The sequence below is a fragment of the Myotis yumanensis genome, unplaced genomic scaffold, assembly GCF_028538775.1.
Source record: "Myotis yumanensis isolate MYYU_CA2020_CCGP unplaced genomic scaffold, mMyoYum1.0.hap1 SCAF_3, whole genome shotgun sequence".
Lineage (NCBI taxonomy): Eukaryota > Metazoa > Chordata > Mammalia > Chiroptera > Vespertilionidae > Myotis > Myotis yumanensis.
This window is the reverse complement of record NW_027223754.1, coordinates 117,170,341-118,270,889: the sequence shown is the minus strand read 5'-3', so window position 1 is coordinate 118,270,889 and position 1,100,549 is coordinate 117,170,341. Positions and strand designations below refer to the sequence as shown.

Below are 1,100,549 nucleotides of genomic sequence, written 5' to 3'. Positions count from 1 at the left end.
AGAATAATGCTCTTCTCATAAAAAGAGATTGGAAGTCTTCCTTCTTGAATTTTTTGGAATAGTTTGAGAAGGATAGGTGTTAGTTCTTCTTTGAATGTTTGGTAAAATTCATCTGGCCCTGAAGCCGTCTGGTCCAGGGCTTTTGTTTGCTGGGAGTTTTTTATGACTTCTTCAATTTCATTAGTTGTTATCGGTCTGCTCAGGCTTTCTGATTCTTCCTGATTGAGTTTTGGAAGATTGTATATTTCTAGGAATTTGTCCATTTCATCCAGGTGGTTCAATTTGTTGGCATATTGTTGTTCATAGTTGCCTAGGATTTTAAACAATGATTTGAACTATGTGTTCTTCATACCAAACAGAGCAGTTAAAAATTTACATTTGCAGATCTCACTAATTGCCTCGGGTGAGTAGCTGCAAATGAAAACTCCTGTGCTCTGGATTTAGAATTAAAAAAAAAAAAAAGAAAGAAAGAAAGAAAGAAAGAAAGAAAGAAAGAAAGAAAGAAAGAAAGAAAGAAAATCAAAATGAAACTGGTTTTCTCTCCAACCTTCTCCAGACTCTGCCAAGGCCGGCAGCCCTGCCGCCTTTCACAGCTAGATGTTACATGGGCCTCGGGTAGAGACTCTAGTGCTCCAGGCTATGGAGCCCAGCCTGGGTTCCAGGCCTCTATCTTCTGAGGGAACAGCCCCTCCCCCTGGCCCAGCTCCCTCCTCCCTCCACCTGCTGGCCTACTGCCCCAGGGAGCTGGGTCAGCTCCTCTTGAGATCTCATCCTTCCTGCTGGTCTCCAGGTGTTTTCTGTCCTTCTTTGATGTCTCCTCCTCAGCTGGACTTCACTTGGTAATTCCAGGTGAATGTTCTCCACTTTAGTTGTATTTCCTGTCTGGCCCTAAGATGAGGTGGCCAACAGGTCTGCCTATTCAGCCACCATTTTCTCCCCCATCTTCCACTTTTGAGGAACATAGAAATGCATTGTGTCCCCTTCCTAGATCCCCAAGTTAATACACATATAATGTTAGACTAATTATGTGGGAACTTCTTTATTCTAAGCTGCATACAGACATGAATATATACTTTAGAATCTTCAAATTTCCAAGTGTCACATTATTCCCATGAATTACTCTAGTGCATTATTGGGGCTTGAATTAAATGAAAGAAAATCAAGGCAGAGGTAGGTGGCAATAAAGACCCACTTTTGTCTACTGTCCTAAATCCTTCTAAGCACCAAATAAGCATTTTACCTTGGGATCCCAATTAAAGTCACTTTTGATCACTTTCAGTGGATACCCCACAGAAATGGGCATCTAAATAAAACTGACAAGATCTGACAGTGTTACTAGCCACCAATGTCAAACTTGACCAGTGTAACACAGAATCCCCTCACGATATGCTGATATACACAAACACCTCCATGTTGTGCCCAGATTACAAGATTCCCAAGAAACCACATCAGGGAGCCAATTCGATGTAAAAGCATAAGAATCTGTATTCAAGTTAACTTGAGCTCTCCATCCACCAGACTCACCGACACATCGGCTAGCCAAGTGGCCAAGAGAGAGAGAACCCCTCCCAGACACCGGTTATATAGGGGGGGGTTGGAGTAAGGGAGGAGAAAGGACTGTGCTTTGCCGATTGGCCAGGCACAAGTCGATGTCCCGTTCCTGGGTGTGGCTAGCAGAGTCTTAGACTTCCGTGAAGAAGCTCCTTGCCCAACATGTGGCCAAGGTAAGATGGAGGACGTAGCCCTTACCCTGGGGGAAGGTGGAGGGCGTAGCCTTCGCCCTTTCACTCCAGGCCTTCAGTTTTCTAGGTAGATGTGGAGGGAGGATAAATGAGATGGAAATTGTTTGTTGTTTTTTTTTAAAGTAAATTCACTCTTTAGTAAGCCCTTAAGAATTCTTAATCACATTTCCCCAAAAACATTTCTCATGACCAACTATGCACATTTCTTTGTTGCTATTGAAGAAATAATAAATTGTTATTCTTCACTTTGAATATTGTTCATTCATTAACTCAGCAACTGTTTGATAAGTAACTATATATGAGACAAGATGTTAGGCACCTGGGAAGTTTGTTTTTTTTTAAGCAATTGTCATAAGAACATTAAAATATAATAAAATTAAAATATAATGAGAAGATAACATATGTGTACATCCAATTCCTGTAAGTTAAATTGTTTAAATGTGGCTCTGAAAACACAATTTAAAGAATCCAATTTTAATATGAATAACAGTCTTTACTTAATTTGTAAGCTGGAATTTTGGTATAAAGAAACACATTTCTAAGGTTGAGAGGTCTCTGAGGAATGGCAGATTTCTTCATGCAAGATTCCCTAGATGGCAGGAGTGATAGGAAGGGTGTTGGAGACAGTGAGGGACAAGAACATTGAAAGGGAGGATGCGGGAGGCCTCAGAGTGGGAAATGAGGACCCCAGAGAGCTGGGAGAAGTGATGGCACCAGTGTAGGATGGGCCTCTAATTTAATCAGAGAAGTTTAGGCTAATACGACTGGATGACCACTGCCCCCTTGGGGAGCTGGTGCCGTGGTAAAATCTTGGCAGCTGTGTGGCTGACAGTAAAACAAGCATGACTGTTTGAAGTCCAGGAATTTACACCACCGGGCTGGGCAACTGCCAGGACACAGAGGGTCAGAGACATTCAAGAAACACTGGGAAGAGAATAAATCAGCCTCTGGAGGAACCTGCCACAGAGAAAACGCAGAGGCGTTGTATCACACCCCAATTTTCTCTGTGTGTTGCTCCATGTAACACTTGGATCTGTCCCAATTCTATGGGTTTTTCAGGTACCACAGAGACAGACAAGCCTCTCATTCAATATGGGGGAAAGCCAGGGCCTCTGAGAGCAGCAACTCCTCTCCAGTGTCAAATGGCAGCCTTCCAGAGACATCTTCAGCCTCCAACAGACTCAGGACTACTTGCCCTTTAGCCACAAAGGAAGGGTTCATATTGAGCACTTTCTGCATACCTGGCACCGTCACCTTTGTTCAGCTCTCTGGAGACATATCTTAGTAACATGTTTTATCTTTCCCATTCCTAGCTTCCTTTAAATACCCCATTGTGGAACCATCATCCATTAGTTTATTTAAATCCTTTCTGAACTGTTTCTGTTTTAGACGGTTCATATTCTTAGGAATAATGTGTTGCATCTACTTTATGATCATTATATAAATGAACTTGTCACAGAGTGCACCCTCATTCAGCGCTTTTTGTTCACCGTTCTTCATTCATCCATTGGCTCAATAAGCATTGATTCAGCAAAAGCCACATGCTAGACTCTGTGCCAGACGCAGGGGAAACAAGTCAACGTGTTTCCTGCTCTGGGAATTCACAGACTACCAACTGGGAAATCCAACAAGTAGCTGGAACGCAGGTCTGAGTGCCTGAGCATTGTGTTGCAGGAGCACCGAAGAGAAACCCCTGCCTAAAAAACGTGCAGTGCTTCGGGAGTTTGCCTGCCACTGCCACCCCTGATTTAAAAAAAAAAAAATTAAACATATTTTTATTGATTTCAGAGAGGAAGTGAGAGGGAGAGAGAGATAGGAACATCAATGATGAGAGAGAATCATTGATCGTCTGCTTCCTGAATGCCCCCCACTGGGGATTAAGCCTGCAACCCGGGCATGTGCCCTTGCCTAGAATCGAACCCGGGACCCTTCAGTCCCAGGCCAATGTTCTATCCACTGAGCCAAACCAGCTAGGGTCAGATTTTAAAATGTTCATAGTCTTTCTTTATAGCTTCTACTCTTTCAATTGAAATTACCCTTTTTAAAAAAATGTTTTATTGAAGTCTTATGGAAGCTCTTGAGTTTTTACTTTGAAGATTTGTTATTCCTTTCTTGGTGTCTGACCTGAAGTTTAAGAATCTTTTCATTATGGATATATAAAAAGTCAAGCTTATGCCCTCGGGTTATTTCACTCTTTTTTAAAAAATCCTCACCTGAGGATGTGTTTTTATTGATTTGAGAAAGAATGAGAGATAAAGTGGAAGAGAGAGAAAGAGAGAGAGAGGGAGAGAGAGGAGAGAGAAGAGAGAGAAATATTGAGTTGTCTCCCATATGCACCACAACAGGGGATCAAACCTGATACCTAGGTATGTGCCCTGACCGATAATCAAACCCACAACCTTTTGGTACATGGGACAATGCTCCAACCAGCTGAGTAATTCGGCCAGGGCCTCACTCTTATTATTATTATTATTATTATTAATTGAATTTATTAGGGAGTGATATTGGTTAATAAAGTTATATAGTTTCAGGTATACAATTCTACAGCACATCATCTGTATATTGTATTGTGTGTTCACCGCCCCAAGTCAAGTCTCTGTCCATCACCATTTATCCCCCCTTTACCTTCTTCCACCTCTCCCCACCTCTTCCCTCTGGCAGTCACCATACCATTGTCTGTGTCTAGGAGTCTTTCTTTTTTATGTTTGCTTAATCCCTTCACCCAGCCCTCAAAACCTCCCCTTCTGACAGCAGTCAGTCTATTATCTGTATCTACAAGTCTGTCTCCACTTCATTTATTAATTTGTTTTGTTCATTAGATTCCACATATAAGAGAAATCATATTGTACTTGTCTTTCTCTGACTGGCTTATTTCACTTAGCATAATACTCTCCAGGTCCATCCATGCTGTCCCAAAAGGTAAGATTTTATTCTCTTTTTTTTAACCTCTGAGTAGTATTTCATTGTATAAAAGTACCACAGCTTTTTTAGCCACTTATCTATTGTGGGCACTTGAGCTGCTTCCAATCATGGCTATTGTAAATAACTCTGCTATGAACATAGGGATGCATATATATTTTTTGAATTAGTATTTCAGGGTTTTTTAGATATACTTACAGAAGTGGAATTGCTGGGTCAGAAGGCAGTTTCATTTTTAACTTTTTGAAATAACTCCATACTGTTTTTCACAGTGGCTGCACTAATCTGCATTCCCACCAACAGTGCACAAGGGGTCCCTTTTCTCCACATCCTCACCAACACTTGTTTGTTAATTTATTGATGCTAGCCATTCTGATAGGTATGAGGTGATATCTCAATGTGGTCTTAATTTGCATATCTCTGATGATTAGTGATGTTGAGCATCTTTTCATATGTCTATTGGCCATTTGAATGCCCTCTTTGGAGAAGTGTCTATTCAGGTCTTTTGCCAATCTCTTAATTGGATTGTTTGGAGGGGGTTTTCTGGTGTCCCAGGGGGTGGGAGGAAATGGATTCTAATGAAGAAGGGCACAAATCTTGTGGGTGGATGAAAGTGGGCATCAAATGATAGCACACACCCAGTCATGCCTTCCTCATCCTCCAACTGTTACAAATCCCATTTGTCTGTTATTTTTTTCTCTAAATTTCCTGGTTGAGGTACACCCCATTTGTGTTCACATAGTCATAAAAATCACAAGAGAAAAAAATATACTAACATGGATAGATGTAAATATACAAGATTCTGATACACAGCAGGATGTCTACATTTTCCTTAGTACCTTCAGTTAAACCCCTGGTAGATTTGTCCCTTTGTTTTTTAGTAACCTATATGTTGCCACAAACATTTGCAACAAGGATTTGGGATCTGGAGAAGGGGCCACACACAAATGGATATACTAGACAAGAAATATAAATTTAGAAGGCATGGGGAGCCAGGTGGAGGCCCTTCTCTAGTGGAAAGGCTCCTCAAATCTCTGGACCCATAGCTTTTTATTTACTAGAATACACATTTGCCCTTTAGCAAAGCAAACAGACATTTCAATGGTAAGGTTTGGTAAACAATAAAAGGATTATCAGGTTAGGGGATTGCCTTCAGCCATTCAGCCAGCAGCAGGGTAATTCTCAATGCTGATTCTCAGCCCTTGATGAATACCAAAGTCCATCAGCCTTCTGATGGACTTCTCACATTTATATGTTAGCTGCTTGTTGGTCTTTGCCTCCAGCAATATGTCAATGTCATATCTCCTCTTCAGCTTTCTTTCTTTAAAAAATAAAAGAAAGTTACATAAAAATAGTGTTGCCATTGTAACTTGCCTATGTTCCTTTAACAATTCCTCCTGTTGACTTCCACTTGTTGCACTCTACAGATCCACAACAGTGATGGATGAATCGGTAACAGGGAAAGTTAATGCTGTGGGCTGATCCAAAGCAGGAAGCTGTCCTCATCTTTGAACCTGCAAATTGAAACTTGATTCTACTACAATCCTCTTTTCCAAGGCACCTAAGAGTCCCCAAAGCCTATGTCACTGATCCAGGCACCTGCCCCAATGTCCAGCTCTCCACCCCCATCAGGCTGCCTGGGCAGAGGCCATCACTCTTCTCTCTCCGTGGACACAAATTCTGCGGAAAAAGCAGGAGCTTAGGTCAGCAAAAGGATCTGTTTTGAAGCCTAGTGGATCACTTACCACTTGAGACTTGAGGCATTCCTTTGTTTTTTCAGCTTTGGTTTCCCTTTTTCTAATTTTTTGTTGTTGTTGTTTGTTAATCCTCACCTGAGGATATTTTTCCATTGATTTTTAGAGAGAGTGGAAGGGAGGGGGAGAGACAGAGAGAAACATCTATGTGAAAGAGACACATCAATTGGTCACCCCCGCACCTACAGGATTGAGCCTGCAACCAAGGTACGTGCCCTTGACCCGATTGAACCTGAGACCCTTCAGTCTGTAGGCCAATGCTCTATCCACTGAGCCAAATTGGCTAGGGATCCCTTTTTCTAAAATAAATACAGATAATAACCACCTTAAAGATGTCTTCCACTAAAATGAGGAAGTGGACTGGAAAAGAGATAAAAGTGAGATACAGAGGCCAGGATATTCAAGAAGAAGAGTAGCAAAGAGACTCTCCCTGGAGGGGTGCAGATGATGGCTGATCCCCAGGTGCAGAGGCAGGCAGAGGGCCTTACAGACGGGAGAGTGGGGTGCCGGATGCCATAACTCTGCCTCTGTTCCAACTTTCAGTGAGGAATTGCTGGAGGATGGGCTCCTACAAACAAGGGACCGAAACAAGACAGAGGAGGACAGGAGATCCAGGAAACAAGGAATGCACATACGACAAGGGCTGAAAATGCTGCAGCAGCGTGGGCAGCAGGCACCCCGACATGAAGAGGTGAAGTCCTGAGAGGGATGTGGCCAAGAAACAGTGGAACTTCATGGCCGTGGGAGCGATTGATTTTTGGAAGGTATGAGGAACATTATTCGGTGAGTGATAAGCCAGAGGATTATTGACTTTCAGAAAACCAAAAGTAAGACAGGAAATCATCATGGTACACTAAATATTGAACTGTTAATAATAGTTGCATAAGCACAATAATGTGAACACTTAAGATAGATTTAATTTAAAACTATAACTATTTTGAAAGGAAGGAAAGGCAGAGAATATGGTGATGAATAAGAAGTATGGGAAATCTAGAAATCATGTTTAAATTGACAAATAAAAATAAGACAATATAGGTTCACTGTTCAGAACTCTGGGCACGTTTAAGCGCCAGAAGAAATCAACTGAAGAAGTTGACCATGGTTCTCTCTGAAAATAATGGAAATGGGAAAAGGTAGGGGCAGGGAACTGCTGTCTTTTATCTTAAGTTTCCATATTTGAATTTTTAAACTATGTGCATACATTACTCTGATAAAATGAAAACCAATTTAAAATACCCACTTTACAAGATTGCTCTATGGGTTACTGACAATATTTGCAAAGTGTTTAGCACGGGGACTAACACAGAGACACTTAGTAATGGTGATGGTGGTCGTCATTGCTATTGCTTGCATTAACTCAGGAGGTGGCCCAGATAAATACATAATTGATTGCTTACCATCTGCCACATACTATTCCAAGCTTTTTAATGTGTGTGTGAAAGCTGTTTGCAGAGAACTCTGAGTTCTTTCATAAAAATTTTATGTTTAAATGCTAATGTCTTTTATTGAGATAGTGTTTGCAAAGTTGACAGTGTGTAATTATATATTCCTTGGTAGAAGTTAGATCATCCTTGAACAGGGAATTTGATTATAGGATCTCAGATGTCAATAAATAAACTTCAGGAGTTTTGTGAGCCTACTAAAGCTGTAAGTAACATTTTTGAGAATGTGCATAAGTATATTTTTTCCAAAGAGTTTATACTTTTCATAAGATTTTAATGAGGTCACCAATAAGATCCAAAATAATTCATTAAAATGTCTCTAGAGAATATAATATATTGATATTAGTTTAATACATTTTGAGTGTTGTAATACAAAGTTTTATGAAACCCAAATTTTACCCAAAAATATCCCATTTGTGACTTAATTCAATATGTGTAATATATTTCCATGACTCTAGTGTTTTCTTGAGTCATATAAACCAAGAAAAGTTAATAAAGTTTTTTTTGAAAGAAGCATTCATTGCAGAATCTTTTGCTATCTTAAATAAAAAATTTATAAAAAGTACATGTACATGTAAAGGGAGAGGAGAATGGGGAAAATTCAGAAAGAAGGAACTTGAGAAGAAAAGAGTTTCACAAATTTAAAAGCTCATGTCCTAATTCTTCTCTCCCCTTTTCTCTTTGAATTAGTCTGCTCTTTCTTGGGCTAAGTGTTCATTTGCTTTTTAAAAATCTTTTTTCTGCCTTCTGATTTTCATGTGATTTTCTTTCTTTATAAATCTGTTGTGGGAGCTCTTTGAAGAGGAGTAGGAGGTAGCTTAACACCCGTGGATTTAAAAGGGGTAGTTTGACAGAGAGGTTGTGTGTAAACCACTTAGGAGGCTTTTGAAATAGTCCAAGAGAGAGAAAATTTCATTTCCACCTCTTCCAAGCCCCATGCAGAAGGACCACATTCTAAGGAGACAGCTTGCATGAGAGAACAGAACATCAAGATCCTGTGAGATCATTCCAGATGCACTCCAGGATACAATGCACATGACCCCCTAGCTGTGTACCGGGCTGGCTACCATTTATTGGTCACCAACTATGCATACAGTAAGGCACACAAATATTAAATGTACAGTTTGATAACCTTTGACAATTGTATATACCCCTGTAATTACCACCTTAATAGAGGTATAGCACATTCCTCTCACATTAGAAAACTCCTTCATGTTCATTTCTAGCCTCTCCCCCTCCTCACCCAGAGGCAGCCACTATTTTGGTTTCTAGCCCCATGGGTTAGTGTTGACTATTATTGGGTTTCATAAAAATGGAATCCTACAATATATATTTCTTTCTGTCTAGCTTCTTTTGCTGAGCATAATGTTTTTGAGATTCATCTATGTTGTGTATTAGGAGTTTGCTCCATTTTATTTCTGAGTAGCAATCATCTTTAAATGGAAAATTAATATATTTTAGCAGTCCTTTTCATGTCATTATTAATATCTTTGCAATTGAAAAAAATTATATTTTAAATTTCTCATCTTCTTGCTGTGATCTTGTTTCTTTTAGACAACATGGGCCATAGATTTAAGATATAAAATATCTTCTTTCTCCCAGTCACTCAGCAATACACTGACAATATCCTATGCCAGAATTGCTGGCACCACTTGCTGGGTTCAGCTCCCCATTGTTGGTCATTCGGGTAATCTGCTTTCAATTGTTGTTTTAGGAGACTAAATCTCAGTTACAAGGTAAAATTTCTGTTAGTTTGCCTGACTAAAAAGGTCTGTTTGCCTGTGTGAATCAAAGCCCAGTAAGACACAAACAGGAGTTTGCAGTCAAGAAAGGAAGGATTTATTAGTTGAGGAGATGGTGCCACGCCCAGTCACAGGTGAGCTAATGCTCAAAGAACTGGCTCCTTGATGGCTTCCAGAGGATGGATTATATAGGGGGCTAAGGGAGTTAAGGTTGTGGTTAGGGTCATGGTCTCTACTGACTAGCTGGCACTAGGGTAGTGGGTAGTTGACCATTGCATCTGGTCCTGATGTCAGCTATGTTGTCACTTCATCTGGTTTCTCAAGGGTGTGATTGCTGGGTTCATTCTGGAGCTGAAACATAACTGAGGCTAAGATGTTATTATCTCTAGTTTGCCTGAAACTCTGTCTCTGGTCAGCAGGTCCCAAGACTTTATTCCTGAGATGATTTGATGCTGACCAGAACCTCATTGTCCTGAGGACTTAATGATTAAGGGAGTGGACATGCAAGGGAGGAGGCAGGTGAGTCAAGGTGCTGGATGAGGCCAGTTTGAATCAAAAGAAAAAGAAGGAGAAAAGGTCACATTAAAGAAATTAAGTTTTTGTGTGGTTACAATCCCACCCCCTTAGTAGCAATATGATTTTTTTTTGGTGTTGGTATTTTAGTCCATTTACTTTTTAAAATTTGTATCTTTATTGTTGAATGTATTACAGATGTCCCTCCCTTTGGCCCCCACCACCCCATTCCCATCCCCTCTCCAGGCCTTCACCAAATATTTTCTGTCCATGTGTTATGCATATATGCATGTAAGTTCTTTGGTTAATTTCTTCCTGTCCCAACCATGCCCCTCTCCTCTGAGATCTGTCAGTCTGTTCCATGCATGAATAGTCTCTGGACCTATTTTCTTCATAAATTTACTTGATTCATTAGATTTCATAAATGAGTGAGATCATGTGATACTTGTCTTGCTCTGACTGGCTTATTTCACTTAGCATAGTAATCTCCAGGTCCATCCATGCTGTCTCAAAGGGTAAGAGATCCTTTTTTTTTACTGCTGCATGGCATTCCATGGTATAAATGTACCACAGCTTTTTTATTCGCTCATCTACTTATGGGCACTTAGGCTGTTTCCAGATCTTAGCTATTGTAAATAGCATTGCTATGAACAAAGGAATGCCTATATTCTTTCTGATTGGCATTTTGGGATTCTTAGTATATATTCCTAGAAGTGGGATCACTGAGCCAAATGGCAGTTCCATTTTTAATTTTCTGAGGAAACTCCATACTGTTTTCCATAGTGGCTGCACCAGTCTGCATTCCCACCAACAGTGTACTAGGGTTCCTTTTCCCACACATCCACACCAGCACTTGTCATTTATTGACTTCTTGATAGTAGCAAAATGTTTGCCAATACTTCTCCTAGGCCCTAGGGCAAGGGAAACAAAGGGAAAAAATAAACACATAAACAAAATAAAAAGCTTTTGCACAGCAAAAGAAACCATCAACAAAATGAAAACTGATCCTACTGTATGAGAGAACATATTTGCCAATGATACATCTGATAAGGGGTTAATTTCCAAAATATATAAAGAACTCATACAACTTGACAAAGGAAAGACAAACAATCGAATAAAAAAATGGGCAGAGGACCTAAATAGACACTTCTCCAAAGAAGACATACAGATGGCCAAGAGACATGAAAAAATGCTCAAAGTCACTAATAATCAGAGATGCAAATTAAAAGACTATGAGGTATCACCTCACACATGCCAGAATGGTTATTATCAACACACACACCCATTTTTTTTAAAATATTCCTCAATCTTGAGGAAAATAGGGCAACTGGGTCCAGGTTTAATCAGGATAGACAGTCAGATACGGTGCTCACCTGCTGCCTTTGTGGGGGTATCAATCTCAGAAAAGGAACAATGGCCTCTGCCAGCACTTCTGTCTGGGAGAAAGCTGCCCCCAGTTCTTGCCCTGATGACAGACAGTTCAATTCCTCGTAGTATGTCCCTGAACCCTTTCAAACTGCTGTCCCAGCCCTGGAGCTCGAGAAAATAAGCCTGAGTAAGTCTGTGCACAGGCCCTTTAGGAGCAATGCCTGGGACTCCAACAGCCCTCTGTCTCACTCAGACACAATCTCCGCTGGTTTTTACAGCCAGAAGTTATGGGGACTTCTCTTCCTGGCTCTGGAACCCTGGGCTGGGAGGCCTGGTGTGGGGCTGGGACCCCTTGTTCCTCAGGGGGTACCTTCACAGCTGAGATAACCCTCCAAATTTTTATCCACCACATGTAGGTATAGGACCAGCCCATTCTATGTGTCCACCCCTCCTACCAGTCTCCATGTGGCTTCCTGTTTAAATCCCTAGTTGTAGGACTTCCATTCATCCAGATCAGATTCAGGCCATTCTGAATGATGGTTGTTCTGTTATTTAGTTGTAATTTTGATGTCCTGCCCTATATTGTCTTAATTATTGGAAGTTTAAAGTAAGCTTTGAAATTGGGAAGTGTGAGTCCTCCAACTTTGTTCTCTTTCAAGATTTTTTTACTATTGAGGGTCCATTGCATTTCTATTTAAACTTTGGGATAGTTTTCTACATGATCAATTTCTGCAAAAAAAAGCAGCTGGGATTTTGAAAGGAGTCATGTTAAATCTGTAGGTCAATTTGTGGAATATTGCCATTTGACAATGCTAAGTCATCCAGTCCATAAACATGGAATGCTTTTTCTTTCATTTAGGTCTTCTTTAAATTCTTCTCACAATGTTTTGTAGTTTTCAGTGTATAAGTCTTGCACTGTTTTGTAAATTTATTCCTATATATATTGTTCTTTCTTATACTATTGTAAAAGGAATTGTTTTCTTAATTTCATTTGTAGTTGATTGCTAGTATATAGAAATACAATTGATTTTTGTGTATTTATCCTGCATCCTACACTGGTATATACATTTGTTGAAAGTCATTGAATCCTGAACTTAAGATACATGCATCACACTGTGTAAAGTTTTCCTAAATAAAAAAAAATTAATATGTGGTTTATAAAAAAATAAACAAAACTAGTTATTTGTAGAACGATGCTATTCTAATAACTGAAAATGCTAAAGGGTTATATAATTCAACTACTTAAGCAAGTTTCCTCTTAGAGAGAAGAGAACAGCTACTGGCTGTTACTGGGAAAATGAAGCCATTCAATATTGATACTCCAAAGAGTAAAAACGACTCACTGGAAGTAACTATAAGCTATAGACAAGAATATTACTTACATTCCCTTGACATTTACTTTGAACAATCTCACAAACAAAAAGGCATTTGTTTTCCTATTTAAATAAATACTCTTTGTTAAATGTTTATTGAATTTGCATCTGTCATAATCAACGGGCACCCAAGTACCAGGATCTCTGTGCCCAGCATTTCTATTTCTATTGTTTCCATTTTGAGTCACCTTGAGAATGAATAGTGCATCTTCACCGTCTCTTCAACCACCTCACAAATACTGAGACCCCGCTGTTTGGAAATTATCAAAAGACATGTCAGCTATCAATCAAGTAGATAACGCTCTTTTGGTGCAGACTTCCTGTGAAAATAAAACAACTATTATCTAGTTTTCCTAACTACTGAGATATGTCCATCTCTTGCAGTAGTAAAACACATTTTATTTCCTCTAAAGACCTCATGATGTTAGCAAATCTAATGAACACTTAGTACCTATGCAATATTTCCCTTGACTTTTAGAGTTTCCAAAAACAGCTTTGAGACTTAAACTGCTGGAGACATTGGTCTTTGAGCTCCTATACCTGAAATTAAAGGAAAGCAGACCAGATATAATAAAATGGGCTGCGTGGGCCACTTTCATTTTCCCATAGGATGATTCATCTTCAAGGGTATCAGGCCTCATTAGACATTAAGAAAATCCTGAGTGAAACCAGCCAACATTTATTTAATACCATCTGTTTTTAGTCTCCTAATGTGTGCTGTTATCATGTAAATAATCTAGATATTCCTGGAATTACTTAAATAATCAGCCTTCAAGTACATTCTATACAAATGGTATTAATGGTTGTTGAGTGATTGTGGTCCATGCATTGATTTGGTGCTTTTATACAAGATCCTTTTAATGAAATTTGACAGCAATAAAAAAGAAATCACTTTATCTCCCAAACAAATTCAATCAATCTGTGTTCATTAAACAAATCTAAAACAATACATATACATATTCCAACTTTTTGTCTTAATATTGTTTTAAGCTCTCCCAGAATCACCATAAAGGCATCAAAATCCACCATCACAGTTCTGTCCTAATTTTTCCACTGAAGGACAAGAGAATAAAATTCCAAATCTGTCATCTAAAAGCTATTAGTAATGACTTTGGCTAAGTCTTGAAATTAAGATGTCACAGATTAATTACACAGGAATGAGCTGACACTGGCATCCTGCCAGGAGCAATACACACAGATATAAAGAATTGCTTTTCTGAATATAGTTACAGAAAACACAATATTTACCTTTGTAGGTATCTGAGATTTATGAAGCTAGTGGTAAAAGCTATACATTAAAAGTAAGAACTTAGGTTTCAGGGAGCCAGTGGAAGTACTGGTTTCCTTGGTGTGATGTCTCTTTAGCTGGCTTATCTGACTGTGCTGAAACAAAGGGAATGTTCTCTCCTACTTCTGGCAGAGTGGGGCAGAAGTAAGGGGCAGGGGTAAATCCTTAATCCTCTCCCAATACCTCCAGAAAAAGAAACACTGAAATGTTATAATTGAAAGAGCCCTTAGGAACCATGTCATCCACAGCCCTGATTTCACAGACAATAAAAATGAGGCAAAGATTGAATGTGAGCTTGGTTAAAGCTCCTAGACCTTGTGTCATCCCTTTTCTCCTGTGTGTCATTTAAGCATGATGCCCAGAAGTTCTGCTGGTGGGACTAGGACTTGGGTTCTCTGCAACTGAGTTGAAAGAAATGCAAAAACAATTTTTCTTGGTTGTATGAGAACAAATTAGCAGAGGATTGTTGACGGTAAGAATCAGCATATTCCATTCTCAGAACAACTGATGCTCTGCACTATGACCCTCAAAGGAATTTCAGGTTCACCCAAATGAACTGGCATTCATCCCAAATGCACTTTCCATCACTGAACAATCTACAAGGCAAGGTGCCCTGTGTTTCACAATCAGTTTTAGGATTTGCCAGCTACAAATGGCTAGACATAGACTGGCTTGCTTTTAACAATACCACTTAGCTCAAACAGACCTCTCAAATACAAGTCATCTACAGTCTTCATAAAAATGAAATTAAGCTTAAAAGAACCTTTTTATTATGTGAATTGTGATCTATATCTATATATCAGAGATTTATGACAGGTAATATATCTCTTAAAGTAGAAAACTATATACATTTACATATATACATACTTATATAAACATATTATTTAAGAAACTTGGGCTTGGCAGTGGGGGAAATGGGGAGATGTTGGTCAAGCATACAAACTTCCAGCTATAAGATTTAAAAGTTTTAGGGTCTAATGTACAGCATGGTACTAACATGGTGACTATAGTTAACAATACTGTATTATATACATAGGTTGTTGTTAAGAGAGTAGATCTTAAAAGTTCTCACCACAAAAAAAGAGAAATGGAAATTATGAGAAGGGATGGAGGTGCTAGCTAAGTGCAATGGTGGTGATCACTTTGCAATATGTAAGTGTATCAAGTTGTGCACCTTAAAAAGTTGTATGTCAATTATATCTCAATAAAGCTGGGAAAAAATTTTTAAAAAGAAGCTTTGCATTTCTTTTTCAATAGTAACTAGAGGCCCAGTGCACGAAATTTGTGCACTGGAGGAGGGTGTCCCTCAGCCCAGCCTGCACCCTCTTCAATCTGGGACCCCTTGGGGGATATCCAACTGCCGGGGACCCCTTTGGCGCCTCTTACTCAGTCGGACATCCCTTTCACAATCCGGGACTGCTGGCTCCCAACCACTCACTTGCCTGCCTGCCTGATTGCCCCTAACCACTCTGCATGCCAGCCTAATCACCCTCTCTAACCACTCCCCTGTCAGCCTGATCGACACCTAACTGCTCCCCTGCTGGCCCGATCACCCCCAACTGCCTTTCCCTGCTGGCCTGATCGCCCCCAACTGCCCTCCCCTGCTGGCCCGGTCGCCCCCAACTGCCCTTCCCTGCCGACCATCTTGTGGCTGTGGGCGCTGCCATCTCTGAGGGTGGGGCAGTCAATTAGCATATTTCCTCCTTATTGGTTGTGGGCACCATCATCGTTTGTGATGGCGTGAGGGTCAATTAGCATATTCCCTCTTTATTAGATATGATTAGATTGATACTTCAGTCTATTTACATTAACAAGAAGAGTAGCAATCCATCTAAATGAAGTCTTTCTAGGAATAAAATTAACTTTTGAACTATCACTAAAACAACTAAATTCAATCTTCCCTTGTCTGAGAAAAAAACTGGTGCCCTTTTTGAGACACCTCAAATATTGAGAACCCCTCTTACCAAAAGTCTACATTAGATAAGAGATTTCTAAAATTTCAGTTTTCCAGTTCTTAGAGCAAAAACAAATTTCCAAGAAATAGATATTATTCCTTGTTGAAGCAATGAATTTCAACAGCATGTGCAGTAATTATTTTCTGGAAACTGGGATATAAACACACAGCACTTGGATTAGAGGTTGGGGGAAAATGGTTTCCCCTATTTCTCTCATTTTATGATCCAAATATTGAATGAAAGGCTCATTCTGTTATTACTATTCTATATTTAGTGAATATTTTTACTGCTGGTGAGTAATAATACAAGTTCTAATAAGAAGCATGTGTTTGCTCAAAATGTGAATGTTTGCTCCTCACAGTCTGTGACTATGGGGTGATAATGTTTTAGTGCTGCCATCTCCTGGAGGTTCCATTCTCAGCAATATTGACGAGATGGTTTTAAAACTCAAATTATTGAAAAAGTCAATACTGCTACATTTGTTCTCCAGGTGTGTTTAAGGGGGGGGGCGGGGGGGAGGGGGAGGGAGGGAACACTTGGCTTCCGGAAATGAAATGAAAGGAAAGGAAGTGAAAGGTAAAACATAAAGGACTGATTATAGAATGGAAGGCATCATTTCTGCTCTGTCTTATAAATGACTGCAAGCAGGTAATGAGTAGAACCATCTTGATATAAAAACTCCATTCTATCTTTCACCTTCCCTTTGGTCATTTAAATCATTAATAGGGTCAGAGCCAAGAAAACCATTTCCCCAGGCCCCCTGACCTGCCTCTGCTTCTGTTTCCATGTACAGTAGCTGGAATAATTCGCCACCACCCATCCACCACAAGGGGGAACATGCTCTGTGCCTCAGTGCTGCTTGGACGCCCAGCATGAAGGCAGCCTGATAATTACAGGATTGGAGTATTGATCATCTACAGCAGTTCTCATGATGTCGAATTGCTTGATAGGGTTCTGTTGTCAAAATCATCATCATCATTATCATCCTCATCATCATAGTCATTATCAGTGGTGTTTTGTCTTCCTCCCTCTGTGCAGGTTCAGAGCCCATTCCAGGAGCACTCACCAGGTAAAGCACTCTATGCCTGCTCCAGTGCTCAAATGACTGTCCCTCTCTTCTCTTTGGCTCTTCTTAACTCAGTGACAACACAGAACACATTCTCAGAGGCCCAACCCATAGTCACCAATCCACCTTGTAAAGCCTCAGCCATTACTAATAGCAGGTCCTCCAACAAGGTAAGTACTGGGTATAAATCCCATCATAGGAGGTTGCACAAGAAAGAACTTGAACTTGACCTGGAAATAAACAGAGAAATGCTTCTTGATCAATCAAGTCATCATTCTCAAGGTTCAGATCCCCAATGACCTGTGTTCCAAGGGGGCAAGTATATGGGATGGCAAAGTTTATCTCTATCCTCATCCCATCTCCTCATGCCATCTGGTCTCACCCTAATTCCAACCACACACACATGTACATAGTGCACAAAGAGCACACACTTGCTCCTTTCTCCTCTGACTTAAACCCAAATACATCAGTCCTTGAATGACACACAAAGGAGGTTTTCTTGGAAAACTGAAATTTTTGAAGAGGGAGAAACCTAAAATATAAAATATTTATGCAAGTTTAATAGGCTGGATTAGCAGGCAGAGGCTGGAAGGAAGATTAGGTAGGAGTCTTCCAACGTCTTTGCCTTCTAACTCGCATTCTGCCCGCCTGCTCAGGGGATCGCTCTGTGCCAGTCCCCCTGCGGGACACCGCGGGTAATGGAGGCATTGTCCCTGCCTCCCAGGTGCTTACCATCTACCGAAGGCCTGCAGAACCCAGACTCTTCATCGTTTCTCCCAACAGACATTTAGTGACTAATGCTGTTCTTTGCTGAACATGAACTAATGTGAGGGCCTGAGTTTTCCAGGCAATTTTGTTTGTAGAAAAGAAAACACAGATGTGAGAAGACAATGGAAGGAAGAATCTGTAGGGCAAAAAACTATGGTTATAAACCTAGAAGACTAGGAAATGGGGGTGCCTGTGATGAAAATAGAGATGTGAGCAGAGCCAGTTCGATGGAGAAGATAGTGCATTCACTTTAAAACAATGACTTAAAGTGACTGGAAGATATAAATGGAATTGATCAGCAGATATTTAGATATGAAGGGTCAGGCTACAGATGGTATTTGGGAACAATCTGTATGAAGGTGAATTAAAGCAGTGAGAGATGAAGAGATAAGAAAAGACACCAACACTGGCTGGGTGGCTCAGTTGGTTGGAGTGTTGTCTCATACACCAAAAAGTTGCGGGTTTGATTCTAGGTCATGGCACATACCTAGATTGTGGGTTTGATCCCCTTTAGGGCATGTACGGGAAGCAACCCATCGATGTTTCTCACATCAATGTTTCTCTCTCTAAAATCTTACCTAATAATAGACAACCATGTAAATTAACCGTCCCTCAGCTACGCTAGTCAGCCAATCAGGAGAGTATGCAAATTAACCCAACAAAGATGGCGGTTAATTTGCATACATAGGGGCGAAGGGGCGGATTGAAGACTGAAGGCTCGGGCCGGAGCGAAGGCCTGGGTCCCAGGTGCCAGAGGAAAACCGGTGCTGATGGCTGCCAATACAGCGGTGGTGGTGGGAGCCTCTCCTGCCTCCTCAGCAGCACTAAGGATGTCTGACTGCAGCTTAGGTCTGCTCCCCGCTGGCAAGTGGACATCCCCCAAGGGCTCCCGGGCTGCCAGAGGGATGTCTGATTGCCAGCTTAGGCCCAATCCCCCGGGGAGTGGGCCCAAACCAGCAGGTGGTCATCCCCCTAGGGATCCCAGACTGCAAGAGGGAACAGGCCAGGCTGAGGGGACCCCCCCCCCCCACCCCGTGCACAAATATATATATATCAACCATGATTTAAAATAGGTCACAAACATCATTTTCTCCAAACAGCATAGAAAGCCATGGAAAGGAAATCATGAGGCAAAGCACGTGGTCAAACCCTTCCTTCTGAGCCATGACCATGAGCCTTGAGGCTAGAGAAAGGGGAGACAGGTATGAAAAAGCAGGGACAGTGAGTCCTGGCCAAAACTGGGGCATTGTTTCAGTTTAATTCAGTGCACGATGGGAGGTGGCAGGGCAGTCCCTCTGAGTCCCTCAGAAGCCTAAAGCGGTTTTGCTTTCTTGCCTTCTCTTGCTGGAAGCCCTCAGCCAGGCACATGTTAAGGTCTTACAGGCCCTAAGCACTGAAAACATAGAGGGAAAAATTCCCCAACCACACAAGACACAAAGTACGTGTATGCTGAAATCAAAACAGCCTTTTTACATATTTTTATTGCCAAATCAGGTCTTCTGTGAGTTATTTTTATTTCTGTGCCGCTGTTTCACCAATGCTCCAAATGAGAGCCTCATCTGTCTTCTAGAAAACCCAGCACTGCCGTTCGCATGTGGCCCCATTTCTCTCATTTTTCTTAAAAGTTTGCAGCTTTTTGCTTAGCTCTTCCCTGTTGGCCTTCATGCCCTCATTACTGGGTCAGGCTTGGCGGGCTCTGTATTTCAATCCAAAGCCATTAGTGCTCGCTGCATCCCTGAGCAATCTCAGCATGTGGGGCATGACACCAGGCCCGTGTCTTCGCAGATGTCACCTGTATTCTTTGTCATAGACGAGCTGCCACCCTGCGGCCCCTGCTCTGTCTTGCTTAGGGCAACTGCCCACTGCTCAACCCACTTCCTGCCATCTCTGCAGCAGGACTGAGCACTGGCCCCTGTAGCCCAGGAGGCATCTGTCTTTCAACTGCCTGATGACATCACTTGGTCTCACCCGCTCCTCAGGAAAGTTTTCCACTTTTGATTCAATGCTCCAGATGAACTCTCCCAATAGCACAAGCCCTATGTCAGGCTTAATTCTTTCAGGTCAGGACAGGCTGTTTCTATAAATGCTGATGATCGTATTTCAGCAACATTTATTAAGTGCAGTTTGTAAGCAAAACTTAGAAAGCCACGGGCTTATGGGAATGTCTAGATATATATTTAGAAATCATAAAATAGATAATTTTCCAGCTAGCTTCTTCAGGGAAAGCAATAGCATAGCAGAGAAAGTCCAAACTAAGGATTCAAAACCCAACTCTGCAACTAATGGGCTCTGGAACTAGTGATGGGGCCTTTCACCTGAAAATAAGGGAGTTGGACTAGATTTTTCCTTTAAGTTACACCATGCTGGGTTTTTTTGTGTTTTTTTAAATTGCTACTTTCTTATATGATATGGCTCAGCAATTTAGAACTCTCAAGTTACTATTTGCCATTGGTGTTTAAGATGTTAATAATGGAAACACTGCCTGGCTGGCATGGCTCAGTGGCTGAGCATCGACCTATGAACCAGAAGGTCATGGTTGATTCCCGGCTGAGATCTGTGACAGTGAGTTGAATTCAAAGGCTGCTGTCCTGGGAGGTGGTCTGGTAATCACACAGAATAAGGAGTTGGGGTCAATTTTGAGAACAAATCTGAGATACACTGTCATAATAGGGACAAGTTGGATAAAGAAGGTGAAACATAAAAGAGATTAGGAGATTTTTTTTAGAGAGAGGAAAATGAGTTACATTTTTAGATTTAAAATGCCTGAAGATGTCCTTTGGGATGAACAAATACAGGAACATGACTGTAATTCAATTTAGAAATAAAGCTTGAGATACTAACATTGGCTAAGATCACTCAAAAGAAGTGAATAAAATAAGAGGAAAAAATATATTCTAGTCAGTGGTCGGCAAACTCATTAGTCAACAGAGCCAAATATCAACAGTACTTCTTCAAAATAGACTCGCCCAGGTGGAAAACCGACTTCTGCGCATGGGCCACGAAGTTTCAATCGCACTGTACGTGCACGCCCGCATGTGGTATTTTGTGGAAGAGCCACACTCAAGGGGCTAAAGAGCCGCACGTGGCTCGCGAACCACAGTTTGCCTACCACTGTTCTAAGTAATAAATTCAAAAGAGAAGGGTCAGCAAAGAGATGACAGACCTAAACTTGAGAAAAATAAAAAAAAAAGGAACGGATCAAAGGCATGGAGCTTTTTTCAACCAATGAAATATAACAGAGAGAAAACTATACAAACCCTACTCGGGGATGGCATGACTAGAACGTGAACTCTTCAAGGCAGTGGACAGGCGGGCTGCTACCTTGCAGACACACACAGAATCTAGCCACACAATGCGGCCTTGCTGGACACTCTGAAGGGACGGGCTTCCATCAGTTTATCATGGCTGAGAATGTGGCCCTCCAGACTCACAGTCAAAAATGCAGTAGCCGAACCGGTTTGGCTCAGTGGATAGAGCGTCGGCCTGCGGACTCAAGGGTCCCTGGTTCGATTCCGGTCAAGGTCATGTACATTGGTTGCGGGCGCATCCCCACTGGGGGGAGTGCAGGAGGCAGCTGGTCGATGTTTCTCTCTCATCGATGTTTCTAGCTCTCTATCTCTCTCCCTTCTTCTCTGTAAAAAATCAATAAAATATATTTTTTTAAAAATGCAGTAGTCACAGTCCTCTGAACAGAGCTCACACCTGACATGTTGGGAAAGTCAGAAGACACTTACTAGGTCTGTGTTGAGGACAACAAGGCAGGTGGCAAGGGACTGCCTTCTCTTTCCTATTGGCCTACCTTCATTACACCCACTCCACAAGGCCAGTTCTGAAAATCTTTCTCAAAACACTAGTTGGCAGAATCCTTCCCTCTAAGTCGCACAGTATTTATTGTCATAATTCTCTTTTTACTCCTGTTGCTTGCCGATCATGCTCTGTTCCCTCCATTATTATTCATGCTTCGTGCCCTACTCTAGTTTTCCAACCAGAATATGAGCCTATCCCACTCAGTATCTGGCATATGCACAAGCATAAACTCAGATGTATGTTGAAATGAATGATTTCCTGGATTTTACATCCTGTGAAGCTTAGACAATGCAGCCTAGAGTCTCTGACTTCCCAGTGGGGTTTCAGGCCGAGCATGACAGACCCCCAGAGTGAGGAAAACAATTCAAACACATTCTGTGCTTGGAAAATTAGAACATAGTACTTGCCTTGGTTCTGGGGATATTATTGACTCTGTCATTCATCATGTATCACATCCCTATCAGGTACTTAAATGTCCTGAGTTTGTTAGCAAAATTAGGAGACTAAATCACTTTTTAGGTTGAGACCAAATAAAAGAAGTTACAGAAAGAAAGGGAAGGAGGAGGAGGGATTAAGAGGGAGCCGGATCTCAGACCACCACACACATAGCACTGCACAAGAATGGTCCAAAGCATGGCTGTCATCTTTGGCCTGGATTCTTGGACTTCTTTCTTACCAGGACTATTGCTGGATGTTCTATAAACAGGAGGGAGGCTCAGGGCTTCCACAGTTCTGCTGCTTTAATAACAGCATATAAATGGGAGAACAAGTCTTGCCCAGCTAAAGCAATCCCTGTTTAACTATATTTATTAAAACAGATACACATTTGGGGCCTTTCAAATAACTTAGTGTGGCAACCTATTGTTTCATCTTAGCTCTGGAAAATGTATAGTAGAAAAAAACCCAAATATTTAATTAAATAGAGAAAGTAAGCCCAATGGATACCAAAATATTCCCTATATTGCAGATTAAGTTATTACTGGAAATGTGGCTTATGCCTGTGGAAGTCTGGGATTCCTACACCTGTCCCCAGGATGAGGGAGCCGTTCCCATGCTGTCCAGGGAGGGCTGGCCCGCAAAGGGCCTCTCCCGGCCAGGCCCTGGCAAAACCTGCAGTGTGGAGGAGCCCTGCAGAGCATGCTGTCCCACCCAGGAGCCAGCCAGCAGGGAAGGACAAGAGAGGGCTGGGCTGCTCCTTCCCACCTCTGTCACCCATTAGCACCAGAGTGGGCATTGAAAGGCTTTCACATTGCACTTCCTCCACCAACAATGCAACATCATGAGTGAGAAGGGTCCTCATCAAAACATATAATATGCAGGTTTCATAAGTAAAGTGCAAGTTACACTACAAACTTACAGCTTAAATTCTATGCACAACCAGCCTCTTTTACTTTGTAGTAAAAGATGAAAGTAGGGACAGGTTCTAAGGTTTCCAATGACCAAGACTGCTGGGTCATTCTGAACCAATGGGTATATGGATATATATAAAGCATAATATGCTAACTAGACCTGAAGACCTTCTGGACGAAGCCAGAGCTGTAAAGGAAGCCCAGGTCCTGGATGCCTACCAGCGGCCAGAGGGAAGCCCAGGTTCTGGGTGCCAGGGGAAGCCAGTGCTGGCAGCCGGAGGAAGGAAGGCCTACTCTTGCACGAATTTCATGCATCGGGCCTCTAATATATATATATATATCCTATATAGTAAAAGTCTAATATGCTAAGTGTCCAACCATTCAACCATTCAACCAGTTGCTATGATGCTCACTGACCACCAGGGAGCAGATGCTCCAACTGCGGTAGGTTAGCTTGCTGCTGGGATCCGGCCGATCGGGACTGGGCAAGATGAGCAGGACATACCTTGGAGCCCTCCTGAGGTCCCTCCCTGGCCCCGATCGTGCATTGGTGGGGTCCCTCAGCCTGGCCTGTGCCCTCTCGCAATCCAGATGTCAAGGGATGTCAGAGAGCCAGTTTCGGCCCAATCCCTGCAGGCCAGGTTGAGGCATCCCACTGGTGCATGAATCCATGCACTGGACCTCTAGTGTGTGTGTGTGTGTGTGTGTGTGTGTGTGTGTGAGACTGGGAATCGAATCATGACCTCCTGGCTCATGGGTCAATGCTCAACTACTAAGCCACACTGGCTGGGCCCAATGGGTTCTTTTAACACACACTAATCTTTGACTCATATGCCCTTCAAAAAGCCATCTAAAGAAAACAATAGGATTTGAGTTGTGATAAGCCTCTTAGAAACCCTAGTGTGCAATGGATAGGCACCCTGCCTTAGTGAGAGTGGAGGGGTCAGTGGGAAGGCTGACAGATCAGGAACCCGATTTTTAAACACGTGCTCACCATGTGATTGTGATGTAGATAGTGTGTGGGCCATAGTTTGAGAAAAAACTGCCATTGGTTTTACATGGGTTAATTTTTTTAAAAAATATATTTTATTGATTTTTTACAGAGAGGAAGGGAGAGAGATAGAAAGTTAGAAACATCGATGAGAGAGAAACATCGATCAGCTGCCTCCCGCACATCTCCCACTGGGGATGTGCCCGCAACCCAGGTATATGCCCTTGACCGGAATCGAACCTGGGACCCTTCAGTCCGCAGGCCGACACTCTATCCACTGAGCCAAACCAGTTTCGGCAACATGGGTTAATTTAAAATAGGCCTTCCCTGTGTTCCTCCTGGGGCCTCAGTAGGCATGAAGGAAGACAACCTATTTAAAATCACGAGGTAAATTGAGTAATGTACCGCTACAGGATCATTCTGTGAGTAAAACTTCTGTTATTACCCATAAACCTTCTGTATCCTCCACTAAAAGGGTCTACATTCTTCACCAGGTGTACAGAGTATGTGGGTAGAGTCTTTTGTGATTTTTGTTACTCTGCATTCTCATTTTGACCATATTTATGTGTTGTTGTTTTTCACTTTTTTCCCCAAAGTCAAATGTTTCATTGAGTTTAGGGCTCTATGGGGTATTTGTCAGTGACATCTCAATCCGGTTGCATTTCCCTTGCAACAGATTCTCTTTGGGCCCCTGCTCTGTTCATCTCCTCCTGAAAGCTTCACTCTCAGCACAGAGCTGTCACTAACAGAGGTTCGTGATTGATTTGGAAGTCGAAGCCATATAGGATTCCCACTGGGACTTCACAGGCTCCAGGTCCTGTCCTGGCTTTAGCCGGTGGTGCCCTGACCAGGAATCAAACTGTGACCTCCTGGTTCATGGGTCGAAGCTCAACCACTGAGCCACTGCCCTGTGACTGCCCCTGACCTTTGGTTGACATCATCATTATCATTCTCTCAACTTGGGGTAGGAAGCCATACCTAAAGGCTGGTCTTCTGGAAGACAATTCCCCCAGGGGCTGGCTAAGGAGCAGGGTTTATACCAGACCTCATTTCTGTTCTTCCCAAACTTCCCAACACACAGCACACATATCGGACTTTTTTTTTTATTCTCATCCTTTCTTCTGGCTATAACTTCAATCTACTATACTGTTTGCTCTCACTTGTCAGCCAAGGAGCAGGCTGAAATATTTGTTGAAAGGACAGATCCATAAATAAATAAGTGATACTAATAAAAGGAGAGGTTCACTGATGTGATAGCTGATTCCTAGAGTTGTGTGGGGTCAGAGTGGGGATGAAGACCGCCTAAGAATGCCTCCCCTAACGGTGCCCTCAGCCCTAATACAAGTAGAAAGGGTACTGGGGGCTGCTTGCATTGGAACTTGGGAAGACGGTGTGATATTACTGTGCTCTAAGTAATTGTTATTTTCCCATTTTAGAATATAAATGTACAGATTTTTCTTATAATAACACTTCTTTCTGCTCTTTGTGGCTGGGGTGCCTGCAAGCTGGTTAGTTGGTGCCAACATACAGACAGGCCTAATGGTTCTATATTCCTGGGTTTTGGGGAGGATTTTAGCCAAGAAAACTGTGACATCCTCATAAATTAATGGGATATCTGTGGCTTCGGCATCTTGGAACAAAAGTGTGGTTGTGGAATGTGTCCAAATTGCTCACGCGGTGTAGATATTCATTCACATCCTCTTCACACATTTATTGAGGACTGACTGTACGCAGGTGTCCAGCAGAGCAAGGTGGCAGGGGGCCAAGAGTGAACAAGATGTCCTCGACTTTATGAGACTGTTGTCTCAAAAGAAAAGCAGAAAAGTCCATAGGCAAATACAATGGCCTGTAGCATAAGGTTCCGTTTTGTTGTGTTATTCTGAGAGATAAAAAAAAAAAAAAAGGCCTCTCCTCACAGTGTCCTGACACAGGAGAATGATTTTGAACCTATTCATACTGGACTACCTACTAGAAGACTCCCATGGAAGGAGATATATCCCTGATTCATCTAGAACAGGAGGAGACAGAGAGAGCCGATAAGAGCTGGAACACTCCACGGCTGCCGTCCAGAGGGCTGGGCAGTAGGGAGGAGGATGGATTCATAAGGGGCTCAAGGAATCTTAAAACTAAATACAAGATATGATATGAAACAATTTGGAATAGGATGTTAAGGCAGCCTGTTCTTAAGTTCCTGACTTCGCAAAGTTAGTAAAACCTAGGAGCTTGTTAGAAGTACAGAATCGAGGTCCCACCCCAGATCTACAGAATTAGAATATGCATTTTAGCAAGATCTCCAAGTGATTCCTGTGCACCTAACAGTTTTAGCAGTGCCAGTCTAGATCTGGAAAGGAGAGAGAGCTTAGGATAGAGCTGGACAGTCTAGATCTACAAAGGCATAGCCTAAGGAAGAGTTGGAAAGAAGATATGGTCTAAGGTGGAGACAAGAGTAGAAGGGAGGGGCGGGGCGTGCAAATGAAGTACAAAGGAGCTGCTCTGAAGGACTGCCTGAAGGGTGAGGACATCTTGTGCCAAATTAACCTCTGCATGCTTTTTCTGGGGTCCTACAGTCTGAAGTCATCTGTCTGAAATCCTTTGATGCTCAAAGACAAATCCTGACTTCAGAGCAAGCTGCTGGGAAATCCCTCTCCTCTTTGACTCAGACTCCATGTTGTATTCCACGGAAACTTGCCATGTTCTATCAAGTCACTGATTTCTTAATAAGCGAACTCATTTTCTACTGCAACATTCTCGCTCCTTCATTCACCATCTGCCTTTCTGAGGATATATTCATGGATCCCTCCCAAGACATTCACAAGTTTTGAAGTGGGATAAATGTGTGCAAAAACGCTTCACTGCCAGGGCTGCTCCTCGCCAGCGCCATGGAGGTGTGCTCTGCTCCTCGGGAGAAGAAACGTTTATGATGCATGAACACAACACTAAAACCAGCCTTTGAAGGCGTGCTCTCTTGAAGGGCAATGCCAGGAATGTGATTGACTGTTGGAAAGACCAGTCTCCATACTTTTCCAGCAGTTGGATTCTGGAATACAGTTATAATAATAAAAGATTTAACATATTGGTTACTGGTAGCTAAATTCGAAAAACAAATCTCCATTTAAAGCAAATGGTTATTTTAGTTCACTTGAGAGAGTTATGTAATTATACTAAAGATTCTTGCAACTCTTTTTTTCTACCTGGAAAATGTCCATAGAGAACATCAGAGTCAGGTTATAATTTCTGGAAGAAATAAAAATGAACCTTCTGTTATTGGACTAAATTTAGACCTTTGTTGAGCCTTAATTGTGAAAGTCTACCACTTCTCTCAGTCTCTCAACCTCCTTCCTTTTCTCCCTCTTGCTTCTTCCTTTCTCTCTCAAACTTGCTAACTAAACTTTAAAACTTGTATTCGGTAACATTTATTCCATTTCGTGTTATACCTTTTAAAGTTCCTGTGCTATAGCCATGCTATAGCATCCCAAACATAACTGACTTAATTGCCACTGTCCTGGCCTTCATCAGTTCCCACCATGACCCCTCTTTGCTGGCCAGTTGCTTCCTGTTCTTACTCTTGAGTGGTTTAAAATAATATATAAAGGGATTTATTGTTGGTTTTCTTAGGTGACATATTATGTTAATCTCTCTGAAAAGAATGGATATTTTTTAAAAATAAGAATGACAGAGCCAGACCCTATTTTGAATGTGTCTGCCTTATGCCTGTTCTAGAACTTTGTGTTTTAAGCTTACAAGCCAATTCAACAGGAATGATATTTTAAAACGAGTTCGTAATCACACAATTCTGAGAAACTTGAATAACTTAATTATCACTTATTTTAATATTCTTTAGGGATGTATATAATCGGTGATATATAATCACCTGCTTTAAATGGAGATTTGTTTTTTGGACTTAGCTACTAGTAACCAATATGTTAAATCTTTTATTATCACAGCTATATTCCAGAATCCAATGGCCAGGTGGAAAGAATAATAATTCACCTTCTGGTAACCATCATCACCATCATGTTCAAACAGCCACTTCCATAGCAGTTTAGAATCTCTAAAAAGTTTTTTTTTTAAATATATTTTATTGATCTCTTACAGAGAAGAAGGGAGAGGGACAGAGAGCCAGAAACATCGATGAGAGAGATCAGATCGATCAGCTGCCTCCTGCACGCCCCCCACCGGGGATGTGCCCACAACCAGGGTACATGCCCTTGACCGGAATCGAACCCGGGACCCTTGCGTCCGCAGGCTGACGCCCTATCCACTGAGCCAAACCGGTTCGGCTCTAAAAGGGTTTTATATGCTTAATCTCACTTGAACCTCCCAAGCACTCTGTGAAGCAGGTGCAATTATCTCCATTTCATGGAGAAGGAAGCTGAGACGCAGTAAGATAAAGACATTTATGTGGGACAAGTGGCAGTGGCAGAGCTGAGGCTTTCTGTGTGCTTCCTCACATGGTAGAGTGTTGAGATATAGGTATGGATGTAGATAGAGCTAGAGATGTAGATGTAGATGCATACAGGTATAAACCCGGGAGCCCAGAGAGCCCGTGCCCAGCCTCCAGGCCCACTCAGCCCTGGGCCCCCTCGCTGACCTGGTGCGTATAGATAATATCAAGAGCTTTACCCTGAGACTTCTGGGATGGGAATTCTGGCCCTGACATTTACTACCCAGGTAACCTTGGACCGGTTGTTTAACCTCTTTGTGCTTCCCCAGTCACCTGTCAGATGGGACTAATATCTATATCATAGGGTCATTATACAGATAAAATAAGTTAATACATGGAAAGCACCACACAGCAGTGCCACTGTGCACATAATATGCTGCCTCTCAGAAGCCTGTTACTGCTGCCGGTGAATGTTATAAAAATCCAGTGTCCTCACCAGAATCAGATGATCAGGTGTCCACATCTAAGTGAGTAGGAAGAAAAGGAAACTCAGCATTACTGTGGATATCAGTTTTCCTTAGCTCTTTTCAAAATGCCACCCAGGCTAGACGTAGCAGTGGTTTGAGATTCAAATGTTTAAAAAGCCGGTGAGGGTATCCTGTTAATTGTTTGTGGACATAGCAGTGGATGGAAAGAGGGTCCATCATTGCAGGCGCTTATCTCTTGCAAGGTTAAGCAGTTCTCTCTCTCCTGGTCTCATCATTAGCCAGTGGCATAAAGGGCAACAATGGCTTACGTTTCCACTTCCATCTTCCCACAAAGAACAGCTACATCTGATAAGGCAAAATGCTAGCATATTTCAAAGCTCCCATTACACCATTCAAAGAGAGTTTAGGAGCTTTTTTTATTTCTCCTTAAATTATTCATAACATAAATCTTTGAAATATTTAAACTCCTTCTCCAGTAGCCAAAGGAGAATGCTGATGGAAAGCTCTCTGCACGCCTGAGAGAGCCGCGAAGGATGCTTGGGGCAAAAGGAAGGGCCGGAGGGGGCGGACGGCCTCCCCGTAGATCCTTCAAAGGCTTTCGTTCTGCATGCTCTACTTTCCGGGACTGGGAATGCTTTCCTTTTGACATCAAGGTTTTACCAAATAGGATTTCTTTTTTTCTAATGTTGTTCTCAAGGAATAGCCTTTAACAAAACACAAGCAAACATGTGAGGACTTGGAAGTGTCCTCCTGTAGCAAATGAAAAGTCGCTCATTAGCAAAACCCCGGGGTGCTACTATCTAGACGGGAGTGCAGCTGGCACCAATTCTGAGAGGAGAATAATTCATTACCATGGTTACTGATGCCAGAAATATTACCTTCTGCAATCAGCACACACAAAGATCCTTTAAAGTGAGTGTAAAAATTAGAGCACTGTAAACAATTAGGGAAAATTGCCAACAGGCACGGAAGCTGAACATACACAATGCTGCTTTCAGAGCATAAAAACAGAGGGATGCACCACTGCCACACCAGCAAATCTTGCTGATGGCAAGCAAGGGGCATTCGAGTTCAGGGAGTGAGCTGAAGGCCCCACCAACAAACGTTTCTGCACAAATTTGTTAATGGTCACATGGACAATGTTAGTAGAATACCTATCTGATTGCTAATATTTGCATGATCAAGTTCTGGTTCATTAAACCCACATCCATTTTTTTAAAGCTTTTTAAAAAAAGAATCAATAAACTTTACTTTTAGATCAGGTTTAAATTCACAACAAAACTGAGCAGGAAGTACAGAGAGTACTAAAATACCCCTGCCCACACACATGCTCAGTCTCCCCCACTATCAACACCCCCACCAGAGTGGTACATTTTTACAATCTATGAACCTACATTGACACATCATAATCACCAAAGTCCATGGTTTACAGTGGGGCTCACTCTTGAGGTTGCACATTCTATGGTTTGGGGCAGAAGCACAATGACATGTGTGCACCAGTATAGTATCATGCAGAGTATTTCCACTGCCCTAGAAAGCCTCTGTGTTCCACCTATTCATCCCTCCCCACCAAACCCCCTCCCCAACGGCTGGCAACCACTGATCCTTTTATTGTCTCCATACTTTTGCCTTTTCCAGAATGTCATATGGTTGGAATCATACAATAATGTAGCCTTTTCAGATTGACTTCTTTCACTTATTAATATGCATTTAAGTTTCCTCCTTGTCTTTTTTTTTAATTCTTTATTGTTTAAAGTATTACATATGTTTCCTTCCCCCTTCCCCCCCCCCCCCCCCGCCTTGACCTCTCCCAAGCCATTTCCACCCCTCCCTCCCCCCCAGCACATGCCCTCACCTCCCCTAGTGTCTGTGTCTATGGGTTATGCTTATATGCATGCATCCAAGTCCTTTGGTTGATCTCTTACTGCCCGCCCTCCCCACCCCCCCGGCCTTCCTCTGAAGTTGGACGGTCTGTTCGACACTTCTGTCTCCTTGTCTTTTCATGGCTTGATAGTTCTTTATTTTTTAATCACTGAATAATAGTCCATTGTCTGGATGTACCATTTTATTTATCTATCCACTCATCAAAGGACATCCTGGTTGCTTCCAAGTTTTGACAGTCAAAAATAAAGCTTCTATAAACATTCCTGTGCAGGTTTTTGTGTGGACATAAGTTTTCAACTCCTTAAGGTAAAGAGCTTTTGCATTTTGCAACATAATCGGCAAGGAGCTCGTTTGCTGGTAAGAGTATGTTTAGTTTTGAAAGAAACCACCAAGTGTCTGCCAAAGTGGATGTACCGTTTTTTGTGTTCCCGTCAGCAATGAATGAAAATCCCCCACAGTCAGGTTTTTCAGTGTCTTGGAAATGAAGTACATCATAGCAATATGTTTTTATATCCAGTGCTGTTACTTCTTGGGAATAAAATACGAATAAAGAAGTTCAAGGAAAGGAAACTTGATTGTTAAATGCTAGCAGTGGATTTTTTCCTAGGTCTTGAAATAGGAAAATAGAATATCTTTCATCAAAAAGCTCTGACTGAATGGGTGTCATTTCTGTCCATATTTTCTAAGTTAAAGAATGTCAACACCTTGAGGCAATCCATGCTTTCATAAACTCTAGTCCAAACTCAATAAAATCCCAAAGCCTCCGCCCGCCCCAGCCCCCAGCTCCCAGCTCTGCTGAAACAACTGACCTTAGTCATTCAAAACTCTTTTTTATTTTATTTTTTAATTTTTTTTGTTACTCCTCACCCGGAGGACATTTTTTTCTATTATTAATTTTTTTTTTGAGAGAGAGAGAGAGTGGAGAGGAGGGAGTAAGGGAGGAAAACGAAATACATCAATATGAGAGAGAAACAACCATTGGCTGCCTGCTGTACATGCCCGCCGACTTGGGCCGGGGATTGAACCTGTAACCAGGTAAGCGATCTTGACCGAAAATCAACCCTCTAACCACTGAGCAGCCAGGGTGAAAAACTTGAATTCCTCTCATGATCATTTGAACATACAGTATAATGAACTGAAGTTCACGTTCTGCAGCATAATTTTTTCATAAAAAGCTTGTTTAATCGATTAGTAGTATAAACAAGATAATAACCTAATTACAGAAACAAAGTGCTTTTGCATTATGCAACACAATTGGCAAGGTCAATGAAAATTTTCTCTATTTCACTTATCTCAATTCTAACTTCCCATTTATCTGTGATTATTTTTTAAAAAATATATATTTTATTGATTTTTTACAGAGAGGAAGGGAGAGGGATAGAGAGTTAGAAACATCGATGAGCGAGAAACATCGATCAGCTGCCTCCTGCACACCCCCCACTGGAGATATGCCTGCAACCAAGGTACATGCCCTTAACCGGAATCGAACCTGGGACCCTTCAGTCCGCAGGCCGACGCTCTATCCACTGAGCCAAACCGGTTTGGGCTTATCTGTGATTATTTAATTAATTGGTCTCCACCATTAGAATATCAGTTTCATTGAATATCAGTAACCATGTCATTTTTTTTGGGGGGGGGGGGGTCACCATTATTTCTCCAGTAGCTAAAATAGTATCTAGCACATAATATGTGCTCAGTGAATGAATGACTCCTTTCACAAAGTTTTGTGATGCTGGGAGCCATTGTTAAAAGAACTGTTTTTGCCTAAAACTATAACCAATACTGCAATACCATCTACTAAGTTCTCTGTGCAGTTGGGCATGTCTTTTTAAAAGAGATTAAATAAATCTCAAACAATTGAACTACCCTATGAACAATGAGAAATTTGTTGGACAAATCACCTATAATTCATTTGTAACTGACCACATCATTATGGAGAGTGAATGGCCTTAGGGACTTTAACAAAGGCCCCCCAAAATACCAGAGCCTGATCTTGCCAGACAGAAAATCCCTGGCTAATTAACTGAAGCAACGCCAGGACTGCCTCCTCCCCCAGCACAGATGTGCTCTGATTCCAGGAGGACACAGCTCCTGGTCAATGGTGAGTAAAGGGAGCTTTAAATGGAGAACTTACCAAAGACTAGTAATGGTGAAGCCAAACTTTCACCCCTCTTTTATAAGAGTAAAGATGGTATTATCTTCAACATTTGTGGTGCTTCTTTGAATTTTATGTCTTAGGGTTTTCTTAATTTATTAGAAAAGCAATGTGTTTATTTAGAATACAACTTAGCAATTAAAAGGAAAAACTGTCTTTGTATATAACAACTTGGATGGATATCAAGGGAATTATGCTGTTGTGTGATTCCATTTATATAACATTCTCTAAAGGATAAAGTTATAAAGGTGGAGAACATATTAATGGTTTCCAGGGGTTGGGAGTGAGGAGAGGGGCACGTGCATGATGCCAAGGGGCATGAGGGATCTGTGGTGATAGAACAGTTCTGTATCTTTTTTTCTTAAACTTTATTGTTGAAAGTATTATATATGTTCCCTTTTCTCCCCCATTGATCCCTTCTAGACTGCCCCCAACCCCCGCCCATGGTCTTCACCACCCTATTGTCTGTGTCCATGGGTTATGCATATATGTATACAAGTTCTTTGGTAGATCTCCCCCCGCCCCCCCCGCCACCCCTGCTGCCTTCCCTCTGAGATTCAACAATCTGCTCTATGTCTCTGGATCTATTTTGTTCATCAGTTTATTTTGTTCATTAGAATCCACATATGAACGAGATACTTGTCTTTGTTTGGCTTATTTCCCTTAGCATAATACTCTCCAGATCCCTCCATGCTGTCTCAAAGGGTAAGAGATCCTTCTTTTTGGATCTGTATCTTGATTATGGTGGTAGTTACATGAATCTACACATGTGTATAAACTACACAGAGCAATACACACATGCATGTATATGACTGCTTATAAAACTGAGGAAGTTTCAATAAGGACCATTGATGGTGCAAATATCAATTTCCTGATTTTGAATGTATTCTAATTAAATAAGATTTTACCATTGGGGGAGCTGGGTGAAGTGTACATGAAACTTCTCTACTATTTTTGTAACTTCCTCTGAACCTATAATTACTTCAAAATAAAGTATTTTTTAAAAAGCAAAGAAATCCAGAGAAACCAAGATGGCGGCATAGGGAAACACCGGAAATTGCTGCCTCCCACAACAAATTCAAAAATACAACTAAAAGACAAAATGGACATCATCCAGAACCACAGGAAGGTGGCTGAGTGGAAATTCTACAACTAGAAAGAAAGAGAAAAGCACACTGAGACTCAGAGGACATGCGGAAGTGCAGAGGTACGGAGGCGCATGCGGCAAGGGCTGGCAACTGAGGACACAGCTGTCTTTTTGAATCGGGAGGGAGTCACAAGCTCCCGACTGCTCTGAACTTCAGTTCCAGGTGAGTCTCTGGAGACCCAGACTCATACAGGGAGAAACTGGACTGTCTGGCATCAGTTGGAACTCGAGGGCGGCTTTCTCTCAGAGGTGCTTGCAGTGATTACCGCGGACACTAAGACGCAGGGCCCCTTAGGGCAGGGCTGAGGATCAGCCATAGCTGCTTGCTCTGCCCTGTTGATTCCCTGAGATCCCGCCCCACCCAAGCTGTGGGCAGAGGCTTTTGCATATGAATGCCCTGGCCCTTTGCAATCTGAAAATTACCTAACAAACTGCAGCTGGGCCAGACAGACCCAGAACTTCCAAGAGAAGGCCTAAGACCCCACAGCAGCTTGCATTGCTTCACAGCTGGGCCTCATTTGGGCACCTCCAAACCCCAAACAAGGAAGGGGAATCTGCAGATCTCTTCGTAGCTCCTGCTGGGTAGCCTCAGGCAGAGGCTAAATTAGCACCTCCTTAGATCCAAGAGCCAGTGTACCCAGTGGTCAGAGTGGGACCATCCAATTACAACTCCTCAGATCCATAAGGGACACACTCAGGGGGCAGACTCAGTGACCACCAAAGCCCCACTGAAGCAAGTCTTGCCTCATAAGGGTGTCTCCAGCACAGAAGTTCTCCCACTGTAGACACAGCTGACTCTCACAGCCAATTGACCTGGAGGTCAATTCCTCCCAGTGATATCTACAACAATCAAGGCTTAACTACAACAAGACTGTGCACAAAGCCCACAAAGGGGTGCACCAAGAGTGTCCACCTCAGGTAATTGGGGAGGCTGAGCCACTAGGCCCTATAGGACACCTAGCACAGGAAGCCACTCTACCAACACAGGGAAGCATAAAAAATGCAGAGACAAAGAAACAGGACACAAATGACAGAAATGGAGGAAAGCAAACGACTGGATATAGAGTTCAAAACCACACTTTTAAGGTTTTTCAAGAACTTTCTAGAAACCGCTGATAAATTTAGTAAGACCCTCAAAAAGTCTGGTGAGACCGCCAATAAATGTAGTGAGACCCTCAAGGAATCTAGTGAGACCTTTGAGGTTATGAAAAAGGACCAACTAGAAATTAAGCATACACTGACTGAAATAAAGGATATTATGCAGAGTTCCAACAGCAGGCTAGAGGATTGCAAGAATCAAGTCAAAGATTTGAAATACGAAGAAGCAAAAAACACCCAATCGGAAAAGCAAAATGAAAAAAGAATCCAAAATTACGAAGATAGTGTAAGGAGCCTCTGGGACAGCTTCAAGCGTAACAACATCTGAAATTATAGAAGTGCCAGAAGAAGAGAGAGAGCAAGATATTGAAAACCTATTTGAAGAAATAATGACAGAAAACTTCCCCTACCTGGTGAAAGAAATAGACTTACAAGTCCAGGAAGTGCAGAGAACCTCAAACAAAAGGAATCCAAAGAGGACCACACCAAGACACATCATAATCAAAATGCCAAGAGCAAAAGACAAAGAGAGAATCTTAAAAGCAGCAAGAGAAAGACAGTCAGTTACCTACAAGGGAATACCCATACGACTGTCAGCTGATTTCTCAACAGAAACTTTGCAGGCCAGAAGGGAATGGCAAGAAATATTCAAAGTGATGAATGCCAAGAACCTACAACCAAGATTACTTTATCCAGCAAAGCTATCATTCAGAATTGAAGGTCAGATAAAGAGCTTCACAGATAAGGAAAAGCTAAAGGAGTTCATCACCACCAAACCAGTATTATATGAAATGCTGAAAGGTATCCTTTAAGAAGAGGAGGAAGAAGAAGAAGGTAAAGATACAAATCATGAACAACAAATACACATCTATCAACAAGTGAATCTAAAAATCAAGTGAATAAATGATCTGATGGACAGAATAAACTGGTGATTATAATAGAATCAGGGGCATAGAAAGGGAGTGGACTGACTATTCTTGGGGGGGAAAGGGGTGTGGGGGATGCGGGAAGAGACTGGACAAAAATTGTGCACCTATGGATGAGGACAGTGGGGGGGGGGGTGAGGGTGGAGGGTGGGGTGGGAACCGGGTGGAGGGGAGCTATGGGGGTAAAAAAGAGGAATAACTGTAATAATCTGAACAATAAAGATTTAATTTTTTAAAAAGCAAAGAAATCCTATCTAATAAAAAAGTAATATGCAAATTAACTGTCACTCTGCGACAAAGATGGTGGAGCCCATAGCGGCTGGGGCAGGACACTGGCAGCATCACCCCAGCAACATGACCCCAGCAGGCAAGCGCGGCCCACAGACAGCACCCAGTAGGGCCTGCTTGGCAGATGCCACAGCGACCCGCAAACAGGCAAGTGTGCTGTGCCCACAGGCAGCACCCAAAAGGGCCTATTTGGCCCTGTCACCACAGTGACCCACAAGCAGGCAAACGTGGCCTGCAGGCAGCACCCAGCAGGGCCTGCTTGCCCATAGCCATGGTGAGGAGCAGATAGGCCCCACAGAGAGCAGAGAACCATGGGGAGTGGGCCCAAGCCGTCAGTAGGACATCCCATGAGGGCTCCCGTATTGGAGAGGGTGCAGGTCGGGCTGAGGGCACCCCCCCATGCACGAATTTCATGCACCAGGCCTCTAGTGATAATAATAAAATAACATGTTCTATATTTCATGTTTATCATCTACTCTTTAAAGAAATAATAGCATCCTGACCAGTGTGGCTCAGTTGGTTGAGCATCATCCCATGCACCAAGAAGTCACCAATTTGATTCCTGGTCGGGCACATGCCCAGGTTTCAGGTTCGATCCCCAGTAGGGGATGTGCAGGAGGCAGCCAATTAATGGCTCTCTCTGATCATTGATGTTTCTATCTCTCTCTCCCTCTTCCTTTCTCTCTGAAAGCAATAAAAATAATTTTAAAAAAGAATCACTAAAAAAATAAAAATGTTTTCCCCAGAAACTATTTTGACCTGCCTAGTCATTAAAACCTGCCAAAGCATCCTGTGTGTAAAATAGAACCAAAGCAAAAAGTAGGTCAGAGGGAGGAAATAGTGCTTAAATTACCTTCTCCATTATAGGACAGATAGTGTCCATATAACAACAACAAATAATGAAGTAGCTCAATATCAGAAGACATTATTAAATTTAAGTGGAAAAAAGATTCCAACATATAACACAAAAGGTTAATTAGGGCAAGACATTTAAAAGTCTCACTCACTCAAAGCCAAAGAATGGCTTAGATCCTAAAATACTATTAAAGAGTGACTTATACCACATATTTTTGGTTAGGTGACCATGTGAGACACAATAACTGCTCTTTGTCACTGTCGGCACAGTAGAGGTAATTTGCATATGACTTACATACAAGAAATTATGGCATTCACAAGTCTCAACTTTTTATTATGTTTTTCAAAGACAGGGATCCATTAACAAGTGGTTTCGATTTCTTTCAGATATATTAGTTATGGCAGTTTTTGTTGTTCCTGCCTCTAACCACTGGATATTAGCAAGCCCATCAACTATCCTTTCTATATGTTAACATTCCAGTCAAGGCAAGAGAACATGAAAATCTAAACTGTACTCTTTGAGATGGTTAGATATGAGGTTGAGCTTAGTCCTCTAGTAGAAAATGCCAGAGCTATAAAATTATAAACCACTAGAGGCCCTGTGCACAAAATTTGTGCACTCGGGGAGTAGGGAGTCCCTCAGCCCAGCCTGCACCCTCTCACAATCTGAGAGCCCTCAGGGAATGTCCGACTGACAGCTTAGGCCCACTCCTTGCCTAAGCTGTCAGTTGGACATCCTTAGCGCTGCCACAGAGGCAGAAGGGGCTCCTGCCACCGCTGCTGCACTCGCCAGCTGTGAGCCCTGCTTCTGGCTGAGCAGTGCTCCCCTGTGGGAGCGCACTGACCACCAGGGGGCATCTCCTGCTTTGAGTGTCTGACCCCTGGTGGTCAGTGCACATCATAGTAACCTGTTGCTCCACCGTTTGGTCGATTTGCATATTAGCCTTTTATTATATAGGATATTATTTATGAAAGAGAAATGTGTCCTGGCAAAAATTATCTTTAATGTGGTATTCTGTAATGGGTACAGATTACTTGATCTGTCCATTCTACCTTTCCTAGTCTTGCTGTCTTGCTATAATAATGTTTATTTATTCATTAATTCATTTATGCTGCACTCTACAATGCTCCAGGGAAGTGCGCACACACACACAGAGTAGTTGAGGTGAGAAAGCTGAGGAAAAAGAAATAAGCCAGCGAGAGGTTAGAACGCAGAATGCATACCCTACAGTGCTATAGAGTTCCCAGTGCAGGCTACAATTTTGGTGCCAGGCGTCTTAGCAGCCAAAACAAAAAGCACACCCCAATTATTAAAGGTTCACAGAAAAAAAAAGAGTTGCTCAGTGTTTCTTGACTGTGAAACCTGAGAGAAAATTATCTGTTGTGCCTCATGATGGCAGTTTCTTGAGGGATTTGTTGAATAATAACAACATTTGTGTATTCTGTTTCATTACTTTCTGCACTAATCTGTATTATTTTCAAAATATGTTAATTGAACATAATTTTGAAAAACCATGCCCTAGAGAAAATCACATATGCGCAGAAGGAAGCATGCATAAAAGCTCTGTTACAGCATCAATAGAAACAAAATAAATGTTCACCACTAAGAGCATGGATAAATATACTTGATATATCCATACATGAGAAGATAATACAGCAGTTGAAATGAATGAATTAGATATACATTATTAACATGGGTAAACCTCAAAGAAACATTTAAACTAAAAAAGCAAGCAGGAATATGATACATATAGTATGATTTAATTGATATAAGTTTAAATAGCCTTGAATAATACTATATAGTATCTATAGATACATAATAATGAACAAAAAACTCTAAACATGGATGGAAAGGACACAGAACAACTTCAAGATATTGATTCCTAGGGTGGCAGAGAGGAATACAGTGGCCATGGCATTATTTGAACTTCATGAGAGGATGCAGGGTGGCAGGGAGCTTCCTCTATCTCTGTAAGATTTTCTCTAAACCAAGATATAAAACAAATATGGCAAACCAATTAACAGTCATATCTTGTAGTGGGCACTTGGATGTCTATTACATTCTTCTTTGAACTTTTCTGTGTATTGAAATATTTAATATTTAAACAAAAATTTTAAATGATGAGAGAGAAGCTTGAGGGCAGATTTTGAAGGGTCTGAAATACCATGCGCAGGATACCGAACTTTTTAGGCTTTAAGAGTGTATGAGCAGAGGGCAGCCTTATCAGGGCTGTGCTCTGGAAAGATTACTCCACCAGACACAGAGACTGGCCATGAAGGAGAAGGGCTAGAGGTAAAGAGAGCTGCTTGGACGTTTTTGCAAAATGCCTGTTAGACAATACACGGTGTGGCCTACCATATTAGTTAGGAAACATGCATATACTTGCTTGGAGTATATATGCTTAACCGTGGACAACATGGGAGTAAGAGGCACTGACTCCCCATGAGGTTAAAAAATTTATATATAACTTTTGTCTCCCCAAAAACTTAGCTACTAATAGCCTACTGTTGACTGCAAGCCTTAGCAATAACACAAACAGTTGATTAACACATAATTTGTATGTTATATGATTTATGTACTATATTCTTACAATAAAGTAAGCTAGAGAAAAGAAAATGTTATTAAGAAAATCACAAGGAAGAGAAAACACACTTTCAGTATTTATTTAAAAAATCAGATTGTACATGAACTGATGAAGTTCAAACCCACATTTTTCAAGGGTCAACCATAAAACATCACTCTCTTGCCTTCTTATGATACATACTTAACTTCATCTCTATACTCTGATGTCAGATTCTCAAAGTCATCCCACGGGGATTACTGGAACCCTCACTGCCCCATTTCACCACCAGGCTCAATGTTTCTTGGCTCAACTGTAGATCTGTGGCAGAGAAGATTTTGTAATTGTAGGATATAAATGAGAAAAATTGAGACTGACAGTGAGGAGGAGATCCAGAATCAAGAAATATTATTGCTGCTGTGAAGAATCCCCTAAGGGGAGCAACATAAAATTAAAACTGAAAGTAGATTTTGTGCAAATCACATGTGAATTCACTGGTGGCCCAGCTATTTAAGTACTGGCTTAGTTACATGTGATTAAGACAAGCATTTCAAATCCAAGCAGACACACATCTCACAGTTCCTCCTTGTTGGAGGGTCATTCCAAAGCATGACGTTGTATTTCTCCCAAGAGTAAATTTGCCTGCACAGGAAGCTCTGAACAATGCCTGCTCCTAGCCTATGATCTATGTAGGCCCCAACGAGTGCCTTCAAGGGTAGGTCAGGAATTTCCCATGAATCATGTGCTGTCACTGATAGAGAACACTTTGCATCCTGGCTATAACTCTGTCTGCAGTGGGTATATTTCTACTAGCATTTCTGCTTATTCCCTCACACTCCAGGGCTGGCTGCTAAGTGCTGATAGACTCAGCCAGGTGTTGGTACTTCCTAACCTCAGGGCCCTCCTTACAATTCTTCAATTCATATTTCACTGTCTCTTCTCAGTCACCAGGGGGCTTTTTCAAACTGCCAGTCACCTTCAGTTCCTCCCTCACTCTGGCCCTGGTGGCAGAAGGCTTCCCTTTCTCCTTTACTGAGAGCATATGAGTGAGCCTTTCTTGTCCTAAAGCCATGCCTTAGTTCAAATTGACTTCCCTTGCCACGCCTACATCAATTTCCTCATCTTCTCTCCCCACCCCACCCCGCCCCACAAGGGGAAATTTGGTCTGAGTATTGTGCCAGCACAGTTTTTAGGGTGAAAACATGTGACCCAGGTCTGGTTCTCTGAAATCCCCAAGCCACAATAATGGGCTCAAAGGCGATCATATATCCTGGGGCTGGCCAATCAGAGTAATTCAAATCCCTGGGCTTGGTGATTGGTTAAAGGATGAGCTTAAGACCCAAATTAGTCTAGTCTAGGTCAATGCCAGGACCAAGGCATGACCTCCAGGAGGAAATGTTTGTCTCTGTACTTCATCTCAGGAGGATGATTCCATTGTTGCCAGGGACTGAGCAGGGGTACCTGAGAATTAGAACCAACATAACAGAGAGAGGGAAAGAGACCAAGTGCTGATGGCATCATTTGAATTTCTAGATGCAGCCCTGACCTTGGAATTTTCACTGCTTGAGCCAGTGGCTTTCCTTATAGGTCCAAGTCCATTTGAGCAGGGTTTCCAGTCACCTCCTGTGGACAAGCCTGATCCAGTGTCCTCCATTCCCTGCAGTTCTTCTGCAGGCTCCACAGACCCTGTCCCACTCCTGCTCGCCATCTGCAGATGGCCTGCCTCCTACTGCATAGAGAAAAAGAGACCCTCGGGCACAAAGTCCACGACTTCTCTGTCACTTCTCATCCATCTGCACCGCCATCATTGTGCGAATATCCTCAGATCTGTACTTCCTCCTGTCCACGGGGAGCTGGACCACCTCTGCTCTGGATCCTGTCTCCTCTGCCCTCTTCTGGGACTTAGCTTTCTCAAGAACTCCCTCTTCCATCTGTCCTGCTCCCCTGGCTCCTTATCCTCAGCCATAAAGATAGATAAGCCTCTCACAAAGGAAGGAGGAGAGAAAGAAAGAGAAAGAAACAAGAGAGAGAGAGAGAGAGAAATTTCCCTTCTTCCTGGAAATCAATGTCATCCTTTTCTGTCCCTCCTTCACAGTGTGTTTGCTTCAGAAGGATTCTATCCTCCCCAGACAGTCTCATTGGTCCACTCACTCCTCATGCCTCGATTAGGATTCTGCCCTCCACTTTTCTGACTCTGCCAAGTGCAGTGGCCTAATTTCAGCCTTTCACTCCTCTAGTTTATTCTGCTGAATTGTCCTCCACAAAATGGCTCTTCGAGCATTTCCCTCATAGATCTTACTGCTCCTTTTCAGTGATTCTTCTTCTGCTCTCCATCCAGTAAGGCAGCAATGTGCTACTTTTTTTGGATTACAAAACTTGTCGAAAATTGGACAAAGCCATGGTTTGTTTCCCTAGAACAGTGATGGCGAACCTTTTGAGCTCGGCATGCCAGCATTTTGAAAAACCCTAACTTAACACTGGTGCCGGGTCACATATAGAAATTTTTTGATATTTGCAACCATAGTAAAATAAAGACTTATATTTTTGATATTTATTTTATATATTTAAATGCCATTTAACAAAGAAAAATCAACCCAAAAAATGAGTTCTCATGTCACCTCTAACACGCGTGTCATAGGTTCACCATGACTGCCCTAGAAGCATGTACTTCACATGGGATCGGTCAAGGTTGTTAGACTACACTCCACCTGGTGTAATCAGAAAGGGCTCTCCTTGGGGTACAGATAGATAATGGCTAAGAGAACGAAACTTCCAGGAACTTTAAATCACACCAGAGAACCGTTCTGCATCTGCTAAATTAAAAGGCACCACCAAGCTGCTGGCACAAAAACTATACCAGCTCTAGCAGGAACTGTGCCAGCCCTGCACCCCACTCTCCTCTCTTCTTGTAGCTCCATCCCAGATCAAATCTCAACTGAGGTTCATTGTGTCCAGGTGACCCAGTTTCTAACCAAAGTCTCTCACAGCTCATCTTGCTGGCAGAACCTAAATCTCATCCAGAATCCTAGCTTCCAAGGAGAATGGGAACTGTAGTTTCTACCTCCCCAACTCTGCACTGCAGAAAGGGCTGAACATGCAAGTGGTAGGCTAATCGGTCTCCTATATCACCATGTGCCGACGTGTGTGCAAATGCAAAATTCAGACTGAAGTTTAACCATTTTTTAAGTCCACATTTTAAAAGTTAATGCTCCCAAGCACTTTAGTCAGATCCTTTTTTGTTTAAGTGTCAGATCACAATAGAAATTGCCTTTAGCAGAAGAGAGAAAGTTCAAAAACAGAGCCAGCATTGTCACACTGTGTCCAAAGGCTTGGGCATCAGAATTTGCTCACTCAGGTCTCTCTCATTCTCTCAACTCTGCTTCCCACTGACTATCTCTCGGGCAAGATCTCCCTGCAGCCACCCAGCAGCAATTCCCACTTCATATTCATGCCAGGCCAGTAACCCCAGCAGCCAAAAACCCCTTTCCCCAAACAGTTTTAGCAGAAGGCCTAGAGCGACGTCTCATTGGACCAGTTAGGTGCTCCTTCTTGAATCAACCATTGCAACCAGGGGTCACAGTGCTCTGAGAGGTGTGCCCAGCCCTGAGTCTCTACATGAGCAAGTTGAACAGAGGGGTGGGAGCGGACATGCTCCTCAAAGGAAACAGTATGTTGTTACACAAAGGAGGCAACACGGATCCTGGGAGGCAACGTTGAGAGCTGTCCGTTACACCAGAACTCTGTCTCCTGCCTTCTGTTCCAGATCCCGCTGGGATAACCTCAGCTACTGTGATTCCAGCCACTGCCTTGACTTAGGACCCTCTTCTCTGGGATAAATCTTACTTTATTTTTATCCAATGAAATAGAAATTTCAAGTCACTGAAAGATATAGTCACTTGAAAGAGATTTTTTAGTAGGAGGCTATTGCTTCTGGTCTTCTGGTGAAATGGAACTGTTCACTGTTGATTAATCAATCCAGCTCACTTTGTCAAAATGATGGACACAGACACTTTTGTCCAAAAAGAGAATATTTTTTTAAAAAATGTATTTAGTATTGCTTCTCTAGGGACAAAATTCTTAATCCTGGGAATATTTAATTGGGATATTCAATTATTCCTTTATCTCATTTAAGGTAGGTTCAATGGTCACATCTAATTCTCATTTCAAGCAAGCATTATTTTTTTGCTAATCCTCACCCAAGGATATTATTTTCCATTGATTTTTTGAGAGTGGAAGAGAGAAAAGGAGGTAGAGAGAGAAAGAGAAACATTGATGTGAGAGACACATCAATTGGTTGCCTCCCAAAGGTGCCTAACAGGGGCCAGGGATTGAACCTGCAACCCAGGTATGTTACCCTTAACCGGGAGTCAAACACAAGACTCTTCAGTACATGGGCCGACACTCTGATCACTGAGCAACACCAGCCATAGTGCAAGCATAATTTTTAAGCAATTCTGTTGGTGGTGTACTGTCTCCTCCTGGGTACAGTTTATTTTCCAGGAAAGGCACACAGGTTTGAGTGGGTGACTACCTTAAAATCAGTTTCTTAAAACATGTTCCTACGACAGAGGAAAAGAGATTATGACATGGTAATACTATCTCCACCCAAAGTTTCCTAATTTAAGGGAGTATTTTTCTCAAGGTCCTGAAAACATCACAACTCAACATTCCTCAAATTAACTCACTTCCAAAATTTTCTTCTTATATTCAACATTTCCTGTTTCAATTAATCACCATCTACCTTTCACCAAATTAGAAATTTTTGAGTCATCTGTCTCTTCTTTCAGATCTAGTTAGTCATCAAGTTATCATTACTGTCTGCTCCATCTCTCTCAAGTCTTATCTTTCCCTCCTCCTCTGAACTTGCCTTAACTAATAAGACCCTTTTCAGAATTGTGGACACGGTATTTGGGGTTATAGGGAAAGCCTGGAAAGTGGTTTCACATCTCCTTCCGGCCTTTCTCCATCCCAGCCATCACGGGAAAAGAGAACCAGGCATGTACTCTCAAGAACATCATTTCTCCTCTTTGGACTTCAGTTTCCTCGTTTGTAAAATGAAAGGGTTGGAGTACATAATTCCAAGGTCCCTCCAGCTCAAAAGTCCTGGAATTCTAGTTCCCACAATTCATCTTCCAGGGTTCCTGTGAACATCAGGCGATCATATGTGTAAATGTGCTTGAAACTCCTGGCATATTGGGTTTTACATACCTAGGAATATTATTAATTACTATTAATTCATCAGTGTCATCTCTAACTGGCTCTCAAGGTACAATAGATAATAATAGCCAACATTTATTGAGCACTTACTGTGAGCCATATATGGTGCTAAGCCGTTTGCCTTCATTGTCTCTTTTAATTAACCAATATAAAAGAGGAAGTCTATCATGATGTACTGTGACATGTGATCTGCCTATTAGAGATAAGCCACCTTTGCTGATCAGATCTCCAGGTGAGTGGAGGCGGGAAGGCAGAGCCTATGAACACAAACTGCGGGGAACATGTCTCTGCAGACTATCACGGACACTCAAGGCAGAGAGCCCTGTCTGTGGGCAGCTGTCAGTAACCACGTCTCAGAAAGCAAAGGCCAAGGACGTGACCACAACATTCCCAGGTCGCTCAGAGAGGGTCCCCACTGTGTTGGTGGGCGCGGGAAACCACCACCCGTGGTCTTTCTCAGCAGCTTTATTATGCCTCCTGAGGCAGAACCTGCACATCTCTTCTTTCCCTGTTACTTTCAAATAAGACCGTCCCCCACATTCACATTATTCACCTTCCTCATCACCCTCCCCGCCCCCCCTCCCGCCCCCCCAAATCTTGCCCAGGAAATCTCAACCTCAGGAAAAGTCTGTCTTTACCCTGCGTCTCAGGTTGGGTCCTCTGGAAGCAGGCCGCGGTGGGGCCTCCCCAGCAAGTGTGTTATTACAGAAGGGCTCCTGGGAACATCCCACATGGGAGTAAAGGATGAAGGAAAGGCCAGAGGGGAGCGAAGCCAGGATGTGGTTTGGGGGAGTCTCCCCTCAGCCTGATCCGGGGAGCTCTGGAGCATATAATCCACTGCAAAGTCTGTCCCACCTTCAGCCTGGGGAGCAGGGCTTTTGGATCCCTCTCCAGTCACTGGGGAGGGGTGGGGTGGAGGCAGCTGGAGAGGTGGCGCCAGCCGAACCTCAGAGAAAGTGGTGGGTCTGGGTCATGATCAGCAGCACCTGAGCAGGCTCTAAAGGGCTCCCTGGGGACCTGGGCAAAGCTCCTCACCTTCATTTCTTTATTGTTTCCTCTTATTTAATTACTTAGCTAGCAAGGGTGGAAAATTGCTCTAACAGCTGGCACCATATTTCCACTAGGGAAAGGCCAGTCTGGGAAAGCCCCTGGGTTGGCCTGTCTGGGGAAGGTGTGAGAGTGCGGTCACTTAGGAGCTAGGGAAACCCAGGGGAAATGCGGGCAGGCAGCATACAGAGGAAGAAACCGAATGGCCAAAAATACAGAGAAAGAAGCTTGGCCTCCCAGCTACCTGCAGGGGCCCCAGGCCTTCCCTGTCACAGCCCTCAGTAAATGACAACATGTACACAGCACTGTGGAGCAAACAGAAGGAACTGGAAACAACTATACGGGACTTGATTTTTAAAATTACATTTTCTCCATGTTACACCATATAATCATGTTCAGAAACATAAGATAGGCCCTATCGGGGGAAATGTTTACTATTGACTTTCCATGACACTTTCCAACAAAACCTCTTCTGGAACCTGATTAAGAAATGTGAGCTTGTAAAGCCCTGGCAGAGAGTCAAGGGGCCGCGGAGACTCAGCCAGTGCTATTTGCTCCGCCATGGCGACTCCCTGAGTCTCAGCCTTAATCAATTTACATCCCCATCCAAGCTGTGCCAGGTGCACAAAAAGACCCACCTGCGCTTTTGCAGCCTATCCCAACAAATTGCAGACTTCAACTGCTCGCAGCCATGGGAGACACACTCAAGAAGCAGACCCAGGAGAACCAGGATGGCGGCATAAGGAAGAGACCTGTGCGTGCTACCTCACACAACAACATCGAAACTACCAAATATCAGACAAACACCTATCATACAGAACCATAGGAAAGTTGGCCCAGTGGAAGCTCTACAACTGAGAGAAAGAACATTGAGACTGAGTAGGATGTGACACCAAGTACAGAGCCCAACCCAACAAACTGCAGATTTCAACTCCTCGCATAGAAAGAAGCGCATTGAGACTGAGTAGGATGTGCTGAAGCACCAAGTACAGAGCCCATCCCAGCAGGCTGCAGATTTCAGCTCCTTGCATAGGGAGGGACGCAATCGGGGGGCAGAGTCGGGGCCGGGGCCGGCCAGGGCTGGGCCTGACTCGGCCGGCACTGTGGAACTGCTGTACCAGCAAGCGCACAAACATGCCCACTGGTCCCAGTCTCTGGTGGGGCGCTGGGGGACAGCAGACAGGCAGTCTGTGCACTTGGTGGAGGGCAGGAGTGCTGGATGTTCAACCACCAGGAACGCCTGGAGATTTTGTCTAGTGGGGAATCGCCGGCAGGGGACAGAGGGCCAAACTTCCTGTTTCCCCGGTAAGGCTGGGATGGCCCCGGTGAGGTTGAAACGGCCCGGGTGTGGTAGGGACGACCCCAGCGAGGTTGAAACAGCCCCCGTGAGGTAGGGACGACCCCAGTCAGGTCGCAACGGCCCCGGTGTGGTAGGGACAACCCCGGTGAGGTTGAAACGGCCCCCGTGAGGTAGGGACGACCCCAGTCAGGTCGAAACGGCCCCGGTGTGGTAGGGACGACCCCGGTGAGGTTGAAACAGCCCCCGTGAGGTAGGGACGACCCCAGTCAGGTCGAAACGGCCCCGGTGTGGTAGGGACAACCCCGGTCAGGTTGGAACAGCCCCGGTGTGGTAGGGACAACCCCGGTCAGGTTGAAACGGCCCCCGTGAGGTAGGGACGACCCCAGTCAGGTCGAAACGGCCCCGGCGTGGTAGGGACAACCCCGGTCAGGTTGGAACAGCCCCGGTGTGGTAGGGACAACCCCGGTGAGGTTGGAACAGCCCCGGTGTGGTAGGGACAACCCCGGTCAGGTTGAAACGGCCCCCGTGAGGTAGGGACGACCCCGGTGAGGTTGGAACGGCCCCCGTGAGGTAGGGACGACCCCAGTCAGGTCGAAACGGCCCCGGTGTGGTAGGGACGACCCCGGTGAGGTTGAAACAGCCCCCGTGAGGTAGGGACGACCCCAGTCAGGTCGAAACGGCCCCGGCGTGGTAGGGACAACCCCGGTCACGTTGAAACGGCCCCCGTGAGGTAGGGACGACCCCGGTGAGGTTGAAATGGCCCCCGTGAGGTAGGGACGACCCTAGTCAGGTCGAAACGGCCCCGGCGTGGTAGGGACAACCCCGGTCAGGTTGAAACAGCCCCCGTGAGGTAGGGACGACCCCAGTCAGGTCGAAACGGCCCCGGTGTGGTAGGGACAACTCCGGTCAGGTTGAAACAGCCCCGGTGTGGTAGGGACAACCCCGGTCAGGTTGAAACGGCCCCCGTGAGGTAGGGACGACCCCAGTCAGGTCGAAACGGCCCCGGCGTGGTAGGGACAACCCCGGTCAGGTTGAAACAGCCCCCGTGAGGTAGGGATGACCCCAGTCAGGTCGAAACGGCCCCGGCGTGGTAGGGACAACCCCGGTCAGGTTGAAACGGCCCCCGTGAGGTAGGGACGACCCCGGTGAGGTTGAAACAGCCCCCGTGAGGTAGGGACGACCCCAGTCAGGTCGAAACGGCCCCGGCGTGGTAGGGACAACCCCGGTGAGGTTGAAACGGCCCCCGTGAGGTAGGGACGACCCCAATCAGGTCGAAACGGCCCCGGTGTGGTAGGGACAACCCCGGTCAGGTTGAAACAGCCCTGGTGTGGTAGGGACAACCCCGGTGAGGTTGAAACGGCCCCCGTGAGGTAGGGACGACCCCAGTCAGGTCGAAACGGCCCCGGTGTGGTAGGGACAACCCCGGTCAGGTTGAAAAGGCCCCGGTGTGGTAGCGACAACCCCAGTCAGGTTGAAACGGCCCTGGTGTGGTAGGGACGACCCCGGTGAGGTTGAAACGGCCCCCGTGAGGTAGGGACGACCCCGGTGAGGTTGAAACGGCCCTGGTGAGGCTCAGACGGCCCTGGTGAGGTTGAGACTACTCCAGTGAGGTTGGGACAAATAAAGGGGACCAGTATGGACTGAAGAACATGGGTAGATACAGAAGCAGAGCAACATTGAACAGAATGTTAAACTACAATGGGGAGCCTGGGGAGGGTTGGGGGGGGGATTAAGAGACCAACTGAAGGACTTATATGCATGCATATAAGATTAACCAATGGACACAAGACACGGGGCGGGGGGGGGGCGGGGGGTAGGGGCCGGGGGAATGTCATGGGGGGGAAAAAGGAGACATATGTAATACTCTTTGTAATACTTTAAGAAATAAAAATTATTATAAAAAAAAAAAAAAAAAAGAAATGTGAGCTTATTCTCTCAGCTGTCCCATGGCCCCACGTCCCTTTTCTTGATCTTCATAGTCACCATCAAGGAGACAACATATTCACCCAAGTGGGTGATAAAAAATTGAAAGCCATTTTGCAAAGCTTTCAAACATTTATAACAGTTGAAATTAGGTTTAAAGAGTCTAATGGCTCTTCCTTTTCTTTCCTGGTGGTGTTCTTATAACGAGAGCAAATGGATTTTGAACCCAATTGGCCTTTGACCCTGATTCCGTTTCGTGGAAGCTCTCCTTCATTTATCTTGAGTGCCTGAGAGCAGACACTTCGAGGACAGTGGCTCTGCTGAAAGCCCCCCAGCCAGAAACAGCAGGAGCATGCTGAACGGGAAGACAGAGCGTGGGGTCTGGCCCACCTGGCCTCCCACACCCCCCCACGCCCTCCTCCACCACTCCCTGGCTGCAGCGGGCTGTGGCGTCCTGCTCCTGGCACCTTTCCAGGACAGACTCTGCTTGCCGCTCCACCTCTTGTCCAGCAAATGGACAGCAGGCAGCTGAGGTGGATTTCCAAGTGCTGGATCACCTTGATTTCCTTTTCTAGCACTGCAGGTAGTCCCAGCTTTTCTCGTTCATTCTCTGGCCAGTGGATACCATGGGATGATGTCGGGCTCTCTACCCCTGCCCACACCACTCTCTAAAGATCCCCAAACCAGGTGTGGGCAGCCACTCCAGGCCCAGCCAGGCTACGCACAGGGCTGAGGAAATCAGTTCCTCCAAGCACGCCTCTGAGGAATATCCAGTTAAAACCATAAGCAGGCAGTAGCAGCTAAGCAACTCTAAGGTTCAGGGAAACAGCCTCATAAAACAAGTAGACAGGTGTAGCTGGTAGATCCACTGGGCATATAAACTATGAGAATATAGCATCAATTTTTATTCCTTTATTTATAGATACTATAATGAAAATAAAATTTTTAAAGTTTTATCTGGGCCTAAAAAAAGGAAGCCTTTGTTTTTACCCAATCCAATTCCACTGGGAGCCAGCATACACTCCACAGGTTCAGGGCACACAGTCTCTAACACAGTGATTCTCAACCTTCCTAATGCCCCGACCCTTTAATACAGTTCCTCATGTTGTGGTGACCCCCAACCATAAAATTATTTTCGTTGCTACTTCATAACTGTAAATTTTGCTACTGTTATGAATCATAATGTAAATATCTAATATGCAGGATGTATTTTCATTGTTACAAATTGAGCATAATTAAAGCATAGTGATTAATCACAAAAACAATATGTAATTATATATTCAATATGTGTTTTCAGATGGTCTTAGGTGACCCCTGTGAAAGGGTCTTTTGACCCCCAAAGGGGTCGCGACCCACAGGTTGAGAACCACTGATCTAACAGGTGTAATTTCAGATGCAGACCTCAAGTTCTGGAGTCCCCAGGTCACCTGCACGGCTGGCTAACTGGCTACAAACTTGGGGGTCCCCAAGACTCCGTCAGGTTTAATAATTCACTAGGATGACTCAGAGAACTCAGGAAAGTGCACACTTACAATTACAATTATTAAAAAGATACAAATCAGGGCTAGCCAAATGAAGACACACACAGGGCAAGGCCTGTCGGGTCGAGAGCACAGAGCGCTGTGTCCTCTCTCACAGCTGCTAGATTCTGTTTTCTAGTAGCCTGTACGGAAACGTTAAATTCCATGGCAGAGATGTGTCTGCAATTTCCCTCAGCCACATGCATTGAGAAATGGCTCATCTTTCTCTTAAAGAGGTGGTGTTAGGTTGGACTCACCTGATCATTAGATGTTTGATAGGACATTGGATCTGCCATCTGGTTTTACTGTTTTGTTTCGTCTGGAGTGAGAGGGAGAGTTTTAACTACCAATTCATGCTTTTAATAGTTTGAGGACTCTTCAGGTTATATATTTCTTCTCAAGTCACTTTTGGAAATTTATATAATATTTGGAATTTGTATATTTAGTCTAAATTTTAAAATTTATTGAAATAACTTTATAGAGTTCTTTCTCTTTATCTCTGCTGCAACTGCAGTTATGCCCACCTTCTCATTCTAAACCTTACCTGTATCTTCTCTATTTATTAATACATATCCTTAGATGTTTTTCCAAAAGAATCAATTTTTGTCTTATTTGATCCACTGTAAAGTATCTTCGTTTTCATTCTCATTACTTTCTATTCTAATCTATATTACTTCTCATGTATAATTTCTTTGGGTTTATTCTGTTATCCTTTTTCTAACTTCTTAATTTGATTAAAATAGATTCTTAACTCATCCATTTATCTTTACTAATCTAAGCATTTTAGGATGTGAAATTTCTTCAAAGTAGCCTTTAGCTATAAATTCATGTTTTAACATATAGTGTTTTTATAATTATGCATTGAAAAAATTTTCCAAATGTATGGAGTGGTTTTAGTTAGCCTTTTACTACTAAGTTCTAATATCATTGTATGTTAGTGTTAAAAAGAAACAACAGACCCAAAATGGAGTCATTGTGCTAAGCCTCAGCAAGACTTAATGCTTAACCTAATTGCAGTTCCAGCCTCTCCCAGGAGTGGAATTTTAAACTGACCAGTCTGAAACCTCCTGGGCAGCACTAGCCAGATAATCTGCCTGATAAAAACCCCTGATTTCCCTTAAGGAAAAGTGGCCTTGCCTGAGGTAATCCACTCTTTTAACTTTCTTGTCCCTCCAAGTTCCTACCTATGAAAGCCTTTCTTTTCACACCTCAGTGTTTCTATATATTTACTAGCCTGGATGCTGCTGGATTTGTGAATTGTTTAAGAAAACCAATTAGATCTTTAATTTATTGGGTCGATTTTTGTTCTACTGGTATATGACAGTAGTAAGAGAGCATATTCTGCATGGAACTGATATTTTTGAAATGTGTTAAGATTTCATAGCTTTGCATGTAGTCCATTTTCATAATTGTTTTATTTGTACTTGAAAAGAATGTGTATTCTCTAATTGTTTGGTCCAGGGTTATATATGGGTCCAAATGTGTTGCTCAAATCTTTATCCTTACTGATATTGTGCCTGCTTGATCTTTCAAAAGATCTACAAAACAGTCCTCTAGTCTGATTGTGGGTTTAACTATCTGCAGTATGGTCCCCAGCCCATTATTGGCCCATGGAACTCAGAGTCTTAGGCCTCCAGACATCAATTCCGAGACTTCTGGTCTCCCTTCTTTGATGGCTCATTAATGCAATTTAAAAAGTGAAAGTTAATTTTGTCTGGCATTTTTAAGTGTACTGTACCAAAAAAATATTTCAATTCCATCTAATTTTATGTATTGCCAGAAACACTTAAGATCTCTATGCCTCACTCTTTCATTAAAAAATGGAAATAATTGCCCTGGCCAGTATGTTCAGTGATTAGAGCATCAGCTCATGCACCAAAGTGTGGCGGGTTCCATTTCTGGTCAAGGGCACATACCTGGGTTGCAGGTTCGATCCCCAGCCCTAGTCGGGCGAGTATGGGAGGCAATCAGTCAATGTGTATGCAGGGAGTTTATTGGGAAGTTTAAGTGGCCTTAAAGGGGCCAGTGTTACATCTCACTCACTCATACCTACCATGCTTAGAACAGAGCCTGACACATTACTTGATATTTGTTGAGTTGAACCAAATAACATGATTCCATTTACTGTCACATATAACGGATATGAGTTTTTCATCACATGGAAAGATGCAACAAGAATATGACATAGGAGCTGGGACCACCAGAGGACCTGATTCTCATCCTTGAGCTATCCAAGAGAACCAGAGTCCTCCAAAAAGTGCCTATGTCCCCTTACAACAATTCCAACACAGAGGCAGCTTCTGGCACTGAGAGCAGCCATCAAGTTCTCTCAATTACTTCTAAAAAGGCCACTTTTACCCAGGTCATGGGGAGTATAAAAATCTTAGGAGTTGAGAAGGAAACTAACCTCTCAAATTATAGACCTAGAAGCCAGAAAAAAACACATAGAGGCTGATAGTAAAAGGGACCAATTCCCTGAGGAAACATAATACAAACCTTGCTGCTTCCACCTGGGAATAATGAGGAGGTCAGGGTGTGTCTGCAGCCTTGGACCCCAGTCTTCGCCCATGCTTCTGTTCTTTCTTGGGAATATCCATTTCCCCACCCACCACTTGTCACCCAACATCCCTGCTGATTCATAAGCACCTAACATGTCCAAGAGCTGCAGGAGTCTGCCAGTACAGGTGGATGGGAAAAAGTCAAGGACAGTTTTTCATTGCTTTGTTCTCTCAGTTTAGATTTATGACATTAAACTCTTCCATGGGAGACACACGTTTTCACTCCCTTTTGGTTCTCAGTTTCTTCCTTAAAATCCTAAATCTTCAGCTTAAAGTTGTCCATACAGTGAAAACAACATAGAAGTTGAAAATTGTGTATATACTTAAACCTCCCCTGTGAGGTCTCACATTGGAGACTGACATCCATCCACCAGTATGCCCAGAGTGGCCCACAGCTCATCAATGTCAGAGTCACTGGTGTTTCTCTGACTAGCACTGGATGAGATTTCTTTGAGTGTGGGTTCCCCGTAATATGAAAACGGTGCTATCTTAAGTTCCAGAATACCCTATCCCACTTAGGGCAGAGGGATGCTCACTCTGTAAGAAATGTTTAGGAAATTAGGCCATTCAGAGCACAAGCTTTGCTCATTCCTTGCTTGCAATGGCAGAAGAAATTGCCCTCTCGCTTAAATTGTTCTCTATCTCTCAAGCCCATGTAGTTACTTTTTCTTTTCAGGTTACATGCACCAATGATTCCTCTCCATGGTTCTAAACCACCCAGCTATCTGCCTTCAGTTATAGTTGTGCTATCTCCCATAGCCCATTGTTCAGTGTCTGGGGGAGTGTAAACTTCATTCTGATTGACCAGCACTATGTTTGGTCACCATTGCTCTATTACCTGCTAACTAACTACCCAACCAACTCACCTACTATCCTTTACTTCTCTCACCAAGGCGAGGCTTTCCCCCTAGGCCAGTGGTCGGCAAACTGCGGCTCGCGAGCCACATGTGGCTCTTTGGCCCCTTGAGTGTGGCCACAAAGTTTCAATCGCACTGTACGTGCGCACCCGCACATGGTATTTTGTGGAAGAGCCACACTCAAGGGGCGGCAGTTTGCCGACCACTGCCCTAAGCCAGTGGTTCTCAACCTTCCTAATGCCGCGACCCTTTAATACAGTTCCTCATGTTGTGGTGACCCCAACCATAAAATCATTTTCGTTGCTACTTCATAACTGTAATTTTGCTACTGTTATGAATCGTCATGTAAATATCTGATATGCAGGATATATTTTCATTGTTACAAATTGAACATAATTAAAGCATAGTGATTAATCACAAAAACAATATGTAATTATATATGTGTTTTCTGATGGTCTTAGGCGACCCCTGTGAAAGGGTCATTCTCGACCCACAGGTTGAACTGCTGCCCTAGGCTCTCCTAATTGTATGAAGACTTTTAATTTCAGAATACTGTCTCTCAGATAACACACTGAAGACCTCCTCTACTCCCGTTTGCTCCCGTTTTTACCTAAGCCTCCATTGCAAGCAAGAAATGAGCAAGGCGTATGTTTGGCAACTCCTCCCAATCCAAAAAGTCAATATTCATCTCAACCCTACATCAAGTTCTCTGTTCAAGAATATTTCAACTCCAATCCATGAAGTTTTAATTTTTATAGATGTCTTCTTTAAGACAAAAGAAGCTAAATGAACATATACAAAACACATGCTATTTTAAACACTTATCTTTCTGAAAATTAATAATAGTACAACTACCTTATAAATGCAATCTCATCCTCATTTTATAGAGTAGGAAACTGTAGCTCACAGAAGTTAAGGAAATTGCCTGGATTCACAGGGCCAGTAAGTGTCCAAACCAGAATTCAAATCCAGATTCTTTTTGGGTCTCAAACTTGGTCTTTTTTTGCCACACCTTACGGCTTCAAAGACTGTAGGGTAAGTCTCTCAGCATCTCTGAGCTTCAGTTTCCTCATCACTTCATTTAAGCAAGATTGGGTTCAGTTATTTCTGAGGATCCTTCCATGTTAGTTCTAGGAAAAGAGAAGAAGAGGAGGGAAGACAAAGGGGCTGGGAGAAGGGGAAGAGGTAGCAGAATAATAAGAGAGGTTTTGTGGGTTTCCTATCTCACTATTTGTGGTTCTACTGATGTATATTTATTGAAATTATTTACTGTACTAATTAAATCTCCCTTTGGACATCTATCCTCATTATGTCCTACAGATATAAATTCTGTTGGTGTTTAAGAGCAATGTAAGCAACTGCAGTGGGAACAAGCCTATTTTTTTATTTTTTTAATCTTTATTGTTGAAAGTATTACAGATGTCCTCTTCCCCCCGACATTGTCTCCCTCCATCCTGCTCCCACCCCCTTTTCAAGCCTTCCCCACACTGTGGTCTGTCCATGAGCTATGTATATATGCATATAAGTTATTTGGTTAATCCCTTCCCACCTCCTTTCCCTCTGAAATATGCCAGCCTGTTGCATGCTTCAATGTCTCTGGATATATTTGAGGAATACCTCAAAATAATTTATGTGGTCTTCAATTCTGGTATTTCAAACATAAAATGGCACAACCTCATTATTCGTCACACTGAGTTTCAACATACTATGGATTTTGAAGTATTATACATATGAAGTAAAAAGATACCCCCAAAACCAAAACCAAACGAAAAATAGAAAACAACCCCTTGGAAAGACTCCCACTGGCTGCTCCCTGACAGTCACAGGCAGCTTAGCCAGCCTCACACAGGGTTATAAGGAATGGAACATTTTCTGAGTAAAAGGCTCAGAAACCAGATCAGAGTCAGAATAATGAACAAACTTTTCAAAAGGCAACTGCCCAAACCCAACAATACTTTTTCACTTGTTTACAAAGTGTGGAAAGAAATATGGTCTTTCCTCCCATTGGTCTTTCCTTCAATCTCACACCTCACATCACATCACCTCACATTGTCATCACCACCATCATAAGTATAAATTCTAAATATCAAAAAGGCTGTAAATAAAATTCATTCTGAAAAAGAATAACAACAAATAGAATTCACTTTAAATGTAAAGAAGCAACAAAATTTATTGACTGAATTAAACACAACAGGTAAAATGGCAGTGTAGTATTTTCATTTTAGGGTGTTTGAATGAGACAAGAAAAGTGCTATTAGTCCAAGCTTCTTACATTCATTAAAAGAGTGACTATCAAAAACAGAAACATGCACAATGATACATATGCACAAAATGGAATTATATCAACAAATATACAAAATACTCAAAATAAAATATTTACAAGTTTAAAAATATAAACATTGGTTCATTTATCCCATTAAATCATTGGAATGGAGAAAGGAGAAAAGACTCTATTGCTATTTAGAATCTTTTCTTAAAACAAGTTTTAAAAACAGAGTAATTCTAGGAGACAATGTTGGATGTTGGGGGGAATTTAACATTCTATTATAAAAATAATATCTATAAACCTACTAACAATTTTTCCTCCTGTGCACAAAAATAATATAGCCAAAAGCTTGTCTTCAAAGACATGCCTGACTTTTGGGAAAACTAATTATAGAATGGAGTTTCTCATTTGGGTTTTCTTTGTCATTATTTTCAAATAACCTGCAATTCCCCATATTACATTGAGCTATTTCACATAAACAAGTTGGACAAAACCTGAAGTTAGCAATGAGCCTGGTAGATAGCTGGAGTCAAGTAAAAATGACAGGAATTTACCTTGCCTATAACATTAAAACCATTTCCCTGATATTCTTTATAAAACTACCACTATCGATCAGATCATCTATGTTCAGTTAAATTTACCCTGGGAGCAATAAAAACCTTAAGTATTAGGTTGTTAACTTTCTCCTCCATTATTTAGAAATAATTGTGTAGTTGGGGGAAGAGGCTAGTAATTCCTATAGGCTATCTAGGGCCATTTCATGACATGTTAACGAGTATTTACTGTGTGTCTACACTACGCCCATCTACAATTTGACCAGATATTTTTAGTATTTCTGTTTGAGTTTATTAAATGATCCATGTGTGTATCTGAGCAAGTTAAATGTCTCTAATAACAAGTAACCTGAGTTCTATTTTGTTTTTAAAAATGTTATCTTCTCCCATGAAGCAGAAACTCTACCAAATTATTAAATAATTTCCAAAAATTACCCCAGTTCACTACACAATAGAATAACCAACCACCTGTTACTGAAATCTTCCATTGCATCTCATTAAAATGAGGTCTATTTTTTTTTTTTTTTTACCAAGTGTAGGTAGCCCTTATATTAGTAAAATAACCTCATTGATTATCACTGTGATGAAATTTCAAACAAATTTTCCCTAAATACTGAGAGTGGCATCTTAATAGAATCAGAGCAGAAGAAAACTCAGGTTGCAACCTGCCAGGTTCACTATTGAAATTATTTTTTGCTTTATTATTGACAAAGCAATTATATCATAACAGCTGTATGTAGATCTGCTAGTATGTAACTCTAATTGGTGAATATAATCCAAAAGTAGGCTAGCCCAGGTGAGAAAAAAACTGATGGCTGCATGTATACAGCCATCAAGTAATTTTTTTTAAAATAACAAGTTCACTTTTAGCTAAAACAGTCATTATTTTAATGGTATCAACAATCATAAATATCTGGCTTGGCTCTTGCAGTCCAGAACTTTGCTCAGTTTCTTACTTAAGTTATACAAAAACTGAGTCATGTGAATAAAAAAAGATTTATAATTAAAGCATGAGCTATAGAGTTAGATTTCTGGTTCAGATCCTGCCCACTACCTACTACGTGGGTGATGTGAACAAGATATTTCACCTTTGTGAGCATGGTTTTCTTCCTCTGTAGAATGGAGCCAATACTCACTTGCCTGTTTCTTGTGAGCACTGGAGATCACAATGGGAAGAAAAGCACAGAGCACCATCCCAGCACAGTATGTTAGTTATTTTAATATAAAATGTTCAAGTTCACAGTGATGGAAAATAAATATGCAATATTTATTAATTGAATGAATGAATCAGAAAATATAGGCTAGGATTCAATGGCTGTAGACAGAAGGTAGGATGCACTACTTTTGAAAAAGCCAGTTTATCTCTGAAGTTCAGAATTGTATCAAGGGATTATCCAGCTAGTTATTATCTAAACAGAGAACATTCAGAACAAAGGAAACATGCTTGGAATGACTGACATCCTGTCAGGGAAGAAGTGTCACCATGACAACAGAAACGATTTCTGTCCATACTTCTGTCCAGGAGAAGATATCTCCAAAGGAAGACAGACTGCACCACGGGGCAGGTTTCCCTATCAGTGACCTGAGCACCATCATCTCAGACACAAAACCAATTTCCAGCCTCTTGACATGGGTTAGCTTTTTTCCTATTGAAAGTAAGTTGGTAATGACACTAAGCAGTTCTCAGCTCTGGTATTATCATAAATCACTAAAGAATTTAGATCCCTGTCCCAGAGACTAGAAGAAATTGGGGGAGGGGATATGGAATGGGATAGAAACAAACAAAAAGGATGAATTAAAGATCTCATATAAGGGAGATAATATTACCTAACCTATATGGCTCTTAAGAGGCCTAAATAATGACTTTTAAAGCTCCTAGTGGTCACTGCCACTCAGTAAGTACTCAACAACTGTTAATCATTGTTTTAACTACTATGTGGCTTAATACATACCACCCTTGTTCAACCGCACCCCATTCTGCTCCACCCTACCAACTATAGGCAACAAATACAAAAAAAGAAAATAAAAAAAATGTTAAACCAAAATAAAGGCATTTTTAATGGATATGTCCAATTACAGTATAGCTACGTGTGAATTCCAATGGATTTTTATTAAGTATTTGCTGCAGTATATGCCCATGAATATGTGTTGCATTGAATTAAAGTAAATATCCATCATAAAATATGCCCAGTTTCAGGCTTTGTGACTATTTTAATCTTTCTTTTTCTGTTCGAGAAGAAACTCCCTTCCATAATCATCGAACTACCATTCTGAGTCACTCCTTAAAAACATTATCTGCAATGAGATAATAATATTCCATTTACATGGTTATCGTTGCAACAAACTGTCTCCTTTAAACCATTATCACAGTGAAAAGACTTTGAGAAGCAATCCATGGCAGCCATCAGAAAATCTTCAGAGCAGGAAGGGGTAGCAGAATCAATGACTGCCCTGGAGAGGGACCACATTTGCATATCATCTGACAATGTTACATTGCTTTTTTTTATGAAGGAAAATGTTTGCTTCTTATTGCTCACACTGGCTATATTAAAATACCAGTCTCACCCTAGCTGGTTTGACTCAGTGGCTAGAGCATTGGCCTGTGGACTGAAAGGTCCCTATTTCATTCCCGTCTAGGGCACATGCCTGGGATTCGGGCTCCACCCCCAGTAGGAGGTGTGCAGGAGGCAGCCAGCCAGTCAATGATTCTCTCTTATCATAGATGTTTTTATCTCTCTCTCCCTCTCCCTTCCTCTCTGAAATCAATATATATATTTTAAATGATAGACTGCCATACTAGCCTTTTGGTTTCAAACTGTTTTATAAATTTCTTCATGTAACGAATTGAAAATCTCTAAATAAGAACTGTTATTCACATCTTGGTCTGCCTGGAGAAGGGGAAGGGAAACAGGATTAGACTGAAGTATTTGGGTGCCTCCTCTCATTTCATCCAGGAACTTTGAATTGGCCATCCTCAATGATGATAGGAGGTGACTGTGATGTTTTTTCTGCCTTATTTTTAAGAGTATAATAATTCCTAAATTAACTTCATGACAATAAGGGTAGCAAAGTATATGTGAATGTACTAGAACATGTCTCAGTAGCAGTCAAGCACAGGGGCCAAGTCCAGATAATCATCATCAGGAGAGAAATCTAGAATAACTAAACCCAGGAGTTGAGTTCCACAAGGCAAATGTCAAAAGGCGCTAAATCATGAGAAAGATCCCATTACTGTTATCTGAGGGCATGAAGCAAACATGATGGAAACAAAGGGAGAAGACAGAAAGTTCCACTACTCAACCTCTCCCTACAAAGTTAAAGATAAAGAGTCTCTGAAAATTAATCTAAGATATCAATAATGAAAACTCTTAGAAAGTTCAAAGAAATCTTGATATCTAATATATCCTTTTACCTTGATAACTATGTGGGGAAAGGGCTATTTGAATTTTCATTTAAATGCAAATACTTGAAAACTAGTTCTGCAATTAATTAGTAAACCCTTCCCAAAACCGGCTTGGCTCAGTGGATAGAGCGTCGGCCTGCGGACTGAAAGGTCCCGGGTTCGATTCCGGTCAAGGGCATGTACCTGGGTTGCGGGCACATCCCCCGTGGGAGATGTGCAGGAGGCGGCTGGTCGATGTTTCTCTCCCATCGATGTTTCTAACTATCTATCTCTCTCCCTTCCTCTCTGTAAAAAATCAATAAAAATATATTTTAATTAGTAAACCCTTTAAACTCAATAGCTGTCACCTTCATAGATGTTAAACACTTTGTATTTAAGTAGGCAGATAATTTGTGGAAAAGGTATCCAAAAAAAATCTTTAATGTCCTATATTCCATTGTTGTTATTAGATGAAATAATAAAGATCTACTTTCTCTTGTAATTGTTCAAAATGCTGCAGTAAAATTTCTCCTTATTGGTGCTAATGGGAGAATAAAAGCATCAACCACCAATAGCACCACGCACAGTGGTTCAAGTAACACTGTCTGTATAATGTAGATACCAAAATCAGGCTGTCTTTGTGCAGAGCTATTACACTGACCAATAAATTCAGAGCCAACAATTGATTTGACTTTTTGTTTTCTAATTTGGCTAGCTCTTTCACCACAGGGACTTAGTCAACCAAGCATCTCAGAATCATACTCGGGAAAGATGTCATCAGCCCATATCCAATCCTTTCCTTTAAAAAAAAATCAGGAAATATGGCCAAATTAGATAATGCATTAATAATCATTGAAATGGAAATCTGTTAAAATTCTTTTTAAAAGTCCACTCTCCATGAACATGAATGGATAAAAGTAGCCCTTGGCACCAAACAAACAAAAACACAAACAAACAGCTCTGACCCCTTGTCTACGGTTGGAAAAGGTTAAGAACACACTCTTCCAACACTGGTCCTGATTTCCCATCAAGTTGACTGGAGGCATTTAATTCATTGCCTGAATCCTTCATTTGACTGGTGTACGTGGAATTCTTAAAGATATAGAGAAAAAAATGAAAAAAAGAGTAGAAAACATGTTTTCAATCTTGTATAAATGGTTAATGGACAGGTCAGAGGAAATACACTTTGCTGCCATTTTCCTTTACTTATATAAAGGAGACACAGAATAGCAGTGTAAATACAGAAATAAGCCCCAAATCTGTGAAAGTAAAAATAGTTTGTTCCAGTGCTTACAAAATAAATAGATTGCCTTTACTATTACAGTATTCTCATCAATACTTCAGGTACTCCCAACTTTCCTGTACAACTGAACAAATGTAACAATCATAACTTTGCCATGGATTCTCACTGAGGAAATATAATCTTTGCAAGAAAATTCACAGAAAGAAAATAAAGATGCTTCATTTTACAGTTAGGAATAAAATTTATGTTCTTTCCATTCACTAGGGGAAAATGAATGTTTTTTGAGCCTAAATAGTACTATCAGCATTAAGTCAAATTTAAATTCATTTCTCAAGACAGAAAACATTTCAAATACTTTAACTTCCAATTTTACAGTAGAAGCCTTTGTCTGTTAGTTTGTGCACAGTTGAGTGCATTAGCACGTGTGAGTGTGAGTTGCTTTATGAATTCCTAATGGTGTATTCAGAGTTCTTAAGGCTATGCCTGAGTATAGGACCTCATCTATAGCACAAGAAAATGAAACATTACTTTGAAATAACACTAAGAATCTGACACAATGCAATAAAAGCCAGTAATCTAACAAAAAATTTGGCAAATCTTTACCACCTCTTCTAACCGAATCGATGGAGATTTTAAAACTGCCTCAAATTTGTTTTCCTTTGATGACTATTTATTTTGTTACTTCATTCATATTATTCAAATAGGCTTTTGTATACTTGTCTTATTTTTTCCTTTACAGAAAACAAACTTAAAAAACATGTAATATCAGTTCATTACTTAGGCAATCTCTGGAAAAACGAAAGTTATATAGAAGTGTTGATGTCATTTACATGTGTAGTTTCCCTTGAATATGTCTACCTTCCTGACACCATGAGTCACTTCCTAGCAGAAACTCTGGTCTCTTGATTAAACGCTCAGAAGGGCATTTCAGACACTGTTGTAGAATCATTAGACCCTAATAGCATTCTAGGAACTGCTTCAGTTTATAATTCAAACTACCGAGGCTTATGGGAATCCTTTCTGAAATAAATGTTTCATCTCAAATAATAGAGAATGTACACAAAGTAAGCCACTTTTCAAAAAATCTTGGCATAAAGTGTTTATGATATATACGCTTGCTAGTGTTATATTCTGAACATAACCTGTCTCACTCATAAGTCTATAAAGCAGAAGTCTAATGATATGAAAAACTATATTTTTCTATTGTTGTTTGTTGTGTGTTCCTCACTTTAGAATCCCCATATTGAGGGACGGTTGAATCCAAAATTTTTTATAACGAAAGTAAAATCTCTGAAAAATCAAGATTTTGTGTAAGAAACAGACTCCTACCAAGACAAGGCAGAACCAATGCTCTGGAACAGCAACACAATAGTTTTGTTTGTTTGTGCACTGAAAGCCAGAGAACCCATATAAAACAAAAACAGAATTGCTGCAGGTTACAGCACATAAAAGAATATCAATGGTTTGGGGACAGTTACCATATTTAGCTATAAAACCAGGTTTTAAACTTGAGGTTACGAACAGATTATAAAATGTTAACAGCTGGATAAACGGTAAACTATGCATTATCTACACATGAAAAAGTGACAGTTTGTAAATGCTGCAATGTTGGGTCTGTTGGCATGGAACAAAATCTTTCCCCAGTCCTGATTGCTGCGTGGGGTGGGAAAACAACAAAAAGGAAAAAACCTGCTCTGCTGAGCATTTTTCTCCCCAAACAAATGATCAAACCAAAACTCTTCTTTCTTGTCCCAGTGGTAGATATTTACCTATTTGCATACCTAGCAACTGAAACTAGGAACATTTTCTGCCAATCAATGATGCCCTCCGCTCATTAGGTAATACCTGTTCTGGTTGTTTTGGGGTGTTTTTTTTTTCCCCCAGCTTCCTAGGTGTTTTCCATACAGCAAAGGGTCTTCGTGCCCCCCCCCCCCCCTCCGCCCCGCATCCCCTGGAAGGGGAAGGGGAAGGGGAAGGGAAGGATCGTGGAAGAGGAGGACTCTTCTGGTTCTTGCAGTGGCTCCTCCAGACCTCTGGACCCTGGCATGGCCAAACATCATGGCCTGACACTTACTTCGGTTTGGTTAGGTCCTCTTTCTGAAAAGGCAAGTAAAGATGACTTCCAAGTATTCAGTGCATTAAAGAAAAAAGACAGAAAACATATTTTTAAAAAGAAAAAAAAAAGTGCTTGAAAATAATTCCCAGGGACTTATCTTGGGGAGGAGACTCCCATGTGCAGTGTGGATCCCCTCTCTAGTGTCTCCTGCCCCAGCGGGGACAAAGACCCTCGTCCAGGCTCTGTAGCAGAGAAGGTCCTCAAAGCCTTTCTTTAGGAAAAGCAAAACTTATTTCAGTGGTTTCCAGGGAAAGTTGTATTCCTTGACATGTGGTCCATCCATCTTGGCCTCAGAGACCTCACAACTTTTTGGCACTGTCGTGGCAGGCCGCTGCCCGGATGGTGGTCCCAGCCAAGCCTCGGTTGCTGACCCTGCGGACGAGCACTTTGGACACCGGGATTTTTGTTCTGGGCACCTCGCTCCTGGCTGGTTGCTGGTGCACCACGGGATGGCTGGACGGAAGGTTGGCGAGGTGCTTGACGCTGATGGGGATTTTAGAGTCCTTCAGCAAACTGCCTGGTGTTCGCAGTGGACAGGTGATGGTGCCCGGGGACACGGGCTTTAACCTAGACACACAGGACGCCTCCTCGTTGGCAGGAAGGGCTGCCGGGCTTCCATCCGGATCCGCGTAGAGATCGTAGAGCGCATCGCCGCTGTAGCTATCCCTGGAGATGCCCGCCTTCTTCCCGCTGCCCGTGCCGTCTTCCTCGGGGCCTGGGGTGGTGGAATCCCAGTAGCCCTCGTCACTGTTGGGGACGCCTTCTTGCTGCTCCTTCTGCAGGTGCTTGGGCTCTTCCTTGGGCTGCGACTCAATGGGAATGCGGTTGAGCCTCCTGCGCTTGACCGAGGACACATCCTTGGCCACTTCGACCCCCCGGGTGTCTTTGGAGGTCTCGGGAGCCCCCTTGGCGTCTAGTGCTGCGGTGGCCTTAGCCACTCCCTCGGGGGGCCCTTGTCCTTGGTCCTCAGTCTGAGAGAGCATGTCCCAGAATTCCTGCAGATAGGTGTCATCCACCCCATCCGGGCTCGCCATCTCCTCCCCGCCTCCTTGGTAGGCCACCACGCTGGGGTTCTTTTTAGACACACCTGGCTTGCCTGTCCCCGGGGCATGCTTGTCACAGCTGGGCCCTGCCTCGTCCTCTTGGTCTGCAATAATATCTCCACAGCCTGTAAGAGAGTCAAAGCTTTTCAGTGAAGTCACGTCAGAAAACATCAAACAAATACGATCGGTCGATGGGTCTGAGGGCGGATCAACAGAGGAAGGGTCAGGGACGGCAGACGCCCGGCCGCTGCCACAGTCGGAGTCGACAAGGGGGACGGTCTTTATCGGAACGTCACCTGTCCTGGAGGTATCCTCGGCCGTCCGCACCTGCCCAGCGCCCAGCTCGGGGGGTGCCCGGGGATCCTCGGCGCGCCGGGGCCCCGCGGCGTCCTCTCCCGGGGCGCCGCTGGCTGTCGGGGCGCCGGGGCCCTCGGCCTCTCGGCCGCGGGGCACTTCGGGGCGCTCGGCGGAGGCCGGCGCCGGCTCTCCCACTCCGGGCTCACCTGCTGGGTCTGGCGGCGCGTCCCTGCTCGGGTTCTCCGGGGTGAACGCGGGTCGGGGCGCCTCCTCCGTGACGCACTCCAGGCTGGCCGTGAGCGACCCCGGCAGGGCGAGGCCGGCCGGGCCCCCCGAGCGCGCCCCGCGCTCCCCCTCCTTGCAGCGCTTGTCCTTCCTGTGCCAGCGCACGCTGCTGAAGAGCCCTCGCAGCCCCCTCTTTTGTTTGCCGCCAGCCTTGCCGGCATCTCCCGCGTCCCCTCTGCCAGGTTCCGACCTCCCGTTCTTTTTCAAAAGGGAGAAGAAGCTGTGCGACTTAGCCACAGAGCTACTGGCCAGCGAGCCCACGCCGGGCCCGGCGGCTCTGGGGGGGCCGGGGTCCGGCCGACCCCCGCCGCGGTCACCCCCGCCACCGCCGCCGTCGCCCCCGCCGCGCGGCTCCTCCTTTCTGCCGCCCTCCAGCACCACCACCTCGGCTAGTCCGTCGTGGGTCCTGCTCCTCACCATGCCCGGCGGACCCGCGCCTTTCCCATCCCCTTTGTTTTTGACCCCAAATATGCTGGGCATGGTGCCACCCGATTTCCTCTTCTTGAATAATTTGAAAGCAGCTTTGTTAATCTTCCCCGACGGCTGCTCGGAGGCCGGAGTTCCGGCAGCACAATCACAAGGCAAGTCCATGTCTGCCGCGAGGGTCCCGGCACCGGCCTCCTCCTTCCTCCTGCAGACCCCCGCGGCCGCGCCGCCGCCGCGCGCGCTGACAGCCCTGCCGCCGCGGCCGCGCTCGCTCGTCTCCATGGAAACCGAGCGGGAGAAGCAGCTTTCGTCAGCTGTGGGCTCGCGCCAGGCCACTGTCATCCGGATTCTAAATCAACCTGAGCCACTCTGTGCTGCGGCTGCTGCCGCTGCTGCTGCTGCTGCTGCTGCTGGAACACACAGGAAAAAGAAAAAAAAATTCCCCGCCCGCCCAGGGCTTATATAACACCCTAACCCACTAAGGATCCATCCGACTTGGCTTTGCGCTGTATAGTGTGCAGGGCGGGGCGGGGGTGGGGGTGTGTTGGGGGGGGGGGGTGTGCAAGAGCAGGCAACAGAGCCTTGAGCTGACTGCAGAAATTAGAGTCGTAATTATGGAATTCAAATCCCATCCAGGCTTACCCACCTTCAGATTCTGCCTCCAGATTTACTTTCACAAAATGCCCCCAAATGGACAAAAAATAAATTTTAAAAATCCAACCAACACAAAATGCTTAGTCTTCTTATCACCTATCCTGGACTTCATGAATCTTTGTGCCTTTCCCAAGCCCTTCATGTGTGTCCTTAACATTCGGGTACCAAGCCCAGCAGACATGGAGCTTTACATCTTTGTCTTGTCCCGTGCAGAGCACAATCTCCAGGTCGATGTTGAAATCTTATTGTTGTTGCTGTCCTGATTCTTGCTGCAAAAACAAGCCATCAAATACCCATTAGCAGCTCTCTGCAAGGAAAGTGCAACAGTTCTGAGGATGGAAGTTGACTGGTCCTTTGGGACAAGCCTGGCTTTTATCCCAGACTCCTGCTACTGGGGCTGAGGTCACAGAATCCCCTGCCCAGTCTGCATGTGGTTGCAATGGAGTGATGAAGATGGAGTCTCAGGTCCACTCCAGGGGTGGTGCTTGGAATCCAGAATCTACCCTCTTTTCCATCCAGCAGGTCACAGGTGTTACTTTTGACCTTGCTCCTGCCACCTCCTTCAATACCCTGTGTCTGTTCTGCAGCTGCCTTCCCTGCTGCGCAGAGTCCCTAGTGCCCATGAGTCTCTGCAGCTACTGGATCTGGGAAAAGGAAAACTATCCCAGGGAACCGCCCAATCTGGGAATCTCTTCTGTGCTCTGACTTAGAGAGTGACTGCTAAATTGTAAATCTGACTTCATGATCCTAGCTGAGGGCTTATTATCAAACATACATATATATGAAGAAGCATGTACATATATATAATTTCTATATGTTGGATATTTTTAAAGTGCAATAATATTATGTATTACTATTTATTAAATATTATTTAATAACTAGAGGCCCAGTGCATGAAATTCATGCACAGATAGGGTCCTTAGGCCTGGCTGGCAATCAGGGCTGATCTGTGGGGTGACTGGTGGGGCGATTGGGGCCCCCCCCACCCCCGCTGACACCCACCTAGGCTGTCCTGGGGCCTACAGGATAGGGGCAGCTCCTGCATTGAGCATCTGCCCCCTGGTGGTCAGTGCGCATCATAGCCACCAGTCATTGCACCGGTAGTTCCACCATTCGGTCGATTTGCATATTGGGCTTTTATTATATAGGATATGTAATGTTACATATATACAGATATCAATATTTTTCTGAATCATCTTGAGCTTCATGTTTGTGTGCTACTTGCGTTACACCCAGAAACCCTAGTTGCTATATCAGTTGAAGCTGGAGTTTTGCTAATAATCTGTCTGCCATTGCATGGAACAGTTGGTTTGAATTTTGGCCTTGAGGTTATTACCTATATACCTGCCCTTTCCTGCTGATGTTTATCAAGAACACTGTTTCATAAAACTAGGAAATCAGTGAGTTTAGGTTCAGGAGAGGTTTTTATTCCCAGCCTTGTAATCCCATTAGCTCTCTCCCACTCTTAACCGGCACCTCCCAGACAGGGTGTGAGGCTAAGACCAGAGAGAGGCTCTCCCCAATTCTAATTGACCACTTACCGTGAGGAATCAGGTGCCTCACTGCCTTGGGGAGAGAACAGGTGTTAGGAACTATAAATAGAAATTCATTTGTTATCTCTCCACAACCTTTTGAGGACAGTTGAAAATTTTTTTCAATTCTTTTATACACACCATACAATTGCTTAGCTATGTGGGTACTACATAACTGTGTCATCTGGAAGAGTTTATGACTGGGATCCAGGAAGATTCAGGAGTCTATAAGTATCTCCCCTTCTCCAGCCCAGAGCAGAGAGCTGGGAGGTGAACCTGCTCATCCACTGGGAGCTCTGACCTAGCAGGACAGGCCATTTGCATGAGAATCCTTGAGCCCCCTGGGGAGAAAGCTCGTGAGGACTTTGGGATGAATATCATTCCCCTGGGACATAGACATCCAAACAAAGAGAACTGGACAAAGCAGCCTTCATTCTGGGGAAGGTGCGGGTGGCAATGGTAAGTCACTGGCCCTGAGGTAGAAGAATGTGAGGGTTCCTGGAACCATCAAGACTTGGAGGCACAGGGCAGGGGGAGCTTTAGAAGCTGTCATGTGAGTGGGGACCCTCCCTTGTCCTCCAACCCAAGGTCCTTTTTATAGAGACCATCATAGAAAGGCCAGTTTACAGGACCTTAGCAGACAGTACCTCTCAGCCCCACCCGGGGGTGGGGGGAGGGGAGACAAGGGAGGAGGACCCCAGTCAAACTTTGGGTGGCAGATCTATTTAAAAGGCTATTGTTAGAAACCAGTGCAAAGGTTTACCTGCACCTTAAGTTGCTCTTCACTGTCAAGCCTGGGGAAGCCGATTGCATTTGCACAAAATGGTGATTTCTTTTCCCTGAAAGACAGATCATGACAGTGAAGAAAATTTTACCAGAAATGCCTCCTGTTTTGGGTTACAGTTTCACCTTTCCTTCTTCTCCCCTCCCCTGCCACTGCCCCACCCTGCCCCAATTTAAACAGTGAACAGAAAATTTGAGAAGAAATGGCTAGAGAAAGGGGCTGAGGGGAACTGTTTCAGGAAAAAGCTGTTCTGCAATGACAGGATGCATCACAGATGCAAACAGCAAGTGGGCCCTGCTGGAGACATGTGCCTGCTTTTCTCTTTTGGCACGAGGGAGGGTTTGTTGTTCCGTCGGGCCTTTCTCTCTGGGTAGCTAGTGTCTCTGGAGGAGGATAATCAAAGCAAGAAAAAAAAAGAGAGAGAAACAGGAGGAATCATAGAGAGCTTATCATCATCGATTCTTTTTCCAGGGTGTCTTCAGCCAGTGTGGCCCCTGCCTTTGTCCTAAGCTCACTGAGTGGAATGTTCTAGCTGAGGGAAACAACCCAGAACATAATGTGGAAAAGGCTTGGTGAGCAGCTGCCCTTGGAGCCATGGTGTGGCTGCTGCTGTGGAATTCCCTGTGTCACAGCATCGCCATAAAGGAGGCTGCTGGCTTTCCTGAAATTTGCCTGAGGTCTTTAAGGGGATAATGCTCAATCAGTGAAGTTTGGAAAGGATGCTTGAATTGGGATCAACACTTCCTGTCTCCAGCTCTCTTCACCTGCTCTGGACCCCAGCCCAATCAATAAGGCCAGGTCCCTGTTCCTGCCCATCTCCACCCTCCCGGCCATGATTATCATCCAAGGCGAGCTGTAGACACTGTGATGCCAGTGAGGACCCTCAAATGTCCTCTAACCCAGGGTCCCTGTTATGAGGACAATCAGGAAGAGCCCCAGCTTTGTTAACCTTGACCCTCACTCCCAAGTCCACTCTGTCCACATATCTGAGGCCTGTCTTGCCTTTGAGGGATGCTGTGGGCCGTACAAGCTGAGACCATAAGGTAAAGTGGACAGATGTGCAGGGAGCCTAGGCGGCGGGGGGGGGGGGGGGGGGGGGGGGGGGGGGGGAGGGGGGTGTCAATGCTATGGCACTTTCCTATACCCTCCTTCCTAGGGAGGCTCTAGTCCAGGGTGGGCAGGGTGAGGACCAGAGAAGTCTAAGCACAATAAGCCCTGAGCTAAATTGAAGTTTCTGTTTTCTTTTACAGATTTTGATTCCTGATTTTTCCTGACCCTCAGCTTCTCTGTGGGCTAAGAGCTGTTCTGGGTATATGTTTTCTTCACAGGAGAAATTAATTTCTAATTAGTAACATGCAAGTGTAAAATGCTCAACACGACTTGTAAGTTTACATGTTAAACCTTGGGCACAGCTGAGGCTGCTGAGGGGAGAGCTCATCTCGGAGAGACAGTTCCATGCTGGCTCTGGAGCTACCTGGAAGCTCAGGACATGAGCTGTTCTGGTTCAGCAGGTGTCACCACTCATAAGATGTCACCTTGGCCTGGACCCCATGAGTGTGAACCTGAATCCTAGGGAAAGGGGGGTGGGCAATAAAGGACCAAATAAAAGCAGAATGAGCATTTCTCTGTAATGCTGGAGGATTCGGGGGGGGGGGGGGGGGGTGCAGGCCATGCAGCATCTGGCAGGGCTGGCACTGGGCAGTCTCCATGCCTCCCTGCCAGCTTCTGATTCCTGCCAGCAATGCTCAGTCTCTGCATGCATCATTCCAACTCTGCCACCGTCTTCACCTGGTGCTCTCCCCCACGTGACTATCTTATAAGGACAACAGTCATATGGGATTGAGGGCCCACTCTATTCCAGTATCACCTTGTCTTAATTTACATCTTAGACACATCCACAAAGACCCTATCTTCAAATAAGGTCACATTCACAGGTACCAGGGGTTAATAAGATGTGACATCTTTTGGGGGACACAATTAAACCCCCAACAAGCATCATTGCCAGCAATGGAGATAGCACTTCACCTTCATCCCTTCAATGCAGTCACTAGTGCCCCTGGCACAGACATGAATGTTGGTGGGTTCAAACTTGCTCAAGCAAGTGTGGGCCCTCAGCAGGTTTCAAGGTCATGGATGGCACTTCCAGGTTACCAGCAATGAGAGGACAGTATCACTGCCAGCCAGAGTAAACAAGAAAGAAAATGGTGGTCGCCAAGAGGACTAGATCTTGGCATACATATCTCTCAGGATTGCCCAGGAGGAACGTAAAGGTGGTGTCAGAATTCCCATGTAGCAGATAGGATACAGCAAAAGAACCACTGTGGATATCATTGTTCTATTTCCTGCATGTAAGTCAGAGTGGCCTGAGAACCATATTGCTTCATAATCACTGGTCTGCTATTTGGCTAGAGCTACCCTTAGAATATATTCTCAGGCTGCAGAGGGGTCGGGGTTTCTTCAATCTGTCAGCACCAGGGTGGGCATAGGGAAGCCAAAAACAGACCAGCATGAGGTGAGATAGCAGAGGGCATGTGAACAGAATGCCAGGGCTTTGGGCATGGATGAGTGCACAGTGGGGAGCAACCAGACTCAGCAGTGGGGAGCAGCTAATCCTAGCAGGGATGCAAAGTAGAGCTGAGTCCAAGATGAGGGCCCACAGGTGTCAATGAGTAGGCAAGGCGCAGGAATTCAAGGGTGTGAGCCAGGAGGGGGCTGTGAAAAATGACCCAGAGCCCAGGTATCTACTCCCTTGGTGTACTTTTGCTCGTTTTCAAGGAACTCTATTCTGTATTTGCTTCTGGACATGCAGCAGCAAGTTTAAACAGCCCTCCCAGCAGGTAGTGTGTACAAACCACCCAGTGCAGCTAAGGCAGGCCCTCTGCCCAGGTTCCTCTTTCCCAGTGGTCTCCAGCCACATGAGCAGGCTGCTATTGGTCTCATATCCTCTCCTTGAACCATGAGACCTTCTGGATTGCTGGCTCCCTTCCTCAGTGACTTCAACTTCAGTCTCAGAGACATCAGAAAGTCCCCTTGCTCTCCCACACCACTCTGGCTCCGCCCCTGCCCCATGCTGTAGCATCTCCCCTCCGGCCCCTGCCATGATGGCACAGGAGACACACACAAGGGCTCAGACAGACGGCAGCATGGTCCTTTCTGCTCTCAGCTACTCAAGCCCCTGGAGGGGAGGTCTCAACCCCCCACCCTTTGGAGCTAACCCAGGCAGAGGCGCAGGAGCAGAGCCCCTTCCTAAAGACACTCTGTGCTCTTTCTTCCTCTCTAACTTCCATTCACCAGCGTCTTGGGGTCTTACGTAGTCTGGGCCAATAACAAAAACACGTACACGGCCTTTTAAATTTATCGCTTAGTTTGGGAGCGTGGCTCTTGAAGTTTAAATGACCCTGTCTTAAGCAAATTAAAAATTTTTTTAAAACCACCTTTTAGGTTAGAGCAGACAGCTAGCAGACTCTGCTGCAGCTCAGACAGCAGGAAAGAGCACTTCCTATCCCCATGGTTCCCTTCCCTTCATGTTCCCCCTCCCACAGACGGCACAGTGGATCACAAGACCTCGGTTCCAGTTCCCAGCTCTCTTCATGTCCTTTTTAGCCTTCTCCTTTGGAAAGAACATTTTTGTTTGTTTGTTTAAAAGAAATACATGGAGTGAATGTTTGAAATAGACTAAATTGAGGACCTGACTGCTTACTGCCACCTCCAGAGTATCTTAGGATGGGCCTCCTTGTTCTCTTAGCTGGGGCCATTAGCGTTTACTGAGTGTCTACTGTGTGCTGGGCACTGTCATGAATGAACCATGATGCCGGCCTGCGATGGAGACTTGTCAGCGTGAGACTTGGTTCAACGTGAAACTCTCCAGCTGAAGGCTGACACGACCTTTGCTCCACCCAGCCCAGGTGCTAGACCAGTGAGATCAGGCCTTGGCAGCTTGGGTGTGAGTTTTTTCTCCTTTGAAAAATATATCCATGTTTTCCCCCAAGATGGGTTAATCCCCAAATAGCCAGGCTTACTTCTGTCGCAGATCCTAACCCCCTACGGGGCTTTCTTCTTGTGCGTTAGGTTCAGGCCCTGATCTGGCTCCACACAGCTTTCATTTATGTTTCATTCACCATCCTCCACCACAAGGTGCCTTTTTTCAAAAGATGGAAATCTCAGCAGATGTATCCATTCTGGGATGTTTCCTGGACACACACCAGTGAGCTCATTAGCCATAGCTAACCATGAAGCTTGCTTTCTTTCTTTCTTTCTTTCTTTCTTTCTTTCTTTCTTTCTCTCTTTCTTTTTTTTAGTTTGCAGCAAAAAGCAGAATCATGTGGTTTCCTCCTAGCAACTCCCATTCATGTATGTTCAGGGAGCAGTGACTGAAATTACCCTCGAGAAGGAGGGCTGTGCTTGCTAAACATTCATGCTTCTTAGGAGTGTCTGCTTTTGTTTAACGGAAGACTGAAGCTCAAACAGGAAATTTCTAGGTCAGCTATACTTTGCTCCAATAAAAGGAAAGTCTAGCCAAAAGAACAGCAAAACTATGGCCTGTGCTTTGTGGAGTGTCTTGTCTGATTACCCAATTATTACAGCTCAGATTAGGAAAGGATTAACTCTGAGGTTGGACAGATGGAGAACACTATTAAAATACCCCATGTGGGGTTTCAGAGTGAGTAGCCAAGTGACCACCTGTCCCTGTTTCTTGGGTCAGTCTGTCCTAATTGAGAGCCCCAAGGTCACTGTCTTTGATGCCTGTGTGGGAGCAAGGTCCCCAGCCTTGCTCACCAGAACCTCCTGCTTCTCTTTCTCTAAGTTATGCCCTGCCCTAGAATGGCCTGGCAAATGATTTGGGGGTTGTTATCTCTCAGGGCTCTTGGGAACAGGCTCAAGACATTTTATGAGATCCTATCAGACCAAAGGCTTCTATTCCAGCCCTCCTGTCCTCTGTGGAATGGGCGAACCCTCCTTTCCTGAACCCCTGTAATTCAGGGCCTAACTCAGGCTGTTTCTTTGTCCCAGAAGCTGGAGATGAGTGCAGTAAGATCTGCTGTGTGCCTTTCGCCCTTGCATTTGGGGAGGTTGGAACCGTCTTTGTACCACACCACTGGGCAAGGAAGCTGAGTGTCTCAGGCTCTGTTCCAGCCTTGAATTCACAAGCAGAAAGATGCTGTAAGCAGCCCATTCAATAATTCATAAACCATTTTGTTTTTCTGCTTCTAGTCCTTTATCTTACAGAAGTGGTAATGCAGACCTCAAAAAGATGTGTTCAGAAATATTCATGGCTGATGAGAAAACATTATGACAAATAAAATACGTTGGGTAGTCTCAAAATTGTAATGATTTAGCCAATGAGTACTTCCTTTTTATATATCTAGCTCAAGTCGATTCAAGAAAAGGGTATTAAGCACATTGAGCAGCCTCTTCATCACAGACACAGGCCAGATGGAGCATGAAATCTAAAGGTTGTCAGGCAATCGATCCCAAACTCTACAAGCAGCCACCCATTCGTGTTGGAATTTGCCCAGGGAAGGGGACCTCACCAAATCCAGAGGCAGCTTACTCCATGGCTAGACAATTCCATTAGAGATTTTTTTTTTTATGGTTTTATTTATTTATTTATTCATTCATTCATTCATTTTTGTTCAGTTGATCAGCAGCCTAGCCAGGTTCTGTCTTTATTGTCCTGTTACATCTGTATTTATACCAGTTGATTTTAATCCTATCCATTCTATTCCAAAGGTTAGGGTGTTTCTTCCCTGCAGTGACTGTGTCAAGCAGCTTCCGGCAATTTTTTTCTTCTTTTTAGCAGCTAAATAAGTCTCCAGGAGTTAAAAGTAATAATAAAGTGATTGATGAGGTTGAATAAACTAAGACATGGGTTATCCCTTCCCAGGCCGTCTTTGGAGTTTGACCAGCAACACTTTCATGGTCTTACTTCACTCCCCCTCCTCCCCTTCCCTCATGTGGGGTCAGGATCCCAGTAAGGCCCCAGCGGCTCCTCCAGCTGTGGCGACCAAGGGGCAGAACTGGACTTGACGTGGTGCTCGGAACTGGGCCCGTGACAGCCTTGGGAGATGGTCCTGATGCGGGACGGGTGCTCGGGCTCCATCCTCGGGAATGTGGCCCGAAGTGTATGGAGGAAGCCCCAGGCACCTCTCCAAGTGCAGCCAAGAGGGGAGGGGATGGAGCAGGTGCCGGCCACCGCTATCCACCGGCCGCTGCCTCAGAGCTTCTTCAGGTGTCTGTACATCTTTCTCTTGCTCTTTTCCTCAGCCCAGGTCCGGCTCTTGGTACGAAACTTCTTCAAGTCTTCTTTAAAGTCCTCATGGTGCATGGGCCGGTAGCTGGGGGGCTCACAGTGAGACTGGCATTTGAGGAAGAAGTCCTTGTACCCGCCCTTCAGGATGTACAGCTCAGGGTAGTGGAGTCTGGGGTACTCGTTGCTGAGCCGATCTCTCTCTCGCACATAGCGGCACATGCGCGGGCCCCGCTCAGAGGAAAACTCGCAGTGGAACACCACGATGACGCGCTTGCCGTCGGCGGGGAAGACGGGCTTCTTGAACAGGAAGTCTTCCACCTCGTCCTCCATGTACAGGTTCACCGCGCCCTTGATGTGGCCGCCCTCATATTCGTATGGGTAGCGGCAGTCAATGGTAACAAACTCTTCAATGAGGTTGGCAAACTTGCCATTCAAGACAGATGCCATAATTTCTGGAGAGATGTACTTTAGGTCCTGGTGCTGCCCAGCGACTGTGTGGAAGAGATAACCCCTGGAGAAGTCCCCTATGAGGTCTCTGGGGCCGTTATCCGGAATATTCCCGATGGTCCCCTTTGCGGGGATACCAAGGCTGGAGACGGATGCAGAACCTCCCGGGGCTTCTTGGGACTGGTTGCCCACGTTTGCAGTAGTTCCCATGACAAGGGGGGACGTCCAGAGGCTTGCCGTGCAGGAGGAGGTCTCCTCATCGTTCTTCAGATTCTCTCCATCAAGAAGGTCCATGAAGCCATCATCTTCGTCAGACAAAGTGGCAGTCACGGGTGACTGGGGCATAAAGAGTGGAATGAAGTTCTCTGGCTCGCTGCTCTCTCTGTCGTTGGAGGAAAGGTTGTCCTTAGTCTCCTCCTGGTCCATCAGCTGGAAGACATCACGGTCCAGGGAATCGGAATGGCTCCTCTTCAGGGCTGAACTACATCCCAAAAGCTTTGGAGGCAGGGAATTTATTCTCCTCACGGGATTTTCAAGGTTTCCTTTACTGTCCAAAGGCCCAGGAGAATCCAGACAGACGCCTGAATCTGTTGACGCGGAGGAGCCCATTCTCTGAAGACTGCTGTTGTTTGCCTCGGGCGGCTGCTCACCCACACTGCCCAGGCCCTGCAGCTGGTCCATGGTGGCCGTCAGGGTGGTGATGGGCGACAGGCCCCCGGAGGCTGGCTCCTTCAGGACAGGCGGCGACGCGGGCAGGGGGCTGCAGGCGAAGAGCAGCCGGCGGCGGCAGTGGGAAGACCCAGGGCCCAGTTCCATGGCTGTGCCTGGCCACCGGGGCGGGTGGGGAGGGGGGGGTTGGGGGGGGCACTCCGGCTCCCTCTACCTCCGCGGCGCCTGTCCGCCTCCCCCGGTGCCCGCGGCTCAAACACAAACAGGACCCCGCGGTTCCGGGACGGGGCAGCCGCGGAGGACGCGGCGCGGAGGGGCGTCCGGCCCCAGCAGGCGCCACCCACAGGCAGAGGTGCTTCCCGCTCACCCCGCGAGGCCAGCGGACGGAGGGGCGCTGGCCACCTGAAGGTCAAATCCAAACAAACGCGGCGGGTCAGGGAGGGAGAGCGGCCCGCAGCTGATAGGCCCCGGCCAGGGCCTACCCTGTCCTCACGTCCTTCTCAGCCCCTGCCCGCCTGGACCCGCAGTGACCGGCCGTAGGCCTCCGCTCTCCTGGACTGTTCAGGCGCCAGATGTTGGGGTCCAACCCCAGCAGGTCCAGGGGTTCCCAAAGGTGTGGACGGAGCTGGCGAAGAAGGAATGACACGGAGACAGCGTTCAGTTGATCAGCAGCCTAGCCACGTTCTCCAGCCAGGTTCAGAACACACAGTGTGTTATTCTCCTGTTACATCTGTACTTATACCAGTTGATTTTAATCCTATCCATTCTATTCCAAAGGTTAGGGCGTTTCTTATCTCCATTCCAAGATTACTCTGTTGTTCTATTAAGCTACAAGGGAGTAACTGAAGGAGATTATCCTAAGTAAAGATTATGTAGCTTGCCCTAGCCGGTTTGGCTCAGTGGATAGAGCGTCCGCCTGCGGACTGAAAGGTCCCAGGTTCGATTCCGGTCAAGGGCATGTACCTTGGTTGTGGGCACATCCCCAGTAGGGGGTGTGCAGGAGGCAGCTGATCGATGTTTCTAACTCTCTATCCCTCTCCCTTTCTCTCTGTAAAAAAATCAATAAAATATATAGTTTTTTAAAAGATTAGGTAGCTTAAGCATTATTGTTCGTAGTTAAAGTGATTAATTACCCTCCTGGCACTTAGTTAAGGGGTTTTATTCCCTCCCTAACTCCTGGGGAAAATCCCCACCTGGGAAACAACCTTTCTCAGAGAGGTGACCTTGGTTAAAACACATAGCAAAAAGAAGGGGAGCAAACATATTAAGAACAGTATGCCATTTACGCCAGGTCCCATGAAACATATGTTGTGCAGATGTTTCTTCCCTGCAGCAACTGTGTCAAGCAGCAAGGATGGACTGGCTTCCAGCATTGGTCATTAGACCTGTGCAACCACACAGGTACCACACTCAGAAGACTCTAGGTCAGTGGTTCTCAACCTTTCTAATGCCACGACCCTTTAATACAGTTCCTCATGTTGTGGTGACCCCCAACCATAAAATTTTTTTGTTGCTACTTCATAACTGTAAATTTGCTACTGTTATGAATCGTAATATAAATATCTGATATGCAGGGTGTATTTTCATTGTTACAAGTTGAACATAATTAAAGCATAGTGATTAATCACAAAAACAATATGTAATTATATATGTGTTTTCCGTTGGTCTTAGGCGACCCCTGTGAAAGGGTTGTTCGACCCCCAAAGGGGTCGCGACCCACAGGTTGAGAACCGCTGCTCTAGGTTATATGACCTGCTGTCACCATCTTGAAAGTCTTAGTACTCAAACTTGCCTTTTGTAAGTGCAGTTCAATTGAATAACGGAGCACATGTGTGAGCAAAAGGAGATACATGTAATATGCATGTTCACTGTTCCTTGCCACCCCATTCATCTTTAACATTTGAGATGTCCTGCAACCAACTAATCCCAGTGGACACACAGTAGGTGGAAATTCAGTGAGACTCAGTAGAAGATAAGATTGCTACTTCTACAATTAAGTGAGTAGGGTGAAGGAAAACATTGACAGCCCTAAGAGGCCACAGTTAAAGTTCTGACCAAAACTTTCTTCAAACACAGAAAGAAGACAGACAGTGACATTCGAACAAATACATATAACCCAGAAACACTATTATATTCTTTTTTATTTATATTACTTCCCTGTATAAGCCACTCACTTAGGCTTAAAATGATGATAAAGAAGGGAAAGAAATATCCAACAACACTTATTTCCTTTACTTTCAGTTCTTCCTTATTCATCAGTACCTTACTCATCAGTAAGCTGAAGGTAGAGAGTGTTGATAGGATGTTGTTCTTATTGAGAAATGAAATTTAAAATGTTCAATTAGTTTTATGCATATTTTCCACTGTCTGGTAAGAATAAAATACACATGCATATACAAACTATGAAACATGAATTCTGTATTTTTAGTGATCTACATACAAGATAAATGCTCATATAAAACTGCATTGCACAATCTATCCTATCTAATAAAAGAGAAACATGGTAATTAGCGTACGACCGCTACCCTTCCCATTGGCTAATCAGGGCGATATGCAAATTAACTGCCAGCCAAGATGGCGGTTAACCGCCAACAAAGATGGCGGCTAATTTGTATATGTAGGCACAATGCTGGGAGGCGAAAGGGAAAGGGCAGAAGAAGCCCCCTGCCACTGACAGTGATCGGAAACCCAGGGGGGAGCTAAGAGCCTGGGGCAGGGCAAAGGCAGCCCTGGGGGCCGCCTTTGCCCTGCCCCCCAGTTGTGATCAGAGAACCAGGTGCCTTTGCCACCCCGGCCAGTGATAGCGGGAAGCAGGGGTGGAGCCAGCAATGGGAGCTGGGCAGGGATGGAGCCGGCAGTCCGGGGAGCTAGGGATCCCTTGCCCAGGCCTAAAGCCTTGGCCAAAGATGTTAGGCCTGGGCAGGGGTGGAGCCTGCAATCGTGGGGAGGTGGGGGTCCCCTACATAGACCTAACGCCTTGGCCAGAGGCGTTAGGCCTGGGCAGGGGCGGAACCAGCCATCGCAAGGAGCAGGGGCAGAATCAGCGATCCTGGGCAGCTGGGGGTCCCCTGCTCAGGCCTAAGGCCTCGGTCAGAGGCATTAGGTCTAGGCAGGGGCAGAGCGGGAGATCGTGGGGAGCTGGGGGTCCCCTACCTAGGCTTAATGCCTTGGCCAGAGGCGTTAGGCCTGGGCGGGGCGGAGCCTGCAACCGCGGGGAGCTGGGGGTCCCCAGCCCAGGCCTAACGCCTCGGTCAGAGGCGTTAGGCATGGGCAGGGGCGGAATCAGCAATCGTGAGCAGCTGGGGGGACCCCTGCCCAGGCCTAACGCCTTGGCCAGAGGCATTAGGTTTAGGAAGGGGCAGAACGGGAGATCGCGGGGAGCTGGGGGTCTCCTGCCCTGGACTAATGCCTCCACCAGAGGCCTTAGGTCTTGGCAGAGGCAGTGCCAGAGATTGTGGGTAGCAGGGGCGGAGCTGGGAATGGTGGGAGCTGGGGGTCCCCTGCCCAGGCCTGACGCCTCTGCCAGAGGCCTCAGGCCTGGGCAAGGGGCCGATCCAGTGATCGGCCATTGGAGGGTGATGAGGGTCAACTCCTCTGGCTGAGGCATCAGGCCTGGGCAAGGGGCAGAGCCAGCAATCGGAGGGGGCTGGGGGTCCCCTGCCCAGGCCTGATGCCTGGGCCAGAGGCATCAGGCCTGGGTGGGGGGCGGAGCCGGTGATTGGGGGGATATGAGGGTCCCCTTGCCCAGGCCTGAAGCCTGGGTCAGAAGCGTCAGGCTTGGGCGGGGGGTGGAGCAAGCGATCAGAGGGAGATGGGGGTCCCCTGCCCAGGCATGATTCCTGGGCCAGAGGCATCAGGCCTAGGCGGGGGTCAGAGCCAGTGATCGGGGGGAGATGGGGGTCCCCTGTCCAAGCCTGACACCTCCAGCGGAGGTATCAGGCCAGGGCAAGGGGCCGATCAGGTGATCGGAGGGTGATGGGGGTCGACGCCTCTGGCAGAGGCATCAGGCCTGGGCAAGGGGCCGATCCTGCGATTGGAGGGTGATGGGGGTCAATGCCTGAGGGATCCCAGTATGTGAGAGGGGGCAGGCTGGGCTGAGGAATACACCCCCCCCCCCCACACCCAGTGCATGAATTTCGTGCACCAGGCCCCTAGTATATATATATAAAAGACTAACATGTAAAGTGTCCCTGCAGGAGTTCGACCAGGAGACCGGGAGTTCTATCACTCGCTATGATGTGCACTGACCACCAGGGGGCAGATGCTCAATGCAGGAGCTGCCCCCTGGTGGTTAGTGCACTTTCATATGGGGAGTGCCACTCAGCCAGAAGCTGGCTCATGGCTGGCCAGCGCAGAGATGGTGGCAGGAGCCTCTCCCACTTCTGTGGCAGCACTAAGTATGTCCAACTAACGGTTTAGACCCGATCCCTTGGGGCCTAAGCCTTTAGTCAGACATCCCCCGAGGGCTCCCTGGCTGCCAGAAGGATGTCTAACTGCAAGCTTAGGCCTGATCCCCCAGGGAGTGGGCCTAAGTCGACAGGTGGACATCCCCTAAGGGGTCCTGGATAGAGATTATTTTATATATATATATATATATATATATATATATTTTATTGATTTTTTACAGAGAGGAAGGGAGAGGGATAGAGAGTTAGAAACATCAATGAGAGAGAAACATCGATCAGCTGCCTCCTGCACACTCCCCACTGGGGATATGCCCACAACCAAGGTACATGCCCTTGACCAGAATCAAACCTGAGACCCTTGAGTCCACAGGCTGACACTCTATCCACTGAGCCAAACCAATCAGGCGAGATTGTTTTTTAAATAGAGTCAAATTATTTTGTATCTTCACAGCTTCTTATCCCTTGGTTCTAGTTCTACTCCTTGAGTAGAACTATTGTCCCAAGTGATTCTTATCCATTAAATTATTTAATCCCCACAGTAATCACATGAGGTGGGTCCTCCCTGTTTTGCAGAAGAGGAAGCTGGGACAAAGAAGTTGAATGATTTGCTCAAGAGCAAGTAGCTAATAGGTGGCCAAGTGGTCTGGCTCCAGTCTACCTTCTCAATCGTTGTTTTTGGTTACTTGTTACTGAATAACGTGCCACTCCAAAACTTAGTGGCTTAAAACAATGACCATTTTATTCGCCCAGAAGTCTGTGGATCAGGTATTTCAGCAGGGCTCGTTTGTACATATCTTCTGCTCCACTTGGCATCAGGTCTCAGGACCTGACGGATAGCACTGTGATGGCAGCTAGAACTGGGATGTCCAGGATCACTTCATGCACACATCTGGAACCATGGCAAGGACAGCCAAGTTGTGGCTATTGCCAAATGACTAGGTTGTGCTTCTTTTCATGTCACCTGGACCCCCAAAGCAAGCATTTCAATCAGCAAAGGTAAAAGTTAAATACCTGTTAAGGCCCAGCTTCAGAAGTTAGACAAAAGCACATCCACCAAATTCTATTGGTCAAAGTAAGCCCTAGGGAGGGCCAGCCTAGGTTCAAGGGGAGGACACCTAAACTCCACCTCTTTATTGGAGAATGGCAAAATCATAACACAAAAGAACATGGAAGATGAACATATTATTGTAGTCTTCAAAACCACACACCATACTGCCTCTCTCAAAAATAAGTTTATGCACACTTCCAAATGGCACCTCTCCAGATGCCTGAAACTACTTCTCAAGTATCTCTGGGTCTTCAATCCTTCAGGCTAGCCTTCCTATTCTTTCAACTGTTCCTTAGGAAGTCTAGGATCATCCTGTCCCTCTCTGGTGGCCCCCAGAACTGAATGTCGTATATCAGGGTATGCCTGGGTTGGCACAGAGCGGAAGGGCCATCATCTCCTGTCTTCTAGATAGGGATAGTGAATCAAATGGAAATTTTTAGCTGCCACACAGTGTCCCATAGAAATTCTGCCACCTGAAATTTGATGTCCCCAAGTCTGTACTTATGCAATTGCTTTGAAAGACCCAAAATTAAATTCTATTTTATGAAATTTGGCCTGGCACTCTGATTCATTGGATCTTTCTGGATCCTGATTCTGTCTTCCTCTATATTCAGTTTTTAGTCAAACCTTCCTTTGATCATGTCTTACCTCCCCTCCTTCTACACATTCTTCCAAGTGACTGATAAAACCATGGGCCTATTCAGAGATAAAAATAAAGCTTTGAGGAACACCATCAATAACCTCTATCCACATTAAAATGTAGCCACTGATCTGTAACTTTGCGAACTTACCCAGCAGAGTTGTTCAGGCAGCTATGGATTCACCAGCTGGCCTTTGCATCTAATCCCATTTTGCACCTCATCTCAGGCGTGTCGTACGAACCATTGCCAACACTTTGCTGAGGTTCCAGAAGTTCCCTGACCTTTGCATTTCCCTGATGTGCCACAACCATGATCCTGGCAGCAGAAGAAATTAGATCAGTCTGAATGGAGCCCCTGTTGACTACTGGTGGTCACAGCTTCCTCTTCTCAAATAAGTTCCTCCCCCTGCCCCATGCTAGAATCTTGCCCCATCTCAGCCACCTTCTGCCCATTTCTGAGCATCACACCACTGGTGTCCCATTTACAGGTTTCCAGCACTTCTCCTGCTCCCAGAGTTCTCCAGAGACAACCTCAGTGTTCACTGAATTAGTCACACACCTCTTAGAACGTCATTCTCTTAGTAATCTGGGTCAGGAGACATAAGGTTAGAGTGGCAGGTGCCCACTCTTTTCAAGATATGCGGACTTCTGCCCTCATTCAATATTTATTGCACAGCAAGCAAAGAAGGCACAGATCCTACCTGTTAGCTGCTTATGGTCTACTCCAAAGGGAAGGTAAGTATACTAATAATCTACACTAATAAAAGAGAAACATGGTAATTAGCATACGACTGCTACCCTTTTCATTGGCTAATCAGTGAGTATATGCAAATTAACTGTCAGCCAAGATGGTGGCCAGCAGCCATGCACTGAAGTGAACATGAGGCTTGCTTTCTCCAGTGACTGCGGACTCCAACATTTCCCGCCTCACTTGCTGGCCTCTCAGCTGCAACTCTAAGCAACTATGTACTATGTTGCAAATAAGAAGCTAAACAAAACCCCAGAAACCGGCTTTCATTCAGCCGGGCTTTAGCAACATTGTATCGATGTTTTCAGCAGTGAGGCCTCAGAGCTAAAGCTGGCCCAGAAAAAAAAAAGAAAGAAAGAAAGAAAACAAGGAGCGGCTGAAAGCTTCAGTCACTTGCCAACCAGAAAACAGCCCTCAGCCCCTCAGCCAGACTGGCCAGGCACCCCAGTGGGGACACCCACCCTGATCCAGGACACCCTTCAGGGCAAACCAGCCAGCCCCCACCCGTGCACCAGGCCTCTATTCTATACAGTAAAAAGGTAATATGCCTCCCGGCACCAGGATCAGTGGAGCAGCGAGGCTCCCAGCACCGGGATCAGCGTGACGGGGGCAGAGCCCAAACCCCCTGATTGCCCTGCAGCTCTGTGTGTGACAGGGGGTGGGGCCCACAACCTCCCTATCTGCCCTGCTCTGTGCCTGATACGGGGGAGCTCCCCAATCCCCTGATTGCCCTGCGGCTCTGTGTTTGACAGGGTGCAGCGCACCAACCCCCTGATCGGCCCTGCTCTGTGTGTGACAGGGGGTGGCGCCGCAACCTCCCCATCGACCCTGCCTTGAGTGTGACAGGGGGCGGTGCCCCAAGCCCCCAATCGGCCCTACCCTGAGCGTGACTGAGGGTGGCATCACAACCTCCCAATCCGCCCTGCTCTGTGCATGATGGGGCGGCGCCCCAACTCCCCAATCGGCCCGGCTCTGAGCCTGACCAGGGGCTGCACTTAGGAATTGGGCCTGCCCTCTGTGACCCAGGAGCGGGCCTAAGCCAGCAGGTCGTTATCTCCCGAGGGGTCCCAGACTGCGAGAGGGCACAGGCCGGGCTGGGAGACCCCCCCCCCCCCCCCAGTGCACAAATTTTTGTGCACCGGGCCTCTAATCTACACTAATAAAAGAGAAACATGGTAATTAGCGTACGACCGCTACCCTTCCCATTGGCTAATCAGCATATCCTTATGCAAATCAACTGCCAACTAAGATGGTGGTTAACCGCCAACAAAGATGGCGGCTAATTTGCATACACCCAATGCTGGGAGGCAAAAGGGGAAGGACTGAAGAATGGTGATCGGCAACCCAGGCGGCAGGCAAGAGCTAGGGGGTGGGCAAAGGCCGCCTTTCCCCACCCCCCAGCCGGTGATCGCCATTGGAAAGCCGGGCAGCAAACCCGACCCCAGGGGCCGGGGTTGCGGGATGACCTGCACAGAGCGATCCGCATGGCAATCGGAGGGTGGGAGGGCCCGGGCGCAGGCCAGGTGGCAACCCCGGACCCCACTGGGGCCAGGGTTGCCAGCTGGCCTGCGCCCAGGATCTCCATGGCATTGGAGGGCAGGAGTGCCCAGGCGCACACCCGACTGTGTGGTCTGAGTTTGCTGCTGCCTATAAACCAAGAAAAAGTTGTAAAATGAAGTACTAATCTCTAGGGTTTAGGTCAGACCAAGGAGTAGTGCCACTCAGCCAGAAGCTGGCTCATGGCTGGCCAGTGCGGAGGTGGTGGCAGGAGCCTTTCCCACCTCCATGGCAGCACTAAGAATGTCTAACTAACAGTTTAGGCCCGATACCTTGGGGGCCTAAGCCTTTAGTCGGACATCCCCCAAGGGCTCCCTGGCTGCCAGAAGGATGTTTGATTGCAAGCTTAAGCCTGATCCCCCGGGGGGTGGGCCTAAGTCAACAGGTGGACATCCCCCAAGGGGTCCTGGACTGCAAATGGGTGCAGGCCGGGCTGAGGGACGCACCCCCCACACACACACACAGAGTGCACAAATTTTGTGCACCGGGCCTCTAGTATAATAATAATAGCCTAGGTGGCATCACACCCTCACATCATCACAAGATGGCCATCACAAGATGGCTGTGTGCACAGCAGAAGCGGTGCCCGGCGGCCGCTCTGTGCAGTGAGGCCTGGGGGTCCCGCAGTTCTGCGTGGCATGGAGGAGGCCAGTCCCGGCATCTCTGCCACCTCACACAGAGGAGGCGGGTCCCAATGGAGGAGGGGGGTCACAGCAGGGGAGGGCAGTTGTGGGCGATCAGGCTGGCAGGGGAGGGAAGTTGGGGGCAATCAGGCTGGCAGGGGAGTAGTTAGAGGGCAATCAAGCTTGCAGGCAAAAGCAGTTAGGGGCAACCAGGCAGGAATCAGGCTTAAACCGGCAGTTGGACATCCCCCGAGGGGTCCCAGATTGGAGAGGGTGCAGGCCGGGCTGAAGGACCCCCGGTCCCACCCCCGTGCACCAATTTCATGCACCGGACCTCTAGTGGTAATATAAAACAGAATATGGTCACTGCCTTTACAAGGGTGAATGTGGGACATTACATGGTTTATAAGATAAATTACTTCTATTTGAGCAGATAAAAGGTTCTTGGAGGCAGTGGTATATGGAGCTCATCCTAGAGAAACAGCAGGTGAGTGCTGCCAAGGATACAGAGCGGTGGCTTTGCACCGCTGCCTCTATGCCTATAAATTCGCAACATTCTTGAGACAACAGGTGTTAATGTAACAGATTCCTTCAAAATGCTTGTACCGTTTGACCTAGTGCATTCAAGTCCAAAGATATAATCCAAACATAAAGTTGTTCAAAGTCTTATTTAAATGATGCTGCTGTTTAGTGGAACACTAGGCCACCAAAAGACTGTCGTGAATGTAAACCTGATATCAGCTTAGGGACCTTAAGAGGCCCTTCCCTTGGTCTCTCAGGTAACTGATTAACATGCCCTGATTCTCCATTTATGAAAATGCAATTCTGTCCCATTAATTGTGTGGATGACCAAGAGCTTCCTTCCCTGCCCAGGGCTGCCTAAACCCAGCTCCCACTTCCACTAGGCATTTCATGACTCCGGTGATTTACTGTCTTTGTGAGATTCTGCAAAGGGGTCCAGACTCTGCAGCTCTGGTCCATCTCACTCTCACAGTCTTGCTCCCTCCACTCCCTGGAACAACTGACAAAGTTTTCCCCATGCTTCTCCCCAGAGCTTTTTCCTCAAAAAAAGGCACGCTTTTCCCTAAAAGGAATGCTTGCATCAGTATCTAATAATATACATTTTTCCCCTCACATTATTGCATGAGGAATTTTTCACAATATGGGAAAATGCTTATGATAACGTGAGCTAAGCAGGAAAAAAGCAAGATGCAGCCTTAAAATTATATCCAGTATAGCCTCAACTATGAAAAAGAAAGAGGAAATTTAATCAAGCAGTCGCACTGGCCATCTGATAGCAGGACTCTGGATGACTCTTGTTTTCCTATATGTGCATAGCTAGGTTTTCCAACTTTTCGGAAATAATTAAAATGTTTGGAGCCCAGGTACCTTGGAGATATTGCCATTTGGAAAATAAAAGTCAGGAGTCAGGAAAAGCCAGTATGGGACAGGCAAATGCCAGTTCCCTTCCCTACTCAGGTACACACAACCAGCTCCTAACTGATGCTCCTGCCCTCCTTGCCTTCCAAGTGATAGCCACCAGCCTCCAAGTGAAAACTTGACAGTTCCATTGTTTTTTAAAAAGCAGATCTAGTTTTCTGACTTTTCTTCATCCTGTTGCCAGGCTCTGAGTATGGTGCACAGGCTGCTACTGACCTCCCCGCGAGGCCAGGCCAAGTGTGGTGTACGTTGTACATGGGTCCTTTTTTTTCTCACCCCAGCAAAGCTCTGGTCTTATTACCTCTGCTAAACATTTAGCTTCTGACTGATCCAAAACCATCTCCCCAATGCAAACAGGAAGCCTCTGTGTGGCTGACAGGCCTGCATCCAGAGAAAACATGAGGATCCATGAGGATAGGGAAGGGCAGCTAATACTTCAGTCTGAAACAAGTTCACTGAATTGTCATAGAAACACCTTGTAGCCACATACAAATCTTACTGTCTTGGATGTCTCCGCAGAGCAGCTACTCACGGCTCGTCTAAGGACAGACACAGAGCTTGGAGGTGGGTAGCACTTGAATTAGCTTCTCTCTTCTCTTCCTCCCTCCCACATGAAGCATGAGAAGCAAATGTTTTTCCCAGTAACAATGTGCACGGAATTTTTGTAGGTGGTGCTGTGTAGACACTGTTCTTTCATTCCTTTAAGTCATTAAAGAAATGGTTCTCTGTGTAAGCTGAGAAGAATTTTTTCTTGCACCTGTGAAAATGATGCTGCTCTGTCACTGGCCTGAATGGAATTGCCCTCATGCAGCCCTGAAACATTGTATTTGCAGAGTGTGACTCCTCCAGGCCTCTCATTTATATGTAGCACCGGGCTTGTTTTCATTTCCCCCTCAGGCAGGAACAAGGCCAAGGAAGCCAACCAAGAATTCCCTGTCCTTATAGAGCCTGAGGAAATACCCGAAAAGACATGCAGCTCCCAGGAAGGAAGAGGGAGGAAGGCAGGGGCAGGCTGATCTGAGGGTTAGGAGGGGAACAAATGCAAAAGAAAGAAGAGGAGGTAGCAAGAGAGAGAGCCCTCTGGTAGATTCCAAAGCAAGGCAAGGCCCAGATGTGCAGGGGCCACCACCTCCTTCCTGATTCTTCCCACTTAAACACACTCCAGCTCAGAATCAGGTACTGGTAGTTGTGTGGTTTGGGGAATACTTTAGCAATCATAAAGCAACCTCAACCATTTATACTCTGATTAAAAAGCAGTGTTTTTGGTGTGCAAATACAGCATTGAGACAATTCTCTTAGTCTTCCTTTCCAGCACATTATCATTCTAAGCTTTTCCTCTATAGAAAGTTTGGTAGATCATAAACTAGCGAGTGATGAGAACTGACTTACATTTTTTAAATATCACCTGGCTGTCTTGTGGAGGTTGGAGGTTGGGGACAAGGTGGACATGGTGAAGCCAGTTAAAAGGCTGATGGTGGTTTGGACTAAGGTGGTGACATACTAACTGACACGGTTCTCGTTGTTAGTGATGGTTCCTCCTTAAAGGAGTTTTCAGGGATAAAATAGGCAGGTTTAGGGAGATTTAGGAATAAAGAGGATCCATGGGGGAGGACTGCGTAGGTGAGGGCTTGGAACTGCCAAAAGGCATATATTCACAGAGGGAAAGAAAAAAGAGGTACCACAGGATAAGGGGAGAGGAAGACATCCATTCACAGAAGATAGAGAAAAGCCACAGGGAATGGGGAGAAAAAAGAAACAAACTTTCATAGGGGATGGAGAAATGCCTACAAATTGGAGAAAGAGGAAAACAGGAGATAGAGAATTCTACCACTGAAGCGGGGGAGAAATAGGGGAGCATGGCGTGGGTTTTGGCTTTGAAGCTGTTATTCTGCCAACTGGAAGACAGTATGAAGAGACAAGGAACTGCAGCCTTCATAAACCTTAGCAAAAAAAGAGCTTGGTGGGTTACCCCCTTAGGACCCCCTCCCTATGTGAAAGTCTGTACTTGCTTCCAATAAATGTCCACCCTTTTCATCTACTACCTTTTGTCTATGACTTCATTCTTCAAATCCATCTGGACAAGAACCCAGGAAAGAAGTCACCCTTGCATCCTGCTCAGGAAAAGCAACCAGACCCAGTGACGTACTAACAGACAGGATTCTCATCGCTAGTAATGGTTCCTCCTAAGTTAGACATTAAATATTGTAAGGCTGGATATAACAGCTATGACAGCTTCTCTGATAGCTCCTTTAACATTGAGTCGCTAGTATTTAATCACTAATTTAATGAGCTTGAAAAATCTAGAACAGAGATGTCTGCATAAGACCAGATGTGACAAGTGCCATTGAGTGGTACAACACAGAAGAATTCAGACCCTCCGCAGGGGGAAAGGACCGCTGACTGGGACGATTGAGGAGTGTTTCCATGCCACAGGCCTGGCTGCATTGGACCATGAAGGATGAGAAGGGTCTAGGTGAGCACATGTGGGGAGCAGGCCTTTCTAAGCACAATATGGTATATGGGGGAAGAAGAGGATAAGGAAGGAAAAGTGTGCTCAGAAGTTGTGAGTTGTGGTTTGGGCTGGAGGGTCAGATTCACACAAAGGAGTAGCTACTGGAGGAGAAGGCATGAAGGTAGATTAAGATTAGTTTAGGGAGCTATAAATGCAAGTCAAAGAATTTATTCTGTGGGCCGAGGGAAATACTGAAGGTTTTTGAGCAGGAGAGTATTGGCACTTAAGAGACTACTATGGTCTGTTGCAGGTGGGTTGAAGGGGGCAAAGCTTGGACATGGAGATCAGTACAGGTGTGGCACCAGACAGGAAAAAAAACTACAGAGAGAAGCATCGCAGACGTAGAGCCACACTCGCATTACCTGGTTGAACATGAAGAGCAAGGGGTGGAGAGAAAAGGGAACTGAAGGGTGTCGGGGTTTAATGACTAGGAGAGTTGGAGGTGCTCTTTGTTTCTAATTGATTTTCAGGTGCATCTAGCACAGGAGGGTCAAGGTACCTTGCAGGCACATGGAGATGCACAGCGAATGCTTAGGAAGACCAGGGTTGGGAGACCTCTCTGAGCCTTCTTCTTGGAGATAAGAGTCACAGCAATGGGAGTGCATGAATGACCAAGAGAGAATAATGTGGCTGCAGAGAGGATGGAAGAAGAAAACCCATAGTTAAGGAGCTAAAAGGAGAGAGGTTAAACATAGAAGTTATCAAGAGAGTCAGTTGATGCCAGGACTGACCAGCAGGCCCTGAGTGATGGATGAATGGATTACTCTGACACATGTTTCTGTGAAAGAGAGGCTAAGGGGCTGGTTTGCTTTAGGAACAAATAGCCCTGTTTGCCTGCCTCCTTAGTCTTTTATTGTAACAATAGCTTGAACTAAAATTAACCTCTAGATACAATCAGCGGGGTAAGCATCCTTGAGAAAGCACCTGCATCTGTAGTGTCTTTCAAACAAGGACGTTTTAAAGTCTAAGCATAAAGATTCTAGTAAAACACCCGGGGGGTCAGACTTGTTTGGAAAAGTCAAGGCAGGGGCTGCCACCTTCAGCAAGGTCCCTCAGAGGCCCCCAACCTTTCAGAGATTCCTCCTTACAGACATTCCAACCAAGTCCCGTGCTTCCCCACAAGTTGGTATCTTTTCTCCTTAGCCCCTGAACTTGTTTGGAACTTGATGCCACCCTATCACATAGCTGGTCCGATAATGTTACAAATGACCTTCAGGCTTGCTTGTCTGGGTATTCTGTCTCTACTTCACTGGACACTATGGTGTCCAAATAATAGAATTCACTGTCACTTAGAAAGATCTTTGACAAAATTTCTGTCATACAATTTGGTGTATATGTTTGCTAATATTCAAGGATTTTTATTATTATTATTACTATTACTAGAGGCCCGGTGCACAAAATTCATACACTTGGGGGGTGTCCCTTAGCCCAGCCTGCACCCTCTTCAATCTAAAAGCCCAGCAGTCGGACATCCCTCTCACAATCCAGGACTGCTGGCTCCCAACCGTTCGCCTACCTGCCTGCCTGATTGCCCCTAACCACTTCTGCCTGCCAGCCTGATCACCCCCTAACCACTCCCCTGCCAGCCTGATCAAAGCCGAACTGCTCCCCTGCTGGCCCAATTGCCCCCAACTGCCCTCCCCTGCCAGCCCGGTTGCCCCTAACTGCCCTCCCCTGCAGGCCATCTTGTGGTGGCCATCTTGTGACCACTTGGGGGCAGCCATCTTGTGTGAGGGTGTGACAGTCAATTTACATATTGCCTCTTTATTATAGAGGATTATTATTATCAGATGATAGCTCTTCACTTTTAGGCTTCCAGACTCTATAAATGGTATTTATGTCTTCCTGTCTATCTCAGCATCACTTGACGATATCCAAATCCTAGGCTAGTGTGCCTTTTGGTATTTTTGGTTGGTGATGGTTCATTTTCTCTCATGAATACTACTTTTAGGGGTCACATGCTGTGTGTATGTAGGTCGAGATAAAAGGTGCTCACCCAGTAAATAAGCCAATCACATATGCATTGTGTAGGAAACACACTTCCTATAGACCTCAGCTTCCCTAGTAGAGGGGATGGTGGAACCTGAGAGACAGATGTAGTCATAGCTTAGATGGTAAGTATGGGAGTGGTTCAGGATGCAAAGCAGGGCCAGCTCCATCCTGGGCTAATGTCCTGCTGTTGCAACTTGAAATTGTTAATATTTTAGAACAGGGAGCCCTGCATTTATACTTTGTAGTGGGCCCTGCAAATGATGTATGTGGTCCCAATTATAACAGAAAGGCCAGTGGAGTCCCTCCTGGAAACTATGTGTGAAGTGGCTCTTTAAGTCAAAGCAAGCCAGGCCTGCAGGCTGTGGCCCGTGGGCTTCCCTAACAGTCACTCACTAAGGCCAGCTTTGAAAGGGCCAGGGCTCACCAGACGCTGTGGGAGCTCTACCTCTGAGGCCGGCGCCTGGCAACAGCTGCTCACCCTGCTTGGTTGAAGAATTTAGCTGAAAAAATCTAATTTGGAACTCCCTAATTAAGCTAATGAAGTCAGATCATTTTAATCTGTTCTTGCTCCAGTCTTAGGTCTAATCCCAGAATAAATAGATAATTGACTTCGTGGCATATGTGTCCTTTTTTGTGACATATGAGCCAAGCAACATCCTTATATGCTTTTTTTTTTTAACTTTGGAAAAGGAACTGATTTTCCTTAGCCACAATGAATGTTTGAGATGATGCAAAATTGTAGTAAAATAAATCAAATTTAAAATAAATCAATCGTGCTCTCATTTTAAAACACTATACAAACTATTCTAAATAAGTTGTGCCCAAATAGTTCCTTAGTCCTGAAAGATCCTAGCTAATGTTCAATTTTTTTTCTTGTTTTAAAGAACACTTATGAATAATGAATGCTACCATACACAGATGTCTCCTGAAACAGGCTGAGGTTGGTGAGAGAGAAAACAAGCCATTTCTTTTATTTGGCCTCGAATTCTATAAACTGAGAAAATTCACTAGTTAACCTTTAAACTATATCAAATTATTTTCCTGAGACACATACATCTTCATAATGGTGAGAAAGCCTATAAAACTCAGAGACTAAGGGATCATTCTGTGTAATCATCCATCTTCTTGCCAATCAAGATTGTTCTTTATGAAATATTTCCACCTTCTTGTCACATAACTGAGATGAAGTAATTCTTTCTCCTTTGAAGTTTATTGATTCATTTACTGAATCTTTTAAATATTAATCCAATTAGTGGGCAATTTTCAAGTGTCACCTATTTCTCTTTAGAAGGCTTTATTTTCCACTCATGTAATTTAATTTCTAAAATATTATAAAATACAAAAGCCATTTAAAAATAGCCCAGTTTGCAATACTAATAATAGTAACAATCTGTAATAATAAAAGCATAATATGCTAATTAGACCGGACAGCCGAATGACCTTCCGGACGTCATTCCGGATGAAGCCATGGCAGCGGAGGCAGAGGCAGAGGCTGTTAGGGGCGACCAGGCAGGCAGGCGAGTGGTTAGGGGTGATCAGGCAGGCAGGCAGAGTGGTTAGGGGCGATTAGGCAGGCAGGCAGGCGAGCAGTTAGGAGCCAGCTGTCCAGGATTGCAAGAGGGATGTCTGACTGCCAGTTTAGGCCAATCCCACAGGGATCCCTGCGGGATGAGGCCTAAACTGGCAGTCAGACATCCCCCAAGGGGTCCCGGATTACGAGAGGGTGCAGGCTGGGCTGAGGGGACACCTCTCCCCATGCACGAATTTCGTGCACTGGGCCTCTAGTAATAATAATAATAGTCAATTTTGATTGAAAACTTACTACGTATGTGCCAAGCACTATGCTGAGTGCTTTGTACATATTACTATTTCATCCTCCTAGTCACAAGAGGTAGTGACTCCCACTATTAGAAATGCAGAAATCAGGGCTCTAACCAGCTCCACCCTTACCTGGGGTGCCCAGCTGGGTCGGGCCCAGGTGGTTCTGCTCCACATCTTCAGGTACAGCTCAGATTCTTTTATGTAGGAAAGATCTCTGTCCAACAGCCTCAGACTTACCTCTAGCTCAGCAGAGCACTACATGAAGCTTCTCCATTTCAGAGCAACTGCTGAGACAGTGTGGACGGTCCGCACACTCCACCTGTACCACCAGAAGGGAAAAACCTCTCCCATCATTACTGAGCGCCTATTTGCTATGTGTGAGGCTGGCTGCTCCACTCAGGGACACACAGGTCAGTAAAACACAAGCCTCACCCTCAGAGAACACATGGAAATCTCCCCAGTTTCCTCTCTGGAGATAGCACCCAACATTCTGGTTTGCCAGAGACATGGTTTTCCCTAGATGGGCGATTTTCAGTTTTAACATCAGGAAAATTCCTGGCAGGCCAGGATGTGTTCATCATTTCACTAATAGAAAGTAAGTCAGATCACTGTGTGTTTGAAAAGAAATTACATGCAGCCCTGTGTGTGGACCTCTGTCTGAACAAACACATGGCTTTTGTTCACCTTCTGTCTGCATCCCATGACCACGGAGCCAAATGAGTCGCCTGGGTAAGCAAGATGCTTGAAACTCCCATCTTGAGCACTGAGAGCCCCTAAGGCTTCCAAGGTGAGTACACATGACTCGGAAAGACGGGCTCAGAGGAAGACCTTCCAGAAGCCCTGACGGTGGGAGTGAGAGGAGAACAGGAGCCTGCACAGTGGGAGTGTTCTGGGAGGAGCAGGAGTCTCCTGGCAGCACCATTTGCCTCTTTTCTCTCTCTGGACTCCTCACCATCCCGGAATTCTCCCCCATGACACCTGACTCTTGCAGAAGCAGGTAGCAGGGATGAATGCTCTGCTTGACCACCCCACTAGACTCCCCCTCCACACACACCCTCCTGCTGGTGATCCAGCAACATTGTTGCATCTTGGACCATTGTCCCATCTCTGCTGTCCCACACCCAGGCAGCCGGTCGAAGCTCAATAAGACAGACATACTGGCGGGAGAACATTTTCTCACAAGACAGGTGCTGACATCGCTCTCAAAGATGCCTGTGAACTCTCAGGTGGCAGCCAGTGTGGTTGTCAGAAGTGGAGGGTTTTCAGAAAGCCCTGTGAAGGAATCCTAGGCCAGAAAGAACAGAGAAAGACAAACAGCTTTTCTCTTCTTTTCTTTTTGATATTTGTTGCTGAATGGCCCCTTGTCATGGACACAGACAATAGGGTGCTGAAGGCTGGGGGTGGCCTGGAGGGGGTCAGTGGGGGAAAATGGGGACATATGTAATACTTTCAACAATAAAGAATTATTTTTTTTAATTAAATACAAATAAAATTAAAAAAACAAATGCTCAGCTGTCCTGGCAGCTTGTCCAAACAAAACAAAAATCCTTTGGGTGTGTGTTCTGTTTCCATGACAATGCCTATGGCAGAGCCAAAATGTGAAATGAGACTCATTGTCAACCACAGATGTGCTGCCAGAGGCTGGGCAGGGCCACCCAGAGGGGAAGACAGCTGAGCATGCACTGGAGGCACAGTCTGTGCTGTTTGCCTCGATTGTCACAGTGGTGCAGATGGGGAGATGTACACTCAAGGTTTGAAAACCTATAGAAGAGGAGATTCTAGGGAGACACGCAGAGAAAGTTTGGATAGATGGACTGGGCCTGATTTCAGAGAGAGAAATAGAACTTCACTGCTGTCATCATTTGCTGAGAACAAGTAGTTGCTGTTGAGCAGCTGAGCCATAACGGGATCCTCTGAGAAAGAACAGATGCTCCGAATCATATTAACAGTTAAGCTGATTTAAGATTTATATTAGCTTGGTTTAAGTACGTCACTAGACTAATATTTTTTACTTCTATTTTAATTTTGAGGTTGAAATGGGAACAGTTGTGAAAACAAGCATGAAATTAAGTTCTCTATAATCTCTCAGTAGGAATATGACATCAAAATCATTGCTTGCGATGAAAAACTATTTGGCCCCATAAAACCTGAATGCTAGGTGCTATGTGAATCCTGTGGAAGGGTGAATGTCCTGATAAAATAAGCGTCCCATTTAACTTTTATTTCCCATTTAGTTGTCTGTATTCATGGTAAAGCTGCAAATTTCATGAGACCGGGATCAAATATGTCTTGCACAGTACCCTAAAAGCACATAGTAGCCACTCAATAAATACTTGTTGAATGGATTAACATAGTTCATATGAGGCATTAAATTGTGCAATCTGGTAAAAGAAACAAATATAATTTTTATAAAATTCATATAAGGCTGACTGAATTAATTTAGAAACAGAAGTACCCCACATTCATTTATTTATTTAGTCAACAAATACTTATTGAAAGCTACTAAGAGTAAGACACTATGTAGGTGCTGGGGATGGAACAGTAACAGAGAGACACAAAGCCCTGCCTACCTCTGTGGAGGTTTCTTTTGGTTGCGATGGACCAAAATCAAATAAATAAGGACATAGAGCCTGTCAGAATCTGAAATGTACCATGTGAAGAAAAATCAAGAAACCAAGGAAGAGAAAAGGGGGTGCTAGGTAAGGGGCAGGGGACCAGGGAAGGTGACTGCATTTGTGGTGGCCATAAAAGCGGAGAGAGTTTGGAGTGAGTGGGGTGGAAAGCTCCTTCCAACTGCTAGAGCATCTCTCCCTGTAGAAAAAAAAAAGAGGCTCTGGGGGCTGCCCTAGAAGATGAAGCAGGGCCAGGCTAGAAGGGAAGAGGGGACTCCTGGTGAGTCCTGCCTTACTCTCCCTTCCCCATGACCAACAATCTGAACCCATTTTTTCCCAGGATTTTTGTCCAGCGGTGCTCAGCCTGCCCTCCAACAGGCCCACACGGCCCCTCTCACCCATGTTTAGTGTGGGTCTGCCTCAGCATGGCTTCCTGGGGCAGGACACAGACAGAACAGTCATTACCACCTGAAATGTGTTCATGTATATCAGAGGGTCAGCAGGAGCTCTTCCCAGCTCCAGTTCTCAGCAGTGGAAGGAAGGTCCAGGGTATCATCCCAAAACCAGTGCTCTTCCTGCCACCACAGATGGTCAAACACCTTCAACCTCAGAACCCCAATCTTTGTGCCACATTCTGCTGTCATGGTAACCCAGTGAAATGCCAACCTAGTGCTCTTAGTTTGTATGGCATGCTTTCTAATCAACTGCCATTTCCCTATAGTCATCCTTCCTCTCAAGTTTTCTTTTCTCCTTCCCACCCATAATCTTCCTTTTTCTACTCCATTACCTTTCTCTCCTTTTTCCTTCTCCTTTGTCTCTTCTTCCTCTTCACATTATTGAAAATCTTTTCAGATTCTACTTTTAAAATATAAACACAAATTTAGAAATAAAATTATAAAAGCACTAGAAAAAAATCATAAGTGATTTTAATAAAAAGTGTACCAATACCCATTTGCAATAAAAAACTCTTAGCAACCTAGAAATAGAGAAGTTCCACAGCTTGATAAAGAACATCTACAAAAAGTGTACAGCCAATATCATACTTAATGCTGAGAAACTAGAAGCTGTCCTCATAGGAACAAGATAAGGAGGTCCTGTCTCACTACTTAGTTTGTACATTTTACTGGAAGTCCTACTTAATGCAATAAAACAAGTAAAAGAAATAAAAGGTATACTATGTCTATCTTGTTCCTGATCTTAAGGAAAATGAATTTAGCTTTTTCCTGTTCAGTATGATGTTAACTGTGGGTTTGTCATATATGGCCTTTATTATGTTGAGGTATGTTCCCTTTATTCCCACTTTGCTGAGACTTTTTGCCATAAATGAGTACTGGGTTTTGTCAAATGTGTATTTGCATCTATTGCTATAATCATGTTTTTTATCCTTTATTTTGTTTATGTGGTGTATCACATTAATTGGCTTGCAGATATTGAACCAACCTTGCATCCCTGAATAAATCCCACTTGATTATGATGTACGATCTTTTTAACGTATGGCTGAATTTGGTTTGCTAATATTTTGTTAAAGATTTTTGCATATATATGTTTATCAGGAATATTGGCCTATAATTTTCTTTCTTTGTAATGTCTTTACCTGGTTTTGGAATCAAAATAATGCTGGCCTTGTAAAATGAGCTTGGGAATCTTCCCTCCTTGAGAAGTTTTTGGAATAGTTTAAGAAGGATAGGTGTTAATTATTACTTGAATGTTACACTTCACCTGTGAAGCCACTTTGTTTGTTAGGAGTGCTGTTTTTTGTTGGTTTGTTTGTTTATTTTTTTGTTTTTACTGCTTCAATATCATTGGTTGTAATTGGCCTGTTCAGATTTCCTGTTTCTTCTTGATTCAGTTTTGGAAGATTGCATGTTTCTAGGAATTTATCCATTTCATCCAGATTGTTTGATTTATTAGCATATAAGTTTTTATAGTATTTTCTGATAATTCTTTGTATTTCTGTGTTGTAAGTTGTCACTTCTTCACTTTCATTTCTGATTTTATTTATTTGGGTCCTCTTTCTTTTTTTTTCCTTGATGAGTCTGGTTAAAGTTTTATCTTTTCGAAGAACCTGCTTTTGGTTTCATTGATCTTTTGTATTTTCTTTTAGACTCTATGTTGTTTATTTTTGTTCTGATCTTTATGATTTCCTTTCTCTACTAACTTTGAACTTTCTCTGTCATTTTTCTAGTTCCTTAAGGTGTAAGGTTAGATTGTTTATTTGAAATTTTTTTTGTTTCTTGAGGTAAGCCTGTAGTGCTATAAATTTCTCTCTTATAAATGCTTTTGCTATGTTCCATAGATTTTTGTGTTTTGTGTTTTCATTTTCATATGTCTCAAGATATTTTTTTTGTTTCTTCTTTGATCTCATTATTAACCAGCTTTTTTTGTTTCTTTTCATTTGTATGAAATGTCTTTTGGTATGGCAATGGCATTTTAGATCCAACACCAAAGAAACAATCCATGAAATAACTAATTGAAAAGCTAAACTTTATTAAATTTAAAAACTTTTGCTCTTCAAAAGACATCATCAAGAAAATAAGACAGAGGAGAACCAAGATGGTGGCATAAGGTATAGACCTGTGCGTGCTGCCTCCCACAACAACACTGAAACTACCAACTATAAGACAAAACAGCAATCATACAGAACCATGGGAAAGCTGGCCCAGTGGAAGTTCTACAACTGGAAGGAAAGAAAGAAGTGCATTGAGACTGAGTAGGAGGTGCAGAGGCGCCAAGAACAGAGGTACGGAGGAGCGCGTCAGGCAGGCTGCAACTGGATGCACGGTTTTTTTCAATCGGAAGGGGATACAAGCTCTCGAATCCACTGAGCTTGTTTGGGGTGGGATTCTGAGGTCCCAGACCCCTACAGGGAGAGGCTGGACTGTCCTGCAGTGGGTCAGAGAGCAAAGGTGGCTTTCTCGCTGAGCTGCTCGCAGGGATCATTGTTGCTGTGGGGGCGTGGCACTCGGGGACGCGGAGACATGGAGTTGCGGAGAGGCCCATAGTTATGAGGCTTTCTTTTCCAAGCTCTGGGAGCCTGGGCTTGGGGTCTGGTGTGGGGCTGGGACCCCTTGTTCCTCACAGGCAGCCTCCACAGAGAAGATCTCCTGATTAAAAAAAAAAAAACAGCCCACACAGGTGCCAATTCAGGCCAGTTGTTGCCTCCGCCCCTCCTATCAGTCTCAACATGCGTTCTTCTTTACTTCTCTAGTTGTAGGACTTTCATTCAGCTAGCTTTCAGGCATTTCTGAATGATGATTGTTCTGTATTTTTATTGTAATTTTGATGTGGTTGTGGGAGGTGGCGAGTACCTGTGTTTACCTACATGGTTCTCAACTAAAGGGTCTTCTTTAACAAGAAGAAGGAAAGAAAAATGTCAATAGGAAGGGGAAGAAAATGGCAGCTGAATAGGCAAAAGGGTCACACACCTCCTCCTGGGGCCAGGCCAGATAATCAACTAAATTGGAGAACAACCACCCTGAATTAACAGGTTATACACAGCTGAGGAGACAATTTTCAATAAGGAAGGGCAGAGGACACCTAGAGAATGCCACTTACCAGCCATAACCCATGTGGAACCACAACTGTGCCCTGGGAGTGAGTGGCACAGTACCTCCAGGCAGGCTGCCAGACATCTGCAGTGAGTGCTCACCAGAGTGACCTACCACACCAGCCTCCTCACCAGCCTGCTGGACCCAGCTTCCCAGGATCCGGCTCCAGGACCCCGCAGTGAGTGAAAGCCAGAGAGACCCCTGTACTCTGCCCCCAACCTGGACCACAACACAGTTCTGACCCAGAGGCACCCAGTGCCTGCTCCACCCTGAGCCCCTGAACCTGCTGCCGGGGAGACCCAGAGCAACCCAGTGCACACCCCGCTCCAGGCCTCAGGAGAGTGCAGACTGTGAGACCCAGAACAACCCACACCTGCTCTACCCTGGGCCCTGGGAGGTGGGGAGAAACAACCCAAAGCAACCTAGCATGCACTTCACTCCAGGCCACAGGAAAGTGAGGACTGTGTGACCTAGAGCTACCCATGCCCGCTCCACCCCAGGCCCAGGGACTTGCTGCTGGGGTGACCTGGAGTAACCCAGCATGCCCCACTCCAGGCCACAAGAGAGCTCTGACTATATGACCCAGAGCAAACTGCACCCTCTCCATCCCAGCCTCTGGGACCATCCTACCAGGACTACCCAGAACAACCCATCATGTACCCCACTCTAGGCCACAGGAGAGTGCTGCTAGGGTAACCTGGAGCAATCTGGTGTGCCCAGCCAGGGGCCATAGGACCATGCTGCAAGTGCACTGCCAAAGGGACCTTGGATGCCACCCTGCCACAGGTTCTGGGGCCACAGAGCGAATTGCATACTAGAAGGATCAGGGTCCTCACAGGGAGTCATACACCAGAGGAACTGTGCACACGCTCCCACCACCCTGAGCATATGAAGCAGACAATGAAGGGACCAGATCTGTGGGAGAAGGGGATAAAACTCAGAGAACAGACAATAAAGGCATGAGACTCAAGGCAGACCCAGCCTCTAGGCTAACGATTTCCAGACCATTGGCCTGATAGAGTCTCCAACCTCTCAAACCCCAAGAAGGGTGCCCAGGGCCAGAAAGGGACAGCAAAAATGGGGAGACAAAGAAACAACCCCCAAAGGAAAGGAAAGGAAAAAAGGAATCATCAGAAAAAGAACTAAATGAAATGGAGGCAAGAAATATGTCAGAGAAATAATTCAGAGTAAGGGTCATAAAGTTCCTAAACCAGCTGGATGAGAAAATCGACATATGTAAGAATCAAGAGGAAATGAAGAATGATATAGCTAAAATAAAAAACACAATGGAAGGTTTCAACTACACTAGAAGAAGCAGAGGACCGAATTAGTGAGTTAGAAGACAGGGTAGTAAAACACACCCAATCTGAACAGCAATTGGAAAGATAAAATAAAAAGCAGTAAAAGAGTTTAAGAGAGCTTTGGGACAACATGAAATGAAGCAACATCTGCATAATAAGGGTGCCAGAAGGTCAAGAAAAAGAGCACAGAATAGAAAATCTATTTGAAGAAATAATGACAGAAAACTTCCCTGACTTAGGGAAGAAAAAATTCACACAAGCAGTGAGAGTCCCAAACAAGATGAACCCAAAATAACCCACACCAAGACACGTAATTACAATGACAAATGTTCATGACAAAGAAATAATCTGAAGGGCTACAAGAGAGAGACAAAAATTTACCTATAAAGAACCTCGCATTACACTATCAAATGATTTCTCAACAGAAACACATCAGGCCAGAAGGGAATTGAATGAAGTACACAAAGTGATGCAAAGCAAGGGACTGAATCCAAGAATACTCTATCCAGCAAGGCTATCAATCAAAATTGAAGGTGAAATCAGGAGCTTCACAGACAAAAAAAGGTTAAGAGAGTTTATTACCACCAAACCAGCAATGCACAAATGCTAAAGGGACTTTTGTAAAAAGAAGAAATAGAATGGGAAGGAGAAACACAGGCATAAAGAACAACAATGGCAACAAACAAGTACCTATCAATAATAACTTTAAATGTAAGCCTAACCAATGGACACAGACACCAGGGGGGTGAGGGCATGAGTGCTGGGATGGGGGAGGGGGCAATGAGAGAATAAGGACACAAATGTAATACCTTAACCAATAAAGAAAAAATAATAATAATAACTTTAACATAAATGGATTAAAAGCTCCAATCAAAAGACATGAGGTGGCTGAATGGATAAGAAAACATGACCCATATATATGCTGTCTATAAGAGACCCACCTCAGAACAAAGGACTCACACAGACTGAGGGGTGGAAAAAAAATTTTCAGGCAAACAGAAATGAAAAAAAGCTGGGGTCGCAATACTTATATCTGACAAAATAGACCTCAAAGTGAAGACCATAACAAGAGATAAGGAAGGCCAACTCATAATACTAAAAGGATTGATACAACAAGAGGATATAACTCTGGTAAAAATATATGCCCCCAATACAGGAGCACCAAGTACATTTTAAAAAAAAACTTCTGGAACACTGGTTCTCAACCTTGGCTGCACACTAGAATCACCTGGGAATCTTTTTAAAATCCTGATTTCTGGAGGATGAGTCCCAGAAATCAGGATTTTAAAAAGATTCCGAGGTGATTCTAATGTGCAGCCAAGGTTGAGAACCACTGTTCTGGAAGCTACCAAGGGAGAGATCAACAACAATATAATCATAGTAGGGGACTGTAATACCACATTGACATCACTGAATAAATATTCTAGAGCAAGGATGAGCAACCCCCGGCACACGTGCCAAACATGGCACGCCAGTAACTTTTGCTGGCACGCGAAACCCTCTCTTATAATCTTCCATTTACAATTTTTTCTTTAATAACGACTTTTTTATTTTTCAGATAAATTCAGTGTAGGTGCATCTTAGATAAATAAATAATTTGACATAACAAGTTATCTTAAAGACCCTAGACATGGATTGACGAGAGAGGGGAAGAGCAATTTCTATGCCTCTGCCTTAACTCTCCCTGCCTTCCTAGATCCGACCAGTGTTTTGGTTTCATCCACATACGCTTGTGAATCTTTGTTCTCAGTGATGAATTTTGTTAAGTCTCGTAATAGGAGTAGCCTGACAGATAAAAGTAGTAGCTCGTGCATATCTCTGAAGGTCATGAAATATAAACTTGATGTAAAATCTCTGTCATCAGTGATGCAGCAGCAAAAGTCCCACTGATAATATCAAACGGAGTCATAAAGTTTTCTGTCGGACTATCAGTGTACATGTATACATTAAAAAATAAATGTATTTTTCATCATCATATACTGTGTTTTTGTCACTCAAATGAATTTTATTATTTCTTCAAGGTTCTTCACATACATACACCTTAAGAGATATCAAGTAGGCGTAACATGTTCTCAAAAAATTAGGGTTGGCACTCAGAAGAATTTTGAGTCAGAGATTTTGCTGGTTTTGGCACGCACTCACAAAAAGGTTGCCCACCCCTGTTCTAGAGAAATAAATGAACAAAGAAATAGCAATTCTAAATGACTCACTAGATCTGATGAAACTAATTGACATCATCAGAACATTTCACCTGAAAGCAATGAAATATGCATTCTTCTCAAGTGCACATGGGATATTTTTAAAGACAGACCACATATTAGGACACAGGAAAAGTCTCTTCAAATTCAAGAATATAGAAATCATATCAAGTATCTTCTCAGATCACAATGGCATAAAATTAGAAATCAATTACAATAAAAACAATGAAAAAAATCAAACACTTGGAGGCTAAACAGCATTTTACTAAACAATGACTTGGTTACCAAAGAGATCAAAGAAGAAATAAAAAGCATCCTGGAAACAAATGACAATGAAAACACAACAATCCAAAATCTATGGGACACAGTGAAAGCAGTCCTGAGAGAAAGTTCATAGCTATACAGGCCTACTTCAAAAAAAAAACAAAAAAAAAAAAAAACAAGAAAAACTGTTAATAAATTATCTAACCCTACAACATAAAGAATTTGAAAGAGAGGAAAAGACTGGATTAGCGCCTCCCCAGAAGACAGACGTTTTCCGCTCAGCTGATTCCTATAGCCAGTCGGCCTGGTGGTCAAATCCCTCTAGTGTTAACTACAACAATTAAGGCTTGTCTAGAACAAGACTGAGCACAGAGACCACAAGGGGGTGCACCAAGAAAGCATAAAAGATGTGGAGACAAAAAAACATGACAGAAATGGAGGATATGGAGCTAAGAATCGCAATTTTGAGGGCTTGCCATAAATTTGTGCAGAGCCTCACGAAAACTAATGAGACCCTCGATGCTACGATAAAGAAATTAGAAAGTAAGCATACACGGACTGAAATAAAGAATATTATACCCAATAGCAGACCAGAGGAGCTCAAGAATCAAACCAAAGATTCGACAAAAAACACCCAATTGGAAAAGCAAAATGAAAAAAGAATCCGAAAGTGTGAAGATAGTGTAAGGAGCCTCTGGAACAGCTTTAAGCGGACTAATATCAGAATTATTGGAGTGCCAGAAGATGAGAGACAGCAAGATATTGAAAACCTATTTCAAGAAATAATGGCAGAAAACTTCCCCCACCTGGAGAAAGAAATGGACTTACAGGTTCAAGAAGCACAGAGAACCCCAAACAAAAGGAATCCAAAGAGGACCACACCAAGACACATCATCATTAAAATGCCAAGAGCAAAAGACAAAGAGAAAATCTTAAAAGCAGCAAGAGAAAGAGGCTCAATTACCTACAAGGGAATACCCATACAACTGTCAGCTGATTTCTCAACAGAAACTTTGCAGGCCAGAAGGGAATGGCAAGAAATATTCAAAGTACTGAATACCAAGAACCTACAACCAAGATTACTTTATCCAGCAAAGCTATCATTCAGAATTGAAGGTCAGATAAAGAGCTTCACAGATAAGGAAAAGCTAAAGGAGTTCACCACCGCCAAACCAGTATTATATGAAATGCTGAAAGGTATCCTTTAAGAAGAGGAAGAAGAAGAAAAAGGTAAAGATACAAATTATGAACAACAAATATGCATCTATCAACAAATGAATCTAAGAATCAAGTGAATAAATAACCTGATGTACAGAATTAACTGGTGATTATAATAGAATCAGGGACATAGAAAGGGAATGGACTGACTATTCTTGGGGGGAAAAGGGGTGTGGGAGATGCGGGAGTGACTGGACAAAAATCATGCACCTATGGATGAACACAGTGGGTGGGGAGTGAGGGTGGAGGGTGGGGTGGGAGCTGGAAGGAGGGGAGTTATGGGGGGAAAAAAGAGGAACAAATGTAATAATCTGAACAATAAAGATTTAAAAAAAAAAAAAAAGAATTTGAAAGAGAGCAATAAGAAAAGCCCAGAGCAAGTAGAAGGAAGGAAATAATAAAGATCAGAGTGTAAATAAATGACATGGAGACAAAAAAAACACTACAAAGATCAATAGAACCAAGATCAGCAGATGTGTGGATTAAAAAACTGTCGTACATCTACACAATGGAATACTACACTGCTGTAAAAAAGAAGGAACTTTTACCATTCGAAACAGCATGGATAAACTTGAAGAGCATTGTGTTAAGGGAAATAAGCCAGTCAGAGAAGAATAAGTATCACATGATCTCACTCCTTTGTGGAATATAATGAACAACGCAAACTGATGAACAAAAATAGATCCAGAGACATAGAAACATCGAACAGACTGTCAAACCGCAGGGGGAAGGCAGGGGAGGATGAGCAGGGGGGTAAGAGATCAACCAAAGGACTTGTATACATGCATATAAGCATAACCAATGGACACAGACAGTAGGGAAGTGAGGGCATGTGCGGGGGGTGGGGGGGGAGCAGCTGGGGAGAGGTCAATGGGAGGAAAAAGGAGACATGTATAATACTTTCAATAATAAAGAATTTAAATTTTAAAATGGCAATAAATACATATCTATCAACAATTGGATCTAAAAATCAAAATAAATGAACAAGCAGAACAGAAACAGACTTATAGATACAGAGAATATTTTGATGGTTGCCACATGGAAGGGGGGATTTTGGGGATAAGTGAAAGGGATGAGGGGATTGAGAGGTGCAAGTTAGTAGTTATAGTGTAATCATGGGGGTGTGGAGTACAGCATGGGGAATATACTCAATAATCTACACTAATAAAAGAGAAACATGGTAATTAGCGTACGACCGCTACCCTTCCCATTGGCTAATCAGCATATCCTTATGCAAATTAACTGTCAGCCAAGATGGCGGCCGGCAGCCAGGCAGCTGGAAGCGAACATGAGGCTTGCTTGCTCCAGTGACTGCAGACTCCAACGTTCCCCGCCTGCCGGCCTCTGAGCTGGCAGTTTGAAACATTCTAACAAATATAGAAGGCCGGGATCTCTGAGCTGGAGTTATACATTGTTTCGATTATAGAACGCTCAGCAGCGGAAGCCTCAGAGCTAGAGCCAGAGCTAAAGCTGGCCCAGAATAAAATTTTAAAAAGAGAAAAAAAAGGAGCGGTTGGGAGCTTCAGTCAACAACCACCAGCCTGAAAGCAGTCCTCAGCCCCTCACCCAGACTGGCCAGGCACCCCAGTGGGGACCCCCACCCTGATCCAGGACACCCTTCAGGGCAAACCAGCTGGCCCCCAGGCCTCTATCTTATATAGTAAAAGGGTAATATGCCTCCCAGCACCGGGACCAGCGGAGCCGAGAGGCCTCCTGGCACCAGATCAGCATGACAGGGGGCAGCGCCCAAACCCCCTGATCGCCCTGCAGCTCTGTGTGTGACAGGGGGCGGGGCCACAACCTCCCTATCCGCCCTGCTCTGTTCGTGACAGGGGAAGGCAGCCCAACCCCCTGATTAGCCCTGCTTTGTGCCTGATAGGGGGGAGCTCCCCAACCCCCTGATCGCTCTGCAGCTCTGTGTGTGACAGGGTGCGGCGCCCCAACCCCCTGATCGGCCCTGCTCTGTGTGTGACAGGGGAGGCGCCCCAACCCCTCCGGAATTGAACCCAGGCCCTGCTCTGTGTGTGACAGGGTAGAGCCATAACCTCCCCATCGGCCCTGCCCTGAGTGTGACAGTGGCGGTGTCCCAAACCCCTGATCGGCCCTGCTCTGTGGGTGATAGAGGGCGGCGCCCCAACCCCCTGATCTGCCCTGCTCTGTGTGTGACAGGGGGTGATGCCCTAACTCCCCTATCGGCCCTACTCTGTGAGTGACAGGGGGGAGCTCCTCAACCTCCTGATCAGCCCTGCTCTGTGTATGACAGGGGGCAGCGCCCAACCCCCTGATGGGCCCTGCTCTGTGCATGACAGGGTACGAAGCCCCAACCCCCCTGATGGTCCCTGCTCTGTGCGTGACAGGGGGTAGCACCGCAACCTCCCCATCGACCCTGCTTTGAGTGTGACAGGGGGCGGTGCCCCAACCCCCCAATTGGCTCCACCCTGAGTGTGACTGAAGGTGGCATCGCAACCTCCCAATCCGCCCTGCTCTGTGCATGACAGGGGGAGGCGCCCCAACTCCCCAATCGGCCCTGCTCTGAGCCTGACCAGGGGCTGCACCTAGGGATTGGGCCTGCCCTCTGCCACCCAGGAGCAGGCCTAAGCCAGCAGGTCGTTATCTCCTGAGGGGTCCCAGACTGCGAGAGGGCACAGGCCGGGCTGAGGGACCCCCCCCCCCCACCCCCCCGAGTGCACAAATTTTTGTGCACCGGACCTCTAGTATTCTAATAATTATGTATGGTGTCAGATGGGTACAAGATTTTGGGGGATGATCACCTAATAAGTTTTATAATGTTTAATCATTGGGGTGCATGCTTGAAACTAATATAATACTGTATATCAACTGTAATTAAAAAATTAAAAATGATTTTAAAAAAACTATTCTGTATGATACTATTGTCTGACTGATGGCTCATCTGCTGGTCTCACTGCAGATTGTTCACACCTATGCCTTCATTTAGGGCAGTGGTTCTCAACCTTCTGGCCCTTTAAATACAGTTCCTCATGTGGTGACCCAACCATAAAATTATTTTCGTTGCTACTTCATAACTGTAATTTTGCTACTGTTATGTATCGTAATGTAAATATCTGATATGCAGAATGGTCTTAGGCAACCCCTGTGAAAGGGTCGTTTGACCCAAAGGGGTCGTGACCCACGGGTTGAGAACCGCTGATTTAGGGGCTGGAGTGCCTCAGCTCATATGCCCCTCACAGGCCTCTCTTTCTCCACATTGACTTTCATCCATCAAGGCCTCCATGGCATCTCTCTGCAAGTCAGCTTGGGCTTCCTTACAGCATGGCATTGGGTTCCAAGAGCACCATTGTGAGGCTTCCAGCCTTCCCAAGAACTGACACAGTGACACTTTTGCTGCATTCTATCCGACAAGTGAGTTTTGAGGTCAGAAAATATGTAAGTGGGGGGAAATGCTTCTGCCTCTTGGTGAGAGGAGTAGCAAAGGATCTGTGGCCCTCTTTAATCAAACACAATAGTGTGCCCCGGTCCTGTCATCAAACTTGCTACCTTGAGGTGAAGATTAAACAAATGAACCCTTCTCCAGCATTGTGTATTTCTTTAGCAAACACTCTTCCTGGCTGCACTTGTGTTCAAGTTAGTGGCAGCTTTTACGAACCCTGCAGCAAAGTTCACTGAACAGATCTTTGCAAATTCCAGCACAGAAGTGTCTTAGTTACTATTGAAGTTTTCACCTTTTTTCTTAGCCTGAGAAGCTGACTCCAACTGCTTCTTCAGGTGAATGACAATTCCACTTGTCACAAGCACTGGGTTCTTCTCCAGCTCAAAACATCTTCAGGTTGGAAAACCTGGGTCTGGAAAAGTTCATTTACTGGCCCAGAGCTAGACCCAAGTTAGGATAAGTCCCATGACTCTCATCAGTCTCAGGAAATAGAAGTCTTTCTGTCAATTTTAGTACAGTCTCACTTCTCTATAATTAAAAATATCCAATTCAGCCCTGTTGCTCAATGGTTAGAGCAGGGGTGGGCAAACTTTTTGACTCGAGGGCCACAATGGGTTCTTAAACTGAACCGGAGGGCAGGAACAAAAGCATGGATGGAGTGTTTGTGTGAACTAATATAAATTCAAAGTAAACATCATTACATAAAAGGGTACGGTCTTTTTTTTTTTTTTTAGTTTTATTCATTTCAAACGGGCCGGATCCGGCCCTCGGGCCGTAGTTTGCCCAAGGCTGGGTTAGAGCATCGGCCTGCACACCCAAAGGGTCACAGGTTCAATTCCTGGTCAAGGGGACATACCTGGGTTGTGGGTTCACTCCTTGCCCCTAGTCGGGGCCAGTGCAGAAGGCAACCAGGTGATGTATCTCTCTCATATCAATGTTTCTCTCTCTGTGTGTCTCTCTCTGTCTTTCTCTCTCCTCCTCCTCCTTCCCTTCCACTCTCTTTGAAAATCAATGGAAAAATATACTCATATGAGGATCGATGAAAACAAAAATGTCCAATTCCATGTAATATTTGAGGTTCTAAATTATTTAAAATTAAATGCTTCTCCTGACAGATTTGGTCTCTAAATAATAGAAATGACTGATGTCAGATTTGGGGCAAAAAATGTACAAGATGAGCCTAAGATATCTTGAACCTGAAGGTAAGGAAATCATCAAAGATCACAGCATCAAAAAGAAGGATGAACACAGGAGAGACCAAGATGGCGGCGTAGGTAAACACCGGAGACCGCTGCCGCAAACAACCATTTCAAAAATACAACTAAAAGACGGAACGGACATCACCCAGAACCACAGGAAGGCTGGCTGAAGAGAGACTCTACAACTAGAAGGAAAGAGAACAGCAAACCGAGGCTCAGAGGAGGCGCAGTGTGGAAAATACAAAGGTACCAAGGTGCGCGCGAAAGTGGGCTGGTGGCTGAGGGCGCGGTTGTCGTTTTCCGTCAGTAGTGAGTCTCAGACTCTGGGCTCCAGATCCGGGCCAAGTCTCTAGGGACCCAGACTCAAACGGGAGAAGCGGGATTATCCGGCATCAGTTGGAACCTGAGGGCAGCTTTCTCTCCGAGGTTTGCAGCGGCTGCCGGGGTTCTGAGAAGCAGAGCCTCTGGGAACGGGACTGAGCGTGGCCATAACTGCTCCCTCCGCCCGCCCTGTTGAGCCCGCCCCGCCCAAACCGTGCGCACAGCCATTTGCCGATCGCCTCAGGCAAAGGCTGGATTAGCGCCTCCCCAGAAGGCAGACGTTTTCTACACAGCTGATTCCTACAGCCAGTCGGCCCGGTGGTCAAATCCCTCTAGTGTTAACTACAACAATTAAGGCTTGGCTAGAACAAGACTGAGCACAGAGACCACAAGGGGGTGCACCAAGAAAGCATAAAAGATGCGGAGACAAAAAAACATGACAGAAATGGAGGATATGGAGCTAAGAATCGCAATTTTGAGGGCTTGCTATAAACTTGTGCAGAGCCTCACGAAAACTAATGAGACCCTCGATGCTACGATAAAGAAATTAGAAAGTAAGCATACACGGACTGAAATAAAGAATATTATACCCAATAGCAGACCAGAGGAGCACAATAATCAAACCAAAGATTGGACAAAAAACACCCAATTGGAAAAGAAAAATGAAAAAAGAATCCGAAAGTGTGAAGATAGTGTAAGGAGCCTCTGGGACAGCTTCAAGCGCACTAATATCAGAATAATAGGGGTGCCAGAAGAAGAGAGACAGCAAGATATTGAAAACCTATTTGAAGAAATAATGGCAGAAAACTTCCCCCACCTGGTGAAAGAAATGGACTTACAGGTCCAAGAAGCACAGAGAACCCCAAACAAAAGGAATCCAAAGAGGACCACACCAAGACACATCATCATTAAAATGCCAAGAGCAAAAGACAAAGAGAGAATCTTAAAAGCAGCAAGAGAAAGAGGCTCAATTACCTACAAGGGAATACCCATACGACTGTCAGCTGATTTCTCAACAGAAACTTTGCAGGCCAGAAGGGAATGGCAAGAAATATTCAAAGTACTGAATACCAAGAACCTACAACCAAGATTACTTTATCCAGCAAAGCTATCATTCAGAATTGAAGGTCAGATAAAGAGCTTCACAGATAAGGAAAAGCTAAAGGACTTCATCACCACTAAAGCAGTACTATACGAAATGCTGAAAGGTTTCCTTTAAGAAGAGGAAGAAGAAAAAGGTAAAGATACAAATTGTGAACAACAAACATGCATCTATCAACAAGTGAATCTAAGAATCAAGTGAATAAATAATCTGATGTACAGAATGAACTGGTGATTACAATGAATCAGGGACATAGACGGGGAATGGACTGACTATTCTTGGGGGAGGGGAAAGGGGAATGGGAGATGCGGGAAGAGAATGGACAAAAATCGTGCACCTATGGATGAGGACAGTGGGTGGGGAGTGACGGCAGAGGGTGGGGCGGGAACTGGGAGAAGGGGAGTTATGGGGAAAAAAGAGGAACAAATGTAATCAGAACAATAAAGATTTAATTTAAAAAAAAAAAAAAAGAAGGATGAACACAATCAAATATATAAAAACTCATGGCTCCATAATATTACAAAATCAAACATACAAACAAAACACCAAAACCTATTGGCTTTCTTGGAGGTGCCAAGACAACTACACATTACTCTAAAGGTGGATATACAAAGGGGAAGAATCTAACATTTAGTCTGTCTTTCCTATATAGTCTGTACTTCAGAGTAACCAAGCAGTAGATGGGGGAAAATCCTTCATGATAAGAAAAACCCAGCTAATTAATACTGAAGTAATTATATTGTTAGAAAATCAAATTTTTACAACCAAATGGTGGAGCTTGAGAACAATCAATAGTCGCTGTTAAACGGCACAGGAGCAAAGGGAAGGCCTCAGAGACCCATCACACGAACGGAACTCGAAGAGACTGCTTGGATCCTGATTGGAATAAGCCAACTGAAAAATTCATTTTTTTAGCCAAGGGGGAAAAATCAAACATGGACTGCCTATTAAACATTAGATATTATGGTAATTGTATTAAGTTTGGTTGGATGTGATAATAGTAGCATTGCGCTTATGTTTGTGTGATTTTTAAGCCCTTATTGCACACAAACTGAAGTACTTACCAATACAGTGACCAATGTCTGGGATTTGCTTTAAAATACTCCAGGAAACATAGTTTTGGGGAAGAATAAGTAAAACACAAAAGGCAGAATATTGATAATTGTTGAAATGAGGGGATGAGTACATGAGTGTTCATTTATCTATTCTTTCTACTTTTGTGTATATGTGAATTTTTCCATAAGATGTGAAATTTTCCAAAATTTTAAACATTTTTATGGAAAAGTTACAGCTCCTCTTCAACTTGGTTCTTCTTTGGGCTGGAAGCTATGGAGGGGGGGGAGGCCCCGTTTCTCCAGGAGTCCTCCTACTCATCCCTCCTCTCACTCACACAGTGACCCCTGGGAAGGGGATCAGAGAAAGAAGGACAAGACCCATTTCACCTGACAGGTGTCCTTGGGATCTAATGGTGGTGTTTTCTGGTCTTGGCAGGTGTTCAAAGTTGATTTTCTTCAGGGTGGGGTGGATTTTATGTTAGTTTTTAGAGACTCTCCTTTCTTGGGTCTCTGTCACCCACAGGCCCCTAATGTGTGCAATGCCCACCACCCCAGGTTCTGGATTTCCACCAATGTGTCCCCCACTCACACACATATGCAAACTCTCTGCTGCTGCCCAAATGTCCCTGCCCATGGCCTTCTCAGATGAAGTCCCTTTCAAGATGGCTTTAGGATGGTTCCATCTTCCATATAGACCACATCTCATCCTAGCCAAATGCCACAGAACAGGGTAGAGCATATTCCTTGACTCTGAGGTCTCTCCATTTGTTTCCTTTCCAAAATCCCTGAGAGACAAATAGGTACACTTGACTGAGCTAGCAGGCTGGGATAAGGGCGGGACTACAGCGGGCTCTGACATTTCCTGGGACTAGTGCTGCTTCTTGGCTAAGGGTTATCTAAAAAGGAACCCGTCCCATCTTCTCCTGGCATTCTTCCTCTGCCAGGTATGCAAGAAACTTCTCCAGACTAAATCCACTGTGAGCCTCTCACAGAAGGTCTGAAGGCACATGGGTGCCTGATACATCCATCAAGGGACTTTTGGCAGCAAGTAACAGGATACAAGGGTTTATTATCTATATAATAAAAGCCTAAGCTACCATTATGGAGAACGACCAGAATGACCGGTCGCTATGATGCACACTGACCACCAGGGGCACTCAATGAATGCAGGAGCTGCCCCCCGGTGGTCAGTGCGCTCCCACAGTGGGAGCAGCCACTCAGCCAGAAGCTGGGCTCACGGCTGCCAAGCGCAGCAGCAGTGGCAGGAGCCTCTCCCACCTCCGTGGCAGCACTAAGGAGCAGCGAGCCGAGCAGTAAGGAGCAAACAGACAGGCAGTAAGGAGTGAGGGATCCCAGATTGTGAGAAAGATGTCCGACTGCCAGCTTAGGGGTCCTGGACTGCTAGAGGGTGCAGGCTGGGCTGAGGGATCTCCTACCCCCCAGTGCATAAATTTCATGCACCAGGCCTCTAGTTACATATAATAAGTATAGAGCTAGAAAGGTCCACTTTGATACAGTGGTTTGATGATATCAGGGTTCTGGGTCAGCTTCTCTTATTGTTTTTTTCTCCTCTTGGTCACAAGATGGCTGCCACTCTTCCAAGCATCACATTATGCACAATTATATACAAAGGCAGGAAAGAAATGGTAAATTCACTTCCTGTACCTCTCTTGTCATCAGAATAGAAAATGTTTCCCAAAATTCTCCAACAGACTTTACATCTCATTTGCCATAACTGGGTCACATGTCCCCACCCCCCTCCTGCCCAAACCCAATCACTAACAAAAGCGAGTAAGATTCTCATGATTGTCTTAGACCAGTGGTCGGCAAACTGTGGCTCGCGAGCCACATGTGGCTCTTTGGCCCCTTGAGTGTGGCTCTTCCTAAGCCTTAGGAGTACCCTAATTAAGTTAATAACAATGTACCTACCTATATAGTTTAAGTTTAAAAACCTTGGCTCGCATAAGAAATTTCAATCGTTGTACTATTGATATTTGGCTCTGTTGACTAATGAGTTTGCCGACCACTGTCAGACTAATCATGATTCATCCTCTAGAGCTAATTCATCTTCCCTCATTCACCAATCTCAGAACAAAATTGAGATTTTGTTAACAAATGAAGAGGGGCTAGCTGTTGGTAGAACACCACTTGTCCCACAGGCATCAAAGACAAACACCACCTACTTTCTCCTTCAAGACTCTGCCCAGGACAAATCACAGGACAGCATTCATCAGTCCTTCCTCCTTGAAATGAAGTCATCATACTTATGCTGGTTTGGGTGACAGGAACAAAGCAGGAGTCTCCAGTTTAGAGGCTTGCTCCTGCATGGCATGCCCTCTGAAGGCCCTGAACAGACTGAATCAAAGTCAAAACCATGTCAGGGGGCCACAGCAAGATGTGTGCCCTCAGCTGAGATCCTCGATCTCACCTGGGGATCTGTGTGCCCTGGCCCCTCCACTGGGCAACACTGCCAGCCTGCCTTCACTCCCGCCTCTGACTTTCCCAGCTCAAAGGCTGGGTCTGCTCAGCGGGGGAGGGGAGACACTGTGAAGGACTAACAGCTGTGACTAATGAAAAAAAAAAACACAAGGATCATTTAGGACTTGTACAGGAGAGAGTGGGAAGTGGGAAGAGGGCTGGGATATAATGTGAAAATCAGCCAGAGGCAACGTAAGGGGAGTTGGAGTTCTGGTAGCATATGGCAGATGCCGCTACTACAGAATATGTAACTGTCTAGATGGAAGGAAAAAGGAAATGGAAAATAGAGGTAGAGAAAAGGGGAAGTAGGGGAATGAGGAAGGAAAGAGAAAAGGGTTGCTTGCTCTGGATTTGTGGGTTAACTTAGAGGTTTGCTTCTGTTGCTATTTTCACCTGGCTCCGGTGAACACTTACACAGGGCATAGTGTGGCTTGTTTTAATTAGTTTGAATATCCATGCTCTGGATTTGGGGATTAATTTAATTTTCACCACTGTAATAGACTAATGTGATGATTCTCCTGGGGAGTGTGAATGTGAAATACTGAGACAGAACTAGCAAAAACTAGTGGAAGCAAAAGAAAAGACAGAAGGCAGACAGCAGAGACCAGCAGAGCAGGACTATGAAAACAATGCAGGAAGGAAGCAGTGGCCCAGAGGACCCCTGGAAAAAGTCACTCGGTGGCCAGGGGAGTACTGGGATCAGACACTCAGAAGCTGTGATCACCGGGGGATCAGGCCAGTAGAATGAAGCTCAGCCCATTCCAGCTGCCCAGGGGGACCAGGCAGCCCTAGCATGAGAGCTGCTTTCCATTCAGAATGAGGAAGACAGCCTCCCGCTCTGTCCTCCTGAGGCTTCTGCCACGTAAGACAGTCCTCATATTTTAATTTCCTCACGTATCCCTTTAATTAGCCCAGTTTCCGTTCTCTACTCACTTGAGGGGTTTGTTTATTATGAGGGGTTTTGGTATTTCTAGCATTTGCCTGTGTGCCCAAAAAATAAAGTAATAAATTAATTTATTTATTCATTCATTCATCCAGCACATATTTAATCTGCACAAGGTGCCAGGTTATGAGGTTTCAGGAATGAGAGAAATGGCACTAAAATGTTACACTTCAATCCTGAATATTTTACCCCTTAAAAAAAAAGCATGGAAAAACTGAAAACAAGTGAACTATAAAGCAAGAAAGATTAAAAAGATGTTCAGTACCTTAAGGGAAGAAGAAAGGAGATGAGACCATGAGGCTCTCTATTTCCTGGTGGGGATGGGAAAGCAATGCTGGGATCCCTGGGTCTGTTCCTTGGGCCCCCGCCTGCCAGCTGACAGTGCCTGTCCCTCATTGCCACTTGGTCCTCTCCAGACCGGCAGGCAGCCTGTCCTTGGGGACAATCTGAACCTCATACCCTGGGGTCCTGGCATGTGGAGGCCAACCCAAGACTCAGCTCTGGGTGCCAGAGTTGCTTTAAGGCCTAGGGAGCTGGGAAAAGGCCTCCACTCTGGACAGTGGTGGCTGCGTTTGGCTTTTAAAGTTAGAAATAATAAAGATATGTGATGTCCTTGTACCTTTCATCTACTAGGCTCCAGGCACATGGCCAGAACTGCAGGTCCACTTCCTGCCTCAGCTGTCTTATAATAAAGGTGAGTATGACTATAACAATATTGTAGATATTTATTCCAAAGAGCACTCTAGTTATGCTAGCAGTTGGGTGCCAGAGTTTTTTTCTTTCTTTTTAAATTGAATTTATTGAGGAGAAATCTATACTAATAATAGAGGAATATGCAAATTGTCTGGGACACCATCACACTAACAGTAGACCGAACAGCAGGCTGGCAGGCTGTGTGGGGCGACAAGACCAGCAGGGGGGTTAGTGAGGGACGACCAAATGACTGAACAGCAGGCTGTGTGGGGCAACCAGGCCGGCAGGGGGGTTAGTGAGGGACGACCAAACAACTGAACAGCAGGCTGTGTGGGGCTACCAGGCTGGCGGGGGGGGGGGGGGGGGGGGAGGGGTGGGGGGGGGAGGGGGGCAGGGGGGTGGTTAGGGGTGATCAGGGTGGCAGGCAGAGGCAGTTAGGGTTGATCAGGCTGGCAGGGAGGCAGTTAGGGTCAATCAGGCAGGCAGGCAGGTGAGCAGTTAGGAGCCAATGGTCCAGGATTATGAGAGGGATGTCTGGCTGCCAGTTTAAGCCCAATCCCTGGGTAGTCGGATATCCCCCAAGGGGTCCTGGATTGGAGAGGGTGCAGGCTGGGCTGAGGGGAACCCCTTCCCCCATGCACGAATTTTGTGCACTGGGCCTCTAGTAGGTTAATAAAATGATATAGGTTTAAGGTATACATTTCTATAATACAAAATCTGTATATTGTATTGTGTATTCACCACCCCAAGTCAAATCTCCTTTCATCTTCATTTACCGTTGCTTTACCATCTTCTACCCCACTTTTCCACCTTTGCCACTGGTAAACACCATCCTGTCTATGAGATTTTCTTTTCTTTTGTTTTTTGCTTAATCCCTTCACCTTTTTCACCCAGCCCCCTAACTCCCTCCCCCCTGACAGCTGTCAGTCTGTTCTCTCTATCTTTTGAGTATGTTTCTATTTTGCTTGTTAATTTATTTTGTCCATTAGGGGATTGATCCTGAAACCCAGGTACATGTCCCTTGACCAGGAATTGGGCTCTCAACTCTTTAGTCCACTAGCCAATGCTCTAACCACTGAACTACACTGACTAGGCCACCATTTTATTTTTTATTAATATGTTCTTCTGTTGTTGTTTTCTCTCCTTATTTTTCTTCTAAAATAAGATCCTTTAACATTTTTTGTCATTCTAGTTTGGTCATAATGGACTCCTTTAACTTTTTTCTGTCTGGGAAGTTCTTGATTTGTCCTTCAATTTTAAATGTTAGCCTTGCTGGGTCAAGTAGTCTTGGTTGTAAGTCCTTGATTTACTCACTTTGAATATTTCATGCCAATCCCTTCTGGCCTGAAATATTTCTGTTGAGAAATCAGCTGAGAATCTTATGGGAGCTCCCTTGTAGGTAAGTAGTAGTCTTTTTCTTGCTGCTTTTAAGATTCTCTCTTTGTTTTCAACCTTTTGCATTTTAGTTATTGTGTCTATTGATGTGGGCCTCTTTGGGTTCATCTTGTTTGGAATTCTCTGTGCTTCCTGGACTGTGTGTCTTTTTTCTTCAACAGGTTAGGGAAGTTTTTATCATTATTTCTTCAAATAGGTTCTCAACCCTTTTATCTCTCTCTTTCCTTCTGGTACCTTTATGATGTGGATGTTGTTACACTTCATGTTGTCCCAAAATTCCCTTAAACTACCCTCATTTTTTAAAATTCTTTTTTCTTTTTGCTGCTCTGATTGGGTGTTTTCTATTTTGTCTTCCAAATTGTTGATTTGATTCGCTGCTTCTTCCAACCTGCTGTTTATTCTTTCCAGAGTGTTCTTCATTTCAGATATTGTATTCTTCATTTCTGGATGGTTCTTTTTTTTATGGTTTTTATGTCATTTTTCATGCTGTTGTAGTTCTCACTAAGTTCCTTGAGCATCCTTATAACCATTTTTTGAACTCCATGTCAAAACTGCTTGCTTCCATTTCATTTAGCTCTCTTTCCTGGATATTTCTCTCTTTCTTTCATTTGGGGCCTGTTTCTGTCTCCTTAATTTGGCTGCCTCTTTCTGTTTGTTTATATGTATTAGTTAGATCTGCTATGACTCTAGTCTTGGTAGAGTGGCTTTATATATTAGGTGTTCTGTGGGACCCAGGGTGCAATCTCCTAGATCACTTGAGCTGGGTGCTTCAGGAATATCCTTTATGTGGGTTATGTAGGCTCTCCTGTTGTAATTGAGCTTGATTGCCATTGGCTTGTTTATAAAGGGTGTCCCAAAATTCACGCAAGAAGTAATTTTGATAGAAAACACAGGTTTATAATTAAAAATTGTAATTTTTTTTATTGATTCATAAAGTATACAGTATAGGGTTATGTATGGAATAGCACATCGGGTAAATGGCCTCCACAGCTTTGCTGGCACATACGCGAAGCCGTGGTCTTCATTGGTCTTCATTGTCCCTGCTCCTGGGCCATAATTGGTACTTGGTAATGCTTATCAAATTGAAGGGGTTGAAATCAAGGAGCAACAGATATTAGAATCTGATTCAATAAACCAAGTAAAATTAGGCTTTTATTTTCTGTTGTTGTTGTTGTTAATGCTCACGCAAAATTCAAATCTTGCGTGAATTTTGGGACACCCTTTACATGAAATCAATTCTCAGCCTGGCTGACTGTGAAGATAAACCCCAATCATAGTGTACAATCTGCTTTCCAGTTGTTGACCACAGAAAAAGAAGTCACTCAGCAGGGTTTGGTGCCTGCTGAGGTCTCCCTTTGGATATGCTGCTTGTGAAACTTATTGGATCCTACTCTGATGTTGTCTGAAGCTGGTTGTGTTTGTTTTGGGGCCTCTTTGGAGTCACTCTTATGCAGGCCAATGTCAGATGCTGCCTGTGACTATCCCTGGGAAACCTGTTTGGAGCTATGAAGTGATCCACAGTTTGTGGCTGCTTCTGCCTGGCCTGGGTGTGTGTGGTAAGGACCAAGATGTACACCAAGACTGGCTTGTACCAGCACTGGGCCAAGAGGCAGGTCAGCAAAAGTCCCAAAACACCCTGAGATCTGCCTCCATGTGCCTCTGCCTGCTAGCTGCCTGTTAGACTCAGTCGCTGAAAGAGCCTCTGCTGGTACTCAAGTTTCATGAGGTAGATTCTCAGTGAGTCACCAGGTAGGAGCGAGTGGTGTTCACCAGATATTATAGGTTCAAACTCAGTGCCAGGGCTGGGTCTGAGGCTATTCAGCAAATGTCTCAGGGTATACCAAGTCCAGCTACCACCTGCTGTGTGCTCACACATTTTTGTGGTAGTGTAGGGTCTCAGGGAGTCCTCAGCATGACACAAGCAGAGTTATCAGGCCCAAACAGATCAAGACTTAGCCAGGTTTTTAAGGGGGAAATGTCCCCTGGCCCAGAGCCACACAACTCAGTCTGTCCAGAATTCTTCCCAGACCTCAGTAGGGTAGACCCACCCAGAGTCAGGAGGGTGGGGCTAGCTGATTTCCCTTGAAGGTGAGGTGCCAGTCAAGGTCACTGAGAAGTGGGAGGAATGGCCTCACCCCAAAGCCACACAAATCAGTCAGTGACACACCCTGAGTTTGCACAAACTTCTATACCCAGGCTCAGTCAGCTGACTCTGAGCAGAGCACAAGCTCCACAGGGTGGGACAAGAGGGAGGCCAGGTGGTGGGGTATTGCATTCTCCCAGGCTGATGAAGTAAGGAGGGGAGTGCTCTTCCCAAGAATGATGGCGTCTTCATTGTGGGAGAATGACTCACACAGGGATCCTGCTAGCTGTCCCTTCAGCTCTCTCCTCAGAGCCACAAACCCCAGTCTCTCCTCATGCATCTCTAGTCTGCTCCACCATCCCTACCCAGGAGCCCAGTGTGAATGGCTGTGAAGGAGATTTTGCCTGTGGGCCCTTTAAAAGTGTGCCTGTGTCTCTAGCCACCTCCTGTTTCTCCTTAGTGGACAGAATCCCCGCTGATTTTCACAGCCAGATGTTATGTGGGTGCCTCTTCTGGGCTCTGTGGCTCTGGGCTGGGGAGCATGGTTTGAGGTTAAAACCCCATACTCCTTAGAGAGAACTTTTGCAGCTGAGATATCCCTGTGGGATTTCAGCCACTGCCCGAGGGAGTGAGGCCAGCCCTTTGTGCATCTCCACGCTTCCTACCGGTCTTGCTGAGTTTTTCCTGTATACCCTTCATTATAAGACTTCTCTTGGCTAGTCTTCAGTTGGTTATTGAGATTGATTGCTCTATATTTTAGTTGCAATTCCAGTTTGGTCCCGGGAGGACGTGAGTGTAACGTCCACCTACTCTGCCATCATTTTGGATTCCGGTGCCGGTGTTTCAAATGTGGTCCAAGGGGAGGAAATGTGACTTCTATGTCAGATGCCAGTTTTTCCTAGAATAAGCATTTGTCTGCTAAATTTGGAATAAATAATCAAGGAGAGGGATCTGCTGAAGCTGATTGGCTAGTAGATTTGAGGCCAAATTCAAAGGTTGGGTGCTGAGCTCAACTGCACTTCACTTAAATTATTTTTTTAGGATGTGGCATCATTCAGAAGCCCAATTGATTCTTGTGTTCTCTCCAAATCCTTGAAACCTGGATGTGAGAAATGTGCTCTAAGCACAATTTCAAAAGGGGGAAAGAATAATTTTTATCACTTTTTGTAATAGTTGGACATATACGTAAAGAATTATTATGTTCTCATGTTTGCTGTTTTCATATCACCATTACCTGGATGGGAGCCGCTCAAATCAGTGGCAACCACTGAAATCACTCGTGAAATGGTTTATTCCACATTTTCTTCAACCATCCCACTCTGCTTTCATACAAGTAAAAATAACTAGACCCGTCCTGACTGGTTTGGTTCAGTGGATAGAGCGTCGGCCTGCAGACTGAAGGGTCCCAGGTTCAATTCCAGTCAAGGGCATGTATCCTGGTTGCAGGCACATCCCCAAAAGGGGGTGTGCAGGAGGCAGATGATCTATGTTTCTCTCTCATCGGTGTTTCTAACTCTCTATCCCTCTCCCTTCCTCTCTGTAAAAAATCAATAAAATATATTTTTAAAAAAATAACTAGACCCAACTCGAACTTACTCATAAAGAAACACGAACCCAGGATATAAAGTTCCTGACAAGAAACAAAGCCTTGACTTTAGACTCACAAGCCAAGGGCCATAAAAGAAATTAGACCAATAACCCGAATAAAACAAAATAGGGCAAAAAAGTAAAGCATTTGGGTAAAGACTTTCTGTATGAAGTTTTTAACTCTCCACACTGACAAAATTATTCTCATCACTGACTGTGATAACTCAGCCTCCGCTTTGCTTCATTTTCTTCCAGAAGGTATGATGCATGTGAAGAGGGATGTTTCAGGAGGGGAAATTGACCTAGTCCTGATTTTCTTTATATTTTATGTGCTGACACTCTGGACATTTCTTTCTGTCAGGCAGAAACAACTGCTGGTCTACAGGGACAAGAGTCATTCCTCATCTCCCCTGGAAGAGCTACTTGGTGCCCTCACACAGGTTCCCACTGAGTTGGGGGATTGTCCAATTATTTGGATGACAAATAGGGAAAACACCTAACAGCCCACAAAAGAGATTTTCCAACTGTTGCCTAAAAAGGAATCTTACATTTCTCCTCATTGGAACTATCATTACATCACTACCCCCAGGAGGGACTTGGTATTTGTTGAATGGATGACTCACACTACAGGACCACCATTCATCATAGGTGGTTACCTTGGCCCACATTGCCTGCACCCAGGCCCTCTACGGAAGACCACCTGTATAGGGAGCAGGGAGGTCCTACAGGATGAGTTTCCAGAGCAGGAGTGGGGGACAGGAGCTCCACACAGTCTAACATTTCCTCCTCTTCTCGTTGTTGAGATTTTGCTTACAGCCGTCCAGTAAATTTCCCATTTTTCTTAGAATGATCAAGTCTGAACTCCTTAACCTAGTCCATATATCCTGACGACATGACCCTTGGGATTCTGTTCTATCCTGCCTCTTGCCCTTGGCCCCTTCATCCACCTGGCTCCAGCCACCTTCCTATGTACCAGCTCCTACCCAACCCTGTCCCAGTTCCCACTTCAGATGAATTCAGGGTCAGCTCACAACCCATCAACCCTGAGAAAGCTCCTCTAAGAAGGTCCCTGCTGAAAGCTCTCATGCACCCTGTGCCTTCGCAGCATTTCTCTCCATTGGACATCTATGCTCATTTGTATAACTGCCTTCACCCTTTAGACTGTAAGCTTCATGAGGCAGAACCACATCTGTCTCCTTCCTCTTCATACTTAGCAACCAGCATACTAACTGGCACTGAGGAAGCTGGCACAGAGGAAGCTGGGAGGGAAAGAAAGTGAGGAGGGGGGCGGGCTCCTTACAGTTCCTTCTCTCCAACCCACTGACTTACAGGCAGGGATAACAGAGAGGGGCAGGGAACGAATTAATGAGGACTTCAGTAGACTCATTTCATTACATCCTGTGTGTGCTCTACAATGAAATAGTCATGTACGAAATTTTTCTCACGAAAACTGTATTGGTTTTACTATCTTCATTACATTTTTTATATTGGTCTGCTTCATTAAAGATGGATGTTCTCAAAGCCTCTCCACCAGAAAAGTGCCCTGGTGTGTGCAGCAGTAAGTGTTAAGCCTCTTAAGCCATTTCTATAAAATAACTAACTTCCATCAGGACAGCTGACTAAATGCCAGGCCCATTGGAGCCTGCTTTTTCCTAGATTTTTGTTGAGAGGCTAACTTCCCACAAGTGGATTGGCCAGGGGAATGTTCAGAACCTCCTGGTTCCGTGGAAGAGGTCAGGGCTATAAAAGCAGTAGCTACTAATGTTCCCGCTGAGCCCTCACCCCTCACCACGTGCAAGACACTGTGCCAGGCAGGACGGGGGCGGTAGGGGGTGAAAGCTCTAGCATTAGGCATCCATGCTTTGTTGACCCACAGGTGAACTCAAGCAGGGACCTCCCCCCTATGCCCCAGCTTCTGCCTTCATAACGTGAACAGTGCCTATCTCAGGAAGGTTGCAAGGATTGAGTGACAGAATGCACACCAAATGTTGAGCTCATGGAAGAGCTCTCAATGCAAGTTAACTGCTAACATTGTTCAACAAACCATCTTATCATTCCCTCATAGCAAACTGAGGATGGATGTGCACGTGGGCGCAGGCGTGTGTGTGTGTCGGAGTGGCATCTGGAGGCTCACGCAGATTGGCTTGTCCACCAAGCCCCTGTCCTCCATCACTGCTATGATCTGGAAGGAGGAGAGCAGAGCCCCATTTACACAGCGGGCTGTGAAATGCCACCAGCAGCTCCCTCCTCACCCCAAACCTCACCCACCACTGGGTGACGCTCACCCCTCTGCAGGACCAAGGTTTAGTTTAGCGCCTGCTTCAAACTGGGAGACTGGTCTCTCTGAGCTCCCATTCATTCTTTAACTCAGGTGAGAAAAAGGCTTCTTGCTTACATAAGCTATAGCATTACAGTGAAGATTGAAGGAGATACTAAGTCGTACACCTCTTTGTAAAGTTAGAAACATGAAACACATGAAGTCTTTGGGGTTGTTGTTTTGTCCAGAGGTTGCTCTGGGGCAGCGGGAGAAGTACATGGAACCCTGGTTCCCCAGTAGCATGCCCAGAGCTTGATCTAAATCCCCAGAACCTCTCCATCTCTCCTTCCTCATTGTAACACAGGAGTAAACAGCCCCTCCTGGAGGAGCTCTGTAAACCCTAATACTCTACCCAAACAGTATGTCCTTATTCCCGGTTGGGGGAGGGGCGGCTCCCTTTGGTGGCACTGTAAATTGTTTCCCTGTGTGCCCCCAGGCAGAAAGGAGAATTGGACCTATCCAATTCTCATGTCTTTTCCAATTCTATTTCCGACTTCATCTCTCCCATGCAGAATGCTGGTGTTGCTGAACCAGAGTGGAATCCCATACCTCCCCTCCAGGAGGGCACCAGGGTCCCGCATCAGCTTCCCTTAGTATGTGAGCCCTGTGTGGCAGCACACATAGTTCTAACCTCATGAGAGCAATTCCAGAGAGAAAATATATGGCTAATAAAATACTTCTGAAATAGTGATTCTGCAAGCTTTGATATAAGATAATATTTATGGAATATTCTAGGATTTGGGTTGAAAGTGAAACATGAGGGTCATAAATATATTATCTAACTCATTAGGCAAGCCACAGTCCTGGTGTCACATAAAGTAGGTCTATAGCCCTGGGATCCATTCATCACATTATTCTGTGCTTACTATCTTGAAACCAATAGTGAGTCCCTTTTGTGGGAGTGATGATTAAAGATGAAATTTATCACTAAGGAATACAGAAATCCATCTATACTGCCAATGCTTAAGGAAAGGCTAGGTACATGAAATTCAGAAAATGGATTTGGGTCCTTCCCCCAGTAGCTGTGGCACAGGATAAAAACTTTATTGGGAATACACTCAACTGTGGCAGTGTCCTACATCTACCCCTCCCCAACTGAGCAGAGGAAATGGTCTCTGCATTTCTCCGGTCCTGAGCTGCCCTTCCTCAGGAGCCCCATGCACTGCAGGGAGGAAGGGTGAGAAACTAAAATTCCCAGGATTCTGTAAATTCAGTCTGACAGAATCTTTTAAGAGTTACCTTTAGGTATATGCTCAGTTTCTGAAGTATTTCTGAGCCTCTCAGATATTTCCCCCTCTTCCCACTCTTCTTCAAAATGATGAATGAGAGACTGGGGGCAGCTAATCTCATCTCCCCTAATGTCTTCCAGAGACCCCCTTGTTGTGACTGCATAGTGGCCACCCCCAGATTTTCTGAGGAATAACAGGACCTTCTTGAATTAGGGGAGAGGGAGAACGTGCCAACACCCTCTATAAGAGTCCTTGTCACTGCTCTCATACAAAGTAGGTTCCACCTGTTGGTGGGCTCTTATGAGGTTACTAGAGGCCCAGTTCACAAAATTTGTGCACTCGGGGAGATGGGGGGGTCCCTCAGCCTGGCCTGTGCCCTCTGCAGTCTGGGAGCCCTCCGGAGATGTCCAACTGATGGCTTCAAACATCCTTAGTGCTGCCACGGACATCCTTAGCACAGCAATCAAACATCCTTAGCCTCTCCCACCACCGCCGCTGTGCTCGCCAGTCATGAGCCCGGCTTCTGGCTGAGCGGTGCTCCCCCTGTGGGAGCACACTGACCACCAGGGGGCACCTCCTGCATTGAGCGTCTGTCCACTAGTGGTCAGTGCATGTCATAGCGACTGTTCATTCCACTGTTCAGTCTAATTAGCATATTATTCTTTTATTATATAGGATAAGGACATGGCTGGGTCCCTGGCACACCACAGCCAAGTGACCTGCAGTCCCAAAGGGGCTGCTGGACCATAGCCTCATGCCATACCTGAAGGGATCACATTGGGGACCAGCCATGATTACAAAGATACCTTCACAGAAAATGCATCTGTGTCTCAGCAACAGCAATGGAAAGATTGACATCATTACAGGTGACAGCTCCGATGACAGATAGTTTATCAGATATAGTAGTGCAAATAGGGACAAGCAGATGATGTCGGGGTGCCTATCCCGGATCACGGTTTTGGTCCCTCTCACTCACAGAGAGAGGCAAGCAATCAATTTACCAGCAGAAGGACACAATAAAGGCTTGGCTGGGTAGCTCAGTTGGTTGGAGCATCATCCCATAAACCTAAAGGTTGAGGGTTCAATTTCCAATCAGGACACATACCTAGGTTGGGGGCTTGATCCCTGGTTGGACACATATGGGAGGCAACTGATCAATGTTTCTCTCTCTCTTTCTCTGAAATCAATAAAAACATATCCTTGGGTGAGGACTTTTTTTTTTAAAGAATGTGATAAAGTGATGATCCCAGATATGAGCTCCCCATGAAGCCTTCCTCAGTACCCACTTAGCAGGCAGAATGAAGTCTCACTCCCTCCTCTCTGCTCCCACAGCCTGGGGCTCATTCTCTAACACCATCACTCATGTGTCCACACACACCACAACCCCGGCCACAGAGGTCCTTTCCCAAGTGATCACTGCCGTTTCCTCTTTCTGATCCCTCTTCAAAATGTGGAAATGTGTTGAAATGATGGCTATCTTTTGAGCAACATGTCCTGGGGCCAGAGGGAAGGTGTCCAGCTCTTCTAGTAACTTCTGAGTCAGGACCCAGAAGCTCTCGAGGAATCTCCCGCCAACCTGCCATGCTTTCCAGGCACCCTCACCCCTGCTATCTGGTCTCCATTGATGTGCAAGACAAGGACTCCCTCCTTGATCAAACTTGAGTCAGGCTTCACAGACCTGTAGGCTTCATCCTTGCCCCTGTCCTCAGTGTGTCAAGTCCAGTTTTCCCAGAGTCTAAAACAGTTTATTGAGAAATCCCCAACCTTAATATCCAAGCAAGCTCCCCCATCTTAGTACTACCCAAATTCCTAGTAATTTTCCACCTACTACCTCATCCTGCCAGTTGGTCAACAATCCTCATTGTGTGCCTACTGTATTCGGAGTTATGTTCAGTCTCCCTCCCCTACTTCAATAGTCTTGACTCCTATCCCCTTCAATAAATTCTTCCTTGGCATTTCCACAAGTATCAGCATAATTTCCTTTTACCAGTTCCAAAACTACCCTAAATCTTGGTCACTGGAAACCACTATTTGATTTTGCTTCTGGTGCTGGAAGAGCACATCCAGGCAATCTATCTCTGATCCATGGGCATCGGCTAGAGAGAAGGGCTGCAGGAACCACTCCAAGACAGTCTTGTCACTCTCCCATCTGGCACCTCCCAGGCTCCTGTCCTCTCCCTCTCTACCTGGCATCTCATTCTCCGGGGCCTCTCCCTGGGCTGTGGGCTTCTCCAGAAGGGTGGTCTCAGGGTGGTCAGACTGCTTACATGGTGCTGGCTTCCCACGAGTAAGCATTCCTGGGCGATGCTCCGGGAAGCCCAGGAGAAGCTGCAAAGATTCCCATGACCTAGACAAGAAGCCCCAGATGTCACTTCTGCCTCATTCCACTGACGAAACAAGTCACTATGGCCAGCCCAGATTTCAGGGGAATGATGGAATACACTCTGCTCTCAACGGGGAGGTGGCTTTTGTGTCCAGGGAGGGAAGGAAATTATGGCAGCATCTCAGAGACAAGCTACCCCACCTGCTGTCATTTGCCCTGGGTTTGTCCTTCTCAAAACAGGCCAACCCAAGAATTAACCCGTGGGCTATTGACTTCTTCTTCTTCTTTTTTTTTTTTTTTTTAGAAGTGAACATATATTTTTTTCCAAGAAAAACGATTTTAAATATAATAATGTTGCATGCAATAAACATTAACATTTCAAGAAAAACAATCTCAAATATAATAATATTACATGCAATAAGCATTCATATTTCAAGAAAAAAATTATTTTAGGTATAATAATATTATCAAAACTGTACTAACATAGTATGATATCACAAAAGTTGTAGGAAATATTAAAAATCTACAAATAGCCCTGGCTGGTTTGGATCAATGGAGAGAGCGTTGGCCTGAGGAATGAGGGGTCCCAGGCTCGGTTCTGGTCAAGGGCACATGCCTGGGTTGCAGGCTCTATCCCTAGTGGGAGGTGTGCAGGAGGCGACCGATCAATGATTCTCTCTCGTTGTTGATGTTTCTATCTCTCCCTCTCCCTTCTTCTCTCTGAAATCAATTAATATATATATATATTTTTTTAATTTACAAATAACAGGATTACTTCCATTAGATTCTAAAATATTCCCCCCACTGGCTCTATTTTTGTTCATCAGTTTATGTTGTTCATTATATTCCACAAATGAGTGAGATCATGTGATATTTATCTTTCTCTGACAGGCTTATTTCATTTAGCATGATGCTCTCCAGGTCCATCCATGCTGTTGCAAATATTAAGAGTTCTTTTTTTAAATCAGCAGCATAGCATCCATTGTGTAGATGTACCACAGTTTCCTAATCCACTCATCTGCTGATGGGCAGGCACTTAGGCTGTTTCCAAATCTTAGCTATTGTAAATTGTGCTGCTCTGAACATGGAGGTGCATATATCCTTTCTGATTGGTGTTTCTGATTTCTTGGGATATAGTCCTAGAAGTGGGATTACTGGGTCAAATGGGAGTTCCATTTTTATTTTTTTGAGGAAACTGCATACTGTTTTCCACAGTGGTTGCAACAGTATGCATTCGCACCAGCAGTGCAAGGGGGATCCTTTTTCTTTGCATCCTCACCAGCACTTGTTGTTTGTTGATTTGTTGATGATAGCCATTCTGACAGGTGTGAGATGGTACCTCATTGTCATTTTGATTTGCATCTCTCAGATGATTAGTGACTTTGAGCATGTTTTCACATGTCTCTTGGCCTTCTGTATGTCCACTTTCCAGAAGTGTCTTTTTAGGTCCTTTGCCCACTTTTTGATTGGATTGTTTATCTTCCTTTTGTTAAGTTGTATGAGTTCACTGTAAATTTTGGAGATTAGACCCTTATCGGAGATAACATTAGCAATTATGTTCTCCATACAGTGGGCTTTCTTGTTGTTTTGTTGATGGTGTCTTTTGCTGTGCAGAAGCTTTTAATTTTAATGTAGTCCCATTTGTTTGTTTTCTCCTTAGTTTCCATTGTCCTAGGAGCTATATGGTAAAGATATTGTTATGGCATATGTCTGATATTTTGCCGCCTATGGATTCTTCTAAGATTTTTATGGTTTCCCATCTTATGTTTAAGTCCTTTATCATTTTAAGTTTATTTTTGTGCCTGTGATCTAGTTTCATTTTTTTGCATGTATCTGTCCAATTTTCCCAACACCATTTATTGAAGAGACTGTCTTGACTCCATTGTATGCTCTTGCCTCCTTTGTCAAATATTAATTGAGCATAACAGCTTGGGTCGATTTCTGGATTCTGTGTTCTGTTCCATTGGTCTATATGTCTGTTCTTGTGCCAATACCAGGCAGTTTTGAGAACAGTGGCTTTGTAATATAGCTTGATATCTGGTATTGTGATGCCTCCAACTTTGTTCTTCTTTCTTGGGATTGCTGCAGCTATTCAGGGTCTTTTTTATTCCAAATAAATTTTTGATCAGTTTGTTCTAGGTCTGTGAAATATTCCGTTGGTATCTTAATGGGGATTGCATTGATTCTATAGATTGCTTTGGGTAGTATGGGCATTTTGATGATGTTGATTCTACCAATCCATGAACACGGTATATTCTTTCATTTGTTTATGCCTTCTTCTATCTCTTTTTTCAACGTCCTGTATTTTTCTGAGTATAGGTCTTTTACCTCCTTAGTTAAGTTTATTCCTAGGTATCTTAATTGTTTATTGCAATGGTAAACGGGATTGGTTTTTTAGTTTCTCTTTCTGTGAGTTCATTATTGGTGCATAAAAAAAGGCCATAGATTTCTGGGTGTTGATTTTGTATCCCGTTACCTTGCCAAATTTATTTATTAAGTCTAGTCGGTTTTTTATGGAGTCTTTGGGGTTTTCTATGTACAGTATCATGTCATCCATGAATAATGACAGTTTTACCTCTTCTTTTCCAATTTGGATGCCTTTCATTTCTTCTTCTTGTCTAATTGCTATGGCTAGCACTTCTGGTGCTATGTTGAACAGAAGTGGTGAGAGTAGGCATCCCTGTCTTGTTCCTTTTCTTAAGGGAAATGGTTTGAGTTTTTGCCCATTGAATATGAGTTTGGCTGTAGATTTGTCATATATGGCCTTTATCATGTTGAGATATGCTCCCTCCAACTTTGCTGAGAGTTTTTATCAAAAATGGGTGTTGGATTTTGTCAAATGCTTTCTCTGCATCGATTGATATGATCATGTGATTTTTATCTTTCAATTTGTTTATGTGATGTATCACATTTATTGATTTGCGAATATTGTACCAGCCTTGCATCCCTGGAATAAATCCCACTTGATCATGTTGTATGATCTTTTTCATATATTGCTGAATGCGATTTGCTAATATTTTGTTGAGGATTTTAGCATCTATGTTCATCAGGGATATTGGCCTGTAATGCTCTTTCTTTGTAGTGTCTTTATCTACTTTTGGAATTAGGATAATGCTGGCCTCATCAAGAGACTTTGGAAGTGTTTCTTCCTCTTGGATTTTCTGAAATAGTTTGAGGAGTACAGGTGTTAGTTCTTCTTTGACTGTTTAAAAAAACTCCCCTGTGAAGCCATCCAGACCTGGGTTTTTGTTTGGTGGGAGTTTTTTGATTACTGCTTCTATTTCATCAGTTGTTATTGGCCTATTCCAGTTTTTTTATTCTTCCTGATTCAGTTTTGGGAGATTGTATTTTTCTAAGAATTTGTCTATTTCATCCACATTGTCGAGCTTGTTGGCATATAGTTGTTCATAGTATTTTCTTACAATCTTTTGTATTTCTGAGGCGTTTGTGGTTACTTCTCTACTTTTGTTTCTATTTATTTGGTCCTCTCTGTTTCTTGATGAGCCTGGCTAATGGTTTATCAATTTTGTTTATCCTTTCAAAGAACCAACTCTTGGTTTCATTGACTTTTTGTATTGTTTTTTAGTCTCTGTGTTATTTATTTCTGCTCTAATCTTTATTATTTCCTTCCTTCTACTTACTCTGGGCTTTTCTTGTTCTCTTTCTAGTTCTTTAAGTTGTAGGGTTAAATAGTTTATTGCTGATTTTTCTTGTTTTCTTAGGTATGCCTGTAGTGCTATGCACTTCTCTCTCAGAACTGCTTTTGCTGTGTCCCATTGATTTTGGGTTGTAATGTGTTCATTTTCATTTGTTTCAAGGAAGTTTGTTATTTCTTTCTTGTTGTTGATAACCCATTCATTGTTTAATAACATACTATTTAGCCTCCATGTGTTTGAATGTTTTTGGGTGTTTTTACTATAGTTGATTTCTAACTTCATTCCACTGATCTGAGAAGATGCTTGATATGATTTCAATCTTCTTGAACTTGTAGAGACTTGTTTTGTGTTCTAGCATATGGTCTAACTTTGTGAATGATTCATGTGCACTTGAGAAGAATGTATATTCTATTGTGTTGGGGTGAAATGTTCTATAAATGTGTATTAGATCCATCTGATCCATTGTGTCCTTTAGACTCTCTATTTCCTTGTTAAGTTTTTGTTTGGAAGATCCGTCCAGTGAAGTCAGAGGGGTGTTGAAGTCCCTTACTATGACAGTATTGTTGTCAATCTCTTCATTAAAGTCCTCTAGAAGTTTTTAAAATATATTTAGGTACTCCTATATTGGATGCATATATGTTTACCAGGGTTATATCCTCTTGTTGGATCGATCCCTTTAGATTATGTAGTGACCTTTGTTGTCTGTAGTGATAGCCTTCATTTTAATGTCTATTTTATCGGATATGAGTATTGCTGCTCCTGCTTTTTTTTCTTTTACATTTGAATGGAAAATTTTTTCCATCCTTTCACTTTCATCCTGTGTGTGTCTTTTGTTTTGAGGTGGGTCTCTTGTAGATAGAATGTAGTTGAGTCATGTTTTTGTGTACATTCAGTTACCCTATGCCTTTTGATTGGAGCATTTAATTCATTTACATTTAGGGTTAATATTGAGAGGTACTTATTTATAGACATTTTAATTCTGTTTGGCTAGGTTTCTCTCTCTGTTCCTTCTCCTCAGCAATCCCTTACAGCAATCCCTTTAGCATTTCTTGTAATGGTGGCTTGGTGGTGATGTACTCCTTTAGCCTATTTTTTTTTTTTTTTTTTTTGTCTGGGAAGCGCTTTATTTGACCATCTATTTTGAATGATAGCCTTGCTGGATATAGTAATCTTGCTCTCAGATCCTTGCTTTCCATTACCTTGAGTACTTCATGACATTCCCTTCTGGCTTGTAAAGTTTCTGATGAGAAATAAGGTGTCAGCCTTATGGGAACTCCTTTGTAGGTAACAGTTTTCTTTTCTCTTGCTCCCTATAAGATTCTCTCTTTGTCTTTAATTTTTGGCATTTTAATTTTGATGTGTCTGTGCGTGGGTCTGTTTGGGTTCTTCTTATTTGGAGTTCTCTGTGCCTCCTGAACTTGTGTGACTTTTTGCTTTACCAGGTTAGGAAGTTTTCTACCATTATTTCTTCAAACACTTTCTCTATTCCTTTCTCCCTTTCTGCCTCTTCTGGCATACCTGCTATTCTAATATTGTTACATTTCACATTGTCCCACAGCTTTTTTAAGCTGTCCTCCTATTTTTTGATTGCTTTTTTTTGGCTCTCTGATTGAGTGATATTTTCAACTGATTCAATCCTCAGCTTCCCCAATCTGCTGTGTATTCCTTCCAATGTGTTCTTTATTTGTGTTATGTCATTCTTTATCTCAGACTGTTCTTTTTTCATAGTTACTGTATCTTTTTTCATACTGTTGAGCATTTTTACTATCATTACTCTGAACTCTGTTTCAGATAAATTTATTATTTCTACTTCATTTACCTCTTCTTCTGGAGAATTCTCTATTTCTTTCATTTGGGGGTTGTTTCTTTGTCCCCTCATTTTAGTTGTCTGTTTGGGTTTGTGACTATATATTAGGTAGATCCTCTACACCTCTGTCTCTAGTGCAGGACAGTGTTAAAGGCTGTTTCTGACTAATAGGATCAGGGAAAGACTCAAAGCTTCCAGAGACCACCTCTGTCTACAGACTAATAGGATTCTGACTTGAATTACCCCCAGGCAATCATCCTCAGGTGTGGCGAGAGTTTTTTTCAACAAAGTGGGCAGTTGCTTCTGCCTGGAGGCTAATTGTTATTTTTAATCTCTTAAGTGGCCTCAGGGCAAGGTGTTTTTTCCCCAGGCAAGGCAAATGTCTATGTGGGAAAGATGTCCTCCACTGCATGAGGAAATGACTCAGCCCAGGAAACTTGGGGTGTTGGTTTTCTGAGCTCTATCCCCTGAGTCCCCAGTCCTGGGTTCTACTCTCACAGCTCCATTCCACGTCACCTTCCCTCTGCCAGAGCACAAGGTGGGTGGCTCCACAGGAAATTCTTGTGTGTTGGCCCTTCAAGAGGGTGCCTGAACTTTCAGCTGCCACTCCCTGGCAGACAGCACCCCACTGCTTTTCACAGCTAGATGTTGTGTGAGTACCCTCCTCAGATTTGGTGCTCTCTGCTGGGGAACCCAGCTTGGGGATTAGATCCCAGAGTTCTCGGTGGCATGTTCCCCACCCCCACCCTCACCCCCCCAACTGAGATATCTCTCTGGGACTTCAGTTCCTGTCTGTGGGCCCAGCCAGCTCTTTTGAGCCTCTGTCCCTCCTACCAGTCTCTATGTGGTCTCCACTTCAGCTCTTGGGTATCAGGGCTCTCTCCTGTGAGTTTTCCATTGATTATTCCAGGAGCTTTTCCATATTTCAGTTGTAATACCAGCTTGTTCCTGGGAGCATGTTCATGCAGCATCCTCCTAGCCTACTGCTCCATTGACTTTTAATTTATATTCTAAACTTCACAATAATTTTGTATCTTTAAAAGTAGATGAGTTTTCAAACTAAAAGAGCTCCAAGGTCAAAGCTCAAACTATGAGCAACAAAATAAATAACATAGTATTCATTTATAACCCAAAATATGAAATAAGTATGAATGAGTCCTTACTGATATAATGAATGAATAAGTAGGGAAGAAGAGACAAATATCCTTTACAAAAGAATTTCATATAGTGTCAGTGGGTACTAGACTTACCAGGGTGATCACTTCATAAGGTATATAAATGTCTAATAACTATATTATACACTTGAAAATAATATATATTGCATGTCAACTGTAATAAAAAAATAAATTTTTAAAAAAGAATTCCAAATAATTTTAGCTATTACCTCTTCAAAGAGGTGGAGTTGAACTCCTTACTCCTTACTCCTGTGCTTAGTGACTTGCTTCCAAACAGTAGAGTTCGAAAGGAGGGAAAAAGTAACTCCACAATGGATATGGAGTTATTTTATGCAACAATTTGACTAGATCACAGGATGCCCAGATATCTGGTTAAATATAACTTCTGGGTGTGTCTGTGAGGGTGTTTGCAGAAGAGATTAGCATTTGAATGGTGGACTGAGTAAAGCAGATGACCTTCTCCAAAGTGGATGGGCATCATTCCATCTGTAGAGAGCCTGAATAGAACAAAAAACGTGGAGGAAGGTTGAATTCACTCTCTGCCTGACTGGTCAACTGGGCCATCATCTGCACCATCTACACCGTTGGTTCTCTGGCTCTCAGGCCTTCAAACTACACCACTTCCCTTTATGAGTTTCAAGCTTGCAGACTACAGCTCATGAGGCTCCTTAGCCTCCATAGTCATGTAAGTCAATATCTTATAATAAATAATAAATAAAATAAAATTTTATGTCATTACAATATTAATATAATAAATAATAAAATAAATAATACCTTATAATATATATGAGTAATAGGCTATAAGTGTGTGGGGAGAGAGAGAGAGATCTTATTGGTTTTGTTTTTCTGGAGATCCCTGACTAACACAATGGAGAAACCAGGCAAACACTTCAGTCAGGTGATCAAGGTCAACATCAACAGTGATAAGGCATGTTAATAACATGTGCACTTGATATGGTGTGATTATAAGGGCACTTTACCTCTTGCCCTTCCTCCCAAGAACACATAACCCCCGTCTAATCATGAGAAAAACATTAGACACATCCAAATAGAGGGACAGATCTCAAATTCAGCACACACTGACCAGTACTCCTCAAAACTGTCAAGGTCATGGAAAACAAGGGAAAACTGAGAAATTGTCACAGGGCAAAGGAGTTTGAGGAGACTTGACACCTACTGTAATGTGGTAGCCTAGATAAGATCCTGGAACAGAAAAGAGCATTAGGGGAAAACTAACAGTTCAATAGTAATGTACCAATGTTAGTCTCCTATTTGTGACCATGTGCCATTGTAATGGTAGCTGTTGACAAGAGGGGAAACCAGGTATGGAACATATGGAATTCCCTGTACCATCTTTGCAAGTCTTCTGTAAACCTAAGACTATTCTAAAATGAAACATCTTCTAAAAATGTATATGGCTCAAAGCTAAAATATTCATTTTATTAGACCAAGAAATAGAAAACTGGAAGAAAAAAAAAAGGCCAAAGCCTAACACCTGGATCCTGTTACTTAAAAGAGAAGTTAAGATGACACAAATGAAATCAAAAGCAGATAATGACTTTACCAAAAGCTAATTACCTCAGATTGGGGATTTAAGATTTTGAAATTATCAGTGACTGTACATGGAGTAATTAATTATAAAACATTAACTAGACTATGATTTAATTTAAATTTTTTTGAGTTTCAAAATTGCTCCCTTTTCTCCTGGGTAATCCCAATTGAACACATCCCTGAACTGGGAATTGCATTTGCAATGACAGGTCAGGAATTTGAATCACATGTTCTCCTCCAGTACATAACTAGATTCAAGAAAGGATGATCAGTCAATACAGAGTCCTCTCTTTTGCCTCTAGCTACCTGATAAAATTTAACCCACCACCAGCAGAGCTAATCCTACATTATGGGAGCAGAAAGAGGATTTAGAGTTTTAGCCCTAAGGTGCTGGTAAAGATGACCCTGGTGATGCTGGTGAGAGCAGCTGCATTTTCCCACAGCTGTTTCTCAGTGGAGATGGTACTTGGATGCTTGTTTGGCCATGGCAACAGGGTTGTTGGCTTCCAGTCACGCTACCTTTTGAGTGGCAGCTCAGTGGGAAACCCAGCTCAGCACAATGAAGGCCCTGCTCTTCTAGGCCAATTCAGTAATAGACATAGCTCTTTTCCCAGGCCTTCTGAGGAAGGGGGAGATGAGGCCCAGGGTGCTGTGAAAGTGCCCCTTCTTCTGATATCCCACTGTTTCATTTCCCATCGCTGTCTTTTTCAAGAAGTAAGCATTTGTATAATAAAGTGGTAATATCATGGCTTTGACAGTGTATTGGATTTTATCTTCGCTGAGAAAAGATGAGGACAAAGGTTCCTTTCATCACATTCTAGCACAGCAGCACACCAGAGGGAGGCAGCCCAGCAAAGGTTACATGTGCTGTGAGGGGGTTAGATTGTATTCCAAGTGCACTGGGAAGTCACTGAAAGGTGCAGCCATTTAAGGACAGGGTGTGTTGGGGAGGTTTGTTGGCTCTGTCATCTCCCTCATAATCTTTAATGACATGGTAGAAAATTGGGGTCAAAAGAAACAATTTCCCCAAGTCTTAATTTCCTGTAAAAGCAGTTACAATTTACCCTACAAGCATCTATTTTCATGGGATCCCCTAATAAGAAGGACTCAGGCTTTAATTTGAAAGGGGATGTGGACATTCTAGGCCACTATGCACTATTTTTTATGTTAAATCAATCAACAAATATTTACTCGAAATTAGCACGGTCCTAGGCAGAGTGCTGGGCACCAGGAATAATGATGAACAAGACTTAGCCCCACCCTAAAACCCAACAGCCTAGTGTTAGAGAGAGGCAAGAATGGGTACTGATTGGGAAAGATCAGTTTCAATTTCATGTGCCTTTTATAAGTTTTACAAACTCAACCTAAGTAAACATCTACAGGATGATGCCAAAATTTTCTCTAGTATTTAGATCCTGTAGCTCAATCATCTTTAAAGTGTGTGGGATTTAAGAACAACTTTTTCTGTTGACATTAGCGAATTTACCAAAGTTAATAGCCATCCCCTCAGATGGTTGGGACACTTTTTATATGCTTTTTACTATCTTTAGAATTCCAAAATCTCTTATTCTTTTTTTTAAGACTTTTTATTGATTTTTAGAGAGTTGGGGAGGGGAGAGAAAGAGAAACATCTACGTGAGAGCAGAACATTGATCAGCTGCCTCCTCCATGCCCCCACCAGGGATTTAGCCTGCAACCTTGGCATGTGCCCTGACCGGAAATCAAACCAGCAACCTTTTGGTGCACAGGACCATACCGAACCAAATGAGTCACACCAGCCTGGGCCAAAATCTCTTATTCCCTCTCCCTTCTCTATTCTCTTAAGAAAGAATCTAAAACTTACCCACATTGAGATTTAAAGTACTGATGAAGCTCAAAGTGTGTTTCAATAAGGACAAAGTTGGGTTTTTTTCTGGATTTGGCCTAGGCACCACTAAATTCCATGGTAGATGGTTAATATATGTGCATTAAAAGAATAAATGGCCCTAACCGGTTTGGCTCAGTGGATAGAGCATCGGCCTGAGGACTCAAGGGTCCCAGGTTCCCCCGGCGTGGTAGGGACAACCCCGGTCAGGTTGAAACGGCCCCCGAGAGGTAGGGACGACCCCAGTCAGGTCGAAACGGCCCCGGCGTGGTAGGGACAACCCCGGTCAGGTTGAAACGGCCCCCGTGAGGTAGGGACGACCCCGGTGAGGTTGAAACAGCCCCCGCGAGGTAGGGACGACCCCAGTCAGGTCGAAACGGCCCCGGCGTGGTAGGGACAACCCCGGTCAGGTTGAAACGGCCCCCGTTAGGTAGGGACGACCCCAGTCAGGTCGAAACGGCCCCGGCGTGGTAGGGACAACCCGGGTCAGGTTGAAACGGCCCCCGTGAGGTAGGGACGACCCCGGTGAGGTTGAAACAGCCCCCGTGAGGTAGGGACGACCCCAGTCAGGTCGAAACGGCCCCGGCGTGGTAGGGACAACCCCGGTCAGGTTGAAACGGCCCCCGTGAGGTAGGGACGACCCCAGTCAGGTCGAAACGGCCCCGGTGTGGTAGGGACAACCCCGGTCAGGTTGAAACAGCCCCGGTGTGGTAGAGACAACCCCAGTCAGGTTGAAACGGCCCTGGTGTGGTAGGGACGACCCCGGTGAGGTTGAAACGGCCCCCGTGAGGTAGGGACGACCCCGGTGAGGTTGAAATGGCCCTGGTGAGGCTCAGACGGCCCTGGTGAGGTTGAGACTACTCCAGTGAGGTTGGGACAAATAAAGGGGACCAGTATGGACTGATGAACAGGTGTAGATACAGAAGCAGAGCAACATTGAACAGAATGTTAAACTACAATGGGGAGCCTGGGGAGGGTTGGGGGGGGGGGGATTAAGAGACCAACTGAAGGACTTATATGCATGCATATAAGATTAACCAATGGACACAAGACACGGGGCGGGGGGGGGCGGGGGGTAGGGGCCGGGGGAATGTCATGGGGGGGAAAAAGGAGACATATGTAATACTCTTTTTTTTTTTTTTTTTTTTTTTTTTAAATATATTTTATTGAATTTTTACAGAGAGGAAGGGAGAGAGATAGAGAGTTAGAAACATCGATGGGAGAGAAACATCAACCAGCTGCCTCCTGCACATCTCCCACAGGGGATGTGCCCGCAACCCAGGTACATGCCCTTGACCGGAATCGAACCCGGGACCTTTCAGTCCGCAGGCCGACGCTCTATCCACTGAGCCAAACCGGTCTTGGCATATGTAATACTCTTTGTAATACTTTAAGAAATAAAAATTATAAAAAAAAAAAAAAAAAAAGGGTCCCAGGTTCGATTCCGGTCAAGGGCATTTACCTTGGTTGCGGGCACATTCCCAGTGGAGGGTGTGCAGGAGGCAGCTGATCTATGTTTCTCTCTCATCGATGTTTCTAACTCTATCCCTCTTCCTTCCTCTCTGTAAAAAAATCAATAAAATATATTTTAAAAAAAGAATAAATGAAAAAAAAAAGAATAAATGAATACACAAGCAAAATTAAAATAGAACAATAAAATGTATTAAAAAGAGCAAAAGGGGAAGTAGAGTTAGGTAGAACAGTAGCATTCCACTAGTCCAAATAAGGTCATTAAACAATCAACAAACAAAAATAAAAGATATTACAACAGCAAAAATGTACATATGACATGCTCTCCTAATCAAGGATCATTCATTCCAAGGGAAGACAGCAACCTGATCCCAACAAATATGTACACACAACAACAAAGACTGGGAAAATGTGATCATGGCCTGAGGCCAGCAGCAGCCCACAGGCTAACTGGTGTCTGGAGCCACAGAAGATGACCTACTGACAGAAACTCTCTCGGTAACTGGGAGGGACAGAACATGGGACGTGAAAGCAACAGGATTTTGCACCCTACGTGTGTGTTGCTCTTTCCTTGGAAACTGAAGCCTCTGGACTGTAATGTCTGCTCTGGTGAAAGGTAAGGAATGTTAACCTCATAATGTCCTGATGCCTTTGCTCCAGAAGCAGGTGCCACCTCACTTCACCTTTTTCTTCCATTCAATCCCATTGCGTTGTGTGATCTTCACTTCCAGCGATCAATACTCTCATGATTTATTTTCCAAAAAGGAACATCTAGCCTAACCGGTTTGGCTCAGTGGATAGAGCGTCGGCCTGCGGACCGAGGGGTCCTGGGTTCGATTCCGGTCAAGGGCATGTACCTTGGTTGCAGGCACATCCACAGTAGGGGGTGTGCAGGAGGCAGCTGATCGATGTTTCTCTCTCATCAATGTTTCTAACTCTCTGTCCCTCTCCCTTCCTCTCTGTAAAAATATCAATAAAATATATATTTTTTAAAAAAAAAGGAACATCTAAAGGTCTTCAATTACTCAACTGCACCAATTAATATTGATTTCTTGAGTAATTCTTTTTTGCAAGCCACCCTTTAAACAACACAAAAATATTTCATTGTATGTTACCACCACCCCCCCCCCCCCCCCACACACACACACACACCCTACTTTATCTAAGTGATTCTTACCTTTAAGATCAGTTTTAAGTAGAGCAGCTTCCTCAGCCTCCACGGTGAGAAATAAGTAAAACAACAATTAATAGAGAATATAATCTTTTCTTAGTGAAAAAAGCCCTGGCTCCACTTCTGAATTATGGCAGACCATTTGTTTCAGACCAGGTAAAGAATGCAGCAATTTGCTGGTATAGAAGCAAGCAAGCGATTTTTAGATATTTATTTGTATTCAACTACTTTACTAAACCATATCAAATGAAATGCTCTTTTGATTATTTGGTGTTTTTGTAGGTAGACAACAATATTGGCCATAATTTTTTCCTCCTTATTCTATCAAATTGCATTGACCAGAACTTGTAAGAAAACGTGAATAACAATAGTGATTGCAGACATTACTGGGGTTTTCCCCTATATGTAATGGAAATACCTCTACAGTTTCACATTTAAGTTAGCTGTTGTTTAGTAGAGTAATATATTCTATCCCAAATGTACACCTTGAGATCCCTAGTGTTTGAAGGATTTTTCTTATCTCAATAAGGCAAGAGCTCTGAATTTCATAAAAATCTCTTCAACACCTGAGATAATTTTTTTCCCCTTTTTGAGTTACTGGTTTGGTTTATTAATACATTTCTTTTTCTGTCATAAATTTTGCATTCTCACAGTAAATTATTCTTTAAGTGTGCTGTTAAATTTAATTTGCTACTGTTTTATGTAGGATTTCACATCTATGGTAAAAGGTGGGGCTGGGCTACAGTTTTCTATTCTGAAATTTGAGGAAAACAAATCTTTAAGATAATTTTAAAATTTATTTTTTTATTACTGATCTATACAAGTTTTCCATTTTGTCTACTTAAAGATTTTTCTATTTATTAGCATTGTGCTTTATACTTTAATACTGCTATTACTAATTCAGTCATTTCTTCAACAAATATTGTGTTTGACTTTATAGATTCAATTCATAATAAGTTTGCCATAGAGACTTCACATTTTAGGAATTTAATCACTGTGCCTGATGCTGATTTGGCTGTTGGTGATATGGTTGGGAATGTGCCTAGAGAAGTCCTTTTCCAGTACAACTTATATCCCAGGAGTGGGAAACCACAGATGAAGCAAAGTAAGGCCCTGTGATGGAGATGGCTGCCCGGGACCCGGAGGTCAGAGATGGGGTCTCTGAGGAGTCAAGGAGTCAAGCTGAGGTTTCATGGAAAGCAGGCTCGCAAGGGTCAAGGGGGCCCGCACTGCCAAGGTTCCAAAGCCAGAACACGCTTGACAGGTTAAAGAAGAAAAAGAAGGACTGGAAGAAAAGGCGGGCAAGTTATGATAAAGGAAGTCAAGAGAAATTGTTCTCGGTCATCATGATGAGATTAGAGGTATTCTAAGAGCAATGGGAAGATACTGGAGGATTGAATGCAAAGAGTGACATGATCCAATGTATATTTTTAGAAATCAGTGTTGAGACCGGAAACAAGAGTGGCAGTGGAGAGACTATAATCACTGAACCCCCAGGTGAGAGGTGATGGTGTTGCCGTATCCCTTTTCTGGTTTGTTTTCTCAGTTCTCCCAGAGTGGACGTTCTGGAAGTTAGCCTATGTGATTGCTTTTACCTAAGAAACAGGTCTAGGGTTTCTTACTCTTCTGATGTCCTCTTGTCAATAACTCTTTATGGTATTTTTACCTCTCTGTTTATTGTCAACTTTTCTTTTTGCTTTTTTGTTCTTTTTGCTCTTTTCTGATTCTTAGCTCATTTCTTTGTCACTTTATTTAAAAACAAAAACATTAGATCCCGGCTGGTGTGGCTCAGTGGTTGAGAAGAGCATTGACCTATGAACCAGGAGTTCAAGGTTCCATTCCTGGTCAGGGCACATGCCCGGGTTGCAGGCTCCATCCCCAGTGTGGGGTGTGCAGGAGGCAGCAGATCAATGATTCTCTCTCATCATTGATGCTTCTATCTCTATCTCCCTCTCCCTTCCTCTCTCTGAAATAAATAAAAAACATTTTAAAAATTAGAGATGTCAGTATATCCCATAAATCTAATAGGTATCCAGACATCACGAGCTTGGGTACTTAAGGAATTATATCAATGACTTAAATTTCACTAGGTCAAAAATAACAATTGTTAATTTATTTAACCTTCTCATGTTTGAGGACCTCTCCGCCACATGAAACACAACATGCCTACTCCGTAGTAAGTGAAAATATGAGAAACCTTCCCAGCTCCCCTCATACTAGGACATGAACACTAGACTCTAAGTCAGAAGCAGTGACAGGAAGAGCTGGTGGCTGTTTGGAGCTCTGCGGGGACAGGGCAGCAAGGACGTCACACACAGTGCCAGAGGAGCTTGTGGAAGCTGCTGGTGGGAAAAGTTCCATGAAGGAAGGGCAACGAAACATGCCCAGGGTTCCTAGAAGACCAGACAAAAGGCGCCATGAAAACTGGTCATTGCGGGTGGCCACATGGACGTGGGGAGGGTGAAAGCTAAAGCCACTCTTTCTGCTGGCATCACCTGGGAAGAAGGGGTCACAAGGGAGTGTTGAGGTTTGAGAAAAGGCGGCATGGGGGCACACACTGAAAGGGAGGCCATCGGCTACTGAGGCTGGCAACTTTTTGAGATTTCTTGAACATTTGTAAACGCCTCCAACATTAAAAAAATGTTGTAGCAGTAAGTCCCCGGAAAATGCAAGAAAAATGTTGGATAAACTGTATTGTACTCTAGACCAGTGATGGCGAACCTATGACACGCGTGTCAGAGGTGACACGCGAACTCATTTTTTTGGTTGATTTTTCTTTGTTAAATGGAATTTAAATATATAAAATAAATATCAAAAATATAAGTCTTTGTTTTACTATGGTTGCAAATATCAAAACATTTCTATATGTGACACAGCACCAAAGTTAGGGTTTTTCAAAATGCTGACACACCGAGCTCAAAAGGTTCGCCATCACTGCCCTAGACCCAATACTAACAGAGAAAACCACCAGTAGGGAAAGGTCCAGCAGATCCCAGGGTTTGCGGCGGGAAATACAGGATTGCTCAGATAGACAAACTGAGGGGATGAGGGCTGAGCAGTACACCCCTTCCCACCCCCTCCCACAGGGACTGTGCTCCCTACATTCCTAAGCAGAATAGAACCACCCTCCTAAGCATAGTACTTTTTCCCATAGCACTTACAGTTTCTTCCATACAATGTTAATTACTTTTAAAAGTTGTAGTTTATGACTGCCTCCCTCCTCTCTAGCAGCTCCTTCTGCGTCTCCTCAAGTGTCTTTTACCCACCCCTATCTGATATGTTTCCGTGGGTTCATTCTCAGTTATTTTCAACAATGATTAATTTTAACAGTGCCTGTTACATGTCAGACACCGAGGATACAAAATGACATAAGTCTTGGTCCCTGTCCTCAAGGAACTTATCATGTATCTGAGGAGGCAGACATGTAAGCATTTTCACTTCAGAGTGATACACGTAGATGGATCTGAATTGCTAGGAGAGCACAAGTGGACCACTCAACCCTGACTGGGAGTGAAGGGAAGTCTTCCTGCCGGTCATGAATTCAAGGATCCATTGGCCTAAGAGAAAACTTGAAGGATGAGTAGAAGTTAGCCAAAAGGAAGGACAAGGGGGAGAATAAGAACATGGCTTATGCTGGCAGAGCCGATAAACCTCCCCCCACTTCCAGGCCGGTCTCCTCAGTCCCCCAGCACACTCCGTCCTTGAACAGTTGCACCTTCCAATGGCCTCTCAGTGCACCTGACCTGTGAGCATGCCTGTCTGCCTACCTCAAATGGGACCTTTGTCTTCTTCTTGAGCCTTCTTTTATTTTGAATTTTGAATTTTTGAGTTTATTCGAGCCAAACTGATGACATATGTAAGGGAGGAAGACCTCAAATGCTACAGAAAATAACAGTTTTGCAGCTTCTTTGATGCACTTGAAATTAAGGAGAGAATATTCTTTTAGTTTAAAAAAAAAAAAGAGTGATGGGAACAGTTTGATATAGGAAACAGAGACATTTTCATGGCACTTTCAACTGTACCATACCCTTTCCTCTGAAAATCTGGGAACCGAGCTACATTTCACTGATATTAGACACTCAATAAATGTAGGCACCCTCTCCTTCCTGTACTTTCACGAGTCACAAACTGCCAAGCACAGACCTCTTTCCTGAGCTCCAGACTCTCAAATCCAACTTCCTACTAACCATTTCTGCCTGCATTTCCCAAAAGTGGAGCCCATGATCTTCCCACTCACATACCTGGTGAATTCCTACTCATCATCTAAAACTCAACCTAGCCACCATTTCTGCTGTAGAAGCTTTATTTCTCAGCTTGGTCAGTGATACCACCAATCCCTACCAGCAATTTAAGAGACATCAGAAATCCCTCCCTCTTCTCCCCTTCATGGGAAATTGGCCATCAAGACATTTTGATTTGTCTCCTACTTGACATCCTGACAGTTAATATTTTGCTTTGATCCTTTATCACCTTTATGTGAACAAGAGCTTCCTCATTGGTACCTGTGGTCCCGGCCTGGGTCTCCTTCCTCCCTTTTCCAAAGCAGAGCTTGGCTAGGAACCTGTGAGCAGGTAGTTAATTTGGGAGGCACTCAAGGCAGCAGGAATAAGGGAACCGGAACAGTGATGGGAGGAACAAAAACCAATATAAGGATAAGTTACTCAGATCACTTCTGTGGGTAGCTGGGGCTCAATCCCACTCCTCAGGAACATGCAGATTGCCAATTTTTCACTGAGGAGGGACCAGAAGATCATCTACTCACTGGCTCCCATCCATCACCATGCACTTCCGAGGCCAGTGAAGTAGTGTGGGGCAAGGCACCAGAGTCATCTGATACCTGCCCAATAAAATCTACCTTCCTTCCAAAATGTCTTTCTAAAATATAAATATGAACCCCTGCTTAAAATCCTCCATTTCACTGAGGCTTATAACACAGCACCCACACCCATTAGAAAAGAGTATAAAGTCTGCAAGATCTGGCCACTACCTTCCCAACTTCATCTCCTACCACCCCTCCCCACCAGTGCCCTGGCTCCAGCCATGTCAGACTACATAATCTCCTCATTCCTTTGTGTCCATTCATCCTTCCTTTTTGAATATTCTTCTCCACCTGGTGAATTCCTACTCATCATCTCTACCTCAGCCCCACCACTATTTCTCCTATAGAAACTTCCTGACCCACAGGAAACAGCTAAAGCTTCCCTCCTTTGTTCCTATAACAAAAAAGTACAAGGCAATGTTACAGGTGGAATAATGTACACAGCTCTGTAATCTCACCTATCAGTTTTCTGGTATGACATGCCTGTCACTCCCCCTACTATATTAAGAGACCCTTGAAGGCAGGAACTACTGTTAATATTTTCTCAGTGCCTTAAACAATGTCTGGCTTAGATCATTGACTAAATATTTCTTGTGTAACAACATGAATTGGTCACTTATAATGAACCAGCTACTTACTTAATGCACATGTCACTTAAGTGCCTGGAGGGATCAAACACTTGTCCTCATAAAGTTCACCTGAAACCTTTACCATCACATGGTCAGGGACGACTAACTGAACAGAATCAGCTGAAGGGTACATCCCTCTACCACTTACTCTTTTCTACCACAGAGAACAGCTTTCTCTCTTTTCTTTTTATATTTTACCCTTTAAAATATAGCTCTGTGAGAGCAACTGCTATACATTTTATTAGTTCAGGAACCAGAAAGTGGATACTATGTCAGAGGCTTTAGAGAAAGCATTGGGTAAGATAAATGGAGAGAATGCAATACAGAATAAAAAACATTTCATGGGAACCATCAAGGAATACAGCACCAAATTCAAGAGCTTCACAAAGAGGACAGCAGCTGTATAGGAAGGAGGAGCATTAAATATTCATTAATATTGCCCATTTTCAGAAACCATTTGGCCAAAAGCCACTGGCCTGACTCCTGGCCCAGCCCCTGCTGCTAGGAGGCTGCCTTCAGAGCACTTGGGCCTTCTAAGTGGAATCGCCATTAAACGTACAAGGGCTCTGAGCAGCGTTACATACATCCCCAAAGGTCCTGTGTGTTTATTTTCTAGTGTCAACACTCAAATTTGAAAATCCTCATTCATTGCCAAGCTCTACAAGATACTGAAATATTTAGATTAAATGTTCTACGCAAATTATGAGGACGGGAAGAGAACGTGTGTGTGTGTATATATATATATATATATATATATAGAGAGAGAGAGAGAGAGAGAGAGAGAGAGAGAGAGAGAATATCCTAACAAACTTGAAAAATGACAGGCTATTTGAAAATTAAAATTATCATTCTTAGTATCAATATGTTAACATGTTTTTTTTTAATTTTCTTTCAATTTAATCTGAAATTGGGGGGAGAGGAGGACAACAACAACAAAACAAAACAACACAGAAAACTAAAAGACTGGGCTTGTATATCCTCCATCCATCCAATCAGTAAAGCTCTCTACTGTGCAGCTGCCGGGTACTGCAAGGCACCGCGAATGTGGATAAAAGGAGGAAGACACTCCTTGCTGTAGGAAGATGTATGTCCAGGTCCAAAATCCCCTAGGAGACATTTTTCTTTTTCCATTTCCATGCCATTGGATATGTGCATTCAGATGTTTTACATCAATCATGTTTAATATACTTCCGTTCTTTTAATAGAAAAGCTGTATAGGTAAGTTAAGAAGCTTTTTTTCCCCTAAAAATAAGTAGTCTGCATTCATAGTTGCTTCTTACTCGTTGTCCATTTACCAGTAACTATAAAGCCACTGAAATCTGATGTCTACCTCTATTAGCTAATTTTGAAACTGCTCTTGCCAAATGACATACACAATATGCTCCTAATAATTTTTCTGCATATCCATAGCTTAATCCTCCACTAGAAATTACAGACTTCCCTCTGTAATTGAGGTATCTTCTCTTAATACCAGACCCACATTTGGTTTTAATAAAATACCTCCACATCGATGTCCCATAGATATCACCAATGTAATATACCTAAATCCAAGAACATCATTCCCTCACATTCCTGATTCTGCTGTGCTAAGGGAATGGTAGTCCCATCCAACCCATTTACCCTTGTGAAAAACCTGGAAGTCATCATTGATTTGTATCTATGCACACACAGGCCCTCAACAATGTATTGATCAATAAGCCCTATCTATTTGCTCCTACCACTTCCATCATAAGTCTTACTTCAGCCTTCATAACTTTTCTCTTGGGTTATCTCAGCAGCCTCTTTTTGATCCTTTCCAGTCTAGAGCAATTCTTCTTAAATAAAATCTGATCTATGTCACTTAAAACCAAAACTTCAAACTGCCTCTTCATCTTCTTCAATATAACATCCAACATCGACTCTCACTACTCTCTAGTCACACTTTTCATTATGACCATATTCTGAACAACTTACAGTTCTCTGCCAAAGCCATAGACTTCCATATTTAAGGGCCTTTGTTCTAGGTGGATTGCTGGGAAGCATGAAACTTGGTTGGAAAGTTTGTGAGGAGGACATTCTGATAAAAGGGAAGTGTGTGGAAGGACACCTGCCCTGTTTATCAGAATTCCGACTTAGGGGAGACTTAGGGGAGTGTTGAAGGCAGCGCCCCTAATTATTCCTTAACCTTTCCAAACAAGTCTGTGCATATGCAGAGACCTGGGGTGTTTACTGGAATCCTTATGCTTAATCCCTGGATGCCCTTGCCTAGAGGACAATGTAAACATGTGTCCTCCCAAGATTACTCACCCTACTGATGGTATCGAAAGATAAAAATTCCAATAAAGGCCTAACAAGGCCAGCAATAGAGGCTGCCCTGGCCACTAGAGCCAGGGGCCCCTTAGCCCTCTCTTGCACAGTCAAACTGTGTCTGAGTAATCTGTTCATCCATTGTTCAGGGGCTGCTGGTCAGCCCTGGCACTGGGTAACTTTCCTCTTTTCTTTACCTGGCTAAAGCCTACACATTCATTCCAATGCTACTCATTTGTGCAAACAGTTCAAGAGCTGGATTAAGATTTAACTATGTTACAATAATAATAATGTGCAGCAGCAGCAGCAGCAAAAACAACAACAACAAAAAAAACACTAACATTTACTGAGGGCTAACCAGTCACAGTGGTTCTCAAACTTAAATGTGTAGAAAAATTGCCTGAGAATATATGAAAATGATGATATACAGGACCCAGCCAGTATTTAGATTCACCAGAATTGGAACTGGGCTCAAAACACTACATTTTGAACAAAGTATTTTAACTAATTCTGACACAATTGATCCAGGAATCATATTTTGAAAAGCATTGAAATACTGGTTCCCCTCCAATCCACTCAATACGTTGCCACCAAATTAATATTTATATATAAAATAGCTTTTATAACTTTAAAACATCAAATTCTTGGTACCAAACATGACTATGTGCTTCACACATACCCATGAACTTTCTTAAACCCAGTGAGGTTTGTATTACCTATAGATAAAGAACAGATTATTATAGACATTAATTTGATCAAATTCACAAAAAGGATGATAGGATTTAAACTTTGGCCTTTGTTCCAGGACATCATGTCTTGGATCATTTACTGTTATATAAAAACAATAAGCAAAATTTTCAGGGCTGTCCCCATGGCTGCCAACTGAATCAAATCCTTGGCCTGGATCTGAAGGCCCTTAAGAGTCTGCCTTATGTGACTATTAATTTTATGTGTCAACTTGACTGGCTAAGGGATGCCCATAGAGCTGGTAACACATTATTTCTGAGTGTGTCTGTAAGGGTGTTTCCAGGAGAGATTAGCATTTGAATTGGTGAAGTGAGTAAAGCAGAAGGCCCTCCCCAAGCTGGGCAGGCATCACCCAGTCCACTGAGGATCCACATAGAGCAAAAGGATTGAGCATGAATTCATTCTCTGCTTGAGCTTCTTCTCCTGCCCTTGGACTTCAGCTTATGCTTTCAGACTCAAACTGGGACTTATAACATCAGCCATCCTCTACCCCCTCTTAGGCCTTTGCCTGGGACAGAATTACACCACTGGTTTTCTCGGTTTTCCAGCTCACAGGTGGCAGATCGTGGAACTTCTTAGCATCCCTAACTGTGTGAACAAATTCCTACAATAAATCTCTTCTTATCTATATTCTGTATATTTTCTATTGGTTCTGTCTTTCTGGAAAATTCTAACTAATATAGATTTTGGTACCAGAGTGGCTCTAGAAGAACAGAATTTTAAGAATATCATTTCTGAATTTATTCTTGTGTTTTTGGAATTGGCTCTCTAATCTGATTAAAGATGCTGAGGTTAGCCCAGCCAGTGTTCTCAGTGGTTGAGTATCAACTTATGAACCAGGAGGTCACAGTTCAATTCCCAGTCAGGGCACATCCCTGAGTTGTGGCTCAATCCCGAGTAGGGGGTATGCAGAAGGTGGCTGATCAGTGATTCTCTCTCATCATTGATGTTTCTATCTGTCTCTCCCTTCCTCTCTGAAATCAAGAAAAAAAAATATTTTTTAAAAAGATGCTGAGTCTATATCCAGCAGCAAAACAAACACTGGTGTGAACTGTTTACAGAAATTTTTCAAAACATCAGCATATTGTACTCCTAATTAGCTATTCATAAGAAGCAAGGAGCTAAACAACTCTGTGTATACTTTCAAACATTTTTAGAAAACTAAGGAATATAATGAAACTGGTGGGTTGATCCTAATCTTATATAATAAGAGAGGAATATGCTAATTAGCCATTATGCCCTGAGGCCTAATGACCAAGCGTGTCATGACCAGATCATAGATCAGCAGGAGGGTGGGCCAGCCAGGTACAAGTGGGCTGCAGAGAGCTAAAGGAGGGGGCAGGGCAGCAAGCTATGAGGGGGGAAGGGGGAAGGGGGCTGGGGGAGCTACAGGAGGGAGGCAGTGACATACTGGCACACGGATTCATGCGCAGGGCTACTAGTGTCAATAATAAAAGAAAAAGATGAACTACTTAATTCCCAATATCCCCCCACATAAATGCCTTCTGATAATTTTCCCGTCAACATTTCCTTTCCTCTTAGATTTTAAATCTCTTTCTAAAGCCTTCCCTAACTACTAGAGATAGTCTGAACTTCCTTAAATAAAACCTTAAGATCTAGAACTATAAAGGGCCTTAGCAAGCATTGCCCTCTATTTCACAGGTGAAGAACTGGAGACCCTGTGAGAGGTTCTGGCCTGTGGCTATAGTGGCAAAATTAGGACTGGGTCCTGGTTCTCCTAGCCCTTAGGTCAGTGCTCCTCCCACATAAAGGTCACCTGCCTTCATTTATTGAGAAAATGAAAATAGCACCTTCCTCTTAGAAGGAGCTTTATGGAGTGATGGGAATATTCAAAACTGATTGAGATGATAGGTGCACAACTCTATAAATGTACTAAAAACCATTGAATTGTAGACTTAAAATGGGTGAATTTTAGATTATGTAAATTACTCCTCAATAAAGCTGTTAAGAAATGAAATCTTGCCTTTTGAGGATGGAATTTAATCAGAAGCACACAATAGACAGCAATAAATTATAGTTATTGCCTATGATTCTTTTCTCCTCAAGTTGAGGTCCCTATCCTTCCTTTGGAATCAGCTTTCTCACATGCTGTCACTAGCAGATAAGCTTCCTCAGGGCAGAGACTTTTTGTATCCTGTCCTCTTCTATATCACCAGCTCCTAGAGTAACACCTGGCACAGGCAGACTTGTCAAATGCTTGCCAAACGAATGAATGGGTGAATGAATGAAAAGGCATGCCTCTATTTTCTTCCTATTCACTCACTCTACCACATAGAAATTGGCTTCTATCCCCAGGCAGGAGCTGATAACTTGCCCAAAGTCCACAGATGCTTACGGGCTTAGGGGCAGGGCTAGGATCAGCCAGGCTCCAAAATTTGTGCTCTTAACTACTTCTCAAACTGCCTCCCATAAACACTGAATAAATGTTAGCTGGTGTTATTGCCAAATCTGCAAATAGCTAGATTACCTAGGTCCCAAGAGATAGCCAAATTGGTTTGTATTGGGGGTTTTTTCATTAGAGGGAGGGATGCATACATTTTTTCCTAAGGAACAAGAGGGTTTTGAAATAGCAGAAAGAGTGTGGATTTGGGAATTAGGAAGGTGAGGTGTGACTCCACATTGCTGGCTGTGTGGTGATGGTGGGCAGGTTACCTAACTGCTCTGAGCTGGTTCCTTTACAAAATCAGAAATATGCTACCATCCTTGCAGAACTATCACAAGACTTTAATGAAACAAAGTCTGTGATGTTGTAGCCCCCCACCTGGCTTACACTAGGTATTCAATAAATGCCAAATGGCTGAAAGGAAAGAATCAAAGGAGAAAAAGCATTAAAAGAAAGGATAGCATAAGTGAGACAAAGATAGAAAGAATGGGCAGAAAGAAGTGCTTCATACCACTTACGTAAATTTAAAACACACAAACTTTTAAGGACAAGCATCTACAAAGGCACATATTAAATATTTTAAAAGGATTTTTTTGGGAGGGAGTGGAACACAAGTGAGATGAAAGGGAAATGTAGAACAAGACAGGGACCTGAGTGAGCTGCTGTTGATGGTATACACTGGAAATCCAAGACACCCACCTTCCTACAGACATCACTGTCATACACACACATCTCCATCACACTCACACACAGGCAGGAAGAGAAGGAAGAAAGGCCAACTTCCCTGCCTACGCAACTTTTGTTCTTCAACTCCCTGCTGTTTTGATCCCCATCTACCAACTGTTCCAAAAGTCTACCTCCTGCTGGAGGCAGTGAACCTAAAATCCTCAACAAATTCCCTGAGGCGCTGACCTGCCATAAACACTCAGCCACCAGCCCTCCTTCCCTGTCCTAAGTGCCAAGATGCTTGCCGAGGACTTGTTTCTGGACAATATTTGCTGTTTCTAAGGAATACATCATTAGATAATCAAAGGCTTCAGGACTGATTTACATCTTCCTATAGGAACCACCGTGTATATAAGCACACAGTTGGCTCCATTAAGGACAGAGGCCAGAAAAATCTAACAACTTCATCTGTCAAGCTTTCAAAAATTAAACTGAGCAACAGGTCTGAAAAAGCAAGATCCAATGGCTGCCCAATATAGTAGGCACATGTGGTCATCGAGCACATAAAAGGTGGCTAGTCCAAATTGATAAATGCTGTAAATGTAAGATGTACAAGATTTTGAAAATTTAACATGAAATGTTTATTAAATAGTACATTAATAATTTTGTATCAATTACTTGTTTAAAATGATAATATTTTAAATTATTGGGTTAAATAAATCATTAAAATAAATTTCACCTATTTCATTTTGCTTTTTCAATGTGACTTTGTCACTACTTTACCACAGGCACACCCTCTGATTATAACATCTGATTACCTGGTAATTTAAATAAGAGCTTCCATTTGCCCAATTTCACACTCATGTGTGCTGTTCAACATATTTCCAACTTCATTTATTTTACAATATTCTGTATTTGCTTTCAGATGGCTATAATGAGTCTAGAGTATCTCATATATTTAACATGAGCTTTTTAGCCATGTTTATTTTAATTTCCATATATTTGGTAATCATAACAAAAGAAAAATTTAAAATGAGCTGAAGGAAAAAAGAAACAAGTCCTAATTTTGCCAAACCGGTTTGGCTCAGTGGATAGAGCGTTGGCCTGCGGACTGAAAGGTCCCAGGTTCAATTCTGGTCAAGGGCATGTCATGTACCTTGGTTGTGGGCACATCCCCAGTAGGAGGTGTGCAGGAGGCAGCTGGTCGATGTTTCGCCCTCACTGATGTTTCTCTCTATCCCTCTCCCTTCCTCTCTGTAAAAAATCAATAAAATATATATTTTTTAAATAAAATAAAATGAGTTGAAGGATGATGGGTCAGTTAATGAAGTTGATAAATGTTTTTTCTCCTCTCCTTGCTGAAGTGAGTGTTGGGTGGTGGTCATTCTTCCTCTGGTTTATTGACCTATATCATGCCAAAAATAAAAAATAGCTGGACCAAAACCAAAGGTACCATAGGGAAAAAAAACTACAAACCAATATGCTTTGTGGACATTGATGGGAAAATTCCCAACAAAATACTGAGCAAACTGAGTTCAACAGCACATTAAAAAGATTATGGCCAAGTGGGATTTATTTCCAAAATTCAAAAATGATTAAACATACAAAAATCAATCAATGTAATATATTACATTATCAGAAAGAAGGAAAAAACCTACATGAGCACCTCAATTTATACAGAAAAATTGTTTGACAAAATTCAACACCAAAAAGATGAAAAACTTGTATACTGAAAACTACAAAATGTTGCTCAAAGAATTTAAAAAGATACATATAAGTGAAGACATCTCTTTATTCATAGATCAAAAGGCAATATCATTAAGATGTCAACACTATAGATTCAATGCATTGCCTATCAAATTTCTACAGATGTGTGTTTTTTTTCTGAAGAAATAGAAAAGCACATCTAAAAAATTATGTGAAATCTCAAGGGATCATGAATAACCAAGACAGTCTTGAAAAAAGAAAAAAGAAAAGAAAGAAGAACCAAGTTAGAGCACTCACATTTGCTAATTTCAAAACTTAACTACAGCACCTCAATAATCAAAACAGTGTGGTACTGGCATAAAGATAATACATAGATCAATGGAATAAGATAGCCCAGAAATAGAGAAAAAAAACCTCACATATGTGGGCAATTAATTTTAAGTACGAGTGCCAAGATCATTCAATGGGGAAAGGGCAATTTTTTCAATAAATGATGCTGGAAAAACTGATTATCCACATGTAAAAGAATAAAGTTGAGCCCATATCTTACTATATACAAAAATTTAATCAAAATTGATAAAAGATCTAAACATAAGAGCTAAAACTATAAAACTCTTTGAAGACATTGGAGGAAAGCTTCATACCAGATTTGGCAATAATTTCTTGGACTTGACACCAAAAGTACATGCAAACAAGAAAAAAATAAGTAGAACTTCATCAAAATTAAATTTTTTTATGCATCAAAGAACATTATAAACAGAGTGAAATGACAGCCCACAGAATGGGAGAAAATACTTGCAAATAATATATTTGAAAAGGGATTAATATACAGGATATATAAAGTACTTCTACAACTCAAAAAACAAACAATCTGATTCAAAAGTGAGTAGAGGAATTGAATAAACATTTCTCTAAAGAAAATATTCAGATGGCCAATCAGCACATAAAAAGATAATCAATGTCACTAATCATTAGGGAAATTAAACCAAAACTACAATGAGATATTACTTCATATCCATTAGGATGGCTATTATGAAAAAAAAAAAAGTAGAGTATAACAAGTGTTACCAAGAATTTGGAGAATGGAACCCCCATGAATTGCCAGTGGGAATGTAAAATGGTGTGGCCACTGTGGAAATCAGTTTGGCTGTTCCTCAAAAAGTTAAACATAGAGTTAACATGTGATTCAACAGTTCAACTTATGGATATTTATCTAAAAGAATTGAAAGCAGAGACTCAAACAGATAATTGTACACTAATGTTCATGGCAGCACTATTCACAGTAGTCAGAGGATTAAAAACCACTCAAGTGTCCAGAGTCAGATGCATGGATAAACAAAATGTGGTGTATACAGCAATGGAATATTATTCAGCCATAAAAAAGAATAAAAATTTGACACATGCTAAAATATGATGAATCTTGAAAACATTATGCTAAATTAAATGTGACACAAAAGGACAAAAGCTGCATGATTCTACTTATATGAGATAACTAGAATAGTCAAATTCATAGAGCCTGAAAGTAGAAGGGTGGCTGCCAGAGACAGTGGGGAGTTATTGTTTAATGGGGACAGAGTTTCTGCTGGGATGATGAAAAAGTGCTGCAAATGGATATGGGTGATGATTGTACAACACTGTAAATGTACTTAATACCACTGAATTTTACATTTAAAATGATAAATTTGACATTATGTTTTACCACAATATTAATAACATAAGAAGAATAGCTAGGGTCTTCTGGGGTCCTACAGGATAATGTATTAGTACTAATTAAGGCTAATAGCTGTATTAGTCAGAGTTCTACAGAGAAACAGAACCATATACAGAGATAAATTTATTATAAGGAATTGACTCGCATGATTACGGAGGCTGAGAAATCCCATGATCTGCCATTGGCAAAATGGGGATCCAAGGAAAGCCAGAGGTACAATTCAGTCCAAGTTCAAAGGCTTGAGAACCAGTCTGAGGGCAGGAAAGACTTATGTCCCAGCTCAAGCACTCAGGCAAAAGAAGGGGTGAATTCTGTCCATCTTCACTTTTTATTCTGTCCAGACCCCCAATGGATTGGATGATGCCCTTCTTAATCTGCTTTACTGAGTCAACCAATCTCAGCTGAAAACATACTCACAGACACATACAGAAATAATGCTTAGCCAAATATCTGGGAACCCATAACACAGTCAAGTAGATATACAAAATTAAACACCACAAGTCTGCTCCTTGTCAACTTGGCATTCATACACACCTCCTCAACCAGTGATGGTGAACCTATGACATGCGTGTCAGAGGTGACACATGAACTCATTTTTTTGGTTGATTTTTCTTTGTTAAATGGCATTTAAATATCCTATCTAATAATAGACAAACATGGTCATTAACCATACCTCCGACATGCTTCCCATTGGCCAATCAGGGTGATATGCAAATTAACTGCCAACCAAGATGGCGGCCGGCAGCCAGGCAGCTGAAGCGAACAGGAGGCTTGCTTGCTCCAGTGATGGAGGAAGCCAAGGTTCCCCGCCTGCCACTGCCGGCCTCTGAGCTGCAGTCTAAGAAACAATGTTGCAATTATAGAAGCTAAACAAACCCCAGAAACCTGCTTTCAGCCAGCCGTCCTCGGAGCTGGAGTCGCAACAAAGTTTCAATTACAGAAGCCAAACAAAGCCCAGAAACCTGCTTTCAGCAGCCGAGGTCTCAGAGCTGGAGCCGGCTCTCAGCTCCAGTGACAGCCATAGAAGGTAAATAAATCCCAGAATAAAAAAGAAAAAAAGAAGAGGTTGGGAGCTTCAGTCACCCGCCAGCCTGAAAACGGCCCTCAGCCCCTCACCCAGACTGGCCAGGCACCCCAGTGGGGACCCCCCACCCTGAAGGGGGTGTGACCAGCTGCAAACAGCCATCAGCCCCTCATCCAGGCTGGCCAGGCACCCCAGTGGGGGCCTTCACCCTGATCCGGGACACCCTTCAGGGCAAACCAGCTGCCCCCCAACCCGTGCACCAGGTCTCTATCCTATATAGTAAAAGGGTAATATGCAAACTGACCCTAACAGCAGAAAGACTGGGAATGACTGGTCACTATGACACACACTGACCACCAGGGGGCAGACGCTCAATGCAGGAGCTGCCCTCTGGTGGTCAGGGTGCTCTCACATGGGAGGAGCTCTGCTCAGCCACAAGTCAGGCTGATGGCTGCCAATACAGCGGTGGTGGTGGGAGCCTCTCCTGCCTCCTCAGCAGAGCTAAGGATGTCCGACTGCAGTTTAGGCCTGCTCCCCGCTGGCAAGTGGACATCCCCCAAGGGCTGCCGGGCTGCCAGAGGGATGTCTGATTGCCATCTTAGGCCCAATCCCCCAGGGAGCGGGCCTAAGCCAGCAGGTGGTCATCCCTTGAGGGGTCCCAGACTGTGAGAGGGCACAGGCCGGGCTGAGGGACCGCCCCTCCCCCCCCCCCCCCCGAGTGCACAAATTTTTGTGCACCGGGCCTCTAGTATAAAATAAATATCAAAAATATAAGTCTTTGTTTTACTATGGTTGCAAATATCAAAAAATTTCTATATGTGACACGGCACCAGAGTTAAGTTAGGGTTTTTCAAAATGTTGACACTCCGAGCTCAAAAGGTTCGCCATCACTGTCCTAAACCATATTTAATCTCCAAATAAAGATAATAACAAGGTCATAATTCTACCTAACATGATACAATTATCTTTTGTACAACTAAAAAAGCACTAACCCTTTCCCCAAAAAAGGAAATAGTCTTTAAGTGATGTTTACTTTTCTTCTTGATATCCTGTAACTTATGTTATGATGTAAAACTTAACAATACTTAAACATTATGATATAAAGTCAATACAGTGTATGCTACATGATAAGGGTATAAGGGAGAAAAAATATTTGTTTTGTATTAATAACAAAACACGGAGCAAAGACTCATGACAGTTATAGTCATCACTCTATAACTGGTCATGTGGTCATTGCTGATATTATACTTTATTTCACTATCCTGTACTCCTTCGCTTTCAGGAAGTACCTCCACTGGTCACGGTTCTGTACCTGGTTGAGTGACCCAAATCTATATACCTGAAGGGTCAGGGCCATTAGCAATTTTGCCTGAATTAGATTGTTACATTTTTTCATTGACCTTATTCACAGGGCATGGTAATACTAAGAGACGCCCAAAGGGATCTCCTGTATTCCTTACCTCCCACGTGGAATTGCAGTACAATTACCCCTTGGTAGTCAGGATTAATCACTCCAGCCAGCACAGCAACTCCCTTCTTTGCCTATTGACCAAGAGGCATGAGGAGCCCAAAGTGGTCAGGTGGCACACTTAACTTCCAATTCAATTGAATCATTGTTATGTCTCCTGGTAAAAGCATTCCTCCCTCTGGAACTAAGACCTGTAGGCTAGCAGAGCATGACATTGTGGGAACAGGAAACAAACATTTGCTAGTTGGCCACTAGGGGAAATAGTGGTGTCACTCCTATTTCCATCCCTTGATTCCTGGAGATGGGAGAAACACTACTGTATATTGAATACTGATTCAGAGCATATACAGCCTTCCGGAGCACCCTGTCCCAGAAAGGTATTGTTACCTAACTGGCACTGTAACTGAGTCTTCAAAGTGCCATTCCACTGCTCTATCAAACCAGCCACTTCACAATGGTACAGAAAATGGTAAGACCAATTAATTTTATGAGCATGGGCCCATTGCCACACTTCTATTGTGAAGTGAGTTCCTTGATCTGAAGCAATGCTGTGTGGAATACCATGATGGTGGATAAGACATTCTGTTAGTCCATAGGTGGCAGTTTTAGTAGAAGTATTGCATGCAGGGAAGGCAAATTTACATCCAGTGTCTATCCAGTAGGAACAAAATGCTTCCCCTACCATGATGGGTCAATGTAATCAGCCTGCCACCCGATAGCTGGCTGATCACCCTGGGGAATAGGGACCACCCTGGGCCATATCAGGGACTGTGTTGATATTTGCTGCTGGCAGACTTGTATTCAACAGTGGCCAAGGCAGGCCAGCCTTTGTAAGTGGAAGTCCATGTTGCTGAGCCCATGCATAACCTCCATCTCTACCACCATGTCACTTTGCTCATGAGCCCATTGGGTGACAAAAGGGGTGTCTGGGGAAAGAGGCTGACTGGTATCCACAGAATGGGTCGTCCTATTCTTTGCTGAGGTCACCCTTTGGTGGACATTCATATGGGATGCAAATATCTTCACATTTTTTGCCCAGAGAGTTCTATTTATTTAGCTCTTTCCTAAATTTCCTTGCCACCAATTTTCCAATCATGTTCCAAGTTTCTGACCATCCAGCCAAACCATTAGCTGCAGCCCATGAATTGGTATATAATTGCACATCTAGTCATTTCTCCTTCCAAGCAAAGTGAACAACCAAAGTGCTGCTCAAAGTTCTGCCCACTGGGAAGACTTCCTTTCACTGCTGTCCAGGGATGTCCCAGAGAGACGTTGTAGTGCTGCAGGTGTCCACTTTGGATTGGTACCTGCATATCATACAGAAACATCTGTGAGCCTGCCCTAAGTCTTCTCTTTCTTTATCAACTGGTTGTAGGGAACTCTGTATGAGGCCATTCATGCAGGCTGGGGGAGAGAATGAAGATTGTGGGCATTTGGGCCATTTCTTCATGTAACTTACCTGTGCCTTCCAGGACTGCTCATCACATACCTACCACTTGCATTTGATGATAGAGTGATGCTGTGCCCATACAACTTTATGGCTTGCTGGCTCAGAAAACCCCAGTTTAGACAGTCAGCTCAAGTTGCATGGTAACTTGGTAATCCAGGGCTAAACATTCAGTCTCTACCAATGCCCAGTAGTTACCCAAGCATTATTTTCAAAAGGAGAATACGATCTGCAGAGGATGGAAGGTCTTTTCTCAAAAATCCTGATGGCCTGTGTTGAGAATCGCCTTTAGAAGACTTGCAAAGACTCCAAGCAGCATCCCCATCTGCTTCATCACATGGCCCAAATGGCAAAGCAGCTTGCCTAGCAGTCTGGACCTGTGGACTGAAGAGTACCAGGTTCAATTTCAGTCACAGCACATGCCCAGAGTACATCTTGATCCTCAGTATGGGGCATGCAGGAAGCAGCTGATCAATGATTCTCTCTCATCATTAATGTTTCTATTGTTCTCTCCTACTCCCTCCCTCTCTGAAATCAAGTTTTAAAAAATGCTATTTGCCAGGGAGAGATGGCTGGAAATGTAGGAACTCTCTTAAAAAGCCAAAGCAGATAGAAACATCTGCCCATTCAGCCCTTCCTATCAGTCTCTATACGTTCTCCACTTTCCATCCTTGGTTATCAGGGTTCTCTCCAGCTAGTCTTCAGTTGATTATTCAAGATAGTTTTTTTCTAGTTAGGTATTCTTTTAAATAGGTTCTACATTTTATTTTACTCAATTGAGACATGGTAATACCAATTGGGTTACTACATGGAAAAGCCAACAAAATAGGTACAACTTGGCTAATGATAATGAATCAATGTCACTGATGAGTCTTTAATAGCTCTATATAGTTTTGCAGATGATCAGTATTTCATCCAACTTAGAATGTTAACTGGAAGTTTTTCAGTATTTTAAAGTAGACCTGAAAAAACAAAAGTCAAAAAAGGCCAGGCTAGTTACACACCTATTAGACTAGCCAAAATCCAGAACACTGACAACACCAAACATGGGTGAGGATGTGGAGCAGTAAGAACTCTATTCATTGCTAATGGTAATGCAAATGGTACAGCCACTTTAGAAGAAAATTCAGCAATTTCTTTCAAAATTTAACATACTATTACCATATAATCCAGCAATCATGCTCCTTAGTATTTACCCAAAGGGGTTGAAAACTTTTGTCCAAACAAAAACTTGCAGATGGATATTAATAGAAACTTTATTAATTGCTAAAACTTGAAAGCAACCAAGATGTCCTTCAGTGGATGAATGGACAAATAAACTCTGGTAGATCCAGACAATGAAGATTATTCAGTGCTAAGAAAGAAAGAAAAAAAGTCATCAAGCCATGGTAAAAACATGAAGGAACCTTAAATGCATATTACTAAGTGAGAGAAGCCAATCTAAAAGACTACATACTATATGATTCCAACTATATGGCATTCTGCTAAAATTATGGAGACAGTAAAAAGATTAGTGGTTCCCAGGAGTTGAGGGGAAGAAGAGGAATGAATAGGCAGAGCACAAAGGTTTTTTAGGGAAGTGAAAATACTCTGTATGGTACTATTAAGTCATTATACATTTTGTCTAAACCCACAGAATATATGCTAAAAGAAAACTCTGAACTATGGACTTTGGGTGATTATGATGCATCAATGTAGGCTTATCAACTGTAATAAATGTACCTCTCTGGTGGGGGATGCTGATAATGGAGAAAGCTGTGAATGTGTAGGGTCATGTATATGAGAAATTCATGTATATGGGAAATATCTGGACTTTCCTCTCAATTTTGCTGGTAACTGAAAACGACTCTAAATATGTGCTGTAAAACCTAAGATTTTTTATTTTTAGTATCCCGATACTACTGCACTGTCCTGCTATCCCACCAAATAAAGAGAATTTGGAGGATAGGAAGGAAAGCTTCCTTTCATCTTGATTTAGTCAAGACTCCCTGAGCTATTTCTAGCCTAGCTAAACCTGTTCAAAACACCCACAAATAAAATGAATATTTTTCTCTGCCAATCATTTTCTTCCTCATGATTACATCAGATCTGCCTTTGAAGAGACGTTTCACCTTGAATGTGCATACTCCTTGGACACTGCCTTCCATCAACAAGTTGGTAAGGGCAAGATAAAATCCTGATTATAACAACAGGAAGTGACAAGACCACAAAAGGAAAATTTAATGACGTTACCAGCTATATCTGCTGGAACTTTTAGCCCACTGTCAACATCTGTCTTTTGGAAAATGAAGTGCTCAAACCTGATACTGATGATTAGTGTAAGGTGCAGGTCCATTTGCCGAGGAGAGGGAAAACAAACTACAACTTGATCCCATTTTTTTCCCCCAAAAGCAAAACATTTAAAGTAAAACCTGAACATTTAATTACCTTTAAATAATATATGAAATAATTTACATGCTATACATTCCCAAACACATTGAACATAAATCCAACTTTATAAGACATACACAATCTGCCTTTTGTCAATATATACCCTATATAGAATGTTAACTGATTTTTCAGTCCATGTGAGAACACCTAAACATACATATATGTGCCTCAAGTTGAAGACTGTAAGATAATAAACCAAAGAGCTGACTATAGAAAGTCTTCTACGGAAGATTCTAAAACCACAATCAGTATTGGAACCAAATAACAAGGCACAAAAGCTTTCCCTTTGTGGTCACAAAGATTAAGTTTCCTGTCCCAGTGCTTAAATATCACAAATTATATTTTATATACAGTGTATTTCTGTTACTGCTTATAAAGGGGTATTTTTATTACATAATTTGTTACAGAAAAGCATTGGAAAAATAAATGGGATTTGATAAATTCTCATACAATAAAGCTTTTGTTCCACTTGAAAAAGATATTTATGCTCAAAACTAATAATAGATATAGGTATAATAAAGAGAAGCATGAATGGCCCTTTGCAGATTTCTTTATACCCTTGAATTAATAGCTCGTGCCACCATGTTACTTACATTTTCTATTCTGAAGCCAGCTGGCTCCAGTCCTACCTCAGGCATCCAGGCCCTGTGTGAATGTGGGTTGCCTAACCATCAACTACCAGTGCTTTTTTTTTCAAAATATGGCAAAATGAAACTCTTCCCAGCAGTTAAGTTGTTTTTGTTAAATATTAACTTTGTATTGGGCTACCTTTCATTTTTCTCTTTTTACTTATATATTAACAGAAAATAGTATTCCATATAGAAATGACTGCTTTAAGATTCATATAATCAAGCAAAATATAACTATCTGTATTCCCCTTTTGATTTTTATCCCAAAATGTTTAGGTAAACTGAAAGTAAAATATTCTAGGAAGAGCAATAACTCATTGAGAGATAAAACAATTTTAAAATACGTACGTATTATTCATTGCTCTAAAAACAGCTTTAGAACTTTGTATTTTTAAAATTACAGTTATCAAAAGAATAAAGCCAACCACTAAATAAGAATCAATAGAATGCAGTAACCCATATATAAAAGATAGTCAAATGTGCCTAAAACATATTTTAAAAAATCAATAACCTATGTTGTAAATAAGTCAAATGTAGTACTAAGCAAATTGTAAATGGAATAAAAACTGTGGTTTCATTTTGACTATGGAAGTGGGATGAGCTACACATGAACTTAACAGTGTGCCTGTGCAACTTTCTATATAGGAGTACTGTAGCATGCAAGGCCTGCAGTAATGAGTACAGACTTCACAGATAAAACAAGGCTGGCAAAAAAAAAACCAAACACAAAATTCTGCTCTCGGCTATAAAACCTAAGAGTAAAGAATAAACTGAGATTTTAAGGCTTTCTTAGAAATATTTTTCATGGCACAACATTAAACATCACTATAGGTAAAATATGTAAAAATTCAGTTACATGGTTGCATAATTGAAAGAACATGCCATGTCATTTATTAAGGGACTGCCTTGTCAAGTTCTGTTTACTGGTAATTAAATTATAGTTAAGTAAAGCTACTTATGTTTGACTCTAATTATCATATAAATCATACAGAAATGTCAATTTGCTAGTATACAATGCAAATTGTGTTTTGAATAAATGTCAATATCACTTGTTTCTTAAAGAACTGAAAGTCATTCCTTACTAGAAATGCAGTTACACTAACTCCTCTCACAAGAGCAGTTATTTTCCTTCCTTAAACGATTAATCTACTATTAAACTCTAAGATCTTTATTAGACAAATTCCTTTTCATCATGCACACAGATCATCCTTACAATGATCCATTTCTTGCATTACAGTCAGTCCAGAAAATACTCTAGGAGTCTAACAAGTCATTCTTGCCACACCATACTCTAAGCTGACCACAGCAGGTTCGGATTTGGAAAACTCCTCAGCGTATTCACTGTAACGATTATCCGCTGGGTTGCTGCCCTCTATAGTTCGAAGAGTATCATTCACAGGTAACAGAGTCTGCTCCTTAAAACATAGGGAGGTTTTGATGATAGGTGACTCAGGATGAACTGGATGTAACAATTCCTTGGTGAGAACTCCATCTATTTGCTCATTTTTGCGTTTATTAATTTTCTAGAATAAAAATTTGAAAAAATTAATAATTGCACATAGTACATGTTTAAACAACTGTATATGAGAAATGTATATGAGACATTCACCCTGAGATCACAATAAATAATACAACAAATACACACTTATTTAGCTAAAGATTTTATTGCATAAAACCTACATGGTTTTTCTACAATAGTTTGTTAGATGAGCAGAACAGGCTTTAAAAACAAAGAATTTTTTAAAAAACTGAACAGAAGATTTTTAAAGTAATCTTTGGCAGAGTATGGCACTCTCCAAATCACCGGACTAATCTGCCAACTAATCTTTCTGAATCACCTATATCTTGTGCCTGCCTCTTTTAACACATCCTCCTCCAGTTTACTCAAGCAGTCATTACTTGGATGACTAAGGAACACTCCTGCCTGAGAGACAGACAAGACCAAGTTATAACAACTATCTACAATTTTTAAAATATATACTTGCTAATTCTTCCCTTCCCCTGGCTGCCGGCACTGGTTTTCCTCTGGCACCCAGGACCCAGGCCTTCGCTGCTCCGGCTGGAGCCTTCAGCCTTTGCTCCGCCACTTCGTGCTTATGTATGCAAATTAGCCGCCATCTTTGCTGGATTAATTTGCATACTCTCCTGATTGGCTGGTGAGCATAGCAGAGGGATAGTCAATTTACATGTTTGTCTATTATTAGGTAAGATGGCAAAGATTATAGAAAAGTCTTAGGGTGGAGAGAAATTTCTTCTTTTTTAATGTGTTTTACATTTTTTATTTTTAATATATTTTTATTGATTTCAGAGAGAAAGGGAGATAGAAACATCAATGATGAGAGGGAATCATTGATCAGCTGCCTCCTGCACGTCCCATACTGGGGATAGAGCCTGTAACCTGGGCATGTGCCCTTGACCAGAATTGAACCTGGGACTCTTCAGTCCACAGGCCAACGCTCTGTCCACTTAGCCAAACCAGCTAGTGTGAAATTTCTTAAACAAGATACAAAAAAAAAAAAAAGCATAAAACATAAAGATTGATAAACCTGACTACATTAAAATTCAAAGCATCTATACAAAATATACTGTAAATAAAGTGGAAAGGACAAGCCATTTGTGATATATATAACTAAAAAAGAATCAGTGTCTGATTTATAAAAATACTCTTACAAATCAATAAGAAAAGGGCAGATAGGCCAACAGATAGGTCATTCACAGAAAAGGGAAAACCAAATGGCCAACAAACATATGAAAATCATTCAACTTTAATTGTTATGGAAATCCAAAACTAAAAACAATTTAAATGTTCAGCAGCTGAAAGGACAGACTGTGAGCTACTCATACAAGAGAATATTATACAGTAATCATTAACAAAAGAAATGCATTAAAGCTACACATATCAACATGAATAAATTTCAAAACAATGTTGAGCAAAATGAAGCATGACAGTATGTCAATCTCTATATATTTTTCAAACATGAAACTTCTTAGCTGAGTGAAAGGTACAGAGGCCTTCATGTTGTTTGTTGCCCTTTACACTGCATACAAAACCTATATTCTTTTTTATTTTTTAATATATGATAAAAATAGTATTTAAAATCACCAAAACAGTACTATAAGTTGTGGATAGAAACATACATAGAAGTATACAACTGTTCACAGGAATAATTAACACCAAGTTAAGTGAAAGTACATGGGGGGAGCATGAAAAGGAGTATAAGGGTCTTCAAATATATCATGTTTCATTTCTTAAAACAAAAGCATGGAAGATCTGAAACAAATATGACAAATGTTACAATCTCACAAAGTTAGGTGGTGCATACCCTGATATTTATTATTTTATATCTCTACTTCTCTATATACTTCGGATATTTTAATATATCTTAAAATTCAGGAAAAGTGATTTAAACTAATCTATTCAAAATAGAGATCTAACTTTGAAGCAACCATGTGTATTTGCAAGGTTTCTATATATACTAATTTACACTAATTTAAGAACACAATAATACTAATACTCCAAATATATTACATTAGATAATTCAGAATACTTACAGATTCTAAGTCTTTAATGTCTTTCTCTAATTGTTTATTCTGCTCATTCATATTCATAATTATGTTACACACCGACTCCCTGGGATGCAACGTTCGATCAAATTGGTGGTACATGTTTCTCCAAAACCTTTATGACCAAAAAAGGAAAAATTTCAATAAATAAATGTATTTAAAAAAACAAGAATATAAATATTTAAAGATGCCAACTTACTTAAAATTGAAAGATACTGTATTTGGCTCCAAAACAGCAAATTTCTGAGAATTGGAACTGTACAGTGGATTTAAGTACCTCTTTTGGTCATCCAGAAGAAATGGCCACAGGGAGTAAGTCTTCTCTTTTAACCTTATATAATGGGAGAAACATAAAGACCTTTCTCACAGATGCCAACACTCAGTTTTATAAAGCAGGCAATTTTTTTCACAAGTAGATTTAAGTTTTAGTTTTTCCTTCTATTCATAGTCTAACATCACCTTGTCTCTGAATTCTGTATTCTCCTCTCCTTTTCTACTTATTGCAATTTAATAAAACCATGTTTATCAAACACAACACAGATATATTGTTTTCTCTCAAACCACATACTTTAAGAGATTCCTCTCTTAATTCACACAATTTCATAATCTTCGTCTGGTCTATGTTACACCTACTTCAAACCATCACACACATACAGCTGACCCTTGAACGACACAGGTTTGAACTGCACAGATTCACTTATACATGGATTTTTTTTCAATAAAGAAAGAATTGGCCCTGCATAGCCCTGGGTTTCACATCCACAGATTCAACCGATCATGATCAAAAACAGTACTTTCAAATCCATGGATGCAGAAAATCAACTTAAAAAATTACATGCAGATTTTCAACTGTACAGGGGTCAGTGCCCCTAACAACCAAGCTGCTCAAGGGTCAACTGTATACTATATAATAAAAGGCTAATATGCAAATTATCCCCTCGGGAGCTCGACTGCTCGCTATGACGTGCGCTGACCACCAGGGGGCAGCGCGGAACGAAGGAAGACCCTGACCGGCAGCTGTCAGCTGGGGGAAGGAAGGCCCTGATCGGCCTTGATCACCAGCCAGGCCTAGGGACCCTACCCGTGCATGAATTTTGTGCACCGGGCCTCTAGTATAGAATAAGATGCTAATGTATTTCTGTTTAGCCTCATTCTCCTAGCTCCATATCTGGGCTGTAATGGCATGTATTACAGGGCAGAGACAAATTTAAGTGTGAGTGGGTACAAAACAAGGAAATTAGGGAAAATCAGGACAGTATTCAAAAATTTAAAAATGCCAATTATACTGCAAATCTAAGAGTAAGTAGGTGAAGTAGGTGAAAAAAGTGTAGATTATTTTAGATAGTATATTTACCAAAGAAACATAAACCAGTGATACAGAGGAAACAGTGGAGAATCTGCTCATTTTTCCATAACCCCTAAGATAACTAATAGATATGTTCTTAAAGAAATACTAAAAAAAAAATGTACTTTTATTACCATCTTCCTATTTATAAGGATGTTTGTTCATTCATATTCATAATTGACAATAGTTTTTCCTAAAATAGCTCTGTGCTTCAAGTCACCTCTCCTAATTATGAAAAAACCACTGTAAGATACTATAGCACAGAGGTAAAGTCCTAATGGTCTCTGATGTGTTCATCTCTGTCATACTCTATTTCACTTGTTATTCCCTTTACACATCTTTAGAATGTTCCACTTGCTCTCAATTCTGCCTTCAATTCTGTTGGGAGTGATAGTATGTGGTTGTCTTCAAACTACCACCAGATTTAGCCTCTTTAATATGTCACTCAGATCTTAAAAAATCTATAACTGCTCTTGACTGACTACTATAAAAAATCTAATCTTAGAAGCCCAACCTAATACACACACACACTTTTAGCCAGAAGCCCCTAATCCCAAAGACCAGTTAGGGAAGAACAGGTGTAAGACCCAAACAGGATAGACACACTGGAAGCCAACATAGGTACACTTATTTCCCCAAAGAACTGTCTATTTAGAAATGTGAGGAGAGCTATAAGGCTTCATGTTACCTTAAATTACCCAACAGTTTTACAATCTTTTACCACACTTTAAAACATGTGATCAATACTTTCTGGGAAATGAAATGTAAAGATTTTAAAATATGTATGTGTGTGTGTGTGTGTGTGTGTGTGTGTGTGTTCAGATTGGAAAGGAGCATAAGGGGTGTTTCGAGGGTGTTGGAAATATTTCTTATTCTGAGTGCTGGTTACACAGGTGGAAAAGTTTAACATTTATTGAGTTTCACACCTACAATACATGTACTTTTCTGTATATATACTACACTTTAAAACACATTTTAAAAATGTATTTCTACTATTAACCAGAGGATGTGAGAGATATTCAGAGCATACTTGGCTTCAGAAGTATAGACAATAAAATCTTTACAAAAAATTCAGTTCTATTTCATAATGTATTTTATTCAATTCAACTATAATTTATGTTAGTCCTCAGCTAAGAAGGAAAAAAGGAGCCCATTTAATCAGTCTTACTTGAGTTCTTCTCTTTCCTTCTGACAATTTCCAAGGAAGTTTCCAAATTGGCATGAATGAATATGTTCATGAATCTGAAGAAGAAACGCTTCATTGAATTCAAAGTCTTGTGGAAACTGTTCAGTCAAATGCCACACACATTCCAAGAACTGAGTAAACACTGGTGAAACTTCCTTTGGGTCTCCATCCAAATGGCCACACCTAACCCCCCCCAGAGAGGTACAAGCTTTTAAAAATGCCTCTGAAAGAAATCAATTGTTCAGGTGTTGTTAAATTTAAACACACATTTTAAAAAATCCTAAAACATTATGCCATTGCAGAAAAAACTGCAATGTTTTTATTGAAACAATTTATACCTAAGTGTTTCAACCACAATTTTAAAGGATCTATTGCCTTCTACCTACTACAATCCAGACAAACAGGAAGGTTAATAAATTGCCTGAAAATTAACAGAGATATAAGAATTGAAATAAATAACCAAAAAAAAATTAGTCTTTATACAAAAAAAAAAAAAAATCACACTCTCACCTCCCACTGGACATACAAGTTCATTAAAAACAAATATTTTGGCACTCTAAACTATTTTTTCTAATTTTGCAAATTATGTAAATATATAACAGTGACTCACCTCTCTGAAAATTTATGTCCAAAGGAGATCCAATCCTTTTCTATTAAAACCTTAATGAAAAACAAAAACCTTAATGAGAAAAAGTAAAATCTACTTTATAACTACTTTCAAATATTTTTGTTTAGAATGGATTAAATCCTATTATCTTAAAAACCACATTTACACATTGCAAACAAAACAAAATGTTTTAAGATTATAGACCAGTGGTTTTCAACCTTTCTAATGCCCCGACCCTTTAATACAGTTCCTCATGTTGTGGTGACCCCCAACCATAAAATTATTTTCGTTGCTACTTCATAAGTGTTAATTTTGCTACTGTTATGAATCGTAACATAAATATCTGATATGCAGGATGTATTTTCATTGTTACAAATTGAACATAATTAAAGCATAGTGATTAATCACAAAAACAATATGTAATTATATATGTGTTTTTCAATGGTCTTAGGCTACTAGCCCCTGTGAAAGGGTCGTTCGACCCCCAAAGGGGTCACGACCCACAGGTTGAGAACCGCTGTTATAGACAAAAGATAGCAAGAACCTAGATTAGAGGTTGGTTTAACAGAGTGAAGATGATCCATAAAAAGAAACACAGGAGTCTTATAATTTAAATTATTTCTATTGTATTTATTACATTTCAAGTGAAAAATGTATGTTATAAAGCACTGTTGCATTTACATTTTTGTATGTATAATGATTTTTGCCAAGAAAAAGGGCTAGGAAATGTAAATAAAAATGTTGACTCGAGTTATGTTTCAAACCTTTTCGCTTACTTGCACATTACTTATATAATAGCTAAAAAATGATAAAGAGCCCTAGCTGGTGTAGCTCAGTTGGTTGAGCATTGTCCCCCACTCTGAAGGGAGTGTGGGCAGCCTGAAAACGGCCCTCAGCACCTCACCCAGGCTGGCCAGGCACCCCAATGGGGACCCCCTCCCTGAAGGGGGTTTGGGCAGCCTGAAAACAGCCATCAGCCCCTCACCCAGGCTAGCCAAACCCCCATGGGGTGAGGGTCCCCACTGGGGGGCTTGACCAGCCTACAAACAGCCATCAGCCCCTCACCCAGGTTGGTCCAATTCCCTATCAAGGCACATGCCCAGGTTGCAGGTTCAGTCCCCAGTGGGAGGCAATCCATCAATGTTTCTCTCTCTCTCCCTCTCTCCAAAATCAATAAAAAAAAATCCGTATTTTTTAAAAAGTGATAGAGATCACTGAAAAGTTTGTATTCAAGTTCAAATGTTAATATCTAATCTCTTGAATGGATGTATCTGTTTTCTGTCTGAAATAATAACACTCTAATTTTTTTCAATCTAACTAACCTAAACAACATATCTTCTTAGTATTTAATATACTTCATAATTTAATATATAATCACCAAGTATATTTTTTTCACAGTGTCCAAAATTGCCACTTTTAGCTTCTCTAATTTGATGTTAAATCTCTCAGAAGGCTATATAATGGGATGAGTGAAAATGCAGTTTCTGGAGTCAGAATGAATGGACTAAAGTCCTAACATCACCCCTTTCTTACCTGTGTGACCTCAGGTACATGACTTTCAGGCTGTAACCTCAGATTTTACTATGAGCCTCCTGCCATTTTTCTACACACCAAAAAGTAACACTTAAAATCGTTCTCCCTAAACTTATTCCTCTGCTTATCTCTGTGAAGGGTAAGAGAACAGCACCATCCATCCTAACAACTGAGTTCCTAGCCTGGAAATCATCCTAGAAGAGGACTCCTCTCATGTACCCCACATCTATCCATGAATAACTCAAGTTATCACAATAGTTCCTACACTGGTCTCCTAATCTCCATTCCCACTCCCCTCTTCCTTTAAGGCACCAAAGCATTCTTTTTAAAGCCCTCTAATGGTTCTCACTACCCAAATTCTAGTTTTCTCTTCCTCAGGCCCCCAATTCCCCTATATTCTTCTGCACCCAAGTCCCTAGCCCCCAACACTCATGCATGTTTAATCCCATGCAGTCATGGAGCTATGCTTTAACTCTCACTGCTCCTTTTGCCTGGGACACTCTCACGTTGTCCCTGGGTCATCTATAATAATAAAAGCGCAATATGCTAATTACACCGGAGAGCAAAACAACCTTCCGGACGTCATTCCAGACATCCTTCTGGATGAAACTGCGGGGGCAGGGGCCAAGGCAGAGGCAGTTGGGGGTGATCAGGCAGGCAAGCGAGCAGTTAGGGGTGATCAGGCAGGCAGGCAAGCAGTTAGGGGCGATCAGGCAGGCAGGTGGGCAGTTAGGGGCGATCAGGCAGGTAGGTGAGTGGTTAGGAGCAATTAGGCAGGCAGGCAAATGGTTAGGGGCGATCAGGCAGGCAGGTAGGCCAGCAGTTAGAAGCCAGCGGTCCCGGATTACAAGAGGGTGCAGGCCGAGCTGAAGGACTCCCACCACCTCCCCCGTGCATGAATTTTGTGCACTGGGCCTCTAGTGTATTACATGATTAAATTTGGATGTCTAACAAACAAATTAAAAACAAACATGGCAAAGAAAATATTCCTAACCTTACACTCTCAAAGTAAACAGAATATTATTTTATTAACAGCACTTCCATTTACCCTATCCCAGATTCAATATGTTAGCACCACAACATAATGGTGCTAAAGGGACCTAGTGATGTCAAACCTTCCCTTGCTTTAAGATGGCACTGTATTTAATAATTCTAAACTAATGAAAACTTTCTCACATCTCTTCATTTACTTGCCATGAGTCAAGATATAAACTTTGAAAAGATGTGTTAATATGATCATACTTTAAAAACAAACAAGCCCAGTCAGTATTGCTCAGTGGATTGATCATGTCCCATGCACCAAGAGATTGCTAGCTTGATTCCTAGTCAGGGCACATGCCTGGTTTGTAGACTTGGTCCCCAGTAGGGGGTGTGCAGGAGGCAACTGATCAATGTGATGTTTCTCTCTTATCAATGTTTCTCTCTCTTTCCCTTTCCTTCCTCTCTCTCTAAAAATCAACAAAAAACAGCCCTAACCGGTTTGGCTCAGCGGATAGAGCCTTGGACTGTGGACCAAAGGGTCCCAGGTTCGATTCTGGTCGAGGGCATGTACCTTGGTTGTGGGCACATCCCCAGTAGCGAGTGTGCAGGAGGCAGCTGATTGATGTTTCTCTCTCATCAATGTTTCTAACTCTCTGTTCCTCTCCCTTCCTCTCTGTAAAAAAAATCAATAAAATATATTTAAAAAATAAATAAATAAAAAGAAAATAAAAATCAACAAAAAAAATATTTAAAAAACAAACAAAACAGAAGGCAGGGCTTTAGCTTCACAAAGCAAAAAATATGTTCAACTACAAATTTAATCTTCAGATATAAAACATTCTTCCTAACATGTAACTACAATCTACACTAATAAAAGACAAAGATGTTAATTTACCGTACCTTCGCTACACCCATCAGCCAATCAGAAGAGTATGCAAATTAACCCAACAAAGATGGTCGTTAAATTTGCATACTGCAGGCGGGGTGGCACAGCGTGATCTGCCCACCCTGCCGCCCGCCAGGGCTGCTGTGCATGTGCGCGGCCCGGTGGCCAGCGGGGCGGGGTGCGGCGGATCGAGATGCGCCCGCTCCTCCCCGCCACGCCACCTGCCAGGCCTGCCGTCCATGTGCACGGCCCGGCGGCCGGCAGGGCGGGGTGCAGTGGATCGCGATCTGCCCACCCCGCCCCACCGCCCGCGGGGCCTGCCATGTGCGGCAGGCAGCGGGGCGGGGCGGGGCGGCGCGGCAGAGGGCCTGCCATCTGCGACCCAGCGCGGGACCCGGACTTGCCATCTGCCACCCGGGGAGCGGGCCTAAGCCAGCAGGTTGTTATCTCCAGAGGAGTCCCAGACTGTGAGAGGGCACAGGTCTGGCTGAGGGACACCCCCCGCCCTGCCAGTGCACAAATTTTTGTGCACCGGGCTTCTAGTTAACAAATAAAGCAGTATGAAACAGTTTCTTCTAGAACAGGGGTGGGCAACCTTTTTGTGAGTGCGTGCCAAAACCAGCAAAATCTCTGACTCAAAATCTTCTGCATGCCAACCCTAATTTTTTGAGAACATGTTACGCCTACTTGGTATCTCTTAAGGAGTATGTATGTGAAGAACCTTGAAGAAATAATAAAATTCATTCTAGTGACAAAAACACAGTATATGATGAAAAATACATTTATTTTTTAATGTATACATGTACACTGATAGTCCGACAGAAAACTTTATGACTCTGTTTGATATTATCAGTGGGACTTTTGCTGCTGCATCACTGATGACAGAGATTTTACATCAGGTTTATATTTCGTGACCTTCAGAGATATAGATGAGCTACTACTTTCATCTGTCAGGCTACTCCTATTACGAGACTTAACAAAATTCATCACTGAGAACAAAGATTCACAAGCGTATGTGGATGAAACCAAAACACTGGTTGGATCTAGGAAGGCAGGGAGAGTTAAGGCAGAGGCATAGAAATTGCTCTTCCCCTCTCGTCAATCCATGTCTATGGTCTTTAAGATAACTTGTTATGTAAAATTATTTATTTATCTAAGATGCACCTACACTGAATTTATCTGAAAAATAAAAAAGTCGATATTAAGAAAAAAATTGTAAATGGAAGATTATAAGAGAGGGTTTCGCGTGCCAGCAAAAGTTACTGGCGTGCCGTGTTTGGCACACGTGCCAGGGGTTGCCCACCCCTGTTCTAGAATATAATTTTTAAGTATCCTTATTTCCTTGTTTTACTACATTACTCACATTTATTAGATAAATATGAGGGGAAAATACTGAATATTTCTATTGTAACATCCTATATAATAAAGAGCTAATATGCAAATGGTCATCACGCCCTCACGCCCTTGTGCCGGGGGACCCGAGGACAAGCCAGGGGACCTAAGGCTGCACCCCTCGCCCAGCGGAGCTTGACAGGGGACCTGAGGCTACACTCCCCACCTGGCGCCGGACTGGGGGACTGGAGGCTGTGCCCCCCGCCCTGTGGGGCTTGACGGGGGTGGGGCTGGCCAGTCCTGGGTCTCACACTATTTCGAGGCGCGCGCAGGTGGACGGACACTTGACTCTGGGTCCCACAGTGTGCCCCAGACTCTGATAGGAGGGAGATTTTCATATACGTTTTACTAATTTTCTTTCATCTCTGAAACTTCTATTACAGAGAAAGGGCAAATAGCAAAATTAAAATATTTCCTCTAATTAATTCCCTTTTCATGTGCATGAATTTCATGCACTGAGCCACTAGTTTTAGAAAAAAACTTTTATATCTAAAACTTTTTGTCAAAGAGGTGGCACAAATGAAAATCAGTCTAACTCCAGATTTCTCAACATCAGTACATTGGGCCAGATAACTTTGTTTTAGGGCTGTCCTATACAATATGATATTTAGTAGCATCCTGGGGTTCCACCAGCTAACCCTTTCTGTTAGTTGTAACAATCAAAACTGTCTCCTAACATTACCCAATGTCTCTTATGGGAAGACCACTGGTCTAGCCAAATACAGGAAAACCTCAATATAACAGGCTAATTCAAGTGAGGGAGTATCTATTAAAACAGAAAGTCTGTTATATAATAAAGTAGGTTTTCCAAATGTGTGTTAAAAAAAGTTGAAAAATTAGTTTACCTGTTTTTACTTATACAGACACATTTGTATTATTAATATTATGGAGGTATGAAAAGTTTAATTTCACAGAAAGGTTTTCTATGTGTATTACTGTAATTTTAAGTTTATACTGAATAAATTTAATAAATGCGTGCATTCACCAGTCACCAAGAGTAAACAAATGCACACAGCTGGGGCGTGGTTTAGCGCACATGGGAACTTCAGCTGGCACATGTTAAAACTGCTGTAGAAAGTCACGCCACGCAACAACAGAACAAAGTACTACAGGCAATGCTGTGAGATCATGTGCTAACCATTCCCCAAACATTGTTTATAAGCAGTGATTCTTGGATTTAAATATGTAGACTATAGCTGTAGATATGTAATATTTACTAATGTCGACAAAATTACTAGTGTTTTTTCCAACATATGGCTTATTCGCTAAAATTTGTTAAATACAGTGAATTAATAACAAAAAAATAACCTGTTAATTTGATTATAAGTAAATCTTGGTTAAAAGCTTTTTAAAATTAACAGGGTGTTAATTTTCACATATGACTTTCAGACCGGAAATTTTGTCCGTTAAATCAGAAGTCCATTAAGTTGAGGTCAGCAAAATCAAGGGTTTACTATAACTCCTTACCATGAATCCTTTGACTGTTCTGTAGTAGGAATCCAATAAAAGAGAGCCAAGGGAACAAACCTGGGAAGTTCTATCCCAGCCATCAGAACAATGAACCAACACACTTGCATTTTCCACCATTATTGCCTGAAAAGAAAGATCACATACTTAGATTCTAGCAGGATACATTTAAGTGAATCAGTAAGTTCTACTTACTCAAAAACCATTAAGTATCCTATATAATAAAAGCCTAATATGCTAAGCGTCCAACCATTCATTCGACCATTTAACCAGTCGCTATGATGCGCACTGACCACCAGGGGGCAGATGCTCTGACTGGTAGGTTAGCTTGCTGCTGGGGTCCGGCCAATCGGGACTGGGCAAGATGGACTGGGCAAGATGGGCTGGACACACCCTGGAGCCCTCCCGCAGACCCTCCCTGGCCTCTAAAATATTTCTTCTAATTAATTTCCTTTCACTGTGCACAAATCCATGCACCAGGCCTCTAGTTGCATTATAAAGAAGAGCTAGCACTGCAATGATAATGTTATCACAACATAATTTCTCAAAAACAAGATAAAACACAAAGCATATAAACAAAAACAAAGACAAACATACTATTTAAAGTGTTTGAAATGTTTTTAAGCCCATACATGAAGTGTTACATGGCATTTTTAAAGCTCAAATTAAATGAACCTCATTAAAAAGGTAAAGCAAAATAAAAATTATCTGACTGGAAAAGATACCAGCACTCAATAAATCCATTCCTTCCCAACCACTATAAACCCCAAAATCAAATATAAGCGACGAAGAGTTACTTTGGCTAAGAAGATTGCAGCGTCCATGACAGCTTTGATATGGCGAAGCCATCCTGAACTCTCCAAACCAGAGTAGAAATCATTGACAGAAAGCCCTTTGGTACCATTAACTGAAAAGGGGGGAGAAAAACATTTCAATTAGAATAGGCTAGCCTCCTCTTCTCCTATTCAAGATTATCTCTAAGTGAGTAAATTGGGGAAGAGGACAAAATAAATAGGCAAGACTCTTTATAAATGAAAAGATGCTATCAGAAATTCAACGACAGATTCTTTGTTACATTTTGCTGTCATTCCTTGTGGTTAAAAAAAGCACTCCTGCCCTAACCGGTTTGGCTCAGTGGATAGAGTGTCAGTCTGCGGACTGAAGGGTCCCAGGTTCGATTCCGGTCAAGGGCATGTACCTTGGTTGCGGGCACATCCCCAGTAGGGGGTGTGTAGGAGGCAGCTGATCGATGTTTCTCTCTCATTGACGTTTCTAACTCTCTATCCCTCTCCCTTCCTCTCTGTAAAAAATCAATAAAATAAAATAAAAAGCACTCCTATTTCATTTTTCAAATTTTGCAGTGTTTAATTAAAAAGTCTGATATTTTAATTTTTTAAATTCTATACCATGAGTAGAATATCTTAATATTTAAATGGAACATTATCATAAATTAGTCTAAACTGCATTGATTCATCAAGAATATCTAACAATAGTAATCTATACTAATAAAAGGGTAATATGCTAATTAGACCAGACATCTTCTGGACAAAGCCACGGTGGCGGGGGCCGAGGCAGAGTCCGTTAGGAGCTATCAGGCCGGTAGGGAAAGGCAGTTAGGGGGCGATCAAGTCAGCGGGGGAGGGCAGTTAAGGGGTGATCAGGCCAGCAGGGGAGGGCAGTTAGGGGGCGATCAGGCTGGCAGGGGAGGGCAATTAGGGGGCAATCAGGCCGGTAGGGGGAGCAGTTAGAGAGCGATCAGGCTGGCAGGGAAGCAGTTAGGGAGCGATCAGGCCAGCAGGGGAGGGCAGTTAGGGGGCGATCAGGCCAGCAGGGGAGCAGTTGAGTGGGCGATCAGGCCGGCAGGGGAGCAGTTGAGTGGGCGATCAGGCCGGCAGGGAAGCAGTTAGGGGGCGATCAGGCTGACAGGGGAGGGCAATTAGGGGGCAATCAGGCCAGCAGGGGAGCAGTTGAGTGGGCGATCAGGCCAGCAGGGGAGCAGTTAGGGGGCGATCAGGTTGGCAGGCAGAGGTTGGGATGATCCAACAGGCAGGCAGGCTAGCGGTTAGGAGCCAGTGGTCCCGGATTGCGAGGGGGATGTCCGACTGCCGGCAGTCGAACATCCTCCAAGAGTTCCCGGATTGGAGAGGGTGCAGGCCAGGCTGAAAGACCCCCCCCCCCCCCCGCCCCGTACACAAATTTCGTGCATCGGGCCTCTAGTTTTTTATAAAAACCATTAGCATTGTACTATCTAATATAGTAGCTACTACCCAAAATGACTATTGAATACCTGAAATGTAGGTAGTCCAAACTGAGATGTACTGAAAGTATATATTGTCTAAGACTTAAAGGCAAAAAATGTAAAGTAAATCATCACAAATTTTTTATACTGATTACATGTTTAACTTGTTTTTAATATACTAGGTTAAATATATTAAAATTAATTTCAACTGTTTCTTATTACTTTTTTAAATGTGACTACTAGAAAATTTCAAAGTACATAATTTAACATTTTTAATGTTTGACTAGCATATTTCTATGGAACAAGGCTGACTAGAAGGTAAGCAATAATCATACCTTCCAATAACTTCTGAAGGCTGGACCGCATGACATGAATATTTTCAATTCCAACAAACTGAAATCTAATATTAGAATAGTTGTCTTCATTTTCATAACCTTTTCCAGCTGCTCTGTTGGCTATTGCATTCAGCTAAAAATTTAAATTTTAGAAATTTAGAGACAAATTGCTTTTATCTTATAACTTATGAAAATATCATGAAAACACTAAATAAACTATATTTTAGCTAGCAGACAATTTAAAGGAATTCACCACAACTAAATATACCACCATTTTTTAATAAGCAAAACTCTCGCCCTGGCCTGTGTGGCTCAGTTCATTGAGTGTCATCCTGTGCACCAAAAGGTTGCCATGTTCGATTCCCAACATGCCCATAATGCAGGTTGGATCCTGGGACAGGGTGTATGGGAGGCAATCAATCAATGTCTTTCTCTCACACTGATCTTTCTCTCTCTCCCTTCCTCTCTCCAATAAAAACATATAAAAAATAAGTAAAAGTCTCACATGTTAATAACGGCAATGAAGGAATATTATAAAGAAACAATGTGATTGCTATATAATTGAAAGGTCAAACAAGAAGTTCCCCACAAATAATTCATAAAACTAATTCACTTAGGTTTTTAGGTGTTCATAAATATTTCAAAATCTAAAACTAGAAAGATCTCCTATCTGAATCCTAAATGATTCAGAGAGAAGCAGAGCTGGATAGTTTTTATTTTTCAGAATGAGCCTATGAGATTCAACTCAGAACAAGCCTACAGCACTTTATCATTCACAAAGCCACAGGGATCCTAAAATTCAGATCTGAAATATACATGAGATTATTTTAGGTCCTCTATATTAGAGACTGCTGGAGGCCCACACACTATATAAAATGCATATAATCCATTAGCTTGATACAGCTCTAAGAAATGGTTCCAAAAAAATTGGTCCTTTATGGAGAAACAGACTGCCAGTAGCCCCATGACCTCGGGTGTTTAGATCGATGCTATCAGAGGTTCACTTAAGATTTGCCATATTTAATTCTTTGAGAGTAGGATTTCATATAGCATATTATTACAATTTACTAAATATTCTTATGTACTTGGATGAAACAGAACCTAAATTTTAGGAAGAAATAGTAGCTTATCATTCATTGGATTGAGGTTGGTAACAAGTACAGTTAAATTATATTTACTGACTCACTGGTTACTCAGCACCTATGATTACTAAGGTTAATGATTAGATATTTAAAATGTTCCACATTATTACTACTTGAGTTTAACTGGTCAAACAAAACAATCAAAGAAAGATATATTTTCTCTGTAGAAGTCAGTTATACAATTAAGACATATTAGGTCCTAAGAAACAAATTGCCCTCAGACCTTATATTCAAAAAGTCTTATATTACAATCATCTTTTTTATCTAATAGCACCCTAAAAATGTTCTAACCAATTAATCCACCCAGATTATCCAAGGAAGTAAAGTAAAATTTTTCTTATAAGAGGTATCACCAGCCCTGACCGGTTTGGCTCAGTGGATAGAGCATTGACCTGCGGACTCAAGGGTCCCAGGTTCGATTCTGGTCAAGGGCATGTACCTTGGTTGTGGGCTCATTCCCAGTAGGGGGTGTGCAGGAGGCAGCTGATCGATGTTTCTCTCTCATCGATGTTTCTAACTCTCTATCCCTCTACCTTCCTCTCTGTAAAAAAATCAATAAAATATATTTAAAAATATATAAAAAAAAAAAAAGAGGTATCACCAACACTCTTGACTTCTAAGAAAGTCTTTTCCTTTTAACAAAATAAAATATTACCAAAGTATCAGTTTCTAATTTTTAATACTCCTAATTTACTCAAATTAATCTTATCATATGTTTTCTTCATTATCTTTTGTAAGACTGCATAATGCTGAGAATTACTTCTAAAACAGCTACCATTCCTTTCAAAAAGGCTGTCTATAATTGTGGTCTATATGGCTCACTCGCTTTTTCTCATCGCTTTCTCTTATTTTTTCATCATTCCAGATTTCTGAAGAAATCCTCACTATAATTCTGCCAATGTCCTTTTGTGTAGCCCACCAGCTCTGCATGCGATGCTATAATAAAAATTAAAAGTAATGTTAGCTATTACCATTGCAGATTTTAATTATTTTAGTTTCAGGATCCTATATGAATTGGCTGTTTAACTGTGTTTATAAAAAAAAGAAAAAATGGATTGTGACATTTGACAAAAATTTAACCTTACACAATGGATGGCTAACAGAACAATTATTTCCTGTTCACTATTTATGATGCTCTAGTTCAATGTCTCCTAAGTTAACTCACTATGTATTTTACGTATTTTCTTGCATATTTCAAATTAAGGTCCATTAATACACAGTGTTTTGTCAATTGAAATTCTAATAGAATTGCTAATTTTTCACAATACACAAACTATTTAGTATTTCTTCACAGTAACATAATACTTTTACACCATCAATAGTCAGCTTTCCTAAATATATATCAGAAATTAAGAAATTACCATCTGGGTTACTGGGAAATTAGTCTCCTAAGTTAGTATCCTTTAAAAAACTAATTTCCTTAGTATCACTACCCTTGGTTAATTTAAAACAAGGATTCAGTCCAGTACATTAAATGAGGACAAATTAATCAACTCTCATTAATTAAAGTAACAAAGATAATTGAACTAACAGACTATACTGTATTCAAGGCACATACTTTAGGCCTGGTATCCACGACATACATATAGCGATTAGCTGGATTGGCTTTACTAATGGCTTGAAGCAAATGTTCATCTTCCAGACACCTGGCACTGAATCCTGACAGTGGTTGACTGCATCGACAAATGGCAGCCTAATTTTAAAAAGACAGAAAACAGATTATGCAAAGATATCTAAAACATGACTTATAAAATGCTTAAAAGGGAAAAAAAAAGTTAAAATCAAATGTACTGTTTAAAAGTTGGCAGGACAATTACAAGGCATTAACTTTGAAATCTTATTTGAATTAAATATTATTTCAACATCTTGGTGCTACTTAATTTTTTCCAATATTCTAAGAAACCTAAATGCCTCCTTACCTAGTTGGATAAAAAAAAAAAAAAAAATCTTGGGTCCTTAGAAGCAACACCTGGTCGAATCTCTATTACCTAACTGAAGATACTTGCCTTCTGTGCCCTAGATTATAAAATACTTTCAACTCAAGTTCAAGTAAGAGATCAGTCAATAAGTTCAGAACAGAATTTTTTTAAGTAGCAAGCAACATTCAAACTTTTACTTTCTAAAGGTTTTTGGGTCTCTAATTAGAAATCAGCAATCTCTATATAAAAAGAAATAAAAAATGAATTTTAAATCAAATTTGGGTTAAAATACAGTCAATCTAAGAGGGCAAAAATATCTATAAGAAATAGTGAATGTTGGATTAGATATTTACTGTTGTTTAAAGTCTTTTAAAAAACTCACAAAATTGTGATAAAATAGAAAAAAAATGAGGATTGTCTTATTAAATGTTTTCCAGACCTACTTCCTGATTTGTTAAGCTGGGCATTGAATGTCTATTTTTAGCCCATATTTCCAACTAAAAATGTATATTCAAACATGGGTTTGACAAACGAAAATCATAACTACTCCTATCTCCCTATGATTTTGTTATGAAAAGTAGATTAGGAACTTTTGTTTAAAGTTTTACTTATTATCTATGGCTCCCTTCTAAAATCCGCCTTGAATTTCTAATAAAGAAATTTAACATGTATAAAACCAAAAGGTCAAAGAAAATGGGAAAAGAGGCAAAGATAGAGTAGAAATGTCAATAAAAATAGGGGAAATGAATGCAAATTGATTATAACCGATTTACTGAAGCAAAGAAATATGTTAAATCATTATGAGTCAGTAAGAAACAGGTATTTTGAACAGCAAAACCCCAGACAGGCTAAGGATTTGGTACCTCTGAAAGCCTGAGTGCAGGTAAAACGGAAAACAACAGAGCTGGCTGAACTTCTATATATGATCTAGTTAACAATCCCAGATGTTCCCTCGCCCTGAAGAAAAAGTTTATTCTATGAAGAGGATTAACCTGAAGACTCTGGGCTGTAGGAACAGCTGTAGTTGGGGATGAAGCCCTGCATCCCCCAAAGACAGGATTAAGCAAAGCCTGCATAACAAAAAGTGAGGTCTTCCCATCCCTCTTCCCACACTTGGATCCAGACTAAACCACACACACACTGGGACAAACATTACAAGAGAAAGAAGAATCCAAAGATAACGAACATTCACGTATACAAACTTCTAAACAGCTTTGTAGTACCTCACTCTTAAATATGAGAGGCAGGCCAAGAATCAGATATCTGAAAAATACGAAAACAAATTAACAAAAAACACACAAAATAAACAGAAAAAAAAAAACTAAACAAAGAGATAACTAATGTGGGAGCACAAGAATTCTTTTTAAAAAATCCTTAGCATCTTCAGAGAAGTAAGTTTATCACATCCAAGAACAGAAAATCATCTAGAAAGTTCATAAAACAAGAAACAGTTCTTGGATTTTTAAAACACAGCAGCCCGGCCAGTGTTGTTCAGTGGTTGAGCGTCGACCTATGAACCAGAAAGTCACAGTTTGATTCCCAGTCAGGGCACATGCCCAGGTTGCAGGCTCGATCCCCAGTGGGGGGGATGCAAGAGGCCAGCAGGTCAGTGATTCTCTCTCATTAATGTTTCTATCTCCCCCTCTCTCTTCCTCTCTGAAATCAATAAAAATATATATATATTTTAAAACACTATGGCAAAAAAACAACAACACAGTTCTAAGCACTGGATTGGAGTGAGGTTCAGGAAATCTTTCCCACTACCCTGAATCTTGTGGTGAGACTTACGGACATGTCTAAGCATAGAAAGACATAGAAGATTGGAGAGAAAATGAAGAAAAATGGAGGTTTATGCTAGGAAGCCTACTTGTCAAGTAATATTCACAAAAGTAAAAAGAAAGTTAATAAAAGAGAGGAAGTTACCAAAGAAACAAAGAAGCAACTTCCCAAAACTGAGACCTGAATTTCCAGATAGAATTTAAAACAACAAGCCAAGGCACATAACTGTGAAATTTTAGAACACTGCAGAAAAGGAAGAGTTTAAAAGCTTCCTGAGAGAAAAAAATCAGGTTACAAAAAACTGGTAGTCAGAAACGGCATCCAAATACTCAACTTACCAGTTGTGAGATATAGGAGAAGTGATTTATCCTTTCTGAACCAGTTCCCCCATTTGAAAGTTATAGGTAATTTGCAGAGCCTATTTTATCAAGTTACTAGGAGGATTTCATGCATATAAAGCATTCAACATACAGTACCTCCTGGCCTACTGTTACAAGATACAAAGGTTTTACTATATTGTCAATCCCTATCTCAGTATAAAGATGCCTCCTCTGCCTCTTCATACTGCAAAATCCTTCCAATTTGAAGAGCTTACTATTAAGTGGGAGCCTGAAACATCCTTGATTCTCTCCCTTTTCTCAATAGTTGGTTTGTCAAAACTATTTGGTTTCCCCCAATACAAGCAGGATCAAAAGATAACCACTTGCAAGGAAGAGAATCTATCTAATCCCATTATTTTCAAATCGCTACTAAAAGGAAGGAAAGAATAGAGGTGGTGGAGGTGAAAGATAGATGACAAGTACGAACGTTTCTGTATTTCAGGGTAATTTTGTTTTAAAATATAAAAAATGTCATTAAGTGAAAAGCCAGCACTTTTCTATCAGCAATATTATAATAATGACATCTTAATATAAAAGTGAGCATTGTTTTGGATACTAAAACCTGAAAGGGGTTATACTACATTGGTAAAATCAAAAGGGAAGTTGCCTACCTCCTTATTTTGATGATAGTAGGAAAGAACTGGAAATCTTCCCTTGCTCCGAAACTTAGAACTACCAACAATTATTGGTTTGCTTGCTATTCGGGGAACATAAAGTTCTCTAGGATAAGTTTCACAAATCTGTAAAAATCAAAACATAACCATGAGGTTAAAAACCATCTTTATAAAACTTTAAAACTTACTAATGCAAGAACAGCACACAGCAATACAGAGACAACTTGCTATTACACTTTCTGACTCTCTGGTACTAACATTTTCTGAATTTGCCCAGAAGGTTGCTAAGTTACCTTGTATTCTCGGTTGGCATCAGACAACTGCCAGTTTGAATTTGGCACGCCCATTCTCTTATATTCCTCGGCAAGGTCAATAAGCTGCCAACCTCGCAGTCGTTCAGAATCATTTTGTTTGGGGTTATAAGAGAACGCATAGAGATCTTCGTATTTTGCTATAGAATACAAAATGCATAAATGTTAAAATGCAACTTATAGGACTTAATAAGTGACAAATAAAAGTAATTTTCAGTTTTTGCCCTCCATTTTTCTTTAAACTCTTCAAAGAGTTTAAAGAAAATATTTGAACTTAAATTTTCTCAGTTCTTTGATGCAAATGATTATACCTAAAGGCATCACTATATCAATCTGAGATTCAATTTATATCATCAGTAAAAGCTAGTAAATAATACAGTTAGACTTATACATTACTCTACTGCAATGTTTCCTTTTCTTAAAAGTAAAATTTTAAAGACATACATAAATTCCTACCCACCACTATTCCCAAATGAGATATAAAGACTAATGCTATAATGAAAAATTAGAGGTGCCACATAGAACATGAAATTGTCTATATATTCCTATAGTACAGTTTGACCAAAAATGGCAAAGGTTACACAGAGATCCAGAGAACACTTACTTCTAAACAATCATAAGCCCCTGAAGTTGTAAGATTTGACTTGGAAAATGGGATAAATGTTACAGGCTTTATGTGTTAGGATAAAAGAGTGAACAAAAATCTGCTCTTAGACAACTGCAAACCCAGTGTCAAACAAAGTAACATCCGGAAATTAATGTGCTTTGTCTCCCTGGAGATATCTATGTAATTCAAGTTATGTTGGGAAAAGGAAACCTCCAGATCCCTAACACATAGTAGTGGTAAGATTCCTCTCTAGGGCCTATATCCCTCTCACTCCTTATCTCTACTAAAGTAGGATTTACCCTCTCTTTTCTTTCTGCTCATCTCCCTATATACCACTCTAGTCAATTAGATATATTAGTCCCATGCTATCAAAAGAGCCTGACCTTCCTTAACTTTTCCTTTAGTGATCAATTTCCAAGACATTCCCCTTGGCTATGGGATTCTTTAAAAAACAAACGAACAAAAACACAAAGGCTATGCTATTGGCTATCAACAGACTTCTAAAACATTAATATAAATCTACTAGAGGTCTGGTGCACAAATTTGTGCACAAGTGGGGTCCCTCAGCCTGGCTGGCGATTGGGGCCAATCGGGGGGTGGGGGTGGGGGCCAGCCAGCCGGGGGAAGGGACCATGGGAGGTTGGCCAGCCCCCTACCCCCCATCAGGGCCAATACGCAAGGGGGGGGTGTGGGGGGAAGGACCACAGGAGGTTGGCCGGCCAGGGGGAGGGACTGCGGGAGGTTGGCCAGCTGTGGGAAGTTGGCTATGGGAGCGCACTGACCACCAGGGGGCAGCTCCTGCATTGAGCATCTGCTCCCTGGTGGTCAGTGCGTGTCATATCAACCCGTCAACCGGTCATTCGGTCACTTAGGCTTTTATATATATAGACTAGAGGCCCCGTGCACGGTTTCGTGCACTGGTGGGGTCCCTTGGCTTGGCCTGTAAGGATCGGGCCGAAACCGGCTCTCTGACACCCCCAAAGGGTCCTGGATTTCGAGGGCAGTTCTTGGGTGATGCACCCTGGAATCGGGCTCAACCCTCTCTGGTCCTGGGTGTGTTACCCGAGAACCGCAGCTGTCAAGTCACTGCAGCTTGGCAGCTCCCACATTGAGCACCTGCCCCCTGGTGATCAGTGCGTGTCATAGCTACCGATCGGAGTGTCTGCGCCCTGGTGGTCATTGCATGTCATAGCTACTGATAGGACGATCGCTTAGGCTTTTATATATATAGATAGTTTTTTAAGTCTGTACTACAAATGCTTCATTTTGTTCTTACTATTACCCCTTCTTTGGAAACCATTATTACAACTCAGATCAGAAGTTTTTAATTACTTTTAGGTCAAATTTTTTAGAATACAGTGCACAAGAATTCAACTCAAAAGCAACTTACCATGTGTACTGGTTAATAATGTGGATTTTGTGATCAAGAAAAACACAATAATTTCAAGAGAAACATCAAAAGTGCTTTATTCAAAATAATGTCCATCGCTATCTACACATGTCCCCCATCTTTCAGGTAATTTGTGGATACTGTCCCAATAGAACTTTTCTTGTTTTGAGGCAAACCATTCAGAGACCCAATTTTCCACTTCTTCGTACGTTTTGAAGTGCTGCTCAGAAAGTGTGCATGCCATCAATGGGAGCAAGTGGTAATCTGAAGGAGCAAGGTGTGATGAATACGGTGGGTGGGTTAATACTTCCCAGGCAAGACCTTTTAACATGTCTTTAACTGGTTTTAAAGTGTGTGATGGTGCGTTATCATGAAGCAAAATTACTTTGCCGTGTCTTCTGGCACATTCTGGTTGTTATACGATCAAAGTGTGGTTCCAATTGATTATTTGTTGTCAGTAGCGATCAGTATTAACCGTTTCACCTGGTTTTAGAAGCTCATAATACACAACTTCCTGATCCCACCAAACGCAGAGCATTGTCTTCTTTCCGAAGCAATTTGGCCTTGCAGTCGATGTTGATGATTGACCTGGATCAACCCATGATTTTGTCCGTTTGGGAATTATCAAAATAAATCCACTTTTCATCGCCAGTCACAATTCGATGCAAAAAACTTTTTTTTCGTGTCGTTGAAGCAACATTTTACTGATGACTTTTCGGTTTTCCAATTGTCTTTCTTTCAGTTGATGTGGCACCCAATTTTCCGTCCTTTAAAATTGTTCCCATTGCTTAATGCTTGTAATTATTGTTCTTCAAACACTTTCGGTTGACCAGGAGGTTCTTTGCCTTTAACATCGAAATCATCACTTAAAGCATTTAAACCAGTATTCACAAGTATCTTGAGATGAAGCATGTTCACCATAAGCTTCCTGAAGTATACGATAACTTTCAACAGCACTTTTCTTCAAAATAAAGTAATGAAGTAAAACTTCCCACAAATGCTCTTTTTTTTGGTATGAAATTTGACATTTCTAAGCGTAAAAATATCTACGATGTTAACACCTTCAGAAAATTTGACATATGAAGTTTTGAAGCTTGCTGTTAATACAACAAAATAGCATATATATGAAATCGCATATATATCAACATATGTGTAACTCCATCTATTGAAAAAAATCTACATTATTAACCAGTACACTTGGTAAACCCAGCCGGTATGGCTCAGTGATTGAGCGTCGATCTATGAACCAGGAGATCACGGTTCAATTCCTGGTCATGAAACATGCCCGGGTTGCAGGCTCGATCCCCAGTAGGGGGCATGTAGGAGGCAGTAGACTGATGATGTGTCTCTCTCATTGATGTTTCTACTTCTCTATCCCTCTCCCTTCCTCTAAAAATATCAATAAAAACATATTTTGTTTAAAAAAAAAGAGTAACTTAAACTATAAAATGGCAATAATGAGATACTAAGTAAAGTACCTTAGATAATCCATCTCAAAATTGAGCAAGCTTTGGTCTCTAAGAACAGTACCTTGTTTTGACAGTTGTAGCAAAGAGTTGTAAATATCATGGCAATCTCTTTCTCTGGGAACAATGAAATGCACAATCCTGAAGTTCTTGCACTGAATCACAAGTGGGCATCCAGAAGTCGTCAAAGCCAATTTCTCCACTGAGCCAATATGATGATGCAATATCTACAGCATGAAAAAATATTTATCATCATTATAAAAAGTACTAAGTATCTTATTCTCTTCCACAGTGCAAAAATGTTAGAAATGTCCTCTCCAAATAAAGTCTCAAATGTTATACGCTACAAACCCAAACTTAAAAATTTTAAATGACAATGCCCAAGCCAGAAATGTACCCTGATCACTCCACATATTCACACATCATTAAATCCCAAGAATTGCATCCCCTAAATATCTTTATAACCTGTCTACTTCTCTCCATCTCCACTATCACCCCCTAATTGCAATGTTTACATTATTTCTCACCTAAATTACTATAACTATCATCCTAAATGCTCTCTTCATATCCTACTCTTGAATCCCCTAATCCATTTTCTACAAAGCAGACAAGTAACCATTAATAACCCAATCAAAAAAAAAAAGGCAAAGCTATCTAGTTGTTATTTCCCACTTCTCCCACCCTGCTTAGCTTCTGAGATCATTTAAGAGCGGGCACATTCACGGTGGTATGACTATAGATTTTCCCACTGCTCTAGCCTCATTTCAAGTTCCTTCCCCAACATCGTTAAATTCTAATGACAAGAGCCTTCTTTGGCTCCTCAAAGGAACCAAGATCCTCTATATACAGTCTTGAGTTGCTCCTACTAACTGGGATATTGTAGCTCTCTACCTCTTCACCTAGATTTCTAGTATTATTTCTAGTGTCCATTTAAAACTCATCACCAAGCCCTAGCCAGTTTGGCTCAGAAGTTAGAGCATGGGCAGTGGACTGAAGAGTCTGGGGTTCAATTCTGGTCAAAAACAAAACAAAACCTCATCACCGAGAAGTACATATAGCCTCATATTCACCATGGCCCTTCCCTCCATTTTCTTATCAAATATCAACCTAAACCCTTCCTTTCATAGCAGTTAGTACATTTGTAATTTGTTATGTAGTATATGTTTATTTCTCTACTTAGATTTTAGAAACTTCACCTAAGAAGCAAAACTATACCTAAATTGAGCACCATTATATTTTTAGCACCTAACACAGTACTTGGAACATTATAATGACCCTCTTCAAACAAAAAAACATTTCAAGTGATATATATTACACATTCATATTTAAATTTGACTGAGCCAGAACTATAGGCGTCATTGTTTGATACCTTCTCCATCACAAATACTCACTGAATGAATGAATGAATGAATGAATAGAAAGTCCTATTAGAAAGTCAGGACTTGATGGTATTTGAAACATAATTATCATACCTACCTATTACCTATCATATTCTGTGCTACTAAAAAAGATTTTCCTTTGCTCAATAGCATTCCTACTAATTTAAAATGTTTATAAAAAAACTTTTATGGAAAATAAAAGATCTTAAAATTGTAGCAGGTTTTTGGATGAAAAACTCAATCCTGGCAAGAAATCAAATCATCCCAAATTAGTCTAAAAATTTAACATAAATTCCAACCTGCTTTTTTAGGTAGTATGGGTGTGGGGGGGAAAGGTAAGGTGAGATATAGATATGTATTATATAATTATAATATATATTATACATGTGTATTATGTAATTACCAGAGGCCCGGTGCACAAAAATTTGTGCACTCGGTGGGGGGAAGGGGGGGTCCCTCAGCCCGGCCTGTGCCCTCTTGCAGTCTGGGACCCCTCGGGAGATAACGACCTGCTGGCTTAGGCCTGCTCCTGGGTGGCAGAGGGCAGGCCCAATCCCTAGGTGCAGCCCCTGGTCAGGCTCAGAGTAGGGCTGATTGGGGAGTTGGGGCACCGCCCACTATCACACTCAAGGCAGGGTCAATGGGGAGGTTGCGGCGCCACCCCCTGTGATGCACAGAGCAGGGCCAATCAGGGGGTTGGGGCGCTGCCCCTGTCACTCACAGAGCAGGGCCAATCAGGGGGTTGGGGCGCTGCCCCCTGTCACTCACAGAGCAGGGCCCATCAGGGGGGTTGGGGCTCCGTACCCTGTCACACACAGAGCAGGGCCCATCAGGGGATTGGGGAGCTCCTCCCTGTCACTCACAGAGTAGGGCCGATAGGGGAGTTGGGGCACCGCCCCCTGTCACACACAGAGCAGGGCGGATCAGGGGGGTGGGGCGCTGCACCCTGTCACACTCAGGGCAGGGCCAATGGGGAGGTTATGGCTCTACCCTGTCACACACAGAGCAAGGCCCGTGGAGGGGGGTTGGGGTGCCACCCTCTATCACCCACAGAGCAGGGCCGATCAGGGGGATGGGGCGCCACTGCTGTCACACTCGGGGCAGGGCCGATGGAGGGGTTATGGCTCTACCCTGTCACACACAGAGCAGTGCCCATGGGGGCGGGGGGGTGGGGGGTCGGGGCGCCGCACCCTGTCACACACAGAACAGGGCCGATCAGGGGATTGGGGAGCTCCCCCCTATCAGGCACAGAGCAGGGCTGATCAGGGGGTTGGGGTGCCTTCCCCTGTCATGAACAGAGCAGGGTGGATAGGGAGGTTGTGGCACCACCCCGTCACACACAGAGCCGCAGGGCGATCAGGGGTTTTGGGCGCTGCCCCTGTCACGCTGATCCTGGTGCCGGGAGCCTCGCTGCTCCACTGATCCCGGTGCCGGGAGGCATATTACCCTTTTACTATATAGGATAGAGGCCTGGTGCATGGGTGGGAGCCGGCTGGTTTGCCCTGAAGGGTGTCCTGGATCAGGGTGGGGGTCCCCACTGGGGTGCCTGGCCAGTCTGGGTGAGGGGCTGAGGGCTGTTTTCCGGGTGGCGAGTGACTAAAGCTTCCAACCGCTCCTTGTTTTCTTCTTTTTTTTTTTTTTTTTTATTCTGGGCCAGCTTTAGCTCTGAAGCCTCGCTGCTGAAAACATGGATACAATGTTTTGGTCTGGCTGGGTTTCAGTCCGCTGGTTTCTGGAGTTTTGTTTATCTTCTTATTTGCAACATAGTACATAGTTTCTTAGAGTTGTAGCTCAGAGGCCGGCAAGTGAGGCGAGGAACGGGGAACGTTGGAGTCCGCAGCAAGCAAGCCTCATGTTCGCTTCCAGCTGCCTGGCTGCCGGCCGCCATCTTGGCTGACAGTTAATTTGCATATACTCACTGATTAGCCAATGAAAAGGGTAGCGGTCGTACGCCAATTACCATGTTTCTCTTTTATTAGTGTAGATAATTTTATATGCTGCTATTATTAGTTTTTAAAATTTTAGATATTAAGTCTAAAGGTCACATGCAAGATTAAATGCATAAAATAATAAAGAAAAGCTTGAAGAAGAAGAAAAAAGGAAAGTTTCAAGGAGAACCAAGATTGTAGCGTAAACATGGTACTTACTGCCTCCCACAACCATATCAAAATTACAACTAAAATACAAAATAACCATCATTCAGAAATCATCCTGAATGGAAGTCCTACAACTAAAGAAGTAAAGAAGAAAGCATAAAAAGACTGATAGGAGGGTGGAGCCCAGAACAAGCGGGCCCGACACCCATGTGTGGCGTTTTTTTTTAAATAGGGATGGATAGCTCAGCTGTGGAGGCCTTCCGTGAAGAGTAAAGAGTTCCAGCCCCATACCAGACACCTCAGCCCAGGCTTCCAGTGCCAGGAAGAGAAGTCCCCATAACTTTGGGCTATAAAACCAGCAGGGATTGTGGCTGAGTGACAGGGAGGCTGCTGGAGACCCAGGTCTGGCTGGCATATGGACTTACTCAGACTAGTTCCCTCTGAGCTTCAATGCTGGGATAGCGGTTTGGAGAGATTCAAGGCTATATGCAGAGGAACTGGATTACTTGGCATCAGAGTAAGAACTCAGGGGCAGTTTTTTCCCACAGAGTTGCTCAAAGGATTCATTATTCCTATGCTGAAACCTCCTCCATTGCAGAGCTGACTGGCAGCCATATCTGAGTCTCCATCAACCCGACTCACACTGTTCGATAGCCCTGGTGATTCCCTGAGACCCCAGCCCATCTAATTTGCAGTCTCAACCAAGCTGTTTGCAGCAGCTTTTCCATATGAATAGCCTGTACAGGCTCAGGCTTCAGACTTGCCTAAAATCTCTCAAACAAGCAGCAGCTGGCATCAGCGTGCTCCATAACTATCAATAAGAGGCCCAAGACCTGGCAGCAGCAGCTAGGTCTCACCTGGACACTTCTAAGCGCAACACAAGTAGCAGCCACCTGAAGATCTCTCTGTAGCTCCTGCCAGGTGGCCCCAGGCAGTGGCTGACCCCAGGAGACCCCGTGAAGAGTAAAGAGTTCCAGCCCCATACCAGACACCTCAGCCCAGGCTTCCAGTGCCAGGAAGAGAAGTCCCCATAACTTTGGGCTATAAAACCAGCAGGGATTGTGGCTGAGTGACAGGGAGGCTGCTGGAGACCCAGGTCTGGCTGGCATATGGACTTACTCAGACTAGTACACAGGAGACCCCAGAGGCAGTACACATGGTGGACAGCTTCAGACCATACCAGATTACAACTCTACACATCCACGAGTGACACACTCAAGGGGCAGACTCAGTGAGCACCAGAGCCCCACTAAAGCAAGTCCTGATCCATAGGGTGTCTCCTGCACAGCAGCTCTCCCACTGTAGTTGCAGCTGGTCCTCACAGCCAATTGGCCTGGAGGTCACTTCCTCCCAGTGACACCAATAGCACTTAAGGCTCAACTACAACAAGACTGTGCACACAGGAGCACACCAAGAGTGCCCAGCTCAGGGGACTGGGGAGACTGGGCCACTGGGCCCTACAGGACACCTACTACTACACAAGGCCACTCTACCAATTCCAGGAGACATAGCAGCTCTACCTAATACATAGAAAAAAAACACAGGGATGCAGTCAAAATGCTGAGATAAAGAAACATGTCACAAATGAAAGAATAGAGGAAATCTCCAGAAAAAAGAACAAAATGAAATGGAAGTAAACAAAATACTAGATACAGAGTTCAAAACAATGGTTAAAAGGATGCTCAAGGATCTTAATAAGATCTTCAAGGAACTTAGTGAGAATTTCAAGGCTCTTAGTGAGACTCTCAAAGACCTGAAAAAAGACCAATCAGAAAGTAAGCATACACTAACTGAAATAAAGAATAATTTACAGGGATTCAACAGCAGAGTAAAGGATGCTGAGCATCAAAATCAGCAATTTGGAATATAAGTAAGCAAAAAATACCCAATCAGAAGAGCAAAAAGAAAATTAATACAAAAAAATATGAAGAGAGTGTATAGAGCCTCTGGGAAACTTCAAGCATACCAACATTCGGATTATGGGAGTGCCAGAAGGAGAAAAGACAAAGCAAGATATTGAAAACCTATTTGAAGAAATAATGCCAGAAAAATTCCCCTACCTGGATAAAAAAATATACTTACAAGTCCAGGAAAAGCAGGGAGTCCCAAACAAGAGGAATCCAAAGAGGCCCACATCAAGACACATCATAATTAAAATGACATAGGTTAAAGACAAAGAGAGAATCTTAAAAGCAGCAAGAGAAAAGCAGTTAGTTACCTACAAGGAGTGCCCATACGACTGTCAGCTGATTTCTCAACAGAAACTTTGCAGTCCAGAAGGGAAAGGCAAGATATATTTAAAGAGATGAGTAGCAAGGACCTACAACCAAGATTATTCTATGCAGCAAAGCTATCATTTAGAATCGAAGGTCAGATAAAGAGCTTCACAGACAAGAAAAAGCTAAAGGAGTTCATCACCACCAAACCAGTATTACATAAAATGTTGAAGAGTATTCTTTAAGAGGAAGAAGAAGAAAAAGAAAAATAAAAAGAAAGAAAAATAAAATGGCAATAAATATATATCAATAATTGAATCTTAAAATCAAAATAAACAAGGAATCTAATGAACAAAATAAACTGATGATTAAAATAGAATCAAATGCATGGAAACATGGAACAGACTGATGAATCTCAGAGGGAAGAAGGGAGAGGGGGCAGAAAGAGATTAACCAAAGAACTTATATGCATATATGCATCACCTATGGACACAGACAAAAGGGTGGTAAAGGTCTAGGGTGGGGTGGGAACTGGGTGAAGAGTGGCAGTGGGGAGAAAAAAAGGAGACATCTATAATACTCTCAACAATAAAGACTTTTTTTTTAAAAAGGGGAACAAATAAATAAATGGGGAAAAAAGAAAAGCTTGAAAAAGAAGACCAATGAGAGCAGAAGTCCTATGGTAATTAAAAATTTACATAACAGAGATGACACATATTACACATATGTAGCTCATACTTGTGGCGCGCTGAGCATCTGCCTCCTGGTGGTCAGTGCGCGTCATAACGACTGGTCAACCAGTTGTTCTGGTCGTTCGGTCTTAACGGTCACTTAGGCTTTTATATATATAGATAATTCCAATTAAGACCCAAAATTATTTGCAGGAAAAGAATGATGATGGGACCTGGCTCTGCCACTAACTAGTTATGTGATCTTGAAAAACTAATCATGTGTAAAATGAAAACAAAATAAAAATTTAAAGTAAGGTTCCTCCTAGATCTGTTCATTTCTATGGACCTAGTATACAAAATAGACTACATTCAGAAGAGATTATGGAAATACACTGATAAGAAAGCATTTCAAAGACAACAAAAGGAGAGAAGGGAACAACGTGCCTATCTTTTAGCTGACCCCAAAACTACATTCCCAACATTTGAAAGAATAGCTCTATGAGAAACTTCCATTTGTACTCTAGGAGATGAATAACATACAGAGAATATATTAAGGTAAGCGGACAAATAAAGGGTAGGCAGAATGGATGAGAATATGACTAATAATTTTATAAGGCCCTGCTAGAGGAAACTCCTGGGCAAACACTGGATAGGCAAGAAATCCAGAGCCTCTAGGGAATACAACTTCTCCAAGATCAGCATCTCAGGTAAGTGTCTTAACTTACTTATTGCAATCATTTATCAATTGGATAGCCTTCCTAGGGGAATCAAAAGAGTATAATCAAAGAGAGATATCAAGACTTATTAAAAGCTACAGTCAATAAAACAGTGTATTCTTGGTACAGTGTAATCAATATACCAAAAGAACAGAATAGAGAGCTCAAAAGCAGGTCCTCTCTTTATTTATGACAGAGTTGATACTACACCTTAATGGAATAAAATAATCAATAAATGGTGCCAGTTATGCATAAATAAAATAAAAATTAATCCCTATGTCATATCATCCACCAAAATATTTTTCAGATATATTAAAAAATTATACTGAGAATACAAAACATAAGCTTTTAGGAAATATAGGAGAATCTATATGACCTTAACATAGGGAAGGATTCCTTGTCACAAAACAGCATAAACCATAAAAGAAAAAATGAAAATTTATTACACTAAAATTTTAAAGTTTAAAAGTCATACAGATACACACAAGACAAGCCATACACCGGGAGAAGTTATCTACAACACATATACTAACAAAACATTAAAAACTGGAACTTTTGCAAAATAAATAACAGGACAAACAATCCAACAGAAAAAATAAAAGGAAATCTAAAGCCAAAATATCTGAAAGGGTAACTTCCTTGAAATCAACAAATTAAAATCACAATTGCACATCCATCAGATAGGCAAAAATTTTAAATTTGACAACATCAATGTTGCTGAGGATAGTGAACAATGTATCACACTCTACTGAGAATATGATAAAACAACCATTTTGGAAAGCTGACATACTTAGTAAGGTTGAATATCCACTTATCTAAGTAATTTTACTCTTAGGCAAATATTCCAGAGAAGCTCTGGCACAGTGTATATATTACCTTATTGTTTGTACTAGCAATAAATAAATAAAAAACCCTAATTGCAATTTGTTATAAATATACTGTGGAATATGACATTTGATCTATTAACATGTACCTATATTATTTAGATTTTTAATTAAAAGGAACAGGTAGGTCTTTTATAATTATTTATGTAGATAATAAGAGTCTTTCTGGTATTCTATAAAAAAATTCCACAGTCCATATTATATCAGTTTTATTAAGAGGGAGGGTAGAAGTGATTAGGTGACTGAAAAATTTTTGGTTGAGATTGGTAACTACTGATTAAAATTTTGTATACATTCAAAATAAAACACAGAAATAGACTAAGACCATTATTATAATTATGGTAATAGAGGTCCTGCTTACCCAGGTTTCTTTCTGCTGAGAGTCTATAAATAATAGATGTGTGGCCGTAAGATATAGTGTTCCTGTTAATGACTTGTTGTTGGTACTGAATCGGTCAAGTAATTTCACTTGCTCAACCTAAAAAAGAAAAAAATGTTACTTCTCATTTCAAAAGTAGTATAAATTCTTTTTCTGTCATCCCAGGATTTAAATGTACCATTTTCAAATTTTTATTCCTTCTGTTAAAAAACATGAGTTTACTTAATATTGAATGTTAAATTTCATTTTCCTGGGAAATATACAAGCCACAAATAACATAGGTACTATTTACAGGTATAAATATAACCAAGAGAGAAGAACCCTGTAAAAAAGTACTAACACAGATACTATGGAAAACAGAAAGGAAGGGCGTGTTATAAATAAGCAAAAACCTTTTTTTATAGCCAAGAGTCAATGTATTTTACTTAAAGTTGGCAGGTAAAGTAATAAATATAATAAGGTTATTTTGTAGAGTTATGGAAGTAAATTACCCCAGAAAAAATAAATCAGGAAACAGTTAAATGGTTGCAAACTCCAAGTTATTTTCCTCACCACTTCACCCAGGGCATTGTTTTGTGTTCAACTCAGTGCTTTTACTCATACTGTTCTCCCTTCCTACAATAGTCTCTTCTGCTTAACTAAATACAAAGCATTCTTCAAAGCTCACCGATGCCCTGTCTCCTAACAGGAATCCTTCTCAGAATATTAATTACTTAATGTCTTAGCTTTATATTTATTTATGGCTCTGAATTCCCTGGTATAGATTATGTCATATTCTGCTTCTGCATCCTTTGGTAGCTGAAGCAGTGAGGTACATAGTACATCTTTATTAATAGTAGACACACATGCACAAGGTTGCCACTGAAGAGTGGGATTAGAGTTGGTTAGGGATGTGCAGGAGACTACTGTTTTGAAAAAATAGTATTTATTTCTATCTATTCGTAATATAGGTAACAAAGTTAAAGAACCATTACCAAGTTAAAAATTTTAATCCACAGCTATCGCAGTAGGTTGTAGATAGTTCCTTCAATTGTGCAGGGCTTCAAAACCAGATAGCTAACCATTATTGCATTAATTCTATACTTTTCCCCCACATATACAGAGTGTTGTGAGTACATGAAACAGAGTTTATCCTTTTATTATTATTTATTAATTATTGTGCCATTTTCCATACAAACAACTGTAAACCTACTTTTGACCCACCCTGTGTTTTCTTTCCCCTTACTAAAATTGAAGAAAAAAAGGCTCCCCATTTTGAAATTATGATTTCTGAAATAATCAAAAACTACCATCTAAAAGGCTATTAGTGCTTCCCCAAGAAATTTAATTTCAGAGAAAGGTTTTTACTTATAACTTCACCTGTTCAAATAAATTTAAATTAAAATACTTGTTTTTTGTAGGAAAAAAGAGTCCATCCTGACCTTAACACCTTGTGGATTGTTCATTACCTTAGTAAATGCAAAATTATATTCAAATCAAGAAAACATATAGAAAATCATTATATGACTATTTCAATATGGCAATCTCTATATCGATGTGACATATTAAAATTAATCTGAAATTATCCCTAAACATTTAGTTAATACTTAAACTAAAGTTCTAGAGAAAAAAAGATTATTTCTGAGAAAATATACTAATTATTTGGTTCTTTCCTGCAAATCCTAAAATACTTTTTTTAAAATAAAAGAAATAGGATCATTTTCTTTGCTAAGATCGTTAGCATACAAATTTTAAACTAAAGACTTAGCCAATTTCTGAACATATAACTGCTGCTTCATATTTCCCCCTTTTCACTGAGGAACTGAAAGTACTTTACAGATGTCACTACAGATTTTTCCCAGTGTTTTCTTGGAAATATCTCTAAGTGAGATATTTAGGAAGCATCTACAACTCTTGGAGGGCATGGTCATTATGGTGAGTATAGGAAATGCCAACACATTACTTTAAGGCCCATTTAGTTGAATTGTTGCCAAGAAGGGGCCTGCACTAAAAGGTATCCTAATGGTCTATATAGGAAGTTCAAATTTTAGCTAATTACAAAGGAGAAAATGAAAAACAGAGGAAATCACACATACACAGAATCACATTCGGAAAATTCAGACACTTATCTACCAACAAGAGGGAAAGTAATTTCTAGGACAAGGGACTAATGGCCTTCTTCAAAATTCTGTGACCAACAAACAACTGCATGACAATGGCTAAAGAAGCAGAAAGTACGCTGTTAAGGTTTCTCTAGCCAGTCACCCATTTGAGACTCTTAGAATCATTACACACTCACAGCACTGACATCTTACCAATAATTAGCTATAAAAACAAACAAACAAACAAACAAACACATCAAGTTGTTTTCCTGAAGTGGAAGGTAGGAATCAAAAAAGGCAGAGATTTTTATCTATTTTGTTCTTGTGCCCCCGTTACTACAACAGATCATAAATCCAGGGGCATTTTACTGATCTATCTTGCTTGGCTTTCCTGCTCTGCTAGACACAGGTGGAATTCAGTGAATGGCTTCCTGTCCCACACAGTAATCACAAAGATTTTGCATCAGCTTTCAAGACTCTATAGTAACTTGTCCCTTTCCTCAACTTTTAATCTTCTACTATGCTCTCTCCTTCACTCACTTACGTTGGTCTTCTTGCTAGTTCTTACCAATCAGGAATGCCCAGCATAGGGTTTTTGCTCTTGCTGTTCCTTCCCTCTGTTGGGACTCTTCCTGTTACTTCTTCCACCCATGTCAAGATGGCTCACTCCCTCACCACTTTCAGGTCTGTACTCAAGCATCACAATCTCTGTAAGGATGTCTCCAACTACTATATTTACACCTGTCCTCCCCCACCCTACCCTGGCACTATCCGCAGCATTTACCACCATCTACCATGTTATATGTATATTTGACTTATTAATTTTGTTTATTGTTATATCTTCCCCAAATAGAAAATAAGTTTTATAAGGGCAGGGATTTTTGTCTGATTTATTCACCACCATTTCCCCAGTACCTAGAACAGTGCCTGCCCCCAGGGAAAAGGAAGGAGCAGAGGAGGCAGCAGAAGAAGAGAGTTGGGCAAATAAGGGGAGAGCAGAGGAAGAAGAAGCAAAAAAGGAAATTAGATAGGAAAGACTGTCCCCTGTTCTCTTCCTACCTGTGATTCACCACTTCCCATTGTATCCCAAATACTCTTTGTCTGGCTCTTCTTCCAGTGCTTACCCCCTTTCAAGAATTCCCAGGGCTCTAGCCCTCACACTCATCCACAATAGGAAATTTCATTGATTACCTAAACATTTGACACCTCCCAAATCTATTTATCTGGGCCAGACCTTTTCCCTAACGCTAGACATTCATAATCAGCTAACTACTAGAAAAAAATCCCACCATCCAAGCTGCTCTCATCCATCCTCTCCTTTCCCATCTTACTCACACTGACCTACCTCACTACTCAAATCTCTTGATTAGATAATTACTCTCTGAGGCAAGAGAGTGTAATGCTTAGAGAACATGACTGGTAGCATAAAGACCAGGACTTAAGTTCCCAGCTCCACCTTTTCTTTAGTAGAGCTAGCTGTTGAGTCAAGAGAAGTTATTTCATTTAATCTCTGCTAGTTTATTTTCTCACCTGTACATTGGGATAATATTAGTAAGAGTCAAAATGACACTATTTTATTTTAAAACACAGTTACTATTTTGTGGGGAAAACATTCAGGTGTTCCTCAAAATCTATTGGCTCATATTTCAAAGACAAAACAATATAATGTTCTCCTTATTCTTCATCCATTGTTAGTTTTACATCTCCTTCACTCTTTGTAACAGGTAATATATATTTGTGTACATACATGTATGATCTCATATTCTAATGACAAAAAGAGATAGTAATCTAAGACAAATTGGGCATTACTTTTGGAATAACTTAATTTGAGCCCTAATGGGGTCAGATTTTCATGGGGCATTCCATTCTTTAACAAAACTCTAGGAAGCAATCTTTCATATAGAGGTTAGAAAAACATTCTTCCATTTCATTCTGTAAAGTTCCATTCACAAACAGCACAAATTTCAACATCAACACATGATGCTAGCCAAAGGACTGGAGCCTGGCAGGAAAAGAAGATTGAGTAAATTGTCTCTGCATATTTCTCACTGTTTCTTGGCAAGACTATCTCATTATGGCAAAATTAGCACTCAAAGTGATAGGCAGTAGCTACAATGCTCATAAGTATAGACTGGAAATGCTCTTTTAGAATTTCAAATTTGGACTTGACATCTTTACTGATGCCATACAGTTAAACCAAATGTGACCAAAACAGGATGACATATTTCTGAATTTTAGAACTAGAAATCCATTTAATTAGTATTCTACTAAAACACTTTATCTGATAAATCTCTGGTTAGCAAGCAAAAACAAAACAAAAACAATGACCATAAGCAATACAACAAACAGTACCACAAAAATATTATTTACTTATGTCAAGAAAACATTCCAGGAAAATAAAGCTCTTATAATTATTCTTAGGATTTATTTCTGAATTAATATTAATACATTTTGCTTGTTATTACCCTTAGGTAATCCAGCAATGACTGTTATAGTGCTTTAAATCCTAGCTAGGATTTGGAAGTTTATTCAAGAGATGATGCCAGAGCAGCCTATATATAGCCTGCCATACTGTGCAGAACACTGAAATGTGCTTTAACAGAACTATGTAAACAACTATATATCTGACACCCGAGCTCATGACCACCTTAATTTCATTTTTTGCTTAAACATGAAGTAAACCCCTCACAAATGACTTTTATACTTAATGGGAGGCCACACTCTTGACCATTCTGTTCATCATAAGAGAGTAATAGTTTTTGATTGAAAAAAAATCTATTAGATTTCTTTTGACAGAATAAAGATGTAAGCTAGGAAAGCTTCTTTATATCTTGCATAAAGGAGTGGGAAAATGACTTAAAATTTTTAACAGTCAGTTTGACTCCATTGCCTGTGTGTATTGAACTATAACTTTCTCTACATTTTAAAGAGACACTAGGAAAACATTACAACAAACCAAATAAAATTTGGGCAGCAGTCACTGTTTGTACATGATAGAACAATTTTCAAAACCAGTTTAATCATGGAATATTTTTTTTAAATAATGTATTAATATAAAAAAGTATTAAGTAATCCTTAAAGTATAGAAGAAAAATGCTTTTACAGATTACTTGCTATTAGAAATGACCAAATTTTTATTAACCAGCTTAATATGCAATAAACATTAAATAACAGTTCAAAAAAGATATTAATACATTTTTACAATTAGATTAAAACTAGAGAGGCAATGGAAAAGACACTACATAGTCTTTGAAGTTAGACAAACCTTGGTTTAAAACTTCACTCTACACCTCCTGAGCTAATTGGGCAGATTATTTCCACTCTGTAAACCTATTTCCTCATTTGAAAATGGAAATAATGTACCCAATTGGTGTTGTTATTTTAAGAGATTAGTAATAATATTTTGTTATGTTTTGTTTTGTTGTTGTTGTTGTTGTTAATCCTTACCCAAGGCTATTTCTCCATTGGTTTTTAGGGAGAGTAGAAGAGAGAGGGAAAGACAAAGAGAAACATTGATGTGAGAGAAACATCCATTGGTTGCCTCCTGCACGAGCCTCGACCAGGGTTCAGGCCAGGAAGAAGCCTGCAACCAAGGTACGTGCTCTTGACCGGAATCAAACCCAGGACCCTTTAGCCCACAGGCCGACACTCTATCCAATGAGCCAAACCAATTAGAGCGATTAGTGATAATTTTGTATAAACTACCATATTTGTGATATTGTAAATATTGTGAAGCTAGAGGCTCAGTGCATGAAATTCGTGCACAGGGGTGGGGGGCGAGGGGTCCCTCAGCCCGGCCTGCACCCTCCCACAATCCAGGACCGCTGGCTCCTAACCGCTCGCCTGCCTGCCTGATTGCCCCTAAACACTCTGCCTGCCTGCCTGCCTGCCTGATTGCCCCTAAACACTCTGCCTGCCTGCCTGCCTGCCTGATTGCCCCTAAACACTCTGCCTGCCTACCTGCCTAATCGCCCCTAAATGCTCACCTGGCTGCCTGATTGCCCCCAACCACTCTGCCTGCCTGCCTGATTGCCCCTAACTGCTTGCCTGCCTGCCTGATAGCCCCTAACCGCCTCTGCCTGCCTGCCTGATCGCTCCTAACTGCTCACCTGCTGGCCTGATCACCTCTAACCACTCTGCCTGCCTGCCTGATCGCCCCTAACTGCTCACCTGCCTGCCCGATTGCCCCTAACTGATGGCCTGATTGCCCCTAACTGATAACCCGACTGCCTGATTGCCCCCAACCACTCTGCTTGCCTGCCTGCCTGCCTGATCCCCCTAACCCAGTGGTCGGCAAACTCATTAGTCAACAAAGCCAAATATCAACAGTACAACAATTGAAAATTTTTTAAACTTAAACTATATAGGTAGGTACATTGTTATTAACTTAATTAGGGTACTCCTAAGGCTTAGGAAGAGCCACACTCAAGGGGCCAAAGAGCCGCATGTGGCTCGGGAGCCGCAGTTTGCCGACCATGGCCCTAACCACTCGCCTGCCAGATCGCCCCTAACCACTCTGCATGCCTGCCTGATCACCTCTAACTGCTCACCTGCCTGCCTGATCGCCCCTAACCGCCTCTGCCTCAGCCCCCGCCGTGGCAGCTTCATCTGGAATGATGTCTTGAAGCTCTTTTGGCTGTCCGGTCTAATTAGCATATTATGCTTTTATTATTATAGATGATCCTAAATAATAAAAGGCTAATATGCAAATTGTCCCCTCAGGCAGTCGTTCGATGGGGAGTTCGGCCGGGAGACTAGGAGTTCGACTGCTTGCTATTACGTGCACTGACCACCAGGAGGCGGCGTGGAACACGGCGGGCATTGGCAACATGGCGCTGGCAGTGGGTGGCAATGGAGGCGCTGCCGGCCCCGATGGGCCCCAATGGGCCCCGGTGAGAGTGGGATCACAGCGGGATGGTGGAGCAGGTGAGCAGGCAGCACCAGGCCAAGGCAGGTGCGAGCAGGGGCCCAACTGCCCCACTGATCGGCCCGCAGATGGCAACCAGTGGTGGCGGCAGGGAGTGGGGCCGCCACCCGGCTCCCAGGTGCTGAGGGAGCTAGGCAGGGGGGCCCGGCCCTGATCAATCGCTCTGCAGGCGGAATGATGGCGCCAAGCCAAGGCAGGGTGCCAGGGAGGGCTGCAGGGCTGCGAGGCTGGGGGCGAGAGCTGGGGCCCGATCTCCGCAGGCCACCTGAGGGACCCCACCTGTGCAAGAATTCGTGCACTGGGCCTCTAGTATTGTATAATTGGCTATATTGGCATATAATTACTACTTTTTTAATACAGTTGACTCTTGAACAACATGGGTTTAAACTGTGTGGGTCCACTTATACATGGATTTTTAAAAAATATATTTTTATTGATTTCGGAGAGGGAGAGATAGAAACATCAATGATGAGAGAGAATCATTGATTGGCTGCCTCCTGCATGCCCACACCAGGGATCGAGCCTGCAACCCGGGCATGTGCTCTGACCTGGAATCAAACTGTGACCTCCTGGTTCATAGGTCAATGCTCAACCACTGAGCCACACCAGCCGGGCATGGATTTTTTTTTTTTTTTCAATAAACACATGCACTGTTTTTAATCCGTGGTTGGGAGGTCACATATGCAGAGGGCCAACTGTATGCACTAATTTATGCCATTTTTATATCCACATATTTTTTATCTTTAGGGGTGCATTGGGAAGGTGCCTAGAACCAATCCCCCTTGGATACCGAGGATAGCTAAGTTTTGGGGGAGTCAAAAATTATAAACAGATTTTCAACTGCGCAGGGGTCAGCACCCCTAACCCCTGCCTTGTTCAAGGGTCAACTGTATAGCTGTCTGAACAACATAGAAAGAATCACTAATTAAATAGTACTATTCCACAGTCAATTCTTGATCATAGTGACTAAACTACAAAGAGTTCAAAACAGCTAAATAAACTTAAAGCAATTCATTTTTAGCTTGAAATACAATTATTTCTGCAGCAAATTAACTATGTCCCAGTGAAGGCTATGCATAATAGAAACAAAAAGTTGGCTATGTTCAAATCTATCTTTATAACTTATAAAGTTATTCTTATAACTATAATTTAAGAAACTATAATACTCCATCCAACAATTATCAGAATGCATTATGAGGTCTATGTCTATTCTGCTCACTGTTGTATACCTAGTGTCTGTACAGTGCCTGGCACGTAACAACTACCTAGCAAATATCTGTTTAATTGCAGTCCACATACAGCCACTTAAGATTATTACAGGGTAGTTAGTAATGGTCCAATGCTAGAAAAATAACCCAAAGTAATAAAGGAGCACACTTGAGAAGTAATTTTAATAGAAAATTAGTCAGAAACCTTTCAGTCCTTAAAAAAATCATAGAAGGACCTTAACTAAACCACCAGCATGGACCCATTGTGAAAATGTAAGACTAAATCATAGAAAACCCTAAAGACTCCATCAAAAAATTATTAGACTTAATAAATGAATTCGGCAATGTAGCAGGATACAAAATTAATGCCAAGAAATCTAAGGCATTTGTTTACACCAATGGTGAACTTACAGAAAGGGAGACTAAAAAAGCAATCCCATTTACCATCGCACCAAAAAAAATTAAGATACCTAGGAATAAACTTAACTAAGGAGGTAAAAGACTTATATGCGAAAAACTACAGGAGACTGAAAAAAGAGATAGAGGAAGACATAAACAAATGCAAGAACATACCGTGTTCATGGATTGGTAGAATCAACATCATCAAAATGCCCATACTACCCAAAGCAATCTATAGATTCAATGCAATCCCCATTAAATTACCAATGGCATATTTCACAGATCTAGAACGAACGTTTCAAAAATTCATCTGGAATAAAAAAAGACCTCGAATAGCTGTAGCAATCCTGAGAAAGAAGAACAAAGTAGGTGGGATCTCAATACCAGATATCAAGTTGTATTACACAGCCACTGTTCTTAAAACAGCTTGGTACTGGCACAAGAACAGACATATAGATCAATGGAATAGAATAGAGAACCCAGAAATCAACCCAAACCACTATGCCCAATTAATATTCGACAAAGGAGGCAAGAGCATACAATGGAGTCAAGACAGTCTCTTCAATAAATGGTGTTGGGAAAATTGGACAGATACATGCAAAAAGATGAAACTAGACCACCAACTCACACCATACACAAAAATAAACTGAAAATGGATAAAGGACTTAAACGTAAGACGGGAAACCATAAAAATACTAGAGGAATCCACAGGCAATGAAATCGCAAACATATGCCGAAGGAATTTCTCCTCTGATACAGCTCCTAGGGCAATGGAAACTAAAGAGAAAATAAACAAATGGGACTACATCAAAATAAAAAGCTTTTGCACAGCAAAGGAAACCATCAAGAAAACAACAAGAAAGCCCACTGCATGGGAGAACATATTTGCCAATGATATCACCGATAAGGATTTAATCTCCAACATTTACAGGGAGCTCACGCAACTTAAAAAAGGAAGATAAACAATCCAATCAAAAAATGGGCAAAGAACCTAAATAGACACTTCAAAAGAGGACATTCAAAAGGCCGAAAGACATATGAAAACATGCTCAAAGTCACTAATCATCTGAGAGATGCAAATCAAAACAACAATGAGGTACCATCTCACACCTGTCAGAATGGCTATCATCAACAAATCAACAAACAAGTGTTGGAGAGGATGTGAAGAAAAAGGAACCCTTCTGCACTGCTGGTGGGAATGCAAAATTGGTGCAGCCACTGTGGAGAACAGTATTGAGTTTCCTCAAAAAACTAAAAATGGAACTCCCATTTGACCCAGTGATTCCACTTCTAGGAATATATCCCAAGAAGCCAGAAACACCAATCAGAAAGGATATATGCACCCCTATGTTCGTAGCAGCACAATTCACCATAGCTAAGATTTGGAAACAGCCTAAGTGCCCATCAGCAGATGAGTGTATTAGAAAACTGTGGTACATCTACACAATGGAATACTACGCTGCAGTAAAAAAGAAAGAATTATTGCCATTTGCAACAGCATGGATGGAACTGGAAAGCATTGTGCTAAGTGAAATAAGCCAGTCAGAGAAAGATAAATACCACATGATCTCACTCATTTGTGGACTATAGAGAACAACATAGACTGATGAACAGGGACAGATCTAAAAACAGAGAAACAGCGATCAGACTATCAATCCCCAGAGGGAAACTAGGGGAGGGAGGGGGTAAGGGGGAGAGATCAACCAAAGGACTTATATGCATGCATATAAGCCAAACCAATGGACACAGACAACAGGAGGATGAAAGCATGAGTGTGTGGGGGGGGAAGGGGGGGCGGGGGGGGGGGAGAGGAGGTTGGGGGTTAATGGGAAATGAGGGCACATTTGTAATACCTTAACCAATAGAGAAATTTTAAAAAAAAAAGACGAAATCAGAAAAATTAAAGACCATCAACTGGTAGTTAAAGAGGAACAGTAGACCAAGTGAAAGTCACCAGCAATAAAGAACAAAATAAGAAGAGTTACAACTATACAAATAAAAACAAAAATATACATCATTAATTTAAAGCAGAAGGTCTTAAAATAAGCCAAGGGGTCCTAGATTTTCCAACTTCCTGTTCACTCTTACCAATTACCTATTTTTTGTTATTGTATGGTGTAGCAAGCCTTGTGTGAGATGCAAAGATGAGGTTCAACCTGGTACAGAAGGAAGTCATGTGCACACAAAGATACTATCTAATATATGTCTGGAACCCTGAAACCAGGACAAGAACCCAACCTGATGCCTACTCTAGTCCTTTCCATCTCTACATCATCTACTAGTTTGGTTATTTACTTACTCTTCTGTTTTCAAATTTTATTTGTTTTTAAATATATTTTGTTGATTTTTTTACAGAGAGGAAGGGAGAGGGATAGAGAGTTAGAAACATCGATGAGAGAGTAACATCGATTCAGCTGCCTCCTGCACACCCCCTACTGGGGATGTGCCCACAACCCAGGTACATGCCCTTGACCAGAATCGAACCTGGGACCCTTCAGTCCGAAGGCAGACGCTCTATCCACTGAGCCAAACCGGTTAGGGCTGTTTTCAAATTTTAAGTGCCAGCCACTTGAATTCTAGAGTTCGTCTAGTTCATTTAGTTCCTTTATCTTTCTTCTCTTAAAAAAACAACAACAAAATATTTAAAGGGAGTTAGTTTTTAGATTTTCAATTTTATTAGATATTAGAGGCCCACTGCACGAATTCATGCACAGGTGGGGCCCGCCAGCCAGCTCTGATCAGGCCAATTGGGCTGGGGGGGGGGGGGGGCACAGAAGCAGGAGGTTGGCTGGCCAGCCCCACCCCCCATCAGGGTGAGGGGAGCTGGTGAGGGCAGGACTGCCAGGGGGGAGGGGCCACCCGCCCCTGATGGAGCGGGGAGGGGCTGGGGAGAAGGGCCTGCTGCCTGTCCCCTGGTGAACTCCCGGTGGAGGGAACAATTTGCATATTAGCCTTTTATTGTATTGGAGAATAGTACATGCAATGTTAAAAACAAGCTCTAATAACAAGCTCCATGTACACCTTTAAAAGGTTTGTGAAACATTTTAATGATATCTCAAATTCTCCATTGAACCAATGAAGATGATGTATTTCTGCTAAAAGGATGAGCAGCAATTAACTGGTTTCAGCAAAATGGGGGCAGTTAAGATTCACAGTGAGTCGTCCTCTTCCCAGAGATCTTAAGATCATGTTGTTCAATTCTTCTGGTCTCTGTATTTTCTCCCTCCCGAAGTTGAAGTCTAACTTAAATATTGTTGGTAAAATATTTTGGTAATGTTATTATGTCATTTCCTTTGGTTTTACCATTTGTAACGGAATCAGAGGAATACGTGTTTGTGAAAGGCCAAAAAAAAACGCCTTTTACACACAAAAATTGAGCATGGGCTTTAATAAGCTCAGTTGCATAACAATTCCATCAGACGCTTTAAAATATGGAGTCATATTTTTCCCTTCCCTATAACTCCTTCGTTGGGTTACTGACTGTAAAGACATTAAAGTTTGAACACAGAGACGGAAACACCGAATTTCAATGACTGGAGACCGAGACCAGAAAGTGAGGCGGGGCCGAGCGCTGATCTCAGCTTCCCCAAAACTTGCATCCAGAACCAGTGAGCCACGAGACAATTAGCCGTGAATAAGGAAAAGCTCACACAACATCGAAATGCTCATCTGTAGACCCACCGGCTTTCGGGACTCTGCGGCAAAGGCCTCGCAGCTCAAACAGCCCCAATTTTGCCCAAGAAAGTGCAGAGCGGGCGGCGACACATTTCAGGGGACTGAACCCCAAGCAGCCCAAATCATCGCCCCTCAACCGGACTGACAGCGAGACCGTACTCCCGCGGGTGCAGGAGGCCTCCGCCCAGCCCCCCGGCCCAAACTCCCCCTGCCCCGCCCAGGCAGGCCGGGCCGGGACCCTCGGGCCGGGGGCCAGGCCCCGCCCGACCGGTCCGCAGCCCTCGGCAGGCCAACCGAGCTCTCCCCGTCCCCCGCCTCCGCCCTGTCAGACCCGGCCGGTGGCAAACGGATCTCCCGCGCCCCACTACCTTGGTCGTACGGATGTGCTCCATGCCGAGGACACGTCGGCCTGCGGACCGCCTCACAGGCGCACCATGAGCGAGAGAACCTGGGCGGCGGCGACCCAGACCCAGCAGGAACCAGTTCCGCTGGGGAGCGCCGAGGCCCGCAGCCCGCCCCCGCCGAGCCCGCCGCGCAGGCGCAGTCGGCCAGCGCCGTCTCCTAGAAACACTTCCCCAAACCCGCGGCCGAGGGGCGTGGGCGGGGGTAACGGAGCGTCGGGAAGGAGGGCGGCGCCTGCTCCGTCTGGGGCCGCGGCAGATGCTACAGTGCCCCCTGCCAGTGGAGGGCTCGCCAGCCTGACGGAAGCTGGCAGAGGACCAGGAGGGCAGGCTGTGGAGGGGGTCCCTGAGGACTCTTCTCGTAAGAATGAATCCTGTGGACATGCTGCGAAAAGAGAATTTGGTGGGTGAGGGCAAGGTGTCCCTGAAGTCCATCGCCCTACCAGTGGACAGCACCAAATGTCAATGCTTTCTCTTTACTTGGAGCTGCAATTCTACTCATAAGAATCTAGTTCTAGTCTAAGGAAATAATCAGATATATTTAGTTTAGCCTTATTTGAAACAATCAAAATCCCCCATATTATGAAATAACATAAATATAAAAAGCCAAAGTGAGAGGCGACAAATATTTACTTGAGGTCAGAAAAGGAATAGCTATCCAGAAAGCACTGATTCAGGGAGAAACCCGAGTAGTGTAACAATGAGCAGACAAAGGCAAGGGATATTTATGAGAAAGAAAAAGGAAACAATTATATTAATGGAAGGAAGGCATTTCTATTGGTGCACATAAGCTAATATAGTGACACTAATTCTAAACTATATTTTCAATTTTCAGTCTGGTAGCCATGAGTCAAATAGTAATAATATCTGCTTTTTTTGTTTGAGATGCAACATTGTTTTATGCCCAGTCAAAAAGTTAGTTTGCCCTGTTTTAACATTCCAAAGCTTTGAGGCATAAGATTTGCATTCATTTCTTCCTAATATTTAATATTTATTTTTACACTGTTTAAAAAACCAGGGAGGGGTGGGGGTGGGGACAATGGGCGGATAAGGACACATATGTAATATCTTAATAAAGAAAAAAAAGCTATTAGGGGTATTGGGAAATAAATACTTTTTCTCTTAAAAAAAACAAAAAACACTTAGGCCCTGGCCCTGTAACTCAGTTGGTTAGAGCATTGTCCCCATACGCCATGGTTGTGGGTTCTATCTCCAGTCAGGGCATGTAAAAGAAGCAACCAATGAATGCATAAATGAATGAAACAACAAATCGATGTTTCTCTCAATCAATAAAATTTTTTTAAATCCACTTAGCTTCCCTATAAAATGCACAAGAGATGTCTAATGCCATGATTGTCATGTGAGAAAACATTTTATACTTTAAATGTTGATGCTTTTAGAATTATGTTTACTGTTTACCAGCTAATGGGATATTATAAAAGCAATCACATTTCCTAATCTGGGTGCTTCTCAAATACATAAATCATTAAAAGAGCAAGAACATTTCTCTTGATTATATTTCTCAACTTTTATTTTTAGGTATATTATTACAGAAGATGAAGGCTATGATCAGAATTATTTTTGGAATTAAAACTATCTGAAATTAAATCTTATTTCTGTCACTTACTAGCTGTCTGAGTGTAGTAAAGTTACTAGTACTTAATTTCTCTAATTGTTGGTTTTCTTATCTGTAAATAGTAGTACTTATCATCTCCTCCTTTGAGTTATTTGTGTTGGTGAAATGAAATAATTGAACAGAAATACTTAGTCATAGTGGCTGGCCTCAATAAATTCTCAATAAATAATAGTTGTGTATATGTGTGTGTTAAGCAGAATGCATCCTAGTATCCCCAGAGATGTCTGAATACCTGCTGAAACTTGTTCTAATTCTTCAGCACTGATCATGAGTTTATCTGAATCAGGCTGTGTTCATTTGGGGAGGCTGAGTGAAGGACAAAATATTTGTTCTTAATTGAGTGCACTGTATAATGTACTCAAGTGATCATATTATGTATTCTGTAACCCTGCAATTGAGGAGGTACCCCTGGCCCAGCAAAGTGCACATATCCAAGTTAGGCAACATAGGACTGTCTTAGCCCCATGCTGGGTTGGAGGGAGACATATTATTATGCTTCCAGAAGGTCAATGTACTCTTGCTCTCTCAGGATTTGAGAGTTGAGAAGCTTGCTCCACATTGTCTTAAAGAAGATTATTAATCATTTTTCTGTGTATCCTAACTGTGTGATCATCTCTCTGAATCATTTAGATAAGTAAACCTTGATTTATCCAAATGGTATCTATGTCTGGTCTTTCTGTCCATTTGTACCTGCTATTGAACAGTAAGCATAATTCTATTAGTTGATAGAGTGGTCGGTCATGCTCTATATTGCACAACCATTTTCTTGAATCCTGGGTTCTTAAGCGGTGACACAGGCAGCAGTTTTCTTTTTCTCCACAGCTACCCTTCAAGCCTGCTTTGCTACCTCTCCTTTCACCTCTCCTCATTAGGAGCTTGAGCTCCTAGAAAAGTACTGGTCACTTGTTGGTTTTAGAACAATCTAGTTTTTAGAAGTCACTTAGTTCAGTCTAATATAATTAAAAATGTGTTCTTGTATACAATTCAAATCTTCTCTCTCCCAATATTTCCCCAGGTTTGCTAACAGAGGGGAACGAGGTGGGGACAGAGGTGGGGGGAATCTGTTTTGACAAGCTTGTTCCACCTTCTCCCCACCCTAGCCGCTAACTCCTGCTTTTGCTGCCTGAAAATCAGGTCTTACTTGACTAGTCCTATTATAATCTGGCATCACTGATTTTTGTGTGGCAGATGCCTGAATGGTCCTGTCTTTCTCCTTGAGCACTGAGTCAGTTGGTTATCTCTCCCCCCATCCTCTGGGATCTATAGGTCTCAATTCCCTGAAGGAGGTGCAATCCTCTTCAGTCAATTTCTTACCAGCTAGATCTTGGTTTCTGATATACTTGAGGCCTAGCTATACCTCTTTTTCTAGATTTTATTGAAACTTCTTTGTATCTGTACAATAACTCTGTCTTCCCATCTCCCCCCCCGCCCCCGCCACATATATATACACCCACACTCACACTTGAACTACTTTGAAATAATTTCTATTCCTTGTACCAAAAGAGGCTAATTAAGTTATGGGAAAACTGATCAGGGCAAAGGGAATTAGACAGGCTTAAGAAAGGTATCATTCATGCCATGGAAAAGTCTTATGACTGTATTCCTGCTTCACAGCAGTTGACATTTGGTCCACTGGTCAGAATATGTGCCTTCATCAAGTATAGTGACTTCCTTCCTTGAAAGACTAAAAGAATAAATGTAGATCAATTCTTCCTCTTTGGCTCCTCCTTTTTTTTTTTTTTTTCTTTGACTAGAACTTGACCATTGCCCTTCTGTTAGCATGTTTCAAGACAATTACATAACAGGTTGTTGTTGCTTATTTTATTGTTATAGTCCAGTCCTGTAGATATTTTGGACCTTGGTTCATCTTGGATATTTCCTATGTTTCTTCAGTAACACATGTAAAATGCACCATTTAGTGTGAATTCCTATTAAAAATAGTATACTAAATTTAGCTATCGAGACCCAACTGCAATGACCTAAACAACACAGAAGTTGATTTTTCTCTCATTTGAAAGAAATCTGAAGGTAGGCAGACCAGGATTGGTATTCTGGCTTTATGGTATCATCAAAGATCTATGTTCATAACATTTTTTCTGCTATACCTTCCTTAGCACATGACTTTATTCTTAAGTTCCTCATAGTCCAAGACAGCTGTTGGAGACCCAGCATTGTCTAAGTTCCAGGCAGAAGGAAGAAGGAGGAGAAAGGCAAAAGGGATGTACACCAGCTATCTCCTCCTTTAAATGGAATATAACTGGACTATAACAATAAGACAAGCAACAACAACCTGTTATGTAATTGTCTTGAAACATGCCATCAGAAGGACAATGGTCAAGTTCTAGTCTCAAAGACAGGTATTGAAAGACTCATCTTATATGCCCAGCTGGGTGTGGCTCAGTGGTTGAGTATCAACCCAGGAACAACGAAGTCACAGGTTCAATTCCTGGCTAGGGCATATGCCTGGTTGCAGGCTTGATCCCCAGTAGAGGGCCTCAGGAGGCAGCCAATTGATGATTCTCTCTCATCATTGATGTTTCTCTCTCCCTTTCCTTTCCTCTCTGAAGTCAATAAATATATATATATTTAAAAAAAAACTCATCTTATGCCTCTCACTTACATCTAATTAGCCACATTTACCTGTAAAGGAAGCTTGGATATGTAGTCATTTATCTAGTTAGTGTGCCACTTTGAACAGAATAGAGATTATTTTTTTAAGGAAAAAGGGAAGAATGAAAATTAGTGGCAACAAGATAGCTTCCCTTCTTAATTTTATTTTGACATTGACAAGCTTCTTTTCCTATTAGGCTCATTCACTATCATTACCAGGTCATGAAAACTTTTTCACATCCCATCCCCCACACTCACCAAAAGGAAGGACATAATTTTTTTTTAAAAAAATGACCACATGTTAAATTAAATATGTTCACCTTCATGAAAAACTCCCTAAATTGCTTTCATTTTTCTCATTTCTTGGGTTATGTGTGAAAACTTTGTCAGGAAATAAATCATTTCTGTTCTGATCTGTTGGAAACTTGTTTTGGCTTTAGGCTTTTCTCCCAACCTTGTTTTATTGAAATATTTCAAACCAACAAAAAAATTGAGAGTACAACAATGAACATCCATATACTTTGCTTGTAGAGTCACCAATTGTTAACATTTTGTCACAGTTTCATTATTGATCTAACTCTATAAATTTTGTCATTGGATCTTTTAAAAATGTAATAGTATTTTTAATGAGGAAGGACACTATCTAAATCTTCAAAGTTAACAGACTCCTTCCAAGAATAAATTCAAGATAGAAGGCAACTGGTTATATACAGTATCTAAAGATAACTCCTCTTGTCTATTTTATAAGATCAGACTATACATATTACAGATCTCTTTAAATAGATGTGAGATTCCTACTTCCTTTATGTGTTACAGTCTTTTGACTGATATTTCTCCAAGGGTTATCCTGATCTGGACATACCATTGAAGAAAGCTTAGTTAGATATTTTAATGAAAATCAACATTAGAAATTTTTCACAGTGCTATTGCTTTTCAGATCATTCGGTTTGATTATGACATTAACAATGTCATCATACAAACAGTAAATCAGCAAAATATGGGGGTTCTTAATAGAATTCTCACAATATAAAAGGGGCGAAGCAAAGGGGCTTGCCATAGAATTTAGAATCTGAATCACTTGCTTCATCGTGGAAAGAAGTATTTCATGCAGAACTGATACATGGGTTCAGGTCTCATAGGGTTCAGGCCCCATAATTTTCAAGAAGAAAATTTGGAGCATCATTTGGAATAGGATGTGTTACTCTCCCTAGATAAGGGAGGTTAAATTCCAGTGCTTCATGTTTTTTTCCTGGCTAGATAGGTTTTAGACATAAATAGGCATAAAGATTGTGTGATTATCATTTTACTGTCAAGTTTTAAAATTTAATAACCAAATTGGGCTTTCATAGAAACAGCTTTCATTGAAGTTTTGTTTCTGTAGAACATAAGATGTAAAGTGTTTTCTTTTTTGCTAATAAGACAAACAGAAGTTATTCTTTTCTTTTTGCTAATAAGACAAACAGAAGTTATCTGAGAAAGGTTCTGTGAGGTCCAGTTTTAAACTTGGTGCATTTAGAGGCATGTGGCAGATTGTAATACCGTTCATCAAATATTCCAGTTGCCATCTCTGCAGTGCTCCCCTCTGTGGAATTTTTGGAGTTATTGCAGCATAATTTAAACTCCTTTGAAATGAATGAATTTTTGGAGGGACACAATTCAGTCCATAGCAGGTGGCAATGCCCAAGCTCAGCGCAGGAGAAAGTGCTGCATTAAGGAGAGTTGTGAGATGTGAGGTTAGTAAGAGCCAGACTAGAACCACTGAGTTGTTTTTTTTTATTAAGGCAATGTCTGGTGAGAATCCTGTTTTAGGACAGCAAATCTGGTGGTTGCTTATGGATAAATTTTTATTGCAAGAAAAAAATCGCATTTACAGGAGGAGTACTGGGACAATTCCCAACGGAAAAATAAAGACCCACGTGTTGATGGCAGCACCTAAAAGGCACCACCGCCAGGAAGCTTTTCTTGATCCTTTCTCTAGAGGGGATCTCTTCCTTAAACCCCTTTTTTTTCTTATGTTTAAGGGCTGCTCATAGAACACCTAAATTTCACCTTATATTATATACTTGTTTCTGTAGTTTTTTAAATGCCTTTCTTTTGCAGTTCCTCTAGTGATAGCAGTGGCATCGGAGCGGAGCGCCGCAAAGCCGGGAGGGAGGCAGCGGTCCGGGAGGGAACCCGCGCTCCGCCCCCAGGTCCCGCACTGTCAGCGGGCGGGAAACGCTGACACTATTTACAGACTTTACATCCTCTGCCATTCGGAGGGCCTGTCCAGTTCTGTTTGCTCAGCATCACGAACAGGGCCAGCCACCCCACCTGCGAAAGGACGCTCTCCTGGATTTTCTTGGTGGCCGCAGCGTCGGGCCCCGCATGCCTTGGAGCCCAAAGGTGGTGCTCACGTCCTTGAACCGATGAGTGAATTGTTATTGATTGATTGCCAAACTGTTAGGAAGCACACACCTCCTCGTTTTTCAAAGGGTGGCAGGCCACGGAAGATTAAAATCACCTTTCCTGTAAAGGGGGGGGGGCGGGGCGAGGATAGAAATAATCAACAGGGCCCTCCCAACTCTGGGATTCTGCGCATCCTTTTAGGAAGTAGGCAAGGACATAAGCATTAATGGAGATACAACAGCGCTGGAAAACAGATAACGTCAGCGTGGTTGCCGAAATAGAACTAAAAGAGAAATAGTGTGGTTTTGTTTGAACTCGGGGAGTCTACCTCCAGAGAGTAGGCGGGGCCCCAACTCCAGTTCCAGGGTGCTTTGCGCGGCACGCCGGCCCCACCCCATCCCAGAGTTCCCTGCGCGGCGGGCGCGCTTCCGGCAGGCTGTGTGCGCGCCGCGGGCGCTGGAGCGTTCTGCGTGGTTGTGCCGCCCGCCTCGGCCTGGTTTTCGCCGCCGCCGCCGGAGTTTGAGGTTCCCGCCAGGCCCTGGCTGCGGCGGGAAGCAATGCTTCCAGGCCCACTTCGGCTTTGATGCGAGAGGAGCATCCTAGACCCCTTTCCGCGTTCTGAAGGCGCCGAGCCGGGGCAGCCATGTCCACGGGGTTCTCCTTCGGGACCGGCACGCTAGGTTCCACCACCGTAGCCGCCGGCGGGACTGGCACAGGCGGCGGTTTCTCCTTCGGAACAGGGGCGTCTAGGTAACCGCACTTCCTCGCCTTCCTGGCCAGGTCCTCCCAGCGAGGCTCCCGTAGGGTAATCCCGCCCATCTGTATTCCCGCCGGCATCTCTCTCGCTCGGCCTGGAGAAAAACCATTGCCCCGCGCCAGCTTCCTGGGCTTCCCACTCGCCGCCGCGCCCGGGCACTGCGTGCGGCCTGGCGGAGAGGAGGGGGATGGAGGGGGGATGGTTTCTGTGTCGTGAGGCCCCAGAATCTACGATGGTTCGGACATTGTTCCTACTGGCGAGGTCTGGCTGGATGCAAGGCCCTAGCAGTTTGTCCGTCTTCGGCACAGAATGAATGTGGTACGAATGAATGAAATACAGCTTATAGTGGGGCTTTAGAAAAAGACAGAAAAATTTAAGGACCAAAGTTTCTCCCTGATATTGAATTTAGTTCAGGATATTACAGAGCTTTGATGAGTTCGTGGTTAACGAGTTTTCAAGTCTTTATGCCTCTTGGGACTCTAGCTGTCGTGTTGTTTTTGTTTTACTTCTTATAGCATAACTTTGAACAGTATGCAAAAGTGAGAATGTTGTGTTTTAATGACTCACATTGTCTTAATTAAATTGCAAAATGTAGGTAATATATTCATCCATTTCTGTGCAACCTGCTACACCGGTGACAAAAATTTTACTAGCAGAAACCCCAAAAGAGGCAATTAAAATAGTTAAAAATCATTTTATTAATGACAGGTTTAATCTTTAGAACTCAATCTTTTGGAGATAAAGATGGAGTTTATTAAATCAAGGCGTGTGAATAGAAGCTTAAAGAATATTGTTGTAGATTAAAAAGGCAAAAATACCTTCAGTATTGTAGTCAAAAAGGGAGGAGGACCACAGGCTACACATCAAGTCAGAAATCTGGGAGTTTTCCTTAATGCCTCCTTTTCTCTCACTCTATACACTTTATCAGCAAGACTTGGTAATTTTAATTATCTAATATTCGCTTCATTTTCAGTGCTGCAAGCTGTTGTCATTCCTTGAACAAATATTTATTGGACACACTCCTGTGTAGTAGGCTCTGTTTTAGGTGGCAAATAAGAGTCCTGCTCTCCTGAAGCTTACATTCTTATTAAAATACGTAAGATTCCCACCTGGTTTTCAACCAGTCACCTTTCCCTTGTTAAATGAGAACTGCGCCCATCATTTCCTACTTATTAGTTCAATTAAATCTCAAAAATCTACTTTTATGTCAATCTTTTTACTACATTGTAGCCAGGTTGATATTTTTTAAAAATTCACATTGCCTCCCTTCAATGATTTTTCACTATCATTGGAATGAAGTAAAAATAAACCTTGCTATGGTCCTCAAATAATCTGGAACTTCTTCAACAGGCTTATCCTGAGCCCATCTTTTCCTCATTTTAGTTTGCTCCAATTCAGTGGTCCAGACCCATAAAATTGCATTTATATTATCACCCAGTTCAGGAACACAAGTAACTGAAAGTTTCAAGAAAGATACCCTTACTTCATATGATGCACTGATATTTTCTATTCTGTTGCATTTCATTAAAAAAATGCTTATTATCTACTAAATTGATTTCATACCCTCTATCTAATGGGTCCTGATCTTAGTTCCAAAAACCCTGCTCTAGCAACTTGGGTCTTTTCTCAGTTTCTTGGCCAAACCCCTTCCCGCTTTAGGGTAGTTCCATCTGTTTTGAATTCCCTTACTACCTCATACCCCATGTGCCAAGCTAATGCCTACTTTTGGGATTAAAAAGGTTGCTTCCCCCGAGGCTTTTTCTGACCTATAGGAAGTGTATATCCTCATAGTACCCTGTACCATAGCACTTACCACAGTTGTAACAGTTCATTATGTATTTTTGTTGACTTATTTATTGTCTGATCCAAGCAACAGAATGGATGCTCCATGAGGGTGGAGACCTTTTCATACTGTTTTTCCAGTAGACACAGTGAAGCTCAATATATATTTGTTGAAGGAATGATTGATTGACTAATCTCTTTCTCTTACTGGAAATTTCTAGAGCGCAGGGCCTTATTTACCATTCCATCCTTAGTCCTCAGTCCCTATAACAGTGCCTGGGATATAATAAGGACTTTAATAAATACTGTTGAATGATCAAGTAAGTGAATTATCTGTTGGCAATAAATTACATTTACACAGGTTTTAGAAAGGCTTGGATAAATTAACAAATGGAGAGACTGACTAACATCTCTCCATTGGAATACTAATTTGGAGGCCTGACTGCTCCTGCTGCCATTTGGTGATTTGGTATCACTCTGGGAAAGTTCCTCTCCAAGCCTCAGTTCCCACATTTGGGGAAAAGGAATATAATAATTACCTCAGAGAGTTGTTGAATGAGATAAAGCATGTAGAAAATGTAGCATATTGCATTTGCTAAGTGCTCAGTAAATGTTAGCTATTATGTTATTAAGTGCACATTAAGGCAAGCTGGGGAAGTTAAAATCACATTACTGATCTGCTGGAGTCAACTTGGCTCACATCCTGTTGAGTCAGTGGCTGATAATACTGGGTGGGGGTCAGGTCTGGGGTAGCTTTTTGTTTTTCTTCAAGTAAATTTCTCTGCCACAGAGGCATTTCTGTTTTGCTTCTCTGATAAAGTAATACCATTTCACTTTGATGTAGTTCTTTGGTAATGTTTTCAGCTTTAATTATGAAGCACTTCATTGTGTCTTCAATCAAGAAATTGTGAATATTTTAATTATCTAAAATACATATTTTCACTGTACATCTTTTGCATATTTATGAGATAGCAGTGAAAAAAAAGGATCAATGGCCCTAGGTGTTTTGGCTCAGTGGAGAGAGTGTTGACCTGGGGACTGAAGGGTCCCAGGTTCAATTCCAGTCAAGGGTACGTGCTGGGTAGTGAGCTCAAGCCCCAGTGGGGGGCATGAGGCAGCTGATCGGTGGTTCTGTCATTATTGATGTTTCCATCTCTCCCTCTCTCTGAAATCAATAAAAATATATTTTAAAAAATATCACTGATTTGTGAGGAAGGGGAGCATAATAATTTTTTAAATTTGATATCATTAAAATATGCCAGTAATGTTTCTTTTAAACTCAGTTTAAGTGTTTAAAGATCTGTGCTTTGTTAGTGAGGCCTTGCAACCCTGCCCTGACAACCCACCCCTCACCCCCACCCCAGACTCCTATCATTTTTAAGATCAGTGGTAAACTAAGACACAATTAGTGTATGTCCTCTTGTTTTTCCTTTTCAGAGTTGAGGACTCATTTCAGGTTCTACCTCTTTAGTTAAGCTCCTCCCTCTCTATAGCCCTCACAGTGCTTTGCTGGCATTACATAAGGTGTTTAGTAGAATTTATGCTTGTTCCTAATGATAGCAATAGCAACAACGTGCATTGAGTGAAGTTAATTCGTCCTGCTTGTTCTCTTAATTTTACAAAAAATCCTAAGGGTACTGTTATTCCCACTTTGCAGATAAAATAGAGGCTCAAAAAGATTAAGTAGTATCACCTACATATCAGCGCAATGGGGAACTGGTACTGGATCCCAGCCATAACACTACTTCCTTCCCCTTAAATTGAAACTTCCCAGGCTTAGCCTGGGTCCCCAGAGACTCGCCCGGATCTGGAGCCCAGAGTCCGAGGCTCCCTCCGGACCGAAACAGACAACCGCGCCCTCAGCCACCAGCCCGTGCCGCGCGCACTCCGCACCTCAGTATTTTACTTCAGCACTGCGCCTCCTCTGATTCTCGGTTCCTCCTAGTTGTAGAACTTCCACTCAGCCAGCCTTCCTGTGGTTCTGGATGATGTCCATTTTGTCTTTTAGTTGTATTTTTGAAGTAGTTCGAGGCAGCAAACTCCCGAGTTAACCTATGCCGCCATCTTGGTTTCTCTCTACAAGCTTTTTAAAACTGACATTGAGTCCTCATGATAATTAATGTCTGTCTGGAAGGACCTGGAGAGAAGTAATAAAGATTCCATATGTAGTATGAGTGGGATTTCATAATTGTTACAATCTCTGTTAACTCTCCTGCATAATTTTTGAAATACTATTGAGTGATCAAGTTTTTGGGTTTTCTTTCTTTTTTTTCGCCTACTTTCATAATTTGTTCTCCTACTTATAAATAGCAAATTGGAGCCTCTGAGGCTTGATGAGAACAGTTGAAAAGCTGTGAACTTTGTTCACATCACTTGTTATTGGCTGCTCTTTCTGAAGAGAATTTCTGCTGATGAACACAATTAAAAGTATATATATATTTCATTGATTTCAGACAGGAAGGGAGAGAGGGAGAGGGAGAAACATCAATAATGAGAGAGAATCATTGATAGGCTGCCTCCTTCATGCCTGGTGCTGAGGATCTAGCAACCTGGGCATGTGCCCTTGACTGAAATTGAAACTGGGACCATTCAGTCCGCAGGCTGACACTATCCACTGAGCCAAACCAGCTAGGGCCACAATCTTGATTGGGGTAATTTTGCTTTGCATTTTACTCTTTTTTTAAAAAATATATTTTTATTGATTCAGAGAGGAAGGGAGAGGGAGAGAGAGATGGAAGCATCAATGATGAGAGAGAATCATTGATCAGCTGTCTCCTGCATGCCTCACACTGGGGATCGAGCCTGCAACCCAGGTATGTGTCCTTGACCAGAATCGAACCTGGGACTCTCTTAAGTCCGCAGGCTGAAGCTCTATCCACTGAGCCAAACCGGCTAGGGCAGTGGTCGGCAAACTGTGGCTTGCACACCACATGTGGCTCTTTGACCCCTTGAGTGTGGCTCTTCCACAAAATACCGATTTCTGCGCATGGGCCATGAAGTTTCAATCGCACTGTACGTGCGCGCCCACACGTGGTATTTTGTGGAAGAGCCACACTCAAGAGGCCAAAGAGCCGCATGTGGCTCTCGAGCTGCAGTTTGCTGACCACTGGGCTAGGGCATTGTGGCCATTTTTAAATAGCTTACTTTCAAACAAAAACTGGTGAAAGCAGAATAAGAATGTGTGGTTCTGTTTGCGATTACTTGGAATCTTAATTGCTCTAGATCACTGATGGCGAACCTATGACATGCATGTCAGAGGTGACACGCAAACTCATTTTTTTGGTTGATTTTTCTTTGTTAAATGGCGTTTAAATATATAAAATAAATATCAAAAATATAAATCTTTGTTTTATTATGGTTGCAAATATCAAAAAATTTCTATATGTGACATGGCACCAGAGTTAAGTTAGGGTTTTTCAAAATGCTGATATGCCGAGCTCAAAAGGTTCACCATCACTGCTCTAGATTATGCTTTTCTTGAAGATTGGTACTGTATTTTTTTAAAGATTAATTTTATGTGTGGATTTATTTTTAAAGATAACTGAAAAATATTTAAATTTGGTTAAAATTATTAGTTCCTTTTGTATCTTATGGAGATGCGTTAGATATCTATAATAATAAAAGCATAATATACAAATCAACTGAAGAGCAGAGCGACTGTCCAGGCGACCTTCCGAACGACCACGCTATGACATGCACTGGCGCTGGGCCTGCCAATTAGGGTGCGATGTGATTGGTTGGGGGGCCCCACCATTGCCCCATGATCATCCCGCAGAGGGAGGCCCAGGCCACCGGCCAGTGATGCTGTGGCGGGTATGCGGGGCTGGCCAGCGATGGCCCCACAGAGGGAGGCCCAGGCCAGCAGTGGCAGCTGCGGGGGCGGGGCCAGCTGCTGGCAGCCAGGGGAAGGAAAGCCCAGATAGGCCCTGATTGCTGGTCAGGCCTAGGGACTCTACCTGAGGGGTCCCTGATTGCAAGAGGGCACAGGCCGGGCTGAGGGACACCCCCCCCCCCCCTGCCCTGTGCACTAATTTTGTGCATTGGGCCTATATATTAAAAGCCTAATATGCTAAGTATATGGTCATCTGTTCAACCAATCAAACCGTAATATGCTAATGATATGCTAAGGCTGCTCAACTGCTCGCTATGATGTGCACTGACCACCAGGGGGCAGACGTTCTGACTGGTAGATTAGCTTGCTGCTGGGGTCTGGCCAATCAGGACTGAGTGAGATGGGCCAGAGGTGCCCTGGAACCCTCCTGTGGTTCCTCCCCAGCTGGCCAACCTCCTATGTCCCTCCCCGGCCCTGATTGGGCACCAGTGGGGTCCCTTGGCCTGGCCTGTGCCCTCTTGCAATCTGGGACCCCTCGGGGGATGTCAGAGAGCCAGTTTTGGCCCGATCCTGCAGGCCAGGCCGAGGGACCCCACTGTTTTACGAATTCGTGCACCAGACCTCTAGTGTTAAATGAAAGAAATTAACCTTAAAGAGTTAATTTCATTTCTCTTAAGTCAATATCGACTCTACTGGACCTTATTTTGTGTTTTGCTTTTTTTTTAATAAACAAGTAACCCTTCTGTGGGCCTCAATTTTGGAACTCTTGGAAGCACCTCTACTCCAGCAACTACATCTGCTCCTTCAGGTGGCTTTGGAACTGGGCTCTTTGGATCTAAGCCTGCCACTGGATTCACTCTAGGAGGAACAAATACAGGTAAGGATTGTCACATTTTCAGAGAGTAGGTTTGGGATTTTATCCTTTTTCAAGTCTGTACTGAATCTCCTTCCTTTATAAGTATTGCTATTGATGGTAGACTTAAAAAATGGTAAATACTAAGATGAAAGAAAATATAGGGATGTGGAATTAAGGGCCAATGACAGGCCCAGTCATTAGCTATGATCTACTTTTGCATAAGGGAGAAAAACACACATACATTTAAAGAATTAAAGAAGTTATATCTCTTTAAATATGGCAAATAAAAGTAATTTAAATTTTTATATTAGATTATATAATGCCGCGATTCTCAACCTGTGGATTGCGACCCCTTTGGCGGTCGAATGACCCTTTCATAGGGGTCACCTAAGACCATCCTGCATATCAGATATTTACATTACGATTCATAACAGTAGCAACATTACAGTTATGAAGTAGCAACGAAAATAATTTTATAGTTGGGTTACAACATGAGGAACTGTATTTAAAGGGCCAGAAGGTTGAGAACCACTGATATAATGCAATGTTTTACCTTAATGAAAATTAAGACAAGTTTACCAATTTGGCCATTAATTAATTACCATATATAGGGCAGTTAGCATACTATTTTGCTATAACATTATAGTTTACATTCTTTAAAAAAATTTTTTTTAAATCCTCACCTGAGGTTATACTTACTGATCTTTTTTTAGAGAGCGAGAGGGAGAGAGAACCATTGATGTGAGAGAGAACATAGATTGGCTGCCTTCCATACCTCTCCAAACTGGGATTGAACCTGTAACCCAGGTATGTGCCCTGACCAAGAATTGGACCTGTAACCTTTAGGTATACGGGAGGACCCTCCAACCGAGTGATACCACCCAGGGCTATAATTTACATTTTTAAGAAATATTTTAAATTGTATTAAATAATTTAATAGTTTAAGTGGTAAAAGGGCAAGAGGGTAAGATTTCTGGTGGACATTACAATAATAAGTGTGTTCAGTACGACAGTTGTTTTGTTATTAAAAGCTAAAAATATGTTTCACTGAAGTTGCTTCCTTATTTATCCTTTATTCTCTATCCTCAGAGCCTCTTGGTCTCTGTTACCACCTTTTGCATAGGCCTTCCAGCATTAATTGCAACACTTTCACAGCCAGACATAAAAATTGAAATAACTGCAGGAGTAAATGTGAGACCAGCCATTGCGCTTTAGCTCTGTTTGCCAAGGTGTTTTTGTTTTTGTTTCTTAGTAGCTTTTTTTTATTCCTTGCTTAATTTTGTTATAAGCAATATTTTTTTCATTTTAAAAATCTTATTTGCTAATTAATCAAATTATTTACAGCTTGTAACATGAAAATCAGTGCTATAGGAAGAGTGTTTATATTAGTTAATGGTTATGGTGGAAGAAGAAATTGTGATATGTTTGGTCATTAGCAGGGTTCTCACTCCCTGAAGGCGATTCCAAGTCTTGCCCTTGTGAAAAACCAAAAGAATGCCATCTTCCACTGATGATTACATTTTATTTCTCTTTTTGTCTCCAGGAATAGCATCAGTATTTGAGTATTTTAAAAATCCTTTTTTAATTAAAATATTTTTAATTCAGATTTGGTTTTTCTTTAAAATTTATTTCACAATACATTTTTCAGCCTTTTGAGTCCTTTTAGTGGAAAAAACAAAGTATAAGGCCAGAGTCTTGGAATTAAGCCCTGGTTGTGCCTCTCATTAGTTGTGAAGACATTTTTGGTCACTGAAATATCTGGCAGCTTTTAGTTATTTATAAAATTAGGGCATTGGACTATAACAAGTTTTTGGATTCCCTTCCAGCTGAAAAAAAAATCGTAGTTTTCTATAGTGATCTGCTGAAGGAAATGTGAATAACTAGGATTATATCCTGCCTTGAATTTGGATGGCAATAAATAATGTGTGAAAGGCAATGGAAAAGTGAAAGGATATTGAGGAACCTCAATTAAAAATTGGAATAAATTCAAGATTAGTGTACTTTCTTCACTTGGCTGCTACTTACCTATTGTCAACAGAACTACATGTTTACCATCAAAATTTTGGACAATTGGCTACAAGGGCAAGCAATAGGGTTCTCTTATTTTCTGAGATTGTGGAACTCATACATGATTTCAAAGCACTGTACTCTGGCAGGAACTTCCAGTTGTGGTAAAGTCAATCCAGTAGGATAATTTTTGGCTTTTTTTCCTCTTAGTGCTTTTAGGAAAAGCCAAAATGTAGACCATTTATACTTTTTTTCATTTAAATTTTTGAGCAGCTACTACTTCCTAACTCTGGCATTATGCATAATGCCTTGAACATTTAGCATTAGCTGTGGATGTCAGGAACTGCTGAGTGCCTGAGCAAGACACTCAGTCTGTTGTGAGGTGAAGGGAATAGGCAAGTATAAAACTATGTTCTTAGGTATTCTGATAAATGCTCCAGCAGATGTATGAAAGGCATTAAGGAAAGCAGAGGAAGGAAGGGAGTAGGAGTTCATTTTAGGGCAGGGGTCCTCAAACTTTCTAAATGGGGCCAGTTCACTGTCCCTCAGACTGTTGGAGGGCCGGCCTATAGTTTTAAAAAAAACTATGGACAAATTCCTATGCACACTGCACATACCTTATTTTGAAGTAAAAAAACAAAACGGGAACAAATACAATATTTGTATTTGCATGTGGCCTGCGGGCCATAGTTTGAGGACCTCTGTTTTAGGGACAGGAAACATTCTAGATGGAGGAGTGAAAAGTGCAAAGGCCTTATATAAAGATCCAGGGAAATAGGAAAAATACTTTGTTCTCGGGGGTTTAGGTTTCAGCGGTAGAAATGGTAGGGAGAGATTTGAGGAGCAAGAGGACCAGTTAGGAAAGGTGATTATTTGCCACACTTAGGACTCTATTTTAGAGACAATGGAAAGCTAATAGGAACCTTATGTCAGGGGGAATGACGAGGGTGTTTTGTTATTCTCTCCTCACTCCCTCCATCCCTCTTTAAAAAAAAAAAAAAGAATAACAGGTAATTCCAAGAATAGGTTATAGGCTAGAGGAGGCTGATAACAGATAAATTAAGAGGTTATTGTACTACTTATTGAGAGAGGTGGCTTGAATTAAAGTTTTAGAGTATGCTTGTATTGCTGGGATATCTCTGAAGTAGAATTGACAGGATTTGTGGCTAATAGAATGCAGGGAGCGAAGGGATGTCAAAAGTGATTGATTTCTGCCTTGAGTAACTGAATTAACCATAGAGGGTTTAGGAAAGTTTTAATAGGGAGAAATATAGGGGTCCAAAGGGACATCAGGGTAGAGCTAACCAATGCACGCTCAGATAAGTGTAGATTTAGATCATGTACCTATAGTTGAAATTCTGAAAGTGGGTAAGATCTTTTAGGAAGTAAGGGAGCAGAAAGTAAACCATAGGGCAGTGATGGCGAACCTATGACACGTGTGTCAGAGGTGACACGCGAACTCATTTTTTTGGTTGATTTTTCTTTGTTAAATGGCATTTAAATATGTAAAACAAATATCAAAAATATAAGTCTTTGTTTTACTATGGTTGCAGATATCAAAAAATTTCTATATGTGACACGGCACCAGAGTTAAGTTAGGGTTTTTCAAAATGCTGACACACTGAGCTCAAAAGGTTCACCATCACTGCCATAGGGAGTATCAGTTAAGAAGTGAACAGATGAAAAGGAGATCTAGATATACAAGGGGGGAGACCAAGATGGCGGCGTAGGTAAACACCGGAGACCGCTGCCGCAAACAACCATTTCAAAAATACAACTAAAAGACTGAACGGACATCACCCAGAATCACAGGAAGGCTGGCTGAAGAGAGACTCTACAACTAGAAGGAAAGAGAAGAGCAAATCGAGGCTCAGAGGCGGCGCAGTGTGGAAAATACAAAGGTACCGAGGTGCGCGCGCAAAGCGGGCTGGTGGCTGAGGGCGAGGTTGTCGTTTTCTGTCGGGAGTGAGTCTCAGACTCTGGGCTCCAGATCCGGGCGAGTCTCTAGGGACCTAGACTCAAACGGGAGAAGCGGGATTATCCGGCATCAGTTGGAACCTGAGGGCAGCTTTCTCTCCGAGGTTTGCAGCGGCTGCCGGGGTTCTGAGAAGCAGAGCCTCTGGGAACGGGACTGAGCGTGGCCATAACTGCTCCCTCCGCCCGCCCTGTGGATCCCGCCCCGCCCAAAGCCTGCGCACAGCCATTTGCCGATCGCCTCAGGCAAAGGCTGGATTAGCGCCTCCCCAGAAGGCAGACGTTTTCCATACAGCTGATTCCTATAGCCAGTCGGCCTGGGGGTCAAATCCCTCTAGTGTTAACTACAACAATTAAGGCTTGGCTAGAACAAGACTGCGCACAGAGACCACAAGGGGGTGCACCAAGAAAGCATAAAAGATGCGGAGACAAAAAAACATGACAGAAATGGAGGATATGGAGCTAAGAATCGCAATTTTGAGGGCTTGCCATAAATTTGTGCAGAGCCTCACGAAAACTAATGAGACCCTCGATGCTACGATAAAGAAATTAGAAAGTAAGCATACACGGACTGAAATAAAGAATATTATACCCAATAGCAGACCAGAGGAGTACAATAATCAAACCAAAGATTCGACAAAAAACACCCAATTGGAAAAGCAAAATGAAAAAAGAATCCGAAAGTGTGAAGATAGTGTAAGGAGCCTCTGGGACAGCTTTAAGCGGTCTAATATCAGAGTCATTGGAGTGCCAGAAGATGAGAGACAGCAAGATATTGAAAACCTATTTCAAGAAATAATGGCAGAAAACTTCCCCCACCTGGAGAAAGAAATGGACTTACAGGTCCAAGAAGCGCAGAGAACCCCAAACAAAAGGAATCCAAAGAGGACCACACCAAGACACATCATCATTAAAATGCCAAGAGCAAAAGACAAAGAGAAAATCTTAAAAGCAGCAAGAGAAAGAGGCTTAATTACCTACAAGGGAATACCCATACGACTGTCAGCTGATTTCTCAACAGAAACTTTGCAGGCCAGAAGGGAATGGCAAGAAATATTCAAAGTGCTGAATACCAAGAACCTACAACCAAGATTACTTTATCCAGCAAAGCTATCATTCAGAATTGAAGGTCAGATAAAGAGCTTCACAGATAAGGAAAAGCTAAAGGAGTTCATCACCGCCAAACCAGTATTATATGAAATGCTGAAAGGTATCCTTTAAGAAGAGGAAGAAGAAGAAAAAGGTAAAGATACAAATTATGAACAACAAACATGCATCTATCAACAAATGAATCTAAGAATCAAGTGAATAAATAACCTGATGTACAGAATGAACTGGTGATTATAATAGAATCAGGGACATAGAAAGGGAATAGACTGACTATTCTTGGGGGAAAAAGGGGTGTGGGAGATGCGGGAAGTGACTGGACAAAAATCATGCACCTATGGATGAACACAGTGGGTGGGGAGTGAGGGTGGAGGGTGGGGTGGGAGCTGGAAGGAGGGGAGTTATGGGGGGAAAAAAGAGGAACAAATGTAATAATCTGAACAATAAAGATTTAATTAAAAAAAAAAAAAAAGAAAAGGAGATCTACAAAAGGGGGGTAGGAAGAATTCTGGGTGCTTTCAAACACAGGAACCAGAAGAAAGAGGATCTTAAGCAGTAGAGAATTGTCATGTATATAGTTTTGGAGAGGATGGGCCATTTTTCTGCTAGTTATTAAGGAAAGAAAGGTTAAATGCTGTTTTAGGTCAATCTAGGGGTACAACTAAATTGAATTTCAGTATTATCACATTGATTCAATTTTCTTTTGCTTTTCTTTTCTTAACTCACAGGACCATCTTTTCACTCACTATTCACCATGATTTGGTGTCAAATTTTATATTTTTCTCTTATACATACAGAAGTACATTCTTGTTCTATCTATAAAAAATAGGATCACTAACTTGTAGGGATCCTGATTGACTGTGTATGGTATAATATATATATATACAATTATAGTAAAATAAGGATTTTTTTTTTTTTAACAGGAACTCCAGCCACTACATCTGCATCTACAACAGGTTTCAGTTTAGGATTCAGTAAACCTGCAGCATCTGCCACACCATTTGCTTTGCCTATTACTTCTACCTCAGCTAGTGGTCTTACCCTTTCTTCTGCTCTGACATCAACTCCAGCAGGTGAGGCAGAATGGAAAGTCACATTTTATGTTTAAATTTTAACTTTATTTGGTGAGTGTACATAGGTAGCCACCTTTATTAAATATAACTTCATATTGGGGAATTTTTTACTTAAATCATTCAGCAACTTTGACCTATTAAATTACTGATTTGTGTAAAAGATCAACATTGGGCACTAAAGCAGCAGATACTATCTTGGAAGTTGGTCTCTATTTACAGAGAGCAGAGCAGGGAAGAGGATGAGAAAATAAAATGTAAAACCATTAATATATAATTTGTTCTCAGAGAGTAGTTTGGTGACAGGGAAGAAAAAAGAGTTTGCATAAGCTTGCCTGGCTTAAATTCATTCAAATTTGAAGATGGAGTTGATGGCCTGGTTGAAAACTCTTTATTACTGTGTGAAATCAGTTACCTGATACCATTTTTTTATTACCCAAAGTCTTTTTTTTCTGTCACTCATTTTTTCTTTATTCATAAGTATACTGGTATATAATTTTATCTTTATTGAGTAGTTTTTCCAAGAGCCAATTTTATCGTGGACATCAGTTTTTTAAAGAAAGTGTTTTATATTTGTTATATTCTAGAAACAGCGTTTCCTCTTGAAGGTTTACAGTCTCACTTTTTATAGCATCCACAGGATTTACTCTTAATAATTTGGGTGGAACGACAGCCACAACTACGACTGCATCAACAGGCCTTTCTTTAGGGGGAGCCTTAGCTGGTTTGGGAGGTTCGCTTTTCCAGAGTACAAACACAGCAACATCAGGTAATTGATGGTACTTACTCTCTAGAAGTAGTAAATATTTGTTTTAAAATTTACTTTGTTTTGGCATTTTGAGCAGATTGCTTTGTCTTATTAAATTTATGTTTTTCTTTTAGTATGAAAACAATTGTAATGTTTTTCAATGCATAATTGGACCTCTTAGCAGTATTTCAGAAATACATTTTCCCATTTCTCAATATTGACTGACTAGATAAAGAAATGAAGAGGCACCTGTTTGAGGAGTCAATAAAGTTTCTAGAGAAACTTATCTTTTTAATAAATAGTAGTTGAATAGTCTAGCATCATTTAGTATCTACAGTCATTGTAAGATATCTTGACTTTTTAAGCCCTGGTTCTAGGAGTGGCTTTCTATTATAGATGTCAGGAAGGATATTCGCATTCTTTGAAGGCAAGTGTAAAATACAATATTAAGTAATTTTGTTATAGTCAGGCAATACTTAAGTATCAGTTTACCTCCCAAGAGACTATTGAATATTTATATCTCAAGTTGATTTCTCATTTCATGCTTATTTTGAAATTAGCCTTATGTCAAGGATTCTACAGATGTTTTGAATTTTGGCGATAGCTAATGTCAATATAGGAAAGCCAGTGGGGTTTTGTGGGAGTGAGAAACGCTTCCCTTTTATTTGAAGAGGTTGTATAATTACTTAACAATGTAACATCAAGAATTTCTGTTTAACAATTTACATATTAGGAATAGTTGCTACATGTTGAAATCATAGAATTTCTGAAAATACTTAGATTTATTTATAATGGCTAGTTCAGTAGTTTCACTAATATGTGTCTTACTTTACCTGGTTGTGTGGGAGAGATGAAGGAATGTGACTTGATTTCTGTTAAAGCTATAGTTCTTTTATTTTTTTAAGCTATAGTTCTTTTGCGTCGTCTATTCAAATACTAAATCTAATGGAGTAATTCCAAGTCAGTAGAATGGGGGAAAAGGAGTTGGTGAAGATAAGCTGTAGAAATTTGTAGTGTTCAAATTTCATTGATCTTTCAAATACTTTGTCATTATTGTCTAACTTTGTAGGTATTAAAAAATGTCTTCTAATAATCAAATCACTAGATGACTATAACATACATTTCTTTGCATGATAAATATTTAAATACCTCTCCTAAAGATTCCTATCAGAGTAAGACACAAAAATAATAGAGAGGGGAAGTAGCGGGTGTTTTTGTGTCTTGTTATTGAGTTTTTAGATCTGTCCTGATTTTTCTTAGGCTCTTGACACAATATTCAATGTTTAATTTATGATTATATTAACCTAAAAGTGCTATTGGTGTTTTTTAAAAACTGAATAAGCTATTTATTTAGCTATGTTTTTTCATACACTGCCAGGATTTAAATCCAGTTTTCAGTTATCCCATGCTCTTAACAATACATTCCACTGTTTTCTCTGTTTTTAAAGTAAATAGCATCTTGTCTTAAAAAAAACCACCCACAATTGTATCAGCTTGGGAATGTATGGATTCGCTAGTATATATTGACTTAAAATTGACTATAGTCTAACTCAGGGGTCCTCAAACTATGGCCCGCGGGCCACATGCAAATACAAATATTGTATTTGTTCCCATTTTATTTTTTTACTTCAAAGTAAGATATGTGCAGTGTGCATAGGAATTTGTTCATAGTTTTTTTTAAAACTATAGGCCGGCCCTCCAACAGTGAGGGACAGTGAACTGGCCCCCTGTTTAAAAAGTTTGAGGACCCCTGGTCTAACTCTTCTAATTTCTTTTGTAAGGTAGGATTTAAATAAATGAAGTCTACTTTAAAAAAAAGTTTTATGCAAAGAACCTGGGAGTATGATATTTTGAACTGTAAGATTTTCAAGTGTTAGTTCTTTAAGTTTCACTGATAGTAAAACAGTTTGTTTTATATTAAACTAAACTCTTATAAATTCATACTAGATATTTACTTATTTACCCCCAGGTTTATTGAGGTATTGACAAATAAAATTGTAAGATTTTTTAAATGTACATGATTTGATAGATGTAGTTCGTTATAAAATTATTCCTTAATTAACTCCACCTATCAAGTTAATTAATACATTCAATATTAGAATATTTTAAAAGTATATAATTCCAAATCATGATTGTAAGACAAGATGTATTCACCTGGAAACATACTAAAACTGCTTTTTTAGAGAGGTTTTACAAACATAAAATTGAGTGTCCACATACATTGAATTAACATGTATTCTGACCCTTTTAATAAAAAAAAGTCACATTCAAACTACATATACTGTTGAATCCAAGCAAGACTATCAGTCTTTGTTTAGACTTAGAGCTTGCTCTAGACTTGTTTCTTGCTCTTTTCCTAAATCAAGTATGAAGAGAATATGGAATCCAACTTAAAAGCATTGGAATGCTTTGGTCAGAAGATGTAATCATTATAAAGACTTCCAGTGAACTTTATAAATGATGTTTAGCTTATTTGTAGGTTTTGGACAGAATGCTTTAAGCTTGGCTTTGGGAACCACAGCAGCTACTTCAACTACAGGCAATGAAGGCCTTGGTGGTATAGATTTTAGTAGTTCATCAGATAAAAAGAGTAAGTAATGTTATTATAATTTTATGTTCTAACAGTCCTGTGAGGGAACTTAAATTCCTATGTCTGGAAGATTGTTAGTTATATGTAATATATTCAGTAGTAAAGTTTTTACTTTTAAGTTCGTTTGCATTGTATTTTTATCAGTTTTGTGTGCTGTGCATTTAAGGTTTTATTTTTCTAGAAAATTGAGATTTGTATGTGCCTATGTCTTATCTAGCTATCTTAATGTATTGATTTATGTTTTTTATTTGGGAGCATGACACATATTGTTTGAAACCTGTTCTTATGTAATAGTATATCATAAATATTTGTCAACGTCAGTAATTTTAAAATATTTTAATGCTGTTTAATATTAATCTTATGAATGGACGTATCAATTTAGTCAGCCATCATCTAGTTGATAGTGCTTATTTCCAGTTCTTTTACTCTGGAAAGTATCACTGCATTGTGCAACTTTACAGAGAGAATCAGAGTAGTATTGTAATTTAAAGAGTGTCAATTCTGGAGCTAAATTGCCTGGGTTCAAATTATGGCTCAACTATTTTCAAGCTTTGTTGACCTTATTCAAGTTATTTATCCTCTCTGTGCTTTAGTTTTTTTGTTTGTTTTTATCTATAAGTGGGAGAAACTAACAGTACCTACTTATAGGTTTAGTTTGAGGATTACTGTTTGTAAAACCTTAGCAGAGCCAGGCACATAGTAAATACTGTCTAAGCATTTGCTTTTTATTTTAAATTTTGTTCATATTTTTGGTTATTTCTTTAGGACAGATACCTAGAAATTGAATCACTGGTTTAAAGACAGGGACATTTTGGAGACTCTTGGTATATGTTGTGAAATTGCTTTCCAGGAAGGTTTTACCAATTTATGTACTCACCAGTGAGTTGTAAAATGCTCTTCTTGCTATGCTGAATATTCTTTTTAAAAGTTAGCCAAATTCATTTTGAAAAGTTTTTTATTGTTGGTTCTGTGTATGATTTTTTAAAAGTATATTTTTATTGATTTCAGAGAGGAAGGAGCGGGGGAGAGAGAGAGAGAGAGGTAGAAACATCAGTGATGAGAGAGAATCATTGATCGGCTGCCTCCCGCATGCCCCCCATTGGGGATCAGGCCCACGTTGGGGATTGGGCCCACAAACCCGGACATGTGCCCTTGACTGGAATTGAACCTGGGACCCTTCAGTCCAAAGGCTGACGCTCTATACACCAAGCCAAACCAGCTAGGGCCTGTGTATGATTTTTTGTTCTGTTTTACAACATCTTTTCTGCTTCTGATGAAAGCATGTCTTACTAGAGTATATACATATATATTGCATTGAACCTCTCAGAACTAAAATGAGGTAGTGGTTGAAGGTTTATAGTAGCCAGTGCCCATATATCTATATAAGAATTCTTAAAATTGGACATGGTTTTATTATAAAGAGACACTGTTTATTCTAAGGTGAATTACTATCCTAAAAGTTGGAAAATCCTTTTAAACTTAAATTTGGGTTTATTTCTTTGAATAAAAATTTACTAAATTCTAAACATAGGGTCCTATTCTTATTTTTATGTCGTATTTCTAGAAACTCTGTCATTAGAAAAATAGCCTTAGGTGTTTTAGCAACTTATTTTTTTACTCAGTTGTAATGGCCTTGTACCCTTCTATTTTGAGACTACTTGTCTTTTCTTATAATTACTTTTAGGCTCCATATGAAAGAGCAGATTGAAGCAAAGGAGTGAAAAATGAAAGGAGTTAACCTCCTCTCCCTTGGTCTTATTCTGATACATACTGTACTTTAGCTAGAATTGAGCAAAAGGAGCACATCCTATCTAATAAAAGAGAAACATGGTAATTAGCGTACGACCGCTACCCTTCCCATTGGCTAATCAGGGCGATATGCAAATTAACTGCCAGCCAAGATGGCGGCCGGCAGCCAGGCAGCTGGAAGCGAACATGAGGCTTGCTTGCTTCAGTGAAGGAGGACTCCAACATGCCCCGCCTGCGCTGCCGGCCTCTGAGCTGGCAGTTTGAAACTTCGTAACAAATATAGAAGCTAAACAAAACCCCAGAAACCAGCTTTCAGCCAGCAGGGATCTCAGAGCTGGAGATGATACAGTGTTTCGATTATAGAACCCAAACAAACCAGATACCTGCTTTCAGCAGCAGAGGCCTTGGCCCAGAATAAAAAAAAAAAAGAAAAAAAGGAGTGGTCGGGAGCTTCAGTCACCCACCAGCCTGAAAACAGCCCTCAGCCCCTCACCCAGACTGGCCAGGCACCCCAGTGGGGACCCCCACCCTGAAGGGTGTGTGACCAGCTGCAAACAGCCATCATCCCCTCATCCAGGCTGGCCAGGCACCCCAGTGGGGACACCCACCCTGATCCAGGACACCCTTCAGGGCAAACCAGCCAGCCCCACCCATGCACCAAGCCTCTATCCTATATAGTAAAAGGGTAATATGCCTCCCAGCACCGAGATCAGCGGAGCCGCGAGGCCTCCCAGCACCGGGATCAGCGTGACACGGGGCAGCACCCAAACCCCCTGATTGCCCTGTGGCTCTGTGTATGACAGGGGGCGGGGCCACAACCTCCCTATCTGCACTGCTCTGTTCGTGACAGGGGAAGGCGCCCCAACCCCCTGATCAGCCCTGCTCTGTGCCTGATAGGGGGGAGCTCCCAAATCCCCTGATCGCCCTGCAGGGCTCTGTGTGTGACAGGGTGCGGCGCCCCAACCCCCCCCCCCCCGCCCCTCACGGGCCCTGCTCTGTGTGTGACGGGGTAGAGCCATAACTTCCCCATCGGCCCTGCTCTGAGTGTGAAAGTGGCGGCGCCCCAACCCCCTGATCGACCCTGCTCTGTGTGTGACGGGGTGGTGCCCCAACTCCCCTATCGGCCCTACTCTGTGCATGACAGAGGGCAGTGCCCCAACTCCTCTATCGGCCCTACTCTGAGTGACAGGGGTGAGCTCCTCAATCCACTGATCAGCCCTGCTCTGTGCGTTACAGGGGGGAGCTCCCCAACCCCTGGATGGGCCCTGCTCTGTGCGTGACGGGGTGGCGCCGCAACCTCCCCATCGACCCTGCCTTGAGTGTGACAAGGGACGGTGCCCCAACCCACCAATCGACCCTACCCTGAGCGTGATTAGGGGTGGCATCGCAACCTCCCGATCCGCCCTGCTCTGTGCGTGACAGGGGGCGGTGCCCCAACTCCCCAATCAGCCCTGCTCTGAGTCTCACCAGGGGCTGCACCTAGGGATTGGGCATGCCCTCTGCCACCAGGGAGCAGGCCTAAGCCAGCAGGTCGTTATTTCCCGAGGGGTCCCAGATTGCAAGAGGGCATAGGCCAGGCTGAGGAACCCCCTCTCCCCGCTCCCCGAGTGCACAAATTTTTGTGCACTGGGCCTCTAGTAGAATAATAAATGCACATGACTATATGTATCACATCCCCATTTCCCTCATCTGTAATATGTGTCAAGGCAGTCTAGATTTCTTTTTCTAGTAGCGATATTAGGTAGACCTTAGTATTAGTGGGATTTTATCAGATGAAGAGTGGTAGGGAACAGCATTCCATGAAGAGGGAGCAGCATGGCCCTGACCAGTTTGGCTCAATGGATAGAGCATCGGCCTGTGGACTGAAGGGTCCTGGGTTCAATTCCGGTCAAGGGCATGTACCTTGGTTGTGGGCACATCTCCAGTGGGGGGTGTGCAGGAGGCAGCTGATTGATGTTGCTGTCTCATCGATGTTTCTAGCTCTCTGTTCCTCTCCCTTCCTCTCTGTAAAAAAATCAATAAAATTTTTTTTTCTTTTTTAAAAGAGGGAGAGCATGAGCGAGGCCTAGAGATGAGAATGCTGGAAGACCAGTATACCTGCAGAACAGAAAGATTTAGATCCCAGAGATCATGAAAGGCCTTGTATGTCATCATAGTTTTGTAATTAGCCCTGGCCAGTGTGGCTCACTTGCTTGAGCATTATTCCATGCACCAGGAGTTTGCCATTTTGATTGCTGATCAGGGCACATGCTCGGATTGTGAGCTCAATCCCCAGTAGGGGACATACGGGAGGCAGCTGATTGATGTTTCTCTTTCACATCAATGTTTCCCTCTCCCTTTCTCTTTTTGAAATTAATAAAATATATTTTTAAAAAGTTTCATAATTATACTGATCAACTAAAGGGTTTTGATCTGGGTAATGTGACATGATGAGATTTGTCTTATAAGAAAGCATCTGACAGCCATGTGGAGAATAATGTGCAGGAAGCCAAGAGTAGATGGGGAAACTGTTAAGAAGCCTTTATAGTAGTCCACAGTATTACTGAGGTGCAAGCTAGGGAGACTATTCAGGAGTCCACACTAGTCTCGAAACAGTTGCAAGTTTTATATACACGTTTGTGTGTGTGTGTTAATTTTTTTATAAAATACTAGAGGCCCGGTGCACAAAATTCATGCTCGAATAGGGTCCCTGGGCCTAGCTGGCGATCAGGGATGATCGAGGCCTTCTGGCTGCTAGCCAGGGCCTTCCTTCCCCAGCTGCTGGGCGGGGCCTTCTTCCGCACTGCCCCCTGGTGGTCAGCGCACGTCATAGCAAGCAATCAAACTCCCAATCTCAGTTGAACTCCGAAGGGGACACTTTGCATATTAGCCTTTTTAAAAAAATATATATTTTATTGATTTTCTTACAGAGAGGAAGGGAGAGGGATAGAGAGCTAGAAACATCGATGAGAGAGAAACATCCATCAGCTGCCTCTTGCACACTCCCTACTGGGGACGTGCCCGCAACCAAGGTACATGCCCTTGACCAGAATTGAACCTGGGACCCTTCAGTCCGCAGGCCGACGCTCCATCCACTGAGCCAGACTGGCCAGGGCTGCATATTAGCCTTTTATATATATAGAAGATAGTAAAATGGAATATCAAAGAAATAGCAAGATAATAACTAGTCAATAAAATAGTTGAACTATTTGAAAACAAATGAAATCCCTACCTTATATTACTGTCTCATCAAATCTAAGACCCTGTTTATAGAACAAGGGTGCCAATTTCAGAAATGTTGTAGGATTAATGAGATACAAAATATGAAAAACTTAGTTGGATTAAAGAGTTAAACAAAAAGAAACCCTATGTTCAGAGATAAAAGGTAAATGACAAATTTAAGGTAAAATACTTGATTTTTAGATGCTGCTTTTTGTACATTTTAACATTTCTGAAATCAAGATGTATCTTTCAATTATAAGGATTTAGTTTTAAAAATAGACATGAAAATCTTTCTCTCCCCCAAATTTTTTTGGGGGAGGCAAGCACATTTTTGGTGGCCTTGTTTCGGCAAGGCTTAGGAAAAAAAAAGACAAGAAATGTGATGAATATGAGAAAGAATTAATTTGCTTAATGTCGAAATAGCTCTTAGAAGCCAATAAGGGAAATAACCTCAAAAATTTACATAACATAAACAGGTAGTTCACGAAAGAAAAAATGCACTTTCTAATTGGAATATGAATTAATGAAGTGGCATTTTTTGCCTACATACTAGCAATAATTTTTTTTTTAATGTGTTTATTGATGCTGAGAGTGTGATGGAAAAGATACCCTTACTCCTAGTACATGGGAAGGTAAGTTGGGTTAGTTGTTGTAAGGGATCATTTTGGTAATATGTCAAAGGCCTACCCTGGCATACTCTTTGACCAGTAAATTCCTCTTCTTGGAATGCAAATCAAGTATTGCACAAGTAGATATAGACATTTGTTGCTAAGAAAGGGTTGGGCATAAAGGTTATGATACAGCTACATCATCTATGCACTTGGTTATCTTTTAAAGTCATTTTAATTGACATGGAAAATATTCACAACATGCTAAGAAAATCCTGATTGCTTTAAAAAATGTATGTGTAAGGTTCTGGCCAGTGTGCTCAGTTGTATGGTGCAGTTCCATGCACCAAAAGGTCACCAGTTAAATTCCCTGTCAGAGCACCTGCCTGGGTTACAGGCTCAATCTCCAGTAGGGAGCATGCAGGAGGCAGCTGATCAATGTTTCTCTCTCTCTCACACCCTCCCTCCCTCTCCCTCTCTCTCTAAAATATATATATATAGATAGATAGATAGATAGAATTTTTTTAAAAAAAAACATGATTTAAAAAGTGTATGTGCATGTGCAGAAAAGGCTGGAAGGAACCATTGAGTTTTAGTGTGTTTCTGTATTTTCTGTACTTTAATATGCAGGTCACTGCTTAATTTGCTTAAGGAGCACTTTTACTTTTTTCTATTTTTAGATGTTATTACTGTGAGGGCTTTTGTTTGCTTTGCAGACACAAAAACCTTATTTTAAAATTTTCTGCATTTATAAAATATTTAGAGAAGTTCAGGTAATCTGACATATTTTAGTATTTTCATACTGATTGGGCCTTAAAAAGTATCCAGTAAAGCTCTTAGGAATTAAACTGCCAGGCAGGGATATTTTTCATGGAAGGTAGTTTTAAAAACAAATCTTTTTTTTTTTCTTTTTTCAATTACAGCTTACATTCAGTCTTATTCTGTATTAGTTTCGGATGTGCTGCAAACTGGTTAGAAAATAATGTACTTTAGAGTAGAGTGGTCCTCCCATTGCTTCAGGTCCCCACTTGGCCCCATATGTATTGTCAGTAGTTATGATATTATTGACTATATTTCCAATGCTGTAATCTACATCTCTGTGACTATTCTGTAACCACCAATTTGTACTGCTTAATCTCGTCACCTTTTTCACCTAGATCTGCAACCCCCTTCCCTCTGACAACTGTCAGTCTTTTCTCTATGAATGAATCTGTTTCTATATTATTTTATTCTTTAGATTCCACATATATGTGAGATCATAATGGTATTTGTCTTTCTCTTACTGTCTTATTAAAGAAGATTCTTATCTTTGAAAGAAATAGATGCAAATCAGATACAGAACTCTATATATACGTAAATATATCTCCATAACTTGCTGTATTTGGGGTTTGTGACAAGTCATGATATTTAAGGGGCAATCTAAGAAATGCTTAACCGTTTGTATTTATATCTTAGTTTGCATTAACTTAAAACTTGTATGCATAGTATATTGTTAAAATGCCTATTTTTACACAAAGTTTCTTGAATTTTCTAGGTGATAAAACGGGAACAAGACCAGAGTAAGTTTACAATTTAACTTTTAAAATATTGTAATTAAAAAGTTTTATTTATTAAATTTTAGGCAAATGGTGTGGCTGAAAGTACATGGAACCATGTAGGCATTTAGAAGAGAAATTATTTAACCAGTCTGTCAAAAATAAAATACACATATGCTCTAAAAGATTACGAAAGGTCAAATTTTTAAGAAAACTTATAACCAGTTCTTTCTAGGGTGTGGTTGGCTTTCCCCCAAATAATGCAAATATATATATATATATATATATATATATATATATATATATATATATATAAACTTATTAAATCTTGAGCAATTCATGGAACTTTATTTTGGAACACTTTTTATATCTACACTAATAAAAGAGAAACATGGTAATTAGCGTACGACCGCTACCCTTTTCATTGGCTAATCAGTGAGTATATGCAAATTAACTGTCAGCCAAGATGGCGGCCGGCAGCCAGGCAGCTGGAAGCGAACATGAGGCTTGCTTGCTGCAGTGAAGGAGGACTCCAACGTTCCCCGCCTGACTTGCCGGCCTCTCAGCTGCAACTCTAAGCAACTATGTACTATGTTGCAAATAAGAAGCTAAACAAAACACCAGAAACCAGCAGGATTGAAATCCAGCCGGACCGAAACATTGTATCGATGTTTTCAGCAGCGAGGCCTCAGAATAAAAAAAAAAAAAGAAAAGAAAACAAGGAGCGGGTGGAAGCTTTAGTCACTCGCCAGCCTGAAAACAGCCCTCAGCCCCTCACCCAGACTGGCCAGGCACCCCAGTGGGGAACCCACCCTGATCCAGGACACCCTTCAGGGCAAACCAGCCAGCCCTTACCCATGCACCAGGCCTCTATTCTATAAAGTAAAAGGATAATATGCCTCCCAGCACTGGGATCAGCGTGACAGGGGGCAGTGCCAAACCCCCTGATTGCCCTGCGGCTCTGTGTGTGACAGGGGGCGGGGCCACAACCTCCCTATCCGCCCTGCTCTGTCAATGACAGGGGAAGGCGCCCAGACCCCCTGATCAGCCCTGCTCTGTGCCTGATAGGGGGGAGCTCCCCAATCCCCTGATTGCCCTGCGGCTCAGTGTGACAGGGTGCAGTGCCCCAACCCGCCCCCCCACTCCACGGGCCCTGCTCTGTGTGTGACAGGGTAGAGCCATAACCTCTCCATCGGCCCTGCCCCGAGTGTGACAGTGGTGGCAGCCCAACCCCCTGATCGGCCCTGCTCTGTGGGTGATAGAGGGTGGCGCCCCAACCCCCCTCCACGAGCCTTGCTCTGTGTGTGACAGGGTAGAGCCATAACCTCCCCATTGGCCCTGCCCTGAGTGTGACTGGGTGCAGTGCCCCAACCCCCTGATCCGCAATGCTCTGTGTGTGACAGGGGGCGGTGCCCCAACTCCCCTATCAGCCCTACTCTGTGAATGACAGGGGGGAGCTCCTCAACCCCCTGATTGACCCTGTTCTGTGTGTGACAGGGTACGGAGCCCCAACCCCCCTGATGGGCCCTGCACTGTGAGTGACAGGGCACAGCACCCCAACCCCCTGATTGGCCCTGCTTCTGTGAGTGACAGGGGGCAGCGCCCCAACCCCCTGATCGGCCCTGCTCTGTACGTGACAGAGGGTGGCGCCGCAACCTCCCCATCGACCCTGCCTTGAGTGTGACAGGGGGCGGTGCCCCAACCCCCCAATCGGCCCTATCCTGAGCGTGACTGAGGGTGGCATCGCAACCTCCCGGTCCTCCCTGTTCTGTGCATGATGGGGCAGTGCCCCAACTCCCCAATCGGCCCTGCTCTGAGCCTGACCATGGGCTGCACTTAAGGATTGGGCCTGCCCTCTGCCACCCGGGAGCAGGCCTAAGCCAGCAGGTCGTTATCTCCCGAGGGGTCCCAGACTGCGAGAGGGCACAGGCCGTGCTGGGGGACGCCCCTCCCCCCGCCCCCCCAGTGCACAAATTTTTGTGCACCGGGCCTCTAGTATATATATAAATGAAAATATATGTGTGTGTCTGTGGACCTTTTTTATATATAAACTAGTGGCCCGGTGCATGAAATTTGTGCACGGAGCGGGGGTTGTCCCTCAGCCCAGCCTGCACCCTCTCCAATCTGGGACCCCTTGAGGGATGTGCGACTGCCGGGCCTAAACCGGCAGTCGGACATCCCTCTCACAATCCGGGACTGCTGGGTCCTAACTGCTCACCTGCCTGATTGCCCCTAACCACTCTGCCTGCCGGCCTGGTCGCCCCCAGCTGTCCCCCCACTCTCCCCCACCAGCCTGATTGCCTCAAACTGACCCCCCACTGACGGCCTGCTCACCCCCAACGGGCCCCCCACACAGATACACCGACCTGATCACCTATAACTGCCCTTCCCTCTTGGCCCCTAACCACCTCTACCTTGGCCCCGCCACCATGGCTTTGTCCAGAAGAATGTCCGGAAGGTCTCCCAGTCTAATGAGCATATTATCCTTTTATTAGTATAGAGACCTGGTGCACGGGTGGGGGCCGGCTGGTTTGCCCTGAAGGGTGTCTTGGATCAGGATGGGGGTTCCCATGAGGGGTAGGGCAGCCTGGGCAAGGGGCCTGTGGTGGTTTGCAGGCTGGCCACACCCCCACTGGAGTGGGGGTCATCACTGGGGACGGTGCAGACCTGGGCAAGCAGCTGGGGCAGTTTACAGGCCAGCCACGCCCCATGGGGTGAGGTTCCCTGCTGGGGAGCGTGGCCAGCCTAGGTAAGGGGCTGAGGGCTGTTTTCAGGCTGGCCACGCCTCCCAGCAGGGACCCTCTCCCCATGGGGCCGTGGCCAGCCTGGGTAAGGAGCTGAGGGCCATTTGCAGGCCCCTCCCTCGTCAGCTTGCTAGAAGGTCATTCGGCTGTCCCATCTAATTAGCATATTATGCTTTTATTATTATAGAAGATTACTATGCCAATACCATTTATTTCCCGAGGTTGAAGAGGAATGATAATAGCCTCCATATACATCATATATATGTTTGAAGATTATTATTTTTATTAGAGGCCTGATGCACGAAATTCGTGCAAGAGTAGGCCTTCCTTCCCCAGGCTGCCAGCACCTGCTTCCCTCTGGCTCCCGGGACCCGGTTTCCCTCCGGCTGCCAGCAGGCACCCAGGACCCGGGCTTCCCTCGCAGCCCTGGCTTCGTCCAGAAGGTCGTTTGGCTATCCAGTCTAATTAGCATATTACGCTTTTATTATTAGAGATATTTTCTCACTTAATTTGTATTATGTTAAAGAAAGCATTTGTAAATAGGTGATCAAGTTCATTCTTCACAATTATCTTTTGTATATTTTAGTCCTGTGACATAAACAAGGAAGCTGAGAGAGACTGAGATGTGCTTAGGCTTATTCAGGAAGTAGTAATGGGGCTGCAACTGAAGTCTAACTCATGTTTCCATTACAGCCTCCCAAATTCACTTATTCTTGCCTTCATTATATATTTATGATTCCCTTAAGCTATTCCTAGGTCTACTTTGTGAAGAATAAACTGAAGTTTAAAAATAATAAAGTAAAATATTGTGAGCATCTCATTATGAAAAGTTTTGCGAATTTTTTTAATGAATGCTCTCATATTTTTGAACCGAATAAAATATCAATCATATAATTTTTGAGCCAGGGGGAACTTAGTCTGTAGTGTTTTCTCACTTTTTTCCCCTAAATATTTAGTCAAATGTCAGTCATTGACTAAACATTTACGTAGATGCCAGTCTTTTTAGTAAAGGAATCTCCACATGATTTGTTAGTTATTTTATAAGTCAGGAAATTTGTTATTTCTAAAGAACTTTGAAATCATCCAAGAAAGCTATAAAAGGGGAATATTTGTTATATTTTCTTGTATCAACACATTCTAGTAAAGCTCAGTTACCACCTTTTTATGATTTTAATACATCTGTGGCATTTTTCTTAGGGACAGTAAAGCCCTGAAGGATGAAAATCTACCTCCTGTCATCTGCCAGGATGTTGAAAATCTCCAGTAAGTGTGTCGAATTGTAACTACATAAAATATCTTTGAATGGGAGAATATATTTTATGGGGAACATCTCTTCCTCCTAAACATTGTAAATAAATTTTAAATGCGTTTAGAAATTAGAGTAAAAGCAGAACAATAGGTATTAAAATTGTGTAGCTGTAATTTTATGAAAAAAGCATGAGAGCTGTAGATGAATTTTTAGTTTTTGCTTCTTAAGACACTTAGACTCTGACCAACCTATTGTAAATGTACTTTTTTTCTTGTGGGGGAAACCAAAGGTGTGTTTTTTAAAAACTCAGTGTTCTGTTTCTTTAAGGAAATTTGTGAAGGAACAAAAACAGGTCCAAGAAGAAATTAGTAGAATGTCTTCAAAAGCAATGCTTAAAGTACAAGAAGATATTAAAGCTCTAAAGCAGCTTCTGTCATTGGCTGCCAGTGGATTACAGAGAAACACTCTCAATATTGACAAATTGAAAATAGAAACTGCTCAGGTAAACTAATTTAAAGTTATTTTATCATAATGGTTTTTTTGATTTTGGGTTCTTTTTTTTTTTTTAATGGAAATAGGTCTCTTTTTTTAAAATTATGAAGTTTAATTAAACATCTATAATAATAAAAGCATAATATGCTTATTAGACCAGACATCCTTCTGGACAAAGCCAGGGCTGCAAGGGAAGCCCAGGTCCCAGGTGCCAGAGGGAAGCCGGTGCCGGCAGCCCAGGGAAGGAAGGCCTACTTTTGCATGAATTTTATGCATTGGGCCTCTAGTGCTATATGAAAACCGTATAGCTCAGTGATGGCGAACCTATGACCCGCATGTCAGAGATGACACGCGAACTCATTTTTTTGGTTGATTTTTCTTTGTTAAATGGCATTTAAATATATAAAATAAATATCAAAAATATAAGTCTTTGTTTTACTACGGTTGCAAATATCAAAAAATTTCTATATGTGACATGGCACCAGAGTTAAGTTAGGGTTTTTCAAAATGCTGATACGCCAAGCTCAAAAGGTTCGCCATTACTGGTATAGCTCGTATACTTTTAAATTGTTATAATAATAGTTACTAGTTTTTATCTAGTGCATACTATGGAGGAGGCAGTGTTCTGAACAATTTTTATATATTAACCCTAAACTGGGGTCTCTGCTACAACCCTATGTCATATCTGCGGTTATTAACTTCATTATATAAATAAGAAAACGGGCAAAGTGCTTTGTTATTAGTGGGAGAGCTTGGATTCAGTCTAATACTCTAATTCTAAAGCTTATTCTACTAACTATTTTATTTCATAGAAGTGCCTGTGGGCATAATTGTTATACAAGAGGAAAATAGCTTGACAGAAAAACGTCTTTTTAATCTATCAGTTATTAAATAAAATTGTATGTATTATAGGTATTAAATTCTACTGTTGACTTGCTAGTCTTAGGTCTTAGTTAATACATGGTATTGAGGTTAATATATATATATATATATATATATATAATAAGAGAGGAATATGCTAATTAGCCATTACGCCCTGCGGTGTAACGACCAAACACATCACGACCAGATCACGGATCAGCAGGAGTGTGGGCCATCGAGATATAAGCAGGCTGCGGAGATCTACAGGACAGGGCAGGGCAGCAAGCAAGTGGGAGGTGGAGAGCTACAGAAGTGGGCAGGGCAACAAGCTATGTGGGGAGGCGGGGGGAGCTACAGGAGGACAGGGCAGCAGGCGAAGAGCTATAGGAGGGTGGCAGCGACCTACTGGTGCACAGATTTGTGCACAGGGCTACTAGTATATATATATAAAGAACCAGGGTCCGTAACTTCGAAAACGACCAAATGGATGACCGAACACCAGAAGTCAGTCCTGCAGTCAGTACTGTGGGCGCTGCGGCGACCCAGCACTGACTGCTGAGCAGGCTGCGGACCAGGCCTGGAGAGAAGCCCAGAGAGAGAAGCAGGTCTGATCTGCAGCTGTTGATCAGCCCTTGCCTCTGTTTCTCTCCGGGCCTCGCCAGCCGTGGGGGCTGCTGATCAGTTCTGCCTCTCTGATCAGGTTCAGAGATAGGCCAGGAGATGCTGACTGGCATAGAAACTGATCAATCAGAACCAAATCTGGGTGAACTGCAAGGAGCCAATGGCTGCCTAGGAAGCGGAGCTTCTGATGCTGACAGGCATAGAAATGGATCAATCAGAACCTAATCTGGGTGAACTGCGAAGGCAGAACCAAAGGTGGGGGCTGAGGAGGGGTTTTAAGAGTAGCACCTGTTTGGTGTAAGGTGTGAGAAAGCAATTCAATTTTTTAATGACTGGTTTGGCAGTAAAGTGCATATGGCTGGCTATCAGTCCAGATATAGGGATTATGTATTTTTGTCTGCCAAGAGCATATCCTCCTGATGAAAAAAGCTTTCCACCCCCCACCTCCTGCCTATTTAAGCAATCCTATCCTATATAATCTATCTATACTAATAAAAAGGCAATGTGCTAATTAGACTGGGTCGACCGGCTATCATCTGGACATCTGACTTCCTTCTGGACAAAGCCATGGTGGTGGTGGCCGAGGCAGAGGCAGTTGGGGGCGAGCAGGCCAGCAGGGGAGGGCAGTTGGGGGCAAGATCAGACTGGCAGGGGATGGCAGTTGGGGGCGAGATCAGGCCAGCAGGGAGGGCAGTTGGGGGCGAGATCAGGCTGGCAGGAGAGGGCAGTTAGTGGTGATCAGGCCGGCAGGGAGACAGTTAGGGGTGAGATCAGGCCAGCAGGGGAGGGCAGTTAGGGGCGATCAGGCAGGCAGGCAGGTGAGTGGTTAGGAGCCAGCAGTCCAAGATTGCGAGAGGGATGTCTGACTGCTGGTTTAGGCCCTATCCCTGTGGGGATTTTTAATCCCTATAGAAGAGGCATATTGGTCCCTCTTTTTTAAATATATTTTATTGATTTCAGAGAGCAAGGGAGGGGGAGAGAGAAACATCAATGTTGAGAGAGAATCATTAGTTGGCTGCCTCCTCCTGTACGAACCGAGCCTGCAACTGGGCATGTACCCCAACTGGGAATTGAATCATGATCTCCTGTTTCATAGGTTGACACTCAGCCACACTGGTCTGGCCGAGGATAATATCTTCTGTCAGTCGTGTCTACTTGTCTTTTGTCCCTATGGTACAGTATACACAGAATACAAGGGTGGGTAAAAGGAGGTTTACAGTTGTGAGTGTGTGCAGCACTTTACTCTTGTATTATTATTTATTAGTCATTGTATTATTTATTTGTATTATAAGTGAATCTATCTTTGCCCACCACTGTATATAAAAGATATTACAATGTAGTCCCTTTTTTTAAGTCCTAACCTGAGGACAAGCTTAAAGAGGAAGGGAGAGAGAGAGAAAAGCATCATTGTGAGAGAGAAACATTGATTGATTATCTTCCGTATGTGCCCCAACTGGGAATCAAACTGGCAACCTTGTGGTGCACAGGACAGTGCTCAACCAACGAGCCACTAAGGCTGGGCAGTGTAGTTATTTTTTAATGTGGGCTTATCAAAGACCTGTTTGTGCACCGGTGGGGTCTCTCAACCTGGCCTGTACCCTCTCGCAATCCGGGACCCCTCAGGGGATGTCAGATTGCGTTTCCCACCCAATCCGTGGGGATTAGGCCAAAACTGGGAGTCTAACATCTCCCAAAGGATATAGTAGTGTGTGAAGCAGCAGGCGGCTGGCGAGGAGCCCAAGCCTGGGCTGGGTGCCGCGCCACTCCTGCTCATCCTGGTCCTGCTGTGCCTGCTGCCACTCCGTAGCGCTGCCACAGAGGTAGTAGAGGATCATGCCACAGCAGCTGGCTCATATGGGTCAGCTGAGCGGCGCTCCCACTGTAGGAGCACACTGACCACCAGGGGCAGCTCCTGCATTGAGCATCTGCCCCCTGGTGGTCAGTGCATGTCATAGTGACTGGTCAAATGGTTGACCAGTTGCTTTGGGTTTTATATATATACTAGAGGCCCCGTGCACAAAAATTTGTGCACTCAGGAGGGGAGGGGGGTCCCCCAGCCCGGCCTGTGCCCTCTCGCAGTCTGGGACCGCTCGGGAGATAACGACCTGCTGGCTTAGGCCTGCTCCCGGGTGGCAGAGGGCAGGCCCAATCCCTAGGTGCAGCCCCTGGTGGGGCTCAGAGCAGGGCCGATTGGGGAGTTGGGGCGCCGCCCCCTGTCATGCACAGAGCAGGGCGGATCGGGAGGTTGCGATGCCACCCCTAGTCACGCTCAGGGTAGGGCTGATTGGGGGGTTGGGGCACCGCCCCCGTCACACTCAAGGCAGGGTCTATAGGGAGATTGCGGTGCCACCCCCTGTCACGCACAGAGCAGGGCCCATCAGGGGGGTTGGGGCTCCGTACCCTGTCACACACAGAGCAGGGCCCATCAGGGGATTGGGGAGCTCCCCCCTGTCACGCACAGAGCAGGGCCCATCAGGGGGGTTGGGGCTCCGTACCCTGTCACACACAGAGCAGGGCCCATCAGGGGATTGGGGAGCTCCCCCCTGTCACGCACAGAGCAGGGCCGATCAGGGGGTTGGGGAGCTCCCCCCTGTCACGCACAGAGCAGGGCCAATCAGGGGGTTAAGGAGCTCCCCCCTGTCTCTCACAGAGCAGGGCGAATCAGGGGGTTGGGGCGCCGCCACTGTCACACTCAGGGCAGGGTTGATGGGGGGGGTGTTGGGTCGCCGCACCCTGTCACACACAGAGCTGCAGGGTGATCAGGGGTTTGGGGAATTCACCCCTGTCACGCACAGAGCAGGGCCGATCAGGGGGTTGAGGAGCTCCCCCCTGTCACGAACAGAGCAGGGTGGATAGGGAGGTTGTGGCCCCGCCCCCTGTCATACACAGAGCCACAGGGCGATCAGGGGGTTTGGTCGCTGCCCCCTGTCACGCTGATCCCGGTGCCGGGAGGCATATTACCCTTTTACTATATAGGATAGAAGCCTGGTGCACGGGTGGGGACTGGTTGGTTTGCCCTGAAGGGTGTCCTGGTTCAGGGTGGGGGTCCCCACTCGGGTGCCTGACCAGTCTGGATGAGGGGATGATGGCTGTTTGCATCTGGTCACACCCCCTTTAGGGTGGGGGTCCCCACTGGGGTGCCTGGCCAGCCTGGGTGAGGGGCTGAGGGCCGTTTTCAGGCTGGCGGGTGACTGAAGCTACAACCTGTCCTTTTTTCCTTTTTTTTTTTTTATTCTGGGCCAGCTTTAGCTCTGAGGCTCGGCTCCAGCTATGAGACCTCCACTGCTGAAAGCAGGTTTCTGGCCTTTGTTTACCTTCTGTATTTGAAACAATGTTGCGGTCGTGCTGGCTGAAGCCTGGGGTTTTGTTTAGCTTCTATATTTGTTACTAGGTTGCTTAGAGTGCAGATGAGAGGCCAGCAAGGCAGACGGGGAAGCTTGGATTCCTCCATCACTGAAGCAAGCAAACTTCCCTGTTCATGTCAGCTGCCTGGCTGCCGGCCGCCATCTGGGTTGGCAGTTAATTTGCATATCTCACTGATTAGCCAATGGGAAGGGTAGCGGCTGTATGGCTAATTACCATTTTTCTCTTTTATTACATAGGATACACACACACACTAGTGGCCAGGTGCACGAAATTTGTGCACATTAAAAGGTTATTAATTGAGGAAATATTTTAATATTGCTATTTTGTTTCCATCTCTTCATCCCAGTCTCTCCCAGTCTCTATCTCTCTTTGTTTTCTCAGCAGTCCTCCAGGCCTCCCTGCCTCCCTCTCTCCTACTTCCTCTTTCCTGGTTGGAGGGGGCAGGGCCAGTGGGGGCAGCTCCACCCTCATCTACCCTGGGTCCTCATTTTGAGAGAGGCTCTAAGAGCGAGCTGGGAGGGAGGGAAAGAAAGGGAGAAAAGACTGAGCTGGTGGGTGCTGTGTGTGTGTGTGTGGTTGCGTGGTTGTGGTTGTGATTGTGAATGAGTGTGTGTGAGTGCTGGCCCCGCGTCCCCCAGCCCCATTCCTGCTGCAACAAGTCCCCACCCACCAGAGCCTGCTGCGCGCGCAGCCTGGGCGTTCAGTCAAGCCTTTGGTCATTGTGGATGTTACTGGCCCTGGCTCTTTATATATATATATGTAGATAGATAGATAGGTTCAAATATAATTGATATAACATTTGTTTCAGATATACAGTATAGTGATTTAACATTTTTACATATTGCAAAATCATCACCACTATAAGTCTAGTCAACATGAATCATCACAAATAGTTAAAAACGTTTTTTTTAACTTGATGATGAGGACTTTCAAGATCTACTCTCTTAACAACTTTCAGATAGATGGTATACTATTATTACCTGTAGTCACTGTACTATATAGTACATTTCCAGGACTTATACCTGGAAGTTTGTACCAGCTTATCTGTCTTCAAGTCAACTATTGGGAAATACTTTGTGATGTTTTTAATAAAAATGTGTTTCTAAAATAGCTATTCTAACCTATGATATTAAAGGAGATTCAAAAGCTTTATTGTTTACTTTCAAATTTCCTGCTCACAAATTCCTTGGCTAAATATGAAAAGTATTCCCCACGTTTCCTTCCCACTTATTCTTTTTTTATGTATCTTCAGATATGTTTTTTCTAAGGAAAACGTTAGTTATGCTTTTAGATTGGACAGTGTTTAGATATTGATTAAACATTACATGAAATTGTGGATTTCACATGGGAAATATGAAATTATATGGAAAGGGTCATTAATAAAGTAATAGAGGAGGCAAACTTAAATGAATGCTATAATGGGGTTCTTCTACTGTTTTCACTGGATGATTCCATTTACAAATATTTGTGGAATACCTGTTACATACCATACTTGTTAATATAATGTCTTTTAGAGATAAAAAGACAACTCCAGAGGTTCTAAAAGTCTAATGGGATGAATGAAATAATAAAAGATTGGGTAGAGTATAAAGGTAGCAAAATAAAATTTTCTTAAGGAAAAAAATCATCCGAATTGAGTTTAGAAAATTTTATAGGAGCTATCAAAAAAATGTGATCTAAGATTATTCTTATTTCTCATATAAAGGAATTAGTGTTCTACCTGCAGTCTAGTGAATTACCAATTGGAAAAAAAAAAATGTCTGACTCCATTAGTGAAGTAGTTATTGATTTTATTTAAACCAAAACCTTTTCTTCAGAGGAAGCTTTTCTGGGAAATATAAGCAATCCTGAGGTGAGGAGCAGTGTTGTGATTATGTAGACCAGAACCTTATAGAAGCAAAATCTTGTATACATCATTTTGGGAGGGTATATAACTCAAGAGTTTAAACAAGTAAGGTGGTTAAAATTTTGGGGGGATAGGGCAAGTGCCAAGTGGTTTGTTGAAGGCATTGCTGAGGCCGCCATGCATTCAGTGAACATTTTTAAGTATCTGTTATACACAGCATTTCAACAGGCATTTGGGATCAAAACACAATATTTTAGAGAGTGTGAGTTAAATCTGTCAGGTAGTATGTTTGAGTACAAGGTCTGATGAGGCACAAAGGGCTTAAGTGGGTACTTATATCATCTGTTTAGAGTAGGATACCTTTGTGTTGGTTCTTGAAACAAACTTAGGTGTTCCTCAGGCTGGCAGGAAGGAAGGCTAACAAGCATTGGTATGGGGGCATAAAAATAGGCATATTTGAGGATCTGCAAGCAGTTTATTAGTAGGAGCACTGAGTATGAGTCTGGGCCTGGCAAAAGTCAGTGCTTAGAGAAGTAGGCAGGGGTCAGAGTTTGAATAGTCTAGACCTCTTCAGGGCATTTGTACCAAGTCAGATAGGATGGAAGAATGAAAATGAGGTGGGAAGAACAGAGACTTAACAGTTCGGCAATAAAATGAGGGCAAGAGGTTGCTACAGGGAATATAAAGATTAAGGTAATATCCTTTAAAAAAAAAAGTAAGGGAAACAAGTAGAAGTTGAAAAGTCAGTGAAATGATAAGAATGTGAGATGTAAGGGGTTAAAACAGAATATTAGCCTTGTGTAACAATTAACTAGAAAATAGAAATGGCATTGAGGACCAGCCAAAGGCAATTTAAGAATGGTTGAGTGTGTATGTAAGCTTTAAAAAAATTGGGCTGTCTAGGTTCAGTTCTCAGGTCTTCCAGCTATATGGCCTTGGGCAAATTACTTAATGTCTCTAACTCCATTTTTACATCTGTAAATAGGGTAATATCTAAATTGTAGGGTTATTGAAGATTAACCATGATAAGTAAAGCCTTCAGCATAGTACCTGATACATAGTAAGTACCCAGAATATTTTTTTTTTTTTTTTAAATATATTTTATTGATTTTTTACAGAGAGGAAGGGAGAGAGATAGAGAGTTAGAAACATCGATGAGAGAGAAACATCGACCAGCTGCCTCCTGCACATCTCCCACTGGGGATGTGCCCGCAACCCAGGTACATGCCCTTGACCGGAATCGAACCTGGGACCCCTCAGTCCGCAGGCCGACGCTCTATCCACCGAGCCAAACCGGTTTCGGCTAAGTACCCAGAATATTAACTGCTGCCGTCATCAGCCTCAACATTATTACTACTACCTTGCTTTTTTTACAGTAGTGTTTTCTACATTTATATTAAAGATTTTTAAATAGTAGCATAGTCTGTTGCTGTGGATAAATTAACTTCATGACTCCTACAGAAATTCATTGTTTTTAAAGTAGATCAGCAGCTCATTATAAACATACAGTTTGTTAAAAGTATAGTTTGTATTCTTTCGGAAGAGGTTTTAACAACTTATAAATGGGTTTCATCCATACTATGTTCTCACAGCATGAACTTCCAGGAATTACATTGTTTGAAGTTTCAAACCAGAGACAGCTGGTATTTTTAGCCTAACTTTTAACTGGCCCTTTGTTTTCTTTTAAACGTCTGGTATATTAGGAGTTAAAGAATGCTGAAATAGCTTTAAGAACCCAGAAAACACCACCTGGACTCCAACATGAAAATGCAGCTCCTGCGGAGTAAGTTATTGGAATTTTTAAAACAAATGTTTCTTTAAACTTTAAAAATGCAGACCAATATAAACAATATACAGGCTAAGAATTTTTAGTTTACTTTGTAGCAAGCTGAGTTAATAGGCACTTTACATGGGTTTTTCCATTTAATTCTCATGTTAACCCTATGAGGGTAGTTTATTATCCTCATTTTATTGAAGGGTAAGTGAAAGTTATTTGCATAGTTTTTATTTACATAGGTAATAAATCTTTAGAAAGAAAAATTAGAAAATGTAGATAAGTAAAATTAAAATTGAAAAAATCCACCTGGCCCAGCCGAGGTGGCTCAGTGGTTGAATGTCGACCTATGAACCAGGAGGTCACAGGTTTGATTCCCTGTCAGGGCCCATGCCCAGATTGCAAGCCCGATCCCCTGTAGGGGATGTGCAGGAGGCAGCCAATTAATGATTCTCATCATTGATGTTTCTATCTCCCCCTCTCCCCCCCTCCTCTTTTCCCTTTCTCCTCTTCTCCCCCTCTCCCCTTCCCTCTTCCCCTCCCCCTCCCCCTATCCTTTCCCCTCCCCCTCCTTCTTCCACTCCCCCTCCCCCTCTCCCTCTCCCTCTCCCTTCTTCTCTGAAATCAATAAAAAATATATATCTTTAAAAAAAATCCACCTGTAATTTCTTCACTCAACTTTTGTATATTCATGTAGTAATCATACATGTGATAAATATGTTTCCTTTTTATATCCTTTCGTGTTGCTAGAGATAATACTAGCTAATAGTTTTCAAATGCTTGCCATATGCCAAGCAGTGTGCGTAGCACTTTATATGCTTTATCTCATTTCCCACAAAACCTCTACAGCTGGTATTATTCCCGTCTTAGGCCTGAGGCACAAAGAGATGAAGTCCTGTGCTTGTAAGTGGTAGAGGTCTGGCTCCTGGTCTCTAACTATTTTTTTTTTTTTACAATTTTTTATTATGATATGTTTTAAAACTTAAAAGTTTCAAGAATGAGACAAAAAAATTCCCATATATCTTCCTTCTAGATTCCCTACATGTTAACATTTTTATTACTTTTGTTCTTTTCTCTCTAAGTATATATACATTTTCCCCCCTGAACCGCTTGAAGTATTGCAGACATGATGCTTTTATGCTTAACTACTTTAGTGTGTATTTCTTTTTTTTTTTTTTTAATATATATTTTATTGATTTTTTACAGAGAGGAAGGGAGAGAGAGATAGAGAGCTAGAAACATCGATGAGAGAGAAACGTCGATCAGCTGCCTCCCGCACATCCCCCACTGGGGATGTGCCCGCAACCCAGGCACACGCCCTTGACCGGAATCGAACCTGGGACCTTTCAGTCCGCAGGCCGACGCTCCATCCACTGAGCCAAACCGGTCTCGGCACTCTGTGTATTTCTTAAACATAAGGATATTATGATCAAAATCAGGAAATTAAGAATGGCAATGATATTTCTGTTGTCTTATTTAGATTAGCATGGGATGTGCTTCCTCGCTGCACTTCCTCTAGTATTTTATTCTTGTGTCTTTTTATTCTGCCATCAGAGCTAGTTTTGAAATGGGTTGAATCGTATCATTTTGCACTGCAAAAAGCTTTCACAGTTCTCAATTTCATATAGAATAATGTTCAGACTGCTTTGCATGCTATTCTTGGTCCCTTTCTATCTTTTCAGCATTCTCTGGTTAAATTTATCAGGACAGTAGTAGTAATTGCATACTCTTTCTATTCTACACTGTAGTGTTTTCAGATTATAGATATAGGAACTGTAAGTATCTATGTATATAAAAGCCTAAGCAACCATTACAACTGGAACGACTGGTCGCTATGACACACACTGACCACCAGGGGTCAGACGCTTAACATAGGAGCTGCCCCCTGGTGGTCAGTGCGCTCCCACAGCCAACCTCCCCTGGCCGGCCAACCTCCCGTGGTTCCTCTCCCTAGCCGGCAGGCTTTATTGCCCGATCGGGGTGGGCCTCGGGCTGGGACGGGGAACTGGGGGTGGGTGGCAGCGACGCGGTCCCTTTTCCATGGGGGCTGAGGGCCGGCTCCCTCCTTGAGCTGGCGGCCAACCTCTCATTTCCTGTCCTTCCTCACAGCTGGCAGGCCCCAACTGGCCCACCACTTGCCCACTGCAATGGCAGTGCAGCAGCGAGGGAAGGTGGGGGGAGGTGGGGAACCGTGCTGTGGCAGCATCAGTGTCCGTTCCTTCCACTCCTGCCCCGGCGACCATTGCCGCCTCTCCTGGCCCTGCTGGGGCCTTCAGGCCCCGATTGGCCCGGCTCTGATCGCCAGCCAGGCCTAGGGACCCCACCCATGCATGAATTTCGTGCACCGGGCCTCTAGTTTGTTTACAAACTCTGATTAACAATTAAACTTTTTAAAAACTTACTTTAAACTAATTTTAGAATTAGCAAAATACATGCAAAAATGGTAACAAGAAAGAATTTTCTTTTTTCCCTTATTCTGGTCCTCTTAATGTTAACATATTGCATAATTATAGTCTACACTAATAAAAGAGAAACATGCAAATTGGTATCACCCTTGCTACGCCCACTAGGCAATCAGATGAGTATGGGAATTAACTCAACAAAGATGGCAGTTAATTTGCATACTCAGGCGAGTGGAGCAAAGTCTGAAGACAAGTTTAGGAGGAAGCCAAGCGCTGCAGAAGAGAGTGAAGCTGCGGAGACGGGAGGGAAGCAAGCAGGGCGGAGGAGGCTGGAGGGAAACAAGCAGGGTGGCTGAGGCGGGAGCAAAGCCTGCCTTGGCAAGTCTCACTCCCTTCTCTGCTTCGCTCCGGCCACAGGAAGCCCTATTCTTGAAGGAATCTTCCTGCAACGGGCCTCTAGTGTAATTATAAGAACACGAAATTAACATTGGCACAAATAATTTAACCAAACTACAGAACTTACTTGAATTTTACTGATTTTTTTCACTAATGTGCTTTTTTGTTCCAGGAACCTATTTCCCACTAATGTACTTTTTCTACACAAGGATTCTATTCATATTGCATTTAGTTGTTACTACTACTTAATCTCTTCCAATCTGTAACAGTTACTCAGTCTTTCCTTGTCTTTGATGACCTTGATACTTTTGGAGAGTATTCAGTTGCTTTTTAGATTATCCCTTAATTGAGGTTTTGTTTTTTTTAATGATTGGAGTAAAAGGATATACATCTATTTTTGATAGCTTATGAGTTTGGATTTATTTGCACCACTTAAAGATACATTATGTCTCAGACTAACTCAAAGGGCCCTACATCAATGGGCACATGTATTTATTTATTTGGTATTTTGAATATAAAGAAAATAATGTTTTTAAAACTTTGATCTGATTTTATGTTTTTATACAGCTACTTCAGAATCTTGGTTCAGCAGTTTGAGGTACAGCTTCAGCAATACAGACAGCAGATTGAAGAACTAGAAAACCATCTTGCCACTCAAGCAAATAATTCACACATAGCTCCTCAAGGTAACATTCTTTCCGTGTTAATTTTTTTTTTTATAGCACTCTTTTTTGTTTTGTTGTTTGTAGGAGAGAGGTTAAGTTGTTGTTAAACAATAGATATTCTAAATAGCTACTGGTAATTGTCTTAAGCTGCCATACGAAAATTTTCTTAAAAGTCCTTGATTAGATCTTTATTACCTATAAATACAAAATGCATTATTATGAATTATTACAATGCTAACAAGGGCAAAAGTCTTAGGAACTCCTCCCTTCCCCCAGGTTCCTGATATAGACATCCTTCTCTTAGTCTTCTCACTCTGCTATTTTCTTTTATCCACGGAAATACTAATGTAGTTTTTTCCTTTTATACATTAACTATACCAAAAGTTGGACTCAAATAATAGAAAACTAATATTGGTTGTATATATTTGTGTGATAATATAATTTTCTCTTATAGATTTGTCAATGGCTATGCAGAAAATTTATCAGACATTTGTAGCTTTAGCTGCACAACTTCAGTCTATTCATGAAAATGTAAAGGTAAGTTTTTATTGCCAGTTTATTTTTCTGGATATCTAGACCAAGTGGATTATTTATTCATTTGTGGGACAAAAGAATGTTTTGTTTTTAGTATGTTTTTATTGATTTAAGAGAGAGGGAGGGAGAGAGATAGAAACATCAGTGGTGAGAGAGAATCATTGATCTGCTGCCTCCTGTACTCCTCACACCCCAGGCATAGAACCATTTAACCTCCTGGTTCATGGATCAGTGCTCAGTCACTGAGCCACACTGGGCTGAAAACTCTCCTTTTATGACTGTAATATAATAAGACAGATTCACACAAAGCAGCCCCAGATCATGTTGAATAAACTTTACATGAAATTTTGACCTACTCTTTTTTTTTAATACATATTCTCAAAAAACAAAGGATTTTCCGTGATCAGATTTGCTGTTTGCCATTTATTTTCAGCTGCATTAGATTTCTGGACTTCTTCACTTATAGAAATGTAACAAGCGGTGTTTTTTTGTTTTTTTTAATAATATTTTCATGAGACAATTTGTTGAAACAGCCTTAAATTACCTGATCCAGTGAGGCTCAGTGACATTTAACAAAATTAGACATTAATTATGAATTATATAAATCATGGACTGATGTCAGGTTTTTTTTGTGTGTGTGTGTTTTTCAACCAGTTCTTTTCAAGTCTCTAAGGCAGGTCATTCTTTCTGAGTATTTGAAGTAGAACTAAAATTTATGGGCTATTGATACTAAACATTGTGTGGATATGTGCAGCTAATTACACAGAAGAAGGGATGATGGACTTGGGGGAGATCAGTTTTAAAAAGATCTACTTTTCCTCATATTACATTCCCTACTTCTGACTGTATTTTCCCCAATATTCAGTTCTTGGCAGCCCCACCATTATAGAGGCAGGAAAGTCTGAAATTGGAATGTCAACTAGTGACATTCACACAAAAGGAGATGATAGCTCTTAAATACTATAAATAAAAGGATTTGTAAGTGTTCTATCTGATATAATAAAAAAAGCCTAAAATTTATTAATGTCTGCTTAGAACAGGTAGGAAATATAAAAATTCTACATTTCTTCAAAAAGTGGTTTAAAACTGATCTAAATTAGGTTAAACCTTCAGTGAAAGTATTTAATAAGTCTGATGTGAAAAATAATCATTTCTATTCATGGTCTTGAATCAAGGCAGATGCTGCCTTGGGTAAACCAGCCAGTTTATGAACTTGGTAATTTTTCTTTCTTACTCTGAAATTACAAACTCACTCCCCTCCCTCAAGCCCCCCCGCCATTTGGTTACACAAGCTCAAGATGAGTCATTTTAATTGCAAAATGTCAAATATTGATAAAGGTCCTCTTTTTACCATCCTAGCTCTCTCTGCTAAGGGACATTATTTTAACATGTGTCACCCAGGCCTTTTAGAAGATGTATTTAACATATACATATATATTTAGTGCTTTTTATTTTCAAGTTTTTTGAATCTAACATTTATCAAAAGGTTGGGCATTGGAGGAGAAAATTTCATGAAAAAATTGGAATATTTAGAATAAAATTTTTAATATCTTAAAGCTTAGCTAACTCATTTTGAAGAAGGCTTCATGAAGCCAGAATACTTTAGGCAGTTTATTGTAAAGATATGAAAAAAATGGGGAAGAAAATATTCAAAGGTATGTTAGAACTCAAACTTTTCACTTCCCATGCCATGCATTGCATTACTAGTTTATTTAGGAGGAATTCATAATATTGACTCTGTCTTTGATCTGTCTTTGCTAACTTATTTCATATATTCATTCACATATTACTGAAGTCAACACAAAACTTGATTAACCTTTTCTTTATTCATTCTTGTAGGTGCTCAAGGAACAGTACCTTGGCTACAGAAAGATGTTCTTGGGGGATGCTGTAGATGTGTTTGAAGCCAGGCGAGCAGAAGTCAAGAAGTGGCAGAATGCCCCCCGAGTTACTACTGGACCCACCCCTTTCAGCACCATTCCAAATGCAGCAGCTGTAGCCATGGCTGCAACACTTACACAGCAGCAACAGCCTGCTACAGGTCTGAATGCATTCAAGTTATAGCTTCTTACTGTTAAAATGCAGAACATTTATGTGCATTTTTATGTCTTCCTTGTGTTAGCACTGAAGAAATTTCTATGAATACAGTACAGTCTAAAAATTGTGATGGACACACTTATAATCATACCTGATAAAAAAAACGCAGGGTAGTCTTAGCAATAATTATATAGCAATGAGATACTGAATATTGTGAATTTACTTAATGTTATTTGCTGTATTGCTATAAATACCCTTTAGAACATGGTGTTTCACTACTGAATTACATTTAGAAGTAATAGATTCTAAAATCGTGATTGTATCATTTGTTGTTTTAAAGTCAGATAATCCAGCCATACATTGCAGTTTTCATGTATGATACTGATAGATGGTGCATTCTTATTTCTTCATACATAGTGATTACAGAATACTGACATTCAGGATGAAGTGTGTTTTTATTGACTCAAGGTGTGTTGAAGGCCAATAGTTTTGTTTGTATGTATAATGATAAGAAAGAATACGGGCCCTCTAAATCAAATTTGGAAGAAAGTATATGCTAGACTTGTTTGTACCTTTTCAAAATGAACAAAGAAAAAGCAAGAGCAGGAAAAAGATGTTTCGAGATGCTCTGTATTGCACATTAAGAAATGTGAATAGAAAGTTGAGCAGATATAAGTCATTGGTGAGATACTGGAATGTAGATTATTTTAGTCCTTGGTATAATTCCACTTGTTACGAGAGAATCGTATTTGTGGTCAGTTCTGCAGTGTTCAATTTGGTCCTGTTGTCTTTCAGAGATTGCTATTTGTCTTTTCTACTGCAGTTCCTTTTTTGGTAGGCTTGAAGTTCAATATAGAAAAATATAGTCTTAATGGATATTGACTTTTTTTTTTTTACTCATTCATACATTTTTTAGTGATGCCTACTATTCTGTAGCATGTATCCTTCTGAGAGTTTCATATAGTTCAGGAATAAATTATAGTACAAAATAAGTAAAAAAAAAACCCAAAAAACGTAGATTGCATTCATGCTGCCTCTACAGGGAAGCATTCTCTGTTTCTCATTATTGGCAGTTTAAAAAATTGTTCTTCACATTTGGAGATGACAGAATTGACTTCCCATCAGTAAACAGCTGCTGATGGATTTACGCCAAGTCCTCTGCATTCCATGGCTGGACCCATGTGAATAGTGGCTCACAGGAGCACTGTATAGTAGCTCTCTAGCTGGCTGGAAGGTAGGGTTGTATTCTCAAGTTATGGAGAAAAAAGTCATTTTGGGATTGAATCCCTCTCCCATAATTATGATCCTAAGTTCTCATGATTCTTTAACCAATTAATCAGACCAACCATAGTCCCAATTTACTTTTTAGAACCAATATCAGTCCTAAAATAGATCAGATAAGCATAGGTTTGGGTAAGTTTTCCTTGCACATAAAGGATTTCCATTCTAAGTTAGAGAGGTTTGTAGGTTTTCACTCATACATTTTGGGCTTATGGATATATGAAGGTATATGTTCATTTCTCTAAATATGAGTGCCTATTATATGCTAGGTTCTGGCAGTATTATAGGTATGGTCTTTGCTTTCTGTGGTGATGGTGAATATAGCTTAATTTAGAGTAATCATGTTGAGGAGCCTTTTTCTTATTTGCTTTAATTTTGTCTGTGACTTTTGTCAGACTTTGGGGGAACTGACTATTTTCTCTGTTCCCTGCAGTTTTGAAACCCACATAAGATTTTTTAATCAGGTGGTAGGGATTGTAATTTATCAACCTAAAAAGTCTTGCAGTGTTTTCATTTTGAGTTGTATGAATTTTTAGAACTGAGAAGCTGAACAATCATAACAGTTTTTCATTTTGTCTTCTCTTTTTCCCTTTGGTTTTTTTAAAGATCTACCAGGCTCCATAGTCCATTCTTTTATGATTTCTCCCCATTTAGATGTTAGTTATTTTAGTCATGCCACCACTGTAGCAAGATTTATGTAGTCTGTTAGATTTGTATTTATTTTACACCCTGTTTAGAAACAACTCTATTAATTACATTATGCAAATGACTTATTCCTTATGTCCTATGACTTCGATGAAATCTTTTTAAATACCAGTAACAGATTTTAAAAATGATCTAGATGAAGCTAGGTAAAGCTTGTGTGCTATTTTTATATATCACTGTTGATCTGTACAAGATTTGAGTTGTTAGAGGCAGTTTGCTTTTATTTGCATATGGAATCTTGACTTCATTAATGTAAAAAAGCAGATAGCTTCTTGGGCTACTACCTTCTGAAGGTGGTGTGTGGTCTTTCTTGGATGTGGAGGTATGCACTTAAGTGACTTCTTGATCATTCTTCGATGTTTTTTAATGAAGATGTAATAGGACAGACTTGTGTGATTTATGCTTATTGCTTCTGAAGTCTGAAGAGAATTGTTGAAAAACCAGCAGGCTATTTATGTATGAAATAAGCATGAATACATGGGTAAATTACATGTTGGTAGAGCTTGAGTACACTTTCCCACCCACCAGTATTTCTGAAGCCTCTTTAAAAGCTTAAAATTTACATTAGGCTTTTTCAGTATAATTTTAACTTAGGGTAGATTGTTTTAAGCTAATGTGCTGGGGTTAAGTTTTGCTGTTGTGTTTTGACACTTTTAAAAGTTCTTGATGTTTACATAAATAAGACTTTTCTCATGTGACTTAGCTGCTGTTTTCAAGGAGTACTGAGATGTTTTGGTAGGAATTCCTACTTTCCAGCTTTTAGTGTAGGTTTGGACATTTAAGATGTAGTGTTAAATAGGAAACTAAGTATTTTGTTTTAGTTTCCTGTGGTTTTATGATTTTTTGTTGTATTTAATAACCAAAGGAACATTCCCCATTAAATCAGTAAGGGAAGTTTTTCAAATTGGGGAAAAGGCATTTTTTGTTTTTTTAAGAAATACTATTATTTTAAGATATGACTTATTTTAGAATATGACCAAACTAATTACATTAGCTATTTTTGAGTGGTCTGAAAATTATTAAAAATTTTAGCACTTTAGTTCTTTTCCTGTGAATGCAATTTTACTTTTTAAAGGGTAGAACTTATTCTGGAAAATATGAATTAACAGTATTAAACTTGATTTTGTTGTGTGTGAGTATATTATACCGTAACTTTTGTAAAATGTTACTCTACATGAAGATTTCACTTTGGGCGATCATTGGAATATATTACTACTAACTTGGTTTTGTTTATGGCACTAAAGAGCCTCTCATTGAATGAGTATTCAGATTTCGAAACAGACTTCTTGAATTGTTTACGTAACTTTGCCTGAAGGATTTAGATTCTGCTTTCTAATAGTGAAACTAATTTATATGCTGGCCAGAGTATAATATATATGCTAATACTTTGGCATGGGAGATATTTATTATGAGTCTTTAACTATTAAAAATGTTATACATTTGCCTACTAGTTTTATAAATAATGTTGCCTTCAGAATTTGTGTGAAGGTACAAAACTCAAAATATCATGTACCTGTTGTGCAATGGAAAGTCTTGTCATCATTAGAGTTCTTCATTACCTACATCCTGAATATCGATGATTAGAGTTGCTCTTAAAAATAGACCCTGTCTCAATAAAAAGCATGCTATTTGAGTAACTCTTATGACTTGTAGGACTGAGGGCTGTTGTGTGCATTATTCTCTAGGGTCTTCCACCAGCAGTGCCTCCTATTAATATGTGACACTTAAGTCTCTCAGTGTTAAAGAAACTGGACATGTGTTTTCTACATAGTATTTTTGTTAGAAATAAGAAATTAATATGCTTAGTTTCTTTTTCCTGTAGTAACATTTTACAAAAGAGCTGCTTGTCAAGTATTTTAGTCTCAAATTGATCTCAAACTGGGTGTAAAAATTTTAATCTTTTTTTAATTTATTTTTTAATAGTAGTATGAGAACTCTGGCTGCTGTTAGTTCTTATTCTTTGTTTTCTGGGTGGAAGCTATTTGAAAAGTCCAGTTTTTGTCCCAGTGTAGCAAAATGTAGTTCTTCAGGGTTTTTTTTAATGCTTTATAATTTACACTACCTTTTGAATATACAAACCTCATTCATTGAACAACTTGAAGGCTTTGAATTCTTTGAAAATTTTAAATTTCAATCTGTATATTACTTTGGCAGATCCCTCAACTTTGAGATGCACTGATCACTGTGCTTGAAAAAGACAAGACTGAAGATTGTACTATGAAATTTATTGAATAGTTTTCATAAATTATTTATCAAATGAGAGATTTTTAGATTTTTGTAGTCTGCTTAGTCTTAAAAGTATATAGTTAAAATGAGAGGCAAGTTTGATGCTATTCTTGCCAAACAAACTCAGCTAAAATCTTTCAAGTAACAAATGGGAAAAGGATGACTAATCGTTCTGCATCTGAGTACATTTTCCAAAATGTTGGAAAGAAATTTCTGAATTGAAATCTTGAATGTATTGAATCTGTCAAGGTACACAGCAGTGCCTTTGTAAATGTTCATTATCTATCTTATTTAATCAGGTGATAAGTGGTGTAATGTAGCACAGAGCTTAACAATAGGACTTAATTATCACTTTTTGTGAACAATTTGGAATTGTCATGTTACTGTGTAATTGATTTGCTTTAAAATGAACAATAAATTTAATAAAATAAAACATTGTCTTGTTTTTTATCTACTTATTGTATATATATGATTTATATTTCATAAAAAAAATCATGCCTAGTTTTTGGGTACTTACTCTTATGAAGTAACATGATAGTTTTGCCATGTTAGCCTCAGTCTCTTTTGATCAATTGAGACTTGACTCTAATGGTAAGGAGCTTGTTTGCAAAAGAAAAAAAGTAAAAATCCTTTACTGATTATACCAACTAATTTTATCAGAAAGCAAGTGGGGAGATCTAAAATAATTCTAAAAGTAAAACTATGAAAGAACTATAATTTACAATACATTAAAGATTTCAAATTATTTAGCAGGTTAAACTAACATTCATCTTTCAATGCAGTAAACCTCTTAATTGTCTAGTGTGAACAAGTTAATTAAAAAAATTTGGGGGGTAAGTAAATCAGTTGAGACAGATAAATTAGGATGGGGAGACATCCTGAAAACTAAGTTTTAGCAAATAGAATTTGTTTAAAGTTATTACTGTTCATTTTAAAAACAATTTCTTAAACTTTAATCTTGAAAGAGTAAGGCAAATTTGTTTTATCCCCCCTCCCGTTTTTTATTTTTTATTTTTTATACCAGGGCCACAGCCATCTCTGGGAGTTAGTTTTGGAACGCCATTCGGCTCAGGTATTGGCACTGGCTTGCAATCAAGTGGCTTAGGTTCTTCAAACCTTGGAGGTACACTTTAACTTTTCTAATAATTGCATTACACTATTATACATTTGAATTGATACCAGCCTGTAAAAAATTTCTAAGAGGATCTACTATTTTGGAAGTTAAGTTTCCATCTGCCAAAAACAATTCTCCAAACATAATCTGTGCTGTATAGTATTAGACTTAGAACCTAAGAAATCATTTTATCTGTGAATAGTGAATATTAAAAAGTATTAAAATTAAATGGCAGGGATGTTCTTATATTCAAAGCAATATGCTAAAATGTGAACTTGAAAATTATTTAGTTTCAATAAATTTAACTTAAAATTAGTAGTTTAACATCAGTTTGGAGTTCAAACTACTGGATATACAGTCACCTAATCATTATCTTTTTCTAAAAATGGACATTTTAAATGGGGAAATAATTTTACTGTAATTTGAACAGTTCAACTTTTGGTATATTTGCCTGTGTACATATTTGTATACATAGCAATTGTATTTATTTTAATAGTTTCATAAGTTAATTCTAATTAGTAAGGTAAGTCTGCAAAAATATGCTAAATACAAATGCATTCATAATTACCTGATCTGGATGATTAAAAGTTGATTGTGTTTTATGGAGCACATTGCCATATAATGAATAAGGTTCCATTATTTCCACTAAACTATACATCTCATAAGAGGGGAAGTTTATAAGCTATTATGGCTTTATATAGTAGACCTTATTAGGAATTACTAGAATTATGACAGCATAATTCTTACTATTTATAATCCAATTTGCCATCAGTTAGAGGCAGTAAGACTATCAAACTCAATATTTTAGATAAGCTATTGTAAAGTAACCTAAAAAGAATTTGAATTTTATTTTTAAGCACTTGGCGTTTAGGAGAGTAAAAACGAGTCTTCTAGCAAAATCTCTTGGAATTTATATAATGAAAATATTTTTTTATTTAAATTGTGAGTGTCCTATTACTAAGACAAAACATGATGCTTCCACTCCCTTTTTCTCATTGTTACATTGGTTGATGCCATGGCAACAGCCTCCTATTGATTATTATGTAGTTATGCAGTTTTTCAGTGGCAGAGGTTCTTAAGTGAAAATGTTTGGGTAAAAAAACAGAGTAAAATCACCATTGCAGTACTCTGTGTTTAAATTACTGTGGATGTCATGCTTATTATAAATTTAACCTTTTTGTTTCCTTCAAAATGAAATATCCCCAAGTAGATCTGTTTATTTCTGTTTGACTGAAATCATGCTTGAATGATTACTAAAATTTCTAGTTCATTTGGAAGGATCTTGTTTTTTAAAAATTACAAATGGGTCATAAACTTAGTCTAAATACATATAAATGTTTTATTTCAGGGTTAATCTGGTTCATTCCCAAGAAGTTTTATGCAAAGGAGTAAATAGCAGATATCCTTCATAAGGCCATGTGTTTCAACACTGTATTTATTAGACCGTTTGATAATTTGGGGTTTTACTTGTTAGTATCCTTTAAACCTGTGTTTTACATGCCGTTGTATATTTCTCTATTGCCCTTCCACTAGGATTTGGAACTAGCTCTGGTTTTGGATGCAGCACCACAGGGGCCTCCACATTTGGATTTGGAACAACAAATAAACCCTCAGGAAGTCTTAGTGCAGGTTTGTGTGTTTCAGCCTGAATTTCAGACAAATTTAATGGTGCAAAGTATTTAATTTAAAAGCATAAGTATTGTGATTTCCAATATCCAAAAAAGATCCCTGGCTTAGTTTCTGTTCTCTGGATGAAGTATGCAAGCCTAACCATATAGCTTTATCTCATAAGCTAAATCTCAGGTTTATAAAATATTTCTAACAACACTTAACTAGTTTGATAAAATAAATAAGTATATCTTATCTTAACTAAGTAAGAGATTCTTTGAACCCAATGACTAGCTTCATGGTTAAACAGTTTTCTTCATTATTATAAAAGAACCCATTTGGGTTTAAGTTTTAACTCAGTTTTTATCATTCATTCAGGAGAATGGTTTTTCTTCCAAAGAGATCTTCTTTAGTTATTACATTCCATCTTACAATTGGGTTCTTTGTTCGTTATTTGAAGTAGATATAATCTTCTCTAACTCTTCTGGTAGAAAACTCCAAACACCGTCTACTTTGCATTTTCTCTGTATTTGTAAATAATGACTTATTTAAATGTGCAGCGTTCAGGGATAAAAAATAGGTCTAAATTAATGATGTAATGCCAGTTCAATTTTGTTGAAATTGAGGAAATTTGAAGGAAATTCTGTTTAATATTAAATAGCGTCTAAAATCAACAGTTTCAACAGAGGAAGATAGTAAAATTCAGTGGTATCAGAATTATAAGTATGTTAACTAGACAGTAATAGTACTTGCTCTTAATTACACAGGGCTCTTATAAAATTAAAACAATAGGTATTACTCTTTGGTATATTACTTGTCCTAAAACTTGTGTGTTGTTGTTTTCTTAGAGGACTTAAAATTGCAAGGGTGGGTCCAGAGGTTGTGAAAGTATCTTTAACATGTTGATAAAATGTTTCTGGAGGAACTGAGAAGGAAGGCACCTTGGCATATTGAATTCCCAGGAAAGTGGCAGCTTGAAGTCTGCAGATTTTAGTTATTTGCGCTAACACTTCTTTTTTGACCTGGATGGTTAAACTTCTGTCCCTAATGGTGCCACTTAACTATTTGCTAAGTTGTTTTCTTATAAAATTTTATGTTAGAAATTTAGGGCCATATGATAGGTACTATTTCTATAGATTATATATTCTTGTAGCTAGAACTTTGCCTCTCATCCTCACTTTTTATATTTGTTTTTGTGACTTAACTTCTGATATGAATATTCTTTTCCCTAAACATAAGGCTTTGGCAGCTCAAGTACATCTGGGTTTAACTTCAGCAATCCTGGCATCACGGCATCAGCTGGTTTGACATTTGGGGTGTCCAATCCTGCCTCTGCAGGTTTTGGAACAGGAGGACAACTCCTTCAGTTGAAGAAACCTCCAGCTGGAAACAAAAGAGGAAAAAGATAAACATATGGGTAGATGTGTTGGGAGAATCCATTGCACTGTCATTTATTCTGAGTCTATTTTTCTAAAATTGATGCAGTAATTTAATTGCATCCCAAGATATTTCTAAAGTTTTGATATTTTTCCCTACTCTGGAATTTTAACTTTGTTCTGATTTGCCCTGTTAAACTTCTTTTTTCTTGTGAATTTGAAACCCAGTTGTATATTTTTCTTTATTTTGATTCTCAGTATACGAAATGTTCTGATTACATCGCTGGTTGGTAAAACCTATTTAACCTAGTGTTGATAGCAATGTTTTTGTTGATACAGTTTACATTATGTGAATATATACACATGTGTTTCTTATATAGGTGGTATGAACTCTAGGACCGAATCAGTTGGTTTCTTGATAAAGGTCTTTTGAACTACACTGCAGGGCATTTTGTGAATATGTATATAAATCTATACAGAATACACACAATTGTGTGTGTGTGCATATAAAATATATATTTACAGACCTACAACTTTTGCCTCAGACTGTTCCCCTTTTCTAAGGGTATTCCATTTTTCACCTTTGCAGCTTCAAATTCTCAGTGCTTGTAGAATGATGAGCTAGAGGTATCAGGTCATTGCAGTTATTTGCTTAAAGACTTAATGAAATGGTTACTGTTGTAAATATTTGACCTACTCAACTTCATTGCCCCTAGTCTTTTCCATACTCATTTCCCACCTTAACCTTGAACAGCTACTCTAGATGAGGAATGCTGTAAAATTTGTTGAACATATTTTAACAGATTTTATTATCCTATATCTTCTCATATTGCTATATGAGATGTTTTTTCATATCTGAAATGAACCTTCAAGAGCATATTTGAACTCCAGACTGGTGTTCTGGGAGCAAAGAGCTATTAAGCCAAATTGATTCTATGCAGGTGAAGGAGGCACTATGATTTTAGTGGCAACTTTTCTAGCTATTCCAATACAGAGTTCTTTCCTATAGGGCTATTGACATTGACACCAAATGGAGTGGCTCATCAGCCTCTTAATGTCTTAAGTAAGTGCTTAATTTGGAATAGAGAAACAATATATTTTAAGAAAAAAAAAGTATTCTTTGTAGCAATTATAAACTATCCCCTGTTTTAACAGCTCCAGGTAATAACACATAGGCGTGTCAGATTGCATCTGTGTAATATTTGTCTATATTAGTACTAGTGACATAGAGTGGGTGAAATGAGAGCCCTTGGAAAGAGAATGGCCTTAGCCATGATTTCAGACAGAAACCATTAGGTAGACCTATGTAGCTGTCAATTACAGTTTTCAGACGGGATGTAAACATGGAATTTCATTGAAAATAATTTAATTTTTTATATAGAAGGTTTTGTACATACTGTGCATCAAACGAATATTTTCAGAAGCATTTCGCCGAGGTACCTTTTTTCTAAAATAGATATTGCATAAATATGTGTGTGTATACATACATGCATGCACACACAAACACACACACTTTTAGTATAATGTTGGGTTTGATTATAAAAGTGTTGTCAAATCTGTTTTATTTATCCACATATAGCAACGATTGGCTTTTTGGAATTTAAATTTTTTGCACCTTGATGCATTAAAATAAGGAAAATGCTTTGTTTCTAAGCTCTAATAAATGCTTTGTTTTTATTTTTGCACACTTCTCTAATATTGCAATCCCTAAAACCAGGTTTTGGGGGCAGTTAGGAAAATGTGATTTTGTGTTTTCAATTACTGTCAGAATTAAATATCCAATTAGAATAAACATTTTCTTAAAGGATATTGAGTTTTACTGCAAAAATCTGAATATTTACATTTCTTGTTTTTTTTCTTTATATATTTTACATTTTAATGTGCTGAACCACTGGAAATTTGTAACAGATCAGTTTATGATAGGAGTTTAAACATGTCATTGTCTCCATTGTCTTCACTTTGTCCAGAGCCTGTCATTGAGTAAACAATAAAATGTATTGTGTCAGTTGCTTTGAATCTTTGCAGGTGTTAGTAGTTCTTAATATGTAATTTTCTCATTGTTTCTCTTTTATTCTCTTTGGTTGTTTTTCAGTGTTTTCACAGAATTGTAATCTTGCCTTAAAAATGTACTAATAAAGACTGAATACAGAAAGTAAGTTTGAGTAAAAAGTAAAAGTCCCCTTCAACCCCGAGGCCCTGATTCCACTTTCTTCCCCAGAGTATTCACTCCTTAATGGTTTGGCATATATTCTTTTAGACTCTTTCAGAACATGTATACAAATGTTATTCTATTTCTCTTCTTTCCTCTCTCATTTTCTCATTCTCTTAGATTATTTTTCTTTTTTAACAAGTGGGTTAAAAATCTGTGTATTCTGTGACTTGCTTTTTTCCCCTTTTAATGCTATATCATAAACTTTTGTTCCTGTCATTGCAGATTTATTTTTTATGTACTATTCTGTAGCATGGATGTACAATGATTTATTTCAACTAATACCTGTTGGTAGGCAGCTTCTTCCCAGTATCCTATATAATAAAAGGCTAATATGCAAATAGACCAAACGGCAGAACAGCCGGTTGCTATGATGTGCTGACCACCGTGGGGCAGATGCTCAATGCAGGAGCTGCCCTCCGGTGGTTAGTGTGCCAGAAACTGGGCTGGCAAGCACGGCAGTGGTGGCGGGAGCCTCTCCCACCCCGGGGCAGTCGGACATCCCCTAAGGGCTCCCAGACTGCAAGAGGGCTCAGGCCGAACTGAGGGGATCCCCCGACTCCAGTGCCCGAATTTCATGCCCTGGGCCTCTAGTTTCAATATAATAGAAAAAGCTGCAGTGAATATCCGTGTACATGGTTCTTCATGCTTATGTTTAGTGTTTCTTTGGGATTGATTCTAGAAGAGGATTTGCTGAGAGGGCATACAAATTATATGTCTTAATGTCAGATTGCCTTCCAAAAATGCTGTGTAAATATATACCTCTGTAGTTTGTATGAGCACCCATTTTCCAGCAATCTCTAAACGATATTATTAATCTTAAGTACTTGTGAGGTTGAACTTTTTAATATATTAATACCCTTTGTCCATTTTTATACCAGGTTATTTAGGAGGTTTTTGGCTTTTTTTAATGATTTGTAGGATTTCTACAGATAATGGATGTTAATATTTTTCTTGTGAGAAAGGTTGGACTCCTAAAATCAGTAGGGTTCAGATACCTGTTGTGACCTTATAAAATCTTGGGCAAGTTATTTAACTTTTCTAGACCTCAGCTTCATCATCTGAAAAGGGGCTAATAAAGATGGGTGGTTATATTAATAACTAGAAGCCTGGTGCACGAATTCATGCATGGATGGGGTCCGGCCAATCTGCCCTGATCGGGGCCGATGAGAGGATGTGGGAGGTTGGCCGGCTGGTCCTGCCCCCGATCCGGGTGGGGGGCCAATTGGCGGGGGTGGGGCCACCTGGGGGGAGGGGTCTCGGGTGGTTGGGCTGGCCCCGCCCCCTGGTCGAACTCCAGTCAAACTTCCAGTCTAGGGGACAATTTGCATATTATCCTTATATAGGATAGGATATAATCTATTTGAAGTATTTGCATAGCATAAGCCTCGGACACTTTGCAAGCAGTTACTATTCCTGCACCAATACCCCACAGCTTTAATTATTGAGGCTGATGCTTTATTTTGGTACCTGATAAGAAAAGTCACCGTATCTTAATTATTTTGGGATGGGGGTGGGGGTGGGGTGAGGTGTGTGTCTATTTCAGGACACTCTTTAAGATGAACTTTAATACCTGTCAAGTTTTTTCTTAAAATTCTATTGGGATTTTGACTGGATTTATATAAATACTAGAGGCCTGGTGCATGAAATTCATGCACTGGGGGGGAGGGGGGGGAGGGTGAGAAGGGGGTGTCGTCCTTCAGCCCAGCCTGTGCCCTCTCAGTCCAGGAGCCCTCATGGGATGTCCGATTGCTGCAGAAGCAGGAGAGGCTCCCGCCACTGCACTCATCAGCCTTGAGCCCAACTTCTGGCTGAGCAGCACTCCCCCTGTGGGAACGCACTGACCACCAGGGGGCAGCTCCTGCGTTGAGCGTCTGCCCCCTAGTGGTCAGTGCGCGTCATAGCAACCGGTCGTTCCACCGTTAGGTCAATTTGCTTATTAGCCTTTTATTATATCGGATGTTATACTCTGGGGAGAACTGACATCTTAATACCTGCATCATGCTATATGCATTTATTGGATCTTTTATTCTTTCAGCAAGGTTTTATAGAATTGATTAGATTCTTGGTTAATTGTTTTTCCTAATAGCATCTTGTTTAATTTCTGAGTGTGGTTGGTACAAGGTTGTTTGCATTATTACGAATGCAGATTATCTTCTTTCGTGATAATATATAGTAAGGTCAAGTTAATGCCCTACTAGTTTCAAATAGTATTTTTTGCAACAAGGAAAATTGAATAGTGCCTTTAGAAGTATTGTAGTGGGATTTTTTGTGTGTGTTATAGGAAGTGGACCTCTGTGATCCATCTCCAGCATGGTCGGCTTTTGATGGAATTTTCTGAATTTCCCCAGGGCAAACAGAACATAGGGAGGAGGGAAGAGGACCTAAGAGCAAAGAACTGTGGACGTGGGCCAGCATCATGGTGGAAACACCTGAGGCACCTGCCCCAACTAGATGGGCAGGTGGAGGCAACTAGAAAAGGCCTCAACCCAATTTTTTTAAATGGCCCAATGGGAGACAATAAGACCTAGGTGACGTATAAGGAAACAGGTGACCCCATAATACTCAGCCAGTGAGGAACCGGAGGAGGGACTGAATAAATGGGCTGTGATTGCTGCTCCAGGTGTGCCTGTACATTTGGATGGGCACTCGCTCTTGAGAACGTATTAAACGTCTTGTTTTCGCCATACTTCTGTCTCCGAGTTTGTTATTTGAATTTGGACAGATGAGCGTTTCTCACATGCATGAAATATTTGGGCTTGAATGGTCTATCACAAGATCTGGTTTGGCATCCCCTTTCCCCATGCCTTGCTTCAGTCTCCCCGTGAATAGCCTGGCTGCACTGCACTTTGTTGAGCACACATCACAAGGTTATTACTAAGGGGACACAACTCTGGGCCTCACTATCACTGGGCCAGTGTCCTGCAAAATCTAAGGTGGAGTGCCTAATTTAAATCTCGTTTACCAAGTCATCTCTGCCTATCAATGTATCACCCCTTTACTGAGTGTATAGTCTGTTCTGGGCACCACGCTCAGAACTTTATAAACTTGACTGTTTGATCTCAGTATTACTGTATAAAGCAGAGGATTAAGCAATTTATTTGAGGTCACATAGTTGTTAAGTCATGGAGCTGAGGTTTTTCTGTGTTACAGAAAAATACAGTGGCTTTCATGCCTAATCTCTTAAAGGCATCGAGGGTAATTTGATTACATTATTCATATGGGGAAATTACAAGTATATAATGGACTATAGATCGAGGCAAGGTAAGTACAAAGAGCCATGGGACTCTAGGGAGAATATCTAGGATGTAAAGTGAAGAAGCAAAAAAAAAAAAAAAGTGACCTTTTCCCACTGTTCCTCTAGGAAGAGGTTCATAGAGAAAAGTGAGTCACCCAGCCTGGAGGGCAAGGGGAGCAGTTCTAGCGATTTGAATCTTAGGGACTGTGCGACGTTTAATGAGAACGCCTTTTCAGGAGGGCTTCCCTGACTCCTGTAACCCAAAAGAGCACCATATGCTCAGACTAAATGAGGCTAGATCGTTTTCTTGCTGTACAGACACAAACCTCAACTGGGGTTTGTGAACCCCAAGCAAACCATGGAAACAAGCAAAAACTTAAGGTGCTACTACACAGCAACAGATAGAAGAGGAGGGATTACTGGGAAAATGGTCATGGCCCAGAGTGCTTTTTGCCTTTCCTACTCAATCTAATGTGCTTTTTCTTTTCTACCCAGTCTTTGAATCTCCTGGTAGCAAGTCAGTTTAGTTCAGTGAACATTTATTAATATGTGCTCCTGTTCTCGCCAAAGATACACCCCCAAAAGTCAGAATACATATGCAAGCCCCTAACATACCTTGAGTTACTGATTAGAAAATAACAGTCCTGGCCAGTGGTGCTCAGTGGTTAGAATGTCGGCCTGCATCTCTAAGGGAGGCCTTGGGCTCTGGCTAAAGTTGTATTAGATAATTTAATTGCTTTGGATTATATGCTAGCTGAATAGCTGGTATCTGCACTGGTCAGTTGTTGCTTGGGAGCTACAGACCAGGATATCAAAATACTAGTAATGTAGGACAACAATACCCAACCAAGCACATGCAAGTATTTGCAATTAGGTACAAGGTAGTTCCATTCCTTAAGCCAGTGGTTCTCAACCTTCTGGCCCTTTAAATACAGTTCCTCATGTTGTGACCCAACCATAAAATTATTTTCGTTGCTACTTCATAACTGTAATGTTGCTATTGTCATGAATCGTAATGTAAATATCTGATATGCAGGTTGGTCTTAGGAGACCCCTGTGAAAGGGTTGTTCGACCGCCAAAGGGGTCGCGACCCACAGGTTGAGAACCGCTGCTTAAGCCCCTCGTTTACTTAACATCCCTAACCAGCAGCTCTGGGCTCTTTAACAGTCCTCTATTGTGCATGGTTAGATAAAGGTTATTGCTAAGGCAATTAGCAAAATGAATTAGGTTCCTAGTACGAGGCTCCTATTGAGGTAACCCTAAGGGAAACTGCTGCAAAGGAAATTCCTCTGCTATGTCTGTTAAGGCTACAGCCTGATGCCTTTGCACCAGAGCTGATAAAGGTCCAATGTTGTACTGTTCAGGGCTCCTCAGCATTGAACCAGGGGAGGGTACACTTGAATGGGTGTTGGACTGGCAACTTCTCCCAAGATGGATAGGATGCATCTTGGCAGAGAGCAAGGTGTGTCCCAGCCAACTAAAGTGTTCCTGTTGATCCTGTTCAAGTTCAGCCTCATATGCTCCGTGGACAGGAACCAACCCCAAGAGCACTGATAGGCTACTTAACACTTGGAGTGCGGGTGAATTTCCCGCCAAAATATAAGATGGCTCTGTCTTTTGGTTTTGTTCCATCCACCAAAAGGGTGGATTACAAACAAATATTTGGTAATACGCAGTTACAATCGGCCCGAGTTTACACGTTTCCCGCACTCCACCGCAAATCTATATGAACCGAGTTAAAGACGGCTCCCGCGGAGTATGCGCAATTCACGCGAGCCGACTTAACTCGTTTCCCGCACTCCAAGTGGTCTTTCGCCACCTCACATTGCAAATGATCCAGGCGCCTTCATCCCTTGGACAACATGCCTGATGTTCACCTTCTGCACAAAACCTGCAAGCTGCATACATTAACTGATAGAGATAATGTCACTGCACTGTTATAACTGGATGAAAAAACTTCAGGGTACATTAGGACCTCGAGAAGACAGGAACTCACCCAAATATATAGGTATTTCAAGCAAAGTCTGAAGGCAAGTCCTTGCCTTGGCTTTTCTAGCTTCACAGGCCTTTTAAAGTTCATTCTGAAGATTCATTAGGAATCTTTATTCAAAGACACCAACTCAACATGAACAAGTTCTATTCTCAAAATTATATATACATATATATATTATATGCCACTTTGAAAACTAAAATAGACTCTTTTAACTGGACCTTCTAAACTGAGCCTTTGTTAGATGTAATGATTTTTATCTTTTAAAATAACCTATTGAACGTTCAACAATAAAGATTTAATAAATAAATAAATACCTATTGAGAAATTTCTAAAAAACTGATACCATTGTAATAACCTGGTTATTTATTAGGAAAGAAATGAAAGGGTATAATTAAAACCAAATAGTATAGGCATGCCATTTTCACAGCTTCGCCTAAAAGCTGCATTTAACACTTGCCATGTCTGTTCCCACTGATTGATGGGGGAAGGGCCTAGACAAAGACAGTTTAGACCAGAGGTTTTCAACCTTGGCTGCACATTAGAATCACCTGGGAATCTTTTTAAAATCCCGATTTCTGGGCCTCATCCTCCGGAAATTCTGTTTCTTTGTTACTAATGTTGTGGCCCCACCCCATAACAAAGAAACAGAATTTCCGGAGGATGAGGCCCAGAAATCAGGATTTTAAAAAGATTCCCAAGTGATTATAATGTGCAGACAAGGTTGAGAACCACTGGTTTAGACACATGCTCAGTAAGGTCTGAGTGAGTTGGGAGGCTAATTGCCTGTCAGTCACACCTGGAAACAGGTAATTGGCCAGGATGGGCATGACCACACAAGCTTGAGAAACAAATAAAAAGCTTCTGCACAGCAAAAGAAACCATCAAGAAAAAAAACAAGAAAGCCCACTGCATGGGAGAACATATTTGCCAATGTTATCTCTGATAAGGGTTTAATCTCCAAAATTTATAGGGGACTCATATAACTTAACAAAAGGAAGATAAACAATCCAATCAAAAAATGGGCAAAGAGCCTAAATAGACACATTTTGAAAGAAGACATAAAGAAGGCCAAGAGACATATAAAAACATGCTCAAAGTCACTAATCATCCGAGAGATGCAAATCAAAATGACAATGAGGCCCTGACTGGTTTGGCTCAGTGAATAGAGCATCGGCCTGTGGACTCAAGGGTCCCAGGTTTGATTCCGGTCAAGGGCATATACCTTGGTTTCGGGCACATCCCCAGTGGGGAGTGTGCAGGGGGCAGCTGATTGATGTTTCTCTCTCATCGATGTTTCTAACTCCCTCTCCCTTCCTCTCTGTAAAAAACAATAAAATATATTTAAAAAGAAAAAGAAAATGAGGTACCATCTCACACCTGTCAGAATGGCTATCATCAACAAATCAACAAATGACAAGTGCTGGAGAGGATGCTGAGAAAAAGAAAACCTCCTGCACTGCTGGTGGGACTGCAGTCTGGTGCAGCCACTGTGGAGAACAGTATGGAGTTTCCTCAAAAAATTAAAAATGGAACTGCCATTTGACCCAGTAATCCCACTTCTAGGAATATATCCCAAGAAACCAGAAACACCAATCAGAAAGGATATATGCACCCCTATGTTCATAGCAGCACAATTTACAATAGCTAAGATTTGGAAACAGCCTAAGTGCCCATCAGTAGATGAGTGTATTAGAAAACTGTGGTACATCTACACAATGGAATACTATGCTGCTGTAAAAAAGAAGGAACTCTTACCATTTGCAACAGCATGGATGGAACTGGAGAGCATTATGGTAAGTGAAGTAAGCCAGTCAGAGAAAGATAAATACCACATGATCTCACTCATTTGTGGAATATAATGAACAACATAAACTGATGAACAAAAATAGAACCAGAGACATAGAAGCAGCAAACAGACCAAGCATGTCAAACTCATGGCCTGCGGGCCGCACGTGGCCCACAGTGAATATTTTTGCAGCCCAGCCAATATAACGGTATGTAAGAAACATTTTAATAAAAATTTTGTAACTTAAATTTTTACAATATCCTGTCATATGTAATCTATATATATAAAAGCTTAAGCGACCATCCAACCATCTGACCAGTAGCTAGATGTGCTATGACCACCAGGAGGCAGACGTTCCAACCGGTAGCTATGATGCACACTGACCACCAGGGGACAGATGCTCAATGCAGGAGCTGCCAAGCTGTGGTGACTTGGCAGCTGCGGTTCTCGGGTGATGCACCCGGAACCAGAGAGGAGGGAGCCCAATTCCAGGGGCATCACCCGAGAACTGCCCTCTTGCAATCCAGGACCCCTTGGGGGATGTCAGAGAGCCGGTTTTGGCCCGATCCTTGCAGGCCAGGCTGAGGGACCGCACTGGTACATGAATCCGTGCACTGGGCCCCTAGTTATTAATAACAAACTACAACGTTCGCTAATGACTGATTACTATAATCATGTTGTATTTATTTCCTTACACGCCTTATGCCCAGATCCACCATTTCTCACCACCAATACTAGCAGTGAATATTTTAGCAGATGATTGCCACATCATTAGTCTTGTACTGACTTGTTTGGTGTGTGCAACAGGAAATACTTTACTTTTGGAGAACAAGAAAAATAGGTTTATTTGTGTTATGCTTATTAATTTGTGCAGTTATTCAGTGTTTGGTAAGTTAATATTCAAGAAAAAAATATTAATTTTTATTAAAATGTTCTATTATTTTGCCTGGCTGGCATTGCTCAGTGGTTGAGCATCGACCTATAAACCAGGAGGTCACGGTTCGAGCTGCCTGGGTTACAGCTCAATCCCTAGTGTGGGGCATGCAGGAGGCAGCCAATCAATAATTCTCTCTCTCATTGATGTTTCTATGTCTTTCTCCCTCTCCCTTCCTCTCTGAAATCAATAAAAACACATAGTTTTTTAAAAAGTTCTGTTCTTTTATGTTAATGATTACTCATTTATTTCAGCCCTTTGTATTCAGCATGTCTCTATTGAAATAAACCTACATTTCTATGAAAATTGAAGCTTTTGTTTTTTTGCGGCCCACATAAACTTCAACCTTGTTTATTTGGCCCATGTTCACCTTTGTGTTTAACAAGCTTGGAACAAACTGTCCAACCTATGAGAGAAGGTGTGGGGTGAAGGGGTAAGAGATCAACCAAAGGACTTGTATGCATACATGTGAGCATAACCAATAGCCACAGACAGTAATGGGGTGAGGGCATGTGCTGGGGGGTGGGGTGAGGTGGGAGGTGGGAGGGGCTGGGGAGGGGTCAATGGGGGAAAAAGAAGACTTATGTAATACTTTAAACAATAAAGAATTTAAATTAAAAAAACAACAAAATAAAAACAAAACAAAAAAAACTTCCAAACAAAGGAAGTTTGGCCTCTCTCTCTCTCTCTCTCTCTCTCTCTCTCTCTCTCTCTCCTCTGTGCCAGTCCCCTTGGGACTCTTGCCACAGGGGGGCTGCTCTCCCTTGTGCCTGCATGAAGCAAGGCCATGTAGGGCTCCACACATGGACTGATGGACTTGAATCTGGCCTGAATGCCAAACCATACCAGGCTGCAACATGGAACAGAAACTCTGGACACTGGCCCTGTTTCTGACTGCCGAACTCCCAGCTGCCCCTTTTCCAGGACTGGCTTAGGGGCAGAGCACTTTGGAACTCGAGAAGTGTAACTTTTAAGTAAAGCCTATTTCCACATTCCATCCTCCCATGTGAATCTCAAAAAATTCATTTTCTGAAAATATCATGAGAGCCTCATTCCCACTTGTGTCTGGGAAGTCTGGCCCATTAATTTCTCCAGCATCACTACCACTTTTAGATTCCTGATACAGGTTACGCCTGTGCGGTGTGAGATATATATATATACACACACATACAGATATAATTAAAATTACATTTATCCTATATAATATGAGCTAATATGCTAATTAGACCAGATGGTGGAAGAACCAGTGGGCAGGGGGTGGAGCCAGTGAGCCTGGGCTGCCAGGCCAGCCATGGTGGTCCCGGCGCCCCCCTTTCTGCAGAGGCAGCTGCAGGGGAGCGGACCAAGCTGCAGTTGGACATCCCCTGAGGGGTCCCAGACTGTGAGGGAGCGCAGGCCTGGCTGAGGGACCCCCGAGTGCACGAATTTCCGTGCACTGGGCCTCTAGTATATAAATAAAATTGAAAATACATCATTGAAAGTCACCCCTATTTTTAAGAACATATAAATATTTAAAGATATATATTATATATTTTTATCTATTGATGCTTTGCCACCTAATTTCTTAATTTAGTCCAGAATTTATTACTCTTGAAAATAGCAGAATTGCTTTTTTTTCTTAATTCTTATTTTTGTTAAAAATAAGAGCTTAAAGAGTGAAATGTTTTTATAAGGTTTGTTACAAAGGCAGAAGTCTCCCTTTTTTCTCCATTTTAAAGTGACAATTGTCACTTGTTTATGCTTTGGTCAATTCTGTTCTCAGTTTCACTTTCACCTCTAGTTGCAGAAATACAAATAGCTTCCTTCTCAATTTTCCCCACTATACATTTAAATTTTGCTTTCTTTTTAAAAAAAGTAATATTTTTATTGATTTCAGAGAGGAAGGGAGAGAGAGAGAGATAGAAACATCAATGATGAAAGATATTCATTGATCGGCTGCCTCCTGCATGCCCCCTACCGGGGATTGAGCCCGCACCCCGGGCATGTGCCCTTGACCAGAATCAAACCCAGAACACTTCAGAATGCAGGCCGACACTCTATTCACTGAGCAAAACTGGCTAGGGCAAAATTTTGCTTTCTTGATTGGTCAAGTCAGCTATTTCTTTATTCTAATTTCTAAAATTTCATTACTATTACCTCTTTTCCTATCCTCATTGTCATTGTGGCTTTAGGCCACCTTTTACATTTTAAATCTTTTAAAATTTTATTGGAAATTCTTTTAATTTTAATTTTTTTTCTCTTTCAGCAGTTTTAATTGGGCCTTTAAAAATTATGCCTGGTCACTTTTTAATAATCTCTTATTCCTTACTTATACTTCTTTTTTTTTAAAGCATTATTTAACATGTTTTATATTTGTCATTGATAAATCCAACACCTAAAGTCAAGAGGGTCTGATTTTGTTATTTGATTTTTCTGTTGACTTTTGCTCAATGTGACTTGTCTTTCTCCTTGTGTGTTTTGTGATTTTTATTTGTGAGATCATCTTGGGTAGTAATTTATCTTTGGGAATTCTATGTGGCAGAAGATGTATTCTTCCAGAGAGAATTTACATTTGCTTCTTCTATCAGGCACCTGAGTACACTACCAACTCAGGTCCACTTTAAGATAACATTGCACTCTGAAGAATTTTTAGAACACATATGTAGTGTGAATTGAAACCATAGTTCCTTCTGAGAGTCAGCTCTAAGTAATGAATTCTCAGAGCAGAATTTTCTTTCACTTCAGAGAGCCAAGGCTACAAAAGGCAAGTTTTCTTTGTCAGACTCCTTTCTTTCTTTTTCTTTCTCTCTCTCTCTCTCTCTTTCTCTCTCTCTCTCTCTCTTTCTCTCTCTCTTCCTTCCTTCCTTCCTTCCTTCCTTCCTTCCTTCCTTCCTTCCTTCCTTCCTTCTTTCTTTCTTTCTTTCTTTCTTTCTTTCTTTCTTTCTTTCTTTCTTTCTTTCCTTTTTTATGGTAAAAGGGGTTGGCAAACTATGACCTGTGGGCCAAATCCAGCCTAATTTCTGTTTTTGTAAATAAAGTTTTATTGGAACACAGCCATGCCCATTTATTTACTTAGTGTAGATGTCTACTTCTATTCTACAGTGCAGAGTTAAGTAGTTGGGACAGAGACCATATGGCCTATAAAGCCTAAAATAATCACTGTCTTCTGGCCCATTAGAGAAAAAGTCTGCTGAATCCTAGTGTAGACCTTTGGTATCCCTGTTCTCTAGGGGGTTTTCTGATCCTCTTACCTTGCATGGCTTATAGTGATAAGATACAGGACAAAGCTATTCCTTTATTAAAAGACCTCAAAATACAATGGTTTAAGCACAATAGTTTGTTTCTCTTTCACATCATGGTTCAAATAGTTCAGTGGGCTCAGAGGCCTGGAATCCTCTAATAGTGTTCTGCCATTCTGAGAGGAATGTCCATGTCTACATGATGGAATATACAGTGTGGGGCAAAGTACATGAAACACAGAGTTTATTATTGTATTATTTATTGTACTATTTTCCATAGGAACAACTATAAACCTACTTTTGCCCCACCCTGTATTTGCATACCAGCTCATGGGAAAAAGGAGAGGGAAGAGAAAACACCTCTTTTCCTGTTAAGTTATTACATATGTTACTTCTGCTACATCACATTGGCCAAAACCTAGTCATATAGCTGCAATTGAGGCTGAGAAAGGTCTTTTGGTAGGTGGTCACACACTCAACTAAAACTCCTGTTGGTAAAGAAGGGAGAATGTTTTCTGGGGGGACGACTGGAAGAGTGCCACAGGCTCCTGGGCATTGGCTGGCTTCCTAAAAAGCTGCTGAAACCTACATCATTGGCAGCTACCCTTCTCAGAGCTCCCCTTTCCTCAAGCTTTCATTTCATTTTTTCCTTCTAGGAATTTACCCTCCTGTCTTGATAGCTCAGCTATGAGTTTAAAAAGCATTTGGGAAAATTTGTACCCGTCATTTTTCAGGTGTTTTGTAGAGGCAGTGTGTTTTAGGAGGTGTAATCCAAATATAGTCTTAAATAGAGGGACTTTACTTACTTGTTATGGGCACATAGCCTATTGAATCTATCTTATTCCTGATGTGGATGTAAACTGACCTAGATTGAATCTGATCCCAGCAGTGATTTTGCTCTTTTTTGTCCATGATCTAGTTCATATTATCTTTTCTTCAAAATCACTATACTCACCTAGCTTTTATTTTAACTTTACTTTAGTTTCACTTTAACTCTGTTTCTGGTGTTGCTCTGCAACTGTATAATCAGAGGTTGCAAACTAGAGGTCTGCAACTTGATCTGCTTAGTCCACAGAATGTTTGCTGATTTTTGAAAATCAGATTTACATGAAATTCCAAATCTCTTACTTCTGAAACGTCAGTGGATAGATCTGGTGGCAGTACATTGGCTTCCCCCATCTACTCAGGGATCTGCCCCTTTCAGAGATGTCATTTACGCTCCAGTCTACCCCAACCCCCACCACTGCCTCTAGCCTCTCTCCCACTCCCATAATATTACTTGTGGAATTACCTGTCACACCAATGTAATCACTTGCTGCATTTCACACCGGCTTTGTCAACTCCCTTTCCCACCTTTAACTATCACAGGACTCCTCTGTGCTCACTGGTGTTGTGACTGGTTTAATAAGGTGGGGAAGATATTTTCTTCGTTTTCCAGTTGGTAAAACCAACCCACACAGAGCCAGGCTTCTGGCCTCCCCTGTTCGCACAAATGGTACGATGGTTTATCTGCTTGCAATTAAGTTTAGGAAGGAAAACGTGTAGTGAAGTCCTAAATGCTGCAGAAAGCCTCTGGCGATCAATCATCGTTCTGAATGCAAGGATCCCCAGGTTGGAGCTCTGCAGTGCAGGGCAACTGGCAGCAGGGGTCAGGGGAGATTATTTTCCTCCTTTCTGAGGACTAGTTATCAATTGCTTGCATTGTTATTCAAGTATGTTTCTAGACCTGTTATTTTCTGGCTTAAAGTTCTATAATGGGACTTGTTTTTGTGTGTGGTTTATTCTTTTTTAGGTACAATCATAGCAAAGAATGATTCTTTCTAATCATTGTTTACATCTTCTGTATTAGCTGAACAAAAGATTGGTCTAAAGAACAATATATATATATATATATACCATTTTATGTGTCTTTGGTTTATAATTAGTGATTCTCCACTTTTAAAATGCTATGCTCTCTGATAATAACAAACATATTTAGTGAGCATCTATTTTAAGCAAAGCAGGAGTGTTTGGTGAGTGTTCCTGCCTTGGTCCAGATTTAGTGCTTTAATCTGTGTTGTCCAAAATTGTAGCCCCCCAGCCATATGTGGTTATTGAGCACTTGCAAAATGGCTAGTGTGATTGAGAAACTGAACTTTTATTTTTAATTTTATTATTAAATTGTTTGGTGTTAATCCTCACCCAAGGATATTTTTCCATTGATTTTTAGAGAGAGTGGAAGACAGAGGGGGAGATAGATAGAGAGAAACATCGATGTGAGAGAAACACATCGAGTGGTTGCCTCCTGCAAGAGCCCTGACCAGGGCCAGGGGAGGAGCCTGCAACCAAGGTACATGCCCTTGACTGGAATCAAACTTGGACCCTTTGGTCTGCAGGCCAAAGCTCTATCCACTGAGCAAAACTGGCTAGGGTGAGAAACGGAACTTTTAAATTTCATTTGAATCATTTTAAAAACTGACATTTAATTCAAATATTGGGAAACATTTAAGTGTGTTTGGAACAACTTGGATATATGTGTTTACTTTTTCAATTGTAAACTTTGTGAAATTCAAATTCAGGTCAAGTAACTCCAAGGCAGATTTAGCATCCAAATTGAAAAGCATTTAGGTACAAAATTCACTCAAGATTTTGAAGACTTTGTATTAAAAAAGAATGTAAAATATTTCATTATTATTTTTATATTGATTACATGTTGAAATAATAAGATTTTGGGTAATAAAACCTTACCAAAGTTCATTTTATGCCCTATTTGTTTTAATGTGGCTAGTTAAAATGTAAAATACATATGTGACTTGCTTTATATTTGTTGGACATTGTTGCATGGTCCTGGGACCACATATAGCTTATATACCTAAGAGAGAAATAAATTGCAGATATTTAATTTACTTCCTTATTAAAATCTCTATATCAATTGTTCCAACAACTGCCTCCCTGGAATCCCTGTTTTCATTGTCTCTACTCTTATCCGTAATCAGAATTCTTACACTTATGGGCTCAAGGTGCAAATAGGATTATGTAAGCCTATATCCTTTGGTGTTCTTTATTCAAAACTCTTTAGCATAATATAAAAGGCCCCTCATTGGGCCTAAACAGTTTTTAAATTGATTCAAATGAAATTTAAAATTTCAGAGTCTCTACCACCTTTTCTTCTGGTACTCTCATATGCTAAGACCATTCAAGAACATTGTGTTCTTTCCTCCCACTTTTATCTAGATGAAATGTTGGCCTTTCAGCACCACCTTTCCTCATCCTTCCCCATTTCCTCCAGAAAGTCTTCAGCTGCATCTTCCCACCTTTTCACTCTGGTTAGACTTTGGGCCTATGATACAGGCTTGCCACGTTATATTTTTGTTACTTGGCGATATGTTCATCTCCCACATTAGATTGTGTAATCCCAGGATAGGAGCCCTGTCTTGTTCTTGTTTGTTTGTTTTTGTCCTCAATACTTAGCATCTAATTTGACTCCATAAATATCTCAGAATTAAGTCATTAATTCAGTGGGAAAAGGTTAATTCAGTGACTCACTGTTAATTTTCTCTAAAGTTGGTAGAACTGGAGTGTTAGGGTTAGAATCTTCACTCCACCACTTAATAGGTGTGTGATCTTGGCCAAGTTATTTAACATCTTTGTGCCTCATTAGACTAGAAATAATAACACCTACCTCACAGGTTGGTTGTGAAGATTAAAATAGGTTAACATATGTAAGGTGTGTATGTATCTGCATGGTGTAAGCTAAGCATGCAATAAATATTAACTACTACTACAGTTATAATACAGTCTCAACTATTTTTCTTTTTCTCTCAGGAAACAAGTCACAGGTTTTAACAGGATTTCGAAAACCCAGTGTTACAGAAACCAATGAAGTAGGAAGAAAAATCCAGTTCTGAGCCATCATTGAATCAACAAATACTCCTTGACAAGGAACTTCTGATTTTGTGACTCTCATTATTTAAGAACAGAACTATGTGTCTTAGAGTTAGTTTGGTCAAGGTTTTTAGAATTCAGGAAAGACAACTTGTCCCTGATGTTTAAGGATAATCTAATGGATCATATACTAGATACTGAATGTGTTTAAAGGAATTGGGGAGTAGGCCACTAATTTGGTGTGTATAAGGAATTGTGGAAAATTCACAGATGGAATAGAAAAAGCTGATACAAAATAAAATTGACCAAGCATAGTGAATTAAATATTTGTTAACTTTATGTAACTCATTCGTTTGAAGAAAAAAAAGCTTTATTGAGATATAATTTATATACTATACTAGTGGCCCGGTGCATGAAATTCATGCACATTAAAAAGGAATTAATTAGAGGGAACATTTTTTAAAAATATATTTTATTGATTTTTTACAGAGAGGAAGGGAGAGAGATAGAGAGTTAGAAACATCGATCAGCTGCCTCCTGCACACCTCCCACTGGGGATGTGCCTGCAACCAAGGTATATGCCCTTGACCGGAATCGAACCTGGAACCTTTCAGTCCGCAGGCCGACACTCTATCCACTGAGCCAAACCGGTCAGGCAAGGGAACATTTTAATATTGCTATTTGCCCTTTCTCTATGATAGAAGTGTCAGAGATGAAAGAAAATTAGTAAAATGTATATAAAAATCTCCCTACTGTCAGTCTGGGGTGTGCCGTGGGACCCAGAGAAAAGTCCCCACTCACCCATGTGCACCTCAAAATCTCACGAGACCCAGACCTGGCTGACCCCACCCCTGTCAAGCCCCACAGAGCGGGGGGCATGGCCTCAGGTCCCCTGTCAAGGGGGTGTGGTGTGGCCTCAGGTCCCCGGGCCCCGGCGCAAAGGTGCGAGGGTGTGACAACCATTTGCATATTAGTTCTTTATTATATAGGACTAGAGGCCCGGTGCACAAAAATTTGTGCACTCAGAGGTGGGGGGAGGTCCCTCAGACTTGGCCTGTGCCCTCTCGCAGTCTGGGACCCCTTGGGGGATGACCACCTGCTGGTTTAGGCCTGCTCCCTGGGTGATTGGGCCTAATCTGGCAGCCAGACATCCTTCTGGCAGCCCGGGAGCCCTTGGGAGATGTCCACTTGCCAGCAGGGAGCAGGCCTAAGCTGCAGTCGGACATCCTTAACGCTGCTGAGGAGGCAGGAGAGGCTCCCACCACCACCACTGTGCTGGCAGCCATCAGCCTGGCTTGTGGCTGAGCAGAGCTCCCCCTGTGGGGGTGCACTGACCACCAGGGGGCAGCTCCTGCATTGAGCGTCTGCCCCCTGGTGGTCAGTGTGTGTCATAGTGACCAGTCATTCCCAGTCATTCTGCTGTTAGGGTCAGTTTGCATATTACCTTTTTACTATATAGGATAGAGGCCTGGTGGGGGCCGGCTGGTTTGCCCTGAAGGGTGTCCCGGATCAGGGTGGGGGTCCTGCTTGGGTGCCTGGCCAGCCTGGATGAGGGGCTGATGGCTGTTTTCAGGCTGCCCGCACCCCCTTCAGGGTGGGGGCCCCCACTGGGGTGCCTGGCCAGCCTGGATGAAGGGCTGAGGGTTTTCAGGCTGGCCAAGTCCACCAGCGACTGAAGCTCCCAGCCTCTCCTTTTTTTCTTTTTTTTTAATTCTGGGATTTATTTACCTTCTATAATTGAAACTTTGCTGCCGCTCCAGCTCCGAGGCCACGGCCTGCTGAAAGCAGGTATCTGGGGTTTGTTTAGCTTCTATAATTGCAACTTTGTTGCTTAGAGTGGAGCTTAGAGCCCAGCTGCAGCAGGGAGGAAGCTTGGCTTCCTCCATCACTGGAGCAAGCAAGTCTCCTGCTCACTTCAGCTGCATGGCTGCCGGCCGCCATCTTTTTGGCGGTTAATTTGCATATCTCGCTGATTAGCCAATGGGAAGCGTAGAGGAGGTACGGTTAATTTCAATCTCTGTCTATTATTAGATAAGATAATTTACCCATTTGAAGTGTACATTTAATGATATTTAGTGTATTCACACAGTTGTATAATATCACAATCTAATTTTTGTCATCCCCAAAAGAAATCCATACACATTAGCAGTCACTCCCCATTCCCCACCACAACCTCAAGTCCTAGGTAACCATTAATCTATTTTGCTTCTACATATTTGTTTATTCTGAACATTTTATAGAAATGACTGGCTTCTTTCACTTAGCATAATGTTTTTAAGGGTATCCATATTGAAGGATATATCAGTACTTTTTATCACTAAATAATATTCAATTGTGTGGCTATAATGCATTTATTTACCTCTTTATCAGCTGATGGATTTAGGATGTTTCCACTTTTTAGCTATTATGAATAATGCTGTGTGAACATTTGTGTAGAGGTGTTTGTGTTAATATATATTTTCAATTGTCTTGAGTATATACCTAGTAGAGGAATTGCTAGGTCACATAGTAACACTATATCATTTTTTAAAAAGATTTTTTATATTGATATTTAGAGAGAAAGGAAGAGAGAAGGAGAGAGAGAAACATTGATGTGAGAGTGAAATAGCAATCTGCTGCCTCCTGCATACCCACTTCTAGATATTGAGCCCACAACCCAGGCATGTGGCCTGACAGGGAATGGAACCAGCAACCTTTGGGTGCACTGGGTGATGCCTAACCAACTGGGCCACACTGGCCAGGGGTCTATATTTATCATTTTGAGGAACTGCCAGACTTTCCAAAGTAGCTGCCCCATTTTACATTTCATCAGCAAAGTGCCTTCATATCCAGTACCCTTATAGCCAGCTATTGTCTGTCTTTTTTTATTATAGCCATCTAGTGGTTGTGAAGTGGTAGTTCACTGTGGTTTTGATTTCCATTTCTCTAATGACTACTAATGTTGAATATCTTTTCTTATTCTTATTGGCCATTTGTATATTATGCAATTCATTCTTTTTGTTTGTTTGTTAATCCTCACCAGAGGACTTTTTTTTCTTTTAAAAATTATTTATTGTTTAAAGTATTACATATAGTATTACATATGTCTCCTTTTTCCCCCATTGACCTCTCTCCCTGGCCACCCCCAACACCCAGCACATGCCCTCACCCACCTAGTGTCTGTGTCCATTGGTTATGCTTATATGCATGCATACAAGTCCTTTGGTTAATCTCCCCCCCCCCCCCCACACCCCCCCCCCCCCCACACCTTCCCTCGTAGGTTGGACAGTCTGTTTGATGCTTCTATGTCTCCGGCTCTATTTTTGTTCATCAGTTTATGTTGTTCATTATATTCCACAAATGAGTGAGATCATGTGGTATTTATCTTTCTCTGACTGACTTATTTCACTTAGCATAATGCTCTCCAGTTCCATCCATGCTGTTGCAAATGGTAAGAGTTCCTTCTTTTTTACAGCAGCATAGTATTCCATTGTGTAGATGTACCACAGTTTTCTAATACACTCATCTACTGATGGGCACTTAGGCTGTTTCCAAATCTTAGCTATGGTGAATTGTGCTGCTATGAATATATGGGTGCATATATCCTTTCTGATTGGTGTTTCCGATTTCTTGGGATATATTCCTAGAAGTGGGATTACTGGGTCAAATGGCAGTTCCATTTATAATTTTTTGAGGAAACTGCATACTGTCTTCCACAGTGGCTGCACCAGTCTGCATTCCCACCAGCAGTGCACGAGGGTTCCTTTTTCTCCATATCATCACCAGCACTTGTCGTTTGTTGATTTGTTGATGATAGCCATTCTGACAGGTGTGAGATGGTACCTCATTGTCATTTTCATTTGCATCTCTCGGATGATTAGTGACTTTGAGCATGTTTTCATATGTTAGAGGACATTTTTTCCATTGATTTTTCAGAGTGAGTGGAAGGGAGGGGGAGAGACACAGAGAGAGAAGCATCAATGTGAAAGAGACACATCGATTGATTGCCTCCGGCATGTGCCCTGACTGTGTCAGGACCTGAGCTAACAACTAAGATATGAGGCATGTGCCTGTCCTTGAGTGGAATTGAACCTCTGACCCTTTAGTCCACAGGCCACCCATGCTCTAACCAGCTAGAGTGCAATTCCTTCTAAAGATGAATACACCATTCCTATGTTTATTCTGCTAACAAATATTTGTTGAACAGCTATTATGTGTCAGACACCTTTGTAAATGTCTGAGTAGGTAAGTGAACACAGCAAACAAAAGTTTCAGCTCTCATGGAACATATTCTAGTTGGGGGACATAGGCAATATAGAAAATAAGTTAAACATGTAGACATGTTAGGTGGTGATAGGTGCTATGGAAAGAAAGTAGGAAAGGAATAGAGACTGCTGGGAGTGGGGTGAGGCTTGCAATTTTAAATAAAGAAGCTAGAGAAAGCCTCACCAAGAAGATGATGTTTAAGTAAAGAGAGAAGGTGGAGATAATGGAGGGAGCTGTGCAGAGACATGGGCAAAGCAGGCTGAGGAAATAGCATAAGCCTCAAGGCAGGAGAATTAATTGGCTCATTTAAAGAGCATAAGTGTAGCTGGAATGAAGAGAGGGAGGAGAGTAAGAAGAGATGAGAATATCAGAGTTGCAAGGAGATCAGATTATATAGGGCCTTACAGACCGTTAGAAGGATGTTAACTTTCCCTGTGAATGAGAAGCTAAATCTTCGGAGAATTTGTGCAGAAGAGTGATGTGATCTGACCACCTAACAGGATGTTTGGAGGCGCATGTGTGTGCACACGCATAGGTGAGGGGAGATTGGTTGACATAATGACTGGAGATTGGGGATGCTAAACATTTTGCAACACACAATGATCTTCACAAAATGTCAGTAGGAGTGTTGGTAGGGAACAATGGGGCAAGGAAGAAACAGGAGATGAGTTGAGAGGCAATTTCTGCAATTCAGCTGAGAAAGGAGGGGCCTTGGATCAGGCTGGGACAGTGTAGGTGATGAAGCTTGATGATTTCACATATATATTGAAGTTTGAGTTGATAGGACTTGTTGACAGATGGGATGTTGGGTATGGATAAAAGAAGAATCAAGCCCTAACCGGTTTGGCTCAGTGGATAGAGCGTTGGCCTGCGGACTCAAGGGTCCCAGGTTCGATTCCAGTCAAGGGCATGTACCTTGGTTGCGGGCACATCCCCAGTGGGGAGTGTGCAGGAGGCAGCTGAACGATGTTTCTCTTTCATCGATGTTTCTGGCTCTCTATCCCTCTCCCTTCCGCTCTGTAAAAAATCAATAAAATATATTTTAAAAAAAGAAAAAAGAAGAATCAAGGGTGACTTCAAAGAGTGTAGTCTGAGCATTGGGAAAAGTAGAGTTGGCATTAATTGGGAAGTGTAAGATTGAGGAAGAAGTGGGGAAAAGGTGGGGTAACATGGGTGTAGTCAGATATTTTAAGTTTGAAATACCTTTAGACATACAAGTGGGCCTTTTAAGTAGGCAGTTGAAAACACAAGTCTGCATTTGAAAACACAAGCCTGAGTGGTGCTATAAATTTGGGAGTCTTCTCAGGCCAGATGATCAACAAAGTAATGAATAAGAAAAGGGGCAAGCTCTGGGGCTTTCCGTGATAAAGTAGGAGTGATGTGCAGGAACCAGCGAGGAGACTTAGGAAGAATGTTCAGTAAGACAGAAGGTGAGTTAACTGACTCGAGGAAATCTGTCACCTTGAGGAGCGCAGCTGGGTGGTGGTGAGGAGGAAAACCTGACTGGGGTGAGGGGGATGTCAAAGGAGAATGGGGAGATTCCCAGTACAGCTGTTATGTTTTGTTCCCTTGATAACCCAGCCTTCCTGCTGATTACAAATAAACTCTGGGCAAAACACAAAATAACTACTTGAGGATTTTTGAAGTCAACAACAGAAGGCAGATTGTGGAACAGTTTCCATTTTCTTAAAAAAATTTTCTTCTCAAAGGTTTGGCCCAGGAAGCTATAGAATAGGCACCAATGGCTTATCAGTACATTTCAGATGGCTAAAACTCCAGTAGAGACTTCTCAGTCTTTCTAGCCAGTTAAGGGAGTCCTTGTGGACTGCAAAGAGACAGAGGTTGTTTGTGGCCTTGGGGAGTTGGGGTGGGAGAGGAGCGACAGACGGAAAAAATACAGAGAAGATTCCCTAAGTCTGTAGTAGAACCTGTATAAATCTCAGATTAACCCTGAACCACACATGTGCAGGACAGACCCAAGCCAGGCAGCAAACACTGAGAGAACTGAACTGAGACTCAAACCACTGAAGGCAAATGGAGCTTATGGTCTGAACTTAAGCAGGACACGCTAAAACGAAAACACCAACATTCTCCAGAGGATTAGAACAGAACCCATGGTATCTATGAAATAACACTAACAATGTTCAAGAAACAATGCAAAATTATGTGACATACAAAGAACAAAGAAAATGTGACTCATCCCCAAGGAAAGATACTCCATGAAGTAAAAGAAGACTCACTTGAGCCCCAGCCAGTTTGGCTCAGTGGATAAAGCACTGGTCTGTGGACTGAAGGGTCCAAGGTTCAATTTGGTCAAGGGCATGTACCTCAGTTTCAGGTTTGATCCTGGCCCTGGTCGGGGCATGTGCAGGAGGCAATCAATCCATGTGTCTCTCTCACATGGATGCTTCTCTCTTTCTGTCTCTCCCCCTCCCACTCTCTCTAAAAATCAATGGAAAAATATTTGCTGGTGAAGATTAACAACAACAACAAAAAGACTCACTTGAGATGACTAAATGATAAGAAGTATCAATAGAGAAATAAAAACTATAATGAAGAACCCAGTGAAAATTTTAGAACTGAAAACTACAATATCTGAAATTTAAAAAATTACTGTTAAAAGAAAGACAAATACCATTCAATATCACTTACATGTGGAATCTAAAGAACAAAATAAACAAACAAAATAGAAACAGACATAGATACAGAGAACAAACTGATGGAGGCCAGAGAGGGTTGAGTGTTGGGGACAAGGTTTAAAAGAGTGATGGAATTAAGAAGTACTAATTGGTAGTTATAAAACAGTCACGGGGATGTAAAGTACATAGGGAATATAGTTAACAATATTGTAATAACTATCTATGGTTTGAGAGGAAATAAAATATACAATAGTCACCCACTAGCAATAATGACTAGATTAGATTATCAGGCAATATTGAGTACCCTTTTGAGGCTGGCAGCCATGAATTCAATAAGACCAGTCAACAGAGTTGGGAATTTTTCTTCTCCACATTCAGATGTTCTGATTTTGGCATGTAAAAGGTAGAGACTTAGTATTAAATCAGGTTTTCTGTTTTGCCAAGCAGATAAAATGAAGCTAGAGAATGACAAGGGGTTTGGGATTATAGAATTTAAACTGGGGAAAGAGGGAATTGAGGGACAATGAGATAATTGCAGAATCAGTGGGTTTTAGGTCCTTGGAGATGGAAGGATTAATGTATTTGATATTCAAGTGAATGTGCTGGAAAAATAGATGATGGTAGAAAAATATGATGATTGGGGCAGACGTTTTCCATACAGCTGATTCCTACAGCCAGCCGGCCTGGGGGTCAAATCCCTCTAGTGTTAACTACAACAATTAAGGCTTGGCTAGAACAAGACTGCACACAGAGACCACAAGGGGGTGCACCAAGAAAGCATAAAAGATGCGGAGACAAAGAAACATGACAGAAATGGAGGATATGGAGCTAAGAATCGCAATTTTGAGGGCTTGCCATAAATTTGTGCAGAGCCTCACGAAAACTAATGAGACCCTCGATGCTACGATAAAGAAATTAGAAAGTAAGCATACACGGACTGAAATAAAGAATATTATACCCAATAGCAGACCAGAGGAGTACAAGAATCAAACCAAAGATTCGACAAAAAACACCCAATTGGAAAAGCAAAATGAAAAAAGAATCCGAAAGTGTGAAGATAGTGTAAGGAGCCTCTGGGACAGCTTTAAGCGGTCTAATATCAGAGTCATTGGAGTGCCAGAAGATGAGAGACAGCAAGATATTGAAAACCTATTTCAAGAAATAATGGCAGAAAACTTCCCCCACCTGGAGAAAGAAATGGACTTACAGGTCCAAGAAGCGCAGAGAACCCCAAACAAAAGGAATCCAAAGAGGACCACACCAAGACACATCATCATTAAAATGCCAAGAGCAAAAGACAAAGAGAAAATCTTAAAAGCAGCAAGAGAAAGAGGCTTAATTACCTACAAGGGAATACCCATACGACTGTCAGCTGATTTCTCAACAGAAACTTTGCAGGCCAGAAGGGAATGGCAAGAAATATTCAAAGTGCTGAATACCAAGAACCTACAACCAAGATTACTTTATCCAGCAAAGCTATCATTCAGAATTGAAGGTCAGATAAAGAGCTTCACAGATAAGGAAAAGCTAAAGGAGTTCATCACCGCCAAACCAGTATTATATGAAATGCTGAAAGGTATCCTTTAAGAAGAGGAAGAAGAAGAAAAAGGTAAAGATACAAATTATGAACAACAAACATGCATCTATCAACAAATGAATCTAAGAATCAAGTGAATAAATAACCTGATGTACAGAATGAACTGGTGATTATAATAGAATCAGGGACATAGAAAGGGAATAGACTGACTATTCTTGGGGGAAAAAGGGGTGTGGGAGATGCGGGAAGTGACTGGACAAAAATCATGCACCTATGGATGAACACAGTGGGTGGGGAGTGAGGGTGGAGGGTGGGGTGGGAGCTGGAAGGAGGGGAGTTATGGGGGGAAAAAAGAGGAACAAATGTAATAATCTGAACAATAAAGATTTAATTAAAAAAAAAAAAAAAAAAAAAAAGAAAAATATGATGATTGAAATTCAGGTCAAGGAGGGTTTTCAGTTACTGATAATGACAGTTAAGAGCTGTGCTTTCCAATATTATACCCACTAGCCTCCGGTGGCTATTTACATTTAAATTAATTACAAGTGTATAAAATTAAAAAATTTAGTTTTTCAGACACACTAGGCACACTTGACAAATCACATGTGACAAATTACCGCCATATTGAACTGCACAGATATAGGACATTTCCGTCATCACAGACAGTTCTATTGGACAGTGCTGAGCGTGTGACCATGAGAGTGGATGCTAAGTAGGGAGAAAATAAAAATCACTGGCGGGAAGGAAGTTCAGGAACCCTGAGGCCAGGAGGCTGGATGCATCAACATGGATATTGGAGTCACCAAGAAATACAGCAGGAGTAGCATTGGAAAGAGTGGGAATAAATCAGGAGCTAAAGTCTTTAAGGAATGAGGTGAGGAGGAGTGGGCTGGGGTAGCCATTGGTGTAGTCTGATGGTCTGAGCTTCGGAACTCAGGGATTTTTTGGAAGACGAAAGGAGCAATGAGAGCAGGGACACTCACACGTTCTCCTGGCCAGCTGTATGAGGGATGTGAGAGAGCAGCAACATAATGAGAAGGCTGCATGCAAGCAGTGCCCACAGGAGAGGGGCAGGCATCTATTATAGCAAGAACAGAAGGGAGTACAGTATTCAGAGTTGGAGACTTTCAGAGACTTTGCTGATGGCTGACTTTGCACTGCAGGATTCAAGAACTGAGGAAGCGTGAGAGATGAGATTAGGTCAATGTGCAAAGACTAGAGTTTGAGTGTGGAAATTGAGGGTTAATGGGTTGTCCTGAGTTTATTTGGTTTGGTGTAAATGTAAAGGGCACCATAGTTTGATGGTGTCAAAGCTGTGGAAGTGAGTGGAGGTGGATTAGGAATGTTGCCCTGGAGCATGCAGAATTCCAGTGCCTCCTCTTAGGAAGTGCCACTGGAGATTTGGGACCTGGGGAAAATTGTTTTTACTCTGAGCTTATGGACCTCCCTCTTGATACTTGTACATGGGAACTTTTTTTTTACTTAAACAGGTATTATAGCCCTATAGCCTTGGCCAGGTGGCTCAATTGGTTGGGGAGTTGTCCCATACACCAAACGTTTTGAGGTTTGATTCCTGGTCAGAGCACATACCTAGGTTTTGGGTTTGACACCTGGCCCTTCGCACCCCCCCCCCCCCCCCCATGTTAGGGCTTGTACAGGAGGCAACCGATCTATGTTTTTCTCTCACATTAATGTTTTTTCTCTCTATCTCTAAATCAACAAACATGTTAAGTGAGGATAAAATATTTTTTAAATTTAAAATCAATAAATCAGACAGGTATTATATATATCTGATACATACAGAAAGAGAAAGTATATGTTATGTGAGGCAATATAAGTACAGGTATAATATAATAAGTCTATAATAACAAGCATATAATATATATTAACCACAAAATAAGCATAGTAAGTACACATAATAAGCATAACTATAATACTAAAGTAAATACAAATTATAAGTAATAATAATAAATGCTCAAGAAGTCACCATTTAATTTAGAAATCAGAACATGATAGATATTGTTAAACTACCTGTGCATTCTTACCCAAGCCCACCTCCATGGCTCCAACAGAAGTCACCACTAATCTAAATTTTATTTTCTTTTTCTTTGATGTTTTAAAAATAGTTCTTATCCATATGCACATTTCCTTAAATATTTCATTCTGTTTTGTGTTTTTTTTTAACTGCACATGCTTTTATTTTTTTGAATATATTTTTATTGAATTCAGAGAGGAAGGTAGAGGAAGAGAGAGAGATAGGAACATCAATGAAGAGAGAGAATCACTGATTGGCTGCCTTCTGCATGCTCCACACTGGGAATCTGGGCATGTGCCCTTGACCAGAATCGAACCCGGGCCGACGCTCTATCCACTGAGCCAAACCGGGTAGGGCCATTCTGTTTGTTTTTTACTGTTACAGAAATGATCAATATATGTAGTCTGCAAATATATTTACAAGATTTATCCATGTTGTCTCTAATTCATGAATTTTCATGATTGCATAAACATTCTTTGTGTGAAGTTAACAGTCCCTTACCTGAGAGTGCGCACTTTGTATTTTCTACATTGTTTCCTATTATGAACAAATGGTTGTCATGAACTTTTCTGCATGTTTCCTGACATAACATGTAAGAGGTTCTCTAGGGAACTGTTTTTCAAACTGTAGGTCATGATCCATGAGTAAGTCATGAAAACAAATTTAGTAGAATGCATGCGGGTTCAGCAAGAACCACAGTGGTATGCAGATTACTTTGAGCTAAATGCAACTTTAGCTGCAGGCTCAAGAGAAATCTCTCCTCCCTTTAACTACCTACAACAGCAATTTTCTACCTTTTCATCTCATGGCACACATAAACTAATTACTAAAATTCTGTTGCACGTCAAAAATATATACTTGCCTATCTGACAAAAAAGTTGGCATAATTTTGATTCATTCACAGTGAATGGCTATTGTTGTGTTGACTGTTGTCATTTTTTTTTTTTATTTGATAATCTATGGGAAAAGAGTTCAGTGCCCCTGACTTAGTAGTCAGGTTTTACATGTTTTAAAAATTCTTGCGGAACACCAGTGTTGCACACAGATTGAAAATTGCTGACCTAGAAAAACTTGAATTAGGGGCCTTGACCATAGCAAAAGAGCTTATCAGAAATAACTTCTTTTGACCTAGGTGTAGGGCAGAGCAAACTTATATTTACTAAACATATGCTCTTTTTATCATGCTGCAATGAGCCTATGAAACCTCCAAGGTGTATTACTTTCATCCCTAGTTCAGGAGGTCTTATACACCTCAATCCCCCTTTCTGTCTCTGAACCTCTCATGCTGATAAGAGGGTCTCTGACTCGCTCATGTATGCAGTGTTCCCATAAATATATATGTGTTAAGTTTTGTTATTTTTTCTTGCTAATCTCTCTCATGTCTATTTAATTATTAGAACAGCCAGAAGAACCTTGAGGGTAGAGGAAAATTTGTTCCTCCCCACCAAATGTAGCCAGCATCTACAGATTTTAACTAGAACTGATATGTTAGTAATCACCAGAACAGTGAACAGAAAGGGAAAAAGAAGAGGACTTTGTACATGGTCCCTAGGCCTTGTTGAAAACATGGAATTTTTCCTTTGTCCCCATACATAGGAATCCACATGAAAGTTAATATTGCACATATCAATGTATCTACTCTAAAAGGAAGGCCTCACAAACATTACCATGGTAAAACTGGGAAGAGTCTAGAATGTCCAACACCATGCTTCAGAAATTGTAGGATCAAAGAAGATATTTACCAGGAGAATTAATGTGTGATTTGCGCATTTTGGGCACCCTAATGTACTGAGGGAGCTTCCTTGGAAAAAATGATAAAGAAAAATGTGGGGGAGAAATGGTCAGACAAAAATGGATGTCAAGAGAGAAAGGTGTTTAGGTTCAACTGGAACATCAGCCCTGTGTGAAGGTCCAAGGTAAGAAGTCTATGCCGCTGGGACTGACTCTATATAAACTCATGGCAGGGCTGGTATAAAAGAAATGAAGACTTTTGTATGAAAAAATAGAGAAGATCAGGCTATATAACACATAGTAAGAGCAAGTATTGTTTTCTTAAACTGATTTCACTTATAAGTGTGTTGCTGTAATGGTTTGGGCTGTAAAATGTATTATCATGGCTGATAGTCAAAAGATTTATAACCTAACGCCCCCCCCTCGCAAAAAACAAACACAAAAAACCCACAAAAGGTTTATAGCCACCACTCTATAGTGTATTTAAGTATGCAAATGTTCAAACTGTTTTTCACAGGAGTCGTGTAAATTTACATTCCCACCAGCAGTATTTGTGAACCCCTGTTCTCCAGCCTCACTAGCACGAGAGATTCCTTAAACTTTGCCAGCCTAACTGATATTGAATGTTATCCCCCAGTGGTTTTATTTTTAACTAGAGGCACAGTGCACAAAAATTTGTGCACTCGGTGGGTGGGGTGGGGGTGGGGGTTCCCTCAGCCCAGCCTGTGCCCTCTCACAGTCTGGGACCCCTCGGGGGATGTCCACCTGTTGGCTTAGGCCTGCTCCCTGGGGGATCAGGCCTAAGCTGACAGTCAGACATCCCTCTGGCAGCCCAGGAGCCCTTGGGGGATGTCCACTTGCCAGTGGGGAGCAGGCCTAAGCTGTAGTCGGACATCCTTAGTGCTGCTGAGGAGGCAGGAGAGGCTTCCGCCACCACTGCTGTGCTGCCAGCTGTCAGCCTGGCTTGTGGCTGAGCAGAGCTCCCCCTGTGGGATCGCACTGACCACCAGGGGGCAACTCCTGCATTGAGCATCTGGCCCCTGGTGGTCAGTGTGTGTCATAGTGACCAGTCATTCCCAGTCGTTCTGCCGTTAGGGTCAATTTGCATATTACCCTTTTATTATATAGGATTACTAAGTAATTAATGATTGGAAATATTTTCATATGTTTATGGGCCCTTCACGTTTTCTTTTCAGTTAGTAACTGTGATATCTTTTGCATTTATTCTATAGGATTGTTTATCTTTTTCTTATTAACTCATAAATTTCAGCTGCCCATCCTTTGTTGGTTATATATGTTGCAAGTATTTAATTACAGTTTGTGGTTTGTCTTTTCCATCTACATTGTCTTTTGATGAGCAGAGGTTCTTAATTTTAATGCAGTTGAAATTATGCATTTTTTCCTTTATAATTTTTATGGAGGTTTTTGGTTTACTTAAAAAATCTTTTCCTACTTCAAAGCCATAAAGGCATTCACTTTTTCCAACTGGAATTGACTCATGTATAGTGTGAGAAACACAATTTTATTTATTTTTCATGGAAACTCATTCCGCTCACCCCATCTTTTAGTCATAGATTTATATTAAATGTTTGCTGTTGCTCTAATTTCCCCCATTACCCCTTTGTTAGAAAGTGTTCGTCCTCTGGGATCCTCCTAAGGAAAAGCTGCCAGTCCAACACTCCCGTGGCGCTCACATGTTTAAGTGGTTTTTCTATAAGACTTTATCTTGAGAGAGCTGCCTAGATCATGCTTGGTCCATGTTTGCTTTCTTTGTATATTTTGGTTCACAGTGTTCTCCCTTGTATTTCCTTTAAATGTTGCTCCCTTGTTTTGCTTTGTATGTTGTTTTTTAGATAGTGGTCTAATTCTCTTGTCTTTGTAAAATATTTGATCTTTTTGCCTAAAATCCAAAGGATTTTCCCCTTTATCTTTAAAGTATAATGTTTTTTGCCCAGCTGGTGTAGCACAGTGGTTGAGCGTTGACCTATAAATCAGGATATTGGTTCAATTCTTGGTCAGGGCACATGCCCAGGTTGCCAGCCTAATCCCCATTGGGCTGGGGGGGTCGTGCAGGAGGCAGCCAATCAATGATTCTCTCTCATCATTGATGTTTCTATCTCTCTCCCAATCTCCTTTCCTCTCTGAAATCAATAAAAATATATATTTAAAAAAAATAAAGTATAATGGTTTTACTAGGCTATGTGTTAATTTTCCCAGGTATCTGGTTAATCCTTTCAATATGTATATTCAGGTTTTCTTTTATTTCATGAAAGTTTTCTCAGATTATAATTTATATGTTAATTATTTTAGTGTTCATCTCCCTTTCCTGTTCTTCCTCATCCTTTTTTACTCCTTCTCCTTTTTAAAAAGAAAAAAAAATGTGTGTGTGTTTTTAAATTGATTTCTAGAGAGAGAGAGGGAGAGAGAGAAACATTGATTGACTGCCTCCCTCACTCCCCCCACTGAGGATCGAGCCCACAACCCAGGCATGTCCCCTGTCTGGGAACCGAACCGGTGACCTCTTAGTTCACGGATGGACACTCAACCACTGAGCACACTGGCTGGGCTCTTCTTCTTTTTTCTTTTAGATATAATCTTCTTTTTCTTCTTTCTGTCCCCCCCGCCCCCCCTCTGCCCCCGCTTCTTCAAGTTCCCTCTACTCTTTCTCCATCAGGGACTCTATTTATAATATGTTGAACCTTCTTTTCCTATCTTCCATTTTAACCATTTTTTTGTTTTTAATCTCATTTTTTATTTTCCTACATTTTTAGTGCCCCTTATTGAACTTTTATTCTAATAGAAGTGTTTATTCTCTTTTAGACACTTTGTAATTTAGTCCTAATTTCTGATAGGATTTTGACATTTGCCTAAATTTCTTTCCTAATTTTAATAATGTTCCATTTTATTTTTACTGTTTGGGGTATATACTTGTTTTAGAATATTTACTTATGCTAAAGTTTTCTTCTGTTTGATTTTGTCATGGAGGGGCAGTTCATCAAGTTTATCAGTTGAATGCTTTGATTCTTTGTTTTCTTTTTCCATTATAGTAGCTTTGCATAGATGAAGACTGCTTATATCTATGCACTTTAAGGGCAAGGTTGTTTGTTTATGATGTTATCTTTTGCTGTACAACAACCATAAAATTTACTGGCTTAAAGCAAAAACTGTCCCTAGCCAGTTTGGCTCAGTGGATAGAGTGTCGACCTGTGGACTGAAGGTTTGAATCTGGTCAAGGGCACATACCCAGGTTGCAGGCTTGATCCCCAATGGGGTGTGTGCAGGAGGCAGCCGATCAATGATTCTCATCGTTGATGTTTCTATCTCTCTTTCCCTTTCCCTTCCTCTCTGAAATCAATCATATCTAATAATAGACAAACAGGGTAATTGACCATACCTTCGCTACGCCTCCCATTGGCTAATCAGCACGATATGCAAATTAACCACCAACAAAGATGGCGGTTAATTTGCATACGTAGGCGCCCAGCCGCTATTGGCTATCGGAGCCTGCAATCAGAGCTGAGAGGTCCCCTGCCCAGGCCTGACGCCTCGGTCAGAAGCGGTAGGCCTGGGCAGGGGTGGAACCAGCTATCGCGCAGAGGAGGGACAGAGTCGGCGATCATGGGGAGCTGGGGGTCCCCTGCCCAGGCCTAATGCCTTGGCCACAGGCATTAAGCCTGGGCAGGGGTGTAGCAGGAGATCGCAGAGAGCTGTGGGTCCCCTGCCCAGGCCTAATGCCTTGGCCACAGGCATTAAGCCTGGGCAGGGGTGTAGCAGGAGATAGCAGAGAGCTGTGGGTCCCCTGCCCAGGCCTAATGCCTCAGTGAGAGGCATTAGGCCTGGGCAGGGTCGGAGCTGACAATTGCAGGGAGCAGGGGCCTAGTTGGCGATCATGGGGAGCAGGGGCAGAGTGGGAGATCGAGGAGAGCTGGGGGTCCCCTGCCCAGGCCTAACACCTTGGCCAGAGGCATTAGGTCTGGGCAGGGGTAGAGCTGGCCATCGCGGGGAGCTGGGGGTCCCCTGCCCATTGCATTAGGCCTGGGCAGCTGTGGAGCCAGCAATCGTGGGGAGCTGGGTGTTCCTTGCCCAGGCCTCATGCCTCGGCCAGAGGCTTTAGGTCTGGGCAGGGGCGGTGCCAGCAATCACGCAATGGTGGGAGCTGGGGGGTCCCCTGCCCAGGCCTAACGTCCCGGCCAAAGGCGTTAGGTCTGGGCAGGGACAGTTCCAGAAATCGGGGGTAGCAGGGGTGGAGCTGGGGATGGTGGGAGCTGGGGGTCCCCTGCCCTGGCCTAAGGCCTTGGCCAGAGGCGTTAGGCCTGTGCAGGGGCGGAGCCAGTGATTGCGGGGAGCAGGGAGGGAGCTGGCGATGGTGGGGAGCAGGGGCAGAGCCAGCGATCATGGGGAGCAGGGGCTGAGCAGAGGATTGAGGGAGCTGGAGGTCCCCTGCCCAGGGCTAATGACTCGGCCAGAGGCGTTAGGCCTGGGCAGGGGCCAAGCCGGCAATTGGTGTGAACTACAGAGGAAACACCTTTTCTGACTGCTCATTGGCTAAGCTCCCTGTATGCCACTGGTAATATTCTTAGTAACTTGGGTAATAAGAATCCAAAAAGTGATCTAGGGTTTTTTACCACACTCCTGGAGAAAAAAAGGAAGGTCCGCTGCTGGAGGGTTAAGAAATGTCATATCCTGTTCTAGCTAGTTTTGCTAGGGGATAATGCCTCGGCCTGCCCACTGCTGGGTCTGGGTTCAGTTCTGACTAACGGCATGTACCTAGGTTGCAGGCTTCTCCCTGGCCTGGGCCCAGGTCAGGGCTCATGCAGGAAGCAACCAAACAAAGTGTTCCTCTCACTTTGATGTTTCTCTCTGTCTTTCCCTTTCTCTTCCACATTCTCTAAAAATCAATGGAAACATATCCTCAGGTGAAGATAAAAAAAGAAAGAAACATATCCTATGAAAGACACATCTTGAAAATTCCTAAAGAAAGTTGTCATTTTTTCATGGTAAAGGGACTGGAGTCCGTGTTGATGAAAACACCTTGGTGGCTGTGGTGACTGGCAGTGGCTGCAGCAGCAGGGTGATGGGGCTGGTGCCTTCCCCTGATCAGCCTGCTTGCCTCCCACAAAGGGAGGCCAGACCGTGGCTTAGGCCGCTCCCCAAGGGGAGCAGGGAGCAGGGAGTAGGACATCCCCTGAGGGCTCTCAGTATGTGATAGGGGGCAAGCTGGGCTGAGGGACACCCCCCTCCAGTGCATAAATTTTTGTGCACTGGGCCTCTAGTAAAAATATATTAAAAAAACAAACAAACAAAAAAACACCCAAAACTGTAGTGATTTATAAGTGTGCATTGATCAAAACTGAAGTGGTTCTTCAGTTTTCTCAGCTGAGCTCATTTGTGCAGCCACATTCAGTGGGTGAGCTGGCAGGGTATTGGACTCAGCTGGGATGAACAACTTGGACTCTGTTCATGCAGATTTTTATTCTGAAGGCAGTGTTCTAGGAGGGTAACAATGCAAGGATTCTTGAGGCCTGGGCTCAGCGACATGCAGTCACTTCTATTGCACTCTACTTATCAAAGCAAATCATAGGATTAGCCCAGATTTAAGGCAGACTGCAAAGTCACATTGCAAAGGGAAAATTCTGGTTGGATAAGAGAAATTGTTGCACCAATCTCTGTGAACCATCTCTACAGAAAATCCCTAATCCAAGAGAACCTTCTGCCCTCTATGTAGTAAAGTAGATATGAAAGAAAGCACTGTTTATAATGGAGTTTTTCAGGGTTACATCAGAGGCTGAGGTTGTGTGTCCTTCAACTATAGGTTCACTTTTATCTTTGAAGATCCTAAATTTCACCTCTGGTTTATTTATCCCTTTGCCATCAAGTCTCCAAAGGGAGCTCATCTTTTTAAGCCTCTTATTTGATACTCTTATTTGACTGCCGCCAGAATTGATACTCTTATTTGACTGCCGCCTCGGGCTCAACATACTTTTAAGTGTTCTTCCCTGTAGTCAGTGCTCTGATGTACTAGGATTCTTTTCCAATATTTTTGCTCTCAAGGTGGAATTTCTCTTTCTTGGGAGTTTTTAGGTGAATTGTAAGTTCTTTCGTTCTTTATTTTCTCTTCCATGGAGACAATAGCAATCCACGAAGGTTTACTGTGAGAATTTGGGATGTATCTCTTCTGGAAATAATTGTTTATGTTTCTATATACAGGTAATGCAAAGTTTGTAATCTTCTCTGTCTTTTGGTTATGCTGATAGTGTGGTATTTGTGCTGTGTGTCCTTGTGGCACTGTGTTGGCTACTGGAGGGTGTGTGCGGAGGCTCAGGTGTAGATGACCACTTTACCCTATACCTGGAAGTCTGCTGTTTCTATGTCTCCTAATGATATACATTTTTTTCATTTCCTTGTTCTCCATGCTGTAATTCTGGATAATTATTTTCAAATTTATTCATTAATTCCTTTTTCAGCTTACATTGACATTTAAACGTCAAGTTAAATTTTTCCTTTTGAGGGTCCCATCTTTTTTGTTGTTGTGAATCCTCACTTGAGGACGTTTTTCCCATTGATTTTTGGAGAATGGAAGGGAAGGAGGGAGGGAGGGAGGGATAGATAGATATGTAAGAGACACATCTATTGATTGCTTTCCGCACATGCCCCCACCCAGCTGGGATCGAACCTGCAACCCAGGTATGTGCCCTTGACTGGGAATTGAACACAAGATCCTTTGGTGCTCAGAGTTGATGCTCTAACCACTGAGCACATCGGCCAAGGCTGAGGATTCCCTTTTGGGGGAGTTTAAAATTCAACTCTTCTACTTTTGTTGGGCTTCAGAGACAATTCCACCTTCAGGACAAAATCTATCTTACAAGTTTTCTTGTTGCTTAATATTCCCATTTCAGCTCACTGGTCTCATTTTTCTCTAGCCTTACCTGCACTCCACCATTTGATGCTTACTTGTCAACTCAGTAATGCTTTTCAAAGGTATAATGATGGTAATGTATTCAGTGCTTGTTTCTAGATGGGGATCTCAAGGTTCCCAAGATTTATTTTTCATTGCTTCTTTTATCACTACAATTCCACCTGCTCTAGCCTGGCCACATAGATATTAAGATGAGCAAAAGGAACTGATTGGGAAATGCAGAAGTATTTCCAGTAGGAAAAAAAGGCACAGTTAATTGTAGATAGACTTTAGTTCTATATATGAATATTTATATGAGTATTACCTGTGACATGAGGAGCCCAGATAGGGCTAGGGATTTGAAATAGAACTAGAGTATGCACTACATGGGATTGTCTCTGAGGAAGCAGCAACAAGCTTAATTAATTTTTTACATCAAGATCGCATTTGGGAATAAGGAAGGATTTTCTTTAATATGTTCATTTGTTTTCCTAATAAATGAGGCTGATCACAAGTACAAAGACTCATCATCTATTTATAATTTCTATTGAGCAGTGATTGCGCCTTTTGTAAATTCTTCCTTTGAGGCTCATAATAGGTTTTGAGAGCCTGCTCTTGGGATTGCAGCCACTTTGCCAAGTTACATATCCAAGCTTTTAGCTTTCTATCTGGCCCCCTCCCTATCCACTTCTTACTCTTTCCATTTCCAAATCACAGTGGAAGTTACCTTTTCTTATATAGGGTTGAACTAATGCTTGTTTCCACTATCCTTGATTCTTAATTTTACTCACTTTTAAAAAAATATAATTTACCTTTTAATATTTATATTCATAATTTGAATCTTCCAATTTTCCTGCAGGATAGGATGAGTCATGTCCTTGTTTTGAGAAAGAAAGAAATTAATTTCTGGTCTCAGTTCACAAGCTGGAATGAAGCACTGTGATTCAAACCACTGAAAATATTGCTCCAATAGTTGTGCTCCTGGCACTACCACACTGAAAAAATTAGGGAAAGGCCTTGGATGGGTTGAGAGAGAATCCTTTTTATATAAAACTGCTTTTACCTAGAGATCTTTGAAGGTAAATTGGATAGGTTATGTCTTTGGAATGACTCTGAGGATTTGCAAAAGTACCCTTTCTATGGATGGCGGGGGGAAAAGGGAGAGAATCTTGAAAAATGCAAAATAGATGCTGTATAACAAAGATGATCCCAGAAATAGACAAACAGGGCAACTGAAAATGCAGAATCAGAATGGTCAAGCTGCTCATTGTGTGTTTTCATGCATATAGCCCCTGGCCAACATTTTTTTTTCTTTTTTTTTAATCCTTACCTCAGGATATTTTTTCCATTGATTTTTAGAGAGAGTGAAAGGGAGGGGGGAGAGAGGAGAGAGAGACAGTAGAGAGAGAAACATTGATTGATTGGTTGCTTCCCTCATGCACCCCGACGGGCCAGGGATCAAACCTGCAACCCAGGTATATGCCTTGACAAAAAAATCGAACCCGGGACCCTTCAGTGTGTGGGTATATGCTCTAACCACTATACCATGCCAGCCCGGGCCCCCAGGCCAACATTTAATGAATAGTACCTGCCTTCTCTCTGAGTAATCTTCAGCCAGAGGAGGACACATTTGTCTAGAACAGGGGTGGGCAACCTTTTTGTGAGTGCGTGCCAAAACCAGCAAAATCTCTGACTCAAAATTCTTCTGCGTGCCAACCCTAATTTTTTGAGAACATGTTATGCCTACTTGATATCTCTTAAGGTGTACGTATGTGAAGAACCTTGAAGAAATAATAAAATTCATTCGAGTGACAAAAACACAGTATATGATGATGAAAAATACATTTATTTTTTAATGTACACATGTACACTGATAGTCCGACAGAAAACTTTATGACTCTGTTTGATATTATCAGTGGGACTTTTGCTGCTGCATCACTGATGACAGAGATTTTACATCAAGTTTATATTTCATGACCTTCAGAGATATGCATGAGCTACTACTTTTATCCATCAGGCTACTCCTATTACGAGACTTAACAAAATTCATCACTGAGAACAAAGATTCACAAGCGTATGTGGATGAAACCAAAACACTGGTCAGATCTAGGAAGGCAGGGAAAGTTAAGGCAGAGGCATTGAAATTGCTTTTCCCCTCTCTTGTCAATCCATGTCTATGGTCTTTAAGATAACTTGTTATGTAAAATTATTTATTTATCTAATATGCACCTACACTGAATTTATCTGAAAAATAAAAAAGTCGATATTAAGAAAAAAATTGTAAATGGAAGATTATAAGAGAGGGTTTCGCATGCCAGCAAAAGTTACTGGCGTGCCATGTTTGGCACGTGTGCCAGGGGTTGCTCACCCCTGGTCTAGAAATACCAGCCCATGTGGAGGGAGTTGCTATAATTCACTTTGTAGTGGCAGCCACTTTGTTAAGGGTCTTCAATACTGGTTGAACATAAAAAAACAAAGAGCAGGGCTGTCTGTGTTACATTGTTCTCCAACAAGGCCAGACACTGAGAACACCAAACATGTCAGTTTCAAAAGGGTCAAAACAGTGGTTGCCATGGGTGATTGGTTTTCTTTTATTTTTAATACTAGTGGCCCTGCGCACGAATCCATGTGCAAGTAGCTCCCTGCAGCTTGCCTCAGCTGGCCGCCCCGCCCACTGCCGCTCGTAGCTCTCTGCCACACTGTAGCTCGCTGCCCTGCCCTCCTGTAGCTCTTTGCTGCTTGTAACTCGCTGCCCCGCCCTCCTGCTGATCGGTCATTACTGTCACGGTGTAACAACCACTTGCATATTACCTCTTTATTATATAAGATGTTTTTATTGATTTCAGAAAGAGGAAATGAGAGGGAGAGAGAGATAGAAACATTGATGAGAGAGAAGCATTGATTGGCTGCCTCTTGCACACCCCCTACTGGGCTCAACCTGAAACCCAGGCATGCATCCTGACCGGGAATTGAACCAGTTACCTCTTGGTGCATGGGATGATGCTCAACCAATTGAGCCACACTGGCCAGGCTGTATTCCCAAGTTTTAGAGACATATTTGACTTCTTAGTGAGTTCTTTTCAATGGTTGTATATTTTATGTCCTGGAAAAACCTGCCTTGTTGTTAATTTGGTGGCTCCAAATAGTTACTCTCTGTAGTTTGTCATTTTCAGACAAAATCTTTAGAATATTCAGAATGGCCTCCATGTTTCTTCTTTATAAACTCATCAAAATTCTTCTGCAGAGTTCACAACACTTTCAGACATATATATTTTGTTTTATTCATCCTCCCAACATCCTGGGAGAAAAAGACAACTTCCTTTTGAAGATGGATTAAGTAAATATGGAAAGGAAACTGATCTACAAAATTTGTACAGTAAGTGACCTAGGTCAAGAATATACATCATTATTTTAAAATAGGGGTAGCTTTTTACCAAAAATTATTATAAGGGTTTTTAACATCTCTTAACTCCTGGTTATAGAAGTAATACATACCTATTGCAAAAAATTTAAAAACACAAAAGAAAGCCCATTATCCAGACATACTACTATATAAAATTTCAGCATATTTTCTTCAATTCTTTTTTGTCTGCATTGAAGAACCTCATTTGCTGAGATATATTAAAAAAAAAAAACAAATAGAGAGGAAAATGTATATTTATGGTAAATCTTGAAACATCTTCAAATTCATGCTATAAGTTCCAAAGAATGTAAGTCAGACAAAATGCAATTTGGTCATATAGAAAGATGTGAATCCAAGGATCCAAGATGGTGGCAAAGTAGGTGGATATTACACTCACCTCCTCCCAGGATCAATCTGGATTACAACTAAAATATAGAGCAAGTAACATGAATAACCAATTGAAGACTAGCTGAAGAGAAGTCTTATAACCAAGGATGTATAGAAGAAGCCACATTGAGACTGGTAGCAAGGGCAGAGATGCAAAAGGGCTGGTCCCAAAACTAGGGCACCAGAGCCAGGAAGAGACACCCACATAATATCTGGTGGGGATTCTGCCTGACAGGGAGAGACAAGAGTTTGCTAAAAACATAGGCACCCTCTTAAAGGCCTAATGCACAAAATCATATAAACATAATCCAGTCAACTGACTATGGGTAATTATGTTGAACAAATATGAGTTTTGAAATGTAATCATAGCACATTAAATTCTAGAAGTCAAAAAAAGAATGATAAAGTGAATGAAAACAAGGAGAAAGAATTAGTAACACCAGGGACTTGCCCTTTCCCCAGACTCCTCTGTTTGTCTGGTTACCTGAGGGCCCATGTCCTTTCATGAATTCTATTTCTAAAATAGTCATAATCAGTATTTATTACTTGTGTAACATGTGAAATGCTTGGCTTCTCTGACTACATCATGTTCAAAATTACTTCGTTCCCATGCCCTCTCTGCAGATAAAGGAAGTGTGTATTGTTTATCGAAGATTTGCAGGAACCTCATGACCAGATTCACATCAACTAGCAAAATCTTTCTCGGACCCCTGCTGGTACACAGATGTCTGTGGTCTTCATTCACCTCTTGCTCCTCTCATTTTTCCTTCCCCTTGACATAAAAGAAGCCTGAGCTCTGTACTTTTCTAAGATGTATTTGAGATACCACTAGGGCTCCCATACTCCAGGTTGGTGCCTTCTCCATATGGTGCCTTTTCCTTACTCTAAACAGATGTTTTAAGTTTAAGCCTTTTGAAGTGTCAGGCACACAGACTTTGGATCAATTCCACTCGCATTCAAAGAACTCTAATGAATAGAGACCTGGAATGGGAGGAAAATATCCCCTGCTTCCCTTTTCCCTCCTCATCCCATGAAACATTCTAAGCCAGTTAGAAGAATAAGAACAAAATGGGAAGATGTTTACAGTGAGAATAAATGTCAGTTAGAAAAAAACCAACAGTGATAAGGGCCAATTCACAGAAGGAATATGCTATCAAAAAACAAACAAACAAATAAAAAGATGTTTAATCTTCCTAATAAGCAAAGCTATGTGAACTTTAAAAAAATCAAGTATTTAACATCTATTGTATTTGCTAGGTGGCAGAGTAAGCCACAAGCTGTATTTTCCAAGGGTAGTTGTCCCCTCTCAGAGAAAACTTTTCTCAAGTGAAAATCGCGATTCCCTTAACCTTTCTAGATGAGTTGGTTCTGTTTTCTAACTCCGTATGGACCACTACAGTCCCTGCCTTCCTCTTGTCTCTCAGCGGTGACACACTACACTGAAGAGATCTTCTGGAAGGCCTGCTGACCCTGGGCTGGGACCACTCTGGAGCCAGCTTAACATTAGGATCAGGTATCAATGCTGGGCTCTCAGCTCAGCCAGCCAGGCCTCTCCCCTCAGCTCCCTCAGTCTTGGAGTTCCTGCTACAGGTGCCAACCCAGGGTCTAGCACTGCACCCTCCGCCTGGTGCTGCTGACTGTGGCTCTATTTTTTGGAGCTTTACAATGGGTGTCCACCTCTGAAACAAGTGGCAGCACTGCTGGGTAAGGAAGGAGTGGGAGCTGTGTGTGATGGAGACGCCAGCCTGGGACTGGAGGGAAGGAAAAGAGAAGAGGGCATGATGAAAGGGGATGGAAGAGAGCCCCAGGGCAACACAGCTAGTATTGGGTGATTAGGGGCAGGCAAAGGCTGGAGAGAGGAAGCGAAGCTTACCTGTGCAGGTGAGGGTCTGTGCACTCCACGCACGTGTTTAACATGCAGGGCCTGGAGGTGTGTAGCATGTCGGGGTGTCTCAAAGAGTGCCAGGTGCTGAGGGGCCTGGGCGTTCTTAAGGATCTGAGTGTGGGAGGGAGAGCATGGAGGGTGGAAGTGGGGCTTCGGGGAGGCCAGCAGCTCCGGGGCCCAGGTGGGATCACTGGCACAAGGGAGGGGGGCGTTTCTCTGTCTTTACCTCCCTTTCTCGCTTGTTCTTTTCTTCTCCATTTATCCTCTTTCTTTATTTCTTGTGCTGGCTCAGACAGATCACTCCGTGGAGGTAGGATCTGGGGTCAACATGTACCTGAGCGGGGACCCAGGCCTGGCCACCTTACACAGGTGGGTTGCTTCTGGAACCGCTGCCTGCGGAGACGATCGCCACTTGTCGGGCACCGGAGTCTCTGCGCAGCTTGTTACTTAGATTTAGCAGCCGGATTCACTTTATTCATAAAATGTGCACTTCCCTATTCATTATCGGAGGGAATATTTGCTAGGCATATTTATCGACTTGTTTGCCAAAGTTCAGACATGCAGGACAGGGTTATCTTGCTACTGTCCTCTAGGAGGACATAGATGGATCCTCACAGGCAAATGCTCCATCTGCGGGGTAAACATGCCCAGCCTGGGTGCTGGCTGGTTCCTGGTCCCTTGCCACTTCCCGCCCAGAGCAGCTCTGCAGAGAGCCGGCTTTCTCCTTCCTGACAGCGTGGGCTTGGAGTGGCCTGAGTACACCATGGATACTCTGCCAAAATGCAACCTAAAGCATTTTGGTTGTTAAATAATTCAGGAATAGCCTTAGTGCAAACTTTCAGCTATCTTTGCCGCGTCTCTTAAAACTCAGAGCAAGTAGAAAGCAGAAAGGAGTAAGGAAAACATGTTGAAAATTAATGATATGAGCATTCATATTTCTTTTTTTAAATTCTTTATTAGTTAAGGTATTACAAATGTGTCCTTATCCCCCCCCCCCCCCGTTAACCCCCACCCCCCCACACTCATGTTCTCATCCTTCTGTTGAGCATTCATATTTCTTAAATATCTTTATCTCTTAGGAATAATGAAGCAGATAGCAAACTAAATATTAAATGTTAACTTCTCAAATACCGCCATGGACTTATGCCTAGGCAGTAATTCTCCAGTTTTCACCAGCCAGTCGGCCAAAGGGGCTTTCTTGGATTTGATTTTACCTCCACTCCCCTTGTTGGGCCCAATAGGGAATGAAGAGAGTGTGCAGCAAGCCTTTATAACTTTATTTTTGTATTTGTATTTTCATATCATGCTATTGTTGTCATTAGGTAAGGATGGTAGGAAAGGATGGTTAGGGAAGGATGGTAGGAAGTTGGTTATTTTTTTCAAGTAAAATTGTGTCTTTTGAATACTGTAGATTTCAGCAGTGCTGTTTCAGCAACACAAATAACAGAATGGGTAGCACCTGTACCTCTGAACACATAGAAATAAGTAAGAAAAGTTTCCAGTGATTTAGGAAAAGAAGCCATCAATCAATCATAAGACAGAAGGCCTGTCATCCATAATAAAGAAGCCAATTTAAAAAGGGATGCGCCCACTCAAGAACACGAATGATTTCCATGCAGTTGAACTTTGACCTCCCCCAGGATGAGACCCCACTGCCTTTCTTCTTTCACGCCTCTCAAGTCTAGCTGGAGGGACTGCAGGGAGCAACAGGGGCAGAGGAGGTGCCCCTTCTCCAGGCACCCTGGGTCCCATCCAGCATCATCCTGTAGACACCATGTAGACGCCATATTCTCTCTTGTGCAGAAGAAATCTGATTTTCTCAGCTTCTAGCTGTGTGATAAGGGAAACGTACACACGATTCTCAAAACATGGGTAGAGGTGAAACAATGCTCCACCACCTTTTTTAAGTTGGGGAAAGTCTATGCTTTAAGGGTAGCCTGCCATGCTGTATAAGCACCACAGCTGGGGAGCAACCTAAGGCATGACTTAGGGCAGTGATGGCGAACCTATGACAAGTGAACTCATTTTTTTGGTTGACTTTTCTTTGTTAAACGGCATTTAAATATATAAAATAAATATCAAAAATATAAGTCTTTGTTTTACTATGGTTGCAAATATCAAAAAATTTCTATATGTGACACGGCACCAGAGTTAAGTTAGGGTTTTTCAAAATGCTGACACGATGAGCTCAAAAGGTTCGCCATCACTGACTTAGACCCTTTTCATCTCTCCTTGGTGCAGAATATGATGATAATTACAGCTTATAAAATAGTGTATTATAATAAGACCAGAGGCCTGGTGCACGAATTCGTGCATGGGTGGGTTCCCTTGGGGTGGCCTGAGGAGATAGGGCCCCAGCTTGAGCCCCTAGCCTTGCAGCCCCACAGCCCCGCCTGGCATCCTGCCTTGGCCTGGCGCCACCCCTCACCTGCTCCACCATCCCCACCCCCCACCACTGTGGCTGGTTGCTCTCTGTGGGGGAATCAGTCTGTGGGGCAATCGGTCTGCGGGGTGATCGGTCTGCAGGGTGATTGGCAGGGCAATCGGGCCCCACTTGGACCCGCCTTGACCTGGTGCTGCCTGCTCACCTGCTCCACCATCCCACCACAGTCCCGCTCTTGTCTGGGCCCATTGGGGCCGGCAGCACCTCCACTACCGCCCACCATGTTCCGCACCGCCCTCTGGTGGTCAGTACACGTCACAGAGAGCAGTCGAACTCCTAGTCTAACGACCACCAGAGGGGAACATTTGCATATTAGGCTTTTATTATATAGGATAATTAGTCATAAAGAGGAAGTAGGTCTTGTTACAATGTTTACCCATGTAGGCAAAGCATGTTCACATTTCTGTGCCTTTACTTTTGTGTATGCTCAGCACTCGACAATGTATAAATCAGTGCAGGACTCAACAGTTTGTGAAACAGGACCTGTATTATCATCTCCCTTGTTTCTAGGTAAAACTTGATCTTCATGGTAGAGGCAGGTGCTTTCACATGCACTTAAAATCTAAGACTGGGAGGTGGCTTCCCCACCCCCAGCATTCCCTGGGCCTCTTTCTCACTCAGGGCTAAAACAGGATGTCCCCCTTCCCAGGTCCCAGCCCTTTCCTCTTCTTTGAGCAGCAGGTACAGTGCTCCGTAATTTGCACTCTACCTTCCCATCACCACTAGAGGTCCCAGGTATTGAAGACCTGGAGGGACTGGTGCTCTGGGGCAGTGCTCAGACTGGGAATCTGGTTAAAAGTTCAGATTCTTGACCTCTAACCTAGACACACTGAATCAGTCAGTGGGGTGCAGTGGAAGGAATAGGACTCAGAAACCTACATTTTTAATAAGCTCCTCAGAATTGATTCTTATGATAGAACCACAGAGATTTTTACCTTGGGGTGCCTGCATCTTGTGAGATGAGATGATGATCCACTGAGGTGGGGAAAAATATTAGATAATCTTTTTATTAATTTTTATTTTTTAAATGGATATTCCATTTATGGAATTTACAAATGCAAAATTCTGGTTCTTCCTTAAAATTTTAACAGTATTATTGAGACATATATTACATACTAGAGGCCCAGTGCATGACATTTGTGCATGGGGGTGGGGGTCCCCTCAGCCCAGCCTGCATCCTCTCCAATCCGGGACTCCTCGGGGGATGTCCGACTAACTGGCAGTCAGACATCCCTGTCACAATTCGGGACCATTGGCTCCTAATTGCTCACCTGCCTGCCTGCCTGATCACCCCTAACTGCCCCCACTGCTTGCCTGGTCACCCCCACTGCCCCCTCTGCTGGCCTGGTCACCCCTAACTGCCCCCGACCAGCCTGTTCACCCCTAACTGCCTCCCCCGCTGGCCTGGTTGCCCCTCACTGCCCCTCTCTGCTGGACTGATCAGCCCCAACTGCCCCCCCACCCCCCCCCGCTGGCCTGGTCACTCCTAACTGCCCCCCCTCCCCACCAGCCTGGTTACCCCTCACTGCCCCTCCCCTGCCGGACTGATCATTCCCCCCCCCCCCCCCCCCCCCCCCCCCCCCCCCCGCCGCTGGCCTGGTCGACCCACATAGCCTGCTGCTCAGTCTTTTGGTTGTCGCTCACTAAACCCCCTGCTGGCCTGTTCGCTCCGTGCAGCCTGTTCGGTTGTCCATTTGGTTGTTTAGGTTGCGACGGTCGCTTAGGCTTTTATATATATAGATGATAAAATTCACCAGTTGTAGTGTAGAATTCAACAATCTGTGAAGTTATAGTTTTGTAACCATCGGCATAACCCAGTTTTAGAAAATTTCCATCTGTGTGCCCATTTCAGTCAATCTTCATTTCCACCCTGAGTTCCAGGAAGCCCCTAATCTGCTTTCTATCTCTATATATTTTTCTTTTCTGGATATTTGATATAAAGGGAATCATATGATATGTAGTTTTTTTACATCTGGTGTCTTCCACTTAGCAATATGTCGGTGAGGTTCATCCACTCACAGAATGTATTAGTAATATTTACTTCCTTTTCATAGCTGAATAGTATTCTATGTATGTACATACCACATTTTATTTGTCCATTTACCAGTCAGTGGACATTTGGCTTATTTCCAATTTGAGGTTATTATGAATAATGCTGCTAGTAACATCTGTGTACAAGTTTTTCTGTGAATGGATGTTTTCTTTTTTTTTGGTAGATTCCTAGGAGTAAAATTGCTGGATTATACAGTAAGTTTATGTTTAACTTTTTAAGAAACTGCTAAAATGTTTCCCACAATAGGTCTACCATTTTACATTCTCATCAGCAATGTATGAAAATTCCAGTATTTCCTGTCCTCACCAACACTTATTGTCTGTCTTTTATTATACTCATTGTGTTTTTAATTTGCATTTCCCTAAAGACTAATGATATTGAGAATATTTTTCTGTGTTTCTGAGCCAGTTGTATAGCTTCTGTGGTAAATGTCTAGTAAAACTTAATGTCTATTTTTAAGCTGGGTTGCTTGTCTTATTGAACTGTTCTGGATATAAGTCCTTTACCAGATAGATGATTTGCAAATATTTTCCCTTCGTCTGTGGCTTGTATCTTCATTTTCACAATGGTATTTTTTGAAATGCAAGCATTTTTTATCTTGATAAAATCCAATTCACTATTTTCTCTTTATGGTTTCTTTTTGGTATCCTAGTTAAGAATTATTTGCCTAGTCCAATGTCACAAAGATTTTCTTCTACAAGTTATGTAGTTTTAGTTTTTATATTTAGGTCTGTGACCTATTTTGAGTTAATTTTTGTATATGGTGAGATATAAGGGTCTAAATGCACATTTTTGCATGTGGATATCCAGTTGTCCCAGCATCATTTGTTGAAAAGTATTGTTTTTAAATGTTTGAAGTAAAAAAGAAAATTACCTATTCATAACTACAATATATGTAGGTTTATGACAGTGTCCTTGCTCAGTTTGTAAATTGGTTGGCCTATCATGTAGTCATATACGTACTCAATGTGTCCTCAGTTCATGACAGGGAGAGGCACCCAGTCATGCCCTTACTCCCTTGTTCATTTCAGGCATATTGTGAGATAGTGCAGGTTATGTGTACCTGGCTCTGTGGCTGTATGGATTATATTGTCTCATTTTAACTAAAACAACCCTCATGACATTAACAAGTTGTGAGAATCAGGAATTATAGCAGTTGCCTGAGATGGTGGTGGAAATAAATTGCCAATGTTTCTGCAAGCTCTGTGTTAATTGCCCAATTCACACCATTCTCTGCCCATGTCATTCTCTTTTTTTCACTGGACACTCATTCTTTCCTTTGTGTCTCATCTTTCCTCAAGGCAGAGGGGAGAGGGAACTCTCCAAGTTTTTAAGAGAAGCCAGGGAGGGTATAATGTATCAAGATTGCCTTTCAGGCTGTGACCACACATAGGAGGAAGGGAGATGAGTTGGGACAGCAGCTTCTTTTCCATGCCTGTTTCCCAGAGACCAGCTTTCCTTAGTGTGGCTGACAGAGATGCTCACGGCTATTCTCTTCTCCGTTGGTCACTGGGGCTTAATGTACTGAATGAGCGCTCTAGGCATGCAGGTTGCCTTCTCTGCTCTCTCTCTCCCATCATTAGGGGAACACCATTCTTGTGCACATGTGTATGCTTGTATTTGCTCACACATCGCACATGCTCATGTCTCCTCACCTGAATGTTCGCCTTTCTCTGGGTCTCCACAGCCCTAGCCCATTTTCCACTCTCCAACTTTTCTATCCAAGCTCACATGGAACAATTCTGACTTCCAGGCCACTAGGTGGCAGGACTGTGACCATAGTTGGCAACCCAAACACTCAGGGGTCCATCCTGGCTGGATTAACCAAACGAAAGAACACTCTGCTCTCTATTTGTGCAGCACAAAGAAAGTTATATTTAATCTAAGATTTCCCAGACAATGCATATCAGAAACACCCAGAATGCTTATAAAAAGGTGGCCATCCTTGGGCCCACCTACCACTTACTGAAGCAGGGGCGGGGGGGTGAAGAGCAAGGATCTGCAGTTAAATAAGTGTCCCCATTTCATAAGAGGTTCCCTTATACACTAAAGCTTGCCATATGCTGGTCTAAGGATGTCAAAAAAGGACATGTGGAACTGTCCACACTTAACTGTGGTTGTGAGTGCTAATGTGACACTAGATACTTGATACCACTTATAATCATTGAATTTCAGAATTTAAAGGAAGCTACCTATTCAGCTACATATGGGAACAATAAGACATGTAGTGCCTTAGTCAAGAAACCCAAATTTCTTCATTCCACTGTGACTTGTTAATGACATTTCCACACAAGCTGCCCAAATGGGACAATAAACCTTTCACCCAAAGATAGAATGTAATTCAGAAAAAAAGAGCTGCAGGAAAACAGAGAGGGAAATAAGAGTTATAGATTAGTTATCTTTCAAATTAATCTTAACATTGAAGGTCAACTTCCTCTGATGATATAGAATATTGTTAGATAAATAAGCAGTGCTGACCTAAAAGTGAGTCTGGCCCTGGAGAGTTTGGCTCAGTGTATAGCGTGTCAGACTGTGGACTGAGGGGTCCTGGGTTTGATTCTGGTCAAGGGCACATGCCCTGGTTGTGGGCTCTATCCCCAATAATTCTCTCTCATCACTGATATTCCTCATTGATGTTTCTATTGCTCCTTATCTCTCTGAATGCAATAAAAATTATTTAAAACAAGTCTGTGAGACTTGTCTTATATATTAGTGTAACCAAGCTTACATTGTGCAATTTGATCTTAATAGAAATCATGAATTTAAAAGTTTTTATAATTTTTTGAAGTTGATGCTTTAAAATTTATCTCGTAGGTAGAAGGCTACTGTTCAGATACTTAGACTTTGAGTCCTAAACTTTCTCTAGAAAAAGGAAATACTTGGACAATGTTTGAGGAGCTGTATCAGTACTGACATTAGGAAATAGCTATTTTATTTATGGATAATAATGAAGAGAAGACACTGATGGGAAATTTTTAGTGGATAGGCATCCTTTTTTAAAATATATATGTTTTTAAAATTGATTTCAGAGAGGAAGGGAGAGGGAGAGAGAAATAGAAACATCAATGATGATGCGCGTCACCTACCGGGGATCAAGCCCACAACCCGGGCATGTGTCCTGACCGGGAATTGAACCGTGACCTCCAGTTCATATGTCAATGCTCAACCACTGAGCCAGGCAGGTTGGACTGGATAGACATTCTTTATGTCCATGTTCCTAATTACTTTCCAGATAGAAAGCATCATACAATGTGAATCAGAAGGTCCAAACATATGTAGGCTACAAGATTAGGAATTTTGTTTTGTGTGATAGGACCTAATACCATTGTCAATACACCAGCTGGTGCCCACGAACATAATTTATTTTTGAAGTCAAAATGTGTTGAGAAATACTTTGAGAAGCTTTGCTGTTGCTTCGTTTTTATATTGACACCATTCATCTCCACAGGGCATTCTTTATTACAACACATTCCAGGTAAATTGACGACAAAGGTGGGAAGAATCACAGAAAAGATAAAGGGATTTGTATCAATCAGTAATGTTTTGGTTGCAAGTGATAGAAACCTTAACAGTGTTAGCTTCCAGGAGTGGCTTGAGGGAGGTTTAGTTTCCTGCTCCCACTAATGTTCATCATCCCTCCAAAAATCTACACTCTAAGTAAAGCTGTGTTTGCAGCTTAAAGATATGTTCTCCCATTCTTTCCTTTCCTAAGTCCTTTCTATGTAGAAATTCTAGGGTTATGCTTGTCTTAAGTAAAAAAGGAATTTATTCAACCATGTAAAGTTCAGTAAGGAGCCTGGGCTTCAGAAAAGGCTGGATTGATCAGAGCAAATAATATTATCTGAAAATGAATTTCAGTCTTGGCTAGCTAGCCAGGGTCTCTCCATAGTGCCAGAGGGCTTCTAGAAGCCCCACACTTACATCCTTCTTGCAGCTCAAGATCCCCTGTCCTCAAGTGTATGTCTCTCCATAAAACCCTCTGGTTTTTCCTGTTCAGATCTGGTTTTTCCTTTTCACCTGGAGATAAAGCACAGTTCTCAGGGAGACTTAGTCTGATTGGTCCACATGATTTTATGACCACTCCAGTAGTAGGGGAAGTGAGGCTATGCTCCCTCCCTCCAGATCACTTGCAGTGGCCTGAGAAGTTCATAAAAGATGACAAAGATGACCATCTGATAGAGGGTTGATGGACTTCAGAATTTAGTAAAATAGGAATCTGTGCTCATGTTTTGTATAAGAGTGAGTGCATGTATTCAAAGCTGTCATTGCCTTTGTTAGTCTTTGGTCAGCAGATGTGAAAGAAAATACAGATGCTTGATTAAATTATTACTTTAGTCTTTCATTCTGTTTACGTAAAAGTATGCTTTTTGGTTTGTGCTATTATGATTGTCTAGAAATATTTTCTTTTACTTCTATTTCTCTGTTGAAAGACCTTTTGAAGATATAGGTGAGTACAATAATTATGAGTGTAGACAGACAGACCAAAGCTCACATCTGGCTCCATGCATGACCTACCTGTGTGATCTTGGCAAATTATTGAACTTCTCTAAACTTATTATCTCCATTCAATAGAGATAATAATGTGCTTCATTAACTCTTTGCATTATTTGGAAAATTAAAGGAGAATAAGAAAGCAACGCATTTAGCTTATTACCTGGCATAGAGGAAGCACTTAAAAATGCTAGTTGTTATTATTATTATCATCATCATAATTATAAAACAAGTGCATCCGCTTTTAGACTTGTTCACTTGTCATCAAGTTGCTGTGTTAGCTGCTGAATTTCCCAGTACCTTGCAACTGAATTGCATTTCCTGAAGAGGGTCTTTACTCAGTTATTATGACATCCCCTCTGCCCCCCCAGTTCAGCTTGGCAACCAGCAATACTCGCTTTGATTACTTTCTGACATTCATCCTTTGTACATGTTCAACCAAGTGAAATTACAGCAACAACCCTGGGCTGATGGACTCACTATATCCCTACAATTCATTTAAGAAGACACTTTTAATTATCCTACCGTAAAAAAATGGAAAGATACCAAGAAGTATAAGAAAGAAATAAAAATCACCACCCATAGATAATTATAGTAAACTTTTTTTTATAGTAAACATTTTAATACTTCTCTCTCTGTTATACATCTATATATGGATGTATAATTTATATATGTTATATATGTATATTAAAAGTAGATCACAATCTATATACAGGTTTGTGTTTTTCCTTTGTTCATTTAACATTATATTTTAAATAATTTCTCAAGGCATTAAATAGTCTTCAAAAATTTTATTTTTAAAGAGAATCATTTTTTAAAGAAAGATTTTAGCTTATTTGTTCATTTTTTGTCATTGGGCTTGTTTTTCACATTTTTGCTGTAATAAATAACATGAATATCCTAGTATCCTAGTGCAAACATTTAAAAAATTCACTTCCTTTATTATTATTTTAAAAGTTAACCTATAGATTTTAATTGTATAGGTTGATGAGTTGAAAATACATCAATATCCACACCTTTATTTAAAAAATAATAGAACCTTTTAATCACTCCAGAAAGTTTCCTTGAGTCCCTTCTCTATAAATCTCTACAACCTGACCCTTCGCGCTTTTTGCCTTTTCTTAAACTTCATTTAAATGGAATTGTTAAAACTTCCCACAGACAATTTACAGATCAATTTACTAGATCAAGTAAATTATTCAGTGATTCATGAATTGGGCAGCATCCAATCTAGGAGATAAAAAGGAACTCCAAAGAGCTGTTCAAGGCAATATATTTTTTAAAAAATTCTGATATAATTGACATAACATTAGTTTTAGATATACAATATAACAATGTGATATTTGTGTATATTTCAAAATGATCACCACAATAAATCTAGTTACCATCCATCACCACATATAGCTATAATTTTTTTCTTGTGAGCAGAACTTTTTTTTTAAAGAATTATGAATTTATTAGGTCATCTGGAAAACCAGATGGGCTGAGCCCCAAAATGGAGCCAGCACCCAGATAGGGAGTCAGAGATTTTAAAGGACTCTAGGCGGGCTTTTTCTGGGCAGAGAATTCTCTGGGCAGGTCCTGAGGGAAAAGATAATGGTCTTAGCAAGTGGAATGTGGTCTTACAAGTGCTAAGCAAAAGGGAATGTCTGTTGTGAAGTGGTTTAAAGGTCAGTTCCCAGGGGAGGGGGTGTCCATTCAATTATTCGATCAGACCTACCATTCCAGCCTTTTTGATTTATGGAATAGGAACAAAGGTCATATCTTCTGTATTTACTTCCTGCTTGGGGGGGGGGGGGCGTCATTATCACAGGGGAATGGACTTTGATAGTAGTTGGCTGGATTAGGAGTCGCAGTAGTATGATTTCCCCAAGAGACTGGTTGGTGAAGACACTGTTGAGTGACTTGGAAGGTAAAAGCTGGTCTTGAGGCTGCCACAATGTCACTTGTCTGGTTTTGCTGCTTTTCTGGGCCTGGAGCTGAAATAAAAACTGAGGTCTAGATGTTATCTTTAGGGAGGAAAGATCAAGGATATATGGTGCCTAACCTGGTGGAGACAAACTGTTTTATAAATTTTAGTATTATTGAGGCAAAAGCTAGAACAATATGAATTATGACAATGGTCTGGTGGAAGGAAAGAGACATTAGTTTGGAGTGTTGTAGTCTAATATACCAACATGAGGTTTATTCTCTTAGTTTCACTTGTCCTTGGTTTAGGAAGATAGGATTTACTAGGTGGCTGCATAGTGTGTCATTTATATGACTTCCTTTTAACATTTCTCCCTACAAACCTTCTATAATTTTCACAAACCTTCTTACAACTTTCACAAACATTCTTACAACTTTCATTCACTTTCTTCTTCCTTCAAAATGCATGTCCATGCCTCATGCCTTCTATTATCAAAACCATACAATTTCTGCTCTAGCTGGTTTGGCTCAGTGGATAGCGTGTTGGACTGTGGACTAAAGGGTTCCGGGTTTGATTCCAGTCAAGGGCACATGCCCGGGTTGTGGGCTCAATCCCCACTAGGGACCTTGCAGGAGGCCGCCAGTCCATGATTCTCATGATTCTCTCTCATCACTGATGTTTCTCTCTCTCTCTCCCTCTCCCTTCCTCTCTGAAATCAATAAAAAATATACATATTTTTAAAAAACCATGCAATTTCTTTTCAATTTAATTAGAATTCTTAACTCTTAGAAACCTTAATTTTCCAATGATAACCAAAAAGTAAACAGCCAGCATTTCTTAGATTGACATTTATGAACATTCTCAATTTCAAGAAATATACCTTTAACAAAGCACAAGACATTACATTAACAGTTCCAAATCTACTTTATAGATTTTCTGTAACAAAAGCTAAAATCAGGTGAACTTAAAACTTATTGAAATATTTAGATGTTTATTATTTAACTCAGCAATGCTCCAAAGCTTTTAAGTTGCCAAAGAAGACTTTGGGAAATTATGTATAGGCATATGAGGCTGGAGAAAAGCCTCAGGGCGGAGGGGGATGGAGGGAGCAGGTCCTACAGCCTGTTCTAGGACTGCAGTTTCCAGGCCTCTAAATGCTTGGACTTAAAACTGCCACATTTTTCCTTAGAGATAACATGCTAAGGTTTGGATGATAATGAGTCCAGATTTTGATAGTAGCAGGACTGTTAAATAAGAGTTTGCAGTTTGCAGTAAAGAAAGTTATTCTTTGGGAAAGGGGCTGTGAGAAGGCACTAAGGTGAGAGCAGTTTTCAGAGCATTTAAGGGGTGATAATGCTGGCCTTGGAAACTAAAGGCTCAGTGAGGGGTCCCTTCCCCAGTGTCATAGAGGGACTTGGCGAGAAGACTAAAGTTGGGAACCCAAAGGCCAGAGTACCCAGTGAGCTCAAGAAAAGAGAATAGGGACAGTCATGAGGTGGGGACAGCCATGGAGGAGATAAGACATTTACGGTTTAAGGTAATGGCTCGACTTTGTGGAGTGAGAGTGAAACTAAGGTAGGTGACTGTGGTCAGTTGGTGGGACAGTTGGGCTTTATAAGGGGATGTGTGGTGGGCATGGTTGGGTATCAAGGTAGAATGAGAAAAGAGTGGATAAAGAAGGTGTCTAGTAAGATGAAGTGTAGAGATGAGATGGCTAATGATTGTGAGACTAGTCCATCAACCCCCATAATAGAGACTGAGGAGGTGACAAGGGTCCCAGCGAATTTGGGGAGGGCAGAATAAGTGACCCCAGTGTCGATTAAAAAGGAGATCGGCTTACCTGCAACCACATGGTTAGCCAGGGCTCTGTCCTGGTGATGTAAGTCTGTGGGGCCCTGTCAGGGCCTGGGCAGCTTCAGTCTTCAGTGGCCAGTACCAGGAGGTCTGGGAACTCCAAACCAGATCCAGAGGGTGGCCTTGCTGGATTGACTGAGGTCCAACCTGAGGGGCCAGACTACAGTCTGATTTCCCTTCCGCACCTTGGGCAGGGCCCAGGCCGGGTTCTCGGGTTTGGGCAGGACTTGGCTCAGCGTCCTTCCTTGTTGCAATTGAAGCACGGGCCCGGAGGAGGCTTAGCCCCTGAATTACCTGTGGTTGGAGGACTGGCACTGTTTGGGGTTCGTGAGAGTGGTGGTTAGGAGCTGAGAAGCCTCCTTCTGGGCCTCAGCCTTGGCCTGATCTCACCTTTGTTTTTGGCTTTGCATCTCCTCATCTCTTTATTAAAGACCTTAAAGGCCAGGTTAACAAGGTCTTTTTTGAGGGGTTCATGGACCTGTGTCAATTTTTTGAAGTTGGTGGTGTATGTCAGGGGCTGATTGGGATATAAAATGGATGTTCAGAAGAAGGGTTCCCTCTAAGGAGGTAGGGGCTAAGGAGGTAAGTTTCTGTAAGGCCTTCGTGAGGTGGGAGAGGAAGAGAGCTAGGTTTTCATCAGGGCCTTGAGTCATTTTATTAAGTTTATCATAGTTGACTGCCTAGGGGCAGCCTTTTTGAGTCCGGCAATAAGACAGATTATCATTTGGCTATGGAGCTGGCGCCCTGGAGAATTGATCCCACCTTGAGTTAGTTCAGGGGACTGCGTCAGAGCCATTCAAGTTGGCTGCCGGGACCTGTCTTTGGAGGGCATAGTCCTGAGCTGCTAGCCAAATGTGCTCCTTCTCTGGGGTTAGAGAGGAGGACAGGAATAACATAGATGTCATGCCAGGTTAGGCCATAGGACTGGGTCAGGTACTCAAATTCCTTGGTAAAGAGGTCAGGTTGGTTGGAAAGAGACCCAAGATGCCTCTCAATCTGTGCGAGGTTGGACATGGAAAATGGGATGTGTACCAGGACAAAACCCTTGGTCCTGGCCACCTCTCGGAGGAGAAGGACAGGGATTGGAGGCTGGGCTGTCTGGGAATGAGTAAGAAGGGGGCTTAGTAAAGAGGTCCAGGGGGTGGAAGAAGACATGGAGTGTGAAGACAGCAGGGCAGTCGGAGGAGGGACATAAAGAGGTGGGTTCCGGGGACCTGGAGGGGAATGGAGACTTGAGCGATTGGAAGGGTAAAAGGGAGACTCTGAGGGACTTAATGGGTTGGGGAAGGATCGTCAGAAGCCTCAGGGTGGAAAGGTCTGGGGTCAGCAAAAGGGGCTTTTAGTAGAGAAGTAGGTTTTGATGAGTAGAGCAAGTTTGACAGAGAGAAGGATATTTGAGTACAAAGAAGGCTGGGATCTCTGACTACTTCCCATTGTGGTGACAGAAATTGTCTAAGTCCTGGAGAATATGAAAATCTCGGGGCAATGTGAATAATTTAGATTATGGATGGGGCACTTTGGCCGGACCTCCGTGGAAAGGCTGAGTGTGTTCAGATTAAGGATGAGACATCCCAGGGTAGTGATTTCTGGGGGAGACAGAAAAAAATTCCCTGCTGTGTAAATTAGGAAGAGGAGGTAAGCAACAAAGGGAGACCTGGGGAGCAAGACTAGAGGGAGGGCATCCTCACCAACTAGTCAGGCTCTGGAGAGAGGAGGACAGTCTAATCCATGTGGTGGGTGTCCCCTGCAATGTGGAAGACTGTGAGACCTGGTCCTGGGGGCCAAAGCTGGACCGGATAGGATTTCTGGCCTAGCGCTAGGTCTTTGGTCTGAGACGATGTGCAGAGCAGATATCTGAAAGGGTGATCCAATTGTCACTTACCGGAAATGAAATGAGCCAGTGTTGGGTGTTGAGTGTGGGGTCAGCAATGGGAAGGAGAGGTCCCCGATCTGGCATCCTCCTTGGCTGGTTTGGGAGGGCCTGTAAGGGAGGGAGGCCTAATTGAGGCTGGCAATCATGTCACCCAAGTAGGATTTGGAGGTAAACCCAGGTCAAGCTGCCGCTGCCATCTGGTTTCCGAGAAGCAAACTTGGGGTGACCAAAGCCAGAGTGTTGGCTCCCCATCCCTGTGGAACCCTCCTGTTAGGCACCAAATGTTAGGGTTGCCGAAGGAGGAATGTATGAGGCCAAAAGGGGTAAAGAATTATGAATTTACGGATTTGTGCACTGGTGGGGTCCCTCGGCCTGCCTATGCCCTCTCGTGATCTGGGACCCCTTGGGGGATGTCAGACTGCCGGTTTCAGCCCTGATCCCCATAGCCCAGGCCGAGGGACCCCAGCAGTGCACAAATCCGTGCACCGAGCATCTAGTATGCATATAAGATCGTTGGTTAATCTCTTCCCGTCCTCCCCTCTCCCTGCTTCCCTCTGAGATTCATCAGTCTGTTCCATGTTTCCATGCCTGTGCATTGAGCATCTGCCCCCTGGTGGTCAGTGCACATCATAGCTACTGGTTGAATGGTCGAACAGTCAAATGGTCAGATGGTTGCTTAGGCTTTTATATATATAGATTAGGTCATCTGGAAAACCAGATGGGCTGAGCCCCAAAATGGTGCTGCTGTGATCAGAGCTTTTAAGATGTATTCTCTTTGCAGCTTTCAAATATACAATATAGTATTATTAACTATACTAGAGGCCGAGTGCATGAAATTCGTGTACGGGAGGGGGTCCGCTCAGCTCAGCCTGCACCCTCTCCAATCCAGGACCCCTTAGGGGATGTCTGACCACCGGTTTAGGCCCAATTGGAGGGCATCAGCATGGATTGGGCCTAAACCGACGTTCGGACATCCCTCTCACAATTCTGGACCTCTGGCTCCTAATCGCTCACCTGCCTGCCTGCCTGGTTGCCCCTAACTGCCCCCCCCGCTGGCCTGATTGCCCCTAACTGACCCCCCTGCTGGCCAGGTCACCCCCAACTGCCCCCTCCCTGCCAGCCTGGTCACTTCTAACTGCCACCCCCCGCCATCCTGGTCGCCCCTAACTACCCCACCCTGCCGGCCTAGTTGCCCCCAACTGCCCCCCCTCCCCCTGCTGGCCTAATTGCCCCTCACTGCCTCCTTGCCAGCCTAATCATCCCCAACTGCACCCCCCTGCTGGCCTGGTCGCCTCTAACTGCCCCCCCCCCTGCTCCGGCCTGGTCGCCTCTTACTGCCCACCCCTGCTGGCCTGGTTTCCCCTCATTGCCCCCACCCCCGCCAGCCTGGTTGCCCCACACAGCCTGCTTGTTCAGTCGTTTGGTCGTCCCTCACTAACCCTCCTGCCGGCCTGGTGGTAGGCAGCCATCTTGTGAGGGCGTGAGGGTTAATTTGCATATCACTGCTTTATTATATAGGATATTACATCCCCAGAAATTATTTATTTTATAATTGAAAGTTTGTACCTTTTGATCACCCTCACCTATTTCACTCCTCCCCCCCGTACTCCCCAAGTCTCTGGCAATCAGCAATCTGTGTCTCGAGTTGGTTGTTGTTTTTTTTAGATTCCACATATAAGTGAGATCATAATAGTCTTTTTCTGTTCGACTTATTTCAGTTAGCATACTACCATCAAGGTCCATCCATGTTGTCCCAAATGGCAAGATTTTGTTCTTTTTAAAAAATATATATTTTATTGATTTTTTACAGAGAGGAAGGGAGAGGGATAGAGAGTTAGAAACATCGATGAGAGAGAAACACTGATCAGCTGCCTCCTGCACACTCCCCACTGGGGATGTGCCCGCAACCAAGGTACATGCCCTTGACTGGAATCGAACCTGGGACCCTTGAGTCTGCAGGCCGACACTTTATCCACTGAGCCAAACCGGTTAGGACTTGTTCTTTTTTTATAGCTAGATAATATTCCTTTGTATAGGATGTATCACATATTCTTGATCTGTTCATCTACTCATGGACTCTTAGGTTTTATTCACATTAAGGCTATTGTAAATAATGCTGCAATGAACATGGGGGAGTGCAGATATCTTTCCAAGTTAGTTTTCATTTTCTTCATATAAATACCCAGAAGTAGAATTGCTAGATCATATGGTAGTTCTGTTTTTAAGTTTTTGAGAAACCTCCATATTATTTTTTATAGTGGCTGAACCAATTTACATTTCTACTAGCAGTGTACAAGGATTTACTTTTCTCCACATCCTCGTCAACACTTTTTTGTTATTTTTTTTATAATAGCCATTCTAATTTGTTGCAGTTTTGGTTTGCATTTTGTTGTTGATTAGTAATGTTGAGCACCTTGTAAGAATTTATTTTATTCTCTCCTGAGTGTATTTTTTTAAAATTGATTTTTAGAGAGAGAGGAAGAGACACACAGAGAGAAACATCCATTTGAGAGAAACATCAATTGGTTGCCTCCCATACTTGCCTGGACCAGGGATTGAACCTGCAATCTAGGTATGTGCCTGACTGGGAATCGAATCCACAACCTTTTGGTGTATGGGATGATGCTCCAACCAACTGAGAAACCTGGCCAGGGCAATAACATTTTATAGAACAAGGACATTTGCAGATGGGTTAAAGCAAACTTGGGAAGACTTGGAGGGGTTAAGTAATTTGTGATGGGCACACAAGTACCGATTGGTTGACTTAAACCAGTGGTCGGCAAACTCATTAGTCAACAGAGCCAAATATCAACAGTACAACGACTGAAATTTCTTTTGAGAGCCAAATTTTTTAAACTTAAACTATATAGGTAGGTACATTGTTATTAACTTAATTAGTGTACTCCTAAGCTGGCCTTTGCTAAAAACATCCTCAATCTGATTGAGGTACGTTCGCTGAGGTCGACCCCTTCCAACCTCCCATCCTCAACTCGTGCATGAATCGCGGGCCTCCCCCTGCCCTGCGTATCCCGCGGCCTGCCTGCACAGGCATCTCCTGTCGCCCAACCAACCGATACTCCCCACTTCTTCTAACGCCACTTCTTCAAAATAAACTCTCCCAGGCCAAAAACCGACTTCTGCGCATGGGCCATGAGGTTTCAATCTCACTGTACGTGCACACCCGCGCATGGTATTTTGTGGAAGAACCACACTCAAGGGGCCAAAGAGCAGCATGTGGCTCGTGAGCCGCGGTTTGCAGACCACTGACTTAAACCTTCCTTTTCTAGGAAAGCCGAGAGCATAGAGCATAGAAAGTTAAGTTTTGGTTGGCTGATGTGGAGCTTAGCATGAGGGACTCCATCTTGGGTCGAATCTGGTTACTTTAACAAGAATCATTCTATGTATCCTTTTTTGTCCTGCTTTCAGTCAGTATAATGTTTTTGAGATTCATCTATGCTGTTGAATAGATTGGTAATTTATTCCTTTTTATTGCTGAGTCATATCCCATTATATAAAAATACAGCAATTTTTTATCCATTTACTTGATGAATATTTGGATTGTTTACTATTGAATTATTTTATTGCATTTGAATTATTTAACCATAAGTACATGGATCTATTTCTGGATTCTCTATTCGAATTTATATTTTTAAAAAATATTTTTATTGATTTCAGAGAGGAGAAGAGAGAGATAGAAACATCAATGATGAGAATCACATGGGCTACCTCCTGCATGCCCCCCACTGGGGATCAAGCCTGAAACCCAGGCATGTGCCCTGACCAGGAATCCTGGTTCATAGGTTGATGCTCAACTACTGAGCCACACTAGCTGGGCTCTATTCTATTCTAATGATCTGTCTACTTATATGTCTACATCATAATGTCTTGAGTAGTATTAGCATGATAGTAAAACTTGAGATCTGGTAAAGTACTTCAGTTTTGCTCTGTGGGAGCCCAAATGCCCTGTTTTTAGCATGAAGGTCTGGCAGTTTTCATTAATTTTCCATACATATTATATGATTTTGGTGCAATTATAAATAATAATTAACATCAAAATTGCTTGCTGCTAGTTCTAGTAGATTGTATTTCCAAAAATGGCTGCAACAGTGTTTCCAATCCTCATGCTCTTCCACAATTTTGTCACTTTACCATCAAGTAATAGAGTCTATGTCCTGTCCCCTTGGACTGATTGGGCCTTTGTGACGGCCTCAACAAACAGGATGTGATAGAACTGATACTGCATGATTTCCAAGACTAAGTCAGAAGGTGGTTCTGTCTCCTGGGACCCTTTGAGTCCATCAAACATGTGAGGAAGCCCAGGCTACTTAGAGAGTCCACCTGTAGGTATATCAGATGACAACCCCAGCTAAAATTTCAATTGCAGCCAGCATCACAAGCCAGGCATAAATGTTAATAAATGAATGAATAATTGAGGGGGACTAGGTATGGGACAACTGCCCTTTTTGTCATTAGGAAGATAGATATTGACAGTTCTACTGACGATTTCTTCTATGTCCAGTTTGAGACACTGCTTTCTAAAAACGATGATTAAGAATGAAAAGAATCTGAGGAAGTGTCAAAAGAATCATCAAAATGCATTTACAGAATGCTGAATAAGACCACCATGAAGAAAAAAGATTTGCATTAAAAGGTCTTCCCTAGATCCTTTACCCACTACTGTCAGGATTGCTTTTTAGTTTGTTCATTTGTAAATAAAACAGGGAAAGAGAAAAGAGGCCCTATGACAGTGGTTCTCAACCTTCCTAATGCCGCGACCCTTTAATACAGTTCCTCATGTTGTGGTGACCCCCAATTTCATTGTTACAAATTTTTTTTTTAATATATATATTTTATTGATTTTCCACAGAGAGGAAGGGAGAGGGGTAGAGAGTCAGAAACATCGATGAGAGAGAAACATCGATCAGCTGCCTCCTGCACACTCCCCACCGGGGATGTGCCCGCAACCAAGGTACATGCCCTTGACCGGAATCGAACCTGGGACCCCTCAGTCCACAGGCCGACGCTTTATCCACTGAGCCAAACCAGTTAGGGCTCATTGTTACAAATTGAACATAATTAAATCATAGTGATTAACCACAAAAACAATATGTAATTATATGTGTGTTTTTTGATGGTCTTAGGTGACCCCTGTGAAAGGGTCGTTCGACCCCCAAAGGGGTCACGATCCACAGGTTGAGAACCGCTGCTCTATGAAGAAAGCTGAAAATGAAATTGGTCTGGGAACAGAAGGAAAGGAAAGGGATTGGGGATTAGTGGCTTCCACTGTGTTTACAGTAGGTTCTTGGGTTACATCGGAGATCCATTCCTATAGCGCGATGTAATGCGATTTTCGCCATTAAGTCAGAACCCACCTACATAAGCACCTACGTCACTCACATGGAGACATACATAGCAGTAATGAGGTGAAACAGTAAAAAAAATTTAAAAGATAACAATTCCTGACCTTTACTTGTGGTAAATAAATAATAAAAAACATAAAGCACATGTACATACGTTGAAATGATGGAACTTTTTTTATAAATACTGTAAATGGGAGATGGTTACGTAACCACAAAACAACGTACGTTGAGTCTGATGTAACCAGAGGACTGCCTGTATATTGTTTTATTTCCTAAACTGGAGAGTAGGTACATGGATGATAGCTCTATGCTTATTCATACCTTTTTACAATATACATATTATAAAAAGGTCCCCTTGGACTGATTGGGCCTTTGTGACTGTCTTAACAAACAGGCAGTCACTTCCCTTAAAAAAATGTTTATATATGTATAGACATATGTATCCATATATAAAATGTTTACATGTATGAACATTTAAAAAAGAAAATGGAGTTTTAGTCTGATGAAAAGAAGAGCTTAAGAACTGACTTAAAGTCTTCATTTGTATGAAGAAACTTCTTGAGAAGGGGCTAGCTGGTTGTTCTCTAGAACCAGGATGGTTAAGTATGGAAGAATGGGTTTTAATTAAAATAGAAGAAATTTAAGATGGTCATAGGGAGAACTGCCCGGAAACCCTACTTCTTGAACACTGGAGTGTGCTGTCAATAGAAGTGTGCAGATTTCCTTCCTTGGTGTGATCAAAGCACCAGAAAGCATGAGTCCTCTCTCTGGGGGAACTGGATGTGTCTTGGCTGGTCTCATTGCCTATGGAGAGGGGCACATAGGATAGTGAGAGAGGATGGAGACATTTAGCTTTCAGGGAAAGAAAACTCTAATTCCTCTTTTCCCTCGACTTCATCCACAAGGAAGAAAAGAGCTGCTCTGATTTAGCTCAACAATACGTAGCAACACACAGCGGTAGGGCATGGTGTGTATCCTTCTTGGACTGTCTCCTCAGGAATTCTTTCTTTCTTCTGCAGGCTGCTTCTATTATAGACTTGTGAAGGCCCAGGGTGCTGGCTCTAGGAAATGGAAGCAGACTCTCTTTCTTGAGAAGTTCTTGCTTTCATGAGGGTAGAGACAAGATACATTTCTCTGATATCCCTGCTGCTCTGCATTTTGCATTTGCTATTCTTTGTCTTCCTCCTAGGAGGTGTCTGGAAAGGGGGAAAGGATTTACTGAGTGACCCGTTGTCATTTGGATTCTAAGGCTATTAATAAGTACTGATCACATGCCACTTTTGTCCTTCGGGAATATACAGTATATCTCTAAAAGACACCAAAGATAGGATTTAGCTCTGGTCGGTTTGGCTCAGTGGATAGAGCGTCAGCTTGTGGACTGAAGGGTCCCGGGTTTGATTCCAGTCAAGGGCACATGCTCGGGTTGGGGGCTTAAGGCATCTGATCAATGACTCTCTCTCATCATTGATGTGTCTATCTCTATCTCCCTCTCCCTTCCTCTCTGAAATAAATATATCCTATCTAATAAAAGAGTAATATGCAAATGAACCATCACTCCAACACAAAGATGGTGGTGCCCAGTTCTCTCAGCCCCGCTGGAGTCCTCCAGTCCCGGGGGGCAGCAGCTGAGAGCAGGCCCTGCTTGGGCATAGCCTCAGCAACCTGGGAGCAGCCAAGCAGGCCCTGCAGACCACACACAGCAGGGCCTGCTTGGCCATTGCCTGCGGTGACCCGGGAGCGGCCCAGCGGGCCCCGCAGACAGCAGAGAACCATGGGGAGCAGGCCTAAGCTGTCAGTAGATATCCCCTGAGGGCTCCCGGATTGGAAAGGGTGCAGGTTGGGCTGAGGGAGTAACCGCCCCTCCCCCCATGCACGAATATCATGCACCAGGCCTCTAGTTATATATATATATCTATATATCTATATCTATCTATCTACGATATTTATATATATAGATATAGATATAGATATAGATATAGATATAGATATAGATAGGATTTAGGTCTGAATTCTGTGGTCAAATGCCATGCTAATCTTTCTAACTTCTGGAGGTCAGGGGAATTACCCATGGCAATCAACGAGATACCACAAGTGCAAGTGCGACATCCATCCACCACTTGTGGCATCTATGTTGTGCTCTTCAAGGTGTGCAACTGAACTATCTTAACATGCTATGAAGTTGTCAGGACAATTTTGGTTATTAGAAGATAAATATGAAAACAGAAGCAACAACCAATTTCATGACGGGGTTGCAATAAATCAGGGCAGGACACTGCATCCGTCTGCGGTGAAAGGCAAACATTCTACATTTAACCTATTTAGGTTCTTTCCTAAAAATTAAAAATAACCTCTATGTACATTTTCTGTTCCCATCTAGTTTTAGAAACATTTTTTTTCAATCTACCTTAAAATTGGGGTTACACTCAAGTCCCTTTCAGTTCTGCTTAGGTCCTGAAAGAGTTATCATTGGTAAGAAAATTTACTGGCTCATTAGTGACAAAGTTTTTGACAAACTCCCTGCTAGGAGTAACTCGCTGTAAGGTCACCCTCAGCACCTATGAAGACCCACTGAGAAAACATCTCCCACCCTGAAGCTCAGCTCAACAATTTAGAAAAATTTCTTCTTCCTCAACTCCCGGCTAAAGACTGATTTCTTATCAGAAACATTTTTTTTGAGGGCCCAGAATAGACAGGCAAGGAATCCTACTTGAAGCTATAATGCCAGCCCATAGTTCACAAAGCAAGTTGTTGCTCCCTACTGCATTTCCCCAAGGAAGTCCCCGGGAGAGGAGGCTGGCAGGGAGGAGTTGGGCGACACAGGGCTCTGTCTTCCCAGCACTGATCTTTGTGCTCAACTCCGTTCTTCTCCTTGTCAGTCCCTGAAGTTGATGTTAAGCGAAGCAGAATGATCACAGCAGTAAATGCAGGGTCAGACTCTTACACAAATCTCTTTTTTCACTCTGAGGTCAGAATTTTCTTCAGAAATTAAAAAGATTCAGGTGTGTTCCCCCTCCCCCCACCCTCCCCCCTTTTATGGAACTGTGCTCAGAAGGAGGAAGCACAGTTTGAACACTGATTGACAGGTTAAAACAAAAATAGATCAAGTGCCCTTGGACAAGTCACTTCACCTTTCAATGATTTTGCTTCTTTGCAAAAAGGTGTGAGTGTGAGTGTGTCCGGTGTGTGGGGGGGTGGTGGTGGTAAGTGCTTCCTAGGGTTTTTACAGCTTTAACATGCCACTAGTTAGAATTCTAGACAGACTGTCGGGGGAGACACCTGAGAAATAGTATCCCCGTGAAGAACCTGCACAGGTCCCACCAAACTGGGCATGGAAGGACAGAAACTGCGAAAAGAAGGGAGGTTATGAGTTCCCAGCTGTTACTCACAGGAGACACAGGCACCCTATGAGAAGTGACAGGCAAATACTAGACAGGCCAGATGGAAAAGCGCCCCCTAACCCGCTGATCCGTACCCCACCCTCAAATCCCACGCATCGCCTCCCCACCACCTGAAGCCCGCAGTCCTGCGCACCATCGCAGACTCCTCCTGAGCCACTTTCCAGAGAATCCCAGCCCCGCTCCTTCTCCCGCCGGCTCCCCGCCGGGGCCGGTCTCCTCCCCCCGCCGCCTCCCGGGCCTGCAGGGCGGCTGCGGGGCCACTGCGGGCGCCGCCGCATTGGCCCGTCGCTGCCGCACCGCCGCGCAGCCTCCCGGCGGCGGCCACAGCAGCTCGGTGCCCGCAGCTCGGTGCCCGCAGCTCGGTGCCCGCACTCCCGCCGCACCTGCCGCCTGAGCCGGCGCGCCGCCCTGGGGCCTCGGCCGCCAGCCCAGCGCCCACGCCTGCGCGCCGCGGCCGCCCCTCGCCCGGGCTGCGTCGCCCCGCAGTGGGGCGAGAGGCCGAACGGCTCCCGCCAGGACACAGCGCTTAAGATGTCCCTGCCGGGGAGGTCCAGGATCCGCTCGTCCGTGGGTGAGTCAGGAGGGACGGGGTGGGAGGGTCGGGGGGCGGGCGCCGTTAGGGGACACTGCCCCGCCCTCCGCGGCCTTCCCTCCCGCGGGTCCTTCAGCCGCTGCATCCTGCGAGCTCTGCTCCGCCCTCACCGGGGCCGGGGGCCGGGCGCCGCGGTCCCGCGAAGCCGGGAAAGCCCAATGGCCGGCGAGGGGGCGGGAGGGGGGGTGGGGGTGGTGTCAGGGCACCCGGCCCGCGCCCCGGACCAGTGGCGCGGGTGGCGCTGCGCGCGTGCCCGTCCCCTCCTGCTCGGGAGGCGGCGGCGGCGGCGGCCCGGGAAGCAGTTCGCCGGGGCGGGACCGCAGCGCCGGGCGGTGGGCGCGGTGGGCGCGGTGGGAGGGCAGAGACCGTGCCCCTCCCCGCGGGGGCCCGCCTCGCGGTGTGGGAGGTTTGCCGCGGGGCTCAGAGGGAGCCGGGAGGGTCACTCGAGTGTTTGTCGCTCCCGGGCCCTGGGGCCTCCGCGTAGCAACCGTACCCACCGCGGGGCGCACGGGCTGCAGCCGGCAGTGCGCCGGGGCGTGGGCCGCCTGCTGCCCCCGGTGCTTCAGACAGCAGTCCCCACCGCTCACGTCTGGACTTTGTTCTTTTTTTTTTTTCTTTTATCTTAAAAAAAAAACAAACATATTTAGAAACAGAAATCTTGTTGAGTTGTATGCTCTGTAATTATGATACAGGACACGTTCCCCAGACCCTTAGATAATGGAAAGTAGAAAGGGAGTTTAAAAAACAATTAGATTCTTTCCATCTCGGGTCTCTCGGAAGGTTTGTAGGTAGATGTTTGATATGAGGAAGGTCCAGGGGTTGCAGCTTGGAGCTGGGGTTACCTGTAATCTTTTTGTTTCTTGTTTTGAGAAAACAGGCATGTAAGAACCAGTGACTTTTACTATTTCTGTAGTTGGGTAATGTGAAAGGCAAACAGCTTATCAGGTAATGTAGAGCAGTTTTTCTTAAATTTGAGTAATGTGAGGGCACCTTTAAACTCATTTTGAGGGGACTTCCGCTGTGAAATTATCACAGGGCATATGGGTTGAGACTAGACTGGAGAACAAGGGCTGAGCCCAGTGGGAGGGGACAGCAGTAATCCAGGTGCCAGATGGTCCCTGTGGCCCTGCTGAGGTGGAAGGAGGGGGAGTGGATACATCCTCCATATGTTTGAAGGTAGAGCCAGCAGCATTTGCTCATGACTTGGATGAGGCTTACGTAAAAAGGAGAATCTAAGCTGGCTCAGAGGTTTTTGGTCTGAGGACCTGGAAGAATGTACCGGGATGGGGAAGACTGCAGAAAGAACAGGGCTCTCTCTTGTGGAGGGAAGTGGGTGGTAGTCAGGAATTTGGTTTTGAACAGGTGAGTGCATACTAGAGAGCCGAGTGGAGATGTTTAGTAGGGAAGTGGATGTATGAGCCTAGAGTTCAGGAGAGTGTTGTTCTAGTCCAGAGAAATAAATTCAAGAGTCCTCAGCAGCTCTAGCTGGTTTGGTTCAGTGGATAGAGCATCGGCCTGAGGACTGAAGGGTCCTGGGTTTGATTCCAGTCAAGGGCACATGCCAGGTTGCAGGCTTGATGCCCAGTAGGGGGCGTGCAGGAGGCAGCGGATCAGTGATTCTCTCTCATCATTGATGTTTCTCTCCCTCTCCCTCTTCCTTCCTCTCTGAAATCAATAAAAACATATTTTTTAAAAAAAGAGTCCCCAGCAGACGGCTCCATGGGTGTGTGACTGTGCAGTTGCACAGGGCCCGGCTCATGGAAGAGGCTTACATTTGCTTTAATGATTGGCTGCTGCTGTCTTGGAAGTCTTAATAAATTTTGAACAGGGGGCCTGCATTTTCTTTTTTTCTTAATATACTAGTAGCCCTGCACATGAATCCGTGCGCCAGTAGGTTGCTGCTGCCCTCCTGTAGCTCTCCACCCGCTGCCCTGTCCTCCTATAACCCCCCTGCCCCCTCTCCTCTCCCACCTCATAGCTTGCTGCCCTGCCCGCTCCTGCAGCTCTCCGCAGCCCGCTTGTATCTTGCTGGCCCACCTTCCTGCTGATCTGTGATCTGGTTGTGAGGCGCTTGGACCTCGCTGGCCCACCCTCCTGCTGATCTGTGATCTGGTCGTGAGGTGCTTGGTTGTTACGCCTCAGGATGTAATGGCTAATTAGCATATTCCTCTCTTATTACATAGTATATTTTTATTGATTTCAGAGAGGAAGGGAGAGGGAGAGAGAAACATCAATGATGAGAGAGAATCAGAGATCGGCTGCCTCCTACACACCCCATACTTGGGATTGACCCCACACCCCGGGCATGTGCCCTGACCAGGAATTGAACCATGACCTCCTGGTTCATAGGTCAACACTTAACCATTGAGCCATACTGGCTGGGCTGCATTTTTATTTTTCACTAGGTTCTGCAAATTATGTAGCCAGTGTATACAGATGTGCCCAGAAAGAGAGGGGTCCTTGGACAGGGTCCTGGGCACTCCAACATTTCATGGTCAGGGAGATTAGAGCAGTAGTAAAGGGGCTGAGAGAACGGCCAGTGAGGTCAGTGGAGACCCCAAGAGGGGTGCTCAGCACCTTGGGGTGGGGGCAGATGTGCAGAAATAAGGGACTGTTCGGTTGTGCCCAGTGCTGCTGAGAGCTCAAGGAAGATGAGGCCTGAGACCCAACTGTTTGACTTAGCAATGTGGAGGTCATTGGTGACCTTGAAAAGAGAAGTTTTTGTATCATCATCGGGATGAATGTCTATAAAACAGTTTCCAGACAGACAAAGAGGACAGATAATGGGAACGGCATGTCCAGAAAACTCTTTTGAGTATATTCTGTAGAAAAGGGGGGAGAGTAAATTGAGTGGTAGCTGGAGGAGGACATGAGTTCCAGGGAGGTTGTTTTGTTCTAAGACTTTTATTGCATTCATAGAGTCGATGGCATGAATGTCAAAGTAAGAGGTTTTTAGGGAGAAGGGAGGGACAGTGATCTGAGATCTCTGAGAAGCAGGGTCATCAGAGCAGAGCAATGAAAGACAGAAGTCCCGAGGTGGGGGATTTTGCTGATAACAGGCTGCAAATTCCAGAAGACAGAGAGGATGGGTTTAAAAGATGGGGTCTATCTAGAATATTTACATACTTTATGAGGAAGAGGGAGGACCTGGATGGTGTGGGCTCCCTGGGGTGACTCAGTGGACTTAGGTATAGGGCCTCACAAGGTGGGTTTGAATGATGACCCAGGCAGATAGAGGCAGTGAGGCTGTAAGTGTTGCGAGGAGAGGTTGGCTGGATATTGGCGCTGGCCCAGGAGAGTCCTGAACTCTGGAATCTCTTCTTTTCAGTTGACAGAGGTGTGGAGCCTGGAGTGGAGCCTTGCCATTTGCAGAACTAGCACTCCAAGCTTTGGGCAGCTTCTTTGCCCATGATGCAAAAATATCTTGGCTCTTTTTGGCCCCTTTCGTGTGTGTGTGTGTGTGTGTGTGTGTGTGTATGTTTTTTGTGGTTTTTTTTTTTTACAGGAAGTAGGATTTTTTTGGTGAGCATGACTAAGGAGGGGGCAGGGCTCACCATTTATCCTGGGGCCATGGATAGGGATGCATATGACCCTATAGCCATCTTGGATGAGTTGCTTTTCAGATGTGTTTTTTAAAAATATATTTTTTGATTGATTTCAGAGAGGAAGGGAGAGGGAGAGAGATAGAAACATCAATGATGAGAGAGAATCATTGATCAGCTGCCTCCTGCACACCCCCTACTGGGCATCAAGCCTGCAACCTGGGCATGTGCCCTTGACTGGAATCAAACCTGGGACCCTTCAGTCCCAGGCTGATGCTCTACCACTGAGCCAAACTGGCTAGGGTTCACATGTATTTTTAAAGAGCCTGTCTGAAAACAAAACACAAACAAAATCATCAGGATTTTGGTTAAATTTGCTTTAAATTTATACATCAATCTGGGGAGAATAGACATTTTTTATATGTGTCTTCTTAACTACAAGCGTGGTATTTCTCATCATTTAATGTCTTTTATGTTTTCTGTTAAAGTGTCAATTTACTCCCTTAACATTATGCTTCTCAGTTTTTACAAGCTAGTAATAGAAGGATCAAAGATCATAATCTGCTTCAAGATTATATGCTAAAATACATACTATTTAATAAAATAATTCTGGGATTATTATTTCTTCCTATGAGATATATCTCTTAACCTGGATATTCAGTTGTATTTTTGTCAGTTCTAACATTCCCCAAAGTTTTATTTTGTGCCAGTGTGTCTCAGACATTTTACCAGGGGATGGGAATTCTAAGACTAATGTGGGGAGATCCTCCTGCCTTTATGGAGCTTCTAGTCTGATCAAGATGGAGCCTTTTGGTAGTAAGGGAGACAGAGTAGAAACAGAGCTGTGGATTTTCACAAATATATATTGAGTACCTTCTGTGTGCCAGGCACTGCTCCTGGTGCTAGAGATAGAGAGCGGAGCAGGTGTGCTGTCATAGAGCTTATGATATTGGTCTTGGTTGTAGCACATGGGATGAGTGCTCTCAACTCTCTTATCCTGCCCCGTGTTGATACTTATGAATGGTGCACACGGGTGAATAGGGAAGTGAAGCGGGTGAGTGTGTGTGTGGGTGTGGGTAGTGAGCACAGACAGGAAGGGGGAGCTGTTTTATACGGACTGCGACATCAGCGGTATCTAGGGTGGAAGCTTCCAGTCCCTCTCTTATTGAATTCATGGATTTGGCTAAAGATTAGCAATGAAGAGCAGGCAGGTAGAAATTGCACAGACCAAATCCAGAAACCTTCCTAGAGTTCTCCAATCCCACACTCATCCATCCATTTCTTCTGCCTTTTCTTGTCCATCAAAGGTGTTGTTTTGTTTTGTTTACATAAGGTTCCCATGTGGACTTAGTTTTCCCATAACAACCTGTCCCATGTATCACAGGGAGAATGAGGAGAATTGGGGCAGCTGAAAGTATGAAGAGCTGTAATGTTAGAATGGAAGGGCTAGATGGTACCTCAGAGATGGTTGAGTCCTCTCATTTCACAGGTGAGAAAAATGATTCAGAAATGTTCCTTGCATGCTGTTTAATTTCACGCAGGACCAGCTAATTCCCAAGGTCACTGTACTTTCTACTATCTCCATCCTGCTTAATTCAATATTCATACTTAAGTTGTGCAGAACAGTTCATTCATTGTTTATTGTTTTCTGTTCCTCAAAAGGAAGTAAATAAAGAACTGGGCCTAATTTCCTTCATTTTCTGTACTATCTATCCTGTGGGTACTCAATAAATAAAGATTTTACTAAACTATATCATGGACTATTTTGGGACTTGGTTTAATGGTCTAGATTATGTTTGGGAGTTTCTTTGAGGTAGTTGTATGTGTACGGGTTGAAACACTAGGCTTTAGGGTTAGAGAGAATTGGATTTAAATTTTGACACTGTCATTTGCTACCTATATGACATTAAAAGCTTCCTTTACTTCTGTTACAGATGAGGATGAAAGTGAATTTTGTACCTCGTGGGTTGTTGTGATTAGTGAGTAATAATGTCTATAAAAGTGCATTATTAATTATTTAATATATCAAGAGAACTTTATGATATAATCAATATTGACAATATGACATATTTCTCATGTGTTTTTCCTTTTTATTGAATTTATTGGGGTGTCACTGGTTAACAAAATTATACAGGTTTCAGATGTACAATTCTACAACACGTCATCTGTACACTGTATTGTGCGTCCACCATCCCAAGCCAAGTCTCTGTCCTTCACCATTTATCCACCCTCATGTTGCCTGTCATTAACCAAGGCCAACTCCTCCACCTAGATACTTATTCTGCATAGCAGCAGAATTGGCAAAAACTTCAGTTGTCATCTTTTCACCCTCTAAATCTAGCAATGGAAGCCTACCTAGGACATGACTACATACGTAGAATTATTATTGGAGAACTTAAGTGTACTTTTTGTGTCATTATCCAGGTGTCTGATTGCCTATCAAGCACTCTGATTATAGAGTGTTCATCCTCTAATGTCTCTGAAGGTTATCACCTTCTATTAAAAGTAGTCCTGCCTTCAAGGCCATTTTCTACCCTACAGGTGGCCAATAAACACCTCAGTGGATGGTTTCAGGTGTTTAATCATTGATTTTACTTTTCCAATGGATGTTTTATCTCAAAACCTGATCTGATAGAGGTGCCAGTTAGACAAATAAATTAAAATTATTCTCTAAGAAGTTTCAAACATTTATGGAAGGATATGTAAAGAGCTTCTTTAAAGATGGGTATCTACCTTTCCTCCTTGGAACTTTACATGTACTAAATATAACCTCTGGTCAATACCACACTGAATACAAGAGGTTGCTTACATCCATTTAGGCCAGTAAAAGTGCTCAGAGGGAATGTTAACAACCATTAAGGAAGGCTAAAAATAAAAGTGATCTCATTTCCATGCCCGGGGAGTTTTTCCCCATCATCATCAAGGGCAGGCACAGAAACAGGACCTAGGAGAGGGCCCTGCCTAGACAGAGCAGTGCTGAAGTGGGGATAGTCAGTTGCACATGCAAAATACCTTGATGGCACAAAAGGACACAGTCACACCTGCATGGTACCTGGGTCTACCTGCACAGATATGTTCACAAGAATGCATGAATAAAACACTGTTTATTCATCAGCAATGATCATGGAAGGCTCGCTGGGCCCACATATTATATAAACATAGATGTGTGTGTGTGTGTGCGTGTGTGTGTGGTGCACACACAGGTGCATATTTTTTATGTGTGCAAGTTTCTTGCTCTGACAGTTCACATCTTACCTTGCTCTCTGCTTCTCTGTAAAGTTCCAGAATTTGATGTAGCCTCCAATTTCATCCTAAAAACTGATTTAATCCTTAGAGGTTTTACATTTGCAACTAAGTTTTCCACTCTTTTGTAATCTTATGCCAAATAATAAGCAAATGTCACATTTCAGTGAAGCGTTTGGTGCTGCCTGGAGATGCCATGTTAGCCGTAAGAGCACTGAGATCCCAGGATTACCGTAAATATTTTAAGCACATTACTGAGACTGACCCTCTCAGAAACTAGGGTAAACAAGCCCTACATGGAGTAAGTACTCTATTCTGACATTTGGAATCTCACTCCAGACACTGAGTTCAAAGATGGTTGCTTCCCCCCCAGGCCTCAAATGATACCTTCATGTCATGGAGAAGGTCACTCATGTTCAAAGGGAGAAGCAGTGTGCTGGCTGATGACATATTCGGGTTGGTGCACTACAGGATCAGGCCTCTTACCAACTATTTTTAGCCACATAACGATTATCCATATTTAAGATGCTTTTCTATTTTCTTTTCTGTCATCTAATGCACTGAGGAAACATAACTTTGGTTTTAAAACTACAAGAATGTTTTTTTTTTAAACTCCCAAAGAGTTACTGTGGCAGACAAACTAAGTGACCTGTCTGTCCCCTGGAATCTCCGGACTCAGCAGCTGAGCCCCACCTACCAGGCTGCTAGGAGCATAAGGTGACTGTTGTCTCTGTTGTGTTCCTTGCTCACATCCCCCACGACCCTTCCCCAAATTACCAGTGCTGTTCATTTGTGCTGGCAAGAATAGAAATAGACTTTCTGGGTACTCTCTAAGTTCATGTTCATGTTGACCCTCTTGATTCTTGGAAATACTTTTATTCAACTCTATTTAACTTTTCCACTATCTGATTTCTTGGTGTTAGGGTTCAGGCAAATTTTCTGGAAGGGAAGACCCCACTGTGGGCCGGTGATTGAGAAAGCACCGCAGGTAAAAATAAATTGGGCTGCATGTGAACAGTGACGACCAGTGAAGATTGCAAATGAAGCGCACAGTTAGGGGCTATTTCAGCTGAGGTATAATGAGGGCAGAGAGACTGGCTGAGTTGGGATCAACAAGCTGTAGACATGGAAACCAGGGAGGTGGGGGGTTGATGTAGCAACTCTTCCTGGTGAGCGGCAAGTGGAAAAGTCATATTTCTATCTCGCCTGTCCGATATATGCCCTTCAGAGAGCCCAGGGCACTTTGCACAGAGTAGGCAATACTTTCTAGAGTCTGACATTGTCAAAGTTGAAGGTGACTCTCTGGATCTATGCTGTCTGGTATGGTGACCACCAGCTGTATGTGTGATGTGGAAGGACTGAGCTGTGCTGGGTCACATGCACATAGGAGTTTGAAGATTTATTACAAAAAAGGGATGTAAAACACCTCATTACTGTCTTATGTTTGTATATATTGAAATAATATTTTGGCTGTGTCAGGTTAAATAAACTACCTTTTAAAATTTTGTGTTTCTTTTAAAAAAAATACATTTTATTGATTTTTTACAGAGAGGAAGGGAGAGGGATAGAGAGTTAGAAACATCGATCAGCTGTCTCCTGCACACCTCCTACTGGGGAGGTGCCTGCAACCAAGGTACATGCCCTTGACCGGAATCGAACCTGGGACCTTTCAGTCCACAGGCCAACTCTCTATCCACTGAGCCAAACTGGTTAGGGCCCTTTTTACTCTTTTTAGTGGAACTACTAGAAAAGTTAAAACTGTGTATGTGGCTTGCATTATATTTCTATTGAACAACACTATTATAGATCATCTTGTCCAAACATTTTTTATTGGACTGTTCATGGAATTGCAGACTTTTAGAAATAAAAATTATCTGGCCACCCAACACCCTCATTTCTAGGTGAGGAAACCAAGGCTAGGACTGGTCAAACTCCAGGACTGTTGCAGAGACAGTGACAGAGATGAGAGCCATGTCTTTAGACTCCTCTAGTATTCCTTTCAGAGTTATTTTGTCTTCTTCTTCTACTGAGTGAAAATCTCCCTTGGGCACAACCTAGTGTATCCACCTAAAATGAATTTTGAAAATGAACTGGGTCATGGTACTGTGAACTTATATTTCTTTGAACCTAACTCTCTAATAAAATTTATTTGCCTGAGTCTTTGGCTGTTTTCAGATATTATCAGTCAGTGTTTGCAGGGAGGATCTTCAAATATTATGCTCTTGCAGTGTATAATTATATGAACTTTTAAAAAATATATTTTATTGATTTTTTACAAAGAGGAAGGGAGAGGGATAGAGAATTAGAAACATCGATCAGCTGCCTCTTGCACACTCCCTACTGGGGATGTGCCCGCAACCAAGGTACATGCCCTTGGCCGGAATTGAACCTGGGACCCTTGAGTCCGCAGGCTGAAGCTCTTTCCACTGAGCCAAACTGGTTAGGGCTGATTATATGAACTTTTAACCTTGTGCTGCACAGTCAGGGGGAAGCAGCTGGCAAATCTTATTGGCCCATTGAACAACCTCTTTACATCCAGTGGGCATCTCAGTATCCATTTTCTCTCCCCAGAGGCTAGTTATCAATTGGAGTTGAGTTAGTTTTTCTTTGAAAGCAACACATTTAAAAAATGTTCCTCTCTTAGCGTATACTTTCTCCATAATGTATTACTTTTTCAAATATGTATCCCAGAAAAACAGAGGAAGTAAATACAAAAAAAAAAAAATCCAAGGAGACAGTGTTTAAACCCCATCAGCCGACTAGTGCCACTGAGTCTTATTGAGGAGATAAAGTAGATTTTATTACCAGGGGATGAAGCTAGACTTTTTAGATTGTTCACAACTTTGAATTTTTAGGAATTTCTTTTAAACTACATTGGTAAAATTATGGGCTGTGGTGATAAATGCAGTGTAGTGATACTTGTGTTGTGATTAGTGGTCTGATAACCTTGTGTATCAGTGGTGTGTGGTTACTGCCTTAGGGATATGATTTGACTTCATCTGTGAGTCTGTATAATGCAGAGCTATGTTGTCTGTAGTCTGTGATATATTTCAGTGGAGGTCTTGGCTTTATGAGCATGGCTGTGAATTATGACTAAAGTAACCACAGCGAGAAAGGTATTTCATAATTCTAAGTCCATCATGGGTGTTTTATGCGTAATGAAATGTTGACAGGATGCACCAGGGCAATGCCAGCAATCTGATGCTGAGGTGACGTCTTACATGTGATGCTGTCTATGTTAATTCTGAATTCAGTGCTGTGGTGTTACACTGTAAGGTCAGCACTGTAGGGTCGCACTGTCACAAATGTAGAATGACATGTATCTACCATTACAGTGTCATAAGAGTGTTTTCTCTGCCCTAAAAATCCTTTGTGCTCTGTCTGTTCATCTCCTCTTATCCCCCAATCCTTGATCTTTTTACTGTCTGCATAGTTTTGCTTTTTGCAGTATATTATTTGTTTGGAATCATACAGAATGCAGCCTTTTTAGATGGGCTTCTTTTGCTTAGTGATATGCATATAAGGTTCCTCCATTTCTTTTTGTGGATTGATAGTTCATTAAAAAAATTCCTGAATAATGTTCTGTTGTCTAGATGTACCACAGTTTATTTATTCATTAGCCTGTTGAAGGAAATCTTGGTTGAGTTAAAAGTTTTGGCAATTATGTATAATTTTTATATGGACATTAGTTTTTAACTCCTTTGGGTAAATACCAAGACACATTATTTCTGGATCCTATGGTAAGAGCATCTTTAATTTCATAAGAAACTGCCAAACTTCCAAAGTGGCCGTACCATTTTGATTTCCCACCAACAGTGAATGAGAGTTCCTGTTGTTCCATATCCTCACCAGCATTTGGTGTTGCCAGTTTTGGATTTTATTCATTCAACTAGAGGCCTGGTACATGAGTTTGTGCACCAGTGGGGCCCTCGGCCTGGCCTGTGGGATTGGGCCCAAACCTGCTCTCCGACATCCCCAGAGGGTCCCAGATTGTGAGAGGGTGCAGGCCAGGCCAAGGTACCCCACCGGTGCACGATTGGGGCCAGGGAGGGATGCAGGAAGTTGGCCAGCTGGGGTGTGTCCGGCCTGTCTCGCTCAGTCCCAATGGGCCAGACCCCAGCAGCAAGCTAACCTACTGGTCAGAGCATCTGTCCCCTGGTGGTCAGTGCATGTCATAGCGAGCAGTTGAGTGGCCTTAGGATATCATTAGCATATTACACTTTGATTGGTTGAACAGCTGACCGGACAACCAGACACTTAGCATATTAGGCTTTTATTATATAGGCTAGGTAGATAATGGTATCTCGTTGTTTTAATTTGCAATTTCCTAATGACATATGATGTGGAGCATCTTTTCAAATGTTTATTTGCCATCTCTATACCTTTTTTGGTGACAATCTACTAGATCTTTTGCCCATTTGTAAATCAAGTTGTTTTTTTTTTTATTGTTGAGTTCTAGGAGTTATTTGTATGTTTTAGATACAGGTTCTTTATCAGATATCTGTTTTGCCAATGTTTCTTCCAGTCTGTGGCTTTTTATTCTCTAAGTATCTTTTGCAGAGCCCAAAGTTTTTAATTTTAACAAAATCTAAATTATCAATATTTTCTTTCATGGATGATGCTGCTGGTGTTTTAAGTTTTCTTTGATAATATTTTACCTTAGCTTTTTGAAATTTGTACATGCAGACTTATTCTTCTAGATAGGTTATAAATACATATATTTTCCTAACAGTGGCTAGAATTAATCAGTATATATCTTTTTCCTTGGATATAAAACCTTGGCACAGTTTTACTCCCTCCCTCACTCTCTTTCTTGCAATCACCTGAGTTGGTTTCAGAAAGTAGTTAACAGGAACTTACTAATTTCTTGTCAGAGTAGATCCCCTAGGACAGTGGTCAGCAAACTGCGGCTCGGCAAACCGCGGCTCGCGAGCCACATGCGACTCTTTGGCCCCTTGAGTGTGGCTCTTCCACAAAATACCGGCTCTTCCACAAAATACCGACTTCTGCACATGGGCCACGAAGTTTCAATTACACTGTATGTGCGCACCCCTACGTGGTATTTTGTGGAAGAGCCACACTCAAGGGGCCAAAGAGCCGCATGTGGCTCGAGAGCCGCAGTTTGCCTACCATGGCCCTAGGACAGTGGTTCTCAACCTTCCTAATGCCGCGACCCTTTATTTTTATTATTATTATTTTTTAAAATATATTTTATTGATTTTTTACAGAGAGGAAGGGAAAGGGATAGAGAGTTAGAAACATTGATGAGAGAGAAACATTGATCAGCTGCCTCCTGCACACCCCCTACTGGGGATATGCACCCACAACCAAGGTACATGCCCTTGACTGGAATCGAACCCAGGACCCTTCAGTCTGCAGGATGACACTCTCTCCACTGAGCCAAACCAGTTAGGGCTGCCTCGACCCTTTAAAAAATACAGTTCCTCATGTTGTGGTGACCCCCAACCATAAAATTATTTTCGTTGCTACTTCATAACTGTAATTTTGCTACTGTTATGAATCGTAATGTATATATCTTATATGCAGGATGTATTTTCATTGTTACAAATTGAACATAATTAAAGCATAGTGATTAATCATAAAAACAATATGTAATTATATACGTGTTTTCTGATGGTCTTAGGCGAGCCCTGTGAAAGGGTCGTTCGACCCCCAAAGGGGTCGCGACCCACAGGTTGGTGACCCACAGGTTGAGAACCACTGCCCTAGGACCTCACAGTGACCATCTGTGAGTAGTAAACTGATTCTTTGTGTCCCAAAAAATGCTTTTATGTCATCCTCACAATTAGCGATAGTTTTGCTGATACAGAGTTCTAGACTCAAAATTCCTTTCCTTCAGCACTTTAAGGATTCTGCTTCATTATTTTCTTGTACCCAGGTTTGCTGATAAGAATCCCTGTTATACTGATTCTTGTTCCTTTGGAGCTAAGCTATTTTTCTTTTTGATTAGTTTTTAATGATGTCCTCAAATTTCAATACTAGATGGTCTAAGTATTTTTCCCCACTAGTTAAATGCTCAGCAGTGAGGCCCTATCAATCTGAGAACTTTCTTTTTAGGGGGAAATTCTCATATCTTACTTTGCCAAGTGTTGCCTCTCTGTGTTCTTCCTCTTCCTACCTACACCTGCAATTAGACTGCTGTGGGCACTTCAGTCTCTGCCCTGAGGATTCTTAATTCTATACTTTTCATCTCCTTATGCCCCATTTTGGGAGGATTGCTTAGTGTTGTCTTCCAGTTCAGTAATTCACTCTTCAGCTTTGGTTTTCTTTTTCTTTTTTCCTTAGTTTTTAGTATTTATTGACTTTTTATTTCAACAATTCCATATTCTATTTCCAAGTCTCTAATTGATTTTTCCCCCCATTATAATATAGCATTGCTTCATGCTTTGAAAACTCATTTCCTGGGGAAGACATCTCAAAGTCGTCTTCTGATTGTTTTATTATTTGAGTGTGAGGTCTGTTTGCTTTCTCCTTTTTCAGGTGTTCATGCACCTTGAGTACTTTGTTACTACAAAACTCTTTTTTTTTTTTTTTTTTAAGTTGAGAGTCCCTGGAGTGGGCCAAGCAAAGCTTCAGGGACCTTGCACACTGTTTTCAATGAAGGCAGGGATGGTGGATGCTGGGAGGCAGCCCACTTGATGGCTGGTCTGCGGAGCAGGACTGCTTTTCATTCCTTCCACGCAAACAGCTGTGTCCCAGGAACAGGGAGCTGTATCTAAAGGAGAACTGGAGGTTTTTCAATTCCCAAAGGGACAGCATTTTAGTGGGTTAACCCTCACGAGGTATTGTAGGGGACCATGTTAATCATGTGAGCTGTTTATCCTGCTCTTTCTTTCCTTGGCTTAAATACATCCATGCTGGTTGAGAAGGGGAAGCCAACCAGAGTCCATCCTCTAGCTTCATTTGATTTGTGCTATAGGTTAGGCTGACTGCAGGCCTGTGTCTAGTCAGGGCACAGCCCAGATGCCTCTAGTCAGGCCTGCTTTTGAGTTTTGACTCTGGCACCTACTAGCTGAGTTTCCTTGGGGAATCTCTCTGCTCTGCTCTCCTCATCTATAAAGTGTAGGTGATAATACTACCTACCTCAGTGATTATTGAGAAACCCAAAACAGATAACATACAGGGTGGGGCAAAAGGAAATGTACAGTTGTGAGTAGGCAAAACACAGAGTTTATTCTTATCTTATTATTTTTAACTAGAGGCCCGGTGCACAAAAATTTGTGCACTCGGGGGGGCAGGGGGGGTCCCTCAGCCCGGCCTGTGCCCTTTCGCAGTCTGGGACCCCTCAGGAGTTAACGACCTTCTGGCTTAGGCCTGCTCCCGGGTGGCAGAGGGCAGGCCCAATCCCTAGGTGCAGCCCCTGGTCGGGCTCAGAGTAGGGCTGACTGGGGAGTTGAGGCGCCGCCCCCTGTCATGCACAGAGCAGGGCGGATTGGGAGGTTGCGATGCCACCCTCAGTCACGCTCAGGGTAGGACCGATTGGGGGGTTGGGGCACTGCCCCCTGTCACACTCAAGGCAGGGTCGATGGGGAGGTTGCGGCGCTGCCCCCTGTCACTCACAGAGCAGGGCCCATCAGGGGGTTGGGGAGCTCCCCCCTGTCACGCACAGAGTAGGGCTGATAGGGGAGTTGGGGCACCGCCCCCTGTCACACACAGAGCAGAGCGGATCAGGGGGTAGGGGCGCCACCCTCTATCACCCGCAGAGCAGGGCCGATCAGGGGGTTGGGGCGCCACCCCCTGTCACACTCAGGGCAGGGCCGATGGGGAGGTTATGGCTCTACCCCATCACACACAGGACAGGGCTTGTTGGGGGGGGGCGGTGGTTGGGGCGCCGCACCCTGTCACAGAGCAGGGCCGATCAGGGGGTTGGGACGCCGCACCCTGTCACACACAGAGTCGCAGGGTGATCAGGGGGTTTGGGCGCTGCCCCCTGTCACGCTGATCCAGTGCCAAGAGGCCTCACGGTTCCCTGATCCCGGTGCTGGGAGGCATATTACCCTTTTACTATATAGGATAGAGGCCTGGGGGCCGGCTGGTTTGCCCTGAAGGGTGTCCTGGATCAGGGTAAGGGTCCCCACTGGGGTGCCTGGCCAGCCTGGATGAGGGGATGATGGCTGTTTGCAGCTGGTCACACACCCTTCAGGGTGGGGGTCCCCACTGGGGTGCCTGGCCAGTCTGGGTGAGGGGCTGAGGGCTGCTTTCAGGCTGGCGGTTGTTGACTGATGCTCCCAACCGCTCCTTTTTTTTCTCTTTTTTAAATTTTATTCTGGGCCAGCTTTAGCTCTGGCTCTAGCTCTGAGGCTTCCGCTGGTTTGTTTGCATTCTATAATTGAAACAATGTATAACTCCAGCTCTGAGATCCTGGAGTTTTGTTTAGCGTCTATATTTGTTACAAAGTTTCAAACTGCCAGCTGAGAGACCGGCAGCGGGGAACGTTGGAGTCCTCCTTCACTGCAGCAAGCAAGCCTCATGTTCGCTTCCAGCTGCCTGGCTGCCGGCCGCCATCTTGGCTGACAGTTAATTTGCATATACTCACTGATTAGCCAATGAAAAGGGTAGCGGTCGTACGCCAATTACCATGTTTCTCTTTTATTAGTGTAGATAATTATGTTATTTTCCATACAAACAATTGTAAACCTCCTTTCACCCCACCCTGCATATGAGGCACTTAACACTACATGAAACTTAGGGTTACTTATGAATTATTATAAAATTAATAATGAAAACAATGACATTAATACATATATTGCAGTTATTTCAAGAATAATATTCTAGGGATATAGAGTCCCAACCTTCCTCCATTTTATTTTGTCTAATTCTCCCCATACAATATGAACTCTTAACTATCCTATATAATAAAGAGGTATTATGCAAATTGACCCTCACACTGTAACACTGTCACAAGATGGCAGCGTGCACAGCAGGGGTGGGGCAGCAGGGGCGGGGCCGTCGGCCACTCCGCGCGGCTTCTGCCAGGGTTCCTGTGGCCCCGTGGGGGCGCGGGGGTCCTGGTGGCCACTTTGTGTGGCCTCTGCTGGGGTTTCCGCGGCCCCGCACGCGTGCATCGCGGGGGTCCCGGCGTCCGCTTCGCACAGCTTCTGCCAGGGTTTCTGTGGCCGCGCATGCGCTGTGGGGGCGGGACTCCAGGACTTGGGTCGGTTCCATGGCGGGGGGAGGGGTCCCAGGTCTCGCGCAATTTCGTGCGACAGGTCACTAGTATGGATATAAATGTCTTTGGAAAGGCAAACGACAATCATAGTAGGTTTAATTTTGAAAGAGTTTTACAAATTCTACACACATCAGGAAATGCATGGGAGAATTTGCCTCTTCCTGTGAACCAAAATCATTTTTCTACCTGGTTAAGGTGCTTTGGGAAACCTAGAGGAATACAGTGATTTTGCAGAGCTCTGCTACCCAGCCTTCATGCCCCATCCTGCTCCCTGGAGGAGCCATGGGGGCAGGCCGACTTGGAACCCATCGCAGACTTGCACTTCTTAACCAAAATATGCTAAGCCGAGTAGTAGTTTGATCATTAATAGGGACAGTATTTCCTCTTGGAATCCAAATTGTCATTTTCTCTCATCACTAGCCTGAAAGATGGGACCCCCCTCATAAACTTCAGAGTCTGAAACAATTTAATGGTGTATTTTTTCTTTTTCTACTTTAAAAAAAATATATATTTTATTGGTTTTTTACAGAGAGGAAGGGAGAGAGATAGAGAGTTAGAAACATTGATGGGAGAGAAACATCAATCAGCTACCTCCTGCACACCTCCTACTGGGGATGTGCCCGCAACCAAGGTACATGCCCTTGACCGGAATCGAACCTGGGGCCTTTCAGTCCGCAGGCCGACACTCTATCCACTGAGCCAAACCGGCCAAGGCTTCTTTTTCTACTTTGATTTCTCCCACAGAGCACATCTCTTGGCACCTCATGACTTCTAGGCTGGTTCTGTAAATATAGGATTCTCTCTGGACCCTTAGGGGGATGTTCTCCCAGTCTATTAGCATTGGAAATAAAGAGAACAGGCTCATTCTGTGCTTGGAACTGAGGCACTAAATAACCTGAGAAAATCTCACTGAGGTGGTTCTGCCTAGAAAGCTGTTGAGGATTTCTCAGAGCAGTGGTGAGTAACCATGAACCTCAAACTGCATATTTTAGCAGGAGTTAAAATAGTGCAAACAGGTCTGAGTGGCAGGACCTCAGCAGACATCCTTCATGTGTCATCTAAAAATGTTTCCTTATATCTTTCTAGGTTCTTGGCTGAGGATGCCCTTTTAATAAAAAATTTAATTATTGTAAATTTAATTAATGTATGTATGTATGTATAGGAGCCCCACAAAGATAGGAGACTCAAAAGGCAGACAGATGATTGATATACTGAGCCAAGGAAAGGGTTAGGTCTAGGTTTGGGGCTTCAAGAGGGTGTGTGAAGGCAGTTCATGGGAAGGTGAGAAAGGGAAAATTGCTCTGCCATAGATAAGCCTCCTAGATGAAGAAATGATCTGTACCTGGTACAGGCCCTCTTTCTAATGTAAATCTAACTTACAAAACTTACTCTGTTTTCAGAGCTTGTCCTATCTCTGCAGTTTCTCACAATAATGAGCTCAAAATAATCCTTATGCCAAAGAGGCATATTTTGGGGTGGCATATTCCACTACCTTTCACTAACAGAAGGCAGTGGGGTAATTGGGAAGAGTCTAGACTTCTTTCTACATCAGGCAGACAGAGGTTGAAATACCAGACACTTGGGAAAATGATAAAACTTTTCAGACTCAGTCCACCAACTTATAAAAGATATGAATACTGCCTCACAGTCATTGAGAGGAACTAGACAATATGCATAGTGCCTGACTTTTAATAGTTACTTTATAACTACAATTTTTATTGTTTTGGTTGTTGTCAAACAAGTGAATGGTCAGTGTAAATGTCATCACCTTATAAGAGCATCTTAAAAACAGGTTGGAAGGATTCTAATAGCTGGTTTGGGTTTTCTAGGTCTCCTGTACAGCACATAGGTGGGCTTGTCCTCTATAGTGTAATTAGATATCCCTGTCTGGCTATAGACAGACTGAGAGTAAGGGGGAACCAGTCCAGGGGGAGGGCAGCTTTTTAGAGATTACTGGTGATGCAGGTAGGTTGGCCTCCAGGCAGGTGTCAATAGGGGTGTTGCATTAGGATAATTCATTAAGCCATATATTTGCTTTGTGCAATTTTCAGTATCTGCTTTATTTTATAATAGAAAACAAAAGATCCCACCAATAAAGAACAAAAAAAAAAAAAAGAAGCAATATGGAAACAATCTAGGTATCCATCAATGAATAAAGAACATAAACACAATGGAATATTACACAGGCATGAAAAAGAATGAAATCTTGTTGTTTGTGACAACATAGATAGACCTAGAGAATATTATGTTAAGTGAAATAAGTTAGACAGAGGAAGGCAAATACCATATGATTTGACTTATATATGAAATCTAAAAAAACAAATGAACAAACAAAATAGAAACAAACTCATAGATACAGAGAAAAAACTGATGGTTTCTAGAGGGGAGGTGGGGGATGGGTGTAAAAGGGGAAGGTGTTAAGTACAAACTTCCAGTTATAAAATGTCATGGAGATGTAACATACAGCACAGGGAATAGAGTCAATAAAATCATAATAACTACTGGTATGTATGGTGACTAATGGTTACTAGAGTTACGTGGTGGTCCCTTTGTAATGTATATAAATGTTTAGTCACTGTGTTGTACATCTAGAACTAATATAATACTAGAAAAAGAAAAAAGAAGCAAAATGAAAAGCATGACAAAAGAAAATCCACGTCTGAGCAGGATGCAGCGAACTTACCCAGGTCCAAGCTGTGGCCCCTGAGCCTGAGGGGAAACCCACTCAGAACGGCAGAGGACAGAGCAGGAGGTTAGGGAAATCTGTTGCTGGCTAGGCGGGTGACAGAGGTCAGATCTAGGCTTGTGAGGCTTGCCATTTCTTTTGGCCACCCCTCAGTGGAACACTGATGTCCATGGACACGATCTGTCCACTCCAGGGCTTGTTACTTAAGATCTTGTTTCCAACCAGAGGGAGCCAGTCTTTTATTTTTAATTTTATTTTTAATTTTTTTTCTCCCAATCCTCACCCGAGGATATTTCCCATTGATTTTTAGAGAGAGTAGAAAGGAGGGGGAGATACAGAGAGAAACATTGATCTGAGAGAGATACATCGATTGGTTGCCTCCCGCACGCCTGCAACCGAGGCACATGCCCCCGACCCACAACCGGAATCAAAACCCACAACCCTTCAGTCCTCGGGTCTACACTCTATCCACTGAGCCAAACCGGCTAGGGCGGGAGCCAGTATTTTAGAAAGAGGTCATAGTGCTCTGCTTGTCAGCCTCACCTTTGGCTCTGTGGCTTATCTTTGCCTGGACATCTATCAAGTAACATGGGGCCGATTTACCCTTGACCACAGGTAGCCTGTAGCCATGAGGGTGCTCTTGGACACATTATTATCTTTATCTTCCCAATCTTTGTTCCTACTGACTTCATCTTGGGGCTGCAAATTTGGGTGTTTTTTTAAAAATATATATTTTATTGATTTTTTACAGAGAGAAAGGGAGAGGGATAGAGAGTTAGAAACATCGATGAGAGAGAAACATTGATCAGCTGCCTCCTGCACACTCCCCACTGGGGATGTGCCTGCAACCAAGGTACATGCCCTTGACCGGAATCGAACCTGGGACCCTTGAGTCCGAAGGCTGACGCTCTATCCGCTGAGCCAAACTGGCTAGGGCACAAATTTGTTTTTTTTAAGAAAGACTCTGAGCCCTTGTTGGAAAGCCACCTCACCCAATTCTGCATTTCCTTTCCTTTCTGCTTTTTGATCAGGCAGCTGAGAAAAAAAAGAGTGTGTATTTTAAAAATATATATGTTTTTATTTATTTTTTTGAGAGAGAGGAAGGGAGAAGGCGGGGGGAGAGAAAAAAAAACATTGATTGGCTGCCTTCCCTAAGCACCCCAACTGGGGATCAAATCTGCAACCTGGGCATGTGCCCTGACCAGGAATTGAACCTTATGATACACAGGATAATGCTCCAACCAACTGAGCCACATCAGCTGTTTCTTTCTTACAGGCCCCTACTAAAGTCCACTAGAAGACTCTACCATCAATGTCATGATATTTTTTAAGACTGTATCAACATGTGTTCAAAATACTGAGATGCACAGGCACCTTTCAACCTGCTTGCTTTGCTGTCATGGAACGATGATTTCAGTTTCCTAATTGTGCATGTGTGTGCGTGAGAGGAGTCCTCACTGTTCCTCATCCACCTCAACTCAGCTCACATTCCCCATTTCAGTACTCCAACTTGCAGTATCCCACTTCTGGGAACAGATTTCGTCTTCATTGGTGTTCATTAGTCATCTTGGGCTGCTTGACAAAATTCCATAGACTGTTTGGATTGAACAATAGACATTTATTTGTCACAGGTCTCACTTGGTGGAGAGGGAAGGGGGCTCTGGTCTCCCTTCTTCTCATAAGGACACTAATCCCATCATCTGGGGCCCACCCTCATGACCTCATCTAAAACCAAATCACCTCCCAAATACCATCATATGGGGAGTGGGGTGGCGGGGTGGGGCACAAAACATTTAGCGCATAACAGTTGGGAGGGAATCTTTTTTACAACCTCCTGGAATTTTCCTTTGTAATTAGTCATTATACTTCCATGTATAGGATTATCTGGTTGTCACCACTGTAGGCCATAGGTCCCTGAGGGCGGCCTAGTCTTCTCTGCTTCATTATTGTGTCCCTAGTGTTTGGCATACAGTAGCTGCTCAATAAACATTGTTGACTGAAATTTCTGAGCTAAAAGTCCTGGAAATACAAATTTGAATGTAACTTGGTTCTTGTTCTTGAGGAACTTAGGAGAGGAGGAAGATCTTTATAGGATCATTTCCATATAATATAATAAATTTTATTAAAGGATGAGAGTGAGGTTGAGATGTGACAAGGAGAAGAGTATCATTCTAACTGGGGTGGGAATGATCACGAAAACTCACAAGGTAAAGTAATGCTATTACACTAGTAAAGAGTCTTTAATTGAAGTAATGAATGTGGAAAGAAATAAGACAGGGGACAGGCATTATAAGCCCCAGGGTTGTCCCCATTTATATCGATATGTATAATAAAACATTATTACTGTTATTAGTCTTACCTCTGCTACAATTTACAGCAATGGTCACCACATGCCAATCTGTAAACTGGCCAAGTCAGAGAGAGACAGGACAGGTCGGGGCTCTCCAATCTGCATGTTTAACCAGCTCCCTCCCCTCACCCCGGGAACTCCTAGTGTAGAGCAGTGGTTCTCAGACTGAAGCAAGCACCAGAGGCAATGGGAGGTTTGTTAAAACGAAGATGGCGGTGCCCCACCTTCAGAAGTTCAGATTTAGTAGGTCTGGGGTGGAGCCAAGATTTTGTTTTTCTAACAAATCCCCCGGTGCTGCTGCTGCTGCTGCTGGTCTGTGAGCACATCTGCAGACCCACCGGCATGTAAGGTCACTGCTGATTTCTTGGCACTTCTGAGGAACAGTGATCCACATACATGACTTATCCAGATAACTACAGTGTATCTCTCCAAATGCCAGACCGTTGTTTCTTTAAATCATGTTCAAAAAACAATTTCTAAAATGAATTCTGCATTTCTTCACTTTCTTAAACAGAGGATTTTGAACATCATCACACCCTTCCTTGATGACAAAGGATCATCATAATGAACATCCATTATGGTTCTGTTCAGTGACCCACAGAGGTGGGGGTTGGGTATATTTGAGCCAGTCAGCACCAGTCAGCACAGGTTCCTGTCCTCAAGATGCAGAAGGGGACCTGGGACCTCCTGTGCTCCTGCCTGTGCTTCAGCCAGCGGGACACTAACCTTGCAGTCACTAGTTCACAGGAAGGCCCTGGGGGTTTGGGGAGGGGGTCCAAGGAGGCCACTCCCCTGGAGGGCTACTTAGGGGCCTGGATCAGTGGCGTTTTTCCAATTGGTACAGAAGTATTTCAGTATCTCAACAACAGTAAGCCCACACAATTCGTATCAACCCTGAATACATGTCGGTTCTGTGATGGGTTGTTTTTATTGTTTAATGTTTCTTTCTCTTTATTATCAAGTCCTCATCTATCATTAATTGTTAATTTTTATTCATTCATTGAACAACTGCTGAGCACTCTGGGTTTCTACAAAGGTGAATCTGCATACAGTGAGCGTGCTGCCCAGCTGGGAAATTACACAGGGTTCTTAGCTTCTGTCGGTAAAATTTGAATGCATTCTTCCCCTTCTGATATTGCAGAATAGTGAAGATAAAAATGGAAAAATATGCAAAAGCCTTTTCAAATGGTTTTGTGTTACACAAATAAAAGAGATTGTTTTTCTCTTTACTGGAAGTGTTAAAAATAGGATCTCCAGATAAGTGGCATAATTGAAGTGGCATTTTCTCAAAAAATTTCAGCCTGGCACACTATAGCAAATGCTTATGAGTATCAAGTTATAAATCGAATCTGAACAAAAGGGCTGGGAGCAGTTATTAACAAGCGTGTGCCCAGGCTGGAGTGAGGAGGCTCTGTGTCCTTTAAGTGGCAGTCAAAAGCTTTTTTTCTCCCAAAATAACCACATCTTCATTGCTATTCTCCTGCTTTGAGCTGTTCTTTCTTAGCAATGAATACTAGTTAGGCCAGATTGTGAGTGACAGTGATAAGTGCTTTCTGGTTGGGGGAACAGAGCAGCAGACATGAGTAGGAGAGCTGGGAATCAGCCACAAGCAGGCTTCGTGGCCCCAGTCCCCTGAGGGTGAAAGGACAGGAGTGATTTAAAGGTCCTTCAAAAATAGCTTCTCTCTCCTATGCTGGTATGCCACGGTGCTGGCTCCTGGGTCTGCATCAAAACAAGCATATGACTTATTGGTTTAATCTCACTGTTCCTTTGCCTTTCAGTTGGGAGTAGCTGAGTCAGGCTGGGCCTCAATTAAAAAGACTCTAGTGGAAATACAGTCCTCTGAATTTTAACTTTCCTGAACCCATCTAGAGGGGCTTCCTTGGTAAATGGCTCTTGTTCCATGGACCAGTTCATTTCGGCTACTAAGACTGAGTTAGAAGAGACTGGTTGAACCAGGCTGTGAAAGTGCACATCATATTGTGTTGGAGAAAATATGGAAAAAATGTTCTATATAGAATTCAGGCTGAGTTGTAAAATCTATCTTCACCTTTTCCTGGAACTCACTAGGTGATCTGGAATAAGTTTTCAACTCCCTGCATCCAGATTTTTCATTCCAGGCCATCTTTCCACATAGGAAGGAGTTACCTCTAGATGTGTGACAGCCATATTTCCCAGAACTCAACAGGAACACATAGCCTGGATTTTTTTTTTTTGTAAATCCTCATATGAGGATATTTTTTCCATTGACTGTTTTTTTATAGAGAGAGTGGAAGGGAGGGAGAGAGACAGAGAGAGAAATATTGATGTGTGAGAGACATATCAATTGGTTGCCTCCCAAATGTTCCCTGACCAGGATCAGGGATCAGACCTGCAACTAGGGCACGTGCCCTTGACCAGAATCAAACCCACGACCCTTCATTTAGAGGGCTGATGCTCTAACTACTGAGAAAACCAGCTAGGCCCTGGAAATAAATAAATAAATTAAGTAAGTAATAAATTAAATATATTTTTATTGATTTCAGAGTGGAAGGGAGAAGGAGAGGGAGAGAGAAACATCAATGATGAGAGAGAATCATTGATCAGCAGCCTCCTGCATGCCCCCTACTGGGGATTGAGCCCACAACCCAGGCTTGTGCCCTAACCAGGAATCAAACCACGACCTCCTGATTCATGGGTCGATGTTCAAACACTGAGTAACACTGGCCAGGTTGGAAATGTTTTTCACATATATTCATTTTAATGGAATATTGCCTACTGACTTGATGCATTTGTGGCCATGATACTTGATGTTTGAGAGTTCAAAAGAGTTAGGAGCTTGAAGTTGGAAATGTTCAGGAAAATCCCATATGGATGATTGCTATATCCTTATGAAAGTTATCAATTTAGTTTATTTATCACTGGTGAGATAAATTCTGAAAGTAGGAGAGATGGAAGGGGGCTGCTGAAAGGAATTCATTCATTCATTTACTCCTCCATCCAATATCCAAGTGTATGTGCCTGGCACTGTGTTAAGTGGTGAGAATATGCTGATGACTAGGATTTAACTTCAGGCCTAGTGGAAGACATAGACAAGTAGACAGGCTTTACAGAATAACAGGTAGTGCTACAGCTTGGAAAGTAGAGGCAGCACATGTGAAAAGCACCAGACATGGCCAGAGAAGGCTTCCTGGAGGAAGCAGTATCTAAGACAGAATGAGATTGAGTCATGCAAAGAAGGATGTTGCAGTGGCAAGTTTATTCAGGGCAAAGGAAAGAGCATGAACAGAAACCTAACAAGACTGAGAGCCTTTGAGGGAGCTGGAAGTATTCCAGTCTGGCTGGCACTTGTGAAGAGAGACAACTGTCTGGAAAGCTCAGCCTCCTTAAACTACTTGAACTTCAACTGCGTGTGATGGAGAATCCTCTGGAGGACTTTAAAGATCCACAATAAGATTTGCACTGGAGAACTTTGACTCTAGTTTCACTGTGGAGAATGGTTTCGAGATGAGAGTGATTTTATCAAGGAAAGCATTAATAGAGAGGAATGGGGGGAGGGCAAATCCAGGACTCCCCTGGAGTGGCAGTGAGGGTAGAGGGGCAGTGGATGCACACAGGAGAAACTGGATCAAATGTGGGGGTGCGGGAGAAAGAAAGGCAAGCATGCTGCTTAGATTTCTGGTTGGGGCAATTGGGAGGAGGAGCAAGGTTTTGGAAGGAGATAATGACTTTTATGTTTTTGGCCATGTTGGTTTGAAATGAGAGGATGAGGAGCAAGTGTCTAAAAGTTGGATCTAAGATGTGTCGCTGAGGGTGAGAGATTCAGAGTCATTACCAGGTAGTCATGGGAACTGATGCTTTTGTGAAGGATGAGGAAAGGTGAGAAAAAATGTCCTGAACAGAACACTCCTAAACATCAACATTTAAGGAACAGGCAGAGGAGGAGAAAGCTATGTATGCCATTGAGAAGTGGCCAGAGAAGTTGGAGGAAATAAGAGAGTGGTCTTTCGGATGCAGAGGGGTGGCATGTTTCACACAGAGGGTAGTCAGCAGGATCAGATGCTGCCAGGGGTCGCGGAAGATGAGGGCTGTAAAGGTTTGATTTAGCAGCAAGAGGATGTTGGAGACCTTGAGGAGAGCAGCTCGGTGGACGTCTAGGGACAGGGGTCGATTGCAGTGGCTGAGAAGACAAGGAGAGGAGATAAGCTAATGGGAAAACATAGACGGCTCTTTCAGAAAGCTCAGCTTCAAGGGGAGGGATGGCAAGTTGTTGGAATATGGGTAAAAGTACAGAAAATGAAGTCCTGAAGAAGAATGATATTTACTACATAAGGACTGGTGATGTCCTTACATTAAGCTAAACTTAGAATACACAGACATTTACCAGTAAAACCTATCTCCCCTCATTCATTTCTCCTCTCACCTCCCACCCCCTAGTTTGTCTTCCTTTCTCACGTATCTCAGATCTCCAGCAGGCTGTACCCTCCTCTGCTCGCTTTGGGGCTGCTCCTTTGGGCTCCTGTAGATCTAAGTGGGACCAGGCTCCCTGTGCACCGGGGCAATGCCCAGGCTCATCTCCATCCTGCTTTCTCCTGGAGAGCCAGACGCACCAACCAATAGGGCTGATTTAGGGCCGAACCTTCTGGGTTCTGAATAAATTGGTAGAATCCTAAACACCATGTGATACAAAGTCATTACATCGTATTACGTGCACTAATTTGTTGTGCTCTTTTAGGCTGGACAGTTACTAATATTTCAAAGTGCACATTCTGGGCAGCGAAGGTTCTAGGGAAACTGTGGGAAAGGGGTTTTATCCACAGGTACACCACCTTCCCCGCTTCCCTTTAGTCACTCTTTTATTCCCATACCCCTGGCTTCTCTTGACCTGTCTGTTGGCTCAAGTTCCCTCTGGTTGCAGTGGTCAAACTGTTGTGAAAGTTTAGTATTGCTTTAATTCTGTATTCTGCAGTATTCTGCTTTCAAATTAAGGCTGAAGTTTTCTACGAACAAGAGTAGGAAAATATAAATGGACCAGCTGCTGTTGATTTCCTCCCTTCTTCAGTGGTAACTCTTCTCATCTTAGGACTTGGTAAGATCCATCTTTGTGGACAGGCTTAATTATTTTCACTACCCACAACTCTCTCAAAATCATATGTCCTTAAGTAATTAAAGGAAAACATTAGTGAGACATGATATTTTTCTGTCCACTTATAGATGCAATTCTGGTTCTTTCTATGGGTCTCTTTGCCTGGCTGCACCCTGATAGGTTAGGAACTGGTCCCTGTGGAGAGAGGCAACATTATTCTTCCCAAGGAGCTTTGCTAAGGCTTGATGTCCATACAAGGCTGATAGCATGATTGGGTATTAGTGTGGTTGGAGGAGAGGCTGAGCTGCATCCTCTTGTTCTTTTAGACTCAAGGCTCCCTATGAAAATGCCAACACTTCTTCAAGACTCAGTCCCACTTCAGCAGAGGTCAGTTGACTAACTCACAAAGACTTTGTGGGAACAAGAAACCAAGTCCATGGGGCTTCAAGGAAGGGACGCTGAGCTGTCCGGGGCAGGAAAGAGAGACACATTCTTTAAGCTTTTGCTTTTTTCTCACCTTGTGCTCAGACTCTTGAGGGAGAAGGCTAGTTAAGTTTTATGCTCTTCATGAAGACTCTTATCATTATTAAGAGTTAAAATTCACCAGGAAGCAAATGTAAAAAGTCAGAGTCTTCCAACTTTATGTATTTTGGAAAGTACAATTAGAATTAGTTATGATAATACTGAAACATCATCCTAAATTGAAAACCTATATTCCAAAGATCCAATGAAGTAATGGATGGGAAGCTCTAGATGGATTTCTGAAGAAGACTGCAGTCTCCTCCTCTGTGAGTAATTTGGACATATATTGGATAGAAGTCATCACATTGGCGCTGAGGGGCTGCCTAGGTGTGTAAGACATGGTCTCTGACCTCTGGGAACCACAAAAAGGGGGAGTTATGGAATGGTTCACAATTTGAAGAGAATAGACATCATTTCTCAAAATTATTCACTCGAGAGAATGAATTAATCTTAGAACAGTTTAAAAAAAAGAAATATTTTGACCCCACGATTTGTAATTGGCCCACATTAACCCCAACCTTTCCTCCCAGCCATCTCCATAACCTTTGCCTGGTCTTTGAATCTGGCCCTGGTCCCAATCTCTCTCTCTCTCTCTCTCTCTCTCTCTCTCTCTCTCTCTCTCTTCCTCCCTCTCTCCTTCCTCCCTCTTTCACATAGTCTTTATTTTTAAGAGCAGTTTTAAGTTCACAGCAAATTTATAAGAAAGTAGAGCGATCCCTACCCAGCCTTCCCCACTATCAACTTCAGTGCACCAACATTGACACTTCATTATTACCCAAACTCCATAGTTATGTAGAGTTCTTTCTGTTGTATATTCTGTTGGTTTGACAAATGTATGATGACATCTGTCCTTCATTAGAATATCATACAGAGTAGTTTCACTGCCCTAAAATTCTCTGTGCTCCACCTATTCATCCCTCTCTCTCCTGTAGCTCCTGGCAACCACTGATCTTTTTACTATCTCCAGTTTTACCTTTTCCAGAATGTCATATGCTTAGAACCATACAGTATGTAGCCTTTTCACACTGGCTTCTTTCACTTAGCAATATGCATATGAGTTTTCTCCATGGCTTGATAGCCCATTTCTTTTTAGCATTGAATAATTTTTCCAATTACTTTTCTTCGGACTGTCCCTCAGTTCTCTCAGGCTGCCTCCTGGAGCAGACAGAATCAAAGGCAATAAGGATGTCTAGAGGGTCAACATTTTTTTGGCCACTGAAGTTGAGAAAGTTACCCCTAGAGAAAAGCTACATCCCTTTAAAGCTCTACCTGATAATGAAATTTTGGAATTTTTTTCATCCTATTCGAGTGGGCAGATGAAATCTTTGTTTACTTGTAGGACCATATCATCCTGCCTTTGTAGCCACCTGGGACAGTCCCACGACTGGAACTTATGGCCCTCTTGCCCTCTCCACAGACTCTCTCCCCACCCCCTGCTTTCTGTGTTGGCTGCTAATACCCCCCTGTTGTCACTGCTGCCAGGCTCCACTCTGCCACTCTGTTCCCGGAGATGTGCTGTTGTATCAGATGATGTGAGCTGGCCTGAATGCAGGTGGGTTTCGCTGCCACAGAGTTGGTACAGTCTGTCTTAATTTTATTGATGCAGAGCTGGTGTTTCTTGTAGTCAAAGAAAATACTTCCACTGAAGTAGAGAGGACCCTCTTTCCTATGGTGTTAAAGCATTTGATCTGGATCCTGAATGAGTATCTGTCTGCCTGTCTGTCTTTCTGGTTCTGGTGGGACAGGATGCAGTGCAATGGAGACTCCTGCCGTAAAGATCCTGTTTTGAGTGTCAGGGTCACTCACATTGATGTGTTCATCTTGTTGAAGACATTTTCTCCCAGCCCCATCAGTGGATATTTACTTGGGGACTAGGTCTGTAATGTAGCACAGTAAAAATTCTCAAAGTTTGTGCTAGTGTCTTATTAATGAGCTCTACTTATGGATTATCTATTCTAAGCCATTACCTTAAACTCTTCTCTCACCCAAAGTAATGTTGGCTTTATTGTAAAAGACTGTTTAATTAAGGAACCCTCATATCTCAACGCTTTGGGACAGCTCTCACAGTTCCTTGATAGTTTAAGGCAGAGGTTCTCAACCTGTGGGTCGAGACCCCTTTGGGAGTCGAATGACCCTTTCATAGGGGTCGCCTAAGACCATTGGAAAACACATATTGAATATATAATTACATATTGTTTTTGTGATTAATCACTGTGCTTTAATTATGTTCAATTTGAAACAATGAAAATACATCCTGCATATCAGATATTTACATTACGATTCATAACAGTAGCAAAGTTACAGTTATGAAGTAGCAACAAAAATAATTTTATGGTTGGGGGTCACCACAACATGAGGAACTGTATTAAAGGGTCGTGGCATTAGGAAGGCTGAGAACCACTGGTTTAAGGAAACTAATTTTATGTTTAACCATTTAACTTTCTGATTATAGAAGCAGAAAAGTACTGATTCCTGTGGAGTGTTGCAAAAGGAACAACTTAATTATAGAAAGAATGGTCTTCCTGCAAAGATGTAAAGAATTATAATAATACTTTGAGAAATAAAGCATTGTTGTCATGCTTGATTTTGCCTTCAATTACAGTTTGCCAACTCATATATCACCTTATGAAATTATTTGAAAATGGTCTTTATTTTTCTGTTCCCTGTTATCCTTTTCTCTTTTGAAAATTTTATTTATCTTCTTATAGAGTTCTCTTTTTCTGCAAACAACGATTTCTGTAAATAACACTGCTGGCTAGAGCAGCAGACTGGCTTTCATCCCTTCTCTGTGATGTTACATTCTGTCTACTGAAGTATTGACATAAAGTCTGCAGGCTTAGTGATAGTGTCTACTGTGTCTATTTACAGAAAAGGAATTTGCCTGGACCTAATTTTCTTTGCGGGTAGAGGGGAAGGAGATGGTTATGGACATTGGTACATTGCTCTGAGAATGATGTATAAATTGCTATGAAGTATGCAAAATATAAAACAAAAAGACAAGATCTTAGACATTCAGGACTCAGGATCCAAGATGAAAAATTCCAAATACCATAGCAAATAGCTAAGCTAAAATAAGAAAGAGATGGTAAAATAGATAACCTGGAAGAGTCAATGGAAAAAGTGATTTCAAGAGAAAGATAATGTTCTATTTCAGGTTCTTGTAAACATTAACCATGACCTTCAAAAAGAGATAAATACTGAAGGAACCATGAAGCTCATGACATAAATATATATCTTTATAAACCTACATGTATGAAAAGGGGCAAGTACTGGAAGGAGGTATGTAAAATGGAGTGCAGTGAGAACAGAGAGTTCTGATATCTATATTTCTTTAAATGGTGGGATGCTGGGTGAGTTTTAACCCCTCTTTTGCATTCAAAGAAATTTAATAAAAAGAACTAGAAATTTTCCTGCCAAACCCCTTTTTCTCCTTGTGTTATACAAATAAAATGGGGTTTTTGTCTGTCTATAATTCTGTCTCTTCTTACATCGTTTTCCAAATAACCATACAGATTTCTTTTCTTTTTAGCTACATTTGCAGGGAACACTGTGAATGGTCAGATTTAAAATCTAGGCTACTTTGTAAAGTGAAAATTAGGAGGCCCAGGGTGGGGATGAGACAGACGGTCACTCCCAAGGCAGATACAGGTGTGGGTTGGGTTCAGCTGCTTGGAACATGTGAATGCACCCTCTCTGTGCAGGGGTACTGCTGGGGCAGGAGTACCAGGCGTTTATTCAGTGATGGGCAGCAGTTTATCTGACAACTTCTGCACGACTGTTAGCATGCATCAAGCAATATTCAAAAGTAAGAGATTGTTTACTATAAAAAACAAACAAACTATAGCTTAAGCCACAATATTTGGGGACTGGTGATGAAAGGGATTTATTTTTTAAGCAATAACTTTATTTCTCATGGAGACATCATTTTATTGTTTAGAGATCATCTGCCTTCCAGAGCCACAGGCTGTACTCAAAATGTATTAGATGCCAGAGTAATCCACTTAAGGAGAGTGAAGTTCAAACCTTCTTAGAATCCACATAATTGCTGACCAGATGGTGGCTGGAGGGCTTATGAGAGGAGCCTTCAGGCTTCTTGAGGCCTTCAGACCTTAGCAAAAGGCAGAGATGAGCCACCTTAGGGATAGTGCCTCTAGTTAAAATGGCAAGAAGGAGGCAGAGGCCTAGGGACTGGAGAATTGTAGACTCGAAGACTCACAGGTGAGCAGCAAAGCCAACTGGTCACCCACCGACCTGTCCTCTCTTGGACCCCATAGCATCTAGGCAGGATGCACATGGGTGTGCTATCATAATGCCAAATGGACTAATTTGTTAATTTGGAAAACAAAACAAAATCTACCTTTGTGCTTGATTTTATGTGAAGTACTCTAATAAATAAATCAAGTCATTGTGGGGAGAGTGTCTTTCATACTTGCAGTCAGACCTATTTTTCAAAAGATTTACAACCTCTTTGGTGATGTGATAATATAGGTTAAAAACTGAGTGAATCTAGTTACTGTTTCTGATTCTGATGTAAGCTAAACTGTAGTGTGGAGTTCAATCCACTCTTTTTTTTTTTTTTTTTTTTTAATTAATGAGAAAATAGCAACCAGAAATGTTCTGTGACTTGTCCAAAGGCACCAGGCATTGACAGGCTGAGCATGTCCTGCAGCAAAGGACTTTTCGCCTGGAGAGGGCTTTCTCCATTGTCACCGACAGGAAAGCTGGTCATCATTTCAGAATAGGGGCTCTTCATTTACTGGAAGGCTGCTCTATTTTTATTCTTCAATAACTCTGTTTTCATTTGTATTTCTTTGATTACTAATGAGATTTGTCATTTTCCCACAGGTTGTTTGGAAATCTTTCAAAAGCGGGTGGCTCTTGTGTTAGTGGATGTAGTGATGTGAGTGGGAGGACTGGCCCGTGTTTGCCATGTGGGGTGATCATGTTTAGAGAGCAGAGCCACAGACTCTCAGAGCTGGAGGAACCTTAGTAATCACCGAGTCTGACTTTCACTTTCAAACTGAGAAACTGAGATGCATAGAGACCAAATGACCTGTCAAAAACCCGAGCTGTGACTGGAACCTGAGACTCTTGACTGTGACGATATTATTGCAAGGACTGCACTTCTAAACAGAAGGCCAATTACAGTATATGAAACTGCAGAAGTAAATGTAATACGTTTTAGGAGTTCAAGCTGGCTGTTCTTTACCCCAGGTCATAGTCAAGTGTTTATTAACCAGTTGCTGGAATCACCTCATGTGTTCCACTTTCCTATAAATCGAGTGCTTCCAATTATCTAATTGAGGCTTCCTGCATGCTAATAACTCCAGTCATAAATTTTATTCCATGCTGCAAAGCCTCAGAACCACAAATGATGCTGAATTTCATTGCCTGATTTGTGGTTAATTACCTAATGTACATTTTGTTCTTGGAGAATTGCCCTTGGTTACTTTTTATATATTCTTTACTTTTGTGTTCTCACCAATACCCAGCTGTTATTTCATCTTTTCATTTGTTCTTTTATGAGTTTCTGGTGCCACATGGTCACATCAAGCAGGTTCTGTGTATTTAATTAGCCAGGAGAGCATACATATTTGAAATTTGCCAGGGAAGAAGTGAAAGAGTATGGTACTTCTGTAGATAAAGGAGATGATAAAGAGGGATAGTTTGTGAGAAAAGTGATGCTCTAAGCAAATGGAATATGACACTATACTAGTCTCTAAGATTTTTCTTCATATTCACATTTTCATTGCTGTAGATCCTCCAGCACAGAGTGTTAGTTACTTTCATGCATTTGCCTGTGAACATGTGGAGCTCTTTGGAAGTCTCATGGGCATATTAAGTTGAACATATTCCACTTCCCCATGTGCTTTCCTTCTTGCCAAATGACACCACCATTTATCCAGCTATGGAGCCCCCAAATTTGGTGCAGTCTCCTTCAGCCCACTTCTACTTCATCAGCAAATTCTGCTGACTTTGCTTTAGAAATTAGTTCTGAATATAAGCAGTTCTTACCATCTATCTCTATAACTATGTCTCTGGTCCAAGCCAGCATCATTGCTTCGCTAGAGTCTGCTCTGGTCTCCTAACTTGTTCCCTTCTCCAAATACTTACTCTCTAGTCTGTAGCCAGATTGATCCTTTTATGATTTAGTCCAATCATTTTGTATTTATGCTCAAATACTAACTTGGCATTTTAGTCTCACTTAGAATATATAGTCTAAAATGTATTACGGCAAAATCAATCAATCAATCAATCAATCAATCAATCACAGGAAAGGATCCTATATGATCAGACCATAGGGTCATAACTGACCTATTCTGTCAGTCTCTTTGACTTGCACTCTAGGCACACAGGCTTCCTTGCTACTTTTAGACACACCAGACATGTCCCTGTCTTAGGCCTTCACACTTGCTCTCCTCTCCTTCATGGATGCTCCAACTGGGCTTGCTCTCTCATTTCAGTCAATTATCTGCTTAATGCCACTTCCTCAGAAGGACCCACCTTGAATCCCACATCTAAAATTAAACTCCTTGGTTACTCTCTATGCCCTTAGCCTTTACTTTACTACTAGAAGCCCGGTGCACAAAATTTGTGCACAGGGAGGGGGTTCCCTCAGCCCGGCCTGCACCCTCTCCAATCCGGGACCTCTGGCTCCTAACCGCTCACCTGCCTGCCAGCCTGATCCCCCTAACTGGTCTCCCCTGCCAGCCTGATTGCCATAATTGCTCTCACCTGCTGGCCAGATCCCCCTAACTGCTCTCCCCTGCCGGCCTGATCATCCCTAACCATCTCTGCCACAGCCCTGCCACCATGGCTTTGTCCAGAAGGACGTCCAGAAGGTCATCTGGAAGATGTCCAGTCTAATTAGCATATTACCCTTTTATTAGTATAGATATTGAATATGTTGTAGAAGCATTTGCTTGTTATCTGCCCCCTTGACTAGATTGCAGGCTCCATTAGATAGTCATTGGGTTTTGTTTACTGTTTCTGCTACAGAAAATAAAATATTTGTTAAGTGATGAGATAATTTAATTTAGATTTAGAGAGTTTGAAAAGATATTTGGGACTTCCAGGTGGATTTGTTTAATTAACAGCTAGAAATGTGGGCTCATGTCCACCTGAGTGGTCTAGGACCGAGGTTAGCTTCGGAAAGGATGCTATAACCTCTGGTGAACGTGCAGCAGGAGAAGGGAGGTGAAAAAATGGGATGGTGGGGAACCTCACATGTAAGGGATGGGCAAAGCGGGCCACTTGTGTGGAAAGAAAATAAGAAAATATCAACTATAAGGGTAACTGGGCCCAGGGCTTCCTAGGAGCCCAAGTAGGGGTTGTTGCTTGAGTGGGGGATGTATTCTGAGGGCAAATGCTGCAGAGAGGTTTTGTATGAACAGAAGTGTGGATGGTGGATTTTCTAGGTAAGGGGTTGTCATTGATCTTGGGAAGAGCAATTTCAGAAGATGGCAGCAGGAACCACTGTGGTGGGTTCAGGGATGAAAGATGGTTAGACATGAGGATTGTTTGAGATGGTCTGAGAGAAATAAGGCAGTAGCTTATGGTAGAGCCTTAATATTATCTTTCCTTGCTTAAGTGCATATTGCTCCCTAAAATGTATTTTACAAAGTAGGCATTCATTGTGTGTGTGTATACACATACACACATATAATACATGTATTATATATACCCCATATATTAATTATATATAATACACATATAACTTGTCTCTTGATTATTTTAATAGTAAAATCTTTGACTGGATCAAAAAAACTTACCACTGTTAATTTTATATGTTTTCTCTAAATAGATTTTAATTGATGAGTTCTAATGGTAAACTTTATTTCGCAAATCCCATGCAATCACAATGGAATAGGAATTGGTACCCCTCACCCCACCCCCAGAATCTAGAAAACAACCTGAGGTTATTTGAGCTCCAGCTTTAGTACTATCTTTGTTACTTCTAATTAAGTAATAATCTTGCTTTAATATGAGTTGCTTCATAATAAAGCATGAGCTGGTAATATTTTTAAAATTTTAAGTCTTTACTGAAATATATCCTGCATACAGTAAAATTCATGATTATTTTATTTTTTATTGAGATACAGATTGCATACATTAAATTCACTCTTTTAAACTGTGCAATTCAGGTTTTAATATATTCACAAAGTTATGCAACTGTCACCACTATCTAAGTCCAGAATATTTTCTTCATCCTCCAAAGTAACCCCATTTGGGCTTTCTTCAGCCCCCTAGCAATCACTAACCTACTTTCTATTGCTATGGATTTGCCTATTTTGGACATTTTCTATAAGTTGAACCATATAATATGTGTCTGGCTTTAGTTAGCATAATGTTTTCAAGGTTCATTCATGTTGTAGCTTGAATATATCACCATTCCTGTATTTATGGCTGAATAATATCCAATTGTATTGATATAGCACATTTTGTTTAAGGTCTGGGGCTCGTTTTGTGCATGAAGGACCATAGGACTTGCACAGCCAACATCACTAGGCACTTGAGGTTCCTTTGCTAATTAACCTCTGGGACCCTTGTGTGTCCCCATGCTATGGCACTCACAGCCAGGGGACAGCTTGGGGGCTTTGCTGGTTCCTAGCCAAATCCTAGAGCTGCATCTGGTCACATATTTGTGAATGGAGCTCCTGGGCAGGTTCATCCCAGCTGGGAGCCAAAGGGATGTCCCTGTGAAGACCAGCAAGCACTATAGCCGACTCATCTCCTTCCTGTCACCTTTTTCTGTGGGTGACCTGACCATGTTCACAATTCTCAAAAGGAAATACTCCCAGAACAGTTTTCTCAGGATGGGTAACTAAGTGGACTTCTGGGGACTCATGCATTCTTTTAAAAATATATATTTATAATAATAATAATCTATAATAATACAAGCAGAATATGCTAATTAGACCAGATGAAGCTGGGGCTGCAAAGGAAGCCAAGGTCCGGGGTGCTAGAGAGAAGCCGGTGAAAGCAGCCCAGGGAAGGAAGGCCTACTCTTGCACGAATTTCATGCATCAGGCCTCTAGTATATACAGTATATAATATTTTTATTGATTTCAGAGAGGAAGGGAGAGGGAGAGAGAGATAGAAACATCAATGATGAGTGAGAATCATTGATTGGCTGCCTCCTGCACACCCCACACTGGGGATGGAGCCCACAACCTGGGCATGTGCCCTGACCAGGAATCGAACTGTGACCTGCTGGTTCATAGGTTGATGCTCAACCACTGAGCCACACTGGCCGAGTGACTCATGCATTCTTAAGTGGTAAATGTTCTTTCATGGAGCCTAATGCCCTTGTTTTTTTCTAAATATACACCCCCCCCCCCCCCCCAACAGACTAGATGACAGGTTCGGTTTGTGATCAGAGTTCTCCAGTACTCCTGTTATCTAAAAAGATTCACTAAACACTGGGTTTCCTTGGCTCTTTGTGGAGTGGAGCATAGGCAGCTTTAGTGAGACTCCTCATGTACTTTTTCAGTTTTGGAGGAATCTAAATTTGTGTGGAGTATTACTTCTAATTCCCTTTTCCTTTTGATCTTACCTGTGGGAGGTGAGTTGTTGCATGGAAAAGGCATATTTCCATATGCTATTCCTTGACTTGGGTGTACATGGGGATGGAGAAGAGGAGAGAGTGGTATGGGCTTTCACTGAAAATCACAGGAGGGTCCTGCAATTCACATTGTTTCTGATCTGTTTTTAAAGTGTTACTGGCATATGTGAAAGTATAGGGTACATATACTTGATTCTTGTGTTTTGGCTGAAATGCTTAGTTCCACACAGAACTATATTGGATATTAGAAGGCATGTGCTTAGCAGTAGTGGAAGGGGAAGTGTGCTTAATCCCTGCTTCATGTAAGCTTTTCTGATGTCAGGCTGAGAAGGACCACATCAGAAGTGGTTCAGACTGGGGATCTTTGTGCTTGAGTAGCATTCAGGACACTTACTGGTCACTGCAAGTCAATTATTAGGCCTACACCTGGGCTCGCCACCCAATTAGTGTGACAAGAACCACAAGATTCTTTTTCTCATGGATACTTTTTAAAAAAATCTATATCAGCTGCCACATCATAGAGTTAAAATGACTATCCTTTGTTATTTTCTCCAAAAGTACCAGCCCTCTGCTCTGTTCCTTTTGTTCACTTGTCTCTGATTCCAGGTTTTCACTAGAAGGCATGAGAACATACAGGTTTACTGCATGCACACTCTACTCTTTCCAATGCGATGGACCTGTCCTACTGGTACCGGCACGTCCCTTGTTGACCCAAGCGTGGCTTGTGTAGCATTTTACTTCCCATGTTGCCTCATCCCTGGGCAAGGATGGGAGTTTGGGGGAGAAGGAGCTAAAGGACCATTTTTGGATCCAAAATACTCTTCTTGGGACACACATTCTGGGGCACTTTGGGGTTCCTGTGTATTAATCTGCTGGAGCCTGATAGACACATTATACTGGGCAGTGACAGCAGCAGAAGGCATCTGCACTGCAGGAGTTTCTGGCTATAGAAAATCTTTATGCAGTCTGTTAAGTGATGTGTGTGTGCTGCGTCTGCTGGGAGAGAAAGCCAATCCAATTTAAGTTTTGTTTTATCAACATGATCTCTGTATTAGGATTTTTATTTTGGAAGCATCTAACCCAATGCTTCTCAACCTTCCTAATGCCGCGACCCTTTAATACAGTTCCTCATGTTGTGGTGACCCCCAACCATAAAATTATTTTCGTTGCTACTTCATAACTGTAATTTTGCTACTGTTATGAATCGTAATGTAAATATCTGATATGCAGGATGTATTTTCATTGTTTCAAATTGAACATAATTAAAGCATAGTGATTAATCACAAAAACAATATGTAATTATATATGTGTTTTCCGATGGTCTTAGGCGACCCCTGTGAAAGGGTCGTTAGACCCCCAAAGGGGTCGCGACTCACAGGTTGAGAACCGTTGATTTAACCTCAAGCTTGTAGTTCTTCTCTGGTGTGAATGCCACCAAAATTGATGGTCCAACAGAATTGGTTTTCTGTTGGGTTGGACTTTCTGTTCCTTTTGAGCCCCGTTTGCACAGTTAATGGATCTTGTGGGTTTTCCCCCACTGAAAACGTGCAGTTTTTTTATTCTATTGAATTGTGTCTCTGCTGGTCAAGAGCTCTGCATAAGGGAAATGTAATGTAGACAATTTTTGGAACTAGCATTGGAACAGAATCTTATGTAGTCTTCCTCTAAATTATAGGCTAAAAGTTTGCACAATTAAAAAAAGATCATGTACTAAGTTGAAATAGTTGGCTATCTTTTTATTGGTTTGTGGCCATGAAACTTGATCTCAGAGCTAGAGATTTCAAATTTGCCTTAAGGCAAGGTGTAATGACTTGGCAGTTGTGCCCATGATCTTCCAGTCAGGCTCAGAATTAGGCATTTGGTGGGTTCAGAACAATATTTTGACTGTTCACATTGCTGCTAATAACTGCTTTAACTTTAACAAAAACCTAAGCTGTTTACATATTGTTTTTTCCTCTCAGAGATATATTTATGCTACGAAATCTGATGGGCCTTTCCCCCCAATAGATCAAAGCCCTATAAAATCAGTTGTCAAAGCTTTTGAAGCTGTGGTACTTTCAGGAAATCAGTGTAAATGAAATCAATCTGACTGCTTTCAAATGAAACTTTTCCTGGTATTGTCAGAGATTGCATTTAGCATTTCTGAATGATTCCTGATGGTGGAAACCTCACCATTAAATAGGATTAGAGTCATAATTACAATGAATTTTAAAGAATAGATGTTAAAGGCTGGTTCTGCTCTATCTGAACTCCAAAGAATAAGTAAGGATAGAGGTTGCAGGAGTGAGGACTCCGCTTTGGAGAGAAGTGAGACCAATTATAAAAAAGTGGACACTCTAAATCTTTATAATTTCCCAAAGGATTCTTCGCTATTGGGCAACCTCCAATTTAGAATCAGAATACTACATGTTGATGATAAGCAGCCTTAATTTGTTAATTCAATGTTAAGAGGGCATTAAAAATAAAATATAATAGTAAACAAAACAACCCTTCCTATTTTAATCTTTTTCTAATAATAAAATGTGTTCATTTTAGAAAACAGGAGAGCATGAATAGGAACAAAGACAAACTGTCTAGTTTCTTTTAAAAAATATGTATATTTATTGATTTCAGAGAGGAAGGGAGAGGGTGAGAGAGATAGAAACATCTATACTAATAAAAGGGTAATATGCTAATTAGATCGGACATCTTCCAGACATCCTTCAGGACAAAGCCACAGTGGCAGGGGCCAAGGCAGAGGCGGTTACGGGTGATCAGGCTGACAGGGGAGAGCAGTTAGGGAGCACTCAGGCTGGCAGGGGAGAGCAGTTAGGGAGCGATCAGTCCGGCAGGGGGGGAGCAGTTAGGGGGTGATTGGGCTAGCAGGGGGGGGCAGTTAGGGAGAAATCAGGCTGGCAGGGGAGAGCAGTTAGGGGGCGATCAGGTTGGCAGGGGAGCAGTTAGGGAGCAATGAGGCCCGCAGGCAGAGGTGGTTAGGGGTGATCAGGCCAGCAGGGAAGCAGTTAGGGGCATCAGGCTGGCAGGCAGGTGAGCAGTTAGGAGCCAGCTTTCCCGGGTTGCAAGAGGGATCTCTGACTGCCTGTGAGATCGGGCCTAAACCAGCAGTCAGACATCCCCCAAGGGGTCCCGGATTGGAGAGGGTGCAGGCCGGGCTGAGGGACCCCTCCGCCCCCGTGTACAAATTTCATGCACTGGGCCTCTAGTCAATAATAAGGGAGAAATATTGATTGACTGCCTCCTGCTCAGCTCCCACTGGGGATTGAGCCTGCAACCCAGGCATGTGCCCTAACTGGGAATTGAACCGTGACCTCCTGGATCATAGGTAGATACTCATTGAGACACACCAGCCGGGCAAATTGTCCTTATTCTTAAAGCCCAAAGAAGATAACTATTAACATTTTGGTGTATTGCCTCTTAAAGAGAAATATGATGAGTTTTAATTCTTTGTTTTCGTTGATTTGCTATATTTTTTACTTTTCAGAGTCACAGTTTTGTTTTAAAATCTTCAATCAGTGACTGTCTCTAGGGCATCCTGCGATTCTTCGTGGGTACGAGATTTGCAACCTAGAAAAGTCCAGTAAATGTTTAAGAAAGAAGCCCACTTCTAAAAACCTCTTTTTTTTTGTTTTGATTTTTTTTTTTTTGTTAATCCTCACCCGAGGATATTTTTCCATTGATTTTTAGAGAGAGTGGAAGGGAGAGGGAGAGACAGAGAGAAACATTGATGTGACAGAGACACATCGATTGGTTGCCTCCTGCATGCACCCCGACCAGTGTCGGGGAACCTGCAAACCAAGGTACGTGCCCTTGACCCGAATCAAACCTGGGATCCTTCAGTCCATGGGCTGATGCTCTAACCACTGAGCAACTAGCTAGGGCAAAACCTCTTCTAATTTTAAAAAGAGCTTTTAGTAAGTTATCAACTTTTGGAGATGGGTTCTATAGAAGAATTTTTGCTTTCTATAAGTAAGCAAAGACAGTATGAGATGAGTTAGAAAATGTAGCTTTGAACCAGGTTTGTTAGCAAATGAGGCCTAATTTATGCTGGGTTTTTATTTCTGTCCTTTTATTTCACTATAGTCTTTTTGTGAAAGAATTATTTATGCATATTATTACATATCAACAAAAAATAGTATGTTACAGTTGAAAATAGTTGAGAAAAAAAGAGGATAAAAGAAAATAAGAGTTAGAAAAAGTAAGACAATCAGAGGTCAATGAAAATATACTTGTCTCAGACCCTTTAAGCAACCAAAGCAAAAAGAAGGCATGATTTGTCAGGAGAATTAGTGTTCGTTAGAGGAGAAAAATTCTGCTCAGGAGACAATGAGTTATTTCTGATACTGAGTCCGGAGTCAGATTTCTCCCTTAGGAACCCCAGAACAGTGCCGCAACCCCCACAACCTCCCTGAAGGAAACATAATGACGTGTTGCTTAGAACTTGTCAGTCAGCAGGCTCTCGGTGCCTCCTTTGTGCCAGGATGGTGCTGGGACAATTCTGGGGGAGTTCTGGGCCACAGTTTGGCTTGGGCGCTGTTAGATGGGCCTGGGTGCTGCTGCAAGGTAGTGCTCTGAGGGGCAGGAGTGCTTCTGGATGGGAAAATTACACAGTAGAGCTTTGCTCACCCTCCTGCTATCTCCGTGCATGTCTTTGTGTGGGGTCAGTTTATAGAAGAGTCTTTCCTTCTTTGCCATCACCTTCAAATGTAGTGTTTGCCATCGCCTCTGCACATCCCTTGCAACTTGACAGGCTTTTAAAATGCCATATGATTTTAACCTTTTCCCCACTTGTTTTGGAGTTTTCATTAGAGATGTTTTCTACTTGTGGTTCTGTTAAATATACTGAGTTTGGGGACTTAAGTTTTCTATATAAATGTCAACCAAAGGTCATCTGGCTGAGAGATCTTTGCAGCTTATGGAGTTTGACGATTAAAATCCAAGAGCCATTTTATGTAAGGATAACCAGGAAGAAGTTTGGTGGGGCACAGGTGTCACCCATTTGCCCCTTCTGTTTTTCTTAATCCTCACCCAACGATGTGTTTTACTGATTTTAGAGAGAGGGGAAGGAGGGAGGGAGGGAGGGGGGGAGAGAGAGAGAGAGAGAGAGAGAGAGAGAGAGAGAGAGAGAGAGAAACATTGATGTGAAAGAGGAACACCAATCAGTTGCCTCCCATATTCACCCCAACTGGGAATCAGACACGTAAACTGAACTACATCAGCCAGGGCTGCCCCTTCTTAGATGAAGTGGCGATGGCGCCTGCCTTGGTGTAACAGGATTCTGCACGGAGGTTCAGGTAAGGAGCTCTGTGTGGTGCTGGGCAGCCTGGAGCTTAGTAATGGTCCTCCCGTTAACTTGCTCACAGGCTCTGAGATGAATCTCCAGATGTGACTGGGAAATAAGGCTAGCCAAAGAGGCTTCCTGTTCATTTAGAAATTCTACTGTAGTATAGCAGGGTGAATCACTATTATTCTCCTCTCCTTCTTTTTCCTTTGCCAATTTGGCAGGTTTAAAGGTTTTTTATTTGTTTGTTTATTGTTTTCATTAAAAATTTCTCCCCCTCATCCTATATAATTCTCCAGCATTCTTCATAAATTTCTTATACTCAGGAACTATGTTTTATGCCAGGTGAATTAGAACAGGACAGTTCCAGGGTATAATATAATTCTCCCAGATTATCATGGGGATCAGCCTTGAGCTATCTTAATACCTAGATACCTATGAACAGTGACTGCTGTTTTGTCTTCATGCATCCATGTGGAGGACTGAATGCCATGCCTCTGATCTGCGGCTGGAGAAAATGCCGCTCAATAGGTAACAGACACCATCCACAGCTGTTTTACTATAGATGCAGCCTGTGTGGGGTGTGAGTGAAGGGGGAGGGTCAGAAGAACAGCAATTTTTTGAGCAGATTGTTAATCCACAGCTAGCAATTCTTCAATCCTACGCCTTCTAGATAGGGATAGTAGGTGCTATCGCTTAAAACAAAGCAAAACATCCTAGATGATTATTTAGGGAATTCTTTTCCTTTTTGTAAATGTTAGCCAGATATATTTTAAATGTCAAGAGCCTTGAAATAGCTTTTTTTGGCAATAAAAATATTTAGATGAAATCTTAAAATGAATTAATTGTATTTAGATAGCAAGAAACCCAGAAGTTACATATGAAATGGTCTAATAATAACCTGTGGTCTTAGAATAGGTTGTTTACCTCAGTGGGCACCAACACGAAAGCTATGAGCTCAAAACGATAAGCTCCTGATTGGGGATCATGCTACTCATATTATTTTAAAATTACTTTTTCTTCCCCAAAATTTGTTTTCAGACTATTTCCTTTAGTTTAACTAGCCTGCTGAATTACGTTAGATGTTTAATTTGTTTTTGTATCTTAGAACAATGGCTACAAAATAATAAAACCCAAAGACATGAATTCTGCATTTCAGGCAACTTCTTTTAATTGGTTAATGTTACAACTGCTGAAAACGGTAGTTGGGGGAAGAATTTAAAGCACTATTTGTCAAGATCTATTGCTTTGGGCAGCTGAATGTTTTTGTCCCAACTTTACATTTGGAGCAGGGACTTGAGCACAGAATTGACAGAGATTGACACCAAGTCCATGTGTTGAGGAAGTCGGCACCTATCCTATGACTTATTCCAGGAATTCTTAGCCTGTCTAGTCTTGTGGCTTATCTACTCATTCATTTTTTCAATCTTGCTACAACTTGAAACTTAGGTTTTTGCAGCCTTGATACTAATTATTACTCTTTCAGACCTATTTATATAAGTATTAATGGGTGACCAAGGAAATGGCCTCAGTAAACAAATACCCAACACTAAAATGTCCTGCTTTGTATATGTAATTTTTTCCCTAACACTTAGACTAGTATTACATGTCTCCTTTTCCCCCATTGACCTCTCCCTGGCCACTCCCCCCAACCCCAGCACATGTCCCCACCCCCCTACTGTCTGTGTCCTTTGATTATGCTTATATGCATGCATATAAGTCCTTTGGTTGATCTCTTAACCACTCCCCCTCACTTCCTACCCTCCCCTGCCTTCCATCTGAGGCTCAATGGTCTGTTCCATGCTTCTATGTCTATGGATCTATTTTAGTTCATCAGTTTATGTTGTTCATTATATTCCACAAATGAGTGAGATTATGTGATGTTTCTCTTTCTCCGACTGTCTTATTTTGTTTACCATAATGCTCTCCAGGTCCATTCATGCTGTTGCAAATGGTAAGAGTTCTTTCTTTTTTACCGCAGCGTAGTATTCCATTGTGTAGATGTACCAAAGTTTTCTAATTCACTCATCTGCTGATGGACATTTTGGCTGTTTCCAAATCTTAGCTATTGTAAATTGTGCTGCTATGAACATAGGGGTGGGAACTCATAAAACTTAACAAAAGGAATATAAACAATTCAATAAAAAAATGGGCAAAGGACCTAAATAGACACTTTTTGAAAGTGGGCATACAGAAGGCCAAGAGACATATGAAAACATGCTCAAAGTCACTAATCATCTGAGAGATGCAAATCAAAACAACAATGAGGCACCATATTACACATGTCAGAATGGCTATCATCAACAAATCAACAAACAAGTGCTGGCGAGGATGTGGAGAAAAAGGAACCCTTGTGCACTGCTGGTGGGAATGCAGACTGGTGCAGCCACTGTGGAAAACAGTATGGAGTTTCCTCAAATTAAAAATGGAACTCCCATTTGACCCAGTAAAAAAATATATTAAAAAATATATATTTTTATTGATTTCAGAGAGGAAGGGAGAAGGAGAGAGAGATAGAAACATCAGTGATGAGAGAGAATCATCCTTTGGCTGCCTCCTGCACACCCCACACTGGGGACTGAGCCTGCAACCCAGACATGTGCCATGAACTGGAATCAAACCGTGACCTCCTGGTTCATAGGTCGACGCTCAACCACTAAGCCATGCCTGCCAGGCTGTTGTCATTGTTTTAAATTTTTATTTGACAATCTAAGGGAAAAGAGTTCAGTGCCCTGACTCATAGTCAGGTATTGCATGTTTTAGAAATTCTTGCATCATACCGGTTGAAGATTGCTGCTCTAATAAGTTGAGCATCTTTTGTTTGCTTATTGGGTATTTGGGTATCCTCTTGTGAAAACCTGTTTAAGTCTTTTGCTTATTTTGTTTTAACATTTTGTTATTGTTTTTAATTATTTATTTATTTTGGATACAATTCTTTTGTCAGATACATGTATTACACATATATTTTTCCAGCCTGTGACTTGCCTATTCCTTTTCCTAATATCTTTTAATGAATGGAAGTTCTTAATTTTGATGAAGTTAAATTGATCAAATTTACTTTAAAGGTTATTAGTTTTTTGAGTTCTGTTTAAGAAAATTTTGCCTATCTTGGATGATTTTAAAGTCATCAATGCAGTTAACACAATAAAATAAACTCAAATTAGACACTCTTATTTGAAAGGGAAAAACATTACGTTTAAACAACTGCCAAATTCAAACATGTTTTCTTTATTAAAGGATAAGACAGAGACATAAGAGTTCCCTTTTGGCAACCTGTTAAGTACAGAAATTTTAAAGTTAAACTTTATTTTGCTCAGTGTTTAGAAAGAATATGGTCCATTGGCCAGAGTAAGGAGATAATGATTTGAGAGTGACTTTAACTTGGACTTAGAACCCTTGTCCTCTCTCCTTAACAAATTGCTGGGCTTATAACTTCCCCTACTTCCCCTCAGCTTTCCTTTGTGAGCTTTCTGTTATAAGTCTTTATTACATGGTTTTCCTAATGTGATAACCCAACAGCTGAAGGAAGTAGCAGCTGTGGTCTCACATGTTATAATACATGATGATATTTGAGGGTAGCACCTGTTGTGCAACTCTTATGGCTAGTAAAGTTGGAGATTACTGCACACTGGATTCATGCTCTACCAAAATTGTCCCCAGTTTTTCTCCTGTGTTGGAATTCCTCCTTAAAATGTGGTCTTGCAGGGAAGCCCTCTCGCAGTTGTGCCAATTCTAGAGCCCATATTTCTCTGTTTAAATGTATATATCACTCACCTTTCACCTATATAACCCCAAGAAAAATGAGGGTAGACTTTTGTTTTAAATATTTTCATGTATCTACTTCTCAGACTGCTACCCTGTCCCTCAGCCCCAAGCTAGAGCTTTACTGAATATAAAGATTCAAAATATTTTCTGATTTCTTCTTTTACCCTACAGTTTACAAGCGTGTTGTTTAATTTTCAAATATAGGGATATTTTCCAAAGAGCTTTCCATTATTGATTTCTGATTATGGCCAGAGAACATCTTTTATATAATTTCGATCCTTTTAAATGTGTCGAGACTTCTTGGTGGTTTATCTTGTTGAATGGCCCACGTGTACTGTACTCCTCACTTGGTGGGTGGCGTGTTCTGTAACTGTCAGTTGTGTCAGGTTGCTTTATAGTGTTGTTCACATCTTCTGTGTTACTATTGATTTCCTTTCTCCTTGTTATATCAACTACTGAGAAATAAATATTGAAGTATCCAAGTATAACTGTGGCTTTGTCAATGTCTTCTTGCAGATCTGTTAGTTTTGCTTTATATATCTGTTATTAGATGTGTAAATATTTAGGATTTAGTACTCTTAGTGAATTGACCCATTTATCATTATGAAATGTGATAATCTTGTTTTCAAATCTGTTTTTTCTGATATTATTATATTCCAGCTTTCTTTTGATGGTCTGCGTGGTACCTTTTTCCATATCCCATTTAATCTATGTTTAATATTTCAGGTGGATTTCTTATAGACAGCATATAGTTAGAACTTGCTTTTTTATTCAATATGGCAATCTCTGCTTTTCAATTGGAGTATTTACTACTTATAATTAATATAGTTATCAATATGGTTGGGTTTAAATCTATCAACTTGCTACTTGTTTAATCCCTTCTTTGTACCTTACTTTCCTCTTTTATTGCCTTTATTTTATTTTATTTTACTTTTTACTTTTAATGGTGTATTTTAGGTGTTCTATTTTATCTCTACTCTGTGCTCTTTGTTTTATATTTTTAGTGGTTGTTCCAGTATTTCCCATATGTATTCTTTCACTTTATACCATCACATAACAATACAGTATTTTATGTCCAACATAAAACCTTCTTACAGTATTTTTTATTCATTCCCATCTTATCTTCTGCACTATTTTACTTCTAAGTATAAATCCCACAGTACACTATAGTTGACCCTTGAACAACATGGGTTTGAACTTTGTAGATTTTTTTTCCAGTAAATGTATTTTTTAATGATTTTCCTAATAACAATTTCTTTAGCTTACTTTATTGTAGAAATAAAGAATATAACACATAAAACATAAAATATGTATTAATTGACTATTTATATTACCAGTAAGGCTTCTGGTCAACAGTGCTAGTAGTAAAGTTTTGGGGAAGTCAGAAATTATATGTGGAGAGGGTTGGTGCCTCTAACCCTCATGTTTTTCAATGGTCAACTGTATTATATTTATTTATCTGTTAACAATTTTTAAAAACTTGTGAACCACAAAAGACCCTGTGTAGTCAAATCAATCTTGAGAAAGAAGAACAAAGCTGGAGGCATCACAGTACTTGATTTTAACAATACAACAAAGTTATAGTAATCAAAACAGTATGGTATTGGCATAAAAGCAGACACATAAATCAATGGAACATAACAAAGAGCCCAGAAATAAATACGTATATAGCCAATTAATGTACAACAAAGGAGCCAAGAATATACAATGTAGAAAGGATAGTTTCTTCAAAAAATGGTGCTGGGAAAACTGGACAGCCACATGTGAAAGAATGAAACTGGACCACTATCTTACACCATACACAAAAAATAACTCAAAATGGATTAAAGACTTGAATATAAGACTTGAAACCATAAAACTCCTAGAAGAAAACCTAGGGGGGTAAGCTCCTAGACAAAAGAATTTATAAAGCTCAGTAGCGTTCCTCCTCCACCCCCGCCTTCCTCCTCTGCCCGCTCGCGGGGGGGGCCCCCCTCGCCTTCCCGCCCCGCCCCTATTGTTCCGCCCCCGGCCTCCCGCCCTTCCCCTTCCCGCCCGCTCCCCTTTTCCCCTCAGTCGCCTCGCGCCTGCAGTTCTTGGCTTTCACCCTCCCCCCCCCCCCACCAGTGACCAAAGACTTGACCACTCAAAGTCCAGCTCCCCAGAATACTGCTCGACATGGACACCGGTGTGATTGAAGGTGGATTAAACGTCACTCTCACCATACGGCTACTTATGCATGGAAAGGAAGTTGGCAGTATCATCGGAAAGAAAGGAGAATCAGTTAAGAAGATGCGTGAGGAGAGTGGTGCACGTATCAACATCTCAGAAGGGAATTGTCCTGAGAGAATTATCACTTTGGCTGGACCCACTAATGCCATCTTCAAAGCCTTCGCTATGATCATTGACAAACTGGAAGAGGACATCAGCAGCTCTATGACCAATAGCACAGCTGCCAGTAGACCCCCAGTCACCCTGCGGCTGGTGGTGCCTGCTAGTCAGTGTGGCTCTCTCATTGGGAAAGGTGGTTGCAAGATCAAGGAAATAAGAGAGAGTACAGGAGCTCAAGTCCAGGTGGCAGGGGATATGCTCCCCAACTCAACTGAGCGGGCCATCACTATTGCTGGCATTCCGCAATCCATCATTGAGTGTGTGAAACAGATCTGCGTGATCATGTTGGAGACTCTCTCCCTGTCCCCCCCGAAGGGCGTGACCATCCCGTACCAGCCCAAGCCGTCCAGTTCACTAGTCATCTTTGCAGGTGGTCAGGACAGGTACAGCACAGGCAGCGACAGTGCGAGCTTTCCCCACACCACCCCGTCCATGTGCCTCAACCCTGACCTGGAGGGACCACCTCTAGAGTTGACCAAGCTGCACCAGTTGGCAATGCAACAGTCTCATTTTCCCATGACGCATGGCAACACCAGATTCAGTGCAGGTTTGGATGCATCTGCTCAGACTACTTCTCATGAACTCACCATTCTAAATGATTTGTTTGGCTGCATAATCGGGCGTCAAGGCGCCAAAATCAATGAGATCCTTCAGATGTCTGGGGCGCAGATCAAAATTGCGAACCCAGTGGAAGGATCTACTGATAGGCAGGTTACCATCACTGGATCTGCTGCCAGCATTAGCCTGGCTCAATATCTAATCAATGTCAGGCTTTCTTCGGAGACGGGTGGCATGGGGAGCAGCTAGAACAATGCAGATTCATCCATAATCCCTTTCTGCTGTTCACCACCACTCATGATCCATCTGTGTAGTTTCTGAACAGTCAGCGATTCCAGGTTTTAAATAGTTTGTAAATTTTCAGTTTCTACACACTTTATCATCCACTCGTGATTTTTTAATTAAAGCGTTTTAATTCCTTTCTCTGTTCAGCTGTTAATGCTGAGATCCATATTTAGTTTTATAAGCTTCTCCCTGTTTTTTTTTTTTTGTTTTTTTTTTTTGGTGGTTTTTTTTTTGGCTCATGAATTTTTTTTTTTGTTTGTCATGGAAATGTAAGAGTGGAATATTAATACATTTCAGTTTAGTTCTGTAATGTCAGGAATTTTTCAAAAAAATTAAAAGATGGACTGGAAAAAAAAAAAAAAAAAAAGCTCAGTAGCAAAAAATACCCCAAATCAAACAGATTAAAAAGTGGGCAAAATATCTGAATAGATGTTTTTATAAAATTTCTTTTAAAAATATTTTTATTTATTTTTAGAGAGAGGAATGGAGAGGGAGAGAGAGAGAAACATTGATATGAGAGGGAAACATCAATTGGCTGCCTCCTGCACTCCCCTTACCAGAGATTGAACCTGCAATCTGGGCATATATCCTAACTGGGAATTGAACTGGCAACCTTTGGGTGCACAAGACGATGCCCAACCAACTGAGCCACACTTGCCAAAGGGCTACATTTTAGTTTTCAATTACAGTTTACATTCAATATTATTTTGTACTAGAGGCCCGGTGCATGAAATTCGTGCGGGGGGGGGGGGGGTCCCCTCAGCCCAGCCTGCACCCACTTCAATCCGGGACCCCTTGGGGGATGTCTGACTGCCGGGGATCGGGCCTAAACCGGCAGTTGGACATCCCTCTCACAATCCGGGACTGCTGACTCCTAACTGCTCACCTGCCTGCCTGCCTGATCACCACTAACTGCCCCCCCGCCAGCCTGGTTGCCCCCAACTTCCCCCCCCTCTGCCGGCCTGGTCGCCCCTAACTGCCCCCCCTGTTGCCCCGGTCACCCCCAAATCTCCTCATGCCATCCTAGTCGCCCCCAACTGCCCCCCCCCCCCGCTGGCCTGGTCACCCCCAACTGCCCTCCCTCCCCTGCAGGCCTGGTCGCCCCCAACTGACCTCCCCTGCCAACCTGGTCAGCCTTAACTGTTCTCCCTGATGGCCTGGTTGCCCCTAATTACCCTTCCCTGCCGGCCATCTTGTGACCACATGGGGTGGCCATCTTGTGTGAGGGCATTACAGCAATTTGCATATCACCTCTTATATAGGATATCAGACTCCCTTGATATTGTCTCATAGGTCACTGATGTTCTCTTTTTATTGTTTTCTCAGTGCTTCAGTTTGTATAGTTTTTAGTCTGATGTCTTCAAATTCAAGATTTCTTTTTCCTTTGCAGTACCCAATATGCCTTTTTTTTCTTTTTAAAAAATCTTTATTATTGAAAGTATTACATAGGTTCCCCTCCTCCCCCCATTCACCTCTTCTAGCCTGCTCTCATCCTCCCACCCAGCTCCCAGGCCCTCACCACCCCATTGTCTGTGTACATAGATTATGCATATATACATACAAGTTCATTGATTGATCTCTTCTCACCCACCCTCCTCTGCCTTCCCTCTGAGTTTCAACTGTCTGTTCATGCTTCTATGACTCTGGGTCTATTTTTGATCATCAGTTTATTTGTTTCATTAGATTCCACATATAAGGGAGATCATGTGATACTCATCTTTCTTTGACTGGCTTATTTTGCTCAGCATAATACTCTCCAGGTCCATCTATGCTGTTGCAAATTGTAAGATTTCTTTCTTTTTTATTGCTGCATAGTATTCCATTGTGTAAATGTACCATAGTTTTTTTTTTGTCTCATCTGCTGATGGGCACTTAGGCTGTTTCTAAGTCTTAGCTGTTGTAAATTGTGCTGCTATGAACATAGGGGTGCATATATTCTTTCTGATTGGTGTTTCAGGTTTCTTAGGATATATTCCTAGAAGTGGAATGAATGGGTAAAATTGGAGTTTCGTTTTTAATTTTTTGAGTCCATACTGTTTTCTATAGTGGCAGTACCAGTATGCATCCAGCAGTGTACTAGGGTTCCCTTTTCTCCACAACCTCACCAACACATGTCATTTGTTGATTTGTTAATAGCCATTCTGACAGGTCTTAGGTGATATCTCATTGTCATTTTGATTTGCATCTCTCCAATGATTAGTGACTTTGAGCATTTTTTCATATGTCTCTTGGCCTTTTGTATGCCCACTTTGGAGAAATGTCTATTTAGGTCCTTTTCCCATTTTTTAATTGGATTGTTTGTCTTCCTTTTGTTAAGTTGTATGAGTTCCCTATATATTTTGGAGATTAACCCCTTATCAAATGTATCATTGGCAAATATGTTCTCCCATGTATGTGGCTCTCTTGTTATTTTGATGATGGTTACTGTTGCTGTGCAGAAGCTTTTTATTTTCATGTAGTCCCATTTATTTATTTTCTCCTTAGTTTCCATTGTCCTAGAGCAGTGGTCGGCAAACTCATTAGTCAACAGAGCCAAATATCAACAGTACAATGATTGAAATTTCTTTTGAGAGCCAAATTTTTTAAACTTAAACTATATAGGTAGGTACATTGTTATTAACTTAATTAGGGTACTCCTAAGCTGGCCTTTGTTAAAAACATCCTCAATCTGATTGGGGTACGTTCGCTGAGGTCGAACCCTTCCAACTCTCCCATCCTCAACTCCCCTGCGCTGTGTATCCCGCGGCCTGCCTGCGCCGCGTCTCCTATTGCCCGTCCAACCGACACCCCCCACTTCTTCTAAAGCCACTTCTTCAAAATAGACTCGCCCAGGCTGAAAACCGACTTCTGCGCATGGGCCATGAAGTTTCAACCGCACTGTACGCGTGCGCCTGCACGTGGTATTTTGTGGAAGAGCCACACTCAAGGAGCCAAAGAGCCACATGTGGCTCGCAAGCCGCGGTTTGCCGACCACTGTCCTAGGGGATATATCCATAAACATATTGTTGCTATGAGAGATGTCTGAGATTTTTGGTGCCTATGGTTTCTTCTAGTACTTTTATGGTTTCCCATCTTACATTTAAGTCTTTTACCCATTTTGAGTTTAGTTTATGCTTGTGTATGGTGTAAGGTGGTGGTCTTGTTTCATTTTTTTGCATATATCTGTCCAATTTTCCCAACACCATTTATTGAAGAGATTGTCTCTGCTTCAATGTATACTCTTGCCTCCTCTGTCAAATATTAATTGAGCATAGTGGCTTGGGTCGATTTGCGTGTTCTCTGTTCTGTTCCATTGATCTCTATGTAGCCTGTTCTTGTGCCAGTACCAGGCAGTTTTGAGGACAGTGGCTTTGTAATATAGCTTGATATCTTTTATTGTGACCCCTCCAACTTGGTTCTTCTTTCTCAAGATTACTGCAGATATTCAGGGTCTTTTTTGGTTCCATTTATATTTTTGGAGTGTTTGTTCTAGTTCTGTGAGATATAATGTTAGTATTTCAATAGGGATTGAATTGAATCTATAGATTGCTTTGGGTAATATGGACATTTTAATGATGTTGATTCTAGCAATCCATAAACCTGGTATATTCTTCCACTTGTTTATATCTTCCTCTGTCTCCTTTCCAACATCCTGTAGTTTTCAGAGTACAGTTCTTTTACCTCTTTGGTTAAGTTTACACCTAGGTATCTTTATTTATTTATTTTTTTGCAATGTTAAATGGGATTGTTCTTTTAGTTTATCTTTCTGAGAGTTCACTATTGGTGTATAAAAATGCTATGGATTTTTGAGTGTTTATTTTGTATCCTGCTACATTTCTAAATTCATTTATTAAATCTAGTAGTTTTGTGATGGAGTCTTTAGAGTTTTCTGTGTATAGTGTCATGTCATCTGTGAATAATGAGAGTGTTACTTCCACCTTTCCAATTTGTATGCCTTTTATTTCTTCTTGTGTGATTGCTATGGCCAGAACTTCCAGAAATATGTTGAACAAGAGTGGTGAAAGAGGGCATCCCTGTCTTGTTCTTGTTCTTAGGGAAAATTGTTTTAGTGTTTTCCCATTGAGTATGATGTTGGCTGAAGGTTTGTCATATATGGACTTTATTATGTTGAGGTATGTTCCCTGTATTCCAACTTTGCTGAGAGTTTTTATCAAAAAAGTGTGTTGTATTTTGTCAAATACTTTTTCTGCTTCAATTGATATGATCATGTGATTATTTTTTTCCTATTGAATTTTTTTTTTAATTTTTATCTTTATGGATTAAGGTATTACATATGTGTCCTTATCTCCCCCCCCCCCCCACATTGCCCCCTACCCCCTCACTCATGCCCTCACCCCCCTGGTGTCTGTGTCCATTGGTTCGGCTTATATGCATGCATACAAGTCCTTTGGTTGATCTCTCCCCCTTACCCCCACCCTCCCCTACCTTCCCCTCTGAGGTTTGATGGTCTGATCGATGCTTCTCTGTCTCTGGATCTGTTTTTATTCATCAGTTTATGTTGTTCATTATATTCCACAAATGAGTGAGATCATGTGATATTTATCTTTCTCTAACTGGCTTATTTCACTCTCCAGTTCTATCCATGCTGTTGCAAATGGTAAGAATTCCTTCTTTTTTACAGCAGCGTAGTATTCCATTGTGTAGATGTACCACAGTTTTTTAATCCACTCATCTGCTGATGGGCACTTAGGCTGTTTCCAAATCTTAGCTATGGTAAATTGTGCTGCTATGAACATAAGGGTGCATATATCCTTTCTGATTGGTGTTTCTAGTTTCTTGGGATATAGTCCTAGAAGTGCGATTACTAGGTCAAATGGGAGTTCCATTTTTAGTTTTTTGTGGAACCTCCATACTGTTCTCCACAGTGTCTGCACCAGTCTGCATTCCCACCAGCAGTGCACGAGGGTTCCTTTTTCTCCGCATCCTCGCCAGCACTTCTCGTTTGTTGATTTGTTGATGATAGCCATTCTGACCAGTGTGAGATGGTACCGCATCGTCGTTTTGATTTGCATCTCTCGGATAATTAGTGACTTTGAGTATGTTTTCATATATCTCTTGGCCTTCCTTATGTCTTCTTTCTAAAAGTATCTATTTAGGTCTGATGCCCATTTTTTGATTGGGTTGTTTATCTTCCTTTTGTTGAGTTGTATGGTTTCCCTGTAAATGTTCACGATAAAACACTTACTGGTGATAACATTGGCAAATATGTTCACCCATGCAGTGGGCTTTCTTGTTGTTTTGTTGATGGTTTCTTTTGCTGTACAAAAGCTTTCTATTTTGATGTAGTCCCGTTTGTTTATTTTCTCTTTAGTTTCCATTGCCCTAGGAGCTGTATCGGTGAAGACATTGCTTTGGCATATGTCTGAGATTTGGCTGCCTGTGGATTCCTCTAATATTTTGATGGCTTCCCATCTTATGTTTAAGTCCTTTATCCATTTTGAGTTTGTTTTTGTGTATGGTGTAAATTGGTGGTCTAGTTTCATTTTTTTTTTGCATGTATCTGTCCAATTTTCCCAACACCATTTATTGAAGAGACTGTCTTGACTCCATTGTAGGCTCTGGCCTCCTTTGTCAAATATTTATTGAGCATAATAGGTTGGGTCGATTTCTGGGTTCTCTATTCTATTCCATTGATCTATATGTGTGTTCTTGTGCCAGTACTAGGCAGTTTTGAGAATAGTGGCTATGTAATACAGCTTGATATCTGGTATTGAGATCCCTCCTTTGTTCTTCTTTCTCAGGACTGCTGCAGCTATTCGTGGTTTTTTTTAATTCCAGATGAATTTTTGAAGAGTTCGTTCTAGGTCTGTGAAATATGCCATTGGTATTTTAATGGGGAGTGCATTGAATCTATAGATTGCTTTGGATAGTATGGACATTTTAATGATGTTGATTCTATCAATTCATGAACACAGTATGTTCTTCCATCTGTTTATGTCTTCCCTTATCTCTTTATTCAGTGTCCTGTAGTTTTCTGAGTACAGGTCTTTTACCTCCTTAGTTAAGTTTATTCCTAGGTATCTTAATTTTTTTTTGTTGTGGTGGTAAATGGGATTGTTTTTTTAGTCTCTCTTTCTGTAAGTTCACTATTAGTGTATAGAAATGCCATAGATTTTTTGGTGTTAATTTTGTATCCTGCTACATTGCCAAATTCATTTATTAAGTCTAATAATTTTTTGATGGAGTCTTTAGGGTTTTCTATACACAGTACCATGTCATCTGTGAATAATGACAGTTTTATGTCTTCTTTTCCAATTTGGATACCTTTTATTTCTTCTTCTTGTCTAATTGCTGTGGCTAGCACTTCCAGAACTATGTCAAACAGGAGTGGTGAGAGTGGGCATCCCTGTCTTATTCCTGTTCTTAGGTGAATTGGTTTTAGTTTTTGCCCATTGAGTATGATGTTGGCTGTAGGTTTGTCATATAAGGCTTTTATTACATTGAGGTATGATCCCTCTATTCCCATTTTGTTGGGTTTTTATCAAGAAAGGGTGTTGGATTTTGTCAACTGTTTTTCTGCATCAATTGATATGACTATGTGATTTTTATCTCTCAGTTTGTTTATGTGATGTATCACATTTATTGATTTGCGGATATTGTACCATTCTTGCATCCCCAGGATAAATTCTACTTGGTCATGGTGTATGATCTTTCTGATGTAATGCTGGATCTAATTTGCTAGAATTTTGTTGAGGATTTTGGCATCTATGTTCATGAGGAATATTGGCCTATAATTCTCTTTCATTGTGTTGTGTTTATCTGGTTTTGATATTAGGGTGATGCTGGCTTTATAGAATGAGCTTAGAAGTGTTCCTTCCTCTTGAATTTTTTGGAATAGTCTGAGGAGGACAGGTTTTAGTTCTTTCTTGAATGTTTGGTAAAACTCCCCTATGAAGCCATCTGGCCCTGGGCTTTTGTTTGCTGGAAGCTTTTTTGATGACTGCTTCAATTTCTTCCATACTTATCGGCCTATTGAGATTTTTAGAATCTTCCTGATTGAATTTTGGAAGGTTGTATTTTTCTAGAAATATGTCCATTTCCTCCAGGTTGTCTAGTTAGTTGGAATAGAGTTGTTCATAATATTTTTTTTAACAATCCTTTGTATTTCTGTGGGGTCTGTTGTTATTTCGCCTCTTTCATTTCTGATTTTGTTTATTTGTGTCCTCTCTCTTTGCTTCTTGGTGAGCCTGGCTAGAGGTTCATCAATCTTGTTTATCCTTTCGAAGAACCAGCTCTTGGTTTCATTGATTTTCTGTATTGTTTTTTTGGTCTCTATGTCATTTATTACTGCTCTGGTCTTTATTATCTCCTTCCTTCTGCCTACTCTGGGCTTTTCTTGTTGCTATCTTTCTAATTCTTTAAGTTGTAGAGTTAGATGATTTACTACCATTTTTTCTTGTTTTTTTTTAGGTAGGCCTGTAGAGCTATAAACTTCCCTCTCAGGACTGCTTTCATTGTGTCCCATAGATTTTGGATTGTTGTGTTTTCATTGTCATTTGTTTCCAGGATGTTTTTAATTTCTTCTTCGATCTCTTTGGTAACCCAATAATTGTTTAATAGCATGCTTTTCAGCTTCCAAGTGTTTCAAATTTTAAAATATATTTTATTGATTTTTTACAGAGAGGAAGGGAGAGGGGGAGAGTTAGAAACATCGATGAGAGAGAAACATCAATCAGCTGCCTTCACACCCCTTACTGGGGATATGCCCACAACCAAGGTACATGCCCTTGACCAGAATCGAACCTGGGACCCTTTAGTCCGCAGGCTGACATTCTGTCCACTGAGCCAAACCTGTTAGGGCAGTGTTTGAATTTTTTAAATTGTTTTTATTGTAGTTTATTTCTAATATTATGCCATTGTGGTCTGAGAAGATGCTTGATATGATTTCAATCTTCTTGAATTTGGAGAGACTTTGCCTGTGACCAAATATGAGGTCTATCTTTGAAAATGTCCCATGTGCACTTGGGAAGAACATATATTCTGTGGCTTTGAGATGATATGTTCTGAATATGTCAATTAAGTCCTTCTGATCTAGTGAGTCATTTAGGATTACTGTCTCTTTGCTGATTTTTTGTCTAGAGGGTTTATCTAGTGATGTCAGTGAGGTATTAAAGTCCCCTACTATGATTGTATTGTTGTCGATCTCTCCCTTGATATCTTCCAGGAGTTTTTTTTTATGTATCTGGGTGCTCCTGCATTGGGTGTATATATGTTTATCAGGGTTATATCCTCTTGTTGTATCGATCCTTTTAGTATTATGAAGTGGCTTCCTTATCTCTTGTTATGGCCTTCACTTTGAGGTTTGTTTTGTCAGATTTAAGTATTGCTACCCCAGATTTTTAAAATTCATTTCCATTTGCCTGAAAGATATTTTTCTATCCCTTCACTTCCAGTCTGCGTGAGTCTCTTGTTCTGAGGTTGTTTTCTTGTAGACAGCATATATATGTGTCCTTTTTTTTTATTATTATTATCCATTCAGCCACTTGATGTCTTTTGATTGGAGCATTTAGTCCATTTATGTTTAAAGTTATTATTGATAGGTACTTGTTTGTATCCATTTCTATGTTTTGTGCCTTTGTTCTTTCTCCCCTTTTTATTTCTTCTTTTTTACACCAGTCCCTTTAGCATTTCTTGCATTGCTAGCTTGGTAGTGATAAACTCCCTTAGCCTTTTTTTGTCTGTGAAGCTCCTTATTTCCCCTTCAATTTAGAATGATAGCCTTGCAGGATAGAGTATTCTTGGATTCAGTCCTTTGCTTTGCATCACTTTGTAAATTTCCTTCCATTCTTTTCTGGCCTGATGTGTTTCCTGTGAGAAATCATTTGATAATCTAATGGAAGATCCATTGTATGTAACTTTCTGTCTCTCTCTTGCAGCCTTTAAGATTCTCTCTTTGTCCTGAATGTTTGCCATTATTGTTATGACATGTCTTGGTGTGGGCCTTTTTGGCTTCATCTTGTTTGGGATTCTCTGTGCTTGTGTGACTTTTTTCTTCCCCACATCAGGGAAGTTTTCTGACATTATTTCTTCAAATAGATTTTCTAACCCTTGTTTTTCTGTCATTCTAACACCCCTATTATTCATATGTTGCTTCGGTTCATGTGGTTCCAAAGCTCCCTTAGGCTTTCCTCCTATCTTTTAATTTTTTTCTCTAATTGCAGTTCAGTTTGGGTGTGTTTTGCTTTCCAGTCTTCTAATTCGCTAATTCGGTCCTCCGCTTCTTCTAGTCTTCTGTTGAAACTTTCCATGGTGTTTTTTATTACAGCTATATCACTGTTTATTTCTTCTTGATTTTTCTTGATTTCTTGTTGATTTTTTCATCCATCCAGCTTATGAACTGTATGACCCTTATTCTGAATTCTTTTTCTGACATACTGCATGCCTCTGTTTCACTTAGGTGTTTTTCTGTCACTTCCTTTTCTTTCCTTTGGGGGTTCCTTTGTCTACCCATTTTTGCTCTCACTGTAGGATCTAGGTGTTGAGTCATAGAGGGGCTGCTCCTTGGTTGGCAGTGGCTCCTGAGGTGGCGACTGCTCCTCGGGTGGTCAAGCAGTGGCTGATTCTCAGTTGGTGATGGCTCCTCTGGTGGGCGCTGTTCGCAGCAGTGGTGGCTCCTCTGGCTAGTGGGGGCAGGCTGCTAGCACAGCTGCTGCTCCTCCGATAGGGGCGGGCTGCTCGTGTGGCTCCTGCTCCTTGGATTGGGGCAGGCTGCGTGGGACTGCTGCTCCTTGGACATGGGTGGGCTGCTTGTGCAGCTGCTGCTCTTCGGGTGGGGGCGGGATGCTCCTCAGACCAGGGCAGGCTGCTCATGCAGCTGCTGCTTCTCAAATGGAGGTGGGCTGCTCACGGGAGCTGCTGCTCCTCTGATGGGTGCAGGCTGCTTGCACGGTTGGTGCTTCTTGGATGGGGGCAGGCTGCTCACACAGCTGCTGTTCCTGAGACAGGGGGTGGACCACTCACACAGCTGCTGCTCCTTGGACAGGGGCAGGCCGCCTGAGGCTACTGCTCCTCTGCCTGGGGTGGGGTGCTCACGTGTCTGCTGCTTGCATGGTTGCAGTGCCCTGGGCTAAAGCGTTTGGCAGGTCAGAGGGGAGCGTGCTTCGGAACTCACAGGAGCCTGCACCCTGGGTGGCTGGAATCTTGGTGACTGTGGGACCACAGCTGAGGCAACAGGTCCCTGGCGAGGGTGTCTATAGAGTCCTGGGTGTAATCTGAGGGCACCCTGGATGGAAGTGAGGCTGGGCTCCCAGTCACAGCAGCTCTCCCCTTAAAAATGGCAAGGTCTCTTCAGAAGAACCGGCCACTCTGGGAGTGTTTGCAATGGTAGCAGAGGCTGCATGGTTAGGCGAGCCCGGTTAGACTGCCCCCGAAGGTCCTGAGGGATCTAACTGAGCCTCACTCACATACGCGCACACACACCTTACATTACCACACACTCCTTTTTTGCTCCCTCACTCACACTCTCTCCCTCACTGCCGCCTTCTTCCTGCCTCTGTAGTTGGGTCTGGAGTGTTATTGACCCTTTAATGCAGTGGTTCTCAACCTTGGCTGCACATTAGAATCACCTGGGAATCTATTTTAAATTTAAAAGATTCCCAGGTGATTCAAATGTGCAGCCAAGGTTGAGAACCACTGCGTTAATGGGTGGAGTCTCCTCTCTGGGTGTCTGGTTATCTGGCTTGCTCTCTAGCACATTGACCAAACAGGATAAAATTCACTTCGACATGACATGACACAAAAGGAACGAAACACAAATGTACTCCTTAGACCAATAACCTCTATATAAGTGACCACTAGAGAAAAGAGAATTAGGTGAGAGAAAAGAGAGCACAAATGATATCAAAGAGAGAAAAAATGGTATGAGAGAAAAGAAAAAGAAGAAAAAGGAAGAAAAAGTAAAAAAAAAAATATTTGGCGAAAAAACACCAGAGAACAAAGATAAACCAAAACATACAAACACCAAATACCCAGTAAAGAGGGTGGGGACAGAATCTTATATACAGAAAGTAAGGTTAAGAATTGGATGAATATGGGGAGGACCTCAGTTCAGTATAGAGAAAGTAGAAAGAGGACGAGTGGATAAGAAGGAAGATAATAATAATAATAATAATAAATTTAAAAAATTGATTAAAAAATAGGATAAAAAATAAAATAAATTAGAATGTTGAAGAGATAATGCAAAAAGAAATAGAAAATAAAGAAACAGACGAAGATAGGGAGGAGACCAAGATGGCGGCGTAGGTAAACACCGGAGACCGCTGCCGCAAACAACCATTTCAAAAATACAACTAAAAGACTGAACGAACATCACCCAGAACCACAGGAAGGCTGGCTGAAGAGAGACTCTACAACTAGAAGGAAAGAGAACAGCAAATAGAGGCTCAGAGGCGGCGCAGTGTGGAAAATACAAAGGTTTGCAGCGGCTGCCGGGGTTCTGAGAAGCAGAGCCTCTGGGAACGGGACTGAGCGTGGCCATAACTGCTCCCTCCGCCCGCCCTGTTGAGCCCGCCCCGCCCAAAGCCTGCGCACAGCCATTTGCCGATCGCCTCAGGCAAAGGCTGGATTAGCGCCTCCCCAGAAGGCAGACGTTTTCCGTACAGCTGATTCCTATAGCCAGCCGGCCTGGGGGTCAAATCCCTCTAGTGGTAACTACAACAATTAAGGCTTGGCTAGAACAAGACTGCGCACAGAGACCACAAGGGGGTGCACCAAGAAAGCATAAAAGATGCGGAGACAAAGAAACATGACAGAAATGGAGGATATGGAGCTAAGAATCGCAATTTTGAGGGCTTGCCATAAATTTGTGCAGAGCCTCACGAAAACTAATGAGACCCTCGATGCTACGATAAAGAAATTAGAAAGTAAGCATACACGGACTGAAATAAAGAATATTATACCCAATAGCAGACCAGAGGAGTACAATAATCAAACCAAAGATTCGACAAAAAACACCCAATTGGAAAAGCAAAATGAAAAAAGAATCCAAAAGTGTGAAGATAGTGTAAGGAGCCTCTGGGACAGCTTTAAGCGGACTAATATCAGAGTCATTGGAGTGCCAGAAGATGAGAGACAGCAAGATATTGAAAACCTATTTCAAAAAATAATGGCAGAAAACTTCCCCCACCTGGAGAAAGAAATGGACTTACAGGTCCAAGAAGCACAGAGAACCCCAAACAAAAGGAATCCAAAGAGGACCACACCAAGACACATCATCATTAAAATGCCAAGAGCAAAAGACAAAGAGAAAATCTTAAAAGCAGCAAGAGAAAGAGGCTTAATTACCTACAAGGGAATACCCATACGACTGTCAGCTGATTTCTCAACAGAAACTTTGCAGGCCAGAAGGGAATGGCAAGAAATATTCAAAGTGCTGAATGCCAAGAACCTACAACCAAGATTACTTTATCCAGCAAAGCTATCATTCAGAATTGAAGGTCAGATAAAGAGCTTCACAGATAAGGAAAAGCTAAAGGAGTTCATCACCGCCAAACCAGTATTATATGAAATGCTGAAAGGTATCCTTTAAGAAGAGGAAGAAGAAGAAAAAGGTAAAGATACAAATTATGAACAACAAACATGCATCTATCAACAAATGAATCTAAGAATCAAGTGAATAAATAACCTGATGTACAGAATGAACTGGTGATTATAATAGAATCAGGGACATAGAAAGGGAATAGACTGACTATTCTTGGGGGAAAAAGGGGTGTGGGAGATGCGGGAAGTGACTGGACAAAAATCATGCACCTATGGATGAACACAGTGGGTGGGGAGTGAGGGTGGAGGGTGGGGTGGGAGCTGGAAGGAGGGGAGTTATGGGGGGAAAAAAGAGGAACAAATGTAATAATCTGAACAATAAAGATTTAATTAAAAAAAAAAAAAAAGAAACAGACGAAAAAAGGAAAATAAAGAAAAAAGAGATAACAAAATAATAATAAAATGAAAAAGTGAAGTGTCATTCCTTTGGCTGGTTTAAAATCCCACTCTTCTGTACTATCTGTGGCTTCTCAGTTTCCTGTTGCTGGGACTGAAGGCCTCTTTAGGCCAGTCCCTGTGGACTCTCAGGGACTATTCAGATTTTTTTTTTGTATATTTTGTGTCACTCACAGTATAGTCTGGGTGTGGCTGTATTGGTTGCCTGGAGACTGCAGGGAGGGGCTATCTCTTCAGGAGAAAATGGCTGCCTAGGTTCTGCACATCAGGTATGACTCATGCCAGACTCACGGCCACCTCTCCTGGACCCTCTCCTCTCCCCAGCTTCTCCCCAGACTCCACAAGTCCGCACCTCCACCTGCACCTCAGCCATGGGTGAGTGTCTGTATTTGAAAGGTCCTACGAAATAGGTTCAGCAACAAAAGCAAAGTCCAAAAAGAGGGAAAGAGCTGCGCCACTGTGATTCCCTCTCTTCCTGGCACGGCACGGCCTGGGCAGTCATCCAGAATGCCCCATTTGGGCTCAGTCTCTCCTGACTGTGGACCCAGATCTAGAATCCCCTGCCACCAGCAGTCCTGTGGACATCCTTTCCACAGTCAGATGCTACGCCTGTCCCAAGGGATGTAGCCTTGTTGCCGCAAGTTTCCCTCTGACCTTCTGGGCTCAGAGGTCCTGCAGTTCTCCCCAGCCCAGATACCTGATTTTACCGTTCTCCAGGTGTCCTCTGCCCTTCCCGGCTGTGAATTATCTCACCAGCTGTGTCTACTTCACCAATTTGGGGTGGATGTTACTCAATTTAGTTGCTCATTCTATCTGCTCTGGGACAAGGCTAGGGACATGTTCGTCTATTCTGCTGCCATTTTGTCTCTCTGATCATGTGATTTTTTGTCTTGCAATCTGTTTATGTACTGTATCACATTTATTGATTTGTGAATATTGTACCAACCTTGCATCCTGGAATAAATCGCACTTGGTCATGATGTATCATCTTTTTAATGTATTGTTGGATGCGATTTGCTAATATTTTGTTGAAGATTTTAGCATCTATGTTCATCAGGGATATTGGCCTGTAATTCTCTTTCTTTGTAGTGTCTTTAACTGGTTTTGGAATTAGGGTAATGCTGGATCCATAGAAAGAACTTGGAAGTGTTCCTTCCTCTTGAGTTTTTTGGAATAGTCTGAGGAGGATTGGTGTTAGTTCTTCATTGAATGTTTGGTAAAACTCCCCTTTGAAGCATTCTGGACCAGGGCTTTTGTTTGTTGGAAGTTTTTTGTTACTGCTTCAATTTCATCAGTAGTTACTGGCCTATACAGGTTTTCTGATTCTTCCTGATTGAATTTTGGAAGGTTATATTTTTCTAGGAATATGTCCATTTCATCCAAGTTGTTCTGTTTGTTGGAATAAAGTCATTCATAATATGTTTTTCACAATCCTTTGTATTTCTGTGGGGTCAGTTGTTACTTCACCTCTTTTGTTATTGATTTTGTTTACTTGGGTCCTCTCTTTATGTTTCTTGGTGAGCTTGGCTAGAGGTCCATCAATCTTGTGTATTCTTTTGAAGAATCAGTTCTTGGTGTTATTGATCTTTTGTATTTTTGAGGTCTCTATGTCATTTATTCTGTTCTGATCCTTATTTCCTTCCTTCTATTTGTTCTGGGATTTTCTTGTTCTCTTTCTAATTCTTTAAATTGTAGTGTTAGATAAGTTATTAGCAGTTTTTCTTGTTTTTTTGAGGTAGGCCTGTAGTGCTATGAACATCCCTCTTAGGACTGCTTTCACTGTGTTCCATAGATTTTGGGTTGTTGTGTGTTCATTTTCATTTGTTTCTAGAATTTTTTTTTTTTTATTTCTTCTTTGATCTCTTTGGTAACCATTCATTGTTTAATAGCATGCTGTTTTGCCTTCATGTATTTGATTGTTTTTGAGCTTTTTTATTGTAGCTGATTTCTAATTTTATGCCATTGTGGTCTGAGAAGATGCTTGATGTGATTTCAGTCTTTTTGAATTTGTAGAGACTTAGCTTATGTCCTTACATGTGGTCTATTTTTGAAAATGTCCCATGTGCACTTGAGAAGAATGTATATTCTGTAGCTTTGGGGTGGAATGTTCTGAAGATGTCAATTAGTTCCGTTTGTTCTAGAGTGTCATTTAGGATTTCTGTTTTCTTGTTGACTTTCTGTCTAGAAGATTTATCTAGTGATGTCAGTGTATATTAAAGTCCCCTATTATGATTGTATCTCTGTTGATCTCTCCCTTGATATTCTCTAGAAGTTTTTTTTTATAGATGCTCCTGTATTGGGTGCATATATGTTTATCAGAGTTATAGACTCATGTTGTATTGATCTCTTTAGTATTATGAGTTGGCCTTTGTTATCACTTGTTATGGCCTTCACTTTGAGGTCTATTTTGTCAGATATAAGTATTGCTCAGCTTTTTTTTTTTCATTTGCACTTGCCTGTAAATTTTTTTTACATCCCTTTACTTTTAGTCTGTGTGAGCCCCTTGTTCTCAAGTGGATCTCTTGTAGACAGCATATGTATGGATCATGTTTTCTTATCTTTTCAGCTACCTATGTCTTTTGATTGGAGCATTTAATTCATTTATCTTTAAGGTTATTATTGACTAGAGGCCTGGTGCACTAATTCATGCACCAGTGGGGTCCCTCGGCCTGGCTTGAGGGATCAGGCCGAAACTGGCTCTCCGACATCCCCTGAGGGGGTCCTGGATTGTGAGAGGGCATAGGCCAGGCTGAGGGACCCCACTGGTGCACAATCGGGGATGGGGAGGGATGGGGGAGGTTGGCCAGCCAGGGAGAGATTGTGAGAGGGCTCCAGGGCATGTCTGGCCTGTCTAGCTCAGTCCCGATCAGCCAGACCCCAGCAGCAAGCTAACCTACCGATCGGAGCATCTGCCCTCTCATGGTCAGTGCACGTCATAGTGACTGGTTGACTGGTCGACTGCCCCCTGGTGGTCAGTGCACGTCATAGCCAGTGGTTGAGCGGCCTTAGCATATAATTAGCATATTATGCTTTGATTGGTTTAACGGCTGACAGGATGACTAGATACTTAGCATATTAGGCTTTTATTATATAGGATAGGTAGCTGTTTGTTGCCATTTTTATTCTTTATGCCTGTGTTCCTTCTTCCCTATCTATTTCTTCTTTTTACAACAGTCCCTTTAGCATTTCTTGCATTGCTGGTTTGCTGGTAATAAACTCCCTTAGCCACCCCCCCCCCCTTTTTTTTTCCATCTGAGAAACTCCTAATTTCACCTTCAATTTTGAATGATAGCCTGGTTGGATAGAGTGTTCTTAGATTCAGTTCCTTGCTTTGCATCACTTTGTATACTTCATTCCATTCCCTTCTTGCCTCATGTGTTTCTGTTGAGAAATCACTTGAGAGTCTAATGGGAGATCCCTTGTAGGTAACTTTCTGTCTCTCTGTGGCAGCCTTTAAGATACCTCTTTGTCTTTTACATTTGCCAATTTAATTAGGGTGTGTCTTGGTGTGGGTCTTTTTGGGTTCATCTTGTTTGGGACTCACAGTGCTTCTTGGACTTGTTTGACTTTTTTCTTCCCAAAGTCGAGGAAATTTTCTTTCATTATTTCTTCAAACAGGTTTTCTATTCCTTGCTCAACTTCCTCTCCTTCAGGCACCCCTATTATGTGGCTGTTTTTTCATTTCATGTTGTCCCAAAGCTCCCTTAGAATTTCCTCCTGCTTTTTAATTTTTTTTCCAGTTGCTGCTCTGTTTGGGTGTTTTTCTACCTTGTCTTCTAACTCACTGATTCTGTCCTCAGCTTCTTCTAGTCTACTGTTGAAACCTTCCATTGTGCTCTTTATTGCAGTCATGTCATTCTTCATTTTCTCTTGATTCTTACACATATTGGTGAATTTGTCATCCAGACATTTAAGCATCCTTATAACCATTACTCTGAATTTTCTCTGACAAATTGCTTGCTTCTATTTCATTTAGTTCATTTTCTGGTGATTCCTTCTTTAATTTTATTTGTGGGTTGTTCCTTTGTATCCCCATTTTTGCTGTTCCTTTGTAATTGTTCCTATTTTGTTAGATGAAACTGCTATCCTACCAGATTTTTTGAATTGATCTTATGTAGTAGATGTTCTGTGGGACCCAGTGGTGCAGTCTCTCAGGTCTCCTGGGCTGGGTGTTCTACAGAGGCCCCCTGCTTGATATATTTGGGTTCTCCTGATGTAGTTGGGTCTTGAATGTTATTGTCCCTTTCGTGAATGGAATTTCCTCTCAGGGTATCTGATTATGTGGCTCGCTCAATACCACTTTGTGCCAGTCATTGTGGAGGTGCTGACCAAACAGCACAAAATACAACATGACAAGACATGACACAGAAGGAACAGAACACAAATGTTCACAATATACCTATAATCCAAACAAAAGTGACCATTAGGGAAGAGAGAATTAGGAAAGAGAAGAGAGCAAGAATGATAGAGAGAGAAAAAAAAGAAAGAATATGGGGAGAAAACACAACAAAACAAACAAACTGAAAAGCACAAACAAAATCACTCAGAAAAAGTGTGTGTGTGTGTTTGGGGGGGGCGGGAGGGAGAACAGGCTCTGTAGATGCAGAGCTTAAATAAATAAAATAAGGTTGAGGAATTGGAGGAATAGGGGAAGCCCCAGGGTTTAGAATAGAGGGGGAGAAAAGAAATGAAAAGACAAGAAGAAAAAAAATTTATTTTGAAAAGGAGAATAGAGGAGAAAGCAGATAGGCCTAAATTTAGGAAATGAAACAAATTAAAAAATTAGAAGCAAAGAGCAAGAGGAGAGAAAAAGAAAAATTGAGTAGTGAAAAAAAAGAAAAGAGAAAATGGAGAAGGAGCAGGGAAGAGGAAATTAGATATATGAATAAATCAACAGACTAGAATAATGACACATCAATAAAGTAGATAAATAAGATAAATTTTTTAAGAGGGGGGAAAAGGAAGGAAAGAGAAAAACTAAGACAGAGAAAGGAGAAGAAAAATGGGAGGAAAGACGAGAAGAGAGGAAGAAAAAGGCACAAAAAATAAAATGAAAGTAAATAAAAAAATAAAAAAGTAACTGTCGTTTGCTTCAGCCGAGTTTAATGCCCCAGGGGAGCTGGTTTAGGAGCCCACTCTTCTGTCTGCTTGCCAGTTCTGGGCTTCCTCTTAGGCATTTAGTGCTGACCATGGTCAGGCACTGCCTTTGGCTTTTAGCACCTGCTTGAAGCTCCAAGTGATCCACGGGTCCCCTGCTTGTGTCTTCTCCACAGGCCTTGGCTGCAAGCAGGCGGGGCCAATCTGCCCTTTTTGCCTGTTTGTCAGATGTCAATCTTAATCAATCAAGCATCTGTTTCTGACAAGGATTTAGGTGGGGTTGGTGCTGGTTTGCTTTAAGGGAATGAGATGTGTGTTTTTTCCTGTCCCAGAGCTATTCCTCTGCAAGTGGCCCCAAATAGTACTCTGGCCTTGGTTGGACAGAGATCCTTCTATGGAGACCAATGGGGTTGGCTGACAACCTGGAGTTTTTATCAGTCTGGATCCCAGACTAGCGGGGGAAGGCCCCTCTTCCAATCCAGCCACTGAGGGCTCCTTGGGACTATTCAGACCCTTAAGCTGGCCTCTCTGCCTTTGTTTCCCCTGTAAAGCTCAAAATGCAAGGTGTGGCAGGCTGTATCACCTGCCCTGAGGCTACTAAGAGGGACTAGCTTCTCTGGGGAGAAATGGTCCTTTAGGTTTGGAAGCCTAAGAAGGTCCCAATGCAGAACTCTTGATCACGTCTCCCTGCCCTGCTTCCTTCCCCAGCGTCTCCTCAGGCACCTCAAGTCTGTGCCTCCCTCCCTGCACCAAAGCCTAGGGAAAGTGATTGCAACTGAAAAGTCCTGTGTTCTGGGTTTAGAGAGTAAAAACAAAGACAAAACCAAAACTACAAAGAAACCGTGGCTTCCCCCCCCCCCCCCCCCCCCCTGCCCTCCCGGCATCACTGCTTTCCCTTCTAGGTGCAGCCTTTTGTTGGGGCCACCTTTCCTGCTGCAGCCTTTCTTGGCTGTGGCCTGGTCCAGACTACCGGGCAGCAAGTAACCCTGCGGCTTTTCCTTTTCACAGTTGCATGTTATGCCTGCCACCAAGGGACAGGCTCTGGTGCTCAGCCTTGGCCAGGCTTCTGTTTTTCTGAGGAAACTGATACTTCTGTAACGCAGCTTCCTCTTTTGCCTCTCGAGCCCTCGCCACCCTTCCTACTGGTCTCTAGGTGTCTTCTGTCCTTCCTTGTGTTACCGTAAAAACAATCAAATCTGTAAAGAATTTCTGTGAGTTTATTCGAACCAAACTGTTGACAATTGCTGGGAAGCAGAATCTCAACGGATTGGGATAATGCTTCAGAGAATGGCGGTTTTCCACCTATTTTTATACATTGCAATCAAAGAAGGAGACATAGGTGGGTTACATGAAATCCATTGGTGATAGATTAGTGAGGTGGGAGACAGCAAAGCGGGAAACGTCTGGGATTGGATAAAAAGTAGTGATGGACACATACTTCTTTTATTTAGGTGGGTACAGGATTGTGAACAGTCAACAATTAACATGACAATAACAATGAAGGAATTTGTGGTATCTGTCCTGGTGCCCAGGGCATTTGGTTGTGCCCTTAGGTGTCTGGAAAAAAAGGGAAGTTACAGTTACCCTGACATTTCAATGATATGTTATCATAGATGCAAAAAGACAATAAGCTCACTTAAGGTAAAGGTTGACGTTGTCAGGGAAGATACCAGCCTAGGAGGTGACTACCCACCCTAACTATTTTTAGTTAAAGTTTAATTTCAAACCATCCTTTGTGGTTCCTTTAGGATCTTTGAGTTTGTAAGACTGCCATGCAGGCCTTCCCTGAGCTTGTCAGGTTAATATGTGGCCTCTTTGGTCCACACTTGCTATAAGTTGCCTCCTCAGCTGGGCCTAATTTGTTAATTCCGGGTGGATGTTCTCTGATTTTAGTTGTATTTCTAGTCTGGACCCAGGATGAGGTGCACGACACATCTGCCTATTCAGCCACCAGTTTTTCTTCCATCCCTATATGCTTTTAATCCCACCCAGTATCATTTTCATTTTAGGTATTCTAGTTTTCATCTCTAGAAATTCCATTTGCTTCTTTTTATATGTCTATATATGTTTATACGTCTCTATATTCTTTTCCTCCCTGTGACTCCTTGAACATATCAAATCTACTAATATTATTTTAACATCCTTGGCTAGTAATTACACATCTCTTAAGTTATGGATCTTTCTATCACCTAATGTTTTTCCTGGCTAAGGATCATCCATTTCATATGGGTTTTCTGTTTCTTTTCATGTCTAATAGTTGTTGATTGAATGCTATACATTGTGGATTGAGTGTTTGCTTTTGTTGATTCCTATCAGGAGTTTTGGACTTTGTTCTGGCTTATTTAGTTGTAGTTTAGTTGAATCCTACTGAGGCTAGTTTTAAAGCTATTAAGTGTTGGGTCTAGAGTAGCCTTTCCTATAGGTCTATTTTAGTCCCACAGCCAAGGCATGGTTCCCAATGTAGTTAATGAAGTCTCTTTGGGTCATGGGAACGTGAACAATTTCCTGGCTTTGTGTGAACTCTGGAAATTGTTGCTCTTACTGTTCCTTGGTAATTATTCTTTTTCTGTCCTTGATGAGTTTTGCCTTTATATGTACAGATTGGAATTTAGCCAAAGATCCATGGTGGTCCCTATGCAAATTTCTGGAGCTTATGTTTTGCATAGCTCCCCTCCTCACTTCCTGCTCTGTAAATTCTCAGCATTTCAGCCCCCTCATACTGAGATCTCTGTCACCTCAATTTGGTGAGACTGCCAGGTTTTATGGAGGGGGAGTTTTGCCTGTCTGTCAATGTCAATCTTAATCACTCAAGCATCTGTTTGCAGTTTTGTCCAGAAATTGTTTTCAGGTAGAAAGATGATATGACCATAGGGTACGCCTTGTTTTTTTCTTTTCTCTCCAGAATTACTTTTCCATACTACCTGTTGTTTGATATAAAAACACAATTGTTACTTTATTTTGTCCATATTTCTAATTGTTCTAGTGGAAGCATGCTAGTCTGGACTTCCTTATACCCTTTATGGTCTGAAACAGAAATCCCAATTCGTGTATTTAAACTGTCAATTTTCAAAGTAAGATAACCTCATTTCAATGTATATTTCCTTTTTTATTGTTGTGTGCTTTTTTGCCTTCTAAACTAGCTGTGACTTTCGAGGCTTACCGTGATACAGTTTGAGGGAGCCAGTTGCTTGGATATCATCTAACTTGGATTGTTATTACAGTAGTGGAAAGTCACCTTATACCAAAACACACGTATCATGCTGGGTTCAGTTTTCAAAATTCTAATGTAGTTTAAAAGGAGAAGATATCCTTTGCTATAAGCAATCTTCATGAATATAAGGAAGTCCATTGGTTTTAGCTGGAGAACTTAGAGAGTGGAAGTTTACAACCTCGATAAATGTTAGTCACAGAAGAGATCATTGTGCCACATGGAATGGAAAAATAGGTGACTGCTGCCTGCATACCTCTGGCATCTTCCCACCATCAAGGGCTAAAAGTACAGTAGGAGGAGTTATACTTTATTCTTTAGGTGCTATAAAGTATCATCTTGATTTTTTTTTCTTTACTAAAATAATTCAATTCTATTTAGGTGCTTTTTTCCTCCTTAAAAACTTATGATTGGTTTTTATAGTTATAGTATTTTTGTGTAAATCAAATATTGATATAGTGTGTTTGTAAAAAAGTTCACCTTTCCGGCCAGGGGACATGCCCCGGTTGCTGGCTCAATCCCCAGGGGGCATGTGGGAGGCAGCTGATAGATGTTTCTCTCTCTGTCTCCCTCCTTCTTCCTTCCTCTCTCTAAAATCAATAAAAACATATTTTTTTTTTTTTAAAAAAGATTGCTATCCTATTTAAGTTTGTATTAAGTATGTAGTATCAATTCACCATCTATAAAAGCATTCATGGACACAGATGTCTTTAAGATACACTATATTGCTTTAGAAATTTTATATTTCCAGGAAGATCCCAAGTATTTAAAACAGCAAATATCTTCTTTAGCTTGATCAATAGATGTTAAATTCATATTTAAGGTTGATGCTTAAAAATGCAGTTTTGATAAATTAAATGTTAATTTACAAAAACATAATAGGAAACTTTTGAATTAAAAATAACTTGGAGCAAAGCTATTTTTGGGACCCCATAGAAAATGTTATAAAAACTTTTTATTTTATTAATTTTTAGAGAGAGAGAGAAACATCGATGTGAGAGAAAAACATAAATTGGCTGCCTTCCATACTTGCCCCAACCGGAGATCAAACCAGCGACCTAGGTATGCGCTCTGACAGGGAATGGAACCCGCAACCCTTTTGGTGAATGGGACAATTCTCTAACCAACTGAGCCACCCAGCCAGGGAATTATACAAACTTTTAATGATGCAAAAAGGCAATCCTGTATAATAAAAGCCTAATATGCTAAGTGTCTGGTCCTCTGGTTGGCTGTTCAACCAATCAAAGTGTAATATGCTAATGATATGCTAAGGTCGCTCAACCAGTTGCTATGACCTGCACTGACCACCAGGGGGCAGATGCTCCAACCAGTAGGTTAGCTTGCTGCTGGGTCTGGCTAATCAGGACTGAGCAAGAAGGGCTGGACACTCCCTGGAGCTCTCCTGTGATCCCTCCCCGGCTGGCCAACCTCCTGCGTCTCTCCCTGGCCCCAACCATGCACCAGCAGGGTCCCTTGGCCTGGCCTGCGCCCTCTCACAATCCAGGACCCCTTGGGGGATGTCAGAGAACCAGTTTCGGCGCCCGATCCCGCAGGCTAGGCCGAGGGATCCCACTGGTGCATGAATTCCTGCACCGGGCCTCTAGTGTGAACATAAGTGATTATTTTGTGTTTACTTAGGGCTGTCTGTTGCTGGGTTTGAGGGCTGTGTGCTCTCTTTAATCCAGGAGTCCTCAAACATTTTAAACAGGGGGCCAGTTCACTGTCCCTCAGACCGTTGGAGGGCCGGACTATAGTTTAAAAAAAAACTATGAACAAATTCCTATGCACACTGCACATATCTTATTTTGAAGTAAAAAACCAAAACGGGAACAAATACAATATTTGTGTTTGCATGTGGCCCGCAGTTTGAGGACCCTGCTCTAATCTATGACCTTAAGAATTGTTGTGCTTGTGTGTGCCCTTTCTTGCTGTGAGCTGTCACTTCTGACTAGTGTCACTGACTGTAGCAATTCCCCACCCGCCTCTATTTGTGTCTAATCTGAGGCAGGGGTGAATCTAGTTTGTTAATCTTATTAGAAACAAGGATAAACTAAATATGTATTTTACTCTAAGGCAGGACTAAAGTTCTTTTATTAGAAAAGTTGATTTTAGTGAAAAACTTTAATATATTCTCTTGGATTTCTCTATAAACATTTGTTTCCTAAATCACAGCTGGATGGAGAGTTTGCCAGAGGGCTGTTATGGCTAGGTGGAGTGAGTACAGCTGTGAATGCCATGATTTGGGTATAGGTCTTTCTTCCCTGTTAAATGTTCCTGCAGCTGGTATTGAAATTACTTTTTCTTCTTTAGATACAAGCTGTAGGTTTAATGAGGGTTGGGAGGGCTGTGGGGGATGTCGACAGGTAAGAAGCAGATGAGGGGTAAGATAATTATGAATAATGAAGTTATAGCCGAACCGGTTTGGCTCAGTGGATAGAGCGTCGGCCTGCGGACTCAGGGGTCCCAGGTTCGATTCCGGCCAAGGGCATGTACCTTGGTTGTGGGCACATCCCCAATGGGGGCCGTCCAGGAGGCAGCTGATCGATCTTTCTCATCGATGTTTCTGGCTCTCTATCCCTCTCCCTTCTTCTCTGTAAAAAATCAATAAAATATATTTTTTAAAAAAATAATGAAGTTATAACTGTTAATCCAGTGCTGCCAAATAGACATATAATGTGAGCATATTTGTACTTTAATAGTATATTTCATTTAATATTAGTATATACCAAATATTTCAACATGTAATAAATATAAAAATTATTAAGACAGTATATACTTTTCATTTATTTATTTATTTATTTATTTATTTATTTATTTTTTAAATAAATCTTTATTGTTCAGATTATTACAGTAGTTCCTCTTTTTTCCTCCCATAGCTCCCCTCCACCCAGTTCCCACCCCACCCTCTGCCCTTACCCCCCCACTGTCCTCATCCATAGGTGCATGATTTTTGTCCAGTCTCTTCCCGCATTCCCCACACCCCTTTCCCCCACCCTGAGAATTGTTGGTCCACTCCCTTTCTATGCCCCTGATTCTATTATATTCACCAGTTTACTCTGTTCATCAGATATTTTATTCACTTGATTTTTAGATTCACTTGTTGATAGATATGTATTTGTTGTTCATAATTTTTATCTTTACCCTTTTCTTCTTCCTCTTTTTAAAGAATACCTTTCAGCATTTCATATAATACTAGTTTGGTGGTGATAAACTCCTTTAGCTTTTTCTTATCTGTGAAGCTCTTTATCTGACCTTCACTTCTGAATGATAGCTTTGCTGGATAAAGTAATCTTGGTTGTAGGTTCTTGCTATTCATCACTTTGAATATTTCTTGCCACGCCCTTCTGGTCTACAGTTTCTGTTGAGAAATCAGCTGACAATCCTATGGGTTCTTCATTACTGTACATATTTACCATTACTATAGTCTGGGGATGTTTCTACTCGTTTGGGTAATAGACAGGATCCTTGCCATACAGTTTCTCTCAATGATAAAAATTTGAGAGCAACCTTAACATAATAAATACTTTTCAATATTAACTTTGACACACAATAGGAAAAGTTCTTTGTGTTAGTTAATGCAATATGTAAGTAACTTGTGTGTGTGTGTGTGTGTGTGTGTGTGTGCACGTGCGCAAGGAAATTATGGGATTTGATTTAGAATTATGAGTTATAAGAATAATATGGTTAGAAGGGAATGGTGGACATGGGTGGCCCTTGTGATCTGCAACACAAAATTGAGTCTTATAAGTGGGCCAGTTAAAAGAACTGCTTGTTGGAATATAAAGTGAATAAATACAGAGACACTTGGGAAAAAGGACTCTCCTTAAAAAACTTTTTTGTTTATTAATTTTGAGAGAGAAGAGAGAGAGAGAGAGAGAGAGAGAGAGAGAAACATCAATTTGTTATTCCACTTATTTATTCATTCATTAGTTGATTCTTGTATGATCAGGGATCAAACCTGCAACTTTGGCTTATGGGGATGACCCTCTAACCAACTGAACTACCTGGCCAACACGAGAAAAATGACTCTTGATGAAAAGAGGATTGTGTATGCTTTGAGGCATTGTAGTAGCTGATGTTTAGATATTTAACAATTACTCTTTGGTACTGTAACTTTTTCATTTGACAACTACAGCCATATGAGTTAATACACTAATAGAATCTTTAGTAAAGTTTATAGTATCTTTGTTAGCTATATCTAATACTTCTCAGGAGATCATATTAGTCCTTGGGTCAGGAAGATTAAGAGATTTGTTCTTACATTTCATCAAGTTGGAGGTGGGATTATGACTTTGGATTAGACTTGAGTTCATTGTCACATCTGGTATAGTAGCTGTGATGAGTTCATTGTATGAGGTGTGTGAGGGTTTCATAGAATTCAGTAGCTTTATATTTATTGTAAGTCTGAATTTTTTACCTAAGGGATCAGCCATGTGACAGATGTGTATATCCATAATAGTGGGGACAGTGAGAGTACTGAATTAGGCCAATGCATTACCTAGAACGAGGTTCTGTTGAGGATTAATTGTTGTATATTTCATGTAGATACATCTTATATTCCTTTCAAGGAATTCTTTATTGGGGAATTGACTTTAGTAATTTTTAAAAAAATCTTTATTGTTCAGATTATTACAGTTGTTTCTCTTTTTGCCCCCCATAGCTCCCCTCCACCTGGTTCCCACCCCATCCTCTGCCCTTAATCCCGCCACCCACTGTATTCATCCATAGGTGTACAATTTTTGTCCAGTCTCTTCCCACACCCCCCTCACCCTTTTCCCCCCCGAGAATAGTCAGTCCACTCCCTTTCTATGCCCCTGATTCTATTATATTCACCAGTTTATTCTGTTCATCAGATTATTTATTCACTTGATTTTTAGATTCACTTGTTGATAGATGTGTATTTGTTGTTCATAATTTGTATCTTTACCATTTTCTTCTTCTTCCTCTTCTTAAAGATACCTTTCAGCATTTCATATAATACTGGTTTGGTGGTGATAAACTCCTTTAGCTTTTCCTTATCTGTGAAGCTCTTTATCTGACCTTCAATTCTGAATGATAGTTTTGATGGATAAAGTAATCTTGGTTGTAGGTTCTTGCTATTCATCATTTTGAATATTTCTTGCCACTCCCTTCTGGCCTGCATAGTTTCTGTTGAGAAATCAGCTGACAGTCGTATGGGTACTCCCTTGTAGGGAACTGACTTTTTTTCTCTTGCTGCTTTTAAGATTCTCTCTTTGTCTTTTGCTCTTGGCATTTTACTTATGAAGTGTCTTGGTGTGGTCCTCTTTGGATTCCTTTTGTTTGGGGTTCTCTGTGCTTCCTGGACTTGTAAGTCTATTTCTTTCACCAGGTAGGGGAAGTTTTCTGTCATTATTTCTTCAAATAGGTTTTCAATATCTTGCTCTCTCTCTTCTTCTGGCACCCCCATAATTCGGATGTTGGTACGCTTGAAGTTGTCCCAGAGGCTCCTTACACTATCTTCATATTTTTGGATTCTTTTTGCTTTTTGTTTTTCTGGTTGGGTGATTTTTGCTTCTTTGTATTTCAAATCTTTTACTTGATTCTTGCGATCTTCTAGTCTGCTGTTGGAGCTCTGCATAATATCCTTTATTTCAGTCAGTGTATGCTTAATTTCTAGTTGGTCCTTTATCATAACCTCAAGGGTCTCACTAGATTTCTTGAGGGTCTCACTACATTTATCGGCGGTTTCTAGAAAATTCTTGAAAAACCTTAAAAGTGTGGTTTTGAACTCTATATCCAGTAGTTTGCTTTTCTCCATTTCTGTCATTTGTGCCCTGTTTCTTTGTCTCCACATTTTTTATGCTTCCCTGTGTTGATAGAGTGGTTTTCTGTGTTAGGTGTCCTACAGGGCCCAGTGGCTCAGCCTCCCCAATTACCTGAGGTGGACACTCTTGGTGCAACCCTTTGTGGGCTTTGTGCTCAGTCTTGTTGTAGTTAAGCCTTGATTGTTGTAGGTATCACTGGGAGGAATTGACCTCCAGGCCAATTGGCTGTGAGAATCAGCTGTGTCTGCAGTGGGAGAACTTCTGTGCTGAAGACTCCCTTATGGGGCAAGACTTGCTTCAGTGGGGCTTTGGTGCTCACTGAGTCTGCCCCCTGAGTGTGTCCCTTATGGATCTGAGGAGTTGTAATCTGGATGGTCCCACTCTCACCACTAGGTACACTGGCTCTTGGATCTCTAAGGAGGTGCTAATTTAGCCTCTGCCTGAGGCTACCCAGCAGGAGCTATGGAGAGTTCCTCTTCTTTGTTTGGGTTTTGGAGGTGCCCAGATGAGGCCCAGCTGTGAAGCAATGCAAGCTGCTGTGGGGCCTTGGACCTTCTTTTGGAAGTTCTGGGTCTCTCTAATCCAGCTGCAATTTGTTAGGTAATTTTCAGCTTGCAAAGGGCCAGGCCTTTCATATGCAAATGCCTCTGCACAAAGCTTGAGTGGGGCGGGGTCTCAGGGGATCAACAGGGCGGAGCAAGCAGCTATGGCTGCTTCCCAGTCTTACCCTAAGAGGCCCCTCGCCTCAGTGTCCTGGTAATCGCTGCAAGCACCTCTGAGAGAAAGCCACCCTCCAGTTCTGCCCGATGCCAGACAGTCCAGTTTCTTCCCGTATGAGTCTGGTCCCCAGAGACTCACCCGGAACTGGAGTTCAGAGCAGTCAGGAGCTTGAAACTCCCTCCAGATTGAAAAAGTCAACTGTGTCCTCAGTTTCCAGCCTTCTCCATGTGCGCCTCGTCCTCAGCTGCCAGCCCTCTCCATGTGCGCTGCGCCCTCAGTTGCCAGCCCTTTCAACATGCGCCTCTGTACCTCTGCTCTTTACTTCCACACTGCACCTCCTCTGAGTCTCAGTGTGCTTTTCTCTTTCCTCCTAGTTGTAGAATTTCCACTCAGCCAGCCTTCCTGTGGTTCTGGATGATGTCCATTTTGTCTTTTAGTTGTATTTTTGAAGTGGTTGTGCGAAGCAGCAATTTCGGTGTTTACCTATGCCGCCATCTTGGTTTCTCTCAACTTTAGTAATTTTTATCTTCCTATAAAACAGATCAAGTTTTTTAGATCATTTGCTTTTGACTTTTAAACTTTTGCTTAAGATAACTTTTTTTTTTCCAAAACTCTGATTGAAAGTTATTCTTAGAAGCTGATAGTAAAATTCAAATCAGAAAGTTTATCTCAATGTCACAGTTACTGAGGCCAACTAAGATGCCAAAATGCACTGTTCTAGTACAATTATTTTCAGATATTATAGCTTAAAATGTCTTCTTATGGTAACTTGTTTTACCTAGGTAGCTAGATAATTTGAAACATGCGCAGCTTTATTTCAATATAGCTGCTTTTTCAAACCCTTTCTTAGTTTCTTTGTCTTCTTATTCACACCTATGGTGACTGTGGTTTATGCAAAGTGGGGGTCTAGAAAAGACCTCCAAATCATGTCTTCCAGAGCTAGAATAATCACATTTTGCATTTGTACAGCATTTTCATTGTGTGTATTTGATTAGAGAAATAGCCCAAGTGCTTGGCCAGCCACTGGACTATCTGTGCCTGTGTTCTGAAGGATTATGAAACATAAATGCCAGGTAGACACCAGAGTTGAGCTTGAAAGTCTGTGTGTTTATGTGTATGTACATAGGCCTCTTGTCACAAAGCTCCATGATGGTTATACTGTTTTCCTGCAAAATTTTCTAAGTGCAAAGAGGAAACTACCTAACATACTTTTTGTATTTAAATAAATTAGGAAAAACATATAACCAACTTCTGAACACCTATTTTCTAGGAATTTTATGTCATGTCTTATTGATTTGAAGACATTTTTAATCTAATATTTCCTTGAGATTGGAGTTGGCATATAATCTGGTTGTTAATTGTGAAAGAACTTTGTTTACATAAGGAGTCAGCAAACTATGGCCTACGGATGGGCCAGATCTAGCCTGTGAATGAGAAATGGCTTCTACATTTTAAGACTTATGTCTTAGACAAACAAATAAACAAACAACAGAGAGAGAGAGAGAGAGAGAGAGAGAGAGAGAGAGAGAGACACACTGCATGGGGTGCAAAGCCTAAAATATTTACTACTTGACTTTACAGAAAAAGTTTGCCAACCCTTGATTTACAGAATCGATTTCTATTTTGAACATGAAGAAACCAAGCTCAGATGTAGCTTACTTGCTGAATCTCACAGAAGGAGCCTGTTCTAATGGAAGGAGAATCAGATTCAAGTTTCTGCAGCTCTGGTTTCTATCTTTCAATTGACTTAATATACTTTTGTGATTGTTAATAAGGTTTTCCTTTTGGCTCTATCATTCTAGAGTTCACAGAGTAATGTCTGCAATGCAATTCTAGTACTAACTACCCAGAGTTAAGTTCAACTTTACAGGTTCAGGGCACAGTTCTCTACAAAACTGGCCTCACTTCAGACACCAGGTGCAAACTCTGGGATTCCTAGGCCACCCACACTTATGACCAACTGGCTACAAATTCAAGGGTTTCCATTACTCCCTCAATTTTGGGGCAGATACAGTAAACTTTATTGATGGTGCATGATAAGGTAGGGCTACCTAAGCCTCTCCCCTTCTTCAGGGGGTCCAGGATGGAAACTGTGGAGGTCAGGAGGTTCTCAGTGTATTGAGGGATCAATTTGGGGCAAGGACTCCCCAGCAGCTGAGGGCCTCTCTTACTCCTTGGAGGCCATGTGGACCATAAGGTCCACCACCCTGTTGCTGTAGCCAAATTCATTGTCATATCAGGAAATGAGCTTGACAGAGTGGTCATTGAGGGCAATGCTAGCCCCAGCATCAGAAGTGGAGGAGTGGGTGTCACTGTCACAGGAGACAACCTGATCCTCAGTATGCCCTTGAGAGGGCCCTCTGATGCCTGCTTCACTACCTTCTTGATGTCACTGTATTTGGCAGCTTTCTCTGGTCAGCAGGTCAGATCCACAACCGCCACATTGGGGGTGGGGACAAAGATGGCCATGCCAGTGAGCTTTCCATTCAGCTCAGGGATGACTTTGCCTATAGCCTTGACAGCATCAGTAGAAGCAGGGATGATGTCCTGGGAAGCCTCTTAGCCATCTACCACAGCTTTCCAGAGGGGTTATCCACGGTCTTCTGGGTGGTGGTGATGGCATGGACTGTGGTCATGAGTCCCTCCACGATGCCAAAGTTGTCATGGATGACCTTGGCCAGGGGGGCCAAGCAGTTGATGGTGCAGGAGGCATTGCTGACAATCTTGAAGGAGTTGTCATATTTGTCATGGTTCACACCCATCACAAACATGAGGGCATCCGCAGGAGGGGCAGAAATGATGACCCTCTTGGCTACACCCTTCAAGTGAGCCCCAGCCTTCTCCATGGTAGTGAAGACACCAGTGGGCTCCACAACATACTCAGCACCAGCATCACCCCATTTGATGTTCGCGGGATCTTGATCCTGGAAGATGGAGATGGACTTTCCATTGATGACAAGCTTCCCGTTCTCAGCCTTGACTATGCCTTTGAATTTGCCATGAGTAGAATCCTACTTGAACACATAGACCATGTAGTTGAGGCCAATGAAGGGGTCATTGAATATCCAGTTTGCCAGAGTTAAAAGCAGCCCTGGTGACCAGGTGCCCAATATGGCCAAATCCATTCACTTTGACCTTCACCATCATGTCTTAGGGTTGTGGCTGGCCCTGCACAGGAAGACACAGCTGTCTGACGAACAGGAGGAACAGAGAGCCATGCCCTCAATATTTTTATTCTTTTTCAGTATTTTTATTAATTTCAATAATTAGCTAGAATAACTCCAAGAACTCAGAAAAGCACTATACTTGTGATTACAGTTGTATCATAAAGGATACAAATCAGGACCAGATAAATGGAGAGACACTTAAGGCCAGGTCTTGGAGGATTTCACATGTGAAACTTCCACGTCTTTAGGATATGTCATCTGAGCTTTGGTGTCCATAGTTTTTATTGGAGTTTCATTACATAGGCATTATTAATTGGATCATTGGCCACATGATTGAACTCAATCTCCTACCCTCTCCAGAGTCAGGAAGTCAGTCTGATATCAACTGGCTGAAACCCAAACCCTCTAATCTCCTGGTTAGCTTTTCTGGCATGGTCAGTCCCCTTCTAAAAAGGCCTAGGGGCCCACAATGAGTCACCTCATTAGCATTGCCCTCTGATGGTTGTTGGCACCAATTTCATGCCAACAGGAATCCCCAATTTGGGGCAGAGTGAAGAAGGAAACTTTAGTGCAGAACAGCTCAATTGTGATACAACATGGCTGGCTGTGTGGCAGCCCTAGGGCCACGCCCCTCTACAGCTTAACTGCTCTGCTGTGCTCCTCAATGATTTGCTCTGCTCTGTTCTTTACCCCCCTGCTTTGCGCTGTGCCATGCTTTCGTCTGCTCCATTCTGTGCCACTCTGCTGTAGTCTTCTCTGGCCTGCAGTGATCTGCTCCGCTCTGCTCCAGTAAGACATCTTCTGTGTTTCAGCTTAGCTGGGGAAACACTCTTTAGTCTGGGGTGGAAAGGGAAAGTGCACTCCCAGAGTCAGAGGGGAGCTGGCTTATGCAGACAGAGGGGAGCTGCTTATGCACCCCTGGTCCCTGATTGGTCTGTCCTGGTGCAAATGAGGACTCCAAATTCTTGCAGTTTGATTGATTCAAACAGACCTGATTGGTCAGAATAGAGCCACTGTGGTTGGCGGGGCTATGCAGCTTCGAATGGATGGGAGAAAGTTCAGGCCTATTGGTTGAAATAGGATTCCAGGAACTTCTTTATAAGGGCTGGCTCAGAAACAATGCAGGCAGGTAGTTCAAAGCAGAGGCAGGCAAGTTTAATGCAGGCTTCTCCATGAAGTGCAGTTTGTGTAAGAGGCTCCTGTGCAGAAATGGCTGCTAGGCCCTCATGGCTTTGGCCATCAGCTGTCTTTCTGCATTTCCACTTTGCAACAAACAATGTCAGTCCATTAACCAACTCTTGTTTCTCTTTATTTTTTCCTTTCACTTTGGTTTCTTTCTCAATAGATATTTATTGAACTCTCACTATCTTCTGACACTGTACTTGCTTATGTGGGGAGTTGTAAGCATATACTCTCATTTTGTACGGTGGTATTTTCAAAATATGTTAACTCACGATTCATCTCATGAGTCTGAATTTGAAGCCTTAGTCATAATGTGTTTTGCTATATATGGAATAGTGTCTTCCTAGGCAATGCATTTGCAACAAATTTGTGTTATTTTGAAAATATTAATGTTTGTCTCCAAAGGAGGGTTGGGTCAGGATGAGGCCATTCATGTAGAATAAAGTTATCTGAGTCTTAGTGGGGTAACTATAACTATTTCTATCAAGAATACAATATAAGGTCTGGCTCTGTTAATACAGAAAGATGAGCTGGCCTGATGCATTATGTTTGTCATCACTAATTGCTTAGTGATTTTTCTGCCCAATATTTTTTCTGCCCAATATTTATTATAAAGCATTTAAATCCTTATTTGAAAAAACTATGGTTTCCATTCTTATTTCTATCAGTGATGCTTTTCGTGTGTGTATACACATGCTAGTCTTTTCCTCTTCAAGTCCCAATGATCTATTGTTTTTTCTTTTCTCATTCAATCCAAAAAAAGATCTTGCAGCATTTTCTTTTGAGATGTTTCTCATGATCATGCTTTTTTTCTGTTTTCCATTTTAATTCATGCTTTTCTCATCTTGCTTCTAGATTGTAGAGTTCATTTTTTACCCAATCTTCTTATCTATAAACTAGAGGCCTGGTGCACAAAATTCGTGCACTGGGGGAAGTGGGTCCCTCAGCCCAGCCTGCACCCTCTCGCAGTCCAGGACCCCTTGGGGGATGTAGCAGTGCGCCAAGTGGCAGGCGGCCAGGGAGGAGCCTGAATTGGGGTCAGGTGCTGTGCGGCTCATGCTCAACCTGGCCCGCTGCGCCTGCTGCCGCAGAGTCGGGAGAGGCTCCTGCCATGACAGCTGTGCTCGCCAGCTGTGAGCCTGGCTTCCAGCTGAGTGGCGCTTCCCCTGTGGGAGCGCACTGACCACCAGGAGGCAGCTCAGTGTGCATCATGGTGACCAGTCATTCTGGTCGTTTCTCTGTAACGATCGCTTAGGCTTTTATTATATAGACTAGAGGCCTGGCGCACAAAAATTTGTGCACTCAGGGGGGGGGGTCCCTCAGCCCGGCCTGTGCCCTCTCGCAGTCTGGGACCCCTCGGAGGATGTCCACCTGCTGGCTCAGGCCTGCTCCCTGGGGGATCGGGCCCAAGCTGGCAGTCAGACATCCCTCTGGCAGCCCGGCAGCCCTTGGGGGATGTCCACTTACCAGCAGGGAGCAGACCTAAGCTGCAGTCGGACATCCTTAGTGCTGCTGAGGAGGCGGCAGAGGCTCCCGCCACCACCGCTGTGCTGATAGCCATCAGCCTGGCTTGTGGCTGAGCAGAGCTCCCCCTGTGGGAGCGCACTGACCACCAGGGGACAGCTCCTGCATTGAGCGTCTGCCCCCTGGTGGTCAGTGTGTGTCATAGTGACCAGTCATTCCCAGTCGTTCTGCTGTTAGGGTCAATTTGCATATTACCCTTTTATTATATAGGATAGAGGCCTGGTGCACAGGTGGGGGCCGGCTGGTTTGCCCTGAAGGGTGTCCTGGATCAGGGTGGGGGTTCTGCTGGGGTGCCTGGCCAGCCTGGGTGAGGGGCTGATGGCTGTTTGCAGCTGGTCACACCCCCTTCAGGGTGGGGGTCGCCACTGGGGTGCCTGGCCAGCCTGGGTGAGGGGCTGATGGCTGTTTGCAGGCTGGTCACACCCCCTTCAGGGTGGGGGTCTCCACTTGGGTGCCTGGCCAGCCTGGGTGAGGGGCTGATGGCTGTTTGCAGGATGGTCAAGCCCCCCCAGTGGGGACCCTCACCCCATGGAGGTTTGGCCAGCCTGGGTGTGGGGCTGATGGCTGTTTTCAGGCTGGCCACACCCCCTTTAGGGTGGGAAGTCCCCACTGGGGTGCCTGGCCAGTCTGGGTGAGGGGCTGAGGGCTGTTTTCAGACTGGCCAAGCCCCCCGGCGATGGAAGCTTCCAGCCTCTCCTTTTTTTCTTTCTTTTTTTTTTTTTTTTAAATTCTGGGATTTATTTACCTTCTATAATTGAAACTTTGTTGCTTTGAGTGGAGCTCAGAGCCGCTGTGGCAGGCCGGAAGCTTGGCTTCCTCCATCATTGGGGCAACCAAGCCTCCTGCTTGCTCCAGCTCCGTGTCTGCCGGCTGCCATCTTAGTTGGGTTAATTTGCATATAGTCACTCTGATTGGCTGGTGGGCGTGGCTTAAGGTGTAGCAAAGGAACAGTCAATTTGCATGTTTGTCTTTTATAGTGTAGATTCTTTCCTCTTTTTCTCCTTCTTGTACATCACTACCAGGTGCATCTCTCTCCTGCATAGAAACCTCCTGTGGCTTCATGTGACCTTTAGGATGAAGTTCAAGCTTTTTCCCTGGCTTATTTAAGTCACCCACAGTCTGGGTATGGGCTATGTTTTTCTGAGCTTTCTTTCTACTCGTTTCTAATCTGGTCCTCTAGTGCTGGTTTTCGTTTGTTTGTTTTTTAATTAGCCCCTAATGCATTTTGTGTATTCAGCCCTGCTTATGCTTTTCCGGCCCTTCCCTACAATGCCCTCCTCTCTCCTAATGTAAACTATCCCCCTACTTTAAGGCTCTTATATCTGTACTTGCCTTCTGATCCTACTCCAAGCACAAAAATGCTGCTGACCTCTGACCTTCCTCAGATTGTTCAACCCACTCTTAGTCACTTGGTCATAAACTGAGGCACACTGGCAACCATGCTTATACTGGTTAACATTGTAGAGAGCAGGAGCCAGATATTTTGTTTTTGTGTTCCCAGCAGCATCTAACAAGTGATTCTCAACTGTGTCCATTAGTATCACTTAAAGAGCTTTAAAAACAAAACTAAACAGAACCTGTTAGGGTTGGGCGAGGAACCAGTGACTTGTGGGAACTCTCTCGGTGACAGTATGTGCAGCCGGAGTTGAGAGACAGTAAGTGAACACAGTCTCCCAGTGAACTATTTTGACACTAGAGGAACATGGAGTTTGGGCCCTCTGTGCATATCATTGCATCTCTGCCTGGAGGATTCAAAGCAACCCTTTATAAGAGTTGGGCAAAAATGGCTTATTCAAGCACATATGAGTACTCATTATGTGCCAGGCACTGGTCCAAGTGCTGAGGTCACTGCAGTGAACAAAACATATCCCTGTTGCCCTGGCTGAGTCGCTCAGTGGTTAGACCATCGGCCCACAGACTGAAGGGTCGTGGGTTCAATTCCCAGCCAAGGGTACATACCTCCATTGCAGGTGCAATCCCTGGTCCCGGTCAGGGCTGGAGCGGGAAGCAACCAATTGATGTGTCTGTCTCACATAGATGTCTCTCTCTCTCTCCCCGCTCTCTCCCTCCTTTCCACTCTCTTTAAAATATCAATGGAAAAAATATCCTCGAGAGAGGATTGAAAAACCAACCAACAACAACAAAAAAGCATGTTCCTCCCCCCTGGAGCTTCTGCTCTTAGCCATGGGAGGACCATAAATAAGTAATGTCAGGTAATGATGATAAACACTGTGGAGAAAAATGAAGCAGGATAAGTGGGCAGGGAGAAAAGCAGTACTTTCATATAGGCTAGTTGCAAAGATATTCCCCATCTGCCTTAAATCAGCCAATGCTTTAGAAACCAGCCTCCTCTGATTCAAGTCTGGGAGCCAGTGCGGCGGGCCAGCCAGTATTGAAGTAGGAACTCTTGCTGCCCCTTATCTATAAGCAGAGGGCTGAGCAGTGTCCCGTGGAGCCAGAGGGACCCCAGAGAATGGAAGGCTGGAGGGGAGGAAGGCAGGACGGGAGGGTGGGGTCCTGGAACAAGGAACAGGCAGGGCGCTGTGGATTCACACCTGGCCTGGGGGACCAGGGATCTGGCTGTGAACACTATTCAGGACAGTATGTCAGCTCTCAGTAACCAATTTTATGTTGTGGTTGTCCCCTCTTACACTAAGATTACAATGTGATTCTCATCACTTTAAAAAGATGACACACTTAAGTAGCCCAAACTTTCTGTTTCAAAATGTTTCTGTCAATGAACATTCTTTGTAGCTGCGAAGTGGATGTTTATTGAAATGAGTTGTCAGTTTCTTTAATAATATGAAACATGCATTTCTTTAGTAGGTGGAAAGCATGGCAGATATTAGAGCAAATATATATTTAAGGAAAGGGGGGAAGGCTTCATCTGGAGGGCGTTTTTCTGTGACCCTTTACTTCAGGCGCTCCTCCCCAAAAGTCAGTTCCTGAGGTGGGTGGCCCCTTCTACTGAGGGGTACTGCTTTGTAGCTGGAGATGTGGTTAAATCATCTGTGCGCGCCTGTATGTAGCAGTTTTTGTAATGGGTATATCATTATTCTCCATGCCGATATCTCCTTAAGTGAAGGGCATGGGAAGGCTGAGCACAGGGAGAGGGGCTTGATTCTAGGACTGAAATTAAATCTTAAGAAGATAGACTTGCATTGTCTTAACCACTTGAAACAGTAACTTGAGCAATGAAATAAAAGATCACGCATCTGTCGGTAAACGGATTGATGAAGCTACTTCAATCAGGTTGTCAGGCACGTCTGGGGAGAACAGCAGCTGGTTGATTCGAGACAACCGTGGAGCAAGCCCTTCACACCGAGGCTGGGAATTTCATTTTTAGAGCACAGAGATATATCTCCTTTCGCCACCTCTTCCTGTGGTAACTGAATGCAAGGCACATCCCCTTTGCTGCCGTCCTTTTGTTCCTACACACAATCCAAGAAGCCAAGAAAACCTAGTGCCAGAGCTCAAACCCTTGGCCTGGAGGGCCTCTGCCCTCCTCGCTGGCCCCCAGCAGCCGGCAGCAGCACCCTCGCCTGCACCTGCCGCGCGGGCTGCAGCCAGGCGGAGGGGAGAGAGCGAGGGAGCGAGCGCTGGAGGGGCCGGGCCGGGCGGCGCAGCGCAGCGCCCACCAGCGGAGAGGCTGCCGCCTTGGCCCCAAGGGACAGCGGGGAGGGTGGAGCACCGGGAGGGGGCGGGGAGGAGTCGGGAGCAGCTGCGCGGCGGGTCTCCAGGGGGAGCCAAGGTATAAGGGCGGGCCCTGCATCGCCCCAAGCATCCTTTCCCCTCTGGACCGCGCCCGCCCGCGCACAGCCTGGCTCTCGGCTGCTCTTGCCTGGTGTGACTTCTTTGTGCTGTGTTTTCTGCCTGCGCCTCATCTCTGCAGGACCTGTTCGTCCTTCTTCGGGCTATAAAAAGGCAGATGATGAGATGTCCCGGACCACGTCTGTTGGAGACCAGCTGGAGACACCAGCCCGCACCATTTACCTCAACCAACCGCATCTCAACAAATTCCGTGACAACCAGATCAGGTAAGAGAAGGCGGCCGAGAGACCAAGAAGCAGTGAATTCACAGCTGGGATGGGGCTCACCTTACTCTTGTTAGCTTTACTATGCACCTAGCCAGCCCCCACCCCTGTCTGCTTCCTCCAGCCCCTTACACTACCCTCCCCCTCCCCCTTTCCCTAGAGCCAGCAATCTACACCCGCTTTTCCAATGGGGTCATGTGTATTTAGCCTTCACTTTTCTCTCCTTTGCATCTATTCCTTGCTTAGGCAATGTGAGTCCCGAGGAAGTTTTTATTCAAAATGAGGTCTCTTATTTTTCATCCCTGAACTCCCTTCCAAGAACCACCCCCTGCACCCCAAATCCTGTTTGAATAGAGTTGATAACTCTTCTTAGCAATTTACAGACCATAGTGTGGGGATCTGCTTTATAAAGGAATCCCACAGGTCAGAAGGACTCACATTCAACTCTAAATGGCCCAGGACATTTATTAAGAGGTTTTGCTGGGAAACTTAGCCCAGAGTTAGCAAAAAGATGAATGGAAGCTAGCGTGTGTCTACTATTTGCTGCCCACTGTGTCAGATGCTTTAGCTATACTAGCTTTATAAATCCTCATAACCTCCTGTAGAAGGCATTATTACAATAAGATCAGGAAACCGAGATAGCAAGGCATTAAATAATGTATCTATGGTCATATAGCCACTGAATGGCAGAGCTGGAAATAGAACCCAGTCTGTCTGACTACTATGGCTCAAATTCTTTCTGCTGTGCAAAGCTAGATCATTAGGCACAGGTGTTAACACGTTTTCAAATTTCATTAAATTTTTAGGCTTAGATAACATTATCTCTGCGAGTGACTTCAAAGGATGTAGTTCTGTGCGTGGCTCAGAATACCAAGTTCAGGTGTAGAGAAGTTAAGTGATTGGTCAGGTTACACATAGATTATTGACAAACCTGAATTCCAATTCAGTGTTCTTTCTAGAAAGCTCTGGCTAAAACTTTGCTGTTGTTATATGTTTTAAATATTCCACTTTAGCAGTAGCACTTGTATAGGCTGCTTAGCCTGACATCTTTATTTAGAAACAATTGGCTGTTGGACATTAATGTAGCTTGATAGGATTTGGAATAGAATAATGGTGCATATTACATGGACTTGATACCTTCATTTATTAAGAGAATGTTAGATTATCCTGGCTTTATTTTGGGTTTTAAGAATGATCATTGGGACATTGTGTACTTAAAAGTGTAGCTTAGAAGAATAGCTGAGGCCAAATTCAAATAATGAGTGGCTTGGTTTAAGTTACAGAGCATCAGCCACAATGAGTTACCATTTCACACACTAGGATAGCTCTAACTAAAAGGACAATAACAACTGTTGATGAGGATATGGAGAAATTGGAATCTCCATACATTGCTGCTGGGAATGAAATATGGTGTAACTACTTTGGATAACAGTTTGGCAGTTCCTCAAAAGGGTAAATGTAAAGTTACCATATGATCCAGTAATTCTACTTCTAGGTTTAAATAACAAAGAGAAATGAAAACATGTCCACGCAAAAACTATACACAAATGTTCAAAAATGTTCATAGCAGCATTGTTCATAATAGTAAAAAAGTGGAAACAATTTAAATGTCTATCAACTGATGAACGAATGAATAAAATGTGGTATAGCCATACAATGGAATATTATTTGATCATAAAAGGAATTAAGTAGTGATATATGCTACGACATGGGTGAACCTCGAAAACATGCTAAGTGAAAGAAGCCAGTAACAAAAGGCCTCATATTACAGGCATGCCCCGGAGATGTTGTGGGTTCAGTCTGGACCACCACTATAAGTGATTATTACAATAAAATGAGTCCTAATATTTTTGCTGGCAGAGGTTCTTGTCTTCAATTAGTAAAAGACGTAACATCTGTGGAATGTAATAAAGCAAAGTGCATTAAAACGAGGTGTGCTTTTTTATGATTTCATTTATAAGAAATACCCAGAAGAGGGAGAGATCAACCAAAGGACTTGTATGCATGCATATAAGCATAACCAATGGATGCAGACAACAGGGGGTGAGGGTGAGGGCATGAATGAGGGGTAAGGACACGTATGTAATACCTTAATCAATAAAAAACCCAAAGAAAAGAAATACCCAGAAGAGGCAAATCTATTGAGACAGAAGATAGTTTAGTGGTTCCTAGGGCTGGATAAGGAGGAATGACTGGTAATGTATGTCAAGTTTCATTTGGGGCGATGGTCACACAACTTGTATGAAAATATTTGAAATTATTTAGAATCCTGTACTGCCAATATAGTTCCATTTCCTTATACCTTCTATGTTTCTATTGAATGACTTTTAAAAAGATAAAATTTCGCCCTACCTGGTTAGGCTCGCTGGATAGAGCATTGGCCTGTGGACTGAAGGGTCCTGAGTTCGATTCTGGTAAAGGGCACATGCCCAGGTTGTGGGCTTGATACCCAGTAGGGGGTGTGCAGGAGGCAGCCAATCAATGATTCTCTCTCATCATTGATGTTTCTGTCTCTCTCTCCCTTCCCCTCTCTCTCTGAAATTAATCCTATATAATAAAGAGGTAATATGCAAATTGACTGTCACACCATCACACAAGATGGCCGCGCCCATGTGGTCACAAGATGGCCACCACAAGATGGCCAGCAGGGGAGGGCAGTTGTGGGCGATAAGGCCAGCAGGGGAGGGCAGTTAGGGGTGACCAGGCCAGCAGGGGAGGGCAATTGGGGGCAACCAGGCTGGCAGGGGAGGGCAGTTAGGGGTGACTGGGCCGGCAGGGGAGGGCAGTTGGGGGGGACCAGGCCTGCAGGGCAGGGCAGTTAGGGGTGACCGGGCCAGTAGGGGAGGGCAGTTAGGGGCGATCAGGTTGGCAGGGGAGTCGTTAGGGGCAATCAGGCAGGCAGGCAGGCGAGCACTTGGGAGCCAGCAGTCCGGGATTGTGAGAGGGATATCCGACTGCCCACAGGGATCGAGCCTAAACTGGCAGTCGGACATCCCCCGAGGGGTCCCAGATTGGAGAAAGTGCTGGATGGACTGAGGGACACCCCCCACAGTGCACGAATTTTCTGTACCGGGCCTCTAGTAAAAATATATTAAAAAAAATAAAAAGCTAAAATTTCTTTGTAAAAAGATTTATACTGTATAAGGATATGGAATTGAAGAGTCACTTTTTAAAAAATATATATTTTGATTTTTACAGAGAGGAAGGGAGAGGGATAAAGAGTTAGAAACATCGATGAGAGAGAAACACCGATCAGCTGCCTCCTGCACACTCCCCACTGGGGACGTGCCTGCAACCAAGGTACATGCCCCTGACCAGAATCAAATCTGGGACCCTTGAGTCCACAGGCCAAGACTCTATCCACTGAGCCAAACCGGTAGGGCCACTTTTCTTTTTTTAACTTTAGAATATTTTCATAAAATATTTTGAAAACACATTAGTAATATTTTTGCTTAGTTTCTATTTAATTTTGATATCCATTTGTGCATACTTAAATCTGGGAGAATGAAATAAGGGTCTTTGTTTTTCTCTAAATTCTCTAGTTTCCATGGAAAATGGAGATTTTTAAAAGCCTTGGAAAAGGGGCCTCACAATCTGTTTGTAACCAAGACTCAAAGTGATTTTTGAGACTGATTTTATTATTAATCAGAGAGATTTCAAGTGGCTACCTGTTTTACAGTTTGATTTGTACTTGTTTGAGGTGGGGAGAAATCAATATGGGAATGTACAGGTTGGCTAGGAATAAAGTAGGTAGATATAAATTATTCTATTTAAAGCGTTGTGTAAGTGAATAATTGAATTAGTTGACATGTAGTAAATATTAAAATTTATAGAATTTCTGAGCTCATCACTTAAACTATGAGCATAAATTTCAGAATGTACTGAATAGGATCCAAGAAATTAAAATGTGCCCCCTGCTGTTCTGTAAAATGGCTTTTGAATATTTGTTTCACCTCAACTGTATATTTAAATAGGAATTGCTAATGGTGATGTGACTTATAGTTTATTAAGGGATTTATTATAAAACTTCTTGGCATTATAGTTTAAGGATTTTATAAAAATGATAAGCCACATTATTTTAGCACTTTCATATTGCTGAAGTCAAGTTTCATAAAAATATTGATTTTTAAAAATGAGTCTTTTTAATGTTTGCTAAAAGTTGATGACGTTATTAAAAGGAGTGTTTTCATAAAAGGGAGTCAATAAAGTATTTTTTCCCCTTAATATAATTTTTCTTGAGAAAAGATTAATGTTTTTTGGGAGGCTGGGCATGGAGTGTTTATCCCAGATTGTTTGCTTCTAAATTGAGCTTTTTGAAGAGAAGGGACCACGTGTGACAATGAGGCTAATGCTAATTCATGGAATTAGTTGGAAGCTATCCACCTCAGGATAGGGCAGTTTTCTCACTTACCTTCCCCACTCCAGTCACTTTCTGGCTTGGAACTGTGAGGATCATGGCAGTTGCTTGTGCCTACTACCATGAGCAACTGGCATTTTGAATTCAAGGAAGGTATCAAAGTTTGCTAAAGACAGAGGTGGCTGCTGGGTGTCGGAGGAGGTCAGTGAGGGTTGGTGTGATAAATTCAGGACAAGAAATAAAGCTCTAGAGTTAATGTTTGGACTAGTGTATCCAAGAAAGAGGCTGGGCCTGGTGAATAGGAGCAAGAAGGTCACCAGAGATGGTTGACTATAGCCTATAGGGGAATGGGTAACCTGGTAATTCCAAATTCCAAGCAATTCCTTGAAATTCTGGCAGTGTCTATGCCATGGAAATGATGTTGCCGACACTGAAAATAATATGTTTGGTCTGAAGCTGTGGCAAGTTGAAGTTTTCAATGAGAAACTTCATTATCATAATTACGGAGAAGTATGACATGGTCTTTTTCTCCTAGGCATTAATTTTCCAGGATCTTGAGAACAATAATAACTTTCTTCATGCTCTAGGAATAGTGATTAATGGAGTATTGCAAAGTACATATACTTGTCAAGGATGATATTATATGTCTACCTAACAAGGTCCCTTTTTCCTGAAGTATACAATATCTTCTTTTAAATATTTTTACAGCTTTATTGAAATATAGTTCACCCGTCTAAAGTGTACAGTTCAGTTGTTTTTGGTACATTCACAGAATTGTAAAACAGCATCACAGTTAATCTGAGAACATTTTCATGGCTTCCAGAAGAAGTCTGTGCCTTTAGCTGTCATCTCCCTGCCCCTTCCTCCCCCAGCTCTAAGCAACCACTGCTCTATTTCATATCTCTATATATCTCCCCCTTTTGGATCTTTCCTATGAATGATATAATTTCATTTTAAGTGCTTTAAGTTAAATATTAAATGTGTATAAAAAGCTTGCGATTTAGAGACACCTGGTGGCAAATCTTTAATTTTAAATGTGTTATGTTAAACTTTTTTTTTTCCTTCCAGAAAATATCTTGAAATAACTTACCAGAATATTTATGAAATCCTGATCAGGCATATGCAGTTTTTTATGTGATTATCATATGCCATTGAAATAGTGACTCTCAGGGCTGTAAGGCTGTTTTCTTCTGTGTTTGAAATGAGGTCTTCAAAGCATTAGGGATGTTGATTGATAGTAGTTTTGAATGAGTCATTGGTTGCAGGTAGGAGTTTTAACTAGCAAAAGCCTGCATTAAAACAATCACTTGAATTTGGTCATACTATTGCATTTTTTCAGGTGGGTTGACTTAAAGGAAAGTTGATTTGTAGGAATATTTTGTTGGTTTTGCCAGGAGAAGTTTAAAATCGAGTTTTGCCTTTGTAGAAGGGGAACTGAGCATGTGTGCCAACTTTACAGTATTGTTGTTTTATAAGATTACTAGAGGCCTGGTGCACAGGTGGGGTCCCTCAGCCTGGCTGGTGATCAGGGCTGTCTCACCCAGTCCTGATCGGGGCCTATGCCAGGGGGAGGGACTGCGGGAGGTTGGCTGTGGGAGCGCACTGACCACCAGGGGCAGCTCCTGCATTGAGCGTCTGCTCCCTGATTGTCAGTGTGTGTCATAGCGACCAGTCGACTGGTCATTTGGTCGACCAGTCGTAATGGTCACTTAGGCTTTTATATGTATAGATGCTGGGATCCTAATGTCAAGAGGGCATTTCTGTCTTGAGGAATGAGGAGAAATCATCTTTAAAAACCAGTTTGTACATAAATAGTGGTGATAGATGACATGTGTAATTCGATAACTAACATTACCAAGTGCACTAAGGAGGAATGATTCTCCTTTAAGTGTTTAAAGCTGCAGAGTTTAGGTAGGATCTGGTCTTAATACTTAGGTTACTTCCAACTTAAAAAATAATACAAAGATCTGAGAAATAGTCATAACTTCCTTTTGACTCATGCAAAGAACAGTGTTTTAAAAACTAAGGTTTATATATCTCATTTGAGATACTGCCTATGTCAAGGTTGGCAAAGGTAAATGTGTATAAAAGTCCTAATCAAGAGTAATTGGTTATGTTGAAAGCATTCCAGTTACCTACCTTAAAACAGCCTCAAGATTTTCTTCTGTGTACACTGTTTTTATTTATCTGTTTGTTTATATATTTTAAGAAAATTGTATGTATTTAAGGTGTACACCATGGTGATTTTATATATATACATATAGTGAAATACTACTGTGAAGCTAATTAACATATAATCTCCTCACACAGTTACCATTCACTATTTTTAAATTAGAGGCAGATATACTTGGTTAATCTCCAAGCCACCAACTGCTGTTGTCCTGTATTTTCTGATCATGAATGTCACAGCATATTGAGAGTCCTTAATTTATACATACCAGCAGCAATTAATGCCATAGGAGATTCTTGTAATGAGAACTTTTATCAGGGTTATACGCCTGGACAAGGCTTTTGAGGCATTCTGCAGATAAAGATATGTAAATCGGGGGACCTTCAGCACTCAGTGTTTCAGGTAACCATTAAACACACGAGCTTTCTTGAAATGTATTTTTAGAAACAGAAAAGCATGTTAGCCTTGGGCCAGTTTTGTATTTGATGTTTCCAAGGAAATAGCAAATGTTTAGGACAGACTCGTGCGGTGGTGTCTTTATCAAGTTGACTTTTGTAGGAAGTAGATGTGGAGCATATCAATCCATTCCCATTTATGAAAACAGGTAAAGGCATTTGATTTGAGAGGTCTAGTCAGTAAACTTATTTCCCTTCTCCCCTGTTCCCATATTTTATTAACTCTTACTGTCTTCCGTGAACTTGTGAGCACTTCTGACTCTTCCGGATAAAAAGAATTAAGTATCAGGATTTGTGAAAAACACAAGTTGACATTTAACCAGGAGGACACCAAGGATATATGACAGTGTCAGTTCTGAATCAGATCTCAGGATAGAAAACATACATTGGTGGAAAAACTGGTGAACTTAGAATACACTCTGCAGGTGGAGTAGTATTGTGCCAACATTGTTTCATCAGTTTTCACCATCTTACCTTGGCAGTACAAGATATAAACATGATATAGAACATTAACATTGTGGGGAAACCTGCTAAAGAGGTGTGGCAACTCTGTGCCATTTTTGTAGCTCTTTTTTAAGTATAAACTTACCTTAAAATAAAAGTATTTTAACAATTAACTGAAAGTATCTAGGAGAGCAGGAACTAAATGCTAACCTCATTTGGCTTTCTGTTGGGTGCTTTGGGATATGTTTGGGTCCTTTACTGGAGACAGACATGATTTTGAGTGGCTGATTGTCAATGGAGACTGCACCAGTATCTCCACATGGTTGTCATGCTAGGTAGGTGGAAAAACACGTACCCTCTGGGAACTAAACAACATTCCCTTAGATGGCAACACCAAGAGTTTGTTCGCTTAGTGCAGTGGTTCTCAACTTTCCTAATGCCGCTACCCTTTAATACAGTTCCTCATGTTGTGGTGACCCCCAACCATAAAATTATTTTCGTTGCTACTTCATAACTGTAATTTTGCTACTGTTGTGAATCATAATGTAAATATCTGATATTCAGGATGTATTTTCATTGTTACAAATTGAACATAATTAAAGCATAGTGATTAATCACAAAAACAATATGTAATTATATATGTGTTTTCCGATGGTCTTAGGCGACCCCTGTGAAAGGGTTGTTCGACCCCCAAAGGGGTCATGACCCACAGGTTGAGAACCGCTGGCTTAGTGTCTGATCTAGTTATATAGAAAAGTAGGCAGCTACATGGACTGTAGAAAATTCTGTGGTCAGAGTTTAGTCATGTGAGCTTTTGTGTAGTTATCTAGAAAGTAGCATCTAAGTGTGTATTCTACTTACGCCTGAGCCACTCAACAGCAAAAGCTGACTCGGAAATGCTACTCAGCAACCCTTTCAAGAGGGACAATGCCGAGGGAGAACAAAAGAAGCATGACCATTGTTGGGATGCAGGGATGTTCTACAGAGAAATTTCCTGAAATCTATGAGGTTGGGTTTGATCATTTAAATGCTAAGCTATCCTTTTCTCTGAAATGAAGTCAGCTCTTAAAACTTAAATCCTGGTATTTAGCTACCCTTACTATTTTATATTATAGTTAAAAAGCAATTTGGGGTTGAGTTTGGGATGTTGCTGGTCATTCTGAGGGATTTTTCTCTATAGATCTTCAATATCTGTTACATGCACTATCATTCCAAAGGTTACTGGAGAGTGTCGGGGTTTCAGCTTCTAGCTCTGCCCAAGACATTAGCTGGAGGGAGAGTGGGCCTGGCTCTGTCACGTAAGTGCTGTATCTTTCATCAGTGGTCTCCAAATTTTTTAATCACATGTTCTATTAGTATGACTTTTTACCATGAACCTTTCATATGTATATTTAAATATCTGTATAGATGTGTCACTATCATTACTTACTATCTTAAGACCCAAAATGTATTTACCAAGATTCTCAGTTAAGAATCATGGATGATAATCCATATTATTAATAGTCTTCTTGATTATTTTGAATGTTTTTGGCTGATTTATCACATTTTTTAAAAAGTATAATTTTATTGATTTCAGAAAGGAAGGGAGAAGGAGAGAGAATTAGAAACATCAATGATGAGAGAGACTATTGATTGGCTGCCTCCTGCACGCCCCTCACTGGGGATTGAGCCCACAACCCAGGCATGTGCCCTGACTGGGAATCGAACCATGATCTGCTGGGTTCATAGGTGGTGACACTGTTTCTTATATTCCTGAGGATTAAAAAAACCCACTATTTTGAACAGTGGGTTGGGCCAAGGTCATTGATTTCAAAATAACTCCCTTCTGCCTCAGTGTTAGACCACCCCCGGGCGTCAGAGGTGCAAGGGTAACCTCTGTTGGCTGTGTTATGAGGTGTGTAGCTGTCCTTTTGTCTTTGTCATCTTCCAGCAAGGTGGGAGCAGCACTCGTCCTACTGGAGAGACACCCAACTTTTGTCAGATCTTTCCCTGCCTCTAGATAGGTTTGATTCCAAGATATTGGACATTATAAACAGGAACTAGAATAATGTCATAACTCAGAAAGTGGAAAGAGTTAGATGAGAATATGAATATAACTCAAGGTGCAGTATTAGATATACAGTCCAAAGAGAGGCTGATTATCTATACTAGTGATTACTAACACTGTTCTTTTATGCACCTCGTGTTGTTCACTATCCAGTTATTTGATAACAAAAACATTCAGTTGATAAGCTATTACTGGGGGAAAGGAAGGTGTACTTGAGTATTACCCTGTGCAAGGGGAGTAGACTGCCTGGAGAGTAAATACATATGCAGGCTAAGGAATCACAAGGTGAATTTGGGGTGCCAGGGGCTTTTGTATGTATTTTTCTAGCCTGCAACTTTTACAGGCAATCATGCTGTACTGAGAGCATAAGACAGGGCTAAGATGTGTTTAAGGGTGTGTTATGTTGTTAAATCAAGAAATTTGCTTCTTCTTTTGGAGTTCTGCAAGAACAAAGTTCGGTGTAAATTCACATTAAATTCACCATGGCTTCCCCCTGCTACCCCAAACACCAACTGAGATTCTTTACCGTAGAATGGTAAAAACCTTAAACTTGGTCCCAGTGAATAACTAGAATGCTAATGAATTGTGAATATAGAGTCTGTATCTTTCTCCACTCTTAAACCTCCTTCCTTCCTTGTTTTGGATTGTCAGTTTTGCAGCCATTTGGACTCTGCTTTGAGTTTTCTAAGGAACCTGGCAGTGTGTTTAATATTTAATCTGAATACTTAATTATATATTCAGTTATATAAAGGAATATTATTTAAATTATCCAATCAAAAATATGACTCCTTTATTTCTATTCTAGTAACTGGTGAAGGTTTTGAAAGTATTATTGTCTAGCATATGAAATGTGTTACTAAGTTCTGACAATTTAAAAATAGAGCTCTTTATTTTAAAGCAGCAAGTCTCTTTGCTGAGTAATATCATAAATACCTACCCAATATTCCATCTTTGTTGAAACTGCCTTATATTAATTTTTAATGTTACTTTTACAAATTATAGTTTATTAATCATTCTAGTGTTGATACATGAGAGTAAATTGAGTTATTTCCTATACTGACTATGTCAAGGGCAGACAGAGCATTAACTTCTCATATTCCTGTTTTGCCTGCCAGCTGTTACACAGTTTCTTGGCTACTTATATTTCAATAAAGTTTTGTTCACTGTATATGCTTAGACATTGCAGGAAAGTAATTTTAATTTTAAGTACTGGAGTGTGTTTTTTTTTTTGTTTTTTTTTTTTGTGTGTGTGTGTGTATCATAGTTATTTTCTAAATGGAGGTCTTGACATGGGTTAGCCATATTTGTAAGCCAAACATTATAGCTATTACAAAGTTGGGGAACTTTACAGCAAAAAATAACGTAATGGGATATCCCTACTGATACCTTTACCAATCTCCTTTCACCACTTTGCGTAAATGTATACAAAGCTCTTACTTTATGTTTAGATTCATTTGGCCTATAGGTGAACATTGTCTCCATTGGGAACTTATTAATTCACCCGGAAAGCCATTCTAGTCCATGCTTACCTGATGTGGAAAGATCTTTCTTTACCCTGAGGCTTTTTGTGATTTCTACACATAAAAAACAGCAATTGATCTGTAAGCAACAGGAAATATTGTAGTTGCTATAACAAAATATTAATTACAATATCCTATTTGAATTAGTATTCATGAACTGTCATGCATTTAATAGTGCTCTTAACACTTAGTGTGACAGCCACAGACTCATTTATAGAGAAGAGCTTTGTAGTGTTGTCCCAGAGAGGAGGTGTGGTCTCCTCATGAGGACCTGTGGTCGCCTCAAGTACTGGGCTTCTACTATCGCTTTGGGAAACTGGGAGTTTTCTTATTTAATGAAGTTAATTGATGACTGCTCTAATATACATTGCTCTTATATTCAACAGAAATTAAAATGCATGTTTGAGAAGGTTTTTATATTTTTACCCTCTAAACTGTACCCTAAAACTCTAAAACCACATGTTAGTATGTATGAATTTTAAGGAAATGCTGATAATATTTTTATGTTTCTCTTCCAATTTCTGAGGACCACTTATTTATAGTTTTGTGGCTCATTTACTAGTATTTTCTTTTGGTGGTTAATGGACACAGTGTTCCAAAATATTTTTAATCACATGACCTACATTTTATGAGATAAGAAACTATTTTTAATACAATGCTGGTATTTGCTATAGAATAAAATAAATGTTTTATAGAAACCAATCCTCAGCATTTAAGGATTTTGGAATAGTGAATTGCTTTATAAGAAAGTTAGCTGATTTTGATTTTAAATCATAATACTTTTTATATAAGTAGCGTGCAAATATCGATTTAACATTCTTCATAGCTAAATATCTTTTCTTGCATAGCAGTTGAAGATAAAGTGCATAGCAGTTTGAACTGTTGTGCTAAGGAACCTCATAAATTTTGATATTTTGAGGTACTACCATTAGAAAATAGGAATACAATAAGAATGTCTAGTCTTTTAAAGAAACATATTCTTGTTTACCTTTGAAAATACATTTAATATTTGAAAATTAGAACAGCGTAAAAATGGGTCTACATTTATCCATGAAAATAATGTTTGTAACATAGTGAATGGAGCTATGGTCGAGTTCTGCAGGAGTGCTAGACTGTGTAGTAATTTCTGAGATGTATTCCCTGCTTAGTAAGACCTTAAAGATAGTCTGTGACTTAAAAGTGAATTATCTCTAAAAACTTTTGCCAAGGTTTATGCACCCCATAAAATTATTGAATACATTTTTATAGAATCTGCAAAAGATATCGGTGCTGATATTTACTTTTGCTCTCAGTGTCTTGTTCTTGTGGTGTTTGCACTCTGCAGGCTGTCACAATTTCTGTGGCATGTCAAAGTAACTTGGTTGGTGAGAACATGATGTATAGATTTTTAAAAATTTTTTTAGAAAAACCTTACATTGCATAAGAAAAATCCAGGTTTATTTGGTTTGAGCGGGGCTTCATTTCTGTTTGAAACAAGCACTCTAGCTGACTTTGTTGAAGGTGGTCCTCTCTTATTGTTACCCCTATCCCACAGTGCATATTTCTTTCCTACGTCATTGTGAGTATTAAATGAGTTAATATGTGTAAAGCACATTAAACAGTACTTCACTCAGTCTTTTATATATTTTGATGTTATTTCATTTGCATTTTGGATGGTATGTTTGGCAATAACTTTTCCACCAAACTGGGTGCATGTTACTTGAATTAAAAAGACAAACAAGATTTGAATTGCCTTAGTAGAGATGAAAAGGTAACACACAAATTGAGTAGGATGAGTATCTTTGAAGAATAAACTACATTTTCTTTTTCAGCAACCTGATTTTTAAGATTAATTTTAGTATTTGTCTGAGTTCACCATGGAGAAATTCATATTAAGTATTTACTGGAAAAATGGTAATGGGAAAAAACCTGTGTTTTTCTTGAGTAGCCAGAGAGGAAGGCAGTTAGGTAAAGTAAATGGGGCAAAGCAAACCTGCTGTAAAAGTGACCAGCTGAGGGAGTTTTTCCTTATTTGTCAGGTGGGAAGCACACTTCTTTGGAAGGCTATTGTAATACTAAATGAGGTTACAAATGAGCCAATGTCTAGAGAGTAATACACCATGGATATTGTATGTCCCGACTTCCACAACAGGTCAGATAGGCTTATTGCTTTTTTCTTTTTTTCGTGGTAAGTACATATAACCTTTAGTATTGTAACCATTTTTTTTTTAATTTTTATTTTTTTTAATTTTTATTTATTTTTATTTATTTTTATTTTTTTTTATTTTTCGCTTAAAGTATTACAAAGGGTATTACATAAGTGTCCTTTTTCCCCCCCGCCCTTGACAAACCCCTACCCTCCCTTACCCCCCAGTGTCTTATGTCCATTAGTTATGCTTATATGCATGCATACAAGTCCTTCGGTTGATCTCTTACTCCCCTCCCTCCTGCCCCCCAACTCCCACTGCAGTTTGACAATCAGTTTGAGGCAGCTCTGCCTCTGTATCTATTATTGTTCAAAAGTTTGTAATGGTCTATTATTATCCATGAATGAGTGATATCATGTGGTATTTTTCCTTCATTGACTGGCTTGTTTCACTTAGCATAATGCTCTCCAGTTCCATCCATGATGTTGCAAATGGTAGGAGTTCCTTCTTTTTAACAGCAGCATAGTATTCCATCGTGTAGATGTACCACAGTTTTCTAATCCATTCATCTACTGATGGGCACTTAGGCTGTTTCCAGATCTTAGCTATGGTGAATTGTGCTGCTATGAACATCTGGTTACATATATCCTTTCTGATTGGTGTTTCTGGTTTCTTGGGATATATTCCTAGTAGTGGGATCACAGGGTCAAATGGGAGTTCCATTTCCAATTTTTTGAGGAACCTCCATACTGCCTTCCATAGTGGCTGCACCAGTCTGCATTCCCGCCAGCAGTGCACAAGTGTTCCTTTTTCTCCACATCCTCTCCAGCACTTGTCGTTTGTTGATTTGTTGATGATGGCCATTCTGACAGGTGTGAGATGGTACCTCATTGTTGTTTTGATTTGCATCTCTCGGATGATTAGTGACTTTGAGCATGTTTTCATATGTCTCTTGGCTTTCTGAATGTCCTCTTTTGAAAGGTGTCTATTTAGATCCTTTGCCCATTTTTTGATTGGATTGTTTATCTTCTTTTTGTTAAGTTGTATGAGTTCCCTATAAATTTTGGAGATTAAGCCCTTATCAGATATGACGTTGGCAAATATGTTTTCCCAAGAGGTGGGTTTTCTTGTTGTTTTGTTGATGGTTTCTTTTGCTGTGCAGAAGCTTTTTATTTTGATGTAGTCCCATTTGTTCAGTTTCTCTTTAGTTTCAACTGCCCTAGGAGCTGTATCAGTGAAGAAATTGTTTTGACATAAGTCTGAGATTTTGTTGCCTTTGTATTCTTCTAGAATTTTTATGGTTTCCTGTCGTACATTTAAGTCCTTTATGCATTTTGAGTTTATTCTTGTGTATGGTGTAAGTTGGTGGTCTAGTTTCATTTTCTTGCATATATCTGTCCAATTTTCCCAACACCATTTATTGAAGAGACTATCTTGGCTCCATTGTATGTTCATGCCTCCTTTGTCAAAAATTAATTGAGCATATTGGTTCGGGCTAATTTCTGGACTCTCTATTCTATTCCACTGGTCTATATGTCTGTTCTTGTGCCAGTACCAGGCAGTTTTGAGAACAGTGGCTTTGTAATACAGTTTGATATCTGGCATTGAGATCCCACCTACTTTGTTCTTTCTCAGGATCGCTGCAGCTATTCGGGGTCTTTTTTTATTCCAGATGAATTTTTGGAGAGTTCGTTCTAGATCTTTGAAGTATGCCGTTGGTATTTTAATGGGAAGTGCGTTGAATGTATAGATTGCTTTGGGTAGTATGGACATTTTAATGATGTTGATTCTACCAATCCAAGAACATGGTATGTTCTTCCATCTGTTTATGTCTTCCTCTATCTCTTTTTTCAACGTCCTGTAGTTTTCTGAGTAGAGGTCTTTAACCTCTTTAGTTAAGTTTATTCCTAGGTATCTTAATTTTTTTGGTGCGATGGTAAATGGAATTGTTTTTCTAATCTCTCTTTCTGAAAGTTCACTATTGGGGTATAGAAATGCCTCAGATTTCTTGGGGTTAATTTTGTATCCTGCTACATTGCCAAATTCATGTATTAAGTCTAGTAGCTTTTTGATGGAGTCTCTAGGGTTTTGTATGTATAATATCATGTCATCTGCAAATAAGGGCAGTTTTACTTCCTCTTTTCCAATTTGGATGCCTTTTATTTCTTCTTCTTGCCTAATTGCAATGGCTAATACTTCCAGTACTATGTTGAACAGGAGTGGTGAGAGTGGGCATCCCTGTCTTGTTCCTGTTCTTAGGGGAAATGGTGTTAGTTTTTGACCATTGAGTATGATGTTGGCTGTGGGCTTGTCATATATGACTTTTATTATGTTGAGGTATGATCCTTCTATTCCCACCTTTCTGAGAGTTTTTATCAAAAATGGGTGTTGGATTTTGTCGAATGCTTTTTCTGCATCAATTGATATGACCATGTGGTTTTTTTCTTTCAATTTGTTTATGTGATGTATCACATTTATTGATTTACGGATGTTGTACCATCCTTGCATCTCTGGGATAAATCCTACTTGGTCATGGTGTATGATCCTTCTGATGTACTGCTGGACCCGATTTGCTAAGATTTTGTTGAGGATTTTGGCATCTATGTTCATGAGGGATATTGGCCTGTAATTCTCTTTCATTGTGATGTCTTTACCTGGTTTTGGTATTAGGGTGATGCTGGCTTCATAGGATGAGCTTGGAAGTGTTCCTTCCTCTTGAATTTTTTGTAGTAGTCTGAGGAGGGTAGGTTTTAGTTCTTCCTTGAATGTTTGGTAGAACTCCCCTGTGAAGCCGTCTGGCCCTGGGCTTTTGTTTGCTGGAAGCTTTCTGATGACTGCTTCAATTTCTTCCATAGTTATTGGCCTATTGAGGTTTTTAGATTCTTCCTGATTGAGTTTTGGAATGTCGTATTTTTCTAGGAATTTGTCCATTTCCTCCAGGTTGTCTAGTTTGTTGGAGTAGAGTTGCCCGTAGTATTGTTTAACAATCATTTGTATTTCTGTGGGGTCTGTTGTTATTTCGCCTCTATCATTTCTGATTTGGTTTATTTGGGACCTTTCTCTTTGCTTCTTGGTGAGCCTGGCGAGGGGTTTGTCAATCTTGTTTATCCTTTCAAAGAACCAGCTCTTGGTTTCATTGATTTTCTGTATTGTTTTTTTGGTCTCTATGTCATTGATTTCTGCTCTAATCTTTATTATCTCCTTCCTTCTGCTCACTCTGGGGTTTTCTTGTTGCTCTCTTTCTAATTCTTTGAGTTGTAGAGTTAGATGATTAACTACCATTTTTTCTTGTTTTTTGAGATAGGCCTGTAGAGCTATAAACTTCCCTCTCAGGACTGCTTTCATTGTGTCCCAGAGGTTTTGGATTGTTGTGTTTTCATTGTCATTAGTGTCCAGGATGTTTTTAATTTCTTCTTTGATGTCATCGGTAACCCAATCAATATTTAATAACATGCTATTCAGCTTCCAAGTGTTTGAGTATTTTGGGTTGTTTTTATTGTAGTTTATTTCTAACATTATGCCATCGTGGTCTGAGAAGATGCTTTTTATGATCTCAATCTTCTTGAATTTGTGGAGACTTTGCTTGTGACCCAATATGTGGTCTATTTTTGAATATGTCCCATGAGCACCTGAGAGGAATGTATATTCCGCAGCTGTGGGGTGTAGTGTTCTGAAGATATCAATTAAGTCCATCTGATCTAGTGAGTCATTTAGGATTGCTGTTTCTTTGCTGATTGTTTGTCTAGCGGATTTATCCAGTGATGTCAGTGGTGTATTAAAGTCCCCTACTATGATTGTGTTATTGTCGATATCTCCCCTGATATCTTCCAGAAGTTTTCTTATGTATGTGGGTGCTCCTGCATTGGGTGCATATATGTTTACCAGGGTTATATCTTCTTGTTGTATTGATCCCTTTAGTATTATGAAGTGGCCTTCCTTATCTCTGGTTATGGCCTTCACTTTGAGATGTATTTTGTCAGATATAAGTATTGCTACCCCAGCTTTCTTTTCCTTTCCATTTGCGTGAAAGATATTTTTCCATCCCTTCACTTTCAGTCTGTGTGAATCCCTTCCAATGAGGTGGGTCTCTTGTAGACAGCAGAGGTATGGGTCATGTTTTTTTATCCATTCAGCCACTCGATGTCTTTTATTTGGAGCATTTAGTCCATTTACATTTAAAGTTATTATTGAAAGGTACTTGTTTGTAGCCATTTCTTTTTTGTGTGTGTGTGTGGCTGTTTTCTTTCTGAGCTTGATATTTCTTCTTTTACACCAGTCCCTTTAGCATTTCTTGCATGGCTGGCTTGGTGGTGATAAACTCCCTTAGCCCTTTTTTGTCTGTGAAGCTTCTTATTTCCCCTTCAATTTTGAATGATAGCCTTGCTGGATAGAGTATTCTTGGATTCAGTCCTTTGCTTTGCATCACTTTGTAGATTTCCGTCCATTCTTTTCTGGCCTGATGTGTTTCTGTTGAGAAATCATTTGATAATCTAATGGGAGATCCCTTGTATGTTACTTTCCGCCTCTCTCTTGCAGCCTGTAAGATTCTCTCTTTATCCTGAACATTTGCCATGGTAATTATGATGTGTCTTGGTGTGGGTCTTTTCGGGTTCACCTTGTTTGGGACTCTCTGGGCTTGTGTGACTTTTTTCTTCCCCACCTCAGGGAAGTTTTCTGATATTATTTCTTCGAATAGGTTTTCTAATCCATGTTCATCTTTCTGTTGTTCTGGCACCCCTATTATTCGTATGTTGCTTCGTTTCATGTTGTCCCAAAGTTCCCTTAGGCTCTCCTCCTGTCTTTTAATTTTTTTCTCCATTTGCAGTACAGTTTGAGTGTGTTTTGCTTCCTTGTCTTCTAATTCACTGATTCGGTCCTCCGCTTCTCCCAGTCTACTGTTGATACTTTCAATGGTGTTTTTTATTGCAGCTATGTCGCTCTTCATTTCTTCTTGGGACTTACTTAAGTTGTTGATTTTTTCATCTGTTTCTTCTAGCTTCTTGCATACGTAGTTGAGTTTTTCATCTGTTTCTTCTTGCTTCTTGAACATCCGGTGCATGTACTCTAGGAACCTTATTCTGAATTCTTTTCCCGTCATGTTGCATATCTCTGTCTCACTTAGCTGCTTTTCTGGCAAGTCCTCCTTTTCTTTCCTTTGGGGGTTTCTTTGTCTACCCATGTTTGATCTCACTGACATTACTAGTTGTTGAATCGTTCAGTTGCTGGACCCTGGGTGGCAGTGGCTGCTCCCTGGGTGGCAGTGGCTCCTCGGTCTGTGGTTGCTCCTTGGGCGGTCGTGGTAGCAGCGGCTCCTCTGTTGATAGCAGAGTCTCTGGTGGGTGCTGTTCACAGCTGTGGTGGCTCTTCTGGCTGGTGGAGGGAGGCTTCAGACGCAGCAACTGTTCCCCAGGCAGAGCGTGTGGTGATCAGGAGGCCGCTGTTGCTTGAATCTGTTGCGTTGATTTAAAGGCACAAAATACAACACAACAAGGCACAACGTACCAGGCACTGAACACTATTGTATTTACGATATTACTAACCCCAAATAAAGGTGGACACCCGAGCTAAGAGAGTTGGGAGATAAGGGGGAAAGAAGAGAAAAAGGTAGAAGAGAAAAAAGAAAGAAAGAAAAAAAGGAGTGCAAAAATGAGATTGGAAAAGGGAGGGGAAAAAGAGGAGGAAAAAAAAAAAAAGAAAGAAGAAAAAAGTAAGAGAGATAAGAGAGTGAAGTGTAAAAGGGGGAGAGACTATTTATATGAGGAGAAAACTCCTATAGGTCCGCCACTAATACCAACAGATTGCAGCAACAGATTCCTGGAGATGAATACAAACTACAAACAACCAATAATATCAAGCGACGCAAGGGGATAGAGAAGCGCAGAAATAACCGGGGGGGGGGGGGGGAGGGGGGGGGAGAGGGAGGGGCAGGAAAATAAAAAGAATAAGCAGTCTAACCTCACAAACAATCAAAAAAAAAACAACAATATACTCGTCAATCAAGCAAACAACAATAAAACAATAGAGAGAGAAAAGAAGAAGAAGAGAGAGAAAAAAAATGGATAGTGTAGGAAGATAAGGGAAAGGTGTATAAGGATTTAGAACAGGGGATTGGACTTAGGATATTTAAGCAGGGTTAAATTTTGACAGAGGGTAAAAAGAATAGGGAAGATCAAAAGCTGGAGTAGGGTAAGAGAAACAGGACAGCAAAAGGGAAAAAGTGGGGAAGATTGTTTAGCACAGAGGCAAATTGAGGTAGAGAAAAATGTTGCTAAAGGAACGATGAAAATAGAATGGAGAACATTAGTCCCAAAGTAAAATAAAGACAAGATAAAATGACACTTTAAAAAATGGTAAAATGGTAGCAGTAATAATACTAGTTAAAAATAAAAATGTAGTAGCTGAAAGGGCAAAATCAGGTGATGGAGAAAAAGAAAAATGAAAAAAAAAATGTTTTCTTAGGTAAAAGGAGAAAAAGTAATTTAAAAAAATAAAAATAAAAATGTGCATTAATGCAGGTGCTTCAGATCTTCTACTCTTCTTATTGGCACGTCCGGAATTCAGGAGCATGTTGACTTTCCCTCTGATACACTGTTCCTCCTTGTTGTAAGCCACAGTCCTTATTGCCTTATCTGTATTTACAGAGGAGTCAGTTCGTGGCTCTGCCTCTGGGTGGCAGTGTGTCTGGGTTGACCTCCGAGGCTATAAGTTCTCTCTGACCAGTTCTCTATTGTACCTGAACCAGCTCCGCCCAGAGGTGGTTCCCCCGGCGCCACTCCCAGCTCTGTTTCCCAGGCTCCCCAAAAACAATCTTCCCCTACAAGCTCTGCTAGTGACCCCAACTGGGCACTCACATGCACTGGGCTCAACAATCAAACTCACAGAAGTAAGAGGAAGTGTGCAAACAAGAGCCTGGGAAGCTGTTCGAACTCGCAGGGTTCCACCCTCCAGAACCGCGCGGAGTGTCTGCGCGCGCTCAAGCCCCTGGCAACAACAAGTAGCCGGCTATCAGGGAAACTCTGAGGCAGCCCTTTTGCATCCAGTCCAACTATGGGCTCATTTATAGTGTTACCTTCTGGCAGCAGCCCTGCGGGAGCCCTCCCCCCTTGCGAGACACGCTGGCCTCTATGGGCACGGATTTTGGAGAGCGCGGATTTTGGCGGACGCAGATTTCCCCCTGCGCCCGCGCGGGCGTTCCTCGCTCCAACCTGAACTGCGAACCGCACCTTTGAGGTAAGTCTAACCTTTCCGTGGAGGGGTGCAGGTCTCCCCTGGGCTCTTGCAGTCGCGCTGTTTGCGAATCGTTGCCTCCGGGTTAGTAGCCGCCGGGTTAGTAGCGGATCTCTGGATGCCGATAACTGCTGCCTGAGATGGCGCGGTCTTGCCGCTGCGCTGGCGCCCAGAGGGAGGTTTCAGCCTCAATCTCTAACCATCCGCATTTTTTAGGAGTTTTCTGTCTTTCCTGGCTGCAGACTGTCTCTCAGCTGAACCTCCCCAGCTTGATCGGGCTGATTGTTACCCGTTTCAGCTGCTCGCCCCTATCTGGTCCGGGACAAAGCACCAACACGTCCGTCTAAGCCTCCGCCATTTTCTCCTCCCCCATTATTGTAACCATTTTTAAAAAATATATATATTTTATTGATTTTTTTACAGAGAGGGAGGGAGAGGGATAGAGAGTTAGAAACATCGATGAGAGAGAAACATTAATCAGCTGCCTCCTGCACATCTCCTACTGGGGATTTGCCTGCAACCAAGGTACATGCCCTTGACGGGAATCAAACCTGGGACCCTTCAGTCCGCAGGCTGACGCTCTATCCACTGAGCCAAACCAGTTAGGGCTGTAACCATTTGTAAGTGTACATTTCAGTAGTTAAGTACATCTACATTGTTGTGCACCCAATCTCCAGAACTCTTTTCATTTTCCCAAACTGAGACTTTATATCCATTCAATAGCTCCCCAAGCCTCCCTCCCACCAGACCCTGGCAACCACCACTCTACTTCTGTATCTATAAATCTGTCTGCTCTAAGGACCTCATATAATAGTTGTATTGCTCTTTGAAATAGTAAATCTCCATCATTATAGAGTTTGGTACTTTAACAAGTTGTCATTTTTTAATGGTGTCTCTATCCCTTAAATCTTCCATGCTTTGTCTTACGTCTTGCTGTGAACCACGGCAAACACCCTTTTAAAAAGTGGTATAAAAATTTAAAGGAATTTCAAATGACTTTTTCCCTCTCCCTTTCTGCAGTGTTGTCGAACTTGCCATACCAATTTTCCCTGATGATCCTGTGGAAAAGTTGGGCTATTCCGGGAGCAGCAGAGAGCATTTGAGGGCCGAGGGGGGTAGCTTGGTGGGGAGGTGGGGGGGGAGATAGGGGGGACTGTTATACCAGATTTGCTTTGTCAAGTAGATGGTTTCTACTGCACTGGCTCAGGATCTAATTTCTCCACTTCTGGTGTGATGATCTGCCTCTATGCCCATTTCCCTTCCACATGGTTTCATTGTAAAACAGTAAAGGGGCTGTGATCTCCCTGCTCAGTGACCATTGCTATTTTTATTTTGTCTTCAGTAAGATATACAGGGCCGGCCGTTCTCATTCTATCCCAGGCTCTCGTCCCATCTCTCCACGTTCCTCTTCCTGTATTCAGGCTGCAGTGAGTTACTCACTTGGCCTTTAATCATAGTGTTTTCCCTAGAATGTTCCTTTTTTCCTTACTAAAGCTTTTCCATTTGGTGAACTCTGTCTTTTAAGGCTTAGGTCTCATAACTCTTAAGAAGTGTTTTCTTCCTTGTCCTGCATCTCCATGCTTTACTGTTGAGCCGCCCCCTGCTTTTGCCACAACTTTGCAGACTTTTCTTTTGTGGAACTTAACACATTGCATCGCATCTATTTTTATGTCTGACTCTCTGCCTCTGCTGCATCATCCTTGGTGGCAAAGTCTGTCTATTTTATCTTGCATTTTCCCCAGCACCAAGCACAGCTCCTAGCCAATAAGCACAAAATCTTTGCTAAATGACTTGGCTATACTGGTGAAGGTCAGAATTATACAGAAAATAGGAACTGACTTACCACATTGTTCTAAGATTTCCTTCACATTTAATTGCTTATTGAACAAAATAAAAACCCCAAAGCAGTCACTTACGCCTCGGAAATTGATGTATTGTGTGGTTTTAATGTTGTGCTTTTATGCATAAAGTACTCTTGAAAGGGGGTAGCTGAGTTAAATGCTTTTAATGTCGATTCTTCAGATAAAACAGCGTGATATCTGCCCTCAAATGAGGTGCCTTTGGGATTAATGTGATAGCTGGCATCCTTAGTCATTTATGTCAGTTGAAGTTTAAATTTTTGTTTATTCTACAAATTTATTTTTGGTACCTAGTACATACCCGTCACTGTGCTTGCTATTTGGGGATATGATGGTGGAAAAGCAAGAGCTCTGTATACATGATTCTGATAATCTTTTTAACTCTTCTTTTCCCACACTTACTTTTAGCTTTTTGGATACGTTTGAGTAAAGAAGATGACATAGAGAACATATGTGTTAGTTGCTCCTTTGTTCCCTCTGCTTTTTGGCCCAGGTCCTCAGGCTCTTAAAAGAAGAGTGACAGCAGAAAAAGATTCAGAGTAGCCTTATGGTATGTTCTTCCTAGGCCACAGGTGGGTTGTGCCATTCCTTGAAGGGTAGCCCACCTTGTAACTCATTTCCATGCCACTTTCTTTATAGGCTCACCTTGGGGTACAAAATGCCACATAGGTCAGAGAGCCAGTGCTCCCATACCTGAACCTACACTCCTAAGGAGAGGTCAGAAGTGAGGCATGGGTGAGACCAAGCTAGTCTTGGCTGGTGTCCCCATTTCACAGATGAAAAGACCAATAAAATAATGTTACACAACTTACCCAAATCCACACAGTCCATGGAGGACCAATCTGCCTAAGGTGTAAACAATAAAACTGTCTAAAAGTTGATCTGCTTTTTATTATCCCGTGCACCAGCAATTGTAAGCAATGTCAGTGTTAAGAATAGTCCTCCCTGACATACCTCAACCCAATAAAGGCCATATATGACACATCCACAGCTGACATCATACTCAACAGTGAAAAGCTGAAAGCTTTTTCTCTAAGATCAGGAGCATGACAAGGATGCCCACTCTCACCACTCTTATTGAAAATAGTATTGGAAGTCCTAGCAACAGCAATCAGATTAGAAAAAGAAACAAAAGCATCCAAATTAGAAAGGAAGAAGTATATTGTCACTGTTTGCTGATGGATACTATATGGATAGAACTGTAAAGATTCCACACAAAAACTGTTAGAACTAATAAATGAACTCAGTGAAGTTGCGTATACAAAATAAATGTTCAGAAATCAGTAGTGTTTCTATACACAAGTACTGAACTATCAAAAAGAGAAATTAAGGAAACATTCCATTTATAATTGCATCAAAAAGATTAAAATACTTAGGAATAAATTTAATCAAGAGGTAAAAAACCTGTACTCAGAAACTATAAGACATCAATGAAAAAAATGGAAGAGGACACAAATAAATGGTGGGACATATTGTGATCATGGATTGGAAGAATTAATATTGTTAAAATGCCCCTACTACCCAACACAATTGACAGATTCAATGCAATCCTTATCAAAATATGAATGGCATCTTTTCGCATAACTAGAACAAATAATCCTAAAATCTATATGGAACCACAAAAAACGTGGAATAGCCAAAGCAATCTTAAGAAAGAATCACAAAGTGGGAGGTAACATGCTTTTCCTGATTTCAAACTATACTGCAAAGCTACAGTAACAAAAACAGTATGTTAGTGGCACAAAAACAGACACATAGACCAATGGAACAAAATAGAGAAATAATACCGGAAATAAATTAATCTATGACAAAGGAGGCAAGAATATACAATGACATTGGTGTTGGGGGAAATATAAATAGTGCTGGGAAAACTGGGCAAAAATAATGAAACTGTATCACTTTCTTACACCATATACAAGAATAAATTCAAAATAGGTTAAAGACTTAAATGTAAGACCTGAAACCATAAAACTCCTAGAAGAAAACATAGGCAGCAGATAGGCAGTAAACTTTTTGACATCAGTGTTAGCAATATTTTTTTGGACATATTTTCTTGGGCAAAGGCAGCAAAAGAAAAATAAACAAATGGGACTACTTCAAGCTAAAAAGCTTTTGAATGCAAAGGAAACCATCAATAAGATGAAATATTAACCTATTGAATGGGAGAAAATATTTGCAAATGATATATTCAATAAGAGATTAATATCAAAAGTATATATTACACATCTCAACATAAAAAAACCAAGAAATCCAATAAAAAAATGGACAGAGGACCTGAATAGACATTTCTCCAAACAGGACATACAGATGGCCAACAGGCACATGAAAAGATGTTCAACATCACTAATCATCAGAGAAATGCAAATTAAAACCGCAACAAGATATCACCATATACCTGTCAGAATGGGTAACAAGTGTTAACACCAATGCGGAAAAAAGGGAACCTCGTGAACTGCTTGAGACTAGGTTCCAATCTCACCACCACCCAATCTGGTCTCAGATGCAAACTGGGACCCTACAGCCACTTGGGACAAAGACCTGCGACCACAGCTGCAGACCCAAGATTCTAGGACACCAAGACTCCAGGCATCCCGGCCGTGTGTGAGTCACAGAGCCCATCCCCCTCTCCGCCGGCCTGCTACAGCGGCATAGGAACTGCTAGACCCGCTCCACACAAGCAGGCATCCTGCCCACACAGGGCAGCTGCGTTACCTGATTTTGAGCCTGAGTGCGCGGACACAGGGAGTTTGTTCCCCACAGCGCGCACTAGCGCAACCTGACCCCATGCCCACACAGGGAGGCTGTGCCACCTGACTTTGATTCTGGGCAAGTGTACACGGAAGTCTGTTTCCCGCAGTGCAGGAGTGAACCTCCCGCTGACACATGGCGGCTGTGCAACCTGGTCCCCCAAGCAGACCGGGAATCCTGATTCTCCACGTGAGAGGCAGCACTGAGCACCAGTGACTTGACTCTGTTTCTCATCGCCCACGCACGGGATCCCTGATTCCCAGTGAATGCACACTAAGAGCCAGTGACTCCAATTCTTGGTGCATGCACACAGAGGGACCCTGATGCTCAGCTCAAGGCCGCACCAAGCAACAGAGACTCCGATACTCGATTCTTGGCATGGGCACAAGGGGACACTAACTCCTGGCACACGCTAGGGGACTCTGATTTTTGGCACACGCCAGCGGGGTCTCTTTTTCAGCATGATGCAGGTGGGGTCCCTGATTCTAGGTGCACGCATGAGGCTGCACTGAGCACCGGCAGCTCTGATCCTGGGCGAGCGTGGCTCCCACCGACCCATGGCAGCCACATGTCTTGGTGTCGGAGCTCTTCAGTGACACATGGGAGGCGCAAAGCTCCCACTGCACATGACCCAAGCCCCTGCAACTCAGCGATTGGACCTTCTGGTGATAGTTAGAATGGGGAGACAATGAAACAATCCATAGAGGAAAGAAAAAGAGGAATTGCCAAGAAAGGAAATAAGTGAAACGGAGGCATGCAACATGACAGAAAAAGAATTCAGAGTAATCGTGGTACAGTTCATAAACTGGATGGGTGAGAAAATCAACAACCTGTGCAAAAATCAGGAAGAAATCAAAAGTGATATAGCTACAATAAAAAATGCCATGGAAGGTTTCAACAGTAGACTAGAAGAAGCAGAGGACCAAATTAGTGAGTTAGAAGAAAAGGTAGAGAAACAAGCCCAATCTGAACAGCAAAAAAATTAAAAAACAGAAGGAGAGCCTAAGGGAGTTTTGGGACAACATGAAATGAAGTATCATATATATAATAAGGGTGCCAGAAGGACAAGAAGAGCAGCAAGGATTAGAGGATCTATTTGAAGAAATAATGGCAGAAAACTTCCCTGATATGGGGAAGAAAAAAGTTACACAAGCACAGAGAGTCCCAAGCAAGATGAATCCCAAAAGACCCACACCAAGACACGTCATAATTACAATGGCAAATGTTAACTACAAAGAGAGAATCTTAAAGGCTGCAAGAGAAAGACAAAGAGTTACTTACAAAGGATCCCCCATCAGATTATCAAATACTATCTCAACAGAAACAGATCAAGCTAGAAGGGAATGGAATGAAGTATACAAAGTGATGCAAAGCAAAGTACTGAATCCAAGAATATTCTATCCAGCAAGACTATCAATCAAAATTGAAGGGGAAATCAGGAGCTTCGCAGACAAAAAAAGGCTAAGGGAGTTTATCACTACCAAGTCAGGGATGCAAGAAATGTTAAAGGGAATGCTGTGAAAAGAAAGGGAGGAAGGAACACAGGCATAAAATACAGAAATGGTTACAAAAAAGTACCTATCAATAATAACATTAAATGTAAATGAATTAAATGCTCTAATCAAAAGACATCGAGTGACTAAATGGATAAGAAAACATGACCCATATATATGCTGTCTACAGGACACCCACCTCAGAACAAGCAACTCACACAGACTGAAAGTGAAGGGATGGAAAAATATCTATCAGGCAAATGGAAATGAAAAAAAAACAACTGGGGTAGCAATACTTATATCTGACAAAATAGACCTCAAAGTGAAGACAATAACAAGAGACAAGGAAGGCCACTTCATAATTCTAAAGGGATCAATACAACAAGAGACTATAACTCTGGTAAACATATATGCACCCAATGCAGGAGCACCCAAAAACATAAAAAAACTTCTGGAAGATATCTGAGGAGAGATTGACAACAACACAATTATAGTAGGAGACTTTAATACCCCATTAATATCACTGGATAAATCCTCTAGACAAAAAATTAGCAAAGAAACTTCGATCCTAAACGATTCACTATATCAGACAGACTTAATTGACATCTTCAGAACATTCCACCCCAAAACTACAGAATATATATTATTCTCAAGTGCACATGGGACATTTTCAAAGGTAGACCACATATTTGGACACAGGTAAAGTCTCTACAAATTCAAGAGGTTTGAAATCATATCAAGCATCTTCTCATATCACAATGGCATAAAATTAGAAATCAACTACAGTAAAAACAACCACAAAAATTCAAACACTTGGAGGCTGAATAGCATACTATTAAACAATGAGTGGGTAACCAAAGAGATCAAAGAAGAAATAAAAAACATCCTGGAAAAAAATAACAATGAAAACACAACAATCTGAAATCTTTGGGACACAGTGAAAGCAACCCTGAAAGGGAAGTTCATAGCATTACAGGCTTACCTCAAAAAAGAAAAACTGGTAATAAACCATCTAACTCTGCAACTTGAAGAATTAGAAAGAGAGCAATAAGAAAAGCCCAGTGTGAGCAGAAGGAAGGAAATAATAAAGATCAGAGTGGAAATAAATGACATAGAGACAAAAAAATCAATACAAAAGATCAATGAAACCAAGAGCTGGTTCTTTGAAAGGATAAACAAGATTGATGAACCTCTAGCCAGGCTCACCAAGAAGCAAAGGGAGAGGACCCAAATAAACAAAATCAGAAATGAACGAGGTGAAATAACATACCCCACAGAAATACAAAGAATCATAAAAAAGTACTATGAGCAACTCTACTCCAACAAACTGGTCAACCGAGAAGAAATGGACATATTCTTAGAAAAATATGACCTTCCAAAATTCAACCAGGAGGAATCAAAAAATCTGAATAGGCCGATAACTATGGAGCAGTAATCAAAAAACTTCCAACAAACAAAAGCCCCTGGACCAGACAGCTTCATGGGGGAGTTTGATCAAATATTCAAAGAAGAAATAAAACCTATCTTTCTCAGACTATTCCAAAAAATTCAAGAGGAAGGAGCACTTCCAAGCTCTTTCTACAAAGCCAGCATTACCCTAATCCCAAAACCAGATAAAGACAATAAAAAAAAAGAGAATTACAGGCCAATATCCCTCATGAACATAGACTCCAAAATCCTCAACAAAATTCTAGCAAATCAAATCCAGCATTACATTAGAAAGGTCATACACCATGACCAAGTGGGATTTATTCTGGGGATGCAAGGATGGTACAATATCTGCAAATCAATAAATGTGATACACCACATAAACAAACTGAGAGATAAAAACCATATAATCATATCATTGATGCAGGAAAGCATTTTACAAAATCCAACACCCTTTCTTGATAACTCTCAGCAAGGAGGAATAGAAGGATCATATCTCAACATAATAAAAGCCATATATGAAAACCCTCAGGCAACATCATACTCAATGGGCAAAAACTAAAACCATTTCCCCTAAAAACAGGAACAAGACAGGGATGCTCACTCTCACCACTCCTGTTTGACATAGTAGTGGAAGTACTAGCCATTGTGATCAGACAAGAAGAAGAAATAAAAGGCATCCAAATTGGAAAAGAAGTAAAACTGTCCTTATTCACAGATGACATGATATTGTACAAACAAAACCCCAAAGACTCCATTAAAAAATTACTAGACTTAATAAATGAATTCAGCAATGTAGCAGGATACAAAATTAACACCCAGAAATATATGGCTTTTCTATACACCAATAATGGACTCACAGAAAGAGAAACTAAAAAAAAAAAAAAAAAAAACCAATCCCATTTACCATTGCAACAAAAATATTAAGATACCTAGGAATAAACTTATCTAGGGATGTAAAAGACCTATACTTGGAAAACTACAGGACATTGAAAAAAGAGATAGAGGAAGACATGAACAAATGGAAGAATATACCATGTTCATGCATTGGTAGAATAAACATCATTAAAATGTCCATACTACCCAAAGCAATCTATAAATTCAATGCAATCCCCATTAAAATACCAACGGCATACTTTAAAGACCTAGAACAAACTCTCCAAAAATTCATCTGGAATAAAAAGACTCCAGATAGCTGCAGCAATCTTGAGAAAGAAGAACAAAGTTGGAGGGATTACAATACCAGATATCAAGCTATACTACAAAGTCACTGTTCTTAAAACTGCCTGGTAATGGCACAAGAACAGCCATATAGACCAGTGGAACAGAACAGAGAACCCAGAAATTGACACAAGCCATTATGCTCAATTAATATTTGACAAAGGAGGCAAGAGCATACAATGGAGTCAAGACAGTCTCTTCAATAAATGGTGTTGAAAAAACTGGACAAATACTTACAAAAAAATGAAACTAGACCACCAACTTACACCATACACAAAAACTCAAAATGGATAAAGGACTTAAACGTAAGGTAGATAACCATAAAAATCTTAGAAGAAGCTATAGGCAGCAAAATAGCAGACATATGTCATAGCAATATCTTTACCAATACAACTACTAGGGCAATAGGAACTAAGGAAAAAATAAACAAATGGGACTACATCACAATAAAAAGCTTCTGCACAGCAAAAGAAACCATTAACAAAACAACAAGAAAGCCCACTGCATGGGAGAACGTATTTGCCAATGTTATCTCCGATAAGGTTTTAATCTCCAAAATTTACAGGGAACTCATACAACTTAACAAAAGGAAGATAAACAATCCAATCAAAAAATGGACAAAGGACCTAAATAGATACTTTTTGAAAGAGGACATTTAGAAAGCCAAGAAACATATAAAAACATACTCAAAGTCACTAATCATCTGAGAGATGTGAATCAAAACAACAATGAGGTACCATCTCACACCTATCAGAATGGCTATCATCAACAAATCAACAAACGACAAGTGCTGGAGAGGATGTGCAGAAAGAGGAACCCTCCTTCACTGCTGGTGAGAATGCAGACTGGTGCAGCCACTGTAGAAAACAGTGTGGCCTTTCCTCAAAAAAATTGAAAATGGAACTCCCATTTGACCTATTGATCCCACTTCTAGGAATACATCCCAAGAAAACAGAAACACCGATCGGAAAGGATTTATGCACCCCTATGTTCATAGCAGCACAACTTACAATTGCTAAGGTTTGGAAACAGCCTAAATGCTCATCAGCAGACGAGTGTATTAGAAAACTGTGGTACATCTACACAATGGAATATTATGCTGCTATAAAAAAGAAGGAATTCTTACCATTTGCAACAGCATGGATGGAACTGGAGACCATTATGGTGAGTGAAATAAGCCAGTTGGAGAAAGATAAATATCACATGATCTCACTCATTTATGGATTATAAAGAACATTATAAACTGATGAACAGAAATAGTTATAGAGGCAGAGAAGCATTGAACAGACTGTCAAACTACAGTGGAAAGGCTGGTTAGGATTAGGTGAGGGGAGGTAAAAAATCAACCGAAGGACTTGTATGCATGCATATAAGCATAACCAATGGACACAAGACACTGGGGTGGGAGTGGAGGGTGTTGAGGGCATGTGCCGGGGTGTAGGGGAGGCCAGGGGAAGGTCAATAGGGGAAAAAAAGGAGACATATGTACTACTATTTGTAATACTTTAAACAAAATAAAAAAGAAAAAGAGAAAGAAAAGGAAACCCTGTGCACTGTTGATGAGATTGTAAATTAGTGTAGCCACTATGGAGAACAGTATGGAGATTCCTAAGAAAGCCCACAAAAAAGTAGAACTACTGTATGACCCAGAAATATCACTTCTGGGTATTTATCTGAAGCAAACAAAAGCAATAATTCGAAAAGATATATGCACCCTTATGTTCATTGCAGCATTATTTACAATAGCCAAGATATCGAAGCAACCTAGATGTCCATCAACAGATGAATGGATAAAGAAGATGTGATATACGTACACACACACACATACACACGCACACATACACACAATACTTTTGATCCATAAGAAAAAATGCAGTCTTGCCATTTGTGACAACATGGATGGACCTGGAGAGTATCATGTTGAGTGAAATAAGTTGGACAGAGAAAGAAATACTGTATGATTTCACTTATATGTGAAATTTTAAAACCAAAACAAAACAGAAACAAACTGATGGCTGCCAGAGGGGCAGGTGTTGGAAGATTGGTGGACAACGGGAAGGGGATTAAGAAGTACAAATGCCCAATTACAAAATATGTCATGGACATGTAATGTGAAGCATTGTGAGTAGAGTTAATAGTATTGTAATATCAATATACCGTGACAGATGGTTACTAGACTTACTGTGGTGATCACTTTATAAGGTATGTAAATGTTGAGTCATTATGTTGTACACCTGAAAATAATATATTTGGTATGTCAACTGTAATTAAAAATAAATTAAAAAATATTCTTCCTTGAAAAATTCTTTGTTTAAACTAAATTCTAAACAATTGTTGTAATTACTATTTATCTTTAAATATTATATGTATATGTAACATATATACACATATATGCTTCACATTGGCACATTTTTATTATTTTTAAATAAGCTTGGTATTTTATATAGAAATTCATTAGAAGCACTCTCAGGTAGACTTCCAGCCCCCAGTACACATGGACTAGGTTAAATAATAATCTTAAAATTGGAATTTTCCATAATTTTTCATTGTTTTAAAATTGAAGACCAAATCAAGAAAATAAAACATAACTCTAGTGATATGATTTAGTAGTGGTCTAAATTATATCTTTTGCAGATATATTGGTTTTGTTAAATTTCACTTATTTGTTATTTAACAATTATGACATAAACTAGAGGTTTGGTGCATGAATTTGTGCACGGGTGGGGTCCCATGGCCTGGCCAGCGATCGGTGCCCATCGCCGTCTCGCCCAGTCCCAATCAGGGTCGATTGGGGCCCACTGGCGGGGGGGAAGGACTGCAGAGGTTGGCTGACCATGGGAGGTTGGCTGTGGGAGCGCACTGACCACCAGGGCACAGCTCCTGCATTGAACGTCTGCCCCCTGGTGGTCAGTGTGTGTCAAGCAAACCGGTCGACCAATTGTTCAGTTGTTCAGTCATTTGGTCCCTTAGGCTTTTATATATATAGATATTATAGCAGCCTGTAACCAAAGCATCAAAGTTCACCTTGTTGTGTAGACATAAAAATGATAGAATAAATAGTTGTGTCTTTTTCTTTTTTGTACTATCATAAAAATTATTTATTGGCATATTTAGATATAAAGACAGTGTTTTCTGTCTTTCTTTTCTGGTTGATTTTGTATGTTTTTATTTCATATTTTTGTTACTGAAAATAATTTTGTAACATAGAGGAGGGGACTGTTAAAAAACCACTGGGGCCCTGGCCAGGTTGCTCAGTTGATTGGAGCACTGTCCTGTACACCAAAAGGTTGCGTGTTTGATTCCCTGTCGGGGCATATACTTAGGTTGTGGGTTCTATCCCTGGTCAGGGTGAATATGAGAGGCACCTGATTGATGTTTCTCACATCAATATTTCCCTCTCTCCTCTCTCTTTCTCCATTTTTCTCAAATCTATAAAAACATATCTTTGAGTCAGGATTAAAAAACACACACACAAAAACAGTGGATGTCAGATAGGGTGACACAGGGTCTCTGCCCACAGCCAGTGTCATGGTGCAACCGAGCCTGACCTGGTCTGGATGGTCATGCGGAGTCCCTGATTACTGAGCTGCAACTTTACCTGCCCATATATGGATATCTTCTATGCCTCAGTTTTGTTCAATGCAAGAAGAGGTGTTCCAATTAGATCTTTCAAAGCCTCTTTCTGTTCTGAAATCCTGAGGTTGAATGTGTCCTAAGCCTGCGGCTGGCATTGGTGGAGCAGTGTATCAGCTGACCTGCTGGCCAGTTATTGCTGAGGCGCCTGCTCCTGCCAGGTCCTCATGCCTGAGGCTTGTGGGACAATGGGACCAGGAGGGAGAGACTTACTCTAGGTTTCCCTCTGCACTTAGAAGGAAGAGAGATTCCCTTTGGGCTCCAAAGTTGATTTGTTCAGCCGTTTTAATTACATTTTTCAAATCTGTATTCTTAGCCTATTCAATTAATCTGATAATTGCACTAGTCTCCTGTTATAAATTTCTTGGTCAGTTTGCTTGTGATTTTCATTTTACATGTTTTCATGCTATGTCATTTAATATATAGAATTTATCACACAGGTGTTAACATAGCAGTACAAGTATACCCCTTACTTTTCGAAAGTTTGCCTTAATGCCACTTCACTTACAAAAGATTTACATTAGTACCAATTTTCGCTAAGCCAGTGGTTGGCAAACTCATTAGTCAACAGAGCCAAATATCAACAATACGATTGAAATTTCTTTTGAGAGCCAAATTTTTTAAACTTAAACTATATAGGTAGGTACATTGTTATTAACTTAATTAGGGTACTCCTAAGGCTTAGGAAGAGCCACACTCAAGGGGCCAAAGAGCCGCATGTGGCTCGCGAGCCACAGTTTGCTGACCACAGCGCTAAGCAAAAGAAATCTGGAGGGGACTTTTGCTTTTAAGAAAAAAGGTGAAAGTGAAAGAAAATAGCATTCAGTGTTTTTTTCGAAGTGAGTCATTATAGAAGCAGTGTGCACCCTTGGTTAAGAGTGGCACTTCAGGCTCCTTCCCTGGAACCATAGTTAGCATCTCAGCATTCAGCTGCAGAGCTCTGAGCTGTGTTGGTGAGCATTTGTGTTTTATCAATTTAATTTGTGCATCTGTTAGCAAGTTGTGTCCTAAGGTACTTGCTTCTTTGCTTGATGCCATTTCAACTTACAAATGGTTTCATAGGAATGCTCTGCCTTCTGATAGTTAGCATTTTATTTTTTTTAAATTTATTTTTAGTTTTTAGTATTTCAAGAAAAACTATCTTAAATATAATAATGTTACATGCAATAAACACCAATTATTCAAGAAAAATGATCTAAAATATAATATTACATGCAATAAACATTAATATTTCAAGAAAAAAGGATTTTAAGTATAATAATGTTACCAAGACTGTACTAACATAGTATGATATCACAAAAGTTGTAGGAAATACTAAAAATCTGCAAATAACAGGATTACTTCTATTATATTCCAAAATATTTTTTTCCTCTGGCTCTATTTTTGTTCATCAGTTTATGTTGTTCATTATATTCCACAAATGAGTAAGATCATGTGATATTTATCTTTCTCTGACTGGCTTATTTCACTTAGGATAATGCTCTCCAGTTCCATCCATGCTGTTGCAAATGGTAAGAGTTCCTTCTTTTTTATAGCAGCATACTATTCCATTGTGTAGATGTACCACAGTTTATGTACCACTCTTCTGCTGATGGACACTTAGGCTGTTTCCAAATCTTAGCTATTATAGATTGTGCTGCTATGAACATAGGGGTGCATATATCCTTTCTGATTGGTGTTTCTGATTTCTTGGGATATATTCCTAGAAGTGGAATCATTGGGTCAAATGGGAGTTCCATTTTTAGTTTTTTGAGGAAACTCCATACTGTCTTCCATAGTGGCTGCACCAGTCTACATTCCCACCAGCAGTGCACGAGGGTTCCTTTTTCTCCACATCCTCTCCAGCACTTGTCATTTGTTGATTTGTTGATGATAGCCATTCTGACAGGTGTGAGATGGTACCTCATTGCTGTTTTGATTTGCATCTCTTGGATGATTAGTGACTTTGAGCATGTTTTCATATGTCCTCTTTCAAAAAGTGTCTGCTTAGGTTCTTTGCCCATTTTTTGATTGGATTGTTTATCTTCCTTTTGTTAAGTTGTATGAGTTCCCTGTAAATGTTGGAGATTAAACCCTTATTGGACATAACATTGGCAAATATGTAATCTCATGCAGTGGGCTCTCTTGTTGTTTTGTTGATGGTTTCTTTTGCTGTGCAGAAGCTTTTTATTTGTTTATATTCTCTTTCGTTTCCATTGCCCTAGGACAAAGGTAACACGCGAACTCATTTTTTTGGTTGATTTTTCTTTGTTAAATGGCGTTTAAATATATAAAATAAATATCAAAAATATAAGTCTTTGTTTTACTATGGTTGCAAATATCAAAAAATTTCTATATGTGACACGGCACCAGAGTTAAGTTAGGGTTTTTCAAAATGCTGACATGCCGAGCTCAAAAGGTTCGCCATCACTGCCCTAGGAGCTGTACAGGTTAAGATATTCCTACGACATATATCTGCTATTTTGCTGCCTATGGATTCTTCTAAGATTTTTATGGTTTTCCATCTTATGTTTAAGTCCTTTATCCATTTTGAGTTTATTTTTGTGTATGGTGTAAGTTGGTGATCTAGTTTCATTTTTTTGCAAGTTCTGTCTAATTTTCCCAACTCCATTTATTGAAGACACTCTCTTGACTCCATTGTATGCTCTTGCCTCCTTTGTCAAATATTAATTTAGCGTAATGGCTTGGGTCGATTTCTGTGTTCTGTGTTCTGTTCCACTGGTCTATATGTCTGTTCTTGTGCCAATACCAGGCAGTTTTGATAACAGTAGCTTTGTAATATAGCTTAACATCTGGTATTGTGATCTCTCCAACTTTGTTCTTTCTCAGGATTGCTGCAGGTATTTGGGGTCTTTTTTTTTAATTCCAGATGAATTTTTGGATAGTTTGTTCTAGGTCTGTGAAGTATGCCGTTGGTATTTTAATGGGGATTGGATTGAATCTATAGATTGCTTTGGCTAGTGTGGACATTTTAATGATGATGATTCTACCAATCCATGAACACGGTATATTCTTCCATTTGTTCATGTCTTCCTCTATCTCTGTTTTTCAACGTTCTGTAGTTTTCCAAGTATAGGTCTTTTACCTTCTTAGTTAAGTTTATTCCTAGGTATCTTAATATTTTTGTTGCAATGGTAAATGGGATTGTTTTTTTAGTTTCTCTTTCTGTGAGTTCATTATTGATGTATAAAAAAGCCATAGATTTCTGGGTGTTAATTTTGTATCCAGATCCATTGCCGAATTCATTTTTTAAGCCTAGTAGTTTTTTGATGGAGTCCTTGGGGTTTTGTTTGTACAATATCATGTCATCTGTGAATAAGGACAGTTTTACTTCTTCTTTTCCAATTTGGATGCCTGTTATTTTTTCTTCTTGTCTGATCAGTATGGCTAGCACTTCCAGTACTATGTCAAACAGGAGTGGTGAGAGTGGGCATCCCTGTCTTGTTCTTGTTTTTAGGGGAAATGGTTTTAGTTTTTGCCCATTGAGTATGATGTCTGTAGATTTATCATAAACTAGAGGCCCGGTGCACGAAATTCGTGCGGGGGGGGGGGGGGGAGGTCCCCTCAGCCCAGCCTGCACCCTCTCCAATCCGGTACCCCTCAGAGGATGTCTGACTGCCAGTTTAGGCCTGATCCTGGGGCAACCAGGCCGGCAGGGACATTCGTGAGGGACGACCAAACGGCTAAACACCAGGCTGCGTGGGGTGACCAGGCCGGCCGGGATGTTAGTGAGGGACGACCAAATGACTGAACAGCAGGCTGTGTGGGGTGACCAGGCCAGCAGGAGGGGGCAGTTGGGGGCAAGCAGGCCATCAGAGGGGGCAATTGGGTGTAATCAGTCTGGCAGGGGTGGCAGTAAGAGGTGACCAGGCCGGCGGGGGGGGGGGGGGGGGGGGGGGGCATTTAGGGACTACCAGGCTGGCGGGGGCAGGGCTTCAGTTGGGGGTGATCAGGCTGGCAGGGGGGGCAGTTGGGGGTGTCCCGGCCAGCAGGTGGGGACAGTTAGGGGCGACCATGCAGGCAGGCAGGTGAGTAATTAGGAGCCAGTGGTCCAGGTTTGTGAGAGGGATGTCTGGCTGCCTTGGATCGGGCCTAAACTGGCAGTTGGACATCCCCTAAGGGGTTCTGGATTGGAGAGAGTGCAGGCTGGCCTAAGTGGACCCCTCTCCCCATGCACGAATTTAGTGCACCAGGCCTCTAGTTGTTTAATAACATGCTATTTAGCCTCCTGTGTTTGAAAGTTTTTGGGTGTTTTTACTCTAGTTGATTTTTAATTTTATTTCACTGTGATCAGAGAAGATGCTTGACATGATTTCAATCTTCTCGAACTTATAGAGATTTGTTTTGTGTTCTAGCATGTGGTCTATCTTTGTGAATGATCCATGTGCACTTGAGAAGAATGTATATTTTGCTGCGTTGGGGTGAAATGTTCTATAAATGCCCTAACCGGTTTGGCTCAGTGGATAGAGCGTTGGCTTGCAGACTGAAAGGTCCCAGGTTCGATTCTGGCCAAGGGCTTGTACCTTGGTTGTGGGCACATCACCAGTAGGAAGTGTGCAGGAGGCAGCTGATCAATGTTCCTCTCTCATCGATGTTTCTAACTCTCTATCCCTCTCCCTTCCTTTCTGTGAAAAATCAATAAAATATATTTTTAAAAAATGTTCTATTAATGTCTATTAAATTCATCTGATCCAGTGTTTCCTTTAGCATCTCTGTTTCCTTGTTAAGTTTTTGTTTGGGAGATCTGTCCAGTGAAGTCAGAGGGATGTTAAAGTCCCCTACTTTTACTGTATTGTTGTCAATCTCTCTGTTAAAGTCCTGTAGAAGTTTTTTTTTTATATATATTTGGGTGTACCTACATTGGATGCATATATGTTTACCAGGGTTATATTCTCTTGTTGGATCGATCCCTTTAGTATTATGTAGTGACCATTGTTGTTTCTTGTGATGGCCTTCATTTTAAAGTCTATTTTGTCCGATATGAGTATTGCTACTCTAGCTTTTTTTTTCTTTTCCATGGAAAAATTTTTTCCATCCTTTCACTTTCATCCTGTGTGTGTTTTTTGTTTTGAGGTGGGTCTTTTGTAGACAGCATATAGATGGGTCATTTTTTTGTATCCGTTCAGCTACCCTACACCTTTTGATTAGAGCATTTAACCCTTTTACATGTAGGGTTATTACTAGTCTTGAGAGGTACTTATTTATAGCCATTTTAATTTTGTATGGCTAGGTTTCTCTCTGTTTCTTCTTCTCAGCAGTCCCTTACAGCAATCCTCTTAGCATTTCTTGTAATACTGGCTTGGTGATGATGAATTCCTTTAGCCTTTTTTTTTTTTTTTTTTTTTTGGTCTGGGAAGCTCTTTATTTGGCTGCCTATTTTTGAATGATAGCCTTGTTGGATATAGTAATCTTGGTCTCAGATCCTTGCTTTCTATTACCTTGAGGACTTCATGCCATTCCCTTCTGGCCTGTAGAGTTTCTGATGAGAAATCAGGTGTCAGCCTTATGGGAACTCCTTTGTAGGTAACAGTTTTCTTTTCTCTAGCTGCTTTTAAGATTCTTTCTTTGTCTTTAATTTTTTGGCATTTTAATTATGATGTGTCCGGGCATGGGTCTGTTTGTGTTCTTCTTATTTAGTGTTCTCTGTGCCTCCTGAACTTGTGTGACTTTTTCCTTTACCAGGTTAGGGAAGTTTTCTGCCATTATTTCTTCAAACACCTTCTCTATTTCTTTCTCCCTTCTTGCCTCTTCTGGCACACCTGATATTCTAATATTGTTACATTTCACATTGTCCCACAGCTCCCTTAAGCTGTCCTCCTGTTTTTTAATTGTTTTTTTTCTTTTTGGTCCTCTGATTGAGTGATATTTTCAACGCTGTCTTCTAATTCACTGATTCAATCCTCAGCTTCCCCTAATCTACTGTGTATTTCTTCCAATGTGTTTTTTATTTGTGTTATGTCATTCTTTATCTCAGACTATTCTTTTTCTTAGTTACTGTATCTTTTTTCATACTGTTGAGCATTTTTACTATGATAACTCTGAACTCTGTTTCAAATACATTTATCTCTGCTTCATTTATCTGTTCTTCTGGTGAATTCTATAGTTCTTTCATTTGAGGGTTGTTTCTTTGTCTCCTCATTTTGGTTGTCTGGGTTTGTGACTATGTATTAGGTAGATCCTCTACATCTCTCAATCTCTAGTGCAGGACAGTGTTAAAGGCTGTTTCTGACTAATTGGATCAGGCAAAGACTCAAAGCCTCCAGAGACTGTCTCTGTCTACAGCAGTGGTTCTCAACCTTGGCTGCACATTAGAATCACCTGGGAATCTTTTTAAAATCCTGATTTCTGGGCCTCATCCTCCAGAAATTCTGTTTCTTTGTTATGGGGTGAGGCCAAAACATTAGTAACAAAGAAACAGAATTTCTGGAGGATAAGGCCCAGAAATCAGGATTTTAAAAAGATTCCCAGGTGATTCTAATGTGCAGCCAAGTTTGAGAACCACTGGTTTACAGACTAATAGAATTCTGACTTGAATAGCCCCAGTCAAGCATCCTCAGATGTGGCGAGAGTTTTTTTTTCAACAGGGTGGGGTAGTTGCTTCTCCCTGGAGGCTAACTGTTACTTTTAGTCTCTCAGGGCAAGGTGTTTTCAAATAGGGTGTGTCAACTGTCTTTCCCCAGGAAAGGCAAATGTGTACAGAGAGTCCTTGGGTTACCTCGGACTCAAAGTACAGGACATCGTTTCATGGTTACGTCGCCATCTCCCATTTATTTATATAAAAAAAATAGTTCCGTCATTTTGACGTATGTACATATGTGCTTTATGGTTTTTATTATTTATTTACCACAAGTAAAGTTCAGGAATTGTTATCTTTCTTTTAAATTTTTTTTACTGTTTCACTTCATTACTGCTGTGTATGTGCTCCATGTGAGTGACATAGGTGCTTATGTAGGTGGGTTCCAACTAACGGTGAAAATTACGTTACATCACGCCATAGGAACAGATCTCCGATGTAACCTGAGGACCTATTGTATATGGAAAGATGTCCTCCGATGTGTGAGGGAATGACTCAGTCTAGGAAACTTGGGGTGTCTGCCTTCTGAGCTCTATCCCCCGAGTCCCCAGTCCTGGGTTCTGCTCTCACAGCTCCATTCTACTTTACCCTCCCTCTGCCAGAGCACAAGGTGGGTGGCTTCACAGGGAATTTTTGTGCCTTGGCCCTTCAAGAGGGTGCCCGAACTTTTAGCTGCCACTCCCTGGCAGACAGCACCTTGCTGCTTTTCACAGCAAGATGTTATGTGGGTACTCTCAGATTTGGTGCTCTCTGCTGGGGAGCCTAGCTTGGGAATTAGATCCCAGAGTTCTCAGTGGCACCCCCCCACAGCTGAGATATCTCTCCAGGACTTCAGTTCCTGTCTGTGGGCACCCGGCCAGCCCTTTTGCGCTACTGCCCCCGCCTACCAGTCTCTATGCAGTCTCCACCTTTGGTCCTTGGGTATCAGGGTTCTTTCTTGTGAGTTTTCCATTGATTATTCAGGAAGCCTTTCCATATTTCAGTTGTAATTCCAGCTTGTTCATGGGAGCATATCTGTGCAGCATCCACCTACTCTGCTGCTCATTTTATTCCGAGGGAGTCTCAGGTTTATCAAAATTCTGTAGTTAGAATTTTGGAGTTATTAGTTTTTTGGACTTAAACTTGATTATGATGATAATATAAGTTTTGTTTTGTTTTTATTCATGTTTGTGTTTTATGACTTTGCTCATAAATTTAAAAATGTTTCCAAGTTAGAGAATAAAATCCTCATAGACATCCCTTTTCCATTCACTAGGGGCATCTGACATCTTTCTTGCCATAACTTTTGGATAGTGTGCTCATTTTGTCCTATGTTTGTCACTTTTGTTTCCTTGCTCCTTTTCTGACTCTTGGGTTTGGCTGATGGAACTGATTGGATGAGTGCTAACCAAGTGGGGAAACTGGAGGCAGAGCCAGCAGTTCTGGCCGCATTGACCTTGTGGAGTCTGTGGAATAGGCAGGGAGGTGATCCAAAATTTAAATATATTGGTCCAGAGAGGGCTTGTGGTAGAGGTGAAGGCTGGATGTAGATTTGGTGACCTTGTGCCTTGGGAGAGGCAAAGATGGCTCAGGATGTTGAATAAAGGCCAAGGGCAGGACCTCAGGAAAGAACCCTGTCTATGGAACCATCAGCAAAGGAAAAGAGCCATCCAAGTTGAAGGTGCTCACCTGAAAAGGAGGGCTGCAAAAGGCAAGGATGGCTCTTCAAGGAGGGAAGTGGCAAATAGCATTAGATGTGGGCCAGAACCCTTCCGCTGACTGTGAACAGAGCATCAGAAGACAGGTTGCAGGCTGAATGGAAGTGAGGAGGAGGAGGGCAGGGTAGACCTGCCTTCTTAATGAAGTTAGCAGTGAAGGGAGAGGGAGAGAGGCTTATAAAAGGGTAGAAAGGTTAGTGAAGTATTTTATTTAAAAGATATCTTGGTAACAAGAGTTCTGAGCATGCTTATAGGCTGAGGGGTAAGCCATACAGTAGAGAGGAGGGATAGGTGAAGATAATGGGTGGGGATGATAGATGGTACCAGATCCTGGAGGAGGTTTTTGAACTCAGGGGCAGAATGTGTATTGGATGAGCAGCCAGCGTGTGTTGTGGCTACGAAGGTGGATCAAATCAAGCCCAAAGCTTCAGTTTACCCCAGGACATGGGGTGAGGCACAGACTTAAAGTGCAGGGCGGGGGACAGTAGAGAGATCATGGAGCTGGAAGGGTTGGCACTGCTAATGTGGTGACCTGGAGAGAGAGCTCTTCAGGCCCCTTGGTGCAGAGAACCTAGGTGATGTCAGAAAACACACCTGGATTACTGTAACAGGCTAACTTGGGTTAGCCTTGTTAATTAATATACTTTAGTTTTTTATTCCGTTGGTTAAAAAAACACAAATGAAAAGATCAGTTTGGGCCTGCTGCATTTACTTTGTATATAGTAGATAAATTTCCAAGAGGGGGCTTTGTGTGAAGGAATCCTTGGGATCTGCTGGTTTTTAGGAGCGCTTTGCTCTCCTGATATCACAGAACCTGTATCTTTGTTTAAAAGCTGAAAACAAGGATAAAAACAGATCTGAAGCTTCTGATTTTTTTCTTTTTAAATATTTTTTAAAAATTACAGTTGATGTACAATGTTATATTAGTTTCAGGTGTACAGCCCCATGATTAGACATTTATATAACTGATGAAGTGATCACCCTGATAAGTATAGTACCACTTGACACTATACATAGTTATTACAATACTATTGTTTATACTAGAGGCCTGGTGCATGAAAATTCATGCACTGGAGTGGGGGTCCCTCAGCCCGGCCTGCTTACAGTCCGGGAACCCTCAGGGGCAGGAGGCAACCCGGCCATCAGGGGAAGGTGATGCCCCCATCACACCTATGCTGCTGCCACTGCCGGCAGTGCAAGCCTTGGCCGGCCCTGGTTACCTGAGCCTTGGATGGCCCTGGACAGCTGGGCAGCCTCCATCCAAGGCTTGTCTGTGTCTTGGGCCCGCCCTGGGCGGCTGGGCAGCCGACATCTGAGGCTGACCTGCGCCTCGGGCGTCGGCTGCCCAGCTGACTTCCAAGGCTTGCCTGCGCCTCGGACCAGCCCTATGTGGCTGGGCAGCCACCATCCGAGGCATGCCTGCGCCTTGGGCTGGCCCTGGGCAGTTGGGGGGCTGAGGGCAGGTCCGGCTGCACTGTGCGCCTGCCGGCCTCCCCCCGCCCTTCCCCGGCTGAACTGAAAGGACTGTGGGACTCCAGCAGCAGGAGCAAGGAGTGGCCGGACCTGCCTGAGGGCCTGCCATCCCCTGTGGGGCTGGAAGGACTGGGGGACTCCGGTGGGGCTAAGGGGACTGGGCGCCACCATCTTGTGGCTATGGGTGCCTCCATCTTTATGATGGTGTGACAGCCAATTTGCATATTTGTCTTTATTAGATAAGATTCTCTATGCTGTACTTTACATCCCTGTGACTATTCTATAACTACCAATCTGTGCTTCTCAATCCCTTCACCTTTTTCACCCAGCCCCTGAACCTCATCTTCCATCTGAAAACCATCAGTCTGTTCTCTGTATCTATGAGTCTGTTTCAATTCTGTTTGCTCGTTGATTTTGTTTTTTAGCTTCTGACATCTTTGTAGTTGTTTACAGGCACAGTTAACTCTATCTTTCTTTTTATTCTTTTGGGTACCTTCTGTTTAAATTCTAGTGGTGAGTAAGTGTGACAGTCATGATTTTTTTGTCACTGCAATGTCAGCAGACGCACACAGACCTGCAGGTTTATCCTATAAATGCCACAGTGTTCTTCTTGGTCCCTAGTGGCTCTTTGCTCACTGGTGTCCCTTAGGTCACTGTCTTTTTTCTCATTACAGCTTTCACTTCTCATATCCATTTAATGTCCCCATTCATAAACTGCCTGAGTTAGGCATTTCCTCAGATTTCTCTTTAGCTAACATCTGTATGAGCCAATTTTTGGTGGTGTTCCTAAAGATTTTGAAGGAACAGAGTTGGGCCAATGAAACAAGAATGAGAAGGTGAGAATGGAGTTCATCTAATCACCTCATCAAGGCCATGGTATGTCATTGTCTCAGAAATAGCTGAAGGGATTTATGTTGGTTTCTGAAAGCCATGGGATTGACTTTTGGAAGAGTTGATGAAGACTGTGCTATCCCATCGTTGGACCATGAGTTTGTGTGTGGGAGAGCTGTAAGCATAGATAGGGCCCTGGGGAGACCCTTTCCTCATCTCCATCTCCCCTCCCCATGTTCTACTGTTTTTATTTCTTGAAAATATTTTTTGCTCCCCATAGTCAAGTTCTAATATAATTTCATATTGTGTATATGTTGATCTGAGCTGCTCAACTCAAGTTTCTTGGTTTGAGTATGTTTTGTCTCCCCATCTGCATTAGAACCCTCTGAAATCAGAGGACAGCGTTCCTGTTCATTTTCACATAGGCAGTAATAGCTGAGCAGTTCATCCACAGCACTGATTGTTCCTAGCACCGATGTTCCCCTGTGAGTCATCCGAGAATTAATATCATCGTATTGTTTGATTTCTTGGGAAATGGCTGTTCTATAGAGGGAGTGCAAATGTAGAATTTTTAAACTAGGCCAAATTAATGATTTTATGAAATGAAAATGAATAGTTGTTGAAGAGGAGACTAGATGGGGAAAAAGGATTGAAAGCATCTTGGGGAATGAACTCAGTTCCATGTAAATTGTGGTCTGATTTACCTCAGTTTTCTTTTTTTTTTTTTTCTTTTTCTTTTTTTTTTATTTTTCGCTTAAAGTATTACAAAGGGTATTACATAAGTGTCCTTTTTTCCCCCCCCGCCCTTGACAAACCCCTACCCTCCCTTACCCCCCAGTGTCTTATGTCCATTAGTTATGCTTATATGCATGCATACAAGTCCTTCGGTTGATCTCTTACTCCCCTCCCTCCTGCCCCCCAACTCTCTCTGGCCTTCCCACTGCAGTTTGACAATCAGTTTGAGGCAGCTCTGCCTCTGTATCTATTATTGTTCAAAAGTTTGTAATGGTCTTTATTATCCATGAATGAGTGAGATCATGTGGTATTTTTCCTTCATTGACTGGCTTGTTTCACTTAGCATAATGCTCTCCAGTTCCATCCATGATATTGCAAATGGTAGGAGTTCCTTCTTTTTAACAGCAGCATAGTATTCCATCGTGTAGATGTACCACAGTTTTCTAATCCATTCATCTACTGATGGGCACTTAGGCTGTTTCCAGGTCTTAGCTATGGTGAATTGTGCTGCTATGAACATCTGGTTACATATATCCTTTCTGATAGGTGTTTCTGGTTTCTTGGGATATATTCCTAGTAGTGGGATCACAGGGTCAAATGGGAGTTCCATTTCCAATTTTTTGAGGAACCTCCATACTGTCTTCCATAGTGGCTGCACCAGTCTGCATTCCCGCCAGCAGTGCACAAGTGTTCCTTTTTCTCCACATCCTCTCCAGCACTTGTCGTTTGTTGATTTGTTGATGATGGCCATTCTGACAGGTGTGAGATGGTACCTCATTGTTGTTTTGATTTGCATCTCTCGGATGATTAGTGACTTTGAGCATGTTTTCATATGCCTCTTGGCTTTCTGAATGTCCTCTTTTGAAAGGTGTCTATTTAGATCCTTTGCCCATTTTTTGATTGGATTGTTTATCTTCTTTTTGTTAAGTTGTATGAGTTCCCTATAAATTTTGGAGATTAAGCCCTTATCAGATATGACGTTGGCAAATATGTTTTCCCAAGAGGTGGGTTTTCTTGTTGTTTTGTTGATGGTTTCTTTTGCTGTGCAGAAGCTTTTTATTTTGATGTAGTCCCATTTGTTCAGTTTCTCTTTAGTTTCAACTGCCCTAGGAGCTGTATCAGTGAAGAAATTGTTTTGACATAAGTCTGAGATTTTGTTGCCTTTGTATTCTTCTAGAATTTTTATGGTTTCCTGTCGTACATTTAAGTCCTTTATGCATTTTGAGTTTATTCTTGTGTATGGTGTAAGTTGGTGGTCTAGTTTCATTTTCTTGCATATATCTGTCCAATTTTCCCAACACCATTTATTGAAGAGACTATCTTGGCTCCATTGTATGTTCATGCCTCCTTTGTCAAAAATTAATTGAGCATATTGGTTCGGGCTAATTTCTGGACTCTCTATTCTATTCCACTGGTCTATATGTCTGTTCTTGTGCCAGTACCAGGCAGTTTTGAGAACAGTGGCTTTGTAATACAGTTTGATATCTGGCATTGAGATCCCACCTACTTTGTTCTTTCTCAGGATCGCTGCAGCTATTCGGGGTCTTTTTTTATTCCAGATGAATTTTTGGAGAGTTCGTTCTAGATCTTTGAAGTATGCCGTTGGTATTTTAATGGGAAGTGCGTTGAATGTATAGATTGCTTTGGGTAGTATGGACATTTTAATGATGTTGATTCTACCAATCCAAGAACATGGTATGTTCTTCCATCTGTTTATGTCTTCCTCTATCTCTTTTTTCAACGTCCTGTAGTTTTCTGAGTAGAGGTCTTTAACCTCTTTAGTTAAGTTTATTCCTAGGTATCTTAATTTTTTTGGTGCGATGGTAAATGGAATTGTTTTTCTAATCTCTCTTTCTGAAAGTTCACTATTGGGGTATAGAAATGCCTCAGATTTCTTGGGGTTAATTTTGTATCCTGCTACATTGCCAAATTCATGTATTAAGTCTAGTAGCTTTTTGATGGAGTCTCTAGGGTTTTGTATGTATAATATCATGTCATCTGCAAATAAGGACAGTTTTACTTCCTCTTTTCCAATTTGGATGCCTTTTATTTCTTCTTCTTGCCTAATTGCAATGGCTAATACTTCCAGTACTATGTTGAACAGGAGTGGTGAGAGTGGGCATCCCTGTCTTGTTCCTGTTCTTAGGGGAAATGGTGTTAGTTTTTGACCATTGAGTATGATGTTGGCTGTGGGCTTGTCATATATGGCTTTTATTATGTTGAGGTATGATCCTTCTATTCCCACCTTTCTGAGAGTTTTTATCAAAAATGGGTGTTGGATTTTGTCGAATGCTTTTTCTGCATCAATTGATATGACCATGTGGTTTTTTTCTTTCAATTTGTTTATGTGATGTATCACATTTATTGATTTACGGATGTTGTACCATCCTTGCATCTCTGGGATAAATCCTACTTGGTCATGGTGTATGATCCTTCTGATGTACTGCTGGACCCGATTTGCTAAGATTTTGTTGAGGATTTTGGCATCTATGTTCATGAGGGATATTGGCCTGTAATTCTCTTTCATTGTGATGTCTTTACCTGGTTTTGGTATTAGGGTGATGCTGGCTTCATAGGATGAGCTTGGAAGTGTTCCTTCCTCTTGAATTTTTTGTAGTAGTCTGAGGAGGGTAGGTTTTAGTTCTTCCTTGAATGTTTGGTAGAACTCCCCTGTGAAGCCGTCTGGCCCTGGGCTTTTGTTTGCTGGAAGCTTTCTGATGACTGCTTCAATTTCTTCCATAGTTATTGGCCTATTGAGGTTTTTAGATTCTTCCTGATTGAGTTTTGGAATGTCGTATTTTTCTAGGAATTTGTCCATTTCCTCCAGGTTGTCTAGTTTGTTGGAGTAGAGTTGCCCGTAGTATTGTTTAACAATCATTTGTATTTCTGTGGGGTCTGTTGTTATTTCGCCTCTATCATTTCTGATTTGGTTTATTTGGGACCTTTCTCTTTGCTTCTTGGTGAGCCTGGCGAGGGGTTTGTCAATCTTGTTTATCCTTTCAAAGAACCAGCTCTTGGTTTCATTGATTTTCTGTATTGTTTTTTTGGTCTCTATGTCATTGATTTCTGCTCTAATCTTTATTATCTCCTTCCTTCTGCTCACTCTGGGGTTTTCTTGTTGCTCTCTTTCTAATTCTTTGAGTTGTAGAGTTAGATGATTAACTACCATTTTTTCTTGTTTTTTGAGATAGGCCTGTAGAGCTATAAACTTCCCTCTCAGGACTGCTTTCATTGTGTCCCAGAGGTTTTGGATTGTTGTGTTTTCATTGTCATTAGTGTCCAGGATGTTTTTAATTTCTTCTTTGATGTCATCGGTAACCCAATCAATATTTAATAACATGCTATTCAGCTTCCAAGTGTTTGAGTATTTTGGGTTGTTTTTATTGTAGTTTATTTCTAACATTATGCCATCGTGGTCTGAGAAGATGCTTTTTATGATCTCAATCTTCTTGAATTTGTGGAGACTTTGCTTGTGACCCAATATGTGGTCTATTTTTGAATATGTCCCATGAGCACCTGAGAGGAATGTATATTCCGCAGCTGTGGGGTGTAGTGTTCTGAAGATATCAATTAAGTCCATCTGATCTAGTGAGTCATTTAGGATTGCTGTTTCTTTGCTGATTGTTTGTCTAGCGGATTTATCCAGTGATGTCAGTGGTGTATTAAAGTCCCCTACTATGATTGTGTTATTGTCGATATCTCCCCTGATATCTTCCAGAAGTTTTCTTATGTATGTGGGTGCTCCTGCATTGGGTGCATATATGTTTACCAGGGTTATATCTTCTTGTTGTATTGATCCCTTTAGTATTATGAAGTGGCCTTCCTTATCTCTGGTTATGGCCTTCACTTTGAGATGTATTTTGTCAGATATAAGTATTGCTACCCCAGCTTTCTTTTCCTTTCCATTTGCGTGAAAGATATTTTTCCATCCCTTCACTTTCAGTCTGTGTGAATCCCTTCCAATGAGGTGGGTCTCTTGTAGACAGCAGAGGTATGGGTCATGTTTTTTTATCCATTCAGCCACTCGATGTCTTTTATTTGGAGCATTTAGTCCATTTACATTTAAAGTTATTATTGAAAGGTACTTGTTTGTAGCCATTTCTTTTTTGTGTGTGTGTGTGGCTGTTTTCTTTCTGAGCTTGATATTTCTTCTTTTACACCAGTCCCTTTAGCATTTCTTGCATGGCTGGCTTGGTGGTGATAAACTCCCTTAGCCCTTTTTTGTCTGTGAAGCTTCTTATTTCCCCTTCAATTTTGAATGATAGCCTTGCTGGATAGAGTATTCTTGGATTCAGTCCTTTGCTTTGCATCACTTTGTAGATTTCCGTCCATTCTTTTCTGGCCTGATGTGTTTCTGTTGAGAAATCATTTGATAATCTAATGGGAGATCCCTTGTATGTTACTTTCCGCCTCTCTCTTGCAGCCTGTAAGATTCTCTCTTTATCCTGAACATTTGCCATGGTAATTATGATGTGTCTTGGTGTGGGTCTTTTCGGGTTCACCTTGTTTGGGACTCTCTGGGCTTGTGTGACTTTTTTCTTCCCCACCTCAGGGAAGTTTTCTGATATTATTTCTTCGAATAGGTTTTCTAATCCATGTTCATCTTTCTGTTGTTCTGGCACCCCTATTATTCGTATGTTGCTTCGTTTCATGTTGTCCCAAAGTTCCCTTAGGCTCTCCTCCTGTCTTTTAATTTTTTTCTCCATTTGCAGTACAGTTTGAGTGTGTTTTGCTTCCTTGTCTTCTAATTCACTGATTCGGTCCTCCGCTTCTCCCAGTCTACTGTTGATACTTTCAATGGTGTTTTTTATTGCAGCTATGTCGCTCTTCATTTCTTCTTGGGACTTACTTAAGTTGTTGATTTTTTCATCTGTTTCTTCTAGCTTCTTGCATACGTAGTTGAGTTTTTCATCTGTTTCTTCTTGCTTCTTGAACATCCGGTGCATGTACTCTAGGAACCTTATTCTGAATTCTTTTCCCGTCATGTTGCATATCTCTGTCTCACTTAGCTGCTTTTCTGGCAAGTCCTCCTTTTCTTTCCTTTGGGGGTTTCTTTGTCTACCCATGTTTGATCTCACTGACATTACTAGTTGTTGAATCGTTCAGTTGCTGGACCCTGGGTGGCAGTGGCTGCTCCCTGGGTGGCAGTGGCTCCTCGGTCTGTGGTTGCTCCTTGGGCGGTCGTGGTAGCAGCGGCTCCTCTGTTGATAGCAGAGTCTCTGGTGGGTGCTGTTCACAGCTGTGGTGGCTCTTCTGGCTGGTGGAGGGAGGCTTCAGACGCAGCAACTGTTCCCCAGGCAGAGCGTGTGGTGATCAGGAGGCCGCTGTTGCTTGAATCTGTTGCGTTGATTTAAAGGCACAAAATACAACACAACAAGGCACAACGTACCAGGCACTGAACACTATTGTATTTACGATATTACTAACCCCAAATAAAGGTGGACACCCGAGCTAAGAGAGTTGGGAGATAAGGGGGAAAGAAGAGAAAAAGGTAGAAGAGAAAAAAGAAAGAAAGAAAAAAAGGAGTGCAAAAATGAGATTGGAAAAGGGAGGGGAAAAAGAGGAGGAAAAAAAAAAAAGAAAGAAGAAAAAAGTAAGAGAGATAAGAGAGTGAAGTGTAAAAGGGGGAGAGACTATTTATATGAGGAGAAAACTCCTATAGGTCCGCCACTAATACCAACAGATTGCAGCAACAGATTCCTGGAGATGAATACAAACTACAAACAACCAATAATATCAAGCGACGCAAGGGGATAGAGAAGCGCAGAAATAACCGGGGGGGGGGGGGAGGGGGGGGGAGAGGGAGGGGCAGGAAAATAAAAAGAATAAGCAGTCTAACCTCACAAACAATCAAAAAAAAAACAACAATATACTCGTCAATCAAGCAAACAACAATAAAACAATAGAGAGAGAAAAGAAGAAGAAGAGAGAGAAAAAAAATGGATAGTGTAGGAAGATAAGGGAAAGGTGTATAAGGATTTAGAACAGGGGATTGGACATAGGATATTTAAGCAGGGTTAAATTTTGACAGAGGGTAAAAAGAATAGGGAAGATCAAAAGCTGGAGTAGGGTAAGAGAAACAGGACAGCAAAAGGGAAAAAGTGGGGAAGATTGTTTAGCACAGAGGCAAATTGAGGTAGAGAAAAATGTTGCTAAAGGAACGATGAAAATAGAATGGAGAACATTAGTCCCAAAATAAAATAAAGACAAGATAAAATGACACTTTAAAAAATGGTAAAATGGTAGCAGTAATAATACTAGTTAAAAATAAAAATGTAGTAGCTGAAAGGGCAAAATCAGGTGATGGAGAAAAAGAAAAATGAAAAAAAAATGTTTTCTTAGGTAAAAGGAGAAAAAGTAATTTAAAAAAATAAAAATAAAAATGTGCATTAATGCAGGTGCTTCAGATCTTCTACTCTTCTTATTGGCACGCCCGGAATTCAGGAGAATGTTGACTTTCCCTCTGATACACTGTTCCTCCTTGTTGCAAGCCACAGTCCTTATTGCCTTATCTGTATTTACAGAGGAGTCAGTTCGTGGCTCTGCCTCTGGGTGGCAGTGTGTCTGGGTTGACCTCCGAGGCTATAAGTTCTCTCCGACCAGTTCTCTATTGTACCTGAACTAGCTCCGCCCAGAGGTGGTTCCCCCGGCGCCACTCCCAGTTCTGTTTTCCAGGCTCCCCAAAAACAATCTTCCCCTACAAGCTCTGCTAGTGACCCCAACTGGGCACTCACATGCACTGGGCTCAACAATCAAACTCACAGAAGTAAGAGGAAGTGTGCAAACAAGAGCCTGGGAAGCTGTTCGAACTCGCAGGGTTCCACCCTCCAGAACCGCGCGGAGTGTCTGCGCGCGCTCAAGCCCCTGGCAACAACAAGTAGCCGGCTATCAGGGAAACTCTGAGGCAGCCCTTTTGCATCCAGTCCAACTATGGGCTCATTTATAGTGTTACCTTCTGGCAGCAGCCCTGCGGGAGCCCTCCCCCCTTGCGAGACACGCTGGCCTCTATAGGCACGGATTTTGGAGAGCGTGGATTTTGGCGGACGCAGATTTCCCCCTGCGCCCGTGCGTGCGTCCCTCGCTCCAACCTGAACTGCGAACCGCACCTTTGAGGTAAGTCTAACCTTTCCGTGGAGGGGTGCAGGTCTCCCCTGGGCTCTTGCAGTCGCGCTGTTTGCGAATCGTTGCCTCCGGGTTAGTAGCCGATCTCTGGATGCCGGTAAATGCTGCCTGAGATGGCCGCTGCGCTGGCGCCCAGAGGGAGGTTTCAGCCTCAATCTCTAACCATCCGCATTTTTTAGGAGTTTTCTGTCTTTCCTGGCTGCAGACTGTCTCTCAGCTGAACCTCCCCAGCTTGATCGGGCTGATTGTTACCCGTTTCAGCTGCTCGCCCCTATCTGGTCCGGGACAAAGCACCAACACGTCCGTCTAAGCCTCCGCCATTTTCTCCTCCCTACCTCAGTTTTCTTGACCTGCCAATCTTTTGTCAGGTCCCACTTGAATATTGGACAACTGAATCATTTTTGAAAATTGCTTCTGGCTTATTTTGAAGCTCTGTATGAAATCTACACTAAAAAGTGAGAAAATATTTTTTATTTTCACATTAGTTAGCTCCTGATAAGAACAGTTTTTAGTGAAGGAAATTTCAAAACACTAAAAGTTAATAAACTAAATGGGCCTCAACTTCGTCCCTAAAGAACATTGGGAAGTTGATACCTACTGTGAAGGAACTTTTGAAGATTAAGTAAATGATGTAAAAAAGAAAATCCACACAAACCCACACAGAGAAGAGTGCCTGGGACACTGGATTTCCAGTCAATGTCGTCTTCCTTATTGTTAGTAAATGGGTGGTGACATGGCTCAGTAATGGCCAGGTGATGTGATTACTAACAACCCTTGCAACAAAATTTCATTTTTGAGAAATACATTTCAGCCCTTAAAAGAAATGAGAGGTGGGGTTTTAAAAACCCTTTGACTTAGAGGAACACTTTGTTCTCTTAGCCACTGGTGGAGTTGGCCTTTGTATACAAGTCACGTTTGGATGAACAGATTTCTGTGCTTTTGTAATAGAATATGTAATGCTTTTATTAGACTACTAAAGGCCTGGTGCACGAAGTTTGTGCATGGTGGGGGGTGTTCCCTCAGCCCAGCCTGCACCCACTCCAATTGGGGGCCCCTTGGGGGATGTCCGACCGCCGGTTTAGGCCCGATCCCTGTGGACACTCCTCTCATAATCTGGGACCACTGGCTCCTAACCACTCACCTGCCTGCCTGCCTGATTGCCCCTAACCTAGTGGTTCTCAACCTTCTGGCCCTTTAAATACAGTTCCTCATGTTGTGACCCAACCATAAATTATTTTCTTTGCTACTTCATAACTGTAATGTTGCTACTGTTATGAATCATAATGTAAATATCTGATATGCAGGATGGTCTTAGGTGACCCCTGTGAAAGGGTCGTTCGACCACCAAAGGGGTCGTGACCCACAGGTTGAGAACCACTGCTAACCCCTCTGCCTGCCTGCCTGATCACCCCTAACTGCTTCTGCCTGCCTGTCTGACCACCCCTAACTGCCCTCCCCTGCCAGCCTGATCTTGCTTCCAACTGCCCTCCTCTGCTGGCCAATTTGGTTAGTTTCTATGCCAGTCAGAGTCAAAAGCTCCACCTCCTGGGCAGCCATTGGCTCCTCACAGTTGACCCAGATTTTGTTCTGATTGGTCAGTTTCTATGCCAGTCAGCGACAAAAGCTCCGCCTCCTAGGCAGCCATTGGCTCCTTACATTCACCTAGACTTGGTTCTGATTGCTCAGTTTCTATGCCAGTCAGCATCTCTGGGCCTATCAACGGGGCCTGATCAGAAAGGTGGGACTGATCAGCAGCTCGGTGGAGGCCTGGAGAGAAATGGAGGTGCGGCTGTTGGCCAGGCCGTGAGAGAAAGAGAAGCAAGTTCTGATCAATGGCTGCCACAGAGGCTACAGATCAGACCCTGCCTCTCTCTCTGCAGGCCTCTCCCCAGGCCTGATCCGCAGCCCCCTAGGCATTCAGTGCTGGGTTGGGTGCCTGCAGCGGAACTAGTCAGTTCCACGGCAACCCAGCACTGACTTCCGTTCTGGTGGAGCCTCTGGTCCTAATGGTTGTTATGACCCTGGCTCTTTATTATATAGATCAGGAGGAAACTGTAAATCTGTTTTATAGTCTATTTGTATGAGGGCAAAGGTTTGGTGCATAAGATTAGTGCCTAAAAGAAAGACCCAAATGAGCTCCCTCACTGCTCTGTCCTGCGAGGACTCAGCAAAATGATGGTGGTCTGTGAACCAGGTGGCTGGCTCTCACCAGATGCCAAGTCTGCCAGCACCTTGATCTTGGACTTCCCAACCTCCCAAACTGAGAAATAAATGTCTGTTGCTTGTAAGCCACCCAGGCTATGGTATTTTTGTTACAGGAGCCTGAATGGACTAAGACCAGAGCCCTCACTGAATTGAGTCTGTAACACTTAAGGCCGTCTTGGCAAAGGCTAGTGCAGTGATGGCGAACCTTTTGAGCTCGGTGTGTCAGCATTTTGAGAAACCCTAACTTAACTCTGGTGCCGTGTCACATATAGAAAGTTTTTTATATTTGCAACCATAGTAAAACAAAGACTTATATTTTTGATATTTATTTTATATATTTAAATGCCATTTAACAAAGAAAAATCAACCAAAAAAAATGAGTTCGCGTGTCACCTCTGACACGCGTGTCATAGGTTCGCCATCACTGGGCTAGTGTATTACAATACAGAAGAAACTCAAAGGAATGTGGCTTACGAAGGTATAGCTTTATGAACCTATTGTAGTATCATTCCTAGTTATTAGCCTGTGACTATGTAATGTTTCAGAATATGAGATTTGGAGCCAGACACACTTGGGTTTGAATCTTGGCTTTACTATTGACTAGCCATGTGATCCTGGGCAAGTCTGGTACCTGCTCTGAAACTGTTTCCACCTTTGTTAAGTGAGTGCCCACTGAATAGAGTTGTTTCAAAGGTTAATTGCCTGGCATATATTAATTCCTAAATTGGATAGTGATAATTCTTCATGTGGGCACTGCCTTTTATCATTCAGGAATTGTATAGCTATTATCTCAAACTCTACCAAGAAAGGTACTGATTCTTCCTTCCAGAGAGTCTTTTACTTAATATTTGTTGAGTCCTTACTTGAGCTTCTGATTTAGTTAGGAAGATAAACAGTAAGCAAAACAACTAGATAACTTCAGATTATAATATTATAATAAAGGCTATCAAAAATACACAGAGAATGTAAGGAAAAGTCAGGGTGGGTTGGGGAAGATGAGCAGGTGCGTCTCTGGGAGGTGATGTTTGTGTCATCCATTAAGAGAAGGGTGGGAGATGGGCATACCAGGCAGAGAAAACAGTAAGGGCAGAGGATGTGACTAGAAAAGAGTGGTGGAGTCCTGCTGGTGTGGTTGAGTGTCAACTTATGAACCAGGAGGTCAGGGTTCGATCCCCGATCCCCGATCCCCGATCCCCGGGTTGTGAGCTTGATCCCCAGTAAGGGTCCTGCAGAAGGCAGCCAATCGATGATGTTTCTCTCTCATTGATGTTTCTATCTCTCTATCCCTCTCCCTTCTACTTTCTCTAAAAATCAATAAAAACATATTTAAAAAATTTATTAGTGTTACACTGTGGGCAGCTGATCAATGATTCTCTCTCATCATTAGTGTTTCTGTCTCTCTCTCTCTCCCTCTCCCTTCATCTCTGAAATCAATAAAATATATATATTAAAAAAAGAAAGAGTGGTGGACAATGGTGAAATAGGAGGGCGGTTATAGGGAATCTAGGGCCCCAGTCACTGGGGTCTCACCTGGAGCCTGTCTTATTTTTGAGGACCTGTCCCTTGGAGTGATGGCTGTCAGGAGTCACCATCATCTTCAGGGGCTGTCACAGCTCTTCACAGCAATGTGCTCTCTGCCTGCAGTCCTGGGCCAGGATAACCAGAACTCTCCAGGCACAACAAGCTCACGGTTCACCCAGGTATATGCGTCAGCACGAGAAACACTAAATTAGTTCCTCACAAATGCTTCCTCTTAAAGATATCAGAGTGCTCTCCAAAAATGCACTGTTTGATCCTGTATTACTTTGTAGTATGGTAAAAATAAGTAAGATTCTCATTTCTCTGAACTTGAAAAGAAGGTACACTATGGTAAACTTGATGCCACACAAGTTGTTGCAAATTAATAGGGAAAGTATCCAATGCCTTATTCATTCTAGATAATCCAGTGAACTCAATCGTGTTATGATAGAGCTTTTCTGAAGGTGTAATTGAAATATTCAGGTGTCGCATTGCAGAAGAGGCAGTGAACTTTATCTCATTAAAGAATACTTTTAAACTTGCAAAGGAATTTAAATGGCTTAGTTAATTTTTAAAAAATTCATTAAGTGTTGCCCGGCTGGTATGGCTCAGTGTTGAGCCGTTGACCCAGGAACCAAGAGGTCACCAGTTCGATTCCTGGTCAGGGCACATGCCCAGGTTTCTGGCTCGATCCCCACTAGGGGGCATGTTTCTATCTTTCTATCCTCTCCCTTCCACTCTCTCTAAAAATCAATAAACACATATTTTAAAAATTCATTAGTTTTACACTGTGGGCATAAATCTGCTCTATAAAACCATTTGTGTGGAACATTTATGCAATTCTAGAGAAATGAACTATAGTGAAATTAAAGTTGAATATAGAGACTCTGAAAGTAATATCAGGATGATTTGAGGCCCAATAAAAATATTGAATTAAAACCTTTATGTATGTTTGTATTCTGTTGAGGCATATAAATATATTCCATATGCACTTTTCTTGTATGCTTTATGTGTTTGCTCACATCTGAAAAATTAAACCTTGTCTATTTGCTTCAGTCTGTGTTTGTGTTTCTTTGATATACTTTACTCTTACTATATGTTTGTGACACAGTAGTATGTTTGGGCAGAAAGGGGGAGTCACACAAGAGATGCAGTCTTGGTGTGTTTTTAATGGATTTGTTTTAATCAGGTAAGACATTCATATGCAGAAATGATGCCTGGAAAGAAGTTTGTACTCATAGTTCCCTGGATACAGGAGACATGTCTGCTATGCAGGGCCACATGGGGAAGCCCAGTGTCAGCGAGGAGGCAGAGGGAGTGAGGGGAAAGTGTGGGCAGCACCTTTTACTGTGGTTTCCACAGGAAAGGCAAGGTGGGGCAAGCAGACTTAGGATGGGATGGTTTGCACAATTTCAGTAGGCTCCAGAATATAGGGGCCGCCCCTAGTTGCCTGGTATCTGGGCCAGGGATGATATTAGGGTACACTTGAGGTGTGAGTGCTCAGTAAAGGAGATAGTTGAGTGGCGTGAGCTTTCAGGTGGTTGAATTACATATGAAAGAGATGCTCTCTGGAACTCTGTGTACTATCTCTAGGAATTAGCTAACTCTGGGAAGGGTAGTGCCTCCTTGGTTAGTGATGCCCCAGATGCCAGAGCATCAATAATACAGAAAATATGTGATATCATGTGGAATTTGTTTTTGTCTGACTTTTTTTACTTAACATAAAACCCTCTAGGTCCATCCATGCTGTTGCAAATGGCAGGATTTCATTCTTTTTTATTGTTGAGTAATATTCCATTTATATATACCACATCTTCTTATCCATTATTCTATTGATGGACACCTATGTTGCTTCCATATCTGGCTATTGTAAAATAATACTGCAATGAAATATGGCTGCATATACAAATACCACATGATTTCACTTATATGTGGAATTAAAAAATGAAAACAAATGAACAAACAAAACAAAAATAGATTCATAGAAACAAGGAACAAGCTGATAGTTTCCAGAGGGCTGGAGGAGGTATGGGTAAAAAGATGAAGAGGAAGATAATAGTTTTATAACTGCATTGTGATAGATGGTTACTAGACTTAGTGTGGTGAGCACAGAGCAAGATATATGAATGTCACCCGGCTGCAGCGGCTCAGTGGTTGAGTGTTGACCTATTAACCAGGAGGTCATGGTTTGATTCCCAGTCAGGGCACATGACAAGGTTGCGGGCTCGATCCCCAGTGTGGGGTAGGAGGCAGCTGATCAATGATTCTCCCTCATCATTGATGTTTCTCTTTCTCCCTCTTCCTTCCTCTCTGAAATCAATAAAAAAAAGACACATAAATGTCAAATCACTATGTTGTATACCTGAAATTAATATATTGTATGTCAACTACACTTTAATTTAAAAAGCTGGGAAAATAAGAAAATATAGTTAATACGAAGTGAGAAACACTTAGTTCTCTAGAATCAAATTGAGACAAGACACATATACATGAATAAATAATTTGTAGTGGAAGATGGCATGAGATCAATGCTGAAGGGTGAGTTAAATTTTCTCAGACTTTAGGGAAAGGGTCATTTGTCCCCTGGGGTTCTGAGGAGAGGTCTCAAAGAAAGAGTAGATTAAGCAAGCACGTTCGGAGGGGAGTATGGATTGTAGGAAAGAAGAGAAATGAGCATGGAGAGTTCAGGGAACAGGGATAAGTGTGTCCAAAGCAGGGGCTTGTACTGGAGAGATCAGTGGTTAGAAACACATGCTGGGGAGTTCACGAGTGGTATGATGTGTTTATTAGAAGTGCAAGTTTAGATACCATGCCCCTGGCTTTGCTTCCTGACTGTTGCTCAAAAACAAATTACTTAAGTAATAAATTTTAAAAGACTAGCTATTGTTTGGATCATGGGGGTAGGGGGATATGATAAGGGGTATGTCAGAAAGCAGTCAGGTGTCTTGCAGTCACTTCAGGGGCATTGGTTAGGAGGTGTGAGATGGTGAGGGCTTCCAAAGGCTATGATGGTATTGGGAGTGAAAAGGAAGAAATAAATGGAGTATTTGGTTATATAATTTATCCAGAGAAGACCTCAGACTTAGAGCCCCATTATGACATCATCATAATGTTATTGGTAAAATAAATTTGTTGTCAAATATTGAAGTCTAGAATGCTGAAGATGGATGTCTGCTCATTTTTCTGTGGAGCAGGTCAGTGATTGTCATCTGATTCCCACAGGGGACTAGAACCCAACAAAAGTAACTCAATGCCTGGAATTGGGTAAGCCTGGGTTTGAATCATGCCTCTATCATTCATTTTTTGGGGATAATATAGGAAAAGTTTTAAGCTACCAATAGTAGCTGCCAATAGTTACTATTGGTATAATATTCAGAAGAGAGTGATCAGAATAATGGGTTGATGTGCTCCTTCCTCTGCCTAGAACACTGACTAATTCACGCCTACTTATCTTTTGGGCTAAAACATCACTTTCTCTGTGTTTGTGTTGTATCCTGTGCTTGCTGTGGTTGCAGTACTTATCACTGGACACTGTGATTGCCTGTCTACACTCACCAGGTTCAGAGTCGCATGTGTTCTTGGTATCTAGTATGATAGTGTGTAGACCTAGCAGGTGTTTCGTGGGTTGTTTGCCATTCCATTTAAAGAGGCATTTTTGAAGAACCTGAGTGCACCACTCTTATATTCAGGCTAGAAGAGATGTAAGTTTCCACTGAGTTTTATCCCCCACTTCTCATCTTATAGTTGAAACAGAGATTGAGTAATTGACTTACCTGAAGTGACATAGCCTGGTTGCTCTGTGTTGCTGAGTTAGTGACAGATAGCCTGGTTGCTCTGCGTCACTTCTACAGAACTGGGTACTGGTTGAGGTCAAAGTGCTATATCCAAGTGGGGTAACCCTCTAGGGAGCTGAATAAAAAGGTGAATGATCTTACCAGAAGTAAGATTGGCTAGGGAATTCAGCATGGTGATAACAGAAAAGCTATGGAACAGTATTCACATATGAGCTTTCTAATGTTAAGAGTTGTGCTGTGGTGGAAATTTCCTTTTGGATAAGATGCCCAGCATTGATATTACCCTTGGACATTTGGACATGAATCTATAAGAACTAAGCATCTATTTCCAACAGGGCCAGGACAAGGCCTCATTTTCTCAATAAAAAGAAATAAAGTCCTCTTGGAAGTAATAACATGTTGCAAATATAGTTGAAAACACTCTGGATATTTTCTCTTATGGTTGATCTTGCAGAATTTGAATATTTGTTACCTACCCTAAAATGCTGAAAAGGATAGTAATACAGTAAATTGTGAAGAAAATTAAAGTGCTTGCATTGAGAAAACCAGCCACAAGGATGACTTCTAAATGCTTAATTACCACAGAGCTATGGGCTTGTTGCTAATATTCAGCAAATATCAAATGAAGATGGGCAGGCATGTGCACACAATCTAACAGTTTAAGGCCCACGAGTATATAGGCCTTTAAAAAATCTTCTCCAAAAGGATATTGAGATCATCTCTTGCTAATGATTATCGAAATGTTGAAAAGTGCCATGAAGTTCCATTCCATATCTGACTTCCTCGAGCTCTAAGGGAAGATGACTGTGTATTGCACGCTGTGTTAGAGGAATCCAATGGAGATTTGTGGTCACTTCCCTCTACTTCATTCCATTGAAATGGTATTAGATGGTGTTTTTGTGTCTCTAACTTCTTCCTCCTTCCAATCAGGTTTTGGGGTTAATTGCTGTCAGTAGTCAGTATTGGTGCATATAAAAGGGATGAGGATTCAATGTTATATGGGTAGAATTTTTTGAGGATTGATATTTTGAAAAGGTAGAACTGAATGGTATTCTCTTCTTCTAAAATTCTTCTTTAGATCTGACATCTATTCATATATATTTTTTAGAAGTTGTAGTTATGGGGGAGTATTCATTCAGAGCAAATTTCTTTTTATCCCTTCTTCCCTCCCCCTTTAAAAGTATGTGATGTTCAGACTGAGTCCCTCTACAATGTGATGGAAAAGGTCACATGTAATAATCATGGTTCTCGGTCAGATCCTCATCAGTTCCTAACCAGAACTCCGACCAGAACTTTGGCTGGAGATCCTGGCTATAGGTCCTGACTAGGCTGCTGACCAACTGAAGGCTGTCTTCATGTCATTCCTTCTTCGCCGACTCCGTCCACACCTTTGGGGACCCCTGGACCTGCTGGGATTGGACCCCAGCATAAAATAAACAAATTAGGTGTACACTCTCAGTTTCCACCATAGCGGTCTCCCTGATTTGCAAACCGTTTAACTGAAGAAAGCTTCGGAGAATCGAAGATGGCAGCATAGGTAAACACCGGAGACTGCCGCCGTGGACAACCACTTCAAAAATACAACTAAAAGTCGGAGCGGACATCAACCAGAACCACGGGAAGGCTGGCTAAGGAGAGTCTCTTCAACTAGAAGCAAAAACAACAGCATTCCGATGCTCAGCGGAGGCGCAGTGTGGAAAATTTAAAGGTACGGCGGTGCGGTGGTGAGGGTGCGCGCGCAAAGCGGGCTGGCGGCTGAGGGCGCGATTGTCGTTTTCAATCAGGAGCGAGTCTCAGACTCTGGGCTACAGATCCGGGCGAGTCTCTAGGGACCCAGACTCAAACGGGAGAAGCGGGACTGTCTGGCTACGGCCCCTCCGAGGTTTGCAGCAGTTGCTGGGACAGAGAGGCAGAGCCCCTGGGGACGGACTGAGAGCGGCCATAGCGGCTCCCTCTCCCCCGCCCTGTTGAGCCCGCCCCGCCCAAACCCTGCGCACAGCCATTTGCCGATCGCCTCAGGCAAGGGCTGGACTAGCGCCCCCCCTGAGGACTGAAGTTTTCCCACAGCTGATTTCCACCGCCAGTCGGCCTGGTGGTCAAATCCCTCTAGTGTTAACTACAACAATTAAGGCTTGGCTAGAACAAGACTGCGCACAGAGACCACAAGGGGGTGCACCAAGAAAGCATAAAAGATGCGGAGACAAAAAAACATGACAGAAATGGAGGATATGGAGCTAAGAATCGCAATTTTGAGGGCTTGCCATAAATTTGTGCAGAGCCTCACGAAAACTAATGAGACCCTCCATGCTACGATAAAGAAATTAGAAAGTAAGCATACACGGACTGAAATAAAGAATATTATACCCAATAGCAGACCAGAGGAGCACAAGAATCAAACCAAAGATTCGACAAAAAACACCCAATTGGAAAAGCATAATGAAAAAAGAATCCGAAAGTGTGAAGATAGTGTAAGGAGCCTCTGGGACAGCTTTAAGCGGACTAATATCAGAGTCATTGGAGTGCCAGAAGATGAGAGACAGCAAGATATTGAAAACCTATTTCAAGAAATAATGGCAGAAAACTTCCCCCATCTGGAGAAAGAAATGGACTTACAGGTCCAAGAAGCGCAGAGAACCCCAAACAAAAGGAATCCAAAGAGGACCACACCAAGACACATCATCATTAAAATGCCAAGAGCAAAAGACAAAGAGAAAATCTTAAAAGCAGCAAGAGAAAGAGGCTCAATTACCTACAAGGGAATACCCATACGACTGTCAGCTGATTTCTCAACAGAAACTTTGCAGGCCAGAAGGGAATGGCAAGAAATATTCAAAGTGCTGAATACCAAGAACCTACAACCAAGATTACTTTATCCAGCAAAGCTATCATTCAGAATTGAAGGTCAGATAAAGAGCTTCACAGATAAGGAAAAGCTAAAGGAGTTCATCACCGCCAAACCAGTATTATATGAAATGCTGAAAGGTATCCTTTAAGAAGAGGAAGAAGAAGAAAAAGGTAAAGATACAAATTATGAACAACAAATATGCATCTATCAACAAATGAATCTAAGAATCAAGTGAATAAATAACCTGATGTACAGAATGAACTGGTGACTATAATGAATCAGGGACATAGAAAGGGAAGGGACTGACTATTCTTGGGGGGGAAAGGGGAATGGGAGATTCGGGAAGAGACTGGACAAAAATCATGTACCTATGGATGAACTCAGTGGGTGGGGAGTGAGGGTGGAGGGTGGGGTGGGAGCTGGAAGGAGGGGAGTTATGGGGGGAAAAAAGAGGAACAAATGTAATAATCTGAACAATAAAGATTTAAAAAAAAATAAAAAATAAAAAAAAAAAATAATCATGGTTCTCTTGTTAGTACGTGTATGCCTATAAAAAAGGGGTGAGGAACCTTTGTTCTCTCAAGGGCCATTTGGATATTTATAACATCTCTCATGGGCCATACAAAATTTTCAACTTAAAAATTAGCCTGCTATATTTGGTCAAACATTTAATTAACTCACCCCTAATGCCTTGGCAGGGCCAGACCAAATGATTTCATAGGCCTTATACGGTCCGCAGCCCAGACATTCCCACCCGTGCTATAAACAAACTATTGTTCTCATTATTTCTAAAATCCTGGCTGGGTCAGTTGGCTTGAGGCCTCTCAAACTGTCAGCTTTGATTTGTATTCTCAGAATTTCTTTTAAAATGAGGATTGACAATTTAATTAGGAAGGAACTACTGCTCTGCTCCATCTTCTATGCAAGTACTGTGCTGATGGTCATTACTTACCAAGAAGAGGTGTGTGTGGGTTTTAGAATGAATGGATTGAATGGATCTGAGATCATCTGCCTTGGACCCTGGTCTCAAGTTGCAGATGCTATCCCCCACCCCATCCCAGCTTATTATCTTTTCCTCTTCCAATTGTTCTCAAAACCATATAAACACCCTTGATTTATTTTCGCTGATACGAATGTGCTTTCCTCCTTGGTGTCCATCATGTAACCTTAATGTCTGGTATTAGTTATACAACCACTTTGCAGTTGTATAACTGGTTACACACATTAAAGGCTCTTCCATACACAATTTTATGTTAATCTCAAATACTTCTTAAAACATAACCTGATAGAAATACCTTAACTTTTTAGTTGATTCCCAACTCATATTTGCTTTCAGTATATCTGACCTAGAGATACTTTATCTCCAACGTAAGATGTCCTGACTCTTAGCTCCTGAGAGTCTGTCCATTAACTAGTATTTCCCTTTCAGAACCATTGCCAGCTGGCTTCCATTGTTCTGGCTCTATGTACCATATTATTTTATATGATATATATTATGTAATGTTATACACTAATATTATTATTAAATGTTGTTTTATTTTATATTCTCCTGCAAAAGTGTTCTTGTTTGCCCTAGAATTATAATTAGCCATAACTTTTTAAGACCTGTCACATGGAAAGGAAGAAAGTGGCCTTTACTTACAAGTGTAGAAGTGGAGACACAGTAAGGTCCAGTGGCTTCTACAAGCTGGAGCTGGAATCAGAAACCAGCACTCCATACTCTCTGACTGAGCCTTTTCTCTCTTATTATTTAGAGGAATCTAGATTAACAAAATTTTGATTACCGCCCAATAAAGAGGACAATGACTTTTAGCTATGTCTAAACTCTGACTTTATTTATTATAGATAATACCTAATAATGATGTCCAGAGCTTTTCCTGTTCTCATCGCTGACAGTTGATTATTTTTAGCTTAGTGCTCATTTGAGGGGAGCAGACAGATTTTTTTTGGCCTCTGATTTTAGGTTCTTGATTGTATAGTTGCTATAATGGGTGCATGATTTTCCATATGAACAACTGTAAACCTACTTTTGCCTGCCCCTATCTACACTAATAAAAGAGAAACATGGTAATTAGCGTACGACCGCTACCCTTCCCATTGGCTAATCAGCATATCTTTATGCAAATTAACTGTCAGCCAAGATGGCGGCCGGCAGCCAGGCAGCTTGAAGCGGAACATGAGGCTTGCTTGCTCCAGTGATGGAGGAAGCCAAGGTTCCCCGCCTGCTGCTGCCTGGCTCTGAGCTCCTGAAGCAACAGCTCCAAAAGATACAATGTTTCAATTATAGACGTTAAAAGATGGCGGTTAATTTGCATATACCAGTTGCGAGGAAAGACTGAGGACAACATGGAGGCCAAGCGATACAGAAGGGAGCTAAGTAGAGGCCTCGAGGACAGAAATGGAGCCAAGGCTGCGGAGGTGGGAGGTGGGAGGTGGGAGGGCAAGCCCAGCCACAGTGGCTGCAAGGAGGGGCAGCGGCTCGGAGGGGAATGGACAGCGCCTGGGAGCAGGAGGGGAATGGACAGAGCCTGGGAGTGGGAGGGGAAACCCGCCACAGTGCCTGGGAGCAGGAGGGGAAACCCGCCAAGGTGCCTGGGAGCAGGAGGGGAAACCCAGCAGGAGTGGCTGGAAAACCCACCACAGCGCCTGGGAGCAGGAGGGGAAACCCGCGAAAGCGCCTGGGAGCTGAGGGGAAACCCGCCACAGCACCTGGGAGCTGAGGGGAAACCCACCAAGGCGCCTGGGAGCTGGAGGGGAAACCCGCCACAGCACCTGGGAGTGGGAGGGGAAACCTGCCAAAGGGCCTGGGAGCTGAGGGGAAACCCAGCAGGAGTGGCTGGGAGCAGGAGGGTAAACTGGCCACAGCCCTGTCACAGGGACAGGCGTCCTCTGGAGCCAGGCCGCTCTGAGCCTGTAGCCCCGTGCGTAGGCCCAGAGCGGCCGAAGTCCGGAATGCCCGGCCTATGCTTGCAGGTGCCAAGCGGCCAGGGTTGGGGTGGGCACATCCCCAGGACCCAGACACTCCAAGCTGGTGCACACCCAAGCGGCCAGGAACGGGGCGGGAACATCCCCTGCAGCGAGTGAGCACACAGCAGGGCCCTGCTTGCCACTGTCCGTGGCAGCGAGGGGCAAGCAGTCCCTTGCAGGGCCCCCACAGAGAGCAGACACCAGGGCCCTGCTTGCCCCTGCGGTGGCGAGCCAGAGAGAAGACAGCAGGGCGCTGCTTGCTCCTGACCCCAGTGGCGAAGGACAGGCAGTCCCCTACAGAGAGCAGACACCAGGGCCTATGGTGGCGTCAAGCAGGCAGATCTGCAGAGAGCAGAGGACCATGGGGAGCAGGTCTAAGCCGTCAGTAGGACATCCCCTGAGGGCTCCCAGATTGGAGAGGGTGCAGATCGGGCTGAGGGACCCCTCCTTCCCCGTGCACAAATTTCGTGCACCGGGCCCCTAGTATATGTATATAATGGAAGGATGGGGAAGAATTTCTTAATATTAAACCACAGCACTATAAATTTTTTTGGAACATCTGCATTGTTTAGTACCTTTTACATGTCAAAGGTATTATTTAAAAAGCTCAATATAGCCCTAGCTGGTTTGGCTCAGTGGATAGAGCATCGGCCTGTGGACTGAAGGGTCCTGGGTTTGATTCCGGTCAAGGGCACATGCCTGAGTTGCGGGGCTCGATCCCCAGTGCGGGGTGTGCAGGAGGCAGACGCTTGGTGATTCTCTCTCATCATTGATGTTTCTATCTCTCTCTCCCTCTCCCTTCCTCTCTGAAATCAATAAAAATATGTTTTAAAATAAATAAACAAATAAATAAAAAATTAAAAAATAAAAAGCTCAATATACAAATGAATGGTTTAATATAAATTAAAGTTAGTAATTAGACACTACCAAGAACCCTTATAAATGGACACTGAAAAGACCAACAAACCAATAGGAAAATGAGTGAAGTATATGAGGAGGTAATGATGGAGCAAAGCCATATGGCTCTCAGATGTATGAAAATATGTTCAATTTTGTTATAATCAAAGAAATGCAACTTAACATTACAATAATATATTATATAACATAGAGCTGAGTACTGTAAAAAGACTGTTAATATGTACCGCTGGCAGGAATATGGAGATAAAGAATATGCCCATACATTGCTGGTAGAAATGTGAACTACTGAAATGCTTTTGGGAAGTATTTTTCTATCTATTAAAATTAAAAACTCATGACCCTCTTGGAACAGAGAAAGGATACTCCATAGAAACTTAGGAAGTCTTTAAAGGTGCTTTAATCTTTAGAGGTGCTTAGAATGGAACCACTTTTTGAAGTAAAATCTAATAAAAGTAAACTCACCAGCATTATGTATGAAAATGGATATTCATTGAGACATGTTTTCTAGTATAAGTCTGGAAATAAAGTAATTGTTCCTCATAAGACCATGATTGAATAAATTATGAAATATTATATATCCATTAAAAAGAATGAATAGGGCTATACCATTGACTAACAGATTTTGCAGTTGTTGAGTGATAAAAGCAAAATTCAGAAAATGGCATAATGTCCCCTTTTTGTGGAACATGGACAACTTTATGTATGTTTGAACATGTGTGCATGTCTGTGTAAGATTATGTGAGCTTTGAGAAAATTATGGGAGGCTATATAGGTCATTAAAATAACTATATTTGTATTAGATTATGCATATATCCAAAGAATCAGGTTGACTTAAAGCTAATGGAGCTTAAGATCTAGGACATCAGCCCATTCGAAGTCCCTGCAGGAGTGTCTGCAATATGTTTACCTGGTCAATGATTTTGTGTAACTTAGGAAATAGATCTGAACTCTCATCAGCTAAGGCCACTCTCAGTCAGACTTTTGCCGTTATCACTCTCTCTCTCTTGTTAGATAACATGGGAGAGGTGTTTTAGGGATCTGGACAAGGAAAATTTGGGAATAATATTTTGTTTGGTTTTAGAGATATGTTTATGTAGTGTCTAGTCACTTTTGTGAATAGATAAATTATTAAATGTCCCAGCATAAGAGCAAGTATCAGATGTGCTGCTACTGCCACCACCTCTGCTGGGGTTGTAATATGAGAGTGTAGAGTTAGCAGTATCAAAATATGAGTGTGAGGATGTGAGGGTGATCTGGCTGCGACATCTGTCACCCCATTGATCACCAGGATTGATTCAGCTGATCTGGCTGGCCAGGTGGGTGTCCCACTCCTCCCTCACTGACCCATGTGTGTCCCTCCTGAAGCTGTGTGCTCGATCAAAGAGGACAACCTTACCCACAGAGGAGAGGACTGGTCAAAGATATACGAGTAGCTGTGGTCCCCTGCTAGAACCTCCAAACAAGCTCTCAAAATATGAGTGTGATGTATTTATTACACTTGAACTATGTGAATCATACTGGAGAAGCAATTTAAAAAAATATATTTATTGACATCAGAGAGGAAGGGAAAGGAAGAGAGAAATAGAAACATCAATGATGAGAGAGAATCATTAATTGGCTGCCTCCTGCACGCCCCCCACTAGGGATCGAGCCCACAACCCAGGCATGTGCCCTTGTCTGGAATCAAACCAGGGACCCTTCAGTCCACAGGCCAATGCTCTATCCACTGAGCCAAATGGGCTAGGACATGGAGAAGCAATTTTTGAAATGTATGGTGCCATAAGCTAGTCTGCAGGGAAATCTTCTGGATTTTAACTTATATTTATAAAAGAAATTTGATAGGAATTTTTAAAAATTTGACAATCATAAAAACTTACTGTTCATGAATTATAAAGCTGAAAGAAACATTACCAAAAGATCAATGAAAAATAACTTTTCAACCACTGCTAGAGAAAAGAATGAATTATCTTTCTATAAAAGCTACTAGAGGCCCGGTGCATGAAATTCGTGCATGGGTGTGTGTGTGTGTGTGTGTGTGTGTGTGTGTGTGTGTGTTTGTGTGTCCGTCAGGCCAGCCTCCACCCTCTCCAATCTGGGACCCCTCTCACAATCCAGGATTGCTGGCTCCCAACCGCTCGCCTGCCTGCCTGCCTGATTGCCCTTAACCGCTTCTGCCTGCCAGCCTGAACATCCCCTAACCATTCCCCTGCCAGCCTGATTGATACCTAACTGCTCCCCTGCTGGCCCGATTGCCCCTAACTGCTCTCCCCTGCCAGCTTGGTCACCCGGAACTGCCCTCCTCTGCAGGCCTGGTCCCCCCCAACTGCCCTGCCTTGCAGACCTGGTCCTCCCCAACTGCCCTCCCCTGGAGGCCTGGTCACTCCCAACTGCCCTCACCTGCCGGCCCGGTCACCCCTAACTGCCCTCCCCTGCCAGCCATCTTGTGTCCACATGGGGGTGGCAATCTTTGACCACATGGGGGCATCCATCTTGTGTGTTGGAGTGATGGTCAATTTGCATATTACCTCTTTAATAAATAAGATTACAAATTGTTATGTAAGAAGTGATCTAAGCAAATGAAATAAAATATAATAGGAGAAAAGTATAGAATATTAGATAGTAAAAATACTGTGTTTTCTGGAAGTTGCAATGTGGTATATTTCGGCTTTCATGAGCTGTATTATGTTGTGATCTCCATACCCCATTATTAAATGTATTCACTTTGTGTTCTATTTTTTTTTATAATTTTGTATTTTTCTTAAAGCAAGACCCACAAATTGTATGCAAATTGTATACAGATTATGTCCGGCCCCCCCCAAAAATATGTATTTAGATTTTTAAAAATTATCTAACTGGTTATAAAATGAGTAAATTAAATGAAAATATGAGAAGACATTTTAGGATTACTTAGAAATGAATTATAGTGCTTTGTGTTTTTATGTTAAACTGGAGGCCCAGTGCAAGAAATTCATGCACGGGGGTAGGGGGGGTGGGGTCCCTCAGCCTGGCCTGCACCCTCTCCAATATAGGACCCCCTTGGGGGATATCTGACTGCCTCTCCCAATCTGGGACCGCTGGCTCCTAACCACTTGCCTGCCTGCCTGCCTGATTGCCCCTAATTGCTCCCCTGCTGACCTGATCACCCCTAAGCACCTCTGCCTCGCCCTGCACCTGGGACCCAGGATTCCCTCCTCTGGCTGGTGGCAGGCACCAGAACCCTGGCTTCCCTCCCGTTGGTGCCCGGGACTGTGGGGTGGGTGGCTTGTTCCTCTTCCGGGCCGCAGGCGCAGGTGCAGCCCCTGGCATGTGGGACCGCGGGGTGGGTGGCTTGTCCCTTTCCAGGGTCTAAGCCTGGCTGGTTCCCATTCCTCTCTCACAAGCTCATTTGTGCCTGGCTGGTCCCTATTCCTCTCTCGCGAGCTCATTGGTGCCTGGCTGGTCCTTATTCCTCTCTCCCAAGTGTTGAGTGTCTGAGCCATTATGGTGTGACGGCATGAGGGCATATTAGCTCTTTATTATATAGGACTAGAGGCCCAATGCACAAAATTAGTGCACGGGGGCCGGGGTTTTCCCTCAGCCTGGTCTGAACCCTCTCCAATCTGGGATCCCTCTCACAATCCCGAACCACTGGCTCCTAAGTGTTCACCTGCCTGTCTGCCTGATGCCCCTAACTGCTCTCTCCTCCTGGCCTGATCCCCCTAACTGCCTAACTGTTGTCCCCTGCTGGCCTGATCCCCCTAACTGCTCTCCCCTCCTGGCCTGATTCCCCTAACTGCCTATCTGCTCTCCCTTCCTCTCTGCGCCTTCAGACCCAGGTGCAGGAGTGCTAAGAGCTCTCCACCGAGGCCCCACCCCCGACCTGACTCCCCCTTCCAGGCCGGGTGGCATGGCGGGCCTGCGTGTGCCTCTGCCAGGGGGGCTGCCTCGTTCCGTCCTGATGCCCCCCTCAGGGCTAGGAGGTGCGCTGGACCTGCACGCACCTCCACCAGGGGGGCTGCCCCTGGCGGCAGCCTCATGTCCTGGTGGTGCAAGTCCCTGCCCCCTTCCCCGCTGACCAGCTCCTGTGTGCGGGCAGTCTGTTGAATGGTTGTGACTGGGACACCATTAGGACCAATTAGCATATTACCTCTCTCTCTATATTAATAACCATGAGTGAATATGCAAGGACCGATTATTAAAGTGAAATAAAGCTTTAAAGCTCTAATTTAAATATTGCTTCTCTGAGAATTCATGTTAGAAAATTATTGAGGAACTTGATGTTCATCTGGCTCAGACCTGTTGCTCCAGTAAGATTTACATTGCAGAAAATGCTGCAATGATGACTGGCCAGCAGAGGGCACTGTGCTGTAGGTCTGCGGTGTTTGGTGAGCTCTGCCTCCAAGGCTGGTTGAGGTGGTTAAGAGAATAAATATTTGATGTGGCCAATTTAGAGCTCAAACGTGTAAGAGAAGAGAAGTTCCTCCTCCTCCTTCCACCCACCCACGTATGCACATGAGAGCAGCGTGCGTTCTCTCTCTCTCTCTCTCTCTCTCTCTCTCACACACACACACACACACACACACACACACACACACACACATGCTGAGATGAATGGATAGATTGCAGATTGTATGCTGAGTAGACATGAATAGGGAAAAGCTTGTTAAGAGAAGATGAACCCTTGGGCTGTTGGCTGGGAAGAAAAAAAAGGATGTGGTTTGATAAAAAGAATAAAGATGTTCCAGAAATTTGGAAGAGGATTAAAGGAAGCAAGATAATTTAAGAGCTAATACTTTTCAGGATAAAGTGATTTCAATTTAAGTGGGAAAAACTTTATTCTCATTTTTCCTGTGGTCTGAGGTATAGGGTAGAGACTACTGAGTTGAAAGCCAGACTGCTCTTCTCAAAGGAATGACTGTATAAAAGTTTTGTACTCTGACTGCTGTACTGTTTGTTTCTTGTTAGATGCATAAAGGCAGATTAGAATTTCTCTTTTTTTTATCCATGACCTAGCTCCCCATTTTTGCTGGTAGAACATAGTGACTGTAGAGATTAGTATCAGATATGAGTGGTTACTATATTTTTTTGTGTGTGTGTGGTGGGAAATATTATAAGAATAAATTAGGTAGTTAGCCTACTGTCATGTTGCAATAAATAGCTCCTTATGTATGACCATTCCTGAAATTAGCTAAAAATAAAAGAACTGATGGTTCCTTGTCAGTTATATCTAGATACTATTAGTTTTTGTTTAAAATTTCAAATAATTATTGAAATTATATATGTAGGTAGTTAAAAGTTTAAGTACTATGGACGCTTATGAAAATCAGTAGTCTCCAGCTTCATCTCTCCCATTCTGGTTCTGGTCCACCAAAGTCAATTACTGTGAACTCTGTTTTAAATTATTTTGGTGTGTTCCACCATATTTCTAAATTAGTTTTAGAAGTTATTTCTCGCCCTAGCCTGTTTGGCTCAGTGGATAGAGCGTTTGCCTGCAGACTAACGGGTCCCGGGTTTGATTCCAGTCAAGGGCACATGCCTGAGTTGCAGGCTTGATCCCCCCCTCCCCAGTAGGGGGTGAGAAGGAGGCAGCTAATCAATGATTCTCTCTCATCATTGATGTTTCATCTCTCTATCTCTTTCCCTTCTCTCTGAAATCAATTATATATATGTATATATATAAACTAGAGGTCCAGTGCACAAAAATTTGTGCACTTGGGCGGGGGGGGGGGTCCCTCAGCCCGGCCTGTGCCCTCTCGTAGTCTGGGACCCCTTGGGGGATGTCCACCTGCTGGCTTAGGCCCTCTCCCTGGGGGATTGGGCCTAAGCTGGCAGTCAGACATCCCTCTGGAAGCCTGGGAGCCTTCAGGGGATGTCCACTTGCCAGCAGGGAGCAGGCCTAAGCTGCAGTCGGACATCCTTAGCACTGCTGAGGAGGTGGGAGAGGCTCTTGCCACCACCACTGCTGTGCTGCCAGCTGTCAGCCTGGCTTGTGGCTGAGCAGAGCTCCCCCATGTAGGAGCGCCCTGACCACCAGAGGGCAGCTCCTGCATTGAGCATCTGCCCCCTGGTGGTCAGTGTGTGTCATAGTGACCAATCATTCCCAGTCTTTCTGCTGTTAGGGTCAATTTGCATATTACCCTTTTATTATATAGGATAGAGGCCAGGTGCATGGGTGGGGGCTGGCTGGTTTGCCCTGAAGGGTGTCCCAGATCAGGGTAGGGGTTCCGCTGGGGTGCCTGGCCAGCCTGGGTGAGGGGCTGAGGGCCATTTTCAGACTGGCCACACCCCCTTCATGGTGGAGGTCCCCGCTGGAGTGCCTGGCCAGACTGCGTGAGTGGCTGATGGCTGTTTGCAGGCTGGCCACAACCCCTTCAGGGTGGGGGTCCTTGCTGGGGTGCTTGGCCAGCCTGGGTGAGGGGCTGATGGCGGTTTGCAGGCTGGCCAAACCCCCCAGTGGGGACCCTCACCCCATGAGAGTGTGGCCATCCTGGTTGAGGAGCTGATGGCTGTTTGCAGGCTGGCCATGGCCCCCAGGCACCCAAGCTCTCAGTGGAGGCTGGCTGGAAGCAGGTATCTGGGATTTATTTATCTTCTATAATTGAAACTTTGTTGCCTTGAGCAGAGGCCACAGCTGGCCAGGGCAGGCGGGAAGCTTGGCTTCCTCCATTGCCGGGGCAACCAAGCCTCCTGCTTGCTCCAGCTCTGTGGCTGCCGGCCACCATCTTGGTTGGGTTAATTTGCATATAGTCACTCTGATTGGTTGGTGGGCATGGCTTGGGCGTAGCGGAGGTGCGGTCAATCTGCATGTTTCTCTTTTATTAGATTGGATTATCTCTCTTAATTCTCTTGTAGATGAAGATTTAACTTATTTACCTTAAGGCCAAGTAGTGAGGTATAGTATATTTGTCTCTTTTTTAGTGTAACTTGCTTTTACTGCTTCATTTTTCTACTGGAACAGTTTTTTTTACATATCAATTCTTATTTTTTTCCCCATCAGATTATTATATACTTATACTATACACCATCTCTATGTATATTACAAAAGTATTCTCTTAGAACAATTTCTCAGTTCTACTATTTTCTCCCCCTAGAGACTTCCTTCCTAGGAAGACTGATAATGTTGTACATACAATGTAAAGCAATCATTCCAGAACCTTTTTTCTGCCTTCTTGAGTTGGATTCCTTGCTTTTTGGATGCATGTGTGTTTTATTGATTAATCTCCTGTATTATTGATACACATCTTACAATAAGTAGTTCCTTAGGAAAGCTTACACGAAAAGTAAGTGTTTGATAGTTTGGTTAGGTATAGAAATCTGAAGTCTTACTCTAGTTGTTTATGTTGCTATTCAGAAGTTCAATGTCATATTGATTTTTCCCTTTACGTATAAGCTCTTTTTACAAGCATGTTTTAAAAAATATGGCACTCTATAATTTTAAATATTTGGTATATGTCTCTTGTTTTGGGTATTTGGTGAAGCCTTTCAGCCAGAAACCTTATTTCTTAGAGTTCTGGGAAAATATTTAATATAAATTTTAAATATTCTCTTTCTATGTTTTTTGTAGAACTCTTAGTAAAAAGGATATTGACTCTCATATTTGTACTCTTTCATCTCTTTTACTTTTTCATCTGGGTTTTTTGCTCTGCTTTTTGGGAGATTTTTCACTTTGATTTTTCACCCCTATGACTGCATTATCTTAGGCTATGATCCTTCTAATTTCTACTAGCTCTTTTATTCTGTTACTTTTTGAAGACAGAATGTTTTTTTTTCTTGAAAAGTAGACTTCATTGTTTTTAGAACTTATTCTTATTTTATAATCATGTATTATCATCTTAGAACACTGAAGATGTTAGCATTTTAAAACTATTTTTAAAAAGTTTGCTGGACTACTTCCTCAGGTCTTCCTTCCTTTCTGTTTTCATTTTTTAATTTCTTTTTCATAGTGGGAACTTTCTACACATATCTGATGATTTTTCAGAGACAGAGCATAGAAGACTGAGGGGGTGCTCTGAGTGTGGGTCAGAGACAAAGCTTTACTTTTAGGGGAAGGACTTTCCAACATGAGTTATGTGGAGGTTTTCCCCACATACTGTAAGGTCTCAGTGGTTGCTGAGGGAATAATCTTTGGACCTGTGGCCATGAGGTGCTCCTAACCTGCAGGAGAGGTAAATGTACTCCACTACTCCTTTCCCAGTACTGGCTGGCTGAAGTAACAGGGTGCTAGGGTCAGCCTCTCCATAATGCAGACACAAAGACCAGCTTTTGCTGGTCCATCTCCCCAATATAAGCCTTCCCAGTGGATGCTGTGGAAAATCAAAAACATGTAAACAAACAAGCAGAAAACCTGCTTTACGAGGACCCGATGTCCTTGTGTCTCCAACAGAAAAGGGGATGGATCAACTCTCTGAAGCCCAGATACCCCCACTGGGCACAGTTCAGGGTAGGAAGAGAGAACAGCTCAGAGGAGGACATTAAAAGAATAAGACTCTCAGAGAGTATTGTTTGTGACCAGGAGGAAATGCTAAACACCCCTCCTGAGGGCTGGACTGGCAATATATTCACAGGATACTATTTTTATCAATCCCACTGAGCCCAGGGCAGCTGAAACTGCCCATTCAGAAAGGGCAGAAGATGGTATCCAATCTGAACCTGCATCAGGCCATTTAGGGGGAACTAGAGTTGAGGATATGGTAGACAGTGAGGAGTTGGCTTTGAAGCTGAGACTAATTTCCCCTCAGTGAGTGCCTGACAATGAAATCTCTAAGTAAGGGGCCCACTAGCCCTAATAATGTTAGCCTGCCTCCACCTTAAAAACTCTCTTTGGAAGACACTGGAGAAAGACCAGGAAACCACAGAGGAGAGGCAGAGTAGCTGACCAGAGGAGGCAGGATGCAGAGAGCCTCAGGTCAGCCAGCTATAAAAGGACATTGAGAGCCAAACTTGAGCAGCTCCTGACATTGGCTTGACACAAAATAACCTCCCAGGAGGCCTGAAATCAGCATACAAATCAGTGAGCCTCAGACATCATAAGCTGTCCAAACTTCACATGGCTGACATTTTATTAAAAAACTAGAGGCCCTCGGGGTCCCTCAGCCTGACCTGTGGTAATTGGGCCGAAACTGACTCTCTGACATCCTCCAAGGGGTCCCGGATTGTGAGAGAGAGGTTCTTGGGTGACGCACCCTGGAATTGGGCTCCCTCCTCTCTGGTTCTGGGTGTGTCACCCGAGAACCACAGCTGCCAAGTCACCGCAGCTCGGCAGCTCCTGCGTTGAGCGTCTTCCCCCTGGTGGTCAGTCTATGTCATAGCTACCGGTCAGACAGTCGGATGGTTGAATTGTTGACCAGTCGCTTAAGCTTTTATATATATAAAAACTAGAGGCCTGGTGCACGAAATTCATGCACGGGGTGTGTGTGTCTGTGTGTGTGTCCCTCAGCCGAGCCTCCACCCTCTCCAATCTGGGACCCCTCGAGGGCAGTCAGACATCCCTCTCACATTCCAGGAGTGCTGGCTCCCAACCGCTTGCCTGCTTGATTGCCCTTAACCACTTCTGCCTGCCAGCCTGATTACCCCCTAACCATTCCCCTGCCAGCCTGATCGACGCCTAACTGCTCCCCTGCTGGACCGATTGCCCCTAACTGCCCTCCCCTGCAGGTCTGGTCACCCCCAACCGCCCTCCCCTGCTAGCCTGGTCACCCCTAACTGCCCTCCCCTGCTGGCCTGGTCACCTCCAACTGCCCTCCCCTGCAGGCCTGGTCCCCCCAACTGCCCTCCCCTGCAGGCCTGTTCCCCCCCCAACTGCCCTCCACTGCAGGCCTGGTTCCCCCCAACTGCCCTCCCCTGCTGGCCATTTTGTGGCAGCCATCTGTGTCCACATGGGGGTGGCCATCTTTGATGACATGGGGGTGGCCATCTTGTGTGTTGGAGTGACGGTCAATTTGCATATCACCTCTTTATTATATAGGATATTTTTTTCTTAGTTTTGTTTTGTTGTTCTTTTTTCAATATTTTCTGCTTTATTGCTTTGATGTTATTATTATAATTATTATACTTCTTGCTTTTCTCTCTTGTTTCTTTCATATCTCTTATTGACCTCCTTCCTTACTCTATTTTTTTCTACTTTCTTTTCCATTCTTTCTTTTGCTTTACCTTTCTTTGTTATGCTTACATAAGTTTTTTCTTTCTCAGTCTTTTTGTCTTTTTTCTCATTTTCCTATTTCTACTCTCATTTTTTTGCTCTTCCTTCTTTCCTTTCAGAATCTTTTTTTCTGCCCCCTTTATCTCTAGTAGCCTCTTTATTTTTTTAATTATTAGTAATAACATCCTTTTCTCTGTTTCTTTTTTGCCTTAGTATTTGTGTTGTCTCTCTTTTCTTTCCTAATTCTCTTTTCTCTTGGGTTGTTATCATTGTGGCCATCAGGATATTTTGTATGTTCCTGTTCGTTTCCTGTCAGTTTTGTTTTGTTTTTCCCTGTCAGTACCTGTACTAAGTTCACATGATGTGGAAGTGACTGAGCCTCATAGTTAGCCAGCCTGAGAGGAGAGTCCTCCCATGAACGGGACAACCACAAGCTAGATCCAATCACAACACGAGAATCCAAATAACACACAAAAGGGACATGCCTAGCATATTACAGCTTAGTAATACAAGGAAAACACACCTCTGGATCCCACAGGACATTTACTGCAAAAGCCCATTCCATAAGACTGGATGTCATAGCAATTATATATAATACATAGAGACAAACACAAAGAGACAATTAAAATGGGGAGACATAGAAACAACCTCAAATTAAAGAAATGGAGGAATTGTGAGGTAAAGACCTAAATGAGATGGAGGCAAGCAAGTTATCAAACATAGAGTTCAGAGTAATGGTTATAAAAATGCTCAAGGAACTTAGTGAAAATACAAAATTTAATGGGAACTTCCAGGAACTTAGTGGGCACTACAAGGAACTTAGGGAAAGGTACATCAGCTTGAAAAAACGGTATATATATATCTCCAGACAGAAATGAAAAATACTATATCTGACATTAAGAATATGCTGGAAGGAATTAAAAGCAGACTCGATGAAGCAGAAGATTGAGTATGTGAATTGAAAGATAAGGTAGATGAAACCAGTCAATCAGGGCAGCAAAAAGTAAAAAAATACTTCAAAAGCATGAGGACAGTTTAAGGACATTAAAAGGAACAACATCCAAATCATAGGAGTTCCAGAGGGAGAAGAAAAAGAGTAAGGAATCTAGAACCTGTTGGGAAAAATAATGACATTAAACTTCTGCAAGCTGGTGAAAGAAAAAGCTACACAAGTTCAGGAAGTACAGAGGTTACCAATCAAGATGAACCCAAAGAGATCCACTGCAAGACACACCATAATTAAAATGGTAAACTTTAAGGACAAAGAGAGAATCTTAAGGACAGCAAGAGAGAAACAGTCAATGATCTACAAGGGAGCTCCCATAAGGCTGTCAGTTGATTTCTCAACAGAAATAGTGCAGACCAGAAGGGAATAGCATGAAGTATCCAAGGTAATGAAAAGCAAGTATCTGAAACAAAGACTACTCTATCCAGCAAAGCTATCATTCAAAATAGATGGTGAAATAAAGTGCTTCTCAGAAAAAAATGCTATAGGAGTTTGTTACCACCAAATCAGCATTGCAAGAAATGTTTTAACATTTCCTGCTGTAATAATAAGGATAAATAGAGAGAAACATAGGCATAAAGAATAAAATGGCAGTAAATAAGTACCTATCAATAATAGCCTTAAGTGTAAATGGATTAAATGCTCTAATCGAAAGGTATAGGGTAGATGAATGGATAAGAAAATATGGCCCACAAATATACTGTCTCCAAGAGACCCACCTCAGAACAAAAGACTCACACATGAGGAAAGGGAAGGGATGGGAAAAAATTTTCCATGCAAATGGCAATGAAAAAAATCAGGTGTAGTAATATATATGTCAAAATAGACTTCAAAGCAAAGGCTATAACAAGAGACAAAAAAGGACACTACATAATACTAAAGGGATCAATCCAACAGGAGGATATCACCTTGGTAAACATGTATGCATCCAATATAGGGACACCCAAATATTTAACTTTAAGGGAGAGATCGACAACAATACAGTTATAGTGTACGGGACTTGAACACCCCACTGATGTCACTGGATAGATCGTCTAGACCAGGGGTGGGCAAACTTTTTGACTCGAGGGCCACAATGAGTTCTTAAACTGGACCGGAGGGCTGGAACAAAAGCATGGATGGAGTGTTTGTGTGAACTAATATAAATTCAAAGTAAACATCATTACATAAAAGGGTACGGTCTTTTTTTTTTTTTTTTAGTTTTATTCATTTCAAATGGGCCGGATCCGGCCCGCGGGCCGTAGTTTGCCCATGGCTGGTCTAGACAAAAAACAAACAAACAAACAAACAAACAAAAAAACAACAACAAGGAAACAGAGACCTTAAACTACACACTAGGTCAGATAGATTTCATTGACATTTACAGAACATTCCAACCCAAAGCTGCAGAATATACATTCTTCTCAAGTGCATATGGGACATTCTCAAAGATAGACCACATGTTGGGACACAAAATAAGTCTCTGCAAGTTCAAGGGGCTTGAAATCATATGAAGCATCTTCTTGGATCACAATGGCATGAAACTAGAAATCAGCCACAATAAAAACACTCAAAAACATTCGAACACATGGAGGCTAAATGGTATGTTACTAAACAATGAATGGGTTGCCAATGAAATCAAGGAAGAAATAAAAAACTTCCTAGAAACAAGTGAAAATGAACACAGAACAACCCAAAACATATGGGACACAGCAAAATCAGTCCTGAGAGGGAAATTCATAGCATTACAGGCCTACCTTAAAACACACACACAAAAAGGTAATAACTATTTAACCTAAAGAATTAGAAAGAGAACAGCAAGAAAATCCCAGAGTAAGTAGAAGGAAAGAAATAATAAATATCTGAGCAGAAATAAATGACGTAGAGACTGAAAAAAAAACAATACAAAAGATCAATCAATCCAAGAGCTGGTTCTTTGAGAAATAAAAAAGATTGATAAACCTTTAGCCAGACTCATCAAGAAACAAAGAGAGGGGACCCCAATAAATAAAATTAGAAATAAAAGACATGAAATAACAAATGACAACACAGAATTACAAAGGATTTTAAGAAAATAATATGAACAACTATATGCCAACAAACTGGACAACCTGGTCGAAATGGACAAATTCCTAGAAAAGTACAATGTTCCAAAACTAAACCAGAAAGAATCAGAAAACTTGAATAGATCAATAGCAACTGATGAAATTGAAGTAATAATAATAATAATAATAATAATAATAAAAACTCCCAGCAAACAAAAGCCTTGGTCCGGATGGCTTCACAGGGGAGTTTTACCAAACATTCAAAGAACAACTAACACCTATCCTCCTCAAACTATTCCAAAAAAATCCAAGAGGAAGGGTCACTTCTAAGTTCTTTTCATGAGGCCAGCATTATCCTACTCCCAAAACCAGGTAAAGACACTACAAAGAAAGAGAATTACAGGGCAATATCCCTGATGAACACAGATGCTAAAACCCTCAACAAAATATTAGCAAATCAGATCCAGCAATATGTTTAAGAGATCATACACCATGATCAAGTGGGATTTATTCTAGGTATGCAAGGCTGATACAATATTCCAAAATCAATAAATGTGATACACATCACATGAACAAATTGAAAGACAAAAATCAAATGATCATATCAATAGATGCAGAAAAGCATTTGACAAAATCCAACACCCATTGTTGATAAAAACTCTCAACAGACTGGGAATAGAGGGATCATACCTCAACATAATAAAGGCCATATATTATAAACCTACAGCCACCATCATACTCAATGGGAAAAACCTGAAAGAACTGGGACAAGACAGGGATGTTCGTGTTCACTGCTCTTATTCAACACTAGAGGCTCAGTGCACGGATTCGTGCACATTTAAAGGAAATTAATAGAAGGTGGCCATCGGGGCGGGACTGGGTGAGACAGACCAGACACAGCCTGGAGCCAACCTCCCACGGTCCCTGCCTGGCTGGCTGCACCTGAGGCGGTGCTGGGGCTCGAAGGGTGTCTGCAGAGTGAGTGGGGTCCCTCTGGCAGGTGGGGTCCCTCGGCAGGGATCAGGCTGAAACTGGCAGTCCGACATCCCCCGAGGGGTCCCAGAGTGCAAGAGGGCACTCTGCAAGGTTGCTGTCACTCGGCAGCTCCTGTGTTGAGCGTATGCCCCCTGGTGGTCAGTGTGTGTCATACCTACTGGCCTTAGCCTTTTATATAGATAGACTAGAGGCCCGGTGCACAAAAATTTGTGCACTCGGGGGGGGGGGGGCGGCGTCCCCCAGCCCAGCCTGTGCCCTCTCACAGTCTGGGACCCCTCGGGAGATAACGACCTGCTGGCTTAGGCCTGCTCCCGGGTGGCAGAGGGCAGGCCCAATCCCTAGGTGCAGCCCCTGGTCAGGCTCAGAGCAGAGCCGATTGGGGAGTTGGGGTGCCGCCCCTTCATGCACAGAGCAGGGCAGATCCGGAGGTTGCAATGCCACCCTCAGTCACGCTCAGGGTAGGGCCGATTGGGGGGTTGGGGCACCGCCCCCTGTCACACTCAAGGCAGAGTCGATGGGGAGGTTGCGGTGCCACCCCCTGTCACGCACAGAGCAGGGCCAATCAGGGGGTTGTGGCGCTGCCCCCTGTCACTCACAGAGTAGGGCCAATCAGGGGGTTGGGGCACTGCCCCCTGTCACTCACAGAGCAGGGCCCATCAGGGGGTTGAGGAGCTCCCTGCTGTCACTCACAGAGTAGGGCCGATAGGGGAGTTGGGGCACCGCCGCCTGTCACACACAGAGCAGGGCAGATCAAGGGGTTGGGGCGCTGCACCCTGTCACACTCAGGGCAGGGCCAATGGGGAGGTTATGGCTCTACCCTGTCACACACAGAGCAAGGCCCGTGGAGGGGGGTTGGGGTGCCACCCTCTATTACCCACAGAGCAGGGCCGATCAGGGGGTTGGGGCACCACCACTGTCACACACAGAGCAGGGCCCATGGGTGCGGGGGGTTGGGGCACCGCACCCTGTCACACACAGAGCAGGGCCGATCAGGGGGTTGGTGCGCTGCACCCTGTCACACACAGAGCCACAGGGCAATCGGGGGATTGGGGAGTCCCCCCCCCCCCATCAGGCACAGAGCAGGGCTGATCAGGGGGTTTGGGCGCTGCCCCCTGTCACACACAGAGCCGCAAGGCGATCAGGGGGTTTGGGCGCTGGCCCCTGTCACACACAGAGCCGCAGGGCGATCAGGGGGTTTGGGCGCTGCCCCCTGTCACGCTGATCTGGTGCCAGGAGGCCTCGCTGCTCTGCTGATCCCAGTGCTGGGAGGCATATTACCCTTTTACCATATAGAATAGAGGCCTGGTGCATGGGTGGGGGCTGGCTGGTTTGCCCTGAAGGGTGTCCTGGATCAGGGTGGGGGTCCCCACTGGGGTGCCTGGCCAGGCTGGCTGAGGGGCTGAGGGCTGTTTTCCCGCTGGCAGTTGACTAAAAGCTCCCAACCGCTCCTTGTTTTCTTTTTTTTTTTTTTTTTTTATTCTGGGCCAGCTTTAGCTCTGAGGCCTCGCTGCTGAAAACATGGATACAATGTTGCGGTCCGGGGTTGACTGAAAGCCAGTTTTGTTTAGCTTCTTATTTGCAACATAGTAATAGTTGCTTAGAGTTGCAGTTGAGAGGCCGGCAAGTGAGGCGGGGAACGTTGGGGTTTGCCGTCACTGGAGCAAGGAAGCCTCCCTGCTCGCTTCAGTGCATGGCTGCCGGCCGCCATCTTGGCTGACAGTTAATTTGCATAAGGATACGCTGATTAGCCAATGGGAAGGGTAGCGGTCGTACGCCAATTACCATGTTTCTCTTTTATTAGTGTAGATAGTACTGGAAGTCCTACCCACATCGATCAGACAAGAAGATATAAAAGGCATCCAAATTGGAAAGGAGGAAGTAAAACTGTCATTCGCAGGTGACATAATATTGTACATAGAAAACCATAAAGACTCCACCAAAAATCTTCTAGAATTAATAAATGAATTCAGCAATGTTGTAGGATACAAATTAACACCCAAATTGATGGCATTTTAATACAACAATAATTATCTGCAGAAGGAGACACTAAAAAAAACCAAACAATCCCATTGTAACAAAAAAATTAAGATATTTAGGAATAAACTTTACCAAGGAGGTAAAAGACCTATACTCAGAAAACTATAGGACATTGGAAAAAGAGATGGAAGAAATATAAATAAGTGGAAGAATATACTATGTTCATGAATTGGTAGACTTAACATCATTAAAATGGCCATAGTACCCAAAGCAGTCTATAGATTCAATATAATCCCTATTGAAATACCAATATTTCACAGATCTTTTTATTTTATTTTATTTTATTTTTTTAAAAATTAAATCTTTATTGTTCAGATTATTACATTGGTTCCTCTCCCCCCCCCCCCCATATCCACCCAGTTCCCACCCCACCCTCCGCCCTCACTCCCCACCCACTGTCCTCATCCATAGGTGCACGATTATTGTCCAATCTCTTCCTGCACCCCCCACACCCCTTTCCCCCCCAAGAATAGTCAGTCCATTCCTTTTCTATGTCCCTGATTCTATTATAATCACCAGTTCATACTGTTCATCAGATTATTTATTCACTTGAATTTTAGATTCACTTGTTGATAGATGTGTATTTGTTGTTCATAATTTGTATCTTTACCTTTTTCTTCTTCTTCATCTACTTAAAGGATACCTTTCAGCATTTCATATAATACTGGTTTGGTGGTTTTGAACTCCTTTAGCTTTTTCTTATCTGTGAAGCTCTTTATCTGACCTTCACTTCTGAATGATAGCTTTGCTGGATAAAGTAATCCTGGTTGTAGGTTCTTGGTATTAATCACTTCGAATATTTCTTGCCACTCCCTTCTGGCCTGCAAAGTTTCTGTTGAGAAATCAGCTGACAGTCGTATGGGTATTCCCTTGTAGGTAACTGAGTTTCTTTCTCTTGCTGTTTTTAGGATTCTCTCTTTGTCTTTTGCTCTTGGCATTTTAATTATGATGTGTCTTGGTGTGGTCCTCTTTGGATTTCTTTTGTTTGGGGTTCTCTGCACTTCCTGGACTTGGAAGTCTATTTCTTTCACCAGGTAGGGGAAGTTTTCTGTCATTATTTCTTCAAATAGGTTTTCAATATCTTGCTCTCTCTCTTCTTCTGGCACCCCCATAATTCGGATATTGGTACGCTTGAAGTTGTCCCAGAGGCTCCTTACACTATCTTCGTATTTTTGGATTCTTTTTTCATTTTGCTTTTCTGGTTGGATGTTTTTTGCTTCTTCGTATTTCAAATCTTTGATTTGATTCTTGTGATCCTCTGGTGTGCTGTTGGGAGTCTGTATAATATTCTTTATTTCAGTCAGTGTATGCTTAATTTCTAGTTGGTCCTTTATCACAACATCGAGGGTCCCACTAGATTTCTTGAGGATCTCACTACATTTATCAGCAGTTTCTAGAAAATTATTGAAAAACCTAAAAAGTGTGGTTTTGAACTCTATATCCAGTAGTTTGCTTTCCTCCATTTCTGTCATTTGTGTCCTGTTTCTTTGTCTCAGCATTTTTTATGCTTCGCTGTGTTGATAGAGTGTCTTTCTGTGCTAAGTGTCCCAATTACCTGAGGTAGACACTCTTGGTGCACCCCCTTGTGGGCTTTGTGCACAGTCTTGTTGTAGTTAAGCCTTGATTGTTGTAGTTAACACTGGGAGGATTTGACCTCCAGGCCAATTGGCTGTGAGAATCAGCTGTGCCTACAGTGGGAGAACTTCTGTGCTGAAGACACCCTTCTGGGGCAAGACTTGCTTCAGTGGGGCTTTGGTGCTCACTGAGTCTGCCCCCTGAGTGTGTCCCTTATAGATCTGAGGAGTTGTAATTGGATGGTCCCACTCTGACCACTGGGTACACTGGCTCTTGGATCTAAGGAGGTGCTAATCTAGCCTCTTCCTGAGGCTATCCAGCAGAAGCCAGCTGTAAAGCAATGCAAGTTGCCCTGGGGCCTTGGGGCAGCTGCAGTTTGTTAAGTTTTTTTCATATTACAAAGGGCCGGGCCTTTCATATGCAAAAGCCTCCGTGCACAGCTTGGGTGGTGCGGGTCCCAGGGGATCAACAGGGCAGGTGGAGCGAGCAGTATGGCTGCTTTCAGTCCTGCCTTCAGAGGTCCTGGCAATCGCCAAGAGTGCCTCTGAGAGAAAGCTGCCCTCGAGTTCCGACCAATGCCAGACAGTCCTGTTTCTCCCGTATGAGTCTGGGTCCCCAGAGACTCGCCTGGAACTGGAGCTCAGAGCCTGAGACTCCCTCCTGATTGAAAAATACAATTGTGTCCTCAGCCACCAGCCCTCTCTGCATGCACCTCCACACCTTTGTATTTTCCTTCAGCACCGCACCTCCTCTGAGTCTTAGTATGCTTTTCTCTTTCCTTCTAGTTGTAGAAATTCCACTCAGCCAGCCTTCTTGTGGTTCTGGATGATGTCCATTATGTCTTTTAGTTGTATTTTTGAAGTGGTTGTGCGAGGCAGCAATCTCCGGTGTTTACCTATGCCGCCATCTTGGTTTCTCCGCCCAATATTTCACAGATCTTGAAAAAATACTCCAAAAATTCATATGAACCAAAAAAGACCCCAGATAGCTGCAGCAGTCTTGAAAAAGAAGAACAAAGTTGAAGGGATCACAATACCAGACATGAAGTTATCCTTCAAAGCCACTGTAATCAAAACAACCTGGTACTGGCGTATGAACAGGCATATAGATTAATGGAACAGAATGAAGAACCAAAAAATCGACTCAAGCCATTATGATTAATTAATATCTGACAAAGGAGGCAAGAGCATACAATGGAGTCAAACAGTCTCTTCAATAAATGGTGTTTGAAAGGGTGGACAGGTACATGTCAAAAAATGAAACTAGACCACCAACTTTCACCATACACAAAAATAAACTCAGAATGGACAAAAGTCTTAAATTTAAGTCGTAAAACCATAAAAATCCTAGACAGCAAAATATCAGACATATCATCTAGCAGAATTTTTACAGATACATTGCCTAGGGCAAAAGAAACAAAGAAAAAAATAAACAAATGGGACTACATCCAACTAAAAACCTGTACAGCAAAAGAAACCAGCATTAAATTGAAAATGGAACCCACTGTATGGGAGAACATATTTGCCAATGATACATCTGATAAGGAGTTAATTTCCAAAATAAAGTACTCATACTACTCAACAAAAGGAAGACAAACAACCCAAAATTATGCAAAGGACTAATAGACACTTCTCCAAAGAGGTTATACAGATGGCCAAGAGACATATGAAAAAATGCTCAATGTCACTAATTATCAGAGATGCAAACTAAAATGACAATGAGGTACCACCTCACACCTGCCAGAATGGCTACCATTAATAAATCAGCAAACAACAAAGGTTGGCAAGGATGTGGAGAGAAAGGAACCCTATACACTGTGGGAATGCAAACTGGTACAGCCACTATGGAAAACAGTGTGGAGTTTCCTAAAAATATTAAAAATGAAACTGCCATTTGACCCAGTGATCCCACTTGTAAGAATATATCCTAAGAAGCCCAAAACACTGATCCAAAAGAATGTATGCATTGCTAGGTTCATAGCAGCATTATTTACAATAGCTATGATCTGAAAATAGCCTAAGTGTGGATTAAAAAACTGGTACATTTACACAATGGAATATTATGCAGCTGTAACAAAGAAAGATCTCTTACCCTTTGAGACAGCATGGAGGGATCTGGAGAGTATTATTTTAAGTGAAATGAGTCAGCCAGAGAAAGGTAAGTATCACATGATCTACTCATTTGTGTAATATAATGAACAACATAAACTGATGAACAAAATATGCTGGGGTTCTTGTTCCAGCATCTAGAAGGGTTCAGCAATCTGGAGAAAGGCTGTGCAACTTAAAGAGTCCAGAGACGAAGTATAATTTTGAAAGGCATTTGGGGGTCAGAGGAGCCTAGTTTAAAGAAAACTAAGATTTCCTCACCCAGGATCCCATGCTTTTTATTAACACAATTTATTAACACTTCAAAGGGTCAGGGTTTCATATACAGAGTCCATTGTCAGAATGGGGAGAATTAGTCTACGGCTGTTCAGGTGTTTGGACAGTAGGAGGCAATAACATGTAGATCAAGATGCACTAAGCTGTCTGGCAGCAAACAATCATCCGTTTTCAGGTTTGGGGAAATGCTATCAGCCATTCCCAACACGTGACAACATATGTGACTCAGCCCTTGTTGAGTCCCCAAGTTCCATCAACCTTTTGATGAAACTCTTGCAATTATGACATGCTGGAATTGGCTTTCGGCAAAAATAGATCTAGAGACATTGAATCATGGAACAAACTGATGTAGTTCAGAGGAAGGGGGCATTGGGCAGAGATTTACCAAAGAACTTATATGCATAGTCCATGGACAAACAATAGTGTGGGGAAGGCCTGGGAAAAGTCAAGGCTGAAAAGCCTATGTGAGCCATAATAAGGTGTTACAAAGAATAACAGTACCAATAGTACCAGGTCTGGGTCCAATTACTGCATTCTTGGAACAGGCTGTGAGATAAGGTAGTATCCAACAATTTTATTTTCTAGCTTTAGGCTGAGAATTAGGAAAAGTGTTGAAAAAAAAAAAACCAGTGTGAGCTTATTAACCGTTTATTTGTAACGTGAAATTTCAGTAGTTTAGTAAAACAAAGTGAACATTTCTAGTGAGATGGTCATGGTTTAATATTGACAGGCCCTGTTTGTCAGCAGCAGTTTTTGTATTTGAGGGGATTTCCAGACTGTAATTTGGGAGGGATGGTTGGCAAAGCATTAGGAATCTATGCCAGGTATAGAGGGCCACAGGCTTTGCTGACCATTGGCACCTTCTCTTGGATGACTTTTATGTGTGCAGTGATGTCAATAGGATCATTTTCAATGGGAGAGGCCATTGCATTTAGTGGTCTCATTTGCTCTTGCTCTTTCCTGTGAGTTAGTTTAATGAACTCTTCATGGGTAAGTGAATTAAACTGTTACAAAGACTTGAACAACCTTCTTAGGACATTATGTTGTCTTCTACCTCCAATAATTCCCTGCTGAGCAGGTATTTTGAGAGGAGAAAGGTGAATGGTTTCTTACAGTGACCTGGGTAGATGGAAGTTTCCAGGATGTGGTCATGGAGCACTGGCTCAGCTCACAGCCAGCTCTTGGAGAGGTTCACAAGGGCCTTCAGTCAAATTGAACACCCACTGTCCATTAGACACATACAGGAAACGTATTACCCATGTAATGCAGGCGAATAAAACAGTCATGCTTGCTTTTGGCTGTCTGTACATCTTGGTGTGGATTTCTACTGCTCACATTTTCTGGTGTCCTGTTTTAAGGGGAAGTTACACTACTGCATTTTAGATTTGCCATTGTCAAGTTCAATTTGTCCCACAGCTGGAAAAACATACTCACACATCATCTCTGGGTCCTTGCTTTTGCTGCATTATGGAGACCAGACTTCTGTAAGTGCTTTGTGATTAGTGGCAGGCAGGTCGCACCTCACACATATGTTTTTCAGGCCCTATTTTCTAATGCAGCGGTTCTCAACCTGTGGGTCGCGACCCCTTTGGGGGTCGAACGACCCTTTCACAGGGGTCGCCTAAGACCATTGGAAAACACATACATAATTACATATTGTTTACAGTAGCAAAATTACAGTTATGAAGTAGCAACGAAAATAATTTTATGGTTGGGGGTCACCACAACATGAGGAACTGTATTAAAAGGTCACGGCATTAGGAAGGTTGAGAACCACTGTTCTAATGGATTGTTTCCCACACTTGCCAGATCCTAACAGTTACCAAGAAAAAAGTGTCCACCATACACAGAACCAAGTTCCACCCCTCCTGAGTCAAGTTCCCCAGGGGACGGATTTGCATATTGCTATTATTGCCAGATCTTGTCTTCTTGGAATCTTCTGGAGGCTTCCCATATACTGAGGCGAAAAAGGCTGGTGTGTGAACATGAGCTCCACAGCTTGAGTTGGCCCTGTAGTCTCTTTATACTTCCCCACACAGTCTTCCCACAGGAGGAACAATAGGAGCTCTCTCCTCAGTGCTTTTGCACTTGCTGTTCCCTCTCTCTGCAAGTCTTTTCCCCAGTGTATCCACGTGATGCATTCCTGCTTCTTCACCTTCTTCAAGGCTTAGCTCACACAACACCTTCTCAGTAGAACCTTCCCTGATATTCCAGTGAAATAACACCCCTCCCCTGGCCTCCACCAGTGTACCCCTCTGTGTCCTCCTTCCCTATCTATTTTCCTCCACAGTGTTCACTACCATCTAGTCTGCTATGTATTTTTAAAAATGTAATCTGTCCTGTAGATGTAGTTCTCTGCAGGGAATGCATTTTTGACCAATTGGTTCCCTGCAGTGCCTAGCGCAGCACTTGGTATGTAAATGGGGCTCAGTAAATATCTGTTGATGGATGAGTGGGTTTTTGACAAGTCCTTAGTCATTCTTCCTGTCACCCAATTTCAGGGAACACTGGCCTAGCAGATGTTTAGGGAAAACTGAGTGAATCATAGGAAATGTTTGTTTTCTTCCAGTCATTTCTCCCCATCCTCTGGGTTCTAAGACTTGCTAAATGCCTGGACTTGCTCGTAGCCCCTGCCTGTCCTTGCTGGGAACAGCCACCCTGGCAGGGATGCTGACCTATGCAGTGTGAATGGGAATCTTTTGGGGGTGACTAATTCACCTGGGTGAACAGATTTTTCTGCTGGGAAGCACTTTTATTTGTCCATTTCACCTATAGATGTTCTTTCTCGTGGTACAGTGAATGGGAAATGTCTCCCAGCTTTTTATATCTTATAGTTTTTAGCTGGATTAACTGCAAATAGGAGATTTGAACAAATCTACCTCCTCAAGGGTAGTTGCTACTCAAAGTGTAGTATTTGGACAGGCATTACCCCATGTGGGAACTCATTAGTAATGCAGAATCTCAGGCCCACTTCAGACCTACTGAATCAGAATATGCATGAAATGGTTAATTTTATGTCAACTTGGCTGGGCCATATTTGGGCAAACATTATTGTAGATGTTCCCGTGAAGGTGATTTTTGGATGAGATTAATGTTGAAATTGGTGGACTTGAGTACAGCAGTTTACCCTCCATAAGGTGAGTGGGCTTCATCCAGTCATTTGAAAGCCTGACTACTAGTAAAACAGAGTCTGGCCTCCCTGGGCAAGAAGAAACTCTGCCAGCAGATGGCATTCAGACTTGAACAGCATCACATCTTCCCTTGTGTCTCCAGCCTGCCAGCCACCCTGCACATTCTGGGCTTGCCAAGCCTCCACCATCTCATGTACCGATTCCTTAGAATACATCTCTGTGTGTGTATACACTCCTGTTGATTCTGTTTCTCTGGAGAACCCTGACTAATATGATCCACTTTAATAAGATTCCTAGGAGATTCAGAGGCATCTTCAAGTCTGAGAAGCACTGCCCTAAATAAACTCTTCCAGTAGAATGATTTTGATGGGGGCTGCCTTTAGCTGTTTGGAGTTTTATGTATTTAACTAGAGGCCCGGTGCACAAAAATTTGTGCAGTCGGGGGTGGGGATGGTCCCTCAGCCCGGCCTGTGCCCTCTTGCAGTCTGGGACCCCTTGGGGGATGACCATCTGCTGGCTTAGGCCTGCTCCCCAGGGGATTGGGCCTAAGATGGCAATCAGACATCCCTCTGGCAACCCGGCAGCCCTCGGGGGATGTCCACTTGCCAGCGGGGAGCAGACTTAAGCTGCAGTCGGACATCCTTAGCGCTGCTGAGGAGGCAGGAGAGGCTCCCACCACCACTGCTGTACTGGCAGCCATCAGCCTGGCTTGTGGCTGAGCAGAGCTCCTCCCATGTGAGAGTGCCCTGACCACCAGAGGGCAGCTCCTGCATTGAGCGTCTGCCCTCTGGTGGTCAGTGTGTGTCATAGTGACCAGTCATTCCCAGTCTTTCTGCTGTTAGGGTCAATTTGCATATTACCCTTTTACTATATAGGATAGAGGCCTGGTGCACGGGTGGGGCCGGCTGGTTTGCCCTGAAGGGTGATCTGGATGATGGGCTGATGGCTGTTTTCAGGCTGCCACACCCTCTTCAGGGTGGGGATCCCCACTGGGGTGTCTGGCCAGCCTGGGTGAGGGGCTGAGGGCCATTTTCAGGCTGGCAGGTGACTGAAGCTCCCAACCTCTCCTTTTTTTCTTTTATTCTGGGATTTATTTACCTTCTATAGCTGTCACTGGAGCTGAGAGCCGGCTCCAGGTCTGAGGCTGTGGCTGGCTGAAAGCAGGTATCTGGGTTTGTTTAGCTTCTATAATTGCAACTCTATTGCCATCACTGGTGCTCTAAGCTCTGAGCCCGCTGGTGGCTGAAAGCAGGTTTCTGGGTTTGTTTAGCTTCTATAATTGCATCATTGTTGCATCTGGAGCTCAGAGCTGGGCCGCAGGAGGCGGTGAACCTTGGCTTCCTCCATCACTGGAGCAAGCAAGCCTCATGTTCGCTTCAGCTGCGTGGCTGCTGGCCCCCATCTTTGTTGGCAGTTAATTTGCATATCTCACTGATTAGCCAATGGGAAGGGTAGTGAAGTTACGGTTAATTACCATGTTTCTCTATTATTAGATAGAATTCTGTAACAGGACACCTAAGGGTTGTATATTAAGGCAATTATTTTAATGCTCTACAGTAGCCATCTCCTGGATGAATGGCATTTTCTCTGAATTATTGATTATGCTGATTCTATTTTAGGATGAAAACATTTTAGACTCATTTTTATAGTTTAACTAGAGTAAAGGTTGGTATGCTTTACCTCCACCATCTTTCCCCTTGTCTTTGGTTTTCTGACATAAACAGGATCTCTTTCTTCCCCAAACCTTTACCCTAAAGGCCTTCATACACATTGAGTCCCCTTAAGCATATAGTATTTTACTCTAGGCCCTAGAGTCTAGCAGTGGTCGGGAAACTGCAGCTCGGCAAACCGCTGCTCGCGAGTCACATGCGGCTCTTTGGAGTGTGGCTCTTCCACAAAATACCTGCTTTTCCACAAAATACCGACTTCTGTGCATGGGCCACGTAGTTTCAATTGCACTGTATGTGCACACCCCCATGTGGTATTTTGTGGGAGAGTCACACTCAAGGGGCCAAAGAGCCATATGTGGCTCGTGAGCCACAGTTTTCCGACTACGAGGTGGGGGGGGGGATGGACATTAGCACCCACAGATGGGATTGTATGCCAACTGTGTTTGTGTGTGTCTATTTTATACAGTTGGAATCTTGGGCTCAAATGTTATAGTCAAACTATCTTATAAGATACTTTATTAAGTCTTATCTTAGAGTGTGTTAATTTTCATGTTTCCTTGAGTGATCAGTGTTGCTTTATTTCAGTGGGCAGTGCTGCCATAAACGAATGTCTGACGTTCCATTTGACTTTGTCCTGTAAGCTGCAGTTAAGAAAACTTTGTGCTATGAGCCATCACGTGCATTAGTTAGATATATTTTCAGTACTCTTCAATGAACTTAATGCCAGCCAGTTTATTGTGTCTGGCAGAATTCTACCATGATATCTTATTATCCCATAGGGCTACTTAGAAGAGTAGGGACTCTGTGTAAGCAAAGTTTCTAGCTAATTCAGTGATATTCCTTCAAGTATCATGTTCTTTAAGTTTGAACTGTTTTATAAGTGGTTTTCATATAACTCGTCACATATACTTAATACCTTAAGCAGAAGAAGGCTAAAAATAAGTCTGGGTGTAAGGACGACACTAATCATTGTGTATTTGGAAACACCAGGCCATTGTACCATGCGGATGGTCTTCTCCGAGGCAGTGGCAATAAATGGTACATGGCACACTTTCCTGCTCCATCAAGTGAGCTCAGGCTGCTGTATTTTTTGAGTTGTCAGCTTTGGTTTCTTTGTTTTGTGATCCCAGGATTGGTCGCTGTCAGGTCTTGCAGCAGTACAAGGGCCTCTGGTGTGCTGTCTCCTGAGCACTTCTATTTTGATGCTTCTAATTGGTTGTGTATTTGAAACCTGCTAGGTAACCTTGCTAGAATGCATTTCAATTAGGAGTTGGTTCAGAGGCGTGCCTTCAGAAGGTGAGCTAGGAGTTGAACAGGTACTTTTATGGATACGCCTTTTAGCAGCCAAAGGAGGGGAGGTTCATTTTTCCCCTTCAGGTTCCCAGTTCCTGCCTTTGGATTATTTCACTATTTATTAATTATCTGCTATGTGCTCTGTGCTAGGAACATTCAAAGGTGAAGTAAACATTTTTTGCTGTTCTCAGAATCTATTCTGGGGATAGATAAATAAATATAAAATAAAGCAAAACAGAAACTATATAATAGTGTAAATAACATACTGTGGGCTTGGAAGAAGGAGAGTCTGTGTGGATTTAACCAATCTTAATGGAAGATAAAAGGTTGGATGAGGTTGCGGGTGGTAAGATGGGAAGTATAGTTTATTTATGGAGAGGATGTTCCAGGTGGAAGCAAAGTATGAGCAAAGGTGGCCCAATAAAGGGTATATGGAAGGAAGGGAGTTTGTCCAGGTGTGGTTGGGCAGACATCTGTGGTGGGCACTCAGAGGGACACTGAACTGTTGTTCACATGCCGGTTCCCCAGGGCATGTTTTATAAAGTCGACTTTCTACATTGAACCAGTGGCTTTGTAATAAGAATTTTAGAGCATCACAAATCCTAGAGTAATAATTCTGCTAGGCTTGGGTGAGTTGCCCGACTGGTGCTTCCACCTCACTCTTTATTTCAGTGTTCATATCTTACTGTGCTTGGAACATGGACCTCTTTCTGTTCGGTGGTCCTGGAAACATTCTTTATATGCTTACTGTGTTTGTAGCTAGAGGGTGGGTAAATTTCCCGGCTTACACTGTGTGAAAATGAAATGAATACATATGTTAAAATTTGAAGACAAAGATCACATTGGAATTTTTTCTTCACAGGTATGTCCTTTTATAAAAAGGAGCTGCGTACACAAGGGCCAGCAAAGAATTTACTTGTCCTGAATTTTGAAATATTTTGTTTTTAAAATCCTTTGTAAAAATTTTGAAACTGTGTTTTCTTGTCTTTTAGAATTTATATTTACAATTGATAGTAGTATTTTTCTTTGTATTTATAGTACGGCCAAGTACAGCGTGTTGACATTTCTACCTCGATTCTTATATGAGCAGATTAGAAGAGCTGCTAATGCCTTCTTCCTCTTCATTGCCTTATTACAGGTAATGTTTCTTTAAAATCTATTTAAAATTCATAATCTTGATGAGGTTCATAACCAAAATGAGATTTTGCTGAAAGGTCACTTACCTAAAAAAGTATCATAATACTTCAATGTAATTTGCTTTCTTTGTCCAGTTATTGTTTGCATGAACTAACATGATCTTGCTGAAAGGCAGACTTCTTTAAGTATGCCTTACAATTACTAAAATGGACATTGAGAAATGGCCTGAGGGTCTTAATTTTAACTCTTTTTCTATTCTACATCTAGCAATGTTGGATAAAATTTTAAAAATATGTAACACACTAAGCTAGTTTTTAAAATAAGGTAATTATTGTGGTGTAGCAGAAATGGAAAAGAACCACAGAAGAGTGAGTGGTGAGTGTCATGTTTTTTTTTTGTAGAGGATTTTAATTTGTCAACCTCTCTCTTTTGGTCTCTTGTCTTGCAGCAAATCCCAGATGTATCTCCAACAGGAAGATATACCACCCTGGTGCCATTGATAATTATTTTAACAATTGCAGGCATCAAAGAGATTGTAGAAGACTTTGTAAGTTTTTGTTTTCAGATAATAAAAACCTTGCATTGACTATAACATAACTCACTTGTTGCTTTGGGTTTTCTGTTTAAGACAGGACATTGGTCTATAGCTTAATTAGCCTCTCAAGGTCATGGTAGCATATTTTTTTGAGAGGAAACATGTACATACAGTGTCCTTAATGTCTGTACAATGACATAGAAGTAGTTCAAACTATGTTTTCTAATATTAGTTCACTGGACCCCCTTTGGTTTTTATCACTGATGTTCCTACATCTTCCTGTAGAGTTTGCTAAGTTGGTGGCAAATGTATTGCATCTAGAATAGCAGCATTGTGCTGGCTGTGCCTGAGGTGATTTTGCAAGAATGTTCTCCCTCCTCATACTAATCTCAGTGCATCTCCAAGTTCATTGGCTACAGCCATATTGGTATTCTGTCATCCTCTTTTCTAACTCCATGTTCTTTTTCTTCCCTTCCCCTACTCCCCCTCCTCAACCTTTCACCACACATACTTGCAATTTCTAACACACATCGTATGCACATTTTTTTTCTGGGAATAAGTAAATGATCAAATGTAGTCCAAATCAAAGCAAAGCTACTTTGCCCCAGAAGTTTTTTAATCAATAAAATGGCTTCGAGTAATGTTGTGTTTATAATACTGAATAATTTCTTCAGTCTGATGTGAAACAAAGGAGGAGTGAGAAGTTTCATACTTCAAGGTGCTTGTTCATCATTAGAATCTAAATATGGTAATTTAAACCAGAGTACATGGCAACATATCTACTAATTCAGCGAGCGGGGCTGGTCGCCAACCATTGAACTGAACCGTAGAGCATTAGTTTTGTAGGTAGTTGATTTCCTTCCCCTCCACTCCCCTTGACCCTTATTGTTTGCTGTTTCAGTTATCCATTTGGAACTTTTGAATCTAAGAACTTCTTTCTTTTTTCTTTCTGTAATAGAAGCGACATAAGGCAGACAATGCAGTTAACAAAAAGAAAACCATAGGTAAGATACCAGGCCGATCACTTTTTCCACTGGGAAACCTGAGAAAAGGCCTAGATTTAAGGAATTTGAGATAAGTAGTTAGTGGTATTGAGATAAATTGGGGGAAATTATCTATAAATACTTTAAAGAAATAGCGAAATGATAAACAAGTGCAATAAAATGTGAGCCCTGTTAATTAATATTTGAATAGGACTTGTGTATTTTTAGAATTTTAGAAAAGGTTGTAATTTTCAGGAGCTAGGTATATTTTATAGAAAAAAACATCTAAGCATTCATGTCCTTGGTTTTAATTGCTCCATGCCTCTCTCTGTCTACTTTTTATTGTATTGACTTGTAGGATATTAGCTCTGTTATTGTTTTGTTTTGTTTTTGGTAAGTCTTATTACAGCAGGGTGATTTTTTTTTCTTCTTCTGGGCTAAATATGAATAGATTTAACTTACATACATCTATATTTATGTGTATGCATGAATGTATTATATATGGTACATAGGTACATAGATTGGGGGAGTGTTGGTATTATACTTATATTTCTAAGGAGATGGTATGTTGGGATTAATAAGTGAAATTTTAAAAGGGGCCTTTTGGATTTTGGAAAAATTTTTATGATCAATATTAACTTATACACTTGTTTTTTTTTTCTTTTTCAGTGTTAAGAAATGGTATGTGGCATACCATTATGTGGAAAGAGGTAAAAACTGTTTTTAAAGATATGCCAAAAAGTATTGGTTTGGAGACTTGTAATTAATTGCTAATATTGATTACAGTATAAAATTTATTCTAAGACATAGGTCATCTCTACTTAATGTCAGTTTTAAGATATGGCGTTTCCCCATGAGATTTACTTAGGACTCACCAAATGCTCACTGCATCAGTTCAGAGCTGTGGATATTTCTGAAATCTCAAAACATTTTCTGGCTCCTAGATCCAGTTCTAGAAACAATCTTCTGTTCTCCTAACCTCAATTCAATGTTTTAAATATTTTTTTTGAGTTTTGAGATTCAATTAGAGGTGGGATAGACGTTGGAAACCATCCCATTTCAGCCAGTAGTTGCTGCTCTTAATGTTACAGAGGTCAGAAGGGCTCGCTGCTGTGTCCCTGGAGGTATGAGGTCTGCAGGGTTTGGAGATTGTGAGTGTGTGTGTGTGTGTGTGTTTGGTTGTTTATACTGATGAATAGAAAATTTAGAAGAAATATGCTGTGCCCTCTGGGTTTCTTGTATCTGATAAAATTAGCTTTTTAGGTGAGTCTCTGTTTCAGCTGGGCCTTCTCAAAAGTCACAGATGTTTTGTGGGATGACTCTTTCTACTACAGGAGTTGAAGCTGATTAAAAGATTTCAAAAGATTACTTTTTAGAAGGGCAACTTTCAATAGTTTCTCTTGCTAAACGTTTAATAAGCAATGTTTTAAAATGCCTCTATGATCTTTTTATCACCTGTATGGTAACTGCAGCCTTCATTTTAGTTTCGTTTTGTTTTTAATTTGTTATAGGAGCCCCTATATAGTGTTTGGTGATACACCTTCACCTTGGTAGCAATGCAAGGTCCTGTGCTGCAAGTATAATTGACACCACTCTCATTTGGAAGAGTGGTGGCTCTTGGTCAAGTGGTTGGAAACTCTTGATGTCACAGAGGGTGGAAATGCTACCAGTGCTATAGAACGCAAGGTTCCCCCAGCACTTAGGCCTGGCCTGTTTCTCTAAGGCGCCGATTGCTAGCCCCTCCCCAAAGAGGCACTGACACTGGCTGGAGTGGAGAACGATTTGGGATGTTGACACTATTTGAAACTGCAGAAAATGGAGTAATGATCTCTGAATTGTGGGCCCAGGAGTTGATGGCCGTGCAAACGCCAAAAGCTCGTGACTGTTTCTCACATGCGTTTGGAGGAAAAATAAACTGAAGCCAAATACTTGTTATATGATTTACCACTGGCTATTTTATTTCAATTAAAAATGCATTTTGTTTGTTTATTTAAATCAAGTTCTCAGCATGTACCTGAGACCGATAGGCCTTGGGGATGCACATGAGTATCATAAAGCTTGGCCCTGCACTGGAGTTTTCTCTAGTGGTTGCCAGACTTCAGCAGGCACCCCAATCACCTAAAGGGCAGTATAACACAGAGTGCTCGGCCCCAGTCTCAAAAATTCTGACTCAGGAGTTCCAAGTAGTGCCCCTAGAATTTTTATTTTGTAAATATATATTTTTATTGATTTCAGAGAGGAAGGGAGAGGGAGAGAGAGAGAGAAACATCAATGATGAGAGAATCATTTATTGGCTGCCTCTTGCACTGCGGATTGAGCCCGCAACCTGGGCATGTGCCCTGGCCAGGAATCAAACCGTGACATCCTGGTTCATAGGTCAATGTTCAACCACTGAGCCATGCCAGCCGGGCTAGAATTTGCATTTTTAACAAGTTTCTAGGTGAGGCTGATGCTGCTGGTCTGGGGAGCACACTGCGGAGCCACTGGTGTGGTGGAAGTGAGAGGCAGCTGAACAGCGTGCAGTGCTGGTGCTGAGCTCTGTGTAGGGCACGCTGCAGGTGCGCTGGGGACACCTGGGAGGGTCAGGAACAGCTTTCCTTAAGAGATGCTCACGTGCCCTCTTGAAGGATGAGCAGGAGGTAACCAGTTTAAGTCATAGGGCACTGGGAAACCCAGGCACATCTGCGGAACTGCTCAGAATAGGATGAGAGGACAGGTGACGAGAGTGCAGTGGTTACAGGTGCCAGATGTGCAGGCACAATGGAACTGGCTCGCTTTAAGCTTCCCAAAGCAATACCCACTGATTGGAACTGCCAGAGCTCAAGTCAGCGATCCCCAGGCTGTAGCTGAATCATTGGTAAATGCTGAGAGGTAGCTCAGGGGTGGATCTTGACAACTTCGGTTGATTTTGAGAAGACTTTTAGGCTTATTTTTCAAGTTGAGAAATCCCCTGAGGCTAGAGTGAATGCAGGGACCTGGTGTGTGTGTGTGTGTGTGTGTGTGTGTGTGTGTGTGTGTGTGTCTTTTCACCTTAAGACTTCTTGATTTAGGTAGTTTAATACCCTGACGGGATAATCAGGCATAAGCACACCAAATAGAAAAGCATTTCAAACAAAGTTCCAAGTAAGTAGTATCTAATGTGTGTGCAACTTCTTAGTACTTTGCTACTGAGAGATAATTGTGTCTATTTCAGTAATAACGATCGGAGAAAGCCATAATTTCCCTTGTCCTCCTACTTTGAATTAAAAAAAAAAATCCACAGCCTTTTTTGAGAACATGACTAATTTTTCTTTCTAGTTTTTAAAACTAATTGCTTCTTCTGATTTTTTCTATGTAATTAAACTGTTCACATAAAATATTTTTACACTTAAAAACATTTTCAATTTTCATAGGTATTTCTTGCTTTTGTATTGATGCTGTTAAAAGAGCTCTGTAGCATTTATTCTTTGACTTTTCTTTATTGTGGAAGATACTTTACTTCCTTTTGCCTTAAAAGTGAGTACTAACTTCAAATTTACAGTGGCTCTGGAATTTGAGTTCTACCATCCTGGAGCCTGATTCCTTAGATTTCCCCGCACACCGTGATAAGCAGTTCACAGCACTCACAGGACACCTTTCAGTAAACCCTCCTTTGTATTATCGGAAATTAAATGTAGGCCCCTGCTAGGGCCATTCTCCCAGTTTGTAAGATTCAGTAGTTTTTCACAAGTATTGTGCTTTGTGAAATTCATGATTTCTATGAGAATAGTAACATGGGTTAGAATAAGAAACAGAAAACATAGTGCCCATTTTGAGTTGTGAATTGCTAGTATACTAGGAATGGCCTTTCTTCTTGTGCCATCAGAGAATTCTGCTATCCTTCACGTTCACACTCAGAGCCCATTCACTTACATCCATGCTGGTGGAGACTAACACTGAACATGTGCCTACTTCATGCCAGGTGCTCCCATTAACTTCCTTAAACACTGCACCACCCTGCACAGCCAGGGGTGGTTTTCCCTAGTTTGTAAGTGAGGACATGGGAGTTCAGAGAGGTGAAGAGCTTGTCAAGATCCCAGCGCCAGTGTATCTGTGAGCTGGGGTTGGAGCCTAGGCCTGCCTGACTCGAGAGCCTACATTCTATCCAGCCAACTGCGTATATGATGTGATTTAAAGGATTTATAGGCGCTTGGCTATGGTGCTCATTTTCTACAGACTGGGGTCTGTTTCTGTGGCTTGGGGTCTTCTGTCCAGTGGAGTCTGTTTCCCAAGGTGGCCTCTGACTTTGGCCATGATGATTTTCTGGCAATTTCTTGGGCTATACAAATCTTCTCTGTTTTATGTGGCATGTTTCCAGGGGACCTTTTAGATGAACTGTTCATGAGTGAGTTTAGTATTGTCTTTTAATCATACCACTGGCCAGATTATTCAGTTTTGGATCTTGGTTGTGTGACCTTGATCAAAATATTTCACTTTGAGCCTTAGTTTTTCCATTTGTAAAATGGAGAAATTTACACGTGTTAACTCAATTGATCCTCACCATAACCCCATGAAATAAGTGCTGTTGATTACATAGCTGAGAAAACTAAAGCACACAAACTTTACAGGACTAGTTCAAGGTTACACATAGCTGGTAAGGAGTACTAACAGGCAGGGGATTTGAATTCAGGGCTGTGCACTTAACCAGTCTCCCCGACTGCTTCCAGCTGTGGAATTGATAAGTGGATGAATAATTGAAAGAAAATGAGACCTTGATAGTTCTGACTCATCTTTGTCCCCCATCTCTTTCTTTTATTTTCTTTTCATTCAGCATCATCACAAAGAGGCAATAGTATCATTTGTCTGTATTGAAAGATTTTCCTATTGTTCTTAAGAAAAATAATTTGGGCTTCTTCATCTTAAACTTCATGGCATAGTTATACAGTAATTTTTTCTTCAAATATTTAACCACCTTATCACCATTTGTGCTTTCTTTTCTTTCATGCTTCTCTGTCCTTGTCCCTGGTTTTCTAGGTGACAGTGGGAGACATTGTGAAGATCGTCAATGGGCAGTATCTTCCAGCAGACATGATCCTGCTATCCTCCAGGTCAGGTGTGCTATAGTGAGCACATTTTTTGAAATAAATGTCAAGAACAATAAAATATAAAATGGTACCTGCTGACCTCTCCAGCCACCCTTTCCCTTCCACTCTGAGTCACCAACCTTCTCTTTCTGGCCTATTCTTCCATTGCCTGTCATTCACTCTTTCCTGCCTTAATCCTAAATTTTCTTTCTCCTATTTATCAATTCATTTTACTCTCATGGCTATTCTGCGCTATATTCCTCATTGTTGGAAGACATTCAAGACAGTGGAGTGATCCCTCCAGTAACCTCCAGGTGGCAGCCTGTCTGAGACTTCACATCCCCTCTCCTGATGGGTCCAGCCCACAACCTCTCGTTCAGAACCCAATGCCTCCCTTTACTAGCTATTCAGAGAACTGCAGGCATTTTCTCAGCGTAGACATGACCTGCAGGTGGTGCTTCCTCCTCATTTGTCCACATTTTGTTCCCTTTCTGCCCAAGTATCATTGCCATGTTTTCTAGGCAGTTCTGTACTAGAAAGTTCTAACTAAGTGGTGTAAATAGTGAGCAACACAGTCTTTGACTTTTCTTTGGCTTGACACATACAATTATATATCAAAGAAGGAATGCCAAAATTTGAATAAGTATAGACTTTTACTCTTGAAATCAAGATTAAAGGATATGATGTGAAAACTGAGAGTTCCTATATTCCTGTTGGAAATCATAGATGCTCACGCAGTTTGCATTTTCTTTGGTTGTAGACAGTGTTTCTTTTATTGGATTTGATCACACATGACATTTTAAGTTTTAACATGAATTTTCTGGTTGAGATAAAAGGTTTTAAAACTAGACCCTCTGCCATAGAGGGTTAAAGCACCGTGTACATGGGGCACCATTCATGTTTGATCTTACTGATTGGTTACAGAGAAACTCTCCATAAAATGTGGATCACTTGATAGTTCAGGGTCAGCGTTTTGGTGTGGCCCTCAGGAAGCCCGGTAGGAGTATGGGATTGTTTCTCTGAGCCGACGTCGTGTTTTCAGGTGGTCATTAGTGTTTGTACTGTGTGCCAAGCAGCCTGCTGAGCACATTGTTCCATTTAATCTTCCCAGCAACCCTTGATATCCTTACTTTACACAGAAAAAGCAGAGAAGCAGAGAAATTGAACAACTGGTTAGAACCATGTAGCCAATAAAGGTAGTGCCAAGAGATTTTAACTTAGCTGGTGGGTGGCAGAGTCCATTCTCTTAGCTACTAACTATGCCACCTAAACCCGAAGGTTGGAAGTGTTAGCTGCTCTGCTTAATTTTATTCTTTGAGTTTTCTGTCCTTCAAATTAGGTGCTTTGGTTAAAAAGTTACCTGTGGGCAGAGTAGTAGGTGCAGGGCAATAAAGGCTTGCCAAGCCTGTGCTTTGGTTCGTGAACCCTTTGGGCTATGATTTTCTTTAAAAGATGGGTTTGTACTGGCTGTGTTGGGGGGGGCGGGCACTTTTGGACAGAAGGAGCAGACCAGGTCTCAGACTGCAAGGGTCATGGAACATCATGTTTGCTCTAACATGCCCCTCCCCTTCTCATTTACCCTCGGCTATTTCTGTTACTTGAGGTCAAGCAGCTTTTGTGGTGCCCTTAAGGGCAGATCACTTGTATTGGTGTTGAGCTCCAAAGATAAGTGTTTGTCTTTCTACTCAATTACTACTACTAAAGTGGTTGTTTATGCAGGTGACCCTTGAACAACACAGGTTTGAAGTGTGTGGGCCCACTCACTTACTGACATTTTTTTCATTAGATACCTGTTTTGTTTTCCATCCGGGGTTGGGAGTCTGAGGATGCACAGAGTCAACTGTATGCAGTGATCTATGGCCATTTTATATAGGGGACTTGAACATCCACGGTTTCGGTAAGGGGGGACCTGAAACAAATTGTCTGCAGATACCAGGGAACAACTGGGAGTAGTTAAATTTTGGGGGACTCAAAAGTTAAGCTTGCATTTTTTACTGTGCAGAAGAGTAGGTGTTGGTGCCCTAACTCCTAGGATTGTTCAAGGGTCATTTATAACACTATTTTGAAGGGCTGGTCAGCAGACATAGTTTCCACAATAGACTCTTTTTGAGCTGTGGCTTTGTGGAGGGGACCTTAATAAACTTAGGCTTCTTTTTCTCTTTTCTTAGTGAACCTCAGGCAATGTGTTATGTTGAAACAGCGAATCTAGATGGGGAGACGAACCTTAAAATACGTCAGGTAAAGTTACCTTTTATGGCTGGTGTTGTTATGGAGGCCCATAGAGCAAATCTGATCCGCACAGTACCAGTCAGTGCATTTTCTAGAGGACAAATGTGTTCTACCACAAAAGGTTATGCCTTAACCCTAATGGAAACTATGGGGAGAAGATGCCTTTTAATATAAAGGGAACTCCTTACAAGTGATGGCAGAGCTAAAAAAGTGGGCTCCCCCCAAGTTTGGGTCAGGAAGGGTATCATGTGTTAACTTAGATCTCACTGCACTCTCTGCCTGGTAGTGTCTGTGGGAAGAGAGAGCCTCTGCTGGGTTGAGCTGCATGGTGGATGAGAGAGATGAAGTTAGACAAACAATGGTACCTTCCTTTCCATTGTTTTAATTGAGGTTCTAATTACAGAGAGTGAGTTATTAGATACAAAATTTCATCCTTTAAATAAGTACATTCTTACTGTATTTTAAAATTCTAGAATGAAGAATAGTTTCTAACGTAATAAGCATTTGAAACATTTGACACTTAAATTTTATGCTGCATAAAGTTGAATTTGATAATTCTGTCCACATATCTTTCTTTTCTACCTTAAATATTTGATTTAGACTTGTTTCCTGTTTAAGGAAGAGTTACTGGGTCTAGTATCATACTGTATTAAAGGGGTGCTTTATTCTATGTTTATGACCGGTATTAGAGCATAGCTAATAAATATGCTTTTCTGGAAGTTGTTCGAGCATATGAATTGCTGCCAAACATGGATGTTTCCAGCACAGTGGTGGAATCGTAACTTTGTGCTTTATTGATTCTTTTGTAACTTTTGCATTAGGCTGCTATCTGTAAAAAAAAAAAGAAAAAGAAAAAGAAAAGTTACCTGTAACACTGATGTCATGGGCTGATAGCTTGATTTCTTTTTTTAAAAAAAAATACATTTTATAATATTCATCAATTTCTTTAGTTTAACAGTGGAATGTGGAATGCTACCCCTAAATCTGGAAGACTGTAATCAATTTCCTCTTTTGATTGCACATTTTAGGGCTTGAATTGCACTGCTGATATGCAAACAAGGGAAATATTGATGAAGTTATCTGGAACTGTAGAATGTGAAGGGCCCAACCGGCATCTCTATGACTTCACTGGAAACTTGAATTTAGATGGAAAAAGGTATCACTTTCCCTTTTCTTGGTGTTTATTTTATTTATTTATTTATTTATTTATTTATTTATTTATTGGACTAAGAACTGCTGAAGCTTTGGAAAATATTCGTTTGTTTTCTGGCTTCATAATATCTCAAAAACAGTGAGATTTCTTCATGTCTAGCTTAGATATGTGAGACTGACCTTCTTTTGAAACACTGTTTTAATCGATTTAAACCAGAGCCTAAATTTAAGGAAAGAACTGATTTTTGTTAAGAAAAAACAGCCAGAGGGTCTGAAATGATGTTCAGGGCACCATCCTGTTCTTTCTGTGTGTACTACCTGCCAGGGAGGAGAGATGGTTTTGGCTGCATAAAATTATCCAGAAAAGCAGAAGGGAGGTGTCTGAGTGTAGGAAATCTGATATTTATTAGAGAACCTTTTTTTTTTTCTTTTCTTTTTGCTAGCATTCTTTAAAGTAGGTTAAATGAAAGGAACAACAATTAGTCTTCCTTTAAAATATTCACTGCTGTCTATATTCTGTTGTCTTTGTTCTCTTGGCATTGTTTTCTTGGTGGAGAATCATTTTTGTCATTATGTTGGGGAGTAGTTTCTGCCTTCTGCCCATCTTTAATCTGCATGCTTTTTATTAATGCTTCCCACCTATATATTTTGAAGAGACCCATAGAGAAGAACCTGATCATGGTAATCAACCCAGAATAACCATAACAACCACATGTGCCTACTTTCTTCGTTTTCGTTCAGTGTGCAGAGCCGTTGCATAGGCTCCCATTTTGAATTTCTAAATTACTGCTCAGCCTTTTATCTAATCATTAAGTCATTCTTGACAAATTTGATATTATAGCATTTTTTTTCTCCTCTATAATAGACTATAAAATAAATTTCTGGTTATTTTAGCAATTTCTTTTTCTTTTCTTTTCTTTTTTTTTTTGGTGTTGAGTTTCATAACAGGGTTATAAGAAATACAATTCCCTCTAACATTTTATAGGAAAAAACAAAAAAATATTTTTGTAGTGATGAATGGATAAGAGAAACCTTTCTTGTGGGTCTTGTTCTTCTCCCCACCCCCCCCCTTTTTTTTATAGATTAAGCCAAGGGTAACCTTTATTGTCTCAGTGAAATAGTTCAAATTTGAGTAAAGGAAACATTTGATTTATTGTGGGTTTATGTTTAAGGGGAAAAGCTCATGCTCATTTGTCAGACTACCATTGAATACAAATATTGTTTCCTATTTTTAGTCCTGCTTCCCTTGGGCCTGACCAGATCTTATTAAGAGGTACACAGCTTCGAAACACTCAGTGGGTCTTTGGCATAGTTGTTTACACTGGACACGACACCAAACTCATGCAGGTAAAACATTTCTATACTGAAAAGCAATGCTTATTTTAGTCTTTTTTAAAAAAAAATTGCTGTTTTTATGGAATAAAGAGTAGAAATGCAGATGTTGTATTTAGGAAGCTTGAGTTTGTGAGCTTAAATTTTGTAAGGAAGTGCCTTTATTTTGGTTCTTTAGGTAGTTTCTCATAGATTTCTGTTATTATATCATATATTTGTTACCCCCTGCTTAAAATATCAATGGTTTTGTTTTCTGGATTTAGGGGGACAATCAGTTCTGGACCTAAGAAGGGACTTGTTCTTTCCTTATTTCTCTCACTACTTCTGCGCCTCACCCCCATTAATTAGGATTGTATAGTAAATTGTCTTATTTAATTCAATCCTAGTTAATTTAAAATCAGTTATTTTTTAACTAATGTTTATTTTTCATATAGCAAAAAAATGAAAATGATATTGTTCTTTCTCCCTGTTAATATTTTTAAATTAGTTGCGAATTTGCAGATCACATTTACATCCTATATAATAAAAGCCTAATATTCTAAGTGTCCGGTCATCCGTTCAACCAATCAAAGCGTAATATGCTAATGATATGCTAAGGCCACTCAACTGTTTGATATGACCTGCACTGACCACCAGGGGGCAGATTCTCCAACCAGTAGGTTAGCTTGCTGCTGGGGTCCAGCCAATTGGGACTGAGTGAGACAGGCCAGACATGCCCTGGAGCCCTTCCGAGGTCCCTCCCCGGCTGGCCAACCTCCTGTGTTCCTCCCTGGCCCCGATCATGCACCAGTGGGGTCCCTTGGCCTGGCCTGCACCCTCTCGCAATCCAGGACCCCTCGGGGGATGTCAGAGAGCCAGTTTCAGCCTCATCCCACTCAACGCAGGATGCAGGATGTGCCCCCTGGTGGTCAGTGTGCTCCCACAGGGGGAGTGCCACTCAGACAGAAGCCAGGCCCATGGCTGGCGAGCACAGGGCGGGAGCCTCTCCCGCCTCTGCGGCAGCGCTAAGGATGTCCGACTGCTGGCTTAGGCCCGCTCCCTGGGGAGAGCGGGCCTAAGCTGTCAGTTGGACATTCCCCAAGGGCTCTGGGACTGCGAGAGGGTGCAGGTTGGGCTGAGGGATCCCCCCATAAGTGCACGAATTTCATGCACTGGGCCTCTGGTTATGACATATTTTGCTAGACTAGTTTGAAATTCTGCATAAATCAGTGTTCCTGTGTGTAATTTCTTATATTTCTTTGATATCACTTGGCATCTTATTTTACTAATGGTCACTATTAATGAGAATTAGCTTTTTAGCTTATCTGGCCTTTTATATACCTTCCAAAGCAAGTACTTGACTATGTTTCTTAACTAAAAAATGTTCAGTGACCACTATGTACCATGTCTTGTGCCAAGCTGTATGGATACAATACCGAAAGGCCCAGCCTTATTCTCTGGAGCCATGGGCACTGAAGAGTAACAGGGAATTATGAAGTAGAGAGGTCATTGTTGTATATGTGTCATTACAAAGCACTATGGGTGCATATCGAAAGGTCAGCCAACCCAGGTTTAGGCACGTCAGTTGGCTAGCTACTAAGAATGATACTAAGGAGCACATTTTAGAAATAAAGTTGGAGAAGGGAGGCTATTGTGTTGGTCTACTCTTTGAGGTTAAATGATGTAGGAGAGAGTTAACCATTGATAGAACAGATGAAGTGATAGACCTCAATAGATGGGGAGGATTAGAGGGTGAAGTTGAAGAAAATTGTTGGAGTTTCTGAGTGACAGTTGATCAGTGTGTAGGGTGCTTGTCTTCAAGTTTCTAGGGTGGAAGGTTTATAGAGTGAGGAGACCTGGGATTGATTCATGGGAGTAGAAAGCTAAAGGTAGAGCTGTTGGAGGCCATTTGATGTTGAGGAGTAAAGGACTGAGAGGTTATGGCATTTGATGGGTCGATGCTGTGACTTTAAAGATTGGATCATGGCAAGGCTGGTGTAGAGATGGATGCCATAGCCAGTTGGTCGGAGGACTTGCTGAGGGAAGAGGCTGAAGGCAGTGTCGCCAAATGGCATGAATTTTACAAGTGGGTTTTTCACATGGCATTAGAAAAATGAAATATCTGAAGTACTGCTGAGTCCCACATATACATTCCGTAATATTACCCAGAATCTGAGGGATGCAAGTCTGCTTGAGGGGCTTTCAGGGAAGGCCTGTCCTGCTGGGGAAGGCAAGGGGCAGGAGAACAGCTTCTGAAGGAGGGCAAGGACATAGAGATGTGTTGGACCTGGAATGGTAGGACTCTAGGTGGTGTGGTGGAAAGATTACAGAATGAGTGTATGTGGGAGTGGGGCATCTAAAACTATTCAGCTAAAAAGTGAATAGTTGGTGAATGCTGAGAGGCAGCTCTTGGATTAAGATTATTCAGTATATCTGACCTGTGTCTGATCTATCCTTCCTGCTGGATCATCACCCACTCCCAAGGGCATGTTAGACAGTTTTAAGTTTCGTGGTTCTGAGCAGCCTGTATATGAAGACTATCTTGAGAAATAGTGCCCTGCTACCTAACTAGTATTTTATAATTTCCCCAGTCCAGTGCCAGCTTCCATTGTCTAACTCTTTTGAAACTCACTAATCACAGACCACTTCTTTTTTTTAATGTAGTGACAAAGAGATCCAGGGATTAGCTTAAATTTGGGCAGGGCCCCAAGTCTAGTTTTTAGATTGTACATGCTACAAATTTAGCTGTTCTTCAAGATTCCTGGTACACTGGTTGTTTCCTTGGAGTGTAATACTGTTTTTCTAGATCATATGTTGGTCACAGAGCTTTGTAGCTAAGTTCTATGAGATAATTAAGTTACACTTAAAATGATCCCATCATCTCTTCAGCGAGCAAGGTGTATCCTGTTACCTTGTAAATCTGCATCCCATGAGTGTGATGGGCACTTTTCCTTGCACCAAGATGTGATAAACCTCTTTGCAAGGTTTATTACATGCTAATTCTTTAAGTACAGGATAATGGAAAGGCCCAGAAGTGTCTGTGCTAGAGTCTCTGTGCCTATAAGGCTGAAACGAGTAGTAAAAATGATGTGCTTTCACAGGGGATTAATAGACATAGTGGAAGCCATCCTGTTTGGGAAATAACATTTTTGTCTGTACTTGTGCTACTTGGCCACAGAGAGGAAACATGGTTGCTTTAGGGCTCTTTTACTTTGTTCTTGTTTTTCAAACTCTCACCTCAATGCCTTCTATTCTTCACAGTTCCCTTGTTTCATGTTTAGTGTAGTTACATGTAGAAATATTTCAATGTCTGTTGTTTCTGTTGGTTGATTGATTGGGAAAGAGAGATATTATAGTAATTGCTGCAAACACTTAGTGCCCCATGTACTGTTCTAGGAATTTGCATGTATTAACTCATTCATTCCTCACAATGGCTCTATGAGGAAGATACTATTATTTCCATTTTTTAGATGAAGGCACTGAGGCACACAGTGTCCAAGTAGGTTACCAAAGTTACACACCAGTGAGAGAGAGAGCTGGGATTTGGCAGTCTGGTTCGAGTCCATGTTCTAACTAGTACTCTAGTGACCGCTTCCTTAGGAGGAAATGAAATGCGTAAAATTCAGGTCAGATATAAGCTTTTACAGAATCTAACACTTTGGCCTGTTTCTATTAAGAACTCCATTATTCAGAAGTAGCAGTGCTTTCTAAGAATTTTACAGACCTTATAATGCTAGTCAGAATTTCACATTACAAGCTCATCCTTGTCAGCCGACATGGTCAGCATATGGGGATGAGTAGGCACAGCTTGGCTTTCTACAAGGTGCATGTGTTGAAGCCTGAGGTTTCGGCCTCTTGTGTTGCATGAAAGATAACTTTTCTCAGCCCTGTTAACTGGTCAGGATTTAACCACTGGAGAAGATAAAAAAAATTCATAAATGAATGGAGTCATAGAAAATGACATTTATTGTAAATTTTTTCTGCCTGTGCCTCTAATGAATGTTTATTAGAAATTATAAGAAAGATCATCTTTAGTTATAAAAGATGGCGATAGGCAATCTTGCAACTGGTCTCTTGGCTCTTGACCTGAGGCCAGAGGTGATGTGTCCTCCACTGACCTTTAGATGGTATTTGACTGGCGTTAGGTCAGCTTTTACTAATGGATTTTCATTTATATTTTAGAGGAATTTTAAAAAGTGTGTAAAGGGAAAATAATTTAGAGAACTAAAGTGAAAGGGAGAAAAGAGTATAGAAAGGAAAATGCTGTTGTGCTGTTAAGATACCTTAATGGACTTAGCTTTTCAAAATGGCCAGTAAGACACTTCCCCATCTCCCCACCCCCACAGAAAACCATGGCCATAAGAGTAGCGTTTCTGAGGTTGGTGATAGAATTCAGGTAGTTTCAGAGATGTTGTGGTATGAGTTTTTCTATGGAACTGAGGAATTACCTTCTATTTTCATCTTGATTTTATTTTCACATTGTGACTTTATTTGTATTCTTCTTTTCAGAGACATTTTTCATCCTAGCTCTGTTAATGTTCAGATAAATTGAGCCAGGTGGAGAGTTCTGACTTCAGTTTGGCACAAGGCACCATTTTAATGGCCCATTAGTGCCTTAAGATTTCAAACCACCTGATCTTTGCAAATCAGTGTTGCCTCTAAAGAGACGGGGTCATGACTCATGGAGGGAGACCTGCAGACTGTAGGTCCTGTGCCCATCTCCCTGTCCACTTCTGGTTTTCTGATTTTATCTAGGCTCTGCTCACCACTCTCCAGGAGTGGATTATTACCATCCATTGTATTACTGTGTTAGTTTCCTATTGCTGCTCTAACAACTTACACACATTTAAGCTTAAAACAACCTCAAGTTGTTATGTTACTGTTCTGCAGGTTAGAAGTCTGCTATCAGGTGTCTGCAGGCAGCACTCCTTCCTATAGAACACCTGGGAAGGCTCTAGAGGGGAATATTCCCTGCCTTTTCTGACTTTCTAGAGGCTGTTTGAATTCCCTGTCTCATGACCTCCTTCCCCACTTCAGCTTCAAAGCCAACAATGTTGCATCTCTGTGACCATTCTTCTGCAGTCACATTTCCTGATCAAGGACCTGTGTGGTTAAATTGGGTCCACTTGGATAATCTAAAATTATCTCCCCAAGTCACAGTCCTTTATTTAATCACAACTGCAAAGTCCCTTTTATCATAGAAGGTAACATTCATAGGGTCCAGTTATCTATAATAATGAAAGGGTAATATGCTAATTAGACCGGATGTCCTTCTGGACATCCTTCCTTTTGGATAAAGCTGCAGCGGGTGAGGGCAGAGGCAGAGGCCCCTGGTGCAGCCATGGTGGGTGGGGGCCAGGGCCAAGGCCCTTGCACCAATGTTGTGCATTGGGCCTCTAGTTAGGATATAGATATCATTGTAGGGGTCATTATTCTACCCACCACACTTACCTTCAGAAAACTTTTAATAAAATAACTTTAGGTGCATAACTGTCTAGTGCAAATAGTTCTATTGACTTTTCCACTGTTGAGAGGTATAGTCCAAAATTTTCCACCTGATGTGCAGTGGTCCTTGAATCTGGCTTTAATGAATATGTCTTAACTCACTACCCAACACTGGCCTCTGTTCTAGCTGGGCTCGTTTCTCTAGCAGCAGTGAGAAATCCAACTATGCACATTTATAGATGTTGGATTGACTTTCTGCTTTTGTTTTATCTTCCTGTTTATATCCTGTTTATGATTCAGGACTCCATTCAAATTTCTTCTGGCTACTAGAACTTTCCTGACTCTTCCTGCTTGTTTCTTGTTCAATTTCCAAATGAATTATTTGTCCATCCATTTATTTTGACACCTGTTGACATTCTATTTTACGTTATTGATGTGTATGTGTTTGTATGTCTTTTTCTCAATTAAATATGTACTTTCACATTTTATCTTTGTCTATTAATTATGGAGTTATGTTATTACTTTGAAAATTCTTTCCAAAATTTTACAATATCAAATATTTAAGTTTCTCTTGAATTAGCAATATTCTGATTTCTTTAAATTTGACTGAAACAAGTAGAGTTGAAACGTGTTCTTTAAAATGATAGAATGTGTCTTCTGTTATCTTTATTTAAAATAGACTTGTATGCATGCATATAAGCAAAACCAATGGACACAGACAGTAGGGGGGTGAGGGCCTGTGCTGGGGGGCAGGAGTGGGTGGGGAGAGGTCATTGGGGAAAAAGGAGACATTGTAATACTTTCAACAATAAAGAATTTAAATCAATTTTTTTTCAAAACAAACACCACCTAGTAGCAAAAAAATAAAAATAAATAAAAAATAAAACTAGCTGCTGATTCAGGAATATGGTACATTTTAAGAACTTCATTGATTATTTGGCAAAAATATAGTCTTTTACTTTTTATGAGTTGAATTTGTGTAACTTACCTCCTTTTCTCCCCACTCCTTGCCCCCGAGTCTGTTCTGTGATCCTCACGGACTTTAAATGCTATTGTACAGAATTCCACCAAAGCTCCTCTCAAGAGATCGAATGTTGAGAAAGTGACCAATGTGCAGATTCTGGTGTTGTTTGGCATCCTGTTGGTCATGGCCTTGGTGAGCTCAGCAGGGGCCCTGTACTGGAATGGGTCTCAAGGTGGAAGAAACTGGTACATCAAGAAGTTGGGTAAGTCTTGGGATGGATTGCTTGTTGAAGTAGGACAAAACATTTTTGGAAAATCTTTCTAAGCACATGTGTGGTGGCCATGCCATCTTCCTCTGCCCTTTGGCTACTCTGTATAATGCCAGCCTATCAAGGATAATTGAAAGATTAGTAGTGATGTAATGAAGTGAAGAGGGATGCATTTGGGGATTGTTTTATATTCAAGTGATTATTTTATTTTATTTTATTATTTTTTATATTGTTTTTGTGATTAATCACTATGCTTTAATTATGTTCAATTTGTAACAATGAAAATACATCTTGCATATCAGATATTTACATTAGGATTCATAATAGTAGCAAAATTACAGTTATGAAGTAGCAACGAAAATAATTTATGGTTGGAGGTCATCACAACATGAGGAACTGTATTAACGGTTCGCAGCATTAGGAAGGTTGAGAACCAGTGCTCTAGGGCCCTGGATAGTGATGGGTAGGTACATAGTAGGAGCCAAATGTTGGGGTCCAACCCCAGCAGGTCCAGGGGTTCCCAAAGGTGTGGACAGAGTTGGCGAAGAATGAATGACGTGGAGACAGCGGTCAATTGATCAGCAGCCTAGCCAGGTTCTCTAGCTAGGATCTCCAACCAAGTTCTGTCTTATATTCAAGTGATTATTTTAAACTAAATTTTTGAGTTATTTTCTTAGGGTTGTTCTAGGGCAGTGATGGCGAACCTTTTGAGCTCGGCGTGTCAAAATTTTGAAAAACCCTAACTTAACTCTGGTGCCATGTCACATATAGAAATATTCATAATTTTTTTTGATATTTGCAACCATAGTAAAAAAAATTTATATTTTTGATATTTATTTTATATATTTAAATGCCATTTAACAAAGAAAAATCAACCAAAAAATATGTATAAAATGAACAAAAACAGAAAAACAATATACATTTAGGAAAAAATAATAATAAAAACAATGATAATCAAATGGTACAAAAACTAGAAATTAGTGACTTTTTTGGTGCTGAAGTTTGTCTGCTAATTCTTCGATTGCAGGTTCATACTTGGTGCACTTCAAGGCCAAGCAAGCGCCACTAACTTCATCTGTTAGCCGGTTTCTTTTGTTTGTCTTAATATTATTTAATGCTGAGAACAAAGTCTCACAAAAATAAGTTGATGAAAAAATTGTTAGCAAAGCCATTGCTAGATTTTTTATGTTGGTAAAAGTGTCATGTACTCTGTTCCAAGCTCTCAAAATTTCTTGTTCGTAGTTGCACTCTTCTTTATTATTCAAACGATTTCATTCCAGATTTTCAAGTTTCGACCTTAAGTCAACAAACACATGAGTCCAAATGCTACCTTGAAAATCTGCAAGTTGCATCTCTAAATCGTCAATTTGCATCCATTGGAAATTCTTTAATTCCAAAGTACTGTAAACAACTACATCCGGATACTTAATTATTTTAATGGTCTGTTCTAGGCATCTAAATTGGTCGAATCTTTTGCTGAACTGTTCAAATAACGAGTTTACTATATTCTGGTACATAAGTATGGACTCCATTACACTCGTTGTAGTGGCCTTCTCGAAATACTTTTTTATTCGAGGAAAATACTTATAAGTTTTAGTTTCAATATCTCGCTTGAAAATTTTGTTTACTTTCAAAAGATTTGATGTATCCAAACATAACGTCAATACTTTTGCCAAAACCTTGTAATTTTAAGTTCAGTTCATTCATATGAACAGAGAGATCTGTAAAAAACATCAAATTGCTGACCCACTTATGATCATTGATCTGAGGAAAGTTTGCCAGATCCTTCTTCTCAATAAATACCGTAATTTCTTCAAAGCACTCCACAAATCGCTCAAGTACTTTACCTCAACTCAGCCATCTCACATTATTGAACATCAGTAGTCCACTATAGGTTGAATCAACTTCCTGTAAAAGTGCAGAAAATTCTCGCTTGTGAAGGGGTCGAGAAGCTATAAAATTCACAATTTTTGTTACAACTGACATTAAACCATTCAATTCTGAGAATCCCGATTTGGCACACAACACCTCCTGATGGATAATGCAATGAAAAGGTACAAGTGGATGTCTAATAGCTTCCATAAACAATTTCAGGAATCCCACATTTTTTCCCACCATATTTGCTACCCCATCTGTCATGACTGACACAGTTTTAGAGATATCAATGTTTAGGTCACTGAATGTTCTTATAACAACCTTACATATTTCGTTTCCTGATGTACTTATTGGCACTGATTCTAACTTTATCAACTCTTCTCTCATTGTGAGACCATCAGAATATCTAGCAATAATGGCCAACCGAGCATTTGCTGTGACATCAGTAGTTTCATCAAGAGAATCGAAAAATATTTACAACTATTTAAGTCTTTTTTAAATTGATGTTGTACGTTTTTGTTAAGATCTATTATTCTGTCTTTGATAGTATTTCTACTGAGTGGTAACTCAGAAATTCTTTTAATAATATCATCTTTATTTTTCATATCATGAAATAGAGCTGGTGCACATCTTAGAAATGTTTCCTGAATAAATTCTCCATCACTGAGGGCTTTTCCATGCTGTGTATGGAGTGAGCAATACAGTAACTTGCTGATGTTAAATTTGTAGAGCATCTTACAAATTTAATGATGGAATTGATTGACTTTTATAGAGGTGTAGCTGCCTAGAAATGTATTCCTTCCTTTCATCGATACTTTTTTTCAAGAGCTGACAATGATTAGTTTCAAAATGTCTCTTTACATTCCGCATTCTGCTTACTACTGTTTCATTACACAGTATGCACAATGATCTGTTGTTTCTGTTGACAATCCCGTACATCTCGGTCCATATGTCTTGAAAGGGTCAGCTACTGCTACTTCCACTTCCTTTATCATTCAATCTTGCTTTCTTATTTTTTTTTTTTTTTTCAAGTTCACGTCAGACGGGTCATGTGCCGGAAGCGTAACAAGGTTCGTGGGCGGCACATCTCACACAGCAGCGTGAACACCCAATCATCACGCTTATGAACTCCGAAAGGATCTGCTTTCTTATTTTTTTGATTCTCCATCACAAGGCTGCAAAAATAAATAAATATAAATCACGGCGTTTTTTATAAAAGGTTTCTTACCTATTAACTTTTTGCAGTGTTGTTGCACTCACTCCTGGTGCAAAACAATTCAAAGATAGTATGTATAACCAACAAATATATGGTGCTGTAATCAGTTATCCGACACGAAGAATGTCTCGTCGAGCACTGTTGCACTGTATATCTTTTTCTTCTAACCTTCCCACTCCTGTCTCCTAACGAACATGGCGATCAAGTGCATCCGTTTGCCGAATGCACCTGAACTCACGGGAAGCTTACCCGAGGCACATGTTGACAAGAATTGGGCATTTTGTCACTCGAGTAAAAATAAAATGTCATGAGTAAAGATTAATCTCTTTATAGTGCAATTCTTTTTTTTAATTTTTAAAAATATATATATTTTATTGATTTTTTTACAGAAAGGAAAGGAGAGGGATAGAGAGTTAGAAACATCAATGAGAGAGAAACATCGATCAGCAGCCTCCTGCACACTCCCTACTGGGGATGTGACTGCAACCAAGGTACATGCCCTTGACCGGAATCGAACCTGGGATCCTTGAGTCCGCAGGCTGACACTTTATCCACTGAGCCAAACCGGTTAGGGCTATAGTGCAATTCTTAACCTTTTTATATTAATGTCAATATTGGAACAATGTATCTTGGATGTTTTCACTATGTATCTTTGCTACGCAACACCGAAGTACATGTTTACATCCGGTTTTAGAATTGCATTATTGATCATGAGTAACGTGAGAAATAATATTACTCGAGTGATGCCCAACTCTGGCCGTTGCGAGAGACAAATTTTTGAATTATGCAATTTTTTGTCTCTGTCGATGCTTGTCACCCAAAATGAGTTCGTGTGTCACCTATGACACGCACGTCATAGGTTCACCATCACTGTTCTAAGGATTATAATGTATGTCTTAATTTATTAGCATCTACTTCAGATTAGTACTAATATAATTCCAGTACAATACAGAAAATTTCCTTTAATATAGATCCGTCTCCTCCCCTTTTTTATGCTATTTTTGTCATATATTGCATCTACCTATCAACCCAATTACGGTGTTGTAATTATTGACTTATATAATCTTATGCCTTTTAAAGAAGCAAAAAGCAAAAAAAAGAAATAAACTTCTGCAGTTATTTTACATTAACCTATTTACTTCATTTCTTCCTGTGGATTTGAGTTAGCAGAGTATGTTATTTCTTTGCTTCATGTAGCTTCATTCTCTCCTCACTCCTTTGTGCTCTCATATATATTACATCTTTATAAAAAAAAATCCACCAATGTAATTTTTAATGATTTTTTGCCATCATGTTTTTAAATCCAAAAGAAAGGATAAAAATATATAATTATATTTTCTTTTTTTATTATTGTCTAAAGTTTTACATATATCTCTTTTTTCCCCAATTGACCCCCCTCCCCCAGCCATTCCCACCCCAGGCAAGCCCCCACCGCCCCAGTGTCTGTGTCCATTGGTTATGTTAATATGCATGCATACAAGTCCTTTGGTTGCTCTCTAACTCTCCTCCCCCTCCCCTGCCATTTGTCTCTGGATCTATTCTTGTTCCTCAAATTATGTTGATCATCATATCCCACATATGAGTGAGATCATGTGATATTTATCTTTCTCCGACTGTCCTCACTTCTGCAATGTCCTGTGAACACCTCTTTAACAGATATAACCTGATGACAGTCACATTGGGGGTCATGCCTGCTTCTGCTACTCTCCTACGCACAACCTCCTATTAGAAGCCAGTTCTTTATTGGAAAGGATTGTATATGAGTAGCCTTTGTATTCACAGTTGGTGCCATGTAGCAGGTGCTCAATAACTATTTTTTCCCTTTATTGAATAAAATATTACAAATGTGTCCTTATCCCCCAATGTCCCCTCATCCCCCCAATCTCAATAACTATTTTAACGCCAATGTCTAAATGTACACATAATCCAATAATTTTTTTGTGTGAGTGTCTTTTAGAGAAATTTCAAAATAATAAAATAAAAGGAAACTTAGTAGAGACTAACTGAAGCTATACAGATATTCTGGTTTTCTTCCACAGAGACAAACTCAGATAATTTTGGATATAACTTATTGACATTCATCATCTTGTACAACAACCTTATCCCCATCAGTCTGCTGGTGACTCTTGAGGTTGTGAAATACACTCAAGCCCTTTTTATAAACTGGGTGAGTATCACAGCAGAGTTGTAAAGTTGAGCTACTGTAGAAATGTCAACCACAATTTCTAATACTCTCTCAGAACCTTAGCCATTCACTTAAGCTTCCAGAAAAGAATAATATAACCAACTTATGAATATGATTTGGCCAGGGATCTCTGGCAAAGGTGTCCCTGAACCAGTGATAGCAGTGACTAGTTACCTAACATCCCAGCTCCCTGATCAATGAAATGGGGGTGGGGCATTTGAACCTATTCAAAGAATTAAGTGAGAAAATGGAGGCAGTGCTTAACAGATGCTTATCCTCTGGTGAGCAGGGATGAAGTGGCTATAACTGTTTATGTTTTGAAGTTTCATTAGTGCTGAGGAAAGGCCTCTTAGGTGTTTCTATATCAGTGTTTATTAAATATCAAAAATCATGGTGACAGTAAACTTGGATTCCATTGTTAAGCACGGAAGTGGAATTATTTATTCATTTATTTATTGTTGTTAATCCTCACCAGAGGATATTTTTCCATTGATTTTTAGAGAGAGTGGAAAGGAGGGGAGAGACAGGGAGCGAAACATCGATGTGAGAGAGACACATCAATTGGTTGCCTCCTGCATGTACCCAGACCAGGGCCAGGGGTTGAACCTGCAACTGAGATACATTGCCCTTGCCCAGAATCTAACCTGGGACCCTTCAGTCCAGGGCCGACATGGGCTGACTCTCTATCCACTAAGCCAAACCAGCGAGGGCAGAAGTGGAATTTTTAAGGAACTGTCATTGTCATTAAGCTCTTGACTTCAGCAGCCTGTATATGCAGCTCAGGTGCTTTCATGGACATTTAAAAAATTTTCATTATTATTTTTTAAATTTTATTAAATTTACTGGAGTGACATTGGTTAATAAAATTATATAGGTTTCAAGTGTACAGTTCTATAACACATCATCTGTGTATTGCATTGTGTACCTACCATTCAAAGTCAAGTCTCCTGTCACCAGATATTTGAAAAGAGTAGAGGGGGTTGTGTACATTTTTATTTGATCCTCATAATAATCCTGTAAATTGGGTATTAGCTGAGCTTAGAATATGAGTTAGTCTAGGTCATGAAATGCTCATCTTGAAACCAAATCTTCTGTATATAAATACCATGTTTTCTCCTGGTATCACAGTGCTTCTCTATAATAATTGCCACGGTATTTTTTACCCAAAATTAAAAATTAGCACTTATAGTATCTATTTTTAATCTAAATGAAGGATTAATGTTATACATTTTCTGAAGGGCCACTCTTCTCTCTCTCAGGACACAGATATGTATTATATTGAAAATGACACTCCTGCTATGGCCAGGACGTCAAACCTTAATGAAGAGCTCGGTCAGGTGAGAACCTCTTTGGGAACTTTGGTATTGGTGACATGAGTATGAGGGGAGACTAGTGTTAGAAGAACCATGGAGAGATTTTTGCAAAATTACTTCTATATGAATGTGGGTTTGATGTCTGAAGAGCTATTTAGTGTTAATCAGTTTTGAATTGCATTTTTAGGCTTGCATAGATCTTATCGCTTAGGAGGTACCTGCAAAAAATTTAGTACAAAAATACAGCACAGTATTCTTTTGGACTATTAAAATTGTTAGGAGCAAATGGTAGAGAGAACAATGGTTAAGATTCTCAGATATTGTTTAACCCTACAAAGCATGTAGGTTTTTGAAGGACAAGTATCTGTTAAATCTCTTACATGTTCCGGATTTTGTTTCTGAAATATTCCAGGGCGCCATTGCCTTTTCCACCATCCCCCTGAACCCCAATTACTTTACTGAGTTGTGCTTTGCATTATGTTTTCCTCTTATGTTGAAATTACTACAAGCTACTACCTCTTTTGAATGCATTGCAATTAAAGATTTTAATTTCACTTTATACATCTTATTGAAACCTCCCAACTGCCCTATAAGTTGGTTGCTATATATATCAGACTAAATTTACCTTCTGTTTGAATTTTTTCCCCAGTTTTCCAGATAGTTAGTTCATCTCTTTTCTATGTCCCCATAACAATGTTCCCAAACATAAATACAATAAAATAAGAGACATGATAGTGACGCATTGTCTGTTTTCCTCTTGAAACTTTCAAGCCCATTATGGGGTATGGATGTGCCTGAGACAAAGTCTTTGGTTATTTTGCACAGTGCTCAGTATATCATTGTTCTCAGGTGCCATTGAACTGGACCTGAAGGATTGAACATGCTCAAGAAGCACTAGTATGAGATTATTCATCCTTAGTGGGTGCCTGGGGAAGTAATTTTATTTTATTTTTCAATTACAGTTGACATTTAATATTATATTAATTTCTGGTGTACAACATAGTGACTAGATATTTATATAACTTACAAAGTGATCAACCTGCTTAGTCTAGTATTCATCTGACACTAACCATGGTTATAATATTATTCACTATACATCCCCATGACTGTTTTATAACTGTCAATTAGTACTTCTTAATTCCTTCACCTTTTTCACCCATCCACCCACCCACCTCCCATCTGGCAACCATCAATTTGTTCTCTGTATGTATGAGTTTGTTTCTGTTTCGTTTGTTCGTTTATTTTTTAGATTCCACATGTAAGTGAAATCATATGGTGTTTGTTTTTCTTTCTCTGTCTGACTAATTTCACTTAGCATAATAGCCTCTAGGTCCGTCCATGCTGTCACAAATAGCAAGATAAATTATAAGATATTATTTTTTATGGCTGAATAATATTCCAATGTATATATGTACCACTTCTTTTATTTTATAAAAGGAAATTTATTTAAAATATATACCTTTCTCTAGGTACAAGTCTTTAAGTCAGATTACTATATTTCATTTGTTTTATTACTATAGTACTCAGATATAGTTGTGTTATACATATTAATTAGATTCATGAATAGATTCATCACTAATTAAAATGTCTGCATATGAAGGTAACATATCTCTATATTTTATATTACCTTACATTCAGATAAAATCAGATTTTCTTAAAATAATTTTTAAAAATAATTTGATTACTTTGTTCTAGCCTCAGGAATTAAATTATGATCAGTCTTTAAATGCCTGGCCTTCTTTTTTTCCCTTTATTGATGAAGGTATTGCATATGTGTCCTTATCCTCCCTTTGCGCCCCCCCCCCCCCCCCCCCACTATGTACCAATTCTTTATCCATTTGTCTATTGATGGACACTTAGGTTGCTTCCATATCTTGGCTATTGTAAATAATGCTGCATGAACATTGGGGTGCAGATATGTTTTTGAGTTAGTTTTGGATTTTTTCAGATAAATACCCAAGTGGAATTGCATGGTGAAGTAGTTTTGTGTTGGAACTTATAAGTTAAAATTCAGTAGGCAGAGTGATAGCAAATCTTGATAATTTCTTATTATAAATTTTTCATTTTTTAATATTTTAATTTAATCTTTAAAAACAAGGCAGAAACACTTTATTAGAAGACTGATTCTACTGGAATTTTTATACCTTGACTTACTGCATATAAAATTTATATAAAAACTTATTTATAAAGTATTAATTACCTATAGTATACTAATTTTCTATTTCTATGTAATTTTATATTTCTTTAGGAGCATTAATCATCTTTCTTAAAAAATGTTTCTTTACTTAAATGCCTTTTAATTGCTTTAAAAATAACAATATTGTATAATTAAGAAAAAGTACAGAGTACAATTCATGTTATTAATCCTCTTTTATAAAACAGAAACACATGGCTTCCCTTTGGGGTCCCTGGAGTACATCCAGCATCCAGCAACAGTTATGAACACTCTTTAGAAAACACATAAGGGCCCTGGCGGGGTAGCTCAGTTGGTTGAGCATTGTCCTGATATGCCAGGGTTGTGGGTTCTATCCCTGGTCAGGGCATATACAAGAAACAACCAATGTGTACATAAATAATTGGAACAACAAATCTCTCCCTCCCCCCACCTCACTTCTCCCCCCGCCTCCCTAAACATTAATTTAAAAAAAGGAAAACCACTGAGAAACTGGAGACAATTCTGTTAGTTACTCCCCCCTCACCAATCCATAATATAATGTCCCAGAATATTACCCATAGAATGATGTTACATATCTTCTGGCCAAATACTTTTTTTCATAGATGTGGAAACTGAGCCGAAGAAGGATGAGGTGACTTTTTCAAGAGTCCACCAACTAATTATTATTCAGAACCTGAACTATCTCCTTCTGAATTCTTTTCTCTCTTCTCTGGGAGGACATAGTTCTCACAGCACATGTACATTGGGAGTTCACCTCTTTTTATGCACTTATGTGATAATGGTTGGCTTGTTGGCCTCCTCCAGAAGTTTCTTTTTACCTTTGTATATTGAGAGTTTAATGCATTAAATCTCTAAAATTTCATATCTTGGAAAGTTATGTAATCTATAGCAGTTCCATGCTGCCTTCATGTAATCTTAATGGTGACAGTGACTGAGAAGCGTGATGTTTGTTCTGTGCTGCTCAGGATATGCCTTCTTAACCCAGCTAGGAGACGGAGTTTTAAAAAGAGATATTTCAAGGTTGCCAAAGTCTGAGCTTCTTGTCTTGACATATTGGACATTAGGAGAGGATACTGTATGAGATCATGTGAATATCTTGAAAAATGACATGTGTCTTTGAGATGCCTCGTGGCAGAACTTAAATGCTTATAGATTTCCTAGAGGCCCGGTGCACGAAATTCGTGCAGGGGTGGGTGTCCCTCAGCCTGGCCTGCACCGTCTCCAATCTGGGACCTCTGGCTCCTAACCACTCACCTGCTTGCCTGCCTGATCGCCCCTAACCCCTCTGCCTGCCTGCCTGATGCCCCTAACTGCTCTCCTGCCTGCCTGATCACCCCTAACTACTCTACCTGCTTGCCTGATTGCCCCTAACTTCTCTGCCTGATCACCCCTAACCTCTGCCTTCCTGCCTGATCACCCATAACCACTCTGCCTGCCTGCCTGATCACCACTAACTGCCTCTGCCTGCCTTCCAGATCACCCCTGACCACTTGCCTACCTACCTGATCACCCCTAACTGCTTGCTGGGGGGCAGGGCCAGCCCTGCGAGGGGCCATCTGCCTACCTGATTGCCCCTAACCACTGGTCGGCCTGCCTCATCACCCCTAACAACTCTGTCTGCCTGCCTGATCACCCCTAACCACTTGCTTGGGGATAGGGCCAGCCCAGTGAGGGGCCGTGTGCCTACCTGATCACCCCTAACCGCTGGCCTGCCTACCTGATCGCCCCTAACCACTCTGCCTGCCTGCCTGATCACCCCTAACTGCTTGCTGGGGGACGGGGTCAGCCCGACAAGGGGCCGTGGTGGTTCTGATCTAATGGTCGTTATGGTCGTGACGCTGTTATGGTCTCTGGCTTATTATTATATAGGATAATGGCTCCAGGGCTGTTACTGAGTCTCCTTTGTGCATTTCCACACAATTAGACTCTATAAGTAGCTATTGAAAAACGTTTTTAAGTGGTCTAAGCATTAAAATATATTAATAAAATAATATTTAATTATAATTGTTATATATAATATCTATGCAATTCTAAAATATATTTTGCTTGATTGAAGGAAATTTACCTTTGAAAATTTATACAGATTTTGAAAAACATAAAGACTTTATTTGTTGGTTTTTGCATCTTATTATATTATTGATGTATGTATGTTTCTCTTATTCTTTGATTTAGGTTAAATACCTGTTTTCTGACAAAACTGGAACTCTTACATGCAATATTATGAACTTCAAGAAATGCAGCATTGCTGGAGTAACCTATGGGTAAGTGTGTTTATTACTTACTGAAAAATTGATTTGTTTTCTCCCAACAAAATAAGTTTATTTTTATCTGCTTAGTCAAATACTTTGACTTTCTGAGAGTTTGAAAAGATATGTATAAGCTTTTAGTGCCAAACCCAAAAAATCCTTCCCAAGATCAATGTCAAGGAACTAAGGTTACCACTTATTTTTTTTTCTAGGAGTTTTATAGTTAGAGTATTATGTTCAAGTCTTTAATCCATTAATTTTTGTGTATGGTGTAAGATAGAAGATCCAGTTTTATTATTTTGCATGTGGCTCTCAAGTTTACCAAAATCACTTATTGAAGAGACTGCTCTTTCCCTATTGTTTATTTTTGGCTCCTTTGTAATAAATTAGTTAACCATAAATGTGTGGGTGTATTTCTGGGCTTTGGCAATTTGGTTATTTTGTAGTTGCATACATATTAGGATTGTTTGTTCTATTTCTATGAAAAATACCATTGACATTTTGGTAGAGATTGTATTGAATCTGTAGATTTCTTCAGGTAATATGGACATTTTAATAATATACATTCTTTTTATCCATAAGCACGAACTATCTTTCTATTTATTTGTGCCTTCTTCAGTTTCTTTCATTAATATATTATAGTTTTAGGTATTTTTTGATACAATTGTAAATGTGATGCTTTCTTTTAAAAAAATTTTAAATACTCACCCAAGGATATGTTTTAAAAAATGATTTTGGAGAGAGGGGAATGGAGAGAGAAAGAGAAAACCATGGATGTGAGAGAGAAACTTCTACTGTTTGCCTCCCATATGCACCCTGACCCACGGATCAAACCTTCAATGTAAGTATGTGCCCTGGCCAGGAATCGAACCCACAACTTTTTGGTGTACAGGATGAAGCCCCAACTAACTGAGCCACACCAGCCAGGGAGTGATGTTTTCTTAATATATTTTTCTGATAGTTCATTATTAATGTATATAAATGCAACAGATTTTTGTGTTTGATTTGTGTCCTGCAACTTTACTAATTTTGATTATTAGTTCTCATAGTGTTTTTGGTGGAGTCTTTAGGGTATTCAGTTCTTATGATGTCATCTGCAAATAGAGTTTTACTTCTTCTTTCTCATTTGGATGCCTTTTATTTCTTTTTCTTGCCTGTCAATGTTGAATAAAAGTGGTAAGAATGGACATCCTGACTTGTTCCTGCTCTTAGGAAAAAAGGCTTTCAGTTTTTACTATTGAGTATGATATTAGATATGGACTTAATCACATGTGGCCTTTATTATGTTGAGGTATTTTCCCTCTGCACCCACTTCTTGAGCATTTTTAATCATCAGTGGATATTGAATTTTGTCAAATGTGTTTTCTGCACTTATTGAGATGTTCATATGATTTTTTATCCTTCATTTTTTTTTACTGTAATGTATCCCATTGATCGATTTGCATATGTTGAATCAGCTTCATCCCTGGAATAAAGTTTACTTGATTATGGTGTTTGATCCTTTTAATGTATTATTGAATTTGATTTGTGACTATTTTGTTAAGGATTTTTGTTGAGGATCTATGTTCATTAGGGATAGTGGTCATAATTTTCTTTTCTTGTGGTGTCCTTGTCTGGTTTTGGTTTCTGGGTAATGCTAGCAACAGAAAATGAGTTTGGAAATGTTTTCTTCTTTTATATTTATGGGAGAATTTGAGAATGATTGGTATTAATTTTTCTTTGAGTGTTTGGGAGAATTCACCAGTGAAGCTGTCTGGTCTGGAATTTTCGTTTGTTGGAAGGTTTTTTTTTTTTTTTTTTTTTTAAATTTAATCTCCTTAATAGTAATGGATCTGTTCAGATGTTCTATTTCTTCATGATTCAGTCTTGGTAGATTGTTTTATCCATTTTTTATAGATTATACAATTTGTTGGTGTATAGCTGTACATAGTAGTCTCTTTTGATCCTTTGTGATTGCATGTTATCAATCATAATATCTCTTTCATTTCTAATTTTGAGATCTCCCTTTGTGTGTGTGTGTGTGTGTGTGTGTGAATCTAGTGAAAGATTTGCCCATTCTTTTAATTGAACCAGCTCTTAGTTTTATTGATCTTTTCTTTTGTCTTTTTAGTCTTTCATTTATTTCTTCCCTGGTCTTTATTATTTCTTCTACTAACTTTGGGGTTTATTTGTTCTTTTTCTAGTTCTTTGATGACTAAAGTTAGGTTGTTTAAAAGTTTTCTTATTTCTTGATGTGTGGCCATTTATCCCCATGAATTTTCCTCTTAGAACCACTTTTGGCTGCATACCATAAGTTTTGACATGTTTTCATATTATTTTGTCTCAAGGTATTTTTAATTTTTTTCTATTAATTTCGTTTTGAACCTTTGGTTATTCAGAAGTATGTTGTTTTATCTTCTCATATTTCTGATTTTCCAGTTTTCTTCTTGTAATTGAGTTCTCTGTTAAAAATGCTTGATATGATTTCAGTCTTAAATTTATTAAGACTTGTTTTGTGGCCTAATATATGATCTGTTTTGGAGAATGTTCTATGTGAAAATGCCTGTCGTTTGCTCATAGTTTGGTGATCACTCTGTTTTTTTTTTTTTTTCTCTCTCTGGAAGTCATTTTCCAGAACTGATAAGAGAGCAATCTTCAGATGATTTCTGGTAAGTATATTCTAGCATGTCTTGATCCTTTAGTGGGAAATGTTATGGAACAATTCTATATTTTCATGTCTTACCTGAATAGTTAGTAATTAAAAGTTGCATGTTTGTTATTTCAAGAGAAAATCAGAATAAAATTTAATTGTGAATATGATTTTCAAAGTCCAGTGATACTACTAGGCTTTAACAAAAAATAGTGAACCCTTGGTCCAATACTTCCCACTCACTTTCCACCTCTTAGGATAATGTCTTCAAGGTTGTAGTATACATGTTATATAGCAGGTATTAGAATTTTATTCCTTTTAAAGGCTGAATAATATTTCTTTGCATGTATATACCATATTTTGTTTATCCATTTATCTGTTGATGGGCATTTGGGGTATTTTCACCTTTTGGCTGATGTTAATAATGCTGTTATGAACATTGGTACACAGTGGATCTCTGCTTTCAATTATTTTGGGTATGTACATAAAAGTGGGATTGCTGGGTCATGTGCTTATTCTATATTAAACTTTTTGAGGAACCATCAAACTGTGTTTTATAGTAGCTCTTCCATTTTACACTCCTGCCAGTAATGCACAATTTTTCTACATCTTTGAACCACTTGCTAATGAATGAAACAATTAAAAAAACATTCCAATGAATATAAAGTAGTATCTCTTTTTTGTTTCCCTTGGACTAGTGATGTTGTCTGCTCATGTTTTAAGATTTATATACTAACAAAACTGATCAGTAGGGCTGTGTGTATATGTGTGGGGAGGCGGGAGCAGTGTGGTTGATGACTAACTAGCTTCCCTGTGGGATGACCAGTCAGGACCTATTATTTTCTTGGAGGATCCCTGGTTGTCAGTGTGTGGGTCTTTCTTATGAGCTGAACAGTCTTCTTCTCATGAGAAGAAGACTTTCGTTTTTGCCAAGGGCTGTAAATGTGGCTGCAGTTGTTATGGAGCTGAGTGGAAGCAGAGGGTTGGTGGTTGTATCTTTCAGTGTATGTCGGATTTCACTTGAGACTCCTGTTTTGAGAGGATGCCCTACCCTACTTGTCTGTGTGTCCAGTGTCCCTGGGTCCAGGGCTACTGTTAATTTTTTTTAAGATTCTTTATTGTTTAGCATTACATATAGTATTACATATGTCAATTTTTTTTAAGATTCTTTATTGTTTAGCATTACATATAGTATTACATATGTCTCCTTTTTCCCCCATTGACCTCTCTCTGGCCACCCCCAAACACCAGCATATGCCCTCATCCCTTAGTGTCTGTGTCCATTGGTTATGCTTATATGCATGCATGTAAGTCCTTTGGTTAATCTCTTACACCCCCCACCCCTCCCTTCCCTCTGAAGTTTGATGGTCTGTTCGATGTTTCTCTGTCTCTGGATCTATTTTTGTTATTCATTACATTCCACAAATGAGTGAGATCATGTGATATTTATCTTTCTCCAACTGACTTATTTCACTTAGCATAATGCTCTCCAGGTCTATCCATGCTGTTGCAAATGGTAAGAATTCTTTCTTGTTTACAGCAGCATAGTATTCCATTGTGTAGATGTACCACAGGTTTTTAATCCACTCATCTGCTGATGGGCACTTAGTCTGTTTCCAAAACTTAGCTATTGTAAATTTTGCTGCTATGAACATAGGGTGCATATATGTTCAGGGCTACTCTAATTTAACCTCTCCAAAGGATAAACCTCCCATTTATTTCTAGATGCAGAAGGTTTAGCTTGCCTGACTACATGGGCTGTGGGAGAGTTCTTGGAGGATGAACCTTGCTTAGGTGGATTTGGAACCTGCTCTGTTTCCACCTTCCCTTTATCTATCTCATAGGGACCTCTTGCTGCCGTTTCCTCAGCTTTCACACAGTTTTGCTGGGGGCATCAGCTTGCATTTTAGGTGCTTCCCTTTGCAGGCTATTGGTTTCTGTTTTCTCTGCAGTATTAAACTCTGATACAGAGTTCAGACTGACATCAACTGTGCTGTTGTCTCTTCTTCCATTGTCTTTGTCTTGAAGGAGTGGAGATGCATGAATATAATTGGCATATCACATCTGTTTCAGTGGACTAGGACACAGCCATAATATTAGGTTTCTTTTCTCATAATCATCTGCCTCCTTCTTTTTCCTATATCCGAGCCCTTGCCATAAGTGGTTGCATAGATACAATGCAATAATTCCTCCATTTTTCCTAGGTTGAGCAGGCAGTTCTTACAAGTTTTTCTTAGAAGAAGTTATACAGAGACCAACTAAAATGACAGTCAGATGTTGATTTTTGTCCCGTTTCTTCTCCTTGTAACTATGTTGCTGTTTATAAAATGTTATAAAAAATGTAAAGTATTTTATAGTATTAAAAATTTCCTGTTGAGGTTTGAAATAATATATAGTATTCTAAATCTTTAAGAGTTTAATATAGATCTGTGGGCTTTTTAGGTGTGGTTCTTCTTGAAGACAGAGTCTTACTGTCTTTGAATTATCTTAAAGGAACTTTTGACCTGAATAAATATTTTCTATTCTCTTTCACAGCCGGATGTCTTGTCCGCCTAGTGAGTCATGTGACTTTGATGATCCCAGGCTCTTAAAGAACATGGAGGACCACCATGTAAGGACATCATTTTGCGCTTGAGACATAAAATACCTTATGATGTACCTTTATTTATGTATATGGGTAGTATCTTGAAAGTTGCAATTTGGAGCATGGGGAAGAGATGCAGCCTCACTTTTATGATGCTAGTACTTCAGGGAAGTAATCTAGAACAAATGCTTTCTGGTTAGCACTTTTTATAAGTTAATGTAAACCTGACTGAAATAAGTGGTGAAGTTATAAAGCAGCACAACATTAAGACAAGTTTTACCATAGAATTCTCTAACATTTCATATTTCTGTTGCTTTATTTCTTTATTATCATTTCTATAGTACTATTTCTTCACAGTTATGAATCTATGAGGTTATGTATTTTGAAAAGTAATTGCAATATCCTTTGACTAGGATAATTTAAGAAACAAAAGTAAGATATAATAACATGTAGCAGTTATAGGATTCTACTCGGTGCCAAACATTTGATATGTATTTCCTATACCACTTGAGTCGCCCCAGAGATGTAATAAGAAGTTGTATAGAAAGATTGACTTGGCCAAGATTACCCAGCAAACAATGTAGAAATGAGACTTCTATTTTAAGTTTGTTTGAATCTTAATTATGACATCACATTATCTTAACTATTTAACAAACCATAATTAACTGCAGTATCACATACATTTGTTTTTAAAGGACACTCTGAAAAATAACAACTTTGAAAAGTATTCAATAATCAAAGTATTTCATAACCAGCTTGGTCTGTGTAAATTAGACCTAATATTATTAATTTTTTTCTGAATAAAATTTTAGTTTTCAAATTAGGTAAACTTGAGCAAAATCAAAATTTTAACTTTCCAAAATTTTATTAAGAGATAAGTATATTTAAAGCTTTCTCTGATATTTTCAGCAAGGAAATTTCCTTTTCTCTATTGCAGTTAGTGCCTATTGGTTAAAGCTAAAACCTTTCCTAGCAGTGGTTCTCAAATATGAGTGTATAAGACACCTACATCCATGGGCTGGGATGCAGATATTCTGCCTCAGCCCCTGGTGATGCTATTGAAGTGGTCCCAGACTACACAGAGGACACTGCTGAGGTCCATGCTTCATGCCACAGTCATTGATGTGGCCATTTCTTGGATTTTAAAAAAAATTTTATTGTTGAAAGTGTTACATATTCCCCCCCTCCCATTTTCCCCCATTGACTTCTTCTAACCCACCTCCACCCCCTGCCCCAGACCTTCATCACTCTATTGTCTGTGTCCATGGGTTATGCATATATGCATACAAATTCTTTGGTTGATCTCTTCCCACCCACCCATCCTTCCCCTCAGTTCCTTTGACATTCCACAGTCTATTCCATTGTTCGATATCTCTGGATTTATTTTGTTCAACAGCTTATTATGTTCTTTAAATTGCACATATGAATGAGATCATGTGATACTTGTCTTTCTCTGACTGGCTTATTTCACTTAGCATAATACTCTCTAGGTCCCTCCATGCTGTCTCAAAGGGTAAGAGATCCTTCTTTTTTACAGCTGCATAGTATTCTGTGGTGTAAATGTACCACAGCTTTTATATCCACTCATCTACTGATGAGCAGTTGGGCTTTTTCCAGATCTTAGCTATTGTAAATTGTGCTGCTATGAGCATAGGGGTTCAGACATTCTTTGTGATTGGTGTTTTGGGTTTCTTTGGATATATTCCTAGAAGTGGGGTCACAGGGTCAAATGGCAGTACTCTATGTAATTTTTTTTTAGGAAACTCAATGCTGTTTTCCATAATGGCTACACCAGTCTGCATTCCCTTTTCTCTAGGGTTCCCTTTTCTCTACATCCTCTCTATATTATTTGTTAATTTGTTGATGGTAGCCATTCTGACAGGTATGAGGTGGTACCTCATTGTCCTTTTAATTTGCATCTATCTGATGATCAGTGACTGGGCATTTTTTAAAATATCTCTTGGCCATCTGTATGTCTGCTTTGGAGAAGTATCTATTTAGGAACTTTGCCCATTTTTTAATTGGATCACTTGTCTTTTGTTAAGTTATATGAGTTTTTTTTTTATATATTTTTAAAATTAACCCTTTATTAGATGTATCATTGTCAAATATGTTCTCCCATACAGTGGGCGCCCTTTTCATTTTTGTTGATGGTTTCTTTTGCTGTTCAGAAGCTTTTTATTTTGATGTAGTCCCATTTGTTTATTTTCTCCTTAGTTTCCCTTGCCCTAGGAGATGTATCCGTAAACATAGTGCTAGGGAAGATGTCTGAAATTTTGCTGCCTATGATTTCTTCCAAGATTTTTATGGTTTCATGACCTACATTTAAGCCTTTTATCCACTTTGAGTTTATTTTTGTGTATGTTGCAAGTTGGTGGTCTAGTTTCATTTTTTGCATGTATCTGTCCAATTTCCTCCAACACCATTTATTAAAGAGACTGTATTTACTCCATTGTATGCTCTTGCCTCCTTTATCAAATGTTAATTGAGTGTAATGTCTTGGGTTGATCTCTGGGGTGTCTGTTCTATTTCATATTGATCTATATGCCTGTTCTTGTGTCAGTACCAGGCTGTTTTGATTACAGTGGCTTTGTAGTATAACTTGATCTGGTATTGTGATTCCCTCAACTTTGTTCTTCTTTATCAAGATTTCTGCAGCTATTCCAGGTCTTTTTGAGTTCCATATAAATTTTTGGAGTATTTGTTCTAGGTCTGTGAAATATGCCATTGGTATTTTAATAGGGATTGCATTGAATCTATAGATTGCTTTAGGTACTATGAACATTTTAATGATGTTAAGTCTACAAATCCATGAACATAGCATATTCTTCTACTTGTTTATATCTTCTACCTCTTTTTAAAAGGTCCTTAGTTTTTGGAGTACCAATAAACTTATTGGCTACGTTTATTTCTAGGTAATTTTTTGTTGTTGTTGCAAAAGTAAATGGGATTGTTTGCTTAGTTTCTCCTTCTGAAAATTCATTATTGGTGTGTAAAAATGCCATGGAATTCTGGGTGTTAATTTTGTATCCTGCTGCATTGCCAAATTTATTTATTAAATCTAATAGTGGTTTTTTTGGCAGAGTCTTTAGGGTTTTCTATGTACAAAATTATGTCATCTGTGAATAATGAGAGTTTTACTTCTTCCCTTCCAATTTGGATGCCTTTTATTTCTTCTTCTTGTCTGATCACTGTGGCTAAGACTTCCAGCACTATGTTGAAAAAGAGTGGTAAAAGCAGACATCCCTGTCTTATTCTTGTTCTTAGGGGAAATGGTTTTAGTTTTTGCCCATTAAGTATGACGTTGGCTGTTGATTTGTCATATATGGCTTTATTATGTTGAGATATGATTCTTCTAGTCCCACTTTGCTGAGAAGTTTTATCAAAAATGGGTGTTGGATTTTATTGAATGCTTTTTCTGTGTCTATTGATATGATCATGTAATTTCTGTCTTTTAGTATGTTTATGTGATGTATCACATTTATTGATTTGCAAATATTGTACCAGCCTTGCATCCGTGGAATAAATCCTAGTTGGTCATGGTGTATGATCTTTTTAATATATTGCTGGATAAGATTTGCTAATATTTTGTTGAGGATTTTAGCATCTATGTTCATCAGGGATATTGGCCTGTAATTCTCTTTCTTTGTAGTGTCTTTGTCTGGTTTTGGAATTAGGATAATGTTGCCCTCATAAAAACAACTTGGAAATGTTTCTTCCTTTTGGATTTCTTGGAATAGTCTGAGGAGGATAGGTGTTAATTGTTTTTTGAACGTTTGTTAAAACTCCCCTGCAAAGCTGTAGGGACCAGGGTTTTTGTTTATTGTGAGTTAGTTAGTTAGTTTGTTTATTTATTTATTTATTTATTTATTTATTATTGCTTCAATTTCATCAGTTGTTGTTGGCCTATTCAGGTTTCTGATTCTTCCTGATTTCGTTTTGGAAGATAGATTTTTTTTTAGGAATTTGTCCATTTCACCCAGGTTGTCCAGTTTGTTGGCATATAGTTATTCATAGTATTTTCTTATAATCCGTTGTATTTCTCTGGTGTCAGTTACTTTACCACTTTTGTTTCTGATTTTATTTATTTGGGTCCTCTCTCTTTGTTTCTTACTGAGTCTGGCTAATGGTTCATCAATCTTGTTTATATTTTCAAAGAACCAACTCTTAGTTTCATTGGTTTATTTATTATTATTATTATTATTAATATTATTATTTTAGCCTCCATGTCATTTATTTCTGCTCTAATCTTTATTATTTCCTTCCCTCTACTTATTCTGGGCTTTTCTTGTTATTCTCTTTCTAATTCTTTAAGTTGTAGGGTTAAATAGTTTATTATTAAATTTTTCTTGTTATTTTGAGTTAGGCCTGTAGTCCTATGAACTGCCCTCTTAGGATTGCTTTCATTGTGTCCCATAGATTTGGGGTTGTGTTTTCGTTTTCATTTGTTTCCAAGAAGTTGTTTTTCTTTTGTTTTTGTTTGTTTGTTTGTTTGTTTGTTTTCTTCCTCACACAAGGATATTTTTCCATTGATTTGTTAGAGAGAGTGGAATGGATGGGGAGTGACAGAGAGAGCAAAACATTGATGTGAGATAGACACATCGATTGGCTGCCTCCCACATATACCCCGAGCAGGGCCAGGGATTGAACTTATAACTGAGGTTTGTGTCCTTGACGGGAAACAAACCCAGGGCCCTTGATTTCTTTCTTGATCTCATTGGCAATCCACTCATTGTTTAATAGCATGCTACTTAGCCTCCATGTGTTTGAATGTTTTTGAGTCTTTTTACTGTAGTTGATTTCTATGTTTATTCCATTACTAGAGCCCGGTACACGAAATTTGTGCATGGGGAGTGTGTCCCTCAGCCCAGCCTGCACCCTCTCCAATCTGGGACCCCTCAGGGGATGTCGGACTGCCAGTTTATGCTTGATCCCACACAATCTGGGACTGCTGGCTCCCAACTGCTCGCCTGCCTGCCTGCCTGTTTGCCCCTAACCCAGTGATGGCGAACCTATGATACGCGTGTCAGAGGTGACACGTGAACTCATTTTTTTGGTTGATTTTTCTTTGTTAAATGGCATTTATTTTTTTTATTTATTTTTTAATATATATTTTATTGGTTTTTTACAGAGAGGAAGGGAGAGAGATAGAGAGCTAGAAACATCGATGAGAGAGAAACATCGATCAGCTGCCTCCTGCACATCTCCCACTGGGGATGTACCCGCAACCCAGGTACATGCCCTTGACCGGAATCGAACCCGGGACCCTTGAGTCCGCAGGCCGATGCTCTATCCACTGAGCCAAACCGGTTTCGGCTAAATGGCATTTAAATATATAAAATAAATATCAAAAATATAAGTCTTGAAGAGACAGAAAGGGAGGAACCAAAATGGCGGCGTAGGGTGTAGACCTGTGCGTGCTGTCTCCCACAACATCATTGAAACTACCAACTATAAGACAAACAACCACCATTCAGAACCATGGGAAAGTTGGCCCAGTGGAAGTTCTACAACTGGAAGGAAAGAAAGAAGTGCAGTGAGACTGAGTAGGAGCTACAGAGGTGCCAAAAACAGGTACAGAGTCGCGCACCAGGCAGGCTGCAACTGGATGCGTAGCTTTTTTCAATCGGAAGGGGTTACGAACTTTCGAATCCCCTGGGTGGGTCTCTGAGGCCCCAGACCCCACGGGGAGAGGCGGCATGGCCTTGCAGCAGTCGGAAAGCGAGGGAGGCTCTGTCGCGCAGCTGCTCACCGGCACTGGGGGACGCGAAGTCCCAGAGCCCCAGAGAGGCCAGGAGCCACGGAGATGCCCCATTGCTATTTGCCCCACCCCGGTGACTCCCTGAGACCCCACCCTACTCAATTTACATCCCCATCCAAACTGTGACAGTGGCACAAAAAAACCCACCTGCGCTTTTGAAGCCTAACCCAACAAATTGCAGACTTCAACTCCTCGCACCCATGGAAAACACACTCAAGAAGCAGACTCAGGAGAACCAAGATGGCAGTGTAAGGTACAGACCTGTGCGTGCTGCCTCTCACAACAACATCGAAACTACCAACTATAGGACAAACAGCTATCATACAGAACCATGGGAAAGCTGGCCCAGTGGAAGCTCTACAACTGGAAGGAAAGAAAGAAGAGCATTGAGACTGAGTAGGATGTGCAGAGGCACCAAGTACAGAGCCCAACCCAGCAGGCTGCAGATTTCGGCTCCTCGCATCCGGGAGGGATGCACTCGGGGGCCGGAGTCGGGTTCGGGGGAGGCCGGGGCCAGGCCGGCTGGGCCGGCGAGGTGAAACCGCTGTACCAGCAGGCACAAGCACGTCCACTGGTTCCAGTCTCACATGGGACGCTGAGGGATGGCAGATGGGCAGTCAGTGCACTTGGTGGAGGGCGAAGTCCGAGCAGGCATGCCGGATGTTCAGCCACCAGGAACGCCTGGAGATTGTGTCTGGCGGGGAGCCGCCTGGCAGGGGACAAAGTGCCAAACTTCGTGTTGCCCCGGTGAGGCCAGGACGGCCCCAGTGAGGCCGATACGGCCCCAATGGTGTCGGGACGGCCCCAGTGAGGCTGAAACTGTCCCGGTGAGGTCGGGATGGCCCAGGTGAGGTCAGGATGCCCCCAGAGAGGTCGATACGGCCCCGGTGAGGTCAAGACAGCCCCGGTGAGGTCAAGACAGCCCCGGTGAAATCGGGACAGCCCCGGTGAGGTCGGGACAGCCCTGGTGAGGTCAGGAGGCCCTGGTGAGGTTGGGACAGCCCCGGTAAGGCTGGGATGGCCCCGGTGAGGCCGAAACGGCCACGGTGAGGTCGGAATGGCCTCGGTGAGGTTGAGACGGCACCCAGGGCCAGAATGGCCCAGGTGAGGTCGAGATGGAACCGGTGAGGTCAAGACAGCCCCGGTGAGGTTGAAACGGCCCCGGTGAGGTCGAGACAGCTCCGGTGAGGTCGAAACGGCCCCAGTGGGGTCGGGACGGCCCCGGTGAGGGTGAAACGGCCCCGGTGAGGTTGAAACGGCCCCGGTGAGATTGAGACGGCCCCGGTGAGGTCAGGATGGCCCCAGTGAGGCTGAAACAGCCCTAGTGAGGTCGGGATGGTCCCGGTGTGGCTGAAACGGCCCCAGTGAGGTCGGGACAGCCCCAGTGAGGCCGCGACGGCCCTGGTGAGGTACAGCACCGGTGAGGTCGAGACGGCCCTGGTGAGGTCGGGACAGCCCCGGTGAGGTCAGGATGGCCCCGGTGAGGTTGGGACGGCCCTGGTGAGGCCGAAACAGCCCCAGTGAGGTTGGGACAGCCCTGGTGAGGTTGAAACGGATAATGGGGACCAGTATAGACTGATGAACAGGGGTAGATGCAGAGGCAGAGCAGCATTGAACAGACTGTCAAACTACAGTGGGAAGCCTAGGGAGGGTTTGGGGGGGCGTTAAGAGATCAACCAAGGGACTTATATGCATGCATGTAAGAATAACCAATGGACACAAGACACTAGGGGATAGGGGAGTCCGGAGGAATGTTAAGGGCGGGGGGGGGGGGGGGGGGGGAAGGAGACATATGTAATACTCTTTGTAATACTTTAAGAAATAAAAATTATTTAAAAAATATATATAAGTCTTTGTTTTACTATGGTTGCAAATATCAAAAAATTTCTATATGTGACACAGCACCAGAGTTAAGTTAGGGTTTTTCAAAATGCTGACATGCCAAGCTCAAAAGGTTCGCTATCACTGCCCTAACTGCTTCTGCCTGCCAGCCTGATCACCCTCTAACCACTCCCCTGCCAGCTTGATCAATGCCTAACTGCTCCCCTGCTGGCCCAATTGCCCCTAACTGCCCTCCCCTGCCAGCCCAGTCACCCCCAACTGTCCTCCTCTGCCAGCCTGGTCACCTCCAACTGCCCTTCCCTGCAGGCCTGGTCCCCCCCAACTGCCCTCTCCTGCCGGCCTGGTTGCCCCAACTGCCCTCCTCTGCAGGGCTGGTCCCCCCCAACTGCCCTCCCTCCCCTGCAGGCCTGGTCCCCCACAACTGCCCTTCCCTGCAGGCCTGGTCCCCCCAACTCCCCTCCCTCCCTTTCAGGCCTGGTTGCCCCCAATTGCCCTCCCTTGCTGGCCTGGTCACCCCTAACTGCCCTCCCCTGCTGGCCTGATCGCCCACAACTGCCCTCCCCTGCCGGCCGTTTTGTGCCCACATGGGGGCAGCCATCTTGTGTGAGGGTGTGACTGTCAATTTGCATATTACCTCTTTATTATATAGGATGATCTGAGAAAATGGTTAATATGACTTCAAGCTTCTTGAATTTGTAGAGACTATTTTATGTCCTAATATGTAGTCTATCTTTGAGAATGACCCATGTGAACTTGAGAAGACTATATATTCTGCAGCTTTGGGGTGAAATATTCTATAAATATCAATTAAATCCATCTGATCCAGTGGGTTACTTAGAGTCTCTGTTTCCTTGTTAATTTTTTTTTTTTTTGGAAGATCTATCTAGTGAAGTCAGCAGGGTGTTAAAATATCCTACTATGATTGTATTGCTGTCAGTCTCTCCCTTAACATCTTCTAGAAGTTATTTTATGTATTTAGGTGCTCCTATATTGGGTGCATATATGCTTACCAGGGTTATGTGTTCTTGTTGGATCAAGCTCTTTAGTATTATGTAGTGACCTTTATTAACTCTTGTGATGGCCTTCATTTTGAAGTCTATTTTTTCAGATATGAGTATTGGCACCCCAGCTTCTTTTGTTTGTTTGTTGCATTACATGGAAAATTTTTTCCCATCCCTTCACTCTCATCCTGTGTGAGTCTTTTGTTCTGAGGTGGGTCTCTTGTAGATAGCACTTATTTGGGTTATGTTTTCATATCCAATCAGCTACCCTATGTATTTTCATTGAAGCATTTAATCCATGTACATTTAAGTTATTGATAGGTCCTTATTTATTGCCATTTTAATGCCTATATTTCTTTCTCTCTCTATTTCTTTTCATTACAGCAGTCCCTTTAGCATTTTGTGCAGGGCTGGTTTGGTGGGGATAAACTCCTTTAGCCTTTTATTTTCTGGGAAGTTCTTTATTTCACCACCTATTTTGAATGTTAGCTTTGCTGTATATAATAATCTTAGGTTTAGTCTTTTGGTTTTCATTACCTTGTATACTTCATGCGAATCCCTTCTGGCCTGTAAAGATTTTGATGAGAAATCATCTGAGAGCCTTATGGGAGCTCCTTTGTAGGTAACAATTTGCTTTTCTTTTGCTACCTTTAAGATTCTCTCTTTGCTTTTAATTTTTGGCATTTTAAATATGATGTGCCTATGTGTAGGCCTGTTTGGGTTCTTCTTAATTGGGACTCTCTGTGCCTCCTGAACTTGTGTGAATTTTTCCTTCTCCAGATTATTGAAGTTTTGTGCCATTATGTCTTCAAAGACATTCTCTATTGCCGGAAGCCAATCCACCCTTGCTGCTTGACACAGTCGCTGCAAGGAAGAAACATCTGCACAGCTTATGTTTCAAGGGACCTGGCATATATGGCATATGTTTGCTCCCCCTCTTAACACTATGTGTTTTAAACAGGACCACCTCCCCAAGAAAGGTTGTTTCCCCAGGTGAGGATTTTTCCCTGGAGTTAGGGAGGGAATAAAACCCCTTAACTAAGTGCCAGGCAGGTAATTAATCACTTTAACTATGAACAATCACGCTTAAGTTACATAATCTTTACTTAGGATAATCTCCTTCAGTTACTTCCTTGTAGCTTAATAGAACAATAGAGTAACCTTGGAATGGAGATAAGAAATGCCCTAACCTTTGGAATAGAATGGATAGGATTAAAATCAACTGGTATAAATACAGATGTAACAAGACAATAAACACAGAACTTGGCTGGAGATCCTGGCTAGAGAACCTGGCTAGGCTGCTGATCAACTGAATGCTGTCTCCGTGTCATTCCTTCTTCGCCGACTCCGTCCACACCTTTGGGAACCCCTGGACCTGTTGGGGTTAGACCCCAACACTCTATCCCTTGCTCACTTTTTTCCTCTTCTGGCTCTCCTATTATGTGAATATTGTTATGTTTCATAGCTCCCTTAAGCTGTCCATGTGTTTTTAAATTGTTTTTTTCTTTTTGGTTCTCTGATTGAGTGATCTTTTTCTACCCTGTCTTCGAATTCACTGATCTGATCCTCAGCTTCTCCTAATCTGCTGTGTATTCCTTTCACTGTGTTCTTTATTAGCATTATGTCATTCTTTATAGTTACCTTATCTTTTTTCTTGATGTTGAGCATCTTTGCCATCATTATTCTGAACTCTATGTCTGATAAATTTCTTATCTCCATTTCATTTAGCTCTTCTTCTTGGGAATTCTCTTGTTTTTTCATTTGGGGCTTGTTTTTTTTGTCTCCCTGTTTTGCCTGCCTGTTTGGGTTTGTGTCTGTGTATTAGGTAGATCTGCCATGAGTCCCAATCTTTAGCACAGGACAATGTTAGATGCTGTCTGTGACTGTCCCTGAGTACTCTGTTTCAAGCTATCAGCAATCCATAGCTTGTGGCTCCCTCTGCTGGGACTAAGTGCCTTTGGAAAGGACCAAGATGTCCACTTGGGCCTGGTTTTTCTAGCCCTGGGCCCCAGATTAGATCAGGCAAAGACTCAAAGCCTTCAGAGACCCGCCTCTGCCTGCAGTCCCATTGACACTCAGTTTTGATTTGCCTCAGGCTATAGACCACAAGGTTGGGTGAGAGGTCTTCCAACAGGGTGGGGCAACTGACTTCCCTCCAGGCAAAAACTGCCTGGATAGCAAAAGTTCACTGGAGAAAGATGTCCTCTACAGTGTGAGGGAATGACTCAGCATAGGAAACTGGGGTGGTTGCCCTCTGAGCTCCAATCCCAGAGCCCCCAAACCTGGATTCTGCTCACACAGCTCTCATCCACTCTGCCTTCCTTCTGCCAGAACCCAAGATGAATGGCTGTACACAGAATTTTGTGCATTGGCCCCTTAAGAGTATGTTTGCATCTTTGGCTATCTCTGGATGGCAGAGAGCAAACCTGCTGCTCTTTGAAGCCATATGTTATGTTGGCACCTTTCTCAGTCCTGGTGCTCTAGGCTGGGGAGCCAAGCTTGGGGCTTAGACTCCAGAGTACTTGGTGAGCACGCCCCACAGCTGAGATATCCCTCTGGAACTTTGGTGGCTCTCTGTGGGAGCCTGGCCAGCCCTTTCTCACATCCGCACTTCCTACCTATCTCTATGCGGTACCCACTTTCCATCCTTGGTTATCAGGGGTGTCTCTAGCTAGTCTTCAGTTGATTTTTCAGGGTGGTTTTTCTGTATTTTAGTTGTATTTCCAGTTTGGTCCTTGGAGAGTGTCATTGTAGGTTCCATTTACTCCACCACCATTTTGGAATTTCCCTTTCTTGGATTTTGATCTTAGAGGTGTATCCACCTTCTAGGATAGAGGTTCTCCAAGCAGTAAAATTATGCTTCAGGAGAAACTTCTCTTGAGAAGTGTAGTTTTAATAAAGGATATCAAAGAAACAAGTGCATTGTGATGACTTGCTTTCTGAAAGTGGATTACAGTATTCTCAAATTATATTCAGGCTGAAGGTAATAACTAAGATGGTTGACTGAATGTATCTGTTCACATTGGGAAGGAGAAAATGAAAGGGTGACAGAGAGGTTTAGGAAACTGCTTTTAGTCTAGGTTCACAGAATTTGTTTTCCTAGCATAGGTCAGCATGCGAAAAAGCAGCAGAGGAGGTGAGATGAGGGTGGTATACTGAGTACTGAGTACTGCGGAATCCCAGAGTTGGCTTGGAATAGCAGCAAACTATTGGTTAAATGGGAGACTCTTATTTATTCATTTATTTAGCAAATAGTTTAATGGCCCGATTTATATCAAACACTTTCCTAAGTAATAGGGGAAGAGATGAATAAAAAAAACACCAAGGGAAAAAAATCCACCAAGGAATTTTTATTAATTGGGGAATCAGACATGTAAAATCATTAAGGGCCATTGTACACTTTTGCATCTTAGGGATAGGTCTGATGTGACTCCCTGGAAAAGTGATTTTGTTTTGTGTTAGATCTCTTCGGGGGAGTTATGGCTACCATAACTATTGAAATGTGGGCAGTGTGAACACTCATACTGAATAGTGTTTGCATGGACCTAAATGTGTGCTGGCATAGAAACCCAGTGGCCAGGGGAAAATCTGTATTTGAAGAAGAGGTCCTCTGCACCTGCTGCCATGATCCCAATGTTTGAAATCTTTAATACTTAGCTCAGTTAATTTATGTACATACAGATGTTTTTTTCCAAAGCTGAACCCACATTTGTATGTCCTGGAATTCTAGGGGTTTTTGATCATCGATCACAGGCTCTTGAGCCTGTCTTCTCTTGACATTTGAGTGTAGATAGCATGAATAAGGATCTTCTAATGAGCATTTCTTGTCACATGGTCAAGAGCATGCATTTTAGGTGGAAACCCCATTTTTAGAGAAGTTAGTGAATTTCTTTTTTCATCCTTACTTTAATCCTCACCTTCAACTCTCCTGAGCCAAATTTTCTTTTCTAGTGGGAAAGCCAGTGAGAATAGGGGCAGCTGTAGCCCTTATGAAAAGGAAGCCCTCCCTAGGGAGATTAGCTTAAGCATCAATGAAAACATGGGGACTTTTCATGATATCTTAATAATCTGGATATTTACACTTCATTGAATGCTTAGTAAGTCCAGGCATTGAGGAATTTCTTTTAATATATATACATATATATAAGCCTAAGTGAACACTCAACCATTCGATTGTTCAACCAGTAGCTATGATGTGCACTGATCACCTGGGGCAGACGCTCTACCAGTAGGTTAGCTTGCTGCTGGGGTCCAGCCGATTGGAACTGGGTGAGACAGGCCTGACACACCCTGGAGCTCTCCCGTGGTCCCTTCCTGGCCCTGATCATGCACCAGTGGGGTCCCTTGGCCTGGCCTGTCCCCTCTCACAATCAGGGACCCCTCAGGAGATGTCAGAGAGCTGCAGGCCAGGCCGGGGAACCCCACTGGTGCACCAGGCCTCTAGTTTTTTAATAAAAGCCTACTTGCCTATATTTAATGCTTTTAAAAAGTTTTCCAGGATTCTTGAATCCTTCTGAGGTCGTTCTCCATTTTGGTTATTACATTAATTAAGCCCATATGACCTTTAGCATCTAGCTCCACTGTAACTGATGAAGACTATAGGCTCCAATATTTTTCTTTGGTAAGGTATGGGATTAAATGAAATATACCCAATGGGTGTTTTTAAACATTTTTAAAATTTTATTTTTAATTACAGTCTATATCCAATATTATTTTGTGCTAGTTTCAGGTACACAGCAGAGTCTATTAGATCACTTGGTTATTTTACCAAAATATGGTTGAGGCAAGGGAAGAAGCAATTTAGGATTTTAAGCCTATAGGGGCAGCTGTAGCCCTTATGAAAAGGAAGCCCTCCCTAGGGAGATTAGCTTAAGCATCCCACATTTTTATTTAAATTCCCTTGGGACCATTGACTAAAATTAAAGCATTTAACCAAGAAAAAAACCCTTACTTTCCTCCCAAGGGAGTACTTTTCATCTGCTACAGAATTTCTGTTTTTCCTGGGTCATCATTTTTTATTTTCTGGGTCCTTTCAAGTCTTGTGTGGACTGATAGCCAAGATGGAATTTGCCTCTTAGAGAGTCAACTCTAGGAACAATTCATGTGGTCCCTTAATTATATCATTAACCAGTGACTTTCTATTTGTGGGATAATTTTCCAAAGATTTACCAAGCAAGAACACATAACTATATTATGCCTAGGACTTTTGAGCTTGAGTCTTCAAGAATAAATTATTTGTATACTAGTATATATGTCATTTATATACTTTATAGCTGCAAATTGAAATGTAAGTTAATTTTAGACATGTATAGTTTTCTGCTATTTTTTATATTAAATAAATGGAATGTATTCATTTCTAGATATATAAAACATTTGGTGCAGATTAAAATGTTAACTGAATTACAAATATTGTATAATTACAATTATGAGGTACATAGAATAGAGACAGAGAAGAAGAGAGGTTACAAGGGGTTAGGGGTTAGGGAAAATGGGAGTTATTGTTTCATTGTTACAGTGTTTGTTGAGAAGATGAAAAAGTTTTAGATATAAATAGTGGTGATGGATACACAGCATTGTGAATGTATTTAATGCCACTGAATTGTACACTTAGAGATGGCTAAAATGTTAAATATATGTCTATTTTCCCACAATTCACAATTTTGTTTAACTTGTAAAATGATACATACATACACAGACACACACACAGACACACACACACACACACATACACACACTCTGATAAAAGATCAGTTCTTTAACATTATAAAGTATTTTTCTTCTTAGAAGTGAGTGAAAAAAGTTTACTTTCAAACATGGAGCACTTACCTAAATATATTACAAACATCTTATCCATAGGCTTCAATTAAGTTTGTCTTCCTTCCCTGATTTGTTACAGAATGTCAGGTTCAGTAGGGAACCAAAGGTAAATTAATTTTGTCTTGGGGATATTTTTGATCTTTAAATCAAAAATATCCACGTAGGACTAGATAGTTCTCTGATGCAGAAGGTAGTCTGGAAGTGAAATTCTGAAATTAATGTGCTTTCGGATAAAATTTCCTAGCCACTTTTGCAGTGTAGGCCTTGGGGAATTTGTAAATCCTCTAGTTATAAAATTTCATTGAACTATAATTTAATGAGCATTTCCTTTTCCTGAAGGCAGATAAGAAGTAGCTGTGTGACTCCTGTGTGACTGTTTCCATGCAGTTGTTCTTAAATCACATTAGCAGGTCAGAGGAGAAACTAAAAATGTTAGTCACTATCCATTTGTGACTAAATAAAAAAAAAAAACAAGGAAAGAAAAGAAAACTCCACAAAAAATAGCAAACACAAAATTGTTTTCTGAATGTGAAAATACAAATCTATCTCAAATTTATAGTCAGCTGCCTATTTAGGAGTGAAACATTGAAGATAGTCATTTTAAAATAACTTCAGGATAAGGAAACCTGGTGTCACCCCTGTCTTTGAACATCATTCTGAAAGTGCAGACAGGTGGGAACTAAACAAGTCTATATATTGGAAAGGAATAGGGATGATATCATTGTCTGCCCTAAAAATCTAGGAGAGTCAACTACACCTTGGAGAGTGATTAGGAGTTTAGTTACAATTGGATATTGACTTAATATATAAAATTACATGTTTTTATTTACATGTGAACAATAAACTCTTATAAAACATAATGGAAGTAAGATTACATTAATAATATAAAAAGCAATAATGTGGTGCCTCACATATATAGTGGGCATGCAGATATTTTTGAATGAATAAAAATTAATCGATAATATTAACAAATTAATAATAAATTAATGAATAAAATATCAGCACCCATATTTAGAAGCTTTAGAAATCTTTAATAAATAGAAATACATAAAATATTCTTAGATAGGTGGACAGTATTAAGATGTCATTTCTCCACTAATTATAAATACAGTCTAATCCCAATGAAAAATGTCAGGATTTTGTGTGGGGGTTGGGGAGGATAAAGAAATGTATTTAATACATATCCATGACAATTCTGGTTTTGTTTTTTAAAAAATATAATAGGCCAGGGAGACACTGAGATTACGAAGCTAGAGAGCAAACTTGATGTAGAATAAGCGTCAGTGCGATGATATGGAAGGACCAGGGACTCAGTGGTTGCTGAGTCAGTTCTCGGTACGGGGATCTGACATTGATTTGAGTGCCTTCTGTTTGCTCGGCCTGAGCATACATTTACCTGCTCACCCTCCTGGCTCTTACAGAAGTGGGAGGAAGCATGGGGATGGCAGGGTGCTGGGGGTGTCCTAGGATGGGGCACTGGCTCCCTCTTTGTTCTCACCTGACCACAAGGGCTAGCACTTCAAGAACGATGTTCCAAAAGAAGGGTGACAACAGCCTTCTCAGATGTACTGACTGATAAACTGAATCCCAAAGGATGAGTAAATAGAAGAATTGGCTGACTGCATGTAAGGGGCAGTGATGGAACAGTAGGAAGGATGAGCATTGTTGGGAGAACTGCAGACACAAGTGGCTGGTAGAGAGCACAGGAGGGCAAATGGCAGGAGATGGCCCTCGATGGTGAGCAGGTGCCAGATCACGGTGGACCTGGAGTCCACACTACGGATCTCAACCTCTGTTTAAAGGGAGCAGGAAGCCATTCCGGGGTTTTAGGCAGCAGATGACTTGAATCTAACTCTGATATGTGTCAGTGGGGTTGTAACAGAAGGATTAACTTGCTCTTCTGTTTGTAGCCCACAGCTCCTTGCATACAAGAGTTCCTCACCCTTCTGGCCGTGTGCCACACTGTTGTTCCCGAAAAGGATGGAGACAACATCATCTACCAGGCCTCCTCCCCAGGTGAGACCTCTTGGCCGATGTGCCCTGCTGTCCCCTTCTCTGGAGCCTTGGGTGTTTGCATTACTTGTGGGAGATGTGACGGTGTATCCCACCCCACAAAGACCCCCTATTTGCCTCTGGCCTCACACAGATTATGGGCTAAGGCTGTAAATGTTAAAACTATAGAAAACTGGTGCTGGGTTCTACTGACTGTAGTAACACTTTGACGGCAAGAGGAGGCCCCAGGCCATCTTGCATTTCCTAGCAGAAGTCATTAAACTAGACAGAGCTGCACATGAGGCCGGGCTTCTTTAACTGGTGTGGGTTTTGCTAATTTGAAAAATAGTACTTGCTAAGCAGAATTCTGGCATTACCAGTGCTTAGTCAATGTTTCGTCAACTCTTGATTGATAGATGAAGCTGCTTTGGTGAAAGGAGCTAAGAAACTGGGCTTCGTGTTCACAGGCAGGACACCGTACTCAGTCATCATAGAAGCCGTAAGTGACATGCCTGGGCACCTCTCTACCTTGTAGATCACCTACTCTCTTGAAGACTGTATATTTGAAATAGCATGTCTATTGTAAATATGGTAGCTAAATGTCCATTTTTTTTCTGTGAGAAAGTAAGCCTGTAGAAAAACCGAGGATGATATGTAATTTTATTAGCTCATTAATATTGCTTTTGCATTTGCAGTAATTTTTCTCTCTTAATGATGCTTCTTGACAAGTCAATACACAGATGTGGAATTATTTGTAGTAAAGCACTTAGAGTAATAGTTGGGAAACTGCTGCAGGGCCCACTTACTTTGAGAGCAGCTTCTAAAGGCCATTCCTGTGGCCTCGGTGCCCAGCTGTTCTTGCACAATGAGGCTCTTGCGCTATTGCTTCAGTCTCCTTGGCTGGGAGAGAAAGGAATTGGCACTGAGGCTCCTTTTTATATACAGGAGTTTTTATTTTCCCTTCAGCCCAGGGGTTGATTAATTTTATTTATATTTTCTTACTTTCCCTCTCAAGAAGACTGAGGGGAAAATTTGGTAGTAGGAACAAATTTAAATCAAGAATAAGATTACATAAGGATCCTTGAGAATGGGCAACAGGGGAAGTTGAAGGTTAGGACTGTTGAGGCACTGGTGTTTGTCATGGTGGCCAGGTGGCGGGGCTGCCTGTTACTCCAGTCTGGGTTGATGAGGGCCTGGAGAGAGCCACTGCCTCCTCTCTCCTCTGTCTTTCTCCGCCCCTCAATTTGGGGTGACTCATTGATTGTTACAGTTTTTGGGTTTATTCATCCTTAAATCCCTAGGCCACTTCAATGCATTTGAAATTCACTTCTAACTTATATAATAACTTGATATTGTTCTTGACTTAGCAATAGTCCATTTTTCTTTACTTATATTCAAAACCTATAAAATATTATAATGTACACAAGTGCCCATTTCTTGACATTTTCAGTTTCTTTTCTTATGGACTACAGAGATCAGCTTATATTTATTTTTACTTTATTTCATACAACAAAGAGATTTTGCTTAGGGAAGTGTGCAATCATTAAAAGTGAAATTTTTTCATAGGAGTTTTTTATAAATGTAGTCTTCTTCCCCTTCATTTTGAGGAGACTTTTATTTAGACCTTCATATGGGACATTCAGTTGTATGGGTGTTTACCTGCATTGTAACAGTGGGATTGGGAGGCCATGTGGATGAGCTGGGAACAGTGGGAGAGACAAGGAGAGAGTGGATGCTTCTGCCCTGACACAATGCTGGACAAATATGGGGGCACTAGAGAGCCAATTGATGTCATCACCGTGTCAGCTGATGATGAAAAGTGGAGCGACACTCCTTGGTCATTTGATTAAACGATTAAGGCCATATTTATGGAAGTAAAAAAAGACTATCTGATAGTGGGGTCCCTCGGCGTGGCCTGCGGGGATCAGGCTGAAACTGGCAGTCCAACGCCACCTGCTGCTCCCGCTCATCCCGGTCCCACTGTGCCTGCTGCCGCCGCTGCCACTTGGTAGGCTTGCTGCCGCTCCACTGCGGTCTCCGGGCCGCGGTGGCCATCCCTGAGCCCTGCGTCTGGCACCCGTCGGTCAGCTGAGCAGCGCTCCCGCTATGGGAATACACTGACCACCAGGAGGCAGCTCCTGTGTTGAGTGTTTGCCCCCTGGTGGTCAGTGTGCATCATAGCAACCGGTCGACCAATCGTCGGTTGTTTGGATACTTAGGCTTTTATATATATACTAGAGGCCTGGTGCACAAAAATTTGTGCACTTGGGGTGAGAGGGTCCCTCAGCCCGGCCTGTGCCCTCTCGCAGTCTGGGACCCCTCGGGCGATGTCCACCTACTGGCTTAGGCCTGCTCCCTGGGGGATCATGCCTAAGCTGGCAGTCAGACATCCCTCTGGCAGCCCAGGAGCCCTCAGGGGATGTCCACTTGCCAGAAGGGAGCAGGCCTAAGGTGCAGTTGAACATCCTTAGCGCTGCTGAGGTGGGAGAGGCTCCCGCCACCACCGCTGTGCTGGCAGCCATCAGCCTGGCTTGTGGCTGAGCAGAGCTCCCCCTGTGGGAGGACACTGACCACCAGGGGGCATCTCCTGCATTGGGTGTCTGTCCCCTGGTGGTCAGTGTGTGTCATAGTGACCAGTCATTCCCAGTTGTTGTGCTGTTATGGTCAATTTGCATATTACCCTTTTATTATATAGAATAGAGGCTGGGTGCATGGGTGGGGGCTGGCTGGTTTGCCCTGAAGGGTGTCCCGGATCAGGGTGAGGGTCCTGCTGGGGTGCCTGGCCAGCCTGGGTGAGTGCCTGATGGCTGTTTTCAGGCTGGCCACAGCCCCTTCAGGGTGGGGGTCCCCGCTGGAGTGCCTGGCCAGCCTGGGTGAGGGGCTGGTGGCCGTTTTCAGGCTGGCCAAGCCCCTCAGCAGGGACCCTCACCCCATGAGAGTGTGGCCATCCTGGGTGAGGGTCTGATGGCTGTTTGCAGGCTGTCCACAGCCCCCAGCCACCCAAGCTCCCAGTGGAGGCTGGCTGGAAGCAGGTATCTGGGATTTATTTATCTTCTATAATTGAAACTTCGTTGCCTTGAGTGGAGGCCACAGCTGGCCAGGGCAGGCGGGAAGCTTGGCTTCCTCCATTGCCGGTGCAACCAAGCCTCCTGCTTGCTCCAGCTCCGTGGCTGCTGGCCACCATCTTGGTTGGGTTAATTTGCATATAGTCGCTCTGATTGGCTGGTGGGCATGGCTTGGGGCATAGCAGAGGTGTGGTCAATTTGCATATTTCTCTTTTATTAGATTAGATACCAGTGGCCCACTGCATGAATTCATGCACATTGAAAGGAAATTAATTAGAAGAAATATTTTAATATAGCTATTCACCCTTTTTCTATAATAGAAGTGTCAACCAAATTCACAATCAACAATGATAGATGGAAACATATGTGTGCGATTGGCTCCAGCGAGAGCTTTATATGTATTGCGCATGCACGAGTCAACTTAGCCTTTTATAAATATAGAATACACTTGCTTAATTAGACCTGCTTTCTGATTTAGCTAAACTTTTCCCAGCCCAGTGAAGCACCCCAACTTCTCTTTCAGGTAATTGTCAGCAACACAGCAGTAAATATCAACACAAAGCAGATTATTATTATTATAGATCACGTAGGGGGAACAAAGGCTAAAATATTTAACAGCAGCAGTGTTTTTTTTAAAATTTTTTATTGATTAAGTTAATACATATGTGTCCTTACCCCCATGTTACCCCCATCCCCCCCTACTCATACCCTCACCCCCCTGTTGTCTGTGTCCATTGGTTAGGTCTATATGCTTGCATATAAGTCCTTTGGTTGATCTCTCCCCCTTACCCCCACCCTCCCCTACCTTCCCTCTGAGGTTTGACAAAAACAGATCCAGAGACAGAGAAGCATCGATCAGCAGTGTTTTTTTAAATATGTATTTCTTTATTGATTTCAGAGAGGAAGGGAGAGGGAGAAACATCAATGATGAGAGAGAATCACTGATTGGCTGCCTCCTGCATGCCCCCTACTGGGGATCAAGCCCGCAACCCAGGCATGTGCCCTTGGCCGGAATCAAACCTGAGACTCTTCAGTCTGCAGGCCAACACTCTATCCACTGAACCAAACCGGCTAGGGCTGCAGCCGTGTTTGACTATATTCTGTGCAGTGAGAAAACCTGAAGTCATTTTCAAAGTCCACCATTTCTTACTTTTTTTCAGTCAGGTCAAGTATCTATCTAAGCTTTCTAAATCTCTGTTTTCTGGATAATGAAAAGAGAATAGGATTCCACCGAGTCTCCTATCTACCTACTCCAGGACTTCTGTGAGGATCAAATGAGATGAAGTACAGTGGGGCCTTGACTTAAGAGTGTCCCGACTAACAAGTTTTTTGAGATACCAGCTGTCTCTCGGCCGATTTTTTGCATTGAGTTGATAGAGTAATTTGAGTTAACGAGCTCCTTAACGAGCTCGGTCTCGGAACGAATTAAACTCGTAAGTCAAGGCCCCACTGTATGGGAAAATGCTTCACAGACATTTGGTTACAGTGTAAAGTGTTTCCACCTGGCTATAAAGCAAGTGTTGTTCCTGGGCTGAAGAAACTTCAAGGAGGCTAGTCCTCTCTAGGGAGAGGAAGCCGGGTGTTGCTACTTGACATCATTGCCCGGAAGGAGGGAAGGACACTTAGCATATTAGCCTTTTATATAGATAGATTAGATAGATAGATAGATAGATAGATAGATAGATAGATTGATGATAGATATATAGATAGAAACTTTTAAAATGCTATTCAACCATCAATACTGGGGTATTATCAAACCACAAATTCTCAAGTTGGTTAGCAGCTATTTACATGACATGACCATACTGATCATCTTAATATCCAAGTCCTTGGGCTGCCCACAGGAATGGTTGATATAACAGCAGTACAAAGAGGGCTCCTGGCCATCATGGTCCTAGTGCCAAGGAGGCTAGCAGTGGGCACAGGGACTTAACAAAGTTGGGACAGGCTGAGGAGAAAGGGAACTTGTGGTTTCAGAAAGAGGGGAGTGAAGGCTGATGAAGGCTGGTGTAAGCAGATGGTTAGTTATGTTTTAGGTTACAAAGAGAAGGGGTGGGGAGCTGTGGATGGGGCAATAATGATTATTCAATGCTACCGTGTGTCAATCATGTACTTGGTAATTTGCATGTTACTTCATTTTTTTCTCTCCAATCTAGGGGACAGGTACTATCACCATTTATAAGAAAGTCACACACTTGTGGAGAAACTGAACTCAAACTCATATTTGTTGAACTCCAAAGCCTACATTCTTTTCACTGTGATATATTGCATAGAGACAAATTTGATCAAAAAGCTTGAAAATGGTGCATACATAGTCTGGAATATTCTGAGGAAAAATTGAGAGCATTGAGGTTCCAACTTTGAAGAACCTGAAGAAAAGGATATTTGATTAATTGTCCTAAAATCTGATGATGATTTATATTTCCTTATTCTTAAATCTAAATTCTAAGAAAATTTGAATTATAAAAATTTTTCCTAAATTTAGGACATAGGCATTTGTCAGATAAACCTAACCAGAGCTGACATGAGGCTATTTATGGTCTTTATGAATCTCAGTGTGAATAGTCATATATTTTGCTGAATAAAATTGATGTGTGGTATTATAGGGGGTTGCCCTGGGGATGTTATAGTGTATGCACATAGTTCTATAAAATATCTTAAATTCTGAATTCAGAAGTGTAACTGGCCTGAAAATTGTCTTTTTATTTTCATGTCTTGAAAGTAGCTATGCAGCCAAACTAACTAGAGAAAAATTAGCTTTTACCAGAAGGGGGAGCTATGACCCCACCAGACTGACTTGTAGGAAACCAGTACTGTTGAAAAAGCTTTTGCAGGGGGATAGAAGAATGAGAGAGAATGAGAGGGAGAGGGAGAAGGAGAGAGAGGAGGGGGAGAGGTATATGTGGACAGGTTTATGACTGGGGAGATTTAAATATGCTGCATCTCAATTAAGAGCCTGTTTTTCTTTCTTTAGATGGGACAGGAACAGACATTTGGAATCCTTAATGTCTTGGAATTTTCTAGGTATGTTTCTCTTTCATGCATTTGAAATAAAATACATGTACATATACATATACATATACATGTGAGTGTGTGTGTGTGTGTAATAACTTCATCAGTGCGTTTGCATGATGGTATGATTAATATAGCACTTAAGTATTAAATATAGTAAATATATCACCATAAACCCTCTTCTCTCTGGAATTTGTGACTCATTAGAGAAAGCAAAGTAGGTAAATTTTCTTTTTTTCAAATGAAATGTTATGCTTCCATATCCTTCTTTTTCTTTGGATTTCCAGAACCTGGTGTTCTCGCATCAGGATCCACAGACATGCCTGCATAGTTTGGAGTATGTGATGAGGGAATTATTTCCATTGGTTTTCCCAGGTCCATCTGAGTACTCCCATGCAGGATCTGGGAAACTGACAAAGAAGAGTAGATAAGATGAATTCATCCTACTACAAACTTGGTCTGAGCAGGGCACCTCTCCGTATTCGGACTTAGTCTTCCCATTGTAGTTTATTTAATTTTGATCTGGGAATACTTGTCGGATTGCTTGTTTGCCTAGATCAGTGGTCGGCAAACGCATTAGTCAACAGAGCCAAATATCAACAGTACGACGATTGAAATTTCTTTTGAGAGCCAAATTTTTAAAATTTAAACTATATAGGTAGGTACATTGTTATTAACTTAATTAGGGTACTCCTAAGGCTTAGGAATAGCCACACTCAAGGGGCCAAAGAGCCGCATGTGGCTCACGAGCTGCAGTTTGCCGACCACGGGCTAGATCATTCACAGTTTGTTATAAAAGTATCTTAATGTTTTGTTTTCCCCTCCTTAACACTGAACTGTCCATACTAGAGCAAGTTTCTCTTGTTACTTCCAAAGCATCTTTTCCTACTATTGAAATTAGGAGGATTTTTCAACAATCTTTATTAACTGATTCACAAATTGTTTACTCTGTCTGCTTTATAAGCTATTTGAAAAAGATCAATTTTTTACCCTCTTTTAGGAAATGCTTCCCAGCCCTAGTCTTTAGTTTTAGGACTGCAAACTTGAGTCCTTAGGATTGAGTATTCAATGGGAGAGAAAGGTGGTTGATAATAGTAATAGTTCACGTAGGGGGTCGGGGACAGGTCCATGTGTGGAGGTGAGGGGCATACTAAACATCTCTCCAGATGTAAATATCTCTCCAGATGTTTTGTGTCTCATCTCTTGTTGATATCTTGGAAACTGTGCTGTTATGTGGCTGCATTAACTGGGGGCAGCAGTTATTGGAGGGATGAGGAGGAGGAAAGGGAGTTAGATTAAAATAGGTGAATATGGATGGAGATATGAGAATCTATTAAAAAATATCGGAGAATAAGAGGGAACAAAAAATCATTTAGTTGACTCATCTTTTTCTGGATGCCACTTAGTCACTTCTTTGAAGTAATTGGTGGCAATCTTGCTTTATACAGAAACTGAAATTCCGGGTGAATAATCTTGCTTAGAGTACCTGGCTACCAGGTAGCTCAGAGAGAATTCAAATCCAGCTTAGAGAGTGTGCTATGGGTTAGGATGCAGGGATTTACACAAAGCTGGAGAGATAATGTTCCCTAGTCTTAGGAGCTTACAGTCCATCGGAAATCACCTATTCAAAGGCCAAAGAGGTGGGGGATCAAGGGCCCACTGTAGTTGGGATGTGTTTCAGGAGGATGATATGTTGTCTGCAAAGGCATGGAACTGAGGGGCTAAAGAAGGAGAACAGTAAGGCTTCTGGTGAGCTGGGAGCCTGGTGTGTGAGAGGGTTAAGTGGGAGATCAGGGGAGGCTGCAGAGTTCGTTGGAGATCAGCAAGAAGATGAATCCATAGGCAATGGGGAGCCATTGAGGCTTCCTGAGTGAGGATGGGTTACGATGAAAGATGAATAAGGAAGTGTCCACGTTGGAGTGGGGAAAGGAGTGATAGAGTATACCTTAGTGCTCAGTTAGGGGTGTTCTATGAATTAGTAATTTCTTTCTACTCCTGTTAAAAGATACAATGAGGAACTTCTGAGTGAGGTGGATTTATAGTGAAGGTTCTCCATTTTGCTCTTACTGGGCAGGTTACTTAATATTTTTGAACTGCAAAGTAAAGAAAAATAATTTTACAGAGTATTGTCAGAAGTGAATTAGATGTCCTTAGTAGATGCTCAAATTCTCTGTTTCTGTGTCTTTGACTATAAAAAGCTACACTAGTGAGTTTTTTATGGCAGGAAAAGGAATAGGTTTATGTCCATTATATGTAAATAAAAAGAATAGGAGATATACAATTAAAATCTGACTTTGAGGAAAAAGGTGGGGAAAAATGGAAGTTGGTCGTTTTGGGCCTTGCCAGACCACCTTTTGACTTGTTTGGTGTTTAATCATAGGACATAGGTCCTATAAAACAGACCAATGAGAACTTTCTTTTCCTTTTTTTTATATCTACAGTGACAGAAAGAGAATGTCTGTGATTGCTCGAACTCCTTCAGGACAACTCCGGCTCTATTGTAAAGGGGCTGTAAGTACTGTCTAGTCCTGCACAGCTGGGCGTTCTTGGCAGCCCTGCTGTTGACCTGGGGCTTTTCCCAAACACTGTCCTCATCATTCTGGTCCTTTGCCCAAAGGTGAAAGGTTCTTTCAGGTGGGCCATCAGGTTGACTTCGTAGTAGAAGCCCACTGACGATAATGGTGGTTCAAGCCAGGGTGGCAAGGATGGCCGGTGAAAGGCTAGCTTATAGTCAACAGCTGGTTTCAGAAACAGTAACTTGCTGTGTCATGGAAAATCCCGGGAGTATCAATTCTGATTCTAGTTTATCACCATTGTGTGGTAACTTTGGGAAGATAAAGTAATTTGTGATAATCCTTGTATATGCAGGGTGGGCAAAAGCAGGTTTATAGTTGTGAGTGTGGGAAACCCAGTTAATAAAGCTATTGTAATCACGACCTACATGTCTTTCCATATGAACAACTGTAAACCTACTTTTGCCCCATCCTGTATGATTATATATATGAAGATTGTATATGTTTGTGAATATATATATATATATATATATATATATATATATATATATATATACTTAAAACAGCTATTCTCAATTTTTGTGATTTGTTTTTTTATTCATCACAGAGGGTTATGTGGCCATATTTTTACTCCCCTTTTTGGTCAGTTTCCTAGGTCGGGCTTTTTGTTTTGACTGCCTCCCAGTAATCAAATCTAAATGTATTATCTTTAAAGAAAGATATTACTATATATGAGCCTGACTGGCAAAACTATATCTTATATGGTCCTATGTGTAGAAGGAAAGAATTATTAAGCTCATTTTATGAGCCTGTTTCAAGAATATGAAGTTGAAAATCTTACTAATCTTTATCAATTGTGGAAAGAAGCATTTTCTTATTTCAGTACACTTAGCTAGAACTTTTAAAAAATGAGTAATGCATGGGAATTCTAAAGGCATTTTATCTGGACTCATTAAAGAATTCTGTTTATAGTAATAACTGAAATCAAAATTATGTTCGCACATGATAGGTTTTTTAAGTGTTTTATTTGTTTGTTTATTTGCCATTGTGTTCTAAGTACCACAGCAAATACAGAGGGGGCAATGTTGGTGGCACAGAGGAAGGCTGTAACTAAACAGTGTAAATATGGAAAAGCTACAGTGCAGTTTTTATTTTTATAGGATTTAGTTTTCTTCAACCTGTCTCCCCAAACCAAATTAGATTTCTTTAAAACAGAATTGTGTCATAAAACTGTACAGTTTATAGCATATTAGATGGATCATCTGTGTTGTCCAGTCCTTCAGCCCTGCTTGTTAGTCATGGAAATTGTCAGAGGGTGATGTGTTTCTCAGCTGACAGGGGTTCCATGCCCCATGGGAGGTGTCCTCCCCGGTTAGGAGCTTCTGAGTGTCAGGAAGCAAGAGTACTTGAGCAATTTAGGACATGCCTTTGCCCTTCTCACTTCTGTACAAAGGTGTTATAAACTTTGGTGCGAATTGTGCAGACTTGGGAGAATGTAGCACCATTGTGTCTTGGATGGTTCTGCTGACACCGATGGTCTTCCCCAACATGTTTTTTTTAAACTTCTATTATTATATTTTAAATTTTAGTTTTCAATTACAGCTGACACTCAGTTTTATTTATATTAGTTTCTGGTGTATGCATAGTGGTTAGAGAGTTCTATAATTTGCGAAGTGATCCCCAGATCACTTAAGTACCCACCTGGCACCAGGCATAGTCATTCAGTATTATTGACTATATTCCCTGTGCAGTACTTTACATCCTCATGGCTGTTTTTATTTGGACACATCCATACGCAATTTGTTTTCCAAAGCTCATGGCTGAATCCAGCTAAGAACAATATTTCTACTTGCCCACTCAGTATTCTCATGAGAATAAAATAAACACCATTGAAACAAAGCTGTGTTCAAAATGCTAACCAAAGGTTTACTTACAGTTTGCCAGTCACACTGTTTCCTTATTTTATAGGACAATGTAATTTTTAATAGACTTTCGAAAGATTCAAAATACATGGATGAAACATTATGCCATCTGGAATATTTTGCCACTGAAGGTAAGTGAAATTTGGAAACACTATTTTTAACCGTTGAAGTCATACTTTCAAAGGTCTATGACTGGTGCCTGGGTAAGCAGTCATGTTCTGAATAGGCATGTTATGGTTGGACATGGCTGGCTTCATAGGAGTATAAGTTTCTAATGCTAAACCCTGTCTACATCCTCCACATTCTGTGCCCTTGGCAGTGACAAGATGTGTGGCAAGTTCCATATTCAGTTATCTACATATGTCTCTGCTGACTCCAACCAGCAGTGCAGAGGCAAAAGGCAGGCCAAATCAGTCTGTACAATCAGCTTGTAGTTATGGTTCCCTTTCTTGGAAAACTCATGTTATTTTCCTGTCCCTCTCTTGTGGTCCTTATGACACTGGCTTACCCAGCGTGAGGGGTACAGAGGAAGCTAATGACTACAGGAAATAATTCATTGGACCCATAGAGGAACAGGAAAAGAGTTCTCTGAAGGGCTTTAAACAGCACTGATGTCAGGGCTTCCTGCAAGGGAATGTGATGAAAGCTGGAGCCTTGCTGAAGTACTGACTGCTGCTTTTTCTTCGTGTGCTCCTATGGCTGCATGCACAGACACACACACACAGACACACACAGAACAGACACACACACACACACAGACACACAGACACACACACACGGCTGCTTGAAAGTCTGGATCTTTTACATGGTAGCACATTGCGTTTTTATTGCTGTCTTGAAATGTACCTCTTGCCTCCTCTAATTGCTGATACCTGCTACTGCACATATAAAGATGGATCCTGCATGACTCCCGTACTTCTCTACTGTGGGAATTTACTTTCACAGCTTCTCACGTACTTGCAAATCTATAGAAAAGGTGGTTTATGTTAAAATACAGTAGAGTTGTTTTTGAATTCCATTTTTTAGATGTGTGAAAGTTGAATTAGTGACCTAAAAAGCAGCTGGTATTTTAGAAGTTTTTGAGCATGCTGGTATGAAATGGAGCACATGAGGTTAGCTAGGAGGGAAGGTACCCCGCTTGCCCCCACCACTAGTGGCACCATCAGGATACACTGTGGTTGTTTTGCAGGCTTGCGGACTCTCTGTTTGGCGTATGCTGACCTCTCTGAGAGTGATTATGAGGAATGGCTGAAAGTCTATCAAGAAGCCAGCACTATATTGAAAGACAGAGCTCAGCGGCTGGAGGAGTGTTATGAGATCATTGAGAAGGTAACTGCACATGATAAATTCCTTACTGCCCGATGAGGGGCTTACCCACCTGTTGAACAAGTCTCGGAGCAGGACTCTTTTAGCTATAGAGTGATGTTCTCTTTTCTGGTATCTCAACCACTAGTTTTTAGCCATTTCTTACCTTGTTTTAAGAAACACTTAGTTTTTATGGACTGTTTGAGGTGTAGCCACCCTCGGCTAAGCATTAGTGATTTCTTAAGAAGTTTCAGGTCAACACAGCATCAATGATTTTCTGGGTCTGCCTAAGATTAGGCTTAACAAGATGATCTTATCCTATTGAGTTACATGAGCAATGAGAATTCATAGGCTGGCAGGACACTGTACATACTAAGAATTCTCGCACCTATGTATTCTAATAATTTAAAGTTTTGCCATTGCTAGTCCATGTTGCTTACTTTGATTTTTGTTGTTGTTGTCTTCTTCATTTTATCCCAAGACCTTAGGTAGCTTCCTACAGATTGGATTCCCTATTAAAGAACAAAATTCAACTGAGTAAATTTGAAGATCTTATTGGCTTTACTAAGCAATTGGTAGCATCCTATCTAGCAATTAGAAGGGCGCTCTGAAGGTTTTTATAGACTAACGGTGTGTCAGGGGAGTTATTAGTAAAAGAAAAGAAAGGATTATTTTTAGGCTGGGTTGTCTTTTGTTGGGAAGGGATTGGTAGGGGGTTTATTATTTTATTATGCAGATTACCTCACTAGTGTTTCTCAGGAAATTCCAGCCTGATTGGTTTAAAATTTCATTGCAGGGAGAGGCTGAAAATGCAATTAGGTTAGCTATTAAGTTTTGGTTTAGTGGCATGGCTTAGTGATAGTGACTCTATTTTGGCCTGTAGTTTTTCATTTGTTTGATTGTTTTTGTTTTTCTTTCAACTCAAATCTGGGAGCTTGATTTCAACTTTTTCTGTTTCATATCAGCAACCATTGGTCCATCCATTTTTTCAGTTTCTTATAACTCTGAAGTCATCACTTGATTGCTTTTTTTTCATCCCTGTGTGTATGTGTGTGTTTGTTGTTTATTTCCACTTTGCTTTTTTATACTCAGTTTTTGAGTTTTATATTCACTTGTTTGTCATTATTGGATTTTGGGTGGGATTAAAACTGAATTCAATTTGCCCTGCTTTACTTTTGGAGTTAGAAAAAAGTGATTAAGTAGGTGACCTGCACCTGCAATGCCAGGCATATATGGTGGATGCTCGAGAAATAGTTGGCTTTTCTCATCAGTTGAATCAGTTTCTTATCAATGAATCCATTCTTTTCATGTTTTAACTCTAACACTAGAGGCCTGGTGCATGAATTTGCACATAGGTGGGATCCCTAGGCCTGGCCGATGGTCGCCAGGCTGGGCGCAGAAGGAACGGACTCCAGATGCCAACACGGTTCCCCGCCTCCCCCCAACTCCTTCCCTCACCACTGTGCCGCCACCGCGGAGGGCAGGCAGTCGGCCGATTGGGGCCTGCCAGCCTGAGGGGAGGGTCAGGGAGGTTGGCTGCTGGCCCCGAGGAGGGAGCTGGCCCTAGGCCTCCCTGGGAAAGGGGCGGTGTCTGCCGCCATCCACCCTCGGTTCCCTGTCTCAGCCCTGAAGGCCCCGGCAGGGTTGGGAGAGGAGGCTATGGTCGCCGGGCACAGAAGGAACAGACACCGGACACCGCAGCTGCCATTGGCACCCCACCACCAAGTGGTTCCCTGCCTCCCCTCCTCCTCTTTCTGTCACTGCTGCATCACCACCCATTGGGGCCTGCCGGCTGGGAAAGGGATGGGGGATGGACCCCGGGCGGTTGGCCAGCTGGGGAGAGGGACTGTGGGCGGTTGGCCAGCCACAGGAAGTTGGCTGTGGGAGTGCACTGACCACTAGGGGGCAGCTCCTACATTGAGCATCTGCCCCCTGGTGGTCAGTGCGCATCATAGGGACTGGTCGACTGGTCATTCTAGTTGTTCGGTCGTAACGGTTGCTTAGGCATATATATATATATATATATATATATATATATATATATATATATATGATACTTGAGTCATTTTCAGAGTTATAAGGGAGGGCTCATATACTATTAATATCCTCAGGATAACTTGCCCACCTGTTCTGCTAGGTGACTTCTGTTCTAAAATGCCGGTGTACAAAGAAATAAATGACTACTGGATGCCTATGTGTATGGAGAGGTTTGGACATTGGCAATAGCTTGGAAATGCCACACATCTAGATATTAACTATCTGCAAACAAAGATTTAATGTAGAGGAAACATGATCATTGTCTCACAGCATTTTGACTGCCTTTCTTTTGTCAGAGTTTTGCCATAAATGCTGCTCTTAAGTATGTACCAATCTTTAATTGAAGATATTTTTCAATCTAGAATTTACTGTTACTTGGAGCCACAGCCATAGAAGATCGCCTTCAAGCAGGTGTTCCAGAAACCATAGCAAATCTGCTGAAGGCAGGAATTAAAATATGGGTGCTGACAGGAGACAAACAAGAAACTGCAATCAATATAGGTAATTAATTTAAAAGAATTCCCTGATGCTGGTTTTTGTGTTGTTTTTAAAGTGTCTTGTAGAAGCAACTAGGGGTTCCTCAAATGCATTGAAGATTATATTTCATAGAGCTCTTCATTCTAAGACAAGAAAATTTTACTGAAATCAAATGAAGATGGTCTTTTGAGCATTATCTACCCATTATAAACATTATAAATATTACATCTTCTTGAAAAGTATTAAACTCAGTTACCTGGGATATAGAATTTAAGAGTTAACAACTTTGATTTTATTATTGCCTTCTTCACAGAGTTATAGTCTAAGATACTAAGAGCATGTTTTCACTAAGTTTACATATGCAGTTATTTTATATAATTACTAGAGGCCATGCACCAGTGGGGTCCCTTGGCCTGGCCTGCACCCTCTCGCAATCCGGGACTCCTTGGGGGATGTAGGAGAGCTGGTTTTGGCCCAATCCCTGCAGGCCAGGTCAAGGGACCTCTCTGGGTCCAGGGTATGGGTGAAGTAGATTCGGGGCCAACAGTGCCCTAGCAGCAACCTAACCCATGCCCGATTCCATGAGGAATCAGGCCCCCTCCTCTACTGGTTGGAGCGTCTTCCCCCTGGTGGTCATTGTGTGTCATAGCTACCAGGCGAATGGTCGACTGGTCGGACAGTTGCTTAGGCTTTTATATATATACACTAGAGGCCTCGTGCACGAAATTCATGCACTTATAGGGTCCCTAGCGGCTGCTGGCTGCCACCAGGTACTCCCTCCCTTCCCCTGGCCACCTGCCCCCCACCGCTGCCATTGGTCGCCACCTGCAGGGCCTGATCGCCCTGCCACTGCCTGGCTTCCAGGTGCTGAGGGAACAGGGTGGCAGCCCCAACCCCCACTGCTGCCGCTGGTCACTGCCTATGGGTGCCGATCGCACCACTGGTTGCCTTGCAATTGGATCATGGAGCATCAGGTCCCTGCCCGGCTCCCTCAGTGCCTGGGAGCCTGGTGGCGGCGGAGTGATTGGCTCCTGGCTGGTGACCAGTGGCTTGTGCCTGCCTTGGCCTGGTGCTGCCCACTCACCTGCTCCACCATCCTGCCTCTGTCCATCTCTTGTCGGAGCCCATCAGGGTCTGCAGCACCTCCACTGCTGCCAGTGCCGTGTCACCAACGCCTGCCAGGTTCCATGCCGCCCCCTGGTGATCAGTGCACGTCATAGCAAACGGTCGAACTCCCAGTTGAGAGGACAATTTGCATATTAGGCTGTTATTATATAGGATATATATATGGTAGATAACCATATTAATGATTTTATCAATTAATAGATTTTTCTAAGAGTCTTGTATTTTTCTTTTCCCCATCTGAGTTGGCAATCTCTTTGGTTGCTAAGTTATACAGAAATGAATATTGAAGAAAAGAAATTTAAGTACAAATAACTCTATCAGTGTTAAAGAGGTACATTTTAAGTCTGAAAAGGAATTGAAACTACTAATTTAAAAAAATCTAGTTTTGATTATTTGAATTATTTTTAAATTATCTGGTATTTCTGTCACCATTATGGTGTAAAAAGCTGTGGTATATATGTGATAAAATAAAAATATGAGGACTACATAACTGATAATGTATTTATGAAAATAGATTCTTTGTCACAGATCATTTTAGAAAGAAACATACTAGAACATCTGAATTGTTGTCCTGTTTGGAGTAGTCTTCCTGGTGCCCCTTTCCCTAAACCTTCTTTTTTGAATCAGCTCCATCTCTTAGATAACCTCAATTATAGACAATACCTACCATATTGAATGAATTTCATCTCTTTAAATTTTTTTTTTTATTGATTTAAGAGAGAGAGGAAAAAAGAGAGATCGTGTGCCTCGCCTGGGAATCAAACTATCAACCCTTCGGTGCATGGGACACATTCCAACCAACTACGCCACCCAGCCAAATCTCATCTCTTTTTTTAAATAGACAAAAAAAAAATTAATAATTTCTTCTCAAGGGTATAGCTAATCAAATGCAATTTGAACTCCCAACCAACTGAAAGTAAAGTCACAGAAGAGTAATATGTGATTCAGAGCAGCCTCTGAAGCATTGGTTATAGACTGTCCATTGATCTGTGATAGATGTCTCTCAAATGCAAGTTTTTGGAGAATAGTGTGATGAAATTTCTGTGAAGGCCTATCACTACTACTAAAAAATAAAAACCTATTTCTTATAACCTTTTGGTGATATTATAACATTTTTATAAATGAAGGATAATACATTGGCTTTTGGTATAATGTCTCTCTCTATATGTATATACATTGGCCCTTCAGGTATAATTTCCCATATAAACTTGGCCTAAAGCAACTGCTATTGAACTATGGCTCCTGTTGTTCATACAGAGTACATAAAGTTGACTGCTGCCCGGAAATTCTTAGTTCAAATTTAGGGGTATGCCCTCGCTGGTTTGGCTCAGTGGATACAGTGTTGGCCTGCATACTGGAGGGTCCTGGGTTTGATTCCCGTTAAGGGCACATGCCTAGGTTGTGGGCTTGATCCCCAGTGGGGGGCGTGCAGGAGGCAGCTGATCGGTGATTCTCTCTCATCATTGATGTTTCTATCTCTCTCCCTTCTCTCTGAAATCAATAAAAATATATTTTAAAAGACTTAGGGGTATGTTTTCTGCTCCTCTAGAGAAATATGAAAGAAGTGGGTAACTCCCACAAGTTAAAATAGAACTGTAGTGATAAGCTTTTTAAATTTTCTAGATCTTGAGTGTTTCTGTTGGACTAACAGCTTTTCTGTGTCCCTAGACCCAGACTTAATTTCCACAGCCAGATCACCCTGCCCTTAGGAGCACACATGTCCCTCTTCCTGCTTGCTCCTTTTGTTTATTGCAGCTCATCAGAGTCTAGCCAAGTTTGGAATAAATACAAATAAAAGCAAAGGGCTGCAAATCAACCCAGAAACACAAATGGCTTCTTATTCTGAGGAAGACTTTACTTGCACACAGTGAGGCTTCTCTGAGCCTTATGAGATAATTGATACCTGTCCAGTTTTTACAAATAACAATTATATGATTTTGTGTGTGTTTTTTAAAGAATGTATAACAACATTTGTAGCTTGGGTTCCAGAACTCTCACATCCATAAAATACTTTAAAATTGATCTTTTATAGCTAATTTTCAAGACCACTATGCCTCTTACTTATAAGCTGATGACTTTGCCAAAGTCTTATATTTCTCCTGGAGCTTGTCTCTACTTACATTTGTGCTAGTGTGTTAGTTGAATTCAAACATCTCTTGGGTGTCACAAAGTAGGCTTGTAACAGCTCAGGCACTGATGTACTTTGGAAAAACTATGTCTGAATTATTTTTTCACTTTGTATTCAGAACTCAAGTTAGTAACCCTGGGCGATATTGAGGGATTAAAGGTCATTTTCTGACTTAGGATATCTGTTGAGCCTGCACATGTTACAGAATGTGTAGACATCCAGTCATTTTATTAGACTCTCTTGTGTCAGATCACAGACAACAGCTACATGTAGGACAAGGTCATGCTCCAGATAGTCTGGGTTGTAAAGCCTGTGTTCTAACCCAACCCAAACCGTAACCCTAACCTTAACCCTAACCCTCAGTAACATGAACCATTATTGATCTGTCTCTTATTATACTGACTGGATATTCTGTACATTTTTGTGCATTCTAGGTGCATCTAGGGTACCCAGAAGATATTTGGAAGGAAGATCAAGTGTCTAGTAGTCATACTTCTAGATGAAGTCAGGAAAAGAGAACAAATGAATAGTGTCTGCTGAGTGTCAGGCTCTGTGCTGGGCATGCTTTCTGGACACCATTTTCAGTCTTTACACGTGAACAGTCTTAAGCTCAAGGGGGAAATTCAGAGTTTATAGAGATTACACTCTACTTAATGACCAAGCAAAAACTGGGTCTCAGGGCTCTTGACTTCTGATGCAGGGCTCATTTTAAACAGATTCATAAGGTTTTGCAAAATCTGTTCCCTGAAATTTGAGTTAGCAGACAGGAGGAGAATGGTAGTATATTTTATTCATTTGAAGATGCACATTGTTTTTATATTTTAACATCTCTGAAATTGGGATGTCTTATGATTGTCAACTTTTAAAATTTTAAGGCAACATGTCCTTAGTGGTACATGTAGTCAGAGTTCATATTTAGACTAGAGGCCCAATGCACGAAATTCGTATAACAGTAGCCCTTCCTTCCCCTGGCTACCGACACTGGCTTCCCTTCCAGAGGGAGGCCCTGCCCACCTGCCGCAGCCCGCTGGTCAGTGGCCAGGGTCTCCCTCTTTGGGGCGATCGTGGAGCCCCCCCGATTGACCGCCCCGCTAGCCAGTGGGCTGGGCCTCACTCTGCGGGGTGATCATGGGGCGATGGCTGGGCCTCCAACCAATTGCATCTCACCCGCCTAGGCTGGCCTGGAGCCAGTGGGTGTCATAGCGTGGTTCCGGATGGTCATCCAGATGGTCATTCCACTGTTTGGCCGTTCGGTTGATTTGCATATTATGCTTTTATTATATAGGATGACATATGGTATGTTTGGGTTCTTGGCTCTTTTTAGTATTTGATCTACCTATTAATCATAGTTTGATAATTTATTTTAGTTCATGCCTGGAAAATAAATATACTTAGTCAAATTAAGTTCCAGGATATTTGTGTCTCCTATGAGCCAGTGAGCATTATGTAGATAGACAGTCATCTTGCCTGTAGGTTGTAGGTAGTTTAGAACTGGCACAATGCCAGACCCCTGCTGTGCCGTGCTTGTATTTATGCTAACTAGCTGTGTTTCAAGGAGTGCAATTTTCTATTTTAGCTTAAAAGTTTGGCATCAGCTAGTCTAAAGTGAAATCTCAAATGTAGCCTTTGTGAATTGTGTAGTCGTCATTTCCTTATTACCAATGGATAAAACATCTATTAAAATGTTAGGCAATAGATGTGAAATTTTCAGAATCTGTAATTTGTTTCTAGTGCATGTGGGATGAGTGAGAACAAAATCCTAGTGTGTATTTCATTTTATAGTCAGAAAATTGGAAATAGCTTCCATTCTCATCCATGTCTGAGTTGGAATTGCCCTCTGCATTTTGCTCCTCATCATTTAATACTTTTAAACCACTTCTTATAGTCTTAGAAGTTTAATTTTTTTAAAATGTGATTAAATATGGTGCTTGCCCATTCTTTACTGCCCATAGATTGCATCGCCTATTAAAAGGAAAACAAATCCCCGTCTTAGGGGAAGCTGGGCATTGTTTGTGGCATTCGCAATCTTAGTGTTGTTTTCCCCAGGAACGTCAGATGTGTTATTTCTTTGATTACCTGCAGCTGGCATTGTTGCCTGATGTTCTACTCTCTCAGCCTGGGGAACTTACATTCTTTACTAAGGGGATGAGTTAACTGTGAGACAAATTAAAGAGTGACATAGATGAGAAAGTAGTAATTATACAATGTAGGTATTAAGCATGACTGGTGTTAATAATAGTAAATGTTAGCTATAATGTGCCAAATACTGTGCTACATAAGTTCTTTACATAAGTTTTATATTTAATTCCCTTTGAGATCAGCATTATCCCCTTTTCAAAGATAGAACTGAGGCAGAATTATCAAACAACTTAGCCTAGGTCACAGAGATATGAGAGTGCTGAAAACCTGAGCACATGATCACCACACTTGATATTCACTTCCCAGAAGGAAAAATATGTGATTAAAACTTGAGCGTTTAAGAGTTTGTTGAAGAGGAAAAAAAAAAAAAAAGACTAAGCACAGAATGGGTCACGATAGGCCAATTCAGGGAGAAGACTACAAGGCAAGGCTGAGTGTGTGCTTACATGTGATGGAACATCCCTGGGAAGGGTCTGAAGGGTCTGGAGGGAAAGGTGCCCAGGTGTGGTTCTATGGGCAAGTCCTTGGCTTCTTCATTCTACAGATGACTTAAGAACGCCGCACTGAGCCTTTGTGGCCCCATCTGGAATAGTAAAGTTTTATCATCCATTCCTGATGTCTGACAATATGCTCCATACACTCACACTCAAATAATGACTGACCACTTTCTCTGTGAAAATATTTAGAGGCAGCAACATACTTGGTGAGGGTTTGGAATCACGTTGAATCCCAAAAGTGCCTAGCTTGATTAATCTGATCTTAGGATGTCAGGAAGGATAAATTGTTCCTAACCTTTCCAAAACTGTAACCCAAAAAAGTGGATTTGGATATCTATACTAATAAGAGGTAATATGCTAATTAGACCAGATGTCTTCCAGACGTCCTTCCGGACAAAGCTGCAGCAGCTGCAAGGGCCAAGGGCCAGTGGCGCAGGAGAGGCAGCGGTGCCGAGGGCCTGGGCCTGTCCCACCCGCGCCGCGCAGCCCCTCCTTCCACAGAGGCAGAGCCGGCGCTGGGAGAGGCAGGGCGGCCCAAGGTCCTGGAGCCTACGCAGAGGCTGGACAGGGTTTGACCGTGGTTCCTCAACCTCCCACAGCCCCTCCCCCAGCCGGCCTGGCCCCAGATCGCCTCCCCCCCCCCCCACACACACAAGGGGGCAGGGCCAGTGCTAAGAAGTGAGGGGCCAAGGGTCAGCAGCCCCTGCCACCAGCTTTGGCAGCAGCAGCTCGGTGATGGGGGCGGCGCCTTCCCCTAATCCTCCAGGTTGCATCCTGCAGAGGGAGGCCAGACTGCAGCTTAGACCCGCTCCCCACGGTGAGCGGGCCTAAGCCATCAGTAGGACATCCCCTGAGGGCTCCCAGACTGTGAGAGGGGGTAAGGCTGGGCTGAGGGAACCCCCACCAGTGCATGAATTTTCATGCACTGGGCCTCTAGTCTTTAATAATATGAGCTTGCCTCAAAAAAAGAGATACTGGTGCAAAAACTGAGAAATTTGGTTTGGTAATATTTTCTAGTGTGAATTGTTATTTTATTGTCTTAAAATCAAGTCCTCTAAGTACCATAGACTGTACTATTTTGATTTCTCTGAATGTTGATTGTACTCAGGTAGTTGAAAGACTAAGACCTCTGTAGTGTGCATTCGTTTCAGATGTAGTAAAAAGTGAAATCCCAGAGGTTCTGTCTCAGTCATTTTATGGTCGTCTTGTTAGACTGCGAGATTAAAGGACTAGATCTCAATTTACAAGTGTGGATTGACATTTCATACCTGGCTCTTCTCCAAGAGTTGATCTCATTTTATCCAAAAACATTAGAAATCAAGCACTCCAAACCTGAATTGACATAATTTGATTTGCCACATTAGCTAAGTCACAATTAACTGTGTTCAACTTCCATGGTCTATCTAGAGCAAGTGTGCTGTGTGATAATTCTCTAAGCAAAATCTCACTTCATTTTCCAAATTTAAAAACCACCACCAACAACCTGTTTCTTCTCTGAAACCTTTAGCTTTCTATATTAAAATTCATGAAAGTGTCAGTGGTTTTATTTATTGCCCTCTCCTTGCAATGGGTTAAAAAAATACTTCAAGTTTTCCCATAATGTCTTTGTGCAGCTTCAGTTGTCAAGTGGCATTTCTCTTAAATTGAAAAATATAGAATAAAGCAGCAAGCTAGGGCTTAAAAATTACAGCTCACTTCTGCAGCTGTTGCTTAAATAAAGAACTACCAGCAAATCCTTTTGCATCAGTTATACTAAACTTGTAACAGTCCATATTGCGTTAAGTTGCTGGAAGTCTCTGGGGATAAAGAAGGAGTAAGCCTAACATAGAGGGAAGTGATTCAGGTTGTAATATCCCCTTTTGTGAATGAAAATAAAATATAAATCTCCTTTCTGGACCTAATCTAAGACTTTATGGGAAGGATAAATAAATTTGTAAAATTTTAACAGGAAACAAAAGAGTTCAATTATTTTAGTCCTACTATGCAGAAATTTTACTGGCATGCTGGGAAGTTTGCAGTTTTACTCATCACTATTGTTAAAATATAGACATGAACGAGTTTGAAAATGCATAGAAAATTGTTTCATGTTTTCTTCCTTTTTTGTTTGTTTTGTTCTAGAGGTTTAGCAGATATTAGCCCATGTGCTATGATGATTTTAAATTATTCAGTTTGTTTCAATTTTTAAAATAATATGTGGTTTTAATAAGTGAAATAACCTCATTTCCTTGAGATAACTATTGTTAACAGCTTGGGCTATATTTTTATGGCATTGCTTTAAAAAAATAACAGTTGGGTTAAAAGGCATAATTTTGTGCTTTAACATTTGTGTCTGAGGTGATTTATAAAATATCCCTCTCAAATGACAGTGAAGGATATACTTCCTATATTCCCAAATAAACAAACAAAAATATTTGTCTCCTTCCAAAACAAACAAACAAACAAACAAACCAATGATTTCCTTGTTCTTAATTCTTGCCTGTCTTGAATTAAATTGTGTGCCTTTTAGCAGGGTTTCCTCAAGATGAAAAAAGACCTGCTGAAGAGAATTGAGCACAAACATGCAGTGGTGCTGTGACATGTCCATTATTCAATGCCTATCCCCTTTTCTAGTTAAATGTAGCACCTGTGGGGCGGGTATTTCAGCTGTTGTGCAAAGGAGAGTCCTGGCTTCTCTTTGCTTTAGGACCAGCATTGCTTAGGCTTCTGCTATTCCTTCTCCTCCTTCTCCTTCTCCTTCTTCTCCTTCTCCTCCTCCTCCTTCTCCTTCTCCTTCTCCTTCTCCTTCTCCTTCTCCTTCTCCTTCTCCTTCTCCTTCTCCTTCTCCTTCTCCTTCTCCTTCTCCTTCTCCTTCTTCTCCTTCTCCTTCTCCTTCTCCTTCTCCTTCTCCTTCTCCTTCTCCTTCTCCTCCTTCTCCTTCTCCTTCTCCTTCTCCTTCTTCTCCTTCTCCTTCTCCTTCTTCTCCTTCTCCTTCTCCTTCTCCTTCTCCTTCTCCTTCTCCTCCTCCTGCTCCTGCTCCTCCTCCCCTTCCCCCTCCCCCTCCCCCTCCCCCTCCCCCTCCTCTTCCCCCTCCCTCTCCCCCTCCCTCACCCTATCCCTCTCCTCCTCCTCCTTTTGAATATATTTTTATTGATTTCAGAGAGGAAGAGAGAGAGAGAGATAAATATCAATGATGAGAATCATTGATTGGCTGTCTCTTGCATGCCCCCTATTGGGGATCAAGCCCACAACCTGGCCATGTGCCCTGATCTGGAATCAAACTGTAACCTCCTGACTCATACATCGATGCTCAACCACTGAGCCACACCAGCTTGGCAAGGCCCTTTCTTGAGATTATCATATATGTACTTGCTGCAAGGTTGAAATTCTATGTGCTGATGATTTGTTTCATATTCTGTAAATCATTGCTCCGTTAGCTTAAGGTACTGAGAAACAAGTGGTTTCGAGGGCCAGTTTTCTAAGTAGAAGGCATCTTTTCTTGTCCTTTCTCAATGTGATAAAATGAGATGAAGATTGGTGAAAATCACATGCCGATGCCAGCTCTCTATCAGGGGGCACTGAGAGGGTGGAGGGTGATTGGAAAGAAGGGCTAGGGTTCTGATCCTGGGGTTTGCTGAAGCCGCCTGCTCCCAGAGTGTGTGGATTTGAAGGGGGGCAGTCTGGAGAGGCTCTGAGTGTATGGTGTGGCAGAGTGTCTCCAGCTGTCCGGAGAGGACTGCAAAGCCTGAGGAGGAAAGAGCCTCATAGGAAATATGTGCACCTTCTGGGGGAAAAGTGAAAAAGACTCTCTTGCATCATTTATACAGATAACTTTATATAAAAAGGTGATAGAAATTGTTGAAAAGAATTAATATTGAAAGACTTTTGTTCCAAAACAAACTTCTTTTTAAAATCCAGGTTTAATTCTTGAAATGGAGATTGCTTTGATAGGAAAAGTGCCTGTTTGATAGGAAAAGTGACTCTCAATGTAGAACAGTATATCTTTGAAATATGTTGTGAGAATTACTTGCTTTTTAAAAAGCAGATGAGGGATCTCGATATGATGATAGGTAAGTTCATGTTGATAGTATAGGGGCACCGTAAGATTTTATTTGTCTCCCTAAAGCAGCGGTTCTCAACCTGTGGGTCGCGACCCCTTTGGCGGTCGAACAACCCTTTCACAGGGGTCACCTAAGACCATCCTGCATATTAGATATTTATATTATGATTCATAACAGTAGCAACATTACAATTATGAAGTAGCAACGAAAATAATTTTATGGTTGGGTCACAACATGAGGAACTGTATTTAAAGGGCCAGAAGGTTGAGAACCACTGCCCTAAAGTGTTTGCTATTATTTTAGAAAGCCCGAGGCCAGGGGTCCTCAAACTGCGGCCCGCGGGCCACATGCGGCCCGCCCAAAACATTTATCCGGCCCGCCGGGTGTTGGGTTTTTTGCCGCCGCTGTGTGCATAGGAATTTGTTCATAGTTTTTTTTTAAACTATAGTCCGGCCCTCCAACGGTCTGAGGGACAGTGAACTGGCCCCCTGTTTAAAAAGTTTGAGGACCCCTGCCCAAGGCTTATCCTAATGTTATACAAGGATAAGGATAAAGACAAATCTGCAGAAAATTGACAAGTATTTATTTTAGCCATTAGTTATGAAGACCTTCCCAACCAGTTCTGTTCAAACTGCCTGCAAGAATCAAAATCAATTTAAACTTACTTTTCTAGCCCTTACTTTTGCCCAGTTCTTCTGTATGAACCGATAGCTTTAAAGTGGTAATAAGAAAGATATACGAAGAGAGACTGAATTCAAACAACCATTGAAAAACGTTTAGTTCAAGGAAGGAATGATAAATTCACATGTGTTGTCTTTTCTTTTACTTAGGATATTCCTGCCGGTTGGTATCACAGAATATGGCCCTCATCCTACTGAAGGAGGATTCTTTGGATGTAAGTAGTTTTGCAAAGGTTGCATTTGATGTAGCTGTATTAAACTCTTTGTTTCTACTATGACTGATTATCTAGGTTTATTTTTTTATTAAACTGTTGTAAAACTGTGTTTCTGTTTTTATGAATGAATGTTATAAGTCATATCTTTAAACATCAAAATAGTAAGCTTAGAACATTGCTACTTGATAATACTTAATATCTTACTCACTTAGAATTGTTCATTTAAAATGGGGTAGTTTTAATCTGGTTTAACTTCCTGTTATTATTTACTAGGGGCCCAGTGCATAAATTTGTGCACCTTAAAAGGAACTGTGGGCTGTGAGGCTGTGGTAGGCACAGGGGTGGGTCTCGGCCCATCCTCTGCTTCCCCGCCCAGCCCCTCCCAGTCCCCTGTCTGCCTGCAGCCTGCTCCCGCCACCACTGCTCCCACATGCTGATGGTGCCAGCCCTGCTCACACTCGCTGACAGCACCGAGCGATCTGGGCCGGCACCAGGTGCTGGCAGCAGGTGCAAGCGACGGGCAGGACTGTGGCATGCAGGAGGCAAAGAATTTTTAGTAACCACCAGGGGCTCGCCCTGATGACAGCGACCAGCGCCCCGATTTTGTCTGGCACCCCCGCTCACCTGCTCCACCATCCCCCCGCGGCCGACACCCGCCATGTTCTGTGCATGTCCGCTGGTGGTCAACGCACATCATAGCGACTGGTTGTTTGGTTGTTTGGTTGTTCTGGTTGTCCGCTGTTTGGTCTATTTGCATATTAGCCTTTTATTATATAGGATGTTAAGTGTGATGGTTACCTCCAGTGTTGGTTACTAAGGAGACTTGTGGAATTTTCTTTCTGATAAAGAAATGTGAAAATAAAGATAATATTCAAGTGTCAGGAGTTGTTTAAATTTATATAGTAATAGGATGCATATGCACTTAATGCCCTGATATCCAGTGCTACCATCTCATACAGTATTGGATGGCATGGTTCTCTGAGCGTTTTACACTTGTGCCCACCCCATCATGGCCTAAAGCCACTGCCAAGACCAGGGGTAAGAGCTGATTTGAGGGTAACCAGTGATCTGGGGAGCGGTTTGATATGAAGATATGAGCTAAAAAATGAGATTTATTTGTTAGGACTTTTAACAAGGGCATGTTACTGGCAGGTACCCATGGCCACAATCCCAGTCAGAATATTTAAATGGCAACGCTGGGAGCAGATGACAGGATTAGTTACCATTTTAAGTGGAGGGATATAATACAGAGATTTCTGTACTTACAAATTGGTGAGACTATGGATCCTAGTGTGAAGGCCAAGGCATTGTCTACCGGTTCAGGACTCCAAAGTCAGGATGGGGGAGAGTCTGTGTGCTTCCAAGGCACCATTGCCACCGTAGCACCCCTCTGGCTCAAGAGCTCCAGGATTTATCTCAATGTGCCTCTTATCCTCTTGTGTCTCTGCCAGCAAGAAGCCCAGGACTCTCAGGTCACCCCTCAGGTCCTGGACTCTAATTCCCACGTGCTCTGGGCTGGTTAGGAACCTTTCCTCTCCCTCAGAGTTCCCGTCTCTCCAGCACTCCCTATCCCACTTGCCTTTATTTTCTCCATAGAACTTTTCACCTTTGGAAATGATATATATTATTAATACATATTTACTATAGATAAAATATATTATAATAATATGTATATTATTATTTAATATGAGATTATAAAAAGGTAACCAGATTTACCTCATAACCATTTTTAACTGTACTGTTTACATATGTTCATCTTGTACACCATCACCACCATCAATCTACAGAACTCTTCTTATCTTGCAAAACTGAAACTCTGTATCCTTTAAATAATAACTCCCCAATTCCTACCCCTCAGTCCCTGGTAACCATCATTGTACTTTCTATCTCTAAGAATCTGACTATTCTAAGTACCTCATATCAGTGAAATCATAGATATTTGTCTTTTTGTGTCTGGCTTATTTCATTTTGCAAAATGTCCTCAAGCTTCATCCATGTTGAAGCATGCATCAGAGTTTGCTTTTTTAATAAAAGCCTTAATAATAGTCTATTGTATGTATGTATTGCATTTTGTTTATCCAATTATTTGATGATGGACAATTGGGTTGCTTCTTCCTTTGGGCAATTATGAATAATGTTGCTATGAAGATGGGTGACAAATATCTTTTTGAGATCCTTCCATTTCTTTTGGCTATACTATACCCAGAAGTGGAATTGCTGGTTCATGTGGTGATTTTGTGTTTAACTCTTTGAGGAGCTACCACACGATTTTCTACAACTGTGATTCATTTTACATTCTCACTAACAGTACACATGTTTCAATTTCTCCACATCATCACAAACACTGTTATTTTCTTTTATTAAAACATTTTCAATTTTTTTAATGGTAGCATTCTGATGGGTATGAGATGATATCTCATGGTGGTTTTGATTTGCATTTCTCTACTAATTAGTGATGTTGAGCATCTTTTCAGGTGTTTATTGGGCATTTATATATAATCTTAGGAGAAATAGTCAATCCTTTGCCCATTTTAAAATCAGGTTGTTTGAGATGTTTTTGTTCTTGTGAAATACTTTCTATTTTGTCTGTCTCCCTCTAATTCCTTAGAACTTAAGTTCCATGGATCAAAAGTCTGATTTGTTTTTAAGCTGGGCATTTCTACCTTCAAGATAGTGCTTTGTTATCTCTCTCCCTTCCTCTCTGTAAAAAAATCAATAAAATATATTAAAAAAAAAAAAAATAAGATAGTGCTTTGCACAAATTAGGTACTCAGTAAATGTTTGACTGACTGAATGAACAAACTTAGGATAATTTTCCAGTTACCAATTAGAACTGCGATTTAAAAGTCAGGCTGATGAGGCAGTGGCTCAAGTTGCCATGATGGGCAAGTACAAGCTAACATTAGGAGGGAGTCAAAACTGAGGAAGCCAGACAGCACATGGGCAGACAGGAGAGTGGCGTGCTATGCAGAGAAATGCCCAGACCCCTTGGATGAATCTACATAGAGTGTGTGCACACCCAGGGTGTCTGCACCTGGAGCCCCCTTGTTTCCTGGTGATTTCCACTTCTGAGGCATCCACAGTCTTAAAATAAACCTCTTTTTTTTTTTTTCTAGAAGTGACTCAGAAGTGAGCCTATATCTTTCTTTTATACTAGACATTCTCTGGAATCCAAGAAATGGACTTGAAGTCTGCATAGCAGTATAAGATTACAGCACAGATTGAGACATTTGGTTTACTGTGGCTAAGGGGTGATTAGTGAAGCCAAACAGAAGGTTTTATGGGTGTGCCTGACTTCCCTGTAACGTGTTAAGAATGTCTTTTTCTTGACCAGTTTCGAACATCTTTTGGTATAATGACTTCAATGTACTAGGCATCTGTTGAGCAGAGGTGCAATTTCTAAGTACTGTTTTGCTCTGAACTCAAAGCGGCACTCCATGTTTTTGACCAGAGTCCTCCTCTCCTGCTTACACCTCCTCTTTCCTACGTCTTCCCTCTCATTATTTAGTTGGGTTAAAGGCATTCCTATTCTCATTAGAATTTCATTTGCTAGGTGTGGAATAAAAGCAAAGTGCTAGACTATGAATTAGATACGTAGTAAATTCTGGCAGAGCTCCCAGTGGAGTTTTTAATGTTGCCGAGCTCTGATGATGAAGCAAGGAAAATTGAGACAAAAGAATTGGCCCAAGAATTAGAAGCATTGGGCCTTGCTTCCCTTACTTCATGTCTCCTATACATGTAAGGGGAATTGAGCGGCTTACCTCAGACCCAGAGCTGGCATGTGTCACCTTCACTTGACCAACAACTATGTCCAGGCTAGGACTCCAGGTGCTTATAAATAATCGAATTTATCCCTCTGCTTTGAGTTTTTCAGCTGTTGCCACAATAAGGTCCACATTCTGGGATATAGGTGAGGGATGGTCTTTGAAATAAGGATGGGCAATATGTGGTGATGTACATCTCAGGAGGGTACTGAGGCGATTATATGTTAGAAGAAAATGTGATTTTTTTTTTTTTAGGTAAAAAAAAAGGTACTAAGAAATCAGCTTTATTGATAATAACATGTGGATTGCCGTTGACACACCTAGTCCTTATTTCTGGCATACTGACCAGAAATGGCTCTAAGAGGAGTGGGTAGGAGGAGGGAAGCATGGAGTTCCACATGTAAGAAGGGTTAATTCTGGGACCCTCACTATTTTGTTTGCTTTTAGCCCATTGTAAAACATTGACATTTAGGTGTCCTGGTTAAATGGATTTATGGACTATATTTAATTTTGATTAAACTGACTCTCATAAGATGCTGGCTTAAAAGGATTCTTACTTTTTTTTTTAAAGGAATTGAGATAACACAGTAGTGTAAGCAGAAGCTACAACAATATGGCATTGCTTGACCTGTGTGCTAGTTCAAGCTTTCCTTCTGCTATTTGATGAGTTAAAACAATGATCAGATCTGACAGGTTAAACAAATTTCAAAATTACCCGCAGGCTGTTGTTATTAATCATGAATCCTTCCCTAGGTGTAAATGGTATCTTCAAATATAAGATGTGGTAATATGAAACCATCTCACAATTGGTGAGATTTTAAAAACTAAAAATCCTAAGTATGAGAATAAAAATCAACAGTTTTATCAGCAATTTATAAAAAACATGAAAATTCAAATCAGCTACTGTTTAAGTTTCACAAAACCTACTGTTAGCTGTTGAATAATAAATGTCTTTTGATATTTGTTAGTAAAAGACAAAAAGTGCCAAACCATTTGGGGAGCATTTGTTTTTCTGCTGTAATAATATAAAGACAATAACATGGTAACACCAAAAATTTATATAAATGTATATGAATAAGAGATCTATAGAAAACCTTGCTAGAATTTTCTAAGAAACAATTGGTTGAGCAAATAATGAAATATAGGAGATTTGTTACATATTTGGATAGAAGTATACCTGTTTCTAATGTGTTAACTTATGGAATACGCCATCAATTTTCAACTGGTGTGCCACAAGAATTTTTAAAACATGCAATACCTGACTATTTATTCAGGAGCACTGACCTCTTTTCCCTTAGATGATAATAATAATAGTAATAATAATAATACTAATAATAAAAGAGACAACAACCAATACAACAACAGCTGTCCAGTGTGAATGAATCAAAATTATGCCACTTCTAGAAATATATCCCAAGAAACCAGAAACACCAATCAGAAAGGATATATGCATCCCTATGTTCATAGCAGCACAATTTACCATAGCTAAGATTTGGAAACAGCCTAAGTGCCCATCAACAGATGAATGGATTAGAAAACTGTGGTACATCTACACAATGGAATACCATGCTGCTGTAAAAAAGAAGGAATTCTTACCATTTGCAACAGCATGGATGGAACTGGAGAGCATTATGCTAAGTGAAATAAGCCAGTCAATGAAAGAAAAATACCACATGATCTCACTCATTTATGGATAATAAAGACCATTATAAACTGATGAACAAGAATAGATACAGAGGCAGAACAGCATTGAACAGACTGTCAAACTACAGCATGAAGGCCGGGGAGGGTTGTGGGGGGTAAGAGATCAACCAAAGGACTTGTATGCATGCATATAAGCATAACCAATGGACACAAGACACTGGGGGGTAGGGGAGGTGGGGGAAGGTCAAGGGGGAAAATAAAAAGGAGACATATGTACTACTCTTTGTAATATTTTAAGAAATAAAACAAAATTAAAAAAATAAAATAAATAAAATAAAATGAAATTAAAAAAATTATACCTATTTTTTTGTCAGATCAGAAAAAATATAATGTATATTTTGGTGTGCCACAGGATTTTAGTAATTAGTTTATATGTGCCATGAGATGAAAAAGGTTGAAAATTGCTGGAATACACACACACACACACACACACTCTCACACTACTATTTTTGCTGAGTCATCAAAAGAAAGATGCATTGGTAAGGGTAAATTTGTTTTAAGCAAAATATTAGCTCTTTAACACAAAATGTTTTATGAAATAAGTATATGATCACGGGTGGAAAGGCTTCTTAGGAATAAAAACAAAATCTTGTAAAATTTATTAAGAACATCTGTGGCAGAGACAACATTTCCCAGCTTCTCTGTGGCTGGATGTGGCCGTGAGATTTAATCCTCACTGGTGGAATGTGAGTAGAAACGAGGTGGGAACTTTCTGCATTACCCATTGAAAAGTAGGTCCCTTGTCCTGGTTTCTCGGCTCTTCCCATATGCTGGCTGGAAATGGCACAGCTGGAGCCACGTTGGAAGTTATGGAACTGAGGCAACTCCACATCGAGGACAGCAGAGCTGCTTCACTACCTTAGATCCCTGTATGACTGTGAAGAGCAGATTCTGCAGATTTCCTCTTTCTCTCTCTGAAAAAGTTATATAGTTTTAAATATTGCATGGGTGGTGGGGGGAGTCTCTTAGTTTAGCTTCATACCCTACTAATAAAACAGGACCTGGCACTAAAGGTCATGTCATTGCAGGCTCTCCAGTATGGTGTAGGCTGTCCTGAGAGAGAGAGAGAGAGAGAGAGAGAGAGAGAAGGAGGGTCCACTTCTGTTGGCAAAGGAGAGGGAATGGGATTTGAGGGTCATAGGATTTGGATCCATTGAAATTGATACAGGTGACCCCATTCACATTCTCAAGGGCCCACTCTTTTTCAATCATTGTTCTAGCTCTCAGGGGAAGAGACCTGGTGAGTCTGTGACTACAACATTCATTGAATTTTATGATGTGAGCATTTCCATTATCACCCACAGTTCCGTCGTTTCCCTTGGTAGTCAAGCTTCTTCATCCCTAAGCAACCACAGATCTACTTTCCATCAGGATGAATTAAGTGTGCTTGTCTTAGAATTTCATGTGAATGAAACCAAGCAATAGATTTATTTTTGTCTGACTTCTTTCATTCAACATAGTTATTTTGATAGTCATCTGTGTTGCTGCATGTATCATTAGTTCATTCCATCTTGCTGAGTAGTATTACATTGTATGGTTATACCACAATTTATTTATCATTCACCTGTTCAGGGACATTTCAATGATTTCCAACTTGAGGATATTATGAGTAAAGCTTCTGTGAGCCTTTTTTGTACAGTTTATGGGTTGACACATGTTTTTATTTCTCTTAGATACTTAGGAGTGGCATTTTTCTAAGCTGATAAATTTATGGTAATATGTTACACAGTAATAGAAAGCTAATACTAGTATCTTTTGAAGAGCAGAAAATTTTAATTTTGTTGAGATCTAGTTTTCTTTTTACGTGATTAGAACTTTGGTACTCTAAGAAATATGCACTTACTCCAAGATTTTCTGAGATTTCTCTTTTTTTCCTAGGATTTTATAGTTTTGGCTTATAAATTTAAGTCTATGATCCAATTTTGTGCATGTTATGAGGTCCAGATTATTTCTCATATGAGTATCTAATTTTTCTGGCACCATTTGTGAAAATCACTATGATTTCCATATAGAATTACCTTGGCACTTTTGTTATAAATTTATTGATTATACATATATGTGACTGTATTTCTAGTCCCTATAGTTTATTCCATTCATGTATATATCTTTCTTTATGCACAATCACACATTGTCTTAATTATAGTAGCTATATAGCAAGTGTTGAAATCCTCCAACTTTTTTTTTCTAATATTGTTTTGGTTGTTCTAGGACCTTTGCATTTCTATATACATTTTAGAATCAGGTTGTTGATTTCTCCAAAAAGCCTATGGAATATTTAGGGAGATTACATTAAATCTATAGATAAATGTGGAGGCAATTTAATATTTTAATGGTGTTGAGATTTCTAATCCATGGACATGCTGTACATCTTATTTACTTAGGTCTTTAATTTCTCTTATCAACATTTTATAGTTTTGAGTATATAGGATTTGCAGCTGTCCAAATTGTGGTATTTTTTCTAACTATAATATAAGAACCATTTGGTTCTTCAATTTCTCTTTATTATATTCATGTTTTCCTTCAGATACTTCAATATATTTATGATAAATCTTTTAAATTTCATCTCTGACAATTCCATTCCTCTATCTTTTCTGGGTTTGTTTTCATCTGCTAATATTTCTCTTGGTTGTAGGTGACATTTTTATGTGTTTTTTTTGTGTATTTTGTTTAGTATCTAGTCATTTTTATTGTATGCTGATTATTGTTAATGTTTTGTTGTTAAGTATCTAGATTCTGTTATTTTCCTTTAGAGAGGATTGAGTTTTGGCAGGAAGTTACTTGTGGGTCTAGTAGTCTTCACTCTAGAACTGCTTTAGCTTTATTACCTAGATGAGACTCTTTAGGACTGCCACCTAAGCCCCTGTATATTCATGTAATTTTTCCACTGTGACTGGTTGGAACTTAAATATCTCCCTATTTTGTATGAGCTCTTGGGATGTTTATCTTACAGGCCTGAGATTTGTTCTTTCATCATGGTGTCTTATCTTATAAATGCACAACTTAGTGTTTGTTCAAAGATACAAAGTGACCCTTATAGATTCAAGTTCTTTCTGTGTGTGATTCTTCTTCAATATGCTGCTCTGCAAATTCCAACCATCTAGCATCTCTAGCTTCAATTTCTGTCTTCTCTCATCAGTTATAATAACATGCTCTGCTTGGGTTTCTCTTCCTTGAATCATAATTTGAAATGTAGCTCCAACAGACAGCCTCAGCTATCATATGGCTCACCTCATTCACTTCTCATTTTCAAAGAATCATAGTCCTGTGTTGCCTATTGTCTAGTGTCTGAAAAGAGATTGTTAGTTGTTTACAAGTCTGGTATATCAGTTTTTATCATACCTGTCAAGTCATCTTTGATAAATACTAATTTCAAGTTCAAAGGTCTGCACCACTTGGATTGTTTTTTTGATAATAATTTGCTTCTCCTAGAGTTTGACCAGTTCTGATTTTCAGAACTCCAGGGAATCTCCGCTGGGTCAGAAAAAGAATACCTTGTCATCTAGTAGGTCATTGTTATGACTTGGCTTTTTTTTCTGATTGAAATGGGTAGTCATTGGTGGAATCTGAGCAGAAGAGTGATATGATCTGATTTACCTTTTAAAAGGGAATCTCGCTGCTTAGAGGGAGGCCAGGTCAGGAGCAGAGAGCCTAGTTAGCAGGTGAAATTCTGGGTATATAGTATTTTCAAAGTAAAGATGACAGGACTTGCTGATTTAAGAACATGTTGAAGAAGAATAACTCACTGGCAAGTAAAAACCAAAGCTTACTGTGTAAGTAGGTACTTGACTATTATCTCTTAGAGTTGAATTCTCTGCTCTGCTTTCAGTAGGGAAGTTCTTGATTTGTTACCACAGTCTTTTTCAACCAGCATAACAGTCTAGTTTTTCTGCTTAAGTTTAAATTATAGGCCTGCTGGAAAATGTTTGGGTCTAAGTGAGCATATCATTTGGCCTTAATGTTATTTCATTCAGATGTTTCTCTCCCTTTATTACCTAGAACTTAAATTTTAAAATAGCATAAAATAAAATGATTGCTATAATAAAAAAGGAGAAAACATTTTCTACAAGGGGTGAGTGAGAAATTAAAATGTTTTCCTGTGCCGTTCATTATAATTATTAACCATAAGTAGTTATTAATCACTTGAAACATAACTAGTATGATTGAGAAACTACCATTTTTTTGTTGTTAATCCTCACCCGAGAATATTTTTTCCATTGATTTTTTTTTTTTTAGAGAGACTTGAAGAGAGGGAGGTGGGGGAGAGAGACAGAGAGAGAGAGAGAAGCATCAATGTGTCTAGATTGGTTGGCTCCCGCACACACCCCAACTGGGGCCTGCAACCCAGGTACATACCCTTGATTAGGAACGATCCCTTCAATGCACAAGCTGAAGTTCTAACCACTGAGAAACATTGGCCAGGGCAGGAACTATCCATTTTAAGTAACTTAAAGAGCCACAATGTGGCCAGTGGCTATCATACCAGACAGCAGAGTACCTAGATAATTTTCAGTCCCTCAGTGCAGGGGTCAGCGAATTCTGGCCATTGGGCCAAATCCAGCTTACCACCTGTTTGTATAAACAAAGTTTTATTGAAACACAGCCAGGCACATTCATTAATGCATTGCCAATGACTATTTTAGTGCTACATGGCAGAATTGGATAGTTGTAACACAAAACAATGGCCCATAGATGTTAACTACTACCTGGCTACTACAGATTGCTTTTTGACTCTTGGCCTGCCTGATCAAATGGAAAATCACCCCGTTCTAGTTCTATTGTCTGCTATGGCTGCCATCTTTGAAAACAAGGGTTTTTAACATTTCATAATCATTGTGAGAGAAATGGAATCTATGGCTACTTTGGGAAGATAGAGTTATAAATAAATAGGTTTCTCTTCTGCAAGTTTTACAGTCTTTAAACACTTTGCTTGTGAATCTCGAAGAGGATGATGTAGAATATTTTGTTAACCAAACTTATTTGACCACTGAATTTCTATTTTGATGAGTAATTCTCATGATAAGCAACACAGATTTAGAAATGTGGCTTTTAAAATTGGGAGTTTTCATCTTGACAGGTGATGTTAAACTAAAAACATATGAAAGAGAATGCTTAGAGTAAGAAAATAGAAAAATGCCTGTTTAATTTCTGAATTTATATTATATTCGTGCACTGGTAGGGTCCCTAGCAGCTGCCAGCTGCTATCCAGGTACTCCCTCCCTTCCCTCGGTGGGCCCCGCCCCCTGGTCAAACTCTCGGACGAACTCCCGGTCAAGGGGACAATTTCCATACTACACTTTTATTACATAGGATTAACAGGTATTTGAGTAGTTTTACTAGGCCAGGCAGATTGCTAGGATTGTAGATATAGCAATAAATGACAGCATATTCTCTACCACCTCAGGTTTCTATTTTAGCTGAGCAAATAGCCATTATACCTTGACTTATATAATTATTTTTTTTGTGATAATTGACACAAAGGAAAAGTACAAGGCACTAAGTACATATAGCTAGGGAAAGGGCTGGAAATTTTTTTTCTGTAAAGGACCAGATAGTAAATACTTTGGGCTTTGCTAGTCATACATTCTAGGTCACAACTACTCAGTTCTCCAATGTAATAAGAAAGCAGCTATAGACCACACACACACACACACACACACACACACACACAGAGTTATACATACATATGTGTGCCGCACATCCTATATAATATATAATAAAGAGGTAATATGAAAATTGACCCTCACACCATAACACCGACACAAGATGGCGGCGTGCACAGCGGGGTGGGGCAGCAGGGGTAGGGCCGGAGGCTACTCTGCGCAGCTTCCGCTGAGGTTCCTGCAACCCTGCGGGGGCGCAGGGGTCCTGGTGGCCACTTCACGCGGCTTCTGCCGGGATTTCCGCAGCCCCACGTGTGTGCCGCCGGGGCAGGGCCTGGCGGCCGCTCTACACAGCCCAGAAGTGAGGCATCAGGGCGGCACTCCAGGACTCAGGGCCATCCTGCAGCGTGCTGGCCACGCTGGGCAGGACTCCGGGACTCAGGGTAATCCCATGGTGTGGAGCGAGGGGGTGGAGGGGAAGGAGGGGCAGGGTCCCGGGTCTTGTGCAATTTTGCATGATGCATCACTAGTAAATATATATATATATATATATATATATATATATATATATATATATATATATATATATGTTTCTTTACAATCACATTCTTCTCAAGTGTTTTCCAAAAATGACTGTACAAGTCATAAACTTGTAAAGGAAGTCACAACAAAATTTTAGAGACTTAGTTTTCTCCAACTCATGTTCTGTGAACACAGTGCACTGAACCAACAGATCAGTGATAAAAAAGACCATTATAAAAATCTGTGCTCTTGAAAATTTTACAACTATACTTATAAATAATTCAAGAGTCAAAGATGAAATCAAATGGAAATTAGAAAATACTTAGGAGTGAGTTATTAAAAAATACTTTGCATCAAAAATCATGGAATAAGAATATCTTGGAGAGAGAAATTTGTAGCATCATTGATTATGTTATAAAAGAAGAAAGGCTTACAATTTGTAATCTATATATAAAATTTGCTCCATTAGTCAAAGAACAAAAGAAGATCAACAGAACCACAAGGAGAGTCCTCAACAAACAAACAAACAAACCAACAAACCAAAACCTAAGTATATAAACATAAGTAAAGCGTTTTAGCAATGAGAAAAGAGAAAACCTACAGGTGGAGAGAGCAGTGATTAGAATAACATGAAAGTACTGTGAATAACTTAATGTAAATTAATTTGAGGCTTAGACAAAATGGGTAATTACTTAGGAAAAATATAACTTTCAGAATCTGACATAAGATAGAAAACCTGAATAATCCTACAATCATTAGAGAAGTGGTGCCACTATTTATAATTTTTCTAACAAAATGAACACCAGACCCTTGTGATGTTTATAGTCTAGTTTTGTCAAACATTTAAGGAATAATTTTACATAATCCAATTTTATACAAAATCTTTCAGACTATAAGAAAAATATGTTATGATACTATGAAATGTAGTTTGATACTAATGTAACCTTCAAGTCAAAACCAACAGGGGCAGAATGATAAGATAAATTAGAGGTCGATCTCAGCTGAGAACTGAGAGGTAAAATTCTTTATTAAAATTTGGCAAAAAAATCTATTAATGTAAAAAAATTCACACATTATGATCTAGTTGGGTTTAATTCCAGGAATGTAAGTGTATGTTTTCTTTAGAAAATCTCTTATTAATATACTTTACCTCATTAATAGATACAAGAAAAAAACCCTCATACAATTATCTAATTAAATCCAGAAAAAAAATCCAAAAATTTAGCATTTATTTGTAACTAATCAACAATAGCAACAAACTTTTAAGCCTGGATTAGGAGTGGAGTTCCTTAACCTGACATGGTGCACCTACTGAAACCTGGGCCAGACATCATTCTTCATGGTCAAGTGATGGAATCCTTCCTTTGGAAGTAAAGATGGGATAGGCAAGTTACCTGCCCATTGTCCTTTTTAACATTATACTGAAGGTGCCAGCTCCAGTGTGACAAGATAGAGAAGCAAGATGAAAGTTATTAAGGATTAAAATAGACAACTTTTATTAATAATATGATAATATGATTGTCTACATAGAAGATACAAGAGAATCAATAGATGAAGCACAGTTAGGAGTTAAGACAAATTCCAGATGTTTTTTAAGAGACAAAACATTACAGATAATTGAAGCACCTTAATTCTTCTTTATCCCATTGCCTGAGAGAAATCTGTCACAGAATGGCTTTATGGATACATACAAATGGCCATCCATTTGTATGTATCCATAAGCTATATATAAACTTTCTAGAGGCCCGATGCATGAAATTATTGCATGGGGGTGGGGGGGTTGAAGGTGTACCTCAGCCCGGCCTGTGCCCTCTCGCAATCCGGAACCCCTCGGGTAGGGTACCTAGACCTGGCCAGGGATCAGGGCCTATCGGGGCTTTCCTTCCCCTGGCTGCCGGCAGCTGGCCCCACCCCCACCGCTGCCACCGCTTGCCATCTGTGCGGCGCTGCCCCTCTCCCCCTCCACCAGTTGCTTCCCTCTGTGGGCGACAGGTGTGGGGTGCGATTGCTTGGCTGGCCTGGGCCTCCCTCTACCGGGCGATTGCTGACCGGTCCTGCTCACCCGCCACAGCGTTGCTGGCCAGTGGCCTGGGGTTCCCTCTGTGCGGCGATTGCAGGGCGATGGCAGGGCCCCTGACCAATCGCATCGCACCTGCCTTGGCTGGCCTGGCACCAGTGCATGTCATAGCGTGGTCGTCCGGAAGGTCATCTGGAAGGTTGTCCCGATGGTCGTTTTGCTGTTCAGTCATTCGGTCAATTGCATACTACACTTTTATTATTATAGATTTTTGATTTTTCATTTTATGTAAATGTTATCATTTTATGTATCTTGGTGCAGGTTGCTTTTTCACCTGTGTTTTTTACATTCGTGTTGATAACTAGTTCTAGTTAATTGTTGTACAGTACTTAAAGCTTAGTGGTAGACAGTTTGAATTGTTTTCCATTTTTTAAACTATCAGAAGTGTTGCCAAGAACATTGGGTGTGCATGTTCCTATGTTCACGTGTAGGAATCTCTCAAGTATGTGCCTAGAAATAGAAATTGAGCTACTTGACACATCTTATGTGTTATAGAAATTGCCTAATTTCTCTACAGAATTGTTCTACTATCTCACTTTCTCGGGGAGTGTGCACAAGTTTCCATTGCTCCATATCCTGACCATCCACACAGATACTCAGTCATTAGTACAACAGAACAGTCTGCCAGCTTTCTTTGCTATCTTTGCCAAAGGCTGAGGGTCACCTTTTAATGAAACAATCATGGTACTTCTTAGTTATGGGAGAGGTCAGCAGCACATTCCTTTACCCTGATTTATCACAAGTCTTCTGGGAACTGGGTGAAGAATTATATTACCAATCTTTGAAACATTGAAACATTAAGAAGAAAAGTTTAAGGATCATGGATTCAATATGCCCTACATATTGGATCCATTTGCTTGTCCCCCCCCCCTTTTTTTTTTGTTTCTTGGTGGGTGAAATGGTGTTTAGAGCAACACCTTTGTCCTAGAAGCATGAATATGAACCCTTTCCTTATTTCCATTCTTTAGTGACGACGAATGAAATCTAAATTTTAAGGTTAGTGTGTGGTATAGTGTGTCATGGTGGATTCTCCAGGTCCCTAAATAGTTACTTGTTTTGGGGGTCTAGAGAGAAAAATGATACTTCTATGCCTCATTTCTGGAATATTTATTTTCCCTTTCTGAATTATGAGTCCTAGGAATTATTCTTTGTTCCTTTAAAAAAATTAGCAAAAGCTGATAGGTTGAATTAGGTCATAGGTACAAATTGCTGTGGCCGACTGGCACATGTGGCTCCTATTGAACACAATAATAACCTTCTGACATGTGTGGCAGCTGCTGCCAGAGTCTCCAGCCAGGATCTGGGCAGGAGGGCGGTGTGTGTGTAATTTAAGCAATAACATAGAGATTAAATATGTAATTGAAAATGATTTTGCAGAATAAAACTGAAGTCTGGTGTATCTGGAAAAGGAAATTATTGCAGACATATAAATAGCTTACTGTATAGTTTGATTATAGTGTTAGTAGTAGACAAGACTCAATTGATAAATCTCCACATGGAGATTCAAGTAGCACTGAAAGTCTTGGAGCACTGGTATGGAAATAACAAGAGCTATAATGCCAAACTGAATGTTTCATTTCTTTAAAGTTAATTTTTTTGACTGTGATTATGTGGAGAGTTATTATTTCATGGTCATGTACAATTTATCATTGTCTGATAGATAAACCTGAATTTTTTTTTTTGTTAAATATATTTTATTGATTTTTTACAGAGAGGAAAGGAGAGGGATAGAGAGTTAGAAACATCGATGAGAGAGAAACATTGATCAGCTGTCTCCTGCTCACCCCCTACTGGGGATGTGCCAGCAACCAAGGTACATGCCCTTGACTGGAATCGAACCTGGGACCCTTCAGTCCACAGGCTGATACTCTATTCACTGAGCCAAACCGGTTAGGGCAAACCTGAAGATCTTTACCTTGTTATTCATGTGGCATTTATAGAGGTTAAATACTAGATTTTCCTTTTAGAGGTTGATTATTTTTATATCTTAACTAGAGGCCTGGTGCATGAAATTTGTGCACGGGGTGGGGGTCCCTCAGCCTGGCCTGCATCCTTTGGCAATCCAGGACCCCTTGGTGGATGTCAGACTGCCAGTTTAGGCCTGATTCCACAGAGATCCCTGCAGGATTGGGCCTAAATTGGCAGTTGGGCATTCCTCTCGCAATCTGGGACCACTGGCTCCTAACTGCTCGCCTGCCTGATCACTGCTAAACACTCTGCTTGCCTGCTTGATCTTGCCTAACCACTCGCCTGCCTGCATGATCACCCCTAATGGCTCAATTGCCATCGGAAAGATTTGTCATCTTGGGGGGTCAGTGTGCTGTAAGGGTATCAGGACAGTGAGGTAGTGTGCAGTTGGCCTTCCATGTGCATAGAGTGTTGACTAGTCTTATGCTTTTACCTTGTTTGGGATTCTTGAAAACAACTTTGTTAGAAAAGTTGTTTGTTTTAAGCTCTATAGCAATGAAGAATTACTTAATGGAAGTAAAAATGAATTAAAAAGGAAACTGTTCCCTTTGTTAGAAATGATAAGATTTAAAGTTCTAATAATAGTTAAAATTTCCTTTTTTTTTTAGCAGGGTCCCTACATGGTACAGGGAGATTTTTATAGCACTGGTAGAAAAGTGATGCTAATAGTAGGTGCCTTAGGACTTTCCAGAAATCTGTGGAATATCAAACTCCTAGACCAATGGTTGGCAAACCACGGCTCGCGAGCCACATGCGGCTCTTTGGCCCCTTGAGTGTGGCTCTTCCACAAAATACCGACTTCTGGGCATGGGCCACGAAGTTTCAATCGCACAGTACGTGTGTGCCCGCACATGGTATTTTGTGGAAGAGCCACACTCAAGGGGCCAAAGAGCCGCATGTGGCTCACAAGCCGCGGTTTGCCGACCATGGTCCCTAGACTATAGGCAACATGCATCTTTATCATATATGAAGATAAATATTCAGCCGTAAAAAGAAAGAATTCTTGCCATTTGTAACAACATGGATGGACCTTGAAGGCATTGTGCAAAGGAAAAAAAAGTCAGACAAAGAAAGGAAATTCTTTATGATCTCACTGATATGTGGAATTTGAAACAAACAAATATAAAGGGAAGTTATAGATACAGAGAATAGGTTGGTGGTTGCCAGAGGAGGTGGATGCAGGGTGAATAAAATGGGTGAAGGAGTCAAAAGATACAAATTTATAGTAATAAGTCCTGAGGTTGTACTATACAGGATGGTGATTATGGTTAGCAATTCTGTGTTGCACATTTGAAAGTTTCTAAGTGATACATCTTAGAGAAGTTCTCATCAAAATGGAAAAAAAGTATGTGAAGTGATGCATGTTAACTAGACTTGTGGTAATCATTTTGCAATACATATAAATATTGAATCATTTTGTTGTATACCTGAAACTAATATAATCCTAATATATAAAAGGCCAGGGTTGTAACGACTGATCACGACCAAAGGCTGACCAACCTGGAAGTCCTTCAGTCAGTGCTGGGTTGCCATGGCGACCTAGCATTGACTGGCCAGAGGGCTGAGACCGAAAGAGAGAGGCAGGATCTGATCAGCAGCCTCAGTGGCAGCTGTTGATCAGTACTTGCCTCTCTCTTTCTCTCCCACTTTCTTTCTGAGCTTGGCCAGCAGCCAGGCCTTTTTTTTCTCTCCCGGCCTCCGTGGGGGCTACTGTTCAGCCCCGCCTCTCTGATCAGGCCCAGAGATAGGCCTGGATATGCTGACTGGCATAGTAACCGACCAATCAGAACCAAATGTAGGTGCTGTGAAGAACCAATCGCTGTCTAGGAGGTGGAGCTTTTGACACTGACTGGCATAGGAACCAACCAATCAGAATCAAATCTGGGTGCTGTGGGGAGCCAATGGCTGCCTAGGAGGCGGAGCTTTTGATGTTGACTGGCATAGAAACCGACCAATCACAACCAAATTGGCCAGTAGAGGAGGGCAGTTGGGGCGAGATCAGGCCAGCAGGGGAGGGCAGTTAGGGGTGATCAGGCAGGCAGGTGCAATCAGGCAGGCAGGCAGGTGAGCAGTTAGGAGCCAGTGGTCCCAGATTGTGAGAGGGATGTCTGACTGCCAGTTTAGGCCCAATTCCACAGGGCAGTCGGACATCCCCCAAGGGGTCCCCAATTGGAGAGGGTGCAGGCTGGGCTGAGGGAACACCCCTCTGTGCACGAATTTCGTGTACCGGGCCTCTAGTGTTATATAAAAAATAAGTTTAAAATACAGAATCAAAAGCTGATGATGCACCCTGCTAACTCTTACTAAAGGAAACTTTAAAGGTTGTATTTTGTACAGAAAGAAAACGAACTTGGGTAGAAGATATGTGTTGTACAAAGGACTAAAAAGCAAAGAAAGTGTTAAATATGTGATAAAGCCTAAACTAATATTGAATGTATTAAACATTATCAAGGGGGGATAAATGTCAATTTGAAATATAATACAACATAGCCTACAAGTTGAGAAGAGTGAAAAATAGATATGAAGTAAAAAAAAAGAAAAAAGGTATAAAGTGTTGAAAAGCCTCATATTGTTTGGAAATAGTTTTTAAGCACAGTTTTTCAATTGATAGAAATCTTAAATTTAAAAAAAACCACAATCCTAAAAACCTTTTACTCTATTTTTAATAGAATAATAGAACAAAATGTTAGAAATAGCACTCTGAATCATATTGTTTGATTCCTGTAATTAAGTGGGGAAAAATGGAAATCAGTGAGCCAATGGTGACATTAACTTTAATTTCAGTAAAATTGTGTGAAACCATAGAGAGAAAAGAGGCCTAAACTAATATGAAAACCCTCAAAAAACCTGTGACCATTATAAAGGGAAGTTATTTTAGGGCGGTTAAGCTGAGACTGAGCAGTGTCCCTGGGGTGGGAATGAAGGGCTATTGAAGCTGCTTGGCCTCTGTTTGATCACTTCCTGTGCTGTGTTAGAATTGCTCTAAGTGTCCTCCCGACTGGACTCTGCATTGCCAGTTATTTTTGTGTCTGCCCTCTTCTCCAGGGCTCAAGAAAGTACCTTGAGATGTGTCAATAAATGTTTATTTAATAATTAACGAAGATGCACTTACTATAACTCATTTTGTGCATTAATAAGTATGAAATCCACTTATGTGTGTTAAATGTCAGATTTCTTATTCCTTGTATTGGTGGAAACAATGAATGACAATTTAACCATGAGATGTAACCTATTTTTGACTGAGTATATTTACTCTAGCCTTTTTATTTTGCTCCATCTTTTCTACTACTTGGTGCTTTCTTGGCATTGTCTTGGGTTTTTAAGAATTAAATGTACTTATTTTAAAGTGTTATGTCAAGCTGATAATGCTTGCTTGTAAATATTGATACTGGAAATTCTTAAGGCACTTTGCAGGGCTGAGAGACCAGCTCCTTTCTCTTCAGAATGATTTCCTTGGGTGTTATTTAATGCAATCTTATTTTTTATTGAAATGCAATTTACATACAGTAAAGTCACCATAACACATTTTTATTCTTGTATTATGAAACATGCATATGGAGTTTTATATCTATATTTAAAAGTTTTGAGAAAATCAAAGAGGAATCCTTATTTCTCAAAGTAACCTTGTACATTTTGATTTTAATTGCATGCATGTGGCAAATACTCATTAATTATCAATTCAGTTAATGGACAAAATATATATTCTGTATGCCTTGTTCTATAGGAATCCCACTAGGTCATTTCAAATTCTGAGTTTTTATCAGAGTATACATAGTGACAAGTAAATAACCTAAAATATTTATTCAAATAAGACTGAATTCTAGAAATAAAGATGTATTCTATAATCTGTGTCCTTTCCAATCAGAGGTGTTATTTACAGAGATTTTCATAGGTTGTTTTTGTTTGCCAGATCAAAAATCATTTTATCTTTCTAGAGTGAGTTCATTTTTCTTCATTTTAGCTAATGTTGATATTTACCAAATCCAGTCCTGTTACATAAGAAAGGTTCCATCACAGACCTGGAGAATATGTGTTAAGTGAAATAAACCAGTCAGAGAAAGACAAGTACCATATGACTTCACTCTTATGTGGAATGTAATGAACAAAATAAACTAACAAACAAAATAGAAACAGACTCATAGATACAGAGAACAGACTGACAGCTGTCAGAGGTGAGGGGGGCTGAGGTGCTGGGTGAAAAAGTGAAGAGATTAAACAAAGAAAAAAAACCCCTCACAGACACAGACAACAGTATGGTGATTATTAGAGGGAAAGGTGTGTGTGTGGAAGGTAGGAGAGGGTAAAGGGGGTGTAAATGGTGAAGGAAGGAGACTTGACTTTGGGTAGCAAGTACACAATACAATATACAGATGATGTATTATAGAATTGTATACCCAAAACCTATATAATTTTATTAATCAGTGTCACCCCAATAAATTCAATAAAAATATAAAAGATTCCATCACCAAGAAAATTGTGAGGGTGGGGAAGAGGTAGGATGGATTCCCCTCCAGGAATTTGGAGATTTATTTACTTTTGAAGTATCGAAAGGTTATTGTCAAAGTCAAAAGTGGCAGAAAACAAATGTGCACTGAATTTAGAGCAAATTTACCTCAAAGATAGATGTTGTTAAAATCTGCAGCAGGCCCTGAATTTTGTCCTGTGGATGTGATTCAGTCACACCTTAACCATGTGTTATTTTTATAAATTAAGACTTTATTTTGGGAAGTTATATGCCAAGAGGGAGGTGTATAAGTAGAGCTAAGCAGATTTTTGGTAACTGGCAAGTTTAGTTGCTTATAGAGAAAAATGGATTTATCACTTTCATAGACTTTTGGACATTGGAGGGGTACCTTGAAGGAAATAAAACTGCTCTAACCTTTTGCATGTTGTAGAAAGCCCCCCAAATGATGGACCACATCTCTCCTTGCTTTTTTCTGCAATTCTGATGCTTATTGAACAACCCTCTTCCCAATTCACCTAGCATGTTGCCTAACATTATGATAGGAACTCACTATATTGAGCGAATTTATCAATTTGTTTTTTCTGTTCCCCAATCCTCACTTCTAAAACCCTAATTCTAATTCTGCTTATGTGAAATGTCATTTCTTCTCGGCTTTTCTTGATTTTTACCCCCGTCTCTTAAACCAGATTTAAATCTCCATGTATTTATGTCAGGAATTTATACTGCCCTTTATTTAGGATACAGTGGAGTGCTTGCCTTATTCTTCTTACTGGACTGTAGGCTTGTTTGTTAAGACATTATCTCTTTTTTTTGTTTTTTATTTATTTTTATTGTAGAGAGTATTACAGATGACCCCCATTTCCCCACTTTTGCTCTCCCCTACCTGGCTCCTACTCCCCCCACCCCCCCGCAGGCCTACAGCACTATTGTCTCTATCTATGGGTTATGCATATCCTATATAATAAAAGAGAAACATGTAAATTGACCATCCCTTCACTACACTCACCAGCCAATCAGGGGTGAATATGCAAATTAACCCAACAAAGATGGAGGGTTAATTTGCATACACAGGCACTGGGCAGAGAGCAAAAGCAGGAGAGTTGGCAGCTTGGGGGAATGTGGCTCCCTCAGTCACTCCCCCAAGCTGCTGGGGGAGAGCAGAGCAGGAGAGCTGGAGGCTTGGGGGGACATGGCAGAGTGGGAGGCTGTGGGACGGAGACAGAGCAGGAAGGGAAAACCTAGAGTGCAGGGAGCACCAGGAATGCTGGGAATCATAGTTCTGGTGGCAGACGGATCTCCTGACACTAGAGCAGCGGTTCTCAACCTGTGGGTCGCGACCCCTTTGGGGGTCGAACAACCCTTTCACAGGGGTCGCCTAAGACCATCAGAAAACACATATATAATTACATATTGTTTTTGTGATTAATCACTATGCTTTAATTATGTTCAATTTGTAACAATGAAAATACATCCTGCATATCAGATATTTACATTATGATTCATAACAGTAGCAAAATTACAGTTATAAAGTAGCAACAAAAATAAATTTTATGGTTGGGGGTCACCACAACATGAGGAACTGTATTAAAGGGTCGCGGCATTAGGAAGGTTGGGAACCACTGCACTAGAGCAAAGGGAGCCTGGAGCAAGTTACTATTGTGGTGGGGGTGTGGAGGGAAAGCAAAGGTGAGAGTGTCTAGGAAAAATTAAAGGGAAGATATACTAAAACTTCCAGGAAATCTCCACCAATGAAGCAAAGAAAAAAAAAAGCCTCTATTATTCTGTGAGCAACAAACCAAACTGGATTGGGGGTTTCAGACAATTCACTCATATGATCGCAAAGACAGACAGAAACTCCTGGATTGTAGAGGGCTCCCCTGAGGGCTCCCAGATTGGAGCGGGTGCACCGGGCCCCTTGTATGCATATAAGTGCTTTGGTTAATCTCTGCCTCCCTTCCCTCTGAGATCTTCAGTCTCTTCCATGTTTCTGTGTCTATGAACTTATTTTATTCATCAGTTTATTTTGTTCATTAAATTCCACATGTAAGTGAGATCATGTGATATTTATCTTTCTCTGACTGGCTTATTTCACTTAGCATAATACTCTCCAGGTCCATACATGCTGTTGCAAAGGGTAAGATATTATTTCTTGATGTTAGAGATATTTAAAATATTTTGCATGTAGATGTTGCTTAAGACACTCACTGAATTGAAATCCCGAAGATTTCAGTATTTTGTCTTGCTTTTTCATTTGTGCATTTCTTTTCTACTTGACTAGCTGACATGTTCCTCACTTTTCTTTCCTCTGCTGGTCTGTCTTTCCCCTCTGGTGTATGGCATTGATGGCTTTGGAAGAGACCATCTATTAAGTCAGGGGGTTACAATTCCTTTATCACCCTTTACAGAATGTGGTTTATGAATACAGGAGAGGAAAAGGAGAGAAATTTGGAGGAAATTAAATTATAGAAACAGCCTCAGGCTGATTGAGTTATAACCTTAATTCTCTAATTTTTGTAACTGTAAGCAAGTGCTTTCCATTTTTAAATATCATACCATTTTAACTTATATGTTGCTAAGTTGTTAGAAGACCCAGTTAACTTGAACAAGATGCTTAGTATGAGTCTTTCCATTATTTTTAATGGAACCTATGTTGTGGAGTAATGCATGAAGGTTGAAAAACAACTGTCATTCCCAAGCACAAAGTATAGTACTAAATACAGTTGAGTGAGGTTTGTATGCAATTTTATGTGTTGGTCACGGTGATTTGCTATCAGTAGTTGGGTAAGTAAAGTGTTAATTACACTTGCCGAGGAGAGGTGGTGTCTATATGTGAGCTGCTTTTCAGAAAAGTAGTCAATTTACCCCAATAAATTGGTTAGTACAATTTTCCTGATGACCACCCTTCTACATTTTTCACTTCTATTTTTGCTCCTATTTTACAACTATATAATTTTAAATGAAATTTATTTCATCTGCAGTAGTGTGTTGCTTGTGGCATCAGCTGATATCTATAAGGTTTTTGCATTTGAATTGTATCGACATACACTGAAAGGTCTTGTTTTTCTTTAATGGTGTAAGGAAATGTCACAGCAACAGTGGATTGTGTATGATCAATTATATGTAGTCACATTTTGTGGGGGGAAGAAACTTTAGGTAAGCAAGGGTAGGCACTGAGGAAATACACACTGAGTGGAGGAAGGAAAGAGATTTATTGTAAATCCAGAGATGGTGCCTCAGCAAGCAGAGAATTGGAGACACTGTTCATTATAAGGGATACACAAGTGGGAGTCCAGTAATCAAGAAACATGAGAAGTGTTATTTAAGAAGAGAAAACCTTTTCCTCTATCAGATCCCTTTTTGAGGAAGAACAAATGCAGTCTTTGAAAACATTGAGTGTTTAGAAAAAGGGTGTATAAATGTGGGAGTGCAAATGTGATTAAAAAATATATGGCTCTATATCCAGCATTTCTACACGATGTGAAGTAATTGTCTAAAATTACAAGGGCTACTCTAGTGATTGAACTCCAGCTGCTCATGGAGCCTTCAGGTTTAAAAATACACAGGCCTCAGCAATTCAAAGATTATTAAATTACACCTTCTTGTGGGAACCGACATTAATGCGTTGGAGCAGTGAGTAGCGCAGGTCCGGGGCCGAGGGGGCCCTGGGTGTCTAATTACAGCTTTGTTACTGCAGAGTTCTGGTGGGTTGTCACTCCTTCCCCAGAAGAGAGATTTTGCAAACTTCACTCCATAGGATGTTGAAAAAGTGGTCCCTTGCATTATTTGACTGTTATTTTGAGTTTTGTGTTGCTTTCTGTATAACTAGAAATTAAATAAAATTACTTATGAACCAAAAAGGGTGCATTGGTACATAACTCCATTATTTCTATTCAACTCTTGCAACAGCCTGTGAGGTGACTGGCTGTGTCTCCATTTCACACGTGGATATATTGGACTCAGAAGTGACTTATCAAAGGTCATGTAAGTAAGTAGAACTGCTGAGACTGGTTGTACTGGCTCTGACTTTTTTTTTTTTTTTTTGGCTCCGATTTTTTTAAATTGTATCTTAGCTGTTCTGAAGTTTCAGGTGTTTCATAGTAAAAATTGAATCTGAAGTGATTTTTATTTGCCATTCCAAGCTCAAGGAATGAAGACTGGATGTTCATTAAACAAGAGGCTTTATTCTTCGGTTTAACAAATTTATTGAGCATCTGCTGGGTGTCAAGTGCAGATTTAGGCACTGGGAATAAGTGGTTAAAAAAGACATAGAAGCCCTGGCCAGGCGGCTCAGTTGGTTGCAGCATTGTCCCATATACCAAAAGGTTGTGGGTTTGATTCCCAGTCGGGGTGCGTACAGGAGGCAACCTGTTGATGTTTCTCTCTCACATCTATGTTTGTCTCTCTCTCTCTTACCCCTTCCTCTCCCTCTAAAATCAATAAAACATATCCTCAGGTAAGGTTAAAAAAAAAGAGAGAGAGAGACATAGAAGGCCCTTAAGTGGAGTTCATAGTTTAGTCACACGGAGGTGGAGAAAAAAATACATCAACAAGATAGCAGACATGCCTTCAAGGACAAGTAACAAGCTGGGGCATTAAGGAGTGGTTTGGGGATAATGGAGGGCACCTTTCAATAGGGTGGTCAAGAGAGTGAGGAGGTGACCTTTGGCCTGAGACCCAATAATGATAGGAGAGGGCTGGAGGAGGAGCATGCAAGGCAGAGGAAATGGCAAATTCACCCCCCTCTCTCGAGGTAGTGCGCTGATGGAACACAGAAGTGTAGTGAGGCAGAGCCTAGTGAGCAAGATGTGCTGAATGAGGTCAAGAAGCAGGCAGGGAAAGAGCAAGTCAGTGTCAGGCCTGTACCACATGGAAGGAGGCATGACTAGCCTAGATGCAGTATGACCCCACTGAAGGCTAATGCCTTAGATTGAGATGGGGAAGCTGGAGAGAAATGCATTATGTCTCTTGGCAAGGCCACTCACTCTGGCTGAATGTCTACACATCGGTGTACTTATGCCCACTTTGTCTTGTTGGATTCAGACATGACCATGGCTGCTGATGCCATTAAAGCTCACAAGTTCTCTGAGCCAGAATGCAAGTGTATCTTCCACAATGAAAATTATCTTGTAGGTGTATAGTGTGGGCTGAGCAGATGATCTGAGAAGCCATGATATCTATCAGAAGGCTGCTTGGTGAACTTGGACTCAGGATAGAAGAGTGCTTTGTCCTATAATTTAAATATTTAATGGAATCAGGCACTATGGCTATGTCTCTGTGATAGACTCCTGCAAAGCCTGTCTGGACACTAGGGCATCCTCCATCTGTTCATGTAGACAATCCATGCTATTGGCCTCTTTATAAGTCTTTCATTTTAAACTAATCACTTTTAGATCCACAGCTTTTTCTTTTTTTCCCCTTAATGCTAATTTCTTTAGGCAAATTATAGTTGAGGCCACTGTTCTGGGAGCTATTCATTCTCTTTATTTTATTTTATTTATTTTATTTTTATTTTATTTTTATTTTTTAAAAAATATATTTTATTGATTTTTTTACAGAGAGGAAGGGAGAGGGATAGAGAGTTAGAAACATCGATGAGAGAGAAACATGGATCAGCTGCCTCCCGCACACTCCCTATTGGAGATGTGCCCGCAACCAAGGTACATGCCCTTGACCGGAATCGAACCCGGGACCCTTCAGTCCGCAGGCCGACGCTCTATTCACTGAGCCAAACCGGTTAGGGCTATTCATTCTCTTTAAAATAATGTCAGACAACTTTGCTTTGGTCCTTTATGTTAATTAATTATAATGCATTTTCAAGTTCTAGAATGTCTCTCAAACCTCCTAGTCACTGCTCTAAGGCTCCGTTTCTGTAGTCCATGTTGGCCAATGCATCGCATTGTTTTTATTCTCTCTGCCTTTGTTTATCCTGATCCCTGTTTCCTCCTTTCTTGATTCAACTTGGGCAACACATCTATATTACTCTGCTTGGACACCTTTAGCAAAGTACCGCAAACTAGGAAACTAAACATCAGAAATTGGTTGCCTCACAGGTCTGGAGGCTAGAAGTCCAAGATCAGGGTGCCAGCAGGGTTGATTCCTACTGAGGGCTCTGAGAGAGACTCTGTTTTAAGCCTTTCTCCTGGTTACTGGTGGCCTCAGGCTCCCCTCAGCTTAGAGATAGTCATCTTCTCCCTGTGTCTACACATTGTTTTTCCTCTAAGTGTCTGAGTCTGAATTTTCCATTTTCATATGGGCACAAGTTATATCGGATTGGGGCCCTTTTTTGATTTCCTGTGCAAAAACTCTGGGTCCAAATAAGTTCATCTTCTGAGGTACTTAAGGTATTTATTAATTCAGTCATCTTTTCCCCTATATTGTGCGAATGTTGCATCACAAGATACATTGCAAACATCCGAAACCTTGTTTGTTACTTGGGGATGATTCTCTCTCCTGCAGGACAGAGTGATTTTGCTGTGGCCTATTGGTCACAACCCTGGACCTCTTCTGTTCTGTTTATCTTCTGACTTATCTGTACTCTCACTAGCCCATAGTCTTCTTGAGAACAGAGACTGACCTCAGCATTATAGCCTCTCCCTGAGCACTTTAAAAATGTGCAAGGAGTGAATGCATCCGGAGTAGCAAGGGAACGTATTAGCGGTACATTGTTGTGGCCTCCAGGCTAGGCGTAATTTGATCCAACAAACTTATCTGTTAGAATAGCTAATCATATAATTGAAAAGAATAGAGATTTAGTTTTTTTTTTTAAATTAGGACTAGTTAAAACTCTATAATGAAGGCATAGATTACATCACGTCTCTTTTCTTGGTGTAAAAAACAAAAATTAAAGTGTTTTTTCTTGCAAAGTGATCACTACTATAAGTCTAGTTAACATTCGTCACCATAGATAGTTAGAAACAAATCTTTCTTATGATGAGAACTTTTAAGATCTCTCTTAATAACTTTCAAATATACAATACAGTATTATTAACTACTAGAGGCCCGGTGAACGACATTCGTGCACTGGGAGGTGGGAGGGGGTCCCTCTCACAGTCCGGGACACCTGTTTAATCAATTTGCATATTAGGGTTTTATTATATAAGGCTAGAGGCCTGGTGCACGAAATTCGTGTACTTGATGGGGGAGGGGGGTGGGCGGTCCCTCAGCCTGGCCTGTGCCCTCTCACAATCTGGGAGCCCTGGGAGGACATCCTTAGCATTGCCATGGAGGAGGGAGAGGCTCCCACCACTGCCACTGTGCTTGCCAGCCGTGAGCCCAGCTCCTGCATTGAGTGTGTGCCCCCTGGTGGTCAGTGCGCATCATAGTGATCGGTCATTCCACCATTTTATCATTTGTATATTAGCCTTTTATTATATAGGATACGCTGTAGATGAGGCCCCTTAGAACCATAAGAAATGCAAAAAATTCACTGTTAACTTATTCTAGAATTGCCCCCATTTAAAATCAAATTGCACCCCCCCCCCCCCCCCCCGTGGGGCGTGTGCTGCATGTTGGGAACCAGTGGGCTTGAGACTTTTCCTCTCTGAGCTTCATTTCTGAATACATACACATATACCATGGGAATTGTAATCTCTTCTCCGCCTACCTCACAGGGTTGTCATGAGGAGGTTCTGAGCTAATAAGCCTAGAAATGTTTCATCAAGTAAGTGATGTCTAAACGGGAAGGGATTGTTATTTTTAAGCTCATGGGTACCCTTGCAGGTAGCAGGTGCTGATTAGGGGAGGAGGGCATGATTGTTTCCTGGGACTGTAGCTATGGAAGCTTTGCAGAGGGTTCCGCAGGCCTCGGAGGGGTGGGCTCTGGCCAGCAGCCCTGTAGCGGTGGTCATCCCTGGAGGTGCTGGTGGGGGGAAGGGAGTTAGGGGGACACTAGGGGGGCAGCGAGGCTGAAGGGGAAGTAACTGTCAAACCTTCCCACTTGGCACCATTCTTTAAATTGTATGTGGCTGTTTCACAGCTGTTACCTGCTCAGGGCGGGGCTCCAATCTCCTGGAGTGGGGTGGGGGCCAGGCCAGGGCGGGGCCAGGTGGGCTAAGAGGGTGGGTTTAGCCATGCCCCCAGCGAGGTTCAGCGTGCTTCCTCTGCGGAGATGGTGCTGCTGCTGTTGGGGAAGCGGGGAAGGCGGGGGGCAGGGTCTGACCCTGGAGGTCTGCTCAGGCCTGCCTCCACCCAGGTCTGGAGTTATAGGGAGGAGAGGCGTGCCCACCCCCAGCGGAAGGGGCCTGGCAGTGGCGGGCCGCGGGCTATTGTTGGGTGTGCCCCTGGCAGGGGTGGCGGGGGAAGAGATCCAGAGTCGGAAGTGCGGGCTGCAGCTACCCCTGAGGCTGGGTCTTCTCCCTGTCCGGTCAGCCTCTCCATCCCCCTGGGGGTGCCGGGGCTGGGGTAGGGTGTCCATGCAGGGGGATTGGAAGAGCTCTCTGTGGCCACTTCCTCTTCCTTCTTTGTAGTCTGGGCTCCTTTCAGGCACTGTCCTCAGACCCCGGGAACTTGGCTCCAGCCGCCTGCCCCCTGCTGCTGGTGCAACAATATGCAAATTGGTCATTATGGGGACACCATCATGGACAAATTAGCATATTACCTCTTTATATGTATAGATAGTTACCTTGCTGTGTATTACATCCTTATGACTTATTTATTTTGTAATTGGACATTTGTACCTTTTTAACACCTTTGCCCATTTCACTTACCCACCACCTCTTGGAACCATCGATCTGTTTTCTGTTTCTAAGAGTTGGATTTTTAAAAAATTCTACATATAAGTTAGATGATACAGTATTTGTCTTTCTCTGTCTGACTTATTTCACCTAGTGTAATGACCTCAAGGTCCATCCATGTTGTTGCGAATGGCAAGATTTCATTATTTTTTATGGCTGAATAACATTCCATTTTGTATTTGTGTGTATCAATATCACATTTTCTTTACCCACTCATCCATCATTGGACACTTAGGTTGTTTTCGTGTCTTGGTTATTGTAAATAATATTGCGATGAATGTGGGGGTGAAGCTCTCTTTACTGATTGTGTTTTCTTCAGATAGATACCCAGAAGTGGAACTGCTGAATCGAATGTTACTTCTATTTTTAATTTTTTGAGGAACCTCTACTGTGGCTGCACCAGTTTACATTCTCATCAACACTGGACGAGGGTTCCCTTTTCTCCACATCCTCACCAACACTTGTTATTTCTTATCTCTTTGGTAATAGACATTCTAACAAGTATAAGGTGATATGTCATTTTGATTTTGATTTGTCATTATGCATTTTCCAGATGATTAGTGATTTGGCCACCGTTTCATGTAGGCTCTGCCATTCTGTATGTCTTCTTTGGGAAAGTGTCTATTCAGATTCTCTGCCCATTTTAAAATCAGATTATTTGTGGGGTGTTTCTTGATGTTGTTGTTTTGCTATTGGGTTGTTCTTTATATATTTTGGATATTAACCCCTTATCAGATACATGATTTGTAAATATTTTCTCCCATTCAGTAGGTTACCTGTTCATTTTGTTGATGGTTTCCTTTGCTGTGCAGACGCTTTTTAGTTTGATGTAGTCCACTTGTTTATTTTTTGCTGCCTTTACTTTTGGGGTCAATCTGGAAAATCCTCTGTAAGACTGATATCCACGAGTTTGCCACTTATGTTTTCTTCTAGGAGTTTTATGGTTTCAGATCTTATCTTCAAGACTTTAACTATTTTTAGTTTTTGTTTTTGGTGTAAGATAGTGGTTCCGTTTCATTTTTTTGCATGTGACTGTCCAGTTTTCCCAAATCAATTATAGAAGGGACTGTCCTTTCCCCATTGTATATTCTTGGCTCTTTTGTCCTATATTAACTTACCATATATGCATGTGTTTATTTCTGGGTTATCCATTCTGTTCGACTGATTTATATGTCTCTTTTTATGCCAATACCATACTGTATTGATTACTGTGGCTCTGTAATGTAGTTTTAAATTAGAGAATGTAATGCCTCTTGCTTTGTTCTTTTTACTTAAGATTGCTTTGGCTATTCAGGGTTTTTGTGGTTCTGTACAAATTTTAGGACTGTTTTTTCTATTTCTGTGAAATGTGCCATTGGAATTTTTATAAGAATTGCATTGAATCTGTAGATTTCTTTGGATAGTATGGACATTTTAACGATATCAATTCTTCCAGTCCATGAGCATGGAAAAATTTCAATTTATTTGTGTCTTCAATTTTTTTTATTAACATTTTATAGTTTTCAGAGTACAGGTCTTTCACTTTCTTGGTTAAATTTATTCCTAGGCATTTTATTCTTTTTGATGTAATTGTAAATGGGATTGTTTTCTTAATTCCCCTTTCTGATAGTTTGTTATTAGTATATAGAAGTGCCACATCTTTTTGTATATTGATTTTGTATCCTGCAACTTTACTGAATTTGCTTATTAGTTCTAACAGTTTTTTTGGTGGTGTCTTTAGAATTTTCTATATATGTCATTTGGAAATAGTGACAGTTTTACTTCTTTATTACAAATTGAATGTCTTCTATTTTCTTTTTTAATCAGTCATTTAATTTAGTAAATTGTCTTCATAAATTCTTTCTTCAAGTCTTTAGAAATATACTTTCATTTGAAATAATACCTCAAAATATAGCTATTTTACTCTATTTTTATTAGATATTTAAAGAGCTGCTAAATATTTTGTACTAAGCTAGATGATACATATATGTTGAAATTTGCTATAATTTTTAGAAAGACTGTTGTTATGAACAAGGGAGCATCCCCGAAATGAGTCATACACATTTGTGTTTTTCAACAATGCCAGGCTCATTAGGGGAGACCTCCCAGTAAGCCAATAAAGTCGAACACAGGTTACACACAGAGAGGAGGAGCTTATATGATAGAAGCAAGCAGAGTGATCATCCAGCTCCAAGCCCCAGTCACTGGTAATGTCTTCAGGTGGAGAGGCGGGTGTTTGTCATAAGTGAGGCATCTACTTGGCTACATATGTCTAGTAGAGTGGAAGTCCAGCAGAGCTACAAGCATGACCTATGGTACAGCCAAGCTCTAGCATTGGGTGGTTGGAGCTCTGGGTTCTTTTTTGTATTTAATATATATTTTTAAATTTCTTTATTGGTTAAGGTATTACAAATGTGTCCTCATCCCCCCATTAACCCCCAACCTCCTTCCCCTCCACTCATGTTCTCATCCCCCTGTTGTCCATGTCCATTGGTTAGGCTTATATGCATGCATACAAGTCTTTTGGTTGATCTCTTCCCCTTACCCCCACCCTCCCCTACTTTCCCTCTGGGGATTGACAGTCTGATCGCTGTTTCTCTGTCTTTGGATCTGTCCCTGTTCATCAGTCTATGTAGTTCTCTATATTCCACAAATGAGTGAGATCATGTGGTATTTATCTTTCTCTGACTGGCTAATTTAACTTAGCATAATGTTCTCCAGTTCCATCCATGCTGTTGCAAATGGCAAGAGTTCCTTCTTTTTTACCGCAGCATAGTATTCCATTGTGTAGATGTACCACAGTTTTTTAATCCACTCATCTGCTGATGGGCACTTAGGCTGTTTCCAAATCTTAGCTATGGTTGATTGTGCTGCTATGAACATAAGGGTGCATATATCCTTTCTGATTGGTGTTTCTGATTTCTTGGGATATATTCCTAGAAGTGAGATCACTGGGTCAAATGGGAGTTCCATTTTTAGTTTTTTGAGGAAACTCCATACTGTTTTCCACAGTGGCTGCATGAGTCTGCATTCCCACCAGCAGTGCATGAGGGTTCCTTTCTCTCCACATCCTCTCCAGCACTTGTTGTTTGTTGATTTGTTGATGCTAGAGCTCTGAGTTCTTATAGCCCATGAAGGGTGGAGGTCCTATTCATATCAGTGTCCAGATAGAGTCCTTATCCCAGTGTCCAGACTTGTGATTTTGGTTGGTCTGGTCCCATCCTAAGGCCATTCCCATTACACCCCATTACTTCAGTTTTGACATAGCACTTGACATAGTTGTCATGACTGACAGTGACTCCATATTGAATTCTCAAAGGTATCCGAAAAGTTCACTCTACCCTTGCTCTATACAACTAGGTTCTAGTGTGAAAGAGGTAGTATACATTAGATAGTAGGTCCTATAGGAGTGTTATCTTGCATTCTTTCTCTTTCTTTTCTCTCAGTGGTAACCCACTCCTCTCCCACCCACCAACTCTTCCTCTGCTCTGTCTTTCTGTTTAGGCCAATGTGACTTCTTTTTTTCAGTACAAAACTCCTGATCTCAAACGAAGAAATACTGGTTTAACATATGATGTAAATTGGTCTGCTCTCTGTGTTAACTTTAAACTAATATTTTTATTATTTTGGTATTTGAGAGAGAATTTAAGATGTGGGCAGAAAAGGATAATATAATATTGCAGTTCATATGGCAGCCACAATTTAATTTTATGGCAAAATCAATGACTTTAGAAATGATGACGTATTTATAGCACTGAAAGCTTTGTGTTGGCAATTTCTTTCAAAGAAAATGATGCTTGTTATTCTAGCATAGACGTGCACACCACCCTCATGCTGTTAAAGATCCCTTTTTTCTTTTCTGGGCAGGGGACTGGGTGAGAATATCAGGCCTAGGGTTTTTTGGTGCTTGCTTCTGCTGTTTTATTTCTAAGTGAATTGAGACCATATGGTCACATAAACCCAAAGCTAGATGGTTCAGAGATTTAATTGTGTGACCTTGAAATATTTTTAGTTTTGCTTGCAATTAGTGGGAAATAATGTGTTCACAGAACAATTTATAAGTCACACAGACCCATTGGAGAAAAGGCTCACTCCAGGTACTATCATGTGTCCAAGAGAAGTGGTAGATTGCCACAGAGATGACTAATCAATCGAGACTAAGTCCTTTCCCTTTTTCATATGACAACATTTATTTGATGTGACAGTTATTTCGCCGTGTCTGTTTTCCTTGCCAATATGCCCTATCCCTAATCCTCATTTTACATGCATCATTGTCCATCCCCTCACTGATGAAGCTTGGTTTCAGGCTAACAATTTTAAGTGATGGAGCTGTGGTTTTCTAAATGCAACTAGCTGCTGCTTGTGTACTCTTCTGAATAGAAAGATCTTCCAGGTATTTCTTTGAGTGAATGGCTCTACAGGAAATATTGAGGCAGCCTTATGTTGTTGCATGCAAAATATGTTTCTTAATAATATGATGATAATCAGATAAATGGAGTGTTGACTGATAACTTGAGTAATTTGATTGGCTAATGAACAGGATGTTTATTCTCTATTAGTACTCTGAACATACCAAAGGCAACTGCCTCATCTTTGGAAAAAAATTCTAAGAGCCATATTTCTCAACTTCATTTTAATTTACAAGAGTAGTGGGACTGACTTGGAGTATTTTCTGAGGATTAAGTCTGGTTCAGAGGCCTTTGGCTGTGCAGGAGGCCACAGGCTTCACCTGTGCCAGGTACCTCCATTGTCACAGCTTAATGATAGTATTTGTATCTTGAGTTGCTGACTGTTGGTTTTCTGAGACTTTGAGAGTGCTTAATGTTATTTGCTTTTCAGTTTCTGACCCAGCAAGTGAATAATTTCCCCAGGTAACTGTTAAACAAGAGAAAACCATACCCCTGTTCTTTGCTTGGGGAAAAATAGTTTTCAGAATATACATGTTCAATAAGACATGCGACTGTGTTGGAAATGTTCACTTGTGCTGTCTAATATGGCAACCTCCTATTGAATGTGCAACTGCAAAACTGAGTTCTTTATTTCATTTAATTTTAATTTAAATGAACCTAGCAACATATGGCTGGTAGCTACCATATTGGACATTATGATGTAGATTTAGAGTATCTTTCAAAGACTGAAAACAGTTTTATCTATGGTTTAGAATAAGTTTAATGTGCTTAGGTTTCCTCCAGGATAAATTTATATTTTTTGGTTCAAAGGTGAGTTGAAAAGAGACTTATGTTTTTGAAGTGATCCAAACTTTATATTTATGCAACAGCATTTTGCCAAGTACTGGTTCTTGATTATACTGACTAAAGAAAGTGTGTGCTGCTTATATGTGAAAAGAGTAGTCTGGTGGGCTCCTGCTTTGTTCACAAACTTGAGAGGACAAATGCTATACTTGTACTAGGCTGGTGCTAATTTACCTTTAATAATGGAACATTATTACAGTATTTTTACAGGGTATTTTAAAAATGCTGCTACCAATCGATATTGTCAGGGAGGAAAAATTTCTTCTCTTCTAGATTCTTTGGCTGGTCTAATAACAAAATTAATATAAAACAGCTTAACAAGATTAAAAACAAACTTAATTACTTATATATGGGGGCTTCATAAGAATATGAGGATCCAAGATAACCAAACAATTGAGGCTTATATGCTATTCTGAGCTAATAAGAAAGGGTTGGGGATCTGGAACTTCAAAGGGGAGGAAGACAGTACACAGGGAGCTGGGAAGAGCAAATGTATGGTAGCAAAAGTTTGTCATGCCCCCAGAGACAAGGGACACAGAGAGGACTTTGGTCTCTAGCCCGCCCAAGCACCCCTCACCACACCTAACCTTTATTCTTTGTAGTTATCTCTTGATGATAACTATGTCTCTCTACCTCCTGGTCAGGGAGGGTTCCTTTCAGATGGGAGATTTATCTCCTGTGTTCAAGGGGACAAAGGAGAGTCACAGTGTCCTTTTCAGACTGGCTATTTCTGGAGAACTTTAATTCAAAATAATCAGTGTGCCAATGTGGCATATTTGGGGCTGCAAATTTTGTTCCCCCAGAGTATCATACCTCTATTTCTTTTAGTTTTACATATTATTCACAACTCACCCAATTTTTGTCTTAAAACTCCTGTCCGTCAGCTCACCTGTTTTTTTACCTGGTTTGCTGCTGAGGGACATGAGTGAGATCATAGCACCAGAGTAGCGCACTGGGGAGAGATAGATGAAAGGTGGGGTCCTGAGTTACTGTGTGGGGGTGGCTGGTGGCAGTATCTTTAATTTAGCAGAGATTCAAGGGAGGAATGGCTAAGAATGTGTCTTTGTGATGAGAAGCCTTAATAATTCTCCAACTTAGCTGGGAAGTGGCTCTTCTCCGTGAGAGAGGTGGAACTCTGCTCATCCCTCCAAGGTTCTCATCACGTCTTCCAGGAAGCTCCAGAAGGCACTCTCAGAGCCACATGACTACTTTCCTAGTGATAGTATATTTATGCTTTTATGCCCGAGTGATAAACTGTGATTCAGCCTTTTAAGTAAAAACACTGAGTCATGGGAATTAATATCTAGAAATGTTTGACTGATTCCCAAAGTGTTGAAAAAGAAGAGCCTGCTGGTCTGTTGGTTCAAGCCTCAACCTATTCCCATTTAGCAAAGAAAAGTGAAGATTTCTCTTGTGTTTGGTGGTATCTACACTAATAAAAGCGAAACATGGTAATTAGCGTACGACCGCTACCCTTCCCATTGGCTAATCAGCATATCCTTATGCAAATTAACTGTCAGCCAAGATGGCAGCCGGCAGCCAGGCAGCTGGAAGCGAACATGAGGCTTGCTTGCTCCAGTGACTGCAGACTCCGACGTTCCCCGCCTGACTTGCCGGCCTCTGAGCTACAATTCTAAGAAACTATGTACTATGTTGCAAATGTAGAAACCAGCTTTCAGCCTGCCGGGATTTCAGAGCTGAAGTTATACATTGTTTCGATTATAGAACGGCAAACAAACCAGATACGAAGCCTCAGAGCTAGAGCCAGAGCTAAAGCTGGCCCAGAATAAAATAATAAAAAGAGAAAAAAAAGGAGCGGTTGGGAGCTTCAGTCAACAATCGCTAGCCTGAAAGCAGCCCTCAGCCCCTCACCCAGACTGGCCAGGCACCCCAGTGGGGACCCCCACCCTCATCCAGGACACCCTTCAGGGAAAACCAGCTGGCCCCCAGGCCTCTATTCTAAATAGTAAAAGGGTAATATGCCTTCCAGCACCGGGATCAGCAGAGCCGCGAGGCCTCCTGGCACCGGATCAGTGTGACAGGGGGCAGCGCCCAAACCCCCTGACTGCTCTGCAACTCTGTGTGACAGGGGGCGGGGCCACAACCTCCCTATCCACCCTGCTCTGTTCCTGATAGGGGAAGGCGCCTGAACCCCCTGATGGGCCCTGCTCTGTTTGTGATGGGGTAGAGCCATAACCTCCCCATCGGCCCTGCCCTGAGTGTGACAGTGGTGGCGCCCCAACCCCCTGATCCGCCCTACTCTGTGCGTGACAGGGGGGAGCTCCCCAACTCCCTGATGGGCCCTGCTCTGTGCATGACAGCGGGCGGCGCCCCAACTCCCCAGTAAGCCCTACTCTGAGCCCGACTGGGGGCTGCACCTAGGGATTGGGCCTGCCCTCTGCCACCCAGGAGCAGGCCTAAGCCAGCAGGTCGTTATCTCCTGAGGGGTCCCAGACTGCGAGAGGGCACTGGGCCTCTAGTCCTTTATAATAACCTTTGAGATCACTGTAGAACTGGCCAAGTATGCTCCATTTTACAAACAGGGTCAAGATTTTGATTCTCCAAGTATATACACCAAGTAAGTAATTACCTCTCTTTCAGATAAGCATGTAAAGAACTTTCTTTCCTCTGGGAGTATTTATTAATAATCCACATTCCCTGTGTGTGAGTCTGTTTTTAAGGAGATTCCTCTTACAGTATGATTTCTAAGAGTACAGCTAGATAATATACCCCTTCAGCATTGGAGGGGCTTATTTGAATTCCAGCCTTGCCCTCCTTTCTAAAAAGAGGTAAAGAGAGTGTGCCTGAGAAGATCACCTCTGTCTTTTTAAAAATCTTATCTGTGAGCATCAAAATTAATTTCTTACTAAACCCTCTCAGTTACAGCAATACAATGATGACTATGACAGTAATGATGACTAGTAGCCACTTTATGTAAGTTTGTGGGAAAGTTCTGCATCCCACTGATGCAGGAATTTGGGTGTGAGATAAGTTGGATGTAATATAACAATTAAATCAAGATCATAGTGAAATAAAGAGTACCTTGAAAATATTTTTTGTTAATGGAGAAAGTAGCTTAATATTAAAAGTGGTAGAGAAAAAAAAAAGAACTTTAATGCTGCATCTAAAAATCTACTGAAAACTTCACCAGAAAATGTAAGAATTTAAAGTAGATTAGCTCCGTCAAGCTTGACATAGACATGAGCTGTCTCTCCTTCTAGTTACAGTTGTTCTTGGAGACAGCATTTCAAAATGAGTTGTCAGAAATGCCATCAGATTCTCTCAGGGGACTGTTGCTACAGTTGGAACTGTGCTCCTGATGGAGTAGGCATCAAATAAATTGGACCCATGAATATTAATAATTTCTTAAAAGTAAATGCATAGTGACTTTAAATCACTGGCCCATAGAAATGGCGACATTATACTCAGACTGCAGTAAGTGCCATTAGGGTGTGGGTGGCTGTCAGTCCCACAAAGTGATCATTTAGAAATAAAATTCTAATGAGTCATAAACTCAGCCTAAAACTAAGCTATACAAAGATATAAATTTTAATGAGTAATAGTTTGTCTTAAGGTGTTTAAATTATGACTGAAATGATCTTGTACAACTCTGCTAGGAAGTTTGAACTATTATGAGATTTTCCTTTAAATGCTCCTGTACCAAATAATGGCATTGAAAATAAGTCCATGTATCTTTGGTTTTCAATGAAGAAAACATTTGAAAGAAGACATGTACCAATATTTTTTCCATTTGCCTCCTCTAACTCTACTGAAGTAATTTCAAATTGAAATTTTCTCTCTTTTGGCCTCCCCAGGAAAATTCAGACTATGAAGACAAACCTCCTCCACACTTACCATAGTGCATAGCGGTTGGTTTGGAAGACATAAAAACAGTGAGCAGATAATTAGCAAGCACTTTTTTTTTTTTTTTTTTTTTTTTTTTTAGAGAAGCTGCAAAATATCTCCTGAAATTTCTCTGAGGAGCAAAACTAGGAAAAAAACAAATTTGCAATAATGTGCATATGATTTTTCCCTGTCTCTAGCATGTGTCAACTCACACTATGTCCCAGGAGCTCGGCTCTGTGTTTGAGATACAAGACCAAAATCCACCGTGCTCACAGAGTTTGATCTGAGGGAGGAGGACCCACATAACATTTTAAAAATGAAACTCATCAACAGATGTATAGAACACTCTGGAAATAAAGGGAAACATGGAACAGGAGTGTGCTAAAATTGGGCAAAGTTGACCCTGACAAAATGAATTGGAGAGAAAGCACATGGGGAAAATGAGGAATGAGAAATCATTCCTAAAAGGAAATTGCTGTAGTTTGGGAAACGTTCTCCACATTTGTACTGCAGGCTGTAAATAGGTGTTTCATGTGAAGGGGCAGTTGTGGCTAAGTGAGTTTGAGGGTGCGGCATCTCAAATTCCTCTTTTGGAGAGTCTTAAACCACATAACCAGTTTAAAGTCTCTGAGATGTCCCCTGCCAAGAAACCCACTTAAATTGGTTTAATCCAGGGTTTTTACAAACTCAGCTGAGCATGGAATCCTTGTAATATTCCATAGAATGATTTCTGTTCAGTGGCTCAGGGAATACTGTCTGCTAGAGGCTAAGAGGGGCTGGAGCGCTTGGTGCAGACCAGGCTGTAGGAAGCTTTATAGGCTATGCTCTGATTTTGAATTTTTCCTTTGTGTAGAAATTTTAATGTCTTAATGTCACCTATACAAAACAGAATTGCTGTAATTGCACTGAGGCCCTTTGCTTTGGAGAGGGATAACAGGAAGTGGCTGGCCTCTGATCCTCAAGCAACTCACAGCTTAATGGGAAGACAGAAATGTAAGCTACCTTTATATAGGGTGTCCCAAAATTCACGCAAGATTTACAATTCAATTCAATTCAATTCAATTCGTAAGGTAATTGTCTTCAAGAGCTTTTGCAGAATGCTTTAAACAAAGAGAATGTTCCTTGGGAATTCGGTGATGCTTCATCCAGATTTATATGCCTGGAGGTTGGATGAGGAAGGCGGAATGAGGGCAGGGGACACAGTGGTGCCAGGATCATGGAATAATGTAAGTGTAGGGCTAAAACCTACAGAAACTGGATATGACAGGATGTGGGGAGTGGATTTGGAGGATAGAGAAAGAGTATCTTAGAATTGTGAAAGTTTTTCTCTTGAGCATGTTAATATCAAATACCCTTACTGAGGATAGGGCTTTTTAAAATTTAAACTCCCAGTTGTGTCTCCAACTAGGCTCTTGCCTGGTACAGAGTAGACATCAAAAAATGAGTGGAGCCCTAGCCGGTTTGGCTCAGTGGATAGAGCATTGACCCGTGGACTGAAGGGTACAGGGTTCAATTCTGATCAAGGGCATGTAACTCATTTTCAGGCTCAATCCTTGGCCCTGGTCAGGGTGCATGCAGGAGGCAACCATTTGATGTGTCTCTCTCACATCAATGTTTCTTTGTCTCTTCCCCTCCCTTATACTTTCTCTAAAAGTCAATGGAAAAATATCATTGGGTGAGGATTAAAAAAATAAAAAAGAAAGAAATGAGTGAATATATTGAATTGTCTTCTATATCTACACTAATAAAAGAGAAACATTCAAGTTGGTGTAACTCCGCTACACCCACCAGCCAATCAGAGCAGCTATGCAAATTAACCCAACAAAGATGGTGGTTAATTTGCATACACAGGCGCAGAGCGAAGACTGAAGGTTCCGGCCGGACTGAAGACTGAAGACTGAAGACTGAAGAGGTGTGGCTTCTCCGCTGCGGCTGGACCAAAGGCCTGGGTCCTGGGTGCCGGAGGAAAACTGGTGCCAGCAGCCAGGGGAAGGAAGGCCTATTGCATGAATCTTCGTGCAACGGGCTTCTAGTCTATATATAAAAGGCTAATATGCAAAGTCTCCCTTCTGGAGTTCGACCGGGAGACTGGGAGTTCGATTGCTTGCTATGACATGCACTGACCACCCGGGCGGGTGGGGCGCGGAACGAAGGAAGATCCTGGCTGGCAGCTGGAAGCCAGGGAAGGAAGGCCCCTGGCCAGCAGTCAGAAGGCCTCAATCGGCCCTGATCTCTGGCCAGTCTAGGGACCCTACCCATGTAAGAATTTCATGCATCGGGCCTCTAGTATTTTATAATGTGCATTCCTTTTGCTACACAGTATTGATGAATACTTTAAATTTCATGAATGATGCTTCAGTGTTTCAATATGTGTGTGCAAGATAAATTTCGAAAAGGAAATTAACCATTAGGACTAGAAAGACGTACCAAGACTGTCATTCAAAGGTTGTATTATTATTTATGTTAAAATTCCAAAAGACTATACATATAAGAATTAATAATAGAATTTAGAAAGGTTCCTAGATTATAAAATAATGTACTACAATAAATTCCATTTAGAAATGCTAGCAGTGTAAAAGCAAAGAATAAATTTTTTAAAAAGTTATTATTTATCATAGCATAGAAAATCACAAAGTGTCCAGACATAAATCTAAACTATATAGGAGACTTTTAAGAAGAAGTTATAAAATTTTACTTGAAAGACATTAAGGAAATACTAAATAGAGAGATCATGTCATTGATTATCTGACTTAATATCATTTCTTCAGAAAATGACATAGATTAAATGCTTTTACTTATGACCAGAATGCTAACTTAAATTAGGTGATTCTTAGTGAATTGTACTATTATTTAAATTTGGATTATTTTTTTCATTAAAAGTCCTAATGGATTCAGATCACTGAAATTCATAATCTGTTATAAAATGTTTTATTCATTAATTGAGGATATAATGTGTCCAAGGAGATTGATAAAAAGCTTAGACATAGTAGCTACACTTGCTTTTTAACCCCATAAAGCCACATAAAATGCACTGAAGATTAATCCTTGGTATCAAGGTCAGGTAATATGTGGAATATAAAACAAAAATTAGCAAGTAAACTAACAGAACAAACAACAATAAACTCATAGTTACAGAAAACAGAATGGTGGTTACCAGAGGGGAAGGGGATAAGGGAAGGATGAAGAGGGTAAAGGAGGTCAAATATATGGGAACGGAAGGAAACTAGACTTTAGGTGGTGAGCACACAATGGAGTATCCAGATACCGAATTATAATTGTACACTTGAAAATTATGGAATATTATTAATTAATATTACTCCTATACATGTACTTATTTTCCTTTTTAAATTTAAGTATAGTTGGTATACAATATTATATTCATTTCAGGAGTACAATATAGTGACTCAACATTTATTTATATACATTACAATGTGATCACCTCACTAAGACTAGTAATCATTTGTCACCATACAAACACCACAATATTATTGCCCAATAAATTTAAGTTTTTACAAAAGAGGAGGATATGTTAGTCTCTTCCAGCTGGAGACGCGTGGGTGCTGAGTACGGCTCAGTCCTAGCAGCAGCACATTTTAATGGCCACACAGAAATATCCTGGAGAATCTCTCCTCCCTCCCTAGAAACCAACTTTGTGCCTCAGTGTCCCTTTCTATAAAGCAGGTGTTACACTCTCAGATGCCTACAGGGGTGAGACAGGCAACATAAATAACTGAAGTAGGCCAGGTGGGGACTGTCCCAAATGGCACAGCATTTTCTTCTAAAGGGGGCAGCCACTTTTGATTCTTCTGTTCTTTCATATTCAATTGATAGTATCACCTTCTAAAGAACTTCAATTTTATGGCTGGCTTGGAGTCTTGAAATCAGGGATGCTTTAGGAACTAATAGAGGCATCTGAATATGTTGGACCACTTGGCACCCAGCCCACTGGTATGGTTCTACATACTATCTTCTTAGTAAGTGAGAATTGGTTGAACTACTGAAATATGACTTCAGCAATCAGTTATTTGGCTTTTGTTAAGATTCTCTAAGTCATATTGCTCAAAAAAAGTATAAGGATTTGCAAGTTTACCACATAGGCAGATATGAAGAACCTCTGTCTAAACATAACAATGAGTAGGCATTCTTCTTTCGTGGCTAATATGAGTGACTGCTGCGTCTTTTACCTGTTAATACTTAGCCTTCCTTTGGTCTTCCCATCTTCTAGAAAAACAGTACCAAGACAGCGAATCACAGATCTGCCCCTGCTTTCTGACAGTTCCCAATCCAGATCAAAATTATGCTTTTGTGAACCTCTCCCCAAATAACCTAACAGAACCCAAATTTATAACAAGCCCATCCTTCTACCTGTTTCAGAGCCATCAGAGTTCCCGATAGCCTGCTGGTTCCCTGATTGCAATGAGCCAGTAAACCCAACATGGTCCTACTACAGTCTGTCCTAGTCACCTGTGGGTGAAGGGTATTGATGCCTTTGCAAGATTTCATGATATTGTTATATAGTTATTTACTTTCTGGTCCTTGAGAAAAATTAAAGGCAGAAGTACATATTATAGGAGGAAAGTTTATAAAGGAAAGTTAATGGTAAAAACTGAACAAATGATTCATATAAATAAAAACCATTTCCCAAATTGTTTCCCTCTCAGTGTTTTGTACCTGCCGTTGCTTCAGTGTCTGGGAAAGCCAGGGTCTTGGGCAGATTTCAGTTTGTAATTCTCTTTGCAGATAGGAGGAAGAGGTGACCACTTGAAACCAGTTAGAAAAAGTTCTTTCCAAAAGCTATAGATTGTGCTGTTTATGATCTTAGCAGGTTTCAACCTGCTGTCCATGTCTGGAACTTGAGACAAGTTGAGATCAACAAGCTTTTTGCGGTCAAGTTTCATTAATTAGAGTTTGCTGCCAAGTCATGGTTGGGAGGCTGCCTGCCATGTCTGGTGCCTTTCCACGATTGCCTGCCTGAGCTGGTGGACCAGCGGGCCCTGGCCGAAGCTATCTCTGTGCCCCTGGATATACACTGCTTTGCTGCTAACGTGTGAAGACAAAGCTTGGAAGGGGTAGAAGTCAGGAGTCCAGTTTGGGAGGCTTTTCCCAGAAGTCACAGAAAAGCATTCTTAGTCGTTTATCCAGACAGTTTAAAAAAAAATTAAGCTGACTTTTTTTCAGGTCACTTTTTTTAGGAAACATACGAGGTACTTGGGCACTGCTGTCTCCCTTTGTGAGGCAAGCAGGAAGCTTTTCCTTGCCAGCTTTATTATGTCATTGAATTAATAATGTAAAGACTAGATCAGAAGTCAATTTGGCAGCTATGCCTTTAGGGAAATTTTTGGAAGAGTGACCTTCCATTTTTTAATAAGCATGTTATTACTTTAGAATTAAATTACTGAGAGCTAAGCTATCCTCTTGAATTTGCTATTAGCCGTTTTTTCCCTTTTAGTTTTAATGAACTAGAACAAGTTGAAGCCAGTTGTTTCTAACAGCATGCAGTCAGGAAATACTGCTGGGCCCTTTATTTTAGACAAGTTTCACTCTTCTAAATGTTAGAACTTTGAAAGTCTCTGTAAAGTCTCCATTTCTCCTCCTCCTCCTCCTCCTCCTCCTCCTCCTCCTCCTCCTCCTCCTCCTCCTCCTCCTCCTCTTCCTCCTCCTCCTCTTCTTCTTCTTCTTCTTCTTCTTCTTCTTCTTTCTTCTTTCTTCTTTCTTCTTTCTTCTTTCTTCTTTCTTCTTTCTTCTTTCTTCTTTCTTCTTTCTTCTTTCTTCTTCTTCATTAAAGTGGGATGGGAGACCATGTGACGCTCCTTTGACCACGTTTATGTTTGGATGCTTCCTCAAGCTTGCACCATGGTTTTCTTTCTTAAAGTAAAACTCATTATTGTTGTGATTCTAAAATTCATGCAGAAAATAAATGGGGCAGAAAGTCCAGGAGTTTATTCTGTAACAGATCTGGGGAAAGGGTTTAACTCATCAAATATTAGAACCCAACTAAAAACACCAGTTCTTTTTTTAAATTGTTTTTTATTAAAAGCACTTTGTATAGTGTGTTGCTTTTATTAGGTGGTTATACCAGAAGCTGTGATGATAGATACAGATGTGTGGGGGTTGAGCTGCCTGAGCCTGCTCAGCAGGTGGCCGGGCAGTTGGCGCAGTGGCATGTGAGAGCCCCAGTCAGACCATGGAGGGACAAGAGAGAGATGCTGGACAAGTTTTCTGTTGGGTGTTTATTTTTTGGACTATAAACTGGAAAGGATGGCTCATATTTAAATAAATACATTTATTGTGAGTAATGGCTTTGTTGAGCTCTGTCCATCAGTCTGCCCCAGTGGGCTCTTCGCTTACACAGAGACCCCCAAAGCCCCCCTGGCTGCCTGTGCACCAGCTCCAGTCTAGGAAGGAAACCCCTGTGCTCCAGGGAGAGGACACCCCTTTCCCAACAGAAACTGTGGTGCAGGATGAGCCTCGGCTGGAGTGCTTCCTAGTTGACTTGTGTCCTGGAATATGTACAGGCTATTGGTGGCAACCAGAGCAATCATGTTGTCTGCAGGGTGCCAGGTCGGGTGCACAATCTTCTCATTGAATCCAGACTGTACTCACAGATCTGGTCCTCCTTTCTCTTCCTGCCTGGACACTCTCCCAGGTTTCAGCCAGACTCCAGGCTTGCTCTTGTCTCTGGAAGCTTCCAGGACCACATCCCTCCACCTGTTTCTGTCAAAGAGCCTGAAGAAGTTGTAGTAGGACCCCGTCATGATCCCAGCATCGGACTGTTCCAGCATTACCCTGACTTGTGGGAGATGCAGTTGTTTCCTTTTACAGAGAACACAGCTTGCTTCTAAGGTGCTCGAGGGCCCCGTGGGTCTCCATGCGCAGCTCTCCACGTTGAGATCCCAGACCTTCACTGACAGGTCTTCTCAGGTCAGCACGCACCGACCACTATGACTGAATCCATGTAGGAGATGGAGGAAATTGTTTCTTAGAAGAAAGACCTATTCCTGGGATCTTCAAGTTCTTCAGAAAACTTAGAATGTCAGCCACACAGGGCTGAGGAGTGCATATCGCACAGCCTGATGGTCCCCTTTGCTGCTGCTGTGCACAAACATGTGCACCAGTGTGGGTGGAACTGGCTGCAGGAACACCTCCCCAGCTCCTCCCTGTCCTCGGGCTTAATGTCCACGATGTTAAAGCTTCTATCTGTGAAAATGCCAGTGTATGTACTAGCCTGGCTGGAGCCTAATATTTTTCTTTGATCTCTCATTCATTAGCTTATGATATCTAAATCATATACTAAAGTGAAAATTGCTTTAAGAAAAGAGTGGAGCCCTGGCCAGTTTGGCTCAATGGACAGCACGTCGGCCCACAGAGTGAAGGGTCCTGGGTTCAATTCTGGGCAAGGGCACTTACCTTGATTGCAGGCTCCATCCCCTGCCCTAGTCAGGATGTGTGCGGGAGGCAGCCAATTGATGTCTCTCTCTCTCACATTGATGTTTATTTCTCTCTGTCTTCCTCTCCCCTCCACTCTCTAAAAATCAATGGAAAAATATTCTTGGGTGAGGATTAACAACAACAAAAAAGAAAAGAGTGGAAAACCGATGAGGAACGTAAGCAGGATTAAATCTGTATGCATAGCTCTGGCAAGACCCTCTTTCCTTCTTCACTGTGTAAAGCTAAGTTTAAAAGATGTGAGATCCAATATCTGAATCATGAACAGTGGGGCCTACCTACAGTACCTATTTCTAACATTCAGTGACCATTAAAATTTGATTAAGCACATGCTTTGGAAGTGATGGGTAAACTTGTTTGTATAAAGATATTTAAAAATAAGGTATCAGGTTTAAAAGTGAGAGAAAAGGCTCAGATGCTAAATGATTGTGTGAGGCCATGATTTACATGCATGAAATTGATATGTTGCGCCTCTTTGTTTCTAGGACACTTGATGCAGCATAGAGTAGTGATTAACTCAAGAATTCTGAAGTCAGATAGTCTGAATTTGAATCCTGGTTCTACTACTCTGTAGCTCTGTGACTTGGCGCAAATTACTTAACTATCTTTGCCAAGGCTCTCCCAATTATAAAATGGCTTTTTTTTTTTTTTACTTATACCTACCTTCTAGGATTTTGTGAGGGTTAAAGTGAGTTAAAATATGTACATTCTTTAAAAGCATTGATCAGACTGTCAAGCCTCAGAGGGAAGGTAGAGGAGGATGGGGGTAAGGGGGAGAGATCAACCAAAGGATTTATATGCAAGCATATAAACATAACCAATGGACACAGACAACAGGGGGGTGAGGGCATGAGTGAGGGGGATAGGGGGTAATGTGGGGATAAGGACACATATGTAATAACTTAATCAATAAAGAAATTTATAAAAAGAAAAAAAGAACATATAGAATATTGTAAGAACTGTATATGTTGATTATCATTACTTGCTATGATTAATGGGTCGAGGTTTGCACAAAGGAAGCTCACAGCATCAGAGATGAAGTTATTTTGGGGGCTGCATTCTTGGCCAAGTTTTTTTTTTTTAGATGTTTTTATTGATTTTTTTAACAGGAAGGGAGAGAGATGAAGAAATAGAAAAATCAATGTGAGAGAAACATTGATCAGCTGCCTCCTGCACACCCCCCACCTGGGATCAAGCCCATAACCCGAGCATGTGCCCTAACCAGGAATCGAACCAGTGACCTCTTGGTACATGGATTGATGCTCAAATACTGAGCTATATTGGCTGGGCCTTAGCCAAGTTTTGTAGGTGCCCCAAGATGGTTCCCCATTTTTTAAAGGAAAATAATTTGCAGCCTTAATACATGATTGATTTAAGCCTAAATGCTGACTGCCTCTATATGCAATTCTGGCTTCCTAATTACATTATTGTTTTCTAGCTTAGCCTATTGAATATTTTGTTCCTAATTTTATTGAACAGGAGAGAAGTCTTACTAATTTTTAGATTCTTTGGAATGAAAACAAAAACTTGACTGGAAATTACCAATGAGCCTCTGTCATCTGAAACAGTTATTTCGGGAAGTTCACAGTCATTGGCCTAAAGTGAATTAGTGATCAGTCTAATCTGGAAAAAAAATAGTGCCTGGCAACAAACAAACCTTACACATCAGGGGACTGATGGGCAGCTGTCTTTAGGCTGCAAGTGTCCCTTAAAACTCTGAGCTGGTGGATCTAAGACAGGGCCCCTGAAAAACTTAAAGAAACCTAGGTCTGGGCTGAAGGGATCTTCTGGTATTCTATAATATTTGTAACATCGCTTCATAATACAGAAGAAAATCCTTATATGAAGATACCAGCTCATTTCCAAACTCCCTGTCAGTGAACAGAAGGCAACAGTCCCAATACAAAAGGAATCACTGAGCACTTAAACAGCAGGAAGGCAGTGCGGGGATGGGCACCCCGCACTGTGTGCTGGGTGCCATAAAGCAACCATCCCAGGGAACATGCACAGGTATCCACATAGGATGTGTGGCTCCATTTGGCTGTTGAGGAAATCAAGGCTCAGAGGAGATAAGTATCTTGGCCAGAATCACACACAGTAAATGACAGAGCCTAGATTCAAATTCAGTTCCAAAGTTGATGATGCTCCTGAATATGTAGGTTTAATAAGATTCACCCAATGCCTCTAAAAGTTAATTTGCTGCAAATGTGACTTTTGCCTCAATATTAATTCATTTTTTTGAGTTAATTCAAGTTCATTGTATTCATAGATTTGAATTAAACTTAATTTCATTACTGAGCAAGTCTCACTTATAAATTCATAGATGGGAGAGGTACTCTTCAAGTCAGCTTTGCAATTAAAATTGAGTAATTGACTAACTAGAGGAGGAATGTCTCAATTTAACCTCATTACCAGCTGTAATATTCAAGTGTTCTAAAAATCCATCTTCTTTTATGTTTCACTGAAGATGAATCATGCTACTGGCTTTTATCCCTAGACCTCCAGAGTTGCATCTGAAATTCTCTTTTTCAAGGATCACAGACCAGCTTCTTTTTCAGGACTAGATTCTCTTTGTTCTAGACCAGTGGTCGGCAAACTCATTAGTCAACAGAGCCAAATATCAACAGTACAACGATTGAAATTTCTTTTGAGAGACAAATTTTTTAAACCTAAACTATATAGGTAGGTACATTGTTATTAACTTAATTAGGGTACTCCTAAGGCTTAGGAAGAGCCACACTCAAGGGGCCAAAAAGCTGCATGTGGCTCGCGAGCCGCAGTTTGCCGACAATGGTTCTAGACCCATTATTTGGTGATGTAAAGTGATAGGCAATAGGACTTTATTACAACCCATTATATGCAGAACTAATATGAATTTTGCCTCTATTCTGGCATTTTCTGAGGACAAAGACATTTTTGAAGGTCTCCTTAATAGGAATCTATTAATCATTGATGACTTAAAACCATTACCAAACCTGTAACTTTTAGGCGTTACTGTAGCAGAAAGTGGGGGGGATGGGGGGGAGACAATTCTAAAAATTCTGAAGTTTTACTAGAAACTATAGAAGTTAGAAGATGAATGATTAAAATAGTAATGTACTTTCTTGCATGTTGAGTAAAATGCCTTAAGTATTGATTAGGTTTAGGAGGGAATATGAAATTACTAGTAAATAGAATGGTAGTGATAGTTGAGCTTTTTATTATTGCCTTCCCCACCCACATCTCTACTAGTGACGCTGTGGTCACTGTGCATGTTCCTGTGAGGAGGTGTCTGTCTCCAGGCCTGCCTGTAGTACTGTTGTAAGCATTCTTACCACACACACAGAAAAAAGTTAACTGTGTGGGGCAATGGATGTGTAACTATCCTGATCTTGGTAATCATTCCACAATGTATATGTATATCAACTCACCATGTTGTTTACTTTACATATATAGATTTACATCTGTCAGTTATTCCTCAGTAGAGTTGAGGGGGGAACGAATGTTCCAGAAACTGTTCAAGACAGAGAGAGCAGCTACCGAGGGCAGTGATTGCTGGAGCTGGAAAGCCAAATGCAGTTTGGATCATTTGGGCTATGATCGGCCACATGAAGCCAACACTGTGTAGGAAGAGGGAACCAGTTGATGAAGAAGATATACAAAGCCCTCCAGAGAGAACCAGAATACCGTCAAAGAGACAGGAAAGGTTTGTCCACTCGCTTATTGCTGCCACAGTTTCTGGCTTCCTGAGGCTTGGCAGTCATTTTCTTCTGCATATTTAATGACTACACACCCTTTACCTTGAGAGAACATGTGACATAACTCACCTTCTTGGATGGTAGAGAGCCTTACCTGCAAGGGGCGTGACACTTAAGAAGACATCTGTTGCATATACTCAAGATCATCCACACTTTGATCTAGAATGTTGGTGAATGAAGAATGTGGCATCAGAGATAACCAAAGCCTGTGATACCAGGAGCAGCACAGCGTGACTTCTTCCAGAGCTCAGATGTCCAAGGCAGTAGAGACAATGAAGGCCCCGTATAGCAGAGACCTGGGTGGTGGGAGTCTCCATGCACAGTAAGGTGCAGCTGTGTAGCGAACCTAGCATGTTTCCTTGCAGGGCAGGGTAGCTATTTCCTGAGAAGCAAGTTAACTTTCAGCTTTTCAGGATTAGTCAACATACCTAGAAGTCATGACAGATCATTCTTTTTTTGTTTGTTTGTTTGTTTTTTTAGCATTTTAGAATACATAGGTTGGGATTGGGATGATATGTTATTTTTATCAAGTGTATACTTCCATTGGTCATAGCAACATGTGTGAAATGTGGACAAGGTTATGGGGCTCGAGCAACACTAATTTGTGTTTGCACAGTTGTGCCTGTACCAGGTAAGGGCTTCATCTGAACCAGTCTATACCTCCTGTATCCATTCATGAAAACCAGAAATCATGGATTTTGAAGTTGCATACAATTACCATTGACTAGGCTCTTTAATCCAGAACTAGGTTTTTAAGTCTTATATAGTCATAAAATGTGTGGTGGAAGTTTTAAGACTGGTGTTTCTTTCATTTGCTTTATATTGGCCAGTGGGAAGGACATTAAGACTCTACGTCAAACTTATAAAAGTTTACCCAGGGCAAGGCTAGTTTGCCTTTGTGTTTTCAGTGTTGACATGGTATGATAGAGATTTTAACTACATGGGAAGCTCTTCCTTAGAACATTATAATTGTCTAATCTTAGAAAATATTAATTTTTAAATTAATGACTTCAGATTAAACTTTACTCTCTGAGTTTATTATAATTATTTGAATACTAGAGGCCCGGTGCACAAAAATTTGTGCACTCCGGGGGGCGGGGGGAGGGGAGTCCCCCAGCCCGGCCTGTGCCCTCTCACAGTCTGGGACCCCTCGGGAGATAACGACCTGCTGGCTTAGGCCTGCTCCCGGGTGGCAGAGGGCAGGCCCAATCCCTAAGTGCAGCCCCTGGACAGGCTCAGAGCAGGGCCGATTGGGGAGTCGGGGCGCCGCCCCGTCATGCACAGAGCAGGGCGGATCTGGAGGTTGCGATGCCACCCTCAGTCACGCTCAGGGTAGGGCCGATTGGGGGGGTTGGGGCACCGCCCCCTGTCACACTCAAGGCAGGGTCGATGGGGAGGTTGCGGCGCCACCGCCTGTCACGCACAGAGCAGGGCCAATCAGGGGGTTGGGGCGCTGCCCCCTGTCACTCACAGAGCAGGGGGTTGAGGCACTGCCCCCTGTCACTCACAGAGCAGGGCCCATCAGGGGGATTGGGGGTCTGTACCCTGTCACTCACAGAGCAGGGTCAATCAGGGGGTTGGGGAGCTCCCCCCTGTCACACACAGAGCAGGGCGGATCAGGGGGTTGGGGAGCTGCACCTTGTCACACTCAGGGCAGGGCCAATGGGGAGGTTATGGCTCTACCCTGTCACACACAGAGCAAGGCCCGTGGAGGGGGGTTGGGGCGCCACCACTGTCACACTCGCGGCAGGGCCGATGGAGAGGTTATGGCTCTACCCTGTCACACACAGAGCAGGGCCCATAGGGGGCGGGGGGGTTGGGGCGCCGCATCCTGTCACACACAGAGCAGGGCTGATCAGGGGGTTGGTGTGCTGCACCCTGTCAAACACAGAGCCGCAGGGCAATCAGGGGATTGGGGAGCTCCCCCCTATCAGGCACAGAGCAGGGCTGATCAGGGAGTTGGGGCGCCTTCCCCTGTCATGAACAGAGTAGGGCGGATAGGGAGGTTGTGGCCCCGCCCCCTGTCACACACAGAGCCGCAGGGCTATCAGGGGGTTTGGGCTCTGCCCCCTGTCACGCTGATCCCGGTGCCGGGAGCCTCGCTGCTCCGCTGATCCTGGTGCCAGGAGGCATATTACCCTTTTACTATATAGGATAGAGGCCTGGTGCACGGGTAGGGGCCGGCTGGTTTGCCCTGAAGCGTGTCCTGGATCAGGGTGGGGGTCCCCACTGGGGTGCCTGGCCAGTCTGGGTGAGGGGCTGAGGGCTGTTTTCCGGAAGCAAGTGACTGAAGCTTCCAACTGCTCCTTGTTTTCTTTTTCTTTTTTTTTCATTCTGGGCCTGCTTTAGCTCTGAGGCCTCACTGCTGAAAACATCTATACAAAGTTTCGGTCCGCTGGCTTTCAGTCCAGCTGGTTTCTGGTGTTTTGTTTAGTTTCTTATTTGCAACATAGTACATAGTTGCTTAGAGTTGCAGGTGAGAGGCCGGCAAGTGAGGCGGGGAATGTTGGAGTCCGCAGCAAGCAAGCCTCATGCTCACTTCAGTGCCTGGCTGCCGGCCGCCATCTTGGCTGACAGTTAATTTGCATATACTCACTGATTAGCCAATGAAAAGGGTAGCGGTCGTACACCAATTACCATGTTTCTCTTTTATTAGTGTAGATGTTGGGTTAAAAGTGAGTATTTTTCCCTTTTTTAATTGTTATATTTGTTAAGCTCTCAGCCTTTTAATGAAACCAACCTGCAATATGACAAATGAACATTCATTTTAATTTTGCTTTCAGGGAAAATAGGGCAAAGGAATGAAAGTTTGAGTTGGATTGGCAAATAGATTAAGGTTTTATGGGTAGAGGCAAGGTTGAGATGATTCTAAAACTACTTCTGGTATTTATTTCTTTAGAAGGACAATTTTGTTCAGTCTGTTCATATAAGGAATAAGCTTTGGTTATTTTCTTTTTACTACTAGCAGAATGTAAACAAAATTAGAGGTCTTTCCTCTTTTTTTAGCTTACTTTTTTTCATTGAGGTGAAATTCACATAACACAAAATTTTAGAGTGAACATTTCAGAGTGAACAATTCAGTGTTTAGTACATTCACAATATTGTGTAACCACCACCTGTGTCTAGTTCCAAAATATTTTTACCATTCCAAAATAAAATCCTGTGCTCATTAAGCAGTCATTCCCCATATTCCTGTCTCCGCACCCCAGGCTTCGGCAAACACCAATTTGCCTTCTGTATCTATGGATTTACTCACTCTGGTTATTTCATATAAATGGAATTTATAATACATGATTATTTTTTGTTGTTAATCCTCACCTGAAGATATTTTCCCCACTAATTTTTAGAGAGAGTGGAAGGGAGGGGTGAGGGGGAGAGAGAGAGAGAGAAAGAGAGAGAGAAAGAGAGAGAGAGAGAAACATAGATGTGAGAGAAACATATCAATTGATTGCCTCCCGCATGTGCCCTGGACCAGAGCAGGGGATGGAACCAGCAACCCAGGTACATGACCTTAACTGGGAATTGAACCCGCAGTCAACTCTCTAACCACTGAGTAACACCAGCCAGGACATATAATGTGTAATTTTTTAAATTTTTTATTTATTTTTTTAAAATTCTTATTTGTTTAAAGTATTACATATGTATCCTTTTACCTCCATTGACCTCTCCCCGGCCACCCTACCCCACCCCACACACACATGCCTTCACCCCCCTAGTGCCTGTGTTGGTTATGCTTATATGCATGCATACAAATACTTTGGTTGTTCTCTCCCCACCCCTTTCCTCTGAAGTTTGACTGTCTGTTCGATGCTTCTCTGTCTCTGGATCTATTTTTGTTCATCAATTTATGTTGTTTATTAAATTCCACAAATGAGTGAGATCATGTGATATTAATTTTTATCTGACTGGCTTATTTCACTTAGCATAATGCTCTCCAGTTCCATCCATGCTGTTGCAAATGGTAAGAGTTCTTTATTTTTTACAGCAGCATAGTATTCCATTGTGGAGATGTACCACAGTTTTTTAATCCACTCATCAGCTGATGGGAACTTAGGCTGTTTCCAAATCTTAGCTATTGTAAATTGTGCTGCTATGAACATAGGGGTGCATATATCCTTTCTGATTGGTGTTTCTGGTTACTTGGGATATATTCCTAGAAGTGGAATTACTGGGTCAAATGGGAGTTCCATTTTTCATTTTTTGAGGAAACTCCATACTGTTCCCCACAGTGGCTCCACCAGTCTGCATTCCCACCAGCAGTGCACGAGGGTTCCTTTTTCTCCACATCCTCGCCAGCACTTGTCATTTGTTGATTTGTTGATGATAGCCATTCTGACAGGTGTAAGATGGTATCTCATTGTCATTTTGATTTGCATCTCTTAGATGATTAGTGACTTTGAGCATGTTTTCATAAGTCTCTTGGCCTTCTATATGTCCTCTTTCAAAAAGTGTCTCTTTAGGTCCTTTGCCCATTTTTTTTTATTGGATTGCTTATCTTTTGTTAAGATATATGAGTTCTCTATAAATTTTGGAGATTAGACCCTTATCGGAGATAACATTGGCAAATATGTTCTTCCATGCAGTGGGCTTTCTTGTTGTTTTGTTGATGGTTTCTTTTGCTGTGCAGAAGGTTTTTATTTTGATGCAGTCCCATTTGTTTATTTTCTCCTTAGTTTCCATTGGTAAAGATATTGCTATGACATATGTCTGATATTTTGCCTCCTGTGGATTCTTTTAAGATTTTTATGGTTTCCTGTCTTACGTTTAAGTCCTTTATCCATTTTGAGTTTATTTTTGTGTCTTATGTAAGTTGGTGTCAAGTTTCATTTTTTTTGCATGCATCTGTCCAATTTTCCCAACACTATTTACTAAAGAGACTGTCTTGACTCCATTGTATGCTCTTGCCTCCTTTGTCAAATATTAATTGAGCATAATGGCTTGGGTCAATTTCTGGTTTCTCTGTTCTGTTCCATCTACTCTAATAAAAGAGAAACATGCAAATTGACCACACCTCTGCTATGCCCCAAGCCACGCCCACCAGCCAATCAGAGCGGCTATATGCAAATTAACCCAACCAAGATGGCGGCCGGCAGCCATGGAGCTGGAGCAAGCAGGAGGCTTGGTAGCCCCGGCAATGGAGGAAGCCAAACTTTCCACCTGCCCTGGCCAGCTGTGGCCTCCGCTCAAGGCAACAAAGTTTCAATTATAGAAGGTAAATAAATCCCAGATACTTGCTTCCAGCCAACCTCCACTGGGAGCTTGGGTGGCTGGGGGCTGTGACCAGCCTGCAAACAGCCATCAGTCCCTCACCCAGACTGGCCAGGCACCCCAGCAGTACCCCCAACCCTGAAGGGGATGTGGCCAGCCTGCAAACATCCATCAGCCCCTCACTCAGGCTGGCCACATCCTCATGGGGTGAGGGTCCCTGCTGGGGGGCTTGGCCAGCCTGAAAACAGCCATCAGCCCCTCACTTAGGCTGGCCAGGCACCCCAGCAGGGACCCCCACACTAAAGGTGCTGTGGCCAACCTGCAAACAGCCATCAGCCACTCCCCCAGGCTGGCCAGGCACCCCAGCAGGAACCTCCACCCTGAAGGGGCTGTGGCCAGCCTGAAAACCACCCTCAGCCCCTCACCCATACTGGCCAGGCACCCCACCGGGACCCCCACCCTGATCCGGGACACCCTTCAGGGCTAACCAGCCAGCCCCAACCCATGCACTAGGCCTCTATCCTAAATAATAAAAGGCTAATATGAAAATTGACCCTAACAGCAGAATGACTGGTCACTATGACACACACTGAACACCAGGGGGCAGACGCTCAATGCAGGAGCTGTCCCCTGGTGGTCAGTGAGCTCCCACAGGGGGAGCTCTGCTCAGCCACAGGCCAGGCTGATGGCTGCCAGTACAGCGGTGGTGGTGGGAGCCTCTCCCGCCTTCTCAGCAGTGCTAAGGATGTCCAACTGCAGCTTAGGCCTGCTCCCCGCTGGCAAGTAGACATCCCCCAAGGGCTCCTGGGCTGCCAGAGGGATGTCTGACTGCCAGCTTAGGCCCAATGCCTGGGGGAGTGGGCCCAAGCCAGCAGGTGGACATCCCCTGAGGGGTCCTAGACTGCGAGAGGGCACAGGCTGGGCTGAGGGACTCCCCCCCGCCCCCAGTGCACAAATTTTTGTGTACTGGGCCTCTAGTTGGCCTATATGTCTGTTATTATGCCAGTACCAGGCAGCTTTGAAAACAGTGGCTTTGTAATATAGCTGGTATTGTGATCCCTCCAACTTTGTTCTTCTTCCTCAAGATTGCTGCAGCTATTCGGGGTCTTTTTTTTTTTTTTTAATTCCAGATGAATTTTTGGAGAGTTTGTTTTAGGTCTGTGAAATATGTTGGTATTTTAATGGGGATTGCATTAAATCTGTAGATTGCTTTGGGTAGTATGGACATTTTAATGATGTTGATTCTACCAATCAATGAGCACAGTATATTCTTCCATTTGTTTTTGTCTTTCTCTATCTCTTTTTTCAATGTCCTGTTGTTTTCTTAGTACAGGTCTTTTACCTCCTTAGTTTATTCCTGGGTATCTTAATTTTTTTTGGTGCAATGGTAAATGGGATTGTTTTTTGTTTGTTTCTCTTTCTGTGAGTGCATATAATGTGTAATTTTTTATGTTTGGCTTCTTTCACTTACCAGCCTTCTTTTGCACCTGATATTTTATGAGCGTACCTTTTGACCCCCTCCAGTTAATGGAGGAGAGAGGGCCTCATCTCTTCTGGTTGCTCCTGGGAGTAGACTTCTTGAAATACCCCAAGAAAAAGAATTTTTTGAGACTTGCACAGGAGGATGAGATATAGTAGAAAGCTTTATTTCTGTGGAATTACCCCCCTGGGTTTCCAAAGTCCCATGTCCCTTACTCTGGTCATAGAAGTATAGTTGGGGCTTCAGTAGAGCTAAAATTAGAGCCAGTGTCCAGAGTTCCTGTTCCATGTTGCAGCCGAGTCATGTACAGCATCAGACTACCTTAGCTTATGTTCCCTGCTGCTCATCAGTCCATTGCATGTGGGGGTTTGCATGGCTGTGGGCCATAGGGATGAATGCAAATGAGCCAAGAGAGTGCACCAGGAGGAACAAAAGAGTGAACAGGACTTTAGGAGGTTATGTATTCCCAATTTTCCGCATGCTTGCAGTGACCACACCCATTCTGGCCAGTGATCTCTATTCCCAGGTGTGATTGATAGGCAAGTGCCTTCCCTACGTCATCCCAACTTTACAGGGCATGCGTCTATCTTCCCTTTGTTGGATCCCTTCCACCAGTGATTTGCAGGGAATAGACTGGTGGTTCCCTGGGGAGTGCAAATACAACTTCTTGGTGAAGGTGCCAAATGACATGCCTATAATGTCTGGCCTTCCCTTTTCTCCTTTTCTGTTATTAATAACTAGCTAATTATAACAATATCACTCCTTGCTATGGTCTGAATGATTGTTTCCCCCTTTACCTCAATTTATATATTGAAATGCTCCCCAAAGTGATGATATTAGGAGGTGGGGCCTTTGAGCAGTGATTAGGTCATGAGGGTGGAGCCCTCATGATGGGATTAGTACTTTTATCAAAGAGGCCCCCAAAAGCTCCCTAGCCCCTAGCCATGTGAGGATACAATGAGAAGACTGCAACCCAAATTCTTAGACTTCTGGTCTCTAGAGCTATGAGAAGTAACTTTCTGTTGTTTATAAGCTCTTTATTTGCCATTTTGTTATAGTACCCGGAACAGACTAAAACATTCCTCACTTCTTTTTCTGTGTATTTTTTATTTACTTAGTGATTACCACGAGGATTACAATTAACATCATAAATTTATAACAATGTAGTTTGAATAGATGCCAATTTAGCTTTAATAGCATCTATAAATCTGCTCCTATATAGCTCTGTACCCCTTTATTTTGTTATTCTCACAAATTTTATTTTTAGACATTGTGTGCTGGTTAACATAGATTTATAATTATTGCTTTATGCATTTTTCTTTTAAATCATATAGAACTCAAAAGAGAAATGTCAAATCAAAAATAGGGTAACACTGGATTTTGTATTTACCTACAAAGGTACCTTTACAGGAGTTCTTTATTTATTTGTATTGCTTCAAATTACTATCAGGTGTCCTTTCATTTCAACCTGAAGCCTTTCTCTTTAGTATTTCTTATAGGTAAGGCAGGTTTAGTGATGAATTCATATTTTGGTTATCTGGGAATGTCTTCATTTTTCCTTCATTTTATATGGGAGTTTTGCCGAATGTAAGATTTTGGATGTCAGGTTTTTTTCCTCTCAGCACTCTAAATATTTAATCCTACTGCTTCTGCCATTCATGATTTCCAGTGAAAAGTTGGCAGTTAATTTTATTGAAGATCCCTTAGACATGATGATTTGCTCTGTCTTGCTGTTTTCAAGATTCTCTGTCTTTTGACAGTTTGGTTATAATGCGTGTAGATGTCTTCGAATTTATAGTGCTTGGACTTTGCTGAGCTTTATGGAAATATAGATATATGTCTTTTATCAAATTTGGGATTTTTCAGCCATTATTTCTTCAAATATTTCTTCTGCCTCTTTATCCTTTTCTTTTCCCACTGAGATTCCCATATACTTATGTCGTTATGCTTGATGGTATCCTATAGGTCCCCCTGGCTCTGTTTATTTTTATTCATCCTTTTTTCTTTCTGCTTCTCAGTCTGTGTAATTTCAACTGTCCTATTTTTAATTTGCTGAAACTTTTCCCCACTTGTTTAAATCTTCTGTTAAACCCTTCCAAGTGAATTTTTAAATTTCAGCTATTATACTTTTCAGCTCCAAACTTTCCATTTGGTTCCTTTTTATAATTTCTATCTCTTTCCTGATATTTTCCATTTTGTCATACATAATTTTCCTAATTTCCTCTACTTATTTGTCCATGTTTCCTTTAGCTCTTTGAACATATTTAAGTCATTTACTTTAAAATTTTTACCTAGAAGTCCAATGTTTGAGCTTCCTCAGGGATGATTCCTTTCAATTAATTTTTTTTTTCCTGTGAATGGGACATACTTTCTTCTTTCTTTGTATGCTTTGTAATTTTTTAAATCCTCGCATGAGGATATGTTTATTGATTTTAGAGAGAGAGGAAGGAGGAGAGAAAAAGAGAGAAAGAAACATCAATGTGAGAAACATCAATCTGTCACCTCCCATACACACCTCAACCAGGGATCGACCTGAAACTTAGATGTGCCCTGACCAGGAATTGAACCTGCAAACTTTTGGTGTACGGGATGACACTCCAAGCAAATGAGACACCTGGCCAGGGCCTCTTTGTAAATTTTGTTGTTATTATTGAAAACTGGTTTTTTAAAATATGATAATGTGATAACTCAAATCAGATTTTCTCCCTAACTAGGTTTGTTGTTGACAGTTGAGGGCCGCCATTTGTTTAGTGACTTTTCCAGTCTATTTTTGCAAAGTCTACATTCCTTGTCATGTGTTCTTACTAAAGTCTCTCTTCTGTTAATATGTAGTTATTGAAGTCTCTGTTCTGTTTTCTCAGTGGTCATCCAGTGATCTGACAGATATTTCCTTAAATGTCTGGACCTAAAGAGAAAAAAAAAAAATTTTTCCATTTTCATAGATTAGCTGTGAATCTAGGTCACCTACAACTGCTTTAGCCTTACCTCTTGTTTGTGCAGAGTTGACAAAATTACCAGAGACACAAGCCTAGGGTTCTCTCAGGTCTTTTTTGAGCATGTGTCAGTTCTGGACATGCACATTGCACTCTAGCTTTCACAGTATATGTGGTGGCCATCCCAAGCCCTATTTCTTCAAGAAAACTCCTCCTTAGCGTCTTGCTTCCCAGGCTTTGGGTCTTTCTATTGCTTGCTCATCCACTGTCTCTTGCCCCAGGTGGGCATGGGGAATGTATATCTGTTGCCCAACAGATATCATCACTACATGGAAAGCCACTCCAGCCCACGGAAGTAGGGGCAAAACAAAGGTTATCCTGTGTACCAATTCCTCAGGGAACCACCAGAGAGGTCAAAATGCACAAGTACAGTACTTTAAGAATAAGGTTCTCCCTCCCTCCAACCCCTGGAAAACACTGATGTTTGTATTGTCTCCATAGTTTTGCCTTTTCCAGAGTCGTACAGTTGGAATCATATAGTATGTAATTTTTCAGATTGGCTTCTTTCACTTAGTAATTAATATGCATTTAAGGTTCCTCTGTGTCTTTTCATGACTGATAACCCATATCACTGAATAATATTCCATTGTCTAGATGTACCACAGTTTATTTATCCGTTCACTTACTGGTTGCTTCTAAGTTTTGGCAGTTATAAATAAAGCTGCTATAAACATCTGTGTGCAGGTTTTTGTGTGGACGTAACTTTTCAGTTCCTTTGGGTAAATACACAGGAGTTCGATTACTGGATCATATGTAAAAGGATGTTTAGTTTTGTAAGGAACTGCCAAACTGTCTTACAAACTGGCTGTACCATTTTGCATTTCCACCAGCAATGAATGAGAGTTTCTGTTGCATAAAACCCTCACCTATATTTGATGTTGTCAGTGTTCTGGATTTGGGACATTCTAATAGGGGTGGGTAATTACTTTTTGAAGGAAGATATGTTTCCGTTATACAAATCTGAATAGTAATATTTTCAACTAAACGTGATGTTATTCAAGCAGCCTTTCAGGACCTGAAGTGTTTTCCTGCCCGGGGTTATGGAATCAGCTTAAGCAGCCTCTTGCCCTGCAGTCAAGGCCCCACAGCCGGGTGGAGGGAATCAGAGTGAAGTGATTTTTTCCTTCCCTCTTGCTGTTAATTTCCTACTCGACTCTCCCTGGACCTTTAACCTGTGTTGTTACTATATCCCTCGTACCCCTTGCCTTGCCATTGTTTGTTCAATGTTTTTGCCTATCTAATGTTTTTAAATCACTTCTTTGATCTGTTGACTTAAATTTTTTTACTAACTTCTGTGGCTCACATTCAAGATACTTCAACAAGTCAGCCTGGTCTTATTTGCCTACCAGTTCCCACTCGACTGTTCTCTGTTCCCGCTAAATGCATCCAGTCACCATTCTGGTATGGAACCCGAGGGTCCCCATTTTGTAATTTTTTTTCACTTCAATTTCTCCTTCCCTCACTTTTTTTTCCTGTGTCAACAATCAACCTCTCCCTCTCCCTCAAAATCTAGCCCAGATGTCTGTTCTTCTAGTTGTGAGGGATTAGAATAGCTTTGTCAAAGTTAAAATCTACTCTCTTTGTTTGATTTCTGAAACTTCTTTTTACTTAACTTTACTACTGTTTGGCTCTTAATGCTGTAGTGCCTTGTATTATAGATATTTTTGGTACATATTCTATCTCTTCTCTTAGACTTTATGTGGATGGCACACATTGGCTCACTTTACATTCTCTGAATTTCTTGGCACAGTGCCCTCCTGTCTGAGATGTTTACTAATATTTGCAAAATAAATGAGTAATTAGGTTTAGCTACACAAAGTGAAAACTATCCTATATAATAAAACTCTAATATGCAAATCTACTGAACTTTGGAACGATGGGTCGCTATGATGTGCACTGACCACCAGGGGGCAGATGCTCAACACAGGAGCTGCCCCCTGGTGGTCAGTGCGCTCTCACAGGGGGAGCGCCGCTCAGCCAGAAGTCGGGCTCAATGGCTGGCGAGCACAGTGGTGGTGGGAGCCTCTCCTGCCTCTGCAGCAGGCGGACATCCCCTGAGGGGTCCTGGACTGCCAGAGGGAGCAGGCTTGCCAAATGTTGTGCACTGGGACTCTAGTTCTCAGCATAATGTTTCACCATTTTTCAGCTATCAAATCAATACAGCAACACAAGTACAATCTTAAACAACTTTGCTGGGCCTGACTGGGAACTCCCTTAGCTTGGTTTCCTTAGACTTCCTGGGGAAAAGCAGGGAGCAACACCGCGTGTTTTAGAGGATATTCCTTTTGACACCTTAATTAGAAATTTACAGATTTTCTTGCAGTCCAGTTATGTGCTTAGATGTATTATTTTTTACCTGGAACCATAGCTTGATAGTTTTCCACCTTATAGTGGGTTCCCAGCACAGGAGGCTTGGCCCGTATGTGAAATCATGGTGCTTCCTTGCAACTTAATTTCTGGAAAGTTTATTTACTTCATTTCCTATTTACAGTTTTATTTTATGTCTTGCCTCAGCTATGCCTGCAGCCTCTGGAAAGGTACCAAGGAGGAGGGTACAGTTCTGTCTAATAGAGGACTTTGTAAGCCATGCCATCCACCTTGGATGGGTGCCAACTTGGAGTTAGGATCTGCCTGTCTGTCTGTCTCTCATCCCTTTCTTTGCCCATCTCTTTGCATGCTTTTTTGTCTTGGCTAGCTTTTTTCTAGAGGAGTATTACAAGATGCCCAAGGATATTCTGATTCCATTTCAGCTTGTCCTTAAAAGACCCCTAGAGAAGATAACTTAGTCTTTCATTTTTTCAGATTGTAGCATCATAACCTTTTTTCTGAAGTACTGGATGCCTCTCATAGCATCACCTCAGTGTGTTGCTATGCCAGCAGAGTCTTTCGGTTTCTCTTTGGAATTAGGGGTCAGAAGATATTCTTTCTAACACACTTGATAGGGGGAGCTAAATCCAAAACTACAAGGAATTCATTTTTAAAGTCTGTGCCTTCTTTCTTACAAAATTAAGGCACTAAATTTTCCACAGTTCTAAACTCCCAATTGTGGCCCAGATCTATTTTCTTTATTCTCTAAATTCATTAAATCAGTAGTATATCTGATACTGTACCTACTGTTTGCTGGGCACTGGCTTTAATCCTCTTTGAGTAGAGATGAATTTGACCCTAGGACAGGTCAAAATCTGTACCAATAAGGTCCCAGTTCTGCCTTTTTGGACTTAGATATTCAATCTAATTTCCTTTGCATATGATAGCCATTATAACATTTTAAGACTCTAAACATGCTTATTTGAGACCAGAAGAGCCTGGGTCACAGAGAATGAAGAAGGCAATTACAGAGTGGGAGTAGACAGGCTTCGGTGGTCTGGGAGACTGGGAAATGTGACTAATATAAGGCATTAGTAGAAAAGACAAAAGGAGCAGTACAGAGACAAAAATTTGTGCATCTGGTAGTTTTATGGTCAGTATTCCCTGAAAATAATCTCTTTAGCTTCCTTTTTTGGAATGAAAATATGAAAAGTGCTTTTCATTGAAAAATCACAGAATTTTCAAGTTAAGACCATCTTTTCATTCAACTCTTTCCTCTTTCCTACCAAGACAGAAGAGGAAAGAGAGGGAGAGGGACAGGATTCCTTCTTCTCTACCTCTAGTTGTTTCTGTGGCTTTCAGATTGCACTCTTAGCAAAGTCCTACAGAAATTATTACCAGTGAGCACTATGGCATTCTATAAATTTATATGGGATTCTATTTGATAGTTTTTGTTTAGCTTCACAGAGATTCTGGATGGCTTACAAGATTTCCCATGATGTGGCAAATGAGACCAATTTCTATGACTATAAAGCAATGACTGATTTCTACCTACCACAGGAAATTGAGTATCATTACTTTAATCCTGTCATGGATAATACCGATGTAATTATAGGAATAGAAGTAAAGGAAAATACTTTAACAAATGCAGTGCTGAAAGGCATGCAACCTTATTGACTAATTTAGTTTAATTTCATGATATTTTACAAATTGGCATTTATTATTCCCTGTCTACCCTGCTTTGTTTCTCTAATAAGCTTGCTCTTTTACCCTAGACACAAATTTAATCATAATTTTCCATCTGACCCATCAAAACAGTGAGCAGGTTTAGTCTGGTAAAAGATGATTCACAACAATGGAGTTTGAAAAAAGAAAGAAAAATGGCTATTGAACTAATTTATAAAATAAAACAACAACCCTGTAACTCAAAAGGTGTATTTATTGGCTTATGTGATCCTAATTATACTTGGTTTCATATAGGAACAGAAGAAAACCAAAAGCAAAAACAATTTTAGGGTAAAAAAAAATAAAGTTGGTACAGAACGTTCAGTGAAAATTATATAGTTTATATGTTGCTTTGACATCATTAAGCTTATGTTTTAAACATATGATTTTTTTTGTGGTTCCACAGAAGAAACTCAGGAGTTTGATTGCAATTGAGAAATCCGTTTGGTCTTGGCTCCATCAAGGCCATACCCTGCCATAGAGTGAATCTTGGAAATGGTTTAGACATTCTTATGGTGTTGATGTCTTAAGTGAAAACCCAGACATCCAAGGGTCTTCATTGTCTGCCCAAAGTAATGTGTCTGTATTCAGAGAAGCCACCAGACCCATGTCCCTTTGTAGGTTAGCCTGAACAAATTAATCCATTCATGGCATCTTTCCAGGGTTCCTTTTGAAGGTTAAGATGTGCAACCCCAAGAAACTATATCTGTCTATGAAGACCTAGGGCAGACTCTCTAAACTGCTCCCCCCAGCTCCCTTTGGCCATGCATGGGATTAAGCATGCAAATTAGGTATTTTTATAAATTATATCTCCTCCAATATTATGTTCGAGTCAGTTTGAGACCTCTGCATCTAGACATTAGGTCTCAAACTGGTCTCAAATTGGTGTTTAAATGTCATATTTTTCAGCATGAGAAGGGTAGAATGGGCTCCCTGCCAGGGATGCCCTCTCATTTCTGTCTCTTTGAGGAGGTGGCATATTTGTCTCTTCACAGTCCCAGCAACAGACTTGAGCTTTTTACTCCTTCTTTCTCTAAAGCGTATAAAGCTCCTGTCAGACTTGGAGAGCAAAATGAGATTGAAACTTCCTGAGAAGGTGTGTTCTTTGGCACATTCTCCCCACCCCCAAGTCCTCTCAGTAGTACATTTCTTGGACATTAAGAAAGTGAAATGAATAATTTTTCAAAATGACAAAATGACTGTAATTGCAAAGAATATAGAATTGGAAGGAGTGGTGAAGTGAGTAGTTGCTTGTAGGCGTAAACTGTGTCTAAATTATTTCCCACTTGCCTCCAGAAGATCATTTCCCTGGTGAGCTTTCGAACATATCAGATTCACTGGTAATTCTTCTGAATAGTTTAAAAGTAAACTGCAATCACCAAATGAATACAAGGCAGTCATAGACCCTTTAGTTGTTCTCTTTTCTCTTTACTTCTCTATTTTCATAGGATTATTGTGGAACCAAATGGGTGTGATGCTTTTTCTCATTCCCTTTGTCCCTAATTTCAAATTGCTCCCCTGAGTGTACCTTTTCCAGATAGTTAGCTTCAGGTTTTATAAAGATGGTGTACGTATGAAGTAGACATGGTTTCCATGAGTGATAAAGTGGACAGAGCAGGACAGAATTTTGGGAATGGTAGTGATGTACATGTCTGTTGTGTCAGCTTTGTCCTTAGGATTTGCATCCTGGTTCTTAATAGTGGCTAAGCAGGAACCAAGTTGAATTTATCTGAGGCTGCTGCTCTGCAGTTGTCAATCTTGAAATGCTTAAAATATTCTTCCTTTCCAGAGAGCATCCTTCTCTTGTTTACATATTTATGGTGTTGAAAGCAATCCTCGTCAATAGATGAGTTGTAGAACAGGACAGACAAGAACCACATCGGGCCAGTTGCAGAGAAGTACCTTGGGAAATGCCTCCAATGGTTTTTGAAATGCTGGTAACCATGTGAAAGTGACACATTTTATTAAGTAGTTTTTCATTTTAATATTTTGGGAAATGTGATAATGATCATGGCATCAAATTAATCTTGAAATCTGATAACTACAATGGCAATTAAAATTTTTGTTCTTTGGTTGCACTAGACGTATTTCAAGTGCTCAGTAGACAAATGTGAACAGTACAAAACTTTTTTTTATAATCACAGACTGTTCTATTGGACAATGCTTAACTCACACTCATAACAGTTTCATATTTTTTAAGATTTTAAATGTAACTCCTTAGTCTGGCTTCTAAGCCTCTTAAAATCTTGCTGTCTGTAAAGATTAAATATAATTTATTAGAAGTTGGTCAAAAAAACCTGTATGCTGTAGCTCATGAGAGAGTTGATGGAAGAGGAGAAGCATTTCATTTTTATTTTTTTAAAGAATGGATGGTGCCCCAATAGGCAGAAGGCAGTAGAAGATGGTTCTGGGAAAATGTGTGAATGTGAAGATCAGTTTGAGAAGAATAGAGAAGCTTGGCTTGGGGAAGTATAAGAGGCAACAGGAGAGAAACAGATGACCTATATTCTCTGTTAGGATTTTATATAAGAAAGTGTCTTCTCATGGTCTTCAGCCTATTGTCTAATTCAACCATCTTTAATGTCCTCTGTCTTCAAAAAAAACATGAAAGAGTTGATTCAATAATTGCAAAGAAGATGGGAACAAGGGTGTTAGTGTATAATGTGTACTTCCAAGGGAAGAGGAATGGTGATGGGAGAATTAGCAGTCCAAATATTCTGGGAGGAGTACCATGATAATCTGATGCAAATGAGAGAGGAAGAGCCTGAAAGACAGATAAGATATTATAGAGGGCTATGAGGCAAGTGATATGATTAGAGAAAGTCTAAATTTTAATGATGGCCATAATGCAGGAATTTGAGAAGTTCAAGATCGATAGGATGCAGTGGATAGGAAAATAGAAACACAGGCTTTCAATTTTGTGTCCCTAGTACCTGCAAAGCACTTGATTAATGGATTGCCATTAAAAATTTGTTGCCTGTATGTACGGGGAAGATTAGGCTCACCAAACTGAGTACTCTTGGAGTAAGGTGCTAAACAGATTTCCATGCCTACGATGGTCATTTCCGCAATGAATGAAGGCGGTTGGGGAGAAAGGTAGAGGCACTTAGTCACTGGGCTGGCAGCAGATGAAAGATGTGGCCAGGAGTATAGATGAGTTTATGGGGGGAAAACATCCCACTGGGGAACTGCTGAGTTTATTGAATTACCAAGAGCCAAGGTGCTAAAGTAAACCTTGCTGGCTCAGTCTCTGGCACGGCCCTTCCAGAATTGCCTCGGCCTGAGAGCAGCTCCTGTAGGTGGGGTTCTTCTGAGGCTGGAGGGCAGGACTGGTGGAACTGGACAAAGGTGAGCCTTGCTGTAGCCACTCCGGAAGATGTCTCCCAGGTCGTGGCTGGCTTTGGAGTGCATGCTCTATGCAGAGACTTGGAATCAGAAATGTTCTTTGGGAAGATAACTCGCCTCAGGGTGGCTATGGAGCTCTGCATTTGAAATCAGACCTGGTTTTGAATAGCTGCTTTGTTAGCGCTTGTTCTGTGACCTTGGGCACATCACTTAACCTCTCAGGCCATTTCCTCTTCATAAAATGAGGAGACTAATTCTTATTCTACCAGTCACTATGGCTGATGTGAGGATGAAAAGTGATTTGAGGGAAAGCATTTTATAAGCTGTAACATGCTATAAAAATGCAAGTAATTTGTGAGTTGGAATGCAGTGCGTAGAGATTTGAGGAAAGATAACCTGGTGATGATGTCTTTACAATAATCATAATGAATTAATGAGAATATGAATCAAAGCTGTGTTAGTGGAAAAAGACAATAGAGAAAAAAGTTTTCTAGTAAGAATTTAAAAAATTACACTTGAAAGCCAGTTAAGGAATGAGAGGAAGGCAGTGGAATGAAAGAGGACCGAAAAAGATACCAGGATTCTGAGTTTGAATGACTGAGAGCCTGGTGGTAAATTAACTGAGAGGACTATTATAGGGAAAGACTAAAAATTGGGGGGGTGGCCCTTGTCCTGGACTTACTGAATTCCAAGTACTACTGGAATGCCTTGCTAGAAAATGGCAAGAGGAAATCTAGCTGTATACACAAAAGAAAAGTTGAGGCTGGAATGGGGTGCCAATCACCAGAAGTAGTGTTGAAGATTTGAAATTGATTATCACACAGGCAGAAGTGTAAGTTAGAAGTCCTGGGACTGACTCTTGGGGGAGATATTACAATTTAACTTCCTTTGGAGTTAGTTCTCCCTCAGTGCATTTGTAGCTACCTTATCTGCCCGAATCATAGTATTTACCACACATAGTCCTGCATGTTTACTTGTTCATATTCCTGATATACTCTTAATTCTGGGATGGAGGCATTACATTAATCTTGTGTGCCATTGAATCTTGAACATAATTTAAATGCCTAGTAGCATATAGTAAGTACTTATAAATATTCTTTTGAAAGAATAAATGTTCTGAAACTGAGGTGGTCATCATGAAGGAAGAACAGGAGAGGGCTGGGTCCAGGTCACCACCATCCTGGGCTCGTTCCAGGTCAAGTAATATAAATGAGACCAGCTGATATTGTTAATGTCTTTCTCCTTTTATGCTCTGTAGATTGAGAATGTGAGTTGGGAATATAGATTGTTGATTGTGGATCAGGAAAAATAGAAATAACAGAAGGTCAAGGGAATTAGGACAATATCAGTATCCATGAAGTAGAAAGGGTAGTTTGGGGAGGTAAGTCAAGCTGAGAAAGTCCTGGGAGTGAGTTATTAGTGGCTTATGGAACAAAACACATTTTGAAAACAAGGCAGGGAGTGTTGAAGGGGTGGTAGAAATTCAGTGAGAGGGAAGGGAAGGAAATCCAATGCTGTAGGTCCTTGGGCATGACTGTACTAATTGTGTGGCTTTTATGGGTTGAATTGTGTCCCCCATAAAAATATATTGAAGCCCTGACTTCCAGGGCCTTAGAATGTGACCTTATTTGTAAGTGGGGTCATTGTACATGTAATTGGTTAAGATGAGGTCATGCTGGAGAGGGGTGGGGCCTGTGCAATGACTGGCATCCTTATAAGAAAAGAAGAGATGCATACACACAGAGACAATGCAATGGCAGCGATTGGAGTCAGCAGCAGCTGCTAGCCAACGAATTGCTGCCTACCCACCAGTGGTAGGAGGGGGTTGGGAAGTGTTCTCCTCCACAGGTTTCAGAGGGTGCCTGGCCCTGCTGACACTTTGAATTCTAGCTCCAAGAACTGAGAGAATAATTTTCTGTCGTTTTCAGCCACTCCATTTATGGTTAGTTATGGTATCCCTGGAAACTGATGGTGGTTAAAGGGACATGAGAGTGGAGACGGTGGAGACAAAGGTGGTCAGAGTTGTGGATGTAGTGCTCCAGGTTTAGAGAACAGTGTGGGGAGATGGAGTGAAGGAAACAGTGTCAAGCTCTAAAAGCCTCTAGATAGGGGGCTGTTCTATAGCCCAGAGCTAAGTGGCCATGTCTTCAGAAGCTCTCCGCACATTAGTTTCTTTGAAGGTAAAATGAGGGGCTTCTGCCATTGTCATGCAGGCACCTTCTACATCCATGGTTTTATTCATTTCCACAGCCTAGGCCTATTGGTTCCTGGAATTTGGGTTTAGGTTGTACTTGGTATGGACCCTTGATTTCGTGGCAGTTATAAAAGGGCATGTGCATCTATGGGACTGGGGTCTTCAGGTTGAATGGGTTCAGTGTGCCAACCACTCCCTGCCTAAACTCCCATTGCAGAAACACAATCAAACAGTATATATATATATATATATATATTTTTTTTTTTTTTTCAGAAAGGAGGGAAACAGTTGATATTGAAATGGCTGATTCCTTTTGCAAGGGCCTTCAGGAAAACTTGGAATTCTAGACTGGCTTACTGGAGAAAAGAGTCTTTGAAGATTAAGAAACTGTTTTGGGGAAAAAAATCTGTGCCAAGAAGCTGGACTTGCAATATTGGGGACATGAGGGTGGCAAAAGGTCCTTCAGGGTTCATTGCCTTTGCCTCCCATGACTCCAGACAGTTTGGATATGATGAAAATGCATTTCTTTAATCTGTTATCCCAGAGCTCCTGCATGTGAAAATGAACTTGGGATTAGTGCGCATGTTTTGGAAGGTATTTCTCATTTTGGATAGAGAATGAAATGTTTCTCACTAAGTGTTTACTTTACTATTTTCACACTCATAATTCTTCCAGAGATTGATAGGCATGTAGTTTTGGATAGCAGCACAACCTGATTGCTGTGGAGTGCAGGGCAGTGGTCCCTCTTGTTCCATCCACAGCAGGGGAGGTAAGCTAGCAGGGAGCCATTGGTGCAGCCTCCAGTGTAGGTACTGACACGATAGTTGGCTCCTAGTGGAAAAAGAAGTAGTGCCAACATGATCATGCAGAGAGATTTGTTTCCCCTACTTACATATGAGTATTTTATCTTTTCTCTTTTTACCTCCCTCCTACACCTTACCAAAACAAAGCAAAGAACTCTTTGAAAACAGCTTAAGATGATTTGTTTGCTGAAGTTGTATGAAAGCAGTGTTCTAAGATGTTGAACAAAGAGAATCCTTGGTGGTTTGTTCTACTTTTGTGTATGTATCTTTTAAAATTGATGGGAAAAGAGGAGAACTTTGGACTGACTATTGGGATGTGGTCTGGTTCAGCCTCTAACTAATAGAAAGGGGAGTCTCTACCAAGTGACCATGTTTGAATATAATCCAGGCCAAAAAAGAACGCTTTGGACCTTGACTAGGTATGTAGAAGAAAAACATGTCAAGTACATGCAGAATTGCTGTGTATCAGTTTCTGTGTGTAACTATTCATGTGTAACTGTAGCTGAAGGAACACTAAATTTGAAAGAAAACAACCTGTGATTGCCATTCTTTGTAATTTAGATTCTATCAAATAGGAAGTACCACTCAGCCTTAGTGAAGATATAAGAAGACTGAGTGAAAAGTTGGTATTGGTTAGCCACACTCCATTTCCCAGTCTTTCTTCTCCACTCTCCACTCTTACTTGTGGGTTTCTGTTGTTAATTGGATCCTCTTCCACACTCCTCTCCAAACTCCTTATTGTTTTGAGAGTTGGTAATCAGGAATGAAGTCCTTTCCCACTGTCTGGCTCTGAGACCCCAGTCACCTTCCAGACTGAGACTGGAGCAGCCTGGCATGCTCCCCGATGGTTGTTTTTCTTTGTTGTATTGCTGCTTTAATTGGCCACAGTTCTCTTCATCTGTCATGAAAACTCTTAAAACTCATACGAGAGTAATTTTCCCCACCTTCTTTATTGTGGAGTATTTTCTCTCCACGGGCACACTGCTGGTGATTGGGCCTGTGCCCGCTGGTGCGCTCGTCTGCTTGCTTTCTTGAGAAAGCAGTCATTGCTGAGTTTCTGCAGGCTGACTGATTGAGTTACACCCTGAGGAATGTGAACCTGGTCCTCAGCTACAGGATGTCTTTCCCAAACGTTCTTGTGCTGCGAGGCCTGCTCTGAGGATTCACATGAGTGTATTGGTTTACAGAAACATTAAAGCCTTCTCCCCACAGTAGACGGGTAAGTTACTTAAGGAATATGAGGTGTACTCTCATAGGGCCCGGAGTTGGCCTGTTGTGGAGGCCAGTTCCTTTCTGGTTTCATGTATTTATGATTTACTTTTATACCTAATAGTCTTGCCTTGGATTTTAAAGACAAAATTCTTAAAGCAACTAGAGAGAGATTATGTGGTCATTTGCCATAAATAGTAGAAAACTCTATTAATATAAAATCATCAAACAAGCAAAAAGAGTCAACATTAAATTGATTTCCAAATATTGCAGTTGATAGGACAAAAAACCATGAGCAGGAAAATGACTTGCTGATATTACACTTTGAGATGATTTTAGTAATGGTGCAAGGGATGAAATAGACAAGGAAACAAGTTAGGAAACAAGTGGACACATTGCCCGTAAGCATGAGCTTGTGGTAGCTGAGACATCCAAGATGAGGCTCCAGTTGAGAGTATAGATGAGCAATTTCTACTGGGTCTGTACATCATCCCTATCTCTATGGGCTGCAGCTGGTCCTTTTGGTCGTAAGTCTTCTAGACACATAAGACTCTCACAAATCTTGGATTTGATAGGAGAGTAATACATTTCTACTGGATTTAGTATGCGTGTGTGTGTTAGCACATCTGTAGGTTTACTCGTTGTTTTAGTATTTTATATATTTGTATTTTATTGTTGTCATTAGAGCTCTGAAATGATTGTTTGTAAGTAGGAGTCCTTATCTCAAAGAATTGCTCAGACACCATTGCTTTCCTCTAACCCAGGAGTGTCCGGCCTGTAGGCCATATAAGGCCTGAGAAATCATTTGGTATGGCCTCACATTAGGGGTGAGTTAATTAAATGTTTGACCAAATATAGCAGTCTAATTTTTAAGTTGATAATTTTGTATGGCCCTTGGCAGAAAAAAGGTTCCCCACCCCTGCTCTAACCAGTTAGGGATGGTGTGTAATTATAAATGGTGGCTTCTGTCAGAGCATGTTGGAGTGTTTGTTTGCCCATAGTTTTGGAATAATGTTACATGACTCATCATTTCCTTTTTTTTAAAAAATATATTTTATTGATTTTTTTACAGAGAGGAAGGGAGACGGATAGAGAGTTAGAAACATCGATGAGAGAGAAACATCAATCAGCTGCCTCCTGCACACTCCCCACTGGGGATGTGCCCGCAACCAAGGTACATGCCCTTGGCCGGAATCGAACCCAGGACCAACGCTCTATCCATTGAGTCAAACCGGTTAGGGGCTCCTTTTTTATTGTGATTCTCTGATCGTGCTTGATAACTATGGCAGGTTGATGGTCAATAGGCCAAATTTAGCCTGCAGTGGTATTTTGTTTGGATAGCACTATGGATATCAGTAGGTTGGGACAGGCACTTTACAGTTGGCCACAGACTCCACCACTCCTTAATGTTGCAGTCAGACCCTTTATTACCTTCCTGGTGCCTTGAGGTCATTTATCTATGAGATACCCAAAACACATTTGCAAATTCTTTCCCAAACAGAAGCAAATAGACAGTAAGGCAGACATTGTGACATTGATCATTTTTTTATTTATTGGGGTGACATTGGTTAAAAAAATTATATAGGTTTCAAGTGTACAATCATCTGTATATTGCATTGCGTGTTTAGCACCCAAAGTCAAGTCTCCTTCCGTGTGACATAGATCTTAATGACTGAGTTCAGCAGAGTGGGAAGCCTGTGTGTTTCACATTTACCAAGTGAACAGTCCTGGTATTGAATGATTCTGGTTTAACCTTTTTCGATCTTACTGGAAACATTTCTGCTTTTAGCTTTTCCTTAACTCCTCCAATGTTGTTAAATTAACACTTGGAAACCCCTGAAAAGTCGCCTCCATTTCACATATGCTCTTATTTGATTCATTGAAAGTGTTGATCGTGAGACAAGCTGAAGTCTGCGCCTGGATGGCATTGATGTGATTGATCCTCTGTGTGCTCTGCTCTGTGGTCGTGGGCCTTCTGGAAAGACCATATCGAGTTCGTCCACTGTTGTGAATGAAAATAATCAGTTGGTGAAAGCATAGAATTAGAAACTTCTTGGTATATTTATTTCTGTGTCTCAAGAATTCTGATTTAAAGCAGACTTTATTTCAAGTAATGTGAACAGTAGGTCGTTCAGGAGTCTCGGATGAATCAATGTTTTCTTCCCTTCTCTCCAAGAAAATCTATTTAAAGCAAAGGTCAAATCTGTGCTGGATTTAGAGACTATTAACTGTAAGTCTGGAGAACAGAGCCTCTTCTCTTTCTTATTCTCCACATAGTTTCAAGCACCAGGGACACTCTGGTCTTCTGCAAATCATCATTTCCCACATATTTTTGGTGTTTGTAATTTTTCTTTTGTTCTGGAGGATGGACTGTAACCTGTAGCATATACACCTAGTGAATCTGAGCCCTGCAAGTCTTTGGACTTACAAAATTAAAAATAATTGGAACCATAATCATTGTCTTAAAGGAGTTTGACTTTGAACTGTATTTAAAAAGGATATATTAAGGTACCTCATTTAATTAACATGCTCAAAAATTGAACTCCTCATATCCACCCTTTCTTCTCCTCCCTCTGTCTTTGTTAAGCTGTTGTTCAAGTTAGCAGCCCCTTTCATGGCACACACATTGTTACCAAACCCTGAACATTCGACTCCTGGAAAGTCTTCAATCCTGTCACTTCCTCAGTCCAGGCCTCATTATATATGTGGCTATTGGCAGAGTATTGGAACTTGTCTCCCAGCTTCCCCTGCTACTGTTTGTAAGCCTCCTTTCATCCAATAAAGATTTAAATATATTCTGTGGGCCAGGCTCTGTCCTGCCCCTGAAGAGACAACAGTGAAAGAGTCAGTCAAAAGTCCCTGGCCCCCAGGAGTTTGTAAACTAGTGGGGAGCGCAGACCTTAAGCAAAACGAGGCAGGAAAAGATATACAAGGTTGAACATGATGAGTGCCCTAAGGGAAATAAAGCAGGAAAGGGAAATAGGGAGTGTGGGCTGAGTGTGATTGTAAATAGGGTCTCTCAGAAGGAGAAGGTGACATCAAGAAGAGGGTGTGAGCCTCTGGAAATGCAGGAGAGGACTAGTGTTTGAGGGACACCAAGTTGTCTGTGAGCACTGTGGCAGGAGCTGAGGTAGGGGTGCCAGGCCCCACCTACCTCAGCTCTTGGCTTTTACTTGGACAGAGGACAAAAGCTTTGGAAGACTAACCAGAGTGCCAGGATTTGCCTTCTGAGTTACCAGATCTCTGTTACGTTGAGAATAGAGCAGAGGTTTTGGAGGAGGCACATGGTGAGATGTGGACAGATTCTCAATGCATTTCAAAGGCATTAAATGAGCCCTGGCTGGTGGCTCTGTTGATTGGAGCATCATCCCATACATCAGAAGGTTGTGGGTTCTATTTCCCATCAGGGCACATATCTGGGTTGTGGGTTCACTTCCCTGTTGGGATATGTACAGGAGGCAACCGATGGTTGTTTCTTTCTCGTATCAATGTTTTTCTCTCTCTCTCTCCCTCTCTGCCCACTCATTCCCTTCTTCTCTGTCTAAAAATCAATAAAAACATATACTCAGGTGAGGATTAAAAATAATAATCATCATAATAACAAAGGTACAAGTGACATTGTTTGCTGATGGATTGATTATGTGGGGTGTGCAAAAAAGGAATAAGAGTGACCCCAATATTTTTGGCTTGATAACTGGGAGGACAGAGGTGTTGAACTGAAGTAAGGAAGTGTTCACTGTGGTGTCCTGGCTGTTGCTGTTCCCTAACGACTTAACACAGGGGAAAGCAGGCGTGGAGGGAGGAATCTGAGCTCAATGTGCCATGCTGTGTTTGGGAGCCTCATCGGACAACCAAGTGCAGATACCCAGTTAGCTTGTTGAATATGTAGGTCTGGAATTTGGGGGAGAGATTCTACCTGGAGGTACAAATTTAAGGGTCTGTCATAAGATCAGATAAAAAGCTCCAAAGACACACGTAGGAAAGGTGCTTGGACTGAGCCCTGAACCATTTTTCATGTAGAAATTTGGCTTTTTTAACCAAGGATCTTTCCCCCTTGCCCCAAGCCTAGCTTGCCCAGGGTTTGTAGTTGTTCTGCCGCACACAGTGGCAGGCGAGGACAGTTGTGGAACTGCAGTGTCTTTGCAAGTTGTTTCCTGTGCTGGAGAACCCGTCCCTATTCTCTGCTGAAGATACTATTACTTCGCTTTAATGATTGACAGTTATAAACTAATCTCTTGTTTTGCGTGGGTTTCTCCTGCTCCTTACCCCTCTCCTGTTAGAATCTATTTCTCTTTAATTTACATTATATGTCTTTCTTCCACAGTCCTCTATAACAGCACTTGTCCTATTTTGTTTTTCATTTCTGTGCCCCTGCAAGAAAGCTACCTCCTTGAAAATAGGAGGAGTGGGGGTTTCTATCTTTATAGTCTCAGTACTTTGAATATCACCTACATGTTACAGCACAGTGTTTGTGAATTGTTTAATTTATTAAGGTTTATAATAGTGGTTTCTGTTATATATATTGTGTATGTATAATATATTTATTATATATTACTTTATATACTACATAATGCATATGTAGTATATAAATAAATATTTTATATATTTTCTATTTTAACATAATATAATATATATATATTTTCCCCCCAGAATAACTTCTCTCTTTTGTCAAGCATATAGTACTAAGGTTTGAGAGTCCCCCCAAAAATATATAAAAAGGATGTCCTCTTAGGCACATTAAGAGTTACTAACTCCATCCAACATGCAACAATATTCAAAGTTTTAAACAGTGAAGCTGACACTTTATTTTTCCCTATAGAAATGCTAGCCATCTGGAAAGTTGTGTGTGTGTATGTGTATGTGTGTGTGTGTGTGTGTGTGTGTGTGTGTGTGTGTGTATGTTAGATTAAAGGTTAAATCTCTGCAGAAAGCAACTTAAGAAGCTTCAGGAAATCCTCATTCCTCTGGATACTTTTTGGGTTTTAAATCTAGGAATGTGTAGGCTCTCTCAAAATGACTAGTTTAATTGTAGGGGCTGAACCTTTGCCAGGAGGCAGAAAAAAGCATCTGCACCGTCCCTGTATTGGAAACAGCCCACCACAGCCCCGAGGAGAAGTGGGCAGAGCCCTCGTGGGAGCCTGTTTCTGTGCAAGCTGTGTTCTGCTAGAAATTAAGGAACCAGTGCTCACCAAGATGAGGGGGTACAGCACAGGCCTGCCTGGGCAGGAACATTGTGACAATGCTTCAAGTGGATCTGTTTCCCCAAGCCAGGGAGCTGTGCCTGCCCCAATAACTTTTATTCCCACTTCTAAAGGAGAGGGGGTCTGAGAAACAAAGCCCCCAGGCCAGCTGCAGGAGCACCCATATACTTGTCAGGGGGAGCTGGCTGTGACTTTGCAGGAACATGGGACCAGGATTCCCAAACACTAAGTCTTCAAAAGAAACTGGATATCAGAGTTCTCATGTGAAATTACCTGGCTTTTAATTTTGGATTAAAAATTTTTTTATGTGGAATAAAATCAAACTTGATTTTATTTCCTGGCCATTTAAATCTACCGTCCAGTTAAACATAAACTGTTGTACTTAAGCCCGTGAGTCAGTCTCAGTCTTTGTGACTGAGGCCCCTCATGTTCAGTTCCGGGTGGACCCCTGCTTCTTAAGTCCTCCTTGATTTTCCTCCAGCACTCGTGACATGTGTCAGGTACCCATTTGATTTATGCCTGTGACCTCACTAACATGTGCTCCTTGCAGTGGGCCTTTGTATTTGTGTGCATGGATGTGTGCTCACAGTGCACGTTCCATAGCTACGTACTGAATGTGTGAATGGCCCACCAAGTAAATGTCTCCGATACTCTCAACTTTTTTAGTAGAAGGCCATTGTCCCAACACAAATGCAGGGATATGCAGAAGTGACTAGCACAAACAGGGAAGAGGTGACTCATGGAAGAGTGAGTTAATGTTCTGGCCAGGTCAGGAGTTCAGGAAGCGCAAATATTCCCCAGATAACGATGGCCAGCATTTTCTCAGCACCTGCTATATGCTGACTGATTTGCTTGTTTGCTTTTTCACCCAGAAGAGTGGTATGAAACTCCCCAAATGGTTTCATTTTCCATTCTTCAACCAGCACTGATTGAAAGGTTATATGATCCACTGAGGACAAGTGATGGCTGCCGGATGTTCAGTTGGAACTTTGTAGACATTTACGGGGTCACAGTGGTCAGAAGGACTTCTGAGTAGCAGTGCCCCTAGACAGCAGTGCCGGGTGGTCTGGGGCTAGAGAGGCTCCCTAAGCTCCCACCATCCCAGCGGACCCTCCCTCCAGCCTTGCAGGGAACAGTAGGTTGCTCTTAAATCAAAGAACCAACTCTCTCTCCACAAAGTCAAAATTCAGTATCTTCTGACTTCGGTCACATGCTACCCCCTCCCCCAATCTTCCTGCATCCTTTCCCAGTGAGTGGCCTGGCTTATCTCCCTGGCTAGAAGCTCACTCACCAGCTATCCTCATTGTTCCCTCGGCCTCTGACCATTCACCAAGCACCATGTTTGTTTGTTTTTTGTTTGTTTTTCTGAAATGTGTTCCTTGGATTTGTCTCCTTTAATTTTTTTATTATTACTTCAAAAATTTATTTTTATTGTTGGGAGTGTTACAGATGTCTCCTACTTCCCCCGTTACCCCTTTCTACCTGGGTGTTATTCCAGTCACAGGTTATACTCGTCATCTGAAGCCTCCTTAGCTGGTCAGTGTTCTTATTCCAATCTCTCTTGCATCCTGGTGGTGGGTGACCTTCCACAAATGAGTGTGCTGATTTTATATGTAGAAGCTGGCTTTGCTGGCTCCCTCTAGGCCCAGGGATGAGGTCCAAATACTTCTTTGTGTCCTGCCCTGCTCCCCACCCCAGCATTTTTCTAACTTGTGCTTATGGTTCACCACACCTCCCAGGCCTCCAATACCCACTGTCCGGATGTGCCAGGTTCAAGGTGATCTTTGGCTGTTCTGTGCCATTGAATGTATTGCTCTTTCTTTCTCTCCAGGCCTCTCTAACCTTAGGAGCTTATACACATAATAGGCCCTTAATGGTTAAAGGTTAATTAAAGGATTTTCCCCCCTCTACATTTCAGTGTAAACTTCTGTCCTCCATTACCTTGACTCCTAGCCAGCCTGTGTAGAAGAGAATGGTGAGGAGTGCCTCGGTCTGCACCAGGGCCCACCCTCACCTACCGCTGGTGGGTTAGCAGTGCTGTACAACTTGGGGAGCCTCTGGCCAGGTGTATGTGATGAGGTTTTCCCCTCCAACATCAGTGTGGAGGTTTTCAGTGGAAATGAGTCCTTTTCTGTATTTTTAAAAATTATATAGATTAGGGTATGCCACTGACTTTACTAACTAGAGACTATCATTTGGAAAGTATTCCCATTTTAAGTGTGAATAGTGTTCCCTATAAACATGAGACACTTTTCTTAAAAAGCTGCTTTTTCCTGTCACATAATTCTCTCTGTACCCCACCCGCCCAACTCTACTCATTCAAGGAATATTGAAGAGGTCAAAGTGGTCCAATTGCTTGGCTCTTTCTAAAACCAAACCCATGGTCCCTCAGCTGCAGCCTGGGAACCTGTGGGTGACAGCCAGTCCCAGGCCTTTCCAGGCCTTTGTGTCCAGCACTTTTAGTGGGTGCTAGATCTGAGCCCAGGGTCCCATTTTCTTCATGTGGCTACAATCTTCACAGATTTGCACAGGCTGCTGCTGCCACACTAGCATTTGGAATTTTTTGTAAAGATCTGCCTTCACTAGTTCTCTTTTAGAAATTCCTTACCATTTTTGTTGTTTGCACAAGTCTATACATAGTCTGGGTGCATTGTAATTCCTCTAAGAGCCAAGAAGACTTTAGAAGTAGTAGATGCAGTGGCTGTATTATCAAAACATTAAAGTAAAAAGTTTGAATCCCCAGGGAATTAACTATTTAAGATTATGTTCATTTTTTTACATGGCATCTGTAAGGTTTATTTTAAAAGTTAGCATCAGTTTTTGAAGAAACTGGTTTTATCATATAGCAAATAAGTAGTTCAAGAATTGAAATGACTTTGCGTTCCTTATGGTGGCTTCCTATGATGACATAACAGATATTAGCATTTATCACTATGAAGCAAATGCAGATCTTTAGTTTGCAGTTGGTATTTTACCTTTTGTGTGAGACTCATCACATTCTGTCTTCCTTCCTTCATACCTGACATATGTCCTAACTGCATACATAGTTCATTTAAAACACTCTGCAGACTGTCCAGGGATTATTTTTTGCAGTAGTTTCTTTTTAAATTTATAAACTTGATCAGCATTGTGTTTGGCTTGGACACTTTATAATTCCTTCAAGAATTAAGGAGACTTTAGAAATAGTAAGTGCAATGGTTATATCTCTGAGGTGTTAATAAAAGTTAACAACTTAAATCCTTGAAGATCAGGAAATTAATTAAGCTAAGATTGTTATGTTCATAATAAAATCATTCCTAGTTAATGTGATGATATTAAATGTGGCAGTGATTTGTTGTGTCCCCAAAGTATAGAGTAACTTTCATCTGAACAAATGTGTGACAAGCACTGTTCTGTGGGATTGTGGAGACTTATTTTATACACATCAGAGTGATCACTTACAAATGCTGATTTTACCTTTTTCTTTCCAGAGAGTGAAACTTTGAAATCATATCTCCTAGAAAAGAGTTGTCTACTTTAAGAAGAATTCCACATTCTAAAAAATTGCAAAAAGGATTCTCGTAGCTGAGGTTCAAATAGCAAATGCTTTTTAAGGATATACATTTTTTTGATATTTTATTGTACACAGCTATTCAAGAATATATTTGTTTAGCATGTAAAAGAATTCCTCGTACTAAAATCTAGACTTTTGGAAGAAAATAAGTTAAGCACATTAGGTTTGCATTTAATATTCTTTGAGAAGTGTAAAAAATACATATTTCCAGGGAATTTTTTAACTTTAATGATTTGAGCTCTGTCACAACTGTTAGTCTAATTTTTTTTTCAATAAGTGGTGGTGATTGCTAGTTTTCAAACTTTCTAGGCTCTGAAGCATAAGTGAATAAATAGACTTTTTCTTATAAATGATACTATTCATTAGCAGCTGCTGCCTGGTTTCTTTCATATACCCCACTTCCTGAATCTCTCTTCTGACATTAGTTGGGATTCCTTTTCAGGAAAATGTGGTACTTTTAAAGATATGACATGTAAAAAGAAAAAAAGAAACTGAAAAATAGGGTATTGCAGCTACTCTGGAGAGAGGTTCTGGGGGTCGCTTCTGTCCCCAGGCGTTATTACCCTACACAAAAATGTCGCTGGTGTACTACTTGAATTATTCTACTTCACTTAGTTGTATGCCTTTAAACCCCAACAGAAATTTATTTACTTTATTAAGCATTAAAAGATATTCACACTATTACTTATTTATGAAATGGTATTAAAACTACTAAATGTAACAATAGATACCCATTAAAATGGCTAAAGTTTAAAAGATTGACAATGCAAGTGTCGACAAGGATAGGAGTAGCTAGAAAGCTCAGACAGGATTACTGAGAACATGACCTCATACAACCACTTTGGAAAACAGTCTGACAGTTTCTGTAAAGTTAAACATATAACTGCTCTGCATGTATCTGCATAGATGATATGACAAAGTAGTTCCAACCTTATGATGTATCTTCCTGAGAGAAAAAAAACACATATGGCCACACAAAGACTAGGATACAAATATTTATAGTAGACTTATTCACAATATCCTGAAACTGTAAACAAGCCAAATGTGTACTAATGGGTGAATGGATAAACCAATTTTGGTATGTTCATTGATTGGAATACTGCTTGGAAACAAAAAAGGAATAAACTATTGGTGAGTGCAGTAGCATTGGACAAATCTCAATGCATTAGTCTAAATGAATAGGCCAGACAGCGAAGATTGTAAATGTGACTCTATTTATGTGGCATTCTAGAAAAGGCAAAGCTCTAATGACAGATATAGATGGACAATTATGAGGGGGTGGGGGTTGCCTGAAGAACGGCAGGAGGGAACGTTTTTGGGTGATGGAAATGTTTCCTATCCTATATAATAAAAGGGTAATATGCAAATAGACCAAATGGCAGAACAACAGAACAACCAATCAAACGTAATATGCTAATGATAGGCTAAGGCTGCTCAACTGCTCACTATGACGTGCACAGATCAACAGGGGGCAGATGCTCCGACCAGTAGGTTAGCTTGCTGCTGAGGTCCAGCCGATCTGGACTGAGCGAGATGGGCCAGACATGCTCTGGAACCCTCCCGCAGTCCCTCCCTGGTCCCTCAGCCTGGCCTGTGCCCTCTCGCAATCCAGGACCCCTCAGGGGATGTTGGAGAGCCGGTTTCAGCCCAATCCCACAGGCCAGTTCCCTTGGGAGGGTGCCAGATGCAGGGATCATGGCTGGCTAGTGCTGCTCTGGCAGCATGAGCCTATCCCAATCGAGACTGATTGGGCACAAGCCTGCAGCAGGCACAGTTGGGCCAGGATGAGCAGGAGCGGCAGGTAGGAGCTGCAGGCAGCGTTGGACTGCAGGTTTTGGCCTGATTCCTGCAGGCCACCCAGAGGGACCCCACCCATGCACAAATTCGTGCACTGGGCCTCTAGTCTTCAATAAGGGAGAGATTACATGACTATATACTTTTGGCAAAACTCATTGAGTTGTACACTTAAAATTTCTCAATTTTATGTTAACTATAAACTCAATGAAGCTGATTAACCAAAAACAAAACAAAACAAAATTTCTGTAGAAGTTTATATGCTGGTGTGAATTCAGTAAATTGGGGGTTTATTCTGAGAAGATTAGAATTTTTTTATCAGAAATTGAAATATCTTGTGGGAGGTAGAGATGACCAGTTTAGAGAAATGTCTGATGGCGATGGAGGGAAAAGGTGACCTGAGGGCACCAGACAGACACCTGGGTGCTTGTAAGCAAGAGGCCACATTATCTCTTGAGATTGTTTGCTTAATGACTGTGAGATATCTCGTCTGCCTTGAAATAATTAAATAGGATATCCTAGAAATGTTACACATTTTACAGAGATTCCTCTTATCTACTAATGAACTCTGAATTTAGAGATATTTATAGATTAGAGCAAATCAACATCCAGAACAAAAGGCAATCGGCTCTGCTGGCACCAGCAGCTGGCAGTAGAGACCATGTGGAATTATCATGATTTCAGCCTTGACCTTCTTTATTAGCCTACAATGGGTTTGCTGGATTTGTACTTTGTCTTAAGTTTCACAAACTTATAAACCCATTAAGGTCTAGAAGTTCAAAACTATTGAGAGTCAATGCTAGTAAGAAAGAGGTGTGATTATATTGGAAATGAAAATGTCAGAAAAAAAATAAATAAAGGTGGGAATATGGTGAATGGGTGACAGTTGGCAAAGGATAAGAAAAGTAGACAGATGACATGGTAAAAACAAAACCATTCTGAAGTCATGGTTTTGGGGATGAGCATTATTGTTAGATACTTACTAGCCCAAGATTAATTCAGGAGAAGGGAGTTGGTGCTTGAACTTGAAGGCTAAGCATGATTTGGTTGAATTGCTGCTTGTGAAACTTGAACCATCCTGGTTTTCAGCATCATCAGCTCTGAGCCCATTGGAATTTGCACAACATCAAAGTGAAGGCCGAGGCAGCTGCTGCTACCATGGCGTCTAAGAAATTCCTTATGACGCTGCCAAGCTCACAGAGGGGGAGGGGGTTACCTGCTTCAGCGAATTTCAGTGTTGCTGGAACTATTTAATTTTGGAGAAAGATTCCCGCTATTTGCAAATTGGTAGAAATTCATCTAGGTTCCAGAAATTTTCACTTATCCTGGTGTGTTTATTAAATCCAAAAAGTGATTAATGGTAGAACCAACCACCTTTCAGATCCCATCTGCTCGTAAGCTGAGCAGGTTGTACTTTAGCTTTACTTTAGGGCCTATCATATGAACCTCTGATCTCTTAATCAGCATATGGACAACCATTTCCTGAGATCACACGGTAGTACTGTGTACGATGTTTAGATAATTATATTTTAGAAACAAAAAATGCAAAGGCAAGTGTTAACCTTAATGATAAAATTGTGGGTTCACAATATAACACAACTGGGAGAAAGGTGAGCAATTGGCACTGCTAAGGGGTCAACTTGTAGTTACAATCATTCACTTTGACATGAAATTGTGTGTTTTTAATTGTGAAGGAAAGTAAAATTGTATAACATGTATGAAAAGCTGGAAATAAATATTTTAATATTAATTTCTTAAAGGCAAATTGTACCAAAAGATTTTGGAATGTATCTTCTGGGAATGAAACCCCCAGCCCAACTCCCTATGCCCCTCGTAACAGCTAAGTCCATTGTAACTTTTAGTAATTGGCTTTTTATTAAAATAAGAAACTGCAGTATAATTTTAGTGACTAAGCTAAATAGGCATTAACAGGCTCTGGGATCCAACCACAATTTGTAACATCATTCCTTTGGGAAAATGGATTCTAAGTGCCCAATAACTAACTTACAAATAGACTTTTGAATCATAGTCCATTTGAGAATAAGGAACTGTTTGTGATAGTAATGCCTTCAATTGGCTTGCTTTAGAACTGCACAGAAGGGACCTATATTCTGCCACACATGTGTGGTGAACCCGGCTAGTCTGGGTTTGATCAAAGATTATTGCTGAGTGGGCATTGAAAGCATAGGAATTAAAACCAAAGTAAAGGCTGGAAACAGCATTACGAGGATGGGTCTGGAGAGGTTTTAGTAGTAGGCAAAGGTGTGATTCTAAATAGATGAAGCAAGGGAAGAACAAGATGGAAAATAGATTAAAAGGGAGGTTAGGAGCAGCGAAAGTTTAAGACAAAAAGGCCAGGAGACAAGGAATAAGGAAGACCGAGAGCCAAGAATTTTTAAGGAAGTTATAACACAAAGTGTACCAGGAGGTCAGACAAATGGATGCCTCCAAGACCTGTAAATTATTTCTTAAAGATATTACAATGCATGTTTAAAATCACGAGTTACACATGTCAATTCATTTATGAAGTTAGCATGTTAATTGAGCACTTACTATGGGTTAGCATGATCGGAAGTTGGCAGAGGGAGTTTCTGCCTTCATGGAACTTACAAATTAGCATAATAGCCAACCACTTAAAATGAGCCAAAGCAGGCTAGGATATAATGGTGGTGATATCTAGGATCTACCTATAAGTGGAATATTAGATTTTCATTACTTCATTTTTAACTTTGTGTATTGTAATATTTATAGGGGAAGATAACATAGAAAAACATGTATTCTTGGTATTTATTGTTTTTTTATCACAATGGGAGCATAGTAACTGATAACTGATAATTATATCTTGGTTGGCTGATTATAATAGGTTTGACTCATGTGTAGGAGGGGGAGATAAAAGTTGGGGGAGGACAGAAGGAAGGAAGAAAGAAGAAGTTCCCTATCTCTTCTTATAAGGGCAATAATCAAATCATGGGGGCTCCACCCTCATGACGCAATCACCTTCCAAAGGCCCCACCTCCAAACACACTGGGGTTTGGGCTTTCAATATGAATTTTGGAAGGGACTCAAACATTCAGTCCATAGCATTTTTCATGGTTCAACTTGAAAGCACTTAAACTTGATATCACCCATGTTTCCCACGTCACGGTGGGCTATGGCATAGTAAGAGGCTCTCAGGAAGAGCCTCTCTGGAGGTTATGCCTGCCAGGGGTCGATGTGTGGCTGACACATCCTCTCTGTCCCCACCTGCTGCTGCTAAAACTCCAGCTTCTTTTCAGGTCCTTCCCTACAATTTTTTGGGGGAAGGAGGAGATTGCAGATGTCACAGGAGCATAATTTTCTGTTATCATATTTCTTCCATTTGTATTCCCAGTGCTCGGGCTTGTTCTGGTGATACCCTCCCTACTCATGCCCCAGAGCCTCACACACTTTTGGACAACCACCAAAATTTGGGGACTCTCCACTCCTCCTCCAGTTGACAAAGAAGTGCCCTCAGTGTCCAGACTATCTCCATGCATGCTCCAGAAATAACCCAAATAGAGAAAGTCTCTACATATCTCCATGGGTACTAAGCCCCCTTAAAAAAATCACAAGCAATAGTTACCACATCTTAGATTTTTATCCTTTACCTTTTCCTTCAAAAATCGATGGGGTCGGCACATAGGAGTAAAGGACACTGGGCTAGATTCTGCCTCCGTGGCAGCACTGGCATGTTGTCCTGGACCAAATCTGTGTACCTTGAGTCATTCCTATTCCCCAGAAGGATTTTCTGTCTGCCACACATTGACCCTACAGGCACACCCTCCAGAACTGCCCAGACTTGTCTGAGTTCCCTGGTGAACACAGCCAGGCTGCCAACCTGGGATTTCCCTAAGTGAGTGGAATTTCTTCTCTCAAACAAAATTCTAAAGGTCAGGCTCTCTATATAGATAAGGTAAACATAGATATTTGCATAGATGTTTTGTTTGAAATTCAGAATTACTCAATTAAGAATAAGTATAAAGTTTCCTTTATCTTAATTTTTAGTAAAAGTCAATTTAACTTTTATTCTTAGAGTACTTTTCTATCAATTGTTCTTCTATCATTACATTGACAAAGAAAGTATTGTCAGTGATGACGTTTCTCCTGCAGCTGAGAAAGAAGTGCCCTCAGTGTCCAGTCTATCCAGTCTATTTGCTGCATGAAGTATCTGAAGTGTGTATTTCCCTTAATATAAGAAATCCTTAATGAATAAATAGTAGCAGAGAAAGAATGAGTTTCACAAACCCAGTGCTAAGTAGGTTATACTGTAGAGCTCATTTGTTCATAATAAAGGTGCTATCAAGTAAATATTCTTAACTCCATTTTACATATGAGAAAATCATTATTTAAAGAGGTTAGTTTGCCCAAGGTCACAGAGGTATACGAGGAGATTTAGGACTAGACACCAGGCTATCCAAACCCAGAACAAGGGCTTTAGACACAATCATGCCTTAAGTACAGCTTTCTGATATTGCCAAGTGTCTCTTGTTGAGAATGAAACTGAGCAGAAAGACAATATAACCTATTTCTCACTTTGTGATGATAGCTGATCCTCAATTTAATAATGGGTAAAAGGATTCCTGCTCATTCAACTTACTTCTTTAAGACTGTAATTTATGTTATCATATGATAAATTACATGTAAAAATGTAACTTAGTAGTCAAAGGATAGTTGTTCAGACAAAATAATTTCAGCAGACTGTTGTGCCTCCCTGATTAACTCAAACCAGATTTTTTTATTATAAGCCAAAAATTGCATTCCTATATTTGAACCAGATATCCTATTCATAGTCATAAATTCACTGGGAAAAATCAGAACATCATTTTTTTAAATCTGAAGAATGGTTCTATACTTTAATTTCATTTGATAATAGACATTGCACCAAGGCTGGTATAATATTTTAAAAGGTATTGGTAGTTTAACTTGATTAGATGCTTTGTGTAACATGAAAAAATAATCAGTTTTCTTTTAAATTAATCTGATAATCCAAAGAGAGAAATGGTTTAATCTGAAGATCTCAGCATAGACTAGAAATTAATCTTTTGTGTTATATTTATATAGGCTAATATCTCTAGGGTGCTTTAAAAATTACCTTGTGCAAGCTAAGAAATGCTTGCCATTTAAATGAGCAACATAGAGTGAGGGAGAGAGTGTGAGTGAGTGAGGCAGTGAAGGGGGAGTGTGTAGACACGTGTGGTGTGTGTGTGTGTGTGTGTGTGTGTGTGTGTGTGTGTGTGAGTGAGGGACAGTTAGATCCTGCAGGAGTCTCGGGGGCTGGCAGATTGAGCTCTACTAGACAGGGAGCCCCTGCTACTGCTGCAAGCACTCCTGGGGCAACTGGCTTTGGCACAGAAACCACACAATCTTGAAAGGGAGAGCTGCTGTGACTAAGAGCCCAGCCTTACCACCACCCAGACTGACCTCAGACACCTATCAGATCCTACAGCTACTCTGGCCAAAGACCTGCTACCTCATCTGAAGACCTGCAGACTCTGGGACTCCAGCCTCCCTGGTTGCAGGCTCCTGTGAGTCCCAGAATGTGCTCCCCTCCCACCAAACCAGCCACTTCAGCCACAGGCACCTGGGCCCTGCAAAGAGTCTTGGAATGTGTGACCCTCCCGCCAAGCTCGCCAATTCAGCCACAGGCCTGGCACTACCCGGCGCCTAGACCCTCTGGTGAGCCTGGGAGTGTGAAACCCTCCCACCAAGCCTGATGCTCCAGCCACAAGCCCTGTGCAACTCAGCACCTGGACCCTTCAGTGAGAGCCAAAATGGGGAGACAAAGAAACAATCCCCAAAGGGAAAAAAAAGGAGGAATCGTGCCCCCCCCCCTCCAATGAACTAAATGAAATAGAGGCATGAAATATGTCAGAAAAAGAATTGAGAGTAAGGATCATACAGTTCCTAAACCGGTTGGATGAGAAAGTCAACACTTATGTAAGAATCAAGAGGAAATCAAGAATGATATAGCTACAATAAAAAAACACAATGGAAGGTTTCAATGGTAGAGTATAAGAAGCAGAGGACTTCATTAGAGAGTTAGGAGACAGGGCAGGAAAACAAACCCAATCTGAACAGCAATTGGAGAAAAAAATTAGAAAGGAGGAGGAGAGCCTAAGGGAGCTTTGTGACAACATGAAACGAAGTAACATATGTATAATAGGGGTACCTCATGGAAAAGAAGAGGAGCAAGGATTAGAAAACCTATTTGAAGAAATAATGACAGAAAACTTCCTTGATTTGGGGAAGAAAAAGTTACATAAGCACAGAGAGTCCCAAACAAGATGAACCTAAAAAGACCCACACCAAGACACATCGGATTTACAATGGCAAACATTAATGACAAAGAGAGAATCTTAAAAGCTGCAAGAGAGAGACAGAGAGTTACCTACAAGGGATCTCCCATTAGATTATCAAATGATTTCTCAACAGAAATACATCAGGCCAGAAGGTAATGGAATGAAGTATACAAAGTGATGCAAAGCAAGGGACTGTGTCCTAGAATGCTCTATCCAGTAAGGCAATCAATCAACATTGAAGGAGAAATCAGGAGCTTCGCAGACAAAAAAAGGCTAAGGGAATTTATCACTACCAAGCCAGCAATGCAAGAAATGCTGAAAGGACTGTTGAAAAAGAAGAAATAAAAAGGGAAGAAGGAACACAGGCATAAAGAATAAAAATGGCTACAAACAAGTTCCTATCAACAATAACCTTAAAAGTAAATGGATTAAATGCCCCAATCAAGACATCAAGTGGCTGAATGGATAAGAAAATATGACCCATATATATGCTGTCTACAGAAGACCCACCTCAGAACAAGGGACTCACAGAGAATGAAAGTGCTAGCCATAGTGATCAGACAAGAAGAAGATAAAAGGCATCCAAATTGGAAAAGAAGAAGTAAAACTGTCCTTATTTGCAGATGACATGATATTATACATAGAAAACCCTAAAGACTCCATCAAAAAACGATTAGACTTAATAAATGAATTTGTCAATGTAGCAGGATACAAAATTAACACCCAGAAATCTAGTATTTTTATACATCAATAATGATCTCACAGAAATAGAAACTAAAAAAACAACCCCATTTACCATTGCCAAAAAAAAATTAAAATTAAAATTAAGATACCTAGGAATAAACTTAAACAAGGAGTAAAGGACCTGTACTCAGAAGATTAAAAGATAATGAAAAAAGATGCCAAAACCAGTTTGGCTCAGTGGATAGAGCGTCGGCCTGCGGACTGAAGGGTCCCAGGTTTGATTCCAGTCAAGGGCATGTACCTGGGTTGCGGGCACATCCCTGGTAGGAAATGTGCAAGGAGGCAGCTGATGGATGTTTCTCTCTCATCGATGTTTCTAACGCTCTACCTCTCTCCCTTCCTCTCTGTAAAAAATCAATAAAATATATTTTTTAAAAAAGATAATGAAAAAAGAGATAGAGGAATACATAAACAAATGGAAGAATATACCATGTTCATGGATTGGTAGAATCAACATCATTAAAATGTCCATACTACCCAAAGCAATCTATAGTTTTAATGCAATCCCCATTAAAATACCAATGGCATATTTCAAAGACCTAGAACAAACTCTCCAAAAATTCATCTGGAATAAAAAAAGACCCCAAATAGCTGCAGCAATCTTGACAAAGAAGAACAAAGTTGGAGAGATCACAGTACTAGATGTCAAGCTATATTAGAAAGCCACTTTTCTAAAAACTGCCTGGTACTGGCACAAGAACAGACATATACACCAATGGAACAGAACAGAGAAACCAGAAATTGACCCAAGCCATTATGCTCAATTAATATTTGACAAAGCAGGCAAGAGCATACAATGGAGTCAAGACAGTCTCTTCAATAAATGGTGTTGGGAAAATTGTACAGATACATGCAAAAAAAAAAAAAAAATGAAACTAGACCACCAACTTGCACCATTCACAAAAATAAACTCAAAATGGATAAAGGACTTAAACGTAAGATGGGAAACCATAAAAATCTTAGAATAATTCAGTCGGCAAAATATCAGACATATGTCATAGCAATCTCTTTACTGATATAGCTCCTATGGCAATGGAAACTAAGGAGAAAATAAACAAACGGGAGTGCATCAAAATAAAAAGCTTCTGCACAGCAAAAGAAACCATCAACAAAACAACAAGAAAGCCCACTACATGTGAGAACATATTTGCCAGTTATATTTGACTAGAGGCCCAGTGCACGAATTCATGCATGGGTGGGGTCCCTCGTCCTGGTCAGCAATTGGGACTGATTGGCGCCTGCTGGCTGATGGGAGGTTGGCTGGCCATGGGAGGTTGGCTGTGGGAATGCACTGACCACCAGGGGGCAGTTCCTGCATTGAGCGTCTGCCCCCTGGTGGTCAGTGTGTCATCATAGCAACTGGTTGACCAGTTGTAATGGTCGCTTAGGCTTTTATATATATACTAGAGGCCCGGTGCAAAAATTTGTGCATAGGTAGGGTCCCTCGGCCTGCCTGGTGATTGGTTCCAATTGGGGCTGTTTCAATCAATTCCTATTGGGACAATTGGGGCTGGACGGCTGGGGGGGAGGGACTGATAGGGGCTGGCAGACAGGGGTATGGAGGGACCGCGCTATGTTGGCTTGCTGCGGGAGGTTGGCTGTGGGAGCACACTGACCACTAGGGGGAAGCTCTTGCATTGAGCGTCTGCGCCCTAGTGGTCAATACATATCATAGCAACTGTTCGACTGGTTGTTAGGTCATTGCGTCATAACAGTTGCTTAGGCTCTTATATATAGACTAGAGGCCCGGTGCACAAAAATTTGTGCACTCAGGTGGGTCCCTCAGCCCAGCCTGTGCCCTCTTGCAGTCTGGGGCCCCTCGGGAGCCCCTTCCCCTGGCTGCTGGCACCAGTTTTCCTCCAGTGCCCGAAACCCAGGCCTTCGCTCTTCGCCGGGAGGGGCCTGCGTGGCGGGTGAGGGGCTTAGCTCCTCGCTCGCCGCGCGCGGGGCCCGGGGGCATGGCGGAGGCCGGCATGGCAGGCTTCCCTCTTTGCTTTTTGCTCACCACGCCAGCCTTCACTCGCTGCTCCTGCCCAGGGCCAGCCGGCTTCGCTCCGTTGCTTGGCGCCTATGTATGCAAATTAACCGCCATCTTTCTTGGCAGTTAATTTGCATATCGCCCTGATTAGCCAATGGGAAGTGTAGCGAAGGTATGGTCAATTACCCTTTTTGTCTTTTATTAGATAGGATAGATAAGTGTCTAATCCAGGGGTCCTCCAACTACGGCCCGTGGGCCACATGCAAATAGAAATATTGTATTTGTTCCTGTTTTGTTTTTTTACTTCAAAATAAGATATGTGCAGTGTGCATAGGAATTTGTTCATAGTTTTTTTTTAAACTATAGTGCAGCCCTCCAATGGTCTGAGGGACAGTGAACTGGCCCCCTGTTTAAAAAGTTTGAGGACCCCTGGTCTAATCTCTAAAATTTATAGGGAGCTCATACATCTTAAGAATAGGAAGATAAACAATTCTATAAAAAATTGGCAAAGGACCTAAATACTGGTAGACAGTTTTTGAAAAAGGACATCTAGAAGGCTAAGAGATATATGAAAACATGCTCCAAGTCACTAATCATCTGAGAGATGCAAATCAAAATGACAATGAGGTAGCATTTCATATCTGTCAGAATGGCTATCATCAATGAACAACAAGTATTGGCGAGGATGTGGAGAAAAAGGAACCCTCTTGCACTGCTGGTGGGAATGCAGACTGGTGCAGCCACTGTGGAAAACAGTATGGAGTGTCCTCAAAAAATGAAAAATGGAACTCCCATTTGATCTAGTAATTTCACTTTTAGGAATATATTCAAAGAAATCTTAAACACCATTCAGAAAGGATACATGCACTCCTATATTAGTAGCAGCACAATTTACAATAGCTAAGATTTGGAAACAGCCTAAGTGCCCATCAGCACATGAGTGAATTAGAAAACTGTGGTACATCTACACACTGGAATACTATGCTGCTGTGAAAAAGAACAAACTCTTACCATTTGTAACAGCATGGATGGTCATGGAGAGCATTATGCTAAGTGAAATAAGCCAGTCAGAGAAAGATAAATATCACATGATCTCACTCATTTGTGCAATTTAATGAACAACATAAAATGATGAACAAAAATAGATCCAGAGACAGAGAAGCATTGAACAGACAGTCAAAACTTCAAAGGAAAGGGTTGGGGGATGGGGAGATTGACCAAAGGACTTGTATGCATGCATATAAGCATAACCAATAGACACAGACACTGAGGGAGGAGGGGTAAGGGCATGTGCTGGGGGGTAGGAGTAGCTGGGGAGAGGTCAATGGGGGAAAAAGGAGACATATGTAATACTTTAAGCAATAAAGAATTGAAAATAAATAAATAAATCAGCAACATATATTTCCCCCAAAAACATATCTATATTAATAAAAGGGTAATATGCTAATTAGACTGGACATCTTCCGGACGACCTTCATGATATCCTTCCTGACAAAGCTGAGCCTGGGTGAAGCCACCCGATGTCCCAGGTGCCTGTGGCTGTGGCCAGCTTGGGCGAACCCCCCCCCGCCCCCCGGTCCTGGGTGCCTGCGGCTGGCCCAGGTCCCAGGTGCTTGTGGCCAGCCAGAAAGAGGGAAGAATGGGTCCCAGGTGCCTGTGGCTGGTCAGAAAAGGAAGCCTGGGTCCTGGGTGTGGGGACCAAGGCAGAGGCAGTTAGGGGCAATCAGGCTGGCAGGGGAGCAGTTAGGGGTGATCAGGCCAGCAGCGGAGCATTTAGGGGCAATCAGGGAAGCCAGCAGAGGTGGTTAGGGGCAATCAGGCAGGCAGGCAGGGATCAGGCCTAAACTGGCAGTCGGACATCCCCCGAGGGGTCCTGGATTGGAGAGGATGCAGGCTGGGCTGAGGGAACCCTCCACCCCATGCACGAGTTTTGTGCACTGGGCCTCTAGTTTGTTCATATGGAGCTTCTATGGGGTACCAAGAAGAATATGTATGTAGAGTTCGATCGGTAGCGGGAGCGGAGAGCGGACCCCAGAGAGCCCTGAGCAGCCCCACCTCCGCCGCCGGCCTAGTTACCATCACACCCCGGGAGGAGCCGCAGCTGCCACAGCCGGCCCCAGTCACCATCACCGCAACCATGAGCAGCGAGGGCGAAACCGAGCAGCCGCCTGCCGCCCCCCCCCCCCCACCCCTGCCGCCCCCACCCTCAGCACTGCCGACACCAAGCCCGGCACCATGGGCAGCGGCGCAGGGAGCGGCGGCCTGGGCGGCCTCACATCGGCGGGGACAAGAAGGTCATCGCAACGAAGGTTTTGGGAACAGTAAAATGGTTCGATGAAGGAACGGATATGGTTTCATCAACAGGAATGACACCAAGGAAGATGTATTTGCGCACCAGACTGCCATAAAGAAGAATAACCCCAGGAAGTCCCTTCGCAGTGTAGGAGATGGAGAGACTGTGGAGTTTGATGTTGTTGAAGGAGAAAAGGATGCGGAGGCAGCAAATGTTACAGGCCCTGGTGGAGTTCCAGTACAAGGCAGTAAATATGCAGCAGACTGTAACCATTATAGACGCTATCCACGTTGCAGGGATCCGCCACGCAATTACCAGCAGAATTACCAGAATAGTGAGAATGGGGAGAAGAATGAGGGATCAGAGAGTGCTCCCGAAGGCCAGGCCCAACCAGCGCCGGCCCTATCGCAGGCGACGGTTCCCACCTAACTGCATGTGGAGACCTATGGGTGTGGACCACAGTATCCCAACCCTCCTGTACAGGGAGAAGTGATGGAGGGTGCTGACAACCAGGGTGCAGGAGAACAAGGCAGACCAGTGAGACAGAATATGTATCGGGGCTACAGACCACGATTCCGCAGGGGCCCTCCTCGCCAAAGACAGCTTAGAGAGGACGGCAATGAAGAAGATAAGGAAAATCAAGGAGATGAGACCCAAGGTCAGCAGCCACCTCAACGTCGGTACCGCCGCAACTTCAACTACCGACGCAGACGCCCAGAAAACCCAAAACCACAAGATGGCAAAGAGACAAAAGCAGCTGATCCACCAGCTGAGAATTTGTCCGCTCCCGAGGCTGAGCAGGGCGGGGCTGAGTAAAAAATGCCGGCTTACCATCTTTACCATCATCCGGTTTAGTCATCCAACAAGAAGAAATATGAAATTCCAGCAATAAAAAGTGAACAAAAGATTGGAGCTGAAGACCTTAAGTGCTTGCTTTTTGCCTGTTGACCAGATAACTAGAACTATCTGCATTATCTATGCAGCATGGGGTTTTTATTATTTTTATCTAAAGACTAGAGGCCCGGTGCACGAAATTCGTGCACGGTGGGGGGCCCCTCAGGCCAGCTTGCACCCTCTCCAATTTGGGACTCCTCGGGGGATGTCTGACTGCCAGTTTAGGCCTGATCCTCGGGATCGAACCTAAACTGGAAGTCAGACATCCCTCTCACAATCCGGGACCACTGGCTCCTAACTCTTCACCTGCCTGCCTGCCTGATCGCCCCTAACTGTCCCCACTGCTGGCCTGGTAACTCCCAACTGTCCCCCCTGCTGGCCTGGCCGCCCCCCCTTTCCCCACCGCCCACCAGCCTGGTAACTCCTAACTGCCTCTCCCGCCGGCCTGGTCACCCCTCACTGCCCCCCCTGACAGCCTGGTCACCCCCAACTTCCCCCTCCTGCTGGCCTGGTCGCCTAATGCAGCTTGCTGCTCAGTCGTTTGGTCATCCCTCACTAAGCCCCTGCTGGCCTGGTTGCCCCATGCAGCCTGTTCAGTCCGTTTGGTTGTTTCAGTTGTTTAGGCTTTTATATATATAGATGTCTCTTTTTGGTAATGACAAACGTGTTTTTTAAGAAAAAAAAAAAAAAGCCTGGTTTTTCTCAATACACCTTTAAAGGTTTTTAAATTGTTTCATATCTGGTCAAGTTGAGATTTTTAAGAACCTCATTTTTAATTTGTAATAAAAGTTTACAGCTTGATTTTTTCAAAAAAGTAAACAAACTGCAAGCACCTATTAATAAAGGTCTTAAATAATTGTCTTTGTGTAAAAAAAAAAAAAGAATCTGTATGTAATATAAAGGAGGGGAGAGAAAGATAGTTGTAAGGACCTTAGCAATTAAAGTTCCAAAGGAGAAGAATTTGGATGCTCTATATCTGCAATAGGCTGCAGCCAGGATGGTTTATTGTAAATATCAAATGCAAGTATCACTATGGAGAAGTTTTCACTAATGAAACAGACCTAGAAAGCAGTCCAATGAAATCCATACTAATAATAGAGGAATATGCAAATTGTCCAGGACACCATCACAGTAACAGTAATGACCAAACAGCAGGCTGCATGGGGGCGACCAGGCAGGCAGGGGGGTAAGTGAGGGACGACCAAACAACTGAACAGCAGGTTGCATGGGGCAACCAGGCCAGCAGGCGGGGCAGTAAGGGGCAACCAGGCCAGTGGGGAGGGGAAGTTGGGGGTGACCAGGCTGGCAGGGGGAGCAGTTGGGGCAACCAGGCTGGCAGGCAGGTGAGCAGTTAGGAGCTAGCAGTCCCGATTATGAGAGGGATGTCTGACTGCTGGTTTAGGCCCGATCCTCGGGGTCCTGGATTGGAGCAGGTGCAGGCTGGGCTGAGGGACCCCTCCCCCCCCATGCACGAATTCTGTGTACTGGGCCTCTAGTCCTATATAATAAAAACCTAATATGCAAATTGATCAAATGGTGGAACAACTGGTGGAACGTCCGGTCACTATGATGCGCACTGACCACCAGGGGGCAGACTCTTAATACAGGAGCTTCCCCCAGCCCACAGGCCCCAGGCCAGTCAAAGTGGGTGCCAGCTGGCCCCCTCAATCACCCTGCTGGTTGCCCTGCAGAGGGAGGCAACCCACAGTGGCAATGGGGATTGGGACCAGCCAGAGAGTGGGCGGCAGCAGTGGGCAGGGCTGGTGAGCGGGAGGCACCAGGCTGGCCAAGGTGGGTGCCAGCAGGGCCCCCCTGACTGTCCCGCTGGTCGCCCCACAGATCAACTCTGATTGCCGGCCAGGCCTAGGGACCCTACCTTTGCACAAATTTCGTGCATCGAGCCTCTAGTTTTGATATATAAATATACTAGATTGAACTTTGTTTACATTATATATATTACATATATTTTACATTGGAATGGGTATGTTCTCTTTTCCAGGAACTTTTGATTTCTGTTTTGGGTTTGATATATTAACCACACAAAAATGTGACCTCTTTCCCGTGCCCCCCCCCCCCCCCCACCCCCCACCAATCCCAACTATTGTTTCAGGCAACAAGGGCAGCCATTACTCAGCACTGCACGGACCTTGGAAATTCTTTGGGCAAGGAGAACGACATAGCCCTCATCATCGATGGCCACACCCTCAAGTACGCGCTCTCCTTTGAAGTCAGGAGGAGTTTCCTAGATTTGGCGCTCTCTTGCAAAGCTGTCATATGCTGCAGGTAGGCCTGCGCCAGCTGTGGGAGGTTCATATTCTGACCTGTCTGTGTCTTGTATCTATAGAAAAGAGATCAGTGCATGGGAATTCTAGCAGTACAGACTCATAAAAAAGGCAAAACCAAAATATGAATTTAACTGTCCATTTACAGATTTTGTGGAAGACAGTTAGTGGTTATTATTTTTGTTTTGTTTATAGCCTTCTGAGAAGATAAAAGAATAGCCAGAGACTCTAGTCATAGTCACACTGAGGGTTAAACTGGAAGAATTTCTGCCTCAAGCTGGTGTGGGAAGTTAGACAGATCCTACTACCTACTTGGTTCCTTGGTTCTGGATGGCTGAGCTTAGCTTCCAAGACCTGTGGGATTTTGGTGCCTCTTTGCTGATTTCCAGTGGGTATTTATTTTTGGTCAACAAGGAGCATTGATTGGGTCCTTGCTGTGCTACTTTTTGTGTTACAGTCCAACGAGAAGGCTTTGTTGGCTTTTCATGAAGTCTGAGAAGGTTTTTAGGGTGGGAGTTGTTACATCCCACTGGCTACTGGTTATATGAGATACAGATCTGATAAAAATGTGAAAATCAGACAGAATTATAAAGAAAACTATTTGACAGCTGAGTGCACCACCCAGAAGTTCAGTAAACAGCCTGAAAGGAGAGAGGAAGGTCCTGACTCCTGAGAGCAGTGTGTTTAGACCAGCGATGGTGAACCTATGACACGCGTGTCAGAGGTGACACGCAAACTCATTTTTTTGGTTGATTTTTCTTTGTTAAATGGCATTTAAAATAAATATCAAAAATATAAGTCTTTGTTTTACTATGGTTGCAAAGATCAAAAAATTTCTATATGTGACACGGCACCAGAGTTAAGTTAGGGTTTTTCAAAATGCTGACACGCCGAGCTCAAAAGGTTCGCCATCACTGGTTTAGACAGTACCTGGTATGGGGTGTAATGCTCTGTGCATATCATCAGATTAGTAATCTCATTAGTGCCTGCTTATATGTTGTGGCTATACACTTTTATACTTTTTAAAACATTATTTTCTGTGATATTTTCTCAGAAGCCAGTTATCAGAATGCTTTTAACTTTCTCGCTACATTAACCCTTTAAGAATGCCTTGTGCTGGGTTCCGACCAGGTCACCTTAGAGTAACCAGTTGTCATGGCAAAATGGATCTTGCTATATCTTCCTTAGAAGGCCCTGGTGACATCATCTACCATGCATCTTCTCTCTACCCATACTTCTCACCACACTGCCTGCTTGGGATGCCAGTGAGTCAGAGGGCAAGCCCACTGCCTGGCTTCAGGACAGTGATTGCTCCCAGGTCTCCTCACCGCCCCAGCCCCACCCAGGTTCCTGCATGTGACCAAAGAATCTGTTCTCATTTCCCCACAAATACATCCCTCACCCAGAACCTGGAATTGTCTGTCTTCACATAATGATAGTTCTCTATCATTTTATTCTGCCATCTTGAACCCTTTCCTTAGTTGGAACATACTCCCCAAAGACCGAGGAGAGCTGAAGTGGTTGAGGGGGGAGCCTCTGGGCGGAAGGAATGCTGCTCTTGAGTGGCGGTTGCAGGATGTTCAAGGGCAAGGAACAAATTCAAAGCAAGAATTCTGTGCTTTGAGTGAGGAAACTTGTGCAGCTCTGAGAGACTTGGGGTAGTGAGGATGACCAGAGCATCTGGAAATGAAATACCAGGCTCCTGGTTTTATGATGGCCTCCCTCCCTGTTTTTAAACAACTTATTGAGATACTAGAGGCCCACTTGCTTATGCTTGCCTCAGCTGGCCGCCCAGCCTATTGCTGCTCGTAGCTCACTGCCCCACCCTCCGCCACTCATAGCCCTCCTCCTCTCGTAGCTCTCCGCTGCTAGTAGCTCTGGTCCCACCCCACCTGCTGCAAGAGCTGCTGCTCGTTTGGTCGTGACAGTATGACAGCCACAGGCCTTTTATATAAGGGTTAATTCACATACCACACAACTCCCCCAAAGTATATAGTTCAATAGCTTTAGTATATTCAGAGTTTTGTAACCATCACTACAACCAATTTAGGATTGTTTATGCTTTTGACTATTATAAATAAAACTAGAGGCTCAGTGCATGGAATTCATGCACAGGTAGGGTCCCTAGGCCTGGCAGGTGATCAGGGCCAATTGGGGCCTTCTGACTGCCTACCAGGGCCTTCCTTCCCCGGCTGCTGGCTGGGGCCTTCCTTCATTCCGCACCGCCCCCTGGTGGACAGCACACGTCATAGCCAGTGATCGAACTCCCGGTCTCCTGGTCAAACTCCCGAGGGGACACTTTGCATATTAGCCTTTTATATATATAGTTTGCTATGAAGATTCATGTATAGGTCTTTGTGTGGGCATATGTTTCCATTTCTCTTGGGTATGGACCTAGGAGAGGAAGTGCTGGATCAGTTGTAACTCTGTTTAACCATTTGAGGGAATGTTATATTGGTTCCCAAAGTGGCTACACCCTTTTATGTTCCCACCAGCTATTTTTGAGTGTTCCAGTTTCTCTACATCCATGAAAACACTTATTATTATCCATCTTTTTAACTGGTTAGCCCAGTGGGTGTGAAATGGTAGCTCACTGTGGTTTTGACTTGCATTTCTCTGATTGTTAATGATGTTGAGCTCTTTTCATGGGCTTATTAGCCATTTGCATGTCTTCTTTGGAGAACTGTTTATTCAAGTCCTTTGCACATTTAAAAACATCACATTATTTTTTAATTTTGGAGTTGTAGGAGTTTCTTATATACTCTGGATACAAGTATCTAATTATATATATAATTTGTAAATACAGGGTGTCTCTAAAAATGTATACACACTTTAACAGCTAATAGCTTGATTTTGAATATGAAGTGCATTTTAATAAGCATGGCCTTTATAATTATTAAAAGTGTGTTTATACATTTTTTTGGACATACTATATTTTCTCCCATTCTGTAGATTGTGTTTTCACTTTATTAATTGTATTGTTTGTAGCAAAAAATATTTTAATTTTGAAATCCATTTAATCATTTTTTCTTTTATCTCTTGTGTTTTGGTGTCATATCCAATAAGCTCTCTTGTATGAGCAACTGCCTGGGCTTTCTTCCATGCCTCCATTCAGGCAGGTTAGATCAGGGACATGCAAATGGCAGGAAGAGTAGAAAGAGTGTTGGGGAGGTATTTTTTTTTTTATCATAATTTCCTCTTTATGTCTATGCTGGGAAGTTGCTGTGTAGGTGTTACCTGATTTCTGTGAAGGCCTCAGCACTGGAGGTTGTTCCTGCCCCATCTAGAGCAAGGACTCATGGAGAGAGTCACTCTCCCTGCCAACCGCCATGTTGGTCAGGGGGCCTCTCTTTGACTTGTTGGTGAGCAGAAATAAGCAACAGCAGCAGAAACAAGAAACAACACAGAAAAGTCGGGTAAACTGTAAATCAAAGCAAATGTGCTTTAACCTCATGGTTTTTCAAAGGGAAATCAAAACAAGTCCATTTGGACTCTCAGGGGAGAGCTGAGAATGCCTTCCAGGCTCGACATGTGCTTTTCTTGCCAGGTGCTTGATACTAAAGAAAAACATCTTTTCCCCGTCTTACTTTGGCTGCTTTGAATGTTTTGTGTGTCACATAAAGCTGTACACTTAAAGCCTTCACAGGAAGGGGTTCAAACTGGAATTGGCACAGAAAGAGGAAATTTCAAATTAAATACTGTTACTGTCTACAAAATAGAAGCACTAATTGAGAGAAGGAATCCAGGAGAGCACACTTCACTGCTCCAGGAGACATTTCTTGGCTGCTCTCACACTTAAGATTGAGAAAAATTAATACAAACTTTTTTTTTTCAAAGCACTTGTATGCTTCAGATGTGCTTGCTATTTCTTGAGAATTTAACTTAAGTTAAAATTAAAAGTCACTTCAAACATAAAGTTGACCTTAACTCTCACTTTTCATTTTTAAAATATAATAGTTGTAAAAGTTACTCTTTTCTCTAATCATAAAAGAAAATAATTTACTTCAAAAATAATTTTTCAGTGAAATCATGAAGCATTGTCTCCTGTCAATATTGATTCAGAGACTGGTGAATGTGTAACATGGATAAATACTTTTAACCTGAAACAGTATTTTAGGCAGCAAAAAGAGGAAAAATGTAAGAATTTGTTAAATATTTTCCTGAGATTAGAGTGAAATAATTTTGCTAATTATACATTGTTATGCCCAAATATTTTCCATGTAGTTAGAATCCTGGAAAGATCATAGTGTGGTCAGCAGAATAGTTCCCAGTCAGTACTCTACTGCCATTGATTGCTCTATCTGGCTGGGACGTTGGCACATTGTTTGACAAGGTATAAACAGGTTAGTCCAATAAAATTTTTTACTGTGGGCTTGATATTTCCATTGTACATTCCTAGGTGTCATGGGAGAACAGAGATGAGACATAGTCTTTGGCTTTTAATAGCAAATAATGAAGAAGAGTATAGTATAGTATAGTATAGTATAGTATATAATAAAAGCCTAATATGCTAAGTGTCCAGTCATCCGGCTGGCATTTCAACCAATCAAAGCGTAGTATGCTAATGATATGCTAAGCTGCTCAACCGCTCGCTATGACATGCACTGATCACTGGAAGAGAGATGCTCTGACTGGTAGGTGAGCTTGCTGCTGGGGTCCTGCTGATCGGGACCGAGTGAGATGGGCCGGACACACCCTGGATCTCTCCCGCAGTCCTTCCCAACTGGCCAACCTCCCGCATCCCGCTCTGGCCCCGATTGTGCACCAGTGGGGTCCCTTGTCCGGGCCTGGCCCCTCTCACAATCCGAGACCCCTCGGGGGATGTCAGAGACCTGGTTTCAGCCCAATCCCACAGGCCAGATCGAGGGACCCCACTGGTGCACGAATTTGTGCACCGGGCCTCTAGTAGTATAATATCATACTTGCTTCTTCTCTACTTCTTTGCTTCTCATGTATGCCCCAAACTCCTTGAGTTAGGCCCTCAGTGAAGCTAGCAGACCCAAGTCTCCAATAACTTCCATCTTTCCATATGTAGCAGACTCCCAATTTCTTTCTTGATTCCTCCTCAGCATTTGGTATGATGTTTCCCCCTTGGATTCTCCTATATTCCTGTGGCACATCTCCTTAGTCATGTTGTTTTTCAAAAGGTTTTGCTTTTAACCCTGCAATATTCTCCCTCCCTATCTTCTCTCTAGTATATCTACTTATTTTTATGACTTCATCCATCTTCTACACTAGTGATTCTAAACACCAGATTCATATTGGATCATCTAGAGAACTTTATACAATTTTTCTCCACAAAAGGTTAAGCATAGAATTACTTTATGACCCAGTAATTCCACTCCTAGGTAAACAACCAAGCATTAAAAACAGGTAATCAAACAAATACTTGGATGTTTATAACAGTACTATTCACAGTATTCAAAAGGAAGAAACAACCCAACTGTCCATTAGTAGATGAATGGATAAATAAGATGTAGTATGTTTATACAGTGGAATATTATTCAGCCATAAAAAATGAATGAAGCACTGCTACATGCTACAACATGGATGAACCTCAAAAAGATACCTAGCAAAAGAAACCACTCACAAAAAGACCAATATAATTTGATTACATTCATATGAAATATTCAGAATAAGCAAATACATACAGGAAGAAAGCAGATTGGTAGTTGCCAGGGGCTAAGAGGAAGAGGAATAAGGAGCAACTGCTTAATGGTTATAGGATTTCTTTGTAAGAATGATGAAAATGTTTTGGAACTAGATAGAGGTGATGGTTGCACAACATGGTGATATACTAAGTGCCATTGAATTATTATGCTTTACAAGGGTTAATGGTATGTGAACTTTATCTTAAAAATGTAAACAAATGAATAAAAGAGTTTATCCATTTAGATGAAAAGGTTGTTGAATGAAATGGAATGTTAATGAAAGTTTTACTCATCTGAATGAAATCTTTGTTGAAAGAAAACAAACAGGAAAGATTCTGGTTCCCGAGCCCTGTCCTAGAACAATTAATTCAGAACTCTGGGAATTTTAGAAACTCCCCTCTTCATTCTCATGATTAGTCGGGGTTGAAAATGGATGACTTCCCCAGTCCAGCATGATCCTTTTCTTGAGCCTGCAGATCTATAGATCCAACTCCGTCTGGCACTTTTTCACACTGGCATTCTTTGTGGACCTTAAATTCAAAATGTATAAATTGAGTTAGTCACAGTCCTCCTGTCTATGCATCTCCTCACTTCTCTGGTCTTCCCCACTGGTCTTGAGTTTACTGTCTTGGTCAACAGACTGTGCCACTCTCTTCTGAGTTACCAGACCCTGTTGATAGTATAGTAGGCATGGTTTTACGGACTTTTAGAAAGACAAGGTCATATAAGCAAGTTATATTGAGGTCAGGGATTGCAGTCCTTAATGTGTTGATCCTTGGTAAATATTATCTTTGTTTTTATAAATGAGGAAATAAAGGCCTCAAAAAAATTACATCATCTTGCCCAAGGCTCCAGCTAGAGATGGACGTGCTAGCATTTTGTCCTGAATCTGAATATCAGGGCTCTTAAATCACGTAGGTGACTACATCAACTAAGTCATAGTCACATGTCTATTACTGTTAATACTTGCAGCTTCTAACAAAAGCTTTTGCTTTTAACCTTCTTTTTTAACTGTAGAATTTGTATAAACCTCATTAGCATAAAGTCTTGCAGGATGTCATTCTCAAAGGGATAAGAATCATGGAGAACAGTGGTTCTCAACCTTGGCTGCACATTAGAATCACCTGGGAATCTTTTTAAAATCCTGATTTCTGGGCCTCATCCTCCGGAAATTCTGTTTATTTGTTACTAATGTTGTGGCCCCACACCATAACAAAGAAACAGAATTTCTGGAGGATGAGGCCCAGAAATCAGAATTTAAAAAAGATTCCCACGTGATTCTAATGTGCAGCCAAGGTTGAGAACCACTGATGTAGAAAATGTGTAAATTACTTTCGATATATTCAAGAAGGAACTCTGTTCTCTCTTCCCTGTTTCCTTTTCTTAAAACTATTGTCTTTCATATTTTCTTATTTTTACTTTTTCTTTGAAGCTTTTATTTATTTATTTTTCAAAACAGATACATATTGTAGGCTCAGATTCAGTGGGAAAGGTGGGAAGGAATGTTGACCTCTTTAGAACTTCCAAAAATGTGTAAAGTTAGTGCATATTATCAGGAAAAGAGTCATGAAAGAATCATCAGGGTCCTCCCTCTGAGGGAGCTGGTGGATGGCCTCCCCACACTTCCCTGCAAACACAGGGAATGCTCACAGCCCCCAGTGTGGCCACATTGGCAGACATGATTTATGGCTTTATGTCCCTGGGCAGGAGATGGAGTGAAAGGAAAACACCACAGCAGGGATTTCCACTGGATGTGCAAATTAAGGGCTTCAGAAGACATCATTTATTTTTTTGGATGTTTTAAAACTTCTGTCCTTTGGGATAGATTCAAAGATAAATATGTGTAAACCTATAGTGGTGCCATAGAAATAAAGACAGTCAAGAGAAGAAGGCAGAAGGGGCACAATGAATTTTTCTAAAAACTTTTTGGGTTTATTTTGTAACTCGAAGAGTGATTTATATTTCTTGTAGAGAAGTTAGAAAATGCAGATAAGCAACAGGAAAGAAGACAGCATTCACAATCCCACTGGCTAGAGTTTATCGCTCACTGTTAACAATTGGTGTTTAAATCTAGATCTCTTTCAGTTCAAATATATAATGGAGGAGGGTTAGACTGTTAAAATATGTGAAGTGAAAAGGTTATAAACAGTTGCTATGCCTAATAGTAACATAAGTATTTTTTAAAAGCTTAATAGTGTTCTCTTATGTGAAAACATAGTTTAACATTTTTAGTTGGATATTCAGGTTAACAAGTTTTGTTGTTTTTTTTAATTATTAGAAAGATCACTATGATTTTTATAGTTAAATATTTGCAAAGATACTTGACTAATTTCCATAAAGTAATAATGGATTCAACAGTAAGCAACATAGAAGTTTGCAAAAAGGGTTATGCCCTTCACCTAAGAAGGTGGTTATTTGAGCCAATAGCTCACTTCCTGCTGGGACGAATGTATTCTCCTCTGGTTAGTAATCACAGCCTTACCTAGAAAGGGGAGTAGTTGAGAGATTAATTTGTAGCAGGATAGTTACATGAGCAGAATCTAAAAGGAAATCAACACAGATTGAACAAAATTGCCTAGCATTTAACACACTGGCCATATATCCTTCCCCTAACTAGTTCAATCTTATACCCATTTTGTGGACTCTGTTAAGCCTATGACTATATTCCCAAACCTGTACATCTGACCTACCTTTACGCTACTTTGTATAGAAAAGAACTGGCTTAGCTTTTTAAGTTACTGAGGCATAATGAACAATAATAGGAAATCTCAGAGCATTATTCATTTTGTGTATGGTATCTTGCAGCCTGTAACCACATACAAGAATTATATCAAAACAGAGTTCCGACACACTAATTAGAATTGTACCACGGATCATGTTTTAGTTGGCCTCCACATTGGTAGGGGTCCAATCATACATACACTTGCAAAAATAAAACTTTTCTTTAGTTTCTTTCATGATGTGATTTCTCAACATTGTACATGTTTAGTTATAAGTCAGCTTCCTTCTTTGACATTTTATTCCAGAGAGTATTATTAACTTGTCAAGGTGTAAGCCTATCCTTGGGTTGTTTGTACTATGGCTTAGCATGGGTTTGCTCATTTGTTGATTAAATGCAATTAATGTAGAATCCATTTTTAGATAGGTTTTTGTTTGTTTGTTTAGCTTTAAAATGAATATATTATTTGAAAGATTACAGCAATTGTATTTGGTCCTAACTGGCCTTCACTTACCCATATTTCTCTAGGATGAAAATTAGATTGATGTAGATTTTGTAGCATATAAAAAAATAGCTTATGTTAACCATTGTAAGGCTGGCATATTGGAGACTTGGGAATATTAATCCAAAGTAGGAGAAGGAATACAATAATACATTTGATCAAACTTTTTGAAATCAAAGATAATTTTGATGATGACTGATGTTTAGAGATGAAGGACTATTTTCATCTTAAATAACTACTGTCGAAAGTAATTTATACCAATCACTCTACAACATCAACTTGTTATTAGTGTTTTCTGTTTCCCCTCCAGCTAAAAGTTATATATTATCATTGTTTATATGTAAAACTCCTTCAGGTGAGAAATAGAAAAATAAATTAACCTATCAACTTTGTCTTAAACTAGCAAAATAATTTTGTAGGGAGGTATAGTACATGTGATAAGATATAGGTGGATATTTTAGTGTAAGACTGAGAATACAAGAAACTCTTATTTAAGAAAATCTGCGTTATATTTGGGGAATATAGCCAATAATATTGTAATAACTATGTATAGTGTCAGATGGGTACTAGCCTTATTGGGGAGATCACATGGTAAGGTGTATAAATGTCTAATTACTATATTGTACACCTAGAACTAATACAATGTGGTATGTCAACTATAATAATAAATAAAATTTTAAAAGAAAATAAAAAATAAAAAAGGACATCTGCTGTGTAAGTAATCAAAATTAAAAGATGGCACTTATGGCATAATAACATGATGGGAAAGTCTACTAGGGGGCATTTAATTGTAGGGTTTGTTCTATAATAATACTAGAGGCCAAGTGCATGAAAATTCATGCACTGGAGGGGAGAGTCCCTCAGCATGGCCTGCCCCCTCTCACAGTCCGGGAGCCCTCGGGAGGGAGACAACCCAGCGATCAGGGGAAGGCGATGCCCCATCACACCTCTGCTGCTGCCACTGCTGGCAGCACAAGCCTTGGCTGGCCCTGGTTATCTGAGCCTCAGGAGGCCCTGGGCAGCTGGGTAGCCACCATCCAAGGCTTGCCTGAGCCTCAGGTGAGCCCTGGGTGGCTGGGGACTGAGGGGACTTAGGGACTCTGGAGGCAGGCGCGTGGCAAGCCTGGGCCTGCCCCCAGGCCTTGCCACACACCTGCCACCCCAGTGGGGCTGAGGGGACTGGGTGCTGCCATCTTGTGGCTGTGGGCGCTGTCATCTTTGAGGGTGGGGCAGTCAATTAGCATATTCCCTTCTTATTGGCTGTGGGTGCTGCCATCTTTGAGGGCGAGGCAGTTAATTAGCATATTCCCTCATTATTGGCTGTGGGCACCACCCATCTTTGCGTGAGGGTCAATTAGCATATTCCTTCTTTATTAGATAGGATGCTGTGTAATTGGGAACAAGTCTCTTTGAAAATTTTTGGGTTTTGGTTATAAAACTGGTGTTATATCACTTTATTTTATTTTTTTTAGTAGAACTGTCCTCTGAACAGTTCTCAAAAGTGGTTTACGTGGTAGCAGTTCCCTTCTGTTGATCTCCATACCAGCGTATCTGTGCAGAAGCTCAGATACAGAATGGATACTGGAGGTACTGAGGCACTTTTCTCTTCTGGCAGTAGTCTAAGAATTATGGTAGCAGGGTCTGTGTGATCTTCCATCCATTCACTCTTCTGCTTTCAACACTTTGGGACCCATATGAGATGCCAGAAGAGCTCATGGACATCTCATTTAAGGTTTTTTTCCTGTGTTTTTTCCTCTCCCCCTTTCGTATATGATTAATTCATTCATGTCATTTTTGACAATCCTGTTTACCAAATGAAACAGGATGATGTTAGGTCAAATTGTGGTTCAAAATTCTGAAGTACAAGCTCATAATATTTGACATCTTTCCTACTAGAAAAACAAATCAGAAAGAAAAGAATCAAGAATAGAGCCTAATTAAACATGTGGAATATGTCATGAATACTTACGTCCTTGTGTCTTGCCTTGTGATAGTATTTGTACTTAAGTGCTTTCATTTCATTTTCCTGTGAAGTATTTCAGAATGTGCTTCATTAATACAATAAAGTATAATGTTAACTTTGATTAAGCAAGAATTCCACTTCTTCCGACAACTTTGACATCTGATTGAGGCTATGCAGCAAAGTAACTCTTATATTAATTGGTCCCAAAGAAAATTATGTTTTCCATTTTTCTGTCTATACATCTGATACTTTTCCTCATTTATCACCTCCTGAATTATCGATGCTTTCCATTTCCTGATTTTCATAGGCAATATTGCTTCTTTGACTTTGAAAACCATAACCACTACTCTGCCCTGGAAGCTTCACTGTCCCCTACTTTGAACAGGAAGCACCAGGGTCACAATTAGCAATTATATGGACTTTAGCCTTCTCCATTTTGTTTTGTTTTCCCCCCCAGCTTTATTGAGTAGTCAAAAACTGCACATAATTAATGTACACAATTTGGTAATTTTGGACATATGTGTATAATCATGTTACCATCAACACAATCAAGGTAATAAACATATCCATCTTTTCTAAAAGTTTCCTTGTGTCCCTTTGGTTTTTCTCTTCTTTTCTTTTCTTTTTTTCTTTTTTTGTATAGTAAGAACATTTAACATGAGCTCTACCCTCTTCACAAAATTTTTAGTGTGCTATACTTCATTGCCAACTACAGACACTGTGCTGTACAGCATGTCTCTGGAACTTACACCTCTTATAACCATACATTCACATCCATTGAACAACAACTCCCCATTTACTCTTTCCCCATCCCTCTCTAACCACCATTCTGTTGTCTAATTCTGACTATTTTAGATGCCTTGTAAAGAGGAATCATGCATTGTTGGTCCATCTGTGACTGACTTATTTCACTTAGCGTACTATCTTCCTTGTCCATCGATATATCCACTGGTAGGAAGGCTTCTCTGCTGAAAGTCTCTCTGATTCAGTTTCTTACCTGCTTAACTTTAGAGAGGAGACAGATGAAAAGTGAGAAGCGTTCACGTGTTTAGTTTCTCAAGAGTTCTTGATATTATATTTAGTCCCACTTAGGGCTACAGGTAAATTGTCAACAGGAGAAATGTCAGATTGATGACACTAACTTAAGTTGCCAAATCTTGGAAACCTGGGCTTGGTTAGAGTTTTATGATTGGTGATGTCTAAGCTTTATTATCACTGTCATCTGCAGAGCTTTGCTGGGTCAGTAGAGACTGCAAGCTTCTGCTGAAAGATTTGGTTTCTGTTGTTTCTGGTTAATCAGCTAACTGAGCTCTGTCAGAGTTCCAGGGCTGAACTGTCTCCAGTGGCTTAGTTCCTTGCAGGCCAGTAGATGAGAAAGAGACAAACAGACAGACAGCCACTCTCTTCCCCACCATCCCATCAAAATCTTGACACCTGTGTTATCTGAGAAAAACAGAGCAAGTATTTTTCTCTTACTAAGCAATTATTCATAGTGGTGTCCTTTCCCCACTTGGATATATCAGTCATTAAAGACCAAAGTAAATATACCAGCTTGAAGATAATCCTTAAACAAATATACAAGTGCCAAGTTAAAACCATCTGTCAATCATTTGTGCATTTTTTCTTACTTTTATTTGTTTTAATGGAAAGGTGTTGTTTGAAAATATTAGAGCCTGAGAAATTGGGACTCATATGGTATCACAATATTTTGTCTATTTACAGACAATCGGACCTTAAATTCTTATTTTCTCTTTATAAAATCATGATGAATATATATTGAAATATTTTCCTGAAACAGAAAATAACAACAGTAAAGGAACATATGCTTATTTGTAGGTAACTTCACATATGAGTATAGATATGTTTTTTCAAAACCTGATGCTTCACATCAAAATATGAATTTTGAATGACCTAATCTGGGAAAAATATAAGATTAATATAGAAGGCAGTGAAAGCTTCTGTAAAAAGGGAAAATATAAAGGTTGAATGATGTTAATTTACTTTAATGACACTTGGGATCTGAATTTATATTCCTATAAGCCATCATTGTATATTAACCCATGTAAGTATAAATATAGCTACTTAAGAATAATAAATAATGATACATTAGGGCTGGTACCAACATTTCATGAAGTTTTAAAATATTTATAGTCAGAAAGGTTAAATAAATAGGTAGGAGTTGGCTGTGGTTCTATTTGTGTTTCCTTTATTTGAAAATTGCTGTCAAGAGTTTTCAGTGTGGTTCCATTGTTCAGTGTCTGGTGGATCTGATTTCCTTGAATTAAGTGTCACATGTATTTAGATAATGATGTGGATAAAAAGAGGACTTTTAAACATCTTCTAGCCCTACTTGAGATCTATTTTGTCTGTTGTTACATATTTCTGTGAAATAAATTGGTGTCACTGTGACTGAGCAGATAACTGATTCACTACCAGCCAGTTTGCAGGACTTCCCAGCTCTTCACTGCGGCCCAGGCGAGCAAGTGTCCACTGATTAAGGTTGACGAATACACAGAAATGGTCCAACTTCTGCCTGCCAGATGGATCCATGTGTGGGAAGGCCCAGCTATGACACATGGTAACACAATTCACAATGAGGGGTGCTCTAAAAGTCAAGTCTAGGAAGATGAGGCAGCATAGTGAGCTCCAAGAAGTGACTGTCTGGTGCCAAGTACTAGTGATAAAGACATTAATACTCAGATTATCACTATGTCTAGACCCCTGTAAGCACTTAACAGCTACTGCATCTGAGAATCCTTAAGCAGTCCTGGAGAGAGGAGACCTATTATCCTTATTTTATAGTGGAGAGAGCTGAGGCACAGAGGACTGAAGACATTCCTGAGGGCCTGTAGCTTGACCTGGCAGAGGGGAGGTTTGAACCCTGCAGTCTAACTACAAGAGTCTGTGAAGAAAGATTTTAATGATCATGGTGAGGAGCTGACGTGTTCTGAGCAGAATTGATTAAGAATTTGCATTGTTTAAAGGGAGGCAACAATCTGATTATGTCATATTAGAATATGTATGACTTGCAGACTTCAGTTTAGCTACAATGAGAACCTCTACCAGGGTGGTGGCAGCCTGAGCCTGACACATAGTAGGAATTCAAATCAGCTATTGGACAGAATTTCAGATCCTCTGTGATGGACCCTGGTTGAGATTCATAGGCTATAAGGAGTTAAAGCCAGTAACTCTTAGTGACTAAGTGTAGTTTGGGTTGACAGGATAGGGGAGACTGCCTGTAAGATAGGCCATGCCTGAGAGGACACTGGAGGGAGCGATCCATTTCCAGCATGAAGTGCTAGTGTAGGTGGGTGTCCCCTGTGTCCAGACTCCCCCAGTGACAGTCTGTCATTCTCTCTGAAGCTATAGAAAATGCCCCCTTGTTTAGTTTATAACCAGCATTTATGGCATGCCACTTTTGATCAGTCACTATAGTTTGTGCTGCTGTAGAGTGAAAAAAAAGAAAGACTGAAGAATACATACAGTCTCCCTTAGCCTACATTCTGGTGGGGAAAAAAATCTAAACATAATGACCTTAGAAAATATACAAATCAACACATGAAAATGAGACTGATTGAAAATTAATTCTCACTAGGTTGCAAGTCCCAGTTCTTACTTTTGGAGTTGGTCTAATCAGAAGTTTTCTAAAGCAGGTGAATTCTGTTTGCATCTTATAGAAAGGGATGGATGCTTTTAAACAGGGGGAGAGGCGTACACCTTGCTGGCACATGACCCAGGCTGGATCTGAGAAGGGCAAGACTTTAGAAGGAGTATGCATCGCAATTGAAGAGATCTAGGACACTAGATGAAGTGTCCTTGTCATCTTCATTCATAGGACAAATTCGTTACCCATATTTTCTGCTGAAGGAAATGTGAATGCTTTGTAGTTGATTTTTAGGAGGCACTGTTTCTTTTCTGTATACATTTTCTTGATGTATGAAGTAATATCTATAAGCAGACATTCCAAATATATGCTCTCCTGTATCAGCTTGTTTTGCTTCAATCAGATGTATTTACCTGGCTTCTGTTTGACTTTGTTTGTGAGCCAGGGTTGTTGGAGCAGTTACCCCATTAGATAAGATTCTTGAACTCCTCTCAGTTTGCACAGAGCCATGAGGGCCTTCACCGTGAAGGTGTTGAGATGATCTTTATTGGTTAGTGCTGAAGCCAGGAGCACTGGCCTTGTAGGAAATCTCTCTTCCTAGGTGCACATGCAGGACAGGGAAAATGTTGAGGAAAGTAAAGCATTTCCTCCATAACTCAGTCTCTCTGTTAAAGTGACTGAGAGGCATGACTTTGTGTGAGGCAAGACCTCCTTGCTAAGGGTAAGGCCTATTCAGACTAGGGTCCATATCCTATCTGTAGCAAGGCCAGTCCTGTGGGTTTGCTGAAATTCTATGGACTCAAAGGGACTAGATGATACATGAAAAGGTTCTAAGTGACTCTCCGAGTGCTTTGCCCAAGGCCAAAGACATAGTGAAAGATCTGATATTGATGCCGACTTAATTATGTCATCCTAAAATTCATATGTTGAAGCCCTAATCCCTAATGTGAATGTCTTCAGAAATATAGCCTATAGGTGGTAATTAAGATAAATTAAGGTCATAAGGATGGGGCCTGATCCAATAGGTTAGTGTCCTTATAAGAGACACCAGAGAGCTCTCTGCCTTGTGAGCACCATCTGCAAGCCAAGAAGGAGGCTCTCACCTGAAACCAGATTGGCCCACACTTGATCTGGATTTTCAGCCTCCAGAACTATGAAAAAATACATTTCTATTGTTTGAGCTGTTCAATCTGTCATACTTCGTATGCCTGCCTGAGTTGACTAAGCTTAGATTTCCATACTGCCCAAGCTGATTAATAGAATCCTCACTGTAGCTATTTCAATCAGCTGGAGTAGCCTTAATCAGTTCTGTATTTGTGTATGTAAATGGATTTGAAAGAAGGTGAATGATGGCAAGGGAGAATTGCATGAGTAGGAGATGGTAGCTTTAAAAATATTTCCTTGCAAAATAAACCCAGGAATGCTTTGTATTTAAAATCATTCGATTCCAACAAAGGATAAGTTATTTCACCTGATAAAAGCAAAAGTAAGGACTATTTTCATGGAACTAAAAATTCAATACTGTAAAGTTATCTTGAGATTAACTTGATGTATTATGTCTTAAGGTAAATTTAGCAACTTAATCTCTAAAAATAGATGTGATCATTGTACAGAACTCAGTCCTTGCCCAAAATGATGTTTGTTTGTCTTTTACTAAATTCCCAGCTTTGTTAGTTCATTCCATAGTTCAGTTTTGAAGTAAGTTTAAAAAGCAGAAGTTGCTTTTTCTCTTTACAACACAAAAGGCATTTTTACAACTCTGAACAAATTTCATCATTCTCACTAAGTGTGCTGTTTTTGGTAGGACTAAGAGGCATGCTTTATTGGGTTAGAAATGTTCACTGGTTTATATGCATATCTTTATGTACATATGAAAGGGTATTGATTTAGAACAAATTTACAAGAGCCCTCTTTTAAAAATCCTGAAGGTAATCAGTATTATTTTGAGGGCTTTAGCTTTCATGTAGACCTGTGGAAAAATGAAAAACACCTCATTGCCCTGAACTGAGATTCTCAGTCAAGATTCTAGAAAACCCAACCCGAACCTAATAGTTGCTTTTGATTCATAAATATTTCCTATTTATACCTTAGTGCATTTTTTGTGTGGCTCTTCCAGCATATTTAAAGATCTCCTAAAGATTATTTCAAATGTAGGTCATTTCATATTTCTTGAGATGAAAATCCAAATGAAATTTATCTGTATATATGTTGAATGAATTGAAGGTGTTACAAAATGTTTCCTGCCAACCCCCTCCCTGGGCTCCTGGTCTGTTCTGGGGACCTGGCGGTACCATGGGGAACAAATAGATCAGCACGGCCCTCTCTCTTTGGGGCTCCCGGTCTAGAGGAAGTGTAGGATGATGAAAATGATGTGGCTTGTACAATTATGAATTTCTATTTAATCCTTGTATTTCAGTATATAGATGCTTTTGATCTTAGCTAATTGAATTCTTAAATATCCTGGCTTCTTTAAAGCTGTAGGCAGATGTAGATTTCCATGGCTACCCTTACTGATCAGCTTTGATTAGCCCAGAGTGTGGTTAAAAGACAAGCTCCACCCTCTGCTAAAAACCGAGTGCTTCTCATCTCTAAGAGTAAAATGAAATGGGCTTAGTGGGCTACTGCTCCCCCTTGCTTACCATGCTGGCCGCATTGGACTCCTTTCTGCTCTGCGGGCTCTCTGAGCAAGAGCAGGCTGTGAGCTTAGGACCATTCTAGTATGGATCTGTCCCTTCCTGAAAACCCCTCACCCCAGATATCACCTGGCTAATGTGCTCACTTGATTCAGAGCTCTGCTCAAAATAGTACCTTGTCAGTGAGGCTGTCCTTGAATACATGGCTAAACTAGTGCCCCTTGCTCTTTCCTTAGCTTTATTTTACTTGGCAGCACTTATCTCTACCTCACATACTATACTTTTGTTTTAATTATTAATAATCTGTCTCCACCCAACAGAATATAAGTTCCATTAAAGCAAGTGTTTTTGTCTCTTTTGTCCTCTGCTCCTTCGTCAGCACTCAAAACAATGTCAGCACATAGTGAGGGCTCAATAAATGTTTGTGAATGGTGTGTTGCCCTCCCTAAACCTTTATTTTTTGAGACATAGCCAGTTCCTTTTTCATGACAGTTACTGAAGTTATGCTGAGACCACTGATGACATAACAATGGAAACAAAAATGTTAATGGTATCAGAGTCAACTCTTTTCTCCTTTCATTATGTTTCCAATTCAGGGGTACCTGCTTACCTGCTATTATCTGTGTGTTCTGGGCTATTTACATGTAGCAAATTAATACCCGTGTAAGATAAAAGTCCTTGGAAGAATCAGAAAGTCTGTCTCTGAGTTGGCATGTCATTTTGAGTGCAGAGTGCTCATCAGATCTCCACTTGAACACCAGAAATAGAAAAGGGAAAAAAAAAGCATTGACTGGAAATTTAGATAAATGCTTCCTTTGAAAGTTACATACCTTATTTTTTTCTTTCTCATCCTCATGCCCCTTCCCTAGGGTGACTGGCTTCATTTACAGTTAATAGTATTGAATGTTATCATAAAATCAGTCTATCAGGCTAGTGTTTATTGAGCAACTACTGTGTGTATGTGTTGTTTTGAAGAGAGTGATGCAAGATTGAGACTGGAGAAGCAAGTTAAGGCCAGATCACATAGATCTGTAAGATGTGTTGGAATTTGGACTTGACCTTTAGCACAATGTTAAACCTTTGAAATTTTTTAACTAAGGAATGATGTGATCAGATATGTATCTTTTAATATATATTTTTATATTTTTTATTTATTTCAGAGAGGAAGGAAGAGGGAGAGAGAGAAACATCAATGATGAGAGAGAATCATTGATCAGCTGCCTCCTGCATGCCCCCAACTAGGGATCAAGACTGCAACCTGGCATATGTTCTTGACTGGAATCAAACCCAGGACCATTCAGTCTGTGGGCCAATGCTCTATCCACTGAGCCAAACTAGCTAGAGCCAGATATGTATTTTAATAACTGCTTTATCCTATATAATAAAAAGTGTAATATGCAAATCGACCAAATGGTGGAATGACTGGTCGTTATAACACGCACTGAGCACCAGGGGGCAGACGCTCAACTCAGGAGCTGCCTCCTGGTGGTAAGTGCGCTACCACAGGGGGAGCACCGCTCAGCCAGAAGCCGGGCTCATGGCTGGCAAGTGTAGCGGCAGTGGCAGGAGCCTCTTCCATCTCCACTGCAGGCAGGCAGTAAGGAGCGAGGGGTCCCGGACTGTGAGAGGCCTGGACTGCGAGAGGGATGTCTGACTGCCGGCTAGGCCTGATCCCTGGGGGTATCAGGCCTAAACTGGCAGGCAAACATCTCCCAAGGGGTCCCGGACTGTGAGAGGGCGCAGGCCAGGCTGAGGGACCCCTGCTTCCCAGTGCACAATTCTCATGCACCAGGCCTCTAGTTGAGATATAATTCACAGGCCGTATAATTTACACATTTGACATGTACAATTCAATCATTTTTCGTATATTGACAGATACTGTTCACAGATAGTGCAACTGTCACCATAGCCCATTTTAGAACATTTTCATCACCCACCTACTACCTCAAAAGCCCTGTACTCATTAGTTACTCCCAAATTTCCCTACCTCCCCAGCCCTAGGCAACAACTAATCTTTCTGTCTCTATGGAGTTTTCTATTCTGGGCATCCACATAAATGGAATTAAACAATATGTGGTCTTCTGTGACTGGCTTCTTTAACTTATATTTTCAAGGGTCATCCATGTGTGTATTTCACTTCGTTGTATTGCTGAATAGTGTTCCATTGTATGGGTGTAACCATACTGTTTGTCTGTTCATTGGTTGGTGGACATTTGGGTTGTTTTCACCTTTTGACTGTTATGAATAACTAGTGGCCCCGTACACGGATTTGTGCACATTGAAAGGAAATCGGGAGCCCGCACCTGTGTGCCCGGGGAGTTTCCATGTCCCCGTGAGCCACTTGGAAGTTGTGTGGGGAGTCTGTCCTCCTCTCTGCAGCTTCCTGAGAAAATATTTCTAAATGTCCCTTCTATGGCCAGGGTCACGCCTTGCTGGCCAGGAGGTCCCCAGTGGATGCCTTGGGCCATGCTGGACTCTTTCCACCACTTGGAGCTAGATAAGAGATGCTGCGAGGTGAACAATACAAAGTTGGGGATCTTGGGGGCGGGGGTACTCTGTTGCCCACACCCCCATCCTTCAGATCCATCTCTCTTTGACTCTTACCCCGATTGTCAGTCACCACCTTGTGGCCACTATTGTATTGCTGCCTTCCTCTGTAGTGCCAGGGCAATTGGTAAAGAATGAGATTTGATCTCAATGCCTGAGGCAGAGTTCCAGGAGCCCGGAGGTGATATCAGGATCGTCCTGGTTACTCCAAGTGTCCGCGCTTCAACCATTCTCTGGAGATTGTAACTGCAGGTTTATGGGGTACGAGGGATATAGCAGTGTGCTAAGCAGCAGGTGTCCGGGGAGGAGCCCGAGCCAGGGCCAGATGTGATGTGGCTCCCCCTCATCCAGGCCCCACTGCACCTGCCACTGCCTCTGCTCGGTAGTGCTGCTGCAGAGGTGGGAGAGTCTCCCATGGCCGAAGCTACGCTCACCAGCTGTGAGCCCGGCTTTTGGCTGAGCGGTGCTCCTGCTGTGGGAGCACACTGACCACCAGGGGGCAGCTTCTGCATTGAGTGTCTGCCTCCTGGTGGTCAGTGCACATCATTGCGACTGGTTGACTGGGTGTTTCCGTTGTTCCGGTCATTCGGTCATAACGGTCACTTAGGCTTTTACGTATTTAGATGCTTCTATGAACATTAATGTACAAGTTTTTGTAAGGATGTATGTTTCAGTATATAACAGTGGAATTGCTGGGACATATGGTTATTCTGTGTTTAAACTTTTGAGGAGCTGCCAGACTGTTCTCTAGAGTGATTATACTGTTTTACATTCCCACCAACAAGGTATGAGGGTTCCTATTTCATAACAAAACTTGTTATTATCTCTGTTTTTTTAGTATAGCCATCTGAGTGGGTGTGAAGTGGTATTTCACTGTGGTTCTAATTTGTATTTCCCTCATGACTAATGATGTTTAAGATTTTTTCATGTGCGTATTGGCCATTTCTATATTTTTCCTGAGAAATTTGTATTCAATTTTTTGCTCATTTTTTAGGTCAATTGTCTTTTTATTATAGAATTGTAAGAGTTCTTTATATCCTCTGGATACAAGTATCTTATCATATATATGATTTGTAGGAATTTTCTTCTATTCTATAGGTTGTCTTTTTACTTTCTTGATAGCATTATTTGAAGTAAAAACACTTCTAAATTTAATGAAGCCCAATTTGTCTAATTTTTTCTCTTGTTTATGCTTTTGGTGTTTCGACTAAGAAGTCACTGTCAGATCCAAGATCATGAAGATTTATTCTGATGTTGTCTTCTAAGAGTTTCATAGTTTAGTTCTTACATTGAAGTCTTTGATCTATTTTAAGTTAGTTTTTATATATTGTGAGTTAAGGCTCCAATGTCATTATTTTTGCACATGGCTGTCCAGTTGTCTTAGTACCATTTGTTGAGAGATTCTTTGTTCCCCATTGAATGGTCTTGGCCAGATTTATTTACATATAGTATATACACATCCCCAGTAAGACCTAGGGATAGTAAGCCCCCAAATGCCATGTATTTATTTATTGACAGTATTACAGTATATATTTTTTATTATTTATTTATTTATTTATTTCCCTCCTCCCAGCTCCTACCACACTCCAGGCCTTAACCACACTATTTCTATGTCCATTGGTCTTAGAAATAATAGTTCCTTTTAATTGACCTATTATTCTGAATCTTTTGGTGCTTTCTTTTCTTTTTTTTTTTTAATATATTTTATTGATTTTTTACAGAGAGGAAGGGAGAGAGACAGAGAGTTAGAAACATCGATGAGAGAGAAACATCGATCAGCTGCCTCCTGCACATCCCCCACTGGGGATGTGCCCGCAACCCAGGCACATGCCCTTGACCGGAATCGAACCCGGGACCCCTGAGTCCGCAGGCCGACGCTCTATCCACTGAGCCAAACCGGTTTTGGCCTTTTGGTGCTTTCTTATCCATTTATCACTTTTGTGGTTATGGAAGCTAGCTGCTATTCAAAGCTGAGGGCCTGTTTGCTGTTATTTTGCTGACATTCTGTTGTGTCTGGAGAAATATGGATTTTTTTGCCAAATGAGCTGCAGAAGTCAATATTTACTTTAAAAACATAAGGATAATGCTAAAGAACCAGAAACAATCTAGAAAACATTCCTTTACAACACCAATACAAAGGCCCAGCCCCCTGAGCCAGAATGTGAATCAGGAAAAGAAACACAGGGTTTTTAGCCAAGAATAACAATGAAAGATTAAAACACCAGTAAATTGTTTTAAATTGATTTTTAAGTTGGTTAGAAGTAATGTTTTAGAAACATGCTGTTTTATTTAGGACAAATGAAGTTTGGGAGTGTTTCTTTTGCTGTAACTGGTTTTTGGCATTGATTAGAACTGAATGGGTGGATGGATGGATGAATGAATGAATGAACAAACGAATGGACAAAGTTGGTGCAAAATGGCAGAGGGATGGAAAAGAAATGGGCCCCTGTTCCTGTATAACAACATCTATGCATGCATGTGGGCACCGACTGGCATTTTCTGTGTATTTCAGGGTTTTAGAAGACTTGCCTTTTTCTGCCTCTTTGAATTAAAACTTGTGTAAAAAGCTCATAGGTCAGTGTCTGAATGCTTTTCACCCTAGGCTTCCTCAGCTAAGCACTTAGATTCCATGACTCCAACTCAGTGGCTGAGAAAGCTTTAATGATGTGGCTCTAGGCTTTAAGTTTGAATGTCTTCCTATTTAATTTCTTTCAAAATAAAACTTCCACAGCATCACAACCCTGTACTGATTGGACAGTTGCTCACTCGCCTTCAGGGACTGCCCATTTTTACTAGTCAATTCACAAAGGAGGAGGATCAGGTGAACTGTGCTTTGGCATGATGCATTTTCTCCATTCTCAGACATGGATTTTTCTATGGCACTGCCAATTCCCTGGGTCTGTGAGGACAGACAGTGAGAAGAGCTGACCTAGCAGCTCTGAAGTTGAGGTGAGCATTGTCTCTTAAATTGTAAAAAACTGATAAGTTGGTAGGTAGAGAGACAGGCAGATATATTAATCCCAGGCAAGAGCATTTGCCACCTCACTGACTTTTAGCTGTTGCAATTTTTAGATGTCACTGATGACAGTTGCTCCATGTAGCTTCTCAGAGCTTTTTACATTTCCCCTCCTTTTTACTCCTCTCACCCATTCCCCATGAGCAGTTCTTGATTCTTGTTGATTATTTCTTTTAAGGCTAACTTTTCTATTTCATCCGTTCAAACTGCTATGGGCTTCTGCTAGGAACTTTATGCACTTTCTCTTATTAAATCGTCATCACAACCCGATGGAGGCAAGTTAAACACCATGGCCCAGAGCCGGACCTTGTGCTGGAACTGGGAGTAGAGCCCCAGCCATGGCTGGCCCAAACCATTGGCACTTAAAAAACATTTTTTTAAAAATAATAGCTTTATTGAAATACAATTTATATATCAAACAATTCTGCCATTTAGGCATGCCATTCAGTGGTTTTTAGTATAGTCACAGATATATACAACTGTCATTAGAGTCCATTTTAGAACATTTTCATTCCCTCAGCTCCCAGCCCTAAGCACCCATTAATCTACTTTACATCTCTGCGGGTTTGCCTAATTTAGACATTTCACATAAGTAGAGCATGTGGTCTTTTGTGACCGGCTTCTTTCACTTAGAACAATGTTTCCAAGGTTTACTCACATTATAGACTCTTTCATCAATACTTCATTCCTTCATATGGCAGAATAATATTCCATTGTATAGCTATCCCCCATTCATTTATCTGTTCATCAGTTGATGGTTGTTTGGGTTATGTCTACCTTTTGGCTCTGAAAAATAATGCTATTATCAACATCCACATACAAGCTTTTGTGTGGGCATGTTTTCATTTCTCTTGGGTATACATCTAGGAGTTGAATTGCTGGGTCAATGGCAACTGCATGCTTAACTTTTGAGGAGCTATCAGACTATTTTCTGCAGCAGCTGCACCATTTTACATTCTCATCAGCAGTGTATTCCACATCTATACCAATGCTTGTTGTTATGTGACATGGTATGTTATGTGACTTTTTCATTACAGCCACCCCAGTAGGTATCTCACTGTGGGAGCCATGGGCTCTGAATCCCCTTGCAGTGCTCTCTTTTATGCCTGAGCAGCCGCCTCAGTGAGTTTTTCCCTTCTTTCTCAATGGTAGTAGCTAGTCCCTTTTGCTTCCTAGGCTTCCATTGAGCTTGCCACCCAGGAGCCTTACTAAAGTACTATTTGGACCTGGAGCTTTTCTGATCAAGTCCTCAGCGGTTCCCCATTTTCTACAGGGTAGTGTCTACCTTTCATTGAGGTTATAAGCTCTCTGTTATTAGTCTCAACTTTCAGACAGACTTTCTGATCAATAAGACCGGTATCTTTTCTGTAACACACCCATGCTGTGTATTATCATACTTCTGAGCCTTTGTTCCTGCAATTCCTCTCTTACATGAGGCCCTTTCTGCCAGTGTCAAATGGAATAGATCTCTTTCTCACTCTGCAACATATGTTATCAACAACACACACTTGGCACTTATTTATTACTTTGCATTTATCTCTTTTGTCTTTTGTCTGTACTTACCCAGAAAGCATATAATGTGTAAGAGCCACAATAAAATAGATACTTTTTTACTCCCTGGCCAAGAAAGTAAACCTTATCAATGCTATTAAAGACCACTCTATACCTTAGATTATATCCTCAGCCTCGCCCCACCTCCCTGCTTTCTATCTCACTCCTGTTAATTTCATTTTATCATTCACTGGCTTTCCTTCACAGTTTATACCTATCTATGACTCAGATTGCTTTCCTATGCATGTATTTGAATATGGAGTAAATTGAATTATACTACAGAATGGCTTATTTTGTTCAAGACTGTTTGAGTTTAATCCATATAATTCATGTAGCTGTAGTGTAGTCATTCTCACTGCTATATAAAGTTCCATTGTATGAATATTACCACACCTTATTTTATTATTCTCCTGTCAATGGAAATTTGTCTTATTGCCAGATTTTTACTGTTACACAGAATGGGGCTGAGCAAAGTATCTCCTTGTACACATGTGCAAATATTTTTCTAGGGTATAATACTTGAAGCAGACTTGCTTGGTGGTGGGCAATGTACATTTTAAACTTCACTAAACATTGAAAAAATATATTCTTAAGTGATTTGCCAACAGTTTATAAAAGTTTCTCCAGATTACATCCTTGCCAAGATGTGTATTTTTTAAAGTGTTTTAATCTTACCAACCTTGCAAATGTGAGATGGCTCATCTCCTTGTTGCAATTTTATATTCCCCACTTGTTAATTAGATGAGTTTATTTTTGGCAATGCTTTTTTGGGCCTATAGTCTTTTATCAATTTGGCTATAATGAGTTTCTTTTAGTTGGCACCTGCTTGGCACATCTCTTTCCATCCTTTTATATTTGGCTTTTCTGTACTCCTTTTAAACAACATCTAGCTGGATTTTGTCAGTTTTTGTTTCCAAGTTCAGATAGAGGGTCTGAGCAGCGAGAGAACTTTGCCCATTTCCACAGAGACTGAGATGACTTGTTACTTGGGGTCACTGAAGAATAGGGGAAGAGAGTTTGCATGTAGCCATCATGCTAGGCAGCATTCCAAGATGGCCCCAGAATTCCCACCCTCTGTTGGACATCCCCTGCATAATCTCTGATATGTGGAATAAGATGAGTTTACTTTCACGGTTAGGTTATGTTTTATGGCCTAGTTGACTTTAAGAAAGGGAGATTATCTGAGTGGGCCTGACTTGTGTGAGTGAGCCCTTTAAGTCTGAGATGGGGGAGTCAGAGATTTAAAATATGAGCAGGGTTTGATGGGCTGTTGCCGGTTTGAAGATTCAGGGGACTGCATGACAAGGAATGTAGATGGCCTCTAGGAGCTGGAAGTGAACCCCAAATGCAGCCAGCATGGAAATGGGAACTCAGTCCTACAACTGCAAGGAACAGAATTTGCCACACAGCCATGAGAGCTTGGAAGAAGGTCCCAAACTCCAGATGAAACCCAGCCTAACCAGCACCTTTATTGTAGCCTTAGAAGACCCTGAGCAGGGAATCAGTCACACTGGGCCTGGACTTCTGACCTACACAATTGTGAGCTAATCCATGGGTACTATTTAAGCTGCTAAGTTTGTTATGCAGCAATACAAAATTAATACAGTCTGAGACACTAAGAAAACTACCCCATTCACTATTGCAACAACAAAAAAAGGTACCTAGAAATAAATTTAACCAAGGAGGTAAAAGACCTGTACTCAGAAAACTATATGACATTGAAGAAAGAAATAAAGGAAGATACAAATAAGTGGAAGCATATACCATCTTCATGGATTGGAAGAATTAACATTATTAAAATGTCCATACTCCCCAAAGTAATCTATAGACTCAATGCAATTCCTATTAAAATCTAATGGCATATGTCACAGATATAGTAAAGATATTCCAAAAATTTATATAGAACAACAACAACAACAAAAAACTCACAAAAAACAACAACCTGACTAGCCACAGCAACATTGAGAAAGAAGAACAAAGTTGGAGGTATCACAATACTGGATATCAAACTATATTACAAGGAGATTGTAATAAACAAATTGAAAAGAGAACCCTGTATGGGAGAACATATTTACCAATGATACATCCAATAAGGGGTTAATTTTCAAATATATATCTTGTACAATTCAACACCAGAAAGACAAACAATCCAATTAAAAAAAATGGGCAAAGGACCTGACTAGACATTTCTTCAAGTAGGACATACAGATGGCCAAGAGACATATGAAAAAATGCTCAACATCACTAATTATCAGAGATGCAAATTAAAGGTACCACCTCATATCTGTCAGAATGACTACCATCAATAAATCAACAAACAGTAAGTGCTGGCGAGAATGTGGAGAAAAGGGAATCCTAGTACACTGCTGGTGGAAATACAGTCTTGTGCAGCTACTGTGGACAGCAGTATGGAGTTTCCTTTAAAAATCAAAAATGGAACTGCCATTTGACTCAATAATCTCACTTCTGAGAATTTCCTAAGAATCCCAAAACACCAATCAGAAAGAACATATGCACCCCTATGTTCATAGCAGCATTATTTGCCATAGCCAAGATCTGGAAATAACCCAAGTGGGTAAAAAAGCAGTGGTACATTTACACAATGGAATACTGAGCAGCTGTATAAAAGAAGGATCTCTTACCCTTTGCAACAACATGGATGGACCTGGAGAGTGTTATGCTAAGAGAAATAAGCCAGTCAGAGAAAGACAAATACCACATGATCTCGCTAATATATGGAATCTAATGAACAAAATAAACTGATGAACAAAATGGGACCAGAAGCATGGATGCGTGGAACAGACTGATGGGTGCCAGAGGGGAGGAGTGTGTGGGTGACTGGATAAAGAAGATGAAGGGATTAGCTAAAGAACATATATGCATACCCTTGGACACAGACAATAGTGTGGTGAAGGCCAAGGTAGGGGGGCAAAAGGGGGGAAGTAGGAAATATCTGCAATAATATCCATATCAAAATTTTAATAAAAAATAAAAACATGTGGCAAAATGTTTTAGAAAAACACACCAATACAGTCATGTTGTTCTTGAGAGAGTTTTGAGACAATATTCAGGCATTTCCAGAAGGTAATTGGGAATAAATGCCTAGTATTTGGGAGAAATATCTATCCTGGGGATAGATTTAGGATTGTTACATAACTGATCTGAGTTGTAGAAATGTGATGTGTGGATGAGGTCAGTCAAAGAAAGAGTGGACAGGCAGGGAGAGAGGCTGAACAGGGAACCTTGCACAGCACTCAGATTTCCCAGTGTTGAATAGTGAAGGAGGATCTGAGCAGGGGCTAAAGCACAACTCAGTTACAAAAACTTCATCTGCTTAATGAGCTTTCCTAAGAGCTAAGCACGTATTCTAACTGCTTTCAAAAATACACAATGGTCCATCTGCAGTTATTTCTCCACATTGAATATTCACATTGGCTTCTGATGGCTCCACGCTATATATAAACTAGTCCTTGGGTTATTTCCTGGGAGTAGGGAAAAGAAACACATGGCTGTTATTAATTTCCCTTTTGGTGAAATTATCTTATTTAGGAATGGAAAAGAGAATGAAAATTGGACCATGTCCTACAGTATCATAGGATGGTCCAGGGGAGACTCTCATTCCTTTTCTTTTCACTTTCTTGTGGATGCTGAATTCTGAAGTATTTCTTAAATAATAAATTCCTTTGCTTCTGACCCCTTCTTCCTTCAAAATGCATCACTTCATCTCTGCTTCTGTCATCATGTCGCCTTCTCTTCTGAAGTAAAATTGTCCTCTAAGGACATTTGTGATTCCGTTTAGAGGCCACCGGATAATCCCAGCTAATCTCTCCTTCTCGGGATCCTTAACTTAATTATATCTGCAGAGTGCCTTTTTGCCAAACAAGGCAACATTACAGGTCCCAGGGATTGGGATGTGCACATATTTGGGAAGCTGTTATTCTGCCGACCATGGTTGGCTTTAAAGGACATGGGAATTATTTCATTAGTTCCCTAAGGAGGAGGTAGGGGGTTGGATGGACACAAGGATGTGTACATTTCACCCCCTTTTCTCTTTGTCTTGATTTTCAGTGTAGTGCCTGGTCCCTTTAGTGTCTTGTCCACATCCAACTGGGGTACAGTGTGTGTGAGCATGTAATGTAGACCTGGGGTGAGCAAAGCAACAGAGAAAACCCGGCAAGGCTTGAGGTACATTTTTTTCCTCATGTCTCAGAGAGAAGCATTTATATATAATTTATTCTAACTATGGTATGATGGAGAATGGAATAATCACTTAATTTTTAACATAAACAATGAAACTTGAAAATATATTCAAGCTTAACCCTTATGTGACAAACTTTGATAGTCTGAGAAACATGGTTTACCATATTAGAACATTACACGCAGAAGTTTAGAGCTTTTTTGATTCTGGTTTCACAAAAATGTTCCCCTAAAATGCTGTGGACAGTCAGGGAAGTGATTTTGTTGGTGTTGTTATTTGTGTTCTCTCTTGCCAAAGCTAAATGAGCCACCACATGGTACAACTGTATTTGCAAAATTGAAAAGCAAATATTGCAGGCCATTGGACAACATGAGAGCCTGTGTCCTAAATGACTGGAAATGCTTATGGCTAAAGTCAGCCGTTATCCGGAATGATCCCCTGGAGGGAGTTTTTCAGACTTACACAGGGGACCAGTAATAAAACACAAACTCTAAAGTATCCTCCAGCAACAAAAACACATGGGATGTTTTTCTATATAATATTTCACATTAAATGTAATTGTAGATTAACTTTTATAGAGAAAATATTTATTCAAGCCAGATATGCTTAAGTCCTTTCATTTCCTCAAGTATGACAGAGCACTGGGAATATGCTCTCCTTTGTAATTTCCTACCCATTTGCCTCAGTTATGGGCAGAACATTAACTCTGCAGAGACTGCATATTAGAAACCACTGCAGACGGAAATCTTAAATTGACCAGACCCTGAATCTGGAGTTGAGGTTGCTGTGTTCTGGTCCCAGCATCACAGCCCACCCATAGTACCTGGTACATGGCCTTGCTTGCCATGCATGGCTCCCCACACCTTACGCTTCTCTAGCTCCAGGGTCTGGTGAGGGCTAGGTCATCTGCAAGGCCCTTTCCTGCTCTTAACTTGCATATGGCTCGTCTGTCAAAGATCACATGTGTGTCAGATTTAGTTAAAACCCAAACCTATTTTTGTAAAAATGTCTTTACCAAATATCAAAATTTGGAATAATGTTTATTATTTCTTAATAATGTGTTTATTTTTTATTTCTTTATTATTATTAACTAGTGGCCCAGTGCATGAAATTTGTGCACAGTAAAAAGGAATTAATTAGAGGAAATATTTTAATGTTGCTAGTTGCCCTTTCTCTATAATAGAAGTGTCAGAGATGAAAGAAAATTAGTAAAATGTATATGAAAATCTTCCTTCTGTCAGAGTCTGGGGCACACCATGGGACCCAGAGTCAAGTCCCTGCCCACCCACGTGCACCTCAGAATTGAGCGAGACCCAGACCCGGCCAGCTCCACCCCCATTGGGTGAGATCCAGACCCAGCCAGCCCCACCCCCGTCAAGCCCTGCTGGGTGGGGAGCGGGGGGGGGCACAGCCTGATGTCCCCCAGCCTGGTGCCAGGGCGGGGGCACGGCCTGAGGTTCCCCAGCCCAGGGCAGGGGACATGCCCTGAGGTCCCTTGTCAAGCCCCACTGGGCAGGGGGCACAGCCTCAGGTCCCCCGGCTCAGTGCCACGCAGCCTCAGGTCCCTGCTGATCACTCGTTATGGCTCATTACAGGAACCTCACCTCTGCTATGGGCACAGCCATCTTGTGTTATGGGAACCTTGCATCCGCTGTGGGCACAGCCATCTTATGACAGTGTGATGGAGTGAGGGTCAATTTGCAAATTACCTCTTTATTATATAGGATAACTATAGCTATTAATAGTTCATTATTATTGTTTAGAATTTAACAATATCTAAATTTTTGGTGTGAATCAACTGAGAAGCTATAGCAACATGGGGAACAGGTTTGAGAAAGGTGCTCCTGGATTTGAACTTGCTGCATCACTTACCAGGTGTGGGGCCTTGATCAAAGAATTGGCTGGAACCCTGCATTTTCTCCTCTATGAAAGGTGCCTACTCATACCTGGCTAATAATATTACTTGTTTCATAATGGAGGTAAAAGTGTCAGCAACATCTTGTCCCCTATTCTAAGTACACCAAGCCTCACACGTAGAGTTGAAGTCACCAATAAAAGGTCATATTACTTTCCATATAGGATGCCTCTGAGTTAGAGAGAAAATGGGACATTTTAAGTGGTCAGGATGGCATCACACTGTTGCTAGTAGACATTTAAGATGATGTTCTGGAAACTGTGAGGGTGAAACATCTGAGCCTCTGAGCCGGGGAGTGCTGTGTGCAGGTCACACAGGTGCACTGTGGACAGACTGCCTCTGTTTTGTTGTCTGCCTCATGCTGTTTCCACAGCCATGGGCTTTCGAGCAGACATTCTCATTGCCTCCACTTCAGTGAGTGTGGAGGAAATTTGTGATTAGCACATAACTTGTTAGTATGAAAGTGTGAGCCTGAAATCATTGTGAAGTTCGATCCCATAGTGTTCTCTTTGGAGAATGACAACTGCTGATGTGAACTCTGAAACCTCCATTTTTCACAGTACAAATGGAACTTTGCTTCAGACCTACCAGCTGACTCTTTTCCTGATGCATTCACATTCCCTCAGCGCTAACCTTGGAGACGTTTTTCCCTTTCTCTCCTCTCTGGCACGGGATTCCAGTCGGATTATTGGGCTACCTTACATGACTGTGCCCTTGAATTGCTTCTGTTGGATCCCCGGCTGCTCTTCCTTATTCCCTCTTCCTGAGTTAGGACTGTAGGCTAAGCATATTCACTTTCACCTTGAAAAGCAGAATCAAGAAGACCTTGCTCTGATTTCTGTTCCACTCTCTTACCCTCCCTGTACTCTTAGCTCCTCTGTCCTGCAGCGAATCAGAGAGGGATAGAAAGTACCACCGTGTCACATGCCTGCAGTGTGGCCAGACTAGGCACAATCGTTGGTGCTTTTGAATGTTGTCTCATTTAACCCTAATTAGTGCCCTTCAGGACAGGCCTTGGGATATCCATTCAACTGGGTTTAAGCACTTTGTCCAGTGTGTCACAAATAGATAGATTATGATCAGAATTCAGGTCTAAGTTCAACTAGTTTGCCATTTACTTGGAGTCTGTGTGACACTCGGATCTTTCTCTTGGTTTGGTATCATTATTATTATCACCATCATTATCATCACCTTCATTATTCTCTTAGTCATTCTTGGGTGAAGACAGCCTTGTCCTATACTTGTGTGTCTTGTTTTGTTTGATTTGTTTTTTATGTTTTCTTTTAGTTGACTTTGTTAAACTGAAAAAGCTAGAAATGGTGCCAAGATATAAGATTTACAAGAGACTCAGGTACTCATCCATTTAGCACTTCATAAATTGCGACGAAGGGAAAACTGTTCAGGAGGCTGATGGCAGTGTGAAAGAGATATTGTCCTGCACAGACAAGTGCAGTTGCTAAATGTGGTTGTTTTCCCCCCAAGTCTTTAATATGCTACTGTGCATTATGACAGAAATGAATGTAGTACACAGCACCTCCCAAACGTAATTTTGTTCATGTCTAACTTAATTTATTAGAAAGCAAAAATCAGATTAAGACAGACTTGTCTTCAACTCCATCCAAATGATTTTAGTTTTAAAGAACAAAAGAGAATAGTGGTTTAGAAGCTTCAATTATGTGTCAGGTCTGCCTGTTGTCCTTCTGGTGCTCTCCTGTTTTCCTGCTGCTGTTAAAACTGCAATGCACACGTGAAAGAGGGCTCCTGTGAAAGCTCCTGCCCCTCTCAGAGTTTATGGCCTCAAATGGTGTAAGGCCTGTCACACCAGGAGTACAAAATGTGACTTCTTTTTATGGGTTGGGTTTTATTTTCTTCTGTATTCTTACTTTACAGTTTTTCATGTTTAATAGACCTAATATGAATGTCATATAGAAGGCCATACGTAGAATCTCTGCCCAATTTATTGATTCTGCAAAAGCTTACAATATCAGGTGGGATTTGAGGAGTTCATGGATTTTTATTGTTTTGTTTAAAGGAGGGAATGAAGATAAGTATTAAAGCCACAGTCATTGAAATATCGACCAACTAAATTCTTGTGCCTGTGGTTTTTTCCCATCTTCTTCCCAAACATTTTTGGCCAAAGAACACCTTGTATTTGGAGGGAACCCTGCTAGTCTTGTACTTTCATTTTTCTGGGTAAGGTACTATAAGATAGGGCTACTATAAGATAGAAAGTAGAATAGTATGTTCTTTTTAGTTTAAAAAATAAAGCATAGGATGTATGGCAAATTCAACACATACCCACAAGAGATGGGATGTGTTCTGTGACTAAGGAGTGTCACTTAGAGCCAGGAAAATACACCCTTACATGCACAGCACACAACTTGGTCTTTTTACTCAGAGGACCGGAGAGGACACCACAAAACTTGCAAACAGTTTCATTTGGAACCTGATTTGAATTATAGGGAAGCTCGTGAACAGATTAGGCTCTGAAAATGTAAATGGTTGGTTTCAAGGTGACAATATAAAAACTGGAAAACTGGCCCTAACCGGTTTGGCTCAGTGGATAGAACGTTGGCCTGCGACTAAAGGGTCCCAGGTTCGATTCCAGTCAAGGGCATGTACCTTGGTTGCGGGCACATCCCCAGTAGGATGTATGCAGGTGGCAGCTGATTGATGTTTCTCTCTCATCGAAGTTTCTAACTCTCCCTCTCCCTTCCTCTCTGTAAAAAATCAATAAAATATATTAAAAAACAAACAAACAAACAAAACCCCTGGAAAACTGGACGGTTTTCGTAGGTGGGCAGTATTCTTTCTCAGAACTCTGATGTCCTTGAGAGCTCCCAGCATGCTGTGCTGCTGTCTGCATTACCAGTGTTCCCCTCCCAGCCTCTTTCCCTTCCCTCCTGTGCTTATGCGCCTCAAACACACTGCTCACTCTCTGGGCTTTTCCAAGAAGAAAGAAAGAAGTGCCCCCACTCACATCATTGGGTTTGTAGCAAAGAGGCAACATTCCCCCAGAAAATATGTTTGGAAGTACTGATGGTCCTTTGCAAACTATCTGTGTCACTGCAGAGAGGCGTATTGCATGATGGGAAAGTATCTGACCAGAACTCAGAAGAGATGAGTTGGGGCTAGTAGTGATTCTGTCCCTCATCAGCAACAGTCCCTTGGGCAAACTGTTCGTACCTTGGGGCCTCCATTTCCTGTTTGTGAAAATTCTAGATATATTTACATCTTAGTACCTAAAATAACTAAATAAAATGTCTCCTGAATTTATTTTTAGTATGTAGTTTATTGCCAAGAATATTCACCTATGTAAAGAAATTATTTACAGAGGTACTTTTAAAATTTTCTATGGGATTATATTTAACTTGGAATGTTTTGTTTTCATTGTGTCCATTGTAATGGATTTCAGCCTGTCTATAAGCTGAGTTGGTCTAACAAACTGAATGATAACAGAATGGATACTGTGTTTTATGAATCAATCAGTCAGGTCTTGAAGGAATGAAAATTATGAAAAACAACAACAACAACAACCACATAATTTAGTCCAGTAAAAGAACTAGCTTATAGCTGAAAAAAAACTTTTACCCTGTATTATTGCTGATTTGTCCCACAGGTGTGAATAAACCTGGAAAGCATAAACATTTGGAAGTTATTTAAAATTTATTGAAAATGTAGTACAAAACTCCCACCCTCCCTTTATTCCCATCCAAAATGTAGAACTATTATAGTTGGCCGGGGTTTTTCTTATATCTCAGTGGTATGATTTCCCCATATGTGAGAAAATTGAATGGATAGGATCTAATAACAAACTCTGAAAGAGCAACTTTACATGCCTTCATGATGAAAAGTAGACGATGGGAGAGACTTGTCATGGAAGTCTGCAATGCCTAATAAGGAAATTACCTGACAGCAGGTGTTTTGATTAATAATGAAGTTAGTTTATAGCATAATAAAGAATGGCATGAAGGGTTATATTGTAAAAAAAAAAAAAAAGGCAGATGTTTTTTAGGAGGAGAGGGGCACAATTTCTCCCTCCTGTTAACTGTAAAAGTAATAGATATTTATCATAGAATTTGAATAAAATGAAGGAAATAGAAATCACTACTGGTGTCACCATTCTAAGGCAACTGTTATCTCCTCATAACACTTTTGTTTGCAAGTATCTGTATGTGCATGCCAATTTGTTTTATTTTTTTATGATGTACTCTGTACATTTTTCACAAAATCAAATAGGTCATACATGGTGAGAGGAGATTGGAAACCTAGGTCCAGAGGACTCCAGTTATATTCTCACTAGGAAGTTTAGCCTTTCCATTCATGCTAATTTAGTAGTTACTTATTCTGTTCTTCATACCTTGCCAACACGCTCAAGTACTGGATTTTAATAGTTTTTCTAAAAAATATGGTAATATAGTAGTGCAAGTACTGAATCACTTAATCATTTATAAATGGGCCCACTTCAAAAAAACCAGTCGTGGTCCAAAGAGGTAGCTTGAGAATTTATCAGTTCCATCTCCCTTCTTCAAATAGAACTGCCCAGATCCTCTCAGACTACTAAGGACCTCCTAGAAATAAAACTGTAAACCACAAATAGTGTTTAACACCCTTTGATGTCAGAAAATTATTTCTTCTACCTAATTTCAGTACCTTATGGCACTGCTTAACCCCATTTCCTTTGTCTTTATTGGAGATGGGGAACAGCTGGTCACCCCTTCTGTAACATTAGCTTTTGCCAATACACAAACAAGATCAAGTTACCTTTGACTTTCTATTCATGTTAAATTTCTTTTTTGAGTCCTTCTCTTTTACCATGGAAAGTTTGCTAGGAATAGCACAGTAACCAGCATGTGATATGCTTTCAATTAATAACTTTGATTGGATAAACTTTAATAATGGTTGTGAATTGCTATGTAAATAAAGCATCACCACTTTTCCTGATTGCCTTTTCCTCATCCCTATCCCCATTGCTCTCCTCCTGGTAAGCACTTGGAAAGGCCTGTGTCCAGCTAGGGGGTAGGAATTCAGCCCTGCTAAGACAACATTTAGAAAGGCCATTTGTAAAGACTTCATCAAATCCTCAGCCAAGGGTTTTTCCCATCTCCAGTTTATGTCTGGAGGAGAGGAAGTGGGTAGTAAACTGAACATAGAACATTAGGTAGTACAGTTTTATCTCTTTTCAACTGGTATTTGTGTAGTACTTTGCAGTTTACAAAGCATTTAGTGTCTTAGCAAGCATTTATTGAGTGCCTACTCTGTGCTACCCAGTGGATGAGGTGGTGGAGTTTCAGGTTTGTTTAAAGTAGTCCTTACCCTCACGGAGCTCACAGCCTAGTAGAAGGGGCAGAATATAACAAATAATCAGTACTCATTGGGATAAGCTTCCTAACAGAGGTAAGATCAAGGTGCAATGGCAACAGGAAAGAGCAAGTGATTAGTTCTATCTGATGTTCAAAGGGGACTCAAGAAAAAATCTGATGTTGACTTAGGTTCTAACACAACATCTAAAATATAATTTTATTTATCTAGTTAGGTGGTCTGATTCCCCCACTAGAAAGTGGATACTGGATCTTCCATCTTAGGAATCCTAGCAGAGGTTGCTGGCTAGCTAGAGTGTTGGATGTGAAGGGAGAAGCAATTTTAGATGTAGTTGAAGAGTTAGGGGCTATATCTTAGAGGAGACCAAGTGAAAAATAGAGTTGGAGACGTTTATGTTAGAAAAATAACTGACAGCAAGGGAAGGTTGAATGGGAGGAAGGCAAGTAATGAGGGAAAGGAAAACTGGAGACTTTTTCAGCATTCCAAGGGAGAAGGGGTCGAGGCATGGAAAAAGGCTGGAGAGGCAGTGGGGATGGAGCCAGGAGAGAGATTTAGAGAGCAGGAGGCAAGATTGACCTAACTTTGTCACAAATGTGGTGAAAGAAGTTTCCTTCTGGGATGAACCCAACATTCTTGGGTGGGGATCAAGTTCCCATTCATTCTAAGTATGGCATGAGGGTGAAATGCTAATGGGTGAAGTGGAGACACAAATATAAGTGTGACTTAGGACACAATCTGCATTGAGGGATGACAAATATTTTTCGTAAAGGGTCAGAGAGTAAATATACTAGGCGTTGAGGTCTCCCTGCAACCACACTCTGCTGCTGTTGCACAGAAGTGGCAGTGGCCAACATGTGAGCTGATAAAGGTGGCTGTGTTCCAAACTGACTTATTTACAGGAATGGGCACTGGTCTGGATTTGACCGTGGCTGTAGTTTTTTGGTCCCTGATCTAGATAGTGATCAACATGGACATTGTAGTTGATCATGGGAGTGGATGAGAGTGTCTGACATAGAGCCAGGGGGAATACTAACCAGCAAATAAAAATGAGACAATGATCAAGGCAAAGTGGGGAGAGGTTTTTAGTGTTTGGGGTGGGGGAGGTTGAAGTCAGCTGTTGTAGAAATAACTTCAGTGCTAAGATAATGACTTCTTGGTATCCATGAGGCAGGAGGGAAGTTTTTGTGGCATAGTGGGGACATAAAGAGTCAACAGAAGGCTGCAGTGAGGGCAGGGGCTTTCACTCCAAGTTTAAATAGGAGAAAACAAAACCATACAGAGGTCAGTAAATTACTCAAGCCTGAGCCAAAAGTCAAACTTGGTTATTTGCATCTTAGGTTTGTGTGCAGTTTTTTTGTTGTTGTTTTTTAAACTATACCCACATAGGTTTTTTTTGCTTATTTTATGAAATCTCAAGTTAAGAGGCTCCTTTTTGGTTTGACCAAGAAGAATTTGTTATCTGTTGGTCTAGTGGTACATAGGTAAAAGCCTCCTTTCTAAAAGTAATGCACAACAGACTCTTTAAAAAAACAAACAAACAAACAAACAAAAACCCATCTCCCAAGGATATGTTTTTATTTATTTTAGAGAGAAAGGAAGGACGAGAGAGAGAGAGAGAGAGAGAGAGAGAGAGAGAGAGAGAAAGAAACATCGATGTGAGAGAAAAACCTTGATGGGTTACCTCCTGAATGCACCCCAGTGGGGATTAAATCTGCAACCTAGGTATGTGCCCTGATTGGGAATCGAAACCGTAACTTTTGGTGTATGGGGTAATGCTCCAGTCAGCTGAGCCACCCAGCCAGGACCACTGTAGACTCTTATTTCTGTTTTTATAGATGATCACTTCCATAGATAGAGACCAGACAACACTTTTTATAAATATGTTACTACTTGTTGAGTCTGAACACTGTCTCCTACCTTGGGCCAAGAGCATTAGGTATGCTAGCTCATGTCATCTTTATGTCAACCTAATGATTTCAGAAGCGTTATTTCCATTTTCTACATGAGAAAAGCCTAGTAGAGTCCAAGATGCCCCACTCCCCCAGAGGAGTGGCAGACTGGGGTTTGAACCCCCCAGTGCCATAGACTTCTCACCAGCAAAGTGGCACTGACCACAGATTCTGGCACACAGCTGTGATGGTCCCTCTTGCCTTGTTTGATCCTCTTGTCTCTGGCTCTTCCTCCCCCATCTCTTTTTCTGGTAGTTGCTCTTGTTTAATCTCTAAGAAGGTTGTAGGGCTGTGGAATTTTGTTATATCCTGTATTCTTATTCTGAGGTCTACCGCCCTGGCTGGGCATATGAACTTAGTCAGTAGTAAATGATAAAAATGTGTGCTGATCGGAGGGAGGTGGAAGGCAAGCAGGGGGAGCAGAGGGTAGGGAGTGGAAAGGGATTTGTGGTGAAGGGTGGGAAGGGGGCCTGGCCTGGAGGGCCCCTCCAATGTGTCTGTGGACCCTAAACACATCTGTTTTCAGCTGGCTTGCTTCTGCTAACAGTTTCTCAATTTACATATGTTAAGAACTACAGGCAAAATGACTGGAATCAAGGGTGCATGCCACTTGGATTCCTTCCAGCTTTTATTTTAGGCTGACAACTTTTTGGACGCAATACAAGATTTGTAGTTGTTTGTTTCTTCTAATGAGGTGGCAAGATAAGGCTGCAACTGTCACAGCTGTTGAGTACAGGGTTTCTGAGTATTTGTTTTCTTTTTTAAAGAAACATGAAACATTCAAGGTTTAAAAATAGTGTTAATTATTGAGCTGGTAATTGGTCTTGCCTCATTGGTGAGTGTGGGAGGGAGGTGTGATGGAAAGATAGATTGGCATGTGCAATTGTGAGTAAAAGCTCTTCCTTTTCTTTGAGCTTTGGGAGTGGAAGAATCATGCCCTGAATTTCACAGGGGAAGGAAATTGTCTGGTGTTTCTCTCAGATGTCTGCACACTCCCATCCTGGTCAGAGCAACTGCTGGAGTGCCAGCCCTCTGTGGCACTTGCTCACACAGGTCCTAAGGCATCTTGGTGATACCATTTGTGAGGCACTGGGCGCAGCTGTTGCTTGGACATCAGAAGTTCTGCATATCCCACCCAACCCTTCTGTATCCTCAGTGGAGCATGTTCACCTATGCTCTTGTTTGCAGGAAAAAATCTTTTCTCCCTCAGTCACACTGTATTGAAACAGAAACAGAACAGGAGCAGAAAGGTTTAAAGAGTGAAACCTGTGGACCTTAACTTGCTTATTCTATAACTAGGTAAACTGAGAGGCACATGCAGCCTTGATGTAGTGTGAAGGGGTTATTCTTTTTCTTCTTATTTTTTACAGTACTTTTTGACCCTATTCCACTGCAAAATAAGTTCAGTTTGGCTTGGAGAGGAGCCACACAGATGGAAAATAGTGGAAAGACAGTAAATAAAATGTAACATAAATGGTAGGGTTACTCTTTGTAGCTTGATGTGTTGGGGATTTGTATGATGGATCCCATTTTATTTAAGGAGGAATAAACTTCATGTTAATGAAGTTGGCAGGTGATCCTGAATCAGAGGAGATTTCAAATCTGAAAGAACAGAAATATTATAATTATACCTTAAGGAGATTAAAAATATAGGCAGGAAATAACAAAATGAGATACAGCTTGGAAAATGCACACTAATACAACTGGGGAAAAATAATGTGAAATGCAGGCAGGATCCAAGTGAACAGGAGAAATGTGTACTAAATTGCCAAAGAATAGCAATATTTGGAAGTATCCATTGGACCCCGCAATACACTACAATGGACTGACCATTAGGGGCCACTTATATAGCTCATCCTCAATAAAGAGATGACTTATTTTGCAGAAGAATGACCAGCAGTGTTTATTTCCATTTCCATAATTTCACTGTTTAAAAGATGAGATTGGAAGGCAATCATTGGAAGAAATGGATATAGCATCAGGGAGGGGGGAATATAACAATAGAGGCAGGTCTGAATTGAGACCAGGATAGTGGGTAGGTTGAAACAGATGGACCTAAATGTAATTTAGAAGGCAAATCAACAGGGTGAAGCCCCAAGAAGGAAAGAAGAGAAGTCAAAGATGGCTTCCACCATTGGGACTGGGTGGGGTGGGTAGTAATTGTCACTATTCACGAGAGGGATATAGGAAGAAAGTCAGAACTGGCAGGAAATATAATGAATTCCACATTTGTAGTTGCAGAGGCTAAAGGAATATTCAGCTGTAGGAGTTTCCGGTATGTGAATACATTTTTAGGTCCAACTAGGTTAGTCTAGAATCTAAATTGGATCTCTTAATGATTGATATGAAATGTCAAGTAATTATGTTGTATAGACCTGTAGCATTTTATCTCAGAAGACTGAAAAATGTGAGAATCTCAAACACCTTGGCCAAAACAACAGAAGCTAATCATTTAAACATTCCTTTCTTTTTATAAGACTGTGCTTTTCACCTTTCTTAAATATAGCTATAGTAAATAATGCTATTTTAGTAATCATACTTTTAAAAACATGTATGGCTTTTAAGAACAACATAAGAAAATAACTATTTTTAAGAACAGTTATAGGTTATCATATTTTAGTTTTATAGGTAAGGCCTTTGAAAATTTTGTTTAAAAATAACAAATTCTAAAAAATCATGGACATTTAGATGTGGATGTAAATGTAACATTATAAGGATGCTGATGATATGCAAGGTGGAAATCAGATTGCTGCTTAGTTTCTTAGAACATTGGATTTGATTTTCTCCTTGATGGTAATTAGCAGTTAATGAGCAGAGTATCCAGAATACAAGTGTCTCTCGGAAAGCTGAAACATACACACAAACAAAATTTTAGTTCTTGCTTTTTCCGCAAAGATGACGACAAAAACGAAGAGGAAGCCCTGCCCCTCCTGGAGCTGAAGCCAAAGCAAGGACTTTTAAGGCAAAGAAAGCAGTGCTGAAAGGTGTCCACAGCCACACAAAAAGAATATCTGCTCATCACACACCTCCAATAGCCTGAGACACCTTCGCTCCGGCTCCAAAGGCAGCCCATATATCTTCAGAAGAGTGCCCCCAGAAGAAACAAACTTGACCACTATGCCATCATCATGTTCCCCCTGACTACCGAGCCAGCCATGAAGAAGATAGGACACAGAAATACACTCGTGTTCATTGTAGATGTCCAGACCAACAAGCACCAGATCAAACAGGCTGTGAAGAAGCTCTATGACATTGACATGGCTAAGGTCAACACCCTGATCAGGCCTGATGGAGAGAAAAAGACTTATGTAAATCTTCACCTGAAGATATTTTTCTATTGATTTTTAGAGAATGGGAGGGAGGGGAAGAGACAGAGAGAGAGAAATATCAATGTGAGAGACACATTGATTGTTTGCTTCCCACACGTGCCCCAGCCAGGTTCATGCCCTTGTCCGGAATCAAACCCAGGACCCTTTGCTCCATGGGGCCAATGCCCTATCCACTGAGCCAAACTGGCCAGGGAGAGAAGAAGGCATATGTTTGAATGATTCCCAACTATGATGTTGGGATGTTGCCAACAAAGTTGGGATCATTTATACTGAGTCCAGCTGGTTAATTCTAAATATAAAAAAATTTTCACTGTAAAAAAATTTTTGGTTCTCAAATTTAAAAGCTTAGGAAATTTGAAGTTTTGATCCTTAACTAAGCACTACCTTTACAAAGTGAGGGCTCAATGTCATAGCATTTTCAGGGAGCACACTGGAGCCAGAAATTGGAAGAATTATGTTCTGAGGCTCGATCTGTCTTAGAATGCATGAGTTTGACAAGGCTCTGGAGATGTCTGGGCCTGAGTCCACGATGCCCAAGGGCAGGTGCCTGCCTTCTTCATGGATCGTATTGACTTTCAGGAAGTATAGATGTTTACTGATGGATATCTCAGCAGCCTTCCTTAAAGGTATTTCTAAGGGTCAAACTCCTCAATGTGCATGTGAGATATATAAGATGAAGTATCTATGTAAAGTGCATTGTAATGTCAGCAAAGACCACATGCCTAAAACGGGCAAAAAATAGGGACACACATATATGTCATCATAAGAAAGTATGACAGGGGCTAATTAAGAATGAAGGCTCTGGCCCAACCAATATAGGTCAGTGGGTGAGCATGGACCCATGAACCAGTCAGGGCACATGCCCAGGTTTCAGGCTAGATCACCAGTAGGGGGCATGTAGGAGGCAGCCTATCAATGATTCTTTTTCATCATTGATGTTTCTATCTCTCTCTCCCTTCCTCTCTCTGAAATCAATAAAAAACATTTTTTAAAAAAGGAAGGCACTGTATTTCTCAAAATATTTTCTGCCTCTTCCTCACCATAATTAGTGTCTCACTTATTGGCATTGGTTATTTTGAAATTTTCAAAGAGAGAGAGAGAAAGCACTGTGCTTCCCAAACATATTTGATTTACTTGAATCTCCCACCCACACTTACTTTATTGGTAGTGAATCTTCTGGATCACCTGTTCTGAGAAATATGCATCAGTAACCAGGGATTTTAGGTCAAGTGGAAGAAGCTATGGTTTGGAAATAGCCTTCAGAGGTTTAAGAGAAGGCCTCCCCACTGCCCCTTTCAGTCTTAAGTATGTAGAATGTGGTACAATGGCACACAAGGGGCGGAGGGCTCTTGTAGCACAAGTTCTAACTCCCAGTACCTCAGAATGCAGCCTTAATTGGAAATAGTCATTTCAGATGTAATTAGTTAAATTAAAGTGATGTCATCAGGGTGCTAATCCAGTATGACTGGTATCCTGACATAGAGAGGAAATATGGACACAAGAGACCCACACAGGGAGAACACCATTGAAGATGAAGGCAGATATCAGAGTGATGTTTCTACAAAACCAAGAACACCAAAGATTGTCTGCAAACCAGGAGACAGTGGCCTGAAACCCATTCTCTCTGACAGCCCTCAAAGGCGACCCACTAACCCCTTAATCTCGACTTCTGGCCTCCAGAACCATGAAACAATGAATTTCTGTGGTTTAAGCCCCATTGTGGGCACTTTGTTATGGCAGTCCTAGGAAATGAAAACAAGGGAGATAGTATCATGAGCAAAGATTCTTGCAGAATTCTAGCAGAGTGGGGGATGGTCCGGTCACAGGGAAGGAAGCACAGAGAATAAGCTTGAGGGTGTGGAGGAGACATCAGGAATTGCTCCCACAGTGGGTGGTCACAAAAGCTGGGAACATAGTTTCATTTTTACATATGGAATTTACCAGTCACGTTTTTCATTTGTAATGGGAGATGTTGCGTCAGGTTCTGGCATATGTTGGACTGGAAAAGCTTAAAGAAATATTAGACAAATGTGTCTTGAGGTGTCAAGCAGCACCATTGAAAGAGTTCTGCAGTGATTTGTTCTAAAGCTTTCAACAAGTTGATCAATTTCATCTACTTCACCTGTTGCTGAGTTTTTCTTAACCTTAGCAAGAATACTAATTAGTTATGAAAACCTATATTGATGAATGAGGTGAAGGTCCTCTGAGGAACACACATACTATCCGTTAACAGTTGATTTATTCATTGATGGAATGTCCTTGGAAAGAGTATTTGGGGTTATAAGGAAAGTATTTTGAAATGTTTTAGGATGTAAGTTAATCCTGTGACTACATCCATTACTTATGAAAGAAAAAGTATATACTGTCTTTTAGTATACTGGAAATGTTTAAAGCCATTAATTCTCTTCTATTGTGGATCTAGTTTGCTAATTTTTATAAACTAACATCAAATATGTGCCTTGATCTTGTAAGAGGGAAGAGACTGAAATTTATTTACCCTAACTGTGAATTTTCTTAACAGTTGCCCAGTTCCTTTCAGTTTCTCAGCTTTTATAAACCTACATGAATGTGGTAGGGTTGTTTTTTTTTTTCTTGTTGTTTTTTTTTAATATATTTTATTGGTTTTTTACAGAGAGGAAGGGAGAGAGATAGAGAGTTAGAAACATCGATGAGAGAGAAACATCGATCAGACTCCTCCTGCACATCTCCCACTGGGGATGTGCCCGCAACCCAGGTACATGCCCTTGACCGGAATCGAACCCGGGACCTTTCAGTCTGCAGTCTGACGCTCTATCCACTGAGCCAAACCAGTTTTGGAGAATGTGGTAGGGTTTATTTGAACCTGAAACTATGTGTATTTTTCTCCATTCTTTTCGGTTTTGTCACTGTGATATTTGCATTCACCCTCTTGCTCTTTCCTTCCTCCCCTATGTGTGTATGTCACTCCCCATGAGGCTACCACTACCCAAATATATATGCAGGTTTACGGGGTCAGATATGCTACTGTCAACCGAAGCTGCAGGTGTGTTTGCATGTTTCATTTAGAATGCACTTTCCTTACTTCTTTCAAAATGACTAAGGTGGGGGAGAACTTAATTTTTATCCACATGGTTCCATATTTTGAGATTGTGAGTTCATTTCAGTTATATCAATGATATTAATAAATAGGAATTGATATGGGCTGATAATTAGTTTGACAGTCAAGATGGCACTATGGATCTTACCTCAGCTATGTCCTTATTATGTGACATTGGTTAGAAACCTCAAAGCCACTGTGATGAGAGTAACCTGTCTCAGACAGTGTTTGTAGGAAAAAAACAAAAAAAACTTGTTACAAGACATGCTGTGAAATTAAAGTCCTTTCATCCAGAGAGAAATACTGGAGTGTTCTTAACTTTGCTCATTTGACACAGGTTGCATCCTCAGAAGAAAGGAGCTTATATATATTTTCAGAGGATATGGTCCCATGTCCTACAGATAATAAAAGTGAAACTATAAGTCAGAGAAAGACAAATACTATATGGTATCTCTTATATGTAAAATCTAAAAAAAAAAACACACACAAAAAAAACTCATAGTAACACAGACTAGAATGGTGGTTACCAGGAGGTGGGGGGTTGGTCAGAGAGCACCAATTTGCTGTTATAAGGTGACTAAGTTCTGGGATTGAATGGACAACATGGCGGATCATCTATAATAACAAAAGCGTAATATGCTAATTAGACCAGACAGCCGAATGACCTTCCAGACATCATTCCGGACAAAGCCGCAGCGGCGGGGAGCTGAGGCAGAAGCGGTTAGGGGTGATCAGGCAGGCAGGTAGAGTGGTTAGGAGTGATCAGGCAGGCAGGCGAGCAGTTAGGGGCAATCAGGCAGGCAGGCAGGCAGGCAGACAGAGTGGTTAGGGGCAATCAGGGTCCTGGATTGAGAGAGGGTGCCAGCCAGGCTGAGGGGGAACCCCCTCTCCCCTGTGCACAAATTTCATGCACCAGGCCTCTAGTAGTTAAATAATATCGTATTAGATACTTGAAGGTTGCTAAAATCGATATTAAATGTTTTCTCCACCAAAAAAGAGTGGATAATTATTTGATGTGATGCAGGTGTTAGCTAATGCTATGGTGGTTATCGTTTTGCAATATGTATTTCAAATAAACAGAGTGCATACCTTAAACTTACATAATGTTGTATGTCCATTATAGCTCAATAAATCCGGAGGGAGGGGAAATTAAAACCTTTTGAGAAAACTGCAGTGATTTTGGGTGTGTCATATGATTGACACTAGAGCAGACCCACCTCTTCTGACTTGGCTTTGGAGTTTAGGGATTAGGTGGGAGTGCTGATGGTGTATAACTCACCCTCCCACTGGCTTTCAGGAGATAATATGACAAGCCATGCGCATTATGCTGCAAGCAGATTGATGTCAATGGGAAGTGGCATGCTTGGTGACAGGGGACCCAGCCTAGAATTTAAAGTCAGTTGTACAATTAACTTTATTTATATCTTGTTTTGGTTCCAAAAACCAGACATGAGATGCTTGCATTTGTTTTGGCATCATTTTCAGGATTGTCTCATGAGGACATGGAATGTTTCTTTGGCTTGTTCAAAGTCCATCTATGCTCTGACTCTATATCCTGCTCTGGGACTGAGTACAGAACTTTCCTGGTGACTGGGGACACGCTGCAGTGTTTACAGGGAGAGTAAATATGAATTTAGCTAAGATATTGTTGATACAAAGATAGGGTAATATTGAAGGAATGACAGTAATATTTCATGAATGAAATAAGTGCCAGTATTCATTTCTAATGCTAGTAGAACTTTTATTGCTTTTTTACAAGAGTATTTTTAAGGAACTAAAAAAACCACACACACCAGAATTTCATCCACTAGTCCAGTTTCCTATAAATGCAGTATTTTCTGGTGCCCCAAAAGATACTTTAGTAAAAGAGAAATGGTATAGGAATAGATCACCCTGGCTTTGGCAGAATGCTAAGTAGGAGACTGACTAAATCCAAGCATGTTTGTACCCTTTATTGTTCTCACCATTCTCTGGATACCTTTGGGGATGACTTCTTATTTTTCTGCAGTGAGTCTTTGCCAAAATGCTATTTAATATCTGAGAGATTCCCCACTGCAAATGATGCTTTTCTGGATAACATAATTCATATTAATATTTTTCCAGCTGAATGAAACTGGCATTTTCAATGAACTAATGATAAAGGCAACTCAACACTAAAAACTAAAAAAACAAATAAAACCCCCAGTGAGAACAGGAAAGACACACTTAGGGTGCTCTGGCAGTCTGTAGGAACATGTACACTGGCATGAACCTCAAGCAGGACGGGCACCGTGGCACGGGTCTCTTGGTTATTTAAATTGGGAAATGAGAAGAGTGACTCTAGCACACAGGCAAATGAAGTTCCTTAGAATGAAGCTGTTAAAGAGAATTTGCATTTGAACCTGAAAGGACTTTACATGGTCTTTTTGTACGTAAAATGCTCTCTTCCTGTGGAAAAGTATTTGAGGTCCTTTGTGTATTATAGCTGCTCAAATATTTGTGAAGTTGCATTTGTGAAAATGACAAGGCAGCAAAGTGTTCCCTCAGTAGCTGCAAGTCTGACAATTTTAGCTGAAGAACCTTTAGCTAGACATGCATTTTTATGACTAAATTGTGTATAAACAGGTTAGAGTGAGAGTCTAGTCTTACAACCAGAGTCAAATTCAGGGTGGAATAATTCATAGGTATTTTTATTTTATTATAGTTTAAATATTGTAGTATCATCTATAACTTTTCCACCTGTTCTTTCAAAATACCCCTGTGTCCAGAGCCTCTTGGGTAGGATGCGTGTAGCTCCATTTGGGGGAGTCTGGGAGCCCAGCGAGGACCCTGTCACCACTGCACCGCTCCTCAGCTTCCTCTAAATGAGACTCTTCCTGCGTTTCCTCTGCTCACCCGAGTTCTTAAATTATTTCTCAATGAGGGAGGATGTCACCCCTTTGAAAAGTTTTTGCACAGCAAATTTTTATCCTTCTGCGCACATATCAGAAATACATGTCAGTAGGAACTGATGGCCAGCCCTGATTTTCTCGTTAGTAGTAGTCAGGGATCAGAGCCCGGCTGAGCCACAGTGCTTGAGCAAGAAAATGTGTCCGTATGTCTGTGCGCTCTGGGCACATATATCTTCATCAGAGGACAGAATGCGGGAAGGTCAGTGGAAGAGTCAATTTTCAGTTTTGCATTCCCAAATTTTTGTGGTCTTTCCACATAATAGTTTAAAAATATAAAGGGATTCCATTTTCATTTTTTGGCAGAAGCAGTAGAGGGTATCATAATGTCCTCCACATACCAGAGAACCTTGCAGAACAATCTCGGCCCTTAAGGCTGTTTATGAAGGAGCTCATTTTTTTTTCTTTTTTCCCCCTTTATTGATTAAGGTATTACATATGTGTCCTTATCCCCTCATTGCCCTCCCCCCCCCCTCATGCCCTCACCTCCCTGGTGTCTGTGTCCATTGGTCTGGCCTAAATGTATGCATATAAGCCCTTTGGTTAATCTCTCCTCCTTACCCCCACCCTCCCCTACCGTCTCTCTGGGGTTTGACAGTCTGATCCATGCTTCTGTCTCTGGATCTGTTTTTGTTCATCTGTTTATGTTGTTCATTATATTCCACAAATGAGTGAGATCATGTGATATTTATCTTTCTCTGACTGGCTTATTTTGCTTAGCATAACGCTCTCCAGTTCCATCCATGCTGTTGCAAACAGTAAGAGTTCCTTCTTTTTTTACAGCAGCGTAGTATTCCATTGTGTAGATGTACCACAGGTTTTTAATCCACTCATTTGCTGTTTAGGCTGTTTTCAAATCTTAGCTTTTGTAAATTGTGCTGCTATGAACATAGGAATGGTGAGATCTGTGCAGAAACGGAGGAGATGAAGCCCCAGTAGTCTAGCTTAGACCCACTGGTATAGTGTGTGAGGACGGATGGAATATCGTAGAGTTTAAAGATTCATGTTTCATATATACTATTTCATTTCAGATTAAAATCCTCAATGGCTTCATCATCCCTATTTTACAGATTAGGAAAGAATAGTAGTGAGCAGCCCAAAATCACCAGTAAATTTGTGAAAATAATATTGGATTACCTAAGAAATGTTCCTTGAAATATAAAATGCTCAAATTTTGACTTTTCAGTAAGCTGGCAGTTTTAGTTGCCTTTGTTCAGATATTTTTCGGTAAGTATGTAAATTAGTATTGTTTTATTATAAAGAGATTCATTAGATTTAAAAAATAGATTCACCTAATCATTCAGAAAATCTATAAGGGTTGTTTACTAATATTCATATGTAGTTCATTCTGATTTGGGAGACAGTTTGGTTTAAATTCCAGTTTTTAAAAAAATTAAGTAGAGATACATTGTTTTAGCTCTATGTTTTCAAAGTGGTATATACAGATGGTAATGAACATTATGAATGGGCTAAATAATTTCAATGAAGAAGATTTCACTCATAGTAGACAAGTTATTTTTTGATGGAAGGAGGTGGTAAGATTTTCCTCATGAGATTTCATGTTGAAGATCTTTCAATAAAGTGGTCAGACTTCTGCCAAACTGTTTTGAAGGGTCTTTAGAACTGACCTGATTTTTCTCCTCGCTACACATCTGAATTATCTTAAGCTATTGGAACTTTTTTTCTGTTTTAAATGTTATAAGAACTTTTTGGTTTGACCATTGAATAAAATGTTATGACATTTAAGCGGGGAAAACCCTATAAGCATTAATCAATGTGAGATATTTGTTGCTTTTTCACTCGACCCTATCCAGCTTTCATCCTGACATACACCATCCCAGGGGCACCGCCTGCTTGTTTAATTGTTCAGGACAGAACTCGGTTTGATCTCTCTCTGTGCTTTCAGTGCTGGTAAATTAATCAAAAGAAGTTACTGCTCTGCTGGGCATTAGCATGAGTTTAGATGTTTCTGCTTCAGGGTCTGTTCATCAACTAGAACGCTTTTAAGCCCCGAATGGAGAGTAAACAGTATCACTGCGGCTGCTTTGAGGGGAGCCATTACTTGTGGCCGCTTACATTTGGGAAGGGGCCTGTTTGTATTAGCAGTTACTCTGGTTTGGGTTATAGCCTTTTCAAATGCTTTTTCTCCTCTTTTAATTTTAATGTTTTTTAGTATTTGTGAAAAACCACCCCCACCATCATCACTGCATATACATACCGTAGGCATTTCAATAATAGGACATGGAGAACAAAATAAGGCAACCCAGTTCAGTCCTAGGCCAACATTTTTATAAAGTTAGAAAGCTAAAATATGTATAGCAACCAGAGTTTGTCATTAGAGGACAATGAAATTATAACACAAAATGAGATATATGTTATAAAATCAGTTTTTATTAACATGAAATTGTGGATCCTTTGGTTTGTTGGTTTTTCTTCCATTAGATAAAAGTTGACACTTTTATAATCATTGGCACTGTTTGTGCCAAGCATTGTACTAAGCACTGAGGATACAAAAGAGAATAGTCTTTGCCTTCCAGGAATTAGTCCCATGAAGAAGACAGATACATAACTGGTTATTTTGGGGTGATGGGGTGAGTATTCTGAGTGAGGTTTACTAGGGGTTGGTGGGAATTAGGCTAGTGGCATGGAAGGAGGGCCTGAGGTGGGGAGAAGCATCAGAGGAGACCCCTCTTGGGAGGAGGTGACATCAGGTCTTCAAAATGGAGTAGAAGGTAGCTGAGGGCGACAGGGAGCTGGGGATTGAAGGAGGATATTTTGTCAGGGGAAAAAAAGCCGGGCAGCAGAAATGTGAGTGGAATAAAACAGGCTCTTTTATATATTTTTAAAATTTTATTTTTCAATTGCAGATGATAAGTAATATTATACTTGTTTCAGATGTACAATATAGTGATTAGATATTTACAAAATGATCATTTATTAAATTTAGTACCCACCTGACACCATACATAGTTATTATTGCAGCATTATTTACAATAGCCAAGTGTTCATTGGTAGATAAATGGATAAAGAAGATGTGGTACATACCTGCAGTGGAATATTACTCAGCCATAAAAAAGAACGCAATCTTACCATTTGTGACCACATGGACGGACTTGGAGGGTATAATGCCAAGTGAAGTAAATCAGACAAAGACAAATACCATGTGATTTCACTTATATGTGGAATCTAAAAATAAATGAACAAACAAAACAGACTATTATATATTTTAAGTTTTATTGATATACAAAACCTGCACACATTTAGTGTGTGCCATTGGATGAGCTTGGACATATGCAAACACTGGGAAACCAGCACCACAATCAAGGTAGTAGACTCCATCACCTCCGAAAGCTTGACCAGGAAGCCTCTTAGATGGTGACCTACTAAGCTTAGACTTGTTCCTGGAGGGGACCACTGAGGAATTTAAGAGGGTGCCGTGGGCAGTTGGCCTGTCAACAGAGCAGAGCTGCAATGAGACAAAAGAGTGGAAGGCAGCAAACCCATTGTGTTTGTGGAGATTTTCTTTAAAAATGAAAAGGAAATTAAAACAAGATGTTCTGGTCACTATTGAGAACAATTGATTACTTAAGATAGCTATAATATTGCTCTTTAGTTTCTAATAATTGACATTATGTTTACATTAAAAATATTTCCATGTAAAGAGCTTCTATTTGTATATGTACAATTTCTATTTTGAAAGAGCTGCTTAGGGGAAAGATAGAAATCTTTTTGGGATTACATTGACAGATCAGTTAAGTAACATAATAGCAACCTTTCCATTTTAAAGCCTGAGAATTTTCAGTTCCATTTGTTTAGGGTTTAAAATTGAAGTGAGTTTTTTTTACTGCAACAGGGTGCACCGATGCTCCTTAACTTATGATGGGGTTACACCCATATAAACTCATCATAGTTTGAAAATATTGTGAAGTCAAAAATGCATTAATACACCTAACCTACCAAACATTATCGCTTAACTGGCAGTCACACTGCTGTTTTCAAGGTGCAAATGGCACCTTTTTCTGGTGAAATCTAGCTTATTGTGTAAATGTGATTTATTGGGTGGGTTTCCTGATTCTCCTCCAACTTTCTCTGTGGTTGTTTGAAGGTAGCTAAGTGAACTTCCCAAACCCTTGACTTATTTTGAATTCGCCTCATCCAGAGATGCTTAGTGGGTCTGAGAAATGATGCCCAGCCCTGGCCGATGTGACTCAATTGTGTAGAGTTTCATTGTATACACTGAACAGTCATGAGTTTGATTCCTGGTCAGGACACATACCCAGATTTCGGGTTTGATCCCCAGCAGGAGGCAACTGATCAAGGTTTCACTCTCTCTCTCTTTCTCTCTCTCTCTCTCTCTCTCTCTCTCTCTCTCTCTCTCTCTCTTTCTCTCTCTCTCTCTCTCTCTCTCTCTTTCTCTCTCTCTCTCAAAATCAATTAAAACATGTCCTCCAGTGAGGCTTAAAAAAAAATAAGAGTGATAAAAATTATGCTCATAATGAGAGGCATCTAGAGGCACAGTGCAAAGAAATGTCAGCATCTTGTTTTCAAGGACTTTTTATGTGCTTTGTATTTGGAAAACTCAGACATGTCAATATGACAATAAATATATCATGTAGTGTAGAATGATTCCAATGGCTTCAGTCTACAGTAGAGGTGGTCATAAGGCTTTAAAGAGGAGTGTGAAATTGAGCAAAAGGCCTTGGATATTTAATCAGTTTTTGTTTTTAAGAACTTATTTGCTTCATCATTTCAAAAGTTATACAGATTAATGATGTGAAACAGAGAGAACAAAGTGAAGGAATAATACACCTAAATCCATTCTATGCAGAGATAACCACTTTCTAAAATGCTTCTCCCCAAGCTTTATGTGTGTGTGTGTGTGTGTTTTTAGTGCACACAGTCTTACAATTTGCTTTCCTTATTCAACAGCATGGTGAACATATGTCTATATTCCAGGTAGGCACACTTTAGAGCTACAGCATTCTCAATGGTGTAATGCCTGTGACCTGTTTGCTTATCCATTTACTTTTCTAGCCCAGATTCATGGAGTGAAGTTGACTGTTCAGAAGTTAAGTGTAGTTATATATTCACTAGAGGCCCGGTGCACGAAATTTGTGCACTGGGGATGGGTGGGGGATCCCTTAGCCCAGCATGTGCCCTCTTGCAGTCCGGGACCCCTCCCTTGTTACTGCCCACCTGCTTGCTGCTTCCTACCGCTTGGCTTGCTGCTCCTTAGTGCTGCCACGAAGGCCTTGGGTCTGCTGGGTGCCAGGACTGCGGATTTGTGTCTCTGATACCCCCAGCAGCCCCAGCACCAAGGTGGCGGGCCTTGGGGCTGCTGGGTGCCAGGCCTGCCGGTTTGTGTCTCTGATACCCCCAGCAGCACCAGCACCAAAGTGGCGGGCCTTGGGGCTGCTGGGTACAGGCCTCCCCGCTGCGTGTTTGTGTCTTCTATCAGGTCCCCAGCAGCCCCAGCAGCCCCAGCACCACCTAAATAACTTAAGGGAAACTTTATTTAGTCTTCTTTTAAAAGCAATCTAGTTTAAAAATGAGTTGCAGTTAAGACAGAACAAAGAACATGGTACCTAAGAGTGAGATAGACTGACAGAGGAGTGGCTGGGCACTGGTCAGGGACTTACATGCCAACTGTTCTCCACCTGGGAAATGATGTAAAATCGGTTTCTTTAGTTTTCTGCCTAATGGTCTTCTCCAGCACTGAGGTCAGAGGAGCCGCCTTCCAGCCTGTAGGCTGCTTCTCAGAGTTGAAAATTTCGCCATAGGCTTATGCCTAGGACAGGACCTCTGCACCCCCAGGGTGCATAAACACACAGGGCTTCCATCAGGCTCCGCTGATCCCAGGCCAGGAGGCCTCTCGGCTCCCCTGATCCCTGGGCTCGGGAGACCTCGCGGCTGGGAGGCCTCTCGGCTCCGCTGAAACCCGGGCGGGGAGGCCTCTCGGCTCCGCTGATCCCTGGGGCCGGGAGGCCTCTCGGCTCCGCTGATCCAGGCGGCCGGGAGGCCTCTCAGCATGCTGATCCCAGGGCTCTGAGGCCTCTCAGCTTCACTGATCCCGGGGCCCTGAGGCCTCTCTGCTCTGCGGCTTCAGGGCTGTTTGGCTTCGCTCTACCGCTTGGAGCCTGAGTATGCAGATTAACCACCATCTTTTAGCTTCTACTTGAAACATTGTATCTTTTGGAGCTGTTGCTTCAGGAGCTCAGTGCCCCTCAGCTGCAGGCAGGAACCTTGGTTTCCTCTATTGCTGGGGCAACCAAGCATCCTGTTCTCAGCTGCCTGGCTGCCGGCCGCCATCTTGGCTGACAGTTAATTTGCATATACTCACTGATTAGCCAATGAAAAGGGTAGCGGTCGTACGCTAATTACCATGTTTCTCTTTTATTAGTGTAGATTGGTAGTATATTAGGGTGCTTGTTTACATACACATTGACATTATGTAATTTTAGTCTTTGCCAAATCTGTTCGAACTGTTTCCTTCACCTGAGCTGTTCTTTTGTCCATCTGGCCCACTATCTCTGCCCATTCTTTCGGAACTACTCGTCCTCCACTGAGTCTTTGGCTGAACTGTTATGTGCTGCAGTCTTCACTTCCCACCTGGCTGGAGGGGTGTATACACCACGTGTGTCTCTCTTATTGGAGAGTGGGGAACTGGGGCAGGGACAGGGTCTGGGTCACCGTGGGGTCTTGGGGCTCTCCCATGGTACTCTTTACCATGCTGGGCCTTAAGAGAGAGACAGACCAGGCTGGGTGAAGTAACTAACTTGTGGCACCACTATTCAGAGAAATACCAGTCCGGCTGGCCACAGCACGAACAAGAATGTCATATGAGCCAAAACAGCAGGTAAATCTGGGACGTGGAACCACAAGCAGACCTGGCTTATGCACACTGGGAGCCCGCAAACCGAGTGATAGCACTCATGGTGTGTGGTCCCACAGCTGTCCCTCAGGCTCGACCCCCACACATTTATAAAACCATTTCTACTTATTCAGCGTCCAGCTCAGTGCTGATTCACATGAATGTTGGCCAGACGCTCTGGGTTGTGTGGTTATTCACTTCCCTTCCCTGTAATGAATACAACGCTCTGCCTTCTCTACAGACTGGAGCCTGTGTAGCTGTAAGTTTGGAGACTCTCATTCTAGTGTGGTAGGTCAGTCCACAAGTATTATCTGAGTGCCAACCATGTATGGAGGTGAGCGCTGACTGGGGTTATGTGAAACAGTGGCTGTGGTGCTGGCCTTCATGGGGGACACAGAGGGACAATGACCCTCTGCAGTGTGGGATGGCCTCTCCATGTCTGTGATGTCATCTCCCAGTTCTCTCTTACAGACCTGTGGTCATGAGAACTGGCAGCCCAAGGAAGTCGTGAGGTAGTGCTCTGGAATGAAGCATCTCTCCTTCTCCCTGGGGCTTGGTGAGTGGGTGTGCACACAAAAGAGAAACGCCACCCACATGATCAAAATTTGCCCCTAGAGTTAAGGAGAAATCTATTTCCTTAGTTAATATAGAAAATGGCTATTTCTTAATTGCCATTAAAGTGCATTAAGCCAACATTGGTGTATATTTTTCTCTCCTTCATTCATTCTAGGACTCAAAAAGAAATTGGTCCCCTTTCACTTAGCACCATGTCTGTGTGACTTATCCCAAGAGCTGCAGATACCATTTGACTCCATCACGATTGATAGGGGCGTCTTATCGCTGCAGCACCTCGGGAGCATTAGGCCACGGCTCCACATCTCACTTAATTACCCCACGCATTTATATTGGTTGGCTAGTTTGCTGCAATCTGCAGAGTTGGATTGCTTAATATATTTTTCTTTGTTCTACTAATGACCTAAACTACGTAATGTGCTGATAAAGAGTCCCAAAATGTGCAATAAAAACTGACAAGGAGTATCAGTGCCTTATTAAACTCACTGGCCCTGGCGGCTGCTTCTGCAGTTCAGGAATGTCAGTGGGCAAGTCAAACAGAAGGAGCTCATTACCGTGATGACTGCCTGGACCCATCAGCCATTATCTTTCCAGGAAGCAATGGCCTTCTGTTTGCTTCTCACAAAAACTTCAACTTTTAGACATTTAGAACGGAAAAAACCCTAAGTGATTTTTTTTGAGTTTTTACTAATATGACTTAATGGACTGCCACTAACTTCTCAGAAACCAATCAAAACTGTCTTTTCACTGATGTTGGAAAATCTTTTCCTTTGACTAAAAATTAATGCATTCAATTTTAGAAGAGCTCTACCTAGAGGTTTGTACTCAGATAAAACCCTGTGCAAGTCAGAATCCTGGAGAATTGCCTGATGTCAGGAAGGAGGCAGAGAGGTCTTAGCTCTTAAAATTGTTCAGATCAAATATAAAGAACAATTCAAATTTTAATTTTGTTTCTCTTCATAATTTTTCCCCATCATTTCAGAGGTGAAGTACTTTTTAGATATTTTTTTTGTTATAGCAATAGATTATCTGTGGTGTAAGAATAATTATCAATCTCATTAGGATTTGAGGCTCACTGAAAATGGTTAACTCTTGCAGTGAGTAGTTCTGATTTTGGCTTCTCTGGTGTCATTTTACATGAGAAGTTAGGCAGACTCTGAAATTTCTTTTATATCAGTTTCTCTCCAATTGCTTTAAAAAAATGAAACACGTATTAGCTTTTCTGTTTTACTTTGGAGATGAGAGTAAGAGGAAAGCCCATTTGCAGTAGAGGAATGAAAAAACATCAGTCCTCCAGGTTTAATGTTGCTTGAGGTGAAGATCATGCTTGTAGTGGTTGCATGTTTTGCATGTGTTTGTAAGTTATTCCAGTGAATGGTGGACCTTGTTTTAGGGTGTGAGGACACATTGGCTAGTTGTATAGTTCTAATCACTGGAGAAAATCTCTGATATTATTGCACTTCCAGTGTCAGAGGCAGATCTTCCTCCTGTTAGCTCCCGACTTCACCCAAGGACAAAGCCACTAAGAAAGGTGTGCTGACAGTGACAAAGTTCTTTCTTTGCATTTCATTTGCTCTCTGCTCTAAATCTGCATGCGTGCCATTTCCCTCTCGTGTATATCAGAACTTCTCCCATTATTTCTGCACATTGATGCACACAGGTAAACCTAGCAATAGCCCCACATGCAAGCACTTATCAGGTGTATGGCAATTAAACACTGAAGACATAATCTTTACCCTGCAAGAACTTGCAGTTCGATTTCCATATATTCATATTCAGTGTGTGTGAATATTAGTGTTGAATATGTTATATTAATGGGTTCGAATACAAAGCAAGTCTATATAAAATTATGCATGGAAACAATTCAATACAGAAGGGATGATAAATGCAAACAGGGACGTATCAGCCAAAATTTTTTTCTCTGCTGGTTCTCATCCCATCTTCATCCTAAAGATCCTAAGAGCCAGCACCTTAGGGGGGAAGAATATTTTCAGCTCAGAGCCTGGATGGTGTCTTCCATGGAGAAGTGAGGAATGGTGCTTGGCACTTAATCCAAAAGTCAGGCAGAAACTAAAATCTGTTTTTTTCTTTTCTGCCTTTTAAAATTCTCGTCCACCTTTATAATGTATTTGGTCTTCATAGCTATCTTGTGAGCCAGATGGCTGTGGTGACATCCCCAAGTCCCAAGCAGAAATCTGAGAATTGGGAGATAAGGTGACCTTGCTGTGTTCCTGCAGTATTGGGAATAGAAGATCTGTAGCCTGTGTGCTGTCCCCCAGCCCAGCCTGGCCTGACTGCTCACAGAGCATCCAAATGGTTGTTTCCACAATAGCCGAGTGTAGCAGGTGGTTGAGCATGCAGATCCTGGACTGACACAGCTGTGTTTAGGTCCTGTTTTGCCACTTGTTAGGATTCTGAGCTTAGTTTTTTCATCCATAAAGTGGTCAGAATAATACCTATTTCTCAGAGTTGCAGTGAGGATTAAATTAGCCAGTGCAGCCCTGGCTGAGTATCTCAGTTGGTTAGAGCATTGTCCCGATATGCCAAGGTTGTGGGTTCAAACCCCTATCAGGGCAAATCCAAGAATCAACCAATGAATGCACAAATAGTGAAACAATCAATCTCTCTCTCTCTCTCTCTCTCTTTCTCTCTCAAAAATAAATTTATAAATAAACAAATAAATAAATAAGCAAGCCAGTGCATGGGAGGCACTTAACCCAGTTACCGATGAAGAAATAGCACGTACTAAATCAGCACTTGCTGCTGTTCCTATATTATTATTATTATTATTATTATTGTCTCATCTTCTTGCCTTTGACTTTAAAGTATAGGTTTTAATGCTCACTTAGGCAACACATATACTAAAACTGGAGCAAGGCTGAGAAGATTAGCACAGCACCTGCTCAAGGATGACATGCAAATTTGTGAAGTATTTCATTTTTTTTAAAGCACTGTAGTGCTTAGGCTTAAAGAACACTGGAATTCTCATTGTTGGTCACAGAGGAGAAAAAACAGAACCAGGGAGGTAGTACATCTGGATAAATAGAGGCAAGGATCCCATTTCTACCTTATCTTTTGGTTCCTCCTTATTCATGTTCACACATGGTCATCACCTGCGTTATTTTTTTTTTCCGGTCCATGCATCCTTTATTCCTCGACCAACCCCCGAGCCACGTCCAAGCCACAGCACGTGGACTGTCCATCGACCGCGATCCCGCCTGACAACGGTCTGAGGCTGACAGTACATTTAAGGCTTTCAAATTTGAGGGGGAAATAAAAGAAAAGAATTAAAACAAAACCCCTCCAAACCCAAACCCAAACCCCCTACCAAGACGAGCAGTGTAGCAACGTTAAGCATCTTCCATGTCTGACGCGTAGAAGATGCAACTCCAGTGTCCAAACCAACATCCCCGCTAAACTAAGAAGATGCGTTTCGTGGAATTTTAGGGAAATCAGTTCTTCAAAGGATCAACTGGTCGTTTTCTTTTTCTTCCTTTTTGTTTTTTTTTTTCTTTTTTTGTCTTGGAAATGGTATAAAAAATTTTTTTAATAGCAAAACCTAGGAATAAAAACATATTAACAAAATGTACCCAATTGTGTACATTACAAACGAGGAATCTGCAGTTCATTGATTTCATTGATGGATCCTGAAGGTGAGGGGACAAGGACCCATTAGGGATCGATGCACAAGGTCATGGCAAATACGGACGGGACTTTGTAAAAAGCTTGCGGGAAGGTTTGCCCGGATGAAAAGGCCGGCCGGGCTCTGGTTAGAGGACCAACCCGACCATCAACATAGGAAAACTCTGTGGACTGAGTAATAAATGGATACTTGAGAACAAAAACAAAAACAAAAAAACACACCAGTTTCTTTTTGTTTAAGAATATTCCCGTGATGGCTCCATGGTTCTAGTTGGTGAAGCTGGTCAGTGTAGGTCCAATAGATACCCTTCCAAATGATCTGTTCTGGGGGAAAAGGCCGGCATGGTAACCAAAGTTAAGGGCCGCGGCCAGTGTGGCTCAGTGGACAGAGTGTTGACCTGCGGACCGAAGGGCCCCGGGGTTCGATTCCGGTCAAGGGCACGGACCTCGGTGGCAGGCTCCTCCCAGGCCCGGACCCTGGTCAGGGGCTCGTGCAGAAGGCAACCCATCGATGTGTTTCTCCCACATCAATGTCTCTCTCTCTCTCTCTCTCTCTCTCTCTTCCACTCTCTCTAAAACAGTGATTCTCAACCTTCCTAATGCCGCGGCCCTTTAATACAGCTCCTCATGCTGTGGTGACCCCCAGCCATAACATTATTTTCGTTGCTACTGCATCACTGTCATGTTGCTACTGTTATGAATCGTCATGTAAATATCTGATATACAGGATGGGTTTTCATTGTTACAAATTGAACATAATTGAAGCCTTGTGATTCATCACAAAAACCATATGTAATTATATATGTGTTTTCCGACGGTCTTAGGTGACCCCTGTGAAAGGGTCGTTCGACCCCCAAAGGGGTCGAGACCCACAGGTTGAGAACCAACTGCTCTAAAAGATTAATGAAAAAATAGCCTCAGGACCTACGTTATTTTGTCCCTTGTTCACAGCTTTCACAGCAGGCGCACTAAAAATCCTAGAGGGGAGCGAATGGACTTTGGAAAGGATGGGGGGATATGTTGGAGAAAGAATGGAATTTTCTTAGCAGCCGATAGGATTATGAAGGCTTTCTCCACACGTCAGTTATTGTCACCATGGAGCCAAAATGAAGGTTTGATATGTGCTTGTAACTTTGCCTTGGAAACTGGGTCACTGTGATCTAAGTGGATGATAGGTCATTTCTGTTGCATGGCTTGAAAATATATATAACACCAAAGGTATTGCTTCTTTAGATTCCATCTTTAGTGTGGACCAATTCCATTTAATGAGATACTATGTATGCTCATGTACACATGTGTTTGTGAGTGAAAGAGAGGCTATCCTCTGAAACTTTGCTTCCTATGACAGTGCTTTAGCCTCCCCAGTCACATTCCCTTAGTTGACCCTCAGTTTGGTTGAGGACTCCCATCTTCAGCCATGGGCTAGATAGAATTACAAGGTACTGACTGCATGGGCATTTCTTGCCTTCCCCACTGTATTTCAAGACCTTTATGGGATGAGAAGTAAAAGTCTCTGCATAAAGCTAGGAGTTTCTACTGTATGTGCTCCTGAGCACCTTCCCTCTATTTCTCAAGTTTCTTGGCTGAAACTTTATTCATTCTAACTGCCTTCTTGTACTAGCCCCCCAGCAAGAGGTTGTGCATCTAGCTAGCTCTGGTCTTGATCTCCTTTCCAGGCTGTGTTAGGCTCTCTGTCCTGAGGGCTGCATGGCCTCATGCACTGGTTCACTGCAGCTGCCGGCCAAGGTAAACATGGCAGGTGTTAGCAGTGTCGACCCCGCCTATTGAACCCCATAAAGGGCAAACTTGATTTTTAGGTCATTGATACTTAGAATAGGTGGTAACCTGATACACATGTCTGTCCATGTATTAATTACTCTGAAAAGTATAGCTACCAGGTGAACTCAAAGGTTCATTACAATGCCTGTTCAGAAGAGGGCTTCTCTGAACAGGCATTGTAATGAATAAAAACTCTTATTCTCTCACTTTCTTTGATCAAATAACAAGAAAATCATTATTCATATAGGATGTGTGTTCTTGAACCTGAAATGGAAATAATTATAATTAAGAAGGAGAAAGAGAGTTGTGTTTAACATCAAAAAAGTTGTGTAATTCATCATTAAAAAACAGGTAATTCAACAAACGTTTGTTAGCTATTATGTTTGGTGCTATGGGATTTAAAGATGAGTAAAACAAACCCCTAACACCAGATAGCTCACAGTCTAGTTATGGAGACAGAGTACACAGCTAACTACATTTCAGACCAGTTTTTATGCAAATAAGTGCCATTATGATGGTCTTAATCAATTAGAAGAGCAAGTTACAAATTCAACTTTGCAGTAGATTGACTACCATTATAACTGGCTGTTACAGTTTATTTGATCTGCGGGTGTACAATGTCTTGAGGCTCATGTGGTGTCTTTATGCAGACTCTCATGTGGTTGATCACTATGCCCATACTCATCCCGCCACCACCAGGACCTCCTGCCCCTTTGCCTCTTGTCTGCCTAGCTTTCTCTGTCACGCTCCAGGACTTTAGCAGACATATACAATCATTAGGTGTCATTTTCAGGTTTTGCTAGTATTTTGAGAATGGTAGAATGCTGCTGCTTCTTTTTTCCCCCAAATGAACTAATTTTTATAACAGTTTTAGATTCACAGCAAAACTTAGGGGAAGGTACACCCCCTTACACCACTACCCCTGTCCGTCCACACACATTCAGAGCTTCCCCCATTATCAATAGCCTTCACCAGAGGATTCAGTGGCTGCCATTGGTGAACCTATGTTGACACATCATTATCACCCAGAGCCCATAGTTTACATAAGGGCTCACTCTCAGAGCTGTGCATTCTGTGGGTTTATATAAATGTACCTCTTTGTTTAAACCGCTTTACATACATGGAATTAAAAAAGCATTATCATTTCCTGCCATTGAGATCGAGACTTTCGGCTTATTAAATACAGGCTCTAGGTTTAAAAAGGGGTATATGCTACTTGGAAGAAATAGCTTTGTCTCATTTACCTCCATTCCCTCCCAGCAAATTCCACGCTCAAATTTAAAAAAAGGAGCTGCATTAATATGTGAACTAACTCCTCAGGTTTGAGTGCACATGGTGCTGGCCACTGCCATTCCTGTGGCTCATAGGGCTCTTGGTTGTTAGGGTCAGGACTGGGCTGAAGGTGGAGGTGCACAGACTGCCCCATTTTTTTTCAGAGGACAAGTAGTTACAGTTGGCTTATTTATTGGATTGTATCCAGATGGTCTGTGTTCCAGGCACAGGTGACAGATAAAGGGCAGGTCTAATTAAAATCATTCTATTAAGCATCTTGGTCGTCATCAATTTTCAGTGGTGCATGAGCTCATGATGCCTGGTCCTGAAGGAGCCATAAGCTTGCTCTGAAATGTCAAAACTCAAACACTTCTCAGCTTTCCTCTTGGTTCTGTTTCCTATTCCCACCTTCCCCGCAGCAGAGGCCAGGCAGCTGTTTTGAAATAGTAGTGAAATTTGCAGTGGAGAACAATAAATGTACGTTAACTTCAAGGAAGGCAGACACTCCTGAGAGGGACTTGGTGACCTTAATAAAGCATTTCAAGGAAACAGAGTATCAAATTAATGCTTTTTGTGCTAAAAACATTAAGGTATTTAAATGTGTTATTCTAATCCCTGTTTCAGCCTGGGGACAGAAGGATCTAATATCTTTTATTTAAATCCCAGCCTTCATAGACTGCTCCATTCTTTTCAGCCTCATACAGAAAGAAACAGACTCTAACCAGTGGATTTCAGAGAATATAAAACTATGTAATTCACAACATACAACCTATTAAATTTTGACACTAAATGTGGTTGCCCAGATCTTAATATATTCTACATCATTTAGTGGAGATGTTAGGTTTTCAGAAGCTATACTCCTGTCTTAGTGCCACTTTGATTGCTCTGTTTCCTGGACATGTGATAAAATTGTCATGGACACAAGTGGGGATGCATAAATTCTAAACACCCAAGCAGGGTATACTGATTTCATAGTGGGCCCTTTCTGGGCTGTGGAGTAAATCGATCTTGAGTAGACAGGGTGTCCTCCCTTTTTCTGAGAGCGACCCTCAAAACCTCAGCTGCACAGGCAGCATTTACAGCCACAGCACAGGATCAGGTTATAAGGTTTTTGTTCGGTTAATAAAGAATATCAAGTTCCCTCTTGACTCACAATTGCATGGTGGTTGGATAGAAGAGAGTGACTGTAGGACAGTGAAGGCAGTCATCAGATTAGACGGTGATAAATATGCCTTGTCCTAAATTAGTTGTTAGGGCTCCTTTCCTTTAAAATTCTTGATCGCTGAGGAAATTTTTCGAGTTTGAAATCAAGATTTAGAGACCATATAAGAGTAACTTCAGATTTTAAGAATATCTGTTTTGGAATTATTTATATTTAAGCTCTGGGTAGTACAAAAGGTGAAAGTACAGAATACTTATTAAGACACTAGCAAGATTATTTTTCAAGGTCAATACTAAAAGGAGAATCAAGACTCGATGTTGTGCTGTGTGTGTGTGTGTGACACTAAGATTTATATTATGACTAAATATAGGATGGGTTAAATGAACCTTTTAAACAACAAGAAGATCATTAGTAGTAATTGTGAGAAATTATTAAAGCAGCACATTTCTATAAGTAGTATTTTTAAAAGCTCTCATGTTCTCTCCTGATTACAGCCTGCCCTCTTCTCCTTTCCCTCCTCCCTCCTCCCTTCTCCTTCCTCCTTCCTCTCTCCTCCCTCCTCCCTCTTCCCTCTTCCCTCTTCCATCCTCCTTTCTCGCTCTCCTCACCTCCTTTTTGGTAGAGTGTAAAGGAGAGCTCAGCTCCTGTTTTTGAAAGTTCATTCATTCAGAAAGAGTGTATCTGGAATGTGGAAACATTTAATCTTAGTATTTTTGAAAAATGAATACCTATACCATGTTAAAAATAATCTTCATACTAATAGGATTCCATGGATTTCTGCAGTTTGAATTATATATACACTAGAGGCCCGGTGCACAAAAATTTGTGCACTCAGGGGAGAGGGGGGTCCCTCAGCCCGGCCTGTGCCCTCTCGCAGTCTGGGATCCCTCAGGGGATGACCACCTGCTGGCATAGGCCCGCTCCCCGGGGGGATTGGGCCTAAGATGGCAATCAGACATCCCTCTGGCAGCCCGGCAGCCCTCGGAGGATGTCCACTTGCCAGCGGGAGCAGGCCTAAAATGCAGTCGGACATCCTTGGCACTGCTGAGGAGGCAGGAGAGGCTCCCACCACCACTGCTGTACTGGTAGCCATCAGCCTGGCTTGTGGCTGAGCAGAGCTCCTCCCATGTGAGAGCGCCCTGACCACCAGAGGGCAGCTCCTGCATTGAGCGTCTGCCCTCTGGTGGTCAGTGTGTGTCATAGTGACCAGTCATTCCCAGTCCTTCTGCTGTTAGGGTCAGTTTGCATATTACCCTTTTACTATATAGGATAGAGGCCTGGTGCACGGGTGGGGGCCGACTGGTTTGCCCTGAAGGGTGTCCTGGATCAGGGTGGGGGTCCCACTTGGGTGCCTGGCCAGCCTGGATGAGGGGATGATGGCTGTTTGCAGCTGGTCACACCCCTTTCAGGGTGGGGGTCCCCACTGGGGTGCCTGGCCAGTCTGGGTGAGGGGCTGAGGGCCGTTTTCAGGCTGGCAGGCGACTGAAGCTCCCAGCCTCTTTTTTTTTCTTTTTTTTTTTTATTCTGGGATTTATTTACCTTCTATGGCTGTCACTGGAGCTGAGAGCCGGCTCCAGCTCTGAGGCCGTGACTGGCTGAAAGCAGGTATCTGGGTTTGTTTAGCTTCTATAATTGCAACATTGTTGCATCTGGAGCTCAGAGCTGGGCTGAGGCAGGCGGGGAACCTTGGCTTCCTCCGTCACTGGAGCAAGCAAGCCTCCTGCTCGCTTCAGCTGCGTGGCTGCCGGCCGCCATCTTGGTTGGCAGTTAATTTGCATATCTCGCTGATTAGCCAATGGGAAGGGTAGCGAGGTTATGGTTAATTACCATGTTTGTCTATTATTAGATAGGATATAAAACACATATATAAATTTAACATGTATATATATGTTAAGTTTATAAAGTGATCATAGAATTGCACCATCAAGATATAAAGCAAGATGATAGTGCAGCTGCCTGCTTCTTGACTCACCTGGCACAGTCAAGCTTTATCACTTTGTGTCAGTAGCATGCATCCAACCTTCAGTGTAATCATAGGGAGACAACCTTATGGCTGATACAGGTAAAATACAGGGAATGTTATCAAAGCATGTATGTTTCATCTTACCAAAATAAATAATAGCATTGGTCCATCTGGGCTCTTACATTAGTTGCTCAAGAAATCCTGTGGCATATTGACCTGTATTTCATAGAGTCACATGAGGGTTCATGGTTATTCCTTACAAATTTTTATCACTGAAAATGAGGTATAGGTTCATCATTTTTTTAATCAGCACATTAAATGCTTATCCTACTAAGCACTGTGTTGAACAGTCATTAATAGTACAAAGGTACCAAGGTATTTGAGTTTATGAAAGATGTGATTTTACACTTAAATAATTGTGCAAAGAGCAAATACATGGTGAGGTACTTAAATATAAAGACTTGGTTAGATAATTTGCATCACTTGACATCCCTGAGACCCTTTGTAAAGACTTGGTAAGCTGGTGTCTGTTAAGCCCTCAAAGTGCTTATGCAAAATGATACGCAAGAGCTAGCTTTTGGCTTATAATAGTCAAAGCATTATGATCAGAAGAGCCAGGGGAAATGAAAAGACCAGGCTTATATGTTAGCTTTTTCCAGGAAAGCCCTGTGAGAAGCCAAAGATTGTTGCCAGCTCTGGACCACTAAGCTCTCTCACAAAAAGCCTGTAGTAAGCCTATAACGTTTTAAAGCATATTAGTAGAAGAGTCAAAACCACTGGAATATTTGATCAAGAAAATTTGCAGTGTCCATCCCTAAATCACAGAAAAGTGGGGTGTTTTTAACTACTTTAAAAAATATTTTTATTGATTTCATAGAGGAAGGGAAAAGAAGAGAGAGATAGAAACACCAATGATGAAAGAGAATCATTGATCGGCTGCTTCCCACATGCCTCACACTGGGGATCAAGCCTGCAACCCCGGGCATGTGCCCTGACTGGGAATTAACCTGTTCATAGATCGACGCTCAACCACTGAGCTATGCCAGCTGGGCTTAACTACTTTCTATAGATAATAAATTTAGATCTCATAGAGGTGTTCAGTCATATTTGTATTGCCTTCCTTCTCTCCATCTATGAGTACAAATAGTCTTTCACGATTACACACTGATAGCACGTTTCCAGGTCTGTTATTTATATGGAAGTTCATGTATTTTTGTTTAAGTGGAACTGTATTTTTTCCTATTATTTATAGCTATGCTTAGAGATGTAATTTAGTCTTAGGTTTATGATTTTGGTGGTCAGTCACCATTGATTGACTGTCCACTGGGTAAGCATTTAGAGTTGGGTAAAGAAATGGATAAATAGGAACCGAATAGAAAATGAAGGTTAGAGAGACAAACAATCCACATAAGGGATATAATAAATCACAGTGCATAAATAGACTTTATAGAAATAAATAAATCTATTAAATAATTTTGGGATTAATTCCTGAGATGTAGGTAGTTCATGTTGTCCCCTTGTGGTCTGTCATCCTGTCTGCTCTTTTATGAGGGTTGTTGGTGATATTAGGGAAAGAATAGCAACTTTGTAGGAAACCAATCAAGTGCAGTTTTGAAATTTTTAAGGATTGAGTGAAGTGGGAGAACAGAAGGGTCTGCATAACAGCTTAATCTTTAGAGGAAATGCTGGGGTGGATAGAACCTTTCAGTGCCAAAGCAACCAAAGCTAGAAACGCTCATCCCTGAACGTGTGTGTATGTTGTTCATGTGACGACCAGATATATGTGGCTTCACTCTCATGCCCATCATCTCATGGGTTATACTTTTTCTGCAAGCATTCATTCTGCATTTTTAAATGTGTTCTACTCAAGCCCCAACCTTTGTGATGCTGCCTCCTGGTCAGGCCCTGTAGCCCTTGAAATAAAACCTGAACAGCTTCTATAGTTGTGCATCTTTCTGAGGCACCGTGTCAGTGGCTTCCTCATGTATAATATAGCTCCTCTCTGTGTGTAAGTTTTCGTAATGAGGGAGCACCTAAGTCTGCTTTAGAACTGTTGAGTGATTGAGTCTAAGTATCACTGCTTTGTGCCTATACGTAAGCTACCTTTTTGGGTTCACCTAGATTCACCCTCCTTCCTCCTGCCACCCCTCCCCTTGGTCTCACATCTGTCACCATGCTCTAGGGACTACCTCAAGCTGCCAAAATTATCTGCTTTTGGAGCTTGGGGCTGCAGTGAGATGTACCAAAAACTGAGCCATAGATGAAATTTGAGAGTCACACATTTTGGGTCAGAGCACAGGCGTGGGCTGTTCCAGAGCGGGTAACTGCCAGAAGGTGTGGCCCACTGGCCTGTGCCAGAGCACTCAGCACATCAAAAGAAAGAACACGTAGGTGTCGGTGGGCCAGTGGCACACTCATTAGACAGGTACATAGGATAGCTTAATTGTTTTTAGGTTTTAGATGCATATGTTAGGTGTTTATATATCTACAAACTCTATATGAGATTTTTCTAAGATCCTGCAATTGTCAAACATTGTGGATCACTGACTGCTATAAGAAATAAGGTATAATATGTTATATCAATGTTTTTTTAATCAAAGGAAATCTCTTTCATAAGGATACTATCTTTCAGTAAACAGGAAGATTGATACTTTCACAAATGAAATCATGTATGCTGGTTTCTGCATCATTAAAAACACACACATATGGATGCTTGTATATCTTATTCTGCTTAGTATTTTCCCCTCTCACTCTCTTATGTGAGATACTCAGATTGGAAGACTGTCTTAAATGAAATACCAACCTAAATTTGTACTTGCTAGTTTGGGTTTAAAAGCAAAGAAGTACCTACATATGCAAAGCTTGAAAGAGGGGACAAAATTCAGTGTTTCTGCTAATTAATTGTAAATGTCACTCTGTGAAAATTTTGCAAGTATCCTGTGTTATAGGAATGTAAGCTTAGCCAATTAAAATGTTTCAACAAGAGAGAACTTGCCTTCTTGTTCAGGCCATTGCTGGCTACGTTAGTGGTCCATGACGAGCAACACGACATCACTCAGAACTTGTTAAAATATGCATTCTCTGGACTCACCTGGCCTTCCTGGATCAGAATCTGTAGTTTTATGAGCTCTCTAGAACAGTGGTTCTCAACCTTGGCTGCACATTAGAATCACCTGGGAATCTTTTTAAAATCCTGATTGCTGGGCCTCATCCTCCGGAAATTCTGTTTCTTTGTTACTAATGTTGTGGCCCCACCCCATAACAAAGAAACAGAATTTCCAGAGGATGAGGCCCAGCAATCAGGATTTTAAAAAGATTTCCAGGTGATTCTAATGTGCAGCCAAGGTTGAGAACCACTGCTCCAGAAGGTTCTGATGCTCACTTAGAATTTGAGACTCAGTGATCTAAGCCAGTGGTTTTCAAATCTCTTTTTTATTCATGAGGACTGTCTTTTTTGGAATAAAGACGTTTTGAAGTTCAATTAATGAAAGTATGTGGTGAATCTGGTTAATTAGTAAGAGTTGTGGCTGTGGTTGAAGTTCTCTTGGGTGCCCCTGAGTGGAGTTCCTGTAATTCCCCTGGCTCAGGTGAGCTCAGTTTACATCTATCGATATTGGAGGTTCAGCCCCTCTTTGACAAATGGGGCAGCTGAGCTCTGAGAAGAGAAAGGACTTAAATTTGTTCAAATGATATTGCACGATCAGAATTTAAAAACTCACTCTGAGACCAGGGCTTTTGTAGATCAGATAAATTAATGCATGATCATTAATCTTATAAAGGCAGCTGCCAATGGTTATCTTTCAGTGTTATGTTTGAAATACCTTTAGAAAATGAGTTTTAAAATTTCAAGAATACACATTCCATAAATGAGATTCTCCAGAATACTGAATTTTTGTTTGAAAGTCTCAAAAGGAAAACTTATTTTTTATTTTAGAATCTAATGTGTTAGCCAAAAGAAAAGTGGGAAGAATACCTCTCTAGTTACTTAAGATCTTTGAATTTATATTTCTATATGCCATTCACCAAAATATGGTATAGGAGTGTCCTATACCAGATGTGGATGGGAATCCTTATTTTATGTGTTGGACGTATTATATGCTGGGAATATGTATTAAGTGTGGCATGTGATTCCATGTCACAAACTGAGATTTTAGAAGAGCTAGTTTGTGCTTTGTGGTAACTTGGCATACTAAAATAGTATGTGTGGCTGAAGCGTAATGGTGCCTATCCAGTTCTGTAGAAATTAGCTGTTTGACATCTGTTAATGAACCCCTAGTGTGTGCTAGAATTATGTTTTCTCAAGGCATTGCAGTTAGGGGCATAATAAATCCTTGATGAGAATCTCATGCTTCTAAAACATGGGGATATGACTTAGTTTATATACCCAGTCAGGTTTTTTCTTTATTTTTTGCTTTTTGGGAAAAAGCAGCTGTTGGACACTCAAAGATTTTACTTTAAGTAATCAGAGTCATGACTTGCCTCAACTTTCTTGAGCTCCAAATTCCAAAGTGGAAAATATAGTGAGTATATTTGACTTGCTATCTATCTTGTGTTGGTTGGCTTATTGCAAAACCTACTAACATAAAAGCAACAACTTTAACTTCAAAGAAAACCTTGAATTTGTTTAGCACCTTCCCTCTTCCACCACCACAACGCTTTGAACCTCCCACAGCACAGTGTCCATGTGGCTGAGCTTCCTGCCCAGGTTCCCTTTCTTTCCAGACCACTTTATCAGGTTTGCTGATAAAGAGGCCAACTTGCTTGATTTCTTGGGGGGCATATGAAATTTCAAGGAGTCACAGACTCAGGCCTCCCAGTGCTGTTAAAGGTTCTGTTCCATGGTCTCTTGTGATATCTTCATGAATGCAGAAGAAGAATTGAAGACTTAAGTGATGGCACCTTTGGGTGAAGCTCCACTTAAGTAGATGAATAACTGTACTTGATGCATGATTAATGTAACCATGGAGACAAGTGTTAATGCAGAGGTTCCCAGATTCTCTGGATTAATGGTACCTCAATGTCTCAATAATTACTCTGTAAAGCCCCTAGGCCAAAAGTAAAACTGAACAGTATCTATCTATTAAGCAGGCAAGATCAAACAATTTAAGGAGTATTTATGTCCTGAAAATTTAGCAGACATTTGAAACAATAATGCACATAAGTGAAAGAATAATACTTCTTTTTCTTTTATTCTCAAATAATCATAATCACTTACCAATCATATGGTAGGGTGCACCTGCTGAGCACTGTACAACTGCTCAAACCTTGGAGTAAAAGTGGATGCTGCCTCCCTCATTTCCTGTTGTACATTGATTTTTTTCCACAGTGTATTTGCTCTTTATCATAGCAACCATGAAAACTCAGCTTCACAAAGATATATCATGCAGAGCAATGTAGCATGATCTAATGTCGAGACTATGGGCTACTTAGAGCTATTATTTTCTACCACTACCTGAGAGATGTTACTGTATTTACCTTGAAAATGTATAATTTCCCCCTATAGTACCCTAGGACACCTACACACAGTTTGGTAACCATGGGCCAGATGCCACGCATTCCTCAGATGTGTCCCGCCTCCCCCCCCAAAACAACTGAGGTTTTACAGATGGGGTAGGAGATAACATTTGCTTTGCACTTGTTAGGAAGCAGAATGGTTTCACATAAATACGCCACAACCATCTCATGAAGTGGATGGTTCTCATTTTCTCCATTTCATTGATGAAAAGACAAGGACTGATAAAAATGATTTTCCCTGATGACATAGTTCATCTGGGGCACAGGATAAGGTCATGCACAGTTCTTCCACTTTGAATCTTAGGTCATTTTCTCTGTACTATATTTGATCTCTGCTTCTATTGAGTTCAAAAATAAAATGAGAAATCACATTTGCATAGCAAATTCTAATTGTGAAATGTGCCTGCCATCCTGCCAATCAGAAATTTAATGAAAAAGAGGAATGTAAAGACCAGACGTTGGCTCCAACTGGCAGTTGCTCAAACTTGGAGGGAATAGATACAGCTTATATCCCTGTGTGTTGAAATTGCTTAAGTTTAGTTGACAGGAAGCTCAATGATAACAATAGTAAAGCTTTCATTTCACTTTAAGCTACATTAAGGTCAATCTAGCATCTGCTACCAGGGAGCTGGTGACTGCTCTGTTCTGCTCTCAGCTGTCTAGAAGCTCACAGTTGGGAGCTATTTTTTTTAGTTCTGAAGCATGCCTATTATATAGGGTTGAAGGACCTGAGATTGGTTAGCCAGCAGAAACTGAACTGTGGGAGGAAAGATGTGATAGGTATCTTTATATTTCAACCTCCCTAATATTTGAAAAAAAAATGTTATATTTGTTCTACTCTGGCCCAGAGGGTAGAATTTGTACTTATTAATGCTTATCAACAACAAAAAAGTAATAATAATTTTTCGTGGTTGCAACTACCTCAGGAGGCTGTGAAGTCCTATTACTGAAAGTCCCCGTGAAAATCACAAAAGAGGTATTAGGTCATACAACGTGGCTTCTAACGCCCCTTTCCTAACTTGCTAAACTAAGCAATGGCTTCAAAGTACCTGTGCTTTAAATTCAGCTTGCTGTCTCACCAAACACATTTCTTTCCAGAGTTGGTAAAATTTAAGTTTTCTTTTGGAAACAAGCATTTTTGTGGGTTGGCCATATGAGAACTCATAGTTCTACTGGGAGGGTCTGTGAGTGTCTATTCTAGTTTTTAAGTCCAGTCTGTATGTGGCCACAGCTGGTACTTCTGGGAAACCCAGACAGGTCTTTTACTCGTGTGTGTGTGTGTGTGTGTGTGTGTGTGTGTGTGTGTTGTAATGATTCAGTAAATTTCTCAAATCAGCTTACCAATTCAGAATTTAAAATAAAAATAAGTCAGTCCTGAGGTCCTCGTTGTCTGATCTTATACTGGGAACAAACACATCATATAATCAATGTTGCTGTGCTTTAGACACCATAAATTTATATTAGGTTTCCTTCCCAGAGGACTTGAGGGCTTATGAACAAAAGCCCACCTGCCTGATTCCTTGTGGAAATAGCCCCTCTTAGGCAGAGGCTGCTCTGTCCACCCTTTGGGCTCTGCTGCTGCAGTTCAGCCTCAGTAGACCATCTACCCCCAGGAGTCCCCTTCTCAAATCCTCTGCCTTGGCTGCCCTTCAAATGCTGTCTCTGTCTCTGGGGTGGAGTTGGAGAAGTCTTTCTTCTTTCTTCTTCCTTGCGTCCTCTTTCTGCACTTCTCAAGCTCTGCCAACTTACTTTCCCTTCTGTGAAAGCAGATTTTATGGAAAATTCTTTTGCCAGCCCCAGGTTGTGAATGATGTTCACCAAAGCAAAAATGGAGTCTGCTAGTTTTCTGATTTGCTGGGAAGACATTTCCCAAAGCCTCTGTAACCAGCTTCACTGCCTGAATCTTTCGGGAGGGCACACGTGCCCCTGGGGTATTTGCACATGGGGCTCCCACTGAGCAGGGTGATTACAGATGGGCTGTGTTTTAAGTTAGTTTTGAGTTGTGTATTTCATCTGTGAAGTTGGCAAATACTTGAAAGCCACAAGCTACTGTTTTCTGAAAGCTTTTTTGCACACGAACATAAAACGTATGTATTGAATTTGGAAATTGTCCGATGACTGCCCTTTTAATGCAGCTAAATGTAGATTACAGCTGTTTCCTCTGGAAAGATCAATACAGTCATAATTTCTCTTTCTTCTCTTACAGAGTGTCTCCTCTGCAGAAGTCTGAGATAGTAGACGTGGTTAAGAAGCGGGTAAAGGCCATCACCCTCGCCATCGGGGACGGTGCCAATGATGTCGGGATGATCCAGACAGCCCATGTGGGTGTGGGAATCAGTGGGAATGAAGGCATGCAGGCGACCAACAACTCGGATTACGCCATTGCACAGGTCAGAGGCATGGTTGACCAGCTGTCCTTTCCCGTGGACAGAGATGTCAGCTGGGCATGAAGGCCTGTTGGATGCTTGAGCCTGTCAGTCCAGCCCTAAAACTGCCAGCCCCTTGGAGGTTGCCATCTAGGTGAAACCACGAGTGTATTTGAACTTTGTAGTCTTGATCTTGTACAGTTTGGAGACCCTGACCTGCCAGTCAGTTTTCTTTTGGCCAGCTGTGGGTTGGCCAAGCTTTCTGTCATTCAGGCAAGATATCATCCCTGACTGTTTGGTCTCTGGTCCTACTAATAATCTCCTACCTTCAACTCACACATCTGCTGCACATGCTTTTCCATCTGCCATCCTCTGCCACAGAATGGCTGTGTTTATAACATCTACTCTCTACAATTCCCATGGTGGCATCTCCCCTCTTTCAGAGGTGCTGGAACGTTCTCTCAGGCATTTGAGATCAGGGAAAAGCAATGATTTACAGCTGCCATTTTCTCTGTGGCTGTGACCAGGGCACTGCCCGGGACCACTGCTGTGAAGGGCATTGCTGAGAGCTGGGTTTGGGCCATAAGTACTCCACAGCAAGTAGCAAACAGCCTCTTGCACTTAGGCCAAGTTCGTCCCATTCATCTCTGGATGGAACATCCCATGCAGCGGCCCCTGATACACTGTAGTTACTGTACAGGTGGCCGGAGGATAGAAAACATGTCTGCTCCTTAATGATGGACAAAAAATGAAGGGTCGGCCAACCACCTGACCCCATTTGGCCTGCATGATTATACAGAAAATCTAGTCAGGACAATGAAAACAGCATTTCCTTCTGTCTCCTGATTGCAGTATGTTTTTATTAAATGCCACTTGTTTTCGGGTTAGTGAGGCCTCTCTCCTGTTTGTCCCTTGTTTAGTCTTTTGAAGAATGTGTTAACCATAATTCCATGAACACAAGCAATGAAACCAGGGGCTGCATATAAAACAGGCAAGAGCTTCCAGTCCCCCCAGGGCTGCAGGCTGGTCCTCTGCAGCTTTGGGGCTTCATCTCCCCGAAGGAGGGCTCTGCACTAGATCACCTCTCGGATTCCCTTCCAGATCGTGGTTCTCCAACCCAGAGAGGAATTACAAAATCCTCATGGCTCTGAAAAGTGCAGGAAATCAATCTTGTTCCTTTGTTGATTTCAAATAAATCCTCAAGATAATTGCTCAAAGTAGGTAGAAGGAATTCTGATTTTACAGGTGGGAACACTGGGGCTCTTTCAGGTGACCTGCCTCAGGTTGGAGCATCCAGGGTCCGAGAACACCAGACCTGTGTGTGACCTTGGGGACCAGTCCCGCACACCTGCCCGTTTACTTTCTTGTGTCAACTACTCCAAGGCCTGGGGGACCCACGCTTCCTGTAGTCTGTCAGTAAGTGTAGATGTTATACACCCCAGCATTATTAAATACTTGAGTTATAGCATCATATGGCTGGAAGGGATCTTTAAAGGTTTCCTAGGAGTTCCAGGCAAATATTTGTCTGTCTTTTTCTTTAAAATGTCTAGGGAAGGGCGATTCTATGACCTGCCTTATTGAAACTGCATACTAATAGGATGTGGAATCTGGAGCAATTGCTCTCTTCAAATTAAAAGCATCAAAGAAGGGTAGAGAAGGGAGCAGGGCTTTCTAACTCTATTTAGGGGTTTTCTTGCCCCTTCAGCATAATAGTCACCCTGCCAAAGCAACTGATGAATGGTCCCCATGTCTGTGGGTCTTCATTTCTCCTGCTTGTGGTCCTGTTCATAATTAGGCAGAGGTCCCATTATTTTAGGGTGGCATTCCTCCCCACCTTACAGCCCCAACAGTGCTTCCTCTGTAGTTACTGAGTGGGAAAGACCACAATTTTATGAATTCCTTTGCCTAGTAAAATGAGAAATGTCTTTGGTTAAAGTTAACGGCTTGTTTATCTGTTCATTTTAATGTGGATGATCAATTTTGATTGTTGTTTTTTTTTTGAAAGTATACCAAAGGGTTATATACAAAGAAGAAAACGTAGCTTAAAGAATTGTCCTTGGAAAAATTAAGAAGTAGGCAAAGCTCTGGATCTACTTCTTTCCAGCCTGCCTGTGCTTTTATCCAGGGGGCAGCTCCCAGGACTGACAACCATCCCTGATTTGGGGCCTCGCCCATGGGCAGCCTGTGCCTGCACCTGGAACTCTCAGTGGTCTGTTCTCCTCAGGAGAGAATCAATCCTGCCCGCTACCTTCTTAATGTTTTCTGAACGACCTCATGAAAACAGCATTTTGGTTTAGGATATTATTTTTCCTGACAATAAATCGTGGCAGCGCTAAAGTTGAGGCATTTGGGATGAGCCCAGCAGATGTTCTCTGTGCCCCTTGAAGTGTAACATCAGGGGGTCTGGGTCAAATACAAACTTCCTTTTTATTTGTGTAGCTAGTTACTTTATGATTCCTCATTCCTCCTGGGAATCCTTAATGAGCATTTATGGGAAGTTTTATTTTTCCATATGCACCTACTCCTGCCATTTTGAAGTTGTCATTTCGCTTTTGGAGTGTGCATTTGGGGACCTGCCTCACCCTGATCTGGAGGAACTCATTGAAAGGCTACATCATATCAGATTGAGTCCCCTTCTTTAGTGCTAATGGAAATTATTATGTGGCTCCCTCTTGAAAATAATATCTTTTTAAAAATATTGTATTTTCTGTCTTTTCTACAGATAGTTAAATTTAATTTCAAAAGTCATCTGAAAGTAAGAGAAAGTTTATAATGGCAAAAGAATTTCTAATGTTTGTGGACATGCTCAATACAGCCTGATTGTTTCTTTTAGGAGAATCATGGGGTTGAGCCTGTGGACTGCCCAGTGACTCAGAACAGGGAACTAAGGTTTTAGTTCAAGGCAACCAAGGGAGAACTCAACGTTGCTGTGAGGCTCATTAAATGTATAGAAACCATAATTTAAACAGGATCATTCCTAACAGTCCATTCATGCCTGAGCACAGCAATCCACAAAACCAAAACACACACAAAAAAACAACAACAGAGTGAGAGGGGAAAATGGTGACCAAATAGGCAGATCTGTCATGCACCTCATCCCAGGGCCAAACTAGAAACACAATTAAATTGGAGAACATTCACCTGGAATTACCAATGAAGTCCAGTTGAGGAGGAGGAAGGACAGAAAACACCTGGAGACCGGTAGGAAAGGCGAAGCCGTGAGAGGAGCTGCCCCAGCTCCCAAGGGCAGCAGGCTGGAGGGCCGAGAGAGGGGGAGTGCTGGGCTATGGGAGGCTCTGTGCCCTCAAAAGATAGAGGCCCAAAGCCCAGGCTGGGCTCCACAGCCTGGAGCACCAGAGCCCAGACCCACGGCCCACATAACATCCAGCTGTGAAAGGCGGCAGGGCTGCTGTCAGCAGCAGCAGAGTCTGGAGCCAGCAAACCAGAGCCAGTGGGAGAGAAAACCACAGTTTTGTGTTTTTTCTAAACCCAGAGCACAGGTGTTTTCATTTGCAACTACTCACCTGCGACTTTGGTGCAGGAAGGGAGGCATGGATTTGAGGTGCCTAAAGAGAGGCTAGGGTGGGGAGCAATGCAGGGAGATCTGGAAATGCCAGGAATCCTGCCTTTGGTCGTTTATAAGTGTCCAAACTGAAAGGGCCATTTTTCCTGAGAGGAGCTAGCTGCTAGCCACTTCCAGCAGCCACAGGGCAGGTAAAGAAAAAAACCCCTGCCCTAGGTAATATAGCCTGCTCCACTCTCAGGAAACCTGCATACCACACCCTGAATTCTGACCTTTTCAGAGGAAACAAAAGCAGAGTCCAAGCCTATGGGTTTGAAAAGTCTCCGAGCCCTCAGTGACTGGATGAGGGAAGGCCTGTCTGTCCCACTATCCTGGGCACCAGTCTAGTCTGGTATTTTCCCCTCATGGGAGAGCTGATAGAAAGTCCAGGTTTGCAGCCAATCCCACTGGATTGCACACAAGGATCTCTGCCCAGCCGAGGGCAGAGTAATATTTTGGGCCATTTGCAGAGGAGTAGCCCTGGGACAGGGAAACACACTAACCACATTCCCTGAAATCTGAGCAGCACCTTCCCTGCCTAAAGCCCTTTCAGAGACAGACTTTTGAGTGATTAAGATTGACGGCTGGCTAGCAGGCAAAGGCGGGCAGAGGTGGAACCCAGGGAACCAGAGAAAGTTTGCTGACCCAGCCCTGGGCTCCACACGCTAACAAACCAGTTTTAGAAGGCAGATTGGGCCCTCCTGCTTGCAGCCAAGTCCTGTGGAGACAGACACAAACTGTGGCTCACTTGGAGCTTCGAGCAGGTTGCTGAAAGACAAAGGAGGACAGTTTCTGATAGAGTTAGCACTTAAAATATCTCAGGGAAAGACCAGAATTGGCAGACAAAACAGTCAGCCACAGTCATCAGAAGAGTAGGATCCAAATGAAGCTCCTATGGGGCACTAAACTTGGCTAAAATGAACGCCACGTCACCTTTTTTTCCTCCTTTTTTATTCTATTTTTTCTTTTGCTTTTTTAAAAATTTCTTCTCTTTCCTTTCTTTTTCCCTTTTTTCTTCATCTTCTTTATCTATCTGCTTTATTGATTTGTTATTGCTCTAGTCTCTCTTGCTTCATTCATGTATCTAATTTTCACCTTCCCTTTTTCTACACAATCTTTTTTCTTTCTCTCTTTTCCTTTTACCCTCATATCTCATCTTTTATACTTTTCTTATTTTGGGTCTATCTGCTTTCTCCTCTATTTTCCTTTTCAATAAATCTTTCTCACTTTTCTTTTCTTCTTTCTTTATTTCAAACCATTTTTCTTCCCCTAGTTATTTATTCTTAATTTCTTTATTTTAGCTCTGCACCTACATATTCCTTTTATCCCCCCCCCCCCATTTTTTGTTTTGTTTTTTGTTTGTGTGGGGTTTTTTGGTTGGTTGGTTTTGTTATTTTCCTCCTCATATTCTTCTATCATTCTTGCTCTCTTTTCTCTTTCCTAATTCTCTATTATCTGACAGTTGATTTTGTTGTGTATGTTTTAGTTTTGTTTCTTTTATTTTGCATTTTGTTGTGTTGTATTTTTTTCTGTTCTGATAGCACCTCCACAACAGCTTGCTTGAAGTGGTTGGGGATGATCCACATAGTCAGCCAGTCTGAGAGGAGATTCCATCCACAAATGAGACAATAACATTCAAGACACAACTATAACAGGAGGACCCAAATAACTCAAGCAAGAGACTTTCCTAGAGCACCCAGTTCAGGAGGTCTAAACTAAACCACTGTGTCCCACAAAACACCTTCCACATAAGACCACCCCACAAAGTCTGGAAAGCATAGAAATTTGATCTAATACATAGAAACAAATACAACGAAACAGTAAAAATAGGGAAACAAAGAAACAACACCCAAATGAAAGAAAAGGAGTAATCACCAGGAAAGGAACTAAATGAAATGGAGGCAAGCACTTTGTCAGATAAAGAATGCAGAGTAATGGTAATAAGGGTAGTCAAACAATTCAGGGATAACTACAAGCAACTTAACAAGAATTATAAGGAGCTTAATGAGAACATTAAGAGACAATGAGAGCTACACCAACATGAAAAGAGAGGTTGAAAGAATAAATAAGAATCTATTGGAAATGAGGAAAAGACGTAGCTGAAATAAAGGACAACCTGGAAGGATTTAACAGTAGGTTAGAAGAAGCTGAGGACCAAATCAGTGAATTAGAAGACAAGGTAGAAAAAAAACCCCAACCATTCAGAGCAGCAAATGGGAAAAAATAAAATAAAAAGCAGGAAGAGAGTTTAAGGAAGCTTTGGGACCACATGAAATGTAACAACATTCACATCATAGGGGTACCAGAAGGAGAAGAATCCAAGCAAAGAATAGAATACCTGTTTGGAGAAATAATGGCAGAAATTTTCCCTAACCTGGTGAAGGGAAATGTCACTCACATTCAGGAAACACAGAGTCCCAGCCAAGATGAACCCCCAAAGACTCACACCTAGGCACATAATAATTAAAATGGGCCCAGTGCATGAAATTCATGCACTCGGGGGAGGGGTCCCTCAGCCTGGCCTGCACCCTCTGGGGGGAGCAGGCCTAAGGCAGTCAAACATCCTTAGCGCTGCCATGGAGATGAGAGTGGCTCCCACCACCACTGTTGCACTCACCAGTTGTGAGCGGCGCTCCCCCTGTGGGATCGGGCCGAAACTGTCTCTCCGATAACCCCCAAGGGGTCCTGGATTGTGAGAGAGTGCAGGTCAGGCCAAGCGACCCCACTGGTGCAAGATTGGTGCCGGGGAGAGACGCAGGAGGTTGGCCAGCCAGAGAGAGATGGCAGGGGGGCTCCAGGGTGTGCCTGGCCTGTCTCGCTCAGCTGGCTCATCTGGCTCATCTGGCCAGACCCCAGAAGCAAGCTAACCTACCGGTTGGAGCGTCTGTCCCCTGGGGTCATTGCACATCATAGCGACTGGTCAACCAGTTGACTGTCTGCCCCCTGGTGGTCATTTCATGTCATAGCAAGTGGTTGAGCAGCCTTAGAATATCATTAGCATACCAGGGGCCCAGTGCATGGTTTCATGTACCAGTGGGGTCCCTCAGCCTGGCCTGCGGGGATCAGTGGAACTCTGTGCCACCACAGCCCTGCCTTACTTACCAGCTCATCAGATTCTAGCCCACTGTCATAGATCCCACACAGCACAAAATAGTGCATGAAGCAGTAGGCCGCCAGGGAGGAGGCTGAGCCCAGGCTGGGTGCTGTGCTGCTCCCACTCATCCCAGCCGTACTGCGTCTGCCCTGCCACTGCTTGGGCATGCAGGGGGAGTGTTCCTGGGAGAGGCTCGTGCCACCACAGCTGCACATTGCCAGCCATGAGCCCAGCGTCTGGCAGCTGAGCAGTGCTCTTGCTGTGGGAATGCACTGACCAATTGGGGGCAGTTCCTGTGCTGAGCGTCTGTCCCCTGGTGGTCAGTGCGCATCATAGCTACCGCCCAGTGGTCCAGTTGATTAGGCTTTTATATATATAGATTACGCTTTGATTGGTTGAACAGCCGGCCAGTCAACCAGACACTTAGCATATTAGGCTTTTATTATATAGGATGATGGGCTTCTCTGAACTTTATTTTCTTTTTGCAGTTTTCCTACTTAGAGAAGCTCCTGTTGGTTCATGGTGCCTGGAGCTACAACCGGGTGACCAAGTGCATATTGTACTGCTTCTACAAGAACGTGGTTCTCTACATTATTGAGGTGAGCAGCATGGACTTTTTCCTTGACTGGCAAAGCCTTTTCCAGAGGGCATCTTCAGTATTTCAAGTAACTTAAGGAAGGATTTTATTAATGTGAAGTTAAAGAAATGGTGCTGCTGTGACCTGTTGAAGCTTGTATACACATGACCTCCTTGAAACTAGGGACACCTTCTAGATGTAGGTCTCCATGCTGAGTAACCAAGGCTGGAGTCAGCAGCACCATGCCACTCCACAGTCCCTGCCCGGTGGAGAAAGGCCCTCTCCATCCCAGGGCTCGTCTTGGCCTGAGCAGATGTTGCTGTCATTCCTCCCAGGGTGACCAGAGTCTGGGCATCTGTGTTCACACCTTTCTGAGACCTGTCTAGGCAACCCAGTCAGGTTTTCTTAACTAGAATGAAAGGGCCTGATTTCTTGCTATAGTTCTCGTGGAATCCTCAAGTTTCCTGAGCATTTTTTATTGCTCTGGGGTATTTGGGCACTGCTACTTAAATGGGGTGGGTGTGGAGGTGAGTGGAGAATAAACCAACAAGGTAATTAAAAATCTCTCAGTGAACTCATGGAGTTTTCACACTTTTTCATGATGCAGATTCGGTGTTAAGTAAATTAAATGTGCTTGCTGGAGGAACTAGATGAGGAGAGGGGTGGGCTAGGGAAAAGTGGAAAAGGCACTTTGCTCTCAGTGGGAGTACCAGCCACCTCACTCCTCCTATAAGAACCGCTCTGCTATAGAGGTGTGGCTTTGACACCATTGTGACTAACAGATTTCCAAATGTGTTTAGAGAAGAGGAAGCAGGCAGTTCCTCTAAGGCAGTGGTTCTCAACCTTGGCTGCACATTAGAATCACCTGGGAATCTTTTTAAAATCCTGATTTCTGGGCCTCATCCTCCGGAATGAAATAGAAAAGCAATGTTGATTGTGAATGGTGTAAATATCTCATTCTATTATGGGTTATTTTGTGTCTGATTTCTCAACTCTTGGTAGAAATAAGAACCTAGGCATAGATCAACTCTTTCTGATGTGGTCCCTTAAAATACTCAGCTCAGATAATTTAACAAGTGGTTTTCTGTGACTAACCACTTCTTTACCAAATTGTCTACTCTTTCCTTTGAATATTCAGGTCAAACATATAGGTTTGCATCACTCACTCTGTAAGTAAACTACTAACGAGTAATTTTCCTGATTGTACAGGTTGTTCACTGCACAAGGCTGCCCAGTCGGTGGGATAAATGGGGCTGAAACATAGGGAAACCTGAAAAAAATGCATGTGTTTTCCTAATTTATACAAAGGCAGCCTATTTGCCTTATCTGCTTGTCTTGTGCTGTAATATTCAACTCAGCCCACTCCAAGTAAAAACTTTCAGATGTTGCATAATGGACTTTGTAGTTTCTATCTTCTTCCTAGTCATTTTTACAATTCCTTTTTGACGCTTTAAAGATGTCTGTCCCCTGTTCCTGTGACATTTTTTGCATTTGTGATAGGAGTCACTCCTAAATGGCACTTGGGGTCATAGAGTATTAGAGTACCTGTTCCCATGCGTCATCCCAAATTTCACATGCATTTTAAGCTCTTGTAGCTGTTGGCTTCACAAGGTCTCTTAATAATCTGGTTTTCCTCACAATCAGCAAATTACAGATAGTCTAGAAATCTTATCAAGACATACTACATGAAGCTCCTAACCCTTCAGCTTCCAGAGCATCCTCTGGGGCCCTTCTTAGTCATTTACACCTACTATCTTGCCCTTTTTTTTTTTTAACTTCAAGTGGGCTGAAGATGAGAAGAGTACAATTTTAGTCTGTCTGAGAAATTCTATTTGGAATGAGGCCCTGAAAATGCTCTGTGAGTTCCTTAAATTAATTTTTCATTTGTAGCTGGGCAATAGTTGCTAATGCCTTTGAAAGCATTCTTTACAAAATTCAAAATAAATAAATAAAAAGTCTTCATTACTCTCTGCCCAATTTTTAGTAAGTTTTCCCCAAAGATATTAATTTGAAAACCAAAAGAACAAAATCCGTGGCTGAGCCGGGAGTCAGAGCATTGACTCAGACAGTGTCTATTATTTCCAAATGACCTCTGTGGCATCAACGGGCACTTAAATATAATTTTAAAAATAGGAAAGTACGTTTTGCAGCTTCTTTAATGTGTTTTGAACTAAAATGTCAAAGATTGTTGTAATTTGATTAGCTCATTTGCAATGATTAGTTTTGTGTTCTGAGGGTTTTGTAATTAAGTGAGAATAAATTAAATATATCGCATATTTCTCTTAAGTGGTATTTTTGTAATACAAGGAGAAACCCTTTGCCATAGCCAGTATGTTCCTATCTCAAATGTCCTCTGATATACATAAAATCAGGCATTTTTAAAAAGTCTAAAAATAATTTGGCAAATTAAAAAGATTTACACATGCGCCTGTACATACACACTTATATAGTCTTAGCCGTTATTATGAGGATATTATATGATTTAAATTATAAATAAAGGTTGTATGGAAGAAGTATGAACCCATGATATAATATAGTCTACTCACTTGGTATACCATAATGCTTATCTGGCGTGCTACATAACAAGCTAAAGTAACCTTGGAGTGACTAAAAATAGGAACAAAATGATGGAATAGGGATTTCATGGTGGCCCTATTAATAGGTAAAACTAAAAATACATACAGCTTTTGCTCTCTCCTGCCTTTGCTACTGCCTTAATTCAGTAGTTTTTACTTGAATGATGACAAACACCACTAGCTTTGTCCCTCAGTCATCTATAATGCAGTCAGGATGAACTTTGTGAAACATGTCTGACCAATTCTAGTGGCCCGGCACAGTGTCTAGACAGGGGTGGGCAAACTTTTTGACTCGAGGGCCACAATGGGTTCTTAAACTGGATCGGAGGGCCGGAACAAAAGCATGGATGGAGTGTTTGTGTGAACTAATATAAATTCAAAGTAAACATCATTACATAAAAGGGTACGGTCTTTTTTTTTTTTTTTAGTTTTATTCATTTCAAACGGGCCGGATCCGGCCTGCGGGCCGTAGTTTGCCCACGGCTGGTAGAACATAGCTGCTCAAAGATGTTGGGCATGAGTGAGTGGATAAATGCCACTACTCTCTTCAGCCTCTTCAAGGGTCCCTATGTCTTCTGATAAAATCCCCATCTCTGCCGCTGTGCCTCTACCCCTTGTGGTCTGGGTCCCAATTGTCCCCAGCCCACTCCCACTACATCCCTCCTTATTTGCTTTTAATTGGTAATGTTGAAGTATAATTAATACACAGTAATATACACTTTTTTAAGCATACAGTTCAGTGAATTAAAACTAGGTTTTTATTATTAGGAACTAACTGGAAATTTTCTGTCTGCCTCCTATAGACTGTGACAATAGTGTCCCAAAGAGTTCTGGAGCCAGGTAGTGATGGTTGCACAGCAGTACTTAATGCCAGTGACTTTTACACCTAAAAATGATTAAGATGATAAATTTTATATTATGTATATTTTGCCAAAATAAAAAAAAATGCTAAAAAATTTCAAAGGGATTCACAAGCTCTTTGTTACTGTAGCCACCATGAGGAAAACAGAAATGTCTAGACAGATCAGATGCCTTGGGGAGCTCATTCAAAGTTTGAAAAACAAACTTTACATGTAATTTTGTTTTGTATTAAACCAATTAAGTGCTAAGTTTTGCGGCTGTGAGCTGATGGACATATTTCTCAGAAGGTAAAAGCCTGTTGTGGCCTAGATGGAGCAGAACTTAATAGCCTTGCCAGGTAGGTAGGATTCCCATCAGCCAGCTCCTGGTGTGTCTGTCTGTGTAGAGAGCCAGGACAACAAATACATTAGCAAAGGCTAGAAGATAGGGCTGGATGGGATAGAAGAATGGCTGAGGAAGGGGATCTGAATAACGAGATCACTACTGGAAGCTGGGATTCCTTTTTCATTCTAGAATAGGCAAGTTACATAGGAAAAGAGATTTCAGAAATTTTGTCAATATATAGGGCAGATGGTAAGCAGAGACCTGGGGCATAAACCATAACCGTTATGTAACTGTTTCTCAATGTAATTTAAAAGCAGAAAGGAAAGACTGATTTTTAATCCTCACCTGAGGATATTTATTTCCATTGATTTTTAGGGAGAGTGGGAGAGGGAAAGACAGAGAGAAACATCGATGTGAGAGAAACACATCGATTGGTTGCCTCCTGCACAAGCCCCAACCAAGGCCCCCAGGGCTGAAGAGGAGCCTGCAAACAAGGTGCGTGCCCTTGACCAGAATCGAACCCAGGACACTTTGGTCCACAGGGTGACACGCTATCCACTGAGCCAAACTGGCTAGGGCAGAAAGACTAATTTTTAAAAACTCTTTGATTTTAACAATGGGAGGAATTTTTTTTAAGCACAAAGATTGGGGGTAGGGAGGTTAGGGAAGGATTCCCATAAACTTTGAAGTCCTGATGTGACCACTTGGTAATTCCTAAGAGAAGGGTCAATTAAATTCTTTAAAGTCCTTAGACTATTTAACAACTAGGAGTTTGTTTTTCAGAAATCCCCCAATAGAGTACATTTTCAAGGCATAGCAGGGTCAGCACTTTAAGCATTTACTAAGTATATATTTTTGTATGGTCTTTCTGAATGCCCAGGAAAGGTTATTTGGAACGAATAAAATATTTTAGTGATTTTGAGCATGTTTTCATATGTCTCTTGGCCTTCTGTATGTCCTCTTTCGAAAAGTGTCTATTTAGGTCATTCGCTCATTTTTTTTTGGATTGTTTATCTTCCTTTTGTTAAGTTGTATGATTTCCCTATAAATTTTGGAGATTAACCAGTTCACTGCCACAATATTTTGAATTTAATTAAAAAAGGTCCACTGTTTGCATCTATAGACGCTTATGGTGTACAAATGGTTAAACCCTTATTGGAGATAACATTGGCAAATATGTCCTCCCATGCAGTGGGCTTTCTTGTTGTTTTGTTGATGGTTTCTTTTGCTGTGCAGGAGCTTTTTATTTTGATGAAGTTCCATTTGTTTATTTTTTCCTTAATTTCTATTGCCGGAGCTGTATCGGTAAAGATATTGCTACGACATATGTGTGCTATTTTGCTGCCTATGAATTCTTCTAAGATTGTTATGGTTTCCTGTCTTACTTTTAAGTTCTTTATCCATTTTGAGTTTATTATTGTGTATGGTGCAAGTTGGTGGTCTAGTTTCATTTTTTTGCATGTATCTATCCAATTTTCCTAACACCATTAATTGAAGAGACTGTCTTGACTACATTGTAGGCTCTTGCCTCCTTTGTCAAATATTAATTGAGCATAATGGCTTGGGCCGACTTCTGCTTTCTCTGTTCTGTTCTATTGGTCTATATGTCTGTTCTTGTGCTAGTACCAGGAAGTTTTGAAAACAGTGGCTGTACAATATAGCTTGATATCTGGTATTGTGATCTCTCCAACTTTGTTCTTCTTTCTCTAGATTGCTGCAGCTATTCGGGGTCTTTTTTTATTCCAGATGAATTTTTGGAGAGTTTGTTCTAGGTCTTTGAAATATGCTGTTGGTATTTTAATGGAGATTGCATTGAATCTGTAGATTGCTTTGGGTAGTATGGACATTTTAATAATGTTGATTCTACCAATCCATGAACATAGTATATTCTTCCATTTGTTAATATCTTCCTCTATCTCTTTTTTCAGCATCCTGTTTTCTGAGTACAGGTCCTTTATCTCCTTGGTTAAGTTTATTCCCAGGTATCTTTTTTTGTTGTTGTTGCAGTGGTAAATGGGATTTTTTTTTAAATTTCCCTTTCTGTGAGTTCATTATCTATACTTATAAAAGCCTAGGTGACTGTCACGCCCTCGCATCATCACAAGATGGCCACACCCATGTTGTCACAAGATGGCTGCCCCCAAGTCATTACAAGGTGGCCACCCCCACATCATCACAAGATGGCCAGCAGGAGAGGGCAGTTGTGGGCAATCAGTCCAGCAGGGGAGGGCAGTTGGGGGCAATCAGGCCAGCAGGGGAGCAGTTAGGTGTTAGTCAGGCTGGCAGGGGAGTGGTTAGGGGCAATCAGGCAGGCAGGCGAGTGGTTAGGAGCCAGCAGTCCTGGATTGTGAGAGGGATGTCCCAGGTTAGAGAGGGTGCAGGCTGGGCTGAGGGACACCCTCCCCCCTGCCCCAGTGCACAAATTTCATACACCAGGCCTCTAGTTGGTGTATAAAAGAGCCATAGATTTTTGGGTGTTAATTTCGTATTCTGCTACATTTATTAAGTCTTCTAGTTTTTTGATGGAGTCTTTAAGGTTTTCTATGTACAATATCATGTCATCAGCGAATAATGATAATTTTACTTCTTCTTTTCCAATTTGGATGCCTTTTATTTCTTCTTCTCATCTGATCACTATGGCTAGCACTTCCAGTACTATGTCAAACAGGAGTGGAGAAAGTGGGCATCCCTGTCTTGTTCATGTTCTTAGGGAAAATGGTTTTAGCTTTTGCCCATTGAGTAGGATGATGGCTGTAGGTTTGTCATCCGAGAGATGTAAATCAAAATGACAGTGAAATACCATCTCACACCTGTCAGAATGGCTATCATCAACAAATCAACAAATGACAAGTGCTGGTGAGGATGCGGAGAAAAAGGAACCCTCCTTCGTTTACTGCTGGTGGAAATGCAAACTGGTGCAGCCACAGTGAAAAACAGTATGGAGTTTCCTCAAAAAATTAAAAAGGGAACTTCCATTTGACCCAGTGATCCCACTTCTAGGAATATATCCCAAGAAACTAGAAACACCAATCAGAAAGGATATATGCACCCCTATGTTCATAGCAGCACAATTTACCATAGCTAAGATTTGGAAACAGCCTAAGTGCCCATCAGCAGATGAGTGGATTAGAAAACTGTGGTATATCTACACAATGGAATACTACACTGCTGTAAAAAAGAAGGAATTCTTACATTTGCAACAGCATGGATGGAACTGGAGAGCATTATGCTATGCAAAATAAGCCAGTCAGAGAAAGATAAATATCACATGATCTCACTCATTTGTGGAATATAATAAACAACATAAATGGATGAACTAAAATAGAACCAGCGACAGAACCATCCAATAAACTGTCCAACCTATGAGAGAAGGGCGGGGGTGAGGAAGTAAGAGATCAATCGAATGAATTGTATGCATGCATATGAGCATAACCAATGGACAAAGACAGCATGTGCTGGGGGGTCGGAGCAGCCAGAAAGAGGTCAATGGGGGAAAAAGGAGACTCATGTAATACTTTAAGCAATAAATAATTTAAATTTAAAAATATATATTTTAGTGATAATAAAATTCAAATAGATAAGTACCTAAATTTAACCTGTATTAAAAAAAATTAGGATATAGGTGTCCTGTGAACTTGGGTATAACATAAAGATAATATATCCAGTTAACTTTGAAATAGAGATGAGACTTTGCAATTATGCTGGTGATTATGGAGTGGGTGGTTCCTAATACTGAGAAAAACCATAACATATAGATATTGATGTGAAAAAAATGGGAATTTTATACCATTTAGAGGGTCTGCTTATTTTGGCAACATATGTAAGGAGTTTTAATGGCTTTTTGGGGGTCATTAAACTGGTATGGATACAGGCCAGAAAACGGGATGCATATTTCGCATGGAGGTCTGGAAATATCACTGAATGGGAAATAAAGATTTAAACCATAGGAATTTTGAGGCCAAATGCAACCTAATGACAAAATTTAGTTGAAAGTCATTTAAGACTTATCAATATCTGACAAATCTAAAATAACCAAGCAAACAAAAAGCCTGAACTCTGGAATATGACAGGACATGAGAAAAGCCGTATCAGCATTATGTTTTTGTGTCTTCAAACTAAAGCAGTAAAATGAACTATGGTTCATGTATAAACTGCCATTTAATCTAAAAAATGTTAGTGGAGCACTTTGAATTTATTTTTCTGAAAACATATGCATATTCTCTTTGGTTGTTTTACAACCATTTTTTTTCTATTGGACCTCTGAGAAGTTTTGTTTTTTTCCTTCATTTTTCAGGCCATCATTATTTGAAAATATTATATCTTGTAGGCAGCCCCCTCTTTCATGTACTGTCTGGTTGGCTTTTTGTTTGGGGAGCCTTAATTAAACATGTTAATATACAGAGATACTGTGGATTTGATCAGAATATTCCAAACTGGTGTCTATTTCCTGACAGTATCCCAGACGGCATTGTAAATGGTGTAAAAAGGTACTGACTTGGGCAGATTTTGCTTTAAATATTAAAGTCAATAGAGAATAGATGATGTAAACCATGATCACAATTTTATCCAGTAACTTTTCCCTCTTTGGGCTATAATGCATGGCTTAAATATACTTTGGAAAAAATGCATTTTATTCATGACACAAGAAATCTCTTTGTGCCAAAAGACAAAATTCCTGATAGCTAAACTATCCTCCTCTGGCCTGTGCCTCATCAGGGGTGATGTTTTGTTTCCTAATATAGATTCACTGTTTGAAGGGCTATATTTGCAGTCATGAGCTTAATGCTAGCCTGTTAATAAGTAAACATGATTGAAAAGCTCAATCAACATATGTACCTTTCTGTAAAGGATGTGGCTTTATCAGATATGAAACCATCAATTTTTCTATTCAAAGCTTTAATCAGGTGTTGACCACTAAGTCCATGGCATGCAGAATGCTAAGACCAGGGGCCCCAGGACCAGCTCCACAAAGTTCCTCATTTCATGGAGGATGGTGGTGGTGGTGTGTATAGCTTGGGAAGAGCTCCCATGGTTGTCGGGTTGTATTCACAGTCACTCAAGGAACATCCCAGCTGTCGAGTCCATGATTACCTGGGTGGTTCCTATTGCGTGTGGATAGTTGTTGAGCATTGATTACAATTTTAGTATGTTGGAAGGAAAGCTATTTTGAGAAAGACTTCCCCTTGCGCATAGAAATGGGAGTTAACTAGAAATAGAAACTTTCTTTTTGTTTTTTTTAATCCTCACCCAAGGATATGTTTTCATTGATGAGAGAGAGAGAGAGAGAGAGAGAGAGAGACATTGATATATGAGAGAAACATTGATCTGTTGCTTCCTGTACTTGCCCTGACTGGGGATCGAACCCGAAATCTGGATATGTGCCCTGACCCAGAATTGAACACAGGACGATGCTCCAACCAACTGAGCCACCCGGCCAAGGCAGAGACATTCTTAATAGTACTTTCCTTGCCTCATGTATCCTCATCCTCCAAGCCTGGCTCTCTTGTGTTGTGGGATGGGGATGAACAAGACACAGCCCTTCTCTTGGAATTGAGTAGGGCCGTGGTCAGCAAATTTCGGCTCGCGAGCCACATGCGGCTCTTTGACCCCTTGAGTGTGGCTCTTCCACAAAATACCACGTGTGGGCGCACGTACAGTGCGATTGAAACTTCGTGGCCCATGTGCAGAAATCGTTTTTCGGCCTGGGCTAGTCTATTTTGAAGAAGTACTGTTGATATTTGGCTCTGTTGACTAATGAGTTTGCTGACCACTGGAGGAGGTCCTGTAATTATGGAAGGGCACTTGGGTGCTGGCTTAGAGAAAGGCAGCCTGTAATGAGAACTGAGAAGTGGTGTGTTGCAGCCCGGTGTCCTCAGGTTTCCTGGATGAAATGAGTAAAGACCTGAAGGATGAGTAGGAGCTGATCAGGTGAAGGGGCTAGAGGAGAGGATTAGGTCAGGATGCTAAAGTAAGGCTGCACCTGTCTTTCCCATTCCCCCCTCTCTGTTTATTGCAGCTCCGTGATAAATGTCAGCAGTCAGCAGAGCCCTCAGTAAACAACAGAGAAGATGTGCACTTTGCTGGGCCTCATGTTTCAGAAGGAAGGTGGCTGCAGAACTAGTTAGCGTGGGCTTAAGAATGTCCTCGCCAAGCTAATTCCTTGCTGCAGTTTATAGAGCTGGGAGTTTATTAGCATAGTGCGAGGGGGTAGTTACAAAGACAGAGAAATACTAGCAGTCTGGAAAGATTCCTACAAGATACACAGTCACTTTGAACGTTATAAAAATTGTTTCTTACTGCCTTTGACATGTGACAGTATGTGCTCTTTTTATGTTTTTGCAGCTACTTTACCTAAAAGGATCATTATAAAGATCCAACATTCTAAAAAAAAACACCTAAATTTCATACATTGATGTTTTAAAAATTGAGTCTCTTAACACCATAAAACACCATAAAATGTGTAAACCTCCCTGGAATAAAAAAAAAAAGGCTCGAGTCCAAAAAACAAAATCAAATGAAAGGCCGACGTGAACTTTGAGAGGTCTGCCATGTGTTGGGACTGGGCTTTGTTCTGGGGTGCCCACTCTTCTTCTCCAACTGGTGCTGTGGAGTCAACCCCCAGCCAAAGGCCCGGCTCATCACCTCTTGTGTCAGTGCTCCCCCGTCCCAGCTTTCTCTCCTTCCTTAAAGTCCCACTGCAAGCAGTGACAGCACCTGCTTAGTTTAGTGCTGGGTGCCTGTCGGGCTGGATGTTATTTCTATTTACCAAGTTGGCTCTGGCTTCCTCAGCAGGGGCTGTTTCTGACTTTGCCCCCAGACAGGATGACGTACACAGTGCTCATGGACAGATCATCCATCCATCAAACACACTTCAGTAGAGGCCGGCATGGAAGAATCTATTGGGCCATTTTCCTTTTTTAAGAATGTCAGAGAAGACTACTTAAGTAGCACATTATATTATTTTCCTTTTTAAAAAAAACCTAACTTAAATCTTTCCAATGAAATTTTCATACAGAGAAGTATACCCTTGACGTATTAGAAGATTAACTCATTTTACAATTTGTTTAACCTCATCTTTTGTAAAAATAAAGGATAATTTTGATTTCATTCTTTAAACACACCTTAAACTACCTATTATTTTGGCTAAAACTCTCAAATATATTTTATCTCTTGAAGTTGATTTTACCAATTAGATTTTTTGCACTTTATTTTTTATATTTCTTCCTGTCCTTTTGTTCCTCCCACCCATCCCCAAATAAAGTGACAACAGGAAAAACACCTTCTTATAGCAGATGAAGGAGCAGATAATATAGGAAGAGACAAAAGAAAGTCTCACCTCTCCCTGCAGTGATGGAGAAGGTTTGCCTTTTTCTTTTGACAACCTTACATTTGCTTGGAGAGGATCAGGGTCAGGGTGCCTTCTGTTCTCCTTTTCTCTAAACTGGTCAGCCTGACTTAGGAAAGAAACATAGATTTTGGCCCTGTAGTTTTAAAATACCTTTTTGTAGTCAGGTAAAATGGAATTATTATGTTAACGCATTTCCTTTTCTTTTTCTTGGACTTGGGAATGTTTTGGCCTTGACCGTTAGTTACTAAGTATCACATAAGGAAGCTCATCCCTCCTCTAGTAAATGTCTCTACTTTTAAGTGGCAAATAATCCTTGTTGCATTCTGACAACTCATTTCAGCCCCTCTATTGGTTTTCCAACAGATGTCCTGAGAATTCAGAGTTCTTAGTCCCAAGGTCCTGGCAGATCAAGTGGACTATTTAAAGAAGCTTCAAGAATAGAAGTGATATGATATATATGCTTTCTTGCCTGGTCTTTCAAACTGAGGGAGGCAAAGTATATTAGTGCTAATAATACTGCTTGTACCTCCAGAGCATGGCAGTAAAAGAATATTGATTAAAATATTGGCCTCCTTTATCTGGGCATAACAGATAAAGTTTAGTATTACTTCTTTAAGCTATATTATTTTGATAATCTCTTTGTCAGTCTCTGTCAACTTGAAAATTGCTTTTTTTATAAAATTAGCTATTAACTAGAAGCTTTACCTTCTTGTTAGCCTCACCTTATTAATTTTCTTTATTTCTTTGAAGGTGTTTATTAATATGGTATACCTCTTTTTTTCTTATAAGGTACTAGGGGCCCAGTGCCTTATATTCGTGCACCCTGAAAGGAACTATGGGCCGCGAGGCTGCAGTGGGCACAGGGGTGGGTCTTGGCCCATCCTCCATGCCCTTGCCTGGCCCTTCCCGCCACGGCCCCCGGTCCCCTATCTGCTGGCTGACGGCATGAAGTGATTGGGGCTGGTGCCAGCAGCTGGTACGAGTGGGGCCAGCACCATCAGCAGGTGTGAGTGGTGGCTGCTGTGAGTGGTGGCTACTGCCCTGATTGCCCCTCAGGAGCTGGGGGAGGTGGAGAAGCCCTCAGCGGTGATCAGGGCCAGCAGCCGCTACTCGCACCTGCTGATGGCATCGAGCAATCGGGACCAGCGCCGAGCACCAGCAGCAGGTGGGAGTGGCAGCTCTGGTGCTAGCAGTGGGTGCAAGCAGGGCAGGCACCGGCACAGGTGCGAGCACTGGGCAGGACCGTGGTGCAAGGGAGCAAAGAATTTTCAGTAACCACCAGAGGCTCGCCCTGATTACAGCGACTGGTGCTCTGCCTTGGTCTGGTGCCCCTGCTCACCTACTCCACCATCCCGCCGTGGCTAACGCCATGTTCCATGCACACCCCCTGGTGGTCAGCACACATCATAGCGACTGGTTGTTTGGTTGTTCCGGTTGTTCCACAGTTCAGTCTATTTGCATATTAGCCTTTTATTATATAGGATAATTTACATACAGTAAAATGTACCTATTTTAGCATCCAGTTCCGTGAGTCATAAATACACAGAGTAGTGTCATCGCCACTACACTCAGATGTAGAACAGGGTCATCTCCAGAAATCTCCCCAGCCCCATTCGTAGCCAACAGTTACCACCACATCTAGTCCCCAGCAATGGCCGTCTGCTTTCTGACGCTGTAGTTTTGCCTTTCTACAAATGTCATGAGTGGAATGAGTTTATGGTCTTCTTTCTGCATAATGCGTGTGAGGTTCCGCCATGTTGTTGTATCAATAGTTTCTTCTTTTTAATTGCTGAGCAGCATTCCATTGTAGGAATAGGGTTTCCCATGGTTGTGGAGTTCTGGGTGCCGGATCCCAGGGGCTTGTGAATCAGGGACCAGAATATCACTGGACTCCAGGTAGTATCATAGTTTATGGAAGGACTTGAGTAAAATGTAACTAGAATGACACTGACCATAATAAAAACAAGATGATGGTGGGGGAGGAGGGAGTTGGCCAGGTGGACACCTCATGCTAACCCTTCATGGGGAGAAGAAAGTTGAGGAGCCCTGGGCATTGTCTTTCTAGAACCACTCCTCCATGCACTGTCTCACTGGTGACTGCCACCAGTGGGGACAGCAGGGGCAGGGTGCAATCAGACCACCTGGGGCCTTTGCTTCCGGCCCAAACCGTGCAGGTTGGGCATGCCTCCTGACCCCTGCCAGCCTCAGGGTCCTTCGTTCTCTGTATTATGAGGACACTAAAGCACACACATCCTTTCCAAAGATTAAGTGAAATCATATAGGAAAGCCTTTTAGAATAGTGCCAACCACTCAGCATTCAGATTAGCCTTTAATATTATTTTAAGGTATTTAATATTTGATGAACCTTAGGACTATAGTGTTGTTTTGGGCTTGAGTCTCTTCTAATCTCTGCCTCCTCCCAGAATGGGAATCTGCCCACAACAGCAGGGTAGCCATCTAGTCCACCTTTTGCTGGAAACCTTCCGGGGAGGAGGTGAGTCTTTCCTTTCTACATCATCAGACAGTTTTACCTCAGACATAGCTCTTATTGGACACTGCAGCTACTTGTAATCACCATTGAGCAGAATTACCAGGATTAAATCTGTTAGATTAACTTGAAATGTGCTTGCTTCCATCTGGGCTAATAATTAAGGTGCTAATAAATAATTGTATTCTAGTAATGTGGTCACCTGTTCATAACTGAGAAATAATTCTTCTAACATCATCTATGGCCTGATCTCCTCTCCTGACCCAGAGTGGCATTTACAGATTTCATTAATTAGCCTAGAACCCTTGGTGCTCACACACTTGACATTAAAACTGGTGTACTTGTCCCTTAAAACTCCAGCCCCTGAAGCGTCCACTCTGCTGGAATCGCTGGAAGGAATCCAAGTGAGAGTGGTTCCTCTGTTCCCAGACGTGAGTTTCACTGGTTTCTTTCAAGGCCAAACCACCTCATGTTGACAAACTCATTTTCCAGGCTGCATTGGATCAAGAAGTCGGCCTGCTTCCGAGGCCAATAAGAGCACTGCCTCTCTATGCCTACGGAAAACACAACTCCCCTCTCCCTGTGTGCAAACGAGTAGGAATTGTGCTGTCAACAAAGATAATGTCAATGCTTGCAGGTGGGTAAGGTGCTATGTTGATCATGGGTATTTTGCACCTGGACCAACTGTAGCCTTAAAGTACCCAGAAGTTTTATCAGTTATACCACCTGCCTTCAGAGTACTATGAAATTCACCTGCTTTGGGACACTCCACCATAAGAACAAACACCAATGAGATATATCCTGCCATTAGTATCTGTCAATATGAAAATGGAAAATACATTTTCCTGGTTTCTTTCTTACTGCTGTTATTTCTGAATATATTTTAAATCTATAAAAGCTGAGTGTGTTTTGTACATGCTGACCTTTGCAGGGGTGGGGGTAGTAGGGAACTAGCCCAAGAAATTTACCCAAAAATCTCCCCAGCCCCCCTGGGTAGTCAACCACATCCAGTTCCTAGCAATGGTAGTCTGTTTTCTGACCCTATAATTTTGCCTTTCTTTGAATGTCATGAGTGGCATTGTACAGTTTATGATCTTCTTTCTGACTTCTTCCACTCTTGTTTTTTATCTGTTCCTAGTATCATTAGCTGATGCAAAATATGCATTAGAATTATTAATTCTTGCTGAAAATGTTAAAAGTTCACATTAGGTATTCCCAGTGTCTTATTAGTTTAACCTCGAATGTATCAGAAAAGGTTGATGGAATTTCACTATAGGGAAGTTATATAGAAACTGGATTTTTCTTCCCACCTGAATGACATCAAGCAGATAGCCATTGCTTTTACACTGCTCTCCCAGGCCCATCCTTCTAGAAGTCCTTCCTGGACCAAGCACTGCCTTTCACTTACAAGGACCATGTATAATACACACGAGTCTGGTTTTTCTTTCCTCTTTCTGTTTGTGTGGTTGATAGAGACCTGTCTGTGGTGGAAAGGAGGCCTCTTCAGCATTGCTCCTCCTGTAACTGGCTCGCCTGCCTTTAGCTGGAGTCTGCACAGATAGGCGTCATGAGCGACAATTCTGCTGTTCCCCTTTCTCTTCCTTCTTCTGTAGCATCTGTCACAACATGAATGCCACAAGTGATATCTTCCCTTATCAAGAAATGCTAACCAATGATTTCTAAGGAATAAGCATAAATAGAAAAAAAACTAAATTCTACTTAAAGCAATTAAGTCTTTATTGTTGCTAATTAAATTGAAAGAATTAATTCTAAAGATTAAAGTTAGAATAATTTTTATAATCAACTTTTATACTTACAAACAATGAGTTAGAAAAAAAGATTTAATTTAGATATAAAAAGATATAATATTTAAAATGAACTTAGAGAGAGACCAAGATGGCGGCGTAGGTAAACACCGGAGACCGCTGCCGCAAACAACCATTTCAAAAATACAACTAAAAGACTGAACGGACATCACCCAGAACCACAGGAAGGCTGGCTGAAGAGAGACTCTACAACTAGAAGGAAAGAGAACAGCAAATCGAGGCTCAGAGGCGGCGCAGTGTGGAAAATACAAAGGTACCGAGGTGTGCGCGTAAAGCGGGCTGGTGGCTGAGGGCGCGGTTGTCGTTTTCTGCCGGGAGTGAGTCTCAGACTCTGGGCTCCAGATCCGGGCGAGTCTCTAGGGACCCAGACTCAAACGGGAGAAGCGGGATTATTCGGCATCAGTTGGGACCTGAGGGCAGCTTTCTCTCCGAGGTTTGCAGCGGCTGCCGGGGTTCTGAGAAGCAGAGCCTCTGGGAACGGGACTGAGCGTGGCCATAACTGCTCCCTCCGCCCGCCCTGTTGATCCCGCCCCGCCCAAAACCTGCGCACAGCCATTTGCCGACCGCCTCAGGCAAAGGCTGGATTAGCACCTCCCCAGAAGGCAGACGTTTTCCACACAGCTGATTTCCACAGCCAGCCGGCCTGGTGGTCAAACCCCTCTAGTGTTAACTACAACAATTAAGGCTTGGCTAGAACAAGACTGCGCACAGAGACCACAAGGGGGTGCACCAAGAAAGCATAAAAGATGCGGAGACAAAAAAACATGACAGAAATGGAGGATATGGAGCTAAGAATCGCAATTTTGAGGGCTTGCCATAAATTTGTGCAGAGCCTCACGAAAACTAATGAGACCCTCGATGCTACGATAAAGAAATTAGAAAGTAAGCATACACGGACTGAAATAAAGAATATTATACCCAATAGCAGACCAGAGGAGTACAATAATCAAACCAAAGATTCGACAAAAAACACCCAATTGGAAAAGCAAAATGAAAAAAGAATCCGAAAGTGTGAAGATAGTGTAAGGAGCCTCTGGGACAGCTTTAAGCGGTCTAATATCAGAGTCATTGGAGTGCCAGAAGATGAGAGACAGCAAGATATTGAAAACCTATTTCAAGAAATAATGGCAGAAAACTTCCCCCACCTGGTGAAAGAAATGGACTTACAGGTCCAAGAAGCGCAGAGAACCCCAAACAAAAGGAATCCAAAGAGGACCACACCAAGACACATCATCATTAAAATGCCAAGAGCAAAAGACAAAGAGAAAATCTTAAAAGCAGCAAGAGAAAGAGGCTCAATTACCTACAAGGGAATACCCATACGACTGTCAGCTGATTTCTCAACAGAAACTTTGCAGGCCAGAAGGGAATGGCAAGAAATATTCAAAGTGCTGAATACCAAGAACCTACAACCAAGATTACTTTATCCAGCAAAGCTATCATTCAGAATTGAAGGTCAGATAAAGAGCTTCACAGATAAGGAAAAGCTAAAGGAGTTCATCACCGCCAAACCAGTATTATATGAAATGCTGAAAGGTATCCTTTAAGAAGAGGAAGAAGAAGAAAAAGGTAAAGATACAAATTATGAACAACAAACATGCATCTATCAACAAATGAATCTAAGAATCAAGTGAATAAATAACCTGATGTACAGAATGAACTGGTGATTATAATAGAATCAGGGACATAGAAAGGGAATAGACTGACTATTCTTGGGGGAAAAAGGGGTGTGGGAGATGCGGGAAGTGACTGGACAAAAATCATGCACCTATGGATGAACACAGTGGGTGGGGAGTGAGGGTGGAGGGTGGGGTGGGAGCTGGAAGGAGGGGAGTTATGGGGGGAAAAAAGAGGAACAAATGTAATAATCTGAACAATAAAGATTTAATTTAAAAAAATAAATAAATAAATAAATAAATAAATAAATAAAATGAACTTAGAGATACTAAAGCATAGTAAGAAAAGTGCCACTATTAAAATCAATGTGAATAAATAGAAAGACCTATCCCACTCTTGGATAGGAAGAAATATGTACACATACATATACATATATGTATATACATATATGTATACACACATACATATACATGCACATATATACATACATAAAAAGTATCAAAATAAGTATTTAAGCAAGAACATGCTGAAGAACATATAAAATGTAAATATGAGAAATAGCCTGGAAATTTTAAACATAAAAATGTTAAGAGGGCTATGTCATACCAGATGTTAAACATGGTGTAAAGGTATAGTGATGAAAGCAGGTTGCAATGGTGCATGGACAGATCCATATGCAGCTGGCTCTTTGGTTTAGCATAAAAATGGTGTTTGAAATGAGTGAGTAAGAGATAGCTTTCATGAATGGTGATGGGCAACTGGGGGCCATTTGGAGAAAATATTATATTGAATTCATAATACTTTATTTTTTTCACCAACATTAATTCTAAATGGATCTGAGGTTTGTTTAAAAAACAAAAACTAAAACTTCATGTTGTGTAAAGATAATGCATTTACATGGTTCTAAACTTTAAACCCCCTCTGTAGTTAAATGTAATAAAGTCTCCTCCTCTCTGTCCACGTCACTGGCTCCTGCCCCTGGAAGTGTCCTTAATAGTCCTTTCAGCATTTGTTTATGCAGACACCAACTTAATCATGATTGTTCATCATTGTGCCTTTTTTTTACACAAAAGTTTGCATTCTATCAACCTGAGGTGCCTCCTGCACCTCACTTTTGTGACATAACAATATGTCTCAGGAATCTTTCCACATCCACACTAAAGGTCCTCCTCATTCCTTTCCCATTGCAGAGTGTTCAATTAGGTAAATAGTTTACTTAACCAGTGCCCTATTGATGGACACTTGGGTTTTTTCCAACTTCAACATTTTCCTTTAACAAATATACAGCAGTGTTGGATAAATTCCCAGAAGTGGAACTTCCATGTCAAAGGGTAAATCCATTAATAATTTTGATATACTGCCATTTCCCTCCTTTTCTTTTTCATTTCTAGGAGTTCTTTATATATTGGGGATATTAACCATTGTCAGTGGCATGAATTGCAAGCATTTTATTTTTCATTGTAGTAAAAGTTTGGAATCATTCTATGCTGTTCATGGCAGGTTGGGCTCCCTGAGGAAGGAGGCTCTGAGATGCAGTCTCCATGAGGAATGTTTGTTAAGGAGTGCCCTTGAGGTCAACATCTGTCCGTGGGAGGGAAGGGAAGCATGAAGACATGGAGGCTCAGGTAGTGAATGGACAGTTGGCCAGGGGCCAATGCCAGGTTGAGAACACAGGTTCCTGTTCTTGGAATAGCACAGCTATTTCTTCCAAGGAGAGCATCCCAGTGGAGGCCATGGTTCAGAAGTGATTCCTAAAGAAAAGCCTGGAAGGGAGGTTACCCTAGGAAATTATGACTTTGGGAAATTGCAAGTAGCTCTGAATGGCTGAAGGCTGGGTATGAGAGAAGGGTCTAGATATGCAGGGGGAGAGAAAACTGGGATATCAGTTCAGCCTTAGATATATGTGAGTCATGGCATATTAAGCACAGTAGTAGTGATGTGATGAGATTTCTACTTCTGAAAGATCATTCTGGCAGCTCTTCATCTTGGCAGCTCATAACAACAGAGCAGCAGGTTATATTTTCCAAAGGTGGCTACACTAATATGTCTTTTAAGTCCCATGTTCTTCATTCAAAGTGCTTCCTCTACTGAGCATTGGGCCTGTGCCACCTTGCTTTGAGTTGGGTGGACCTTTGTATCAGCCTCAAGCAATACCCACCAAGTGACTTCCAAGGATAGGGCATAAAAGGGACATGCTCCCTGGGAACCCAACTGTCCTGTTGTAGGAAGACCACAGCTTCTTTTAGGTCTCAGCTGCCAGCCACATGAGTGAGTGAACTTCCGAGGACTCCAGCCCCCAGCCAGTGAAGCAGAGATGTGTGATCTGTGCTGAGCGCTGCCCAGTTACAGATCTGCGAGCAAACTTAATGTCGTCATTATTTTGAGCCACTAAGTGTTGGGGGTAACTTGTTAAGTAACCACAGTCACTAAAACAAATAGCTACTAGTATACTGATTTTTATTTTAAGCAAGTAATTAATGTTTCATCAGGCCAACAAGTTTGGTTTGTGTTCCTTTGAGCCAGTCACTTTGGGAGATGTAGAAGGTTATTTTGTACAAATAATACATTCACTGAAAAGAGACCTAGTTACAAGGGCCTTGTCACCATGAGGTTTATTGACCAGAAATCAGAAAAACTGCCCTTCAGCACAATCTGACCTCTCTACCCTGGTGTCCATTTACCTGGATTTGACCGTGACACTAAAACTATCAGTTTCCTAATGACAGAAAAGTATCAGATTTTCCTGTTGCCACACAAGCGTATGTGGTTGTCAAAATGTACAGAACTGTACTCTGAAAATGTTGAATTTTACTGTATGAAGAATATATCTAAAAATAAATAAAAATAAGCAGAGAGATATTCTAGTAATTGCTTCTTGATATTTGAATCAGGTGCCACATCTAACAGAAAGGTCTTTCATTAATATTGAATTTCCTTCCCTTCTCCTTCTCTTCTTCCCTCTCCTTTCTTCCCTCTCCCCTCCCCTCCTCTCTCTCTCCTCTCTCTCTCTCTCTCTCTCTCCCTCTCTCTCTCTCTCTCTCTCTCTCTCTCTCTCTCTCTCTCTCTCTCTCATTCTCTCATGATCCCACAATCCCACACACTTTCTTATAATCTTTTTTTATGTTTAGGCCTGCTAAGAGTGATTCATACATTCATGCCCATGTTTTGATTCAGCAATAAGACTGTGATCAAAATATTGGTTCTGTACCTTACAAAATTGGGGGACATTTGACAGACCTGAACTTAGTGTCTTTCAAGACAACGTAAGCCTGGAAAAGTTATACATGTACTGTATCTATGCATGTGTGAATAGTAGCAAGGAATTGTCCTCCATTCTGTTTTCTCATTCCTGAGAGTTTAGATGGCTCAAAGATGTTGGGGAAGGAATTTACTTACATACCAATGGGCTGTCAAAGCTTCATGTTCCTAATTATTTTTGAATTGTAAGAAGATAGTTAAAATGTTCATGTTTCTATACATTTCCTTAACCTTCAAATATGAATATTGTAGTAAATCATAAACCACAATTCAAAAGTTAAAACACCTTTTTTGCCTGTTATCATATTTAGTCAATTTCTTTTCTGTATCCACTCAATAACAGCTGAAGAAATTTCTTTACAATGACAGATTGTCAACACATTGACATACATTATTTTTTATGTATATTTTTAGTAAGAATGAGTGATTTTTTAAGGGAGCTTTTTTTCAGAAATACAATAATAGGGAGAATAATTGTTATCCCATGTATCAAACTTATAGAACATTTTTTTCCTTTTGGGATTAGGGTCAACCTAATTAGTAACTTCACAAATATTTTACAAAAGAAAAAGGAAATTGGAGTTTGATGAAAAACATTCTAACATTCACTAAAATAGACCTGTTGATAAATAGTAAAGAAAATTATCTGTATCTTCTTGGCTCAAGATAGAGAAAAAATAATTTAAAATACTTTAGAATTGTTTTTGGTCTTTTATTGTATTTTATTACTTAGATAATGTTTAGAAAGGAGGAATGATCAAAACCTGATAGCTGGCATTTCTTTACATTTATTTATGAAATTGAACTCAAATCTCTCAAATCTGGAGTTCAGAGGACAATATTTCCCAAACATATCTATTTTCAGAACTGTGATTACTTTTTGTGATCCTGGTTTCTTATGAAAGACACATAATTAGGATTAAGGGCTAAATTGTATGATTATGACCTAGTTACTACCTGGAGATACTGGAAATTTATACAAATAAAAGGGTAATATGCTAATTAGATCAGATAGACTAGACGTCTTCCGGACGTCCTTCTGGATGTTCTTCCTGACAAAGTCGGGGCCAGGGGGAAGCCACCTGGGGTCCTGGGTGCCTGCGGCCTGCACGGGCGAAGCCACCCAGGGTCCCGGGTACCTGCGGCCCCGGTTGCCTGCAGCCAGCCAGAGGAGGGAAGACTGGGTCCCAGGTGCCAGAAGAAAGCCGGTGCAGGTAGGCAGCCGGGGGAAGGAAGGTCTACTCTTGCATGAATTTTCGTGCATCAGGCCTCTAGTCATTCCATAAGAAGGCTATGTATTGTTTTCTGCCTCTGAACTTGGGGGCCATCTGTTTACTGTGTATGAGTGCTGAGGACTGAAGATGGGAAAGGAGAGTGGGACATATGTTGAACTCTTTTAATGTAAGGAATGCTCAAGCTGCTTCCCAGAGGATAAAAGTTGGCAAGGACAGAACAGAGTAGAGCTATTCCCAAACTGGAGAGAACAGGCCTAGCTTCCTAAGGGACCATCTTAAATCTTCAGCATTGGCCCATAGGGATGTGATTCTTCATACTCATTCGAAATGGCCATGTGCTACACAACAGCACCACTAGCTTTAACTTGATTCCTTTTAAACTGGTAAAATATCAAAGAGAGATCTTTAAGGACATGGACCCAGAGAGGAAAAAAACACTATAAAATTGAAGAGGGTAAATTTTATCTAGAGGAGAGAGCAGCTTTAATTTTTCTCTGGAAAATAATTAAGAGCAGTCAGAGACCTTCCACAACTGACTACAACAGCACAGGTTCCTTGGTGTGGTCATTAGTGGGGGTTTTTCAAGCAAATCCACAAATTCCTGTGGAAATGTGGATCTCGCTGTCTAAACTCTAGCCCTGGGTGGCTCATCTGCACACAGGAGATTTCAGGTTTCCATTTACCTACCCCACCATCTTGATCCTCACCTGGCTATCAAACAGGAGGCTTTTCCCAACTCCTAAGGAAGGAGGCCTGGGCATTCTTACCACACCAGTCCCAGGAATAAAAGAAGCCTAAAAAACTGATCATCTACACTAATAAAAGAGAAACATGGTAATTTGCGTACGACCGCTACCCTTCCCATTGGCTAATCAGCATATCCTTATGCAAATTAACTGTCAGCCAAGATGGCGGCCGGCAGCCATGCACTGAAGCGAGCAGGGAGGCTTGCTTGCTTCAGTGACTGCAGACTCCAACGTTCCCCGCCTAACTTGCCCGCCTCTCACCTGCAACTCTAAGCAACTATGTACTGTGTTGCAAATAAGAAGCTAAATAAAACCCCAGAAACCAGCCAGACTGAAAGCCAGCCTGACCGCAACATTGTATCGATGTTTTCAGCAGCGAGGCCTCAGAGCTAAAGCTGGCCCAGAATAAAAAAAAAAAAAAAGAAAAAGAAAACAAGGAGCGGTTGGGAGCTTCAGTCACTCACCAACTGGAAAACAGCCCTCAGCCCCTCACCCAGACTGGCCAGGCACCCCAGTGGGGACCCCCACCCTGATCCAGGACACCGTTCAGGGCAAACCAGCCAGCCCCCACCAGTGCACCAGGCCTCTATCCTATATAGTAAAAGGGTAATATGCCTCCCGGCACCGGGATGAGTGGAGCAGCGAGGCTCCTGGCACCGGGATCAGTGTGACAGGGGGCAGCGCCCAAACCCCCTGCTCGCCCTGTGGCTCTGTGTGTGACAGGGGGCAGGGCCACAACCTCCCTATCTGCCCTGCTCTGTTTGTGACAGGGGAAGGCACCCCAACCCCCTGATCAGCCCTGCTCTGTGCCTGATAGGGGGGAGCTCCCCAATCCCCTGATTGCCCTGCGGCTCTGTGTTTGACAGGGTGCAGTTCACCAACCCCCTGTTCGGCCCTGCTCTGTGTGTGACAGGGTGCGGTGCCCCAACCCCCACCCCCCCACGGGCCCTGCTCTGTGTGTGACAGGGTAGAGCCATAACCTCCCCATTGGCCCTGCCCTGAGTGTGACAGGGTGCAGTGCCCCAACCCCCGATCCACCCTGCTCTGTGTGTGACAGGGTGCGGTGCCCCAACTCCCCTATCAGCCCTACTCTGTGAGTGACAGGGGGAGCTCCTCAACCCCCTGATGGGCCCTGCTCTGTGCATGACAGGGGGGAGCTCCCCAACCCCCTGATCGACCCTGTTCTGTGTGTGACAGGGTACAGAGCCCCAACCCCCCTGATGGGCCCTGCTCTGTGAGTGACAGGGGGCAGTGCCCCAACCCCCTGATCGGCCCTGCTCTGTGAGTGACAGGGGGCAGCGCCCCAACCCCCTGATCGGCCCTGCTCTGTGAGTGACAGGGGGCAGCACCCCAACCCCCTGATCGGCCCTGCTCTGTGCATGACAGGGAGTGGTGCCGCAACCTCCCCATCGACCCTGCCTTGAGTGTGACAGGGGGCGGTGCCCCAGCCCCCCAATCAGCCCTACCCTGAGCATGACTGAGGGAGGCATTGCAACCTCCCGATCCACCCTGCTCTGTGCATGACGGGGTGGGTCTCAGCGACCCTTTTGGGTACAATGAGTATAAGATTGGTGCCAGCCCATCGGGTGCATGACGGGTGCACCCTGCTCTGTGCACCCGTCATGCACAGAGCAGGGTGGATCGGGCAATCCCTAAGTGCACTCCGGGGGGTGGAGAGGGGGGTCTCCCAGCCTGGCCTGTGCCCTCTCGCAGTCTGGGACCCCTCGGGAGATAACAACCTGCTGGCTTAGGCCTGCTCCCGGGTGGCAGAGGGGACAGGGGGTGGTGCCGCAACCTCCCGATCCACCCTGCTCTGTGCATGACGGGGCGGCGCCCCAACTCCCCAATCGGCCCTGCTCTGAGCCTGACCAGGGGCTGCACTTAGGTATTGGGCCTCAGAGCAGGGCAGCAACTACCCTGCTCTGTGCATGACGGGGTGGGTCTCAGCGACCCTTTTGGGTACAATGAGTATAAGATTGGTGCCAGCCCATCGACCCTGCCTTGAGTGTGACAGGGGGCGGTGCCCCAACCCCCCAATCAGCCCTACCCTGAGCATGACTGAGGGAGGCATTGCAACCTCCCGATCCACCCTGCTCTGGGCATGACGGGGCGGCGCCCCAACTCCCCAATCGGCCCTGCTCTGAGCCTGACCAGGGGCTGCACTTAGGTATTGGGCCTGCCCTCTGCCACCCGGGAGCAGGCCTAAGCCAGCAGGTTGTTATCTCCCGAGGGGTCCCAGACTGCGAGAGGGCACAGGCCAGGCTGGGAGACCCCCCTCCCCACCCCCCAGAATGCACAAATTTTTGTGCACCGGGCCTCTAGTCCTATATAATAAAAGGCTAATATGCAAATAGACTGCATGGCAGAACAACCAAACAACTGAACAACCAGTTGCTATGACATGCACTGACCACCAGGGGGGCGTGTGTGGAATATGGTGGGCGTGGGCAGCAGGTGGCAGAGCGCGAAACATGGTGGGCATCAGCCGTGGCGAGATGGTGGAGCAGGTGAGAGGGGGCGGCAGACCAAGGTGGGGGCGCCAGTCGCTGTCATTGGGGCGAGCGTCTGGTGGTTACTGAAAATTCTTTGCTCCCGCATGCCATGGTCCCACCCAGCACTCACACCCACTGCTGGCACTGGCCCTGCTCACACCCACAGCCGGCGCTGGAGCTGCCGCTTACACCTGCTGCCAGTGCCCGGCGCAGGTCCCGATTACTTGGCACCATCAGCAAGTGCGAGTGGCAGCTGCTGGCCCTGATTACCCCTGAGGTCTTCTCCACCTCCCCCTGCTACTGAGGGGCAATTGGGGCAGCAGCTACTGCTTGCACCCGCTGCTGGCGCTGACACCAATCACTCCGTGCCATCAGTGGGTGCGAGCAGGACCAGCGCCCAGCTGGGCTGCCAGCCAACAGGGGACTGGGGCCTTGACGGGAGAGTCTGGGCAGGGCCGTGGAGGATGGGCTGAGACCCACCCCTGTGCTCACTGCAGCCTTGCATCCCACACTTCCTTTCAGGGTGCACAAATTCATGCTCTGGGCCCCGAGTATAAGATAATGTTGATAATAATAAACCCCAAAAGAATACAAAAATAAAACTACTAAAACATGCAGGAACAAGTGCCATTTACAGCTTCCCTTCTTAGCCCAAAACTGTACTCCTTAGCCAAGTTGCTCCCTTAGTCTTAGCCTGTGCAAAAATCCTGCTTTTTAGGGTAAAGAATAATGTGGGTGGGAAGTGTTTTGAAACTTTATTTGCAGTTACTAGGACACTTAAATTTGTATTTAAAAATATGATTACTGATCATTTTTAATGACCAGGAGAAAGCCTTCTTAAGGTAAATAATGACAATTTTTATACCATATAAACTCAGATATGCAAATATATGTGCATATACAAATGACTAGGAGGGTAAAAACCAATATAGTCACATAGTTATATTTGAGTTAGTAAATGTATAGATGATTTTTTTCTCTATGTATTTTATAGATATTTTTAAATGTTCTAAAATGGTATGTTGATTTTATATGCATAAAAATGTTATTTTAATTTATACATGTGTGAATTGATGCTATAATAAAGAGGGTTAGGAGAAAGACAACCAGAGTTATAGCTGACGTGCATTTTAAAAACAAAATCACCAAAAAAACTCAGAAACAAAAGTAGGCCATTGCAATAAAAATTAGGATTTTATGGGAAAAGTATCACTTAGGGCAGTTATCAGCAAACTGCAGCTCGGCAAACTGCGGCTCCCGAGCCACATGCGGCTCTTTGGCCCCTTGAGTGTGGCTCTTCCACAAAATACCGACTTCTGCGATGGGCCACGAAGTTTCAATCGCACTATACGTGCGCGCCCACACGTGGTATTTTGTGGAAGAGCCACACTCAAGGGGCCAAAGAGCCGCATGTGGCTCGAGAGCCGCGGTGTACCGACCACTGACTTAGGGGAACTTACATTATTACAATACCTTTTGCTGTCAGTAATACTCACACATTATTTACAAATGGTTTCCCCTGAAAGATAAATACTATTTAGTAGTTTCTCAAAAAGTCACTCACTTTAGGGTTTCATGAACTCTCTTTTCAAGAGTCTCTAGTGGACATTAGGTAGTTTATACCTTTACATAGTTGAATTCTGAACACACTAAAATAATAATAAAAACTTACTGTGTTGCAAGGTAAACAAAACAGCTCTGTTGTAACACCTGTTTTACTCATTACTTTTATTTCAGTTTTTGGATTTCAGGTACAGTGCTCATTAAATATGGACATTGTACCCAAAAACAGTTTAGTCTCCATTGCAGTCAGATGAGTCGTGTTTTATTGAGTTCTTCTATGTTAATTCGTTCTTTTTTGGTTTAAAAATGTGTTTTGTTTTTAAAACTTTGTACTTAAGTGGTAGTTGGTCATAGTAATTGTTGCTTAAGAGAAGCTTTAATGCAAATAAAGTTTTGCATTAACTGCTTGAAGGAAATCCATTTTATCTGCAACTATATAGATTATTCTTATATCAAGCACATATGCACATTTATTTAGGAATTTGATGTATAGCTTGTCTTAATATAAGTTTCACTCAATTTATGCTCTACTTCCTACTGTATCTGTAAGTTTTTGAGGCTGACACTGGTTTTATTTGATGGCATTGACTGCTTATGGGAGGGATCTCCAAAGGCCAATTAGCAGTGTCAGTGCTGCTCATAATGGCACACTTTGGGCTTGTTAAAGTTTTGTTAAACATTCCATGCTGAATGCATGATAAATTTAAGGCCTTGATGCTTAATTATAATCAAAAGGGAGAAACAATGTAACATTTATGGATGGACTCTGTTAAAATATAATGGTTATCCAGGGGAAGGGGACCTTGGTAAATAGGAGCTATTTAAGAGGTAAATGTCATAGATGCTTAGATAATTTATGAAAATTGGATCTATATACAATAGTAACAAATCCCTTTTTGGTTCCACAGTTAATTCTATTTCAAGAATTCCTTAACACTTGTGTTATTTTCCCTGTTTAATTTTGCCAAGGCTCTGATGCCCTCAGTGCAAGGTTCTTTTGCCCTTGAGATGTCCAATTGATGTATATTACTAATGGCCACCATCCTATATAATAAAAGCCTAAGATGCTAAGTGTCTGGTCGTCCGGTCGTCCATTCAACCAATCAAAGCATAATATGCTAATGATATGTTAAGGCTGCTCAACCACTCGCTATGATGTGCACTGACCACCAGGGGGTAGACAGTGGACTGGTTGACCAGTGGCTATGACGTGCACTGACCACCAGGGGGCAGGCACTCTGACCAGTAGGTTAGCTTGCTGCTGGGGTCCAGCCCATCCAGACTGAGCAAGATGGGCCAGACATGCCCTGGAGCCCTCCTGCGGTCCCTCCCCAGCTGGTCAACCTCCTGTGTCCCTCCCTGGCCCCAGTCGTGCACCAGTGGGGTCCCTCGGCCTGGTCTGTGCCCTCTCACAATCCAGCACCCCTCAGAAGATGTTGGAGAGCTGGTTCCGGCCCGATCCCCACAGGCTAGGCCAAGGGACCCCACTGGTGCACGAATTTGTGCACCGGGCCTTAGGTGTGTCATATAATGAGCTTTCAGACTAATATCAAACCATGTTTGTTATTGTAAGAAACAGTAGTGATTCTAATGTCACTGGTGCTCAGCTTTCTGTGTGTGTTGTGGGGTGAGGCACAGACACAGTGGGAGGTATCCACACCTGCTGATTTGGTGCACACAACCGTCAAGCAGTCATGTACTTTGATGTAACTCTTTTGTCCACCTGGCCTATTGAAGGTACAGATTTCTCTTTTTATAAATAGCTTTTTTAAATAACTGGGTGTCCAATACTCAATGGGAACGACTATTTCAAACAGTTTTAAATTCTTAGTAAGAAAATAATAAATTGCAGTGTATCAAGACAGTACTTAAAGGGAAGGCCCATCTTTAGAAGGAAGAGAATGAGCGGTATGACTTTTGATTCAAGCTTTAGTTGCATGATCTTCCTGCATGTCAGTATCCTAATTATAAAATGGGATTTAACTGACCTCTTTGGGTAGTGGTGGCAGCTAACCGGTGTGAACATGTGATCTCCAGCCAGAGTCTAAACACCTGAATGCACTCCCTTTCTGAACAGAGAGTCATTTTGGTGGATGATTATATTGGGCAAGGCAGAAATTCATCACTTGAAAACAAACAAGTCTGCCTCATTGGAGGGCATACATGATTGAACAGGAGCCTGGAGAGAGGAGTCCATGGGAGACTTGCTTCCAACAACTGTATTCAGATGAACAAGGAACTTGTTCTCTGCATGTATTTTTAAGAGCTCTTCTTGAAGGAGCTTTTGGATTCAAGGATTTCAGCTGCTCTTACTGGTGGCAGATGAAGCCATTTTAGGACACAGGAATGTTCTAAAGCAACAAATTAACACTTTTCTCTTTTGACCCATGAGAGCAAATAGTGACTCTTCTTTATGAAAATAAGATGTGGACATTTCCAATGGAGCATCCAGATCTCCAGGAACATTTAAGACATTTTCTAAAGGAAATTAAAAAAGTGAAATATTTTCTGATGACTCAATATATCCTACAATAAGGAACAGGGTATAGGGGGGATAAATGGTGATGGAAAAAATGAAAGAAAATAATGTATTTACCAAAAAAAATCAAAATAGTAGCTAACATTTATGGAACCATATGTACCATCCACTGTTGTATGTGCTTTTCATACGTATTTAATACCCACCAACCCCTATTAGATATTCACTACCATTATCTGCATTGTATGTGAGGAAACTAAGGCACATACAGCTTAAGTCACGTGGTCAAACAGTGGCCAAGCCACCACTGTAAACCAGATGTTCTGATTCTAGCGCACTAACTGCCTGTATCGCCATTATACCGAGTATCTCTGAGAACAGTGGGGATGAGCACCAGCATCTGTGCGGATCTGGTCAGAGCAAAGCTGAGGTCATTTGTTTACTAAAGGGGAGAGTAATAAGCACAGTTAACAAACACAGGTACCTCATTCTACAATCTTAAATGGGATAACAGGTCCATCCTAAGAAGTCAAGTAAAAGATGCTCACATCAGAAATTATCACACAGGATCTTGAATCAGGCCCAGATGCCTAATATAATCCTTTCTCCAGTGATTTTCAAAAATCTTCCATATGACTTAAGGTGCAGCTACTTATTGAAATTTAAAGGAGTTGTATGATGGGTTCCTGAACACCTGGGGACACTATATGGATTTTTTCCTAAAAAAAACTGTCCCCGGGGAGGAGATTGCTGAATTGAAAAACGAAGCATATCACAAAGAATGTATTTCAATGCTAAGAAATTGGACTCCAGCTATCACAACTGTAATGAGCTTTTTCATCTCCAAGCCCTGCCTCAGCCTGCCTCCATGCTTGGCAAATGTAACCTTTATAAAATTCTCAGCAAAAATAACCGTAGGGTGTTATTAGGGCATGGTTTCAGCAGCCAAAAGGAGATTGTGAGTCTAAGATCATCCTTAAAATCTGTCAGTTGCCCAACTCTGTATTAATCTCAGGCAGAAGCTGCAGAAAGCATCTTTCAGAGTTAAGAATTACTGCCATTTTGACCCTCAGCAAAACTACAGTGGGGCCTTGACTTACGAGTGTCCTGACTAACGAGTTTTTCGAGATATGAGCCTTCTCTCGGCCAATTTTTTGCTTTGAGTTGCGAGCTAAAATTTGGGTTACGAGCCAGCTTCAGATACCCCACTGCTAGTTGGCGCAGCGAACGTCACAGTGAACGCCACAACATCAGCCCAGCATCAAGTGTCTCACTCGTTCAGTGTTGATTTGACATACGAGTAACTTGAGTTATGAGCTCCGTCACAGAACGAATTAAACTCGTAAGTCAAGGCCCCACTGTATATACTTCCAGTCAGCCATGGAACCTGAATCTGAGCCCTAATCTTGCTTGGCTTTCTGAGGTCTGTGTAGAGGAGCACATCGGGCTATTGTCTGAATAAGCTACATACAGTTACAGCCAGAAAAGAGATCTGCCTTATGGAAAGAGAATCAAAATGTGCTGGGTGGGGTTTATGCATCTTTGGGTGCTCCACCTCCGTGCAGGGCCTACATTTCTAGGTTCACGTGGAATCTGTGTTCCCTCTTCTGGGATGGCTGTGGAGCTGAGCTTCTCTCTCAGGTGTTCTCCATGTCTGGCAGGCTGTCCAGACATGCTCACCTGGAATGGGTTAGTGTTCTGACCCGAATAAAAATCCCCTTGTTTCTCAGCTTCAAGCCAAATTCTCCAAGGCTTCTGTATGACTCCATCGCTCCAACCCACTGGCCAAACACATAACTGTTTTGGAAACTCATATGGGTAAACTTTACCCAGTGCCGCTGTTTTACAAATCTGCCTCCCACATCCCTGTGTGTGGGCGGTGCACTCAGGACGGGGGCTAGGACTTGCAGCATGATCAGAGAGCAGTTCTGACTTTCTTCCGCTCCATTGCCAGAGCACTTCATTGGCTATTGGGAGACTTTCAAATATACTTTGAAACTGAAGTTTGATGACTTAAATACTATTTAAATGTTATTTGATGATTTAAATATTAAAAATGTGATCTACATGGTAACCTACATTAATTAGAGATTCATTATTTGAATGCTAGAACTGCAAAATGTTTGCCTTACATTAGAGACACTTCCTATTGTTTTAATAATAAGCATAACAACCCTGGTGTAGCTCAGGGGTTCAGCGTCAGCCTGCACACTGAAGGGTCTCGGGTTTGATTCCCAATCAAGGGCATGTATCTAGGTTGCAGGTTTGATCCCCAGCCCCAATCAGGGTGCATGCGGGAGGCAACCTATTGATGTGTCTCACATCTCTCTCTCTCCCTCTCCCTTTTCTTCACCCTCCCTACCTTCCTTCCACTCTCTCTCTAAAACAAACAAACAAACAAAAACACAATGGAAAAAATGTCTTTGCGTGAGGATTAATAAAAAATAATAATAATAAGCATACATTTTAGAACTTGTCTTTATAAATATGGACAATGAATAATGCAATGAAACAATTGATCCAGATTCAATAATTGAGGCACAGTTTTTATAGTGGCGACTTCATTGAGACCTTGAAGACCAGTAGCTATGTTCTCCAGTATATTTTCTGGGCATAGACAAAAATGGTGAATCACAGAATAACTAACACCTGGTATATGCTTGCAAACTTTATAAAACAAAACAAATTGACCCTAGTATTATGACATATGAATTGAATATTTTAATTAGAAAAAAATAACGAGTCCAAATGAGTTCTTTTCCTATGCAAAATATAGGGAGGTAATAAATATTAATCTAACTTGAGTTTTTCTCAAGTTGCATTGGACATGGCTGATTGGGAAGCAATAGAAATTGTAACCACTGGAATTCTGCTATCAGTGTGCATGTCGGTTCTGATTTTATTTATAAAATAGGTTTAGATGCTAAGTGTTACTTTAGCAATAGATAAATCTGAAATTGACTTTTTAAAAACTTCATCATAAAAGTAAACCTCTAACCTTCCACACTGAAATTTTGTTGCCACCAGTTGTGAGGGAGAAAAATAAAGTTTGATTTCCCTTTTATTCCATGGGCCCCTTCAGCAGTTCCTTCCTTACTGGTAGTGTAAGTTATTATAACCGCATAGTGTAAACTCTTACATGAAGTGATGAAATACATGTGCAGAAAGTAAAGGAGTGTGTTGTTTTAGTGAAAACTAATTTGTATACTTTGGAAAGACTCAAAGGTGAGTTTTTTTTTAAAAGCTAATTAGATATGAATAAGACAACTGAAAAACTGGTGGATTAAAAAAATTCATGAAGGATTTGCATCCAAATTGTCTCGCAAGTTTTCTCATGACTTAAAAAATTAAACACTTGAAACTGGACTTTTGTAACTTAACAGTATCAGTATATTGTGATATCTATGTATGATGGCACAATGAAACTTCTGGCAGGAGAGCAGTGCTTGACTGTAGAATCAAGTTTTGGTGAATAAATTTACGTATATATATTCTAAGTTAAAATAGTTATGGTCAGGTTTGACTGCTTTTTTAATTAACTGACTTATTGCAGGTATTGACTAAATCAGATGACAGGATTGTAACAGGATGCTAAAATGAGTTTAATAATGTAATTGAAACTGAATATCAAAATTATAATCCAGTGTTTGGGATAACACAAGTCATTTAATAGTGGTTTGTGGTGTTAATTTCAGAGATACTATAATTTTATTTTTGCTCCAATCATTTAATAAATAGTTATCACACAGGTGATACATGATATGCTGCCATGCTCTCTTGTTTATATCAGCATCTAAACTCAACTTGCCACTTGCTTCTTCCCCATACCTTAGTATTGAAATTCTGCCCATCCTTCCAAAACTATCTCCAATATTATTTTTACTCAAAGGGTATCCTAGGTTTTTCATGTGAAACTGTGGTGGACTCACAAAACTTGTTTGTTAATAATGCATTGAATTATATCTGCTTTTTGCCTCAGAGTTAGTCCCGATACTGTGATTTTTGCCTAACTTATTTAAGAGAGCACATGCTAAAATAATGTGAAGAGCAGCTGAAACTTCCATTTATGTATCAGGAGAAATAACAAATGATTGTCCACAGCAAGCACAAACATCCATTTTTTGAGAAAGGAGCACATTAGTAATGTTCTGCTGGTGAAGTGACTGCTGGTGCATATAGTGCATTGTATGCTTTGGCAAAACATTGTGTTTAAACTTAGAGGACCTTTTAGTTTTTGTTAGGGTGTTTGAAAATGCCTGTCTTAATTTATAATTATTTTCTGAGAGTGTGAGGAATAGTAGTTTTAAAGATATTAATATAGAGAGGATTCTTGGTTGGGAAGAAGTGTTAATAAATATTACAATTTATATTAAAAGTGTGAATGTAGCCCTAGCCGTTTTGGCTCAGTGGATAGAGCGTCGGCCTGTGGACTGAAGGGTCCCAGGTTCGATTAGTCAAGGGCATGTACATTGGTTGCAGGCACATCCCCAGTGGGGGGTGTGCAGGAGGCAGCTGATCGATGTTTCTCTCTCATCGATGTTTCTAACTCTCTATCCCTCTCCCTTCCTCTCTGTAAAAAATCAATAAAATATATATATTTTTAAAAAGTGTGAATGTAGGTGCCCAGCCAGTGTTGCTCAGTGGTTGAACGTCAACCTATGCACCAGGAGGTCATTGATTTGATTCCCAGTCAGGGCACATGCCCAGGTTGTGGGCTCAATCCCCAGTTAGGGGTGTGCAGGAGGCAGCTGATTAATGTTGATGTTTCTCTCGCATCAATGTTTCTATCTCTCCCTCTCCCTCTCTCTCTCAAAACAGTAAAAACATATTTTTTTAAAAGTGTGAAGATAGAAATAAATGGTGCCTACTTGAAAAGCTATAAAGTTTCGAAGCCTATCTGCTCTCACAAGTGATGAGAAAGCTAATTTTAACTCTTAACTATAATAATCTCCATGTGTTTTAGAGTTTAATTTTCTATGATGTTGAACAATTTTATGTGAGTTTTGTAGCTTTGTTATTCTATTGATCTAATAATTAAATAGAGAAAAATTATTATGTCTACATTTATAAGACTAGAGGTTAGTTTCTTCATTATTATTGGGTCATACAAACTGTCAAGAGCTTTTTTGTAAACACATTCCAGGTCTAAAAATGTCTTTAAATATGAAATTTTTCTCTTTTGCTTTTGAGACAGTTTCAGTTAGGCATTTTGCTTCACTATGAAAGGGTTCCTCCTGGAGAGAGGCTCAGAGCCTAATGTGGCCTCGCTACTCAGCTGCCACAGTCTGGATTTGATGGCCCTGCTAAAGACTTCTTCACTTGGTGTGTAGAGAAATGGATTGTGCAAACTTAAAACCATAGCCCTGTTCAAGAGATGTCTAGCATAAAGAAAAGGCAGAAGTTAGCTGAGTTTTAAGAGGTTTGTTTAGGAGAAATATGGGGTGTTAAACAGTTAGACACTGCCATCAGAATTTTAGCAATGATGAATATAGTTCTTAGGTCTAGAATGAAAGTTCTCTGACTCACTGGCATTAAACAGTCAATTACCAGCTTTTGTTTTGTTGATTGTTAATTTTCAGTTCATGTATTTGAAATATATATTTTATTGATTTTTTACAGAGAGGAAGGGAGAGGGATAGAGAGTTAGAAACATCGATGAGAGAGAAACATTGATCCGCTGCCTCCTGCACACCCCCTACTGGGTATATTCCCACAACCAAGGTACATGCACTTGACTGGAATCGAACCCAGGACCCTTGAGTCCGCAGGCCGATGCTCTATCCACTGAGCCAAACTGGTTAGGGCCAGTTCATGTATTTTAGATGTTTGGCTAAGGATTTTTTTAAAATACTTATTTTCATTTCCTGAAAATTCTGACTTTACTGTAGGAATTGATACTTAAGAGTTAGCTTACTTTTTCTTATTTACCCATATTTAAGGATAATGAGGTAATATATCTTTCATTTGGTCAGAAAAAAAAACTGTAATAAGAATAATTTATTCAAAATTAAAGATTGCTCTGGAACTCTCTGTGTACTTGAAATCAAAAGCTATGCATATAGATATAGTCTCTACACATATTCCATACTGAAAACCATGCTGACATTTCAGAAATTAAGTACAAAGAGTGTTTATAAAATGCCACATCATGGCATGTAATATGGAAACTGTGGAAATAGTTAAGTTACTGTCTTGATGAAGGCTGCAGCTCTTAGAATATTAACTTCTTACATTGATTTGAAGACATTCATAGGTATTTAATGATTACCAGTATAGCTGTCTGTTTGTTTCTGAACTGCTTTATTTACTGTAGGTATATCTTAATACTTATAAAAAAGTGAAAAATTGCAAAGGCTCTAAACTCAAAACTGTAATAACATGCACTTACTGTAATATAGCATTTGCTACTTTAGATTTCAGATCGAAAGATCAGGCTCCTAGTGATAGGATATGAGGACATTATTCATTTGTTAAAGACAGAGTTCATTTTAGACTCTGGAGCTACTTGCTCTACAAACATATGTACAGCAAATTCCCTGGTTGAACTGAATCTCACAGTTTATAGTAGAACAGAACAACAAAGAAAAGTGAAGTCAGAAGGAAAAAAAAAAAAGATACCACAAAGGGAATGAATAATAAGGGAGTGACAGAAAGAGAAAAGAAATCTGGAACTCAAGATTTTTAAGACTTCAAATGGGGGCATGGTGAGAGAAATCTGGTTGGATGAAAAGTGACACGTTGATTTTACTGCTCTGCTTGGGTGTGGTCCATTGCCCTATCTTCAAGTTCACTGATCTTTTCTTCTCATCTAGTCTGTTGTTGACCCTTTCTGTTGGGGTTTTCAGTGCAGTTATTGTATTCTTCAGCTTCGTGACTTCTCTTTGGTACTTTCTGATATTTTCTGTCTCTTTGTTAAAGTTCTCACTGTGTTCATTCATTCTTCTCCCAAGCTCAGTGAGTATCTTTATGACCAGTATTTTAAACTCTTTATCAGGTAAGTCACTTATTTCTATTTCATTCAAGTCTTTTTCTGAGTTTTTTTCTTCCATTTGAAACAGATTCCTGTTTCTTTATTGTCCTTGACTGTCTGTGTTGGTTTCTATGCATTAGATAAACCAGCCACCTCTCCCAGTCTTAAAGGATTGGCCTCATGCAGGAAATGAACCTTATCATTCACCCTATCCTAGCTTTTGGCTGTCTCTCAAGCCTTTATAATTAGCCAGGCAGCCTACTTTATTTTTAGTGGTCCCCGGTAGCTGAAGGTATGCCAAGACTTGTCAGTGTCCCATAGGGGAAGATCTCAGTACCTTCAATTAGATTCAGCCTAATTGGAAGCCACACATTCAGGCAGCAGATTTTTTTTTTTTTAATATATTTTATTGATTTTTTTACAGAGAGGAAGGGAGAGGGATAGAGAGTTAGAAACATCGATGAGACAGAAACATCGACCAGCCGCCTCCTGCACACCTCCTACTGGGGATGTGCCCGCAACCAAGGTACATGCCCTTGACCGGAATCGAACCTGGGACCTTTCAGTCCACAGGCCGACGCTCTATCCACTGAGCCAAACCAGTTTGGCGGCAGCAGCTTTTAAAGTACACAAATATACCTCTTTCAAGGGAAGACCAGGGGATAGGTGTTTCTGTATGCTTCCTGTTCACTGAGCCCTGGGTTGATTGCCACTTCCCAACTGTTTCTTTCTTTGCTACCATCCCATTAAACTCATGAACACAAACCCACCAGCTACCAGAGCCAGTTGATCAAGGAGTGTCCCTTATGCAGCAGCCACAAAAACCAAGGCACTATATATAAAAACCAGGGCACCAGACAGGTGGACAAGTTCCATGCCAGGAGATTCCAGTGCTCTGCAACATGGCAGAGGGAGGATGCAAAGATGGTGCCTATCAGACTCTGTCCCTGGAGGGTATTTCACTAAGACCCTCAATGTGTGTTAAAGTAGATTCCTGCCCCTCTGGTTAATACTTTAATATAAGCAAATAAGCCTCTTTCACAGAAAATCTGGGCACTTTTCAGTTGGCTGCCTCTGCACTGGGTCCTGGGGTGGGTTAGTCCACATGTGAGCCCTTTAAAAACTGTTTCTCAGTGCACTATAGCCTTTTGAGTCCCCTGGATTCAAGCCCCATTGGCTGTCAAAGATAGATGTTTTGGGAACTTATTTCTCTGGGGCAGGTCTTAAAATATCAGGTGCTAGGTGAAAGGTACGAATCCTTGCTCCTCATGGAGAAGCTCGGGTTTGTGAGTTCCCTCCCAATTATGGATTGCTCTGGGTGGGGGAGTTTATGGTGAGATTGTGTCTTAGCCTCTTGTACCTGCTTCAGTGTGGGGTTTTTCTCATTGGCCCGATGTGTAGGAGTTGCTTAGCTAGTTTGGGGTTTTTTCCAGTGAAAATTATTCCATATATAACTGTAGATTTGGTGTATCTGTGAAATTAAATAAGTTCAGGATCCTCCTACATTGCTATCTTGAACCAGAACTGACAAGTTGGTTTTAGATATGTTAAAATTACAGTGATTACAGGGACAGGCATCAGGAAGGGTAAAGCACAAGGACTTTTTAGGGCAGTGAAATGATTCTGCATGATACTGGGGTTATGGATACATGACATCTTACATTTGTCAAATTCAGAGAACTGTACAACATGAAGAGTAAGCCCTAGTCTAAACTATGGCGTTTAATTAATAATCATCAATTGTAACAAGTGTACCACACTAATATAAGTTGTGAATATAAGTTGAAACTCTTTGGGTCTGTACGGATGGTAATGGGAACTCTGTGCTTTCTGCTCATTTTCCTGTAGACTTAAAACTGTTCTAAAACATAAAGTCTATTCATTATTTTTAAATATTGCAGTGATACACAAAGATGAAGATGGGCAGTAGCCAGTGAGTAAAAGCAGGTTGGCATTATAAATGCAATTTGAAAGTCATCTATATAAAGAGACTTTCTGGGCTTCAGGAGTAGATGAGCTCCTGGTAGAGGAATGATGAAAGGGAAGACGTGAAGGCCCAGCACTGAGTCTCCTGGTCTTCCCATATAAGGGCCTGGCTCACAACAGGAAATGGCAAGGATGAAAAAGGAGTGACACTAAAAATTGGAGGAGTACAAGTGTCATATCACATCACAGCAGCCAAAAGAGAGATGAATTTGAAAGGTCATTACTTATTCTCCAAAGAGGTGAAGGATAATGAGGACTTATAATGGTCATTAAATCTGATGATTAGGTGGGGAGAAGTCTGTCAGAGAGAATAGTTTCAATACTGTCCTGGTTGGAGTTTGGTTGTGGAGACTAAGACTCAGTTGATCTGGAAACAGAAGCTAAAAGTATAGATTTCTTTTAATAAGTAAACAACTTTCCTTTTAGGGAGTAGCGGGATGGTATTTCTTTCTTTTAATCTATGGAAGACAATCTATTTATAGGAAGAAACTAAAGAGCTAAAATTCTGGTAGAGGCTGGACATTTGAGGACATGATAGAAAGAGATGGAAATGGAACCAAGACCTTGAGTAAGAAGTAGCCAAGAAACCAGAAAGGATGAGAATATGGATGAACAGAAAAATATATAAGGTGGTTTTACTATGCCTGTCATCAGAGATTTGGGGTTGCAAAGAAAATAGATGGAGAGGTTAAAACTATATCTTCTCGCCAAAATCGGTTTGGCTCAGTGGATAGAGTGTCAGCCTGCGGACTGGAAGGTCCCAGGTTCGATTCCGGTCAAGGGCATGTACCTGGGTTGCGGGCACATCCCCAGTAGGAGATGTGCAGGAGGCAACTGATCTATGTTTCTCTGTCATCGATGTTTCTAACTCTCTATCTCTCTCCCTTCCTCTTTGTAAAAAAATCAATAAAATATATTTTAAAAAACTATATCTTCTCTCTCTAATAGAGTAAGAGGTCAACTTATCTGCTAATTACTTGGTGTTTGAGATGTTGAACCAACTGTATCATGTGTAAAATGAAGTTTTGAGGCATTTTCATTTGAAGTTCCCCACAATAAAGTGCTCTAAATATAATACATGATGGCATAATTTTTAATTCAAAAGATCCAATAGAAATTATCATGCCCAACTCAGTCGTTTTTCAAAGGATAATGACATAAAGAAAGGTTATGTAGATTGCTTAAAGTCACATGGCTATTTAGGGGTTGAATCAGGACTGTAATGGAAGTCTTATCTCAGGCAATTTTGCATTTCTTCTACACTACTGCAGGTATGGAGAATTTGAGATGTTCCAATGATGGTAGGCAGCTGTAGATAAATAGCTGGTATTGGAATGAGAGGTGAGAGCTAAAAGCAAAGTTTTCCTTTTTATTGAAATATAATTCAAATGCCATAACATTTTTCCTTTGAAACTATACAACTTATGCAACTGTCACCACTATATAATTTCAGAACACTTTCATCACTCTAAAAAGAAAATTCATGCCTGTTAGCCGTCACTCCAGATCATACTACCACCATCAAAAACAAAGCATCTGGCAACCTTTAATCCATTTTCTGTCTCTATGGATTTATCTATTCTGGACATTTCATATGAGTGAAATCATACAATATGTGGCATTTTGTGTCTAGCATCTTTCATTTAGCATAAAGTTTTCAAGGGTCCATTCATGTTGTAGCATATTATTAGTACTTCATTTCTTTTTGTGGCAAATAATGCTTCATTGTATGGTTCTACCACATTTTGTTTATCCATTTGTCAGTTGATGGTCATTTATGATGTTTCGACTTATTTCTATTATGAATAATACTGTTATGAACATTCATATACAAGTTTTTATATATACATGTTTTAAATTCTCTTGGCATATAACTAAAAATGGAATTGCTGAATTTTATATTCATATATAGAAATAGATATAGATATTTAATTATATCTCTCACAAAGAGATTGAGAAAGTCAACATCTCCTACTTTACAAAACAAAGGTACGCATCTCAGAATCTCACTGTGGGACATGCTTCTTGGAGCAAAAAACATCTCAGAGATACAAACCAAAGAGACATTTATTGAAGAAATAAAACAATAAAATCCCACACAATGGTCAATAAGACCTTGCTTCTGAGGAACTGTCAGAGAGGGACTCAGGGAGAAACATGGAAAGCAACTGTTTTTATTTCCTGTGGACACGGTATTCATGGAAAGGCTCTGTTCATCCCATTGATCTTTATCTATGAAAGGAAGCTCAGAAATGAAATGGTCATCATGGGCATATATACTAACATGTATATTTTATTTTATTATTATTATTTTTAATTCTCACTCAAGACACATCGATTGGTTGCCTCTTGCAAGCTCCCTGACCAGGGCCCAGGCCAGGAAGGAGCCTGAAACCAAGGTATATGTCCTTGACCGGAATCAAACCCGAGACCCTTCGATCCCCAGGCTGATGCTCTAACTGGTTAGGCCTTATTTTTTTAAATATATTTTTATTTATTTCAGTGAGGAAGGGAGAGAGATAGATAGAAACATCAATGATGCGAGAGGATCATCAATTGGCTGCCTCCTGCACACCCCACACTGGGGACTGAGCCCATAACCCGGGCATGTGCCCTGACTGGGAATTGAACTGTGACCTCCTTGCTCATAGGTCAATGCTTAACCACTGAGCAACACTGGCTGGGCTAACATGTATATTTTTTAGTTGAAATTTGAAGTCAGACTAGTTTTTACTGATTTAAATGATTAGTTAAAAAGTGAAAACAGATGCCCCAGCCGGTGTGGCTCAGTTAGATGGAGTGTTGTCTGTCCTGTACACCAAAAAATTGCGGGTTCAATCCCTGGTCAGGGCACATACCAGAGGCACCCAATTGATGTTCCTCACTCACATTAATGTTTCTCTCTCTCTCTCTCTCTCTCTCTCTCTCTTTCTCCTCTCTCCCCTTTCCCCCCTCCAAAAAAATCAATAAACATTTCCTTAGGTGAAGATTTATTTTTTAAAAAGTGAAGACAGGTGTTGCCAGTTAGGTTTTATGGCAGAAGTCTAAAATTTGAATGAGCTAAGGTTTGGAAAAATGCTTGAAGCATGTGCTATAGGGTGACTGTCATATACCTGCAGAACCTCATGTACAGAGAATATGATGTGAGAGCAAGGTAGGCCTATATGATAAGAGGACACTATTTTATCAAACAATAATGTAATAACGATCATGTATTAAAAATGAAAAATATTTTTTTCCAAACCTTTCTGAGTATATTAGGTGGAAAGGGAACATCTAAGTGAAAGCATAGCAGGATAATTAGAAGTTATTTGAAACTTCCTTACTTTTCTTAGTATGTTGTTTCTTCAGAGCAATTCACTGATGTGTTGTAGGACACATGGACTAACAAGGTGCTGAGTCTTGGATGCTTTGGTCCTAGATTTCTCACCTCCTTTGTTAGGGGCTTTCTCACAACATATTGGTGGATATCATCTTCTTTAGAGAGATTGAAAAGTTTGCAGATTCTGCTAGCTCTTTTTGGCACCAGTTGACAAGGCACAGCAGTCATCAGTAAAAGCAAGAATATCTTTCTCCCCACCCCCCCTTTTTTTTGTTACAATAACCAGTTGATAACACTGAGATTGGCATCCACAATGCAACCCCGAACAGATTTGCACTTTCTCCTTGGGGTGTAACAGGAATGCCCCTTACTTAGCAGCAGGTGGACATGGCCATGGGTCAAGATACCGCACTTCATGGGGAAACCTTGCTTATCATTCCCAGCACTGATTTGAACCACATAAGCCTCCCATTATTCACCCAGAGCATCAGAAGCAGCTTTTGTGGCCATATGCTTCTCATAAAAGGCACAAAGTTTGTGTTCATTGTCCACTTCAATGAGTTTCTGGCAGCCAGTGGTTGGGAAAGAAATGTTCAGCCTCATCCTGAAGCAACTCTGAGGCACCACAGAAAAGAGGTGTTCGTGTATTTCTTAAAGTGCATTCTGATGGGCATCCACTTGTGGTACTCAGAATCCATTGGCTACATGAAAGGACTGATAAATTTGTTTTAAAATGTCAATATTTACAACATGCCAGGAAGTATATTCTTTGCAATTATTTAACCTTATCATTAAAAGTTACATTACCTTAAAAATATATTGAAACCAAAGCAATCTACAGGATTAATGCAATCCCTATAAAAATCCCAATAATACTTATTGAAGTAGAAAAACATACCGTAAAATTCTTATGGAATCTTAAGGGACCTCCAATAGCCAAGGAATCTTGAAAAGGAAGGATGAAGGTGAAAAAATCACACTTCCTGATTTCAAAACTTGCTACAAAGCTACAGTAATTAAAACATGTGGTACTGACATAAAGATAGGCATATTGACCAATGGACTAGAGTAGAGAGCCCAGAAATAAACCATTGTATACACGGCCAAATGATTCTCAACAAGGGTACTAAGACCCTTCAATGGGAAAGGACTGTCTTTCCAACAGATGTTGTGGAGAAAACTGGGTATCCACATGCAAAAAAAGAAATTGTACCCTTATGTGGCATACAGAAAAATTAATTCATAATGGATCAAAGCCCTAAATATGATAGCTAAAACTTTAAAACTCTTAGAAGAAAATATAAGGTAAAAACATGACATTGGATTTGGCAATGATTTTTTGGATATGACACCAAAAACACAGATAATGTAGATAAATTGTACTTTTCCAAATTAAAAATTTTGTGCATCAGAAGATACTATCAACAGAGTGAAAAGACAACCCACAGGATGGGGAAAATATTTGTAAATCATATATCTTATAAGGGATCAATCTCCAGAATACATAAAGAACTACACCTCAACAAGAAAACCCAATTTAAAAATCAATAAAGGACTTGAAAAGACACTTCTCCAAAGATGATATACAAATAGCCAATAACCACATGAAAAGCAGATCAAGATTTCTAACCATTAGGAAATTGCAAATCAGAACCACAAGGAGAAAGATATCAATTCACTCCTATTAAGATGGCTATTTTTTTTTTTAATCGAAAGTAAGTGTTGGTGACAATGTAGAGAAATAGGAATGTTTGTGCTTTGTTGGTGGGAAAGTAAAATAGTACAGCTGTTGTGGAAAATAGTATGGAGGTTTCTAATAAAGTTAAACATAGAATTACATATATATTGAAAGCAAGAACTCAAACAGATATTTGGACACCAATGTTCATAGTAGCCAAAAGGTAGAAACAACCTAAGTGTTCATCAATGGATGAATGGATAAGTAAACTGTGATATATACTTTCAATGAAATATTATTCAGCCTTAAAAAGGATGAAATTCTTATAATTTCTACTACATGGATGAGCCTTGAAAACATTATGCTAAGAGATATAAGATAGACATAAAGGGGCAATTATTGTATTATTCCAGTTGTATAAAGTAACTGGAATATATAAATTTGTAGAGATTGAAAGTAGAAGGTGGTTACCAGGGACATAGGAAGGGGGAATGGAAAGGTATGCAGCGGTTCTCAACCTGTGGGTCGCAACCATCGGAAAACACATATAGTATATCAGATATTTCCATTACGATTCATAACAGTAGCAAAATTACAGTTATGAAGTAGCAATGAAAATAACTTTATGGTTGGGGGTCACCACAACATGAGGAACTGTATTAAAGGGTCGCGGCATTAGAAAGGTTGAGAACCACTGGTTTATAGGAACAGGTTCAGTTTGGGATGAAGAAAAAGTTTGGATTAAAAAAGAAAAAAAAAAAAAAAGAAAAGAAAAAGTTTGGAGATGGATGGTGGTGATGGTTACATCAATGTGAATGGACTTAATGCTACGGAATTATACAATTTAATGGTTAAAATGGTAAATTTTACCACAATGAAATAAATAAAAGTATATTGAGACGGTTTTTTAGATATTTAGGTGTGTAGTTTTTCAAATTTCTCTGAGGCATACATGCATAGCTGTCCACTTATTTGAAGAACACCTGTCCAGTATCCTTCACAGTGTGAACCCAGTCCTCTCCTGTCACTTCATTTTTCTTATTCTAGCCACCTGGAAATTCACATCTGCTACAATTACGTGCGAGTTGTTTCAAATACATTTAATGCCACTTCTCTCCCCACCAAATTGATGAATGGAATATGATACTTTAAGATCCAGCCCAATGCCTACCACCTTTGGAAAAGCCATGGTAACTCCCATAGACAGAACCCATGTCTCTCTCTGTTATGTTCCCAGAGAACTTTTCCAGACCTCTGATTTATCCCAAGCCTGTCCCCAAACAGACTGAATTGTTTAAGGGCGAAGATGGTATCTGCTTCACTTTCATGACTCCTACACATAGCACAGAGCATAATTTGAAGCAGAGTCATAGTAAATAGTTCAATAACTGAATCATAAAATAATAATTATTCTTTTTTTATAATTCTCCTCTGAGAGAATAGACAGGCCTTTTTCAGAACAAGAAAATAAGAAGAAATGTCACACCTTGCCCAGGCTACAGGCACCATGTGGCTGATGTGGGTGGAGAGACAGCATGAAAATTCTGCTGCCTTCTTATGACCCTGGTCTGTGGAGCCAGGCTTTAAATCTTACTGTCAATATGTTAAGAACATTACTTTATTGCTTATAAAACACATGTTCTCAAATATTTGCCATAGGTCCTGTCCATAAATGAAGTGATCTTATACATATTTCTGCTACCCTTTCTATAATAAACCCCCTGCCACTGTTCCAACACCAGGAGGTTGGAAACAACTGTGTCATTAATGAACGATAGCAGAGCCTCACCAATGACCTCCAGATGAAAGGCTCATTATTTCATTACTGGTCTCCAGAGCTATTTGGTCCCCCAACACTACAGCACAGGATTTTGGCTGAAGAGTCTAAGCCTTGAACTATAAAAAAAAAAAAAAAATGTAAGTAGTCCTTGACACAATTTGGAGCGATTACATTCTATTGTGCCAAGAATTCCTTATTAAAAATCAATTTAATTGTGCATACACCATCTGGTCAGTATTATGGTCTTTTATGTAAGGGAAACACGATTTTGTATTTACCTGGTGTTCCACAGTGTGAGCATGTAATTTTGCAGAAACAGAGGCATTTTGTAGCATTGAAAAATTAGTAATTAAGGAAACTTTAAAAGCATTTACCAGACTTCCTTGTACTAACTTTTGTGATTTTGAGCTATAAGATTCAACTTCTTGCATCGTTTGGGATTTTAATGAAAAAGGAAATGCTAAAGCAAGAAATTTATATGTGCACATCATATGCTACATTTATTTGCCTGTTAAATTTCTGTTCTATACTTTTGAGATTCTAATCCCATTCAACATAATTTAGATTGTCACATTAGTATTTATTTGTTTCCTTCTTTTTTTATTCAAAGAATGGAAGGAGAGAGGTTTACTTTTTATTGTCTACTGGGTTGGTTTCAACCATATTAGTAAAAATACTGCAATGTTTTAGCTCAAAATCTTACAGGCAAATGTTTCAAACTAGAGTGATTGCATTTTGTTATGCAAAATGTGGAAGATTTTTGTAGCCTGTGTTCCAAAACAGTTTATACCCTAATTTAAAAAGAATAATTCTGCTTCTTTACATGGCATTAGAGGCTTCATAGTTAGATCACTTTCTTAACAAGTTTTTATTTTTATTTTTATTTTTTTTTCGCTTAAAGTATTACAAAGGGTATTACATAAGTGTCCTTTTTTCCCCCCCGCCCTTGACAAGCCCCTGCCCTCCCTTACCCCCCAGTGTCTTATGTCCATTAGTTATGGTTATATGGGTGCATACAAGTCCTTCGGTTGATGCCTTAATCCCCCCTCTTATCCCCCCCAACCCTCCCTGGCCTTCCCACTGCAGTTTGACAATCAGTTTGAGGCAGCTCTGCCTCTGTATCTATTATTGTTCAAAAGTTTGTAATGGTCTTTATTATCCATGAATGAGTGAGATCATGTGGTATTTTTCCTTCATTGACTGGCTTGTTTCACTTAGCATAATGCTCTCCAGTTCCATCCATGATGTTGCAAATGGTAGGAGTTCCTTCTTTTTAACAGCAGCATAGTATTCCATCGTGTAGATGTACCACAGTTTTCTAATCCATTCATCTACTGATGGGCACTTAGGCTGTTTCCAGATCTTAGCTATGGTGAATTGTGCTGCTATGAACATCTGGGTGCATATATCCTTTCTGATTGGTGTTTCTGGTTTCTTGGGATATATTCCTAGTAGTGGGATCACAGGGTCAAATGGGAGTTCCATTTCCAATTTTTTGAGGAACCTCCATACTGCCTTACATAGTGGCTGCACCAGTCTGCATTCCCACCAGCAGTGCACAAGTGTTCCTTTTTCTCCACATCCTCTCCAGCACTTGTCGTTTGTTGATTTGTTGATGATGGCCATTCTGACAGGTGTGAGATGGTACCTCATTGTTGTTTTGATTTGCATCTCTCGGATGATTAGTGACTTTGAGCATGTTTTCATATGTCTCTTGGCTTTCTGAATGTCCTCTTTTGAAAGGTGTCTATTTAGATCCTTTGCCCATTTTTTGATTGGATTGTTTATCTTCTTTTTGTTAAGTTGTATGAGTTCCCTATAAATTTTGGAGATTAAGCCCTTATCAGATATGACGTTGGCAAATATGTTTTCCCACGAGGTGGGTTTTCTAGTTGTTTTGTGGATGGTTTCTTTTGCTGTGCAGAAGCTTTTTATTTTGATGTAGTCCCATTTGTTCAGTTTCTCTTTAGTTTCAACTGCCCTAGGAGCTGTATCAGTGAAGAAATTGTTTTGGCATATGTCTGAGATTTTGTTGCCTTCGTATTCTTCTAGAATTTTTATGGTTTCCTGTCGTACATTTAAGTCCTTTATCCATTTTGAGTTTATTCTTGTGTATGGTGTAAGTTGGTGGTCTAGTTTCATTTTCTTGCATATATCTGTCCAATTTTCCCAACACCATTTATTGAAGAGACTATCTTGGCTCCATTGTATGTTCATGCCTCCTTTGTCAAAAATTAATTGAGCATATTGGTTCTGGCTAATTTCTGGACTCTCTATTCTATTCCACTGATCTATATGTCTGTTCTTGTGCCAGTACCAGGCAGTTTTGAGAACAGTGGCTTTGTAATACAGCTTGATATCTGGCATTGAGATCCCACCTACTTTGTTCTTTCTCAGGATCGTTGCAGCTATTCGGGGTCTTTTTTTATTCCAGATGAATTTTTGGAGAGTTCGTTCTAGATCTTTGAAGAAGGCCATTGGTATTTTAATGGGAAGTGCGTTGAATTTATAGATTGCTTTGGGTAGTATGGACATTTTAATGATGTTGATTCTACCAATCCAAGAACATGGTATGTTCTTCCATCTGTTTATGTCTTCCTCTATCTCTTTTTTCAACGTCCTGTAGTTTTCTGAGTAGAGGTCTTTAACCTCTTTAGTTAAGTTTATTCCTAGGTATCTTAATTTTTTTGGTGCGATGGTAAATGGGATTGTTTTTCTAATCTCTCTTTCTGAAAGTTCACTATTGGTGTATAGAAATGCCTCAGATTTCTTGGGGTTAATTTTGTATCCTGCTACATTGCCAAATTCATGTATTAAGTCTAGTAGTTTTTGGATGGAGTCTCTTGGGTTTTGTATGTATAATATCATGTCATCTGCAAATAAGGACAGTTTTACTTCCTCTTTTCCAATTTGGATGCCTTTTATTTCTTCTTCTTGCCTAATTGCAATGGCTAATACTTCCAGTACTATGTTGAACAGGAGTGGTGAGAGTGGGCATCCCTGTCTTGTTCCTGTTCTTAGGGGAAATGGTGTTAGTTTTTGACCATTGAGTATGATGTTGGCTGTGGGCCTGTCATATATGGCTTTTATTATGTTGAGGTATGATCCTTCTATTCCCACCTTTCTGAGAGTTTTTTATCAAAAATGGGTGTTGGATTTTGTCGAATGCTTTTTCTGCATCAATTGATATGACCATGTGGTTTTTTTCTTTCAATTTGTTTATGTGATGTATCACATTTATTGATTTACGGATGTTGTACCATCCTTGCATCTCTGGGATAAATCCTACTTGGTCATGGTGTATGATCCTTCTGATGTACTGCTGGATCCGATTTGCTAAGATTTTGTTGAGGATTTTGGCATCTATGTTCATGAGGGATATTGGCCTGTAATTCTCTTTCATTGTGATGTCTTTACCTGGTTTTGGTATTAGGGTGATGCTGGCTTCATAGAATGAGCTTGGAAGTGTTCCTTCCTCTTGAATTTTTTGTAGTAGTCTGAGGAGGGTAGGTTTTAGTTCTTCCTTGAATGTTTGGTAGAACTCCCCTGTGAAGCCGTCTGGCCCTGGGCTTTTGTTTGCTGGAAGCTTTCTGATGACTGCTTCAATTTCTTCCATAGTTATTGGCCTATTGAGGTTTTTAGATTCTTCCTGATTGAATTTTGGAATGTTGTATTTTTCTAGGAATTTGTCCATTTCCTCCAGGTTGTCTAGTTTGTTGGAGTAGAGTTGCCCGTAGTATTGTTTAACAATCATTTGTATTTCTGTGGGGTCTGTTGTTATTTCGCCTCTATCGTTTCTGATTTGGTTTATTTGGGACCTCTCTCTTTGCTTCTTGGTGAGCCTGGCTAGGGGTTTGTCAATCTTGTTTATCCTTTCAAAGAACCAGCTCTTGGTTTCATTGATTTTCTGTATTGTTTTTTTGGTCTCTATTGCATTGATTTCTGCTCTAATCTTTATTATCTCCTTCCTTCTGCTCACTCTGGGGTTTTCTTGTTGCTCTCTTTCTAATTCTTTGAGTTGTAGAGTTAGATGGTTAACTACCATTTTTTCTTGTTTTTTGAGATAGGCCTGTAGAGCTATAAACTTCCCTCTCAGGACTGCTTTCATTGTGTCCCAGAGGTTTTGGATTGTTGTGTTTTCATTGTCATTAGTGTCCAGGATGTTTTTAATTTCTTCTTTGATGTCATCGGTAACCCAATCAATATTTAATAACATGCTATTCAGCTTCCAAGTGTTTGAGTATTTTGGGTTGTTTTTATTGTGGTTTATTTCTAACATTATGCCATCGTGGTCTGAGAAGATGCTTTTTATGATCTCAATCTTCTTGAATTTGTGGAGACTTTGCTTGTGACCCAATATGTGGTCTATTTTTGAATATGTCCCATGAGCACCTGAGAGGAATGTATATTCCACAGCTGTGGGGTGAAGTGTTCTGAAGATGTCAATTAAGTCCATCTGATCTAGTGAGTCATTTAGGATTGCTGTTTCTTTGCTGATTGTTTGTCTAGCGGATTTATCCAGTGATGTCAGTGGTGTATTAAAGTCCCCTACTATGATTGTATTATTGTCGATCTCTCCCCTGATATCTTCCAGAAGTTTTCTTATGTATGTGGGTGCTCCTGTATTGGGTGCATATATGTTTACCAGGGTTATATCTTCTTGTTGTATTGATCCCTTTAGTATTATGAAGTGGCCTTCCTTATCTCTGGTTATGGCCTTCACTTTGAGATGTATTTTGTCAGATATAAGTATTGCTACCCCAGCTTTCTTTTCCTTTCCATTTGCGTGAAAGATATTTTTCCATCCCTTCACTTTCAGTCTGTGTGAGTCCCTTCTAATGAGATGGGTCTCTTGTAGACAGCAAATGTATGGGTCATGTTTTTTTATCCATTCAGCCACTCGATGTCTTTTGGTTGGAGCATTTAGTCCATTTACATTTAAAGTTATTATTGAAAGGTACTTGTTTGTAGCCATTTCTTTTTTTGTGTGTGTGTGGCTGTTTTCTTTCTGAGCTTGATATTTCTTCTTTTTACACCAGTCCCTTTAGCATTTCTTGCATGGCTGGCTTGGTGGTGATAAACTCCCTTAGCCCTTTTTTGTCTGTGAAGCTTCTTATTTCCCCTTCAATTTTGAATGATAGCCTTGCTGGATAGAGTATTCTTGGATTCAGTCCTTTGCTTTGCATCACTTTGTAGATTTCCGTCCATTCTTTTCTGGCCTGATGAGTTTCTGTTGAGAAATCATTTGATAATCTAATGGGAGCTCCCTTGTATGTTACTTTCCTTCTCTCTCTTGCAGCCTGTAAGATTCTCTCTTTATCCTGAACATTTGCCATGGTAATTATGATGTGTCTTGGTGTGGGTCTTTTCGGGTTCACCTTGTTTGGGACTCTCTGGGCTTGTGTGACTTTTTTCTTCCCCACCTCAGGGAAGTTTTCTGATATTATTTCTTTGAATAGGTTTTCTAATCCATGTTCATCTTTCTGTTGTTCTGGCACCCCTATTATTCGTATGTTGTTTCATTTCATGTTGTCCCAAAGTTCCCTTAGGCTCTCCTCCTGTCTTTTAATTTTTTTCTCCATTTGCAGTACAGTTTGAGTGTGTTTTGCTTCCTTGTCTTCTAATTCACTAATTTGGTCCTCCGCTTCTCCCAGTCTACTGTTGATACTTTCAATGGTGTTTTTTATTGCAGCTATGTCGCTCTTCATTTCTTCTTGGGACTTACTTAAGTTGTTGATTTTTTCATCTGTTTCTTCTAGCTTCTTGCATAAGTAGTTGAGTTTTTCATCTGTTTCTTCTTGCTTCTTGAACATCCGGTGCATGTACTCTAGGAACCTTATTCTGAATTCTTTTTCCGTCATGTTGCATATCTCTGTCTCACTTAGCTGCTTTTCTGGCAAGTCCTCCTTTTCTTTCCTTTGGGGGTTTCTTTGTCTACCCATGTTTGATCTCACTGACATGACTAGTTGTTGAGTCGTTCAGTGGCTGGACCCTGGGTGGCAGTGGCTGCTCCCTGGGTGGCAGTGGCTCCTCGGGCTGTGGTTGCTCCTTGGGCGGTTGTGGTAGCAGCGGCTCCTCTGTTGATAGCAGAGCCTCTGGTGGGTGCTGTTCACAGTTGTGGTGGCTCTTCTGGCTGGTGGAGGGATGCTTCACACACAGCAACTGTTCCCAGGCAGAGCGTGTGGTGATCAGGAGGCCACTGTTGCTTGAATCTGCTTTCCGTGGAGGGGTGCAGGTCTCCTCTGGGCTCTTGCAGTCACGCTGCTTGCGAGTCGTTGCCTCCGGGTTAGTAGCCGCCGGGTTAGTAGCCGATCTCTGGATGCCGGTAACCGCTTCCCAAGATGGCGCGGTCTCGCCGCTGCGCTGGCGCCCAGGGGGAAGTTTCAGCCTCAATCTCTAACCATCCGCATTTTTTAGGAGTTCTCTGTCTTTCCTGGCTGCAGACTGTCTCTCAGCTGAACCTCCCCAGCTTGATCGGGCTGATTGTTACCCGTTTCAGCTGCTCGCCCCTATCTGCTCCAGGACGAAGCACCAATACGTCCGTCTAAGCCTCCGCCATTTTTCCTCCTCCCTTTCTTAACAAGTTTTTAATATACTCACGTGCTTATAGTTTTGAAATGTTTTGTTGATGTTACCATCTTAAAATAGCAGCAGCATTATAAGTTAGTAACCATAAATACTGATTTGATTCTGAATTGCCTTAACATCAATGTTTTAAAATATTTACCATATAGGGTCTACTTATTTACCATATTTACCATATAGGGTCTACTGTTAATAAGTATAGTTTATTAAATGCCAATTTGGAACCAGTCATAACGTCTTTCATCTTCTCTGTGCCCTGATTTCCTCATTTATGAAATGGAGGAAATGTCTACTTACCAGATTCCCATGAGGTTTCAATGAGATAATCTATTTAGAGTGTTGCGAGATTCTTAGCACACAGTAAGCATTGCATGCAAATTCTAGCTTTCACCATCAAAAACAACAAAAATGACAATTCTGCAGTATGTGGTTTCCTTAACATTTATTCATTAAAAAATGAAGTTTGAATGGATTAAGGAAGATTCCCATGCTCAAACAGCAATTAAGTGCTTGAACTAGGATGAAACTTTTTTGGTCAATTCCATGATCTGTCTTAGATTCGCATGTATGTAATCTTTCTTCTGCAATGTTAAGTGTTCATACTAGTTTGCATGTACTCATTTATTTGACACCTTCTGTATGCCAAGAACTGCACTAGATAATGGCATGTAATAGTGAGCGAAATCGATACAATCTCTGGCTTCATGTATCTTACAAATGGTGCAACAAATCTTATAGGTAAAGCAACAAAAAATACAGGATGTGACAAGCTAAGAAAGAACTGAGCAAGGTACAGTGATAGAGAATAGCAAGGCCTTTTTTTTCTACGTAATTCTTTAAAGCAGTGGTTCTCAACCTTCCTAATGCCGCGACCCTTTAATACAGTTCCTCATGTTGGGGTGACCCCCAACCATAAAATTATTTTTGTTGCTACTTCATAACTGTAATTTTGCTACTGTTATGAATCGTAATGTAAATATCTGATATGCAGGATATATTTAGGCGACCCATGTGAAAGGGTCATTCGACCCCCAAAGGGGTCACGACCCACAGGTTGAGAACTGCTGCTTTAAAGTAATGCTTATTTCTTATAATAATAATGGAGATTTATAAAGAAAAAATAATTTCCCCTCATCTGCCCACATTTCTGATCAGGTAATCAATAGTAACAGTTTAGCTAGCCTTCTATACCTTCACACTTGCATAAAGATACATAAACATTTTTACTGTGGTTTCATAAAAAATGGATCCTATGCACATTATTCTGAAATTTGTATTTTTTGTTTGTTTGCCTTAAGCAGTACCTAGAAGTTTTATAAATATGTCGTGTTTGCTGCTAGCATTGTGCCTGTCCACCTGACTCAGAAAGAGGAGACTCTCCACAGATTTTTTTTTTCTTAAACCATCTTTATTTTTTTAAAAATATATTTTATTGATTTTTTACAGAGAGGAAGGGAGAGGGATAGAGAGTTAGAAACATCGATGAGAGAGAAACATCCATCAGCTGCCTCCTGCACACCCCTTACTGGGGATGTGCCCACAACCAAGGTACATGCCCTTGACCGGAATCGAACCTGGGACCTTACAGTCCGCAGGCCGATGCTCTATCCACTGAGCCAAACCAGTCAGGGAAGCCATCTTTATTTTTTACTAGAGGCCCAGTGCATGAAATTCATGCACGGAGGGGATGGGAGGCAGGGGCAGGGGATTGTCCGACTGCTGGTTTAGGCCCGATCCTGCAGAGATCCCTGCAGGATGGGGCCTCCACAGGATCGGGCCTAAACCAGCAGTCAGACATCCCTCTTGCAATCTGGCTCCTAACCGCTCACTTGCCTGCCTGCCTGATCACCCCTAACTGCTTGCCTGCCTGCCTCATCACCCCTAACCACTCTGCTTGCCTGCCTCATTGCCCCTAACTGCTCACCTGCCTGTCTGATCACCCCTAACCACTGGTCTGCCTGCCTGATCACCCCTTACTGCTCACCTGCCTGCCTGATCACCCCTAACCACTCTGCCTGCCTGCCTGATTGCCCCTAACTGGTTGCCTGCCTGCCTGATCTCCCCTAACTGCCTCTGCCTTGGCCCCTGCCTCTGTGGCTTAGTCCAGAAGGATGTCTGGAATGATGTCCAGAAGGTTGTTCAGCTGTCCAGTCTAATTAGCATATTATGCTTTTATTATTATAGATTGACTTTATTGGAGGTGATCTTGGCTAATAAAATTACATAGGTCAGGTGTACAATTCTATAATACATTATCTGTATATTGTATTCTGTGTTCATCACCCCAAGTCAAGTCTCCTTCCATCACCATTTATCCCCTCTATACTGTCTCCTACCTCCCCTCACCCCTCTTCCCCTCTAGTAATCACTATGCTATTGTCTGTGTCTATGAGGTTTTTATTTGTTTGATTAACCTCTTCACCTTTTTCACCCAGCCGGTTCCCCTTCACCTCTGTTCTCTATGAGTCTGTTTCCATTTTTGTTGTTGTTGTTATTTTGTTCATCAGATTCTACATATGAGTGAAATCATATGGTATTTGTCATTCTCTGGCTTATTTCACTTAGCATATGAAGTGAAGATCATCCAGGCTGTTGCAAAGGGTACGATTTCCTTCTTTTCTACAGCTGAGTAGTATTCTATTGTATAAATATGCCACAACTTTTTTATCCACTCATCCACTAATGGACACTTGGGTTGCTTCCAAATCCTGGCTATCTATACTAATAAAAAGGTAATATGCTAATTAGACCAGACGTCTTCTGGACATCTTTCCAGACGTCCTTCTAGACAAAGCCATAGTGGCAAGGGCTGAAGGAGAGGTGGTTAGGGACGATCAGGAAGGCAGGCAGAGTGGTTGGGGTGATCAGGTAGGCAGGCAAGTGATTAGGGGTGATCAGGTAGGCAGACCAGCAGTTAGGGGCAATCAGGCAGACAGAGTGGTTAGGGGTGATCAGGTAGGCAGGCAAGTGGTTACGGGTGATTAGGCAGGCAGGCAGAGAGGTTAGGGGCAATCAGGCAGGCAGACAGAGGGGTTAGGGGTGATCAGGCAGGCAGAGGGGCTAGGGGAGATCAGTCAGGCAGGCAGGTGAGTGGTTAGGAGCCAGCGGTCCCAGATTGTGAGAGGGATGTCTGACTGCCGATCCCAATGGGATCAGGCCTAAACCGGCAGTCAGACATCTCCTGAGGGGTCCTGGATTGGAGAGGGTGCAGGCCAGGCTGAGGGACCCCCCCCTCCCTCGTGCACGAATTTCGTGCACCGGGCCTCTAGTTATAAATAATGCTGCAGTTAACATAGGAGTTCATATATTCATTGGAACTAATGCTTTGGGTTTATTTAGAAATATTCCCAGAAGTGGAATCACTGGGTCATAAGGCCGTTCCATTTTTAATTTTTTGAGGAAACTCCATAGTGCTTTCCACAGTGGCTGCACCAATTTACTTTCCCATCAACAGTGCAAGAGGGTTCCCTTTTCTCCACATCCTTATCAACACTTGTTGTTTATTGATTTATTGATGATAGCTATTCTGACAGATGTGAAGTGATATCTCATTGTGGTTTTAATTTTCATTTCTCTAATGATTAGCAACATTAAGCATCTTTTCATATATCTATTGGCTATCTGTATGTCCTCTTTGGAGAAGTATCTATTCAGGTCCTTTGCCCATTTTTTAATTGCTTTGATTTTTTGGTGTTCAGTTTTATAAGTTCTTTATAAATTTTGGACATTAGCCCCTTTTCAGATATATCAGTGGTGAATATGTTTTTCCATTCAGTGGGTTGTCTTTTAACTTTGTTGATGTTTTCCTTTGCTGTGCAAAAACTTTTTAGCTTGATGTAGTCCCGTTCATTTATTTTTTTTTCCTTTGTTTCGCTTGCCTGAGTCAATGTGTCAGAAAAAATAGTGCGGTGAGAAATGCCCAAGATTTTACTGCCTATGTTTTCTTCTAGAATTTTTATGGTTTTGAGTCTAATATTTAAGTCTTTAATCCATTTTGAGTTTATTCTTGTGCATGGTGTAAAAAGGTGTTCTAGTTTCACTTTTTGCATGTATCTGTCCTATTTTTCCAGCACCATTTATTGAATAGACTATCTTTAGCCTATTGTATGTTTTTGCCTCCTTTGTCACATATTAATTGATATAAAGGCATTGGTTTATTTCTTAGCTCTCTATTTTGTTTTATTGATCTACTAGAGGCCCGGTGCATGGATTCGTGCACTGGTGGGGTCCCTTGGCCTGGCCTGCAGGGATCGGGCTGAAACCAGCTCTCTGACATCCCCCAAGGGGCCCCAGATTGCGAGAGAGTGCAGGCCAGGCCGAGGGACCCCACTGGTGCACGATTGGGGCCGGAAGGGACTCTGGGAGGGCTCCAGGGTATGTCCAGCCCATCTTGCCCAGTCCTGATCAGCCAGACCCCATCAGCAAGCTAACCTACCAGTTGGATCATCTGGCCCCTGGTGGTCAGTGTGCATCATAGCAACTGGTTGAACTGTTGAATGGTTGGAGGGACAATTAGCATATTAGGCTTTTATATATAGACTAGAGTCCCGTTGCAGGAAGATTCCTGCAAGAATAGGGCTTCGCTCCTGCCTCTGCCACCTCGGCTCCCTCCCATCTCCCACTGTGCCCTGGCCGCCCGCTGCCTCCTCCCCCCGCCTCCCGCCTCCACTGCCTCCCGCCTCCCGTCTCCCACCACACCCTGGCCACCTGCCTCAGCGTCCTCCCCCTGCCTCCTGCCTCCACCTCCTCCCCTCGCCTCCCGTCTCCCGCCACACCCCAGCCACCTGCCGCCACGTCCTCCCTCCGCCTCCGCCTCCTCCCCCTGCCTCCCGCCTCCCACCGCCACCTCCTACCCCTGCCTCCCGCCGCCCGCTGCCTCCCATCGCCTGCCGCCCGCCACCCGCTGCTGCCCCCCCCCCCTCAGCGCCCCGGCCGCCTGCTGCGCCCTTGCTCTGCTCCCGCCTCCCGCCTCAGCCACCTTGCCTCCATTCCTGTCTCCGCTGCCTCTACTTTGCTCCCTTTTGCAGTGCTTGGCTTCCTTCTACATTGTCTTCAGTCTTCGCTCCCAGCCAGTATATGTAAATTAACTGCCATCTTGGTTGGGTTAATTTGCATATAGTAATTCTGATTGGCTGGTTGGCGTAGCGAGGGTGTGGTCAATTAGCATCTTTGTCTTTTATTAGTGTAGATATGTCTGTTTTTATGCCAGTACTAAGCTGTTTTGATTACTATGGCCTTGTAGTGTAGTTTGACATCAGGTATTGGTATTCCTCCAATGTTGTTTTTCTTTCTCAAGATTGCTGTGGCTATTTAGCATCTTTAGTAGTTCCATATAAATTTTTAGAATATTTGTTTTAGTTCTGTGAAATGCGCCATTGGTATCTTGATAGGAATTGCATTGAATCTATAGATTGCTTTGGGTAGTATGGACATTTTAATGATGTGAATTCTTTCTGTCCATGAACACGGTATATGCTTTCACTTATTTGTATCTTCTTCAATTTCTTTCTGCAGTGTTCTATAATTTTTTGGGTAAAGGTCTTTTACATCCTTGGTTAAATTTATTCCTAGACTTTTTTAAGCAATTGTGAATTAGGATAATTTTCTTCATTTCTCTTTTTGATAGTGCATTATTGGCGTATAAAAATGCAACTGATTTCTGGATATTTATTTTGTATCCTGCTACTTTATTGAATTCACTTATCAGTTCTAGTTGTTTTTTGATAAAATCTTTAAGGTTCTCTCTATGTCAGCAGTTCTCAACCTGTGGGTCACAACCATCGGAAAACACATATAGCATATCAGATATTTACATTACAATTCATAACAGTAGCAAAATTACAGTTATGAAGTAGCAACAAAAATAATTTTATGGTTGGGGGTCACCACAACATGAGGAACTGTATTAAAGGGTTGCGGCATTAGGAAGATTGAGAACCACTGCTCTATGTAGTATCATGTCATCTGCTAATAGTGACATTTGTACTTCTTCCTTTCCAAGATGGATGCCTTTTATTTCTTATTCGTGTCTGATTGCTGTGGCTAGGACTTCCAGTAATATGTTGAATAAGAGCAGTGAAAGTGGACATCCCTGTCTTTTTCCTGATCTTAAGGGAAATATTTGTAGTTTTTGCCCATTGATTATGATGCTGGCTGTGGGTTTGCCATATATGACCTTTATTACATCTCCACAGACTTTAGAAATGAGGACCTGCCCACACCATTTAATTTTGGCCACTCAATCCCATAATTTATTGGACAAAAGATACTTAAAGGGGAAGTTTTTAGGATATTTTGCTATTACTGTGATGATGATAATGATGATGATAATGATGATGATGATGATGAATTCTTATAATCTCTACTCCATAATGGCATCTCTGATTTCCCCCCTTGATTTCCTACCTACCTATATATTGACTTGCCTGTTTACTTTGCCTTTATTTTTTATCAACCTATTACTATTTTTTGGCATACATTTCTTCATTTACATATATAGAGAATTACCATTTTAATATATAAGTCCTTACTATTTCATAGTCTTGCTACATTTACTCCCTAATAAAGAACTTTAGGGTTTTTCTTCCCTATGCTTTTTGTTTGGTTTGTTTTGTTTTCTGTCATTAACAATACTGCAAAATAAGATATGTTTTTATACAAAGGTGCTTTTAGTGATGAGAAATGAATTTTTAAAAATAGAATTTCTTAATGAGGTAGATGCTTATTTGTTAATCTAACACATACTGCCAGATCAAATTCCAAAAATATTATAGTGTTTTGCTTTTTAAAGAGATACGGTTAATCCCAGCTAATCAGCTCAGACCTGATATGCAAATCAGTAGATCATAAAGTTATTGCTACTTTGTCAAGAACCCATATGGCTAACTTATTTAATTGCTCTCTGTAGGGTACTTTTCCACTTCAGTTCTCTACCATGGGTCTTGGAAGACCGGGTCCTCCCATTCCCAAATGAAGAAACCATCTAACTATGTCAGCCATTCCTTGAGAACCTGAGTGGCGGCAGAAACAGCCCACTGAGGTTGCACAATGGCGCTGGGACCTCTAGACAGGAGTCTGTGCAATTAGCCAGGACGGTTACTGCATTTTTGGCAGTGAGGCAGCAGTTAAAGCAAAGAAGGATTTTTTTCCAAGAAGGAAAAGCTATTTAATAAGTTTGGGTCAGTTTGCTCATAACAGCACTACATTTGAGGACCAAAAACCCCAGGAGCTTGGCAAGCCATCAGTGCTTGGCAGGTCTTCCCACCAGCTCACCAAGTCTGAGGCCGTCCAGGCAGGACCTAGCTCTCTCAGCTTTGACTGTGTTCATTTAATAGCATTCCTAGTTAACAAGAAAGTAAAGGCAGAGGAATCTTTTCCCCCATTAATCCAGAAAAATAAAATTTAGTGGCTATAAACAAGCTATGGGCCCAGTAACTGCACATCAGAAGGGGGACAGGCCATCTGCTTGCATTAAGGGTTGTGTTTGGTGCAGCTTGGAAATTGTGCTCCACCCAAATGACATTAATGTTTAGGAATTGGGCTTTCTTTTTTGTATATGAATTAACATTTGTATATAACTAACCAGTGTGAAAGTCTGATTTCATAGTGTGTCAGGGAGCCGTTGTGTACCTGTCTCATGAATATATACAATTAAAACTAAGTACTTTCATGTAAATATTTAAAAATACAGTGTGTTCTCATACTTTTTCCATTTCACCTATGGAAATCTTGCCAAAACAAAATCAAGTTTGAGTGTTTAGATTACAATGTAAGAAAAAAACAGCTCATGGATTTTGAAATGAGGGAATGGGATTTTTGTTTGTTTGTTTTGTTTATTTTGGTTTTAATTTTTGTCTTTATTATATAAATATTTACAATGAAATAAACTGGTCTGATGATCTAATGATGGATTATTTGAATGAAGATTGAAATGGAACTGGAAATGTTGAGGATGAGCTTGTATATACTTTCTAAAATGCTGCAGCACCTGCAACTGATAAAAATTAGTACAAACATATCAAAAATGTTTGAAGAAACATGGCCAAGCCAGTGCCATCTTGGACAGAATCAAAACATTGGCTGCTTACAGGAAATATTCCAACATTCAGCTAATCAAGAATGTTAATCTGAAATTTTTTCATGGTTCAGAATGGCTTGGAGCAAAGGTTAATACTGAGAAAGAGATGCTTGATTTCTTAGGGTTTTCCCCTTATCATATATTTTCAACAACTGGAGTGTTTTAGTTATGCAAAACACGCTCTGTATTTAAAGTAATTTCTCATTACTAATTTATAAATATATATTTCTGTCTCGGGAATATAAATATGTGAAATTTTGAATACACATTCAGTGCTCCTATGGCCTCTAAAGAGTAGGGCCTTTGGTTCTATGTGTGAGCCCAGGCTAGAGGGGAGTTAACAAAAAAGAAACAAAACGTTCTAAACCCACACATAATCATGGCTTCATGCAACCTGTCACATGTCATTATTTTGCTTGTAAAAAACATCTGTTACAACAAGATTTCTAATAAATTTATTTCTTTCATCCAGAGTTTCTTCAGAGTTGACATTTTGGACCAGCTAGTTCTTTGTTGTAAGGGGCTCTCCTGGGCATTGTAGGCTAGTTAGCAGAACATTTGGCCTCTACCCACTAAATGCCAATACACCCTCAGAAATGTGTCCGGGCATTGTCAAGTGTCTCCTTAAAGCAAAATGAACTCTGGTTGAGAATTACTGCTTGAAATAGTTATATCAATAAAACATGAACATGTTTTAAAAGTTCAGAACAGTACAAGAAGTATAAGAGAGTCTCCATCCTACCGCCTAGAGAACACTTCTGCTATCTAAAGGCAACGAATAGTAACAATTTCTTATATCTTCCAAAAAGTTAGCATGTATATGAGCATATCATCTAGTCTGTACAATCATGACTATTCAACATATACCTTGATATTTTTCATTTTAATAATATATCTGTGAGATTTTTTATGTTATAGCACTTAACAGATTTATAATAGTCTTTCTAATGTCTGCATAGTGTTTTATTGTTATGGATGAACTATAATTCATTTAACCAGCTATCAGTGTAAATATAGGTTATAATTTTTTATCTTTCCAATAATGCTATAGTAAACACCCTTGTATTTCCATATTGAATATTATGTAATTATAACTATAAGATGCAATTTAGTGTATGTTCCTAAAAGTAGAATCATTGGGTCAAAGGAAAAGTACATTAAACATATTTGTAAACAATGACTGGATATGAGGGTAACTATTCCCTCAGGTTACCAAACTTTCAAATCTTTGTTCATCTAAAAAAAAAAAATGTTATCAGTGTATGTGTCCACACACACGTGTATGTATTTTTCAAGAAAAGTGAAGTTTTCTATATTTATAATTTTTTTCTATGATCACACTACATATGTTCTTTGCCTGTTTCCCTAACAGTTTGTCAGCAGTTTTCTTTCTCATTTGTAAGAACTCTTTATATAGGAAATTTAGGCCTTTGTCTTCATAGATGTTATAGATGTTTGCACTATTTATTAATTTGTTCTCAACTTTATTTTTATTCTCTCAGCAATGAACTGTTTCAAATGACTCCTCTTTTGTACAATTTCTGAGTTCCATGTCTATAGAGAGTCAACTTCATATATAAAAAACTTTTTTTAATGTTTCCTCCTAATGCTTTGAATTTTGTTTTTGTATTTAAATATTCAAGCCATCTGTAATTAATTTGAATATATGAAGTGAGACCAAAATACTATATAAATTTCTATAAATACCATGATTATTATATAATAAAGGGCATTTCAAACAAGTAAGATAAAGATGGCTTATTAACCAAATGCTATTGACATAATTGCCTCATATTTGGGTACAAAATATAAAGCTGGATCCATACTTGGTACTTGCAAGGAACCAATAGAAGGCCATTGTAGTTTAGTGAAGGAGAAGCAGTGTTTTCAGAACAACAGGTGACAACCTCATCTATTGGGCTTTGTTAATTCAGGGTTATGGATTTGATCTTATTCAAATAGTGTTTCTTTTTCATGTTTGTTGGACATGTTTCTTTTGCACATAGCATATATTTTGAGCTTTATTTTATATCAATTGAACATTTAAAAATTTTTTGTATTATTAATATAATGAACATATTTTTATCATCACATTTTATGTAATATTTTCAATTTTTACCATTTCCTTAGTTTCTGTATTTTGCTAAAATTCTAGGCATGTTTTATTTCCCTAAGGAATTGTAAACATCCACTATTGGCTTCTGGTATTATGTACTGCTAGAGAGAAAGATGAAGCCAACTTGCTTTTGCAGGTTAATTGCTTTCTTGCCTGATTATATTAGAGATTTTCCCTGACTGGGTGACTTAATTGGTTGGAGCATTGTCCCATAAATGAAAAGGTTCCAGTATAATCCCTGGTCAGGACATGTACAACCAATCAATGTTTCTCTCTCACATTGGCCTCGCTCTCTCTCTCTTTCTCTCTCTCTCAAAATTAATGAAAACATATTCTTGGGTGAGGATTATAAGAAAGATTTGATCTTATAGAATTTTAAAACTCATGAATTTACTTATCAGGATATGTGTGGGTGTTGATCTTTCTGCTTGTGTATCTGTTGTTTTGTTTCCTGGGGACAAAGGGTATCCTCTTCGTTGGCTGATTAAGGTTTTAGAATATTTCAGAAAACTTCCTTCTGCTATATCTTTGAATATTTTTTCTATTCTACTTGTTCTGTTGTGTTGTTGTTGTGTGTGTGTGTGTGTGTGTGTGTGTGTGTGTGTGTGTTTAAGGTACACCTTTTTGGAATTTTTAAAAATCATCTTTGAAAGGTTATCAGTTTCTCTTAAAATCAGTGTTAAACTTTGCCCTTTGGCCAGCACTTGTTTTCACAAGCCTACTCTATCCTGACTGTGAATCCCTGATTGTGGATTCATCAGTATCAATTCTGGGTTTTATTTTCCTTCATGTAGCTTGAATCTTTTCTTATTTGTTTCCTTCTTTGATAGCTTACATATCTAATTTAAGCTCTTATTTAAATGAAAACGCATACTTTTTTTAAAGCTCTCAAAGGATCACCAAGAGCATTCAAAATTTTATTCTGCCTAGTGATCTGGTTTTTCTGTAGGGATTGTTTCATATGATTTCTGTCAGTGTTTTTTTTTTCTTTATTATTTTTGTTTGTTTTTTTTTATTAAATTTTTATTGTTCAGATTACATTTGTTCCTCTTCCCGCCCCCCTCCATAACTCTCCTCCTTCCAGTTCCCGCCCCACCCTCCGCCCTCACTCCCCACCCACTGTCCTCATCCATAGGTGCACGATTTTTGTCCAGTCTCTTCCCGAATCTCCCATTCCCCTTTCCCCCCCAAGAATTGTCAGTCCATTCCCTTTCTATGTCCCTGACTCATTATAATCACCAGTTCATTCTGTACATCAGATTATTTATTCACTTGATTCTTAGATTCACTTGTTGATAGATGCATGTTTGTTGTTCACAATTTGTATCTTTACCTTTTTCTTCTTCCTCTTCTTAAAGGATACCTTTCAGCATTTCATATAATACTGGTTTAGTGGTGATGAACTCCTTTAGCTTTTCCTTGTCTGTGAAGCTCTTTATCTGACCTTTAATTCTGAATGATAGCTTTGCTGGATAAAGTAATCTTGGTTGTAGGTTCTTGGTATTCAGCACTTTGAATATTTCTTGCCATTCCCTTCTGGCCTGCAAAGTTTCTGTTGAGAAATCAGCTGACAGTCGTATGGGTATTCCCTTGTAGGTAATTGAGTCTCTTTCTCTTGCTGCTTTTAAGATTCTCTCTTTGTCTTTTGCTCTTGGCATTTTAATTATGATATGTCTTGGTGTGGTCCTCTTTGGATTCCTTTTGTTTGGGGTTCTCTGCGCTTCTTGGACCTGTAAGTCCATTTCTTCCACCAGGTGGGGGAAGTTCTCTGCCATTATTTCTTCAAATAGGTTTTCAATATCTTGCTGTCTCTCATCTTCTGGCACTCCTATTATTCTGATGTTGGTACGCTTGTAGCTGTCCCAGAGGCTCCTTACACTATCTTCACACTTTCAGATTCTTTTTTCATTTTGCTTTTCCAGTTGGGTGTTTTTTGTCAAATCTTTGGTTTGATTCTTGTGCTCCTCTGGTCTGCTATTGGGTATAATATTCTTTATTTCAGTCCGTGTATGCTTACTTTCTAATTTCTTTATCGTAGCATCGAGGGTCTCATTAGTTTTCGTGAGGCTCTGCTCAAGTTTATAGCAAGCCCTCAAAATTGCGATTCTTAGCTCCATATCCTCCATTTCTGTCATGTTTTTTTGTCTCCGCATCTTTTATGCTTTCTTGGTGCACCCCCTTGTGGTCTTTGTGCGCAGTCTTGTTCTAGCCAAGCCTTAATTGTTGTAGTTAACACTAGAGGGATTTGACCACCAGGCCGACTGGCTGTAGGAATCAGCTGTGTGGAAAACTTCAGTCCTCTGGGGAGGCGCTAGTCCAGCCTTTGCCTGAGGCGATCCGCAAATGGCTGTGCGCAGGGCCTGGGCGGGGTGGGCTCAACAGGGCGGGGGGAGGGAGCAGCTATGGCTGCTCTCAGTCCGTCTCCAGGGGCTCTGCCTCTCTGTCCCCACAACCGCTGCAAACCTCGGAGGGACCGTAGCCAGACAGTCCCACTTCTCCCGTTTGAGTCTGGGTCCCTAGAGACTCGCCCGGATCTGTAGCCCAGAGTCTGAGACTCACTCCTGATTGAAAACGACAACCGCGCCCTCAGCCACCAGCCCGCTTTGCGCGCGCACCGCCGCACCACTGTACCTTTAAATTTTCCACACTGCGCCTCCTCTAAGCCTCGTAATGCTGTTGTTTTTCCTTCTAGTTGAAGAGTCTCTCCTCAGCCAGCCTTCCTGTGGTTCTGGGTGATGTCCGTTCCGTCTTTTAGTTGTATTTTTGAAGTGGTTGTTCGAGGCAGCAAACTCCGGTGTTTACCTATGCCGCCATCTTGGTTTCTCCCCTATTTTCTTTATTATTTTTGTTGATGTCTAAGAAAGATGGCTTTAAATTTGTCTCAGAACATTTTTTTTCATCAATTTTTTGTCTCTTCCATGCTGGTCACCCATCACTTTTCCGCAGTAAGCACTTCCCTCACCATTTCTTCTCCTTGAGTGAGTCAGAAGCCTGTATGCCTGACAGTGATTTTCTGTATGTTATGGGTTTTTTGTTACATGATTTTACATTTATTTCTTTTCAGATATCTGCCAAATGTCTGCTAAATTGATTGCCATCTATACTCTCTACTCTACCTTGACATTCTCCTCACTTGCTTCTTGGGTAGAGGAAAAGAGAAAAGGCCTACAGTGTCCTTTAATTTTAATTTGCCTGCTGTATTCAATCAGTCCAGGAGCTACAGCCATGACTTGTCCCTACCTCTAGATTCCATCCTCTAAATAAGAATTGGTTCAGCTATCTCTTGGGTTGTTTCATGCATTTCTTAGAAATCTTTTGGCTTTGTAGGTTTTGTCTACTATTGGCATGCTCCCTTGATCTTGTCATGCTAGTTTCTATTCTATGTAATTTGTAGTTTTAATTAAGGCTCTCTCATAGTGTCAATAAAAGTATTTATTTCTTTTCTATTTTCAATTATTTTTGCTAATTTCAATTGATATTAGGGAGGGGAGTGCAGTAGAAATATCACTACTCCACCTTCAACAAAAGACAATAAAATTAACTGAATTAAGCAGTAAAATAGTGTTTACTAAATATTTATCAATGTTTGCTCAGTTGTTTGAATAAGAGTCTTTAGATGTACAGCACAATCTTGGCAAATTAGTTAAAACCCTTGAAACAATTTACAAATTTGTTTGAATCAGGTATGGATCCAGGCTCCATTGCACTGAAAGTTTGGTTGAAGGATTATTTGCCAAGGCCTCGAGTGGTAGGGTGGCAGTGTGATTGAAACGTCATTTTAGGAAGAGCTAACATTAGAATAGGTGTTGTAAAAATATTTTGAGTACAGAACACAACACAAACTTCTGAATTCTTAGTTCTCCACTAGTATGTCTTCACTGAGAATAGCCAGGCCTCATGGGGACCTCTTGGGAGATAGTTTGTGGAAGGATTTTTAAAGAGCAGCAAGCTTATTTAGATTTAGGAGGGATCCCTAATAGTTGGGTTTTTTGTTGTTGTTTTGTTTTGTTTTTAACTAGGAAATGAGATGATGAGAGCTGTGCCTAAGAAAACTTCATCTGGCAATTGAATTGAGGTATTTACTTGATCCCACTGGAACTCAGTGCGTCCCTATTTGCACCAAGTATCATATACTGTGTACAGTTGCACAGGATAGGGAATAATTCCTATCTCAAGAAACTTAGTCTGGTGGAGCCAAGAAACTGATGTTGAAAATTCTGATTCAGTACAATTTCAGTAGCAGACTTTATCTCAACCCAGATTATTGTGGGGCAGCTGTTCTGTGTTGCTAGTGTTCCACCATGGTAAGATTCAGTCTGCCACAGTTTTATACCACTGAAATCTGTGATTCTGAGATTAGCATGAAATACTTTAAGGTCTACCCAAAATCCTTGGAGTCCTGTTGTAGCATATCAATTTAGCTGAATTTTAAATAGCAGCAGTTTGTATTTCCTATTTCTGTATTCACTCCCTTCTAAGTCAGGTTCCTGTTCTTCAACCTGATGACTTGCCCTGTTCTACTCCACTCTTACCACCTCCACGTCTTCTCCGAATTACTACACCCGAGCAATCATCCCTTCTCTAAAATAGTTTTATTTACTTGTCATGCATGTCCCTGGCACTTCGCTCTGTAGTAGTTTTTATGTCAGTCTTGCCTAATCAATTAGAATTATAGACTACTTGAAGACTTGAATAATCATCCCCATTTTATTTATTTATACAACCCATGTTGCTCCAAAACATGATTTAAGCATGTTTCTTCCATACATCATGCTTTCGCCTTTGCTACAGCGGTGGACATTCAATTATGGAGGGTCAGCATTTTATGAGCTAAAAGCACATGTGACCAGCAGAGGAATTCTTGTTGTTTTTCATTTAATTTTTTATCTATTTGATAGTCCTACAAAGATAAATTATATTTATCCAATCAACTTTATCGGGAAAAGGAACGTGAAGTTGAGACTCTTCCAGCGAGTGAAAAAGTGTTGACACAAAACATACGAGTTATAAATTAAACATCAATTGCTTTTCTATTAATATGTGCATATTATCACTTGAAATCATTGTATGCCTTAAATATAAATTTTCCTTAAAATACTGGTATCTGTTATATTGGGAATTTATATTTTATGAAAGAACAACTGCTACGGTCCTGTGGCTTTTTATCCCTCAGCAGCTGTGTCCAGCTGGTGGTCCACATTCCCGCTACTTCTTCAGTGAATGGAAACATTTAGGTCAATATTGATATAAAACTTCATGAACTTTCTTCTCTTTCAGCTTTGGTTCGCCTTTGTAAATGGATTTTCTGGGCAGATTTTATTTGAACGTTGGTGCATCGGCTTGTACAATGTGGTAAGCATTCTCCATCTCTGTCTGATAGCACACACAACTTCAGTGACATTCCTTTACTGTTTATGTCTGGGAAGTGTATCTAAGTCCATCATCTGTATACATAGCAGGCAGCACAAATACATCTTTAAGGCCTTTTGTTGCTGCGACACATCCTGCAGAAGCCCAAACGCTCCACACATGGTTTCAATCATAGCAGATCATTCTTGAATAACCCCATGAAATTATTAACCCATATATCTTGATAATGGACCCTTGTTACCTCCTTACTGAATGCCTGTGCAACATTTTCTAGTTTTTAGCTTGAGAAAATTTCTGAACTATATCTAAACTCATTCCACTTTGTGATTTTATTTCTGAATTCTTAAACATAGATATATAAGCATACAGGATGTGATCTGGTGTTCTTTTTGTCCTTCTTAAAAGTATCTGTCCTGTGGAAGGATGTTTCCTTTCACAGTTAGTGCTAAAATAATGAATTCTGACTTCCAGCTCCTGTGGTGAATGGTAATCAGTTTATTTGGTGTTTGTTAATGATCTTTAAGTTATTTTTATATTACTTGACTATAATGAGTGCAAAAGCTGTAAATAAACATAAACTACAAGCTTAAATGACTAAGTAGCTACTTAGCTTTGTGTGTTACTGGCCGGGGGAGCTGAGGGGCTTGTACTAAGTGCTTTAGACACCCCAGTGTGGCAGGTTTTTTTGAGTTGCACTTTCACACTTGTTTTGGACCCTAACTCTGACATTCTCTGCTTCATCATAGATAGGTATAAATGGAAGTTACCAGACATAAATAATAAACAATAATATATATTGTGGTGCTATAAATATTTACAGCTTGAATATACATTTGTGGCTGTATATTCAAGGCTTCCATATATTTAACCCTCCTTCTTTCCTTCCTACCTTCCTTCCTTTCTTCCTTTTTCTTTTTTTTTTGAGTAGCCACTATATTAGGTGCTAGGTATAGAATACTACATACAGCAGGTTGCCTCATCCTGTGCAGTTTAAAGACTAAGAGAGTCAGATATGTAGACTACGATGACACTGAGAGTGAGTTTGGATCTTGAGTATACACAGCATTGGTCAGTACTGTGTTACTCACCACAGAGTGCACTAACAAGTTTGTTGCTAATACTTACACCCAAAAATACAAAGGTGACAGGTGGTGAGAGCAGAGCTGAATTGATGTTCATTTATCACCTGTGCTAGAAAAGCTACTCCAACCACCTACCACATGGATAGGGACTCAAGCACCTCCCCTTGGACAGATTGTTAACTTTGCAGGATTTAAAACTGTTTTGAGCAGGTTAAAATTATGCGACCATTTAGGGGGAAATATGCTGACTGCTCCATAATGATTTAGTGCTGGAAAGGGCCAAACCCATGCCCACATATGTATTTAGAAACAAGAGGCTGAGACCTGGGAGACTGTGATTTAGAGCTAAAGCCAAAACTGGAATACACATCACCTGGTTAAATGACAAATGGAGTTTAGCCCTATTTTCATGCTCAGGGTATAAGACTGGATTATTTTTTAGTTCCATTCAGTCCTGGGAAATTCAAATTAATTTAAAAACTTAAATTGTGAGCCCACTCTTCATAAGATGCTAATAGGCTGGCTATAGGATCGTATTGGCCAAAATATGGTCCACAGACCACTGGCATGAGAATAACTGGGATTTGTTTAAAGATGCTGATTCCTGATCTCCGACCCAGCCTAACAGAGTTTCTCAGGGATACTGATTTTTAAACGAATTTTTCTAGTGATGCTTATGCACGTTAACCCTTAGAGTGCTGGGGAGCGCGATCACGCTCCTCCTGTCTTTCGCCAAAAGTGCCGGGGGCGCTTTAATTTTATTTTAACATTATATGTTTTGTTCAATTTTTTTTCTACTAGTATTTTATAATACAATCAGCAAACAACATATGTCAAAGATGAAAACAAATGTAGTAAAGGTTTCCTTAAGTTTTTGAATATGTAACTTCATTTACTTGCGATTCATAATTTTTTTCCTAAACTGCTGTAAAATCAGCAAAAATGCCTTGGCAATTTTAGCATAGTTCCTAGGATATTGGTTGGCACTCAAAGGGTTAAAGACTCACAAAGATCTTTGATCAGTAGGGCTGGGAATATTTTTTATCTACATTGGTTCTCCAGCCTATAGTGAAGAGAATATTGCAGCAGAGAAAGAAATTTCAAGGTTAAATGGCCCTAAGGTTCTATGGCGTACACAGTACAATTGTTGGAGAGGTGGCAGAGAGTGGGGAGGGACCTGGATGTCTAGGATCTGTGAAGTGGGGTCAGAAGGGAAGGTCATTGATCTTCAGATTCAGTCATGGTGAGAGGACCAGAGCTTTTGAGAACATGGAGGTTTGCCCACAGGCACATGTGCACACGTTCCTGTGAACACATTTATTTCTGAAGCAGTTGAATGTAAATTAAGACATTATGCCCCTTATTACTTAATACTTTATTGCATAGTTGCTAAGATAATTTTCTTAGATAACTGCAGTGTAATAACAAAAATCTGAAAATTCAACAAGGATACAGTACTCTTTTCTAATCCACATTAGTCCATGTTTCAATTTTACTATTATTATTTCAATAATATACTATTTGGAAATTTTTTCTACTCCAGAATCACTCCTCAAAAACCCAGTGCAAGACAGTTTGTGACATGTATGGCATTTGCTGGTGACTCCTCTTCTGCACTGGGTTCTTCTTTCCATTTTCTTTAAGCAGTACTTATGCTTTTTTTTCCTCTTTGAGTCCCAAAGGCAGCTAAAGTAGCACATCACTGCTTCTCAGTTTAACTCTTATAGCAGATGAAACAGCAGTAAACTGACTTAAACACTTACATCTCTCCAGATAATGAATGAATGCTGTCCCATTGGACTTTCATTATTATTCTAGTAGCTCAAATTTCTACAGCATTTTATTTTATGGATAGAATAAGAGTACAGAGGCCAGCAGTGACAAAAACTAGCATTATCAGATGGATTTCAGATACATTTTATTGATTTTTTTAGTGAAGCAATAACTTTGTTTTTATACTGTTTCAGAAAATTTATACTATTTAATTTTATCAAGATAGCATAACTTAAAGTAAACTATAGTACTTATTAGCCAGTGTCACTTAAAAACATAAATACAAAAATTCTAAGTAAAACATCAGCAAATAGAGTCCAAGAGTGTATAAAAGAATCTACACTAATAAAAGAGAAGCATGGTAATTGGCGTACGACCGCTACCCTTCCCATTGGCTAATCAGTGAGTATATGCAAATTAACTGTCAGCCAAGATGGCGGCCGGCAGCCAGGCAGCTGGAAGCTAACAGGAGGCTTGCTTGCTGTGGACTCCAACGTTCCCGCCGGCCTCTGAGCTTCAGTTGGAAACATAGTAATATTTATAGAAGATAAACAAAACTCCAGAAAACTCCTGTCAGTCAGCCGGGATCTCAGAGCTGGAGTCGCAACATTGTTTCGAATACAGAAAACAAAGGCCAGAAACCTGCTTTCAGCAGAGCCTCAGAGAGAAAGCCGGCTCTCAGCTCCAGTGACAGCCATAGAAGGTAAATAAATGCCAGAATAAAAAAAAAAGAAAAAAAGGAGAGGTTTGGAGCTTCAGTCGCCTGCCAGCCTGAAAATGGCCCTCAGCCCCTCACCCAGACTGGCCAGGCACCCCAGTGGGGACCCCCACCCTGAAGCAACAAGATGGCGGCTAATTTGCATACTGAAGGCAGCAGCAGGCAAGGCTTTCTGCGGTCTGGGACCCGGATCTGTGACCCTGCCGGGTGGGATCAGCGGAGCCGCGAGGCCTCCCGGCACCGGGATCAGCGTGACAGGGGGCAGCACCCAAACCCCCTGATTGCCCTGCGGCTCTGTGTGTGACAGGGGGCAGTGCCCAAACCCCCTGATCAGCCCTGCAGCTCTATGGGTGATAGAGGGCGGCGCCCCAACCCCCTGATCAGCCCTGCGGCTCTGTGTGTGACAGGGGGCAGCGCCCCAACCCCCTGATCAGCCCTGCGGCTCTGTGTGTGACAGGGGGCAGCGCCCAACCCCCTGATCGGCCCTGCTCTGTGGGTGATAGAGGGAGGCGCCCCAACCCCGATTGCCCTGCGGCTCTGTGTGTGACAGTGGCGGTGCCCCAACCCCCTGATCAGCCCTGCGGCTCTGTGTCTGACAGGGGGCAGCGCCCAAACCCCCTGATCAGCCCTGCGGCTCTGTGGGTGATAGAGGGCGGCGCCCCAACCCCCTGATTGCCCTGCGGCTCTGTGTGTGACAGTGGCGGCGCCCCAACCCCCCCACGGGCCCTGCTCTATGTGAGACGGGGTAGAGCCATACCTCCCCATCGGCCCTGCCCTGAGTGTGACAGGGTGTGGCGCCTCAACTACCCCCCCCCCCCCACGGGCCCTGCTCTGTATGTGACAGGGGGCGGTGCCCCAGCTCCCCTATTGGCCCTACTCTGTGCGTGACAGGGGGGAGCTCCTCAACCCCCTGATGGGCCCTGCTCTGTGTGTGACAGGGGGCAGCTCCCCAACCCCCAGATCAGCCCTGCTCTGTGCATGACAGGGGGGAGCTCCCAAAACCCCTGATTGACCCTGCTCTGTGCATGACAAGGGGGAGCTCCCCAAACCCCTGATGGGCCCTGCTCTGTGTGTGACAGAGTACGGAGCCCCAACCCCCCTGATGGTCCCTGCTCTGTCTGTGACAGGGGGCAGCGCCCCAACCCCCTGATCGGCCCTGCTCTGTGCATGGCAGGGGGCAGCGCCCCAACCCCCTGATCGGCCCTGCTCTGTGCGTGGCAGGGGGTGGCGCCACAACTTCCCTATCGACCCTGCCTTGAGTGTGACAGAGGGCGGTGCCCCAACCCCCCAATCGGCCCTACCCTGAGCGTGACTAGGGGTGGCATCACAACCTCCCGATCTGCCCTGCTCTGTGCATGACAGGGGGCGGCGCCCCAACTCCCCAATCGGCCCTGCTCTGAGCCCGACCAGGGGCTGCACCTAGGGATTGGGCCTGCCCTCTGCCACCCAGGAGCAGGCCTAAGCCAGCAGGTCATTATCTCCTGAGGGGTCCCAGACTGCGAGAGGGCACAGAATGGGCTGAGGGACCCCCTCTCCCCCCCGAGTGCACAAATTTTTGTGCACCGGGCCTCTAGTATATATATATTTGACCAAGTAAAGTTGAAATAAATTTTACAGGGAGTTCAAAATAAATTTAAAAATTCTAAATATCACTATATCAACCACAAAAGAAAAAAGAAAAACATGATGAAAAGTATTTGAGGCAATTCAGCTGTCATTCCCAAAATAAGAACTCTAAGCAAAATAGGAAAGAAAGAAGCCAAATAACATAATGCAGATTCTTTATAAGACATGTTGTCATAAATGGTAAAATTCTAAAACTGTGTCATCCTATATAATAAAAGCCTAATATGCAAATTGCCCAACCTGTAGAACAACCAGTTGCTATGTTGCGCACTGACCACCAGAGGGCAGACACTCAGTGCGGGAGCTGCCCGCAAGCCCCAGGCCAGCCAAGGTGGGTGCCAGCGGGGAGTCCCCCCCCCCCCCCCCAGTCGCTCTGCCAGTCACCCCACAGATCGGCCCTGATCGCCGGCCCAGCCTATGGACCCTACCTGTGCACGAATTTCATGCACCGGGCCTCTAGCTTTAAATAAGAAATTAAGGACACCCTGCCATTTTGGCTCAGTGTTTGAGCATTGACCCATGAATCAAGAGGTCACAGTTGAATTCCCAGTAAGGGCGCATGCCCAGGTTGCAGGCTCTATCCTCAGTAGGGAGCATGCATGTCCAAAAAGGGCAATGAAAAGGGTAAACATATCTTTGCTAAACATTAGACTATTCTATAAAGCCACTGTAAGCAAATCTATGTGATATTAACATAAACTAGACAAATAAGCCAGAGAATCTAGAACAAGATTCCAGTTTTAAATCCTAGGTCTATCATATGTGAGAATTTAATAAATGTCAAAGATGGTATTTTAGTTTAGTAGAAAGTTTGGATTAATTAGTTGTGTTCTCACAACTGATTCTTTATTTGGAAAAAAAATAAAATTTGACCCCAATCTTAAACCACATAGTCAATAAATTCCAGATATATTAAAACTTAAATGTGAAAAATAAAACTGTAAGAATTCTGAAGAAACTCCTAAAAACTTCATAACCACAATTGGACACTCAGAAGCTATTCTTAACCATATAAAAATTAAAAGCTTTAATATAGCAAAAGAAACCATAAAGAAATCCAGTAGACAAAGATTGCATTTGGATGAAATTTTATTACATGAAGACAGAGTTGATATCTATTATATGCAAAGAACTCTTAGAAAAGTGATAAAACATGAATGGAAAAAGTACAAAAGACTTGACTAGATGTTTTCAAATCCAAATGTTCAACAAATATATGGAAACATGATCAAAATCACTGGTAGTTGGGGAAATGTAAATTTTTTTAAAGAAAGAGTTAATATCTTTAATTTTTCAGACTAGAGAATATTAAGTATAACATAACACCCGTTACTGATAAGAAAGCAGAGGAAAGATTACCTTGTCCTTTGGGAAGAAAAAAGAAAATGATTAGAACCTTTTAAGAAAGCAACCAAACAGAATCTGGTAAAATTTAAAATACTCATAACTTTTTCCCAAGCAACCCTACTTTAGGGAATCCATCCCATAGAAATAAAATACAAAGTATAAATGGTATAATATATTATAGATGTTTATTACATAATGTTTGTGAGAACAAAGACCTAGAAACAAAAATGAATGCACCGTTGAAAAAGTATGGTACATCTATGCTATGAATTATTATGTGAGCAGGAAAATGCTGCATTAGTGTCAGACCCACGGGACTCGGAGGACTTCCCATGATGTATTGTTTAGTGAGAAAAATGTTATGAAGAAAAATGTGAATGTCTTATTTCTGTAAAACAAATAATGATCCCTCAACAGTATATATGTGTGCGGGGCATGCTGTAAGCAGGGTAAAAAATCTCAGAGGGCCTCCTAGGTTGGTAGCCTTGTGGTGAAGGGTGGGGGAGGACTTGAAGAGAGTAGAAGGAGAAAGTCAAGTGGAAAGGGAGAAGAAAAAATAAGATGGCAGCATTGACGGTGTACCCTGTATGCACCACAGTAAGGACAGTTTATATGCTGAGAGTATGCAGAGCTTCTGAGATGTCTGTTTCCAGCACCTTCTTCTAGGCATTAAACAGATAACTTCTGTTATTGTGAGGGAAATGAGGGCAACTACTCTTGGTCTTTTTCTCCTTGAAATCTGTAGCACACTGAAATCCCAGGGCTGTTTTCCTGTCTGCTCCAGGTGAGGGAGGGAGCCTGCAAGTTATGTTGGCCTTCCTCCACCACACTGCCGATGGCTCTCTCCCAGCAGACTGGGAAAAGCTTGTTTCTCAGGCTCCCCATAACTGAGGTGCATTCAGAGTTCTCTCGGAGACACACATATAGTTCCCACGGGCTTGAGGGCTTGCCAGGTTTGTGGGTGTGGATTTGCTCAATGCTGATGCTAAGCAGTGAGTGACCCAGACAGTCTCTGTGACCTGTGTGCCCGGAACCACAGAGGAGAATGACCCACAGGGCTACCGCACCTCCCAGACTGAAATGACATATTATTCCAACCTCTTCTTCAGCATCTGGCTTTCTCTTTCTGAAACACAAACACAAGCATGTCACTCCCCTCTAGAGTACTACACGTAAAAGTAAAGTATAGGAAGCACTACCTCCCCCAAAACTCATTGTCGCAGGAGATAGTTCTGTCACCTTCCCAGCCTTGCCTTGAACTGAGTCCTCAGCCAGCCACCATCCTGGATGTCTTAGGTGTCCCCCACTCCCCCACCCCACCCCTACCCAAATGTGCCAGGTGCATTACTGCCTCCAGGCTTTGTGAGGGGTGTGGTTCTATGGGAGTGCTTCCTTCTGCTCCCCTCTCATGCACATCCCTTACCGTCCTGCCCAATTCCACAGGTACAATGCCTTACAGTTCAGATGCTCTTTGGTCCAAGAATGTTTTCTTGACTCCCTCTTCTCCTTCCCCACTTTTCCCATGAGTAATTTTGCAGAGCACTGTGTTTTATATGTTTGTTTATTTGCCTGTTGCTGGCTATCCCATCCCACCTCTGCAGTAGACCGAGTTCTTGGAGGTCAGGGACCTGCTTCTTCTTTTTTCCCTTCTGTTTTTGTATCTCTGTATTTCTGGGGTTTATCACAGTATCTGGCCCATAATTCACTCCCAATAAATGTCTGCCAAATGAATAATGAAGTACATCATGCTTCCTGAAACTTGATCATAAAATCAGGAGGGGGGGTTGTAAAATTGTGCCTCCGCCAGCACTAACAGAAGACCCAATACTTCACAAAGCTAAGGAGGGTGTAATTCTAAATTACCACTCATCTCACAAAAAAGGGAGCTGTTCATTTCACCAGCTTTCTTGGCTAATCAAATGTTTGCGATGTTGTTTTTAGTGTTCTGTATATTTATTTTATGCTGATTAAACAATAGTTGAAAATGGTCTTTCATTTATTTTCTTTGGATGGTGTCTTCAGAGTTGTGAATCATTGATGCTCAGGTTTGGACTTGCCTGAGAGTTAAGTCATCATTCCATGGAACTGAAACACTTGAGCTGTGTGAGTGGAAAGGTCTCTTTTAATGGCTCCTTGTTCTCCACACAGATTTTCACCGCATTACCACCCTTCACTCTGGGAATCTTTGAGAGGTCTTGCACTCAGGAGAGCATGCTCAGGTTTCCACAGCTCTACAAAATTACCCAGAATGCTGAAGGCTTCAACACAAAGGTAAACAGAATGTTATCACAGAATCATTATCTGAAAAAGGAGTCAGCACTGCTTTTTGTCTTCCTGCTCTAGTTATAAGCTTGCAAGATCACTGAAGCTTCAGAGAGAATATTGTTTTAAATATTGATTTTTAGAGAGAAAAGAAGGGAGAGAGAGAGATAGAAACATCGATGGGAGAGAATCAACATCGATCCACTGCCTCCTGCATACCCCCTACTAGGAATTGAGCCTGCAACCCAGGTATGTGCCCTGATTGGAAACCAGTGACCTCTTGGTTCAAAGGCCAACACTCAACCACTGAGCTACACCTGCCTGGCGAGAGAATATTTTTTAATTGATTTATTTCGTTTTTTCCATCACCTTTTATGTCCTTCTATGTCCTCTTCCACCTCCGACTCTCCCTGCCCGCACCATCACCACACTGTTGTCCATATCCATGAGTTCTAGAGAGAATAGTTGAATGAGGTAAGACCAGGGCCCTCTTCCAACATAGCAAGCCCAGTAAATTTGAGATGCCAAATCAGAAAGGAAGTTGCCATGTGACACATGGTGCTCCTTTTGGTTCTTCTTTGTCAACTCCTTCCTTCTTCTCCACATGTGCCTCAGACATCAATGTGGCCAGGAGCTCCCATGGCCCCAGTTCCTTTAGGATCAGCCATTAGACATGCCCCTCCCCTTTCATAAAGTCCTGCACTTAGGAGGCTGGAGCATTCTTACCACCATTGCTTGTTTTATCATTTAAAAGAAAATATCACTTTAGTTAGTGAATAAAATTGTCCAGATGTGGACACAGAAATTAAGTCAGTCATGGGTATTTTTTTTTTCAGGATGGAGAATCAGAAAAGAAAAAACATTAGACAAAAAGGTTCAGGCGATCTTGACAAGAGTCAAGCAGGCGCTGGATTAGGTGTCACAGAGATTCTGCAGTCATGATGGCTGAGGGGGGTCTCACTCGCCTGCCAGTCACAGCTGAGAGTGACAGAGCAGTTGCTGCCACCGGCCAGAAGGAAAGAATGTGCCTGGCTTGGCGGAAGAGGCAAAGCTGTGAACGCGCCTGCATTGCCTCATTTCTGGCGGGTTTTGTGCAGGAGGGGATTAGGAAGTCTATACAGAGGTCCACTGCCCTGGGCAGTTACAATACTGGATTCTGGTTGTGTACATGATTTTTTTTGGTAGCCACTGGAGTCTTAGTAAGGAATTCATGTGAAATTCTCAAAAAGAGAACAGTGTCTGAAGACTTCACTTTAAGCCAGGTATTACTGATAGCCTTCCTTCAGAGCTGCCTTATTTTGGAGCATGCCTGAGACCGGGGAAAATAAAAGGAATTCTATTGGTTCTGGTATGTTTCATACACAGGAGACTTGGATGACTGTGTCAATCCTTGTTTCTGTGATTCTATCAATGGGAAATATCTATCAATGGCCTATTTGTTCTGCATTATTTACATAAATCAAATCTGTTTTTTACAGAGTTTGAATTCAAAGGCTGTGTAAGGTGCAAAATAAATAGGGAATGGACCCTTAAAGGTAATAGAGCTGAGAAGGATCTGAGACTTATTTGCAGGCACCTTGAAGATCTGAGAAGTGGGGGGAGTAGAGTATAGAAGTGAGGGGAGCTCTGACTGGTTTGGCTCAGTAGATAGAGCGTCGGCCTGCGGACTGAAAGGTCCCAGGTTCGATTCCGGTCAAGGGCATGTACCTTGGTTGCGGGCACATCCCCAGTAGGAGGTGTGCAGGAGGCAGCTGATCGATGTTTCTCTCTCATCGATGTTTCTAACTCTCTATCCCTCTCTCTTCCTCTCTATATAAAAAAAAAATCAACAAAATATATTTTTTTAAAAAAAGAAGTGAGGGGAAAAGTAAACATTTAAAATGGGAAAATCTCTTTGTCTTATAATTTTTCATTATTTTATGTTGTCCTACCTAGGATTAAACTGTCTGACAATTCCCAGATCTATCTGTAAATTTTTAAGAAAATTTAATCTGGCTTTAGTAGTTCTATCATCTCAGTGGTTAAACAGATGATTAAATGCATTTATGAAACTGTAATTTAGAAGAAAATAAATTTTGCATTCTTTTATTTGATCTTACAAGTGTTAAGGTAAAGAGAATTTTTAAATGTGCATGATATTAACCAAAATTCTAAAAATTAAAAATTTGAATGGAGAGATTTAAAGGAGTAAAACAAAAGAGAATGCTGTGTAAGAATTATATTTTGAATGCTTTCAGAAAACACACAGTTTCAGTCTCCTGTTGACAATTTTGACCAGATAACCTTTTTCTGGATGATTTTGTTGTCTTTGCTTGTAAAATTTTGGTGTCTTTCTTAGGGTTCTAAAGAAAACAGCTCATAATTCATTTTTTCAGATGTGGATAGATTGTATATTGGTCTAAGTACATGTGTATATACATTCAGGTCTTTGTACTAAATAATAGTATCTGGAGATCATCCAGTCATTTGTGTGTAAAAAATGAGGAAATTGTTTTGTTTTGTTTTGTTTAACTTCAAGAATAATATGCTACTCCTGGAGCCGTGCAGCATGCTGCCCATGTCCTTCGCGATGAGGCGTCCGTTGAGTTACTGAGTCAGAGTTGTGGGCAGTTCCTGACTCCCTCGGTTTGTTTTCCTGTAGGTTTTCTGGGGTCACTGCATCAACGCCTTGGTCCACTCCCTCATCCTCTTCTGGTTTCCCATGAAGGCGCTGGAGCACGGTAATGGCTTCATGATTTCCACTGTCAGCAAGTAGCCTTGTAATCCCTCTCCTGCCAGTTGTTCACAATTTTTTGCCCAGTTCTGCAGACCTAGAGATCACAAGAACAAATCTGAGAAGAAAAACATACCTAAAATCTAATGAGCCCTCGTCTCAGGTTTATAGCTCATAGGTTTCATCCACTCTGGCTCTGAAAACCCATTTTCTTTCCAGTTGCCTGGAGAGCTTAAATCCTAGGAATCCTAAACTTTATTTTTAATAACTGTTTGAGTCAAGGATCTTGAAGGAAAGCACTGTACTATAATGAAACATCAATGCCTCTTGCCTGTGAGTTTGAAATTTTTTGGTAATTATTTGGGCTTTCATTTTCTAAGCTACACAAACCTTAAGCAGAGTAACTAAAATCTTTTAGAAGTCTAATTTTAACCTAGTTTCCTGAGTCTTCTCTCCTTGACATATACTTTTCAAGCAAATGTTTGAAGTGTGTTTAAGGATATAGCTCCCGATGAGTTGTAGTCTACCCTACAGCTAGAAGATGTTTGAGAAAAGCCACTGACTACATGTGTGCACACTTCTCAATACATCCAAATGTTGCCTCTCACAGAGACAGCTTTTAGTCTCAGAAAACAAAAAGATATCACGAGAATGCTACTCTTTCATCCCTTTCAAATAGTGATAATTCCCCTGGGAAAAATTACTCCAAATGTTGACTAGACAAGGCCTTTGATTGTTCAGAGACCCAAAGAATATAAAGTTTCCAAGCTTCTTTGTTTCTGTGTCAATGTGTTCTGTGCTTCAAGCAGATATGATTCATTCTCACTGATATTAACCTATTAAATCCTGACAGACAAAATGCATGCACTGCCAGTTTATTCTACCCTATGACCTATTCTTTCCATTTCCTCAGACCTCACATTCAGAGCCCTCTGTGGGACCCTTTGAGGGTCCCTAAGTCTCTAGATCAGAAAATACAAATTTCTGCTTCTAGCCCCCCCCCCCCCCAAAGGAACGTTCTAATGTGATCATTTTTGTTTAACTCTAAAGCTTTCCTGTGATTCATCTTTACTCATAATGGATTTAATTTATCTTGAAATGATTTTGTAGGGGTTTACGAATATGGGTGTTGGATATGGTTGGTTTTAGCAGCTCTGACAATTTAGTGGTAGAAGCAGCCATCATTTTATTAGGAGCGACCGCAGATGGGAAGCAGTATGTCTGATGAGCATCAGGACAGTTTTGGTAACTGTTCTTTGGTCCCTGAGCCCAGCCGTTTGTGCTTAGGAAGAGACAGTAGATAGTGCAGGTTGACCACAAGTACTACCTCCAGGCCCCGTACCCTTATCATGTAGACATTACACTCGGTTTCGGTCTGAAGTGCTTGTCTTTGGACTCTGAGAAGTTTTACAAGATGGTCATTCACTTACCTGCTTCAAAAGGAACTAATATGGCCCCATTCTGCAGTAAAAACATTGGTTTCCTAATCCCAGAGCTGTGATTATGTGGTATGAGATTGTGGCTTGTAGTTTATGGTGGAATTGCTATAGTTCACTAGATTTTGTTACGTAAATCCATTCATTTGCCTTGTGCTGTATGCTTAGAGGATAGACTCCCCACTGTTACTAATTTACCTGATGTATCACAAAGTGAATTTCAAGTTAGCTTCTGCTGCCCTTATCTGCTTCCCTCAAATTCACAGTTTGCCTGACAGTCAGCCAATAGGGTGATTTTTTTCTTACTTCTATTATTATCATCATCATTGATGTCATCATATGGTTATATTTATTAAGGCTTCAGCACTGAGAATTTTTTCAGGTGTGTTGTAAACAATGACCTATTGAGTGAAATAGTTTAAGATGAAATAAATTGCAAATATTGTGTATTTGGCATAGAACAAAGGAAGGCCACTGGTTTTCTTGTTTTTTAGTTGACTTCCTCTAACAAATTGCATGAGTATTTTAGAATTAATTGCTAAATTCTATTAGTGCACAGCAAAAATGATTACATCATTGCTCATTAACCTTATTAATTCATGTAATATTTATGCCCAAGACACTGTAATAGATCTTAAGGGTATTAGGGATATAGATCAATGAGGTCTGATCTTCAAAGAGTTTGTAGTCTGATGAGGGAGATTATATTCGCATGTGGATAATTCCAGCACAAGGTAGAAAATAACTGTGTCACATAAAATACAGATAAAGTGCTATCAGATTTCAGAGGGCTGAGAAAGAGATGCCTTTCATTTGGGATTATTAATAGTTTGTTAGGGGAGATAACATTTAGGCTTAGCCTGGAAGTCAAGTAGGATTGAGATGTGTAGGAATGGAGGGAGGAGCCAGACAAAGTATGGAATTTTAGGGCAGATGTGGAAAGCTGTGAGAAGTTCATCGCTTCAAGGGAGGAAGATAATGAAAAGTTTCAGGAAGCAGGCAAAAGCTGGATTGCAGAGGGCTTTGAATGTGAGGTTAAGAAACTGGGACTTAAGGAATTTTTAGGAATTGAGGAGTCAATATGGAATTTAGATCAAGGAGAGTGTTATCAGAGCAATTTGAAAAAAATAATCTATCATGTGAATGATAGAAGGTGGATGACAAGGATACTAGGTGTGTCTCTGGGTATTCCAGGGTAGAGCTTAAGGAGGGTTAAATCCAGGAGATGGGAATGTGTGTATTGAGGAGGAAATAAGTTTTGAGAACTTATTTATTCAGCAAAATCATGACATATCTATGATGGCCTGACAGTGAGTACAATGGATATAAACTCGGCCTATCTTGCCCTCTGGGGGCTTATATAAAGTTAGAGTTGATGATCAGGAATTATGTAAATAATGTTTTATTACTGGCATGCTCTGTCTACGACTGCAGGTGGAGCTTATAATACAGGGATACAACCTAGTCTAGTGGGTCAAGCAAGAATCTTCTCGAAGGAAGTAATATTTAAGTTCTTGAAAGATGAGAAGGGCTCAATCAAGTGGGGCAGAGGAAAGGTGGGGAGAAAGCATTCCTGGCCAGGACCAAGCAAGCATACAGAACCTGCACTGAGGAGGAACCTGAAGAGGCCATCAGCAGTCCAGTTGACCCTTGAACAACACGGATGCTGACCATCTAGAGCAGTCAAAAAACCACATATAACTTTTGATTCCCCAAAAATGTATTTACTAATAGCCTACTACTGACTGGAAACCTTACCAATAACATAAACAGGCAATTAACACCTATTTTGTATGTTATATGTATTATGTATTGTATGCATGCAATGCACTAGAGAAAATAATGTAATTAAGAAAATCATAAGAAAGAGAAAATACATTTACAGTTTTTGTTGAAAAAATCCAAATATAACTAGACTCATAGTTCAAACCTGTATTCAGGGGTCAACTATCTTTCCAATGGGTGGAGGTGGGGGTGGGGGCTGGATTCTAGACTTTATTCAGCCTGTCATGAACCTTTCAGGACACTGAGCATCCCTGGCCTGGACAGTAAATGTCATCGGCACTCCCCTCTTTCCCTGCCCTTGTGCAACTATAAACCAAAACATGTCTCCACACATTTCCAACTTCCCCTCTGGGGTCAGCACAGCACCCCTTGTCAAGAGAGCTATGGCACGGGAGTGGGGCAGGGGGAGGAGTATGGATGGTGGGAAGGAGTGGCTGGAAAAGGGGGTAAAGAAGTTAGGTGATGGTAAGGTCACAAAAACCCAGGTGAGGCCTTTTCTCAGTGAAGGGTTTAAGGTCACAGAGTTACATGGTGGAGTTTGCACATGTAAGGTTGGCAAGAGAGCATGGGGTTATTGGGCAGGGGGGGGGGGGGGGGAGTCATAGAGAAGTCAATGGTGGAAATCAAGAAAGTTTGCAAGTTTGAAAAGACCAAGATATGGCAACTGATTGGATTTCTTATTTATGGGTACTGATTTACTGCCCTAAGTACACATGAGTTCTGTTACACTTAGAATTGCCATTTAGAAGAAGGTATTCACCCCACCCCCAGAGTAGCATAGGAGCATGGCACCAATTTGAGACAACCTGGGGCACTTTTGAAGCATTGGAGGGGATCTTGGTCTAATAGAAAGTTGCCTTTAGGCCTACCTCTATCCTCCCAGTCCTGCCTGAAGCTGTCCCTCAGACACTTCCCTAAACTCAAAGCCTGCGGAGTTTTGCTTGACTAGGCACCAAGGTCACAAGGGTAGCTTCATGTCATTGTTTCATACTATGTGGGTTGTGTCATAAAGACAGTGAATATTACCAAAATTCTCTCCTCACTGTCCATGGTGAGAGTCTTAAGTACATGTCAGTGCTGTTCACTTGGGCACATAATTGTTGGGAAGAAATCTTTTTGAGAAGGTGTGAGTACATTGTTCATTCCTTAGAAAGCTTCCAAGAATTTTGCTTTGCTTATTTTTGCATGGTTTTGGATAGACTTTACAAAGCACTCCTTTCCTGATGGAGTTTGTGATGATTCATTTCAAGTTTCAAAATAAATTTTTCCACTCAAGCAATTCAGTAAATCAGATTTCTTCCAACCATCACAACTTTACGGTTACTCCCATGGCCTGCCTGCAGCTCCCACCCTTTGATCTGAACAGTGAATATAGTTTAAAACCAGAGAAGTCACCTTCATAGGCACCAAAATTCATCAGGAGCCTTGGTTTCAGGCCACACTTAGGTTTTCCATTGGTGTATTCCATCTGCATATTTGAGCAACCCTCCTTGAAGAGGAATGTGGTTATTGGCAAAAGAATGTAAAATCAGTTTTCATTTTTAAAAAAGGAAATTTTCCAATTTTTCTTGATGAAATGTAAGAGGGAGGTGATGGGAAAGAGACTACTGAATACTTACTAGCAGAAAAATTTTTCAAAAATATGTGTTCTGGATTGCTCACAGTCCATACCCTTAGAACCATTCCCACCCACTTCCAGAAGAAAAAATACCATATGGATACTTATTATATTGGCGCTAATTAAGCAACAAGGTTTCTCAACATTTTGGGAGAAAGCTATTTTATACTTTTTAATAAATATGCTACTGGAAGATTAGGCATGTTTTATAAACTGAAATAATGCACGTGCATAAAATGAAACATAGTGTACTTCTCTCTGTGGCATTAGTGGGTCATTTTAGCTTGAACTGTTTATGACCTAAACCTGTTACTACACACTTGGCTATTTTATATAATGTAAACCCTGATGGTTTGCATTGTTTTACATTAAGCACAATTTGAGCAAGGCCACCATTGTTCTCTGAGGTTGCACTTTCTTAAACTCAGCATTCACCCATTATAAAGAAAAAGACAATGATTATATTCTTTATGCCAGGCCAGTACCGGTTTCTGGGCATACAGTCACGTGTATAACAGGCACATTCCCTGCCCTTATGGAACTTACACCGAGGGAAGGCAAGATTGCACAATGAGAAGTATTGCAAAAGAAAAAGGTCAAGGTCAAATGTATGTATGCCAAGGAAAGCTAACCTGGTCCCATTGAGTTTTAAGGCTTTCTTCCTGGAGGATGTGACAGCAGAGTTAAAGGATGAGTATCAGTGAGCCAGGTAAGAGTAGAGAGAAAAGGGATGTGGGATAGCCTGGTTGAGAGTGTGATTTCAAGTGCAGAAGGCATATGTGGATGGCGGTGGGGAACACAGTATGAGATTCAGATTGCCTTGGGATGACAATGATGGAGACAAGGACATCAGACCTCCCAGGCTTTGGGGGATTTGTGAGTCTTTGTATTATAAGTTTAATGGAAGCCACTGATAAGCAGAGAGCCATATTTCTGATTTATTTTAATGTAACCACACTGGGAGGATGATTGTTGGAGTCCAGACTGGCTGCAGCCTGGTCTACTGTAGTGACAACGGCAGTGGAGAGAAGTAGAGGGACTAAAGGGCTGCTTTGGAGGTAAAGTTGGAAGAATTCAATATCACATTAATGACTCTTCCCTAATCTAACCAATTGTAATATGTTCTAAACCCTTCAAAAGAGGAGGCTGTTGCAGTCACAAAGTTTACCAACAAAATACTATATTTTAAAGACAGGTACATGAAACCATAAATTGACACTTTGTTCCCCTTTAAGTCACTGACCGTACTGTGTACAGATTTTAAAAGATCTAAAATAAAGATCCAGAGATGAACATTAAATGCTAAATGGGGGGTGAGGGGGGAATAGTAGCTCCACGTGGCCTCTGCCATCTGGAAAACCTGCTGAGAGGCCAGGGCAGTGCGGAGGACGCTCATAAACCCCTGCAGCATATAAATGAGTGAGTGGAACTTGCTCACTAAAAACTGGAAAGACAGGGCACTCTAGGAGCTTTTTGATTTATACAAATGAAACTACAGCTTATTAATCTAAATAACTAGTATAATACACTTAAAATAAGACCAGGTTTCCAAATTCAAAATACATTTTTTTTCTGTTTTGATGTGCTTTAAACACAGTGGACTGGTAGATACAACTCTAGAGAAGTCCTGCCCACACATCTATAGCACTGCTGTTTGGAAACACAGTTTGGTTGGAAGGCCACTATTTCCATTCTGTTAAATATTTCTTATGTTTCAGTGTCTCTTTTAATAAACTCTACATTACATGTATTTTAAAGAGTTGGATTTAATGTAATGTTATAAGAAGTGTGAGCCAGAGTACCCAGATTTGACCCTTATAACTTTATCAGGAAGTTGAATCAAGGTGTGTTAGCCAGGGTGGGAATAGCTGCTACAACAAACAATCCCAAATCCCAGGGGCTTATCCAGTAAAGGCTTATTTCTTATTCATGTCACTACCAAATGGAGGACTGCATTGTTCATAGGTGTAGTTACCATATTTTCTGTATTTTTGATGCTCTGACATTAGGAGCCTTGATCCTGGAGAGACTATCCCTCCCAGGGTTAACAAATTCCTAGAGAGAGCAAATTACTTCCTTGCAAGATCAAAGCAACCAGCCTAGAACCTACACTCCCACCATCTCCTTTATCAAACTCCCACACACCAAGCCAATATCCTCCTGACCTAAACCCTGGAGCCAGGAACCAGACAACTATGGACTGCCTTAAACCCAGTGCCTGAGGAAATTGTTAAACTATTTAATCCTAGGCTAACACAGCATACCTACCCTGCCTTGCCCATTTCTCCCTTGAAAACCGTAATAACGGCTCTGGGCCATGCTCTCCCCTCTGCCTCCGTGACCAACCCTGGTGCTTCTACATGTAGCCCTGCATGGTGTCCTGTGCCTCCTGTTTCTGGGGATCTGTAAGTATAAATTTTTTCCTCTTGACACTCATTTCCACGTGTGCGTGTCTTACTGTGCCTGAGTAAAATAAAACTGGGTCCATTTCAATACAATGTGACTCCATTTAGTGCATGGCCCCTGAGTTTACCCTCAGCCTTAACACTGTAAAGGAGACAATCAGGAGCAGCATAGCTTGTTCTTAACCATCTCTGGCAAGAAGTGAGCCATCACTTCTGCTCATGTCTGAGTGGCAACAAGTAGTTTCAGGGCTCCAACTGGGTACCAGGGACTGGGGAATGTTAGTTAGCGGGGTACCCGAGAATAAGCAAAGAGTCTATGGCCTCATAAAGTGGCTGTTTAACATTGGCAATTGAGTGTACTTTCCATCCTCTTTACTTCCTTTTAAAAATCTATTTTTAGTAAACAAGTGAAAAAAGAAAAATATTGAAATTTGAGTTTCATATTCATCAGAAATGGCCATAGAGAAGAGAAAATCTAGCAAAGGACTTATATAACCAGGAACTTAACCCAACGTTGGTTATAAATGTAATTATAATCACTAACACTTGAATAAACTCTACCTTTTATAGACTCTTTCCAATATTTTTTACTACTCTTTACAGAGAAAGGAAAAAATAAATTTTCTCTTCATGAAAACATAGTGTTGGAAGCAGAAAACCTCGTTTCAGTTATTGTTCAGGCAGTACAAGCATTTGAGCAGAATGGGTTCTAAAAGTTTGTAAATTTGTTATGGGAAACTTGGAATACATTTTCACTGTTGAGATTAATCTAAGAGTAGCTGGTTGGCATTGTACCTCCTCTGAACCTCTGGAATCTTAAAAGGGCCCAGAAGTGAGGTCGAGAAAGGCAGCCTCATAATATTCAGGAATGGGGGCTGCTCTGAACAAGTGCTTCTGGAAGATCTCTAAGCAAAAGGGCAGGAGAGGGAAAGCAGGAGATGCTGGGCATCTGCTCTCCAACCCAAATCCTTAGCACATGCCTCGATGTCAAGGGAATGGTGCCACCTCCACCTTAATTCTCCCCACAGAGTCACATGTGCTCGCGCTGCCTGTAATGGTTAGTTCATGTGCTCCATGGATTCTTACTACATTCAAAATACACCTATAAATCCACCCCATCTGTTTTCCTGATTATTAAATCCGATCCTCTCTGACTGTACTGTGCTATGCTATAACGTTGTCTTCAAATTTTGCTTTTTGTCAAAACCGTTTCTGAGTAGATTTTTGTGGTTTAGCTGGGTAATGAGGTAATGTTTTTAATGAGCATTTAATTGAAATGGCATCTTTATAAATGTCATCAGCCTAGCCCTTTGGAATATTCTGAAGTAAGTTCCTTGATCATTCTGTCTGTTAGGAAAATGAGACATACTTTTCTTACAAACCCTGGGTTTTCCCGAAGTTATTTCCAAAGAGGTTTTTGCATGCAGCATTTTGGGCTGCCACTGCTAATGTGGAGGGCTATGTGGTTTTGTCCCAATTGTCCACAATAGTCTGTGTCAGTGACTGTGTTTCTAAACCTCATTTGGCTAATCCTATATTATGTTGGATCCAACCAGATTCTGCAAATAATATCAGCCTGGGAGAACCGGCTTAACCACTGCTGTGGGTCAGTAGATCCTGAAGCCATAGCATTACCTGGGCCTCTAAGACACACACTGGCTGTAGGCAACGCCCTCCTCTCTCTTTTCAGCCCTCAAAGGGGTGAATCTGATCCTGGATTTGCAAAAGCCTGACATCTCAGATTGTTCAGTTAAATGCCAACTGTTCTTGATGCAACAGGCAGTTAGTTACTCCTACTTGCCCCTCCTCTTGCTGGTAGCCTTTGTGTGCTAATGATGGGTTTGGTCAGGCTGGTTAACATAAGGAAACAAAGGTTTGGTGAGATCACAGCTCTCCACATGCACTTTTGGTGGATCTCTTTTATAGGGATCTTCTTAGAGCCTTGCAGGGCTTGGCACCTGCTGACCTCAATACCTGGCACCTAGTACCTCAGCCCCACCCCCACCTCGGCTGCTCACCATCCCATTGGGGCAGGATGGAGTCAGGCTGGAGCCCCCCTCCAGACCTCTATGCAGGCTGAGTCCCTTTTTTCACCGGAATTGTTTTTTCCCTTCTCACCGCTTCCTTCCTCCCAAATATCCATCTATCCCATCTCACACTGCTTTGTCTGAAGTAATGTTCTTACTACATTTACACAGATGGGGTGGAATGATGTTTGGAAGGCTGGCTTGGGGAACCTAACTACTGACCTTGGTTTGGGGGTTCTTTTTCCTCTATCAAAAAACATCACGGGAATTTTCAATATCTGACTAAAATTAAAACAGCTAAACTATAGGAAAGATACTTTCCTGACTAGAGTGTTGGAATCACCAACAGTACTATTAACACTAAGCAAAGTGGGAAGAAATAATTTGGCAGAAACAACCTTTAGGAGTAAACCTGGACAATCAAAGCAGGCTTTTCCAGCCTGGGGTTACCAGCAAGCTGTAGCTCATTAATGCATTCATCCACAAATGATTTCATAGGACTGCTGATCTCTCCTTCAGGGGTATGCTATTGGCAAGTTTTAACAAGGAATGATACCCACAGGGATTTGCCTCTAAAACATTTGATATATAACCTGTAAGAGAGCAATCCATTCCATGGGATTTTCTGAGCCAGGGTGTACAGAGTGGTAACTTGTGACTTGTTTAGAAGATGCATCTTTTCAGAAGTGCTTGGCATGTCCCGAACCTCAGCTTGGTTTGGGAGTTCCTCCTCCAAGGAATAAATTATTTCCAGATGATATTAGTTTGACTGGGACAGGAGACACTCTTTCCTAAGCAGAATACTAAAATGTGATGGTGAGTTATCCTTCTGACATGAACTAAAAGGTTAGGTTAATCCTGTCTTTATTACAGTTAGGTTAAGTGTATTTAAATGACCTCAAGGTCAACATTTTATTTAATGCCAGTAGCACTTTGCTATCATGACAAGTAGAAATGAATGCATAATAAAACTTTAGAAGCTACATTTGGGCCAAACCAGTCAACCAGTCGTTCGGTCATTCAGTCATTTAGTCACTTAGGCTTTTATATCTATAGATTACACCTGACATTTTATTGCACATGTATTTGTGTTTATATTCTGGCTCCTTCACTATAGTGTGAGCTACTTGAAGGCAGGGACCTTGTCTCCCCATTCCCATAATAGTACCTGTCATAAAGTAAACTTCAAATAAATATTTGTTGTATAAAGAAAGAATATTGTTACCTCTTTCAAGGCTATAATCTATATTAGAATCAAATAAAAGGTGCCCTGTCTAATCTCAAGTGTTTCTTTATTGAGGCATGCTTTTAAAATGTCAAATTTAGCCCTAGCTGCTTTGGCTCAGTGGATAAAGTGTCCGCCTGCAGACTGAAGGGTCCTGGGTTTGATTCCAGTCAAGGACATATGCCTGGTTGCAGCTCAATCCCCAGTAGGGGGCATGCAGGAGGCAGCCAATCAATGATTCTCTATCATCATTGATGTTTCTATCTCTCTCTCCCTCTCCCTTTCTCTCTGAGTCAATAAAAATGTATTAAAATAAATAAATAAATAAATAAATAAATAAAAATAAAATGTCACATTTATTATTAAAACAATCTTAGGGCCATTTACTAAAAAGTAAACCCCCACAATTTTGAATAGCTATTTGGTAATACATCAACTTGTTACCTTCTTGGTTAATTTAGCCTCTCCCTTATTTTTTGAACTTTTCCCTTCCTTTTTATTTTATTTTATCTTATTTTATTTATTTATTTATTTATTTATTTATTTATTTATTTATTTTTGTTAATCCTCACTCAAGGATATTTTTCTATTGATTTTTAGAGAGAATGGAAGGGAGCGGGAGAGACAGAGAGAGAGAATGTGAGATAAATGCATTGATTGGTTGCCTCCTGCAAGTGGCCCTGTCAGGCCGGGGTTGAGCCTGAAACTGAAGTAGGTGCCCTTGACTGGAATTAAACCTGGCACCCTTCAGTCCATGAGCCAATGCTCTATCCATTGAGCCAAATCAGCTAGGGCTCTCTTTCTTCCCTTTTAATGAAATCCTACCTAAGCTTCTAGTCTCTCTTTACCACCTCCTCTCCCTAAGCTTTGAGATCATTCCTTTTAAAGTCTGTGGTCATTGTCTCTCTCCTCCTCCTCCTCTTCCTTCTCCTCCTCCTCCTAGGATATTCCTTATGTTCCCCACGCTAGAATCAGGAAGAAGGGCATGCCCTGGTGCTAGGTCCAGGGTTCCAGGATTACCAGATTCTACCTGTGAGGACACTTGATTATTATGGTGTTTTAGAAAACTAAGCAGATTTTAATTCTTTAATAGGATTCTTCAACAAGCACGTGGGTAAATCCCTGAGCCCAATTATGTGTGGGTTGAAATTTTGAACACAAAAACTCCTATATACTTGGCCGGTAGGCCACAGGTCTGAATTTGAGCATAAAACAGAATAAAAGGAGATTGGCCATTCAAAGAAACCATTCCCGATCTTAACATAGGCTTTGACTCCTCTGGATAAAAACTGGCATTTTCACAGCAGGCTAGCTGACTTGAATTAGATAATTCTATTTTGTTTGCTTCATTTGGAGAAAATACACGAAAATAATTCAGAATCACAGACATAATTTTGGAAATTCCTTTATGTGTTGACAAATATTTCTAAAGTTTTGCTTTTATATTCTGAATAAAATAGACTGCAGTGCTGTCCTCCGGAGATTAGTAGTAACTTCTTTGTTTTTCAGACACTGCATTGGCCAACGGTCATGCCACAGACTATTTATTTGTTGGAAATATTGTTTACACGGTAAGTTTATTTCTCTGTGTACTGAGCCATTCTTAAATAGCACAGGTGTGGACTCTGCTTCTCAAAACCCTTTATATAAAGCTGTTCTCATTATCATTTATTTCAGATCGTTAGACTATATATTTTAGAGTCCTTAAAGCTCAGAATGGTTGTGAAATGCTGACCTCATTTTCTGGTGAAGATTAGGCAGGGTCATGGTTTCTACACAATGATGAACAGATTTCCCCATTCTTTAAATGACCATTCCAGGTCTACCTATGTGGAGGGTGGGGGGGAGGGGGGAGGGGGGAGGGGAGGGAGGGACACTGAAGAAGGTGATTTCTCACAAGTTAAATAAAGAGCAAAATTAACTATTACTTGTGAGAAGACAACCACTAAAATGAGGGCTTTTCTTGACGTAAATCTGTCTGTAGTCCCTAAAACTAGCCCCTAGGGCAGCGGTTCTCAACCTGTGGGTCACGACCCCTTTGGGGGTCGAATGACCCTTTCACAGGGGTCGCCTAAGACCACCGGAAAACACATATATAATTACATATTGTTTTTGTGATTAATCACTATGCTTTAATTATGTTCAATTTGTAACAATGAAATTGGGGGTCACCACAACATGAGGAACTGTATTAAAGGGTCTCAGCATTAGGAAGGTTGAGAACCACTGCCCTAGAGCATTAGCACCGAGATGGCACTTGCCCAGTGCAGCTGCCTTGGAGGAACTGCCTCGGAGAGGATACTTGGGATGCCTCCTGGAAAGTAACTAACTCACGAAGAATAATACTGTCTCTCAAATGCCTCTTTCCTTCACAGTATGTTGTTGTCACTGTTTGTCTGAAAGCTGGTTTGGAGACTACAGCTTGGACTAAAGTAAGTTTTCTCTAGAATTATTTCTCTATTTACTCTAGATATTTTTCCTGGTATGATATTCTTTTTAAGCCTTGGAAAAACAGTAAGCAATGTCCAACTGTCTTATTTTATTTTGCATGTAAAAATGTGGTTTGATCTTTATCAGGGCAAATTTGCAATCCAAAGTTTTCTGATGATTCATTTGCTTGGCACTTAATCAAGCTCTAAGCTATTAACAGTAATCTCATTTCAAATGTATATGCACATTGTAAAAAAAAAAAAAAAAAAAAAATACAGGCCAAAAAGGAGAATTTTTAATTTCTATAACTTTACCATCAAGAGATATATGACCACTTTGCTATATGACTTTCTAGACTTTGTTCTATGTGTTTTTAAAAGATAATGCATTATAGAACATAGAGCTTTGTCATCTTTTTCACTTAAAAATACATTACAATCATTTTCCATCCCTTGGGGTATACTTCTATAAAATCACTGTTCATTATTAGAGTATTAAGTCTTACCAATATTCCATCACTTATTTAATTAGACCCCATTTTAGACATTTTGTTTATTTCCAATGTTTGGAGATTATACCATTAGTTTCATGATTGTCTGTCACTGCTGTTTAAATAGGCTCCTAATTCTGTGCTGAGACAATGGGAATGAGTGGGAGATTAATGTCAAAACAGGGAATCTCTTAAGAAACAATGGCAATTGATCCAGATGAGAGGGGATAGTGGTTTAACCTGAGACTTTAAAGGAGGAGGTAGTAAGAAGTGTTTATTGGGGTGACATTGGTTCACAAAATCATACAGGTTTCAAATGTGTAACTCAACAGAACATGATCTGCATACTGCACCAGGCACCCACTGCCCCAAGCACAGTCTCTTTCTGTTCCCATTTATCCCCCCTTTCCCTCCTGCACCTACCCTCACCACCTCCTTTTCCCTCTGGCTATCAACACACTGTTGTCTGTTCTATGTTTCATATATATGTTTTTTATACCTTCTTTCATCCGCTCCCCTACCTCCCCCCATTTCCGATACCTGTCAGTCTGTTCCATGTATCCATTGAGAATCATGATATTAAGAGGACAAATAACAAATAATTCACAACTCAGTAGATGGTTAAAGGGGCGTCATAAGATGTAATATCCATTCCAGATTTTTTTTAAAAGTTACAGTATTTGGAAAATGAAAAGAACAATGCCTCAAAATGGTAAATAAAAACATATTGTTTGTTTTGTCTGTTTAGTGTTCTGTTACTAAACTAATGAGAGCTTGTTTTATATAGCTCCAAATTGGAGCAACTGGTGAGGAATAAGACAGGCCTTCTAATACTATGAGTGGATCTAGAGGAAGATTAGCTGTGGTGGCCAAATCACCTTTGTCTTCAGGGTAGTTTGGAGCCACTAGTCGTTTGAACTCATGGTTAAACATTTGGAGACAAGGAAATTGGAAGATTGAATTCTCCAATGACTTCAGAGTCGTAGGAATCTTCCCATAAGGAAGGCTAGCTTGGACACAGAGGTTGTGCAGCTGGTGGAGTCAGGTGGCTCTCCTGTGCCAGTGCGGCCCTGCCTGAGTATGTGTTTTCTTCTGCAGTTCAGTCACCTGGCTGTCTGGGGAAGCATGCTGATCTGGCTGGTGTTTTTTGGCATCTACTCAACCATCTGGCCCACCATTCCTATTGCTCCAGATATGAAAGGACAGGTCAGTGCTACTAACTGTGAGTGGACTTCCTGTGTCTCATGAAGTGATCCTTTCCTGTGTGAGGGCTTTCTGTGTCTCATGACAACGATGAACTTCAGGAGAGTTGGTGTTGTCTCTTGCCATAGAAATGTATCAGGAGGGAAACAAACCAAATCAAAGCACCAGGAAGTGGTTGTCCAGTCCACAGAAATGGCATTTGCAATTTTAACTGTTGTGAAAATTATCAACCTAAATCCTCTGACCTACCCAGCATGTCCACATTTCTGTAATGAATTCTGTGTGAATTACACACAATTCTGATGTGGACAATTCATGGCTCTTGGAAAACTAGGGATATTTGGTGTTGCACCATAATCCAATGAATGTGTCGATTTTTGTTTTGATGTTAAGTGTATATTTTTACTCTGATTAGTTAACAATTAGTCACCTGTGAAAGATAAATCTAATATCTCTATTAACCAGATCATTAATTAGTCAGAATATCTCATTGTTCATCTCTTAAACTAAAGAGACTGTGATTGAAGATTTTTACACTTGTTTCCATTTTTTTTTCACAATTTCTTTATATTTTCATTGTCCAGTGTTGGAGATTGAGCCATCAATAATGACAGGCTGAATCTTAGAATTCCCCAGTATGGGGTCTGGAGAGAAGCTTGACAATCCCAGGTTCTAAACCTCCTCCAGGCCCAGAGCCAGCACTCCTACTTCTAATCTATTCCCTGGGTCCTTAGAACCCTGAGTTTCTTTCCCGAACAGCCAAAAGCCCACTTCCCACGCCTATCTGATTCTATCCCCAGTTCCAGGCCAGTGTGAACACCCCTGGGCCCAAGGGGCTGCTATTTGCAGAGGGTGGCACTGAGCCCGTTGGATGTTAACACTGGTGTGCACAAACATTTGCATGAGGATGCTGGTGCTGTAGGACAGGACCAAGGGTAGGAAGAAAAGGACTGTGGGTCAAGGGCTTCCTCTGTGTCCACTGGTGTTCCTGGCTCAGGAATACATATTTTAGGGGCAGGCCTGTACATGGCACACGTGGCTGCTATAATCTTTGCCTCACTTACTCTGCAGAAATGAACCAAAATTCCTGGGTCTGCCCCAGTCCAGGTGCACATCCAGCAGCTGTTTCATGTAAAATAATCCAAAGGTGGCATTGCTTGTCTCTTTCAATTGGTAAATCAATTAGCTGATGTACCACAGGGTGCCCGGGTGGCTGCCTTTGTGGATGGGTGCTCAGAGGTACAGACATTTCCCCCTGGAGTGGGCTTCTGTATTTTTAATGCATCTTTGCTTTCTGTAAGGAACAAACACAAACACACACATTCTTTTTCAAATCCAAGTGACAGAGGAAATTACAGAGCAGTGAATGGATCGAGGAGATTGTTATATAGCAAAAGGAGCATTTCCCAGCAAAGACACTTTGTGTACATTTAAGGAAATCAATTATATTTTTATGCAACATGGTTTGTCCCCAAAAAGCAAGTCAAGGAAAGTATTTACAACAATCTTAGTCACCTGTAAGTTGTCAGTGTCTAGATATCTGCTTTGGGTTCCCTCCCTTCTAAGGATGGGTGAGGTCTGACGAATATTTTATTTGGGAATTTTACTTGCAGGACAATAAAAGGGACTGCAGCTGATTGCTGTAGATAGTTTCTAAATTAGAGGACGGTGACAGCTGACAGGATGGACTCAGCTGATGTGTGCCTGGCTAATAAAGCCAGTTCCTTTAAAAGCCGCTCCCAGTGCCAAACCAGAGACACACTCTTAGCCTGGTTGTTGATTCTCACTCCCATCAAAAGGTTGACTTTCAAAGTGTAGGGACCACATTTGCCAGGCAGTCATTAACATGCCACATTTTCACTATCCAAGTTGCATGCTGGTCTGAGTGGTTTGAAGGCTAGTCTTAATGGTGAAATTTCCATAGTTGGAGACTTTTTTAAGACATTTAATGAGCTATTTCTACCACCCGAAAGCAAAGAAATTGTATATTAAATCACCTGTCATTTCAGTATAAAAACATTTTATTTTTTACTTATACCATGTCGTTTAACTTTTTTTGCTGGTTGGTTTGTTTTCATGAGACAAATGATGTTTTGAAGTCAAACATGTCTGGCTGAGAGTGAGGCTTTCATTAGACATTGAATGAGATGATTAACGTAGTCTTCGTGTCCTGGGATTTCTTAGTCGGTAATCCACTGTCTGTGTTTAAAGAGCCGTTTATTATCTGCAGTCTTTCTCTGGGAAGAATTCTGATTGGGGACAGGGTATCAGAAAATAACCTCAGAGCCAACTTTAGGACTATTTCACTTGGTATCTGACACCCAATGGTTTGTTCTTTGAAAAGTGGTAGAGGATTATTAAAAAAAAAATGTTTAAGATTTTTAAATTGATTTTTTTTTTTAGAGAGAGAGAGAAAGGAAGAGGGAGAGAAAAACATCAATGAGAGAGAAAGAAACATTGATCTGATCAGCTGCCTCCTGCATGCCTCCCACCAGGGTTTGAGCCTGCAACCCAGGCATGACCAGTCAAGGCAAAAAACATTTTTAACACTTTAAAAATCAAATGGGAGGAGACTGGCTAAAACTAGCCTAAAGTCTAATTTCTGCTTCCTAAAAAAAAAAAAAAAAGGGAACTGGGCCCAGGTGTAATCAGCAAGAGGATTGACTTTTTTGGGGAACTGTTGAAAATATGCCCAAGCCATGTTCATCACTTTGGTTCTAGGTTGATGTTAAGGCAGTGATGGCGAACCTTTTGAGCTCGGCGTGTCAGCATTTTGAAAAACCCTAACTTAACTCTGGTGCCATGTCACATATAGAAATTTTTTGATATTTGCAACCATAGTAAAACAAAGACTTATATTTTTGATATTTATTTTATATATTTAAATGCCATTTAACAAAGAAAAATCAACCAAAAAAATGAGTTCGCCTGTCACCTCTGACACGTGTGTCATGGGTTCGCCATCACTGTGTTAGGGACTACATGTTTGTGTCCCTTAAATATATTGAGGTCCTACCCCGAAGGTGATATATTTGGAGGTAGGGTCTTTGGAGGTAATTAGGTCATGAATGGGGTTAGTGATCTGACAAGAAGAGACCAGGGACTAGCTCACATTTTCTGCCCTGCAAAGATACAAGGAGAAGTTAGACGTCTGCAGCCTGGAAGAGGGCCCTTGCTAGAACCCTAATATCAGACTTCCAGCCTCCAGTAATGTGAGAAATAAATCTCTGTTACTGATAAGTCAGTCAGTCTGTGATATTTTGTAATAGCAGCTGAGCTAAGACAGTTGGTGCGTGCTTAGGAGGGAGGGGAAAAGTCTGCTTTATCGTCATCGCCACCATCATCATGATCATTATTTTAAGAATGTTTCTAGTTATTTTTATAAACCGTTTTTGTAGCTTATGAAGGAGCAGGTTTTTGGCAAATAAACATGGTTCCTTTGAGCTCTAGAATGAAGCTAGTGTCTGATGGCAAAGGGCATTTCTCACCCAGGAGCCAGAGACAGACTAACACACCAGACGTTGTCTATTCATAACATCATAAAATGTTGAAAAGATGCATTGTTTCTGCTGGGGTTTCCTAAACTAATTTGATTAAATATTTCTTTGTCTCATTCATTATATTTGGAGTTTTTCTCACGAGGGGGAAGGCAAGTTTTCCCTGAGGGCAGAAGGAAGGAAGGCTGTAGAAGGAGAGTTATTTTTCACTGTCAAAGTCTCTATCTTCCCTAAAGCACCTCAAGGTATGGTGGGTGAAACCCAACCAGACAAGGACCCAGGAAGTCCCAGGGAAAGTTGCTGAAATCAAAAAAGTCATCTGTATACTTCCTCTCCCAAAAATATGCAACATTTGTGGGAATTTAAGGAACACCCTGTTTTTCCATTTCTCTAGGCCTAAGCCAGGTCTAAAGTGAATTAAAAACTCAAGTTATGTCTCTCCTTGGGATAATACCAAAGTCCTCAGCTGGGGAAAAAATGTGTGATGATCTTTATCTGTAATAGGGGACCATTTGTTTTTCTTTCTGCCAATAGCAAAACCATAGGTAACAAGCTTGTCCATATTGGGTCCCCAAAGCCAGTGCTTGAAGGTGAATGACAAATTCTTTTAGTCCAAAGTTGTCTGCTGAAGTAGAGCTTTGAATTAGAGAGATGAGGAGACCTTGACTTAAAACTGGATCGGGAAATATGCTTGTATTTTCTTCATGAGCTTTTCACTTTAGGAGTGTCTGAGGAGATGCCATCTTATTTGACCTCTGTTTAAAACTCAAGCGACCTGCCCCAACTAGTTTTGTAACCTTTAGTAAATCATTTAAACTGCATTAAGTTCCTTATCAGCAAAGTCAAAATAATATCACCCACCCTGATTACCTTACAGGATATAACAAGATAACCTGTGGCAAATGTATAACATGCAGACTCTTATTTTCCCTGGAGTGATCAATTATTTTCAAGTTTTTATAAATAGAAACATTGTGATTTAAACTTCCAATTCTTGTTGGCCATGGAATTGTAATTTTTTATAGGTTCTAGGTGTGATGTTTCTCTTTAAACTCCATTGACCTCCTGCATCTGAATCATCTGGGTTGCTTGTTAAATGACAAACTCCCCTCCACCACCACAAAAAAAAAGAAAAAAAAAAAAAAAGCATAGTTACAGTACACACACACACACACACACTGAATCAGAATCTATGGGTGTGGAGTCCCCACCTCTGATTTTTAATAACTCTCCAGGCTATGCTTCACTTTAAATTTGAGAACCACTGCTCTAAAACACCTAGCATATTACTCCATGACAGTGTAAGCCAGTTCTGGGTGTTATAGGAGAACATGGTATATTTAAAACATTCACAACCAACGTATTTCTCATGAGCAGTCGTTATGTAAGACACGACTGGTAGCGCCAGTGACTGCTTTAAGGCATCTAGCTTTCTAAATAGAGGATTATACCGAAAGACATTACATCGTTCACCATGGAAAAATACTCCTCACCAACGTTGGTACTTTTCCTTTAAAATTCTTTTCATTGCTAGTAAAACAGGAGGGAAAAACTTTCACTTCAAAGCCTACAAACTGCGAACTCTGTCTGCAGTGCCAAGCTCCAGGCTCCAACCAGTTTCTGGCATATGTCGAGCTTTTTAAAATCCTAAATACAGGAATGGATTTGCTTTGGAGTTTTATATACACACTTGTGTATACACAATGCAAATCCCAAGGGACTAAAAGCAAACAGGGGGAAGGATGGTTGCCGTTTGCCATCCTTGAATCTTCCCTGAACAATTGCCTTCTCCTGGACTGTGCAGCCCAGTACAAACTCAGGTCCAGGCATTTCCCACATGCAAAAAAAATAAGTGGTTTTGCTTCCAAGTTGCTTGTGCTCTAGGAGGTAAGCTGACACGTACTGGTAACGGTCACGACTATTGCTGTCTTTGCTCCGCTATGGTTCCAGAACGTCTCTGCAGGATAGATGCCTGTCTGAGGGCCAGGAGAGGAGTGTCCTCGGGTTAACTTTCTGTGGGGTGGGGACATGGTTGTTTGTGCCCACCTGCCATCCTCCTTCACTCTTTCCTAAGGGGCTCAGTTTGCCTCCACATACCACTCCTGTGCAAGAAGCCCAGCGACTTAGGGAAGTCATTTCCACCCCAGACTCCGGGGAGAGTGTGACCCCGGCCCCTTGCTGTACGGAGTGGTTCAGAAACCCTGAAGGAGGTGCAAGGAGACATTCGCTGGGGTATTCTGAGAAAGAAGCATGTTTGCTCCTGAAGGAAATCCATCGAAGAGGTGGGCTTCTCTTGTGCATGACATAGTTGCTATGTGGTGCCTGGAGTTGTTCAGCCACAAGGAGGGAATCCAGAATCCTACTGCTGCTGTGAAAGATGGAAGAGAAAAACAAAAAGCAAAACAAACCTAACAAGCTCTTATGGAGCCAGCGGTGAAGCCCACCCCCAGGCAGGCTCTCCAGGCCACACCCCCTGCACATGCTGCCTGTGCTTTCTGAGCAGCAGGTGCCCAGGAAACACTCTCCACCCATGTGGATGCTGGGTGTTTCTTTGATATTCACAAATATAAAACCTTGGTTGGTCAGGCTCCTGGTGGGGTGGCTGGGACTTCCCAAATCTGCTAGCCATCAGGCTATGAACCCCAACACTTGGTCGCTGGGGAAATCACGTAGGGTGATGCTTGGTGCAAACCAGATGTCGAAAAAATGTCAGTCAATTCTCCTTAAAATGTTAATTGTATCTGAAGTGACTTACCCTGCAGTGTAAGAGAATATTTAAAACATAAATGTGGAGTTAGAAGGCATCTACATACTTTAGGTTTAAGCAGCAGTCTTCTGCCCATGCCACCCCCCACGCCAGTAAAGCAGGCTTCAAACAATGATCACTTTCAGTACGTTGTGGAAAGCCTTAATTTTTTTGTTCCTGCTCTCCCTTCCCCCTGCACAGTTTCTCCGTGCTGGCAGTTTATTTTATTTTGGCTTCTTGTTTCAGGGATGCTGTGGGCTAATTAGAGGCCAGGCGGCTTTGATTGTGAGTTGTTTTTCTCTTGGGTTAAAGGTTTTGTTGTGGTGTTGGCATTTGTCATTCATTCTGATGTTAATTTTTTAAATATCTGTCAGCAAATTAAAGTACACATTAAATGCTGATTTTGTTTGTAATATTTATATCCAGTGGTCACAGGGTATGTTTGATGTGGTTTTGAACTTTTCCTTTCTCCAAACATGTGGGAATGTGTATGTGGGGCCCTAGAGTTGAGATTCTATGCCCGGTTTACTTCTCCAACATCTGCCTTGTCTGGTGACTGTAGCTGTAGCTCTTTCCCTGGAGACATTGGAGTTCTGTAGATTTGTTCTATTGAAGAGGTAGAGGTGCCTGGAAAAGACCCCCAAATATAGGATTCATGCAAGAAAAGACAACCAGGGTTGGTTAGACTGAAAAAGAAGAAAATAGAATCACAGCACACTATTAAGGACATGCCAAAGTTTTCCTATTCTATGTAAATGATGATATAAAGCTATTGCTGCCCAGCCAGTGTGGCTCAGAGGTTGAGCATCAACCTATGAACCAGGAGGTCGAGGTTCAATTCCCAGTCAGGGCACATGCCTGATCACAGTCTCAATCCCCAGTAGATTCTCTCTCATCATTAATGTTTCTATCTCTTACTCCCTTCCCCTTCCTCTCTGAAATCAATTTAAAAAGTATGTATTTTTTAAAAAGCTATTGTTGACAGTACTAAGATGACCAAAATATAGTGAAAGGATTTTACAGTAGGAGAGCGTTTCAGTTACTGTTGTTGACATCGGTGTTGTAAAACATCAAACATCCATTGAGAAGATCATATGCTTTTTGAACCAGGATTAGCCAGCTGTCATCCAGGTTTGGCATCCCTTTAGCTAAAGATAGGAAAGAGATATCTGGGTTACCTGAGTCTATGCCTGAAGTGCACTTTCATTCATGGGAGACAGGGGGGTTGGCAACTATTGCAACCTGATTTTGGTAAAAGATAGAACTTGCAAGAAGAGCGTATTTAAATGTTCAGAAACTTGCCAGTGTGCTGTAAAGGCTGGCCCCACCCAGTCCGCTCAGCAGCAGCAGGCTCCTTGTGCATTCTTGGTGCTGTGGCATCTTGTCATCTGTCACCTGCCCTACATCCATTTCCCCCTTTTCTGGTCACAGCCCCTAAATCCCTTCTCCTCTTTCAGAACATGCATTCAAGTAGTGCTAGTTCCCCCTCAACTCCCCCTCTGCATCTGGACCCACACCCAGGAATAGTCACCCAGAATCTTCATCTCATGGACCACAGCTGTTGATTCAGGAATGGGCATGGTGACCCACACCAGACCACTGAGACACATTTTGGATTTTTTTATAGAAACAGGGGAAAGAAAACACTCTCCTGCTGCCGGGTGTGTGATATAGGGATGATACCAGTCTGGAGCTACTAGGGACCACCACAGAGAGGGCGTCTGGCCGGGCTGAGTGCAAGAGGAAAGCTGAACTAAGAGAGACAGCATTGAGTGCACTCCTGGATCCCACTCTGCCCAAAGCAGAGCATCTTTGAACTTTTAAGTACACATAAATCAACATTTTTGCATAAGATTCAAGTTAGATTTCTGAAAAGAACCCTAATTAGTCATGACAGACACAAAAGGTAAAATTGGCTGTCGTCATATTGTGGAAAAGCAGCTAGGGAATGTCTCCTACTGTGAGTCTCCCAACCTAGAGTGCCAGGGCCTTTGCTTCCTTTTTGTGGCTTCAGTGTGTCCCTCCCCTCCACCCCAAACAAGAAATACAAGACAGGCTTGAGTAGAACTCATTGTTTGAAACAGAGGTGGAAGGAAATCAAAGCTTTTCTAAGAGAGGCCTCTTTTTCGGCACCAACCATTCAAAATGGCTTAGAGTCAAATGGTCCTGAATAGCGCCATCCAATAGAAATATAATGGGAGACACATGTAATTTAAAATTTTCCAATGGCACCATTAAAAAGGTAAAATGATTTCTTTGTTTCATTTAAATCAACAAACAAGTGCTGGCGATGATGTGGAGAAAAAGGAACCCTCGTGCACTGCTGGTGGGAATGCAGACTGGTGCAGCCACTGTGGAAGACAGTGTGGAGTTGGCCTCAAAAAGTTAAGAATGGAACTCCCATTTGACCCAGTGATCCCACTTCTAGGACTATATCCCAAGAAACCAGAAAAAAACAATCAGAAAGGATATATACGCCCCTATGTTCATAGCAGCACAATTTACAATAGCTAAGATTTGGAAATAGCCTAAGTGCCCATCAGCAGATGAGTGAATTAGAAAACTATGGTACATCTACACAATGGAATACTATGCCGCTATAAAAAAGAAGGAATTCTTACCATTTGCAACAGCATGGATGGAACTGGAGAGCATGGAAGGAAATCGAAGCTTTTCTAAGAGAGGCCTCTTATTATGCTAAGCAAAATAAGCCAATCAGAGAAAGATGAGTATCACATGATCTCACTCATATGTGGGATATAATGATCAACATAATTTGATGAACAAGAGTAGATCCAGAGACAATTGTCTGGGGAGGCGGGGTAGGGGGGTGGTTAGAGAGCAACCAAAGGACTTGTATGCATGCATATTAGCATAACTAATGGATACAGACACTGGGGCGGTGGGGCTTGCCCATGGTGAGAATGGCTGGGGGGGGGGGGGGGGGGGCGGTCAATTGGGGAAAAAGGAGACATATGTAAAACTTTAGACAATAAAAAAAGAAAAGAGGTAAAATCAACCAGGATAAGTTAGTTTCATTAACATATTTAGCCTAACATTTCCAAAATATTATCACTTCAACATGTAACTGACATTAAAAGAAATTATTATTGAGATAATTTACATTCTTTTTCTACTAAATCTTGGAAATTTCATGTGTATGTTAGATTTACAGTACATCCCAAGTCAGACTAGACCTATTTCAAATGCTCAGTAGCCACATCTGACCAGTGGTGACTGTATTGGACAATACAGCTTTTCACCAACAGATACTTGGAAACACAGAGTCACTCTTCACAGCTAAATGCAGTGGAAGTGAGACTAACAGGTAGGAAACCCAGCTGCCAGGTTCTCCAGGTCCCTCCACTGCAACCAGGGTGTGACCACCTAACTTGGATTTTCACCACTTGCAATAAAAGAGTCTTAGGTCTTACACAGACTTTCCCTAAAATGTGGGGACAACTGGGCTATTAATCAATGCTTAGTAATTGCTTTATGCAGAGTTTGTAAACCAAGATTTATAAAGCATGCATCTGACTTCAGTAGTTTTTCCAGTGTGTTGGCTAATATCCCAACCATTTCCTCCTGAGTGTGGGAGGGAAGAGGTCAGGACCCAGGACTTCAGTCATGTTTATGTCACTCTGCAACCAGCTGAGCAGAGATGGCCAGTGCCACTGAAAATAAAGTGTCTGTTCCTAACAAATGGTTGATCTGTTCAGTAAGTGGCAACTTATAAGTATGATTATTATCCTAGTTATTAATTCCTAAGGTTGTGTAAACCCTTAGTCCTTTATCCTTCTTCAGTTTACCCTTCCCCCATCATTATGCTGAATTCAAGCACTATCCTTTTTACTCCTAAATATCCCTTCCATATGTCTCCTTCCATCCAGTTCTGGTTCCATCCATTTACTAGTAGTTGGTGCTGCAGCATTTCTTGCCTGGACCATTACAGTAGCCTTGTGACTGATTTCTTAGCACCCATCTGTCAGATCTATTGTTCTACTATAGCCAAAATAGTCTTTCAAAACACAAATCTGGTGTAGTTATTTCCCTGGCTTCCATGGCCCTCAGGATAAAATTCCAGGTCATTTACCTGACCTCATAGGCCCTGTGAAGCCCTGAACCCTGCTGCTGTCAGAATCTCTCTTGCTCCTCACCCCACCATGCTGATCTTTTCTCACATGCTGGTGCTTGGGAGCCCTGATTGCACTCGCAAAGTGCGTTTGCACCTCCTTGCCTCACTGCTCGAATGCCCTGGTCTCCTCCCTAGCTAATGATTGACTACACAGTTCTCAGACCTCAGGTAAGTCCTTACTTTCCAAGGGTGCCTTTCCTTGCTTCCCTGGCCAGATTAAATGCTCCTAGTACATGGTCTCTTAAACAATTTACCTTTCTTTTGTTTCACTACCACAATAAAAAATTTACATTAGTGCATGTAATACTACCTTACACCCATTACGACAGCCACTATTTAAAAAAGAAAAGAACAAGTATTAGCGAAATGTGGAAAAACGGAATCCTTGTGCACTGTTGTTAGGAATGTAAAATGTATCACTGTGGAAACCAGTATGGAGGTTCCTTGAAAAATTAAATATAGAATTATCATATGATTCAGCAATTCTCCTTTAAGTATATATCCAAAAGAATTGTGAAAGCAGAATCTCAAAGAGATATTTGCTCACCCTTGTTCCTCGCAGTAGTATTCACCATAACCATGAGGTAGAAGCAACCTAAATGTTCATGGACACATGAGTGGATAAGTAAAATATTATCTATACATACAATGGAATATTATGCAGCATTTAGAAAGAAATTCTGTCACATACTGCAACATGGATGAGTCTTGAGGACATTATGCTAAGTGAAATATGCCAGTCACAAAAAGAAAAGACTGTATTATTCCTCTTATTTGAGGTACCTAGAGTAGTCAAATTTGTAGAGACAGAAAGTAGAAGGGTGGTTACCAAGAGTTGGAGGGAGAGGCAAATGAACTTAGTGTTTAACAGAGTTTCAGTTTTGCAAGATGAAAAGGTTTTAGAGATATGTTGCACAATAATGTGAATATAGTTAACACTACTGAACAATATACTTTAAAATGATTAAGATGGTAAATTTTATGTGTTTTTACCACAGTGTTTAAAACTTTACATTTTCATGATTAATATGAGTTTCTTCATCTGAACAGTAAGTTCTATGAGAAAAGTGAATGCTCTTCAATATATCCTTGGCACCTACCTTCCGTTTATTCTGGCATTCAGTAAATATTTAACTGAATGAATTGATGAAATTAACAACCTCTCATGTACAATTGGAGAGTGTATTTGGCTTTGTGCAATACGTACTTCATAACACAAGCAGATGACAAGTACTCAAACATTTGGAAATAGCCTTGCAAGGATCCTCACATATTAAGTGATTGATAGATTAATGAATTTAGCATCTTTCTAAAGAGAAGTTGTTTAAAAAAAAAAAAAAGTAGCACACACCTTTTTCCCACCAAAAGAATGATTTCCAGTTACAAAATTTTTAGACTTTTTCCAGTTAAAATTTTAGTTAGCTATTTCAGCTACATGGGTGGTATCTGCAGTATGATATTCATTGATATTGATATCTGTAAAGGGTTAATAATAAAGTTTAGTTACTTCCTGGAAAATCTTTGTTTTGGATTTGATATTGAAGAAAAGGCAAAAATTGAATCAAAGTGGATTTTTTAGTACCTAATTCAAGGAAGTACTGAGATAATCATTGTCCAGTGGTCTTACTATGGGAGATGAAACCGATAAAGATAGTGGATCACAGATAGTTCTAGCAGAAATGTATGTTTCCTAAGCCAATACATCATTGGGCAGCATTTTCATTATTTTGTTGAGAGAACTAGTATTTTTGGAGTAACAAATATAAGCACATAATTGGAGAGGACATTTGGTCAAGAAAATGTCAAGCTTAGGTAGAGTTTAGTGAGCAGCTAGCCTCTAATAAATCTTGGATGATTTCATGGAAAAAATGGACCCCCACGGCAGGATTGTTTCTTAGTCAGTCAGATGGTGGAGCCTTCCCGGCCCATCGGTTGCCTTAGAAGAGGCTTAAAGAGGTGGATCTGGCACCAAGAGACGAGCTGAGACATAAAATTTTAGTGTCAAGTAAAGTGATATTACAAGAAAAGAAAAAGTTTAAGATTTGAAGTCTGTCCCCAAAACACAGCACTTTTTAAAAAATTCTTTATTGTTTAAAGTACTACTTATGTCTCCTTTTCCCCCATTGACCTCTCCCGAGCCACTCCCACTCCCCAGCACATGCCCTCACCCCTGCCCCCCAGTGTCTCTGTCCATTGGTTATGTTTATATGCACACATTCAACTCCTTTGGTTGACCTCTTACCCCCTAACCCCCCACCTTCCCTCTGAGGTTTGATGGTCTATTCGATGTTTCTCTGTCTCTGGATCTATTTTTAAAACACAGCATCTTAATCAAAGGAAAGAAAAACAGTAAGTAAAGGGATTCTGCATCCAGGAAAACCAGAAGAAGCAGAGGTGGGAAAAGGAAAGATGGGAGGCAAAGTGACTGCCATGTGGGAGACGAGAAGTCTTGTGATGGAAAAGGCCAAGTGGAGCAGTGAAGGCTAAAAGGAGAGGGCTTCAAACTTTCACTGAAGGCAGTTGAGAAATTTTCCTCAATGTGGAATCAAAAGGGAATAAGAATGGCCATGAATAAAGCTCCTGTAACATATCATTTTTTGCCTTTTTATGATAATATGTGAAAAGTAATTCTTAGAAACGAAAGAAATAGAGGGCATATGAATGTTATTCTGCATTAATCTTTCTTACTGCTAAATCAGTTAAAATGAATCTTAAAAATAATTGCCCTTGTCTGGGCTGTATAAAAATTTTTTAATCCTTCCAGCACTAGAAGAGAATTAAATATTACCTCAGGGCATTATAATAGTTTTTTGTAATATAAAATTACTGAGATTTTTTTAAAATCTGAGATGATCATGATTTTGGAAAATAGCTCATTATGCCAGACTAGTTTGTTTCACACAGGTAATATAAAGTCAAGAAGCAACTTTAGGTACAAACTTCCAATTATAAGATAAATAAGTTGTGGGGATGTAATCTACAACATGGTGACTATAGTTTATAATACCATACTATCATTTAATAGAGGCCCGGTGCATGGATTCATGCACCAGTGGGGTCCCTCGGCCTGGCCTGCAGGGATCAGGCTGAAACTGGCTCTCCGATATCTGCTGAGAGGTCCTGGATTGCAAGAGGGTGGTTCTCGCGTGACGCACCCCAGAATTGGGCTCCCTCCTCTCTGGTTCCAGGTGTATAACCCAAGAACCGCAGCTGCCAAGTCACCGCAGCTTGACAGCTCTTTCATTGAGCATCTGCCCCCTGGTGTTCAGTGCATGTCATAGCTACCAGTCGGAGCCTCCGCTCCCTGGTGGTCATTGTGTGCCATAGCTACTGGTCAGATGGTCAGACGGTCACTTAGGCTTTTATAGATATAGATAATACTGTAGCGGTGATTTATAATTGATATTTGCTAAGAGTAGACAGTTCAGTTCTCATCACAAGAAAAAAATGTATAACTATATGAAGTGATGAATGATTACTATACTTGTGGTTATCATTTTGAAGTATATACATATGTGTATGAAATCATTATGTTGCACATCTGAAACTAATATGATGTTACTAGAGGCCTGGTGCACAAAATTCATGCATGGGTAGGGTCCCTAGGCCTGGCTGGCGATCAGGGCTGGCTGGGGCCTTCCTTCCCCCAGCTGCCAGCTGCCGGCCAGGGCCTTCCTTCATTCCGTGCTGCCCCCTGGTGGTCAGCGTATGTCATAGTGAGCAGTTGAACTGGTCAGTCGAACTCCCGAGGGGACAATTTGCATATTAGCCTTTTATTATATAAGATATGTCAATTATATCTCAAGAGAACTGGAAAAGAAAAAGAAGGCAACTTTAGATAATTAAAAAGCTGTCTACATGTTCATTTTGACTTGTTCATTTTGCTAAAAGAAAAAATTATTTCTTTTCTTTTTTTTTTTCAATGCTTTCAGTGGTTCAGATTTAGCGGAATAAGGTTAATGGAGGTAGTATTCTCATAATACAGCATAAATGTGAATTCTACTCAAGCCTTTTATAAAGTTCTCTTGACATAGGTCATCTTAGTGATGGATTGCCACCTAGTATATGCCATTTTAGAGCTACTTTCTCCCCAAATGTTTTTTTTAAGAAGAGCAATTACTTCTTTATTTCTCAGTATCATTTATGTAACCACTGAGATTGGGTTGTCATTCTAGAAAGTTGCAGTTTGGATCCAGAGCTCTGCAGAGCCCACCTTTTTAGTCGCCAAACTTCTGACAGGGTGAACCAAGCTTCTAAAAGTCGGAACTCTAAGTATTAAACATTTGATGAATAATGTGATATATTTGGAGCTGTACTGTTTGTGAATTCTCCATTTCATTTTGTTTCAGTTTCACGGAGATGTTTATATTCATTAGTCTTCTTTATATTTTGCCTTCTTTAAAGCTAACTCTTGATTGTTTTTTCCTGTTGATGTCCTCTATCACTTCCTCCTGGCTCTTCCCTGAAATCTAGTTTTCTTTTTTTTTTTTTTTTTTTTTTTTTTTTCATTCTGCATTGTTTTTTTTTTTTTTTTTTTTTTAAATCTTTATTGTTCAGATTATTACATTTGTTCCTCTTTTTTCCCCCCATAACTCCCCTCCTTCCAGCTCCCACCCCACCCTCCACCCTCACTCCCCACCCACTGAGTTCATCCATAGGTGCATGATTTTTGTCCAGTCTCTTCCCGAATCTCCCATTCCCCTTTCCCCCCCAAGAATAGTCAGTCCATTCCCTTTCTATGTCCCTGATTCATTATAGTCACCAGTTCATTCTGTACATCAGGTTATTTATTCACTTGATTCTTAGATTCATTTGTTGATAGATGCATATTTGTTGTTCATAATTTGTATCTTTACCTTTTTCTTCTTCCTCTTCTTAAAGGATACCTTTCCGCATTTCATATAATACTGGTTTGGCGGTGATGAACTCCTTTAGTTTTTCCTTATCTGTGAAGCTCTTTATCTGACCTTCAATTCTGAATGATAGCTTTGCTGGATAAAGTAATCTTGGTTGTAGGTTCTTGGTATTCAGCACTTTGAATATTTCTTGCCATTCCCTTCTGGCCTGCAAAGTTTCTGTTGAGAAATCAGCTGACAGTCGTATGGGTATTCCCTTGTAGGTAATTGAGCCTCTTTCTCTTGCTGCTTTTAAGATTTTCTCTTTGTCTTTTGCTCTTGGCATTTTAATGATGATGTGTCTTGGTGTGGTCCTCTTTGGATTCCTTTTGTTTGGGGTTCTCTGCGCTTCTTGGACCTGTAAGTCCATTTCTTTCTCCAGGTGGGGGAAGTTTTCTGCCATTATTTCTTGAAATAGGTTTTCAATATCTTGCTGTCTCTCATCTTCTGGGACTCCAATGACTCTGATATTAGTCCGCTTAAAGCTGTCCCAGAGGCTCCTTACACTATCTTCACACTTTCGGATTCTTTTTTCATTATGCTTTTCCAATTGGTTGTTTTTTGTCGAATCTTTGGTTTGATTCTTGCACTCCTCTGGTCTGCTATTGGGTATAATATTCTTTATTTCAGTCCGTGTATGCTTACTTTCTAATTTCTTTATCGTAGCATCGAGGGTCTCATTAGTTTTCGTGAGGCTCTGCACAAATTTATGGCAAGCCCTCAAAATTGCGATTCTTAGCTCCATATCCTCCATTTCTGTCATGTTTTTTTGTCTCCGCATCTTTTATGCTTACTTGGTGCACCCCCTTGTGGTCTCTGTGCGCAGTCTTGTTCTAGCGAAGCCTTAATTGTTGTAGTTAACACTAGAGGGATTTGACCATCAGGCCGACTGGCGGTGGAAATCAGCTGTGGGAAAACTTCAGTCCTCAGGGGAGGTGCTAGTCCAGCCCTTGCCTGAGGCGGTCGGCAAATGGTTGTGCGCAGGGTTTGGGCGGGGCGGGCTCAACAGGGCGGGGGGAGGGAGCAGCTATGGCCGCTCTCAGTCCGTCCCCAGGGGCTCTGCCTCTCTGTCCCAGCAATCACTGCAAACCTCGGAGGGGCCGTAGCCAGACAGTCCCGCTTCTCCCGTTTGAGTCTGGGTCCCTAGAGACTCGCCCGGATCTGTAGCCCAGAGTCTGAGATTCGCTCCTGATTGAAAACGACAATCGCGCCCTCAGCCGCCAGCCCGCTTTGCGCGCGCACCCTCACCACCGCACCGCCGTACCTTTAAATTTTCCACACTGCGCCTCCGCTGAGCGTCGGAATGCTGTTGTTTTTGCTTCTAGTTGAAGAGACTCTCCTCAGCCAGCCTTCCCGTGGTTCTGGTTGATGTCCGCTCCGACTTTTAGTTGTATTTTTGAAGTGGTTGTCCACGGCGGCAGTCTCCGGTGTTTTACCTATGCCGCCATCTTCGATTCTCTCCCTGAAATCTAGTTTTCCCTCAGTAGTAGTTTCTAGGAGTTTCTTAGAGTGGGTGCCTTTTTAAACTTTTGGACACTATTGTGGTGGTTTAAGTTTAAATTTTAATTTATTGATCATAGTTTTACCAAGAAAACCCTCTCAAAACCAACACCTCTGGGGTTTATTACCAAAATTACTATCATCATAAATTCCTAAGTCATTTTATGAGCCCCCAAACCTTCAGCCATGGCTTAGAACATCACTGTGTTCATTAAGGGCTCATTTAAGACATTCTTTATTACAAGTGATTGCCAACAAAGGGAAAATGCTCCTTTTTTAGTGGCCTGCTAACAGAGTCTCAACTGTACATAGAAAGAGAGCCTTCAAGACCTGAAATATATATGTCAATCTTAGCAGATTTCCTTAGAAAATAATTTGGTAAATAGATTGTAAGCAAAGGGTTAATAGTTGAACCACTCACTTCCACTCAACACTGGAGAAAAATAGGTTTTCAGTTATTCCCTTTAGATGGAAAACTCCTTAATGACAGCATACTCAGTTACATGTAGAAGACAGTTCAGTGTTTAAAGAATAGATGGCTGAGGTGGGAGTGAAGGGCTGTGTGCATGAAATGAGCTGCTTCCTCGGTCATCACCAATCAGGCCCCTCAGACATGCCCGGTTACTTCTTATTTTTGTATAGTTTGTATCAAAGCTAATGAGTAATGTTACAGAATAGTGACCATATGGTGAATCTGAACAATTTTGACTAATTCTGTGTCATCCACATGCTTGGTCCCCCAGTATCCTACACTCTGAAATATCTAAAGCACAACTCTTTGATGTCTTCTCACCCTGACACATTCCTTCATGTTCCCTCTCTGTTGAGTGACGTCATCGTTGTCCCATCGTCATACATGCTAAATTGACCTGCAAGCTACCTTTCTCAATCTCTCCCTCATCACCAGAGCTCCACCCTGCACCACCAGATGTTGATTCAACATCATTAATTTTCACTTCGTGCAGCTGTATTGTTTGTGTGTTATCGCCTTTGTAGCATTGTATCACCAGTCTCATATCTGATATTTTATGTTATATACTCCAAGAGGCCACAAATAATCTGCAAACATACTTGGTCTATAGGATGTGTTGAAATGACAGGAGAGGAGAGAACCTTTGGTATTGAGGACAAAACTTTCAGTAAACTCAAAGTCAGGATTCTGAATTGTCTTTTGTTGTGACTTATTTCCATGAAAAAAAAAATCTTAAAATGTTTACTCTTATTCCCTACTAGTATCTCTTTTTTAGAAATTTTTTACCCAGTACCGAGGAAAATATCTCCAGTAATGGCACTAAATGAAGGCTTTTGAGGGAGAGCAGGCTGCTCCGTTGACCTTTTGCCTTGACTTGCCAGTTTGGGCTATAACCCAAACATGCTAAACTTTTCTTTATTAATTATACTAGTTAAGGTCTTTGGTAGCAGAGAAAAAAAACTGGCTTTGACTTAATAAACAGAAAAGCAATAAATAGAGCTAACAATGCAGCCCACACTATTTATGGAAAGGTGTATAGTTTGTAGAACCCACAGAGGCTACCCTGGGACCATGTGGTCAGGACATGACCTGGCACTGCTGCCATTGGCTGTGTGCCTCTGCTAGTGATGGACTTTGGACTCCACACTGAGAATAATCCTTGAGTTATCCAAGTACAGGCAGGAGCATTTAATGGACAAGCCCAGATCTCCTGCCCTGCCCCTACAGTTTCCTCTATACAATGGTTCTTCTAGCATATTTATTATGAATTGACTCAAATGTGTTTTTAGAAATATCCTGATGACCACCCATATTCTCCTGCAATAACAGAGGAAAAAATAGGAGTTAGAAGGAGAACTCTGGCCCTTTGTTTTGAACAGCTTCTGTCAATGAGAAGACAAATTTGCCTAATCTACCAATAACTGGAATAAGTTCAGGATGTATACTTTATAAACATCATAGTTAGTAATGAGCATAGACCAGTGATGGCGAACCTATGACACACGTGTCAGAGGTGACACGCAAACTCATTTTTTGGGTTGATTTTTCTTTGTTAAATGGCATTTAAATATATAAAATAAATATCAAAAATATAAGTCTTTGTTTTACTATGGTTGCAAATATCAAAAAATTTCTACATGTGACACGGCACCAGAGTTAAGTTAGGGTTTTTCAAAATACTGACACGCCAAGCTCAAAAGGTTTGCCATCACTGGCATAGACAAAGCAAGAGTCATCCTTATAAGAAAATTTACAGGATGTATGTAAAGATGGCGTCCAGCAGGATGGCAGTGAGGAAGAGAGTGTGAGAGAGTGAGGGAACAAAGGGGAGTGTGTGGACGTGTGTGTGTGTGTGTGTGTGTGAGAGAGAGAGAGAGAGAGAGAGAGAGAAGGAGGGAGAGAGAGTGTTAGAGACAGTTAGATCCTGCAGGACTCTTGGAGGCTGGTAGACCAGGTGGTCTTAAACTGTAAGACCCCACTGACGCAGCAAGCACTCCTGGGTGGCCGGCACTGGCACAGAAACCATGCCATCTTTAAGGGCAGAACTGCTGAGACTGGGAACCCAGACTCACCACCATCCACACTGGCCTCAGACACAAACCGGGACCCTACAGCCACTCTGGACAAAGACCTGCTAGCACAGCTGCAGACCCAGGGACACTGAGACTCTAGACATCCCAGCTACAGATTCCTGTAAATCACAGAGTGCATCCCCCACCTGCTGGCCCACTGCAGCAGCATAGGGCATGCACAGTCCATGGCTCGCGAGCGGGCCACCCGCCGACACAGGGCAGCCATGCAACCTGGCCCCCTAGCAGGCCCATGACTCGGATTCTCGGTGTGGAGGTCCCACACTAACCCACGGCGGCCAAACCGAGCACCCTTGACTCTGATTCTTGGCACATGCACGCGAGGTCTCTGATTCTCAGCGCTTTTGTGCAAGGCCCCCCGCTGACCCAAAGCCAATCTGAGCACCCATGACTCTGATTCTCAGTGCACGTGTCCAAGGACTCTGATTCTTGGTGTGGAGGCCCCCAGGTGACCCAAGGCAGCCAAACCGAGTGCCCACAACTCTGATTCTCAGCGCACACACGTGCGGACTGTGATTCTTGGCACACACACATGCAAGAAGCCTCCCGCTGATCCAAGGCAGCCAATTCAAGTATCCATGACTCTGATTCTCGGAGCAGGTGTGAGGCCCCCACTGACCCGAGGCAGCCGCACAGAGCACACGTAACTCAGATTCTAGGTGCATGTGCACCCGGGGTTAGGGGGCTGCTGCTGACCCCCAGTAGCTGTGCCACCAGCCCCCAGGTGGGCCAACTCTCGCCACCTGTAGCTCCCACCAACCCACTGCAGCCATGTGTGTTGGTACCTGAGCTCTTCAGTGACACTCGGGTTGTGCAATGCTCCCGCTGCGTGTGGCTCAGGCCCCCACAACTTGGCATTTGGACCTTTTGGTATTAGCATAAATGGAGAGACAACAAAACAATCCCCACAGGAAAGAAAAGGAGAAATTGCCAAGAAAGAAACTAAATGAAACAGAGGCATGCGATATGTCAGAAAAAGAATTCAAGGTAATGGTCATACAGTTCATAAACCAGATGGATGAAAAAATCAACAACCTATGGAAGAATCAGGAGGAAATCAAAAGCGATATAGCTTCGATCAAAAACACAATGGAAGGTTTCAACAATAGACTAGGAGAAGCGGAGGACCAAATTAGTGGATTAGAAGAGAAGGTAGAGGGAAAAGCCCAATCTAAACAGCAATTGTAGAAAAAAATTAAAAAGCAGGAGGAGAGCCTAAGGAAGCTTTGGGATAACATGAAACAAAGTAACATACATATAATAGGGATGCCACAAGGACAAGAAGAGCAGCAAGGATTAGAGAACCTATTTGAAGAAATAATGACAGAAAACTTCCCTGACATGGGGAAGAAAAAGTCACACAAGCACAGAGAGTCCCAAGAAAGATGAACCCAAAAACACCCACACCAAGACACATCACAATTACAATGGCAAACATTAACGACAAAGAGAATCTTAAAGGTTGGAAGAGAGAGACGTAGAGTTACCTACAAAGGATCTCCCATCAGATTATCAAATGATTTCTCAACAGAAATACATCAGGCCAGAAGGGAATGGAATGAAGTATACAAAGTGATGCAAAGCAAGGAACTGACTCCAAGAATACTCTATCCAACAATACTATCAATCAAAATTGAAGGGGAAATCAGGAACTTCACAGACAAAAAAAAAAAAAGGCTAAGGAAGTTTACCACTACCGAGCCAGCAATGCAAGAAATGCTAAAGGGACTGTTGTAAAAAGAATAATTAGAAAGAGAGGAAGGAACACAGGCATAAAGAATATAAATGGCTACAAACAAGTACCTATTAATAATAACATTAAATTTAAATGGATTAAATTCTCTAATCAAAAGACATCAAATGACTGAATGGATAAGAAAACATGACCCATATATATGCTGTTGACAAGAGACCCACCTCAGAACAAGGGACTCACACAGACTGAAAATGATGGGATGGAAAAATATCTTTCAGACAAATTGAAATAAAAAAAAAAGCTGGGGTAGCAATCCTTATATCTGACAAAATTGACAAAATAGACCTCAAAGGCCATAACAAGAGACAAGGAAGGCCACTTCGTAATTCTAAAGGGATTAATACAACAAGAGGATATAACTCTGGTAAACATACATGCATCTAATGCAGGACCACCCAAATACATAAAAAAAAACTTCTGGGAGATATCAGGGGACAGATTTACAGCAATACAATCATAGTAGGAGACGTTAGTACCTCATTAACTTCACTGGATAAATCCTCTAGACAAAAAATCAGCAAAGAAACATCAATCCTAAATGACTCATTAGATCAGATGGACTTAATCAACATCTTCAGAACATTCCACCCCAAAGCTACAGAATATACATTCTTCTCAAGTGCACATGGATCATTTTCAATGATAGACCACATATGGTGATACAGACAAAGACTTTCCAAATTCAAGCATATCAAGCATCTTCTCAGATCACAATGGCATAATATTAGAAATAAACTACAATAAAAACAATCACAAAAATTCAAACACTTTGAGGCTAAATAGCATGATATAAACAATGATTGGGTTGCCAAAGAGATCAAAGAAGAAATAAAAAAACATCCTGGAAACAAATGACAATGAAAACACAACAATCCAAACTCTATGGGACACAGTGAAAGCAGTTCTAAGAGGAAAGAAAAACTGATAATAAACCATCTAACTCTGAAGATTTAGAAAGAGACCAACAAGAAAGGCCCAGAGTGAGCAGAAGGAAGGAAATAATAAAGATCAGAGCGGAAATAAATGATATAGAGACCAAAAAAAAAAAACAACAATACAAAAGATCAATGAAACCAAGAGCTGGTTCTTTGAAAGGATAAACAAGATTGATGAACCTCTAGCCAGGCTCACCAAGAAACAAAGAGAGAGGACCCAAATAAACAAAATCAGAAATGAAAGAAGTGAAATAACAACAGACCCCACAGAAATAAAAAAGAATCATAAAAAAAAATACTATGAGCAACTCTCTTCCAACAAACTAGTCAACCTAGAAGAAAAGGATATTCCTAGAAAAATACGAACTTCCAAAACTCAGGAAGAATAAAAAATCTGAATAGGCCGGTAACTATGGAGGAAATTGAAGGAGTAATCAAAAAACTTCCAACAAACAAAGGCCCTGGACCAGATGGGAATTTTACCAAACATTCAAAGAAGAAATAAAGCCTATCCTCCTCAGACTATTCCAAAAAATTCAAGAGGAAAGAATACTTGTCAGCTCTTTCTATGAAACCAGCATTACCCTAATCCCAAAACCATTTAAAAACAATACAAAGAAAGAGAATTATAGGCCAATATCCCTCATGAACATAGATGCCAAAATTCTCAACAAAATTGTAGCAAATCAGATCCAGCATTACATTGAAAAGATCATACACCATGACCAAGTGGGATTTATTCCGAGGATGCAAGGATGGTACAATACCCGCAAATCAATAAATGTGATACATCACATAAACAAATTGAGAGATAAAAACCATATAATCATATCAATGAATGCAGAAAAAGCATTTGACAAAATCCAAAACCCTTTCTTGATAAAAACTCTCAGCAAGGTGGGAATAGAAGGATCATACCTCAACATAATAAAAGCCATAGATAACAAACGTACAGCCAACATCATACTCAATGGGCAAAAACTATAACCATTTCTCCTAAGAACAGGAACAAGACAGGGATGCCCACTCTCACCACTCCTGTACATAGTACTGGAAGTATTAGCCATAGTGATCACATAAGAAGAAGAAATAAAAGGCATCCAATTTGAAAAAGAAGAACTAAAACTTCTTATTCGCAGATGACATGATATTGTACATAGAAAACCCTAAACACTTCATCAAAAAGCTACTAGAATTAATAAATGAATTCGGCAATGTAGCAAGATACAAAATTAACACCCAGAAATCTATGGCTTTTTTTATACATCAGTAATGAACTCACAGAAAGAGAAACTAAAAAAACAATCTCATTTACCATTGCAACAAAAAAAATTAAGATACCTAGGAATAAATTTAACCAAGGAGGTAAAGGTCCTCTACTCAGAAAATTACAGGACAATGAAAAAAGAGATAGAGGAAGACATAAACAAATGAAAGAATATACCATGTTCATGGATTGGAAGAATCAACATCATTAAAATGTCAATACTACCCAAAGCAATCTATAAATTCAATGCAATCCCCATTAAAATGCCAATGACATATTTCAAAGACCTAGAACAAACTCTCCAAAAATTCATTTGGAATAAAAAAAGACCCTGAATAGCTGCAGAAATCTTGAGAAAGAAGAACAAAGTTGGAGGGATCACAATACCAGATACCAAGCTATATTACAAAGTCACTGTTCTCAAAACTGCCTGGTACTGGCACAAGAACAGACATATAGACAAGTGGAACAGAACAGAGAACCCAGAAATTGACCCAAGCCATTATGCTCAGTTAATATTTGACAAAGGAGGCAAGAGCATACAGTGGAGTCAAGACAGTCTTTTCAATAAATGGTGTTGGGAAAATTGAACAGATACATGCAAAAAAAAGAAAGAAAGAAAGAAACTAGACCACCAACTTGCACCATACACGAAAGTAAACTCAAAATGGATAAAGGACTTAAACGTAAGATGGAAAACCATAAAAATCTTAAAAGAAGCCATCAACAACAAAATAGCAGACATTTGTTGTAGCAATATCTTTACCGACACAGCTCCTAGGACAATGGAAACTAAGGAGAAAATAAACAAATGGGACTACATCAAAATAAAAAGCTTCTGCACAGCAAAAGAAACCATCAACAAAACAACAAGAGACCCCACTGCATGAGATAACATATTTGCCAATGTTATATCCGATAAGGGTTTAATCTCAAAAATTTATAGGGAACACATACAATTTAACAAAAAAAAGATAAAAAATCCAATCAAAAAATGGGCAAAGGACCTAAATAGACACTTTTCAAAGGAGGACATACAGAAGGCCAAGAGACATATGAAAACATGCTCAGAGTCACTAATCATCTGAGAAATGCAAATCAAAACAACAATGAGGTACCATCTCAGACCTGTCAAAATGGCTATCATCAACAAATCAACAAAAGACAAATGCTGGCGAGGATGTGGAGAAAAAGGAACCCTCATACACTGCTGGTGGGAATGCAGACTGGTGCAGCCACTGTGGAAACAGTATGGCATTTCCTCAAATAATTAAAAATGGAACTTCCATTTGACCCAGTAATCCCACTTCTAGGAATATATCCCAAGAAAACAGAAACACCAATCAGAAAGAATGTATGCACCCCTATGTTCATAGCAGCACAATTTACAATAGCTAAGATTTGGAAATAGCCTAAGTGCCCATCAGCAAATGAGTGGATTAGAAAACTGGTACATCTACAGAATGGAATACTATGCTGCTGTAAAAAAGAAGGAATTCTCACCATTTGCAACAGCATGGATGGAACTGGAGAGCATTATGCTAAGCAAAATAAGCCAGTCAGAGAAAGATAAATATCACATGATCTCACTCATTTGTGGAATATAACAAACATCATAAACTGATGAACAAAAATAGATACAGAAACAAAGAAGCATCGAACAGACTGTCAAACTTCAGCAGGAAGGCAGGGGAGTGTTGGGTGGGGAGGATGGTAAGAGATCAACCAAAGGACTTGTATGCATGCATGTAAGCATAACCAATGGACACAGACACTAGTGCGGTAAGGACATGTGCCAGGGGGTGGGGGAGGCCAGGGGGAGGTCAATGGGGGGAAAAAGAGACATATTTACTACTATTTGTAATACTTTAAACAATAATTTAAAAAAAGTTTTTAAAGAAAACTTACAGAGGATGAGAGCTTGTGGAAGGCGGCTTGAGCTTGGTTCACTTTAAAAAGATAGGGAGCAGCCCAGCCGGCATGGCTCAGTTGGTTTAGCATCATCTCCTGCAACAGGAGGTCACCAGTTTGATTCTGGGTCAGGGCACATGTCCGGGTTGCAGGCTTGATCCCCAGTAGGGGGCATGCAGGAGCAGCTGCTGGATATCTCTCTTTCATTGATGTTTCTCTCTCTCTCTCCCTCTCCCTTCCTCTCTCTAAAATCAATAAAATTATTACACACACACACAAAAAGGTAGAGAATAAGAAGGAGATAGCATCCTGGACATAAGTTGCAGGGGCAAGGGCCTGTCCATGGGATGGCCTGCTTGGGGCAGAGGGACTGTGATGTATAATCAGATGTCAAATAATCCTAAAATCAGAAATTAATGTCAGAGTCTAATGAACTCTAAGTAACAATTTTTCTTTACTTGTGCTTCAGTAATATTCAGTAGCTAATCCATACAGGGTTGCCTCTTGGCACACTTGCTTCGTGTGGAGTAGCTAAACATTCCTTCTGATTAAAAAGTATAATTCCCTTGTTTATTTCTGATACTGGCAAGTCAGCAGCAACCAAAAAAGAGAAGAGAAAAAATGTGATTAGCATTATTTCATCATATTAATTAAAACACTGTGGTAGTTTCAGCTTGAGGGAATCAGTTTCTAAAACTAAGGGAAGTTGTACCCCAGCCATAATCCTTACATGAGGCCTTGAGTGAAAATGAAAAGTTTGAGGTGAATTTTATTTATGCAGCATTGTAAGGATCTTTCTAGAATACAGTTAGGTTGATTCATGTAAATGTACCGGAAGAACCTTTATAATAAGGGAAGTACTGATAAGTACTCTTTATCTTTACACATTGCTATGTACCCCTAATCTCATCTACCCCTGCATGCCCTCAAAAAGCTATTCAGCATAAATTAATCTTTTTTATTGAATTTATTGGTATGACACTGGTTAATAAAATTATATAGGTTTCAGGTGTATGATTCTATAATACATCATCTGAATGTTGTATTGTGTGTTTAACATCCCAAGTCAAGTCTCCTTCCATCACCATTTATCCCCCCTTTACCCTCTTCTACCTCCCTCCGACCCCAGCATAAGTTAATCTTTTCAACAGGAGCAGCCAACTTTTCTAGCAAAGGAATTTGCCGTTTTTGTGGTTTGGGTAAAAAGGTGGTTCATTTTACTGGTTTCTTGGTGAAATATGTATCATGATAAATTCAATCTTTCCTCAGAAAAGAAATTCCCCAAATCCTACTTTTCTGTGCAAAATTTGACATGAAAGCCTTTCTCTGTTGAAGCAGCCAAATACTGAGTTTGTGTGGACCTGGGCAAACAGTTTTGGGTCCAAGGTTAAGGATATTTATTGCTGGAGATATTACATGTATTTGTATCCAGGAAGAACAAAATCCAACACATTGACACTGGTTTTCAAATATACTCTTTTGCTTTCTTTTGTTTGGGGGGAATGTTTTTCTCCTTGCTCCTCTTTTTAATCCTCTTCCGCACTTGGTAGAATTTGGAGGGATTTTTGCCAGGGATAACTAACAGAGGTGCACAATGTGTGAATACACAGGAGATCTGCTGGTTTTCTTGCACACACTTCAGAGAAAGTTCCTTGCACTCCGACTTTGGCATAGCAGGCGGGAAATTCCTTGTTGGCCTGCCCAATGCAATAAACAGCCCTCCTGCGCCTAACCACGGTCACACTGATGATTCTTATGTGGGGTTACTTTTGCCTTTTGTGTAAAAGGTAAGGGTCCCAGCCTTGCTGTTCTACACTTTCTTTAGCTTCCAAGCTTTGGGATTTGTGCAGGCCTGTGTTTGGGGTTGATAGGACTGTGGTTTGACTTACTCTGTGTTCATTATGCACCCATGGAAAAGGTAGACAAGGTACACAGACTCCCTGTGCATGTGCTTCTGATAAACCTTGTGTTATATCAGATCAATCGGAAGTTCAGAAGTTAGCATTCACCTTTTGGTTACTCATTCAGGGCATTGCTTGTTCTATTCAGCGCAGGTGAGTCCTCCAGTAATCCTGCTACTCAAAGTGTAGCCCCGAGCTGGGCAGCCTCGGCCTCCCCAGAGAGAGGCTTGTTAGAAATGCTGCATCTCAGACCCAACCCAGAGCTACTGGACTAGAACCTGCATTTAAACTAGAGGCCCAGGTGGTTCTTTGGACATGAAGACGCAGAAGCCCTGAGTTCAGTGCATGCTCCCAGAGTGCCCAGTCCATTCCCACAAGACCTCCATGGGAGGCTGGGAGGGAGGAGGCAGGCCGACCAGAGGGGCACAGAGGAAGGAGAGCAGGAGGACATTGCCTGAGTTAAATTATGCTCATTAATTCAATTTGAAGCAGGAATGTGTGTAAATAAACGCTGGCAGCTGCAGAGGCTCTGTTTCCTGCAGGGCTCAGGCAGGAATGCAGGGGCCAGTGGCCGTGAAAACCTGACTGGGATCAGTCAGATAGCCCTGCAACCACGAGATAATGACGGAAAAGATGGTATTATCGTTATCGAATTAGGGAGGTTTTCAATGCAAAGCTAAGTGCCAAACCGAGTGGAACTGGAGAGGCTTTGCTCGCATAGATAAAATCTTAATTATTTGAAAAGCTTAAGCTCACTCACTGCTCGCTGCTCTTTTTTTAAGTCGATACAGATCAGATTTCCAGGCTTAAAATGGGCAGGACTGTGCCATGGTCCTGCGCAGCCTGTCAGCATTTCCAAATATCAATTACCTGCTCACATCCACCTTTTCCCTTTCGAAACTGAGTCCGTGAGAAACAGGGAAGAGAACTGAGTTCTGTAGGTTCAGGACAACTCTTTTGTACCATAAAGCTGAAAGTGGGTTTGACCTTTGGCACTTCGTGTTCCTTAAGTGTTTGAGGGGCTGAAGGATCACCACCAGTTAATATTTATTAATCCTCATGTGGCATGCTGGGCAAAGATGCTTACCTACCCAGTTTTTCAAATATATATATTTTTATTGATTTCAGAGAGGAAGGGAGAGAGAAATAGAAACATTAATGATGAGAGAGAATCATTGATTGGCTGCCTCCTGCACATCCCCCACTGGGGATCGAACCCACAACCTGGGCATGTGCCCTGACTGGTAATCAAACCATAATCTCCGGGTTCATAGGTCAATGCTCAACCACTGAGTCAAACCAGCGGGCTTGCCTAACAGTTTTAAAATATGACTCTCACGCTGTCATTTTTAAGGAGCTCATTGAATGTTATTTATTCCAAAGAGACAACTATTTCCCAGCTTAAAAATTAGCCACTAGTCTCCTGTTCCTACTCACTAATGGGATGGCTATAAATGAGAGAGTCATATTCTTCTTTAATTTTACCTGGAAATATTTTCCTTAATGCTCCTGTGCCTGGGCTGCTGCTGCTATGAAAATAGGTAACCAAGTGCCAACACTTTATTGAATGCTTTCTATATTTAACCCTTACTACAATTCCTATTCTACAGACAAGGAACCGAGGCCTGGTGACATTAAGGAACCTGCCCATAGTCACGTAGTCAGCAGGGCAGCTGGAATTGACCAGGCCTGCCTGGAGGGCCCCTAGCAGCAGCCCCTCACCCTCCATACACCTTCTCTCTGAGACCCCCACCTCCCACACCCCCACACTCCCTCCCAGAGTGCTGCATGCCTTCTCTGTGCTCTTAGAGTCATCAGCATAATTTCGTTTATGAAAAAATGCTTTTATTATTACTAAAGACTAATGTGTATACAAGTCTCACACTGCCTTGTCAGGAATTTTAAAGAAGAGACAGGCATAGAAGAGGCCCTCGGTGAACGTGACTAGTTCCTCCTGCGTCGGCCAGCCAGCATCTCTGTTCCTGTGCGGAGCTCCAGTCCTCTGGCAGGGCTTGCAGGGCAGTCAGACCTTCCCAACACTGAGCTGAGTTCTGGGGATCAGCCCTTGTCTCTTGGCCTGTCCCCATTTCTTTAAGAGGCAAGAGAACAGTCCCCTTTAGGCCACTCCCGGGAGAACACCACCTCGCGGTCTGCAGCAGCCACACAGAACTCCCACGAACAATGAGGCAGCCTGCGTGTGCAAGTCAGGAGACACTCAGGGAAATCTTACAAGCCGCTGAGGCCTTGATTGACAGCCTCAGAAGACACACTGCTTTTATCTTAGGAGGGACAGAAACCCTGAGCTGAGGATGACAGGAACCAAAGCAAGTTTTCATTTTTAGTGATTTCATCCCTTTTGTACACATAGTCTCTCCCTTCAGGGGAAAGGGAGCTCATTTGGGGGAAGGGGACACAAAAATATGAGAAATCTAACTCTTCAGGCCCATCCATCTAGCCCACCCTCAATATTCTACCTTTTACCAACATGGAGGGAGAGTGGTTAAGTCAAGGACAGTGGGCGTTGCACTCCTGCCTCTGTGAAGACCCACTTTTGGGAGGGTCGGTGGCCTTGATTGGCTCCAGCAAACCAGTTCAAGCTGAAGTTAGGTGGTCTCGGCTCCCTCCCCACAGCCGTGTTGCAGTCCTTCGGGATTTAGGATGGCAGCTGAAGAGCTGGAGAAAGAAAGTCCTTTCAGGGTTTGGTCCTCTGTCACTCATCACCCACACGCCAACTCCCAGAGCCAGGGACTGGTTTATTTGTGGATAATGCAGTTCCCCTGCTTCGGCGCCCACTCTCTTTTCTTGCCTGTCTCCTCCAGCTTTCTCTGCTCATTAACAGGCTCTCGGAGAGCAGGCTATGAGGGAAGCAAGGACATCATCCTCAAATCAGTGTCCGCTTTGGCTTGTGCTTCAAGTTTGCTTCAGAGGAATTTTGCACCCTGATCTCTTGAACTGGGTCAGTGATAAGCCCTTTCTCTTGATAGATGTTTCCGAGGGTGATGGCTACTTTCACTCCCTGCTCTTATTTTTACATTGGCCTGAAATGTCCTAAACATGCTATGAAATGTAAGGCATTTGAGGAATGGCCCGAACCAGCTGGGTGAACAGAATCTGATTTCCCTACTGCAGTTGCTCCTCTCATCTTTGACCTCTGGCACTTGTCCCCCCTGGAGCCTTCTCCAAATCCCCAGCCCCTTCTTCACACCTCCGTGTCCACTCTCACCCCTCTCCCTGCTCTGCTGGCTGTTTACTCTGTGGGAACCAAGAGAACTCTCTCCAGAGATAAAAAGAGGCTTGCTTGTGGCCCTTGCCTGTGTGGGCCACTGCCTCTGGAGCAAGGACAGGCAGGTGGCCTCACTCCGCCCTTCTGGCCTCCAATTCCTGTTTTGCTCAGGACTCACTTCGCCACTCCAACCTAAGGGTCAGTCTCCTTTCTTTTTCCTCTTTCTCCTGTGTCTCTTTCCCTGACCCTGTCCTTCTTTCCTTCCATCCATCCACCTGTTGTGAGAGGCATGTTACTTAAAGAAGGGAATTTAATGGCTACATAGTAGGTCAGGCAATGGTCTGAGGAATGGTCCTTTTCCGGCTCATTAACTGGATAGAGGGTGGCTGGTGTTAAGAGTCACCAACAGCCCACATGGATCAGTCCTAACCCAGAGCAAGCTTAGTGTCCCACTATTTCTGGTTGTGCTGTTTTCTTCCTATTAATTCTAGAGTCTTGTTTCTCTTAGAATTAAAGTCAGAACCTGATAGGAGGGCCGTTCAATCAGAGCAAACCATTCTTTTTCCCTCTTTTAAAGCTGGCCTTTTACTCGGGGATTGTTGCATGCATTACTCCTTAAAGATATGCCTATTTACCTAGACTCACTTCTCTCTTGCCCTGGGTAATTCAATATTAACTTGTAATAACCACCATTCCTGTTGAAGGAAGAGATTTTTCAAAGAAAAGCGAAGGGGACTGTGAGAAATCTGAAGAACACGCTACTAAAGAGGATCTTGGAAAATGGCTGAATTAAGAGAGCAGCCTTCTAGGTAGCACGTTGCCAGCCTTCTCTGCTCATGCACCACTGTTTTAACGTTGCATTTTGTTTGAAGGAAGTTTTTTCTCCAAGAATATTACAGTACTAGTTCGGAAACTGGCAGGCAACGTTACATCATCTTTTAGATGGGGTGTATGGTTTTCTATACCTGATCTAATCAAGAAAATGCCATTATGTTTTCCAACTCATCTAATAGGGCACCCAAACAAAAGAAGTTGGGATGTGGGGGTAGTGCTGGTGGAATGAAGTGTTTGTTGCTAGGATTAGGTCATCAGTCTAAAATAGCTCTTGTTCTGGAAGATTCTCAATGTGGAAATGGTTGCATTTGGCTTTAGCTGAGTTTTGTGTTTCTATAATTAGAAGGGGATTCTGTGCTTCTGCTTTATAGACAGTGCCTGTTGTATGTTGCCCACCCTCTTGGCCTCCCTATTTGGGGGGCACATCTGCAGGTGCAGCCTGGCTTCTGTAAACAGGTCACTAAATCCATATATATATATATTTCAAATATATATATATATTTCAGAGAGGAAAGGAGAGGGAGAGAGAGATAGCAACATTAATGATGAGAGAGAATCATTGATAGGTTGCCTCCTGCATGCTCCCCACTGGGGATCAAGCCACAGGAATCAAACCATGATTTCTTGGTTCATAGGTCAACACTCAAGCACTGAGCCACACCGGCTGGGTGGAATTTTCTTCACATCTGCCCTGTGAGCTGTTTAGTTTCTCTTCTTATTAAGTTTTAGTTTGTCTATTGAGGGTTCCCAATTTGGTTTTTCAGTTTTATTTTTTAACTAGAGGACCAGTACATGAATTTGTGGACAGGTGGGGTCCCTCCCGGCCAATTGGACCAGGCGCTGGGGAAGGGACTGGGGGAGGTTGGCCAGCTGCGGGAGGTTGACTGTGGGAGCACACTGATCACCAGGGGACAGCTCCAGCATCTGCCCCCTGGTGGTCAGTGCACATCATAGCTACTAGCTGGTCATCTGGTCATCTGGTCATTTGATTATAATGGCTGCTTAGGCATTTATATATATAGATAGACTAAGCATATCAGAGTTCTTTTTATCTCAGTAGGATGTTTTTGAATAAGTGTTTCAGTATCTGCTTATGTCATGAATAATCTAAAAAATTTATTTCAATGTCCTCACTTGGAAATTGCCATCATTTTAGATGGGAGGTAGAGTCATGCTGGTAGATGGCACTGTTCATAGTAGTAGACGGCACTGTTCGTGGTAGTAGGTGGCACTGTTCGTGGTAAGGGGGAAAAGGGATTAAGGAAAAGAACAGAGGCCAGAGCCCCCAGGGACTGCTGGCACTCACAGGCTGATGACGGCCTCTGCATACCACAGGTGCACAAGTTAGCTAGAAAGAGTATCGTGCTCACTCTGTAAAGCTTAGTTGAATAATTCAATCTTGTCTTTTCATAAAAGGTGAAATGGCTTTTAGCTGCTATGAAATTCCTTGTCTGAAATTTTAGGTTAGCACCAAAACAATGTCCTGACTTTAATAGCTCCACAATTTTCTTCATTAAAGAACTTCAAAAAATGCTTATAAGTATCTTATATAAAATTTCTGAAACTGGCTGATAAGGGAAGTTTTTTTCTGTTTTATTTTCTTTATCAAGTTTAGAAAAAGCTAAAAACAAAAGCAAAAGCAACTAAATATGGACCCTGTGTGCAGTGCATAATCAAGAGCGTCCATGTGCTTGGGATGATCAGTGAAGTCACGTGCTGTAGCTGGGCTCTTCCACCAGCTCGCACAGAGGAGAGTGCGAGGTTCGTGGGGGCATTGCAGTAGATGGAAATTTTATTGAAATAGGTATATTTCTTTCCATGTGTTTGATTTTATGTGAAAATACTGCTTCTGAGGCTTCCCTTCCCTTCTTCACCTTAATATGGCATGTTTTTTTCCTATGACCTGTCAAGGACTGTGCCAGGAAGCAAACAATTTAAGTTCCACCACATGAGAGAGATTTTTTAAAAATAAAGGAATAATTAAATTCTATTTGTACACCATTTGTACAAATAATTTATTTGTTCTACTATTTTTTTATTGTTATGTTCTTGTTTCAATTCTGATCTCGATTTCCTAACAAAGACCAGTGTCTATTCATTTCTCTTAAATTTATTTTATCATTCATCATGTATATAAATATAAATGATTTATTTAAAATAATAAAAGGTTTTATGATTTCAGGAAGTGGAAAATCTCCTGGGCAGAGCATTGTTTGAATAAATTTTCTTTAAATCACTTTTTTCCCTCTATTTCTTAGCTAGAGAACTCTTTTTAAAATGATTTCATTCCTCTTAAAACCTTTGAGATGTGTTCCGATCATAACGCTATTCACACTTGCTTGAGGCTCAGTGGTGTGTTAATAGAGTATTCTTTAAGAAGGACTGTTATTTCAAGCTCAGTGTAGGTTTTTGTACAAACCTCAGCTCTTTCCTATTGGATATTATCAATGCCATCCCCACCTCCCCCTCCCTCATGCAGTAACCTCTTCTTAACCTTCATGGTGGTTGATCTGGCAGCACTCAGCACTCGTTGCTTCTAGAAATTCTGTCTTTTGCTCTTGAAACATAATTCTCTTCTATCTCTCTTGACTATTACTTTACTACTGTTTATTGATTTATCCTATTCTATGGCCTATCCCTTAAAATAACTGGTCTGAAGGATTTTTTCCTGAGCCACATTTATAAACTTTCTTCCTAGGTTACATCATATATACCAAAGGCTTCAATTCCAGCTAAAAACTAACAATTTCCAACTATGTATCTTTAGGCCAACACTTTATAGTTGTCTACAGTTTGCTTTACTTTGAAAATGAAGACAGATCTTTTTCATCTTTTGTGTATCTTTAAATACCTAACAGAATACCTTATACATAGTAAATATTGAATGGATGAAAACCATCAGTAAAATTTTCTTAATTTCTATTTTCTATTTTAATATTTACTAGAGGCTCGGTGCATGAAATTCATGCACGGGGTGGGAGGTTCCCTCAGCCCGACCTGCACCCTTTCGCAATCTGGGACCCCTCTGGGGATGTCCGACTGCCAGTTTAGGCCCGATCCTGCAGAGATCCCTGCGGGATTGGGCCTAAACCGGCAGTCGGACATCCCTCTCGCAATCCAGGACCGCTGGCTCCTAACCGCTGGCCTGCCTGCTTGCCTCATTGCCCCTAAACACTATCCTGCCTGCCTGATCGCCCATAACCACTTGCCTGCCTGCCTGATCACCACTAACTGCCTCTGCCTGCCTGCCTGATTGCCCATAACCACTCTGCCTGTCTGCTGATTGCCCCTAACCACTCTGCTTGCCTGCCTGATCGCTCCTAACTGCTCACCTGCCTGCCTGATCGCCCCTAATGGCCTCTGCCTCGGCCCCTGTCGCCACCACGGCTTTGTCCAGAAGGACGTCCAGAATGATGTCCGGAAGGTCGTTCAGCTGTCCACTCTCATTAGCATATTATGCTTTTATTATAGATTCTTCTAATACACCCCAAACAGTGATGGAAGAACCCATGCAGGTGTTTCCTTTCCCTGATACATAATTATACTTCTGTCATGATGACCAACAGACTCCCCTTACAATTGATATGCTTTTAACTAAGGACCACTTCTGTCAAACTTCTTGTGGAAGTCAGATATTTGGGGGATTGAGATGACACTTTGCGGAACTTTTTTTCCCTTTGTGCTGTGGACTAGACTGATTTTGACCATAAGTTCATGGGGCAGAAATGCTAAGACGTTTGGGAACTTTTGCTCCTGGTTAGGAGCCTTTTATTGCCAGAAGTGAATATCCCATGGAGATGAAAAAAGGCCTATGAAATTTCGCTTTTAAAAACAAAGCTGTGTTTAAGTTTTGTAGAAACAGAAGGTATTGCTTAAACATGACATGGCAGATGTTATGAGAATTTGTTTTAGAGAATTTCTCTCAGGTTAAGTCATGTTTGCCAAGTTACAACCGGGACCAGATTTTGACAGTTCAGCAGAGCTCAGCAGTTGAGGGTCTGTGGTGATAAAGATGAAGAGCACTCATGCTGCGTGATGGCCATAGGCACTGTGAAGGAAGGAGAATGAGCCTCAGGTTGCCTGACAGGTACCCTGCTTCTCCTCCTGAGTTGACTTAGTCAAGCCAAAAAGTAGAGTGAAAAATGCAAGCTATCTTGCCTTGGAGATTTACTTCTGCTTAATGAAAAATATATATTAATAAGTACTGTACATTGCTCTCACTCAAGGAAGCCCATGGTTTTCTTCAATGTATACTTGGTGTTTCTTTAAGGCAAAGTTATGCCACTCAAATATGATCGTGTTAAAGCTTATAGAATTCAGAAAGGGGTAGAAATTGGGATATTCTCAGATCTAACCCATTTGATCCCTGGCACTAGCCACCTTCATCCCCGGGAATTTCACACACACACACACACACACACACACACACACACTCCTTAGGGAATCAGTGCAGTAGGTCCTGTCTGACTTTGGAGGGCATGCACTGTGGTCTCTGCCTCTGCACTGAAGTGCATAAGTGTTTTCCAGGTAGGCCAGCATGTTCCATGCTGGGAAAAGGACAAAAAAGCTGAAAGTCCAACCATAGCTGTCTTTTGTCTGACACACTAGAAAGAAAAAAAACATCCCAAGGTAACATATCTAACTGACTGGACTGCTGAGGTTATTTTGTTGTTTTTGTTTGCTTGATTCAGACTCTTCATATCCTTTTAGAAATGGAGGTGTGTGGTCTTTAAAGTCTTTTTTGGTTTTATTAGTGGGTGGGGTCGGCTTGGGTGCTTACCATGTACAGCCTATCTTGGCATGAGGTGGCATCTCTTTGGTTATGAGATATTTATTTTGGCATTAGAGGTGGAATTTTCTTGATGCCTGTAGAAAATGAGTTAGAGCAATGGAAATAACAAATAACTTTCTTTTCACACACATACCCCTTAGTGTCTTTTTCTCCTTTCTTCCACATATCTTTGTTACATACTAGATGTACCAGTTAATAATGCGGATTTTTTTCAATAGGTGGAGTTACGCATATGTTGATATATATGCAATTTGATATGTATGCTATTTTGTTGTATTGACAGCAAACTTCATATGTCAAATTTGCTGAAGGTGTTAACATCATAGATATTTTTATGCTTAAAAATGTCAAAATTCATGCCAAAAAAAAGAGCATTTGCGGGAAGTTTTAATTCATTACTTTATTTTGAAGAAAATGTTATTGTATACTTTGGGAAGCTTATGGTGAACATGCTCCATCTCAAGATACTTGTGCACGCTGGTTTAAATGCTTTTAAAGTGATGATTTTGATGTGAAAGACAAAGAACATCCAGGTCAACCGAAAACATTTGAAGACCAACAATTACAAGCATTATTGAATGAAGATGCGTGTCGAACTCAAAAACAACTTGCAGAAAGATTAAACATTGCTCAGCAAACAATTTCCGATTGTTTACAAGCAATGAGAAAGATTTTAAAGGAAGGGAAATGGGTGCCACATCAACTGAACGAAAGACAAATGGAAAACCGAAAAGTCATCAGTAAAAAGTTGCTTCAACAGCACGAAAGAAAGTCTTTTTTGCATGGAATTATTACTAGCGATGAAAAGTGGATTTATTTTGAAAATCCCAAACGCACAAAATCATGGGTTGATCCAGGTCAACCATCAACATCGACTGCAAGGCCAAATCGCTTCGGAAAGAAGACAATGCTCTGCATTTGGTGAGATCAGGAAGGTGTGGTGTATTATGAACTTCTAAAACCAGGTGAAACCATTAATACAGATCGCTACTGACAAATAATCAATTTGAACCACGCTTTGATCATAAAATGACTAGAATGGGCCAGAAGACACAGCAAAGTAATTTTGTTTCATGATAACGCACCACCACACACTTCAAAACCAGTTAAAGACACGTTAAAAGATCTTGCCTGGGAAGTATTAACCCACCCGCCGTATTCACCAGACCTTGCTCCTTCAGATTACCACTGTTCCGATCGATGACACTCACACTTTCTGAGCAGCACTTCAAAACGTACGAAGAGGTGGAAAATTGGGACTCTGAATGGTTTGCCTCACAACAAGAAAAGTTCTATTGGGATGGTATCCACAAATTACCTGAAAGATGGGGGAAATGTGTAGCTAGCGATGGACATTACTTTGAATAAAGCATTTTTGATGTTTCTCTTGAAATTATTGTGTTTTCTTTGATTATGAAATCCGCTATTATTAACCGGTACACCTAGTACTGAGATATTCTGGGAAGTTCTATGCATACGGAGGGCAGAGCTCTCCCGTTTACAGCTGGAAGCTTCTCATGGTTTCCTGCTCCTAGCATGATGGCCTGGTTGCAGAGGCATTTGATTATTTTGCATAAAAATGAAGACTGGATCATTAAGGGACCTGCTGCCATTGAATATATTCTTCAAACACTATCCAGGGTTGAAGGCATTAAACGCCAGTACAAAGTGCTAGTTGTGGTTAATGGCTCTTAGGCCTGGGGTTTGGAGTTTCTATCAAACACTTTGGACATATGAATTAAATATTGTCTTAGTACAGGTCTGCGGAAGGCATTGCTGACCAGCATGGATGCATGCTGTTCGTGGTTCCCAGTCCGGACACTGGAGTCTGTGAAGCCGGGATGGCTTGCCATGTGCCACTGCTGCCAGCATGAGGAAGGGCTGCCATTTCAGCTCTGCTCAGAAGGCTGTTGGCCCCTCTGCCCCTTGCTGTGTGACATGTCACAGCTTACTTAACCTCATGAGCATGTCTGGCAAATGGAGGATTTAGAGTCCATTTTATTAAGGGTTTTGTGAGATAACGCTTGAAAGTGTCCGATAAACTCCTTTGGTATTTACTTGGTAAAAGGCACTTATTATAGGATTCTTCTCAATTCATAGTATTAACCTGTCAGAAATAGTTTGGGACCATTTTTGTCGAAAACTCTGTATATAGTCATTGAACACAAATGAATTCATGCCTGTGATGTACTAGATACTGTTCCAGAAGGTGAGGCCCAGGGATGGCTCTCCACTGGCCTAGGAAGGAAGAAGAAGGGAGTGAAGAAAGACAGGGTGGTAGTGACAATTCTGTGATTGCAGAGAAACTAGCTAAAGTGGGTAGCCAAAGGAGGCTGGTGAGATTTGCTGAAAATACCAGACCTGGAAGAAGAAACACTTTTGGAGGCTTCTGCCAATCTGGGTGCTAGTAGAAGTGGCTGATGAATAGTGTTGGGCCAAGGGATTTTGTACGTAGAATTAGGGTAAGGGAAGCTGAGAATTAGTTTGAAGGGAAGAAAAGAGAACAATGGGCTGAACTGAAAGGGCTTGGGGAGTTTTGTGGGATTGAAGAATTTTTCTTAAGGAAGGAGCTCCAATGGCATTTGTTCATATAAAAGAAAAAAACAACACAGGTAGAACTTGAACGTGAAAAGTTTCAGATGCATGTATTTGCCTTTTGTTTTGTTTTGGGTGGCATATTATGCTCAGAGACTGAGTTTGTCTTTGCCAGTAATTTATTTAACACAGGATTACTGCAGGAATTGTCATAAGCCAATAGCATAGAGGATAATCCTATATAATAAAAGGGTAATATTCAAATTGATCCTAACAGCAGAATGGCTGGGAATGACCAGTTCCTATGACATGCACTGACCACCAGGGGGCAGATGCTCAATGCAGGAGCTGCCCCTGGTGGTCAGTGCGCTCCCACAGGGGGAGCTCCACTGAACCACAAGCCAGGCTAACTGCTGCAAGCACAGCGGTGGTGGTGGGAGCCTCTCCCACCTCCTCGGCAGCACTAAAGATATCCAACTGCAGGCCTAAGCTGTCAGTCGGACATCCTCCGGGCTCCAGGACTGTCAGAGGGATGTCTGACTGCCAGTTTAGGCCCGATCCCCTGGGGAGCGAACCTAAGCTGGCAGGTGGACATGCCCCGAGGGCTCCCGGGCTGCCAGAGGGATATCTGACTGCCAGCTTAGGCCCGATCCCCCAGGGAGCAGGCCTAAGCTGGCAGGTGGACATCCCCCGAGGGGTCCCAGGCTGCCAGAAGGAAGTCTGACTGCCAGTTTAAGCCTGATCCCCCAGGGAGCAGGCCTAAGCCAGCAGGTGGACATCCCCTGAGGGGTGCCAGATTGCGAGAGGGCATAGGCCAGGCTGAGGAACCCACACCCCCTCCCCCGAGTGCATGAATTTTCATGTACCTGGCCTCTGGTAAAGAAATAACATAGTCCAAAGAAATGATAGATTAATTACGCTATCATTCCAGGCAAGGGAAAATTAAAGGAAGAAAGCCAACAAATTTAGATGAGGTAGACCTTTTTATATAAGTAGGCACTCAGGAGAGACGGCTTTAACCAATTACAAGCTGACTTCCAGCTGCCAACAGAGCATGTTGCTAGGGAACAAAGATGCCAGTGTTGGTGGGTAGACTGGCTGCCTGGGGTGAATATTCCAGGGCCTACAAGGTGTGCCTAGCTGACGCAGGACAGGTGACCCTTCTCTTCCTGGGACCCTTGCAGGATTAGCACCATTGCCAACCAGAGTTGCCTTAAGATCTTGTGTGTCAAGATCTTCAGAGAGGTGTTTAGATCAGCAAAGTGTTGCCTGCCCAGAAGGAAATTCTTGGCTATTCCTCACAGATTGTCAGTATTTATAGTCTAAATGTCCCCTTGCTATAGTTGCTTCTCCACATGTTCTTGTCAAGAAGCCCTAGCAGGGCTCCTCAGCAGCTGAGCTATGGAGCCCTTCTCAGTGACAACAGATGAGATGATGGCATCCTCACACAACTTATCTCACTCTTATGTCAAAACAACTTTACTTCTAGAAACAACTTTTTTATCTTTGTCATAAACAAGTGGATTAAAGCCACTTCACTTAAGTCATAAACAAGTGCATTTGAAATCCTATCAAAACAACACACAACACCTGTGAAGGAATTAATTTATACCCAATAGATGTGTATTTTAATGTAAAAATCTATCATAGTTATAAATACAAATTCATGGCTATATTACATACACATAATTTAAAGTGTGACTTTAAGAAGAAACAAATCAATGAGATAGGACAAAATAAAAATTTTAATCATTTTCCATTATTTTCATATACAAATCTTAGAAGCAGGAGCAGAGTCGGTTCAGAAGTCAGTTTCTGAGGGAGTAAATATGCATGTTTTAAATTACCGTTGATAAAGCAACTGCTATGGATGGCTGAGGTTTCAAAGTTAGCTTCAATTTCACTCTGGAGCTCATTTGCTAAAGTACAGTTACTCTGCAGAGGCCTCTTCTAGCCTGTTGGCTGGGAAACTTATCTCCAAACAGGATATGATAATTATTTGTAAAGATCATTGCTCTTTCTGACAATAGCTCATCACTGGGTGCTCAGGGGAATAGCTCTTCTGAAACATGCATATAAAGACAATTTGAATGAAAATATCATATGTACAAGCATATAAATACTAGTTGATCTACTAAACTGGAGGATGCCTAAGTAAAGCTAATTCAAAATAATTTAGTTATATTAACCTAGATTTGGGATCCAATAAGTAACTTGCCTAGTATTTATAGAAAAGGGTATCAAAATAAAAATTCTTGTCAATCAAATGAAACAAGGACATTGGGGTTTTAAAAAGGACAATGGAAAGTTCACTGAGCCAAAAAGGAAGATTGTACCACAGGTCTGCAGGAATCTGCTTCTTCCACCATCATCTCTGCATTTCAAATGGCAAATCCAACTCCAGCTAGAAAATATTATGTGACTGTGGAGTGATATGCTAATAGCCTACCTGTTTTTTTTGTTTGTTTTTTTTGTTTTTTTTACTTGTGCAGTGAAACTTCCATGGTATCTTTGTATTACCCTCCCCAAAGCCCTGGTGGGGGGGCGAGGTGTCGGGGGTGCCCTTTGGACATTTCTCTGTACAAACAGATTGGGTTATTTTCAGATGACTAGCATTTTTGAAATAAGAAATCCAGCTTTTATCCATAAGAATCCATATCAGGTGTGCAAAGAATAGAGTGTAAATACTATGTGTTTGATGTTTTTATTTTGGATCATGGGTGGGTGAAACAATCAATTTCTGCTATAGCATTTGAATGGCTTAGTCACAGCATCAACCACTGCTCTTAGCGATCCCAATTCTGTGTCTAACCCAACCTCTTCCTGAGTCTCAGACCCAGGCTTATTGAATGAATTTCCACTTTTTGACTGATCATTTTTTTCCTAAATGTCTTATGTTCTCTAGGCCTCTCAAAATCAACATGTCAAAATATTAACTTTAAACACACCCCCAACACACACACACACATACAAGCACACATGCATGTGTGCAACAAAAGTGAGCAGACAACATAGAAAAAATTTTTTGTTTCTCCTGCTATAAATCCTGTCTTGGTTTCAGGTAACTCAAACTAGGAACCTGAGATTCATTCATGACTTCTCCCACTCCCACACTTTCTTGCACGAATAGTCCCAAGTATGGCGGTGTTTACCCTAATATTGGTCTTGAGCTTATCTCCTTTGGACTACCCTCATTATTTTCCTTCTCAACCACAGCATCCTGACTGGTCTGGCTGCCACATCTCTATTTCTTCTCTTTACCTCAGCCCTCCATGCGAAATTCATCCAGACTCCATTGCTCCTCACCACCCTGACACCCCCCTCCTGGTCTGCCACTTCCATGCCAACCATTCTCAGTCTTTTCTTTAAAACAGCAACCAGAATGATCCTTTAAGAACCTAAATCATTCATGTCATCCCTCTATTCAGAAGCCTCTAGTGGCTTCCCACCTCATTCAGAGTAGGTCCTTGGGATGGTCTAGAAGAGCATTCATGACCATACTTTGCTACTGTTTTCTTTACACATTCTTGTCTACCACACTGGCCTTGTCATTCAACCCAAGGTATATTCCATTCTCAGGCCTGTGAACTTGCTGGTCCTTTTGCCCAGTTCCTTAGAAATATGTGTCCTGGCACTGCCACCCCTCCAAGTCAAGGCCCATCTCAACAACCATACTATACAGATTGTGCAACACCTCAAACCACCCATGTTATTCTTCTCTCCATGTTTAATTTTTATCCACAGTGCTGTTCACCTTCTGATATACCATAGAATTTACTTACATCTTTGATTTATCTTCCCATACATATAAGCTCTAGGAGGCTGCAAATTTTGTCTATTTTATTCATTGTTGAGTCCTCTGCTTAAAATAACAAGAACTAAGTAGATATTTTTTAAATAAGTGAATGAGCATCATCTGGGGAGCATTTAAAAAACAGTGTTGTGCAAATTCCACCTCAGACCTATTGAATAAGAACCTTAGGGTGTGGGATCCAGAAGTTGATATTTTGACAAGGTCCTGGGCTTCAGAGCCATTGATACCACAGAGAGATTTTTTAAACCATAGATATCCCCAGCTTAAAACCCTTTAACAGCTCTCCATTTTCCTGTGGGGTTATGCCCAAACTGCTTAAGGTGACTCTGCAGATCAGGCCTCGGGAGACTTTTCAGCCTGTGTCCTCCCACCCATCCACCGTCCCCCTACATTACCCCCTATGCAAACATATGTGTTTTCTCTAGTGTGTCTTCATTGTGCACATGCCTTTTCTCTGCCAAGAATGTTTTCTTTCCACTCTCTGTCTGGTGAATTGCTCATGGGGAAAGTTCTGAATCAAATATCAGTGGTTAAATACAATTTTCCCTTATACCCTGGTTTCTACACAACCATCCCAGTAATTAAGAGTTACTTTTATTGTACATTATATATCCTATTCATATCATATTCCATTATAATTAGACTCTAAACTCCTAAAAGATTTATAAAGACATCCTCAACATCTAGCAAATTATTAAATACTAGAGGCCCAGTACAGGAAATTTGTGCACTCAGAGGGGAGGGGGCAGAGGGGGTCTCTCAGCCAGGCCTGTGCCCTCTCGCAGTCCAGGAGCCCTCAGGGGACATCTGACTGATGGGGAGTGGGCCTAAGCCAGCAGCCGGACATCCTTAGCACTGCCGCGGAGGAGGGAGAGGCTTCCCCACCACCGCTGCGCTCACCAGTTGTAAGTCCGGCTCAGGGCTTCTGGCCGAGCGGCGCTCCCCCTGTGGGAGCGCATTGACCACCAAGGGGTAGCTCCTGCATTGAGTATCTGCGCCCTGGTGGTCAGTGCGCATCATAGTGACCGGTCGTTCCGCTGTCAGGCCGAAACCGGCTCTCCGACATCCCCTGAGGGGTCCCAGATTTCGAGAGGGTGCAGGCCAGGCCAAGGGACCCCACCGGTACACGATCAGGCTGGAGAGGGACACAGGAGATTGGCCAGCCGGGGAGGGACCACAGAAGGGCTCCAGGGTGTACCGACCCATCTTGCTCAGTCCCAGCTGGACCCCAGCAGCAAGCTAACCTACCAGTCAGAGCGTCTGCCCCCGGTGGTCAGTGCATGTCATAGTGAGTGGTTGAGCAGCTTTAGCATATCATTAGCATATTACACTTTGGTTGAACGGCCAACCGGATGACCGAACACTTAGCATATTAGGCTTTTATTATATAGGATAGCTCTTTAGTTAATGTACCAAAACAAAAATTTGATATGAGCTACCTTTATTGGATTTTTCTGTGTGTGTGTGTGTGTGTGTGTGTGTGTTTGGCACTGTGTCAATATTTATTCAACATGTGAATGAATATATAAATGAATACATAAAATCTACAAATGAGATACAGCATATTGTTTCATTGAATCCCTATGAAGAAAAAAATCCATTATTATGCATACTAAGAATTTGAGACTTAATGTGAATACACAATTAAGCACAGTAAATAAGCAAAAATATTTAAAATAGTTTAAAATGGCCAACAATAATTCTAATCCTATTCTCTCTAGGCATGTTTAGTTATCTTAAATGCAAAATAGTTAAAATCCTAAGACAAATGTATGAGTGTGTGTGTGTGTATGTGTGTGTGTAGTGTGGTGTATATATAAAGAGAGAAAAGAGAAAGGAATAACTTTTTGCTTAATGAGATATAATAAAAATATTATTTTTGTACTTTTGGAGTAATTTTAAAGATTTATTAGAGAAATATTGAGTATATGTGTCTTAAAGCTATGAAATAACTTTATAGCCAAACTCTTAAATTGTGCCTTCATTTTCACTGTGTGCATACTGTATATACACGTTTTCTTTTTTTTTAAATCTTTATTGTTGAAAGTTTTACATATGCCCCTTTTGCCCCCATTGTCCTCTTCTAGCCCGCCTCCACCCCATGCCCCAGGCCTCCACCACCCTATTGTCTGTGTCCATGGGTTATGCATATATGCATATAACTTTTTGGTGATCTCTTCCCTCCTACCCACCCACCCTTTCCTGCCTTCCCTCTGAAATTTGACAGTCTGTTCCTTGCTTCTATGGTTCTGGATCTATTTTGTTCATCAGTTTATTTTGTTCATTAGATTCCACAAATGAGTGAGATCATGTGAGACTTATCTTTATCCAACTGGCTTATTTCACTTAACATAATACTCTCCAGGACCCTACATGCTGTCTCAAAGAGTAAGAGATCATTCTTTTTTATTGCTGCATAGTATTCCATGGTGTAAATGTACCACAACTCCTTTATCCACTCATCTACTGATGGGCACTTGGGCTGTCAGATCTTAGCTATTGTAAATTGTGCTGCTATGAACAAAGAAGTGTATACATTCTTTCTGATTGGTGTTTTGGGTTTCTTAGGATATATTTCTAGAAGTGGGATTACTGGGTCAAATAGTAGTTGCATATTTAATTTTTTGAGGAAACTCCATACTGTTTTCCACAATGGATACACCAGTCTGCATTCCCAACAGCAATGTACTAGGATTTCCTTTTCTCCATGTCCTCACCAGCACTTGTCATTTGTTGATTTGTTGATGGTAGCCATTCTGACAGGTGTGAGGTGATACCTCATTGTCATTTGAATTTGCATCTCTCTGATGATCAGTGACTGAGCATTTCTTCATATGTCTCTTGTCCATCTGTATGTCCCCTTTGGAGAAATGTCTAGGTCAGCGGTTCTCAACCTGTGGGTCGCGACCCCTTTGGGGGTCGAACGACCCTTTCAACAGGGGTCACCTAAGACCATCCTGCATATCAGATATTTACATTACGATTCATAACAGTAGCAAAATTACAGTTATGAAGTAGCAACAAAAATAATTTTATTGTTGGGGTCACAACATGAGGAACTGTATTTAAAGGGCCAGAAGGTTGAGAACCACTGGTCTAGATCCTTCGCCCATTTTTTAATTGGATTGTTTGTCTTCCTTTTGTTAAGTTGCATGAGTTCCTTATATATTTTGGATATTAAAACTTTATCAGATGTGTCAATGCCAAATATGTTCTCCCATACAGTGTGTTCCCTTTTCATTTTCTTGATGGTTTCTTTTGCTGTGCAGAAGCTTTTTATTTTGATGTAGTCCCATTTGTTTATTTTTCTCCTTAGTTTCCTTTGCCCTAGGAGTATCTGTAAACATATTGCTATGAGAGATGTCTGGGATTTTGCTGCCTATGGTTTCTTCTAGGATTTTTATGGTTTCATGACTTACATTTAAGTCTTTTATCCATTTTGAGTTTATTCTTCTGTATGGTGTAAGTTAGTGGTCTGGTTCCATTTTTTTTTTTTTTTTTTTATGTATCTGTCCAATTGTCTCAAAACCATTTATAGAAGACACTGCCTTGACTCCACTGTATACTCTTGACTCCTTTGTCAAATAATGGCTTTGGTCAATTCTTGGGGTCTCTGTTCTGTGCCATTCATCTATATGCCTGTTCTTATGCCAGTACCAAGATGTTTTGATTATAGTGGCTTTGTAGTATTATTTGATATCTGGTCTTGTGATCCCTCCAACTTTATTCTTCTTTCTCAAGATTCTTGTGGCTATTTGGTATCTTTTTTGGTTCCATATAAGTTTTTGAAGTATTTGTTTTAGATTTGTAAATATGACATTGGTGTTTTAATAGCGATTGCATTGAATCTGTAGATTGCTTTGGGTAGTATGGACATTTTAATGATATTAATTCTACCAATCCATGAACATGGTATATTCTTCTATTTGTTTATATCTTCCTCTATCTTCTTTTTCAATGTCCTGTAGTTCTTCAAGTACAAGTATTTTACATTCTTGGTTAAGTTTATTCCTAAGTATCATAAAAAAAACTTTTTTAGCATTGGTAAATGGGATTGTTTGTTTAGTTTCTCTTTCTGAGAGTGCACTATTGGTGCATGAAAATGCCATCGATTTATGGGTGCTAATTTTGTATCCTAATATGTTGCCAAATTAATTAATTTATTAAATGGTAGAGTCTTTAGGGTTTTCTATGTACGATATCATGTCATTTGTGAATAATGAGAGTTTACTTCCTCCTTTCCAATTTGGATGCCTTTTATTTCTTCTTCTTGTCTGATCATTGTGGCTAGGACTTCCAGTACTATCTCTATCTCTCTATATAAAGACCTAATATGCAAAGTGTCCCCTGAGGAGTTCAACCAACTGGGAGTTCAATCGCTTGCTATGACATGTGCTGACCACCAGGGGGAGGCACGGAATGAAGGAAGCCTTGGGTGGCAGCCGGGGAGGGAAGGCCTAGCCAACAGCTGGCAGCCACTAGGGGCCCTACCCATGCAGAATTTCATGCACTGGGCCTCTAGTGTTGAATAAGTGTGGTGAAAGTGGACATTCCTGTCTTGCTCCTGGTCTTAGGGGAAATGGTTTTAGATTTTGTCCATTGAGTGTGATATTGGGTGTAGGCTTGTCATATATGGCCTTTATTATATTGACATATGATCCCTCCATTCCCACTTTGCTGAGAGTTTTCATCAAAAATGGGTGTTAGATTTTGACAAATGTTTTTGCTGCATCTATTGCAGTGGTTCCCAACCTTTTCTTAGCCATCTCCCCCCTAAGCATCTCTAAAATCCTGATGCCCCCCTGTGACATATAATTCTTATTCAAAAAATGAACTCCTATTCACATGGAGGAAGCCTAAAAGGCCATTAACTTAGTCTAAACCAGCCGTGGGCAAACTATGGCCCGCGGGCCGGATCCGGCCCGTTTGAAATGAATAAAACTAAAAAAAAAAGACCGTACCCTTTTATGTAATGATGTTTACTTTGAATTTATATTAGTTCACACAAACACTCCATCCATGCTTTTGTTCCGGCCCTCTGGTCCATTTTAAGAACCCATTGTGGCCCTCGAGTCAAAAAGTTTCCCCACCCCTGGTCTAAACAAACCTCCAAAGAACAAAGCATCCATGAAAGAGAAAAATAAAAGAACAAAAGGACAGTTGAAGTACTGAGGAAGAAATTACTAAGAAATTGTTAAAAAGCTATAATAATAAAAGCATAATATGCTAATTAGACCAGACAGCCGAACAACCTTCCAGACGTCATTCTGGATGTCCTTCCAGATGAAACCATGGCAGTGGTGGCCAAGGTAGAGGCGGTAAGGAGTGATCAGGCAGGCAGGCAGGAGAGCAGTTAGGAGCCAGTGGTCCCAGATTGTGAGAAGGATGTCCAACTGCCGGTTTAAGCCCGATCCCGTGGACATCAGGCAGTCGGACATCCCCCAAGAGGTCCTGGGTTGTGAGATGGTGCAGGCTGGGCTGAGGGACCCCCGAACCCCCCTCTCCATATACGAATTTCGTGCACTGGGCCTCTAGTAATAATAACAATATGAAGTGATATGAAAAAATAGCAAATAAAATTTCAAAACATATAATAGAGAACTGAGATGCATAAATATGTCACAATATATATTTATATACTGTATATGAGGCCCTCAGAACCATAAGAAATGCAAAAAATTCACTGTTAATAACTCATTCTCAAATTGCCCCCCATAAAAATCAAATTGCCCCCCTCTGGAACCACTGGTCTATTGATATGATCCTGTGATTTTTGCCTTTCAGTTTGTTTATGTGATGTATCACATTTATTTGACTTGCGAATACTGTACCAGCCTTACATCCCTGGAATAAATTCCACTTGGTCATGGTGTATGATCTTTTTCATGTATTGCTGGATCAGATTTGCTAATATTTTGTTGAGGATTTTAACATTTATAGTCATCAGGGATATTGGCCTCTAATTCTCTTTCCTGGTTGTGTCTTTATCTGGTTTTGGAATTAGGATAACTGGCCTCATAAGAAAGAGTTGAAAGTGTTCCTTCCAATTGAATTTTTTGGAATAGTTTGAGAAGGGCAGGTATTAGTTGTTCTTTGAAGGTTTGGTAAAACTCCCCTGGGAAGCCATCGGACCATGGCTATTGTTTGCTGGGATTTTTTGTTGTTGTTGTTATTGCTTCTAATCAGTTGTTATTGGCCTATTCAGGTTTTCTGATTCTTACTGACTCAGTTTTAGAAGATTTTTTTAGGAATTTGTCCATTTCATCCACATTGTTCAGCTTGTTGGCATATAGTTGTTCATAATATTTTCTTACAATCCTTTGTATTTCTATAGTGTCAGTTGTCACTTCACTGCTTTCATTTCTGATTTTATTTATTTGGGTCCTCTTTCTTTGTTTCTTAATGAGTCTGGCTAATAGTTCATCAATCTTGTTTATCTTTTCAAAGAATGAGCTCTTGGTTTCATTGATTATTTGTATTGTTTTTTAATGTCTGTGTCATTTATTTCTCCTCTAATCTTCATTATTTTCTTCCTTCTACTTACTCTGGGTTTTTCTTTTTGTTCTCTTTCAAATTCTTTCTAAGTTGTAGGGTTAAATAGTTTATTATCTTTTTTTATTAGGTAGGCCTGTAGTGCTATGAACTTCTCTCTCATGACTGCTTTTGCTGTGTCCCACAGATTTTGGGTTGTTTTGTTTTCATTTGCATTTGTTTCCAGGAAGTTTTTATTTCTTTCTTAATCTCATTGGTAGCCCATTCATTGTTTAATAACATGCTATTTAGCTTCCATGTTTTTTAATGTGTTTGAGTGATTTTACTGTAGTTTATTTCTAACTTCATTCCATTGTGATCTGAGAAGATGCTTGATATTATTTCAATCTTCATTAACTTGTAGAGACTTGTTTTGTGTCCTAACATGTAATCTGTCTTTGAGTATAACCCATGTGCACTTAAAAGGAATGTATATTCTGCAGCTCTGCGGGGAAATGTTCTATAAATGTCTATTAAATTCATCTGATCCAATGTGTCCTTTAGAGTCTCTGTTTCCTTGTTGATTTTTTGTCTAGAATATCTATCCAATGATGTCAGTGGGATTTTCAAGTCCCCTACTATGACTGTATTGCTGCTCATCTCTCTAGAAGTTTTTTTAATATATTTAGGTGCTCCTATATTGGGTGCATATATGTTTACCAGGGTTATATCATCTTGTTGGATCAATCCCTTTAGTATTAAATAGTGACCTTTATTGTCTTTTGTGATGGCCTTCATTTTGAAGTTTATTTTGTCATATGAGTATTGCTACCCCAGCTTTTCTTTAATTTCCATTTGCATGGAAAATTTTTTCCATCCTTCACTATCATCCTATGTGAGTCTTTTGTTCTGAGATGGGTGTCTTATAAACAGCAAAATTGGGTCATTTTTTTTTATCCATTCAGCTACCCTATATCTTTCATTGGAGCATTTAGTCCATTTAAATTTAAGACTATTATTGATAGGTACTTATTTATTGCCATTTTAATTTCTTATTCCTATGTTTCTCTCTGTATATATTTATATATTTCTTCTCATTACAAAAGTCCCTTTAACATTTCTTGCGGTGATGGTTTGGTGGTGATTAACTCATTTAGTCTTTTTTTTTTTTTTTTTTGGTCTGGGAAGCTCTTTATTCCACCATCTGTTTTTGAATGATAGCTTTGCTGGATATAGAAATCTTGGTTTCAGATCCTTGCTTTTCTTTACCTTGAATACTTCATGCCATTCCTATCTGGCCTATAGAATTATTGATAAAAAAAAAATCAGCTGACAGCCTTATGGGAGCTCCTTTGTAGGTAACAAAATGCTTTACTCTTGCTGTCTTTAAGCTTCTCTCTTTGTCTTTAATTTTTGTCATTTTAATTATGATGTGTCTGGTTGTGGTCCTGTTTGGGTTCTTCTTGCTTGGGACTCTCTGTGCCTTTTGAACTTGTGTGACTTTTTCCTTCACCCAGTTAGGGAAGTTTTCTGCCATTATTTCCTCAAACAAGTTCTCGATCATTTGTTCACTTTCTTCCCCTTCTGGTATTCCTATAATGTGAATATTACTACATTTCATGTAATCCCACTGCTCCCTTAAACTGTCCTCCTGTTTTCTAAGTGTTTCTTTTTTTATTATCTGATTAATTTTTTTCTACCCTGTTTTCTAATTCACTAATATAATCCTTGGCCTCCCCTAATCTACTATGTATTCCTTCTACTATGTTCTTTCTTAGTGCTATGTCATTCTTTATAGTTACTGTACTTTTTCTCATGCTGTTGAGCACCTTTGCTGTTATTATTCTGAACTCTGTGTCTGATAAATTTCTTATCTCCATTTCATTTATCTATTTTGGAGAATTCTCTTGTTCTTTCATTTGGGGCTTTTTTTTTTGTCTCCCCATTTGGCTGCCTGTTGGGGTTGGTGTCTGTGTACTAGGTAGATCTGCTACGACTCCCAGTCTCTACTGCTGGGCAATGTCAGATACTGTTTGTGACTGGCCCTGAGTACCTTGCTTGGAGCTATCAGCAATCCACAGCTGTGGCTCCCTCTGCTTGGGCTGGGTGCCTTTGGAAAAGACCAAGATGTGCACCAGTGTCTGCTCTTCCTAGTCCGGGGCCCATAAGTAGATCAGGCATAGACTCTAAGCCTCCAGAGATCCTTCTCTGTCTTCACTCACATTGACACTCAGTCTTGATTAGCCTCAGGCTATCAACCATAGGGTGGATTTTGGGGTCTTCCAGCATGGTAGACAACTGCCTTTCCCCCAGACAAAAACCACCTGGATAACAAAGTTCCACCAGAGTAAGATTTCCTCTACAGCATGATGGAATGACTTAGCACTGGCAACTGTGGTGGCTGCTCACCAAGCTCCAACCCCAGAGCCCCCAACCCGGACTGTCCCCGCACAGCTCCAGTCCACTCTGCCTTCTCTCTTTCAGAGCCCCAGGCAAATGGATACACACCAAATTTGGTACATTGGCCCTTTAAGAGGGTGCCTGCATTTCCAGCTGTCTCTAGCTAGCAGACAGCAACCCTGCTGCTTTTCACGGCCAGATGTTACATAGGCACCTTTCTTGGTTCTGGTGCTCTAGGCTGGGGAACCCAGTTTGGAGTTTAGACCCCACAATTCTTGGTGGGGAACCACCACAGCTGCGATATCCCTCCAGAACTTCAGCTGCTGTCTGTAGGAGCCAGACCAGCCCTTTCAAGCCCCCGTACTTCCTACCAGTCTCTATGAGGTCTCCACTTTCCATCTTTGGTTATCAGGGTTCTCTCTAGCTAGTCTTCAGTTGATTTCTGTTATTTAGTTGTAATTCCAGTTTGGTTCTGGGAGAGAGTCAGTGTGACTTCCACCTACTCTCTGTATATACTTTCTAAGTATATAGTTTGGTCACTGTTGTTATAATGAACTTTATAGTCATTCCCCTTTCCATTGAGTCACTCCTCTCTTCTCTTTTACTAGCTTCATATTGTCATATTTTCCTTAAAATATGGATTCTCACCAAAATCTGTATATCAGTCTTCTTGCTGTCTTCTGCTTCTGGATTTTCTTGAGTATTCAGTAGAGCAGCTTGATTCCTGCACATACAGAGATAGATACACACATACATGTAAGAAGTGTGTGTTTTCTGTCCTAGTCCTAAAAAAAAGAGCACAAATCACCCATTTTTCTCTTACTGTCAATGGCCCACCATCTTCTCTGCCCCTAAATTTAACCTCTGCTACTCTCTTTCAGTACATTATCTCCTAGGCACATTATTTTTTAAAAAAAAAAATTAAAGGAAGACTTTCTAAGTGACATCTCCAATGTACTCATTTCTAAACAAATAAGATTTTCTCTTCCTTTTTCTCCTAATCCTAACCTTCTCCAGATTTAACCTCTTCCTGTTCTCTGATCCTATCTTCTATTTCTTCTTAATGGATCTTGATTCTGTTTTCACCCCTATTTTCTCTCTCTCTCTCTCTCTCTCTCTCCACACACCTTCTCTCTCTTAATATTCTAGTCTTTCTTAATTATTTAAAAATAAGAACTGTGAAAACACCTGCCTGATCCCCTGTGCTGAGCTCTCTTTGCTGTCTTCTCTCCACTACTTCACTGTCTGCAGTTGGTGAGTAATGAGTTTTTGCTTGCTGCCTGAGTCCTCACTATTCTTAATGCAGAGATCACGGATTGCCAGCTAAACTCCAGGCTTGGTGCCCATCACCATCATGGTTCTCCTCTGCCTGCTGACATGCAGCATCAACCTCTTGCTGTCTACCTCCCTGAAGGACACAGTATAGGTTCCTGTGAGGCTTTGCTCCCTTGGGTCCCTTTCCTGCTTCTGTGATGATCTTTTCTCTTCCTACCCTTCTTCACCTTGCCAGACCATTGAGAGCTTTTGAGAAAGCCTGTGGCCATGTAAGTGTTCAACACACTCTGTGTCCCCTTCTCAAGTCTTGGTAATCTCTCCTTTGTTCTTTGTTGATACTCCTCAAGAAAAACTCTCAGAAGGTGACAGTTATCCCAGATCTCCCTGCAATCTTTATGCTAGCACCATCTGTACTTTCTGTGTGCTAATGTCTTCTGTCCTTACCTCAAACTTTACATGTCTAAAACTTACCTTTTCTCTTCCTCACCCCCTTTAAAATAGATCTATCCTAATTTCTGTTTGTCATTCCTTAACAAACAGAGGCTTGACTTAAGTCCCAAGCCTCTGATCATCTCACTGTTCCTCCCCTTTATTTGCCCTTCACAGCCAATCAGACTTTGCATCCTGTTGACTTTTTCTTCCCTGTCCTAGTGTAAACCTTCTTATCTTATCCTTTATTGCTCCCTGTCTTCCTGCCTTCAGTCTCTCCTTTTCAATACACACAACACAACCTTGACTTTTCTCAAAGCCCATTTTCATTATGTCACTCTGCTCAGAATCTGCAGTGATTCTGCATATAATTCTACCTAGTTTTCCAGGCTTCCCTCACCCACCTTACAGATTCCCTGGGCAGTGGTCCCTCCCCCTCTCTTCTTTTCTGCCTGTTAATGAATGCTTTTTTTCTTCCTATATAAAATGTTTCCCCTCCTTCTCTTCACCTAGCCACATCTGCCCGTTCTTCCTTTCCTCATTCATTTATGAGTACATCTTACACAGGTATGCTTTTTCATTGCTTATTCTACTTAATTATCAAGATGACAAAATGAGAGCCTGAAGATAGCAAATTCCAGTTTCTGTGACATGTTGTCCTATGCTCTTTCCTGGCCAGGCATTGGATCTTCATCTGTTTCTCTCTGGTGATTATAACAGTACTTGGAGCAGATGTCCTTAATAAATACATCTTGTTGATGAGCAGTCAAAACAGGGAGGGTACATTCACCCTAACCGGTTTGGCTCAGTGGATAGAGCGTCAGCCTGTGGACTGAAGGGTCCCAGGTTCAATTTCGATCAAGGGCATGTACCTTGGCTGCGGGCTCATCCCCAGTAGGGGGTGTGCAAGAGACAGCTCATCGATGTTTCTAACTCTCTATCCCTCTCCCTTCCTCTCTGTAAAAAATCAATAAAATATATAAAACAAACAACAACAAAAAACAGGGTACATCCAAGGAACTGGTATATTGTTGCATTACAACAAATGATAACGTTGAAAAGGAGCTAAATTAAAATCAAACGTCAATTTTGATAATCATTATACTAGCAACCATTTGGAATCTTGCCCTTCTTAGTGGGTTTCTCCCTGTCAGAAGCCTTAGATTCCTTTACTGGTATATCTCTTGCTTTTCTCATTTACAAAGTAAAAGGGTTTATTGATTCAGCCATTCAACAATCATTTTATGATTACCTACGATGGGAACCTGTTAATTTCTAAGGCCCCCTTCAATTGTATAATAGCAATAACATTTTCTAAAGACAAAAACATTATTTGATCATCAGGCCACACAGAGTTTTTGTTTGTTTTTTGTTTTCTGTGGTTTTTTTAAATTTTCTTTTTGCCATTACAGGCTTTTTTCATACCCCTTCTTTTTTGTGTGTCCTAACTTCATTTCTAATCCAAGGTTAGGCACCTATGCTTTGGGCTCACTATACTTTTAAAATCAGCCCAGTGGAATATAGAATAAAAAGATTCTGTCTGCATTCTATGATAGACCAAATCATGAAATGATAGAAAGGCAGGATCTTACAAATTGTTTTCAGGAGTTAAAATGTCCTATTGCATTGCTTTTCTGTTATAAGATATTGACTTATTTCAATATCCTTGACAGATTTTTTTCAGATAAAGGTTCTATGATAATAAATAAACTTCTACAAGACTATCCTTCCTACCAGACTATCAAAATTGAGATAATTTATATAAATACCAGGATTTGAGATAAACTTTCAAAATAAGTTTCATGGTCCTTATGAAACCTTAATGCCTGATGGTTTCCTATTGAGACAGACTTTCTTTTTTTTTTATTTTTTTTTATTGCTAAAAGTATTACAAAGGGTATTACATATGTGTCCTTTTTTTTCCCCTGCCCTCGACAATCCCCTGGCCTCCCTTACCCCCCAGTGTCTTATGTCCATTGGTTATGCTTATATGCATGCATACAAGTCCTTCGGTTGATCTCTTTCCCCCCTCCCTCCTGCCCCCCAACCCTCCCTGGCCTTCCCGCTGCAGTTTGACAATCAGTTTGAGGCAGCTCTGCCTCTGTATCTATTATTGTTCAAAAGTTTGTAATGGTCTTTATTATCCATGAATGAGTGAGATCATGTGGTATTTTTCCTTCATTGACTGGCTTATTTCACTTAGCATAATGCTCTCCAGTTCCATCCATGCTGTTGCAAAGGTAAGAGTTCCTTCTTTTTTACAGAAGCATAGTATTCCATCGTGTAGATGTACCACAGTTTTCTAATCCATTCATCTACTGATGGGCACTTAGGCTGTTTCCAGATCTTAGCTATGGTGAATTGTGCTGCTATGTACATAGGGGTGCATATATCCTTTCTGATTGGTGTTTCTGTTTTCTTGGGATATATTCCTAGAAGTGGGATCACAGGGTCAAATGGGAGTTCCATTTTTAGTTTTTTGAGGAAACTCCATACTGTCTTCCATAGTGGCTGCACCAGTTTGCATTCCCACCAGCAGTGCACAAGTGTTCCTTTTTCTCCACATTCTCTCCAGCACTTGTCCTTTGTTGATTTGTTGATGATGGCCAGTCTGACAGGTATGAGATGGTACCTCATTGTTGTTTTGATTTGCATCTCTCGGATGATTAGTGACTTTGAGCATGTTTTCATATGTCTCTTGGCTTTCTGAATGTCCTCTTTTGAAAAGTGTCTATTTAGGTCCTTTGCCCATTTTTTGATTGGATTATCTTCTTTTTGTTAAGTTGTATGAGTTCCCAATAAATTTTGGAGATTAGGCCCTTATCAGATATGACGTTGGCAAATATGTTTTCCCACACAGTGGGTTTTCTTGTTGTTTTGTTGATGGTTTCTTTTGTGAGACAGACTTTCTTTGCAGATCTTTTAATGCAGCAGTTTCAGTAATTTCTGCCGGTCACAATCATTGTGTGCTCACAGCATGTGTGACTCTATTTTAAGCCCTTGGGGTTTGTGGTAATAGTCACTTCGGTGTGTCGGACATAGTTTTACCCATCAAGTTGTCTTGTCCAGGTGGGATTACAAAGGAACTGAGAATTTTCCTATTGGTCCTTACATTGCTCTTGGACTTACATCTTTGCAAATTCTTATCTAGTAAGAAAGTATGAGGCAGTGATTGGCCTCCCTATTCAGAATAGACAAGGGTGTCTGTGAGGCCTCCAGTCCCTCAGAGGTGTCTTGTAACAGCATTCTACAACAGCTGTTCTGTTTTAAGACTCAGTGCTCTCAACAAATTCCAGACGCCCCTTGGCTGCAGTAGTTGCTAAATGGTGACTTCAGGCTTCACTTGGTTCAGGCCTCAAGGGGGCTGAGCCAAACCTGACATGACTTACTGTTCAGGCAACAAGTTCCAAAGAGAAAGAAAACATTTCAAATACCAACTACTGCTGCTTTATTCTGAAGAAACTGACTTTAGAGGAGCAACTCTTCCAGGCAGTCTTGATTCCGGCTTCATTTATTTCGACAGCATTCTAGTTTTCTGGCCTTTTTTTGTTGTGGGGAGACAGCTGACTCAATGATTTTGAATAATTTTGGTGTGTGATACTTAACTGTTAAGTAGAAAATATTATCAGATGATAAGAAGAGAAAACAATATTAAGGAGTATTTTAAAACTATATATTTTATATGTGGCTTTAAATTAAATTTTATTTAAACATAATATATTTTAACTGAATATGAGACTCGCAAGTATATATTGGAGTTGTTGATTTACTTATTTATAATAATTTGCTTACTTTCTTAAAAAGGAAATCCTGAGTACATATTTACATATTTAAATATTAGTAATAATTAAACTATCCTAAGGTAAGTTTCACAAGCTTAATGATATGAGTTCCCAGAATAATGTAACTGGTAACAAATATAACTACAACTGACTATGCCATATTTTATTTTATAATTATTTTAATTATTTTAACCATTTTAAGTGTACAATTCAGTGACATTAAATATATTTATGTTGTACAAACATTGCCACTATCCATTTTCAGAACTTTTCATCATCCCAAACAGAAGATCTGTACCCATTAGATAATTCCTCATTCCCCAACCCCTGTTATACTTCCTGTAATCTAGGTACCTCATATAAGTGGAATTATACAATATCCGTCCTTCGTGTCTATCTTATTTCATGTAGCATAATGTTTTCAAGTCTGTTCCATATTGTAGCATATGTCAGAATTTCATTTCTTCTTAAGGTTGAATAACATTATTCCATTGAATATTTTGTAGAGGAGGGATAAAGTTCTCTTTGATCTCTTAGGGTCTCTGGCTGGGTCTAAAACTTAAACTGACAAATTAGTAGGAGAAGCATACAAATTTATTTGTATATATTGTATATGGTAGGAATCTTCATAAGAAAATAAAGGCCCAAAGAAATGGTTAGTGGTTAACCTGAAAGGTGTTTTTGTGTGTGTGTTTTCTTTTTGGTTAATCTTCACCTGAGAATATTTCTTCCATTGATTTTTTTGAGATAGTGGGAGGGACAGGAGGAGAGAAGGATGGAGGGAGAGAGGGAGTAAGAGAGAGAGAAAGAGAGAGAAATAGATGTTAGAGAGACACATCAATTGATTGCCTCCCTCATGTGCCCTGACCAAGGTTGGGGATCGAACCTGCAATACAGGTACAGTCCCTTGACTGGGAATCAAACCTGAGACCCTTTGGTGCATGGACCCATATTCTAACCACTGAGAAACACTGACCAGGGAACCTGAAAGGTTTTATGCTGGGTTTGGTGAAGAGTAAAAAGTCATGGAAAGATGAGATAGGGCAAAGAGTATGAGCTGAGTTAGTACCCTGGGGAAATTTGGCAAGGCATGTTTGTTAGGATTCTTCTCGGCATTCATGCTGTTTCACTCTGGGTATAGATGAGAAGGGCTGGAGAAGGTGGGAGAGAACACCTCTTCTGCCACTTACTCCAAACTGCTTTAGCTTAAAATATTGGGGTAGTGTGTCCTGAACCCCACATTTTGTGATCCATTCATCTGCTGATGGACCCTTGTGCTGTTTCACCTTTGGCTGCTGTGAGCAGTGCTGCAGTGAGCATTGGCGCACATGTTTCTGTTTCAGTGTTGTTCTGTTTAGAATCGTGCCTCACTCTCTTTTATTACAATAGGAAATATTAAGTATTTCTCTCCAGCATGGTCCAGGATTGGCTCTTTTACTCTTTTCAGATGAAATAATACTTTAATGGGTATAAGCTTCTTATTTGAAGGTTTAGGTTGACAAGATGGAGAGTTGTGTAAGTCTTCATGCCTCATTGCAAACACCATCTTAACAGGCCCATTCGCAGCACCTAAAAATGATGAAGTAAATATGAAGAGAGAGCTCATTATCCCTTTAGAAAAGGCTGAGAGACTGCGAGAGAAGTATTTGTGTCACTGTGATGTTTTGCTTGTGAACAAAAGATTTCACTATTTTCCAGGAAGTTTGCCTCCCAGACGCTGTCAGTCATGAATCTTCCTGGGGCCTCAGCCACTTGAACCTTTGTGTCCAGGCTGTGGCACTCCAGACCAAATGGCCCGGGGGAGTACGTGCAGGGGTTTCTGAAGTTCCCTGAAGAACTGCAATCCTGTGGGAGCTTGGCTGTCAGGCTACTAGCCCCCATGTGTGAGCCTGGCAGGTATCAGGTGGAAGGCAGTAGAAGGAGTCAACAGATTTGGGGGGTTTTTTTCTCTTAATTTCTATGTTTGAAAAACATGAAACTATATTTGGTTTGTGCTTAGGTCGGTTGGACCTGGTGAATGTGTTTTTGTTGTTCCTGGTTTCCAGTTAGGAAAATACACTATTTTGCTCCCAACATTGAATGAAGATGGTGGTCTTGGCTCCATATCATCAAATATTAATACATTAACAATAACTGAGTCTATAATAAGGAACTGTGACCTTTCAAATGATCTGAACTGTCTCCTGTATGTCACATTTTACTTTTTTAGAGAAGTGCTAATTCACGTTAAGTCCGCCTGAGAGATTTGTTTAATGAGCAGATTTAACGGATGATTATCCTTCTCAATTTTTTTTTAAAGGAAGGGCTTCTTGTGATGTCCCTCTGCTATTTGGCACAGGAACACAGAGGGGTCTTTTAAAAATTACCCCTGCAGGGTCACTGGGACCCAAGCTGTTTGCTTCATTAAACCCTGGTGGCTTCTTTAGAGCCAGCCCCTTCCAAAAGCCCTGACACAATTGTATCTAAATTAGCATCTGACTGACCCCCTTTCTCTCCTTTTTTCAAGCCCCAGCTGACAGGGATTGGCAAAAGATGCTAATTGGTTGGGCCTGGCTCAGAACAATAGACTTGCCAAGTTGACAAAAGGACTGATGTTTCTTTCAATATGCACCCAGATTCACATAAGTACCTCTTTTAATTACCAGGAATTATTGTAATGCCTGGTCAATGGAATAATTGACCCTAGTCAGCTAGTGCTTACTCTGTAATAAATAATGGCCCAGGCCTGTCAGAGTAGCAGGTACTAGGATGATTTGTGGGACTAGAAAGAGGTCTTCTCAGCCAGCCTTCTGTGATGTACTGAGGAGCCCAGTGGGAGTCCAGGAGAGGGGACTAATTTGAGCTTCACCATAAGGGAATGTGCTGAGAGCCCTTAGAATTTATCCCCAGAATCATAAAGAAACGAGTTAGTAGTTTAAAGAAGTAAATTGGCAGCTTGGCAGCTTAGGACTCCTGGTCAGTGACAGGTCAGCCAGCTCCAGCACAGGGAGAACGTTCCAAAGCATTTGCTTCCACACTTAATAACACAAGTCCATGTCCAGCCTATATACTTCAGTTCCCCCCTTTAAAAAAAACATTTTTATTTCAAATGTTAAGGTAAATGAGCTCAAAACCTAATGTTACCTCACTCTTTATTATCACAAATCTTAGATATCTTACAAATAATTTTGTACAGTATTAAGGTTCTTGGAGAATTAGTTTTAAAAATTTAAGTCGGGAAGGGATGGGAGGGGAGGGGATTCACTACATAGCAAAAGTCTACTTTGCAGCTGACATTCTAATTCTAATCAATGTTAATATTGTAAACTAGCATTCCTCCTCTCCATCCCCATTATAATATAGAGTGGGCACTACGTTCTGCTTAGCATTTCACGTGGAGCCTTCCTTTCTGATTGTACAACCCAATCTAAGTAGGATGTATTTGTGAAACCTCTGAACCGCTGCGCTAGGTAACCTTGTGGTCTGAACTGGGGCCCCCTCCCAACTTAGCTGCATTCAACCTTTGGGACTCTAAGCAAATTGCTAAAATGCCTAAGCTTAAGTTTCTGCCCCTAAAAGGGGGCTTGGGGATAAAAATGCCTGCTTCATAAAGTAATTACAGAGATCAATTAAATGGGCTCATCTATTATTTTATTCAATACAGCACCAGGTAAATAGTAGCACTTGCTATGTTATTAGTTATTATCACCCCAAGATTGCATAGCCAGGAAATGGTAGGGATATAATGTGTACTGACTGCTGTCTCACCCTTTAAGCCTATGCTCTTCCAGGATGTCCCATTGTCAGGTCATCCCTAGAAGTTAAGAGAAAGCATGAATACATTAAAAATGGTAAAAAATAAAATAATACTTTCATCTTTTAAAACAACAGGTGACAAAAAATGTCAGTTAGTATAACTGATTTGTAAATACCATTGTGATCTCCTTGATTAAGAAATTATCTTCCTTTTATAAAACTAGCATGTATTTCTTTCTGGCAAGTCTTTATTGGGAAAGGAGACATTTAAGGTTGTTAGTTCTCATGATAGTTTTTGTCTCCCACAAAGAAAAGATACAGGTAATAAACTAGATTGCCTGGGTGCATGCTAACACCTGAACTGTGGTGTAAAGGTCTTTTAGACTGAGAACATCTCAATCAGAAGTCTGTTTTGTGTTTGTTTATATTTTTGATCTGGTGAATAATTTCAGTGTTAAGAATTAAGTTTTAGGATGTGTGGATAAATATTTTAAAAATGACTGGCAACCCCCCTCTCTACATTTCTTGAAGTGACTTTAGTTAGGGAATTGATGTAGAATACCAAATCTTTCTGAGCTTCTCCATGAGAAACCTTGGTCTCATCATGGAGAGTGGGCTCTTTAGTAGGACACATTCTGGTTGACCATCAAAAAGCCAAAGAACTAGACCAGCTTTACTATTAAGCAGTTCTGAACGCTTGGGCAGATTAGTCAATCGCCCCAGGATCTATTCCCTCAACTGTGAAATGAGGAAATGGAACCAGATGACCTCATAACTCCTCAACAAGTTGACATATGAAATTAACCATCACAACACCAGAGCAAAAGACATTCCAGTCATCTCACTTGATGTTTGTCCTGCCTTCACTTCTTAAAACTCTTCTCTGTTGACATCTAAATTATTTATTTTGCCTAATTTCCTCCTGTCTCTTTCCATCTCATTTGCTGATTCTCCTTATCCTTTCTGGCCATTAAGTGTAGTGTTCCTTTATGGAGTTCAGTTCAGTCCTTTATGGATCTCTTATCTCTCCCTAGGATCATCCTTCCATTCCCATGCTTCAACCAAATATAAATATTTGCATTGCAAATATAAATCTCTAGCTCTTACCTCTTTCACGAGCACCAGACTGGCATTTCTCAGAACCTGTCAAACTTTCCAGCTGTGTTTGCATGGTTACTTAAGATTCAACATACTCAAAAATAAGCTCATTGCCTACAACCTGTGTGCGTATGAGCATTATTATACATCTTTCTGTTCAAACATGAAACAGAGAATTTTTCTTATATTCTTACCACTCCCTGACCTACATATTTTTTGCAATCCCATCCTTTCCTTCATCAGTATATTTTGCAAATCTACTCCTCTCCACATTCCCACTGCTACCATGCTGATTGTGACGATCATCACCTTTTGCTCAACTGTAGCAGTTACTCTGGATGATCTCCATATCATAACCTCCTTCACTCCTATAATATAACCCTTTCACTGCTTAGAAACTTGGTAAGGGTCACAACTACCTGAAAAGCAAATCCCAGACTCCTTGGAAGGGCTTCCAAGAGCCCCACAATGGATCCTTTCCCTACCCTCTAACCACCTCTTTCACTGCTGCCTGTGCTAGAGACATGCTGTACATTTTCAAGTTTTGGTTATGCTATTCTCCATATGGAAGGTCTTTCTTCCTCCTTCCTCACCTGTTAAGATTTGGCTCACTTTTCAAAGACCAAACCCTCATCTTTTGTCAAGGTGTCACTATAACAGGTGCTACTATCTCTGTGGGGTCTTCCAGACTTCCCAGCAAAATTAATCTTTTTCTCTGTGCCCACCCATAGCTCTTGAGTGTTTTTGTTCAAACTGCTAGAAGAACAGTTCTTAAACTACATTATCATTAAAGGGTTGTGAATCAGTCAGGGTCAACCAGTAGTACAGAAGCCAGGCTAATTATTTAAAACTACAGGCCTGATGCACGAAATTCATGCAAGAGTAGGCCTTCCTTCCCCTGGCTGCCGGCACCAGATTCCCTCTGGCACCCAGGACCTGGGCTGGCTTCCCTCCGGCCCCGGCTTCATTTGGAAGGACATCGGAAGGACATCCAGTCTAGTTAGCATATTACCCTTTTATTATTATAGATAGTGGCTTTTAATTCAAAGAATAGGGTGCAGAGGTGATATAGGGGCTGAGAGAAAACCCAGAGGTGAACCACAACAAAAAGTTCAGACCCTCTTAGGTTGGAGGGCCAAAGGGAAGGGCAGTGGTATCCCAGTGCAGTGGCTGGGTCACTGCAGAGCATGGATTCTGGTGGGGCTGTCCAGCAGGATCAAGACTGGGGAAACATGGCCACTTCTGGAGACCTCCAGACAGAGCGGAGAAATCCTGGCTTCAATCTTCTTCCCACCCTCTAATCTCAGGCCAGAACCTTTCACTGGCAGAACCCAGCTGGAGCTACCAGAGCATGCAGGCTTCAGGGTCGGGCACTGTAACATGAACAGAGCAGGGGCTACTGAATAAATTTGGGTGCAGAAGAGACCAAGCCCAGGCACGGGTCATATCGGTCTCCCTAACATACTTAGAGCTACTTAAAAACAGGAACCTCATCTCACTTATTTTGTAACTACAGTGACTAGCACCAAGAAAAATTTAATAAACATTTAGTGGATTGAAATGAACTTTAAAGTTTCCTTCCAAGTCTAAAATTATGCTTTCTCTACCAGTGCATTCCCTCCATTTATCATCATGTTAAAACAAAAACATAAAACATTTCTATGAAATTGTTCTTTATAAAATCATGGATTTTGTGTAATTATTTACTTAAACCCATGCTTTAGTTCAATCTCAACCCTGTTCCTTTATTAACATTTAGCCACTGCTATTTATCAGCTCTGGGTTGGTTCTGAAAACATTCTCCACCAACTGTGAGTCAGATTAAAATACAGGAAGGGAAATGGAGACATTGATTTAATAAATGCTAACAATGTGAGAGAAAAAGGAAAAAAAGATGTTGCGGGCAATTTTCACATAACTCACCTTGAATATGCCTTTGAACCGGCTCCTTCCCTGGTCTGTGGCCAGGCTCCCCTGGGCCACGCGGAACAGACCTTCAGGAGTGTCACAGTGGCCATGGGCAGAGCACGGCAGGTCTGAGGCGGAGGGCTGGGCACCCGTCCCTGCCTGCCTCTTTCAGTGGTCTTGCTTTTCCTCAAAGAACACATTCCAAGGAAGAAAGACAGGCTGTCACCACAGTAGCACCCGTGGCCCAACTTCAGCTGCGTGCACTTTCAGAGATCCAGCCCTTGCTATGAATCAACTTTCAGGCTTACTCTTCTGATGTGGCCCAGCTGCTGCAAAATCCTATAGATTGGATCGGTCGGACACAGGATTACAACTTAAAATGTGCCACACGATCTAATGTTTGAGACATGTGGCCGACTGAAGTGGAGGAAATCTCAGAGCACTTCCCACGCCCTTTGTTTTCTCATGAGGAAATTGAAGCCCAAAAACGGTTGCTCACTGCCTTGATGGCAACACACCTGGAGTGGAACCCAACTCATGTCATTCCTAGTCCATTGCTGTTTTTATTTTACTGCTCAAGTTCTAGAAGTTGTTTAAATCTTAACTTTGAACAGAGCATTACAGTGTTGTCATTGTCCCTATTAGTTAATTAATCTGCTTTTCTGTTTGCGTCCTCTTATTTCTAACTCTTTTTATTTGTTCTTTCTGTATACCTCTTTTATTAGTTTATTTTGGGTTTGGTCACAGAGATCATCTATTGAGCCCTTGCTGAGTTCCAGACAGTGTCTGGGGTCCATGTTTCCTGTTCTTCTAGCACCTATGTTTTTCCCATCAGTCCAGTTGCTCTCACTCCTAAATCCTTAAACCTCACGCTCATTATGACTCCTAGGAGCATAAACAGATTGTACTCAACTCAAATGGATTAAATCACCTGGTAGCAACCTCCACATGTAGATAAAATTTTAGTGTCTTTGAGATCATCATCCAGCTTAGCTCCTGGCCAGAATAGTGGTCTCCTTTCCTCTGGACACTGATATGGATACAAGTCATCAAAGCTGACCCCAAATATTACGCATAATGACGTATTATTTTCATTTTCTTCCTTCCATTTTTTTTAAAGTTTATAGTTTATTAATCCTCTCATGAAAAATCTGCACAACCATCACAGATAAAGTCACCGAAGAGTCTTTACTCCTTCTTTTGGCCAGCACCAACATTGGCCTTTGCAGTCCCCCTGACTGTCTTCGTTCTGTTCTTGGGTTCCTTTCTCTGTTTTCTTGAGGTCTTCTTCTTCTCATATAGGCCATGTCTTGCAAGTCTGTGTTTGGGTTCATTTTTCTTTGCGTAATCCAAGGAGTCATAAATCATGCCAAAGCCAGTGGTCTTGCCACCACCAAAATGGGTTCTGAATCCAAACACAAAGATGACATCAGGTGTGGCCTTATACATTTTGGCTAGTTTTTCCTGAATTTCTGTCTTGGGTACTGTTGCCTTCCCAGGGTGAAGGACATCAATGACCATTTGCTTCCGCTGAAGTAGTCTGGTGGTCATGAACTTCCTGGTCTGGATAGTTACCATGTCATTCATGATGAAGGTTGATCTTCAAGCAGCCAGGGAGGAAAAGAGCTTCTTTCTTCCATTTTCTTCCCTTCCTTCCTTTTCCCCCTATTTAAAGACTTTCTAAATTTGCAGGTTGGATTAGTAGGTGTCTAATTCAAGCCAAATACTATACTAGTTATTTCACATTGATTATATCTATTTCTCACAGTAACCCTTATTGTCCACACTTTTTGAATACATTGAGAAATGGAGAATGAGGAATGTACCCAGTGTAACAGAGCTATTAAGATACAAAGATGGGATTCAGTCCCAGGTCTGACTGCTTTCAGACCTGCTCACTACACTGTGTTACTCACTATACCATGTTATGATATGTATAATCAACTGGTGACTGCCCTAATTACAATTCATATAAATAATTATAATTTCAGGAATAATTACCAGTTAATATTGACATAAATAATTTACTAGAAAACTCTGTGTTGGTGAAGTTTTAAAATAGCATCTTTCACTGTGCTGATAAATATTTAAGGAGAGATGCCTTTTTTCCTCCCAGCAAGTATAAAGCAAGTTTTTCATAATGGGATGTATCATTTTAAAATGTTAATTGATGTATAATAGCAATGGACTGTAATAGAATAAGATACCTTATTTAATTCTAAAATTTCTTAAATATCAGAGAATACATTTTTATTCCTTGACTATTAAAAGCCCCAAAATTGTTAGCCATGAAAAAAAGAAGATGAGAGAAAATAAGACACGGCGGATGTTTAAAGAGACTAATTATCTGTAGCGGGACATATGTTTTTAGATTCAGTGAGTTCATCTTTATGAAGGGGAAATCCTGGCCAAACCACATGAATGTACTCGAACAGGCTGCCAGATAAGGAGCATTGGAGAAAGGAAAGGGCACCAGTGCAGCTTAAAGGATTGGCTTCCCCGAGAATTCCGATAAAAATAAAATACTTCAAGATGCTAGAGGTACATGAGACATAGATAGGAGGTTTTCTTGGGGAGAATACCAATTACTAAAATATGAGGGAGGGAAATTTGTTACAGGAAGTGAGAAAGTCAAAATGTTATACCGTATTTGCCAATTTGACTGTGATATTCCCATTACAAGGTTACTTTTTGCTGGTGATTACGTTGCAGCACAAAGAGCCAGATCCAGGATTAAAAACAAGAAAAAGGGCCCTGGCCGGTTTGCTCAGTGGTTAGAATGTCAGTCTGTGGACTGAAGGGTCGCAGGCTTGATCACTAGCCAGCGTCGGGGTGCTAGCATGAGGCAACCAATTGACGTGTCTCTCACGTCGATGTTTCTCTCTCTCTCTCTCTCCCTCCCCTTTCCTCTCCTCCCTCCCTTCCAGTCTCTCTAAAAAAAACCAATGGGAAAAATATCCCGGGGTAAGGATTTAAAAAACAAACAAGAAAAAGGCCCATGGCCCACACAGGGTGGAACATTCAACTGTGTAAAAACCATGTCTGTTACTCTGGCACCAAAGGGCAACCCAGAAAGAAGAGTCCATTCACGAAACAGAAGGGAATGAGAAGGCATTTAGATGCTAAATATTACAATGACTTATTTTAAGGAAGATTTGCACTAATTTGTGAACATTTTGTCCCCCCTAAAATTAATGCATCAGTACATGGAAGACTTGGAAGCAGTGAAACCCAGGGTACCATTATCTTCACTGTCACGGCTGGTGTTTGTTCCCCATCCATCCCAGAAGTGTGTCTCTGGACATTTCATTTCATTTTGGATCCCACTTATAACATAATGTTAGGGGATTACATTTGTTACTGTGATTATTTTAAACTAGAGGCCCCATGCACAAAATTCGTGCAAGGGTAGGCCTTCCTTCCCACTGGCTTCCCTCTGGCACCCAGGACCCAGGCTTCCTTCTGGCCCTGGCTTCGTCCAGAATGATGTCTGCAATGACATAAAAAAATGATGTCCAATCTAATTAGCATATTACCCTTTTATTATTATAGATTAACTTCCCATTTATTCTTCATAAAAGACTATTTAAGGAAGCAAGTTGCTACCTGGGGTTTGGTACTGAAATGGAAGTTAAGCAGTAGGAAAGGGGGTTTAAAATACTATTCCTTTTAAGCAAGGATATTAAAATATGTGATTCCTAAAAGTCAGTACAAGCATCTGTGTTGCTTGAGACCTCATACAAGTAGATAATGAATTGGAGGACAGTGCCAGCCAAGGTCATAGATAATGAATTTGCTTCTCACCCTGAACTAAGTGCTGCCTAGAAAGTAAATGAAATTCACATGTAAAGGAATGTATGTTTCCAGAAATGAAGCCATGCACGTTTTAATATATTATCTTCCAAAATTATACATTGTTCTTCTTACTGGAAATGTTCAGGTGAGCTCATAGACAAGACTTAGGTGTAGGAAAAAAGCACATGTTCATCTAGAGGGGAAAACACAAACACAGTCTTGGCTGAGGCTTTCAGCATCATGGCAAATGACACCCTTCTCTGTTCATCGATTTCTTACATGTGATCTTTGAGCTAAGCAGAGGGAAAGAGCTTGTGAATACCTTTCAAGAGTAAACTGAGATTGGCTTCCTGTACCCCCAGGAAATCCACTCCCTGGCCTGCTGTTATAATTTTAGAAATAGCTCGAGGGCTCAGAGCTTCGGGCACAATTACAGAAGTGTCCTAGGATGCACCCCAGCAAACATTTATTGTGTATTTGCTATTTGCAAGGCTCTGTGCTTGTGTGCTGATTGTTCATACTTCTAGTTAATTGGCCAGGGGCTACATTTTAAATATACAACTTTTGGGGTTGTTAATATTATAACTACTAGTGGCCTGATGCACAAATTTGTGCACCAGTGTGGTCTCTCGGCCTGACCTGCAGGATCAGGCCGAAACCAGCTCTCTGACATCCCCAAGGGGTCCCAGATTGGGAGAGGGTGCAGGCCAGGCCAGGGGACCCCACCAGTGCACGATCAGTGCCAGGGAGGGACACGGGAGCTTGACCAGCCGGGGAGGGATTGCGGGAGGACTCCAGGGCATGTCCGGCCCATCTCTCTCAGTCCCAATCAGCCGGACCCCAGCATCAAGCTAACCTACCAGTCAGAGCATCTACCCCCTGGTGGTCAGTGCACGTCATAGCGACTGGTCAACTGGTCAATTGTCTGCTCCCTGGTGGTCAGTGCACTTCATAGCAAGCAGTTGAGCAACCTTAGCATATCATTAGCATATTACACTTTGATTGGTTGAACAGCCGAGCAGTCGACCACACACTTAGCATAGTAGGCTTTTATTATGTAGGATAATCTTAATTGCAACCTTTTTACTGTAATTTTGAATTTTAGTTTTGAAATGTTTTTCTTTTAGACACTTAAGTATATTTGTTACAATATATGTATATCACATAGCGATTACATCTTGCAAAAATTACACTAAGTCATCAGCCAGGGATAACAACTTTTAACATTTAGGATTGGTGTGATTTTAGGGTTGGTGTGAATCTTAACTCAGTGACCACCACCTTTATAACTGTGTTCAGATCCCTATACCCAAGAGATTTGAGGTATTTGGGTTTAGATTTTGATTTTAGTATGTAAAAGGATGTAATGTATTTAAGTGTTGAAGAGAAGGTTCCGGTAGAGAGGGTGCAGTCTATGCTCTAAGTTAGTAGAAGTGCTGTGAGCCCTCTGGATTCTCTACCAACCCTCACCCCCAGCTTCAGTCCTAAGAGACTCTACAGTCACACTTACAAGGAAATCCCCTTCTCACTTCCAGTTCAGCCCTAAACCTGTCAGAGCTGACTGCTGCCCTCATCATTCCTCTGAAACTAGTCTCACCCAAGTCTGCAACCCAATTAACTCCAATTCCAAATATTTTCCATCTCCTTCTACAGACCTTTCTGTAGGTGTTTTGTTTTGTTTTGTTTTGTTTTAGCCACTCCTTCCTTTTCTTTAACCATCTTTTGTGATTCTTCTATATTCCAAACAGCCTTCTTCATTCCAGACTTTTCCCTTCTCCATAATATCCAGGCTGATGCTCCCCAAGGTTCTATCCTTAGCTTTTGTCTACTTTTCCAGCTTCCACTGTTACCTGTGTGCTTATGACTTCCAAGTCTAAATGCTTGAAAGGTTAGATCCTTCATCTAAGTGCCAGACTCAGTGACCTAATGCATTCCAGACTTTCCAGCTTGGAACACACACACACACACACACACACACACACACACACACACACCATGTTCAGTAGGTGTGAGAGATGCAACCCTGCATCCACCTAACCTGTCAGCATTTCTGTCTCCAAAAATGGCAAATAGCTTCACCATCTACCAGCTCACATAGCCAGGAGCTAAACTCCTCCCTCTTGCCAGTCTAATCAGTCACCAGCCTGGTAATTTTGCCTCTGAAATTTTGCCAAGTCTCCCAGCCTTCTACCCTGTGGCCTCATTAGAAGCACACCATTTCTGGCTGAAGTGGCCCCAGGAGTTCTGATACTACAGTTTTGCAGTTTGCCCCAGGGCTTTTGAACTCCCACACCCTTCCTCTGCCTTTCCCTGAATATTCCCAACAGTTTCTTTCTTTTTCTTTTGAGAGAGAGAGAGAGAGAGAGAGAGAGAGTAGAAGGGAGGGGGAGAGACAGAGAGAGAAAAACATCAATGTGAGAGAGACACATTGATTGGTTGCTTCCTGTATGCACTCCGACCAGGGCCAGGGTTCAAGCCCACAACCCAGGTATGTGCCCTTGACCAGAATCAAACCCGGGACCCTTCAGTCCATGGGCTAACGCTCTATCCACTTAGCCAAACTGGCTAGGGCCAACATTTTCTTATTTTACTTTCACTTATTTGTGCTCTGAGAAAAACCAGGAGGAGGATCAAGAGGCAGAAACTCTGTTTCCTTCCTTGTATACAAAGAAGCAAGGCTGCCCCTTTTTTCCCCACTCCCACGTACACTGTAAAAGCAATGACTAATGAACACCGTCTAACAAAATCAACAGCAAGCTAAAGACTTTACCTACAACAGAATAAGATAATATAAGTGAATATCAAGGAGAAGTTATTGTTGAATCATTTTCCCTTTTAAAACATGTCAAAAAATTATCAGGTATTAGAAAAACTGAACTGAAAGTAAAGTCATATTTATGTGTCATGCTTAATTTATTTACCTATAAAATCTTGTGCTGGCATGAAAGACTTAGCCTAAAAGCCAAGATATGTTATTCTGATTAAGTATGTGACATATTGTAGAATAGTACAATATTTATAGTTTGAAGTACAGTTCTTGGTGTTTATTTGAGCAAATAGTATAAAAGTGAAATAGATATTAAATATAGTTCTAAACCAGAAATAAGTTAAATAATTTATTTCAATAGTGAATATTTTTCTTTCTATGGTTTATTTCTTAGACGTTTTAAATGGGAAACCAGTGATACCTTTATTTTGTGAATTTTGAAGACTCAGAATTAACTGCATTTAATTGTGAGTGCAAGTATTGGCTGTCTTTTTTGAGCAGAACAGGAGAATCCTGGCATGGTGATTGCCTGTATTCTATACGTAATAAGGAATTGGAACTATCCCTCCTGATCACTAAGACTGTTTCAACTCTAAAATTCTACATGTGGGTCCATCATCCTAATCATTAACATGCAATTTTTTAAAAATCTCTGTGGTCAGTTCATTATGCTTATTAAGAGGTTTTATTCCAAACACCCAGAATTGTATTCTAGTGTTCAGAATTTGGATATCAGAGTGATCCTGATCAGGGCCCCATGCGAATCTGAAGGAGTTTAGAATAAAAGAATGACTTTGCACCGAAACCGGTTTGGTTCAGTGGATAGAGCATCGGCCTGCGGACTGAAAGGTCCCAGGTTCGATTCCGGTCAAGGGCATGTACCTGGGTTGCAGGCACAATCCCCAGTAGGCGATGTGCAGGAGGCAGCTGATTGATGTTTCTCTCTCATCAATGTTTCTAACTCTCTATCTCTCTCCCTTCCTCTCTGCAAAAAATCAATAAAATATATTTTAAAAAAAAGAATGACTTTGCAAGAATGACTGTTATTATTCTTATTATTGCAACAGTGTTTTGGGCATTAACAGTGATTGGTGACAGGATGATGAGCTCTTTAGATCCTGAAGTTTCAGTGAACCACAAATAGAAGGAAATAAGTTGACAACTATCACATTGTGGAATTGCAACTATTCCCAAAGATGACAGAAAGGAACATGTGTTTCCAGTCAGTGGGCAGGGCAATTGGTTTCCTGTAGGCAGTTGCCTGCTTCTTCCATGGAAGGCCACCAAGTGCTCAGAGGTTATAAATGAGCAATTATTGGAGCTCCTTCAGAGAGCACTAAGCAGAAGGGTTAGCGACTCCTTGCATTCTTTTGTTGGCCTGCTATTAGAACTAGTATGGCACATCTAATATGCCTGCCTGTGTCCAAACATCCTGCACAGGGGTGTGGTTTCCCAAAAAGGGTTGGGCTGCTACACACATTTGTTGCTCATCTGTTCACATCTCAGTCAGTTGCCTGCCTGCCAGCCGCACTTTCCGACTGTGACATGCACTAATTCTAATCCTTGTAGCCTCATTCCCATAATTGTACCCAGAATCTTGCCTGTGAGAGAGCCCAGAGAATGCCTTCTTTTATGGGGACTGAGTCTTAGATGCTATGCCTTGCTGGTCCAGGTCTGACGTGGAATCTCCCTTTTTTATTATCGACTTGAAGGGGAAAGGACAGGTGGGGTTAAGCAGATCCAGACTCAGCTACCCTATTTACTTTAGAAAGCAAAGACACGACCTCGAAACACATGTCTTGGTAGGAACACATAGTAAGAAACAGTGCCCCTCCTCACATCAGAAAAGGTTTGCAATTATCATATTTGGCCGAACAATGTAGTAAAGTTTTCCCATAACCAGATCCACCAGCAGAGCTCTGCCAAGAGCAGCAGTCTACTTGCCAGTTCATGAAGTCTTCTGAAACAGTATTTTATTAAAGTCTTTTATTTCACTTTCAGTGGACATTTATTGTTCGCCTGCTTCGAGCCAGCGCACCACGAGGCACAGCGACGCTTAGAGTAAGCCATAGTCTGCAGCCACAAGGGCTGGGCTAAGCTCTAAAGAGCATGGGATGCTCAATGAGTGAAATATTTTTCTGTGTTTTACTGTTACCTTTTCCAAGATAAGAAAAATTACTCTCTTAATGTTTATGTCCATCCAGATAACATTTATTTTAGAAAAATGATCAAGACCGAAATCACAATGATCAAGTCCAGATTTTACCCTACCGTCTACTCACATTGTACCCTTGGGATAACTCAACCTCTAGCCTTCATTTTTATTCTGTGCATTGACATGAGATTAAGTCCTCTTGTACCTAGAAGTTATCGAAATGATGGACAATGGTGGTCCTGGGCAGTATGCTCATTAAAGATGCTGCCCACATCCGGGAGGGGGTGTTTTATGATGGCTTTGGTCTTCCGCTTTCTGTAGACAGAGGATCGAATAATTTAAGTCCTTTTGGCTTTATTTTTCTAAGAGTATCGTCTGGATAGGTTTATGTAATTCTAGAATTTTCTGTAATGTGTTCTCTGGCTGCATAAGATATTACAGAAAATGATAGTATAGTTAGTTACATGTCTGGCTTTTTACTTGATGGATTCGTATCATTATTAAAGGGTAATTCTTTTCCAAATAGCTTACATTGGTAGGAGAAATAATACTAGTCAGTAAGCTGCCTTTCAACTTATTTTCCCTTGTCTTTGCAAGAGTTAAATGGGTTGATATTGTCCCACAGTGCACATCCTATAAAACAGCTCCCACTCCGTCCCAGTGGTCTCCTATGCCTCTCCACTGAGTGGAGTAATGGAAAGCTTGGTAAGAGCAACTGAACAGTAGACCTCCTGTTAACATGTTTTCATTTCCTAGGGCTGCTATAAGAAAGTGCCATAAGCTGGGTGGCCCGAACAACAGAAATGATTATCTCACAGTTCTGGAGGCTACAAGTCTGAGATCAAGGTGTTGGCAGAGTTGGTTCTTTCTGAAGTCTGCGAGAGAGGATATATTCCAGGCCTCTCTTCTAGCTCCTGGTGGTTTGTTGGTGTTCTTGGCTTGTGGAAGCATCACCCCCAATCTCTGTCTTCATGTTCACATGGAGTCCTCCCTATCTTCATGTCTGTGTCCAAATCTTCCATTTTGAAGGACACCAGTCATATTAGATTAAAGTTTTATCCTAATTACCTCATCTCAACTAATTACATCTGCAATGATCCTATTTCCAAACAAGGTCACAGTCTGAGGTACTGTTAGGACTTCAACATAAAAATTTAGAAGGGACATAATTCAACCTATAACACTATCTCAAATTGATTTTTCATTGAGGTTTTTTTGGTTCCTGTAATTCTCACTAAGAAAGAACCAGATAAAAGACAGGATTGTGTTTTGTTGTTGTTGTTTTACAAACGGTGTAGTACTTCTGTTTGGCAAAAGAGTCATTTCTCAGCTAGGTATGAAGAAGCAGAAGGAATTTCCAATGCTTGCTGTTTTTACTGAATTCAAGTAAAATAACTATTTAGTGGGTCTCCTTTCTGTCTGGTATTAAACTAGGTGCTTAGAATTGTGAAAATGTAATGCTAGGTCATTGCCCTTAAAGATTTAGTGAAGGAAATAAATATATGGTAAAATACATTCTGCGTAATGAATGAAGTCATGTACATGGAACCAATATCTCAAACTACAAAAGAACATGGTCAACTTTGGGGTGAGCTCAGGGGAACTGTGGGGACTTCTTGAGGATAATAGGGACTCCCCTCAGCAAGATCCTAATGGAAAATAGAGATTTTTCCCAGTATTTAAGGGTCAGGGCAGCATTACAATAGGAAAGAATATATTCTAGGACTAGAGAGAGAAGATAAGGCAGGGGAAGGAATGGCTCATGGCAAGAGTAAGGAATGGATGCAGAAGAGAGAGAAATGAAAGTGTTCAGGAAAAACAGATTACTTTGGACAAAAAAAAACATCATCTGAGGTTGAAATGAAAATAATTAATATGGGTGTGAGTAAAAAGTGGTTTAGAGTTGAAGATTTCAGGCTGAAGTTCTCCATTGTTACAGAAAATTTTCATGGTTAAATCATCTTTCTTAAATGTAAGTCTGTGTATCACTGTGCTGCTTAAAACCCTGTAATAGTTTCAACTTGACATTTCTTTTAGTCCAGGATTCTTAACAAAATTCAAGGACCCTCTACACTCTCACTCCTCTTTGTGTTAGCTCTTCCTTGCTCTCTTTGCTCTGCCATATTACTTCCTAGAACAGTGATGGTGAACCTATGACATGCGTGTCAGAGGTGACACGCAAACTCATTTTTTTGGTTGATTTTTCTTTGTTAAGTGGCATTTAAATATATGAAATAAATATCAAAAATATAAATCTTTGTTTTACTATGGTTGCAAATATCAAAAAATTTCTATATGTGACACGGCACCAGAGTTAAGTTAGGGTTTTTCAAAATGCTGACACGCTGAGCTCAAAAGGTTCGCCATCACTGTCCTAGAATATTCCAGGTTCTCTCCAGCTTCTGGGGCATTGCCCATGCCTAGAACAGGGTCTTCTACTTCTTCCAATTGCATGCCTCCTCCCCTGTCACCTAACCAAGCTTATGGTGAAAAGTGGCTTATTCAGAAGGATCTCTCTTGATTGCTCCCAGTCCTGGCCCCAGCTGCCATCAGTTCCCAGAGCACCCTGTTGTCCACTTCATCACTTTCATGGCATTCACTTGGTATCTATTTTTCCCAATGGACAGGAGGCTGTACAGGGTATGAATTGTGTCTCCTATATACTCCACTGTATATCCAGCATGTAATACTGTGTCTGGCATATAGTAGGTATTCAGTGGATGTTGTGCTAAATGAATGAATGAGAATCACATCATTGATGGCTCATGTCTCAAAAAAAATAAGCTTAAAGTTTGAAAATAAAAATAAATGACTACCAGTCACAGGGAAGTCAAATTTTAAATTATTGCAGAACTAATATAGTTTGTGTTATCAGAAATTTTGAAAGAATGAACTTGTGGGTGAAGAAAGACTTGGTAGTAATTTACCAGGGTGCCTAAAGCCACAGAGGACCACAGAAACAATAGACAAAGTAATTTTGCTAGATTCTCCTGGGCCTCCCTCTCTCTTTTGATTATTTTGTATTTCCTTTTCCTCCTGCCCACTTTCCATTCTTTCACCTTCTCCCCTTTCTGATATCTCACATACTCAATTTGTTCTAATCCAGGTCTAAAGCTAATTCCATATTGTTTCCCCCACCCCCAGCAGGGCTGACCTTTGTGCTCAGGAACCCTACTGTCATCCTATTTACAACTCCTATACTACTCAACGGGAGGGGCGGGGGGGGGGGGGGGGGGGGGAGCGGGGGGGGGGGGGAACGCACATTTAATAAAAAGGTTAAGATTCTGTATTTTATCACTTAACTGAACAAAATTTAATGGCTTCTTCATTTCAGAAGTGACTTCAGTGTTTGGTTTTTCTCTTACAAAAATAAATCAGGTTTGATTTTTTGGTGAGCCCTGAATCATTCTCAATCCCAAAATAAGCCAGTAAACTGTCAATGTTACTTTTCTGTCCTAATGCCAGTTAGTATTCCTGTAACGGTGTAGCTGGTCCTGGGCCAGCAGAGTAGGAGAAGGAGTAATATAATATGTGCTGCAGTGGATGAGTCCATGGCGAGAAATGTGTGTCTTGGCACTGGAAGATTTAAAAGGTTTGAATATTCATAAGGTCTTATCTAAGCAGCTCACTGGCTATTAGTTCTTCACATTAAGTTCAAGATATGTAAATCCTCAGAGGTTCATGGTATATCCAGGCTGAATAAATCTGAACCTTTAGAAAAGAATTGGCACGTTGAATTTTATGTAAATGTCTATCCGTTCTTCTCTGTGGTCCACTCATCTAACAATGCTTTTCTTTCTCATACTGCCTTCCAACATAGAGCTTAGCAAAAGCCCAGATAAAATGGTGATCATTTCATCTCCAAAACTGCATTTGATCTAGTTTTATGTTTATACCATTTATCTTCTTTTGCTTCAAACACTTTGCGTTGATGAAGACGGCTTTGAACGTAGAACACCCACGTTTGGTGTCACTGCATTCATTTTTCTTATGTTTTGGCTTGAATTATAGTGCTTTTAATATTCATGAAGTTTGAAAAAATAAACATCCTAGACTATTTCCTCTGAGTGGAAATGTTATGGTTTCAGACCCCAGAGAAAACAATTGGTAAGTTCTGCAAGCTCCCATTTTCTCCCTGTCAGTTGGAAAGCAGCTAGGGCTTGGCAAAAGTCACGGCCTCCTGGACACTTGTGGGCTTCCCAGAGCAGACACTGGGGCCTGTTTCACAGAAGAGGCAAAAAATCAGCAGACGTGCATATTTAAAGACTCCCTTTGGGAAAGTAGATACTAGTATCCTTTTAATCAATTCAAAAGTATATCATTTTTGTCATTGAAGAAGGTAGAAGAATTACTTGTTCAGTTCAGTTCTCTGTGTTCAAATGGAAATTGTCGACAATATTTCTCAGTCATCTGCTTACTCTACATTAGGCCTATATTGATATTTACCTCTCCAAAATGAGCTCAACCCATCCCTTAAATATTTTAAGAATATAGATCAAGAACTTTCCACAAATTTGAAAGCCAGACTTTAAAGAAAAAATAAAATGATTATTCTAAGTAATTATAAGAAAACTGACCATTAAAAGTAGTGTTTCAGCCCTGACCGGTTTGGCTCAGTGAATAGAGCAAACTGAAGGGTCCCAGGTTCGATTCCAGTCAAGGGCATGTACCTTGGTTTCGGGCACATCCCCAGTGGGGAGTGTGCAGGAGGCAGCTGATCGATGTTTCTCTCTCATTGATGTTTCTAGCTCTCTGTCCTTCTCCCTTCCTCTCTGTAAAAAATCAATAAAATATATTTTTTAAAAAGTAGTGTTTCAATAATACAACATTGTTCTGAGTTTTATGCACATAAATCTATGGATTACCCATTTTGTTGACTCTATCTCATTGCCCTAGATGACCTTATCAAGTTCACCTATTCTCTCCTAATTATAGCCCCTCACTCCCCCCTCCTCCCCTCCCTCCTTGGATCATGCTTTATCAGAGGATTGTCCCATGTCCTACACTGATGATCAAGCTGTCTCATACACCTTTTGCTTCATGTTTCTCTGTCTCAAAATTCCTCTCTGTCATCTATGGTCTCTTTCTCAGAAACTGTCACTTTCCTGTATGCTTAATGCTATTACCTCTTCCCTAAATATACTCTACATCTCTATGGCTGACTCAGATGCCACCAACAACCTCTTTCATTCCTACCATTTTCCACTAAGGATGCTGAAAATAAAAATATTTGGGCCCCCAACCTCTTTTGCAGCACTCAGGGACATTGGCCAAGAGCTTCCAGCACCAGGGTGGAGCAGGTAGGGCTACCTGTTCTTCCTCCCCTGAAGGGAGATAGAATGCCTAATGCTGTAGCAGACATCTTCAGACTACAAGGCCACGGCAAGAGAAAAGAAAGCCAACACCAGGGTAGTGTTGATACTTGCCAAGGTGCTTGATAGCACCGAGAAGCAAATACCAACTTCCAGATACATTTTTGGAGAAAATGCAGCCACTGTTTGGTAGTTGAATTTTTAGTTACACACAGACAAATAACCTAACTGATACACCCTCTCCCCAAAACAAAACAAATTTAAAAATGTTGCCTAACTCTGGGGCTTGTACATTTTTAATTTGTCTGTCTTCGTTGGCTTTTTCACTAACATGAGCTCCCCACAAACACCTTTGTCCGTGCTCTTCTTCCCTTAAATTACTCTGAGCTCTGTTTCACTGTCAAGCTTGGGGAAAGAGGAACCTACCCTTGCACTCTCCTCCCTTCACATTCCTCTACTCACTCCTCCTGGCACTGACGGAAGCCCTCACCACTTCACTTTCCTCTCACAGGTTCTAAATGCCTTTCTGGTCTCTGAAACCAGTGGGTCTTTATTTTTCTCTTCCTCAGCCTCTCTGCAGCACTTGATATTATCTTCTCCCCCAGGTTGCAGTGCTCCTGTTACTCCTCTGACCCTCCAGTCTTACTCTGCTTTTCCTTCTTTTTCCTCTAAAATGTAAGGTTTCCTCAAGGTTCTGTCACATTTTTCTTCTCTCTCTACTTTCTACCTTGCTAATTTCTTCTACTCTGTGCCCAACTTCAAATATTACTTCTATGTGAATAATTCCCAAATTTTTTTCACTTTGGCCCATTGTTGAAACTAGTTTGTTTCCAACTGCTAGTTTATAGATGTTTACTTCAAGTCGTCCTTGAATCTTCCTCATCCTCTTCCCCGAAACTCTTAATTCCAAGCATCAGATCATCGATTTTGTCTCAGCAAAATTTTTTACCTTTCCTGCAATTTCTATTTTCTGTGCTATTCCTTAATTGTAGGAATATTCTAATTAATTTTTCTATTTCAATCTATCCTGGTATAGACCACCACCTTGGCGCCTCCCTGTATCTAATGCTCATGCCCAGTTCATCAGTAAGCCCTGCTCATTATTCCTCCAACATGTCTTCCCAATCTGTCCATTTGCCCTCTTCCCCATGCCCTTACCCAGCACAAGGCTCCACCTTCACTGTATCATCACCCCTCACTTGGCTTTCTGCTTCTAGTCTTGTTCTTCTCTCTTCTGTTTTCAGCACTACATCTAGGATGTTCTTTTACAATGTAAATCAAATTATGCTCCTCCCTCTTCCAAACCTTTTTATGATTTAGAACCAACGTCCTTTACATGGCAAACAAGACCCAGGCTGATCTAACCCTGTCTATCTTGTCTGCTTCATCATAAAGCACTGTCTCACCATCTGCTCATCTTTGGTTCCTCACCTTTGCTTCGGTCTTTCCCACCACAGGGCCTTTGCATGTGCTGATTCCTCTGTGTGCAGCACTCTACACTCATTGCCCCACTCTCTTGCCAATTTCTACCCCTTCTTTTGAGCTTAGCACAAAAGGTATTAAGTGATGCCATAGGCCCCCTCCTTCTCTGTAATGGCATCAGAATCTTTTCCTTTATTGCCATTGATGACAGGAATGTTAATTGTGTTTTTTGTTTAATGTTCCACCACCACTCTCAGTCCCTAGAATGTTAACACCTTGAAATAAGGAACCATAAACCCTTTTGTTTTCACATGCCCAGCAACTAGCTCCGTGTTTTCCACATAACATAGGTTTAAAAGTACTTTTCAGATGAATAACAAATTGAGGCTCGGTACTGTCTTACGGCCTGCCAAACAGAATCTCAGCTCCTCAGCCTCTTGTGCAAGGGCCTCTATGGTCTGACTTCAGCCAATCTTTCCCACATCTTCCCTCCCAACTCCCACATATATGATGTGTGATTGAGCAAATGGAATTCTTCATTGCCACCTGCATCCTTTGTTCCTGCTGGACCTCTATGGGGAGTAAATTCCCTCCCATTTCCACTTTTTATATTGAAACCCTCCCCATTCTTTACAAATCCAGTTCATGTCACTTTATGATGAATTTTGGATTTGTCCCCAACCAGAGGTCATCTCTGCCTCCCCTGCTTTCCCATGGTACATTGCTGTATCTTCATTTTGGCTCTTAACCATATGTTATACAGAAATTTTATGTACTTTTCCTCTCCTGAACTTGAATGTAAGATGCTGGAGAAGCATTGTGTCCCATTGGCCTTGGTTTCCAGCACGCTGCTGAGCACAGGGCCTTGGTTGGTGGGCATGCTGGAGAAAGAGGTGGCTGAGGCAGCTGCGATCGCAGATGACTGAGGCAGGGAGAGAGCTGAGCAATCTGAAACACATGAACCAAATGGAGGTCATTTCGGGGAAGAATCTTGAAGTTCTTGGCCAACCCCAGAGGAGAAGATACTTGATAAGGAATGCTGAGTAGCATCCAAGAAAAAGTAGAGCAGAGTTATAGCAAACTTGCATACTGTGCACTCTGGACTCTGGGCCTAGATCAGATGGTGCCAGCATGACATGACTTCATTACCCTAAAACAGAAAAAAGACAGCACTGGTGAATCCTGGCTCAGAGGATGTTGTGCTGACTACGGAGCTCAATCGCTGAGAGGAGCTTAAAGCGCAAAGGCCCGGGTGCGGTCATTGGTAAAGGGTGCCTCCCCCCAGTCTCTTTGGATTGGTCAGCTTGGGGATTCCCTGGTGCCTGTTTTGTCGCAACTTCCCACAAGAAAGAAACCTTCCCATCACTTGAGTAATTACTGCCCCCTCCCCACAAAGGAAAATAAACAGAAAATTCTCCCTTTGGGTGGACTGAGCACCAGTGGTAGTTGCTGGAGCAGAGATCAAACCAGAAGACTTGCACCTTGTGGTCACTGGCATCAAAGGCCGCAGGTTTCCTTTTCGCCTAATTCGAATATGCTGTGAGCCTTGGGGAGGCATAATTAAAACTGCAGGGGAGCCAAAGAAAGCATATAAAGGAACTGTTTTGATGCTTCAAAAACCCAAGCAAACAGAATCTGTATTATTCAATTAGGTATGCTTATGGGATTTGTCCTGGGTGTTTTGACTGCTCAGAGCCTGCTGGGGAAGTCAGTCATGGGCTTTAGACCTGAAAGGAACCATATTTAATGCCCTCCCAAATTTCACTTTTCAGTTTCTTATTGAAGCCTCCCAGTGCCAGAGCTTTATTGTAGCTGTGCGTGAACGTTTACTCTGACTCCTGTTTACTCAGCTTCTCCTCCACTGATACAGGATTGCATTTTTCTGCCTGGTTCTTGGGTTCCTTTCCACTTTGCACGGATGTTCTTTGCTTCAATGAGACTCAGTATAGCCTGACAGGCAGGATAGCATGGCGGTTCTGAGCACAGGATCTCCCCGCTGGACCACTTCTTGTATGTTTGGCCTTAGACAAGTCACCTAATGGCTTTATGTCTTGTTATATTACATGCAAGGAGATTAGGGTGGTGGTAACTGCCAACATCATAGTGTCTACTGTGTTCATTCAATAAAAGAATTCACGTTAAAATACTTAGCAGAATGCCTGGCTCAGGACCTGTGTTCAGTAAATAGTGATAATTGTCACAATTACCCCAGCGCACAGGTAGGTGCATCCCTGTTAGCTGCAGCCAACAGACCAGGGGAGGCTAGAAGGGTTGTGCACCTAGGTCCCCAAAGGACACCCAGACTGAGAAGGCCTCGAAGGTCACATGGGAAACTCCACAAAGACAGCTGAGGTCAGTGGAGTATCTGTCCCCGTGACTGGCTTTCCCCACAGGCATTTTAAGTGGCAGCAACTACTGCAGTACACTCAGCTGCAGCGAGTTTGTCATTACATTATGGGACTCCCTTTCTGAAGACAGCATCCAGGGTCAGGATTGCAGTCACACAATACCTAAAGGCAAGCAGCCATGTCTGCCAGGCTGAGGCGGTCCGAACTGACTGGGAACACATTGCAGGCCCCTCGTCAACTGCATACTTCTCCCCAATCAGCTCAAAATGGACCCGGGTGCTGAGGGCCTAACCTAATCCCAAACTTCTGGAAAGCTACCTGCAAGAAAGGTTCTCCTGATGCCAAGTGAAGAGTCCAGACAAAAATCCTGTGTCAGTTGCTAAAGACTTACAAACAGGTATTATCTGGATGGTACTCATATGCTGGGCCTTAACTTTCTTTCCAGATGTTTATATTCAACAAAGTAGGCACTATAGAATTGATAGTAGATATGGATAGCCTGTATAGGAAGTAGCTTCCCCTTCGTTGTCTCTAGTGAATTATTAATAAGTGGCTGCCTATGACATACCAGCTGCTGTGGATACAGGGATGTGGAGAACACATCCCAAACAATAGGAGGCTCTCAGTCTAATAAAGGTGGGTAAACAAACATAATACTGAGCGTAATGCAAACCCACAAGGCACAGTGGAAAGAGCATGCACTCTGGACTCTGGGCCTAGATCAGATGGTAGTTCTTACCGCTAGTCAGTGGTATGAGCTTAGGAAATCATGTGACCTCTCTGAACCAAACTTTCCACATCTGTGTATTGGAATATAATGTCCTTGTTGTAGGTTCATCTGTATGTGTTAAAATCAGGATAAGGCCAACAACTAGTACAGTGCCTAACAAATGGTAGTCATGCAAAAAATGGTAGCAATAGAATAGATATCATTAAAGAGGAGCACAGGGGACAAAGCATATCATTCTGCCTGGAGATGCAGAGGATGTCATATTTGAACTGAATTTGGACGGAGGAAGGAGAATTCTTAGAACAATAGCAAAGTGGGGCACCATCAGCTGAGCTGAGAAAAAGATGGGCGAAAATAAGAACTTTGAGGACATGGAGAAATGCAGACTGTGGCTGGAGTATCAGGTGCTGGTGATGGAAGGCCAAGAACAGGGTCTTGAATGAGAGGAGCCAGACAATGAATGGGCTCAAATATCATTCTAGAGAGTTAGATTTTGATAAATTTTACAATGTACTAAAAATTCCTGTGCTAAGTACTCTCCTAGGCTACTTATATATGTTATTGGATGCCCAGCAACCACCCTGCAGGCATAAGATAGCATCATTTTGATACTTCTCATAGCAATCCAAATGTATAAACTAAGGCTGGAGGAGATTAATAAATCATTAAATTCACCATATTCACTTACGCTAAGTTAGGCAAGCTGCCTAACTGAAGGACATGTTGTCTCATTTGGAATGCTATGTTAAATTTTTTGCTTGTTTCAATTCACTCATTTTTTGGATACATTTGGAACAAAGCAATACTGCAAATAAAATGAACTATCCCCGCTGATAATCTAACTTGAATAAGTTTGGTCCCCTTCCCCAGCTGGACCGTTGATTAGGTAGAAGTGGATAAGTGGCTCACTATAATAGTGTAATTCATTGATACAAAGACTCATCTGTACTTTGGATCATACCGTTCTCCCAACTAAATCAAGCATTATATTAAAAACAGCACACTATGTTTTCATTTTTTATGATAGGTGTTAGGCTTGAGTCCAAAATAAGGTAATATGGGACATTTGATTGAGGTTGAAATTTTGCATGTCACCCAAAAAGGAATAAGACTCAAACCAACTTTATATAGACAATCCTCAATAAAAACATTTGAAAAATACATGTTAGTATCAACTCTAGGAATTTGGGGTATGTAATGCACCCAACTACCCAGCGCTCTGTAACCTGAACTGCTGCTATCAACCTCAACCCCTCAAAATACTCAACACGTTTATTTTGGACACATTCTAAACAGGTGTTTCCTCTGTGTCGCAAATGGTTTAAACTAGAGCCTCGCTTATGTCCGGTGTGTTCAGCTGAAATCACAGGGCCAGCTGACGCTCTGTGAGCATGTGTGCTCATCTGTGCTGATGCTGACAGTCAATACTTGCTGATTCCCACATTGGTCAGCGCTGGACATAGAACAGATGTTGGGGATTATAAGGGAGGATTCGGGGAAGCTGTGGGCCCGAGCGTCTGCGGAAGTAATTTATTGTGGAGACGCAGAAAGGCCCCGCTGAACCTTCAGTGAGAAGTTCGATGGAACAAGCCTCAGTGGGCCTGCGAATCAGGACTCAAAACAAATGTTTTCCTGTTGTCCTTTAATTGAAAGAAAAATAGTAACTCATCATCTTTAAGTCCAGCGGAATGGAGAAGGGAAGAAATCCTGATCCCACAAATTTTCATTAAAGTTCTAATCTGTGAATTAATTAGTGGGATCATGACACTGAAGTGTCAGCATAGAAGGTCTAATTAGGTCCAGGGTGAATCATTGGAGGAGAGTTTACAGATGAGTGAAAGGTTGGCTGTCCTGCCCCCCTCCTTGGGAAAACTCCTTGAAGACCAGGCTCAGTTTACCAGAATATAACACAAAGCTATTTCTTCCTCACCATTTCTGTCCATCCCGGAATTTCTTTGTCTAGTTATTCCACCATTGGTATTGTCTAACACTCGACTCAGCTCACTACCCAAGACACTATGATTTGCAGGTCCAAAGGCTAGAATGCCGTAGGTTATGAGTTTTCGTGTCTTCTTAGTGGACCACCTGTGATCCTCAGCTTTTACTGTGGCACTGCTCTGTGGAAAGCTAACCAAGATAACTTCTTTCTTTCTTGTTTTTGGGTAGCTCTCTATAGATTTAATGAACTTCATTTTGATACTTCTCATAGCAATTCAAATGTATTTGTTGGTACATTTCAGTAAGTGTTTTGATTTTAAAATCCAATTATTTCAAGAGCTGCAAAGAAAGGGGTGAAATGAGAATTGTCTTGACCAGTAAGGGTCATCTAAAAAAAAAATGAGAAGTAAGGCAAAGTATTTAAATAAGGGATTCTAAAATTAATCAAATTCGAAGACACATTTTTCATATTTTTCTCCTCCATTGTTTCCATCGTGAACATATTTATAGCCTGTTAAGGATTCCAGCAGAAAGAATTACAGGCAAATATGTAAGCTCAACTGTTACTGCCTTAGAGTTGATTTGAGGCAACTAGTATATATGTTGTTTTTTCTGGAGGTAAGCATATAAATGTTCCTGCTAGGGAGAAAGCAAGTAGTTAATGTGGAGAACAAAGGAATTGTCACTAGCTTACTAATAAACATTTTTTTCCATTAAGGAAGGAGCCATAAATTGTGTATCATTGACATTAAATAATACACTGAGTAAGCAAATAAAAATATGAGGAAAAACAAAATGGATCTTATAATAAATATTCTATGATTCAAAATTTCAAATGCATTAGGAGAATTCATTCAATCAGCTAGGAGTTCTTTCTTTAAAAAAAAAAAAACAGCAACTCAGATTAACCTCATTTTTTGTTTGTTGGGTTTTTTTGTGTGTGTTTTTATAGGGAAAAAACAGATAATTATTGTATTTTGTTTCTCCTCTGAAAACATCTTCAGTTCTCCAAAATTAATAGAAATATAGGAAAGCAGTTCTATAAAAGCAAAAGAAATCCTTCAGGGCTTTCAACAATATTAAGGAGAACTAAGGCATAAGAAAAGAAGATATCAATTTTATGAAAAGTATATAATAACAAATGTTGTTTACATATTAACCCAATTTTAACAAGGCAAATGTAGAAGCCTTTCCATAGAAGAATCAGTCAAAAGTATTTATGTTTAGTTATATCTATTAATTTTAAACTAGGGAAGTTGTATTGAAAAGATAAATTGAAATATATGGGAAAGGGAAATGTAGCTGAAGTGTTTCTATTAGGGTATGATGAAAAAATTGGATCTGTTTTATGTAAATTTTCAAGTGGCTTGGTAAAGAAAGTCAAGAGTACATTAATTAAATTTACAGAGCCAAAAAAGGTGAGGACCCAGGAGGTTAGATGTAAAAAAATACAGATGGACTGAGAGAGATGAGAGGAAATGGACAGGCTTTTACAACATGATATTCAGCTTGGAAATATGCAAGCAAATACGATGGGGAAAACTAGCCAAAGACAGATAGCTGGTTTAAAGAAAAAGTTAATAAAATGTCAAGTCTGAAAAACTATGCAGACCAAAGCCAGGAAATTACAGTTATGTATCCCACAGTAACTGTAAATTAACCCCATTGCACATATGTAGTATTTCACATTACTGTAGATGGTGTTAACTTTCACACCTAAACATGCATGTGTATGTGTGTATTTCGTCTGAATTACGGTTGTAATGGGAACAAAGGTGCAAACAGGACATGTAATGGATTGCCTGCTTTTTTCACAAGTCACCCAGGAGCTTTCTAGCCCAAGCTGCTCATACACCTCAGAATGGAGCAGAAGGGAGACAAGTTTTGATTCAAAGTCCAGTTGTTCACCGAAAGGGCTAGGAAGATACCAACATTTCTTAGCAATTGTAAAGAAGTCATGAGTGTCCTGGGTATGTGGAAGGAAGTCTATAATACATTCCTGAGATTGAGCACATTGGATCGAAATATGTCCCCACACTAGTTTCTCCTTTCCTTTGCTTGCCTCATATCTCTAACATGCTCCTTTTACCACTGTTTTTTGCCCAATTACCATCCATTTTTCCTCTCCTATTAGGCTCATTATAAAAGTTAAAATACAGTATTTTCCTTTGAAAGCATTCAATCGACTGATCTGGTGGGTTGTTTGCTTTAAAAAAAAAAAAACATTCAATCAACTTATACAATATATATTCCAATATAGCTCTTACTTCAGACATGGGACCAGGATGCAGGAGTCCACATACTTCTTCCTGCAGCATCCTCTGGGCCATTTCTCTTTAGTTCATGTGTCTACTTATAGCACCTTCTACCTTTGTCAGATACACACTGATTTTTCACTCTTACCTTTTGCTACATCATTGGGGATGTAGTGGACAAGCCCTCTGTTTATCACGTCTTCCTAATCCTTTGATTTCCTCAGCACCTATGAGGTCCTCCTCCACAGCCACCTCCCCATTCCTTGGCAAGGCTACACCTCCATTACTTGGCCACTGAAATCTCTTGTCTTCTACACACTATCTTAGCATCTGATTCCACTGGGCTCACAGCAACCCCAGTTCACCTACCACCTCTAGTGAAATTGCTTGTTCCCACTGAAATTGCTTTTCATCTTCATTGTTGTTATCAATATTGCAACCTTATAGTTGGTGTCCAGTAGATACTCTATGAATATTCTCTTTCCAGTTCTCTCAGCCTTCATCTTCCCTTTTTTCAGCTGGACTCCAAAATGAATTATTTAAGTGGTTCATTCATTCTCCTCAATTCCCTTGCCCTTCTTGGTTCTGATTTTTCTACCTTGTCACTCCCACCATCTGCTTGCTTAGCTTTTTCTTAGGCTACCAGCATTTTTAGGAAAACTCAAATGATTTGTATCCTCATCAAATTGATCTGTTTGTCTTAGAATTTGGGCTGTCATTGGTATCATCATGTCTATTTATTTGATTTCCTGTCTCCGAGCAGCATTTTTCAAAGGTTATTCCCTCTTCTGTGGCCCCAGATTACTTTGTTCTGAACACGACTTCACCTATTTACTCACAGGGATTGAGGTCACTTCCCATCAGTTTCTTCCACATCCTCCTGGCCACCCAGAAATTTCTTCAAATTGCCATCTAATCATGCTCCCTCCCTCCCATACTTGAGTTCACAACTGACCCTTAAACTTCCAAAGCCATTTCTTCCCAATGTCATGCCCTCTCACTCATTCTGGGACCACTCTCCACCAGTTCCCCTCTTGATTTTTTACATTTCAAGATTCTCTCTCCTTCCCCACTGCCATCTCATTATTCTGGCCAAACTCCCTCTGGCCCTCCGTCCTTACCCCCCATTTACTCATGCATTTTGCTGCACTCCCTTTCATCCTCCCCCACATCTTCCCTAAAATGCCCTCACCTTCAAAGTACAGCTCCATCCTGGGTCTTCTTCCTCCCTGACTAAGACTGAATTAAGTCCTGACTCCTTTTCTATCTGCCACCTCCTAAGATAGGTATCACCCATATTCTAATCTCATGCCTTTTCTTACACAGGTTCACCCATCCCTGTGGTACAAGTGACCTCTAGATATATAGGCTAGCCCACCTCTCTGGTGAGAGAGCTTGGGCTCTGGGGTCTGATGGCTGGGTTCTAGCCCTGGCTTTGCCATGTGCCAGCTGTGTGACCCTGGCCATATTATTTGACTTTTCTTGCCTGAGTTATTCATCTGTGGGACAGGAATGGCTCTAGTGCCTACCTCCTGGGTTGTTGGGAGGATGAAATAAGCGAATTCACAGAGAGGGCTGAGAACATTGCTTGGCACACAACCAGCACAGAGTAAATGTAGCTCTTTCCTTGTTGTCACAGCTGCCCTCATCAGTCTCCATGGTCATCTTTATTGTGACCTCCACAGCCACACTTCCCAAAACCAGAACTTCCTGAAAGTTAGTCGGTCAGCCTCTGAACCTTTGGTTTCACCTCCTCCTTCATTGCCAGCTCCTGCTTTTGCTCGGGCCCTGCCCTTCCCCTTCTCTGCTGCTCCTCTGACTAGTCAAGACTCTCCTTTGTCTCCATGGCTACTTCAGAGGCCTCCTCTCCTGGTCTCCAGAGTCTGCTCTCACTTTGAGAGCTCCTGTAAGCTGGTGCCTTGATCCATGTCCCCTGTTCCAGATGCCTTCTGTAGCTTTTTCTTGTCCCAGGAGTGAAATCTAAACCCCTCAGCCCAACATTTTTTCCTTCCTTTTCAGGTTTACTTCCCTACATATATCCTAAACCCAAGCACATTTTTCTTTAGCAGAATATACTCCCTATTTGGTCTTTATCCTGCTCTTCTGGCCAGAGGGCTTTTCATCACCTGCAACTGGATGGAATCTCAATGACCCCAAAGAACTAGTGTTACTCCACTCTGCCTTAGAACTCTCTGTCTGCTCCTCCTATGGTGACCCAAGGCTGCTAGAGAACAAGGACTGCCCCTCTTGTTCCCCAGTGGTCCTGGCAGCATCATAGTCTAAACTGAACCTTAGTGAATTCCTACCTATGGACTCATCCTTTAAACCCAGCTTTTGGTATGGGGTCTCATACAGCCATGTCATATGCCATGGCGTCGGAATAGAAGTTTCAACATGGTGACAAATTTCCCACATAGACACAAAGGACATGCATTAAATACCCGGCCTGTTCAAATATTACTATACTACTTGCCTCGTGTCTTTTTGAAAAGAAGTTAAAATGTTAACTGTACTGTTGAGCTCCCCTAGTTGCCCTGCCAGTCTCATTCCCCTTGAAATAGAAATACTCCCATTACTTTAATGTTTACTATTTTTGTGCATGTATTATGTATGCATAAACCTATCAAAAATATAAAAAATACACAAAGTTGATTTTTGCAGGGTTTTGAAACTTAATGTAGATTGTATTATATGCACCTTTCCCCTCAATACTGGGTTGTTTACGATGATTTTATCTCCCACTGTTTTTGACATTTATCCATAGTGATATTATTGTAATACATTCATTTTAATGCTCTTTTCAGTTATATAAATATACCAAAATTTATTTATTCTCCTATTGATAAACATTTACATTAGCATTTTTTTGCAATTACTAAAAATGCTATAGCACACATTCCTGTACATGCATATCTGTGGGCTTGTCTGAGTTTCCCTAGAGTATAGAATTGCATGTGGAATACCCATTGGCAAATCTCTCAATCTGTGGCTTTTCTTTAAATTTTGCTTCTGGTGTCTTTTAGTGCAGAAGTTTTCCATTTTTATGCAGTCAGACTCATCTTTTTCCCTTCATAGTTTCTGTCATTTTGTATATTTTCTAAAAGCTAATCAAGGTCAAAAGGATATTCTCCTAGGTTTTCTTCTAAAAGTTGTAAAGTTTTACTTTTCACCCTGATGTCTATGATCTTCCTGGAAGGGGTGTGTGCTTGTGGTATGAAGTTGGGTGTAACTGGGTATTTTCACTTAGATGAGCAGTGCCATGCCCCGAGCCCTCCTTGCCCTGTGGATGTGCAGGCTGCTGGGCTGCCACATCACGTAGGGTCACGTGGGACTCTTCGTGTCCAGGCCCAACATCTCTGGGGTTGCATCTGAGGGGCAGGGTCTGAGCAGCGAGGGCCTGGCAATTCTCTGCTAGCTATGTTTAGAGGAATGTGAGCATTTGCCTCTAGGTTTTGAACCTAGAGAGCATCTATGATTCCTATGCAGGAGACTTCATCTCTTTGGGGAACTGTTGTATGTCAATTAGAAGCCTCCTCTATTCACTCAACTTATTTCCCTTTTAGAAAAATGATTCTTTTCTGAACTGTCAATGCCCTCTCAGATGCTTTAAAGAATTGCAGGGATTGGAGACCACCAAGATGGCGGCATAGGTAAACACCGGAGACTGCTGCCGCAAACAACCACTTCAAAAATACAACTAAAAGCCGAAACCGGTTTGGCTCAGTGGATAGAGCGTCGGCCTGTGGACTGAAAGGTCCCAGGTTCGATTCCGGTCAAGGGCATGTACCTGGGTTGCAGGCACATCCCCAGTAGGAGATGTGCCGGAGGCAGCTGATCGATGTTTCTCTCTCATCGATGTTTCTAACTCTCTATCTCTCTCCCTTCCTCTCTGTAAAAAATCAATAAAATATATTAAAAAAAAAAATACAACTAAAAGATGGAATGGACATCACCCAGAACCACAGGAAGGCTGGCTGAGGAGAGACTCTTCAACTAGAAGGAAAGACAACAGCATTCTGAGGCTCAGAGGAGGTGCAGTGTGGAAAATTTAAAGATATGGAGGTGTGCGCGCAAAGCGGGCTGGTGGCTGAGGACGCGGTTGTCTTTTTCAATCAGGAGGGAGTCTCAGACTCTGAGCTCCAGATCCGGGCGAGTCTCTAGGGACCCAGACTCAAACGGGAGAAGCAGGACTGTCTGGCTACGGTCCCTCCGAGGTTTGCAGCAGTTGCTGGGACAGAGAGGCAGAGCCCCTGGGGACAGACTGAGAGCAGCCATAACTGCTCCCTCCACCCGCCCTGTTGATCCCTCCCCGCCCAAGCCCTGCGCAGAGCCATTTGCCGGATCGCCTCAGGCAAAGGCTAGATTAGCACCTCCCTAGAGGACACAAGTTCTTCCACAGCTGATTCCCACAGCCAGTCAGCCTGGTGGTCAAATCCCTCTAGTATTAACTACAACAATCAAGGCTTAACTAGAACAAGACTGCGCACAAAGACCACAAGGGGGTGCACAAAGAAAGCATAAAAAATGCGGAGACAAAAAAAACATGACAGAAATGGAGGATATAGAGCTAAAAAACGCAATTTTGAGGGCTTGCAATAAACTTGAGGAGAGCCTCACGAAAACTAATGAGACCCTCGATGCTATGATAAAGAAACTAGAAATTAAGCATACACTGACTGAAATAAAGAATATTATACCTAATAGCAGACCAGAGGAGCACAAGAATCAAGCCAAAGATTTGAAATGCGGAGAAGCAAAAATCACCCAACTGGAAATGCAAAATGAAAAAAGAATCCGAAAGTGTGAAGATAGTGTAAGGAGCCTCTGGGACAGCTTCAAGCACACTAATATCAGAATTATAGGAGTGCCAGAAAATGAGAGACAGCAAGATATTGAAAACCTATTTGAAGAAATAATGGCAGAAAACTTCCCCCACCTGGTGAAAGAAATGGACTTACAGGTCCAAGAAGCGCAGAGAACCCCAAACAAAAGGAATCCAAAGAGGACCACACCAAGATACATCATCATTAAAATGCCAAGAGCAAAAGACAAAGAGAGAATCTTAAAAGCAGCAAGAGAAAGAGACTCAATTACCTACAAGGGAATACCCATATGACTGTCAGCTGATTTCTCAACAGAAACTTTGCAGGCCAGAAGGGAATGGCAAGAAATATTCAAAGTGATGAATACCAAGAACCTACAACCAAGATTACTTTATCCAGCAAAGCTATCATTCAGAATTGAAGGTCAGATAAAGAGCTTCACAGATAAGGAAAAGCTAAAGGAGTTCATCACCACTAAACCAGTATTATAGGAAATACTGAAAGGTATCCTTTAAGAAGAGGAAGAAGAAAAAGGTAAAGACACAAATTGTGAACAACAAACATGCATCTATCAACAAGTGAATCTAAGAATCAAGTGAATAAATAATCTGATGTACAGAATGAACTGGTGATTATAATGAATCAGGGACATAGAAAGGGAATGGACTGACTATTCTTGGGGGGGAAAGGGGAATGGGAGATTCGGGAAGAGACTGGACAAAAGTCGTGCACCTATGGATGAGGACAGTGGGTGGGGAGTGAGGGCGGAGGGTGGGGCGGGAACTGGAAGGTGGGGAGTTATGGGGGGGGGGGGAAGGAACAAATGTAATCTGAACAATAAAGATTTAATAAAAAAAAAAGAATTGCAGGGATTGTTGTGGAGCTTAGAAATAATACATATGGGAATACCCAGAAAGGAAGGTTTGATAGAAGAGAGTAGAAGCTAAAACCAAGATCTACTCACTTCTCATTTGTGCCTGAGACCAGTGGTGTTGTTAATGAAAACAGAAAATGCTAGAGAAGGGGGTGGGAAGACGTGATGGTTGGTTTTAGATGAATAATAGACATGTATGTTATTTTGGATACCTTTCTTGGGAGTTTGGAGTTACTGCAGGGTCTGCTGATGTATCCCTGTGTGCACCCGGCAGGCAGCGTATACAAAGAGGTGAGTAAGTAGTTGAACAATAAGCACTACCTGCTGTCAGTGTGCAGACGCCTGTAGGTGAGGAGGAGGACGTGCTTTCTCTCATCATTGATGTTTCTATCTCTCCCTCTCCCTTCCACTCTGAAATCATCTTTGTGTCTCTTATAAGTAACTAAGAGGATGACACATGGTGAGTGCTCAAAACTGCTGGAGGGAGGAAGGCAGATCGTTTGTGACTATGAGGTCTTTAGTTTCATGAAAGAAATAAATCATCTGGGAAAGTAGAAAGCATGATGTTAATTTCTTAATTTCTACTTGGAATGGATATTTTGCAGTATTCAGTAGGTCATCATAAGCTATTATGTCAAGTCTTTTCTCCCCAATAACCTTTTAATCTTTCTATTAAAAAAGAAATCTGAACTTTGATGTGGAGGAGCAGTAAAAAGCAACAGCAAGAGTGAGAGAGAGAAATACGCTAAAGAAATCCCGGAGGGGCCACAAGCTGCTGCTAAATTTCAGTTGCAGTTGTCAGAGTTAAAGAAAACATTGGAGAAAATGTCTCATGGAGGGGTCCCTGGATTGTTCTGCTCCAGGAAGGCCAGTGGAGGGATGGATGGCAGCCAGCTGGCAGGGGCTCAGACGCCCAGGTACCGTGCACCAGCCACTGAGCTCATTTGCTCCATCTGAGTCATTTTACAGCCAAAGCTGTTTTAAGATCAGCACAAGGCACCTTACAGATGTTTGAGGGTGGGGGTGCAAGGAGGAAGGAAGAAGTACATGCTTATTTTTGAAGGTTTAGCGCAGGACTGCTCGGGCTTTGGGTGAAATGGAATGTGTTATGAGGGCCATGACAGCTCTGTGAAGCAGATGCTACTGCCACCTCAGTTTTACAGATGAGGAAACAGGCACAGTGAGGTTAATTAACCTGTTTAAGTGTCATAGTTTAAGGCCCAGAGGCATGGTTCCATTCCATTCTAGTTCATCCTTCACCACCATACACCACTGCTGAGAAAATCCAAACTCCCACCTCAGTGAAGCAGAGAAGCTCAGGGGCCATGTCCCCAAGGAGACATCTCTCTTCTCCTGAGAACACTTCTCCTAGATCTTCATTCTGGAATATAGATTGGGAAGCCCCCTAGGAAATCTAAAGAGGCGGAAACCAGAAAGAACTTGACCCACAGCAAGAGCCAAGCAAAGCCTGGGTCTGAACAAAATCACGTTGTAGCTAAAGTTTGGTGACTCTAAGCCTTTTCATGTCCACCCATGGTTCCTGCTTACAATTCCTGTGAATGTCCTATGCCAACTGACAGACCATCTAATGTATAAATTATTGTTTAACTCAGGTATGCATTCATGACTGTCAATTCCACTTTCCCCAAACTTGCCCATGAAACACTCCTAGCAGTGGAGCAACGAGAAGACCTGAAGCCCCCTGGAGGCCTGGGGATATATCCCATGGCATTGCCTCTCAAAAATATTTATTTGAAGACTCTGGTTTTAGGGGGAAAATCATTCAAATTATTGTGAAAATATTCTTGATTTTAATATGAAAGTATCTATTTTTCAAATCTTTGAGTGAGATTGAAGATTTAAGATCTTGTTTATCTCGTGCTTTTATGCAAATATCAACACATTGGTACTCTTAAAAAACACAAATCTTCCAGGTCATATTACACTTTTAAAGGTACTCCAAATGCCCAAAAGAGTGATTGACAAGGACTTCCCAGTGAGAATAAATATCTCACATTTCAGATCTGTGCATGGGTGTATCACTTCTATTAATTATGTAATTCCCATTGTCTCTATCTTCATTAATGTCAAGTAGAAGAGCTGGGGAGATGACTCTGCCCAGGGCCACTCCTCTCAGGTCACATGGGTTGCTGTTTGCCTTCTGTATCTGCAAGCCAGCTCCAGGGGTGGGAGAAGTCTTTATCACCAGAAACAATGATTTTTGTCTTTGGTTTGTGGTTCCTGACAACTAGGAGTCTACAGAAAAACCTGAAAGCCAAGACGATCTTCAGGATCTTCCAGCTCTGAATTCCTTTTCATTCTTTCCTAAGGATAAGAAAATGGCCATGGTCTGGTTATTCTACAGCAGTTCAGTTCTGTATGATCAGGGAGACCCCACTCACCCCTTGGTTTAGTGGAAGCAGCTAAGCTCTGGCACACAATTTGGGTTGAAAATTTCCCCTCTTCCTAGGGCTGTGACTCAGGCTGACACCATATTTAGCATTTTGGCATGCAGCTCCACAGAAAAGATTAGCACCTACTCTTTTCTTTTCCATTCAGGCACAATGTTATTGGTGAACATCCTTCATCCTGGGACATGGACAGCTGAGTCTAGGCTCTAAGTATCATTCTATGGAGACTAGAGATAAGCGACGGTGCTTGGCCTGGTGTGATGATAGGAAGTCCACCTCAGTCAATAAAAAATAGACGACAGCATATTAGCAGTAAGCACAGTGAGCTGTGCTTAGACTAGAGCATAAAGAAAAGATATTGCCCGGCCAGTGTTGCTCAGTGGTTGAGTATCCAACCAAGGAACCAGGAGGTCACGGTTCAATTCCTGGTCAGGGCACATGCCCGGGCTTTCAGGCTGGATCCCCAGTAGGGGACGTGCAGGGGGTAGCCCATCAATGCTTCTCTCTCATCATTGATGTTTCTATCTCTCCCTCTCCCTTCCTCTCTGAAATCAATAAAATATATATTTTAAAGTACTTTTTTAAAAAGTATAGATCTTACCTTTCTACCTGCATTACTACTAACACTTTGCTGTCTAGCATCAATAAGCAACTTGTTTGCAGCATAATTTGGGAATTTTTCAGTTTACAGTTTAACCCACCACCTATCTGAGAACAGTGACTGGTAAACCTTCACTGACAGTTGGAGCAGAACGTAGCCTTCTGGACCCAACTCCCCCTCAAAACCTACTCAGGAGCCACTCTACCTCACTGTCCCCAACTTTGAGGATGTTTAAATATTTTTGCTTATGTCAACAGTATGGAGAAAATCAATTATAGGTAATGGGTATGACACATACTATGTACCAGGCACTTTTTAAATAGTGCTTTACATTTATTAACTCATTGAAGCCTCATGGTAACTCCATAAGGTAAGTATTATATTTTTCCCATTTTACAGAGGAAGACAGTGAGGCCTGGTGATTAATTTACTGGTAGACTAAGTTGCAAAACTGGGACTGGAGCCTGAGCAAGCTGTCCATGCTTGTTATGGACTAAATACTTGTGCTCTCCTCCCCAACTCATATGTTGAAGCCCTAATCCTCACTGTGTTGGTATTTGGAGATGGGACTGTTGGGTGGTAATTAGTTTTAGATGAGGCCATAAGAGTGGGGCCCTCATGATGGGATTAGTGCCCTTACAAGAGGAGACACCAGAGAGAGTGCTCGCTCTCTCCCCATCCCTCCCTTCCTCCACACAAGGATTGCAACCATACAAGGATTACACACACACACACACACACACACACACACACAGGTCATGTGAGCACATGGTGAGAAGGGGGCCATCTACAAGCCAGAAAGAGAGCCCTCATGAGGGAACCCCAGTCTGAGAACTGTGAGGACAGATATCTGTTGTTTAAGCCCCTCAACCTCCGATATTCTGTTATGGCAGCCTGAGCTGACTGCAACAGGGCTCTTTTTAAAGTCTGTGTAATCCAGCCTCCCACAGAAATCCTCATAGCCCCTCAGCCTTTCAGGAAACACTTTCCGGTCACTCTCTCTTTGATCCTTTCAGACTCCCTTTCCCCGTGGTGCCTCCACCAAGCTCTTTATTTGAGACCCTGGTTTCATCCTTGTCTGTAGGAGGAGGAGTGAGCAGAGCACCTTCTTAGTCTACCTTAGCAAGTGTGGGTGATGCCACCAGACTGTATTCAGGTACCACAGCAGCCAGCGAGTGAATGGCCCAAACGAGGCTCCTGTGTATCCAGGCAGGGCCCTGGGCCTGTGGGGGCAGAAGAACAACTTGGAGGGTGCGTGGAGCCAGTCTGTGAGTCTCTGGACCTTCTAGATGCAGCGGGAAAGCGAGTCATAATCATGGGGAGGGGCACTCATCCCTTATGGGGGCTCATCACTCAGATGGCAAATCAACAAGATGGGCCATTTTTATTCATGTCTGTCCTAAATACTGTGCTTTATTTTTTTAAAATTTTTATTAAATCTTTATTGTTCAGATTATTATATTTGTTCCTCTTTTTTCCCCCATAACTCCCCTCCTCCAAGTTCCCACCCCACCCTCCGCCCTCACTCCCCACCCACTGTCCTCATCCATAGGTGCACGATTTTTGTCCAGTCTCTTCCCGCATCCCCCACACCCTTTTCCCCCCCAAGAATAGTCAGTCCATTCCCTTTCTATGTCCCATATTCTATTATAATCACCAGTTCATTCTGTTCATCAGATTATTTATTCACTTGATTTTTAGATTCACTTGTTGATAGATGCGTATTTGTTGTTCATAATTTGTAACTTTACCTTTTTCTTCTTCTTCCTCTTCTTAAAGGATACCTTTCAGCATTTCATATAATACTGGTTTGGTGGTGATGAAGTCCTTTAGCTTTTCCTTATCTGTGAAGCTCTTTATCTGACCTTCAATTCTGAATGATAGCTTTGCTGGATAAAGTACTCTTGGTTGTAGGTTCTTGGTATTCATCACTTTGAATATTTCTTGCCACTCCCTTCTGGCCTGCAAAGTTTCTGTTGAGAAATCAGCTGACAGTCGTATGGGTATTCCCTTGTAGGTAACTGAGTTTCTTTCTCTTGCTACTTTTAAGATTCTCTCTTTGTCTTTTGCTCTTGACATTTTAATTATGATGTATCTTGGTGTGGTCCTCTTTGGATTCCTTTTGTTTGGGGTTCTCTGTGCTTCCTGGACTTGTAAGTCTATTTCTTTCACCAGGTAGGGGAAGTTTTCTGTCATTATTTCTTCAAATAGGTTTTCAATATCTTGCTCTCTCTCATCTTCTGGCACCCCTATAATTCGGATGTTGGTACGCTTGAAGCTGTCCCAGAGGCTCCTTACACTATCTTCATATTTTCAGGTTCTTTTTTCATTTTGCTTTTCCGATTGGGTGTTTTTTGCTTCTTCACATTTCAAATCTTTGATTTGATTCTTGCGATCCTCTGGTCTGCTGTTGGGAGTCTGTATAATATTCTTTATTTCAGTCAGTGTATGCTTAATTTCTAGTTGGTCCTTTATCACAACATCGAGGGTCTCATTAGATTTCTTGAGGATCTCACTACATTTATCGGCGGTCTCACCAGTCTTTTCAAAGGTCTTACTAAATTTATCGGTGGCTTCTAGACAGTTCTTGAAAGACCTTAAAAGTGTGGTTTTGAACTCTATATCCAGCAGTTTGCTTTCCTCCATTTCTGTCATTTTTGTCCTGTTTCTTTGTCTCCACATTTTTTATGCTTTCTTGGTGCACCCCCTAGTGGTCTTTGTGCACAGTCTTGTTGTAGTTAAGCCTTGATTATTGTAGGTAACACTGGGGGGGGATTTGACCTCCAGGCCAACTGGCTGTGAGAATCAGCTGTGTCTGCAGTGGGAGAACTTCTGTCCTCTAGGGAGGTGCTAATCTAGCCTTTGCCTGAGGCTATCCAGCAAATGCCTCTGTGCAAGGCTTGGGCAGGGCAGGTCCCAGGGGATCAACAGGGCGGGCAGAGCGAGCCATTATGGCTGCTCTCAGTCCTGTCCTCAGAGGCTCTGCTTCTCAGTGTCCCAGCAATTGCTGCAAGTACCTCGGAGAGAAAGCTGCCCTCGAGTTCCGACCGATGCCAGACAGTCCCGCTTCTCCCGTTTGAGTCTGGGTCCCCAGAGACTCACCCGGAACTGGAGCTCAGAGCCTGAGACTCCCTCCCTATTGAAAAAGACAACTGCGCCCTCAGCCACCAGCCCGCTCCACATGCACCTCCGCACCTTTGTATTTTACTTCCGCACCGCGCCTCCTCTGAGTCTCGGTATGCTTTTCTCTTTCCTTCTAGTTGTAGAATTTGCACTCAGCCAGCCTTCCTGTGGTTCTGGGTGATGTCCCTTCTGTCTTTTAGTTGTATTTTTGAAGTGGTTGTGCGAGGCAGCAATCTCTGGTGTTTACCTATGCTGCCATCTTGGTTTCCCCCCCTAAATACTGTGCTTTAATGTTGAACCTAACTTTCTAAATTATCAGGGTTGTTGGACCTGTTGGACATCTGTTTTTTCTCTTCTGGAAGATGGAGAACTGTCAGCCCAGTGTGTTTTTAGCTTTCTGAACAACCACACAAGGATTGCAATCTAGAAACCGTGATTGTTAGAATTGCCCATGAATTCACAATTTATATACTATGCTGCAGATACAGATCCACAGCCTAATTTCAGGAAGCCAGCAAGCTCACCTCTTTGGCAGGAAAGTCAGTTCTAGTACATGGTGTCCCTGCAGCCCTCCCCATCACCCTGCGGGACAAGTGCCCCTGTGACATAGAAGATAGAGACTGCACATGTGTCCCTGTGAACCTTGCTTTTTTTGTTCCTGAAAGTAGAAGAACATACCGATTACACAGCATTAGTTTTAAACTCAGAAATGAGAGTCCCACTTTCCCTGCTTTAATTTCCCATACCAGACTGCTAGGAATTGCCTGTCTTCACACCCCCCAAAAAATTGTAGGAAGTGAGTGCGTAGCAAGGTTCAGGGTCATGCTGGGTGATTTAGTACAGCCATTTGGTTAGACCAGTAGTCGGCAAACTCATTAGTCAACAAAGCCAAATATCAACAGTACAATGATTGAAATTTCTTTTGAGAGCCACATTTTTAAAACTTAAACTATATAAGTAGGTACATTGTTATTAACTTAATTAGGGTACTCCTAAGGCTTAGGAAGAGCCACACTCAAGGGGCCAAAGAGCCGCATGTGGCTCGCGATCCGCAGTTTTCCAACCACGGGGTTAGACCAACCATTTGATCTCTAAAATGGGGCACTTTCCCAGCTGAAGTGGCTCAGTGGTTGAGTGTTGACCTATGAACCAGGAGATCAGGGTTCAATTCCCAATCGGGGCATATGCCTGGGGTGCAGGCTTGGATCCCTGAGGTGGCCAATCAGTGAATCTCTCTCTCATCTTTGGTGTTTCTCTCTCTCCCTCTCCCTTTCTCTCTGAAATCAATAAAAATATTTAAAATAAATAAATAAAATAAAATAGGGCACTAAAGAGAAAATAGGATTTCAAAATGACCATTACATGAAAAAGAAAATAAGTTAATAATTCAAGGGATTTGAAGACTCACCTTTCTCTCTAATAAGTAGGCAAATTGCATTGACAACACTCTACCTCTTCATAGCCTGTATGGGGAAATTGGAAATACCTTCTCGTCACAGGCTGGGAATAATTAATAATTTGAATGTTACACCAATTTTTAAAAAGTCATCACATTCTATATGCTCTGAAACAGGGATTAGCGCCCTTGGAGTGCAGGAGGTGGGGGGCAGGCTTCATTAGCTTCAGGTTTTGCTTCCAGTAGCTCTTAATTTCGAGCTGCCCTGCCAGTCATTGGAGAAGGGTCCCTCTTCTCACGTGGCTTCCATGGGATGATGACATTGTTTGTCAGAGTAACCCCCACACGCACAATCCCACCACCACAGTGAGCCACTAGAATGGCTAAAATAAAAAATATTGACTCTACCAAATGTTGGTGAGGATGTGGCACAGCTGGAATGCTCATACACTCACTTCACTCAAACAACCCCTTTAGAGAACTCTAGCAGTTTCTTATAAAGTTGATCATATACTTCCCATATGCAGAGCAACACCACTCCCAGGTGTTTACCCAAAGGAAAGGGAAACATATGTACACAATAAAGGACTGTATAGGCATGTGCAGACCAGCCTATTCTTATAATAGGTCAAAAACTGGAAATAACTCAAACATTTATCCACAAGATAAACAAATTGTGATATATTCATACAATGGAATACTATTCGAAAAAAATAAAAAGAACAAGTTACAGATACATGGATGGAATAACATCGATGGCTCTCAGAGACATTGTGTTGGGTGAAAGAAGCTAAATGCAAAAGAATGAGTATTCTGTCTTTCCAGTTTTGTGATATTCTAGAATAGGTACAGCAGCCATAGTGACAGCAAGCAGGGCAGTGATTGCCAGTTGGATGTGGAGATTGTTTGGAGAGGGCACAGCAGACTCTTTGGGGTGAATGAAATAAATGTCTTATCTTGTTTTGAGTGGTAGTTACACAGATGTAGGCAGTTGTCAAAAGTCTTATAACTAAGTACTTAAGGTTTGTGCATATTAGTGCACTAGAGGCCTGCTGCACAAAATTAGTACACAGGTAGGATCAATAGGCCTGGCTGGTGATCAAGGCCAAACTGTAGGGCAACCGGCGGGGCGATCAGGGGGCCCCCCGCTGGAACCTGCCTTGGCTGGCCTGGGACCTGCAGGCTGGGGGAAGCTCCTGCGTTGAGTGTCTTCCCCCTGGTGGTCAGTGCGCATCATAGTGACTGGTTGTTCCACAGGTCATTCTGCTGCTCGGTCGATTTGCATATTAGGCTTTTATTATATAGGATAGTTCTCACTTAATATGCAGCGGTTCTCAACCTGTGGGTCGCAACCCCTGAAAATACATCCTGCATATCAGATATTTACATTACGATTCATAACAGTAGCAAAATTACAGTTATGAAGTAGCAATGAAAATACTTTTATGGTTGGGGGTCACCACAACATGAGGAACTGTATTAAAGGGTCGCGGCATTAGGAAGGTTGAGAACCACTGCTTTATAGAAACTGACATATGACAAAACCAATTTGACCATTGGCTAATTGATATAAATAAGAGTGAAGTTCCTATAGCATCTCATCAACATTATAATGAAATAAAGTTGAACAAAGCTACAATATTCGACAACCTGTTGTACTTAAATTGTAACCTCCAAGAGCACTGCTTTGACCTCTTGGTGGGTAAATATGTTTGGTAAGAACACAGGGTTACTTTTGAGAAACCCTTTTCAGAGGATGATGTTAATGAACCATCACTAACAGTTGAGGGTTTCAAAATACATCCACTGATAAAGCTACCTTATGCTTTGTGATAAAAACATCAATGTTGAAAAGACTGTGCTGGTTGTATCTTTTGTCTTTAATAAGATTGCATTTGTAGGAACTTCTAGATGGTTAATTTCTCCCATTATCAGGTGCAGATAATAGAGAGGCTGAGGAGGCAGGTTTTTGTGTTGGAGGTTATAGGCTCAACTCCCCTTTCGTGCAGGTGGATTAGGTATCAGGATGGAGTGTACTGGCTAGTTTTTTGACTTATCAGAGGTATGTCCAGTGCTTTGGGGATCACTTGATTGTTTTTCTGAAAATTCATTTGCATTCACACCAGGTTCCTGACCTGCGTGCTTCAGAAGATGTTGCACAGTATTGAACTGAGAGGTCTTCCCCCTTTTCAGTAAATTGAAACTTAAAATTGGCACCAGGCCCTAGGCGTTTTGTACGGGGAAGAATGATTACAGGAAATGAAGGACTGGATTTCAGCCTGGAATTTGCTTCCTCCCTCCTGTGGCAAGTAAATGTGGTCTCGCTGAGTGCTTTGTGTGGCCATGCCATTTTCTTTTCTGCTGAGGAGAAAGGCATTACAAGTACATGTATTCTTAGGAGCCTAGCGTTATGTTTGGGTTTTATTTTGTTGTTGTTGCTCGGTGGGAGTAGAGGGATTGGGGACATTTTTCTTCCTGTGTTTCTTTTTGTTTTCGTACCTTTACAAGTTCTGCAATTTTTCTCCTACTTAAATTTTGAATTTGGTGTAAAATTGATGTCAGACTTGTGCCTTGAGTATTGTGTTCTCTCTAAACTTAGAGACGTCTCTTCTGCCCTGGACAGGCAGGTGGGAGATGGGGGGCGGGGGCTTCATTCCTCAGGCTGCGGGAGGGAGGAGGACTTGGGTTTGAACCTCATCTTGATGACCCTACTCTCTGGCTTCAGGTGCTGGGGGAAGTTTCAGAGTTAATGTTTCTTTGTAAAATGAGGACTGTGGAGGATTCAATGAAGTTCTCTATGGGAAGTCTGGCACATAGTGATGTGCAAAGAACCTTAGCTTCCTTCTCACATGTGAGCTACTGCCTTCTCCATCTCTATCACTTCCTTTCAAATTTGCCCCACACTGGGGAACACAAAGTGACCTTCCCTAGCTTGGTGACCCTTTTTAAACCCTTTTCCCTGCTGTCGCCTTGTTCACAGAGGGCTGGCCCTGGGCACTGTGGGCATGTGTGATGAGTAGCACACTGAAGCTAAGGAGCGCACTGGTCCCCTGTTACTGGTTCTGTGGGTGTCCCTGGTTAAAAAATGCTTGCCTGACTTGAGGAGGTGCTGTGCAGCATTACAATTAGACAAGCCTCGGATCCCTTCCAGCCCTCATCAGTTTGTGTCCTGATTTCTCAAATAATTGCACCCATCTGAGCCTCACTTTCCTCTAATTCAGTGGTTCTCAACCTTGGCTGCACATTAGAATCACCTGGGAATCTTTTTAAAATCCTGATTTCTGGGCCTCATCTGCTCTAATTGACCAGAGTGGTTCCTATGCATTTGGCAACAAACTGGTTAATAGTGATTGCTAGCTAAGGACTTGTTAACCCAGAGGTGCATTCTTCCCAATGGGACTGTTAGCACATCAAAAGGATGTTTTTAAAACCTCACTGAATAGTGTATGTGGAGAGAAGGGGAGAGTAATTAAGAGCCATTTGTCACCTAGCTCAGCTCAATAAACATTTTTTGTTATGCTAAGAAACAAGAACAATCTAATGAAATTTAAATGACTAAGGCTGTGGCTTTAGCAGATACTTTAGGAATTTGGTCAATCTGAAAATCAGGATGGTAGACAACTTTCTGGAGGGAGACACACTTTAAAATTAGTTATATATATGATACCTTCACAGCTCCAGGTTTTAAAAACCAACAACAATACTTTCAACTCTCCAATTTATCTTTGTTAATTTAGGAGGGTCTTCATATTTCAAACAGGGCAGTTCAAAGTTCATTTTCTTTATTTCCATCAGCAGTGAAAAGTTCTAAGTTTCATAATGTATTTAAAATATTACATTATGGTTGTAAAATGTTATTTTTCAATAATTGGATTCTTTGATAAATATGGCTGACAGGACTGCTTTCCATGGGCCACGCACCACCCGAGGCATTTGTAGCTAGAGCAAAACTCAAGGGGTCCCCTCAGCTGGGCTCCTGGGGACCCTGTCAGCCGGGAGCCAGAGTATCGGAGGTGGAAGGCTGGACTGCAGGAAGGGGACTGCTAACCATCCAACTCCTTCCCGAAGTTTGTTTGCGGGGGAGGGGAATAACTTTTTCTTCCATGTAAGTAATATATGTTCTCTACAGAAAAAACAGGAAGTAGAACTAGCTAAAGATCTCTGAAAATAAAAACCAGCAATTCTCCTACCCAGACAGTCCTTCTGATATCCCATGCCAGGCATTTCTCCTGAACATATAAGCACTCGCATATGCAAAGGGTTGGTAGTCTCAAGTCCATCAAGGTCTGGCCACTTCACTATTTTTGAAACCCTAAAATGTGCTTTTTAAAGGTGAGGAAATACCGAAACAGGACGACAAAAAGTATGGCATATATTGACATATAAGTAACAACAACAACAAAAGAGGCCATGACGTGTGGGTGGACTACATCTCAAGTGTAATTCTGAGGCTTGGGCCAATCAGCTTCCTTTCCACACACCCATTTCCATGGTAGGGCTCCTGTAAGAGGTTGTCTCCAAGCCCAGATTTTCACTAGCAATGTAGCATGGCATCTCTGTCAACACATGTAATTCTATATCACTTTACTTTCTGCATAGCAGCCCTTTTCTTGGACATTTATCCCTCACTTTCCTTGATAGTTCATACCATGGTGAATAATCTAGTACTTGCTTCTTTATACATTTCCTTACTTATTTCCTTGCGATGAATTCTAAGCTATCATTGATTGGGCAAAAAACGTACTCACCTATTTGTAAGGTGGAACTGTTCTTTCTGAAAGAGGCCCTCCTGTTTTTAGAAAGGATAGAGAGTCCTTCAGTGCTAGGGCTGGAGTGAAGCTTTACCCAAACCTCACTGCTTCTGTTTCATTGTCACAGCTTCCGAGTACCGCTGACAGGGCCATGTGAGGGAGTGCGGAGGCCACACCTCTGTGCGATGAGAAGAGCAGTATGAAGAAGGCTACTCTGGGACCCCTTTGATTCTCAGCCCAACCAATTTCCAGCAAGAGCCCTGACATTAATCTTGACACATCTCCTCCACTCCCCTTCACTTCTAAGCCTCACTCCACTTTGCAATGAGTTGTGGCAAAATACCTATTCCAGCACAATCAGATGGTGAGAACTCCAGATTTAAAAAACCCCGAAGAACATGAAAGGCCTGTCACACTTTATCCTGGGTTCTTGTTCCAAGTAGCCCATCCTTCTAGGCCAGCTTGTCAATGGCCAGCCAGCTCCATGATCCTTGCCACCAAAACCAAAATCAAAATCTCACTCGAAAACCAAAATCTAAGGACTCTGTAGTCTCCAGCCCCCATTTGCTCTAAATTCTTTTCAGTTCCTCACCTCACTGACATCAGATTTGGCCCTGCAACTCTCTCCCTTCAAACTCTCTCTACCTGTTCCTCCCAAACAATCTCTATCTCAGTATGTCAGGAACAGTGTCCTCAAAGGTAGTGCTCCTGGCTGTCCCCCTGTCACCCACCCTTCCACTTGGACTCACTCCCCCTGTACCCTTCCCCAATCCCAACGATACAGGTCCAATCCTGTATCTCTCCAGGCACATCCCATTCTTCTCCCAGAAGTCTTCCCAGCCTTCTAGCCCAGTGGTCGGCAAACTGCGGCTCTTTGGCCCCTTGAGTGTGGCTCTTCCACAAAATACCAACTTCTGCGTATGGGCCACAAAGTTTCAATCGCACTGTACGTGCGCGCCTGCACGTGGTATTTTGTGGAAGAGCCACACTCAAGGGGCCAAAGAGCCGCATGTGGCTCGCAAGCCACAGTTTGCCAACCACTGTTCTAGCCTAATAGCCTTCCTCTAAAGCTCCATATAATATGATCATGACATATACATTCCACTGTGTCATGTAAATGGCACCATACAATTGTGTGTGTCTGTGTGTCTGTGTGTGTGTGTGTGTGTGTGTACCACGTGACTTTAAGTTCATTGAAGGCAAAGCCTGTATCATCTGTTCATCCTCCCCTTCTGAGTATGGAGAACCACTGTGCTTTACTCCAAGATATTGGTTCCATGAATGAATGAGCAGTGAAGGAACGTGAGCTGACGGATAAGTGAAGTGGATGAAAGGAGCCTACTGGGTAAAGGTTTATTCCAAAGGATCTGGTGGCCCCCATTTCTCATAGGAGGGACTTAGGACAGTATTTTGATTGGAAAGGGCTTCAAGCACTTCATGAAAGAGTGTGACAAGAGCTGATGATCATGGAGAAGAGCCCGTCCCATCAGGCCCCCTGACATTCTTCCTAGGTGCACGTTTAACTGTCACTGAATTTAATACTGTCAGTTGTTTTTGTGTTAGGGAATGTTTTGCCTTGATTAAATTATATCTTGATTTTTTTTTAAAAAAGTATTAAATACGCCTGTCATTTCGGCTTCTTGCAGGCAGCTATGGTCCTGAGCTCCGCACACTTCTGGTTGGGATTATTTCTGGTTCCTACTGCGTGTTTGATCGAAGACGTGGTATGGAGAGCGTAAGTGGAAACTGAAGTAATAGCCCTGAGTCTTACTCATCTGTCCCTGCAGTTGTCTTCCACAAGCATTGGCATCGGATATGAAATGCTATGAGACTTCTGGAGAAACCGGTCTCCTGCCACCTGCCAGCAAAGGATGTAAAGGATGTTGTGTTTGGTTTTTTTCCTTTTAACCTGTGCTTCACCTTAGACAAAAGGGAGTCGCAAGACAGACTGTGTGAAGGTCAAGATGGATGTTCCTTATACTTGATTATAAGGGGGAGTTTCTAAGTACAGTCCCAATTCTACCAGGTTTAGGAAGTATAACTCGAAATTCGTTTTCCTCATGTCTAAGAGTTATTGCTACATGATCATAAATATAGCCTGGCTTTAAGGAAAATTGTGTCTATGCAAGTCATTTCAAATTGCAAAATACTTGGAATTTAGTATTCTTTATTTTTCCAAATAATTCACTATAGGAATCTTTCAAATATAATTCTTCCAGAGCGTCAGTTTACAGGTCTATGGGAAAATCAACCACACAGATGAAATTATAATGTAGGCTAAACAGGAAATAATTCATGCTTAAATTTTGTTTATATGTTTTAAAATATATCATTTCTGAAATATCTTGTACACAATGTAAAAGAAGCAACAGGTAATGTAAATTTTAATTCTGTAAGCAAAAGATGGAATACTGCAAATGAGATAATATTGATTTTTGAGTTGGGTAGGCCTGGTTCCTCCCTCTTACAAATAGTTGCCAACTTCCCTGAAAATTGAGACTCTTGCATTGGCTTTACTTTGGGCAAAGCATAATTATTTGGGGGCCCTGAGGTAGAGAATTGAGACTTTAATCCAAATCTTCCAGGAAAAGACATCAGATTTCATTTCTCTCTCTCCCTTCCTCCCACACTCAATGAGAATGTTCTTGCCTGACAGTTACGGATGTCTTTTGAAAGAGTCTTCATTTTGGCATTATCTTGACAACCGATGGCACCTAATGCAGAGAGAGAGGGGAGGAGAGACAATTTTATAGCACATATTTTGGGTTTGTGTGTTTTTTTTCTTCTGTTCACTAAGTTTTACAACTGTTAGTAAAAATTAAATAATTCTAATTTCTTAAATGTTCCAATTTACCACTGTTTCCATGTTACCTACTAAAACTGTGCTTTATAAATAGTACAAACAGAATCTTTGGAAATGAATTATAGTCAGAAAAGATGTTTTCTCAATCTATTAAGTGCACTAAAAGAAAATGGTAGTTCTATCGTACACCTAGCTTAATTGTGGCAAAATATATTACCTTACCGAATTTTGTCAATTTTGCAAGATAATCAAGTTAGTTTTAGGTCTTTGCTACATCAGATGACTTTTCAATTTATAGTGACTGACAATAGTGATTTGACTGTAAATTAATCTTAGGCTCTTTTATTCAACTACCTTAAATGAATATCATGAAAAAAAAATTTTTTTTTATTGAGACTGCATATTTGCCAAATGAGACTTTAGCAGAAGTATCTTTCTACCATTTCAACGACAATGTTTTCAGATTATGGTGTCTGCCTTTTTGTCTCTTTTTCCCCCCAATACATTCCAAGTAAAAGTTCCTCATCAATCAGGAAGCAAATTCTCTATTCCTTCAAGCAGTAAGATTATCTATTCCTGACTCCTGGCACTGTAAAATTAGCACCACTTACATTTTTAAAAGGATAAAGCAAATGAGCCTGTCTCCGGCTCCACCATATGAAAAGAGTAAAAGTCGCTTTCTTTCCAAGAAGCTTGCCTGCAGGCTAGAGCCCTGTACAGAAGGCCCTGATGGAGGGGAGGGGAGCATGAGCAGAGGCTGATCACCCGTGTTGTCTGCCCCGCTGCCCCGCACCGCAGGCCCAGGACAGCCCTTCCAGGAGCACAGCACCCGTGCTTTGGGCTGAGCCCGAAAGGCCCCTACTGAATTCCAGAGGCACTTCCAAAACTGCATTTTTGCCTTGGTTTATTTGGGGGAGTGGGAGGATGGCATGCATTGGCGCTCATCTGGAGGAGTTGCCCAAAGTAAATGCTCAGTTTATAGTATATATTTAATGTCTAAACTAGTCCCCTCTCTCCTCATAAACAATAATTCTGCAGGTTTATTTGAGCACTTTTCCTCTGACCACAAGGCCCAGGTTTTATCTCATATTATATTCCCAGACTGAGATATTTGTTGTTGAGTTAAGTAAATTAGGAGACTTCTCCCAGGAAGAGAGCGCTGCCTGAGCTGCTGTATCACTGAACTCTCAGTTGTCTTTCCGAACCTCAGCTTTATAAACCTGTCTGTTTTTCCTTCCTGCACGCTGAACTAAAATAGGAATCCTGAGTGTCCAGGTCCACCCATCTTTTGGTTCGAATTGTCAGATATTTATTGAAACATGATGTGCTATGATGCACCTTGGACAAGAAGAGTTTTAAATGAACTGAAAGTCGGAACCGAGGCACAACTGCAGAGAGTGCTGTGAGGGCAGATGGCAAGGGCGGGGGCCTAACTCGGTGTGTTACTGTCCTTCAATCTTGCCGAGGACCAGTCTTCAGGAATTTTTTGTTTTGTTTTGAATTTTGGTGGTTAACTATTTCAAAAGAGCTTTTAAATTCCAGCACAAGGTAGGCCTGCCTTTCCCCATATATTTCTATGAGCGCTTAAGAAAGTAAGTTATTCTTTCTGCATTTCCCCCCTTCTTTGCCCCAGTCTCTCTCTTCTATTTTGGGACTTGGAGTGTTAAGAATAAGAAAAAAAAACAGCATGAGGTAATTTAGTCATTTTTCCCATGAAGTCTGTCAATTTTCTGGATGAAGATCCATTGTTAGACTATCTTAAGTCAGATTTGGATGCCGTAAGATACCTACTCTGTTATCCTGTTCACCAGAATTTTCATAAGGGACCAAACTAATACATATTTTATTAAAATAATTGATTGATTATATGTGATACCTGGCTAATGACTATTTTTATTAGAAGCATGAAGTTTAAATTGCCCAGAACTATTTTAATATCCTTTAGCTTACACTCTTCCAAAATGTTTACCTATGACAACATTCTTAGGTTAGCAGCCATGTACTTATTCTCCTCTAGGAGAAATTTGTCAGGATATAAAGCTCAAGGCCACTGAACACGGGAACCAGCCTCTTTAATCTAACTTGTATCTCCTGTAGTCTACCAGTCAGCACACAATACATTCAGCAATTCCAGAATGACTTCATTTCCTTATTATAATCCCAGATAGGCAGTTAAATGGAAATAAAAGGTAATAAGGAATTTCTGTATACAAATGGGCCTTGGTGTTTCTAAAATTTTCTAACTATATTGATTTCTTTTGGAGCACATTGTGTATACATTTTCATCCACATTTAGAAATTAACATTTCCTTTTAATTTGTTATCCTTCCATGCAAAAGAATAGTCTAGGAAAAACTTTCAGAAACAAAGAAATGGAAAGTTCAAGATTCTAAGCCAATCTATTTATTTTAAAATTCCCTAATAACCTGGAGATACCTTTAGCACTATCTGAGCGCTCACAGATGAATCGCACACCCTCTGACAGTGACTAAGCACCCCACCCGGCCCCTTTTGTGATCCTCTGGTCTCTTGATATGGGGTTAAATGAAGCAAGCCCTGGACCACTGGGGATAAGCCGTTCAAAGATAATGGGGCTCACACTGTCCAAGCTGTGATTCATAACAAGCCAGACTCCAGTTCCTGAAGAGACCTCAATTACACGCCAGGGGCTGATACTTCAAGATTGGCTTCTTAAACCTTCATGTGTTAGGTTTTAGTCATTTCACAGGAGAGATTTTAAATTTGTCTGCCTAATTACGGCCTTATTAGGTAAACGTTCTTGAGAAAACACTTTTAAGTGCTAGCATCCCTTCTCCTCCAGTGCTACATGTGGAGAGAATAGCAGAATCCTCTCCAATGTCGCCATTCATGTTCTTAAACACTGGTTAGGCTCCCAGGCTAGCTCTCGGATTGCCACGTAACTCTTGGGCATGGATGCGGTTCCATCCACTGAGAACCTGCACAATGCCTGGTAGCTTCAGGATATTTAGATCATTTCCCTCTGTGAATGAGTGAAAGCTGGGGCAGATTCCTTTTATTCTTGGCCTAAGCTACTGACAGCCAGTGTCCTGCGCCCAGTGGCCCAGCCTTCCTATTCCAAGCCTGCTTCTTAGAGTTGCCCTTCTCTTGCAGCCCAAGAGATAACGCTGGGGGCTGGCCTAGAGGTTGCTGAACCCTGCTTGCTCTGTGTGGGGCAGCAGGGAAGAGGAAGGGAGGATGCTGTGGAGCAAGGACAATCCTGAAACAGTGAGAGAGCGTGCGCATCCTTGAGCACTGACCAGACACGTTCTCGTGGGCCCTGTGTGTCTGGGATGAATCCAAGTGTGGTGGGGGTTGCCACTTAGTTGGCTTGTTATCAGTGTATCCCTGTAAGCCCATGAGATGAAAAGGAACATTTGAGGCACAGCATGTTTAATAATATTGAACAGTGTAAATGTTAACCTTCTTTTTGACTGCCTTCACAGCAAAACGTTAAACATTTTCTCAATTATTGTTTAAATTAAAATTCCACTGTTTCTGCTTTGAACTGCAGCATTTTATCACTACTAAGTCTCAGGCCATTGCTTGATGTAATTAAGGTATTATGTGTTAAAACCTGTGTGGTTTAGTTCTCTTGTTTACTTTGGGAAAAGGAATGACAGGCACATATACAGTGTCTTAGTACTAATACTCCATTAGAGATTAACTCGGAGTGTTAGGGGATGACTGGGTATTATCTCAATAGACTTTCTTTCCTTGAAGGTGGAGGCTGGGCGGGAGTGTGTGATTCCACTAAATAAAGCAGCTCACGTCTCAGAATGCCCGGTTACACTTTTCACTTCTTTGCAGATATATGCTCAGTCTTTGTCCTTATTCTGTCTTCGAGTTCTGGTGTTTAGCAGGATCCTCATACTCCTTTATACTGAATTTAATGAAAAGCTTTTCATAATACAGGGTGGCTCAAAAGTGGGTTCACTGTTGTGAGTACACGAAACACAGCGTTTGTTCTTGTATTATTATTTATCGTGTTATTTTCCATATGAACAGCCGTAAACCGACTGTTGCTCCACCCTGTATATAAGCCTGCCCTGCATGGCTAAGTCATTAGTGCTTTTCTTTCTACAGCTTTTTTTTTCCTATTTCTAACTTGCATCTTGTTAAATGCCGTTTCTTCACCTGCATTGTTTCCAACCAGTAGCTTTCTGCTTAGTCTCAAGCTTAGGAAGATCCTGAGGTCAGCCACTTATTGAACATTGTAAGGTATTCTTCTCAGTTTAATCAGAAAGAGGGTGCAGGTAACTATCCCTGCAATTCCAGAAGAGGGGCATGTCGAGGCTGGGGTTTGAGCTGTAGTGGAAAGGCCCAGCTTGCCCCAGTTGATGACTCCATTGAGACCTACACCTGCAGGCCCTCGCGGCAAGGCTGTACAAGAGAAGCTGTACCTGGGTATTTGTGTCAAGCCCAAGTCTCAGGTCAAGGGTTTGGCATGAAGAGCATGAACTCTAGCACTATAATGGCAGTGGCTCTTTTCACACTAAAGAAAGAGGGGAAGCTGCTTACCCTGGACTTTCTGGTCACCGTGGAGGACAGGGCAGGGGACTGGCACATGTCCAGTAGGGTGGGGATTTAAAGCATCTTCTGAGTTGCTAGATCATGCAGTGGAAAGCTTTAGAGACAGATACACGAGTATCCAGGAACCCCAGTCTTGGTTCTGAATGGCTATGATCCTCAGATCTGCTGGCTTTCAGCAAAAAAAAGCAGAAGTCTTTAGGGGGCTGACACCTGATTCTCCCCAGGCATAGTCCTTGCCATGCATGGGACTGAGAATGCTCCCTAATGCCCCAAACCTCAGCAGCAGTCAGTCAAAGGGCATCCAGATGTGGCCCAAGAAGAGAATACCCAATCTTCACAGCTGTGTAAAGTTCAAGTGTTATGTTCTTACTGTCTTTTCCTTGTGACACAGGGTCAAGCATACCTGTCATAAAACATTGCTGGAGGAGGTACAGGAGCTGGAAACGAAGATGGGAAAAGCAATGCTTCGGGACAGTAATGGAAAGAGGTGGGCATCTCCATCTAACTATTTGAAGAACACGTGTCCTCCAGCCCTTTTCTCTGCTGTTCCTTCCCGTGTTTCTCTCTTCTCAGTTTTCAATGTGAGCATGGGGTGCTCCATTTTAAGCATTTTGGTTATTCTCTAAGAATGTAGTCATGGTGAGACTTAAGTCACACTCTCTCAATGACAACATAAAGCCTGACTTTCTGGTTCACTGGGCCTGACCTCAAGTTAAACTGGAATTTTGACTGGGTCTGGACTTAAGCAAAGCAAGCCATATGCAGAAAATACAAATAGAAGCAATATTACCTTAAGGTGGAAAAATTTAATAGCTAGGCCTTTGGCTACCAGGCCCAATTATTACACTAAAGGATGCGTATCTACCATGAAAGTTTGTATGCTATTCATGTAAATGCATATCATTCATATAAATCTTGTTACAGTTCCCTTCATGTATGACTGTGGTTTTGTTTTTAATGAATTATTATTTCCTACTGGTGTTGAGAAAGTATAGTGTCTTACTGGCTGGTTCGTGGAGACAATACCATTGCTCCCTGTGCTTATTTCTCATAGAGCATCAGCCTTCTCTTCCCCACACGTCATAGTTGGGCATGTGAGTAGTTTTTATTTAATCACATATGCTAAAATGTTATTAGATTAAATTTAGTTAAAATCCAAATACTACCAAAGAAGTTTACCTGGACCCAAGAACAATGTGAGTGCAATGAAGAGGCACTGCTGTATTAGAGACATGCGATGTCTGGAAAATTATGCTCTTTTGTAAACAAATGTTTAGAAGGAAGTCCGTACCTAACTGCCAATGAAAAAAAATCTAGAAGTTGAATACTTCCAGAGATTCCTACTATGTGTTTTATTTATAGTCTGTTTATTTGTACCATCTTTCAAAGCAATACAGAAAAAGTATGTTTTCAAAGGAAAGAGAACCAAACATTTTGAAAAGTATGAGGAGCATAATTTCCAATAATTGTCACTATTTTAGGAATGGGACTGTATAGTATGTAGTTGAAGTTGTGGGGTTTTTGTTCATTTAGGACTTTAATAAATGAGTCTATAGCATTCATTTATGGCAATTGTGCTAGCCACTCTAAAAAAGTCAGCCAATAAGACAAAAATCTGTCTTCAGTAAGCTTATAACCCTGAGGCCCCGGGCAGGGCCTCGGCTCACAGCAGATCTATCTATAACCATAGGTGAGATAGCACGCAGCTCAGGCGTGAGCAGGGCTGTCCTGGCCTTATCAGCCGTGGGCAAACTACGGCCCGCGGGCGGGATCCGGCCCATTTGAAATGAATAAAACTAAAAAAAAAAAAAAGACCGTACCCTTTTATGTAATGATGTTTACTTTGAATTTATATTAGTTCACACAAACATTCCATCCATGCTTTTGTTCCGGCCCTCCGGTCCAGTTTAAGAACCCATTGTGGCCCTCGAGTCAAAAAGTTTGCCCACCCCTGCCTTAGATACTTCAGGCACGGTGCTTAGCTCCTACTAGATTTTTAAGGACCTACAAAATTCTTTGATATCTAAAAAGAAACATATTCATAGGCTTTAAAAATAAGGGAAAGCCTCTGCAAATTGAAATTAGCAAATGTTTAAAACTCTACAAGATACTTATCAGTCTTAATTGCTGTGACACTAAATAATCACAATAAGTTTTATCATTATTTGAAAATAACTTACAGGCTCTCATATCTCAAGAATTCTCAAGTATACACAGGTTTGCTGAGAGGTCACAAGTAATTCTAAGTAAAATAACAGTTTCAAAGCAAAATTCTAAAACTCCTTTCAAACATCGGACAGGAAAACATTACATATAATGTGGCATTATATGCACTTTAACTGATGTGCGGCAGGGTCTTCTGCTGGCCTGGCCATGAGGTCAGCAGCACGGAGGGCCCTCAGAAGAGGCAGCAATCCAGGAGGCTCTGGCTTAAGAGATTCAGAAAGGCTTCATGTCCAAGGTAGGATGGAAAACAGGGCTTTGAGGATGTAAAGAACTTGAAAAGACAAAGATGATGAGAGTATGTTCCTGGCAAAAGGAGTAGCCTCCATCTGTTAGAGAAGACGACTAATATTTTGAGGGGGGAAAGGGGTTATGGCTTATGAAACAATGTGGACAACACAGCATATTGCCTGACCCATAGCAGGAACACAGAACACCAGCCACTAGTCTTCAGATGAGCAGGGGAGCCATGCTATTGCAGGAGCTTTGAAATTGAGTGTGAGCCCATCTCTGTTGTTGATAAAAAGAATGCTCTTTGTAAAATTCAGTTGTCCTGTTCAGAATTCACTTTTAAATGTTCAAATGGATACCAGAAGATAATTGGAGTTTAAATGTGGTTTCCTACCTCCTACATTTTAATATGTTTCCTGGTCGCTTTGTAAATGTCCTCACTCCCCTGGCTGAAGTGATTGCGGGTGCGATTATCATTGTGCAAGCCCCCCGTGGTTGTGATGGTTTCCTTTTCCTCTGGTCCCAGTGTCTTGCCTCACTTTTGAGTTCCTAGCAGAAGATAGTTTGGGACTCCATCCCTCACATCATCCTCAGCAGCCCCCCATTTGTTTTTCTCCCTCCTAATTGCTCCCAGGTTTTCTGGGTGTTCCATCTGCAAACTAGATAATGGCCATGTGCTGCTCTCTGCCAGAGATTGTGTCCCGCTGAGCCTCTCCAGAGCTGCCTCACAATTGTTCCTTTATCACCATTGTTTGCTTCTTTCACACCTGGTTGGAGTCCTGTGCACCTCTGGTGCTGGTGGGGGAGGGAACACCATGAGGAGAGTTGTAATTTCTTCAGCTCTGTTCCTCTAAAGATTTATAGACTCCCTCGTTGAGAGATCTTGAGTATTTTGGTCTCTTTCCACACTCCCCATTACTTATTCCTGATCCCTACCTGATGTTTCCATTTACTTTGCATCTCTCTCTAGCTGTTAGTCTGACATGGTAGAAGCACCACAAACATTTGTTAACTGACTGAGTGGAAACACAAAAGTCTGGTCAGGTGGCGCTGAGGAAAAGAAGGCTGATCTGCATTGTCTGTGCAGAGCTGCTGGTGCTGGGTGTGTTAGCTCATGTTGAAAGTGGCCCCAGAGAGATGCTAAGAGATTTGCAGGTGGTCACTTGGCTCCAGTGAGAGAGACACTTATCTCATGGCTTAAGAATAAAGCTAACAAAAACTCACAGATGGAGAGACATTTAGTGCTAGCAAAGTTGAACAGTCTTGGAGTGGGTCCTCCCAACAGCCCACAGCCATCCTGCCTTAGGTGCCAGCAAAGCCTCTCTACCTCAGGTGTCCTGAGCATCCCTGCCATCCCAGGGTTACTCAGCTCAATTCTGAAATCCTTTAGGACATTCTGCCAAGTCATAAAACCCAGGTCCAAGTCACTGGCAAATATACTAGCAGTTTTTCTCAGGAATGTACTCACAAGAAATACAACAAAAATCTTTTAAGAAACCCTCGTGTGCCAAATTTACAATTACGATTTGAAATGGTAGCTAGGCAGTCTATGCATCCCTCCAGGCCAGCGGTTCTCAACCTGTGGGTCGTGACCCCTTTGGCGGTCGAACAAACCTTTCACGGGGGTCGCCTAAGACTATCCTGCATATCAGATATTCACATTCTGATTCATCACAGTAGCAACATTACAGTTATGAAGTAGCAATGAAAATAATTTTACAGTTGGGTCACAACATGAGGAACTGTATTTAGAGGGCCAGAAGGTTGAGAACCACTGCATCTAGGCCCTTTATTTACTCGGTAAAATACTTGAACATTTTCTTGATCTTGTCTAAGCCCCAAAATTTTACACTATTTTGGTAAGCATTAAAACTTTATTAAATGCTTCTGCACAGTCGCATTGATAAATCTTGTCTTCTGAAATTAACCTGCATAATTTATGCATAAATAAGCCTATTCTCATGACTTGGATAAAACTATATTTTCTATACTAGAAAGTATAAGAAAGTATGAAAATGCTAAAGGTAATGGACAGCAGTGCTTTTCTTGGTTGTGGTGCGTCTGTCTTTGGTGGAGCCTTTTTCTGGCTGTGCTGTTTGTGGCCAGACCCATTTCTACATGTGAACTGTATGGAAGGCCTTTCCCCAAAGCAACCTTTACCCAGAGGTCACCCCGCTGCTCTCTGTGTGGAACGGTCTATCATGCATGTCCTTACTTTGCACATGTCTAAAAAATGAGGAGCTAATTGGAAGAATCCTTTTTTCAATGTTTAGGTAACTTTTCCTCCTCTATATTCCTAAAGTGCAACATATGCAAATTTTTTCTCTGGTGGAAGAAAACCCATTAGTGGCCATTTACCTTTATAAATATCATTTAAACAAATGCTTAAAGTGTCAGGTAAGAAGACAAACTAGCATTTTTCCTCCTCGAATTGCTTTTCTTTCTTGGTGTGGGGGAGGGAGTATTCTGAGTTTTAGGTATTTTGTCAAGCAAGAAGAAAGGTGAATACATTTGATGAAAACATCTGGTTTGCACTTATACTTAGTTTGAATAAACAACAAGGACACCCTTGTTTTGTTTTAGACCTTCCTTCTGTTCACCATAGTTGACGGGAGGTTGGGGACCCACTGAGCTGATTTTCTCCAGTTTCAAGGTCAAGGAATTCTGGTTGCTGCCCCTGCTTTTTGGCAGCAAGGTGGTGGGATTCTCTTTCCTTAAGTGCTTTCCCTGCCTGAGTATAGCTTACTCTTTGCCTTTGGTCAAGGTCACCACCTTATGGTGAGCGATCACTGAATCTCCCCTTTGGTTTTATGTTCTCCCTGAACGCTGATGCATGGGCTCCGTGACCCCAGGCTGAGCCGGCGCACACAGTGTAATGTAGACAGCCCATCCGCCTCTTGGAAATTCAGGAAAGAAATCTGAGTCACTCTCTGTCTGGGAGCCTGTGCTCACCCAGCTTCCATTTCATCATGGCTCCTGCTACAGAGGCGGGGCGCCGGTCCAAGCCAGTGACCTGGGAATCCTGATACAGGACAGAGCCTGACACACATCAGCAAGATCTCAAACCGATGAGAGCTTATCCCTCACTCTGGGCAGCACTCTCCTAGTGCTCTTCCTAAAACCAATTATACTAAAAACAAACCTAAAATATATCCAATATGCTTTGACATTTAAGCAGAAATCCTTTGTTCTTTAAACTAACGTTTAAAGAGCTTCTTGGTATTGTCACAACTACAAGTCAAAATTGGTACAACTGCCTAGTCAAAAATAGATATAAGCTCACCTGCAAATAGGAGGTACACCAGCTTTATTGTGTAGTATTTCTCCAATATAAACTTTATATTATTTCAGGGACAAAATTTTTTCTTAATGTATTGGCATTGGCAATGCAAGTTTCTGTCTTCCCTTTGCTTTCCTCTCACTGCTTCCCACACTTATTTCCCCTAAAATACCTTTTTTAAAAATATGTTTTTACAAAATAGATCTAGAGATATAGAAGCATGAAACAGACTGGCAAATCTCAGAGGGAAGGAAAGAAAGGGTGGGTGGGTGGGAAGAGATTAACCAAAGAACTTGTATGCTCATATGCATAATCCATGGGCACAAGACAATAGGGTGGTGAAGGCCTGGGGCAGGGGACGGGGGGGGGGGGGGGGGGGGGGGGGGGGTGCGCGGGGGGGAGCCCTAGAAGGGGTCAATGGGGGGGGATATATCTATTACTTTCAACAATAAATATTTAAAAATAAAATATGTTTTTATTGATTTGAGAGAGGTAGGGAAAGGGAGAGAGAGAAACATTAATCAGCTGCCTCCTGCACGCCCCCTACTGGGGATCAAGCTGGCACCCCGGACTTGTGCCCTGACCCACAATTGAACCAGCAACCTCTTGGTGCATGGAACAGTAGTGCTCAACTAACTGAGCCACACCGGCCAGGTCTCTCTTATTTTTTTAATTAGCTAAAAGGGTAGGAAATTATGGTGTCATTGTGGCAAATCTCTCCAGGCCAGGTGGCAAATGTCTGCTTCCAACACCTGGTTAAGATTTATTTCACTTCCAGCTGCATTTTTCCCATGGCTGGGTCATGACGTAGAGAAAAGAGCACAGACTGTAGAGGCAGACGAACCTGAGTTGGAGTCCAAGCCCTGCCACTCACTTAGCCGTGTAACCTTGGATGGGTTATTAACTTCTCTGAGTTTTCATATTCTCATTATTCATTTGATTTGAGGTTTAAATGAAATAGAACATATTAAATCGATAGCATATGTAGACATTCAGAAAGTGTTAATACTTGTAAGTCCATCCCCTGACTTAGAAGCTGAATCAAAATTAAGTTTCACTGGCCATTTTATTTCCGATGGGTTTACCCAGAGCACCCAGACAGGGTGTGAGGATAGCAGATTCTCTGGGGTACATCTTTGGGGTACACCTCAGGCTAAGGGACCAGGCAGAGATCAGCTGAATCCCAGGGACATCAGAGCAGTGTGGGCAAGCCTGTGAGCCGTGAGCTTTGGGACTGTGGGTATTGGGGAGAGTTCAAAATCCTGGCCACTTCCCAAGTCATCCTGTTTGCAAAGAGGAGGGTGTACCAGTCAGGCCGCCTCCAGAATCTCCTGCTGAACTGCTCTCAGGACATCCACCTGAAATGCAGGGCGTCACCAAAGCCCACCTTCTCCCCTCAGAACCAGCCCTTTCATTGTGGTTCTCAGCCCCTGCAATGACAGGTCGTTCCTCTCGGCCTCATCTTGTTTCTTCATCTTTGCATCCTGAGGGACATCAGTCTCATGTGCATTCCCATAAATGGACAGCTTTCCACCCACTTGTCCACAACCCTGTTTTGGAGGTCAGTTACTGATCCCATGCTCTGTGATCCCAGCTGCTCTGCCCACTGGGGTGCCTTTCCCTCTTCGCTCCATCTTCTACACAGCTGAAGACATGGTTTCCCAAACACAGCCCTAGCCATGCCACTTTCTAGTCTGAAACCTTTGATGGCTTCCCACTCCCTGTTGAATCAAGCACAGACCAGGGCCGCAGCATGGTTTCTGCCTCCTCTCCCTCTTTTTACCTGCATGCATCTAAGCCTCCTGCCTCCCTGCCCTCCCCACTCCCCGGCACCAAGCTTGTCCTTGCTCTTCTGTGCCTTATGCTGGCCTCGGCCCTTCTCTGTGGACTGCTTTTACACAGCTATGTGGGTGCTGGGTCGAGCTCTGGGTCCTGGGGGACAGAGGAGACAGATCCTTGTCCTGGAGCAGATGCTTCCAGCTCCAGGCCTGCTCTCTGACATCACTCCACCATGTCTGACTTTTCCTCCTACGGTAGTGTCAGCCTGGACTTCCCTTAATTCATTCCTTTAAAAAGTGTTTTTTAAGTTATTCAAATATTCAACATACACAATAGTAGAGAGACACAATGAATTGACATATACTCATTGCCCAGATTCAACACTTATCAAGATTTTGCCATAATTGCTTCATCTAGCCTGGTTTTGCTCCTGTTTTTTCTTTGCTGTAGCATATAAAGCAAATCCTAGACATTACAGCAGTTTACCCTTCCACACTGCAGGATATAGCTCTAAATATCACATGAAGTATTTTAACATGTATTATAACTAATACATATTATACTTGTCTATGTTATTACATGTAAACACTAACTCCAATGCCTATTATCATATGAAATATTAACAGTAATTTCTTGGTATTAACTGATACCTAGCTTATAAGTAAATTTTCTGGATTGTCTCAATCCTATCTTTTTAGGGTTTTATTAGGCTGGTATTAGGATCTAGGCAAGATCCAAATTTGGTTGCCTGTTCTTGCTTTCAATGCCACGGGCTTAACTGAAATCATGCCTCATTTTTTGTTTCTCCTAACACGGTCTCAGGGACCTTCCCAGTGCCACCCAGCTGAAGACAGGCTGGACCTCCATCTTCTAATGCCAGGCCTCTTTCCACAAAGCCAAGATATTGAGAGTCACCCAATGCTTCCATTTTCAATGTCATCTTTATTAGAGTGTGTGGAAAGCAGTGGAGTCCTAGGCAGTGGTTCTCAACCTTCCTAATGCCGCGACCCTTTAATACAGTTCCTCATGTTGTGGTGACCCCCAATTTCATTGTTACAAATTGAACATAATTAAAGCACGGTGATTAATCACAAAAACAATATGTAATTATATATGTGTTTTCCGATGGTCTTAGGCGACCCCTGTGAAAGGGTCGTTTGACCCCCAAAGAGGTCACGACCCACAGGTTGAGAACCGCTGTCTTAGAGGGACCAGGCAGGAAAAATGTCGAAGTCTGCTAATTTGACAACATTGCGAGCAAAACTCCAAGGAAGCTAGGGAATGATAGTTGAATGCTGTTGCCTTTCAGATCGCTATATGTAGAAAGGGCATGGAGCAGACATAGAAACCAGACCCTCCTCTGGAGGAATACAGAAGTTAAACAATCTGACAACTTCAGAGCAAATAAAGCAAAGGGGTTTGTGAACGCTGTAACTGCCTCCACACAGTTCAGAAAGAGAAGACATACTGAGAAAGGTGATCTCCAGCCAGAATCACCTTCATGGGGACTGGTGTGGTCTATAAAAGAAATGAATTGAATGTGTTTCATCTTGTGTAGGGAAGAATCTTGGGCAAGGCCTAATGCCAGCAAATATCTTAGGAAAACAATTGGAGAGTCCACAACACTTCCAAGGGAAACCTCTAGCCTTGCTGCCAAGTGCTCAGAACAGATGAGGAAAGGCATTGGTGGACAAAGGGAGTAAATGATCCAAGAAATTACAGAAAGGCTGACTGATTACCCTAAGGGTGGTTTCTGGTGACTGCATCCTGAGCACCGGAAGGAGAGGGTGAGGAAAATAAACTGTTAAGGAAGCAAAACGCCTACTTAGCATTTAGTTAATGCTTAAGCTGCCTCTGTCAACTAAAAGTAATCGATTCTCTCTTATTTTATGGTTGTTAAATCCCAAGCGCCTTTGTCGTCATTGTTGTTATCGGCTAGTGTGTAATAATTTAAACTTTTATAAATACCATGTGTTATTTGTTGTGACATAATAAAAGAATTTCTTGTGCACCTTTAAGTGGTGCTGCTGACGGTACTAGGAATCTGCCCCGGAGCTTAGCCACTGCCCAGTGCTGTAATAAAAGGATTATAGCATCTTTATCAAATGTCTAGAGAGGAACTGGAAAAAACAGCGTTTCCTTGTGAGAGGGGGAGGGAAGCTGGTGTGCTGTTACTCAGCGCTGCACTGATAGCACGTCCTCAGACTGTATTTTAGGATGACTTGGAGAAATTTATTTTTGGATAAAAACCTAAGTTAATGTCCACTTTCTTTATTTGCCAATAAGACCCTTTTTCAAAAATCATTTTTACTCATGAAGTTAATGTCAGTATCTAACTGGTACTGATGGCTCATTATGTCCCTTTGAAAGTAATATGAAATATTTCAGTCCTTTTTTTGGAATTTGTTTTTATTTAACCCATATGAGCAATAATAGAAATAGTCAAAGGTAGATTAAAAATTTTTTTTCCTTGTGTAGGTCCTATGACTTGAATACTGATATGCCACGTTCTAAGCAGGGATTAGTTCTTTAAGAGATTCTTAGAGGATCTTGGCTAATCACTTTTCTACTTCATTATCAGTGACTTGTTTGCTTTTCAGTTTGACTCCCCTTCCTCCCCTCCCTTTAAAGCAGCTGAAAACAGGTGACCAGGTACAGCCATTCTGAAATTGAGTTACAGTTTATACCTAACCCAGGAATAACCAGGTTTGACTGCTCATTTCTCAGTGGGCTATGCCTAAATCCTTGAGGAAGCTGAAGAGCAAAAGTGTAGACTTTCTGGCACCCTGAAAACACAGGCTCATAGTTGTTTTTGTAGTTTGTTTAAGAGGATTATGGAATCTCCTGGATGTACTGGACTCAGGAGGAAAAGGAACCCAAGAATCAGTGCGAGGAACTTTTCATTCACAGTTGGTGTCTGCTTTTGCACCGACACTACTCTAAACATGTGGACCCCAGTCCCGGGCGTGGTCATTGTTATAAGGCGCCGTGGTCCTCATCTCTGTGTCTGCCACTGGGAAAGCTAAGTAAGGCCCATTTGGTCACAGATGAATATGATATCTTTGACCTTGTAGTTGAGATGAACATAAAGAATATGTAAAAGTTATAGCTAGGAGGTGGTCTTTGCAGTGGGAATCACTGTTCTTACCAATAATAGATTTATTGGACTTTTGGAGAGATTTCTCTTTTAATAAAAGCAGAAATAAATTGGTGTGTCTCCAGTAGTGCACCTAGGATTAAATCCTTCTTGAGGCCAGAACACAGGACACAGGAATACTTATCATAAAGCCTGTTCTTTAGCCATCCAGTGAGTACCAGTTAAGTCTGCCCTTTCTAACAAGGCAGTGATAATACAGTTTGTCAATGTTTTTTCTCTTTCTCTAGCAATTAGGATTGGCTCACAGCACCTAAGGTGGTGATAATGGGTAATTCACACTTACTGATGAGTTAACATGTTGGCTTCCTAGCAAATAGAATCAGTGGTTGACTTCATACGAGAGACAACTCATTTATTCATCCACACCACCGACATGCATTGAAAACTGAGGACATGCCAGGCCCAGGTGTGGCAGAGAATGAGACAGGCAGGTTCCCACTTTGTTGGAGCTTACATTCTAGTGGGAGTAACAGACAATGAACAAACAAGTGAATACACGAGAGAGTCAGTGACGACTGTTAGGAGGAAAATGAAAGGGGTTTCTAATGGAGAATGGATGACAATGTTTAGAGGTCAGGAAAGTTTCTCAAGGTAACACTTACACTGAGACCTAAATAGAAGATATTGCCCACTCATTAGAGATCTGGGGAAGGAGCACTGCAGGCAGAGGAAGAGCTAGTAGGAAGGCCCAAGGCGGGAACACACTTGTTTTGACTGGTGCCTACAAAGTATGGGGCAAAGTCATCTAAGAGGCTGCAGGGGCCGGGGAGGGAGGGAGTGGGGCGCAGTGGGGGCGGAGGCGGGCGGGGGGGGGGGGGGGGGAGGGGGGTTGTGGGCAGGACTGGAATCCAGATGTCAGCCACTAGGAGCCATGGAAAGGGTTTAAGCAAGGGAAATGTATGACCCTTGTTTTCTAGAAGATGTAATTCCCATGCCATATTAAAGCCATACAATCCCATTCTCAAATTAAAAAGTTAAGTAAACCCCAACCCCCGTGGTTCAGTGGTTGAGCATGGACCTATGAACCAGGAGGTCAGAGTTTGATTTCCGGTCAGGGTCCCGGTCAGGGTCCCAGTCAGGGCACATGCCTGGGTTGTGGGCTCAATCCTCAGTGCGGGGCATGCAGGAGGCAGCTGATCAATGATTCTCTCTCATCATTGACATTTCTATTTCTCTCTCCCTCTCCCTTCCTCTCTGAAATCAATAAAATTATTTTTTTAAGTTAAGTAAAATCCCAACATATAAAATAGAAAGTATTTAATAGTACTATAAATTTATTATAAAAGATCAAATTAACACATTTATTTGTTTTAAAGCCAGTGGTAACAGATGATTTTCAGAATGTCAACAATTTGAAATAAGTGTTATGGAGGACAGATGTTTTATATAATCTATATCTAATTTTTTTCTATTTTCTATTGGGTTGTATTGAGAAGCATCCTGATGTACCAAGATTAGTTGCCAGTTCTAACAGTGTTTCACAGCTCACTTTGTAATCTCAGAAAACTTTTTTTATTCTTGATTATATTTCATATATAAAATAATATAAGGTGTAAGTAATATTAAATAATTATATAATTATAATTATTAATATATGTGTAAATAATACATAATTTATAAATTTGCTTAAATTCTTATCATAAATATGTGAGTCATATCAACATTCATGTAAGCACTAAAACTCCCTAAAATAGCACCATGTGATAAATGGATTATTCTCCTCTTACTCGACTGACATATTCAGATTGGAGCATAGATCAAGCAATGCATTGCCAGTATTATTTTATTTGAGTGAACACATAAAAATGCTTTCTTAAAAAAAGCAATATGCAATATAACCTTTCTAATAAGCTGCCTACTCCTAAGATCAAATATAGGAACCATTAATCTGAGATCTTTACAGAAACAAATTAACTTGAAAACATTTGTGACTTTTATTATATAAAGATTTATCTGAATTATATGAAATATATATATATTATATTTTAGTTAAATACTTAAAAATATTTAATATATATAGAATGTGATTTAAAAATTAGTGTTTGAAAGAATGTAAATAGTGCTATAACCTTAAAAGCATATGTTATCCTTGTATTTCAATTTAGTCACAAAGTTCAGTCACACACATTCTTCAAAAGCTTTGAAGTCTTTGGTAAGAGTATACACCTTAGAGAGAGGAAATAGCACAATTATTTTAATATTACTTATGCATCTAGTTGAGGAATATAAAATGAAGAATTTTGGTATTTAAATTAAAAAGTATCAGTTAGACAAGACTTTTATATATACTCATTGAATTTACTGATAAATATAAATTTTTATTACTAATGGGATAAAAATATTTAAAGCTATCAGTTTTAAAATACTGAAGAACCCTAGCTAATTTGACTCTATGGTTAGAGCATCGGCCCATGGACTGAAGGGTCCTGGGTTCGATTCCAGTCAAGAGCTTGCACCTCGGTTGCAGGCTCGATCCTGGCCCTGGTAGGGGTGCATGTAAGAGGCAACCAATCAATATGTCTCTCTCAGATCGATGTTTCTCTCTCTCTCCCCCTCCCTAAACTCTCTCTAAAAATTAATGCAAAAAATATCCTTGGGTGAGAATTAACAACAACAACAAAATAAATAAAAAATAAAATACTGAAAAACTAAAGTCAAAAACTTTGAGGAGCAGCACAAATGTGATCTTCAGCCAGTTCATCAGAATCATAAATAGTGAGGATTTCATCAGATTGCTGCAGGATTTGAATCTGTCCTGTTCTGATGGCCCACTGTAAACAAGAATGTGGATCGGATTAATTATATTGACTATAACCAGCAAAGGATTGTTAGCTATACTCGAGACGCAGTTAAAGGTATAGCTGAAAAACTAGACAACACCAGCAGGATGATGTGGGAGAATGGGTTGGCCTTGGAAAGGATTCTGACAGAAAAAGGAGGAGTTTGTGTAATGTTGGGGGCCCAGTGTTGTACATCCATTGCCGGGAGCCGGTCCATCCTTGCTGCTTGACACAGTTGCTGCAGAGAAGAAACATCTGCACAGCATATGTTTCAAGGGACCTGGCATATAAGGCATACTGTTCTTAATATGTTTGCTCCCCTTCTTGGTGCTATGTGTTTTAACCAAGGTCACCTCTCCCCGAGAAAGGTTGTTTCTGAAGGTAGGGATTTTTCCCTGAAGTTAGGGAGGGGATAAAACCCCTTAACTAAATGCCAGGCGGGTAGTTAATCACTTTAACTACAAACAATCACTCTTAAGCTACATAATCTTTACTGCCTGGAATGGAGATAAGAAACGCCCTAACCTTTGGAATAGAAATTGATAGGATTAAAATCGGCTGGTATAAATACGGATGTAACAAGACGATAAACATCAGATCCTCATCAGAACCTCATCAGATCCTAACCAGAACCTAGCCAGAGAACATGGCAAAAGATCCTGGACAGAACCTGGCTACAGAACTTCACTGGAGAACCTAGACAGAACATGGCAAAGGAACCTGGATAGAACCTGGCTAAAGAGCCTGGTGACTGAACTTGGTTGGAGATCCTGGATAGAACCTGGCTGGAGAACATGGACATACAACCTGGAGAGAGAACCTTGCTAGAGAGCATGGCTATGCTGATGGACTGAACGCTGTTTCCATGTCATTCATTCTTCGCCGACTCCGTCCACACCTTTGGGAACCCCTCGAACAGGATTCCCTGGACCCATTGGGGTTGGACCCCAACAATCCATCCCCCAACAACACAGCCAGACAGACCATCACTAAGGCCGAAGAGGGATTAACAGCTCTGGCTAATGAGTCAGCTGAGAACCCTGGGATTAAGGATCCTTTCTCCAGTTCACTAGAGCAATGTTAGGAAAGTGGAAGGGAATGGTGGGATCCAAATTCACCCCTTTGATTAGGAGTTACATTTATGGGATTGTTATATCATCCCATGTATGAGAGGTCTTATGCAAAGGTTAATTGAAACAACATTGACCAACAGCAAAATAATTTTCTCCTAGACACTGCAGAGCATGAAAGTAATGTTAGCCGAGTTTGAAGAAAAGAGTTAAATAAAGAAAAGGGGGGAATTGTGAGAATAAACAAATAATCTTTCCTGTCAAAGAAGGGAGTTTAGGCAGCCACCATTTTGGCTCATATGACTTGCCATTTTGAAATGGCAAAGGTCAACCCTTTCCTTTATTTATTTATTTATTTTTTTTCAGGTAAAGTATTACAAAGGGTATTACATATGTGTCCTTTTTTCCCCCCCCGCCCTTGACAAGCCCCTGCCCTCCCTTACCCCCCAGTGTCTTATGTCCATTAGTTATGGTTATATGGGTGCATACAAGTCCTTCGGTTGATCTCTTACTCCCCTCCCTCCTGTCCCCCAACCCTCCCTGGCCTTCCCACTGCAGTCCGACAATCAGTTTGAGGCAGCTCTGCCACTGTATTTATTATTGTTCAAAAGTTTGTAATGGTCTTAATTATCCATGAAAGAGTGAGATCATGTGGTATTTTTCCTTCATTGACTGGCTTGTTTCACTTAGCATAATGCTCTCCAGTTCCATCCATGCTGTTGCAAATGGTAGGAGTTCCTTCTTTTTAACGGCAGCATAGTATTCCATCGTGTAGATGTACCACAGTTTTCTAATCCATTCATCTACTGATGGGCACTTAGGCTGTTTCCAGATCTTAGCTACGGTGAATTGTGCTGCTATGAACATCTGGGTACATATATCCTTTCTGATTGGTGTTTCTGGTTTCTTGGGATATATTCCTAGAAGTGGGATCACAGGGTCAAATGGGAGTTCCATTTCCAATTTTTTGAGGAACCTCCATACTGCCTTCCATAGTGGCTGCACCAGTCTGCATTCCCACCAGCAGTGCACAAGTGTTCCTTTTTCTCCACATCCTCTCCAGCACTTGTCGTTTGTTGATTTGTTGATGATGGCCATTCTGACAGGTGTGAGATGGTACCTCATTGTTGTTTTGATTTGCATCTCTCGGATGATTAGTGACTTTGAGCATGTCTCTTGGCTTTCTGAATGTCCTCTTTTGAAAGGTGTCTATTTAGATCCTTTGCCCATTTTTTGATTGGATTGTTTATCTTCTTTTTGTTAAGTTGTATGAGTTCCCTATAAATTTTGGAGATTAAGCCCTTATCAGATATGACGTTGGCAAATATGTTTTCCCACGAGGTGGGTTTTCTTGTTGTTTTGTTGATGGTTTCTTTTGCTGTGCAGAAGCTTTTAATTTTGATGTAGTCCCATTTGTTCAGTTTCTCTTTAGTTTCAACTGCCCTAGCAGCTGTATCAGTGAAGAAATTGTTTTGGCATATGTCTGAGATTTTGTTGCCTTTGTATTCTTCTAGAATTTTTATGGTTTCCTGTCGTACATTTAAGTCCTTTATCCATTTTGAGTTTATTCTTGTGTATGGTGTAAGTTGGTGGTCTAGTTTCATTTTCTTGCATATGTCTGTCCAATTTTCCCAACACCATTTATTGAAGAGACTATCTTGGCTCCATTGTATGTTCATGCCTCCTTTGTCAAAAATTAATTGAGCATATTGGTTCGGGCTAATTTCTGGACTCTCTATTCTATTCCACTGATCTATATGTCTGTTCTTGTGCCAGTACCAGGCAGTTTTGAGAACAGTGGCTTTGTAATACAGTTTGATATCTGGCATTGAGATCCCACCTACTTTGTTCTTTCTCAGAATCGTTGCAGCTATTTGGGGTCTTTTTTTATTCCAGATGAATTTTTGGAGAGTTCATTCTAGATCTTTGAAGAAGGCCATTGGTATTTTAATGGGAAGTGCGTTGAATTTATAGATTGCTTTGGGTAGTATGGACATTTTAATGATGTTGATTCTACCAATCCAAGAACATGGTATGTTCTTCCATCTGTTTATGTCTTCCTCTATCTCTTTTTTCAACGTCCTGTAGTTTTCTGAGTAGAGGTCTTTAACCTCTTTAGTTAAGTTTATTCCTAGGCATCTTAATTTTTTTGGTGCGATGGTAAATGGGATTGTTTTTCTAATCTCTCTTTCTGAAAGTTCACTATTGGTGTATAGAAATGCCTCAGATTTCTTGGGGTTAATTTTGTATCCTGCTACATTGCCAAATTCATGTATTAAGTCTAGTAGCTTTTTGATGGAGTCTCTAGGGTTTTGTATGTATAATATCATGTCGTCTGCAAATAAGGACAGTTTTACTTCCTCTTTTCCAATTTGGATGCCTTTTATTTCTTCTTCTTGCCTAATTGCAATGGCTAATACTTCCAGTACTATGTTGAACAGGAGTGGTGAGAGTGGGCATCCCTGTCTTGTTCCTGTTCTTAGGGGAAATGGTGTTAGTTTTTGACCATTGAGTATGATGTTGGCTGTGGGCCTGTCATATATGGCTTTTATTATGTTGAGGTATGATCCTTCTATTCCCACCTTTCTGAGAGTTTTTATCAAAAATGGGTGTTGGATTTTGTCAAATGCTTTTTCTGCATCAATTGATATGACCATGTGGTTTTTTTCTTTCAATTTGTTTATGTGATATATCACATTTATTGATTTACGGATGTTGTACCATCCTTGCATCTCTGGGATAAATCCTACTTGGTCATGGTGTATGATCCTTCTGATGTACTGCTGGATCCGATTTGCTAAGATTTTGTTGAGGATTTTGGCATCTATGTTCATGAGGGATATTGGCCTGTAATTCTCTTTCATTGTGATGTCTTTACCTGGTTTTGGTATTAGGGTGATGCTGGCTTCATAGAATGAGCTTGGAAGCGTTCCTTCCTCTTGAATTTCTTGTAGTAGTCTGAGGAGGGTAGGTTTTAGTTCTTCCTTGAATGTTTGGTAGAACTCCCCTGTGAAGCCGTCTGGCCCTGGGCTTTTGTTTGCTGGAAGCTTTCTGATGACTGCTTCAATTTCTTCCATAGTTATTGGCCTATTGAGGTTTTTAGATTCTTCCTGATTGAGTTTTGGAATGTTGTATTTTTCTAGGAATTTGTCCATTTCCTCCAGGTTGTCTAGTTTGTTGGAGTAGAGTTGCCCGTAGTATTGTTTAACAATCATTTGTATTTCTGTGGGGTCTGTTGTTATTTCGCCTCTATCATTTCTGATTTGGTTTATTTGGGACCTCTCTCTTTGCTTCTTGGTGAGTCTGGCTAGGGGTTTGTCAATCTTGTTTATCCTTTCAAAGAACCAGCTCTTGGTTTCATTGATTTTCTGTATTGTTTTTTTGGTCTCTATTTCATTGATTTCTGCTCTAATCTTTATTATCTCCTTCCTTCTGCTTACTCTGGGGTTTTCTTGTTGCTCTCTTTCTAATTCTTTGAGTTGTAGAGTTAGATGATTAACTACCATTTTTTCTTGTTTTTTGAGATAGGCCTGTAGAGCTATAAACTTCCCTCTCAGGACTGCTTTCATTGTGTCCCAGAGGTTTTGGATTGTTGTGTTTTCATTGTCATTAGTGTCCAGGATGTTTTTAATTTCTTCTTTGATGTCATCGGTAACCCAATCAATATTTAATAACATGCTATTCAGCTTCCAAGTGTTTGAGTATTTTGGGTTGTTTTTATTGTAGTTTATTTCTAACATTATGCCATCGTGGTCTGAGAAGATGCTTTTTATGATCTCAATCTTCTTGAATTTGTGGAGACTTTGCTTGTGACCCAATATGTGGTCTATTTTTGAATATGTCCCATGAGCACCTGAGAGGAATGTATATTCCGAGGCTGTGGGGTGAAGTGTTCTGAAGATGTCAATTAAGTCCATCTGATCTAGTGAGTCATTTAGGATTGCTGTTTCTTTGCTGATTGTTTGTCTAGCGGATTTATCCAGTGATGTCAGTGGTGTATTAAAGTCCCCTACTATGATTGTATTATTGTCGATCTCTCCCCTGATATCTTCCAGAAGTTTTCTTATGTATGTGGGTGCTCCTGCATTGGGTGCATATATGTTTACCAGGGTTATATCTTCTTGTTGTATTGATCCCTTTAGTATTATGAAGTGGCCTTCCTTATCTCTGGTTATGGCCTTCACTTTGAGATGTATTTTGTCAGATATAAGTATTGCTACCCCAGCTTTCTTTTCCTTTCCATTTGCGTGAAAGATATTTTTCCATCCCTTCACTTTCAGTCTGTGTGAGTCCCTTCTAATGAGGTAGGTCTCTTGTCAACCCTTTCCTTTAAATTAGCCAATCACACAAGAGTGTGAGCCTAAGCTCTTCCAATCAAGAGTGAGGGACAGATCATGTGTGTCAGGAATAAAAACCTGAGTGGACCACCCACTCAGTGTGTGTGTGCTCCCAGATCATGTGTTTGTGCACCCTTCTGCAGAAATAAAGATATTTGCCTTGCAAAAAGAAAAGAAAAGAAAAAAAAAAGAGAAGAGAAGAGAAGAGAAAGGAAAAGAAGAGAAGAGAAGAGAAGAGAAATAGTGAGGGTTTCAGATGGAAGAAACTTTAGATAACCAGTGTATTTCTAGAATGATAGTTGTTTTGCTTATTAAAACATTGGTATATCACCCAGATCTTTTGTCCTCCTGGCTATGTCCTACCTAATTCATAAAAGCACTTGCTTTTTTAAAAAGAAGGGAGGCCCAGCCAGCATGGCTCAGTGGTTGAGCATCAACCTATGAACCAGGAGATCATGGTTCGATTCCAATTCAGGCACAGGCTCAAGCCCCAGTGGGGATTGTGCTGATCAATGATTCTCTCTGATCATTAATGTTTCTATCTCTCTCTCCCTCTCTGAAATCAATAAAAATATATTTTAAAAAGAAGGGAGGACAGGAACTTGCTGAAAGTACTTTTGTCATGTGGAACTTGGGCTCATTGGCCCATTGTTCAAGCTCTCATCTTTCTCCATCCTCACAAATCTATTGAAAGTGAAGAACTGCCCCAGTTGCCACAGGCCAGAGACAGCACCCTTTGCATGCTCCCAGTTCATGCGGTCTTTCATGCGGGGCAGAGATGAAAGACACCACAGCACTCAAAGGCAAAGAGGTGTCCGTGGGCTGTGTGCAAGCCTTGCTGCTGCCATGTTGCTGGACAAATCAGTTGTATTCTTTGCCAAGACATTTACAGGTATTCTGTATATGGAGCATTTGAGACACAATGCCTTTTCAAAGTAAAATCCAAATGAGCTTTTTCTTTGATAACCCAGAGAAATGTGGCAGCTACACGGTTCTGCTCCATTATGGCCTCTTCTTGTATCCATAATCATGCTGCCCCAGTTCAGCTGAAGACCACATTTCTGCTGCTCCTCAAAGTTTTTGACTTTAGTTTCTTCAGTATTTGAAAGTGAAAATATACTTTTATCCTCAAAAGCAACTAATTTGTATCTGTGCTGTTTTGTAAGGAATGTCCGCAGGCAAAGTACACTGTGTGATCCCAGAGAAAGAGTTTTTTTGAAGACCTTCAGGCCCCGCAGACATCCTCACTTATGTACTTTACATCCTAGTTCCTTATTGTTCCTTACAGGTGACTTTTTCTTCTTCCCTTTTATATAGTATTCTCAGGGGACATAACCACACATTCCATCACGTTTACCTCATCGTTGTGTCGCTGCTGTGTTCCTTGCATTGATTCCTTTCCTGAACACAGCAGCTTATACCATGCCTAGGCTTCATTTTTTCTGACTTTTGTTCTTTTATAGCTCTGCTGGAGCATGTCCAATGTATGACATCATTAGCAATGTTGTACAGGCTCAGATGCACCTTCTGTTTAGCCATTCTGATTTTCTGCGCTGCTGTTCGTGTTAGTGTCAGCAATAAATATTCTTACATTTCTAACAACTGAGGGGTGTGTGTGTGTGTGTGTGTACGCAGCAGTTCCCATCTACTTCTACCATTCACAAGAACAAAAGAAAATGAAGTAACAACAACAAAAGAAAAACCTGTTCACAGAATTTTCAGTGAAGTTTATAATCTGTTCTCCCAACATTTTGCCCACCCATCTGTAAGCAGCGCAGGACACAGTGTGCTTTTCTTTTTTTTTTTTCTTTTTTTAAATATATTTTATTGATTTTTTACAGAGAGGAAGGGAGAGAGATAGAGAGTTAGAAACATCGATGAGAGAGAAACATCGATCAGCTGCCTCCTGCACACCTCCTACTGGGGATGTGCCCGCAACCCAGGTACATGCCCTTGACCGGAATCGAACCTGGGACCTTTCAGTCCGCAGGCCGACGCTCTATCCACTGAGCCAAACCGGTTTCGGCCACAGTGTGCTTTTCATTTTTATTTTCTTCTATGAACCATTACCTATTTAGGTCTAAACTCTTACAAACTATTTTCACAAAACACCCACTGAGCAAGTAGGATCATGATATTTTTTAAGGCCTGTGAGTCGGTAATATCCCATTGTTGAAGTTTTAAATAGGTTTCTCTGACAGAAACTGGGTGCATTTTTCTCCAAATCATCAGGGGTCAGTTCGGATAAAAATAGAGCTTTTGAGAATTTCCTACATGTGGTTGCTCATATGTATTCGCTAACTCAACGATGCCAGTGTTGTCATCCTTCATGGTGTTGCTAATTCAGGCATGAGCATGTATTGAATCCTTGCATTTTTCCAGAGATCATGCTAGACAATAAAAAAAAATAGTAAAAGAATCAAGTAATGATGACAGATGCATAGGTAGAGCCAGGAATACAGTGTGAAAAGTGTTAAATAGAGTGATGGAGAAACTACCATCAGAGCCCAGTGTAAAATAGAATTTATCAGGGAGTCCAGCAGGGGAAGGGAATTGGGCTGCAGGGGATGACTGGGCAGATGTAAAGAGTTTTCCAAGCACAATGAAAAGCTCAGTCTGATAGGACCAGAGTCCAGGATGGTGGTGAGAAGTTAGGTTGGATAAGTAGGTAAGAGCAAAATCATATCGTCTGTGATGAGGTTGGGGCTTTATTCTGAAAGCCAAAGGGAGCTATCAAAAGTCTCACATAAGACATAGCTCTAGAATGAGATCTTTGAATAGAGAATGTGAAAAAAGAGCCACTTGACCTGTCTTCACCAAGGTCTCTACAGTTTGTCCTTGCGCCTGACTGAAAGGTTTACATGTCCCGGGACTCCTCTCCCACATGCAGGTTTGTACTGGGACGTGCATACTTCATCTGAAAGTGTTTGGAACTTACCTCTCACCTCTCCTCTAAAACAACTTAACATTGAGGAAAAATTTTCTTCTGGTGGCCCCACACCCTTTTAGAGGATAAAAGGACATTATATGGCCTGGCGGATGAGCACTAAGTAACCGAAAGTACAAGCTTAGAATGATGCCCCTTGGGCTGATCATAAACCCCTCTCCAGCCCTGGAGTTCATGGCACTGCTAATATGTGGGATTCAGTTCCTCATACAAAACCTACTCTTTCTGTGGAAATAATGTGTGCTGGTTACAAGAATAAAAAGCTGATAAAAATCCATATTATTGCTATGAATTACATCTAAAAAGTGTACTTTAAAAAATAACCACTAGGCATATCTCAAGGTCACAAGACCAAGGTCACATTCTGTTTCTTTTCCACTCTATATCCTTTCCGTTCACTCTCCTGCTCTCTGTCCTGAACATACACTCTCTCGGCTCCTTAAAGTCTGTCCTTGAGCCAATGGTTTTTCATTATTTTGGAAAATGAACTCCTGTATCCAGGTAGAATGCTTTCAGTTGCAAATAGCAAAATGCCCTTGGGATGCAAGAAGTCACTGGCTCATACTGCTATAGGGCAGTCATGGCTGTGGTCCCTAGCCAGGAATGTCATCAAGGACCCAGTTTCTTTCCATCTTTTCACTTTGCTCCAACATGTTATAATCATTTTGCCCCACACCCTTGTTCTGATTACAAGGAGGGCACCCCATGTGCAACCTTGTTCAAAACCAACGGGAGGGGGAGTTTGCTCCTGACAAACAGTTAACAAGTTCTGGGCAGGTTTAACAGCTGTTCTACCTAGAAGAAGGCAAGGGCCTGACCTCTGAAGATCCCCTTAGCTCTTGGCTATCCATGTGCTTATCAGTTTTCTCTCAACTCTGCTTTAAAATAATGAGAAAAGGCTCAGAAGTCTGTGTGGCATCACCTCACTCCCCATCTCCACTTGGACAGCACTTCCTTCATGCTGGGGTCCTGAGAGGATCTGAGGAGTTGCCAAGACCACCATGGCCACCAGCCAAGTGGAGTCGGGGGTTACCTTTCTTAGCCCCCTGCAATCGAGGCTATCGTTCTGGGTCTCCATCTGATCAGCCCTCAAATGGCACCAGGATGTTAATTTTCCCTTTCATTTACCTTAACTCTCAAAAATCAGCATAAAAAAGGCATCGGTGGTATGGTTCTTGCTTGTTCCACATTGAACTTTACCGCAGGTGTGGCCTCAATTGAAAAATTACTCCACACTTGCTCTCTTCGCATGGCTGATTTGAAAACCCACTGTTTATAGTCATCTTCTGCTGAAGAGTGTGGGTTAATTTTTTTTTTCAAGGAATGTTTTCAGATATTTAGCGAAGCTGCTTGGCCACAGGAAAAAAAGTTGTAAGTGTCTATACAGGATTTTGGATGAAAAATGGAATTTTAACTCCAATTCCAAAGCAAGTCAGCTAGTTAATGGAAACCTGTCACAGGTTAGAGACTGAGGAGGGTCCAGCTCAAGCACCGAGGTGTCCAGCCAGCCCTGCTCATTATGTGTGAGCATCGGCTCAGCTGGCTGTGTTCACAGCCTGCCCTGTAGCATCACACACTCCGATGCCTTCTCTGGTCTGAGAGTGAAGAAGCTGGGCCCCGGCATCTGCATGTGAAGCCCGGGAGAGGCCTTGACTCACACGTGATGAGAGTGGCAGCCGCACACTTTTTACTCATTCAGCTCAGCCGCCCATCTACAGTTACTGTAGTGACTGTAGGAATATCTCAGCCCCATGCCACATCCTACTTACAACACATTCACCAGAAAAGGGAGGGAAGCTCAAGTGCACACAAATTACTTGTTCCTATGGCCTTTCTGAGTCTGCCTAGGACTTCATTGCCAATATCACATCCCTCCACGTGGGAGGAAGTGGAGGAGGATGAGAGGAAAACACTTCACTTCCAAATGCTGGTGGCGGCATGGTTAGACTCCAGAGTACTTGGGATCGTGAGTTCATTCGGCCCTTATTTACACACACACCTTGTTCCAGAACAGGCTTAAGCAACTCAAAAACATGACTAAAGTCTATAGTTTAAAAAACAATTTCTTGACGTCCTCTAGCTTCTTCCATGAGCTGGGCTGAACTTTGAGTGACTCACTCATGATCTGAAGTCCTATAAACAAATACCCTAGGCCCGTGGTCGGCAAACTGCGGCTCGCGAGCCAAATGCGGCTTTTTGGCCCCTTGAGTGTGGCTCTTCCACAAAATACCACATGCGGGCGCATGTACAGTGCGATTGAAACTCCGTGGCCCATGCGCAGAAGTCGATTTTCAGCCTGGGCGAGTCTGTTTTGAAGAAGTACTGTTGATATTTGGCTCTGTTGACTAATGAGTTTGCCGACCACTGCCTAGGCTGAGATCTGCAAGATTTCCTCTATGTTGTTCTTATCAAGAGTGTTTATTGTATTCCCCCAATTGGGCCGTGCATTTTCCCAGGAAGACAGCATGAAGCAAGCACCTGCATCCACTTTATCCCTTTCCTCAGTGCATCTCACATGGGCCACCAGTTCACATATGAACTCTGGGAGAACACGGAGGTCGGGCTGTGCCAGGCACCTTGATCCCTCATTATCTTTAATTAGTGTTTAGGAGGTTAATTGGTAACGAAATTCATCTTTCTTTAATTACTTCAACAATTGAGTCAGGGGGGCCTTTTGGCCAGCCTTGAATTATTCAGTTTGTTTGGATGCCTATTTGAATTTGTAAAGTCAGATGTTTATTACCCAGACCCTGTGTATTAGAGAACTGTAAGGAAAAGAAGAGAAATGGTACCAGGAAAGTTACTTTTATTATACTTAATTTGCAGAATGGGCCTACCAGAAAGTTTGTTATTTTAAAAGAAAATACCAGTTATGAGAAATAACAATGGTTTCAAACTTGATCCAAGTCTTCTTATGCTCTACTAGGCAAATTTGTTTTATTTTTTATATATAAGGGCAACTTCACATTAATGGAATTTAATTGATTAATAAATACAATCCAATCACTATCCACATATCCTTACCATCATATATTAGATGCTTTTCCAACAACATTTAATTTTCAGTACTTTACATGATAAAGCTTTCAGCTACCCTCAAAATATTATATTCCAGCCCAGTATGCTTCACGGTACAAAAACTGTTTTTAATACCTGGCTTAAATTTTCCTTTGCTTCTTTTGAGCCCCCTGTGCTATTTCTCTCCTCCAGTTATTATCTATGACCATCAAATACTTTAAATATCACCATAGCCCTTCTATAAATGACCTTTCCACCCTTCTGAGTTTTTTTCATCACCCCTTCATTATATTCACACATTTGTCCCTGTTAGAAGATAAACTGAGGCATATTCAAAAATTTAAGAACTTACACCAGCAAAAATCAATTGGAACCAGGCAGCACAAACCGGAAGTGGGCTGGAGCACTCCTGGGACAAGAGCTCGGAAGGGACTTTTACAGAGAAAAGGGAGAAACACAGTAAGGAAATAATTGATTGTGTGTGTGTGTGTGTGTGTGTGTGTGTGTGTGTGTGTCTTAAAGCCCAGTTGGCTATCTGCGATTGGTCATCCATTGGTTTCAAATTTGTAAAGTTGAGGCATTTTGCAGGCTTACACGTTGGGGTGCTTATGTAAGTTACTGCGGCCTTAGAGCCACCTCAGTCTAAGGGCCTTCTTGCTTTATTGATTTAACACGCTTAAATGAGGCTGTTGTGCTCAAGCTTCACGTGAGGGTGGGCTTTGGACCTGGGCTGAAGTGCACATTTTCCGTGCATGGTATTAGAAAGTCACTCTTCGCCAGACCGCATCTGTCTGACAAGTGTCACCTCTTTTTTGGCAAAATTAGAATGTAGACTTGGCAGTCCTGTGGCCCTGGGAATTCTGCTTTTTAAAAAGAAGCTCCTTTTGACAAGATCTTGGGAGGTGAGGCTAGCTCCTCCTCTCCCTCAGCCAGAGGGGGTGCTCACAGAGGCCTCTGGAAAAAGAGAGGGGCCCCGTGGCCTTGTCATTTCCATCTTTGTCTTTGCTTTTGAACTTTAGCCCCACCTGTATTTATTATTCATCTCTTCATTTCTTCAGTCCTTCAATAAATAGTTCTTGAGCATCTACTGTGTACTAGGCACCAATTTTTGGTTCTGCATATATAACTGTGAACAAAAAACTTGAGCTTCCTGGGGTGGCTGAGGCGGAGGGGCAGGAGCTGTTAGCATGGCCCTTGTAGAACTTACATGTTAGTGGGGAACACAGACAGTAAACCCTGATAGTGAGAAGTGGGTTTAAAAAAAGAAGCAGCAGCAGCAAGGTACAGGGATAGACAGTGAGGAGAAGAGGTTATACAGTAAGCTGGGCAGAGGAGGCTGCTTTGAGTGAACTCAGGGAGAGAGCCCCGTGGGAAGAACATCTCAGGCAGAGCGCTAGCAAGTGCAAAGGTGGGAAACTAGAGTATTCTCGGAATTGCAAGGGAAGCCATGTGGCTGGGGCAGAGGGAGGGAGGGGAGCACAGTGGGAACCTGGGTTTGAGAGAGTCTTGCAATAAACATATGATTTTGAGCACAGTCCAATGGGTGGAAACACTTTAACAGACCTCTCTGCTTACTAAGCTGCATCTCCCTGATTAGCCTGGTGCGTCACCACTGTAGTGTTGTTTTGTCTTGTCCTTTCCCAAATGCCCGTATCAGGAAACGCACATGGCCTTAACTAGTCCTTCCTTGCACCTGGGCCTTCTCAGCCCCATACAGCACTGCACAGAGGCCTCTCTGGGCCAGCCAGGTGCCCTGCTAATTTATTTGTTCCTAACAGCCCCGTGACTCTGACCTGACCTTCCGTAGGCTCACCCACTGGACCAGAGAGCTCAGCCTGTTTAAGATGAATCTCACCACCTCATTGCAAAGTCATGGAATGAGGTAATGGTTTCCATATGTGCCGGGGCTGTCATTCAATTTTGACTTTGCCTGCTTGGCTAATGAGGTCAGACGGCTCTGCCTGTGGTGGACAGCGTCTCCCTTGGGTAGGGTACCTGCAGGAGATGGATGAGGTCTCCCGCCCCCTGTTAAACGCAGCTCGGTGATGTAGCATTTCTTCACACTGCTTAAAAAGGATGACTTCAAAGAAACACGAAACAGAGGGAATGCATAAAAACTGAGAAGGATCGTTTTTTACTTAAACTTTCTATTTTGAGATAATTGCAAGTTCACATTGAAAGAAATAATTCAGCCCTAACAGGTTTGGCTCAGTGGATAGAGCGTCGGCCAGCAGACTCAAGGGTCCCAGGTTCGATTCCGGTCAAGGGCATGTACCTTGGCTGCGAGCACATACCCAGTAGGGAGTGTGCAGGAGGCAGCTGATCGATGTTTCTCTCTCATCGATGTTTCTAACTCTCTATCCCTCTCCCTTCCTCTCTGTAAAAAATCAATAAAATATATTTTTTTAAAAAAAGAAATAATTCAGAGAGATTCCATGTACCCTTTACTCAGTTTCCCCCAATAGTAGCGTCTTGCAAAACTACAGTACAGTATCAAAACCCCACATTGACATTAAGGCTGTCAAAATACAGAACATGTCCAGCACCACAAGGATCCCTTATATCTTTTTATAGCAACAGTGACTTTCTACCTTCTCCTTAACCCCTGGCAACTGTCAATCTGTTCTCTATTTCTATAATTTTTTCATTTCAAGAATGTTATATGAATGAATCCTACCATATGGAAACTTTGGGTAGTGACCTTTTTTCACTCGGCAAAATTCTCTGGCGATCCATCCAGGTTGTTGTATATACCAATAGTTTCTATATATCCTAATATATATAAAAAGCCAGGTGCTGTCATGACCGGACGGATGACCAAACAACAGGCTAGGGAGCTGAGGGAGTGGGAGCTGTGGGCCCCCGGCCACCTGCCGTGCAGTGGCGGGAGGAGGGAGCGGTGGGCCCAAATGACCAAAGGACCGGTCTGGCTCTCACGGTGTGGTGGGGGGTGTGGTGGGGCAGGGCTGCGGAGCTGAGGAGCCTCGCGGGGTGGGGGGCTGTGAGCATGGAGCTTCCCGGGGTGCCTGAGGCGGAGGAGCATCACGGGGCAGGGGCGGTGGACGCGAGGCAGAGGAGTGGGGCAGGGGCTGTGAGTATGGAGCTTCGCAGGACGGTGAGGCGAAGGAGCGTTGCAGCGGTGGCTGAGGCCAAGGAGCCTCGTGGTGTGGGGGCTGTTAGCGTGGAGCTTCGTGAGGTGGCAGAAGAGAGTCGCAGGGCTTGGGCAGCTGAGGCCAAGGAGCCTTGCAGGGTGGGGGCTGTGAGCGTGGAGGTTCACGGGGCAGGGGCTACAGAGGTGGAGGAGCAACACTGGGCAGTGGACATGGCCCTGATTGCAGCTAGGCCTAGGGATCCTAACTACACACGATTTAATCATGTGCTGGGCATTTATTGTATATATATTTTATATATATATGTGTGTGTGTGTGTGTATATGTGTGTGTGTGTATATATATATATATGGAGAGAGAGAGAGAGAGAGGCCCAGCGCATGAAATTCATGCAATTCATTCATGGGTAGGGTCCCTAGGCCTGGCTTGCGATCAGGGCCTATCTTCCCTGGCTGCTGGCAGCCGGCCCCTCCCCCCACTGTCCATGTCCACATCCGCCGCCACCCACCCCCATTCCTGTTTCCCAATGGGACAATCGTTGAGTAAGTGCCCCCTGGTGGTCAGTGCATGTCATAGTGACCAGTGTTCCGCAGTTTGATCGATTTGCATATTACGCTTTTATGTCCTATCTAATAAAGAGAAAATATGCTAATTGACCCTCATGCCGTTGCAAAGATGGCGGCGCCCACAGCCAATAAGGAGGGAATATGCTAATTGAATGCCCCACCCTCAAAGATGGCAGTGCCCACAGCCAATAAGGATGGAATATGGTAATTGACTGCCACGCCCTCAAAGATGGTGGTGCCCACAGCCACAAGATGGCGCCACCCGGTCCCCTCAGCCCTGCCTCCAGAGACCCTTAGTCGTATCAGCTCCACACCTGCCCAGGGCCAGCCTGAGGCACAGGCAAGCCTCGGATGGTGGCTGTCCAGCTGCCCAGGGCCACCCAAGGCTCAGATAACCAGGGCCGCCCGAGGCTTGTGCTGCCGGCAGTGGCAGCAGCAGAGGTGTGATGGGGCGTCACCTTCCCCTGATTGCTGGGTCGCCTCCCACCCCTGAGGGCTCACATACTGTGAGAGGGGGCAGGCCGGGCTGAGGGATGCCCCCTCCAGTGCATAAATTTTCATGCACTGGGCCTCTAATATAGAGATATTTCAGAAAGGAAGGGAGAAGGAGAGAGAGATAGAAACATCAATGATGAGAGAGAATCATTGATCGGCTGCCTCCTGCACATCCCCTACTGGGGATCAAGCCCACAACACAGGCATTTGCTCTGTTCGGGAACCAAACTGTGACTTGCTTCACAGATTGAAGCTCAACTACTGAGCCATGCCAGCTGGGCTCTTCCTCTTTCTTGCTGAGTAGTATTTCATGGTACAGATAGACCACATTATGTTAAACCATTCACCTGTTGAAGGATATGTGGGTTTGTAGTTTGGGGCTATTATGAATAAAGCTCTTATAAATATTTGTATATAGGTTTCTGTGTGAACATAGTCTTCATTTCCCTTGGGTAAATGTCTAGGAGTAGAATCACTGGGTTTGTGGTAGTTGCATATTTAGGTGTACGTCTTTTCTTTTAAAAGGAATAACCATTTATTTAGCTTATAATTCTATGGGTTGGCTACACATTAATACAAGTTTATCTGATTTTTTTTGAGATTCAAATAATATTCACCTTTTCAAAGTATATAATTCAGTGGTTGTTAATAGAGCCACAAGGTATTTGTTTTTTTAAGGGATTGCCAAACTATTCTGTAGAGTGGTCATGCATGCCATTTTACATTGCCACCAGCAATGTATAAGTGATCTAGTTTTTCCATACCCTTGCCAGCATTTGGTGGTGTCACTTTTTTGTTGTTAGTGTTTGTGATAGGTATGTGGCAATAGCTCGTTGTGGTTTTAATTTGCATTTCCCCACTTGCTAATAATGTTGAACATCTTTCCATGTGCTTATCGCCATCTGTACATCCTTTCTAGTAAAACAACTCCGTATCTGTTGCTCATTTTTAATTGGATTCTAAGTGTTTTTTTCTGTTGAGTTTCAAGTTCTTTATATATTCTAGACATTAGTCCTTTGTCAAATATGTGGTTGAAAAATATTTTCTCCCAGTCTGTAGCTTGTTCTTTCAGCCTCTTTCTCAGAAGCCAAAATTAATCAGTTTTTCTTTATGAACTATGCTTTTTGTGTAAAGTCTAAGAACTCTTTGCATAGTCCTAGATCCCAATGATATTTTTCTGTTTTTTTCTAATGGTTGTATAGTTTTATGTTTTACTTTTAAGTCTGTGATTCATGTTGAATTACTATTTGTATAAGGTGTGACATTTGGACAGAGGTTTGTTTTGAGGTTTTTTTGGCCTATGGACGCATAGTTCCTCCAGCACTGTTTGTTGTAAAGAGTATGTTTCTTTCATTGAATTGCTTTTTACCCATGTCAAAAATTAGATGGGTTTGCTTTGATGAGTTTATTTCTGGATTCTCTATTCTATTCTGTGCATTTTTCTGTCTATTCCTCAACCAACGCCATACTCTCTTGATTAGTATATTATAAGTCTTAAAATCAGCTAGAATAATTTCTTCCATTTTATTCTTTTTCAAAATTCTAACTATTCTAGTTCCTTTGCCTTTCTATATAGATTTTAGAATAATGTTGTCTATATGTACAAAAAAATCTTGTTGACATTTTGATAAAAATTACATTAAACCTATGTATAATTTGGGGGAGAATTAATATCTTTACTATAGAGTCTTCCAATCCATAAACATGGTATGTTTCTCTGTTTACTCAGACCCTTTTTTGTTTCTTTCATCAGCATTGTGGAATTTTTAGCATACAAATCCTATACACATTTTGATAGACTTACATCTAAATATTTCATTTTTTGAGTATTCATAAATTGCACTGTATTTTTAATTTTAGGATCCATGTGCTAATACTTAGAAATATAGCAGATTTCTGTATGTTGGTCTTACATCATGTAACCTTGCTGAAGTCATTTATTCATTCTATGAGTTTTGTGTGTATATGTGTGGTTGTTTCCATATTTATATATTTATATTTCTTGGTATTTTCTAGACAATCATTTTATCTAAAAATAGGAGTGCTTTTATTCCTCTTTCTGATTCATGTGTCTTTTATTTCCTTTTCTTGCCTGTTGCACTGGCTAGAATTTCCAGCACTCTGTTGAATAAGAAAATGGACACTTTTGCCTTGTTTCTAATATTGGAGGGAAAGCATTCAGTCTTTCATCATAAACTATGATGTTAGTTGAACATTTTTTGTAGATGTTCTTTGGCAAGTTGAGGAAGTTCCCCTCTATTCCCATTTTACTACTGGACTTTATGAAAGCCTTCCTCCTGACAGCATGAGATAATTTAGATTCCCTAGTTGGCCTCCACTGATGCCTGCTGGGTAAGAATTGGACATCTGTGCTAGTACAAACCTTTCTTCCCTCCAATTCCTAGTTGTGATGGTCAGAGGAGATATTGAAATCAGGGAGAACTAGAGAAATCTATATTTTTATTTTGGAATGAAGTTTATATTAAGTTAGTTAACCTTGAATCCTATTCTTTCCTCAGCCAGGCTGTTCTCCAAATGTTCTATGTAATCTGAATTCTTAACAAAATACAATATTTTTATCTTTGTAAAGGATGAAAAGTAAAGAATGCATAGAGATTGGTAGGAAGTGTAGAGGTGCAAAAGGGCTGGCCAGGCTCCCACAGACCGCAGCTGAAGTTCAAGAGGGATATATCAGCTGTGGGGAGTTCAAGCCCGCAACCCAGGTATGTGCCCTTGACCAGAATCAAACCCGGGACCCTTCAGTCCATGGGCTAACGCTCTATCCACTTAGCCAAACTGGCTAGGGCCAACATTTTCTTATTTTTCTTTCACTTATTTGTGCTCTGAGAAAAACCATGAGGATCGAGAGGGCAGAAACTCTGTTTCCTTGTATCCAAAGAAGCAAGGCTGCCCTTTTTTCCCCACTCCCACGTACACTGTAAAAGCAACGACTAATGAACACCATCTAACAAAATCAACAGCAAGGCTAAAGACTTTGCCTACAACAGAATAAGCTAGTATAAGTGAATATCAAGGAGAAGTTGTTGTTGAATCATTTTCCCTTTTAAAACATGTCAAAAAATTATCAGATATTAGAAAAACTGAACTGAAAGTAAAGTCATATTTATGTGTCATGCTTAATTTTTTTACCTATAAAATCTTGTGCTGGCATGAAAGACTTAGCCTAAAAGCCAAGATATGTTATTCTGATTAAGTATGTGACATATTGTAGAATAGTACAATATTTATAGTTTGAAGTACAGTTCTTGGTGTTTATTTGATCAAATAGTATAAAAGTGAAATATATATAGTAAATACAGTTCTAAACCAGAAATAAGTTAAATAATTATTTTCAATAGTGAATATTTTTCCTTCTATGGTTTATTTCTTAGACGTTTTAAATGGGAAACCAGTGGTACCTTTATTTTGTGAATTTTGAAGACTCAGAATTAACTGCATTTAATTGTGAGTGCAAGTATTGGCTGTCTTTTTTGAGCAGAACAGGAGAATCCTGACATGGTGATTGCCTATATTCTATACGTAAAATAAGGAATTGCAACTATCTCTCCTGATCACTAAGACTGTTTCAACTCTAAAATTCTACATGTGGGTCCATCATCCTAATCATTAACATGGAATTTTTTAAAAATCTCTGTGGTCAGTTCATTGTGCTTATTAAGAGATTTTATTCCAAACACCCAGAATTGTATTCTAGTATTCAGAATGCTTTCATAAAGTCCAGTAGTAAAATGGGAATAGAGGGGAACTTCCTCAACTTGCCAAAGAACATCTACAAAAAATGTTCAACTAACATCATTTATAGAACATTTCATCCCAAAGCTGCAGAATATACATTCTTCTCAAAAGCACATGGGTCATTCTCAAATATAGACCATATGTTAGGATGCAAAACAAGTCTCTACAAGTTCAAGAACATTGAAGTCATATTAAGCATCTTCTCAGATGACAGTGGAATGAAATTGGAAATCAACTACAGTAAAAACACTCAAAAATATTCAAGTACATGGAGGCTAAATAGCATGTTATTAAACAGTGGGTGTGTTACAAATGAGATTATAAAAGAAATCAAAAACTTCCAGGAAACAAATGAAAATGAACACAAAACAACCCAAAATCTATGGGATACAGCAAAAGCACTCATGAAAGGGAAGTTCTACCAGGCCTGCCTTAAAAAAAGAAAATAATAATAATAATAATAATAATAAAAATTTAACCCTGCAACTTAAATAATTAGAAAGAGAAGAATATGAAAATCCCAGAGTAAGTAGAAGGAAGGAAATAATAAAGATTGCAGCAGAAATAAATGACAGACATTTAAAAAAAATCAAAAATAAAAAAAATCAATAAAACCAAGAGCTGGTTCTTTGAAAAGATAAACAAGATTGATGAACCTTTAGCCAGGCTCATCGAGAAACAAAGAGCAAGGACCCAAATAAATAAAATCAGAAATGAAAGTGGTGAAGTAACAGCTATTACCACAGAAATACAAAGAACTATAAGAAAATATTATATGCCAAAAAACTGGACAATGTGGATGAAATGGATAAATTCCTAGAAAAATACAGTCTCCCAAAACTGAATCAGGAAGAATCAGAAAACCTGAATAGGCTCATAACAACTGATGAAATAGAAGCAGTAACCAAAATACTCCCAGCAAACAAATGCCCTGGTCCGGGCAGCTTCACAGGAGAGTTGTACCAAACAGTCAAACAATTAACACCTGTCCTCCTCAAACTATTCCAAAAAATATGAGAGGAAGGAACACTTCCAACCTCTTTTTATGAGGCTAGCATTATCCTAATTCTAAAACCAGATAAAGACTCTACAAAGAAAGAGAATTACAGGCCAGTATTCCTGATGAACATGGATGCTAAAATCCTCACCAGAATATTAGCAAACCAGATCCAACAATATATTAAAAAGATCATACACCATGACCAAGTGGGGTTTATTCCAGGAATGTAAGGCTAGTACAATATTCCCAAATCAATAAATGTGATACATGACATAAAACAAGTTGAAAGACAAAAATCACATGATCATATCAATAGCTGCAGAAAAAGCATTTGGCAAAATCCAACATCCATCTATATATATAAAAGCCTAAGTGACTGTTATAACCGAACGATTGGAAGGACTGGTTGACCAGTTGCTATGATGCACATTGACCACCAAGGGGCAGGCGCTCAATGCAGGAGTTGCCCCCTGGTGGTCAGTGCACTCCCACAGCCAACCTTCCACAGCTGGCCAACCTCCCACAGCCCCTCACCCTGGCTGGCTAGCCTCCCCAGTAGGGGGGCTGGCCAGCCAACCTCCCAGGCCCCCACAGCTGACTGGCCTCCCGATAGACCTCAATTGCTGGCCAGGCCAAGGGACCCCACCCATACATGAATTCGTGTACTGGGCCTCTAATTTTTTATAAAATCTCTCAGCAAATTGGGAATAGAGGGATCATATCGCAACATAATAAAGACCATATATGACAAACCTACACCAAACATCATACTCAATGGGCAAATATTAAAACCATTTCCCCTAAGAACAGGAACAAGACAGGGATTCCCACTTTTACCGCTCTTGTTTAACATAGTACTGGAAGCCCTAGTCACAGTGATAGATAAGAAAAAACATAAAAGGCGTCCAAATTGGAAAGGAGGAAGTAAAATTCTCTTTATTTGCAGATGAGATTATGTTGTAATAGAAAAAGATTCCACCAAAAAACTACTACATTTAACCCTTTGAGTGCCAACCAATATCCTAGGAACTATGCTAAAATTGCCAAGGCATTTTTGCTGATTTTACAGCAGTTTAGGAAAAAAATTATGAATCACCAAGTAAATGAAGTTACATATTCAAAAACTTAAGGAAACCTTTACTACATTTGTTTACTGCCATCTGTCAATAAAGAGTGAACTACTAGCATCTAATAGTGACACTGCAGGAGGAGCACGATAGCACTTCTGGCACTTTTGGCGAAAGACAGGAGGAGCATGATTGCACTCCCCGGCACTCTAGGGGTTAATAGATGAATCCAGCAATGTAGCATGAAACAAAGTTAATACCCCGAAATTGATGGCAGTTTTATACACCAACTAGAGGCCAGGTGCATGAAATTTGTGCATGGAGCGGGGGTTCCCCTCAGCCCAGCCTGCACCCTCTTCAATCCGGGACCCCTCGGGGGATGTCTGACTGCCGGTTTAGGCCCGATAGGGACAGTCAGACATCCTTCTCACAATCCGGGACCGCTGGCTCCTAACTGCTCACCTGCCTGCCTGCCTGATTGCCCCTAACTGCCCCCCAACCGGCCTGGTAGCCCCCAACTTCCCCCCCCTGCTGGCCTGGTCACCCCCAACTGCCCTCCCCTGCCAGCCTGGTCGCCCCACGCAGCCTGCTGTTCAGTCGTTTGGTCGTCCCTCACTAACCCCCCTGCTGGCCTTGTCACCCCATGCAACCTGCTGTTTGGTTGTTACTGTTACTGTGATGGCATCCCAGACAATTTGCATATTCCTCTATTATTAGTATAGATCAGTGGCCGGCAAACTCATTAGTCAACAGAGCCAAATATCAACAGTACAACAATTGAAATTTCTTTTGAGAGCCAAATTTTTTAAACTTAAACTATATAGGTAGGTACATTGTTATTAACTTCATCAGGGTACTCCTAAGCTGGCCTTTGCTAAAAACATCCTCAATCTGATTGAGGTACGTTCGCTGAGGTTGACCCCTTCCAACTCTCCCATCCACACTTGTCTTGTGTACTTGTTTCGTCTATCTTTTTTCGTTCATCCTCTCTATATGTCCAAACCACCTCAACATACATTTCTCAATCCTTGACACTATGTCTTCTTCCACAATGTTCCCTAAAATTAACTTAATAAACTTTACTTAAAGTTTTAAGTCAACTTCACACTGTATGTGCGCGCCCGCACATGGTATTTTGTGGAAGAGCCAGACTCAAGGGGCCAAAGAGCCGCATGTGGCTCGCGAGCCGCGGTTTGCCCACCACTGGTATAGATAATGAACTCTCAGAAAGAGAAATTAAACAAACAACCCCATTTACTATTGCAACAATAAAATTAAGATACCTAGGAATAATCTTAATCAAGGAGGTAAAAGACTTGTATTCAGACAACTACAGGATGGTAGAAAAAAAGAGACAGTGAAAGATATAAACAAGTAGAAGAATATACTATGTTCATGAATTGGTATAATTAACATCATTAAAATGTCCACACTACCCAACGCAATCTACAGATGCAATGCAGTCCCTATTAAATTACCAATGGCATCTTTCACAGATCTAGAACAAATACTCCAAAAATTTATATGGAACCAGAAAAGACCTCAAATAACCACAGCAATCTTGAGAAAGAAGAACAAAGTTGGAGGTATCAAGACCGGGTATCAAGTAATACTACAAAGCCTCTATAATCAAAACAGCCTGGTAATGGCACATGCACAGGCTCAGATCAATGGAATAAAACAGAGAACCCAGAAACTGACCCAAGCCATTACACTCAATTTATTTGACAAAGGAGACAAGAGTATACAATGGAGTCAAGACAGTCTTTTCAATAAATGGTGTTGAGAAAATTAGACAGATACATGCAAAAAAAATGAAACTAGAGCACCAAATTACACCATACACAAAAATAAACTCAAAATGGATAAAAGGCTTAAATGTAAGTCATGAAACCATAAAAATCCTAGAAGAAACCATAGGCAGCAAAATCTCAGACATCTCTCATAGCAATATGTTTACAGATACTCCTAGGGCAAAGGAAACTAAGGAGAAAATAAACAAATGGGACTACATCAAAATAAAAAGCTTCTGCACAGCAAAAGAAACCACAAACAAAATGAAAAGGGAACACACTGCATGGGAGAACATATTTGGCAATGATACATCTGATAAAGGGTTAATATCCAAAATATATAAAGAATTCATACAACTTAACAAAAGGAAGATAAACAATCCAATTAAAAAATGGACCTAACCGGGGGAATGTCAAGGGGGGTAGGGGGGAAAGAAGGAGACATATGTAATACTCTTTGTAATACTTTAAGCAATAAAAAAAAATGGACCTAAATAGAAACTTCTCTTAAGGGGACATACAGATGGCCAAGAAACTTATGAAAAATGCTCCATGTCACTAATCGTCAGAGAGATGCAAATTAAAACAACAATGAGGTATCACTTCACACCTGTCAGAATGGCTACTGTCAATAAATCAATAAATAACAAGTGCTGGAGAGGATGTGGAGAAAAGAGAACCCTAGTACACTGCTGGTGGGAATACAGACTGATGTATCCACTGTGAAAAACAGTATGGAGTTTCTTCAAAAAATTAAATATGGAACTGCCATTTGACCCAGTGATCCCACTTCTAAAAAACCCGCAACGGCAATCAGAAAGAATGTATGCACCCCTATTTTCATACCAGCACAATTTACAATTGCTAAGATCTGACAGCCCAAGTGCCCATCAGTAGATGAATGGATAAAAAAAGCTGTGGTACATTTATACCATGAAATACTATGCAGTAGTAAAAACCTTTGAGACAGCATGGAGGGACCTGGAGAATATTATGCTAAGTGAAATAAGTCAGTCAGAGAAAGACAGATATCACATGATCTCACTCATATGTGGAATCTAAAGAACAAAATAAACTCTTGAACAAAATAGATCCAGAGACATAGAAGCATGAAACAGACTGTGGAATCTCAGAGGGAAGGAGGGGGAGGGAGGGCAAGAGATCAACCAAAGCCCTAGCTGGTTTGGCTCAGTGGATAGAATGTCGGCCTGCGGACTGAAGGGTCCCAGGTTTGATTCCAGTCAAGGGCATGTACCTTGGTTGCGGGCACATCCCCAGTAGGAGGTGTAAAAAATCAGTAAAATATATTTTTAAAAAAAACAAACAAGAGATCAACCAAAGAAGTTGTATGCATATACAGTATGCATAAACCGTGGACATAAACAATAGGGTGGTGAAGGCCTGGGGCAGGGGTGGAGGCAGGTTAGAGGAGGTCAATGGGGGAAAAGGGGGACATATGTAATACTTTCAACAATAAAGATTTTTTTTAAAAGTACAAAGGACATAGTAGGGAAATTTGAACCCCAAAAAGCACCCCCACCAAAAATAAAAATAAAAATGGGTTGGGTATGAATTGGCAGAAAGAAAAAAGGAGAATAATTTACTACCATATAATAGAAGAGAATTTATGATGGGCTCCTAGTCCAGGGTGTAAACTCCTATCTTATTGGAATGTTTGCGTGGAAAACCTATTTTATTTAGTTTTATTCTTGTTATTTTCCCTCATTAACGGATGGGGCAAAAGTAGGTTTATAGTTGTTCATATGGGAAATAATACAATAATTAATAAGTAATAATAAAAGAATTGCCTGGCCAGCAGGGCTCAGTGGTTGAGCGTCACCCTATGAACCAGGAGAAAACAGTAAGATTCCTGCTCAGGGCATATGCCTGAGTTGTGGGCTTGATGTGAAACCATAAAAATCGACCCCCAGTGTGGGACCTGCAGGAGGCGACCCATCAATGATTCTCTCTCATCATTGATGTTTCTCTCTCTCTCTCTCCCTTTCCCTTCCTCTCTGAAATAAATAAAAATATATATTTTTAAAATAATACAAGAATAAACTCTGTTTCACATACTCACAACTGTACACCTACTTTTAACCCACCCTCTACATAAATGTACTGAACTAAGTGATCCTACAAAGGCCTAGGTAGGTCTGGAATACACATGAGCCCAAAAGGTCCTCATTTCCTAATGTTTAGATTATAATTAGTAAAATAAGTTACCAATTGAGGCTGTGAAATCTCATTTTCTATGGATCCTTAAAAATAGGTTAGAATTTCCACACTGATCAATTGGTAGATGTTTGGCCTTGCCTTAAGGAAAAGGAATTTTGGACAAGCTTTTTTCTTGAGGAACCTATTAGATTTATGTTTTGAAGGCAGTTCAGCATTCATTTAAAAATAAGTGTCTATCCCTGACCGGTTTGGCTCAGTGGATAGTGTCAACCTGTGGACTGAAGGGTCCCAGGTTCGATTCCAGTCAAGGGCATGTACTTTGGTCTTGGGCACATCCCCAGTAGAGGGTGTGCAGGAGGCAGCTGATCGATGTTTCTCTCTCATCGATGTTTCTAACTCTCTATCCCTCTCCTTTCCTCTCTGTAAAAAATTAATAAAATATATTTTTTAAAAAATATTAAAAAAATAAGTTTCTAAAAATACCTGTGTTTTTGGATTTGTTGGGGTGTCAGCTGCAGTTCCTACCAGCTGTAACTACTGACAAGAGTTAACAACAAATTTGCAGTTATTTGTTATATTCTCCATGCTCCTGAGCTTTGGCAGTTATGCGTGTGCAGTTTTTGCAGGAATAGCCTCCTGGCAGAACTGTGAACAAAAGAGTTGATTACTTCCCAACATAGGCTTCTCAGCTCTCCGCTCCTTCTTAACACTGCTCGGTTTTTGAGACAGGAGCACACCACCTCCTCATGTCAGCTTCTAAACAGAGTCGGTGGGAGGACTTGTGTGAGACTGAGTTTCATCACTATTATTTGGGAGGCACTAAGAATGCATGTACCACTGGTGAATTTTTGTTTGCATGCACATTTCCTATCTGTACGTCCCAGTCAGATACCTGCTAAGCTAGGATAGAAAAAAATCAAAGAAAGCACTTACTCACTCCACCAGTGGAGAAGTAAACCAACAGTATAGGCGATGGGAGGGAATCTGCCTTAATTCCGGGCCCTTCCCCTCCTCTTTGCTTTTTTAATTGAACTTCCTTTTTTAAATACAATGATGTAACTCACATAACATAAAATTTACCATTTTAAAGTGTACAATTCAGTGGCATTTAGTATAGTCACAATGTTGTGGAACCATCGCCACTGTCTAATCCTAGCACATAGCTCATCTCCCCAAAAGGAAACATTGTATGCTTTAAGCAGTCACTCCCATTCCCCTCCCCGACACTCCCAACCTACAGTCCCTGGCAACTACTGCTCTTTTTTTTGTCTCTACATATTTGCCTGTTCTGGAGATTTCCTATAAATAGAATCATGCAATACATGGCCTTTTTGGTTTATATTCTTTCACTTACTATAATGTTTTCAAGGTGTATGCATGTGTAGCATATATCAGTACTTCATTTCTTTTCATGGCTGCATAATATTCCACTGTGTGGATATACAATATTTTGTTTATCAGTTAATAGATATATAAATTGTTTCCATTTGGGGGCTGTTGTAAATAATACTGCTTCAGATATTGGTGTACACATATCTATTTGATTCTGATTATAATTCTTTTGGGTGTATATCTAGGAGTGGAATTCCTGGCTAATACAGTAACTCCCTGCTGAACTTATTGAAGAACAATGGCCACACCATTTTACAGTACCACCAGTAATGTGCTAGGGTTCCAATTACTCCACATGCCCTCTAATATTTGTTCTTTTCTGCTTTTTGTTTGTTTTTTATTATAGCCATCCTAATAGATGTTAAGTGCTATCTAGTTGACTTAAATTTTCCAAATGACTAATGAGCAGAATATAAAACAAATCTACACCTAGTCATACTAAGTGTTGTTATGAAGCTGTACAACACCAAAAACAAAGAAAATTATAAAAGTGTCCAGAAGGGCTCAGCCGTTGTGGCTCAGTGGTTGAGTGTTGACCCATGAACGAGGAGGTCCCAGTTCAATTCCCTGTCAGGGCACATGCCTGGGGTTGCTGTATCTACCCCCAGTGTACGGCATGCAGGAGGCAGCTGATCAATGATTCTCTCTCATCATTGATGTTCGAATCTCTCTCTCCTTCTCCCTTCCTCTTTGAAATCAATTTTTAAAAAATTATTTTTAAGTGTCCAGAAGGAAAAGAGATTAACTTGTCCTCTACATGAGTAGATAATGCAAAGACAATAAGAAAGGAGAAAAGAAGGAGAAAAGCAAAAATAGGATAAACTAGAAGTATAAAATAAATAATTCCATTTAGACATATTTTAAAACAAAATTGTATATTAGTGTGAATGCATTTATATAGAACAAAGTATTAAATATGAACAAAAGGTTATTTCTAACTTTATTATAGTAGAAGGAAGAAGAATGGTATCAGAGAGGAGTATAAGGGGACTTTATATTTGAGATTTTATTATTTGGTTAAAATCTGAAGTAGTTCTCACAACTAGGTCCACTCCTGACGTTTTCAGGATTTGGTGCATGAGTACGATGGAAAGTACATGCTATGTCTAAGTATGTGACAGTTATAAATCAACGTAACAGATAGCTGTGTATCTCAATGAAAGATTTGTACCTCCGTGAATAGCTTCATGAAGATGGCAGTGCTTGGTGATTCCCAGATTCTTTGCAGGTCTGAGCCAGAGAGTGGTAGCACAGGGAAGAGTTAGCTGACTTGGGTATTTCACCTTCACTTGCCAACCTTGGCTCAGTCCTGCACTGGGAAGGGACCTGTGCACACATGTGGGGGCGCCGTCCATACATCCATGAAGGAAACCACCCCTTGGCCACTCCCTCAGGCCAGGGAGTGTGCACACTAGCTATATGGCCTACTTTTAGGGGAATGGAGTTAGCAAGGAGGTCAGGTTAGCCTTGGGTGCCAGCTTAGGGGTCACTAAGAAGAAACTTCTAGGGTCTTAAATATTTTAGATGGGAGACAGGCATAGGCTCTGGGTAGACCTGTCTCCTTGACTCCATGGACCCCTCCCCATGTCGGGGGAAGAGCTACAGAGTGGAGTGGGTCCCTCAGAAGCATGGTGTCTAAGGGTGGTGCTACCATTTGCTAAAACCACTGTACTGACTTCTGACTATCTCTGTGTGTTTGGAATAGAGAGAGAGAGAGAGAGAGAGAGAGACCATTCCACGAGGGAATTGGGAACACCTATCTAGCACAGAGGCAGGGACAAAAGCACTGCCAGCAAAGTGCCTTTTTATTTGTCATAGCTGAGTCTCTGTGTGATTTCAAAAGCCCCTCCCACATATGTGGTTCTTCCTGAAATGTTAGCGGAATCAGGGATGACCAGGGTAGAGGATGGGCCTGGTGTCAGAGCATAGCCCTGTGTCTGTCCCCTAGTTTCTGGGGAGAGAGTGCTTGTCAACCAGGAAGGCTGGGAAGGATGCCCCAGGAACCTCCAGCCCAGCCTTCAGGGAGCACTTCTACACACAGTGCCTTCCAGGGTCAGACTTTGTCACGTTCCCAAAGTCCTGCAACTAGCCAACACCTGGAGCTGCAGATGGTCAGGCGGCAGTGGCCACACAGGGTCTTCGTACTCACAGGCTCCCTCCTCATTCATCTGCTCAGCCCTGTAGTCCCGGGCAATTGCTCAGCAGGCTCAGGGAGATCAGTTCAGCCCAGCCGTGGGCAAACTACAGCCTGCGGGCCGGATCTGGCCCATTTGAAATGAATAAAACTAAAAAAAAAAAAAAAAAAAGACCGTACCCTTTTATGTAATGATGTTTACTTTGAATTTATATTAGTTCACACAAACACTCCATCCATGCTTTTGTTCCGGCCCTCCGGTCCAGTTTAAGAACCCATTGTGGCCCTCGAGTCAAAAAATTTGCCCACCCCTGGTTTAGCCCATGGGAGAGAAAGATACGAGAGGGATGGAAAAGCCAGTGTGAAGGGATAGAAAAAGTGTATTTTCTCATAAACTGTCAGACACTGCCAGGTTTAACTAGCGCAGGCTCACCCTTAATTGCTGATGAGTCAAACATTGTCCTTTCAACCAAGAGAATCAGAAAATGCTCTCTTCTGGAAACCCAAGTGCAAAATGAACTTCAGCTCATAGAACTACTAAGAATACCCAGGGCCCTGCTCCTCTTTCAAAGGCCAGTGGGGGAGTGGTGACGTGGACTCCTCAGGCTTGAGGCTCATGGACAGGGCCAGGGGAGGTGCTTTAGATCACAAGCAACTGCAGCTCCTTAACCCTCAAGTCCCCACAGACAGCAGATCGGGGTGTATTTGCTGCCATAGTACAATACCACAGACTGGGGGCTTAAACAAAAGAAAGTTATTATCTCACAGTTCTGGGGCTGCAAGTCCAAGATCAAGGTGTGGCCAGGCTTGGTTTCTCCCGAGGCCTTTCCCCTCAGCGTGTAGATGTCCGTCTTCTTCCTTTGTCTTCACATGGTCTTTCCTCTGCGTGTGTCCTAGTCTCCTCTCCTCATGAGGACCCCAGTCGTACTGGATTATGGCCCCGCCCTAATGTCCTCATCTTAACACAATCACCTCTTAAAGATCCCATCTTCCAATGCAGTCACATTCTTAGGTGCTGGGGGTTAGGAATTGAGCCCATGAATGTGGGGGGACACAATTCACCCCATAATAGAGGGCACTGGCAAACTGCTGTGCACCTGAAATCTCTTTGGGAGCAAGCAGAGTGATGGTAAAGAATCAAAGCACTCTGGCCGCCTGGACAGTTCTCAAGCACCCACTGGGTTGATAAGAATGAAGATAGCTGTCCTCCGGGATAGCTCCATGTCTGTTCACAGCTGTGGCCGCCTTAGAGGGAATAATTTCTGGAAAGGCAGGAGGAGCTCCTGATCCTTATGTTTTCAAAGAAAATTCACCTTGATTTTTATTGTGTTTCATAATAAGCATCAGGTTCTGTGGAAAGAAGCCTGTCTCCTGCTAGGGTCCTGGGGCACCGGGGAGAGGCCCTGGCCCTGGTACCATTTACTGGCTCGAGGAAAGGAGGCTGCAGGTGGGATTGAGGCTTTTAAGACATTTACCATAGAAACAGATCACTCCTTCCAAAGTGTTCCGGGAAGCCAGGGTTTGCCCAGTATGAAAGGGCACTTGTAGTACACTTCAATTAAGAGGGAGGCAGAAGGCTGAGGCGCTGTGTACAGGACGGCTGAACACAGAGCGCCTTTTAGAAGAGAGGGCTGTGCTCTCCAAGTGTCGAGATAGCATCTACCGTCAACAGTGGGCGGCGTGCAAAACTGGACATTTGTCTTGACGTGGGGAAGGAAGCTTTCCCCCCGTTTGTTTTATTTTACAACCGGAAGTCATTCAACCAGAACCTTTGAGATGTGTCCAGGTGAATTAGAGACTGACATGTTTGATTTACCTGCAGGATGAATGAGCGGGACCACTTGTTAAGGAGGCTCAGCAGGAAGACGCCCCCAACTCTCTTCCGAGGAGGTTCCCTCCAGCAGAGTGTCCCACGTAAGTAGTCACCGCAGCCTACGCAGGCCAGCCAGACCTGGCCCACGCAGGAAGGTGGGAAGCTTAATGAAGGCCTGGGCATTGTTAATAGGGAAGGAGACAGCTGCCAAGCTGGAGCACAGAGTTTAGAAGTGAAATTCGTGTGTTTGGCCTGAGGCAAGTACAGCTTGCATATAGGTAGTTCCCTGGGACCCAATCAAATGCCTGAATGACAAAATTCTTAAACTTAAAAATCCTGATGTGGTTAAGATCCTCTGTCAGCCTCCCGGTAGCATTTTTTCTAAGGTTGAAGTGATGTTACTTTTAAATTGGTTTCCCCAAAGATAGCAATATGCAGGGTTTTATTTAATACTAGAGGCCCGGTGTACGAAATTCGTGCACTGGGGTGGAAGGTCCCTCAGCCTGGCCTGCACCTTCTTGCAGTCCATGACTCCTCACTCCTTACTGCCCGCCTGCCACGGAGGCAGGAGAGGCTCCCGCCACCGCCACTGTACTCGCCAGCAGTGAGCTCAGCTTCTGGCTAAGCAGCGCTCCTCCTGTGGGAGCGCACTGACCACCAGGAGGTAGCTCCTACATTGAGCATCTGCCCCCTGGTGGTCAGTGTGCATCATAGCAACTGGTTGTTCTGCCAGTCATTCTGCCGTTTGGTCAATTTGCATATTAGGGTTTTATTATGTAGGATTAGTATATTAATTAAAACAATGCCAATCACTGGAAAAAAAGTCTCTGCTTTATCCAGGAAGGTCGCCCCAAGTCTAGCACTGGTGTCCCCACTCTGACCACTAAAGCCCTGGTCTGGTTTCTGCCAAAGGCATCTGATCTGAGCAGGGTCTCTGGGGTTGCAATGGAGCCCAAAGGAGCATGAAAGGAGGCCATGAAAGCAGATGGGGTCCCTGCCAGAGTTCATGGGGAAGCTGCAGGCTCATTTTAGCAATCCAGCCATTGGGCTTCCAGCTGAGAGGTGTCATTAGAATGCAGGTTTCCTGTGCCAAGGCCTGTAGGCCTGTGGGCCCCTACATCTCTGAACCCTCCAATCTCTCCTGCCGCACTCCCTCTTACACGTTCACATGTCATCTCTTCACCCAGGCCTCACTTCCTGCTTCCTGTTCCTCCCAAGGAGGTGAGAAGGAAGCGATGGTAGACCAAAAACAGCTTAGGGAAAATCATCACGGCATCTGTAGGACAGGTATTCAAGGTCCTATGTCAATGGTGTCTGACAATACAGAGAGGGAAGGGAAGGGTGGAATGGCATTCCTCTCAGTAATCCACTTCCTCTCTTCACTTTCCCACTGAGGCCAGCTCCATGTGGGGCCTCACCTGCCTGGTGTGTTCTTTAGTGCTCCACTGCCCCTGGAGAGAGGTGGTGTCAGCCCCAAGAGCACCTGGCAGAGGCTCAGGTCAGTACAGTAACTGGCCCAGTGTGGCCTAGCGATCAGAATCACAGTTGTGGTGTCTCTGGTCCGAGAGAGTGGTCAAATCAGGAGGCTTGGTAGGGAAGTCCAAGGAGTGAGGTGTGTGAGGTCCACTTCTGGAGCTGAGCTGCCTGCAGTACTGTCCTGTCTGGGCCACGTTTTTGTCATCGTAAGCAAGTTGACCTCTCTGTTTCTATATCTGTAAAATGGAGATGACATGAAAATCTACCTGGGGTTGTTGGGAGGATTAAATGAGATCATAAGGTGCCTAGAATGGTGCCTGACAATATAGAGTCCAATAAATGTCAGGTATCACTATTTTTTTCTGACATAGTTGAGTAACTGGGGGCAACTTACATATTTCTTGAAACTTCTGTGTCATCCTCTGGGGAAAAACAGAGTTATCTACACTAATAAAAGAGAAACATGGTAATTAGCGTACGACCGCTACCCTTCCCATTGGCTAATCAGCATATCCTTATGCAAATTAACTGTCAGCCAAGATGGCGGCCGGCAGCCAGGCAGCTGGAAGCGAACATGAGGCTTGCTTGCTCCAGTGACGGAGGAAGCCAAGGTTCCCCGCCTGACTTGCCGGCCTCTGAGCTGGCAGTTTGAAACATTCTAACAAATATAGAAGCTAAACAAAACCCCAGAAAGAAGGCGGGGATCTCAGAGCTGGAGTTATACATTGTTTCGATTATAGAACGCTCAGCAGCTGAAGCCTCAGAGCTAGAGCCAGAGCTAAAGCTGGCCCAGAATAAAATTAAAAAAAGAGAAAAAAAAGGAGCGTTTGGGAGCTTCAGTCAAAAACCGCCAGCCTGAAAGCAGCCCTCAGCCCCTCACCCAGACTGGCCAGGCACCCCAGTGGGGACCCCCACCCTGAAGGGTGTGTGACCAGCTGCAAACAGCCATCATCCCCTCACCCAGGCTGGCCAGGCACCCCAGTGGGGACCCCCACCCTGATTCAGGACAGCCTTCAGGGCAAACCAGCCGGCCCCCAGGCCTCTATCCTATATAGTAAAAGGTAATATGCCTCCCAGCACCGGGATCAGCGGAGCCGCGAGGCCTCCTGGCACCGGATCAGCATGACAGGGGGCAGCGCCCAAACCCCCTGATCACCCTGTGGCTCTGTGTGTGACAGGGTGCGGGGCCACAACCTCCCTATCCACCCTGTTCTGTTCGTGGCAGGGGAAGGCGCCCCAACCCCCTGATCAGCCCTGCTCTGTGCCTGATAGGGGGGAGCTCCCCAATCCCCTGATCGCCCTGCGGCTCTGTGTGTGACAGGGTGCGGCGCCCCAACCTCCTGGTCGGCCCTGCTCTGTGTGTGACAGGGCGGCACCCCAACCCCCTGATCGACCCTGCTTTGTGGGTGACAGAGGGCGGCGCCCCAACCCCCCCCCCCCCCCATGGGCCCTGCTCTGTGTGTGACGAGGTAGAGCCATAACCTCCCCATCGGCCCTGCCCTGAGTGTGACAGTGGCAGCGCCCCAACCCCCTGATCTGCCCTGCTCTGTGTGTGACAGGGGGTGGTGCCCTAACTCCCCTATTGGCCCTACTCTGTGCGTGACAGGGGGGAGCTCCCCAACCCCCTGATGGGCCGTGTTCTGTGCGTGACAGGGGGGAGCTCCTCAACCCCCTGATCGGCCCTGCTCTGTGCATGACAGGGGGCAGCGCCCAACCCCCTGATTGGCCCTGCTCTGTGTGTGAAAGGGGGGAGTTCCCCAACCCCCTGATTGGCCCTGCTCTGTGCTTGACAGGGTACGGAGCCCCAACCCCCCTGATGGTCCCTACTCTGTGCGTGACAGGGGGTGGCACCGCAACCTCCCCATCGACCCTGCCTTGAGTGTGACAGGGGGCAGTGCCCCAACCCCCCAATCGGCCCCACCCTGAGCGTGACTGAGGGTGGCATCGCAACCTCCCAATCCGCCCTGCTCTGCGCATGACAGGGGGCGGCGCCCCAACTCCCCAATCAGCCCTGCTCTGAGCCTGACCAGGGACTGCACCTAGGGATTGGGCCTGCCTTCTGCCACCCAGGAGCAGGCCTAAGCCAGCAGGTCATTATCTCCTGAGGGGTCCCAGACTGCGAGAGGGCACAGGCCGGGCTGAGGGACCACCCCCCTCCGCGCCCCCCCCCCCCCCCCCCCAGTGCACAAATTTTTGTGCACCGGGCCTCTAGTAATAATATGAGCTTACTTAGTCTTTATGAGGCTTCCCAATGATGGATGTAAAGCGCCTTCTCTATAGCAGACACAGAGAAACACATACTGATTTCCAAACTACATATGCTTCAAAGTAACCAAGAAAGAATAGATGCAGTCGACCCAGAACAGTGGGAGGTTAGGGGTGCCAACCCCAGGTGAAAATTTGCATGTAACTTTTGACTCTCTCAGCACATATAACTTCCAATAATATTGTTGACCAGAAGTCTTACTGGTAACACAAACAGCTGATTAACACATATCTTTCATGTTATATGTATTAGATACTGTATTCTAATAATAAAGTAAGCTAGAGAAAAGAAAATGTTATTAACAAAATCATAAAAAAGAGAAAATACGTTTAGAGGATTTATTGAAAAAAAGTTACATATCAGTGGACTCACACAATTCAAGCCTATGTTGTTCAAGAGCAACTGTGTAGGTCAAAGACCAAGCGAGAACTTTTGTGGGAGCGTAATAAAATATCTTAAAACAACGACTAAACATTTTGCTGAATTCTCAATATTTTGAAGGACAAAAGAATTCTAATGAACAAGTACAAGAAATGAAAAAGCGTTGGAAATCACAGCACATTTAAGAAGCACCCCAAAATGAGTAGTAATACCTGGTTGATAATAGAATGTTTCTGTCATTGACAACTATACAAGGCCATCAAGCAATTTAAACTGTTCCTGGGATGAGAGAAGTTCTGCGTAGCTTGTCTGGGCCCCCACATGTCCTCCTGGGTCTAACCATCAGCTGTCTTGGGCCTCAGTCTTCCCAGGAAACTGGGGGAAAAACTCTAATCTTGGAAGTACTTTTGGTTCTTTATGAGCCACCAACCAACACACAAGATCAGTGTTTCCTATATGGTCTAATACCCTTATCGTCCCATGGTATTCCCCGATTCTGCTGTTAGGAATATTTTTCCAGGCAGAAAACTGCTACTTTCATTAAGATATTATCAGTGCCCTAGCTGGTTTGGCTCAGTGGGTAGAGTGTTGGCCCGCAGACTGAAGGGTCCCGGGTTCGATTCTGGTCAAGGGCATGTACCCTGGTTTCAGGCTCGATCCCCAGTAGGGGTTGTACAGGAGGGGATGTGCAGGAGGCAGCTGATCGATGTTTCTCTCTCACTGATGTTTCTAACTCTCTATCCTTTTCCCTTCCTCTCTTTAAAAATCAATAAAATATATTTTTTTACAAAAAGATATTATCAGAGCTCAGATTCAAAAGAATGCTACTTAAGGGTAGTTTTATTCCAAAATAATGAAATAAATGACATAATTTTATAGACTTTACCAAATGTCCTATTAGACAAAATAACTAAGAGATTCACCTGCCTTTCCATCTCCTCCCACCTACCTCATTCTGTCCTCAGACTCTGGCTGTGGAGGCAGATACTCTAGGAGGCCAGCCAGGGAGAGTTCAGAGCTGGACCACTGAGCGCGTTCTCCAGGCCCCAGCAGTACTTTCTGGCTGTCAGGACTCCCTGAAAGATGAATGAAAGTGGGAAATGCTAAGAGCTGGGGGCTTCCTCTGAGCTTCCTGTTTGGATGCCAGGGGCAGGTTAATGCTCGTCAGGCAGAAGCTGGTGAACTGATGTGTCTTTGTCAGCTGAGGGGTGCAGCCCCACTTTGGGCTCACAAATGCCATTGTCCCACTGAAACTTCTTCCAGTGTGACTCTAACTGCAACCAGACCTGGTTTCTGAGAGGGAAGTAGTTTATCTCCACCCCCAGGGTAATCCTGTTGGGCCATCTTCCTTTTAGTTTTGAATTGCAAAGTCTACCTTAAGTCTCAGTTGAGATTAAGAAAGCCTGGTTCAGAAAGTCTTAGTGCACAACATTTTGGAAACATGATGGTGGATGCAACTAATAGGAACTGGCAGAGAAACCACTTGGTAGTGAGGTAGTGACCTCGGGGTGCTCTGCTCACCCCAAGAGAAGAGATTTGCTATTGGACCAGGAGCCCCTCTCTGCCATCTCTTCTGCTGGAAACTGAGTGAGGAGTAATCCCACTGCAAGGACCTCATGCCAGTGAGGCAGATAGAAGCAAGGGCACCATCGAGCTACAAGCAGAAAAAGCACCGCGGTTGGCTTCCCAGTAGGCACAGGCAGGGTATGAATGAAAAACAGAGCAAATGAAAGGCCAGATTTTTGCTCCTTCCAGTTAATAGGGAGTGGACAATTCCAAATGCTAAGAGGCCTTTCCCAAAAGGACATTCCCAAACAATGTCTCAACAAGTTCCTTTTATTCCTTCCCCTCCGCCCCTCTCCCCCAAAACACACATCCAAAAAGAGAGGCGGCAGTTGTTCCATTTGGACTGATTGCTGAGACAGGCGCCCTTTCCTGGCATGGAGGTGGAGTGCTCTGTGGCCTGGGGCCAGCCAGCCAGGGCAGGAGCTGTGAGGACCTGGACTTCACCTGGTCCAGGCCATTTGTTTTACAGGAAACTAAACCAAGGAGACCCAGAAAGCTTAAAGAGACCAAGCTGTGACCAAGCTACTGCGAGGCAGGGATTAGAACCAGCCCCCTGGCCCCCAGGGCTGAGGCCCTGGGTCCGGATCCATGCTGAAAGCCAAGCAGATTGGGAAAGCCATCTGCAGGGCGGAGAACGCAGTAGCCCAGCCTGCCCCAGGCAAGTTCACGAAGAGCACTCCCCAGGCCTTCCCATTACTTGGGACCAGAGCCATTTCTGTCGGGGTGAGAAGCATCCACCTGGGGAGCACAGAGCCCTGGCAGGACTGTCGTTCCGGCAGCACACTGGATCCAAAGACAGCTGCTGTGGGTCCCCTCCCGGAAACATGTGTTTACTAGAAACATTGCCTTTCAAAGACTGCAGAAGGAAGTGTCCCAGTGGACCACAGGACACAGTCTTGTTACAGGAGGACACAGTGTTATTTGCTAGATTTTTCTTTGAAACATCCCTAGGAAAGGTGTCTCTTCTAGGACTGCAATGAAGACGCTGCACAAAGAGCACTTGTCCTGGGACAGGCTGGCAGCCCAGCATCAAGAGGAAGAGGGAGGGAGGGAAGGGGGAGGGAAGGGGGAGGGGTCAGGAGAAGAGCCCAAACAAGCCAGCAGCCCCTCTCCAGGCTTGCTTCTGTGTTTCTGCTCCAGGCATGTGACATGCCTGCTCAGTACCCAGCTAGGTTGTGCTCACACTGGCCTAGGGGGTGGCTACTTCCTCTGGCTCCCACACAGAGTAGGATTGGGTTTGTGGGTTTGATTTTGTTAGAGATGGAGGTGAGTAGACAAGAGTCCCCTGTGGAACACTGCTCTCTGTTCTGGGTCAGGCTTGCTTGCTTGTTCTGCTTTCACACCCACCCACTCCCTGCTGCCCAGCCATGTCCTCAGAAGGCCCCAAGCCCACCTCTGGAGACCAGCCCTGGCCTCCCAGGGTGGCCCTCCTGCCCTTGGGCTTTCTCAGGTGGTGCTGAAAGGCAGGCTGTCCAGAAGAACTGGGAAGCCAGCCCAGGGACAGAGCTCCGAGTCTGTGGGCATACACAGAGTAGGAAGTCACCTGAGAATCTTTTGAAGTCTCTTCTTCTCCATCCCCTCAAAGACTCTCTTACACATTGTTTTTATATGTCTTTATACTTCAGAAACTCTCCTTTTTAAGCAGATATCTGAGCAGAATAATTATAATCCGGGAGAATTTCTGATTTCTTTTTCTCCTTTAAAGACTATGATGATTAACTAACAGCTCTATTGATCAGTCGTGGGTGGGAGTCACCTTTGTTAGGCTTTTACTATGTTGTCTTGGTCAGAATGTCTCATCCAACTGTGGGACTTTTCTGCACACCTGAGCCAGAAGGGTTAGCCAACAGAGAGGGCGTCTTATAAATGTCCCATCTGTGGGCAGAACCAATTAAGAAGGGAAGCCCACTATTGCTAAACCTTTTTAAGAACTGGTGATGCAGGAAAATGTGGGCCCTGCAGAAACACTGCCTGGGTCTGGCTCCAAACTGCCACTCACTAGGTCTGTGATCTTGGGCAGATCATGAAATCAATCCATGCCTCAGTTTTCCCATCTGTGAAATGGGAAGACACTAGCATCTATCTCATAGGGCTGTTGAGAGGAATAGATGTGTCATTTGTGCACAGTACATAGGACAGTGCCTGGTACACACAGTGTTTAATAATTGTTGGCTGCTGCTGCTATTATTACTATTACTAGAGACCCGGTGCATGAAAATTCATGTACTCGGGGTGGGCGGGGAGGTCCCTCAGCCCAGCCTGCGCCCTCTTGCAGACCAGGAGCCCTTAGGGGATGTTCGACTGATGGCTTAGGCCTGCTCCTGCCTCTGCAGGAGGCAACCTGTGGGGCGATCAGGGGACAGCGCCAGGCCAGTGAGCAGCCAGCAAGCAGCTGGCCGCACCCCCCCAATTGTCCCTTCGCCACTGCTGGTCACCACCGCCCCCTGATCACCATCACCTCCCTCTGCCCACTGGCACCCATCTTGGCTGGCCTGGTGCCCCCCGCTTGCCAGCCCTGCCCCCTGCCAACCAGTCATTCTGCCAGTCGGTTGATTTGCATATTAGGCTTTTATTATATAGGATTATTATTATTATTATTTCTATTTTTATTACTGGAGCTGATTGTAAGAACCAGTTTTTCTGTGGCCACAGGGCCAATCACTAAATTCCTCTTGCCTTTATCTTGCGATCTTTTTCTTTACACAAAAATAAGATGTGTTCCCACTGTAATTTCTTATTACCAGCCCAAATCAGCCCAATTTAGAAACAGGACCATTCCGAACATCATGTGCCCTTTACCAGCTTTCACTGTGAGCTGGTACATGTTTTCCCCAGCATGTTACAGCTTCATAAATTACCTGGCCAGCCTACAGCTTCAGGCGCATTGGGACATTTCCGGAGCAGAACAACTTGATTGGTGGTGGGAAAGTGCAGACATGGACCAGTGACCCACTGTTTATGCTTCCCAGGCTGAGCTCAACGGCAACTCCTAAATGGGAGGCCGCCCCTCAGAGCCATTCCCATCCCAGCATCAGCAGCCAGAACCCCTTGGACCCAGCCCACCAGGCTGCATCCTGCCACCACACACCCACACTGCCCATGCTCCCCTTCTGGGTCACAGGCTCCCCGTCTCAGACTCCCACCGGTTCAGCTGTAGTCTCCTCAAAAGCAGCTTCTTCCAAACCTCGTGCGCTCCCCCAGTTCTGCCTTTACCCACTCCCTCCTGTGCGCTTCTTTCAGATGGGTACGCCTTCTCTCAAGAAGAGCATGGAGCTGTTTCTCAGGAAGAAGTTGTTCGTGCTTATGACACCACCAAAAAGAAATCGAAGCGGAAATAAGACGGGAAAGTGAGGAGGAACTACGAATCGAGTTTTCCTGATTGATCCTGGGGAAGAAATGCAGTTTTTGTACCCAGTGTTAACACATCTTTGTCAGAAGAGACTGGTGTCAGCAGCCAAAATATGAGAAAACACATTTCTGTGGCCTTAGCCAACCGGTTTGTTAGTTATATGTTCCCGCGCAAACCTGGAGTATATATCGCGGGGGAAGCCATTCTTTCCTCCCAACTTGTCTGCAGTGCTTGGCCTAACTTTTGTTTACGTTGTTATGAAGCATTCAGCTGTGCTCTGTGAGGTGTGAAATTAAAAACATTATGTTTCATCGATATTTAAACATCAGTACTGGTTGTTCTGGGAGCGGAGATAAAAGAGTTTTATGTTGCGTGAGAAGCCTGTCCCGTGGCAGGGAGCCCGGACACACTTGCTTCCTGTCCTTTTACCTCACAGACAAAGTCCACAGGCAGCATGTAGACCACTTTAGGCAGGTTGCTGTCTTGCTTTGATTCCTATTATGTTTGTATGAAGTTGGCATAAATTTCTTGATTACAATGAAATCACAAATATATGGTTTCCTATTATATATACATATATGGATTGGTAACCTGAGAATGTTGATGTGAAACTCTTAGCCACATTCCCAGTGGGGCAAACCATCTGTGTTCCAACACCATCTTCTGCACCCTTCCCAAGGGGTTGGCCCAGTCCACCCAGCGCCACCCAGATCCCTCGTGCTCACACCTTCTGCATGGCTGGCCGCTGTGCTCAGTGCATGGCCACTGGTGGGCAACAGCCCGAGTCCGCATCCGTCCTTTCTCTACAGCAGATACAGATACAGATGCAAGAAGTCCCTTCTTCCACCGCCCTTTTCCTTCCATAACTAAAGGGAAGAAGCAGCTCTTCTGCAGATGTTCTACAGTTTACCTGCCTCTTTGTGGTGACAGGGAAGCCTGCGGGTCAGGGCGCTGGTGGGGACCCTGCTAGCCAGGCTCCCAGGACGCACTTCCCAGCCTTCAGACCACTGGACTTCTAGCATCCTCTTAACTTAGACCCCATGCTTGTCTTCTTAGGAGTTGAGAGCACATTTTGGATTTTCAATGTTGGAAAATGAATGAATTTAGAGCATGTCTCCCCAGTGAAGGAACATACTTATCACTCTGTCGCTCTGGAACCAGAGAGAATATGCAAACCCACCTGAGAGAGAGGGAAGGAGGATGACCATGGAAGGAGAAAGCAAAAAGCAAGGACACAGACACAGGGAGGAGGGCCTAGAGGACACTTCCCACCAAGTCAGAGTGGAAACTCTGAAATCAAGCCCCGAAGCCCAGACAAATGTCCTGATCAGCCTAATATGTCCAGGAGGTTAAACACGATGTTGACAGGCAGTTTTAATTGAAAAGAATTCCAAACATTTCCACAGCCTTTTTTATATCGACAAGGTTTCCTTCCTTATTCAGTCAGTGTTAGATACGGGCACCGCTCACAGTAGGAAGTACCCTGAGTCTAAGAAGAGGAAGGGAAGTCATTGACTTTCCAAACTGCAGAGTCCCTTGTTCTAAATTTGGACAGAACCTGGATGCCTTCAGGCGGTCATGTGAGCACCTGGAGCCCTTAATAAACGACCAGCCTGGAGGCACGTTCTCTCCTCTCTGCTTTGGTTGCCAAACCAGATTTCTGGATAGCTTAACGTAAATAATTCTGGGCAGCTGTTACTGGCTGCAATGACACAGTTCCTCTGGGAATGGCTGTGCTAGATTAGGAAATAAAACAATAGTGCACTTTGCTTCCTAACCCTTTATTTTTAGAACATCTACATCTTATTGGGCATTGAAATAATTATGATTTGCATCAACTAAGAAAACGAATCCCTCACTTAAGAAGTGACCAGGGTCCAGGGCTTGAGGGGAAGCAAGGCAGTGCAATTAACAGGTGAGGCTCAGAAAATTGCCACTTCTTCCTCCCCAAGGTGATGAAACATTTAAATACTATAGCACCCAGCAAAGTGAATCATTGAAGAACTGTCATCACAGAGGGCAGGGGAGTCTAACAATTAACACAAACCAAGGTGTATTAGTATGTCTTTGTTGCACACCCAAAAAGATGATGGTCTCAATACAGAGGAAAAATGAAAGTGAGAAATGAATGTGCATTAGGCATCCTGACTATTTGGTTTCATTTAGAACTAAGTCTGTTTGGAAAGAGGCAACTCAAACTCAATTCTTTGTCAAACACTTAGCTCTCTCTTGAACTGAAAACCTTCTGAATCAGATTTGTGAATTAGAATGTGTGTGTGTGGTGTTTGGGGTTTTTTGGTTTTTATTTTATTTTTTACATTAAATACAGTTCAAATTTTCTGAGATTTAAGTATATTTTCTAATTTTCTTGAGAAGTAGACAAATAGTCTTTGCAATAATGAAACACTCACGCAGAATACAGTAGATGTGATGCCTTTCTATTTATTCTCTTATGCAATTAAGCTATCTTGTAGCCAGATGACTAAATTGGGTTTCTAGGAGGAGCAGCTGTCACTATGTGTAATGTAGAATATTTAGACAGGGCGACTCAGGGGCTGTGTCATTTGTCCTATCTTTAAATTGAGGTCAAAGTGTCGCACACAACTCCTCCCCAGGGAGCAGGGAGGACTGGACTAAGTTGCATACACTGGCTGTCAGCTCAGTGGAAATGCCACATGGGACTTGTCACTCTGCCACACGGTAAGTGACATGCAGGCTGGCAGGTCACACTCGGTCAGCACACAGGGCCTGTCTCTGGATTGGGCTAAAGGGGCAGAACCCACACAGGCTCAGCCTTAGTCTAGTGTTGCACGGACAGACTGCCGACTCTTGTTTGAGCCCATGTCCCATTCTGCTGATTCTGCAGAGGGAGACCAACAGTTCGGAGTACTAGGCTCTGGATTCAGCTCTCCACCGGCATGGGCAGGCAAGGGCGGCTGTGGAAACTGCACGTTGAAAGGGGAGGAGGAGAGAGCAGAATAAACCAACCATTTCTACTTGATTGTTGGGATTAGTACTTCATTACTGATCAGAATGGGCTTTGGAATAATTGGGAGATGTAGCTGATGTGTCTATCCTGTCTCTGGGCAGAATATTCCAGGCTTCTTGACCAGCGGTACCTTCTCTCATCTCCCACACAGGTGCACACGTGTGTGGCCCTTTTCTGGATCAGTACAGCACACAGGACCTGTGTTTGGCTAAAGGAGGTGCTGTTTCTTTAACACTCGTGGAGTAATATCCTAAAACGGGAGCCTGGGTTTCAGCAGAGCAAGGCTGAGAACTCTGTTGACATTTCCTTTTCCTTGAGAAGGCTTCAGGTCTTGCTGTAGGGAGCTGGCAGTGAAAATCAGTAATAACTTGTCAAGAAGCAGTGAATAATGAAAAAAAAAGTGAGTGTAGGTAACTAACATCTGAAAATGCATATGGATGTATATATTACAGACTTTAAGGTTGCATTTAAAAAAAAATAAAGCTATGGTCTATAATCCCCATTTGTTATAACAACGACCCTTTATCTTATTTTTTTGAAGCATAGGAAGAGAACTTCCTATCAGATTCTTGTTCCTGGGGATTTATGTCTTAGACCATAAGTTGAATAGAATGTTTGCAATAGAACGTTGTCTTTGGTTTTGAACAAGTGAAAAAACGGCACACATTTCAGCCAGGGTTTGAATTACTGCCCAGGGTCATTGTCCCAACGTAATTCAAGGAGTGATTTAGCCTCAGCATTTGAAATGTAGCTCTCATCTCCTGGGAACCATAAAAAAATGTGAACAGGGAAACTGTGGCTATAGTTAAGCAGAGCCTGAAGTAATAATTTGCGAAGAAATATGTTTATCAGGTCAAGTCAAAAGGTGGCATCCCCCATCCTATCCACTCAATACTCGCTTTATGCAAATGATTAACTTGGCTAATACAGTAGTGATAGAGATGGTGAGCATACAGCCCCACGCAAGTCGGAAGCAACATCCACTGGCTTTGTTGCTGAGCGCTGTGTTTGTCTCGGGTCGCCTTGGGGGAGGATACTGAGCCTCATTCCAGCCATTTGTCCATCTTGAAGGGCAAGAAGAACCATTAGAAGGGTTTCCATGGGTCGTAGACCCCCCATAATGATATGTCCATAATTCTCAAAAGGAATAGACCTGTAATACTCAACCTGATGTTTGTACTCTTCATGTATTCTTTTCTCAGCACCCCAAATTGTTCCACAGTACACATTTCCATTCTCCATCACAGCAGCTTCATCTAATGCCAAAGCTCATACTGGTACTCTGTTCGAAACTCTCCCTTCATATTTTGGGTTGGGTGAGTTGTGAATCGGGGTGCAGTGTTCAGTGGGAAGGAAAGGCTTCTGAACCAACATAAATTGAAGTGGCCAGAAGCTACAAAAGAAATGGAAGCAGAAAGGAGGGGCAAGTTCACCCCTTACCTTATCCCCAGCCTGATGCATAGCTGCTAAGTCTGACAAACACCTCTGCTCCCCTGACTTAGGGGACACAAAAGAATGATTCTTTTCACACCCAGGCTGCCTCATTTTCCAATGACAATCTCTTGCCCTGGTTGCCTTAGAGATATCTACTCTGCTTTCTCCCAGGCACCAGACCAAGAAAAACACACAAGATTAGTCCATCGCATTTCTTCTGTCCTGGCTAAAGAAAGAAAGGAGTCCTGTTCGTTTTAAAAGTCAGGAACAAACTGTCAGGTAGCTTTGATTTATGACAGAAATAGGAAGAAGAAAGTTGAAGTAATAGCACTATCCAAATAGTGCTGCCCAGGAAACTCAGGGGTCAAGAGAGCTTATCAAGAGCCTTTTATGGGCAAGCTCTCCAGTGTGGAAGGAAAGGGCCAGAACAGAGAGAGCCCAAAGATCAGGACGTGAACCCACTTCCCCTGGGATCGGATTCAGTTGGGTTCCCTGAGGTAGCTTGGCGTGCAGGTGGATCAATAAACACCAATACAAAAACTGCAAAGGAAAGTGTGCCCTGTCACAGAGCCTTCCTCCTTCCAGATAGATCGCTGGGCAAGGAAACACAGTTCTGATTTTTCATTAATAAAATCAATGCAAGGGTTGACACTCTCCCATGCTGCCAGTGATTGCTGAACTCAGGGGTGTGCGGTGCTGCCTGCCTTCAAACCTCCCTCTGAAGGGCAATGCCAGCAGCTGCAGCCAGGCCAGCTGCAGGGGTGGTGCCCACGGGCCAGCTGCAGGGGTATGTGGCGGCCTCCGTGGATCCCCCTTCCTGCAGGTCACTGGGTCCCTGTTTGAAGGCAACATCTTTGTGGTGTTTTCTCATGCAAGTGAAGCCATGTGCTCTCCTGTCTGCTGTCACATCTGTGCTCAGATTGCTTAAATATTGTTTGTGACGGGGAGGTTTTAATCTGGTTATGCAGAGAGGAGTGGAGCTGTGGGGGCACGTCTAATTGGCTCCCAGCAGAGCAGTGAGCTCTTCTGTTGAGCGTGGGGGTTTTGTTCCCTCCCTCTAGAAGTGTTACCATTTTCACATCCTATTAATGTCCTCTGGTTGTTAAATTATAGCAGCACATTATAGCGGAGCTGGGTTCCCTCCTGGAGTGAATACAAATGAAGGGCATTTACTTGTATTTTTAGAGGTTTTGGAAAATGTAGTGATTTGTGGCTTTGATCAATCCTGTTGACTGGTGTATGTCTGCACAAACCTGTTTCAAATAAATCTTTTGTTAAAGTAAATGATTGGACCGTGTTTTATTTTGGATTTTTTTCTCACTAATAAGCAGTTGGTGCCATAGGGACTTCGGACTCTAACACATAGGTTTTGTCAGCAGGTACAGACTACATATATATGCTCTGGAGGAAGTGCTGGTAAGCGGCAGGAGTGCAGGGGAATCTGAATTGCAAATTAACATGAGCTCTGTGTACTCCCGGAGGACGGTCTCCGTTATGAGAAGAGGGTCCACGGGGCCACGCTGAGTCTGGATTGATCATTTAGAGGAAAAATGTGCCTAGAAGGTCTTCTTCCCACAATTACTTTACTGCCTTTAGTACATCTCAGTTTCCTTGCAAACTGAAATGTGGGGAGGTTAAATTCAGTCGTCAAGGCATGAAATCAGGACACTGTTATTGAAGGGGTTCAGAGCATGCTCCCCCAAACATACCACTTTGGCATATTGACTATTTTGAGCTAAAGGCCCTGGAGAGTCACCAGATGCAGGAGAAGTTCTCTGCTCTCCTGCTTCCACCTAAAAGCAGATCCGTACGTTCCCCCTAACAACGGGGCCCTCCCTGCATCAGGAAGACAAGAACATTCTTATCACCAGAGACCGGGGAGGGAAGGGGGGGGGGGGGACACGCTGGAATGGACATGTACAAACAAACCTACCAAAATAGCCCTGGCTTTCCATTAGTGTCGTTACCCCCCCCCCCCCCGCCCCCCATGTATTCCCTAGTCACTGTCCCACAATTTATTGTCGCTAGCCCAAGAGCCTTTGTCTTGTCACATGCACACAATTTCCCTTATAAGCTTGGGAGCCTAATGGCTTCTGGGTGGTTTTCATTGTCCTTCTGAAGATTCCCATGTACATGTGAAAATATGAAATTTGTATACTTTTCTCCCATTGATCTGCCTTATTTCAGTTAAATTCTTAGACCAGCCACAGAACCTAAGAGACCAAAAGGAAGTTTTCCTCCTCTATGTTATTTTTAAAAGTGTAAGGAGACCTCTACCCATTCCCTGTAGGAACAGTGCATGGCATTCAGGCCAGAGTCCACTGCCTTGGGAGCAACATGGGGCCTGGGACGCACAACTCGCACTGCAGAGGCCGTGCTGCACCGGGGTGAGTGGAGCTGGAGGGCCTGCTGATGTCGATGTCGATGTGGGCCTTGGGAGCATAGAGGCAGAGGCTTCCTCACTAGAAAGCAGCGTCAGGCTCTGGCGCAGGCCTGCCTGGCTTTGTTTGGGCAGCTTCACCCTTCACCCACAGGGCTGAGGACAGAACCTGAGGGTAGAGGACTTCCCCTGGGAGAGGCAGTTACCTGCAGAGGCTTTAGTCTGGAAGCCAAAATAACTCTTAATTGCCCACTTCCATGTTACAGTTCCCCTTAGCTGAGTGATTCCTCCCAGGTGGTCTGTGTCCTATTAGAACGGGATCTGCCAGCAGTCCCGGCCTTGGTAGCCCAGGCCAGGCAGGGCAGCAGGCCAGCCTTACTTCCCGCGGAGCCCGGCCGCTCCGAGTGCAGCAGGAAGTGACTTTCTTCTACTCTGCATAGGCCTGGACTTCTTTTTAATCCTGTAAAACTGGAAATTATTTCACACAATCAATGGTAAAGTATTCTATTCCAACCTTTGCCATTTCTTGGTCGTGTCTCCAAAATCTGCCTTAGCTGCCACAGTGGTTTTTTTGAAATGTCATCCTTCACTTGTGATCACCAGAGTAAACTTGAACCATTGAGAGGTCCTAGCAGCTGAAGACCCTTTGAAGAACCTACATGTCTGCCTAAAGCAGCAGTTCTCAACCTGTGGGTCGCGAACAATGAAAATACACCCTGCATATCAGATATTTACATTATGATTCATAACAGTAGCAAATTTACAGTTATGAAGTAGCAATAAAAATAATTTTATGGTTGGGGGTCACCACAACATGAGGAACTGTACTAAAGGGTCGAGGCATTAGGAAGGTTGAGAACCACTGGAATGTTCTTTAGAATAGTTTTCTCTCAGGAGGAAAAAAACACACACCTCAGAATACTTTGAAAAATCATTCAGATTCTGCTATTTGTTCTCAAATTGTTTATGTGAGGTACATATATAATGGGAGGGACTGAAATCTATACCAAAGCAACAGGGCACGTGACAAGCGTGCTCCAGCCCCTCATGCCTTCTGACTTCATTCTGTTCCACATATGAATCTTTCAAGGGAACTTTCCCATAATCTTTGAAAGTCAAGCAGTTGTAACTGAGACAACACATGGCGCTCTGACCTAAAGGAGTACAAACTAAAATCATCTACCAAAAGCTACACATCCCAAACACAGAGTCCAGCTCCCAAATATTAAGCTTTCATTTATTTAAAGTAGGTTACACACATAAACAAAATGATTTCATATTCTTCAGGGTTGGCCTCAAAGCTCCGTCTTCAGCTGTTTGTCTCTTTTTGCAATGAACTGTCTTTGGGTTTGGATTCCAGAGCGACAAATGCTTCCAGAAAGGGGGCACAGGCCATCCTTAGAGAACAGCCTTGCCTGAGCCTTGAATTGAAAGGGTCTGTCCCAGGAGTCTCTATATCATTGTCATTAGAGTTGTTTACATGCTTTAATGCTACCTGTACTCTCTCCCATACTCTCAAGAACATGTGTTTTCATTTGAAATATTTTAAGTTAATTGCCAAGAAATGCTTCCTGACTTTCCCCCCAACTTTCAAAATGGAAGTTGTGCATACACTAAGTGTGTTTGATTTAAAGTTCTGCTGACCTAACACGTCTTGCCCTGGCTTGGGAGGCAGGCGGTTGTCATGATTGCTTTCCAAAGGGCCCTGCATGGAGGGTCTGATAGCTGCCGTGAGCTGAAATAGAACAGCCCTTTAGCCACGAACAAAGCCGTTAGTCACTTTTGTCCCTTCCCAGTGTCCTTAAGAGAAGCTGCCCGCAAATGACTTACAAAGATGGCCCAAGAAAAAGTCTTCGAATTTGTTTCAATGTTACATTTAAAATGAGATGGGAATGGGGAGAGAGTGTGTGTGTGTGGCAGGGGGACGGGGGGGGCGACCCTTACTCATTCATAACAGAAACCACCTCTGAGCACATTTATTTAATACTTTAACTAGAAACATTTCAATGGAACCCAGTTATCCAGTTTCTTTGATGAAAAGCTCCAATCGGCCTGCTGGTGGGAGACACTGTAGAACAAGAAGATGAGAGGAGCCTCCTTGTGCGAGAGGGAACCCCATTCAGATGTTCAGGGTGCTCTTGAAACTGTGTTCAAAGCACATACACACACAATGGTTCTGTGGGAGAGAATAGAGTAGACACAAATGTACATGAATACAAAAGAAAAAAATTATTTTTAACCTTGAGAATTTGGCAAAGCAGCTCCGACGATGCCATAGAAGGTAAATAACTTAACTCGCTTCTTATTTTGGGAAACAGGAGAAAACCCACTTCTGGCAACCGAGTATGCTAAAGGGAAATGCATCGGGGCTCTTTCCGTGCTGGCTGACCAGACGGCCAGATGTTTGTCTGAGAACCTGGACCTTTCTGCTAAAGCTGCTGAGGCCCCTGCTCCCAAGGCCTCAGCCAGCGGGCAGAGGTGGAGAGCACTGGGTCTTGCAGTTCAAGTGTGCTCCTGTGCTGATGCCAAGCAGCCCTTCTGGGATCTTGACTCCACCCATCCCAGGGAGCCTCCACTGGGAGGGTGTTCCAAGGCCACCCTTCCTCACTGCTCTTTGAAATACGAAGTGTCTCCCAGACACTGGAGATGCAGCTGTGAACTAAACCAGGTCCCCAGCCTCCTGGAGCTTATATTCTAGTGGGAGAGACAGACAATAAACAACAGGCTATTTGATCTGTTACCATGCTGTGCAGCATACATGGTGTCTGAGTCAACTGGGACTGCAATAGCAAAAATACATGGACAAAGTGGCTAGTGAATAACCAACATGTATTTCTCCCAGTTCTGGAGATTGGGAGTTCACGGTGCAGGTTCTTTTTCTGGTGAGGGCCTGCCTCCTGACTCATAGATAGCTGTCATCTCACTGTGCCTCCCATGGCAGCAGGGGCCAGGAAATCTCTCTGGGGTGTCTTTATAAGGGTGCTAATACTAGCCATGAGGGCTCCACCTTCATGACCATCATCTCTCAAAAGCCCACCTCCTAATACCATTGCATTCTGGGGTTAGGACTCCAACACATGACTTTGGGGGCAACACAAACACTCAGTTTATAGCAGGTGGTAACTGCTCTTCGATGCAGGCACCACGGCCTGACACCAGGGCTAGATATGTGGCTCCCCAGTGGATGGTCAAGTACATTTGTGTCTACTCTATAGTGGATGGTTACTCAACAAATGCCATTGTCTTTCTCCTGCCAATCTCTTAAAACCCTGTCCTGACTTCTCCCTGCTGGCCATACAAATAAGTGACCAGAGGAGGGAGACAACAGGGTCTTCTTTTCTTCCCCACCTAATGGCAGCCTCTCTGCTCACCAAAGAGAGCCTCTCCCTCAGCCAGACCCAGTTCCATCCGCACGCAGTCTTACCTCCCCAGCCCATCTCCCTGCTCACTCTCCCTTCTTCTCCCCGACGGCTTCTTGGCCTTGGAAGCTTGATTATAGTCAACTTTCGAGGAACCCTTCTCAGACAATGGTGCTCCCATCTCTGCACCAGGCAGCATCTGGCACTCCAGGCCTGCACTTCTCTATAGTACGCATTTTTCACACATAAGCCTATCTGTCCAAGAAGGTTATAACCTTCCTCACAATCAGGCCACATGTGCAGCTTGTGTTATAGGATGAACATGAAATTAGAATCAAAGCACCTGCCTTCAGAAATTTGGCCAGTTATTAGCCTCATGACCTTGCAGAAGTCATTTAACTCCTCTGCACAATTTCTTCACCTACAGAACTGGAAATAAAGCTTCCCTACCTCCTTCCGAGCAATGGTGATGACAGGGCTGATGTGTAGCATCCACCCTCTGCTTGTTAAAATATTGAAATACTTCCATATCAGTTGATAAATTGCCAGTTCCCTATTAGTAAAGGGGCAGACCAGTATCCATCATCACCATCTCTGAAATTTCCACAATCCAGCAACTGAGTGGTGATGCCTGGCAGGCAAGACTCCTGGCCCTACAATGCACTTGTCCACTATGTCTGATCAGTAACTACTGCCATTTAGATTGATAAATATTTTAAGATCACATCTGATTGCAAGAGTCTCCATTCACTCATTTCAGAATTGTGTTCCAGGCATGCTGCTATGGGCTAATAATACAGAAGAATGAAGCTTCCAAAGAACTCAGCCCAGTAAGAGAAATAGACATGTAAATAAACAGAATATTATCTATTATTATGTAACAAACCACATCAACAGTTAGTGGCTTAAAATGACAATAGGGTTCCTCGATAAAAGTTAAACAGATCTGTAATACGATCCAGCAATTTCACTTCTGGGTATAAAGAATTGAAAGCTGGAACTCAACTGATATTTACACACCCATATTCATAGCAGCATTAGTCACAATAACCAAAAGATGGAAACAACACAAATGTTCATCAACAAACAAATGTGATCTGTAGGTACAGTGGAATATTATTCAGCCCTAAAAAGGAAGGAAATTCTGCCCTAGCTGGTTTGGCTCAGTGGATAGAGCATCGGCCTGCAGACTGAAGCGTCCCGCGTTCGATTCTGGTCAAGGGCACATGCCTGGGTTGCGGTTTCAATCCCCAGTAGGGGATGTGCAGGAGGCAGCTGATCAATGATGCTCTCTCATCATTGATGTTTCTATCTCTCTCTCCCTCTTCCTTCCTCTCTGAAATCCATAAATATGTATATGTATATATATATATATATATATATATATATATATATATATATTTTAAAAAGGAAGGAAACTCTGACACATGCTATAACATGCATGAAACTTGAAGACATTAAGCCAAATGAAATAAGCTAGACACAAAAGGACAAATGTATGATTCCATTATATGATGTACCTAGAATAGGCAAATTCATAGAGACAGAAAATAGAAAGGTAGTTGTCAGCGGCTAGGTGAAGTGGTTACAGGGAGTTAGTGTTTAATGCAGCGGTTCTCAACCTGTGGGTCGCGACCCCTTTGGCTGTCGAACGACCCTTTCACAGGGGTCGCCTAAGACCATCCTGCATAGCAGATATTTACTTTACGATTCATAACGGTAGCAACATTACAGTTATGAAGTAGCAACGAGAATAATTTTATGGTTGGGTCACAACCTGAGGAACTGTATTTAAAGGGCCAGAAGCTTGAGAACCACTGGTTTAATGGATACAGAATTTGAGTTTAGGAAAATAAAAAATTCTAGAGATGGTGGTGGTGATGGTGTACAACAATGTGAATGTACTTAATGCCACTGAACTATACACTTAAAAATAGTTAAAATGATAACTTTTATGTTATGTATATTTTACCACAGTAAAAAAAAAAAAAAAAAAAAAAAAAGAATGTCAATTATCCCTTGTGCTCCTACATGTACAGCTTGGCCAGGGCTCAGCAGGAAGGATCCATCTCTGCTCCATGGTGCTGGGGTGACCTCATTGGGCATAGAAGGGCCTGGGCACCTCCATCGCTTCATGTTGTCTCCGGGCCTCTCCACGTGGCCTCTCTACCGCAGTGCCCCCGGGGTAGTCAGACCTCTTAGGTGGCAGCTCAAGGTTCCCAGAGTGAGTGTTCCGAGAGGCAGGGAGCAGAAGCTGCCAGGCGCTAAGGCCTGGGGCTGGGAACAGGCACAGAGTCACTTCCCCAGATTCTATTTGTGCAGAAGCCCCAGAGCCCACCCAGATCCACGGGACTGACTGACACCTCACTTCTCCAAAGAAGGAGTTTCAAAGAATTTGTAGCCATTTTTATTTGACCACAATGTGTAAGTGAAGTGGGCATGGGCTACTGAGGTGCTCAGTGACTCTGGGGATTCAGGGAGACTCTCAGGGAAAGGAGGAGGTCTCATCCAGGATGAGGTCACTGCTGTGAAAACATAAAGTGAAACCGTAAAATGTTTCACCCGTGCATTATCAACGCTGGTGACCACAGATATTAAATTAAGAAACAGGCCCTGGCTTGTTTGGCTCAATGAATAAAGTGTCAGCCTGCAGACTGAAGGGTCCTGGGTTCAATTCTGATCAAGGGCACATGCCTGGGTTGCGGGCTCCATCCCCAGCGGGGGGCGTGCAGGAGGCAGCCAACCAATGATTCTCTCTTATCATTGATGTTTCTATCTCTCTCCCTCTCCACTCCTCTCTGAAATCAATAAAAATATATTGGGGGAAAAATTAAGAAACAGCTTTGCTGCTGGTTCTCAAATGATAAGATGCAATCAAATACAAATCTGACTCTCACCCTATTAAATTTATTAAAGGGCTCTGGGCTACTAACCTGGGAATGCATGTAACAGGCTCACTATATGAAAAGACGTGCATGCATTTCAGGAACCAAGCACCTTGTGGCTGGTGTTCAGATGGGGTGCCTCTGCAGCCAACCAAGGCCACCAACATGCACAGAACACCACCATATGCAATGCAGTCCGAGACACATTGTAGTCATGAGGTTCAAGTCTACTAATGGCAGAGATGAATGTGAGCTAAAATACCATTTGTCAAGCACAATTTTTTTCTTGGCTATATATTTGATTTCAGAGAGGAAGAGAGAGGGAGAGAGAGATAGAAACATCAATGATGAGAGAGAATCATGCATGCCCCACACTGGGGATCTAGCCCGCAACCCAGGCATGTGCCCTGACCGGAAATCGAACCATGACCTTTTGTTTCAAAGGTCGACGCTCAGCCACTGAACCACATCAGCCAGGCCACAGTTTTTTTTCTTATAACCACATTGTAAAATAGAGAAGTCACTGAATCAAATAAGGTTCTGATACTTCTCAATTAGTGATTGCTGAATGAATATTGATCTTTCTGTTCCAATAGACCTTTCATTAGATTTAAAATTTCTTAAAACTAAAACTAATATAGAAATGTTATACTGGTTTTTTAAAAAAATGAAAACATTAATAATAAAAGCTAGGAAAAAAATCCACTCCAGATTGCTTTTAGCCTTCCAATTTATTATTATTAAGAAAAATTGTTTTAAGATGGCTCTAATGATTTCAAACTTTTGCCATCCCCACTTACTTCTGTGGGACCAAATATTTGGAGTCATTCTGTGATTAAAATCTAGACAGAAGCAGCAAATATCATTCTCACAAAGGTCACCATAAGAAGGATCCAAAAATAAAGAAAATATGGTGAAAGTTTCTGTCCTAACTCAGGCATTGTTAACTGAATGGCTATTTGAAAAGTTTTGTGCCCTGGCCGGTGTGACTCAGTAGTTGAGCGTTGTCCAGTGCACTGAGGGGTCTCCCATTCGATTCCTGCCCAGGTTGCAGGCTCAATCCCCAGGAGGGGGCGTGGAGGAGGCAGCCAACCAATGTTTATCTCTCTCTCGCTCTCCCTTCATCTCTCTCTGAAATTAATACAAACATTTTATTTAATTGTTGTAATCAAAGAAAAATTCATGTGCTAGTCTACATAATGCCTAGTTATATTGGATCCTACATTTAAATAAATGTAGTATTGCTTTGGCCTAATGATGCCTCTTACTAAATTCATTTTGAAAAACTTAAAATCTTGAATTTCAAATATTTTTTATTCCTATGCAAATATTAACACCTGCATAGGTGCTGAGGAGTCACTTAGCAATGACAAAGTCTTGGTTTCTATCCTCAAGGAACTCAACATATAAGGGACATGGACACAGTTAAATAGTACTAGGTCGTGTGACATAGGTTACAAGCAAGCGCTATAGGAACAAAAAACAAAGAGAAATCTGCCGAAACCGGTTTGGCTTGGTGGATAGAGCGTCGGCCTGCGGACTAAAGGGTCCCGGGTTCGATTCCGGTCAAGGGCATGTACCTTGGTTGCGAGCACGTCCCCAGTGGGGGATGTGCAGGAGGCAGCTGATCGATGTTTCTCTCTCATCGATGTTTCTGACTCTCTATCTCTCTCCCTTCCTCTCTGTAAAAAATCAATAAAATATATTAAAAAAAACAAAAAAAAACAAAGAGAAATCACACCAAGTGTTTGAAAGGAGCAGAGAGCAACACTGTCCGCACCCCAGTGGCCACTGCTTCCAGTTCCTGTAGCCTGATTTCTAAGGATTTTTGGATATCATAAAAACAGGGGAACAACAAAAGGATCCCAGGAGAATATGGCCAGGTAAGGTTTTAAAGCTGATTTAAAATGTAACCAAAAATCCTCCCACTTACATAAACCAGAGCCCCAGGAAAGTAGCCTACAGAAGCAACACCCTGTTAGGAGATGTGATCGAGAGTCCTAACCTGACAAATTCAGAAAGGTCTCCTGAATTGTCACACAGTTGTCAGGGATGGAAGAGGGACTTGAATCCAACTCTCACCTCCTCCAAAATCTGTGCTTTACCTCAAAGGATGTGCAAAAGCAGCCTCTAAAAGATGAATACAAAATCCACCCCGCCCTCCCCCTGCCCCCAATGTGACTGCCCAGGGAATACTGTTGAACTCCACTCTGATGGAGCACTGAGTTTCTGTTTTTTGTATTGAAGTGGGATGTATGAACTGTGTTAGGTTCAATCCCTGACTTCATGCACAGCTGGAGTCGAGGAGACTAATACATTTGCAGCATACACATCGCAGAGATGAGGCAAACCATCAGAGCCACTAAGGCACAAGGCAGAGTCCCATGCTGAAGGGTGCCAGTTACTGACTTCCAAAGTCCCAGGCTTCCCCCTGGCAGCAGTTGCTACCAGTTTCCAGCTTTAAAAAAAAAATGTTTGGCCCTGACCAGTGTATCTCAGGAATAGATTATCGGCCTGCAAGCCAAGAGTCAAGGGTTCAATTCCCAGTCAAGGGCATGTACCTGGATTGCAGGTTCATTCCCAGGCCCTGGCAACCAACCCATCTCTCTCTCTCTCTCTCTCTCTCTCTCTCTCTCTCTCTCTCTCTCATCAATGTCTCCCCCCTCACTCTCTCTAAAAATCAATGGGAAAAATAACCTCGGGTGAGAATTGACAGCAACAACAAAATGTTTGGCATTCCCAGAATCAGCCTCATTGTGTCTCCCGGGGGTACCCCTTAGCAGGTGCCCCCTCTGTGAACATGTTAAGACCTTTTCAAAATTCTAGATTCTAATACAGCCACACACACTTCCCTCTGTTCCTTTGGCCCTGGGGTGGTAACTGTTTCAGGCAGTTACTATATCTGTGTTGCCTCAGTGTGCCCTTTTGCTGTTTCAGTTCCCTAAGACCTTTTTAACCAATTCCTTATACAAATTCTCTCTGCTAAAAATAACTGGTGTGCCCTTCCAGGTGGCTCAGCTGGTTGGAGCGTTGTCAATGACAATGGCCATATCTACTGAGGCAAATACACATATACTCTATGACATAGCAGTTCACTTCTGGAAATCCACCCAAGAGAACTGAGTGTGTATGTTCACCAAACACAGGTTTAAAAATGTTCCTAACAGCCCCACACCAAACTAAAAATAACCCAAATGTCCATCAACAGGAGAGTGGATAAATAGTTATGATACATTCATATGATGGAATACTACACAACAATGAAAAGCAACAAACTCCTGCTTCATTTAACATTAGTCATAACATTGAATAAAGAAGCCAGACACAAAAGAGTATATACTGTGTGATTCCATTGATAGGAAGTTCAAAACCAGGCAAAGCTCATCTATGATGACAGAGATCAGAAGAGCACTTATCTTTGAAGAAAGCTATCAACAGGATTCTTTCTTTCTCTTTATCAGGGTGATAGTGTATCTAGCTGTTCATTTAAGATCTGTGTGCTTTACTTTATGTAGGATACAACTCAATAGAAAATTAAAATATAGTAACTCAGTCTGTGTTCCTTGCTGGACTCCAGTTGGTTCAGCGAGGTGCCAACCGGCAGACTCGGAAGGCTCAGTAGGAACAGCCAAACCTGGTAGAGATTCAGGGTGGAGAGACATCCTGTGATTTTACAAAGCAACAGTACCAAGAAACAAGACAGGCTACGTAGGGCTTTACAAAGTGTGGTGTTGATTCAAGGGTCAGAGAAGGCCAGTTCTGCTCATGTCTCTTAAGCAAACTTAAAACATAAGAAATTCAGGCCAATCCAGACAAAACTGATTAGTTATTGAAATAAAAATAAGAAAACACTCCAAAGCTAGTTCTGCTATAAAGAGCTATATATGTTTGACATATTTTGTCAATATAAATTATGCATTTCTCTATATTGGGCAGGTTAAAAATATCTGAAAAGTAAGTTATATGTGTATTATAAAACCCTATTAGATGCCACTAGTACTGTGCGATGCATAGCCTTTGTCCCCACACTAATCCTTTTGACAGAGAACACACTGAAGTCAGAGACATGAAAGCACGGTGAAGGTCAAACACTAAGTGGTAGAAATGGGTTCTAACCTGAGTCCATCCAACTTCAGAGGAAGTCCAATAGAACCAATTACAAGGGAAGCTGAGCACTGTAAACAAACTCCAATTTTTAAAAAACAGTTAAGAATTGAGAGCAGAGTCTTGGATGATATAGCCTCATGTAATAAGTTTTTTCTGTTTCAAATTTTCCTGTGATCATTCTGTACACATATGTATACACACGTGTGGTAATTTTATATACATGTTGCAGATGGCATTCAGTCTTCCACAGCTGATATGTCTACCAAGTAAATCATGTCTGTGTAACCCATGATTTTTCTAAATGAAAAGACCTACACTTCAAGATGGTTGAAATTAAGATACATGTTTTATGTTTAAAATCAATCTTAAGGCTGCCATCATAAACTTTTTACTCCTTTTATTGTCTCTCATTTAAAAGTTGTTTTAAAAGCATTAATTTTAAATTTCTTGTTCTTGATTTGAGTCAAGGTCCTTCAATTTTGAATATGTTGAAGGCATTCTGAAAACTTAAGTGTAAAAACCAAAATGACCCTTTCAGCCAACTCTCTGCATAAATCTTTGTATTTTATCTCAAAGCGGTTCTGTCATGGTGCAACGGGGTTATAATTAATATTCAAAAATACTTAACAGGAGTAACTGTCCCGGGTTTTACGTTTCCATTTGTCACTGATAAATCAGTCTATCTAGAAGAAAAGCAAGTGCAAATCAATGCACTAAAACATATTTACCTAGTGTATTGCTATAATTTGGGGGGGGGGGGGATTAATAATTTCTCACTTTTGTCATCTTTTATTTACTCAATCCCTTAAAGGGACTTGGCTCACAATTCATGCTTTACATTTTAAAAAATTTAGAAGTCAAAGAAATTTTCTACAAGTGTTTTGGAATGAATGGGCTGAATGAAAATGGCTGATTTCTGGTTCTTAAAATAAGAAAGAGACAGTGCAGGATGGAAATGTCCTTGAGACTACCATTTAGGCCAGGAGAAGAAAAGGAGGATTAAGGTTGAGTGATGAGGAATGGTGTTCTCATTTATATGCATGATTTATTTCTCCTTGTAACATTTAGGCTGCTCTTTGGAAAAATGAATAGGGCCCTGGAAGTGGATCACAAAGGGTGAGCCTTCCCCAGTGGCCAGGTCCAGACCCACTTCTGGGCTCCCAGGAACTTCCCTGGGTTTTTAAGCCACTCTGCATTGCGCTTCCTCCACTCAAGATTACACAGCTTCCTCAGACACTTTGATTTTTCTCCTGCTCAAGAGGCAAAGGAAATAAGCAACATTGGGGAAGTAATCACATTTTTTTAAAGTCCTAGAAAGTTCACTTAGCCATTAGTGCTGCTACATATTTACTTAGCAGGAACTTATCAAGTCCAGTGTGGCCCACAGGTGCCTGAGCTGCTGGCGTTCCATCCTAATAACTGACAGAGTTAGTCTGCCCACCCCCGACGCTGACCAGCTCCTCATGCACATCTCAGGAGTGCAGGTCTGCATGGACAGGGCATAAATACGCATTACACATTTTAATTACACATTCTGGCTGACTGGAGGAAGACCAGGCTATGTTAATGAGAAGTCTCCATCCTGAAGCCCATGAACAAGAAACCAGCTTATTCCTTTTAAGCATTTGGGAAGCTTAAGCAACTAAAAACAAGTGTGTTCATTAATTTAAACCACTTTAATGAACCATGGAGGATTGTGTATGGGAGGGAGATGGGAACTATAAGCAAAAGACAACTGTGAATTTGCAGGAAACAGAGACGAAGTCTCTGAGAGAAAAGGGACTAAACGTGAGTTCTATTACCAAGTAGGTACCAAACTGAGAAGAGAACTAATTAATCCAAACTTTTTCAGATCCCAGCTTTAAGCACCATTTAAACTCCTCTCCCATGTCTGGTCCATTTGTGAATGGCTGCCCTGTCCTTACCAACTTCGTTCGAACCTTCCTGGTTTCCCCAGGAAATGCTTCTGAAGGAAGCTTGCTTAAATCCTAATTGGCAATAAAACAATGAGAAAATATTAATCATCAAATTCGTGGAATAAAATTGTGCTATTTTTTAAAACTAGCCCAAGGTAAATTTAATAGATGAAACATGTCGTTCATCAAGCAACTAGGAAAGTATTCAGAAGTGGAAAGTGAGTTTTGCAAAGCAAATATGCTAAATTCAAATGCATCTATCTTAATGGTCTTCTCATTGCTTTGGATGTTGATGTTATTGTTAAATTCTAGCTTTCCCGACTATAGCAGGAATTATAGGAGGTGCGTGTTTCCAGGCTCTTAAATAGACATAAAGTGCTGGTTAATTTCTTCTTCCTCGAAATCAAAACGTTTTTCTCTCCTACACACAGGGATATAGAATTCCCCTGGAATCATCATGAACCAATGAGAAAGGTTTAGATACAGAAGAAGACATGCAGCAGGAAACTATTTTCCCAACTGTAGCTGCTCCCCTTTTGTCCCCCAAAACTTTAAAATATTTGTCCTGAGTGTAAATTACACCATATAGGTTCTGATTTCTTGACAATAAGGAAGCTATACTTAAACCAGGTATTTGAAATGTTTTACTTTGGCAGCTAAATTACTCCAGTTTTTACCAAAATTGAGAAGGTCCAAGTGTGCGTCCAATGATGTTATATATATATACCAGAGGCCCGATGCACAAAGATTTGTGCAAGAATACGCCTTGCTTCCCCTGGCTGCCAGCACCAGTTTCCCTCTGACACCCAGGACACGAGCCTTCGCTCTGGCCACTGCCTCCTACCTTCACTCCAGGCAGCTGCCGCCATCTTTTTTTGCATTAATTTACATATTCCCTCCTTATTGGCTGCAGGCACTGCCATCTTTGTCACAAAGTGATGGTCAATTTGCATATTCCATCTTTATTAGATAGGATAATATTTTGGAAAGTAGGACCAACTGAATTTATTAAAGTGTGCTTTTGCTTTTATTGTGATATTTAATTACCACATAGAAAAGGAGGAAGGTTGAACAGTCTTATATAAGAGAAGCAAGCACTCTCTTACATAAGCACCCTCAACCCTATATTTTGAAAAGGCTGAGGGACACTTGCATTGGGGAAGGATGGACTAGACCAGGGATTAGTGAACTATGGCTGGATAACAAATTGGGCCTACTGCCTGCTTTTTAGAGCCCTGGAGTTTAGAATAATTTTTACATTTTGAAATGGAAAAAAATAGAAATAGAATACTTTGTGATGTGAAAATGTTATAGAATTCAATTTTCAGTGTCCAACAATAAGGTTTTACTGAACCCCAGCCATGCTCATTGGATTATGGCTGTTTTTGTACTGTAGCATCTGAGCTCTGGAATTATTCGAGACTGTATGACCTGCAAATCCTAAAATATTTACTCTCTAGCTCTTTACTGAAAAAAGTTCGCCAATCCCTAAGCTGGTGATCTCTAAGGTCCCTTTCACCTCCAATCTTCTAGGAATTTTACTTCCTTAGATCGTCAGAATCCACCATCAAAAACAAGGTAACTTGATAATATGATCTCAAAAGAACTATCTCTTTTGTGTTGTCAACATTTACCATAGAATATGTAAAATAATATCACTGACTCATAGAATTTACATATAAACTTCTCAGATATTAATTACTTTTAAAGGTAGTCTCTTGGTTCTAGAAAGCAATACATATAATTTTGAGCAATTTTATTCTATTAACAGGTTTAATAGACCATCTAAAATTAGAAAGTAGAATGAAGATGAAAACAAAAAAACAACTCCCCTAGGAATTCATACCATAAAATATTTATTAAGTAAAATTATTTTCCCCTGCCTTTGGTTTTTAAAAATGTTTGATTGAGTATCTTTGCAGATACCAATTGCCAACAGTGGTTTTACATTATTCAGTCATGAGATAGATGTTAGATAGATAGAAAGATAGGTAGGTAGGTAGATAGTAGATGATAGGTAAGGTAGATGAAAGATAATAGATATTGGCATAAATGTGTAAAAGACCAACGTTATAATGGTTTGTTTAATTACAAATCTTGGTTTTGCTAGCAGTTGGAAATTTACTTGCACATACTTAAACTTACTTCTTATAAGTAAACAATACACAAATTCACTTGAATCTCATAATTCAGAACACTGGTAATGAATATAGTGCCTGCTGAGGACTAGGAGAGAAAAACAAGAACTTTGTGGGGAAAGAAAGGTAATATCTCTTTGAAAAGCTTTTCTCTTGATTTAATAGTCCCTATTGCCTGGAACATAAGCCATTTTGATAATGAGAGTATAAAAAGCCTTATGATTTGCAAAGTAAATTATATTGTGGTTTAAATTTCATCCAAAATCTTGGATTATGGCTGAGAAGCTATACTCAACCTTTATAAAGCATTTCTTTGAAATTTATAGGGGAAACAAGAAATGTTTTATCAGTTCTAGGCAGAAATGATAATCTCCATTTATAAGATCGTAATTACCTGCACTCGGACCTATACAGACATGGGGATCTAGAAACCAAATAGAAAGAAATGCCAAGCCATACGTAATTTGTAGAAGTAGCAGGTGATAGATTATAATTTCAACATAAAAAAATCTAATTACTTCTCAGATGTCACTGTAAAGTTGGAAAATTAGAAGATACAATCAAGAAGGGGATGAATGGCTTTATTACACTATCCACCACTTCAAGATTAAAACCCCAGAATTTTGAAATGTCATTAGTTAAGTAACTATACAATTTCTTTCAGTCTCTTTTTAATGTAGAAAATCACTTTGTAATAAGATCTCTACACAAAGTAAGAAAGCACAAAATAGACAAAAATAGACAATTTATATATCTTTTTACAATGAAAGAAAGAATGCCTATGAAATACTGAGATCGATGACTAATCTCATGGAGTTCAAATTGTATTTCCTTTGATAATAATTGTGTTCTTAATATCTTCCCCTAAACCTTGGATGCTTATAAAAGACTTACCCAGGTAAAAGGCAAGGAACAGGTATTCTGACTAGGTACAGTAAAAAAACAAAAGAAACAATAATAATAATAACAATATAATAAACACCCTTAATCATCTGTTTACAAGATTCTTTTGACAGCCATACCTCAAGGGCACTTAAGGGCTCAAGCATTTGTCATACAACCATCAGTAACAACACAGCATCTCCAGGTGATGTCCTTTTCCATCATAAATCAATCATGCACTGGGATAAAACATCCGCGAAAGCTAATTCAGAGAGATGTTTTCACAGTTTGGGGGCCAATGAAACCATCCAAATGAACTGTGCCATGAACATCCCCAACATGCATGGACTGCCACTTTGAGAATCCTTGCCAAGTCTATAGCTTCCGTTTTCCTCAGTCTCGTAGTGGAACCCACTTGGCACCTTGAGTCACACGGTCACAGCTGGGTACATCTTCTGTTCACTGTTAGTGTGAGGGAAAGGGGCCTGAATCTGCCTGTAACCCGTCTGCAGGCTGTCCATGAAAGGTGGCACAGGAGTCATGGGCACTGAGTCGTGCTGCACCGTGTATCCCACATATGGGGGATGCAGATACTGCCCCTGATGGGGCACAATTTGGGTGGCCTGCTGACAGTTCAACACAGAGAAGTTCGTGGGCATGTTGACATACACGTTGTTCATGGTCCCCTCAGGCAAGCAACAGTTGGTCTGTGACCTTGTTGGGGGCGCTCGGGCTCCGGAGTTGGCACTGGAGCTGGAGCTGGCAGCTGTGCTGGATTGGCGGGAGGATGACCCCCGGGAAGTGCTGGCACTGGGGATCATGGGGATGGTCTCCATCAAGCGGTTCCCCCCAGGGGCCCGGCTCTGCTGGGGCTCCTGCTTAGGACGGAGACATCTGCAGCAACAGGCGGCCACGAGTGACCCCAAGATGATGAAGGCGACAAACACAGACCCAACGATGAGGAATGGCACGTAGATGGGGACTGGAGGGCAAAAACATAACATTATGATTCACTATAAATATGCAGTAAAAATCAGTGTGCTTGGCAGTGGAGATCGGAAAGGAGTGGCAGTGACACTTAATTGAAGGACCAGGGTGGGCTGGTTTGTGTGCCCATTAGCAGCCCACCATATGCACTGTCCTTTACTCAGTCTCAGGAAAGGTGGGAAGGCCGAACAGGCATGGCAGGTCAGTGCCCCTAAAGCAAAATTTTTAATATTTACAGCTAGATTCACCAACTGCACTGACTGAGGCAAACATCCAATTCACTGAAGACATGTGTTTCATGTTTTAAGACTTCTAAAATCCCTACAATAACTGAACTGCCCATACTTGCCAGATAGTTGTAAGATCTGTATAGAAACTAGTTGAAATTATTTAAAAAGCTTTCTTCCCCCAGCAAGTTATGTGTATTCCTTGCAAACTCTTTTTACCATATTTTATTTAGCAAGTTTTATTTCCAGAGGCAAATAAATAAAAAACGTAGGTCAGACTCTAGCCAGGACCATTCCAAAAGGAGTCTGTAAAGCACAGAAGTCAAAGAAGGGTAAGAAAAACTCCACATGCTTATCTAGCTGAGATTGGGAGGGGAGGGGGCATGAGGGGGGTGTTAGAGGGGACCTAGCATGGGTCACTGGATGGTGGAAAGGTTTAGTGACTTGTGTGCAGGGAAGTTATTTCAGGCAGCATGGAACAAGGTACCGAGAACAAACGTTGGGGGCAACAAGATATTTGTTCCAGGAAGGAGAGCTGCCCACAGCGAGCTAGGAAGCACCCCGGCAGGCCCAGGAGGGCTGAGGTGGAAGTCACCCTGGAATTCCGACACTGGATTCTGTGTGAGGAACTACAGGGAAAGCCTGCAGAGCATAAAGCAATGGGCGCCATATTTAGCAAGTGAGGTTTATTCTGAAAAATAAAACCGTAAAAGATAAAAAATACTAACTTTAGTGAAATTGGTAGCAAGCTGTATTTTTCCATTATTTTACTTTAAAAACTCTTGTGGGGGCCTCGGGGAGAGCAGCATGGGGCTTCCCGCAGCTGGGTAAGATACACCCACTGACAGGGGCAGAGAGTCAGGAGGGCGGGGCCGCCAGATGCCTGGGAGCCACTTCTGTAGAATCCCACCTGAGGTTACTGAGAAGCTACTTTTTTGTGCGTTCCTGCCCATGTCTTTAACTATTTGGTTGGAAAACACAGGAGGACGGGGACTAGGTCTTGCTGGTCTTGGCAAAGCAGTGCCAGCTCAGGGATACAGGCAGAACCTCAGGAGGGAGCCCAGTTCTCCCACACTTCTGAGGTACCCTTTGACTGTCCCCTGGAGTCAGTGCTTTTAGAATATAGTAGCACATGAAGTCATGGAGAAATAACGCCTTACAAGCAAAACATACTTTGTAAGTATTTAACCAAAGCTGGCATTTGATTTCCTTAATCATCAACTCTGAACAGAGTAAATACTATATTTATACATAGTGTTTCTTTAGCAGGTAGAAATATTTGCTCCAGTTTACAGCACGGCTGGCTTTCTGACTGTTCTAATCACAGTCACTTACAGCACACTAGAGCAGGGGATGGGGGCTTCTCCATCCGCATGCTATAAATATTTCATTCTCTAAACTAAGACACCAGTCCTAACTGGGTCATCAAGAAGTAAAGAAATAATAAAAGAACCCTAGCTGGTTTGGCTCAGTGGACAGAGTGTCAGCCTGCAGACCGAAGGGTCCGGGGTTCAATTCCAATCAAGGGCACGTATCTCGGTTGCAGGCTCCTCCCCAGCCCGGGCCCTGGTCAGGGTGCAGGCAGGAGGCAACCAATCTATGTATTTCTCTCACATTGATGTTTCTCTCTGTCTTTCCCTCTTCCTTCCACTCTCCCTAAAATCAATGGAAAAATATCCTTGGGTGAGGATTTTTTTAAAAAAGAAAGCAATAATAGTAAGAAAAACCCCAAACATTATAGCAAAAACTAGCTGAAAGCAACCTAAGTCCACATAATGAATTTTGGGGAGAAATAACTGTTCTCTTTCCAGAATTTTTAATTGGAAGTGTAAATAGCTACACAGGGGTAAAGAATGCTGTGCCCCTCAAAGCCCCCAGCGCTGCTTAATTAGGCCTGTTGTCCTTCTTGATTGCAGAAGAGAAGCAAGAGGAGCAGAATTTTCAGGAAATAAGGACTTAAAAGTAGGGTAAAGAAGACACCCATGCACATCACAGGGTGTCATGAGAAGTCTGCTGCCTACTGATCTGTCCAAAGCTAACCTAACTTTTTAGAGACCGTTAAGGAGCCCAACTTGGCTGACACACGGAAGTAGCAGTTCCGTCTTTGGCTCATTTCTCAAGGCTTTATTCCAGGGCCACACACCCTGCAAGGCTGAGCTTGTGTTTTAAGATGGCACCTTTTCTGGAATTACCCTCAGTTCTCCTCTCTTCAGATTCAATGAAGCAGAACAACAGGAGTGGCTTGCTAATAAAATGCTTGACTGCAAAGGGACCAGCACGAAACAAGCTGCCTCTTCCCAGGGGGAGACAGCTCTGTCCACACAGATGCCACTAGTACCAAGCTCAGGTGACTCAAAGCCTGGGCCCTTGTGCTGGTGAACAGTCCTGTCCTTAATACAACCAGCTGCAGAGAAAAGAGACACCCTCGTGGTGCCATGCTTGCCATCTGACCGCTACCCCTACACCAACCTAAATCCTCCCTCTCAAACACACATACTGAATGGACCCTGGAGGGAGGCCATCTGGGAGGTTTGTGAAGAGGAAGTGGAACCTATCAAATTCTTACACGGACTTGTTTATTTTTCCAACTCTAGCTTTGGCAATTTGAAAAAATACGTAATTTTTTTTTTTAAATCAAAGTCACAAAGAGCAAGATTGGGTACGGCTCTAATGTCACACCTAGCAAGACCAGCATGGTGACAACTGTCCAGAAACCAGAGGCCGGGGCCTGGCAGGGGAGAGAGGCCGCAGCATGTTAGAGAGGATTAGCGTCCCCAGGGTCTGGTACAGGGTGTCACCCCCCCCCCCCCCCCCCCCCCCCCCCCCCCCCGGGAAGCCCTGAGCAGCCGCCTTCCTCCTGAGGAGTCTTCACAGAAGTGCCCCCGCCATCCCTCCCGGCTTCCTCTGGGACTCCCAAGATGGTAACCCTTCCTACAAGCTAGACCTCTGGGGACAGGCGGCAGGGGAGGGGGCCCAGAGGCCCTTCCTTGGACTGGAGGACCATGAAGCTGTCGTTGGCCCACCCTGCCTTAGACGTGTCGTTTTCTGGGGAAAATCCAACCCAAAGCACCTTTTAGCTAACAAACGGGGAAACTGAGTCCCAGGACGGTGAATTCGTGCCCCATTTCTCACACTATATTGGCTGGCCCAGCATGCTGCCACCACCTCCTGGTCCAAGACCCTTTTCTGAAATCTCAGTGCTCCTAGTTCCGTTCCCCCCTCTTCAGGTCCCAGGTCCATGCAGTCCGGGCGAAGCCAACCTTCCTCCCGCTCGAGCACGGCCCTGCCCCTCCCCGCACCCCACCCCTACCTGCCGAGCCGTCTGAGCCGTCTTTGTCCGACCGGCCAGGCTCGCCGGCGCCCTGCTGGCGGTCGTTGTCGCAGCCGCCCTGGTCTAGGCGCGCCTCGGCGCTGGAGCAGCAGTAGCGCAACGCGCAGCTGCCACAGCAGATGGTGGCGTCGCCGCCGTCGAAGCGCTCAGGGCACTGGAAGCCGACGTGCCAGACGCCCTGAGCGTCCAGCCAGCCGTGGCAGTACTCGCCGCTGGCCCGCGCCCCCGCCGCCAGCAGCGCGGCCAGCAGCAGCTGCAGGAGTGAAGCGGGGACCCGGCAGGCGGCGGCGGACGGGCGGCGTCCGCCCCACATGGCACCCTGGGCGCGGGCCGCGCGTCTCCAGGGAGCGCAGCGCGGTCTTCAGGAAGTCGTGGCCCCCGAGACCCAGTCCCAGGGGTGCTCGGGCCGGGATCTCGTCACTCTTCTCAGTGAGTGCCCACCGCCCTCTGCCGCGACGTCCCGGGAGCCAACGACGCCGGGCTGCTGACCCAGGAGGCGCCTAAGCCATGCCCTCCTTCTGCCGGGCGGCCCGGTCCGGAAGGGGCAGCCTGGAGCGTGGGTCTGCGCTGCCGGAACGCTTCGGGTGCGCACTCAGAAGTTCCCCGGCGCTGTCGTCCCGCATCCCCTGGAGCCTTCGCCCGCGAGAGGACCCGCCCCGGGCATCCCCGAGGGGACGATCCCTCCAGTCCGATTACCGCTGGGAACGCCGCTGCGGACCCCGAGCCGGGACGCTGCCGCGGGGTTTGAATCTCGGGAAACCGCTCGCGAGTCGGGAGCGTCTCCCTTCCTTTATTCCCCTCTCGGGCGGCGAGAAGGGGCTACGAAGGCGGGCAGTGCGCCCAGGACTCCGGTCAGCAAGTGCAGTGACCGGCCGCGCTCCGTTTGCTCAGCTCCGAACTCGGTCCGCATGGCTCCGGCCGCGTAGCCCCGGCAGAACCTCGGGGTGCACCACGGTCCCCGCCGCGGGACGTGCGGTCAGTCCTCCCGGCTCACGCAGCCGTCCAGGACGCGGGCGAGGGGCCGGCGCGCCCCCGCCGCAGTCCCGGGAGCCTGCCGGCTGGCGGCGGCAGCGGCGGCGGCTGCGCGTGGGTCCTGGCGGCGGCTCGCGCCAGCTCCCCTCCTCGCCTCTCCAGCGGCAGCTCGCTCCCACGGGCGCTGGGCCGGTCCGCCTCCCCTCTCCCCCGGCCGCTGCGCTCTCGGGAGGTGCGCACCGGTGGGCGCCTCCCACAAAAGTTTCAGTCCTCGGGGCTCCCGAAGAAGCGGAGTACGGCAGCTGCCCGCGAAGTCGCCGCGCCCGGCACCGAGCCCGCCCCGACCCAGCTCGCTGCGCCCGGCCGCTGAGCTGCGCTCTTATGAGGGGCCGCGGCCGCTCGGCGCGCATGCGTGCTGCGCGGCTCCCCCTCCCCTGAACGTCCCGGGGCGCCGGAGCCCTTCGCCTTCGGACTAGGAGGGAAGAGGAGCGGGTGGCCAGCGACAGGGGGCTGCAGGCTAGAACAGGCGCGGGAGAAAACTTATGCAATCTAGGCCTTGCTAACGAAATCATGATAAGTAAAGCAAACTGAACTTGCTTATTGAAGATCTCTGGCACTCAAAATTCGGTTTGATTCTCAGAACTTCCCCACGATGGATTATAATTGCATTTTTCAGACAATGAAGTCGCTACTCAGATTAACTGTCTCTCTCAGCTCCCAGCAGCTCACGTCCAGATCGCGGCTGGTCACAGGCCCAGCCGAGGAAGAACTTGGATGTTGGTGGCAGAGTTCGCACGCCTAGATCTTCGCCTGGTGGGCTCCAGGCTTCTATGAAGAGAGTTCGAAAAAGACATCACAGATTGGCCACTGTCTGCATGATTTGTGATCGCTTTTTTGTTGTTGTTTTCTATATTTGGGCGTGGCGATTTATTGGATTCAAGCAGAGAGGTGCCTGGCCTTACTGGTGTAGACAGCTGCAGTTAGAAGAAAACAAAGGTCAGACAGACCAGAAATTCGGCTTTGATGGAGGAGAAATTAATAGCTTCTCTCTTGCGGAAGCTGAAACAACAGGTGCTGATGCTATTAAAGCAGCAGTGATTATTTTTAAAGGAACTGGTGACCTTTCCGACTGGGCCTGGAAATCAGCTGACCTGAAATCTAGGCTCAGCCCTACCAGTAAAGAATCATTGCATTTTGCTGCTCTCAGTTCCTACATTTTTAAAGCGAAACATAGGATGTGATGACTACAATGGCCCTTTCCAAGTCTTTGAACACAAGGCAATTTTATTCACAGCAAAGACACTGATGTTCAAACAACCATTTGGACACTTGTGTATTCCTGGTAAATGCACGGACTCACACATGGTTGACATCTTTCCACCACTTCAACCAAATCAAATCAAAAGGAAAAACTACCCTACATCCACCCCCTCACCCCAAACACCTATTCTTCTCACTAAATCTCTCTCCAAGCATTGCACTTTATTTCCTTGCAGGTTTTTTGGTCATTTTGGCTACATAAAATTATGTATATTAAACGCACCAGCCACCAACTTATTTCAACCTAATAAGTAAAAATTTCAAAATGAAACTATTCATTCAACAAACACATGCTAAGGACTTAGAGTATACTTGCTCTGTATTGGGTATTGGGGATTCACCAAGAAGTTAGACATCATGGCTATTTCCTGCAGACAGCTTAAAGTCTCTGGAGTAAAACAGATATTGAACAGAATGGCAAAGAATTGAATAAGCAAATATAAGACAAAGATGATAAAAGCTATGACAGGTGATGTACAGTGTCAATTTAAGCACATAACCTGGGGGTGGAGAGGGGAGGGAAGGCAGAAAAATGATCAGAGGAGTGGCACTTAAAATTGGACCAAAAGAAGCTGAGGAAAAACCCAGTTTTTCAGATTGTCTTTTTCTTAGAAGATACTATTCGCTAGCTAGTGTTCACTGGGGGCTTACTCTGTGACAGCCACTGGGGTGAGTCTTACATGCATAGTCTCACTTAATCCTCACAACCCTGTGAAGACAGAATTGCTATCCTCAATAACTTGCCCAATTGGTACAGATAAAAAGTGCTGGTGTGCCTGGAGAGCACCCAGTGTTAGCCCACTTTAAAGCCAGCCCATATGCTGCTAGTCCGCACAGTCCCCATTACAGTACGCCAAGGAGTAACTGTGAACTCTACACCAATCACCAGATAGTTGGGTATCATTATTTTCCTATGGCACCATAAATTGATTTGAATGGTATTCAAAGGGTTAATACTTCACTCTTTTTTCTCTTGGAAAAAAGTTAATGCAAGAGAATTGTACATTTCTTCAGACAGTACCTATACCAGTGATGGCGAACCTATGACACGCGAACTCATTTTTTTGGTTGATTTTTCTTTGTTAAATGGCATTTAAATATATAAAATAAATACCAAAAACATGTCTTTGTTTTACTAGGGTTGCAAATATCAAAAAATTTCTATATGTGACACGGCACCAGAGTTAAGTTAGGGTTTTTCAAAATGCTGACACGCCGAGCTCAAAAGGTTCGCCATCACTGATCTATACCATACCTTCCACTATTCATTTATCATGTTCTCCAACACACCCACAATTTATGTTTATTTATGAAGAGAGAAATGTTGAACATTTTCACATTGGAATTAATTTAGTGACCTGGCAGTGCCACCATTTACACACAAAGAGTTCTTCTCAACTAGTTCACGATTTAATCCACAACTGCTAAACTTGGAAATGTAAAGCTTTGAATAAATCCAACCTCTTTTTAATTGCTATGCTCCTTTACTCCTTAAAGGTTAAGGAGAGGCCTGTTCCTTTGTGTGGTGATGGATTGTGCTGCAGATCCCTTATATCACTCTGTTCTTCCTTCTGACTGTTTTTATCTTTTCTTTGTGTATCTAGTATGTTGTATTGAAATTTTATAAAATAATTTATCAAATACTTATTGAGCTTCTCTATGGGGAGATGGTCTTGTTCCTTCCTTAAGAAATAAAAACAGCCCGGCGGGTGTGACTCTGTGGTTGAGCATCAACCTATGAACCAGAAGGTTTGATTCCTGGTCAGGGTGTATGCCCTAGTTGCAGGCTCATCCTGCCGCCCCACCCCCACAACCCCCCACAACCTGCCCCCACCCCCGCCATAGGGGGTGTGCAGGAGGCAGCCAGTCAATGATTCTCTCTCATCATTGATATTTCTCTCTCTCTCTCTCTCTCTCTCTCTCTCTCTCTCTCTCTCTCTCCCTTTCTCTCTGAAATCAATAAAAAATAGTTATTTTTAAAAAGATTCTCCCTCACTGTTCTTAACAGAAACCTAAACTATTTTACTAGTCTCTTCTGAGAAACTGTAACTAATAGTCAAAACATACAGGTAGTCGTAATAATTTATTATAATCAAAACTAAATGTCAAGCAGTCTGCCAAAATATATTTAAACACATGTGAAAGAATCTACACACACACACAAAAAAAGCTACTTAAAAAGTTGAATTCTAGAGACATTAAGTTCAGGAGTATATTTTCAGGTTATTTCACCTTTCAGTCTGTGCCTATATATGAATAAAATACAATTGACTTTAAAAAAACTTCTGACATATCTTCAATAGTACAAGTAGAAAGTCATATACGTAAATAAATGATTACTTATAACATTGCTAACTGAAGTTGATACAAATCATATGGAGGTAATCACATGTCATTTGGCTGGCAGTTCTAAAAGCAGCAAGATCTACAGTGCTTTTTCTGCGAGTTTTAGCAAGAGCAGAAGGTTCTTAGCATCTGTACACCCGTCAGCAGTCTGTTTAGGAAGAATGGCTTTCACTGGGTTCATTCATTTTTTTCTTCCTCTTTTATAAATATAAATAGTATTGAAAATTCACATTTGGTTGACCAGAGTTCTTTTAAATTAAAGTATTTGTGTTAACAAATAAGACTTCAAGTCCAACAAATATGTTAATTTACATTTCTTTCAATTTTGTCTTGTAGTTACCTAACATCATCTGAAAATAAAAAATGGTTATAAATTTTTGAAAAAAAAAATCTTTCGCCCTGATCGGTTTGGCCCAGTGGATAGAGCGTCGGCCTGCGGACTAAGGGTCCCAGGTTTGATTCCGGCCAAGGGCATGTACCTTGGTTGCGGGCACATACCCAGTAGGGGGTGTGCAGGAGGCAGCTGATCGATGTTTCTTTCTCTCATCGATGTTTCTAACTCTCTATCCCTCTCCCTTCCTCTCTGTAAAAAATCAATAAAATATATTTTTAAAAAAATCTTTCTGGTTGCTTTTAAATGTTTCATCTTTCATCCTCCTATTTTTTCTTTGTAATTAATATACTGACTTTCAAAAGAGTAATTTCCATATTTTAAATGCTTTCCTTCTCTTCTACCATTAACTTTAAACATTAGTCAGACTTCGCTCCCTCACCCATCATCACCCCTAACCCCAGAGTTTACTGAACTATTTTCATGTTGATGTTTACTATTGTTATATTTTCTTTTTGGAGATATAGAGTTTAAACCCATCCAGGACTTTTTCTAATAATGCGAGAATATCCAAAAGACCGGAATAAACAAAATCAATATCGCATCAAAAAGCCTACAGCAAATACTTGCAAATTGTGTATTTAATAAGCTTAGTGTCTAGAGCATGTATTCAATTCTACAACAAAAAGACAAAGCAACCCAATTAAAAACCAGGAAAAGGATGTGAATATTTATCCAAAAAAGATGCAACAACCAATAAGCACATGAAAAGATACTCAACATCATTAGTCATTAGGGAAATGCAAATCAAAATCACAATGAGATACCACTTTGCACCCACTAGAATGGTAATAAAAATAATAAACAGAAAATAACAAGTGTTGGAGAAGAGGTAGAAAAACTGGAAACCTTGCAGATTGCTAGTGGGACTATAAAATGATTCAAACATTGTGCAAAACAATTTGACAGTTCCTTTAAAAATTAGACACAGAATTACTGCATGGCCCTGCAATTCCACTCCTAAGTATATATACCCAAAAGAGTTGAAATTTGTACACAAATATTCATAGCAGCACTATTTATAAAAACAAAAACACAGGAACAACTCAGTGTCTATCAACTGATGAACAGATAAAATTTGACCTATTCATACAATGGAATATTGTTTGGCCATAAAAAGGAATAAAGTACTGATACATGCTATAACATGAATGCACCGTGAAAGCACTGTGCTAAGTGAAAGAAGTCAGACACAACAGGTACACGTTGTATGATTCCATTTATATGAACTAACCAGAATAGGCAAATCCATAGAGAAAGAAAGTAGATTAGTAAATTGCCCAGGACTGGGGGGGGAGGGGGGGTTGCCGGGTGGGGGGGGGGGGAGAAGGGAAAGTGACTGCTTGATGGGTACGAGTTTTCTTTTGGTTGAAAATGTTCTAGAACTAGATAACATTGTGAATACAGTAAATGTCACATGGTAAATTTTACTTTATTTGTATCCTATCACAATAAAAAAGAATCTAGACCTGAAAAATAGAAGTTAAAAAGCAAAAAGGCTGCAGCTGTGAAACTAGGTACCACTTTCAAGGCTCTATTCTCTTACTAATAAATAATACCGACTGATAATCAGCTAATGAATGTACTTGTGCCACCCCAAATTCATAGGTTGAAGCCCTAATTCCCAATGTGACTGTACTTGGAGAGAAGGCCTCTACGGAGAAAATTAAGATGAAATGAAGTCATAGGGTGACTTCAATAGCAAGAGGAAGGGACAGCAGGGAGCAGTGCTCAGAGAAAAGTCCGTGTGAGAACACAATGAGAAGATGGCCCTCTGCAAGCACAGAGAGGCCTCAGGAGACATAAACCTGCGAGCCCCTCCATTTAAACTTCCAGGCTCCAGAACTGTGAAAATAAATTTCTGTTTTTTCGCCTCAGAGGCTGTGATACTTTGTTATGATCTGAGCTGAGTGATCTACCCTCCCTCTTTCTATTTCCTCTAATCCACTAACATCAGGAATAACGTTGTAGGACAACTGTAAGGTTTTCCCAAAATTTGAGGCAGGTTGGGTCATAGCTCTACCTATGGACCATAAGGGGACGGCTTGAAGTGACAGGAGCAGGTACTGGAAACAGTTTAAGAAAATTAGATATCCATCCGCGATAAGATACAGTAAATGTGTGCTGACCCAAACTGGATGGAGAAGGGAGTGTAGCTAACTGGCCGCTAAAACCTGAATATCACATATATCCAGGTTCACTTTTCCCCAGAACATTTTATTCATATCTCTATTGATAAAACTGGGATTATGATTCCTTTTGTCTTCCCTTCTAGAGGATAACTCCTTGAAGGCATTAACCTAATCTTGCTCATCTTAGAGTCCTCACTCAAAGTCTAAATTGGAGTAGGCTCAGTTTACTCTGTCAGTAAACATTTACTGAGCATGTACTATATGCCAGGCACAAAGATACTCAATGTTGAAGTGTTAATTTCAAGGAATTAGAAATCAATAAAACTTCACTAAGTATTAAAGCTGTTCTAAGTGCAGCAACTTGGATATAAAATATCTGGTAAAGACCAGTGTGAAAAAAACCTGGGAAGAAATACTTGGATAGTGGGTTCAAAGGGAAGGGAAGTCCTAGTCAGAGCCTCCCATGGCCCGACCCCCATAGACCTACATTTGAGGCTTAAGGTAAGAGAGACTTGCAATGAAGATGACGCAAAAAAGAACAAGCTGTGTCCCAGATGTTACCACGTGAAATTGAAACGTAAGCTATCCACACAATTGGTGCCACCAGCTTTCATCGGTGTCAGGAGAAGCTCTTTGTGATGCCACTGGTAGTCTTGGCTTTGCCTAGGGATGTTGGTCAGGCAATGTCCTCTGTCAAGTTCTCGGCCTATGAGGCGGCACCGCTCAGAGCTAGAGCTGCACGAGGAAACATCGCCAGGCTTGTGGTCACCAGAGGATGAGCTTGAGAAGCACCGGGGACATACACTCTGTGGGGAGTCCCACAATGAGAGGAACTCCTGGGTGGGGTGGGCTGGTCTCCGAGGAACAAGAGAAGGTGGAGAAAAGTCTGATTTATGCAGTATGGGATTACGTTGTTCCATGTACAGACTAAGAAACTAGGTTCCTGGAATATAATTTTATATTTTTAATTAAATGTTTTTAATTAAAGTAATTCAGAAACATTGTGGATTATAGGTTCATTGGGATGTCTCATTACTAAGATCATTGTTTTTCTATGACCAGGTCATATTTTTAAAATCCCATTTATCCTGAGTGTTTAGATTTGGTCTAAATAGGAATTTCCCTCATCAAAGCTGCCTCACCAGTCTCCTGGTAAAAACACAAAAAGATAAAAGAACCATTGTGTTGCTTATTTTAGCAGAAGCAGAATGGTGGGATTCACAGTGCAGCCTCATAGTCATCGTAATTATCCCTGGCCAAATACTTTAACTTTTCCAAACCAAGCCCTCCCCAATTTTATGGTTTCAACTTTTCTTTTTCTTTTTCTTTTTTTCTTTTTTGGGTAACTTTTGGGTTAGTAAGAGATTCTCTTTGGCTTTTGCAAAAAACCAGTCTCTCAGGAAACAATTGAATTTAACTTCATATTTGTTTAAAAGTCCTTGGATAGCACCTCACATCTGCATTTCCTCAAAATGTCTCCATTGCAAGGATAAAGGAGAACGTTCTGCATTGTGTAGTATTCAAATGAGCAGGAAAAGGTTTAAGGAGTCCCATAACCTAAAAATGTTAGCATCCCAATAATACCTTAAACTTAAGTTTTCAGACCATTTCCCAGCTTTAAAGTATTCTGGACACTTCTTACTTGATATTCTAAGTTCTTATGTAGTAACGTAACAGTTTTTTGGAAATTCTCCAACTTACTAGGCTTCATTACCTAATTAGAAGAAAAGTTTTTAAAAAATGTTTTTATATTAGAAAATATAGATCTAACAGGGAGAGACCAAGATGGCGGCGTAGGTAAACACCGGAGACCGCTGCCGCAAACAACCATTTCAAAAATACAACTAAAAGACTGAACGGACATCACCCAGAACCACAGGAATGCTGGCTGAAGAGAGACTCTACAACTAGAAGGAAAGAGAACAGCAAATCGAGGCTCAGAGGCGGCGCAGTGTGGAAAATACAAAGGTACCGAGGTGCGCGCGCAAAGCGGGCTGGTGGCTGAGGGCGCGGTTGTCGTTTTCTGCCGGGAGTGAGTCTCAGACTCTGGGCTCCAGATCCGGGCGAGTCTCTAGGGACCCAGACTCAAACGGGAGAAGCGGGATTATCCGGCATCAGTTGGGACCTGAGGGCAGCTTTCTCTCCGAGGTTTGCAGCGGCTGCCGGGGTTCTGAGAAGCAGAGCCTCTGGGAACGGGACTGAGCGTGGCCATAACTGCTCCCTCCGCCCGCCCTGTTGATCCCGCCCCGCCCAAAACCTGCGCACAGCCATTTGCCGATCGCCTCAGGCAAAGGCTGGATTAGCGCCTCCCCAGAAGGCAGACGTTTTCCACACAGCTGATTTCCACAGCCAGCCGGCCTGGTGGTCAAACCCCTCTAGTGTTAACTACAACAATTAAGGCTTGGCTAGAACAAGACTGCGCACAGAGACCACAAGGGGGTGCACCAAGAAAGCATAAAAGATGCGGAGACAAAAAAACATGACAGAAATGGAGGATATGGAGCTAAGAATCGCAATTTTGAGGGCTTGCCATAAATTTGTGCAGAGCCTCACGAAAACTAATGAGACCCTCGATGCTACGATAAAGAAATTAGAAAGTAAGCATACACGGACTGAAATAAAGAATATTATACCCAATAGCAGACCAGAGGAGTACAATAATCAAACCAAAGATTCGACAAAAAACACCCAATTGGAAAAGCAAAATGAAAAAAGAATCCGAAAGTGTGAAGATAGTGTAAGGAGCCTCTGGGACAGCTTTAAGCGGTCTAATATCAGAGTCATTGGAGTGCCAGAAGATGAGAGACAGCAAGATATTGAAAACCTATTTCAAGAAATAATGGCAGAAAACTTCCCCCACCTGGTGAAAGAAATGGACTTACAGGTCCAAGAAGCGCAGAGAACCCCAAACAAAAGGAATCCAAAGAGGACCACACCAAGACACATCATCATTAAAATGCCAAGAGCAAAAGACAAAGAGAAAATCTTAAAAGCAGCAAGAGAAAGAGGCTCAATTACCTACAAGGGAATACCCATACGACTGTCAGCTGATTTCTCAACAGAAACTTTGCAGGCCAGAAGGGAATGGCAAGAAATATTCAAAGTGCTGAATACCAAGAACCTACAACCAAGATTACTTTATCCAGCAAAGCTATCATTCAGAATTGAAGGTCAGATAAAGAGCTTCACAGATAAGGAAAAGCTAAAGGAGTTCATCACCGCCAAACCAGTATTATATGAAATGCTGAAAGGTATCCTTTAAGAAGAGGAAGAAGAAGAAAAAGGTAAAGATACAAATTAGGAACAACAAATATGCATCTATCAACAAATGAATCTAAGAATCAAGTGAATAAATAACCTGATGTACAGAATGAACTGGTGATTATAATAGAATCAGGGACATAGAAAGGGAATAGACTGACTATTCTTGGGGGAAAAAGGGGTGTGGGAGATGCGGGAAGTGACTGGACAAAAATCATGCACCTATGGATGAACACAGTGGGTGGGGAGTGAGGGTGGAGGGTGGGGTGGGAGCTGGAAGGAGGGGAGTTATGGGGGGAAAAAAGAGGAACAAATGTAATAATCTGAACAATAAAGATTTAATTTAAAAAAAAAAAAAAAAAAAAAAAAAAAAAAAAAAAGAAAATATACCTGAATAGTTATACAACTGAAGCTCAATCACCTAATAACTACTATTTATTGAGCATCTGGTATGTGTCAGGCATTGGACTAAATTCTTTGATAGCATTATAGTGTCTCTTCTAATAAGTATGTCATTAAATAAGCTAAAAAAAAGATTTAAATTCATCCACTTTTCTAAAATTTCAGAATAATTTAAAAAGAAGTTTCCAGCCCGTGCAGAATGTTAGCCAGTTCATTTTAATACAAGCATTGTCAGACTTCCTTTGTCAGTTCTTACTTTCAATGAACTGGTTTCTAATGTTACACAAATGAGATGAGATGTCTTAGAGAAAATACACAAATTACTGGCATTCTTAATTTCTATTCCCAATTTCGTTTTGACTTTATAAGGTGCACATATTTTTAGTTGTTTTATTTCTGGAAGTGGCTCGATTTATTTGGGAGATACAAGATCCAGAAGAAAATATTAGAACAATGAAAAGCAGAAAAGTGGAGGAAGGTTTAAGGTGATGAGATATGCCTAAAGAAAATAAGGTCAGGGAGGTTATTGTAAAACTACCTTTAACAATGTAAGGAATTATTTTAGGATGCTCTTTGTCCTGCAGTACAGATAAAACTGACCAAAAAGGTGGCGTTAAATTACAGAAAGTGATATTTAAAGAACACTCTAACCAGTGTAGATGAAGAAGCAGTAATGCAGATGACTAAAGAGGCAAGGAAACCTCCCCACCCCCATGTTCCTTAAGAACTTGTTAAATAAACTCTAACCTGTGAAGGAGGGGAATGTTAGGATAATTGAGCCAACAGGGCCAGGATTAGTTAAATTCTTGAGATTCCTTACTAGTATTTCATGAATCTTACTTTGCAATGTAAAATTTGGGGGATTATAATAAAGAAAACAGCAAACCTGGTTCATATTTGTTCTTTTGACATTGATCAAACTTGCTCACTTTCTCAAGCAAATAAACTATTTTAAAATAAGACAGAATTGCTTCTATTAATGTATCTGTTCTCTCGTTCCAATATTTTAATTAAAGTTTTGGAATAATGTGCATTTTAGTACTTTTGTGTCTTGGAGGTGACCTTGAGACTTGGTTTGGGCTGTATTAGTCATACAATTCCTAATCCTGCTCACTCAAAAGCCATCCAGTGTAAGTTTCAGATGTAGGCAATATACATTTATAGACTGGGTCAAGCAAATTGGACAGTTAAAGTGAGCACCGAATGAATGGGAACATAAATATGTTGGGCTCAATAAATGGTCATATTTATAGAGTGCAGAAAACCCATATCTCTCATTTCACCTGAGGAAATCTTGCCAACTAGATTGAACGCACTGGTCGTGCTATTGAGTGCTGAAACCACAGGAGAGGCCAACTCAGCTCTTTCAACTGAACTTCCAACTCCTCTAGTACTATTTCACCTGTGCTTGAATATTTAATCTCCTCTTAGTAGAGTATAGGTAATAGGTGCTTTGACACAAAACAAAAACACAACCAAACAAACAAGCAAAAAACCTCACTTCCTTTTGAACTCATTCATACATTTCTAGAATCTGTATGGGGCTGCCAAACAGCCTAATTTTTAAGAAAATATAATCCATATGTTGCCTGATAGGAAGAGAAGGATTAAGCCAGACTTCGTGGAATAATAATAAAAAAAGGATAACTGACTTCAAGGCCCAGCACTCACCACTGTTTTCTTCATTACGGTGGGTCCTGTTTTGGTAGTCTTGGAGGTGAAGCAGAAGATCAGGGCTTGGTTTATGTTAAAGTCTGAGTGTTTGAATAGACTTAGCTTTGCAAATACAGGAAGCACAGCCCTCCAGTTGTTGAATCCTGGTTCCAGAATAGAGTGCTCTGACAAAGGCTGGTATCACAGTGGCTGAGTCATGAATAGGCAGCAACAAACCAGAAGATTCTTTCTAAAAGACAAACAGAAAAGTCCAAGAATAGTCTCCTGTTCATGTCACAGAAAGTGAACATTGCTTCTCTTGGAGGTATTTTGACACTATTTGCCATGTCTCCAACTCACTGGATATTCCAAGACTCCTGGGTAATGAAAACTTGGGATCCTAATAATTGACATGTATCAAATCTTTCAACTCCTTAACTGATACTCATTGTGTTTAATTTCATAATTGGTTACAGATTTTAGCAAACTTCAGTAATCAACTTTTTCGCCCTAAAAAGCAGGTTAAGGACAATATATAGTACTCTTGTTTTTGTTTTTAAAATATGTGTTTATTGATTTTAGAGAGTGAGGAAGGGAGAGGGAGAAAGAAAGAAAAAAAACATTGATGAGAGAGAAAGAAACATGGATCGGCTGCCTCCTGCATGCCCCCTACTAGGGACCAGGCCCACAACCCTGTCATGTTCTCTGACCAGGAATAGAGCAGGCAGCCTCTCGGTACATGGGATGATGCTCAACCTACTGAGGCACACCAGTCAGGGCAAGTGCTCTTGTTTTTAATCAAATGATAAAAACATGTCATGTCTGATTGACTAAATAAAGTAGGAAATTGGGGGGGGGGGAGGTACTTTTTACTTGCAAATAATTTCAAACTTAGAGAAAGAGGTAAGAATAAGAATACCACAAAGAGCTCCTGTATATTCCTCCACTATAATCACCAATTGTTAACATTCTGGCAATCTGTTTTATATCCAAACAATGATAGGACATGTAGAAAAAAAAGCACCAACATTCCTAATTGTGCACTGCTTGTCAGGCCTGAACCAAAACTCGGTGAATTATGCTGATCATTGATTTATGCTTTTTACCTGTTGTCAATGAATTATAAAGTCTAAGTTTCATGCTTATTAAAAAACATTATTTGGGTAGCTCACTCTTAAGAGCTTGGCTAACTTTATACATATTATGATGCTGAACTTCGGGGTCTAAGTGCTAAATTTAAGAATATAATTCCAGGCCTTTTGATACAGAGGAAAAATATATAACAGCCATAAACAGCCCAAGATTTCCTGTCTTTGGCTCTTGCACTCCATCTTCTGGCTAAAAGTTGTTTGTGAGATGGTTAAGTTGAACATGCCTATTGTTATAATTAATTACATAACATAGAGTCACCCAAGCACTAGATTTAAAGGAGAGAGGCACTGACATTACGTCAGTGAAATGGACTAAGCCACAGGAAAAGAGCAGTCTACAAGATCAGAAAAAAAGATAGCTACTAGGCTGAAACCACACTCTCTGTGTACCTGGAATGTCAATCTGAGAAGACTGTTTTTATTACCTGCTGAGTGATGGAGATGGGGGCGGGGGGGGGGGGGGCGGGGGGGGGGGTAAGAATTGTGGGGCCAGGCAAGGGAGCAATTAGCTGGTCATTGTGATTTTACTTTGAATTATCGATAATCTTTCTCCAAGTTGCCAATCCTAAACCTAGGCTCCTGAATTGTAGTGTTTCTTGTTGAATGACTAAAGTAAGAATGAGAAATTCATTTATTTGCATCATAGACATGCTGTTAAAGATTTAACCCAGCCCTGGTCGGTTTGGCTCAGTGGATAGAGCGTCCGCCTGCAGACTGAAAGGTCCCAGGTTTGATTCCGGTCAAGGGCATGTAACTTGGTTGCGGGCACACCCCCAGTAGGGAGTGTGCAGGAGGCAGCTGATCGATGTTTCTCTCTCATCGATGTTTCTAACTCTCTATCCCTCTCCCTTCCTCTCTGTAAAAAATCAATAAAATATATGTATAAAAAAAGATTTAACCCAAAATACAACTATTAAAGTAAAAAATTACTGTGGCACACAACAGCAGAATATCTAGGAACTAAATAACTTTTCATAGCAAGAATTGTGCACATCTCTCTATATAGTCACGTTTTCAATTTGGTCCTGAAATCCAACCTTTTTGTGAAATAAATTATTCACTTAGAATCCTAATAGTCCAGACTTGGAATGGACTACAATAAGCATACTTTACATCCAAAATCAATAGTTATCCATTTGGTTCTGAAACATCACCATAAATAATTCTACACATCCCATCTATAAATTCCATACACTTTGGGAGCCTGTTCTGGGTTTAATCATGTTTGCAACATATCATTAAAACAGGTGAAATAATTCTCATGATGCTGTGGTACTGAGAGTCACAGCAAAGTGAAAGACAGAAATTTTGGTTAACTGAGGTAACAAGGCATGGAGATAGCTCCTCTGCATTACATTTAAATCTCCAAGGGACCAATCCTTTTTGCACAGACATTGCCCATTTTTCACTTTGGGTTTGTTTTGACTCAAGGAGCTTTGCTGATAAGTTTCACTAGGAGTCAAAATACAAAATAATATAACAGATTCTGACTAAAAGCAAAAATAGTGAAAAACATTATCTGTCGCTTATTGAAGACATGTGCTATAGCTTGTCTACATACATTGCCTCATTTAATCTTTAAAACCTCTTTAGGAGCATAGTCACATTTAGAGCTCAGCTTTGGCCTCCGGGTTCAACTGAAACTTCATATTTGCCTTTGGCTTCAGCTTTAGAAGCCTGCTTCAACGATAGTTCCGGCGTCCCTGAAATTGTGTGATCTGTGGCTACCTGCTTACATATTACCATTGTACCTAATTATTTTGCCAACATCAGAAATGCAAACATGGTATGACATTGGGATTTGTTGTTAATATTGAATTACAGCATTTACTTTCAAATATACGTAAGCAATTCTACATGAAACTTGGAGTGAAAATCTTGGAGTGGGATTCTGAGTCAATTGAAGTACCAATCTTATTATTGCAAGACTATGATTAGTGTGAAAGCTGTAAAGATTATTTTAAAAAGAATGCATGTTAGCTTCAGGAAACATTCTTTTTGAATCAATAAATTTTTATGCAAATGTAAATAATAAGTAGCAGAATGATATAGATTAATAGATTATATAATAATTCTAAACTTCGTAGAACTGTTTTGGTATACTAGCATTCTTATTAAATAAAGTGAAATTTAAGAACTATATTTATTTTCTGTTGGTTTTTTTGTGTTGTTTTCTTAACTCTCAATTTTTATTTTTTATTTTTTTATTTATTATTATTTTATTTAAATTCTTTATTGTTTAAAGTATTACATATGTCTCCTTTTTTCCCCATTGACTTCTCCCACCCCCCAACACATGCCCCCACCCCCTTACTGTCTGTGTCCATTAGTTATGCTTATAGGCATGTATACAAGTCCTTTGGTTGATCTCTTACTACCCCTCCCAACCCTCCCCTGCCTTCCCTCTGAGGTTTGACAGTCTGTTCGATGCTTCTGTTTCTGGCTCTATTTTTCTTCATCAGTTTATGTTGTTCATTATATTCCACAAATGAGTGAGATCATGTGATATTTATCTTTCTCTGACTGGCGTATTTCACTTAGCATAATGCTCTCCAGGTCCATTCATGCTGTTGCAAATGGTAGGAGTTCCTTCATTTTTACAGCAGCATAGTAGTCCATTGTGTAGATGTACACAGTTTGTTTTCTTTTAATATATTTTATTGATTTTTTACAGAGAGGAAGGGAGAGGGATAGAGAGTTAGAAACATCGATGAGAGAGAAACATCGACCAGCTGCCTCCTGCACACCTACCGGGGATGTGCCGGCAAACAAGGTACATGCCCTTGACCGGAATCGAACGTGGGACCTTTCAATCTCCAGGCTGACGCTCTATCCAATGAACCAAACCGGTTAGGGGACGTACACAGTTTTTTAATCCACACATCTCCTGATGGTCACTTAGGCTGTTTCCAAATCTTAGCTATTATAAATTGTGCTGCTATGAAATAGGGGTGCATATATTCTTTCTGATTGGTGTTTCTGATTTCTTGGGATATATTCCTAGAAGTAAGGTTACTGGATCAAATGGGAGTTCCATTTTTAATTTTTTGAGGAAACTCCATACTGTCTTCCACAGTGGCTGCACCAGTCTGCATTCCCACCAGCAGTGCACGAGGGTTCCTTTTTCTCCACATCCTCGCCAGCACTTGTCGTTTGTTGATTTGTTGATGATAGCCATTCTGACAGGTGTGAGATGGTAACTCATTGTTGTTTTGATTTGCATCTCTCGGATGATTAGTGACTTTGAGCATGTTTTCATCTGTCTCTGGGCCTTCTGTATGTCCTCTTTCAAAAAATGTCTATTTAGGTACTTTGCACATTTTTTTTATTGGATTGTTTATCTTCCTTTTGTTAAGTTGTATGAGTTCTCTATAAATGTTGGAAATTAAACCCTTATCTGAAATAGCATTGGCATATATGTTCTCCCATGCAGTGGGCTCTCTTGTTTTGTTGATGGTTTCTTTTGCTGTGCAAAAGCTTTTTATTTTGATGTAGTCCCATTTGTTTATTTTCTCCTTAGTTTCCATTGTCCTAAGAGCTGTATTGGTAAAGATATTGCTACAACATGTGTCTGATATTTTGCTACCTATTAATTCTTCTAGGATTTTTATGGTTTCCCGTCTTATGTTTAAGTCCTTTATCGATTTTGAGTTTATTTTGTGTATGGTGTAATTTGGTGGTCTAGTTTCTTTTTTTTTTTTTTGCATGTATCTGTCCAATTTTCCCAACATCATTTATTGAAGAGACTGTCTTGACTCCATTGTATGATTTTGCCTCCTATGTCAAATATTAATTGAGCATAATGGCTTTTTTATTCTATGTAATACATAATCCTTTAAAGTGAAAATACCATTTGGGAATTCTTCAATTTGGGGGTGGATGCCTTAAAATCAGCATGTTAACCTTGACACTAAAAATTTCACAAGGAAAAACTCCCAAATTACTCCACAGCAGTGCCCATAATAAATCCTCTCTGTTCCAGACATGATAAAGATTGAAAGAACAAAAGTAGTATATTTATTTATTACAGAAATAACTCGCCCTTTCTCCCAATCACAGTAGAAAGTGGATTCTGTCCAGCCCCCTCATACATATGCAGCAGCTGCCAGAGGAGAAATCTAGCCACAGACAGTGAAGAAATTGTTGTTTCTTCTCCATAATTTTAAATTTATAATAGTTGACCAGTAAAAACTCTAATAATAAAAGCATGTTAAAGTAGTAGATTTACTGAAACAGATGACGCTACTTCTCTGCTGCTCTATAACCTTCACAATGTGACTTGGAAGCCCGTCCCTTCTAGAGGTGGCGTCTATTTTCCAGCTCCGAATCTGGGCAGCTTTGTGGTTTACTGTGACCAACAGAATGCAGCCAGAATGCATTCTGAGCCAATCTCCAGAGGCCTTGCATGCTTACAAGCTTCTGCTCTCACTCCTTAATGCTGTCATGCTCTGAGAACTAGCTGGAGGATGAGAGACCAGCCTAGATGACAGCCTAGACCAGCCTCCCCGCCCCCACCCGCCACTGATTCTCGAAGTGTCTGCAGCCATGTGAGTGAGCAGACATGAACCCAGCTAAGATCCTCTAGGTCTGACCCAGCACAACCACCCACCTGGCCAATAGAGTGGTGAAAAATAAATGTTTCTTACTGTATGCCACTAAAGTTTTGCAGTTAATGTATGCCACTGAAGTTTGTGGGTACACAGCATATTGTGGCAATAGATAATTGATGGAGTTCAGATGACTTTTTAAGAACAATATCAGGCTTATTATTTTATTCCTGAAATCCATAGTATGGATTTGATGCATCTCTATGAGGTGAGAATTATTATCTATAATTTATAATTTAATACACACACACAGCAGAAGCTCATGGGGGTCTGGACATTTCTAAGGTCCAAGTCAGGTCTCTCTGACTCCAGAACTGTGTTTTTAAGCACTGAGTTACATTCTTGATCTCCCACAGTCTCAGGTATGAGCTCCAGCAAGAACAGAGAGGTTCGCTTTACAAAAAGTAACCCTATGGACTGATGACCGATTTATCCTGGTGAGAAAGTGAAGAAGGCTGCTTCCATTTGAAAACTAATATCTATATATTAGAATTACAGTAACTTGATTTTCTGGGGGAAAATAGTCTGGACATCAGGCAGTGTTATAATCCCACCCCATACTGGCACAGATGTTCAATAACAGTGTACTCAGTTAATGAAACTCATATATCAATGAAATATGTTTAGCAGCTTAAAGAAAGGAGATCTGTTAAAATTATGATTTTATAATACAGTCCTTTCTGTTACTCTCCTGACACATTTACTCTAAAATTAGGCAAGAGCAGCTCAGCTGGATGGCTCAGTTGGTTGGAGCATAGTCTCATACACCGCAAAGGTTGCCGGTTTAATTCCCGGTAAGGGCACATATCTAGGCTGTGGGTTCAATCCCTGGTCAGGGTTCATAGGGGAGGCAACTGATTGATATTTCTCTCTCACATCGATGTTTCTCTCTCTGTCTCCCTTCCTCTCTCTCTGTCTCCCTTCCTCTCTCTCTCTCTCTCTCTCTCTCTCTCTCTCTCTCATCAACAAAACATATCCTCAGGTGAGGATTAAAATAAAAAATAAATAAATAAAAATAACAAATAAAAATTAGGCAAGAGTAATTATTTGACCATATGCTTCTTAGTCTAACACTGTCCTCCAATTAGAGTAAACTGATATTTGAAGGAAAGATGTTGGTGAGTGAAGCAGTATGTTTCAGTGAGATGCAAAGGAAATAAATTACCTTGTGAGTAAACATTCCATCCAAAGAAAGTAATTGGATAGAGAAGAGCAGCGGTTCTTAAGGTGGTTTCAGGAATGTGTTAGAAATGCAGACTCTCAGGCCTTACCCCATACCTACAATATCAGAACTCAGGATTGAGTTTCAATCATCCTTTTATGTAATGTTTTTATTGTTGACATTATTACAAATGTCCCTCATTTTCTCCCATTTTGCCCCCCTTCACCTAGAACCCATATTCCCCTCCCTCTGGCCCTCAGCACACTGTTGTTTGTGTCCATGGGCTATGCATTGTATGTTCTTTGTCCACTCTCTTCACCTCCTTTCATCCTTCCTACCCCACCCACCTTCCTAGGACATCTATCAGTTCTGTACTATGTATCCATATCTCTGGCTCTATTTTGTTCGTTAGTTTATTTTGTTTGTTAGTTTATTTTGTTCATTGGATTCCACATATAAAAAGTGAGATCATATGGTACTAGTATTTGTCTTTCTCTGACTGGCTTATTTCTCTTAGCATAATCATCTCCAGGTCTGTGATTTCAATACCTGTTGAAGGTGAGGAGCCACAGGGTCAGGGAAGGGAGTTATTCAAAGGAGGACTTTTCCTCTTTATACTTTAAGTTTGGGCTTTGAGCTCCATTCAGAGAGGTGGAACCAGGCAATGTTGCTCAGCCTGCGGGTGGCCCCTCACTTTGCTGCAGTTCTCCCTGCTCCTTAAGCTGAACCCTGGGGCTGCCTGCGGAGGTCACAGCACCTTGTATGTCATGCAAAAAATATTTCCCAGCCAAGCGCTGTGCCTCCAGCTGTGAAATTGATTAGTGGCCTTAAAGTCCCCAAAGAGTCTCTACTGCCAGCTGTAGTTGCTATTTTAAAACTGCAGCAGTAACGAGTGTGTGAGAAAGAAAGGCATTGTGTATTACATAACAGAAAAAAAGAAAAGAAATTTTCTTTTCTTGAAGTTAGAGAATGGCACATTCAGGAGAAGAAACGTGGCATGCTTTCACTTCTTATGTTACAACATTTTTTTGTTGGAATAGCCTAACTTTTAGTTAATTGTTACAAAGCTACTTCTGAAAGCAGTACCAAGAAATTTAACTTGTAAGGATTCAAGACTGACTGTGGAATTAGAAGCTGAAAATGAGCCAGTGCCAATTCTGGGGAAGATGTGCTTCTAGTGAAACTCTTGGCCAGAGAGAACTGTCCACACCTATTCTGGAACTGGGAGAGAAATCTAAAGAGCTTTCTATAGCAGACATGACAGGTTCCAGTGATTAATCAGATCTGAATTTTCCCCTCCTAGTTCATTGCTTTCCATAAGAATAAATTATAAAGGTCCAGTTAAAACCTGTGAGTCATTCATTGCCAGGGGATGTGAGAACACTAAACCTACAGAAAAAAATGCAGCCAGATATGAACTACTCTATTCTATTAATCTAGCCATAACTTTACCCAGCAAGCATGTATTGAGCATCTACTATATGGAAGACGTGTTAAGCTCTGGAAATATGAGTAAAAAGGTACTTAGTCTATAGGATAGAAACAAGATGTGATGAATGCTAAAACAAGTCTAGTTCAACCAGAACACGGAGGGGAAAACTGATGAAGAGACTGGAGAGGAGACTTCTATGCTGGGTGAAGAGAGAGAAGGCATTTCAGGCAGCAGGGGGAGCCTCTGCAGGCAAGCCAGTCTAAAAACCGGACCTGAGGGGTGCTGGATGGCAGGAACACTTGCAGAGGTGCTGGAGAGTGGGCGGGGAGAGAGGTCAGGCAGGGAGAGAGGTCAGGCGGGATGGATTCTGCAGGCACTGAGGCAGGTGGAGCCGGGTTGTTCTAGCATAGTTTGCCAACGTCATGTAGTTGGATGATAACTCTGCCAGGAGTCTGAAGATGGCCTGTACAGGCGAGATAAAGAGGGCAGGGAGTTTGATATGAGATGACTAGAGAAGCAAAGTGAACATTTACGTGATATGTCCTAATTGCTTCCATGACCAAAGCTGAGACTTCTCCAACCAAAGCAAGCAGACACTTCCGAGTCTCTGATGGGCGCAGGCATAAAATTCATTGTTATAAGGTCACAGACTATTTGGAAAATGAAACAAACAATTCACTTCTTTTGAAATTTCCTCATATTAGTCAAGAAAGGACAGAAAAATTATTTTTAATCATTGGGTATATATGAGGTTAAAAATATCAGACGCTACAGTTCCTAAAGCACCTTTTACAAATTCATCCATGTAACTCACATTTATTGAGCACAATATAATGACTACCACTTTCACTTTGTTTTGGTTTACTGGCGGGATTGTTTTTCCTGTTAGTGTTTTCTAGAAAATACTTCCTACTCTGTGCACAATGGTACCACATATTTTTTCTAAAGCACCTTTTAAACACATTGTAATATTCTGAAGTAGAAGGATGCTGCTTGACTCAAGAGGAAATGCCCACCCAGCCCCCAGCTACTGCTTTGGGAATAAGTTATATGAAACAAACAAATAGTAATCTATTGGCTCAGATGTTTTACTTTTAGTTAATACAAAGCCAATTAGATTTTTACACAGTGGGGGGTGGAGCAAGATTCATAATAGGAAAATACATTAACTATGAAAAAATGAAGTGAGGGGCCACCCACAGGCTGAGCAACATTGCCTGGTTCCACCTCTCTGAATGGAGCTCAAAGCCCACAGGTGGAAAAGCTACAAACATAACATTGGAGGTAAATGTGTTCTTTATTCATAAACTTTGCAACAAGGCAACTCAGAGGAGCAAACGTCTCTCATGCACCCTGCTGTCTTTTGGTCTGACTTGCACTATTTAAAATTTTTTTGAATCATTATTTCAAGAGAAAAGATTCCTATAGATTTTTCATAACTCAGAACAATTCACACCACAGCAAATGAATTTTAATGCCCCATCCTTACTTATGAGATACTTTATTATTATTGTTGTTGTTGTTGTTGTTGTTGTTATTTAAATACCTATTTAAATATGAGAGACAAGAAGGCCTGGTCTTGGAGTAAACTCAGCCTGTGTCGCTGAGTTTACTCCAGCTGTAAAATGGGGCTAAACAAGGATGCTAAGAGGAGCTTGGGGTCATGACCAAATGGCTGCCATCAGTGAATATGTGTGAAAAGAACTTCCCAAATAATTACAAGGAGAGACAGGGACAGGGACTGAACGCCTCTGGAAAGCAGTAGAGTTTGGTGAGCAAAGAAACCACAGCCAAAGAGAAAATCCAGAGTACCAGAGGAACCAGGGTGGGAATTTTGTGGCGAGCACAAATGATGACTAGACCATGGGAAGAAGAAAAACTAAATGGATTGAGAATTTTGAATGTCACTCTAATCTAGTTTAAATCTAAGCTAGATAATCAAATAGCATCTATCAAAACCAAAAGATAAGCCATTAAGGAAAGAAAAGAAATCCCATATCAGACAAATATACAAAATTATGTAAACAAGTGAAAAGAGTGGTTTGTACATAAATTTGCTCTTACCAGTTGTACTAGAAGCTTCAGAAATTTGATGTTTAAAATCTTTAAATATCTAAACCACATAATTGAAATTAAAAGCCAGACAATGGACTTTGGGAAACTATTTTTCATGCATGTGATTTGTGGTAGGAGAAGGAAATACAACATATGGCTCAAAGAATCTGTTTACTCACCTGTTGCCTGGAGAGCCAAATCTTCATCTTCTTTTGTTAATTTTAATTTTTTTTTATTTTTTTATGAAAGAGAGGGGATGGAAAGAGATTTGTTATTCCGCTCACTTATGCATCCATTGGTTGATTCTTGTATGTGCCCTGACCCGGATTGAACTCACAACCTTGGCATATTGGTAGAAGCACTGACCAACTGAGCCACCCAGGCAGGGCCCAAATCTTCACCTTCTTAAGCATGCGGCCTGACCCCCCAGCACAGTGCCTAGCGAACATTAGATCCCAGAAAAGGGTTGCTTTTGCACAATTTGAACTGACCAAGGCAAAATGACACAGGAACCAAAGATGTCTCATAGATACAAAACGTTGATCACTCAGTTGTATCACTAAATACTCAACAAGTCATTTGACAGCAGGTTGGATATTTTTGAGAAGCCCACAACTTCTCACACGCTGGAGTAGGTTGTGCTGGTATTTACCCTCCCTGTGATATTTCTACAAGAGCCCCTTACTGTCAGTCTCCATCTTCTCTCTCCTCCCCACAATATAAGACATTTCCAACAGGTAGTCATCTGTTCACTCGTTCAAACACCCAATTGCTAGTCACAAAGGCACTGCTTTTCAGAGAATAATTTGTGTGGCTGCTCAAAAACTTCATAAAGTTTAACTGCGAAGACAATGCAATTGTTTTCAAAAGGAATCTATTGAAAGGAAGAAGAGAGTAAGTTGCCCTGTAGTGAATAATGCCCTGGTTTGACTTAGAACTGGGAGGATTGAAACCAGAAGTTCACAACTTTTAGTGTATGGTGTTTTCCTGGTCCAGTGAGACTATTTTCACAACACAAATTGCCCCCTATTGATACTGGGGCAGGTGAAAACAATAGTCATGCCTCGTTTTTGTTTTTGTTTTTGTTTTTTACCAAGAATTAAAAGAATGTGAGCAAGAATGCCTAGTAAAAGAATATTCAACTATGCACTTTAAATGAACCAAGGCATATAGTTGTAGGAATTGAAGGCAACTTATTTCAATTGTATCGTCAGTGGAGGGCAGCACGCACCCACTCGCTAAATCTTTAAATGTGCTTCCATTTCCGTTTCCTGATGAAACCCTTACTCTGCCCCCAAAAGCCCAGGGATACAAACGTTCGTATTGGCCAATGGCCACCAAGTGGCTTCCCGAAAGCAATGCTGACTCCACGTACAGACCACCCTGGACAGTGTAATTCAAAACATAAGGGAGCTATTTACACACAGAGATCAGGAAGACCGCGACTTCCGAACAGCTGGTAAACTGACAAGCGAAACCCCGGGTGTGAGTCTGTGCGTCTGCGTTTGAACCGAGTGCTGGGTGTGCGCGTGTAGGAGTTCCTCCCGCAGGCGCTGGTTCGCACTTCTATCCGGCATCCGACTCCCCCCCGAGAACTAGTCATAAGCGCAGGTCCCGTGGGGAGAGTCAACCGCCAGACATTTGATTCTGTAGTTCGGAGGTGGGGCCGAGAACTCTTTTCCTAACCAGTTCCTGGGAAACGCCGACGCTGCGGGATCGAGGGCCCCTGAGGCGCAGTAGGCTGGGTGAGGGTGAGGAGGGAGAAGGCTGGGTGTCTGCAGGACGTGGCCCGTGGCGCTTCATCTTCCTTTGTGCTCGGCAGCAACCGCAGGCACAGGACTGACCCATCCCCAGTCCAGGACAAACTGCGTCCGGAGGAGTTCTCCTCCCGGTACGCGCGCAGCCCAGCCCTTCCACACCCTTCCCGCCTCTCCGGATCCCCGCCCGACCCCAGCACCTCCTCTGCCCCATCTGAACCCGGCACACGGTCTACCTTGTGCCCCGCGCCTCCTGCGCCCCATCCCCCGAGCTCCCAGCCGCCGCTCCACCGGACCCCTCCGGGCTGATCTGCAGCACCCCCCGGAGGGAGTTAAGTTAGTGAAACGGGAACTGGGAACCACGAACTTGGGTGGCCTGGCTGGGCCTGAGGAGGGTATAGCTGGTGCGGGCGTGACTTTGGGGGCGCTTCAGGAGGCTTGCTTCCCTCCCTCTGGACGCGGTATTCAGCTGCTCTGGCTGTTGGACATTTAGCCCAAGTGGAGGAATTCGGGTGAGCGTGAAGGAAGCTTCAGCACAGAGGAAACAGCCCGAGCCCAATAATAAACTGGTACCCACCTTCCTCTTCCCTGGGCCCAAGTCTCCGCACAAACCCAGGCAGGAGCGGCGCCAGCTCTTGGTTGTAGCCTGTATTCCCGCAGGTTTACAAGTGCACGGTGTCTCTAGATCACCCACCTACCTGCGTAGAAAGGAGGATTCCTGGATGTCAAAATTTCAGGAGACCCTGGGGATGGCCTTCTTGTTCCGTAGGGGAGTGGGGGGGTTGGGGGGGGGGGATTCTCATGAAGTGACTTGTCCACGGTTATATTAATGAATTTTTGTTTTTTAGTTTTCCAAGTATTAAATGTGGCTGGTCAGTCTGGACATAAATGTAAAAGACTAAGATAACTAGACAAAATGCTGACTTGGATTAAAAACACCTAATTCAGGGAAAACCTGATCTTATAGTTTGTGTGTGATCATGTACTTACAGGGGAAGATTGCATTTCATTCTAGCTAGGTAGTGGACCAACTGCTTAACTCAGCAGGTGGATGTGGCTATGGCTGGCCTGCTTTGAGAAGAAATGGACAGACCACGGGTTCCATCTAGTGTTCTATTGCTAAAGAAACCTACTAACCAATAACAGCCGTCAGAGGGCTGAGCAACCAGCTTTGAGAAATGCAGGCTGGCAATAGACCGCAAACATCTTTAGCTTTAATAAGTTCCTTTCCACGGGGGATGCCTCCCAAAACGGCTTCCGGAGAGAAATAAGACTTTAACAGGGAGCTTTGGAACAAAGTGGTTTACATATGGTAGTTTATAGTTGGGTTAGTTTGTGTGTTAGGAAGTATTTTCTCCCAGAGCCTCAATGACTGGAGAAAGGATATTTTTCAGAGAATAGTCAAGGCTCTGTCAAAGCAAATTACTTAATAAATTTTCCCCTAACTAGCTCATAACCTGCATGATGTTGGGCAACTGAATTTTCTTTTCTTTTTTTATTATATTTTATTGATTTTTTACAGAGAGGAAGGGAGAGAGATAGAGAGTTAGAAACATGGATGAGAGAGAAACATCGATCAGCTGCCTCCTGCACATCTCCTACTGTGGATGTGCCCACAACCAAGGTACATGCCCTTGACCAGAATCAAACCTGGGACCCTTCAGTCCACAGGCCGATGTTCTATCCACTGAGCCAAACCGGTTTCGGCTGGATTTTCTTGTTTCCTGATGTCACCCTAGGGTCTGGCAAAGTGTGTGACTGCATAATACAATATTTACTACAAATGAATTTAAAAGCATTGATGAATCAGAATGAGTCTGGCATTCCTGAAAACCACCCATGTAACTCACATGTCAGCCGAGGGCACCGTCTTTGCTGGTATTTAGTTGCCATTGCCAGGTCCCCTCCCAGACTCCCACCCCCACATCCTGCTGGGAGCATACCAGATGCTCCCTGGCTACCACATCTCTTCGTGAGGTTTCAGTGCTTTGCTTAGTGACTTTGAAGAGTTCCCTTTTCACTTAAAGTCATTCTGTGTGTGCTGATCCCAAAATAGAATCCAAACATTTCCCCCTGATTCCCCAAACACTATTTAGGTAGTAATGTATTTCAGCCATATACCCAAGATTTGGGGGTTAAGGTTGGGGTTATATATTATTATGTAGATAGCAAGTAATTTAAGCCCCAAGCTTCCTTCTTTTCTCACTCTCAACTGTCTCCTCAACAAGCACATCCAACTACCTCTAGACCAATGACCAGATTTCCAGCTCTATCTGAACTCCACCTGTATGTTCAGCTGCTGCCCTTATATCTCCATTTGGGTGTTGTAAAAGGCTCCTCATGCTCCTATGATCACTGCAGCAATTCCAGGCATCATATCCGGTTTCGGCTGGATTTTCTTGTTTCCTGATGTCACCCTAGGGTCTGGCAAAGTGTGTGACTTTCCAGAAGCAGAAAGAGGCCATCTCCTCTGGTCTTCTTAATAGAAAAGCAATCTTTCCCAAAAGTGTCTTAGCACAGCTCCACTTATATCTCATTGGCCAGAATTCAGTCACATGACCATCTCTAAGCCAATCATAGATGCAGGAATAGAATCACCACAATTGACTTAAACCAAAAAGGAACTTAACTCTGAACTTAATAATGTAAAGAAAGGATGGATATCTGAACAAAACCAGGTTCCTGTTGGCAAGCAAGTAGAGGAAAATGGGTGCTGAGTAGTCAACCAACAATGTTTGCTACAGTGATGTATTCAAAAGAAATGCACATTACCATGTATCCTATGAAATAATCATGACAACACTGATGGAAAATATTATTAAGTGTTATAAATCCCCATTTTACTGGATTAATAAGTTCCTAAGCTTCAAGTTTGGGCGCTTTGAAATTTAATGTTAACTGGCCAAGAACATATCAGTGAAAGACTGTTTAGTTACATTTTTAGTTAAAGATTATCAATATTAAATTTAACTATTTTATTCATATTTTATTTTTCACTATAATTATTGACTAATGCTTTTCCTTTATGAAGGTCAAAGTTTTAATTTACAAAGAACTTTAATTACATAAATTAAATCATTTCAAACATTTACAATCAAGGAGGTGAAATCAATTTTTATCACTAAGATATTTCAATTAAGGAATACACAAGTACAAACTTAAAGGATTTTCAAAGATTATGAAGAGTTTAGCTATAAACAACCTGAGTGTCCTAGATAGAGGGTTAGATAAGTAAATTGTGATATAGTCATATGATGAAGTAGTATGTGTTGCCTTTTCCACTGAATATGTAGCATCCACATATTTATAGTTTTCATTTATATAATTTGAAAAGGCACGTGGAGATCACCACTTTATTTTTTTAATTACACTTTATTTATATTTATTTATTTATTTGTTTATTTATTTATTTATTTTTAAATCCTCACCCGAGGATATTTTTCCATTGATTTTTTTGAGAGAGTGGAAGAGAGAGGGAAAGACAGAGAGAAACCTCGATGTGAGAGAAACACATTGATTGGTTGCCTCCTGCACAAGTCCTGAACAGGGCCTAGGCCGGGAAGGATTCTGCAACTGAGGTACATGCCCTTGACCACAATCTAACCTGGGACCCTTTGGTCCATAGGCCAATGCTCTATCCACTGAGCCAAACCTGCTAGGGCTGGAGATCACCACTTTAAACTGCTTACATTCAGATCAATGCAACAACAAACATGAAACTACCTAGAAATGTGAGGTGGAGACAGTTTGTGAAAGACCTTGAGTACCATTGTAAAGAGCTTGAAGAGAGAATGATGTAATACATCTACCAACAGAGTTACCTTAGGAAATTCAGGAGGATAGAAAAAAATTAAAACGGTAGTATATAATATCTTGATAAAACAACTTGGAAGGTGAGGCCTTAATGGTTTAGATGGGAAGAGACAATAAAAAGGGGGATTGTAATGCTAGTCTATGTAACAAATGAATAGGATTTTTGAGTGTGAATTGAGTAAGTAAAAACGATAAAGAAGGAAGTAGAGAAAAAGGAAGGAGAGCTGGACCATGTCACTGTGATTAGAAACCTGTGAAGGGTTTTGTATTTAATTATAAATGCAATAGGAAGTCCTTAAAGATTTTAAGCAGAGAATTTTTCCAAAATGGTAGTGGAAGAGTAAGTGGATGATATACTGACACACTCCCAAGACCAAACTAGAATTACAACTAAAATACAGAAAAACCATCCTGAATAATCAACTGAAGACTAGCTGGAGAGAACCTGAAAACCAAGGATGGAAAGTGGACACCACATAGAAACTGGTAGGAAATACAGAGGTGCAAAAGGGCTGGCTGGGCTCCCACAGACAGCAGCTGAAGGTCCAGAAAGATATCTCAGCTGTGGGGGTTGCCACTGAGAACTCTGGGGTCTAAACCCCAAGCTGGGCTCCCCAGTCCAGAGCACCAGAACTGAGAAAGGTGCCCACAGAACATCTGGCTGTGCAAAGCAGCAGCATTGCTATCTGTCAGGGAGAAACAACTGGAAATGCAGGCACCCTCTTAAAGGGCCAACACACAAAATTTCATGTGTAGTCACTCACCTTGGGCTCTGGCAGAGGGAGGGCAGAGTGGACTGGAGCTGTGTGAGCAGAAGCCAGGATTGGGGGTTCTGGGTTAGAACTCAGAAGGCAGATACGCTGTGGAGGACATCTTTCTCCAGCTGACCTTTGCTATCCAGGCAATTTTTGCCTGGGTAGAAGGCAGTTGCCCCACCCAACTGGAAAACACCTTACCCTACCCTGTAGGGTTTCTGAGGCCCATTAAGAGACTAATAATCAGCCTGCAGGCAGAAGCAATTGCCCCACCCTGTTGGAAAACCTTTTGCCCCACCCTATGTCAATAGCCTGAAGCTAATCAAACTGAATATAATCAGACTGAAGCAGAGGTGGGTCTCTGGAGGCTTTGAGCTTTTGCCTGATCTAAATCAGGGCCCAGGGCTAGGAAAAGCAGACCTTGGTACACATCTTGGTCCTTTTCAAAGGCACCCAGCCCCAGCAGAGGGAGCCACAAGCTGTGGATTGCTGGTAGCTCCAAACAGGGTACTCAGAGCCAGTTACAAACAGTGTCTGACACTAGAGATTGGGAGGCATAGCAGATCTATCTAATACATAGTCACAAAACCAAACAGGCAGCCAAAATTGGGAGACAAAAATCAAGTCCCAAATAGAAGAATGAGAGAATTCACCAGAAGAAGAGCTAAATGAAATGGAGATAAGAAATTTATCAGACATAGAGTTCAGAATACTAATGGCAAAGATGCTCAACAGCATGAGGGAAGATATAGTAACTATAAAGGATGACAGAGCACTAACAAAGAACACAGTGGAAGGAATACACAGCATATTGGGGAAGCCGAGGATCAAATCAGTGAATTAGAAGACAGAGTAGAAAAAAAAATCACTCAATAAGAGAACCAAAAAGAAAAAACAATTAGGAAACAGGAGGACAGCTTAAGGGAACAGTGGGACAATATGAAACAACAATACTCAGAGTTCCAGAAGAGGAAGAAAATGAGCAAGAGATTGAGAATCTGCTTGAAGAAATAATGGCAGAAAAATTCCCTAATATGGTGAAGGAAAAAATCACATAAGTTCAGGAGGCACAGAGAGTCCCAAGCATGTGCCCTAATTGGGAATCCAACTGGCAACCTTTCATAAACAGGACAATACTCAACCAACTGAGCCACACCAGCCAGGGCAGATTATACATTGTTTATAGCAGGGGTCCTCAAACTATAGCCCTCGGGCCACATGCAAATACAAATATTGTATTTGTTCCCGTTTTGTTTTTTTACTTCAAAATAAGATATGTGCAGTGTGCATAGGAATTTGTTCATAGTGTTTTTTTAAACTATAGTCCGGCCCTCCAATGGTCTGAGGGACAGTGAACTGGCCCCCTGTTTAAAAAGTTTGAGGACCCCTAGTTTATAGTAACAAAAATTAAAATAATTATTCTAAAAACCATGTAAATAATAGGCACCCATGTGGTGAAATATTCTACTGTCATTACATGAGGTATACAAAAGATATGGAAAAATATTAAACATCTATTAAGTGAAAAAAGCAAGTTATGAAATACTAGATACATTAAAATCCTATTTTTGTGAAAAATAATTAGCATACATAGAACAAGACTGAAAGAATAGAAGCCAAAATGGCAATATCATTGACGTTGAAAAAAATGAACAATGTATGTTTTCTTTTTCTGTATTTGCTAAATTTTTATTTATAATTCTGTAGTTGGATAATAATAGTGAATTAAGGGCTCAATTAATGTCATGATAAATTGAATCTATTTCAAATGTAAGGCAGAAAATGAATATTCTAAATATATTGGATGGCTAATATGTCTTCATCCAGTTTAAATCATCACTTGAACATAAAAAACAAAAGAATATAAAATACAGAGATCAGGAAAATGCTTATTACTTTCCAAAGCTTAAAAAGTAAATCAGCATGGAAACAAATTATATTGGAATGAGGGTATATTCTAAAGAATACTCACTTTAGCTCTAGTCGGTTTGGCTCAATGGATAGAGCTTCGGCCTGAGGATTGAAGGGTCCAGGGTTCGATTCTGGTCAAGGGCATGTACCTCGGTTTCAGGCTCCTCCCTGGCCCAGGCCCTGTTCAGGGCTCCTGCAGAGGGCAACCAATCAATGTGTCTCTCTCACATTGATGTTTCTCTCTGTCTTTCCCTCTCTCTTCCACTCTCTCTAAAAAAATCTATGGAAAAATAGCCTTGGGTAAGGATTTTTTTTTTTAAAAAGAATGCTCACTTTATTCCCAGAAAACATCTCCAAATCAGCTTTTAGACAGTCACGACTACATACTGCAAGGTGAGATAGAAAGGGAAAAGAGGTTGAAAAAATGTATTAAAAATTTCCATTAGAGCCGAAACCGGTTTGGCTCAGCGGATAGAGCGTCAGCCTGCGAACTGAAGGGTCCCAGGTTCAATTCCGGTCAAGGGCATGTACCTTGGTTGCGGGCACATTCCCAGTGGGAGGTGTGCAGGAGGCAGCTGATCGATGTTTCTCTCTCATCAATGTTTCTAACTATCTCCCTTCCTCTCTGTAAAAAATCAATAAAATATATTTTAAAAAAATTTCCATTAGAATCCACATCTCCCTACATCCTTCCTGACCCTCCCCCAGCAGTTTTCCTCCATGTCAGGTGACTCTGGTGATTAGGCTGCTAAGCATTTCACTAGGTTATAGCTTAGTGGAGAGAATGGAGTGCTTTTCAATAAATGTTCCATGTTTAGAAACCATTTGACATATGATGAAAATGCATGCTTATGTTGGGGTCCTATATTTGCATTCTATATAAAGAGCAAGGAAGATTTGACTCTGATTAGATATGTAAGTGCTATTTATTTTTAAAAAACATAGTTGAACAGGATAGATAGATATAGATATAGTATATTAGAAATAGCTCATCAAGCATCTGGAGCGTTTGATGGGATTACAATAAATTTGAGAGCTGACTTTCTTATAGTACTGAGTCCTCCTATCAATGAACATGGTATATGTCTCCATTTATATGTTTTTAATGTCTAATAAAGTTTTATACTTTTCCTCAGAGGTTTTAAGCATTATTTGTTAGATTTATTCATGTTTTCCAAATATTTGTTACCATTGTAAAATGATATTTTAATATTTTATTTTTAAATATTTGTTGCTATTATATTAAATATGCAATTGATTTTAAAATATTGGTCAGTGCCCAGCAAACTGCCAACCTCTTTTCATTACTTATATTTTATCTGGAGAATTTTTGTATTTTCTATATACACACTCATATCATCTATGATTTAACTCAGATTTTTCTCCTTTCCAAAGCTTATGCTTATTTCATCTTTTTATTGTATTGATTAATAACTCTACCACAATATTGAAGAGAGGTGGTAATATTAAACATCTTTGTTTTATTCTCAGTCTCAAAGAAAAGACTTTCAGTGTTTCATTAAGTATATTTTGTTACAGAGTTCTTATGAAGCAACAGGTTGAGTGTTTTAAATTCTACTTTTGAATTAGTCTTTGATTATGTCTACTTCTCTATTTCCACCATCAGCATTCTAACAAGCCTCGTCGGAGCTATTCCCAAACCTTAAATGTTCCAAGGCACTGCCCCAATCTACCACCCCAAACTTTGCCATTACCTTAAACTTCCTTACCCAACGCATAGTTTGCACTGCGCTCTAGTTCCACTGGCCTTTTTTAATTCCCTGAAAGCCCCAGGGTTGACTCCACTTTACCGGAGTTGACTCCCTTCCTTCAGGAGCTCCATTTTCCTCCAACTCACTAATATTGGAAACAGCATGTAGGAAAGTTGGGTTAATGATCTCATCATGCTGTGCCTGCCAACTCTCCTCGTATTTCTCGCTTGGCATCCCACTTGGAGGTTTTTAGTATTGGTTTAGTCCCCTTTCCTTCTTCAGTTGCTATGGTGAATTATTTTGCTGTAATTTTTTGTTGATGGTTTCACTATTTTGGTTATTATTATTATTTTGGCCTTGAAAATTGGGATTGCATGAGATCAACTTACTCTGGCATCTTGAGTTGTGGCCAAAGCACTCCAATCTCTGCCTCCGTTCTTATATGGCCTTCTTCTCTTTTTCTGTGTCTAATTTCCCTTCCCTTCTCCCTTATTTTAAGTGATTGTATTAGGGCCCACCCAGATCATCCGAGATGACCTCACCATCACAAGATCCTTAATTAAATCACAACTGCAGAGACTTTTTTCAAAATAAGGTAACTTTCACAGGTTTGAGGCAATCGGGTATGGATATCTTTGGGGAGGGGGGTACTTTTCAGCCTATCACTATAGACTCACACTTCCTAAAACATAAAAACTTGGCACTCCATCAGTCTTGTTTCTAATATGTAAACAAATACATTTAACAAGAAATGCTAGACAACTCAACCATGACCCCTAAGAGTCTAATGTTTCCAACCATGGTTCTTCAAGCAACAATGCCAGCTGTTTGCTGAGTTGCCCTCTGGCCAACCATTTAACATTTCCCTGAAGCGTCTTCTCACATCTACACCATTGGTTACCTTCATTTCCTCTAGCACAGCAATTAGTGAAAACAATTCATTGTAGGAAGCATACAGCCTTAAAAAGAAATGTTTTTGAAATGTGTAGCTTGAAAGAACAGAGCAAATCTCAGAGCGAAACATCCATCAGCGGCCTCCTGCATGCCTACTGGGATCAGCCCACAACCCAGGCACATGCCCTGACCAGGAATAGAACCAGCAACCTGTCCCTGCATGGAACCACACCCAGCCTCCTGAGCCACACCTGCCAGGGCCCGAAGTTGACTTTTGAAGACTGCGGTTCAGTGCCTATGTGAAAGGTGCCCAGAGAGCTCTCGTGACAGGAAGCAATGCTGTCCCCAACACAGCCTTCCGCAAGCTGACCCTCCAACGGGAGGTGAAGCAGGAGCACAAGTACCATGATACAAGCTGCCGCTAGAATGCAGGACAACTTTCCCTAGCTGCAGGCGATGCTGGAAGGCACCCTCTGTCTCTAGCCCTTCCTGCGCTTTTTTCATCTAACTTTTCTTCAGGAGCTCTTGCCATTTGGCAGACACCATTATCTCCTTGCCCCCAGGAAGCAGGCCTCAACAAATGAGGAAAAGAAATTATTGATAAATTACAGGCCTGGATCCGGTCACGTGATGATTAAAGGCGGAGCCAGATTAGAACCCAGCGCTATTCTTTCCAGAGTCTGTGCGGGTATGCGCTGCCTCCGCATCGTGCCTCCCTCACCGTGCCTCCCGCCCGTGTTCTGTTCTGGGTCTCTATTGTCCCTGCTCTAGTGGCCTCCACAGGCTCTGAGATGGAGGAGGATCAGGCAGAGGTGGAGGAGGATCGGGCACTCTTAGCTCCGTGGGGAGGCGGCGCATTGTCTGCACCCAGAGGTCCCGCGGTCCGCGGCAGGCCGCCTCCGCAGCTCCCTCTAGCGGTATGGCGGCGTCCCCGCTGCCCTGCCCTGCAAAGTCGGAGCCTCCAGGCTATCAGGGAGCTTTCAGGGTCGACTAGGGTGCCCAACGATCCTATTACAGCCACAATCGCTAAGCACCGATGACTATAGGCCAGACAGTGTCCTAAGTGGCCACTTTGGTGGTTACTACATTCCGCCCTGGCCACGGCCGCGTGGGGGAAGCGCTGTCACTGTGTCCTGCTTACAGTGGAAGTGAGGCCCAGACAGGCCAAGTCCTTAGCCAGTCACAAGGCTTGAAGTGGCCTGGCCAGAGCTCAAAGCCTGCTGCTCTGTCCTCGGAGCGCCGGGCTGTTAAATAGAACAAGGTCTGGGCCATTCTTAGAAAATGCTATTCTTACTAAATGTTAAAATGTAGCACAGTATTTTGCAGACCAGTTGTAAACAGGATGAGCTTGAACTGGAGGCAATGGGATAAATGTAGCTGACTGTAAAGAAATCAATGTGTTTGACCGAATAGTAAAGGCAGAGCCTCCCTTGGGGAGGCAGAGCTTTGGGTATGAATCCCTGTCTCCTTTACTTGCTGCAAGTAAATAAAATACCTTGTGACAACCACTCTGGATTTTAAATAGAACACCCCAAGTCTTGAACCCCTTGAGCTAGGTAACATGGCCACTGTCCCTACGGTTGGCCAGAGTTCAAAAGCTGTGATAGGCCCCGTAGGTAGCCCCTGTGCTTTGAGAGCTTGAGGTAAAAGGGGACAAGAAAACCTGCTCTCAAGGAGACAGGGTGGTGGACAGGAACAGCCGGGGCCCGCCACCAGCTCTGACCTGTGGAGAAATCATCTGGGCAAGGTATCTCTGGAAGAGACCAGATTTCTGCTCTTCCAGTGCCTGGGCTTGGACATTAATGTTTATTTCAGAGGGAAATAAGTGACCCTTTTGTTCCCTCTGGACACCAGGAGACCACCTAGATTGGGAAGAGCCCCTCTTCAAGTTTGGCTCTCACCTAGCAAGCGTCCTCTCCTGTATATTCTGTGGCCTTTGTCCTGTTTCTGTGTTTGGTGTGCTTCATGGTTTTGAAAACAACAGCAAACAACTCTAAAGGCTATTTATTCATAGCCTTTTTAGTGGTGGTTAGCATTCATTCTGTGGCACTTTTACAAGCTCAAATGGGTATAAATAGTATCTTGTATCTACTGTGGTAATTACCAGGGCTTATTTTTAGTAAGCATAAAAATCAAAGAAGCAATGCAAGAAACCCAGCTCTGAAGGCTCCATACCTTTATCTTTCAGAAGTTGGAAGCATTTTAGAGAATAATTATCACTTCCATTACTTTCATAGGATGGTTTGGATAAAGCACTCATCATTAATGTAAATTCAATTTATAATTAAACAAGAGAAGCCATCAATTCAGGTTATTTTCAACTACTTATGAAATGAAAGGATGTTGGCTCTTTGGCTGAGTTGCTTTACAGAAGGTGATAATCTTCAGATGAACAACTTCCTTCTATAACCAGTGTGCTCTATGGAGACATGTATGTACATAAATACTCCTGAATGATGAGAATACAGTGATATTTAAATACTGCAATAGAGGCCCTAGCTGGTTTGGCTCAGTGGATAGAGCGTTGGCCTGCGGACTGAAGAGTCCCAGGTTCGATTCCGCCCAAGGGCATATGCCTAGGTTGCGGGTTCAATCCCCAGTAGGGGACCTGCTGGAGGCAGCCAATCAATGATTCTCATCATTGATGTTTCGCTCTCTCTCCCCTTCTCCCTTTCTCTCTGAAATCAATAAAGAAATATATTTTAAAAAAAAAATACTGCAATAGAAACTCTAATCCTATATGATAAAAGTCTAATGTGCAAATCAACTGAACGGCAGAACAACCGGTCGCTATGATGTGCACTGACCACCAGGGGGAAGACACTCAATGCAGGAGTTGCCCCCAGCCCACAGGCCCCAGGCCAGCCAAGGCAGGTGTCAGCGGGGGGGCCCCCCAAATCACCTCATAGGTTGCCCCACAGAGGGAGGTGACCAGCGGTGGCGCCAGAGCAGGCGGTGCCAGGCCAGCCAAGGCGGGTGCCAGTGGGGTCCCCCTATTTGCCCCGCTGGTAGCCCCACAGATGGGCCCTGATCGCTGGCTAGGCGTAGGGACCCTACCAGTGCAAGAATTTTGTGCATTGGGCCTCTAGTATTATATAAAAAACCTGGGTTTTTACTTTAAAGATAGATAAAATAATAACATAATATTACTATTAAGAGGGACAAACATTAAAAGAGAAAGTTTGAGCCCAGCCAGTGTGTCTCAGTGGTTGAGCGTTGATCTATGAACCAGGAGATCATGGTTTGATTCCAGTCAGGGTACATACCCAGATTTCGGGCTCAGTCCCCAGTGGGGGGTAGGAGGCAGCCAATCAATGATTCTCTCTCATCATTGATGTTTCTATCTCTCTCTCCCACTCCCTTCCTCTCTGAAATCAATAAAAATATATTTTTTTTAAAAAGAGAAATATTGTGAACACATGTTTTATTGTCATGGTGGAGCTTATCCAATTCTCTGCAAGCAGTAGAATTGGAATTGCCCTTAAATCCAAGTCAGAACATTATTATTAGAGAGCTCAAAATGTGTCCTCTAATAATAAACATAAAACAATTTCTATAGTATGACTTGATATGATTGTCAGGGAAGGGAGCTCTCATTGTTAGAAGAATGAGGGCTGGTGGAGAGTTTTGTTTGTTTGTCTGCAATGATAGATGAAGAGGAAAGGGAAGGGGACACAACGGCCAGCGCATTTGATCGGCTTAGTGTCCTTAGCAAGAGAGGCTTATGACCAGGAGATAAAAGCTGTTTGCACTCACTTATTCTAGCACATATTTTTAAAATAACTACTAATTGTAGTCTAGGCACGGTTAAAAATGCCGGGGATACAGCACTGAGCAAAACAAACAAAGTCCCTGCCCTAGTGGAGCTTACATTCTGTTGTGAGGAGGGACATTCAGAAAATACAAGTCAAAAGAGTGAAATGTTTGATATGTTAGACAGAGATCAGTGCTATGGAGGAAAATAAAGTGCAGAAGTAAGAAATGGACAAGAAAGGCCTCTCTTGGAAGATATGATTGAGTAGTAGTCGGAGGAGGTGAGGATGCCATGAAGAAATCTGGGGGAAAGCGTAAGGGATAGAGGGGACAGCAAAAGCAAAGGCCTCAGGAAAGAGCATGAGGAAACCAGGAGCAAGTGGCTGAGACAGGAAGCCAGGCGCAGTAGGAGGACAGGCGGGAACAAAATGGCTACAGGGAGTAGTGCTGCACCTGGAGGACTTTGATCTGTACTCTCCCCAAATCCAGACGCTGTTGCGAGCTTCTGAGCAGAGGAGAGCGGATTTACACTTCACAACATCACTCTGGCCTCTGGTGAGGAATAGATTGGAGGGGACGAGGGCAGAAGCAAAGAGACTAGTTAGGAAGCTGTTCTATTGCAGTTATCCAAACGAGAGGTGATAGTGAGTTGGGCTAGGGCAGTGATCGGCAAACCGCGGCTCTCGAGCCACATACAGCTCTTTGGCCCCTTGAGTGTGGCTCTTCCACAAAATACCACATGTGGGCACGCACTTCGTGACCCATGCTCAGAAGTCGGTTTTCGGCCTGGGTGAGTCTATTTTGAAGAAGTGGCGTTAGAAGAAGTGGGGGGTGTCTGTCGGTCGGGTGATGGGAGACAGGAGATGCAGCACAGGTGGGCCGGGCTGCGGGATACGCAGCGCAGGGGAGGCGCCAAATATCAACAGTACTTAAACTATACAGGTAGGTTAGTAACAATGTACCTACCTATATAGTTTAAGTTTAAAAAATTTGGCTCTCGCCGAAACCGGTTTGGCTCAGTGGATAGAGCGTCGGCCTGGGGACCAGGGGGTCCCGGGTTCGGTTCCAGTCAAGGGCATGTGCCTGGGTTGCGGGCACATCTCCAGTGGGGAGTGTGCAGGAGGCAGCTGGTCGATGTTGCTCTCTCATCGATGTTTCTGGCTCTCTATCTCTCTCCCTTCCTCTCTGTAAAAAATCAATAAAATATTTAAAAAAAAAAAATTTGGCTCTCAAAAGAAATTTCAATCGTTGTACTGTTGATATTTGGCTCTGTTGACTAATGAGTTTGCCGACCACTGGGCTAGGGTGATAGCTTATGGAGGGGGTGATGAATGTTCAGACTCTGGGTTTATATTTACCAAACATTTTATTTTGAAAATTTTCAAATCTACAGAAAAGTTGAGAGAGCAGTACAATGAACACAGATTTTCCTTTCACTAAGATTCATCAATTGTTAAATAGTTGTCCAATATGCTTTTTCTGTCTCTATATATAGTTAAAGAGAGAAGGGGAGAATGCTAAACCATTCGAAGTAAGTTACAGACATAATACTTTACTCATAACTATTTCAGCATGTGTCCTTGGAGAACATAACATAAGCACAATACCCTTACCACTGTCAAATCAATTAGTATGACATTTAATATGCTGGAATAACATTACCTGATATCAATTCATATCCAAATTTCCAAATTGTCTCAATAATGTCTTTTGCAGTTGTTTTTTCTCCCCTCCTGATCCAGTATCCAATCAAAGACCAAACACTACAGTTAGTCAACTTTAATTTACAGCAGTTCCACCACCTTTTAAAAAAATCTTCATGACATCAACATCTTCAAGAGTTCAGAACCATTGTTTTAAAGACTGTCCCATGCCTGGCCAGTATGGCTCAGTGATTGAGCATCAGTCCATGCACCAAGAGGTCACCGGTTTGATTCCCAGTCAGCACACATGCCTAGGTTGTGACTCGATCCCCAGTAGGGGACATGCAGAAGACAACCAATCGATGATTCTCTCTCATTATTGATGTTTCTATCTCTCTCTCTCTCTGAAATCAATAAAAATAAAAAAATGATATCCCTTAATTTGGATCTATCTTTTTATTTCCTCAAATTAGATTCATATTAAATATTTTTTGCAAAAATACTATATAAGATGGATTATAGCTTCCTCATATAACTTCAGGATCATTAAATATCAGTGTTTCCTATTGTTGACAATGACAAATTTATTATCTAATCTAAATAGGTCTTTCAGGTTTCTCCATTGTAATGTCACCTTTTTCTATTTTAATTAATAAGTTAGCTATTATTTTCAGAAACTCCAATTGCCATATGCAACTTGGTATCTCATAGAATCCAAATACAGATCAAAAAAAGCATTCCTTTGGTGACCTTGAATAGGAAGAGGAATGGGAGTGTTGGATTAGGGTGTGGGCTTTGATGTAGGAATTCTGGGATATTTGTACCTTTAAATACTGTGGTTGGATTGTGTGCTCATCTGCATCATATTCCTGCCTGACATTTGTCATGGAAATAAAGTAGACAAATACAATGAATTGTAAAGGAAGCTTCTGTCAGATGTGAGGAAGTCAAAATCAGTGGTACACCTAAAGCAATTCTACTTTGTCTTTCTCTACTCCTTTCCCCACCCTTCTTTGGCATTTTGGTGCATTTGTGTATATTTGCTGGTGAGTGTATTCTTTGGGAGACAGGATGTGGGATCAGGACTCTTATTTGCTTATGATCATTCTGTCTCTTTTCCTATATCCATATTACACTGAAACTTGTAAGAGTTGGAACATGAAAACAGATTAACTATTTTTGGTTTATTGAGTTCTGACCATGCTGTTTAGAAGATGGACATTCAGTTTTGAGACACATACATGCAGATGTTTCTGTGTTTTCTGATCCATTATGACTGCACAATATAAGTATCTCTTCTTACAAATGGTCTCCACAGTGGGCTCCAAAGTGTGGTTTAGGGTGGGGGTGGGAGGGTTTGGGGGGTTGGAGGATGGGTGAGATTTTTAGAACTTTTCTTTATAGCTATTTTTTAAATTAAATCTTTATTGTTGAAAGTATTACATATGTCCCCCTTTTTCCCCCATTAACCCATTCTTAGCCTCACCCTGTCCCCTGCCCCAGGCCTTCACTATAGCTATTATATTCATCTTAGCTATTTAAAGCATCTATTTGATGTGTGTTTTATAATAATATATAAATTTACATAAGCATTCATTATATTTTTATAATGCTTTAAAAATAATACATACATTTGGAATGCGCGGGCGCGCACACACACACACACACACACACACACACGCACAGAGTTGTTACTGAAAGTAACGTACCTTTTAAAAAGTCTCCTCTACGGCAAACTTTGAACCTTGCACCTTCCCAAAGTCAAAGGTCTATAATTGCATCTTTGGAAAGTTCTTCCTACATTCAATATATATTTAGGGTATATCCACTATGTCCCAGCTCTTGCTAGGTTCAGAAAATTCAGTAATAGGCAAAAGCGACATGATTCTAAGACAGCATAGGGACTTGGGCCTGGGGAATGAAAAACATTGCGTTTCAAAAAGCCCGCCTTTTCGTGCAAGCCCACTTTGTCCCCAGCTTATAAAAGTAGCCAAGCAGAGCCAGTTCAGAAGACCTTTCTTTCTTCTGTGCTGCCTCCCTTGTGCTTGAGCATAAGTTTAATGAAATCTCTCTGGAAATTTCTCTGGGGTTTCCTCTCTCAATTTCTATCTTGGGGAATCCAAGAACCCCAATGCTGGTAACAGTCCTGCCATCATGAAATTTAGTCTTGTTGACATAGGCAAGACAAATAAACACAAGATACACTTTTAAAAATTATAAATTGTGCTAAGTGCCAAGGAATAAAGTTTTGAGAGATCAGTGAAGGCCCTTCCCAGGAAGTGACATTTGTGGACCCTGAGAAAGAAGATTCCTACCAAGAAGGGCTCTTGGTGACTAACTAGGTTCAGATTTTTAAAACAACAGGTGCCATTGCTACACAGGGTCCACTCACGTCAATTACACTTCAGGATAAAGCCTTCACTGAACTACCTGCCTCTGCACTAAAATCCCTGCCTGTGCTGTGTTTCTGCCATCGGAGCCAGCCCTTATAAAGGAGTTCCTGGGCCCTAGCCGGTTTGGGTCAGTGGATAGAGCATCAGCCCTTGGACTAAAGGGTCCCAGGCTCAGTTCAGGTCAAGGCCACCTACCTCAGTTGCAGGCTGGATCCCCAACCCTGGTCCAGGGAGGCAACCAATCAAAGTATCTCTCACATCAATGTTTTTTTCTCTCTCTCTCTGTCTCTCCCCCTCCCTTCCACTCCCTCTAAAAATCAATGGAGCCCTGTATGGTTTGGCTCAGTGCATCAGTCTGCAGACCAAAGGGTCCAAGGGCATGTACCTCGGTTGCAGTCTCCTCCTTGGCCCAGGCCCTGAGGCTTCTGCAGGAGGCAACCAATCAATGTGTTTCTCTCACATTGATGTTTCTCTCTGTCTTTCCCTCTCTCTTCCACTCTCTCTAAAAATCAATGGAAAATTATCCCTGGAATGAAGATTTAAAAATAAATAAATAAAGGCATTCCTGGAATCCTATTTTAACCAATAGGACTGAGGCTTTCCCCATACAATTGGAGAATAGAGCCACTCCAACCAATCAGAGTGGCTCTATTCTAACTAATCAAGACAGTTTCTTATGGACCAATCAAACTGAGAGGGTTTGGAGTCCTTATTTGCATGAGGATGGACCAATCAGGAATCAGGGGCAGGGACTTCTGTCTATCCTAGAGGCCTGGTGCATGAATTTGTGCATGGGTGGGGTCCCTCAGGGTGGCCTGTGGGGATCGGGCCCCAGCTCACACCCCCAGGCTCACAGCCCCAGCTCACACCCCCAGCCCCGCAGCCCCGCCTGGCACCCCACCTTGGCCTGGCTCTGCCCCCTCACCTGCTCCACCATCCAGCCTGTGAGGTGATCGATTGAGGCCAGGCCCCCTGGCCGGCTCCCTCATTGCCTGGGAGCCAGGCAGCAGCCCTGCCCCCTGCCGCCACAGCTGATCACTGTCTGTGGGGCAATGGGCAGGGCGATCAGGCCCCCACTCGCACCCACCATGGCCTGGCGCCACATGCTCACCTGCCCCACCATCCCACTCTCGTGGGGGCCCATCAGGGCTGGCATTGCCTCCACTGCCACATCGCCAACGCCCACCATTTTCTGCACCACCCCCTGGTGGTCAACGCACGTCATAGCGAGGGGTCGAATTCCAGACCAACTGCCCGAGGAGACAATCTGCATATTAGGCTTTTATTATATAGGATAAGTCAGCTCCCCTGGATAAGCACACATCCTTTCCACTGAAGGCTTCTTTTCCTGGTTAGAGCTGAAACACTGGAAGGTGGCTTGAAGGAGCAGAGTAGACCAGACCAGAGCTGAGCTGCCTAGTTGAAGAGGGGTCTGGCTGGCCTCACAGCTGCCTCACAGCGGCACAACCTGCTATATCACCATTGAGCTGGTTTGCACTGAATAATTTCCTTATTTATCACACCCCAAATTGGGGATTCCTGTTGGCATTAAAGTGGTGCCAATGACCATCCATATTGGTCGACATTCCACATTTAAATTGAAATCTAAAAGATGAGAATGAGGTAAGCAGCGAGGAGGACGTCTCTTTCAGTAGAGGAAACAGTACAAAAGTCGTAGCCCAGGCAGGAATAACTTGTCTCAAAGAACTATAAAAGGACCATGTGACTAGACCTTATGGGGAGGGAGAAAGTGAGGATGGGTGGATTTAGACGGGGGGGGGGGGGGGGGGGGGGGCGGCAGATCATACAGAGGCTGGAAACCATGTAAGATTATAGATTTTATCTAAAACACAATGGGTGAACCAGTCACAGGTTTTATTCGAGGGTAAAAATTCAAGTTATGGACTTAAGCTCCCATTTCACTTTTTCTTTGCCCTGGGTTGCCTAAAACGTATCAGCGTCATGACAGACACCCAGGAGTGGAAGACTTCAAAACAGAGTGGGGGAAAAAAACAACAAAACAATAAAGCAAGCAATACATTTATGGAAATCTGACAGATCTGGAACGCTCAGTTTGAAACACAAATCCAGATGGTGAGCTGCCTGCGTGCCTCCGTGTTCCTCTGCAGGGAGGTCGCAGCTGGCTGTGGTGCGCTAGTTTGGATGCAGAGCTAGAGAGCCGGGTGTCCCGAGGCCTTCCGAGGCTACCGGGAGGACCCCTTCCCCACCGTCCCCCGCCCCGGCCAGGCGTCTCACTGCACTCCGACACTCCCTTCCCGCCCCCCCCCTCCCCCCCACACACACACCCATACACACAACCTTCCACCCTCGGACGCTGCGCAATTCGTCTGCAGTTGCGCGCACCGCCCCCCCCCCCCCCCACCCTCCCCCGCTTCTGTGCAGCCCCTGGTGGGGCGGAACCGGGCGCTGGGGCCTCTTGCGCCGCCGCCGCTGCTGCCAGTCACGGGTGTAGCGGCGCCTCCTTCCTCTGACCTCGGGGACGCCCAGCAGGCTTCAGGTTTCTGCTCCGCGCGCCCTCGCCTCTCACCCGCCCGCGGGCAGGGGCTCTCGGAGAGCCCGGCCTGGCCTGCGGGTGGGGCCGTGCGTCCCTGCGCCGGTCTGCGGTCCGCGGAGCCAGAGGCCTGAGGACAGCTGCTCCTGCCACCGTGGGCGCCTCTGGCCCCGGGTGCAACGTGAGGGACCCCAGAACCTCAGTGGGGGAACCTGCCAGGAGACAAATAGGAAGGGGAAAAGGCCTGGAAACAAGCCGGCCCAAGGAGGGGTGAATGTTTGATGGTCAGGCAAGGCTTATAGCCCCGGGGAGTGTGGAGTGGCTGGTGTAGCTAGTAAAAATGTCTGCCCGCGAGCTCTGGTGTGCAAGAAATATCACACCTCATAATTTTCTAGATCTTAGTTGATTTCTGACTCCTTTGAGCCACATACAGCCCACCGTTCCCTGCCTGCATATGATGGGCTGGTTAAAAAAAAAATAGCCTAGATCTTCTTTTCCCCTTCAAATTAGGGAGTAGGCCAGATTCTGGAAATTGATTTAGTGACTTCATAGTTCAGTAACCTACCCAAGGTCACATGGCCAGTGTGGCAGCCAGGATTTAAACCCAGACATTTTGGAGTCCGAAGGCTGTACTCTCAAAGATGCTAGATCTGTCTCAGAAATGTTTAGCCTCAGCTCGATCTGTAGCCAGCATGGACCACAGTGTCCTGGAGTATAAAGCACACTGGACTAGGAGTCAAAAAATAGGACTAGAAATCAGATGACCTAAAACAAGACTCTGTAAGTCTCTGAACTTCAGTTTCCTCTGGATGAAATGTTAATGTGCAAGGCCTAGGAATTCTAGGGACTGTAACTGGTCATTTGCGGGCCACTATTTAGCCTATAATAATGGTGCCTCCTGGGTGACAGACTTTTACGTATAGAGGCAGCAGCTCCGAGGGCAAGTGGCCTCCTCATCCCGGATATGAAACCAGACTCTACAAGAGAACACTGGTTGGTTCACAAGAACAGAAGAGAAATGCAAACGAGACAACGATGATAATGACGTTAGCTACCCATAATCCACTCTCTCTCCACCTCCCTTCAGACATAGACAAGAACTTAACTGTGCTGCATAGGAAGCGAAGCTGATTCTTGAGATGTGTGAATCTGTAGTCAAAATGCTACTGATCACTTCCAGAGAGAGCCCTCACATCACATATGGCTGAGGAGCGATTCCTGGAACTGTCAACAGAGTCCAGATGAATTTACATTTTATTTTGCAAAACAAATGTACCCCTCATCCCCCCCCCCCCAAAAAAAAGAGCAGAACCTTCCCAATCACTGCTTACACTTGCTGACTTCCTTATAACTAGAGGTGACACAGATGTGAAGACTGGGGGGGAGTTTTAAGTGAAATCTGTGGCTATTCTCTCCCTCTTGGTGGGGGCCTTCGTTGTGCTAGTTGGAACAGATTCCTGAAGAGGGTTCCGGTTGTGTGAAAACTGATTTGCAGATTCAAAGGCCTGAACTCCCCTGAAGTAAGAAGGAGTTTTCTTTAATATATATATATGTAATCAAACTGGTTCCTATTGTAACAGACCCATGAATGGAAATACGCAGCCTTTCTCAATCATTCAGAATTAAACAACAGACTCAGTTTAGGCATGATATCAATGACTACGTTGTTTAAGTTAAATGATCTGTGAAATTTCATGTCATGCCAAATAGGAAAAAGGCTTTAAATTGCTTCAATTTAGACATTTTCACCTAAAGCCCCAAAACATTCAGAAGGAAACTTGTTTCTATTTAAAAGCAATTTGAATAAATAAATAATAGATACATACAGAAGGAAAATTGTTTTCATTTAAAGACAATTTGAATGAATGAATGAATGAATGAATAAGTATAAACGCAATTTGCCCACTCTTATAGACCCTGCCTCTTTTGCTTCTGGGTTCCTTTATTGTTATTATCATTATTTTAAATATATTTTTGTATTGATTTCAGAGAGGAAGAGAGACAGAGAGAAAGAGATAGAAACATCAATAACGAGAGAGAATTATTGATCGACTGCCCCCTTCTGGGGATTGAACCTGCAACCTGGGCATGTGCCCTGCCTGACCTGCCCTGACCGGGAATCAAACCGTGATCTCCTAGTTCATAGGTCAATGCTCATCCACTGAGCAAACCAGCTGGACCTGGGCTCCTTTTATAGACTTCCAGGAGTAATACTTCATCTAGACAGGTCACATTCATCCATTCCCATCTTTAAGCTCCTTGGAGATAGGGATTTCACAATCTACTTGATAAACCACCTCGGTGTTCAATAACCCTCACCTTTGGATTTGTTTTCCTAATCTAATCTCTCCTCCAACAATTTAGCATCATGGAATCTTAGATCTGGCAAATAATCCTAAAGGTCATTGAATTAGTTTTTTAAACAAAATTGATGTATTAAAACAAACTTATTATCTTACAGTTCTGTGCATTAGAATTCCAACACAAGTCTAAATTTTAACACACAAAAAGTGGTGGCAAGGCTGTTTTCCTTTCTGCAGGCAATTGGGGGGATCTTTTCTTGCCTTTTCTTTTAGAGACTAACCATACTTCTTGGTTTCTGAGCACCTTCTTCTTCAAAGTTGCATCTCTGACTCCTCTTCACATCATTATCTGACTCTGACCAGTTGGGAAAGGTCTCTGATTGTAAGGACTTGAGATTAGACTGCCTATCCTCCACCCATCTCCATTAACCCAGGATGATCTCCCCATTTTAAGGTTCTTACTGTAATCACATCTACAAAGTCCCTTTTATGTTTAAGGAATATTCACAGGTTCTAGGGCTTAGGACATAGACATCTTTGAAGGGGGTGGGGCAGGCATTATTCTGCCTACCATAGTTATCTCTTCCAATTCCTTTCAATAAGAAGGAAACCCCTGACATGCTCCTCTAACTCTGAGTACTTCCATGGATGGAGAAGTCATTATTTCACAAGGCTGCCAAGGGTAATGTTGACTAACTAAATGTCAGGAAAGCCTTATGTTTAGCCCCAATAATTCTCATACATAGCCCTTGTCTTAAGAAGCACAGGATAGCTCTGGCTGGTGTGGTTAATATTGGCCCACGCACTGAAGAGCCTCAGGTTTGATTCCTGGTCAAGGGCAGAATACACAATAGATATGTCTCTCTCCTATCGATGGTTTTCTCTCTCCCCCGCCCTCCCTCCCTTCCACTCTCTCTGAAAATCATTGGAAAAATGATTTTCAATCCTCAAGTGAGGATTAACAATGACCAAAAAAAAGCACAGGAGAAAACCCAACTTGGTATCTCTACTTATAAACCCTCTACATGAAGTTCTCAAAATATTTGAAGACATCTAGAAGATTTCACTTTTACTCATTATTTGAACAAATTGAGCAGCTATTATATGTGGGTGCTAGTCTAGGCTTCAGAGATACTGTGATTAAAAGCCAAAGTTCCTAATCTCTATGCATTTCTTCCAGCGAAGGACAAAGGTAGATGTGCCAACACAGCTTTAGAATTGCCTTGACTACCTCATATCAGGGGCAGCAAAATCATTTGTGAAAGAATTTGATATTTAAAAATATCTAAATAGCAATTATTTGGGGTGGGGGTAAACTGGTTAGACCTTTTGTACATATATTTTATATTTTAGAATTGTTTTTATTTTGAATTATAATGGAGGAGCACCAAAACCTTTCATAGCCACAGTCCTCTGAAGATCTTATTCTAGCCCTGAGGTAGATAGAATTGTGAGAGACAACAGTTTCTTTTGGAATAAGCAAAAATGTCTTCCTGAAAAAAGTAGAGACTTTCAAGATGAGAGATTTTTTGTTTGTTTGTTTTGTTAATCCTCGTCTGAGGATATTTTTTCCATTGACTTTTACAGAGAGTGGAAGGGAGGGAGGGGGAGAGAGAGAGAGAAATAACATTGATGGGAGAGAGACACATCTACTGGTTGCTCTCCCACACTTGCCTCAGTGTGTGCTTGACTGGGAATCAAACCCGAGACCCTTCGGTGCAAAGGCTGATGTTGAAACCACTGAGTGCCACCAGCCAGGGCTCAAGATGAGTAGATTTAGATAAATAAAGGCTAGAGGGAGGACAGTCTATAAATTTCTACTGACACCATAGCAGCTGAATGAAGAGAACTGAGCCAATAAGCCCTTTGATTTGGGTGTATGGCTATGGGTAGGGAGTAATCCGGGTATTTTATTCCAATTGTTAGAAGTTTTCTGAAAGGCAGAGAAGACTCAAAATTCAGTGGCAATGGGTGAGCACACTGTCTGCAAAGATCCTGACAATCAAGAAAGAACTAAAGCCCTAACCGGTTTGGCTCGGTGGATAGAGCGTCGGCCTGTGGACTGAGGGGTCCCGGGTTCGATTCTGGTCAAGGGCATGTACCTTGGTTGTGGGCACATCCCAGTAGGAGGTGTGCAGGAGGCAGCTGATCGATGTTTCTCTCTCATCGATGTTTCTAACTCTCTATCCCTCTCCCTTCCTCTCTGTAAAAACTCAATAAAATATTTTTTTTAAAAAAAGAACTAAAATGCAGACATAGAGGAAAGTTGAAGTCCCCAGGCCAAGGCTGGTTCCTCACATGAACGGGCAGCACAATAGCTAGGACCTGGGGAAGTCTGACCCTGTCAGGCTAAAAAGGATGGCCTCTTCAGAAATAACATAAAGGTGTTTGGCACACAAGAGCCACTTCTTGCAGTGTTTATCTCTACAGGCTACAAAATCCAGACCTAACCCTGCTTCTCTTGCTGTGACTGAGTTTACCAGAGCTCCAAGCTGGGGCAACCTATATAAGTAGAACCTGGCAGATACTTCAGTGGGTAAAAGTCATCAAGGCATTTGTTCTTATTATTTAACTAAGGTTCTTACCTTTTCTCTTGGTCTAAATTCAGCTTCTCCACATGCATTCTTAGGTGCTGGTAATAGGAAAGTCTAATTTTCATATTCTGTGCTGCTGTTTCTGAAATATCGCTGTAACTGAAATACTGTTAATAAATCTAATCAATTTTCATTCAAGTTTCCTGACAGAGGAAATGAAAAAAAGAAATCTCTTTTTTCCATTTCAGATTTCCTAGAGGTTCTGCTGCTTACACTGTAATGTTAAAAGTTCATTGGTGGACTGAATTATCTGATGGCACAACCTCTGGGAAAGTGATACATTTTGTAATTAACATTTGAGATTCCTTCTTTGATTCACCTTTTTTTTTTTTTTTAAATATATTTTATTGATTTTTTCACAGAGAGGAAGGGAGAGAGATAGAGAGTTAGAAACATCGATGAGAGAGAAACATCGACCAGCTGCCTCCTGCACACCTCCCACTGGGGATGTGCCCGCAACGCAGGTACATGCCCTTGACTGGAATCGAACCCGGGACCCTTCAGTCCGCAGGCCGACGCTCTATCCACTGAGCCAAACCGGTTTCGGCTGATTCACCTTTTTTAAGAGAATGCTTTGTTGCAAAATGATCCTTTCAGTTTGATTTATTTTAGGTATGTCTGCCTTTAAGACTTAGAAGATTTCTGACTTTTATTTGGCAGCAGAAAAACTTTAGTCATATTTTCGAAGACCTTATTAATGATTGCTAGAAGTGTTTCTGGCATTGTTTTGGTTGGGACCAAATTTGTATCTGTGATGATAATCTCATTGTCAGTAATTCTTATTTTTAAATTTTGTTGAGCCCCTAAGGGGGTGTGCTGAGTTGAAACTTGAAACTCCCAATATACGTGCGCAAGGTCCAAGATAAGACCAAAAAGATAGTGCGTTGCTGGCATGCCTGGTAAATAGTGGTATAACATTGATGTCTTCTTTTAGTTCTCTGCAAGGTTCTGGAGAACTCTGCTGCCCCCTTCTTTTACTACCTGTATCAATGCAAGGAATTTGGGCATAAGTAGTACCAGAGATCAGTGGTTTCCATTCCCGAAGGGCAAAATATAATCTCGCTGGGGTCAGTAACTAGCACTTGGTTTCTTTCCTTATTTTTACCTAGGTTTGGATGTTTGAGTATGTAACATGATTGAGACAATTTGAGCAAACCAAACCCTGCTCATTTAATGTCCACAAATACCACGGAAAAGAAACCAGTCCTCAATGTCTACTTGTACAGGAAAACATTTTGTTTGGCTCCAGAGTTGATAGATTTAAGATATGACCACTACAATATCTGATCCTTACTGACACTGTCGCCTTAGAGTGTGGTGGGAGCTTCGAGGACTTGTTTGCAAGCATGTGAGACACTAAGGAAGACTTTGAGAGGAGCTGGAGATCATGCATTAGCTGCTGAAAGAGGGACATAAAAAATGGTTTACTACTGTTAATTTTACCTGATGGGTCATTGTTCACCACCTCTCTTATCAAAGGTTGTCATGGCTGGTAGATTCATGGGCTTCTCATCATCACCAACATCATTTTTTTTTTTAAAGAGAGAGAGAGAAACATCAATTTGTTGTTTCACTTATTTATGCATTCATTGATTGCTCCTTATGTGTGCCCTGACCAGAGATTGAACCTGTGACCTTGGCATATCGGGATGACGCTCTAACCAACTGAGCTGCTTCCCCGCTCCCCCTCGATTTTTTTTTCTTTTACATTCTGATCCTTTGTTCATTTAGCATGAAACAAATATTCCAGAAATCCAGAGGGGGAATGAGTCATATGAAACAGCAGAGAACTAGAGTGAAGTTCCACAAATTCCTTCTGAAAATAAAGAACCATTATATCTACTCCAGTGTTCATCCAAGCCTCATTAAAGGATGCCATAAAATTAGAATATTTAAAACTGGTAGAGAAATGGATAATGGTCTATGAAAGAGACCCTCTATTTAAACTCTCTATTTCAAGTTGGGGGGTGAGGTTGATGTGTTGAATAGATTATTAAATACAAGGTATTAGAATAATTAACTATCTGTTTAGGTACGACCATATTGGAAAACAATTTTGTGATTTCTTGAATAGTCAGCCATGTACTTACCTCATGATCTGTGTGAGCTAATTTGGTCACATTTGCACACGAAAGAGATCATGTGATTGGCAGCCCCACCAGAACAACACGAATGGAAGAGGAATAATTCCCCAAATGAATGGAGAAAAGGTTGCTGAGCATGCAAAAATAACCAAGGCAGAAGATGAATGAGGAGAGGGGGAAGGAGGGAAGAAAGGTAAGAGTATTCTATTACAGGTGGCAGAGCTGAAAATTAAGATTGCTGACAACCTCAGTAAAGCACTTGATTGAAGTCAAATACTTTAAGACACTAACTAAAAAAAATGGCTTGTTTCTGCAAAGAATTGCTTGCAAATTATACCTGAGGCAACTAACTGTGGGTTAAATATACTCCCTAGGAGTATAGCGTTATTAGTGATTTTGCTTAAAAGTAGTAAAAGGCAGACTTGGGCCCAGATTCCTAAAATAGTAATATATAGTTAATATGAGGCTCATTAAGTGCCTGAGATGTTATGTTCCTACCCAAAAGTTTGGTTTTATTATTTGAAAGTCAGTTGGCTGGCACCCAGTGTCCCAGCTGTGGACCTGCCTGGAAGCTTCAGGGACCAACTGCTTATTCACTACTGGGAACACAAAGAGATGCTGCCTATGCGGATATGTAGTCCTAGACCTCAGTACTGCAGAAGAAATATGGCATTCTACCCTTATTGTAACAGCTGTGTCCAGCAGTTTGACCAAACTGAAGAGTCTCCAGTTATAAATTGGGAGAACCAAGGTCTGTTTTTAGTGATGTCACTGGCCTTTTGGTTGACTTGAGCAAATTATTCACTTCTCCATACTTCTGTTTCTTCCACACACAAAAAAGTATAAGTAATTCTTACCCAACCTACTCTAGAGACAATATCAAATCTACTCAATATCAAATGAGACAATGAACATGAATTCTCTTTGGACAAATGAAATGTCAGAAAATTAAGATGATGTGCTGGTTATCATTATTAGCATTCCAGAGTGGGGTTGGCACCCTCCGCTGCCCTTCCAGCTTATTGGCAATGGGAGAGGATCAGATTAGGATCAAGATCAGATTGGGGGAATTGCTTTTCAAAATACTGCTATTCATGAAATAGATCAAAGAGTTTTGTGGCTATGCCAGCTTCCTGAAAACCTAGGAATCATTATATAATCCAAAAGAGATATTTGTTGTTATGTCAGGGATGAAATATTTAATATTTTAACAATGATACAAGTCAGCTTCTCATCTCTTGCCTCACAGCATAAAAGGAACGAAGGGAGGGAGGAAAGGAGAGAGGGAGGGAGGGAGGGAGGGAGGGAGGGAGGCAGGAAAGGAGGGAGGGAGGGACCTTTAACTTCTCAGAAGCACAGATTGACAGGAAAGCTGCAGAAGAGAGCGTTAGTAAGCAAGAATGAAAAGAGTGTGATACTTTTAGGAAGGAAGAATAGAGACAACAGTATCACACTGGCAGACACTTAACTGAGAACAAAAAATGAGCAAAAGTACCTCAGTGGTACTCAATCGAATGGATCACAAATTGGATATAAGTTGGCAATAAAAGTCTTCTTGTTAATTAAACTCAGGACTGGATATCATGTTAATACAATTTTATGCAGATGTGTATGAAGCACTATGTGCCAGGTACTTTTAATGTATATAAGCATTATCTCATTTAATCCCACTATGTGGATGTGATTGTTATTCATATTTCACAAATGAGGAACAGAATCACCAGAAAGTTAAAGTCCTCCTCGTTATATGGCGAATTTGGGACTTGAGCTGATATCAGTGTAAATCGACTCTCAGGGAGCATCCCATTCTTGCAGAGCACAGGTTGCAGCACTGAGCTTTGGCAAAAGGGCTTGGCAAACCTTAAGAGGATTCAAGGGGTAGCAGTGAAAGGAGGAAGGTTATTTAACCTGGAGGAAAAAGAGCTGAGATATGATCAGCTTATCTGATGGCAACTGGGATCAAGGTGCAGCTGGTTTGGGGAGCAATGGAGGAGTCCGTGTAAACAAGGATTGAATTTTGATTCTTTCTAGAAGTGAAGGATGCTAGAAATGTGTGGTGGTCATGGAGGCGCACCACTCAAAGGTACCTCCACACTCAGGCTCCTGCCACGCTTCCCCTGGGTGCCCCTAGCCACTGCAGCTGAGGAGGTACAAGAGCTGGGCCATTCCTGCCCATTGGGAGATTCCCCACCTGAGATTCTCTCAGAACGTCACTGCAGCCTGAAGTTTCTCCTAGTGCAGTCTCCTCCTTCCCCACTCCTTTCTTAGGTATCAGACTTGGAGGTTCTCCTCCCTCCTCCTTTATCCTTAACAGACATTTCCCCAATGTATCTCCTGTCTTCGTGTGTGCTTCTCAGGGACCCAAATTGACATAATATTGAGTGTGTGGTGAAAGGGAAATCACACCCTTTGTCTTTAAAGGCGGGCTTGTTAATTAACTGAGTGAGAAATTTTAAGAGCAGGCTCTTGGGGCCCAGAGAGAAAGTGCTTAGAAGATCATCCGTCTTCTAGACCTGAAATACTATGAGTCTATTTTTAGAGCTTAAATATAAAAGGTTGAATGTTCTCAGTTTCTTTTTAAGGTATTCACTATAATATGAGAGTAAAAAATATGACCTTAAGGTATTTATCTGAAAGATAATGAGAAATGCCTGACAGGACATCTTCACTGTACCTGTCACTATCTCTGGTCTGAACTTGGCACTGATGCTATGAAAATTATTATAAACGTGAATACAGACCACTACTCATTAGCAACAGAAAGCTGCAGATTGAGGCCTGTGCCGCCACCCCCAAACCAGTTTTGGAACTGTACTGCGTCCCTGAAGCAATGTGATGAATCAGCTCAAAATTCCCCAAAGTCCAAAAGAGTCAAATCGCCCATGGCTCACACATTTGAACTGCATAGGTTAGAAGAGTTCTTTCCCTATATTGGGCTTGACTCATTGGCCTTATAAGACCAATGGTTAGATGTATTTTGACAATGAGCTCATAGGGTCAGAGCAATGAAAATTCTTTGTCATTAGTAAAGTAAGACATTTAAAGAATTACAAGACTATTTTTCCTTGCTCCTAACCAGCCATGTGACCTTGGGGAAATTATTGAAGCTCATCAAAAAAAATCTGGGTGAATTTGTTCTAATCACTGTGCTGTACACCTGAAACTGATACAAGATAATACTGAAAGTAAACTGTAATTGAAAAACATTTTAAAAGGTACAAACTTCTAGTTATAAAGTAAGTGCTGGGAATGTAATGTACAGTGTGGTGACTATAATAATAAAAGTGTAATATGCTAATTAGACTGGATAGCCAAACAACCTTCTGGAAGTCATTCCGGATGACCTTTTGGACGAAGCCCTGGTGGCGGGGGCCAAGGCAGAGGCGGTTAGGGGCGATCAGGAAGGCAGAGTAGTTAAGAGAGATCAGGCAGGCAGGCAGGTGAGCAGTTAGGAGCCAGTGGTCCCGGATTTCTAGAGGGATGTCCGACTGCTGGTTTAGGTCGTGGATTGCAAGAGGGTGCAAGCCAGGCTAAGGGACACCCCACAACCCATGCACGAATTTCAGGCACCAAGCCTCTAGTAGTTAATAATTCTGTATCGTATATTTGAAAGCTGCTAAGAGAATAGATCATAAAAGTTCTCATCACAAGAAAAAATTGTAAGTATGTATGGTGGTGGATGTTAACTAGACTTATTGTGGCGATCAGTTTGCAATATACACAAATAACAAGTCATTATGTTGTACACTAAAACTAATATAATTTATATGTCAATTGTATATCAATAAAAAAATCTAGTGGAAAATATATAAAATAAAAATAACATAATTGAAATTGTAATTCTCAAGCTGTGTTAATGAGTCAAGGTTATTCTTTGTTTCTCATGAGGACTGGACTATTTCAGAAAATGCCTTTTCATAGGGATATAGTACAATTTTCCCAGGTGGATGTGGTATTTGCTGCCTCTGTATACTCAGTCAATATAGTTAAACCCCCTTTCTCACCTGAACAACATGTTTATAGTGATGTTAGTGTGATGTTATATTGAATAAGAAACTGTTTAACTAACATCAGATCCCAAGATGCAAACAATTCTACCACCAAACAATCACACAGAATAGACACTCTTTTTTAAAATATATTTTTATTGACTTCAGAAAGGAAGGGAGAGGGGGAGAGAGAGAGAATGATGAGAGAGAATCATTGATTGGCTGCTTCCTGCACACCCCCTACTGCAGTGGTTCTCAACCTTCTGGCCCTTTAAATACAGTTCCTCATATTGTGACCCAACCATAAAATTATTTTCGTTGCTACTTCATAGCTGTAATGTTGCTACTGTTATGAATCATAAAGTAAATATCTGATATGCAGGATGGTCTTAGGCGACCCCTGTGAAAGTGTCGTTTGACCGCCAAAGCGGTCACGACCCACAGGTTGAGAACCGCTGCCCTACTGGGATCTAGCCTGCAACCCTGGGCATGTGCCCCTGACTGGAATTGAACCCAGGACCCTTCAGTGTGCAGGCCAAAGCTCTATCCACTGAGCCAAATCAGCTAGGGCAGAATAGACACTCTTTAAGATTAAATCTAAGTATGTTTTCTTTATTAAAAAAAAATCTGAATACAGTTAGTGGTGAGATACATTCAGAATTAAGCTGTGAAAGGGTTAACCCGATCTGCTAAGGCCCACAGAAACCATCAAGCTTCTCTCCCACTTGGCTGTGTGGTTCTCCCCATGTCAGAATAGCCAGCCTGTCTGGCTGCTCAGGGCTGGGTGGCCCTTTTCCCTTCCCTGGTGGTGGGGTGGCAGTCAGCAGAGAGAGTAGACAGAAGCAGTAGAGCAGCGGTTCTCAACCTGTGGGTCGCGACCCCTTTGGCGGTCAAACGACACTTTCACAGGGGTCGCCTAAGACCATCCTGCATATCAGATATTTACATTATGATTCATCACAGTAGCAACATTACAGTTATGAAGTAGCAACGAAAATAATTTTATGGTTGGGTCACAACATGAGGAACTATATTTAAAGGGCCAGAAGGTTGAGAACCACTGCTAGAGGCAAGAAAAACACAGCACACACAACCAGCGCCACCATTTGCCAAGCAGGTGGCAGGAGGCAGAGATTTGGCAGGTGTAGGCATTTTAGTAAATAAATACACACAATGTCTGACAAGTGAGGAGGAAAGGACAACTTGAAATTTGAGAAAGTCAGTCTTCATAGAGATAACGTTTAAAGAATATTTCTCCAACTTCATTCCTGTTTTGCTTCATGAAATTTCAGTGGTATTGAGTTTTTCTGCTTTTGACAGCACTTAAAATAGTATTTCAGAAACATTCTATGTAT

The 1,100,549-nt window shown here is 41.8% G+C and overlaps 6 protein-coding genes, 1 non-coding gene and 7 pseudogenes across 15 annotated transcripts; 5 read left to right on the top strand and 9 right to left on the bottom strand.

Annotated features, from left to right (window-relative positions):
• Positions 1-56,437: 56,437 nt before the first annotated feature.
• Positions 56,438-66,179, bottom strand: AMER2 (APC membrane recruitment protein 2). Of its 2 annotated transcripts, XM_070409460.1 has the most exons (2): positions 65,393-66,179; positions 56,438-65,014 (listed from the first exon to the last, which is right to left on the bottom strand). In XM_070409460.1, the coding sequence occupies exons 1-2, from the start codon at positions 66,177-66,179 to the stop codon at positions 64,146-64,148; spliced, it is 1,656 nt and encodes a 551-aa protein (XP_070265561.1). In that variant the 3' UTR covers positions 56,438-64,145. The 2 variants fall into 2 exon arrangements, with proteins under 2 accessions (XP_070265561.1, XP_070265560.1); XM_070409459.1 differs by having other exon boundaries at positions 56,438-66,179.
• An 8,902-nt stretch (positions 66,180-75,081) lies between these two features.
• Positions 75,082-76,380, bottom strand: LOC139005238 (M-phase inducer phosphatase 1-like). The gene is given in 3 exon segments (XM_070407549.1): positions 75,082-75,692; positions 75,695-75,747; positions 75,749-76,380. Coding segments are annotated over 3 exon segments (1,296 nt in total).
• Positions 76,381-159,137: 82,757 nt separating this feature from the next.
• MTMR6 (myotubularin related protein 6) lies at positions 159,138-207,263 on the bottom strand. 4 transcript variants are annotated; one of them, XM_070409456.1, is made up of 15 exons: positions 207,099-207,263; positions 194,423-194,539; positions 186,164-186,326; positions 182,619-182,776; positions 182,323-182,451; positions 179,192-179,326; positions 176,492-176,624; positions 176,205-176,258; positions 174,715-174,824; positions 173,918-174,043; positions 167,662-167,711; positions 167,034-167,234; positions 164,798-164,851; positions 164,509-164,635; positions 159,138-162,479 (listed from the first exon to the last, which is right to left on the bottom strand). In XM_070409456.1, exons 1-15 carry the CDS (start codon positions 207,120-207,122, stop codon positions 162,219-162,221), a joined length of 1,842 nt encoding a protein of 613 aa, XP_070265557.1. In that variant the 5' UTR covers positions 207,123-207,263; the 3' UTR covers positions 159,138-162,218. The 4 variants fall into 4 exon arrangements, with proteins under 4 accessions (XP_070265557.1, XP_070265555.1, XP_070265556.1 ...); XM_070409454.1 differs by having other exon boundaries at positions 164,720-164,851; positions 207,099-207,258; XM_070409457.1 differs by lacking the exon at positions 159,138-162,479 and adding an exon at positions 162,582-164,227 and having other exon boundaries at positions 164,720-164,851; positions 207,099-207,261.
• A 6,980-nt stretch (positions 207,264-214,243) lies between these two features.
• On the top strand, positions 214,244-266,894 carry NUP58 (nucleoporin 58). 4 transcript variants are annotated; one of them, XM_070409450.1, is made up of 15 exons: positions 214,244-214,515; positions 220,871-221,013; positions 227,004-227,153; positions 227,782-227,919; positions 230,378-230,488; positions 237,581-237,605; positions 241,523-241,588; positions 241,902-242,076; positions 250,464-250,543; positions 253,900-254,018; positions 254,452-254,534; positions 256,371-256,572; positions 261,805-261,903; positions 263,428-263,523; positions 264,742-266,894. In XM_070409450.1, the coding sequence occupies exons 1-15, from the start codon at positions 214,409-214,411 to the stop codon at positions 264,909-264,911; spliced, it is 1,764 nt and encodes a 587-aa protein (XP_070265551.1). In that variant the 5' UTR covers positions 214,244-214,408; the 3' UTR covers positions 264,912-266,894. The 4 variants fall into 4 exon arrangements, with proteins under 4 accessions (XP_070265551.1, XP_070265552.1, XP_070265553.1 ...); XM_070409451.1 differs by lacking the exon at positions 230,378-230,488; XM_070409452.1 differs by lacking the exons at positions 227,782-227,919; positions 230,378-230,488.
• A 63,846-nt stretch (positions 266,895-330,740) lies between these two features.
• Positions 330,741-1,023,269, top strand: ATP8A2 (ATPase phospholipid transporting 8A2). Of its 2 annotated transcripts, none has more exons than XM_070409448.1 (37): positions 330,741-330,830; positions 416,780-416,924; positions 509,600-509,699; positions 510,147-510,245; positions 511,192-511,237; positions 511,886-511,926; positions 516,209-516,282; positions 518,427-518,496; positions 519,516-519,643; positions 520,875-520,986; positions 527,456-527,621; positions 532,758-532,885; positions 534,163-534,240; positions 538,565-538,653; positions 541,242-541,286; positions 543,803-543,878; positions 560,183-560,288; positions 560,681-560,763; positions 566,304-566,353; positions 568,783-568,852; positions 570,823-570,907; positions 571,966-572,105; positions 574,481-574,619; positions 585,352-585,416; positions 680,657-680,829; positions 752,713-752,896; positions 760,017-760,127; positions 826,710-826,784; positions 835,497-835,619; positions 838,252-838,330; positions 850,329-850,390; positions 851,195-851,251; positions 852,838-852,945; positions 958,691-958,779; positions 964,790-964,885; positions 1,008,534-1,008,625; positions 1,017,454-1,023,269. In XM_070409448.1, the coding sequence occupies exons 1-37, from the start codon at positions 330,791-330,793 to the stop codon at positions 1,017,549-1,017,551; spliced, it is 3,522 nt and encodes a 1,173-aa protein (XP_070265549.1). In that variant the 5' UTR covers positions 330,741-330,790; the 3' UTR covers positions 1,017,552-1,023,269. The 2 variants fall into 2 exon arrangements, with proteins under 2 accessions (XP_070265549.1, XP_070265550.1); XM_070409449.1 differs by having other exon boundaries at positions 330,788-330,830; positions 416,812-416,924.
• On the top strand, positions 378,057-379,406 carry LOC139006789 (poly(rC)-binding protein 2 pseudogene; annotated as a pseudogene).
• Positions 409,182-410,158, bottom strand: LOC139005236 (glyceraldehyde-3-phosphate dehydrogenase-like; annotated as a pseudogene).
• Positions 530,539-530,642, bottom strand: LOC139007941 (small nucleolar RNA U13). The gene has a single exon (XR_011471065.1). It is a non-coding gene; the product is annotated as a small nucleolar RNA U13 (small nucleolar RNA).
• LOC139005169 (serine/threonine-protein phosphatase 2A 55 kDa regulatory subunit B delta isoform pseudogene) lies at positions 629,721-630,586 on the bottom strand (annotated as a pseudogene).
• On the top strand, positions 677,378-678,659 carry LOC139005235 (Y-box-binding protein 1 pseudogene; annotated as a pseudogene).
• Positions 738,006-738,118, top strand: LOC139007802 (U6 spliceosomal RNA; annotated as a pseudogene).
• Positions 801,175-801,799, bottom strand: LOC139005163 (small ribosomal subunit protein eS6-like; annotated as a pseudogene).
• On the bottom strand, positions 917,513-917,930 carry LOC139005234 (small ribosomal subunit protein eS24 pseudogene; annotated as a pseudogene).
• Positions 1,023,270-1,038,471: 15,202 nt separating the features above from the next.
• Positions 1,038,472-1,045,482, bottom strand: SHISA2 (shisa family member 2). The gene is made up of 2 exons (XM_070407548.1): positions 1,044,177-1,045,482; positions 1,038,472-1,040,634 (listed from the first exon to the last, which is right to left on the bottom strand). Exons 1-2 carry the CDS (start codon positions 1,044,508-1,044,510, stop codon positions 1,040,081-1,040,083), a joined length of 888 nt encoding a protein of 295 aa, XP_070263649.1. The 5' UTR covers positions 1,044,511-1,045,482; the 3' UTR covers positions 1,038,472-1,040,080.
• Between the last annotated feature and the right edge of the window lie 55,067 nt (positions 1,045,483-1,100,549).

What these genes read in the sequence shown, in the direction of transcription:
- AMER2 (XM_070409459.1), bottom strand. Translation starts at nt 66,179, where the DNA reads ATGGAGACGAGCGAGCGCGGCCGCGGCGGCAGGGCTGTCAGCGCGCGC.
- MTMR6 (XM_070409454.1), bottom strand. Translation starts at nt 207,122, where the DNA reads ATGGAGCACATCCGTACGACCAAG. An exon ending in CTCAGCAGAAAGAAACCTGG is followed by an intron (nt 186,327 to 194,422) that starts GTAAGCAGGACC and finishes TTCATGCTGTAG; the next exon opens with ATATTGCATCATCATATTGG. An exon ending in GAACAGTCAAAGGATTCATG is followed by an intron (nt 167,712 to 173,917) that starts GTAAGGAGTTAT and finishes TTTTTCATTAAG; the next exon opens with GTTTTAATAGAAAAGGATTG.
- SHISA2 (XM_070407548.1), bottom strand. Translation starts at nt 1,044,510, where the DNA reads ATGTGGGGCGGACGCCGCCCGTCCGCCGCCGCCTGCCGGGTCCCCGCT. An exon ending in CGGCTCAGACGGCTCGGCAG is followed by an intron (nt 1,040,635 to 1,044,176) that starts GTAGGGGTGGGG and finishes TTTGCCCTCCAG; the next exon opens with TCCCCATCTACGTGCCATTC.
- NUP58 (XM_070409450.1), top strand. Translation starts at nt 214,409, where the DNA reads ATGTCCACGGGGTTCTCCTTCGGGACCGGCACGCTAGGTTCCACCACC. An exon ending in AAAACGGGAACAAGACCAGA is followed by an intron (nt 237,606 to 241,522) that starts GTAAGTTTACAA and finishes CATTTTTCTTAG; the next exon opens with GGACAGTAAAGCCCTGAAGG. An exon ending in AGGTTCTTCAAACCTTGGAG is followed by an intron (nt 261,904 to 263,427) that starts GTACACTTTAAC and finishes CCCTTCCACTAG; the next exon opens with GATTTGGAACTAGCTCTGGT.
- ATP8A2 (XM_070409448.1), top strand. Translation starts at nt 330,791, where the DNA reads ATGTCCCTGCCGGGGAGGTCCAGGATCCGCTCGTCCGTGG. An exon ending in GGAATATTTTGCCACTGAAG is followed by an intron (nt 570,908 to 571,965) that starts GTAAGTGAAATT and finishes GTTGTTTTGCAG; the next exon opens with GCTTGCGGACTCTCTGTTTG. An exon ending in CGGGACAGTAATGGAAAGAG is followed by an intron (nt 964,886 to 1,008,533) that starts GTGGGCATCTCC and finishes ATTTACCTGCAG; the next exon opens with GATGAATGAGCGGGACCACT.